The sequence below is a fragment of the Papio anubis genome, chromosome 10 (genome assembly GCF_008728515.1).
Source record: "Papio anubis isolate 15944 chromosome 10, Panubis1.0, whole genome shotgun sequence".
Taxonomy (NCBI): Eukaryota; Metazoa; Chordata; class Mammalia; order Primates; family Cercopithecidae; genus Papio; species Papio anubis.
The window spans coordinates 109,498,156-110,651,588 of record NC_044985.1 but is presented as its reverse complement, the minus strand read 5'-3'; the positions used below and the strand labels follow the sequence as shown (position 1 = coordinate 110,651,588).

The following is a 1,153,433-nucleotide window of genomic DNA, read 5'->3' as shown; positions in this document are numbered from 1 at the left end:
ATGGACAGTTTTCTCTGACAAACACGTCACGAAATTAACTTGACTTCCTTATAAACAAACATGTAACCTCATGAAAAACCTACAAAGATAGTGTGCAAGCATTAAATGATTTCTACTCAGAATCCTAGCCAGGATTCTTTACCCCCTCCATTTTTTTCAAAGAAATATTTGATTTTGATATGTTAGAATGAGTTTGCTCCAAAGTTTTTAAACATCAACAAGCAAGTTTGAAGACACAAGCATACATTATTTTGAATCCCAATTTCCATGCTGCCAGATACCAATGGTCTGACATCTACTTTCACAACTTCAGCTTTTCGTTACCTCCTCTACAAGCCAAATCCTGGGTTGATACACAGTCCTTGGTTTTAAGAGGCTCACTTTCCACCGAGAAATAAACCAACAGCGGCCACATGATGTTCTAACTGCAGTGAGAGAGGGAACCCAGAGCACAGGCACAAACGCAGCCTGAGGTGGTCATCTAACTATGAGAACTATGAGATCTAACATTAACCCCAAATCAAGGGTGATATTGTTGATCCCAACAATATGATTTGGGGTTAATGACAATGAGAAGTTCCATGGCTTACCAGCCCGCTTCTCCACCCCGCTGGACCTGGGCTGGCATTGTGACATGCTTTGGCTAACAGAATGTGGAGGAAGGGATACTACTGAGCTCCCAGCCTACACCTCAAGATGATTTATAGGCTTCTCTCTTGAAACCCTCTCAAGCAACCATGTGAACTTTAGGCCAGTGTGCTAATGAAAGAAAGGTACAGACTGCAGTCACCCTGAAGGTCCTTGCCACTGGTCAGCTACTTCTCCAGAGGTGAAGCTGTCTAGCTGACCACAGGTATACAAGTGAGTCCAGTTGAGCCCAGCCTAATTTGCTGACCCACAAAACAGTAAGCTAAATAAATGGTACTGGTTTACTTCACTGAGCTTTGGAGTGGTTTGTTATGCAACATTACAACTAATACAGAAGGTACTGCCTTTGGGGAGTGCTATGGTTTAAGTGTTTGTCCCTCCAAAACCTCATGTTGAATGAATGAACGAATGAATGTATTTATTTGTTTAGAGCCCGAATCTCACTCTGTAGTCCAGGCTGAAGTGCAATGGCATGATCTTGGCTCACTGCAACCTCCACCTCCTGGGTTCAAATGATTCTTATGCCTTAGCCTCCCGAGTAGCTGGGATTACACGCAGGTGCCACCATGCCCAGCTATTTTTAGTAGAGACTGCGTGTCACCATGTTGGTCAAGCTGGTCTTGAGCTCCTGACCTCAGGTGATATGTCTGCCTCAGCCTCCCAAAGTGCTGGGATTATAGGCAGGAGCCACTATGCCTGGCCTCATGTTGAAATCCGATCCCCAGTATTGGAGTAGAACCTAATGGGAGGTGTTTGGGTCATGGGGGAGTATCCCTCAAGAAAAGATGAATGCCCTCCCTGGGGTCAGGAGGTGAGTGAGTTCTCACTCTTATTAGTTCCTGCCAGCGCTGATTGTTAAAAGAGACTGGCACCTTCCCACTCCCTTGCTTCCTCTCTCACCACATGATCTCTGCACATGCTAGCTCCCCTTCACCTTTCACCACAAACGGAAGTGGCCTGAGGCCCCCACCAGATGCTCAATCTTGAACTTTAAGCCAGAAGAACTGTGAGTGAAATAGACCTCTTTTCTTTATAGATTACTCAGACTCAGGTATTTATAGCAACCCTAAACGGACTAAGACAGGGAGAAATTGGTTTATGCTCATGGGAAGAAGCTAGTAAGGGAAGAGGTACAGGCAGAGACACAGATAAATAAAAAGGATGAAGTGCTTGGAGGCAAGTGCCTTTTCCTCTTAACAGAAAGAAAAGAAAAATAGGTGTAGCTATGGATATTAAATAGATTAGGTGCAAATGTTGAAAAAGTTCTCATCTAATGGTTTCTGTTTTCTCTATGGAGATTAATTGGCCCCCAACCAAACAGGTAACTCACTCTTACACCCTAAGGACTCTAACTGCACACTGGACAATGCATGAGTATTAAAAAAAAAAAAAAAAAAAAAGGCAGGATTCTCCTATCTTCCAGCTCTGTGACTTGGGGCAAATCATTTAAACTTTCTGAACTTCAACTTCTTCACTTTAAGAATCATAAAACCTCCTTCCCAGGATTACTATAACATGCTTGGAACAAAAGAGCTGCAGAATAAACAGTAGCTACTACTTTCATTTCTATAAAGTAAACTTACTTATGTAAGAATTAATTCCTTTGCAAATGGTAACATCCTAAAAAGACTCAAATGTGTGTGTGCATACACACACACACACACACACATACAATTAGCCATATACCTACACAAGCATGCACACACACATTACTGGCACAACCCCATGTATTAGCACAACCCAAGTTTCTATATTGTTATTATTGTAGCTCTGTAGCATTCTTATGAACTAGAGAATTTAATGGAATTTAAACTGAAATGCTTCCAAATAACTCTGGATAAATGATCTATATTTTTCACATTAGAACTCAAGTCAATTTTCAAATATTTTCCTACTGTGACTTTTTTGTAATTCTCCTAAATTTATCAACATGTGTGTACACGTGTGCACACATACACATAAATATGTATATTATATATATCAAACATTATTACCTTTAATAGGAACAATGAAAAAACTGGCCTTGATTATTGATCAGTAAATAATCAGCTTACAAGAAATCACAAAATAAACCCTTCAATATCATTGCCAAGAGTGTCTTATGACGCTGGGCTTTATGTAGCAGAAAATCAAAACTACATCTTTGCTCAAGAAAAACTTGCCCCTCAATTACAATCATTAGTAATGAAGAATATAGATAAAAGGACAGAATTCCCAGTCTTACTTTACACTGTGTCCCAGGCTCTGATTGCACTTTCCTAAGTTACTTCTGGCCAGATGAAAAGGTGTCTTTGTGTCTGCATCCCTTCGCACCTCCCAGCTCTCCACTGTTGACTGCTCCTGCTTCCACGGGACTCCTTGCTTTCCTGAGGCTTCACTCCTCCTTCCAACCCGTTTCTCTGCTGTTCGCTTCTCCTCTATCCCTACTGTCCCCTGCACACACTAAAGGGCTTCCACTTTCATGATTTTTGTAATTCTTTTTATCAGGATGATGCCCAAATTTCTATTTTTCAGCTTTGATTTCTCAGCAGGTTCCAGGGACATAATCTTAGAGGAAAATACAGTTTGCCTGCTGCCTTGGTTTCTGAAAACTGAATTATCCTTTCTCACAGAACAATGATTCAGCCATTCCTTCTTTCACTTATGTATTTAATAAATATTTATCAAGTGCCATATGCGTAACAGTCCCTGTGCCAGGCACTGGAGGTACAGCAAATAACAAAACACTTATATTCCCAGCCTTTAAATGGCCTACTTATACTTGTTGAAAGAATAAAAATATTGTCCACAGGAAATCAAAAGAGAAGTAAAATTGTGTGGCTCTACTTCTCCATAAATGCATACTTAATGCCAAAGGAGATATAACCATAGCCAATGTGAGAAGTGCATATCTGTTGGGCTCCACCTTTGTAAACAAAGGCCATTAGAGTCCCAGTGTAGGTAGAACATACGTTTTGAGTCTTAAGTAGTAGGAAAGACAAATCAGTCCTAGTTCATAACAACTGTAGAGCAGTTTCCTTCCTAATCAGTTACCAAGTCAGCCATCCAAGGTGAGGGATGCAGCCTGTCAAAAGACAACTTAGAAAATCCAACTTAACCATGTAAAGATCAAATCTGTAACCTGACCTTGTGGGCCAGAGAGGCACGGTTCTAGGAACACCAAGGAAGACCGATCACAGTAAGTGAGCACTGACTATAAAATGAATATAGTTAATGTTTTGACTATCAAATACATAGAAATGTTTAGAGTGCTGCGCTATCTGAAAGACCACAGAGGCATCATCAGTTATAGCAACTTACCTGTGAACTGAAAACCTGTAAAATCTGTTGGGTTTTAGAAACGGTTTATGTATTATAACTTGTATCCAGACCACGAGCCAGTTACCAGAGTTCAAGAAAGGACAGTCCCTGTGCTCCCTTACCTTACAAACACACCCTCCCCACCAGACTCTACATACCCCAAGCTGAACACTGGACTGTCCCTTCCAAATCAGCTCCTCCTCTCATGCTCTCCACCTCAAGACACGGGATTTCCACCTATCCAGTTGTTCAAGCCAAAGACGTAGAAAGGTCCTTGACATGTCCTTTGACCTTAACTTTATCACCCTGCTACCCCCAAATCCTATCCATCAAGTTTTATTAATTCTTCTAAACAGTTTTTTATCAATCTACTTCTTTCTAGTTCTAGGGCCACTACTTTAGTCTGGGTCACCATCATAGCTTGCCTGATTACCATAAAATCCAACCAACTGAATCCTCTGCTTCTCCTCTGATACCCACTATTTTCCACCACTGCTTAGCATAATCTTGTATAAAACTGAAGTTGGACTCCCCAGTAGTAAGCCTTTGATGGCTTGTCATCACAGCAAGAATAAGTTCAAACTCTTTCCCATAACTATATGCTTATATCACCAGTTCCCTGCCCACCACACAGGTGGTCTCATCTCAAGCTGGTCTCTGCATCAGTCACTATGCTCCAGTCGCATGGGTGCTACCAAATCAGTAGCTCCAGGATTACAGTATAAACAGCCAAGGGCAGGAATAACCTTATCCGTCTTGATCACCAACAGTACTCAGAGCCACCATAGGATCACCACAAATACACAGTGACAGGCATATGGTCCATGCTTAGTAAATGCACTTTTCCCTGGGTATCCATGGAAGATTGAGTACAGGACCTCCAACAGATACCAAAATCGATGGATGCTCAAGTCCCTTACATAAAACAGTGTAGTATTTGCATATAACCTATGCACACCCTCCCATATACTTTGAATAATCTCTAGGTAACTTATAATACCTAATACAACATAAATGCTATGCAAATAGTTGTTTTATTGTATTGTTAGGGAATAATGACAAGAAAAAAAAAGTCTGTACATGTTCAGCACCGATGCAATCATCCATTTCCCACCCCACACCTGCCAAAAATTTTCAATCTGTAGTTGGTTGAATCCATGGATACAGAATCCAAGGATATGGAGGGCCAATTGTATTTCTCAAATGACTCAAGATTAGTGTATTTTTTTAATGTGTCTACATTATATGATAAATGAAACTGATTAAGAAGGTCTGAATACCTACGATACGTTCATCTTTAAGTATGTTTCCTGCAATTTTACAACTTTTCCCAGAGCACTGAACATATTATTCCACTTAGCATTTTTAGGTCCATGACAGTATTTATAACGCTAATCTCAACATTACAGAAATAAATCTCTGATCCACTTAAAATGTATTGATAAGTTGCTTTGCCAGAACTATTTGACAAAAAAAAAGCATTTTAATTATGTAATAATACAGACTAGACAGTACTATATCAAGGTTATGGCAGAGAGAAATGGAAGGTTTCTTGCAATATTGATAGGAAAATTAGCCATATTTACTTTTAATGAGAAATTAAAAATTAAACAGGTATGTAATAAGAAAGACTAACAGCTAGAACAAACAAAAGAAACTGAATTCATAACTTGGGAAACCAATGTGTCTCAAGGGGGAGAGAAAGGAGTAAAAAGGGAAAAGAAACTAATTACAGTGATTTTCAATTCTACTTACAAAGCAGAAAATATTTCATCATTATCATTTACTAAGGCAGTATATATCTCAATTTCCAGATTTAAATGTTCAATAAGAATTGAGACCATTAAATTGCAAGAATATATACCAGTTATAAATTCTATTCCCAATTTGGTGTCTGCTACCAACAAAATTAATTTCACAAGAAAGACAGGAACTACAGAGTCTTAATGGCAGTAATCAAATGCTGTTCTGAAGATTGAGACTTCCATATTACTAAAAGTATAACAAATTCCAAAATTATTCACCGAAATATTCTTAAATTGTATGTTTTTTTCCCCCTTGAAGATTCAAGAAAAGTCTGTCACTACATAATTGAGATATATTAATGCTACATCATGAGCACTACTTTCATGCCTTTGGTAAGTTTCATTTAACAGTTTTGAATATTTGAAGTATATGCTCTAAGAAATAGGGGAAAATTTGTTTGTTCAAGTCATTTGGCAAGAGTCCTCTTATCACTCAAACTCAGTACTTTGCTAATACCTGACCTTCCAGATGCTTAACCCATTTATGCTGGAGGTTGCAATTTTTTGTGTGTGAAAAACTAGACCTTGGCGATGACCTTGAACAGTAGGATATAAATAACTCCCATAAGCTTAGCATTCCAATAATGGAACACTAGGCATAACTGGGATTTAGCATTCATCTTTAAAAGCTGAAATATAACTCGCATACCATAAAATTCAATCTTAAAGAGCACAATTCAGTGTGTGTTTTTTTTTAGTATATTCACGAGGTTGTGCATATCTAGTTCTAGAATTTTCATGACTTCAAAGAGAGACCCCATACGCATTAGCAGTCACTCACTCACTTCCCACCTAGTGCCTGGCAACAATTAATCTTTAATACTTTCTGTCCCTATGAATTTGCCCATTCTGGACATTTCATATAAATGAAGTCACACAACACATGGCCTTTTGTATTTGGCTTCTTTCCCTTAGCATAATGATTTCATAGTTCATCCATGTTGTAGCAACTATCAATACTTTGTTTCTTTTTATGGTCAAATAGTATTTCATTGTATGATTATACCATATTTTGTTCATCCATTCATCAGCTGATGGACATTTGTTTCCACTTTTTGGCTCTAATGAATAATGCTGCTATAAACATTCATGTACAATTTTTATGAACATATGTTTTCAGTTCTCTGGGGTATATACCTAAGAGTGAAATTGCTGGCTCATATGGTGACTATATGCTTAACTTTCTGAGTAACTGCAAAATTGTTTTCCAAATTTCTATACCATTTACATTCCCTTCAGCACTGTACAACGGTTCCAGTTTCACCACATCCTCAACAATGCTTGTATTTATCCATCTTTTTTTTTTACTGTAGCCATCCTGGTGGATGTGAAGTAATACTGATTTTCATTTCCCTAAAGACTCATGATACTGAGAAAATGCTTAGATTTTCATTGCTTAAAATACAATACAAACACACACATGTTCACAGGCACACACATGTACCCAAACACACACACACATACACACTCACTCACGCTTTCTACAGAAAATTATTTAACAAGCTCAGGTCAAGAGAAATCTTCAGAAAGAAAGGTGAAACCACAAAGAAACTGTCCTGGTTAAACCACAAAGACTGCAGCTCTACCATTGCCCTGTGATATAATATGTTGGAAAGGAATGCGAATGTACTCCAATGGCAAGATATTGCTTAGGCCAACACATTTGACTACAAATTCTGTGCAATTATTTAGAAAAAAAAAAGGTTAGTGTGTTTTATTAATGCAAACAAAGCAAAAATGCTATGAAAATAGCAAATTATTTATACTAAACATAAAAACTTCCTCTGCTTTTTTAATTACAAGAGCTAGACAGCAAATTTGTGCATCACAAATAGTGCATTAATGTGGTCAAAATATACACACACACTAGATGCAGTTTTTCTCACTTATTTTGTTTCATTACAGTCATCTTTCTCTGTGAATAAACTGAACTGGAGCTTTTCTTCCAACCCTTGTAACTCTCTCAGGAATCTTATTCATTCACGGCTTTTCTAGTCCAAATTTATGAAATTGTTTGCTCCACTTGTTACTGTTACTATAGAGCCAATGGATGAGAACATTTTAGTCCAAGATAATAACAATAAAATTCTTTGTTCTTCCAATAAAACTACTTAGCATAATTTTATTTTTCTTAAAAGCTTTAGTTTCCTTAGGTTCCAAGAGAATCCAGTCACAAAATGCAGATTTTCAAGACAGTTTTGAAAATAAGAAAATGGCATAATATATATTTGCATTTAGTGAAAAACAAGAACTGAATACTCACAAAGTAATCTGTTTTCTCTTTTCAAATACATGAATGCATTTTGAAAAGCTTTGCTATATGCAAAACATAGTTGTTTAAATAACATGTAAATTGTGCTTTTAAAATGTAATATTTAAATATTTAACATAATAGCAGATGGTATGGCTTCACATCATTACACCATGTTCAATTTACCAGAATGCATATTCTACCTGAGTTGATTAGTAAATAGGGAGTCCTGGGGGTATAGTATGAAACCTTAGTTAGACAGCATAATTACTTGATGACTAGTTGCACATAAATGACATTTTTTTTCTGGCTATCTAATCTGTTAAATGGCTTCCAGAGCTACATTAATGATAAAATCAGAGGGAATTAGAGTAGGGACCTCTGTTTCCTTCCTTCACATTAATGGCAGAGATACAAAGAAATGAAGACAATCAAATGAATGAAAACTGACTTCATGAATAAAAAATAAAAACTGGAATCAAATTACATTAGGATGGTAATGGGAATCTCGTCTTTATGACGACTGTGACACTCTCTCAATAATTATATTTCAGTATCTATTCATGGAAATATCTACAACTTAGACTCCATTCCAGAAGCAACTGGGAAGCGAGAGCATTTCCTCCTTTTGAAGCCTACTGAGATCTTTAATATGACGGTTCTCCAACTTCACACCCTCCATTGTTTCAGCCATATTAAGAAACCATCTCACCCAGCTGAACACAACGATTCGACTATCTCTCTAATGACAGCTGCCTATATCTTTCTGACTTTAATTTATCCAACTTAGAGGGTTTTTTTGCTTTTTAGGGACAGGGTCTCATTCTGCTGCCAGGCTAGAGTGCAGTGGTGCAATCATAGCTCACAGCAGCCTTGAATTCCTAGGCTCAAGTGGTCCTCCCACAGCAGCCTCCCGAGCTGGGACTACAAGCAAGTGTCACCACATCCAGCTATTTTTTTATATGTATTTTTTGTAGAGATGGGGTCTTGCTGTATTGTCCAGGCTGCTCTTGAGCTCCTTGCTTCAAGCAATCCTCCCACTTTGGCCTCCCAAAGTATTGAGATTACAGGTGTGAGCCACCACACCCAAGCTCAAACCTAGAGTTCTTAAGACATAAAAGCTCCTCCTTCCTTTTTCCCTTCATACACCATCTCCCCAGATGAACACGAATACAAAATTTCTGATCCCTTAGTGGGATAATGTTCAGATGTGCTTTATAATAGCCTGCCTTTAGTACCAACGCCACCCATATGGAAGGCATGTATAGGCAAAATATGTAACCTCTGAGGAGCTGGGATTTAAGACCACTAAATGGACATATGAAGAATGTTCTAGACAGATAAGCTGTTAATAAGAACATCTGTTACATGCTGAAAGATCTCAACAGAAATCAGGCCTTTATCACCTTACACTCTTCCCCTAGTCTACTTACACAGTACCTGACTCAACTTGCTTAAAATCCAATTTCACCATGTTGTACCCCCACCTCAATCCACCCAATGGCTTTCTATATTCATGGTTAAAACACTGCACAGTGTCTCAGGTAGCGATACTCTTTATGGAAAAAATATCTTTAAGCAGATTTTTAAAAAACGATGAATAGTGTCATAATTAATGGAATGGACTCTAGAGTCAAATGAGTTAGGTTCAAATCCTGCTTAATTGCTTGGGAGCTACATGACATTAGGTAAGTGCTTTTTTTTTTTTTTTTTTGAAACAGTCTCACTCTGTCACCCAGATTGGTGTGCAGTGGTACTATCTTGGCTCACTGCAATCTCCGCCTGCCAGGTTTAAGCAATTATCCTGCCTCAGCCTCCTGAGTAGCTGGGATTACAGGTGCATGCCAGCAGACCCAGCTAATTTTTATATTTTTTAGTAGAGACAGGGTTTTGCCATGTTGGCCAGTCTGGTTTTGAACTCCTAACCTTGGGTGATCCACCCGCCTCAGCCTCCTAAAGTGCTGGGATTACAGGTGTGAGCCACCACACCCGGCCCTTAGGTTAAGTTCTTAATCAATCTCTACCTCAGTCTCCTCATTTACAAAACAGATATTAAGTAATAATAAGGAACACCTCATAGAGTTGTTGATGAGTAATATAGGTAAAACACTTAGAATAATGCCTGAAACATAACAGATATTAAATATTTATCAACATTATCTGATCAACTTCAAGCTATTCATCCCAGGAATCAAGGTCTTATAATATTTACATACCTCCCAATACCTTTTATGCAATTATAGTTTAAAAGTAATCATATATAATTTGCTTCATTTCACTTAATTCTCACAATCCTGTGCAGGCGAAATTAGTTCCACCTTATCTACTAGCTGGTCTACCCACCGCCTGCCAAGAAAAATCACTTAACTGTCCAGTTGCCCATTCTAAAACACGCTCCATAGAGTTGCCCACGTGAGATGTACATCCATGGAGCTTCAGCCCTTCAGACTTTTTGGGGATGTTGAAATTTCAGGCCTGCACTTTCTCTGTCCAAGGTGCTTAATAAGCAAGGCCATTCCCACAGATGGGCAGTCACATGGACTCTCTCACCACAAGAGGTGACGAAAGTGAATTTCTCGCGCCTCCCACAGATTACATCTTGTGCTCAATTTAGTGAAAGTCCTTCCAGCAGTTTTGGTGTGAAACCATGAAAGACAGAAAGAAATTCCACTTTTTTATTACACAGATAAAGAAACCAAGGTGATGATGCCCAGAAGCTGGAGTGTAAGGACTCAAAGTCAGCTCTTCCCACCAGACAGTGCTGCTCCACCATGAAGCCCTGCAGTTTCCTGACTCCCAGCTGTGACCCTTCTGGGGGCCCCTATGCCTGTGAGCAGCCCCAGCAGGCTGGCCTGCCTCAAGAAAGCCAAGTTCCACATTCTGCACTTCCACAGCATGTAACAGATGCCTCAAATGGCTATAAGTAGTTAAACAAAAATCTTATAAAATTCTAGGCTGTGATCTAGAGGCATGCCAGGAAATAGTTCAATGTTCTGCTTTATGGCCAATATTTTTTAACTTAAGCCACTAGACCAGGAACCTTTAGAAGAGATGTCAGTGACTCTTCTTTCACATAAATGCTTCCTGGAGGATAAGCTGAAGTTTGAATGTTTTAAAAGTACTAAATGGGCCAGGCGCAGTGGCTCATGCCTGTAATTCCAGCACTTTGGGAGGCAGAGGCGGGTGGATCACGAGGTCAGGGGTTTGAGACCAGTCTGGTCAATGTGGTGAAACTCCGTCTTTATTAAAAATACAAAAATTAGCCGGGTGTGGTGACACGAGCCTGTTGTCCCAGCTACTTGGGAGGCTGAGGCAGCAGAATGGCATGAACCCAGGAGGCGGAGCTTGCAGTGAGGGGAGATCATGCCACTGCACTCCAGCCTGGGTGACAGAGCAAGACTCCATCTCAAAAAAAAAAAAAAAAAAAAAAAAAAAAAAAAAAAAAAAAAGTACTAAATGGGACCAAAACAATGCTTCATTTTAGCTCAACCTCCATCTGTAATATGCAGTGTAAAATTTAATTAGAAGTGAATAATGAGAAAAGAAAATCTGCAGGCTTGGCTCAGTGGCTCTTGCCTATAATCCCAGCATTTTGTAAGGCCAATTTAGGAGGATTGCTTGGGGCCAGGAATTCAAGACCAGCCTGGGAAACATAGCAAGACCTCATCTCTACAAAATAAAATAAAATAAAAAAATAAAAAATTAGCCAGGTACAGTGGCACACACCTATAATCGTAGGTACTTAGGAGGCTGAGGCAGGAGGATCACTTGAGCCTAGGACTTTGAGGCTGTGGTGAGCTATCACAGTGGGCAACAGAGTGAGACCCTGTCTCTAAAAATAAGATTAATTAAATTTAAAAAATAAGATCTTACTGAAAGAGACAAGGTAGAGCAATAAATTTTGACTTAGATATTGTTTCTGGCAATTGTCTTAGTTCAGGCTGCTATAACTAAGTACCATAGACAGGAGGATTATAAACAACAGAAATTTATTTCTCACAGTTCTGCCCGTTGCAAGTGTGACATCAGGGTATAAGAATGGTTAGGTTCTGTTGAGGGCCCTCTTATGAGTTGTGAACTGTTTTTCCATTATATACTCACATGGTAGAAGGAGAGCAAGAGAGCTCTCTGGCGTCCCTTTCATAAGGACTCTAATCCAATTCATGAGGGGTCCACCTTCATGACCTAATAACCTGCCAAAGGCTCCACCACATCCTTGTACCATCACTTTAGGTATTCTAGAGTCACCAGAATTTCTGGAGCCATTGCACACAGACATTTTTATAAAATTTATTTTTGTAAACACAAAAATTACTGTGGCAAAACTAAGGTGGCAGCTATAAAAATGGAAGCTTAAATTAACTATGGGAAAGTGATTTCAAATGATACTATCATCTATTCTAAGCCACAGAAATGCAGGTCCAAGGCAATAAATAGAATCACCAAAAGAAACTGGCAAGTCAGGTCTTGATAATCAGTTCTATCCTAGGGATTCAACAAAATTCAAGGGGCAGTAAGATTGATTCAGACTGTTTATGGAAAGGTGAGATCAGTTTCACTGAAGAGGAAATATGGCAGGGTAGAAAGTATACATGGCTAAACCGAAGACTTCAGCAACTGTGCTGGCCTTGCCACTGAGGAGGAGGATAGAACAGCTGAAGAACTAAAAGATAAAAGAAGCCAGGCCGGGCGTGGTGGCTCAAGCCTGTAATCCCAGCACTTTGGGAGGCCGAGACGAGCGGATCACGAGGTCAGGAGATCGAGACCATCCTGGCTAACATGGTGAAACCCTGTCTCTACTAAAAAATACAAAAAACTAGCCGGGCGAGGTGGCGGGCGCCTGTAGTCCCAGCTACTCGGGAGGCTGAGGCAGGAGAATGGCGTAAACCCGGGAGGCGGAGCTTGCAGTGAGCTGAGATTGCACCACTGCACTCCAGCCAGGGTGACAGAGCGAGACTCCGTCTCAAAAAAATAAAAATAAAAAAAAAAAAGATAAAAGAAGCCAACAAAAAGCCACCAACACCACCACAACAAACACCAAGCTTTACCACACTGAAGACTGGCTGTTGAGGGTAAAAATTCCAAAGGAACTACATGCGTGTTGGTTTCAGGTAAAGGCAAAAGGCTGAGGAAGGGAACTGCAGATTTAGGAAATGCTCTAAACTACTTTCAACAACAATAGCAACAACATCAAAAAGGCTCATCTGTCAGTTTAACTAAATTACACAGAGTGAAGGTATAGGATTCACAATTAATTCATTCCAAGGGATTACAGACTTTTGCCAAAGTGAGAGGAAAAGATGAGCCCTTGGTAGTGCTGAGCAAGGTGCAGGGGATCCCCAGGCAATTTGGAAACTTGAGGTTAAAAAAAGCAAAGACGATAAAAAATAACTGGAGGGACTATTTCCCAGAGAGCGGACGCTTCCACCTCTACTTTTGCCAGCTGTCCTGGTTCTGCCCATCCTGATTTGGCTCCTAGTTGTGTGGTCCTGGATATCCAAGGTCATCAACCTCCTGAACAACTGGTTTCTTTAGGCTCAGTTGGATCATCAAGTTGCTCTGCTGCACACAGAGCTCAGGAAGTTTAATTCTAGTCTTAAGACTGAAAATCTTTCTCCCTCTATTGTCTCTGCATTTGGGGGGAATGTGTTTGGAACCCACACACACCCTCAAATGCAGAGACATATATGGAGAAAAAGACATGGAAATACACAGAGAGAAATGGAGAGGAATTTATCAATTCTCCTTGATGGAAAAAAGTTTAGCTTCTTCCTTCCTGGAAGAGGCTAAATGTTAACCAGGTCATCAACGGGACTCAAAACAAGTAACATACTGACCATCTTCCACAGGTAAGGCAGAGTTATTAGGCTCAGAGGGAAAAAAAAAAAAAAAAAGGCATAGGGCACACTTACTGTTCCTTGTTTCAAAGGAGTTAAGTTGCTTTATTTCCTGAATGTAATCAGACAGGAGACAATGCTTCAACTCCCTAGGGTGACTAAGGATGTAGATTTAGAAAAACACATGTAATAGAGTTGTACGGAACTACCCTAGCTTTCCTTTTCTCGTGATCACCAAAGAAGTCTCACAGAAGATTCTGCAGCAAATAGGAGTCCTTTTATGCATACAAACACTTTTATTCATTCACTGTTGCCCATTTGCTGGGTGGATTTCACGCAATCTCAGTGGAATCTACAAGGGACCTCAGAAAATCATACATGTGCACAGAGCCTCTTAAAAATCACTCTGTCTTAGATCTCCTATGGATTAGAACTTCTGGAAAGGGGGATAGTGTCAGGTCATCTTCCCTATAGACACCACCTAGAATCCGGCATATCCACATCTGAGACCAGGATGGCACCATCTTAGAAGGGCAGCTAGGTTTTGCTCCTCTCTGTACTTTCCTAACTGGGAAAAACAAGTTCAAAACTCCAGATTAACTGGGGTCACTCTGATGCCATAAATCCAACCCACACAGTTTTAAAAGAATGAAAAAAAAAAAAAAAGAATGAAACCCTTTGTGCATTCTTGTAATGGCAGGATAGAGGACCCTTGCTAAAAGACCTCTCTGAAACCGCAGAAATTTAACTTAAAACACTGAGTATTTAACCTTATTTTCTATTACACTCCTCCTACGACTGGTTTCCCAATCAGAGATCATGTTTGTTTTTAGGCGTTTGCTCAGCGCCAAGAGGTGGTTAAGACGGCTGACTAGCATCAAGCCACTCAAGACCACTACGCCAGTCTATTCATTGTATTAGATACCTTGAGCAAATTATCTCATCAACCCCCGTCTGTTTCCCAATCTGTAAGATAGGTCAGTAAAGATTCAGTTAGCACGCTCTGAACAAACGAAGCTCTTTGTTGTTATTATTATTGTGCATTACTGTTTTAGTCTGGGCTTCCCCAAAAAGCAGCTCTAAGACAAGGGTCCCTGTGGAAGTCACTTATTTGGGAGATGACCAATACACTGACTGGGGAGTAGGGAAGCACGACAGGAATGGCAAGATGTAAAAAATAATACCTACACATATATATGTAGAGAGACAGAAAATATATATATATCTTCTCAAAAGAGCTATCACTGTGAATGACTGGAGCTTAATCTCACTGGGGAACTCTGAGAGCTAGAATAGATATAGATATAGAAATAGATATAGATACACACATAGATATAGATATAGATATATAGATATGGCTCAGTGTTATGCCCACAGGGCAAGGGAGTCTGCCTTGACTGTCTGTCATTGCCGCGTTACCAGAGAAGGCAAAAAGGACATCCGGGGCCAGAGAAAGCACTTGATCAAAGAAATGTAGGGTCTGGAGGCTAGAAGCCTGCTGGAATGTCCCCTAAGGGCCAGGGGATGTGGGCGGAGCCTGAGGGCAATGCTACCATGGCACCTTAGCCTGAGACACACACCTGCCTCCACCAACCCATGCAATTCCTTCCCAATCCTCAAAGCCAGCTCCCGACCTGACTCCCTCCTGACAGGCTCCCTGCACATGCCAGTGCTCACTAACCTCCCAAATGCTTCCTGCACATATGCTTACTCCACCGGTGCCAGCAGGATTCACCAGGGAACCTTCATCATCTCTTCCAAATGGTGTGTTTTCCTTATACATTGGAGCTTAAAAGCATACAATCTGGAACCTAAATTGGTCCTACTGACTGGCTTTAGCTTTAAGAGCTATGTCACCTTGCCCACGTCACTTAATCTATGTCTGTTTCCCACCATGTAAGATGGAGTAATAATAGCTAAACCTGATCCTAAAGTTCTTATACAAACTAAACAACCTAAAACATTGAGATTCTTAGATAATGCCAGGCATACAGTAATCACTCAATAAATCACAGCTATTTTTTAATGACTGAAAAAGAAATCCCATTTTGCTACTGATTGATAGTTATTCTAAAATACAAAAAGTCAAACCACCAGCCAAAGTGACATACAACCACATTACTAGTTAATCTGTAGAACTGCTCTCAAACTTTACGTGATTACCCTATTCAATCCTCTAAACTTTATAAAGTAGGTATTATTATTAACCATTTTATAGATGAGCAGGGATTTTAATCAAAATAATCTAGCTCCCAAGGCTCTGTCCTTAAAATGAAATTGTGGTACGGTTTGTCTGCAAAAAAGAGTTCTTAATTCTCAAGCTATTCTACACTCAGACTCAGCAACTCACCAAAATTACTGTTTAAGCGTCCCTACTGGTTACTGCCTTTAGTGGCTTCCAGTAAGTTGATCTTGGCTGATTCTTTACATGAGCCTTTCAGATTTCAGGGTGGTGATTTGACTTGTGACCTCAATTATCTGAGGGACCTACGGAAAGTATTTGATTTTTCAGTTTGTCCAGCTTTTTTTATTGTGACGATGATGACTTCTAGTATCTTTATGCGTCAGAGCTGAGACCAGAAGTTACCCCCAATTGTCTACTAGTAAGATACGACACTTTGACTACCAAAAAATTAGGGAGGACATCATCTCGGCATAAGGAATAGTTTTTCCCAAGAAAGGTATCTGGTGACTTCCATTACACGTTAAAATATTCAGGCATTTTAAAAACATTTCAAATATAGAAAATCTCACTATGTAAAACTTATATTCTACATCAATTGTAACTGTTTTCTTGAGGACAAGAAAACAGTTACAATTGATGTAGAATATAAGTTTGTAGATCTATACAGCATAGAATACTATAGAGAATAGTACCAAGTAATGTTCAAATACCCAACTTATTTTGGTATTTGTTATCACAGTCACAGATAAAAAAAAAAAAAAAAGAAAAGAAAAGAAAAAAAATCAGTTTTAAAAATCAAGTTTAAAAAAAAAGTAACAATAATCCAAATTTCATTTTTCTCATCTTAGAATGTATTCTATGTAAATAGAAAAGCACCCACACCTTCTCCAACTTTATCCTACCAGGGCCAGCCATCTGGCTGGCTAGGACTCTGGTTGGGAGGACTTCAGGGGGTTGGGGAGTTGCAAGGCGTTCCATCTTGACTTTCCTTCACCCCCAGGCCCTACCCTGCAAAGCAAGGATTACTCTGAGAGAGAAGTCAGAGAGGCGAAAACTGCTTTTCTACCTTTTAAGAATTACTAGCATAAAGGATCACTGTCCTTGTGTTTTGCCAGATCACTGAAAGCTGCATGGTCAGTTCATATCATGTTGTCTTTATAGAATGACATTTGCGGAGATATAATCTAATATTAGAGGCCTTGACATAGGTCTCACCCAAAGAATCATCTTTATATCGTTGTGAAGCACCATTCAGACAATGTTTCTCATGCAAAATCTCATCACAGCTAGAAAAAGCTTAAGTCTGCCTAGTAAATGAATATGCTTTCCTCTGCTGAAAGCCACGCAACCATTTGGGTTGGTTGTTTTCTTTCTTTACTACAAGCTTGTGTCTTATGTCATGTAAAACAGATACTTTTTGGAAATGGGCAAATAACGTAAAAATATACGTCAATATTGAAAATGTTAAGGCAGTCTAATTCAGAGAAAACCTTAGGGAAGTTTCCTCAGCCCAGTCAGGCTTTGAAAGATAAAAAGTGGATGAAAGAAAGGTATTTTAAAGAAAGAAAACAGCATGTATGTGTTGTTACTGTAGAGACATAAAATACAATAATGTTTAGGGATGTAGAAGTAATTAGTATGCTCCATTCTGCTCTGCTATAATGCTTGTTTTGAAATGAAAAAATTTGCTCAAATGCAACTTGTATATTAGGGAATAATTTGAGCAAAAGTGCAAATTTCACTTTTGATGCATGCAGAAAACTGCACCCTGCTGAGGCAAACTGCACAGAAATTCACAAAATGAACAAGTTTATACATTTCAAACATCTATCAGTTACCCCAGGTCGGAGTACATTATAAGCTATACCTATTCACAGGTGCAGTTAACAACTTTCCATCCACTACTTGACAAAACCCTCCTCCCACTACTTGACAAAAATTCATAAGATGCAATCCTGACAACTACTTCCACAAGCAAAGGTCAGGACTTTTGAAGGTGAAATGCCATATTTTCTTACATTCACAGTACTTACATATTTTTTAACCATTTAATAATGGCTGGTTGTCAGTCATTATTATCCCACTTCTACTGCATGTTCTCCATGTTTTACTCTCACACTTCCATTTTTTTTTTTTTTTTTGAGATGGCGTTTCACTCTTGTTGCCCAGGCTGGAGTGCAATGGCACAATCTCAGCTCACTGCAACCACCATATCCCAGGTTCAAGCAATTATCCACCTCCAGCCTCCCACCAGGCAATACAGGACTACAAAGGCGCTCGCCCACCCAAGCCTGGTTAATTTTTGCAGTTTTAGTACAGAAAAGGTTTCACCATGTTGGCCAGGCTGGTCTTGAACTCCCTGACCTGGGGTGATCCTGCGCCTTGGCCTCCCCAAAGTGCTGGATTACAGGTGTGGTCACGCGCCGGTCCTATGCTTCCATTCCTTTTAATTAAACTACCACAAAGTTAAGAAGTTCTCATTACTCAAATATTGAAAATACCACATGCTTTTAATTTTCTCAGACAAATCAGAATTAGAGGGGATAAATTCTCTATCAAATATGCCCCTATTTTTCCTTTTCTGATTTCTCTATCAAAAGTTGTTTTACTATCCTTCATACAAACTTTAAAAATGAGATTCATTTAATTTTGGCATTTGTTTACTTGACTGTATGTCCTAAATGTGCCAAGGTTTCATGTCTGATTATAGTTATTCAAGGACACAAGCAACATTTCCATTTGGCCAGATGCTTTCAGTAAGATAAATAAGTATAATATTCACTGTGAGTATATAATCCTGACCACCAATTTCAACAAAGAAGTAATGGAAAAATAAAAACAAGAACCCAAGATCAGATGTTCTGACAACACATGCAGCTCAATGAACAAACTGCATTTACATTCATTGCGCATGTTTCACTTCCAGACAGCACACAAGGTCAAACTACTAACCGTCAGTTACAATAAGCTTCTAAACTGCTGGTCAATTACCTGGTTAATAACAAAAGACAAGGCTATGACATCATTACAGTTATAATTAATTTACACAGATCAGCTTCCTGTTAATCAAATATATCTTTAAAAGCATTTAATTATTTTTCACCTAGAAAGCAACATTCAGCTTCGTTAAATGAAAAGCAATCTTGTTGAATTCAACACGAAAGGCTGTCAGGCTGCTCTAAGACGTAAAGAACAAACGGCTTCACAGGGCACACTGCTGCAATACAGGAGCTGTTGCCACATTCACAGCAAACAGAAGCACAAGATGATGGATAATACAACACATTTTTAACAGTTTCAGAATATAAAGAAGTTGTCAGGAAACTGAAAGTAAAGAGATGGGCTTTGGGAAAAGAAATGTCCCAGTGCTTTTTGCCAAAATTATATACAGGGGTAGCAATATTAACATATGCAGTATAGGACAGCAGTTAAGGGCATGGTCCTTGGCTCTATGATACACCAGCCACGTGCCCTTAGGAAAGTTAACCTTCAGAGTTTCACTTGTAAAAGAAGATAACATAGGTTCATTTGGTTTCACGAGGATTAAATGGGATTATGTATATATATTTATTACACAAAATCACAAATTGTGACATGATAGTGGTTTTGCCTATATAAACAAATAAGACTTAAAATAGTTTTAAAATGTTTTTGATAACACAGTAACTAATTAACATTTTCCATGACTTTCTGTGACCCTACATTTTAAAACTGCATAATGTGATTAAATTACACATACATTTTTAAAAAAGTATAACAAATACAGAGAAGCAACCTGAAAGCAGAAATTATGTTTTCATTTAAATAAGCTTTATGTAAAATCTCAAACCAGGATCTCTGTCAAGATTATCTGATGATTTGAGAATTTAATGAGCCTCCATTTTAGGAGGAAAAAAAAAAAGTCAGCGTCAGCTGGCAAAATTCTTTCTCTACCTTTTAGAAGTGTTACATAGCATAAACGAAAATGATTAGACTATATTTATACATAAAAAATAATGGCTAAAAAATGAAACTACCAGATTTTGTATATAACCTTAAATTTCGCTCTACTGCTAGGTGAATTAGTGCCAACTCCAATTCTGACCCATCGCCATTTATGATTTCCAGTATCAATCATAAGCCAATTTCTTCTCTCAGAGACCACAAGGTTTAGTGTAATGAAGGCTCATTAAAGTTCTCCAACTGACAGCCCTTCAGACCTAGGTTTTTAAACTAGGAGGCACACAGGGAACAGCAATGCCAGCATCCCATGATCGCTGCTTCAACAGGATTTAAGTAGTTCCATTCTCAGGTTTACTCTGCACCAGATTTCTTTGTCTACCTAAAGTCAATGAAAAAATGAGAGCTATCACTGCTCCCTGCCCCCATTTAAATTAATCTGTGTAAGAAGTGTTTGTGAATTATTTATGTAACTGAAGTCTTCCCTGCACAACAACTAGTGAAAAGAGGGAAAAAGCATGCCATGCTTCAAATATATGTTATATTACCACAAACCACATGGGATGTCCACAAATAATAATGTGATAGGGAACAGCTCAGGGCTTTTTGCCTGCATAGCATCAATACTTCATTTTTTCAGTAACAGGAATCTGTCTCTCACTCCCATTGGATGTGGTCTTCGGTGGGAGACGGGGGGGGGGGCAGCTATCAATCAAGGGGGCCATTTCTAATACTGGTCCAAGGTGATAGTGACCAAAGTTGGAATAATAACTATTTCCCTGGAATTTAAAACTTGTGCTGAGAAACTATGTGATCAACAACTTTTGGAGCTGGTTCTCAGAGCGTTAATTTGAAGAGTTTTCCAGATCTACCAAGTCTCCCCAAACCTCAAGAGCTCACATAGCTGCTGACCTTTATGCACATAAACTAGAAAATCCAGAGGAAATGGCTACATTACTGGACTCATACACCCTCTCAAGACTGAACTAGGAAGAAATCGAATCCCTGAATAGACTAACAATGAGTTTTGAAATTGAAACAGTAACAAACAGCCTACCAACCGAAAAAAGCCCAGAACCAGATGGATTCATAGCTGAATTCTACCAGGGTACAAAGAAGAGCAGGTACTATTCCTGCTGAAACTATTCCAAACAATCGAAAAGGAAGGACTCCTCCCTAACTTCTTCTATGAAGCCAGCATTATGCTGATACCAAAACCTGGCAGAGATACAACAACCAAAAAGAAAACTTCAGGCCAATATCCTTGATGAATGAACATCAATGCAAAAATCCTTAACAAAATACTGGCAAACTGCATCCACCAGCACATCCAAAAGCTTATCTACCTCGATCAAGTTGGCTTCATCCCGGGATGCCAGGTTGGTTCAACATACACAAATCAATAAATGTGATTTATCACATAAACAGAACTAAAGACAGAAACCACATGACTATCTCAATTGATGCAGAAAAGGCCTTCGATAAAATTCAACATCCCTTCATATTAAACTCTCAAAAAACTAGGGATTAAAGGCACTTACCTCAAAATAATAACAGCCATATATGACAAAGGCACATACTTCAAAATAATAACAGCCATATATGACAAAGGCACATACCTCAAAATAACAAGAGCCATATATGACAAACCCACAGCCAATATCATACTGAATGGGCAAAAGCTAGAAGCATTCCCCCTGAAAACCAGCACAAGACAAGGATGCCCTCTCTCACCACTCCTATTCAGCATAGTATTGGAAGTTCTGGCCAGCACAATCAGGCAAGAGAAAGAAATAAAGGGTATTCAAAAAGAGAGGAAGTGAAATTACCTTTGTTTGCAGATGACATGATCCTATACCTAGACAACCCCATCGTGCCAGCCCAAAAGCTTCTTAAGCTGATAAGCAACTTCAGCAAAGTCTCAGGATACAAAAATCAATGTGCAAAAATTGCTAATATTCCTATACACCAACACCAGGCAATCAGAGAGCCAAATCATAAATGAACTCCCATTCACAATTGCTACAAAAAGAATAAAATACCTAGGAATACAGCCAACAAGGGAAGTGCAAGACTTCTTCAAGGAGAACTACAAACCACTGCTCAAAGAAATCAGAGAGGACACAAACAAATGGAAAAACATTCCATGCTCATGAACAGAAAGAATCAATATCATGAAAATGGCCATACTGCCCAAAGTAATTTATAGAATTAATGCTATTCCCACTAAACTTCCATTGACATTCTTCACAGATTTAGATAAAACTATTTTATGGAATCAAAAAGAGCCCAAGTAGCCAAGACAATTCTAAGCAAAAAGAACAAAGCTGGAGGCATCATACTACCACACTTCAAACTATACTAAAATGCTACAGTAACCAAAACAGCCATGGTACTGGTACAAGAACAGATACATAGACAGATGGAACAAATTAGAGAACTCAGAAATGAGACCACACACCTACAACCATCTGATCTTTGACAAATCTGGCAAAACAACAAATAAAGGATTCCCTATTTAATAAATGGTGCTGGGAGAAATGGGTAGCCATATGCAGAAAACTGAAACTAGACCCCTTATATCACACACAAAAATTAACTCATGTTGAAGTAAAGACTTAAATGTCAAACTCAAAACTATAAAAACCCTAGAAGAAAATCTAGGCAATACGATTCAGGACATAGGTATGGGCAAAGATTTCATGATGAAAACACCAAAAGCAATTATAACAGAAGCAAAAATAGATGGGACCTGATTAAACTAAAGAGTTTAATCAGCAAAAGAAACTATCATCAGAATGAACAGACAACCTACAGAATGGGAAAAAAATTTTAAAATCTATCCATCTGACAAAGGTTTAATATCCAGAGTCTACAAAGAACTTAAATTTAGGAGAAAAAAACAACGCCATTAAAAAGTGGGCAAAGGACATGAACAGACACTTCTCAAAAGAAAACACACATGCAGCCATGAAACATATGGAAAAAAGTTCAACGTCACTGATCATTAGAGAAATGCAAATCAAAACCACAGTGAGATACTATCTCATGCCAGCCAGAATGGGTATTATTAAAAAGTCAAAAAACAACAGATGCTGGCGAGGTTGCAGAGAAAACAGAATGCTACTACAGTGTTGGTGGAAATGTAAGTTACTTCAACCATTGCGTAAGACAGACTGGCGATTCCTAAAGACCTAGAGGTAGAAATACCATTTGACCCAGCATTCCCATTACTGGGTATATACCCAAAGGAATAGAAATCATTCCATTTTAAAGATACGTGCATGCATATGTTCAGTGCAGCACTATTCACAATAGCAAAAACGTGGAATTGACCTAAACGCCCATCAATGACAGATGGATAAAGAAGATGTACATATGGAATATTATGCAGCCATACAAAGGAATGAAAGCATGTCCTTTGCAGGGACATGGATAAAGCTAGAAGTCATTTTCCTCAGCAAACTAACATGGGAACAGAAAAGCAAACACTGCATGTTCTCACTTATATTTGGGAGCTAGATGATGAGAACACAAGGATATATGGCGGGGGACCACCACACACTGGGGCCTGTCAGGGAGGTGTGGTAGGCAGGGAGAAACGATAGCTAATGGATGTGGGGCTTAATACCTAGGTGACTGGATGATTTATGCAGCAAACCACCATGGCACATATTTACCTATGTAACAAACCTGCACATCCTACACATGTACCCTTGAACTTAAAAGCTGAAGAAAAAAAAATTAGCTGGATGTGGTGGCACATGTCTGTAGTCCCAGCTACTTGGGAGGCTCAGGTGGGAGAATCAACTGAGCCCACGAGGTCCCGGCTGCAGTGAGTCAAGATCACACCACTGCACTCCAACCTGGGTAACAGAGTGAGACGCTGTCTCAAAAAAATAAATAAATGAATGAAAAATGAATATGCCTTGAAAAAAAAAATTCCTTCAATATGTTAGGATAAGGGGACTACATGGGCAGTGTGCACAAAATTCATTCCTAGACTTGTTCAAATTTAGAATCATAACTGATTCATTGCAACACACATAATTGCAATATTGCTGGTATCAGCAATATATTTTTTAAAAAAAGGTAGTGAATTTTTTTTCACAGTATTGCCCAAGAGACTTCTTACTCAAAGAAAAAAAACCCAAATTATATGTAGTTGCCAAAACACACATATACACACACAAGTCCACACACACACACCCCTATACATTATTTATAAAACTGAAGTCATTGTAAGTAACATTTATATTTATTTCATTCATTACTACTCTGATATTGTGACTTTGCATTAAAAATGCATAAGCAAGTTAACACCTGGAGAAACAGCTGTTGGTGTAATGACAACACTCCTGGAGCTAATGCCAGAAGATCTGGGGTCAAATATCGATGCCATCGTATACTAGTATGTGGCCTTGGGCAAATCATATAATCGGTACTGTAGAGCTTCTGTTTCTTTATCCATAGACGGAAAAAAATTCCACTTACATCCTAGAATCACCATCAAGAATAGATGAAATAGGGTATTATATTAAAGCGTGTAGCACATCACCAAAGTTTTTCACTCTCCTTTCCTCTCCTTAATCAGCCTTTCCTGCCCTTAGAACTAGATTCTATTGCTGTGTAATTATGAGGTGCATGTAACAATGTCCAAGAAACTAGATGGTAAATAACTCCAACATGCAAACCTAAATGCACACATTGTTAGTTGGCCATCATCTAGATCCCAAAGGGCTCTTGCCCACTATCTGTTGCTTCCCAGAAATTTGATAGATTTTCTTCCCTGAATACAGCCAAAATTATCTATGGGCTTTCAAATATCACCATCATGATACTGCCACAAAGCAGCTGGTTGATTGAAAGTAACTCCCCCTCCCCCAGGCTCCAGCTGTCACCAGGAAACCCTCTTCGATGTGTGAAAAAGACAATGTAATATCACTATCACTGTTAATAACAATCTAACAAATACTTAAAATTTGAAATTATTTTTCTTATGAAGGCTCATTAACTGAAAATTAACTCTCTGAAAAAAAAAGCACTTTACCATATAAATATAGAGAAGTTGCTTCCATACAACAAAAAAATGACAGGGCTATAAACACAAGTAGTACAATTCCTTTGACTCCCTGTTTCTTTTTTCCTGAGTCATTTGTAATCCTAAACAACAGTCAGTTAAAATGCCAAATAACTTTTAATAGTGATATAGCTGTCACAACTTGGAGGGATTTTTTAAAAAGCTAATTCCTCAAAAAAGAGCACAGAATCCCACTTTGTAAAATACGGGTCAGGTGGATTTTTTTTTCTCAATAATCACTCACTCCCCTGCATGAGAAGCCATCCATATGGTGACATGGCTGACAACCTTGGAAACTGTCTTCAGAACAAGTTTGTGAATCCCACTTACCACAATTCTTAATACCATTACTTTTTAGGTATAGCTCATGCCCTGAGGATTTCTGTTCCACCACAGAGCTTCATGTCCAGCTCCCCAGAATCCTAGGTTCCCTAGGCACACCTCCTAGCATCGCTGCCAAGGACCAAGAGCCTGTGCCCTTCAACCTCACTGCTCTTAAAGCTTCTCGGCTCCTGAGTTTTACAGATAAGATTCTGTTTAAGAGGCTCCCTGTTGAAAAGATATGAGGACCACTGCTTACATGGCTATAATTGCAACATAAAAGGAAATCTACCTTTTAAAGAATCGCTTGTTTTTAATAGATTTTTTAAACAACGTTTACATATACATGTATGTATCTAATTTTCCATAAATGTATAATTTCCTTTTACACTTGGTCCCCATCCCCGTATTCCAATATACTGACAAATAAACATTATCACCTAGTGTGAGTCCTTTCAAGTATTTTCTGCACTCATACGTTCATATGCAATATATACACACAAATACATGTAAGAATTTTGTTATCCCTTATTAAAAATGGAATGTAAAACTTTTCACTTTGCTATTAAGAACTTGTGTTTTTAAAAAATATTAGCAATTTCAGGGCTAACAGCATTTTCTCATCCTTTGATGCATACCTTCAGTGAGGTCTCATTTCCTGTAACAGTGTCCCCTTCTCTAGTTGACTGTCCCCATTAACTAACTGAAGATACTTTATTATTCATCCCCTGACCTTTGGATGTTTACCCTCCTGTAATCATCCAAAACAATTTCTAGAAGTTGCTGTTACAGTGATAAAACTGAAGATGGTGTTTTTCCACGTTAAACTTCCAACTTTTTTCAAGTGTTTTTTCTCATTCACAATAATGTGAAAGCTTTGACTCCATTTCAGCATTTTATGGTTAAAAAGAAAAGCAGTGCAGTTAGGTAACAAAATTACCTTTTATAAAAATATTACAAAATGAATGGCATAAAGTTAGGTTTGAGGTGACAAATACCTTTTTTTCTCTTTGTCCGACACATATTTACTGCGCCTCTGTGCCTAAAACATGTTTTATGCGTTACTTCATTTAATTCAATGGCCTGCAGTAGCACATCCTATGACTCCTACTTTACAGAAATTCAAGTGGGGAGGATGTTAATTTGCCTAAGGGACGCAATCACTAAGTAGCAGACGCAAGATTCCGAGCAGAAAGACTTGTCTGACCCAAAACCACGGATAGCAATCTGTCTCTCCGATAGGGAGAACAACAACAACAACAACAAAATTTGATGCCTTTGAAAAATAAACATTTCATGATGGGGCAGTGCCAATTTGGCGGCAGAGCTAACGAAATTATTTCCAGAATAATCCATCCAAAGTGACTCATGTTTCACCTGAAAACTCTCAATATCCGGGAGCCATGGTGTAACCTTGGGAGCAGTGTGCTCTAATCAAAACGACATGTGTAGACCACGGTTTGGCACTGACCTTCTCAACATTGCAGTGAACGTAGCCTTTAGAGCAGCTGCTTTAAATCTTGAATATTTCTTTATCCCCCTACAATGGGCCCCTGAAGGAATTAAAGTTGTAAGAAAACACTGCATCTAAAAAACACAGCAGGTTGAGGGCACTCCTGTGATCCTTCCTGAAAAGGGAGGTATCTAAAGTAGACATGAGAGCTTTGCTACCGTGGAGCTGTATGACATATGGGAAACAAAGATAAGGATAGAAACATCTTCAGCCTTGGATTTTGCTTGCAAGTCACTATGTTACAATACTTCTCAACTCCAAAACTAGTGCTTACCTCTGGTCTTTACCAAATTCTGGGTCAAACAAGGTATAACTAAACTGAAGACGAGGCAGGTGTATCACCTGAGGTCAGGAGTTTGAGACCACTTGGCAAACACCTCTACTAGAAATGCAAAAATTAGCTGGGAGTGGTGGCAGACACCTGTAATCCCAGCTACTTGGGAGGCTGAGGCAGGAGAATCGCTTACACCTGGGAGGCAGAAGTTATAGTGAGCCCAGATCGCGCCATTGCACTCCAGCCTGGGCGGCAGAAAGCGACTCTGTCTCCAAATAAATAAAACTGAAGAGCTCACAAGGTCAAAGAATTAAAAACTACTCTTCAACATAAATACCAACGTTATTCTTAAAAATCCCACAACCACAATAGCATTAGTATGCACCGCTTTAACTTTTAACTGAACATCCTGCATCCAACAACCTTGACTACACAGAATTGAGAATCCCGAGGTAAACAAAATACCCTCTAAGCAGTGGTCCCAATATCCATGCACTACAACTCATATCTACCCCGCTGAAGAATCCTTCCAGCACAAACTATGTACTTACTTTATGCAGTTCTAGTAAGTTATTTAATAACATCTTTGGGGGTTTTCTATGTGTTTGGTGTTAAACATTTTTCTTGCATCTTCATATTCCTGCCCTGTGAGGTAACATGTCCAAGTGTCTCCATCTAGGAATTACTTCAATTCAAATTCCATTATATGTGACTCCACAATGGATGTTATCACTACGTCAGTAATTCTCAAACTTTAGCATCCAGGTGCACTGGTACCGACTGGAAGGCTTGTTAAAACATATTTCTGATTCAGTAAGTTTGGGGTAAGATCCCAAAATGTGCATTTCCAAAAAGTTTCCAAGTGATGCTGATGCTAGCGTCCTATTGGGACTATTTAGAAACCAACGCACTTCTATTCTCCTTTGAAAGAATACTTGTTTTCCACAGCGATGGCAGGCCCGCAGCAAATCAGGAGCCTTTAAAGTTTATTAGAACCACCTTTAAAAGACACACAAATGTGAGAAATTAGATAAAGTCTTCTAACAAGCAATTTCAAAAGGAGGGGGAAAAAAAAAGTCTGGGAGTCACTGAGTGTACTGCAAGGAGACCTAAACACCTCGATAACTGAATCATAAGTAGGCAGGCAATCATTCATTTTGACAGTAACGCTGAGTCTTCAAAAGAGTTTATGCTCAGTCTAGAAAAACAAATAAGGATGTGATCCGTTTCTTGCAAACGTTTATCCAAAGGTTTTTAGGTTTGGGCAGAAAGGGTTTTACTTTGGTGAATTTTTTGTCCCCTAATAAGAGTTATTACTGCGGTGAGAGTTAGGCTTGTGTTGAGAAGCTGAAAGCTGTCCCGACAGCACCTGAAACTGCATGCTCTGCTGCTGACGCAACTTCACTTCAAACTTCCTGCTTTCAAAAGGAACCCTTTAAACGCGCTCAGGGCCAACCCCTTCCTCCGAGTGTGGGCACGTCGTTCCCGTGCGGTCCGGCGGAGAAGGGGCAACGTCCACAGGACCCCGGTAGAGTTGCCCCAGGAAACGCCCTCCCCGCTCTCGAACTTGCCCCGGACGGGGAGGCTATGCCTCCAACCCTGCCATGCCTCCCTCGCCCTGGCCCCCCGGGAGGCGTCGACCTCCGCCCAGCAGCCCCTGCCCGGCGGCCAGCGCCCGCAGCCCGGGAAAACAGCGAGAGACGCCTCTCAGAACCGACGACAGGAGCCGGACCAAACAGACGCGGAAACTCACGCTCTCTACGACCCGCCTGCGTCCCCACGTCTTCGCGTGCACGTGCGTCATCACGCACGTTCCCGATTCCCGGGCGCTCCCGGTTCCTCCGGGCCGGGTACGGGAGGGGAGGGCCCTAAAGCGGACGGCTTGGCCATGGCGCATGCCCAGTTGTGCGCGCCCGCGCTCTGCTATCTGCGGGCAGCGTGCGGCGGCACTGGCCCGGAGGGTGCTGCGAGGGCACGGCGGGGCAGGACCGTTGCAGAGCGCAGTAAGGAGAGTGCGCACCCTCGCCCTGTCTTCCAAGCTCCACGTGAAATGTGGATAATAATATTCCTTACTGCCATAGATAGCCACTGGCTGCTCACAACGCGTAAAGCAAACAAGCGACCTGCGTTCAAGGGACCCGACGACGAGGGGAGAAGCGGCGAGTGGGTCCCGGCCGCCTACCCCAGCGGGAGCCTCTGCCCAGGTTCTCTGCCGGGAAGCTTCGCCCTTCTGGGCCCCAGCGCAGCCGCAGGCTGGGTAGCTGCTGCCTGGAAGGGTCAGATACCGCCTGTTAGGCGGAGGGTGGGAGAGACTCTCCCGCTTCAGGAGCTATCTGCAGACAGCGAGAGGGCGGTTTATCGCAGAGTCCCAGAGCCAGCCAGATGGTTGCGGGTGCACCTTTCACTCCTAGAAGCTTGGGTCCGGGACCGCACCACGCAGCGTTTGCTCATTTTGAGGGCTTTAGGTGTTTCGTATTTCAGTTAATAGAATTTCGATTACTAGATCACTTGATACCATTTTAATTATTTGCTATCGGGAGCAAGTTTTATGTTCAGCTGTAGGAGTCAGGCTAAATTAAATGCTGCAATGCTGTATTTATTTAATATGATATGAAAAAACTATCTTACAGCCGGGCACGGTAACTCACGCCTGTAATCCCCGCACTTTGGGAGGTCGAGGCAGGAGGATCGCTTGAGCTCCGGAGTTTGAGACCAGCCTGGACAACATAGTGAGACCTTGTCTCTATTTAAAAAACAACAGGCTTGGCGCGGTGGCTCGCGCCTGTAGTCCCAGCACTTTGGGAGGCTGAGGCGGGCGGATCACCTGAGGTCAGGAGTTCAAAACCAGCCTGGCCAACATGGCGAAACCCCCTGTCTACTAAAAATACAACAATTAGCCAGGCATGGTTGCGGGCGCCTGTAATGCCAACTATTCGGGAGGCTGAGGCAGGATAATCCTTGAACCTGGGAGGCAGAGGTTTCAGTGAGCTGAGATCGCGCCCCTGCACTCCAGCCTAGGCGACAGAGCAGAGTGAGACTCCGTCTCAAAAAAAAAAAAAAAAAAAAAATCTTACTAACAGAATTTGCTGTTAGCTAGGGTAAAGATGCTCTTTTTCCAAGAAGGAATCCGAATATCCAAATACAGGTGGTTTAGTGTTGCTCTTTGCTTATTGGAAGTTGTAGCAGCTGTGTTTAGATAGTCTGCTGAAACAAAAACTGTCTAAACCAGAAGAGTTTATCTTTTGCCATTGTGTATTAAAACTCTTAATAGGAATGTTTATTTTGGAGTTTGAAATTTAAGTGAAAATGTGGCTCATGTATAGATGTGGGTTTACGTATGACTTTCAAGTGACAAAGAAAATTCTTAGCAAATTGTATGTGTTCCTTAAGACTTGTAAGTTACCCATTTCCTAGAAAAACAATATACTCCTCCAAAAGCTCAGCTGACAATGAGAAACTGCATTTCTGGAAATGAAAAGTCAAATGAATGCGGGGAAAAGTAAATTGCCTATAGAGGTATTTTCTGTATTTCCCTAGAGGGGGAAATGTGTAATTTCTCAAAAGAAAGAAGTCCTCATTTATCCTTCTGATCCACTATCATATGAATCCATTCAATTACTATTAATCCTATCTTCTGTTCTCCATCACTCTATACACCTTTCTATAATTGCATCATTTTCTTGTCCTTATAATACATCAAATGCAGAGGTGATTTTAAGGGAGCCACAAATCAAGAAGTCTCAATTCAATAATTATATTAAAATGTAGCAATATATAGGGACTAAGAATATTCTTAGGTATTTATTTATGTTCTGTTTCAAATATCAGTGAAAATTGTCATAGACATTTAAGAGGTAAAAGACATTTAACAGGTAGAAAAAAATACCTACCTTTTTAAAAACGACCTTCTCTTTTGCCCTACGTGATTTGTTGAGCAGACTGGGTTTTTTAAACGTTTTTATTGAAATGAGCATGTTGTAACATGCTCATATCCCATTTAAATTGACAAACCACTTGAGTAATAATTATATATCTTAAATATTAATATATGAAGCAATCAGCAGCAGCATCCTTTCACTCAGCAAGGCTTAAAAATACCAAAGAATCAATGCCAGAATAAATTCTTTAACTTAAACTATATGTAATCACTACATTACCATGTAAAACAATGATTTCTAAATGCTGAAAAGTATGTATCTTAATGATGAGACAAGGCAACACTGTGCACATTGTGCGTAATATGTGAGACATTGAATGGTATAAAATAAATTTTAACTTTTATCTAAGGCTTACAGGAAAAGCAGCAATACCTATGATTAAGCCACCTGACTTAAATGAGTGTTTCTAAGATGTGGTACTTGCACATAAGCAGAGGAGTGGTGGTAACAACCCTTGTACAGTTCATAAATCCTGGATTGGAACTGGCAGGAAGGTAGACAAGTGGCATTCTCAGATTTCAGAACCCAGCCTGAAAGTGAGACAACGTCAGGCAACAATACCATGCAACAAATACACAACTGGATGATCTTTTTTAAGGGAGAAGCTTGTTTAGGTTTCTAATTGCTTTTAATGAACCGAGTATTGATTACTGTCTTACCCAAAACTCTACCAAAATATGTGTAAAGCTGATCAAAGAATTTATAGCTTTCCTGTTATAGAAAAGCTTGCAAATTAAAATAATTCAGATCTCAATTTAAGAACTGTAAAAGTGAGAAACTGGTTCATGTACCATAATGATAATAATACCAACGATACTTAACAGTAGACTATGCAGACACGAACCATAAGAGATTTGTAGTGGCTATACTAATATCAGATGAAATAGACTTTAAGAAAGAAATATTTTTTCTTTTCTTTTTTTTTGGAAGTGCAATGGCATAATCTCGGCTCACTTCAACCTCCACCTCCCGGGTTCAAGCAATTCTCCTGCCTCAGCTTCCCGAGTAGCTGGGATTACAGGTGCCCGCCACCACGCCTGGCTAATTTTTTGTATTTTTTTTTAGTAGAGATGGGGTTTCGCCATATTGGCCAGCCCAGTCTGAAACTCCTGACCTCATGTGATCCACCCTTCTTGGCCTCCCTAATGGGATTACAGGCCAGCGTGCCTGGCCAACAAGAGATATTTCTAGAGACAGAAATTCCATACTGATAAGAGGGTCAATACATTGGGAAGATATAACAGTTATAAATGTATATGCAGCCAGTAACAGAACCCTAAATTCATGAAGCAAAAATGATTGAATCGAATAGAGAAATAAACAACAGTAATTCTATATTTCAGTACCCTACTCCCAATAACGTATAGAACAACCAGGCAGAAAATCACTAAGTATGTAGAAGCCTTGAACAGGACTCTCAACCTAACTGATATGTACAGAACACTGTACTTAATGACAGCAGAATTGATGTTCTTTTTAAAAAGTATACTGGGCCAGGCGCGGTGGCTCACGCCTGTAATCCCAGCACTTTGGGAGGCCAAGGTGGGCAGATCACAAGGTCAGGAGATGGAGACCATCCTGGCTAACATGGTGAAACCCCTGTCTCTACTAAAAAATACAGAAAAATTTAGTCGGGCATGTCTGTACTAAAAAATACAAAAAAATTCGCTGGGTGTGGTGGCAGGTGCCTGTAATCACAGCTACTCAGGAGGCTGAGGCAGGAGAATGGTGTGAACCCGGGAGGCAGAGCTTGCAGTGAGCCGAGATTGCGCCACTGCACTCGAGCCAGGGCAACAGACAGAGACTCCATCTAAAAAAAAAAAAAAAAAAAAAAAAAAAAAAAAAAGTATACTCTCCAGGATAGCCCTGTGGTCGGCCATAAATAAGTCTCAGTAAATTTAAAAGAATTGGGATCATACAAAGTATATTCTTTAGTTACAATGGAATTAAATTAGGGATTAACAATAGAAAGAAATTTGGAAAATCCCCAAATGTTTGGAAATTAGGTTACTCATGGGCCAAGGAAGAAGTACTAAAGGAAGTTAGGAAGTATTTTGAAATGAATGAAAGTGAAAACATATTGAAGTCATGCACTGCAGCTGAAACAGTGATCAAAAGGGTATTTAGTCCTTTAAACACCAAGAAAGAGAGTCTCAAATCTACACTTCCACCTTGAAAACTAGAAAGGCGGAATGTAAACCTTTAGCAAAGGGAGGAAATAATTATATTGCAAATCAATGAAATAAGTAACAAAAATAGAGAAAATGAAAATCAAAAGTTTGTTTTTTGGAAAAAAACAGTAAAATTAATGAGCCAATATTAAACTGGCCAAAAAATTAAAAAGACCAAAATTAGGAATCAAAGCAGGTACGTCACTACCAACCCAAATTAAAAGGATTGTAAGAGACTGTAAATAACCTTGTGCCAATAAATTAGACAATGCAGATGAATTGGACAAATTCCTAGACAGACACAAATTGCCAAAACTGACTCAATAGAAAATCCAAAAAGACTTCATTTTATATGGTTGTCGTTAAAGAAAGAAAAAAAAGTATTACAAACTAGGTGGCTTAAGACAACAGAAATGTATTATCTCACAGTTCTAGAGACATGAATCTCAAGATCAAAGTGTTGGCAGGGCTGTGCTCCCTCTGAAACCTAGAGGAGAGAATTCTTGTCTCTTTTCCACTGCTGGTGTTTTCAGCAACCCTTGGCCTTTCTTGGTGCTCCTTGGCTTTGTAGCTGCAGCACTTCAGTCTCTGCCTCCATCTCCACATGTGCTGTTCCCTCAACGTGCCTGTCTCCTAGAGGCTGAAGTGCCCAGCCTACTCCAGTGTGACCTCATCTTTACGAATTACATCTGCAATGACCCTCTTTTGAAATAACATATTCTAAGGTACTGGGGGTTAGGACTTCAACACATCTTTTTGGATGACACAGTTCAATCCGTAATAGACATGTAACAAGTACAGAAAGGTAATACTTTCCACAAAGAAAATCTTCCCATAAAGAGAAGCCCAGGTCTAGATAGATTAACTGATGTCAATCCATCAAATATTTAAGGAAGAAATGATACCATCATACACAAACTGTTTCTGAAAATAGAACAGTTCTCCACTTATTCTGCAAGGATGTTATTACCCCGATACCAAATTCAGACAAAGATACTACAAGATCAGCATCCTTTGTGAACATACAAAAATTCCCAATAAAGTATTAGCAAACCAAATATGGCAATACGTATGAAGGATAGATCATATACCATGAATGCAAGTTTGACTTTACATCAAAAAAGGCCAGGTGCAGTGGCTTACATCCATAATCCCAGCACTTTGGGAGGCCAAGGTGGGAGAGTCCTTGAGCCCAGGAATTTGAGACCATCTTGGGTAAGATGGTGAGATTCTGTCTATACAAAAAATTAAATTAGCCAGGCACAGTGGCACACACCTATAGTCCCAGCTACTCAGGAGGCTGAGGTGGGGGGATCACTTGAGCTCAGTAGTTCAAGGAGCAGCGAGCTGTGATTGTGCCACTGCAGTCCAGCCTGAGTAAGGGAGATCCCACCTCTTAAAAAATAAAAATTCATATCTGCGACACTGTGGTATGCACCTGTAGGTTCAGCTACTTAGGATGCTGAAGCAGGAGAATCACATGAGCCCAAGAATTTGAGGCTCTAGTGGGCTATGATTGCATCTTTGAGTAGCCACTGCACTCCAGACTGGGCAAAATAGCAAGACCCTTTTAGCAAAAAATTAATATAAAACGCTATAGTAATAGGCTAGAGGACAAAAACCACATGATCATCTTAATCTGTTTGAGCTGCTATAACAAGCATTCCATAAATTGAGTGACTTGTAAACAACAGAAATCTATGTCTCAGTTCTGGAGGCTGGAAAGTTGACAAACGAAGCATCAGGGGCAGTTTGTGTCTGATGAGTGCCCGCTTCCTCATAGACAGCGCCCTCTTGCCCTCTTGCTGTGTCCTTACATGCTGGAAAGGAGAACTAGCTCTCTGGGGTCTCTTATAAGGGCACAGTCTCATTCATGAGAGTTTTGTCCTTATGACCTAATCCCCTCCCAAAGGCTCCACATCCCAATAACATCACCTTGGAGATTGGAATTTGAACATACAAATTTTGGGGCAACACAAACATTCAGACCACAGCATCATCTCCATAGATGTAGAAAAGCACTGTTCTAAATCCAACACGTATTTATGATAAAAGCTCTCCAGGAAGTAGGAATGACAGGGTACTCCCTCAATCTAGTAATAATAAAGGGCATCTATAAAAAAAACCTACAGTCAATATCATACATAACGTAAAATACCAAAAGCTTCCCCCACGAGATTAGAAACAAGACAAAAATGTCTGCTCTCAGCACTTCTATTGAACATTGTACTGGAGGTTTCAGCTAGTGTAATAAAGGGAACGAAAGAAAAAGCATCAAATTGAACAGGAAAAAGTGAAACTCTTCATTCACAGATACCTGATCTTATATGTAGAAAATCTTAAGGAAAATACACACACACACACACACACACACACACACACAGAGAGAGAGAGAGAGATAAAAACTACTAAAATTAATAAGTTTAACAGTCTCAGGATACAAAATTTTTTTAAAAAACATATTTCTATATACTACAAATTAGCAGTCTGCAAATAAAATTGAGAAACCAATTTCATTCCAGGTAGCATCAAAAGAATAAAATACTTAGGAATATTCAAAACAAATGTAATAAAAGAAGTGTAAGGCTTGTACACTGAAAAATACTTAACAGGGCTGAGATAAATTGACATGTCACCTTCATGGAATGAAAGCCTCGATATTGTTAAAATGACACTCTTTCTTAAATTAACATATAAATTCAATACACAATCCCTCTCAAAATTTCAGCAGGCTATTTTGGGGTACAGACTTGATAAGCTGATCCCTATAATCTAGAATAAAAGACCTAGAATAGCCAAAACAATTTTGAAAAAGAATAAAGTTAGAGGAATTATACTACTTAATTTCAAAGTGTATTATAAAGTTATAGTAATCACGACAGTGTGCTATTGGTGAAAGAACAGGCATAGAAGTCAACAGAACAGAACTGAAATGACGCCCTATGTGGTCAGTTGATTTTCAACAAAATTGCTAAGGCAATTTAATGGGGAAAGGATAGTCTTTTCAACAAAGAATGCTGGCAGTGTTGGATGTCTTTTTGAAAAAAACCTATGAACTTGGGCCCACACAATACCCAAAAATTAACTCCAAATGGATCATAGGCCTAAATGTAACAGCTAAAACTCTAAAATTTCTAGAAGAAATCACAAAAGAAAATCTGTGTCATCTTAGGTTAGGCAAATACTTCTACATATGATAGGAAAAGTACAATCCACAAAAGAAAAAAAATTGATAAATTGGACCTTCTCAAAATTAAAAAGTATTTAAAAGACATTATTTAGAAAATGAAAATCACATTAGAGATTGGAAGAAAATATTTGCAAATATCTAATAGAGGATTTTCCTCTGGAATATTTAAAGTACTCTTATCAATCAAGTAGAAAACCATTCAGTTAAAAAGTGGGCAAAAGATTTGAATATATTCTTCACCAAAGAAGATATATGAGTTACAAACATGTGAAAATATTCTCAACATCATTAGTCATTAGGAAAATGCAAATTAAAGCCACAATGAGAAACCACATTCCCTTAAGTTACTGTAATAAAAAAGATGGAATTATGGCAAGAATGTGGAGAAACTGTGATACTCATACACTGCTGATGGGATTATAAAGTGGTGTGGCCACTTTGAAAAATAGTTATGCAGTTTTTTGGAAGGTTAAACATACATTTACTATACAACACAACAATTTCACTCTTAGAAATCTACCCAAGAGAAATGAAACATATGTCCACAAAAGACTTGCATGCTAATTTTATGACAGCATTATTCATAATAGACAAAACTATAAACAATCCAAATGCTCAACAACTGTTAATGATTAAGCAATGAAAAACAAACTACTGATTCATCCTATAACACGAATGAGCCTCAAAAACATTATGTTAGTTGAGAGAAATCAAACCCAAAGTCTACATATAGTGTGATTCCATTTATATGAAATGTTAGGAAAAGACAAATCTACAGAAACAGAAAACAGATCTTTGCTCCCAGGAGTGGGAGCAGGTTAGCTGTAAATGAGCATGAGAAAACTTTCTGGAATGATGGAAGTGTTCTAAAACTGGATGGTGATGATGGTTGCCTATAAATGTATTAACACTATAGATTTATTAAAAATCACAAACTATACACAAATAATGCATGAATTTTTTGCTACGTAAATTCCACCTTAACAAAGCTATTTAAAGAAGATAACCAGTCTGTACACGTGTGGTCACTTATGTCCAAGGCCTGGTAAAGACTGACCATGGAAGTTCTACCCAGGCCCTATCCATCCACATGCTATGCTCAAGAAATTATTCTTGTGATGAAGGATAACCATCACAAGTGGATCTCATACTCTCAGAGCTTCTAGCCTTGTAAAGAAACCAAGGGATCTACATTACTATCAATGAAACCAGATAGAAAGAGCTATCTGCTTTAAGTGAAGTTGAAATTAACTTGGGAGTTTATGGGATGAAGACATTGACTAGAGCTGGAGAGATGGCAGAATACTTTGTAGAACTGGCATTTCAATACTTAATGTTTAAATGGGTGGGATTGGACTTACTGAGTTAAATGGAAGAGCATTCCAGGCCCAATCAAAACAAAATAAAAAGGTGACGGGCAAACAATATTTTGAGGAATCATTATGGTAATGCATGTTTTATGTAGTATTTTAGCAGGGTATCATTTTGATCAACAGTAAGGAATAAAAGGGATAAGCATGCCATCATGTGCAATATTCTTGGTGCGTGAGCATTCCTATGTGGACATTGGACTACATGGAGTAGAAAATTTATTTGGCATAATGGAAAGGTTATCTGTAGATTATGGATATAAAATATGGAGAATATTAAATCTTACTTTTAAAAACACCATTAGGCTGAGCGCAGTGGCTCATGCCTGTCATCTCAGCACTTTGGGAGGCCAAGGCAGGTGGATCATTTTGAGCTCAGGAGTTTGAGACCAGCCTGGAAAATATGGCAAAACCCGGTCTCTACAAAAAAAAAAAAAAATACAAAAATTAACCTGGCATGGTAGTATGCACCTGTGGTCTCAGCTACTCTAGAGGCTGAGGTGAGAGAATTTCTTGAGCCCAGGAGGTTGAGGTCACAGTGAGCCATGATCACTCCACTGCACTCCATCCTGGGTAATAGTGGCACTTTCTTAAGAAATAATAATAAAAAAAATTAAAAATGCAATCTATTAACGTGTCTTAGAAATTCTTACAATGATCTTTTATTTAAATCTTTATACAGAAATTCGTGCTTTAGAACTCAAATGGTTTTTCATTGGTGTAAAAGAAGAATGTACAATTAAGAATCTATCAGGCCAGGCGCAGTGGCTCACACCTGTAATCCCAGCACTTTGGGAGGCTGAGGCAGGCAGATCATGAGGTCAGGAGACTGAGATCATCCTGGCTAACACAGTGAAACCCCCATCTCTACTAAAAGTACAAAAAATTAGCTGGGTGTGGTGGCACCCGCCTGTAGTCCCAACTACTTGGGAGGCTGAGGCAGGAGAATTGCTTGAACCCAGGAGGTGGAGGTTGCAGTGAGCCGAGATTGTGCCAGTGCACCCCAGTCTGGGCAACAGAGGGAGACTCTGTCTAAAAAAAAAAAAAAACAACAACAACAACAACAACAAAAACTATCATAATTGTTCTATAGCCAGGAGAATCCTGTCAGCAATAAGTTGTTACCAAAACTACAAATAGAAACAATGCATTTGCAAGTAGACATGCCAAGGTTAATTATCCTGACGTATTTATGGCCATTATTATAATTGCATATCAATTTTCACTAATCAACTCTCAGTTAATCTAATGGAACTGAGAAGAGCCGAGATAACAGTAAAATAATTTGTGTTACACTGCAAGTGTTTTAATACTTACAATGTTAATGCTTAAACTCCTGCCTCTAGATCAGCCATTCCCTGATTTCCAATCTCACCATAAATAGATCATTTTATTTCCTATTTTGGGGTGTTAAACCAATAAAACCTCATTCTCTACTCATGCATCATCTACATGTTTTCCTAAGAAATAGATAAATAAGCCAGATCTCCTTGATTTTGTTACAACTCATTATTATTTTAGATTTTAAAATTTTATCACTCCTCTGTCTAACATCCTATAAGAGTTCACTGTTAACCAGCAGTGTGACCCCTACTAGCTAAAAAAGATAATCCATTTAGAGCTTTTATCAAAGTGCCTGGCACACAATAAACTCTCCATGCCCGATAACTGTTATTTTAGCTAATAATGTTAGTTGCCATTTTTTGAGTGTCTGCTGAATGTGAGGCGCTTCGTCTCCATTTTACAAATGAGGAGACAGAGCATCAGAAAGTCTAAGTAATTTGCCAAAGCTCATGTAGCTAGTGGGCAAAGGGATTAATGATTCCATCTTTCTTTCAAATACATCATTTCTACTTCTGAATATTAAATGTCTAGTACTGGTGTCATTGAATACATCATTGGTCCATATAAAAGCCAATTTTGTTTTTACTCATGCATGTTTGCATTAAGTTTCCATTGTTTTATTAATTATCTAAACTATCAAAATGAAAATAACCATTTACTGTCTGTTTCAGAATTATTTTGAATGATGTATTTCTTTCCAATTTTCTACATTTTTCTATTTTAAGGAGTATTTATCTATTGAGTGTTTTAGATAAATCTTAATCTTATTTTGACTCATTATGAGTATTTTCTAAAAATTAAATTTGGTTACAGCTGTCCAATTGTCACAGGATATGGTCCTGTGGTCACAGGATAATAGTAGAATATTGTTTGAGAGTTCTTGTTTCCTTCAAATAATAAATCTTAAATAAGCAGTTTATTTTAATAAACATTCCTTTAAATTTTTTTACATCGGCAACTGCCACTTCTGTTTTTTTAATCAACTAAAATTCTGATGCTTCCACGATTATAATGAAAACTTTCACCGCAGCTTCCAAATCACATTCTCTGTGTGCCATTGGAGACCTCATAGGAGACTTTCTAAACCACCCCTCCTAAATTCTGGCAAAATATTTCATGAATACTGTGTATATGTGCTTGATGAAAAACTAATGTAGATAATGAACTTTTAGAAAAGGAGAAGCTATGAATGTTCTGCTAGGAAATAAATGTCCAAAAAGGAACTTGCATCAAAACGTGGGAAATCAGTCTGTGATAATAACAGTAGCAGATGACTCTTAGGCATTTTGGCTTAGCTTTCCAGTGTGCTTGTAGTCTGAAAGTGATTTTAGGACCTCCTTTGTGCATATGTTTGCACATCCATAACCTCATAAACACAGCTGTATCTCTGCCACTGCTTACTAATGATTAAAAAATCCCTTCAAAAAGGCCTTTACATCCACAATTAGACATATCATGTATACAAGGAAGGATGAATTTCAGTTAAAGGTCAATCTGTTCAGCCCTGGATGGTGACCGGAGGGAGCGGGAGGCAGAAGATCTTGAGTGAAGGGAGCCTGGGACAAAAGACACAGTTGAAAAATTTGCAGAAGTATTGCTAAGATTCTAGCCAAATTACTACCATAGGGCTTAGAAAATAGAAGCCATGGAGTGAAGCAAGAAGTGGGGGCAATTTTTGACATCCCGTACAATCACAGAAAGCTCCACTTTACAGAATTTAGATTGCTTCCTTTTCTGTTTTAATTTAACATGCCTGACTTAACTCAATCCTTTCTTTTCCAGGGAATTTGTTCTTTGAGAGCTAATTAAGTAAAGGCTGTCTCTTATCTGAGAATGTTAAATATATATAAGTGGAAAAGATTTTTTACAATTTCATTTATTTTTCTTAAGTTTTGAGGATGCGAATCTTTAAGTGGATGTCCAATCATACGAGTTTTAATGCTGCCGATTGTTTCTTCAAATTTACTTAGAAATAAATGCAGATGTATAGAAAAGTTGCAAAAATCGTACAGAGAATTCCTGTGTATTCTTCAAATGTCCTAAATATTAACATTTGCTATATCATATTCTCTCTCATATACATGTATATATAGTGTATATAAAATGTTTATGTAGTTTATATGTATATTGTGTGTGTGTGTGTGTGTGTATATATATATATAGAGAGAGAGAGAGAGAGGGAAAAGTGTGTGTGTAGGTATATCAATTATAATTCTGTTAAGTATTACTGTGGTTTGTATGTGTTCCCCAAAGGTCATGTGTTGGAGCCTTAATCCCCAGTGCAACAGTGTTGGGAGGTGGGGCCTACTGGGCTGTGATTTAATCATGAGGGGCTGTCTGCTTTCATGAATAGATTAATGTTGTTATTGTGGGAATGGGTTTGTTATAGAACCAAGCTCAGCCCCATCTTGCTGTCTCTTGCCCATGTGATGCCTTCTACGATTTATGATCCAGCACGAAGGCTATCAGAAGATTTAGCCCCTTGATCTTGGACTTCCCAGCCTCCAGAACCTTGAGTCAAATAAATGTCAGTTCATTATAAATTACCCAAATATCTGTTGATCATAAATTACCTAGTATGTGGTATTCTGTTATAGCAGCATAAATTGGACTCAGATAGATATATCTATCCACATTTTTTTTCTGAATCATTTTCATGCACATTGCAGATAAGATGCCCCTTTGCTGCAGTAGGCATTTCGTTATGAAAACAAGGACTTCTTTTAAGAAACATATATTATTCATAAATTTCCAGGGTAAGTCTAGTGCACCATTTTACCCATTTTAAGTTGGCAGTATTCAAGTGCCATGGGACTCAGTTATGAGGAAATGCTGACAGCTACTCGACTATACATCCAAATATAAAGCAGAATACAAACTAGATTTTTAAGAAACAGAATGCAGATTGACTGTGTCTTAATCCATTTGGACTTCTATAACAAAATGCATTAGACTAGGTGGTTTATAAACAACAGAAATTGATTGCTCATGGTACTGACAGATTTGGTACCTGGCAAGGGCTCTCTGCAGTATAGATGGTGACTTCTTCCTGCATCCTCATGTAGCAGAAGGGCAAAAAGGGGAAAACATGCTCCTTCAGGGCTCTTTTATTTTGAGACGGAATCTCGCTGTCACCCAGGCTGGAGTGCAGTGGTGCAGTCTTCTTGGCTCACTGCAACCTCTGCCTCCTAGGTTCTAGCGATTCTCCTGCCTCAGCCTTCTGAGTAGCTGGGACGACAGGCGCACACCACCACACCCAGCTAATTTTTATATTTTTAGTAGATACGGCATTTTGCCATGTTGACCAGGCTGATCTCCAACTCTTGACCTCAAGTGATCTACCCGCCCCAACCTCCCAAAATGCTGGAATTATAGATGTGAGCCACCGCGCCTGGCCCCTTAGGCCTCTTTAAAAGGGCACTAAACTCATTCACAAGTCTCCATCCTCATGTCTTAGTAACCTCCCTAAGGTCTCATCTCTTAAAAACAACACACTGGGGATTAAATTTCAACATATGAATTTTGGAGGGACACCACAAACATTGTCACTCTTTGAATTGAACTGCCAACATGACTCAAACATTTCTTTCTTTCTTTTTTTTTTTTTTTGAGACAAAGTCTTACTCTGCCACCCAAGTTGGAGTGCAGTGGCACGATCTCAGCTCACTGCAACCTCAGTCCCCCAGGTTCAAGCGATTCTTGTGCCTCAGCCTCCTGATTAGCTAGGATTATAGGCGCCCAACACCACACCCGGCTAATTTTTGTATTTTTAGTAGAGACAGGGTTTTACCATGTTGGCCAGGCTGGTCTCAAACTCCTGACCTTAGGTGATCCACCCGCCTTGGCCTCCCAAAGTGCTGGGATTACAGGCGTAACCCACTGTGCCCGGCCATATTTCTTTCTTAATGTATGCAAAAGAGCAAGCATCCCAACAAAATTAAATTCATTTGACTAAATAATAGCCCAGAGCTTTAAAATTAATTGCTTGAATGAATATAATATCCATCCAAAAGAAACAAGCTATTACAGAGTGGGACCAGAAGAGTCAGGGGAGGTATATGTCTAACAGGCTATGGTAAAAATTGTTACATAAAGCTATAAAGCTATTTGCGGGCCTAACAGAAGTTTTTTTTTTTTTTCTTTTTTTTCCTAATGCCTTTGACTTACAATGAGAAAGTAAGCATAGAAAATTGGAAAGTTCACAGAATATGATTTTCAGCTCTACCACTAGCTATGTGGCCTTGAGTAGGTCATTCAAACCCCCTGAAACTTAGTTTTCTCAACTAGAAGATGACATAATAACATGAAATTTTTTCTAAGAAGGATCTCTTCCAGATTATTTTAAGATTCTAAGATCTAGAGTAAAAAGTAAATGGCATATTAGAAAAAAATCAAAGATGACAAAAATATTAAAATATTACTAGAAGTAAGAGTTGCTGAGCCAAAGAAAAGGTAAAATTTTGAGATACAATAAGAATCACCATAATTTTTCATATTTAAAACATTCATATACATTTTGTTAAAAGTTTTATAGTATAGAAAATGAGAGGAATGAAATATAGACCTTTGCTATATTTTGGAATGAAGAAACAGAACCAAGAAATAGTCAGTAGCTAAATACAACTCACAATTACTTAATAAATATATCTCATGTTATGATGTTTATAAGAGGTAATGACAGCTCTGAACAAATAAAACTCCTAAATTAAAGAATAATAAATAATTATTAAAATAAAAAAACTAGAGCAAAACTTAAACACATTTCCAGCTGTTGAGAGCCAGTAAGTCATGGGGCGTGGGGGCAGGGGAGAAAAAAATACAACAAAGTCAATGACTGTGGACACTAACTCAAGCAAAAAACAAATTAGTTACTTTTAACTTAATATGACAAATATTAAAAGTTCATCCACTGCTAAACACACACACACACACACACACACACACACACACACACACACACACAGTACCCGTCACTATTGCATTTAGAAGTAGCTTGAAATCAGATAAACCCAAGCTTCAGTCCCAGCTCTAGCCTAAGGACTGGATGGTATGACCAACTTCTGAAATGGGGCAATAGCTCTTCTCTTTGTGGCTTTTTGTTAGGATTAATTAAGGTGAATAACGCATATAGCTCAGTGACTGGAACACAGTAGGGGGCTCAAAAAATGTTAACTATAATATCAACCTTGCTATCATTCACACTCAATTTTCTGCTTTGGGTGGAAAAAAGGAAGAGCCTGAGTGGCAGACATAGGAGAGGATGGGGGTACCAGAAGCCTGGAGGAACAGAGGGAAGGTCTGACTGATGCCAGGGATGCTGTTTGCTCACCTTCCTGGTCCAGTTACAGGCCCCTTTTCTTCATCATTATTCTTTGACACACCAGCTAACTTTCTGGCAACCCCTTTTTGATCGGTGTTAATGGCTTTTCTGATACTACTTTCAAAAATAAAAATCAATTTTTAAATTTTTTTAGTGACAGGGTCTTGTTCTGTCTCTCAGGTTGGAGTGCAGTGATGCCAACTCCTGGGCTCAAGTAATCCTACCCCCTGAGTAGCTGGGACTACAGGTGCATGCCACCATGGCCGGCTAATTATTTTTTCTTTTTTTTGTCTTTTTTTTTTTTTTTTTTTTGTGGAGATGGAGTCTCGCTGTGTTGCCCAAGCTGGTCTTGAACTCCTGGCCTCAAGAGATCCTCCCGCCTTGGCCTCCCAAAGTGTTGGGATTACAGGCATGAGCCACTGCACCTGGCCAGTAAAAGTTAATTTTTAAAAGAAAGTTACTTCTCTGTGGAATTCTTTGGAGTTTTTACCTGAGAAATATAAGACTGAGCAAGATGGAGTCTTAGGTAGGAGTTATAACTGGCTATTAGCCTAAACAATGTTGTCATGGAAAATAAACTCACTTACCTTTCCTTTTGTGGGTGAATAAAGTGGCTTAAAAGAAAAGTCAAAAAAAGGGTTTATGACTTCCTTTTTAAAGCACTTTTCTTAGGTCCTGTGGAAATACTGTTTGGTCAGTACAGAAAGAAATTCATTGTCACTAATTAAAATAAGGGCTATCATTTATTGAGTGTGTGCCATGTACTTTAGTCATCAAACTACTTGTGTCTTTTTAATGAGTATATGAGGTAGGATTATTATCTCATTTTACAGAAACAAAGTAACTAGTTCAAATTCACAGTGCCAAAACGAGAGAGACTTGAAACCCAAACTTAAATTACCATGAATTCACCCACAGATTTTTAGCTGCCCTAGCTAAAAGAGAGACTTGAATTTCAGCAAAAAAAAAAAAAAAAAAAAAAAAGCAAACAAACAAACAAAAACAATATGTAGTTTTCACATTTAAACCTGAACTTAATATTTTACCAACAGGTTTTTATCTTGGATTATCTTGAGACGTGTTTTTAGTGCACATAATCAAGGGAGTGAAAGTAATGAGGGGAAAGGCTTATTTTGCAATGCCATGTCATATTTGATCTAGGAAAAAAGATAGCATGTTCACTTTTCAAGGTTCTACTGAGAAATAATGTGAAATATTTTAAAGTATATTTTTTATGAAGTAGAAAAAACATAGAGAATGTTGACCATTGAATATTCTTGGGCTGTTAAGCACCTGGGATTGATTTCAGATGAAATTTTTTTGAGACTTTTTTAAAAAGAGCAGTTTTAGGTTCACAGCAAAATTAAACAGAAAGTACAGAGATTTCCCATACACCCCCTGCATAGCCTCCTACATTATGAGCCTTCCCATCAGAGGGTATATTTGTTACCATTGATGAACCTACATTGACACATCAATTACACAAGGATGAGTATTTTAGAGTGGTTTTTAAAGTGGTTAAATTTTTGTAAACGACTGTAAACAGCTATGTTTTCTATAAAACAACAGCCTCTTAAGCAGTATCTTTCCTTTTGCTGTAGAAAATAGAAAATAAAATATGTACATCAATTAGACATGGCAAATTGTGTAGTCTCGTAGAAAGACTTGAGTTAGATTGGACTTTCTTTTGATTAATGAGCATTCTTTAAATGAATTAGCCCAGATTCTGCCCAGGAGCATAGTATGTGGATCCCAGGGGAATGCACCAGAATAAGTCTGAATGTGGAATATCTGTCTTCATCATCAAATACTGTTCAAAAGCAATTGGTTTTGAAGTACCCTTAAGACAGGGGTCATAAACTCAAGTGCCTAGAGAATATAGGCAGGTGATATAAATGAGTCAAGTGGGCCAGATGGAAGAGAGCATCTGAAGCACCGTGGTGACAAATGGCGCCTGACATTTGGCCATGGTGTCAGGGAAATGATCTGGAGTCATGGGACTATGGAAGACTACCCATTGAAAGGGGCAGCTGTTTTTCAATTCTAGCTGACTGAGGTCTTGTAGAAATCAGGGCTCAGTACTCCCAGGTCGTCTGTTTTTATTTGTTTGTTTGTTTGTTTGCTTGTTTTTTGAGATGGATTCTCACTCTTGTTGCCCAGGCTGGAGTGCGATGGTGCGATCTGGTCTCACTGCAAGCTCCACCTCCCGGGTTCAAGCAATTCTCCTGCCTCAGCCTCCTGAGTAGCTGGGATTACAGGTGCCCACCACCACGCCTGGCTAACTTTTGTATTTTCAGTAGAGATGGGGTTTCATCATGTTGGCCAGGCTGGTTTCAAACTCCTGACCTTCTGATCTGCCTGCCTCAGCCTCCCAAAGTGCTGGGATTACAGGCGTGAGCCATTGCACCTGGCTAGGTCATCTGATTTTTAAAGAGAAACTATAATTTCAGATTTTGGTGTATCATCTTCTAATGTTTAATGTTGGCAAATAATTTAAAAAATACTGGACCGGGCGCGGTGGCTCATGCCTGTAATCCCAGCACTTTGGGAGGCCAAGGCGGGAGGATCATGAGGTCAGGAGATAGAGACCACCCTGGCTAACACGGTGAAACCCCGTCTCTACTAAAAATACAAAAAATTATCAGGGCCTGGTGGCGGGCACCTGTAGTCCCAGTTGCTCAGGAGGCTGAGGCAGGAGAATGGCGTGAACCCGGGAGGCGGAGCTTGCAGTGAGCAGAGACTGTGCTACTGCACTCCAGCCTGGGCAACAAAGCAAGACTCCATCTCAAAAAATAAATAAATAAATAAATACTGTTTGGACCACTTAAAAGACTATTCATGGACCAACCACATCTGGCCAGAAGTTTGCAACTCCTGATTCAAACAAGTAATAGGAGAAAGAATGCCCTCCAAATTATCATATCATTCTGAATTCTTATACCTCTAAACTAGCTTCTGTATAACCTTAACAATGCAGTTAAGTTAGACTTTACCAATACAAACAGGAAAGACCTAGGGATCTATGTGAAACCATAAAGGGTATCTCTCAACATGTGAACTGTAAACCACCGACTGCGGAATTCACTGAAGAGCTTGTTAAAAAGGTGCATGCTGGATTTTTTATTTATTTGGTCTCATGTGGATCCTAGGAATTTAACTTTGTGTGAGCACCCCAGTCCCCAAATGATTCACATATAAACATGAGTGGAGTTTCTCCCTTTGAGAATATACTGGTTACAATGTCATTTAACTGCCAGCCTTAACTGCTGTTGTCTTCCCTATTCTTCCATGCAGAGACAGCTCCATTTAAACAGGGCAAATTTTGGGATCCTTTGGATCCCTGCTTGGTTGGGTGATTCGGAACTCATCTGTGCATTTGGGTTGTTCAATTACATAGTTTCAGGTTGATACTTAATAATGACAAATGTCTACCTCATTAGCTACCAGTTTATGGTTGCTCTTCATTTAGCTAATGCCTTAGTGGGTTATTTCCTCTTGGTTCCCTGCTGAGTATCAGTGTAATGTACCTGATCGGTGCCCAGTAATTTTTGATTGACTACTATAAGGCATTAATTAGAACACCATCAACTAGGCCTACCAGATCAACTGTCTGTGACTGAGCTGAACAATCATTTACTGTAACACTCTAGGCATTTTAGTTAAGCCAATAACTGGACCAATTTTTAGCTCTCAGAAAAGTTATTTGCTGACATTGACCAATGAACTCATCCCCAAAGAATTAGTATAACTTCTGACCTTGCCTGCTCTTAAACACAAGGAATAAACGTATTACTAGTAGTATATAGCTCATTATGCACTCCTACATGGGACAAAAATAGTATAATGAAGGTGGTATAGATGATGTCACACCACTTCAGACACTGGAAGCATTAGCCGTAGAAAATGCCAATAGACTGGTGCGTTCAAGAACTATACATTTTCGTATGTTTAAGGAAAACCACCATTTAAATGTAAATTGTTATTTTGCTTCAGTGAGAAATGAACTAAACTGCAAGTTGTCCCTCAGAAAAAGGTATTAGACGTGTGTGTGTGTGTGTGTGTGTGTGTGTGTGTGTGTGTGTGGTTTTTTTGAGATGGAGTCTTGTGTTGTCACCCAGGCTGGTGCAGTGGTGCGATTTTGGCCCACTGCAACCTTCACCTCCTGGACTCAAACGATTCTCCTGCCTCAGCCTCCCGAGTAGCTGGAATTACAGGTGCCTGCCACCACGCCCAGCTAATTTTTGTATTTTTAGTAGAGATAGGGTTTTACCATGTTGGTCAGACTGGTCTCAAACACCTAACCTCAGATGATCCACCCACCTCAGCCTTCCAAAGTGCTGGGATAATAGGCGTGAGCCACTGTGCCTGGCCTAGATCTGTGTTTTATATTTTCTTTGTATAACCTGTAAACAACAGAGTATTGGATATGGGGCAGTTTAAGAGATTATTCATTTCTTAACTTTGACCATAAGTAGGCTGTTTCTTAAACCATTCCAGGGATCCTTATACAGAAGAAATTTATGACCTTCAAAGTAACCTTCTCCAGAAAATAAACTGATAATTTATTGCATAGCTTATTGTTTTTTTCACCATTCCCATACCATTCTTGTTAATGCAACCAGGTTTGCAGTTCAGAATATTCAAATATGCTATTGGGTTTCTGGACACGGTGATGAGTCTTGAATTCCCCCTAGCAGAGGTGAAGTAACATTAAATTTGTCACTGCCTAGCCTAAGTCAGCACGATGCCACTGTATAATATCCTTAGATATACTAAGTTAAGAAGTTCATGGGGAAAGAAGGTGAAAAGAACATCAGCTCCTGACATCAAATCTGGTGCTACATGTGATGACCTTAGTCACAGGCTTTGTAGCCTGCAAGTCAACCTAATGTTGTTGAACCCAGCTTCTAGCTGAAGGCAGCGTCACCTACACACTAATAGACATGCTATCAGCATCATGTCACAAACTAGAGACAGAGCAGGGGGCAATTCATAAGAAAACCTAAAGTTATAAATAGATTCTGTTATTTTCTACTCTTCCACCCCACCTTTACTTTAATGTCTAAAGAATCCATGAATATGTTGTAACAGAGAGAGAAAATTTAACCTTTAGTAGCAAGTCCTAAAAATCGTACTTTGAAGAATTGGAAAATTTCATCTTCCATTTGTTGAGGAACTGGAATTTTAAAACTTTAGTTTAGCTAGAAACAAATATAGTGGCCACTCTTCAAATAACATTTTTTTTTTCTCCAAAGTACACACTTACCAGAAATAGCTTAAGATAGAATTAATGGACTGGAATAGAGATGGCAAGTTCTAATCTTTACTTTTGCCTCCTCTTATGTGGGTTAAGTTCACAGTCTTTAGAAATCAATCAACTTTGATATGCTTCAATTAATACAATATAAAACTGTCTAAAATACTTTTATATTACCTAGAGGAATTAAGAAGTAAAATATTCAATGTATTTTTACAGTTTGGATGAAATATATAATAACTTTATTATCTTACATGCTAATCTTTATTTTAGAAAAGAGAATCTGCAAACTACATAAAAAGTGGGATTCCAGAAGGAAGATTCTAGGAAAGTGTTCATGACAAAATATTATAAGATAGAAAAATAATTTCAGCTGTACTTATTACAGAAATTAACTTGTCATGTCATTAGTGGTAAGAAATTAAGATGACCAATGCTCTCAAAGTTACCAACAATTAGAGTTCATGAATAAGGAGCATGGAAAGAAAAAAATTACTTAGATTAGCTTTTGGTAAAGAAAGGAAAATAACTTCAGGCCATTTATAGTTGGAAAGTGATCAGAAGTGTGCACTTTAAAAGAATGGTGTTGGAAGGAGCATCCACCATGGGATAGAAACAGTCTGAAAATTCTTGCTGAGTGGCCAGATTGCAGGCAGCTCCATCTCCAAACACTGAGCAGCTTCTGTAGCTGGTCATACAGGCAACCCAGTAGGTCAAGGTGCCTATATTTTGCCACTTGCTGGGTGCCTCCATGGCCCTGGGCTCCTCTTCCGTGCTGTAATCTAGTGTGTGCAGCACCTGTCTTGGCCACCTGCATCACCAATGTCGACTTGCAGGGTTAAGGAACTGACGTAAACATGCTGACTTCTGGCTAACGATTTTTCTGTGAGTAATTAACTTATTGGGGAAGGAGATGGGGAGAGTGGTTAGATGTCTCACTAGCCTACCAGTTGCTCAGGATTAAAATCCCAGTCATCTTTGACTTTTCTCTTGCCATTGTCCCAAATATCCAATTTGTTTCAACAGCCCATTGTTTCCTCCTCTGATTTTTTTCTGCACCTGCTTTGTCCTCTTTATTTCCACCACCACAAGACTAACTGAGCCCCTCATGCTCTCCATCTCCTTTGGTCTATTGAAACAGACTCCTAACTAACCTACCTTTGCTCAAGATTTCCATTTTACTCTATACGTCAGTTCTGCTTATGTTACTTCTGTTGATCATACCAAAGGCTCCTCATTACTGACAAGATAAGTCCAAACTTTTGATCTGTATTCAAAGTCATCCATGTGGGCCCTCATAGTTATTTAATCCCATTCTATTCTTTAATTGAATACCAAGTGCCTGCTATATCCCAAGTGTGGTAGTAGATGCTCTGAATGCTTCTCAAGGGAAGAGGACACTTTCCTTTCCCTCTAAAAGCTCAAACTCTCTTCTTGGAATGACTTTTGTGATGGTTACAGGATGCTGAATGCTTTAAAGGCGTGAGCCCTCTTATAGACAAGACATGTTCACTTTACTCCAGTTCGCATGGAACGCCATCTTTCCTTCATGACTTTTCTCCATTGTTCATACAGTCCCACTCATGGACTGCTTTCTTTTTTTTTTTTTTTTTTTGAGACGGAGTCTCGCTCTGTCGCCCGGGCTGGAGTGCAGTGGCCGGATCTCAGCTCACTGCAAGCTCCGCCTCCCGGGTTTACGCCATTCTCCTGCCTCAGCCTCCCAAGTAACTGGGACTACAGGCGCTCGCCATCTCGCCCGGCTAGTTTTTTGTATTTTTTTAGTAGAGACGGGGTTTCACCGTGTTCGCCAGGATGGTCTCGATCTTCTGACCTCGTGATCCACCCGTCTCGGTCTCCCAAAGTGCTGGGATTACAGGCTTGAGCCACCGCGCCCGGCCTATGGACTGCTTTCTTCATCCGCTTTATTGAACTCATATTTATCACTGTCCCGAAGACAGCAGGCAACAAATCAGACACATTACATACTCTCAGAGAACAAATAAACAGAAAGTATATCTGGTGATATTGTAATATTTAAGAAAAGTAAAATAGGTTAAGGAAGAGTCAAACTGGCCAACTCTCGCCCCTTCTTTACACATGGAATTTCTGTAACGATTTTGTAATCCCCACCACTATATGCTAAGCCTTGTTGTGCAAAGGAGTCAGGTATTAATGTCTGGGGGACATGAGGAGTGGTGTGACTAATCCCATTTAAAATACATGGTTGAGAACAACAACAACAAGGAGGAGGACACCTGATATTTATTGAGCACTGATAACACAAGTATCATCTGTTTAAAACTCCACAATAATTCAATGTGAAACTATTACTATTCCTATAGTATTGATACTTGAAGCATGAAAGGCACTAAGTCGTCTGCTTTTACAATGATGGCAAGTGGCAGAGCTGAGTGAAGGAAGGCAGTCCAGACTTAAGCCTAATCTAAGTGGCATTCTATTAAATGACTGGTGATATTGTGTAGAGTACCCCTGGCAAAAGATGGAAAAAGTGAATGCTGGATGGACACCCTACAAATCTGCATGACAATAGCCTATCTGCCTCCAATCTCCTTTCTTGTAATTCAATCCCTCAAAACTATAAGAATGATCTAACATGAAAGCCCAACTGTGTGGCATTGTCCTGATTCCGTGGCTCCCACTGCTGGAGAGAGAAACCACTGTTATATACTTGCTCTCTGATGAAATATATGAGGTGGTGTTTACCTTGACAGTCAATTTAAGAAAATCACTACACCTAATCTAAGTACCTGGTACAAAAGGAGAAGTTTTTCTTGTGTGTGTGGTTTGTATTGCTAGCCACTATTCAGTCTTTATTGGATATCACCAATAGACTGCCTGCAAGGAAATCTAGTTTTTACATGGAAATTCTTCCTTATGGATATTATAGCAAACTCACTTTAGCACAGATATACAAAAGGGAGAACAGTTAAACACAAGGGCTTTGGAGCCAGAGGATGGACTCATGGCATCATTACCCTTTAAGCTTCATCAACCTCATCTGCAATTTGAGGAGAACTCCTCCCTCCTAGAGTTGCTCCAAGGATTGAATGAGATAATATAGGTAGAGGGCTTAAAATAGTCCCTACCGAGAAATTCCTAAGCAAGTGATATTTATGCATACATCTCTAAGGTTTTTATTGTTCTATATTTTAATCATATTTAGTTACAGCTTAACCCAAGTAGAATACACGGATGCGTTTAACAAAACAAAACAAGCAATATGGGAGAATTTTTTAAATGAGTCCCCTCCCAGAAAAAAGCTATTGCAAAGATATCTTGTTTGCCATTCTAGAATTTTTCTGTGTATATAAAAGCATACGTGTGCTTTCCAAAAAAGAAAAAAGAGAACATCTATGATACAATTCTGTACCTTATTCTTTTTTCCCCCCATGGGGATTGTTCCATAATGGGACATATAGATCTACTAAATTCTCTTCCACAGCTATGCAGTATTTCTTTCTTTTTTCTTTTTTTTTTTTTTGAGACGGAGTCTTGCTCTGTCACCCAGGCTGGAGTGCAGTGGTGCAATCTCGGCTCACTGCAAGCTCTGCCTCCCAGGTTCACACCGTTCTCCTGCCTCAGCCTCCCGAGTAGCTGGGACTACAGGCGCCCGCCACCTCGCCCGGCTAGTTTTTTGTATTTTTTAGTAGAGACGGGGTTTCACCGTGTTAGCCAGGATGGTCTCGATCTCCTGACCTCGTGATCCGCCCGTCTCGGCCTCCCAAAGTGCTGGGATTACAGGCTTGAGCCACCACGCCCGGCCGGCTATGCAGTATTTCAATATGTAAAGGTAGCATTAATTATTTAGCAAGTTCTCTATTGATGGACACATGTTGTTTTGACATTTTCTATGAGAAAATAACATTTCAATGAATACGTTTTTATGATTACTACTGTAGAATTTACTTCTAGAGGTGGAATTGTTAGGTCAAATGCTATCAGCATTCAAAATTTTTATAGTTCTTGTTCAACTGCCCTCAGAAGAAGCTGAAATAATTTATACTCCTACCCCATTGCCATATAAAGAAGCTGTATAAACTTTTAGAAACCATTTCATTTTTCAAAGTCAGTTTTCTCACTGCCCCAGGAAATCCCAAGCTATGTTCCCATCTCCTTGCCTGTAATCTTGTACTCCTAGCCTAGAATTCCCCTTCTCAATGGAATCTTCCTGCATTATTAGGACTCATTCAGTTGCAAGTGACAAAACTCAAATGAAACTAGCTCGAGGAAATTTAAAAGGTGGATGTTGGGGGATAATTCTTGAGAGGATCCTGGGTAGTTGACAGAATTGACAGATGAGCTGCAGGTTCTGGGACAGTCCTGGAGACTTTGGGGACTGGAGCCTGCACACTCCTCTTCTCATCCATTCTAAACCCTGCTGTCTCTGTATGACTTAATTCTCTTCTGTGGTGAACTGATGCACCCCATAACTGTCAAAACTGTAAAACTTTACATAAATGGTAGCAATCAATAAATACAAACTTCAAAAGACATTTGGCACTGGTGACTTATGGCTACTCCCACTTTCAGGGTCCTCTTATCTTTCATTAGATAGAATTCAGTGGAGAAGTTTAGAAAGCACTGGCCAAATGTCCAGAAAAGTCATTGTCCTCAAATTTCAAGGAGCCAGAATTCACTGTTACTCCTTACAATAATGTCTTTTAAATAAAAATTGTCCAGCAACAATTCCAGGATCGGCCGGGCGTGGTGGCTCACGCCTGTAATCCCAGCACATTGGGAGACTGAGGCGGGTGGATCACTGGAGGTCAGGGATTCGAGACCAGCCTGGCCAACATGGCAAAACCCTGTCTCTACTAAAAATACAAAAAATTAGCTGGGCATGGTGGTGCACACCTATAATCGCAGCTACTCAGGAGGCTGAGGCGTGAGAATCGCTTGGACCCGGGAGGCGGAGGTTGCAGTGAGCCGAGATGGTGCTACTGCACTCCAGCCTGGGTGACAGAATGAGACACCCTCTCAAAAAAGTAAAAACAATTTCAGGATCATCTCTTTCCCCACCTGCATGACTAAAACGCTTTGGTAGTTCCCCTTCCTTGCGCTCTCCGTGGTCCTGAACCATCTTGAGCTCTGTTTTAGAGTCCCTCGAAATGTAATAGGAGGGGAAACAGGGAATAGAAAAAATGAGGCTATTCGGGGAGAAAAGAAATGGCTTTTATTTTGGCAATTTTTAAATACTCTCAGTTATCAACAAATAAACCACAACCAACCACGGACAGAATGAAAGAGAGCAAGCAATTTTGTGGGAAACGTTAATCTGAGCAAATATCCACATGCACAAGCAAGGTCACCTGGGGGAGTGGGGCGAGTCACCATGTGGCAAAGGTGAGATGAGTCCTCTGCCATTCTCAGTTGACCTATAATAAATTGTACACAGATTAGTTTTACTTTTGCTTTTATATCATGATGGAAAAACTGCAAAATGAAAACAACAGTAACATTAGTTTTACAACTCCCAGGGATGTGTTTAAGTATACAGCTGGCCCTTGAACAGCAGGGGTTTGAATGGCATGGGTCCATTTATCCACGATTTTCTTCTGCCTCTGCCACCACTGAGACAGCAAGACCAAACCCTCTTCTTCTTCCCCCTCCTCAGCCTACTCAATCTGAGGATGATGAGGATGAAGATCTTTAGGACGCTCCACTTTCACTTAAGGAGTAGTAAATATATTTTTTTCCTTATGATTCTCTTAACGTTCACTTTTTGTGTGTGTGTGTGAGACGGAGTCTTGCTCTTTTGCCCAGGCTGGAGTGAAGTGGTGTGATCTTGGCTCACTGCAACTTCCGTCCCCCCGGGTTCAAGCGATTCTCCTGCCTCAGCCTCACAAGTACCTGAGATTATAGGTGCCCGCCACCACACCCAGCTAATTTTTGTATTTTTAGTAGAGACGGGGTTTCGTCATGTTGGCCAGGCTGATCTCGAACTCCTGACCTCAGGTGATCCATTCACCTTGGCCTTCCAAAGTGCTAGGATTACAGGCATGAGCCACCGTGCCCAGTCAACATTCACTTTTCTCTAGTTTATTTTATTTTAAAAATACAGTATAAAATGCAGGTACAAAATATGTGCTAATCAACTGCATTATCAGTAAAGTTTCTGGTCAATGGTAGGCTATTAGAAGTTAAGTTTTTGGAGAGTCTAAAGTTATATGCAGATTTTCAACTTTGTGGAGTTGCCACTCCTAATGCCTGCATTGTTCAAGAATCAACTATATTTTGTAGTTCTATAGAGATTTTAAGAGTTATGTTATGGTTTTTACACCTTGGTAAATTGTGTGTCCTGCCAATGACATGGTGATTTTATGTTACATTATTATTATATTGTTGGGTATTTATGTATTTTACATAAGATTTTATTTCACATTTTCCAACTTAAAACTAGGTGTTGGTATTGGTATTTGTCTTTTGCACTAAATTACCTTACATTAATCTTTTAAAATAATTTTTAAAAAGATGAAAGCTATTATTTGTTATTTTGTAAGTTTTAAATCAGTAAAGACTAATAAATCCAGAAGTATATTCCTAGATATAAACTTTAGTCTAAAAGATTTTAAAATATTTGGTTTAAAAATTAGGACATATCTTGGTAATTTTTCCTATTAATATGAATATCTCTCTCTCCCTCTCTCAAAATCTTAAGAATGTTTAGAAGTCCAATCTTAGAGACAAGAAGACTAAATTGCATAGTGAGACTAAATATAGCATCCACTGTACTTTAGTATCTCTATCCTCACAGGAATTTTTCAAGTTAAAGTTATTTAGGAAATATGAAGTACGTTGCCATAATTATTCCTACAAACTCTACTAACCTACTGTACACATCTGAGTATGTTGCACTTTTGTGATTCTACTAAAGAATTCAGTCAGATCATAAACATTCTGTGCATCTGCGATCAATGTTAATATATTACACATAACACAAACATGATGCTAGATCTTATGTCAATTCCAAGTCTTCTTCTGACTTGATCATCAGCAGCAATTGACTCAGTTGTTCACTCTCTTTTTCCTGATACAGTGTCTTCCTTTTGCCTAAAAGAGAGCAACTTTACGGTTGTTCTTCTGTCTCCCTTGCTGGCATCTTTGTCCTATTCTTTTCTCTATCTACTTTCTCTCTTGATGATTTTATCCAGTATTATGGGCTTTAAATCTCACTCATAGGCTGACAACCTTTACATTTATACTTTGAGCCCAGACTCATCTTTTCAACTCTAGTCTCATGTATACAAATGCCTACTTGATATCTCCACTTGGAGGATCAATAAGCACCTGACACTCAACATGTCTAGAATCAAACTCCTGATCTTCCCCCATCTTCCCCATTCCTGTTCAGTCACAGTCTTTCAATCTGTGGTAGTTTAAAACAATGACTACAAGTGTTTTGTTGTTGTTGTTGTTTGTTTGTTTGTTTTTTTGACACCACTTCCATCAAGAACTGTGGTCTAGGTTTCTTGCCCTTTTATCTGGATGAGCTCATGTCTACTTTGATCAATAGGATACATACAGTAGAAATGAAGCTCTGACTTCTGAGATAAGATCACAAAAGGCTACACAACTTCTCTCTGATTCTCTTGGAACACCTCCTCTCTAGAAGCTCCCTCTTGGCATGTTAACTCTTGAGATGGTCTCTCTTCAGACGCTCACCTTTGAAATCCAGCCTCCACTCTGTGAAAAGTCCAAGTCACATGGAGAGACCAGATGTAAATACTCTAGTTGATGTAGCCTTCAGTCATTCTAACCCAGGTGCCAAATACATTAGTGAACAATGTTTCAAATGATTCCAGGCTCCTGCCTTTCAGGTCAAATAGTTCCACAACCATCTGAGCCATCCCAACCGGGACACAGACAAGCCATCCACACAGTGCCCTGTCTGAATTCCTGGCCCATAGAATCCTAGAGTATAATAAAAGAGTTGATGTTTCATAATTATTTCTTTTTTTTTGAGACGGAGTCTCACTCCGTCACCCAGGCTGGAGTGCAGTGGCGCAGTCTCGCCTCACTGCAAGCTCCGCCTCCCAGGTTCACGCCATTCTCCTGCCTCAGCCTCCCGAGTAGCTGGGACTACAGGCGCCCGCCGCCACACCCGGCTAATTTTTTCGGTATTTTTAGTAGAGACGGGGTTTCACCGTGTTAGCTGGGATGGTCTCGATCTCCTGACCTTGTGATCCGCCCGCCTCGGCCTCCCAAAGTGCTGGGATTACAGGCATGAGCCACCACGCCCGACCTCATAATTATTTCTTTAGAGCAGTTTCTTAACCCAGCCATAGAAAACTGATACACTGTCTCAGTTGATGGGGATTTTATCTTTTCAGTTGTACAAGTAAAAAACATCTTGGAGTCATTCTACATTCTTTTTCTTCCATGTCACATCCAAACCACCTGCAAATCCTGCTGATGCTGCCCTCAAAATATATTCAGAACTTTATTACTTCTCACCATCTTTACTAATGACCATAATCTCTTGACCATATTTCTGCAGTAGCCTTTTATGAGGTCTGCTTCTGCCATTATCCCTGTCCTCCTCCCAACAGTCTATTCCAACAGAGCTTCCAGAGTGTCTTTTTTTTTTTTTTTTTTTTTTGACGGAGTCTCGCTGTTACCCAGGCTAGAGTGCAGTGGCGCGATCTCAGCTCACTGCAATTTCTGCCTGTCTGGTTCATGCGATTCTACTGACTCAGACCCCCGGAGTAGCTGGGACTACAGGTGCCTGCCACCATGCCTGCCTCGGCTTCCCAAAGTGCTGGGATTACAGGCCTGAGCCATGGAGCCGGGCCCAGAGTGTCTTTAAAATATGTCAAATTACATCACTGCTCTATTATACACCCTCCGGTGGTTTCCACTCACAGAGTAAAAACCAAAGTCCTTACAAAGGCCTACATGATCCCTTATGATTGTGTCCACTGTTATCTCACTAAGCGTGCTTCCTCCTATTCTCCCCTTCCTCACTCTGCTCCCACTGCACTTACCTCCTCACTCTCCTAGAATGTGCCACAAGCCCTCCAGTCAGGAGCTCTTTGCATTGGCCATTTCCTCTGCATGGAACATTTCTTCATCATAGTAAATATTTGTTGAATGAATTAAGGGGAATTAGCCCTTAAAATTTTAATTTCCTAGGAATCAAAGATATTTGTTTGGTAAATTAAGAAATACAAAATAGGAACATTTTATCCAGTTTTTATGAAACTAATGTTATTAATAAAACTAATAATTTAAATTCCTAGTAAGCAGTTTTTGAAAATTTGTCTTCTTTATAAAAGAAAACAGCTATTTTCTCCTTTAACCCCAATCCAAAACTGATGCAAATATAAAATACAAATTTACAAGAATATATTTTAAATATATTTATAATCTCTAACTTCTTTTCCTCCAATACTTTATATAGCAAACAACATTAGCTCAATTATTACAATGAAATAATATTGGGAAGTGAGGACACATGTCTATTTTTAAAAACAGTAACTCAATCACATTCAATGTTCTTAATTTGCCTTTTGCCTGTCTTTAGATTTCCACTGTATGAAAACTGTAAGTGCCCAACCACTTAAGAAAAAAAGCAGTAAAAAACCATTCTTGGTTACTACCAAAAATAATGTTAAGTAAACTTGAATCCATTGGAAGCATTGTGAATTTCCTCCTTAGGTGTTCTATGGGTGGTGCAGCCAAGGATCTAGAGATGATCATTGTTCTGTTGTTTTTGAATTCAGAAATATTCAGATAGAAAGTTGGTGTTTTCAAACTGTAGGTCATGACACCTTAGTGTGCTGGGAAATGAATTTAGTGGGTCTTAGAAAGCATTAAAAGAAAAAGAGAAAGTGTGAGATTGAAAGAGAGAGAAAAAGAAAGGGTAAAAAGATCTGAGTGCATTGCAGGTAGTAAGGCTAAGTTGTATTTAGTCATGAGTGAGTCTGACTGTGTGTGTATGCACTGATGTACAATGTGTTTCTAAATGTATCTTTACTGCAGGTCATGGTCAAAAGTTTTAAAGTCACTGCAGTAAAATATTTCAGAAAAACTATTGACCAAAGTTGTGACAGTTGCTGGAGGTCAATATTGCATACATTTCCTAATATCTTCATTTGTAATCTAGGATTTTAGAGATAGGCCAATCAGTGGGTTTCAAATCTTAGCATACATAAAACTCACGGAGGTGGGAATGGGAAATGGTCACACACATGTAGGTCACACATTGACCTACAGAGGATCTGATTTAGAAGCGTCAGAGGTGGGATGCAGGAAGCTTTGATCTGAACAATTCCACAGGCGATTCTGATATAGGTAACCCTCTGCCCACTTGTAGAGTCAGACCAGACAACACCACAGGTAGTGATGTAATTACAAATCTCTTAAGTTCAAATTAACTTGTATCTTCCCAATCCACACAAAGCTAATGTCCTTAAGCTTCTAGTTAGTTTTTTTTTTTTTTTCCTTTCTTAAAATGAAGAACCTTGGACTGATGAGACCCAGTAAAAAGAATAAGGAGGAGGAGGAGGGGGAGGAGGAGGAGGAGGAGGAGGAGGAGGGGGTAGGGGAGAAAGAGAGAGATGGTCCTTAACCTTGCAGTTAAGGAGAGGATGTGGGAAGAATGAGGGGAACATGGTGACCCAGCAATTCTTTGTTAGTGAAACCAACTAGTTTTACCACCAGACCCTGCCAAGTGAATAGAGAGCATGGGACATCCATCATTACTGAGAAAAAGAGATGATTATTCGCCTTGCAATTGAGGAGGGGATGTGAGAAGAATGAGGGGGCCATGGTGACCCAGCAATTCTTTGTTAGTACGACCACAGTAAAACCAACTAGCTCTACCTCTAGATCCTGCCCACTGAATAGAGGGCATGAGACATTCTTCATTACTGAAATTCACATTAAAAAATAAACAAATGAAGTTGAGGGATTACTGTGAAGACATTTTTGGGCTATCAAATTTTAGACTTTAAATATAAATTTAAATTTAGAAAGTTTAGAGGGCACTGCACCAAAAAGACAAATTTAAGATAAAGAAGGGGGCAAAACCAGCAAAAGGTGTTGTAAAGTCTGCAAATCTTTCTAAGTATGTGCTTCTCTAGATATAACACTTGGCTCTTCAAATATAAGAAACAGTGGCTGGGCATCGTGGCTCGCACCTGTAATCCCAGCACTTTGGGAGGCCGAGACGGGTGGGTTACCTGAGGTCAGGAGTTCAAGACTAGCCAGGCCAACATGGTGAAACCGCGTATCTACTAAACATACAAAATTTAGCTGGGTGTGGTGGCGCATGCCTGTAATCCCAGCTACTCAGGAGACTGAGGCAGGAGAATTACCTCAACCTGGGAGGCGGAGGTTGCAGTGAGCTGAGATCGCGCCACTGAACCCCAGCCTGGGTAACAGAGTGAGACGTGAGACTCTGCCGAAAGAGAGAGAGAGAGAGAGAGAGAGAGAAAGCAAGCAAGCGAGCTGGAGGTTCTTTCTCTGGATTAAATGACCAAAAACACTACTGGCATTGTCTAAGATAACAAATTGACTGGCAGACCCCCTGATTCTTATCAAACAAGACTGTAAAAGAAAATGAGAATATAATAGTTAAGGAAATCAAGAAAATTAAAAAAGGAAAAGCTAGTCGTCTTTTTATTCATATTTAGAGACAAAGTCTCACTCTGTCAACCAGGCTAGAGTGCAGTGGCATGATCATAGCTCACAGCAACCTTGAACTCCTGGACTCAAGGTTCTTTCTGCCTCTGCCTCCCAAATTGCTGGGATGACAAGCATGAGCTACTATGCCTGGACCAGGACCAAGTTTTTTAGACAAATATCACTTATGGATTCTCCCCACCGCCCCCAAAATCACCAATTAATCACTAGAATTTCTGAAGTGAAAGAATTAAACAGTGGCATGGAGTTTTCACCTCCCTCCTTTCCTCCAACCCCATCCATCTGTTTATTTCATGCTTTATTTGCTCCCCAAACAGCAAATGTTTTGAAATCATCTGTTGAGGGCATTACTGTCTTTCCGAAATCCCATGTTAGTTCTTGGTGCATTTATTTTCCCTCAGTTCTCTAGAATAGATGAGGGATGAAATCAAGATGAGAGCAGAACTGGATTCTCACTAGCTGATTGCCAGTAACTGATTTTCTTCAAAGGAAAATCAATTCATATTGGGAGATTCATGCAGGTTTGGGTCATTGCCTGCTCTACCCAGTTGTAGTAAACAGTTCACAGGTGAAGATCTTTGTTGACTGGTTAAGGCTGTGCATTTGCCAATTCTGGAAGTATATAATTACAATTTTTTTTTGTATTTAAGCCAATGATTCTTAAATTTTAATGTAAATAATAATCTCTTGTAATGCTGCTTAAACTGTGAATGCAGGGGGGCCCATATATCGCTAAGAGATTTTGGTTCAGTAGGACTGGGATGAGGTAAGAAATCTCCATTTTTAATTACACCTTGGAAAACACTAACACAACTGTTTGATAATAACTCTTCATGCTTACCAGAAAGATTTGATGCCTGTTACTGAAAAGAGAGAAGCCCAAACACAATGATGCCTCAGTTAAGTAGAATTTTTCTTGCTATTGTTCTCTTTATACATGTATATAATACTAAAGTATGAGTGCCTTGCTTGCATATCACAGCACCAAATTATTGTGTCTTTCAATTAAGCATCAGTCGTTAGAACTATGCTACTTACCCAGCAGAATCAGCACCACCTAGAGTATGTTAAAAATGCAATGCTTCAGCCTGCCCTTGACCTTCTGCATTTAACCAGACCCTGCATTTTAACAAGATCCTAGGGTTTGAGAAACCCTGATCTAGCCAATTTACAAGCCAAGTGTGACTTTTCAGCTCACTTTTAATTGGCCTATTTTATATTTTTTAAATAAAACAGATGAAAGATTTTAATTACATGAGAAAACAAAGTTTTTAAGGGAAGAGGCACCTTTCAGACTCCCAAATTGTACTGTCTGTGACTAATAATGTTTATGTCAGAAGGCAATTGGTTGTTATGTGATCTCATTTGCCCTGTGCCTATTTTTTCTACAAACGACAGCATAGTGCTCTGTGCTTGTGTTCATCTGCCATTTTCAATGTAAGTTTCCTGTGGGCAGCATGTCTTTGATATCTAAATCCTCAGTGTCCAGCCTAGTGCCTAACGCAAGTAGGTGTTCCAAAATACTTGAGTGGGATAAAAAGTGCCAAGTATCTGAGTTATAGCCCATTTCAAGTTCAAGCTTAAGGCTCCTCTCTTCTGTAAAAATTTAGTTATTTCTTCCATCATGAAAGTAAATACCAATTGTTTGTTATTCGACATCTCTCTCTCTGTCTCTCTCTCTCACACACACACATTTTAGTCATCAATTATTATTGTACTCTTTTATTACTCCATCAAAGCTGTAAGAAGCTGTCTTTTTATGTATTTCATATTGCCTTGCAGAGTAGGCATTCAAATGCTTGTTACTATTGAGCCATCTTAAAATAAAAATACATCTTAAAGTGAGAAAATCCACATTCAGTTGTCCTTCAAGCCCTGTTCTAAATTGCCAAAATTAATTCTAAGAGATGCCGGTATTTAAACAGCTCCTCCAGTTATGACCCATGCATCTTAAAGAAAGCATATGTTTTGATACAAGCAGTGTTTTATAATTTTGAAATGTTTAGTTTTACATCTACCCAACTCAAGCCCTTTACAGATATATGTAATAATCTATAAATTTTGCATTATTTTCCTGGTAGTATCATACATAAACCAATAATTCAATTTTAAAGCTAGTTGTAGAGGTATTGCCCCAAAGTGCATCCATAGCATGTAAACTCTTAACTCCTTTAATTAGTATTGTATTAGTGACATCAACATAGCTGTTGCAATGTTGTGATGAATCACTATTTTAGCCCTCTTTTAAAATGCACCTTAGCGTATTACGCAAATCGGCTCTAACTCTCCTATAGATGGCAGCATCGAGCAACAGATTTTGGTAACAGCTTGTTCTTCTGTTCCGTGAATTTTCAGTGAGGAGTAAATTTTCCATACAGTGTATTTCATTACAATACACCAAAAGACTAATTTAGCTTAGGTGACAGAATAATATTCATACCTGCTCAGCATTACTTCAGTGAGTTCCCATAAACGCGTCTTTTTCTATTCTATATATTACATGAACCAAATGTAAATGCATTTCCAGTTAGCCCATTAATTTAAAAAAATGTAGAGAACAATTGAATTTACTGTAGTATAATTATAACAAATGTTAACCACCTTTAAATTGGTAGTAAAACATCAGCAAGTAGAAAAATGGCACTAATATCCTATGATCAGTGACTATCTTCCATAGGAAACCCATGGGTCTGAACATAATTTGTCACAGCAGTGCGGTTTATTTCATAATTTTATCGAATATTTAGCAACTGAAATTGTGTTTTTTAAAGCAGAAATGCTTTAACACTGAGAGATATATTTTTAAAACGGTTTATTATCATAATTAGCTTTTTATGATCAAAATCCTTCCTATGAAGATAATTGTAAAATACATGCAAATAAATTTTCCAACCCTCCCCTCCTTCTAGAAAAGAGTATTTTTTCCCCCATAGAGGTACAGTACCTTTATTTAGCTTTTTTTTGGTGGGGAAGGGGGGAGGTTGGAGGGATGAAGGTAGGGACCGGGCCATTTGAAAAGTAAATGTGTATGGATTTGATTTGTTGTCTTACAAAACGTTAAACATCAAACCTGTAAAAAGCCCTTTGGCCTTATCTGGATTACATTTTTACTAGTAAACAACCCTTTTATCATCTCTCTTTTTTCTTGTCTAGGGTAAAACCAGGCACACAGTTACACTTTTCCACCAACTTTAGGCGTCTCTATTCTTCACCTCCCTGCCCCACCCTCCATAAGGCACTCTATACCCCCAGAATTTCGGTCACTGTGAGTGCCGCCTCGCTTCCATTTCCAAATATCTGCTATTAATAGCCTTGCTATAGTGGGCACGTGTGCCCACATCACCAAGTTGTCAGAGGAAAAGGAGGGAGGGCTTTCAATTCAACATGTGTACTCAAATTATAGATTAACCAGGTTTAGATGAGGCTGCAGAACGACCGGGAACAGGAAGGAGAGAGGAGAAACGGGAGGCTCCCAGGCTTGGGTAGGGAGGAGCCCCTCTGCAGATGCCCAATCCCCCTAATTTACGTATCGCACGCCTCTGAATGGCGCTTATGGTTCTTTTTCTCCTTCATCATCATCATCTTCTTCTTTTTCTTTTTTTACTACGCTTTGCAACCTACCTTGGTACCCTCAACCCTTCTCCCCCACCTTCCCTCTGCAGTGCAAGGCTTGAAAAACAGGCCATCCCACCAATCAGCAGGCCGCCCAGGGAAACTCGCCCCGCCCCTCAGCCCGCATTGGGCCGAGGCGCGCTCCCCCGCGGCCCGGAGGGTCCAGGCCACTGAGCATGCCCAGCGCCTGGACTGCAGAGTGCCCCGCCAGCATCCTGCAGTGCCTGCGAGCCCCAGGCCGAGGAGGGTCTCGTAGTAGTAAATGGGCGGCAACCCCAAACGGGCCGGGCATCAAAATGAGACAGCATTAAACCGAGTGACATCTGTGTGGGTCCCTAGTGCCAGGCGAGCAAGCAGGGACAAACTGCTTGTTTATAGGTCAGCTTAAAAAATAAAAAAACTTTGGGGAACATTTGCTTGTGGGGAGACTCATACCGCAAGGTGACCCTGAAAGGGGCGCTTCAAGGAGACCCAGGCTGCTGATCTGGTCCATTCATGAAGTACCCATTTTCCTGTACAGTTGAGCTGGCACCATCCTTGTTTTCTCCCTATTATCCTTGTGGTCAAGGTTAAAAATTTATAGGGTGGTTCAATGGGTGTGGGAGCTGTGTGTGAAAAAAACATTTCAGCCAATATTTGCACAGTAGGGTTTTGGCCTTATGAACCCTCTGAAGGTCCCTAACAGCTTTTTAAAGTCACGGATAGACTTCGGAATATGATAAGGGACCTCTCATTTCCCCTTCCCCATGCCCTCAGCCTTATGTGTGAATCCCCCCCTCACTCGGATGGGCAAGGGGAGCAGGAGAAACGGTGATATTTACATTTTCTCCCTAATTGATCAGCAGCTAATCCCACAGCGCCGGATGTGAGACACTTCCTGGGGATCCCTGTTCTCCTTTTGCAGTGACCATAACTGCTCCGAGTCACTGCCCTTCGGCGTCCCTCTGTGCCTTCCAGGTACCTCACGGCAGCAAATCTGGGGATCCCAAGGTGGAGGGCTGGCCCAGAAGTCCTTTAGAAAACCTTACAAAAATACAGATCCCCTCACCATGGCCTATCGCCCTGAAGCCGAAATGTAGCTTTTAAATTTCCTGGGAGAAAAAGCCTTGACTAGAAACCTCCCTCCCGTGGGTAAGTCTTACCTGCTAGGTAAGAGGCAGCCCAGCTCCCGCGCCCCCGCCTTCCCCCGGTCTCCCACTCGGGGCTCTGTAGCCGCAGTGCCCCCCACCGTCGCCCCCCACCCTCACTCCTGCGTCTTCTCGAGCTCGCCCCCTCCCGTTTTCCCAGACTCCCCTCGTGCGTTCGGGTAGCCACCCAAACACCCCCGCCCGCGCCCACCGCGGGGATTCCTGCGGGCCGGGGGCGCCCTGGGTGGCGCGCGGTGAGGGAGGCGCTGCGCCTGGGCTGGCGGCCGCGCAGGGGCGCTGTCCTAGCGCTGCGCCGGGGCTCGGCGCGGGCGCCGCTGCAGTACGGCCGGGGGGCGGAGAGGGGCGGGCGCGGGGCGGGCTCGGCCCGGAATGTAGAGACCCGGGCGGGAGCCTCCCGGCGGCGGCGGCGGCGGCTGCCCGGCTGCCGAGCGCGGAGGCTCCGTCACGTGTTTTTCTCCTCCGAGTGAGACGGCGGCGCGGTCGGAGGGGGCCGGCGCGCAGAGCCAGACGCCGCCGCTTGTTTTGGTTGGGGCTCTCGGCAACTCTCCGAGGAGGAGGAGGAGGAGGAGGGAGGAGGGGGGAAGTAACTGCAGCGGCAGCGCCTCCCTAGGAACAGGCGTCTTCCCCGAACCCTTCACAAACCTCCCCCATCGCCTCTCGCCCTTGTCCCCTCCCCTCCTCCCCTGCCGACTGGAGCGAGGGGCAGGGATGAGCCTGTCCCTCCGGTCGGTCCCCAGCTGCACTGGCTGCCCGGTAGCGTTTCGCATGGAAAAGCCACTTTCTCCGCCCGCCGAGATGGGCCCGAATGGGGGCTGCAGAGGACGCGCCCGCGGGCGGCGGCAGCAGCAGCAGCAGCAGCAGCAACAGCCGCAGCGCCGCGGTCTCTGCGATTGAGCTGGTATTTGGGCGGCTGGTGGCGGCTGGGACGGTTGGGGGGTGGGAGGAGGCGAAGGAGGAGGGAGAACCCCGTGCAACGTTGGGACTTGGCAACCCGCCTCCCCCTGCCCAAGGATATTTAATTTGCCTCGGGAATCGCTACTTCCAGAGGGGAACTCAGGAGGGAAGGCGCGCGCGCGCGCGCTCCTGAAGGGGCACCGCAGGGACCCCCGACTGTCGCCTCCCCGCGCCGGACTCCAGCTGGGGCGACGAGAGATGCATCTTCGCTCCTTCCTGGTGGCGGCGGCGACTGAGAGGAGACTTGGCTCTCGGAGGATCGGGGCTGTCCTCACCCCGGACGCACTGCCTCCCCGCCGGGCGTGAAGCGCCCGAAAACTCCGGTCGGGCTCTCTTCTTGGCTCAGCAGCTGCGTCCTCCTTCAGCAGCCCCTCCCCGGCGCGGGGGGCGGCGTGGATTTCGGAGTCGGGGTTTCTGCTGCCTCCAGCCCTGTTTGCATGTGCGGGGCCGCAGCGAGGAGCCTCTGCCCCCCACCCGGTTGTTTTTCGGCGCCTCCCTCTGCTCAGTGGCGGTGGCGGCGGCAGCAGCATGGCGAGCCCTCCAGAGAGCGATGGCTTCTCGGACGTGCGCAAGGTGGGCTACCTGCGCAAACCCAAGAGCATGCACAAACGCTTCTTCGTACTGCGCGCGGCCAGCGAGGCTGGGGGCCCGGCGCGCCTCGAGTACTACGAGAACGAGAAGAAGTGGCGGCACAAGTCGAGCGCCCCCAAACGCTCGATCCCCCTTGAGAGCTGCTTCAACATCAACAAGCGGGCTGACTCCAAGAACAAGCACCTGGTGGCTCTCTACACCCGGGACGAGCACTTTGCCATCGCGGCGGACAGCGAGGCGGAGCAAGACAGCTGGTACCAGGCTCTCCTACAGCTGCACAACCGTGCCAAGGGCCACCACGACGGAGCTGCGGCCCTCGGGGCTGGAGGTGGCGGGGGCAGCTGCAGTGGCAGCTCCGGCCTTGGTGAGGCTGGGGAGGACTTGAGCTACGGTGACGTGCCCCCAGGACCCGCGTTCAAAGAGGTCTGGCAGGTGATCCTGAAGCCCAAGGGCCTGGGTCAGACAAAGAACCTGATTGGTATCTACCGCCTCTGCCTGACCAGCAAGACCATCAGCTTCGTGAAGCTGAACTCGGAGGCAGCCGCCGTGGTGCTGCAGCTGATGAACATCAGGCGCTGCGGCCACTCGGAGAACTTCTTCTTCATCGAGGTGGGCCGTTCTGCCGTGACGGGGCCCGGGGAGTTCTGGATGCAGGTGGATGACTCCGTGGTGGCCCAGAACATGCACGAGACCATCCTGGAGGCCATGCGGGCTATGAGCGATGAGTTCCGCCCTCGCAGCAAAAGCCAGTCCTCGTCCAACTGCTCCAACCCCATCAGCGTCCCCCTGCGCCGGCACCATCTCAACAACCCCCCGCCCAGCCAGGTGGGGCTGACCCGACGATCTCGCACTGAGAGCATCACTGCCACCTCCCCGGCCAGCATGGTGGGCGGGAAACCAGGCTCCTTCCGCGTCCGCGCCTCCAGTGACGGCGAAGGCACCATGTCCCGCCCAGCCTCGGTGGATGGCAGCCCTGTGAGTCCGAGCACCAACAGAACCCACGCCCACCGGCATCGGGGCAGTGCCCGGCTACACCCCCCGCTCAACCACAGCCGCTCCATCCCCATGCCAGCTTCCCGCTGCTCGCCTTCGGCCACCAGCCCCGTCAGTCTGTCGTCCAGCAGCACCAGCGGCCATGGCTCCACCTCGGATTGTCTCTTCCCACGGCGATCTAGTGCTTCGGTGTCTGGTTCTCCCAGCGATGGCGGTTTCATCTCCTCAGATGAGTATGGCTCCAGTCCCTGCGATTTCCGGAGTTCCTTCCGCAGTGTCACTCCGGATTCCCTGGGCCACACCCCACCAGCCCGCGGTGAGGAGGAGCTAAGCAACTATATCTGCATGGGCGGCAAGGGGCCCTCCACCCTGACCGCCCCCAACGGTCACTACATTTTGTCTCGGGGTGGCAATGGTCACCGCTACACCCCAGGAACAGGCTTGGGCACGAGTCCAGCCTTGGCTGGGGATGAAGCATCCAGTGCTGCGGATCTGGATAATCGCTTCCGAAAGAGAACTCACTCTGCAGGCACATCCCCTACCATTACCCACCAGAAGACCCCATCCCAGTCCTCAGTGGCTTCCATTGAGGAGTATACAGAGATGATGCCTGCCTACCCACCAGGAGGTGGCAGTGGAGGCCGACTGCCGGGACACAGGCACTCTGCCTTCGTGCCCACCCACTCCTACCCAGAGGAGGGTCTGGAAATGCACCCCTTGGAGCGTCGGGGGGGCCACCACCGCCCAGACAGCTCTACCCTCCACACTGATGATGGCTACATGCCCATGTCCCCAGGGGTGGCCCCAGTGCCCAGCACCCGAAAGGGCAGTGGAGACTATATGCCCATGAGCCCCAAGAGCGTGTCTGCCCCACAGCAGATCATCAATCCCATCAGACGCCATCCCCAGAGAGTGGACCCCAATGGCTACATGATGATGTCCCCCAGCGGTGGCTGCTCTCCTGACATTGGAAGTGGCCCCAGCAGCAGCAGCAGCAGTGCCGTCCCTTCCGGGAGCAGCTATGGAAAGCTGTGGACAAACGGGGTAGGGGGCCACCACTCTCATGTCTTGCCTCACCCCAAACCCCCAGTGGAGAGCAGCGGTGGCAAGCTCTTACCTTGCACAGGTGACTACATGAACATGTCACCAGTGGGGGACTCCAACACCAGCAGCCCCTCCGACTGCTACTATGGCCCTGAGGACCCGCAGCACAAGCCAGTCCTCTCGTACTACTCATTGCCAAGATCCTTTAAGCACACCCAGCGCCCTGGGGAGCCGGAGGAGGGTGCCCGGCATCAGCACCTCCGCCTTTCCGCTAGCTCTGGTCGCCTTCTCTATGCTGCAACAGCGGATGATTCTTCCTCCTCTACCAGCAGCGACAGCCTGGGTGGGGGATACTGTGGGGCTAGGCTGGAGCCCAGCCTTCCACATCCCCACCATCAGGTTCTGCAGCCCCATCTGCCTCGAAAGGTGGACACAGCTGCTCAGACCAATAGCCGCCTGGCCCGGCCTACGAGGCTGTCCCTGGGGGATCCCAAGGCCAGCACCTTACCTCGGGCCCGAGAGCAGCAGCAGCAGCAGCAGCAGCAGCAGCAGCAGCAGCCCCTGCTGCACCCTCCGGAGCCCAAGAGCCCAGGGGAATATGTGAATATTGAATTTGGGAGTGATCAGCCTGGCTACTTGTCTGGCCCGGTGGCTTCCCGTAGCTCACCTTCTGTCAGGTGTCCATCCCAGCTCCAGCCAGCTCCCAGAGAGGAAGAGACTGGCACTGAGGAGTACATGAAGATGGACCTGGGGCCGGGCCGGAGGGCAGCCTGGCAGGAGAGCACTGGGGTCGAGATGGGCAGACTGGGCCCCGCACCTCCCGGGGCTGCTAGCATTTGCAGGCCTACCCGGGCAGTGCCCAGCAGCCGGGGTGACTATATGACCATGCAGATGAGTTGTCCCCGCCAGAGCTATGTGGACACCTCGCCAATTGCCCCTGTAAGCTATGCTGACATGCGGACAGGCATTGCTGCAGAGGAGGTGAGCCTGCCCAGGGCCACCATGGCTGCTGCCTCCTCATCCTCAGCAGCCTCTGCTTCCCCCACTGGGCCTCAAGGGGCAGCAGAGCTGGCTGCCCACTCATCCCTGCTGGGGGGCCCACAAGGACCTGGGGGCATGAGCGCCTTCACCCGGGTGAACCTCAGTCCTAACCGCAACCAGAGTGCCAAAGTGATCCGTGCAGACCCACAAGGGTGCCGGAGGAGGCATAGCTCCGAGACCTTCTCCTCAACACCCAGTGCCACCCGGGTGGGCAACACAGTGCCCTTTGGAGCCGGGGCAGCAATAGGGGGTGGTGGCGGTAGCAGCAGCAGCAGCGAGGATGTGAAACGTCACAGCTCTGCTTCCTTTGAGAATGTGTGGCTGAGGCCTGGGGAACTTGGGGGAGCCCCCAAGGAGCCAGCCCAACTGTGTGGGGCTGCTGGGGGTTTGGAGAATGGTCTTAACTACATAGATCTGGATTTGGTCAAAGACTTCAAACAGCGCCCTCAGGAGTGCACCCCTCAACCGCAGCCTCCCCCACCCCCACCCCCTCATCAACCCCTGGGTAGCAGTGAGAGCAGCTCCACCCGCCGCCGCTCAAGTGAGGATTTAAGCGCCTATGCCAGCATCAGTTTCCAGAAGCAGCCAGAGGACCTTCAGTAGCTCAACTGGACATCACAGCAGGTGCGTTTCATGGTGACAAAGTCAGAAGACAAAACTGTTTTTAACTTTGTGCTTCAATTCTGTTCTTCGCCTCTGCCCCTTCCTGTTCTTTCCCACTGCTTCCTCAGGGAGAACGCGCTTACATTCTCAGGGTACACAAGATGCTCACCCCACACTGACATCTGGCAGAGAGTCAAACAAACATGTAGGAGCAGCCACAGGAGGGCTTTTTCGTTAGAGAATTTCCAAGTGAAGGAGTTACTGCCATATTTTTAAAACGTATATCCTATGCCAGTTCTGAGGTTTGTAAAGTTCCTACATAAGAAGCTTGATTGGTTTGTTGAAGTTTTCTTTTCACTATATATTTAAGTCAGCCCCTACAGGGACCGTTCTACAGAAAATATTTATTAACAGAGGGGCTAAACCCTTCCTTTAAGATAGTTTCTGGGAGCCCTTAAGGGTGATCTTATCGAGTTGTTCTCTGTCCTTTCGTTCTGTGATTTCATAATACCAAGGCAACATAAACAGTAGCGGGAAACATTGATTTCTATTCATCCTGCCCTAAAAAGATAAGGAGTAAGAGCTTTTTAGAAATACATATTTAGAGAGAAGTACCTATCTATTTTTATGATCTCTCAAAGTAATTATGGGTTACATTGTCCTTTTGTTCCTGTACCAGGATTTGTGAAATATTATTCACACACCAACCCACCATCCCACGGGCCTGGCCTCTCTCATACAGGATATGCAGGAAACTCTGTATGTGTCTGGGACCCATGATTAAGAGTTATGGGAGTTCATCCTAGGATGTCTGCCTTACAGTTACCTCTTCTTGCACTGAGACATTACAGATATCATTTGGGGGCTACTATACATCTTCTGTAAAATAACTTTTATTTGTTGAGAAGAATGCATACTAAGGAACATGCCTTAATATGTTTTGTTTTGTTTTGCATTGAATAGAAGGGCTAAACTGTATACCCTCCACTTTTAGGGTATTTGTTGTGTGCCTTTAAGTTCAAGAGTAGACACCGCAGTAAATGCTGAAAGTTGGCTTTAGGTCTTCTGTGGCTAATGCCGTATTGAAAATGAAAAACATTTGTAATAGGAAATTAGCCTGCCCTTCATTCTGTTGATCCTGTTTTCTGGTGGTCATGATTGTGGGTAGAAGAGAGGAGTACAGTTTGCAAATAATGTGATGAGTTGGCAATACAGAAGTTTCCAGCATTTGGAAACATTTTACTCTGACAAACTGATTATCTTGTGAATTTTATCTGTGCTCCACAGAATAAGCTTTTCAAAGCATTGATTTTTCTTAATTTGTGTCAATTCATAAGAAATTAATCTGTGCCCTGGTTTCCTATTGATAGGTATTTGTTTATCATGTGTTCGTAGTCTTCTTAATTCTGTTTCCAATATTCGATCCATATCATTCTCTATTTTGTAGAAGAAGAAAAAGGTATATGAACACTGAAATGAAGATTTTAGGTGATATGTTATAAAAAGCATTTGTTTGATAAGCATTTATTTCAACATTTATTTTCATCATTCACTAGAAGATTTAATTGTGTATGTCAACGTCAACAGTACAAATCTTGTTGTATCAAATGATGTTTTTGGGAGTCAGAATCCCTCAACACTTTAAGCATTTGTATTATAAAGTGCCTCATTGGTAAAATAATGAGAATTTGAAGGAAACAAGCCCAGCAGAACTAAAATTTTGGTTTTAAAGGAGATGAAGAAAGTTTTTCTTACTTGTCATCTTAATTTTTTTAGGTTTCTTTTTATAGAATAGAATAAATAATGTTTGCTCTGAAGAAAATTGATGTCCAACTAGAATTTTCATTTTTAAAAAGGGCTTTAAAATAAAATTCTCCTATGTGTTGGATGCATTTAAAAAAAAAACAAAACTCTACAACCTTCTATCCTTAACCTTCTTTGGGAAAATAAAATATTCTGGAATAATCATATAATTCTATTTCTAATAATTCTGGACTAACAATAGACCATGCTTTGCACCGTACCAGGAAAATTCTACAATGCATATTTGAGATGTTTGTGTTGGTGTTTAAAGTGAGGCACCAAATGCTACCTGGCACATTTACATCCTGATTTCTGCTTGCTTGCCTGTGCCCTGTTGAGTCCAAAGATGTTATTCCATAGTTATCTGAAACAGACAGAAGTCAGACCTGTGAGTGGCAAACAGCTTCTGCTCCGAATGAGTATGTGTGTGCAAACATTATTTTCCTCACTTCCTCAGCAATTGCTGTCTTTGCTCTTTTTCCTCATTTCTCAGGTAAAACCTGAGACTCGGTGAAAGGAATAGAGGTGTGATGAGGGGTGTGCGCTGTTGAAACATCTCGGCTTGTTTAAAATTTTTCATTGTGTTAGAGGACAACACTTGTGAAGCACTGAGCTCAGGAGTTCGACTTGTTGGAAGCCTTTCTGCTTTACCTGTAGTCCAGTAACCTTTTCTGCCTGCCCTTTCTCTTGCATCGCCTCTTAGTTCTGGCCTGCTCGTTTTCTAGTACTATCCCCTGCCATCCCTTTGTTTCCACCTCTTATTTCATGTTCCTGACAATGTCCTTTTTTTCTTTTGCTCCTTTTCAGAATTTCGCAGTACTTGTGGCCCCCTCTCTGCAGAGAGTAAATTGAGAGCCCAAGAAGCAGGGCAAAAAGAGCCTCTCAGACTCGGTCATAGCAGCCCCGCCACCTTTACCCGGCATCAAATTTGTCTTTTAGTTTTGAAACTGCAGCTGACAAAGACACAGACCCCAGCCATGCCTTTTGGGTTCAGTTTTTTGTTTTTGTCATTCTTTGTTATGCCCTCCCCCTTTAAAAGAAAAAAAAACAAACAAACAGAAAAAGACTCTTTCCATTTCTTTTTCATTCTGTTTCCTTTTATGTGATGTCAAGGATTCCGTACCTCCAAGGTTGCCTCCCCTCCCTCCCTTTTCCCCAGCCGTGTGGCCTTTTTGGCTGGCGCAAACCCTCTCAGCCCTGGCACTTTCCCTTTTCCGGGTCACCTCCGCTTCCTGCATTCCTTCTCCTCCCTCCTCCAAGCCCCCTTTCGCCCGGGGTGGGGGAACCTGCAGCCAGGCCGCCCTCGGGTCTCCCGCCCCCGCCCGTCTCGGGTCATCCCGGGCGGCCGGGCCCCTTCCCGGGCCGCGTGGTCGGCGCTGGCTGGCGAGGCCCCGCCCTCGGGCACAGCCGCGCTGCTCCGGGTCCCGGGCGGGCGGGGCGGCTAGGCGCTGATTGGCCCCCACCACAGCCAATCAGCGTGTGAAACGGCTGAGCCGCGGCGGGCGCGGGGCGGGGCTTTCCGCAGGTCCCCTGGAGGTGGTAGCGGGCGGGCGGCCCTGGGCTGCTTTCTACCACCCCGCCTGACACCTCTTTCCCACTGGTGCCCGCAGGCTGAACCACAGGCCCCCTCCGTACCGCGCCCGCCGACTGAGGACGTTGTGCCCTCAGCCGTATTCTTGCATTTGGACCAGAATCCTAAGAACGAAAAAGTCCAACCAGCCCACGGACGGGGGCCGGAAACACACACTTCCTCTTATTTTTAATTGAGAAAAATCCAGGCCGTAACCATGTGACGAGCCCCATTTTGTTTCCCTCCTCTCTTTACTACGGTTTACTACGAGGCCAGGTTCCTTCGTCTTCCTGTCTCGAGATCCGCGAGCAGGAAGGGAGCCCCGCACGTGGCTGCGGGCCTGCGGGCCGGGTGGGGTTGGTCCGCGATTCCTGCCCGCCCCCCGCCACCAAGGGAGGGAGAGAGACCTGCGAGTGCTGCGGCTGCCGTCGTTTTTGGTCATTGGGGGAGGGGAAGTTCCTTTGGCTTGAAAGTGCCCTAGGCTCCATAGGCTTTACTGCAAAGCACCTGAGCTAGGTAAGAGCTGGGAAAACGCATCCTCCTGGGCTGTGAGGGAGCTCACAGAGAAATGAAAGACGGGACTGCGGCTTGCAGATCCTGAGAACTCGGTGTGACAAGGGTTTGGGTAGTGTGTTCCTTCAAGGCTTAGAGGAAATGCTATCGCGTTCTCAGACACAGATTCATTTTTCCATCATTGACAGTCCCAGTGACAGCCCGTCAATTTAGGCTAGGCACATCGATTTTGAAAGCTTGCTAGATTTGTGTTGTGCACCCTCCAGTAACCAAAATTATGTGAGATATATTACTACATGGGATGGAAAATGTGTTGAGATTTGGCCTTTCTAAAATAAGGAAAATAAGAAAGAGAAGTGCTATGGGCGTATTTTCTCCTCCTTCCCTCTCAAATAAGCATTTCTCACCAGCCAGCATCCCTCTTGCATCACTGAATCATAAGATCCCAGGGCAGCGCTTTTTCTGAGGGGCCAAGTGAAACATCACAGGTGGAAACGTACCAAGCAGGTGCAAATGCTATGCCCCAAAACTGCTACTGAGCAGTGGGAGAGAGTTTCTCTGTTATTCCAGAAAAGTTTGAGCATCTAATAATTTGCTTAACTTTTGCAATTGTTTAGGTAGCTTTTTATATTTAAAAAAATCCATAAAATGTTGCATATATTGTAGTCATTTCTCTTAGTTTACCCTCAATAAAATCTCCAGCATTGCCTTACAAGAAGAGACTTGGGATCCAAAGGGCATGCCACTTTTTTTTTTTTTTAAATCAGAATTCCAGGAATATAGCTTTGTGCTATCTTAAATGATGCAATGGAAAAAGCAGTTCTTGGGAGCCAGAGATCTTGGGCTCCAACACAGCCTGTGCCCTTCACCAGCTGAGTGACCTTGGGCAAGTCACTTAATTTCTCTGGACCTATTTCTTCATCAGTAACTTGAAGATTTTGTTCTCAATTATTCTAACCTCCTTTGCAGCTCTAAACATAGGAATGTTGTGGAGAAAATGACTGATACTCTTTAATGGGTCAGTTGCAATGAGGATTCTGAAGAAGAAGCTGTTGACAGGGTCATCATAAAGCATTAGAATAGCCTGTTCTGTCCATTTCTAACCTTTGGATCAGACATTCTTTACGGCCAGACCAGGGCCTGGAAGGAAAACATCGTTTGATTCGGGCCTGACATTAACCTTTCTTGCTTCAAAGGGGCGTTTTCAAGTTTTAACAGACCCCAAGACAAACCCTCCTGACTAACCAGCCTAAGTTTTTGGAACCATCTCTAGAGTGGATTATGCTCCTCTTCCTTCCACCTTTTTAAAAATAAAATGTGTGTGGGAAGGCAAGGCACCTGCTAGTTCCTACATCCTAAGGTCAGCTCTCAGAAACATCCCAGCCCTCCCCACAGTATAGATTAAGCTTTAACCAGTGCACACTGCGGAAATTAACACATGCATCCTGTTGGAAATCACCTCTTTTCCAGGGGTGGTGTGTTTGTGGATAATGTTTCGCATTTGTACCCTCAGTGTTCTTCAGTGAGATAGCCATTTAAGTGAATGGAAAGGAAATTTGAGAAGCCAATTGGGGACTATAGGAGGTCTTCCAAAATTTTTTGTTTAGCTTTATTTTTCTCGCTTAGGTGTATGAAACAACTCAATATTTCTCTTGCTGGCAAAATTAGTGTTGTCCAGATTTTTTTTGTGCTTTAGGATTTTTGATTAGTTGAGCCAACACTGCTCTTCCAACCCTGTGTTATGTTGGCTGTTGAGTTGCCAGTATATTCAGAAGCTCCTGCCTTTTTTGTCCCTCCATGTGGATTTCACAAGTCATTAAAATAGTCTGTTGCCTCTTAAGAAACTCCATGGACTTATTCTCTTCCAATCCTCTCACTATAATCAGATATGTCTTAGTTGAATAGTATATAAATCGTTCCTTTTATTTTGATGGGTTGCTAATTTAGTATATTGGAACATTTCAGGGTTTTAAGGTTTTGTTTTGTTTTAAAGAAAGCCATTTCCTCAATTATTTCCTCATGTTACGAAGTTACTGGAAATTGTATTCAAGGAAAATAGCTTCTTGTGAATCATGCTTGAAGCCAGTTTCACACTAAAGATCCTGTAACTTTTTTTCATACTAGTATTTTTTTGTATGTAAAATAATAGATCCTGCCTCTACCACATTTATAATTATGTAACTGATTTATTCTTTTGTTACCTTATTAGTCCATAACTATGCAGCAGACTTTGAAAGTTCCTTTTAAAATGTTGTTGAAACATGTTCAGAAAGTATAATCATATTGAATTTTAACTTAAAATTACATTTAAATATTAGTATGATATAATTGTATACTAATTTCATAGTATGACATAGTTACTAAAATTTATTGTAAAGCTTTTTAAGATGATAGATTAGTAAGTATCATCTATTTGCTTCTATTTTCGTCTTACACCTTGGAAATGGTAGTATCTCTCCCATTCTTAATTCACTGAAAAAGGGAGAAGATGGATTAGATAAGTATAAGGTACTGTCATGTGTGATAAAAGGAACACTTTTCATTTTAATAGTAGTCTTGCAGCAGGCTCTGCTATAATCTATTTGTTGAAATAAATTTGGTTGGATAAATGTTATTTGTGCTTATTCAGTGATCTTCAAATAATAGAGCTTTGAAAAAGATGTGTTTATGTTGAAAAGGCTTTTTGACCCTTTTTCTGTATTTTCCATTGATAATGGCAGTAGAGTTGAACACATAGGTCAGACTGTGATTCTAGTTGCAGTTATCTTAAAGCAGAATGGAGATTTTGTGGTTGTATTACTCTACCAGGAATGTTTTATTGAGTAAGCTGAGTTGGATTGCATTCATTGTATTCCTTTTACCATCCCAAGTTTTTTAAATATTGAATATTACATATGTATCCTTGCACTCCGCTTTTATTGTTGACCAAAGAATACTTTGATAGGTGTTCTCTGATCCTCCCTGACATATTTAGGTCATGTTGCTGAACAGTATCACTTAATCTTGAGAAGTTTTCTCACGTTTGTTGAAATGATCAAAGAGACTGTTTTTTTTTTTTTTCCAAATATATGTAATGTGGCAAACAAATTATGTTTTGCACAGAAAGTCATGATTTTTACTTTTAGGAAGGATATGATCTAAGTGAGCTAGCAAAATATTAAAAGCCATTTATAAACATTTAGCAGTTAGTTAAAGGCCACTGGAATATTCAGTAATTGCTCTGTAGTCAACTATAATTTATCTAATCTTCTTCAATCGTCATGTCCCTATTCACTTCAAAATTATTTGGAGGGCTCTATGGATATGAAAAATAGTTATATTTACCCTTGAGTTTTAGGGGTTGTGGGAACAATCAGAAGATCGGAAGATCTTTAATTGTCTTTAATACTATTCAAGCCCATCACCCATTTCTCAAGCCTAACATAAATTATCTGCTTTTGGTCAAATAGGCCCTAAGCCATTTTTTGTTGTTCTTCCCCTCTCCTGCCTTTTACTCAGTAAGCACTATTGAGCACCTATCGTGTTCCATGTAGTACACCTTTCAGTGAAAGGGGATGAAGGTAGATTCATGGAAATGGAGGGAAAAAATGGTACTGAGAGGAGATCACCAAAGTAGTTACCAAATTTCTTTGACAGAAGTTATCCGGGAGAAACAAATCAAGATTCAGATTGTGTAGTTCACAAAAGTTGGCATTTTTCATAAACCTAATGGGCAAAAGTGCCCATCTACCTTAAAGGTTTGTGTTTTTCTAAATCTTTCTAACCATGGCTTCCTGTCTGACAATACCATCAGCATACTAAATAATCAGGAAGGCTGTTGAAACTCTCATTTGGAAGAATGGCCCGTTTTTGGATATTAAGCTTGCAAATGTAATACTGACAAAAAGCAGGAAAAAGATATCTTGGCTTTGGATCTTTAGTCCCAGTGAAAGTAGCCAGAAGAAGAGGCATCCAGCTGTTAAATGAAGAGGGGTTGAATGTGGACTTGTTATGGGTGGCCAGTGTTAGGAAACGTGGGGTGAAAGTGGGGGCTACAAAAGAAATTTTAAAGTCTTTTCTTGCTATCTTAGCTTTGTTATTCCAGGACTTCTTTCTTTTTTTTCCTTTGGGTGGGTGGTTTTTATTTTTAATAAAGAAAGGCTCCAACAGTTTTAACTGTGGTTCCTTGCTTGCTTCTGGCTGGAAGTATAATCACTTTTGAGATTTCTCTCCCTCTGTTTTGATGATATGCAGTCATATTTATTTTTAAGTTTGTGGTAGTCTCTTACAGAAACATTTTTAAAAAGCTTCTTTTAAGACTACCAAGTTTTATAATAGCTTGCTGGGTCTCTTCACACTATTTTTTTCTCTATATTTTTGTATAGGTGATGCATGTACATGCTCTAGGTTTCAAGTGGTTTTTTTTCTTTTTTAACGTAGAGAGTGAAACATAGAACTTCCTCCCACCTTTGTCCCCAGTTTCTCATAGGCCACCATCACTGCTGGGTTTTGTTTATCTTTCCAGAGATAGACTGCTTATAAATTTTGAAGCTTTGTAATAGAAAGTTGGTTAAATGTCCAACTGCTCCAAGTCTTCTATGGAAGAATATGCTCAGATCCCAAATTTCAGCACTTAAAGGGGCACAGCAGATCATACACCTCGTACAACAGACTTACTTGTTTTTTGTTTGTTTGTTTGTTATTCTTAAAGGGAAAAAAAGGACACACTACTTTCCATGTCTCTTTTCAATCCTCAGGTTCAAAAATTTCTAGAGATTAATCAGTCTAGCATAACAGTGAAAGGGGAAAATATAGGTTAAAAAATGATCTGGTGGCTGGGCGCGGTGGCTCACGCCTGTAATCCCAGCACTTCGGGAGGCCGAGACGGGCGGATCACGAGGTCAGGAGATCGAGACCATCCTGACTAACACGGTGAAACCCCGTCTCTACTAAAAATACAAAAATTAGCCGGGCGCAGTTGCGGGCGCCTGTAGTCCCAGCTACACGGGAGGCTGAAGCAGGAGAATGGCGTGAACCCGGGAGGTGGAGTTTGCAGTGAGTGGAGATCGGGCCACTGCACTCCAGCCTGGGCGACAGAGCAAGACTCTGTCTCAAAAAAAAAAAAAAAAGGAAAAAGAAAAAAAGATCTGGTTTTTCAAGTTGGAAATGTGCAAATTAAGAAACATGTCTTATTTATTTGTTTATTTATTTTTGTTTGCTTTTTGAGATGGAGTCTCACTCTGTCACTCAGGCTGGAGTGCAGTGACACAATCTTGGCTCACTGTAACCTTCGCCTCCCAGGTTCAAGCCATTCTCTAGCATCAACCTCCTGAGTCGCTGGGATTACAGGCGTGTGCCACCACACCTGGCTAATTTTTGTATTTTTAGTAGAGACGGGGTTTCACCATGTTGGCCAAGCTGGTCTTGAACTCCTCACCTCAAGTGATCTACCCGCCTCGGCCTCCCAAAGTGCCGGGATTATAGGTGTGGGCCACCACACCTGGCCAGAAAAGTTTTAAGTTTTTAAACACCACCAGTTTAAATCTTTATTACTTTATTTTCTTTTCCTGTTCATTTTCATGATACTTAGGCATTCATTCCCCCAAGACTGAGTGAATAACTAGTTCTTAATAATAGTGTAATGGGATTAAGTATTAAGGTTAAGGATCTTTTTTGAAGACTTCCTGGATACCAATGTCTCATATTTTTCAGTGCTCAAAAGAATTAATGCTCTTTATTGGAATCATCTTTCAACATTTCAAATTCTGGGAGCAATTTATTTTATACATAGGACTACATACAACTAATTAATGAAATTTATTTATACTAGCGATGTCCTCTCACTTATTTTCTCCAAAGTTATTAATACTGGACAGGAGTGGAATTTAGAGAATCTACCCTGTCTCCTAAGGAAGGTATGTATTGCTGAGATAATTTCTATTTTGAAGCAAAGAGGAGCTTCTCTAATGGTCAAAAACATTTATGACTGATACCCTGCTATTCTTGCTAATTGTGGTCCAGGAAGAGAATGAATAGAATGGGGTAGCTCTTGTTACAAAATAGAAACTTTTGAGAATGTGGTAACAGATAACATTTGAATTAGAGGCTGGGCATGGTGGCTCACGCCTGTAATTCCAGCACTTTGGGAGGCCGAGGTGGGTGAATCGCCTGAGGTTAGGAGTTGGAGACCAGCCTGTCCATCATGGTGAAACCCCGTCTCTACCAAAAATACAAAAATTAGCTGCACGTGCTGGCAGATGCCTGTAATCCCAGCTACTCGGGAGACTGAGGCAGGAGAATCACTTGAACCTGAGAGACAGAGATTGCAGTGAGCCGAGATCACACCACTGCACTCTAGACTAAAAGACAAGAGCGATACTCCATCTAAAAAAAAAAAAAAAAAAAAAAATTGAATTAGAATCGTCAGTGTTTGATCATGTTTTTGGTGACTTACCAATAAGAGTATACTAACAGCAGTAGTATTAGTTTTCTTCCAGATTAAAGTAAGGAGGAATGAAATTCATCAATATGAAGGAAAGTTTTAAAAAGCTGTTAAAAGAATTTTGTGTCTAGTTTCTCAGGAGTATATATCATTTAGCTTTCAATATGTAACAAACCACAACCAAATAAAGTGCTTTAAAACATTAGTCATTCACTAGGTCACAATTCTGTGTGTTGGTAATTTAGGCTGAGTTGAGCTGGGCAGTTCTTCTGCTTGTCTCATCAGGCTAAACGCATGTGGTTCAGTCAGTTAGAGGACTGACTGGGGGCTGGTTGTCTAGGATTCTCTTCCTAACATATCTAGTGGATGATGATGGCTGTCAGTTGGTGCTTGCTATTGACTGGTCCACATGTCCCCAGCAGCCTGACCCAGTCCTCATGTGGTATTGAACCGGTTCCCAGCAGCAAGAGCAGGGAAGCAATGAATGCATAAGTACTTTTCAAGCTTCTGCTTACATCACATTTGTTACTATCCCATTGCCTAAAGCAAGTCACATAGCCACATCCAGTATCAAGGGGATAAAATAGAGATACTATTAGAAAATCCGTATTTTCTGACTTACTATGATACTATAGTATACTAAATGCAGTTATTTTGTTGTCATTAGTAAATGTTTATCAACTGCATTTGAACATTTAGAATCAAATTATTCTTAGATGTTTATAGTGAACAGTTCTACTTTTGGGTGAAATATCAGCGATTTCCTTCATACTAATTTTTTTGGAAAACATGAACACTTATGTTCCCTTAAATAAATATTCATTTAGTTTATTCTGTGAGCCGGGCAGTGGAGACTGAAATAGATGTGCCCCTGCCTTTGTGGCACTTTATGGGGGCAAAGAATAGACAAGTAAATAAAGAAATATGCTACTGCAAAATGTGGCATGAGGAAGAGGAAGGGCAGAGTGTTATGAAGTAGAATAATGGGCACTACTGTAAATGTAGGGGCAGGAAATGATTTCAGAAAATACTTAATGTACTTCTGTTATTCAGGTTTGTAAAGGAGAAACACATATTTTTATATTACATGCTCTGTGGGCCAAGTGCAGATTCAGGTCTTGATGGCATCTTTTTAAGAGTTAGATCTCCTTAAGAATACCTCTTATTAGATGAGTGAAGGCTGAAAGCTCACCTCTAAGTAAAACATTGAAAAATGACTATTGAGGTTTCTAGTAGTAGACGCGGTTGTCTCTATTTTTAGTGCCATTGGTGGCTGGTGAAAATATACTATTTGTTCCAGATGTCTAACATGAGCTAGGTTAGAGGATTATACTTTTGTTTCGTTTTGTTTTGTTTTAGGACAGAGTCTCACTGTGTTGCCCAGGCTGGAGTGCAGTGGTGCGATCTTGGCTCGCTGTAGCCTCCGCCTCCTGGGTTCCAGCGATTCTCCTACCTCAGCACCTGAGTAGATGGGATTACAGGGGTGCGCCACCACACCAGGCTAATTTTTGTATTTTTAGTAGAGACAGGGTTTCACCATGTTGGCCAGGCTGGCCATGTACTCCTGACCTCAAGTGATCTGCCCACCTTGGCCTCCCAAAATGCTGGAGTTACAGGCATGAGCCACAGCACCCAACCAAGGATTACACTTTGTAACAGTCCTCAGGTGGCTCACATAGGACTTGAAAACGAATATGGTACTGGAAGGGAACCCAGAGCCAGGGGATATCTTCCCACTGTCCCTTCACCAATGGCTGACTGCTTGTTCCCACTTATACAACAAGCTGAGCCACATGAGAACTGGTGCAGGGCGCTGGACATTTTGTGGGGAGAGGTGGATAGCAAGGGCCTAAATGGAGTCAGAGACTTTGAAATGGTTTGAAAGGGCTTTTGCTGCCTGAGCAAAAATCTAGATTTGGGTAACACAGAGTTGCTGATTATTGGAAGGCAAATGCAAATGGTTTGCCGTATCCCACTCAAAGCAAAGGCAGTACTTTAGTTAACTCTTCACCCAGCTCTCCCATCAGCTACTATTTACATTTCTCTTTTACCAGAATCTCAAATACCTTAAATGTTCCTGAGGTTACAGAACAAAACAAAACAAGACACTGTATAGAATATGTCATGGAGGGGAGCCAAGAGGGAGAAACTGAAAGTTTAATGTGGTGGTATTTATATTGTTATCTTGGCAGCTCCAGTCCACCCCACTAACCCACCCCTTACTAGCTCCCTCTGCCCCTCTTCCCAATTCCAGCATACTCTTTGAACCACAGCTAAACAATAACTTCCTTTCAAAGCGAATCCCATTCCTTCTGGTTAGGTGAAGGAATATTAATATTACATTTTTAAAAGAATGAGTAATAAATTAATTTCTAAAAATATTTTATTTCCACTTGTAGAGTACCCTGGAAGTTACCAAGAGTATAATTAAAACTCCCTTTTTCCCAAACGTGTGTGTGTGCGCGTGCGTGCGTGTGTGTGTGTGTATGTGTATTGAGGGGTGAGGAGGAGGACTAGGGAGTGGAAACTGCAGTCCAATAAAAAAGGTTACATTCCTAAAACTTGGTCTTTAAAAATATTTTGCAGCCTGAGCCTTTAGTCCCCCACAAGTCCCTACAAAGGCCGACCTTCAGAAAGTGTGCAGGCTTGTTGTTTTCTTGGGCCTTTGAACTGGGTGAAAAATGTGTCTCAAGATGGGGAAATGAATGGCTGGTGCTTTAGCCTCCAGCTTGAAGCTCGCTGGAGGAATGTTATTGTGTCTTCAAAGCCTGCTTCCCACCACGCCGTATTAGTTAGATGGGCTCATGGAAAACGTCTTTGCATTATCAAGTACACAACAAAAACCCATACCACCCAATTCGATCTAATTCACTGGCTCCTTTTAGGTGGATTTTTAATTAATGTGTCTCTTCTCTATGAATAGAGCCTCATTCCACTGCTCCCTCCCTAGCCTGACTCGTAGGATTTACTGTTACTCACCAGTTTAGGAAACTTCAGCATTTTTCTTTTCTTTTCCTTTTTTGTGGATGGGAAATACTATTTTAAAAAATAGTGGCGGAAGGTATTTAGGAACAACTCTCTTAGCTAAGAAGAGTTCTGAATGGATTTCCAGCAAAAGTAAGTAAAATTGCATTTGCAATGTAAAATCAGTGCGTTTAAATGCATTGACCAAAGAAAATGCCAAAATCTTTTATTAGCTGGGATCAAGTGTACCTACCACCTTACCTCTCTTTTTAGTTCAGAAAATTGACCCCTTCCTGAAGGATGATGGAAGCAGTAACACCACCTGTCTTTGCTCCAGTTACTGGTTTTATGGCACTCCTTCCTACTAAAAATTGTGAGCTATTTGAGAGTAGGCTCACTCTTCATTTCATGACTCCATTATCCAAGTTGGTGCTCACAAAACACTTGCCACATTGAAAACATATTTATCAACAGTTCAGGGAAGAGTCTTGGATCAAGGGAGAGGGTGGCTTTAGAAAAGTTTCAAACAAGAACAATAATGTGGATATTTTTTGAGTACCTCAAACCGTTCCATTTGTCAAATATTTTAAAAATTCAGATTTAACAATATTAGATATATTAAAAACAGTCAATCAAAATTATAAGAGTTTTTGTAATGTGGTATGACTGGATATAAAAACTTGGATAAAATTAATTGCAACTTTCTATGTATCTTAAGTCTTGGACACTTCCTTCGTTCCCCCAAACCATTCTTTTGAAGATTGACAGGAACTTTGCTTTGTTTTGACAAGATTTATTTTTGTGCTTCCAACAGTAGCTCATCAGCTTTTATTCTACTAATATAGTTCTTCTGATGTTAATTGTAGCTTACTGATCTAGGTCATAGCGTAGCATTTTCACTGAGGTTTCAGATATCAAAAGCAATGAGAAAATTATTTGAAAAATAGCATTATATCGCAGCTACCTCTAATTTTATTTTATTTTATTTATTTATTTGAGATGGAATCTCGCACTATTGCCTGGGCTAGAGTACAGTGGCGCGATCTCAGCTCACTGCAACCTCCGCTTCCCGGGTTCAAGTGATTCTCCTGCCTCAGCCTCCCGAGTAGCTGGTATTATAGGCGCCTGCCACCACGCCCAGCTAATTTTTTGTATTTTTAGTAGAGACAGAGTTTCACCATGTTGGCCAGGTTGTTCTCAAACTCCTGACTTCATGATTCACCTGCCTTAGCCTCGCAAAGTGCTGGGATTACAGGCATGAGCCACCGCGCCCAGTCGCTACCTCTATTTTTAAACAGAGGCCAGTTAGAAAGTTTATGATTCATAGATTTCCCTCTTGGTGTGTCCCATTGCTCCTCCTTTTTCTTCCTCTTGGGAATATTGTTGCTAATTAGTCCCTCTACTAAAATATGGATAAGGTTTAGGAAAAGGAATTATATTTAAATGAGTCCATTTTGCCAGTGTAGCCCTTGGTAGCTCCTCTGCTAAAATGTTACCTTGGTCTGGAAAATTGAACCTAATTGCCTTGAGACTTTTCCCCTGCATTCCCTGACTTTTGTTTCCATACTTCATTGAGGCTGAACTGGTGTGATGACCAAAATAATGGAATGTGTATTCTAAACTGGTGTGCCAGCTATTGTAGCAATTGTTTTTAACTATTGTTGGACATTTGAAGTATTGAGCTAAAACTTAGGATCCAAGCACTTTTATAATACTTATAGCAGAACATTTGCCACATTTGGGTATGAAACCCACACCTCCACAAGATCTGTAATATAAATTAGTTCTATTTTATTTTAAATAAGACTTCAGTTTTATTGGCTCTTCACAGTAATTTAACATTTTTGCTGCTTTCTAAAACTTGAAGATGTGTGTTCTTATAGGTATGTGTCTGGTATTGAGCTAGGCTCTTTCTCTTTTCACCAGCGTGGCTGAATAGATTTGAATGCTCAGTGGAATGAGTCTGGCATTTGGTAGATACTGTTTGTTGTATGTAAGTAATGAATGAATGTTGGACCATAGGGTTTTAAAGCACAATATGGGAAATATACCAGCACCTCATTTGTCTGTAGATCAGAATCATACTCTATTCAGGAAAACAGAGTTTTTATTAACTACATTACTACTGCTAACACTTGGTGGGTATTGAATATTTTCTTAGATTTTTCCATTCATTGCAGAAGTAAGCTGTTGTAATTGATGAACCTGAAATTTAACAGAAATCATAACCGGTCATGAAGATCTTGGTGGGGAGTCGCTGAAGACTCAAATGTTTGTAGACCTGTCATGAGAGAGCATTCTGGTTAAGTAGTACAATAAGGAGTTAGTGAATTTCTACTGAGTTCCAGGCGTACTCCTAAGTTCTTGAATTACAACTGTGAAGAAAACAGACAAAAATTCAAGCTTTCTTAGAACTTCCTTTCTTGAGGGCCATGTGAGCGAGAAAGCTGTAGAGGACCAACTTCCCCAGGGCACATTTTTGTGATGTAATAGGGCAAATTATAAAAGAGAAGGAAGCAAGGGTTGAAGTTGATGTATATGTGCTTCAGAGAGAGAGTCTTACATGAAAGTCAAGATCCGGAACAGGTGACATATTGCGAGAAGGATGTTAGGAGTATGTGGTACATCTGGGAAGCCCTAGAGAAGACTGAAGGTGGCCACTAGTGTGGCCACCTATGTGTACTAGGCATTGGGTGTTGGAGGGAGCAGGGGTGTCATGAATCATAGCTTATGTTGCAGCATTGAATGGTAGTAATTTTCACTGGGTATTATTAAGAGTTTTTAAGACTAGTGTGCAAAAGTGGTCATGTGTATACTCTAATCTTTCTTTTTCCAAAAGTGTTTTTTGAAAATTCTGTTAGAAAAGTATTTAATGTTTGGGAGGAAAGACTTACCTTGAAACTACTTTTATATAAAAGTTTACTTTGGTATTGCTGTGTATTTTACAAGTAAGGATCTTTAGGCATATTCCTGTTAAATCCATACATCACAAGAAGAAATCCCACAATTTTGAGGTTGCTTTTTCTAGTGGATAACAGCTTTTATGGTGAGGAAATTCCTTTATCTCTAACTTAAATCCTTCATTTACATGTGAGAGAATTTCCCTCATTCTGATTTTAGTAGTGGTGACAAGTGGCCCTTTTTTAAAAAAATGAGGCTATAAATTATATTTTTATCAGAAGATTTAAATTATAGAAATATACTATAAAGTACTATTAAGTTCTAAAAACAAATTTAAAATAAAACACGATGACCATATGTAGATATGCAGAAGAATAAATGGAAAAATCATAACCTTGGTACTGCATAATCAGTTTGCTAAAAGAGGAAATAAGATAGGAAATGAATTTTCTAAGAAATTCTTAGAAAATATTTATAAATAGAAAGTATTTTATAATTGATCAGGCAATTCTAATTAAACAGACTATGACTTTTCTGGGTTTCAAATATAACATATATTTATTTGCTGAAATAGGGTCAGTGTATTAGTCCATTTTCATGCTGCTGATAAAGACATACCCGAGACTGGGCAATTTACATACTAAAGAGGTTTAATTGGACTTACAGTTCCACCTGGCTGGGAAGACCTCACAATCATGGCGGAAGGTAGAGAGGAGCAAGTCACATCTTATGTGGATGGAAGCAGGTAAAAAGAGAGCTTGTGCAGAGAAACCCCTGGTTTTAAAACTATCAGATCTCATGCGACTCATTCACTATCATGAGAACAGCACAGGAAAGACCCGCCCAATGATTCAGTCATCTCCCACCAGGTCCCTCCCACAATACATGGGAATTATGGGAACTACAAGATGATATTTGGGTGGGGACACAGAGCCAAACCATATCAGCCAGTTTCCTCTGAAAGAAATTTTGCGTCATCCAACTATTCTCTGAAGAACAATAATTCATCAAATACAGTTTACAATTTGGGGTTCTCTAAGTGGTCAGGAACTTTAAATACATTTGAAAACAAAATACTTGAATATTTATATAGTCACCTAAGCTTGTTTTATCTAATATTGTTTTCATTTTTAACTCAATAACATTTTTAAAATACACTTTTTAATTTCAGGACAGTTATAGATTTACAGAATGATCGCAAAGGCAGAACAGAGATTTACTACATACTTCACACCTAGTTTCTGCCTTTATTAACATCTTGCATTGGTATTATACATTTGTCACAATGAACTAATGTGACACATCATTATTAACTGAAGTCCATACTTTATTTAGAGTTCCTCAGTTTTCCCCTAATGTCCTTATTTTTCTGTTCTGTGGTCTCATCCAGGATACCACATGGCATTTAGTCATGACATTATGTGTCTCCTTAGGCACCTCTTGACTGTGTCAGTTTCCCAGATTTTTCTTGTTTTTTATGACCTTGACAGTTTTGAGGAGTAGAATGTCCCTCAATTGGGATTTGTCTGACGTTTTTCTCATGATTAGACTGGGTAATGTGTTGACCTTGATAACTTGGCTGAAGGAGCGTTTTTCAGGTTTTTCTACTATAAAGTTAGCCTTTCCCCCCCTGTCCATATTGTGCTCTTTGGCAGAAAGTCACTATACACAACCCACAATTAAGGAGAGGGCAGTTATCTACCCCCCCTGCCACACACACACACACACGATTTTTCTGCACAGGAGATTTTTTTATTTATTTAGTCAATTATATTAGTATGGACTCATGGCTGTTTATTTTATACTTCAAGTTATAATCCAGTAACACTTTATTTTGTTGCTCAAATTGTCCCAGCTTTAGCCCTTTCAGTTGGCGCCTGTGTCCCTTTGACATACTCCCATCATTGTGGGTTCTTGCTTTTGTATTATTTTTTAGCATTCCCTTACTTTTTGACACTCCAGTATGCTACAGGATCACCTTGTTTATTTCCTGCCCCAGTTCTAAAATCATCCATTTCTCTAAGGAGCTGCTTCCTTTTATTGGAGAACGTACAGTCTGCCCTCTGTAACCTTGGGTTCTGCATTCGTGGATTTCAAGCACAAATCAAGACTATTCAAGAAAAAAAAAGGATAGTTGCATCTTGACTAAACATATACAGACTTTCTCCTTGTCATTATTCCCTAAACAATACAGCATAACACTTATACGTAGCAGCTACATTGTATTATGTATCATAGGTAATCTAGAGATGATTTAAAGTATACTGGAGGATGTGCATAGGTTATATGCAAACACTACACCATTTTATACAAGGGACTTTAGTATCCATGGATTTTGGGAGGCACAGGAATCCTGAAAGCAATCCCCCACAGAAAATTGAGGGACAATTATATTGGAAACTAAGATCTGGGACCTAGCAGTGTTTGTCACTATTGAGATGTCATTTCTTTTTTGCCTTCTCAGCTGACAGAGCAAGGAAATATATGTGTGTACTAACCCATACATATACACATATCTATACATATTTCTATATGTAACCATCTGTATCTGTACTAAGCTAAACATGAGTTCACATTGCTGTCTCTAACTCCAGTCCATTTCCACATGGACCATTCTCGCCTCCTTATCTGTCACCTCCCATCCCAACAGTGTGAAGTCTGGCTGCTACTCTCCTTGATCCATTTAATTGTTCAATTTCGCTACATATGTATACATAGCAGTTCAGGATTGTTAACTCTAGCCCCATGGGAAACAACTTTATCAACTAGAGTACAATGCTTCTGTCAAGTTTCTTTTGCCTTTAGTCTTATAGGTTCCCCTCATTTCCAGAGTTACTTAGGTCAGCACCTTATTCTACCACTTTTACTGAAGTCTTTTCATGAATTTGTAACACATTTAGATTATTTTGTCACATTCTACATTCCATCCTGTGATCAGTGACTTCCTAGGTGTATTTTTTTAATTTACATACATTAAAGTTTACTGTTTGTGCTATAAATTCTGTGGGTTTTGACAAATGCTTACTTGTATTCACCATTACAGGATCATGCAGAATAGTGTCAAGGCCCTAAAAATGCTCTGTACTTCACTTACTCAACCCTTCCTCTCTCCCCCCAACCCCTGGCAATCTCTGATCTGTTTATTGTCTCTATAGTTTTGCCTTTTCCAGAATGTCATAAAATTGGAATCATTATAGTATGTATTTTTATCAGGCTGGCTTCATTTACTTAGCAATATGCAGTTAAGATTCATCCACATCTTTTGTGGCTTGATAGCTCATTTCTTTTTATTGCTGGTTAATATTCTTGTATGGATGAAACATAGTTTATTTACCTAGACCACCGACCTTTTATGGAATGTTTCTCTACATGTGTTTGAAGACATTTGTGAAGTCAGGTCTCAGTTTTCCTTTAATGCTTATCATTTTTAGGTTTTACTCATCATTCTTATTTTTCAAATCTTCAATTAATTTTGTGGCTCTTTCCCAAACCTTGAATTTTTTTTTTGTTTGCTTGTTTTTTTTTTACATCATGTTCCTCCCCCAAATTGTCCAACATTCTGTAGTACAGTGTTTCAAACCAACCCCAGACTGGACATAGTTAGACATTTGCTTCCTGATTTCCCCATGTTCTCTCCATTTTAATTTGCCCCATGTTAGTGTTTTACTTTTTCAATGACAGAACTTTGTAGATTATGTACCACCTTGGAGCCACTATGATCATCAGAGCCTTTTTAAGCTCTCTTCCTTGAAAGATAGTTATTTGCATTTTAAAAAGCAGATTTATTTGAACCCGTCTACCAGTAGTCTTTTTTAAAACGTATTTTGTGATTTTAATTCAGTATAGACATTTATAACGTGTTTATTCTTTCTTACTATAATGGACTCTCAAGTCTCAGGAAATCAAGTTAATGAAGTTCATTGAAGCTTGGCTGTTGTGCTTTCTGTACATCCAGTGGGAATCTGGAACTGCCTGGACTGCCTGGTCTGAGCATCCCTGTCTGGATTTGTAGTGTAGGAACAGGGCTTTCTCTGTTGGACCACAGGGAATTACCTCTGGGATCATAAGGAGGGCCGCTCTGCCATGCCTCACTGTCTATCACCTTTATGTGAAAAAAGGCAGCTACTATCCAATTAGCTAAAAGGGCTTGAGGATCATATTTATACAGTCTTTCAACACTCAACAAATATTTTTGAACCTTTACTATGTACAGCATGGAATCAACTTTAAGACTACTCTCCTGGAGTGGCTACAGTTAACCAAGGCAAAACCCCTTCTCTGCCTTCCTGGGATAGATGTGTTGGGGAGGGGCTGCTGGGTAAAGGCAGGGGGTGTGTGGGAAGGAGGTCACAAAAGCACACATGTTTTGTTTAAGGACCGAGATGCAAAAGAAAATAAAATCCCAGGTATGCTCCATAGTCCTATTCTTTTTTTTTTTTTTTTTTAACTTGCAAGCTAACAGATTATACAGTCCCGTTCTATACAATCTTTTCTTTATTTCTTTTAAAAACAGAGACATTGATTTTTCTTTCTCTCTTACCGAAATTGTCTCAGCTTATTGTATAATTCTGGCAGTAGAATTCCTGACATGCTAGATCATACAGATTACAGCAAGGCTTCTTTTATACTAGTGTGTATGTATGTGTTTTCTCCATATATTTAGAGTTACATGTATAATATTTCAAACACATTCCCTTATAATCAGTTTTGCTGCTCTGTACTCTTTGACCTTGAAGGGTCCCAGAAAAGTTGTTTCAAATAGAGAACCCAGCTGTTTCTATATATACATCCTAGTCACCAAAATGAATCTTTGCAAAAAAGTTGGGTTTTTAATTGTTGAAATATTAACTAACTGAAAACAAACCTTATGTTCCTTTATAAACTGATAGAGAAAAACAGGAATATATATCTGCTAATGGCCTTTGTTTCAAAGTTTCCAGAAATAGTCCAGCTAGAGTTACATAGGTCATTAGCTACAGACGGTATTCGCCTCAGAAGGTTCTGTGGCTGTTTGATTTTGCATGTTTCATGTTGTCACCAAAGCCTAAAAGGAATTGGTATTACTGGATTGTATTTGCATTTTAGAGTGTGACCAGTTCTCTGGAGTACATATGCTGGGCTATTTATGAAACAACTTCAGCTGACAGCTGAAGATCAGAAGATGCTATTTTGGGAAGTGTCCTAAATGTGAGGTTCTGTGGTGAAAAAAAATTTAGTGTCTTACAGATAAGATACTTAAAACAGGAAGCAGTGGTAACTTATTGCTTCCTGTGTAAATATCCTTATCAGCGTGATAAGCTTTAGGTTTCAGTTCTGCTTTCCTGATCCCAAGATTTATTTTCCTGTAATCATCCTCTATAAGAGGACTTAGAATTAAAAAAAAAAAAAAAATGTCCATGTAGGGGGAAGAGAAATAATTTACCAGCATCATTTTTCCTGTCTTGATAAGGTCCTTTCATTTCCTACCACTCATAGTATTTGCTTGGCTAAGAGACAAATTATACGCTACTGTTCACTCATTCATTAGCTATATCTATTGTGTGTGGATAGTATTGATTTTGTATTTGTTTTAGTGCAAGACTAGGTTGACTATTGTAAGTGAAAGATCAAATGAAAGTATAGAACCATCATGGACAAGAAAAGAGATGTGAATTTTATTCCCGATTCTGCCACCTCCTGGGAACTGTCATTCTTTGACCTGATTTTCTGGTTCACAAAATTGGAGATAGTGATATTGCCCCAGTCTGTCTTATACTATTGTTTTGTGGATCAAATGAAATAATACATGAAAGTAAATTTGTAAACTATGAATTCCTCTCGTACATAGAGTTTGTCATGGTTTGAGTTATATCCCGCCTACGCCCCTTTCACCCTTAGAACATAGGGGTGGTTTTGGTTTTTGTTCCTTCCTTATTAAAAATATTTTTCGAACTCAGTCAACTTCTTAGATTTCTTGGCTGTAAAAGTATATCATGATTGAGTGCCTGAAAAGATACACCAATGTTGACTCTCTTGTTCAGATATTTATTTTACGAAGTATGAGTATGGTGTACTGTTAAATTCTAGGAAACTGGGTTGCATTTATTAGCTTGGCATAGAAAAAGCAAAGTTCTACTCGTGGGCTAAATTCTGTTATAAGCTGTAAGTATAAATCGGGATTAAAGGCTGAAATATATTCATTAAACTTTAAAGGGAGCTAGGTACATGCATTTTATAGTTCCTGTGGATTTAATTATATATAAAAAATTGAAAATAAAAGTATGACTGGGGAGTGCTGAATGCTTTCTTCTGTAGAATTCTTGTCCCTGCTCTTGAGTCTCAGGACTCTTTGACAGAGAGATCCAGTGCTATGTGCTGTGCTGGGCAGAAGGCATGAGCATCTTAAAGAGATGGGTTTATATATGTATATAAACATATATATAGATGTTTAAATATACATATATAATATATATATTCAAGAGACATATATACAGCAATTTACATAATCCATGCTGTAAGGAAAGCAAAATAACGAAACTACTAAAATTCTAACTCCTGGCCTCTGGGTAATTATAAATCAGTAACTAACTGTGGCTCTCTATAAAACTGTCCTATGAATTTCACCCCTCCTCCAACCTACTCCTTTGTTCCTCTCCTCATTTTTCATTTTCCTTTTCCTTGAGTGGTAGGGTCGAATGCTCTAAAGTAATTTTGGAACACAAATGAGCCTACTGAGCCACCGGACGGCCAACTAATACCATGTGCTTTGGGCACAGGAAAGGGGCCCCGGCTATAAACTCCTCAGCAGCCATGCCATGCCCCATCACCATCATCCTTCCTCAACACCTTCCGACCTTGATAAACACAGGCAGGACCAAGAATGAGCTCATATTTACATACACCACTCCCTCCCATAAAAATAGGGTAACCTTTAAAATCATAAACAACACAGCCCACACTACCAACGTTCTTCCGTCACTGACAGTGACAGGATCTAGCTAGTTCTCACTCTCACTCTAGTTATATATATATATAACTTCAAAGAGGGAGGGTCTCACTCTGATGCCCAGGCTGGAGTGCTGTGGCGTGATAATAGCTTACCCCAAACTCTTGCTCAAGAGATCCTCCCACCTCAGACTTCTAAAGAGTCTTGAGTTTGTTGAGAAAAATATTCAAGTTAAAAGTATCCCTAAAGATAATAAAGCTCAGAATGTTCTTTCTACAGACAAATAGACTCAGTACCAGAGAGTGTAAGTAACTTGGTCAAGATGATACAGCTGTTACATGGTAGAGTTAGCAAAAACAAAAACAAAAACAATATTTTTTTGATATTCTATTTTGATATTCTATTTCCAGGTTAATGTTTTCTCCCATGCTATACTATATCAGGTTGTGCATGTGTAAAATGCTTTGTCTGTTTTATATCTATATATACAACATGTTGTACATATATGTTGCATATTCACATATATATGTGTCCAAAGACTGTATGTTATACATGTCATTGTTCATTCATTTGATCCTCAAATATTTGTAAAGCCATTCACTATTTTGGGTGCTGGGAATAGGGCTAGGAATAAGACTTAGTTTCCATGCTTCTAGAGCTTATATTCTAGTGGGAGAAATAGGCACTACACAGATCAAGTTAATTCAGATAGTGGTAAGTACTCTTTGGAAAAATCAGGCAGGGTAGAGGAGTTTATGAACAATGTATCATCCTAAATTTATCAAAGAAGCTAAGTGGACCACACCCATATTCAGTTTTATTGTTTTTGAAGTTTCTTTTGAAAAATTCTACTAGGCAAGATGCCATTCAGAGATTCATACATATGTCTGAGGGGAAAAATTATAATTTATTAGAATAATTAAAGGCTTTAAAAGGTAGCTTGTTAAATGAAGTTTTCTCTTTCATATGTAGAGTGTTTGATTATTAGTCCTGCTTGAAAATACTTTCTGAACACTGGTAATCAATTGCCTCTATCTATGACATAGTCAACCCTAGTCATAAAGTTTTCAAAATGCATTCATGACTGCTAGGACTTTATTAGTGCTCTTTTTTTTCAACCTCTTGTTTCCTTTCTGGGAGAGGAGTAGGTTTCCTAGTGCCTCCACTGCTTAGCAGACAGGAGAGCAGTGAAACTGGGAGGCTACATTTTATAAGACTTGAAGGGTCATACCTTATATGGCAGTAAGGCGATCAATGGCTGATATGTCTCAACTAAGACGAATGTATATTTGTGATCAGTGAGTGGCCCGATATATTCAGAAAAGTTGGAAGACTCCATTCCATGGGCTTATGACTAATTTTTATATGTACCTGTTTTTCTGGAGTCATAAATAGAAAGTTTTCTAGAGATAATGACAAGAGTAGTCCTTTCCCATTATCTGCCTCATTCCTACTAAAACAATAGCTTTGTTAAACAACTTTGAGGTATAATGATGAGTTGGTAAGTTGTTGCTTTTCAAGTGAAAGTTAAGTTTCTAAGCCTCCCGTGAAATGCGTAGGAAGCATAAAACGACATCTGCATGTCTACATCTTCCATCCATGTCTGGTTGGCTGGAAGGACAGCCTCGAAATGGCTCTGTGGTTCTGTGGGGTGCTGCAGGGGCCTGCATTGCCTTGGTCTAGTCTTCTATAGACCTAATTGCTTCTTGAAGACACTCCGGGCAGTCTTGCAGCAGCTTCCATTTCCTTGTGGGTCACTGATTATTTGAACCTGGACTGTCCTGAGTTCAATGTCCATGTGTGCTGCACTGCCAGTGACCATCTTTGGCAGGGCAAGGCTGGTGGCCTTAGTTGTCTTCAGTTTCATCATCTGTTCTTAACTCTTTTTTGACTCTGCTTAGCGGATTTTCATCTTTGCCATGTATTCCATGCTTTTAAGAATATATTTGTGGTCACAGAGTGATTTGGTTATAGTGGGAGTATGGAATTAGGAGAATCCTATTACTAGTTTCTAGGTTCTGATTGTCTCTTCAGTTGTACAAACAATATTGCAATATATTGAATATAGTTAAATAAAACATATTGAACATGAGTTGCTATTTTGCAAGCAAGTATTATGACATTGTTGTTAGAGAATGGGTCACCGAAGGCACCATCTCTCTTGTCTCAGTGAGTTCTGGTTACTTTAAAGAAGGATCCACCGGGTACAGTGGCTCACACCTGTAATCCCAGCACTTTGGGATGGGGAGGTGGGAGGATCACAAGGTCAAGGAGTTCGAGACCAGCCTGACCAACATGGTGAAACCCCGTTTCTACTAAAAATACAAAAATTAGCCAGGCGTGGTGGCATGTGCCCGTAGTCCCTGCTACTCCAGAGGCTGAGGCAGGAGAATTGCTTGAGCCCAGGAGGTGGAGGTTGCAGTGAGCTGAGATTGTGCCACTGCTTTCCAGCTTTGGGTGACAGAGAGAGACTCCATCTCAAAAAAAAAAAAAAAAAAAAAGATGAAGATGTTGGAGAACTTCTGATGGCATTCAGATTGATTTAGTAACAGCCGGAACCTAGTTTCAAATGGATTTTAAGGTCAGCAGGTACAGAGGAGAGCTCAGGGTGGTTTTACCAAGCCGCTGGTGGTACAATATTTAGCTCACAAACATTCAAATTTTTGATTAGCCCTTTGGCTTTGGTTTGGTTTATTTTAGTCTTATTGATTATTATTTACTCATTATTTTTGTTTAATATTTCATTACTTTATAACATATATGTGTATCAATGCAATGAGTATATGTCCATTCATTTATTCCAAACATCATTCCTTGTTGAGATTTGCTGTGTGCCCAGACACATTTTTGGAAAACAGAGACTATATGGTGAATCAGACAGACAGTAGGTTTCTGTGTTCGTGGAGTTTATATTATTCCAAGGGAAGAAACAAATGATAACCAATGAAACAGTGTAAAGGGATAGAGAAGAATGGGTAGGGTGGGCCATTTTTGATAGGGGTAGCCAGGAAGGAGGCAGTGACTGAGCAAACACCTTAGTGAGGTGAGGGAGAGACTTACGGGGTGAGGCTGTGTGCTGGTGAAGAGTGTCCCAGTAGAAGCAGCAGATGCAGAATCCTATGCTGGGAACGATCCTATGTTCCGGTGCATCTGGAGCAGCAGGGAAGGGGTAGAAGGTGAGATTAGGGTAGTAGGCTAGGGTCTCTCAGGGCTTCATAGGCCATGGGAAGTTGCTTGAATTTCATTCAAAATATGATGAAAGCCCAGGAATGTCAGTGTGTGTGCCTGGACCACTCACCATGCTATTAAGTTCTATTCCAGAGGGACATGGACTTCTTCTGTGTGACCTGTTACTCCTCATGCCTTTGAGTTTGATAGTGCCAACAGCTGAGACCTCTTAGATACGAACTAAAGCCACCTCTACCCTAGATTTTCATACATTCATTACCAGCATCACCCAGACATATTTTAGGGGTGGCTCCAAAGGGTTTCCTTTTTAGTCTTGCCACAGCGCCAGGCTGCACTAGCTTCTGAGATACCCTTTAGTCAAACCAGGCCCTTTGCATATTGCCACCAGAGTTGATTCCTAGTTCCAGGCCTGTCTGGATGCTTGGCCACCCAGGTTATGATCATTGATGCATTCCTTGCAAGACATGTGTGCTCTGGTTTCTTTAAAGCAGGATCTCAATTCTATAAAGAATGGCTAAGGGCCCTTTTTTGGGGGGTGGGGTGTAAGGTGCTCATTTTAAGCCTCCACCAAACATTCCAGCTATCAAGAATTTATCCCAGTTCTTATGTATCTTGAGTTGGCCTTTTTTTATTTTGGAAACCATGTCACCTGACGTGACCCATTCTCTCATTGGCCCTTATTATGACTTGCGTTTATTTCAGCACTCTTTTTATCTTAAGTGGTTTTTAGGTTATGTGATCCAAATTTAGCCTTGCTGATAACACTTGGCTGCCATTTGACTGGCACTGTGTAGAAGTCTGTATGTTTTAGGAAGCAGAGTATTAGTTCATTTTAATCCTTTAATCTTCCTGTAGGCTAGATACTATTCTGCTCTAACACTTACATATCAGGCCTTTTTTTGGTGACATTCAAAACCTGTAGTAGAAACATTTGGCACTAATCAGGTAAATGTGAGTTAGCTTTGACCTTCATTGCCTTTTTTTTTTTTTTTTTTAAGTTGATTTTACTGACTTCCTGGAAAATTATGTTGGCTGAGTAAACTTTTAGTGATGTTTTTTATTATGCCATTTGCTTTTAGGTGTTAATTCTGTGACCATTCTTGTTTTGAGCTGCTCTAGACAGCTGGCTCTATGGTTTCATGAAGGCATGCTAGTGGGTTGATGAAACCAAATCCTACCATATGGATGGTGGCAAGAGAGTGATCTTCATTATTTGAGTTCCTGCAATTATAAGGGTTTAGTAGGGAAGTAGAAGATATAAAAATATTCACAAATGAACTAAGCACTTCTAAACTCTCCCCTTGCTTATTATCTCTTTATATTTAATACCAGTGATCCTTCATCCAATTTTATTCAGTGTGGAAATATACTGTTTGTGAAAGATGCAACATTTCATAAAGTCAATGAAAGTAATGCTGGAGGATTGCTGGGTTTCACAAGTAGTCAATGACCAGTAAAGATCTAGCAGAATTAGATGTGTCAACTGTTGAAGAAACAAATCAAAGATAATGACTACTTTAGTACTTCTAAAATGCATGATAAAAATCGTATAGGATTGGCTGGGCGCGGTGGCTCACGCCTGTAATCCCAGCACTTTGGGAGGCCAAGACAAGTGGATCACTTGAGGCCAGGAGTTCAAGACCCACCTGAACAACATGGCAAAACCCCATCTCTACTAAAAATACAAAAATTAGCTGGGGTTGGTGGCACATGCCTATAATCACAGCTACTCAGGAGGCTGAGGCACAAGAATTCCTTGAACCTTGGAGGCAGAGGTTGCAGTGAGCCGAGATCGTGCCATCACACTCCAGCTTGGGCAACAGAGTGAGACCCTATCTCAAAAGAAATAATAATAAAAAAATTATGAGATTAAGAGAGGGCCTTGGGAAAATTGATAAAACCTTTGAATAGTTCTACAGAAATGATTCTTTTTATGATTGTTCCATGAAGACCAAGCAAGAAGTCCAAGTTGAAACATGAAGGAAAAGTAATCCAAAAACATGAACACTTGATCAAACTTTGTTCATTATAAGAATTTTCTAGTAGATTCAATTAAAACATTCTTTGTTAAACATGAGGTAAGATAGTTTTTTCATATATTTCAGTTTTATTCCCTAATGTAAAATTTCAGTTAAATCCATTTACAATAAAAATTAGGTCCATGTTTTCAACAGATTTACTTTTTAAAGTGGCTTCTCTTTGGTTCCGATTATGTTCAGCCGATAAAGACATCCTGCGTAGTTCTTTTATGGAAGTGGCAGAGGAGAAATGTGGGAAGGCCTTTGCTGTTCCTCCCGAATTTTTGCGAAGTAGGAACTGGAGTTTTCTCATTGCTCCAAAGCTGTGAGGCCAGCTGTTGAGTAGGCAGGTGAAGAGCTCCATGGATACTTTACTCTTGTGAGTCTAGGAAAGGCCGTTAGTGCTCATGGGGTTGTTTTAGAGAACTCAGAGAGCAGTATTAGTCAACTTTGTAGGAAACCCAAATAAGTTGGCAGTTGCCCACAGGGCGCAATGAAAAGTCTTCCTGACCCTTATGTGGACCAGTCCTGGGGTAGGATGCACAGAGTACCCTTCAAATAAGCTTATATGACAACAATAGTGATTCAGTAAGAGTTTTTGCTACCTTTTAGTCAATAAAAATTTAAAGGCATTATCTTTTGTCTCATTTCCATTTCAGCTCAACTGTGTATTTCCCGAGGGAGGTAAGTCTTAGCAGATTTTTTTCTAAGGAAAGAATATGAATTGGTGAGCTGGGCATAGTGGCACATGCCTATAGCCCCAACTACTCGTAAGGCTAAGACCAGAGGATTGGTTGAGCCCAGGAGTTTGAGTCAACCTGGGCAACATAGCAAGACCCTATCTCAAATGAATGAATGAATGAATGAGTAATACTTATAAAAAGAATATGAATTGGTGAAGCTATAGGGTAAGCTTGGGAAAGCTAAATATATAATTCAAAAGGAGTGACATAGAAGTATAAGTAGATTTTCTTGACTTTGAGGAAAATTAAGAAGAAATAAAGTTTGTGCGATAGACTTCTAAGTACATAATTGACGGCATTTCTGTAACCACCGCTTAGATATACATGTGCACTGTTGTCTTTAAGGAGTAGTTGATTAGTGTCTTATGGTACATCTTGTAGAACAACAAGCTAGGCAGCTGGTCCATTTCTGATCTGCTCGCATATAGATAAGCAATTAAACCTTGATGACGGCAACCCAAGAGGTGAATTGCACGAGGATTCACAGAGGTTATGGTGTGGTGCACCATCACTGTGCTCTGCTTTCAATCCCTTTTCTAGAACTGGTAATGTCACTCTCTTGAATTCTCTCTCCTTATTCCGGTCTTCATTGAGACTGATGACGTTATGTTTCAGGCTTTGAGATACTTTTTGTGATAATTTTAAAAGTCTCTCTGTAGGTAAATAGATTTTCTTTCTTTGAAACAGGGTCTTGTTCTATTGCCCAGGCTGGAATGTGGTAAAGTGATCATGGCTCCCTGCAGCCTCGCACTCCTCGACTTGAGCGATCCTCCTGCCTCATCCTCCCATGTAGCTGGGACTACGATGAGCACCATCATGTTCAGCTAACTTTTTATATTTTTTTGGAGAAGGGGTCTTGTCATGTTGCCCAGGCTGGTCTCAAACTTCTGGCCTCCAGTGATTCTCCCACCTTGGCCTCCCAAAGTACTGGGATTACAGATACGAGCCACTGTTCCTGGCCAAAAAGCTATATTTTTAGCTCTGATTCTTGCCACATACCATCAGTGATCCTTCGATGTTTCTAAAGCAACGTATCCCTTAGCAGTACAGTAAAAGCAAAAGGAAAATATTACTTAGGAAATCTGGTATGGGGAGTAATCACAAAACTTACTTTCGGACTGAATGGAAATGATTCTTGGAGTGTGTTCTACTGAAGTTTATCCGTGCTCCATTTTTCATCATTTGGCATGAACTACAGAGTTGTGTATAGGGATTTTCATTTTATTTGGATTTGAAGTTCATTTACTATACAACAGTCATACAAATGAGTTTGGAAGCTCTGATTACTAAGTGATTGGCCCAAAGATTATCATAGGATAGATTAATACCCTGAGATTCATTGTAGTTTTCCACAGTGAAGAAAAGAGTAGCTTGGGTATTGCTAAAGAGAAATTTGATTCGAAAGTCAGTTTTTGTTTGTTTGAATGGAAGACTTATGTAGGGTCTTTTTTTTAATGGCAATTAAAGTTGATTTGGAATTACTGGGAGGATAGTGAATAATTCCAGATGAAATAAAACTTGACTAGTATCACAGAAACCAAGAGAGAAAGGCCAGAAAATGTAGATACCTGGGCCATTGGCAATGGGATGCACTCACCATGATCTAATATTTTGGAGTGTAGGTGCTAGTCAAGGAGAGAACTAATTCTGTGTCTGTGTTGCTTTTGGAAAGCAGATGGCATCTTTTTAAAAATATCCTTGAAATTCAAGCTCCCTGGATTGCTCGTTTCATTTTCATGTTGGCATTCAAAGGGGGTAACCACCAGGATCTGAGATGTGGCATGAATGGCAGTTTTTGTGGATTTCGTTGTAGTATTTTTGTCATAAATGTGGACAGTAGTCTTCCAAGAGAGCCTTAATGCAGGACTCTGAGAATCTTGTGTAATTCAAGACTGTAGAAACCATAACATGGTATAAAAAGAAAAACCCCAAAAATGTAGTAATTTGAATAAAAAGAAACCTAAAATAGGATGGTATGAGAAGTGTTTAGGGAATGGTGAATTAAAACTAAGACGACCCTCCAGCAGTACAAGGCCTTCAGCAATGCATTCTCTTCAGTTTCTTTTTTCCTGAAACCAACCATCTTCCCTTTCTTGCCTTTGGAGGTACTGTCTCATCATTTTTCCCCCTTTATCTTTCTATTCAGAAAGTTACTGTACATTCTTTGTTGTAAAAGCGTTTAAAGGAAGATGATGATATAAATGTTCCCAAGTGAGTTTTCCCTTCTGGATGATCACAAGAGTATGATACCATTTTGTAAGAATAACAAATACACGCCCGTTAACGCTCTGGCAGACCACTTGTTAGCTAATATTTGTACCTGATTCCTTCCACTGGAAGGTGTTTTATATTTGTAGGCATGTCACTTTGAGCTGATTTTTGTGCTTATGATCAGCCCTTTTTGGATTTTTATTCCTGATTTACAATGAAATCTGTATTCGGCTGGTACAAAAGTAATTACAGGTTTTGTCATTTTAAAAGTAACGGCAAAAACTGCAATTACATTTGCACCAACCTATAGTTCTACTGACTTTACAGTAGACCAGGAGCCAGCAAACTAGGGCCAAATCCAGCTGCCACCTGTTTCTGTAAAACTCATTGGAACAACCATTTATGTATTGTCTGGCTGCTTTTGAGTTACAATGGCAGAGTTGAGTTGTTACCATAGAGACTATACATGGTCCACAAAGCCCAAGATATTTGCAATCTGACCCTATCAGAAAGTTTGCCGATGCTTCACTGGTTAAAACTTTTAGTGCAATGAGTAAATTATACAGATGCTTCACTAGTGTTACCTGTGGTAGGTAAAGCTTATGTTTAGATAAAAATTTGCTCTTTTTTTTTTTTTTTGCGTTTTTATGTTCTGATGGCATTTTAGATAGTAATATCTCAGGAGGAATGAGCTATCTGTCTATTAATTATCAGTGCAATAAGATATCAATGATAACTTCCCAAAGAATTCTGGCCAGAGATTCCAAGTGAGGATGCCACCCTTGAATGGCGATAGAGCATATTTATAGTCACTAAGGGCAAGGTTTTGAATAACTAAATTAATAAACCAAACTCACATCTCCGTTTTTCTGGAAAATAATGATTGTCAGTTGTTGGAACAAAATGAACCTTAGGGTGCCTAGTGCTTCTGAAATGAGCAAGGGCTATGTTGTTGCAGGACAACAGCTCAGCCTCTGTGCTGCCATTTTAGTTCTCTCTGACTTGGTTTTTGGACAAGCAGAATGCAGTGCCCCTGTAATCCAGTCACCAGGGGTCTTGGCTAAAGTAATGAAATACTTTAATTTTTCTGTAGTTTATGATGGAACGTAATGCCACCTGGCAACCTTTGTTATTCATGTCTGTACTTATGGCTCTGTCATGATTTCCAAACTGCATTCATGAAACAGTCATTTAAGTTTCAAGATTGACAATGTGTAGCTTAATTATGTTATGGAACTCTTCTAAAGTTTTGGATTTGGGGAATTTCGGGTTTATTGAGGTACCTATAAAATTGTAGTTCTGTTCAAATTTTAGTATCTGAATCATCTACAACTTAGGATTCTTTGTGGGAAGAGAAAAGGTCTTTGGAACCTCAACTAGCTTTTATTTGATTTAAAGTTTGACAAGAAACAAAGCTGTCACTATAAGTAACAGTTGACCAGAATGGAGAAGGGGACCAGAAAGAAATAGAGTAATATAGCAAAGTAGGAAAGTATCAGAGATACAATGGATTATTTTTTTTCCCCTGGGATAGAGATCTTGGAAGTTGGTATAGAATGACAATAAAACCGGCAGTCACCTGGGCTGTGTACGGCACAATTCCATGGAACTGTTTTCACACCCAGAATGGTGTAAATAGTGCCCCCGTAGTTGTCCTCTCAAAATCTCTGTTACAGCAGCCAAATTTATTACCAAAATGCATTCCAAAGCAATTATGTTGTTGTTTTAGAGAGCTGAATTTTATTGGTCTGCTCTGCTCGTTAAAAACCAAGAGTTAAGAATTGGAGTTGTCTATATAGTCATATTCCTGCCCACAGCTATTTAGGTGGTGTAGCTCGATATAGAACCCAACTTGATTTCTAAGTTTAGCTTCACATCATGAGCTGGCAGTGAACCCTACAAGTGTTGGTTTTCATGGAAGCAGCATAGAAAACCTCAGCAATTCCTGCATCTCTGCTGAAATGCACATATGTGAATCTGCTGCTCTGAGGAGGACAAAGGTCTAGGGTTAGGTTTCACAATGATTCTTTCACAAGATTGACCTTAGCATTCTGCCTGTTTGGTTCCAAGTCTTCTGGTGACAGGCAAAGACAGCACTTTGGACTTCAGACAGCTTGTGGTGGCACGTTTTCAAGCTTTTTTCTTGCAATATCTTTTCTACAAGGAATTGTTTGGGGTCTAATAAAAGTACGTAATTCAATTTTTTAAAAAAGCAAATCATATCCTTCCTAGCATCATCTGAAAATGGATAGAAGAGGGTGCTCGAGGGATTAAACATTTAGCCTTGCATATGCATGCATGCAAGTGGTTGCCCTCATATGTGCCCAGATTTCTACCAGCTGTGCACTTGTTCATCTTTTGCAGAGGGGGGTGGGGTTGAGGGTTTTCCTCTGATGCAGAGACATTCCAGATGGACAAGAGTGTAAATGCCAGGTTGCATTTTTAGGGGCTTACTAATGGAGCCACAGCAGATTAAGAGGGTAAAAAAAAAGTATGATTGCATGTATTTGTAGGGAAGTGTGGACCGGACACTGTTGGATTTGCTATCTGTGAGATCCTCTTGTATTGGCATTTTATAAAGTAATTGGGTATTTTCAACTCTCTCCGAGGAGTAAGAAGGATATTCTTAATGCCGGCTTTTGTCAAAATAATGTTTCAAGGGACATTTTAGTAAAGCCACTTATTGAATTGTAGTTTTAAAATTAAGTTTTAATCTTGCAATAAGACAAAAAAACAAACATAATGAAAAAAATTTAATTTGTGCACATAAATTAAATGACTCATTTGGATGGTGGACTTATTCTGTAAGCATTATTCTTTTTTTTTTTTTTTTTTCTGAGACAGGGTCTCAGCCTGGCGTGCAGTAACACAATCATGGTTTACTGTAGCCTCAACCTCCTGGGCTTAAGTGATCCTCCAGTCCCAGCCCCCCAAGTAGCTGGGACTACAGGCATGCACCACCACACCTGGCTGTTTTGTACTTTAAAAAATAGAGATGGGGTTTCGCCATGTTGGCCAGGCTGGTCTCAAACGCCTGAGCTCAAGCGATCTGCCTGCCTCGGACTCCCAAAATGTTGGGATTACAGGTGTGAGCCACAGCACCCAGCACATAACTCTTCTTTCTCAGCTAAGCCTATGTACAAGTTCCAACAGAGTGCTAGGAGACAAAATGTTTCAGTGCATTTTCATGGCTTTGCTTTTCATGGCATATTTGCATTTTATTGTGACTTCTGATTCTCTTGTGTTTTCTTGGCTATAAAGAAACTACATAGTTTTAAATTATATCAGAAAAGGGTGTTTATTTGTCCTTGCATGAATTTTGAAAAAGTTTCTGTGGTTTACCATTCATTTAAAAAATACATCTGAAAATGTATATCTGCTTTAATCGTAAAAGCTTTTCTCTGCTCACATGATCTTCATTCAGCTTTAGTGAGAAAATAAATTTGGGCACATACCAACTTTTAATATACGATAGGAAGTGCTACAGAATTGTGGAATGTGACTTGCTTCAGCAGCTGTTTGGTGGCTAATGGTTCAGAGCATTTGTCAGCTGCCATGGTTCTGCCATGGTTCATTGGGGCTGTGTCAAAATCCTTGAAAACTTCAGGCTCAAGAACCCAGAACTTATTTGTCCCTTTATTAAGTGCTGGTACTATATTTAGAAGTTTATTTGCTGCAGACCTCTGTGAACGTTTTCTCTAGACTAAATGTTTTCCTTTGTAGAAAGAATTTTTCAATTTTCTAGCATGGCATTATAAAAATCTAGCAACCATATCTCACATTTATATAAGTAAGCGTTTGAAATTGTCTTTCAAAACCACATGGGTGCCTAGTGAATGTGACTTGCTAGTTGTGACTTTTATTTGTGTTTTGAGCCTTGTGTAATCCCTTGCACCAGCCCTGGACACAGGCAGTTTTGGATATTAGAGCTGACTTTTTCATTATCACCCATTGGGCCTCTTTGAGTCATACTCTGGACACAAATAGAAGTGAATGTATGATTACACAACCACTTATTCCACAGTTACTGGGCAAAATAATTTGTAATGTGCAATGAGCATCTTTGCTAAAGGAATTTACAAGAAGATCTTGAAAGATAATCCCCGTATCTGTCTGTAGAGCATCATCGCAAATTTCACTTCTTTGGACATTTTAGGAAGGGTAGATGGGGTGTGTGTCCTGTCTGGCTAATTTGGAGGTTATTTCCATTTGCATCCAATCATTTAACCTCATCCCTTCACTGACACCTCTTTTTAAAACTCCCTGCAAACATGATGGCTTTTATGTTTCATTTCCACATTTCTAGCAGTATATACTTTAGGCACATAGAGATATCTTAGAAAATATTGTGTGTCATCACAGCCTCTTGGAAACCAAGAAGGGGATCAAAGTCATTGATTCATTATAATTATTTCTGTATTATATTGAAGTTTAACCCTCTAATAAGAGGAGAATTTCCACCCAAGTCTAAATATTTATATGTAGGCATTCAAATTTTGCATATTCCTGATATTCAACTGTATATTGGGAAAGTATTTAGGCTAAAAGGTAATATAACATTCTGCCTAATGTTTTAGAAAATAAAGGTATTTGGTTTTCATTTATGGTGTTTTTATGATTTTAGACATACTCATCACATGTTGGGTCATGGTGGTGATCATGGTGGTCGACTAATGATATAGCTGGTATTCTAGAAATGTAAAATATTATTTTTGTCTCATTCTTCAAGTATTATTTAAAATTGTTTGTGTGATAATAATTTATATAACAGTAATCTACCAACATCATGAAGTAAAAATACAACGACCTTCGTACATGAGTCCTGAAATGTGAAGAATCGTTTTCTGAATTCAAATGGAGTCTGTGAATAATTAGGGGAGGAAGTTCTCTCTCCACTTTTCAATCCATTTTTTTCTCTCTCTGCCTTTCTTATTTTCTTTTCCTTCAAAATCAGAGAAGCAAAGAATTCTTTTGACATATAAATGTTTTGGCAAATTGTAAATTATTGATATGTTAGTATCTTTCTTATTGACGACAAACCATATTAGAAATTTAGGGCTAAAAACACAAATATGATATTCTTAAATAAAACATTTTGTTGTTAATTTTTAAATCTTTTCTATTCTAAAACGTATTCTTTTGCTTATGCCTATATATCTTTTGTCTAATATTTTATCAGAATGCTTTGTGAATAGCAAAGTTCAAGGGAAAAGGCTTTTTGAGGGAAAATTTTAATGCAATATTTCTCAAAATGTATTTTAAAGATGTTAGAGTAGTTAGTGCAGACATCAAATGAAAACTGCGTATTTTCTGATTATAAGTGTAGGAAACACATGGTTAAACAAAATGTCAAAGCTCTAATATGAGATGAGAGATGTCAGGACAGAGATATGTCCTAAATGTCTTTGGACACAAGACACTTATTTCTTTCCTTGGCTCACTGCAACCTCCACCTTTCGGGTTCAAGCGATTCTCCTGCCTCAGCCTCCTGAGTAGCTGGGACTACAGGCACACCCCACCATGCCTCGCTAATTTTTGTATTTTTTAGTAGAGACTGGTTTTTGCCATGTTGGCCAGGCTGGTCTCGAACTCCTCACCTCAGGTGATCTGCCCACCTCAGCCTCCCAAAGTGCCGGGATCACAGCCGTGAGCCACTGTGCCACGGCCTCACAAGACTGTTTCTCATGGAGCTCATGTTCTGTAGAACATGTTTAGGAGCTGCTGGCCTACTGAATGTTCAGGACCAGGGCTCCAGGAGCGTTCAAACCATACCATCCTCTAGTAGTGAAAGCTTCTTGCTCTGTATATTATAGGTACCTTCAGATGTTGTATGACTTGCAGTCGTTGTCATAAATTATTAATTGCAGTAGTTTATAAATAGTAAAGTATATCTGTGCTTCTTACGCACGCACTTTGTCATTGGAAGCAAGCACACAAGCAGTTAGGCCTGTCTTTGGCTACATATGGCCTGTTAGGGAAAGCAGCCATTGTATTTACTTATTTATTTATTTATGAGACGGAGTCTCACTCTGTCACCCAGGCTGGAGTGCAGTGGCGTGATCTTGGCTCACTGCACCCTTCACCTCCCAGGTTCACGTGATTCTCCTGCCTCAGCCTCCTGAGTAGCTGGGACCACAGGCACGCGCCATCACACCCAGTTAATTTTTGTATTTTTAGTAGAGACAGGGTTTCATCATGTTGGCCAGGATGGTCTCTATATCTTGACCTCGTGATCCACCCACCTCGTCCTCCCAGAGTTCTGGGATTACAGGCGTGAACCACCGCTGCCCGCCCGAGCCATTGTATTTTAAAGGAGACAATTCTGTTCTTGCTTATAACCTCTCCCAGTTGTGGATTGAATCCCTGAGCCTTAGATCATGTTGCTATTGTTCTGCATCAATAAGCATATTATAGTTGATCAATAAGTCATCTGATTTAAAAAACCATGTGTCCTACTTGCCTTCTATTGGGAAAATATGTTTGTTTGTTTTCTTTTTTTCATTCTCATTAAACCTTGGGCATGTATTAACACCAGAGCCAATTCTTTGGGTATCAAGACTTTGACTTGTAGTGGCAGGGCTCGTGATTACCTATAATCCTCGGAGATTTTTGAGAGATGGTGATTCACTGACTCGGGATGTTTCACCACCTTCAAAGGAGCATATATGTTTTGATGCAGTGAGGTCAGCGATACCACATTTTAGCAACAGAACTTCCTCAGTCAGATGAGTTGGTGATTCACCTTGGGTTGTACCTTAGACATGTGGGTATAAGATAAATGTTTTCTTAATGATAATTCAGGGCACCCAAATCTTGTATCTGCCTGAACTTATTAGCCTTCTTACCATTGATACTAATTTGCTGCTTCTGATGGAAGTTGGCCTCTATTATGTTAAAACTTACATCCTTCTCAGGATGAAGTATTTCCCTTTATAAGGATGATTGAAAGTGAGTGCAGAAAGTCTGTGAATGGGCATTGTGTTTTGAACACTTTCTGCCAACTGCTTATCTCTTGAATATGTTACAAACTAGAATTTTAAAGACGTGGCTCATCCTTGCTTCTCTCCCACATACATGTATGTTTTTGGGAGGAGGAGCTCCATGCTCTTAAGCTTAGCTTTCTGTTGGGTTAGCATTTTAATGCTTGAAGGCAGTAATTTTTAAAATGGTTATCAGTATGGGGCCACCCAGTTTTTGAAGACTGAGCGTCAGTCATGAGCTGAGCAGTATTTGTGGGTGGCACTAGTTGAAAGGGGAAAGCTACTGAGGGAAAGGAATAAAAAGTTGTGGGGAGGGGAAGGAGAGGATGAAGAAACAGAGTTCCCCCAATAATTGAACCTAGTTTCATCCAGCTTCAGAGCACCCAAGTTTAACTTGAAAAAGCTTTTTGGATTATTTTGATTTGTTAAACCAGTTGTATTCTATGCTCTATAATAAGGAACATATATATTTTAGATTTTTGTGTAGACAGATAATTAACACACTTAATTATAGCTCTCAGTTTGAGCCATTCAGATGAGTTGCTGCCAACTAGAATGATGTGCATAAACTTAGCTCTGTTTATATGTAAACTGTACAATATTTTAACGTTAACGTCATTGTTTTCCCCTTCTCAAAGTACAGCATGTTTTGATCTACAGAGGGAATATTTTTAAAAAGTGGATGTCTAAGAATGTAAACACTGGGAGGCGAGATGCAGCTGTTTATGATTTAGTTTTTAATCTTCTGTTCTTTCGTGGCTTCTAATGTCAAAGGACTTTTATTTACCTATTATAGCATATGGCTTATGACTTTGTAAGTATGCCTTTTCTGGTTTTTATTTTGGCTTTCTAAAAAAGGACGGAAGGACTGAAGGAAAGTTGTTGAATAAAAATATCCCCATGCCTACCAGGTCATGCAGTGTGGCAGGAGAGCTAAAAGGGTTTCTATTTTATGGGATCAATAAATGTCAGGCCTCACACTTTACCTTTTGGCTGTTTGTGTTTGTCAAAATCTATTAGTCACACCCAGTTTGTTGTGTCTACCACTGTCTAGATTCTTCTGGAAATGAGATTTCATATTTAGTGTTTTTATAGGAGGACATATAATAAGAGATAAAAACATGCTTTTATAATGACAATCTCTTTTGCAAGCTGTTTTCTAGAAGTGAAGGTATTTCTGATATCCAAGTACCTATTAAGTGAAATGTTGTTTTAACTGATTTAGTTTAGATTTAACAGAATGGCATTTCAGTATGTAATTTCTCATTACCTTTGTAAACACAAAGCTTACCCTGTTTCCTTTTATAAAAAAAACTTTGTATATTCCAGTGGACTCTATTTAGATGAAAGGTTTGACAGTACTTCCACCCATGCTTTTTATAGCATTGTCTATAAATTTTTGGTTAATAGCATGAATTTTGAATCCTAATTGCCCTTTTACTAGTTTGAGATCTTGAGGAATTTATTTATTCATCTTTTCTAAACCTCAGTTTTCTTGTGTTTAAAACAGGAATGATAATGCAGTCACAGGATCATGGCTGGAATGAAATGAAATAATGCATATTAACACTGTTCACATACTGCCTGACATGTAATAAATGATGGCTATATTGTTTTTGGCGATTCTAAATTACTGTGTATGTGTTTGTGGGTTGGGTTAGTTTACATACCCCACCCCACTCCAGGAACGGTTTACTAAAATATGCTGGGAGGGAGGAGGATACTAGTGTAATTTGAGAACAGTTATCATCAATATTAAAATTGCTTTATTTTCTTGGTAGAGAGATTTAATTTGTAGCATTAAAAGACAGGCTGAGGGCCAAGGATGGTGGCTCGTGCCTGTAATCTTGGCACTTTGGGAAGAGGATCACTTGAGCCCAGGAGTTTGAGACCAGCCTAGGCAACGTGCTGAGACTCCATCTCTACAAAAAAATATAAATAGGCAGGCATGGTGGCATGTGCTTGTAGTCCCAGCTACTCAGGAGGCTGAGGTGGGAGGACTGCTTGAGCCCAAGAAGTTTAGGCTGCAGTGAGCCATGATCACACCACTGCATTCCAGCCTGGGTGACAGAGCAAGACCCTGTCTTAATCAATCAGTCAATCAATCAATCAATCAGTGCTGAGTTTTAAAAAACATATTATCAAAAGAAAATAACACTTTCAAAAGGTTAACAAACCCCTTTAAACACTGCCAACCATGAGGATCTCGTCACAAAGACTTCGGAGTCCATTATTTTTGATTTGGCTGAAATTACTTATCCTTAATCAAGTCATATGAATCTTAGACTATATATATCAGTACCTATGATTTTCTTATAGATCCTTTCTTGGTATACACATTTATTAATTGAGTACCAGTTATATATAAAACACTGTAATGGATCAGGTAGAAAGTTAGAGATAAGAAACTTCTTAAACAGTTTAGTAAAGGATTGTAATCAAATGTAAGTGTATTCACAGTCTCAGAAAATTACATTTCATGGCATATTTGGAATATGGTATGATTCTACTCTGCCTAGACACAATTTTACCTTTCAGCTAATGAAGTGTAATAATGCAGGTTACAAAAGTTTAGGGTGCTTCTGAATTGCCCTTTTAGTTAAGGACAATCCATTTTAAATAATGAGTCAATGATTAAAATTATAAGTTTAAAGCAAAATAGGAAGTACCTTTATACCCAGTGATAAACAGTGGTAATTTGGTAATATTCCTTATTGAAGGCCTGTGATATCACATGATTCATGTAATTGTCTGGGTTTTCATGGCATGATTTTTTGAGGTTCTTTTCTCTGCAAACAGATAGAACTGCAAAGAAGCAGAGCTTCAGTGTCAAGTCCCTTCGATCCCTTTTCAGTTCCTCTTTCTGTCACCCCCTCGGGGCCATTTTGGTTTCTGCTGACTTCTTGCTACTAGATAGAATGAATTGATGGTCCCGTCATTTCTTAGTTGCTAGGATCTGTGCCACGTGCTTTACCCTCGCCATCTCATTTAATCCTCACAACAACACAGTGAGTTAGGTAATTTTATCACTGTTTTACCATGAAACCACAGCTCAGTGAGGCTGATCAAGTGCCCGAGGTCCCACGTCAGTAAGTGGAGCTGGGGTCTTCCTGCTGTCCAGTGGTCACATGGGTCCAGCAGTGAGTACCTTACAGGTAGGATTATATACTGGATACCGTTTTAAAGGTTATATATTACATTCTCATTGTATCCCATATCCCTTGGTAAAATGTATTCTCACTCTGTTCAACTGGTTAGGAAGACAACTCGTGTGAATTACATGATATGTGAATTGCACTGCCCAGCAGTGGTTTGGAAATTAGCTCTTGGGAAGTATCTCTGGCCACCTCATCATTTCCTAAAGACTTTGGTAGCCTATGCTTGCAGACCAGTGGTAAAGCTTCACCTTGGGGTTAGAGACCAGAGTGAGGCCTGGTGAATGAAATTGCCATGTAATAATTAAGGCCTGTTGACTGCCATAAAACTTCATTGACTGGAAAAGAGAATCTTGTAGCTGACTTCCTAATAAGTAGGGCTGACATGTGTGCTGTTGATTCAGGGCCTGTTTGCCTTCCTATAGAAATCGGGGACCAGTTTGCTACTCTCTGCTGGCCTCAGTGGAAGTTATTAGCACACACAAACCATCCTTTCTTTTTTATTTTTTAGTCTTTTCTAAATTTTGGTACCTTTGAGTCATTATGCCTCTGTGCTCCCCCTGATAATACAAAATGTGCTGCTTCGGGATCTTTCTCTGCAAGCATCTACAGTTCTGGGAATGAGCTACCTGCACAAGGAGTCCTCCTTGTTCTTAAGAAAGATTCTGAGGCTGAATTAATACTCAGCAGAAAATGGGAGCTAGCATGTCTTAATATCAGTACTTTTGATATTTCAAAGTTGAAGGTGTCATAGACCATGAGAGTCATTTACCTGTTATGTCAGTTCTACTCATTTATTTGGGATGAGATCGGAGTTGGCAGGTTGGTGGCTTTTTATACCTGCAACCTTCTCAAGTAGTAAAGATGTGGAGTTGGGAACTAGCCTCCAATTTGTGCCTTGTGGTTTATTTGGTAAAACATGGCTGTAGCGCAGGGCGATGTATTTCACCGAGTTTGGGGAATGCCTGGTTCTTTTTGGTTCTGTCACTTTTGAGCTAACGTACGTGGCCCTACCTCAGTTCCTCCTAACTGAGCCTCTCCGGTGTCAGAGTCACCCGCATTCATTTTATAAAGAGATAGAAATGTATTGGGTCACAGTTTCGATCCCTCTTCCTTCCCCCGTGCATCTGCCTCTGTCACTCGGCCTTCCTTTCTCCTTAGCCTGAACACTAAGAAGGGTTTTTAAACAAAATACCTGTGTGGAGTCTTTTAAGGGATTCTAACTACTGTAGTTTCCCCCAATGTCCTCTTTGCAGTCATCCAAATCTGTATTGTTCAAGAGCCCTGGGGGCAGAAGTTTCTCATTCTTCTCTAGTTAACGCTTACAAAACCTTATCCACCTGGAAAATGTCCTTCATGTTTTAATTCAAAACTTTTTCTGCAGTCGAAGCCCATTCACCCCATAGACATGGCTTGTAGTGTAGCCTCCTTATTGGCCCTCAACTAAGCCCTCTTCGTATTCGTTTGCAGTAATTAAATAGTAGGTTTCCTGCTTCCTTTTTGGTTCTTTACTCCTTTGCCACTGAGAGTGTGGTCCTCAGACCCCCAGCATTGGGGTTACTTGTAAGCTGGTTAGAAAGGCAGAGTCTTAGATCCCACCCCAAATGTAATGAAGCAGAATCTGCACTTTCACAAAACCCCCAGGAGATCCTACGCACATTTAAGTTAGAGAAGTGCTACTTTATTCCATATCCTTATAATCTGGATATTTTCTCTGTGCTTTTCTTTGGTATGGCTTAACAGTGGACACTAAAGCTAGACATGCTCCTATATTGATGACTTGGACATTACCAAGTACAGTGGAAATGTTTTACCTAGTATTTATGTGCCTCAACTTCCTGTTACTTTAATACCCATGATATTAAAACATTTTGAACTAAATTTGATGTGTATTCTTCCTTTACAATACATTTGTAGTCACTGACGACAGTTTTGGGTCTTTTTTACTGCTATATGTTTACCCCCCTCACCTGTGGAAGTCCCTATTTTTTAATTTAGTGATTTGGCATTTAAGAATCTTCTTTGGCCCTTATATTGAATATCACCTTGTTTTCTGTCTTTTGTTAGGATCTTTCTGTTTCTCTAAATAGTTATGCTGTTAAGATTTCACTGATTTGGGAGTGAGGAGACCCCTTAGTCTCACCCCAGTGCTACTACTAACAAGTTGCACGAACTCAGACAACTTATTTAATGATTCTTTTTTTTTTTTTTGAGACGGAGTTTCACTCTTGTTGCCCAGGCTGGAGTGCAATGGCGGAATCTTGGCTCACTGCAACCTCCGCCTCCTGGGTTCAAGTGATTCTCCTGCCTTAGCCTCCAAGTAGCTTGGATTATAGGCATGCACCACCACACCCGGCTAATTTTATATTTTTCGTAGAAACAGGATTTCACCATGTTGATCAGGCTGGTCTTGAACTCCTGACCTCAAGTGATCCACCCGCCTCAGTCTTCCAAAGTTCTGAGATTACAGGCGTGAGCCATGATGCCTGGCCACTCATTTAATGATTCTAAGTCAACAATACCATACAACCAAGGAAACCCTCATAATACCAGGCCTGGGACTTTTTGATTGCTCTGTCCATATTAATTAATGAGCTTTTTATGGGGTAACTTGGTTATGTGGTGGATACTGCCTGTAGAAATGAGAATAGGGCATTTAAAGCAAACACTGGAATAACTCATCCAGGTGCATCTTTTGGTTAGTCATCAGTCCATCTTCCTTCCCACTTTTATAGAACTCTCAGGTGGGAAAAATGGACTAAGCTGAATTTTTGTTCAGTTTTCACTTTATTTCTTGGATCTATCTCTGGAAAAAATGCAAGTAAACCACTGAATTGTCGAAGGCAGAGGAAAGAGGCCACCATGGGGAAGGCTCCCAGCTTATTGACTTATGGCGAATGGTTCTCAAGTCAACTTCCTATTGACTTTTTCTAACTATGCATTAGAGAGGTGGGAAATTGGCAAGGACTTAGCAATCCTCCCATCTCTACTCAAGAGTCCCTGGGAAGGTCCTTGTTTCTACTAGAAATTCCCACAAAGAGAATGCCAGAAGAAATGATGTGGGGCAAGTCAGTGGCTGTGTTTAGGGGCCCTGGTGAGTATTGCTGATGGTTGGGAGTGAAGAGAATTCAGGAAGGAAGAAAACTGTCTCTAAAGGGGTAAGGCTTTCCAAGGACATTTGCCTGGCCACAACTCTTCCTTATAGTGTTACAGAAGGAAAGCGTGGAGAAACCAAATGAACAGGTAGGCCGTGGCCGGCTTGTGACATATAATAATTTTATGGGGAAAAAAAGCTTCAGGCAGTTTTTGAGGAGAATAAGCAGATTTCACCATAATGCTGTTAATTAAGTGATAATTATAGCCTGTTGATATTTGATAGTAAGGTGAAATTGTGTGGCTCCCTTTTATTTTGAAAGCATTTTGTCAGTGTCTCAGGCTATGGTCTAGAAAGAATAGAAGCTGTTGTTTTCTTGGTGTACTCTGGGACCTGCAGCATCTCCTGTTGCTGTATTTAAGGAGGATCTGTTCTTCTTACCACTGCCTTAGGGTTCAATCTGGAAACCCTGGTATTTAACCACCTGGAAATCAACTTGTTCTGTTCATTGTCTAATTTTTAGAATCTGGAACCCTGTGTGCTCACAGATAATGGTATATATGCCCTGCATATCCCCCCTTTGCTGTTTTTTGTCAATATTAAATTTGGGGAAAGCAGACCTAAAAGCGTCTTCCTGAGAAGACATTTTAAACCACAGAAACAGCAACTACAATTTATATCTCAGTCTTGCATTTGACTATTGGGTTTTGTGTGTGTGTGTGTGTGTGTTTTGGTTTTTGATCATAAATTATCTTCCGAGGTATGGATATTTATCTTATAAAGTAGAGAAAACCTCTATGAAACAGTGTTCTGATTTACGAACAGCCTCTTAGAGAATAAAGTTAGTGGGTTTATTTTTTAAAGTCTATAAATTCTGGAACAGAGGGAATCTAATATTTAAGGTTTTGCTGGGTTTTTTGTTTGTTTGTTTTTGTTGTTGTTGTTGTTGTTGTTTTTGAGACAGAGTCTTGCTCTGTTTCCCAGGCTAGAGTTCAGTGGCTAGATCTCAGCTTGCTGCAACCTCCACCTCCTGGGTTCCAGTGATTCTTGCGCCTCCTGAGTAGCTGGGATTACAAATGTGCACCACCACGCCTGGCAAAGTTTTGTATTTTTAATAGATATGGGGTTTCATCATTTGGCCAAGCTGGTCTTGAACTCCTGAGGCCTCATGTGATCTGCCCTCCTTGGTCTCTCAAAGTGCTGGTATTACAGGTGTAAGCCACCACGCCCGGCCCTTGAGGATTTTTTGTTTTGTTTTGTTTTGTTTTTGACTCTCAGAGGTTTCAGGGCAATGAGCGTGATGAATGGGTCGTGTAAGTAATGTGTGTCTCCTTGTTCACTGCAGCCTTATCTCATTATCTCCCTGAACTTTGCAAATGATTGTGAAACCAGGTATTGTCTCCATTTTGTTAAACTGTTAATTTGTTGCAGTAGGCTGTCCACTGTGTTGTAATGTGTCTAGTAGTATTCCAGGCCCTTACCCATTAGAAGCCAGCAGCATCTCTCCCCTGCCACCCCATCCTGGTTGTGACAACTAGAAATAGCTGCAGACATTGCCACATGTTCCCTGTGGGGCAAAGTGTTTTCACCCACACAAATTGAGAACCACTGCCACCCTAGAGATTTAATGAAATGCTTGGAGAGTAGAGGGTGTCTGTAAAGAGAAGTCGGTTGAGCCTCACGAGCGTGTTTCTGCCAAAGGCCAGATGGATGACTTCTGTCTGGCCCTTCCATGGGCCTGAAGGTTACCCCATTTATCTCCCTTGGGACTGCAGTCCCCTCAGAGTCTCTGTCTTAGTTTGGGCTGTTATTACAAAATTGAGTTGATGGTGGCTTAAACAACACATATTTATTTCTCACAGTTCTGGAGGTGGGGGAGTCCAAGAATGAGGCACCACAGACCCTGGTTTGGTGTGCCCTCTTCCTGGTTTGTGATGGCCGTCTCCTCATTGTAGCCTCTTGTGATAGAGAGCAGAAAGCAAGCTCTCATGTTTCATCATAAGGGCACTTATCCCACCCATGAGGGCTCCATCCTCATGACTTAATTACCTGCCAAAGGCCCCACCTCCTAATGACCAGCATGTTGAGGGTTAGGATCTCAACATATAAATTGCAAGGAAAGGCATGTTTCAGTCCATAACAGTCACTATAAATATTTCTTAATGACGGTTCCTTAGCTAAAAGTTGTCACTACCTGTTTATTAAGAATGGGGCACAACAGTCCATGGGGAGCTGCTTTTAGCTCAGCCAGAGAGGCAGCTCAACACTGCAATAATGTGATATGCAATTTCATTTAAGAATGCTGTTACGGGCTGGGCACGGTAGCTCACACCGGCAATCCCAGCACTTTGGGAGGCGGAGGCGGGTGGATCACCGGAGGTCAGGAGTTTGAGACCAACCTACCCAACATGGTGAAACCTCATCTCTACTAAAAGTACAAAAATTAGCCAGACATGGGGGTGTGCACCTGTACTCCCAGCTACTCAGGAGGCTGAGGCAGGAGAATCGCTGCAACCTGGGAGGCAGAGGTTGCAGTAAGCTGAGATCACACCACTGCACTCCAGCCTGGGTGACAGAGCAAGACTCTGTCTCAAAAGAGAAAAAAAAAAAAGAATGCTGTTAGGGAACTTTTAAGCAAGAGGCTTTTTCCACATTAAAAAGAAAGAGGCTGAGATGTCAGATAATGGAGAAAATAGAGAGGGGCAGGAACGAAGTGGAAGTACGACTTGAAAGATGAAAGCAAAGGCCCAGGAGCTTTGGGGTCAGGAGGTGAAAGGTCGGCCCCTCTTTGTCAACTGGAAAAATTTTGCCTCTTTACACAAGGCAGTAAAGAAGTGTTCGCAGTCAGTTAGAAATTTGCACCATTGTCTGCCTCAGTGACCTTAGAGCTGCAAGCAGCGGATGCATTATCAATTATTTTAGATTATCTTTCTGAGATTTTCCCCCCTCCTCTTCCAGCTGCCAACGATTAGATGTGCATCTGGCAGCAATTTCAGTTTTTCGTCAAGTTACTCAGGCAGCAATGACTGGCTAGATCACACTCCTGTTCAGTTCCTTCAGATGAGAGATTGGGGAAAAGAATTCGGAAACAAAAGCCTCCCAATTCCCTGCCCCCACCCCCAACAATTATAAACATGCTTTAGAACCTAGAAATAATGCCTAAGAATCTCACTGAACACCGATTTAAGCATATTCATGTGATTTCTTTGTAAATTTTTAGAAGTCTTTCATTAGCAGACTTAGAAAGAGTAAGGGGTCTTCAAGCTTCTGATTTTTTTCAAGCAATAAAAGTGGCCTTTCTGATATTTCTGTAGACAGCATTCATTTGAGATCTTCCCCGTTGTAGGTGACTGCTATTGTCTCGACACTGAATTTGTACTCTTGCCTGTGTAGGTAGACAGGTCCTTGTATAACACTGTATTACAAATCATATCTTTAGCCTTACTACTACTGTGACTTTGACTTTTTCTTTTTGTTCTGGCATTTTCCCATTCCTCCTTTCTGAAATAACTTTGTCCTCTCTTCGCAAGTTGCATCCTAATTTTGGCTTCAGATTCAGTCCTTGCCTAGCATTTGGTTGGTGGAGTCATCCATGCTTGCTAGTTCCACCACAGTGTTTTTGGCTGGTGTGTTTTCAGGTATCAGGAAAAGATGTGGGATCCAAGGGTTTCTAGTTCTTCATAACAGTGGTTACACTAAGAGCTAATGATTGAAGGCTTATTATGTGTCAGGCACAATGATAAGAAAATGTCATGTATTATCTCATTTAATCTCAATGATAACCCTGTGAAATGGGCAATGCTCTCCAGTGTTAGAGATGAAAACGTCTGGGATTTTGGAGGGTGAGCAACTTGCCTGAAATCACAGAGAAAAGAACAATGAGAGATGGGATAATGGAACTTGTCTTAGTTTCCTTTCAAATTTTAATTCAGAAATAAGTTTTGACTTAAACAAAATTATCAGTCTTTAAAAAGCATGACAGCCATGTAATAGCTCCGTCTTCATTCTGAAAATAACCTTTTTTGGGGTTGAATTCCCTGAAGTACATTTTTTAATTCAAAATCGCATGCAGGTTACTCACTTGTCACTCAGAAAGAGGCAACTCCAGGGAAACACACATTTATTGCATTATTGCTTTACTGTAAGCAACAGTTCATAGCTTTCTGTTGAATTCATCAGGCTAATTAATATGGTTCCTGCCTATGTATGGCCTTCTGAAATCTAAGATGAATGGTATGCTTTTCCTTGCTCCTTTTACATTGACTTTTGTTTAAGAATTACTATCATAGCCCAGAAATCTTTAGGACTTGCATTTCCATAACAAATATTCTTCAGGTAAAGCAAATGAGAATTGTGGGTCAAATACATTTGAAATATGCTGCCATATACTTGTATTATAATCAGTTTCAATTGGTTTCAGAGAGGGAGTGCTTCTTCAAGAGTTAGACCACTTTGTTTCTTTTTTTTTAAAGAACAGTTCACTTCAAAGAATCCCAGATCAAATTCTTCTCAACATTTTCCCCCTGATATTTTCCTCAAAGCAAAAAGGAAAACAACGGCTAAACCTTTTTTGCTTCTGTAAGATGATGGCTTCCTGGAGAGGTTCCTTAGATCAGGGGACTCCAACCTTTTTGGCACCAGGGACAGGTTTCATGGAAGACAGTTTTTCCATGGCTGGGGGTGGGGGATGAATGGTTTCATCAAGCATTCTTTTCTCATAAGGAGCATATGCAACCTAGATCCCTTGCATACACAGTTCATGATAGGGGTCACACTCCTGTGAGAATCTAATGCCGCTGCTGATCTGACAGGAAGCAGCGTTCAGGTGGTTATGCTCATCCACCATTCACCTCTTGCTGTGGAGCCTGGTTCCTACCAGGCCATGGATCTCTACTGGTCCACAGCCTGGGAACTGAGGACCCCTGCCTTAGATGTATGTTGTAGGGAAAACCTACTGAGCTTGAGCTTGCCCCTATTAGGAACTAGTGGGAGTGGCATTGTCCTATGTTAGGCCTGTTTAGGAATCAGAAAAACCTATGGGAAGATCATGGCGCCACAGCTGAGATACCTCATGCTTGTTTTGGAAGATGCTTGGTCAATTCAGTAGATTTTTCTTACATGACCAAGTTCTTCCATAAAGTCAACCACAACCCATACTATCGGGGACTCCAGCTAAAACTTGCGGTGAGTAGGAAATAGATTAAACACAGGTTTTCCCACTTCTCTAGCTGCCAAAAGTGATGTCAGTGGTGTTAATGATTCTTACCTCAGTTCGCTGCAGACCAGGGATGTCTATGCAAATGCTTGTTCAGTGCCTGATTCCTGGGCTGTTATGGAAAAACTGATGATGGTTGAGAAACAATTGGGTAGTCAGACGGTTACTCAAATGTAAAATCAGACGCTTGCTTTCTTGAAGCAAATGGACTCCAGGGAGAGGGCAAAGAATGAGATACCTATTAGTTTTTAACAAAAAGTAAAGGCAGTGAAAATAGGGTCTGCCTGATTCCCTTTTGTCTAATTGTAGAAACAGTATTGCACACAATTTTCACCATCCATACACTAAATGAAGTTGTGATTGTAATGTAAGTCTACTGGTTTGTATCAAAGCCAGACCTATAAAACCTGTATCCTGTAATCTGACGATTACAAACAAAACCCAAAAGTGATGTGAAATTACGATAGAAACCTCAGAACTGAAATGCAATTTCTGTGAGTGAAAAGACGCTGCAGAAATAATGCTCATGAAAGCAGAAGGAAGACATTAGTACGACATTCTTACTTGGTAGGGACTATTCTGCCATATTACCTTTATGTCTTTTCGTAACAGGTTTATTTTGGTTGAACTCTGTTAAAATTAAAGCTTACTGACTGAGCGCGGTGGCCCACACCTGTAATCCCAGCACTTTGAGAGGCTGAGGCGGGTGGATCACTTGAGGTTGGGAGTTCGAGACCAGCCTGGCCAACATGGTGAAACCCGTCTTTACTAAAGATACCAAAATTAGCCACGTGTGGTGGTGTGCACCTGTAATCCCAGCTACTCGGGAGGCTGAGGCAGGAGAATTGCTTGAACCCAGGAGGGGGAGGTTGCAGTGAGCCGAGATAGCACCATTGCACTCCTGCCTGGGTGACAGAGTGAGACTCTGTCTCAAAAAAAAAAAAAAAAAAAATTAAATCTTCTTGCCTGAGAGTACATGTGATCTGACTTGAAATGAAGAGGGATTTTTTTGTTTTTTGGTTTTTTTCCTGAGTCCTTTTACCTTGAATCTGTCATGTACATAGGACAAACTATAGTATTGGTAAAAGGGAGATTGGAAACATTTTGATTTACATTTGAGGGGAGGAGCTGTTATGGTCTTAACCTCATTTTCTTTATCAGCATGCTTCCTGTTAATAAAAAGAATGGGAAATAACGGAAGTGGATATTCTTTGGCTTAAAAGATGTATTAGTATTTATTCAGATGTCCTTAATATATCATTGACAGACTACTTTTAATTACTGAGAATTAAATGTTGTTTTAGTCTGTCTTCTCCACAAATTCCTAACCATCCTGAACAGTTTCCAGAATCTCCTTCTGCCTTTGGTAGCTGGGGAAGGAGAAATTCACGGGACTGACAGAATTCAGCCCGGTAGCCTCAGCCAGAGCTGACAGACTTGATGGTCGCCTTTTGGTCTTTTTTTTTTTTTTTTTGTAATGCGTGTGCCTTTCTTCATTGGTGGTCTCCTGAAGTCACCAGCCCTGCCAGAAGCTCTTTCACTGGGACAAAAGGGGAACTGGAGCGAGATGGCCTCTCACATGTTGGCAACTCTCCCTGAATTTTCTTCCTTGGCAACCCTGCACACTGGAAGGTCTGGCCAGCAACCTTGTTATTTTCACCAGCCCTCTCCCATGTGACTTGCACCAGGCAAAAGTGCTATTTAAGCAGCTCCATTAAAGCACTGACTTGGCTGGTTGGCTTAGCCTTTGCCATTTAAGACCACAAAACCAAGTCTTTCCAGCTCAATCCTGGCCTATTTTAAAAGAAGTTCGTTTCCTTTCTTTAACTAAAATGGCTTTCTCCTTTCAACATCCAAGTAGCAAACATGTTGGTCTTACCTCTAACTTTAGCTCAATCTTCACTTGATGTGTGTGAGTATGATCTGAAGGCTTTAGAGTTGAGAATTGAGAATTCACTGGTTAGTTTTCTCCTTTTCCAAGCTTCAGCTTGCCCCCATACCTTCCAGCTGTCCCTTGTAAAGAACAGAGAGATTATCCCATGTCCCAGACTTCAGAGGCTCTCTGGATTTAGCTCTTCTTCTTTGTGTCAGCAATATGACCATAGCTAATAGCGCTGGACCAGGAGAATGCAGCTTACTCCTATGCTACTAACTCAAATGCTAGAACCAAGGCTTTCAGCTGGGAAATTCCTTTAGTAAGTGTTTCACAGTCTGTCCATAGGTCAGTGGTCGTTTCTATTCATCTGAGATTTTATAGTGGGATTTTATCGAGGTATGAATTTGAATGAGGAACACCCATCTATTACCAGAACTATAAAGGTATTTGAGACTGCTGATAATGTGTGTGTGTGTGTGTGTGTGTGTGTGTGTGTGTGTGTGTGTTTACTGGGCTCATTTGCCAGATTCAGGTATGCTGAATGTGTGTGTTGTAAGGTGCTTTATTAATAAGCATTCTAGAAGACATGATTTGCTTCCTGTTAGTGATACTGTGAATTAAGTGTATTAGCAGTGAGGTAACTGAAGAAGTGAATTGTGGTAGGAGGGAAGGGTATGCAGTTTAATGTAATTGTGTGAAATAAGAAATCAACAGACGGGGGAAGACGGAATAGAGAGAGGTCACAGGCATCACTGTCAGAATCTTGCAAGGTACAGAGCTACCCACTGACCCCTCTGCTCTCATGAAGGGAATCTTTTCTAACCTGAGAGGAATCCTTCTGCTCTCCTGGCTCTTCCAAATATTTTGCCTGTGCCATTCCCTTAAATACTGAGGCTTTTGGAAACTAAAGCCATGGAGCCAGAAGATTTTCCTGCTTTCAAATTCCTACTCTCCCCATATTGTACAATGCATTGGGATAATGGGGAAGGGATAGAATACCAGGAGGCTTTAAAAAGTTGGATAACATTTCAAAAAAATTTCTCATCGTGGATTTTTAAGAATGGGAAAGATCGAAGTATGATTAAAACAGTATTTTCCTCTCCTACTTAGACTTTTTTGGGGGACATTAAATGTAGCATTTTAAAAGTTCAAATCCTTTAAGTGGATTGTGGAATTACAACCACTGCTGAGTAGTGGTTTTCCTGGTGGCGGGGAATATAAGTCATGTTTATTCCTTCTTTACATCTTCCTGTATTTTATACATTTTCTGTATTATATTCAAGATATATTTTTTAAAAAACACAGCTGTTTGTGTTAACTGAAAGCGAAATATACTGTTTTGATTCATTTCTTTAAGTGCAGGAATTTATATGAATTTTCTACTTCCGTCTACAATATAAGATTTCAAACAATGACCTCTATTGAAAAAAAAGTCATCACTACAGTCATTTTTTTAAAGCACAGTTGGATAAGGAAGAGTTACTTTCTAACAATTTAGTATATGACAGTAGCCAAGAAACTTAAAATATTTTACTCTTATTTCCCTAGTAAAAGTAGAAATGACTAGCAATGCTCCAACTAGGTTTTTATTACTATATTGCACTTGATTTAACATATTGGCAAGAAGTTTCAAAACATATGAATACAGGATAAAAACATTTGTCAATTGTTTTGACCAAGAATGCATTGCCGAAAGTGTACAAACCTTTTCATCATACTTATACCCTCGTGCTGTTTCCAGCTGCTTTCCCAGTAAAACGATCAGTAAGCTGAGACAATGTAAAAGGAAGCAAAGCCTTTATTTGTTTTTCAGCTATTGTAGGCATAGTTTAAGTCGGTGGAACCCAGAAGATGGAAATTCCTACTAGACGCAATAATGCAATAATCCATAGGTCTCAAGTAGCATTGCTCAAGTGTTGACTTATTTGATAATGCTTTAAAAATTACATTTTTCATTACTGGCAACAGGATTAGGTGGGTTTTATCTTACGAGAATATACATGCAGAGGGGCATAGTAGATACTGATGTGGTGATGAAATTTTGTCAAAATGTAATTTCCTGCTACTAAATCTCATGACAGGTGCATTGTATTTCTGCCTTCAGAATTTATTCCCCAATGATGTAACCAGAGAGAATGTATTGTAGGAACATCATCACTTGATATTTGCAGTGTCTTCTGTTAAGGAAATGTTTTGCCTTTTTTTTTTTTTTCCAGTTTCTGCGTGTTACAAATGAATTTTTGCATTTGTAAAACTTTGTAGCAATATTTGCTACCTCTGGTCAGTCAATTGTCTCCCTTCAGTCAATGGAAGTGGTGTATATATAAAGTGTATTAAACATGTATGGCTATGCGGGCCTTTTCCCTGCTTATTCCAGTCTTTATCATTGTATTTATGCTTACCGCATTGAATGACGGACTGCAATACCCTAGTATGGGCATCGCTGTTTTTCTTTTTTAAAAATATATTAAGTTACACAAATGTTTGCCTTTTTTGAGTGAGTTGCTTTATTCAAGTTCAGCCTTGCTTGATTGTGAGTCTGTGGAGCTAGGGAGATACAGACAGATGAACTTTAGTCTCATTAAGCTTGTGTTGAGGTCTGTCTCTAAAGTGAGGAGACTTCCTTACCAACAAACTCATCAGAGCAAGTGTTGTATACAACTCTGCTTTTGGAACTTCAGTCTCGGAGCTCTTTGGCTTTAGATAATACCTCACTGGGAACTATTGCCCAGCTTAGTCAGTCCCATTATTCACCATATTTGGCTCTTGAAGCTTTTTGGCCGTCTCCAAAGATCAAACATGTTCTCAGAGGGCTAAGACTGGCTACTATAGAGACTATTCAAAAGAATATGCCCAAGGCTGAGCAGGCATTCCAAAAATGCTGCAAACAATGGCTGCATGACTGAAATAAGTACGCAGCCCCCAAGGTGGCTGTTGTGAGGACAGTTCTCACTGAAGGATGTCCATGTAGCTAAACTTTATGTGCGTACACAGATACACACGTCCTGTACAAAGACAAACAGGTGTGAACTTCAGACTTTCCCTTTATGTTTGTCCAGGTCTCTACTGCCTGTTCCCATTGCCACCCCCTCGTCAGCATTGCCTCACACTGTTTACCACTTACTTTCACTTTTTCATAGTCTCTGATGTTGAATGCCACCAACGGGCAGCACTTGTGGCTGAGACAAGTGTTGATCAGGACTTCAGATAAGGGACTTTGAAAAGTAGTGTGCTAAGTAAGACTTTCGAAGGAAGGTATCAGTGGACCTGATATGTCCTTTTATTCCCTGCCCTTTGAACATACTTGTGGATAATGACAGGGATCATTTCCAAGTGGCCCAAAGCAATAGATTTCAGCACCCAGTGAAGCCACATTTTTTTCCCTTTCCTCAAAGGGCCCCGGGTTTCTGTCCTTATGCATCCATGCAGGTTGGTACGTGTGATGATAAAAGAGGGTACAGTGTGTTCCTGTACAAAGCTGTTCACCCACCCCTCCTGGAGAAGAGCCAGATAGGAAATGAAAAACATACCATATGCCCTTTGCTTTTCCCCCATTTTATATTTGGCAGTTTGATTGTTTGTCACAAGTCCTTTAATAAAGTATGGCCTTCCTGCCTAATTAGAGGCCCAGAGCTGTGAAGCTCTGTTAAGCGCTAATCTAGAAATTCTAGTGGGAACATTCTTATATGCATTCAGGAGAAGCTTGACAGTAAGTAAGAGATCTGGAGCTTGTTGTGGGGAGTTTCCTAGCATACCAATGGCTTGTGAAGGGATGGGCTTTCCTTTCATTTGTAGACACCACACAGAGTAAATCCTGTTTCTCTGGCAATTAAAGGGGCAAACTTGGAATGCTTTCATTTTTTGTTTGTTTTTACATTGGGATCGTCATGCCAAGTCTTCATTAGTCAGTTAAAAAAATAGTTTGTTTACCTGTCTTTTAGAGGCAGAGTTAATATTTAAAAATAAACAGAAATCTCCTAAAACTAGAGTCCTCATTTGGTAAACTTTGACTTATCAGAAAACCATTGTGTAATGAATGATGACTGATCCCAGCCATGATCATTCCCTTCAAGAGGAGACAGAGGAAAAAAGATATTAGGTTGGTCCAAAAGTAATTGTGGGTTTTGTAATTTCATTTATGGCAAAAACCACAAATACTTTTGCACCAACCTAATATATTGGTCCACACTTATGTTTTGTGTATTTTGGAAGTTGTCACTATCCTTGTAGGTGATGTGGATTATTACTGCTACATCTTGACCATATGTCAGTGTAGCATGTCCTTGTTGTCTCTATAATTAGATAAAGACCTCTTAGCGTGTCATTCAAGGTTCTTCACCATCTACCTCAACCTACATTCGTAGACTTAATTCCTTCTATCCCTCCTTAGATATCTTGGGGTCCAGAGAAGCCACTTCCTCTACTTGAGCCTGCTCACGGCTGCGATCTCACCCCGTAGGACCTTGTCATATGTTCTCAATGGGAAGTGTCCTTTTCCTTTTCATGTATTTTACTCCTATTTATTAAGTGCTGCTATGTGGCAAGCCTTGTGTTACATTCTGGGACTGCAACACTGAAGCAACATAGACACAATCCCTGTTTCCACCTCCCCAAATTATTCTTTTTCTTCCAAAACCAAGCCAGGTGTGTCAGTGAGGTGCTTCCCTTACACCCCCAGCTGGGAGGATTCTTTCCGTTCTCCACATGTCTAGAGCTATTGCCCCCATGCGTGTATCATAGCATGTACTGATGTCTACTTCACATGCCATGTATTTATGAACAGAACTTGCCTTCCTTTCTAGAATTACTAAAAGGCAGAGTTTCTGACAGAATTCAACTCTCTACAATTCCTAGTATTTAGTGCAACCATGTACTCATTCAACAAGTATTTCTTATTTACTCTCTGCTAAATACCCTTTGGTGCACTCTATAGATACTGATATTTATATTATAGATAAGTTTTGAATGCATGAAAAATAAGGGCCTCTAAAAGACTATGTAATGTAATCCTTGAGTAAAAGATGCTCTATGAGGTTGAAAAAGAGTCTTCACTCTGAAGGGGAATCATGGATAGTGCCCCTTTAAAATTTACCTTCTTGACTTGCGAAGAAGAAATGCTGTGCTTCTGCCTAAATAACTTATTTCTATTAGACGTAAATCTGAATCCTTTTGTTTTCTTATTTAATGATTAAGTAGGTCTGTTTTGCTTAGGTCTCCCTTTGCATCTAAAATTCTCATGTCAAACAATGTTTGTGCACATTAAAAATTGATTTCCAATTCTGTCATGTGAAGCTCTGCAACTCTGCAGCTGACTTTTAACCAGAGAGAGATGGAACACAGACTGACTACAACCCGCTCATACTGGATGGTCATTTTACATAACAACTATAATGTATGTTTTTGCTTCCATCACAACACCAAAGAATTTTCTGTTTTTCCTTTGTTAAACCTCTGAAACATCCAGCTCATGTTGATTGGTTTACAGATTCCACACTGATGACTTTTAGTTAGTGATTTCTTTAGACTCTTGCATTTTGAAATAAATAAAAAGTTAATACAGTTTGTTGATTGTATTTAGGTGGACAGTACTATTTGTTCCTGTAATTTCAGTTTATATGACACTGCTCCTTGTAAAAGAAAGGTTCTGAAATAGTGATTGTGCAGTTTGAGATGCCTGTGGTGATGAATTCTTTCATTTTTCTTTTCAGAATGAAGACCTAAATGACCTCAGCAAATCCTCCTCTAACTCATGGGTACCCAGACTCTAAATATTTCATGATTCACAACTAGGACCTCATATCTTCCTCATCAGTAGATGGTACGATGCATCCATTTCAGTTTGTTTACTTTATCCAATCCTCAGGATTTTATTGACTGAACTGCACGTTCTATATTGTGCCAAGCAAAAAAAAGAAAAAAAAGAAAAAAGAAAAGAAAAGAAAAAAAAAAAAGCACTGTGACACCAGAACAAGGAGTCTGCATAAACTTCATCTTCAACCTTAAGGACTTAGCTGGCTACAGTGAGCTGATGTGCCCACCACCGTGTCATGAGAGAATGGGTTTACTCTCAATGCATTTACAAGATCCATTTCATCTGCTGCTGAAACTGTGTACGACAAAGCATCATTGTAAATTATTTCATACAAAACTGTTCACGTTGGGTGGAGAGAGTATTAAATATTTAACATAGGTTTTGATTTATATGTGTAATTTTTTTAATGAAAATGTAACTTCTCTTACAGCACATCTTTTTTTTGGATGTGGGACGGAGATATACAATGTTCCGTTGTAAAGAGTGGAGCAAATGCTTAAAACAAGGCTTAAAAGAGTAGAATAGGGTATGATCCTTGTTTTTAAGATTGTAATTCAGAAAAAATAATATAAGAATCATAGTGCCATAGATGGTCCTCAATTGTATAGTTATATTTGCTGATACTATCTCTTGTAATATAAATCTGATGTTGAGCTGAGTTCCTTATAAGAAGTACTCTTAATTTTGTATTTTTTCCTATAAGACAATAGGCCATGTTAATTAAACTGAAGAAGGATATATTTGACTGGGTGTTTTTAAGTGTCAGCTTAAAATTGGCAATTGAATGGAAGCAAAATTATAAGAAGAGGAAATCAAAGTCTTCCATTGTATATATTGTAAAGAGAAGGAGATGGGTGATTCCTTCAAATCAAAAACTGTCTTTGGAATGAACAATGTGGGTGTTTGTAAATTCTGGAAATGTCTTTCTATTCATAATAAACTAGATACTGTTGATCTTTTCTTCTCTCCCTCCCCCCACCACTTCTGTAAGTTTCTGCTCTATTCCCACCATTTTTTTTTTCTGTGCACACATGATATATTTCATTTCCTGCATTGTCTTGAGAAAGATGATAAGACAAGTGAGGTCTTGCTAACCAGAAATTAAAATTCCAGAAAGTGTTTTGCATTATGACCAGGGCTACGTGTCACTTTCCCTAAGACCCTTACCTTATCTCGTATTTTTTGAGAACTTCCAGTGTTACATTATTTAACTGAATGTAATTGGCCCATTTGCCTTGGTGGGTGCTGGCCTATTAGTGATTAGTTAATAAAACACAGTATACAGAGAGCACATAAAAGCTTAATGATCTGCTACTGAAACATCTAGCCAGCAGTGAAAATGTTAATTCTTTTCTTGTTTGGAAAGTATGCACGTCTTGGAATTTTTTCCATGTGAAAAAGAAATGGCAATGAATGCATTTAAAGATATTGCCGACAGATTTTTAAATCTTTTTTACCAGGAAACTTCCGAAAGGTTAAATGAATTAATGCACATATCAGGCTCCTTCTGAGTCTGTGGGAGCCTCTATCTCTCTCTCAGGAATTCCCAGCCCTACTGTTGGAAGGAGCAACATTTTATTTCTCTGAACGCCTAAGCTCCCTGGGTGGGAGTGGGGACTACAAAGTAGGGGCCAGGGTTGGAGGGCATTGTGGTGGCTGCTGCCTCCTGATGAACTGTTTGGGGACCCCAGCTCTACTCAAAAGGGAGCAGAGATATATGGAACCCCTCACACTGCTGAGGCCCGTGTTACTGTTCATTCAACCAGATGGCATGTACCTCACAGACTGTTGTGCAATGTTCATTGTTGCAGATTTTAATCATTTGCATGCTCATCAATTTCTAAGATAAATAGGGTCTAGAGTCATAAGAATCCATTGTTTTCAAGGAACTTGCAGAATTACATCATTTCCTATTAGTAGAGAGGACTACCCATTTTGAAAATCTGATACGAAAGTTGTTTTTCACTTTTGTAAAAAAGACTTTCTTAGTCAAACTAACTTTTCATATTTTCAAGCATTCTGATTCATACTCTTGCTAGTGGAAGAAGAGAGCAAGCTGCCCTGCTCTTTTCTTTTGAGGACTGAAATAGTTAAAGAGAAATCAATGAACAAAGTCACTCCCAACCATTTTTTCTGTAAAGCTGGTTATTATTTCTCAAGGAACCTACACTTTGAATATATGTTACCGAGATACCTCTGCATGTGGAATTATCAACATGTTTTGGATGAGAGCAGAAATGAACAGACTGGAAAAATCTATCTCTTGGTTTCTATTTCTCTGACTTTTTGAGTCAAATAGCATAAAGGTAGAAATTCTTACTTAAGCTGCTTCTAGTGGTGCCTGAGCTGGTTTTGATGGTGGCATCAAACTACCAATTTAAAACTGGAAGTTGCTGGTACTCAAACCAAAAACTCATGCTCTGGCAACACGAAGGGTTTCCTTTGAGCAACGTCAGCTGCTAAGTCCTTGTGTTCAGTTCCCATTGAGGAGAATTGGCTTTTATCCATTTCAAAGGATTTGTAGGCCAGCCAAGGGCTTTCATTATTGAGGCTTCTAGTGGCCTCTGGTTAACCTAGAAGTTAGTGGGTTTTTCTTCCTGACACCAACCTCTCACAGCGTTCTTCCTTAGAGACTTAGGCAGAGTTTTAAAATCCTCTTTTGTGAAAAGAACAAATATGTTTCATGACTTTGATGATATCTTCATTCTGGGCAAAAGAATGGCCCTAGAACCAGCTAGAAGTGAAGAGAATCCATTAATGATCAACCACCTGAGTCAATAATGACAAATCAGTACTGATGTTACATTTGTGGCTATTTCTTGCTGACTTTCAAAGGTCAAGGACTCTCTTGACTAATCTAGTGACTGCAAAAATGGATCTACTAAAAATCATCTAGCCAGAAGTAGAGATTTTTAACCTTTCCTTCTCTGGCTTTTGTCTTCTAGCGATCATTTAAATTTGAGACATTGGAAGTATTAAGAAACAATTTTTCTGCATGGTAAGAAACAGTATTTTACAATACTGAAGCCCTGTTTTATTCAGTCTTGCATCCTGAATGCAATATACCATAAAGTCGGAAACTTTAATTTTATTTACTGCAGGTGGTTAAAAAAAGGGCGGCGGCGGGGGGAAGGGTTTCACCATCCACTGACAATGAGAGCCATGAAAAATAGTATCCATGCGCAGTCTTCCAACTGCTGGTGACAGTGATCCTATATTTGGTCTCATGCTGCTTTTGCAGAGCGCTCTGTAGGTCAGTCCATCACACAAGGAGGCCCTGAATCCAGACACTGTGAATCAAGACCTTGACTGGCGAGAGACAGGACCCTTTTGGTAGGAATAGGAAGGAGAATGGGTGGAAGCCAATATGAAATTTCTTCTTTGCAATGACTTGACATGGGAGTTAATGTTCCTAGGATACCATGAATGATGAATGTTAGTTGGAGGTAATGTGTGTGTGTGTGTGTGTGTGTGTGTATATATGACGTGTGTGTGTATGTGATGTGTGTGTGTGGGGTGTGTGTGGATATAGATATATATACACACACACTAGATATATAGATGTATATGTATATATACATCTATATATGTATATATATGTATAGGCTTGTGAGAAACTTGAGAGGAAGAAGCATGCTCTTCTAGGAATGTGAGGAAATATGACCTTGCCAAGACTAAAACACCTCCAGAATGTGAGCTCAGTTATGGAGAACAAAAACAGCCTCATAGTCAGTAGAACACCGAGGATAAACACTGGTGCCGTGGGTCATTTCCGAGGCAGCGCCACAGAAGATCTTCGTAGTCCTTCCATAGTTCTGTAAGTCTGTCTTCTAAGTACGGGTAGAGAAAGTGTAGCCTGTTGTGTGTCTCCCACTGCTTGTAAACAGAGCATCACATTAAGTGCAGGGAGGAGGTGGAATGATATTGGAGGTGCTTAACCCTCCTTGAGAAATTTATTATGAATAAAGAGCTTATAATTAGCTAATATGATTAGAAAACACATGACTTACGTGGAGAGTTATCTTTCTTTTCTAGTTTGTGAATGACTTGCGATTTGTGATGGATACACCAAAAAGATCTGGTGTTTTAGACTTCTGCCATTCACCCGGCATTTAAATCTCTCTTTGCTTATGCTGTTAACCAGTATGCCATAGGATAGGACAAATTCAGTAAACAGGAAAACTTGTCCATATTTGCATAGACATTTGTAGGTTTGTTTTTTTTTTTCTTTTTAGAACTTCGCCATTGGCTTAAGAATGTAGTTCCCAAAACAATTTTTTCTTGCAAAGTACTTTCCTTACACCTCTGGGCTACAGGGTGGGCCAAATTAAACACATATGTATTTTCATCTAATGTATGTGTAGTTTGGTTTATCATCTTAAGATGGTGGTGCTGTCCCCGGTGCTACTTCATCTGTGTATACAAAGACCAATGCATGGTCTGTATTGCTACCAAAACATTTACTGTATATATGTGTATAACATGTATTATGTATATATGTAATGGGTACCAGGCCAGGTATATATTTTTTATTTAGAAGTGTTTCACTTTTCCAAGTTTTCTTTATAGTGTTATGCTTATTTTCAATTTTTTTTCCTGATTCTGTCTGGTACTTAGAATTGTAGTGTCTTCATCATCAATTAAAGAAAACTGTCTAAATGAATTCATGGATGTAAATGTTAGTGGTCCTTAATGTCTTTGATTGCTGGACGTGAAACAAACTGCCAATTAAATGTTGCTGGGCTGGGACATTTGATTGGGTAAGAGCAGTGTATGCTATTTAACATACTTTTCTAAATGATTTTGGAGCAGATACATGGGCCTCACCCTACCACTCTTCAGTTGGCTTTCGATTGGCCAAGTGTATAAAGAAAAAACCTCAGTCAAGATTTTAAGCTGCTTTTGATGGTGTGCTGGCAAAGGGAGGGGGGAGAGGGGAGTAAAAATCCATCCTCGCGGTGGAAAGGTTTCTGTTCCCTTGATACGCATACTTGAACCTTTAGTGTGCACATAGATCTCTTAAAGAGTTTGTTCGGCCGGGTGCAGTGGCTCACGCCCTGTAATCCCAGAACTTTGGGAGACCAAGGCGGGTGGATCATGAGGTCAGGAGTTCAAGACCAGCCTAGCCAAGATGGTGAAACCCTGTCTCTACTAAAAATACAAAAAAATTACCTGGGCATGGTGGCAGGCGCCTATAATCCCAGGTACTTGGGATGGTGAGGCAGAGAATTGCTTGAACCTGGGAGGCAGAGGTTACAGTGAGCCGAGATCACACCACTGCACTCCAGCCTGGGTGAAAGAGCGAGACTCCATCTCGGAAACAACAACAACAACAACAACAACAAAAGAAACACAAAAATAACCAATGCAGATCGCCATCTCAGGTCCTGGGGCCAGGCCTGAGATCCTGCACTTCTACCCAGCTCCCAGAAGAGGCCAGTCCTGCTAGTTCTGATGACACTGAGTACTGAGGCAAAGCAGCTGGTGTTTCTCAGGCCTGGCTGCATATTAGCATGATCTGAGTGGCTTTAGAAAACACATCCATGACCAGTCCAACTCAGGAGATGCATACTGACTGAATTGGTCGGAGGTGGGGCCTGGACATCCATTATCACTGTTGTTGCTGCTGCTGTTTTTCATGCTTCCCAGCAGATTCTAGCAAGTGGTCAGTGCTAAGAACCAGTGCTGGAAAGAGTTACCCAAACTTGTCAGATTACAATAGAGCAGCTATTAGAGATCCTGATTCCCTGGAGTGGTCTAGGCATGTATACTTTTAAGCAGGTGACTTCTGCTTGGAAAGTTTGGGAAATCCTGATTTCTGTACAACTGGAGCTTTGTGGGTCCTTTCACTACTAGAAAGGATAATAACACCTAACATTTTTGAAAATAATAAATCATGTTGCCAATATCGAAGCAGTCAAGCCCTCCCCTGCTTCTCTGAGCTATCTTGCTTAAACAACTTAAAATAGAAGATGATTGATGTGTCCTATGTTGTAGGGCAAACTCGCATTAATGGACACTTTAGTATTTAAGGCTGGGCATGGTGGTTCACACCTATAATCTCAGGAGGTTCACAGCTATAATCTGGGAGGCTGAGACAGGAGGATCACTTGAGGCTAGGAGTTCAGGACCAGCCTGCAGGAAAATGTGAGACCCTATCAGTAAAAACAATTAAAAAATTTAGCCAGATGTGGTGTGCACCTGCAGTCCCAGATACTTGGGAGGCTGAGGTGGAAAGGTTGCTTGAGCCTCTGAGGTTGAGGCTGCAGCAAACTATGATTACACCACCACACTCCAACCTGGGCCACAGAGCAAGACCCCATCTCAAAAAAATTTTAATTAAAAAAATGTAATAATATTACAAAAATTTTTATGAGCATGATGCTCCACTGAGAGTATAAAGATTGACTTTTCCACCCTTATTTGGTGCACCAGGCTAGAGGGATTTTCCTTCTGTCTGCCAGTGTAAGTGATATTTTTATTGTGAGGAAGCAGCACACAACACGATCTAGTAAATACTTAGAAGTCATTATTTGATCTTCACTTTATATTATCTTCCTCCATTTATACTTAAACACTGATTTTTCCCTCCCAGTGATATTGCAAAGCAAACATCACTCTAATCCCTATTGAAATTATATGTAAACATCACTAATTAGTATTAATTTGAGGGAAGTCTAGTTGGAATGAATTAATAGTGCAATTTATAGCATAATTGTCTTATTACCTTTATATACATACAGAAACAAAATAGCAAGTAAAACGTCAGTGAAAGGCCTTTGAGAATTAATGGTCAAGGAAAATTTGTAATTACTTCACTGATTCTATTATAAACAATGGCAACGTTCATTCTGCATTCATTGTAGGCTAGCCACTAGAATTTATATCAATTACTTTATTTTCCCAGCAACCCAGAGGTAGATAAGGAGTAAGTCTGTGGTCACAGGATGCTAAGGGGAGGAACTGCTTTCCACACTGAGGACTTCTTTTTTTGTTTTTTTTTCTAGACGTAGTCTCACTCTGTCGCCCAGGCTGGAGTGCAGTGATGGGATCTCAGCTTACTGCAACCTCTGCCTCCTAGGTTCAAGAGATTCTCCTGCCTCGGTCTCCCAAGTAGCTGGGATTATAGGTGCATGCCAACATGCCAGCTAATTTTCATATTTTTAATAGAGACAGGGTTTCACCGTGTTGGCCAGGCTGGTTTTCAACTCCTGACCTTAAGTAGTCCACTCAAGGACAGGACCCCAGCCTCCCAAAGTGCTGGGATTACAGGCGTGAGCCACTGTGCTTGGCCTGACGACTTCTTGATGGTTTATATTCTCACTGCAAATCTCTGGTTTCCAAGTACTTAAAAAATAATTTTCCATTAATTAAAAACATTGTTACTCCAGCTGCCTGTGTAGCAAATTCGCTGAGCAAACATCATCTCACATGAGCCTGAAAGTAAAGCTCTGTCCAACTGATAACTTTCACCCTACAAGGTAACAGGGGCTTATTCTATTTATTTCCATTCTTTGTCTTGGTGTCTAGCTTAGATCATTTGTGTCAAAAGTCATTTTCTGGTTCCCTATTGATTTTCCCAATAAGTGCACCTCTTTTCAGCAACAGGATTGAAATATCTGGCTTTATTTTAGGAACACACGGGACTGTAGGTTAAATGTGAAAGCCACATGAAATCCTAACAGCTGTGGTTTTAGACATTAGGTTTTATGTATTACCTCCCGTAAACCCTTTTAAATGAGAACTTCTACTATTATCTGTTAGGGATATCAGTGATTAGAAAAATGGCCAAGATTGGCAATGGGAAAAATGGGAGGCAGATGCTTGAGTATCATCTGAATTGGAGAATGAGTCCTCACCTGAAGCGAATGAGTGATTGAAGCTCTTCTCTGATATACACGCAGTGTTTTTCAGAGCTTCAGCTGCACACCACCTGCATCAGAGTTTCAACAGGGCATAAAACAATACCTTTAACAAGGGCTACAGGAAACTATATCAATAAATGGTTCCCCAAACACACACACACACACACACACACACACACACACACACCACACACACACACACACACACACACACACACACACACCCTTCTCCCTTCTCTCTGGGGTCGTTCTACACCTGACCTTGGAGAAACACATTATTGGAGTTCATTAGGCAATAGCCTATCTGCTTCCATTTCTACGTTAGTTGCCCCAAATCTCAAGGACTAAAGTCCCATAATTGTAAATGTGAGAGAAGAAATGATACAGCTGGAGTTCCTCATTGCTCCTGAAAAGCAAACAACCCATAAAGAAAAAATTAGCAAAATTTGTCTAAACTTATGTAGGAAGTAGCATGAAAATAAGGGTATTAGGCAAATTTATATATATACAGGATCATACAGAATTTTCCTAATACTATAAAATAAGCATATATATATATATATATGCATATATATATGTAAATAGAAGGCTCTGTTCCAAAATATTAAGAAGTGGTATGTCTGATGGCATTGTGGATAATTTTTCTTTTCTATTTTTCTGTAAATGTTTATAATAATCATATCTCTTTATCAGGAGAAAGAAAACAATTAAATATTATTTAAAAATACAAAGGCGGTTGGAAGAGAATCTTAGTGAATCCCCACATTGAACCTTGCTACTCCATAGTCTATAAATCAAAGATCAATTCCCTGTTAGGACCCTGAGGCCAAATCCAGCCTGCTGCCTGTTTTTGTAAATAAAGTTTTATTGAAACATAACTGCACTCATTCATTTACATATTACCCGTGGCACTACGACAGCAGAACTGAGTGGTTGCAATAAAGACTGAATGGCCTGAAAAGTAAAATACTCTTTGGCCCTTCACAGAAAATATTTGCTGGCCCCTGCCATAGATGTTTGCAAGACAGAAGTGGGATCTGAGGCAAACTCCCTTGCCCTGGGCTTCTGAAATTCTCCTGGACCTGCTGAAAAAGCGATCCTGGAAGATGCTGGAGCTTTGTTGCTGCAATTACAAGTGCTGTTGGACAGAGTTCATGATCCCCTCTGACTCCTTATGCAATTCATTGTTGAAGTGCTAAAAGGACTTCTTAAAAGTGTTTATCTACAGACACCAGAGCATTTACAGCTGGGCAAGTGAATACAGTTGAGCTGAATTAGAGGAGAGCTAGGATGATACTTTTTTGTTGATGCCTCAATTTTTCTAGATAAAAAACAAAAGAGGTAGCAATCAGTTAGAGTGGTCCTTTTCAAATAGACATTGGGTTTCCTCAACGGTCCACAGGAAGTTCAGAGCCAATTGCAGCACCCAGAGTGACAGGACCTCATCCCATAGGAGGGACAATAAACAGGCAGGTCTTTTCCATTCTCTTTTTCTAACTTAGGGGATCAGCTGCAGTGCTGAGAATAGAGATGAGTTCTAGGAACATGAATTCTGTCCAGGAAGACAGTGCACGGTAACCTATCAGAGGAGGATAAAATATTTGGGGATTACCGGGTTAAAAAAAAAAGAACCATTGTTCTAAACTGAGTCATAGATAAACTAGGAAGGCATTTCCTTGGCATTTTGATCATAAAATCCCAATATTCATTCATCACACCCTAAGGTCTAGAAGGGGACTTGTCCAAGGCCACCCAGTTGGAAAGTGGGATTCCAACTTAGTTTCATTAATAATCCGAACACATGGAAACTGAAAAAGAAATCCATGTCCTTTAAAATCCTGACATACCTTTACGTCACTTGGTTGACAAAAAACGCCATGGAGAATCTCTTGATTTTCAGTTTTGATGCTCCAGACACAAGTCGTGCCCCTCCCCAGGTCCCGCTCTTCAGTCCAACTTCCTTCTCCAGCGTTTCTGAAGGCTTCTGGTTGAGTCAGGATGGAAGCGCTCCTTGGCTGTCTCTTATTAACCTCTTAACACACACCTCTTAATTAAAAGCTTTTTCCTACCCTAATGGGTACACGCTGCTTCTCATTTGCTTTTCACAAAAAACGGAAGCCAAATACACACACACACACACACACACACACACACACTCACTCCCTCACCCCACCCACCCACACATACAGCCAGCCACACACACAAACACATTCCACCCATACACACACACCAACAAACACAGCCCATTCATATACACGCACAATTCAAGGAGGAAATGTTAATGATTTGTCTAAAAGGGGCACTTTTGTGTGTGTGTGTTTTTTTTTTTTTTTTTACATCAGCAGGGTGTTTCTGGTTTAAATTCAAATGTTTCATTTAATTATACATCCTCCTCTCCTCCCTACCACACACGAACTATTCCAGTTAGGAGAGTCCCATCCCCCATATGTGAAAAAAAAAGATGTAGAGTCGTGAGTCTGGTTTACTTCATCTGTTGAAAAATAAAGTAAGTTTGGCTGAGCTAAACAAACTTCTTCCTGAATAGAGTAACCCTCCCATTTCTGTTTGCCGAAATGTTTGACAGATGGAAATCTGACGGGGAGCATTTCTTTTAATGACCGTGTGAAAACTTCAGATCTTAGTTCTGTCTTGCCACTAACTAACTGTGACTTCAAGCAAAGCACTTCTCTGGCTCTCCAGCTCTTTGTTTATAAAATAGGAGGGATATCTGATCTCAACCTGGGGTTCAGAATTTTCTCAACGCTCTCAAATCGAATGCAGTGTTTTTTGTGGGTGTGGCTGTGTCCAGTTTTGCTTCCTGGGGAAAAGGGATTGTGACTTCCAGCGAATTCACCAAGGATGCCGTGATTGCAGAGAAATGGTGTGTAAAAGCATAACATTTCATGATTTTAAACTTTCGGCTACGCTGAGGGGTCAGCTGAGACAGCAAGTGAAGAAAGAAGTCATCCTCCTTAGGACAGCAGGCTGTGAGCCAGCATCCCTTCCAACTCCACAGTCAACAGCACCTTACAGGGACAGGCAGAGAGAGGCCACAGGCTCAAGCAGGAGACGTGTTAGTTTAGCCGTTTCTTTAGGTTGTCGATATTAGCTCCTCAGACATGTTTATTAGAGAAAAAAGGCTATGATTGGGTTTTGTACTTTGTAGTTGCAATAAAATTCTGTGTTTGAGTTTAAAAGAATCATGATTTTTGTGATTCCCTAGCAAATTTTATAGAATTAGGAACTGCTCTAGCACACCCTATTCTTTCTCCCCTCATTGCTATACCTTGGCTGAGAGTGGGTACTCCCCCTTACCAAATGCTTTCATGGGACCCAGAGTCTTTCTGGAATGGAAAATACTTGTCTGATAAGCTTATTATTTTCCCCAGAGGTGTATGAAATTCATGTATTAGCTCCTAGGTATTTGCCTCAAAAAGAAAACCTACCCTGAGGTAAGAAAGAGGACACTTTAGCAAAAAGAGACTGATTGCTAATGGTGGCATTTTAGGTATCAGTGTGGGGACATATTTTAGGGGGAGAGTCGAGACACATCTAGCATGTTATAGACAGTGAGCCTTGCAAACTATGACGAGGAAGTGGTTCTTTTCCCTTCCATGTCATTAAAAACAAATAAACAACGACAACAACAGAACTGTACTTTGAGCCCAGTTCAGTGGCCACATCTGTAATCCCAACATTTTGGGACGCCAAAGTGGGAGGATTGCTTCAGCCCAGGAGTTCGAGACCAGCTTGGGTCACATAGTGAGACTCCACCTCTACAAAAAGTAAAAAAAGGTAGCCATGTGTGGTAGTGTGTGCCTGTGGTCCCAGCTACCTGGGAGGCTGAGGTGGGAGGATCACTTGAACCTGGGAGGTCAAAACTGCAGTGAGCTATGATTGCTCCAACCTGGGTGACAGAGTGAGACCCTTGTCTCAAAAATAAATAAATAAATAAATAAATAACTTTATTTACAAATGATACAGAACTTGCATGTTTGCTAAATGAAAATACCTCCTTTCTAAATTTTTGGAGTAATTTTAATTCTGGATAAATTCACCACAAATATACTTTTCCTCTCTTTTGTTTTTGGAGACCAGAGATCCCTGCTTGACTGGTGCTCTCAAGTCCTGTCTGAGTTCAACACCCTTTTTCTCACATCTCTGAAGTCATCTTCTATAGACGACCCCCGATGCCACCAGTATATCAAGCTGGCTCTGACCTAGCCCAACATGAACCTTGCTTAATTATGTTGGCAGAAAAAGAACTGAAACAGGAAAAGAACTAAAGAATTTCCTTCTGGCTGACAAACAACTCCTTGTTGCTACTAATGGGAAATCTATTTTTACTCTTCCGTACCCCAGCGATGGAGTTGATCTTCATGACACAAAGAAACCCTCAGCCAAAAATTTTTAAAGTACAGGCTGGGTGTGGTGGCTCATGCCTGTAATCCCAGCACTTTGGGAGGCCGAGGTGGGTGTATCACTTGAAATCAGGACTTCGAGACCAGCCTGATCAACATGGTGAAACTCCATCTCTACTAAAAAAATACAAAATTAGCCAGGCATGGTGGGGGTTGCCTGTAATCCCAGCTACTTAGGAGGCTGAGGCAGGAGAATCGCTTGAACCCAGGCGATGGAGGTTGCAGTGAGCTGAGATCGCGCCATTGCACTCCAGCCTGGGTGACAGAGTTAGACTCTGTCTCTGGAAAAAAAAAGTACATGACTCGTCGGAGATTATGAGCTCAAAATATCTTCTCTAAGAACCCACACTATAGCATGTCAGGTAAGAAGCCTGCGCACCGTGTGCTTGTTCCATAAAAATGTTGAACCCCCAATGAAGCCATAATCAACCATTAAAGATTTTCACCAGTGATGACCATGCCATTGAAATCTGCCATTTAATTTTTTTTATCAGTTATGGAGAGATGAGTTTATATTTTCAAAATGGGCTTTGGCATTGAAATGAGGCAGCCCTAGGCCAACCTGGAAATTCCACTAACTCACGAAGAAGCCATGGGAAAATTGCTTAACTTCTCCATGCCATAGTTTTACCATCTGCAACGTGGGGGTGATGATACTTTGCAGAGGTCTGGGAAGTTATTAAAGGCACCCCGCCGTAGGCAAAGCATTTTGAAAATGCTTCATCCATAGCTGGCCCTGAGTACTTTGTAGACATTACATAATAATTTTAATTCTCAACAGCTTTACAACTTTTGGACAAAATCTCTTCCTTCATTCCAGTTTGCTCTACCTTTTTGTAACTGTGAAGTTTAAAAGGCCTTAGACAGGAGGAGAAATTCCTTGTTTGTAGTCCTTATCCTATCTTTGTGGTTAAAAAAAAAAATGTTCAGGGAAAGTTCAGGATGAAGCCAAGATGGGATTTTTGTGATCATGGCACTACTTCTCAGAACTGCACTCATACAGTTTCTGAGCACCAGACTGGCCCTGATGAGGAAACGGAAGTCAGGAATAAGGAGCAAGCCAGCTAGTTCTGGCTTTAATTCTAACTACTGTACTGCTTCCTCCAGACAGGAGTTGCGACCGGAAACTCCCATCAATCCAGGCTCGCTAACCTTTCAGGTGCATTCGTGTATGGTTGGTTCCAGACTCTCTCACTCTCACACTTCTTGCTCATTTCAGTGCTACTGTTCTGTTCTGAACCAGAAGCGTTCTTTTGGAGATGCTGGTCCATTAGAAAATACCTCATACACCATTTTGCCACTGGGGTTGGCCAGGTTTGAGTTCAGTTCTTTTTATATTTCGGATCAAAATGTAAGAAGAAAAATATTTAAGAAGAGCCTGTTGTTTCTCTTTCATTTGTGCGTTGGATTCCCCTCACGACAGTGCCTTTAAAAAAGGGAGATCGGCAGGGAGGGTGTCCTGAGAAACCCTGCCAATCCTGGCTCTGTTACCCAGATGAAGGGAGTGCCCTGAGCGTGAGAAAGGAGCCGAGAGCCTTGAGCAGGGCTGCACTGAGCAGGCCTTGCCCTCTGCCTCTTCCTCCTATCTTGTTTCTTACCTTCCCCTAACGTCTTTCATTTCTGTCTCCCTCCATTTTTAGGCGGGGCCAACCTTTCACAGCAGTATTTTTAGTTCTCGTATGGGAACATCAACTTGTTTCTCTCCTTGCTTCTTTTTCCCTTTACCGAGGATGCGTGAGATTTTCCTGCTTGTGTGTTCAAGGGCGTTGGGAACATTGTGTGCTTATATTTAACCCCTTACATTTCCCCGAGGTGCTTTGTTCATTGCACATGAACTTTTAATTCTTTCCAGGCTGTGTGTTTTGTCCAGACTGCAGCTTTCTGGGGCTTGGCCTGCCTCCGTGTTTTGTGGAAGCTTATTGCTTCACAGTGAGACCATCTGACAGTTGTTATCTGCGACCTGAGAGACAGAACTGCCAGCGATGAGTGCCAGAGGCCGTGACGAGTTGTTTCTCTGCAAGACCTCCCAGTTCCCCAGCCCCCCACCGCCATCTGGGACCACCCGAGGAACGAGACCAGTGTGACAGCAAATGTTCACGGGAGGATGGAAAATGTCCCCACCCACCAAGGCCAGCCTCAGTCTGGACTTGAGTCCCTGACAGTGGAGAGAACCATCAGATTCATCTGCGTGGATGTCTGTGTGCTGTGATATTCCCTACCTCCCTCCTTCCTTGCTCCCTCCAGCTCTCCTCCCTTCTCTGTCTTCTTTTCAGACTTCCTTCCCTCTCTCCACCTCTACCTCTTGCAAAAATCTGTAGGCTGGCTGCTGGGTAGCATCTCTCCAGGAGGTAGGTATGATTCTGAGGATGACCCAGTGAACCATGCTTCAGGGAGATTTCCAGTCACACTGAGGATAAAATCCATGCTCTTTATCAGGGCCAACTGGGTCCTGCAGGGTCTGGCCCTGCCTATATCTCTGAATCCCACACAGCACGTTTTCCTTTGCTTACTCTGCTGTCTGCTCATTACCCACTCAGAGGCTTCCCATTTGCTGTGCTGCCCCCACCTCTGGGATGCTCTGGCTTTAGAATTTCTCATAGGTAGGTGCTTCCCTTTTATCCTTGTCTCAGCCCAAATGCTCCCTTCCTAGGGGCCTTCCCTTATATCCCCCAGTCTCTCTCACTTTCTGTTGCATATCGTGTTTTCTTTTCTTCACAGGACATCTTTATCTGAAATTATCTCTGCATTTATTTGTCTGTCTATTTGCTGCCTTTACCCCTAAAACTCTGTCTTTTTTTTTCCATGTAGTCAACCAGTGCCTGACACATAGTTTGTCCTCAATAAATACCTGTTGAATGAATGGATAAACAAATACATTAGGAGGGGGCATAAGAAATAACAAGAATAACATCACTAGTAATGATAGCAATAAAAATGATTGAGTTTTTTCTTTTTCTGGTTTGCCAGGCACTGTCCTCAAAACAATTATGAGAGAGAGGATAATTTTACATTTTGCCAAAACAAAAAATGGAGGCTCCCAAGAGTTGGTATTTTCCTAAGGCCACCCACTTAGTGAGGGATGGAGTTGGGATCTGTCCTCAGACAGGTCTGACTCTAAAGCCAGCAGACTTTCTTCCCTCTTGACCATGACCCGTACCACACGTAAACAACTATAATATAAGACAGAAAGAGATAAGTCTCATGGGAGGTACAGATAAAACATCATGGGAATTCAAAGGAGGAAGAAATGGTCTCTGGACAAGGGTTCATGACAAGGTGATTTTCTTTTTCTGAACTATGGTGAGGGGATCTGGACTGTTGGAGGGAGAATGTGAAATCCCAATGCATGTTGATAGAAAAGGCCAGAAGGCTCTCATGTTGTATGTGTCTGTGCATTATAGTAGAGGATGGTACAGTAGAAAGAAAGACAAAGTGAATTTAAATTCTATTCAGAAGTAGTAGTTGTAGTAGGAAGTATTTTCTTATTGTGTACAGTCCTAACTTGGATTCTTATTTAAAGACAAAAGTGCACATCTGTATCTGTTAGAGTAAGAGCTTCATATACACATCTACAATCTCACATTTCTGTTCAAGCAACCTTATTATTAATATACAAAAATGCATTTTCCCATTGAGTCACATTTTAATTTCAGATATAGTCTAAATGTTCCTAAGCCTGTCTAGCCTGGGGGCTCCCATTGACCACTTAAATCCAAGTTTTAGTGATTCAATGTCCCTACCTACGCAAATCAATCAGACTTATACCCCCCTTTCTTTTCTTTTCTTTTCCTTTTTTTTTGGACACAGAGTTTCTCTTTGTCACCCAGGCTGGAGTGCAGTGGGGCAATCTCCTAAGATTTCTTGAGGTCAGGTGTTCAAGACCAGCCTGGCCAACATGGTGAAACCCCGTCTCTACCAATAACACAAAAATTAACTGGGCGTGGAAATTATCTCCTTTCCTAAGATTTTTATCTTAGGAAAACAAGGAAGGTTTGCCACTGTAAACTTTTTCAATGTAATTTGTTACATTAATAGACTAAAGAAGAAAAATCAAGTGTTTGTCTCAAGAGATGCAAATGAAACTTCCCGTATGTGTTAATACCCATTTACTATGTGATATGGTTTGGCTCTGTGTCCCCACCAAAATCTCATGGAGAATTGTAATCCCCACATGTTGGGGGAGAGACCTGGTGGGAGGGGATTAGATCATGGGGACAGTTTCCTCCATGCTATTCTTATAATAGTGAGGAAGCTCTCACAAAGTCTTGGTGGTTTAAAAGTGGCAGATTCCCCCGTGTACTCTGTCTCCTGCCGCCTTGTGAAGAAGGAGCCTCCTTCCCTTTTACCTTCTGCCATGATTGTAAGTTTCTTGTGTCTTCCTAGCCATGTGGAACTGTGAGTCAATTAAACCTCTTTTGTTTATAAATTACCCAGTCTCAGGTATTCTTTATAGCAGTGTGAAAATAGACTGAAACGCTCTGAAAAGAGTAGTAGTCCTACAGGTTTAGAGTTTCTTTAAATTGAAATTCTCACCAATGCCTTAAGGACCAAAACACAAAACAAAATCAAGGTGTATACAGTGGAAAAAAAGAGATAAAATTGTTATTGTTTGTTGATGGTATGATCACAAATCTGAAAAAATTAAAAATTGGAAAAATTTTTAGAACAAATAAGAGAATTAAATAAGACTGCTGGATGCAAAATCATTCTCTAAAAAATCAATAGCATTTCACAACAATATCCAACTAGAAAATGTAATTAAAAAAACACCCCATTCACAATGAGAACAAAAGTATAAAGTTTCTAGGAGCTAGCTTAACCAAGAATTCACAAGATCTTTATGGAGAAAATATTAATACAAGACATGAAAATATTAAGAAAAGTGGAGAAATACCTATGCTCTTGGTTGTGACAAATTTCCCTACAATTTCATGGCAAATCTAATCAAGAGTACATTTTTATTTTTATTTTATTTTATTCTATTCTATTATATATATATTTTTTGAGATAGGGTCTCACTCTGTCACCCAGGCTGGAGTGTAGTGGCGTGATCTTGGCTCACTGCACTCTCCACCTCCTGGATTCAAGTGATTCTTCTGCCTCAGCCTCCCAAGTAGCTGGGACTACAAGCACGCACAACCATGCCCAGCTAAGTTTTGTATTTTTAGTAGAGACAGGGATTCACCATGTTGGCCAGGCTGGTCTTGAACTCCTGATGTCAAGTAATCTGCCTGCTTTGACCTCCCAAAGTGCTGGGATTACAGGCATACACCACTACGCCTCGCCATACATTTATATTTTTAAAGGGAAGCTTAATAAACTTATCCTTAAATGTACAAAGAGGAATAAAAGTCTATATATTATTAAGTCAGTTTAAGAAAGGGGACTAGAAGTAAGACTTGTCCTATAAAGTACTGTGACATACTACACAGACAGTAATAAAAAAGAAATATTTATACCAATTATACCAATAGAACAATGACACAAATAAAGAACTCAAGGCTGAAGCCTTGAATGTACGGTCCTTAATAAATTATACTTAAAGTTAAAGCTCCTGTATTAGTCAGAGTCCTCTAGAGAAACAGAACAGACAGAATGTGTGTTTATATAGAAAGAGATTTATTTTAAGGAACTGGCTCATGAGATTATGAAGGTTGGTAAATCTAAAATCTGCAGGATGGGACTGCAGGCTGAGGACTCACAGAAGAGTCACCAATATTGCAGCTCACGTCCAAAGTTCATCTGTTGCAGAATTCTCTCTTGCTTATGGGAGGTGGTCCTTTTGCTCTGTGCAGACCTTCAGCTGATTGGATAAGGCCTACCTACATTATGAAGGGCAACCTGCTTTAATCAAGGCCACCAATTTAAATGTTAATCTAATTCAAAACACCGCCACAGAAGTATCCAGAATAATGTTTGATCACATATTTGGAATCAATGGCCCAGCCAAGTTGACATGTAAATTTAACCTAATATTATAACTACATATGCAGTTAAGGTGGTAGTAAGAAAACTTGGAGAAAAATACAACTGGATCCTTCCCTGATATCTCAAATAAAGGGGGATTCTAAATAGGTTTAATTAGAAAATTAAATTTAAGAAAAAACTCTTAAGTTAATAGAAAAATTACAGAAAAATACCTTTGTTACCTAGAACAGGGAAAGATTTTTAAAATAAAACTTCAAAAACAAGATCATAAACTAAAAAAAAAAAAACCTGAGAAATTTGATTAAATCAAAATTAAGGATTCCTGTTCAGCAAATATCATTATGACTAAAGTGGATAGAATAATGACAGAATGAGAGAATATCTTTGCAATGTCTACAGCTAAAGATTAATACCTGGATTAATCAAGAAACCCTTGAAAATAAAAAAAAATACAACAAGTTCATTAGAAAAGCGGGCAAAGGATATGAAAAGATATAATACCTATGAGGATGCCCCCAAAACTAACCAGTAGCTGAAGAAAATTCACAATTAAATAACGGTGGTACATCAGTGTGCCCCTACTGGACTGACAATAATTAGAAAACTAAATAATCGGTGGACTTGGGGGAATAAAAATCCTTACGTACTGCTGGTGGGAGTGTAGATCGGTCAGATCTTCTGGAGAACAAGTTGGCACTACTTGTTCAGATTAAATAGACACATAGGCTATAATCTAGCAATTCTACCAAATGAATTCTCACATATGTTCCTTAGGAGCCATGGACAGGGGTCAGATTAAATACACACAGGCTATGATCCAGCAGTTCCACCGGATGAAGCCTCACATGGGTTCCTAAGGAGGCATGCGCAGTGGTATTAACTGCATAGCCACTTGTGGCAAGAAGGTCACCCATCACAGGAAGAATAGTGATGTCACATCAAGTGGATCCACTCCTTGGAGTTGACTGCACCAATCAGAAGCTATGGATTAGATATTCACAAAGTGACATGGATGCATCTTAAACCATAGTGCTTGAGGGAAAAGGTAACAAATAGAATGAGATTTATAACAGCGTCATTTGTGTAAATAAAAGAATGCATGCACTTTGCAGGTTACAGAGATTTTTTAAAAAATATACATTACACATATTAGAATGGTTGCCTATATAAGAGAGAAAGAGAATGAAAGGGAAAAGAGGGTGAGAAAAATACGTGTTTTTAAAAGTAAAAACATGGGCCTTGTGAAATGAATAGTAATACTGTGTCATGAGTTAAGGGGCATGTATGACAAACCCAACCTTCTGTACCCGAGGCTTAAAAAACAAAACTAAACTAAAATGAAAACAGGCCCAATTCTATAAACAAAATACAAGTTTGTGAAAATGAAACCTTGGAAAGCCCCTGGCCCTGGATTCATAAAGTTCTCCCAAACCCTCACAGAGCAGATAACTCCAGTGTCACTCAGGTTGTGTTACGGCAGAATAAGGGAACGCTCCTAAATGCTTTTTTATGAGGCCAGGATGATACTGGCCTCAAAACCTGACAGAGCAGAAAGAGAGTGCCATAAACAATATTACGTGGCTATCAGTGCAAAAATCCTATATAAAATACTGGCAAATAGGCTCCAGTAACACATAAAAGAATAATTCGCCATGATCAAGTGGGGTTTATTTTAGAAACATCAGCATAATTTAAAATCCAGAAGTTTAACATAATTTAGCAACCCAGCGGCTGAAACCATGAAGGTCATTTGTCTCAACATATGCAGAAAATATTTTTGATAATATTCAACATACATTTTTTAAATGAAAAAGATCCTTTAGTAAAAGAGAAATAGGAACTTACCTCAACACACACACACACACACCACACACACACACACACACACCATACACATCCCATACACACACCACCAAACCCACACCCCCACATACACACCATGCACACAACACACAACACACACACACACACACCATACACACACCACACACGTGCACACACACCATATACACACATCACACACATACCACACACACCACCACATACACACTCCCATAACCCACCCTCCCACACCCATACACACCACACCCACACACACATAGCACCACACACAAGCCACCCCCACATACCCACACACCACCACACACACATCCCACATACACACAATGCACCAACACAGACATCACACATACCACCACACACATACACACGAGCATATTAATAATTCACACATTGACCTACACAACCCACTTGCCCTACAACCACACACACCACACTCACACCACCACATACCACACACACATCACATACACACACCACACACCACACATCCCACATATATGTACCACACACCACCACACACACACCATGCACACATAACCCACTCCTTCCTACCCACACACGCCACACATACCACCACACACCACACATACACAGCTTCATACACACACCACACATCACCACACACCACCGCACACACGCCATACACACACATAACCCACTCCTTCCATACCCACACACACCAGACACACCACCACACACAACACACACACACTCCACATACACACACCACACACCACCACACACCACCACACACACCACCACACACACAGCTCACATACACACACCACACATCACCACACACCACCACACACCACCACACACACAGCTCACATACACACACCACACATCACCACACACCACCGCACACACGCCATACACACACATACATAACCCACTCCTTTCATACCCACACACACCACACACACACCACCACACACCACACACACAGAGCTCACATACACACACCACACATCACCACACACCACCGCACACACGTCATACACACACATAACCCACTCCTCCCATACCCACACACACACCACACACACCACCACACACCACACACACACACCTCATACACACACACCACACACCACACACACACACTCCACCACATAAACACACACACCACATACACCCCACTACCACAATAATACTACATCACACATCCATACCACACATGCCATCATTATGCCTAGTGGAAAAACACTGGAAGAATTCCAGTAAAGATGAAAAGATATCATTGAATATTATGTATAAGATTATAACATACATAACAACTATATTACGAGAATCAATAGCCTTTTTATAGATATTCGAAACCAGTATGAAAGTATAATGATAGAAAAGATACCATTTAAAATAGCTTCTAAAAAGATTAACTATCTATGTGTAAATTTAACAAGTAATATGCAAGCCAAATGTGAGAAAAACTTATAAATTCTGAGGAAGAAAACATAAGACTGAAATATATAAAAAGACATGCCACAATTTGGGTCTGGAAGGTACAACCTCATAACCGTGTCAATCCTCCTTAAATTAACCTGTGCATTTAACATTGTCCCAGTGAAAATACCAATTGTTTTGTTTTCCTATGTAGGAATATTTTTTTTCTAACATTTACATGGAAAATTATGCAAGTAAAAATAGCCAGAGAATTTCTGTCAGGAATGAATAATGGGGGAAGGGCTAACTATAAAAAACTAAAATACACTTATGTAAATTTTGTTTACGAATGAAGGGGCATTTCAAATCCATGAGGAATATATGGTTTACTCTATAAATGATTTTTCACCTATCAGATTAGCAAAAATTTCAAAAGTTAAAAACACAGTGGGTTGGCAACCCTTCCCTGCTGAAGAAAGTGTAAATTGGTACTGTATGAAAAGCAGTTTGGCATTAGGTATCAAAATTACAAACCCACATACCTTTGATTCCACAATCCTGTCTCATGAATTTTATGCAGTAAATGCATTAGCCAATGGGAGTACACACACGATTCTTCACTGCAGCATTGCATGTAATAAAGAAAGACTGGAAACCAGTCTAGTCATCAGTGGGACTAGTTATATAAATGATGATACGTACACACAATGAAATGTTACATACACACAATGAAATGTTATATCCCTATAAGGATAAGAATGAGGAAAATCTTTATTGATGTGGAAAGATCTCCAAGGTGCATCATTTGAAAAAAGCAGGGTGCAGAAGACAGTGCGTTGTATATCATCAGTGTGTAGAAAAGGAGACAAAAGAGATCCGTTGTGTTGCCTTGCACATATAAATTTACAAACAGTGTCCAGAAGGATAGTAAGAAAGTGAAATCACAGCTACTGGTGCGTACATGTTTTAGGAGTCACCGAGAGATTTGGAACTGGGGTGAATGAAGGTTTTTTACGGTATACCCTTTTGTACACTTTCTTGTTTGAGTCACATTGATGTATCAACTATTCAAAAAATCAAATAGATAACTTAAAAAGGAAGTTAAAAATTCTGTGCTAATATGATTATATGTATTCTCACTCTAAGTGACAATCTTTAAAATGTTCTTTTCTGGTACAGTGTTGCATTCAATTGAAAATAAATGAATGGTCACCATCATTTTGAAATTGTAACCATAGGACCTTTTGTCTGGAGTTGATTTTAATGATCATCTGATGAAATCCCAAGTAGTGGTTTGTCTTGCCTGTTGTCAGAGTCGGGCTAGAATTCAGGTGTCTTGCTTTTTCCTACTGATTCACTGAATTTATAGCGTTCGTTTTCTGCATTTTGGCTCCCTCATTTTTACTAAGGTGGTTCTTCCTCAGTGTTCATGGTGTAATAACTACTCCATCTGTCTCCCAAGCTTTTTCCCTGTGTGTAAAATTAGATCTCCAAATTTCATGACAAAAGGCTGGAATGACAATCCAATTTACCTGCATACAGAAACGTTTTGCTTGGGGTCTTATCCTGAAATTATGTATCATATAATAACTCCAAGGAATTGGAATTTAACTGCTGAAGCCAAGAATTTTTGGCAATTTGGAAGCCCTGTGCAAGCATTCTGTTGTTTAAAATAATAATAATTAATAAAGCTAAAATTTATTGGGCTCTCTCTATAAGCAGGGGATTGAGCTAAGTGCTCTACATGCATTAACTCATTTAATCTTCACAGCAGTCTTACAAGACAGACTACCATAAATCTATTCTACAGAGGAAGAGCCTGAGGCTTACAGAAGGTAACTTGTGCAAGTTCAGAACTGGACAGTGGTGGAACAGACTTGCAGACACAGAAAGCCTGACCCCAGAAGCACATTTTTCATTATTTTTCAGTTGTCTCTATCATAAGATTTTTTTCTTACATCTCTGAACACTGCTTTTCCTTTCCCGCTTCTCCTCTCACACCTACTGAGTTAGAAAGTTCTTCTTTGTGCTTTCATGAATTTCTGAATGCAGTGAGCTCTGCTGGCAGCTTACCAACAGTTCTCTTCCTTGACACTTTATCTAAGACTTCACTTAAGAAGGACTCAGAATGCTCCAAGGATATTTCTCTTTGCCAAATACCCAAATTTTAGCAAAAACAATTCTGTGTAAAAATGTTTTTGTTAACACATGCTTAATGTAGGTTATAGTCATAAGACTAATATGTTCATTTGTATGGATATTTTTCCTTAGAGAAATTAGTTATTAAGTATTGGAGTAAACTCAAATGCATTAAAAGTCACACATTATGACTTTTAAAAGAAATATCACTTGTGTTACTTTCAAGTAAAAATAGTAAGTCAAATACAGGCAATACTTTGTTGCCTTATAAGGACCTTAGGTTATCTCTTTCAATACATAGGATGATTTGTAACATACATACAAATAATATTTTAATTTTAGTAACTAATAGCTATTTAAGGTGTTTAAATACTTTTCTTTAGTGGCATATTTTTGCCACCTTTTATTTATAAAAATATAATTTATGTCCTTATGGAACAGGATGCTGACCTGGAATTTTTAATGCAGTGTTAAGATACAATAAATGCTCACACTGTGTACAAATGTCACTCAAAATTGACCAAAATATCTTATTTTAACAGCAAGAATGATAAAGCTCTTAAAATAAGACATAGGTATAAATCTTTATGACCTTATATTAGGCAATGATTTCTTACATATGACACCTAAAGCACAAAGAAAAAATAGATAAATTAGACAACATCAAAATTTAACACCTTTGTGCTTCAAAGAATACTATCAATAAAGTGAAAAAACAACCTACAGAAAAAGATAAAATATTTGTAAATCATATATTTGATTAATCTAGTGTTCAGAATGCATAAAGAACATTCGAGTCAACCATAAAAAGACAAATTACCCAATTAAAAAATGAGCCGAGAATTTGATTAAACATTTCTCCAAAGAAGATATCCGAATGGCCAATAAGGATATGAAAAGATGCTCAACATATTAGTCATCAGAGAAATGCCAATTAAAATCACAAGATTCCACGTCACACCCATGACAATGCCTATAATAAAAAAGACATTGATTTTGTATCCTGGGACTTTGCTGAAGTTGCTTACCAGCTTAAGGAGATTTTGGGCTGAGACAGTGGGGTTTTCTAAATATACAATCATGTCATCTGCAAACAGGGACAATTTGACTTCTTCTTTTACTAACTGAATACCCTTTATTTCTTTCTCCTGCCTCATTGCCCTAGCCAGAACTTCCAACACTATGTTGAATAGGAGTGGTGAGAGAGGGCATCCCTGTCTTGTGCCAGTTTTCAAAGGGAACGCTTCCAGTTTTTGCCCGTTCAGAATGATATTGGTGGCTGTGAGTTTGTCATAAATAGTTCTTATTATTTTGAGATACATTCCATCAATACCGAATTTATTGACAGTTTTTAGCATGAAGGGCTGTTGAGTTTTGTCAAAGGCCTTTTCTGCGTCTATTGAGATAATCATGTGGTTTTTGTCTTTGGTTCTGTTTATATGCTGGATTACATTTATTGATTTGCATATGCTGAACCAGCCTTGCATCCCAGGGATGAAGCCCACTTGATCAATCAATGTGCAAAAATCACAAGCATTCTTATACACCAGTAACAGACAGAGAGCCAAATCATGAATGAACTCCCATTCACAATAGCTTCAAAGAGAATAAAATACCTAGGAATCCAACTTACAAGGGATGTAAAGGACCTCTTCAAGGAGAACTACAAACCACTACTCAGTGAAATAAAAGAGGACACAAACAAATGGAAGAACATACCATGCTCATGGATAGGAAGAATCAATATTGTGAAAATGGCTATACTGCCCAAGGTAATTTATAGATTCAATGCCATGCCCATTAAGCTACCAATGACTTTCTTCACAGAATTGTAAAAAAACTGCTTTAAAGTTCATATGGAACCAAAAAAGACCCCACATTGCCAAGACAATTCTAAGCAAAAAGAACAAAGCTGGAGGCATCACACTACCTGACTTCAAACTATACTACCAGGCTACAGTAACCAAAACAGCATGGTACTGGTACCAAAACAGAGATATAGACCAATGGAACAGAACAGAGCCTGCAGAAATAATACCACACATCTACAGCCATCTGATCTTTGACAAATCTGACAAAAACAAGAAATGGGGAAAGGATTCCCTATTTAATAAATGGTGCTGGGAAAATCGGCTAGTCATAAGTAGAAAGCTGAAACTGGATCCTTTCCTTACTCCTTATACGAAAATTAATTCAAGATGGATTAGAGACTTAAATGTTAGACCTAAAACCATAAAAACCCTAGAAGAAAACCTAGGTAATACCACTCAGGACATAGGCATGGGCAAGGACTTCATGTCTAAAATACCAAAAGCAACAGCAACAAAAGTCAAAATTGACAAATGGGATCTAATTAAACTAAAGAGCTTCTGCACGATAAAAGAAAATGCCATCAGAGTGAACAGGCAACCTACAGAATGGGAGAAAGTTTTTGCAATCTACTCATCAGACAAAGGGCTAATATCCAGAACCTATAAAGAACTCAATCAAATTTACAAGAAAAAAAAAAAAACAACCCCATCAAAAAGTGGGCAAAGGATGTGAACAGACACTTCTCAAAAGAAGACATTCATAAAGCCGACAGACACATGAAAAAATGCTCATCATCACTTGCCATCAGAGAAATGCAAATCAAAACCACAATGAGATACCATCTCACACCAGTTAGTATGGCAATCATTAAAAAATCAGGAAACAACAGGTGCTGGAGAGGATGTGGAGAAATAGGAACACTTTTACTCTGTTGGTGGGACTGTAAACTAATTCAATCATTGTGGAAAACAGTGTGGCGATTCCTCAAGGATCTAGAACTAGAAATACCATTTGACCCAGCCATCCCACTACTGGGGATATACCCAAAGGATTATAAGTCATGCTGCTATAAAGGCACATGCACACGTATGTTTATTGCAGCACTATTCACAATAGCAAAGACTTGGAATCAACCCAAATGTCCATCAGTGACAGACTGGATTAAGAAAATGTGGCACATATACACCATGGAATACTATGCAGCCATAAAAAAGAATGAGTTTGTGTCCTTTGTAGGGACATGGATGCAGCTGGAAACCATCATTCTCAGCAATCTATCGCAAGAACAGAAAACCAAATTCCACATGTTCTCACTCATAGGTGGGAATTGAACAATGAGATCACTTGGACACAGGAAGGGGATCATCACACACAGGTTCCTATTGTTGCGGGATGGGGAGGGATAGCATTAGGAGATATACCTAATGTAAATGGTGAGTTAATGGGTGCAGCACACAACATGGCACATGTATACATATGTAACAAACCTGCGCGTTGTCCACATGTACCCTAGAACTTAAAGCACAAAATAAATAAATAAATAAATACATACATACATAAAAATAAAAAAGACAGACAAGAAGTGTTAGCAAGGATATAGAGAAGTCAGAATCGTCATACCTTGGGACTGTAAAATGGTTGCAGCCATTTAAAAAACAGCCTGGCATTTTCTCAGAATCTCAACATAAAATTATCATGTCATCCAGCAATTCCATCCTAGGTATATACTTAAGAATTGAAAACATACATACACACAAAACTCTTATGTATTATTTACAATAAGCCGGGTTCTGGAGGTTACATACTCAACATATTTAGGGGACCATTATTCAGCCAACCACTGCAAGATCAAAAGCTTCTTCATGGGTACATCTGAGCCCTTCTTTTAAGGCATGGGTATAATCACCGTGCCAGCAAGCTGTGCTATTCTAGAAGCCCCAAGGAGGAGTTCTTCTACTTTTCTGAAGGCCTAATTTATACCCACAGAGGGGCTTGGGAACCAGGTTAGATTTTTATCCGTAACAACTACTACCACTACTTTATATTCAATCTGCGTGACTAACCGGAGTAAGCAGTGTTTGCCTGAGTTTGTGTGGAAATGGAGGGAAAGAAAAAAAGATGATTGGTGATCCCTTTCTCTTCTCTTGTGCCCTTTATTTTTCCAAATGCAAGTCTAATCACCTTGCAGGAGCGCTGACAAGAAGCCCTGCTGCCTGGGATCCTCCAGGGATCCTGTATGAGGCTGTGGACTTGGCTACTTTCCACTCCACAACATAGAGCCCCATCTATGACACTGACTAGTACATTCCCTCTCAGACTTCTTGCCATGAGCCCTTAGTGCATGTGACCTACGGTGCTAGGGATGCTATATGGAGGAGGGGTGAGTGAGGCCTATAGTTGGATATTGTGAATTCCAGATGATGTCAGACAAAGAACCAGCTTAATGCTTAACATGGTTTGGCTGTGTCCCCACCCAAATCTCATCTTGAATTCCTAGGTGTTGTGGGAGGGACCCAGTGGGAGGTAACTGAATCATGGGGGCAAGTCTTTCCTGTGCTATTCTCATGATACTGAATAAGTCTCATGAGATCTGATGGTTTTTCAAAGAAGAGTTCCCCTGCACAGGTTTTCTTTTTGCCTGCTGCCATTCATGTAAGACATGACTTGCTCCCACGTAAGACATGACTTGCTCCTCCTTGCCTCCTATCATGATTGTGAGGCCTCCCCAGCCATGTGGAACTGCGAGTTCATTAAACCTCTATCTTTTGTAAATTGCTCAGTCTCTAGTATGTCTTTATCAGCAACGTGAAAACAAACAGATACAAGGCTTAAGCACCCAGGCTCTGGAGTTAGATTGCCTGGGTCTAAATCTGGACTGTATGATCTTGGGCAAGTCGGAAAACCTTGAAATGTCTCAGTTGCCTTATCTATAAAATGGAGACAATTGCAGTTCCTAGTTCTAGGGTTGCTGCAAGGATTGAATGAGATAATCTGAGTCAAGCTTTCAGCATGGTGCCTGGCATCTAGGAGCACTCAACTCATGATAGCTCTTCTGGATAATGTGTCCCCCCTTGGGGACTCTTAGGACATGGATTTGCTGGTTGATTCACCAAGGTTATGCTGACAATATGTGTGTGAGGAGAAATGTACTGAGTCTCATCTTTAGTCTTGTGGACAGAGACTATTTACAGGAGGCAATGCTATGAGGAAGGCAGAAATGTATAAAATTTAGACCCAAACTTCCTGGTACATAGCATCTGAAAGAGATGATAAAATAAATATAAAAGCTTTTTTGTTTTTTTGTTTGTTTGTTTGTTTGTTTTTATAATTGTCACAAGGCTAAGGCAGCTGGGTCATACTGTAAGAATCGAGAGGAAACCAGAGGGATCTGGGGCTGTGGGAAGGAGGGACAGCTTCCTACAGAATGCAATGCTCCAACAACTTGTATATCTCTGTGCATGCCATTCTTTTGATTCTCTGAATTTGTTTCCTTTTCTGATTAGTTGATGTCCATGTATAGTGAAGCGTGCTACATGGAAAGATGATTGGGAGCCGATTCCATAAGGACAGAGCTTGCTGACTTGCAGGCCTCACAGGAGAGTGTTCAGTAGGACCATCAGCCAGAGCAGTTGGCTTCTCCAGAGAAATGTCTTCCCATCTCCTGCCTGAGCCAGGAAGAGGTGGATATAACAACCCGGAAACTGAGTTTCGAAGCTAAGTAGGAAAAGGAGGCTGATGAAGGTGTCTGCCCATTCACTTCACCTTCCTGTGTCCAGGAAGTTGCCTTCCTCTCTCAAGCTCCTCGGATGGCCTCCTCAAATCAGGGTGACTGTATTAGCTTCCCAGGGCAAAATGCCACAAACTGGGTGGCTTAAAACATAAACGTATTCTCTCACAGTTCTGGAGAACAGAAGTTCCAAATTAAGATTCCAGCAGGGTGGTTTCCTGCTGGAAGGTCTGAAGTAGAGTTCCACGCCTCTCTCCTGGCTTCAAGTGGCTGCTGGCCATCCTTGGTGTTCCTTGGCTGGTGGCAGCACAGTCGCCGGTCTCTGCCTTCATCTTCGCATGGCCTTCTCCCCTGTGTCTCTGTCTGCATCTTTCTTTTTTTTCTTTTCCTTTTTTTTTTTTTTTTGAGACAGAGTCTTGCTCTGTCACCCAGGCTGGAGTGCAGTGGTGCGATCTTGGCTCACTGCAACCTCAGCCTCTGGGTTCAAGCAATTATCCTGCCTCAGCCTCCCTACTAGCTGGGATTACAGGCATATGCTACCACACCCAGCTAATTTTTGTATTTTTAGTAGAGACGGAGTTTCTCCATGTTGGCCAGGCTGGTCTTGAATTCCTGACTTCAAGTGATCCACCCGCCTTGGCCTCCCAAGCTGGGATTACAGGCGTGAGTCACCGCACTCAGCCCATCTTTCTGTCTAAGAGCTCTTCTCTTTCGATTCAGGGCCCATTCTATTTCAGAGTGATAGCATCTCGAGATCCTTGCCTTTATAATACCTACCAAGACCCTTATACTAAGGAAGGTCACATTCTGAGGTTCTAGGTGGATGGATAGCTTGCAGGGAACACAATTCAACCCAATACAGTAAACGCGTAGTTTTCTTTCAAACTAAGACATGTTTGGAATCTACAAATACTAAACCGGATGGAATGCCACATAGTAAGTATCCTTGCCTGGGCACAGTGGGCTGTATGGCCGCCCTCCAGCTAACCACTCTCCCCGCATTTTCCCCTGGGAGGGATGAGGAACAGCTGCAGGCCCTGTGGGTTGAAAAAGTGAATGTAGAGGTTGAACCATTCTTAATACAGACTGTCAGAGGCACTAGTGTCTCTCATTTTTGAGTTTTCCCAATGATCTCTTGCAAAAATTCACTCGCTTCTTGTTGAGTCCTCTCTTTCAAGACCACAGAAGTTGAAACCCAAGTCACTTTCCACTTGTCCATCTGCTTTTCCTCTTCTAAACTTGTAATTTTTTTAATTAAAAAAATTTTTTTTCAGACAGTGTCTCACTCTGTCGCCCAGGCTGGAGTGCAGTTTTGTGATCTCGGCTCACTGCAACCTTGGCCTCTTGGGTTCAAACAATTCTGCTTCAGCCTCCTGAGTAGCTGGGATTACAGGCAGGCAACACTATGCCTGGCTAATTTTTGTACTTTTAATAGAGATGTTCGTTTCACCATGTTGGTCAACTGGTCTCAAACTCCTGACCTCAAGTTATTGGCCTGCCTTGGCCTCCCAAAATGCTGGGATTATAGGCATGAGCCACCGTGTCCAGGCTTCTAAACTTTTTTTGATATCCTTTCCTGTTATTCTCCTTTCTTTCCTCTTTATTAACCATTTTACTGTCATGTCAGTAGAAAAATGACAGTGAGGAACATGGTACTTCAGGAGTGGGAAAGGAGTGGAGATAAGTCTGTGTGCCCCATCTATTTTCATGTAGAAAGATGTGTGCAATAGAAAATTGCATTTTGATTTTATCTTGCATATTAAAACATAAGACACGAATAAATGTAAGGGAAACTTCAGCAATAAGTTTCAAAATTTCCAAGAAAACTACAATATACTACAATAATTAAATATCACTCCAATAGATTCTTTTTAGAGCGATATTTGATGTTATTGAGGATATGGGAGAATAAGAAGTCTCACACACTGCTGGTGAAATACTAATCAGTAGACTTTTCTAAAGAATAATTTGACATCAGCTTCCAAATACCTGAAAAATGTGCATAGCCATTTACCCGGTTTCAACTCTAGGAAGTTATCTAGAAGAAAAATAAAAAAAAGATTTACTAAAGTCTTATACATGAGAATATGTATCACAAAAATTGCATAAGTCAAAATCATTCCAAATATGAGAATGGGAATAGTTACATAAATTAGAGGGTGTCCATATGATATAGCATTCCATGCATCCATTAAGTATCATGTTTTAAAATAATGTTTAATGATATTGCCAGATACCATGATATTATTTAAAATTTAAAAGGCAGGTTACAAAGGAGTGTGTTCCTATTGACTCCCAATTTTTTAAAAATGTTATGCATTGTTGGCCGGGCGCGGTGGCTCACGCCTGTAATCCCAGTACTTTGGAAGGCCAAGGCGGGTGGATCACGAGGTCAGGAGATCGAGACCATCCTGGCTAACACAGTGAAATCCCATCTCTACTAAAAATACAAAAAACTAGCCAGGCGTGGTGGCGGCACCTGTGGTCCCAGCTACTCGGGAGGCCGAGGCAGGAAAATGGCACACACCCATGGGGCGGAGCTTGCAGTGAGCTGAGATCACACCACTGCACTCCAGCCTGGGCCACAGAGCGAGACTCCATTTCAAAAAAATAAATAAATAAAAATAAATAAAAATAAAAATGTTATGCATTGTAAATACAAGGCAGCTTGGGTATATGTCAGAATGTTAAAGTTTAGCATCTCTGAGTGATGAGATTATAAGTAGTATTAATTGCTATTTTTGTGTTGTTCTGCTTCTATATTTCCCATACTAAACATGTATTAATGTGCACTGCTGCTATATTAAGAAACAAACACAACAAGGCAATTTGTATTTGTCAATACAAAAAATGAACACAGTGACAGGAAAAAAATAATCTGAGTTCTTATCCCTTCCCCTTGTGCAGTGTTCTTTGCACGGTAGAAGGTTAAGCTATTTAGGGAATGGAATCTATACGTACTCCCCAGGGAAGACAGCCCTGTTCCTACCAGCTGTCCCCTCTGAATCAAGGCATCTGCTTTGCAGACTTTCTGACCCCAGAATGTTTCTCTAAGCTTGGCTCGTTCACATGTCAGTAAACTCTTTGGTCCTTGGGGCTGAAAGAGATTGCTTTTCTTTTCACTACTAATTTAGAGAAAAATTTTGAACAGTCTTTTGTATTCCCTTTCTTTCCTTCTGTAGTGAGCTCCTTCTACAAGTCACCTAGTTGAGAGGACAGCAGTAAGTTGCGACCACTTATTGTACAGTGATTTCAGTAGTTGTACCTACTGCCATAGGTTGTGACATGACATTCTTTCTTAATGTGCAGTCATTAACCTTGTCCCAAAAGCTAATCTTTTGGTTAGATAAATAATCTTGAACTTATTCCGCTTCGGGTATTAATCAAGTATTTGAGGCTTCTTTTTTCCCTCAAAGGTATTGATTGAATGGCTCCCTACAATAATAATAATAATAATAATAATAATAATAATAATAATAAAAACCCAGCCACCCAACTCTCCCTTTATCCCATATCTTATCTCCCCTAATCCTATTAACCAGAGCTGAGATGCTATATAATTTCTGATACTTGTATCATTGTGCCTATTCCTGTTTTCACCTAACTTATTATGCTTTCAAGGCACCCTCCTCCTGCTCAACTTAGTTTCTTGCTCAGTTTTTATGTGTGTGTGTGTGTGTGTGTGTGCAGGTATGTGTTTTAAAACACACAGCCAAACAGGCAAATAGTAGAACAATTAGATATGTTTGTGCATACTTGATAATCTCTTTGGGTTTAAAAAGGTAAGACTCCTTGTTCAAGTTATTTCATGAGCATTTCTATATTGCTCTTCTTTTTGTGTCCTTGGATTCTGAGACGAAAATTAGGACATGTGGTTTGATAAAGCATTTTTCCCCTAATGTTTAAATATCTATTTGTTCAAAATACAAATAAGAGATATAAATTAAAGAATAATTTAGTTTAAAGGTTACTTGTGTTGATAATAATAAAGTGAGATAACATCTAGACCGTTTTAGCAAACCTGTGGCACCTGGCTATTGGATTGTTACCCTTCATTTGATGAGTGTGTGTGTGTGTGTGTGTGTGTGTGTGTGTGTCCCGGTGTATTATGTTGAGATGCTCAATCTACTTTGTATACAAGTAGCATTATATAAATAATTCCATGGATATTATAATATGTAATATCTCAAACCACAGTTTACATTTGCCTAATCAACTCATTAACTTATCAGCTCCAAACACATTTAACACTGAGCAGCAATTGTCCATGGCAGGCTATTGCTTGCTATTCTCAGCTGCCAGACGAAGAAATGCTAAAAAGAGCCTTTGTAGATTGGGAAACCTATGCTTTAAAAGAAATGACGCTGCCTACAAGGAACACAGAGCAGGCGTTTTTAGAACAAGAGTTCCAGATTCCTGTGACTCAGGTGAGTGTGTTACTCTCCTGCCTGCTCCAATGTTTATCTGATTATGGGAGTTGCTCATTAGAAATAATTTATTTTAAAAAGTGAACTATAGGAAAGTATAAAGAAAAATAACTGAATTTCAGCACTCAGAGACAACTTCTGTTGACATTTTGACTTATTATCTTTTAATAATTTTCTGTAGCTATATAATTTTGTATCCTGCTTTTTTTTTTTTTACTTAACATAAAATGTCAAGCGTTTTTCTATTTAACTAAATGCTCTCAAGGACATATTTTTTTTTTTTTAACTGTGCAAACTCCAAAATGTTAGAGCTGTTTATTTTGCTAACCAGTGTTTATGAGGTGACTATGGTAGTGCCTGGACACGGTAGGCAATTAATAGAGAGTAACCAAGTGTTCGTATATATTAATGAATGAGCTTTAATTAGCTTATTTACTCTTTAGTTGTGGACAATGTTTTAAAATAAATAATATTGCCATGAATACTTTTGGACATATTTATAAATCACCTGCTTTGGGGGTTCTTTCCTGAAAATTGATTTCCTAAAATTATAACTACCAAGTCATACAGCACAAACTTTGTTATGGCCCTTGATGCAAACGGTTTTTCACTTATAGTGCCTAGCTTCAAGAAGACCAGTAGATTATGGATGAAAATAATTTCTATGGATAGAACACAAGCAACCAGTTAATAAGATAATCAAACTATGACTTTGCTGAAATAATTTAAACAAGAGAGCTTACTAGTCAGAGATAGTAAGAAACAGTTGTCCATGTGTCCACATGTTCATCCTACATTTAACATTAGGAGGATTTATTCATTTATTCAATAAATACATATTGTGTGCTAATAATGAATTATGTACTAAGCCCCGGGAAAAACCACAGTGAGGACTGTCTCCGGCTTTATGAGGCTTATAGCTGAGTTGGGGAGATAGAGGCCTCTGAAGAGGTAGGCGCCATCTGGGAGGATTGAGTCAGAGGGAGACCTCAGGGTTCATTTCTTTGAGTAATTTGGGAAAACCACATGTAATTTGCCTATTTCATAACATTTAGTGGTTCTTCTCAGGGAAGGGATATTCAACATCATCAGAATTTGGAGAGGAATGAGAGTTAGTGTGAAGCACATATGAATTCAAATCAATAGTTAGAAACAGACATCTGAATAGACTCAGTAGGAAAACTCCAGCAACTGGCTGGGAGCAGTAGTTCACACCTGTGATCCCAGCACTGTGGGAGGCTGGGGAGGGTGGATCACTTGAGGTCAGGAGTTCAAGACCAGCCTGACCAACATGGTTAAACCCTCTCTCTATTAAAAATACGAAAATCACCTGGGCATGGTGGCAGGCGCCTGTAATCCCAGCTACTTGGAAGCTGAGGCTGGAGAATCACTTGAACCGGGGAGGTGGAGGTTGGAGTGAGCTGAGATTGCACCACTGCACTCCAGCCTGGGTGACAGAGCAAGACTCCATCTCAAAAAAAAAAAAAAGGAGAAAAACTCCAGCAGCTCTAGCCTGGGCAACAGAGACTCTGTGTCTGAAAAAAGAGAGAAAGAAAGATGGAAAAGCTCCAGCAGAAGTCTTGGTGGTGATCGTTTAACTTCCCAAGGCCTTGGTTTTTCACCTATAAAATAAAGAATTAAAATTTCAAGCCCAGCTCCAACCCTCCTCGAAATCTAAGCTTCAGGGGTCTCTGCCTACTGGTTTAGAGATAACCTCCAGGCTGCCTCATAGTATTCACTGCTCCCTAAAGGCAGAACTTCAAGGTCATAGACAAATGAGACTTAAGAATCTTCCTGGCCTGGTGCGGTGTCTCACACCTGTAATCCCAGCAGGGAGGCCGGGCAGTGAGGATCCAGAGGTCAGGAGGTCAAGGTGTCCTGGCTTAACCACGGTGAGCCCGTCTCACTAAAATACAAAATGCTTGAGGTAGTGGCAGGCACTTGGCGGGAGGTCCCAGCTACTCGGGAGGCTGAGACAGGAAGAATGGCGTGAACCTGGGAGGCGGGGGCACACACTGAGCCGAGATTGCACCACTCTGCTCCAGCCTGGGCGGAACTAGCAGAGTTCATCTAAAAGGAATGCCTGGGCCGGTAGCGGTGGCTCAACCTGCATCCCAGCACTTGGGAGGCCAGGGAGCGGAAGGATCCTGAAAGAATCCAAGTCAGAGACCATCTATGAGTGAAGCAATCTCTACTAAAAATACAAAAACTAGCAGCAGGCCGAGGAGTGGTGGGCATGCAGCAGGAGGCTGAGGCAGGAGAATGGCGTGAACCAGGGAGGCTTGCAGTGAGCTGAGATCGAGCCACTGCACTCCCAGCCTGAGCCCACAGAAGCCGGGACTCAATCTCAAAAAAAAAAAAAAAAAAAGATGTACTGACACCCCATGATTACCTTCTTGAAATATTTGTCTTTGTGTCATTGTCATGCCCCGTCCCTTGTGCACACTCATCTGAACAACACATCCATTTCTCTCTGGTGTGTTGGCCACACTCAGCCCAGAGCATCCGGGAGCACATAGCTGATTCTCTGTACACTATTCCTCAGCTTAGAGTGTGCCTTAGAATGAAAAAATGACAGATTTCTACTGTCGTATAAATATTGATACATAACTTGTTTGTTTATTTGTTTATTTTTGAGACAGAGTCTCACTCTGTTGCTGAGGCTGGAGTCCAATGGCGTGATCTTGGCTCACCGCAACCTCCGTCTCCTGGGTTCAAGAGATTCTCAAGCCTCCACCTCTGGAGTAGTTGGGATTTTAGGTGCGTGTCACCATGCCCAGATAATTTTTGTAATTTTTAGTAGAGATAGGATTTCGCCATGTTGGCCAGGCTGGTCACAAACTCCTGACCTCAAGTGATACACCTGCCTCGGCCTCTCCCAAAGTGCTAAGATTACAGGTGTGAGCCACTGTGCAGGCTGATACATTGTATCTCTCTTTTTTTTTTGATGTGGAGTCATAGAGGATGCTTCATGCATGTCCCCTCCTAGATGAGCAGTAGCCTGGGACACTTGTTGGATGGTACTGAGAGGGTCAAGGATGGCCATCCCATGCCCTTGGTGCTAATGCTTAGTAACTGAAGGAAGTAGCGTCTAGGGTAGAACAGAAATAAAATCAGATAAAACCATCTAGCTTCATTTGTCAATCTGAAGGATGCATGCACAGAAAATAGTCCAGCCAATAGGAGGGAAACCAGATGAGTCAAGAGGGTTGAGAGTGGCTGTGGGGCCCTCTGTAGCAGCCTTTTCTAGGCACCTTATCACCACTGGGGATGGCAGAGAGCTACCACTAAGGCAACAACTGGACCTGGCCAACTATTAACTGACTAGAACAGTCCTAGCAAGCAGAATCCTGACTGGCTGGAAGCCAGCAGCAGATTTCCCTGGAACTGTCACACCAGCTCAGAGCCAAGGAGCATACGGGGGAGCCCCTGAGTCATCTGTGTTCTGTTGAAGCGCTTCAAGAGACACTGTGCAATGCTCACAGTTGGGTATTGAGTGACACCAAATGACTTTGTTTGGCCTGCTGTATAAACTATCATTACAATAGATTTTACTTGATTGTAATACACTTCCTTAGGATACTGTGTCACTAGGAAGCTCATTAACGGGGAGTTGATGTCAGCCTTCAGGGCTGCTCAATGGATAGCCTTTGTCCAACCATTCTGGACAGATGACCAGGATGACAGACCGCTAGACTGCTCTGGTTTGGAGGTCCTAACAGTCATTAAGAGAACGAATGAAGTTGAGTTAAAAGAGAGAAAACGTCTCCTTCATGAGATGTTAGAAGAAACCGGCATTCCTCATATTCCCCTCCCCTCCTCCGGCCCACCCTCCCCACCCACTTAAAAGCCAGCAAGAAAGTGATGCCTCTACACAACCGTGATCATGCCAGGGAGGCTGTACAGTCATCTCACTTGTCCTTGTGTGTTTGGACGACTTGAACTTTTACTCTTTCTTCATGTTAATAACTCTAGGGCTAAATTAGTACTGTGTACTAGTTTAAAATTTTCCTGTGGGAACCTGCACCATCTCTTCTTGTACTAGCTGTCCTTCCTTTAGTGAATAGTAGCAAATATGCTACCCAGTTTCAAAGCCATATTTGGTGACTTCTCTACGATCCAGTCAGAAGTGACAAAAGGGGTAATGTGGCCAGCTTTATCTGACTTTTGATAAGAAATTTAATTCTTTTTCAAGAAAAGTTTGCCAAATGTTTACATTAAAAAATAAATATATCGGCCTGGTGTGGTGGTTCACCCCTGTAATCCCAGCACTTTGAGAGGCCAAGGAGGGTGGATCATGAGGTCAAGAGATCGAGACCATCCTGGCCAACATGGTGAAAACCTGTCTCTACTAAAAATACAAAAATTAGCTGGGTATGGTGGCACGCACCTACAGTCCCAACTACTCAGGAGGATGAGGCAGGAGAATCACTTGAACCTGGGAGGTGGAAATTGCAGTGAGCCGAGATCACACCACTGCCCTCCAGCCTGCCAACAGAGTGAGATTCCGTCTCAAAATAAATAAATAAATAGCAAATGCCATTTTACCCAAATTAGTACAAGCTATGTTTTGAATTTAGTGATGAATTGTTTACCTGAATGAAGATTTATTCAATAATCAACAAACATTAATTGATTTCTCACTGCTGGCTTAGAGTTGTGTTAAATCCTATGAGGTTTGTATTGATAAATGAGATAACTCTTGCTTTCCAATAACTCACAGTCTCTTGAGGGAGACATATTGTAAAACATTAGTGTGACAGAGTGATTCATATTTGGGTGTAAGTAAGCACAGGGGCATATGGAGTCACCTTGGGGACTCTGGAAAGGGAACATCAGCCTCAGAAGAGAACCCACTGAAATGCCAAGGACTTCTACAACCACTTGTATGAATCCTTGTTTCTTTGAGCATATTCCATGGTCTCTACATGTTACATGGGTTGATAATCCATTCTCTTCAGGTTTTTCCTCAAATGTCACCCTCCTATTGAGGCCTTCCCTGACCACCCTATTTAAAATTGTACCCTCTGCCTGGGCCCCCACTCCATCTTCCCCAATCCTCTTCCATGTCTTTTTCTTTCTACGTAGCACCTATCACTATCTGACATCATATCTATTTTACTTTTTATTTGTTATTATTATTAATAATCAACTATGTCCCTCTTCCCCTCACTAAAAAGGTAATCTCTAGTCTTTCACAGTGGTATTCTCAGCATCTGGAATCATGGCTGTCATAGAGGAGGTGCCCAATAAATATTTGTGGGCTGAAAGCAAGGATGAAAGTTGTATCATTTGTGCAAAGTTAAGAATATATCCAATGGCCTATGTGTTTTTCTTTTATTTTTTACATATCCAAAAAATTTTAAGAAGAAAATATTAGATACAGGTGAGGTGAAAAAGAGTCATCTTGCAACTGATAAATTAATACACGTTTACTGAGTGTCCACTGCATCAGAGGCATAGTGTTGGATTGTATGGTGACTATAATAAAGCCCGACAGAGATCTTTGCCTTCAAATATTTTACAATTTAATTGGGGAAGAAGACATGAAACAACGTACGAAAAGATAAATAACAGGGTTTGAGGACCAATATAGAAAAAGAATATGAAACATTTCTGGTAGAAAAAGAGAACTAGCTAAAGGAATATTGTCTTAGTCTGGTTTGCTATAATGAAAGTGTTATGGACTGGGTAGCTTATAAACAATAGGAATATATTGTCATAGATCTGGAGGCTGGAAATTTGAGGCCACGGTGCTAGTAAGTTTGGGTTCTGGTGAGGGTCCTCTTCTAGGCTGCAGATTTCCTACTTCTTATTTTATGCTCATGTGGTGGAAAAAGGGTTACAGAGTTCTCTAGGGACTCTTATGAGGGCACTAATTCCATTCCTGAGGGCTCTACTCTTATGACCTTAATTATCTCCTACAGGCCCCACCTCCTACTACCATCACATTGGTGGTTAGGATTTAAACATATAAATTTGGGGGGGACTCAAACATTCAGTCCATAACAAATATCGAATCAGCTTTGGCTATGAGTTGACAAAGAGTAGGATTCTTCATCAGGAAAAGTTTCCTGGAAAATGCAAAACTTAACCTTTGGTGCCAGATTTAAGGAGAAAGAGATGAGACCTATGGGGCAGGGATGATGGTGGTAGAGGGGTAGTGTGTGTCTGAGGGCACATCAGTTGTGGGGAAGACTGTGCAAAGTTGTGGCACTGGGAAGCGCACCATGGCATGAAACAGTCATTAGGTGTTTACCTGTGGGTTCTTTAGAAATGTTTTCTTGGGAAACTGTAAACTAAAAACTCATCCCAATGATATTATCTTTGCCCCAACCATTTTGAAATGGCTCTCTGAAAATGATCTTCAGAGACTGACTTATTCTTCTGAACTTTCCTGCTGCCTAAGAACATATATGATATTTTGAGAAAAACCAACGGTAGTTGAGGGTCAAGCTGGGTAAATAAAGTGACTGATCAAGCCAGGCAATACTGTTCAGGGCCTCACACTCCAGTTCTTATCTATCATTTCTCCAAACTACTTTTGCTAGCCCTTTACATATGGAAATGTTTTCTCTGCTTCCATATCTATTGGGATTTACCCCCTTTGAATTTAGATTACTTGTGATGGCAAGAAATTATTCCTGTGACTCAAGAACAATGTAGGACAAAGAACACAAATTCATCTTTTAACTCCAATTTTTCATAAAATGCCATTGGAGTTTTGCAGGTCATTATTTAATTATTAGATGAGCTTCACTGGCTTGGTCAAAGGAGGTATTTAACTTTGACTCTGACCTTAATCAAAGGGAGCATTTGGGAGGTGGCTCCACCTTGTGAACAGGAGATTTGAAGACACTCAGTGACCCATTTCACTTCTCCCATCCCCTTATGCCCTGCTATACCCAAGTATACTCATCAAATAGACATTGGCCTCAGGCCTGAGTTCTCAAATACTCATATGACTGTCTATATTGATAGATAACCCCTAAAGTTTGCTTGCCTCTGCTTTCCTGGGAAGATATTATTTCCAAATTCTCCAGCATTTGATGTGTGTGTGTATGTGTGTGTGTGTGGTAGAGGGATTATAATTGCTAAACCATGCCTATTTTACATATAAATGGAAAGACCGGGCCAGGCATGATGGCTAACACCTGTAATCCCAGCACTTTGGGAGGCCAAGGTAGACAGATCGCCTGAGATCAGGAGTTTGAGACCAGCCTGACCAAAAGGGTAAAACCCTGTCTCTACTAAAAATACGAAAATTAGCTGGGCGTGGTGGCAGGCTCCTGTAATCCCAGCTCCTTGGGAGGCTGAGGCAGGAAAATCACTTGAACTTGGGAGGCAGAGGTTGCTGTGAGCTGAGATCATGCCACTGCACTCCAGCCTGGGCACCAAGAGCAAAACTCTGTATCAAAACTAATAATAATAATAAAATAAATAAATAAAGATCAATAATAGATTAAACATTTAGAATTCATGGAATTTCTTTCCTTTATAGAAACTTGAAGAAAATTTTGACAGGACCAATACTAATGGATAACATTGAAAAGGCAGACTCGGTTACTGTGACTTTGAAAGTCATTCATCTCCATGTATCTAACCCAGCGTGGACTATCAGGGAGGGGAGAAGTCAGTGTAGATATCAGTTAGGGTAGAGTTTCACTAGCTGCTGACAAATAGGTTCTAAGTGCAAGGGATCACTTGGTAAGAACAGGCCTTGTGAAAAGTGACAAGGTCAAGTTTCAGGAATGGCAGTTCAATTGTCACTTCGGCTCTTAACATCTGCAACTTACAGCCTGTAAGGCATAAAGGAGCCCACTAGTTACACAGTCCTGGAATTTATAAGGCATTAAAATAGAAAGGGAGCCAAGGAGGATAATTCATTTTCCCAAATTCACACTTAATTATTCTAGCATTTTTCATTGCTGCCTAATGTGGGTTAGACTTGTTTCCAAGATTGGGTTGTATATTCCTTGAATATAGGACAGCATATTTGTACTCATATCATCTTTACTTGGGTTTTAGCAAATGTTGTACCAAATGGAAACACTCAGTTAAAGATCTGCCGAGTTACTATAGGGATTGACCATTTGTAATGGGCTATTATTGAGTCTCATAGTATCTGTAGAAATAGACAGAGGGCAGAAAAGAAGGAGGGGGAGAGCAAAGTACATACTGCTACACAAAACAACAAAAGACAAATTATTTTACAGCAGACTTTTCTACCCCACCACAGCTCTCATAGCTGTGCAAGTCATTTAGTTACGTGGTTTTAGTTCTTATTTGTGATTGCTGTCAGATCTATAATTTTAAAGGCAATGTAATAACTGGTGTTTAAACAGGAAAATAGAGACCACGGTATTTGCAATGAAATGCAGGAAGGACAGGAAAACATGAGCTGGTTGGCATTTTGTAGATCATTATTGCCCTTGCTTAATAATGTAATAGATGCTTCGAAATTGCTTTGAAGTAGTTGCCAACTTCTTCACAGTGCTGTGAAATCTGATACTTCTGCCTTTAAACAGTGTGTGAAAGTGCAAATGGTAGTACTTGTGAATTCATTCAGCAACTTCCAAACTGTAGTCTGGGCAGGGAATGGGAATATGAAGACTGAGAAAGGAGGAGGAAATGGTCTCCGCAAGATTCCATGGTTGGATGTCAGATTTGGCTGACTTAGAGTTATGCAGACTTGAACTTTACAGAGATAAACAGTGGTCTCCCCAAAGGATCTAAAGGAATTAAAAGAAGGAACTTTGATCTTCTTAACAATTTCTATTTAATTTAATAAGCTCATGGTAGAGTTAAGTGAAAGGCAGCTCAACCCACATTTAACAAAAACACTTACTGGGATACCAAATTTAATAGATGGCTTTCAGAAGGTGGAAATTTGTATCCAACTCATAAAGGGAAGTAGGTCAGAAGAGTATTTCTTGTGCTTGAACTGAGATGACTACAGCAGAAGACTGGCCCAGCCTTTTGTGGGAATAGTTTTCTGTTATCTGACTTCCCTTCCTGAGCAGGTGGTCCATGTGCTGAAGTTTTCAACAATGTCAAGAGGCATTTTTATAAGTGTCATAAATGTCATACAGGAAACTAGGGAAGCTTTCTTTGCAGAGCTGTGTTATGACCTTGGCTATACACGTAATCCCTGTTGCATTTAGGGAGAACATGATAACTAGATTTTTGTCCTTGCCCAATTTGCCTGCTAACCAAGTGGGTTAGAACCAAGGTTGACTGCCTGCCCGCTCACTGCCTTCTGCATTGTGTAAGAGAGAAGTCTGAATCTGTGGCTTTATATCTTTCCGAAGCAACAAGCTACTAAGTTAGAAGAGCAAGTGATGGCTCTCTTGTGTGACAAACTGGGACATTCAAAGTAGTCATGTACTAAAATCAAGAAGGCTTTATTTGAACACTGGTGAAGAACAGTGAAGTTTCTTTGCAAGAGTGTATCATATAGGGACAGTGTAGATCTCCATAAAACTCTCCTCAAAAAAGGAAATATTCTATATTTGCATTGTCCAAGCATGGTAGCCACAAGCCACATGTGACTACTGAACCCGAAGAACTGAATGTTTAGTTTTACCTATTTATAATTCACTTAAATCTAAATAGCCCCGTACGTTTGGTGGAGTCTATATTGGACAGCACAGTCCTAGAAAAACAGCAGCAGGAATGTGATCACCTGCTTCATGTACAATTTAAAATTGAGGAGACAATGTTCAGTTTATGTTTTTAACGTATTGGGAGTTTCCATTCATTTTTCTCGTGAAGTTGCAAGCCTGATCATAAAATAAGACATGTTTCTGCAATAGAAGACTCTCACTAAAAAAAGAAAAGAAAATTTAAAAACCCTGAGGTTACAGGTGTTCCTGGAGAAAGACTGATGATTATTTCTCGGCCAACCATTTGCTGTGATGAAAAGTGGTAGGTTTCAACCATTTTACCACTGACAGTCATTTTTGGATGCTGGGTTTCTGCACTTTCGTCGGTGCTGGAGAGCTGTCTAACTCCTTTCCAAGCCACACATTAGGAAAACAATAACAGATAGAAGAAGATGTGCTCAGTGTGAGAAAACGTTGAACAGGGCAGGTCCCAACTTGCTACCAGGTCAGTTCATATGTGACTGTACATCACTTATTTGGAATTTGGAACATGCCGTCTTAAGGAAGCACTTTTATAATTTGCTAGTTTCCAAGGCTCATCCATGGTAGTCGATTTTGCCCATGATGGGGCTGAAGAGTAGTATATTTATAATACAAATATCAGGAAATGCTTCTGTGGAACAGAAGTTAATGGAAGCCCACATCAAAACCCAGCAATATTAATTCACTAATACTACTCTCCATAAAGAAACAAACATTACATAGAAACTAGTTTTTGTTTTGTTTTGTTTTTAAGTGTTGACTGCTCAGTGAAAAGCAGATTAAGCTTAGAATTAGAGGGAAACTTCTGGAGACAGTCTAAAGAAGACATTTTGAATATTCTGGGCTCATTTTTAACGGTGTTTGCATTTATTTATCTTAACCCTATATTTTGCTCCAAATATTTCATTTCACAGTTGATGGTTTAGCTTTTCGTATTCGTAGGCATGTTAGTAATGCTCTTCTTAGACTCCCTAAGTAGCCTTATTTTGATTTGTGAGTGGAACAAAGAGAAGGAGAGAAAGAAAAATTGAGAGGAAGAAAGGAACTGATATATAATGGACAGAAGTTGAAAGAAAGAAAAAAGGACAATGTCAAAATTTAGGATGGCTGCTGGAGGTGAAATTCACAGTCTTGTGAATAATAATAACCACCCCCTACTGAGAGAGCACGTCCACCCATCACCCGGAGCCGGACTAGATCATTTACATTAATTATTTCATGTAATTCTCATGACAGCCATCTGAAGTAGGTAGGTGTTTTCTCTTTATTCCTCAGATGGAGAAACCGAAGTTTAGAGATTAAACAGCTCACTCAATGTATATCCCACCCCCTCCAGGTAAAAGCAGCCTGGATTTGCACCAAGCGTCCTGACTGCCAAAGCCTTTGCCCCTTCCATTACGATAGACTTAGTGCTACCCTGTGTGGGGTGAGAGATGGAAAGGTGGGTGACCATGGGGTGTAGGAGTCTTTTGAGAAGGACGAAAAGAGGTGCTGAAGGGAAGTGTTAAATTGATTTCTGGTGCCAATCACCAAGTCTCCAAGAGAGCTTAGGAAATGAGTTAAAAGCAGGTGAGGAGTGAGGTGGGATTGATTGCAAGACCATTGGCTGGCAGCAGGTTTCGAAGTTTTAAGGAGCCAGGGTTCCAAATGCAGGGAATGCCTCTTCTGTTGGTGTTAATGAAAGCTCCTTACCACAGAGGAAGCAGCTGAGACAATTTGCAAACGCTGACTGCTAGATCCATTGCTGGGGATGTGTGGAATAGTTTGTGGTTTTGCAATGCTCACCTTTTTCAGGGAATTTGCTTCAGAGAGTGTTCTCTGTGATCTCAAAGAGTAAACAATACAAAATGATATGTTCATTCAAGCAATCCACCCTTTTGGGGTATGTGCTACACAGCATGAGTTCTTCTACATTCTACAAAGATTTAATGGGCATCTACTATATCCTGGGCTCTCAGTATTACCCAGTGTGAACGTCAGCTCCACATACAGGAAAATGCCTTCAGAAAGTCAAATTTTAATTTACTTACCCTCTTACTTTAATACAGGCTCCCTCTACTTTTTATACCACAATGCTGTGGTATTAAAATGCTTCTTAAAAGGAAATGAGAGCATTTTCCTTGTAGTGTATTTATAACTTCCTCTAGATTTAGGGCTTGACATAGCTGAGTAGAAAACTAAATATAACCCCTGTTTGTATTTTCCCTCCTAAGCCTATTGGGCATTGAAAAGGAAGGACGAGAATATGAGCTTTGTGAAAAAGGCTTCCAGTGTTAATGAGCAGCTGTATCTCAGGGAAACAGTTTGTTACTAAAAATAGAGTCTATCTAACTATAGCAACTCGAGCATTTAATATCCAGATTCTGCATGGGCAGAAATAAATTCCAAAGGAGTGTATGATTAAGAAGTGGTAGTGCTGAAGTGATGAGAACTGTGGCCCCATATCTAGGGTTGCATCAGTCTGCTCATCGGCTTCCATCAATTGTGCTTACTGCATTCACAGGAGATTTTCCTAGTCTCAGAGACAATTAAAAATTAGTGTGCAACAATAAAGCTAAAAGGAAAAACAGTGCACATAGGCTATTTTTAGCACACTGAGCCAAATTGTTAAACTAACAACCCCCACCCTCCACCGCCCCACCCACCCACACACACACACAAACAGATACAGGGAGTGAGTAGAAAGGAAATGTAACTGCTCAAAGAGAAAGATAATGTAAGCTTCTTGGTGTGTAGCCATAGTTTGCTAAAGATGCAAGGTATGTACAGAAGGACATTCAGGGTCTTAGTTTTAAAATGACCATCTCTGTGTTTTATTAATACTCGTTAAATTAATATCTATAGAAAGCTGCATTCTAAGATGAATTAGATCTTTTAACTGTTTGTTTGTTTGTTTTGCTGTTAATCAGTGCTTTGGTCTGATTTGTGTCTACCCTTCAAATTCATATATTGAAGCCCTAACCCCCAATGTGGTGATGTTTAGAGGTGGGGACTTTGGGAGACAGCTAGCTTTAGATAAGCTCATAAGGTTTAGATCCTCAGGATGACACTAGCGCCCTTATTTATTTATTTATTTATTGTTAGTTTTATTTATTTGGTGTTTTTTTCTTTTCTTTTTTTTTTTTTTTTTTTTGAGATGGAGTTTTGCTCTTGTTGCCCTGGCTGGAGTGCAATGGCGCCATCTCGGCTCACTGCAACCACTGCCTCCCACGTTCAGGTGATTCTCCTGCCTCAGCCTTCCTGGGTAGCTGGGATTATAGGCATGCGCCACCATGCCCGGCTAATTTTGTATTTTTAGTAGGGATGGGGTTCCTCCATGTTGGTCAGGCTGGTCTCGAACTCCTGACCTCAGGTGATCTGCCCACCTCGGCCTCCCAAAGTGCTGGGATTACAGGGGTGAGCCACCGCACCTGGACATTTATTTTGCTTTTTAAAATTTTTTATTTCCATAGGTTTTTGGGGAACAGGTGGTATTTGGTTACATGAATAAGTTATTTAGTGGTGATTTCTGAGATTTGGTATACCCAAGCATTATACACTGAACCCAATTTGTAGTCTTTTATCCCTCACTCCCGTCCCACCCTTTCCCTCTGAGTCCCCAATATCCATTGTATTATACTTATGCCTTGGCATCTTCATAGCTGAGCTCCCACTTATAAGTGAGAACATATGATGTTTGGTTTTCCATTCCTGAGTTATTTCACTTAGAATAATAGTCTCCAGTTCCATCCAGGTTGCTGCAAATGCCATTAATTTGTTCCTTTATATGGTTGAGTAGTATTCTATATATATATTTATCTCTCACAATTTTTATATCCATTCGTTGATTAATGGGCATTTGGGGTGATTCCATATTTTTGTAGTTGCAAATTGTGCTGCTATAAACATGCATGTGCAAGTATCATTTTCGTATAATGACTTCTTTTCCTCTGGGTAGACACCAAGTAGTGGGATTTCTGGATCAAATGGTAGTTCTACTTTTCGTACTTTAAGGAATCTCCACACTGTTTTCCATAGTGGTTGTATTAGTTTACATTCTCACCAGCAGGGTAGAAGTGTTCCCATTACACTGCATCCATGCCGACATCCATTATTTTTTAATTATGGCCATGCTTGCAGGAGTAATGTGGTAACACATCGTGGTTTTGATTTGCATTTTCCTGATCATTAGTGATGTTGAGCATTTTTTTTCCACATGTGTTTTGGACATTTGTATATCTCCTTTTGAGAATTGTCTATGCATGCCCTTAGCTCACTTTTTGATGGTATTTTTTTCTTGCTAATTTGTTTGAGTTCATTGTAGATTCTGAATATTAGTCCTTTGTTGGATGTATAGATTGTGAAGATTTTCTCCCACTGTGTGGGTTGTCTGTTTACTCTGCTGACTGCTCCTTTTGCTGTGCAGGAGCTCTTTAGTTTAAGTCCCACCCATTTATCTTTGTTTTTGTTACACTTGCTTTTGGATTCTTGGTCATGAAGTCTTTGCCTAAGCCAATGTCTAGAAGGGTTTTTCTGATGTTATGTTCCAGAATTTTTCCATCATTCTTCGCAGAACTAGAAAAGACAATCCTACAATTCATATGGAACCAAAAAAGAGCCTGCATAGCCCAAGCAAGACTAAGCAAAAAGAACAAATCGGGAGGCATCACATTACCTGACTTCAAACTATACTATAAGGCTATAATCACCAGAACAGCATGGTACTGGTATAAAAATAGGCACATAGACCAATGGAACAGAATAGAGAACCCAGAAAGAAACCCAAATACTTACAGCCAACTGATCTTTGACAAAGCAAACAAAAACATAAAGTGGGAAAAGGACACCCTATTCAACAAATAGTGCTGGGGATGATTGGCAAGCTACATGTAGGAGAATGAAACTGGATCCTCATCTCTTACCTTATACAAAAATCAACTCAAGATGGATCAAGGACTTAAATCTAAAACACTAGTGCTCTTATAAGACAAAGAGAAACCAGAGTCCCCTCTCTTTCTCTCCACATCATGCGAGGACACAGCAAGAAGGCAGATGTCTACAAGCCAGAAAGATGATGTCACCAAGAACCAAATCCACCAGCATCTTGATATTACATTTCCAGCCTCTAGAACTGTGTGAAATAATTGTCTGTTGTTTAAGTTACTCCAACTGTGGCATTTTGTTATATCAACCTGAGCAGACTAATAAAACTTGCATTGCCACTGTTTTGTTTAAAAAGTATATGATTATGGCTCAGTAATCAAGGAATGGTCAAGTGAACATTTTTTCCCCTCTCCATATTCTTTTTCCTCTCTTATCAGAGGTTGAAATCTTTTGGAAATGTCAACTGGTAAAGACATCTCTGAATACATTCTCTGATCCTAACTGGCCTGGACTTGATACAATGTTTAAGGCATTTTCACGATGCATATATTTTAAATGTTTAATTAAAAGGCAAGACCTGAAGTGCTGAGTATTTCTCATTTTATGGCAATTAAGTACTAAAAAGAGGAAGATCTAGACTGCCGATGTTTAAACTACCTATGGCCACATCTTTGTTTTGAAATAACAATTGTTATGATCTTGGCAATGGAGCATGACCTAGTTCCATACATATAGTTAAACACATTAAGGAAGAATTCCAGCATGGTAAAGCTTACTTATAATGTATTTGCCTAATGCCCTTCTTGTAACAACCACCACCAAATTATCTTGAGAAATTAAAATGTAGTGAAAACTTTAAAAGAATATAATCATTCCTCCACTTCACACATTAAGTCATTTTAATTTGTATTTTGGGCTAAACTTATAGTGCCAGGCATAATAGCGCCCTTTACTGATGGAGACACTCAATCAGAGAAGTTCAAGTTGAGACAATTTATTCCTCTGTGTTAAATGCTTCCTTAGAAATTTTAAAACAATAGCCATCCATTTCTGGAGAATTTAACGCAATGATTCTTAAATTCTACTGATGGACTTTTTTGTAGTGTTGAAGTACTCTCCCTGCAATTCTTCTGAGGAAGAAATTCCATCACTATTCTCAGATGTACCTATCCAAACATGAGTGTAAACAAGGAAGCATTTACAACAATGTATATTGTTGCAATCTTCTTGGTTAAAATGGAATGAAATGAAACAATATAAAACCATTTTAAGCTGTCTGCTTCCTCCACCTGCAAACCCTTAGGGTAGATCGGGGTAATTTTTGTCAATCTGTTTTCCAGATTTAAATGTTTAAATGCAATGTGAATAATATTAAATTAAACCATAAGAAATTTCTCTTTTTATGGGTCAGAAATGGTCAAATATTGGCTATTTCTGATGGTCTTACTTAGAATCGTTATTTCTTGGTTTGTATTGCCCAGGGTGATTGCAAAAGGGATCAGTAGTGGCTCAAGTATTATGTTAGGCTGTTCTTGCATTGCTATAAAGAAATACCTGAGACTGGGTAATTTGTAAAGAAAAGAGATTTAATTGGCTCACAGTTCTGCAGGCTGTACAGGAAGCAGGGTGCTGGCCTTCGTTCGGCTCCTAGGGAGGCCTCAGGAAGCTTTTACCTATGGCGGAAGACCAAGTGGGAACAGGTATATCACATTGTCAGAGCAGGAGCAAGAAACTGAGAGCAGGGGGATGGGAAATGCCACACTTCACAACAAACAGGTGTCGTGACAACCCACTCACTATGGCAAGGACAGCCCCCAACCATAAGGGAGGTGCCCCCATGATCCAAACACCTCTCACCTGGCCCCACCTCCAACATTGGCGATGACAACTCAACATGAGATTTGGGCGAGGACAAATATCCAAACCGTATTAGACATTTTAACTTTTCTCTATGCCCCACCCCCACCACCTCCACACACCTCTTTACTACTTTAGTTATTGATGTTGACACAACTACTGACAAAGATTCTTTCCCTGGCCAAACTCTAGCCAGCGTCCTCTCGGCCTCTTTTCTTCCTTCCGGGCCACCTGCCTGGCTTCCATTCCTCCCTCCCACTTCCTTCCCTTCCTTCCTTCCTTCCTTCCTTCCTTCCTTCCTTCCTTCCCTTCCTTCCTTCCTTCCTTTCTTTCTTCCCTTCCTTCCTTCCTTCCTTCCTTCCTTCCTTCCTTCCTTCCTTCCTTCCTTCCTTCCTTCCTTCCTTCTCTCTCTCTCTCTCCTCTCTCCCCCCTTCTTCTTTCTTGCCTGCCTCCCTGCCTGCTCTCTCTTTCTTTCTTTCTTTCTTTCTTTCTTTCTTTCTTTCTTTCTTTCTTTCTTTCTTTCTTTCTTTCTTTCTTTCATTTTCTTTCTTTCTTCTTTCTTTCTTTTTTTAAGATGGAGTCTCGCTCTTGATGCCCAGGTTGGAGTACAATGTCACAATCTCCGCACACTGCAACCTCCACCTTCCAGGTTCAAGTGATTTTCCTGCCTCAGCCTCCCAAGTAGCTGGGACTACAGGTGCCTGCCACCATGCCCAGCTAACTTTTGTATTTTTAGTAGAGACGGGGTTTTGCCATGTTAGCCAGGCTGGTTTCAAACCCCCGACCTCAGCTGATCCACCCGCCTCAGTCTCCCAATGTGCTGAGATTACAGGCGTGAGCCAACGTGCCTGTCCAAGAATTTACTATTTTTTTCCAGTCAACACCTGAAGATAGGGCCGCTGTCTCCCAGCCTCTGTGGGAGGGTAGGAGCCTAACTTTAGTAAATGTCAGTAACCAGATGGTTTCACATGGAATGATGCTTCCCTCCCTGCTTTTTGTAATTTTCACTTCCCTGACTCTTCTGAGTCCTTGGTCACCCTTCTCCTTTTTCCCTCTTTCTCACTTTAAAACACCCAGCTACCGCTGTACAAATCAAGGTGGAGTTCAGTGCAGTAGTGTAGTACTGATTAAAATCTATCCTTACCACTCTGACTAGTGTCCGGCTTTGTTCATCTTTGATACCACATACTTCCTGTATATACTCAGATTTCACTGAAACCCCAAAATGGGAGGGGGGAAATGGAGGAAATAACAGCAATAACAGTTCTTATCATCGTAAGAATTAAGGGTCCATGGCATAGATAACTTGGGTCTTAGACTACATTTTATTCCTGGTGCAAATGTCCATAGGTTTTTCTTGCATAAAAAGAAGGGTAAGTACAGTTGCCACTATTATGGGAATAAACTGGAATTGGCTCTGACTTATTAAAGGAGCCAATCATTTTCTAATTTCAGTAATGATTTATTTCCAAAATATCTTGTGCTTGACTGATATTCATAGTGTCACAGCCTCAGGATTGAGAACGCCTGGTATTGCCTACCAGACCATGGGAAAAAGGGTATAATTCTAAGGCTTTTTGCATGTGCCCTTAGGAGCATGTTGAAAGGGGCTACCCAGGAACTATCAGGATGTCCATGAGTTCCACATGTAGAGGAGACCGCTTTCAGTTTGGATACAATCTGGAAATTAATGTCAGTTGCTTTAAAAGTCCTCTGAAATGCTGTGGCCTCTCAGAGGCTGGACAGGACTCCAATGATGTAGTGACTCTAGGTGCAGAATAAAGGCAGACTTTGAGTGCCTTGCAAGCTCAATGACCATGTCCATGTTGACAGGTGGCTAGCATTTCAGGAGGCATTGAATGAAAGCAACCATGGCAGAAATAAGGTTGCTAAAGACTGTGTACTTAAAATTGCCACTTAAAGCAACTGCAGACTGAGAATCATTTGCAGCCAATATTAAATGGCTTGCTACAAAGAAAGAACACACTGGTGAAAATAGGTTTAGAGGCACTAGAAATAGGTCTTTAGGCAGCAGAATTGAGACCGTGATAGCAAGAGAGGATATGGACAGGCTAAACCAGGGAAGTACCCTTTTCTGGACGTGGCTAAGAATTTTTATCAATTCCTTTGTAAGAAAGGTTGAGAAGAGAATACCAGAACTTTATAGTATGGTATTTGTAATTTGTTTTTGGGGTGTGGTGGTAGCAGCTGTGGCACTGCTGTGACTGGTGTGTGTGTGTGTGTGTGTGTGTGTGTGTGTGTACATGCTTATATTAATTAGTAGTCTCCCTCTGAATTTTTATTTTGTCACTTTCAATAGATTCTTTATAAAATCTTGAGTTAAAGAACCCGTTCAGATATTTTTATAGACATATCAGTACCAGGTGGAATGCACTGATACATTCATATGAGTTTCAGATCCTCTGAGGAGGCTGACCACATACATAGCTCTCCTCCCAGAGTGTGCCTCAGATAAGCTTGTTCCACCCTGGGCACAGTCTATGTTACATAAGTCAGCAGCACTCTTGCTAGTGGTCCTGCATGAATTGTTTATATTTGGCAGACAGGGAAGGAAATCCATTTGCATATTTTCTTTTTCCTCAAAGAAGTTTCAGGAGAGAATCAAATTCTTAAGGCTTTCAAAATAGCAATATAAATGAAGTCATGATATGATTGAATATAGAGTAAGACTTGAGTTTTCGGAGCAAATATGTGGCCTACTACTTAAAAAAAAAAGGCAATTCCTCAAGGATCTAGAACTAGAAATACCATTTGACCCAGCCATCCCATTACTGGGTATATACCCAAAGGATTATAAATCATGCTGCTATAAAGACACATGCACATGTATGTTTATTGCAGCACTATTCACAATAGCAAAGACTCGGAACCAACCCAAATGTCCATCAATGACAGACTGGATTAAGAAAATGTGGCACATATACACCACGGAATACCATGCAGCCATAAAAAAGGATGAGTTCATGTCCTTTGTAGGGACATGGATGCAGCTGGAAACCATCATTCTCAGCATACTATTGCAGGAACAGAAAACCAAACACCACATGTTCTCACTCATAGGTGGGAATTGAACAATGAGATCACTTGGACAGAGGAAGGGGAACATCACATACTGGGGCCTGTTGTGGGGAGGGGGTAGGGGGGAGGGATTGCATTAGGAGATATACCTAATGTAAATGACAAGTTAATGGGTGCAGCACACCAACATGGCACATGTATACAAGTGTAACAAACCTGCACTTTGTGCACTTGTACCCTAGAACATAAAGTATAATAAAAAAATTACCCAAAAATTTATTAAACATTTATTACAGGCCGACCTAATTACATAATTACAACGCGTAATTATAAATAAAATAAAATGAATAGAATTTAAAAAAAAAGCAACTCCAAAAAGAAGCTAGTAGAAGACCAATAAAATCTAATTGAAGACTTAAGATTAAGTCAGCATTAAATCATCAGGCTGTGTCTCCTCTTTCTTTTTCTCTCTTCATTTCAATTTCCCAGTTGGACAATGAGAAATTATGTTAACAAAAGGAAAGCATGAACTCCACTTGGTCTTTTCTACTCCAGGCAAAGCTGAGTCTGATCCTTACCAAGACTCCCACAATGAGGTGGTCTATCCTCAGGGTGAGACACAAACTCATTTGGTGAAAACTTTCCTGATGTACACATGTAATTAAACTATTAAAGTGGTATCTGGAACAAGAATTTTGTTTCTATTTTTTGTAAACTAGAAGTGAATCATCCCTCAATGTTGGTGGCAGCAGTTTCTTTGGCATTTTTCTGGGAGGAGCCTCTGCCTTGCCCTGTGCCTGGACTGTAAGCGGAGCTTAAAAGGAAACTCAGGGCAAGGTGCTTGGGCAGCTGTAAGCGGAACAATCACTAGAATTAGTCACACTGCAGCATGATGATCCTAAAAGGCATCATTTTAATAATCCCTAAAACTATTTTTGGAACAAGACAGGACATGAGGCCAGGCGCGGTGGCTCACACCTGTAATCCCAGCACTTTGGGAGGCCGAGCCGGCTGGATCACGAGGTCAGGAGATCGAGACCATCCTGGCTAACATGGTGAAACCCCGTCTCTACTAAAAAATACAAAAAAATTAGCCGGGCGAGGTGGCGGCGCCTGTAGTCCCAGCTACACAGGAGGCTGAGGCAGGAGAATGGCTTGAACCCGGGGGACGGAGCTTGCAGTGAGCGGAGATCGGGCCACTGCACTCCAGCCTGGGCGACAGAGCGAGACTCCGTCTCAAAAAAAAAAATAAAAATAAAAATAAAATAAGACAGGACATGAATACATAAAACAAAAATAAAAATATACATTTAACACTTATGCACAGTTTAAGCAATTTGTGATTAACAGAAGACAGGATAGAAAGAAAAAAACTCCAACCTGCTACTCTAGCATGAGAGACTTCCATTTAGAGCCCTGTGTTTTAAAGACTGTAACGGAGAGATGCGACCAGATGCATGAAGTGGAGGGAAGAGACATCAAACCTAGAGAAACAAGATTATTTAGCGTAAAAGAAACATCTTTTAGGGCAGAGCAGTGTCGGAGGGGCGCTTGTTTCCAGAGCAAAGGTTCTTACATTTTTTCAGGTCTCTTTGGAAGTCTGGCAGAGCCTATGAATTCCTTCTCAGAATAATATTTTAAAATTATGTAAGACAACACATGGAATGATAGAGATTAATTATCCCAGAATGCGATGATCAAAATACTGAAATTTATCATATAGTAATATATGTATTTCTTTTCTTTTTCTTTTTGGTTTTAGACAGGGCCTTACTCTGTCACCTCAGCTGGAATGCAGTGGCATGATCTCGACTCACTGCATCCTCCAACTCCTGGGCTCGAGGCATCTTCCCACCACAGCCTCCCAAGTAGCTGAGACTACAGAAACGTGCCATGATGCCTGGCTCATTTTTGTGTTGTTTGTAGAGACAGGGTTTTGCCATGTTGCCCAGGCTGGTCTCAAACTCCTGACCTCAAGGGATGTGCCCACCTTGGCCTCCTAAAATGCTGGAATTACAGGCATGAGCCACTGCCCCTGACCAATACGTGTATTTCTTAATGTACTAATAACGAGATTTAGCAGCAGGTCTGAACTTCTAAAATTTTGTAGTCGTGATATACACAAGGGAGATTCTAGATCTCTGTGCAGTCGTAGCGTAGTATGAAAATGTCTGAGACGGCTGTTGCTGACAGAGTCACAAGCCCTGCTCCTGTAAGTCTGGCTTATAGCTTCCTTTCACAACTGAAGGAAATGCTAAATTTCAGCTACACGTTAGCAGGTCCGATAGAGGTTAAAGCAGCAATTTAACAGATAGACAATAAAGAAGCAATTTTTCCCCTCTCCAATTTCATAGGTCATCCTGAGTTCTCTCCAGGGACCTCTATTGGCCACCCTTTCCTTATTCCTTTAGACAGTATCTGACTGGTAACTTTAGGAAAAGGAACTCAGCTCAGCTCAGCTCAGCCTCTTGCAGGGCTCTCTTTTTCTCTCTAGCCTGTCTGCACAATGCTGACCTTCCCATCCACTCTCTGTCCTGCTGGAGCAGCACACCCCCATAAGGGGGACCTGCAGTTGACCCAGTGGCAAATCTGTCTCTTTCAGAGGTGGATGTCTAACGTCTTCCACAGTGGTACTAAGCCCTGTGTTCCAACCCGGCTTTTGTTGGTAATAAATTTGCCATTTTGATCTTCGAATGTCTGCTATGCCCTGCTGCCTCTGTTGACCTCACATTGGATCCCCAGCCAGCTCTAGAGTGCTGCTGAACTGCTGTGATGGTTAATTTTATGTGTCACCTTAACTGAGCAAAGGGATGCCCAGATAGCTGGTAACACATTTCTGGGAGTGTCTGGGAGGATGTTTGCAGAAGAGATTGGCATTTGGATCAGTAGGCTGAGTGAAGATTGCTGTCCCCAGGGTGGGTGGGCACACTCAAACCGTTAACAGCCTGAATAGAACAAAAAGGTGGAAGAAAGGCAGATTGCTCTCTGCTTGCGCTGAGACATCCATCATCTCCTGCCTTCAGACATGGACATAGACACTGGTACCTGTTGGTTCTCGGGCCTTCAGACTTGGACCAGAACTACACTATTGGCTTTTCTGGGCCTCCAGTTTGTAGAAAACAGACTGTGGGACTTCTCAGCCTCCGTAATCACGTGAGCCAATCCCTGATTTGAAACTTTTTCTATATATGTATGTATTCCTGTTGGTTGTGTTTCTCTGCAGAACCCTGAACAATGCAAATGCACGGAGTTTGGAGACAGCTTGGGTGCAAAACCAATCTCTACTATCACTCACATTGGACTTTGGAAACTTTATCTTTCTGTCTTAGTTTCTTCATAAAATGGGGGTGATGATAGAACCCACCAGGTAGGGTTGTGTAAGAAGTTAGTAAGTGAACTCGCAGAATGGTCTTAGAAAAATATGGAGAACCTAAGACGTGCTCCCAAGAGGTTAACTGCTTCTGCATGGGGTGTGGAGAAATGTATGCCTCCAGTCTCAGTACCTTCTACTTGTGATCTAAAATATCTGCTTGCCTGCATGGATAAGGTGAACTAAATACCTACCAGATTATATTTATTTGTGCTACTTAAATACAACTCAAGAGTTGAACTTTGCCCATTATTATGGAGATATAATCTCTGCTTCCTTTTTGTACATACTGATGTACATACTGATATACATACTGATAGGACTGTGTTGTTATTAACATAGTGAGGTATTAGCCAGAACCCTATGAAATGGACAATATTATAAGTCCCAAATGGTTAAATCAGTAATAGCATGTGATTTAACCTAGTACTTCCATACTAATTGTTAAATAGCCACTCACTGCCTCTCAGTCCTCAAGGGACTCTACCTCCTCCCCAGGACTTTCTGAATTTCTCCAACTAAAAGGGTCCGCAGGGTCTTGCTGTAGTGCTGAGGTCATTTGGTGTCCTTATTGTTATTAAAGGGAAGGCTCCTAAGAGAGTCTATTATGTATTATTTGATGACTTGTGCTAGATTTTGAGACTGTGTAAGGCGCTCGACTTACAGTTTGGACTTCAGTGTTCCTAAGCAATCATTAAAAAAAAAAAAAAAAAAAAAAAGGCCGGACGCAGTGGCTCATGCCTGTAATCCCAGCACTTTGGGAGGACAAGGCAGGTGGATCATGAGGTCAGGAGATCGAGACCATCTTGGCTAATACGGTGAAACCCCATCTCTACTAAAAATACCAAAAAATTAGCCATGTGGTGGTGGCGGGCGCCTGTAGTCCCAGCTACTCGGGAGGCTGAGGCGGGAGAATGGCGTGAACCCGGGAGGTGGAGCTTGCAGTGAGCCGAGATCGCACCACCGCACTCCAGCCTGGGCGACACAGCGAGACTCCATTTCAAAAAAAAAAAAAAAAGGATTCAAAGCCTACTTTAAAGCATCCATGAGATTTCTTGAACTCCTGTGTTGTGTCCCTATACGTCTAATTATCTCAGCTCTCAAACGTGTAAGACTTAATGTCTAGTTCTCTTAGGAGAAGAACAGAGTGAGGACTGATTTAGCAGAGGCTCTAAAAGGATTATCAGCAGGCACATGGCTCCAAGAGCCCACCCGCTGAGCACAGCCTCCTTAGGTTGTGAAGTCGCTGTGCCTGGCAAAGGGAAACAGAGTGAAGCGGCGGATCGTGTTATAGTGTTACCTCCTGGCACTGTGGTAGGTCATCTCATGCGCACAACCCATCTGACAGCTGAGCTAACTCAGGAGAGCAGAACACAAAAGAATTATTTTGACATTTAAGAACCTCTGGAATTTGGCTCTATCTCCCAGTCTCTTCTCCAACAGGTTGTCCCATGCAGGTTTTCACCTTTGCGTTCTTAGTACCTTTTCTTCCTCCCGAAGTGCCTTTCCTTTCCACCGTTCACCGCGGAAATGTACAACCCAGCCAAAATACCATGTCCTTCTTAAAGCCTTACAGGACAGTATGCAGCCTGATGGTGGCTAGTGCACACAGGCTCCTTTCATTATGGGACACACAGATGAGAACTTCCTTCTTCTAAAGATTGGGACAGTAGAAGGAAGAGGTTTGAGGGAGATGAGACTCTACGATGAATCAAATACTTCTGACAATTATTGCTTGATCATTCATAGAGAAAATGTGTATGTGCTCGGCATGTCCTAGGCAGCGGAGACAGAATGGTAGACAGGACACAGTCCCTACCCTCAAAGAGAGACCGTCCCTAAGCTAGACTTAAATCTAGATCTTTCTGTTTGTGAAGGATGATGTTATTTATTTATTTATTTGGATGGAGTCTTGCTCTGTCCCCCAGGCTAGAGTGCAGAGGTACTATTTCGGTTCATTGCAACTTCTGCCGCCTGGGTCAAGCATTTCTCCTGCCTCAGCCTCTTGAGGAGCTAAGACTACAGGCATATGCCACCACGCCTGGCTAATTTCTCTTATATGTTAGTAGAGATGGGGTTTCACCGTGTTGCCCAGGCTGGTCTCAAACTCCTGAGCTCAGGCAATCCGCCGGCTTTGGCCTCCCAAAATGCTACGATTACAGGTGTGAGCCACTGTGCCCGGCGAAGCATGATCTTTAAATTAGGTTGTTTGGTAATTTTTTCTTTTGGAAGATAATGTACACAAATACAAATGCATATGGAATAATAACCAAACATAGTCGTTCCACTGTAAAATCCCCTCCTCAAAATAGATAACTGTGATGATTATTCTACCCCTACCTCGATATACAGTAATATAAAAGAGAAGTGTCATAGAAACACGCTGAAATAAAAGAGCCCAGGTGGCATATGCCTACTTTCCTTTATGACTTCAGACCCATTGACTTCTCCAATGTCTCCATGGACTTTTGTGTGTAACACCCATGATAACACCAAGCATTTGTCAGTGGGCCACGAAGGCAGTGCATATGCCAGCCAGGCCACCTGCGTGGAGAGGCCTGCTTAGTTTACCTGCCAGCGTGTGTAGATATGGAGAGGTCCAGACTGAACTCAGCAGCGAGCTCATGCTCAGATAAGCAAGGTCAGGCGTCTCTAGGGGGCACAGACAATTACAAAAAAAACAAGGCAGCTCTTTGCAGCTCCACAAATAGGTTGCAATTTGCGCCTTGCCTTCTTTTGGGCATGGGGCCAGTGTTATTCAGGGGAATTATATTGTAATATTTATTTCGCAAAAAACGAAAGGCCTGGGCTTTTTACTAATGCGAACCATTTTGAATTTTACAGCCCTTGAAGGGAAGGGAGATTTTTGTTGTTGTATGGCTGACTTTTGCAACCATTTTGTGAAGTTGATTTTTATTTTATTTATTCATTTATTTATTAATTTTTTGAGACGGAGCCTTGCTCTGCCACCCAGGCTGGATAGCAGTGGCACCCTCTCGGCTCACTACAACCTCTGTCTCCTGGGATCAAGCGATTCTCCTGCCTTAGCCTCCCAAATAGCTGAGATTATAGGCATGCACCACCACATCCAGCTAATTTTGTATTTTTAGTAAAGACGGGGTTTTTTCATCATATTGGCCAGGCTGGTCTCAAACCCCTGACCTCAAGTGGTTCGCCCAGCATGAGCCACTATGCCTGGCCGTGAAGTTGATATTTCTATGTGTGTTCCTCTGTTACAGATAAGTAAGCAGTTCTTTTATTAGTGACAGTAACGTAACTGCTATTTATTACTAGGTGAATACATTATATGTGAAGTATTCCGTAGACCTTCATGTCCAAAGATACTTTTGATGGGGGAAGTTTTTCAGAGATGCTCATATGAAGTCAGTGTTTGGATGGGTAGGATAGTTACAAAGAGTAACTTTGGATAGTTACATATTGATGTTGTAATTTCTAATTAGCAAAATGACTTTTAAATAAACAATCTAGCTATGTATCTAAGGAACAATGTCTTTAATTGTCCTGTGATATACTACAAAGGAAATCCACAGCAGGGTAACAGAGAGCAGTAGAATCTCTCAGTCAAACAAATACTGCTATGCCTCCCAGCTCTGCTCACTTTGTGAGAGCGCTGAAGGCACAATCTTAATGGAGAATTATTTGAAAGACATTTAGGCACGCTGCAACACATCTATGCTCATACGATTTGGGAAAATTCTTTTTTTTTTTAATCCTTCAAAGCTAATTACAAAGGAGCAAAGCACATACAAAAATATTTAGGTAAAAAGTTTCCTCCTTTGAAGACTTATGTGTGTAAAAGCAGAACATTGCCAGGATTACTGGTGCTCAGATCAAACATTCACCGTGCCTGTTTCTTATGTATGAACACTGTGTACCAGATAAACGTGATTACCATCTAATTAGGCCAGACTCCACTGGAGGTGAGTAAACACTTTCATCACGGTAGTATTCTTGGTCTCTTCTATCATGTTTATTATTAAACATTTTATTGTTTTAAATTTGCTGAACTCTTCATCTATTAGGTGATTTTACAATGTTACTCTGATGTGGGTGAGTGGGAACTACCATGATTTTATATTCAAGGTGGGGTACTGAACATATTTAAATGACCTTTCAGGAAGTCATGGAGTAAAGATTAAGACCCAGAGAACAGGAGGGGCAGTGGTAACTGTGGCCTCTCTCTACCCTACGTGATTTTTCAGGGTCTTTCTGATAGCAGCCCTTTGTTCTCCCTTTAGTGCTAACCCCGTGTGTTCAGTGTGAACTTGGTGGGGCTGGAGGTCACAGTGCCCGTCCTCCCCTGACCACAGCAGTGGGGCAGATGACCCAGAATAGCCCCTATGCATGGCTAGAGTAATCGGTTCATAGAAGGGCACATTGGCTAATTTGAGTCAATCACTGTATTTCCTAAAATTGTTAACTTTCAGTTAACTGTTTTTCTGCTGGAATTGCTACACCGAGAGTATGTGGCTGGCAGCCACTGGAGGTCATCTTGGAGAGACTCAGTTTGAAGAATGGAGCCACGCTAGGTCAAGAGAGATGAGGACCAGAGAAGCCAAGTCCTGAGGATAGTATGTATGTCCCAATACCAGTTGTGCTTGAAGCTAGTGTTCATTCTAGACCTTCCGGAAATAAGCAATGCCTCTTTTGGAAGTAATAGTTTGAGTTGAATTTCCATCATTTGAAACACAAAGAGTCATGGTTAATTCAGAGAGTAACTTGTATGTTAAGCAACCTCCAAAACAGACTTCTCTTGAATAGAAGGACCAAATGTAATCACTACTTACAAATCCTACCAAAACCGGGTCTATTCTACTAAGGTGGAAGATGCAGTTTGGAAGGTAGTCCTGCTAATTCAACAAAATATATTGATAAAGGTTGTTAGAGACCTCTGAAAACAATCTTTTTTTTTTTTCCCGAGATGGAGTCTCCCTCTGTCACCCAGGCTGGCGTGCAGTGTCACAATCTCGGCTCACTGCAAGCTCCGCTTCCCAGGTTCACGCCATTCTCCTGCCTCAGCCTCCTGAGTAGCTGGGACTATAGGCACCCGCCACCATGCCCGGCGAATTCTTTGTATTTTTAGTAGAGACGGGATTTCACCCTGTTAGCCAGGATGGTCTCGATCTCCTGAGCTTGTGATCCGCCCGCCTTGGCCTTCCAAAGTGCTGGGATTACAGGCGTGAGCCACTGTGCCCGGCCTCAAAAAACAATTTTATGTTACATTTCTTTATGATTTCTGCTTCAATTGAACACTGTATATTTACATAGGATATCCTCTTGGTAGAGATAATTCATTTAGTTTGTTGAGTTATGCATACTTACAAGGTAACCTGGAAAGCAATAAAAGCACACTGGAGTCAAAGAAAAGGAGAACATCTTCCTTTTTCCCTTGGTGGTCATAAATATTACCTTGGAGTTGGCCAAGTCTCAGTGACTCCTCTAAGAACATGCTACTACTACCAGGCTTTCCCCAAAAGACCCCACACCCAGCTCTTTCTGATTTAATTCCAAACTTTCTGACCTCACTGGCTGACCCCCAACCTCTGTATTTGGTCAACACGAATACCTTCATCTTGTCTTCATTTTGCAATTTCTTAGATTTGATCTCATTTCTATGTCCTCCTACCCCAACCCAAGCTATCCTCTCTCCTTTGGGTTGTGCACACCTGAAAACAGTTCTTAAGGTAAAATGCCTCCTGGACTGGCCTATGCTCTATGATTTTTTAAAATTAGGTTATTGGATTTATTAAGTAATTTTATTTTAACTTTTAAGTTCAGGGGTACCTGTGCAGGTTTGTCATACAGGTAAACTTGTTTCATAGGGATTTCTTGCATAGATTATTTCATTACCCGGACACGAAGCCTACACCTATTAGTTATTTTTACTTATCCTCTCCCTCCCCATACCTTCCATCCTCCATTAAGTCCCATTGTATGTTGTTCCCTTCTATGTGTTCATGTGTTCTCATCATTTAGCTCCCAATTATAAGTGAGATTGTTTTCTCTCAGACTGACTTTGAGAAGTTTTCTTGCCTCCCAAATCCCAACAATCATCTCTAGGATATGATATTATAGTCGTTAAGGGAAACTTTTTAAAATCAAATTACTGAAATATAACATTTCAGTATTAATTCCTTCATCTTCTTTCTATCTTTGATAGAATGCAGGTAAATCTGGGAGAAGTGACACAGGAAATCTCATCAACAATGTTTTCCTTTGGTATGTGCTGGGTATTGGGGTTGACTCCACAATCTTCACTCTACTGCCCCCACTGTGGGTAGCAGCTATGGGGATTGGAGATTGACCCAACTCCAGGGAGAGAGGGACCCTGATTATTCTTGGCCAAGCATGGTAACCTTCTTCCCTTTATGAGTAACTGGTTCAAAAACTCAGACAGAGTGTGGTGTTCTATGTATAATGGCTCAGGGGTAAGTGACATATGTGGATCCAATCAGACAGAAGAGACAGCTTTGATTCAATGTCTGGGGAAAAGCACCTTCCTGTTCCTCTCGCCTTTCTCCCCAGTCCCTTGTTGCTCCTTGGACATGAACAATGAAGCATAGACCCCTAATTGATATACATAACAACCCTATAACCACATGGAAAACAACCTTGGAATGAAGCTGACATTGTGTTTAGCAGAGCAGAGATAGTGCGGACCTGAGTGTTTAATGACATTGTCCAGCCTCTGGATTGTCCAGCCCTTGTCAAGACTTCCAGATAAGTGAGTCATACATTCTGCATTGTTTAAAACAATTGGATTAAAAAATCAAATGTAATGAATACAATGGGTTTATTAGTGTTTTTTTTCTGTGATAGGGTTTTGAATACTGGAGAATAAATAGAGCAATGAAGGAGGGAAAAGAAAAGTATTTCCCAGAGGAGGACTGGATGGAATAGGATACAAGGAAAGGGAGCTAGGAATGTCAGAAAATGAACTTTTCATACTTTGAGACATGCCTGAGAGTCAGCACTCTATCCAAGTAGTCTGTAGATGGGATTATTTTTTCCCATTAATCAAGGTTAAAGACTCATTTTCTGAAAATTTCCTTGAAACCCTCCAAATTGCACCAGACTGATGCAGAAACTTGTCCTGTATTTCCAGACAAAGATCATGAGGTTGGGTCACGAGTCCAGCAAATAATAACAAGGGCTAACACTGACATTTATAAATCACTTTCCACTTTGCAAGGGACTGCTACTACCCTAATACCTGATTTCATTTGAGTCTTAGGACAATTCTCTAGAGTAAACTTATGATCTACGTTGTACAGAGGAGGTTAACTAAGACTCAGGGAGATGAAATGATTGGCATGGAGCCATGTAGCTTGTAATATCACATGCAAGACTCGATGCTGCACTCAGGGGCTTTGCTGCTGCCACCATCTCTCTGCCATTCCACTTGGCCTCCACCCTTCCCTGGCAGGCAGCTGCTTCCTCTGAATTCATAATCAGCGTTCCTTATTGGCATCTCCTTGGGAAGGCCGCCTCAGGGCCTTTCTTATCAGTTTGTGGTTGCTAGATTTCTCTTACCACAAAAAGGGCTTTATTTCTTGACATCTAATCCCCTTCCTTATCTACTCTCTCTTCATCATTACGTTACTAGGCTTCCTGTTGGTTTTGAGGTATGAACACCCTGGGTTGACAATTGGAGTCATTTTCTGCATTTGACTCAAAGGAAACTCAAGTGAATGAATTCCACACAATGGTGAACCTAGTGAATTTTAAGTAATTCCCAGGAAATGCTATGAGATTATAGAACAGGTATTAGTAATCCTGAATAATATGAGCTAAGAGTGAATTAACTCTTTGGTTTTTAATAACACCTGTGAAACTACTGATGTCTCACCATAAATATGAAAAAAAGAAAAAAGGGAGAAAAAATGAAAAGGGAAGAAGAAATAGGAGAAAAGGGAGAGATGGAAGAAATAAATATATATGCAAATATTGGGAGTCAAAAAGTATACACATGCAATAGTTTTCTGACCTCTAAAGTTTTTCTTCCATCTTTGAGTTAATTTAGGCATTGTTTAGTGAACAAAATCAGTTTTTCCACCAAGGCTCTTGAGTACAACTGAATGTATTACATCAGTCATTTGTGTGATGATGACATTGGATTAACACCTGACAAAATGGCAGATGAAATAAATAACCTACTGACTCACAAACCCAGTTGATTTGGCCCCAAAACACCTTTGTTTATTTATTGAATCTCATGTAAGGATATTGATAAGTTATAAAATAGCCTTGATTATTTTCTATAAATTATTTACTTTTCCTCCTCCCCCTAAGCCCTTGCAAATTAACATGGGAAGTAGAAGTTTTGAATTCACAGGTTAAATATCATTTTAATCCTTCGTCCTATTGTAGAATTGCATCTTTTTCGAGACAGGGTCTCCTTCTATCACCAAGACTCAGTGCAATGGTACAACGAAATCTCACTGTAGCCTTGACCTTCTGGCTTCAAGGGATCCTCCTACCTCAGCTTCCTGAGTAGCTGAGACCACAGGTGGGTGTCACCATGTCTAGCTAATTTTTAAACTTTAAAAAAATAGAGACAGGGTCTCACTATGTTGCCCAGGCTGATCTCAAACTCCTGGTCTCAAGCGGTCCTCCCACCTCAGCCTCTTAAAGTGCTGGGATTACAGGCATGAGTCACCACACCCACGTCAATTGCATTTTTGATTGTCAAAATCCCTCTCTCTTTGCTTTAGTGAAGATGCAGTTGTTTTATATTCTGTACTATAAATATATAGTTTAGCTAAGGTGACACTTGGAGGAGGATTAGAACATGTCAACCAGGGACTTTTAGGTCAAGAGAACTTTCAATCATATTTGCTCAAGACCTCTGGTTTTTCTCTGTTATTTTGTGATGTCTTCAAATTCCCTGACATGGGAGATATTTGGGTGTTCAGGGGTCTATACCCAGGAAAAATGATAGGGTGAGCATCATACACATGTAAACCCCGTCTTTTAGAATCAGGTGGCAGCTGATTTGTTTAAAGTGTTGATGAATAAGTGGAACTCTGAGAGAGAATATTTGACTCATCCTTATCTTTTAGGATGCAGAGAATCCTTGCAATCAAGGAACATTAAAATAAACCATGTAATGGTGGGTGCATCTCATTAGTTTCACTAGTAGAACTGTGAGATTTATTGAGAAAAATTAATAGCTGGGTTTGGCACAAATTGCAATTGTTCATAGGCAGAAGGCAATATAAGGATTTCAAATACACCAGAAGAGAGAGTCATGGTGTAGGTAAGCGTGGAAAAACATCTTCAAAATCTGATAATATAACATTCAGTTGTTATACCGTGTATGTAGTAAAAAATGTTCAAATGAACAGACACGACGGCATGCACATTTAAAGTGTTGTTTCTCCGGATTGATCCAGGAGAACTTGTTAACTGGAATAAAGTCATAAATTGTGCAATCATTCAGAATTTGCATTCATGTAAGGAAAGATTTTTAATGTTCTAACTTGCTTTTACTTTTTTTGGACTTTGTCATTCCTCTCTCGTTGCCTTGGTGTTCATTCACGTGGCATAGCTCAATGGTACAGGTTCCCTTTCCTGCCCCACCCCACCTGCTTGTTAATATTCTGTCCAATCCAAAGTGAAGCTTAGATGAGGGACGGATAATATTAGCAAGTCACAATTAGGGCAAAGGATATGAACTAGCCATGCTGCTGCCTCATGCTATTTACAGCTTTTCTCTCTTAAGGTTTCTGATCTGCGTGTGTTTGGCAACGCTAAGAGACAAAGGGAGGTCATCTTTCTAGTTCCTGTTTCAAAGAGAAAAACAGGCACAATAGCCACAGCAGTAGTCACCGAAATAGTTACTTAGCACATGATATAAATGCATTTACATCCATTATCTTGTTTAATCCTTTCAACAACCCAGGGAGGAAGGTAATATTATTGCATTTGACAGATGAGAAAAAAGAGATGCAGAAAAAGTTAGGTAATGAGCTCAAAGTTGCACAGCTGGTGAATGGAAGCATTAGGCTTTAAACCCAGATTTGTCTGTCACTAAAGCCTGTGCTTTTGTTACTGTTGTCTACTGCCTTTTTAAAAGCAAAGTTTTGAGAAGGTAGGGATGAGATGGAGGCCACTGGTTGGTTACATGGTCTTTCTATATTTGTCACACTCTCTCTCTGTTGCATTTTCCCCCTGGCTTTTCTATGCGCCACATCCAGGCAAAAAACAGCAAGATGAACCAAGATGCTAGTTGTCACCGATTTTGAAGTAAAAGAAATTAGTCAGCTAAAGTAAACATGAAAACACTATTCTGCCATGTTCCTACATTCACTGCTCAGAGGCTCCTCTCTTTTCCATTAAGCAACTACTGAGAGAATCATTTAGATGGGATTTCCTCTGAAACATAACTAAAATAAATCTCATTTCTGAATTTGGGAATACAAAAGACTCATTATCATTTATTTGCATCAATTTTGCTCTGATGGTCTGAGCCAGTGGTTCCGAAACCTTGGAGTGAGTAAGACTCATCCAAGGATGAATCCATTGGTGTTTGTTGGTTGTAAGTAACAGAAATCTGTTCTGGATGTTGTAAGCAGCCAGGATTTGGGCAACTTGGGGATTCTGGGTAGAAGGAACTAATTATATTTTCTCTCTATATTCAACTTGGCGATTGCATCTAATCTCAAGGTTTTATATAACTAGCTACAGTAGTCAGAATTCTAAGATGGGCCTTAACATTCCTATCCCCTGTGTAATCCCCTCCCCGTGACGGTGGGTGGGAGTATGAATGTGATGGGACTTCACCTCTGTGATTTGATTACTAATCAGTTGACTGACTTCATCAAAACAGTGATTATCCTGGGTTTGCCTGGTCTGATCAGCTGAATTCTGAAAAGAGAGACTGGACCCTTGCTGGAGTGAATGTCTTTATGAGAAAGAGATTCTCTTGGTGGCCTTAAAGAAGAAAATTGTCATGTTGTAGAGAGGCCACAAGGCTTGGAACCGTGGGTAGCTCCTGGGAGCTGAGAGGGACCCCTGACCAACAGCCAGCAAGAAAATGGGGACCTCAGCCCCACAGTCACAAGGAACCGAACTTGGCCATCAACCAGTAAGCTCGGAAGAGGACCAAAGTCTCACTGTAGCCCCAGCTGGCACCTTGATTTCAGCCTGTGAGAGCCTGAGCAGAGAACCCAGCCATGCTGTGTCCAGGCTTCTGACCCACAGAACTGTGAGACAATGGATATTATTTTAAGAAGCTCAGTTTCTGTTCTTTTGTTATGCAGCAATACAAATTAACATACCATCTGCATGTTAATGACTCCAGAATTTATATTTCCAGTCCAGACCTCTCTCCTGAACTTCAATCTGATAGCCAACTGCCTATTTGATATCTCTGCTTGGATGTCAACTGCATGTTGCAAACTTAACATGTCCCAGACTAGACTCTCTACATCCCCTTTCCTCTAACTCACTCTTCCTACAGTCCTTTTATCTGAAAAACGACAAATCTATCCTTACAGTTGCCTAACTCAAAAATGTTGAGTCGCGTTTCATGTTCAATCCATCAGCAAATCCCTTGACTATAGTTTTAAAATATTTCCAGAATTTCCCACCTGTCACTAACTCTTCTGCTATTTCTCTGCTCCATGCCACCACAGTGTTTCTCATGGAGTAACATGATCGCTTCTAACTGGCCTCTTGGATTCCACGTTGGCTCTCCTACCATCTATTTTCAACATACTAGCCACACTGATGTTAAACGAAAGTCAGACTAGGTCATTCATCTGCTTAGAACCGTCAATGGCTCCCTGGTTCTGAGAAGAGTTATCATTCTCCATTCTCCATCCATCCCTTTGCCATATGACTTTGCAGTGCTTCCCACTAGAGATGAAATCCCGTTAGAGAGTCTCAACAGTGGGGAGGGGGTAATTCCCACAAAGGAGTTGGGAACATTTTAACTAAACAAGGGCCGAGGAGCAAGGCATGGTCCATTACCTGGGGCTGGAATTTAACTGCCTATCCTCATAGCATATTCTAGAGCCCCACATAAGAGTGTCTGCAGCTCACATTTTGAGAAACATCAGATGCAATAAAACACCTTAGAAAAGTCCTTTGAGAATCTCAAAGAAGGGCAAGGAAACTTGAGGCTGTCTCTTCCGTGTATAAGGGGAAGAGGAAATACCATTAGAAGCCCTTGAAGAAGTTAGCCTGCGGACTTGGGATAGGTAAACACACAGAATGGAAAGTAGTTCCAGTACTTTCCAAGAGTTTGCAGCCTTTCCTAGCTGCTCTCACTTTGAGTCCCTGATTGAGCCCTTCACCATTTCTCTGGCCTTTTCTCCACCAAAGCCACTAACCCAGGCCTCAGAGATCCAGTAGGGTCTTTTCTTCTACTTCCTGGCTAGCAGGTAAGAGGTGAAGGGTAACTTTCACCTGCTTCTAGGGTTGCAGCTTGGCAGACACATTCTTGCTATCCTGGGTTGGAATCCCAGGAGCACTTTCCTGTTGTCCACAGTATGTGGGTCACGGTGATTACAGGGCTCTTTTGCTGTATTTCGCCTATAAAAAATATCTGTGGGTTGGCCCTGGACCTGACTACACCATATGAAGGTGGAAAAGAGCATTCTGAGCACCAGACGCCAAGTAGCTGAGTTGTTTTTAGAACACAGGTTGTTTGTGACTTAGAAATTGCGCTATATTTTTATTTTTATTTTTTTTAGACACAGGATCTCACTCTGTTGCCTTGGCTGAAGTGCAGTGGTGCGATCACAGCCTTGAACTCCTGGGCTCCAGGGATGCTCCTCCCTCAGCTTCCTGAGTAGCTGAGACTACAGGTGCGCACCACCATGCCCAGGTAATTTTTAGGACTTTTTGTATGGACAGAGGTTTCTCCATCTTACCCAGGCCGGTCTCGATCTCCTGGGCTCAACCAACCTTTTTGCCTCGGCCTCCCAAAGTGCTGGGATTACAGACCTGAGCCACTATACCCAACCAGAAACTGCACTTTTGGAAAAGGAAATTTACCATCTTTCTAGGTAAAGTGACTCAGTGTTTAATAGCTTGCAGAAGTTGACTTCCTTTATCAGCAATTTCTCTGCCATTTGGTATAAACATCAACGTGAGATATGTCCATCATGAGGCTGGAATATGATCTTTCATTTGTATGATAAGAAACACTAGTCTCTTATGTTCCAGAAACTTGTTACCTGCTTGCCCTTACTACAGCTTGCTCACACAATTCTCCATCTTCAACATTTTCTCTTCAGTGGAAATAAATATACTTCTCATCTGGATAGCTCATTAAAAAATCAATTAAAGAGGTGAAGTTCTGTGAATAATTGTGAGCCCTTTAGAGATAGTTGTTATTTAAATTCATTCATTTATTCTGCATTTTGGTAATGTGTTTATGAACTTGTTGGATTCTTGTTATTTCACCTTTTGCGATTGGTTTAGGGAATTTAAAGTTGTACCTATCATTTTAACAACTTAGATATTTCTAGGTCCTGGAAATTAGATCTGAAGGTTTAGAGCCTTGGATAATGAAAATAATAGTAGCAGTAACAATGACAGTAATAATGATAATCATAATATTCCTAGCAGTAAACATTTTTTAGACTTTATTATGTGCTATATGGACAGTGCTAGGCACATATATTATGTCATATATTTTGGATCTCTGATTTGTCTCACGTCAGTCAAATGGATGTTTACTCATGTGGTACTGGTTTTGAATTCAGATGAATATGGGTCTGAATCCCACCTGTGCCACCTGATTGGCTATGTAATGGTAGGCCAGTTACTTAACCTCTCTATAAAGTGTGGATAGCAATCCCTTGCCTTAGGGAATCTTTGTGAAAATCAAGTTAAACACAATAATGTATATAAAAGACTAGGTATGGAATAAAATACTCATCTCTTAATAGACAATGGCTCTTTTTTTTTTTTTTTTTTTGAGACGGAGTCTGGCTCTGTCACCCAGGCTGGAGTGCAGTGGCCGGATCTCAGCTCACTGCAAGCTCCGCCTCCCGGGTTCACACCATTCTCCTGCCTCAGCCTCCCGAGTAGCTGGGACTACAGGCGCCCGCCACCTCGCCCGGCTAGTTTTTTTGTATTTTTTTTTAGTAGAGACGGGGTTTCACCGTGATAGCCAGGATGGTCTCGATCTCCTGACCTCGTGATCCGCCCATCTCGGCCTCCCAAAGTGCTGGGATTACAGGCTTGAGCCACCGCGCCCGGCCGACAATGGCTCTTAATAATAATAAATTTATTGCATGTTACACATATCAAAGCTCCTAATAGGTGCACATAAACACACAGGGGTTGAATGAGTAAAAAGAAATTCTACCACCCAAAGCTCAAGGAGACAGCACACACATTTTGATTTTGATTGATAATCACAATTTGCTAACCATTAATACATGGGATTAGAAGAGCTTACAAGGACTCTGCCTTTACATCCCCAAATGTAAGATGGGCTGACCATCAATTAGTACTTCTAAGCACTTTATTACTTTCTCACTGAGGTTTCAGTCTTTGGGTTGTGCAAGCACCACCAATAAAATGCAGAGTTTGTGGGAAGTGGGAGTTGGGAGATAGGAAAGACACTCTTTAAAAAGTACTTTGCCCAAGATAATTATAAACACTGAAGAATGATACGGGCAAATTAACATCATAATCTATGGGAGTGGAAGACATGGTGGTGATTTTCCCACAAGAAATACGTCTATTTTGGAATTCTCAGTGGTTTACAACTTTCTCTACCAAGGGAGTCGATGCAGTTTTCATTTACTGACTCACTGTCCCTGGAGTCTTTTCCTCTGAATTTTAAACAACAACAAAAAAGAGAAAATAAAGAATGGTAGAAGAGATGCAAAGCAAGGAAGAAAGTACATGAGGGGAATAAAGGAAATGAGAGAGAAAGAAGAAAAGGGGAGAAAAAAGGAGAACAAAGGAAGAAGAGAAAAAATCAGTGTGCTGTTACAGAGACTGAAAGGGTAATACTTTATTTTGTTCTAATTAAGAAAAATAAAAATTGAAAACATTTTGATTTAAACCATCATTGAAAATAGTTCAAAATTTGAGTGTTATTCAACCAGTGAGCCTCCTGTTGGCCCAATTACAAGTGTTTATTGAGTATTTACTGTGTGTCTAACTTTGTGTCCATTGCTGTGTGGTAGATTGGGGTTATCAGTGGGTCAATGTCTGCTCCCTCAATGCTGTAAACTGGTTGGAGATGCTAAAAAATTAAAGAATCAGACACCCTATAATCAAGAAGCAAAATCAACAGAGAGGCAGTTTATTTTAGTTCTGTAGGTTCTGGGAAGAACACAAAGGAGTAGCCCAGTCAGATACCTTTGGGAAGTCTTGCCTACTACTTCTTCTAGGAGGATCACAGCACATATCAGCATGTTAAAATTCCTCTCTTTCAGTAGAGCTGCCTGAGTCTCTTCAAAAGCAGAGACTTCCAGACATTGTGTGTGTGAAATTTATTTGCAAGCGTAAATGCAGAGCGCAGGGCAAGAAACAAAGGAGAGTGAGAAAGGGAAGGAGAAGAGGCCAACATGAGAAACACTGTGGTGGCATGGAGCAGAGAAATGCGTCACGAGTCGGCCATCATGAAGGGCACCTGGTGCTCAACACTGTGGGGCTTTCTGCCAAATAAAAAGAAAACCTGGGAAAGCACGGCAAAAAGTTCAGAAAGAGGGACTGGAATCTTGGGAACTATCATTCGAGCCTCTGACTAGGGCCTTATCAACTGTGTCTTGGAATTGTCCCAGGAGGAGGCAAAAGGGGAGCATTTACCCATTGGCTCCTGAACCATCTTGGCCAAGGGTGATTCCCATGTGCATTGGCTCCCTGTACCTCTGGGTTGCCCCTCCGTGATGGCTGGGCAGTTCCCATGGAAGAACTGGGCTGCAGGGTCAGAGAAGCCCAAGGCAGGAAGAGAGAAGCTCTAGGCATTGGGCCAAAGTGAGGCATTGCCAGCTGGCACCTGGGAGAGCCTGGTCAAAGCCCTGCAGAACTGGACTCTGAAAGAAGTGGCTGGAGGAAGAGGTGGGCCCAAGAGGATGCATAAATTGTACACAAGCATAGGCCAATCCAGACACCTATTTAAGCTTTAAAATTTCTAATCTGCCATCCCAATTGAATTATTATCCTGCTGAATACGTTTTGATAAACATAAGAATGCTTTCTTTGAAATGATAGGTGCAGGAATTGGTCCAACATCAGATATGGCCTATCCAGGGGATCACATAACATTTCTCACATCTTTTATTTATTTATTTTTAATCTCTGCTTCGCTATGTTTTGTTTTCATCTACCAGTGGCTCTTTTTCCACATGGCAGGAAATATGGATCCTGGTAACTCCCTCTGGGTCATTTGTCCTACTCTTTCCTTTTGCTCCTAGGCACACAATTAGACTATTTTTCCCAGCCTTCCTTGCAATTAGGTGGGAGCATAAAATGGTTTCTGATTAATGTGAGGTGGGCAGAAGAGATGCATGTCACTCTCTCCCAGGAGTCTTCACCTCAGGTCTGTTTCCCCCAGCTTCCGGGAGACTGCAGGGGATTCAATGAGGACTCCATGGCCCAGCAGATACAGGGGGACTCAGTGGAAGGCCACCAGCAAATATCCACATTGGGCCATTAAGTGAGTAAACAAGCCAACAAAAACCAACCTCTACGGTGTTAAGCCACTACAATTTTGGTGTTGTTTGTTACAGCAGTTAGCTTGCCCTGGCTAATACACTTCTCGTGATCTGTATATCAGTATCAATTCTCAAAAAAAAATCTCATTACTTCAATTTGGGTCACTTGGCTACTCTCTGGACTAACCAGTTTCCAGGAAGTTGGGGGGAGGTAGGTACTTTTAACCCCCAGCAGAAACATGTGGAATGGGAATAGATAATTTATAAGATGAAGAAAGAAGGGACAGGAGGAAAAAAAAAAGATGATGTGGCAGTTGCTACAGGATCAACCCTAGAAGTCAAGGCATCTGCTATGGTTTGAATGTGTCCTGCAAAAGTTTATGTGAACCGCAATGCAGCAATGTTCAGAGGTGGAACATCTGAGGGGTGATGGGGTCATTATTGGATTAATGGATTAATGGGCAATTGAGGAAGTGGGTTAGTTATCACACAGTGGGTCTGTTAAAAAAGCCAGTTTGGTTGTGTGTCGTGAAGTCCTTGCTATGTAATGCCCTGTACCACCTGGGTACCCTGTAAAGTCCCCTCCAGCAAGAAAGCCCTCACCAGATGCAATCCCTCAACCTTGGGTTCTCCAGCCTCCAGAACTATAAGAAATAAATCCTTTCTCTTTATAAATTACCCAGTCTCGGTTATTTGGTTATAGCAACAGAAAATCAACTAAGACAGCATTGGAGTCCAGACTTGGCTGTACCATAACTTATGTGTGCGGCCCTGGGCTTGTTACTCACCCAATGTGGGCCTTGCCTCCTTGGTACCATGAGAGAATTGGTTTAGATGGTCTTTAATGCCTCTTTAAACTTTGAGATTATTTGGTCATAAAATGATCAAAAATTAAACTGGACAGATTCTACTCTTTTCTAGGTAGACTGAGTGATACTTCAGAGGTTTCTACTCCTCATTTTTACAAGTGTCACGGGAAACACGGGCCTTTGCCACCCGTTCTCGGCACTGTCTTCTACTAGGCCAGTGAATCCAAGCTACGGCTGTGGAAGGTGCACATCCAGAGTATTGCAATCACCCACGTGCAAGTGAGAGGGAAAGCACAGGTGGCTCTTCTGCTGCCCCTGCACCTGCAAGGCAGATGGTCTCTCACCCCAACTTAATTCTCAGACAGGGTGCTTCCAATGGAGGCAGCAAGGGAGTCCAGGGTCAGAGCTGTTTCCCTTGTGAATGGTTTTCCTGATGGCCCCATCTCAGAGATCTCCATCTCTCTTCCTGAACAGTGGGTGTGCTGGAGGGAATAGTTATCCTGCCCACTTGATGGATGGATATTTACTCAAGAAGGGGATTTATTCCAGATTTAGAGATGACAGAGGGAGGTCAGTTCCATCGTGGGCAACTATGTGCAGTGGCCTTGTGGGCAGAACTGAGAACAAAGGGACACAGGGAGAGGACATTTCGAGGAGCATGCCATGTTGTCCTGAAAGGGGCCAGGCAGTGAGAAATGACATTTAGATGGATTTATAGGGAAAACAACAAGGTGCTAAAAATAAACAGTAATACTCATGCATGCAATGAGTCACTTTAAAGGCATGTATAAATTCTTCGCTGACACCATAAGAACATGGGAGAACTTAACACATGAGGAGAGAGCGGGGAATGGAATCGGGGTGGACGGGGGAGACGCAGATGACCTGCTAGATGGTTCCGGCTAGACGACCTTTGCCCCACTTCTGTGAGGAGGCATCTGTAGTCACAGATAGAATGAGTGGTTGTTTTAAAGTGAATTGTTTTGATGATATCTGCTTAGCTTTCTCATGCTCATATCTTTTTGTGGTAAGTCCTTCTAAAGTTATTGATTCATAGCAAGGGTTGCACTTTAAATCTAAGGGATCTCTGCATGTTAGGAAGATTAAGGGGTGGGGAGTAGAGTTCACACATGTTGGCATGAGGGGCCGCATTGTGTCTTGGGAGAAGGATGTCGTTGAGAAAAAGTCTGGGTTCATGTTCTAAGTTCAACAGAAAACAACTCAGCATTCTGGGGGCAGGGTCAGTGTACAGGAATTCCTCTTATGGTAACTTTTGGAAATGGATCCTATAAACACATATTTGAGCTGCTGCTGCTGGTGGTGGTGGTGGTGGTGTGTGTGTGTTTGTGTGTGTGTGTGTGTTTGGAAATCAAACACATGGGGAGAGTGACATTCATTAAAAATGTCTGGCCATGTGCAGTGGCTCATGCCTGCACTTTGGGAGGCCGAGATGGGTGGATCACGAGGTCAAGAGATCGAGACCATCTTGTCCACCATGGTGAAATCCTGTCTCTACTAAAAATACAAAAGTTATCCAGGCATGGTGCCATGCACCTGTAGTCCCAGTTACTTGGGAGGCTGAGGCAGGAGAATCGCTTGAACCCAGGAGGTGGAGGTTGCAGTGAGCCGAGATCGTGCCACTGCCCTCCAGCCTGGTGACTGAGTGAGACTCTGTCTCAAAAAAAAAAAATGTCTAAGACATTCTTTCCTTCCTTAATTCCTTTCCTTCCCTAGTTACTTGTTGAGCACCTACTATGTGCCAGGCCTGGCACTTGTCCCTGGAGCACAGTGATAGGTACTCATCCTGCTTATATTTGAGGAGAACAAGATCCAGATGTATGAGGTAAAGCAAGCAAATGTCAACTGGTAATGAAGACATAATCAGGTTAATGAAACTGACAGGGATTAGGGGCATGTGGGGGTGGGATTTCGTGGTGAAACTTGAGAGATGACAAAGAGCCAACCCTGCAAGGAGCAGAGTGTTTCAAGCAGTGAGAATGATGACTGCAAAGGCCCCAAGGAGGGAAGGAATTGGCATGTTCTGTGACCTGAAAGGAGGCCAGAGAGGATGAAGCAATAATGAACAGGGTTAGAGACAGGAAGTGAACTGGTCATTTGGAGCAGAGTTTCTCAGCTGCAATGCTACTATTGGCATTTGGGACTGGAAAATTCTGTTGTTGGGAACCATGCTGTGTTTTAGAAGACATTTTGCAGCATCCCTGGCTTCTACCCACTAGATGCAAGTAGTTTTCCCCCAGCTGTGACTGCCACAAATGTCCTTTGGAGTTGAGAATGACTGGTTTGGGCTGGAAGCCCACCAAAAGGGAGGTGGGACCCTAAGGAGAGTTACTAAAATGTCAAACAAAAAAGGCGATGGGTAATTTTATGTGTCTGTTTGTCTGGGACATAGGACCCAGAAATTTGGTTAAACATTTGGATGTTTCGCGAAAATATTTTTTAGATGAGATTAACGTTTAAATGAGTAGGCGCTGAGTAAAGCAAATTGCCCTCCATAATATGGATGGCTCTCATCTACCCAGCAGAAGGCCTTAAAAGAAAAAACAAAGACTGACCTCGCCACATATATATAAAATACTACACACTAGACAGCATTCGGACTCTTTCAGTGTCATCTCTTCCCTGGGTCTCCTATCTGGCTGTTTACTCTGCAGATATCGGGACTATGCCCATATACACTACAATTGCACACACGCACACACATATATTTAATACACACACAGACACACAGACACACACAGACACAGACACACACACACACTCTCTCTCTATTGGTTCTCTTTGTCTGAATATATGTATACACACCCACACTATACATGCACACACACACACATTTCTCATCTCTCTCTCTTTGCTATTTTCTCTGTTTCTCTGGAGAATCCTGACTACTAGACTACTATAGTCATTATTCTTCTCACTTTGGCATTAAATCCAGGGATTCCTGTGATAATTGCATTGGGTGGTGCCTGGTTGGTGGAGCTGGCAGTGGAAGTGGCTGAAGCCACCACAGAGCTTCAGGACCTCCACAGAGAACACACACTTTGGATGGGAGGGAAATTTTCTTGTTGTGGGGCCCAGAGCAGGGCTGGCAATGAGGCCCCCTCCAAGGCCTCACAGTTCAGAGAAGCCTCATGGAAAGACAGTAGGAGATAGCTGCAGTAAGGATGGGACAGAGGGAATTGGATGGTTTTCGGTGCACCTGAGGTCACCCTGGGAACACTCTTACTAATGAATACATAGGACTTTCAGTGGGGCTAGAGATATGTGAGGGGAGGTGACAGTCAAGGAGATAGGGTCACTGCTATTTTGTGGTGTTATTTTAACTCCCAGGCTGGTGTAAGGGAACTGAGGATGGAGACAGAGGAGAAATATCTCGATGTGAGTGTGACTGAATTATCTGGTGGTCCTCAAATGGTGCACAAGTACAGACTATCTACTTGCAACCTGGCTGCTGGCTAACAAAAAAAGAGGGCCTGGAAATAGGTAATATACACACAGGTGCCTATTCTCTACACATTTCCTGCTCCTTGGGGACTTAGAGAGTTGCTTACATTGTCACACCAAAAAGCACTTTCTTTTCCTGAATATTCAGAAGTTGAATTCTTTCTCAAGAGAGGCCAGAGTGAAGAGGAAAAGTGGTTTCTTCTCCATTTCCTGTTAGGAAAACACATAGGTTTCATGATTTGGACCGGAGATTCAAGAGAAGTTTCTTTTTATAGATGTTGGTTTTGGAGTGAGTTCCAGCAGTCATTACAGGTATCCCTCCAGTTGTCTCAGTAAACTTGCTGTGACTTGGCCTTAAGAGGAGGTTTGGCGGCCTCAGCTCCTGGGATATGCTGCTGGTCCAACCTGAAATCCTTCTGTAGGTTGAGTCAGCAACATATCCCATGACTTTTGGGTGATAACTTCTTTTATGTAAGACCTGGAAGCAAATGGCCCTTTCTCCATAGTGTTGAATTTCCCAGAGGCTAGGACCAGGGATTAGATGGAGGTACAAAAGTCTAAGAGATACTGCTAAAAAGCATTGAGTAATACATAACTTGGCTTAGTCAAGCCCTTCAAGTGTTTGTGGAGAGCCAATAAGACCACGGGTAATTGAGAAGAAAATGTGTTTATTTTCACACATGGGGATAGCTCCAGTGGAAATTATTCCCTTTAAACATTTTAATTTCAATGTACTCCATATTATAAGAGATGCACATACACACACTCATACATTTAGTTTTTGGCTTGTATTGGTTTTACTATGACTGTAGTTATGCAAACCTGATGTTACATAAGCACATAAAAGTTTTTCTTAAAAATGATCCACTTTTATCAAAATGATCTAAATATAAAAATCTCAAAAAAGGCCACGTCAACACATAGTCAACCAAGTAAATACAGTTCTCATTGTTTGGGCCTTTATAAAAAATAATCCATAACAGTTGTACGTATTTTGGGGTATATGTGATTTTGGTACATGTGATGTTCATCACTCCATTATTTATCTTTTCTTTGTTTTGTTTTTGTTGTTTGATACATGTGTATAATATGTAATGATCAAATCAGGATAATTGGGATATTCATCACCTCCATTATTTATCTTTTCTTTGTTTTGGCCTTTTGATAATCATTCTAGTTCACTAGTTCCCCACCTTTCTTCCCATGGATGCTGTTCATGGCTAACCTTCCTATTGGTAACGGCCGCTCATACAGAGTTGCTGCATGGATAATTCTGCAATTTCCAGCTCCAAATCCTCTCCTTTCTCATGTATTGATCTCAGATGCATCAATACTCTGCTGACCCAATATCATGGTTGACAACAGCTGATCTACCTTAGAAGATGGTCAGTATGATAAAAGTCCATTCAAGCACTTCAAATAAACTGGTGACCTCAAACTCTAACATGCAGTTTGGTATTATCCGGGTCTGTTCATTTCAGCGTTTTATTTAAATAAGAAGCACAGTTTTGCCAAACATTGACAAAAATTGATATTCCTTAATGGAGGAGTGTTTGTAGTAGGACAAAAACTTTGTTCTTTGTACTCAAGAGACCTTGATTTGTGGTCAAATCCAACAGGCTTTGAGCAGATTACTCAACTTATTCTACATTTCAATTTTCTTATCTCTAAAGTGATGCTAACAATGATTGTTACTAACTCACACACAGCCTTATTGTGGTAGTCACAATCAATAATGAGTGAAAATGATTTGTAAGTTTCAAAGCACCAGGCATATGTAAGATTGCATTCATTAATCAACAATTATTGAGCACTTACTGTGTGTTGGCAACCTCAGTTTAATCCAAGTTTAATATACAGATTAGGGTAAAAACAAGGTCCCTACCATCAGGGATTGCACTAGGAGAAGCCCATGAACTAAGAAGGAACTAAAATTCTTTGGCCCCCACATAAAAAGTAATAAAAATTTAAATTCTGTGAGAGATGAAAGATGAATTCGCATCACAAAGCTTTAAATAGCATTAATGAATTTTTTTTTTTTTTTTTTTTGCACATTGGGTTCCATTTTGTTTTTGAGCCAAGTTGTAAGGTTAACACATTATTTATTAAAATAGAACTCTTTCTTATTTTATAATCACAATAGATGAACATTTAAATAAAAGGCTATGGGTATGCAAAAAGTAGAAACTGCAAGTACTTTGACTGGAACTGGCTATGAATCCCAGCATTGCTCTTACTATTAATAGCTATGTGAGTCCATGAACTGACAGTTTCTTCCTCATCAAAATGGGGTGAATAAACATGAAAATTTTGTGAGAATTAGGAGAAAAGTGATTTAAAATGCCAAGCATAATAATTGGTGGGTATTTAATAAATATTGTATGTTTTCTCCCTGTATTTTTAAAGTTAATTTGAGTAGAATTAATTTTATATGTAATACAGTGATCTGAAAAAATCCTAGTCTCTATGATATATGTTTGCTTACTTCAGGATCTGTTTTTGCATAACAAATGTCTCAAAATCCTCAGTGCCCAGTGGAGGGAACTTCCTGGACATTTACAAACTAACTGTCTCAAGGACTTTTCAGATAGTTGATCATCAACTCTCAGAAAACGCCTAACCCATAAATTATCCTAGCTGCTTTAAATTTTTGAGGAAAAGGCACATTAATGTTTTTGTTTGTTTTTGCATAACTTTAACTTGTAATCACAATAATTTCCCTGTGGGCACAAACAGTAAAGTGTCTTTTCTGAGTACTTAAAGACCGGGGCAATCAAAATCAGTAAATAATAAAGTTTTGCTTTCATTATTCTTGGAATAGTTTTACTGTAAATTGGGAAAAGAAAATTTGCTGGATATGGTACTGATACCAAAACAGAGATATAGACCAATGGAACAGAACAGAGTCCTCAGAAATAATACCACACATCTACAGCCATCTGATCTTTGACAAACCTGACAAAACAAGAAATGGGGAAAGGATTCCCTATTTAATAAATGGTGCTGGGAAAATTGGCTAGCCATAAGTAGAAAGCTGAAACTGGATCCTTTCCTAACTCCTTATATGAAAATTAATTCAAGATGGATTAGAGACTTAAATGTTAGACCTAATACCATAAAAACCCTAGAAGAAAACCTAGGTAATACCATTCAGGACATAGGCATGGGCAAGGACTTCATGTCTAAAACACCAAAAGCAACAGCAACAAAAGCCAAAATTGACAAATGGGATCTAATTAAACTAAAGAGCTTCTGCACAGCAAAAGAAACTACCATCAGAGTGAACAGGCAACCTACAGAATGGGAGAAAATTTTTGCAATCTACTCATCTGACAAAGGGCTAATATCCAGAACCTACAAAGAACACAAACAAATTTACGAGAAAAAACAAACAACCCCATCAAAAAGTGGGCAAAGGACATGAATAGACATTTCTCAAAAGAAGACATGCATACAGCCAACAGACACATGAAAAAATGCTCATCATCACTCGCCATCAGAGAAATGCAAATCAAAACCACAATGAGATACCATCTCACACCAGTTAGAATGGCAATCATTAAAAAGTCAGGAAACAACAGGTGCTGGAGAGGATGTGGAGAAATAGGAACACTTTTACACTGTTGGTGGGATTGTAAACTAGTTCAACCATTATGGAAAACAGTATGGCGATTCCTCAAGGATCTAGAACTAGAAGTACCATATGACCCAGCCATCCCATTACTGGGTATATATCCAAAGGATTATAAATCATACTGCTATAAAGACACATGCACACGTATGTTCATTGCGGCACTATTCACAATAACAAAGACTTGGAATCAACCCAATGTCCATCAATGACAGACTGGATTAAGAAAATGTGGCACATATACACCATGGAATACTATGCAGCCATCAAAAAGGATGAGTTCATATCCTTTGTAGGGACATGGATGCAGCTGGAAACCATCATTCTCAGCACACTATCACAAGAACAGAAAACCAAATACCGCATATTCTCACTCATAGGTGGGAACTGAACAATGAGATCACTTGGACTTGAGAAGGGGAACATCACACACCGGGGCCTATTATGGGGAGGGGGAGGGGGGAGGGATTGCATTGGGAGTTATACCTGATGTAAATGACGAGTTGATGGGTGCTGACGAGTTGATGGGTGCAGCACACCAACATGGCACAAGTATACATATGTAACAAACCTGCACGTATGCACATGTACCCTAGAACTTAAAGTATAATAAAAAAAAATTTGCTGGATATAAAAAGGAAAAAATGTTTTGTCTTTTATTGGTTTCTTAAGTGTTGTGACTCAGAGCTTATTAGATGAAATAACTTCTTCACTGATCAAAATAGATGATTTGCTCCTCACTTAAACTAGTAAATTCCAAAGAGATACTGAAAGTATGTCTTGAAAGTTTTCTAGGAGTTAGCATGACTGTCACGGTACACATGCAAAGAAATGTCCTTCTTTTACGAAGGAGGTTGGCATGGCCACACAGAACCTGGACTTTGGTGTTGTAAGAACCATTTTCACACTGCACTGCAAATCATATTCTGTGATCTAGGGAAGTTAGCCAACTACTTAGAACTTCAGTTTTCTCATCTCTCATGTGGGGTAAACACTGTCTGCCTCATGAGAAAGTCTAGAAGACTGCATAGGGGAATATATTCATATTTCCTATACACTGTGGGCATAAGTAAATGTTTATTATTTCTCTGCCCCCCCCCCCCCCAACTAAAAATGCTAGGCTAGGTGATCTTAAAACTAAACACCTCTCATTTGTATGGCAGGTTACAAAGTACTTCCACATACGATATCTCCTTTGATTTTTCAAAACACTCCTGGGAAGTTGGTAGGCTTGGATTTAGTATGAGTATTATTTTACAAGTAAAAAGACAGTGCTGAGAGAGGTTATGAGACTTAGTAGCCCAAAGTCACTTGGCTGGTGAAGAAAGATGCTGGGAGAAGGTGCAGGCCACGTGGCCCCTGAGTCTCTGGTTTCCCCACTATATTTTGTAGGGGTCCATGTTTTTGTGGAAGATCCAAATGGCAAACTTGAACATATTCTTGTTATTTTCAGATGACAATTATATCAGTCAGCGTTCAACCAGAGAAGCAGAACTGGTGTGAGATTTATCTGAACAAATTGGTTTATGCAATTGTGGGGACTGGTTAAGCAGGCCTGAGGCCCATAGGGAAGATGGTCAGAAGGGAAGTAATGAGCATGCCAGAACCCCAGAAGCATGAGCTGGAATGTGGAATCTTTCAACTCAGGGAAGGTCTAGGCCTTCCTACTGATTAAAGGACTTCCATCTTGATCAACAGGACTTCCCTATTAATTAACTTGAAGTCAACTGAGTAGGGACCTTAATTACACCTGCAAGATCCCTTCACACTGGCACCTGGATAAGAGTTTGCTGAATCATTAGGAGAAGGTAGGTACATGCTATAATATGGCTGCTGCCCCCTTTCCATCCTCCTTCCAGGAAAGTAGTCCATGCTAGCCAGAAACAAACTAGAAAGAGAATTCTGGGGATTGTAGTTCAATTGATCCAGGTTGAAAAATCACAAAGCCAACACAGTAACAAACCAAAGCCCACCACTGAAGTGTCTTTCTCTAGTAATGTCTTTCTCTGGTACCTGTGTAAACTTTCTCGTCGTTGCAAGAGATACTTGAGCAAACTGGAAAAACTGATTGGTCACCATGAGTTTACTCCTAGCATTTCTGCTATCAGGTTCCAAGGACAGAGTTTCTTTGCACACTGGATCTTGTGGACTGGATTTCTGGAAGATTCCTAGAGAAGTTCCACATTGGGAGTATTTGTTCATAGGTGGCACAGGTGCACATCTCACAGTTGAACTTGAGGTACTTAACCATTTTAGGCAAAAGCAAAACAAAGCACAAACAGCCAAAACAAACAAAAAAGAGCAACTGTAGTGACGACAGTATAACAAGATCAACAGCAACACTAGAGAGTTATTAGTTCAAGGTTTATATTCTTCCCATGATGCCTGGGATTATTTGCTAACAGTGAAGGAAACAAGGGATGGCAAACCTGGGTACAAACCAGTCATTTACCTTTACCAGGCATCAAATATTCATTTGCCCTTTTGCCTGGCACAATATCCCAATAAGTAGTTATATTAGAGTTCTTCAGGGAAACAGAATCAATAGGATGTTTTTTTTTTTTTTTTTTTTGGTGTGTGTGTGTGTGTGTGTGTGTGTATGTATGTTTATTATAAGGAATTGGCTCATGATTATGGAGAATGCCAAATCTCAAGATCTGTAAGTTGGCAAGCAGCCGGAGATCCAGGAGAGCCAATGGTGTGATTCCAGTCTGAAGGCTGGCAGGCTTGAGACCCAGAAAGAGCTGATGCTTGAGTCCAAAGGCAGGAAGTAACCAATGTCCCAGTTCAAAGGCAACCTGGCAAGAGGAGTTCCCTGGTATTTGGGGGAGAGTAAACCTTTTGTTCTATTCAAGTCTTCGACGGATTGGATGAGCCCCACACATGTTAGGGAGGGCACACTGCTTTAGATGTTAAAGTCATCCCAAGACACCCTCACAGATATGCTGAGGATAATGTCTGACCAGATATCTAGGTATGTCATGGCCCAGTCAGGTTGGCATGTAAAATGAACTATCACAGTAGTTTTAGTTTATATGAAGCATAAAATAAAACCTCAGTTTCCCAGAGGAGCACGAGTCCTCTTTTATCAGGATCCCTGTGTTTTTCCTCTGGCTCTCTCAGCTCAGGTATTCCAACTGTGCTTTCCTTCATGCCACCATTTCCAGTTATTTGTCCAGAGACACAAAGCTGAACTTTACAAAGTTACTTGAGACATCTGTCTACTACTCTGGGAAGCAGTAGCTATCTACTACTCATGCAAAAAGGATTATCTCCCATCTTGAGAGTACCAAATAGTGGGGAGGCTGCCATGAAGGAACATCAGGCATTCTTGCTGTTGCTCTGATTTGTCTTAAACAGAAATGCCGCACTCAGTCAATGCTGACTATGATCTGTCTTGTTGGTTTAGCTAGTGGGGCATTAAGGAGCACGTGGGAGAGAGGGTTTTGTTGGATTGCAAAAGTGGCCACAATTTTTTATGCCTGGATTTGACTCTGAAACTCCTCTTGTCAATAGGTGGAATTGATTTCCCCACTTCTTGAATCTAGGTTGATTCTGTAACTTGCTTTGGCAATGGAATGTGGTGGAAATGGCAGTGTGCTAGTTTTGAACATAGATTCCAAGAGGCCTTGCACCTTTCTTGTTCCCTTTTGGAACACTGCTCAGATAATTTATGAACAAACCCTGGCTAACCTTTGGAGGATGAAAGATTTCATGGAATAAAGACTAGCTATCATAGCTGATACTCTTCTAGAGCAGCCTACAGGCCTAGCAGCCAACCACAGACCTATTTATAAACCGAGCTGAAACCAGAAGAACTGTCCAGATGATCACAGCCCTATTAGCAACCTGAAGAACTGTGAGCTAAATAAATAGCTACTGTTTTAAGCCACTGTGTTTTGTAGTGGTTTCTTATATAATAAAAACTAACTGATAAGGAATGTCTGGAGTGGCATTCCTTATATAGGTTCCCTGAGCATTTTTATGGTTCCCTGCTTTGGAGTAAAGAATTAATAGAGTATTTCTTCTGGCGGAATCAATAGGTTTCTTCTCCCTAGCATTTTTTCTGATGTAGCTCAGCTCCTAAATTCTCCTGACTGGCATATGTATAGACTTAGGTTGTCTGATAGGATTTTCAAATTTTGGCACATAATCCTGGATGACATAAGTCCGTGGGCTTTGAATGTCTGTTTCAGTAGCTCTTCCATGAACCCTGACTTCTCTTTTTTCCTTGTTCAAGGAAACGCAGGTTCTAACTGGCCAACTGGTCGAGCAGTTAATAACTACTCTCATTTCCTACTGCATTCATAATTTACTGTTGAACTTCCTTGACCTCAATGGCGTCACAGATTTGAAGAATTACAGAGCTATTTAGAGGAAGTGAAAGAACAATTTCAGAGGAGATTCATGGATTTTGATGACTATGAATCATATCTTAAGAATTTGTGGCTACCTTTGAAGCACAAAACCACGGGATGTGTCTGAGTTACTCAGCATCAATGTTCTTTCTGTGGTTCAGTTTCCCAAAGATCTGACTGAGCTGAAAATGGACCTTGCTCACCAAGACCACTGGTAAAAACTTTGGGTATATTAACCAGAATTATTCTTAAATTCCTGGCCACACTGCGAAAATCTTGCTGAAGTTTGGGTTTTCTTGACTTTGTGGAAATGTTTCTTTCACGGAACTGTTGGGATCAAAGTTGCATCTCTCTTAGGGATGCAGATTGTGGCTGGGAAATGAGATGTGCCTTAACTTAAAGAATGTCTGAGCTTCTTCAGAGTAGCTCAGTTTAAAATGTTTTCTTATTGACTGATGGAGATGTGCAAGAGGCTGCCACCTGACTTGTAAGAATGGATTTTCAAGTGTATTTGTTCTTTAGATTGCTTCATGTTGAGTGAAGAGAATACATAGCCTAGAATTTCCTCTAATTATAAGCCTAATCCAGTTAGTGCACAAATCTGGCACATATTTTAATGTAATACAAATTAATGTTTTCATTTGCTTTAACTGATTTCTTTAGTTGAAACTTAAGTGTGTTTTAAATGTGAATTTCTAGTAACTATGTATCAATTTCCATGATCAACACATATTTTGGAGAAATCTGATAGCTTTACTCTCCTATATTTTTGCATGTTTTTGGAATATTTTCTACTATAATTGCAAAATGATACTACTCTTCAACTGAAATCACCTTCATCCTTCATCAAAAACATCTTTCCCTAAGAAGCCTATTTTAGTCTGGCACAAGAGAGAGGCTATACCTTTTTAAGGGGTGATAATATGCTTTTAGCTCAGCCAAAGCTGGTTTATTAGACCTTTAATTAAAATAATTAGTTGAATGGCTATTTGATTAGTTTATTAGTGTTTGTAGTAGTAGTGATGGTAGTAGTGGTAGTAGTATTATTAATTACATTTATTGGGCACTGAGTAAGACTCTAAGTAAAATTAGCTATGTAGGTCATCTCATTTAATCCTCATAGCAATTCTGTGAGGTAGACACTATTATTATCCCCATTCTAAGATGAGGAAACTGAGGCACAGTGAAGTCAGATGACTTCTGCAGGTGGTAAATCCAGAAAATAGAACAGTTCAGGCCCAAACAGTGTCATTTGACTCAAAACTCACAGTTGTTCCAAAATACTATACAGCATACTGTCTCTTACCTAAATAGATTGTCTCGCTGTATTAAAACATGAATGGCTAGTGGCAACTCTTTTTGAGCAGGCAAAATGGATGCTTAAAACTTAATGTCAATCATTCTAACTCTGGTGTAAGCACCACTGTAGGTGGGGTCCTGGAACAGGGTATGAGGAATGATGTCAAGTCTACCATCTCTACTGGGTTATGCTCTGAAAGATCTTTTAGACTTTAGATTCCATTCATGGCAAAATGGAATACCCTAGAAGTAGGGGAGAGAGGCAAAAAGAAAGGGAGAGAGATTGATAGAAAGGGAAAGGAAAAGCGAGAGAGCGCATGCTCCATCTTTACCACTATCAAGGAATCACTGACCATCCTACATCTCTCTAGGTCCTTCTCAGTGACCCAGGACATCTCAGTATAACTTAGTATTTCAGTCTCATTGCCTGAAAAATTAAAGGTCAAAACACATTTTAAGGTGTTATCTCTTTCCTGTCTCATTCTAATCAATTTTGTCCATAGCTGGTTTCATTTGAACTCAATCATTGTCATTTGCCCCTTATGGTCAGCTACAATTAGCCAAGGGCATGTTAGTCACCACAGTTTGTGTACACCACGTAATGAAAAGCCCATGAAATTTAGGCATTTCGAATGTTCTAAGAGCAAGCCTCAGTGAGCTTTCCCTTGCAGAACTGACTTCCCGGCTGGAGGGAAATGTATGGCCAATGCCTTTCCCAACCAAAATGTGTTTGTGACATTTCCCTGCGTAAACACTGACTTTGTTGGGGGGGAATCCTGCGGTGCCTGGAGAAATGGGAGAAATGGATTTCGGAAATGCGAACCTACGGGAGCAATCCGCAGTACTGCAGCCTGCTGGGGCTGTGTTTGCATGCTCCCCACAGCTGCTTCTGAGCAAGCTTATTGACAAAGGCGAAGGAAGCTCTCAGTGCACCAGGATGACTCACTCCACGTCTGCTGGGTGGTTCACACGGCTGCCTGCTTGCCGGAACAGGAAGGCCCTTATTGTGCTCAATTGTTTTCCTGAATGCCTTTCTCAACAACAGCAAAAGGAAACATTACTTTTTGGCTTCCAGCCATCCTGGCCACTTGCTACTTCCAGTGCTTAGAATGCAAAAGTTGGGCTCAGCCAAGACATGCAGAGGCACAAGGCTGCAGTTATTTCTGTCTGTGTTTCAGATTAACCGCTGCCTTTTGCAGTAAACAATCCAGGGTGATTTAAGACAACGGGAACTCCCTTTACTAGCAACAGCCCCGACCCGAGTTTGACCGTTTGTTTTATGGACTTGTTTCATGTACAGTAACCCCATGGGGGGCCTTGACACCACCACCCACTGAGTTGCCTGAATAAAATAGAAAAGGCCCTGCCTGTCAGTTACTTCCTCCTTGAATCTGATTGTTCCAGAGAGACTGTGAGGGAGGGGAAAGTGTGGCCTGGGAAAAAGGGAAGGAGGAAACCAGAAGGTTAACAGCGAAAGGAATAGAGTCAGAGTGCCCGGGCTCCCCAGCCTCTGGGTGTAATTACAGGCACAGTAAGGCCTACTGGTGGTGGTTTTATCCTTCCATGCTCCTGCATTTGATGTCTTTCATGTGCTCAGTGACAAGTCTGGATCTGTCTTCCCCTCTGGACACCTTGGCCTGGTCCTCTACTGGTTCTTCAGCGACTGCTTCCCTCCAGGCCGTTCTTTTTGAGCTCAGGGGCCAAAGTTAAGCTACAGTTTGTGGCCAGAAAATGGGGATGGGGGATGAAGTGGCAAAGCAGAGTGTCAACAGAGTAAACAGACAGCCTACCAAATGCGGGAAGATATTCACAAAGGCGAAATATGCAAAATCTATAGGGAACTTGAGCAAATCAACAAGATAAAAAACAACTTCATTAAAAATGGGCGAAGGACATGAACAAACACTTCTCAAAAAGGACATACAAGTGGTCAAAAAACATGAAAAATTGCTCAGCATCAGTAATCATCAGAGAAATACAAAGCAAAACCACAGTGAAATACCACCTCACACCAGTCACTATGACTATCACTTCAAAGTCCAAAAACAACAGATGCTGATAAGACTGCAAAAAGAAGGGAACACTTATACCCTGCTGGTGGGAATGTAAGTTAGTGCAGCCACTGTGGAAAACAGTCTGAAGATTTCTCAACTTAAAACAGAGCTACCATTTGACCCAGCAATCTCATTATTGGGCATATACTCAAAGGAAAATAAATCATTCCACCTAAAATACACATGTACTTGTATGGTCATTGCTGCACTATTCACAATAGTAAAGACATGGAATCAACCCAGATGCCCATCAGTGGTAGATTGTATAAAGGAAATGTGGTACATATACGTGACAGAATACTAAACCACCATAAAAAAGGAATGAAATCATGTCTTTTACAGCAACATGGATGCAGTTGGAGGCCATAATCCTAAGTGAATTAACACAGGAACAGAAAACCAAATACCCTATGCTCTCACTTGTAAGTGGGAGCTAAATATTTAGCACACATGGGCATAAATATAGGAACAATACACATGTGGACTACTGGAGGGAGGAGGAAAAAATGGGGTATGGGTGGGTAACTACCTATTGGGTACTATGCTCACTACTTGTGTGGTGGGATCCATACCCATACCTCAGCATCACATAATATTCCCATGTAACAAACCTACACATGTGCCCCCTGTATCTAAAATAAAAGTTGAAATTTAAAAAAAGAATGTTTATCTTTTCAACTCAGTATTGCTCTAGGCCCCAAGTGGCCCCCACTGTGTTCGCAGTCTTACTGTGCCTACCATGCCATGGTTTTCAGAGCTACTCTGAGCTTTCTCTGTCCAGGTGCTCAAGCTAGAGGCCATGGAAGGTGTGTAGGAAGGGTAGGGGTGGCAGGAGGAGGCAGATCCCACAATGTTCCTTCTGGCCTCTCTGCTCCCTGTTCTCTTCCTCCTTTCAGGTTCTCCTGCACCAACTCCACCCACTTCACCAGCACAGGATCTGGAGCCCACATGCCGTTTATTTCAACCCTTCCTAGGCCACCTGTTCTGACCCAAATGAAACCTTAAATCAGTCTGGGCTCACCCAGAGCATCTTGCAGCATGAGCTCCTTGCAAAGCCCCCAGGACTTTTGCCAGTCTTTATCAACATGGATCCCTATAAAGCAGGTTGTCCAGAAGCGTTCCATGTTCAAAATAGCTTGGGAAACTAGACTAAAGGAAAGCAAGCAGGTTCCTGGCGGCAGGACTCCTCAGATACACTGCTGTGCTGCTGCGTACTGTGGCTCTGCAATGAGGCTCAAGTATGTAGGGTTCCCTTGTGCTTTAGACTGGTTAAGTGCTAATGCCAAAGAGGGAACAAAGGATTGGGCCTCTCTCAGAATACAGACTCATAAAATAAGAGTAAAAGTAAAGCAAACTTTGTGACTGCCTTTAGCACCCCTATACCTACTGGGGGTAAAGGGCGAGTCCAGCTCTGGAGAGGGGAAGGGTCACTGCTTTCAGACCCTGGGCAGGGTAACATGCATGGTGCTGGCAGGTGGAGCCAGCCACAACTGCATTTAATGTATAATACTTCACCAGGACTAGAGTGGGGAGAGCCAGTATGGTGGCAGGTCCCAGTGGGGCAATAGCAATAGTCGGTTGTGGGTCCTGTTACATCAGGCTGTTTTTGGGAAGGGACCTGAGGCCTCGTCCTATGCAGGACACACTGGTAGAGTCAGGGCTGCCAGTGAAAACAACCAAGCTCATGCAAGCTAGGGTGCAGAGACTCATCTAGCTCATGATTCGCTCAGGTACATCAAAATGCAGGCAAGCCCAACAACAGCAAAAAAACGAGTCACCGTCTTAAATTCAAACATCACATCTGTACACAAATTATACTGTCAGTGTGTTCTAAGCAGGTAGAATCATCTTGTTCATTTCTTGGTGCTAGAGTGATAATCCCATTCGTGGCCGGGCATGGTGGCTCACACCTGTAATCCCAGCACTTTGGGAGGCCAAGGCAGGCGGATTGCTTGAGCCCAGGAGTTTAAGACCAGTCTGGGCAGCATGGCAAAACCTCATCTCTGCAAAAACTACAAAAATTAACCAGGCATGGTGGCACGCTCCTGTGGTTCCAGATACTCAGGAGGCTGAGGATTGCTGGAGCCCGGGCGATCAAGGCTGCAGTGAGCTGTGATCGTGCCACTGCACTCTAATCTGGGTGACAGAGTGAGACCCTGTCTCAAAAAAAAAAGCATTTTCCTAGAAGCCCATGCATAAGAAATATTATCTTCCTACCTCCCTCCCTCTATGTTATATCCTAAACAAGCTAAGTGAAAGAAGAAAATTCTGTATAGAAGGAGAAGAGGCAGGAGGTGCCGAGTTGATGGCCATGTTCTGACTTGGGTAACTAGTAAATGGCAAGCGGCACTCACTAAGAATGGGAACATGGGAAGTGGACATATTCTTTGGAGGAGAAGGCAGATAGCGAGTTCCTTTTGGACAGGCTTTAGAGACTTCTAAGTGGAAATCTCCACTAGGCAGGAAATGTATGAGTCTGGAGTTCAGAGACGTCTGGGCTGGAGGCATAACTTCGGGTCAACAGAGAATTGAAGCATGAGTGTGCATGAGATCATCGGAGAAGGCAGTTCAATGTGAAAGAGGACCTTGGCTGGGCTGCAAGAGGAGAATGGACAGAGGCCAGGCAGGGAGGCTGCAGAGATGGGAGGAACCCGAGACTCCAAGTGCACTTGCAGTTCTCAGCAGATGCATATTAGCCTGTTTGATTCATCATTTAGCAGGACAGTGTGGATTTGCATTAAACAGTGGGTCCCAGTTTTCTTTAAAAATAATACCTTTCATTTGTATACTAGAGTTTTCAAAGTGCACATTCAGTGATTTTATTTCATTAAAAAATTACATTCTTATAACAAACCAGTGAAGAAGTCATAGACGGTATTAGGTGCCCTGTTTCAATAAGAACATTCATGCTCATCTGTGGGAGAGAAAGGGAGAGGGGGAGTTCGTCGTGACTGGGCACTAGTGTCTTCAGGGCACATGATTTACCTCACTCTTGGTTCACTGCATTGTGACTTCTCTTGTGCACACACTGGTTCTGCTTTCCTGCTGGATAGTACAAGTGGGCAGGAATCGTGTCTCAACTCTCCTTCCAACCCCCTTTCTCCATCCAAAACCTTGCTTTGCAACTGCAAACTGTCTGATAAATTGAGGGGTGAGGAGTTGAATCAACAACAGGACAAAGGCTTTGAAGCCTTCAGCAGAGCTCAGCAATTCCTGACCCTACTATACAATGATGGCAGCACAGAATAGGGGATTTTGTTCTGATTAGCATTAGGAGAAGAGCAAACAGATGGTAATACATTCCATAGGGGAGTCTTCCTACGGAATTCAACATGAGGAGCTCAACAAACACTTCTTGGATCACTATGTCTTTTTACACAATCCCCCCTTTTTTTTCTTTCTTTCTCTAATCGTACACAACTGCGTGGGAATTTGCTGTTGAAACTGAATGAGGGAAATGTGGTGTAGCAGTCTTCTTTCATTTTTTTTTTTTTTTACAGTTCAAAAAAAAAATCTGATTTTAATTTTTTTTGGTATTACATTTTGTACAATTTTGAATTGATTTCTCCTGAGTATAGACAATTGATGGATTCCTGTTATTGGCCAATTCTGCCCTGGGATATGAAAAATGAAGGCAATTCATATAGTACAGGGGAGGGAACATAGGCTTTGGCCTCTGTTGTCTGGAGTGGACCCTGGGTGACCTCAGGCCAGTTCCTTCCTTTAAGAGTCTGTTTCTAGGGCTTATAATGAGAATTAAGTGAGATAAGACATAAAGCTGGTGCGTAGATGTAAAGCTTATAGTATGTGCTTGATAAATGTTTATTTTCTTTCTACTCCTTCTATTCTCAACCCTGACACATATTTCTCATGTAACCTGGAGAGGGATCTTTCAACATCTGCACATAATAGTCTGTACCTGTCATTTAGTACTTCTTACTTTTTCTTCATTGGCCTGGGCTTTCCCACAATAGGTTCCAAGCACCTTGAGGATAGAACAATATGTTTTATTTTTAGGTGCTTTCATGTCCAATCACCTATAATTATGCTCATCACCAAGTAGTAGGTGGTCAGATGCTTTTTTTTAAAAAAATACTTTAAGTTCCAGGGTACATGTGTACAATGTGCAGGTTTGTTACATGTGTATACATGTGCCATGTTGGTGTGCTGCACCCATTAACTCTTCATTTACATTAGGTATATCTCCTAATGCTATCCCTCCCCCCTCCCCCCACTCCACGACAGGACCCAGTGTGTGATGTTCCCCACCCTGTGTCCAAGTGTTCTCATTGTTCAATTCCCACCTATGAGTCAGAACATGCGGTGTTTGGTTTTCTGTCCTTGCAATAGTTTGCTCAGAATGACAGCTTCATCCATGTCCCTACAAAGGATATAGCTCATCCTTTTTTATGGCTGCGTAGTATTCCATGGTGTGTATATGTGCCACATTTTCTTAATCCAGTCTATCATTTGTGGACATTTGGCTTGGTTCCAAGTCTTTGCTATTGTGAATAGTGCCGCAATAAACATATGTGTGCATGTGTCTTTACAAAAAAAAAAGCACGATTTATAATCTTTTGGGTATACACCCAGTAATGGGATGGCTGGGTCAAATGGTATTTCTAGTTCTAGATCCTTGAGAAATCGGGTGGTCAGATGCTTTTAAACTAACTTTGCTTGATTTCACCTGTCATGTGGTGATAATGACTGCATTTGCCTCTCTGTAAGAACTTAATGAGAAAAGTTTTTTAAAAATTCATGTCTCCTCAGGTATTCGTGATGGAGATCTAAGGTGGTGTTATTGTTACTATTGATTTACTCCATGCTTTCTTTAATCTGGAGACACTTGCATCTATACTCATCACTCTTCTCTTTGCATGGCAGGATTCCCAGCATAACTGGCAAATTAAGAAACAGTGATGTTTGTGCAGAAATGAAAGTCACTCAGAAATAAAGTGACTATATAATTTGTTGTAATGGGGACACATTTGAAAGTGAAGAGAAGACCTATTAATGGTTGTGCTGGCTCGACAGTGGGAACCAGGGCTGTCCAGGGCAAACCAAGTTTTCCTGGTTCTGGCAGATGGGTATCAGGGTTGTTTCTGCCTTGTAACAGTCACCCCAAACTAGCTGCATTGCTACTATGTTGAAGCAATTACAAGAATAATTGAATTTTGTGGTGTCTGTCTTTTTTTTTTTTTAATCTCTCTGTTGCCCAGGCTGGAGTGCAGTGGTGCGATCTTGGCTCACTGCAGCCTCTGCCTCCCAGGTTCAAACAATGCTCCTGCCTCAGCCTCCCAAGTAGGTGGGATTATGCTACCATGCCCAGTTAATGTTTGCATTTTTAGTAGAGATGGGGTTTCAACATGTTGCCCAGGCTGGTCTCGAACTTCTGACCTCAGGTGATCCACTTGCCTTGGCCTCCCAAAGTGCTGGGATTACAGGCGTGAGCCGCTGCACCCGGCCAAGACTAATTCAATTTTGTATGCACGCTGCAGCATTCATTTAATGTGTACATTTCTTTACCTCTGTCTAAATGTGGCACTGTGTTGGCTAAATTAAGTATATTATGTTGAAGAGAAATTCCAGGTATAGCAGGAGAGACATTACGTGTTCATCATGCAACTCACAATTTAATGAGGGCCTCAGGTGCAGTACTCTGGACTTATTTCACCTGTGTTTCTCCCCTAAGCTCCCTGACATTTCCCCAACCCTAGGGCAGCATGTCAGTCCTAAGAATTTTGTCTGAAAGATGACATAATCAGTTCTACTCTAGAATTCATTTACAATTTAATTGTAGAGTTCGAGAGAAATTTCTTTGCAAACAGAAGATGCATGAATGAACTACCAGAAGTATTAATTCTATACATGTTTTATAAATTGTTTTTCCTCATTTTGTTAGAAGTTGCCTCTCTGAGCACTTACAATGTCTTCAGTGGTATAGTAATAACCATTGGGACAGTAAGTCTGTCTTTCATGAAAGGCAAATCAATCCAGAAAGAATTTAAAATAAAGAAGGATATTTAAACTGAATCACATGAGATTGTTGCTTGTTTTCCAGATGGAAATCAGATGCCTTCTGATGAGCAATCACCCTGTGAAAGTCTTTTTCATAAATAAAAATGATGTTTTTGACCAATAAGGTAAGAATCTCTTTTGCCAGTTCCTATTGAGCAATAAAATACTGTGGCCTGAATGAAAGGCCTAACAATCGCTTATAACAATGCCTTTATGGCAAGTTTGGTTCATTAGGATACTGGGAAGAGAATAGAACATAACAGAAAATCAGGTTCAAATCCATTCCTTGTCTTTTGCTGTCTGGCTTTAGATTAATCACTATCACCATGGCCCTCAGTATTCTCACTTATAAAAGTAGTTCTTTTATGGACCCAATGAGATAACATGTGCCCAACATATGTGTCCATGTGTGTCTGTGCATCTAGATGTGTCGATCTGGATATGTATCCACGTGTGTCTATCTGGGTATAACTCTGGATATGTGCACAAAGAGTTAATTAACTTGGCTGGACACAGTGGCTCATGCCTGTAATCCCAGCACTTTGGGAGGTCGAGGTGGATGGATCACTTGAGAATGTAGAATACTATGCTAAATGAATTGACATTAAAACGATCAATTATCTTCTAGTTAATGCCATTTCTTTAGTGAATCAATATTTATTAAATATATAAGTAAGAACGCTAGGGATGTCAAGAAAATGTTTACTCTTGTGTGTGTGTGTGTTTTTTTTTTTTTTCCATTGTGGTATCTTCTAGGACTTGTATGAGCTGCCTGGTCCTTGGGTGCCCATGGATTGTGATCATCTTATTCTTTTCCTTTTGGGCCTCTTTAAGTCTAATAACTGAGGGACTGTAAGCTGGAATATGGTGATTTCAGCGAGGCTTCCCATGGCCCAGTCACCTGGACACAGCCCACAAAGCCTGTCCAAGAATTAGAACAGGAGAGGAGGGTGTTTTCATGTGTATGTCCTTGTGTGTGTGTCCTGGGTGTCCACGGGTATCCGTGTCTGTGCCTATCTGCATATGTGTGTCTGTGTATCTGTTTGTGTGTCCATGTGTGTTTGTGTGCCTATATATGTGTCCATGTGTGTATGTGTGTCCATGTCTACCTGTATGTGTGCTCATGTATGTATGTCCATGTGTGTCTCTATGTGTGGCTTTCTGTATATGTGTGTCCCATCTGTATAAATATGTTTGTGTGAATGTGCATCTATGTGTCTGTGTGTCTCTAGCTGTATATTTGTGTTTATATACATCTGTGTGTGCCTGTGTATATATGTCCATGTGTGTTGCTATGACCATACATGTCTCTGTGTGTCTATCTGTATGTGTGTGTCTGTGTGACCATGTGTGTCTGGGTCTCTGTGACCATGTATGTCTGTGTGGGGAGGCGTTCTTCCTGAGACCCACTCAGGACTTTGCCGGCATCACTTTCTCCCTTATTCTTTTTTTTAAATAATAATATTATTATTATTATACTTTAAGTTCTAGGGTACATGTGCATAACGTGCAGATTTGTTACATATGTATACTTGTGCCATGTTGGTGTGCTGCACCCATCAACTCGTCAGCACCCATCAACTCGTCATTTACATCAGGTATAACTCCCAATGCAATCCCTACCCCCTCTCCCCTCCCCATGATAGGCCCCGGTGTGTGATGTTCCCCTTCCCAAGTCCAAGTGATCTCATTGTTCAGTTCCCACCTATGAGTGAGAACATGTGGTGTTTGGTTTTCTGTTCTTGCGATAGTTTGCTGAGAATGATGGTTTCCAGCTGCATCCATGTCCCTACAAAGGATATGAACTCATCCTTTTTGATGGCTGCATAGTATTCCATGGTGTGTATGTGCCACATTTTCTTAATCCAGTCTGTCACTGATGGACATTTGGGTTGATTCCAAGTCTTTGCTATTGTGAATAGTGCCGCAATAAACATACGTGTGCGTGTGTCTTTATAGCAGCATGATTTATAATCTTTTGACTTTCTCCCTTATTCTTACCTCAGCTCAGGAAACCTTTTTCTACCCGCAGGGAACTTCTTCCCCCATTGATTTGTTCCCTCTTCCCAGAAGCAGCCCCCTGCGGTGATGTGCATGTTAGAGGCACCAACATGATCTCTGAGGGGCGGAAGTTCCTGGATCCACACATCCCCTGGAGATTCTGCCACAGCAGTTTCTCCGGGGCAAGGGACGCTTGAGCCTACTCTTCGCTTGTGTGAGGGAAAATTACCATGAGATAAAACCAAATAAGATAATGCTGCAAAAGTATTATTCTGCTGCATGAATGGAAGAACAACTAGAGATTAGTCACAAGGTGAGACATAACCTGGGGAATGACTGTAGAAAGTAGCAGTCATGAATGAGCAAGCCACTGGGGAAGGGAGAGCCCGAGGAGGCTCCATCTTTAAGCGGTGAGGACTGAGCGTCCCTCTGTGCGCATGTGGGCGTGGCTAGACCTTCCACGAGGAATTCAAGATACCAGGGCTTCTGTGTGGGGCCGTTGGGGTGCTGATGCCCGCTCCTTGTGTACAGTCTTCAGCAAGTTATCAACTTCAAGCTGCTGTCGAAGGTAAGGCAGGGTTGCCCCAGCTGGAGCGAATCTTTCAAGGACTGCCTCGCTGAGCCACTTTTGTGTATTTTATGTTCCCTCAGCAGACTACATGAAGGTTGTTTGGATATTCTGCTATTTCCTGTTCCTTTTCTTTTGCAAGTTTGTTCCCATGGAAAACATACAAAAGGGTGAAAGGCATTAAGTATGGAATCAAGTAAGGTGTTGTTTAGCATATACACAGTCTCTGCTATTCACTCGGCAACTCTGAACTTCACTTTTCTGTTCTTTTTTTTTTTTTTTTTTTTGATACAGGGTCTTGCTCTGTTGCCCAGGCTGGAGTGCAGTGGTGTGATCCTATGAGTTCGAATTTTCAGTGCAGAAAAGGATTTCTTTATCCCTTTGTCTGACTCTCTCTGTCTGCCTCTGCCACTTCACCTTGTATGACTATTGAATACTTTCCCAACCTAGTACTTGTGCTAATGGAATACTGAACTGGAAGTATCCTAAGTACTTCTTATGATAGTGGAATACAGTAATAGACCCCAGCATTGGATCTCACTAAGACTGTATTCCAACAGTGGCATGCAAATAACCGTTCCCTCTTCCCTTCTTCATTCTTTGGGGACGCTACATTCAGAGTGTCTTTTTCTTATAATTATAACTAATTAACTTAAATAGGAAAAGTTTTTCTGACCTGCCTGCATTTCTAGATGAAACAATAAATAGGCACAGGTTGTGGAGGTTGTGGTGATGACTCTTGTAAGAAACTGTAAACTGATATCAGTTTACAATTTCGCTTGTGTGGGGGAAAATTACCGTGAGATAAAACCAAATAAGATAATGCTGCAAAAATATTATTCTGCTACATGAATGGAAGAACAACTAGAGATCAGTGACAAGGTGAGACATAACCTGGGGAATGACTGTAGAAAGTAGCAGTCATGAATGAGCAAGCCACTGGTGAAGGGAGAGCCCCTCTTAGGAGACTCTTATGAGACACATAAGAGTTGCTGTCACGTGGGAGTAACGTTACAGGTTTTGAAGCACTTTTGTATATGTATCTGTGAATACATTCGAGCTTCACAACAATGCACTGAAATCGATAAAGCAGGTTTTTCTTGTTTTATAATAAAGCAGGTTTTTCTTGTTTTATGATGAGAAGACTGTGGGTCAGTGACTTGCTCATGGTCATATAAGTGGTAAAAGGTAGACTTGGAACTTTAAGTCTTCTGATTCCAAGACCTCTGATGAACAATGTGTATTGGACTAACATAGGCTTGTTTCCTTTTTTATTTTTTAATTAAATTTAACTTTTTAATTAAATTTTATTAAAATTAAATATGGTGGCCAGGTTGATCTTGAATTCCTGGCCTCAAGCAATCCTCCTGCCTTGGCCTCCCAAAGTGCTGGGATTATAGGCATGAGTCACTGTGACTGGCATGGTGACATAGGTTTATTTCTTCACACAAATTTTAATTGGATAAACGTATGTAAGTGGGTTTGCATAATATACTACTTTTGACAAGTTTAATGTCCTTAAATCCTGAGAGATCAGCTCATAAGGTAGCTGGTGGGCACACCTGCTGTTTTTGTCTTCTTAGCATGCAGTCCTCTCAACTCCTGATAACAAAACATTGATTTTCCTTTGGAGTCAGATTTTCCCTGTTATTTGCAGATTTGATAGGACAGTGTCTTGACCCCTCACTGGCCCAAGGCTGGGCAGAATTCTCAGTTAGACTCTCTCCCTTGAGAATTTGAATCCTTAGCTGAGTGACTTGATGGAAAATTGTCCCCATTCTGTGACAGAACCCCCCCGAGACTGCCTACTAGTTTCTGCTACTCAGACCTTTTGAGTTTTCTGGTTCTAATCCTTTCTGAGGTCTGTATGGTCAGATTTTTTTTTTTTTAATTCTATGAATTTCCCCATACTCTTTTGATGAATTTCTTTGTGATTAGCTTAGCCAGATTTATTTTAGTTGCTTATACTAAAAGGTGCCGAACTTATATAGGAATTATGAAAGTAAAGTAGAAACAAGAAGGGTGTGTGCATGTGTATGTGAGATTTACCTCTTGTCAGATATATTCCCTCCCTTCTCACTTTCATGGAAGGAGTAAACTTCCCTAAAGTTGAACTTCACCATATGGCTTTCTTTGGCTTCATAGTGGATAGAAAGTATTTCACCACTCCTTGAGTTTGGTCTTAGAATGTGATTTGCTTTGGCTAATGGGATGTTAGCAGTTGTGACTCAACAAAGGCTGAAAATGCTCTTGTATGGTAAGTCCTGGGTTCTTGTACATCCGCTGTTTCCATGAAAGGAACATGACCAGGTTAGTTCACAGGTTCCAGGAGGGGAATGAGATACATAGTGCTCAGCCACCCAGCCGAGCTGCCCCAGCCTGGATAAGCAGACCCTGCCCCAGCCAATCTACAGATACCATGAGCTAAGTAAACGTTCGTCGTTGCTGTGTTAGGCCATATTTGCATGGCTAAGCAGACCCTTCCCCAGCCACTCTACGGATAACGTGAGCTAAAAAAATGTTTATTGTTGCTGTGTTAGGCCATATTTACATTACTATAGAGAAATATTTGAGACTGGGTAATTTTTAAGAAAAGATGTTTAATTTGCTCATGGTTCTGCAGGCTGTACAGGAAGCATAGCACTGGCATCTGCTTCTGGGGAGACCTCAGGAAGCTTACAGTCATGTGGAAAGCAAAGCAGGAGCTTGCATATCACATGACCAGAGCAGGAGCAAGAGAAAGAGAGAGCTGGGGGGTAGCTGCCACATTTTACAACAACCAGATCTTGAGAGAACTCACTCAGTGAGAACTCAGCTTGGTGCTGTCTTCGCAATAGGGATTTGCCCCCATGACTGAAACACCTCCCTCTAGGTCCCACTTCCAACACTGGGGATTATAATTCAACAGGAGATTTGAAGAGGACATCCAAACTATCCGTTGCATACCGTTGAGGTTTTTTAAAGCTGTTCGTTATGCCAGATTTCTGTACCAATTGCAAATGAAAATAGAAATTCGTATTAACAAGTGGTGTGCTGGCTATAAGTAAAACCTAAATTATGTGGGACTGGGTGGTGGTATAGGTTGGTAAAATACTGAATAAACCATCATTAGCAGCCTGCAAAAGGGATGACCATGTTCTGTAACTGTGGTAAACTGGAAGGTGGCTATGTAACCAGTGAACTTGTGGACTTGGGCAAGATGGTTTCTATGAGAATGTTGAAGTATTGGCTGGCTTCTTTTAGCCAGTTAATATATAATATTAGCTATATGATCTCATGAGCTCAGAAAATAACCAGCTGGCTTGCAAACAGAATTTCAAGGGACTGTAGAAAACCCAGAACTTGCTGGTTCGGAAAAACATGAGTTTCTCAGACCATCTCTCCATTCAGTGGGAGATTCTTAAATGAAGATACAGCCTGATCACAGAGGTCAAGTTTAGATACCCCAGCAAGACATGGCCTTTCACTCTAACCTTTGCTCCAAGGCTTAAAGACCAAAGCAAAAGTTGGGCTGTTAACAACTTTTAAAAACCTGTGGAAGGAATAAAATGGCGACTAGATTACCCTTTCGGCCAGACAAAATGTATCTTAGAAAGCTTATGAATGTCTCTGGTCCCACAGTAGCCTCATGCTCCACTGTCAAGAGTGAAGGCCAGAGATAGAGGCATGTCTTAAAAATAATGGTGGGTGTGGCTTTTGGAATATGAAATAGACAGGTGTAGTTAGCAGTATGCAAGTATAGCAGACATTTATTCATCTAAACATAGTTTTACAAATTTTAAACAATGAATTAAAAAAAAAAAACTCAAAATGACTAAGCAACTAAAACCTAGATATTCACCACATGAAAATCTGCCCTGAGAAAATGTGCAATAAAAAAACAGGAATTCTAATATGATGATATGTAAATCAGAATGATGAAATGTCAGATATTTCCCTTCCAAGCCAGGAATGAGTTGAGATTATTGCAGCTGTTAGTGGACTATAAACACAGAAGGCTTGCATGATAAAAGGCAAGTATCAATGATGCAGGGAGATATTCACAATGCATGTGATAAATATCAGGAAATAAAATCAGAGTAAGAAGCCCAGAATTAGATACTGATTAAATAACAACAGTTCTAGTGAGAGCTTTGAAACTGAAGAGAAAATGTTGAAACCCAAGGAAGATGGAAAATTTAAGTTGGCTAAAATGAGTCTATTGTGCCTTGATTTTAGTTTAGTTCTTAACTTTGTATTCCCTAACCACCAGCATTTACAGAGTTAAAAATGGGATTGATATTCTAATATCATAAGCAAAATAATGGTAAGAATGACAAAAGTTGATTCAGCTATCTTTATCTTTCGCCAGTAAAAATTAGAACTAGTTTTCCAAAATCTTTACATGATGTAGTTGAGTGAACTTGGCCCATTTATAGTAGCGATAAAGAATTGTTTTAACCTCTATTTTCTCAAACTGTCTTTTCTTTAGTGGGATCTTTTCCTTGTTCATAGCCAAGTCTCTAGAAATGTACTGTACAGTATGGTAGCCACTAGCCACATGGGGCCGTTAAAATTTTTTAAAATTAAAAATTCAGTTTCTCATATACATACTAGCCACATGTTAGGCCCTCAGTAATCACATGTGGCTAGTGGCTATCATACTGGGCAGTGCAGATATGGAATGCTTCTACATAACAGAACTTTCTAGTGAATAACACTCTTTGAGAACCTCATACCATGCTTTTGATATCATAAGTGCCTCATAAATATTTTTCAACTAAAATTATTACAACTGGTTGCATTTTTCAACATCTCAGAGAAATATGCAGATGATCCTATGCCAAGAGACTGTCACTACCAAGGGAATGAATGCAGAAAGAGAAGAAAAGAGGGCCAAGAACTGGTCCAGGGACACCATGACATTAACCAGTTAGAGAGGAGGAAGCAGCCAGGAGGACTGTGAAAGAGCAAGTGCAACAGGAGGAAAGATGGAGAGAAGAGTGTATGCTGAAAGCCTAGAGAGGCCAGATGTCAGGGAAAAAGTTCGCTGATAGGCCAAATAAGGAGAGGACTGGGGATTTACCATTCTGGTTTCATTTTTTAATAGTTTTACTGTCACAAAAAGCAATATATTTATACTTCTCTTCATTTCATCAAATATATCAGCATTGATTTCTGCTCTTAAAGATAAGGATTTGTCCTATCTATATTCACCTTTTTTGATTTAACCTCTTCTTTATAGGTTCTGTTATTTTTAGTTCATGATAACTCGTGTTACTTTATGCACTTTGCTTATGCTTATATCTCTATTTCTTGATTTTCTTTCTCTCGCTCTTTCTCTCTCTTTCTTTCTTTCTTTCTTTCTTTCTTTCTTTCTTTCTTTCTTTCTTTCTTTCTTTCTTTCTTTCTTTCTTTCTTTCTTTTTTTCTTCCTTTCTCTCTTTCTCTCTTTCTTTCTTTTTCTTTTTTTTTTCTTTCTTTCTTTCTTTTTTTTTCTTTTTTGTCAGAGTCTCACTCTGTCACCCAGGCTGGAGTACAGTGGTGCAATCTCGCTCACTACAACCTCCGCTCACTATAACCTCCGCTTCCCAGGTTCATGCGATTCTCCTGCCTCAGCCTCCTGAGTAGCTGGGATTACAGGCACGTGCCACAACGCCCAGCTAATTTTTGTGTTTTTAGTAGAGATGGGATTTCACCATGTTGGTCAGGCTGGTCTAGAACTCCTGACCTCATGATCTGCCCACCTAGGCCTCCCAAAGTGCTGGGATTACAGGCATGAGCCACTGTACCCGGCTGATTTTATTTCTTAATTCCTCAATTTGAGGTGGTATTTCTTTGATGCCTAACTACACAGGTGGAGGAAATTAGCCTCCTATACATCAGGTAGCTTGCTTTCTTCTTACTGCTGACTTCTGTCAGTTTTGTCTTTCCATTTATGTTAGTTACCATTTTAGCATTTACATCATGTTCTGTAAATGTCATTAAGTCTCTTGTATTATTCTGTGTCTATAGGTTGACTGTAAAAATGGAAAGCCAATAAATATAAATTATGATGTTATAATAAGTTTTTGCTCAAGTAAGACTTGTGATTGTCAATTTCTCTATTTGATGAAAGTAGCACTTCACTTTGGGGAATCTTAAAAAATAGTACTTACCTTACATCTTTAAATGCATGTTTATTTGCTCATATTTGAATGTAAGGCCAGGGACCTTTTCTTTGAGCAGATCTAATAATCACTGTGAGAGATTTGGAACATTGGAGTCTCAGTATCTCTCTGAAGCAGGCTGTGCTTAGAACAATATATTTTGAGCGACTATAATGCCAGATTCCATGAATAAATAACACTGTCCTATAATTGACATATAAAATGACATGAAAGGAACGTTTGTCTGAAAAATTCCTTTGGTGTATAATTATAATATTACATTCCTAGAGTAAGCACTGTGTTAATAACATTGATTAAATAAATATGCATAAGTGAACACAGCTATTGCTTTTATGCTACAAAAAAGACCCCATTTCTTGCCATTAAGCACTGCCAAGTAATAATGAAAATGACAAATAAAACTAAAGCAATAAAAATGCATATCATCTGCACAATAACTGTACCATTTACACATATATGGCAAATTCCTCTGCACATAAAATTTCTTTATTGGCCTTCTGCAGCATTCTTCTTGTAGTTTTAGTCCCCCCACAACCTAAATTCTCATCTTAAAGGTGAAGAAATTGCTTTTAATAAATGGTGGGTGAGCTTTTGCTCCTTGCCACTCAGACAGATTTGGAGGTAGATTCCAGGTTTAGCAACTGATGTTTTGAGCAGCTTTCAAGTATTCTCATCTCAGTGTGGTTTATTTTTCATCTCCGGGCTTAACGTAATATTATTCGATGAGAACTTTTTTTAAGTGCTACTATTAGGACAGAAAATGAATTCATGAATCCTTCTGGAGTCTTGTTATTTATAAGTAATAATTTGGTGCAACCATTAGAGCCCTAAGTCCATTTTTCTGTACAAAAAACACCTGGTTTCCCGATACCCAGAAGACTTTGTTAACATTTTCTCCTGTTTGCCTCTGGTCTTTGTTTTTTTTTTTTTTTATATAAAAGAAATAAAATGGCCTCAGTTCTTTTTAATAAAATTTTACACATATAAACTAAGAACAAAGAACTGTTTTGACAGTGTGGAGTTCTAAGAAAGAGAGGCCCAGATTAAAGAAGCAGTAAGTGCCACCACATCTACTGCCAAAGGAACAACAGTGCTTGAGTGATATTTTCCAGGCAACCCCACGGCATAAATCTTTAATCCCACTGCCTTTCATGTGACATTTATATATAAAAACTGTTTATAGAGCAATGTAACCTTTTCCTGTGTTCATTCGGGTTTATCAGGGCCGCCAGTGCTTCAGTTCTTATACTCTGACTGCTCATAATACGTCAGCAAATATGATCAGCGCATTTTGCCTTTGCTCTCACCAGAACCAAATAAGGGGCTGATGTACCAGTTACAAAACGAGGTCAGTGGCAAGAAGACGAACCTCACACAGCTGGCCTCGCAGAATCCAGTGGCTGTGCACCAGTCACTGAACTGTTTTGCAGCAGGCCAGAGTGGGAATTTCTCTTCACAGCATCCATACATTTGGACTTAATTCATCTTTGCAGAAAATTAAGGGGGGATAAATTCAATATCGTTTTAAGCAACATAAAACCGGTCTAGAAATAAATTAGCTGCTCTATTAGAAAATAACCTGCACAAGTTAGGGAATAGAATATTTTTTAGAGTCATAGGTCTGGAAGAAGACCATTGAGAATGATTTGCCCATTTATTGAGTCAATTAGAAAATTAATTTTACAGGACTATTCAGCCGACTGTGTGAGGCTCTTGATTACAAATGACCAAAACCCAACTCAAACTAGATTTTGTGAAAAAGGGGAGTAGACTGACAGGGGTAACTAGGGAACATACACTTGACCTCAGGCATTCGTGGCTTCAGGCCTCTTGGAGATGCTTTCCTCGGCCTGGCTTGCCCCTCATCCTCTCCCTAAGAAGTAGCACAATGGCCCCCAAGAGTTCCAGATGCATGTGGCTTTCAATGCTCATAATCAAAGAGAAAGAGAAACCATCTCTCATGGCAAGAGTGCTGGGAACATTATGATATGGCTCAGTCTGAGGAAGGAACCCTTTCCTGACCTAACCACCATGCCCAGGATGTGGGCTCAGTTCCCTGAGTGACCTAACCTGGGTCATGGCTGCTTCTTCAGCAGGAAGGTGATATCAATTTCACCTGCACAACGTAGTCTAAGGAGAGATCCCTCCCAAAATGGTGGAGGGGTGACTCCCCAAAGGGTGGGATGCTGGACAGATCAGAAAAATACCTGCACACTACAGCTAGTCACTGACAGGGCTACAGATGGAACCCAGGATGTATTAGTCTGTTTTTACACTGCTCTAAAGAAATACCCAATACTCAAGACTGGGTGATTTATAAAGGAAAGAGACCTAATTGACTCACAGTTCCACAAGGCTGGGGAGGCCTCAGGAAACGTACAATCTGGCACAGAAGGTGAAGGGGAAGCAAGGACCTTTTTAACATGGTGGCAGGAGAGAGAAGAAAGTGAAAAGCCCAGGGGAAACTGCCATTTATAAAACCATCAGATCTCGTGAGAACTCCCTCACTGTCCTGAGAACAGCATGGGGGAAACCACCCCCATGATCCAATCACCTCCCTCCCTCCACACGTGGGGATTACAATTCGAGATGACATTTGGGTGTGGACACAGAGCCAAACCATATCGCAGGAATACCGACTCCATGTTTATCTGTAATGGTTGCTTGGTAGCTTCTACTCTCTGCCTAATCAGCGTGTCCAGTCTATGAAGCAAAAACACCAGAGTTGGCGGGTATGTGTGTATGTGTGTAACTGTCAGCGTACACAGACACATCTGTGCTTGGGCTTGGAGTAAAGAAGTAGGCTAATGCCTGGAAGCAGCTGTCTCCTTATAAGAAAGTTCATGAATGCATCACAGACCAAAAAATATTAATAGTTTGTTCTCCAGGAAGGTATGCTGCTGTCTCAAGTGTTTACCTTTGAATTACAGTACTATAAGATGCAGCAGTAATCTGGGCTTTAAGGCAATGGCTGATGGGCAAACTAAAAAATGCACACATGTAATAAGGAACCCAATGTCTTGAACCATCTTTACTATCACCTGAGTTTCCCCTCCAAAACTCATGCTGGAATTTAATTGGCATCGTGATGGTTTAAAGAGGTAGGACCAGGTGAGACCTACAAAAGGTGATTGGGTGAAAGAATTCGTGGATTAATGGGTGATCAAAAGAGTGGGTTGGTTATCTCTGAGAATGGCTCTGTTATAAAAGCCAGCACGGTGGCTTCCTCTTCTCACCCTGTGATGCCTTCTGTCATGACAGCAAGAAGGACCTCCCTAGATGTGCCCCTCAACCTTATACTTCTCACCCTCCAGAACTGTGAGACATAAATTTTTTTTTTATTATAAGTTACTCAGTCTATAGTAGTCTATTATAACAACAGAAAATGGACGAATACATTACAAAACAAAACAAAACAAAAAAGCAAACACTGGTTTGTGTTTTCCTGAGGAAAAAAAAAAAGATGCCTCATGATAGTCACATGTCTTTTACTAATGGTCCCAGCTGGAAGAAAGAAATGTAGCCAGTGAAACTTAACAAGTGAATTTTTTTTAGCATTATGGAAACCTGCAAACCTCAAAACAGTTCTGCTACTATGTGCTCCATTTTTATTTAGTCAGGTCGCTACTTAATTGTCTTCACATTTCAATCGAGTAAAACTGTAAGAACAGACAGCAGTGAGAAGTTTCCTATTCTAACATAATAAAGTTAATAAATGAACACATTTCATTTGAGCATGACACCATCACATAGCAATTCATGTGAGGGAATAAAAAAAAGGATGTTCTATCCTGGTCATCATATATCGATAGATGTTCTAGTACACGTGTCTTTACCTAGAACAATAGTCCAAAGACTTTAGTGTGAAAACTTTAAGGGAGTTGTTAAAACTCAGATGGCTGGGCCATACCTCCAGAGTGTCTAATTTAGTAGGTCTGTGGTGGGCCCAATAATTTGTATTTCTGGTAAGTTCCCAAGAGATGTTGATGTTGCTCATCTGCGACTACACTTGGAGAATCACTCCTCTAGACAAATCCCAATGCTAAGATCAGATGAGTAATTATAATCCATAGTTCAGTTGAGAGCTGGGTTGAGGCTGCCCTGGGGACATAGTAGCCAGAGTTTCTAGCAGTGGGCGTGGGACTCCAGCTCATCTGCAGAGTAAAATGGCAGGGTTTATATGCTTGGGAAGACACATCAAGCAGTATTTAGGAAGGTTGTTAGGAATTTTGTCAAGTACTCTGGATTTTAAGAGCAAAGTTTCAGGATTGGCTGGGAATTTCAGTGCCAATTAGTATAGAACGCTCATTAAAGGGCCTTGTGTATGTATTGGGCTCACAGGAAAGGCTGGAGTTGGAGGCTATGTGGATTCCTAAGAAGATGACCTTGACTAGGCTTAAGGCAACCAAAGATGGCCCCAAGGATGGAGTTGGTGGGATGGGATGGTGGTAGTGGTGCTGACCAAATACTGAGCCAAGTGAACACAGGATACAGACCCAGTTATATCTGAAACTTGCCTGTTCAAAGCCTGCCATGATCAGGATGAGAGCAGGCAGGGTCTATCTGGAACACTAGTTGTGCTTCTTGAGCCTTTTTTGACCTTGATATATATTAAGAAATACAAATTACATTGCATTGATAGCACAATAGTGTGACTATAGTCAATAATAACTTAACTGTACATTTTTAAATAACTTAAAGAGTGTAATAGGATTGTTTGTAATTCAAGGGACAAATGATGGATGGGACGGGCACCCCCTTCTCCATGATGTGCTTATTTCACATTGTATGATGGTATCAAAACATCTCACATACCCCATACATATATACATCTACTGTGCACCCACAAAAAACATTAAAAAAAAAACAAATTGTATCATGGCGCGCGCACACACACACACACACACGCACAGAGTTTCCCCAAATGATACGTTCTTTACCATGTGCAATGCTCTTTATTCTATTTTAATCTATGTATTCTATCACATTCTATTACTTCATGAAGATAACAGACACCTTTTGCTATTCAGGAATTTATTTTATGACCCACTAATGGGTAGAGACCTGTAGCTGGAAAGCATTCACCTAGAACTTGCAGTTGATACCATCTGCCTTGACCTACGGTGGGCACTCTCATTCTGCACGCAGCAGCTAGCACATAAACACTGGCTGTAGAACATAAAGTCATTTCCAGTTAAAAGGCCCAAGATCTTCTGGCTTCACTCAGCCTGCACTTCCTGGTCAGCGTCCTCCATCACAGAACTCCCTGGTTTCTTGAACTTCATGCCTTGCATAATTTTTGGCTTTGAACTCTTTTGATGATCCTAACAGCTTCAGGGAAGAGTCTTTCTCCTCCAGGTTTGACTTTGCAAATCCCTTCACCTAGGCTAATCCTCCTTCCTCCACCACTGAAAGCAGATTAGTGCTAGGCAAAATTATGTATTTGTGTTAGTCTGTTCTCAGGCTGTTAATAAAGACATGCCCGAGACTGAGTTACTTATAAATAAAAAGAGGTTTAATGGACTCACAGTTCCATATGGGTGGGGAGGCCTCAAAATCATGGCAGAAGGTGAAGGAGGAGAAAAGGTATGTCTTACACAGCAGCAGGCAAGAGAACATGTGCAGGGGAATTGCCCTTCGTAAAACCATCAGATCTCCTGAGACTTATTCACTATCAGGAGAACAGCATGGCAAAAACTTACCCCCATGGTTCTATTACCTCCCACCAGGTCCCTCTCACGATACATGGGAATTATGGGAGCTACAATAAAAGATGAGTTTTGGGTGAAGACACAGCCAAACTATATCAGTATTTTAATTCTGTTTCCCTTCATGTGATACCAACCCAGTCCTTTTTGCTAAGAATCTGTATTTCATTTCTCCTTGTTTAATTTGTCTTTTTCTCAGTAAAATATCTGGAGCAATGATTTAAAAATTGCTTATTTGTGTTAGAAATAATAGATAATTAAGTAACTACCAATAAATTCCAGTTGATAAGCAAGCAAAATTATGTTAGTGTAAGCAATAAAAGCATGATACTATCCAATAAGGAATTATTTCTATTATCTGTGGCACCTGTAATGCAGAAAAGATGTATCTTAAACAATCAACCAACCAACCAGACAAGCAAAATTCCCATCAATCCAAGTTTTTGAAGCAAGCTTTCGTGAAAGTGACCCATACCAGATGAGATGACATGTTGATAAGCCACATTTTCAAAAGGCAAGGTTGTGTGTTTCTACAGCACTCATAAAACAAAGAGATATGCTGGGACAAGGGTAAGATGTCTGTTTCTAAGCCACCAAATTGATCTCTGACCAGAGATATTTTCTAACATTTTAGTGCTGTAAAGAATATTATCACGGTAGGTAAGAAATGTCTTAGAATATGCCCATCTCCTGCCATGCTTTGATTTTCAACCAAATGGAACTTTCTTGAGTAGGATCATTTACTTTTCCCTCCCTCCCTCCCTCCCTCCCTCCTTCCCTCCCTCCCTCCCTTCCTTCATTTCTTTTTTTTTTTTTTGACAAGGTCTTGCTCTCTTGCTCTCTCTCCCAGGCTGGAGTACGGTGGTGCTATTTTGGCTCAGTGCAACCTCTGCCTCCCTGCTTCAAGTGATCCTTCTGCCTCAGCCTCTCATGTATCTGTGACTACAGACACGCACAACCGTACCTGGATAATTTTGTTTATTTTTTGTAGAGACAAGGTCTCACTTGAAGCAAGGTCTTCAAATTCCAAAGGTCAGTAATTCATGCTGTGAGAATACAAGAATAAACCGAAAGGATGGTGACAAGGAAAGACCAAGGGACATCCCTGCCTCCTGAGTCCTCCCAAAGTAGCACCTGCCTCTGATGCATACTGTAGCACCCACCTGCCTCCTCACTGACACAGCATGTTTTATTCACAGAAGTTTCAGAAAACTTCAGAAATCAAAAAAGGAGATCACGAGAGGAAACTGAATTTTATCCTGTGGAATTGAAGACAAATATAAAATTAAACACTTGGTCATTGATATGGTTTGGATATTTGTCCCCTCCTGATATGGTCTGGCTGTGTCCCCACCCAAATCTCATCTTGAATTGTAACTCCCATAATTCCCACATATTGTGGGAGAGACCTGGTGGGAGATAATTGAATCATGGAGGGTGATTTCTCCCATACTGTTCTCATGGTAATGACTAAGTCTCACAAGATCTGATGGTTCTATAAGGGGTTTCGCCTTTAACTTGGCTCTCATTCTCTCCTCCCTGCTGCCATGTAAGAAATGCCTTTCGCCTTCCACCATAACTGAGAGGCCTCCCCAGCCATGTGGAACTGTGAGTCCATTAAACCTCTTTTTCTTTATAGATTACCCAGTCTCAAGTATGGCTTTATCAGCAGCATGAAAATGGACTAATATACCTCCAAATCTGGTGTCTAATTGTAATCCCTGGTGTTGGAGGTGGGGCATGGTGGGAGGTGTTTGAGTCATGGAGGTGGATCCCTCATGAATGGCTCAGCACCATCCCCTTGGTGATGGAGTGAGTTCTCACTCCTAGTTCGTGTGAAAGCTGGTTGTGTAAAAAAGTCTGGCATTTCTTCCTCTCTCTCTCGCTCCCTCTCTCACCACGTGACACGCAGGTTCCCCTTTGTCTTCCCCCTTGATTGTAAGCCTCCTGAGGCCTCATCAGTAGCAGATGCTGGCACGATGCTTGCTGTACAGCCTGCAGAACCATGAGCTAAAATAAACCTCACTTCTTTTTTTTTTTTTTTTTTTGACAGAGTCTTGCTCTGTCACCCAGTCTAGGGTGCAGTGGCAAGATCTCAGCTAACTACAACCTCCACCTCCTGGGTTCAAGCGATTCTCCTGCCTCAGCCTCCTGAGTGGCTGGAATTATAAGCTTGCATCCTGATGCTCCACTAATTTTTGTATTTTTAATAGAGATGAGGTTTTGCTAGGTTGACCAAGCTAGTCTTGAACTCCTCACTTCAAGTGATCTGCCCGCCTTGGCATCCCAAAGTGCTGGGATTACTTTCTGTATAAACCTCATTTCTTTATAAATCACTCAGCTTCAGGTATTCCTGTATAGCAATGCAAAAATGGACTAACACAGTCATTTCTAGTAGGATATGCTAAAAATGGGAAAAACATAGAGCAGTCTTTTGAAAAGTTGTAAAACATACCTAAGGAAGAAAACGTAGTTTGTAAGAACTTGCTGGCTGGTGGTCTGGCTTAGTCTCTATGGCCTGGAATTTACCATCCAGTAAAGTCATGTCATACCTCTCTGGCTCTCTTTGTATTCGTGAAGTGGGCACAAAAGGCTGTGTGTCCCTTAAATGATTACATGAAATTATTAGTCTACCTCCTGAAAAATCATTTTTGTGCCTAAGGAATCAATGCTCTTTAAAAACAAAATATTCTTGTGATTCTATTACGGAAAAGAGAGCCTTTACCACCAGCTAATCAGTATCTTCATTCAGACAGACACACATGCGTGCGTGCACACACACACATGCACACACACATGGTGGGGGGATCTTTTTTGGCATACCATTAAAAGCCACAATAAATATTAGCACCTGACTGAAAAAAAAAAAAAAAAGGAAAAGAATTTCACCGAAGCCTCAGAGTGCTTAAATAAAGACTAAAGTGCTCTGGAGATCAAAATGATTTATTCTCAGACAATTCACCTAGAGACATTTTTCTCCAATTACTAAAGGTCTAGTGAGGGAGAATCTTTAATGACATCTTCAACAGACGATATCTTGGAAAATCCTTTTAGTTCCTCTTTGGGATCTAACCAGGGTACATACTTAGAAACTAGGAAACATTTGGCCGGCTCCTCATCAGAAAAAGAGAGGTTTAATCCCATCTAGTATTACATGCAGCTTTGCTCAAAATAAAGCAGCTGCTTGCGAACTGATTGGAGCCTTTTCCCATTTAAGCAAATCCATTTTTTGGTGTGTGTCTTCTTCAGCTGAATCTGACTTGTCAGGCTGAGAACATATGTGTCTGTCATTCCAGAAAGAATGCACATTTATTTTCCTCTCATTTAATGTTTGAACATGATCACAGTCACCAGATGGGTCAGAAAAACAATGACAGCATGGTATAAATCTTCAGAGGGTTTATCAATCTGATTGAATTGAGAAGATAAAGTGGATTTTGCTAGAAATCCAATAAACTCTCTCCACTTCGAAGAATAATAAGGGTTTGTGCCAATTTTCTCCTTTATTACCATCTCTGCCCTTTCTCTTTTTATGCTGTTTTCTGTTTCACTTGCTTCGTATTACAAGACTCATTTTATTCTCTAGCGGTGTTAGGTTAGCCTCAGTTCTAGCTTAGTTAGTCGAGGAGATTGGGGGCCGATGGTGGCAGCAGGACTAGTCAGGGACTTAAAGCTGGATGAACCAGAATTTGAATACAGGCTTATCCCCCAACTCACTGGGTGGTCCTTCAGCCTCAGTTTCCTCGTATAAAAAATGAGGCAGACCTTTTCATAATGTGACAGTTAGACATGATGAATGTGAAGCACTTAAAGTGATTTCTGGCCCAGTAAAGAGTGCTTATTCTTATCTTGGACACTCAAGTTTTAGGTGTGTTAGCCAGAGGTTCATTTTCTCTAAGGAGGCAGGAATTATCACCAAGAGGAGTGAAATACTCTTTACTAAAGACCTTTAACAGTACCATTGAATTGAACCTCTATCTCTGTTCTGTGGCTCTGATGGTAGGAATAGTATGTCCACGTCTGTGATTTTCTCTAAGCATTGAAATAGAAATGTTAAATTTGCTATCACATACTAATCAGAAAATTGTGATCCATAGTTCAACATGCAGTAACTGGCAAAGTCAAATTCCAGGACTCGATTTTGCCCGGACACGGTGCTTCAGATGTCTGTCGTTTAAAAAATAAATGGCTGCGTCTACCAGATAGGTTCTACTGGAACCCAGCAGAGCTCCCAGTGACCTCACCCACCACAGGAACTCCAGCAGAGGGAGATTTGCAAAATTAACCTGCTAAAGACAGCTGTGGTCAAAATGCCTTCATTTTGGCCACTGAACTGAGCAGTTTCTAAGGTGAAAGATTTCAGCAAGCCCACTGTTCTTTATGTTTATTTTTAACTGGAGAAAATGGAGACCATCTTCAGAATGATATATACAACAATAGAGGAAGATTTTAAAATTCAGTAACAAAAGGGTTGTTTTTATGATCACACTTTAAGATTTAACATTAAAAGAACAAAACCTCCTTTTTTGTTTGTTTTGTTTTGTTTTTGAGACGCAGTTTTGCTTTTGTTGCCCAGGCTGGAGTGCAATGGCACGATCTCAGCTCACCACAACCTCCACCTTCGTGATCAGCTGATTCTCCTGCCTCAGCCTCCTGAGTAGCTGGGAGTACAGACATGCACTACCACGCCCGGCTAATTTTTGTATGTTTAGTAGAGACCGGGTTTCTCCATGTTGGTCAGACTGGTCTTGAACTCCCTACCTCAGGAGAGCTGCCTGCCTCGGCCTCCCAAAGTGCTGGGATTACACACATGAGCCACCTTGCCTGGCCTAGAACAAAACCTCTTTAAGGAGAGGAAATCCAAGTTGACCCATGTGAAGAAGCCAGCCATGCAAAGACTGGACATGAACATTCTAGGCAGAGTAATCGAAGGTACATATACCCTGAGATGGGAATGGGTTGGTGAGTAAGGAAAAAGAAGCAGGCAGTGTGAGGCTGGGATATAGTGGATAAGCAGGGAGAGGCATGGTGTGACAGGCGTTAGGCACCAGAACACAGGAATAGGTAGGTCCAAGCCAGGTCTTGCAATAGGGCAGGACACCACCGACTGCCTTTAGGCAGGTAATGAAGTGACTACTCTGGCAGACAGTGGATTTAGGGAGCGGCAGCCATGAGAGCAGGGAGATAAGCTAGGAAGCTGTTGAGATGGTACAGGTAAGAGATGGGTGTCCTGGGCTAGGAGGTGGCACACAGATGGAGAGAAGTGAATGATTTCAGGATATATTTTGGAATTAGCCTTTGAATGGAAGAGTGTGCCGATGGTTTGGTTGTTGGGAGCAGAAGTGATGAGACCAAGAGAGAAAACAAGGATGACTCCTAGGTTTTCGTTTTTTCCAAATAGTGAATAATTGGTACCATTACAGAAACGGGGAGGTGAAGAGAAACAGGTTTGGGGATCAAAACCACATGCATTGTTTTGGCTGTGTTAGTTTCACCCTTCATGATGGTCTCTAGAGTTTAATATAAACACAGCATAGTGAAAGGACAATTTACTGCAAGTTGTAAGTTCACTCTAATTAAAGATCAAGTCACTGAATATCATGTGTAAAGAAAAACCTAAGTTATGAAGAAAACATAGTGTAACTTGGAATGTTTTAGTTTTCCTGTCTTCCTTTTCTCCACTTTTCTTAGATCCATCTTTTGAAGGCCTCCCTTCCTTGCTGGGCTTCCTTGCAGCACACCTAGGGCTTGAAATGTGCTCCCTCTTCCCTTTCTCTGCTGGGCTATGCCATCGTCATCTCCACTAGTTCTTGGTGCCTGGAACAGAGGTGGCAGCCACAGGATGTTTTCTAAATGAAGAAGCAAATCAATGAAGATGTGCCGAGGCACCCACATCTCCACCTCTGGTCAGTCTCATTGCAGGCTGTAATCGGGAGGTGAGGGAACTTGAACGGAAGGCATCTACCAGCATCAGTTTTGTTCTGACTTGGGTTTCTGCCCTGTTCATGGCACGGAGTCCCCACCACAGACTCTAGTTTTAGTGGATGGCTATCAATTCTCTTGTGCCTAAATTCCTGCCTTGTCAACCTAGCTGCGCTGTTAGGCCCCCTAAGACAGGAGCCCAGCAGGTTCTTGACAGCAGAATTTGTCTTGCGTGTATTTTGTCCACTTTATGCATATTTGAGCCCAGATCTGTCATGAGCTGTACTCTTTAATCTCAGACACCTTGGCCATTTTTCAGAGCGACTAAATAGTGCCTGCTCCCAAGTCCCTGTTTTCAAGCTCCATGGCCCATCAGGAAAGACCACGATCCCTCCCTGACCTCCCCTGTGATAGCTGTTTGCAATATTTACAGCTGCTGCTTGTCACTGTTTGGCCAGGATGTTCCCTCTACTTAACCATTGCTGCCCCTGGATTCTTTCCTAACCCTTACCCCAATTCATGGGCCACATCAGGGAACATAGCTAGTTCAACTTCCTGGCATCTTTTAAAAAGTTTCTTGAGATGGAGTCTTGCTGTGTTGCCCAGGCAGATCTCAAAATTCTGTGCTCAAAGGATCCTCCTGTCCCAGCCTCCAGAATAGCTGGGGTTACAGGTGCATGCCACTGTGCCTGGCTTGCAGGCATCTTCAGCCATGCAAGCCCACAGTTATCATTCTCCAATCTGGTCAAGTCATTGGATACACCAAATGTAATCAAACAAAACACATGGAGGAGAAAATAAAATAACTTACTGGTATAAAGAAAAACATCAGGCTGCGGCTACGTGGCTTCAGAAGAATCTGGTTATAAGGCATGTTGTGGAGTGTATGTGCGTGTGTGTGTGTGTATATGTAACCTGATATATTTGTCTGCAAATACTTTTATTTTTTAGTTGTTCACCTGGCTTTCTAGGAGAAAAGCTTTGCCACCACCCTGTCATAGGTCAATGAACATTGATTATTGAATATTGATGCTTACTGAGGAGTAAAGCACGTGCTGAGTACTAGGGATAGCAATTTCTATCCTTTCATAGTTGAACTCCTCCTATGTGCCAGGCAGTACTCTGGCTCAGGGCCCATTCTTGAACGTTTTTACCCAAGATTAACACTGGAGGCTCCCTCTTTTCTAGGAACTGAGTGGGAGGGACAGATCAATTCCTTGAAAAGCTCCAGGCAATGAAAAGGTTACCTTGGCCCTTTCCCATCCTAATACAATTCAAACCCAAACAACACTAAACTAAGTGGAAGGAAGTCCGACAAAGTACTGAGTTTTTCCTCTAGTGAGTGATTATTTCAATAATTTTGTTAAAATAAATGTCTATCAAAATATTTCTATTTCTTCCTTTTTTTTTTTTTTTTGTTGTTGTTGTGTTGTTGTTGTGTTGTTGCTGCCTCTCTTTTGCCAAGGGCTCACACACATTTTCCTGGCTGGTAATTTAGCATATGGTTCATGGAAGCAATAAACAAGTAAGCAGATTTAAATAAATAGTTGCAACATAAACAGCCACACCCTATATTAGAAGTATATTCAGAGTGCCAGGGATGTAAACACTGTTCTGTGTGAACACGGCACTTCCTACCCTCCCTCCTCTATTGCCTTCACATTCATATTCAGGGGTAATTGCTTCCAGATTCAGGGGAAAATGGAATGTACATAAATCATAGCTCTCAGGAAAAATAAGGTAACATATGGTCGCTTAGGTTTTTGTGTGAGATGAAGGAATGAACTCAGAAATATCCGCCTGTACTTTTGAAGTTTTGTGGGTCTTGTTATTGCAACCCTAAGGTGTGAAATGTTTGTACTGTGTCTGCAATTAAGAATTAGCATAGCTGCTAACTCAAAAGCTTCCTTTATATGCTGCTTTTTTCTTTCTTACTGAGTTTTAGCTTACACAACTTGTTCAAAGGACAGCATCAAAGGATTGCTTTATCAGTTAGTTTAGGATAATAGACTGGGGTTGAACTCTAGTCAGTAAAAGGAAACTTTTCAGACTTGGAGTTAAAGTTCAATCTGTTATTCTTGGCATATGGCCCGAGAGGGAAATAGAATTTATGGAAGAGACTTGTTTGCTGGATGGCTATATGATCCAACAGTTGCTATGAAGAGATCACAGAATGGAATGATCAAATGAATGTTCACACACTACTGACAGCATGAAAAGATTTCACTTTCCTCGCATGACTTCTTCCTTTAAGCGCCGTTCTTAGTGCTCCTTCAATATAGTGAAACCTCACTCATTGTGAGTGAAAGAATAAATGTCTTCATCTGGGTTCAGTTCTGGTGTTCATTAGGTTATAGTGATCAGTAATGTATTTCTACTGGGAACACATGTTTCTGCTTCATGTTGATGGTGATTACTTGGCACTCGTATTGGATTAGTAATGATTTCTTCCTCTCTGACGTAAAGACAAGAAAGAAGTTGTGTCTGGTGTCACTTGTGAAATGACTGGGAGCAGTGGTCAGCTCAGGTGGTGCTGGATGCTCATCCTGGGCCTCGGGACCTTGACAGTGGTCTTCCTTGCTATGAAGAGTGATGCTCTCATAACCTTAGTGCCAAAGAGGAGGGAGTAGGAAGAGGGGTAGAAAGAGAGGGGGAGAGAAGAGAAAGAGGGTAATGGGGTATAAAACTTTGTAATGGATGAGCACGCTCCTGCTTCATGATCCATGGGCAGTGTCTGCAGCTGTTGAAAGGAAGTCATCCGTAGACACCACCCTGCTGCTCCTGAGTGGGGCCGTGCTCTCTCTTTCTCAAATGGAGCCCAGCCAGCCTGTGCTTGTGTGAGTGTGCTGGGGTTGGAGGCTGGTTAGTGTCTGCAGAGTGACACCACTCTGACCTCTGTAATTTTCTTACATCCAGCCACCTTGTCTGGGATCCCCTGACCTCTCTCAGGTTTGTGTCTTCTTATGCCATGCTGGAGAAACCTTCTGGTGTCTGGCAGACTCCTGCAACACTTATCCTTCCTCATCTATTATTTAGGTATGGTCATCATTTCAAAAGTGTTGTCTTACCACTATCACTTCCTTTCCTCTATCATTTAGTAGGGCTGATGGAGAAAGACTAACAATAAACGTGGCAGTGCAAACACAAATATATCCAGAGATGATAAAATCTATTCATGGGAAGATAGTAAAAAACTATCAATTGAAAGATAACAAATGTGGTTGAAATCCAATTGCTCAAACATGTAAGATAGTAATAACTAACATTCCTAGAGCAATGTTCTGAGAGCTTTGCTTATATTAATGCATTTAATCCTCACAATAACTCTATAAACCTGGTACAATTATTATCTTCATTTTTGTTTTTACAAATGAGAAAACAGAAGCACAGAGATATTAAGCATTTAGCCCAAGGTTATACAGTTGGTAAGTCCTAGACCTGAATTTGAGCCCGAGCATTCTTGCTCCAGAGTCTGTGTACCTAATACATATGGGTATAACATGCACAAATCTAAGCATGAAGAGACTGTGTGTGATAGAAAACTACATAAACTTCAATTTAGAAGGCTCTGCTACAGGTCACGTAATTAATTTGAATCTCAATGTTCTCATTAAACATTAGGGATGACATGCTTGCTCACAAAGTCTGTGTTCAAAGAAAGCTTTCATAAGAAAACACTTAAATCTAGGCCTGGTACAGAATGTGTGTGCAATAATGTTTTCTTCTTTCCTTTTCTGTCTACACAAGTACCCGATGCATCAAATTCAGTCTTCAGGTATATTGCTGCTCGGCCTAGACAATATTATTAGCATCTGCTGTTAGGTGTTAATTCTTCATTTATTGTGGCACATATATACCATGGAATACTATGCAGCCATAAAAGAATGAGGTCATGTCCTTTGCAGGGACATGGATGAAGCTGGAAACCATCATTCTCAGGAAACTAACACAGGAACAGAAAACCAAACATCACATGTTCTCACTCATAAGTGGGAGTTGAACAATGAGAACACATGGACACAGGGAGGGGAACATCACACTGGGGACTGTTAGGGCGTGGGGACCAAGGGGAAGGAGAGCATTAGGATAAATACCTAATGCATGCACAGCTTAAAACCTAGACGACAGGTTGACAGGTGCTGCAAACCACCATGGCACATGTATACCTATGTAACAAACGTGCACATTCTGCGCATGCATCCCAGAACTTAAAATAAAATAAAAATGTAAAAAGAAAAAAAAATTAAGTGCAGCATACGGAATAATGCCCCCTCCAAAGATATTCACACCATAACCCCTGGAACCTGTGAATATTTTAGCATCATGTGACAAAGGGACATTGCAGATTACTTTAAAATAGGGAGATTATTCTGGATTATTCAATATAATCACATGGACGCTTAAAGGGAAGGGAGAAGCGTCAGAGAGAAATACAGCAGAAGAGGCAAGGGAGAGCCAAGGCATGAGAGGGGCCTCAGTGCATCGATGCTGGCTTTCAAGATGAAGGAGGTCATGAGCCAGATGGCCTCTTTTGCATTAGTCCTCAGTTTACATCCAGAAAACAAACAGGGACCTTGGTCTTGCAGTCACAAGGAACTGAATTTGATTAACAGCCTGAATTAACTTGAAAATGGGTCCTTCTTTTGCATTAGTCCTCAGTTTACATCCAGAAAACAAACAGGGACCTTGGTCTTGCAGTCACAAGGAACTGAATTTGATCAACAGCCTGAGTTAACTTGAAAATGGGTCCTTCCCCACAGTTTCCCAAAAGCAGTACGGTCCTGCTGACACCTTGACTTCAGCCTATAAGACTCTAAGCTGAGGGCTCTCCCTGAGCCACAATGTATTACACCTGGACCTTGGATTTACAGAATTTGTGAGACAGTAAATGTTTTAAGCTGCCAAATTTGTGGTTATTTGTTACTGTGACAATAGAACACCTTCTATTACAGGTACCTACCTTGTCCCAGAAACTCTGCCAGTTACTGGGAACATAGCTGGGACCTAGACAGACTGATACCCTGATATCTAGGACACAGGCTCACCCAAATGGGGTGTTCGGCGGAGGCCAGTTCTTTCCTGATCCTGCTTGATGGTAGTTCCTAAAGTAATTTTCTTGCCAGTGTGTGCCTCAGTCTCCACAACTGTAAGACAAGAGTAATTGCACAGAGCTTGTCTCTGGAATTGAGGTGTAAAGACTTGTGAGCTATTGTCCATTTAGTCCTTGGACGACCTGTGAAAACTTAACTGCCTGCTGATGCTGAAATGCATCTCCCACAAAATGTGGTTGTGTCCCTCTGCTCATAGATGTGGTCTGCAAAGATGCTACCTCCGGCTCAGGCGGGAGCACTTACTTAATCGAATAAATTAGCTGTCCAAATTAGTTTTTGAAAAAAAATTCCCATGCGGGTCTTTTCTTAGTGTGGTCCCTTTTGTAATTCTTTAGACATTGGTAATCATCAGATGAAAAAAAGAATTAAAGTGGAAAAGACAACAGAAGGGTTCTCACTGTACTAACTACAGACAAATTTGAGGTAATCAGACAATTAGTTGCAACAAACCCAGGTCACATACAAACAAATGCGATTATGTAAAAATACAAAATACTTCCCTCAGCAAACAACCTTAAGAGCTGGACAAATATTTAGATTTGCCAGCATCTGTTGAAAATCTGTATAAATCGTCTCCAATAAACTGAACAATGCTTAAGAAACACTTGTGTTAAATAACCTGAAAAGAAATAATTTGTATTTACTGAAGAATTACATAAACCAAAGCCTCACTTGCCTCAATATAATCTTATATGGAGAATTTACCTCCTGGGATAGGCTTTTTCTAATCATCTTGTCTCATTTATTATACTTGTTAGTCTGTCATCGTATGATTTATTTTCTTTAGAGTACTGAACACTGTCTGACATTTATCTTATTTAAGTATTTTGCTCATTGTCTCTTTATCATCTAGAACATGGACTCTTTGAGGGCAAGGCCTTGCCTATTGGTGAGATGCTGCTTATGTTCCATCTGGTGCCTACCTGAATTTTCCTCTAGAAAATCCTCAACCTTCTTCTGACCATTTATTCCCAGGGAAGCAGATGTCATCCTGAACTTCAGTCTTTTTTATCCATATATCTGCTTTTAAATTTTAAAATATTTAACTGACAAGTAAAGATTGGATATATCCAAGTAGTGCAATGTGATGATTTGATAAATGTACACATTGTGTATAATGATTGCCACAGTCAAAATAAGTAGCACATCCATCATCACCCATGCTGTGTATTATATTAGCTCTCCAGAACTTATTCATCTTGTAGCTGAAAATGTGTAACCTTGGATCAACATCTCCCCATTTCTCTCACCTCTCGTCCTCTGTTCTACTCTCTGTTTCTATGAGTTTGACTTTTTTAGATTCTGCATACAAATGAGATCATAGAGTATTTGTCTATTTCTAGCTTATTTCACTTAGCATAATGTCCTCTAAGTTCATCTATGTTGCTGCAAATGGCCAAGTTTCCTTCTTTTTTATGGCTGAATGATATTTCATTGTATATATGAACCACAATTTCTTCATTCATTCATTCATCAATAGGCACTTAGTTTCCATGCTGTGGCTATTATGAATAAGGTCTTAATGAGAGTGCAAATGGAAATAAAAATATCTCCTCAAGCTACTGATTTCCTTTCCTTCAAATATCTATCCATTGTATGGCAGTTCTATTTTTAGTTTTTTGAGGAAACTCCACAATGGCTGCACCAATTACCTTCCCACCAAAAGTGTACAAGAGTCCCTTCTTCTCCACATCCTTGCCAACAATTATTAACTCTTGTTTTTTTAAAAATAGCCACCAGACTTCAGCCTTGAAAGCATTTGCATCCATGGCCCAAAGTAGTCAGCACATTCCATCCCACTGGCTAGGAGGATGGATTTGTTACAGGCACATAACCAAAGTCATACCTACCAGGATGAAAACAATTCAATTTTGGGACTTCTGTTTGAGCTTTTCCACTGGGTCTTAAGCCTGAGAGGAGGTGGGGCTAGAACTTCTGTTGCCATTTTACCTTTACATTGGCTCTATCAAAATGGTTGAAAGGCTACACCCAGAGATAGAGGAAAAGGGAATCTGATGGTATAATGAAGGCCCTAAATTCTGCCATGTTCATTTCAGCACTGACCATGGGATTTTTACTTATGGGGCAAATATATATTTTTCTCCAAACAAATATCTCCGATTGAATTATAATTGATAATCCAGAAAAAACAGAGAAGCATAAAGTACTATGGAATAATTGCTTTGCTAATCTGGGAACAAATTTCTATAACTTAATTAAAAAAGTGTGTGTGTGTGTGGGGGGGGGGGTGTGATGTCTACCAGCTGCCCACCATCCTTTGTCTTAGGGTCTAATTCATTTAGAAAACTCAAGACAGGTGAAATGAAATAGTATATTAGCTATTCCCTAAAACAGCAAGTAAAATCTTTGACTTGTGGCTTTGAAAACTGTACATCATTTCTATTGTACCCAAGTTGGCAGCTCTAAACCCATTGGGTAAGAACTTTCTACTCTTCTTATTGAATACCATCAGCCTTATGCAGATTATTAGTAAGGCAGATTATTTTGAGTTCTTGTGATATTTCAAATTATGAAATTTGAAACTGTGATATTTCTGATTATGTTCCTATGTGTTTGGGCTACTATTGGATATCCAATGAATGCAATTTATTTAAAAATCCCAACAAAACTGGACCAAAAAGCTCTAAACGTAGTTACTTTATCAATATTCTCTTAAGGATGACTGATTGACTGATGTATTGACATGAGAGGGTCAAGACAGCTGCACTGCTGGGCATCCTCATGGCCATGAGGGGGTGCAGTCTTTAACTGGTGCTACAGCTCAACCTGTGGACCGGTGAGTTGTTTTTGTTCAAAATTTTAATGTGAAGAAAAAGGAGAAGGAGGAAGAATAGTATATCTAGAGAACTGTCTAGAAGCAAAAAGGCAGACTTGAAAGAAGAAGAGTTTTAAAGCACGAGGATGAAAGTCAAGAATTTATCATCAGTCTTGCTCCTGAACATCCACTGGGAACATACTGCTGTTTTATTAGTGAAAACTTTTTTTTTGGTCTGGTCATAGATAGGAGCAAGAGAAATTATTTGAAAGTCCAGGCCTTGGTAACTGAAAAATTTATAGAGAGAAAAAAGGCAAAAAGATATTACATGGACAGACATTTAGAATATACATCCAATGGATTCAACCAAAACTGAGTGCTTTCATCCTGAAGGCAGTCACAGCAAACACAACTGGAAAGCATCACAAGTACTTTCAGCAAATGTCTAAAAATAAGTCCAAGATTTTAGACTTGAGATCCATGTAGGATCAAGAAGATCCAGTCTGAGCACGGTGGCGCACGCCTGTAATCCCAGCACTTTGGGAGGCCGAGGTGGGTGTATTGCTTGAGGCTAGGAGTTTGAGACCAGCCTGGCCAACATGGCAAAACCCCGTCTCTACTAAAAATACAAAAATTAGCTGGACGTGGGGGTGCGTGCCTGTAATCCCAGCTGCTCGGAAGGCCGAGGCATGAGAACAGCTTGAACCTGGGAGGCGGAGGTTGCAGTGAGCTGAGTTCACCCTACTGCACTCCAGTTGGGCAACAGAGTGAGAGTCTGTCTGTCTCAAAAAAAAAAAACAAAAAAAAAACAAAAAAGAAAAAAGATCCCAGAGACAAGGACAGACCGAGGTTTCAGAGGAGGACTGGCCAAACACCCAGCAAGCATTGGAGACCTGGGCCCAGGAAGACCTGTGTTTCTTTTCCCTTCTAAGGAAAAGAACTTGGGTGAAGGAAAAAAAAAAAAAAAAAAGAGAAGTCATGAATCCAGTTCATCCAAAATTAAAGTATCAAGAATGACTCAACACTGAGCCAGTAAATAACCAATGTAGAAATTTTTCCAGTTCCATACATATAACAGGAGTTAAATGACTCATGTTTCAGAAGAGGAAAGCATAAATGAGGGTCGCTGTGGAAATGTTTCCTTTACCTGTCAGACCCTAGGCTTGGTCAACAGAAGGTAGACAGCTCAAGAAAATCCACTGTGAAGAAACTGCCAACACAAACAATCTCACAAAGTCTGGCAATGAGCAATAAGAGGAAATTTGAATAGGTGGATGGAGTAATTGGGAGTTGGCAATAGGCAAATAGCAGAGGTACAGAGAAGCAGAGGGTCTCAGATAGACAGGATTCAGGACTCCAGAACTGAGAGTTCTGGCTCAAACAAAGCAAGAAAACTTTGTCTAAAAAAACCTGGAGTAAGGAATAAGACACTAAGAATAAAAGTCAAATATGAGACAATCAGATAAATATGTGATGTCTAGATCTCAGGCACAAGGCAGGATCTTTGTCTGGCCAGGCAGGGATCTCTTGAGCCTTGATTTTGTGCTCTTTTGAACCTAGGGTGAAGTTCAGTCGGCTGTAAGAAGCTGTGAAATCCCACATCTGAAGATCAGATGGACATGTGGGCAGAGAATACAGTGAAGCTCATCCCTATCTTTATTCCTCAAAATTCTGTCCTTCGTCTTTCTCTCCTAACTCTCCTTGGTTTCAACTTCCTCATGGCCTCAGTATATACTGAGACCTTTTCCAGCTCTCTTTTTGTATGTATATAAAAATACCTATTAAAACCTGTCCTCAGAAGTTCCTGGGGTGTGGGCTGTTTGCGGCAGCCACAGCAGAGGACATAATTATGAGACCTCAGGTCATCTAGGAAGCCATCTTCAGGACTATCTTGTAGATTAATGGTTCGTGTGATCTCATCATTCATCCATTCAAAGCATATTTATTTAATGGAACCAATGAAATCTGTACTTTCATGGAATTTACAGCCTATAACTCCAGTTCCATTCCTTAGTCTAAATCTCAGAGACATTTCAGATTCAGTGTCTTCTGAAGTCACATCATATCAATGAGAAAACACGATTTCTTGTGTAGTATGGTGTGTCTGACTTATTGCATGTTTCAATGACTTTTCATTAAACAAAGAACTTTTTGATTTCAGGAAATAGCTTAGTAAATAACAGTTTCCATGATCTAGTCACCTGACTTGACTGAATTAAACTGCTCTATTCTAAAACCTTCCAAACAGTCCACAAGTTGGTAATGTACAAGTAAAAAAAAAAAAAAAAACCTGTAAGTGCACAATTTTACATTTCTTACAGCTCTATGTTACTTATGTAGAATGTAAATAATTAAAAATAATAAAATTTTACTACCCAGAGATAATCACTGTTAATCACTTATAATTATCTGGCATATAGCTTTCCAGATTCTCATATATATATGTTGATGCTCAGTAACTATTTCATGTTTTGCTTTTTATATATTATATCATAAATTACCTTTTCATATTAGATGTATTTCTGTAGTATAAATTTGATGGCCAGCTACAATCCCCTCTTACAGATGTGCTGTAGTTTATAATCTCATATTGCTTGAATATAGCTTGTCACAAGTATTTTCACTGTTACAAATAATGCTACAGCAAACATCTTATATCTTTGTGAGTATTTATGACTACTTCCTCTGGGACAAATTCTTAGGAGAACTTATAGGTTAAAGGATATGTAAAAATTTTAACATTTTTGCTATTTATGTTGTCAAATTTAACTCCAGCAAAATTTTCCCCCAAAATTACAATCAGGAATCAATTCCTTATTATGTTATGAATGTTGCTACATGAGTTCTTCTGATAAATAATGCAACTAGTTATTAAATCTTCTGTTTTCCTTCCATTGCATGAATCCTGCCTTTAACAAATGAAGTACACAATTTCATATTCAGAACTAACACCTGAAATTCTAGTGGTTAGGTCCTATTAATTCATTTGTAATCATGTATTAGATAAAACTATTGCTAAAAATGTATTTAAATGTATCAAGTGGCCTGAGTCTTGATGTCAGGTTAATCTCATGTTGGTTGGACCGTTGGATTGAGGTGGAACGTGGAGGATTTTTGAGCTCGAAGGAGCTTTGAGAAGTGCATGTTTTCATAATAGTTCTGGTACAAGAAGCTTTGTTTTCTTAGGCATCTGGAGAGACAGCAGATGACATGGGTGGCTACTCCCTCTCCTATTGTTCTTCCTGAACCCTGTTGAAGCCAGAATTTTGTGAAACTTCAGAATGTGGTTTATGGGACCTCTTTTCTTGCTTTTAATTTTAAATTCCATTTGACACATCTTTAAATGGTCTTCCTAATTTCTCAAAGATGACTATGTCCAAAGAGGTTTGATTTCTTCCAATATTGTCTCAGAAATGTCAGTAGTATTCTGTCCTGGAAAGGCTCACTGTCTGGTGGGGAATGGTGGTAGATTAAAGAGGTTTATCAATACTTGGCTGCTCCTCCTTCAAGAGGTACATTCTTACTACCTTGTCCCAGTCTTGGACGGCTTTGTGACCTGCTTTGTTCAATAAAAAGTGAAGGTCGTGGTACTATCCAACTTCTAGGCTTAGCCCTTAAGAAGACTGGCAACTCCCACTTTTTTTCTCTTGTGCAGCTGCAGTGCTGTAAGAAGCCCAAGCTCAATCACTGAGTGATTAACCAGCATGTGGAGAGAGGCCTTAGACGATGAGATGTCATTCGTTGATGTTTTGCTCTCAGCATCTGAATGCAGCTACATGAATGACCTCAACTACTACAACGCTTAGCAGAAGAATGTCCCTGCTGAACCTGGTTGGCCCATAAATTTATGAAAACTTTTAAAAAATGCTATTGTTTTAAGCTAGTAAGTTTTGAGATGGTATGTTACACAGTAATACATAACTAAAACAAAGATAGACAAATAAGTGTGCAAGTTCAATTCACTGGCTATAAAATAGATAAGTAAGAGATCATAGGTGGTTGTCTACCCTTATATGGAGGAATCAGAAAAGGCTTCCATGGAGAAATGGCATTCTACTTGAACTTCGAGAGATGAAAATGTTTCTGGACAGATGAAGGGGAGTCTCTCCTATGGAATGAATATTCCAGAAGATGACTTGGAGACCAGGAATAATATGACATTCTCAAGTGAACTGATAACCTAATATTGACAATGGTTGTAATGTGATTGCTTAGAGAGAAACTGTGTAAAATCAGGAGGAATAATCACAGGAATACCATACTTGTCTTTCTTTTGTGTCATGTCATCAGGAGAGAAGACCTTGTAATTGACACATTTCACCTACTTACATTCTACAGTGCCAACATTTTCTGAAGGACTAATGAGACAAAAGGAACTGCATTTGTTGAAAGGCAGCGTCTGATCCTCATTTACTATTCTAACTAAATGATTAATTCATTCCAGAAACAAAAACAAAGACATAGTCATATTATAAACATGAATTCCTCAAGAAACCCGTCTATGGACCACCTAGGAGGCACTTGGGAACCACCAGTCAGGATTGGTTTGGGCAAGATTATGAAGTGGTTGGAGTTTATCTTGGTGTTCCCAGGCTCTCATTTTTGTGTCTTTCAATCTGCTTCATGTCTCAGTAGCACTAGGCTCTCCACTCTTCTGTGAAAATCTGCTTCTCAGAAAAGATCAGATACACGTGTTCTTACTTAGAAGTATGATCCCCAGAAGAGGGCTATCGTTTCCAAGAAGGATATCCATTTTACTTCTGAGAAGACAAGGTTTTAAGCTACAGGAATGATTCTGTGATGGCATATTTTTTTAAAAGTAGTTTAGTGTGAAAGAATTTGCAGACAGGGAAGGGGAGAAAACATGTTGGCTTCTCACTTCCCCTCTAATCACGTCCTGAATTAACAGACTGCTTATTCTTTTAGAGTGAATCCACTGGACGAGTCATTAAAGGGAGTTTGCAGTGTTTAAGCCAAAAAGCCAAATGTTGTGGGAGATATAATAGTTATAATAAAACCAGTCCACACCCTCAAACATCTCACTGTTTAGTAGAAGAGAGAAGAAACAACAACTGATAACAATAAAGTAAGGCAGAATAAATCACAGGTAAAACATATACAAAATACTATATGAGAGCACCTCAAAAGAAGACAATTATTTCTAAACGATGAAAGTTATGAAAGTGGACTAGTGGTCAGAGGTGGGTGGGGATAGGGAAGGGCAGGAGGAAATGTGTGGCCGGTACTGTCAACCCTACGTAGGAGGCACTGGAAAATGGAGGCCCATAAAGGTAAATAACTTCCCAAGGTAAACTAGTTAGTGACTGGCATGGCGGGAACTTAAGGAGAGTGAAGGAGTGTGGAGGGATGTAGTGGAAAGTGGTGTAGGGATCACATTTTAATTCTGTGCTAAGGAATTTAATTTAATATTCTGGGAATAAGGGGAGCTTTTGAAGGTCTTTTGTTTGTTTGTAGGGTGGAGTGTGTTGCTGGGTGAAATAGACATGATAGATACATAAAGATAATTTACTTGATATTGCGAAGGATGAATTAGAAAGAAAAGAGATTGCACTCAGGGAGACATATTACAGTGACTCATCCACCCATTTATCTACCTTTCAACAAAAATTTAGTCAGAATCGACTGTTTCCCAGGCATTACAAAATGTTATGGCAAGAATCCGGTGAAAGAGTGTGAGATAAGAAAGTGAGTGAGCTAGAAAGTTCACAGTACTGATTTAATGTAGAGCTGGGACCGTCCTTCTTATGTCTGCCATTTGGTGTTTTTCTCAAATGTAGGCATGGTCTTTTCACCACTCTCCAAGTTACCTCTCTGTATGCCACTGGCTACCTGGCTTTGTATCATCTTATTGGGGAAAAGACCTCATGGCCACTGGCTTGCTGTAAGAAGGAAGGGTGTGGGTGATGGGGAGGCTCTGGGAGGAGCATCTGGGCTCTGGCAGCCAGTATTGGATGGAAGTGGAGATTCTGAATCCAGAGCATCTTCTCTGAAGCCCAGAGGGAGCAGAGCCTTCGACATACCCTCTCCATCTCACTCACTTTTCCCTCCCCGATAATACCTTGTGATTTTTCTCTGAGTGTCTTGTTCCCAGGACTTGCTCTCTCTGCAGATTTATAGGGACCTAGCATTTGGACTGAGGATCAAAGAAATAGTATACAATGAATGTCTAAATACAAAAATGTACCCCCAAACATCTAAATCACACATGCAAATGATGCCAGCTTTTATCAGCTTTGAGGAATGCTCTCTCGTCATTAGTGCTACCTGAAAATGCAGTCAAAGAACCAGGATGGCATTGATCAAAGGGGTATCTCAGCTGCAGGGGCTACAGGTCACTAAGGAGAGTGATGAAGGTGGCTAGTGTGTTCCGGGGTGTGAATTGAAGGGGAAAATGGTGGGGTGAAGCAGTCATCCAAAGATCTTCAGGGCTTTTGCCATATTACCAGTTTGCATTTATTTCTTTCAAATTTGTTGATGCTCTTGGTTCTCTTTTACCATCTGACCTTACTTTTCTACCCTTTCTTTAAAATGAATAGTATATCCAAAGTTGTCTCCTTTTTGCATAATTATTGATTCTTCTTTAATCAGATTAATGTCTTCGTTAAAAAATAGACTATTTTTAGAGCAGTTTTTGTTTTGTTTTGTTTTACATTTACACTAAAACTCTGTGGGAAGTAGAGAGATTTCGCATATACCCCTTGCACACTCGCAGCCTCACCTGCTATTAACACCCTGAATCACATTGGTACATTTGTTACAATGGATGAACCTGCATTAACACCTTATTGTCACCCAAAGTCCGTAGTTTACATTAGTGTTAGTGTTTTACATTCTAAGGTTTTAAACAAATATATAATGATATGTATCCACCGTTATAGTGTCATGCAGCATCTTTCACTGTCCTAAAATTCCTCTGTGCTCTGCCTATTCATTCTTCTCTATCTTCAATTTCTGGCAGCCAGTGATCTTTTTACTATCTCCACAGTTTTGCCTTTTCCAGAATGTCATAGAATTGGAATCATACAATATGCAGTCGTTTTAGATTTGCTTTGATTACTGTTTCTTTTAAAGTACAAAGTGATCTTCTGTGTTCTTTTGTCTGTAGTGGAACTATCTTAACTTTGACAATGTAAGCTTAGGAGAAGTTTTTTTTCTAGGATCAGTTTAACAAACTACAGGAATATAGGAAGCGATGTCCTTCATACAAGCATTTTGTTCCATGGTGCCATCGAAAGGGATGCAATTATATTATCATGCTCTAAAATTAGACTTACCTTGTCAGTTAGGAAACAACATCCTGAGTGGAAGAGTCTCTATGTGTTTGGGATCAGAAGTTCATTGGAACTGTCTCTCCCATGGCCAGAAGACATGGATCTTGGGTATGTATTTAGTAGTTTATCTCACTAATAACTGAATCATCTTTTTTTTTTTTTTGCTTTCCATTTGGTTTTGGGTAAATGTTTCCTTGACGGCCCACAACAGGTGTTCCATTGAATTGGAAGATGAGAGACTGCCATCTGGCCAGTCTGGGCTACTCACACCATTGAACCAGCAAATCTAGAAGGGGTTACTCTAGTAGCCAGTGTGAGTGACGCTGAGGAAGTTGGATTGTTACTCACAGTGGGGACAAATACTATGTCTGAAACCTAGGAAGTTCTCTGGGAGTGCCTCTTAGTACTTTCATAGCCAGTGTGAAAAGTTAATGAAGAACTAGAGTAACTATAAAGAGGCTGGACCACTGAGTATTTAGACCCTTCAAGAAGGTTCAGATCACCCACCATGCAAATACTCCCAGCTGGCTGAGGCCCCAGTTAGGGGCAAAGGAAACTTGGAAAGAATAATGAAAGAAGGAAGTGACAAATTCCATTATGGCCTCATGTCCACTCAGGGTCACAGGAAATACACATGTTGTTTCTTTGCTTATTTTGTTTGTATTATCTGTTATCTTCTTCCCTCTTCTTTCTTTCACTGTTTTATACAAGTTTTGTTGGAGGCTAACTTTACAAATTAGTATTTGGTTACAAGTCAATTCAGAAAGGACTTTGGCTGAATTCGAGGAGTAATTGACATAGTACCCAGATGGATACAAAGACTCTCTGGACTTGTGTCTCCTCATTTAAGGAAGAGGATGAGAATGCCTTTATTTGTAGTAAGAATAGTTGCATCTTGTTAGGCTGAAACACAAAGTTGGTTTTATCGCTGTACAGAAGTTAAAATAATAGAAGGATATGCACGGATGCTCAGTACCCAAGGGTGTGGACGGTGCCTGCTTCTTCATGTTACCTCTTAGCTCCAGATCTACCCCTTTACACTCAACTGAGTGTTGCTTGGCTAGGACTGTGCAAACCATATTTCTGTTTAGCTAGATGGCTCTGCTAATAGGGGACACTAGATGGGGGTCTTAGAGGCTAGAGGAGATAAAGAGAGACTGCTCCTTCCAGGATGCTTTTAGTACCTGTGAAAATGACCCTGGTTATGCTTCTTCAGTTCATAAGTGAGAGAGCCTTCCTGGAGCAGCATGAGAGTCCTGCTTGCAGCGTTTGCGACAATTGCAGAGCACTCCTCATCTGCCCCTCAGGGATAAAAGCACCTGATGAGCCATGCCTTTTTCTCAGGGGTCTGTGTTTCTTCTGCAGTGCTCCCCTCCAAGATTCTAGAAATTTAAATTCTAATCTTCATTTCTCCCAGCCCTTAGGGTGGTAGCTGTTTCCTGCAGCTGCTACCTCTCTGACACTTCAGCTCTCTTTCTGGCTTTTCAGTTTTCTAAGTAGATGAGGAGTATCAAGGAGATGATTTGGAAATATAAGTAGAGATTTTCTGTCTGAAAAATGAACTAAAACTAATCTATGGACCTGTTGGTCCTGTCAATCTCCATTTGCTGCAAATATACTAGCTACCTGAGATTACTAATAAGCATCTCTCACTGAGACAGATGAAGCCAATGTTTTCATTGTTTACCTAGTAAAAAAATTTATACTATACCCTTTCTGCTCTCTGCTGACTGGACTCTGACTCTGAAATAGTCATTAATAAGATGGAGCTTGGTATAGAGAGATCAATTTCAAACAGGACATTGTCAATCCCAAATTCGAATCCCACCACCCAGGATGTACTAACCTTTGCATGCACAGATGAGCAATGAGGTGTTTTTGTAAGTTAGAGTCCTCTGAAGGAAATGGGATATCTGCTCTGGTCCGTTTATAGGGTTGTGGAGAAAACAGAATACAATCATGCAGTAAGCAATGTTTGGTCAGTCTTAAAGAGCTGCACACACGTCAGGGACTGGGATCACAAAAGCTAAAGACATTCTTCAATGAAGACATTGGCCTCATCTGTCTTGCTGAGAGGTGCTTATTGGAACCTCAGGTATCTGGCGCCCTTGCAGCTAATGGAAATTGAGAGGACCAACAGGTCCATAGATGAGTCTCAGTTCTTTTTTTAGATAGAAAATTCTCTACTCATATTTCCAAATGAACCGTACCTCCTCCCAATTGCTACTTCCAAATGTTACCCATGTTCTATTTTAGTCTCTCCCGGTTATGATAAAAATGTCAACATGATTATTGTTGCTATTTTACTTATATATTTTTAATTAAACCTGGTCTTCTTATGTCCTAAAGCATGCTGAATTGGCTTTTTAGGGGCCTGGATTCTAATTCCATTTCTACCTGTAAACTAGTTATTTTACCCTTCCTGGGCTCCATTCCCTCATCTGCAGATTGGAAATAATCAGTCTTGTCCTGTCTGTCTCACGGGGCTTTTATACCCATAGAGAAGTGTTTTGCAGATTCAAAGGTGCTCTCAGGGATGCTGCTACTATTGTTGGTAGTGTTTATGGTCATGGGAATTTAAGAAAATTTTAAAAGATCTCGTAAGCAGTGTCTGGAAATAGCACCTTATGGATTAGCATTAAAATTTGCTATTTCAAATCCTTTCCACTGCTGCACATTAAATATATACTGGTAAAATATGTGGTATTAAATTTCAACAAAGCGTTAATTTCTGGAACAAGATCAGACTCTTCAGCATATTTCCAGGCAGTTTTGATCCCATGAATGTGTCCTAATACTGCAACCACTTGCTTGTGTCTGAGAGAGTGATTACATGTAAGAAACATTCATGCCTCAAGGAAGAAAAGACTGACAAATGAACACTCAAAGATTCCAGAACCAGGAACAACTGATTCCAAGGTTTTAAATATCAGAGACTTATATACTAGAGGAGACATGCATGCCAGAGCTGTGGAACAGTAGTGTGGAAAATACCACAGCCCAAATTATTTCTTTAATGGTCTCCAAAATAAATGGTTGCCAACCAAACCATACTTGCCATACCTTTTTCTTTTGGCTACTGTTTTGAGCTGCTTCTAGACACAAAAGGGAAAAGGAGAATGAAGTCAATTATCTGCAGAACTCATGCTAACAAGCAGTAAAGGCTCATTACATACTGACTACTTCATAAAAAATCAGTTATGTCTGACTTATTTGTGTTGGCTGTCTATATTGATTAGATTCATTGTAGAATTGCTAAACAGTTGAAAGATGAAAGGATATGGTTCACTTAAGAAACAATGTAGACATTGTTTGTTTGTGTGTATGTGTGCTTGTGCATGTGTTGTCTTTATTTCCACTGTAGAGCTATTTAGATTTAATAAGACAATAGAAACAACTCCTACCAAAATAACATAAATGACATGGTTAACAGATAGTGAGCCTCGAAGTCACATGCCAAGCTGTCTCTTCATTGAAAAGGCATATATGTTCATGCATAGAAGCAAAAGCAAATTACCACTCCCTCCTGGTGAATTATTGGATGGCTCTCCAGTTGTGAGCCTGTGAAAATCATAAGGAACTAATTTTAGCTTTTTATTAGATTCTTCCCAGATAGATTACAAATAGTTTATAGATCTCCCTAAATCTTTGCCAAATTATTTTCCACTTTAAAAAGAATATTGTCATTTAAGGCTACTGTCTCAGATGGTGTTTCCTGTCACTCAGAATTGCAGAGTTAGACTTCTCAAAATCATTAAAGTGCCAGTGATTCACCACAAGACTCCTGTTTGTGTCTGCTGATGTAAGACTGTTAAAAAACATATGGCTTTTTAGGTATTTTACTTCTTAGCTATACATGGTTTTCTAGTGAGTTTGTTCTTTTTCCATCAGCCTTGATGTGGTCTGGAAATGTGATTTGTAGCATAGCATATAACTTATAACTGAGGACATCTTTTGTACATACTCTTGTGTCTCAGAGGGTTAAATGAACTCTCCGATGAAGGCATGGTCTCCAGGGATGGAGGCTGGGGTGGGGAAGAGATCCATTCTGACTTCTAGCGTTTGACGTCTCCGATGAAGGCATGGTCTCCAGGCATGGAGGCTGGGGTGGGGAAGAGATCCATTCTGACTTCCAGAGTTCTCGCTGCGTCATTGTTAGAATCAGGTTGGCCTGAGGTAGGACCCTAGCAAGGTGGTAACTCAATGCTATGGCTCATTAGATCTCTGTTTTGGGTTGTAATCCATTTTAAGGGGGAAAGGCCAATCTTTCATACTGAGTAGGTAGCGACAGTTCCTAGCTGAGGTGTTTTTTGTGAAACAGCGAATGGAGTTGTTTATTAGTGAATAGTAACACTTTTAATGGACCCTAGTGCTGTTGAGGAAACTCTCTGTGTATATCATGCTGGAAAAAATTTCAGATGTAATTTCCAGCAGGCACCTTCACTGCATTTTATCAAATAGCAATGCAAGTCCCAGAGACATTAACTGACATTGAGCTCATGGCAGAAACAGGTATTTTGACTCTAAGTTCAGGGTTCTGTTCACTATAACCACCACTTATAGACTTCTCCAGCAATAATGAGGTGAGCAAAACAAGATGGCTTTCTCTGTTCTTTGAGATTTCTGACATCAGTGTTCTTCATTCTCTGTAGATGCAAATACATCTGGCTAAACTTAAAGTGACAGCAGATACTTTTCTGGAAGAGCTTTTTATGGAAGAAGGAGGTTATGTATCCTCTATTACTTCATAAGTAAGTTCTATTACTTCATAACTAATTTTCTTACAACTTAACAACTGAAACTAAAACATATTTATTATCTCATGGTTTCTGTGGGTTGAAGTCTGGGAATATCCTATCTGGGTTCTCTGTCTCCAGGCATCTCACAATCAAGGCATTGGCCAGGACTGTGTTCTCATCTAATGGCTCGATTGGGAAACTCTGCTTTTAAGCTCACTCACATGGTTACTGGCAGAATTCAGGATGCTGTGGGCTGCTGGCCTGAGAGCCTTCATTCCTCGCTGGCTGTTGGCTGGAGGCCCTCTCAGTTCCTTGTCACATGGGACTCTTCAACATGACATCTTGCTTTATCAAGGCCAGTGAACAGATGGCAAGGGAGAGAGAATGCTACCAAGGCACAAGGAACAGTCTTTTCTTATCTAATCCCAGAGGTGACATCCTATCACTTTTGCCATATTTCATATTTACATTCATTAGAAGCAAGTTCCTAGGCTCAGCCCATAGTCAAGGGGAGGGAACCACATGAGGCTGTGAATGCCGGGAAGCAGGGACTCTGGGGAGCCATGTGAGAAGGTCTATCACAGAAACATTGTTCTAGTTGTCACATATTTAACATATATGAAACTTCATTTATTTTGGTTTGCTAGAGTTCATCACAATGCACTGTTTACTTTAGGTCATGTCATCACATGTTTAGCTATAGTTCACGCAATCGCCACTAAAACGGCAAGGGAGAGATGAGGATAAAGTGTGGAAAACCCTCTTCCACCTCCTCCATCCTCTTCCATTCCTATCCCTCCATCCTGAGGCACACAGAGGGAACCTATGCTCACAGGAAGTGCTGCAGGATCCTCAGCATTCTTTTAGATCAAAAGCCTGGAGAGAAAGCCATGAAGTAGTCACATTAGGGCTTTGGTATTGGAAGAAGTTGGGTTTGAATGCTGTTTCCACCCCGTGGTAGCCATGGGATCTTGAACAACATTACTCAAACTATTTCGTCATATGTGCAATGGGGTATTAATTCTTGCATAACAGGTCGTTGGGAGCATTAAGCAAGATAATGGAGGTGAAGGAGAATAGCCAATCCCTGCCATGGAGGAAGGGTCACAGCAGATGGGCATTTCTGTCTTTCTTCCTTTTCAAATGATGGAATATTCCATAGAAAGAGTCAGGACAAAATATTGTCTCCGTGGTAGGCCTCTTTGAGTTTGAGAGTTGTGACACAGCTTAGTATCTGGGCATCATTGACTCTACTTGCTCTTTATATTTCTATAAATTAGGGTTAAAAGCAGTACCTATCTCATGGGACTTTTTTTTTGAAGTTTAAGAAAGATAATGCGTGTTAACTGCTTAGCGCAATGGTTTCCCCATAGTACACACTCTAAATGCTTGCTGTTATAGTTGTGAAGTTTATAGTTTTCTTCGTATAGTACCTTGAAAAATTTATGTAAACTCTCTGTGCCCTTATTTCCTCATCTAGATAATGGAGAAAATTACATAGCTACTGGGGTGGTCATTAAGGTTAATGAGTTAAACATATAAAGTACTTAAAACAGTCTTAGCACGTGCGTGGTAAGTGCGCAAAGAATGTAAACAAATATTAACATTATTTGTATTAGTGCTTGATCAATGTTTGTTTCTGTTTTAGATGACTCTTACCTAGTACAAAAGTTTAACAGAAGTTTATATTGTGTTATTCATATAACATATATTATGCTATTATTGTATATATCTATGTCTCATATGATTATATTATTGAGAGGTTCGACATAAGGATGTTTCAGAGACCCCTAGAGTTCTAGTGCAGAATTTGCTAACATTTAGTTATCAGGTAAAAATGCTCTCCTATGCATTGTAGAACACATATAGGACCAACTTTTCTAAAGTGGATGTTTGCTTGGGTTTTAAATCACCTGCATTTATGTTGCTCTCTTCTGCAGGTGATCACAGCGATTACCCTATGATGCAGGATGAGGTGAGGGATGCCACCATCCAGCTGAGTTTCAACATATTAGAGGAGAGGGGGTGGACTGAAGTGCTTCACTTCTCAAAGCTTTTTCTTTCTTTTTCTTTTTCTTTTTTTTTTAAAGCATTGGCTGACATTTTGAATTGTATCTCAGTGAAAACTGAGGACAATACCTGTTAGTAGTGATGCAAATAAATATCTTTTCTTATTTTTATATTTTTAAAAAACCCTGAAAAGTAAAATTGGCAAAGAAAGAAAATCCTAAGGCCACCTACTCACATTCTCCTATCTCTGCTAAAAGGACCAAGAGCTTGATTTAGCCTCTGCACACACACGCATGTGCCCACACACATGAAGAATCAAGTGGTAGAATCAAATATTAAACAGAACAACTTTTTTTTTTTTGGTCACTGTCCACTCATACATTGCGTGTGTGAAGAGCCTGAGGTCCCCAAAGACTGTGTGTGAGATGGACATTACAGTATCACATTCAAATGGCCTTTTTTCACAGGTGAATCTTTTTGGTTCCAGATACTCATTCTCTCTGCTTGGTTCACATTCCAGTCACCATCATGAGTGGTCACCATCACGTCATTCCAGTCACCATCACGTGTTCTTTGTTGTCAGCTTCACTTGCCTTCCCCTTGAATAGTTCCTGCAGAAATTTAGCCCCACTTTAAACGTATCAAATGCACCCATTATCTTCAGAGCCTTTCCTGGGAAGAAGTTCTCTTGTAACAAGGGACTCTTGGCAACAATGATGAACGTTAGCGGTTTCAGACATCTAACAAAGGGTATGCAAAGCAATATTTGGTGAGAGAGAGAGGTTGAGGACAAGAGAGTGTTCAAGAGAGAGAGAAAGAAAGAGACAGAGGAGAGAGAAAAATCCCTTTATAAAGTCGTTGAAATACAACTTCAAATACTCTTGTGTTTCTGGGAAGAAAGCCTGTATGTATATAAAGTAGCATCCTTCCATTAAGTTCTAAATTAAGTTAATGAAAACAAGTCTGCTTTCTGGAGGTCACAGTGAGAGTCGGGCAGTGGTGATTGTTTCCATGAGAAAATTAGTTGATTGTGGGAACCTAATGATTTATCTGGATTTATTTCTGCCTCAGTCATATGGTAAATCAAAGCATCATGTTACTCTTCCTCTGTTGCTTTCTCTCACTTTAATTTTTCTTAAAATAAATTTCCTTTACCATCTCGAAGTAAAACAAATAAAATCTCCCAGTCTTCCTGCTGTTGAGGGCCAAAAAGCCAGTGACGAGATTTGTCACGGGCTGCTCAGTGCTCTTGAATTGGAGTAAAGATGGACCCGCTCAGGTGACTGTAATAGAGATAAGAGGGGGTTGCCTAGCTCAGAAAAGAATCTGTTTTTCTTTGACTGCACCTCAGGAAAGGTCAAATAGGATTAAATTTTTAAAGTTGACCAGAACAAAGATAGATGACTTGATTTTCAGTGCAAATTTGGTTATGTCAAACCAAGTAGCACCAGAAATATGATCGATTAACCTCTGGAGAGTCGATAGCATATTTCATTTCACTCCTTCTGGAGTCGCCATGAACACTGCACTGTCTTTCAGGATGATGGATTTACAGGGATTTCCAAATGTCTATTAATGCCCTTCACCCACTTTGCTGAGATCAGTCATATGAACAAATGGTTTGAAGATTTTGTGTGAAGATGCTATAAAAAGAGTCATTGGTTTCCCTTGTTCACAGTAGTTATTATGTGTATGGGTAGAGAGGAGGCTACAATTTGAGAATTAATGTCATTGAAAATGAGAGCAATATTTGAGAGCCTTGAATTCTCTGAAGAGTTCAAATAAAGATGTCTATTTTGAAGAGGATCTTTATTTTCTTGTTTAATAAAGAAGATCTTAAATTTTTTGTTTTTTCAAAGTACATATTTCTGTGGCTTTTCGTATTTCCACATACTATGCAAGTTATTAAAACCCCAAATTTTCTGTCTCTGATTGCAATGGGGCTGGTAAAAAGGAATGGGTAAGAACAAAAGCAAAATGGAGAGTGTTTAGAGAGCGTAACAGAGTCATCATGGATAACAGTGGTAATTTTTAAACTTGCTTTTCTGAGCGACAGATTTTGAGAGGACAGCAAGTGCATAGGCTGCTATCATCTTCTCTAAAACAGAAATGCGAGTAGACATTTGGCTGAAAACCACATTCGTCATTGTTAATGGAAATAACGTTTAAAATGTAACATTTAAGATGTATATGTAAATAATAATATCTATTGAGAGATTTCTATATATTAGGGACTGAAATAGTTGATGTGATAATTTTGGACAGTCAACCCTGAACACAATATATGGATGTGTGTTTATGCAAATGATCACACAAACTGTAATACAATGTGATAAAACATAAATGCTAGACAATAATTGTAAACCATGCACTACAGGGAAAATGAAAAGGAATTAATTAATTATATTAGGGAGGAAGAAGAGGAAGAAGGGAGGGAAATGAAGAAGGCCTCACAAAGGAGGTGAACGCATGAACTTTGAATCATGAATGAGATTTAAGATTATTATTATTTTTTGACAGAGTCTCACTCTGTTACCCAGGTTGGAGTGCAGTGGCATGACCTCAGCTCACTGCAACCTCACCTTCCGGGTTCAAGCAATTCTCCTGCCTCAGCCTCCCAAGTAGCTGGGATTATAGGCATGTGCCACCACACCTGGCTAATTTTTAATTTTATTTTTAGTAGAGATGGGGTTTCACCATGTTGGCCAGGCTGGTCTTGAACTCTTGACCTCAAATTACTGGCCTGTCTTGGCCTCCCAAAGTGTTGAGATTATAGACGTGAGCCACCACACCCGACCAAGATTTCAGATTCTTAAGGAAAATGGCAATAAATGAAGGAGATGGTTAAGAGAAGGAAGGGAGGATGTGGATGATAATAAACCCATTCATTCAACAAATACATATTTAGTGCATAACATATGTCAGGCACTGTTTCAGAATATTCTAGCAGTGTTTTGGCATCAGTATGTGTATGTCTCTCAAGAAACCTAGGGGAAGATAATGAATGAGATAAATAATGGTGAATTCTAAGAAGGAAAAATAAAGTAGAGGAGAGTGTGAAGTCTTGAGGGAAAGTGAGGTGAGACCCTTGGATGCGTAGACGAGAATGTTCTCACCGAGAACCAACATTCTGAATGAAAAGCTGAAGGGAGTGAGGAATGAGCCATGTGGTTCCTAGGAAGAGAACATTCTAGACAGAAAGATCAGAAAATACAAAGGCCTCAAGGTGGAAACATGCCTGTGTGAGCCAAGGGGTTGCTTGAAGGGTAAGAATGAGGGGAGGAGATTTGCGGGGAGATGATTTGGAGTTGAGGTGAGACTTTGGCCTTTACTCTGAGGGAGATGGGAAAACATCAGGGTTTAAACACAGATATGACATGATCCAACAGTGTTTGCAAAGGGGTCTTGACAGCAGTGTTGAGAACTTATATTTTTACATTACTTTGTAGCTTGTAAAGTGCTTTCACATATAATGCTACACAACTCCTCCTTCTCTTGATGAAGGAACTTAAACTCAGAGAAATTAAAACAACTGTCCTGACATCTTGTCACTAATGAGTAGTTGCACCAGAATAAACGACCTGCAGGATCCAAGTTGGAGCTGTTCCCATTGTCCCACTGTCCCCAAGAATATCTGGAACACATAGGGATAGTCAAGAAAAAAGGGGACACTTCAAAATTCCTATTTTTTTCCTCTCCTTTCCTCCTCTCTTTCAACCAAAACTACTGTATCTTTAACCAAAAATGGCATGTCTTCAAGATTGAAAGTGTGAGAATTACAGATGATGGTGGTCATCAGCACATCAACATGTTAGCATTTGTCAACACATAACTTGCCAACACATAAGCATTTAGATGAAGATTTTAGGTTTATGTTTGTGGTCCTTCTTCAGGCTGGAAATAGGTTAGGGACTGGAACTGGTCATGACTTTCAGTCATAGAAAGTTCTTTCTTTGAAGGGAGTGGTCAACAAAATCAAGGGCTGAGCACACTCAAGTTTCTAGTGGTACAAATCTAATCACTAACGTAAGGATAAACTGGGGTGGAGAGGAGTGGATTTTAGGGCTGTGTGTGTGCGTGTGTGTGTGTGTGTGTGTGTCTAAACTTTCTTCCCATCGACTTTCTTGCTGGCTGTGATTGCATTCAAAGGGTAGTGCTTGTAGGCAATGGATCATGTTTCCCAATTATCTCTATTCCTAGATTCTAGAAAAAGATTTATTTTAAATTTTCAATTTTTAAAAAAATTTTTACATTTTTTTTGGAAGGCTTTGTGTTGAAATTTCTATCTAGAGATAGCTAGAATGGCCTCATTTTAAACTGTTTAGGTGAAATGTTGGAAGTACAATGAATGCACCTAAATCTTGATGAATAGTTACATAAATAAAGCTGTGTAGGCACTACTTAGACCAGAATATGCAACTTTTCCAGTACCATAGAAGGTTCCCGTTTTCCCTTCCCCAGGAACTGCCCCTATTTTAAAACAAACTTAGCTATGATCTTGACCATATCTTTGACCTCACATTTTGGCTTATGTTTTGTAAAAATTCACTCCCAGTTCAAAATAGAATATGCTGTGATTATTTAGTAATTATTAATGTCTCTTATAAACATCTTTTTTTTTTATTAAAACATGCAAGAAAACACTAATTACATTTTATTTGGCATCTTTATGTTTAAATGACCAAAGAAAGAGGAGCTGGGGTAAAATACCATGAAAATTTTATTAAACACAAAATAGAATAAGAACTTGGAAACAAACTGCCAAACCCCAATTGCCCACTGTCCCTCCATTTATCATAGGTTCTAAGCCCACAGAATTGAGGTACTTAATGAAGCCTTCTGTTGGGGAAAAAATAATCCTCTTCATCACTTTTTTTGTTGACTTGGTATGCAGTACCTAGCCACAAGTAATGTGGGGAAAGCTACTTTCAGTAATTTTCATCTCATTCAAACTGAAGAGAAAATGACTGTGATTCCCAATTGGGAAGAATAATCAATACCCGGTTCCAACACATTGGTGATAAGTGTAGATGTAGGTCACCAACCCATGAGCATATTTACTGTCTCCTTTTATTGAAATTTTAACATTTATGATAATTTTGTAATGCTATTTAGTTCACACATTACCCTGTTTCTCAGTAAATTCATTGTTGAAATATGGAACATGTGTCTAACATAAAATGTGAGTCACACAGGTTGCTTTAGAGAGACCTCTGGCAGGTGCTTTCTAATTAAGAAGCATGTCGTGTTTGCTTCTGTCTTGCATCTCCATTCTCAGGGAAAGCACGGCAGACATGAGTGGAAAGCAGGTTTTATTCTTAATCCCCAGGATGGACTCTTGGTGGACCAACGTGAGTCTCATGCCTGTTTCTTAACCAGTTACATGACCAAGGAAATGACATAGAGGTACAGGTTACATTGGGAAATGTGCCCATCCCTAGATATGGAGGGTTACAGGAGGGCACTTACTCTACAGAACCACTTCGGACAGTGATGTGGAGAATGGAGGTTCCCATGGGAAAGTCTGCTGCTTCCAGAAACAGGGGTAGTGGAGGCTCAGCATCGGAGTAAGGAGTGGAGAGTGGGGTGGATGGGGTGGGGGAGTCCCAAGGTCAAGGTTCAGAACAGGAAGGGCCAATTATACAGCTGATATCTTAAGACGCATCTGGTTCTTTGAGTGAATTGTGGGAGGTTGGAGAAGTGATTCCATGTACCCAAACCTCAAAAAATATGAGCAGACCTGGAAAGCTGTATGGATTTCCTGTGATGTCAATAAGCTGCCTATTCCAGTGCCTTTTGCAAAGAAGTACTTCCGTTTTAAAAATGTACTTCTGTTTTCCATTCCCTTTCTCTTATATCTGCTCATTAGCACTCCTCCAAAAGTCCAGCCTTTGAATTTGGTTAGAGATATTATCAAAAGGGAATAGATGGCTATTCTTGGCCAATATTTATTAATTTATTTTTTTCACACTCTTCCAAACCATAATGGAAATTTATCTTATTGAGAATTGACTGAGCTCTCCTAACTTATTTATAAAAACATATGTTAAAAGTTAATTTCTGAAAGAGTGCAATAGTAAGAATGATTGTTTTGTGCAATTTTTAAAATACTTGGTTTCTGGGAAAGCTAAGATGACCTATTGGAAGCAGCTGTAGTCTGCAATGCTCATGGAAATGAATGAAAGGAGCAAGAGAATTTAGCACCTTCAACTTAGATATTTGGGTTCTTACATTGAGTCTAACTAGGCAAATAGCTTGATCCATGGAGGCAAAGAGAAGCAGGGTGGGGTGACACCCACCAAGGATCAGCATGGAGCAAAGGGAACCCCCTCCCCCAACCAAGGGAAGCGGTGAGTGATTGTGTGACTCTGCCTGGGAAACCATGCTTCTTTCATGGATCTTTGGAATCCATGAATTAGGAGATCCCTTCATGAGCCCATACCACCAGGCCTTAGGTCTGATATAAGGAGCTGTGTGGAGTCTCAGCAGAGTGGCTGCTCAGGAATGCACAGAGACCCAGGAGTTTTGCATACTCTGGCCCTGGGATCCATGACAAAGTGGGAGATCCATCTATACATATCCCTAGGAAGGGAGCTGAGTCCAGGGAGCCAAGAGACATCATTCTGTGGACCCAATTCCAGGCTTCATGGGTTGAGACCCACTGGCTTGAAATTCCAGCTGGCCAGCAGCAGCAGGCTGGAATTTGCTTGAGTCAGAACTGAATTCCCAGAGGAAGGAGTGGCCACCATCCTTGTGGTTCAGTAGACTCAGTCGTTTCAGCCTGCTAGCTTTGAAGACTACAGGTGGACAAGTGAAGGTCCCCCATAGCACAGCACAGCTGCTTTGCCAGATCGTGGCCGTATTGCTTCTTTAAGTAGAACCCCAATCCATTCCTCCAGGACACTGGGCAAGACCTCCCTGTGGGGGCTTATTCTACAGACAAAGCTCTCATTTCTCCCTGGAATGAAGCTCCCAGGGGAAGGGGCAGCCGCCATCTCTGTGGTTTGATAAAATCTAACATCCCTTCATGTTAAAAACTCTCAATAAACGAGGTATTAAAGGCACATACCTCAAAATAATAAAGAGCCATATCGGCAGTTTGGTAGACTCAGCCATTCCAGCCTGCCAGATTTGAAGAATCCAAAGCGTCCAGATGAGGAAGGGTTCCCCTCAATGCAGTGCACCTGTTCTACCAAAGGACAGCCAGTCTGCTTCCTTGGGCAGATTCCTGATCTTGTTCCTCCTGACTCAGTGAGACCTCCCAGCAGAGGTCTCCAGCTACCTCCTACAGGCATATTTGGGCTGGCAACAGGTCAGTGACCCTCCTTGGGACTGAGCTTCCAGAATAAGGAATAGGCTGCCATCTTTGCTGCTTCACAGCCTTCACTGGTGTTACTTCCAGGTATAGGGAAAACCAAGGCAACTAGGGTCTGGTGTGGACCCCCAACAAACTGCAGCAGCCCTACAGTAGAGGGATCTGACTATTAAAAGAAAAACAAACAAACAAAAATGACCCCACAAAACCCCATTCAAAGGTCAGCAACCTCAAAGATGGAAGGTGGATAAGCCCATAAAGATGAGAAAGAATCAATGCAAAAATGCTGGAAACTCAAAAAGCCAGAGGGTCTTTTCTCCTGATGACCACAACACCTCTCCAGCAAGGGCACAGAGCTTGACTGAGGCTGAGATGACTGAATTGACATAAGTAGGCTTTAGAAGGTGGGTAATAACAAACTTTGCTGAGCTAAAGGAGCATGTTGTAACCCAGTGCAAAGAAGCTAAGGATCATGTTAAAACAATACAGGAGTTGATAGCCAGAATAGCCAGTTTACAAAGGAACATAGCTGACCTGATGGAGCTGAAAAACACAAGAGAACTTCACAATGCAATCACAGGTATCAATAGCAGAAAAGACCAAGCAGAGGAAAGAATCTCAGAGCTTGAAGACTATCTTGCTGTAATAAGACATGCAGACAAGAATAGAGAAAAAATGAAAAGGAATGAACAAAACCCCTGAGAAATATGGGATTATGTAAAGAGATTGAACTAATGACTGATTGGGGTACCTGAAAGAGATGGGGAGAATGGAGTCAAGTTGGAAAATATACTTCATAATATCATCCAGGAGAACTTCCCCAACCTAGCAAGACAGGCCAACAATCAAATTCAGGAAATGCAGAGAACCTCAGTAAGATTCTCCATGAGAAGATCAACTCCAAGACACATAATCATCAGATTCTCCAAGGTTGAAAGAACAAATGTTAAGGGCAGCCAGAAAGGCCAGGTTTCCTACAAAGGGAAGCCCATCAAATTAACAGTGAACCTCTCAGTGGAAATCCTAAAAGTCAGAAGAGATTAGGGGTTAATATTCAACATTCCTAAAGAAAAGAATTTCCGGCCCAGAATTTCGTATCTGGCCAAACTAAGCTTCATAAGTGAAGGAGAAATAAGATCTTATTCAGACAAGCAAATGCTGAGAAAATTCTTCATCACCAGTCTTGCCTTGGAAGAGCTCCTAAAGGAAGCACTGAATATGGAAAGGAAAAACCATTACCAGCCACTACAAAAACACATGGAACTGTAGACCAGTGACAATATGAAGCAACCACATAAACAAGTCGGCAAAATAACCAGCTAGCATCATGATGACAGGATCAAATTCACACATAACAATACTAACCTTAAATGTAAATGGGCTAAATGCCCCAATTAAAAGACATAGAATGGCAAGCTTGATAAAGAGACAAGACCCATCAGTATGCTGTCTTCAGGAGACCTATCTCATGTGCAAAGACAGACATAGGCTCAATATAAAGGGATGGAGGAGAATTTACCAAACAAATAGAAGCAGAAAAAAGTAGAGATTGCAATCCTAGTTTCTGACAAAACAGACTTTAAAACAACAAAGATAAAAAAGAAAGACAAAGAAGAACATTACATAACTGTAAAGAGTTCAATTCAACAAGAAGAGCTAACTATCCTAAATGTAGATGCACCCAATACAGGAGCATCCCAATTCATAAGGCAAGTTTTTAGAGACCTACAAAGAGATGTAGACTCCCAAAAAATAATAGTGGGAGACTTCAACACCCCACTGTCAATATTAGATCATCAAGACAGAAAATTGACAAAGATATTGAGGACCTGAACTCAGCTCTAGATCAAGTGGACCTCAGAGATATCTACAGAACTCTTCACCCAATAACAACAGAATATACATTATTCTCATTGCCACATGGCACTTACGGCAAAATTGATCACATAATTGGAAGTAAAAACACTCCTCAGGAAATGGAAAGGAACAGAAATCATAACAAACAGTCTCTCAGACCACAGTGCAATCAAATAAGAACTCAATAATAAAAAAATTCGTTCAAAACCACACAACTACATGGAAATTGAACAACCTTCTCCTGAATGACTCTTGGGTAAATAATGAAATTAATTTAGAAATCAAGTTCTTTGAAACTAACAAGAACAAAGAGACAACATACCAGAATCTCTGGGATGCAGCTAAAGCAGTGTTAAGAGGGAAATTTATAGCACTAAAATGCTCACATCAAAGAGCTAGAAAGATTTCAAGTTAACAACCTAACAACTTAATTAAAAGAACTAGAGAACCAAGAGCAAACAAACTCCAAAGCTAGCAGAAGACAAAATAAACAAATAAATAAATAAATAAATAAATAAAACAAGATCACAGCTGAACTGAAGGAGATACACTAAAAACCCTTCAAAAAACCAATGAATCCATGAGCTGATTTTTTGAAAAAATTAATAAAATAGACTGCTAGATAGACTAATAAAGAAGAAAAGAGAGAAGAATTAAATAAATACAATAAAAAATGATAAGGGGGATATCACCACTGACCCCACAGAAATACAGGCAACCATGAGAGAACACCAAAAACACCTCTATGGACATAAACTAGAACATCTAGAAGAAATGGATAAATTCCTGGGCACATACACCCTCACAAGACTGAACCAGGAAGAAACTGAATCTATGATTAGACCAATAATTAGTTCTGAAATTGAGGCAGTAATAAATAGCTTAGCAACCAAAAAAAAAAAAAAAAAAAAAAAAAAAAAATCCCAGGACTAGATGGATTCATAGCTGATTTTCACTAGAGATACAGAAAAGAGTGAGTACCATTTCTGCTAAAACTACTCCAAACAATTTAAAAGGAGGGACTCCTCCCTAACTCATTCTGTGAGGCCAGCATCATCCTGATACTAAAATCTGGCAGAGATACAACAAAAAAAAGACAACTTCAGGCCAATATCTTTGATGAACATTGTTGCAAAAATCCTCAATAAAATAATAGCAAACCAATCCAGCAGCACATCAAAAAGCTTATCTACCATGATCAAGTTGGCTTCATTCCCAAGGTGCAAGGTTGGTTCAATGTACACAAGTCAATAAATGTGATTCATCACATAAACAGAACTAAAGACAAAAGCCACATGATTTTCTCCATTTATGCAGAAAAGGCCTTTGATAAAATCTAACATCCCTTCATGTTAAAAACTCTCAATAAACTAGGTATTAAAGGCACATAGCTCAAAATAATAAAGAGCCATATATGATAAACCCACAGCCAATATAATACTGAATAGGCAAAAACTGAAAACATTCCTCTTGAAAACTGCCACAAGACAAGAATGTCACTTGTCACAACTCCTATTCAGCATAGCATTGGAAGTTCTGGCCAGGGCAATCAGGCAAGAGAAGGAAATAAAGTGTGTTCAAATAGAAAGAGAGGAAGTCAAATTATCTTTGTTTGCAGGTGACATGATCCTATAACTAGAATTCCATTGTCTTAGCCCAAAAGCTTCTTAAGCTGGTAAGCAACTTTAGCAAAGTCTCAGGATACAAAATCAATGTGCAAAAATTGCTAGCATTCCACTATACCAATAACAGGCAAGCAGAGAACCAAATCATGAATGAATTCCCATTCACAATGCTACAGAAAGAATAAAATACCTAGCAATATAGCTAACAAGGGAAGTGAAGGACCTTTTCAAGGAGAACTACAAACCACTGCTCAAAGAAATCAGAGAGGACCCAAACAAATGGAAAGACATTCCACACTCATGGATAGGAAGAATCGATACTGTGAAAATGGCCGTACTACCTAAAGTAATTTATAGATTCAATGCTATTTCCATTAAAGTACCATTGACATTCTTCACAGAATTAGAAAAAGCTATTTTAAAATTCATATGGAACCAAAAAAGAGCCCAAATAGCCAAGGCAATTCTAAGCAAAAAGAACAAAGCTGGAGGCATCATGTTAACTGACTTCAAATTATACTACAAGACCATAGTAATCAAAACAGCATAGTACTAGTATAAGAACAGACACATAGACCAATGGAACAGAATAGAGAAGTCAGAAATAAGACCACACACCTACAGTCAACTGATTTTTTATAACACTGACAAAAACAAGCAATGGGGAAAGGATTCTCTATTTAATAAATGTTGCTGTGTGAACTGGCTAGTCATATACAGAAAATTGAAACTGAACCCATTCCTTACACCATATACAAAAATTAACTCTAGATGGATTAAATACTTAAATCTAAAACCCATAACTAGAAGAAAATCTAGGCAATGCCATTCAGGACATAGGCATGGGCAAAGATTTCATGATGAAAATGCCAAAAGTAATTGCAACAAAAGCAAAAATTGACAAATTGGATCTAATTAAACTAAAGAGCTTCTGCACAGCAAAATAAACTATCATCAGACTGAACAGACAACCTACATAATGGGAGAAAATTTTTGCAATCTATCCATCTGACAAAGGTCTAATATCCAGAGTCTAAAAGGAAATTAAATAAATTTATATTAAAAAAAAGCAAAACCAAACCACACATAACCCCATTAAAAAGTGGGCAAAGGACATGAACAGACACTGCTCAAAAGAAGACATACACACGGCCAACAAACATATGAAAAAAGCTCAGCATCACTGATCATTAGAGAAACGCAAATCAAAACTACAATGAGATACCGTCTCATACCTGTCAGAATGACTGTTACTAAAAAGTGAAAACAGATGTGAACAGGGTTGTGGAGAAAAAAGAATGCTTTTACATGGTTAGTAGGGGTGTAAGTTAGTTTAATCATTGTGGTAGATAGTGTGGTGATTCCTCAAAGACCTAGAGGCAGAAAAACCATTTGACCCAGCAATCCCATTACTGGGTATATACCCAAAGGAATATGAATCATTCTATTATAAAGATACATGCATATGTAAGTTCATTGAAGCACTATTCACAATAGCAAAGTCATGGAATCAACGTAAATGCTCATCAATGATAGACTGGATAAAGAAAATGTGGTACATATGGAAATTGCTATGTAGTCATAAAAAGAAATGAGATCATGTCCTTTGCAGGGACATGTATAAAGTAGAAGCCACTATCCTCAGCAAACTAATGCAGGAACAGAGAACCAAACACCTCATGTTCTCAGTTACAAGTTGGAGCTGAATGACAAGAACACATGGACACATGGGGGGAAGAACACACACTGGGGCCTTTTGGAGGTGGGTGTTGGGGGAGGGAGAGCATCAGGAAGAATAGCTAATGGATGCTGGGCTTAACATCTAGGTGATGGGATGATCTGTGCAGCAAACCAACGTGGCACACATCTACTTATGTAACAAACCTGCACATCTGGCACATGTACCCCTGAACTTAAACTAAAAGTTGAAAAAAAGAAATACTCGGTATCTAACTTTGACATTTTAGAATATTTTTAAAAAGTTTTTTAAAAAGATTTGAATGTTCTGTTAAGTTCCACTGAACAAAAGAATTATGTTTTCTAGATCAGTTTCTAAATCTACTGGAAATAATCAGATCTATTTTCACACATTTGTAAGCAAATAAACAAACAAAATCAGAATGATGAAATAACCAGATTTATTAACAAATGTATGTTTGGCCCACAGGGTCTGGATTCTGTTCTGCAGAACTGTTTTCTCCTTGATCATCTAGTGATTTGTGGTGTAGTGGATTTTTTTTTTCTCTCTAACAGATGTGGTATTAATGAACTCAGGAACAATGAGGATTATTTGGATTAAAGCTTATTTATCTTCTTCTCTAATTATATTTTTAGAAGGTGGCATGGGGTCACTAAATGTGTCTTTCCTAATTCTACAATATCTCTCTCCTCCAGAATATCTCCTCAATGTGACTCTTTTTGGGTTGGAGGTGGTGGTGAGGAGGTGGGGCTTGGGGGAAGAGCTCTTACTAAGTGCTTACTTACTCCCGTATTTTCAATGTGTGGGCTACATGCCTCCCTGTGCTCATCCTGCCAAATTCTGTGCAGAGCTCTTTGATCTCTTCTTGCTGCCTTATATGGGTGTGGGAAGGATGAATTAATTAACACTTAGAAAGAGCTTTGAACATGAAAGTGTTTTGTTAGTGCCACCACATTTCTAGGCTTCTCCCCTGTCTGTAGATTTTACTATGTCATGGTCCTCCCTACCTTTCACCCCCAGGCAGACACTGTTTGAACTTGTAGGGATAGTTCACTGGACTTCTAAAGAAAGAGGCCTAGGTTTTGCAATGGAGAATGAAATAGTTCCAATGGAAGCATTCTCATTTTCCTGGACTTGCCAAAATATAGCCAGCCCATTTTAGGTCAAACTTCTTACTTAACTTTAGATATTTTTTTGAGGAGGGGAGCATTGCAGATGTGTAATGGATTTACACTCCAAACCTTCGTATAACCCAGAATGCCTTTTCTACCATGAGAAAATGTTCAAGTCAGTCATTTTCAGTAACACCTACTCACTGTCTCCATCCTGGCTGACCAGAACCCTAGCCTCAGTCACTGTCTCCTGAGATCAGCACCTCTTCTCATTGAGGTTCTAGCCACACTTTTCTATCTCACTGGAATCTCACATCTTTATAATATCTCTGCTCACTTTTTCTTTAAACCACATAGAGAAAATTACTGTGTCAACATTTTTCCAGTTTGAATGTCTATTCTTATACCAACACACAACCCAGACAGTGGATTGATCACTGATGGTCTCTGGAATGTGGATTTGGTTGACACAAAGATGTGGCCATAGACTCCACCAAAGATTGTCATGTGAGCATGGCTCTTCTATGACAGCACTATGAAGTCTCACTCCTTCCCACTCATGCCTGTAAGTGCTGAGACCAGCCTCAAGGCCTTAGTGATCTATCACTGTCCTGATCTGTCACTGCTTTTTTGGATTGACCTGAAATGGCTTTTGGTAAGTGTAAGGATAGAGAATCTTTTGTGAAAATTGCAAAGACAGGTAGAATCCAAACCAAATGGGGGCTATATTTCTTCATTTTCAGAGACAGTGGTGAAGATTTGTAAATAGATGGTGTAGCCAAATAACGTATTGCTTTAGTACATTCCACCTTTATGAAAATGACTCCTTAGTTTGGCATTGCTAAGTGAGTGTTCAGATTTGAGATTTTGCCTGTTTTATTTGTTCTAAAATTTTGTTCAAAAAGAAACTGTTTTTTTACATCTTTACATCATCCCTTATATTTCCTTCTGTTTTCTTCCTTGGTTTAGAAAAATTTTATAGAATTATTACTATGATCATTACTATTTACAGAGCACCTGTAACATGCCAGGCATATACTAGATGCTTTTCTTCCAGTATTTCATTTACTACAGGTATCTGAACTAGATTTGACTAGTTCCATTTTATAAATGGGAAAAATGAAGGCTTAGAAAAGTTACTAATTTGCCCACGGAGCTTGTAAATGGCAAGACTGAGATCTAAACCCAGGCCAGAGTGAATCCAGAGTCCATGCCCAGAGTCCATGCTCCAGCTAATATTCTACCCTCTCAAAGACTATGTTTACTGTAGCAGTAGAAAGTGTATTCTCCTCTGATGCATAAAATGCAGGAAGGACTTTACAATCCACTCCAACGAGTCATCTAGCATGGTGGAAATTCTTCAAGATTTTTCCAGCTGAGTTTCTAGTCTGTTAGGATTACACTGAGTACTGGCTGGGGTGACATTGAAGAAGCTTCTTAACCTCTTTGAGGTTCAATATCTCCACTTCTAAAATGGGGCCAATGATAATACCCAGCACATGGAAATTTGGCTATGTGATTATATACAATGCAATGGATGGTGGATGGTGAGTTGCTAAGTCAATGTGGTTAGTAAGCAACTGCGTTATTCTTGATGAGAGATCAGGAAACTCTGAACTAAAGGCACCTGAAAGGAGGCAACATACATGAGAGAAACTCCTTGGAAAAAGGATGTGAATGAAAGAGAGGACTTCAACATGAAGCATCACTGGGAGGTAGAGGCAATTTAACTGAGGCAAGAATCGCAGGACAAGGGACAGGCTTGTTGGGGGGAGGGGGATGAAGACTTCAGTTTGGAACATTTGGGTTTGGGGTGATGGGAGAATTTTTGTGTAGATATGTTTACCAGGACTTTGCCAAATAACACACTTCTCCTCAAATTCTTGCTCCAGTTGGCTGTTGGTGAAACTCAATCCAAAACACCAAGTAACCCAATCAATAGATCTGTCTTGCTCTTGAGTGGATAAGATACACTCAATGTTTCATGTGATATTGGTCTGAGCAGTGTTCATTCACTGGCACTAGTATCTCAACCAGCCTTAAATCATTCCACAGCTGAGAAGAAGTTTGGTCAAAAGGAGAGAAGATAGAGCTAAAGACGTGGGTTTAGGTGCCAAAAGCAGGAAGAAGATATTTTGAGATATCAAAGTGGATGAGATTGTCAAGGAGGAGAATACAAAGTCAGAAGCAAATTCTAGATAGTGAGTCTTGTGAAAGCCTACATTTAAAGAACGGGCATTTAAAGGAAATCCAGAGAAGACAAAAGGCAGAGAAAAACTAGGGGATGAATTTCAGAACAAACAAGGGAGAAGAGAGTTTCAAGTAAAAGTTGACATCGGTATTGAGTTCTGCAGGGATGACAAGGATCAAGGGACTGAATTTGCAATTATGAGAATGTTGGAAACTTCTGAGAAAAGAGTTTCTGAAGAGTAGTTAGAGCTGAAGCCGCATTTCAAAGGGCTATGAAATGCTTAAGTATTGAAATGCTAGAGCCAGGGAATGATCTCTACTCAGTCCAATCTCAAGTGAAATCTTGGGCATATCTTATCCATTCAGGAGCAGGAGGGGCCACTTGGTTGGGTTACTTGGTGTCTTGGGTTGAGTCCCACCAAAAGCTGACTCCGGTCAGGATTTGGTGAGGAGTAGTTTATTTGGGGGATGATGCCAGGAAGAACCAAGAAAGAAATGGGGACTTGAGACAGAGAAGGGAAAAAACAATACAGGATGTTAATGATTAAGTTGATATGGGCAATTGGGGTAATTTCTGCTGGGGACTTCTTGGAGACAATATAAAATATGCCTTGGACATGAGCCCTTTGAGTAGTCAGGTAACTGAAAGTGTTTATCCTCCAATTCTTACTTGTATTGACTGAGGGTTGTTCTCAGAGTGTCAGCCCTGACCCCTCTGACCTAGCCTGTGTCTGCAGAGTGCAAAAAAGGAAAAAATCAAAAAACAAAACAAAATGAAAAAAACACTTCAGATGGGGTTACAAATGCATGCAAAACAAAGCTGTTAGTATTTATGGTGAGTGCAGAGGGAAGGGGCCAGGGTCTGCTATAATTAGGGATGGAAACAAGGAAGGAGGAGACTAAGGAAAGCAAAGGAGTGAGAGATGAACATTTACTGAGTGCTGAATATGCACAGGAACTGCATATGTTAGCATGTATGTGTGTTTCAGCCTCATGTCATCCTGAACATTTTCATTTGAAGAAACTGAAATTCAGAGAGATTAAGTAACTTTGTATTGAGCAACAGAGACCCAGTTCTTTCTTAGATCATCTAAAGATCAAGCTACTCCACCAATCAGCAAGTAAATGCGGGGTGTTAACGTGGGCATAGTCGAAATAGTGGCCTGTGGTGTGTTTGGACAGATCATCTCATCGGAATGGTGCTCTTTGTTTCTGAATTTGTGCTTTCATTCCTTCCCTCATTTGGAAGGAGTAATTAATAGCTTGGTTTTAAAAAGATCCCCTGCGGGTTTATGGGCTGCATACGGAAATCAAAATAACTAAAAGAATAATGAAATTGTTTTAACAAAGGATATTATTATCTCTTCTAATTATTTATGTTGTTAGAAACTTGAACATAAGATTTGCTATGATTATCCTGGAATGCTGAAAATAGAAATTACTTGTCGATGTGTTCATCCTGTCCCACTTTGGTGTCCCTCTCTCGCCTTTCCTTGTGTTCTTTCTGGAGCTGCATTCTTCCTGTCTACTACCTGGGCTCCAGATTTCTTTCCCACCCTCCGTCTGCCTTAAGGTTCTGACTGATAACACTCTGATTAACTTTGTCCTTCCTGGATGAAACCTCCTGTTTCTCTTCCTATTCATCTTTTCACTCCTTTTGCTTAAAAATCTCCTTCTTTATCTTCTCAATTAATCATGCAGTGGAGGCAGTTGTTGTGTTGTTTCTGGCTTTCTTCTGCCTCCCTTGATATCTCTCTCTTGGGTCCTAACCTTCGGACTTTTGGCACCAACCCCAGCTAATCTGATAAAGATCATTCTGGTGAATGCTGTCCATGGGGAAGGCTAGAGCAGCAGGAGGCCCTCCAAGCCCCTCCTTCCCAGGTAGAGTCTCTCTGTAAATTGTTGTTTTTTGTTAATGATCTTCCAGTTTGGGTTTTATATTTTAAAAATGTAAGATATAAACGTAACACCAAAGAAGCTTCTGAAAAAAAGAATAGAAATAAATACGCTAACCAATTGCACCACCCTGACAATTGCTGCTTTCTTTCTGCTTATTCTTTGCAAGTCTTTATTCTAGTGTGTAGTTCTGATTTCTGCATTTTAAAGTTAATATTATTTCAGGATCACTTGAAATCTATTTCTAAACAAACATCAAAATTATCCATTTTAATGACCAGTTAATATTCCATTGTGTTGGTGGCACCAGGTTTAACAATTCTCTTCATAAAAATAAGTTTTTAATTATCTAGGATAAATGCCTAAGAGTGCAATTGTTGGGCTGTATGATAAATCTATTTTTAGTTCTAAAGGAAACTGGCAAACTATTTTCCAGAGTGGCTGTAGTGTTTTACATTCCCAGTAGCAATGCATGAGTGATCCATTTGTGTCAGAGGTGTCTGAACCAGCGTGACTCCATCTTGAATAGGGGCTGGGTAAAATAGAGCTAAGCCCTACTGGGCTGCATTCCCAGGAGGTTAGGCATTCTAAGTCATAAGATGAGATAGGAGGTTGGCACAAGATACAGGTCACAAAGACCTTGCTGAGAAAAAAGCATGCATGAAGAAGCCGGCCAGAATCCACCAAAACCAAGGTGGTGACGGAAGCGACCTCTGGTGGTCCTCGCTGCTCGTTATATGCTAATCACAATGCATTAGCATGCTGAAAGACACTCCCACCATGACCATTTACAGATGCTATGGCAACGTCAGGAAGTTACCCTAGATGGTCTAAAAAGGGGAGGAACCCTCAGGTTCAGGAATGGCCCACCTCTTTCCCTGAAAACTCATGAATAATTCACCCCTTGCTTAGCATATAATTAAGAAATAACGACGAGTATCCTTAGTTGAGCAGCCCACGCTGCTGCTTTGCCTGTGGAGCAGCCATTCTTTATTCCTTTGCTTTCTTAATAAACTTGCTTTTACTTTATGGATTTGCCTCAAATTCTTTCTTGTGTGAAATCCAAGAGCCCTCTCTTGGGGTCTGGATTGGGACCCCTTTCTGGTAACAATTTCCTCACCTTTTCATCAGCATTTGGTATTTGTTCTAATTGCTATTTTTTATTTTATTTATTCTAATGGGCTTGTCTGCAGTAGTCTCAGATGAAATTTGTTGTTTCATCAAAATTATTAATAGTGCTTCTTCTACTCTTAAAGTTGCCAGTTTCCTCAAGATAGTACCTGGTTGTCACACTAGAGCACATTATGTACATGGCCACCTACTTTGTCGATACCCACTACAGTTATATGTCTTTGTGGTTTTAATGTGCATTTCCCTGATGGCTAATGATGTTGAACATATTTTCATGTGCTTATTTGTCATCTGTATATTCTCTTCAGTGAACTATTTTTTTTTGCCCACTTTAAACATTGGATTGTTGTTTTTTTGATGTTGAGTTTTGAGAGTTGTTACAATATAATTTGTCTATTAGATATGTAATTTGCGAATATTTCTTCCATTCCATCATGTGTCTTAAACATGCTCTTTTGCAGGGCTAAAATTTACCCTTTTTTCTCTTTTATTGGTCGTGTTTTTGTTGTCAAACTAAGAACTCCTTTTCTAGTTCTAAATCTGGAAGATTTTTCTCCTATTTTTTTCTAAAAGCTTCATAATTTATATTATACATCTTAGCCTACAATCTATTTGGACTTAATTTTTGTACATGGTATAAGATTTAGGTAAAGATTCATGTAGCTTTTAAAAAACTTCGTGGAATCTCATTTAGAATAGGAGTAGGATTAATAAAGTAGAGGTATACGAGAGTTTTTTAAAATATGGGTTTATTTCTTATTTAAGGGACGACTATGATATTGGGAATCTCAAGTGCTGGGAAATTCAAACTCAGTATGAGGAAAGAGGACAACCTCAGCTCAATAGTAAGTGAGATATTTACAGGGCAGGTGGGAGTCCGTCATACCCCATAGAGAGTGCAGACAGCATCACCTGGAGTGGTCTTGCACGATCCCAGATCACAGTAGTTCCACTGAAATTATTCATAGTGCCACTTACCCCTTCCCCTGTCAAAGGGTCCTGATTTCTTCAATAAAGAATATGGTCATCCAACTGGATCACATTATGTAAGTGGCCACCTGCTTTACCTATGCCTATCTGCTTTTTCCATGTCCCTAACTCAAAGGAAATGCCACAGACCCCCACATTTTGTATAATTGTCTAAGATATTAATTTGGTGCTTGGTGCTTTAATTTCGGAAAAGTATAGAAATTTCTTGCTGGAAGGGATCTCAGGGATGCTTCAGACAAGCTAACATGTATCTAGCCCTTACTGTGCGTCAGACACTGTTCTAAGAATTTTATGTGCAATGATCAATTCTCATTGAAACCCTGAAAGGAAGTTTTATCATTTTCATTTCACAGACGAGGCTACTGGGGGAATACAGAGGCTAAGCAACATGCCAAGGTTTGTGGCTGGGGATTAGAAAGTCATGATTCAACCTGGGCAAAGTGGCTCCAAGGACTATGCTTAACCACTGCCCCTGTCACTCCCTCTTCATGGTGTCCTGCAAGTGTACCAAGAGAACCCAGCAAGGTTAACAAATTTAAAGTGGTGAAGGAGGACCCATTCCAAGTTCCTATATTGTAACAGAGGTATTCGGCAAGTAAAATGGACTATGGGATAATAAAACACGAACATTTCTGTGTGTGGAAAACCTGGGGTCTGATAAAGGCTTGGGTTATATAGTCCCAGGTACACAGAAAACGACCTTGGGCAAGTCACTTAATGGACTTCAATTGCCTCATTAAAGAGGGATAATGAAAATACCTAACTCATGTGAAGTGTGAGTATCTAGGGAGGTGATGAATTTGGTGTTGTCTGAGTTACATATCAGAAAAATTATTGACACAGTATTAAAATAGTGAACAGTACTTTAAAGTATGAATGTAGTGTGGTGTCCTGGGCTATGGCTGGCTGGTTGACTGTGTTTACAGCTTGTTTTGAAAAGTCATGGTTCATTCTTTTGTATGTTTTTGTCTGCTCAGAAATGAAGGCAAGAGGAGCTTCCCTCTCATATTTCTCCTTCCATAGGTAAAGATACAATTGGCCCAGCCACAGAACCTGAAATGCCAGTTGATATCCACGTCTCAACTTTATTCTGAAACAACTTTGTTCATAGTTTTGATCATATCCCTGAATGCAGTAAACACTTGTGGCTCATTGGTAAGTCTCCTGTTTATAGCACAGAACTAGAGGCTGCATAAGGAGACACCTGGTTCCGACACTATAGAAGAAATTTCCGCAGAGTATATGGGAGGCTGAATGAATGGGCTGGGTTATATGCCATTAATTTTGGAGTGATTTTTATCAGAACAACATATATTTCCTCCTATATAGACAGTGGCAGAGTGTTTCAAGTTATATAACTAGCTGTTCTGGAAGGGTTTGAAGAAAAACAACAGGGGATTCAGTTAATGGTAAAAGAGATTTAACCGTTCTTTCTAATCCAGCTCAAAATTAGGAGCAGAGAAAGGTGGACAATGGAAAGAAACATATAAAGGTCATATTTTGATTATATTGATAGTATGGAAATTGCAAATTTGGGGTATGGGGAGGCATTATGCATAAGCAAGGGTCACGTGATCTGGAGCCCACGTACCCGTGGTGGTGGAGTAAGAGAAGTTAATGGGTGTGATGCCATCAAGGCCTCAGTGAAATCATCTGGTGTTCCGGGCTGGCATCTGCTCCATTAGGGGCCTGTAGTGACTGCTATAAAGCTCAGTTACATTGATCAGTTGTTCTCAATGTTGGCTGCACACTGTCATCACCTGGGAGCTTCACAATTACGGTTGCCTGAGCTTTCCTCCTCGCAGAGCGTTTCGGCTGCTCTGAAGGATCTCCCTAACTTCTCTTGGAAGTAACCCCCTGGTTGGGTCCCTCACAGTGGATTTTTGTGAGTGCCATATAGCTTCTGTTTCAAGACAGAGCAGCCCAAATATGCCTTTCAAATTAGAAGATGAGTTATACCTTTTTTTCCAGCAGCTGTGGGAGGCAACTGACTCTATTTCTTTGCAATGGCTTACTAATTTTCAGTTGGTTGTAAACATACTTTCCACATTTGGTAAAGCTCAAATCATCAGTTTCACTTGGTGGGGTCACAAACAGAAACTTAATTTTATTATCTAGATTGACCTTTTTTACTCAATAACTGATTCTATGGAAAAATGTCTTAATTTTACCAATAACGAATTTGAGAGTTTGAGTCAGTTTATACATTTGTACATACATATTTTTCTCTTCATTTAGAACTGACTATTTCTTATCAAACATGAAGTTACTTTCAGTCCTTTAGTCATGAAAGATTCTCAGTATTCGAGTTCTAAAGTGTTTTTCAAGTGAAGAGTGCTTTAGAAGAGAGCTATGTTTCTTTCGTGTTATGGGGTGCCTAGCACTTTGCAATACTTAATACAAATAAAACTATAATAGCTTTTTTGTAGTCATCATGCAATAAAGGCACGGCTTATCACTGAACACACTATGCAGTTAATGCTTCATAATTCCAGTTTCAGTATCTAACAGCTACCAGCCGGAATGTAACCTGACCTGACCTTCTTTGCTGATGTAAAGTGATACAAATTGATGAGTCCACACAGAAGGCCCTTTTGGTAGATGGATATTGGCTATTGTCTATTACCCTGGGACAAAGAAAATAGGCTTTTCCTGAAGCGAGAGAACTGGGGGAGCACAGGAACTTGGGATGAGATGGTATATATGGAGATTATGGGATCCTTTCCCTGGAAGCCCCTTGATTCTAGACGACCTTGGGATATCCCAGCCTCTGGACATTCCTCACTCCTTTTCTAGGGAAACAGGCACACAGATGCGTGGCCTGAGGTGGCAGAGTGAGTCAGCATCGACTTGGAGATTCTAATTCCTTCCCCGGAGCTCCAGCCTCAAGGGGTCTGGGTAACCATTAAAACTGTGCTTTACTGATTATTGTTTCAAAAACATTCAAAAAAAAAAAAAAGAAAAAGAAAAAAGCTCTGGAAAACACTTTCCCATCACCAACAGTATTGATTTTCCACTATCGATAGATTTTTTTTTTTTTTTTTAAAAAGGACATTTGTATGTAAATCGAGCAGGCAGGCAGATCATCGTTTACATTTATATTAGCAGGGTGCTTATTGCCATTAATTATTTATCATTTTTAGTTCTCCTGAAAGGTGGGTTCTCTGGTCTCCATTTTGCAACTGATGCAGGTTTCTAAGGACAGCATGTTACCAAATCCAAGTCAGGTTGGTTTCTGTAACTCACCTGAGCATGGCAGCAGGGCCTTCTCACACAGGCCAGGTAATCAGCTGCTCACTGAATGAATTTCTACATAGATATTCTTTCGGGAAAATACTTGCTAGCGTTTTGAGATTTCATTCAGTGTTATTATGGAAACCTTCTGGTTCATTGGTTGCTAGCATGTTTGATTAACTTTTACTATGGAAGTTTTCAAACATTCACAGAAGCAGAGAGAACGGTATGGTGAGAACAGGCACTCATGTCCGCCTTCAGCAATGAACAGTGTTTTGCCAGTTTCATCCCTTTTACCACAACCACTGGTTTTCTTTTGGATTTTTGTTTGCTGAAATATTTTAAAGCAAATCATAGATAGCAGGGACATATTACCCATAAATGCTTCAGAGAGCAGATAAGAACCTTAAAAAATCAGAATCATAACACCATTATCACTCCTAATGAAATGAACACAATTATTTAATCTAATTTAATGCCCTCTAATCCCACTCATGATTTTTAAATGTCTAATTATATTTAGTTTTGTTGAGTCTGTATCCAGTATTTGTGCCTGTTTTATTTCAAGCCCTGCAGTCTGGTAAGAATGACTGAGCACCAGTTATGGGCCAGGAGCAGGGGCAACAAAGATGGATAGAATCTGGTCCCTAACCTGGATGTGTTCAGAGTCTCACAGAGAAGACAGAACTATAAAGTACTCTAATGTTTATGATGCAAGGAAGGCTATAACCAAGCTGTGCATCTCAGGCAGCTGGCACACAGGTGGAGGGAAGTGGAGGAGGCTGCAGGGGTGACCACGGGACATTTCAACTTCTGGTAGCTAACATTTATAAGTAGTTGCTATATGCCAGTATATTAGTCCATTTTCATGTTGTTAATAAAGACATACCAGAGACCGGGTAATTTATAAAGAAAAAGAGGTTTAATGGACTCACAGAGTTCCACGTGGCTGGGAAGACCTCACAAGTATGGCGGAAGGCAAAAGGCACATCTTACATGATGGCAGGCAAAAAAGAATGAGAACCAAGCAAAAGGGGTTTCCCCTTATAAAACCAGCAGCTCTTGTGAGACTTATGCACCACCATGAGAACAGTATGGGGGAAGCTGCCCCCATGATTCAACTGTCTCCTACTGGGTCCCTCCCACAACACATGGGAATCATGGGAACTACAATTGAAGATGAGATTTGGGTGGGGACACTGCCAAACCATATCAAGCAGGGACTGTTTCAAGTACGTCTTAACACATTAAGCCCCCTCAACAATTGCACGAGGTAGATATGACTATTATACCTAGCCTAGAGATGGAAGTACAGATTGGTTACATAATGTAATTATTGAAAGGCAGGTAGGAGTTTGACAGGTAGCAAACTGGAACAGGATATTTGGCAGAGGAGATCCCATAAGGAAAGAACACAATGTATAGGTTAACAGAGGCTGATATGTGTCCCAGCCAGAGATGGGGGTGGGGGCAGGGACGTGGGGGGAGGGGACACTAGGAAGATGGGCTGATAGGAGGGTGGGAATGTATAAAGGAGGCGAAGGAGTTTGGGCTCTTTTCTTTTAGGAAATGGAATATCACTGAAAGTTTTTAAAAAGACAGTGATAAAACCACATTTGTATTTTGGAAAGAAAAATCTTCTGGCAAAATGAAAAAGAAAGTGGGGTAGGGATTGCCTGAGAAATCTCTGGGAAATAGCAGTGGATAAGCCAGGTGAGAAATAAGATCTATTCTACACTGATTATTTTCCTAAGGGTTCTTAGGACATTCTTTTATTACTATAAAAAGCAGTACACACTCATTGTAGAAAATTTGGAGAAGATATACAAAAGAAAAAAAAGGTCCTCCCAGAAGATGTATTTGCTAAGATTTTGGTATCTCTCCTTCCAGTTTTACACACACACACACAAACACACACACACATTTTCTTTTTCTAAAGTTTGGATCCTAACTATATACTGTTTTGAATCCTGCTTCTTTCACTTGATATAATATCTTAATATTTTCAGTCTCATTAGATATTAAAAACATGACTTTGAATGAACATATTATTCCATTAACTGGTTAAAGTGGTTACATCACCATCTATTTATTTTTCTCCTATTTTTGGACACTCAGTTTCCTTTTTCTTTGCATTTCAGAGGGTAACCTTTGCTTACATTTATACAAAACTTCTACACCCATGTCAGAATTGAAATTCTTGATCACTAAGAGCTTTGACTCATGTAATCACTGAAGTTTTCCACTGAAACCATCCTCTCACGACCAATTGCAACAAGCTGGTAGCCATAAAGAGAGGAGACACTGAACTTCAAGGAGCTGACGTGCGGTCTGCCCTTGCAGCTCCAACCTCCATCCACCATAGTGCATTTTGGGTAACAGCTCACTAAGCACATGGGTTGACTTGTCTCTGACCTGGGTTTGTAAGTCAGGTTAACACTCATGCTCTTACTGCTGCCATCAGGAAAACTTTTTTTTCTTTCTGGTTACTGTTCATTTGGTACAATAGCCAGCATTTAAACCTATTAATAGCTATTTCCATAATAAAAAATATCTGATTTTTGAGAGCCTACAAAGAAGGGGCATGTTTCTCAGCTGATGAAAGTAGATGCTATTTGGTGGGAAAGGTTCTAAATACTCAAATGTTCACTTGCACGCCACTGAGGAACTCATTATCGTAAGTCCACCTATTGTCCCCATTTTTTACTGTACCTCTATATCAATCATTGGAATTCTTTCAAAGAGTGCCATGGTTAGGCTACTTGGGAATCCAGGTATAAAATGGAGTTTGTCTGTGTTTATGTGTAATCGTATCAGACCATATATAATGGAAAGATAGGAATTAGAGGTAATGGATCAAATCAATTATTCACTCTCCTCTAAAGTAATATGATAATCCAGGAACACAGTGTGAAAATACAGGAAATTTAGTTGGTGGTGCTTCTGATTAAAGAGGCAGAAGAAAAAAGGAAAACAATACAACAGAGAAGTGGCCATGTTACCAACAGAATGTTTTTTCAGTAGTTCATTTTGATGTGCACAAATATTGCTGTTTATATTCAGTGGATTTTGACTTCTGTTACAGTCAGTGGTAGGTTGGGTGTGGTGTTTCACACCTGTAATCCTGGCACTTTGAGGGGCTGAGTCTGGAGGATTGCTTGAGGCCAGGGGTTCAAGACCAGCCTGGGCAACATGATGAAACCTCGTCTCTATAAAAATTTTTTCAAAAAATTAGCTGGCATGGTAGCACATGCCTGGAGACCCAGTTGCTCAGGAGGCTGAGGGAGGAGGATCTCTTGAGCCCAGGAGTTTGAGGCTGCAGTGAGCTATGATCACACCACTGCACTCCAGCCTGGATGACAGAGCAAGCTCCTGTCTCAAAATAAAATAAAATTAAAAGTTAGTGGTTTATTAATTTGTCTACTACAAGAAGCAACCACCATGTATCACTTGGAGGCTGGCTATACCTGAGCAAGGTGTGTGCACCACAAGAATCCATGGCCACCAGCATCCAGGCAGGCCCCTGTGAGATAGAAGTTAGACAACTTTGCTCAAAGGAGAGCACCACGATCTTTGGAAACTTATCTCAACAGAGGCAGACATGTGTGTTTCTGTCAAGGATAGTTGGACACAGCCATGTTTCCTCACTTCCCACAAAGGAATTAAAAGGACTTTATTGCAGGGTTGGACAGGATTTGGTTGAGGACAGTGAGCTGACTCCGAAGACTTCATGTTCCTATTTAGATTTTAAGAAGCATCATTCTCAGGTGCCTACCTTGGAATTCTTTCTCAGCTATCTCTGCAGTGATAGGACATGGGTACATGGTAGGCATTTATGAATTGTCTGTTTTTACTAAAAAAGCAGAAATACAATGTTAAGAAATTATATACATGGATGGTATGAAAAATAGAATATTGAAAAACCAAAACAGATCCCTGAAAGAATTCCCATAATTCCATTATTCAAAGAAAGCCTTTGTTAATATCTGTTTGTCTTTTTCGGGCTTTGTTACTTTTGATATATATGTACAATATAGTAGTTAAGACTATAATCTCTTTAAAATCAGGTGAATCTCAACTCAAGGACCTGTTCTCCCACTGAGCAACTGTGTGAACATTAGTCTAGCTGAGACTCTTTCTCTCTTACATGAAAGGAAGATTAAAATACCTATATGATATGGTAATTGAAAGAATTAAATGAGCTACATGTGAAAATTATGTTATTATGTTTAGCAGGGTGGCTAATTAACAGGGTGACTATTGTTAGCATTATTAGAGTTGTGATTTCTGTATTCAACATTATAACCTATTTTCTAGATTAACATACACTTACAATCATTTTTGGCAAGTGCATAATATTCCGTCACATATTTTACTAAATTGTTATAATTTAGCATATTTTGTTTCTTTAGAAACATATACTATTTTAAAAATTCTTCACTTTAGAAAATATTATTAAAAGTACCAAATAGCAATAGAGATAAAAGAAAAATGTTATAAAAGAGAGAAAAGAAAAACTTAATCCACTCATATGCATAATCTAAAATATGCCACAGTTTTTTCAGTTTATTAAATTCCTTTCACTCCTTGAATGTTTATCCATGGAAAATTATTGCAAATTGAGAGAATGGCAAGCTGGTTGTGAAGACCTTGTCACAGGGCTGGGGAGAACTCTTGCCAGCAACCAATGCAAAAACAAATATACACTTTCAGAGTGATTTAGTTGGAAGCAGTCAAAACTAACACACCAAATCACTAGGAAGTAATTAAGTGGATAACAGCATTATAGAAGGGTCAGAAAACAGATGATTCGAGGTTGGAGTGATTAGACATTCTGTGGATATAGTATCCAAGTTGAACTTTTAAAAGACAGAATCAGGAATTTTGAGGAGCAGGGGAGCTTTTCTGCTATGGACAAGTGTGGACGAGGGTGAAAATAATATGAGAAAAGGAAGGGGGTTGCACAATGAGTGTACGTTTGTGTGTATGTATGTGTATGTGTATATATATGTGTGACAATCAAGATACTGGCCTCATTAAAGTGGAAAGTACTTGTGGAGATGTTTTAGGCCATTCTCGTATTGCTGTAAAGAAATACCTGCAACTGGGTAATTTATAAAGAAAAGAGACTTAATTGGCTCACGGTTCTGCAGGCTGTACAGGAAGCATGGTGCTGGCACCTGTTGGGCTCCTGCCGAGGCCTCAAGAAACTTACAATCATGGCGGAAGGTAAAGAGGAAGCAAGCACGTCATATGGCCACAGCAGGAGCAAGAGAGAGAGAGAGAGGGATTCCACACATTTTTAAACAGCCAGGTCTTGTGAAGACTCACTCACTATCATGAGAACAGTACCAGAAGGATGGTGCTTAACCATTCATGAGAAATCCACCCCCATAACCTAATCACCTTCCACCAGGCTCCACCCCCAATATTGGGGAGTACATTGCAACATGAGATTTATGAGACTTGATGGGGACACAGACCCATAAAAGGAGAAGAGGGAAATATATAGAGAGCTTGAAAAAGGAGACCTGAGTGCTAGGAAGGGAAGTTGGTTAAAATAGGATTTTAACGTTTTAAGTGACCATGTGGAAGCTAAGAGATGCCATTGGTGACAATCATCACCTAAACTTATGGTCTCCCTGCAGTGAGGAAAACTGTAATATGAGGGATTATATCAGAGAAGCAGAGTCCTGAACAGCACACTGCTAAGACTTCCTTAGTGGAAACATTATGGCCACTGACTTCCATAAACCTTGGACTTGAAGCTTCTCTTCTATTGTTGCCCTCAAAGAACAATATGCTCATTATCCCACCCCATGTCACGCACTTCTGAATAATCCCATGCTGTGCAAATGCATTTCATTTGGGGAACCTGCATCACAAGGAAGAACTTAGGTTTTTAGCCATAAAGAAGTCAGGGATTGCAAATTTTCTGAACGAATTGTATAGGAAATTACCAGAACATAGAAAGATAGTTCAAAAATGTTTTGTACCTGCTAAAGTAACAAATGTATACTACCAGGTTTTATGTGGGAGGATGGTTTTAGTTAATCATAAGCATCTTTTTTTACTTTCTTTTTTTTTGAGACGGAGTGTTGCTCTGTCGCCCAGGCTGGGGTGCAGAGGCGCGATTTCCGCTCACTGCAAGCTCCGCCTCCCGGGTTCACGCCATTCTCCTGCCTCAGCCTCTCGAGTAGCTGGGACTACAGGTGCCCGCCACCGCGCCCGGCTAACTTTTTCCATTTTTCACGGTGTTAGCCAGGATGGTCTCGATCTCCTGACCTCGTGATCTGCCCGCCTTGGCCTCCCAAAGTGCTGGGATTACAGGCGTGAGCCACCGCGCCCAGCCTTTTTTTACTTTCTTACATGAGAGAATCCAATAATGTCACCTCATGAGTTCACAGTGGAGAAAAAAATGTTCTTACTTCCTTTCTTGTTTCTGTGAAATATCTGGACCCTCGACTATGTGACAACCAGGGTAATGGAGCTTTGTATGTATCGAAGGACCCCAAATAGAGGAGCTCATGCCATTCTGATGTAATAGATATGTAGTGAGTACCCACGTAGGTACCAAAACGTAGGGGAGGGATTGAGATTGCTTTAACCTTCCCAATTTCATACTCTTTTCATGCTCCTGTTGCCAGCCAACTTTCGACCTCCACATTAACAAACAACTCTTGCATCTCAGTGACTTTCATTCATACAGGTTGATTTCTTACTCACCATTATGGGATGCAGGCTGAAGGAATGGTATGAGGCCAAAAGCAAGGAGTTATGGTCTAAGATTGGAAGTTTTTTGTTTGTTTGTTTGTTTTTTAGCAGCCATACCACACTATTGCTGCATGTCATGTGAACCCTTGATTCTTTCCCATTCTCCACATATTCCTGATTCATCCTATGCTGCCTCTCTTCTGTCCTTTGTTATTAGTCTCAGTTTGGATCACATGTCAGGTGGTTTCACACCAAGAATCTTTATAGAGAGAAGCTGTCGCACTGCTTGTGTGATTTCCTCAAAAAGTTCTTTTCTGTTAAAATTTTAGTTTTAGTTGACAAATAATAATTATATATATTTATGGGGTAAAATGTGATGATTTGATATATGTTTGCATTGTGGGACGATTAAAATCAAGTTAATTAACACATCTGTCAACTTATATACTTATTTTTTGTGGTGAGACTGTTTAAAATGTCTTTTAGCAATTTTGAAATATACAATACATTGTTATTAACCCATCAGTGTAGTTCAAAATAATTTTTCAAGTTCCTTCTACCCCATCTGTTATGGCCTAAATTGTGCCCTCTACAAATTTACATGTTGAAGCCCTAACCCCCAATGGAACTGTTTTTGGGGAAAGCATAATTACCTTCAAAGAGGTAAGGTTAAATTAGGTCATAAAGGTGGGGCCTTAGTTCAATAGGACTGGTGTCCTTATAAGAAGAAGAATAGACACCAGACTTCTTCCTTTCTAACACAGAACTTTGTTATCCTCCTTCTTTGTTATTTATTTACTTATTTTAAAAATAAATATCAGGAACTAATAGAGGGGAGCTCGTCCCATCCGGGAGCACGTTATTCTGTTCCTGATTTTTCCCATTTTCTCACTTTCTCTTTATGTTCTAACCCTCATAATTCCTTAAAATCTCCATATTTCTTCAGATTCTTTTCTCATGGCAGCAGCGGCAACACCGTTTTATGTGTGCTCTGAGTTCAGCAGAGGGAGATGGGATCTACTGTTTATAAGTCCAGGGTTTATAAGTTGTCTTTTCCTGTATATGTATGGTAACTTGAAACATTTAAACTAAAATTCTACCTAGAGCATACAATGCTTGAATTATATCAGTTTTTGGTGGGCTCATGAGAGAATTCTTCTCTTGTGCTTGGGCACAAGAAATAATTGTAGACTAATGTCTACATGTCCATCATTTTCTCTCCACATTAAAAATATTACACAGGCTGATACCCATATTCATGCCAAGTCTCTTTTTTTGTGGTATTTTTCTCTTTCTATAACTTAAGACAATTTCCTCTACATTTCATCATCTTGTATAGCCAAAAAGTAATTCCTTTCAATTGATTCAACCAGAAGGCTGAAAACCGTAATTATATTACCACAGAGATCATTAAAAATACATACAACTGAATAACAACAACGAAAACACCCTTTGGCTGTATTTTTCTTTGTTCTTTATCCACAGAGGAAATAAATTCCAAGTACCTAATTGTGAAGGGTGAAGTTGACTAGCCTTAGGGTTAAAACTCATGGTAGATATTAAATTTGCTAGAAAGCCAAGCAATTGACTGTGTGCTTAAGTTGTAAATTAACATGCTCTTTATATAAAGATAGATTCACAAATCTGTGCCTTCAGTATATTCCCCATACTCTGTGTGTGTGTGTGTGTTTGTGTGCACGCGCATGTGTATAGTGTCTTTGGTTCCAATAAAATCATGAGAAAAAACAAAAGTTTACAGATTTCACAAAAGGTAAATCTACAGGGAATTGTGGGTGTTGTATTAATGACTTTCCTAGATAAATATTGCCTCTTAGGTAGTTGCATTAGCATTAAAATAAGAGTCAGTTTCTTCACTGATGCATTTATTTTACTTTAATTTTCTGTGGTTTCGGTGTAACAGGGTGCTTTAGAAAAAAAAAAAGTAGTTAAGTTATGGAAGCTAATAACTTTCTCAGTTTAGTTTTTATTTAAATTCCTTCAAGATCTAATGATTTTCTAGATCCACTCTGGGTTCAAATCTTCCAGAAAAGGAATCTTATTTTGGATTCAACGATGTTATTTTCTAAGAGGATTTTTTTTCAGTAGAAATCTTTCACCTCTATTTATCATAATTGTTTATGTTGTTTGATCTTTGTAATGGGCAAAATCCAAGAAAGGACACTCCTAATCGTCAAAAGGTCAAACATCCTTGAGGAAAGTGGTAAAATAAGATTCACGTCTCATAAGCTTTGGGGCAAATGTGAGCTTTTAATGTCTGAATCCAGGGGCTGCTCCTTGTCAGAGGGCAGAACTGTCATTGGTGGGTGGGAGGAGGTGCATGGCAGAGATCTGGACACATGGGAACACTCACCTTTTGGATTATCGTCAGGTGCGCCCACATCCCTAGCTGATAGCTCTCTCTCTCTCATTCCTTCAAGGCTGCATTGTGGATCAGTGTGAGCATTGCACATGCCTGGGCGCTGAGTCAGCATCCATGTTGGTGAAAGGGGAGCAACCCAGCGTTAGCATTTGGCTAGAAAAACAAAGTTTAAACATTGTGTCCTGATGCAATGTAGTACGAGCAGGACTGTCATGTTATTTACATTTTAGGTTCTTCTTATCATGCAGAGTCACAGGTTTATATATTAGGACTGTGCATGGACTGACTTGTATCCTTAACACAAATACCTCTGTTGAAGCCCTAACTGCCAATGCGACTGTTTTTGGAGATGGGATGTTTAAAGAGGCAATTAAGGTTCGATGGGATCAAAGGGTGGGACCTCAATTTAATGGGACTAGTGTCCAAAGAAGAAGAAAGGGAAGAAGAGGAACATGGAGAAGAGAAGAAAGCCTCTACTCACACAGAGAAAAGGCCATGTGAGAACACAGCAAGAAGGTGCCATCTGCAAGCTAAGGAGAGAGGCCTTAGGAGAAGCCAACCCTTGAGCTTCTAGCCTTCAGCGTTATGAGAAATGAATTATTGTGTAAGCCACCCAGTCTGTGATATTTTATGGCAGCCCCAGCAGACCAATATGCTATTCATTAATAATTCCAAAGAAATTGTGTATTGAAAAAGGAGTCCATTATATTTATTTCTACCATTTGCACACTTGGTTGAGTATTGTCAACAAGCTGTCCTCTTATTTATTGAAAATAATGTATCTCAAGGCTTAATGTTTTATTGCCCTGTAATTAAGGAGACTGGAGAAACCTCTAATCTTTTCTGATAGCATAGTAACCCCGTCACTACTGAAAGATCCAGAGAATTAAGAGTCGACTTAGTTATCAGGCAGTCTTATGAATAAAAGGCCATCAGATTGTGGGCTCATGAAGAGGCTAAAAAACACGACATGCATTGCATTCATCTGTATTTCAGGAAGACCCATCAGCCTTAAATAGGAAAGTCTGAAATGTAAGTGCAAAGCAGGACTGCATGACACACACACTTTGCTGGAACTACCCATTTTTTAGCACAGGAACAGAAAATCTAGTACCACATGGTCTCACTTACAAGTGAGAGCTAAACATTAGGTACTCATGGACATAAAGATGGTAACGATAGACACCAGGGACTACTAGAGGGAAGGTCGGAGTGGAGCAAGAGTTGAAAAAACTATGAATAACTATTGGGTACCATGTTCAGTACTTGGGTGACAGGATCATTCGTACCCCAAACCTCAGCATCATACAATATTCCCAGGTAGCAAACCTGCACATGTATCCCCTGAATCTAAAATAAAAAAAGAACTTACCCATTGTCAAAGGCAGCCACTCTCGTCATTTTATTATGCAGTTGGATGATAGCTTGGGGTAATAGCCAATAAATATCAAGAAATGCCTCATGAGAATTGTTACAGGAGAATGAAAGAAACAAATTATTGGCGAATTTTTTTTTCTTTTTCTTTTCTTTTCTTTTTTTTGAGATGGAGTCTCACTCACTCTGTCGCCCAGGCTGGAGTACAGTGGCTCGATCTCAGCTCACTGCAACCTCCACTTCCCAGGTTCAAGTGATTCTCCTGCTTCAGCCTCCCAAGTAGCTGGGATTACAGGCGTGCACCGCCATGCCCAGTTAATTTTTTGTGTGTTTTAGTAGAGACAGGGTTTTATCAGGCTGGTCCCGAACTCCTGAGCTCAGGCTTTTTTTTTAATTTTTAATTTTTATTTTAATTATAAAGATGAGGTCCTGCTCTGTTGCCCAGGCTGGAGTGCAGTGGTGTGATCATAGCTCACTCCAGCCCCACATTCCCGGGCTCAAGCAATCCTTCCCACTTCAGCCTCCCCAGTAGCTGGGACTATAGATGCACACTGCTATGGCCGGCTCTCAGTTAGTGTTTTTAAGCTTTAAACGTGAAGATATGCACATACAACAGTAATGAAGGGAGAGAGAACAACTTGTCTTCCTCTATTTACCTTGTCTTTTTTAGATAAAGATTCCATCAGCGTGGTAGGAGGAGAGAGTCAAATTTAAGGAAGAAAGTTTAGATTCAGGGAGGCTTTTGAGAAGGGGCCCATAGCTAGTTCAGACAAGGGGTGGGGAAGACACAATTAAAACCTCAGATGAGTTAGATCATCTGAGAGTTGGGGAGACCTATTTCTTCCTTCCTGGGTATCGCTCATAGACATGACAATTTTCCTAGTACATAAGGCCTTGCCCATGACAGGGGATGCTCTGAGTAGAAGTGTTTAGACATGGGTCAGAAATAGTCTTGAGTAGTTTTTTCACTCCTACTCATAGATTTCTTGTGTGTTCTTGAGAGGCTCAGATATGGACCCAGGGAAGTCTTACATCTGAGGGGAAGCGACCTCACAGCAAGTGTCTCTGTAACTCAACCACTAAAGAGTTGAGATGCTGCAGATACTTCAACTGGTGCATGGACAGGTGATGTTCTTGCACTTCTAGGTCTTGGTCTGTGCCTGCCCTGAGGAGCCTAAGGGCCATCTCTGAGGAGGACCCTCAATTGCATAAGATTTCATTTCCGGCTTCCTTGTCCTCACCCAATGCAATAGGCTGTCCAAATGAAAAAAAAAAAAATAGGTTTGCTGTAACAATGAAAAACCTTTATTTCTTATACATCTGAGTTGGACCCTGAGAGTCAGGGCTGCTACAGCTGCAGATAAGCAGTTGCTCTTAACTGGCACACACCTGGGTGCCTAGTCAGAATCTATGTTTTATTAATGACTTTCCTAGATAAGCATTTCCAGGCAACCAGTTCCCACCTGCTAGAATGGAAATGTTTGGTATTAGAGAAGCGGGTGTAGAAAGGCAAGGGGTTGCCCAGCAACTTCTTCCCTCAAACCTACCTCCATAATTGCTTAACTTTAAGATGTTGAGAGCTTCTGCTCTAAAGATTGATTGATCTATGAGGGCTTTGTGGGGAACATTTGCTTCTAGTCCTTTGTGTCTGCTGTTGTTCTAAATCCCTGAAAGAGACTCCTTACAGCCAAACCCTCAACTTGGTACTGAGCACAGATTATAGGAGGTTTGGGGGTGGTGTCAGGTGACCCAAGGCAAGCTAGATTCTTATCACCAACCCAACTAAATGCAATTGCAGTTTGACCTTGGAGCCATGACGACCTTCCTAGAACACTCTAAATTGGGAGGAAGTAGATCAGGGACAGAGGCCTAGGACATAATAGCCTCAGGCTCCAGAACAGCCTAGGACCTGTCTTTCCCCAACCTAGGTTTCCTCTTATCAGGCTATCTTAGAAGAGAAATGGTCCTCAGGTGACCAGGTCCTCCCCATACTTAGCCCAGTGGGCATTCTTCTGAGTGCTCTTAACAAATATCACTTAACTAAATGATTTCCTGCCAGATTAGGCCACTTTCCATTTTTAGTGGCTTGAAAGTGAGTGAGTCTGTTTCCGTTCTTTGTGTGTCCTCTTATAAAAACCACTGTCACCCCGTTCGTGCTTTGCAAATAGCTCTTTTTGCTAGGTAAATCCCTGAGAGTCTGCACATCCTTCCTGCTAGGGATGGAAGCTCCAACCTCCCCTCTAGGTATTTTTAAAGTGCAACCCACCCTATGTAAATAATCGAGTTTTCTTACTCCGTGGTCACTTATTGATACTCTTTAAATGACTTGCTTTTATTGTGCCTTCTGTGACAGAGCTGTTTTCAGGAGGCACGTTGGAACAGGGCATACAGTTTGTCATGTGTGACCTGCAGGAACCCATTTGTCTTAAGAAGGGAGACTGCTGTGCAGCGTGAGAGGGCACTACAGTGAAATTCATGGCCTGAACTGGAAAGGGATAAGAGTACTGGGAAGAGGCGTGAAGATGGGAGTAATAGACCTGAAGCTTTCTTCTAGAAATTGCCAACAGAAAAAATATGTATTTCCCATTAAGAATTGTTGACAGGGAAAGAAAGAAAACAAAGAGAGAAGCCAAGGGAAGAATGTCTGGAGGAATAATGTTGGTTCCCTTGATGTCAAACCTATTTTTGTTTTCCCTGAGAGACTTGTGTCTGCAGTTGAACAGAGGTTATTGGCTACAGTAAGTGCCCTCCACTGCGACACCAGCAAAGGCCATACTTCCAATCACGAAGAGTCACACGCTGGCTGAGATTGATAAAGTACCAGTACACAAATGCAGTCGGCACCAAAAACACATCTGAGCAAGGGACACCCAAATACGTTAATTCTCTTCAACCAAGAAGAAAGAACTCTGCTTATTTCCAGAGCAAGCACAATTTGGCAAGGGCCCTGGGATGGTGGTTCTCAACCAGGGGTAATTCCCTGTCTCCCTGCTTCCCACAAGGGATATTTAGAAATGTCTAGACACACTTTCGGTCATCACAATTGGTGGTGGGACAGCAGGATTCTACTGGTATCTACTGGATAGGGGTGAGGGATGTACAGGGCAGTCCCCCATTACAGAGAATTATCCAGCTCATGCTGTTGAGAAACTCATGTCTAACGTTAATTTCTAACGTGTTTCAAGATAAACTGGACACTCACAACACAGTATGTCTTCATCACATTGCTTTTTAGATACCTGCTGCCGATTAGACATGAAAAAAAGTGATTCGTTGTTCAAATCACTGCAAAAAGCAACTTACAGTTGAAATATACACGAACAGACCTGCTTCTCTCTTTCAAGAAAAGGATTTACAAAGAAATGGTGCTGCTTTTTGGTTTAAAAAATTTTTTTTTCCCTAGAAAATATCCTGGCTTTTATGTGTGTCAATGAATGTGGTCTTTATAGAATTTTCACACACTAAAAAAAATAAATTGTGAGCACTTAAAAGCCAATTTATTAGACTGTGGGATGGTTACATTACACAGTAGCACACATGAATTTTTTTGTAAAATCTCAGCTCTTGTGAAGAACAAAAATGCTTATTTTAGATGAAAGTGTAAACTCTAGTTGAATATCTGACAGAATAGGCATCTATTTCAGCCTTGAGAAGAAAATTGATCATTCATTATGAGAAAGATTACAACCTGTTCCTGTCATATCTAAAACCTGAGTCATTAAAGTTGAAAAGTTTCACAAAGACCTTATACTTTAACCACTTAGAAATTTTCGTGGGCTGATATGTCCTTGGGGGATGGGGAGATGAGGCAATATTTACTGTGACATTTTTGTGCGTAGTTCACCTTTCCCTGGGACCATTCCATTTATACACATTGGGAGATGATCATGGTGTTAAAAGACTCTTAAGTCAATAGAACATGACTTTCCTCTAGGATGTTTCATCAAGCAGTTGGGTTGATAATGAGAAGCGTTTTCAGAGACAGAATCTTAATATAGACCTTTTAAGCTCTTATGAATTCACATCAGTAGAACTAATAAGCTTACTATCACAGGCTAGTGTGTGTCTATTAAATGAAACTAATTTTACTTAATCTTAATTAATTTTCAATTTCTATTTTGTCTCCTCTGTTCCTGCATTATTCTCTTAATTACAGCTTATGCTTAGCTTTGCTGATACGAGAAATCAAAGTTAAATGAGGAAAGGAAGCCAAGTTCAAATCTGCTTAGGTGGTAGGGTCCAGGGGGTCAAACTCTTACTTGAATGTGGAGATGGAAGTTTCTCCGAGAAGGCTGTGTGCATATAAGTGCATGTGTGCGCATCTGTGTGTTTGCCTGATTTCAATTTTCACAGACAATAGCTCCCTTCCCCAAATATTTGAGGCTGGTAGGCCATTTTTCTACCTAAAAATATCGTATTAAAATAGCCAGAGTCATATTATTGTTAGTACAGTATTTAGATGTTATATGAAATTACTAAAAGATCAGCTGTAAACTATAGCAACTATGCTTCTCAAACTGACCTGATTACTTTCGTATATACACAGAATGGAAGAATCCTGGAATCTTTGCTGAAGGAAATTGTAGATTGCCATAACAAATTACAAAATTGAACAGTTCGTGTCAGTTGATACTTATCACTTAATCACATTTCTAAGTATTTGATCTTGCTTCCTAAATTAATTTTTTATTCTATTATACTGAGTTGAACTTTTATTCTTAACTCCTGTCAAAGATTAAAAAAAAAAAAAAAAAACCAGTTCTCTCTTAAATATTCTCCTAAAAAGCAGTTGAATTATCCTGCACTAGTGATGAGAAACCGTTCCCAGGACACTTCTAAGACAGACGATGCTGGTCTAGATTTGTGGGCGATGTTACCTCTCATTCCTTGTCAGCTCCACGACGTGTTGCTAGAGCATTTCAGTTGTCTGGGTTTTTATCATTCTCCATGACACTCACAGAGAAGGAATGTGAGTATCTGGTGGCTCTGGCCAATGTATTGCCATGTCCACCTGTCACCAATAATAATGTAATGAGGACAAAGGAAATCTCTTTCTTCAGTATCCACTTCAGAACTTCTGGTTTAAAAATAGCATTTGGTTAGCAGCCCCTAAAATAAACTTACACAGAAAGGTGAAAATTCTATACTCTGATGGAAACCTGAAACTGACCGTTTACCTATTGCCAGAAGCTAGAACATTGCACTAAATACCAAAGGCTGGTTGAATGAGTCTGAACACTATGGTCAGTAGCCCTGCATGTGGGCATTACAGCCTTTTCAGCATTTCCCACTGTCTGCCACCAATATAGAACTTAAGGTTTCCATCAGTTAAAACACTCAACAGCCCTTGTGTCATAGGAACTCCTCAATCACCTTTACTTCTCTTTCCACTTCAACCTAAAACTCCTAGACAGCAACTTGATGAAAAGGAAATGAGGCGGGGGATAGAACAGGATGATAGTCCATGAGAGCAGAGGTAGGAAGAATCCTGGCTGTATTGTGTTTTCTTACATAATCCACTTATTCAGAGTCAGAGAGCTAAAGAGTGGGGCTGGGAAGACGCCATCTCATTGAGGACAGTTTTGTTGGTTAGAGTAGAGGAATAAGCCTAGGATCTCTGTGCACATCCACACATAGTTCCAAAAAAGAAATTTGATGAAGACCCAACTGGACAAATGAGAGAGCCAAAGTAAACACGTACATCCTGTCTTTGGATGCTGGGTTTGGCAGATCTCTTATTAAAAGAAAAAATATATATATGTAAACATCTAGACACATATAGTAGAACAAAGGGAGTAGTATATCATCCATGTTACAGGTGAGTGCGACTCTCTGGGCCCAGTTTCACATGGGTGGTTACAGAATTTACCAAGACAGCTGTAGGTAAAGAAAGGCAGATTTACTACAGAAAGTATGAAAATACGGTGGAAAGGTGCAAGAGGCAGGATGGCAGAGAAGGGGCTGTCTGCAAGGAAACAAAGAATTGCTGGGGATTTTCTAGAATCGTGTTTATGTGTACGCTGAAGAGAGCTTTGTGCTGTACTGATAACGCCAGAGTTACAGTGAGCTAGTTTGCAGGTGTCTGGTGATCAGTGGGCACAGGAAGATTGTGAGTTATTTGCGCAGGAGGGCTATGTGTCCTGGACCATGAAGAAAGGCAGACTTAGACCTTATCTGCTTTTTCTTTTTGCTTTCCCTTGGTCCTTCCAGCATGACTCTTTTTTACCTAATTAGGACTCCACAATCCAGAAGACATCAATGAAGAGCAGACCTCTGAAGAAGAATTATTGTAGGAATGAGAAAAAAAAAAAAAGTAGAAAATTGGTAGCATCTATGGGATATTAAAACAGAAAAAGAAAAAAGAAAAGGACAGGCAGTGTTACCGTAAAACAAAAACAAGAATTCATATTAGATGAAATTGTAGTTTGGTAACTAGAAATATATTGTTGAAAAAATAAAGGTGCATAAATACAATTAAAGGAGTACACAGCAGAGTGGAGTTACAAGCAATCAAATAGGTATTATAAGCAATCAAAAATACAAACTTGAGAAATTCTACTAGGATGCAGAGGAAGAAAAAAATCAAGGGTTGAAAATAATAATGCAAGAAAATGATATGTATGGAGGATAGAGAATGGAGCGCCAACCTGAGAATTATAGGTGTTCTAGAGAAAATAAATAACAAGTAGAACAAGAACAGAAGCAATTATTCCAATATATCATTACATAAAAGTTTCCTGAGTTGAAAAAGAATGAACAAGCAGATCAAAAGAGTTCACCATGTTCAAAGTAAATTAAATGAAAAGAGAACTTTGTTACATTTGAATTACAGGGATGGAGGAAAAGAGACTATAAGCATTCGTGTAGAAAAAATGGTGAAAACCAAAAAGAACAAAGAGCTAAGCTGGCCTTAGCCTGACTTTTTCTCTGGACACAATGGAGTAACATCTACAGAATTTTGAAAGAAAATATTTTTACATGACCGTTTTATATTTAGCCCTGTTAAAAAATATCTACTAATATAAAAGTAAGACCTTTACAGATATACTAAAAATATGCCAACCATCTAATTTTTCTGAAAACAAAGTTACCTGATAGTGACATATTTTAATATATGAAATTTAAGAAGAGTTTAGCCCAGGTAAAACATGACTGCCAGAGTGCCCAGTGCTTTAAGAGATGGGCAAGAACATAGTTTACTTACTAAGTCTCGAGGCAAACTGTCACCCCAGCAATTATGATTATACTGGCCACAGTAAGAAAGCTACAAGAATTTAAAGAAATTGCTCCCTTTTTCCACAATGTCATCTGGATGGAGCCTAAAAGTAAATATTTTTATTGTAAATGATTGCTCATTGTTGTGGAGGCATCTTTTGAACTAGCCACAAGTTTATCTGAAAAAGTGTGTTTTAGATGAAATTTGACACTGGATGTGGGTTCTGGAGTCACACTATCTGGATATTACTCCTTGTTCCATCAATTACTCCACATACCACTCCTCGCATCTTCTTGGGCAAATCATTTAATCTCTAGGGGCCTCAGTTTTATTACTTGTAACATGGAAATATTGTAGACTTTCTGGCATACAATTTTTGTGAGGATGAAATAAGTCAACACGTATAAGGTACTTAGAACAGTACCCAGAACCTTGTTGCTAATAAAGAGACATCAATATACACCATGTGTAATGTGGTGAAACATGTTATATATACACACACCATATGAGACAGGGGATATACATCAGTAGATTTGTGTTTTCTTTGGATTGTGGTGATATTTTTTTCTGTTTCTCTAGTTTATAAGATTTTACTTAGTGAGCTTGCATTACCAGTTGAACAAAGTATAAGCTTAAAGAAAAAATGCTGATTTAAAAATAAAAATAAATTAGAGCTATTATGTAACTGTAATTTATGTTATTATAATTCCACATTTATTATAGCAATAATGGGTGTACAATCGACACCAGTAATTCAAATTCTATTACTTGATATTACTTGGATTTGATTTTTTCTTAGTATCTAGGAGGGTGATGACATCATTTCCATTTAAGAGTTATTGCTTTTACCCTCATCCTAGCTACATTGGTGTTTCTCAGGGCTGTGTTTGGTTTTCATTTTTCACGCCTGTAATCCCAGCACTTTGGGAGGCCAAGGTGGGTGGATCACCTGAGCTTAGGAGTTTGAGACCAGCCTGGCCAACATGGTGAAACCCCATCTCTACTAAAAATACAAAAATTAGCTGGGCGTGGTGGCAGGCACCTATAGTCCCAGCTACTTGGGAGGCTGAGGCAGGAGAATCACTTGAACCCAGGAGGCAGAGGTTGCAGTGAGGCAAGATTGAGCCACTGCAGTCCAGCCTGGGTGACAAGAGCTAAACTCTGTCTCAAAAAACAATTGTCCTGAACAACTAAGAAGGAAGAGAGAGGAGTCAAGTGGTCTGGGGCATCATAATTACTCAGATTTGTCTCATTTTTATCATTCCTATTTCCTCTGTTAACCTGTCCTAACTATGGTAGTGAAGAAATAAACATGTTCAAACTACTTTTGTGGGGTTCTTGGTATGGAAGCAATTCTCTATAACCTCATATGACCACATTGCACATGACTACCAAATCAAATAGCCATCCTGCTTGACTCAAGTGCAAGAATTAGACAGAATTAATATTTACCAGATGGCTGCATGTTTTTAAGTGATAGAGTCATGTTTGTTGTACTGGTTTTGAGTTTTAGTTCTTAAAGTTTTACCCTGAAGCCTTCCCTTTGCTCTTTTGTGCTTTATCTCATGATATGGAATGTGGCCCACGCTTTGAAAACATTCTTTTATGTCTGTGCCATAATGCAAAAACCCCTTCTCACAAAACCTCCATGGTTTTCATGGTCAACCCCTGGACCATGGATTCCATGTCAATCATTGAACATTTCACTTTTGGAGAAAACCAGACATGTAACCATGGTTTGTAAGTATCTCATAAAGCACATTTTGAAATTTTTTTAAGCCAAGTTGTTTGCACATTATCTCATTTCTTCTGAATATCATTTTTTTTTTGTTCAGCGATAAGCAGTGTACTACTTACTTTGAATCAATCTCTCCAGTTGCTTTAAATTTTTCTAAATTAGGATTTTTTTTGTTAATGTGCGTTCCCTAAGTCTTTTTTACTTAAGGATTTTAATTCAGTATTAGACTGAATGTGGTATTGGCATTAGCATCACTTTTATATCAGTTTCACTGAGATCAACTTTCTAGATATAAGATAATTATAGAAGCAACCCCCCATGGTAACTCTCTGGGGCTCTGGTTTCTAATAATGATGAGCTAGAATTATAAGGAAAGCTTATTGTGTGCCAGGCGCTGAGCTAAGTGCTTTATTTACATGGATTGTCCTAGCAAATTCTTCCAATAACAATTGAAAGAATTGTTATTGCTAAGAATCAAGCACTATTTTTAATCACCGTTTTACAAATAGGACAATTGTGGTTTAGAAAGGTTAAATAGTTGCACACGGTTATAGAGAAAGGACGAATGTCTAGGTCTGATTATTTCCAAAGCCCATTCTCTTAATATCTGGCTCCTGTGTATTTCTGCTTGGTTTTGGTAGACTAATGCCATACCAAACAGAACCATGGGAGTATGTCTTGATCTCCACACGAGGTTTTCTCTTTGCAGTTTCTAAGAACAGTTATACAAATCAGAAAAATAAATTAGAATCTTCAAATATCAGAAGGTTCTAGGAAGCTGGTTTCTGACCAGTGGTAGTAATCTGTTAAGAAGTATACGGAAGCTAAATTAAATGGGTTTTTAACTGTATGAAAGTATTTACAAAATTAGTAGCTCCATGTAAGTGGGGATACTTCTGAGATGTCACAAGGAAGATCTGCAGGAGTCTTACCTTTCACTTGGGTTTGGGCTTCAAATGTGTGGTAATGGAAAAAGAAAAACCTTTTAGCTCCACCTGGCTTATATTCAGAAACCACGCCTCTTCTGCATATCACTTGGCCACATAAAAAATCTGTTTTGCTTTTTATGGTACATGTCATAAAGAATCAAAACACAGTGAGAAGGCTTAGCATGTCTTTAGTATTCAAAGGAAAAAAAAAAAAACAAAACAGGGCAGCCCTGCCTCGTCTGAAAAATGTTTAGAATCCACTTGGCTTTGCTTTTCAGGTTCCAGGCAGGAAACTGTACCTGTAGCAATGCACCAAACTCATTCATACCCTTACTCACAACAAAAGGTGAGGGGATGCTTGGTGGGAGAGAAATGCTGATGAAGCTGGATCCAGAGCTCCATTGGAGAGCAAGAATCCTTCACACACCCTGTACTTTGACAAACCTGTTCTTGCTTTGCTGCCCATGTTCAAGGAAGCAGTTTTTCTAAATAACTATGTTTAGATCAGAACTCGGTCTAACAGAAGTTCTAACATGTTGTCCTGATTAAGCAAATTACCATCAAAACAGACAGACAGACAGGAACACACAACAAACAAATATGCATTCTTCTCTGGAATGTTCCATTTCTTAGAAAGCATGCAAAGACCTCCACACATTTTGGAAAATGTTGCTCTAACTTGAGAAAAAAGAGACTTTAGGAAATAGGGAATTGTTATTTATTTGATGGGGTAAGTAAAATGAAGGAATAAAAAATTGAATGCATTTACTTTGGAGATGAGACCATGTGCCTGAAGCTTAGCGTCTTCGCTGTTGGGAGTGGAGCCGTGACCCTGACTTGTCTGCAGGTCACAGCATTTGAGAATCAAGAAACTTTGTCTGAGGATGCGTCCTTGCACCAGATCCCTCCAGCCAGTTTGCCAGATGCTGACTCAGTTAGGGGAGAGTGGATTATGCCCAAGGAATGGATAAATCTTCTCACTGATACTCAGACATGGATGTTACTTTCTGGTTCTTTTACAAAGGCAGATGATCCGACTTAAGGAAGGAAAGTAGAGAGCAGGGACAAGTGTAAGCTGTCATAATAATCTTTTTATAATCTTTTGGATACATTACCTTATTTTCCATGGTAGGTGTAGCTTCTCAAAAGCCGTATGCAATTAGGTTTTTTTGCAATTTTCATATTTTTGATGAATGCATCATTTTAAAAAGTCTTTAAAAAAGATTTCTTTCAAAAGGAAAGTGGCATCTTCTAATTGAATGACTTAACAATAAAAAAAGTCTGTGATTGGGTTTATCAATACTTAGTGCCCTTGTACAATATAGGGCCAAAGTAAAATATAACAAAGATGATGACATTTACCAAATAATTATGTAACAATGTTTTTTTCTATACAATTGTAATTACTCAGTAATACAGCCGGTTATTGGCTTTTGTGGTCAGCAGTTTCAGGTATGTTGTATTAAAATAAAGGCTTTGAAATTTCTCCTAGAAGTGTGCTCAGGAGTCTCTAGGCTGCTTGGCAGTCCTGTTTGCTTGTTCTGATTCGGAGTAGAATGTTTTCTCTTTTAAGTGCATCAAAGCAATGCAGTTTGGAATTTGGAATGCAGGCAGTTAGGGAAGTATGTTTAGAATAACCTCTAAGTTTAAAAGATACGTGTCTGTAACCTTGTAATAAAGATGCTCTTTTGCAATATACCTTGGCTGTGTGTTTAATTGCAGGTGCTAGATAAATGCACTTGTGATTCTTTCCTGACATAATGGATGCCTTCGTATTTAATGCTGGGATAAAATGTGACACATTGGTTGTAGGGAAAGGGGACTGGGGCAAGGTAGGAGTCATTTCTGGCCTTTCATCACAGAAGCGAATGCACAGCTTTTGGCTGCCAGTTATCACAGCCTTTTGGACAACCTGACCTTTGACCCTGTTTAGGAACTATCTTCTCCTGCCTCCCTCTGGCTATGCTTAATTCCTAGCCCTATCTACAGTTGGATACATCCCTTCAGCACTCTCTCCAGCTCTCCTTGCCGCCCGTCCCACAACCACTTCCTTCCTCGAGTCTTTGCTGTCAGCTTACTCACAATCGGTCCCCTTAGAAAAGTCTAAGGTCTCAGTAAAGCTGAAAAGATTGAGATCTGACCAGGCAGAGCGGAGTCTCCCATTTTGCTTTTTCTGTACACTCCCCTTTATCTTTTTTTCCACTGAGAAGCTCATTAAGATCAACACTTTTACCTGTGCCCTTGATTTCATGCAGCCCCACTCCCTTTTGGAGTTCTTGAATTCAACTGTGTTCAAAAGACAAGTCCTCAAACACACCTGGGGTTCCCTTGTGACACCACACACATGCTCAGACACACTTCCTTACAGTGCTCCTCCTTTAGCTTCCTGAACTCTCCAGCCTTGTTTGGGAGGGGGAACCTGGACTGGTTTAAACAAGAGCCAGCCTCAGGGATGAACCATAGGCTGGCAGAGAAGCCTTCACTGAAGATAAGCAGAGGTGGCATTGCTGGGGATTCAGGAGAGTCTCAGGACTGCTGAGGCCCAAATGCCAGAAGAGTTAGGAGCACCGGGCTCCAGAGATCCCAGGGACAGAAGGAAGAGAACCAGTGAGCCGAAACCCATTGCCAACAAAACAGTATTTATCAAGGTGGGAAGGTACGCTATTTCCCTGAGAGACTGCTTAAGCAGACAGGTAACATTTCAGGTTTGTTTTTAAGAGCCTCAGAAATGAGTGAGTCAGTTAGCATAGATACTAGTTAGCATGCTATTTTGATTTTTCCTTTGATGATCAAATTTGTTGAATGAATTGACTCTGCCTTTCACTTCTTCTCTGTAATGCCAGCTCTCTTAGCCCCCTGTGGAGGGGCAGTTCTCCTCGGTTTGTTAAAATTAGAGTTGGTTGATACATCCCTGTATGAGTTTGCTATGGCTGCTACCAGAAACTACCACAGACTAGGTAGCTAACACAGTGGAAATGTATTTCTCACAGTTCTGGAAGCTGGAAGTCCAAGATCAAGATGTGGGCCAGTTTGGTTTCCTCTGGGGCCCCTGTTTTTGGCTTGCAGATAGATCCGTGCCTTCTCACTGTATCCTCACAGGGTCTGCTCTCAGGCCAGGTCTGTCCTATGCCTAGGTCTGCTTTGACTTACATTGTGTTGGAACATTTTCATTAGTGGCCAAGATTAAAAATCAGATCTTGACATTTTGCATGAATGTCTCAATTTTTGGCTTTTCTTCAAATGCTGCAAGACCTGGTGTCAACCCTGTGTGTCTGTTTGCAGCTGGAAGCTTTCCATTTGATGCCATTCAGATACTCCCATCAAATCCATTATCACAAATCACTGCAGGTCAGTTCAATTGTCTCACTTTTTATGTTAGTAGAATATTCTCTATACTTTCGTAGGCTCAAGTGTTGGACATGTTGCTGTGACCTCCATCTGTAATGTCTCCCTCCCCCTGTCTTCTCCACCTGCCCAAAGTGTCTTGCCTCTCTGTTATTTTACTCTGGTTTAGGTATTCACACTATGTCATTCCTGGCTTCTTGCAAAAGCTCCTTAGCTCATCTCTCCTCTTCCAGATTCTATACACTATCTTCAAATGGTTTTCAACATGTTACTTTCCTGTTTACTCTGTTGCCTAGATGTTTAGCCTTTTATGTCCCTGCTTGTCATTTTAGTTTTCTCTCCTTCTTTTCTGGTCAGTGACTGGCACACTTGTAGGTGTTCATTCACTTCTTGTTGATAACGGATTGCTTTGTTCAGATCCCCTGAGCATGTCCCTGGGCTTGCTTTGCCTTATGTCATCTACACCCTCCCACCTGTAGCCACCCAAATTCTCCCCATAGTTCCAGATCAAGACCAAATCATCCATGAGCAAAACGTTTGTTTCAAATAGATTCTTTTTCCTCTGAAATCCTCAAGCCCTTAGCATTTGGAGTAAACACTTGTTATTTACTCTTTCATATTATTGATTTTCTTATAATGTTACATAATTTAGTAATCCAGAACACAAGTTCTTTGAAGGTAGAAGCTATATTTCTACCTAATAATAAACAAGTCAGTAACTCAGAACTCAGTTGTAAGTCATGGATAGGACACTCCTGCTCAATATAGAATGTAGATTGTTGGCAATAGCTATGCTGGATGGCCAGTTCCTTAAATGACTCTGGTGCTGGAGAAGAAACATGTTAGAGAGAAAACTATGGATCTTGGAGTCAAATGGACTCAGCTTTCAATAAAAGTTCTACTACTTGATAGTGCTGTGGCACACGGCAAGCAACTTACTTTCTATGCACTACAGTTTCATGTGCAAAAGTGGAAATAAGAATACTTCTTTCCTAGGTTGTTCTGGATATGAAATGAATTTAAAAACACCTGGCATAGTGCCTGATACAACTGGGATGCAATAAATCTAAGTTTTCCTTGTTTTTCTTTTGCTAGGTAGCATCATGACCCCTCAAAGATGCCTATGTCCTCATCTCTGAAAGCTTTGAATATGTTGGCTCTGAATTACATGGCAAGAGAGAATTAAGATTGCAGATGAAATCAAGGTTGTGAATGGCCTGTCTTTGAAATGGAGATGTTATTCTAGATTGTTCGGGTGGGCCCAATGTCTTTAAAAAGTAGGAGAGAGAGGCAGAAGAAGAGTCAAAGTCAGAGAAGGAAACGTGATGATCGAAGCAGAAGTCAGAATGATTTGATATGAGAAGGATTCAATCTGCCATTGCTGGCTTTGAAGATGGAAGGGGGCCAGGAGATAAGGAATGCAGGCAATAAAATTCTTTGGAATGAATCCAATGAAATGGATTCTCCCCTAGAGCCTCCAGAAGGAACTCAGCCCTGCCAACACCTTCATTTTAGTCCAGTGAGACTCATTACAGAAATCTGATCTCCAGATCTGTAAGATGATAAATTTGTATTGTTTTAAGCCACTAAATTTGTGGTAATTTGTTACAGTAGCAATAGGAAACTAATATGTTTTCCTTTCCTCCCCTAAGATTTTGCGCTTGAACTACCCTCCTCATGAAGAAAGTAGAAGAGTGGAGAGCTTTTAATTTACTGTGTCACTCACTTAGTAGGTGCTTGTTGAATAAAGCAATGAATGCATAGGAAAATTACTGCTTACATAGTGTGTTTCACTGTTCTGATTGGTAGAAACTTTCACCTTTTACGGAATCAGAATCAGCTGGTGATTCTTGGCTGATTGAAAGAGTAAATCCCATAATAGCTTCACTGTAATTAAAAGCTGTGTATTTGTATCATTAATATTTACTAGAAGTACAAGTAAAAAGAAATCACCAGGTTTGCTGAGATCTAGTCATCTCATAAGAATTAAACTAAGTGCAGAATCAGAGAGCATGGAGACTTCTCTTACGTATGTCAGAAAATTCTAATGAAATCAACAAGTATCAGTGGAATATCAACATGCGCACAGCTTTGGACCACATACACAAGGGAATGTAAAAGTGTGTTTAAGGGCTAGGTGCAGTGGCTCATGCCTGTAATCCCAGCACTTTGGGAGGCCAGGTGGGTAGATCACTTAAGGTCAGGTGTTCAAGACCAGCCTGGCCAAAATGATAAAACCCCATCTTTATTAAAAATACAAAAACTAGCTGGGTGTGATGGTGCACGCCTGTAATCCCAGCTACTCTGGAGGCTGAGGTATGAGAATCGCTTGAACTGGGAGATGGAGGTTGTAGTGAGCTAGGATCACGCCACTGCACTCCAGCCTGGGTGATAAAGTGAAAGTTTGTATCAAAAAACAAAAAAAGTGTATTTAAGTATATTTAAGGAATTGTCCCTGATTATATTGATAAGACCAAGATACAAAGTATTAGTAAAAGAGCCAGAGGGTAAATGGAAAATGCAGTATATATGCTGTTTAACAAGATGATTAATAAGAGGAGACCATCATTTTAGGGGGCCCCATTCTGGCCTCAAGAGTGTTTTAATCACTGTGAATAAGATTTCTGCTCATGGAGGCAAACCTGAGAAAAACAAGAAATGGGGAAAGGATTCCCTATTTAATAAATGGTGCTGGGAAAATTGGCTAGCCATAAGTAGAAAGCTGAAACTGGATCCTTTCCTTACTCCTTATACGAAAATTAATTCAAGATGGATTAGAGACTTAAATGTTAGACCTAATACCATAAAAATCCTAGAGGAAAACCTAGGTAGTACCATTCAGGACATAGGCATGGGCAAAGACTTCATGTCTAAAACACCAAAAGCAACGGCAGCAAAAGCTAAAATTGACAAATGGGATCTAATTAAACTAAAGAGCTTCTGCACAGCAAAAGAAACTACCATCAGAGTGAACAGGCGACCTACAGAATGGGAGAAAATTTTTGCAATCTACTCATCTGACAAAGGGCTAATATCCAGAACCTACAAAGAACTCAAACAAATTTACAAGAAAAAAACAAACAACCCCATCAAAAAGTGGGCAAAGGATATGAATAGACATTTCTCAAAAGAAGACATTCATACAGCCAACAAACACATGAAAAAATGCTCATCATCACTGGCCATCAGAGAAATGCAAATCAAAACCACAATGAGATACCATCTCACACCAGTTAGAATGGCGATCATTAAAAAGTCAGGAAACAACAGGTGCTGGAGAGGATGTGGAGAAATAGGAACACTTTTACACTGTTGGTGGGATTGTAAACTAGTTCAACCATTATGGAAAACAGTATGGCGATTCCTCAAGGATCTAGAACTAGATGTACCATATGACCCAGCCATCCCATTACTGGGGATATACCCAAAGGATTATAAATTATGCTGCTCTAAAGACACATGCACACGTATGTTTATTGCAGCACTATTCACAATAGCAAAGACTTGGAATCAACCCAAATGTCCATCAGTGACAGATTGGATTAAGAAAATGTGGCACATATACACCATGGAATACTATGCAGCCATAAAAAAGGATGAGTTTGCGTCCTTTGTAGGGACATGGATGCAGCTGGAAACCATCATTCTTAGCAAATTATCACAAGAACAGAAAACCAAACACCGCATGTTCTCACTCATAGGTGGGAACTGAACAATGAGATCACTTGGACTCAGGAAGGGGAACATCACACACCGGGGCCTATCATGGGGAGGGGGGAGGGGGGAGGGATTGCATTGGGAGTTATACCTGATGTAAATGACGAGTTGATGGGTGCAGCAGACCAACATGGCACAAGTATACATATGTAACAAACCTGCACGTTATGCACATGTACCCTACAACTTAAAGTATAATAATAATAAATAAATTAAAAATTAAAAAAAAAAAAAAAAGATTTCTGCTCATGGAGAGCTTGAAGTCTCTTTTGCCAACCCAACCCTACAAAGACTTTGAAGACCTTCAGACTAAACTCAGCTGTACATAGGGTTGGCCTAATTTTAGAAGGATAAGAGTTCTATATAAAAGAGGTGGAATAGTTACCTCAGGAAGCTTGAGATTTAAAATGTAAGCACTTTACATTTGACCAATAAATTTTCATTCAGGACAATAATACTGGATGCGAAAGTACCCAGGTCCCCAAAATGAGTCTCCAATCAACAGGAAAAAAAATCATGACTGACTTGGAGCTTTCCCTGGTACTATGACCATCCTTGCTTGAGTCTTTCCTGCTTTCAAAGAACCATTAACCTAGCTAGCATTACCTCCTGTGCTACTAAGCTGCTTTACACTCTTCCTAGGCTATGATACTTCTTCTTATAGAACCTTGAATTTTGCTAGCATTCTACCCATTGCTTGACTCACTCTCCTGCCTCTTCCTCTATCCATTCTAACTGGCCCAGAACAACTCTCCCATACTGAACCCTGCATATCTTTCTTCAGTCAAGTCTCAAAAATTGAACTCACCAGAAAAAAAAAATAAAAATAAAACACCACCTAGAATATGACATAGCAAAGTTCACTTTACAAAATGCAAAAGAGCTATTTAACATAAATATGCAAAGTCTATTTTTATTAATGTAACTCATTAGATATTTTCCTTTGAGAAATGGTTCAATAGAGTGCTTACTGTTTCTTCCAATTAGTAATCATTAGTGTTCTGTGGCATTTCCTTGAGAAAGAATATTAAAGGGCTAGAACAATGTCACCAGGGGCAGAACTTTTAAATTCAGAAGCTACGTCAAAACCAATCATTTTGGGATCAAACATTTAGTTAGTCTCATCACTGGGTACCATGATTCTTAATCTTTATGACAAGGGTTATTAATTTAGATGAGTTCCAAGAGAATCAGTTATTCTTTTGTTCTTTTGATATAGTGCAATGCAGATTTTCTGTGGTACTAAAAGCAAAATAGGCATGAAAAAAGACACCATTCGACTGAAATGTTATTTGAAAGTCAGCGATGATCTATCTCCTCAAATTCAATTCCAGAAGCCTTTTCTCAGCTTTTATTCTTACTAATATTTTATGTGCATGCCATTTTAGAGTTCACAGACTTGTAAATAAATTATTTGCTAATCCTTCTCTGTGTTCCTGTATAATGATACTCATCTTCCTATATTTGTCTGTTCTCTGAGTTCATTGAGGGCAGGAACCATTTTTTCCCCCCAGTACTTTATCAAAATTCCCAAGTCATAGCTGTGATTGACTGCTGCTGAATGAGTAAAGGATGAATTTTGTGCCTCTTACTGTTGGCCATTCCTCTCCCTCAGAAATGTTTTCCTCCCTTGGGGATATGGTTTTGCTGTGCCCCCACTCAAATCTCATCTTGAATTGTAGCTCCTATAATTCTCACATGTTGTGGGAGGGACCTGGTGGGAGGTAATTGGATCTGGGGGTGGGTCTTTCCCATGTTGTTCTTGTAATAGTGAACAGGTCTCATGAGATCTGACGGTTTTATAAAGAGGGGTCCCCTTGCACAAATTATCTCTTGACCACCACCATGTAAGATGCCCCTTACTCTTTGTTTTCTGCCGTGATTGTGAGGCCTCCCCAGCCATGTAGAACTGGGAGTCCATTAAACCTCTTCTTCTTTATAAATCACCCAGTCTTGGGTATGTCTTTATTAGCAGCATGAGAACGGACTAAAACATTTGGGTTCTGCATAACATACTCCCCTGTTCTCTGGCCTTTTTGTTGACTAAGCTTCCTTTGTTGTCCTCACTAGCTTTCCTCTCCTATGACTCTAAAGTTCTATGCTCATTCCTGCTTTCTTGCTATGCTCTGTTCTTTGTTTCATTCACTAGCAATTATCTGTGTGTTAATTCTGGACCTGTAATCCACATTTTATTTCCAACCTTGACTGCTCACCTGATTTCCAGTTCTATACCTCTGAGGTGTTCTTCTGAGAACATGACATGTCAGGAACAATGACCAAGATTTTATCATTGAATCTATGCCAGATTTCATGATGAGTAATTCTTGATTTCATTAATGCTGTTAATAGTACATGTCACCCAGTTTCAAAGCCATAAATTCATCTTTTATTTATTTTTTTCTCCCCAACTACATCTAGCCAGCTGGAAATCCTCTCAGCCCTGCTAGTTTAGTGGTTTTCACATTGGAGTGGAGGGTTTTGATCCTTCCACTCACTGCAACCTCTGCCTCCCTGGCTCAAACGATTCTCCTGCCTCAGCCTCCCAAATAGCTGGGATTACAGGCACCAACCACCATGCCTGGCTAATTTTTGTATTTTTAGTAAAGATGGGGTTTTACCATATTAGGCAGGCTGGTCTTGAACTCCTGACCTCAATGACCTACTAGCCTTGGCCTCCCAAAGAGCTATGATTACAGGCGTAAGCCACCGCGACTGGCCTGATCCTTTCATTTTAAACCCACAGTTTATGAAACTGAATGTAATTACCTGATGAAGTCTTCTTGTCCACTTCCCAGAAAAGCTAATGCACAGAGAACAGCAGATGTTGCAGCAAAGAAAGAGTTTAATAATCACAAGGCCAGTCAAGCAGAAAGATGGGACATGTTATGCAAATCTGCCTCCCAGAGAATTTGGAAACTAGGGTTTTTCAAGGATGGGTTTGGTGGGCAGGGGTCTAGGGAATGGAGGATGCTTACTGGTTGGGTCAGGGATGAATTGTGTCCTCTTGTGCTGAGTCAGTTTGAGGGTTACAGGACTGGTTGAGTCAGTTTCTAGGTATGGGTTACTGGTCTTGGTGGTGCCAGCTAGTCCATCAGAATGCAAGGTCTGAAAAATACCTCAAACACTAGTCCTAGGTTTTACAACAGTGATGTTACCTATAGGAGCAATCTGGGAGGTGACTAATCTTGTGACCTCCAGCTACATGACTCCTGAGTCATCATTCCAAACTTATGGCCAATTCATTAGGTTTTACAAGGGTGGTTTTTGTCCCCAAGCAGGGAAGGGGTTAGTTTTGGAAAGGAGCTAGTATCATTTTTGTTTTACAGTTAAACTATAAACAAAAATCCTCCCATAGTTAGTTTGGTCTACACACAGGAATGAGCAAAGGCAGTTCACTTGTGAGGCTAGAAGCAAGATGGAGTTGGCCAGGCTAGACTTCTCTCACTGTCATAGTTTAATTTGTGAAGGTGACTTCATTTAGATCCCATTGTTCTTGTCTAATCTGTAAGGGATCAAGAACACTGGGACCAAGAACATTATGTTTGAGGGAAAAGGTACCTAGGGACACTTTTGAAATAAGATTTCTGAGCCCTTAAATAATTTTGTCGATTTATCAATGTTGAGATATCTGAAGAGTTTTTTCTCACAAATCTCTAATGAATTTCTTGAGAAACATACAAACCATCAGTCTATTATTAGAAATCATAATGAACATTGCCAGTAGTGTAATTAATGGAAAATAAAACTAGCTATAGCTAAAGGGCAAGTGGTAAACTTTGGTATTTCTAACAAATTGATGGAAAAAACAAATCTTGACACAATTTTTAGATTCTTCAAAATTTAACCTCGGTAAATTGGACTTGGTAGAATTACTGCCCACAAAAGAAAAATCACTGTAATGGTTAATTATTTGTTTTAAAGGATTTATAAATCAAATTGCCATGCTAATCTCCTCTGTATTGTTCCAATTTTAGTATACGTGCTGCTCAAGGGAGCACTATAATGGCTAATTTAATGTGGCAAGTTGACTGGGTCATGAGATGGCCAGATATCTGGTTAAACATTATTTCTGCATCTGTCTATGTATGAGTTCATTTTCACACTGCTGATAAAGGCATACCTGAAACTGGGAACAAAAAGAGGTTTAATTGAACTAACAGTTCCACATGACTGGGGAGACCTCAGAATCATGGTGGGAGGTGAAAGGCACTTCTTACATGGTGGCAGCAAGAGAAAATGAACAAGAAGCTAAGGCGGGAACTCCCAATAAATCCATGAGATCTCATGAGGTTTATTCACTATCATGAGAATAGCATGGGAAAGACTGGCCTCCATGATTCAATTACCTCCCCCTGGGTCCCTCCCACAACACGTGGAAATTCTGGGAGATACAATTCAAGTTGAGATTTGGGTGGGGACACAGCCAAACCGTATCAGTCTATGAAGGTATTTCCAGGAGAGATTAGCATTTGAACTATGTAAAGCAGATGGCCTATGTGGGTGCACATCAGCCAACCCATTGAGGGCTTGTATAGAACAAAAAGGTGGAGGACAGCTGAATTCTCTTTCTGTCTCTGTGTCTGACTGCTTGAGGTGAGACCTGGGTCTTCTCTTGCCTTTGGACTAGAACTTATACCAACCATGGGCACTCCTGGTTCTCAGGACTTTGGACTTGGACTGGAAGTTATATCACCAGCTTTCCTGGGGTTTCCACCTTGCAGATGGCAGATTGTGGCATTTCTCAACCTCCATGATAAAGTGAGCCAATTCTTTATAATGCATCTCAGTATCTCTCTCTATATGTCTATCATCATTTAATCTCCTGTTGGTTCTATTTCTCTGAAGAACTTATTAATACATTCACATTAATAGAACCTAAAAGAGTAAAAATGTGTTATTTAACATAAAACAGGCTGGGGGGTGGCTCACACCTGTAATCCTAGCACTCTGGGAGGTGGAGATGGGTGGATCGCTTGAGGCCAGGAACTTGAGATCAGCCTGGGCAACACAGGGCAAACTCATCTCTACAAAACAAACAAATACAATGATTAGCTGGGCATTGTGTTGTGCACCTGTAGTTCGACTTATTTGGGAAGCAGAATTTGAAGGATCACCTGAGCCCAGGGATGTCAAGGCTGCAGCAAACCGTGATTGTGCCACTGCACTCCAGCCTGGGCAACAGAGCAAGACCCTGTCTCATAAACCAAAATACAACAAACAAAAAGCTCTCAAATACACTAAAGAAATTTGATTGATAAATCAGTTATTGGTTTGTAACTATGTCTATTGAAAAAGAATTTATCTTAAGATAATTTCAGTGAGATAAGAATAAAAATGAAAAAATTAGGGACAGTTTCTTCTGTATAGAAAATTGATCAAGGAATTAAGGTGGCTTAAGGAGTTATGCCCTGGAGAACACTTTCCCCTTTCAAAATCCTCCAGTTGTTGTATATTCTAATAATACACTCAGAATGTCCTCATGGTGAAAATGCTGATGTGAAAAAAAATACTGTATCAAAATGGCAGAAGAAAGCATTCCTCCATTTTCCCCTCCTCACCAATGCTTGAATTAAAACTTCCTTTATTTCTGAAATGATCTTTGGTTGTTAGTTGTTTCCCTTAAATTTTGGCTTTTCAGTTCTGAAACTTCCCTGACAAGCTGCATTATGCTAACGTTTTCGAGGACAGTTCTCACTCCGTGTTGATGTTTAGGGATGTAGGTTTCACAAGCCTCTCTCTCATTACTTGGCACACTGTGGATGCTCAGAAATTGTTATATCCCACCCTATTTCCAAATCCTTCCATGGCCAAACAATTTAACCTGGTTTTGAAGATAATCAATCTGTTTAATTGCTGTCTAAATTACCAGTTTCATTTCTCTTTCTCTCTCTTTGTGTCCTCTACCCTCCCAAGTATCTGCTCTATTTATTCCATTTTCCTATTACTCTGCTTTTCTTCAAGCAGTTCCTCAATCCAGATTGCCTCCTTCTCATTTTTGTCAGTCTGAATCTTTTTAGTTCTGTTCTTCTGTGCCTAACTTTAGTGTCACCTCATCAGATAAACCTTGTCTTATCTTCTAAACAAATATGAGGTGTATCTCCATATAACCAACCTAGCACGTTCTTTTCACCATGGTGAGGTGATATGATTTGGCTGTGTCCCCACCCAAATCTCACCTTGAATTGTAGTAATCACCATTTGTCAAGGGTGGGGTCAGGTGGAGACAAGCGAATCATGGCGGCAGTTTCCCCCGTACTGTTCTTGTGGTAGTGAACAAGTCTCATGAGATCTGATGGTTTTGTAAATGGGAGTTCCCCTGTAGAAGTGCTCTTGCTTGCCACCATGTAAGATGTGACTTTGCTCCTCATTCACCTCCCTCCATGATTGTGAGGCCTCCCCAGCCGTGTGGAACTGTGAGTCAATTAAACTTCTTTCCTTTATAAATTACCCAGTCTTGGGTATGTCTTTATTAGGAGCATGGGAACAGACTAATACAGGGGGCTTTGCACATTTTGTCTTTCCTTCATACTAGAACATCTAAATTCCATAAGGATAAAGGCTATTCTTGAATACATTTGCAATCTGAATAGTGCTGACACAGTTTCTTACAAATGATAGGTGTTCATTAACTATGTACTGCCCAATGATGTGAAGATCAAAAAATGACAAGATGTTTTTGTAGAGACTAAGCTGATAAAAGGTATTGTCCTTCTGTGGATAAACCTACATATTCAACTCAAGTCACAGTGGTGGAAGAGAGGGGAGAGGTTACTGGCAATGAACTAGAGATTACTAAAATATAAAATATTCTTATAAATACTTCAAAACTACCTATTTTTCTTCTCTTATCTCTCCCCCTAAAATACTTAATAACTGTGCATTTGAAAAACAAATAATGCATTGTATTCTCACCGCTCTGTATGTTTTTTTTTTTTCCCTTTCTTTTGGAGTCTTAAATTTAGATGTTTAGAGAGGGGGAATAGTGATAAGAGAAAGGTCCTTCCTGGGGGAAGGGGTTGACTTTGACCCTGCAGTATAATTGGTTGGCACCTGATTAAAGATAGCAGTGTTTCCAACCACTACACAAGTGTCTGAAGTTCATCTGCTAAAAATATTCCTGACTTTTCTATTAGTCAGATGATTATTTTAAACTTTTAACTTTCATTGAAATGAAATTTCTCTGCTTGGTAGATTAATGTTCAATTGATAAATTAATGCATTTACTTTATTGCATATTTGTCCTGCTGTAATCATTGGTCTAAGTTAGTCTCTGCTTCATTCCTGTATCATGAGATTTTTCTATTTCTCAGCTTCTTATTGATGGTTTAGCATTGTGTCCTCACTGAAATCTCATCTTGAATTGTAATCCCCAGGTGTTGAGGGAGGAACCTGGTGGAAGGTGATTGGATGTTCTTGTGATAATGAGTCCTCACCAGATCTGATGGTTTTATAAGGTGCTCCCCCGCTTTTGCTTTCTCTTTCTTTCCTACCACCATGTGAAGAAGGTCTTTGCTTCCCATTTGCCTTACGACATGATTGTGAGTTTTCTGAGGCCCCCCAGGCATGTGGAACCATGAGTCAATTAAACCTCTTTCCTTTATAAATTACCCAGTCTTGGGTGTGTCTTTATAGCAGTGTGAAAATGGACTAATAAAAAGATTCGACTAGCATTATTATATTCAAGAAGAAAAGCAAACATAATCACACTTTCAGAAAGCCCTGGGACCATTAGCTTGTTCCTGGTCCTTTACTAAGAACCTTGATTATGATATGCTTTCAGCTCAAAGTCACAATGTGCTTTAACAAATCCCGTTGTGAGCTAATCAATTACCAGTTACTTTCCTTTAATTGAGAACACACTTTTGTTAATGTCTATCAGTTTAAGAGTAGAGAGCAAGCATATCAAGATTATCTTACTGGCATAACTAATTAGTAAAACAGGGTGAGATACTAAGAATGAAGTCACTTATATGTGTCTGAGCTTGTGCTGAGAAAGGGAGTGGGGTCAGCAGTGGAGGTAACAAAAATAGCTTTGTTATTTGGATTTCAGTTCATTGGTCTCAGCCATACGAACCTTTCTGGTCCCTGTGTAGACTTAAATGCAATTGCTGATTCTCTGACAAAGTAAGCATATTTCTAATCCTGTGAGAAAAATAATATATCAGAGCTTTCCAGATTTGAACACATTCTCAAAATTTCCAACCTGCTTCTAGAAGATGCAATTTTCTTGAGTTTCAGACTCTTGAACATTTTCTCACCCAGAGTGTAGCCACACTAGTGAAAAAAACATTTTTTTTAAGTACAAACCATCCCACATATTGAGGTATTAGAGACATTTTGATTATTTTCCCCCTGTTAATGTATGGAAATCAATTAGGTTTGCTCCTGCAATTTTCATTTAGAATAGAGCATTAAATTTAACAGATGATCCGTCTCATTACTTTCACTGAGAAGTTTCTTGCTGCTAGTAGCCACTAGCTTCCAAGTATTTTGATATGAAGTATGGCATTTCAGAAATCAGATCCTCACATGATCTGCATCAGAATCACCTGGGATACTTGTTAAAGATGCATTTTGCTGGTTCCCACTGGATGTCTACTGAGCTGTCGCCAGGGAATATTAACCTTAGGGGCTGATGTTCACCAATAGTGGAGAAATAATAGATTAGTGTGTATGCTTTCAGGTAGCTGAGGTGGATTCACATGACAATGAAATATGGTTATACAAATAATCAGTTTCAATATGTAGGATTAGCCAAGCATTCTTGTTTATTTTAGGTCAAAATACTCTTAATTTTGATAGAGAGTGGAATGATTATTTGACTTGTTACTCTTGAAATGAATTCAGAGAATTCTATCAAGGATGGCAAAATAGCTGCTACAGATAAACACTTAGTTTGCCAATTCAACCTTAAGGCTATCTTTCATTCTGAAGGGCATGACTAGGGAAAGATGGTCAAGATAGAAGTAAGTAAGTGCAACAGAAGGTACAGTTTTAAGGAAACAAGAAGTTCAATTGTCAGTGAACACATGTTGCTTCTAATTCAAAGGAAGTCACAAGTGTATATTTGCAAATCTCAGGATTACATTTGGAAAATACTATCCCTCATCTGTTAAAATTGTGCATAAAAACCTAAAAGAGACTATTAAGTAGGTTTAAAGTCCTTTTTTGCTTGGTACTCTTTTTTTCTTTTAAAATAAGAGATAGAAGTCAGACAATTATAGAACAATATATTTTCAAGGAAGGGAAAATGCAAATAACTATACAATCACAACAAATTATAGATTTAATCCAACTAAAATTATCTGATACCTGTTCTGTGACCAGAACTATCTTAGATAAGAGGAAAGCAAAGATAAAATGCCAGCGACTCTATGAAGGAAACTTAAATACATATTACTAAGGGAAAGAAGACAATCTGGAAAGGCTACATGCTATATGATTTCAATTATATGATATTATGGAAAAGGCAAAATTATGAAGATAGGAAAAAGATCAATGTTGTCAGGGGTTGCGGGGGAGGAAGCAAAGCAAAGAGAATGTTTAGGGTAGTGAAACTACTCTGTGTGAACTGTAATGGTGGATACAAGTCATTATAGATTTGTCAAAACCTATAGAATACACCATACCAAGAGTAAACCCCAGTGTAATCTATGGACTTTGGGTGATGATGTATGATATGATTTGGCTGTGTCCCCACTCAAATCTCATCTTGAATTGTAGCTCCTGTGATCACCAGTCGTCATGGGAGGGACCCACTGGGAGGTAATTGAATCGTGGAGATGGGTCTTTTTGGTGCTGTTCTCATGATAGTGAATAAGTGTCATGAGATCTGATGCTTTTATAAAGGGCAGTTTATAAAGGGCAGTTCCCCTACACATACTCTCTTTTGTAAAGGGCAGTTCCCCTGCACATGCTTTCTTGCCTGCCACCATGTAAGACATGCCTTTGCTCCTCCTTCAACTTCTGCCATGATTGTGAGGCCTCCCCAGCCATGTGGAACTGTGAGTCCATTAAACCTCTTTTTCTTTATGAAATTACCTAGTCTCAGGTATGTCTTTATTAGCAGCGTGAGAACAGACTAGTACCATGTGTAAATGTTAGTTCATCAGTTTAAACAAATGTACCACTCTGGAGTAGGATGCTGGTAGTGGGTTGGCTGTGCATGTGCTGGGGTAGGGGGGGATATGAGAAATCTCTGTACTTTCTGCTCAGTTTTGCTGTGAAATGAAAACAGCTCTAGAAAATAAAGATTATTTTAAAAAAAAGACTTGGGATTGATGGATGATACACTCAGCAGAGTCAGGGCCATCAAGGCAAGAGTGGAAGTAAATACGGAGAAGTGGAACAGAATGGAGGAGGGAGCAATTAGCTATGGAGAGTGGGAGGAACCAGGGGAGGCCTTTGAGAAGTGGGGCCTCTGAACTGAATTCTGAGAATCAAGACAAACCTGTCAGAGACATTCCAGCAATATGCGTAGTTTGGGGAACTGTAAATTATCTGGTATTGCTGGAGCAAAATGAGAAGCAGTAAGGGAAGAGCAATAGGAAGAAAGACTAAACTAATAGACAGGGTGAGGTCAGGAAAGGTTGACACATGCACATATACGTATACACACATTCACATTCACGTGAACATGCATACACACACACACACACAAGCATATTTTAAAGGACTAAGGCATTTAAACCTGTTGGGGAACCACCGAATAGCTTTTAGCTGTGAAGTGATGTGACCTGATTTGCATTTTATAAAGAGCCCTGAGGTCATCATGGGGAAGTGCAAGGGAAAAAAGACCAGATGGAAACATCTAGTTACCCAGATGCAGTTAGAATCCTATGGCAATAAAGGAAAGAGCAGATTCTCATTCAAGAGAGATACTTAAGGAGTTGAATTAGCTGAACTTGATGAGTGCTTCACCATGGGAGGTAAAGGAAAGAGGAGTCAGAAAACTGTCCTCAAGTTTTGGGCTTAAGAAAGTGGAGGGATATTGGTTAAATTCAATCAAGACAGGAAATGTAGAAGGAAGACCAGTTTTAGGGGGTGGCTATTTTCTCAAGATTAGGAGTCTATGTTTGACACATTGAGTATAATGTGTCTATAGAACGTCAACTCATTCAACTCAGCAAGTTTGTATTGAGTCCCTTTCAGACACTCATCCCAAGCTTGATACCGGGGACTCAGCAACGAACATGACAGGGATAGTCTCTGTCCTTGTGAAGGTACTAATAGTGATAAAGGAAGGCTTCAGACAATAATTGCAGGTGTTGTGTCTGTTATGAAAGGGGAAGTATAACTTAGATATACAGGAGAGGTCTAGGGTGGAGATTCACTTTACAATCCATCAGCACGTATAGGTTAGAGTTGCCATCACAAAGATGAATGAGATGGCTGACAGAGAAGATGACAAGGGAGAAGAGGAGAGAAATGTAGGGCATCTCACTGTTAGACTGAAGAAATGATGAGAGAATCATAGGGAGAGAATCAGGAGAGAGAGGTGCTTGGAATCAAGGAGAAATTTCAGGAAGACTGAAGTGGACAAGAGATGTCATGAGAAGTCAACATAATATACAGCATCAGAGATGTCTTTTGGGTCTTGCAGTATGGGAGGCTTTTGTGATGTCTCTGTGAGCTGCTTGAGTGTATTGGCAGGGCCAGAAACCTCCTCAGAATGTGTTGAAGATGAAGAAGTTATAAGAGATGAAATCTGAAGGTGACATGTCCTAGATCCTTGATTCTGATGGGAATGAGAGAGGGAAGTCAGTAGGGAGGGACATGAGATAAAAGGCAGGTGCTTGAAAATGAGAGAGATTTGAAGATATTTAGTGACTAAAGAAAGGAGGAGTCAAAAATTAAGTAAAGTAGGGCTAAATTATGGGTCAAGATACCAGACAATGGCAGGAGGGCACAGGGTTTATTCATTCATCTCAAATTAGCTTTAAACAAGTGGAAGGAGAGTTTTCCTTCAAAACTAAATGCAAAAAGGTAAGAGCGTGCCTGGATGTAAGTAGGGGAGGAAGGATAGGGTGGAAGGAACCTAGGGGAAAACAGAGTAATAAAATAGAAATTTAAAGATGAACAACTGTTTTGATGTCATTAAAAGTGTCAGCCCTGATCACTTTAATATTCATCTTCTGTAATACATTATCTCATATGCGAACTTTGAGCTTATCAGATAAAAAGTAAAAGAAAAAAAAAAAGGGTGGCTTCAATGTGAAATGAATGTCAAACATCAAAACTTAATTTGATTTTGAGAGGTCCTCCCTAGGGTTTTATATTTAAATGAGGCAAAGGCCTCTGAACTCTATAGATCACAACAGAAACACGAGTCCAGGAAATTCCTAGGTCATGTCATTCTTGGACAAAATTGTAACAAACAGAAGCTTTGGTGAGGAGTTCTATAAATATTTATCGGCTGTGACTTTTATCCACTGGAGGTTAAAGATCTCTGAGTTTTGGATGAGAATGCATAGCAGTCTGATTTTACTTGAATTAGCAGCAAAAATAACTCTCCGGATTTAAAACTGCTTATTACAACCAAATAATGATATATTTTGCAAAACATTACAAGATAATAGGAGGTATTCTAGTCATTGATAAAACACTCAGTGTAAGTACTGTATTAACTTTTATCATTCTTATCACATTTAATGGATTATATTTTGCTTTCAGATTGGCTTTCCGTCAGAATAAAACCAAATGAGAGATATTCTTAAAATATATAAGATGTTAACTGGGTCAGTTTTAATGTCAGAAATTTGTTAACTTTCTTTTTACTTTTCAACTGTCTTGAACATTAAGTTTTGAGCTGGTTTAAACTTGTCATACAGCATTCCATTTTATTCAGTTTCATCATGTGTTCTTATTAAAATATATTATAATTTTTATCCTACAAGGTTAAAAAATTTTCAACTTCAAAAGTCATTAACTTCTTGATTTTATTACAAAAGTAGATCATTTATTAACTTAAAAATAGACGAGTCAATATATTCAATAGGTCATTTAAGAGAAATATGAAGGATAGAAAGGAACATGAATTTCACTATAAATTTCTTTAGAAATATCATATTGATTTCTGATTAGTTTGATCACTTGTAAAGTATTCCATAGTACTTAAAAGGATATTAGTGCAAACTAAATGTGATTTTTCTCTTGATAATTTTGTAGAGTTTATCAAGATGTTTTGGTGTGAAGATTGAGAGACAGAGGTTTTCCCAAATGTGACAGTTCAGAAACCTATCTAATATTACAAAAAGCACACCATGAATCTGGAAGGAGTCTTTACAACCTGTCAGTAATAACAAATAAGCTGGACACGGTGGCTCATGCCTATAATTCCAACACTTTGGGAGGCCGAGGCGGGTCGATCACTTGAGGTCAGGAGTTCGAGACCAGCCTGGCCAACATGGCAAAACCCCATCTCTACTGAAACAAAAACAAAAAACAAAAACAAAAATTAGCCTGGTGTGGTGGCCCACGCCTGTAATCCCAGCTACTTGGGAGGCTGAGGCAGGAGAATCATTTGAACCCTCGAGGTGGAGGTTGCAGTGAGTCGAGACGGTGCCACTGCAATCCATCCTGGGCAACAGAGTGAGACTACATCTCAACAATAACAACAACAACAAACTCCCCCCAAAACTCCAAAAACAAATTGAGCCATGCTAGAAGAAAGACTGCCTTTTTTTCTCTTCTCTCCATGAAAAATAGTATCATTTGCATGTGAAGAGCCATGGAAGAGTATGCAACCAAGATGTGGGAAAAAAGTCTAATATAGGCATATCAGGTGTTCGATTAATAAAAACGTAATGCTTTTCCTCAGATTTTGTGATTTTTTTTTTACATCTAAAGAACTCTGTGTTCCCTTGTGATTTATTTTCTCATTACAAATAAACATTCACTTTTAGACTTAATTGTATTTTTGCAATTTTGCATTTTTTTTTTTAAAGGCTCCACAAAATGTAGATTTACCCTGTGGTAAATGTTGTAATATTCATTGGAACTAGGTTTTTCCAAACATTTTCAAAAATGCTTCAGTATTTGATGTTTTCTGGGGAAGCATCATTTACCTCTGTCCTGGGGTTCCAAGTATTTTCCTTGCAAGTATATTTTTATTGGAATAAAATCTTATATTTTACAATGTTTACATCTTTCTCAATGATGAAGTTGTCCTTTTCTGATAGTCTATTATATTTTTTTCTTTTTTAGAACTAGTAGTTCATATCCCACAAAAGAACAAAACTAGTATGTTCATGTTCATAGTGGAATCATAAAATGATATCTAAACAATGATCTTCATGATTTGAAGGTTCCATATAAAAGTATAAATAGCTGCTAATGTATTGCTGGGAATGTTTGTCCTTTTACACATGCTTTTTACAACTTAAAGCATTTCTAAACATCAGTGCCTATGAAATCCTAAATATAATAGAGTATTTGAGAACTTCTCATTGAAGGGGTACTGATTATTGATGCATGTTTCATTAGCAATAGATTTATTGCTCTGCAATAATATTAATTTTTAGAATCCCTTTGTACTAGTTTGTTTATATTTCAACAGGACTTCAAAAGTAGTTATCTTTAGAGAAAATGTGGTACATATACACCATGGAATACTATGCAGCCATAAAAATTAATGAAATCATGTCCTTTGCAGGGACATGGATGAATCTGGAAACCATCATTCTCAGCACACTAACACAGGAACAGAAATCCAAACACCGCATGTTCTCACTTATAAGTGGGAGTTGAGCAATGAGAACACATGGACACAGGAGGGGAACAACACACCTCAGGGCCTGTAGAGGTGGGTCGGGGGAAGGGAAAGCATCAGGACGAATACCTAATGCATGCAGGGGTTATAACCTAGGTGACAGGTTGATAGGTGCAGCAAACCGCCATGGCACATGTATACCTATGTAACACACCTGCATGTTCTGCATATGTATCCTGGAACTTAAAGTAAAAAAATTTAAAAAATAAGTAGTTATCTCTATATTTATTTCCTAGAGACCAATATCTGATGAAGTGGATATGTATTTGTATATATCTTGATAGTATATGTTTAGCAATCACCTATGAATTGATTATTGCAGAATGATTTGTTTTGCTTTTCCTACTATATTGTTATAGCTGCCTCAATATTCTTGAACATAGTATAAGGTGTCTGAGCAGGTTCATCAAAGTTCTTCTAAGTCTGAGAAGGTGTCAAGCAGCTTTGTCTCTGTGTATATAACAGAGTTTTCAAAAGTAAACTTAGTAGAAGACACAAAATATATTGTAATGTCATGTTTTGAATTGTTGATGGGATAGGGCAGTGACCCAGAAAATAGCTGTTTGCTCTAGTTCTGTAATATCCAGTGACTTATGGATATTGTCTTCAGTGGCTTTCACAAGGTCAAGGTTGTAGGAGGATCCACAAGTCTAGAGCCATGGCCACTGCTTGCACCCCTGTTCCTAGCCCACCATCTTACTGATATGTGCTGATGGTCACAAGACTGGGGACAAGGGGCAAATAGCCTCTTGTTTCTACAAGTACAAATGTATCCCTGCTAATGACAGGTTCATTCATGATCTACCTACTTGAGCCTGGAAAATGGCAAATCTGCAGCATCAGCTCCATACATGGAGGAGAGTGTGTTATTGTAGACACCAATTAGTGGGAAAAGGAAGAATTGCTAGTTTTGGAAGCAGTTTGTCATTTTGAAAATTAAGCTTGGTAAACAGGGTTACACAAAAAGCAGTCCTGAAATACTACATCACTGTCATGCCCTGGCATGTTTGGAAATATTTCTGCTTTTGTGAAATTGTACATCGTGCTAGGTTTACTATACTTATATCTCTGTATTCCACATGACAATTGGCTAAAAGTTAAAAGACTCTGTGTAGTAAAGCCAAAATTCCATATATATATATATTTATGTATGTATGTATGCCAAATAAAGCATATTTACTTTGAGTTGTATTTTATCATGTGTGACAGCAATGGATTCCAGCTACACACAGAGTATATTTTTCCCTAGTCCTGATGTTCTTTAATCTTAACACAGCAACAGATTGCAGGATTTATCTTCCCCAGTAGAATCTACTGCAAGTTAGAACCACTTTGTTTTCTTGAATTCCACTTACAAGCAGTACTTTGTCTTGGGAAACGAAGCTGGAATTGAGTAGGCTTGTGCGGGGTGGGGGAGAGCACATCTTGGTGAACTATATAGTCCTTGGCAAAAGCGGTTTCCACCCAGGGCTGATACAAATCAAGATGGGAGTATGATCCTTCATATCTAATTGATAAAAGATTTCTCCGTGCACCCTATGAATCATTGGCTCCCATAAATGAAAACAGGGACTCATGTGGCATTGCAAGGCAGTGAAGCCTCCGGGCTAGCATGAGTAATTACGGAGCAGTTTCATCCGTAGGGCAAAGGAGCTCACAAACAATTTAGGAGAAAAAAAATGGTTTGTTACATATTGCCTTTGTCCTTGTAAAAATCTATTATTTTATACAGTGCATTTTACTACATTGCTAATACGATTACATCACGTAGCTGCATTTTGGGGGTGTGTTTAAAGACCAGTGCTTTTAGCAGCATAAAGTCAACCAGAGCCCATGTAACTCAAATTTTGATTTTAATTCTCCTAGATGCTTGTGTACGTATGCCAAATTTGATGTCATTTTGAAAACTTGCATTTTAACGAGTATTTATTTATTTAAATTGATTATTGGAACCTCAGGTTTTTGACGGCGTTGATAGTTTTTAGTTTTCAAGCAGATGACAAAGTATTCCGTGAGAAGCCTTCCACCGCTACCCTACAACATACAAAAGAACCTCTGTGAATTTGAATTTTATTCACCAATTCATAATAGAGATCTTATCTATGACAATAAATGTGTTGATTTTTATTATATGTTTAGTGAGCACACTTAGCCATAGAAAACTGAAATACTAGCCATGATGGGATGTTCTTTATCATTTCAAATAACAACATTTTGGTCATAAGTAGAATGATCAAGTTGGCCATTTGTGACTATGGGTTTAGCTCACTAGATATTGGCAACAGAGAGAGGTAAAAGTGTTTCACACCGAAGCATGTAAATGACAAGTAAGACACTTGTCATTTCATTTCCCCCTGTAAAGGATAAGGTATTTATTTTGGCTACCTATGCTTAGGTAGTTTTGAAGCTATGAAAATGAATGCTTGGATAGGAAAACACCATCTTTTTAAAAAAGAAATTCAGTCCTCAACATCTACATTGAATTATAGGTGGATCTTGCTTAACTTACACTAAAATGTGGAAGCACCTGTATTATTTGAGATAATTTAATATAGTATAATTAATATAGCATATTAATATAGTAGTTCATTTGCATATGTATAATTTTCATTACAAGGTTTCATCTGTTCTGTTAAGGATATAAATGTGGAATGAAAAACATTTCTATACAGTGAGGTGAAGGCCGTGTGTTTTGCATAAGTGGATAGTCACCAAATAAAGCCGTCTTTGGAAGCGTGCTGTTAACATGACGTTTACCACCTCTTCACTTGTAGCTTAAACCTGCTCCTGCCACCATGCTGAGTGGAAAAAAGAAGGCAATGAGAAAGGAGAAAAAGCAGAAGCTGTTCTCACCCCTTGCAGAATGCCTGCAGTAGCTCTCTTTTTCCTTCTTGCATTTTGGCATTGAAACCCTTGAGATAACAACAAATGGCCTTAGTCATTATGTTTTGCTCTATTTTGCCTTTGGAAAAACATTGCTATTTTCTGGTGGAAAACACAGTTTGTAACCATCTGTAATAGAAATCAATATGAGTGTTTAGGAATAAAAGCCAAAAAACCTAGGGCTAGGGCAGGATAGATGACACCTCCAAAGTGGATAAAATTGATACTGATCTGTGTGGTCCCCTCTCCCTGCATTTCATGATAAGAGCTAAAATTAAGTATAAAGGGTCATGTACCTATAGACCAACTTGAAGTCTACTGATTCGTTGTAATGTTTTGTTGCTTCAATGCCTTTATATCCACTATGGAACAGAAGTATTTGAATATTCAATCAATTTTGTCTGAATAATTCATCCTAAGGACATTTTATTGCTAAATAGACCATATTAGGATAAACTCTCACATAAAATGTGATCTCGTGACAGAGGGAAAATGAAAGTGGCACCGTTAGGCTCCCACAAAAGTCATGGTCAGTAGCTTCTTTTTTACACGTGTAATGAAGTGATATTTGGGAGCTGAACATGATAGCCTCAATCTAGGGTGATATGTTGGCTTTGCCTGCTGCTGCATAGGGAAGAAAACCAAAGCAAGATGGGTGTGGAGCAAGGTTGGAGAAGGTGGCCGTGACAGCAGATATGATTCATCTCTTGAGTTAATCCTAAGAGTCCAACTCAATTCAAAATGTCAAGTAGCCTCGTCAATGGGTACTGGTGCCTGTTTGAGCCAATAACTAGGAAGGCGAAGGTGAAGATCAAAGTGAATGAAAGGACACCAGAAACTAAAAGTCTACTTCTGGAGAAAGAAAATTTGGAAGGAGTTTATTGAAAAAAGATGACCCTTTTCTACCATTCAACTGACTGGGAGTCAAGAGTGGACTTCTGAACTTGGGGAAAGCTGTAGCGAGCAGTAGGTGCTATCTGTAGTTCAGACAGATAGAGAGGCATCATGTTCCAATTGTGCTTTCTTAAATTATGTGTTTGTCTGTTTAGCATCCATTCATCACAGGGTCAATTCAATTAACTCTATCTTATTATCTTCCTGTATTCTTGATGCTCTGGTATTTGTGGCGCTGCCAACTGGCCAGGACTAGCCACATTTTGAGAGATAGCAGAAGTCTCCCCTGAGCGCCTGCCTTTCAGATGCAAACCAACAAATCCAGAGTTCACACCCCCAACCGTCTTTTTACACCAAACTCTCACATACTGTGGTGGTTAATACTGGGTGTCAACTTGATAGGACTGAAGGATGCAAAGTATTGATCCTGGATGTGTCTGTGAGGGTGTTGCCAAAGGAGATTAACATTAGGATTAACATTAGAGTCAGTGGGCTGGGAAAAGCCGATCCACCCTTAATCTGGGTGGGCACCATTTAATCAGCTGCCAGCACAGCTAGGATATAAGCAGGCAGAAAATCATGAAAAGATCAGACTGGCTTAGCCTCTCAGCCTACATCTTTCTCTTGTGCTGAATGCTTCCTGCCCTTGAACACTGGACTCCAAGTTCTTTAGCTTTGAGACTTGGGCTGGCGTCTTTGCTCCTCAGCTTGCAGATGGCCTATTGTGGAACCTTGTGATTGTGTGAATTAATACCCTTTAATAAACTCCCATATATATCCTATTAGTTCTGTCCCTCTAGAGAACCCTAATACATACACCAAGCCAATATTACCCTGGTCTATCAACTCAGGTCCAGGGATCACACAAGCAGGGACAGTTCTTATACCCCAGAGGCCACCAGGATGATTCGAACGACCCATTCCTAAACTGCTTGCCCTGTCCTGTCCTGTCCTGTTCCTGTCGAAACTCCCAAAAGGGCTCTGGTCTGGGCTTTCCCCTTGCTCCTTCTGCATCCTGACCCAAACTAGTGCTTCCCCATGTGGTCCTGCAGGGTGCAGCTGCCCTTTCCTCTTGGGAAATACAATAAAATTCTTCTTTTAATCAATGGCATTAGCTTCTCCATGGTGTCACTCAGTCAACTACATCAATTAAAATCCTGTGGGTACATTTTGAGACATATAGCTTTACTTATGTAGTGAGTGGGCAGGGAACAAGAGTACTTCTCTCAGGCTCTATTTTCCAGTGGTTGGAGGGCTCCTAAGGATCTCTCTTGGCTCAGCACAGAATGGGCCAAGCTTAGATGTCATCACCATGGGAAGTTGCGGCTGTTTAGAGCAGGCAGAGACAAAGAAATGGCTAAATGGTATCAATATCCAGCAGCAGTCCCTGTTCAGCAAATATAGACAAGGAAACCGAATTTATACAAGGAGACCTGTTTTAAGAATGCCTTGCGCTTTTTCAAAGTCCAAGTCTACTGTTCATTAGTTCGTCTTTAGTCTCAATTCCATGGCTCAGTCTATAAACACGTACTTGCCAAGCAAAGCACTCTGGAGGCTGAAAGCAAAGGCAAAGCATACTTTTTACATTCGAAGGCCACACAGTCTAACTAGTAGCAAAACCCTTTGTGTTAGTCTGGGTCTCCTAGAAGTAGAGGCCAAGATGGGATGAGATGTGCAAGAAATGTATTGTACATTTCCACACATCTTGCGAGTGGAGGCACTGGCTGCTTTTGCGTTGGGCTGTCTGTTCATGCATGCTTACATAGTGAATACCCTTGGGGAATGAAGATCATATCTCCTTCCAAAGCAGCATAGGAAAGGTTTTTTACTGTCCAGGATAATAAAAATAATACCTTTCTTCAAGGTAAAGATCAAGCAGGTTTGATGCTTATTAGAAAAGATTCAGGTTCCCAAGTTTGGGGAGCCTCTCCCATAAAAAGAAAAATAACCCTCCCTCCACTACTGCATGTAGGGGCGTCACCTGGCCCTTTTGGGGCTTAGACAAGTATGGCAAATGCTGATACTCTGGCTGCTGGTATTGTGAGCAAAAATATTTTTCTTTGATGCAAGAGATCCTTGTTTTACCAATATCCATGATATGGATAACTTGCAGGCCGACTTGTAAGCAGAGTAAAAGTGTTGAACTCACCGGAATTTATTTTAAGTTTTTAAAATTAATTATTATTATTTTTTTTAGAGATGGGGTCTTGCTCTGTTGCCCAGGCTGGAGTGCAGAGACATAATCATAGCTCACTGCAACCTTAGACTCCTGGGCTCAAGCAATCCTCCCACCTCAGCTTCCCAACTATCTGGGACTACAAGCACGTGCCACCATATCAAAATTATTGATAAAATACTTGTGAAAATAGGGAGGACACTGGCATAGCCTGGGACAGCTGTGAGACCACCATATAGGTCTGTCGCTTGTAAAAGAGAGAGAAAAGAAAGGAAGGAATGTTGAGTAGAAGAATTTTGGACAATGTGTAGTTATAAGAAAGTATTTGGCAAGGCTGACACTGAGCCCTCCAACCAATGTCAGTTCAGAGCTGTTCCACCTCTAGTAAGAGTGGCTTGCCAAGTAGCCCTGTGTCATTCAGTCATTGGCTGGGAGCAGCTTGTGAGAAGCATGGCTTTGGATCAAAAGTGGTGGTAGATTCTGGACATTGCAGCTGGAGACATCAATCAAGTACTTTCCTTATTGTGATAGATTGAGTCACATTTTCATGGCTGCCATGTCAATTAAAAGTCCTGTGATTCCAAAGCTCCATTGTTTAAAATGACGTTGACCTCACCATAATTTCAAGATTTCAGGAATTTGAGTACTGGGAATGCTTAAAGGATAGGTTGAAGAGTATGTTGGACAGAAGTCTTGATTATAAAAATTTGAAACCCAACTCACAGCACCCCAAGGAAAAGAAAATGTGTTTATGGTCTCATGTATGTAACTGAAGAATCAAAGGTGGTTGTGATATCTTTTAGGGATAGATGGGCTGGGAGGTCAGATGATGTTTTTCGTTCCGTCTTCATCTCTGTTTTCCACTTTATTGGCTTTTCCTCAGATATATTTCACATGCTGTTTCCTAGACATGTTTCCCTTACAGTTATTAACACCAGAGAAGAGAGAAACCCTCCTCTCTGATAGTGCCAGCAAAAGCCCTTGGACGGACACTCTTTGGCTCAGTCTGGATCAAATTCCTTGCCAAAACCAACTGCTTGACTTGAGAACACTATTCTCTGATTGGTTGAATTTAGCCATGTGTTTAGCCTTATGCCAGGAGAGGTGAGTAGAATCAATTCATAAATACCCAGCCAAGTGGAGGAGCAACACTTGTTAAAAAACAAACAAAATGATGCTGGGTAAACAAAGGTGTTTACCAAAGAGGAGATTTTTCTTCTCAAAGCTTCAGTGATGGTGGTGATTTTTGAGATGGGTTGATTATGGGTGAAAAAGCTAAGAAGTTTGATGGCTGGCTGAGAATACAGTGCTTTAAAAAGATGTTGACTGAGAAAGCAGATGAAATCAGTGGTAGAGTGTTGAATTTGGGGCCCTTTCAGGCAGGTTAAAGCCTGTAGATTGCATATCCCCTACATTGCTGTTACTCTTTGTAATACAACTTAGAACATCAAAATCAGGAATAGACATTATATGGAACATGAAAACCTAAGTAGATAACAGAATTCTAGAAATTCAGAGAGAGAAGAAATACCGTGGGCTTCTCCCTCAGTATATTGCTCTTTGGGGCAGAAATGTTGTAAAATTTGTTTTCCAGAATATTTGAGTTCATAATTAGTAAGTTTGGCTCTGCAGAGTTTATCTTCAAATACATGAGATTTTATAGTAGTTTTTGGATCCCAAGTAGGCTTGTTCTGTGTTTACCCCCTTTAAAGTTCAAGGTGTTGACTGACTAATCTGACGAATAAAACTCTTGGGTGTTATGTTCATAATGTTCTGGAAAAGAAACTTCTTGGGTGTGTATTTTACCTAGTGTCTTCCCGGAACAAGTCTCAATGTTTCTTTTATAACTAATTTGCAGGGTCAGTCGTGGTACTGAGTAAGACTAGCAGTTGGAATATCTGTGTCCTGGATCATGACTCACTGTTGTGTGTCCTTAGGCAAACCTTTATCTTTTTAAGTAAATGGGGTTAATAATACATTTCTTAAAGAATTAGTAAGCCAATCAATTGAGAAAATGCATGGGACGCTGTACCCAGCTAGACAACGTGAGCATTGTCATCACATTGTTCTCAGGGATGGGAAATTCAGGCCAAAGGTGGGGATATAATGGAATCATCAATTTTCTTTCTTTCAAATTATTACACACAGAATGGAATCTTTTCTGCCTACACCCTGGATGACTTCTGCCCTTTAGCATGCTCCAAATAAGAGCTGGGCTTTTATAATTCAGAATTCAGGCAAACCTCCTCATCCCATGGTGGTTCTATGAAGAGACCCTCTTATACTCACTTCTCTTTGTTCCTGTAATTGTCAGTTTATTTCTTTTGAGAAAGAGTTTATCTCCCCATCAATTCATTAGTGATTTAATATGAAGTAAGCTGATTATAGGCAATCTGACCAGCTAATGTTCACACTGCAGAGAAATCAAGCTAATAATGCCTTTCAAGAATACAGTTGACCTTTGAACAACATGGTAGTTAGGGGTGCCAACCACCCTGTGCAGTTGAAAATCCACATGTAACATACTTTTGACATCCCCAAAACTTAACTAGGAATAGTCTGCTGTTGACCAGAAGCCTTCCCAATAACATAAACAGTTGATGAATAGATATTTTGTATGTTATATGTATTATATACTGTATTCTTACAATAAAGTAAGCTGGAGAAAAGAAATGTTATTAAAATCATAAGAGATAATACATTTACTCTTCATTAAGTGGATGTTATCATCATAAAGGTCTTCATCCTTGTAGTCTTCACATTGAGTAGACCATGGAGGAGAAGCAGGCGGGGGTTGGTCTTGCTGTCTCCGCGTGTATAAATGGAATTGAGATGCTTTAATCCATGGTGTTCAAGGGCCAGCTATTTTTCTCCTGGACCTATCATTTCAGCTGATCTTGTTAGATTTTACATGTACAGTACTCCTGGGAGCCTGCATGCACTGTGGTCTTTCCAGAAAAAAAAAAAAAAAAGAAATCATGAAGCCATATATTTAGAAAGAAAGGAAATCAAATCGTTGATATCTTGCCACTTGGTTCTGAATCTGTTACTTGATTGGAATATCCCAAGATTCAGTCTGAATAAGAATGTAAGATACCATTACCAAGGGGTTCAGGGATTAGTTGGAGAAGGTAACTAAATCGTAAACAAAGAAGATTCACACTGGGTACCCAGTGAAATGAAGGAATTTGAAACCCATCCGAATCCTTTCCTTTTAGTCTGTCTCCAGGAGGCTAAAACATCTGGTGAATCACGTCAAAGATTCAATCAATCATTCCTGTGTTTGGATTTTATGATGCCAGACATCTGGATCAACTGAGTTTCTCCTTTCTTTAATTAAATCAACTGGATGTTTTGGCTTCCTGCAAAGTCAGCTTCAGTCTAAATAATACACATCATAGTCCTATGTCCTATTTGTACTCTGACTCAATTTTGATACATTTTGTTTTGGTTTTAATTTCTTTTAACATAACCCCTAGATTTAAATAGTTTTGCATATTGTATAATACTTTGGGCATTAATATGAAAGTCTTAATAAATAATCAGAAAAACAAAATCGACTGTTTTACTTTTTTTCTGGAAGGCACCCTGGATGTTGGCACTGATAAATGGAAGTTGAGAGGGCTAAAGAACAATGTTAAATAATTACACAGATAGGGCTCAGCAGAGATCAAAATATCCTCTCTGATGTAAAGACAGCTGGCACCGACAGTAATTTTAACTGTGTGTAACAAGAACACACAATTTATATAATTTATGCATTCCTAGGTTTTTGAGTGCATAGGAATTTGGTCTGGTTTTATGTTATTTTCAAATATCCTTTGCTTTCTTATCTGGAAAGGCTTCTGGGCAACTTAATGACTGGAGGAGATTTAAAAAGAGATGAAAAGAAACCATGAACACATACTGGTTTAATGAAATATCATATTTTCTAGGAGCGAAATCAAACCTCAAAATAGACAAAACAATGTTTATCGCTCTAAATATATGACATGAAACAACTGAAGAATTTTGGAATAACATCTTATACCTTACTCCTTTATGATGTTTTTGTGAGGCCTGCCTAATATACAAGTCAAAAATGGATGCTGCTTTCTCATTTAGGGTGATTCTGTTCTTCGGTTTTAAAGAAATGAAAGACTAATAGAGAATAAAGTAATGTCTTTGTACAATTGTAGTTAATTCATTGGTCTCTTGAAAGACCGATTAATTAGGATTTCATAATTGTTATTATAACCATTTGGTCCAAATTGGCTAAATATTTTTATATTTATGTTGTGAGATCTATGCCCAAACACAGATATCTAAAAGTTTTTACTGAAACTAGGCTCCATTCCTGCGAAAAGCCCCCTAATGTCAGATCTTCTTTTGCTAAGGTCAAACTTGGAAGTCCACTTTGATGCTGCTTTGCCAGATGTGAATACTTCTTTATACTTTTTTCTGCAGTTGATTTTGTAGAAGTTCCTACTGCATTCAACATCTGGATTAGGACTCTTCAAGGATGCTGTATTCATAAATAGAAGATGCCAGGCACTCTCATGCACATTTTACATATATCATGTTTTAGTTAATCACAGCAAGCCTGTTAGGTAGGTACTATTATTAATTGTATTAAACAGAGGCTGACACTAAAGCTCAGTGAAGTTACTTGCTCAAACTTAAGTAATTCACTTTTTGGCTTAAGAGGAGTTTTTGAAAGATTGCGTGTATATACATAAACACAGATATTTATTGAAGGAATTTTGGAAAAACTATAATATTAAAAAAAAGAAATTACTCAGAATGCTATTTTCCTGAGATAATGTCTGTTAATTTTTGGTGTATGAGCCTATATCCATATATGTACACACATATTTAAATAAATACATCTACCTTTAAAACCATGGACTCATACTGAGTACACTATTTTATAACTTTCTTTTTTATAATCTTAATTGGGAACTTGTTCCATATCATTTTTATTTTTCTATATCAGGGAGCAGCTGTAAGGATCAATTGGTAAAAATCTTTATGATTTTGTGGGGAGTGTAATCTTCATCCCAACTACTTAACTCTGAGAAAGCAGTCAAACACAATACATAAGTGAATGGGTATGACCGGGTTTCAACAAAACTTTATTTACAATATAAGCAGTGGGTCAGATTTAGCTCATGGGCTATAGTATGCTGATGTTTATTTTACAGCATCATTTTCTCAAATGTCACCAATAGTAGTTTATCCCATGGCTATCTTATTATTTAGTTATAGGCCTTATTTAGTTATTTAGTTTGTGTCTGCTTAGTAACAACATTGTGATGAAAATCTTATAATTAAAACTTAGTACACATGCACTTAGTTTTTCTCAATTTCCCAATTTACAATATAAGCAGTGATTGACATGCATTTAGCTCATGAAGCTGTCCTATGCAGAAGTTGTAGCTTACATCCTCATTTTCTCAGATGTTGTCAAGGGGGGTGTCTTTATCCATACCCTTGCTATTAGGATGGTGCAAAATTTAGTAACTGCAGTTTTGTATCACTTTCAATGTCAAAAACTGGAATTACTTTTGCACTAACCTTAATAACAATGCATACTGTGGAGTTCTTAAAGGTTTTTTTTTTTTTTTTTTTTTTTTACCAGTTTGATAGGCATAAAAATATCTAATTTGATCGGGTACGGTGGCTCATGCCTGTAATCTCAGCACTTTGGGAGGCCGAGGCGGGTGGATCATGAGGTCAGGAAAACAAGACCATCCTGGCCAACATGGTGAAACCCTGTCTCTACTAAAAATACAAAAATTCGCCGGGCGTGGTGGCAGGTGCCTATAGTCCCAGCTACTCGGGAGGCTGAGGCAGGAGAACAGCTTGAACCCAGGAGGCAGAGGGTGCAGTGAGCCTAGATGGTGCCACTGCACTCCCGCCTGGCGACAGAGGGAGACTGACTCAAACAACAGCAACAACAACAACAACAACAACAACATTTGATGGGCAAAAGCACTTTTTTCAACCTGCATTTTAAAATTATGATTATTAAACATATTTTCTCTTTTCTTGCATGTTTAATATTTAACCATATATCAGCTGTTTCCTTCAGGTGAACATAATTTTATGTATGAGGGAAACATGCAAATTTATTTTGGCATATTAAATGACATATTCATAGCTAGACTGACACATAAAGTGTTAACACAGAGGTGACATCAAAACTGTCCCAGTAAATCCTTGCTCATTCACTTTAAGGGTGAAATTAACTGTGCTTCTTTTTAAATCTTGCTTCCTTTGAGTATTGCTCATAGGATAAGAACCTATCTTTACTGAAGGTTTCTGCTCTTCTTTTCTCCCTCACTGTATCGTCTCCTTGGAAGGCACACTCTATCTGATTTACTGGAAGGCAACATTCTGATATCCCTTTATCCAGATTCTCTAAGTGATGAGATAAATGTACTAAAGGTCCTAGTCATTGTTATGAGTGAAACTGTGTCCTCCAAAAAGATATGTTGAAATCCTAACCTCTGGTACTTGTGAATGTGACCTTATTTGGAAATAAGGTCTTTGCAGATGTAATCAAGTTAAGATGAGGTCATTTTAAGATGTGGGCTGTAATCCAGTGTGACTGTTCTTGAAAGAAGTGAAGACAGAGACAGAGGGAGACAGCCATGTGATGATGGAGGCAGATATTAGAGTTATATAGCCACCAGTCAAGGAATGCCTAGGGCTACCGGAAGCTGAAAGAGACAAGGAATGATCTTCCCACAAAGGTTTTGGAGAGAGCTCAGCCCTACTAGCATCTTGATTTCGAACTTCTAGCGTCCTGAACTGTGATATAATACTTTTTTGTTGTTTTAGGCCACGCAGTCTGTGGTACTTTGTCACAGAAACCCCAGGAAGCTAATGCAGGCATCGATGACCATCGACTCTTCGGGAGCTGGACAGTTCATGGGTTCCACCCACTCAGCTCCTCTTCAAGTGGAGCTCTAATCAGAGCAAACACTTTCTCCCTGATGGCTGATCTGCCCGTGACCAGCAGGTTGCTTATTTCAGGAAGGAAGGAGGAGGAAGCCCTTTGGGCCTTGTGTTTGAACCTCTTTCTCCAACCTAGTCATGCCCCCATTAAAGCTGATATTTTGATCTCGTGTGCCCTGTCCTCCAGAAATCTTCAAAGGTCATGCCTAGGACAGAAAACCTCCAGAAGACATGGGCATACTGGCATTTGGTATGGAGATGCCTAGCTCTTTGCTTTGGCTGGGGTAGCTAGTGTCCAAGTAGGCAGGCAGATGATGTAGCTTAGGTTTCAGCAAGCGTGGCTTCCAGGGCCTCTGTAGCTGATGTTGACCAAAGAAGGCATACTTTGGTTACATCTGGTAAGGGAGATTTTTTTCAGTTTCATTGAAGTATAATTGACAAATAAACATATTTAAAGTGTGCATTGTAAAATGATCCACACAAGCTAATTAACATATCTACCACCTTACAGTTACCATTTTTTGTGTGTGTGTGTGTGTGTGTGTGTGTGTGTGGTGAGAACACTTAACATCTATTCTCTTAACAAATTTCAAGTAGGCAATACAGTATTAATAACTTCAATTGAGGTCGTTTAGCTACAGTCTCTTTGTTCTTGATTCCCAGAACTTATCTTATAATTGAAAGTTTGTGCCTTTTGATCAACATCTCCCCATTTCTTTCTCCATTCCTACCCCCAATTCCTGGCAAACCTACTCTGATCTCTTCTTCTGTGAGTTCGATTTTTTAGATTTCACATATAAGTGAGATCATGGAGCATTTCTCTTTCTGGTGTCTGGCTTATTTCATTTAGCATAATGTCCTCCAGGTTTATCCATGTTGTTGCAAATAACAGGATTTCCTTCCTTTTTATGGCTAAGTAGTATTCCATTATAAGTGTATGTCGGTATATATATATATATCTCTCTGTATATCATAGATATAATTTTCTTTATCTATTCATTTGTTGATAGACACCGGTTGTTTCTGTATCTTGGCCATTGTGACTAGTGCTGCAATAAAGGTGGGAGTGCAGATATCTCTTTGCGATTCTGAATTCACTTCTTTTGGACATATACTCAGAAATGGGATCACTGGATCACATGATAATTCTATTTTTAATTTTTTGAGGAAACTTTATACTCTTTTTCATAATAGCTGCACCAATTTACACTCCCATCAATAGTGTACAAGGGCTTGGAAAAGGAGATTTTTATTTGTAGCTGTCTTTCCTCAAAACGGACAGTATGTTGTAAAGGTTAGTCACTCATGGGAAATTTTTTTCTATCTATCTATCTATCTATCTATCTATCTATCTATCTATCTATCTATCTATCTATCTATCTATCTATCTATTTTTAGCCAGGACTTTAAACTGTAAAGGCAGCTAAGTTTCCAATGAACCTCAGAGAACTTGTGCGCAAGCTTTCAACCTTTTAGTTAGTATTTATCATGAGTAGGTAGCACAAGGTGAGCTGCTCCAAATCTAGCTATTTTTGTCTTGTTTTGAACTACTCTGAGGGATGAGAAAGGAGCTATGGAAGGGTTAACCTTGTGAATTCATGAATGCATCAAGAAGAGTGGAGATTCTTATTACATATCAGAGAAGTAATCTTCTTGAATTGAGGAAGATACTCAGTGATATTATTAGAAACTCAAAAGATTGGAAGGAAATTAAAAAGGCTTATTCCTGGAACACTGTTTTTAGAAAAGCATATCTAGAAATTCCAGGAGGGATGTGATTGCTGTGTGTAACGTGCTTTGGTTTTAATGTCAAAACACGAGTGGGAGGAGAGAGAAACAAAGTAAGTTACACTGATTTAAGAGAGGCAGGTGAGAGACGTTCTTATTAGAAACGTTAACATCTTGGTAGATGGTACAAGGTACAGACTTGACTGTTTAGAAAGGTAGCATCAAATGCTCTCAGTGATGAGGTCGAAGGGCCACAGTCTGGCCAGGGGACATGGGAGATGCTTCAGCATCACTGAGAGGTGAACAAAGTCACCCCAACCAGCAAGCATCATAGGCCATGACCAGTCAGCAAGATCCCCAGGGATAGGGCCAGAGGCAGAGCAACAGGCACCAGGGTAGGGGCTGTTTGGTTCAGCCATTCAGTTGCAAAGCCCAGGGATGTACAGGATGCACTATGTGGATTCTGAGACTCTGTCTCTTCCTCTCTGTCATAGGGTGCTGTGTGTTATGCTCCTGCCTCATGTAGTTGGAGGCCAACTTAGAGAAGAGCAGGGGAGAATAAGAGGAACTGAGAAAGTAGGCATCTGTCTCAAGGAATTAAGTTACTGCTTCAAACCAAGTCAATTGAGTAGACTAAAGCATAGTTTTTTCGTCCCCTCCTACCCATTAGATGGATGTCACAAATGATCAGATTATAGATTAGATTGTATTTTTCAGTTATAGAGAAAAAAACTATCATTAAAATTTTTTTCCATTTGTGTATAGTGTAAGTAAATTGGGTCTTCTAGTACACAGGGAGATTTTATTATGTAAAATATATATATAACTTGGATATTTGTCCTCACCCAAATCTCCTGTTGAAATGTCATCTCCTCCAATGTTGGAGGTGGGGCCTGGTGAGAGGCATATGAATTACCAGAATGGATCCCTCACCAATGGCTTAGGCCGTCCCCTTGGTGATAAGTGAGTTCTCCCACAGAATTCACAAGAGATCTGTGAACACGCAATAAAACACAAAATGTCTGTAGCACCTCTCGCCCCCGCTCTCTCTCCCTTTTGCTCCTACTCCCCTTATGGTCTTCTGCCAAGATTAGAAGCTTCCTGGGGCCTTAACAAAAGCTGAGCAGATGCTGGTGCCAGGCTTGTATAGCCTGCAGAACCGTGAGCCAGTTAAACCTCTTTTCTTTATAAATTAGTCAGACTCAGGTATTTCTGTATAACAATGCAAAAATGGCCTAACACAGGGATTCACATACAAAATGGCGCTCAGTAGGCTTCAAGAAGAGGCCACTCTTTTCCTGGCCTGACAGTTCCTAGACTGTATCCTCACACCATATCCTCTCTGTGCTCACCCTTCACTCCTGGACACTTCCAGAGTACTCTTTGCTTGTTAGGCTAATCCAGAAATAGGACAGGAACACATTTTTAGGCTACCACTTTCCCTTCTAACCCTCCCTTTGTCCAGTTTTCAAAAGTCTGGCTGTTAGTGAGGCCACAGGGATGTGCCTGAATCTCAAGAGAATGATCTGCTCTGTGCTTAGGATCCTAATTTGTGATGTAGGCCTGGCCTCTGGCTGGGGCTGATGAGTCTTTGTTCATTTATTCTTTCATTCAATAAATAGACTGTCTGAGCAGTGGTATTGCACTTGGGAAAGGAAACTAGACCACAATTTCCCCTCATGAAGCACCCAGTCTGAAAAATAAACAAGCAGCAACAGCAACAGAAGAAAGATGGGAAATTAAACAGGTATTCTGCACACCCAAACTGTTTTAGAGGTTCAATATAGGAGAAGAGCACTTGGCAAAATATGAAAAAATGAAATTATTTATTTGGGTTGAACTCTCTATCATTACTGGGTGAGTGGGGTTTTCTAAATGTCTTTAGCAACAAGATACCATGAAAGAGAGAAAGAACACTTAACAAAAATGAACTTGTTCAATTTTCTATACCCTTGACTGAACACAAGACTTTCTTATATAAAGAACTACTTTATACAATAACAGTGAACCAAGTAGAGGATGGCATGGAATAACATAAATCTCTCCCTCAATTTGGAAAAAAGAAAAGGATTTTTCCTGTTGGTTTGGGATGTGGTTTGACTCTGTGTCCCTACCCAAATATCTTATTGAATTGTAATCCCCAATGCTGGAGGTGAAGGCTGGTAGGAGGTGATTGGATCATGCGGGGTGGTTTCTCATGGTTTAACACCATCCCCATAGTGCTGTTTTATGAAGAGTGCTCACAAGATCTGGCTGTTTAAAAGTGTGTGACACCTCCCCCAACTCTCTTTCACCTGCTCCAGCCATATAAGACATGCCTGCTTCCCCTTTGCCTTCCATCATGATTGTAAGTTTCCTGGGACTTCCCCAGCCATGCATCCTGTACAGCCTATGGAACATTGAGCCAATTAAATCTCATTTCTTTATAAATTACCCCGTCTCAGGTAGTTCTTTATAGCAATGCAAGAATGAACTAAAACAATTTGTGTTGTCATCTTTGACTACAATGGAAAAAACATGTTTATACACAGTAGGGAAATGAACTCCAAGTACATCAGAATTCATCCAGGAAGTGAGCACGACATGTGGAACTCAAACTTGCCTTCATCTTATTTCCTAGTCCTTTGCTGTTTTGCCATCATTGGCTACCCGGTTTCATCAACATTGGAGGCCCACTCAGGGGATCTTGGTGTCAGCAAGAAAAGATGCAATTTCAGTTAGGCGTAAACATGAAAATTTGTTTTAAATGTGTGAAATTACAGCTAATGAGATTCCGGGCATTTCTCTGTGATATGTGATGGAATTTATAATAAGATGCTTCGACAAAACCATGCTACTGGAACCACTGGGCTTCCAATTTATAAATAAAAATCTAAATTAAATATGAAGATACTTAATAAGAATGCATGTATACTGTTTCAGAGCTTAAATTTCTATTTAATAATGTACTGTGAATCTCTGTCACTCTCAGTAAATACATATCTGCTTTTTAAAAAAATGTTTTTGAGACAGAGTCTCTCTCTGTCACCCAGGCTGTAGTGCAGTGGTGCAATCTCGGCCATTGCAACCTCCACCTCCTGGGTTCAAGCAATTCTCTGCCTCAGCTTCTCGAGTAGGTAGGACTATAGGCACACACCACCATGCCCGGCTAATTTTTGTATTTTTTGTAGAGTTGGAGTTTCACTATGTTGGCTAGACTGGTCTATAACTCCTGACCTCAAGTGATCTGCCCTCCTTGGCCTCCTAAAGTGCTGGCATTATGTGTGTGAGCCACCATGCCCGGTCATATCTACCTTTTTAATGTAACACTTTAGTATTACATTTTATGATGTAACTGTAGTTTATTCAACAAATCCCTTAATTTTGGATGTTTAAGTTATTCTGATTTTTTGTCGGTATAAGCAACTGCGCAATATCTTTGTGTAGATATGTATGCATACATGTATGTGTATCTTTGAGAAATTATGTGATTATTTCCTTAGACTAAATTCATAAAATTGCAATTGCTGAATTAACACATTTAAATATTTTCAATGCTTTTAATCTATGTTAAAAATTTAGTCTCTAAAAATTTTGTGTTAATTTATACATCTACCAGCTGTCCATGCATATGTCTCTATCCCTTACCCTCTCCAACACTGACATTTATTATTTAAATTTTTTTCAACATCTGAGAGTGAAAAAGGATGTCTCAATGTCACTTATATTTGCATTTATTTGATTTCTCTTAAGACTGATGACTTTTTAAAAGGTTTATTTCTTTATTTGGGAATTGCCTGTTCATATCCGTTGCCCATTTTTAAAACTGCTGTATGTAGTAGGTCTAGTGGTGGCCCCAAAAAAGGTAAGTCTATGTCCTGGCCCCCAGAACCTGTAAATATGAACTTATTTGGAAAAAGGGCCTCTGTAATTCTACTAAGGATCGGAAGATAAGATCATCCTATGTTATTTGGGTGGGTCCAGAATCCAATGAGAAGTGTTCTTGTAAGAGACGTAAAAGTATAAGACATAGACACAGGGAAGAAGGCCATTAAACAGAGCCAAAGATTGCAGCATTGCAGCCATAAGCCAAAGGACCACTGGAGCCACACCAGAAGGGGAAAGAGGCAAGTAATCTCTCCTCTAGAGCCTTCTGAGGGAGCAGGGCCCTGCTGATACCTTGATTTGGACTTCTGGTCTCCAGGACCATGAGAGAATAAATTTCTGTTGTTGTAAGTTGCCTAGTTTATGGTAATTTGTTATGGTGACCTTAGCAAACTAACATAGCGTATTTACAGACTTTTAAAAAAACTGACCACAATTTATATTTTAAGATTATTAATCATTTTTCTGTTATGTATGTGACAAATATTTTGCTCCTAATTTTTTATTTTAAAAATTTTGTTTCTGTTTGTATTTCTCCATGGAAATTAAAAAGTTTTTTTTTTTTTATGGTCTTTTAAAAAATGTGAATAAACTTTGTGTTTCAGAGCAGTTTTAGAGGCACAGCAACATTGAGAGGAATACAGAAAGTTTCCATATATCCTGTGTCCTCACCCATGCCTAACCTCCCCTACTATCCTCATCCTATACCACAGAGTTCCATTTATCACAATAGATGAACCTGCACTGGCATGTCATTACCCAAAGCCCATGGTTTATATGAGGGTTTACTGTTGGTGTCATAGATCCCATAAGTTTTGACAAATGCATAATGACAGATGTTCACCATTATGGTATCATACAGAATAGTTTTACTGCCCTAAAAATCCTCTGTGCTCTGCCTAGTCATCCTTCTCTTTTCCACCAAGAAACTGATTTTAGTTTACCCGTATCTCTCAATCATTTTTGTTAGTGTTTTTGCTTTTGAAGATACTTTTAGAATATTTACAAATGTACCTTTAATTAAACAATTAATGGTTTTACCTATGACATTTAAATTGTGATTAGTTAGAATTTATTTTGGCATAAGATTTCCTAGAGAGGAGAATACAACTTTCCACATTTTGTTGTATTTTTGGTATTTGTTATGTGAAGAAAGTTTATGCTTTCTTCACATAAACTTGATAGATATATCAACTTCACATAAACTTGATAGATATATCAAGTGAAGCTAAGTCTATTAATGTAGTTATTGCTTTTTGGACTTTGAATTAAATTCCCATCAGTGATAACTATATGGTGAGTATGAAGGAGGCCAAAAGACCATTCAAATGGTTGAGCATGAAGTATGTCCACAAGGGACAGTTCACCTAGAATGGGGAGAGACTGGCCCTATCAGTCATTCCTTTTGGAAAATAGTGATGTTGGGTGCTACAGGAGAAGGAGAGTCTCTTAAACCAGCCTTTGTTCTGTTCCACTATAACCTGTGCACTTCCTACTGTCATCATTCTGGGACCTGGAGTGAATGTAGGCCTAGGTTTTATGCTACTTCAGTTTTGAGCATACTTATATTTACAGTCCACAACAAAGGTCATTTATGTTTACTTGAAAAGTATAAGGATCATGTACTTTTATAACATATTTTATCATTTGAAAAATATCTATTACTCTTAGTTTTCTAAAAAATTTTTTGTATGTACTCTTGATTATTTTTTCAATGAATTTTGGATCATTTGTTAAGATCCCACTCTCTGCCCTCATCTCCACAACAAAAATGTCCTAAATTTTAATTGGAATATCTGATATTTACAGTTGGAAGGGAATTGACATCTTTAGAATATTGAAACTTCCTATACAGGAAGACTCATTCGTTATATAAGTCTTCATATATAAAAGCATTTTGAGTCCATGAGCAAAGTTCTAAGGTTTTAATTTTTTTAATGTGGTCCTTTACCATTTATGTTTAAGTTTAGTTGAAAATATTTAAGATGTTTGCATTTAAAAGAGCATATTTTGTATATTACATTAAAAATAGTAATTACCAACATATTAGATAGTATTAATTTTTCTTTGTTTGATGTTGATTCTAGTTGAAAATGATGAATCTATATCTTCCTTTCAAATATTTATATGCCTTGCTTGATTTACATGGCTGATTGTATTAGTTAGTCCTTTCAGAAATTAGCTTATAATGGTGAGAGGGGCCTTCTAGCTTTATTTCTGATTTGAAAGAAAACACATCTCATGTTTCAGTAATGGGGACATCCTTACATCCAACTCATAATCAAAGCATCTTCTTCCTTCAAGCTTCACAGATGCTGTTCTAAGAGTTTCATTCTGCTGTAATAGTTTTTGTCCCCCCTTTGTCTTTTATCTCATACTTTCACAATGCAGGAACAGTCAAGACTTAGAGTTTTCAGTAGAAGAGTGAGTTATTTGTCTTTGCTCCTGTCCTTGACCTTGTTGTCTCATATCTTTCTTGGATTTTCAGATGAGATACAGGTTGTTCTACACATTACCCCATTTCTAGAAGGCCTTCATTTAGTGTTTTAGTGTACTGCTACTCTACTGTGGTGTTATCTTCCTTACTGTACTGTTTTTGATAATAATATTAAACATAAAACAGTACTGCTCAAAAGTCTGGTTCATGCCGCCTCATCCATAGCATTTTGCTTTGTTTATTCCCAGCATTGATTGTGCCTGGAAGTAGATTCTATCTTTTCAGAGAAATTCCCAGGGGTCCACGTGCAACCTGACTGTTCTGTGAGAGGTGGAAAGCCTTTCTGTCAAGGAGCCTTTATTCATTCACTATGCCATGTGTTTAACCCTTGATATGTGTTTCACAATCCAGATCTAACCCCCTTATAATTAATGCCAATTCCTCCTAGATTCTGGTTTTAGGTTGACTATCAATCTTAGTTTTTCTGTGTGTTGTCAATGTATCTTCTTTTGCCCAGTGTTCGTTTGTATTTAATGAGAAGATGGGGGAGGCTATGCTAGGAACTGCTCACCCTACATTTTTTTGTACTTGTCTCATGTATGTTTACTCCTAGAGAAACCTGTTTATATTTAACTTATCCTCTTCTAATTTCATAGGTTAAGTTTTGTCAAAACATGTTGGTTATATTTCAAAATCTTGTACTTTGATCTCTTTGAAAAGTTTGCAGGGTCATGCTGAGTCATTCACTAGAGACTGGAGTTTGTTAATTACAAGTAGTTTAAATAAAATCTCTCCTCCGAATAAATGGTAGGAACAAAGGATAGGACAACAATGGTTAAAAAGGGGGCTAATTCTGAAGGGTTTCCAGGTTGCTAAGCAATTTTTCTCCTTTTCAGTACTTACCACTGTTGTGATTAAATTATTGTGTAACTAGTTGTTTAATGTCCAAGTGTCTCTTTTAATACAAACTCAATGAGAGTAAAGGCTGTATCTGTCTCTTTCATTGCTGGATCTTCAACATCTAACATAGAGTCTTGCCCATAGTAAGTGCTCAAATCATATGTATCATATGAATGAATAAAGGTTACCACTGTCTCTATCCACTCCCATGCCACACCCCAAAAGACTTTCCTCAGAGGAAACACTACCGTTTAAAATAAACTATTTTTTTTTTTTAATTCTAACCAGATAAATGAGTCATGACTGACAATAACTTATGTGGCAAAGAGATGCATTTTTTGGACTCACATCCTGGGATGAGAAGTGCTAAGATAGAGATGATCAAGAAAAAAGATCACAATTATTTTAATTAAAAATTGAGGCTACCCTCAAAAATGTTTGTAAAGTTAGTTTAAAAAACTAAAATGTATCTTAAAAAAATAGTATTAGCCACCCATATGTGTTTATAAAATCTTTTGGATATATAGACTTTTATGCAGTGATGGTCAGAAACATAAAGCCATTGCGTGCTTTTTCCAAACATTCTCAAATTATGGTCTAATGTCTTAAATCATAAGAAGTACCTCAAGTCTCTAAAGTAAGCGTCTCCATTTGGCTTGATGTATGTTTAGTCTATTCCTTCCTGGCAAAAATATTTTAGCCTAAGTGTCCGAGCATAAGGATGACAAAATGTTTTCTTTCCTACTCATTTGTGTGGTCTTGTTTAATAAAAATTATACATAGAAAAACTAAGTAGAATTTGTTCAGGGGGAATCTATATCTATATCTATATCTATCTATCTATATATATATATTCACCATACATTTTTTGGTACTTGTCTCATGAGATCTGATATATATATTTAGAAAAAAAAATATGTATTCCCTCTAAATATATATATACGCACATACGCGCACACACACACACACACACAGAGTTTACTTAGCATTAAGAACAATTTATGAAAGGAAAGATTTCTAAGTGAGAAAAAACAAGAGACCATTTCTTTTTTTCATTTACTGTTCTAGCTATTTAATACAACTTTGCCTCCTTTCATTTAGAAAAAATGAAAACCTTCCAACAAAAAGAAAATAATTTTAATTTTTGTGAGTGATTTTATATATAATACTTTAGCACTTTGTCTCTCACTATTTAATAATACATAGGTGTGGATTCGTTTCCACTCTTTTGAAACTTTTCCACTGTATGCCTATAAGGTTATTCTTATAATGCTAGTACATAGGTAGATAGGAGGAAAACTGTTTTAATTCAGAAAGTATGTACTGAATTATTCTCATGTGCATAATTTGTTACGGAGTATTCTAAGAACCTTGTAACATAAATACCAAGACAAGATGTGTTCATGTGGAATAATTGTATGTCCACATAAAGCTATGTGTGACAAGCTATTCTAGTGAACAGTTGGGATTTGCTACAGAAGTTTAGAAAAAGGAATATCCCAGGAGACTAGAAGAGATGGAGTGTGCCCTATAGTTTAAACCTAATATGGATCTTGAGAAGAGTAAGTTTAGATAAAAGAAATGAAGGGGAAAGGCCATTTCCACTCAGGAAAACAGGATGAGCAAAGATTTTCAGTTGAGAGTGAGTATAGGACAGAAAACTTGAACTATGGTGAGACTGGCCATGAAGGGTAGGTCAAATTCTGAAGGGTCTTGAGATCCAAGCTCCTGAGTTGGGATTCTAGTTTTTAGACTGTGAAAAGGGAATTTTGTAAAAAGGAAGAAAATGTTAAAATTTACTTAAATTTGGAAGCAACATATAGGATAAATGGGAATATAGAAGGAGTAAAGACAGAAAGAGTACATATGGTATATTCTAGAAGTGACAATTCTAGGATTACAGTTGTGGAAGTGGATGGAGACATATGATATGGTTTGACTGTGTCCCCACCCAAATCTCATCTTGAATTGTAATCCCCATAATCCCCACGTGTTGAAGGAAGGACTTGGTGGGAGGTGATTGGATCATGGGGGCAGGTTCCCCCATGCTGATCTCGTGATAGTGAGTGAGTTCTCATGAGATCTGATGGTTTTTTTTTTTTTTTAATACTTTAAGTTCTAGGGTACATATGCACAACATGCAGGTTTGTTACATATGTTTACATGTGCCATGTTGGTGTGCTGCACCCATTAACTCACCATTTACATTAGGTATATCTCCTAATGCTATCCCTCCCCTCCCCTTACAATAGGACCCAGTGTGTGATGTTCCCCTTCCTTTGTCCAAGTGATCTCATTGTTCAATTCCCACCTGTGAGTGAGAACATGCGGTATTTGGTTTTCTGTTCTTGCGATAGTTTGCTGAGAATGATGGTTTCCAGCTGCATCCATGTCCCCACAAAGGACACGAACTCCTCCTTTTTCATGGCTGCATAGTATTCCATGGTGTATATGTGCCACATTTTCTTAATCCAGTCTGTCACTGATGGACATTTGGGTTGATTCCAAGTCTTTGCTATTGTGAATAGTGCCACAATAAACATACGTGTGCATGTGTCTTTATAGCAGCATGATTTATAATCCTTTGGGTATATCCCCAGTAATGGTATGACTGGGTCAAATGGTATTTCTAGTTCTAGATCCTTGAGGAATCGCCACACTGTTTTCCACAATGGTTGAACTAGTTTAGTTTACAGTCCCACCAACAGGGTAAAAGTGTTCCTATTTCTCCACATCCTCTCCAGCACCTGTTATTTCCTGACTTTTTAATGATTGCCATTCTAACTGGTGTGAGATGGTATCTCATTGTGGCTTTGATTTGCATTTCTCTGATGGCGAGTGATGATGAGCATTTTTTCATGTGTCTGTTGGCTGTATGAATGTCTTCTTTTGAGAAGTGTCTGTTCATATCCTTTGCCCACTTTTTGATGGGGTTGTTTGTTTTTTTTTTTCTTGTAAATTTGATTGAGTTCTTTATAGGTTTTGGATATTAGCCCTTTGTCAAATGAGTAGATTGCAAAAATGTTCTCCCATTCGGTAGGTCGCCTGTTCACTCTGATGGTAGCTTCTTTTGCTGTGCAGAAGCTCTTTAGTTTAATTAGATCCCATTTGTCAATTTTGGCTTTTGTTGCCGTTGCTTTTGGTGTTTTAGACATGAAGTCCTTGCCCATGCCTATGTCTTGAATGGTATTCCCTAGGTTGTCTTCTAGGGTTTTTATGGTTTTAGGTCTAACATTTAAGTCTCTAATCGATCTTAAATTAATTTTTGTATAAGGAGTAAGGAAAGGATCCAGTTTCAGCTTTCTACTACTTATGGCTAGCCAATTTTCCCAGCACCATTTTTTAAATAGGGAGTCATTTCCCCATTTCTTGTTTTTGTCAGGTTTGTCAAAGATCAGATGGCTGTAGATGTGTGGTATGATTTCTGAGGGCTCTGTTCTGTTCCATCGGTCTATATCTCTGTTTTGATACCAGTACCATGCTGTTTTGGTTACTGTAGCCTTGTAGTATAGTTTGAAGTCAGGTAGTGTGATGCCTCCAGCTTTGTTCTTTTGGCTTAGGATTGTCTTGGCAATGTGGGGTCTTTTTTGGTTCCACATGAACTTTAAAGCAGTTTTTTCCAATTCTGTGAAGAAAGTCATTGGTAGCTTAATGGGGATGGCATTGAATCTATAAATTACCCTGGGCAGTATGGCCATTTTCACAATATTGATTCTTCCTATCCATGAGCGTGGTATGTTCTTCCATTTGTTTGTGTCCTCTTTTATTTCACTGAGCAGTGGTTTGTAGTTCTCGTTGAACAGGTCCGAGATATGATGGTTTTATAAGCATCTGGCATTTCCCCTGCTTACACTCACCACTCACTCTCTCCTGCTGCCTAGTGAAGAAGGTCCCTGTTTCCCCTTCCACCATGATTGTAAGTTTCCTGAGGCCTCACCAGCCATGTGGAACAATGAGCCAGTTAAACCTCTTTCCTTTATAAATTATCCAGCCTCGGGCAATATCTTTATAGCAGTGTGAGAATAGACTAGTACAGTGGCCATTCTCTATTTGGTTGTCCAAATAGAAATGCCTCTGAGATGGCTGGAGATCGAGGCTGAAATTGCTCAAGAAGAAAGAACAGAGACATAGATCTGAATGGTCAGCAGAGAAGCAATGATGAAAACGAAGAGGAATTGTAATGATAAAGATCTGATGCTCTAGATAGAGGACTAAAGACAGCTTTGGAGAATTTGCCCAGTCAGTTGCTTGGGGGAGGAGGAAAAAGTGGAAATGAGTGGTGGGAGATAGGAATAAAACCTAACGTCAGTTAAGTACAGTGTCAGCAACAACAGGTGTTCCCTGCCCATGATTTTTAAGTCAAGTCTGAGGACTACGAAAACACTTTGAATCTGCCAAAAGGAAAGCGGCTGGGCGTGGTGGCTCACACCTGTAATCCCAGCACTTTGGGAGGCCAAGGTGGGTGAATCACGAAGTCAAGAGATGGAGACCATCCTGGCCAACATGGTGAAACCCATCTCTACTAAAAATACAAAAATTAGCTGGGCATGGTGACTTGCACCTGTAGTCCTAGCTACTCAGGAGGCTGAGGCAGGAGAATTGCTTGAACCTGGGAGGTGAAGACTGCAGTGAGCCAAGATTGTGCCACTGCACTCCAGCCTGCTGACAGAGTGAGACTCCATGGAAACAAAGAAAGAGAAAGAGAGAGAGAGAGAGAGAGAGAAAGGGAGGACGGGAGGGAGGGAGGGAGAGAGGGAGGCAGGAAGGAAGGAAGGAAGGAAGGAAGGAAGGAAGGAAGGAAGGAAGGAAGGAAGGAAGGAAGGAAGGAAGGAAGGAAGGAAGGAAGGAAGGAAGGAAGGAAGGAAGGAAAGCTATTTAGCCTTTGTGGGGAGGCACATTTGGGTAGAATAGTGTGGACAGAAGTAAGATTGCAAGGCACTGGGGAGAGAACTGGAGTAGTAGATGAATTAATGATTGTATGATGCTAGTTTAAGAAACATGGGAGGGAAAAGGATAGAGGCAAGGGTGTAATGAGGGAAAATGGAAGGGTCAAGCCAAAGACATTTTCAAAATGGGTAAATAAGTGAAATGTGCACAATATAGGAATTTAGAGGAAAAGGAGCTTTTGAAGATGGCTGGGGATGATGGAATGAGTGTAACAACTGTGCACTGACGGGAATTGAGGATGCAGGTGTGGGGTTCGTTACCTTAGAGAAGGATGAAATGTATTTCACAGCATTCAAGAACAGGACCTAAAGGAGGTTAGGTGAGGAAAATAAGGGCTTATGGCCTTATAATAATAATTATTATTATTTCAGAACAATAAGGGCAGGAATTTGCTGGCAAGAATAGAGTGGAGGAGTGAGGAATAGAAATATTTACATAGTAAAGTCTCATATATCAATCCCACATTGAATTTATGTGAATATTACCAAATATGCTTTGGGAAAAAAAAAGGCAAGGTAACACATGCTTTTGGTTTCACATGGATAAATGATTGAACGTGTTTCCACGTAAAGCATGATTTAAGTTCTTCTTTGGCCATAAAATGAAATCATAGTGTATCTTGTATGGTGGACACTGCAATGTGCACCAAGATTCTCCTTCTGCATTGAAGAACCTATTTCCCCTGCTGCTAGGAATGCCGCCAGAAAACACTCTCACTGTCATTCCATTTTGGAGATTGTCTTGGCTGAAGAAGTTTGCCTCACCCAAGGTCATAGCCCTTTCTGGATGGCCCACATCCAGTGAGTGATCCCTATAGGGTGTAAAAACCTGACCCTGTGTCTCCAGCAGGGAATGAGTCTGAATGTCCAAGCTCCGGAGCTTCCCACAGGGTTTGCTGAATTCTTTATTAACATTGTATTCTGCTTTAATTCCTTCCTTTTAGCAGGTGCTGAAGAACACTTCCTGAACATCCGTTATGTTAATCTGTGTTTGAATGTCTGTTTCTGGGGAAACCCTCCTGCAACAGTTGAAAGGCTTATTCCTCCACGTGCAGTAAATGCTACTAGCAGACAGCTGTCAAATGTCAGTCTCCTTTAATTTGTCTCAGCTGAAGAAAACTTTCTCTACCAAGTCAGAGCTCCTTCTAGGGACAGCCCATGTTCGATGACTGATTGATGCAGTCTCATCCTCGCTTTACCTTGGAACATTTCTGATAGGCCAATCACATTCAAATCTCCCCAGGGCATTCGCTGAAGTCCTAGTCGAGACTGCATTGCAACCCAGGTTTTCCTTCTGTCCAGTTCTCCTTCAATCCCTTCCCTTTAACAGGTGCGATTCCAAAGGCACTCAATCAACCTTCTGCATGCTAAGGTCCATCTATGAATCGGCTTCCTGTGAAACCTATCCTACAATATCTTGCTATCCCATATTATTTTTTAATATCGATTTTTACCTTAGGAAAGTATTCTAGTGAAGATTCATTGTTTTATTTGACCCTGGAAATAAATAGTTAAATATATCTTAATGCTTGGCCGGGTGCGGTGGCTCACGCCTATAATCCCAGCACTTTGGGAGGCTGAGAAGGGCGGATCACGAGGTCAGGAGATCGAGACTATCCTGGCTAACACGGTGAAACCCTGTCTCTACTAAAAATTTAAAAAAAAAAAAAAAAAAAAAATTAGCCGGGCATGGTGGCAGGCACCTGTAGTCCCAGCTACTCGGGAAACTGAGGCAGGAGAATCGCGTGAGCCCCGAAGGTGGAGCTTGCAGTGAGCCGAGATCACTCCACTGCATTCCAGCCTGGGCGACAGAGCGAGACTCTGTCTCAAAAAAAAAAAAAAAAAAAAAATCTTAATGCTTAATGCTTTCCATAAAGACGTTTTCCTCCAGTGCTTACTTTTTTTTTGTTTTTTTTTTTTGTTTTTTCCAGAGTCTTGCTCTCTCCCCACGCTGGAGGCTGGAGTGCAGTGGGGTGATCTTGGCTCACTTCAACCTCTGCCTCCCAGGTTCAAGTGATTCTCTTGCCTCAGCCTCCCGAGTAGCTGGGACTACAGGCACCCGCCACCATGCCCGGCTAAATTTTGTATTTTTAGTAGAGAGGAGGTTTTGCCATGTTGGCCAGGATGGTCTCTGTCTTTTGACCTCGTGATCCGCCCACCTCGGCCTCCCAAAGTGCCGGGATTACAGGCGTGAGCCACCGCGCCCGGCCTCATGGTTTAGTTTTTAAAGGTCTGCTGATAATGCCACCTGGTTTAGGATATTTGTGTATAATATTTTCCTTCGTTAATTTCAAAGATAAAAAACTCTTAACTTAAAGTTTATTTGAGCTTCTTTATATTAAATTAAATTTCTAATTGCCTGATACCTCTACAGGATATTAGTCAATACCTGTGCCTGGTTAGTCACAATATCTAGAAGATAATTTCTATTATTCTTTTACTAAATACTGAACACAAATTTCTATCACACTGATAACTTTAGCTGAGTGTGGCAGAAATTGCTGTTTTCTCCAGTATCTATTTTCCCTTTATTATTTAGTTATAGATTTTTTTTTTTTAAAAGGAGAGCATAACGCTACTTTGTTAAATATTACATTTCCCATTTTCTCTTGCAGCTAGGTATGGCCATGTGACTAAATTTTGGGCATTTGGAATTTGAGTGGGAATGATGCTTGAAATTTCTAGGGAAGAACAACTATCTGTTCTTGGATGTAGTCACAATTGAAGAAGATAGAGGAGTGGGCCATGTTGAGGATGGCAGAACAAAACAGATGGAGCCTGGCTTCCAACACAGGCCACCATATTAGCCAAGACTTTTACATAGGAAAAAAATGAAACGTCTATCTTATTTAAGCCCTTATTACTGTGAGTCTCTCTAATAGGAGCCAAATCAATTCTTTAATCCTTTAAGAATATGCATATCTGCAAGATGCTTCCTAATGTTATATTCATGTAATTAGTTGGTAGTTTCTTGCCAATAGGTTGGGAAATATAAAAATTCTTCTAAAATTATGTTTATTAATATGGACTCTATGTGCTCCTATGGGTAACTGATAGCTTGACAGAGAGTCCAATTACTTACAGGATCAATATGACATATAGTCCCCAAGTATTGACTTCACTCAGAGTTTAATAAAAAAAAAATTCACAAATTCCCTAAGGTAAATAATTTTAATATTCATACAGATATATACATTACATATATTTTATATATGACTATAAATATAATTATATAGAGCTAGATGTTAAGGTGTAACTCAAAATTATCATAATATTTTAGGACAGATACAAAACTTAAAAGACATTTAATGCTTGAGTTGTGCTACTTTCTACTGTGTTTACCATCCAACCAGTGGGGCTCATGTTCCCAATCCCTTTACTTTTATGGTACTTAATGGAGAAATTTTTGAAAAACACTTGCCTCTGCAGATATTCTGTATCAAAGTCAGGAGCTCTCAGGCTGAATCAAAATGATCTTTTCCTTATTTACATCAACGTTTAATTTTGTTCCACATGGGTTATAATACCATTAATTAAATTGATGCTTTGGTATTTTAGAAACATCCTATTTTGGGAATTTTAGAATGAACTTTTGTGATTTTTTTGACTTTATTATTTGAATGTTTCATCTACTCTTATTACCATTTAAAACAGAGGTCTTATTTATTCCAGCTCGGTAGTTATACATGACTGAGTCTGGCTTAGACCAGGGAGGCCAATTTATTGATTTTGGCCGTCCTTTTCCAACTTTGTTATTCAAACCCCTGGGTTTCTACATGCTAGTTTTTGGGTGTCTGATAGTGTTTGAGGCATTCCAAGAAGCAGAATGTGAGGTGAGAAGGCTGCTTGGGCTCTAGTGAGTAATATAAATTTTGGTATAAAGTTAAAAATGCAAATATAAGTAGGTTTTCTTCCTGATTAGAATTAGACTTTAGTGAAATTAGAATATTATTTGGAATATTAAATCTAAGAGCTAACAATAGGGATGAAGAGCAGAACAGATAGTTGAAGATGTTCAATATAGTTTTGAACACAGACATGTTAGGGTAGATTTGGAATGCTGAACAGAACCAATGAAGTAGCTAGCACTTACAAAAGCCAGGTAGAACTCCTTTGCTCTGTGCCTTTATGAAATGGGTTTATTTGTGAAGGGGGTGGCAGAGAGGATGGGAGAATGCTTTAGCTCTGATGACCATACTGACCATCAGCAAGGGGTCCCTTTTCCTTAGTCCAACGACTACTGGAATTAAAAAATTGGAAAACAGGAAGCCATTATTCTATATTTGTGCTTTCAGATCAACCTCAGAGCACAGGCCTTATGCTGACCAACATGAGTTTAGAGGAGCAAACAAATGGGCGAAGTGGCTTATGAAACAGAACAATGCAAAGCTGCCAGTGCTCAATTGCCAAAGGCCACGGAGGTTGCATTTGGAGCCTGCTGGTCCATTGATCACACTGCTTGGGCCAAATCAGCTGCAGCTGAGGAAAAGCCTAGAAAACTGAGGTGCTGTGAAGGCAACCTTGAAGACTCTCCAGTTATGTTTTAGCAACCCAGGAACAAAAGCTATCCCTTAGCTAGAAAAATAGAGTGGAGAAATGATCAGTCATGGGGGCCTCATCTGCCACGGAGGAGCTTGAGCAAGTGGCTGGTCTGCTCTGGGTCTGTTTTTTGTTTTGTTTTGTTTTGTTTTCCCACTGTACGATGTTTCTTGATGATTCAGCTAAGGTACTTGTCTTACAACCATAGACACCAATTGTGCCTACTTAAGCAGAAAAGCAGTTTACTGGAAATATGTGTTGTCGTTTACAGAATCTAGGAGAATGCTGAAGGAGCTGGGTGAACTAACATGTCCAAAAGGAAGACAGTTCCCAACATTCCCTCTTCTGGATGAATCCAGTGTTTGTACCTTTTGCTCAAGGATCAACTTTCAGTCAGACGGTCTGATTTGCCTAGTTTGGGTCACTTGGAGAAGGATGGGATGGGCTGTAGGCTTTGCTTGACAGACCCTTCAAACTGTATTCAATGAAGAAGACCCAGAAGGAGAGATGTATATTATCTTTGGTCATTTTCCAGTTAATTTACAGCACCATTCTGGCTTTGAGTGTTGGTAGTTATGTCATCCTGGGCGAATTAATTAAAATCATTTGTACCTCACTTTCCTCACCTGTAGTAATAGTACTTAATTCAAAGAATTGTTGAGAGTATATACTGATATAATTCTAAATTTTAGGCTGGTGAATGGAACATAGTAAAAATTTAATAAATACTTTTTGCTTTCTCTTACTCTTTGGAAGGAAGGATTGCTATATGGTTTAGGAAATATCACGAATACCTGTAATTATGTTCTTCTGTGCGTGGATGGGTTAATGACTCTCTCATATCTATCTATGCTTGTCGATTTCTGAATGTTTCATTATCAATAGATGTTTATGAGTCTTTCTTTAAGTACATGGTGCTAGAGATACAAAAATGCATAATATGTTATTTCTCCTTAAGGGAAATTGTAAACTGCTAAATAAAAATAAGGTAATAAGCACATTAAATATAAAATACATGTAATATTTTCAAGTGCTCTCAAAGGTTAGAGTGGTTATATAATTTTTTAAGAATTTGTTTTTGTTGTTTTTGAGGCAGGGTCTTGCACTGTTTCCTAGGCTGGAGTGCAGTGGTGCGATTGCTGCAGCCTTGACCTCCCTGGTTCAAGTTATCCTCCCACCTAAGCCTTCTAAGTAGCTGGAACTAGAGGCATGCACCACTGTACCTGGGTAGTGTTTGTAGTTTGTGTAGAGAGAGTTTTGCCATGATGCCACTTGCCTTGCAAGCCATTTGCTATATTTTTACATTCCAAAACCTTCCCACTCAGTGTGGATTGCCTGTGTATTCTCTTAATTAATGGAATTTAATTCGGTATTAAGAAGTTAATTATTCTTAACTTTAATGTAATACAATTTATCAGTCTTATATGATTATTTTCTGTGTCATATGTAAGATATCTTTGCCTACCTCACCTTCATAAAGGTATTCATCTATCTTATTTTAAAAAGTTTTATTTGCTTGCTTTTTTATACTTTGATGTATAATCTATCAGATATTGATTTTTGTGTACAGTATTAAATAGGCGTCAAATACATTTGTTCCCCCATGACTATCCATCGATCTAGTACTATTTATTGAGAAGAGCACTTCCCATCTATACTGCAGTGTTACCTTTGTGTGAGGTGCACTCTATTTATGTAGGTTCTGTTTCTGGACTCTATATATTTCATTTATTTGTTTATCCTTAGATAGACAAATTGATTGCGTTATCTTGATTGCTGTAGCCTCATAGTAAGTCTTAAAATTAGATAATGTAAGTCCTTTAATTTTGTTCTCTTTCTATCGAGACTATTTTGTCTCCTCTAATTCATTTGCATTTCTGCAGGATTTTGGACTCAGTTTCCATTAAAAACAAGCTACTGTTGGGAATTTGTTTGGGATTTTATTTAAATCAATGCATCAGTCTGAGGAGAATTGATACCTTAATATTAAGTTCTTCAACCTACGGCGTCTTTCTATTCTATGATGTGGTATAGCTCTGCATTATGTTTAGGTTCCCTTTAATTTTTCTCAGCAATATTTTGTAATTCCTTTTCTTTTAATGGAAAGGGGTCTTGGTATGTTGCCCAGGATGACTTGAACTCTTGGCCTCCAGCTATCCTCTCACCTCAGCCTTCCAGTATTTTGTAATTCTTAGTGTAAAAGTCTGTAACATTTTTCATTAGACTTATTTCTAGGTAAGTGACATTTTTAATACCTCTGTGAATGGTATCCTTTTAAAATTTTTAATTCTGATTTTTTGTTGCTAGTATATAGAAGTTCAAATAACTTTTGAATAGTTACTTTGCATATGACATCTTTGTAGATAAACTTATTAATTCAAGTACTTCGTAGATTCTTTTGGATTTTTCACACGTAATATTATGTTATCTAAAAATAAGGACAGTGTTTTTTCCTCTACCATTCAGAATTTTGTTTCGTTGCCTTGGCTAAAGCACAATGTGGATTATCAAATTATTTTTATCCTTTAACCTGTTCATATGAAAAATTACACTGATGTTTTTATATTGAATTTTTGATTTTTAAATCAATCTTGAATTTCTGGAATGAACTTGATTTAGTGGTAATGTATGCATCTGTTTAATTTTTTATTGTGATAGATCCATAGATCATTGAAAATTATATTATTTAATATCTAACATTAGTAATTTTTCTACCTAAATGCTTGCTTCCCATTTCTTGCTTAATTCTACAGTGTTTAGAGAACATATTCTTAATCATTTCAATTTTTTGATCTTAGTGAATCTTGCATTAGGGCCTAGCATATGGTCAATTTTGGTAAGTTTTCTGTATGCACTTGAAAAATAATGTATTCTAGAATTTCCAGGTACAATTTTCTATATATTTTCAATTTATTTAAATATTCACTAGTTTTACCAATCTTTGGTCTGTATCTTTTGACTTATCAAGAGAAGTATGTTAAAGATTTTTACTTTGCTTGTGCATTTGTTGATTTTTTAAAATCATTTTTTGCTTTATATATTTTGAGCTATGCTGCTAGAGGCATACATACTTAAAATTGTTATATATTCTTTTTTATTGACCTCATTTTCTCTAGGAAAGGCCATTCTTTTATTTTGTATGATATTAGTATAGCTACACCTGTTTGTTATAGCTAATATTTTTATGTGTTGTTAGTATTGGTATAGTATGTCTTTATCCCCTTAATTTTAACATCTCTGAGTCTTTATCTTTCAGTTGTACCTTGCAAATAGAATATGTTAATATATATATTTTTAATCTCTGAAAATCTTTCTATTTTCAATATTTAACCCATTTAAAATTAATATAATGAATATATTTGGATTTATATCTACTATCTTATTATTTATACTACTTGCTCTTTATTCCCTTTTCTCTTTGTTCTTGCTTTTTTGTTTTATTTTTGTATTTTATTTTTTGAGACAGTCTTACTCTGTTGCCCAGGCTGCTGCAGTGTAGTGGGGCAATCTTGACTCACTGCAATCTCTGCCTCCAGGGTAGCTGGGATTCTCGTGACTCAGCTTCCCAGGTAGCTGGGACCACAGGTGTATGCTGCCACACCCAGCTAATATTTATTTATTTATTTATTTATTTTTCAGTGCAGATGGGGTTTCATCATGTTGGTCAGGCTGGTCTTGAACTCCTGGTTTCAAGTAATCCACCCACCCAGGCCTCCCAAATTGCTGGGATTACAGGCATGAGACAATGTGCCTGGCCTTTTTTCAATTTTTGTTTTCAAATTCACACATAATAATTGTATATATTTATGGGATAGAGAGTGATATTTCAATAAATGTATACAATGCATAACAATCAAACCAGGATAATGGGCATATCCATCACTTTAAGTATTTATCATTTCTTTGTTTTGGGAATATTGAACATTTTTCTCTTTTAGCTATTTGAAAGTACATGATAAATTATTGTTAACTATAGTCACCCTATAGTGCTATAGAATGGTAAAACTTATTCTTCCTATCTAGCTGTAATTTTGTGTCATTTAACCAACCCCTCCCTATCTTTCCCTCCCTCCACCCCTTCCCAGACTCTTATAACCACAATTCTACTCTCTTCTATGAGCTCAACATTTTAAGCTCCCACATATTGGTGAGAACATGCAGAATTTATCTTTCTGGGCCAGACTTACTTCACCTAACATAATGTCCTCCAGGCTCATCCAAATTGCTGTGAATAACAGAATTTTATTCTTTTTTATGGCTGAATAGTGTTCTATTGTGTATATATACTACATTTTCTTTTTCCATTCACCTGTTGAAGAACATTTAGGATAATTCTATATTGTGGCTATTGTGAATAGTGCTGCGGTTAACATGTGTGGTACAGATATTTTTGATATACTGATTTCCTTTCCTTGAGATAAATACCAAGTGCTGGGGTTGCTAGATTATTTGGTAGTTTTATTTTTAGTTTTGTAGTTCTATTTTTAGTTTTTTGAGGAACCTCCATACTGTTTTGCATAAGGTTGTACTGTACTCCCATCAAAAGTGAATAAGAGTTCCCTTTTCTTCTCATCTTCACCAGCATCTGCTATTTGTTGCCTTTTTGGTAATAACCATTCCAGCTGGGTTGAGATGGTATCTCACTGTGGTTTTAATTTTGATTTCCCTGATGATTAGTGGTGTTGAGCATTTTTTTTTTTCATGTACTTGTTGGCCATTTGTATGTCGTTTTTTGAAACATGTCTATTCAGATTATTTACTCATTTTAAAATCAAATTATTATTATTTGTTGTTGTTGTTGAATTGAGTTCCTTGTACATTCTAGATATCAATCTCTTATCAGGTAAATAACTTGCAAATGTTTTCTCCCATTCTACAGTCTTCACTCTGTTGATTGTTTCCTTTCCTGTGCATAAGTTTTTAGATTGATATAATTCCATCTCTCTACTTTTACTTCTGTTGCCTGTGAAGTCTTTGAAGTCTTACCCATAAAATCCTGTGCCAGACCAATGGCCTAAAGCATTTCCCTTCTAATTTTTTCTAGTACTTTTACAGTTTTGGCTCTTATATTTAAGTCTTTAATCCATTTTGAGTTGATTTTATATGTGGTGAGATATAAGGGTCTCCTCTTCAGCATGTAGCTATCCAGTTTCTCCAGCACCATTTATTAAAGAGGCTGTCCTTTACTTAGTGTATGTTCTTGGTGCCTTTGTTAAAAACCAGTTGACTATAAATACATTGATTTATTTCTGGACTCTGTATTCTGTTCCATTGTCCTATGTATCTGTATTTATATCAGTACCAGGCTGTTTTGGTTATCGTAGCTTTGTAGTACATTTTGAAGTCAAATAGTGTGATGCCACCAGCTTTGTTCTTATTGCTCAGGATTATTTTGGCTATTCATGGTCCTTTGTGGTTTCATATGAATTTTAGGATTTTTTTGCTGATTTCTGTGAAGAATGTCATTGATATTTTGATAGGGATTACATTGAACTGCAGATTTCTTTGGTTAGTAAGATTATTTAAATAATATTCATTATTCTAATCCATGAACATAGGATGTCTTTTCATTTGTTTGTGTCCTCTTCAATTTATTTCATCAGTGTCTTATAGTTTTTCTTGTAGAGATCTTTCACCTTGGTTAAATTTATTTCTAAGAATTTTATTTTTATAGCTGTTATGAATGAGATTTCTTTTTCAACTAGTTTGTTATTGGTGTATAGAAATGCCCCTGATGTTTTCATTTGATTTTTTATCCTGAAATTTTACTAAATCTAGTGGAGTCTTATATACTGTTCGTGGAAGTGTAAATTAATTCAACCATTGTGGAAAGCAGTATGGTGATTCCTCAAAGAGCTAAAAGCAGAACTACCATTCAACACAGCAATCCCATTAATGGGTGTATACCCAGAGGAAAATAAGTCATTCTACCATAAAGACACATGCACACAAATGTTCATTGCAGCATTGTTCACACTAGCAAAGACATGGAATCAACCTAAATGTCCATTAATGACAAACTGGATTAAGAAACTGTGGTATATATACATCATGGAATATTATGCAGTCATAAAAAAGAAGGAGATTATGTCATTTGCAGGGACATGGATGGAGTTGGAGGCTCTTATTCTCAGTAAACTCATGCAGGAACAAAAACAAATACTACATGTACTCACTTATAAGTGGGAGCTAAACAGTGAGAACACATGGACACATAAAGGGGAACAACACATACTCGGGTCTACTTGAGTGTAGAGGGTGGGAGGAGGAAGAGGAGCGGAAAAGATAACTACTGGGTACTGAGCTTAATACCTGGGTAATGTAATAATGTATACAACAAACCCTGTGACATGTGTTTGTCTATGTAACAAAACTTTACATGTACACCCAAACCTAAAGTTAAAAAATTTTTAAATTTTTTTACCTCATTTGTACCTCATTGGCAAAGAGGTACAATTGAACTTCTTTTCCAATTTGGATGCCCTTTATTTCTATTTCTTGCCTAGTTGCTCTGGCTAGAACTTCCAGTATCATGTTGAATAAGAGTAGTTGAAACTGAGTATCCTTGTTTTGTTCCAGTTCTTATGTCAGTAACATCAGTATATCAGCTGTGGTGTTTTCCTAAAAGGCCTTTATGGTGTTAAGGTATGTTTCTAACTTGCTGAGTTTTTACCGTGAACAAGTGTTGCATTTTACCAAATGATTGTTGTGTCTATTGAAGTGATCACATGGTTTTTGTCCTCCATTCTGTTGATGTGATATATCACATTTCTTGATTTGCATATGTTGAACCATCCTTGCATCACTGGGATAAATTCCACATGATCATGGTGTATAATTTTTTTGATGTGCTGTTGGATTTGGTTTGTCAGTATTTTGTTGAGAACTTTTTCATCTATATTCATCGGGGATATTGGCCTGTACTTGTCTTTTTTTTTTTTTTTCTGTGTCCTTGTCTGGTTTTGGCATCCAGAAAAGGCTGGCCTTGTAGAATGCATTATGAAGAATTCCTTCCTCTTAATATTTTTTTGGGGATATTTTGAGAAGAATTGGTGTTCTTTTAAAAGTTTGATATAATTTAGCAGTGTTGCCATCTAATTCTAGAATTTTCTTCGTTGGGAGACTTTTTATCCAATCTTGTTACCTCTTATTTATCTGTTCAGGTTTTATGTTTCTTCTTGGTTCAGTCTTTGTTGGTTGTATGTGTCTAGGAATTTATTCATTTCCTCTAGGCTTTCCAATTTGTTGGTATATTGTTGTTCATCATAGTCTCTAATGATCTTTTGTATTTCTATGGTATCAGTTGTAGTATCTTCTTTTTCATCATTTGATTTTATTTATTTGGATTTTCTATTTTTCTTTAGCTAATGATTTGTTGATTTTTAAAAATCTTTACAACAAAACAACTTTTCATTTTTTGTTGATCGAGGCGGCTCGACCACCTGAGGTCAGGATTTGAGACCAGCCTGGCCAACATGGTGAAACCCCGTCTCTACTAAAAATACAAAACATTAGCTGGCCATGGTGATGGGAGCCTGTAATCCCAGCTACTCAGGAGGCTGAGGAAGGAGAATTGCTTGAACCCAGGAGGTAGAGGTTGCAGTGAGCTGAGATCGCGCCACTGCACTCCAGCCTGGTGACAGAGCGAGACTCTCTCTAAAAAAAAAAAAAAAAAAAAAAAAAAAAAGAACCATAAAGGAGGTATTGATATTACTCATAAGGTGGTTCCACATGTACATTCAGAATTTCGGTCTTACAATTGATAAAGAGAAAATATTAAGACAACCTCTCTCTTATAACAAGGTCTTGGTTTTTTTTTGTTTTTTGTGTTTTGTTTTGGTAAAAATCACATTATACATTTGAAGTAAGTTTACCACTTTTCATGAAGAAGAGTTTAAATATAGCAATGAGAGAGTGGATTTCTATGAAAGGCATTGGACTGATTAGAAAGTGGGTGCCAATAGCTGGTTCTGAAGCTCATTAAAACAAATGAAAGACTTGGAATGTTTTCTTTTTTTGGCAGAAATTATACAACCACATTGCAAGTTTAATGATTTTATGCTTGTGATTAAAACTTGAGTAATTTTTTCCTTTGAAGAACATAATAAATGCATGTGGCACCCATAATATTCAGTACTTCTCTGTCATATAGTAGGATTTCTGGGTGCTTAAACATATTAACTTCTTTGCATAATACTGCTGGGGAATAATTTCTGCTTTATAACTCCCATTATATCAAGGAGAAAATGAAAATAGAAGGATTTTTTGTCAGGTCAGCGGCAGAATCCCAATAAAAATTAAATCACCTGTGAAACCCAAACCCAGGGTTAGGTTCCCCTCTGGGGAGTTGAAAACCTTTATTGGATCATCTGGACGACGGGCTCATGGAGTCAGAATCATAGCACCTTGCCTCCCTTTCCTTCTTCCTGTCATTTGGGACTTCTATGGGTGATATTAATTTATAAGAATCTTCATGCGATTCCACTTACATTTAATCTACACAAAATTAAAATCACAAATATTGTTCTCCATGAGCATCATAGAATACACTGTTGCTGAATAACTTGTCTCCTTCCTGCTTTCCTGAACATACCAGTTTATTAACTCAGTTGTGTGTTTTCCCCATACCAGTCACCCTCCTTTTCTCCCAAATCGGAAGCAAACCTAAACACAAGAGAAGCAAACAGCCGGTCCCTACATTACACAGAGGCAAAATCAAAGTGAAACCCCTCACAGGAAACCCTCACCTTTTCTCATCAGTGGACCTGCCTCCCCATCCTGGCAGGGATCCTCAGAGCGGGGAGTCTGGTCCTCTGCTGGCCCAGGAGCTGGCCAGGCTCTGGGCAGCTGACATCGAGGATGACCCTGGTTGTCTGTCTCCTGAAGCCACAGAACATTTGCTTTTGGTTTTGCTCAGTTGCCTGGCCAATCAAATAGATTTCTGTTTTAAATAGCTTTTTTTTCTTTTTTTTTCAACCTTGGCCTCTAAAGTCTTCCAGAATATTGGAAACCTGTTAAAGCATAAACATATGTCATGCAGAGCGAGAGGTAGTCAAAGAAATCAGGATGGCAAAGTCAAAGATGCAAATTAAAACCCAGGAAGAATCAATTAAATAGGCACCAAAGGTCTGTTTAAATGATTAAATGAGACAGAAGTGCGTCTTGAGATGAATAAATTACAGCAATGTGTGAGAAAAGAAGGGCTGGGAGGCTTGGAGGGGGAGGATGAATGAATAGATATGAATGAAGAGATTTAATAGAGGTGATATGCACACAGTGTCAGGTTTTGGTTATTAGATTGATTAAATATGCAAAAATGTCACCATAGCCTCTGGGTAATTGTACAAAACACCAATACAACAGTAAACTCCCACAGCTAGAAGAATAACAAGAGGAAAGCTGTGGCATTCCTCATGGTTCTGCCTAGCAGTGCCTCTCACCGTGTGGCTGTTTGTCTTTGTACCAAATGCGGTGTGTCCTAAAGCTCAGTCACGCTGCACTGAGCCTCCCAGTCCCCTTCCTCCCTCCCGGCTGGGTGCAGAGACTTGGGTTAGGCTGCTCTGTAATAATTTCTGTCACCCTGTATGTTTCCCAAAATGCTTTTACATATGTATATCATGTCATCTTTAAAACCAGGTGAGAATGGCAAGTATGCTTGCAATTGTAGCTTTCTGAGGGGAGAAACCAGAAGGTGGAGAAACGTAGGTGCTCAAGATCACCCCAAAGCCAGAGCTGCGTTAGGACTGCACGCCCAGTTGGGTAAGTGGGGCAGGTCTTGCAGCTCTCAGGGTTACTGGCTAAAAGGACAAACAGGCCAAAATGCAAACCTTGTCAGGTTCACCAAACTGTGCAGCTTGTCATGGGGCTTGTTTACCTGGAAGCAGTGGTGTCATTTCCTAGTTTGCAAAGAGAAATTTACAGGTGGCCCCGAAATGAACTTGGGTCTCTTGACACTCTTCCTGTTTTGGTATGCTGCCCTAAGAGAGTTCTCTTCTTTCTCTTCTCCTATCCAAGTCATAGTCTTCTTTTCATTTCAAACCCACCAGCCTAAAAACACTGAAGTGTTCATTTATCTGTCTCTCTTTTTTTAAATTTAAACTTTTTAAAAATTTTATTTGTCCGTAAGTTATTGGGGTACAGCTAGTATTTGGTTACATGAGTAAGTTCTTGTGAGTGATTTGTGAGAGTTTGGTGCACCCATCACCTGAGAGTATACACTGCACCCTGTTGGTAGTCTTTTATCCGTCTCCCCAGTCCCGCTCTTCCCCCCAGGTTCCCAAAGACCATTGTATCTTTATTCTGCTTTTGCGTCCTCATAGCTTAGCTCTCACATATCGGTGAGAACGTACAATGTTTGGTTTTTCATTCCTGAGTTACTTTTATCCTATGTAACCTGCAGTTCTGGTGACTGATAGTCTATCCCCACTACCTTAGGGTGGGTATGCAGTAGAAATAAATAGTAGGGAGGGAAAGCAAGCTGGATGGCACAGATAGTATGAACTATTGGTACTGTCCTACCAGGGAGCCCTGCTAGAGGTAAAGATGAAGGGGGAAAGAAGGGCAAGTCAGATATAGGTGGTCGGGGGACAGTTAACAGACAGTCAACACAAGGGCATTGGGGTAGGAGCTCTGCTGAGAATGCTTTCTATGTGACTACTTGGGCTACTCAATACCTCAGGTGATCTGCCTGCCTTGGCCTCCCAAAGTGCTAGGATTATAGGCGTGAGACACTGTGCCTGGCCAATCCTTTTTATTTCTACAAGGTCAATAGTAATGTATTTCTCTCATTTCTGGTTTTAGTAATCTGAGTCTTCTGTCTTTTATCCTTGGTTAGTTAAGATAAAGATTCATTACTTTTACTGATATTTTCAAGAATCAAAAGTGGTTTTGACTTTTCTGCTTTGTGTATTCTCTAGTTCAGTTATTGCCACTCTAATTTATATTATTTTCTTTCTAACTGCTTTAGTTTTAGTTTCCTTTTCATTTTCTAGTTTCTTACGGTAGAGGATTAGTTTATTAAGTTGAGATTTTTCCTTTTTTAAAAAATATGGGCCTTTACAGTTATAAGTAAGAAGTAAAAAAGAAAATGAACTGGTTTTCTAGGAGGTGGAAGTCCTATGCTAATGAGGCTTGCTTCCTGAGCTCATTCAGCTTTGCATTCCCACTTGCTAGATTCCTGTTGGGGCAAAGGGAGACCAGGGGTGTCTTTTTCGAAAGGCAAGCTCTTCTGCACTAGAAGGGAAACCAAAGTTATTTACTTATGGCCAAGGAGAAGCATCATTTTCACATGTAGGACTGCACCTTATGATTTTCAGATTAACTACTAATTGAATAACAGTAACCATTTTACCAGCAGAAATCAGGCAGTTTTATTCTTTCTTGACAGTCTGCCTCACTCACTAATGATGCTCACTCTTCATTCCTGTCCTTGGTGCTGTATGTACATCAGAAGAGAAATAACAGAGAGTCTCCTACAGACTAATCTGATGCGGCTATTTGCAGAGGAAGCCACATAGAATTACTTAAACGGTTGGCTTGGCTGGGCAAGGAGGCCAGGCCCCAAGATCTGAGTTTCATAGCACCTTCCCTTCACAGTACTATACTTCCTGGCTGTCTCTATCCCACCTTCCAAGAAGTTAGTACCTCAACTTCTTTTTCATCTTTTCATATCTTATCAGTGGAATAATAGGGTAGTCAGAGGGCCAAGATATGCAGACACCTGGAGTATTGTGAAGTGAGTACGTGAGAGATTGGGGTTAATGGGTCTTGAACATAACTGACAAAATTATCTATCTCTTTTAATCATTTTCTAGTTTTTTTTTCCCCCTACAAGATAATCCTTTTCATGATTCTTCACAGTTTTCTAAGGGCTTCCCCATGCACTGTCATGAAAACAACTGCATGCAGAAACTATTATTACAGAAAAACAGCTGGGAGAGCATTTCTAAGGTCACAGTGCAAATAGGAGGCAGAGCCTGGATTAGAAGCCAGGTGTAGCTCCCTGGATCTGGGCTCTGTCCACCATGCTAAATTGCCTGAAGCCCAGCTTCCCTCCCCATCTCCAGTAACAATCCCTTGTGGCTTCTCTCCAAATACCTGCAGCAATTTTTACCTCCTCCGTGAGTCTAACAGCTTAATCCAAGTAGGCCCAATAATACTCTGTTTCTTCCCTGCTGAAATTTGATGAAATGTCCACTTAGTCTTGGCCCAAGGCAAATAAGACCAATACTTTGGTCTTGGCTTCAATTTCTTTTGTTAACATTCCAATTCAATGCTGATTTTCCCTGGGATCTGTCACTCTACTCTCTTCACACAAGCCTCTGAGGAGGCTAATTGATCCCATCTCCACGTTTTCCCCCACCAGACTCTGACCCAATTTAGAAATAGTCTCTGAGGGTCAGGAGAGAGTTATAAATTTTATTAATGGGTATAAGAATGATGCAACTAGGACCCAATGCTACAGTGTCATTCTGACCACCTACCTGCCCAGTTGTAGGCTGTATAGCTGGGTAGCTGGGGGAAGGGAGCCCTTCTCAAGGCAGATGGAGAGACAGAAGGAAGAATGCACCTATAGGACAGGTTGTTTCCAAGAGAGATCCATGAGCAAACATGCATGGTCCCATCAACTCTCCCAAGAGAGGTTCTTGTCATCTTCCTCTTTACTGTGGATGGGAGAATGGGTAAGGGGGGGAGAAGAAAGATTTCTTCCTGGATCCTTTCTTGGGAAGGCAAAGGAGTAGCAGAAGAGCCAGTTTTATGGGCCAGGGCGGGATTTGATTCATTAGAATAAAAGGTCGCAAGATGGCCTTCATGCGAGTCCCTTTTCTCAGAACACCTCTAAGCTTTCCTTGCTGTTCCCATAGGAAAGCTATTCAGAGTGTCCTGCCTCTTCCCCAAGACCGTGCCACTAAGAAAGACTTCTGGAATATAATGCAGTTGACAGAGCAACCTTCTGCCCACTCTGTGTAATGGGCACCCCATTCTGTGGGTTCACAGGGTAGGAGAAAAAGTGCTTCATTTTTCTGTGTAAGCTATTGATGGTTTTGCCAGACTATTCTCTGAAGTGGACTTTTATCCTATGTTGTAGCAAAATGATGAATATACCCATTCTGAAATTATTTAGATGTTACATGTTACCGGATTCCTTCGAAACCAGCAACAGTAGCCAAAGACTTAGTGCTGTTATTTTGATATTGGCACTAGTCATCTGTGGTATGTTGGATATGTCTTTTAAGCACTTTGGATATCAGTTTGTTTTATATATATAACAAAAAGGTAATATCAGGTGGATTGTTCCAGACTCAATGTCTCCCACTTAATGATCTCTGGGATCTTAAGAGCAGTAAGAAAACTCTTGGTTAACTTGGTATCAACTACTGACTCACTCATCTGCAAAACAATGGTTTTTAGAGAAGTAGGAAGGAGTTGAATTTGACAGAAATGAATGATATATCTCTGTTTCACTGTCTTAGCAAGTGCAAGACAGCTTTCCTACCTGGTTTACTAGTGGAAATATTTTGTTTGCAAACACTGTTTAATCAGGAAAGACAAAATGCACCACCGAGCAAAGTGATGGTAACAGGTTCGAAAGACTGCTGGGTAGTATTTCACAGGCAAACTATCTCCATGAATATAATCTTGTTGCTACTAAGAATGGGTTATTTCAAATCTCTGAAGCATTAAGAAAGACATTGATTTCCCACAGATATAAATCAGCAGAGTGTAAATATACATTTTATAGGAAATTCTATATAGGAGGAAATAAGGGAAAAATAAATGTGGTAAGGATTAAGTATGTGAAATGCTATATTGTTGTAGACGCTTGCTCTTCCTTTCTCTGGGATAGTAAATGATGGTGGCCCTGTCCACAAGAAAAATCATGTTAATTGGACAATGTCTCTTTTTAGAGAAATGTTAAATGTTAAGGTAAGGGGAAAAAGTGAGACAGCACTAAGCAGAGTTCCAGGAATATATAGGGCAAGGATATTTTTCTTTAAAGTTCAAAATTGGTATTCTGCCCTTTTCTTTTTTTCTTTTAAAGGAAATATTTTGAAAACGGAAACTTGCTCTGGGAACTAGTAACCAGTCATACATCTCTTCTACTCTGGAAACTTGGTTGAGATCCAGTTTGAATAGATTAAGTGTTATTCCTCTTACAGTCCAGCTTGATTTTCATTTTTGGAATTGGGAAGCTTTATACAATTAATTCACATTAACTTCACCTAAAATAAAATATTATACCTTCTGTCAGATTTCTGAATTTTGTTTTCAGCTTATGAATTTTTGTTAAGTCTTGACAGAAGTGTATAGCTTATTTTCACTATTGAATCCACTTAGGATAGTCTGTATATTTTGAGCCTACTAAGTAGACCTTCACCAACTAATAAATTATAACTTATTTAAAATTAAATATGCAATTTTAAAATTAAAGTAAGATTCAGAAGTGGAAGTGCCTTGCTTAGGTTCATGTATTTGGTTCCTGACATGTGAAGTACAACCTGTTCTCCTGATTTATGGAAAAGAACTTTGTTTACGGTTGCCATGGTTTTGAAATAAATGGATATTTTGGTTACTCTTTCTCTCACAGACACGTGCACGCACACACACATGCAAGCACACACACACAGACACTCAAAAGTCTTAATATTAAGTATATGATAATATAGGAAGAAAGGAACAAAATGAATGTCCTAAATACATTTATGGACAAGGCGTACATGGCTAAATAATTCATGTATAATTTACAGTTCCTTGAAAGTAGAGTGGCAATGGGGGATATGAATGGCTTGAAGGTAGCTTCCACATTACAAACTCATTGGGAAATCCCAAGTCAGTTGGTTATCTGTTGAGTAGAGGAAGAGGTTTTTTCTGAAAGACCAAATCTAGTTTGAGCTATGGATACAGACAGGTACAGATGTAGGTATCGGAAGTGTGTGCATCCACAAGCACACATACATAAACACACTACATTTTAAGAGAATGATTCATGCGCTGGATCACTTCATTGTCCATCTCCAGGAAGTACCACTTACACTAAGTTCAGCATGAATGACACTCCCTCTGGACTTGTGCAATGTGTAGAGCTGGGCGTTTATATTTGAATATGTCGGAGCTGTCATCACATAAATGTATAATTTCATCAGCCATGTTTTTAAGATTCTTTGAAAACTTCTTAATCATATATGAGTTCTCATGTTTAATTTTTTTATGAGTGAAATAATCTTGCCAAAAAACTAACTGTATTTAGAAAATCAGTCTAATTTGAATGAGGCTGGTGGATACGACCAAGACTTTTTTCAGAGGTTGTTACGTTAGTAGAAGTAGATTTAATGCAGGTGAAACTCATTCTACTTATTGGCAAGATAAATAGTGGAATCAGGAAGTCCCCAAATAGAGTACAAGCTGACAGTTTCCCCTCTTGCATCTACCATGGTGTGTGAAATTCCTGATGTTAGTCATTCCTTTGAGTCATAGTGCAGTCTCCAGATTGGCTTCTGCAGGCCCTTGTTAAAATTATGACATTCTACCCAAGTGTGGCGCATTTACCCTTTTACCATCATTATTAATTCAACTTATAAGATGTTTATGGCCAGGCACGGTGGCTCACGTCTGTAATCCCAGCACTTTGGGAGGCCAAGGCGCGCGGATCACGAGGTCAGGAGATCGAGATCATCCTGGCTAACACGGTGAAACCCCATCTCTACTAAAAATACAAAAAAACTAGCTGGGCATGGTGGTGGGCGCCTGTAGTCCCAGCTACTCGGGAGGCTGAGGCAGGAGAATGGCAAGAACCCAGGAGGTGGAGCTTGTAGTGAGTCGAGATCGTGCCACAGCACTCCAGCCTGGGCGACAGAGTGAGACTCGTTTCAAAAAAAAAAAAAAAAAAAAAAAAAAGACATTTATTAAGGACCTGCTATTTTCTGTTTTCCTGACAACAATAATTGGGGTTCATGTATAACACCACTTACTTCCAAAGAGAATGTGAAACAAATTAAGATGCTTTTGCAAAAAATTTTGTACTGGAAATATAATGATAATCACCTGAAAAGACAGATGATGGGAAAAATATGTTTTGGTGGCGTGTTTGAGTGTGTTTAATAGTTGTGATTGCAGAATGTTGGTCTTGGTTTACTATTATGTGAGCAAAAGGCATGATCTGCCCTGGAACAAATTCATTAATATGCATTTACGATCCTTCCTCCTTTCCTACATTTCTGGCACAGAACAGTACTCTCAGAGCCATTGTACATTTTCTGCAGTTGAACAGACAGTCTCTGCAGTAAGAAATTGCCTTGAGAATAGAGCAGGACTGGTAGACAAGCATCCAATGTGTAGTCTGGTTGTTTCCTACTTCTGCATATATTCTCCTGTTTAGCTTCAATGTGTTGACAAGGTTGAGGGATGCCGTTTCTCCCAATTTCTCAACACGTGTTTTATTGAAGAGAATCAGCATGTATTTTCTTTTCAGAGACCCTTTCTATCAATGCAAGGTAAGCCCCATGAAGGGCAGCAGATTGCATCATTGAGCTCAGCGGGAGCAATTCTAGAGTTCACATCAGAGAAGACCAAGGTTTCAAGGGACTGCAGAACTCTTCGTTGAAAGTCAACCTCAGATTTAAGAATCAATTATTTAGATCAAGGCTTTGGTTCAAAAACCACACAATAATATAAATATAATATAATATGTATAATATAATATAAATATAAAGCCACAAAAATAATGTATTTTTGCTTTTGTTAATTTCTCATTGACTCTGCTTCATACATAAATAGAATATAAGATCCATGTATATATGATCTCCCTTAGGAGAATGAAATATGTGCAGAGGCTATTTGTTTGAAACACTCAGCATCAGATGTACTTCCTTCTCTTTGAGGGATCATCTTCTTCTACTCTTTGTCCATCTGATTCTGGTAGAGTGTCATATTTGACACTAGGAATGAAATCTGTGATTCAAGCTTGATCATTTAATGCATCAAAGCCCCTTAACCACAATGATCGTTGCAGAGATGGGAAAGAGTGAATCCAAGAAAGATGGAAGGGCTCCTGGGAAAAAACACTTTCTCTTCTCCACTAGACTGAGCATGGGAGAACGAGCCTAGAGTTGACAGGAGTCACAACATGGAGACTGAAAATGAAGTTAACACAATAGGAGGCAGAGTACAGAGATGGAGATATTTTTGTTCAAGTCTTTATTTGAGCCTCTGAATCAAACCATACCTGAAACTAGCTCTCTTTTTGACAAGTGTTACAAGTGTGGGCATTACTAAATGTGGACAAACTCACACCCTCTAAAAAGGCTCTGGCTAAGTCCATTAGCTACTTAAACATCTGATACACAAGAAAATGCTTAGGTTTTCAGACATAAAGGATATTTAATATTATATTTTTTAAAATTTGAGAACTGTTATGAATTTGACTTTTCATTTTTTAAAAAAACTTTTCTTATCTGAAGATTTTAGCTTAAATTAAAAGAAAAACTGTGTCTGAATTCCTTCAACCAAATATGATCTTTTGTACCTATCTTTCTCTCATGATAACTTGCATACCTTTTGTGGCAGAGTTATTTATATACCTGTCTCATTACCATAACCAATTATAAAGTCCTTTTGAGAAAGGAGAGGCCTAAGTGTGTATTATAATATAGCACCTAGTCCTCTCTTATACCACACTTCTATACATTAATTAAAGTTACTTGAAGATATGTCTGAAGTCAGGTTGTGGGTGCCTAAAATTCAGGGATTGAGCCAAAAATTAGGTAAAAAAACTAACTGTGTAGTCAAGATTTATTGATACTTAAAAGTAACCACATTTAAGAGTTGACCACTAACGCTTCTGTGGGAATAGACATATGTAGAACCCCCAAACAGTAGTTAATCCCTACATAAGATAGGTTATTTGGTTCAAATCTGTTTAAAAAAATTATGCATATCTAAATAAAACACAGTCATTCACAGAAAAGGCTTACTGATGGTGAATATTCTATACTCTGTCATTTGTCTATCTCTTGCATTAGACTGGCAGTTCCTTAACTTATATCCATAAGTATTGATACACTATATTTGTTGAATAAATGATTACCGTATGGAATGAATTAAGGATTTTTCCCTCTTTCATTTTCATTATTCCTTTGAAGCACTTACTAATAATTTTGTCTACTGCTGTATGGCTGCTTTTGTCTGCCGTTTTGATGGCACTTGTCAGGTGTGTTTGTGTGTGTGTGTGTGTGTGTGAATGGCAGCAGTTGTGAGGGGTTGGGTTGGGGGTATTGTGAACTTTGGATCTTTCTAGAGCTCTTTAATGTCAAAAAGTTTCTGCCTCTTGCCTCAGGTCCCTGTTATGACAGGGTTTATATATTGTATTTGCATTTTATTTCAGGTCTCAGGTGGAGTATCGGAACACAAATGACATGTCTTGGATCGTCAGTGTTTGGGGTCATCGGCTGGAAAACCTGTGAAGCATCCACTCAGGAGATGTCTTCTGCATTGCTGTAGGGCTGGCCTTGCTGAGTTTGTCTGTGTGAAAGGAATAGCCAGACTGTGAAACAGTTTGCTTGTGTTGGCCCTTTACATTTTTGGAGCCTTCCATAACCCAATCAATTGTGTAGCAATTGGCACTCAACTTGCCCAGAGATACTCAGCTGAATACATTTTCACACTTAGACACATGCACGCCTCATCCCCACTGTGCCTGGCCTGAACATCTGATGGATGAGCCCAAGCTCTCAGCATTCAGAACATGCATGGGCATCGTGCAGGAGATAGTAGACATTAACAGCACAAGTTCTGAAGGTGGATTTTCTGCGTTCAAGTTTGGGTTCTGTCATCTACCAGTGTGTGGCCTCGAGTGTGATATTTAATATTTACCTAACACCTCAGTGCTTCAGTTTCTCCACCTGCTAAATGGGGATATAGCTCTTGGCTCATGGAGCTGTTTGGAAGACTGACTGAGATAATCCACAAAACATGCTTAGCTTCATGCCTGCCAAATGGTAACTCTCAGTAGTTTTTGGTTTTCATCATTGCTATTGCCATTACTATCACCACGACCATCACATCATTATCATCATCATCACCATCTCCATTATTTTCAGCATCAGCATCTCCATCATCTTATGAAGAATAGCTGTTCTGATATTTAAGCCAGAATTTGAGGGTGAGATAAGAGGAGATTTCACATCCGTGCACATGAGCTCTAAAAATTGAGGATCACATGCAAATAAGTTAGTGTTGACGTCTAAACTCCTGCAGATGTATTTGCTGCTTCTTGATGAATGGCTACCTAGATACAGTCTTCAGGAACAAGACCAAAAGTTAGGTCATGATTTGGTCATTGAAAATCCATGGTAGTCTTTAGGTAACTTTTTGTGTAATGTTTTGATGGTGAGTCATAAATATCGCCTTTGTGTGAAAAGACATATGCACACAAAAATAGCCACAGGGCGTTAAAAAGGTGAGATGTGGAAGCATTATATATACATATATTTATAAAATATATGTGAACTATTTCAAAGGAGTGAAAAAACACCCGGCAGATGGGGTGACATGGGGAAACATTTGCTTGTGTTGGCCCCTTACATTTTTGGAGCCTTCCATAGCCCAATCAATTGTGTAGCAATTGGCACTGAACTTGCCAGTTGTTTGGGAAGTTTAGATGGGGAAACAAGCAAAATGTTTCCCCATGTCACTCTATCTGCTGGGTGTTTTTTCACTCCTTTGAAATAGTTTATATATATTTTATATATATATACACACACACACATATATATGTATTTTTGTATGTGTGTGTGTATATATATGTTTATACATATATATGTTACAGAGAATGATGTTAAAGGAAATGATCGTTCATAAATTCACTCATGAACTGCAGTTCTGCTGGGTGTTTTTTCACGCCTTTGAAATATTTTATATATATTATATATATGTTACAGGAAAGGGGTCCCGATCCAGACCCCAAGAGAAAGGTCTTGGATCTCACATAAGAAAGAATTCAGGGCGAGTCCACAGTGCAAAGCAAAAACAAGTTTACTAAAAGAGGAAAGGAATGAAAGAATGGCTGCTCCATAGACAGAGCAGCCCTGGGGGCCGCTGGCTGCCCACTTTTATGGTTATTTTTTGATGATATGCTAAACAAGGGGTGGATTATACATGCCTCCCCTTTTTACACCATATAGGGTAATGTCCTGACGTTGCCATGGCATTTGTAAATTGTGATGGCTCTAATGAGAGAGTAGCAGTGAGGACGACCAGAGGTCACTCTTGTGGCCATCTTGGTTTTGGTGGGTTTTAGCCGGCTTCTTTACTGCAGCCTGTTTTATCAGCAAGGTCTTTGTGACCTGTATCCTGTGCTGACCTCCTGTCTCAACCTGTGACTTAGAATGCCTTAACCATCTGGGAATGAAGCCCAATAGGTCTCAGCCTCATTTCACCCAGCCCCTATTCAAGATGGAGTAGCTCTGGTTCACACACCTCTGACATACACATTGTTGATCTTCTTCTAGATCTATCTATCTAATCTACCTATCTATACCTATTTATGTTTTTATTTATCTCCATCTCTCTGTCTCTCTCTCTCTCTCACACACATACATACACACACACACACACACACACACATAAAAGCAGCTAAGTCTGGTTTCTGGTTTCTCTTTTCTAATATAAGATTTGGGGATCTCTGCCGTATCTATACTTAATTCCTTTCTACTCTAGAAACTCCAGCAAAACAGCTCTTGGGGAAGAATGCATTCCTCTGTGAGTTACCTCATGAATGCATAATACGGGAGGGGTGCAGCTGGGATATTTGCTGCACAAGGCAGGATTTGAGAAATTCTGGGAGGTGGCTGCTTCTCTTGCCCCAGAGTCTGAAATGGATGGAAGGAACACATAGTAATAAGTTCCGTATCTAAGTGAAATGCTAGAAGTTCATAGTGCCTCTTTGTGACTCTATCAGTTTTTTTTTTTTTTTTAACCTAAATGGGAACCCTAAGCTGCAATGATCTCTGAGGACATCAGCTCCATTATTCGTGTGTCCAGGCTCTCTCGCTTTCCCTTCTGCAAACAACAGCTCTGCCTCAGCCTCATGCTGCTGGGCTGCTTGGAATTCCTGACGTGGTTCTTCTACATTCCTCACCCCGAAGGGATAATAGTCATTTATGGAGGGGCCACTTTCTATTCACCTCCTGAGAAGGAGGGAGGTTTGAAAAACAAAACAAAACAAAACTACCAAATGAAGAAAAATGTGAGATATGGTGAGAAAAACATGGAAACAGCCAAGACACTAGAGAGAGATAGGAGAAGCTGATCCATGTGTTCCACCTTTGGGCTTGAAAGGAAATGATCGTTCATAAATTCACTCATGAACTGCAGTTCTGCTGGGTGTTTTTTCACTCCTTTGAAATATTTTCCTTTTTACAGTGCTCAAATATTTTGTTTTCCCTTTTCTGGGATTCTTATCCTGGGTTGTGTTCTGTTTTAACATTTGTTTCTCCTTTTTAAAGCTTTGTCTTCCTTTCCCTTGCTTTTGCTTCTCTACAGGGTCTTTTTGGTTTTGCCTGGCTTTCTTCAAATTGTGTGTGTGTGTGTATGTGTGTGTGTGCATGCACATGCATCTGTTTCAATACGAGGATAAGGGAGAGGAAATTTATAATATATAAACTGGTAAACCAATTGAGTTTGCAAAAAGCTGTGTTCTCTGAGGCACATTCTTTTCACCATGTGCTTAGAGAGACATGTCCTCTGTTGTGTGGTATACCCCAAATCCCGCAGTGAGTGCAAACAGTGGAAAAAAGGTCTCCCTTTCCTGCTTTCATATAAGCTACATGAACAGAGGCCATGGTCTCTAGGACAGAGTGAAGTCTTTTCTGCTTTCCAGTGAAAAGTCAGTCAAGAGGTAGCATGCTGTGCCTAGTGTCAGAGGCTACAACAGGACGAAGAAGTTATTTTACATGTTGCACGATGAAAGAATGTTGTTTGTGCAAGATCTGATGAGCAAAAGTGCCTATTAGGTGTACCTTGTTAAACCAGCGCCTCATTTAATCATAATGATTGTCTTCTGTGGTGGAGATTAAATTACAGAGCTTCTCCTATATAAACAGGTAGACAATTGAAGTCTCGCTGAAAAGAAAAGCATCCATCCTGGTGCTCCTGGAAATGTCTGATTCCTCCAAGGTAGAGAAGAATTCGAAAAATCTGACGTTAGAGCACTCAGACAGTTGGGGAAAGAAGCTGCAGCTTTTCCTCCAAGATACATGTATTTTTGGTTTAATGTTCACTCCCGCAGGATGAAAATCAAATCCAAACACAAACTCACTCATGATCACTTTTTTAATTCTGGAAAACCCTTGAGAACCGCTTTAAAAAGTTACGATACTTTTGGGTTTGTTTGACTTTTAAGTCCTTCGTAGAGTCTGCAATTGTGATTACTGTGCTTCTTTCTCCTAAGACCTGAAAAATTTAATAGGTACCTGAGCAGGACGGTTTAATTTTTGTTTTGAAACTGTGTTATGGCAAAGCTTAGAAATATTATTATTTATTTTCTCATTTCAAATCAAAGTCATTATTCTCAAAAGACAAAAAATAAAAGTCACTTGTGGGGAATAAGATTACATTTCAAGTCCATGTCAAAATCTTTACAGAGTCAATTCTCATGGAATTTTCAAAATCTAAAATACAAGGGTCATTTTCACTCTTTGAGATTGCTTGAAAAGTAATTAAAATAGTTTTCCCATCACAAAGAAAGAATGCTCATTCACGTGTTACCTTTAGAATAATTACTAAGATTATTTACCTAGTCTGCAATAATATATTGCTGATTTCTTTTTAGTTATTACCTTGCTTAGTATATAAAGTTCTGTTAGATCTTGCTATATCATTTAGCGCTTGAGAGTTGAAACGCTATTGTAAAAGCTCTTCTGTGAAGAATCATGGAAAAGGAAAGAAAGCAGAATGATTTGAAATAAATAACAAATATAGTCACACTCAATGTAAATAATACCAAGAAAAAAATTAATGAAAAGTTTTATTTTGAATTAGTACTTTCAATTCTGTAATTTTATGCTTATCAATATTGCCTAAATTAGTTCTAAAGCCTTTTATGATTATTTATGACACACATACCTGACGTTCTGGGCCTCAATTTCTACCCCCCACCCCTACCATGTATTGTAAATGTTATAAGTGCGAAATTAAGTTAAATGATCTATGTCCAATAACAGTTATAACAAAGCATGACCTAATTTTCTTGATTCTCTTATAACATACAATGATTTTGTTTTCTAATAAATATTTGTTTTGTTCAAACCAGCAAAAGAAAGGAGTTTGAGCCTTACATGACTTCTTGCTAAACCCTGTTATAGTGCAAATGACTTGTTTTCTTCCCTAGGAAGTCTAACATTTGACCCATTTGAGATGAACTCTTCCATTTCAAAAACTTTGCTCTTAAAAGCAATGGATGGCTTTGGCCCGGTGCAGCGGCTCAAGCCTGTAATCCCAGCACTTTGGGAGGCTGAGACGGGAGGATCACGAGGTCAGGAGATCAAGACCATCCTGGCTAACACGGTGAAACCCCGTCTCTACCAAAAAATAAAAATAAAAAAAAATACATAAAACTAGCCGGGCGAGGTAGCGGGCGCCTGTAGTCCCAGCTACTCGGGAGGCTGAGGCAGGAGAATGGCGTGAACCCGGGAGGCGGAGCTTGTAGTGAGCTGAGATCCGGCCACTGCACTCCAGCCTGGGCGACAGAGGAAGACTCCGTCTCAAAAAAAAAAAAAAAAAAAAAAAAAAAGCGATGGTTTTAAGATCTGAATCAAACACCAGCATATTACTAACAATTCAAACATAATGAAAATAAACTATCTCTATTTTCACTACACCTCTAAGTTTGAAGGCTATATTAAGTGATTAAAATGTGCAGTAAGATTTAGAGTACCACTCCCGACGCCAGGCATAGTACAAGTCACATCTCAACCTTTATAAAAGATGTTGTGTTTTCTTGGAATGCCTTTCTCTTGTCTCTCCAGGTCACTTTTCAAGGATGACATCAAATGCCACTCTCTGTGAAGTATTTCTCGTGTCTTCTCTCTGCATTCTGTCACCTGCAGAAGTAGAGGCTGCCTCTGCCATGTTTCTAACATACCTCTTCATGTCTATTATAGTGCTCATTGTGTTATAATTATTTGTGTCTATATGTTGTTAGGTGGTAAATTATTTGAAGGAAGTAACGATGTATTCACCTTATAACTGAATTCAATAGCAGGCATAGAACAGATGTTTGATAAATATTTGTTACCTAGAACAATGAAAAAACAATTTGTTACCTAGAACAACAGCAAGAAACTTCAGGTCCTGTCATTTGGTAATCAGTGGCTTTTAAGCTCTTGGTAAAGTAATGCTCTGTAAAAAATACTTATTTTACATCACAACTTAGAACACACTGACACAAACACAACTGATAGTTTTATAATACAGCATTTTCTACCTTTAATATGTGTGAGGTACACTGATATTTTCTATTCTGTTCCAGTTTTAAAATTTGATCTGACTCACTAAATTGATTTCATAACCTAACTGGTTGTGGCCCACGGTTTGAAAAGCACTATTTCATCTTTGTGGCTTTAGGAAGATCTATTTCTTTCATCTGGTTTCGGAGCAATCTGTTCTGTTTTTAAATGTTTTCAAAGATTCATATTATTGTAGCCATCTTCAAAACACTTGTTCTACTAGATATAATCAATGTGTAAATTAAATGTCATTTCTATAGTCTTTCATTGCTATAATTTCTTTCAATGCTTCACTTTGATATTTTGTTGGAGAGATAAGTAAGTAAAAAGTGATCTAATCCTGGTTTTACTTAGTCCATAAGAGATTTTTTACCATATTCTGTAGTGGAACATAGGGAGTGAAGTACCAAAAAGGTTAGGTATCCTGAGAGCTGGCCAGTAGCCACCACATATAATGTATTTGAATTCATACAGCAATGAATCAGTGTCCAAGAAAACTGCAAAAGGATGTTATTGAAATAACTACCTGGAGAATTCAAAGTCTTAGCAGCTGATTATAATTCTTGACTCCAAACCTACAGAAGAAAAAATATTGAGCAAAACCATTTCTATGATCTGGAAAGTTAACACCACAAATCAACTTACAAAAACACTTAATGACACACCATAGCCATTCTGGTGTGCTTAGGTTATAATGGGGCAATGACTCACTGGGAAACTTTCATTGGAAAATAGATAGTCGAAGGCAGTTCCTTCTCTCTGTGAAGTCAGAGAGAACTAATCAATCTCTTCCTGACCTCCGTGATCTTATTGCTCCCTGATAGGCTATCCTGAGTAGACCGGAGATAAGATGGCCCTTCTGGACAACTCAGAGGAATCCCTTTTGAAAGTGAAAATGATTTGAAGTTTTTTCATGCCTGAGCTAAATACAGGCACTGCATCTTATTATATGATAACATGGGGCTTTTGATAGGTAGACACCATCTTCTAAATCCAGCAACACCACTGAAGTCTGATGGCTGGTAGAAGCATAATGTAAATTTTTCCAAAATGCTTTGAATCTCTTGGTTCAGTCAATATAATTTTATTCTTTAGAGCTACATGGTCCAATATGATAGCATTAGCCACATAGGGCTATGTCAACTGAAAGTAATTAAAATTAAACAAAATGAAAAATTCGGTTGTTCAGTCGGAGTGATTCCACATCAAGTGCTTAGTATCCACTACTGTAGAAGGTTCTATTGGTTCTGTACAGTGCTGTCTATAGCCATTTCATTTTATTAACATCTGATGTCTTTTGTCACTTGCTTGATTGCTAAAAAAGGAAAAGTGGCAGGACAGTGGAGCTTTGCTTATCCATGTTAGAAAAACATTTATTTCAGCCTCTGCAGGGCTTCTTATCTAAAAATCTTCTATGCTGACTCTTACTGGGTCCTCGACATGGGTCCATTCCAGCTCCTGCCTTGATCCTGTCTAATCAATCCTTCTCATTGCTTCCAGGATTAGCATTCTTAACCACAGGGTAGTAGAAGTTACTTTTTTCCTAGGAAAACTTCAACTCTTCCCCATTACCCACAGAGTAACTTTTACTTTTCTTGATTTGGATTTGATCTGGCCCGAACCAACCCTTCCAACTCTTTTTCTGTTTCTCTAACTATCCTCTGCCCTGGCCACACTCACATTCGAACACCCTTGGCTGCATATCCAAATATCTTTAGTGTCCATGCATCCTGGTTCAGTTTACGTGCCAGAACCTTTGTGAAAACTTCACAATCTTGCTGAACCAGAACATGTCACTACTTTGTCTAAGCGCTCACAGCACTTGCAGCTCTGTTACAACATTGTTTTGCCACTGAAATTTGTACGTGTCTAACTCTCCTACTGGGTGATAAGCTTTTAGATGCACAAGATCTTGCACCTCTGTATCCTGCATAGCTTTCTACACATAGCTGTTTAACAAGAAATATACAGAGAGAGTTGAATTTAATTTGGGGTGAGGATAGAAAAAATGGTTAACTGGAGTCAGGGAGGGTGTGCTTAGAGAACTATTGCTGGGGGTTGTGTAGGATTGTAAAGGATGCAGACTGGAGGAGGACTGAGGTTAAGATGAGAAACCTACCCTTGGCAGTGCTGAAAAACATAACAGAATTGTGCGGCAGCACTGCAGGCTGCCAATGTTTCATAGGTCACAAAACACCACGAGGCATTCCTCCTGATGGAGGTCAACCTCCAGCAGAGTGAGTCACTCTCTCCCTGTGCTCATGAGGCCCTTAATCCACGGCTCTGCGATATTCCAAGGCCTCAGGCTGAGCACTTCTTGGTGTCGGGGCCACCCTCTTACTCTATCCTGCCTCCTTACCATGCACACTGGCCCATCCGTCCTAGGGCCCAGTTTCATGCATCCCATAAGGAGGTTTGCAGTAAATTCTGACTGAATCAATTCAGCCGTGAGCTAAGACCTGCGTGAAAGGTAACCACAGGCAGAATGCCAAGCATGTAAATTGCCGAGTACAAACAGGAATGCGGAACATGTTGCTGGAGTAATTTTATTTATTTTCAAACAGCACAGGGTCTTTGGGTCATCTCCACCATTTAACCCAGCGATATCATGGCATCCCTGGAATTCTGAATGCTGTTTGATCAATCATCACGTCTCCTTTCCACAAAAGGGCCTGTTTTTACTAAAGATAAAACTCTCTTTCCTCATCTTCAAAAGGAAGCTCAGTACATTTAAAAAAAAAAAAAAATTCCCCCTTTGACTTTTCTCACTCTAAGTTTCCCAGGGGTCCATGTGAAGTGAAGGAGAATGTGGAGAATTGGAGCTGGAAGTGTTAGGAACCTAGAGCTCTTTTCCACGAATGGGAGGGAAGTTCATCAAAGCACACGTGTGGTCAAAGAAGCTTAAAAATAAAGCTGATTTCTAACAGAGAAAAAAAAAATTCATTAAGCTTTCAATAAGCTGCTTTTTTCAAGGAATAAAAAAATAAAAAAGGAAAAAAAAAAGAAAGAAATGTCTGCCAACAGAGGAAACGGCAATACACTCTTCCAAAAGGATCTTTTGAGTAAAAGGAACATGTAAATTCCAAGAAAAGTTAGTTAGAAAGAACAGTTTATTCTCACTGGTTCCTTCTCATCACATCAGTATTTATTTCCCCAAATGCCCTTTATTTATTCATTTTAAAGTATCATAGGTGTCTACATGTTGGTCAGGGTATAAAGAACTTTTCTTACCGCAAAGACCCTTTGGGACACCAAGCAGAGACCTCAGCTATCCTTTTAAATTCTCAGGACTCTGAAACCTAATGTCTGCATAGACAAACAGGAGGGCTGCTGGAAGAAGGCAGGAGCCCAAGTAGTTAGCACGTAGGCCGCTTACCAAGAAAATCACCAGGGTGTTCCAGCATGAGCTGGTTTGACATCAATCCATACGATGGGGTTAGCGTGTGCCAGCTTCAGACTGTGTAACTTCTATTTACCGAAACTGTAACACATATTCATTGTGAGCTACAATTATCCACAGTTTAGTATGTTTATGAAACTATTTTGTGGTTATTTATTAAAAATAAAATTTATGTGTGCTTATTGAAGCTATATTTTGGCAGCAAAGGAGGTTGGCAGAAATGTCTGAGTCAACAGCGGGTACTAGCTACTCTTTATGTCGTCATATAAAAACTTGTCAAATAATATTTAGTTTTTAATCTTCAGTTGCAAACATAAGGTTAGTCATGAAAAATATTCTGTGAGTTGGTCTCCTTGAAACAAGAGACTGGGTGTTTGGATTCAACTAAAGGCGATAATTAAGTTTCTGGCTGGTTTAAGGGTGATCTGTTATCCCTTTTCTCCCACCAACTTCTACTACCTGTTTTTTAATCCATGTTCCTCTTCCTCATGTCTTCAAGAACTGTTTAAGAATGATTTTTTTATAATATGAGCTGTTTATCTATCAAGACAAAAATGCAAAGACAAATGTATTACTCATGATCAAGGATAAATCATCCTGCCTGTATGGTCATGGTACTATTCTCTTGGAGATCTTTTGGGAGCAAATGGATTATTTATTTTCTCTGAAATTTTTAGTTAATTATTTTATTTATTTATTGAGACAGGGTCTTGTTCTGTTTCCAGGCTGGAGTGCAGTGGTACAGTCACAGCTCACTGCAGCCTCAAATTCCTAGGCTTGAGTGATCCTCCCACCTTAGCCTTCCAAATAGCTGGGAGCACAGGTGCCTGCCACCACACCTGGTTAATTTTTTATTTTTTGTAGATATGGTATCTCCCTATGTTTCCCAGGTTGGTCTCAAACTCCTGGGCTCTAGTGATCTTCCCACTTCAGTTGCCTAAGTAGCTGGGAACACAGGCACTTGCCACCACACCTGGCTAATTTTTCATTTATTGTAGAGATAGGGTCTCCCTATGTTGCCCAGGCTGACCTTGAACTCCTAGGTTCTAGCAATTCTCCCACTTCAGCCTCCCAAAATGCTGGGATTACAGGTATGAGCCACCACACCCAGCTAGTTATTTAAATCACTATACTTACTTTCCAAGGGGGCCTTTTAAGAAGGAGCTTCTTCTTCTTCCTCTTCTTCTTCTTCTTCTTTTTCTTCCTCTTCCTCTTCCCCTTCCTCTTCCTCTCCTTCTCCTTCTTTTTTTTTTTTTTTTTTTTTTTGTAGGAGGTTCTTCTTAAAGTGGCCACAGTTAGCTTCAGGAATGTATAGTCCATCATAATTAACTATGTGTATTTACACACAAACTGGAATCATGAGAGTTTGTTCATAAGGATCCTGAATGGATAGAAAAATAGCATTAAGTAAGGGGCCTTGGGATTAGAAAGGATATACTATGAATAGGTGGAAAAAGGAATTCTTTGTCTTTGAATCTACTTGCACAAAGATTCAACAGGAGAAGAGGAAAGATTTAGTATGGAATTGTTCAAGAAGAAATCTTTCCTAAAGGGGAGATTCTGAGATATGATAAACTGGAGTTGAAAAAAGACAGCCCAATGTACTTCTTGCTACTTCCTTAAATACCTTGAGTATGACTCACTGCTGAGGTTGTGCTTTAGTCTGCCTTGAAAGAATTTCTGATCTCAACCGTAGAAGACAGTTGTCAATTTTATATGTCAATTGTCTCCCATCTCTCTGTAGTTTTGTTTTGGTTCTAGTAGAACAGCTGTTTTGAGCATGCCGTTGTTGACAGTGACTTGGTCCTGCAATAGAGTATTTGCTGCCAAGTAACCTAATCCACACACATTTTATTTATTTATTGAGTATCTTTTGTGAGCAAAGCTCTGTACCAGGTGCTACAGAGAATGTCAAACTTTCTAAGAGTCATTCCTCTAAGAAGCATGTAAAGTGAAAAAATGTGTTATCTATGAGTGGTCTCTATAGCATAGTCTACAGTAGTTTAGATGCCATCATCAGGATGAAACCTTATTTTGGATCCACCAAACACATTAATTCTGAGACCTGCAGGAATTTGGTGTATTTGAAAACAAACATGCAGCAGAATAGGGCAAGAGAGTGGAAGGGAGGAATCTGTCTGGGTAAATAGGACCCAAATAAACCCATCACATGGTTTCAAAAGTCTTGTAGATAGTGTTCCCGAGGATGCAGTCTGAGTCAGAGTCTGGTAAGAAGAATGTTCACTAAGGACTAGTCTTGGATTAACACATGTGGAAACAAGAAGGAAGAAGGATTGGGCAGAGAGATAAGGGGTTCTGGGGTTTGGGCCCAGTGACAGCCTTGGTTGACCCCATGAGGAGCAGTGGAACTATAATGGTTCTCCAAGGGTTCCCCAGTTGGGTTAAGATATTTGGGCTTTTATACCTTCACATTGACCAGTCATTGGATGAGGGCCTCCCCAGGATCGAGTGTGACCTCCTGGGGCAAGGCAGTTCTTTGCAGCTAGAACAACCCTGAAGGGGCTGGCAACACTCTCAGCCAATGGACAATAAGTCTTTATTGAACAGGGATCTGAGTGGTGCACCTTGGTGTCTGCCTCAAAAATCTTATTTGCATTAAAAAAATCATGTTTTCAGTTTCAGGAGAATAGTTTAGTGAGGAACAGAGTAGGAGTGGAAACCAATTAGAATGCTCTTGGAATTCTTCAATGGAAAATGATCGTATGGTTTGAACTACAGAGTGACTGTAAAATGGCAAAGAAGTAAATGGAACCCAAAAGCATTTTTGACATAGCTTTTATAGGAATAGGAAATGGATTAGATGGGGTACACAAGGGATAGAAATATACCTAAGATAAATCTGAGTCTTGCCAGGAGCAAGTGGGAAAATAGAGATACCATTTATAGAGGAGGGACTTCTTGAGAAGAATTGTGAGCAGGGGCAAGAATGGGACTGAAGACTATTGGTGATTCAGCCAAGTGGGGTACAGCCATGCAGAAAGTCGGATACATAATTCTGGAGCTTAGGAAGAAGGTCTGGAATGTTGTTTTATAATATACTGCTGTGTTGCTGAAGAACCTCAGCAGGTGATAACTCCTAGGGAGGGAATGTGATAAAATGGGAATGAGGTTCACAGGAAGCCTAAGGCATGGCCATCTCTAGAAATAAAGGAATGAACAAAGGACACAGAGGAGCTATCAGAGAGGCCTGAAGAAAACCAGCACCATGTGATGTCCTTGAAGCTTAGGGAGGAGACCATTGAAGAAGCATTGTTAGCATTCTTTGAATACTAATGAGGAAGACCATCTATTTTAATTTTTATTGGTCATTTATTAACAACTTGATGGAGGCATATTTAACATATCATATAATTCACCCATTTCTAGTGTACAATTCAATGATCGTCTTTTTTTTTTCCATAAATTTACCAAGTTATATAATCATCATCCTAAACCAGTTTTAGAATATTTTTATCACCCAACTAAGATTCTTCATGCAGATTCATTTGTTTTAGTCTTTATTTTGAGAAGCGCCTTTTAAATTAGCTATTGCCTTTTTACTTTAAAAATTTTTTATTTTCAGGAACTTTTTTAAAAAAATGGTATTTTGTTTTTTTGGATCTATATTTGAAAAATTGCTCTTCCATGTTGTCATTTATCCTTCAACCTAGTTTGTGAGAATGTTTTTCTCTGCAGAAACTTTACAGTTTTATGGAGTTAAATGTAATGATCATTTCTTATATAAATAACTGCTTTGTTTTTTATTTTTGATATTATTAGAAAGCATTTTTTTCCCAAGATTATAAAAGTATTTTTCTATATATTCTCCTATTATTCTTCTGGTTTTAATTTTTGGATTTTGATTTCTGATTCCTTTGGAATTTGTTTTGTTTTAAGGAAATAAGTGGTGATCCAGTTTTACCTTGTTTTCCAAACTGCTGGCCAATTGTTCCAAAACCAATTGTTCATGAATAAATATTGTCTCCCTTGATTTGGTTAAATTACCATATTCTGCCTGTGTTTGATCTATCCCTGCCTTAGTGCCACACTGTTTTATTTACTATTCCTTAACAATACATTTTAGTGTCTAATAGCATGAAACTGTAATAGAACTTGGTTAAGTGTCCATGTGACTGAGTGTATTAAAAAATTTCATTACTACCCCTCTTTCTCTAGCAACTCCCTTGGCCTTTTCTCTCTCTTTGGCTGCAATTAAACCCTCATTCCAAGTATATCCTGCTAACCCTATGGCTTTGAGTTCGTTTGTTTTAGTTGCCAAACTCAAAAAAATTCTGATTTTTCAGCCAGACTGTAATTTGGAAGTTTGATTGTTTTGTTTGTTGGCTGCTTGTTAATCTGAGGGAAGTTCATCATCATCTGCAGTCCATTTTCTGGGCAATGTAAGGTAAACACCCTCTTGTGATGCCTGAAAGGAAGAGTTAACTATTATAATTCTATTGGTCAATTGTCATATTTAATTGAAATCTCTATAACTAACAGACTTCTGTGACAGTTTTGTGTTATATTTCACTCTGTCTTTCTGGTAGGCTTCAAATGAATCTGAAGTTGAGGGTTATTTTTCCACTGGCTGTTGACTGACACTGGCTATCTTTATTCATTGCATCAGCTCAAAATATTGCCTCAATTGTGCAAAGCCGTTTTTCTGCATGATCTTTGTTTTTGTTTGTTTGTTTTTATAAATTGTTTTCTTGCACACAAGAAGGCTTCTACATATCAGCACATAGAGTCTGGAATTTTGATGTTGTCTGTGACTTATAAAGTCAAAAGGATAGAAAGTGGATGGAAAGTGATTTTACAGCTTCTATGCCTCTTATTATTGTTTGGGATTAAAAGGTGATTTAGAGTAAGATTCTTATATATGCTGTTTCTCTACATTGTTGAGTAAAAGGTTGTCAGTTCCCACCAAAGTTGTACAGGTAGTTTTCAGACCTTAGTTGAAATGTGGGGTAGTGAGACTTTTATTCAGAGCAAAAGCCTAAGAGTAATCATAGTGGGTAGTCAGATGAGCAGCAGCTGGTACCAGAAGGTCTCATTAGGCCGCTGCCTCTGTCAGCCAGTGGTCTTGTGCGGGAGAGCTCACTTCTCTGAACCCTGGATGTCTCATCTGTGAAAGGAAGGGATAATAAACATCTATCACTTAGGATTGACACGAATGGAAAGAACATATAGAAATGTGTTAGATAGGATAAGAAGCTATGGAAATATTGAGTAGGGTTGAGGTTAAATGTCTTGCCTTTCCTTGGCTTGGAAGTGTTCGCATTAATTGGAGGCAAATTAATGATGTGGTTCATCCAATCTAAATCACTATAGATTTTCAGATATATCTTTCTTTCATTTACCACTGGAGAAAAATGCTCCCAATTTCATCATTGAGTATAAGACATCTAGATTTCTGAGATGTCAAACTCTGAAAGAAAAGGATGTGAAAGACACATCCATTTTGTGTCTTATGGATGAAATATAGTAAGTAGAGAAAATATAAAAGATGTGGACTGATTGGGGAGAAGGTCAGTCTGAATTAGGGATAATCAGACATACAGGATCTTTTAAAAAGGCATACAGTTTCTAGCTTTTGAATTGATAATAGATGAAATAGGGTAAATTAACAGATCACTAGAGAAATTGCCTTAATGAATAGATAACTGAGTCTGTGGCATCTGGCCCCCACTGGGCCCTGAGCAGGTCATCTGATTTAGCTCTTTGGAGGCCCTGCTGAGTTTTCCACAGGAGACACTTCAAGCTGTTTCCACACTTTCCAGGCTCCTGCCCCGTGTTCACTGGCCAGTCGTTAATTTCTCCACTTCTATTTGGGTGGGAGCAACTGTAGTTTTCCTGATCTTCATCCCAGCCTATCTTTCCTTCTATTTCAGTTCAAAATGTCTCCTTTCTCTTCCAAGATTAAAATTAAAATTGCATCTGAATATGTCTTCCTGGAAATTTTGCTTTATCTACTTACTTAACTTTCTCTACTAGGTTTTAACATTTTGTTTTCTCGTGGGCTAACATTTTCCTAATTAAAAATGTCCTTTTAACCTGTTAACTGTTGACAGGCAGTATAGGTAAGTCAATAAAAGCATAAGCTATAGAACCATATACTGTAAGTTTAAATATCAGCTTGTCTCTAACTAGCAGGACACATTGGGAAATTATTTAACATAGCTGTTCTCCAATTGTTTCATTTGGAAACCTGGAACATTGGACAATTGGGACTTTATGTTTGTCTCATAGAGATGTTTAGGAATTAAATGGATATATATATATATGTGAATATATATATATTTAAGTGAATGAATATATATATTCATTTAAGTGAATGACTATATTCATTTAAGTGAATGACTATATATATATTCATTTAAGTGAATGACTATATATATTCATTTAAGTGAATGAAAAAAATATATATATATATTCATTTAAGTGAATGAATATATATATGGCACTTGGGGCACTGCCTGGAACATGGTAAGTTTACCAATCTGTTTCTTCACTTTTATTCTCTTACCACTAACAAAAAAAGTTACTTCCTGAAACCACTGCATTGGACTCACAAAATGTTTCTCATGTCAGGCTCTGCTATATTTTCTTTCATGCCACTTTCTGTCATACCACATATCCTGGTGAAAATTAAAGGGGCAAAGGTCAGTGGGTGTAAAAGCGTTACATAGTCCCCAAATCTATTTTAACTCATCTTTACTTCTGATGATGAAGGCTACTTTTACTGCTCCTATCTACCTGGGACAGTGACTTCCTACAACTTTTCTAATGGCTACAAATTTGATTTTTGTGTTTTAACTGCCAGGTCTCTATGATTATATTCACAGAAAATTAGAGGAAGATGTAAAACACATTTCTGAACACTCTACAAATTCAAAGTACCCACTTTACATAAATATGGATATCTGTTTGTAGAAGTGGGCTCATTGCATTTTCCTTTTAAGAACATTCCATAGAATTCTTTCAGCTTTCCTGTTTGCTATCTCCAACATTCTTCAGCACTTTCTCTGGGAAGGCAAGTTAAATGATTTGAGCACAACTCAGAACTCATAAACTCTGAAACAATGTCATTATAATTGCCCACAAATTGCTCTGAATACAAAATGTGTAGATAGCTTTATTCACTCAAGAAGCAGTGTTGACCCTTGAAATAATGATTGGATGGATGGGGGAGATGCAGGGTGGGAGCAGGCAAACAACAACGCAGCAGCTTGATTTGGCATGCACTTGTTTTTATAAACAAAGCTGTACTGGAATGTAAGTATACTCATTCATTTACATATTGTGTATGGTTGTTTTTGCTTTATGGTAGGTAGCAGAGTTAAGTAGTTGAGGCAGAGACCATATGGTCCACAAAACCTAAACTATTTACTATCTGGTCCATTACAAAATGTTTGAAGATACCTTACGCACAGTATCAAATAAATCTTCTTTTTGTCCTAGTTCTGCTTTCTTATATATATGGTTTTGGATTCATGACCTTAATACCTGTGTCATTTTTGTGAAATAGTTTCATTTTATTGTGTGTCATGTGATGATAAAATGGAAAAGAAAAGTTAAATTTGGGGGGATAAATTTTAGGAACCTGAAGTTATAAAGAGTAAGGAGATTGATATTAATATTGAGGGTAGGGGAGAGCCATCTCAGATGCCAAGACTTAGGGATAAATGGTGAAACTTTGAGAAATCATTAAACTAGCTTGCCCTGTTGAGACCCTCATAGTACTATGTAGGGAAAAACATTTTGTATTTTATCTATTAAAAATGATCTATTCTGTATATTTTCTATAACTGCAAAACTGGCTCAGGTGAGAGGACACTTACAAAAACATTTTCCCCATGCAAAAGCAACACTTTGTATAATTTTGTATAATTTTTGCAGGCATGAGTCTAGATGCATGACAGCCCAGCTTTTGTAACCCATTCTGGTCTACAGCAAATGCAGTATCTGTCTTATTGTTTATCTTTAGAGACCTGACTCATTTATTCATCCATTCATTCAAAAACCACTTACTGATGACTAGTCTATTCCAGCACTCTATTCTACATAATTGGTATTCAACAATAAAACAAATGAACAAAACATAATTGGTATTCAACAATAAAACAAATGAACAAATAAAGTAGACTATTCTGCCTTTAGGGAACTCATAACCTTGTAAATTACATAGCCTGTTAGAAGGAAATAGGGATTATGAAGAGGAATAAAGAAAAGGAGGGGTAAGCACTGCTAGAAAAGGGATGGGAAGGTAAGCCTCACAGAGAAGAGGACATTTTGAGAGAAACTTAGATGAGGTGAGGAAACAAGCCATTCCTTCCAATAAGTGCAAAGGCCCTGAGGTAAGGAAATGCCTGGCATGCTCTGTGAACGGCAAGGAGACAAACATGGCTGGGGCGGGATAATCGAAGGGGATAATTGTAGGTAATCAGTTAGTGACATAATGGGAAGCAGGTCAGATCATGCAGGGCATTGCAGGTCACTTCAAGTACTTTGGAATTTTGACTAGATAAGACAGGAAGACACCGAGACTTCTGAGCAGAGGGGTGCCATAATCTGATGTATATTCTTATAGGATTACTCTGGCTTGTTAATATTAGACTAAAAGGGAAATGATAATGTTGGGAAGCTGTCTCAATAATCCAGGAGAGAGGTAATATGGTTTGGACTTTGTGGTATCAGATTTGAGTCAACAGGATTGCTGATGAATTTAGATGGGAGACGTGAGAGATCAAAAACAGGTCAAGAATGACTTGAAAGTTTTCAGCCTTAGCAGCTAGAAGTGTGAGGCTACCCCAAACAGAGGTGAGAAGCTCTAGAGCACATTTGTTGAGGAAGAAGAGTAATTCAATTTTGATCGTACTGAGTTTCCAATGTCTGTTAGTGAAGATGTTGAGTATACGGTTGACTATACCTGTGGGGAGTTTGTGAAGCAGCTGGGGCCACAGCTATAAATATTGAGGTCATCAGGATAAAGGGTATTTAAAACCTCTAATGAAATCACCCAAAAAGTGAGCAAAGAATGAAATAAAATGGAAGCAAAGACTGAGAACTGGGGAATTCCAGTATACAAGTGCTATAGAGATGAGAATGGAGACAGAGAAGGAAGGGTCGCAGTGAGGTGGGAGGAATACTGGGAGAGCCAAGGGCAGGAAGTGCTGGCAGGGAAGAAAGAGCTGTGTCAAGTATGTTAGACAGGTCAAGCAAGTGGAAGACTGAAGATCGCCCCTTGGATAATCAGCAGGAGTGTCAGTGATGACCTTTTCAGGAACATTCTGATGGAGCAGTGGGAGTGAAACTCTAATGAGTGGGTTTAAGAGAAAATGAGAGAGGACAAATTATAAAAGACAAACATAGATAATAACTCTTTGGAGGAAGTGTGCTATAAATAGGAGAAACAGGGCAGTGACTGGAAGGGGAAGATTTTTTTTTAGGATGGGAGGAATAACAGCATGCTTTATGTAGTCAGAAGGATCTGGCAGAGTGTGGGCAGAATGAGGAAGCAAAAGAGAGTGGATAGGTACTAGGACAACATTCCTGAGTAGGCAAGAGGGCATGATATCTGGTATACAAGTAGAAGAGGTTGACCTAGATAGAAGTACACACAATCCGGAGGAACAGGTGGGAAGGCAGAATGTAAGAGAACATGTGCAGGTAGGCGGGTGGAAGTGACGGTAGAAGTTCTGATAGTTATTATTTCTCAATAATATAGGATGATTGCCTGGCAGCAGGAAGGGCCCATGAGAGTTTGTCCATACATTTAAAGTGATACTAGACCTTCTTTAGTCATACATATTTAGCTCTTTTCATATCAGTTGGTGACAATGGAAAGCAGGTCAGACCATGTAGGGCACTGCAGGTCACTGTAAGGACTGCGTATAGGCCAGAAATGAGATGAAGTTTTGTCTTAACAAGGAAGGGTTGAATTTTTGCCAAATGAGTAAAATGAAAATAATATAAATATGAATAATATTAAAGAGAAAGTGAGTTCAAGGCATATTTATGGGTAGGGTAAGCGTTGTTAGCATTAGGGTACTATAATCAAATTGAGGTCAAAATGTGGGAGTCCTGGAATTGAGATTATAGAGGTGTTGCATTTTTTGGTAATAACAAGGTCAAACTTGGGTACCATAATCACATAGAAAGGTTATTTAATAGAGATTGCTGGGCCATATCCCAGATTTCCTGGTTCAGCAGGACTGAGGTGAGGATGAGAGTTTTAATTTTTAGTAATTTCTCCAGTGATAGCAAAATGGAACTTTGAGAACCATTGGTTTGGTGTATGAGCATGGTGAAGAAATGGCTGAGATAGGTTGAAGAACATGGTCATTAGGATAAATGGGTTCAAGGATCTAAGAAACCAGATTATTGAAAGAATCATCTATTTTGACATAGGAAACACCAAAGAAGGAATAACTGTTGGCCCAGGAGCTAGAGCCATTGAGAAATGAGAGATGGTTGCAACAGGGAGGGGAGCCAGGTGGGATAGTCTGACAAACTGAGATTCAAATTTGGATGCTTTAATGAAGGAAGAAGGAGCTCCTGGTCTCCACGGAAGATTATGTAGGTTGTACCCTGCATACCCTAGAAAGTGCTGTCTGCATCATGGTTTCTGGGAAAGAGAATGGGCTGTAAGCTTCATTGAGACATAAGGGACAAACTTCTTCAATCCCAAGCCCACAGATATGTAGGCTGTACCTATGTTTTAATTATTTCTGCCCTAAAAGGAGAATGCTTTGGCCTGCTTAAAATTGTGTGGCTTTACTTTCCCTTGAAGGAACCAATTCAGGAAAGAAAATGCAGATAATCACCACACATGCACACACCTGTGTCCAAATGGCAATTAGTTCTTCTAACTTTTAAATTCATTAAAGTAGGGTCCTCAGGTGTCAAAGAATATCACAAAATCCTGCCAGTGAAGAAACACAAGCAAGTGCCACAGTTTTTGCTGTGTGCTATTTAATCTAAAAAGTCCAGTGAACAATCCTGTGTGGTAGGTATGTTCTCCACCTTTTAGAAACTTGAGTAACAGCAGATTATTCACCTACACCATAGGTGTTGGGTCTGCTCACCTGTCCCCAATGCTTTCTTTATTTTTTTCTTTAAATCCTTCCTTTCCTTTTTTTTTTTTGTCCCTCCTAATTGTATATCTTTTAGCCAACACCATCATCCATTGAAATGAATTCATAAATGTCCAGGTTTTATTCATTTTCATTGTAGCGCTGATGGTGGGAAAGAGAAGTGAAGTCAGGTGTACCTTGTGTGGGTTCAGCAGCCTGAAGTGAAATGGCTTCTGGCTAGGGGTGTGCTCTCCTCTGCTGGATGGCATGGTTCTCTGAAGATTCTAAGTTGTGTTAGATGATAACCCAGAGTTGGTAAGTAAAACCAGACTTTCATTTTCATAATTTAAAACTCTTGCCTTTACTTTCAGACTTGTTTTATAACAACAACAACAAACACACAGAAACGATCTTAAGAAGGTGATTTAAATTGGCTGGGATGGGACTATTGTTAAAACCCTGAGAATACAGGTTTTGAATATTTATTTTCAAATGACCATGAAAATAAATATTAATGCATAATATTCTTAGATAAACTGAAATTAGGAAAATTATCTGAGAGTGAAGAAAACATGGGGTTTAAACTAAGCTTGGAGAAGGTTTTTGGTCTAGAAAATCGCTTTGGGTTTTTTCTCTGCTTTTCCTGGAATTGCATTTGAGGGTTTTTTGGAAAAAAGAAGTTTGTTTTTTTCTCTGTAGTATTTGATATATCTTAATTATGTATGGAGCTTGTTTTTGTGAATATGGAAAATATGCTCAATCTTCAATAACAATGTGTAAAAAACTAAGAAAATGACATGAAGGGTGGTAAAAAGAGTGATTTACTTTTTCAGGATTCATCTTTAAAAATACTGAGGCATTACTTACATATAATACAATGCATGGATCTTCGGTGTTCAGGCTGCGGAAGTTTGACACTTGTATTCATGTAAATAACCACTACCAAAACCAAGATTCCATTACTCCAGAAAGATCAATTGTGCTCCTTTCTTGTCCATTCTCACCTTTCTTGTCCAAATGGCAACTACTTCCTGACTAAATAGTAATTTTACCTGTTCTTGGAAGTCAAATAAAGGGGACCATAGGTATGTATTAGGTTGGCACAAAAGTTATCTATGCATAATTGTTTTGAAATTTTTCCATGTTGTTACTTGTATTAATAGTTCATTTCTTTTTTATTATTGAGTAATATTCCATTGTATAAAAACACTGCAACTTGTTTATCCATTCACCTGTTGATGGCATTTTGATTATTTTCAAATTTGGGCTATTATAAATTAAACAGCTATGAATATTCATGTACAAATCTTTGCATACATATAGGCCTTAATTTCTTCTGGGTAAATGTCTAGGAATCTAATGGCTGAATCATGTTTTAATTTAATATTTAACCTTTCAAGGAACTGCCAAATTGTTGTCCAAAGTCAGTATACCATTTTACATCCCCACTAGCAGTGTAGGAGTGTCCCAGTTCCTCCACATCCTTGCCAACACTTGGTATGGTCAGTTTTTAAATTTTAGTCATTCCAGTAAGTGAGTGGTGGTAGCTTATTGTGGTTTTAACTTTGGATTTCCTTAAAGAATAATGATGTTGAACATGTTTTCACATACTTATTTGTGAAATATTTGTTCAAATCTACTACCTATTTTTATAATTGGGTTGCTCGTTTTCTTACTGAATTTTGAGAGTTCTCTTGATACCAGTCCTTTTTCAAACATATGATTTGCAAATTTATTTTCCTAGTATGTAAACTGCCTTTTTATTTTTTTCAAGAATATTTTCTGAAGTGCAGAAGTTTGGTGTTGAATACCAATTTGTCAATTTGTACTTTTACACATTTTGCTTTTGCTTTTGTGTCTAAAACATCTTTGCTCAATCCAAGGTCATATGTATAAGGCATATACATAAAACTTTAACTTTGTTTTCTCACAACTCTATAATGTTCTGTTCATTTTTTTAAGCTTCTTTTTAAATGTGCTTTATTTTGGATACTTTCTGTTGCTCTGACTTCAAGTTCACTGATCTTTTTGTCTACAATTGCTTATTTGCTGCTAATTTCATTTAGTGTATTTTAAATCTCATACATTGTAGTCTCTTTTCTAATAGTTTAATTTGGAGTCTTCTTTTATACCTTTTATGCATCTACTTTTCAATACATGAAACACTTTTATAATAAATGTCTTAATGTCTTTTTCTACTAATTCTAATATCTGTGTCAGCTCTTGGTTGGTTGTGGATGCTTATTTATTTCCTCCTTATGGGTCATACTTCTCTCCTTCTTTGAATGTCTGGTAATAATTAATCAGATATCAGACATTGTGATTTCACTTTGTGGGTGCTGGTTACTTTTGTATTCCTATGAATATTCTAGAGCTTTCTTCTGGGATGCAGTTAAGTTACTTAGAAACAATGTGGTACTTTTTGATCTTGCTTTTAAGATTAATTTAGGGGAAACTGGAGCAGTGCTCAGTCAAGACCTAATGATTCCCCATGACTGAGGCAAGAGCTTTCAAACTCTCTCTCCAATGCCTCATAAATCACGAGGTTTTCCAACATGGGGGGAAAGGGCTCTATTGCCAGCCCTCTGTGAATGTGAATAATTGTTCTTTCTAATCCTTTTGGGTGATTCTGTTTCCAGCTTGGGTAGTTCCCCTACAAACATGTGCTTATCAGTAATGAGCTGAATATTTGTGGGAGACCGTTGAGGACTCCCCCTTCCCCTGGGATCTTTCTCTGGGCAAGTCTCTTCTTTTCCAGTCCTCTGTCCAGAGGACTTACAGTTCGTGCTGGTCTCCCTGAATTCTCAGCTCTTTCTCTGCAACTCAGAAAGCCTACTGGCCTCCACCAGGCCCTGCTTGAGTTTCTCCTCCCTATGCTGCAACCCGACGGCAGTAAGCGTGGCGCAATTTTGGAACTCAACTCGTTTGTTTCCTGTCTTTCAGAGATCGTGAAACTTGAATGCATTTTTACGGTTTTTTAAATAAATCATTGCTTTATATATTTTGTTAAAAATGTTATCTTACATGGGAGGGTAAACCTAGTCCCTATTAATTCTTGGCCTGAAGCAAGAGTTGTCTTTTACTCTCATCAGTTTTCGCTTTGTGTATTTTGAAGCTCTGTGTTGGGTGCTTGTGCATTTAGGATTGCTATGTCTACTTGATTTATTGATCACTTTATTGTTATGGAATGTTTCTCTTTATCCTCTACAATACTGCTTGCTTTAAATCCACTTTCTCAGGCCGGGCGCGGTGGCTCAAGCCTGTAATCCCAGCACTTTGGGAGGCCGAGACGGGCGGATCACGAGGTCAGGAGATCGAGACCATCCTGGCTAACACGGTGAAACCCCGTCTCTACTAAAATACAAAAAAAAATTAGCCGGGCGAGGTGGCGGGCGCCTGTACTCCCAGCTACTCGGGAGGCTGAGGCAGGAGAATGGCGTAAACCCGGGAGGCGGAGCTTGCAGTGAGCTGAAATCCGGCCACTGCACTCCAGCCTGGGCAACAGAGCCAGACTCCGTCTCAAAAAATAAATAAATAAATAAATAAATAAATCCACTGTCTCTTATGTTTATATAGCATACCAGATTTCTCATGCTTAGTGTTGTTCACGATACCATTTTTATCTTTTATTTTATCTTGCCTTTTATAGTTAAAATCTCTTTTGTGAAGAGCATGCAGTGGGTCTTGCTTCTATTACCTTTGACTGATAGTCTTTTGCTTTTAACTAGAGTGTTTAATCCTGTTCCATTTAATATATTTATTGATATGGTTGTGTTTAATCTACCATTTTGGTCTTTAAATTTTATTTTGACTTATTAATCTCTTTTGTTTCTATCCCTCCGTTCTCCTTTTTTATATTATTTTAAAATAGATCACATATTTTATGTGTAACTTTTTGAGTTGCTTTCTTATTAGTTATTCCAGTTGTTACAATATGTATCTGACAGGGTTTGGCTGTGTCCCTACCCAAATCTCATCTTGAATTCCCATTTGTTGAGGGAGGGATGCAGTGGGAGGTAATTGAATCATTAGGGCAGGTCTTTCCCATGATGTTCTAATGATAGTGAATAAGTCTCATGAGATCTGATGGTTTTAAAAACAGGAGTTTCCCTACACAAGCTCTCTTCTCTTGTTTTACCATGTGAGATGTGCCTTTCACCTTCTACCATGATTGAAAGGCCTCCTCAGCCATGTGGAAGTGTAAGTCCGTTAAACCTTTTTTTCTGTCTAAATTACCCAGTCTTTGGGATGTCTTTATCAGCGGAGTGAAAACAGATTAATACAGGATCTTTACGTTTTCACAGTTAACTTGCAAATAAAATGGACACTATAACAACTTTAACAAAGAATCATTTACTTTTAAATTTCTTTCTCTTGTCATTTTTATTTTATATTTTACTTCACTACATATGTAATATACCTCTAATACATAGATGTTATTTTTATCTTAAAGAGTCAATAGTATTTTATTTATTTATTTATTTTTATGCCCGGCTAATTTTTTTCTTTTTTAATTTTTGTAGAGATGAGGTCTCACCAAGTTTCTCAGGCTTTTTCCAACTCCTGGGCTCAGGCAATCCTCCTGGCTTGTCCTCTCAAAGTGTACAGAAGGTCCGTTTATTTTTTATTTTTTATTTTTATTGTACTTCAAGTTCTGAGATACATGTGCAGAACGTGCAGGTTTGTTACATAGGTATACATGTGCCATGGTGGTTTGCCGCACCCATAAACCCATAATCTGCATTAGGTATTTCTCCCAGTGCTACCCCTCCCCTTACCCCCACCTCCTGACAGGCCCCAGTGTGTGATGTTCCACTCCCTGTGTCCATGTGTTCTCGTTATTCAACTCCCACTTATGAGTGAGAACATGTGGTATTTGGTTTTCTGTTCCTGTGTTAGTGTGCTGAGAATGATGGTTTCTAGTTTCATTCATGTCCCTGCAAAGGACACGAATTCATTCTTTTTTATGGCTGCATAGTATTCCTTGGTGTGTATGTGCCACATTTTCTTTATCCAGTCTATCATTGATGGGCATTTGGCTTGGTTCCAAGTCTTTGCTGTTATGAATGGTGCTGCGATAAACATACATGTGCATGTGTCTTTATAGTAGAATGATTTACAATCCTTTGGGTGTATACCCAGTAATGGAATTGCTGGGTCAAATGGTATTTCTTATTCCAGATCCTTGAGGAATTGCCAAACTGTCTTCCACAATGGTTGAACTAATTTACATTCCCACCAACAGTATAAAAGTGTTCCTATTTCTCCACATCCTTGCCAGCAACTGTTGTTTCCTGACTTTTTAATGATTGCCATTCTAACTGACATGAGATGATATCTTGTGTTTTCGATTTGCATTTCTCTAAAGAGCAGTAATGATGAGCTTTTCTTCATATGTTTGTTGGCCGCATAAATGTCTTCTTATGAGAGGTGTTTGTTCATATTCTTTGCTGGCTTTTTGATTTTTTTTTTTCTTGCAAATTTGTTTAAGTTCCATGTAGATTTTGGTTATTAATCCTTTGTCAGATGGATAGATTGCAAAATTTTTCTCCCATTCTATAGGTTGCCTGTTCATTCTAATGGTAGTTTCTTTTGCCATGCAGAAGTTCTTTAGTTTAATTAGATCCCATTTGTCAATTTTTGCTTTTGTTGCAATTGCTTTTGCTATTTTAGTCATGAAGTCTTTGCCAATACCTATGTCCTCAATGGTTTTGACTAGGTTTTCTTCTAGGGTTTTTATGGTTTTAGGTATTACATTTAAGTATTTTATGTTTGTTTGTTTTCTTTTTGAGACAGAGTCTCACTCTGTCACCCAACCTGGAGTGCAGTGGTGCAATTTGGCTCCCTGCAACCTCCACCTCTTGGGTTCAAGCTGTTCTCCTGCTCCAGTCTTCCAAGTAGCTGGGACTACAGGTGTGCACCTCCTTGCCTGGCTAATTTTTGTATTTTTAGAAAAGATGGGATTTCACCATGTTGGGCAGGCTGGTCTTGAACTCCTGACCTCAGGTGATCCACCCACCTCGGCCTCCCAGAGTGCTGGGATTACAGGCATGAACCACCATGCCTGGCCATGTTTAAGTCTTTGATCCGTTTTGAGTTAATTTTTGTATAAGGTATAAGGAAGGGGTCCAGTTTCAGTTTTCCGCATATAACTATCCACTTTTCCCAACACCATTTATTAACTAGAGAATCCTTTCTCCATTGCTTGTTTTTGTCAGGTTTGTCAAAGATCAGATGGTTGTAGATGTGTGGTGTTATTTCTAAGGCCTCTGTTCTATTTCATTGGTCTATATATCTGTTTTGGTACCAGTACCATGCTGTTTGGTTACTGAAGCTTTGTAGTATGCTTTGAAGTCAGATAGTGTGATGCCTCCAGCTTTGTTCTTTTTGCTTAGAATTGTCTTGGCTATATGGGCTCTTCTTTGGTTCCATGTGAAATTTAAAGTAGTTTTTCTAATTTGGTGAAGAAAGTCAATGGTAGATTGATGGCAATAGCATGGAATCTATAAATTACTTTGGGCAGTATGGCCATTTTTACGATGTTGATTCTTCCTATCCATCAGCAAGGAATGTTTTTCCATCTGTTTGTGTCCTCTCTCATTTCCTTGAGCAATGGTTTACGGTTCTCCTTGAAGAGGTCTTTCACATCCATTGTAAGTTGTATTCCTAGGCATTTTATTCTTTGTAGCAATTGTGAATGGGAGTTCACTCATGATTTGGCGCTTGTCTATTACTGGTTTGTATGAATGCTTGCAATTTTTCCACATTGATTTTGTATTCTGAGTCTTTGCTGAAGTTGCTTATCAGCTTAACGAGGTTTCGAGCTGAGACAATGGGGTTTTCCAAATATACAGTCACGTCAATTGCAGACAGAGACAACTTGACTTCCTCTCTTCCTATTTGAATATGCCTTGTTTCTTTCTCTTGCCTGATTGCCCTGGCCAGAACTTCCAATACTATGTTGAATAAGAGTGGTGAGAGAGGGCATCCTTGTCTTGTGCCGGTTTTCAAAGGGAATGCTTCCAGCTTTTGCCCATTCTGTGTGATAGTGGCTGTGGGTTTGTCATAAATAGCTCTTATTATACCTAGTTTATTGAGAGTTTTTAGCATGAGGGGTGTTGAATTTTGTCAAAGGCCTTTTCGACATCTATTGAGATAATCATGTGGTTTTTATCATTGGTTACTTTTAGTCGATGGATTACATTCATTGATTTGAATATGTTGAACCAGCCTTGCATCCCAGGGATGAAGCCAGCTTGATCGTGGTGGATAAGCTTTTTGGTGTGCTGCTGGATTCGGTTTGCCAGTATTTTATTGAGGATTTTCGCACCGATGTTCATCAGGGATATTGGTCTGAAATATTCTTTTTTTGTTGTGTCTCTGTCAGGTTTTGGTATCAGGATGACGCTGCCATCATAAAATGAGTTAGGGAGGATTCCCTCTTTTTCTATTGATTGGAATAGTTTCAGAAGGAATGATAACAACTCCTCTTTGTACCTCTAGTAGAATTCGGCTGTGAATCCGTCTGATCCTGGGCTTTTTTTGGTTGGTAGGCTATTAATTACTGCCTCAATTTCAGAACTTGTTATTGGTCTGGTGAGGGATTTAACTTCTTCCTAGTTTAGTCTTGGGAGGGTGTGTCCAGGAATTTGTCAATTTCTTCTAGATTTTCTGGTTTATTTGCATAGAGGTATTTATAGTATTCTCTGATGGTAAGTTGGTATTTCTGTGGGATCAGTGGTGATATCCCCTTTATCACTTTTATTTTGTCTATTTGATTCTTCTCTCCTTTCTTCTTATTAATCTGGCTAGTGGTCTATGTATTTTGTTAATCTTTTCAAAAAACCAGCTCCTGGATTCATTGATTGTTTGAAGGATTTTTTGTGTCTCTGTCTCCTTCAGTTCTGCTCTGATCTTAATCTTAGTTATTTCTTGTCTTTTGCTAGCTTTTGAATTTGTTTGCTCTTGCTTCTCTAGTTCTTTTAATTGTGACGTTAAGGTGTCAATTTTAGATCTTTCCTGCTTTCTCTTGTGGGCATTTAGTGTTATAAGTTTCTCTCTAAACACTGCTTTAGCTGTGTCCCAGAGATTCTGGTATGTTGTGTCTGTTCTCATTGGTTTCAAATAACTTATTTATTTCTGCCTTATTTCGTTATTTACCCAGTACTCATTCAGGAGCAGGTCGTTCAATTTCCATGTAGTTAAGCAGTTTCGAGTGAGTTTCTTAATCCTGAGTTCTAATTGGACTGCACTGTGGTCTGAGAGACTGTTTGTTATGATCTCCGTTATTTTGTACTTTCTGAGGAGTGTTTTACTTCCCATTATGTGGTCAAATTTAGAATAAGTGCTACGGAGTGTTGAGAAGAATGTATATTCTGTTGATTTGGGGTGAAGAGTTCTGTAGATGTCTATTAGGTCTGCTTGGTTCAGAGCTGAGCTCAAGTCCTGAATATCCCTGTTAATTTTCTGTCTCATTGATCTGTCTAATATTGACAGTGGGGTGTTAAAGTATCCCAGTATTATTGTGTGGGCGTCTAAGTCTCTTTGTAGGTCTCTAAGAACTTGCTTTATGAATCTGGATGCTCCTGTATTGGGTGCATATATATTTAAGACAGTTAGCTCTTCTTGTTGCATTGATCCCTTTACCATTACATAATGCCCTTCTTTGTCTCTTTCGATCTTTGTTGATTTAAAAACTGTTTTATCAGAGACTAGTATTGCAACCCCTGCTTTTTTTGCTTTCCATTTTCTTGGTGAATATTCCCCATTCCTTTATTTTGAGCCTATATGCGTCTTTGCACGTGAGTTGGGTCTCCTGAATACAGCACACTGATGGGTCTTGACTCCAGTTTGTCTGTCTGTGTCTTTTTATTGAGACATTTAGCCCATTTATATTTAAGGTTAATATGGTTATGTGTGAATTTGATCCTGTCATTATGATGCTAGCAGATCATTTCGCACATTAGTTGATGCAGTTTCTTCATGGTGTCCATGGTCTTTATATTTAGGTATGTTTTTCCAGTGGCTGGTACTGGTTTTCTTTTCCATAATTTGTGCTTCCTTCAGGAGCTTTTGTAAGGCAGGCCTGATGGTGACAAAATCCCTTAGCATTTGCTTGTCTGTAAAGGATTTTATTTCTCCTTTCTTTATGAAGCTTAGTTTGGCTGGATATGAAATTCTGAGTCGAAAATTCTTTTTTTTAAGAATGTTGAATGTTGGTCCCCACTCTCATATGGCTTGTAGGATTTCTGCAGAGAGATCTGCTGTTAGCCTGATGGGCTTCTGTTTGTAGGTAACCTGATCTTTCTCTCTGGCTGCCCTGAACATATCTTTCTTCATTTCAGCCTTGGTGAATCTGAGATTATGTATCTTGGGGTTGCTCTTATTGAGGTGTATCTTAGTGGTGTTCTCTGTATTTCCCGAGTTTGAATGTTGACCTGCCTTGATAGGTTGGGAAAGTTCTCCTGGATAATATCCTGAAGTGTGTTTTCCAACTTGATTCCATTCTCCTTGTCACTTTCAGGTACACCAATCAAATGTAGATTTGGTCTTTTCATATAGTGCCATATGTCTTGGAAGCTTTGTTCATTCCTTTTCAGTCTTTTTTCTTTAATCTTGTCTTCACACATTATTTCATTAAATTGATCTTCAGTCTCTGATATCCTTTCTTCTACTTGATCAATTCAGTGATACTTGTATATGCTTCACAAAGTTCTCGTGCTATGTTTTTTAGTTCCATCAGGTCATTTATGTTCTTCTCTAAACTGACTATTTTAGTTAGCAGTTCCTGTTACCTTTTATCAAGGTTCTTAGCTTCTTTGAATTGGGTTAGAACATGCTCCTTTAGCTTGGAGGAGTTTGTTATTATCCACCTTCTGAAGCCTATTTCTGTAAATTCATCAAACTCATTCTCCATCCAGTTTTGTTCCCTTGCTGGTGAAGAGTTGTGATCCTTTGGAGGAAAAGAGGCATTCTGGTTTTGGGAATTTTCAGCCTTTTGGCGCTGGTTTTTCCTCATCTTTGTTGATTTATCTACCTTTGATCTTTGATGCTGATGACCTTTGGATGTGGTTTTTGCATGGCTTCCCTTTTGCTGATGTTGGTGTTATTGCTTTCTGTATGTCAGTTTTCCTTCTAATAGTCATGCCCCTCTTCTGCAGGTCTGGGGAGTTTGCTGGAGGTCCACTCCAGACACTGTTTGCCTGGGTATCACCAGTGGAGGCTGCAGAACAGCAAAGATTGCTGCCTGCTCCTTCCTCTGGAAGCTTTGTCCCAGTGGGGCACCCACCAGATGCCAGCCAGAGCTCTCCTGTATGAGGTGTCTCCCTGTCAGGAGGCATGGGGGTCAGTGACCCACTTGAGGAGGCAGTCTGTCCCTTAGCAGAGCTGGAGTGCTGTGAATGGAGATCTGCTGGTCTCTTCAGAGCTGGCAGGCAGGAACATTTAAGTCTGCTGAAGCTGCACCCACAACTGCCCCTTCCCCCAGGTACTCTGTCCCAGGGAGATGGAACTTTTATGTGTGAGCCCCTGACTGGGGCTGCTGCCTTTCTTTTAGAGATGCCCTGCACAGAGAGGAGGAATCTAGAGAGGCAGTCTGGCTACAGTGGCTTTGCTGCACTGTGGTGGGTTCCATCCAGTTTGAACATCCCAATGGCTTTGTTTACACTGTGAGGGGAAAAACTGCCTACTCAAGCCTCAATGGCAGACGCCCCTCCTCGCACCAAACTCTAGTGTCCCAGGTTGACTTCAGACTGCTGTGCTGGCAGCGAGAATTTCAAGCCAGTGGATCTTAGCTTGCTGGGCGCCATGGGGGCAGGATCTGCTGAGCAAGACTACCTGACTCCCCGACTTCAGCCCCCTTTCCAAAGGAGTGAACGGTTCTGTCTTGCTGTCTTGCTGGTGTTCCAGGTGCCACTGGGGTACAAAAAAGCAAAAAAACAAAACAAAAAAAACCAACAACAAAAAAACACCTCCTGCAGCTAGCTCGGTGTCTGCCCCAAATGGCCTCCTAGTTTTGTGCTTGAAACCCAGGTCCCTGGTGGTGTAGGCACCAGAGGGAATCTCCTGGTCTGTGGGTTGCAAATACCATGGGAAAAGCATAGAATCTGGGCTGGATAGCACTGTCCCTCATGGCACAGTCTCTCACAGCTTCCCTTGGCTAGGGGAAGGAGTTCCCAGACCCCTTGCACTTCTCGGGTGAGGCAATGCCCCACCCTGCTTCTGCTCACCCTCCATGGGCTGAACCCACTGTCTAGCCAGTCCCATGAGACGAGCTGTGTAATTCAGTTGGAAATGCAGAAATCACCCACTTCCTGCACTGGTCTCACTGGGAGCTGCAGACTGGATATGTTCCTATTCAATCATCTTGCCAGATCTCCCCCCGTCAACAGTATTTTAAATTAAGAATGAGATATATAAAAAATATATATATATATATAAATATATATCTTTTAAATTAAAAATGAGAGAGATATATTATATATATATATATAAAATAATGGCAAAACTTACTAGTTTATATTTACCCAGCTTTATTCTTCTTTATGCTCTTCTTTTCTTGTACAACTCTGAGTTCTGGTATCATTTTCTTTCAGATTAAAGAATTTCTTTTATCATTTGTAATGAATATCTGCTGGAAATGAATGATCTGTTTCAATCTGAAAACATCTTCATTTTAATGTAATATTTTTACTGGATATAGAATTTGAGGTTTACTATCATTTTTCTTTGGCATCTTATCAATGTTATTCCATTGTCATTTTCTTTCCATTGTTTCTGGTGATAAGTCAGTCTTTCATTATATTATTGTTTCTCTAGGTAGCATATATAATTTTTTCCTGGTTTCTTTTAAGATTCATTTTTGCAATCTTCAGTTTTCAGGAGTTTAACTACAATGTGTCCGGGTTTGGTTTGCTTTGTGTTTATTCTACTTAGGGTTCATGGAACCTCTTGGATGTTGAATTATTTTTTATTAGCTTTGGAAAGATCTCAGACATTATGTTTCCAAATATTTTTCTGTTTAATCTCTCTCTTCCCTCCTCTGGGACTCTAATTACTATAGTAATCTTAGATCATTTAATATTGTACCATAAATCTTGAACACTCTTCCTCTTCCTCTCCTCCTTCTGTTTCTTTCTTCCCATCTTTGTTCTCCTTCTCCTTCTCATTTTTATACTTCTCTCTCTTTCTCACTTTCTCCTCCCTTCCCCCTTATTCTCTCCTCCCCTCTACCTTCTTTTCTCCTTCTTCTCCTTCTCTTTTCTCCTCCTCTTTCTTCTTATCTTTTTCTTTGTGTTTCAATTGGCATACTTTCTAATGACTTGGTTTTAGTTTCACTGATTTTTTCCTCTGGTGAATCCAGTTTGCTGTTAGCCAATTGAATCCTTCATTTTTTATATATTGTTTTCACATCTAACATTTCAATTTAAATCTTTTTCATAGTTTCCATGCATATGCTCAAATTCCCCAGCTGTTCATACTTGTGGTACACCTTTCCTATTAGATCTTTTATAGTTTATATTATAATTATTTTAAAGTCTGATTTGTAACATCTAGGCCATATTTCAGCCTGTCTTTGTTTTGCTGTTTCTCTTCTTCACCATGGGTCATGTGTTAATTGGTTATTTTTGTGCTTTATAATGTTTTTATTTTATAGCAAACATTTTGCATATCATAACAGTGAAGTGCAAAGTAAATTATATCTTTCCCTAGAAATTGTCATCATACCCCTTCATGTATAAATGGATAGATTTGGGATCTGTGTAAATCTCATCTGTAGCCAAGTTGATCTGGGCTTGACTGCAGCTTTAGTTGAATAGAACTTACTACTCCCTTCAAATATTTTGAACACAGTATCAGAAATTTCCTTTCTGCAGGGCTGAATACTGGTAAGATTCCTCTTCGTGCTTTACGTACCAATCTGCTGCCAGACTTCCTAACTGCACCTAGAGAGATATCTTTTTGCTCAGAGTCCATCAGGGAGGTTTCTCTTAGCTCTTCTGCCTTGCCCCTAGCCTTTGAGTTCCTGAGTACTTAATGACAGAGAATTGTAAAAACAAAGCAAAAAAAAGCTTGACATGTGTCTGTAAACTTGCCCTGTGGCCGAGGTTCCTTGGGATTCTAACATGCCTTGCTAGCTCACATACACTTGTTGTAAGTTTCTTAAAATTTTAACTGATTTCTCCTTATCTGCATAAATGATGGTCTTATTTATTGCCTGCCTATCAGGGTTGAGAACAGCTATAGTTCTCTTATAATATACTAATCACTTTCTGGAATTTAGTTCTCTTTGTATCCTCAGATCAGCAGTAGGTTCAGAATACTGTGATTTTATAATTGATATGGCTTTGTTTTGGTTGTTAGGGTAAAAGCAATCATCTCTTGCAGCTTTCTATGTCCTAACCGAAAATAAAACTCCTCTATTTAGGTGCTTCTTAAAACAATAAATTTGAGTAATATTTTAAGATTCAAGCCTCACATTTACTAACATAGGGCTTCTTTTTATCCTTCTACATTTTAAGTGGAGTTATTTTGGAGTTGTTCATGCATAATCAATTCAAACAGATATGTAATTTTATAAAACTTAACCTTGATACTGTTCAACTTGATACTGTTTTGCTGTTGTAGTTAATGCTGAAAAAGGAAAGAGGGTAATATATAGTTTATATAGTCATGTACCAAATCTTTACTAAAAATAGAATAAAGGCAGTTTTATTTTGCCTTTCTAGGATAAACAATTTCTGACTAAAAGGTATGTTAATTTCACTTTAGTAAAAATTAAGAAGATAAAGAACAAAGTTTGTTATGATGGTGTGGGGATATTTTGTAAGTCCTTGTACTTATTTGTCATTTTATGATAGAATTGAAATTATTGTTTTGAATTCTAATATATGGAATTTATGAATTGATCAAGGTTGCCTTTACCATAGCTAAAGATAAATTTGATCTAAAATGGTAGAGATCCTTTGTGTAGCAAGTTAAGATTTTACTGCAGAGGTAAAGGGGTGAGAATTTCAGAAACTAAGGCATGAACGCTTTAATATCTGACCATAGGTTCTATTTATAGAAGGTAACAAGGCCAGAACATCATCGTTAAAATGTTATTAAAAGTATATCTAAATATAATATATTATCTTCTAGTTATGAGATCCCATTGACACGAAGGAGATGAACACATATGAATGAAATTGAAGCCCATTTGAATTATTTGCCTTATACCTGAAACTTATTTAGAGTTTGTTTCATTTGGTTGTGGTAGAGACTGTGTTATTGCGCCCACTTATTTGTTGTTTACTTTGTAAGAGGATTGTCTATTCCTACCCATTGTTATAAGAGCTACAGTGTCTTTCTGGTGAGGCTGGGCATTATATATTCCAACCCCACTGAGTCAGGCTTCCTCAATGACTTAAACTAATGGAATGTGAGTAGAAGTAACTGTATGTGGTATCTGAGTAGGTCCTTCAGGAGCCATTATATGATTTAACCATTGTTCCTTCGCATTGGCCAAGATTAGAGTAATTGCTATTATGTGAATTTGCTTACTGAATTTTTATTTAGCAATGTAGCACCTGAAATTTTATTTAAATACAATTTGAATATTTGGAAACTATGGTTGACACTATTTAAAACATAATTTTAATATATGTGTGGAAACTGATAGAGAAACTTACAATTGTTTGGCAGAATAAGGCTATTGTATTATTTAGAGCAACTTTTAGGATATTTTCACAAAGAGACTCCAAGATATGGTGGTCTGAATATGAAAGTAGTCTTTGATTCCTCATGAAACCATCTGCTTGGTCTAGCGGGGTGAGGAAGCTCTGCTCCCTGGGACCATTAAGAGACCTGGCTTCCACTGACATTTTCTTCTACCCATTAGGCCACTGACCAACTCTGCATGATCAAAGTGGGACATTGATTTTTCTTTATTTATAGCTCATGGTGAAGGAAAAGGGAGAATGTATTTTATTTTAAATAAACAACTTGGAAGTTATGCAGAAATTATTTCTACTCATATTTCTTTGCAAAGGAAGCTGAAAATGCAGTTTCTAGCAGGTTGCCCGTGACTCCAGCCAAAACTAAAGGAAGAAACTCTCTAACCATGAGGAAGAAGAAATTTGAGAAAGGACATGATTAGTAATCTTCACCTCACTATTGAAACTGGCAATTCAGATTATTTAGTCTCCATGTAGACTATACTTCCCAGAATTCTTGAGCATTCTAGAAGCCATTTCACTCAGGCCTCTGAGAGAGACAAATGTTTCTACTTCATCTTTGCCTTTTTGAGAACAGAAAATTTAGATCTCCTCTTAGCTATCTCCTTTGGTATCCTGAGACACTAAGTCATGAAGTTCTTTACAATGCCTGGTACATAGAAGACATATGATTTTAAAAAATAGTAAGTTAATACATAACATATTTATTAGACTTTTAGGACACTGGCTATTAGAATATATTCAATAAGTGGTTTTTGAATACAGAATGAATGGGTAAGTGAATTCTCAATTATTAAATAGAAACAGGCTTTCTATTGAAAATGGTGAACTGCACACACAAGTTTATTTCTTTTGCATCCAGAGATGGAATGAAAATGAGAGTAACAGAGTAAAGACCCGGTATGAGCCTAGAAAAAAACATAGCTGGGGGCAAACTTAACCAAACAACATATTTCAAAAATTTTTTTTGGATGTGAAATATAGAATATAGAATATCAGAATAACCATAGACTTGAGTACTCTGAGAGAAAGATGTAGCCTACAAAGAATTCAGGTCTTAAAGACTACAGAAATGATGAAAGATTGGAATAAGAAAGGAGTGAAAAATGGAGGATCTAATTTAAAATTTGTCAAATAGATAGATATAGGTCAAATATCTACCCAAACTCCTTTCTTTCCTACCCCAAAGAGAAAAATGAATCAGTTTTTTTCCAATTGTACCATCCACTCCCTCAAATCTCAGAACTAACAGTTTCTAAGATTGCTTTTCTCTTACTTTTTTATGAGGGACTTTGGCAGAAAAAAATCTTTGGAAAGCTAGAGATGATTGGAGAAGAGGATTGTTTTTTTCTCCATTAGGTAAGGATTTAAGTTGGATAAAGTACCTCCTACTATTGGTTTTGGTTATTTGAAAACTGTCCTTAACTTTCTCCCTGTTCTGACAAGTAGTTAGTTTCACATGTCCATATATTCCTCCTTGGATCTATTAAAGAGGCCTTAAGAAAATAGATTGAGATTTCTAGAAGATTTTAATATTCTAACTCTTGGTATTCCCCTAATTGATCTCACACCCTATTTGCTAGCTCTTGAACTCAGTATAGGCTATTGGTCAAATAAATAAAATGGATTTAACCTTATATAAAATTTTTCTTTTCTAGTGCTAATTTAGATACTTTTTCCTATTTTACATTACAAAAATCCTTTAAAGTGAAAGCAGTTGTAACATTTATATAAAAAGATCAAGTAAGTAACATTTTGTGTGAGAATGAACACCAGTCACTCTTAACTATTTGCTGATTCAGGGTAACAGCTGTCCAGACAAGCATCTTCAATTGTCATAGAAAATGCTTGTAATTTTTTGGGCCTGTGTCATTGTTTCATCTCTTGAAACATGTAGAAGTGGCTGACATAATAGGGAATGGCCGATGTCCCATGCTCAGCTAACTTTGTGAATCCACCAATCCGCCAGTTGCATGATTCATACCCCCTTCTGCACACCTGTTTTCTCTGAGCATGCCCCAGACTGTGTTTTTCTGTGGTGCTGGCTTGTGCCAACCTTCATGAGCCAAACAATTTTCTGATTTAAGATCTCATATAGTCATCCCCACATATGCCCTTGGGTTTAAATTAATTTATGTGGTTGATCTCATTTCTGAAACTAAGAAACAAAAAGCAAGAAAAATTAAAGTTTATAGTAAAGGTAATTACTTCCTTATTGCTCCCATAGACTTGGCATTTTTCTACTGGTTCTCATAGTTATCAACATGCAAAACATATTGGCTTTGGAACATAGGGCGATATTTAAGAACAAGAAATCCAGGTGTCAGATTGTATGACCTTGGGTACATAAAGTTCTTTAAACATCAAGTATTAGCTACCTTATTTGTGACATTTAGATAGCACAGTCATACTGTGTAAGGTAGTTGCAAAGAGAGAAGGAATAATGGAATCAGAGTGCCTAGTGTTTGGCTTGACTCAGAGTGAGCAGTCAGGGCACGCTAGATATTATCAGTATAGGTCTTGTGCTTAAGAGAATGTCTAAAAATGTATGTTTGTGAGATAAGAACGAATGCTGCCCAGAAGAATCCTGTTTAACCTTATTTGTGGGACTTCTTTAATAAGATATTAATTGAAATGCTTAATATACTTCTTTGTAGAAACCAATACTAAATTTATTTCACAAACAGTTGAGATTCCACTATGTGTAGAGAGCTGACAAAGTAGATACAAATGAAGCTTTTGCTTTCCAGGAGTTCACAATCTATTAGGAAAGACTGATGGATAAAGAAATTATAAAGGATTAAATAAACTCAAATAAATTAAATTACAAAGCAAAATTTATGTTGGTGCTGAATTTGCATATTGCACAATTACTGTATCACTAGTACATGACAGAAATTGAGAAAGTCGAAGTCATCAAGCACATCATGTGAATGTGAGCTTCATTTTAGTTTCAAGTGGAATAACCCAATAAATTGGAACTGACTCCTCAACTCATCTTAAATTCTTTGTCTGAAGAAGCTCTTGTATTTTTCTTTTTTGGATACAAGACAGAAAACCACTGCATGTATTAAATTGCGTTGCCTTACATGGTTTGGGGAAATGAGGCCAAAAAACATCTACCAGATATTCTACTAAATGTTGTTTATGTGAGCCAACAGAAAGAATTAGTTTGCACATCCATATCAAATGCCCACTCTCTCAACTCCCCAATTCTTTATATAGCTGTCATGAAACAAAGATAGGCCTAATTGGCTTTGCCAGCAGTAAGGGATAAGCTATCTTTTTTTTTTTTTTTTCATCTTCATTGGCTGCCACTCTCATTCCTGATTTGATACAGAGCACTTAGCTTCCTCTAAAAAAGGATTCATGTTAAAATGAGTCCATATACAGATGCCTTTTTACACATAGTCTCCAAAGAGCAATGACATGCTGGAAGTCTCTAGTGTTGTGGAAACGTCTGATTTGGGACACGTGACTGGCATTTCCTTTAGGGGTGCAAGTGGTTAAAGTGGCTCAAGATAAAATGCTACCCTATACCTGGTATTACATTATGCACTGTCAGAAACCCTGACACTGACTTATTGCTGTTACTTATGTGTTTTACATGACTTAATGTCTTACATGAAATAGACTCCAACTTAATTGCTAACATGGTTTTACTAATAAGAAATGACCCAGACATCTTAACACATGTCATAGAATAATTATAGTCACCATTATAAAATTCTGCTTCCAACATGTTGGAAAATACCACTGACTTGTCTTCCTTTTTTTCTTCTGTTCTCACAGCTTTCCCTATAGAGGTTAGATTTCACTAATCGGACAAGATAGCCATGAGTGTGTACTCCAACCTCTATTGCTTTTTGTATAATAAGATTAAATTGTGCTTAATCTGTAAAATATACATAATAAGTAGTTTAATTGTACATTTGGAAATCCTGTGATTTTTTTACTCGTGATAGATAATGTTATCACTACCTTAAATAAATGGGAACAACAGAGAGCTTATGATTACAAGTTAATTTTTATATTTTGTTTACTAAAGAGCTTATTTTAGTTTATTTCTGCCATATACATTTATTTACAGAAATCTGTATGTAGTAGAAAAGGAAGAAAGTAAGAAAGTTTAGTCTTCACAAGACAACTCTTACACCACATTAGACTAAGAGCTAAGATCACTGTATTTACCATTTCTTTACGTTAATTCATTCAGCCAGCTTTTTCTTTTCCTCCTAGGATATTTGTTTGAGAGTAGATGTATCTGTCAGGATTCATTTGGTTCCATGAGATGCATAACTGAACCCAAGCATTTTTAGGTAAAGGAGCCATCTATTGACTCACGCAATGAACAATGCATAGGGCTGGCTTCCGGTGAGGTCTGAGTCAGATACTCAAAGGGGGCATTAGGTCCCTTTTCTTCTTTTCAATCACTATAGTCAGGTTCCACTTGGATTCATTCTAATAGAATATTCTCTCCTTGTAGCATCAAAATGGCTGGCACAATTCCTTGCTTTATGGCTTCAAGTCCAACTAAATAGAACAAGGGTATCTTTCTTAGAAGTTCCAGCCGAAGTCCGTGTTTCTGTTTTGTTTGACTAATGTGCAATTCTCTGAACCAATCACAGTCACCAGGCTAATGGCTAGCATTTACCATCTTTTCCACTTTTGAGTGGAAGAAGCACCCTACCTGATGTGAGACAGTCTGGAAGGTAAATCCCCAGATACAATTCTAGAGGTAATATTGGAAAAAAAGAGGAGGTGCATGCTGGCCCTGAAAACAAGCGAACACACACAAATATCCACTGCAGAAGGAACACTGGTATTTCTGCCAGTGACAAACCAGGCTGGGGTACAAATGACTGTGCCAAAGAATGGTTCAACATGGGGATCAGTTGGAGCACTCTGACCTTTCCAACACATGTCTCTAATATTCCAAGAATTTGGTTTTCTAGAGTGGCTACTATCATTCTTTGTAGGATGTGATTCGGAACCACAATGGCTTTCTAAGTCCAGAATAGGAGCTTGTGTATCCTGCTGTGTGGAACCTTGGGTTTCCTTTCTTCTCTCTTCCTTCACTTCTGCTGTTTCTCTTTCTTTCCACTTTAAGTTCCCAGAGAGGTCCCCTTTCTTACACCTTCCTTATCACATTCAGTGCTCAGGTAAATGATATTGTTTCCACTAGCCTAGTGCAAACATTATATACTTTTTTATTCACGGGGATATGCTTTTGAAATTTTATCTCTAATTATGAAAAGAGTTGGCAAACTAATTTCAACATCAGTAAGAAGGTTAGGGGAACTATCAGGTGCAGTAAAGAGGCCTCTCCCTAGCATCAGCAAAAATCTTTTAAGGAATACACTTGCAAAGTTTAGATGTGAAGCCAGTTCTAATGGAAAGGAAAGGGGGTCTCAGATGAGTGAGGCTGAATGCAGATCACATTTAAGAGGACTCCGGAGGACTGAATTCTGGAGGCATTCCTTTATCTTGGTGTCTTTCTGGGAAGATTGCTGGAGTAATATTGTAATCTCTAGTTTCTCTATTGAACACATGACCTCTGGGATTTTATTCTCCTGAAGACTCGAAAGCTAATCAGCCTCCTCATCAAGAAATATTTCAGAGCAGTATCTCACAAATTGTGATGTGTAAGTAAATCACCTGGGAATCTTGGTAAAATGTAGATTCTGTTTGTACATTCATGATTTCTCATTTCTAACAGAAATGCAGCAGGTGATGTGAAAGCTGCTGGTCCCCAGACCACACTTTGTGTAGCAAACTTTTAGTATTGTGTTGTCTGATATAGTAGCCACCAGCCACATGTGGCTATTTAAATTAATAAAGATGTAAAATTCAGTTCCTCAGTCTCACTAGCTACATCTCAAGTGCTCAATAGCCCCTCATGACTAGTGGCTACTGTTTGGGGCTGTTAGAATAGAACATTTCTATCATCTCAGAAACATCTTTTGGAAAACCCTGTTGTAGAAGATGGAGAGTCCAACTCTAGATTGAGTACAAAGCTGTAAACAGAACATGTTTTATTTATTTTTCCTGGAAATATCAAGGTAGCACTATTTGCCAGAGAAGTGGTCTGTATTTCCAGAAGGTGCATAAACAGAAGGTCTAGCATTTCCTAAGCCATGGTATAATCCAAGCTACATGAGATTTCTCTTGAGACCTTCTCTTTCTTTTTACACACATCGTGGCCCCTGTCCATCAGCACACCAGAGAAAGACACACATATACAATTTAGTCCTTCATGGAGTTGATGGCTACAGTTCTCATTTGGGTACTCCTGATGACATATTGTTGATTTAGGAATTAAAAAAAGACTATAGAATAGTTCTTCATCTATCTTGAACTCTTATGTGGCAATTATATATATGATAACAAAAGTACAAACGAAGAATTTGCAAAAGTTGTTAATAGCCAAACTACAAAAAGAATGACAACAAACCACAGAGACTTTGCAATCAATGAAACAACTAAACATGTGTCTATAAAACATCCAATGCATATGGCAATATGCAGGTCTTGGTGACACGTGAATACTGTCTGCCTTCATGGTGGGCATATGTAGTTTTAACTTTACACACAATTAGCTCTTGTTTAATTGGAACCTATTGATTTCAATGTCTTGGAGGGCAGAGTATACCAATGTCCCAAGTGATGCTCAGCTGCTTTCATTTGAGCTCTGGAGCCCCTTTTCAGTGTGTTAATGTCACTGTCTTTTGCATGGCACTGCAGAATGCTTCCAGAGCACAGGAGGACTTGTGCAATTCAGGCAATTCTATCCTTTGGATTTGCTTCAATATGGACAGGACCTTTGTGGTGAGAAGTATGTGTCACACTTCTCAATGCCTTTCTGTGACCAAGACACGGTTTAGATTTTGGTGTCACATGATCTCCAGTGTCATTCCTCCAGAGTCACATGAGTCTTTAATATTTTTGTCTCCTGAAAGCTGGCATGACAAGTATACACTTGGCCTTAGCATGTGGTTATGTGAGATCACTGGCCTGGATAAGGACATGAGGTAAATTCTCTCAAGTTTCTGTAAGGATATGGGCAGAGCATATTGGCTACAGGTTGAGGTTAATATCCTCAGCAAGAGTCTGCCCCACATTGGGTAAATGCATAGTCAGAGAAGTGACTTAGAGATCAACCAGTGATTCAGTTCCACGGAGAGGTTGCCCAGCTGGGAGTTGAATAATTTCAGTGATGGGTGTTGGTTACTTGAAGAGCCTGATAACTAGCATCCTTCTTCCCCTCCTGATATTGTAACCAGTAGAGAAAGGAGCACTGGAGTCAGACTTTGGGGATAAAAGTATAACATGTATGTTTTTTGATAAAGCTGATAAACAATGGGTCATAAGGGCTGTAGAAGGCAGCTTCTGACCTGGTCCCCATGATACCTACCTCCTGGTATTCACACTCACATGAAATCCTCTCCCCTTGAGTGTGGGCAAGACCTGGTAATTTGCTTCTAACCAGGAGATTATGACAGTGATTATGGGATGTCCATTCTGTTACTATGTTCTGTATGAGTGTAACTTCCATTTTGCTGACAGACTCTGCCTATTGACTCCCTTACTGGCTTTGCTGAAGCAAGCTGCCACGTGGAGACATTCAAATGGCAAGAAATTGAGAGCAGCTTCTGGCCAACAGCCAGTAAAGGACCAAGGTTCTCCATCCAATATCCTGCAAGGATCTGATTCTGTCAATATGTCAATAAAAATGTGAGCTTAGAGGCAGATCTTTCTCCAATTTGAGCCTTCAAATGAAATCTCAGCACTATCTGACACTTTGATTGTGGCTTTATGTGAGACCCTGAAAAGCAGAACACCAGCTAGGCCACGCCAAGATTCCTGATCCACAGAAACTGAGAAATATTAAATGTGTGTTATGTTAAGTTGCTAAGTTTTGGGCAATTTGTTCTTAAGCAATAGATAACTGATACAAATGTGTTTGCCAAGAAAATGATAATAGATAATGGATACAGATGTGTTTGCCATTCTGCCCTGCAAATAGACAGATGTATCTTTCTAGTTTCTGGTGATGCTGAGCAAACACATGCGCGCTGCTTGGGAACCTGCTGCTGGAAAGCTCACAGCATGTGGGGGCAGAGAAGAGAATATGCTTTTGTTAGGCAGGTAGATTCCAAATCAATTAAGGAAAAGATAGGATCAAACTATAATGACTATTCTTTTTTTTTCTGAACTTACCTGCTGATAAGTCAGTTTCTTGTCCACTGAGGAAGAGGATCTTCACTACAGGTCTCTCCACATCTGCAAATGCAATGGATGAGCACCCTTGAGTCATGGGGTTCCCTAGTGAGCAGGTAGGTAACTCATCTCTACGGGGAGGATTGAGGTTGGAGCAATAAGCCAGGAGTGTTTAGGAAAAATCTTTTCTTATAGAAGCCAGAAGAGTAGAAAATACTTATTTTTCTTTTACAAAGAGCAACTCTCCATATGAAAGAGTCTTACATAAAAGAATCTTCCTTGTGTTGCTTCAAAACCTAGTTTTGAATTTTCTTAGTTTTGATTTCTTAATTTGTATAAGAAATATACAAATGTGTCAGTTCTTAGCAATGCAAAGATGCTTTAAGATCCATCTCTACCCTCAGGAAATGTATGGCTTGAAAGACAGATGTATTTATAAGCAAACAACTAGAACAGCCATTGCAGGCTTGATTCCCCTGGAAGCTAACTCTCCTGTGAAGTTTAATATGTATAATGTTTACTAGGGAGAGTTCTTGCGACCAATACCTGTTGAAGGAAAGAGAATGATGCAGAAATGGGCAGAGGAAGGAGTTGAACTGTGTGGTAGGCTTGAGAGAGCCTAGCTGACTGCACTAGAAACTCTAACACTAAAATGGCCCATCAGGATTGACCTGATGAGCTGAAATGGCTTGGCCTTACACACCACTGGCTTCTTCACTGGACGTGACCACTTCATGTGCAGTGATGTTCACACTGGCCTTTTTCCTCATCTGAGGGAATCTCTACAAGGCTAGCAGCTGAAGGTGAAGTGCTATCAGCACTCGCTGGGACAACAAATCCTTCCTTGATAGGGCAATTTAGAAAGTGGGACCCCCCCGACCCCACCCCCAAAAGGCAGGCATTAAGACTTGGCTAAGTAGTAGCCCTCTCCAAAATACAAATATTCCCCAAATCCCCTCCCTTCTTATTCAGGCCCATTTCTATTGTTCAAAGTGGAATAGTGGTTCAAGAAGCTTAGGCTGATTATTTACCTTGAATCCACATCAGCTATCCACATCAGCCATGTACTCACTTTTGAATCTGATGTCTATTGAGGTGGGAGCAGATCTCACTGGAACATCTCCTTGCACCCAAGTCAGTGTTATTTAAAGACAGAGATGTGGTCCTTAGAGAAATGTATCCTTAGGGGATTTCATTGTTTTTTGAACATCATAGTGTACCCCCACAAAGCTGGATGGCACAGCCTACTACACACCTAGGCTGCGTGTTACAGCCTATTGCTCATGGCTACAGACCTGTTTAGCATGTTACTGTCCTGAATATTGTACAACACAACACAATTACAACACAATAGTAAGTATTTGTGTATCTAAACAAGTCTAAACACAGAATGATAGAATAGAATACGGTGTTAAAATCTCATGGGGCCACCATGGTATATGCTGTCCCTGGTTGATGGAAACATCGTTAAGCAGGGTGTGACTGTACTCAGGTGCAAAATGGCAGTGAGGAGGGAATGTCTGGCTGTGAGACTGTGAGGTTGCCTGGGGCCTGGTTGTGAAACAAGCTGCACTTTGCAATAAGAAATTTGAACTTTTTGGTTAATGAGACACCATTGGACACCACTGGAAATTTGTTCTCCTTGGCATCCATGGGGTGGCTCACTGTTTTAACCTAGTAACAGGTGGCAGTGTAGACAGTGGATTGAAGAGGAAGAGACTGGAGGCGTGGACACAAATGAAGAGATCAAGAAGCTGTAGAAGAGAGAGGTGATGAGGTGCAGGGCAGAGCAGAGTCAGCACAGACAGCAGGGTTGGGAGCTCTGAAGGAGGGTTCTAAGGTTGGACAGACAGGGTTGAAGACTGATCAGATAAGTGAGGTGAGAATAAAGTTAGTTACAATGAATTTGTTTTCCAACTTGAGCCAATGTAAACTGGCTGGTTAGCTCATTGGTTAGAGTGTGGTGCTAGTGAGGGAGTGGAGTGAAATTCTTTCCTATTGCAAAAATACATTTATTCTAAAACAAACATACCAATATACTATTAGGAACGTAATGTTTTATTTTTCACACGTTCACTTCTTTCATACTAATAGTTTTTCAGGTGTTGAAAATTTGGGTGGACATTAAAATATTCCAGAACATCAGCTCACAGTTGATTATAAGAATAATAGCAACCACTGATTGTTTTCCTTTTAAAAAAATTTCATGGGAATAATTTTTTATTTTTAATTTTAATAGTTTTGGTGATACATGTGGTTTTTCGTTAGATGGATAAGTTATTTAGTGGCTATTTCTGAGATTTTAGTGCACTTGTCACCTGATCAGTGTACACTTTAGCCAATATGTAGTCTTTAATCTCTCACCCCTCCCCCAACCTTCCCTCCATAGTCCCCAAAGTCCATTGCATCTCATTCTTATGCGTTTGTGTCCTCATATCTTAGCTCACATTTATAAGTGAGAACATACAATGTTTGGTTTGCCATTCCTGTGTTACTTTACTTAGAATAATGGCCTCCAGCTCCAGTCAAGTTGCTGCAAAAGACATTATTTCATTCCTTTTTATGGCTGAGTAGTATCCCATGGTGTATATATACCACATTTTCTTTATCCACTCATTGATTGATGGGCATTTAAGTTGGTTCCATATCTTTGCAATTGTGAATTGTGCTGCTATAAACATGCATGTGCAAGTGTCTTTTTCATATAACGACTTCCTTTCCTCTGTGTAGATACCCAGTAGTAGGATTGCTGGATTGAATGGTAGTTCTACTTTTAGTTCTTTAAGGAACCACCATACTGTTTTCTAGAGTAGTTTTAGCAATTTACATTCCTACCAGCAGTGTTAAAGTGTTCCCTTTTTCCTACATCTACACCAATATCTATTGTTTTTTGACTTTTTGATTATGGTCATTCTTGGAGGAGTAAGATGGTGTCTCATTGTGGTTTTAATTTGCACTTCCTTGATTAGTGATGTTGAGGATTTTTACATATGTTTGTTGGCTAGTCAATAAATGGTGCTGGGAAAACTAGCAAGCTACATGTAGAAAAACAAAACTGGATCCTCGACTCTCACCTTATACGAAAATCAAGATGAATCAAAGACTTAAATTTAAACCTGAAACCATAAAAATTCTAGGAGATAACATTAGAAAAACTGTTCCGCACATTGGCTCAGGCAAAGAGTTCATGACCAAAAACCTGAAAGCATATGCAACAAGAACAAAAATAAATAGATGAGACCTAATTAAACTAAAAAGCTCTTGCACAGCAACAGAAACAATTATCAGAATAAACAGACAACCCATAGAGTGGGAGAAAATATTTGCAAACTACGCATCTGACAAAGGACTATATCCTGATTGGGCTTTTCTTTCTCTTTATCTCTTTCTCTCTTTCTTTCTGATGGAGTCTGGCTCTGTCGCCCAGGCTAGAGTGCAGTGGCATGATCCCGGCTCACTGCAACCTCTTCCTCCTGGGTTCAAGCAATTCTCTGGCCTCAGCCTCCTGAGTAGCTGGGATTATAGGCACCCACCACCATGCCCGACTAATTTTTGTGTTTTTAGTAGAGATAGGGTTTCACCATCTTGGCCAGGCTGGTCTCAAACTCCTGACCTCATGATCCACCCACCTCTGCCTCCCAAAGTGCTGGGATGAGCCAGCATGAGCCACCACGCCCGGTCTGATTGGGTATTTTCTATGTGCTAAGGACTGGGACACTTTCCTTAAATAATCCTGTTAAACCTCATAGCTACATGATTATTTTGTGGTGTGATTATGCCAGTCAACAGTGAGAAAAGGAAAAATGGTAGATCCAAGATTGGAGTCACAACAGTCTGACTTCAAAGATCATGCTTTGTTTTTACAACCAAGACAAAGCCTCACTGAAGTGCTATTAGTTTTCCCCTGTGCCTGTCCCCAGGTCATTCCATCACTGCTGATGACCTGTGCTTCCTGTCATTGACCACCAAAGGGCTGAGGGTAAGGTACCTGGCCCTATAGGCAGCAGTTGATGGCAGTAATTTGTAGTTTGTAATGTTGAAGTGTTGAGAAAAAAGATGTTCATGTTGCCAGAGTTCTTGCGTAGAAACATAACTTCCATTAGCATTCTGTTGAGTTTTCAGAAGCTAATTAAATGTAGGACCAAAAAACGCAGATGAACACTGAGGAAGTTTAGGCATAAGATTTTCAGTCTTTTTTATTTCCTCCTTTAAGAATTATATATGTATTCAATGTTAAACTTTGATTGAAATACTACCTACAGGCTATTGTGTCCTCTTTTCATTTTCTAGTATAATATGTTACATTTGAATAACACTTTGTCTGTTATCAGCTTTTTTGCATGGAACCCTATTTGATCTTGCAACAATGTGAGATTGAGTGACTCAGAGGGTTGAGTGAGTCGTCAGATCTCTCCCAGCTACTGAGTCAGGACCAGCTTTCAAACTTGGCACTTCTAACTTCACGTTCAGTACTTTAAAACTTTTTTTCACCATATTTAGGAATTTTGTAAGCCAAATGCAATCTAAAGCACATGGTGCCAATAGTTATTTTTTTGCTTATTTGCTTGTTACCGATCAATATATAAAAATTACTTTAACTCTTTTACTGTTAAAAATAGAGTTTGAGTCAAGTGAGTGAAGTTTTTTTTTTTTTCCTTTTTTCTTGACCTAGAAACATAGCACAAAACAAAATAAAACAGGAGACAGATTCATTTTTTATAGTGACGTGAGACTGATGACATCAGTTTACCAAGGATTTGCATAGAGTTTTCATTGTTTTTGTGAAATCTTGTGGACTGCTATGCTGTTGAACCGAATAATGACATTAGAATTTGGACTTTGAAATAAAGACGAACAGATAAGTGTTGGTGATGTACAAAGGCTGGCCTCTTTTGCCTTTGATTTTCAGACAGGGATTTCTGTGTCATTCAGTGATTAAGGTTGCCAAATGTAGCCAGGAACTGTTTCAGCAATCATAGATGTTGATTTTCCAATTGGGCCAATCTGCCAGACTGGCAGACAGAAAACTAACAGAAATATTAAATATAGACAGCTTCTATAGTTGAATCTTGTTTTTCCCTCTCTCTGCTGGAAGCCACTATAAAATAGTAGCCTGTATGTAGGTCATTAAAAACATACACAGATACACACAGCAAGTTGTGTATTTGCACTGTTAAATTAAACCTTTGTGGACTCAATAACTGGGTGCCAAAACAGTTGTTGCAGATGTATTAGGTGATTGAAACAGTCTTTCATTGACGATGTCATACCCAGATACTGTCTGCTGGCTCCCTGTCCCACTGTGAAGGATTCCATTCTCTGTTGACCCACACACCTTTGGGAATCATTTTAGGGGAAGCACAATTTTTTAGTTTCCAAATTCACACTCTTGAGGTCTCATAAATTTGATAGATGTGTGCTGGGAGAACTTGATAGAATAGTTGGTTTTGTTTTTAGGATTCGCTTCCATGCATGGCCAGCAAAGATGTATAATTGTGTGCAGTTCTTCTCCTGGCCACAAATACAGCAGAAGTGAACTTAGTTTCTGTGACCACAATTTATGTAGAGTGAAACCCTCCCCTCAGATTCAAAGAAATGATGCAATTACATTGCAACACACATATGTGGCTTCCCCAGATGCCCCTGGGATATAAAAGGGCCTTATGTAGGCTGTGTGGCACCGTGATCCTCCTTTTCTATGAATATTCTTCGACAATTTTCCTAGCTTTTTCTGAAATATATTTCTATCCACTTTGTTCTGTATTTCTTTAGAGGAAAAAATTTGAGTAATATATATTAAAAGTGAATTTTTCTTCATTTGAGATGGAAATATGTCCACTTAGGAAAAATGTCTTTCAAATATAGTTTGTTTGTTTGTTTTTTCCTTCCTTCCTTCCTTCCTTCCTTCCTTCCTTCCTTCCTTCCTTCCTTCCTTCCTTCCTTCCTTCCTTCCTTCCTTAGTCTTGCTCTGTCACCTGTCACCCAGACTGCAGTGCAGTGGCGTGATCTAGGCTCACTGCAAGCTCCGCCTCCCGGGTTCAGGCTATTCTCCTGCCTCAGCCTCCTGAGTGGCTGGGACTACAGGTGCCCACCACCACGCCGGGCTAATTTTTTTTTTTTTTTTTTTGTATTTTTAGTAGAGACGGGGTTTCACCATGTCAGCCAGGATGGTCTCAATCTCCCGACCTCGTGATCCACCCACCTCGGCCTCCCAAAATGCTGGGATTACAGGCATGAGCCACTGCACCCAGCCCAAATATATTGTTTTCTAATAGGTGGGAAATGTACAGAGAGAATTGGTTTTCATCATAGCTCATTTGGATTGATCATTCCCACTTCCTTTTTCCCTTTCAGCAGCAAAACTGGCAAAGGAAACTGTGATGTATTTGGACACCTGTGTTCTTTATACATGGCTTGAGAAGACTCTTTAATATTAAAAATAGCGTTTAATAAACATATTTCTGTATGAGTTGGGAATTAAGAATTTTCTCTCTGTTTTGGAAGGTTTGGGTTACTTGACCCTTTGACCAAACAACGAGTGAATTTAAGGACTAGATGACATCTTCCATCTAGAACTCTGTGTCTTGACAGATTTAGAGATGTGATCCTAAGTTTAGGTGAGGAAGGTCGATTTTCCCTCTTCTTATTTGTGAGAGGTAGAAAACAAGAATGAAGAGGGAGAAAAGTTGCATTCCTCAAACAACCCACACCCCAGAATAGAGAGCATAGATAATCTTTTCTTGGTAATTATACATGGCCAGTGCTTGCTAACTAGTTTTTGTCTGACTTCTCAACCTAGACTCTCCTTTTTTGTGTCCCATAGCCACTTGCCACTCACTTTTTTTTTTTGAGACAAATTTCACTCTTGCTGCCCAGGCTGGAGTGCAATGGTGCTATCTTGGCTCACTGCAACCTCTACCTCCCAGGTTCAAGCGATTCTTCTGCCTCAGCCTCCCGAGTAGCTGGGATTACAGGTGCACACCACCACGCCCAGCTAATTTTGTATTTTTAGTAGAGATGGGGTTTCTCCATGTTGGTCAGGCTGGTCTTGAGCTCCTGACCTCAGGTGATCCTCCCACCTTGGGCTCCTGAAGTGCTAGGATTACAGGCGTGAGCCATCGTGCCCAGCCTGCCACTTTTCATACACAAAGGGACAGCCCTAGCCTAGTCACCTTACAAATGTGCGAAGACAGCAATTGCAATCCTTCTTTTCAATGTAGTAAACTCCCTCTACACAGCTGACCTCCCTTGTCCTGCATATTCATGTGTGGTTGATGGCTCAGAATTTGTTGGAAACTCCTTGTATTAGTTTTCTATAGAAGCTTAATAAATTACCACATATTGAGTGGCTTAAAACAGCATAACTTTATTATCCTATAATTCTTCAGGCTAGAAGTCCATAATGGGTCTCACTGGACTAAAACCAAGGTGTTGGCAGATACGCGTTTCTTTCTGGAGGCTGTAGGGGAGAATTTGTTTCCTCGCTTACCCTTGCTTCTAGAGCCTGCAGCATTCTTTGCTCCGTGCCTCTCTTCCATTTTCAAAGTCAGCAATGGGTTGAATTCTTCTCATATTGTATCATTCCAGTCTTTGCATCCATTATGACATTGCTTTCTCTGACTTTGGCTCCTTTTCTGCCTCTTTCTTCTACTTTTAAAAGACCCTTGTGATTGCATTGGGCCTACCCAGATCATCCAGAAAAATCTCTCTATCTCAGCATCAGCTGATTAGCAAACTTATTTCCATCTGTAACCTTAATTCTACCTTGCCATATAACATAACATATTCACAAGTCCTGGAAATTAGGCCGTAGACATCTTGGGAGGCCATTATTTTGCTTACTACACCCTCCCCTGTCTCAGATTCAGCTAACGAAGGATGGAAGTTATGTTCTTGAACTGGTGATATGGTTTGGATCTGTATCCTCACTCAAATCTGACATTGAATTGTAATCCTAAATGTTGGAGGTGGGGCCTGGTGAGAGGTGATAGGATCATGGGAATGGATTTTTCCTGAATGATTTAGCACCATCTTCCCTGGTACTGTCCTCGTGATAAATAGTGAGTGGGTTCTCATGAGATGTAGTTGGTTTGTAAGTGTGTAGCACCTTCCTTCATCTCTCTCTCTTGCTCCTGCTCTGGCCATGTGACAGGTATGTTCTCCTTTTACTTTCCATCATAATTGTAAGTTTTCTGAGGCCTCCCCGGAAGCTGAGAAGATGCCAGCATCATGCTTCCTGTACAGCATGCAGAACTGTGAGTCAATTAAACCTCTTTTCCTTATAAATTACCCAGTCTCAGAAATTTCTTTACAGTAGTGTGAGAATGAGATAATATAACTGAATTAGCAAAGGTTAGCTGATCTCAGCAGAGGTGAAATGGTATTTCTTGGATAAGTACTCACTCCAAGCCTGAGCATCTTTTTTCAGAGTAGGTATGCATGAGGGCTCTCTGCAGAATCAGATTAGAGCCAAAGTATTTGATCTACAGGATTTGCAGAAGACTGTCGCAAGTGAACACTGCTCTTTTAAAATACAAGCTTAGTAGTCCTAAAAGGAAATTTTAACATGTACTGTCTACAAACTCTTTGGTCCTAGTCAATGAATACATTATTATTATTTTGACAAACGACGCTGCATGGACACTGGAAATTTGTCAGCATATTTGCTTTTGAGAAGATTACATCGTTCATGAGAGGAGGCTACAGGGCCCTGGTCCTTGAGAGAAGCCTCTGGGCCTCTGGTTCATGAGAGGATGCTCTAGGCCTCTAGTCCATGAGAGGAAGCTCTGGGCCCCTGGTCCATAGGAGGATGCTCCAGGCCTCTGATCCATGACAGGGTCCTCCAGGCCTCTGCGTCGCTACTTTTGCTCAAGTGCTTTCCAAGCCCTGCCTATCTGCAGGAGAAGCATCTCCTGTTAACCCTGATTGCACTGTTTCAGATCTGGCTGTTCATTGTCTGAGCACAACATGCTCATTCCTGCTTTTGGGATGTGCTTTCAGGTTTTCTGAAATGTTCAATTTCCCACTTTTTCACATGAATCCTAGAATTCTAGCTGTATACTCAGGCTTTGAATGTGACCTCTTCCCCTCTGGCCAGCCTGGAGGTCTGGACTTGGGCCCTGAACTCGGCTCCTTGAGGTCTGCCTATCATTGTTGCTTGATCAGTTACCCTGAATTGGATTTTCAATACTCTTCTTTTCTTTCTTTATTGTAACCCTTCCTTCTACTTTTACTCCTACATGTGATACCTCTTAAAGCATGTGGAACTCTCCTAGGTCTCACTGACCTGGTCAGGTTCTCATCCAGTCCTTTCAGGTCTTTCTTTGCTCATTTCCCTTAACTTTGGGCACTTAGACAATGGCAAGGCTCATTAATGTAAAGGTAGGTGCTTTAAAAGAAGAAGCAAGGAAACTTCTGATAGAGACACTGCTAGTAATTTCTCGGCATCACTTTATAAGGAACAGGGAGTACAGGGAGCCACTGTCTCGTATTTTGGTGTTTATAGCAGCTAGAGCAGAGCCGCAAAAGAAAGGGAATCCTAAATACCTTTCACCGAAGGGACATTGTCATGATTAGAAAAGAAGAATTGGCCATATAAATTTGGTCTCTGTGTAAAAAGAAAATTGTTCCCACTCAATTGACAGGTTATTTTTTACAAAATAAATTTATTTTTGGCTTTGGATAGAAACCTTTCCCAGCTTTCTAATTACCCAGAAATAGCTTTTTCTAGGACCTTTTGAGAATAAAATGTGCCATTCAGAGAGGAGGAAGAAAGTATCTGAAAGCCAAAAAAAAAAGAAAAAAAGAAAAGAAAAAAAAAAAAGCTAAAGTAGAGTACTGGGTTTCCTTGGGGTCTTTTTCTCAACTATCAACAGTGTTTGGGATAGTTGGGCGCCACTGTGGGAATCGTGGGGACTGTGTCTTCCACAGCAGAAGGAGGAAGACTGTACCTGCTCAGCTAGGCCTGCTAGACATTCACTGGACAGAGTTACACTGAAACCAGTCATCCTCCTCAGGGGGAAAAGGTATTCTCCTTCTTTACCTATATGACAAGAACAAGGATGAGAGAGGACAGTGGGCATATAGTCTGGGGGACTCCAGTGTAATATAACTCCATAGAAACACCCTTAACCACATATCATATGGTTTGACTGTGTCCCCACCCAAATCTCATCTAGAATTGTAGCTCTCATAATTCCCACATGTTGTGGGAGGGACCCAGTGGGAGATAACTGAATCATGGGGCAGTTTCCCCCATACTGTTCTCATAGCAGTGAAAAAGTCTCACGAGTTCTGATGGTTTTATAAGGGGAAATCCCTTTCAATTGTCTCTCATTGTGTCTTGCCTGCTGCCATACAAGAAGTGCCTTTCACCTTCTACCATGTTTGTGTGACCTCTCTGGCCATGTGCAACTGGGAGTCCATGAAACCTCTTTTTCTTTATAAATCATCCAGTCTCAGGTATGTCTTTATCAGCAGCATGAAAACCGACTAATACCACATGAACGGGACCTGGCTGAGGGTATGATGGATTTCAATGAGAATTTTACAGAGAAGACACAAGGAGAGAATCATTCGCAACCTGCACATTCCAATAAAAACCTTAGCTCCAGCTCCAGAGTCATGGAATGTTGAAAGGTGAATGGTCTCAGAGTCAGATGAGTGAGGAAAGTACTGTATCTGCAGCATGTCACTGGCTGTCTTCTAGTCGCCAACCAGATCTCTTTGCCCTTTGTAGTGGTTTGTGCTCCATGGGGTCTGATGGGATGAGTCTAGACCCTGGCTTCCCTGATTACTCTCTGAGTGACCCCCAAACAATGTAGTTAGCCTCTATTTACCTTCCATGTGATACAGAAATTGCAACAGACTCTCCCTCATTGTGTAGTTTTGAGGCATATGTGAGATAACACATGTTAAACACAGCACACAGACAGCTACGTGGTAGAGATTATTAAAAGTTAGCTGCCATAATTGTCGTCATTCATATGATTTTGATTAGTTGGACTCAGTAACTTGGGAGACGTGCATAGAGTAATAGCTGGAGTTCTGTTGCCTGACTGTGCCCTATCAAAGGGTTAATTTGTAGATTGTAAACAAGCTCCGTTCTCCACATTCCACTTTCCACTTTCCAGGGGCTTGACTTCAAAGTTTAGGCTCTCTGTACCCTACAATTTGAATTTGTACTGCTTTTGGTTCAACTGTGAAATTGTGGTATGCTAGAGCTTAACTCAGCCAGGCTTACTATTTAAAATTTTCTCTTGCAGCCCATTTGGCGTTACATAGATCTTAAAGCTGGTTTCACACTCCATTGTATCAAAGGTTAGAGGTCAATTTACAACATAGCAGGAGTGGACAGTAATAGCATTTGGCACCTAGACCTCCTTTTCATACAGTGGGAAGCATTTTAGAAATACTAACCTCAGTGGGTTTCTCAGATTAGCTCTGTTTTGAATTAGTCCCTCCAATCTGGGTGGTAAAATGCAAGCGGCGAGGTTAAATGACCTTTTTCAAGTTCAGAAACAGAGAGCCTTTCGAAACATTCATATTTAAAACTTCAACCTTTGTTGCCTGTTCTGCTTTGTTTTGTTTCTCCTTCCTTCTTGGCCTTCCCTGGAAGCAAATGCATTCTCTGACATTTGTAAGTCTTCTACATTGAGAAGGAAATGACATTAGTTTATAATATTTGTCTAATTTCATCTTTTTAGTGGGTGGAGGTTTTGTTACTGAACACAGGGCATCAGGAAGGGAGGAGGGGGAGAATCATGCTGTGGGTCTATTGCTGCCAGTTACCATGATCGCTTATAAAGTCATTGGAATGATGAGAGCTGCAAAGACTTCCTTGGGAATCAGCCACCAGCGCTAGTTGTTCAGTAGAGAGATTCTGAAAGCTCGGGGTGTGTGTGTGTGTGTGTGTGTGTACATGTGTGTGTGGAGGGATGTAAGTTCATAACTGTCATGAATACTCATATTTATTTTCCAAAAGTAGAAAGTTTCAGCAGATCCTCCCTCTCCAACCCTTTAGAAAGGTTGTAGGGCTGCTATTGCTGGCTCTGACAATTTGTCGAAGTGAAAATGAAGTAGCAACAGAAGACGAAGTGGAGAAGGAAGAGAGGGAGGAGGAGAAGGTGGAGAAAGAGGAGAAAAGAATATTTTATTTTCTAAATTGCTGAACAAGGCACCTCAGCAAAATGGAAATATCACATTCTTTATTTCTATTATTATTTTCCTTCTAGGATGAGAAGATACATTAAATACTTCAGGTTCAACCATAATTGCATTTGAACAACAGGTTAACTCATTAATGGGAGGTGGCTTGCTTTGGTTTGGGGTTATCTCCAGTATTAGTGGAGAGATGGTTGGATAATCTAATCAGACATGTCTTCTTTTCAATCAGTGTCACTGAACAACAAAGTATCACTGACCTGTTGAATTTGGCATAATGGGTTTTCGCCTTACTGATGTTTAAATTATCGACGCATATGTAAAGTTAAATACCTTTTGCTTTTCCTCTCACTAGTTTCCTGACTGGTAAAAGTTGTTGTAAATTGTTTAGCAGGGACTCTGACTTTTTCTATCACTTGGTAGGGAATAGCAATCTTGTTTGCTATTTTAGGCTTTATGAATGTGTCCAGTTTATGAAGCTAACAAATGCCTTTTTAGTATTCTGGACACTGTGCCCTCATTTCATTATGTGGCTCTTTCCATTCAGCATTGGACACATTTATAGACAAAGACGAGCAAGAGAAATAGAGTTTTATATTCTTAGCTTCACGGCACATTGAGGAGGAACCCCACTATCCTACCCTTCATAGCTCATGCTAGAACACACATCAGTGTTCAGTCTAGGCTCTCAGTCAAACATCAAAAATTGACAGTAAATTCTGAAATGCTATTTTGGGTGCCGTTAAAGGTATGTCTGTGGCAAATTCAGTAGAGTGCTATTCAAATCCCTGCTGAGGACCTAACAGGAATGCTGAAACTCAGAGTGTTTCACCAAGTTCTACCTTGGTGGGAAGTAGCAGAATACAAAATATTTCTCTTATAGTCCCCAGCAGCATATTTATGGAAACCTTAAGTATACATCAAAATACAATAATTAAAATACAGCTCACTCATTGACTTCCTACTCTCTAAAATAGAAAGTCAAAATTCAAGGTATTTAGTTCCATTAGTTTTGATGTCTCCAGACAACAAGGACCAATAAGGCTGAGCAGGTTTGAAGAGACAGAGCATCCTCTTCCTTTTCAGGAGTTTAAGACTGTCTTGGGTGTCAGCTTAACATTCCATAGATGGAGGGTTAGTCCTATAATACAAAGCGTATTAAATGGCATTATGGAGTCAGTCCTGTATTTAATGTCTTGAACATTTTAAATTACTTCTATTCTCATGTTGTTTTTTAGTCGAATTGTTTCCTAAAGAAAACCACTCTTTGATCATGGCTCTCCCTGTCAGAATTGTGTGCACTCTGTAACATCTTTGGTTCCAGTAGTCCTATTTTCCTAATAACTTTGTTATTGTGCTGTGAAAGATTACAAATTTGAATATGTAGTGTACATGCTATTCAGTTTGTGAACTAGTGGGCCATATGTAACAGCTGACCAACATGTGAAGATACTGGTACTTGATAGCCTCTTCAGGAAAATTTGCTTCCAAATTTTAAGCTGGAACGTCACTGGAATAACTTTAAAAAATGATTACAATACATGGTTTTTAGAATTTTGTTACATATGTTAAGAGTTGTGTACAAATTGAAATGTCTGTACTGATCCTCAACCAATAAAATCTCAATTATGGAGAAAAAAAAAAGAATATGATGGAGGACCTTAAGCATCAAGATGTTCACCTTTGGGAAGCTCTCATTATTTCTGAAATTAAAATTAAGTGCATGTAAGACATACATTTGTGAATGGAAGATGTGCTTTAAGGTATACTTAAAGTTGCTTGGTAGTGTCATTTTGAATGGAAAATTGTCCTACAAGGCCAAATAGAAGTCTTTCTTAGTTTTCTCTGACAATATCTTATAGCATTCACTGGTAAGTTAATATTGAAAACTGCTTGGCTTTCAACAAACAGTCTAGACTTTTCCAGTTACAGACTATGCTGACATGGCTTGCCTTTATTAGTAGGTTTGGATATTTCTAGTTCCTGCATATTCTGTTTTGTGGGTTTTCTCTTATATTCTCAAGAAAGGAATAAGAACTTTGAAGAAATATCCCCGAGCAATAATTCTTTTATGATAGTCCCTGATCCTCTGTCTTAGGATGATTATCTGAAAATTGTTTACATGGTCTAAGTTCATTTAAGTTTTTGGTGAAATAACGGATATTCTAACCCACCATGTTCACAATCCTATTTATAATTCTTCTGGGTGATGGACATACAAAATGAAGCAACTTTTACCATGTTCCTCCCTTCAGCTGAAACTGTGAGAGCCAGATACCAGTTTAGAGTTTTGGTATTTCAAATTATTAAATATCTAGAGTTCCTGTGTAATTTGGGGTCGGGGTGGAGTCCGGTACCATTTCCTAGTGAAAAATTACTATTATTTATTTTTTTCATGGAAGTATAATATAAAAAAAATCTCCAACATTCTTCCTGATATTTGCTGGCAGTAGTAGTAGTGTCTCTTCTCCCTGTTGAGTAACTCGCTCTGGGAACAAGACTTCAAGCAACTGGGGCGCCCAGGGCAGCCACTGCTTTTGTGTCTGAAGAGCTCTTTTTCACTACTGTGCCCATCATCGGGGACACCTTTGACAGCAGCAATCTAGAAGAGCCTCAGGAACACCTCTATCAGGGTTTCTCTAACTGCATGTGGTAAAAGACCACGTTTTATTCTTCATTTCCAATCTGTCAAAGACATACTTTTGTAAGAGACAGTAACAATGAATTGCAAGAAACCTATAAAGAAAGGAAAGACGTGCAAACACCAGTCTGCTGATCCCACACTTGGATGTTGAGACAAGTCAAATTGCTAAAAAGGTTTTAATTATTTCATTTCAATTCCCATACTTATGTCGTTATGGACAAGTAACAAATAGTTTGAAGACCGGCACCAGTCTCCACATTTTGAATAGCACTGACCTGGGTTCCTTGACAGAAGGTCATCTTAGTTCTACTCCATGGACAAACTAACATCCCTGCTGAACCATGTGATGGAAACTGATATTCAATGTCCTCTCAAGTTGCTTTGTGAAGGAAATTTATGTAACAATCCAGCACGCCACCTTTCTCACAGCCCAGTCAAGTGTCCTGAAATAAAACAGTTTTATCACCTTCCTTTAACTAGGGGAGTGTTTGCTCACTCAGAGAATACCCCTCTTTGGATTTCCTGTTTCATCTTGCTTGAAATGTTTGAATTCAAGAATTTAGAGAATTTGGCAAAAATCCCAAATTCCTTTTGAATTTCTCCCATATGACACAAGGACAAATGTGCAATTGAGTATCAGAAAGAATGTGGGTAAATAGCTCCCCAGGGTACATATGTAAATCAAGCATTACTAACAATTCTGGGCTATATTAATTAGCATTCACATACAGATAATGAAAATTCTGGAGTGAAGGGACAGTTGCACAGGAAGCTACTTGTCTGTCTCCTTATATGTGGAAAGATCATTTACAAAACAAATCACTATAAATCTATGTCTTTTCAGTATTTAAAACTGAATACAGTATTTGATATATCTTAAATGTACAATTGGAAGAGCTGTGGTTTTTTAAAAAGTAACATTTTTCTTCTCGATTTTTCTTTCTTCTGTCTCTTTTTGTTGTAAAACCAATAACTTAGTGGTGCTCAACAGGTATTTAGTGAGTCCTTGAGGAATCTTTCCCAAGTCAGATTTGATATTTAAGACAAATTCTCTTCTATGATTACTGATAATTTGGAAAAAAAATCAAACTGTCTCTCATAAATATTTATAGAATAATAAAAGAAATAGACTGATAGGATTTCCATCACCTAACTAAATTAGCATTCATGTTCACAAAAAACAATGGGCTTCTACTTGGTAGTTAAGCTCAACCTAAGGCAAAATATTTTAGAGTTGGTGAATTCAGAAGACTCCAAAGCGGGGAAAAAAGTATCCTTGCAGAAAAAGATAAAACATACTAACCTCACATCTTTTATTGGAAGGTAGCGTTCTGGTGGCATGTCCTAAGAAAAGTCAATTAAAATTGAATTGAGCGCCTCTTAAAAATATCCTGTTAACATTTAGCTACCTCTAAGCACTTTTAGAAAAGAGAAATAAAGAGAATTCAACCTATCGAATTTCAGAAACAATCTCTGCCAAGGAAGAAAATACAAAAATTAACTTGAGTAACTTGTCCATCATGTTACTGGATGCATCTCATCTATTTGCACATGAATCCACAATAGTAAAGTCTGACATCTGCAGAAGGTTTAGATGTAAAATGAGAGAATTCTCTTCAGATGCCGCAAGAATCATCCCCAGTGCCCTGTTGTTATTGGCAGAGCTCTAACCAAACAGAGATTATTTTTTTGTGTTTTTCTTTCCTTTTACTTCTAAAGGGTGCAGGAGCAGAGGAGAGCTTTACGCCTGGGAAAAGGATCATGGGGTACGTACATCAAGGCAGGGTTTAGGGGCAGCATTAGAGTTAGTTTGACTCCACCCATTGTGAAGTCGCTTCTATTCACACATGCCTCACATGGGTCTGCATACCCCATCTTAAAAAGCCCAGGAATAGAAAGGAAAGGAGGGAAACATGTAAGATCTCACCCTGTATTTTTGGATGAATTATAACAAGATGAAGAGTTTTCAACTTGCATAGAAGAATAACTTATCTAGAAAAATGCATTCAGAGAAGAAGCTTATCCAGAGCAGATTCCAGCAATTTCAGTCCCAATAGAACAGAGCAACGAAAAAAAAACAGCTATTGCTGCAAATTCTTGCAACATACTGTAAGGGAGCTCTATGGTTGTCACTTGAACTTACTGATTCCTGGAATAATTGAAGCTGTTGACTCTCACTAAGCCTCCTCCTAACACCTCATCCCATATTACCTGCCAGGACCTGTGCTTGCCTAGGGGACAATGAGGATAAGTCCCTTCCCTCCAGCTGTACCTAGTCTGGTGAAGAGAGACAATGACATACAGCATGTGATAAAGTGTAGCGATATGGGAATATGCAGGAGAGGCAAATCATGTCAATAGAGTTTCCATGAAGGTTCAGGACTAGAGCCCAGGTTTTCTGATTCACAGACTGTTGCTGGGTTGCATTCCTTTCTCATTTATTCTAATGACTAGGTCATTTTGCTCTTGATTAAAATGCTTGGAGAAAGAAGTAATAAGAGGAGGAACATCTGAAGAAAATAGATAAGCTGTTAGCCAAAAGGTAGCCAACAGCAAAAACAGAACAAAACCAGTCTCTGGATTTTTATTATAAAAATTAATAGTCACAATGCTAACACAGTCTAGAAAAGGGTAAATTACATTTAAAATTCCATGTTTAATAAAACAAAGATGTAGGTAATATGGCTTAGACATATTTAATCTAAAATGACTAAAATTGAAATGCCATACATGTTTTTTAAAAAAGCATTGAGCATCTATTTAATGAAACACATATAAGAGGGGAAGCCTCAGTTACCTGCAAAGTAATGTGACATAGAGTACGTGATTCTGTAATAATAACAGGTAAACAGGGTAAAGAAATGCAATCTATTGGGTGGACTTTATTAGCAAAGGAGAAAATATGCTTAGAGTGTCTGACATACCACACTGCATTTGTAATTGTTCTTCAGCTATTACTGAACAATGTCTTTAATAATCATATCACTTCCAGGCTATCTTTGTACTTGACTCAGGTATAGCCAAATGCTTGAGGTTTGCTTTAGAAACACTAAAAATATCATATCCAGGGGCCAGACATTTGTAGGGCAGCTGTTAAAGGAGACATATAACAGTTTTGTTCAGAGGCGAATCATTCACTGAAAAGGGCATTGTTGTTTAGTTGGAAAATTTTTTGAAGGACAAATACAAGCTAGGATGGAAGAGATAAAATAGAAATATAATTGACCAACACTGAAAATCCCAGAGTGTTAGGTATATTTAAAGTACCAGGGCATGAGGCAAGCTCCATGGAGATGGTTAATAATTAATGTGGGAACTTGAAATTCTGTTTTACCAAGGAACAGAGCCATCCCTGGGGAAACACACGCGCGTGCACACACACACACACACACACACACACAGATATGCATGCAAATGCGCGTGCGCGCGCGCGCACACACACACACACACACACATACACTCCAGATCCCTTTTGGTTCAATGAACTCTCTAAGGAAAGGGTGGGGTTCAGGCATCAATATTTTTAATTCGTGTTTTTAAAAAGCCATGCATGATGATGTTGCTACTATGTAGCCAGGATTGGAAACCATTGCTCTTATCGAACCAGGCGTGTATGTGTGTGTGTGTGTGTGTGCGTGTGTTTGTTCATATGTAGGGAAAGTATTATGGCCTGAATGTTTGTGTCCCCCACCAAATTTATATGTTAAATCCAAACCCCCAATGTGATAATATTTAGAGATAAGGCCTTTGGGAGGTAATTTAATGGAGGGTGGAGCCCTCATAAATGGGATTAGCACCCTTATAAAAGAGACTCCCTTGCCTATTCTCCTCCAAGTGAGAGTGCGATGAGAAGCTGACCATTTGCAGCCTCAGAGAGGGCTCTCACTGGAACCACCAAGCTAGCATCCTGATCTTGGACTTGCAGCCTCCAGAACTATGAGAGATACATTTCGTTGTTTATAAGCCACTCAGACTATGCTACTTTGTCATAGCAGCCCAGACTGACTCACATAGGAAAGGAGTAGTTAGGAAAGTTTTTTCTGGCTCTGTCACTTAGGAGAGAATGCAGTGGTGCAATCGTGGCTCACTACAGCCTCGACCTCCCAGGCGAGGCTCAAGCCATCTTCCCGCCTCAGCCTCCCAAGTAGCTGGGACTACAAATCTGTGCCACCATGCCCAGCTAATTGTTTTTATTTATTTATTTATTTTTGTAGAGACTAGGTTTCACCATGTTGCCTAGTCTGGTCCTGAACTCCTGGACTCAAGCAGTCAGCCTGCCTTGGCCCTCCAAAGTGCTGAGATTACCATAGAGAAGGGAAGGTAAGCAGGTTCAGTCTTCTGCTGGAAAGAACTGCCTTAGTCAGACGCTGTAGCTGAAGATGCCTCTTGCGACTGTGGTATCCTGAGCAGGATATTCTGGGTCTAGAGTTTCATTCGCCATTCTTCCAGAGGGCTAGTCATCCTCTGCTTGTGACTATGGCTCTTCTTCTTGGCCCTCACTACTCAAAGTATGATCCTTTGGAATAGCAGCATCAGAATCACCTAGGAGTTTTGTTGAAATGAAGAATATAAGACCCTATCCCATAGATAGATAAATAGATAGATAGATAGATAGATAGATAGATAGATAGATAGATAGATAGACAGACAGACAGACAGACAATAGACAGACAGATAGATAGATGGAAGTCTAAAACTGCAGATAGATAGATAGATAGACAGATAGATAGATAGATAGATAGATGATAGATAGATAGATAGGTGAAAGTCTAAAACTGCATTTTAATAAGGTTCCCCTGTAATTTTTTACATATTAATGATTGAGGAACTTTACAGCAATGTTTTTCAAACTTAACTAACACCCTCCCACATGGCAAGAAACACATTTTACATTGTGTTCTAGAAGACACACACACACACACACACACAAACAACTGAAACAAACTTTTCAGGAGGCAAAACATATTGGATCTATTCTCTGTTCTATTTTTAAGAAAAGAATACCAGCCAAGACTCACTACATCAATTTCATAATTGTCTAATAGTTCATAATATGTGGTTTAAGCACCTAAAGAACCAAAGTGACATAGAAGTAAAATGGAATACTGGAAATATTTTCCCACTTTGCAGGAAAATTAAATTAAATGGAAAACCACTTGTCTGTCTAAAGATATTTTTTCCTACAGATATTTTTTTAAAGGTCTGGCTTTTGCCACTGCTTGATTGCTAGCAACTGAGTGCCAGTAAGCATAATCAAAAGTAAAAGAAAAGGAGACAAATATTCATGGAAAAAGAATTGGAAAGAGTCAATCATGCTTAGCTTAAAAGTTAAAAAAATAAGTGACATGCTTTTGGTTAAAATTACATGTGTCAAAAAATATTTTTTGAGATGAAATATTTCTTGATATGAGAAAAGTTTCGTCATATGATATCAATAAATGAATTAAAGGTGTTAACATTTAATATCACCTGATCAAGGTTGAATATCATTGCTCTGAAAAAGTATTTCTCGAATTATTTTTTGTGACCATAATGCAGACCGAGAAGGTAGAAGACTTCACAGACCCCTTACCCTGTCCATTCCCACTCTACAGAAGGGAAAGAATAGAGTAATAAGAGGGAACATGTCACTGCATAAGCAGATTCTTGTGGTTTGCCTTAGCAAAGTGGTAGAGATGACTTGTATTCGAATCACAACGTATACATGCCTTAAAGGCTAGTGATTGCAAAATTACGGTCTTCAAATGCCGTTGATGGAAACATATATCACTACACACTTGGGTTAACCGAACAATCCACAACAAAGTCCAATGTAAATGAAGAAGTTAAGCCAAAAGTAATTCCTAAGTAGAAGGCATTTGGAAACCACGACCAAGTTAAGACCACACTGATAATCAAGTGTGCTTCCTGAAAGCAACAGGAATTCCACAAGTTGTGCTCAATTAGAATTGTGCAACCTCACCAGCATTACATGGTAATGCAGGGCCCTGAATCAGAGTTCTCAGCAATCTCTACTAAAGTAAGAGTTTAGTTTTGTGCATACAACATTAAGCAACATTAAGTAACAGTCATTCATTTAGAAGATGGCCAATATGTAATCTTTGAATGCATTTAAAAATGATAGTAGGAAGAACCAAAGAACGCACATTATCAGGAGGCCCCACCTGGACTATAATCCATACTCTAAGAATCACTACTATAGAATCATTAATTGTCAAGGCCCCACCTGAGCTATCTAGTGATGACTCTGAAATTCCACAGCTTTTTAAGGCAATAGTTTTTTAGTTGTTTTTTTCTTTTTCTTAAATTTATTTTCTGATTTCTGGAGAATGCAAAAAACAAAAAAACAAAAACAAAAACGAAAACAAAACAAAACAAAAAAAACCATTGAGATTTCCCTGGGAACCAAGCCTGGGTAATTTTATGTATTTCCACACCGTTAGTCCTGTCTAGGCCAGGGATAGTTAAAATGTTTCATCTCACAAGCCAAGTCTGATTGATTAGTAATGGATGCCTGAGTGGCTGTGTGGAAGCAAGAAAGGGTGTCTTGATTGATAAAGGATGTTGGCCATGGGCATTGGATAGTGGAAGGGCAGTGATGCTTGGTTTTGCTGTCTCTACTGTGGGCTCTTTTTTTCTAAACATTCAGGCAAATCATGGATCTTTTATCACCCCATACATCTACATTGGGGTACCCTTCTGGGATATAATTGATAATTAAGCTTTGGCATCTTCCTTCCCATGTTCACATACAGCTAAGGTTGCCAGACAAAATACAGGGCATCCAATTAAATTTGAATGTCAGATAAGCAACAAATACCTTTTCGTATAACCACGGCCCAAACCTCGCATGGGATCCACTTGTGCAAAGGATATTGTTTATCTGAAGTTCAAATTTAATTGGATGTCCTAAATTTTTATTTGCTAAATTTGGCAGCCTAAATTCAGCATTTAGGACACTTGACAGTGTCCCAGTATCTGGGTTTCTATGTCACCTACCTCCAGCTTCAGGGACCACAAAGACCCCGAGTCCTAGGATAGCTTTGTGTATCCCAGGGTGACCCACGGCAAATATGCAAACTAATCCTGAATTACAAAAGTTTGTTAAGTCCCAGGAATGTAGAAAAGGGGAGTAGGGGGAGAGATTTAAAAGATTAGAGGGTGAGTGGCATGCAGGAGTCAGGAATGTTCAATATTGTAGGTTGGGATTAAGCATGTCTAGAGGTGACTGAGGTAGGTAAGAACAGTTGGCTTGGATGTGACTCACAGGGAGGGATTTAAAGGGAGAAAAGGGGTGCAGCATTTTGTTTAGTCCTTTCAAATCTGCAACTACTTCCATGTTAGGTGTTTATTAATGGGGTTTCTATTACTAATGTCAAGAACAAAGCATTTCCTAGGGCTTAGGCTCACACTCCGCTTGGAATAGAGATTGTAATTCTAGGTGTGATTTTGAAATATGGCAGCAATAATCTTTGGAGTCCTGCAGAAGCATTCCAAAATAATATTCTTAGCACTTGAGAAAAGAAGGGTGAGGAGAAACTATTTAAACCCAGAGTGCCAGGAGTGAGTCTTTGTACTTTCAGTCTCTCTCTCTCAATCTCTCTCTCTCTCTCACTCAGTCTATCAGGTTTCTGGGAGTAAGATCCATTGATGTTTGTTTCAATTCAAGTGTGTGTGTGTGTGTGTGTAATTTGTGTGTATAATTTAAACCCATGATCATTTTGGCAATGATTCAGATGTACCTTAAGCTCTGTAAAGCAAAACAACAGAAAAACTGGAAAACAGATTAAACTCATGACCAGCCATCGAATGATTTGTAGTTATGTGCTACTGTTAAAACTAATTTCCCTAGTGGTTTCACTAGTTTTTCTGTATGCTGAAGAGTTACACTGCAGTGTGACAGATCTTTCTCTTGTTGGTAAATCACACAACATTAACAAGTAATTTGATGACTGTGGATTGGAGCTGTGATTCAGTTCTGTCTGAATTCGCAGAAAATGTTTGACTTAGAGCTCTTAGAAAATCCAGAACAGACCTTTCTTTTGCCTTACCAGCATGCTTTATTAATCACTGAAATACCTGCAGAGTACTCAAGGACTGCAGATGAAATGGGGCTACAGGATATTCATCTGATAAGCTTCACATAAAGTCTAGATATTCAGCAATTTAGGAGGAAATGCACGTACCAGCCCCCAAATGAAGTTGCTGGTAAATTGGCTGTATTATTTTGCCTGCTAAGAATCTCTCTCTCTCTCTCTCTCTATAATGTTTTCTCCCTACAATGGTCACTTCTCTGTTACTTGCTATAGGAGCCCCATGAGGATGAAGGCAGGAGAAACAGACTATGTGCCAGGCAGCTGGAATTCCTCTAAAGCCTTTTCCTTTGAAATCAACTTCCTCCTTTCACAGGTTTATAAACAGCCCTTCCTGTGATTTTGCAGTACAGAATATGAAGATTGCCCCTGCCAGCTCAAAGCGCAGCTAGGCGCTAAGTCTCTGTTGCAGCTAGCTAGTTCCTCTGCAAGCTGCATGCTCACCATCGGTGTATGATCAGCATTCTGCCATCATCCAGGGGTCGGGAGGCTGACCGTAATGCTCACACACAACCCTCCCCACTCTGTCTTGGCAGTTAGCAAGACTGTTACAGTAATGTGAAATGCTGAGTTCTGTTTCTACGTTGTTTTCCCCTGCCAAGACCGTTGCAGTGATATAAAAAGGAGGAAGCCCAGATTGGGCAGGGCTGCTTTGTGGTTAAGAGGTTGTGGAGGTGATGATGGAGGTAGTTTCTCGTTTCTGTGACGAACAAGAAGAAGTTTCATTTTCTTCATATGATTTCTTTTCCCATATAACTGTCGAATTTCTAGCATAGTGGGGAAAATATATTGATAGATGTGATTCTAGCTGGAGAACTTGCTAAGCCTATGCAGGTACATACACAGTGGCATGGGTTAGTAGTTAGTCCTTGTGCTAGAGTTAAAGACAAATATTGGGGAAGCTGTCCCATATGCATGATTATTAAATTCTTGATAGCATAATTATTTCAAGTGGCATAAAATTTAGACCAGTGAGTAACTGAGCAAGTGTTCTACTTTGATAATTGTGTATGTGATTTGTAAATTACATTAATAATTTGTGATCAGTGGCAGTGTTGGTATGATCAAAATTAACCCTATCTTATATTTCTGCATGATTGTACTCTGAGTTAAATGTATTTCAGATTTACTTCATTTCAAGTGCTTTATGTAACAGAAAATTCTATGTTTGATGAATTTTAATAAATCAAACTACCTTTTAACCCTATGGTAGTGAAACAAATGTATGTAGGTTGATTACTTAGTGATCACTGTGTACCAGGTGCAGCACTAACACTTTGTGTAAATTTTGTAATTTTAATAATCACAAAGACTATATAATTAAGATACTATAATAATCTCCATTTGATGCATGTAGAAATTGTCCCAGAAAGGTGAAATAACTTACCTTAAGTATTTAGTGAGAAAGTTTGGGTTTCAACTGAGGCAGCCTGATACCAAGAAACAAACCCAATTACAATTGCTAGATCAGAGCAGTCAGTCTACTAGAGTAGATTAACACAGCCTTCATACATAATATGAAACTATTAATCTGGTGAATAGGTATTCCCCCCATCCTTATTGAAAAGTAGGATCAGAAGCAATTTGCATTCATTTGAGACAAAAAATTATATGCATTGGTGGGATGCAGTGGCTCATGCCTGTAATCCCAGCACTTTGGGAGGCCAAGGTGGGCAGATCTCTTGAGGTCAGGAGTTCAAAACCAGCCTGGCCAACACAGCGAAACCCATCTCTACTAAAAATACAAAAATCAGCCAGGCATGCTGGCACATGGCTGTAATCCCAGTTACTCAGAAGGCTGAGACACAAGAATTGCTTGAACTTGGGAGACAGAGGTTGCAGTGAGCCGAGATTGTACCACTGCACTCTAGCTTGGGTGACGGAGCAAGACTCTCAAAAGAAAAAAAAAAAAGTATACATTTACTGTCTTTTCTTAGGGCTAGTTAGCTTGCATCTCTTATCATTAAGACAGAGCACAATTCTTAATAGGTATCTTCTGATACTAGCATATGCCACATTCGGATATGCTGTTTCCATCCACTTACTGGGTGACGTGGAAGACTGACAACTTTGAGTGGGGCCTGGAGTGGGAAAAGGTCCCGCAGTGAGTCCAGGTTGCCATGAAAGCAATCTGTCACTTGGGTCAGCAGATCATGTGGCACCACAGGGAAAAAGACATGCCGTAGAGTGTATTGCAAAACCCAATAGGAGAATTTTGATAAAGACCCAGGGAGCCTGGAACTAGGTCACAGCATCTGCAGCAGAAGAGTGTGCCCTTTTGGCTGCCTCTAGGGTTGTCATGCTACTAAACTCAAGTGGAGACACTATGTGACTTTGTGCCTTATTTCAGAACAACCAAGTCATAAGATAGGATGGATCCAGCAGCAGGGCATCATCATATGGTAGTGCTATTAAAGCTCCATGGGGTCTTCTCGTCTTATTTGTTTATATCTGCCTCTTCATGGATAGGTCAATTTCATTGATTGAAAATAAGAGACAGCTGAATCTATTAGATTATATATGAGAAGAAGACGACAAGGTGGGTGGATCATTTGAGGTCAGGAGTTCGAGACCAGCCTGGCCAACATGATGAAACCCTGTCTCTACTAAAAATACAAAAATTAGCTGGGCATGATGGCATGTGCCTATAATCCCAGCTACTTGGGACACTGTGGCAAGAGAATCGCTGGAATCTGGGAGATGGAGATTGCTGTGAGCCAAGATCATGCCACTGTACTCCAGCCTGGGTGACAGAGTGAGACTCCATCTGAAAAAAAAAATGTGTCTCTCTCTCTCTCTCTCTCTCTCTATCTATATATATATATATATATATATATATATATATATATATATATATATGTGTGTGTGTGTGTGTGTGTGTGTATATATATATGAGAAGAGACAAATGGTGTAAGTAAGCTGAAAGTAAGGTTACCATGATTCGTTCCCCTTTTGCCTATGGGGTTTAACTACTGCCTCTCCTTCACCTCACACTACTGGTTTCCTGGGGGGTCCCTTATGACAGCTGATGCTATCTCTAAACCATGCTTGGTTTACAGACAGTCAGCTTGGTTTGTGGGTACGAGTTGAAAGTGAACTGTGCTTTATGATGGCCCCACTTGGGAAGGTTCTGAAAACCAGTGGTGAGGGTAGATTCTCCCAGTGATAAGGAGACATAGGTCAAATTATAAGTAATGGCTTTATGAGCAGAATGACATGTCTCATTTGCCAGGGACCTGGAAGGAAACAGACTAGAACATCAAGGTCAAGTAGGTTCATGGATGGGCCTTGGGGATTGATCAGTGTGTGGATCTCTGTGTTCATCTTAACAGCATCAATAATGAAAGAGGGCCTAAGTAGATAGAGTAACCCAACCAACTTCAGCCAACTCTGTCGTCAGCCACCTAGTGCTGGCACAATGGACTCATGAATGTTATAGCAGTGAAGTAAGGATGGAGGCTATACCTGGGCCCTGGGCCCTGAGCTCCCACTCATTAAGGCTGATCTCATTGCAGAGACCAGTGATGAGCTTCTGAATCAGCAAATCTTTCAAGGAGATCAACCTGCCGCTTGGTGGCAAGTTGATTACATTGAACTTCTACCCTGTAAGGAGTAGCAATTCATCTTGCCAGGGTTCACAAAATATCCTGGGAGTAAGTTGCCTTTCCTAGTACTGCTCTCTGAGGGCTTAAAGAATGTTTCATCCACTGACAAAGGATTCTGCATAACTTTGTTTCAGACTAAGTAATGCACTTAACAGCAAAAGAGGTACAGCAGTGGGCCCATGACTGTGGAAGCTCCTGGTCATATCACCTACAGCTATGTGACGAATATAGAATGGGTCCCCATTCTCCAGAATGTGGTGTATACACTAAATCAATAACCAATACATGCGCTTTACCCCATTACGTAGAATACATGGGCCTGGGAACCAGGAGATAGTTTTAGAGATGGCCTCACTAACCATCATAGGTAGTACCCACCATGGGAATTTGTGTCCGTCTCTTTCTGATGACGTTAGAATGTGTATGTCTCAAAGTCCTGATTCCCAGAGAGAAAATGTTTTCACCAGGAGCCACATTGAGAGTATCATTGAACTTTAAGCTATGGTTGCCGTAGAACTTGTTCAAGAAACTAGAAGATACGGAAAAGACGGCAGAGGTTATTGATCCCGATCACCAAGAGGAAGTAGGGTCATTATTATAATATAGGGCTAGAGAGAAATATGTTTGCCGCGCAAGTGTTTGAGTAACTCTTGGTACTCTCTTGTGCAATTTGGTGTGAAATGGACAAATGCATAAAGTGTGGCCTGGGAATGGCAAGGTGACTAGACTCTCAGATCTCTCAGGTAAGAGCATTAGTATCACTCTTCCAGGCAAGCCTTCTAGACTATCGAAGTTACCAACCAAGGGTGAGGGGAATCTAGAATGAGTAGTAGAGGAGGGGAAGCAGGAGTGTTCATTGCAGCCTTGAGACCAGCTGCAGGGATGGGATTTATTGTTTCTCTCACTTTCACTAAGCTGCTTTGTCCATGCTTTGCCAAGGAACAAAACCATCCAGAATCCTGGAGAAGTTTTCCCCAAATGGCATAAATTTACTCTAAGAAATAAGTGGATCTAAGTTGCAGAAGGGGTGGGCTAGAGTGAATACCATTCTACTTTTTCACAATCATAAAGGAGATAGATTCACTCATTCTCTAAGCTACTGAGGGGTTTGGCTGCTGGCTACCACCTTGGCCAAGGTTATGCCCCTTCTTATCCCCAGAGGCAGCTCAGACCCAAAGAGTGGATGATGGAATTTCTCCTAGGCCTGGCCTCCTTGCCTCAATTGGCTGAGGCCTCCATTGTAATTGTATCACAGTTCAATTCAGCTTCTCTCTGTCCAGTTCAGCTTCCCTCACTTCTCTATTGGGGGGATGTTCTTTCCAATAGGGCCCCTGTCCCAGTCTCCTTCTCAGAGTCTGTTTGCTGCAGAATCTGACCTAAGATATGCCAAAGTGCTTTCAGCAAAGGACGAATAAAGCCTTCAAGTCCACAACGTCACCTATAAACAGATGTCCATCCTACTCTCTGGTTCTTAGTAACCATCCCCCCTGTGAAACTGTGAAAATGCCCTTGTTCCCACCTGCATGGCCCCTTAGGTTTTGAGGAGGTCCCTCTTGGGCACATGAGAATTGTTCTGTTACTTCTGTGCAGTGCCAGAGCACCAGAACGTGTACAGCAATCTTTCACCTGGGATGCCTGGGTTTACCATGTGGCCATCCCCCTTCTCTCTCTCTGTCTCTGATTTTGCTGCCTGCTTCAGCTCTTGTTTTTCTACTGTCTTAGGCTCTTCTTGGGAGACTGATGGGCCCCTGTGATGAGCATCACCTACTTCTCTCTTCTGATCATTTATTTTTTGTTCCCTTCTTTCCCCATGTCCAGAGTGAGGTTTTGGTAGAATTCACTTCTCAAACCCTCAGATTCAATAAAATCAGAAACCTCTCTACTCCTGTCAGAGTATAGGCTTTTAAAATAGAAAAGAGGTCCTTTCGGCCGGAACCGCCATCTTCCAGTAATTCGCCAAAATGACGAACACAAAGGGAAAGAGGAGAGGCACCCGATATATGTTCTCTAGGCCTTTTAGAAAACATGGAGTTGTTCCTTTGGCCACGTATATGCGAATCTATAAGAAAGGTGATATCGTAGACATCAAGGGAATGGGTACTGTTCAAAAAGGAATGCCACACAAGTGTTACCATGGCAAAACTGGGAGAGTCTACAACGTTACCCAGCATGCTGTTGGCATTGTTGTAAACAAACAAGTTAAGGGCAAGATTCTTGCCAAGAGAATTAATGTGCGTATTGAGCACATTAAGCACTCTAAGAGCCGAGAGAGCTTCCTGAAACGCGTGAAGGAAAATGATCAGAAAAAGAAAGAAGCCAAAGAGAAAGGTACCTGGGTTCAACTGAAGCGCCAGCCTGCTCCACCCAGAGAAGCACACTTTGTGAGAACCAATGGGAAGGAGCCTGAGCTGCTGGAACCTATTCCCTATGAATTCATGGCATAATAGGTGTTTAAAAAAAAAAAAAAAAAAAAAAACCTCTGGGCTGAAAAAAAAAATAAAATAAAATAACATAGAAAAGAGGCTGGTGGCCTTCAGTCTTTGTGCTTGAGGTCTGGCTGCAGCCCTGCCCTGAGGCAATGACTCAGGCTGGTGGGATTGGGCAAAGGGTGAAAAGTGGAGGAAGAACCCGGTATCTGCGGTTTGGTTTTCCATGGTTTTAGTTACTCATGGTCAGACGTGGCCTGAAAATATTAAATGAAAAATTCCAAAAAAATTAAAAAAAAAATTGATAAGTTTCAAATTGCCCACTGTTCTGATCTGGTGTCATCCTCCTGTGTCCTGCCCAGGGCGTGAATCCTGCCTTTGTCTGGAACCTGCATGCCATAGATGCTCCAAGCCTGCCAATGAGTTAGTAGCCATCTGGGTTATTGGATCTACTGTCCTGGCATCCACAGTGCTTGTGTTCAATGAACCCCTATTTTACATAATAATGGTCCCATAGTGCAAGAGTACTATGCCTGGTGTATAAATTAAACTTTATTATGGGTATGCATATATAGGAAAAAACAGTATATATAAAGTTTGGTACTATACATGGTGTCAGGCACCCTCTGGGGGTTTTAGACCATATCCGTGTGGATAAGGGTGGGAAGTTCCATACTCAGAAATACCCACAAAATATCAGTTAGTATAATATTTCAAAAATACAGTCTCATTCCATTTAGCACTCTATTGTAGTGAATATGTCCTTGCCCTTCAAAATGATATTAAAGCAACATCAATGTCTTTTGTCCTTTTTTTTTTTTTTGACCCTAGAATCTAATGCACTATTCTCTGTGTGGAAGATTCTAATTGTTTTTATTGTTGTTCTTATTAATGAAATTATTCACTATAACTGACACACAAAATAATAAATGTATAATTTACAATGTAAACATTGATGTTAGACTCTTGAAAGTCAACATTGACCACACCGGCCATGGTGAGGGGAATTTATAGTATTGTCTGCATGGCTTACTGACTTATGTTTCCTTTTATATTTTGAAATTTATAAATGTCTTCCTTAGTATCCACAAGAATCTATTTATAATGCTCACATGCTTCAATGATTCACTGTAGTCAACACCTGTAAGTAAATATCTAAATTCCTGGTTAATTAGATTTCATGAATGAAGCTGGTATTATGAATGAAAGAGTTACCCAAAAAAAAAAAAAAAAAAAAAAAAAGCAAACCAAATCCAGGATTCATGTATGCCAACCTTTTCTTTTTCCATATGTCCCTGAGATGAGTAAGGAAGGTGCCAAGTAGATTTCAGGTGAGAACAGTTTGATTTTATCACTAGAAGTGAATATTTGAGCAATAGAAATCGTAGTGTTCAATCATGGAAATGTGAAGGAAATGAACGTAGAACTCACAATGATGTACCGTGTTATGACTCTTACATTGCCAAGGATAACTAAAACAGTGGTTTCCATGGGCACCGAAAATGCTTGCTCTTCTCTCAGCTGGTGGGACTAAATTGACCCAGTCTTTCAAAAGGCTAATTGATAATTTGAGACAAGAGCCTGAAAAGATGTGTTTTCCTCTTGACTTAGGATAAATCTCTGACTATGAAATTACTAAGGACAACATCAGAGATGAGGCCAAGATTTACGTACTAGGATGCCCATAGAATATTTATGTATAATACTGGAAAATTAGAAACAACCCAAATGTGTAGCTATAGAGAGAGGGTTGAACAAACAATTCATGACTATACTATGGAATAATATGCCTCAATTCAAATTTTTGAAATTCATCACACTACCTGGAAGGTACTTACTATATTAAATGAAAAATACTACATTTACAGAATCATCTGAATTTTGTAAGAAAGGAATAAGCTTTATAAGTGTCACAAGAAATTCTAGGAGGAACCAACCATGACAATACCTTGATTTCAGACTTCTAACTTCCTGAACTGTGAGACAATAAATTTCTGTTGTTAAAGGCAAAAAATATATATAATGAAATAAAATTTAGGAGGACAATGCACTAACATGTGATCAATGTTTAGCAGAGTTAAGAGGAGTTTTAATTTTTTCTTTACAATTTCTGTACTTCTATTTTATTTTTTATTTTTTTTTTTGAGACGCAGTCTCGCTCTGTCACCCAGGCTGGAGTGCATTGGCCAGATCTCAGCTCACTGCAAGCTCCGCCTCCTGGGTTCACGCCATTCTCCTGCCTCAGCCTCCCGAGTAGCTGGGATTACAGGCGCCTGCCACCTCGCCCGGCTAGTTTTTTGTATTTTTTAGTAGAGACGGGGTTTCACCGTGTTAGCCAGGATGGTCTCGATCTCCTGACCTCGTGATCCACCCATCTCGGCCTCCCAAAGTGCTGGGATTACAGGCTTGAGCCACCGCGCCCGGCCTCTGTACTTCTAAAATTGTTCACAGTGGCAATGTCTTACTTAAAATTATTAAATAACAATAGAAGTACTCTTATATAAAGGAGAATTGTCTTTGGTGATAGCATTTGTGACTCTATGTGGTGAGGAGGAAAACACTCTGTATGCATATGGTACCATGCAATGAGGAACATATGTGAGGTTCATTTCCATTAGGTACCCACTATCTTTTGTCCTACTTACAAAGTTCCAGTCTTGGGTTGTTTTTTTTTGTTTTTTTGGTTTTTTTTTTGGCATGTATGTTTTGTGAATATATTATTAAAGTTCAATCTCTTCTTTTGTAGGGTACAAATGTAAATTGATATCTTTTCTTATTTCTTGATGATTATTTACTAAAATGCTTATGACAATGCATAATTTAGAAACTTACTTCTCTTCTCAGAAACAGCAAACATGTTAAACTCGCAGCCCAAGGAGAGGGCTTAGAGCATAGAATTTAAAGCACAGAATTATAGGGCCCATAGTCTTTCTTAACTGCTATGGTAGGAATTTTTGACTTACACCCAGGGGGATGTTTATGAGTAAAGAATTTGAACAGTACTGGGTGGAAGGAGAAAATATCCACTTCCGGAAAATCAATAGCAAGCTCGTGGTGTCTGTGTCAACCAAATTAGAAAAGAAATTACTCGTTATTAGGAACAGAATCCATGCAATGATGAATGCAGTGCAAGGATGCAGGGATTAGTATTTCTTTAAGGAAATGTTTTTCTTCATCTGGTTCTATATAACCCTTTCATTTTGATTCATTATTCTTAAGTTTTCTCCTAGCATAGGTTATTACCGAACATGATTCAGGAAATGAAGAAAACAAATAAAATGCTGAAAAGTCGCCATATGTTTTCTATGAATAAAGTGTCTTAGTGCTGCTACAACAAAATACCACTGACTGGATAATTTATAAAGAACAGAAATTTACTTTCTTCTTTTTGAGATGGAGTCTTGCTCTGTCGCCCAGGTGGAGTGCAATGGCACGATCTCGGCTCACTGCAACCTCCACCTCCTGAGTTCAAGCAATTCTCCTGCCTCAGCCTTCCAAGCAGCTGGAATCATAGGGGTGAGATGCCATGCCTGGCTAATTTTTGTATTTTTAGTAGAGACGGGGTTTCACCATGTTGGCCAGGCTGGTCTCAAACTCCTGACCTCAACTGGTCTGCCCACCTTGGCACTCCAAACTGTTGGAATTACAGGTGTGAGCCACTGCACCTGGCCAGAAATTTATTTTCTTACAGTTCTGGAGGCTGAGAAGTCCAAGATCTGGATGCTGGCAAGTTCAGTTGTCTGGTGAACTTGCAAGATAGCACCTTATTGCTGCATCCTCATACGGTAGAAGGCAGAAAGGCAAGCTAACCAAATGCTGCATAAAGCCTCTTTTATAAGGGCTTTAATCCCATTCATAAGTGAGGATCCCTCAAAGCCTAATCACCTCTTAAATGTCCCACTTCTTAAAACTGTCACATTGACAACTCCTAAATTTTGGAGGAGACACATTTAAACCACAGCAATAAGAAAAACTAGTTTTTCCTTTCCTTCCTCTCTCTGTTTCTTTACCTCTCTCTTCTTCCTTTTGTTCTTTCTTCTCTTCGTCTCTTTCTGTTTATTCTTTCTTTGCTTCCTGATTTGGGTTGTTGCATAAAAATCTGATCATGCTTGTTACTTTAGAGGCAAAAACGTACAAAATCTTTGGTTTTTATAAACAGTATTTTAACATGCGTAAGACATAACTGCCACAATATGAATATGTTCTCCTGTGTAAAAAATGGCATATTTGTTTGGAATTTAATTATGGCGTGTCATTTTCCTGGACAAGGATACTCACAAAAGAGTGTCTTTTCTAATTTTTAGAGACTTTGAGATGCCTTATGGCTGTTTTTGAATGATAGACTCAGTGTGGATTCAAAACAGGGGGAAGCCTTTTTTCTTGTTTCTTTCAATAATTTTTACCAAACATCTGCTAAGAACTCCCAGAGGTATATTTTGCACAGGACTGAAAAATGACTGCTGGTAATGCTAAGAGCCTGCTACTTTCAGAATACGTAACACAGATAATATGCATGACGATTTAATACATCTATGAATGGATATTATATGGAGATTGCAGACCAGCTGTTCCCTCCTAAAACAAGCCACAGGAACAAGGGCTGCAGCTAGAGCGATTCAGTGTCAATATAAAGAACTGGAAGAAGTTGCTAGGGAGGTTTCTGTGTCCCTTAGGAAGATTCTTACTTAGAACATCGCATGTTGTCAGTTCTGGCCTGTGATTCCCAAGTCTTGCAAGTTAAAAAAAGAACAAAATATCAACTTGGATTTTAAACTTAGGTGAAAATCACTTTATTTACTGGAATAAATTCTTGATCGGTACTTAAAATGGAGAGAAAAAGACTTTCGACTCAAAACTACTGGAGTTAAATTGTTCACCCTCTCCTTTGTAGCAAAAGCGGAATCCCCACAGACTGTAGAAGCAACTCGAGGCCTCCTTGCACTAAACTTCTGTCATTATAGCTTCCTCACTAGGACCTCTCAACAAACTCGCTGTCTATTAACCCTACCAGCCAGGGTGAGTCCTGCCATAAGACGGTGAAGCAACAGTGGTTTCTTTAATTCCTGCAATGATCTGTTAATGTCAAATCCTTTCCTGTTTAGCTTCTTATTTGATCTTCTTCATGATCATACAAAGCCATCATTATTATCCCATTTCCAGATGAGAAAAATGAGGATCATGGGGTGACTTATCCAAAATTACCCACTTCGTAAGTGGCAAAGCCAGGCCAGAACCTAAAGTCTTTGGAATCTCAATTTAAGGGCCCTTTGTACTGTACAGTAATTTTGATTCTCTCATCATCTTTTTCAGGGGTGCTCTTCTTTCTAACATTGTGACTGGTTGGTCTGGTATGTCCCTGGATCTCTACTCTTCTAAAAATGGCAAGATAAATAGTCAGACTTCCACAAATCATCCTGTGAAATAGAAAGCTCCTGCCCATCTCTCCACTATAAACATGGATGGTCTGGCTTTCCACGTGCCCATTGTGTCACCTTGGGCAAGTTGTTTAACCTCTATTGGTTTCAGTTTCCTCATCTGTATAGATGGAAATAATAATATTCCCTATCATATAGGGATGTCGAGAGGGAAATGCATGCAAGGTGTTTGGAACAGACTGTGTTTGGAACAAAATAAGTAGAGTAAAAATGTTACTTAATATTATAAATTTGCCATCAATTCTAGACTCCAAGCCTGACTTTCCCATGTGACAATATGGTATTTAACTAATTATATAAAAATCATCTGTATATATGCCTCTTTTCAAGGCAATGGAGAATACAGGGATGAATAAAACTAGTATCTTTCCCCAAGAGACCTATCATTCAGTAAGAAAATTGGGAAATACACACATTTTGTGTGATTTTGAATATCTTTTTTTTTGAGACAGAGTCTTGCTCTATCACCCAGGCTGGAGTGCAGTGGTGCGGTCTTGGCTCACTGCAACCTCTGCCTCCTGGGTTCACACCATTCTTCTGCCTCAGCTTCCCCAGTAGCTGGGACTACAGGCACCTGCCACCATACCTGGCTAATTTTTTGTATTTTTAGTAGAGACGGTGTTTCACCGTGTTAGCCAGGATGGTCTCGATCTCATAACATCTTGATTCACCCACCTTGGCCTCCCAAAGTGCTGGGATTACAGGCGGGAGCCACTGCACCTGGCCTGAATATCTTATATGCCTTAAACTTCCATGAAACCTGGCTCAGTGGCTGCTACACACAAGATACTCAGAGAATAAATATGGAAGAGTTGAATATGGTGAGTGAAAGTCAAGATTTAGGGAAAGCTCCCTGGAAGCAGAAACAACATAAGATACACATGGAGGCATAAGAAGGATCCATTTAAGAAGTTCATGGTGGTAGATTCATGGGTTCAGGGTCAGTGTATAAAAAAATTGTAAAGATAGATTTCAACCTGGATATTGGATGGTCTTGAATGACATCCTATAAGTTTAAGTGCCATGTGGTACCCAATGGAGGCAAGCAGGACATCAGATGGTTCACAAAAGAATCTGGTGTGATTGAATATGAACAATAGGATCATGTCTTTTATGATTTTGAGGACTGTTAGGACTGGTAGTCTGGTATACTAATCTTCATAAGATCATAACCACTCATCTCAAAACGTTGCTAAGGGAAATGTTCATGCTTGGGGTCAAATGCAAAGAAAAGCAAAATAATGGTTTTTTTTTTTTTTTTATTGGTTGGACTTTTTATCCACAACTCCACGATGCCAGTAACTGTGTTAAGATGGGCTTGCAACATGGCATGTAGACAAGAAGCCCAAGATACCTTCTTGCTATTCCTAAGCCTAGACTGTAACTTGGATGCTGTGCTCCAACTTGCCTCAAGGACAATAACTTTTGAGTCTAATGGCTTAAATATACATGAAAGAGCAAGACAACTGGATGACTCCTCCATGTGGAGAAAGGCTTGGGCCACTTTGCTACTCCTTGGCCATAAAAGGAGAAAGAAAGAAAGAAAGAAGAAAAGAGCCACACCTGTGGATGTGATGATTAATCCACAATAACCATGCATGTGTAGGCCAGGCACATGCTTGGAGTCTGACTCATTAAATGTGTGTCCCTCCTTATAGAAGAATAAGAAGATATGGGGGAAAGTAGCTGTTTGTTTTTCCAGAGGCCTACCTGGAAGATGGGTTAAGGAGGTTAAATATTAGAGGTAGAGGGAATTTGAGCTAGGTCAGTGTCCGTGGGACTGAACACTGTCTTTGATCTCAAAGGCATTGAGAATTCTGATTTAATGTTGAAGTGAGAGATGTAGAGACACTGAAGATGAATATTAGTTTCTAGTTTTCTGTGTCTGGGAGCATGGTGCTGCCATTAACTAAGAGAGGCAATGAAGAGGCTAAGATGACTTCTTTTTTTTCATAGTTTTAGTGTACCCTTTAAACAAAATACGTCTGCTAGTACCCTGAAGCTACCTCAAGGGTAAGCAGAGCATTAAGTTAATTGACAAGTAATATTACAGTGTGAGGAAAAAGGGAAGGATGAATACCACCTTTTATCTTTTCCTAGAAAATAAGTAACAGGAGTGTAGAATTATTCATGAGGCAGGTGGACCTAGGGCCCTGTAGTAAATGGCTGCTTTTTAAGCATCCTTGCTGTGTTTCAGATGATGTTGTAAACTGTCTAAGAGATGCTGAAAGCTTTTTCAAGAAGTATATAGCAAAACTTTTGAAAGGGGCTGGTCACAGAAATTGATTCCTGTGATGGTTAATTTTGTGTGTCAACCTGACTAGGCCACAGGGCATCCAGGTTAAGTGTTATTTCTGGGTATGTCTGTGGGGTGTTCCAGATGTGGTTAACATTGAAAATTTGAATTGGTAGATTTAGTAAGGTAGACTGCACTCCTTAGGGTGAGAGGATAAAGGGCCTAAATAGAACAAAAAGAGGAGGAAGGGAAGACGCACTCCCTTCCTGTCTGTCTGTATGAACTCAGGTGTTGGTCTCCTACCCTTGAACTCGGATCTTCACCTTTGGTGCCCTGGATCTCAAGCCTTTGGAGTCAAACTGGAGTTACACCACTGGCTTTTCTAGGCCTTTTGCTTGCACACAGCAAATTCAGGGACTTCTCAGTCTCTATGCTTGTGTGAGCCAATTCCTTATAATCTATCTCTCCATATGTATATGTATGTGTGTGTGTATATATAATATATAATATATATTATATAAAAGTTATATATAATATATATGTTATATATAAATTAAATATATATTATATATAATATATATACACATAGGTGTTTTCAATGGGTTCTTGTTAAGACAACAAGAACCATATATATATATACACACACACACACACATGCACATGCACACACACCAGAGAAACAATATGTGTGTGTGTGTGTGTATATATATATTCCATTTCTTTGGAGACCTTAACTAATAAACCCTCCTAGCAGTATTTTCATAGTTTAGCAGAGGGACTTGGCTCTGGGAATTGTTTAAAGCCAAACTTAAGTATGTGAGAGAAAAGACTCCACTTAAAGTCAACAATAGTACTTAAAAAAAAAAAAGGAAAGAAGTAACCTGATAATCTGGGCCCACAAGAAAAAAGATACACATGTGTACCCTGGCATTTTACCTGGAATCAACAACTGAGATAAGAAGTGCTGAAGGGTAGTTGGTATTCCAAATGAATAGTTTAGAAAGATAGGAAAAAGTCTGGATCAGTGATTACTAGTGGGTCATGTAATTCAAAACCAAACACCACATGTTCTCACTCATAAGTGGGAGTTGAACAACGAGAACACATGGACACAGGGAGGGGAACATCACGCACCAGAGCCTGTTGGGGGGTGGAGGACTAAGGGAGGGAGAGCATTAGGAGAAATACCTAATGTAGATGATGGCTTGATGAGTGCAGCAAACCACCATGGCATGTGTATACCCTTGCAACAAACCTGCACGTTCTGCACACGTACCCCAGAACTTAAAGTGTAATTAAAAAAAAACGGATCTTCTTAAAAGCACTATAACATATTAATGAACTGTGATTAAATTAAATAAATTAGAGAACAAATTGGTTATTACAATTCAATAAAAAAAAGAGCATTCATAGTTAATAGGGGTCAAATTCAGGCAGAAATCAGAAGGCCTGAGAGCTGAGTACTTAGGCAGTGATATGGCTTGGGTCCTGTCCCTGCCCAACTCTCATGTGAAATTGTAATCTTCAGCATTGGAGGTGGGGCCTGGTGGGAGGTGATTGGATCATGGGGTTGGAGTTCCCCCTTGGTGCTGCTCTAGTGATAGTGAATGCTCATGAGATTTGGTTGTTTGAAAGTGGGTGGCACCTCCCTGCCCTCCCTCTTCCTCCTGCTCTGGCCATATGAAGACCTGCCTCCTTCTCTTCACCCTCCATCATGATTGTAAGTTTCCTGAGGCCTCCCCAGCCATGCTTCCTGTACAACCTGTGGAACTGTGAGCCAATTAAACCTCTTTTCTTTGTAAATTACCCAGTCTCAGGTATTTCTTTATAGCAGTGTGAGAACAGACTAAAACCGGCAGTATGAAAAAGCATGCACAGACAATAGCCAAGACCCAAAATGGCAGCTGGAATATGAGGGAGAAGGCAAAGGTGGGGCTGGGACTTCACCACGTGGCTGGGGAAAATTGTAAGAACCCAGTGTAGAAGCAGGAAGCAGGACTTTATAAATGAAATAACTCAGGTGTTTTCATTTGGTTCTTGTTAAAACAAGAGGCAGCCCTCAGGATGAGTTGCCTTAAGCCCTTATTAAAAAAATGAGTAAGCTCTTCATGTGTATGCAGAGAATGATCCTACAGAATAGAACAAAAGAAATACAGAGCCCTGGGGTACTTGTACTCATATGCTAGCAATTATGTAAATTAAAAGGGCACAGTTTGCAGTATGTATATGTATACCTCAGAACTTCTAGAAAGATCCATACAAATCTATAATGGTGGCTCATGGTTGCTTGGTTAGTGGTAATCATGGTGGCAATGGAAAACTAGGCAAGAAGAAAAAAGGGTTGGAAGGAAGACATTCACTTACACCTTTGAGTTGGTATATTACCTATGGAAAAAAATCAAAGACATATATTTTAAAAAGAGTATCTTACTTGGGGATTTTATGTGCCGGTAAATTAGATTATGTGTCTTGGAAAGGATAGGTGATCAGGTGAGCAGTCATCTTATATATAATAGAAGGAAACATTTTGTTTTTACTGGTTTCAAGTATGCATTATCAATAATTTGTGTTTAATTTTTAAGTTAAAACTTCAATTCATAAAATCAAATGTGTGAGGTGAGTTTAGAATGGATAATTCTTGGAGAATTGAAATAAATTGTAATCCACCCACTTTTGGGTCTGCATGGAACTCTGTCTGTTTCTTGCTACATTTAGCAGTGTAGTTCAAATTCAGGAACGAACCTGGCGGGATGAACAAATGTTTTGTACGTAAAACGTGAAGTAAATTTCACATGATAATAACTTTGTGAGAGGGCTCTTCCTACTTGTGTTTTCTTTAATGTTTGAGTTTAAAGCCGTCAACAAATCAACTCACCAACTTAACCAAACTCAACAAAACAAACCAGAAAGAATAGACAAAGATGGTGGTGATAAGAAGAAACATTTATATATACTTTGCTGCTCTGCTCAGGACGAGTTTTGTCTGACACATTTTTTACATAAAATCACAGCAGCTTACAATACCAATTCATGGTTCATTAAAAACCTTTCTCCTGCCTGTAATTCTTATTGAAATCATTGGGGACAAAAGGGAAATGGATTTTGGAGTGATGGTGAGCAGGCTCTTGCTATGAATGGAATCCCATTCATGATGACTGAAGGATTGATTTGCATGAGTTATGGAAACAGCATTGACTCTAAGTGTTGGGTTCAACTTTAGGAAGAACTGGAAATCCTATTGGTGTATAGATTTATATTCAAGTGTTACTATGTCAAGCCAATGCTAAAGTTATGGTCAACCAATATATTTTAGCAGTGGAAAAGAAATAGCGTTAGTTAAGTAGATATAAAGAAAATGTTAAAAACAAAGATATTTAATTCTGATTCCGGCATTTTCTCATTTTATTTTTGTCCTCAATAACCTTAATGTCTCAGTTGTTACCATCTCAGAAATGGGGATACCAATGCTGCTTCATAATGATACTAGAAGAAACCATGTAAATGTTATTGCAGTCATTCTATGAGAAGAAAATATTAAAATTTTAGAAAAATTTATGTCTATGTGAGAACATTTTCTGTTGGATTTATTGATAACTCTAATGTTTTGCCTGTTCTTTTGAGGTTTTTTTTTTTTTTTTTTTTTTTTTTTTTTTTAACACACCAATAACTTACTTAATTGCTCTTTTGGAGACATTCTCATTGAAAAATGAAAACCAGCAATGTTCCTTTCTTTCTTTCTTTTAAGTTCTTTTTTGAGTTTTTAAACATCTCTTTTTTTAATCTAAAGCTATCTTAGAGTCTTTTTCCTCTCCTAAAATGTAGGATAGATTCATGCAAGAGAATTTTCCCCAGTGCTCCAGTCTTGTTTATAATAGCGAATTCCTTTTAAATTTTATAACTGGTGTCTCCAAGGGTTCACAATTAAGCATTAATGTGTTGGGGTTGACCTACCCAACACCAGTTTTTGAGGAAAAGAACCAAATGATCAACAAGCCAATGAATGGCAAAAGCTATTAAATACTCTGAGATTCTAGCTATTTATCATTGATGTTTTGGTAATTGTGATTTATTGGGGAAGTTACAAAGCTCCGAGTTCTCCCAGCTTCCACTTCTATATTGAGGTCCAAGCTTACTGCTTTTGTTTGTGACATAAATCATGTCCGGATACCAAAGACTCCAGATCTGCTAACCTCTAAGCTTTTTATTTTATTTTTTTCCCCCTATTCTTTATGTTTCCTTTTTAGGAAATGTTGATGCAGTGATTATAGGCATATTAATTCTTTCATGCCTATTTCTAAAAATAGGATCTAGAAATATTATTTTGGGTATAAAGGTTACTAGGAGACAGGTGAGCTTAAAATTTTTGGCATTTGACTTTTTTCTCTCTTTTTAAAAAAACTTTTTGGATCATTTTGAATCAGAATCACTTAAATCACAGACTTGTTTTCTTCTGAAATCCTGGCAATAAAGTAGATAATTAGAAAATTAGTCTTCTAAATATTGCTTTGAGAAGTTACAGGTTACAATCTCTCTTCTTTGAAGAACCCTACTAGAATTACTTGCCCGTAAGTGTTTACTTCCTAGGGTCTTTTCTGTCATTCACAGTTCACTTCAAATGCCATTTCCTCAAAGAGGCATTTCTAGTACTTTCTAAGGTTGTCCCCTGACATTGTTCTCTATTATGTTCTTGTTTTCTGTCAATATCTGAAATTATCTTACTTATGTATTTTCTCTGTCACTTTCTGTATCATCTTAGTAGAAGCAAACTTCTGTGTGGGCAGAGACCCGACATCCTTGCTTTCAGTTGTATCTTCACTTCACAGCACAGTCCAGGACTCAGTATGCAGTAGATATTCAATAAATACTTGAATAAATTCAATACATAAATGAATTGAAGTTCAAAATAGATTTTTCCCTGCAGTTTACTGCATGTGTAATCTTAAGCATATTACTTCATCCCACTCATCTTGTATCTTCTTTTGAAAAATAGACTTGAGTGTTGTGATTTAAAAGGTTGCTTTAAGGTAGAGAAGTGCTATACCTTTAACTTTGAAAATTCCATCTAGTTAGTATTGCTTATAGCAAGAAAGCCCATTAGTTGTGTCACTCTACTAATGAAAGTTTGCAAGTATATTTTATATTTTATTTTTATTGAGACAGAGTCTCACTCTGTTGCCCAGGCTGGAGTGCAGTGGTGTGATCTTGGCTCACTGGCAGCCTCTGCCTCCCAGGTTTGAGTGATTCTCGTGCCTCAGCCTCCTGAGTAGCTGGGATTACAGGCACGAGCCACCACGCCTGGCTAATTTTTGTATTTTTAGTAGAGATAGGGTTTTACTATGTTTGCCAGACTGATCTTGAACTCCTGAACCTAGGTGATCCACCTGCCTCAGCCTCCCAAGGTGCTGGGATTACAGGCATGAGCCACCGCGCCTGGCTGCAAATATATTTTAGTTGACTTACTGTTTTACTTTGCTTTTGAGAGATAATTATCCTGATTTCTTTTTTTTTCTTCCTCAGTGGATACATTCTGTTGTATTGTTGACCTGACATCATGCTCTGAAGAAAAAAGATCCCTGTTTAAAAGGATAGCTATCTCTGGTTGCACACTTTCAGGACCTAATCAAATTTGGCTTAGTGCTACTGAAGTTAGGCTTGAGAGATGTCACTGAATCTCTTGTCTACTCTAAGTGACACTTGAGGATCATTCTTGGGAATCATCACTAATATCTACTCTTCATTTTTTCCATGATTCAAATTTCAAGCCTAGATTTCAAATGACTAAAGCAAATGAATGACAACTGACTTTTTCTCCTCATATTTTTTTAATCCAACTATATCTGTTCATGCCCATTCTTAAGATATAAATAATTTGAATAACACTGTTTAAAATAGGATAAGGAATCCAGCCCTTTTTATTCTGTTTTCGTGTTACTTTTCTCCTGGGTACATGTCAAGTTATTGCCATCTAACATCACATACATGAACATACAATTTATTTTTTGATCTTGAATTTTCTGTTTCTTACCAGTGGATTATAATTTCTACAACAAATACTGTTTCCAGTTTTGTCTGATGGTTCCCTGTTGGGTCCTTAGCACCCATGTTCTGTGTGTTTACTGTGTATCTGTCACATAGTAGAAATACAGCAAATGATTGTTTAATGAATAAATGAGTGTTCTCAGGCATCATTTCTAGATAATTCTTTTAACTTAATCTATTGCCAGAAAAGTAGGTCCAATACCAACGACTTCTTATTGTCTCTACTCTTACACTGGGAATCTATGAACAAATTGCAATTCAATAAAAATAATCAGTAACTGTGCTCAAACTTCATTTTGTCATTGTGTAGTGCACACTATCTGTACATTACAATTTTATTTTGGAATGGGACTTAAGAAAAAAAAAGAAGATATTTAAGTTAGCTTGAATGCAAAAAGGCAACCTTATGATTCTAATGAATAAGAGAGAGTGCACTTAAAAAATCATTATGCTTCCATGGGTATATAATTAAATGATCCCATATAAAAGGCCTCTTATTTTAAAAATTCCTCATTAAGAAAGAGGAAAGACATTGTGTCTATTCTTTTGACCACCATACTTCTTTCTGTGTTGCCTATGAAGTAGGAGAAAAAGGTTTAATTTGTTTTTTTCGTGAGTTAAAATATTCATAAATTTGATTTTTTTTTCAGTATAATTTGAGCTTTTTGTGTGGCAAACACTTGTTCCTTTCCTCATATTTAACTAGATTTAGCACAGGAGGAAGTGCATTTGAGCAGCATTTCTTTCTTTCCAGTAAATCAAATTAAGAGTTGTTCAACATTTCAAGCAGGATGGGGCGGCTCTGTGAAGCTTTTATTCCAGAACATGACATTTGCTATTCACAAGACTCTAGTAAGCAGAACAACAAAGAGAGCTAAAGAGGCAATTGCCAGGACTTAATAAAAATCAGAATGACCTTTCTTTCTTACAGGAAAGGGTCACTGATCCAAAGCACACTATTGGTACCACCAAGAAAAAAAGATGAATATGTGGACTCAGAAAAGTGAATTTTAGGTTAGTTAAACTGAAACCACCTGTTGTCTCCAATTCTTTAATTAAAAAAAGAGAAAAACCCAAAGCTTTAGAAATCCAAGATTATGAGGAGCTATTTTGGGAGTTACATGAGGCAAAAGCAGTAATTTCCCCTTCTGAAACACATCCCATTTATTCATTTACTCATTCATTCATCTATTCAACCAGTGCCCATCACCTACTAGACAGACTAACCTGGAAATAATTACAGTGATATAACAAATGTCTTAACAAAAATGTGAACGAGGCACAAGGAAGGATTTGCTTAACTCTGCCTGCAAAATTCAGAGAAGGCTTTTGTCAGAGAGTGATATTTGAGCCATGCTGTAAAGAATAAGGAGGATTTTTCAGCAAGACAATGTGGAAAGAACGTATTAAGTAAAAGGAAATGGCTTTTCTTACAGCAACTGAGATGAAAAAGAGCAAGTCAAAAATGTGTAGTGTTTTCTTGGTTCATGAGAAAGGTCGTTATGCCATTATCCTGCATGCTAATCTTAAATTTTCTTCTCACAATTATATGACTGCTTTTCATGTCTAGCTCAGCTGAGTCTCCAATAACCAAAGTCAGATTATTAGAACCAGAGAGTCAGGGAGAAATGTTTTCAATGGGAATCATTTATTTGGATCACTATGGTGAAGCAATGTGTTTACTGACTGGCCAGTTAAATAGCCTAAATGTTGTGTAAGCATTTCCAGGATGTCTCTTCTTGATGGTTGGTCCTCCCATGGTTGAAATGCTGCTGTTCCCCCATTACTGGTGGCGGAATGTCTTGATTAATATCTCTCACTTTTCTTTGTTCTGCCTCCTGGGTGTTTTGGCCATGACTTCATGGGAATTAAACGGTTGCTTGGTAGAAATATTTGTACAGTTAGGACAACTCATATATTCTTTTGAAACAGATATTTGTTTGCTCCCTTCACTCCTTCTGACCTCTTGACTCCTTTCTCAGCTGCCTTCACCTTTTTCCCATCACCTTCTTCCCATTCCCCCAGAAGGAACTCAGACTTGTCCATGCCAAGATCCAGGATCTTGGTTCATTTTTCTTAATCCTTATTATTTACTCAATGTTGTAGACATGATAAAATTAAATGAAACTTCAAAATCTGCTTATTCGTGCTTAATACTTTAGGAAAATGTAATCATTTGAGTTTTAAGTTTACAATAGAAGTGTTTTATTGTATGGAAGCACTAATAATAGTAATTCCTACTTTTTATGATAACAATGTTTTACATTATTTTATAATAATGTTACATTTGTCTTAAGACATCTTTCTAAATTAGTATAACACCATAAAATTATATTTAATGCAATGGAATATTAATCTTCACACAGAGCTTATTAGCATACACTTACACATAGGGGATAAAAAGGGAAGAACAATTATGCAGAACATTTTTATGTTTATAATGTTCATCAAATCTAAACTTAAATTATGACAATTATTACTTATGTCCATCAACATTTATTTCCATAAATGGAATATTTGCATTTTTGCTTTCCTTACAAATTCTTAAATATTTGAAATGAGTACGGCCTACTGATTTAGCTAGGAAAAGAGAAAAGATACTTTCTCAAAATATAAACAAAGATTTAAAAAAGTCCTTATGTTTATAAAACTAGTAGATGTCAATCATATTTAAAATGGTATATTTCAGTTATCCCATTTTGTATCCATATTTAAACATAATTAAATAAGGTCTGATTAGTTTGGAATGTACAGTTAAATTCAGTGGCATTGTTTAGCTGAAAACAAATTGTACTCTGAAGTATAATTTTTTTGTGTAATGCAACTTAATCTCACAGGTCCTTATTTCTATAGAATCATCAATTTTTTAATGTTACATAGTAGTTGACATTTACTATAATATAGGTTTCATTCTAAGTCTCTTTCATGTTTATCAACTTGTTCAATAATCAAAATAACTTTCTGAAGAAGGTACTATGGACCTCTGCTTTGCAGATAAGGAAACTGAGGCACTGAGGGGTTTAGGTCCAGGTCATATAGGTAGTGAGTGGCCAAACTGGGCTTTCAGCCTCAGCTCTCTGCAGAGTTTCTGCTGTTAACCACTGAAATCTATTGTTTTTAGTAATTAGGAATCTAATTGGATTGCTCCTTCTACTAAATTAGCTGTGTGTTTTAGGAAAATTTAATGAGTGACAGAGAATTATATATAGGATTGTGACCAATAGAAAAATGGAGGAGACAGGCATGAACTTTACACTTAATGGGGATTTTACTTTGTGCATGTCTTATTTCTCTGGTCTTGGTTTTTTCATCTATGAGACAGCAATAATGATGTACACTTCACTAGGTGATTTAAAAAAGCCAATAAGATAACTTAAGATTAGATATTGTAATCTGCAAAGTAGCTTTTGTGAAGGAGAAGTTGTAATGAATACAAAACTCAAGGCATGTACATTCTGCTTCTGCTGCACTGAAAATGTTCACTTCTTTGTAGCTTCTGTTTCTGTTGATAGTGGAAGTCAATTAAAACTGTACGTTCAAGTTAAGATGGAGCCATTTCAAATGTCAAGAGACTGTTAGGAGTTGCTGAAGTATTACTGAATTTGTATATTTTTTCTTTTACAAACAACTGGGCTATAATAAATATTTTGGCTTCTTTCCCTGGTTAAAATAATCAATTTGATCCATTTCTATTTCTCCGAGCATCTTCATGTTATGTGCTTGATAACTTGAGAAATTTTGGAAGGTCTACCACTGACAATTTCATTAGAAGGTGACAACTCAAAGAAAAAATCTCATTTAAATATCTATTTAACCCAGTATTTCCCTGACTCTTTTTTGTAAATAATGTGACAGGAATGAATAAAGCAAGAAAACTTCACAAGAGTTAAGCATGCTTGCAGACAGATCTTTAAGCTTTTTTGTACCATTGGCTGGGTAAGTATGGTGATAGTTAGGTATTATTGGAGGAAAGAAGTATCCAGACTTCTTGGAGGAGATGAGACTTGATCTGAGATTGAGAGAAGAGTGAGACAGCACAGCAGTAGTGGGGTGGAAAGGTGTCCTGTCCAAGGACTCAGCCTATACAGCGGAATGGAGATAAGAACCATCTTGTCATTTGAGGGACTGAAGCATTTAGTATGCCTGGAATGAGGGACTTAAGAGAGAGCAGGAAGAGACCAGATTAGGGATTTCAGCAGATCTAGACCTTTAGTGCTGATATGGTTCAGCTCTGTGTCCCCATCCAAATCTCACCTTGAATTGTAATAATCCCCACATGTCAAGGGTGGGACCTGGTGAAGATAATTGGATCATGGGGACAGTTTCCCCCATGCTGCTCTCATGATAATGCATGATTTCTCAGAAGATCTGATGGTTCTACAAGGGGTTTCCTCCTTAGCTTGGTACTCATGCTCTCTCCTGCCACCCTGTGAAGAGGTACCTTCCACCATGATTGTAAGTTTCCTGAGGCCTCCCCAGCCATTCAGATCTGTGAATCAATTAAACCTCTTTTTAAAATAAATTACCCAGTCTTGGGTATTTTTTTTTACCAGCAGCATGAGAATGGACCAATAAAAGTGCTTTGGGTACTCACCTACTGTTAGAACTTGATCCTAAAACCTGCAGGGAGTCATCGAAGGATTTATCACAATTATATTACCAGATTGTCAATTAGAAAATATAACTGTGGCAGTACAGTAATGGAAAAGTGCCCATCCTGGAGGCAAGAATGGAGAGAAGACTTCTGTACTAATCCAAGTGAATTGTGATGAGAGCTTGAGAGGAGGGTAGATAGAAGAGATGTGAAAGATGGAATACTTTTGATTTGGTGATTGCTTGAGGGTAGGGGAGGATTGAAAGGGTATAGTCTTGAGTGATTCCTAGGTTTCTAGCCTGAGCAATTGGAAATGGGTGGTAGGATAGGACAAGAAGGAAGAAGCAGCCATGCTTGGGATTTGAATGTTTTTAAAATTCAAGGTAGTAGTTTGGGATCTACATATGGTTTTGAAGGTATTCTCTTGCATCTTAGACTGAACTTCAACTAGGCAAGAAGAACGGGATCCTTAAAAGTTTAGATGCTCCCATTTGACCCATTTGGCCCCTTTAGTTACACTTCTGATTTCTGTAGAGCATTGAGTATCAGCTGTATTCTTGCCTCACTATAGAATGAAGGCAATTAGCAATCAAGGCATTTATTCTCTTCCAAAAGACTGATCTGGTCCTTGTGGAGATGTGCTTCATTGGCCTACCATAGACAGAATTCCAGGTAAGAAAACTTTGGTAATTTGGTCTTAGCTAATATTATGAATAGTATCAGCAGAAGTTTAGATGTAACATAATAAATATGAGGTAGGTGTAAGGAAGAATCAGAGATTTATATTGACTCTTACTATAGACAAAACAGAAGAGATACTAGAATTTGAGAGGACCCATGTGGTAGCCATGGGATTGTGTCTCTCATCTCTCTTTTCAAGAGAATTGCTATGGGAAACAGAGTCATCTAGCAGCCTCTGGCTACCAGAACTTTGGGATCTATCGAGACATTCACAGCAAGATCACTCTTGCCTCTAGCTGCTCACAACCAATAACTAAGCAGGATGAGAGAACTAGATCCAGACCAGTTCTACCAGACATGGGAGTCCTCTCATGGTCATTCTTTGCTTAAGGGCTTTTATTAACCCTACAAGACTTTTTCAGAACCTCACTATGGTCTGAGGCTTCTCCTACCCAATTAACTTCCCACTCTTCTGGCATAGATGTCAGACCTGCATTGTGCTAGACCAACGGGAAGATGAGTTTGATGAAGCAGGGTTTGAATCCAAGTTTGGGAGAGAGTGGATTACAATAGTACTTGTATGTTGGATAGAAGCCAAAAATGGCAAAGAGGAGGGAGATGGGGGCACCGACACGTCTAAAGGTTTGGAGTGGAGCTTTGGTGTAAAGTTCTTTTTGTGCTAATAGGACACTGGGCCTAGGGAAGGATGTTGTTCTATGTGTGGTCTGATCAGCAATATGCAGCCATTGCTTATCATGAATATAGAATATTGATACAATGTTTTTTGACTTGATAAAGCTCAGAGTTGTTTAAAAAGAATAATGTAATTAGAATCTAATAAGATGTTGTCACCAATTCCTTTATGATCCACTGGATCTAATGAGCTCAAATATTTGCCAAATGACTGCTAGTGCTCATCCACATTCCCTTCTTCCTGGTCACACATCTAGACTACATATTCCAGTCTTCCCTCCAATTTAGGTGCAGTCAAATGACTGAGTTCCAGCCAGTGGAGTTAACAGAAATGATGTATATTGCTTTTGGGTCTAGCCCACTAAAATTCCCAAAACCCCTTTCCCTAACTGCTGTTGGAATGGGGAGGTCTCTGAGGATGTGGTGGAGTGAGAGGCAAAAGGAGTTTAGAGCAGAGTCTTCTTTTCTCACTGCCCTCAAATAACCCACATTGCAATGGGACATTAAACAATGAATTTTTATTGTGTTAAACTAGTGAGAATTGGGAGTTATTTACTATAGCAATGGTCTTACCTAACTGATACAGTATCTGTGGAAACTATGTTTGTTGTTTTGAGCATGTGGCAAGCTCTATAGAGGTTTGGAGCAAAGCCATATTTTCTCAGCAAGTAATTGTATTTTAAAGGAGACAGACCCTGGCTTGTTACTGGGACTTCATAGAGACTAAACGCAAGGTGACCATGCTATCCAAGCTGTGTCCATCATGCATTCAGATTCATCTGATTGACTGAGCCAGGAAGCCAAGTGTTCCCATGGGTGCTCCTTCAACTCCTTCAGAAGTTGAATTCATGGAACATGACTCAAGCGTGTCGTGTTGGCACAAGGTGGCTAATAATCCCACAGTGCCTATTTTTGCCACACTGCTCCTTCTCTCTCAAAATACTATTGTGGCCTCAAAAGCAGTTTCCAAATGACAGTGGAGAGAAAAACAGATTCATTTGAGATGATTCAACATGGTATGCTGGCACCAGTATCACAACCTGGGGCATGGTTGTTCCTGAGAGCAGTCAGGGAAGAGAAATCTTCCAGGTCGGTAGAATTTTTTATACTTACTAAATTTTGTGTTCATAGATAAAGAAGATACCCTCAAAGCATATGCTCTACGTTATGAATAGTCTTTAAATATTAATTGGATAATATCACTTGCTTGTACAAAATTATTCTGTGGCTTACTATTATACTTCACATAATTTTATACTCCTAACTTCTGTCTACAAGACTGTAGGGGGTATAGCCCCGGCTGGACTCTAGAACTTCAATTTGAACTCTTATTTATTTTGCTGCTCTAGCCACTGACTTTATTTCAGTTCCCCAAAGCACCGAACTCTCGGCTCATTGAAGGTTCCTGTGCAGACCTTCACTTTGGCTAACTCACAGCACGGCTGGGCCTTTCTAATTATTCAGGTTTTAGCTTGTGACCCCCTCTGATAGATCCTCACTAATCTTTCAACATATATTAAGCTTCCTCTGTTACTCTACCTTTTCCAACTTTTCTTTGGCTCTCTGTTCTTTCCCTTCATAGAAGGTACTACTATCTATATAATTGTTTATGTGTTATTTTACTTAAAAGTCTTCTTTACTGTATCATACATTCTGTAATAGTGAAGTCCATGTTTGTTTTGTCCACCGTGGGATGTAGAACACCTACACAATGCTTGGCTCATAGTGGGTAGATGAGAAATTTTCAGTGAAGGAAAAAAATGAACAACAAAAAAATGAATAAACAGCTATCCCATTTGGAAAGAAATTAAGCAGAATGTGAGTCTCTAGGCCAAGTGCAAGTGTGCAGGTACTGGGAGAGTCATTTGATTCAACAGAGCCATGGGGAAGAAAAAAAGTAGAAAGCTGGTAGAACAAAATCAGTGATTCTACGTGGGATGTGAAGAGGTAGATAAGACACAGATATGGAGGGTGGTGGAACAAAGAAGGTCTTATAGATATCAGGATCTAGCCGAAGATGAACAGAAACTTTCCCAGGCCCTCCAGTGGCACTTTGAAGGGATAGTTTACCTAACCCTGACTGGCTTCCTACATTCCTTCATTTTCTCATTCTTTTGTTATTCTTTTTCTTTTTCTAAACCAAACAAGAAGACATAAAGCAACTAAAAAATTGAATTTTCCAAGATTTTTGGCCAAATTATTGAGGAAGATAAAGGTAATTCATAGCCAATGAAATTTCCATGGGCCTCCTAATTTATTCATTCAAGAAAAATAGTATATAGGTCACTGTTCACCAACAAAATAAAGATTAATTTTCCTAATAACATGTTTAGTTTTTTCCTGAAAAGCTATTGTAAAAATGTTTTTATAGGCCTAGACATTCTGCAAAATACAGTTTGTAATTAAAATTCTAATAGCATCAAGAGAGAAAATTCCAGATTTCCAACTGAAAGTCATCCCTTAAGCCGATTAAATGCTAATATCAAACAAACAAACACCCACATATAAAGAGCAGATCACTAAAGGTCATAATTTTGAAGGTGGAAGGTTAAAAAACAGAAATTCCTGAGGGTGACTAGATATTACTCTTAATTTCAAAATACTTTCAGTTTCAGTTACTGTTTTCAAGATGCCAGAAAATCCTGTAGTCATTTCAATCATTTATGCCTAAAAATTTTCCCATAGTAATAACATATTTGCTAAGACACCATTACAAAAGGAATGACAAGAAGTTTTATTAAACATCTATAGAAGATCTGTGAGATTAAAGAACTTGGCTGCTTTGTGATATGTTTATTCCTTTCTCCTTGTGACAAAGGCATTTTCCCCACCAATATTAAAAAAAGAGTGCTCTGATGTATATTTAAACTCGGGAGTTATACCTGTTTAAACAGCCAAATACGACTCCCATAAGAAATTTGTTGCAATCATGGGTGTATCAGACAGCATTATTAATGACAAGCAACAGAAATGAACTAATTTAAGTAGTAAAGAAATTTGTTAGGAAATAGGCAACAGCTCATAAAGTCTTCAAGAGGACCAGAGACCTGACTTGTGGGATATGCAACCAGGAACAATGCCCTGAACTACACATATAGCTATTACAGCATTACTACTGCACACAATCAAGGCGCCCAGTGCCATCAACACCTTTTGGGCATTTCTGTCCCTACAAACTGGATGCAGGTGCTCATTCTGCTGCTCCTGCCCTGTCCCCAGTCCACCACAATGGATTCTATGTGGACACTGTTTTCTTGCATCTTTATCATGAGATTCAAAGTTCAGGGAAGATTTATCTGATTGCAGGAGCCTGGGTTATAAGTCTGTGCCACAGCTTCTCAGATTCTGTATTGAGAGGTAGCCTTTTCCATAAGGCAGACATGTATCTTGGACATAGGGAGGATGATAGGTTCATGGATTATCTAAAGGAATAAAAAATGTCTGCATAGTGGAATTTGATTTTGATTTTACTTTGTGTAGTTTTCTTCTTTTAAAAATAAAAGAATCTCCAATTTCTGAAGTATTTAATAAAATCAAAATGTTTTGGGAGTATAAAACCTGGGTTCAAAGCAAATCTTAGGTACTTAAGCTCATCAAGCTTCAGTTTTCTCTTGTGTGTGTGTGTGTGTGTGTGTGTGTGTGTGTGTATTTCAAATTCCCACATTGATAGGAATTTTATTTCATTTTTCTGCTTCATATTGATACTGGGATATTCCAATGAAATTATGTGTATGAGAGCAATTTGAAAATTTAGATGAAAGGGATTTAGAGTCAAACAAAACCAGATTCAAATTTGAGCTTCATCCGTTATCACATGTATGACATTAGAGTTGTTATTTAAATTATCCAAGCTTGAGTTCCCAATGTTAAGTGGGGATAAAACAGCTTTCAGAATTCTTAGGAATGAAATGGGATAATATGATTAAAAACTTGGAATAATGCATTACACATACAAGGAACTCAACAGAGGTTCATGTTTGTATAGAAACACACACATGCACGCACGTGCACACACACACAAATTTAAAGAAGCATGGCAATGATATTAATGCTTTTCCTAAACAGGAGCTGTTGGAGCTGAAATTAACATGAGGATAATTTCCTCTCCTAATATGTAATCATCAATTCTTATATGATATAGTTAGAAATAAGAAATATGTTATTTAAAAAAAAAATTTCAAGTAAATTTTTAGTTGATGAAAATATACAATTATAAATATGTTACCACTGAGAAAATCTGCTCAAATTCTGAATACAAATAAAATCTGAAAGTGCCAAATAACTTTATAAAAAGATAAGTAAGGGAAAGGGCCTTCTCATCAAACATCATTGTTACTTTCTCTTCATCCATGTTTTCTGTTGCTATTTTGCAAACAATAACAATAGGAATTATAATAAAAACAATTTTTTAAAAAAGGCCATCTTTTTTTCTTTTCTCTTGAGACAGAGTTTTACTCTGTTGCTCAGGCTGGAGTTCACTCGTGCCATCTTGGCTCCCTGCAACCTCCGCTTCCCGGGTTCAAGCACTTCTCATACCTCAGCCTCTCAAGCAGCTGGGATTACAGGTGCACAGTGCCACACCTGGCCAATTTTCTGTAGTTTCAGTAAAGATGGGTTTCACTATGTTGGCCAGGCATAGTAAAGATGGGTTTCACTATGTTGAACTCCTGGCCTCAAGTGATCTGCCCACCTTAGCCTCCCAAAGTGCTGAGATTACAGGCATGAGCCACTGTGCCCAGCCGAAAAATACCATTTCGCAACTGTATTATCTCTTAGGTACTTTACATAGAAAGAATAAACATTATACAATTTACATTTCTTTAAGTACATTCTAAGAAGTGTCTCTTACTCAAAAATCAAATCAATATAGAACCTCACAAATTCCATCCACGTTAAGTGCTACATTTTAAGGTCTCAAACAACAAACCCTGTGAATTTTCCATTTACTCTATTAGATTATTATTTCTTCTTTTTTTATGTGGCTCCTCTGATTTTGACACAGAGTCTCAATCTCTCATAAGTCAAATAGTGTTGCCAACAGAAAATTTTTATGTTTCATAGTAAGCAGTTCATTGTTGACATCATTCCTTGCCAGACATGTGAGTTTTATTTCTGCAACATAGTGAATTTTTTTCTTTTTAAAATTGTATATATTTAAGAATATTTAAGGTGTACAACATGATGTTTTGATAAGCACATACACGGTGAAATGGTTACTATAGTCAAAAGTTTTCTCTGTTGAGGTAAAATTTGCATATAGTGAAAAGCACAGATTTAATGTGTACAATTTATTATTTTGACAAGTGTAAAACATTGGCATACTTAACACCCCAATCAATACCTAGACTATTTCCACCCCTGTAGAAAGTTTCCACAGGTCCCATTCCAGTTAGCCACTACCCCCACAGCCTGTGGGCAAGCAGTGTTCTGATTTGTATCACTATAGATTCGTTCTGGTGTTGTTGAACTTCATATAAATGGATTAATTCAGTGTGCACTCTTTCATCCAGCTTCTTTTCTTCTTTTGCTGGATATACACACACACACACAAATATATATGTATATATATTTTTTAGATTTACCAATATTATTGTATTTATCAACAGTTCATTTTTTTACTGGTGACAGGTACATCATTGACAATTTATTGACATTTTTCTGTTGATGAATTAGAAGGTTTCTGTTGTTTCACTACTATTAATAAAGCTGCTGTAAGCATTATGGCTCAATTCCATTTGTAGACACATGTTGTCCTTGTCCAAATACCTAGGAATAGATTAACTTGTGTTATATGATGGATGTATGTTTAACTTTTTAAGAAATTGTCGTATGGTTTTCCAAAGTAGTTACGCCATTTTACACATCTACTATCGATGTATGAAATTACAAATTGCTTAGCCAGTATTACGTGATTTCAGTGTTTTGCTAATTTGAAGTATTGCAGTGATTGTGTAGTGGCATCTAAATGTGGTTTTATTTTGCATTTCATTGATGACTAAGGACGTTAGTACCTTTGTCTATCTACTTGGGTTGTTAGAATATCTTCCTTTATTAACCCTCCTACTTTTTATTAGGTTCCCCTACTTTTTATTAGGTTGTTAATCTTTTATTAATGACTTATATGGCTTTTAAGTACATTCTGGACTTAAGTCTTTTGGCAGATACATATTTTGCAGATACTCTGTTCATTTCAATTTTTCAGTCTAATTTTTTTTCTGTTGTTCATATTGTGTAATTTCTATTCTCTCTTCAAGTTCACCAATTCTTTTCTCTGTCTTCTGGTGTTGAGCCCACTCAATGAGTTTTTATTTCTCTTACTATATTTTTCAGTTCTAATATCTTCATTTGGTTCTTTATGTCTGCTACTGTTTTATGAAACATTTTAAAATTTGTTTCAAGCACATTTGTAACTGCTCACTGAAGCAGTTTTATAATGATTTCTTTAAAATCTTTGTCAGCTGATTAAAATATACGTCATCCCAGTGTAGGCATTTATAGCTTGTCTTTTATCATTCAACTTGAGATGTTTTCTTTCTGGTTCTTGATCGGATGAGTAATTTTCAATGGAATCTTGTATATTTTGTGTATTTTGGTATAAGACTTTGAATCTTATTAAAATCACCTCCTTTAATAGGCCTCCTCTATACTGCACTGGTGGGAGGAGTGGCCACTCACTGCCTACTTAACTGCCTGACAGAGATGGAACTCCCAGTTCCCCTCTTAGCCACCATTGACCCTCAAAGGGGAAGAAGTGCCTCATTACTGCTGGGTAGGGGTGGAATTTCAGGCTTCTCATTAGTAATCACTGACACTACCCTGGCTGGGATGAGTAGCAGTGACTTTTTACTGCTCTCTCCACGTCTTCTAATGACACGGCAGATGGTTGACCTCATTACTGGAGGTGCCATGAGGTCTCCTTTGATACCACCTGAATGAAGAGGGGTATGGACATTTCATTACAGTCAGGTCACTATGTCAGTCTAGGCTCTCCATTCAACTTTTGATGATGGGGTTTGGAGTGGGATTGCAGTTTGTATTCTTTGGTATTTGCTTGGAGTAGACAGATTATGGTCTAAAAGTTTTCTGTCTTGCTAGGCTGTACCATTTCTGGTCTTTTCATAACTGATGGCAGACTTTTTGGGATTTTTTTTTTTTTTTTGTCTGTGTCCATTAGCAATTCCACATTGTTGGTTTCTCTAATACCCAGCCTGGATATGTGAAACAAAAAGAAAACCTAAGGAGCTCACCGCCATTCTGTCCCTTGGATCTTTAGCCAGCTTGTTTTTCACTCTTCACCTCTTAATGTCTTTTTATGTTTACTTGATATATAATGTCTAGGGCTTTAGGCTATATTTAGAGAGAGGAAGAGGGAAAAGTGCATCGACTCCGTCTTTCCAGACATAGAAGTAGACAGGGCAGGTCAATTTTAATTTCGTTTCTAGTCTTAGGCCTTTACCCTCAGGCCTAGTTCTTACCCCTACCTGTGGCCTTTCCTGGGTTTTCACGGAATGCCTGAGAGCCCATATCACAGAATGCCACCCAGCCCATAAACGTTCCCCTATATGGGCTGGGTGGAGACTCTTATAACCTCCTGGCTCTTGATGACCTCTGTTACGTTGGTTCAGATTCCAGTCCCATACCAGTCATTCTGTGCCTCACCATGCATAGTTTTGCTCTGAGTATGTGTATCCTGATTTTTGGTCAATAATCTTAGAAATTCCACATACAGGCTCCTTAGATCCACCTCTGTATGTTTCTTGGCTCTCTAGTACTTTGCCTACAAATTCTAGATGCTTCTGCAACCTCAAGCTCTAGTCTTTGCCTCTTCAGGTCAGGGAGGTCACTACCCCCTTGTTAGGCCTTTTTTCTCCATTGTGGTTTGACCATTGCCCTAGACAGAAAGGCTGGAAAAATATGGGGCTTACCACATTTCTTTTCTTTAACGATCATGGTATTTCCTTTATTTAAGGATCATGGTTCTGAGATGCCTGTAGACCAGCACCTGAAAACAATTGCCTCTTTTTTTTTTTTTTTTTTTGTCTAATTTCAAACTTATTTACATGTGGGTAATGTAGTACCACTTATAATGACTGGAAGTAGAGATCTCTACACTGGCTTTTAATTTTTCAGTTATTGAGTAAATCGTTAACAAATATATGTGACAGAGATACTTAGATTTGGATTCATTCAACAAAAAATTAAAACTTTTCCAAGTTTACCCAGTGAGATCTATTATGTGACTGACAGGAAAAATATATATTATGTATTAATCAGAACTCTCTAGAGAAACAGAACCAATAGGATGTGTATGTGTGTGTAGACAGAGAGAGAGAGAGAGAGAGAGAGAGAGAGAGAGAGAGAGAGACTGGGGTTTATTATAGGGTATTTTCTCACACAATTATGGAAACTAGAAAACCTAATATCTGCAGGGTTGGCTAGCGGGTTGGCAACCTGGATCTCCAGTTCAGATTGTGTAATTTCTATTCTGTTTTCAAGTTCAGTGATTCTTTTCTTTGTCTTCTTGTGTTGAGCCCACTCAATGAGTTTTTATCTTAGTTACTGTTTACCTCCAGTCTAAGCCTGGTAGACTGGAGACCCAGGAAATCTCATATTCCCATTCAAGTCTGAATGGTGTCTGCTGTAAAAACAGGAAGAAAGGATGTTGAAGACGAGGTCTGAAAGCATTTTTCTAGGGTGGTCTCTCTTCCTCAGGGGAAGCCGATCTTTTTGTTCTGTTTCTGCCTTCAACTGATTGGATGAGGCACACATACATTATGAAGGACAATCTGCTTTATTCAAAGCCCACTGATTTAAATGTTAATGTCTTTCAGAAACACCCTCAAGAAACACCCAGAATAATGTTTGACTAAATATCTGAGCACCCTGTAGCCCAGCCAAATTGACACATACAATTAATCATTACATATTATTTATGTACTTTTGAATATTTTCTGGTTGTTGCAAGTTAATAATTTTTAAAAAAATATTTAATGTGCTTTAACTTAACCTAAAAACATATATCTCATTTTACATACAGTGTGCATTACAGTAGAATCCCTACTTTCCATTTATCTCTCTTCTCATCTTCTCTCAAATATACTCTGTTTTTTATAGACATGCTAAATGTCATAGGGTAATGTCATGCTTTTTTTTTCACTTAACAAATATTTACGTACTTTGTACTGTAGTAGTCAGTGACTGCTCCGTAATGAGCTAAAGGGACATCACTTAATGATGGAAACGGAAAACATAAATAAGTAAATAGACATTGTAAACAAATCAGATCATGTCATTCCTGTGCTCCAAAACTTCTATTGGCTTCCCATGTAATTCAGCATAAAAGCCAAAGTCTTTATGATGGCCTCCAAGGTCCTGAAAAATCTTCCTCTGGCCTCTTAACTCCACAAGCTCACTTTCCGCTGGTGTCCCCATCTCTCATTTCATCTCAGCCATTCTGTCATCCTTGGTTCCTTGATTGCAGAAGGCATGCTCCTACCTGAGAACTTTTGAACTGACTGTTCCTTCTGCCCAAGTATGCTCCATAGGTATTCTTGCTCACTCCATCTGTATCCTAAAGCCTTTCTTAGATATCATCTTTCTATGATTATTTTAATTGAATGATTAACCATTCTGCTTAGCTGTAGCTCTTCCCACCTCCCTGTTACTCCTGATACCTCCTTAACCTGCTCTGTTTTGTTCCATTGTACTTATAACCCTCTATCATTTTATGTAATTTCTTTATATATTATTATTGTTGATGTTTATTATCAATATCATCTCAGAATTTGTTAAATGTGAGCAGGAAGTTTCGCTGACCTGTTCATTACTATGTTCCCAAGTGCTTATCACATCTGTTGGCCCACAGTAGGCATTTCATACATATGTATTGAATAAGAGAATAAAAGAAAGGAGCAATTTTGGTATGCAGAATTGAGAAATAAATAAACAAGACACCAAGAGAAAAGCTAACAGGTTAAGGGAGGCCTACCCTATATAGGATGGCCAGAAGAGGCCCCACTAAAGATTAACTAACTGTTTTGTCAACATAGACTAAAGGATATGATGGGAAAATGTCCCAAGAGGAAGGAGCGATATGAACATCAAATCTACTGCAGAGAAGATAGTTCTCATTTGAAGAACTTGGAAAAAGCTCCTGTGGCTTGGGCACAGGGGAAAAAGGGAATGACCCCTGAATGGTGGTAAAGGGCTAAGCAGAGCCCTTGATCCTGTGTAGGCCTTGTCAGCCAAAGTCAGGTCTTTGGATTTTCTGGGAGTGCAGGAAGAAACACTTTCCAAGGAGGACAATAGTGTTTTAATTTATATTTGCAGAAGATTATTCTGACTGCTGGGTGGAGAATCCCAGCAGTACAGAAGGCAAGAAGACTTTTTAAAATCTATTAAAATTTCTGTAAAAGATGATGATGTCTTGGAGTGAGGTGGTGACTGTATAGTGAGAAATGGAAAGATTTACAATATATTTTGTGTATAGGAAACACAGTTCTTGCTGATGGGTTAGATAGGGGTACAGTGAGAGAGACAGGAATAATTAATGATTCCTTCCACCTTCCTCTAAAATTCCCAAGCACTAAATGGGTAGTTTCACCTTCAACTTATAAGAGCAGGGTGGGATGACATTTTTAGATGGAAAATCAAGAGTCCCTTTGTGCACATGTTAATTTTGAAATGTTTTGGGAACATTCAAGTGGACATATGTAGTAAGCATTTGAAAATACAGAAGTCTGGACTTCTGAGGAAAAATTTAGGATAGAGATGTGAATTTAGGAATGATCATCATAAGTACATTGTTTAAAACCATGAGAATGTTTGTGCACACCCAAGAAGCAAGTGTAGAGATGAAAGAAGGGACCTAATTATAATTCTTAGAGTTTGGGTTGAACTGTAAGCACTGGCCAAAGTGAATGATACCAACTGGCAACTCGTAAGTAGGAGAAAAGCCAAAGAGAAGAAAGTATCCTAAGAAGGAGGAAGCATTTTCCAGAAGTTCTTGGAATTATAAGACAAGGACAAACATATGTGCATTGAAAAAGAAACTCACTGTGGACATTCACAATGGTATTTTCAGAGGAGAGAAGTATTAGGGTAAAATCATATTGCAAGGAGGTGAAGGGTGAATGAAAGGGGAGAGTTAAGGATCTGAAAGGGAGCTAAGAAAGGAGGTGGTAGTTATAGGCATATTGTTTTTGTTTTTTTAATTATTTATTTTATTTGTTTATTTATTTATTTATTTTTGAGACAGTGTCTCAATCTGTTGTCCAGGCTGGAGTGCAGTGGCATGATATTGGCTCACTGCATCCTCGACCTACTAGGCTCAAGCAATCCTGCTTCAGCCCCCCAAGTAGCTGGGACTACAGGTACGTGCCACCATGTGCGGCTAATTGTTGTATTTTTTGTAGAGACAGCGTCTCACCATGTTGCCCAGGCTGGTCTCAAACTCCTAGGCTCAAGCGATCTGCCTGCGTTGGCCTCCCAAAATGCTAGGATGACAGGCATGAGCCACTACATGTGGCATTTTTTTTTTTTTTTTTTTTTTTGTACTGAAGAAAGTAGAATATGTTGGTACATATTCTGATGATGGTAGAAAGGTAGTTACAGCTGGTGCAGCAGAGTGAGGCTAGCCAAAGGAGCAAAGTCCTTGGCTGGGCAGGAATGGAGAAATGACATCCTGAGAGAACACTTTGTCTGTTGAGGGAAGAAGCAAAAGATGGGAGCAGATGCAGACTGCTTCCACTGCGTATTCTTTCTGCTCTCAGCTGGGCTAATTCAGATGTCTGGTGGTTGACTGGTTCTTCAATGGAGTGCTGGAGACAGCTGGGTCACATGTGTCATCCTCTAGCGGATAGTTCAGGCATCTTCTCACAATGCTGGCAAATACAGCAGGAGTCCAACCACGTGAAAATTTCTGTTGTATCATATTTGATAATATCCCATTGGCCAAGAAAGCCACATGATCAAGGTTAGAGTCAGAGTTAGGGCAAACAAAGTTACATGGCAAAGAGTGTGAATACGGGGACCAGTGAAGAACCTGGGCCGTTAATGCAATCTATTCTAGAACTGGTTAGGGCAGATGAGGGAACCTGGTCCTATGGAATGAGGCAAATTCATCAAATGAATATTGTGAGAAGGAAAGGTGAGAGCTTAGAGCAGTGAGGGAAAGAAAAGAAATAAACTTTATAAGGAGGGAGAGAGATAACCTTTCATAGAAACTAAGTATAATTTTTGAGTGTCCTTTTGTGATTGACTGTCATGAATTTGATACCAATTTGACTACATGCATGATTTTCTTCAGCAGAGATTTGCTTCAAGAATGCAAATATTGGAGAAGGTGAATTCTTGGGTTAATTCAAGGTTGTGGATGTATTATTCCAGCCTATGGAGGTAAAGGGAGTTAAGGAAGTTTCAGTAGTTACTAGGGCATCATAATGATGGACCACATAATTTAATCTGAACAAGAAGAGAAAGAAAGACAAAGGAGGCTGGGCACAGTGGCTCACATCTGTAATCTCGGCACTTTGGAATGCCAAGGTGAGCAGATCACTTGAGGTCAGGAGTTCAAGACCAACCTGACCAACATGGTGAAATCCTGTCTCTACTAAAAATATAAAAAATTAGCTGGATGTGGTGGTGCACACCTGTAGTCCCAGCTACTTGGGAAACTGAGACAGCAGAATCACTTGAACCTGGGAGGCAGAAGTTGTAGTGAGCTGGGATTGCATCATTGCAGAGCAAGACTCTGTCAGAAGGGAAGGGAAGGGGAGGGGAGGGGGGAGGGGAGAGGAGGGAAACGTAAGATTGGTGAACTGGGGACTTTAATGAGGTCAGACAATGGTTTCCATGAGGATAACTAAGGAAGTACATTGGAAGACCGAAAGTTGTGGTTGGAGGGGGATCTATGAATGCATGATGTTGAGTCTGTTGTGTCCTTTTATGCCTGTGCTTCAGATTGTGCTGCCCTGTGTCTGTGGCATTTTACCTTCCTTGTCTACCTGAATAACTAGCTCCTTCCCCAATTTTGTCAGGCTGATGTACATGTTCCTTCTCTGTTCTTACCCATGTATATCCTATCAGTAGGGATATTACATGTCTCATAATTGCTGTCTCATAATAACAATCCAACTGCACTGCTACACTGGGAACTCTTTGTTGATGTCTGCCTTCTTAATTGGCTGGCACAGTGCCTGATGCTCAACATAGATTTAGCTGAAAAAAGGAAGAGTTGACAATGACTTTCGGTGATGGAGACTATGAGGGTAGATGACATTGTCTAGGGCAGTGCTGACCAACATGGTAGACCCCATCACAAGTTGCTATGCAAACCTAAATATAATATAATGAAAGTTAATTAAATATAATTCAAAATTTCATTCCTCAGTCATGCTAGCCACATTTCAAGTACCCAATAGACAAGTGTGGCTACTGTGTTAGAAAAGCACAGAGATCTAAAATTTCTATTAGAGCAGAAAGTTCAGCTGGATTGCTCTAACATTATAGAGCAAGAAGTTTGGGGGTGGGTGGGCAAGTGCTTATAGAAGATATAAGGAAGCACTGATAGAAGGCGAGAAGGGACAGAAAGGAAACCAGAGTGCTAGGACGTGGGCCCTAGCAATGATTTTCCACAAGAGGTCTTGTAGGTTATAGGAAAAACTCACAAATTGCCACAAGAAATTAGATGTGTAAAGTGGTAGTGTTAAGAGACTTACAGTAAAGTGGTAGTGTTAAGAGAATGATTTTTTTTTCTTTTGGGATGGGAGAGTGAAGTATATTTACAAAGAGAAGTTTTACCACTAAGAAAAAGAGTGAAGAAGGGAAAGGATGGAGGTCATCAAGAATGCAATTTCCAGAGGCCAAAGGAAAAACTGGGATCTAGGGCGTGAGCACTGGGTTAGGCCTTGAGAAAAATGCACATATAAGTTTTTGTTTCGAAAAGCCAGACATCCATTTATTCAACTGTATTTATTGAGCACCTATTTGTGCCCAGCACTTTTTTAGATGTTAAGAATTCAGCAATAAGTAAAACAGAATAACTGGTTTTATGAAGCTTACATTCTGACATTGGAGACAGGAAAGAAAGAAGTAAAGTAGATGGCATGTTACAGAATGATAAGTACAATAGAGAAAAAGAAAGCACAGTTGGAGGATGGAAAGTTTCAGAGGCACAGGATGGTGGTGTTATGGTTGTTAATTTCAGATAAGGTGACCAGAGACATCTCAATGAGAAGGTGAAGGAAGGAGGGGACAGTCCTAGAGATGAGTGGCTATCAGATAACTGTGGAGGTAGGGAGAGAAATTGAAGGAGTTCGTTTTTTTTTCTTTTTTCTTTTTTTTTTTTTTTTGAGACGGTGTCTCGCTCTGTCTCCCAGGCTACAGTGCAGTGGCGTGATCTCAGCTCACTTCAAGCTCCGCCTCCCAGGGTACACACCGTTCTCCTGCCTCAGCCACCTGAGTAACTGGAACTACAGGTGCCTGCCAGCTGACGGGCTAATTTTTTTTTTGTATTTTTAGTAGAGACAGGATGGTCTCGATCTCCTGACCTCATGATTCTCCCACCCCGGCCTCCCAAAGTGCTGGAATTACAGGTGTGAGCCACCATGCCTGGCCTGAAGGAGTTCATTCTTAATGATACTTGTTGCCTTGGAAAAATCTTGTGCTGAGGATGATGAGTATGGCAGAAGGTTTGGGTGAGTTTGAAGGAGGGGTGGTCCACTGTAGAAAGTCAAAATATCATCGTCAATAAAATTAATTAAAATATATATATTTTTTCACCCTGCACTAAAGATGCAGCAATGTGCTTTTAATTTACATAGTATTTTTGGTCATACTTTACCCAGCCACTGTCTGCTGCAGTCATTGAGTGGAAAATATTACTTGACTCCTATCAAAGGTTGCCTGTTAAGTTTGTAAATTTTGTGAACTGATACCCAACTTAAAATTTTTTATTATTCATGGGAAAAAAATCGCATAACTCAAAAACCAGCTGCTAAATTACTAACGAGTCCAGAAGACTATGAACTTGCATAATTGAAGAACTCGAGCAGAAAGGGTATTACAGTTACAGAATGGAGTCCCAAGTTATGTTCTTGAATAAATTTAAGGGAGTTAGCAGAGCATTTGAAGATTTTTGTTCCATTTTCCTTTACTTAGGATAAATGAATATATTCATAAGTCACTAAGGTGATTCAGAAAAACAAATTAAAAATGTATCTTGTAGGTTAAAGATTATATTAGAAGTTAGATTGTCAAAAGAGTGAGGCAATGTTGAAACAGTGATACTTGCTTAATGTAATATGAAGGATTCTTGATACTCTTGATGAAATGAAAAATGGACAACTTTCTCTGGACAGTTAGGATTGTAGAGTGCTGTAAAACTAATCAGATGCTATTTTGTCTTAGAAGCAGAGGCAGATTTTTATAATTTAATAAACATGCTAGAAAACTGCATAAAAATTGACTTGAGGGAAAAAGAAACATCTGGAACCTTTGCAGCATATATCTGGGAAGCAGGGCTGAGGAATCTATTGATGGAATAAATGACTGCCTAACTGGGAGATCCTGTCCCCAAGTATTTCCTCACAGGTCTCTTTCTATTGTGAAATTTCACTATTAGTAATTTATTTCTTTGTTTAAGCTTTGTGTGTGTGTAGGGTCCAGAATTCGTTTTGTCTCCCTTTCCTTCTCTTTCTTTCTTTCCCCATCAAGTGTCAGTGCTCTTCAGCACTGACGCCTCCACCTCAGGCCTCTGTTCTGGTTACTGTGTATTTTCTTCTGCTGCCACCATCGTGAGCCAACTGTGTAGTTGTGATTCTCCAAACCTCATCGACTGCTCTGGACTCACTCAACCAACAGCCTACTGGATATAGTAATAGTAATAAATAATAATGAATGCCCTTTCTGAATGGCTTACACACACCATATATCAGGCTCTTGACTAATAACTTTAAAATGTGATCCCATTTGATCCTCATTAGCCTGTGAGGTTTGCAGAGGAGGAAACCAAAACACATTAAATATAGGTAACTCACTCAAGATCTCATGGCTTACAGCAGCTGTGACCTAAACCCAGATCTGTCTGATTCTAATGCCCTTGCTTTAATCACTACCTTATACTAGCTTTCCATTTAGCTATGCCACAAGAACTTTAAAATCAACATATCCAACCAAGTATCATTTTATTCTTCCCTCATCTACCCCTTCTCCTGTGTTCTGGATCCTACTTAATGATCTCACCATCTACTCAGGCACTTTAGTGAGAAGCTGGGAGCAGGGCCAGCTTCGTGGACATGTGACCTGTGTAATTGCCCAGGTGCCATGCTCAGAAGGACCCTGTGCTTGGCTTCCTTTCAGCCATCTCCATCTTGATATTCTTAATAATTTTAAAATAATATCAGTTTGCGCTGGGCCCAACACATCATATAGCTTGTCCTGCCTAGAAGTTATCTTTGACACTTTCCTTGCCTTCCTGTGTTCCTCTAACCCTTTCCTCCACCTCTGATTTGTGATGCTGATTCTTTCTCTTAAACCCCACTTGAGCCTCTGCCTTCTTCCCTATAGTACTAAATTTCATTGTCTTCATTTAGGTCCTCAATATGTGTTTACTTGATTACTACAGAGTCTCCTCTCCCCCTGTTTCTAGTCTCAATTTCCCGTAATTGGTGCTATGCATGATTTCAGAAGGAGCTCTTAAAGTATACTTGTTTATACTACTCCTCTTCTTGTAGCCCCTCAATGACTTCCCATTTCCTGTTGGAATAAAGTTGACTCTTTTTCATGGCATGCAGTGCTCTCAGAACACTGTCCTTTACCTGTCTCCTTAGCGGTGTCTCTCACTGTCTCTCTGTTAGTGCAGTTTTCCAGTCATGCTGAAATGAACACTGGGTTGACCATTTCACGCGTATGCACTTGATAGTCCTCATTCCTGGACTTCCCTTTCCTCCCTTATCTCTCATGATATAGCTTAAATAAGTCCTCCTAGGAAAAGGCTTTCCAGAACTTTCTCTGCTTTTTCCCAAAGGCAGTTGATCATCCCATTCTTTACAGCACTCAGGACTTGTTATATATCTTTATTAAAGACATAAAGCAAATACTGTATTAGGCTAAGCCATTGATATGGCTGTTTCTGTAGCCCTTGTAGCCATGGTTGGACATCTGCAATTTCTAGTAGCTTCACCTGTACTCTGTTGTGATTTCTGGAAATTTTATTTAATTGTGAGTTAAGGACAGAGACTTTTGTATTAAACATTGTGCTTCCATCATTGAGGATAGTACTTGGCACAGAGTAGGTGAATGAACTTCATGGAAAGAACAACAAAACGGAGAACATTGTGAGGACATGATTAACCTAAATTGAAAATGATCACTTGTTAAAATAAAATTATTTGTTCTAGATAATTGTAGAATGTGGACAGTTTTACATAAAGTGTAATCTCTGAGCCAAAGGAAGCCCAAGTATTTCAGTATAAGGGTTCAACCAATCTGAAATGTTTCTTATAGAGTCCTTGTCAAAACTTTGTTTATAAGGCCAGTTTGTAAAGCTCAAACTTTTACTGTTAAAGGAAAACTGTGAGAAAGAAGCTTTCAGGGATTTGAAGTGACTAGTTTTCTTTAGAGCCTAAGCAGATATACCTGTGGGCTTGGAAGAAAGCATTGCCATCTGACACAGGCACCCAGGATTGATAGATGATGAGAACCCTGGGGATGGCGAAGGAGGACAAAGACCAGCCTTAATGGGCTTTGAGAACCCATTTTGGTGCCACCTTCTAAGAAAAGTCTATAACATTTACTGATGTTTTGTGGATTGCCATGAACCCCCCACAGTAATTTCCAATGTTTTCAGATTCTGGTTCTAGATTTAGCCTTAATACCTGCTTCAGGTTCTGTTCATTTTATCATCTTTGAGGAAATTGAAGCCCTGAAGTGTTCTCAGTCTGAATGTTTCTGTAGAAATACCTCCCAGGAGAGCGCCTAAATAAGGGAAATGAAGCCTACTTGTCTAGGAATAAGGAAGGCATCCTAAGTGAGTGTTTCATGTTCCCACTCCATTGATTTTACATTATTTTGTTTTTCATCGATCATTGTATTCATCACACACAAATATTGTGCCCAACACTAGTCCATACATTGTGAAATATAGAAAATAAAAGCTCAGATGCATCAAGAAATTTATAATCTACCTAGGATGCCCAATGCAGCCCTCCAACCTCCCAGTTAGAGAATGATTAGAGGTAAGCTTTTGTGGTACTGAACACCTACATAGGAATTTAGGTAAAAGTAGTTTCTTTGGGTTGTAGTATCAGAAAAGACATGGAGATGCTGAGCCTCCAGGTGAGCCTGACCCTAAAGAATGGACAGGAATGGTTGCTGTGGGCTTGTTCCCTCAACCATTAGGCTTTGATGAGAGGATGAGGGCTTGTAATAGCTGGGGTTCTCCAGAGAGAAAGAACCAATAGAAGATCTATCTATCTATCTATCTATCTATCTATCTATCTATCTATCTATCTATCTATCTATCTAGAGAAGACAGATAGATAGATAAATATAGACATATATATAGAATAGAAGATATAGACATATATATATATAGAGAGAGAGAGAGAAAGAGAGAGATACAAGAATGGATTTATTAGGGAAATTGGCTCATGTGATTATGGGGCTGAGAAGTCCAGTGACTGGCTATGTGCAGACTAGGGACCCTGGACTGCCAATAGTGTGGCTTAACAAAGGCCAAGATTCCTTCAGAATCAAGGAAGTTGATGGTATAACTCTCAGTCTGAGGCTGAAGGCCTGAGAACCCGAGGGACCACTGGTGTAAGTCCTGGAGTCCAAAGCCAGAGAGCCTGGAGTTCTGATGTCCAAGGATGGGAGAATAATATATTCCAGCTGCAGGAGAGAGAGGAAATCACCTTTTTCTTCTTTCTAGGCTCCGGCTGATTGGATGGTGTGCATTCACATTGAGGGTAGATCTTCCCCATTTAGTTCACTGACTTACAGGCCGATATTCTTCAGAAACGCCCTCACAGACACAGCCAGAAATAACCCTTTACCAGTTCTCTAGGTAATCCTTATTTCAGTTAAGTTGACAGCTAAAATTAACTATCACAGTGCTGAAAATCACTGTGGGGTCATGAGATGGGGAGGGGAACGGTGAGTCCAGGGAATCTTTTCATATAAGGGGAAACATAAGACTTCCTGAGAGACTGATTATAGGCAATCAAGAAAGCAAAATTCAAGGTGTCTAACCTAAAACCTGTCAGAATAGCAGTCCTGCTGGAGTTATTTGGAAACGGTAGTTGACTGGACTTTGTTTTGGGAAGGGGATGTGGGAGAAGGAGAGGATAATGCTTGACATGTAACTTGAGGAGCTAGACTCCAATGGGGAGCAGTGCTTTCCAGCATGTGATTTGAGAAATGCAGATTATGACAGGATGTTAATAGGTGCTACCTAAAGATGGATAAATAAATAAGTGAATAAATAAAAGAAAGAGAGAGCTCTATGGCCAAAGATGCTACACAGATTTCATATAAAACCAAGGCAATTTAGTTTTTTTCTGTTTTTTGTTTGTTTGTTTGTTTGTTTTGTTTTGGTATGGTAGGACTTCTCAGATTTTCTCCCATGAGAATATTCCCTGTAAGAATAGTCAATGTTCAGCAATTTCTTAAGTTACTCGATAGTAGTCCAGTGGAGCATTCCCTGGGACTGTCATTTTATAGTAGATGATTTATAAAATAACAGAGAATCTCAGCGAATACACTGAGCTAGGCAGTGGAAGTTGCAAGGAGAGAACGCAATAGAGACCATGCATTTTAAGAAGTGGACAGTCATCACTCCCAAATGATTTGAGAAAAAAAATTTCTCTTCCGTCCTTCACTATAAATAAATAAGAGATGTAAAGATAATTTGAGGATGAAAAGTGAGATTTGCAGCTGCCCCAGTAATATCCAGAGATATGGCCAGTGAAGAATCTGTGAGTCCTGGATGATGTAGCTCAAGGCAAGAGGGCTAATGATAGCAAGATAAACAACTAATGTTTACAGCTAGGTGCATATCCAGTTTTATTAGCTGTCAGTTGTTGCTTTTTAAAGCAAATGACAAAGATTTATGACCAGTCAAAGTTATCTGCTGTGCAGTTTAAGTTAATTGCTGCCATGTTAGATTTCAGAGCCAGATTCTATTTTGGGAAGACCAATTTGGCAGTTGCCTTAGCTTGTATGTCAAAATGAGCTGCATGTATGTAAGAAAAATGAGCTCCATTAAAGTTGGTTAAAACGCATGTTTTTTACTTTGAAGTGTAAACACACACACATTAGAGAAAGTTTTGCTCTTTTAGGATCTATGTAATATTTGGATTTAGGACTGAATATAGGGAACCACACATTTTGTAAATTCATAACCCTAGGCATCATGAATCTGGAATAGATGAGATGCTTATAATTACCAGAGGAATAATTTTTGCTACCCTACAATACTGTTTTCTATTTTATGTCTTTGGGACCAGTATTGAACTTAAGTCTTCTGTTTATTTATCATAATAGATTTATTTTTTTCCTTCCATTGACCCCACTTCCAGATTCACTTTGAAGGGTAGATGGCTGTTGATAAACAAACTCTCAGTGTATTTCTTCTAGAGCAGGGTTGGCAATGCCTTTTAAAATATTTATTTGTGTACTTGATCCAGCCAAGTTGTTCAGAGGTGCACTTTTTTCCATATGAGTCATAACAAATTCTGTCCCTATCACTGTGCAAACACACACATACACACACACACACACACACACACACACACGCAGACACACAAACTTCTAGCTCATATAGATAAGCTATGATTCCACTGAAATGAAATAGATACCACAAGTCACACATGAATTCTTTTCATTAGGCCTTTCTTATCCCTTTATTGTTGTTAAAAACTGTGAGATTATTAATGGTTTGCAATATCTATTTTGGGATCTAAAATATTTCAATATATGTTTAAATGTTAGTAGGATAAAGCATTATAAAATCTAGAATTATCTTGATTCTTCTGCTACCCCAATTTATTCCTTCTTTTTTTTTTTTTGTATTCTATAGTTAGTGGCAACTGGAATTCCACTTGGGCATGTAATAAATGCACTAAGATTTTCAGGAAATAGAGATGATTGACATCTTGTCCCATCATTAACATGCTCACAGACTGGTGGTGAGAAAAATGGGGAGGGGAGGGTTGTACACATGTATCTCAGCTACACAGACTGTTGTGGCTGTTCTGATGGGATGCTATGGACAATGGGAGAGAGAAGAAAGATGTTGGGGTTTGGGGACACAGGGAGTAGGTTGTAAGGGGCTCATGTTGGGTGTGAGTTATTGAAGAGTGGGCAAGATTCTGATAGATGGTATAAAGAAAAGGTCACTAGGCCGGGCACGGTGGCTCACGCCTGTAATCCCAACACTTTGGGAGGCCGAGGCGGGTGGATTACAAGGTCAGGAGATTGAGACCATCCTGGCTAACACGGTGAAACCTTGTCTCTACCAAAAATACCAAAAAATTAGCCGGGCGTGGTGGCGGGTGCCTGTAGTCCCAGCTACTGGGGAGGCTGAGGCAGGAGAATGGCGTGAACCCGGGAGGTGGAGCTTGCGGTGAGCCGAGATCGCGCCACTGCACTCCAGCCTGGGCTACAGAACGAGACTCCATCCCCTCTCCTCGCCCCCCCAAAAAAAGACACCATAGGTAAAGATAGAATGATAAATAAAGTCATATGAAGGTCAGGGTAAGGAAGAACCTGTTTAAGAATCTGCATTGTAGGGTGAATAAGACTGTAAGGGGATTTGAGTAGTATGCTTAAAAGTTTAGATTTTATTCTCTGTAAAAAAAAAAAAAAAAAAGGGTAACCATTGAAAGAGTTTAAGAAGGAGAGAGTCACGATTTTACCTTATCTTTCTTAGCCTCCATGGTTGGTAATAAATATCTAAAGTAGGGCAGTGACTTCTAGAGTGTCAAGGGAGGGGCTGATGAGAGGTAGACTCAATAAAACCACCTCATTATAAGAAGTAGGGTAGTTCTTTCCTTTCTTTCCTTGTTCTGTGATCCAGAATGTGCCAATTTCTAGAAAAAAAATGTAGTCAGAGCATGAGGATAATAATGGATCTTCTTGATCATCCAGTGAGCCAGTTCAACCTGCTATTTGGAAAATGAGACTCAGTGATTCTCCCAAAGCCTTGTCAATAGAAAGTGACATAATACAGTGAAGAGCCCAGATCATGGCTTGCTTTGAACATGAGCCTCTTCCAATTAATAGCTATTTCTCTTGGGCAAAGTTTTTTAAATTACTGAATATCATTTTTCTCTCCAATAAAATGAGAAAATTAATATCTTCCACATTTGAGAATGAAAGAGAAAAGAATATATAGTTACAATTAGTGGGACTGTTTATACGGGCCAAGCACTGTTCTTTGCACTTTAAATGGGTGAATGCATTTAATGCTCACAAATATATTTATGTTAGGCACTATTTCACAGGTTACAAATTAAGACTGAGAGAGGTTAAAAAATTTGATCCAATGTCACATAGCTAGTAGGAGGTAGAGCTGGGATTCAAGCTCTCGAGGATGGTATGTATTAAGTTTTAATAGTTTCTGAAAATATTGGTAGAATTCAGTAAATGACGGCTTTTGTTATTGTTGTTACTGGCTTCCTCTCTCTGCATTCCAAGACACCCTGTCCTTGCCTCCAGATGGAATTCCTTAAAACACAACCTTGATCGTGTTACTCCTAAGATCTTTTTTGTTTCTGATTTCTCTTAATTAAATCCAAACTCTTCAGCATGGTGTTAGATGCTCTCTGTAACTCGGATTCTTTCCTACGTACAAATGTTATCTATCATTATTTCCCTTGTCATCTCTTCTGGTGAGTTGGTTTTTGTATGAGGCCATCCACAATACCTAAGGGGCCTCTGGGTCATGGAAATGAGTACCCTGGGAACTATGAGGCGACAGAGAGAGGGGGAAACTGGCAAGCAGGGGTGTGTGTAAATACTTCTACTAAGTTCCTGCCAAGGGTGTTCATGGGAAAATGTTTGCTGACCATTGCTGGATCTTTAACTTTTTAACGTAAAGCTTGGCACTTGAATTTGTATATGAAATTTATCAATTTTTGAATGCTGTCAATGGAATTAAAAAATTAATCTGTAGCGTAATTAAAAAATATATCCATGGGCTGGATTTGGTCTGTGAGCTTCCATTTTGAGACTTCTTGTCTCAGTCCTGAGTATAATTCATGTTCCTCCAGCTATCTACCTTTGTTTATACTCTTCCTTTTGTGTAGAATGTTCTGTTGTCGCCATTTCATTCTATCAGAAATCTTCCCTGCCCTTCAGTACCCAGTGCAGGGGCCACCAGAGCCGCCTGTGTTGACCTCATCTAAGCACCACTGGTATTGCTTGCTGTTCATGCCTCTTATTTGATGCTCACAAAATCTTTTGCCTTATCATTATTTTTGTATATGTCTTTGTTTTTTTTGTTTTGTTTTGTTTGATATGGAGTTTCCGCTCTGTCACCCAGGCTGGGGTGCAGTGGCATGATCTCGGTTCACTGTAACCTCTGCCTCTCTGGTTCAAGTGATTCTCCTGCCTCAGCCTCCCAAGTAGCTGGGATTACAGGCACATGCCACCATGCCCACTTAAATTTTGTATTTTTAGTAGAGCTGGGGTTTCATCATGTTGGCCAGGCTGGTGTTGAACTCCCAACCTCAGGTGATCTGCCTGCCTTGGCCACCCAAAGTGCTGGGATTATTGGCACCCTGCCCGGATATGTCTTATATTTACTGTTTTGAAAGCCAGACTGTATTTTTTTAGATTATAGTTTAACCATAACTGCAATATCTGTTATGGGGTCTTAGAATAGCTCTTGTACAGAATAAAGTAGTTGAATGAATAAAATGATGTATCTCAAAAGACTTTAAAATTACTTTTGTATATATGTGAAAAACTAGCTAAAGTTTTATGTCTTTAATCATAGAATTAACACTATACTACTTAGAAACAGAGATTTATTTGTGGAAAAAACAAACCCAATTTTATTTTCATAAGTCTTGGAGAATGGATGGTTATTTAGTATCACATAGTATAAATATTTCATATAGTTGATATGGTATATTACATTTTTAAAGCTTTTTTCCTTCAGGGGTTTTAACCTAATGCGTATTCTGTGAGGTTAGGGATCTTTTGAGGTGTAATTGCTTTGGAATTGTTGAAGAGGAAAATTGTTCTAAAATATCTGGAAATGCAGTGTGCTGTTTATTCCTCTCTGCTTCACACTGATTAGGCAAGTGTTGTAAGATCTTAGGCTTACCTTATAAAGATGCTAAGTTCTCAAATTGCCTAGGGTAAATGAAATTTAAATGTATTCTCAGAGCAATTACTTGAAAATTCTCACATTTAATCCTAGGTTATTCGTGTGGACAGAGAAAAAACAAGGCAAAGAGCTATAGAGTGTCAAGTAGGAGTTTAGCAAAAATTATATATAAGACAAATATAGATATATATGAAATTTTAAAACATCTTTTTATTCTAAGGAAGAGCATAACATATTTATCTAAATCACACTATAGAAAGAGGGAAGATTCCCAACATCTGTTGGACATATTAGTACAGGGATGTTTGAGCTGGTCAGCCCTATAATATTTTGCTTTCTACTGCATGAAATAACACACATATGGCAGTTTGTCTGTGTGCTACAACAAGTTCCCTTTCTGACTGAGATTTGTGAATATTTCCAGGGGCTGATCACACTTGTTAAAACAAGGGGGAAATTCCTCTTAGATGAAAGAGTATATAACCTTAAGGACTGGTGGAGTAATGTACTAAGTTCTTAGGTGTGAACTCTAGAAAAAGCTACAACTTGCAGAAGGTAACTGATAATAATGTCCACTGTTCAACAACACCTTTGTGCCCAAATATATTTGTACCTGATAATCTTGTAGTATTTTTTTTTAATTTGAAAAAAATGCAGTCACTGCTTTATGCTTCATTGAAGCAAAGTTTGAAATGAAAGAAAATGAATCCCTCCCCTTTTTCAATAGCATTTATTAATCCCCTACTATATTCTGGTCATTGTGAGCTCTAGGAATCAAGTGAAAAGCACACAGCACAGTGTCTTCTTTCTCATTCTAATAGAATAAAAAAAGTTCTCGGCGATTGTAATGCGAGATGATGATTGTTATAATTAATGCAGAAAATGCAGGAGAACGCAATCTGCACTTTCTTTGGGAAACCAGAAGAACAGGGCTAGGACTTCCAAGATGTATAAGGATATGCTTGGGAGCTCAGGCATGAGAGGACAATACAGGCAGAGGAGCCTTAAGTGCAAAAGCCCAGAGGCTTGAAGTCAACCCAGGTCTGATTCAGAGAAGGGCTAGTAATTTGGTGTGGTCATATGAGTGAGTGTGAGGGATGAGGCGGGTCAGAACAAAATGGACATCATATATCCACCAAGGCTTGCTAAAATTTATCCTGGAGGGGAATATTCCTATTGCATTTGGATAGCTTTTAAGAGCAAAGTTATAACACTTAAAAGGAGGGTTAATTAATGTGATATTTCGATGTATGTCTGGTTCAAGTATCAGGTACTGGTCTGCTTTCAGTTTTCTGCTTTCGGTTAAAATTTAGAATTTATGCCTAAGTCAATGAAGCCTGTTCACGATTGTGTGCATGTGTGTGTGCAGGTGTGTGTGGTGTGTGTTCTCAAGGTAATAGAGAAGATATGGATAGACAGAGGAGTCAAGTAACCTTTCAGAGAGGTCTTACAGATTAATTCACTGTGGTTGCAGCACAGCAGGGTTTTGAGAAAATAATCTTAATGTGGAGGGACACTGTTTTGGGTTAGGGAGAAAGTCATCTAATAGGGGCTGGATAATGTGAGGAGGAGAAAAACATAGAAATGAGTTGAAAGAGATAGCCTGTGCAAGCAAAGGATAGAGGATCTGCATTTGGATTTACAATCCCTTTTTTTGGCAGGTAGCCCCACTGCCTACCATCTGAAGACACTGGGGCTTGGAGAGGTTCAGAACTTGTCCCAGAGTCTGACACCCAGCGAACAGCAAAGCTTCTTTCACACCCAGGAAACCTGTCTCCCGAACACACTCACATTAACCACTTTGGCATTTCCCACTCTAGACCTCTCTTCTATTCCATTGCATCCTTTGTCAATACAGTAGCTGTATTGTTTAGTTACAGGTTACTGACATTTGTCAATAGACCCAGACTGGTGAAAGCTCAAAGGCTTAATGAATAAAATGATTAAATACCACATGTTAAGACAAGAAGCTGTCTTCTTAGCGTGCTTCAAGTGTAGCAGTTGGAACGAAAGTCTGTTCAAACCAATCCTCATCCTTCCCCTGGATATTAAAGACTGAACCCGGGAAAGAAAGAGCCATTTTTGCTCTTTGACAAAAGGCTATAAAGATGTGATCTTAGAACTGTTGGGAGCCATAACCTTCACCAAGCAGAGGCATGAGAGTAGAGATCTACCTGCAAAGAGAGTGGAGATGAGACGTGAAAAGAGAAGGGTCCGACTGTGCCCCAGGCATTCAGTCCTTGTCATACCTTAGTTTAGAAGACCGTTTCCTTTTCCAATATCTAACTATGTGAATCCATCAAATCCCTTTCTCAACTGAGTTACCTACTGAAGTGGATACTTTGTAGCCCTAACTCTGAATATTTGACTGAATATATTCCTCATTCTTAGAATAGTTCAGTACTTAAAATTTATATTTTCACTGCATAATTTAGGTATAACAATAATTAGGCAAAATGAACTGATACCTAATGACGCTACTCCAAACAATGTTCTTTCTTTGAGCTAGTACAAGTAAACTTTTATTTGTTACTTGGCATTTAATAACCCAACATTCAATAGGGTTTTCTTGATTGACAACAAGTGAAAATGTGAAAGAAAGATATACTGAATAAATGACTCAAAGAGAATAGGAGAAATAGTCCTTATAAAATGGGGTTAAAACCCCTCTTTAATGAATTGCTTTTGACACCTTCTCTAGCAAATTTAAATGGTAAGACTAATTAGGCTTTAAGGTGCTGAAAAACTTTAGGATGCCCTTTGAGTGTGATATTAAAACTAGGTAATACATGTAATGCAAGAGTACTGACCAACCAGAATGGATGTTGCCCTTCAGCAACTGATATGTGGCCTCACCGGTGTGGCAGGTATGGCCTGAACACAGTAACACTTACTGAACACAGGCTGGTCCTCATTCCAGCTTCTAACCTTTTCGTGAAAGGTTACTTTACTCCTCTGTCCATCCATATCTTCTCTGTTACCCTGAGAACACCCTGCCATCTCACACACCTGCACACACACATGCACACAATCCTGAACAGGCTTTATTGACTTAGGCATAAATTCTGTTTTCACTAAAAGCAGAATTGGTCCCATGGGTTTAACAAACACATGTTTTTCCTATTAAGGTGAGGGCGGCTTGTTTTAAAATTTAAACAAGCGTTCTGTGTTGTATGACTATCATTTGACTATTTTTGGCACCTTAATAACCATTATTTATGCAATCCTCCGTATAGTAAAATGTCTTCTGTCTCTCAAGACAGCATAAGATTCCCTGGGTCCACAAGAAAACCCATTTGACTTCAGTAATACTTTTTCCCATAGGAAGTTCAAAGTGGTTTGGACTTCATGCTTTATGTTTGAAGGTGCTACTGTTGCTGATTTTAGCTTTTGTACTTGGCCTGCTCACCAGCAGAGAGATATGTATGAATTGTCAAAGGCAAGGGTGATTTGAATGCTTCGCCTTTGACCCCGGAGCTAAGCGGCCCCCAAAGTGAGAGCCAGTTTAGGGAGTAATTTAGTGAAAAGTAGCTCTTTAGTGTGTTCAACATGTAACTCAGGAACTCATGCTCTTTCCTCACAAATTCTGTCCCAGGCTTGACTGTTAGCCATTATAGAGAATTTTGACATGTGCATGATTACGATAAAAAGTTTAATGCACTGTGGTTGAAGTACAGCAGAGTTTTGAGAAAAGATTCACAAGGTGGAGGGACACTGTTTTGGGGTAGGGAGAAAGCCATCTAATAGGAGTTGGATAATGTGAGGCAGAAAAAATTCTAGAAAAGTTGTTGAAAGAGATAGCCTATGCAAGAAAAGGATAAAAGGGCAAAAAAATACAGATTAATAAGGATGACAGCAACAAGGCTGAAATCGTATGAAGAGGACAAAACCATTAGGTTTACAGAGAAACAATCCTAGAACTGTTTTGCTTCCTTGTAAATGAGTCTACCCAAGAATGAGACTCGAGGAATTCAGGGTGATGGAGAAAAAGGCCAAATAATTGTGGGCTTTGGAGGACACTCAGAAATTCACTTACATTGATTCCCTGACTTCCCCTAAGGGAGGAGGAACATGAAAGTTCTTCAACTCCAAGGAGTTCCAGCAGAGATCCAACATTTTTCTATTAATCCTGTAACAAGAACTTACTGAAATCTAGAAACTCTGCTAGCCACTTCAATAAAAAAAGAAATTCAGATTGTTCCATTCATCCAGCGACACAGGAAAAATACTATTAAAAAGACAGCAAAACAAATGCTTGCATTCACACTCATTCCTATGTGGTAAGGCAACAAACATATGGGAAACCAAATCAACAGTAATGGGGTTACGGCCCCCAACTAATGTGCTGCAATGAATGCTCAAAACTAGCAATCTTCTCTGCATGTTTGTAGTTTCAAACAGCTCCAGAGATAAAAATTATTTGTATTAGTTCTTTCTTTATAAGTGGCATTAAGGTTTGTAGAAATGGGAAAGTATGAATTGCAGGTGGAAAAGTATACAGTTTTCCTATGAGGCTGGACTTACAGGACATCCTGTAAAATGCATATTTACTGTTATGGAGAGACAAAGGACCTAATGTAGGGAGGAAAGAAGAGAGGTTGAAAAAAATAAAATGAAAGCATTTTATGAATCAGGCAGTTCGTACTTCATTGTGCTTACATACTGGTAGGATATTATGTTAAGCACAGCTTATACCAGGAATCAATAAACTATGGTTCAAGGACCAAATCCAACCCACCATTTGTTTTTATCAACAAAATTTTATTGGATAAAGCCATGCTCACTGGTTACACATCTTCTGCCACTGTAATGGCAGAGTAGAGTAATTGCTACAGAGAACATATGGCCTGCAAGCCTAAGATAGTTACTACCCATCCATTTACAGAAAAAGTTTATAAACCCCTGCTTTAGATAGCTTGAGGCTGCAATACTTAGAGGTATTCCTAAGGATTTACAGTCATAGGTAGACTACAATGAGTGGGTCTCCCCATAGTCTTTGGGAACGGTTGACATGAAGATGAACTTTGAGTGTAGGTTGAAAGATGACCAGAGAAATGTCTATGTGTTCTAATGGTGCGTGTTGAAGGGGCAGGGCCCAGCGTGCTGATTCTCAGCTGCTGTCTGCAAGATCCTTATGATTTGCTGACCAAGTGTTCGCCAACCTCAGATCTGCTTTCCAGCCAGCTTTCCCTTCATTCTTGCCACATGAAACTTTAGCCACCTGCCCCAGCATCAGTGAGGGCCCCCCAGAGCTAGGGGCTCAAACTGATTAGCCCAATTTGTTATACTTGAGAATTTGGTGGTGGGAAGTCATACAAAAATGGTACACTGTTAAACACAGCACTTACTGAACAGGGTGTTATGGGATAAAATACCCATCATGTGATGCATACAAAAGGCATAAAATATGTAACTTGAGGGAGAGCCACCAGCTGGTGTCGTGAGCCAGGAATTCCCAAGAATGATGGGATTTGAGACAGGCTCTCAGGAATGGGAAAATACGGGTATATGGAGAAGGGTGGAATACTCACCCTTGTGAAATCAGTGGCAATTTCCTCTTCTCTAGAACAGAGCTAAGCAACAGCTGGCTGACTTCCTACAGAGAACAGCCTTTGTGCACAGGGACTAAAGACATGGTCGAGGCTTTATACTCTAGGATTAAACAACCTCAGACCTTAAAGATATGGAATTTCTCAGCACAATTCTCACTATTGTTCATTCAGGAATTTTTATTTGTCTGATCACATTTCTCCCCAGTGCTATTACAATGTAAAGCCACAGGAGATATTTTGCAATTTACACATTGACAAAGAAAGAAACGCTTATTCATAAATCCATTTAAATGAAATTCACATGGAATGAATTAAGGTAGAAACAGCAATAAGCTTATTTTCAAGGTAGGGAAATTGAGGTGTGAGAACAATTTCCCAGAGTGACAATTAGTGCCAGATTAGTTACTGAACTCAAGTCTATTAACTTGGAGTGCATAGAGCTGATATAGAGTCAATATGCATGAGTGAGACTTAGTTGAGATATTTTTTAAAATTTTCCTTTCTGGTTGGTGAATATTCACTGCTTTGAGTTCCAAAAGACTGAGGTGACTCTAATTCTTGCTTTTACCAGGAAAGTCCTGGTTTACACCTGTCATTCTCAAAACTGTCCCAGTTTGGGTAATAAATTATACCCCATACCGCCTTGGACCTCTTTAAAAACTAGCAAGTAGTTGGTGCGGGGTTAATGCCCACATAGTCAGGGCCTATGGAGGGGAGCATGGCCCACACGGTGTCCTAGCCTAAGCAGTTATTAAATATTTTCAATATTACTCCTGTTGGCTTAGTGTTATTCAGAGTCACAAATTCTCTAGGTGGCTTACAGTCATTCTCCTGCATCCTGTGACTTTGACAGCACCCTGCAGGGGGGAGGACTCTTATGAACTGTGTCCAGTGTCCTCTTGTGACCTGCATGGCTCTGAGGATCTGGTCCAGGTGATCCATTCACACCTCTCACCAGCCCACATCCCTCACCAGTCCTCATTCTCTGTGCTCTTGCCTGTGGGCCTCCTTTCAGTTTCATGAGAGCAACTCTTCTCCCACACTCTTACTCTGCCTCTAATGTTCCTTCTCCCTCCTCATCTAGCTAAGGCATCCTCTAGACCCCAGCTCTGTTATCCCTTCCTCAGGCAAGGTTTCCCTGACCTTCTGTGGTAGCAAAATTCTAAGATGACTGTGCAATGGTTAATACTGAGTGTCAACTTGATTGGATTGAAGGATGCGAAGTAATGATCCTGGTTATGTGTGTGAGGATGTTGCCAAAGGAGATTAACATTTGAGTCAGTGGGCTGGAAAAGGCAGATCCACCCTTAATGTGGGTGGGCACCATCTAATCAGCTGCCAGTACGGCCAGAACATAAAAGCAGGCAGAAAAACATGAAAAGGCTAGACTGACTTGGCTTCCCAGCCTAGATCTTTTTCCCGTGCTGGATGCTTCCTGCCCTTGAACATCAGACTCCAAGTTCTTCAGCTTTGGGAGTCGGACTGGTTTCCTTTCTGCTCAGTTTGCAGATGGCCTATTGTGGGACTTTGTGATTGTGTGAGTTAATACTACTTAATAAACTCCCCTTTATATATAATATACTCCCCTTTATATATAATATACTCATATATATGTGTGTGTATACACACATCCTATTAGTTCTGTCACTCTAGAGAACCCTAATACAGACCCCTAAGACCTTGGCCCCCTGGTATGCTCACATCCTCTAGTTATTCACAGAAACCGACCTAGGTACTGCTGTGAAGAGATTTTGCAGACATAATTAAGTTCCCAAATCAGTGGATCTTAAGATGAGGAGATTACCCTTGGTGAGCCTAACCCAATCAAGTAATCGCTAAAGAGGGTCTGGGTTCTTCCAGAAGAAAAAGATTTAAATCAGGTAAAAAATACACGTGAGAGAGGTTCCCCGTTACTGGCTTTGAAGGTGGTGGAGACCATGTGACACAGTGTGGGTAGCTTCTAGGACTTCATCACTGATATCATTTGGCTGTGTTCCCACCCAAAATCTCATCTTGAATTGTAATCCCCATAATTCCCACAGTGTCAAGGACGGGACCAGGTGGAGGTAATTGGATCATGGGGGCAGTTTCCCTCATGCTGTTCTTGTGTTAGTGAGCGAGTTCTCACGAGATCTGATGGTTTTATAAGCATCTGATATTTCCCCTGCTTGTTCCTACACCGTCCTGCTGCCCCGTGAAGAAGGTGCCTGCTTCTCCTTTGCCTTCCACCATGATTGTTAGTTTCCTGAGGCCTCCCCAGCCATGTGGAACCGTGAGTCAATTAAACCTCTTTCCTTTATAAATTACCCAGTCTTGAGCATTTCTTCATAGCAGTGTGAGAATGGACAAATACAATCGCAGTCCCCAGCAGTAAGCCTGTATGGTAGTCTGCATGGCTGCCGTAACAAAGCACCACAGACTAGGGGCTTAAACAGCAGACATTTTTTTTCTCACAGTTCTGAAGGCTGGAAGTCCCAGATTACGGTCCGTCAGGGTAAGGTCCGGCAGGGTCAGTTTCCGGTCAGACCTCTCTTCCTGGCTTGCAGGTAACAGCATTCTCACTGTATCTCCATGTGCCGCTTCCTCTGTGCTCCAATGGGGAGACAGAGAATCTGTCTTCATCTGTTTATAAGGCCATCAATAGGCAAATAGGATCGTATTTAACCTTAATTACCTCCAAAGGCCCTCTGCCCAAATGCAGTCATATTGGAGGTTTCAACAAATGAATTTAGTGCAGAGCAACCAGCTAGCAAACAGGACCTGGTTCCTATGACTGCAAGAAACAGATCTTTTCCAATATCCGAATGGAGGTTCTAAGTGAATCCTCTTCGGAGCCTCCAGACTAGAACTGAGTGTGACCAAAGCCTTGATTTTAGCCTCTGAGACCCTGAGTGCAGAACCCAGTCCTACCATTCCTGGAATTCTGAGCTATGCAAGTTTGAGATAATAGGTAGATATTGTTTTAAGCTGCTAACTTTGTGGTGGTTTGGTGCAATGTGAGAGAAAACTACTACGCCCACAGGCCAGTTCACACACCTTTCTTCCCTACTCATACAACCATACTCTCTCCTTTTGTTACTTTCATTCAATTTGCAGTTATATATTGAGTTGTGTGGTATGTTGAATAATGTTGCCCCAAAATTCCTGCCCACTGGGAACCTTAGAATGCTATCTTATTTGGCACAAGGCCTTTGCAGATGTAATTAGTTAAGGATCTTGACATAAAATCATCCTGGAGTTAGAGTGGACCCTGAATCCAGTAACTGATTTCCTTATAAGAAGTGAAAACAGAGGTACACAGAGAAAAAGATGATGTAAAAATTGAGGCAGAGATTGGAGTGAAAATGTCTAGAAGTCAAGGAATTCCGAAGCTGGAAGAGGCAAGGAAGGATTTTCTCTCAGAAACTTCAGAGGAAGGCCAGGCACGGTGCCTCATGCCTGTAATTCCAGCAATTTGGGAGGCCAAGGTGGGTGGATCACTTGAGGTCAGGAGTTCAAGACCAACCTGGCTGACATGGTGAAACCCCGTCTCTACTAAAAATACAAAAATTAACTGAGCATGGTGGTGGACACCTGTAATCCCAGCTACCTGGGAGGCAGAAGTGTGAGAATTGCTTGAACTTGAGAGGTGGAGGTTTCAGTGAGCCGAGATTGCACCATTACACTCCAGCCTGGGTGACAGAGTGAGAATCCATCTGAAAAAGAAAAAAAAAAAAGAAACTTCAGAGGAAGCACGGCCATGCCAGCATCTTAATTCCGGGCTTCTGCCCTCCATAACTGTGAGAGAATAAATTTCTGTTAAGTCACCCAGAATGTGACTACAATGTGTATACTCACTTTCAATTTTTGAACTCTCCCTACCAAGGCTCTTCAGTTAAGGGGATGTGTATTTTTGTCCAGCATAGTATCTCTAGTACCTTTCCCAAAATAGGTGCTTAATAAATAAATCATCATCTAATTAATGAAGATATGAATGGAAAATCAGTGAGCACTTTGCCTTACCTCTCATTAGGTAATTTTCCATTTCCACAAGCTAAGGAATACATATCTGAGAAGGAGTACACAGCACAAGTCCAGGTTTGAAGTCAGTCAGGATACTATATATGTGGAGACCACAGCCTCTCATATTCTCTTTCTACAACAGAAACAGCAATGGTCTTCATTTATTTCCATACAGGGCCAGGCATGATATTTGACAAAAGTCCAGTCCTGGACGTCTAAGGTAATGTGGACTATTATGAGAGCCTCTGAAGCTAGCCCCATTGTAGTCAGGTTCTGAGGCTGCACTCTACAGAAACTGGCCCTAACACAAGCAATAATAGGACAACCTATGGGTACACACTGAGTAAGCCACAGAATTGAAGGAAGAGTTGAGCTAAGCTAGCCTTCTGGAAGCACAGGAACTGAGGCACCATTGGGTAACTGGCAGTTTAGAAACAGGCTGTCTTGCCCTCCCTTTGAGGCTCTATCTTTGGATCACACAGCTGCAGCCACCCTTTGTGTCTCAGAGCTAAAGATTACATTTCCCAGGAGAGGAAATCTGATTGACTAACTTGAGTCACATATTCACTGCTGTGATCAGAGCCTTGTGGTTGGCAGTTCCACTAGACCTTGTGAGGTAGGGAAGTTCCACACATAAAGATGGTGTTCCCCGAAGACAGAGATAGGATGCTCGGCAGACAACCAGGCCAACTTCCTCTAAACTCTTCATGTCAGCTCATCCTCAAACCACAGTGACCCGAAAAAATATTTGCTCTGTTATTCCATCTGCTCTTCTAAAATGCACCTCCTCTTCTGGTATCAGGGCCTCTTTACTCCTTGGGCAACCTTCTGTACAGTCATGTGGTATCAGTGGAGCTCCAGGAATGCACAGGCGACCCTGGCCAGACAAATCCAGACCAAGGAGCTTTAGGTTCCTTGAACATATTAGAGAAAAAACACTATTTTTCCTTTGGAGGTTCCTAAGAATATAGGGTGTAACTCTTGAAAGTCTATTACCACACAAAATGAAATGCTTGACTGAGAGTGAAGGCCACACAAGATAAAATTTGAGTCCAGGGCTGAGGAGAGCAAGATTGAGCTACAATGATGCCATTCATGTCCTAGATCTGACCCAAATACTGAGCTTTTTGGTGAGTGAGCCTCCCTCCTTCCGTCCTTCCCTCCCTCCCTCCCTCCCTCCCTCCCTCCGTCCCTCCTTCCTTCCTTCCTTCCTTCCTTCCTTCCTTCCTTCCTTCCTTCCTTCTTTTCTCCTTCTTTCCTTTTGACATCCCTCTATTCTTTCACCTACTCCCTCCCTTCTTTCTTTCCTTCTCCTTTCCACCCAGAGGCCACATACTGTATCTGGTATTATTGTTTTAATCCCCACCTTTCCCCTACTTCAAACTCTGATTGATTGTATCCAATCTTTGTTGTTCTCTGACATGGCCCCTTGTATCATCTTCTTACTCTTTGTGTGTGTGTGTGTGTGCCTGCTTTGACAGACGCTCTTACTCTTTCAAAAGTCACAAATGTTTTTCACTGTTGCACTGAAAAGTGGGAATCCTGCAGAGAGAGGTGATATCTGTCAGCACAGCATCCTAGTAAGATCCGCTCACCAAGCTGGCGAGACCCTTCAAATTGTTTCCCTCAGGGTGTGAAGCTTTGTGAAGATCTATTTCACTTATGCTGTAAAGAACTCAATGCATAAAGGTACAAGTACCTGTCCTGTGTGCAGATGACACCTGCCTGAAACAGCCTGGGTCACAGATTGGGCTTTTGTGAGGACCCAGTGTCATCTGTCATTTTTGCTAAAGCTCGCAGCCTCTGCTTTAAGTGTGATTTGCTAAGCTAAGGCCATGATATGAGCCATAACTGAACTAAGAAAGAAAAAGTTAAGAAAGGGCTTCTCAGGGCTTCCTTGTTTATCCTGGAGCTGAGCTGTTGGCATAGATGTAATATCTTGGGGCCCATCTCTGACACAGCAGCTGGTGACTGTTAGAGCAATTGCTAGGAGGAGTGGAGCTATTTAAGGATAACATAGAACACCACCTTTATGGACCTCAATATATTGGCTCAACAGACAGGTGGCTTCCAAATCTAAATCAATTCCTGTGCATGTGAGATGTTGTTCTTTATACTTCCATGGAAGTGGCTATCACTGTGATGCTGTATTCATGGTTTTTATTATGATCATGTCCATTGTCTGAATTGATAGAACCATTTAGCTTATAAGCCTAAGTAACAGCAGCTGTTTTTCAGTTTAAAGGAAAGCCCTACATTTTTATTAGTAAATTGCTAAATCTCTCATGAAGAAATAGTGTAATTATAAACAGAGGTCTCCCTGACATTCATTTATTTGTAATTGATAAACTTCTTCTGGCAAGAGGAATTCTGAGAGAGCACCCAGGGAGAGGCATGCAGGGTGTTAGGAGAACACATTAGAAGGCTCAGAGGATATTTCAGAGAAAGCTTCTGGAGGAGATGACAGAATAATTCTGGGAAAAGCAATGAAATTTAGCCAGGTGAAAAACTACAGCAAGAGCATTACAACAGAAGAGGAACAACACAAATAAAGCTACAGCATGAAGCAGCATTGTGTAGGCAAGAATGCAAAGCAATTCAGGTGTACTGGAAGTCATGGCGGGAGGAACAGATGCCTGGAGGTTGTAGAAACAGTTAAGACCAGATCCCAGAAAGACTTATGGAGACTGCAATGGTTTGAATGTGTCCTGCAGAAATTCATGTGTTACAAAGTTAATTCCCAATGCAACAGTGTTGGGAGACAAGGCCTAATAGGTGTTTAGATTATAAAGGCTCCACCCTTTATGAGATTAAACGGATTAATCTCATTATTAATTATGGAAGAGGGTGCACTCTCTCTTGCATTCTTGCCATGTTGCCGTTTGCCATGTGATCATACAGCAGAAGGGTCCTTACAAGACCCCTCGTGCCTTGACTTTGGACTGCTCAGGCTCTGGAACTGTGAGAAAATTAATTTCTGTTCTTTATAAATGACCCAGTCTCAAGTATTCTATTATAACATCACAAACAGGCTAAGACAGATACCAAGCTAAAGAGCTGGAGCTTTCTTCTGTATATAATATAAATAAAATCTGGAATATATCATTTTGGAAATGTGAGAGGGAAAGGAAAAGGAAAAAGGAAAAAGAAGAAAGAACAAAAGTAAAAAGCAAGCACATTAGTTATCAGAATAAATGTGAGTGGATTAATCTTGAGTATTAAAAAGAAAAAGATCTCAGATCCAAAGACTAGTATATGTGGAATTCTCACATAAAATGAAATGACAAGAAAATCTTGGAAATAAAAGGAAAGGCAAAGATAAATTAGGCAAGTAGAGAGTGGAGAAGGCATTGCTAATATCATACACAGAAGAATTAAAGGTAAGAAGGCATTGAAAGATAGACATTACACTATTCTCAGGCTGGGGCAAAACATGTCTATGAAGATAATTGAAATTGAGCAAATAAAAAAGTTAAGTAAAAATTGAGTAAAATACATAAATGTGAATAAAATTTAATAAATTCAACTTATCTGATATACAATGGATATTCTATTGTGTAAGAAGAGAATGCCTCTTTCCAAATATTTCTGTAACATTTGTAAGAATCTTTAAAAATAGCAATCTTATGAAAATGCTTTGATAAGTTTTCAGTAGGAAACTCCTTGATAAATTTTGTCACACGATAATATTAGAAATTGCAATTAAAATTTCATTAATATATGCTATTTCTAGCAAAATAAAACAGAAAACATTATCCTAGGTAGAACATGTAAATTATCCTTCATGTTAAAAAAAAATCAAAAAAGTACAGGACCCATCCATCTCATGGGTTGTTCCCACAGCTTTGTGCTCACAGGTAAGGAAGTTCACTGTCTTTGAATCTTTGCACTGTGTGAGGAGATAAAGCCTGGATTTCACCATCTGTTTACTATGTGAACTTTGGAAGTTGTTTAACTTATTTAAGTCCACTTCCTCAGCTATAAACCGGAGCTAAGAATAGTATCTACTGAGTTCCTGCTAGGGTTAAATTAGATATTTCACTTAAAGTACTTAGCAATGTTTCTATAGAAAGAATAAAAATGAATTACCTAATTCTTCAAAAAGGTAATTATAGAAAATAACCTAGAGGAAAATAGAGAAAATAGCATAATGCAGAATGAAGAAAACATTATAAATTAAACAGAAAAACAGTTGAATTAATAAACTGGGATTTCTATATTGAGAAAAGAGGTTAATATTCAAATCTCACTACAATCAGAGAAAACACCAAACACAATATTATATATTAGATGCTTTAAAATACTCATAGACTTTGATTCAGAATTTCTACTTCTAAAAAATATTCCTAATGAAATAACTATAGAATTACATCAAGATTCACAAATATACGTATTATTTATTTAAAAAAAAATAGAAACAAACATCCATTAGTATGTAACTGATTTAATAAATTGCATTAACTCATTGCATACATTATGCTAGAGACAAACAAAATCTATGGAGCATATTGCAGGGCATAAGAAAGGACTCATGATATAATGAATAGTAAAACTGAGCTAAAAAGCTATATTCTTAGATACTAATGTGATTGAAAAAATCTGTATGAATTCATAGGCACAGGGAACAGATATGTGTGTGTGTGTGTGTGTGTGTGTGTGTATGTGTGTATTGGAGAGAGGCACCGATAATGGAGCCCAACATATTCACATACTCACAGTGAAGTGAAATACTTTTAGTAAGTTTGATTTTCTTTTGTCTTTTAAAAAAATTCCTAGTTTTGTGCAATGAGCATATATTGTTTTGGTGTTTGGGGAAATTATTAGCATTAGAAGTTACCAGTTTTTTTTTTTTTTTTCTCAAACCATGAATTAACGTGGAAATAATTGAAAATCTCCTCTCTCTCTGCCCACTCCCCCTCGCTGTCTGGCTCTCTCTTTTCTTTATCTCTTTATCTTCCCTCCCTCCCTCTTTCCTGCCTGTAAGACACTTTGCTGGGCTGGGTAAAGTTGAAGGATTCTTGCACAAACAGGATTTGGCATGAGGAAACTTTTATGGATAAAGATTGTTTTTCAAAACTTGACAAGGAGCTATTTGGAGGGGAAAGTTGAACATGTCTGTCATCCCCACCAGACACTCTTCTCACATTCATTTCTGTCTTTCTTATACCTTGACCAGGTTTTTACATCCCACAATAATGAGGGGCCTTGAAGCTCTCCATGTTCCCAGATCATCCTAATAATAATTTTTTTTTTCTTGACCTGGCAGAGTCAAACCACATTTCTATGAATTTAAATGTAACTTACATGCATAACTTATTATTTTTTTAAAAAAACCCAGCTACATGTTTCAGTTCCTTTCTCACTTAGGAAATATGAGTGGAAACTGAAGTCCATTCAGCAGTACTTACTTTGTTAGTTTCCCGCAACAGTCAGAAGAAAACATCCAGCGTCTGAAAAATTGCATAAGTATCACACAGAGGATTCATTTCTCTTATATGTACCCTGACTTTTTAAAATTGATTTGAATCTTACACTTTTTAAGTTTTTTGTTTTAAATCTCATATCAGTTTAGGATTACTTTATGCCTAACAGCAAGTGATCTAGTAAAGGAATAAACATGGAGAAAGGGTTGAGTTCCGTGGGTCATCTCAAGGAAAACACTTGATCTTCCTGTACAGCAGCATTCTCTTCTGTAAAAGGAGAAGTTTATTTGCGTAAATTCTCTCGGTTGTTCTGGAAGGATTAAATAGCCAATGTCTGGAAGCAACATGAGTGATTCTGAAAATAAGGCTCTGGGAATCCGTGATTTTCTTTCTCAGAAGGATTGATTGCTTCAGCATTGGAACTTACGTGCATTATGCGTACAAGGCTAGGAGTGAGGTTCTTGTCGCGAGAAAGGAATTTGTTTATTTAACAAACACATATGTAGTGCTTACTATATGCCAAGGACCATTCAAAGCTCTTCACAGATTTTAACTAATTTAATCCTTGCAATAACTCTATGAAATAGGCACTATTGTTATATTCATTTTAAAGGGTTTCATTTTATGTTCATTTTGTAGGGAAACTGAGCCCCAGAATGGTTAAGCAATTCACTCTAAATCTTACATTTACTAAGTGATAGAGCAAGGATGTAAACCCAAGCCACCTGTGTCTAGATCCCATGTTTCTAACCATGATGCTATGCCACTTCAAAGGAATTTTCAAGAATTCACTGAAAGTCATCCCCATTCTGTACTGTAGAGGTTGGTTTATTTTAAAAATAATCTTACTACTGTTGCCTACTTCCTGATTACTAGTCAATATTTATCTCACATGTGAAAGTGAATCCTGAACTTAACCTTTCAAGGGTGATTCTTCCTCTTAAATGCCATGATCCATGAACTAACCTAACCCTTCACATCACATTTTCTTGAATGTATTTTATGTACAGGTTGAGAACTGTCAACAAGAGAGAGGAAAAGTCTTTTTAGTGGATCCAGCGGGGAGGAATCTCAGCCCAAATCCACATGCACTTAGGAAAACCTCTAAGGAGAGGGAAATTGTTTTGAGGATTTTAAATCTATAAGCTCAGCAGATTCCCCACTGTGCTGATGGACAAGATTCACTTGACTAGCCCCGCCTCAATGTAACACCATCTTCTTGGCCCTTAGTGAAATTAGCTTGACTGCAGATGACATTCAGCATTTGATCAAATTTAATGTAATGCAGCTGGAGTTCCAGATAAGATTAATTAATTTCCAAAATGTCGCTGTTTTTCCTAACATGAAACTTGGGCCGATCATGGCTTTCTTTGCTTCAAACGTTAATGCAAGTCTAAGTACCTGCTTTTCAATCCAATAAAAGAGAAATCCTGAAATGTATGTCACCATCAAGCCATTTCATTTCTCTCTGAATACATACATAAAATTAAATGCCATCAACCTCAGAATCGGCTGCAGGGTTCAGAATAAAGCAATCTCCTTGAAATAACTGCTATCTGTAAGAGCTATAATAAAACATGTGAACATCATCTCTGACTGCATTCAGTGACTTAGTATGATATTCTTAGAGTCTTGGTGGCACTTTACAATTGGAATTGTTCTTTAATAAACTCTTTCCTAATGGCTTAATACCCCTCACTCAATAATTAATTTCATAATCCATTTAAAGGGCAGGTAAGTATAATTCTCTTTATAAGCTGAAGGAAAATGTGGAAAGTCATCAAATTTGAAAAGTGGTTGTTAAGGTTAAGGCAAAAAAAAAAATTAATGATGACAATGTTAAAAATCAAACATAGAATAGACAAGAAAACAGATATTTTTAAAAACTCCTGTATGTGGTGAAAAATGCTCCCTAGTTTTATTTTTAAGTACCTAGACAATTATAAAATGCCCTTCACCAAATTCCTGCATGCCTTCTGTTTTTTATTTTTTGGAGAACAGTTGGTTTGTACAGGCTACTTAGAAGGTCAAACCAAAAGGTTTTAGGTGGATGGAAGGGTGGTGTGTATATACTTCTGCTGTAGTAATGCACTCATCTAGACACCCTCTGTACAGGTGAGATCTAAATGGCTTCTCAGCTCCACAGTTGCCCTGCTCTACTTGCTTTCTTGAAACTGTCAGCATCTTCAACAGCTCAGCAGTGCATGTAGCCTGTGAACTGCAGCTCACCGGCAGTGGTAGGCGTCTGTTCTCACTCTCTGGGTATGAGCCCTATTTCCTTTTTGCTCCTGCATCTCATGTTTATGCAAGATCTCTTTAAATAATTAATTGCTTCCATTAATGCTCCTCTGTTTAAAGTACCTAAAATAACTCAATTTTCCTGGATGGATGCTAGCCTTAATTTCAGCAGACTCATGGAAAGTAAATGATACTTCTTTTATCTTAATCATTAGGAACCATTCTTCTACTGGCAAGTACTTTCAAAAGGGTTTTCCAGAATGGGTTTTAGCAGGTTTTCTTTAAACTGCTAGAGGTAGTTTAAAAGCTGTTGCCAAGCAATGATTAATCAATTTCATTTATTCACTAAACATTTACTGGTTGCATTTATTATATACATGTAACATTTATTCCTAGCTTTTAAAAGCTTTTCTTTCATATTTCCTACTTAGTTTTAACTAGACCACAAAACAAGAATTTGTTATGAAGTAGAAATAAATGCTGGTTTTATTTAAGACCTCTAGTTCGCAAGGAATAAAGCAACTCTGATCACTCTAAGCAAAACAATAAGGCAATTAAAAATCTTGGAACTGTTAAAGGAGCTTGAAACAGCTAGAAAATTGCCAAGCATCTGTAAACTTCTAAAGTATGTTTTGAAACATCACTGAATAAAATAAACTTAAATTCTACAATGGACTTTGCAATCTGCTAACACCACTAGATAGAGTGTTGCTTTCAACTTCTATAAGGCTCATGGAAATCTCAGTGGATAGTGCAATGCATGGTCAGTCTGGAGAATAAGAAGAAGCTGCAGGGAACTAGAGACAAGGGGCCAAGAGATGCAAAGCCAGCCTACCTGAACTTGAACCCTGGCTCTGCCAGTCATTACCTAGAGTTCTAGTGTATAGCTTTCTTATGCCTGAGACTGATGGCTAAAATTATAATTATTGAGTCAAAATTCATAGGGTTGTGAAGAGGATTACATCTAAAGTACTTAGGATAGTATCTGGGAGATAGTAAACATTCAATAAATGTTATTATTAACAGTTATTATTATAGCAAGTAACCTGGAGTCTAATGAGTAATTTACCTCTGACCTATCACCCACTTCAAACTTGCTCCTTCCCCTTCCCTCTGTCTCTGTTTTCCTTCCTTCTTTCTTTCCTTCCTCCTTCCTTCCCTTCCTTTCTTCCTCTCTCCTCCCTCCTCTCTTTCCTTTCTTTGCTCCTTATTTCCTCCCTCCCTCGCTTCCTCCCTCCCTCGCTTCCTCCCTCCCTCGCTTCCTCCCTCCCTTCCTTCCTTCCTTCCTTCCTTCCTTCCTTCCTTCCTTCCTTCCTTCCTCCCTCCCTCCCTCCCTCCCTCCCTCCCTCCCTCTCCATCTTCTTTGCTTCCTTTCTTCACTCCCGCTCTGTCCTCTTTGTTTGCAAGTAATTCTGTCTTTCTGTTGGCTTTTACCTCTCTTCCTCCCTCTCTTATTTCCTTTCTTCTTTCTTTCCTCCTTCCGTCTCCTCCCTCTTTTCTTCTTTCCTTCCTTCTTTCTTCACTCTCACTCTGTCCTCCTCCTCTGTTTGCATGTTATTCTTTCTGCTAGCCTTTACTGCTCTCTCCATCACCCCACTGTCTCCATTTGTCTGCCTTCAATCTCCCCACCTCTATTTTTCCTCACCATCTTCCACTCATCGCCATCAGTCTCATTAGTGTCCTTCTTCAGTTTGTTATGATCTGTTTAAAATGCATATTTCATTACTTGTTTTAAATAATCTAAGATTTTTATACCTCTGGATTTAAAAAACAAGTAAAAGGAGGCAGGAGAAATGTTTTACTTCGTTAAAAACAAATCCCTCAGATCTAACTTAAACCATTTTAGACTTGCCATTGCCCAGGTTGGCAGCAACAAATGGAGATTTCTTCCCTTTCACTATGATAAAACATCAAGGGCTTCCTAGCAGGAAAGAGAGACAGAGGAGTTAGGACTTCTACAGGCTCTAATAGATTAGCACCTTCAGTCTGAACTTTGCTCAAATACACAGGAAGCTGGGCTGGGTGCAGTGACTCATGCCTGTAATCCCAGGACGCTGGGAGGCCATGGCAGCCAGATCACTTGAGATCAGGAGTTCAATACAGGCCTGGCCAACATGGTGAAACCCCAACTCTACTAAAAATACTACAAAAACAAAAAATTATCCAGGCGTGGTGGCATGCACTTGTAGTCCCAGGTACTTGGAAGGCTGAGGCATGAGAATCCCTTGAACCTGGGAGGCAGAGGTCGCAGTGAGCGGAGGTTGTGCCACTGCACTCTATCCTGGGGGGCAGAGCAAGACTCTGTCTCAAAACCAACAAAGCAAACGAAACCAACCAACGAAACGAACAGACAAACAAACCTCACAAAACATAGGAAATTGGTCAGTGCACAAGACTCTGGGGCCAGATAACCCAGGCAGCTCACAGCACTAAGCAGGGGACTGGCTGAGTAGAGATCTGACTTGGAGGGCAGCCATGGCCAGGCAGTTGCAGGGAGATTTCCTGTTGTGGGGGAAGAGGAGAACTAGAGGCCCCCCCAGGGCTTTTCCTCCTCTGGGATTTTATGAGGCTGGGAATCTTGTGTCTGTTAGGTAAGCATATCTGTAGTGACGCATCTGTCTCTACTTAATTGCTCTGAAATACAGAGCTCTGTATTTCAGAGCAATTAAGGAGACTTTAAACATGAGTGAGGATAGAATGACCAAGAAAAACTCAAGTGCATTCCAAGTGCCCTTGCTGTCATGCATGCTTGGGAGGGCCAATATCCTTGTGCATTTGTTCACTTATTTAGTGGAAAGTACACTAGAATATGGGCACAAGGAGTCACTTGGTAGACAGGAAACTTTTTATTAAGAGATGCCTATGATGAAGCTACTTTATAAAAAGTCAGAATTATTTCTTGTATAAAATATTTATATCACTTTTAATAACACATAATGATCCCTATGATAATATAAAGAGAAGTGAAATCTGAATGGAAACAACATTTTATTTTCCTTCCCTCATTGAAAAGCCTCCCACTTGGTAGCTACTTATTTTAGGGATGTCACAAAATGATCCACGGCCTATCCCTGTCACCCAGTATGTGGAATTCTTAGAATTAGAATGAAAACCTGTGTAAGTACCAGAGCTCAAATACTTAACAGAATAATTACAGTGTAGCCAGTGTTTCCACTTCCTTATATGTTATATTTTCGTCAGAATTCTTAATAAAATGACAGTTGAAGAAGCTGACTGAAAAGCCACTATCTTCGAGAACTCCTGGTCTTGAATTCCCTCGTGTTTCTGATATTTATAATGTTGCTTGCAGGACACTTTCATCCACTGTACTAGTTTGCATCTGTAGAGTGTATTTAGCTTCATAAAGGTCTTTTACATGCATCATATGATTTTGCATTTGTGGAGTATTTTAGGGTTTATGAAGCACAGTCACCTAAATGGTATCATCTGAGTTTCACAACAATCTTGGTGTATTCATGAGGGGCCAACTGAAAATCGGCAATTTTAAAATATCCCCAGGTTGCAAAGCTAAGAGGGAAGAGGTAACCAGCTCTTGTAATGAAGCCACATTAGAAACCTGGGCTTCTCATTCCTTTTCCCGCAGCAAACCACCAACCAGTACAAAAAACCTTTGCAGATTTATGCAAAGAGGGAATGATGCAGAGAATCTGAGCAGAGGTTATGACAAAATTTCTACAAGCTGGGCACAGCCCTAAGCATAAGTCAGGGTAGGAGTGTCGCCCTTTTCCACATTAAATCATTCCAGCTATATGAAGCACATTAAGATGACAACAGCAGGACACTGCCTTGATTTAGAACTGAGCCACACACCTGTTCATCTAAATATAAACAAATTTGTAACCTGAGCTCGTGGCAGTCACTTGATGGTGAGCAAGTGAAAGCTGGGGCTGGTGCCTGCCTGCAGCCTGGCTCTGGGCTCACAAATGCACAAGGGCCAAGGAAGCAACCTGCCAACAGGATATTTGGCATTGTGTCTGGTGGTCACAGTGATCTTCTATCTCACCAGAGAGATTATAATTATGATCCTTCTTCTCCGTATTGTTATTTTTAAGTGTGCTTAGTTTGCTCTTGTGGGTCAACTTGTACCCAGCTTGTTGAATGTTCCAGGCCTTCTTGGTTCATGTATGTGCAAGTTGCCTGAGTTGCTGTGTTTAAAGAAAGCTTTTTCTCAGGGAACTTGTTTGCTGGGCTCCAAACCACTAAATTAAATCTTATTGTCTATGTGAAGGCAATATTCTTTCAGGTTATAGAGTCCTTGATTATTCAAAGTAGGTAACTATTTCTTGATACTATCTATCATGCCTCTTTCTGTTGTTGCTCTGAGGGAAAGAGACCATGCTGGGGCCCTTGGAAAAGTTGCACATTATCCTTTGCAGGTGGGATACTACAGAGGCGATGCAGATGACAGTAACCCAGTGGCAGGCATGTCATTGTGCATGTGGTAGAACTGGACAGAACTGGGAGACTTGATTGGTCTGATTGGCCAAAGCCTATGATTACCAGCATGTTCTGAAAGCATTATTTCTAGATGCAAAGAACCAGCAGATAAGTTTCTTAATTCTCTTTGAAAATAACTATGAATCTTTAATGCAGTCCCAAAAGATTTGCATGTCGAAAATTTTAAACACACAGAAAAGCACCAAAGAAATTTAAAAAGTGTTTCCATTTTTTGATTTACTTATATGCCCCCCACCCCTACCTTGTAATTTTGTGAATTTCACCAAAATATCTTCTAATGTGAATAAATGTCTTTGAATTCTTGTGATAAATCTTGAGTATGGTAAAATAGACATATTTCGATATAGATGGAGATGTAGAGATCGATGTATAAATGTAGATAGGTCTAGCAGTAGTGACCATAGAGGTGTGTAGATCAGTTCTTCCATTGAGAGTTCAGGCTACAATGAGTAGCTGGCAGACACCCTTACCTGCCGCCATTTTGGATCCTTCTTATTCATTCAGTGGCCACGCTCTCACTGGTCTGCTGTCAGCCAATGTCCGAGTATGGCAGGAGTGTGGCCTGTTTTTGCTCCTTCCCATCCTCCACCAAAAGAGTAAATCAAAACAAAATTGCAGCCCAGGGGAATGGTAAAACTTAATGCTACCATTGAAAACCTGGAAGATGCAAGGGTGGTGGTCCCCCTTATATCCCCACTTCATTCACCAGTCCGGCCCTTGCAGAAACTAAATGGACCCTAAAGAATGACTACAGATAAAGTCAGCCAAGTAGCCCTAATCACAGTTGCTGTACAGATGTGGTATCAGTGCTAGAGTAGATTTATCCAGGCCTCGAGTGCATGACATGTGGCCATTGATTTGTGGAATATATTGTTTTCTATTCCACTCAGAACAGATGGCCAGAAACAGTTCACATTTGTGAGGAACTGATAACAATAATTACAGTTTTGCCTCAAAGGTATGTTAACTCTCCCTCTATCATAATACAACCTGAAGAGATCTTGAACAGCTCCATATCCTGAGGAACATCACATTGATACCATACATTGATAGCATCATGTTGATGTGGCAGCATGAGCAAGAAGTTGTTAGTATGTTGGACACCCTCATAAGATACATGCATTCTAGGGGTATGGGAGGTAAAGTCAATGATAAGTCAAGGACCTGTCACTTCAGTAAACATCTCAGGGATCTAGGTGTCAAGGAATTTCCAGGACATAACTTCCAAAGTACAAGCCAAATGGTTATATCCTGCATTCCTAAGATGACAGGTAGGGCAGCTCCTTATAAACCACCTGAGGTCCTGGAGGCATCACATTCTGTACCTGGGTCTTTGGACTACTGCCTCAGCTCATACACTAGGTGACAAGGAAGGCTGGTGACTTTGGGTGAGGCTTGAAAGAAGAAAGGACACTGTAATAGGTCAAGCTGTGATATAAGCAGTTCTGCCTTTTGGGGCATACAGTCCAGCAGACTATAAGCTATGGCTTCTTCCAAGGTACCAGGAAGTTCATGTGCCCAGAGATGCGCAGGGGAGAAGAGAAATCTTCATTCCATGGGTAACTGATTCAATTCTGACCAGGAGGAGAAGGTAAGGCTTTACCCAGTAGGAAATGTGTATGGAACCCAGGTGACTCACTTGGGCACCAACTAGTACATTTTTTGCTTCGTTGTAACCATAAACTGATTTGTTTGGCAACCTCAGGCTGAGAATGGTCTGATGACCAGTGTTCAGACCCCTAGAGAATAAGGGTTTGTGTCACACCACCAGGTAAGCCATTAAGACCTGCTGAGGTGGTAACACAGGAGAGGGAAAATTTAGATAGATAGTGAAAGGGGAAGAGAATGAGTACAAGTTATGCCCTCAAGTCCAAATGCAGAGATGGGGGCTGCAGTTTATCCTGCTAGTCTCTTCCTCCTGTGTTTCTCTTCATGAAGAGAAGCTCTAGACACTGTAGTGGAGCTGTTTCCCAAATGTGTGCGGAAGTGGCTACGTCTGACATGTGGTTCCTGGTGGTCATTTACCTGTATCATTCAGATCTCACCTAAAGAGCAGCTGGTAGATCCAGGGTCATTGACAGAAAGCCTCCAAGGGTCACCCATTTGAATTCCCCACAGTGTCCAGGTGGTGGTCATGCTTTCTTCTGGCCGCTCCCAGCCAATGACTGAGCAGGGCAGGTGTAGTGAGCTGGGCAATTCCTACCTCATGCAGGGTTCCTTTGAGTACTTTGCTCTAGAGCTCCTCATCAGCCTGGTCAGGACTTTCTCTGAGTTGCTCTGCAACCTGAGTGTCCTACTCAATTCTCTTCCTTTCCCTCACTGCTTTCAGGGTGTCAGGCCAGCAATGCAGATGGAAGCCTCTCCATGCCTTCTTCTGTTTTGCCTCCTCCACCCTTATTTACCCTTCAGAGACATTTCCCTGAAGACTTACTTCACTCGCATGTCTAATCAAACCTTGGCATTTCCTTTGCAGAGACTTGAAGTCACACACTGGATTTAAAGCTTAAACCTTGGCTTCAAGACTTCCTTTCACTCTCCTGCAGCTCTTCCCCTCAGGTGTGCCTTCCTTGAACCCAGTGATATAGACAGCTGCAGGCAGGGCTGGCCTCATGGGCATGCAACCTGTGCACTGGCACCAAGCCCCATGCTGAGAAGGGCACAGTGCTTGGTTTAATGCTCTGCTGTCACTATGATTTTCTAGGGCTGTTGCAACAAAGTTCCACAAACTGGGGGCCATAAGCAACAGAAATGGATTGTCTCACAGGTGCGAGCAGTGTTGGTTCCTTCTGAAGCTGGCAGGGAGAATGTGTTCCATACCTCACCCCCAGCTTCTTATGGTTTGCTGTCATGCTTTGACATGCCTTGACTTGTAGATGCATCACCCTAATCTCTGCCTTTATGTTTGATATGATTTGGTTATGTTCCCAACCAAATCTCATCCTGAACTATAGTTCCCATAATCCATATGTGTTGTGGCTGGGATCAGGTGGAGATAATTGAATCATGGGGCAGTTTCTCCCATCCTGTTCTCCTGATAGTGAGTGAGCTCTCATGAGATCTGAAGCTTTTATAAGGGGCTTTTTCCTCTTTTGCTCAGCACTTCTCTTTGCTGCCTTCATGTGAAGAAGGACATGTTTGCTTCCCCTTCTGCCATGATTGTAAGTTTCCTGAGGCCCCTAGCCATGCTGAACTGCTGAACTGGGAGTCTATTAAACTTAGCAGCGTGAGAACAAACTAATACAAAATACAAGTCGGGCATGGTGGCTCACGCCTGTAATCCCAGCACTTTGGGAGGCCAAGGCAGGCAGATCACCTACCTGAGGTTGGGAGTTCAAGACCAGCCTGACCAACGTGGAGAAACCCTGCTTCTACTAAAAAAAAAAAAAGTAGTAATACAAAAGTAGCTGGGCGTGGTGGCGCATACCTGTAATCCCAGCTACTTGGGAGGCTGAGGCAGGAGAATTGCTTGAATCCGGGAGGTGGAGCTTGCAGTGAGCCCAGATCGCCATTGCACTCCTGCCTGGGCAACAAGAGTGAAACTCCATCTGAAAACAACAACAACAACAAAAATAAAAATATAAAGAAAGAAAAGCACGTGGTGTTTTGTGTCTCTGTGTTCAAATTTCCCCCTTTTAGAAGGATGAAGTCATATTGGATTAGGGCCTAGTCTAATGATCTCGTTGTAACTTAACTAATGACATATTCAATGACCCTGTTTCCAAATAAAGTCACATTCTGGAATATTGAGGGTTAGGTCTTCAATATATAAATTTTAGGGGAGATGCAGTCATCCTATATTAATCAACACCTTGAAATTCCTAGTAGTTTTCATTTTGCACTAAACCCCACAGATAGTACAGCCAGTTTGGCTCTGGTCCTCTGCTTCCAGGCTTTAATTTACCTTAAAATCTTGGATCTCAGGAGAGAATGAATTTTTTTTTTCCACATAATTACAGCAAAAGTCTTCCTGGGAGCTTGACTGGCTTAGACTGGATCATCTAACCATTTCTAACCAATCCTTATGGCAATAAAGATGCTGCCTCTGAGTGGTCAGGCCTGGGGCTTGGCTCCCCAGATCACATTGCCTGTGACTAGGGAGGGCAGCCCAGTCTTTGCTCTGCTCTAGCCCTCTTGACACGTTTAGGACCAGGCTTATGCTAGCTTTACAGAATGACATTTATAGCTTTCCTATTAATTTTGTAATCTTAAATGGTTTTTGTTGTTTAATATTTTTCTGTGACTTGAAAGCCTAAGCAGTCTGCTGCGTTTCACTTGACAACTTGATACATTTTGTATCATTATTAATCTCAGTTTTCTATTTTTTTGAGTCAAATTTTAACATTTATGTTTTCTTTAAAATTTTGTTCATCACTGAATTGGCAAATTTAAAACTTTTCTTCTGTGTATAATTCTTTAGGTCTGTTATGAGCTGTTGTGCTGTCCACCCCCTCCCAATTCGTATGTTGAAGCCCTAACCCCAGTAACCTCAAAATGTGAATATATGTAGAGATAGGGGTTTTTTTTTTTTTTTTGAGTTGGAGTTTTGCTCTTGTTACCGAGGCTGGAGTGCAATGGCATGATCCTGGCTCACTGCAACCTCTGCCTCCTGGATACAAGCGATTCTCCTGCCTCAGTCTCCTGAGTAGCTGGGATACAGGCATGTGCCACCATGCCTGGCTAATTTTTTGTATTTAGCAGAGAAAGGGGATCACCATGTTGGTCAGGCCGGTGTCGAACTCCTGACCTTAGGTGATCCACCCGCCATGGCCTCCCAAAGTCCTGGAATTATAGGCACGAGCCACTGCACCTGTCGTGATAGGGTCTTTAAAGGATAATTAAGGTAAAATGAAATTATTAGAGCGTGCCCTAACCCAATAGGACTGGTGTGCCTCCGAGGAGGGTAGATCTCCTGTTAAATATTGTTACCACAAAACAAAAGTAAAACACAAAAACACAAGGACATTTTTGGAGGTGACGGATCTATATCACCTGATTATGGTGATAGTTTCATGGGCTGATGCATATATTCAAACTCAGGAAATTGTATACATGAAATATGTGCAGTTTTGTATATTAATTATACCTCAAGAAGGCTGTTTCAGAAAATAAGAGGAGATTGGGACACAGATCACACAGGGAAGAGCAGGAGAACACAGGGAGAAGAGGGCCACCTCCAAACCAAGGAGAGAGACATTGAAAGAAACCTATCCGGCTCACACCTGACCTCAGAATTTTAGCCTCCAAAACATGCGAAAATGCATTTCTGTTGTTTAAGCCATTTGGTCTCTGGTATTTTGTTACAGAAGCCGTAGCAAATTAACACAATATGTAAGGCTTAGTACTTGTGTTTTCTTTTATTTTCTTAGGTTAATTAGACTTCTATGTTTAGAAAGTATATTTAATTAAAATAACTTCTGAGGCTTTCCATGTTTGATAATATCTTTCTGTTTCTCTTCTCCCATCTTGTTACCGATTTCCTATTTCACAGCCGTTTTGCGTCAACACTTACTGGACCTTGCTTCATTGCTTTCTGTCATTTTGCATTGTGAAAAGAATTTTCATATAAAACTCATACTTTATCCTGTGTAGACAACCTTTTTATTTTATGCCTGTATTCTCTCAGTTTATTGCTTCCTTTATTTTTGAAATACAGTCATATTGAATTAGTCAGGATTCCCCAGAGAAATAGAACTAATAGGATGTATCTATATAAAAGAGGATATTTATGATGGAAATTGACTCCTGCAGTGAAGGAGGCTGAGAAGTCCCACAGACTGCCATCTGCAAGCTGGAGAAGCTGGAAAGCTGGTGGTATAATTCAGCTCAAATCCAAAAGCCTGAGAACTGAAGGAATTGTTGGTATAAATCCCTGAGTACAAAGACCTGAGAACCAAGAGTACTGTCTGGGGGCAGGAGAAGATAGATGGCCAAGCTCAAGAAGATAGAGAGAATTCAACTTGTTTCCACCTTTTTGTAGTCAGGCCCTCAGTGAATCTGCTAATACCCACCCACCGTGGTGGTGAGGACCATCTGCATTACTCCAGACTACCGATTAAAATGCAAATCTCTTCCAGAAACTCCCTGACAGATACACCCAGAGATGATGTTTTACCGGTGAATAGGGCATCCCTTAGCCTCGTCAAGTTGACAGATAAAATTAACAGTCACAGATATTATAAGAATATAGGAGACCGGGTGCGGCAATGCCTGTAATTATGCCTGTAATCCCAGCACTTTGGGAGGCCGAGGTGGGCGGATCACTTGAGGTCAGGAGTTTGAGAGCGGCCTGGATAACATGGTGAAACCCCATCTCTACTGAAAATACAAAAATTAGCTGGGCGTGGGGGCACATGTTTTTAATCTCAGCTACTCGGGAGGCTGAGGCAGGAGAATTGCTTGAACTTGAGAAGTGAAGGTTGTAGTGACCTGAGGTCATGCCACTGCACTCTAGCCTGGGCAACAGAGCGAGACTCCATTTCAAAAAAAAAAAAAGTTTTTATTTATTTTGTTTGGCAATTAGAATCCCTCTTACCTGAAACCTCAAACATGTCTTGAATTCAGGAAATCTTTCTCATGCTATTTTGAATATTATGTCTCATCTTTTTCCTTTGTCTTATTTTTCTTAAACTGCTGTTACGTGTGTGCCATAGTTTCAAGGTATCTCTTCCATGTCTCTTATCTTTTCTCTCATCATTTTTATATATTCATCCTTAATTCTCAGTTGCTGACTAAGCTGTGAAGCACATCTTCTGCTTTAATAGGTTAGGGTTTTATGTGATTCTAATAAAGGTTTCACCACCTCCATCACAATTTTAAATCTGAAAATGGGCATTTCTTCCAGATCTCAGGTGACTGCTTCTTAGTGTTTGGCTAATATAGGTTCATAGATACAATGTTCTCTTTTACTTTTCCCCAAATATTTTTTCTTTTATTGCAGAAAATTTGATTGACGATAAAATGGAGGAGTATTTATTTGATTTTTTGTATTGGCTAATTCCTCTTCAATTGAATCTCCTTTTATATGTCTGGTTCTTTTTCTCTGTTCGTTCTTACTTGCTCAAGTTTTCCTAATATTGAAAATTCTGGTGCATTCTAACCAATATTTTGTAGTCCCTTCTTGGATGTTTTAGGCTCAGAGAAGGGGAAAGGAACACTTCTATATATAATAATTATATTTACCAGGTAGTAATATGTATTGTGAGAGGTAGTGAGAGCCGAGGTAGTGAAAGTAGCAACTTCACCACTGCCAAGGAGTCTGTTTTGTTTTGCTTCTCTTTCTTGTTGAGGTTAGACAATTTTTCCATTCTCTACCCTAGCTCTCATCCTTAGGATATATTGTGGCATTGCCTCCACTCTTTGGCCAGTAAATCGGTTTGGGATGAATTTACATCTGGTTGAATGAACACTTTTGAGGAAATGCCTTATCTTGTTGTAGGTACTTGCTATACTCCTGGGCTCTGGTATGCCACCTTCCCCGCCCCATCAATAGTCCCCAGCCCTACTTCACTGACAGCCCTTTCTTTGGAAGTTGTGATATGCCAATGTGATCAAGTCAATTTGCTCCCTCTCTCATGTATAGGGGGCTTTTCTTTTCTTTAACATATGGTGAATTGCATATTGGCTAATCATCCCCTTAATTTTAGATCTGTCTATACAGTGTGTTGAAGAAATCCTGGTTTCTGACTCATGGACAGTAACTTTTTCTGGTGTCTATTACTTGTACAGAATTTTTCCAATGTTATTTTTCTTTTGACTATTTAAGCAAACATGCTTAAGTTGTCAATAATGCTGTAACAAATCCTTACTGAGCTTTATTTTGGTGAAAGTAATTTATGGTAAGAGTCCTTTTTATTTTCCAATAATAACCTAAGAAATGCATCCCTATACTATAATCACATTAATTACTATTGATAGTAAATGTGGTACTTCAGAGGAAGGCCATATGCTTTAGTTTCAAACGTAACCTGAGCCTTTACTAGCTGTTAGACCTTAGGAAAATCATAAAGATTCTCAGAGCTTGGCTCCTTCCTCTGTAAAACAGAGACAGCAATACTTGCAGGATGTTTTTGAAAATTTGATAATAACTGCAAACATCCATTGAGTGCTTACCATTTGCCAGGCACTGTACTAATATATACATGTGTCTATATATAAGTATATGTAATCATATATGTTACATACAATACAAAATGTTATATATGAAATATATGTTAAACACAATGTCATCTATTCTATATAATATGTAATTATAAGCCTTCACAACAACTACCTACAAGGTAGGTACTATTAATGTCCCCGTTTTATAGGTTATGCATATGAAGCACAGAAAGGCTAAATAAGAACCTTGATAATACAGGGTTTAAGTAGTACAACTACTGAATGACGAAACCAAGGTATGAACCAAGACAGACAGGCTCTTAAGTACCTGCCTTACTGCCTCCCTAATGACATCAATCACCTCGTACAGTATATGTATATACTTCACCAATAATACGTCCTCCAAATAAGAGAGGAGCTACAGATGGAATTGTTGCATAGCCAGTGTTTTAGTGTGCATAAATACACACACACAGACCCATTTACAAGTTATGCAATATTGTGTGTTTATAATATGCACACATCTAAAATATGGTTATCCTGGGAATAAGTGAACATGCATATTAATTAAATCACAACATAAAAATATTATGTGGAATGCTAGAAAGACACCTTGGACAGATAAATAGTCAATCGATATTTGACTTTTGGTTACTCATTTATCTCCATGAAGACAATAAGAATGAAATGCTAACATATTGCCATAACTATTTTTTAGATGTTAAATAGAATGTGATCAGTAATTTTCTTAAACTCTTTAGATACTCCTTTTGTTCAGTGTAATCTCAGTGTTTTATATGATCATAGGCCAAAATCTCTTGCAAATGACTTTTTCATGTTGGTTGCTCCATTTCTCCCTAGTCTCCTTCCTTCCCACTTCCCTTACTTCCTTCTTTCAATGCTTTCTTCTTTCTTTCTTTTTTTTAAATTTAATATTGTGAGCATCACTGGAGTGCTTCCTTTAAGCCACTTAAATATACAGTGTAGGGGTGACAATTAGCATTTGCATGTCTGATAACTTTCACCTAAGTATTGCATTTTTATTTCATAAAAAATACTTCTTTATACATTTTACTTATTTTAAAGATATTTTATTTTATCAATAGTATTATAGCAAAATTCCTAATAAATATAAGAGAACATGAATTTTTGAATAATGTAATTATAAAAAAATCAAAACTTTTACCCCTAAATTTTGCTTCTGGAAGTGCTCCTAGAGAGTTAATTGTGAAAGAGTAACTATTTTATAGAATAAATTACAGAGTTGTTTAGCAAATAATTGGGAACAACAGAAATTTCAAAGAGTAGTGAGATATATAATATAATGGGATAATTGTGTAATAATATTATTGTATAGTAGTACAAGGAAATGATAATAGCTATGAATATTGAAATTAAGGATATTTATAATATATTGAAATGTGAAAAATAGATGAGTATGAAGCAGTACATATAAAAAGACATTTTGTGAAAAAATATATTTTCATATAGAGAAATCATATACATATGTCAAAATGTTAACTGATTTTTTTCTTGATTATTAGAGGATATATTACTGATATTTTCATAAATGTTTTCTTTTAGAACAGCTTTAAATTTACAGAAAAATTATGAAGATGGAAGTTTCCATATATACCACATCAGTTTTCTCTATAATCAACACACAGTAGTATAGTTCATTTGTTATGAACCAATACTGATATATTGTTATTAACTACAATCCATTCTTTATTCAGATTTCCTTAGTTGAACCTAAATTCCACTTTTATTTCTAGGGTCTCATCCAGGAAATCACATTACATTTAGTCACCACCATGTTTCCTGAATCTTCTCTTGGTTGTCAATTTCTCAGACTGTTTCTTATGACCTTGAGAGTTAGGAGGAAAACTGGTTAGATATTTTGTAGACTGTCACTCGGTTGGGATCTGTCTGAAATTTTCCAGAGAAGACAATCATTTCCCCATTAATTTACCTTTATTATTTTGTCAAAGATCAGCTGACTGTATTTGTGTGGTTCTAATACCGCATGTTCTACTCTGTCTCACCAATCTTTATGTCTGTTCTTTTGCCAGTGCCACATTGTCTTGATTGTTGAAGCTTTATAAGTCTTACAATCAGGTACTGTGAGTCTTTCAATGTTATTCTTCTTCAGTCTTGCTTTTGCTGTTGGAAGGTTTTTGTGTTTCAATATAAACTTTAGAATCAGTTTGTCAACATATACAAAACAGGTTGTTGGGAGTTTGAGATTGTATTAAATCTGTAGATTAGGTTGGGTTGAAATAGTATGTTACTAAAAAGTCAATCCATAAAAACTGATCAACTCTCCCATTGTTTAGTTCGTTGTTGATGCCTTTAATCAGAGTTTTGTAGTTTTTCTCATATGGGTCTTGCACATATACTGTTAGATTTGTACCTAAGTATTTAATTTCATTTTGGTATTAATGTCAATTGTGTTTTTCTTTGAGGCAGGGTCTCACTCTGTCACCCGGGCTGGAGTGCATTGGTGCAAACAGGCTCACTGCAGCCTCCATCTCCTGGGCTCAGGTGATCCTTCCACCTCAGTCTCCAGAGTAGCTGGGACTACAGGTGTGTGCCACCATGCCTGGATAATTATAGTGTTTTTAGTAGAGACTGGGTTTCACCATGTTGCCAAGGCTGGTCTAGAACTCCTAGGATCAAGTCATCTGCTTCCCTTTGGCCTCCTAAAGTGCTGGGATTACAGGTGTGAGCCACTGTCAATAGATTGTATTTTTAAAAATTTAAATTTCAATTGTTTCTTGATGGTATTAGAAAAAACATTCGACGTTTATATCTCAACCTGTTACCCTGTGACTTTGCTATAATGACTTGGTGGTTTCAAGAGATTTTTGTTGATTCTTTGAGATTTTCTGTAGAGAGAATTATGTCATCTGCAAATTAAGACAAATTCATTTCTTTCTTTCCACTCTCTCTCTCTGTATTTTTTGAAATAAGGCCTCACTCTGTCACCCAAGCTGGAGGGCAGTGGCAGGATCTCGGCTCACTGCAACCTCTGCCTCCCAGGCTCAAATGATCCTCCCACCTCAGCCTCCCGAGTAGCTGGGACCACAGATGCACACCACTACACCTGGCTAATATTTTGTTTGTTTGTTTTTAGTAGAGATGGGAATTCACCATGTTGCTCAGGCTGCTCTCGAACTCCTGAGCTCAAGTGATCTGCTTTCCTCAGCCTTCCAAAGTGCTGAGATTACAGGTCTGAGCCACCGAGCCTGGCCTGAACCTGTATATTTTCTACTTCATTATATATTCTTATTATAATAGCTAAGACTTCCAGTATGACATTTATTAAGGGCAGTGGAGAGAACATCCTTGTGGGAGCTGTCCATAATCTTGAAAGGCACAAACCCAAATGCCATAATCCTCAGTGCTAAAATCCTGAAAGATGAAAATCCCGTATATGTAATTTTGGAAAAAAATGATTAAAAATTCTTTATAATGTATTTCCATTTTTAAAGGAAATTTACTTGAGAAACAAAAACACAACAGAACACTTCATAGGCCACTTTACACAATAAAATAGGCAATAATAAGACATATTTTTGCAAGTGTAAACACTTAGGCATATTAGCAACGGTAACGCAGGTATAACAGTTAAGAGCAGCTGAGCTGTATTGATGAAGAAAAAGGTGAAACCAGCGTAAAGCAAAACAATGAAGCCCCATCTCTACAAAAAAATTAGAAAATAATCATTAACCAGGAATGGTGGTTGACCCCAGTGGTCCTAGCTACTCAGGTGGCTGAGATGGGAGGATTCCTTGAGCCCAGGAGTTTGAGGCTGCAGTCAGCCATGATCACACCACTAAACTCCAGTCTGGGTGACAGAACAAGACCCTGTCTCTTAAAAAAAAGAAAGAAGTATATAAGAACATACCACTATGTGGTCATCTGAAATACTGTAGTGAACAACCTTTTAATGGGATGATCAAAGACCACTGTGTGTCACCACCATTTGTCCAAAGAGATGAGATCTCGAGAAATTTTATCTTTCACAAATACAATTGTACAGAAAGAATGTCTCTTCATTTATTGAGAAGGTTTCAATGTTTTCATGTATACACATAATGCTTGCATACAAAGTCATCATTGTTATCATGCACTTTAATGGAATCAAATTTCTGATGTCCTAGGCAGCAGCAGAAATCTGTCCCACTCTCAGAGAGAACAGTTTGCCTTCAGTATTTGCTCTCTCTGGGACTCTGGCCGTTTAGATGGTGCCTGCCAGCACTGAGGGCAGATCTTTCCCTGCTTAGTTTACCCGATCTCACATACTAATCTTTCCTGGGAACACCCTCACAGTCACACCCAAAATAATGCTTTATTCGGTTTCTAGGTGTTTCTTTATCCATTCTAGTTGATACCTAAAATTAAGTTCACAAATCTACCTACTGTCAACTTGTCACCCACATACATCTCCTTAAATTATACTTAATTGGCAAATAAAGACAACAACAAAGTAATAGTTGTGCCTAACATTCAGCAACTAATTGTGTATACAGCTGAAAACATACTAATCTTCCCCCAGAATCCAGATTTTAGGATTTCAACATTTGGGATTGTAATCTTTCGGGATTGTGGTTTTGAGGATTTTACATGGTAGGGATTTTAGACTATAGGGATTTGGGCTTTAGAGATTTTGATCTTTAGGGAAGATTTCAACATTAGAATATGGAGTTTGGGAGTGTGTCTTTTGGGATCATGATCCAAACCCCATTCTTGCCTAATTTCTTTCCCTCCTTAGGAAGAACATGTCTAGTTTCTCATTATATATATGATGTCATCTGTAGGGATTTGTTTTTTTTCAAACAGATCCTTTTTTCAAGTTGAGGAAATTCTCCTCTATTCTTAGTTTGCTGAGAAGTTTTACAATATGAATGAAGGTTGGATTTTGTTAGATGCTGTTTTGGTATTAACTGATGTAATGATCTTTTCTTTTTTAGCTTGTTGATGAGGTAAACTACAATGGTTGATTTTCCAGTGTTGAACAAGCTTAAATTATCTGAAATAAACCCTACTTTGTTATCGTGTATAATTATTTTTATATATTGATGAATTCTGTTTGATAGTATTTTGTTAAGGATTTTTATATCTACATTTATGAGACATGTTGGTGTGTAGTTTTCATTTTTTTGTACTATGTTTTTCTGTTTTGGGTATCAAAGTAATGCTAACTTCCTAAAATTAATTGGAAAGTGTTCACTTCTTTTTTATTTTCTAGAAGAGATTATGTAGAATTGGTGTTAATTCTCCTTTTAACCTTTGATAAAACTCCACTGAAACTCTGAGTCTGGAGATTCCATTTTTAGGAGTTTTAAAATTATGAGTTACATTTTCTTAATAGCTATAGGGCTGTTCAAATTGTATATTTGATGGTGGGTGAGTTATGGGACATTTGTAGTTCTTATCCTGCTCCTTGTTGGGTGATTTTTTTCCCTGTTCCTTCAAACTTTTCTCTGTTTTCAGCCTCTTTCTGCACTGAGTCTCACTGTGGCTGGAGTGGCAGTGGGTCGGATCTCAGCCTGGCTTGCAAGCTCTGGCCTCCTGGTTCACTTATTCCCCCTGCGCCCTCAGCTCCCAGGCTTGATCCATGTCACGCACCTACCTCGCTCTTTAGGGACATTTTTAGTAGAGACGTGGCTCTCACCTGCCTGCAGGATGGTCTCGGATCTCCTGATTCCCAGGATCCGCCTCGCCTCGCCTCCCAAAGTGCTGGGATTACAGGCTTGAGCCACCGCGCCCGGCCTCTGTTTTTGGTTTTCTTCAGTTTGCATAGCATATGCCAGGTGTCAGTTTTTTGATATTTTTTTCTGCTTGGTGTTTGCTCAGCTTCCTGAATCTGTGGTTTGGTGTTGGTCATTAATGTTATAATGTTCTAGGTCATTGTCACCTCCAATATTTATGCTCCATTCTTTTTTCTTCTTCTAGTATTTTAATTGTTTGCAGATTGCACCTTTTGAAATTGTCCTAGGGTTCTTGGATGTTCTGTTCTGTTTTATTTAGTCTTTTCTCTCTTCGCATTTCAGTTTGGGAAGTTTCTAGTGATATATCTTCATGCTCATTGATTCTTTTCTTAGTCTATTAATGAGCTCATTAAAGGTATTTTTTATTACTCTCATACTGTTTTTAAATTCTAGAATTTGCTTTTGATTATTTCTTAGCAATTCTGTCTCCTGATGTCTAGAGTATTAATGTGCTTATCAAAGAAATTAATATCTAACATTTCCCTTTGTTTCTTTCTTAGGATTTTATTTCTTTGCTTACATTACTCATCTGTTCTTGATTGCTGTCTACTTTTTTCCCATTGAGCCCTTGATGCATTAATTATAATTATTTTAAATCCCTGCCTGATAAGTCCAACATCTGTGTCACGTCTGAGTCTGTTTCTGTTGTTTACTATGCCTCTTAAGACTGTTTTTCCTTTTTTTTTTGGTTTGGAATGCCTTATCCTTTTTTCTTGGAAGCTGGACATGTTGCATTGGGTAATAGGAACTGAGATAACTGGGCCTTCAGTGTGAGGATTTATGTGAATATGGCTGGTAACTGTGCTGTGTTTATTGTTTGCTGTAGCTGTAGGACAGGAGGTTTTGACTTTCTCTGGTGTCCTTGATTTGGTATTTTTCTTGACTTGTGTCTCTGGGCTGTGATCTTCCCAAGTATTTTTCCATGGCTCTCTTCCCTAGTGAGACAGGAAAGCTAGAGAGGACTAGTTGGGGACAGATGTCTTCCTGGCTTGAATGAGCTTCCGGTAAATTCTTTTTCTCTAGGCCTTTGCCGTGGAGACTTCTCTGGGTGATTATTATTTCCTTTTTCTTGGGTCTAAAAAAATGTTAACTTTAAGTTTGTTCAGCTTTTTCATATGATTACAGAAAGTGTTTCCTATCCTCATACCTAACCACTAAACTAATAGGGCTCTGGTATATTACCAATGCAAGATGCAAATTCTATCTAATCAGGGTCTTTGCCCATTTAAAAAATTGGTTTATTTGTTTTCTTGATGTTGAGTTCCTTATATATTTTGGATAATAATCCTTTATCAGATGCATGGTTTGAAAATATTTTCTCCCATTCTGCAAGTTTCTTTTTTGTGTTGGTTATTTAATTTTCTGTGTAGATTACGTTCATTTTGGCCTACTTGTTTGCAGCTTCCACACACTGCACCTCCCTGTTACCTCTCTTCTGTGCTCAACTGGGTTTAGGGAGAACTACTTGGGATATTCAGGTATTGTATTTGAACTATAAGTCTATAGATACCGTCTGAAGCTGTGAGGGAGAATATGTTACTCTACTACTGCAAACAAGTAAATGACCTATTTGTACTTGATGAAGTGACTATGACATGACTGATTTAATACAAAACTATGGAACATGCAAGATTATTTTTTGAGATGTTAAATATTACTTCACAAACTTACATAACCTTTTGCTAATGCATGTAGTATCAAAAAGCAAATATGGTTTTAGCTTCCTTTACTCAAAATATGAACATTAAGTACTGTGAATTTCTCTGCCAAGTGGTTCAGAAATACATAATAAATAACCCAGTTTAAAAAAGGAAATTGTAAACCATCTTGATCAGTCTACTCTATTCTATGTTTATATGTTATTTTCTCAAGCAATCACTTCATAATTATGGAGTTTACAAAATGACTGAGAAAGAAGAGGGAAGGCAAAATAGCCTCTACTACATTACAAGGAGCATCAGCATAAAACTGTACAAAGAATCACATCGTTTCCATACCATGAACGTAGAAAGCAGGCCAGGTTTACAAATGATAGGACAATGCGCTCTCTGCAACAGCCAACTACAACAAAACACTTTGAAAGTAAAGGTGAAAATTGTATAAAGAGAAAATACAAGCCTTTTAAATAGTATTATGCCAAGAGGTGAAGACAAAAAATTCACCTCTTGATATATTGCAATTTCTTTATCCATTGATCGGCACTAAGTTGTTTACATATCTTGGTTAGTGTGAATAATACTGCAATGAACATGGTGGTATAGATGCTGATTTTACATGATAAAATATCTTTTTATCATATAAAATGATTATATAAAAGACAATATTTTAATATATTATGAAATTATAAATTATAAATATAAACTTATATAATATGGTAACATTTATATAAAAGATAACATCTTATAATTTAATATAACTTCAAAAATGCTGATTTTATTTCCTTTAGATATATACCCAGAAGTGGGATTTCTGGAGTAGTTCTCTTTTTAATTTTTTGAGAAATCTCCATACTGTTTTCCATAATGGCTTTACCAAGTTACATTTTCACCAACTGTGTACAAAGTTCCCTTTTCTCTGTACTCTCACCAACACTCATTATCTCTTTTTCTTTTATTAATAACCATCCTAACAGGTGTGAGGTGATATCTCATTGTGGTTTTGGTTTTCATTTCTCTGATGATTCATGATGATGAGCACCTCTTTGTATGCCTGTTGGCCATTTGTGTGTCTTCTTTGGAAAAATGTCTATTCGGGTTCTTTGCTCATTTAAAAAATTGGGTTGTTTTCTTGCTATTGAGTTCCTTGTATATTTTGGATCATAATCTTTTATCCAAAATCTTTTATATTTTGGATAATAACCATAAATGGTTTGCAAATATTTTTCTACCATTGTGTAGGTTGCTTTTTAGTTTGGGGGATTATTTCACTTTCTGTGCAGGTTACTTTCATTTTTTAACTACTCACAATGATGCTTAATACTTATATAATAGGTAAGAATGTTAAGAAGATGTTTTAAATGTACCAGATACAACACAAAGAATTTAGATTGGATACACCAATAACGTAAATGCTTTTATATTATTTACCAGCCTCTAGGCACTATGCTAAATCTTTTCACCTAATTCATTTACTCTTCCAATAACGTTATGAAGTAGTTACTACTTTTATTCTTATTTTATGTGATGAGGAAACCAAGAGAGGTTAAGTAATTTTCCTTTGGTCTCACAGCTGTTAAATGACAGAGCTGGAAGTTGAACTCCATTAGACTGGCTCTAAAACCTGCTTGGTTAAACATTGCAATATGCAGTCTCCCTTTTTTGTTAGCTAAACAATTTTATAAGTGCACAAATCTGTGAACATGATACAAATACCGGTGGAGGCTCACAATCTCTCTGAAAGTCCTAAAATTTGGGAAATTTTGATGAGCATTAGGTTTTCTGTAGCCTTAAACAATCTAGTTATACTCTTCAGATTGAAGATAGATATATTAAAACTGTCTACAAAATAATAATACACGTAAGTGAGGAAATCATGAACTAAGAAAAAATAAGGTGAACTGAGAGCCAGTTAGCCACCATGCTGCACACCTGCTGGGCTGTGAGGCCAGAATCTGAGGCTAGCAAGGCATCCTGAGAATGGCCCCTTGATTCTTGTGCTCTAGGCATCTGGGAGACTGTTTTCAGAAGCGATGGACCATGGACTTGTCTGGGGTTGGGTTTCATAGCAGTAAATACAAAAAAGGAAACATGATGAATTTCACAACTCACATCACCTATAGGATGAAAAGCAAAGCTAGGAACTTATGAGAAATACATCTATTGTTGGAACTGGAAATGGAAAAAAAAAAAAAAAAAAAAAAAAAAAGGAATGTCATAGGACAAGGCTCATGACATGACAGCTAAAAGTAATCCAGTGAAAGTACTGACCTCATATGAGGTCTCCAGGCACAATATTCCCATGATCCAGGCTTATCCGTTCTTGCACCCATTACTCCTAGGTCCCATCTAGAAGCATGAGGGAGCTTAAATTTTTTGACTCATTTGTTTATTTTATGTAGCATGCCCAAATGTAGTGAGTAATTAGGATGTGTGCGTGTGTGTGTGTGTGTGTGTGTGTGTGTGTGTGTGGTGGGGGAGGGAAAAGAAACCAGGACTTAATAAGTTCTAATGTATCTGCAGTTTATATAATGTGAGACACTTCTGCAGGATCTGCACTTCTGTTTTGCATAAACACAAAATTAGGTCTAGCGATATTAGGAAATACATAATTATTAGGAGTGTAGTGGCAGTGAGAACTGTAGAAAGCTAGAAATAGTGGCAAACTAACATTGGCCTGGATTGACCCTTGCTGTCTGGTAAGCTCAAAAGGAAGTAATTGAACACATTTTTTCAGTCATTTATTTATTTCATGATCAGTCATATTTGGTATCATGACAGATGGTGGCAGAGTTCTGCTGAAATAGAGTCAGCTTTGAATAAGACAATGTGTGAAAACTCAGTAGCTCCTCCTACAATAAATTCATTAATATTCAGCAATTGCATTTAGCTTGTGGTTGAATGTGTTAGTGTTTGGGGTTCAAGCCTCATTACAGATGTGAACACTTCTATAAAGCAGCACCAGGTTAAGCTGTGATAAAGGAATCTAAAGGCTACTGACACTATTGAGTAAGGGCCTAGAATAATATTCTTTAAGAAAAACTGCTTTCTCCCCCATTACAGTTGTATTTTAAATCGGAGTTTACCTTTTTCTGTGTAGTCTAATTATTTTTATCATTTTATAATTAAAATGATAGACTAACAAATTTTAGTAGAATTATTATCCTAAAGTTACCAGTTTTCAGCTTCTATAAGTCTCCGTTCCCTAGTTTGATTTCCACTTTGGAAGGGCAATGTCATAGTTTTGGAAGGAGGAGACATATTTTACGTGATTATAGAGGATGAGTATTTTTATTCTTTCTTTTTTTGAGATGGAGTCTTATTCTGTTGCCCAGGCTGGAGTGCAGTAACGTGATCTTGGCTCACTGCAACCTCCGCTTCCCAGGTTCAAGTGATTCTCCTGCCTCAGCCTCTGGCGTAGCTGGGATTACAGGCACTTGCCACCATGCCTGGCTTATTTATTTATTTATTTATTTTGTATTCTTAGTAGAGACAGGGTTTCACCATGTTGGCCAGGCTAATCTCGAACTCCTGACCTCAGGTGATCCACCCACCTTGGCCTCCTAAAATGCTGGGATTGCAGGCATGAACCACCGCGCCCGGCCCCCTGCATTCTTTAGAAATAATAAAATGTCAAAGAATTGCAGAGTACATTGGATATGGTTTGGCTCTCATCTGGAATGAGATTTGGCTCCCTCCAAATCTCACCTGGAATTGTAATCCCCATGTGTCAGGGGTGGGGCCTGGTGGTAGGTGATTGGGTCAAGTGGCAAACTTCTCTCTTGCTGTTTTCGTGATAATGAGTGAGTTCTCATGAGCTGTGTTTTTTTTTTTAAAGTGTGTGGCACATCCCAGTTTGCTCTCTCTTTCTCTAGTAAGAAGAGATCCACCATGGTAAGAAGTGCTGGCTTCCCTTTTGCCTTCTGCCGTGACTGTAAGTTTCCTGAAGGCTCCCAGTCGTGCTTCCTGTTATGCCTGCAGAACTGTGAGTCAATTAAACATTTTTACTTTATAAATTACCCAGTCTTGGGTAGTTGTTTATAGCAGTGTAGAAACGGACTAATAAAACATGTACGTTTAATGTCTCTCAAGTACAGGTTTTTTTTTTTTTTCTTTTTGTTATTCTTCATGTCACATTTGGTTGCTATAGGTAGAGTATGAATCACATAATGGATTTGTTCTCCTATCCAAATCATATACCTTTGGACTATGAGCCTTTGCAAGGGGGTGAAACATTTTATTGCAGTAACTATCAGCACAACAAAATTCTGAATTGCAGATCACTGTTTTGTTGGAAACATCTGACTCATTGATTGTGATTGATTTTAAATCTACTCTCAGAATCAACTGAAGTCCTAAATCCTCTACACATTCTTTCTTAACTCCTTTCCCTTCGATTAAATGCTTTAATCTTCCATTCTTACAGCATCTCTCAATTTCTACACTGTATTATAGTTACCAGTGCCTAGGTCTCACTGTTCCTGTTGGATTGTTTTCCTTTCAAAGGCAAGATAAATGTCGATTCAACTCTGACTTTCTCAAAGATCTAGCTAACTATCCCCTAAAAAGTTAGTGTTCAATGGATATTTGTTGAGTGAATATGTAAGAGTTGACCAATGTAGATAATGTAAGATAATGAATGAGAAAAAGGGATTCAGCTATTAATGGTGTATCTATTGGAGAATTGGCTTAATATCATACGTGGTGTATGGCGGAAGCTACTGAAACACACGATAGGTGACCCAGATGTCAGTTGTCCCTTTATCATCCTCTTGAAACTATCTATGTTCTCCCCCATTCTAGTAAGAGAGAAGCAAGCATTGGTTAGCGTAGAATCTACTGAAGATCTGCTAGGAAAAGCAGAGGAGTGAGTTGTCTCATAAAAAAATTTAGAACTTAGAAAAGTTCATATAGTGGCCTTTTCTTTTCTTTTTCTTTTTTTTTGGTCCTGGGTTCTTTTTGTCTCTTTTCATCTTTCCTTCTGTAAAGCACTCAGATTTCCCTAAATGTAATCTCCTGCTCTCAAATATTTCTCAAATTTTACAAATCCCTCATCTTTATTATACGTAGAATTTGCCTCTCCTAACTTATTACAACGCTTGCAAAATGCCCTGTGGTTAGCACCCTCCAACCTCCTTAAAATGTATTGGGGAATTATATTCATTCAATAATTCAATGCCACCCTCATTTGTTTTTAATTTTTTCCATAAGTTATTGGGGCTACAGGTGGTATTTGGTTACATGAGTAAATTCTTTAATGGTGACTTGTGAGATCCTGGTGCAACCTGACCAATATACACTGCACCATATATGTTGTCTTTTATCCCTCACCCCCCCTTCCAATCTTCACCCCCAAGTCCCCAAAGTCCACTGTATCATTCTTATGCCTTTGCGTTCTCATAGCATAGCTCCCACATGTCAGTGAGAACATATGTTTGGTTTTCCATTCTTGAGTTACAAAGTCACCTTTATTTAAATGATTAAATGTTGTTAATAATTAATGCATTAACAAACATTAATATTATCAGATAATATGGCTGTCCTAGATATGGCAGATGGAGAAGTTCTGTAGTATACACAGAATTATAGCCATTTCTTTGTTTGGGAAAGTTAAAAAAACTAAGCCCTAGAACAATATGAGCTATGGCACATCTCAGGCATCTTTCACCTTTGTGGGCCTAACTGGAAATAATTAGGGAGTTCCTGAATCTGTATGGATCATCATTTTAGACTACTCAAACACGGCTCCATTGCTTGCTGATGGCCAATGGGAAAAGTTGCTCAAATGTTGCTCAAGGAGAATAGAGAATGTAGTGAACCCCTAAAGCTATTTTAAGTAGGATTTCGTGGGGCAAAATTGAGAAAATTTTATTGTTGTTTTCAGTACTCCTGGGATTCTCCTCTTTTCATACTTTTGTCATAAAATACCCCTACCCTTCTACTTACTGTGAAATCAATTTAATGACTCTCAAGACAATTGAATTAGTGTTAACTTGTATAATACTTTGTTAATTTGATGACTATTCAGAACTAGTGATTTGAACACTATTCAGAATTAATGATTAAACAGACATTATAATTATTATTATCTTAATAAGCAGAGCTGATCTCTCCATTTTTCAGAAAGTTTGTCTTGGTGCAGATGTGCAGAGATTCTACTTTGGTTTCCAACAGGCTTTTGTCTTCCCACAAGAAACTGTGGATGAGCCTCTTTTATGGCCAAGTCTGCCTTTCTCCTTCAGCTTTTCCTGCCTTAATTCTCTTCTTATACCTGGACAATTTTAGACCATCAAGATTTGAATTTCCTTAGCCTTAGCCTGGAAGAAGGAAAAAGATTCCAGTTGGCTTTGGTCAGGGAACTGACCATGTGGTTGTAATAGACATTGGTAGATGAAGTTCTTTGCACACTATCTGAATCAAAAGCAGCCAAAGGGATGAACCAAGAGTTTCCACTGTTGGAAAACTCTTTCTACGAGTCTAGTTACTGCAGGGATCCCCTTGGCTTTATTTTAGGAAATGATCCAATAAGTTGGTAGCCATAGAATGGTTAAAAGAGAGCAGGCTGACTAAGGGTAGATAATCAGAGGGCAGCCAAGCTTTTAGAAGTTTCCTCGCAGCTGTAAGAGGTGCCTCTGCATAAGAGCCACACAGTTCTGAAAAATTACAACTGAGTGATTTGCCTAATGCATGAAGTAAAACGGAAGAGCTGCCCCCCAGTCCCCCAAAAAGAAACACACAGAAGCTATAGACCAGGGGTTACTTTTTGGAATTTTCTGTCCTTTCTATGGAGTTTCTCCATGAGTTTTTTCATTTAGTACTATTACTGTTCCGCTTTATAAACTTAGCTTGGAGGCAAACAAATTTCCATTATAGGGCCTAGAGTTAAATCCATTTTATCTTTTACAAGAACTTAACTGTTAAAGACATTCCAAGAAAACTAAAATAAGTGTTACAAACCCATTTCACCACACTGCTTTATGGATAACCAGAATGAATGTCATCTTCAAATATGAAGGACAGACCCTTCTCTATTTTAAGAAAGAAGTATTTGAAAGTAATTTATACTCAAATTATTTCAACATGAATGTCAGCTGCATTTAGTCTGCATTGCTGAAAAGGTGAATAAAGACAGCTGCTAAACCACTCTGGTTGTTTTTAGAAATATTTCTGTTATTAGGTCAATGGAAGCGAATTGAGACACCTTTGTTTCCTTTAATTTATTTTGTTTTATTTATTTTGAGACAGAGTTTGGCTCTTGTTCCCCAGGCTATAGTGCAATGACGCGATCTCAGCTCACTGCAACCTCTGCCTCCCGGGTTCAAGCAATTCTCCTGCCTCAGTCTCCCAAGTAGCTGGGATTACAGGTGTCCACCACCATGCTCAGCTAATTTTTGTATTTTTAGTAGAGACGGGGTTTCACCATGTTGGCCAGGCTGGTCTCAAACTCCTGATCTCAGGTAATCCACCTGCCTCGGCCTCCTAAAGTGCTGGGATTAAAGGCATGAACCACCATGCCTGGGCTATTTATTTATTTATTTATTTATTGAGACAGAGTCTCACTCTGTTGCCCAGGTTGGAGTGCAGTGGTGCAATCTTGGCTCACTGCAACCTGTGTCTCCCGGGTTCAAGAGATTCTCACGTCTCAGCCTCCCAAGTAGCTGGGATTACAGGTCCATGTCACTACACCTGGCTTATCTTTGTATTTTTTGTAGAGATGGGGTTTCGCCGTGTTAGCCAGGCTGGTCTCAGAGCCAGAGAGAAGAGCATTACAGAGGACATGATGGCATGATGGATTAGTAAATGCCTGGGTCCAGTCTAATAGTCTCTGAAACATCTTCAGTGTTGGCAGGGAGTGGATGGTTTGGATGTGCTTGCAGCACAGGGTGACAGTGTCACCAAAATGTTCTCGAAACTGGAGTCCTTGTCGTCAGTGTCCATACAGAGGCCAATGCCTAAACCGTGTATGACGTCTGAGCCTCCAGCTCCCTTTTCTGAGGACAGACTGCAGCAGGCACAGGAGGGGAGGTTGGTTGGAAGAGCTGAGGCAGAGCTCAAGTTTCTTGTACTGCATTTGTCCTTAAAGCCACACTCCTCACAAGACATTCCTTAACTTCTTGTCTCCATGCGGGACCTTAGGTACACAGAATCAAACTGACTCAATCAATAATCTTGCCTGATACCAACACAATGTCATTTCTGTTCAAATAATAACTCCATGGCTGCTGTTGTCTCCTTTTGTCTCTTTTTCCGGTTTCCACCTCTTTCTGTGCATTAGCACTTAATCTGAACATTTAACTATCTATCTCCCATCAAGGACTTAATATACATATATTCCAAAACATATAAAGTATTGCTTAGTGTATAATTTTAGAATTCACAAAAATGCATTATTTGGTATGAGCTATACATACTGCACCTTTTTCAGATCGTTTACCCTTATGTTTTTGACATTTATAATGACAAATGTACCTTGATTCTTCTCACTGCAGTATAATATTCCATGGCACAGTTATATCACAATTTTATTATTCCTCCACTAACCGACATTTAGATTGTTTCCAAATTTTTGTTACTATAAGTTTTACAGCATGAACAATACTCTGACAAGCAATTGTGTACATGTTTCCTGTTAATTTGTGCTGTGTTTTCTCTAGAGCAAATGGCAAGAATTAGGATTTCTGAGTTTTGAGGCGTATGTATTTTCAAATTTGTTTTTCAGAATGGCTGTGTCAACCTTTTTTTTCCTACCTGGAGTACAGGACAGTACTCAAATAAAAATGCGTGCCAACAACAGTCATCTCTGATGACTGGTTATGATATTATGTTATGATGTGGTTATGATATTATCTAAGGGTGGATAGTTTGAGGTTCTTGACAAAGCCTTTCCATAGGATTAAGCTTGATCACTGGGGAAGCATTTCTAGGTGACCATGTGAAAGATAAGACAGAAATGACCATGGAATCAGCCACCACGTAGTGCTGTATTTGTCAGTGTGTTGGTGTTATTAGGAAGCTGATGGAATTTGACGCATCACATTATGCACTGACTTCACACCAACTCTTAGGCCCCAACTTATGGCCTAGCCACTCCTTTCAATCTGCTGGCAGCCAAGCAGGATACTCTGGGGTCGGCAACTTGCTAAAGTGAGCATCCACCTCTGCCAGCACGCTTGAATTAAGCAGCTACATAGAAAACAGCTGTGAAAGATTCATCAATCACAGGATGTCTATTATTGGAATTAAAACACCTTCTAACGGTGGCATAGATTTGCATTGATTGCTCTAGGCTGCGAGTAGCACCCTGCATTTCCTGCTTGCTCTGCACTGCTTCTCTGCCTTTGGACTGAAAGCTCAGATGTACGGGCTGATTTCTTTTCTTTCTTGGAGCCTACTTCTGTAGTGCAGAGACAATGGGGTGTTAAATGGAATACAGATATTTCAGGTGATGTGATTGGTGTGCAGCCATTAAACTTGATATTATTGCAAACAATTCTTTGACAATTAAAAATGGGAACATATGATTTGACAATGACATTTTATGCTAATTCAGAGTGTCAGAGGCAAGCTGGGACCTGCTGTTTGGCACTGAAATATGGTATATGGAAACAAGCGAAGGCTATGTCTGAAATCAGGACTTTGGAAAATAGGGATGGTGGCTGTATTTACATAATTGTCTCTCATATCATTGCTCTGTCTCCTTGCATAGCTGAATGAGGGGTTGTAGTTTATATTGAGGACAGTTTTATTAGAAGGATTTTTCTCTTGTTTATGAGGTATGTTATGACAGTCTTTTGGGGTCTTCTCAAAGTGCCCTAAATTTCATGACGAATACTAATGATTGATAATTTGTTATTGATAATTATATCAACTGTTATTATAATTTATAATTTTTCTCTTGCTATTGTAATCGATAATTTTTCAGTTGCTATTGTAATTAATAATTTGTTGAACATGCCTCTGACATAGCGTTAAATACTTTATATAAAATGTCAATGAATCCTTACAATGATTTAAATTCTGAATATGATTATGCCCGTTTTCAAAACACGATGTCTACATAAACAATTTAAATTGATTTATTTGCACAAAGGTGGCCAGTATTAAAATGTTCCTGGAAGCGTGAATTTGTCAGGCCCATCCGAGGGGAGGTAAAAATGGCAGGAGCTAAAATTCGCCTGGCATTACCAAAGACGAACTTCTCTCCTGCTTTACATAGTCTTTCCTCAGCTTCTGTGCAGCTTCCCTTTGTGTGGTCTACTTTTATGCTGTTACCTTAGGTCACTTGCATGTCACATTCAGACTTTCATTTTTCACGTGGTCAGTGCATATTTTAAACTATAATATGGCAGTGCCAAATACATGCTTACTGTTCAATTTCAGGAGAATTGGAAGTTTTGTCCATATCGCAGCGTCTATTTGTGTAACTTAAAATATTTTCTTCATTTTTAAAATGAAAATCATAAGTTTAAAAAATACAAGTTCAATTTCTTAATAATAATGAAAGAAAATTTCCTAGTATGGTCATTAAGACAAGAAGGGGAGTCATTAGTCTGAATTGAGGGTTCAATGGATAAATGCATGGTTTGCTGAAATTACATTTACATGTATTTCTGCATTTAAAAATATAATGTGTAGGTTCTTGTTTTGTTCAGAAAAAGCAGAAAACACATGTTTTTTGCATCATAGTACTTTCCTCTCCTAGCAGCAGTTTCCCACTAAGAAGATCTCTCTTGCGCCCCAAAGCTTTGTCCTTTCTGGGAAAGTTGCTTTCAGCCCACTTGTTGCTTTACTGGAGCCTCAAGGCTAAACAATGGGACAAAACATACCATGCAGGAAGAAGCCCTAAGACTGGATGCAGGAAATACCAAACCAAGGAGTAGAGCAATGGACAGAGCATAACTGCCATCACATTAATAAAGGGACTTAAATGTTGATTTGATTTGTGAAATATGGCAAATCCCCATACATTCTTTGATATAAGTTATCAAAGATATAAGGGTGTAAATGCATAACACAAAACATAGTTTCTTGATTTTTTTTTTTTTTTGAGACAGGGTCTTACTCTGTCACCCAGGCTGGAGTACAATGGCATGATCTCAGCTTACTGCAGTCTCAACATCCCAGGCTCAGGTGATCCCCCTAGTAGCTAGGACCACAGAGGCATTCACCAAGCCCAGCTAATTTGTGTGTGTGTGTGTGTGTGTGTGTGTGTGTGTGTGTATTTTGTAAAGACAGGGTTTTGCCATGTTGCCAAGGCTGATCTCAAACTCCTGAGCTCATGTGATCCTCCTGCCTTGGCCTCCCAACAAGCTGGGATTACAGGTGTGAGCCACCATGCCTGGTCGTTTTTTTGAATTATTTTTGATACTTCTCTTTCTCTTACCTTATATCTAATTTTATATTAAAAAAGTTTGAAATATAACTGCTTTTATCAAATATAATTGCTTCTTATCACCTCTACTGTTAAAGTGGTCCCAGTCACCATCACCTCTCATCTGAATGACCGAAGCAGCCTATTTCATCCTTGCCTCTCACGGTCACATCAGCCAGAGTGAATCTTTCCAAAAGGAGTCGGGTTCTGTTCCTCTGCTTGAAAGCTTCAGGTGGCCACTCTTCTTACTCAGTCAAAGGTGTTGAAATGGCTTGTGGGTCTATATATGCTGTAGGTCCTATATATGCTACCCCCCACTGCCCTCTGTCCTCTCTGACCTCTTTTTTCACTACCCTCCCCAGCTCCCCAACCCTGACCACTGCTAGGACACTGGTCTCTCTGTTCCCCCTTAAAAGAGTCAGTCACATACTGCCTTTACACAGGCTGTCCCTAGATGTCCACACGACTGGCTTCCTTACTGTTTTTACATCTCTGCTCAATATGAATGCCTAAATGAAGTCTACCCTGACCACTCTTTAAAAAATAACAATTTAAAAACAATTGTTTAAAATAACAATCACTAAAAAAATAACTACCCTGATTACTCTTTAAAATATAATAATTAAAAAAAATTTTTAAAAGAGTGGTCAGTGTAGTCATTTTTTAAAGTGGTCAGGATAAACTTAATTTAGGCAGTCATTTGCAGTGTCCTTAAAAATACAAACTAAATATCATTACAAACAAGATGTAAATAAAAATCTCCTTTAAAAATATGTCCCTGTCAAAAAGATAAGTAAATATCTTTTAAATAAGGTATTTCAGAAATGAATAGAAATTGAATATGCAAATAACTATGCATATTTGTTTGAGTTTGGGGCATAATAGAAATTAAAATCAGTTGGACTGTGTGTGGTATTTCCCCTAAATGTTTTTAAATAATTTTTGAATTTTTTGGTAAGTTGCCTGCTTTTTAATTTCTGGAACCAAAAGCTATACATGCTGTTTCTTAATAAAAAAAATAATTTTTTAAGAATAATATTAGATTTACAGAAAAGTTGCAAAGATAGTACACAGAGTTCTCATAAGCTCTACACCAATTTCCCCTAATTTAACATCTTAAATTAATATGGTACGTTTATCACAACCAATGAGCAAATATTGTTATGTCATTATTAACCAAAAAGTCTATACTTTATACAGATTTGTCAATTTTTACCAAGGCTCTTTTTTTCTGTTCTGGAATCTGCTACAAGACACCAAATTACATTTCATCTTCGTCTCCCTGGGCTCTTCTTGACTATGAATACGTCTCAGACTCTCCCGATTTTTGATGTCCTTGAGAATTTTGAGGCATCTACTGGTTGTTGTTTTGTAGAGTGTCTCCCCATTGGGATTTGTCTGATGATTTTTCTCAAAATCAGGCTGTGGTAATATGCTTAGAGAGTGAAAACCACAGAGGCAAAGTTCCATCTCATCACATCCTACCAAGGACACACCCTATCAACATGACTTATCATGGCTTATGTTGTCCTTGATCACCTGGCTGAGGTCGTGTGTGTCAGATTTCTCCACTGTAAAATTACTCTTTATTTTATTGTTTTTACTTTCTAAGCTGTATTTTTTTCAAAAACATGGCATTGTAATCAGCTCACACTGGCGGAGTGGGGAGTTATGCTTCCTCTCCTTGGGTACAGAGTATCTACCTAAGTTGTTTGAAATTCCTCTGCATAGGAGATTGTCTCTTTTCTCCTATTTATTTATTTAGTCATATATTTACATCAGTATGGACTCACCCATATATATATTATACTTTGGGTTATAATCCAATACTATGGTATTTATTTGTTGTTCAAATTGTTCCAGCTTCGGCCATTGGGAGTTCTTTCACTTGTCTTCTGTATCCCTTTGAGATATGCAGCCATTGTGCATGCATGAGTGCATGTTGGCGTGTTTAACACTTTCTTACTTTCTGGCACAACAAAATGTTCCAGGTTTATCATATATATTCCTTGCCCCAGTCCTAGAGTCAGCCATTTCTCTGAGGACCTTTGGTTCTTTAATGGACGATGAGATAGATCACCATCTAGGTTGCGAATATGCTTGTTGATACTGGGGTATCATTGATTTTAGGCCCACTCATCTTCAAAGCAAAAGCATGTACCAGCCACTCTTTTTGAACATTGTCCTTACAAACCAAGTCCTCACTCTATTTTAGTCACTATAGGGGAAATGTATCCCCTGATTAAATCCTATTGACTCTGTTTAATTATTTATACATGTATGCATGCATTTAAGAAAATACAAGTGAATCAACATTAGTTCACAAGTGAAAAAAATAGCATCCATGGTGATTTCACTTCCCTGAGGGTGAAACTTGCTGGAGAGGTCAGCAGCGTCAATCTCAAGTGGAAAGCACAGGCCTGTCATTTGCAGTGCCCTTAGAAATAAAAACTTAATATCATTACAAACAAGATATAAACCAAAATCTCCTTTAAAAATCTGTCCCTGCCAAAAAGATAAGTAAATATCTTTTAAATAAGGTACTTAAGAAATAAATACAAATTGAATATGCCAATAACTATGTATATTTGTTTGAGGTTGGGGCATAATAGAAACTCAAATCTGTTGGGTTATAGTATTTCCCTTAAATTTTTTTTTAATAATTTTTGGATTTTTTTGATAAGTCACAGTTTTTAATTTCTGAAACCATAAGTAACACATGCTATTTCTTAATAGCTTTTTTTTTTGCATTGCAACCTTAAAGAAATATCTGTTTCAATACCTATAGATTAATGACATTTTAAATGACTACATGTATCCCTGTGTATCATATAGTATCATAACTAATTGATCAAATCACTATTAATGGACATTTATGCTGTTTTTCACAATGTACTCAACAATACCTCACTGGAGAACCTTGACTATTATTTGCCTAAGTATTTTTTAAAGGGCGGATTCCTACAAATGAAATTTCTGTGACAATGTAGATAGGTATAAGTTTTTATTCAGTTTCCTAAAGTGCTCTCCAGAAACAAACCAAATTGAGATGTGTATCAACCATTCATGAACGTGACCAATCCTTCACATGTGTGCTAATTCTGTTTTCTAATGCATACTAATTCTTTACATTTTTGCAAATCTGAATTTTAGCTTTTTTTTTTTTATTATCAGTGAGTATATTTTCAGAATATGTTGGCTATTTGCACTTCCTTGGTGAATTGCCTCTACAACTTCCTATGCTATTTTTATATTGTGATTGCTAGCTAGATTTCTTTTCTTACTGACATGTAAGAATTAATTGTATATTAAAGATAGCGGTACTCTGTCTTAAGCTACCCGCGCTTTTCTAGGGTTTCATTTGATTTTTGACTTTCTGTATCTTTTTCTTTCCTTTCCTACAAAGCTTTTCATTTTACTCTACTCAATCTTTCCTTTATGACTTGTAATATTGGAATCATGGTAAAAAAAAGAAAAAAAGAAAAATTCTTAGTTCATTACTAAGATTAAGAATGTTGATTAAAAACATGTGTTTATGCTTTGGAGCATATTTTTAATTGTTACAAATTTTAAAATGTAAACTGTTTTCAGGAAACCTCTTAATCTACTTATGTATTGCTTAAAGAGGATTAAAAAGTGCTTTGTATTTTTTATCCTCTTAAAATTATTTATTTCATATCAATGTAGATGTTTAAAAACAATTACACACTGACCATATGAACATAAGTATTTTGTTCTTAATATTTTTTTCCACCAGAAGAAACTGAATTATCCATTTTTGTCATTGGAAAAAAATGGGCAGTTTTTAAAAGAGGCAAAATTAATATTTCATTAAATGGGAAAATTTCTGTATTCAATTCACTTTGTTGAGATGAATAGAATTATACCTTATTGCTAGCAAAGAAAAGATCAAGATGATGTTATGTAAATTTACATTAGTACTTAACAGTTGCTGTAGAATGAATCCAATAGACTTATTTGTATTTATTAGTGACTTTACATTAGATTCTTCAGTTTTTGTTGAAAGGCATAGTCCAAGTGTTACAGATTAATGGGTACCCTGAACCTAGAATTCTATGTTTCCTCTTCCTTATCTCTTATATGGAAGGACAGAGGAGACCACGTATCTACAAAAATTGTCTATTTTTTAAATCCCTATCCCAAAAACATGTTTTCTAGTGAAAGGACAGGAATGGTGCATAGAACTTTTAGGGAGGTGGGCCAAAGAAGGCTGAGAATTAGTGAACAGTCATGATGTAGGGCTGAGCACTCTACCTGTGTGAGCTCTCCTTGCTCCCTGAGCTCTGCTGGGTCCCTGAGTCTGGTCACTTTCATTGGGTGGCACTCAGCTACTGCCACGGGGCATGCTAGCAGAGCACCAGCTAGCGGCGACTGGTGACCTGGCTTCTTGGAGCCTTCACTGGAAAATAAACTGAGCACACAATGGGCAATCTTTTAAATTCCATTCCAAATAATTATATTTACAGAGTGGAGATAGAGTGCTCAACGGGATGGGGCTGAAGAGCCCTGAATTACCCACATTGATCCACGCAAGTGATGGATATGTTCCCCACTGAAGAGGAAAGCCTCACAGAGTGAAGAGCTTTATCTTCTGTTTAAAAACTCTATGGGCAAATCCATCAGGCTATTTGACAGGTAAATTAAGCAGGGTGCAGCTTCCAGGGAGCCCAACTCATATTCTGACCAGGCAGCAACAAATCACAACCCGTTCCATCCACTGGGCTTCCCCTTCAGGAGCTTAACAGGCTCAAAAACCAGCCTCAGAATTGATGCCTCTCAGTCTGCCTTGCCATCCCAGCCAACTCGTTGAGAGTCACCAACAGGTGCTGTCACTTCTCCTGGATGTGGAGGCTATTCCCGGAACAGGCAGGCTTTTCTTCTTGCACAACTCACCCCAAGGGTAATTCATTCATTCCCAGGGCTTGGGGGAAGCTGTGGCACTTATGAGGCACAGCTTGGTCACTGGTGGACCATTACAGTGAAGTAAGTGAATTCCTTTCAGGAACAGAGAGAACCAATACTTTCCATTTAGTTTCACTATAATTGGAGAGAAAAACATAACACCAGCCAAGGGATGGCGGGAAGAAAAGAGCTACAGAGGTCACCTTCCTGAAGAGAGATACTCTGTTGGCTGCACAAGAGGAATTAAATAAACAAATTCTATGTCACTTGTTTGTTAAACATATAGTGGATTACATTGCCTGAGGTGCAATTGTGAATATACTTGTGGCCTTGTCCACAAGGAATAAAATACTCATGCCCCATGTGTATGTTTTTAATGTACCAATACATAATTAGATTGCTAATTAAAGACTACGTCCTGGTCACTGCAGATAAATAAACATAAATGATGTATATATTTTTCCCAGGCCTTCATCCCTTCATGGCTATAGCTTCTTTAGTGTTTTTCTCGAGCTCAGCCCTGCAGACAACACTGCCAATTAATTTCAGCCTTTTTCAGCACTATCAGTGATGTATTATTGGACTGATTTCACAGTTGATGGGATCAATGCTCAGTATCTTTCATCCATTCCTTCTTTCCCTCAACTGATATTGAGTCTACCATGTGCCAGGCACTGTTCTGAGGTCTTGCCCTAGAGGTCTGGGGGCCTTTAAAGTCCCTCACCCCCAGGCAATGCCTCTCTTCACAGAAGCTCTTTCCTCCTTGTAGGTCTGCCCCACTCCATGCTGGACATGTAGGCTGAGGCTGGATGGAGGTTCACAGAGCAGGACTCATCACCACACTGAACCATGTTTCTATAGTGGCAAATGCTATCGTGGCTTTGGGTTCCCATTTGAGGAGCAGGACTTGGATGTGATTCCTTTGGGCCCTCCCTTTGCTGTGAGGAGCCTGACATGTTGTCTTGATAACCTGCTGGATGTTCCACTGGTGCTTAAACTGAGATGCTGTCTGGCTCTTGCCAGTCCTTGCAGGGGTTTAATAGCTGTCCTCTAACCCTTCAGCTCCATATCAGGATCCATCTACCCTTCTCCACCTTCCTGGATGGCCTGCTCACAGAAGGGTCCTGTGTGTGGTCCCCCCAGACTCCCACTCACAAACAAATGTACAGAAACGTAGGGCTCATTCCTGACTCCTGCCTCTCCTGTACCCCATATGCAGTCCACAAAAACTACTGCTTATTTCATCCTCAAAATGGGCCTGTATCTAGCCATTCTCTTCATCTCCTGGTCCAAGGTACTGTCATCGCTCCTTGAGCTACTAACATGGCCCCAGACCAATCTCTCTGTAGTCACTCAGGCACCCTCCAGTTTGCTCCTCATCTGCAGCTAGAGTGGCTTTGTTTAAACACAGATCTGAGGACTCTCCTCCTCCTCCTCACCACTCCACCATGCTTCAACTCTTTAGTACCTTTCTCTTCTCCTTAAGATGAAAACGAAACTCCTTAACTTTGTTTCCTCGGTCAGTCTACCTTTTTGTTGTTGCTGGTGTTGTTTTATTTTTTAAATAAACAATAATGGAATACTTGTAGATTTATAGAAAAATTTCAATTATAGTACAGATGACTCCTGGATACCCCTTGCCCAGTTAACATCTTAAATTACTCAGGATTGCATTTGCCAAAACAAACAAATTAGCATTGATGCATTACTAATAGCTGAACTCCAGACATTATTAGGATTTCATCACATTGCCGTTAGCCTAATTTGGTTTTTGATCCAGGGGACTATAGTATTTAATGTTTGATCTGGTTTTTTTTTTTTTTTTTTTTTTTTTTTTGCAATAAAAAGGACCTCTTAATAATTACCAGGGACAGCAGGTGTGGATGGGAACTGCCCCAGGTCACTTTATCTAGAGTGCAGGAGGACGACACTCCTCTACCTTCAACTCCCCCCACATTCTCAGTGCTCCAGACATGCCAACCTTCTTTCGCTCTTGCTACTCATTTTCCCTTCACATGAGCTCTTCCCATTCATCTTCTCCTGGCCAATGGCTATGGACACATTTTCACACAAATCTTCCCTGACCTCCAGAACTAGGTCAAATGACTGTTCTCACTTTTTTTTTTTTTAAATGTAGTATTGCACTCTTCCTTTCCTCTCCTTCCTTCCCTTCTCCCTCCCCTACCTCCCCTTCCCCTTCTACTTCCGCTTCCACTTCCGCTTCCCCTTCCTGTTCTCTTCCCTTTTCTTCCCTTCCCTTCCCTTCCCTTCCCTTTTTCCTTTCCTTTCCTTTCCGTTTTCCATTCTGTTCCATTCCATTGCAGTTGTACTTAGTTCTGTGAGGTTATTTGATTGAATTCTACCTTATGAGCCCGTAAGCTCCATGAGGGAAGGGGCAATGTTTCATTTTTCCCTCCCTTGTCTCCTCTGTGCCAAGAACACAGAGTGAGTATTGATATGAATAATTCTTTGTTGAATACCTGAGAAAATGTGCCTCTTTGATACTACAGTGCCATTCCGTACATGCCACGGTGTTCTCTGAATAGCAGGCTCCACCTGCCTAGCTCCATCCTCTCCCACCAGCCTTCCCTATGCGTTTATATTACTCTAGTGGAAATGTCTAGTTTTCAGGCTTTGTCCATGATAGGCACTGGATATATAAATGTTCAATGAATAAATGTCTCTATTTATACAGTCGTCTTTACACCATGAATTAGTCAGGACTCTTCCAATTATAAGTGACAAGTCCCTATTCAAACTACTTTACCAAAAACGATGTGGAAGGTGGAAGTAAGCAGTGAGTCACATAAAAGGGAAATAGAGGGGATGGCTAATTTCCACTGTGGCCTTGATCTGGGTGCTTAAATAGAGGCCACCAGGAGGCCATCTTACTCCAACCCTCCCTACTCTGCTTGCTTTTGTGTTGACTCCGTGCTCAGGTGGATTGCTCTTGTGTGGTGAAAATGACCAGTGGCCATGTCAAGCTCATAAGGTCTTTAGAAGTCAAAGCTCAGAAGATAGTAATGTGTTATGCTATCAATATCAATATCCATCCCCAACAAAAGATTCTGAATTGGCCTTGCTTGGCCAACAGGCCCATCTGTGACTCAATCTCTGTGACTGGGGAAGTGATTTATGCTAATTGGCCAATGGGAATAACATACTCAGCCCCTGGAGCGGGAGGCCAGGACCCACGATTCATGGTCCTGCTGGATGGAAATGGGACTGGCAAAAAAGTAGAGCTGCTCACTATAATCCCTGGCTTCCAGAAGTCTCACAGTAAGAAATAGATTTCTAGCCTCTCTCTGTTACTTGTTTTCACTATTTAAAATAGTTAAGTTGCACGTAGCAATAAACCTTTTTCTTTCTGATAAACACCTGTATTGAAGCAGATATTTGATGCAGTATGAATTAATGATTTGTATGCAGAATACCGTCAAGGTTGATTTTCTCTTTTCTTTAAGTGAAAACCAACTTTTAACTTAAAAATTTCTGGTCTTTGGGCTCAGTGTTCCATATTTTACTTGGTATATTTTCTGGAAGTAGAAAAGAAAGTTAAACTACCTCTCTAGCATCCCTTTGGAGTAAATTTATTTTCAAAACATTATTTAAGAAGAAGTTTAAAAAAAAATAATATAACAAGCTGAGAAATTCTTCTGTTTTCCAGATTAATCATAGAATGACATGCTGTGATTATTTTAATATTCTGGTTAACTTAGAGTTACCCAAAATACCCTTCACTGATATTTTACAAAAATAAGGCCTGAAATTATTTAATCTTTACTATGTAATTTCGGAGAGGCTTCAGACACATTTAGGTTATTTAATTTGAGCACCACAGTCAGGCAACTGTGAAAAAAGTGTGTATTTGTTTGTTCGTTTGTTTAGGTCAGGGGCCAGCAAATGTTTTCTACGAAGGACCAGGTAATAAATATTTTAGACTTTGTAGGTCACGTGTTCTCTACCTTTACTCAAAAGGGTGGCAGGCCAGGCACAGTTGCTCATACCTGTAATCCCAGCACCTCGGGAAGCCAAGGTGGGAGGATCATTTGAGGGCAGGAGTCCGAGACCAGCCTGACCAACATGGTGAAACCTCATCTCTACTAAAAATACAAAAAAATTAGCCAGGCGTGGTGGCACATGCCTGTCATCCCAGCTACTTGGGAGGCTGAGGCAGGAGAATTGCTTCAACCTGGGAGACAGAGGTTGCAGTGAGCCGAGATTGCGCCACTGCACTCCAGCCTGGGAGACAGAGTGAGCCTCCATCTCAGGAAAAAAAAAAAAAAAAAAAAAAAAAAAAAGGTGGCAAAGCAACCACAGACAATAAACAAATGAACTGTGTGCAGCTGTGTCCTAATAAAATTTTGTTTATAGATACAGGCAACAGGTACTTTTGGCCTGGGCCATAATTTGCAGACCTCTTATTTAGATTCTGCATACACAGAATTTATGGTTGTTATCTTGTGGTCATAATCAAATGTTGTTTAGGTGTTTGCAGTATACTCTCATAGCATGGTTTAAGGAAGAGAGTCTTGAAGAAGAAATCATACACTTAAGGGGCCCTGGATCTATATGTTGACTATAGTCCAATTGCTTCATCCCTCTAAGCCTTTATTTTCCAAACCATAAATAGGGCCATTGAAAACTGTTCTACCAATCTTAGAGTTATTTGGTGAATCAAATAAAGAAATGTGTGAGAAAAGGAATTGAATACATAGTTATTTTCCACCATAAGGTACAATTGATTTAATTTTATGGCACAGCAATTGTCAAAATATTTGAGGAAAAGAGAAAAACCATCTGAAAAAAATAATATGAATTAAGAACCCTATAAGAAACAGATGAACAACACACATATTAAGATCTTTTTTTTTTTTTTTTTTGAGACGGAGTCTTGCTCTGTCACCAGGCTGGAGTACGGTGGTGCAATCTTGGCTCACTGCAACCTCCGCCTCCCGGGTTCAAGTGATTCTCCTGCCTCAGCCTCCCAAGTAGCTGGGACTACAGGCGCCCACCACCATGCCAGGCTAATTTTTGTATTTTTAGTGGAGACGAGGTTTCACCATGTTGGCCAAGATGTTCTCGATCTCCTGACTTTGCAATCTGCCCACCTCTTCCTCCCAAAGTACTGGGATTACAGGCGAGAGCCACTGCGCCCAGCCTTAAGGTCATTTTTGTAGGGTTTTACACAAGGACTATTTAGAAAGATGTGGACAAAATATGAGGAAGTTACAAGGGTAGTGCAGTAATGTGGGAGAAGCAACCTCAGAACTTACTGACCTGAGAACCAGAAGGAGGAAGGAATGTAGGAAGCTGCCAAAAGAACAGCTGTGCCCTTCAGTCCAGGGACACAACTAAAGTGACCCTGGGACACAAATATCCTGCCCACATCCTCCTTCTTCCCTCTTCTCTCCTGGTTGATGCCTCCAACTGGTTGAACCCAACCAGAACCCGTTCCAACCAGGTGAATGTCCCTGGGCAGAGAACAAGGTGAACAGTAGTTGAGAGGGGACGTGAAGGTGCAGACAGAAGCAATTCAAAGTGACATGACACCTATATCTTCTCAGCTAGCCTACACATAGCTTATCGGTGATATTTTGCATGTTGCATTTTTCTCCTTTTTCTTTGTTGGCATGTTTATTTGTTGTATAGCATCATTGTAACTAAAGCCCATTGGTAAACTTACACAGATTAAAGCAAAGTCCAGAATACTTTGGAACTAAATAAAAATAGCCTATAGAGAAATTAAAACTTGGCTGAAAATAAAAATGGGATAAAATGCTGCCTGCTACTCGTTCTTTACCTTCTCATTGAATTGGTATTTTCTGTTACTGTATACTAATATATTTATGCCAAAGTGAAAGGGGAACTCTGATAAAAGTCATGCTAGGCTATTATAAATGCTTAGCCCAGTGTGTAAAAAAAATTCCAACAAAACAAAACAAAAACTCTCACCAAAACAGAGCAAAAGCTCTCTTAGTTACTAGCAAAAAAATCTATCTGTTGAAAATTTGACCAGTGTGCATGTTTAGACTTATTTTATCATGTCTGTTAAACTAACCCAAACTCAAATAACTAGCATTTTCAAGTTGCTTTAAAGAACATACTCAAATTTTCAGAGAAAGAAGCTAATTTTTGAAAAGCCTACATTAAAAATGAGTTTTGGAAAGCCTGACAATTTCCGTGATATGGTTTAGGATGAGCTCTTGCTCGTCTCTGCCTGTTACACCTTTAAGTCTATGCCAGAGTCCAGCATTGGGTGGGAGGAAGGATCTGTCACTTTGGAGGACCCTGCAAACCCAGAGATATTATCAAGCCTTGATTGAAGATGAGAATCATGACCCTGGGCATTGTGAAGACCTAATTAACTAGAACACAGTTCATCTTGATTGAGTGTATGTAACCAAAGCAGGAAAGTGGGCTATTATATTCCAACAATAAAGGAGAAAACAAGAGTACTTCCTGGTCAACTGTCAATTTGCAGAATATTTGAATAACTCAGATCCTACTGTTCCTGAGCATTTCGGTTAAAGACAGCTCCTTGCACATGTTTTCTCATTGTTTTCAGCATTTCAGAGGCAGCTCTGATATTTCCAATTCCTGATCATTCTAATGAAAGTAAGGTTGTTATAGGCATATAGGTATAGGTACATTGTATAGGTATACCCTATGCATCTTATTTTAATTTGCAATTATTCTTAGTTATTTGTTTACTTGATTTTGTGATTTGTTTGCCCCATTTGATCATAAATTTGTGACTTGTTCTCCATTGTATTTCTTATGCTTAGCACAGTGCGTGACACAGAGTGGGTGCTCAATAGATATCCTTTGAATGAATGAAAGAATGAATATATAACCCATAGGTAAAGGGACAATAAACCTGGCAGGCTGGTGATATACACGAAGGTAGAGTAATTGTTAGGCTTGCCTGAATGTCTGTCTTAACATAGTCTTGAAAGAAACTAGGCTTTCTTTATTACTGACGTGCTTTCTTCATTATCATAGACAATGGAGGCTGCTGTGAAACGTGGCTTGTGAAAAGAATACATATGTCAAGTTCTAAAATATGCAGTGCTACAAATCATGAGGATTGACGTGTAGACAGAATCTATGTAAATGAATCACTGATCAAAGATAGACTTGTTAGGAAAGCAGACTTTCCATGACACTAGTCTATACATTTCTGAGGTTTTCACTGAATTATTCATTTATAGAAAGTGTTCATGGGTCTTGGCATTTACTTTTAAGAAAAGTATATAAGAAAGAGATAGTCTTTGGTGATATCTTTTCAAACACACTCTTTTCTTAAGGGTGGGATTTACGACATTTTGGGATAAGACAATTTGACATACATTATTTAAGCAAATGGGTTATTGAATCAAATGGCTGGGTTTCAACTTCAGGTGCTTACTTATTATATAACCTCACAAAGCCTCAGATTTCTCCATAGTAAAATTGGGAGGATGATATAACAATATCATTTATCTGATGTGCGTGTGTGTCTGTGTGTGTGTGTGTGTGTGTGTGCATCACAGAGAGAGAGAGAGAGCACTGAGATAATCTATGTAAAAGTACTTAGCACATTATTTGGCACATTATTTGTTCTCAATTAATGCACTTTTATTTAGATTTAATTACGTGAAGTTGTTTCCTGAGTTTGCTAAAACAAATCTCTTTGTACGAACATATTTCCCTTAGGTTTATATCTTATTTATTTTTGCTCCTTCCCTAATTTACCCCAAAGTGCAACCACTATTTTCACTCTTTTGGAGACAGAAAGCCACGGTCTCAGAAAATTGAAGACAAAGCACCTCATGTGTGTGCTGGTGGTGGAGTGTAGGTAAGTGATTGATTTAAGGAATGACCCTCATCTGAAAAAATCATTGTAGTCTTTTAGATTTGTTGTCATCTTAGGAAACACAGAATCTAGCACCAGCAGCGATTGTATGTGTAATAGATTGATAGCAGTATTGGCTACAGTACTTCAGCCAGCCCTGAAACCCTTCTTTTTGCCATGCAACTTTGCAGAGCCTCTTATGCAATCGGCAGACTCTGTTATGTTAGACAAGCATCTTGTTTTGAACAAAAGAATGTTACCAGATGTGACTCTTTAGAAACCTGAGAAAGCTCTTACACATTTCTGCTTCCCTTCTTGCTCCTCTGCCCTCCCATGAGAACATGCACAGAGTTGAGATTTGGGAAGCAGAGATGAGTCTTCCTGGTTGCCCCAGCCTAAGCCAGCCTAGATCAGCCAATTTATGGTCAGTGGCTCCCCAGACTTGGTGAACCCAGCTGAGTCCAGGAGGATGTGCAGTTTCATCCAGTCCAAATTGCCCACCTGAAGACGCCTGTGCCAAATAAACACTTGCTGTTTTAAGCCACTGAGTGTTGGGATAGTTGGTTACTTGGCATTATTGTGACAATGTATAACTGATATTGGACATGAGCTGAATAGTTTCATGCATGGAATTCTCTGTGGAATCTCTCTAATGTGTAACTAATCATGCCATGTTCATACTTAAATGGTCCTACTTTAGTTAGGCTCTATTTCATCAACCTCATCTTTTCTCCCCCTAGAGCCCCAAAACTATACTTTTCTTAAAATTGTACTTGTATTTCTGAGGACTGCATATCATCTCAGTCTTGGGCCTTGGTTGAGCCAGTTGGTCAGACTTCTTCCACTCCCAGCAAAGTAGGTTTCTATTAGTCCTTTGTTTCTTATTTTAGGAATCATCTCCTTTGGAAAATCTACTTAATGTTGCTAAGAAAAGGTTGGGTGACTCTCCTTTGGGTGCCCCTCCTTTGGGTGCCCATAACATTCTGGTACTTAAGAAGTTGGCATTATGTCACTTTCCAAGTACTTATTATATGTTGGCATTATCACCTCTTTTGGGGCTTTTCTCACTGGACTCCATGTTCTTGGAGGGTCAAGAACATGTGTTTTGGGTTTTGCGAAGCAACACATCTCTAGCATAAAACTTCGTGTCTGGCACACAGTGTGTGCTCAACTAATAGATGTAAAAGAAATGAATGTAGATGTTGAATTCATGGGCAAATGGGGAAAGGATGAATCGTGAGGGTCCCCTGTCCCAGGATGAAGATAAGTGAAATAAATGGAAAGGAGAATATGAGGTCCATCCGTAACTTGGGAATGTTGAAACTACTTAGAATGGTTTCTACACTGTAGACCTTTTGTATAAACTTCAAGGAAAAATCAACACGAACCCAACTGCTGAAATAAAATTAGAATTGTTGGTTTATAAGTAAGTCACTCTTTCTAAAAAGGGTGATCCAAATAGCATCTGCCAAATAGGCATGTGGACTGGACTTCAATTTCTTCCCTAAGTAAGTTAAATAAAAATTGTAAAAAGACCCTGTTTAGAATTTCTTTTACAAAGAGCCACTTACAATTTTGGGGTATTATTTTAGGCATTGAATATGCACATTTAAAAACAAACAAAATGAAGGGCACAATCTTTTGGCAGTAAAGATAGGTTCCTATGTTACCAGGAGAATTCATGAGCCAGGGATGTAGAAATTTATAATCTCATGGATACAGGATTCTAGACAAGGAGTAAACCTTTTGGATTAGCTAACCCAGTGTGTGCTGCGAATGAGTGGAACACAGGTTTGACATCTTAGGTCCACTCTTACTTCCACTCCGGCCCCGTCAGGGTTTTCCTTTGGCTTCCCACTCTTCTGTTTTCTAGAGTATTTAGACCATCAAAATTTAAATTTTAACCCACGGCTTTAGTTTACCTCTCCTCACTTTATAAGTAAAGACAAAAATTCCCCAAAGTCATGATTGCCTGAGTTAACCCAAATGGTAATGCAGAAGGTAAAATCTACTTCTGGAAACTTGTACACTTGGTGATTTTTTCACTGTGATGCCCTCTATTTGACCCTTTTCCTCACACATTCCTTTGGGTTATACAGAATCTGCATGGCTGGAATGGATACAAATTGAAGGGGAAGTTAAATCCATCTAAACTTGAAAGTGTAGAGATTTAACATCCTTATGTCCTTTGGAACATTATGGTGCATTCATGGTTCATATAGTCAGCAAACTAAAGGTCGGGCTTCAGTTGGTATTCAGCATAGTATGTCGTAACATTGACAGGCTATATTTATACAATGGTGCTGAAAGATTAAAATAAATATATATCAATGTTGATCCTAACAAATGTATGCATTGCAGCTGATAGAGTTAATATCAGTTTTTGAGTTTGTAATTGTTTACCCATATGTTGCCAATGGCAGTTTTTCCAAAATATAATAATTTGGCACTTCATTCTGTAGTTTTTTTAGAGAACTAAAAAATAACATATTTAATATTGGTAGGCCTTGATTTCTAGACTACATTTGTGAGTGGAAAATAGAGACCTGGCTTTCCATCAATTCTCCAACCAGTTTTATGAGAATTCCATCTCTACCAGTCTGTCTGGCTGCAATTTTTGTTCCTCCAAGTGCTAAGAAAAAATACTTTATACTCTTTGCTTTCTCACAAGAGAAAATGGCATGGACCTAGGGTCTTTGGGTGTTTAGAACAATTTTTTATTCCTACCTCAGCTCTGTGCCCACATTTCTCTTGTCCCTTGAGCACTGGGGACTCCAATCTCCTTCCAACAAGATTCAATTCATAATTTTCTTTTCCTTTCCTTTTTTTTTTTTTTTTTTTTTTTTTTTTTGGAGACAGAGTCTTGCTGTCTGTCACCCAGACTGGAGTACAGTGACGTGATCTCATCTCACTGAAACCTCTGCCTCCTGGGTTCAAGCAATTCTCCTACCTCAGCCTCCCGAGTAGCTGGGATTATGGGCGCCCAACACCACGCCTGGCTAATTTTTGTATTTTTAGTAGAGATGGGGTTTCACCATGTTGGCCAGGCTGGTCTTGAACTCCTGACCTCAGGTGATCCACCTGCCTCAGCCTCCCAAAGTGTTGGGATTACAGGTGTGAGCCACCACGCCTGGCCTCATAATTTTCTTTCTATTCACATCTCCAAGGGTAATGGAATGGTTCCTATACTTCTGTTAAAAAGAACTTCTGCCATGAGACAGAATTCTCTCTCTCAGAGTGGTGGTTCTTCTGGTTCAGCTCCTATGATCCTGTCAGTCCTAAAATGATTGCCTTGCTATATCCAGTTTGGAACTCTTTCACATGAGGTCGTTGACAAAAGAGCACATCTGGTAGCTATTCAGGGCAGCTCTACTGGATCCTGCTACCCATGACACATGTCTGGTGTCTCACAGCTGTGCACGCGTCCTTCCTATCCTCTCTGCATCCTTGCCTCTCCAGGGAACCCTCCTGAGGAACTGAGACAACCTTTGGCTTATCTTGTTTGCATTGAATCTTTGATGGTCAGGGAACATTCCTCCTTCCAAGCAGTTGAGTATATTTCATGCAAATTGCACTTCTGGTACCTTTCACTGACCGTCAAGAGCTTCTGAGCTCTGTCTCTGTTCTTCTGCACAGGTGTCTTTTTTTTTTTTTTTAAACCCCAAGTGCATTGCCTACATTGATATTTTAATAATGTTACAGATAATGATAAAGACAATACTTAAATTAGATATGCATATATGATTGTATGGGAGGGCTCAGTAGGCCAACATAAGGACAGTAACCATTCAGTAGATTCCCCATCTTTAGGTTTATCAAGAGATTTGAAGTCGCTATCTGGGGGACTTACTCATGTTGTCCTTGACAATCTCTTTCTAGACTGTTTCTACAGTCTAACGTCCTACAATTTTCTTCCCTTTTAATTTAATGACTATACTTTATTACTCCCTATATTCAATTGTAGTAGACTTTTTTTTTTCTTTTTTTTTTTGCCTTTACTCATGCTGCTCCCACCCTGGGATTCCTGTCCTGGGTTTTCCACTTATTAGAATTGTTTCGAATGATAGATCCCAGGGCAGTGTCTTCAGAAGATATGAGCAAGCACTCTGCATGTCTCAATCAGAAGTCATTACTTCCTTCTTTGTACTCCCACTGCACATTGCTGAGATTGCTGAGAGGTCATTGATCCCATTATTTACTGCTATTTCTGTTGGGTGTATATGAATATTTATAATATACATGTGTATGCATGTTCGATATTATATATTTGTATCATACATTTATGTAATATTATCATAGATTCACACAGGGTGTTTAAAAATAGGAGATTCTCAATAACTGCTAAACCAATGGATATTTTGTGTGGGTAACTGAACAAGTGATTTTCTTGTAAACCAATTTTATTTTATTCTTTTAATGATTAACTTTAAAATAAAGAGGTAACTATTTTGAACCCCTAATTGCTATTGACCATGATTCTGATGAAAGTAACCTATGTCTTCTAGAAGTTTAGATTCATTCTGCATCGTCTGAACACATTTTTAATAAGAGTGTCCAATCTGGACCTATATAGTATATGGGTAAAAGCAGAATAGCACAGGCTCTTGGCGATAAAGCTTCAAGGTGAATTTATGAGTATTCAGGGGAAGTTTTCTCCTTCACTTCCAAATGAACTGTCCCAATTTGACCGACTATTTGCATAATATGCTGTGCAAATATATAAAGTACCCTTTCATTTTGTACTTTCAATGCTTGTGTCACATAGCACCATAATAGGGAAAAGAGGACAAGTGAATCACTGAAGAGAAACGAAAATGTTTTTATGTCACCAAGAACTTTGTCCTTCCTCTTTTATAACAACAACAACAAAAAAAACAGCAACCACACAGACAGACAGACAGACACACACACACACACACACACACACACACACACCCCAAAAAGAGATCGGGAAGACTCCGTCTATGATGGGTGTAATTTTTGTGCTAACATGTTGGGCAAAAAGAAAATCACTGTCAGTCTCCTGATTTTCACCTGCTAAACACACAACCACAGGCACGAAGAAACCTACGGAAGCACTTTCATCAGCAAAAGTGTGTCTCCCCCAGCTACTTGGCAACTTCTTGAGTCCTCTGTGCCCTCTGTCAGTTGCTCCAGGAGACCCAGGGCAAGATAAATAAAAGTCATTAATTAGGAAAAGTAATGGAGAAATCATTCACAATGAGCATCTAGTGAATTGTTTCCACCACAATCTAAACTGCAGAGATCAGAGTACAGGACAGTGATACGCCATTGTGGAATCCAAGTGGGCTTAGATGTGTTAGATGTTAGTTTGTGAAAAAATATTTGCTTATCATCAATGTTAGAATAAAGAGGTATAAATATTTATTTGAAGTTTAAAATCCAAATTTCAGTTATTTATCCTACTTGAGTCTCAGTTATTCTAATCTAGAAAATGGGATAATAATAACTACACTTTAGAGTCATTGTAATAATTAAAGAATATATGAAATGCTTGGCATCACACTTGAAGTATCATGCATTCTCAGCACATGTCAGTTCCCCTAACAACAATATAATATTTATTCAGAACTTATTAGTGCCGTTGCTATTTTAAGGAATTCATATGGATTAGCTCATTTTGTCCTCTTAACAAACTCTACCAGACCCTCCAAATGTTAAATATAACACAAAAAGTTTAGTTAAAGCTTTACCAGATTATTGCTAATATAGTATATATAGAGCCATCCTTTTATAATTTAGTATTCAGAGATTAGTTCATAGGGTCAAAAATTCTACTAATGAGGCTAGTATATATTATATCCATTATTAGAAATATGATAGCATAATGATTTGTTCACAATTGCTTTACAGTGCTAAAATCTCTTACATATGTGTCTTATTTGATCTTTAGAATAGTCCTATCAAATAAAGTAGTTATTATTATGTTACTATTATGTTTCTTTCTTTCTTTCTTTTTTTTTTTGAGATGGACTCTGTCACCCAGGCTGGAGTTTAATGGCACAACCTCTGCTCACTGCAACCTTCACCTCCCAAGTTCAAGCACTTCTCCTGCCTCAGCCTCAAGAGTAGCTGGGATTACAGGCACCTGCCACCACATCCAGCTAATTTTTGTATTTTTAGCAGAGACAGGGTTTCACCATGTTCATTAGGCTGGTCTCGGACTCCTGACCTCAGGTGATCTGCCTGCCTCAGCCTCCCAAAATGTTGGGATTACAGGTGTGAGCCACTGCATCTGACCTTTCTTTACATTTAAAGCAACTGAAACTGAGACATCTTAAGCAACATACAAAACATGCCAAACATGAAGAGCCGGGTCTCTGAATTCTCATTTAATGTCCTAAGTCTCGTATGAGTCTAAATCATATAGCACCTCACACCACCCATTCAATAACTAGTTTATTGTGCATTATTTAAGTATATATCATTCCCCAAGCTGTATAGTGAGCACATTTAGGGTGCTCTAGGCTATCTTATGAACATTGAGATTTAGAATTGGATGGGACATCAAATCCAATTAACAACTTCAGAAACTGCTCCTCTCTGCTCCCAAGATCCACATTCCCCTCCAGGACACACAATTAGACCACTTTTCCCAAGTTAGGTGTGCCCTGGGCATAAGTTCTAGCCAATGGGATGTGAGCAGAATTGTCTTGTGCCATGTAAAATTCTTTCTACTCCTCCACTAACTGGGAGAAGAGAAAAGGGGACATGTTGAAATTAGAAATATTTCATATATGTACATAAACACACATTCTTATGGATCTTGACTAGTAATCTTATTTGTGTACATATGTGTGTGTGTATGTGTGTGGAGTGTGTGTGTGTGTATCCTTCCTTAGAATATGTACAATAGATGAGGCTACAAGGCACTTACAAGGATGAAAGAGACTTTGGAACTTGTTTCCCCCCCACAGTCTTTCTTGTTACACGTAAAGAAAGTTAAGTGAATTAAGAGACTTGCCCCTGGGCACCTAGACAGGGACAATCTGATGTGAGATTAAAGCTCAGCTTTCTTTGCTCTCAACCAAAAAATATCACAAAATGTCCAGTGAAACACTATTTCTGCTGGATGATCACAGTTTTTATGAGACAAAGGGTTTTCTGGTCATGTGCATTTGGAAAATTCTGGGTTATCCAAAGCATAGTAAGTTCATTTGCTGCAGGATTTCTCAGGACCTTAATTTAATTTGCCAGTGAGTTCTGTGAGTCTCCAAGAGGGCAGTGCCAAGTTTTCAGAATGTTCCCAAGTGATTTGTTACTGGGAAGCAGGGTTCCACATTGCACCAGGTTCAGCTTTTCTCCTCATTTATATACAACCTGTCTGTGTGTTGAGAATAGAACATGAAATTTCTGTTCACGTCTCTGCCAACAATAACAAATTGACCCTAAGCTAGTTCCTAGTTACTTATTTTGACCTCAACTTTTCCATCTATAAAAGGAAGTGTAAGATGGTTTTCTTTTGAGGGTTTGATTATCTGGGTTAAATGCTGCCAATCAGCCATATGTGGAAGGGGACAAGGCCAGGATACCTCAGGGTCAAGTAGTTCTGTCACTAACAAGCTGGAGGGCTGTTGGCTCACTGAACCTTTGCAGGCCTCTCAGTTTTTATCTGAAAAACAGTAAAGTTGGACTAAATGGTCTCAAGCTCTGTGCTCTAGATCACTGTGTTTGATAGGCCAAATATCATTCGATTTTACAGAGACTAGACCCATACTGAGAAGTGCTATAAAAAATAGCGAACTATTCAAATTTTATGAGCTGAACCTCAGAGAAAAGTGATACTACAAAGAGAAATAATGTTACCCGTTGAATAGGAGAGAAAATGAAGGTGGCCCTCTTATTCTAAGATGGAGGGAAGAAGAAAAGAGTGAGGGGAATCAAAGATAGCTGTGATAATATAAGGGGGAAAAGTGGAGAGGAAAGTGTTACAAACGTGTTGGAAATTTCTGAGAGTAAGTTCCTCTTATCTCCTATCAAGTCACAAATCTCATAACACGAATAAAGAAACTAATTAAATAAGGATAGTACTTTTACCAAATTGAAAAGAAACTCTAGCATGATTAAAAACTATATCCTCAATTCAAATGACTTGTCTGGGGAAAACCAGGTTCCAAATATATCAACATCTCATATAAAAGTTAACAAAATGGAAATACTGATGTCATCATTGGTAGTTTACAAAAATGAATATTATTCTCTGATTATGAAAGTGGCACGTTTGAACATATATTGCAAATACTTCCCCCAGCTTGTCACTTCCTTCTTATCCTTTAGGCTTACAATATAAAACATTTTTTAAAAATATAATCTTTACTGAATCTTTGTTTGTTATTATAAATAGAAATTATTTCCCATTTCAAGACTATAAAAATATAAATTGATATTTCCTTCCATTGATTTTTACCTTCATTTTTAGTTATATTTCTGGTGCATTTGAAAGGCTTTTTGTGATAAGGAGTGAGGCAGATATTAGATTCATTTTCTCCCCCATATGGTTAGTCAATTGTGTCATTACATTTTATAAGCCATTATTTTTCTCGTTAATTCAAAAAGGCCTTTTAAAATAAACTTACATAGTTAAATTTATCAGTATTTTCCTTTATAGTTTCAATGTTGAAAGAAAACAATTTTGTTCTACTAATGTGAATGTGTGGTTTATTTTGTTTTTCATCAAGAATTATTTGTGATGAAAGGCATGAAAATGGAATTATATTTCCCAGCCAATATTTACCCAGGTATTTTCAGCACCGTTTATCTACTCTTCCGTCACTGATTTCAAATGTCAACATTCTTGCACGATAGAGATGGAGTGTGCTTCTGTTCTTTCTGCTTTGTCTGTTTCTGTGCCATTACTATACCTTTAAGATTGCTGTGCATTTATAATATACTTTAATATCTGATCGTATATTCATAAATAGCTGGTAAAGTCCCTGTCATTATATTCCTTTTCTCTTAATGCTCTTGGCTATTTTTGTATTTAGTCTTCAGATAAAATTTAGAATCATTTGTCAATCTAAGTATGTATAATTATACAGCCAGGAGTAACATGTGTTATTTGGATATAGAGGCTTTAATGTTCTGTAGGGCTTTTTAAGATATCATAGGGAAAGTTCTTATGGAAAAATACGAACCTTTTAAAAAGTTAAGTTCCATTGCTTTAGATCAATATTCAGCCTGAATAAGAGTGAAAGACATTTATAACTTTTTATTTCTGGTATGATATGGACTTTTTTTAAAAAAAGAAAGCTATATTTAATTTTAAGTCCTTCTTAAAACGTTTCACTGTCACCACAAAATTATTAATAAATATTTGTAGGCTAATAAATAGAAAACCGTCTGTGGAGTTCCTAATGAATGTATGAGTCTTTGAAGACTCATACATAGTCCCTCTTTAAGTCTATCCAAGTCAGCATCCTAGGAGGATAGCACATTAAATTTAGCATAATAGTAATACTTGTTTTCAAAGACTTTGTTTCTACAAATCACAGAATCACACAGAATATTCTTAACACTCAGTTTGTAAGATAACAACTATCTTTCAACTTCCTCCTCCCTTGCAAACAAAGCACCAGTTAAGAGCTAGTCCTATAGTTCTCTTCCAGATCAGTAGCTCTCTTTGATGACAGTTTATGCAGAAAAGAAAGGAATGAGTGGGAGGTTTTGTGTAACCCAAATAAAATTCAAGATGCCTCATGGTTCAGTATTAGCAGTATGTTTTTCTGAAAGAAACACTGTCTAATAACCAGCATTATTAAACATCAATTTCAACCTTTACATATTTTTTTAATAATTTTAAAATGGAGTCAAGAAATAATCTTAGACACAACTCTTTTAATTTCCTTTTCCTCTGTTCATCTATTCTGTAAAGCACAGAGACTTGTCCAGGGTCTCTCATTATTCATAGTCTTCATTCTCCATCAAGGTTTTTTTTTTTCTCTGATACTGTTGCATCCATAATGTCTCTCTCTTCTTTTCGTGCTTTTTTCATTTTTATTCTTCATTTCTAGTCCTTTCTATACTCCCAAGTGTGCATCACATGATTTTATAGGCCAATCACGTATAACTTCTTTAGAGAATAAAGATCAGGGATTGGAGGAAGAAGTTTAGTGGGAAACTCCAAGATTCTCTTTGACAGGTGGGATGAACAGGGTAGAGATAGTTTAAGGCTGAGAGTACTTCCATATTAAATGCTTTTTTTCCTGTTACCTGTGTACAGATTAATAAAATTCTGTCTAGCTCATATCAAGTTGTGGGATTCGGATTGGCATCTGACAAAGGAGGAAGGCATTAGTAATTATTCTCATCTTTTACTTAAGGAAAGAATTGCAGTTTTCTGCAGTATACTTTACAAATGAAGTAGGCAAAAAATAGGAAGCATTGTTAATAGTTATAATTTATTAACTACTGACTATAATTCCATGCAGTGGGGTCAATTACTTTACATCCTAAAACAACAATGAAACTTTATGAGAGTATTTAGTTTTATCCCAATTTTTCTAGGAGGAAACAAATAATCAGAAATGTAATCAACTTTCTTCAAGGCAGATAACTAGCAAATGGTGAATTAGTCTTCCACTGTAGAGTCCTGACTCCATATTTATTATTTTCCAACATACAGAAAATTTGGTAGAATATTATAAATTAGGAAAATAGAAGAGTAAAAGCATCTACAGTGAATTATCCACAAAAAGTTCAGTGGGGAGAAACAGTATATACTCTCTCTAGTTACAGAGCAAATGTTCACTATTTTTCCAGTGAAATGAATAAATAAATGAAATGGCAACTTCTCTTAATCATTAGTACTGTTAGTATGTTTTATTTTATTTCATATTCTCGCTGATTTTGAGTTTATTCTATCTTGCTCTGTTTTATAAAGTATTGGAAACACTTTTAAATTATCCTTGCAATGATGAAGGGGTCATAATTATGTGTAGTCTTGACAAATCACATGAGTCAATAAAAATCAGAATATGTTTAGTGTTGTATTACTTCCAGTTTTCATATTCCTTGGGATCCTTATTGAGGATGTATTGTGAATCAAGTGAATCAAGAAGAATCCATGTAAGACGCTTCCTTAGAATTTTTGAGAAAAGTCTACAGGATGTTAAATTTCCTGTTGGGGTAGAAGCTCATGTTATTCATAATCACATATTTTGATATGATCAGGTCAATATGTAAGTGACTTTGAATTTGATACATCGTGTCCATATTTTCTTTCAAAGGTTCAGCAAATTCTGGTTCCTCCAGAGACAGCTTAGTCAATATCTGTGACTTGCACAAGCCAGAAATGTGACATTTAGGGAACCAAGTGCCATGGAGGAATGGATTCCCATCTCATTTGCACACTGCGCAAAGATCAGCAATTATAGTAAGGATGACACTAGCATAAAAATTCCTGCTCCCCATTGTAGCCTGGACTTGCTGTTCCATCAGTTCAATATAAATTATTTCTGATCAATTCTCCCCTGCAATTACCTGATTAGCAATCCCAATTGCTTCTCCATGTTTCGAAGACCTTGATTAAATGATATCCCCTCCTGATTACTTTATCAAGTCTAGCTACCATGGATTATTGACAGCTTTGTGTTAACTAACTGCCTGTTTCTTTGGCAAGCTGCCAGGCAAATGGGAAAGCAGCTGTTTCTTGAGCTGGGGAGAAGAGAAATGCCAATGGATACAGTCTTTATGGCTTTTGCAAACTGAGAGGCCATTAGCTGAACTGAAATTGTTTCGGTGGTAGTCAGTGTGTTTGACATCACTTTGGATTACCAGAGAGTGATAACTAGAAGGTGGAGGTGGTTGATAACCTGATGCAAAACCCCATCCCCTTACAGTTTGTAGAAAGCAGGTGTACTGCGGGTTGTTGTGAAGGTTTGCTAAGTGAAGGAAATGAATGCTTCAGCCAATTTTTCAGAATGCTAACTACACAGATTGTCCAAAGCCACAATGGTCATACTCGACTTTTGCTGAACTTCCTTGTTGAAACTGAAATCATGTGTAAAGGCTGCTGAACACGCTGATTTTCACTGAACAGCTCTATATGGCAGGAATGGTAATCTCTTTTCTATCCCTTACTCATAAACTCAGAGAGGCTTTGACACGTGTCCAAAGATGATTTAAACATATTCATAACCATTCTTCTACCATTGTCATTAAATGTAGATTATTTAATTTTTAGCTTTGTTCTTCCCTTTCAAAATATGAAGTCCCATTTAATTTACTGCCCTTTTTTCCCTCTCCATCAAAGGTCCTTCAATCTGAATCTCGTGGCAGATGGGTAGGCAAAATGTTGTGCGAGACGGCTGGAGTTGATGAGTATCACTTAAGCACAACAATGTTTGCCTTAGCCTCACACTTAAATCACAACATTTTTTTCTTTATCTTTTAAAATAAACTTCATTTTAGAATAGCTTTAGACTTACAGAATTGTTGTGTAGGTTGTACAGAGAGTTCTAGTACACACCACATCCAGTTTCCCCCACTATAAATACCTCTACAATATTATGGAATATTTGTCAAAATTAATTAAATAATATTGGCACATTGCTACTAATTAAAGTCTATAGTATATGTAGATTTTCTTAGTTTTTAATATCTTTTATCTGTCCCAAGTTTCCCTCCAACATACCACAATGGATTTAGCCAGCATGTCCCCTTAGGTTCCTTTTGGCTGTGCGAGTTTCTCGGGATTAACTTGTTTTTGATGACCTTGACAGTTTTGAGGAGTACTGGTGAGGTACTTTGTAGAATGTCTTTACATGTAAAGAGTAATTTTTATAGTGAAGAAACCTGAAAACACTACCTAAACCAGAAGGTCAAGATTAACACCAACAGTGATAAGTCATGTAAATGGTATGTACCCGTCATATGATATCATGAGAATCACACATTACCTTTGTGATTTTTCTCTCCTAAACCTGATACCCCAACCTAATGATGAGAAAAATATTAGCAATATCAATTGAAGGGCCCTCTACAAAATATCTGACCAATATGCCTCGAAATGGTCAAGGTCTTTAACAACAACAACAGCAACAATTAATCAACAATGAATGAATGAATAAATAAAGACTAGGTAAATCTCTGTGCAGAAGTACTTCATATAATTTATGTAGATATTCTATCTCCACAATGGATTCATGAATATTTATTCTGTACTTTGGATTAGAGGTCAATACTACTTTGCTTATTTGTTGCTCTAATTGTTTCAATTTGAACTCTTTTCGTTGGCACTTGTATCCCTTTGATGTATCTCCGTCATTGTGGGGCATTTTTATTTAGTTTTTTCAGCTGGGGAGTACTTTATCAACTCCAATAATTCGAATTGTGAAAAAAAAAGCACATAACACAAAATTTACCATCTCAACTCTCTCTCTCTCTCTCTCTTTTTATTTTTTTTTTGAGATGGAGTCTCGCTCTGTGACCCAGGCTGGAGTGCAGTGGCATGATCTCGGCTCACTGCAACCTCCGCCACCCAGGTTCAAGCAATTCTTCTGCCACAGCCTTCTGAGTAGCTGGGACTACAGGCATGCACCACCACACACAGCTAATTTTTGTATTTTTAGTAGAGACACGGTTTCACCATATTGGCCAGGCTGGTCTCAAACTGACCTCATAATCCACCTGCCTTGGCCTCCCAAAGCGCTGGGATTACAGGCATGAGACACCACGCCTGGCCTCAACTCTCTCTTTAAGTCTACAGTTCAGCAGTATTAAATGTATTCAAACTGTTGTGCAACCAAACTCCAAAAGCTTTTCATTTTGCAAAATTGAAGTTCTGTACCCATTAAGCAGCAACACTGTTTTTTCTATGTCTCTAGCCCCTGGCAACCACCATTCCACTTTGTGTTTCTATGAGTTTGACTACTCTAAATATAGTATATAAGTGGAATCATACAGTATTTGTCTTTTTGAGGCTGTCTTCTTTCACTTGGCAAATTGCTCTCAGAGTTCATTTATATTGTAGCATTTGTCAAAATGTTATTCCTTTTTATGTCTTAAAAATGTTTAATTGTACAGTATGTAGAAACCATATTATCTTTATTCATTCACCCATTGATGGAACTTGGGTTGCCTCTACCCTTTGGATATTGTGAATAATTCAGCTATGAATATGAGTGTACAAATTTCTCTTTAAGACCTTGCTTTCAATTTTTTGACATATACCTAGAAGGGAATTGCTGAATCCTATGGTCATTCTATTTTTAATTTTTTTTTTTGGAACCACCATACTGCTTTCCATAGCAACTGTACTTTTTAAATTCCCACCAATAGTGCACAAAAGTTTTAACTTCTCCACATCCTTACCAATACTTATTATTTTCTTTTATTTTGCTGTGATGGTGGTTTGTTTGTTTTTGGCAGTAGTCATAATAATGGGTGTGAAGTCATATCTCATTGTGATTTTGATTTGTATTTCCATAATGGCTTGTGATGATGAGCATCTTTTCATATACTTATTGGACGTTTGTTTATCTTCTTTGGAGAAATGTCTATTCAAGACGCTTACCCATTTTTAAATCAGATTTTTGTTGTTGTTGAGTTGTAGGAGTTCTTTGTTAATTTTGGATATTAATCACATATCAGGTATATGATTTACAAATATTTACCACTCAATAGGTTGCTTTTTCAGTCTGTTGATTGTATATTTTGATATACAGTAGTTTTCACATTTTAATGTTGTCTAATTTATTGATTTTTCCTTTTGTTGCCCATGCTTTGGTGTCATATACAAGAAATTATCATCAAATCTAGTGTTTTGAAGATTTCCTTCTGTGCTCTTTTCTAAGAGTTTTATAGTTTTAGCTCTTACATTTAACTCTTTGCTCCCTTTAGGATTAATTTTTGTATATATTGTAAGTTAAGGACCCAATTTCATTCGTTTGCATGTGGATATACAGTTTTCCCAACACTATTATTTTTGAAAAGTATATTCTCTTCCTACTTAGTGGTCTTGGCACCCTTGTCAAAAATTATTTGACTGTATACATGACAGTTTATTTTTAGGCTCTCTATTCTATTGCATTGATCTATATTTCCACCTTTATGCCAGCAGCACACTGTTTTGATAATTACAACTTTGTAGTAAGTTGTAAAATCAGCAAGTGTGAGACCATCAAGATTGTTTTGGATATTTGAGGTTCCTTGAGATTCCATATGAATTTTGTGATGAAGTTTTCAATTTTTGCAAAAAAATTCTTTAGGATTTTAATAGGTATTAATTAAATCTGTAGATGGCTTTGGGTAGTATTCACATCTTAGCAATATTAAATCTTCCAGTCCATGAACATTGTACATATATTCCATTATTTGTACATTCCTTAATTTTCTTCAGAAATGTTTTGTAGTTTTCAGTGTACAATTTTTATCTCTTTAATTAAATTTATTCCTGAGTACCTTATTCATTTTGATGCTATTTTAAATGGAATGGTTTTCTTAATTTTCTTTTCAGATTATTCATTGTTAGAGTACAGAAACACACCAATGTCCAATAACTTTTTTTTGGAGACACAGTCTCGCTGTATGCCCCAGGCTGAAGTGCATACTTCCCCAGGCTGAAGTGCATACTGCATACAGTGGTGCCATCTCAGCTCACTGCGACCTCTGCCTCATGGGTTCAAGTGATTCTCATGCCTCAGCCTCCTGAGTAGCTGGGATTACAGGCACTTGCAACCACACCTGGCTAATTTTTGTATTTTTAGTAGAGATGGGTTTTCACCATGTTGGCCAGGCTGGTCTCGAACTCTTGACCTCAGTTGATCCACCTACCTTGGCCTCCCAAAGTGCTGGGATTACAGGCATTTAATAACTTTAATTCTGATTTAACTGATAGCTTTAGAAAAAAAAAATATATATATATACAATTTTAAAATATATATAAAATTTTAGATTCCATTGCAGGACCAAGTAGTTTTTCTGAAGAGGAACCCACAACCTCAGCATTTTGAGTTTAGTTGTTTTCACTTACATATGTGACTCAGTATCTAATTTATTAAGGTCGGTTTTTGACTGAAAGACTTTCTTTTTTACTATTTTGCTTTTTTTTTTACTTCCAGGGAGTTGTCATGCTTGTTCTTCTTGGTTATGGGAAAGAGAGAGACCAAGTTAGTCTCGTCTTGTGGGGCAAATTCCCTGAGATAGTGATAGCATTATTGCTACTGATAGAAAACTTTGCATCACGTGAGATAGTTAGAATTTACTTACTTGATAGGAGTATGGTTTTGAGGTTAGAAAAATCTGGTTTTGCCTCTAGCGCCAAGATTTACTAGCTGTGAAAGCTTGGTGATTTACTATCACGAAATCTCAATATTCTTCTTTGAAATAAATGATGAAAATACTATTAGCTACCTCCTAAAGTTCTTGTATGAACGAATCAGAAAACACATGTGAACTGTTTAGCATAATACCGACCATGTAGAAGACCCAACATATTGTATAAATCACTATCATGTTTATTATTTGATTAATGGCCGGGTAGCACATCTGGGTAATGCTTAATACTGGAGTTCTTCAACTTTGCTATTATTGAATGCAAGAGAAAAAAATACTAATCTTCTCTGAAAAATACAGCAGCACCAATGACTTTATTTTGGGAGTGGGAGAAGGGATTTGCACCAGAAGGCATGACCACGAAGGAATACATCCTAACTTATCTTTGTATTTTAAATTTGGTCGAGAAAGATCAGTCTGTGGCACAGGGGCTTGGCAACGATATCATATGTGTATCAGGGGACAGAAAGTAATGTGTGGAGTAGAATTCATAATCTACGATGATTAGAAATTCAGATACAAAATTTCACAAACTGGCTCCATTCCAACTCTCCTGAATGTGTGCCTGAATCCAAATAGCATCCTTAAAGAGAAAAGAACAGCAAAACTGTGAAATGTGCAGTTAATGAACTTCCCAAATACAGGGACTCAAAAAAAAAAAATCAGCTCTAAATGAAATAGATAAATGTGTGCTAAATGAAATTCTGTCTTCCAATACTCTGCAAGCCACTTGTCCAGAAGTCCTCCTACACCAATATGCTTGGGATTTTCTTAGCAAATGTGTATCACTTCAGATGAAAATAGTTAAAACTGAAATAAGTGGGTAAAAAAGAGAAGAGAACAGATGGTATGTAAGTATAATGATGATCCAATTGCACCATATTATAAATGAGCTATCACAAAATCTCAGGGGAGCTTCTGGCCAAACATTTGAACATAGTGGAGAAAAACCTTACTCTTATCTCCCCCACCCTTTTCTTTCACATTTTAAGAAAATTGCAAACAAATCAAGCAAATTACCAGAAAGTGTAACACAGAACACCTACTCACACAACAAGTATCCTTCTTATCACCCTCTGCTGGAAATTGAAAAACGCCAGGCACTTGGTCAGAATGAGAAGTCTAAATACTATTTCCATGGAATTTATAGAATAAGGGGCGATCACTGAAAGGGCCTTCAGAACAGCAAGAGAACACAGCACTTTCCCTTCCCTGATCTTTTAGGGAAGCCATGCATTTCATTTCTCTCTGCTGCTGTTTGGCTTTCTGGCATCTTTTCTAATTTCCTCAAATTGTTGGTGGGAATTGCTTGAAACTACTTTCTTATCTCTCTCAGATGTTCTTATGGAAACTGAAATGAACGTGTCATCTGTAATCATTTAACAGTTTTAAAAAGTACTTCTGTTAGACTCTCACAACATAATTTTGCATTCAGTTCAATCCCTTTCAACTAAGTTGAGCCAGTAGCAGAGATATTTGCAAGGGGCCAAAGGTAATTTTATTAGCCTTAATCAAACTAATTTCAATTCTTCTCAGCAAATATTTCCAGTACATCTACTGTCAGCTTAGAACTGAGTGAGGTAGAAGGTCTCTACATTCTTGGGGAGTACTGAAATTTCCATGCATAAAGAAATCTGTTCAGCCTGAATAGTTCACATTAATGAAATGTTAAAAAAGACATTAGTGGCTATTCACAGCTAAGTTCTTAATTTTAACAACTGACAAAATCCAAATGCCTATCATGTTAAATGACGAATTTTAAAGATTACTGTGAAATAGAGTTTCTCAATCTCAGCCCTATTGACCTTATGGTTCAGAGGCTGAAGGAAGTTACCGCGTACTTTGAAGGATGTTTATTAGTATCCTTGGCCTATACCCACTAGATACCAGTAGTGCTCCTTATCCCTCCCTGAATTGTGATGGCCAAAACTGTCTCCAGACTTGGCAAAATCACCCCAACTGAGATGCTGCGAGACTTTTGTTTCCAGTGAGAAAAGGAATAGCACACATATTAGGCAATTAAATTATTAACAGTGCAAAGCCAAAGATGACCGTTAACTAGAAATGGCCTTTGGAATGGCAGTAATTGGAAAAAGCATGGTACTCATGCCTGTTGACATTTTTAAAATTTGTTGTATGATGTCTCACCTCATTCCTGATTTTCTGCCTATGCTATTTTTTCCAGCAATTCTAAATAGAGAACCCAACTAAAGTGCATTAGAGGTAGTACCTGTGCTATCTCTTCTATGATTGGAAATTATAATGTCAAATATCTGATATTAAACAAAGAGATATTTCATGAAGTCTAGAGTTAGCTCTAAGAAAATGGTAATCACTGATATCACTGACTTTCTATCACCATGATTACGTATCGTCTACCCATTGAGCATTTATGGATAATTTACTGTGCAAAAAACTGTCCTTTCCATCTCTTGTGAGTTGAGAGCAGAATCTCTCACCCTTGTTAAAGATGGAAATGACAAGATACTCAATTCCTCGTTTTCCTTGAAAGTAGGGCATATGAGAGAATTCTGACTCCCCGAAAAGAAGACTGCAAGAGTCGGAGGATGTGAAGCTTCTCGAAAAGGTCTGGTGCCATGGTGAGAAGGACCTCTTAGGAATAACTCTCTTATTAATCCGTTCTCATGTTGCTAATAAAGACATACCCGAGCCTGGGTAATTTATAAAGGAAAGAGGTTTAATGGATTCACAGTTCCACATGACTGTGGAGGCCTCACAATCATGGTGGAATACGAAGGAAGAGCAAAGGGACATCTTACATGGTGGCAGGCAAAAGAGCTTGTGTAGGGGAATTCCCATTCAGAAAACCATTAGATCTCATGAGACTTATTCAGTACCACGAGAACAGTATGGGTGAACCATCCCCATGATTCAATTATCTTTACCCGGCCCCACCCTCGACATGTGGGGATTATTACAACTCAATTTGAGATTTGGGTGGAGATACAGCCAAACCGTATCCCTCTCTTTCTTCTCTGTGGCTATGGTCATATGAGCATATAGCAGCAGGAGCTGTAGCAGGCATCTAAGAGTGATAAGGAGACAGCCAGAGGATGGCAGCCACACTGAACAGTAGAAGAGAAAAATGAACATCCCCGTGTCTATGGTAACATGCCTGTGTGGCTGCATTCTTCAATCTTATGCTGCCTGACTTCATACATCTTGTTAGGGAAGATTAACTGCCCTTATTAAAAAAGCTTCTGTTAGCAAGGTTTTCTGTGAATTGTAGCTTTACAAATTCCTGGATAGTATTTTCTACTATTTGCAAGACACAATGCTATTTGGTGTGTGGAATTTAAAGACCAATGAAACAAGCAAAAAGAATGATGAATTCTGTCTTTAAGAAATGCATTTTAACATCATTGTGGACACTCTGTTTCCAGAATTGATATTATGGCTTCAAAATCATCTTCAGCATGCAGTGGACACAGATAGTGTATAGCATTTTGTCAAATTCTTTTCCTTGTCAGTAACAGGTTGAATTGTGTCCCTTCAAATTCATATGCTGAAGTTCTAACCCACAGAACCTCAGAATGTGGCCCTATTTGGAGAATGTGTCTTTGAAGAAGTAATCAAACTGAAATGAGGTCATTAGGGATGGCCCTAGTCCCATATGACTGGTGTCCTTATAAAAGAAATGTGGACATAGAGATATGCGAGGAGGGAAGACCATATCAAGAAATGTAAGAAAATATGGCAGTCTACAAACCAAAGCAAGAGATCTGGAACAGGTCTTTCCCTCACAGTCCTTGGAAGAAATTAACCCTACTGACACCTTGACTTTGGTCTTACAGCCTCCAGAACTATAAGGCAAAATTTCTGTTGTTTAAGCCACTCTATTTGTGGTACTTTGTATTGGCAGCCCTAGCAAAGTCATACAGTGTCCAAAACTGAATTCTTCATATCCACTCTAAATCTGCTCCTTCGACAGTCATTCCTATCCTAGTTAATGGCAGCTCCATCCTTACAAAGCTCAGGCAGAAAGTCTTACCTCCTGGATGTTCAGGCATTATCCCTCACTACTTCTTTCCCACTCTACAGCTAGTCAGCACTACTGTCAAATGTATTAGAATCTCATAGTTTTGGGGCCGGGCATGGTGGCTCATGTCTGTAATCCCAGGTCTTTGGGAGGCTGAGGAGGGTGGATAACCTGAGGTTGGGAGTTCGAGACCAGCCTGACCAACATGGAGAAAACCTGTCTCTACTAAAAATACATAATTAGCTGGGTGTGGTGGCACATGCCTGTAATCCCAGCTGCTCGGGAGGCTGAGGCGGGAGAATTGCTTGAACTCAGGAGGCAGAGGTTGCAGTGAGCCGAGATCACGCCATTGCACTCCAGCCTGGGCAACAAGAGCAAAACCCTGTCTCAAAAAAAAAAAAAAAAAAAAGAATCTAATAGTTTTGACTTTACATTCAAATTTGATAGCATATCATTATCTCTTTTTACCTCCATAGCCACTACCCTAGTCAAAGTTGCTGTCATCTTTTTATTCAATTATAGCAAAAAACATAGACCTCTCATTTTTTTAACCTCACTGGCTTTTCTATTAAAGTAAGCAGATTTATCCTGTTAAAATAACAGATGGGTTATGAACCTGTTCAAAAGTCTCCAATGGCTTCTGATGACATAAGCCCACACTACCAAATTAAGAGGATGACCTATTAGGGGCTTAGTAAAATTTTGTTTAGGGATTGAAATTGCAAGTACTTGCCTTTTTACTTTTTTTTTTTTTTTTTTTTTTTGAGACAGAGTCTTACCCTTGTCTCCCAGGCTGGAGTGCAATGGCGTGATCTCTGCTCACTGCAACCTCCACCTCCTTGATTCAAGTGACTCTCCTGCCTTAGTCTCCTTAGTAGCTGGGATTACAGGCACCCACCACCACACCCAGCTAACTTTTGTATTTTTAGTAGAGACTGATTTCACCATGTTGGCCACGCTGGTCTCAAACTCCTGACCTCAACTGATCCGCCCACCTCGGCCTTCCAAAGTGCTGGGATTATAGGCATGAGGCACCTCTCCCAGCACCTTTTTACTTTAAATATCACACTCCAAGACTACCTGGGTGAATACAGTAAGGAAATGTTTTGTTGTTGTTGTTGTTCCTTTCATTCAGGGCTTGTTCTTAGGTCCTTAGGTTTGAAAGTTGCCCAGGTAGATAGCTACCTTTGTAAATAGTTTATAATATTTCTTGATGCGCATATTAGACTCAACTTTTGTTGCTAAGTAGGTATAGTTTTCACTGGAGTGGGAGCAAAAGGGATAAAGCAAAATAGATTTGTTTTTATTTTTAGATTTTTATGATAGTAAAATTTGTTTGAAACCCCTCTGAACATAAATACATTTTTTTCTTCCCTCAATTTCTAGTAAATACATTATAGAGAAATATTTAACATCCACTGCAAACATTTTATATGATAGAAGTATATGTTCCTTTTTCGTATGTTTTATGCTTGATATAGACTTAGGCCTCATAATTTTAAGCTCTGTCCATTAGTCTGGAATCAGCTATCAAAGGATATTTCCAAGGGAACTCTGAGTATGGCCATGGACTCATGTTAATGAACACCTCAACCATCAAACACAGGTGTTTTTATAGTCTGGTTTTAAGGATTTTCAGGGTCAGACAATCTACAAGGGCTTCCCTTCACTCCTGATCATGCCTTAAAACAAACAAAGCTATACCTCACTTAAGTCATTCTTGCTAAAGGTAAATTTTTATTATTTTGTTTAACCGTTAGCAGATATGGGTGGTAAAGGTCACGAGAAGAGGGGGAAAAAAGTACTTTAAGGCTATGTGCATGACACAAAAGCAAACTTTTAACCCATAGGCTTCTGGCAAATAATAGCTATAGATATTCTTGCCAGAGATTTTGTAATGAGAAACATTACAGCTCTATTGGGTAAATTTATATAGAACCACAGTGGAGGAATCTTTACCACTTTGGCTTACTCTCTGCCTTCTTTTTTCTCTCTTCTTGCCCCTTATATAAAATTTTAAGACCATGTCTTTCATGTGGCAATTCATAATGGTGGGGCATGTATTACCCTTAATTCTTTCTACAGCCTCTCTGTTGCCAGACTAATCAGCTTAAAATACATTCGCTCTAAAACCTCCATAGTTCTTCCATTGTGTATATAATACAATTTAAAGTTCTTAGCTAGGTACTCCTGACTGTCTTAGTTCAGGTCCCCTAGAAGCCGGATCTGAGATAAGGATTCTTGTGCAAATAAATGATGAAGGTGTTCCCAGCAGAAGCCCGTAAGAAAGAGAGGGAAGCAGGAGAGCGCAGGGGAAGAGGCTAAGCAAACCAGTAGATGGGGTTTCAGCTGACATCTAGCCTGAGTCTGACCCACAGGGGGTCTGGGTTATGAATGGCACCATGAAATTTTTCCACTTTGAGGCAGAGGCCAGCTTTGTACCCTTGTATCAGTGGTTGCAGCCCACCACTCATACTGCAGATCCAAAGCATCAGCTGAGGTGGGTGCCTTCAGCCAAGGGCAATTTTCCAGGAATGGTGTGGCTGGGAGCCCCTATCACCAACACTCACTGCCACTGGGAGGGGGATGCTCCAGCCCAGTGAAGGGAATCTGGGTGGAGCACTGATAGGCTCCAGTAGGAAGCCTCTAGGATCTGCCTTCACTCTAGGATGCCATTTTCTTTTGTGTATCTTCCCCTCTGCTGCTTCCTGTAAACACTTACTTCCCCTTTCTCTTCCTTTGTAATGTAAGGGTTTAAGAATCTACCACTTCTTTAACCTTCCCTTCAGAGACCTGGATGATGATTCACCCTAAGATTTTCTAGACAACTGGTAAACTAGTACAACATTTATTAGACTATGTATACATCCAGGTAGATTTTCCTGGCTGCTTACCAACCACCATTCCCATCTCCCTTCTTCCTGGCGGACAAGACCCACGTCATTCCAGCAGCTGGAAATGCTGCATACAACATTTCCCAAGCTCTCCTGTTGCTACGGCATGAGTGTATGACCTAGCCCTGGTCAGAGGATTGGAGAAGTCTTCTGAGGACTCATTAAAGGAAGACCTCACCCTTGCCTTGCTGCTCTTGGACAACGTCATGTGAAGATGTAGATGTGACGCTTCAGGCTGTTTCAGAAACCTTGCAATTCAATGATGAAGCCCACAGAAGCTCAGGAAAGTCCAGCTGGTCCCCAGCTGGCAGTGAATTCTCAAATTCACCCTTGGGCTGCCATGGCCTTTTGTTGTTGTAGGTGAGTTGAACAAATCTCCACTGTTTAAGTTGTTTTTATTGGATATTTTGTTCTATGCAGTGGAAAGCACCTTACACTATGAAACTTTCTGATAAAAGCTGGAATTGAGAAAATGGCTAAGACCTTAGAATTATATAGATTCTCTTACTCCCTTCTCTCTGTATTGACAGCAGCTGGACCCAGCCAGCTACTTGGATGTGGGCTGTGGCCTATTTCACAAGAGAGAAAATAAAAGAGATCAATGGTTCGGTTTCTATACTAAACAGAAATATGAAGCTCAAGAGTGCAACTAACGAGGGGTCCAAGCAGCTGCTCCTCCATGCCTGAACGCAGGCAGGCGGAGGGAACTGGCAGGGGAAGGTTCTCCCATGAGGCACAGTGATTCTACCCACTAGGGCAACATGCCCTGATGAAGGCTATGCATGGCCGCATCAGGCGAGTTACTCCTACTTCCGGGGAGACAGGAGTAGGAGTGCAAGAGAGAGGCTGCAGTTGGCGTCAGACTTTGTCTCCCAGACAGATTCATGCTTTTGGTTTCTTTACTCTGGCCAAAAAAATGGAGTGGAGAATGAGAACAAAAGGGACTCTTCTCTGAAAATAATAGCAGTAATAATAATTTTAGCCTATAGCATGCAGGATGCAGTTTACTGGCCAACCAAATGGAGTGGAGAATGAGAACAAAAGGGACTCTACTCTGAAAATAATAGCAGTAATAATATTTTTGGCCTATAGCATGCAGGATGCAGTTTACTAAGAGCTTAACATGCATTATCATGTCTAAACTTCAAAATAATCATGGAAATCTGGTGCTTCCTTTCCTCTCTGACTTTTCTTTGTGTTTTCTTTCCTTACAAGTTCCTCTTTTGTTTGGGCTTGTACAAAACCCACCAATATTTAGCTTACAAGCCTCTTTCATACATTCACAGGAGCAAAGTTCTCTTCTGCTGGTGAACAGTGCACCTCCCTCCCCTTGCTTTTGTGTGCATAGAAGGGAACCATGGGGAATTGGAATGAGAGTGATGGATGAAATGCCTCCTGATGAAAACCCATCCCTTTCTCTTCCAAGACCTTTAAGTTTGGGAACAATCTTATTTATTTCATGCATCTGTGCAAATTACCTAAGACATTTTATACAGACCACCCTGGAACATGTGTAATAGGAAATGCTCACTATTTTGTAGACTTTGAAATTGGAATATAACTGAGTATAGAAAGAAGTTTACACAAGATCACTCTTGTAGAACATTCCTGTTTAAGACTATGTCTCTGAGCTATTGGTAGATATTCTTTGGGAAGAAGATTTTCGTTAAATAAATTTGAAAAACTCTGGATTTCACTAAATGAAAGAGTTTTTCTTCCTTACAGACTATTCTGGAAATTTAATGCATTGATACCAACTGCAACTTTCCAAGAATAGAATATAGCCTGAAGAATTTATCAAATTTATCCAACTGTGAGTTTATTTGATGAGGAGCACCTATTAACATGTCTCATGTGAGTGTTCTGTGGCAGATACTTTAGGAAATGATTTTCAAATAGGCATGAATAGTTTTTCTTATAAATCCTATCAATAACCTGATTACTAAAATCATGACATGAACACTTATCACCAACTAAAGTTCTACTTCAATCACATTGTTATAATTCTCAGATATGTAAATAATACTGGATTTTATATATGTAATTATTAAGACCACTTACATTGAACTTTCTTTTTTTCTGCTAAGTTACTTCCTTATTTTCTTGCTTGGAAATGAACCAATCAAGAATGTCTAAATGCATTAAAAGTTACTTCACCCAGAACTTTGGGAGGCCGAGACGGGCGGATCACGAGGTCAGGAGGTCGAGGCCATCCTGGCTAACCGGGTGAAACCCCGTCTCTACTAAAAAATACAAAAAATCTAGCCAGGCGAGGTGGCGGGCACCTATAGTCCCAGCTACTCGGGAGGCTGAGGCAGGAGAATGGCGTGAACCCGGGAGGCGGAGCTTGCAGTGAGCTGAGATCCGGCCACTGCACTCCAGCCTGGGCGACAGAGCGAGACTCCGTCTCAAAAAAAAAAAAGTTAATTCAGAGATGGGAAATGGGAACATTATATTTTATTAAAAATAAGAATTAACTCATAATACAATATAGAGAAAAAATAAAACCAACAATCAGAAATATTTTAAATCACTCTATCTGGAACAGCAAGGAATTAACTTATCTTTAATCTTTTAAGAAGTCCTTCCACTCATCAGTGACAGGACTAAATAGTCCCAATATTGATACCAGATTAAATATATTATAAGGTTGTATAATTGCATAATAAGTCATAATTCATTAATTCATGATAAGTCATATGATACAAAGATAAGAACAGCTTGATTATGTATCAGATAGGCAGAGCTTTAGAACATAGAGGTGCCCTCTATGGTATTGGTTTGAAGTTTACTGCCAAGAAGATGAGGAACAAGGACTAAAAGATTGTAGGGAAAAATATGAAATTGCAACATACATCACGTAAAAGGTACAATAGTCAGTTTTCTTTTTGGGGAAGGACCTTATAAATATCTCTGTACTTTTACTACTAATAGCTGCATTTTATAGGAAAAACTCAGCAATTCCTTTGAAAGTTACATGAGAATATCCACAAAGATGTGAGGATCACGAAATACCCAAAGATTGAGTTGGGTAATAGGAAAATCCCTGAGCACAGAGCAAGCGAAGGTGGTTCTAAGTCTAACATTGTCCTGGAGGGAGGTATGTGCCCTTGGAAGAGGGTTATGGGTTACCAGATTATCAGTAAAGTAATTTATATTTCTAAATGTATGTCATTATCTTAATGGCATGTGAAAATAATTTACTAGATGCCAAGTGTTTTTGGTATGTATAATTTTGCCATATGTATCTTTGTTTGGCCTCCATTGGAAATGACATAATTATGTGTTAAACATGATTTACTGGATTTCTCAAGAGATATATGAAAGAAAACTGAGGACTCCAGAGGAAGTAAGATGAAAGATAAGAAGGGGACTTGGTGACATGGTTTGTGTTTTTTTGTTTGGTGTGGGTGTCACCTTAGAAACAGGTTCTTCAGTCCAACTTGTCTTGAGGTTTTCTTTACAAAGCCCTAATTACCATCAGATTTGATAGGGTTTGGAGACGGGAGGAGGTGTGTTCTGGTGCCTTTGTGTTCCCTCTGCCTTGGTCTGCACTGCAACTATCCTCTTTCCCATAGGCCCTGAAGCTATGTTTTTGTACCAGGCATGATGGTCTCACATGGGCTCAATAGTTGCCTTTCCCCAAAATGTCTTCAGAAGAAATAGCTGGAGGGTATGTCAGAGGTGAAGTTTCCTCTCAAACATATTTATGTTTTATTTATAATCATTCTGTAAAAACCTAATTTTTGGAGTCTTTAATGTCTGCATTTTGTCTAGGACACATTACCACAAACACAGCCGCTTAACATTCATTTGGTATCTTAGTGTCCATGGCTCAGAAGTTCAGGTATAATGAGGCTTTACTGTTTCCCTGATGAGAGTCTCACAACATAGCCACACCCTTTTTCAGAGGATGTAAGTGTGGGATTCATTTTCAGGCTTATTCTGGTGAATTCAGTGCCAGGCAGTTATAGGACTGTGGTCCCAATTTCCTCACTGGTTGTTGGCTGAGGTTGTTCTCAGCTTCTGGCAGCCACATGCATTGGAAAGGCTTGTGAACCCCTTCAAAACAATGGTGGGTTGGGGTCAAGAAGTCCTTTTCATGCTTCTAATTTCTCTGACCTCCCCCTTCTGCCTCATGTCTCCTGCCTTCCTCTTCTGCAACATCCCTCTTCTAGCTCCAGCCAAAGAAATGTCTCTGCTTTTACAGATTTAAGTGATTAGATTGGGCTCCCATGGCTATTTCAGGATAATCTCCTGTATTAATCTATTCTTACACTACTATGAAGAAATATCCAAGGCTCCATAATTTATAAAGGAAAGAGGTTTAGTTGATTCAGAGTTCCACATTGCTGGGGAAGCCTCAGGAAACTTACAATCATGGTGGAAAGCAAAGGAGAAGCAGGCACCTTCTTCACAAGATGACAGAATGGAGTGAGTGCCAGCAGAGGAAATGCCAGACGCTTATAAAACCATCAGATCTCCTGAGACTCACTCACTATCACCAGAACAGCATAGGGGAAACTGCCCCCATGATCCAATTACCTCCACTTGGTCCTTGACACATGGGGATTACGGGGATTACAATTCAAGACAAGATTTTAGGTGGGGACACAGCCAAACCGTATCATCTCCCTATCTTAACATCCATGCCTTAATTACATCTGCAAAGTCCCTTCATAGCAGGACCCAGATCAATGCTGAACAACTAGGCGATAAGAATCAGGGTATATATTTGCAAGACTACATATTATAGTGGCATAATTTGGAATTTAATTAAATGTAAATACTTGTAATTCTTTTATATGAATAAAAAAAGTGTCATTCTCCTTCTTGGCCAATTCATTCGTATACCTATTTAACAATTCTTTCGGGAATACCTGTTGATTATTTTCCATGCACTGATCCAGGCACTCAGAATACAAGGGTAAAGTGAGGCTAGACCTTTGTTGCCCAATATGGTAGCCTGTGACCATCTATGCAGTTATTGCAAACTTGAAATGTGCCTAATGAGGCTAAGGAACTGAATCTGTAATTTTATTTAATCCTAATTAATTAAATTTAAATTTAAATAGCCACATATGTGGCTATCCGACAGCACAGATTTAGAATATTTTGATCATTGCAAACAATTACACTGACAGAACTGCACTAAACAAAGTCTGCATTCTTGCTGTTGATATTTTAGTGTGGAATTGACATTCTAGTGTAGAACTGACAAACTTTTTCTGTCAAAGGCTATATAGTAAATATTTTAGACCTTTTGGACCAAATGGTTTCTGTTTCAACTACTCAACATTGACATTATTGCTGAAAGCTACCATAGCCACCCATAAGTGAAATAGTGTGGCTATATTTTCTAATAAAACTTTATTGACAAGAATAGATGAGGGCTCAGATTTGGCCAGGAGGCGGTAGTTTGCACATTCCAGTTCTAGTGGATGATTTCCAATTCCTTCATCTTATGGCTATTGCAAGGTTTTCTCCACTTTTGCTAGGATCTTCACTTTTGCCACTAGGCCAAGCACTTTGACATCATTTTATTCAACAATGTATGGGGCTTCAACCTTGTATTTGTTTGCTAGGGCTGCCATAACAAAATATCTGGTGGTACTTAGGACTGGGAGCTTAAACAAACAAATTTATTTTCTTGCAGTTTTTAAGTCCAATAGGCATAATTCTTCTGAGAGCACTCTCTTGGCTTGCAGTCATATGCCTTCTCAGTGTGTGTTCATGTGGTCATTGCTCTATGTGCTAGCCTCCCTGGTGTCTCTCTATGTGCACAAATTTCCTTTACTTTATTATAAAGACACCAGTCCGATTGGATTAGGGGTCACCCTAGCAGCTTCATTTTAACTTAATTACCTCTTTCAAGGTTTTATCTCCAGATATCGTTACCTATGAGGTACAGGGAGTTAGGGCTTTAACTATGACTTTTGAGGGGTCAAACTTTGGCCCATAACAAGCCTAAAGTTTAATACAGTGCTTTCTAAACTTGGTCAACTTTAAGACTACTTGAGAACTTAAAACTGCATCATTAGGTCTTCCTTAAGAGATTTATTGAGTAAATTTGGAGTCCTGCCTGGGAATTGAAATTTTTAAACTTCTCTGGACATATTAGTCAATTTTCATACTGCTGTGAAGAAATACCTGAGGCTGTGTAATTTATAAAGGAAAACAGGTTTAATGGACTCACAGTTCCACATGGCTAGGGAAGCCTCACAATCATGGCAGAAGGCAGAGGAGGAGCAAAGACATGTCATACATGGCAGCAGGCAAGAGAGCATATGGAAGGGAACTGCCCTTTATAAAACCATCAGATCTCATGAGACTTTTTGACTATCATGAGGACATCATGGGAAAAATCCACTCCCATGATTCAATTACCTCCCACTGGGTCCCTCCCATGATACATGAGGTTTATAGGAGCTACAATTCCAGGCGAGTGAGATTTGGGTGGGGACACAGACAAACCATATCATTATGCCCCTGGCCCCTCCCAAATCTCGTGTCTTCACATTTCAAAACCAATCGTGCCTTCCCAACAGTTCCGCAAAGTCTTAACTCATTTCAGTGTTAACTCAAAAGTCCACAGCCCAAAGTCTCATCTGAGACAAGGCAAGTCCCTTCCACCTGGAAGCCTGTAAAATCAAAAGCCAGTTAGTTCCTTCCTAGATAGCATGGGGGTACAGGCAATGGGTAAATATACCACTTCCAAATGGGAGAAATTGGCTAAAATGAAGGGGCTACAGGCCCCATGCAAATCCAAAATCCAATAGGGCAGTCATTAAACATTGAAGTTCCAAAATGCTCTCCTTTGACTCCATGTCTCACATCTATGTCATGCTGATACAAGAGGTGGGCTCCCAGGGCCTTGGGCAGCTCCATCCCTGTAGCTTTGCAGGATACAGCGCCTCTCCTGGCTGCTTTCATAGACTGGTGTTGAGTGTCTGCACCTTTTCCAGGTGCACTTTGAAGGCTGTTGATGGATCTCCCATTCTGGGATCTGGAGGATGGTGGCCCTCTTCTCATAGCTCTACTAGGCAGTGCCCCAGTGGTGACTCTATGTGGGGGCGCCAACCTCACATTTCCTTTCTGCATTAGCGTAGCAGAGTTTCTCCATGAGGGCTCCACCCCTGCAACACACCTCTGCTTGGACATCTGGGTGTTTTCATGCATCCTCTGAAATCTAGGTTCCCAAACCTCAATTCTTGTCTTCCTCAGACCTGCAGGCTCAACACTATGTGGAAGCTGCCAAGGCTTGAGGCTTGCACCCTCTGAAGTAATGAACTGCGCTGTACATTGGCCCCTTTTAGCCATGGATGGAGTGGCTGGGACATAGAGTACCAAGTCTCAAGGGTGCTCATAGCAGGGGGTCCTGGACCTGACCCAAGAAACCATTTTTCCCTCCTAGGCCTTTGGGACTGGGCCTGTGATAAAAGTGCTGCTGCAAAGGTCTCTGACATGTCCTGGAGACATTTTCCCCCATTGTCCTGGTGATTAACATTTGGCTTTTCATTACTTATGCAAATTCCTACAGCCAACTTGAATTCTTCCCCAGAAAATGGGGTTTTCTTTTCTTTCACATCATCAGGCTGCAAATTTTCCAAACTTATGCTCTGCTTACTTTTGAATGCTTTACCACTTAGAAATTTCTTCTGCCAGATACCCTAAATTATCTCGCTCAAGTTCAAATTTCCACAGATCTTTAGGGCAGGGGCAATATGCCTCCAGTCTCTTTGCTAAAGCATAGCAAGAATCACCTTATTCCAGTTCCTAATGAGTTCCTCACCTCCATTTGAGACCACTTCAACCTGGACTTTATTGTCCATATCTATCACTATCAGCATTTTGGTCAAAGGCATTCAACAAGTCTCTAGGAAGTTCCAAACTTTCTCATATTTTCCTATCTTCTGAGCCCTCCAAACTTTTCTAACCTCTGCCTGATACCCAGTTCCAAAGTTGCTTCCACATTTTCAGGTATCCTTATAGCAGCTCCCCACTCTACCAGTACCAATTTTCTCTATTAGTCTGTTCTCACACTGCCAATAAAGACATAACCAAGACTGGGTAATGTGTAAAGAGAAAGAGATTCAATGGGCTCATAGCTTCATATGGTTGGGGAGACCTCACAATCAGGGTGGAAGACAAAGGAAGAGCAAAGGCACATCTTATATGGTGGCAGGCAAGAGAGTGTATGCAGGGGAACTGCCCTTTATAAAACCATCAGATCTCATGAGACTTATTCACTATCGTGAAAACAGCATGGGAAAAACCCACCTCCATGATTCAATTACCTACCACTGGGTCCTTGCCATGACACATGAAGACTTGAGAGCCAGAATTCAAGATGAGATTTGGGTGAGGACACAGCCAAACCCTATCACTGGATAATAAAAATAATCAAACAGGTTGGAAACTATTGTCCTATCATGTATCCAAATGCTATATACTATGAAATCCAGTGGTGACCTGTATGACACATTATGAGCAACTCTTCAAAGGCATGACGTTTGCATCTCTATGACCAATTCTAAAAATTAATTCAGTTTAAACTAACTTTTCTCAAGTTTTCCTCTTCTATGACGATTTTGAACAAGCTAGGTACACTCAGGAAAACACTTAGTCTTCCAGGGATGGTGCTGTTACTCCAGGATGCCGCAGATTTGTCTGTTTTACTGAATATGATGTCACTCATGTGTATGAAAATGGTGATGGTGAGGGCTCAGATAAAGACATGCCAATAAAGACCTTGGCTATGTACTTCTAAAAAGAAAAACAATCATTAAAATTATAATGTGCCTTTGATTCTAAGCATCATTAACAGTTATGAATAATTGAAATCTTTCATGTACTATGGAGTCCTCGACCAGGTGGCTTCAAGCTGTTTTGCTTCCTTTCCTGCTAACCTTGTGTAAGACATCCATGTTACAACTACCTAGCATATCTCACCATGTTTATGTGTGTGCTTCTCTCTCTATGGAAAGTTCTTTCTCTTTCTTTATGACTTTTTAAAAGACACCTTTTGATATCTTCCTTACATTTTTAGACACAAGTGTTTATGACCTCTATTTATTATTATTTATCCTCTTGGGCTGTAGTTTTCTCTTTCTGTATTTATGCTGCTCAACAGATCAAACATTTCATCTTCCACCCATTATCTTCTGACTGTGGAGGTGATCTATGATAGCTCTCTCTCCTGCATGGATGATATGTAGACTCACAACACAGTTCAACAAAGTACTCTGGGAAGACACCACTCAGTGACTATTTGGCTTGAGATTCAAACTGCTTTCCATTTGGGCATTGAACAGCCTCTTAAGAGTGGAAATTGACAAACAGTCAAAGCTTGGTAAATAGGTAAACATGGGGCCAGGCACGGTGGCTTACACCTGTAATTCCAGCGCTTTTGGAGGCCGAGGTAGGTAGATCACCTGAGGTCAGGAGTTTAAGACCAGGCTAGCCAATATGGCAAAACCCCATCTCTATTAGAAAATACAAAAATTAACCAGGTGTGGTGGTGGACGCCTGTAATCCCAGCTACTCGGGAGGCTGAGGCTGGAGAATGGCTTAAATCCGTGAGATGGAGGTTGCAGTGAGCCGAGATTGTCCCACTGCACTCCAGCCTGGGTGACAGAGAGAATCCATGTCAAAAAAAAAATAGGTATATATGCATTGAATTAATATAATTTTGACATAATGAATGCAAGTGTAGCTTTTTGTGAAACTTTCTATTTTGAGATATTTGCAGATTCATATACAGTTGCAAGAAACAATACAGAGAAATGCTATATACCCTTCACCCAGTATTTACTAATGGTAACATCTTGTAAAACCATGGTACAACATTACAACCAATATATTGACATCGATACGATTAAGATAGAGAACATTTCTGCCACACAAAGATACTTCATGTTGCACTTTGGTAACCACCCTGTCTTCCTTCCCATCTACACCTCTTCCCCATAGCAACCACTGGCTTGCTCTCTATTTCTATAATTTTTGTCAAATTAAGAATCTTCTATAAAAGGAACGATACAGTATATAGAATTGACTTTTTACATTCAGCATAAGTCTCAGGAGGTTCACTTAGGTTGTTTGTGTATCAATTTTCTTTATTTTTTGTTTATGAGTAGTATTCCATGACAGAGATGTACTCGCAGCTGACTTAATCATTCACCCATTGAAAAACAATTGGGTTGTTTCCAGTTTGAGGCTATTACAAATAAAATCTCTATAAACATTTGCATACAGGATTTGTGTGTGCATAAGTCTGTATTTCTCTGGGATAAATGCCTAAAAGCGCTATTGCTGGATCATAAGGTAGTTGCACGACAGAATTTTTAAAAAATTGCTAAACCATTTCCCAGAGTGGCTGTCCCATTTCACATTCTTACCAGCAATGTATGAATAATGTAGTTTGCCCATATCCTTCAAAGCATTTGGTGGTGTCAATATATTTTACTTTCGCCTTCCTGATAGGTTTGTAGTGATATCTCGTTGCAGTTTTAATTTGCATTTCTCTAATGGATAATGATATTGACTATCTTTTCAAATGTTTATTTGCAATCTATATATTCAGCGAAATATTTCTTCATGTCTTTGACCATTTTCTAATTGAATTGTTTGGTTTCTTTTGCTCTTGAGTTTTGAGAGTTCTTTATATTTCCTAGATATTATGGTCATCTCCATATGCAATTCGGAAATATTTTCTCCCACTCTGTAGCATGTCTTTTGATTCTCTTAAAGAGCAAATCTAAGAACAGAAGGGAACTTCTTTAGCTTTAGAAAGAACATCTACAAAAACTTTATCGCTAGCATTCTGCAGTGAAACCACCTGTGCCTGTAGATTTCTGTTTTAGGAGTGTTCTTAAATTACAAATTCAATTTCTTTAAACTATAGGGCTATTTAAATTATCTGTTTTATAATGGGCGAGTTTTGGTTATTTTTGGTTTTTGAGAAAGTGATCCATTTCCTCTAAAATTTCAAATTTATGTGGCTAGAGTTGTTTGTGGTATTCCTCCAGTATCCTTTTGATATCTGCAGGGTTGTGGTTATATCTTCTGTTTCTCTTCTGATATTGATAGCACATGTGTTCTCTGTCTCTTTTTTCCTTTGTCAGTCTTGCTAGAGATTTGGTAATTTTATCAATCTTTTCAGCTCTTTGTTTCATTGATTTTCTCTATGGTTTTTCTCTTTTCAGTTTCATTGACTTATGCTCTTTACTATTTTCTCCTTTCTGTTTATTTTTATTTTTTTCCTGCTCTTCTTTGTTTTTGGTTTTTGAAGAGGGAGCTTACTGATTAATTTCAAACTTTTCCTCTTTTCTAATGTGTGCATTTAGTGCTACAGATTCCCTCTCAACACCATGTTACCCGTGTCCCACCAATTTTCATATGTTGTATTTTCATTTGTATTTAGTTCAATGTATTATTTAAATTTCCTTTGAGACTTCCTCTTTGACAATGGATTATTTAAAAGCGTAAGGGCTGGGGGACCAGGGGTAGAGTGCTATAGACTGAGTGTTTGTGCTTCCTTAAAATTCATGTGTTGAAATGTAATTCCCCATGTGATAGTATTAGAGGTGGTCCTCTGAGGACAGAGCCTTCATGAATGGGATTAGTGTCCTTATAAAAGAGATCCCAGAGACTGCCCATGCTCCTTCTGCCATGTGAGGACGTAGTGAAAAGATGCTGTCTGTGACCCAGAAAGCTAGGCCTCACCAGATACTGAATATTCCAGTGACTGTTGTACTTCAAGCCTCCACGACTATGAGAAAATAAGTTTCTGTTGTCGATAAGCCACCAAGTCTATGGTGCTTTGTTACAAATAGCCAAAACAGACCAAAACATACAGCTTTTATATATTAGTTGCTCTAAGAATTACTTTATATATATGTGTGTATAAAGATTATGTATATATAAAGTTATATATATATGTGTGTGTGTTATTAGTGTCTTCATATTACCAATTCAAGTAAGACATAGAACTCGTATCCTTTTATCTTCCTCTATTTATAATATAATTTTCATAAATATTTCTTTCATATACATTTAGAACCACATCAGGCAGTGTTATAATTTTTGCATCAACCATCAAACTTAATTTGGGAAACTCAAAAAACAAATATTTTAAGAATAGCATGCATGTATTTGTGTGAATATGCACACACACACAAATCCATACCAAAAATAAGAGGGGTTCATTGCTATTCACACTGTTGATAGACATTAATCAAATGTATTTTATTTGCAATCAGATTATTTATACACTTACTTCTTTCAATCTTTTAAAAGACGGAAGTGGCAATAAATCAATAGAAGAGTTGTGAAATCCTCCCAGAGCATTTAAACCTTCTCCTCTAAGCAGTGATTTATCACCATGAGAACTTGATGGCATTGCTTGTACTTCATATTATTAGTTGTTTTATGCGTGTTTGCTCTTAGGCTTGGTTGTGCAGTCTGTAATAATGACTCCCTTGGAGAAGAAGCCTTCTCATACAAAAACGTCTCATAGAAACATGAAAACAAAACAATGGGAAAGTCTTTATACTACATCTCATGAAGCAATGTTGCCTATGCCTTTGCCATTACACAAAAATACCTCAGCTGACAACTTTTACTTTGTCCAAATGAACAAAACAATGAGCTCAGTATAGACAAGGGGTTCTCAACAGCACCACTCTTGGCATCTGAGACATTCTTTTCTTATGGCGGCTGTCCTCTGCCTTGTAGGATAAGTGACATTCTTGACCTCTACAAATAGATGCCAATAGTACCCCTACCTCATCTCAGTGGCAACAAGCAAACATTTCTTCAGATGTTCCTAAGCATCTCCTGGGGTGCCAGGGGATGTGGTCCCTGATTGAGAGCTGTTGATATAAAGATGGGAGCTCTGACACTTGCCCTCTCTTGTCCCTGCTCTGTGCTTGTAGGCTTACTTCTTCCATTTCAGTGAGAAACCCTTACTCATGACCAGCAGGCTGTCCATCTTTCTCCCCTCTGTTCACTTATAAACAATGAATGAATTAATTAATTTTATTCCTGCATTAATGTGTACAATTCCCACTATTGAGGAATGTGCTTGGTTCCAGTGGACAGATTTGATCATTCCTTGAAGAGGCCATCTTCATCAACAAGGCACCCTGCTTAGCCAGCCACAGCTACCAAATCAGAGCACAGGCAGGGTGCCTTGATGTCTGGGAAAACTTGGCGTCATCCTGAAACGTCGTTTTGAGACAGCTGGGTTTTAAATTTTAATGTATTTATATGACATCTCAGAAAGTAAGCAATAGACACAAGGAGATTGGAGGTGTAGTTTCCCAGTTCATCATTTTTAGCTACATATTTCTCAAAAACTGTTTCTTTGGAAAATAGTTTCAAATTATTCTCATAGGAGTAAAGCAAAAAAGGCTTCCATAGTCAGATGAATCTGGGAACATATGAAGTTAAGCAAGACTCTTACTCAGAGCTTTTTATGTCCTATTAAAAAGGATAAGGCTGAGGCAGGAGAATCGCTTGAGCCCGGGAGGCAGAGGCTGCAGTGAGCCGAGATCACGCCACTGCACTCCAGCCCAGAGACAGAGCAAGACTCCATCTCAAAAAAAAAAAAAAAAAAGATAAACAATAAGATAAAAATGATATACAATATAAAAAGAATACATAATAGGACCTAACATTTTAAACTTTTTTATTTCCTAGATATAGTTAATCATAAGACCTTTTGTCTTCACAGAACATGTCATCTGATCCATGATCCCTATATTACACTCTGGGAAATCTTGCAAACCTTAATTCGAAAACTGGTACTTTAGAAACCTTTGACCTAATTTTTTATTTTGGGAGAGAGAAAAAGACAGACACAGAGAGAAGTTATTATTTGTCTCACATCATTTATAGACGAGATCGGGCGCATTCAGGGTGGTATGGCTGTAGACCTCACATCATTTATAGAATACATTATTTTGATCTTATAGTTTCAGTAGGTCAGCCCTCATGAAAGGTAAGCACATTTCCCAAAGTTCATTGGACTGAGAATAGGACTGAATTCTATCTGCTCCAGATGACCTATGGAATGGTGGGTAAAAGCTCATCAACTCCATCATTAACGTGTTAACTAATTATGTAGCATTAAGGAAAATGTTTCTTGTCTCTGAATCTATTAATGTCTCTGTCTATTAATCATTGATATCCCTTGGTCTTTAGTTGGCCCTCCATCTCTGAGTCACGATGACATCTTTAGTTTCGTCAGTTCATAAGTAAAACAGATAACGCTTGACCCGGCTTCTGAAGAACTTGTAGTGGGAAGATTTTTGTCTAAATGCAATGTAAATGTTTAATGTCAATTTGTGCTATATTCTGTAACAAATATCCTTCTGGGATTTCAGGTTCCCCTTTTGGATGTTAGATTATGAACACTGGATGTTAGAAATATTCCATGTTTCTATAGTTCTGACACCAGCCTCAGAGTTTACAGTGGAGACAAGATATTTAGCGATTTCCTACAATGCACTAATGAGGCTGTTATAAATTACCATGTTCTTCCATTTGAAAAAAAAGGGCAGTTACCTAAGGCTTAGTCACCTTATAAGCCTTTATGACTTACTCAACAAGTAGAAAAATAGCTACAAAAATTGCACATTTAAAGTCAACAGGAAGCACATACATAAAAGAAGCTGAAGAGTTGCTTTTATAATTCAAAGTCATACTGTACACCTTAACCTTAGTATATGAGACATTTTTTCACCTAGAAATGTGGGCAGATCTACTAAAAGTTATTTGAGTTGTATGAATTTTAAAACTCATTTTATTAAAGTAAATTCAAGGTAGACATATATGTGTATCTTATCTTGTTCATTTATCTAAGCATTCTCACAAATATTTTTAGAATCTATTTTGTTCTAGAAAATATGGAGAAGATACTCTTGTTTTTATCTCTCTATTCCACTTTCATAGAATTTACAATTCTCCTTAAAACATTGGGATGACCATTAAACAAAGGCAGCTCTGTCATTGTATTTTCCAACATTTCACATTTGAATTCCTGTGGATTCTACTTGTAAAGGTTACATTTCAACTCTGTCATGTTCAAGCTCAATTTATTAACTAGCAAATTCTTTTTTGTTAGCCAAGTTCCTGGTTGCCAATTCCTTTATCCTTTATTTCATTATTTCCATCCATTTTTTTTTAATTGTTGTTGTTCATCTGCCTACTGTGAAAAAATATTCTCCAGTCAGCAGATTTTCTCAGAATCTGTGAAAAGAGCGTTGATTTGTTTGTTGGCCATCACAAGGGTAGGGCTGTGTAAGGGGAGGAGTCTGTCAAAATAGGAAGTCGTCTTGTGGCTAGATTTGAAAGATCTAAAATCAGGATGCTGAAATGTGTGCAATACCAATATCTGGCTTTCAGTGGAGGTAGAAAAATGAAATGAAATCCTTTCCATTCGATCCTCAGAAAAGATGATTGACTGCAGATGTGTCTATAATTGCAGTGCTGTGTAGCACAACACAATAGAAAACTTTATTGCTTTGTGTCCCTCTAACTCCCATTTGCATCCGTTTGCTGGATGAATGTATTGGCCATGATCAACATGTACAGATCTTGGCTGGCTCTTGCTTTGCTAACGGTCTTTCATGGCAGAGTGCTTTATTGTTTATCTAGATATGTTTATGTTTTCCTAAAAGAATACACTTTGATAGAAAAGAAGCAAAAAAGAAATGTGCCATTCAGAGATACACTCATACTAGGCAAGTTCTGTGCCAAATGCTGGGAGAGTCACAGGATGTATTGCACCTGAGATAATGGAATCATGTGCTTGGAGGTGTGAACAGGTAACTGAGAATAGGATGCATTCATCATGAAGACCAATGTGCATTGCCTCTCTTTTTCAATTTTTCAAGTATTTCAAATGTACATGACCTGTTATGTATACTTATGTAACAGGCTAATAAACACTTCCCTAAGTTAAAAACAAATCAGAAGACTAAGCAAGTTGATATGATAGAAATTGGGGAAGTCTCTATAATCCTCATGAACTTCAGTAATATAAAAATGTCATCCACAAAAGAGACACTCATTTTCTGGCTGTTTGCTGTTCACATTTCATTCTCTCTTGCAGCTGATCCTGAAGGTTGGTTGGTCTCAGCTTGTTTCCCTCTCCCTTTCAGCAAATAGAGAGGCAAGGCCATTTATTAAATTCAGACCAGTTGCATACAGATTGGGCACTCATATTGAATTTGGGGTACTCTGATCTAGTCCTAAGTCACTCAGAGAGACTATTGTTTCTCCAAAAAGCAACTACTGTTTTCTCAAACTCAATACCTTACATATTTTTATTGCTTTAGAATATAAAGTCTAGTTTCATGTTTCTTCTTTCACCTACACAGCACTCTACAAAACCCTAGTTATTAAGTGCACTTTATAATGTTGTTAATTATCATTATTGTTTTATTGCACAGATTCTTGTGAAACAGCTCAAAACTGTAAAGGAATGAAACGGGAATCAGTCAGTCAATCAATCCATATTGCCTACATAGTGGTAATAAAATAATCATAGTGAGGACTCAGGTTTTTTGGTGCTGAAATCAGCTGCTCCAGCCTGTTAGGAAGATGTTCAGAATTAAACTCTGTCAAGAGTTTTCATTCCATGACTCATTATGCCACACAATAATTACCAGAATAAATGTTTATAGTGCATTCAGAATTAAATATTTTAATGATTCACAGGCAGAATTAAATATTTTAATGATTCGCAGGACAGCTAGGATGGGGAAGCTGACTGGCTCTCTTCTTGGACACTAAAAGCAAATGGGCATCTTTTTAAGGTACATGCATTTCTTCAGTCACAGATTCCTCCACTCCTTCACGATAAATGAAATGTGACCTGTTTCCAATGTAGTGTCATTTGTGCTGAAGACCCAGTCATAAAAAGAACCATAATTTATGCTCTTTTTTGTTCAATAATGCTAACATTAATTGTAGTAAACTGTTGTATTTATATGTGGTATATAGTATGTAGATGCTAGTAAAAGCTTTGTGGTAGATGAGGTCATCTAAGTCAATTATGGAAAATGAGAAGAAAGAAAAGTCTGAAAGCCAAATTCCAGTACATAGCAACATATAAATATTCAGTGAAGGAACAAGATTTTAAAAACCTGAAAAGAAGTAGAAGGAATTTGAGAATAGTTTAATGAGCATTAAAGGTGAGTGTATTCATTTCCTGGTGCTTCCATAATGACGTATCATATACTGAATGGCTTAAAGCATGAGAGATTTTTTCTCTCATACTTTTCAGGCTTAAAGTACAGAATCAAGGTGTCAGTAGGATCATGCTCCCTTTGAAACCACTAAAGGAGGATTCTCCCATGCCTGATCCAGCCTTTAGTGGCTCCAGGAATTTCCTGGCTTGCAGCTGTATAACTCTAGTCTCTGCCTGCACCTGCACATGGCTCTCTGCCCTCTGGTGTCTGTGTTTCCACATGATATTCTTCTCTGTGTTTTTTCCTGTGTCTGATTTTTTTGTTCTTCTTGTGAGGACTTCAGTCATATTGTATTAAGACCCACCCTAAATAACTCCTCTTAACTTGATTACATCTGCAGAGATGTTTTCCAAATAGGGTTGTATGTATAGGTACTAGAAATGACCACTTCAGTGTATCTTTTGGGTGGACACAATTCAGGAAGAAAGGAAGGTAAAACACAAGAAACAGAGCAGAGTAAGGTCAAGGCAAAATGTGTCTGCTGGATTTTATGATGAAAATTTGGTTCATAACCTTATTTTCAACAGACTCATGGGAATGATAGGAACAGCAGCAGAACACATGGGGTGGAGAAATGGATTACATAAGAAAACGGCGTCAAGAGAAAAAAGAGAGGGCAATGACTGAATGAGATCTAGAGATGAGTGTTGGGGGGGTGTGTGTTAGTGAGGTGTGTGCATGGTGTGCATGTATGTGTGTGTGTAAAGCACTTGTATATAAGTGTGCATTAGGACAGATTTTCTGCTTTCTTTAGCCTCTTTTTTCCTTATCATTCATCACTCATAAGAAGAAATAGATCTTTTGATATAGTGATGTCAAAGTGATGCTCTGAGAGATAATATTTGTGAGAGGAAGGTCTGTAGAGACTGTCAGAGTATTACCAGATTGAAACTATGACCATTCCTCTGGAGTGACTTGACACAGGCATTGAGAAAAGTGGAGACCCTCTTTGCCCTACTTGATTTTGTGAATGTTGAGTTGCATTGGTGCTAAGTAAGGTTGCCAGGATAAACACAAGGTGTCCAGTGAAATTTGAATTTTAGATTTAAACAATCAAATACTTTTTGTAGAAATATATCATGCAATATTTGGGACACACTTGTATTAAGAAATTTTTCATTGTCTAAATGAAATTTAATACATTGTTTTGTGTTTTCATTTGCTAAATTTAGCAACTCAGTAGCTGAGTGAATATGTGTTAATAGATGAAGGACGGGGTGCAGGGTGAGAAAGGGAGAGGAAAAGCAAAGGAAAGAGACACAGACAGACAGAGACAGAAAGAGAAAGACTGAAAATGAGAGAAAGTGTGTGTGTGTGTGTGTGTGTGTGTGTGTGAGAGAGAGAGAGAGAGAGAGAGAGAGAGAGAGAGAGAATGAAAAAGTATGAGTACAGGAATGACAGGAAGGGATAAAATCCTATGTTGGAGGAATTAACATGAAGTAGAAGAGACAATTCTTTCTACTGAGACAAAGAAAAAAGATATGGATCACATATCAATATATTCAATTTTGGGAATGTCAACTTGAAAGAATTTATTCTGAATCATCTCTACTTTTATCTGAATTAGGAGGGTAAACCATCTTCTGGGATTGAAGAAGTAGAAGTAGAGGTAGGAAGGAGGAGCTTGGAGGAAATAGGGAACACTTGCAATAGCCAGTGGAGAGAAAGTATCATAGGAAGGGGAGGGGACTGATTTGGGACTAGGAGCAAGCCCATGCACTTCCCTGCTGTTCTGCAAAAGCAGCAGGAAGAGTAACCCTACTTCTCAAAAGAACTGCAGAAAAAATTGCTTAATAGTTTACATTGTAGGGCAAGGAGAGTTGGCAAACCTTCAGATCTCCAAATTTGGAAAATGAATTGGTGGACTGTAAAGGGGAGAGAAGACTGAAAAGATTCTCTCTCTCTGTCTCTCTCTCTCTCACACACACACACAATGCATTTCCACGCATTAGTTGACTTATTAGTCAAGCTAAAGTGTCACTGTGGCAAGATGCTAGCTGAAGCCTTAGACTTCAGCCCCCCAGCAGCAAGATAATTTCTTTTTCCTAATTTTTATAGCATACATTCAAGGACTGATTGACTGTGCTTGAATTAACTATTTCTGAATCAGTCATGTAGGTCAGATTAGTAGAAACTTTTGATTGGTCAATATTGGGGCTGAACTGCATGGCTTTGAATACAGGATCAGGGGCAAGGAAACCTAGAGTGCCCTGTGGCTGACAGACAGATAAAATCCACTACATAAATATCTAGAGTTTGAGGAAGACTAGGAAGGTCGAAAGTGACATCGAGGGTCAGGAAAGAGTTAAACATAAATTGAAAACTTTGTTCTAAGATTTATCTGCCTTATATAATTTTCTATGTTAACTTTGAATTCAGCCCAATCATCTACAGAGTTCAAAGTTTACAAAGGGGAATTCTGATGACATCAGTGGCACCTTTCTGTTTACAGGTGCAACTGTGTCTAACCATTTCAGGTTGTTAGATGTCTGTCTCCTTTTTCTAGAGCTCAAGATCTGGCTAAGAGTTATCCTAAATGAAATAGAATAACATGTGGTCTTTGAAGTAATCATGGCATGACCTACTTCAATTCAACAATTCAGTGTAACAAGCATCTATTGGATGGCCGCCATGTGTAAGTCACTGTCTTACAGATTAGGGAATATGGAGTGCTGTATACACAGGTGCTCTCAGAAAATATTATTGAATGAATTCATTGATTTATTTAAGGGGCAGATTTAATGTTACATGGAATTGTAGCAAAAGTTCAATAGTAATGATTTACGTGGGTGGTATTGGGTAAATAGTTGTGAAGACTTAACTTTGAAATTTCTTTTTGTGTTAAGCACAATAGTCCAGGTTAAAGTGCAATAAGAGAAAATAAATTTCAGAGGCAGAAAACAAGACAGGCTTATTTTTGCTCATGATACAGGGCCATTTTGCATTGGCAGGGTGCTCTGCTCCACATGGTTCTTGCTGAGGGGCCGAGGCTGATGTAAGCTGTGAACACACAGCATGGCTGTCAACACTTCAGAAGAAAGGGAGGGTAAAGAATCATGCAGTGGTTCTTCTGTGCTTCCATCCAGGAATGACATGAATTGCTTCTGCCCCTATGTCAGTGGCTAGAGGAAAGTTCCATGGCCAAGCTTAACTTCCAGAGGGTCAGGAAAATAGAATCTTTGCCTGTGCTAAGAGCTCATGGGAAACCAGACAGTAGTCAATCTCAGACTACCTCAGCTTCTCAAAGATGGATTATAACATTGAGTCATTAGCTGCTATCATGATGAGGATACTAGAGATTTTAATGATGAAAACCACCATTTATGGGGATCCATTAATTTCTAAGTATTGTGCAACACTGGTTAATATTGGGTTTCCCTTTCCATAGATGAAGAAAATGAGTCAGAAATTGTATAGATTATCTACTGTCACAGGTGCTAATGTGGCTATATAAATAATTCATGTTGTCCAATTCTAAGATAGTTCACAAATACCTCAGATCTTGTTAGTGAGGGAATCTTAGTGCTGAATAAATGTATGTAAATTATTACTCACAAAGTAACTAGTGAATGCCAGCCAGTGGTGTAAACACTGCCTGTGTAATTTCCCATTTCGGAAATACACATCTGCCTCAATTGCTCTAATTCTGTAGCTTACTCTTTCATTATATGATGGATATGTAATGAATTGGTTTGTTGCTGTAATCTAACAGTTAAAAATATTCAAATAGTTTAAGAAGAACACTTCAGATGGAGAAGAATATTATATGGAAAGATCTTTAAGCTTGGCATAGAGACTTCACACTTCATTTCATCTTTATTTGTCACTTCCTGAGCCAATCCTTGGACTTCTGTTTCCCTTTATGTAGAGTAAGCAAATTAGATCAGTTGACCTTTATGTATCCTATGTTACCTATGGCTGCTTTTCTTTCAGCCATTCTACATCCAGTCAGATTAATACAATCAGATGAAATTTGAAGCCTCTATCAGCTTTTTGGGAAGGGTCCCCAAAGCAAGAAGAGGGACTAAAATAATAGCAAGAATCAGGCAAGAACACATGCAGTCATTGGCAGCGGTATCAGCTCCAGCAAGACACTCTTGGTTTGTGTTTGGTTTTGAGGGAGTGACTTAAAGAGTAATCACTGTGATTAAGGAAAGCCAATGGCTCTGAAATTTTTCTTAGGTATAAGAGTGTACACACATATGCCTATCAGCTCGTTGCAGCTTTTCCTACAGTCTAAACATTTTTTCTTAGCCTCAGAATTAATACTATACAATGAATCTGAATCAAGAAAGAAGTGAAATCAGAAGGACTTTAAGAAGGAAAAATATCCAACCATTCCCCTCTCATTTTCACCTCTTTTGTTCCTTAAACACTTCTTAGATGTCCTTTGAGCTCATGATTCTTAAGTGGTTACTAAAATTACCTCCTTTTCATGCTCCTATAATGTTAAAAAACCACATTTCTAAAATGAAGTGCTATACCAATGGTATGAAAAGCAGGCTATTTTATGGAGTCAACAATTTTCTCTCCAAACAATAAACTTACCACACCAATTTTCCCAAGTGACAATAAACATACCAAAGAGAAAATGGTTTCCTTCTTCAAATTTTAAAGTTAAGTGCATTTGCTAAAGAATGGGTTGCATGAGATGAAAAATGCATACTGCATATAAAGTTTTGATTATTTTAGTTCACCATAACATGTAGAAAAGATAGTCGCTATTATAATTCAGTTACAATGACCAACTAAGTTTCTAAACTTAGAGACTCAAGAAAGAACTACCTGGAAATATAAGTAAATCATTTAAATTCTTTCACATGTTTAGCCAATTAGTAGTATAGATTATATCCAAGTAGCACAAATGTCTTAATATCATTTTCAGGACCCATTCTGCTCCTCATTAATTCAGATAAACTGGCCAGATTTTCTTGTTAAATAGTAATAATCAGTATCTCTTTAATGTTTTACTGTGAATAGTTGACCCTTAAACAATGCAGGGGTTGGGGGTGCCAACCCCTTGCATGGTAGAAGATTCATGTATAATTTTGGACTCCCTGAAAACTTAACTACTAATAGCCTACTGTTGATTAGAAGCCTTACAGATAACATAGAAAAGCTTATTAACATATATTTTGTAGGTTGTGTGTATTTCATACTATATTCTCACAATAAGCTGGAGAAAATAAAATATTAAGAAAATTCTAAAGAAAACATTTGCTATTTATTAAGTGAAAGCAGATCATCATAAAGGTCTTTATCTTCATCATCTTCACACTGAGTAGTCTGAGGAGGAGGAGGAGACAAAGGAGAGGGGTTGGTCTTGCTGTCTTAGGAATGGCAGAGGTAGAAGAAAGTCCATGTGTAAGTGGTCCTGCATATTTCAAACTCATGTTGTTCAAGAGTCAACTGTATACATTTTTTTCACATTAATTATTGACTATTTACAATAACACTGAAAGATGGTATTATTTTAATTCTCACTTTACAGGAAAGGAAACTGAGGATCAGTGTCCAAAGCTCAAGTTCTAGTGTGACCATGATACAAACCCCCATCTTCAGCCTCCAAATTCACAGGAAGCCCTTCTGTCACAGGAACCCTAAATTAACCATTATATTATACGTTATCCTCAGAGGAATAGAGGAAAAGTGGGACATTTTGATGTGACCAGGTATAGTGATGAAGACAAAGTAGTGCCTACTATGTACCAGGAATGCAGACACAACAAGGAACAAAACCAGAGAAAATTCCTGCTTCACAGATTTTAATGGAAATGGAGTAGAGTAGGGAGAGTCAGATAATAGGTAAGACAAAATATGTAAACTACATGCTATGTGAACTGATGATGAGAGTGAGAAGAAAACAAGGTAGGAGAGCACAGAGTGCAGGCTGGTGCTGCTGTTTTAAATGGGTCGGTCAGAGAAGACTTTCCTGAAAATGTGGTGATTTTGCAATAATCTGAAGCAAGGAAAGGAGATGAAGATGCAGGTAAACTGTAATTTGAAGAATTTTCAGGAACAAAACTGAGAATGCAATTCTATCTTAGCTTTCCAAGTGGTCTGCATCCAACATGGAGGGAGGCAGATGAGCCTTGCTGGTGAACTTCCTGCTAACTTAGGATATTCCTGGGCGGGGGGAAACCAAGCGATGGACTGACTCCAGATGGTGACAGTGGTGACTGAAGTGCTAGCCGTAAAATAACCAGGGAGGAACAAGCTGAGGAAATGCCCAGTTTCCTTGGACAAAATATTGCTCTTTCACTTTTCATGTTGGGAGAGAGCTCCTGGACAAGGTTCCAACTTTATTTCTCCTTCTTTCTGTAAAGCACCTTGTCTCTTTGCGCCTATCATCCTAATTGTCTTTTCCTTCGAATTTCCACATAGTGGGAAAAGGAAAAGGGTGTGAAAAATAGTAAGTGACCAAAAAGCAGAGTCAAATCAGAGTTGTTGGAAGTTAAAATCAATTTCTCTGTTCCTCCTGTCCCACCTCCTACTCCTAATAATTTGGCTCATTGCTCATCTTAAAAGTTGCAGTTGCATTTTTCTTGATGATGTTTAATCAAAGTTGCCATCTTTTTTCTTCATGTAAACTCAATTCTCTTTGGGAATTTTATAAATAAAAGCTACATTTGCATGCATAAAGCAATTGATTCCACTGGGTGATAGATGAGTTTAATCTTTGAATGGTTAAGTAAAAAATTTTTAGCTCCCTGTTTGCTTTTATTTAGTGAATCATACCATTTGACTGAAATATTGCAGCTAGAATAGTGAATTTGGTGATGTCAGGGGTGGACACATCATACAAACTGAAATAAAATGAAGTCAAACTCTCCATCTTTAGTCAAATTGGACTATATGGAAAAGTCTCCAGATATTTTTATAGCCATATTGCTGGATAATACTGAAATACAAGATTTTTAAAAAGTCTTACCTTCCACTTTTACTTCCAGCAGGTGTATTCAGTATTGGACCTCATTGCCTTCAGTGATGCTGTCCCAATGAATCATCCATCTGGGTTGCCTTTATACTTTTGAAGCACAATGATGAATACCTGATTTTAACATTTCACAGATGGTGTCTCCTTTTTGTTGGTCTTACTTTAAAAGAAAATCCATATTTTATCTGGAGGTAAAAAACAGCTCCTCTCATTTTACAGACTTCCCAAGCCTTTCCAACACTTCAAATACTTGCTTCTGTATAAATAAATATAATGTAGAAATAAATGCAATGCTCTAGTTCAATTCATAAATGCCAGTTAAGTCTTAATTTTGGGTTTCATTATGTATCGAATTGAAAATGATGTTTTTAAAATTTAGAGTCTGTGTATGTTGAGAAATTCATAGGCTTATAGAAAATCTAATTGGAAAGGTTATTAATAGTAATCAATCTGTACTCTTACCTGATATGTAAATCCACATATAACCACCACAAAAATGGTTGTTCAGTTCATACTTGAACACTAATAGAAAGTCTTTCAAAATATACATGAGATCCATGCTGTGTTAGTTGAAAAAAACTTAAAAGGACAAGAATTAATTAGAAATATGATATCCTCTACTGTCTCTTTGTCTTCATCATTTGAACTAACCAGTCTTCGGTACAAACCCAAACATCCTCGTGTGTTCTGGAAGATTTTTAAAACAAGGATAAATTTAAAGACAGTATTACATGTGAAAATGTTCATCTCTCTGCTTATCACAAAGTAAAGTTACAACAAATTTTAGTCATTATTACTTAAAATGATTCCTTGGCATACATTTGATTATGCAGACAGAACCTGTTTTTTTTGGTGTATTAGTCCACTCTGACACTGCTAATAAAGACATATGCAAGGCTGGGTAATTTATGAAGGAAAGAGGTTTAATTGACTTACAGTACAGCATGACTAGGGAGGCCTTGTAAAGATTACAGTCATGGCAGAAGGGGAAGAAAGCAAGTCCTTCTTCATATGGTGGCTGGAGAGAAAAGTGCAAAGTGAAGGGGTGGGGAAAGTCCCTTGTAAAACCATCAGATCTCATGAGAACTCACTATAACAAGAAAAGCATGGAGGTAACCATCCCCATGATTTGATTACCTCTTACCATGTCCCTTCCATGACATGTGGGGATTATGGGAACTACAATTCAAGATGAGATTTGGGTGGAGACACAGCCAAACCATATCACTTGGGCTGTGTTGGTTGAGAATGAACAAAATCATCTGCATCTGTGGATGGCCAGTGTTTCTTAATCTTCCAGGGACTTGCCATTTTAATGCGAAAGCCCTACATTCTCAGAACCTTCCTTATACCTGGGCAAACCAGGATAATTGACAATCTGACCCAGAATCCAGGTTTCCAGCCTGGATCTGTGATTCTCTCGTCTCCTCTTCATGTCTATAGATTTTTTTTCCACAGAGTAACTTCTGAATTTAAAAATACATATAATCTTCCAATATATATAATTGAAGAATGTAAATGTGTACTCTGAATGTTCTAGTTCTAGATTAATAACAGCATGCTACTTTTTTAGGATCTGTGCTACTAAAATGTGTAATGGTGGTTATTTTTCTCACTCATATCTCTTGTGACAAATGTAATTGGTTCTCAAGTTTGCTGGTGCCTTGATCTTGGATTTCCCAGCCTCCGGAACTGTGAGCAATAAACTTCTATTGCTTACAAATTATCCAGTTTAATGTATTTTGTTTTAGCAGTCCGAACTGACTAAGACACAGGGCTAGACACAAAGTTTCTTGGAGATATAGCAAGAGATGAGATGTTCTCTGTCATCCAGCAAAACATGCTCCATTGTCAGACACACTGTACTTGGCTGAAGAGGTATTATGTAAAATTTAGCAGATTGATACCTCTAAATTTATAATTACCAATGTTACATGCACCTTCAAAATTGTCAATCTTGCTACTTTGTTTGAACTGGCTTGTGGTTCCATTTAACATAAATGTCTATTTCAATATTCCACAGTATTGTCAAACCTCTAGACTTCCTCTGCTTTTCACAGTCAGTAGATAACTGCTTCTTGCTTTACAAAGAAAGTATAAGTCATCAGGGAGAAAGGCTTTCAGTTTCTGAAACCAAATTTGCCTGCCTGCTAAATGGAAGTGATAGACATTTATTTATTCAAGCCCAGTTCCTTCAACTCTGTTCATGTCCTTCTCTTCCTCCTGTTTCAAGAATCTTGCACTAGATTTTATCTTCTGTCTTCCGTGTCTTCAACTTGTGACTCTCTACCTGAGCTTTCTTATCTCAGCTAAATTTGCTTCTCTCATCTTAAAATAAAAAAGCCTTTCCTTAATTTGAATCTCTTCCTACTCCTGCCTTTTATGCTTCCTTTCCCAATCAAACTTCTTATGAGTTGTCCAGGCACATTGTCTCCACTTTCCCACTCCAACACTGTCCATGCTAATGCCACCTACAACCTCAGTATCACAAAATCTAAAACATGATCTTTCATTATTTTCTAAGTAACATCCCAATCACATTCAATGCATTTGATTTTCCTTGAAACAGTATCTTGCTTTGACTTCACTGACACTGGAGTTCTGATTTTCATTTACCACACTGGTCACTCCCTGACAGTCTCCTTTGCCATCTCTTTCTTTTAAACCCAATTTGCAAATGCTGACATTTCCATCCCAAGCTTGACCTCTCTCTCTAGTGCTCATTCCAGGCAAGGTTTTATCCTTTCATCCCTCAAACTCAACTGCTGACGTGATCCGTGTGTTAATAGCTTCAAAGTGAACATTTTCAAAACCAAATTAATTATTTTTCTTCACAAACCTGATCTTTTCCTAGGATTTTCCATCTCAATAAATGAACACCATCAACCGGCATTTTGCTCAATATAGAATTCTGATTATCAACCTTATTACCTCCTTATCCCCGCATCTGCATTGTATTAATCACCATTCTTTCAATTTTGCTTACCTCTCTCCATATGTAACATCGTATTCTAAATCAACAATGTTTTTCACTTGTTTTCCTTTTATCTGGTGTTGCTCCCTCAACCTCTACCTCTATTTTTTTCTTCTCTAAGCAGTTAGAGTTGTCATTACAAAAACAAACTTTTATCATGTCATTCCTCTTCTGTTATTCAATGGTTCCTCATTGCTCCTAGAAATGCCTTTAAAATCCTCAACAGAGACTACAGGTATTGAAATTATTTCGTTTGTATTGATCTTGCCAACCTAATTTCTCACCATTCCCCACCCTATTCTCTGTGATATAGTCACCTTGGACTCCTTTTAATTTTTCAATTGTTCTGTGCCCCTTCACACCATGGAGACTTCATGCACGTCTGACCTGTCCTGTCTAGGCAGCTTTTCACCTGCTTCTTCACCTAGATAACACATGTTTCAGTTCCTCACTTACAAGTTGTTTCCTTTGAATCAAAATAATCTCATATTTCCATTTTGTGATACAACAATTGCCATGTATGTAATTCTTTGTGTAATTATTTGTTTATAGACTATTTTGCTAGCAAGATGAGGACAGGTATTATCTGCTTTATTTACAGCTGAGACCAGGCATTACCTGCCTTATTTATAGCTGTATCACTCATTATTTGTTGAATGCATGAAGATACTCCAATCAAATTTCCCCTTTGTAATAACTTCTTGATTTATCTTGTTGCAAAAAAAAATCAGTCTGATAACTAATACAATAAAAACACTGCCTTTAAATTCTTCCTGGTTGGTTGATTAAGGAATTTCCAGAGCTCTTCATAACTATTTGTAAAGTCTATTTTTTAGTGTATATATCTTTTGTTCATTTGCATACTTATTTACTGTATTGTAAATATTGCAAACAGTATCAGAAACTTTTAACAAACAAAAGTGTTGTGCTTTTGTGATTATCAAGATCTTTGAAATAAATAGCATCACCAGAGTTTAACTTTCAGTTAAACTCTAAATTAATTATCTGGTCATTTATTTTTAAATTCATAGGTTAATGTGCATTTATATATTTAATTTAATTAGAATCTAAATTACAGAGACATGAGCAGGGGGAAGAAAACCAACAAGGGATGGTGATGCACCCAGGGGCTAGTAGTATTGTGAAGCCATTATCATCACTAGGGCTGAACGATGGGGAGGGAAAAGTGTTATTGGAATCTGACAAGAGTTAAAACAATGGAAGACAGGTCCCTCACCTGAAGCTGGAACATAGAGGAGAAAGGACACTGCCTATGTGCATCAAGACTGGCTAGGACCAGCAGCAGGGTGTGTGTGGAGGGGAGATTTCCTCACCTTCACCACCATTACCATCTTTAAGCCTCTTGCCTCTGCCTGCCATTGGTTTAACCCCACAGGAAACCAGGGAACACTGTGGGAGAGAGGGTAGAGTCTGGGTGGGTGAGGGAGCTTCAGAGAACACCCAATACATCTCTTTTCCTTCATAATATTGTGGAAATATGGTTTCTTATCTTACAACTACTTTTTTATTTCTTCCATGTATGTTGTTTTATCTGTCCCAGTAGCCCAATGGTAAGAGTTTAGTTCTCTCATTTCTAGTATAAATTTCTGTAGATTCCTTTTGTACAACACCAAAGTAGGCAGGTAAAATCACTAAATAAAGACATTTCATGCAAAGTACAACTCATAAATTACAACTTTCCCCATGGAAACTTTTATTAGATCATCATATGAATAAGACACAGAAAGAAGTTTTATGAAGACATGACAAATATGAAACTGGCATCATCATGATGAAAAGAAAGCTAATATTAGGTTCATGATATCATACGGATACCTATAAATGTTTTAAGCCACAAATGAAATTGATTGAATAAGGCGCAAAAAAAAAAAAAAAGCCACAGGTAGATAATGGCTAATAAAAGAATTTGTAACTAGAGTATAAGATTTAATTCTATGTTGGAACCCATTTAATATTGTAACTCAAGCCTCATTATTTTGCAGTTTAGATTTCTAAGGTTGTCCTATGTCATCTATGTTAATTGGACAATTAATCAACTTTAATGTTACTTGATAATAGACCTTTTATTAAGTTGAAACATCTGAATTGCTGATTATTGTCAATTTTGGCCCATAAAAACAGTAAGACAGTGGTACCACCTACTATATAAATGCACATTAACCTCTGAATTTAAAAATAAATGGCCAAATAAATAAATGCACCCTTTGTTTCCATTATTTATTAGCATCATTTTTTATTGAAATATAATAGACATACATATTTTTGAGGTGCATGCAATAATTTAACATATTCATATAATTTGTAAACATCAAATCAATGCAATTTGGATATCTGTCACCTTAAATGATTGTCATTTCTTTATGCTAGAAACATTCAAAGTCTTATTCAAAATATGTAGCCTTTTAAAAATGACATTTATTTATTTGATAGAATGATGACAATTTTGAAAGAATTATACAATACTTGTGTTATAGCTAGTGCCAACATGTACATCTGTGCCAGAATTAATCTCTTTGACATAGCACTTTCTGAAAGTAATTTGTTTATCTCTTCCACAGTACATGCTTGTACACAATTCTTTTGTTAATATAACACAGACTCATCTTTTCATTAAGCATTTTGAATGTAGTCAGGTGCCTTGGTGATGGGGAATAACAAATCTGCCTAATATATTTTAAAAAATCAAAAATAGCACAGCTGATTTCTTCTTTGGCACTTTTACTCTTTGTAAGAATGCTCTATGGATATATTCTGTCTTTCAATTTTCACATTTTAACTTCCATGAAATTTAACAGGAGCTGAGAGTGTTAATTAGAACAAGCTTTGGCACAGTATTTTTCAAACCTCCAATCCTGAAGACATCTAACTACTTATTTATCGTTGGAAAAAAAATAATAATTTTGATGTGTTGAAGATTTAACAAGAACATGTATAATGCCTATTTTTAATACAAACTTTCTCTCTCTGGTATTATATATTATAGTTTTAGCCAAGAGAGATACACTTATCTAGAGACATGTTTATATTTAAGTTTGTTAAAATCTATAAGGTAAATAATTTGTTTTTAAATCAATTTTTAATTCTCTATGATAACATGCAATCTAAAATGCCTCTAAAATAAACCAATTTTACACTCTAACAAAATATAGTGTTTTATTTTGTATGTTTCTGAGACTTAAATAGGAGCTCAAAAGTGAATAGACTATGAATTTTATAAACCGTTAGTTAATACATCTTAAAATCTTGTTCCACTAAAAGTGAGCTCCACTGTAAGAAAGAAATGAAAATGAATAAAAATAAAGAAAGGAGAGAAGGTAGGGAGAAAGAGGAGATACGAAGAAAGCAAAAAAGGATTAAAAAAGAGAATCAACCGAAAGCAAACTCAAAACAGATATAATGGCAGGAATTGCATCCCAGTGTGTTGGAGAGTTACTCTGCATGTTTCCTAAATTGGCTGTACCCTTTAGTTGAGTAGGGATGGCAGGTGACACTGACCTGGGTCATGTATTTGCTGAGGGATGATAAAGGATAGGAGCAAAGCCCTCCCTCACTGTCTTGGCAGCCACCACTCTCTCCATCACCATGGCTTCAACTTTTGTTTTTAGAGGAGAATTTTAGGTGAAAGCAACGTGCCTGGGGTTACAGCCAAACATGAATCAGAGGGAGTTGCCATAGTAATGGCTACCTCTGCTCAGGTTCGATTCTCATATGTCAGCTCGACATTTGCTCAGGGCAGGTGGTCTCGAAGATTTGGCTTACAGGATATTTTTCCAACCCTCGATGGAACTGGAGAAGCTGCCAAAAATAAGACAAGAGTGAGGAGTAGGCTCTCTGGACAGCTGATCAGCTACTCTCTATGTGCTAAGAACCAAGTCATTTCAAGTTCCAGAGTCTTATCCTCCCTGCATGTAAACTGGTATCTGTTTTTCTGGTTGCAGGAAATGTAATGTGCTTAGATTAGAGAATACATATGGATGTGCTTTAGAAGCTACAGAGTATTGTACAGATGGAAGGTATAAGATTACAATTGTATTAATAGCTAATTTTAAGGCATTGATCTGGAAAACTAAAAAATCTAGGAAATGTAAATCCACAAGAAAGTAAACTAAACCATGTGAACTTTTGGATAGTGTCTACTTATAGTGCATGCTCCCCAAGTGCTGTATGATTTTCTCTATTGTGAAGATTCAGTCTACAGCTATGGATTTTAAACGTAAGAGGTATCTGGTACACTTAATAAAAATGCTGATGTCATTCTACTGGAAGTGGTCAGCATAGAGTAGCTGCCACACTTGTATGGCTATCATAACATTCAACAGTGTTAGCCTTTGAGTCAGCTGTGAGCCTTACTACCTCCATAGCTTTCAGCAAATTTCTTTGTTTGTTCATTAATTCATTAGTCATTGATTCAGTCTATACTCACTGAGCATTTGTTGTGCTAGATACTGGCCAAGGTGTTGAGATAAACTGACAAGCCTCTTCCTCTAAAGATTCTGATGCTTGTGGTAGCCAAGCAGGCAGGCAACAAGGAAGTACAATCAAGTGATGATTCATGCTGGGACAATATAAACACTAGTTTTTTTAAGAAAAATTATTATTATACTTTAAGTTCTAGGGTACATGTGTACAACATGCAGGTTTGTTACATAGATATAATGTGCCTGTTGGTTTGCTGTACACATCAACTCGTCCTTTACATTAGGTATTTTTCCTAATACTATCCCTCCCACAGCTCCCGACCCACCGACAGGTCCCAGTGTGTGATATGTCCCACCCTGTGTCCATATGTTCTCACTGTTCAGCTCCCACCTATGAGTGAGAACATGTGGTGTTTGGTTTTCTATCCTTACGATAGTTTGCTGAGAATGTTGGCTTCCAGCTTCATTCATGTCCCTGCAAAGGACATGAACTCATCCTTTTTATGGCTGCATAGTATTCCATGGTATTTATGTGCCACGATTTCTTAATCCAGTCTACCATTGATGGACATTTGGGTTGGTTCCAAGACTTTGTTATTATGAATAGTGCCACAATAAACATAAGTGTGCATGTGTCTTTATGGTAGCATGATTTATAATCCTTTGGGTATATACCCAGAAATGGGATCGCTGGGTCAAATGGTATTTTAGGTTCTAGATCCTTGAGAAATTGCCAAACTGTCTTCCACAATGGCTGAACTAATTTATACTCCCACCAATGGTGTAAAAGCGTTCCTATTTCTCTACATCCTCTCCAGCATTTGTTGTTTCCTGACTTTTTAATGGCTGCTATTCTAACTGGCGTGAGATGGTATCTCATTGTTGTTTTGATTTGCATTTCTCTGATGACCAGTGATGATGAGCATTTTTTCATATGTCTGTTGGCTGCATAGATGTCTTTTGAGAAGTGTCTGTTCACATCCTTTGCCCATGTTTTGCTGGGATTGTTTTTTATAAATTTGTTTAAGTTCTTTGTAGATTCTGGATATTAGCCCTTTGTCAGATGGGTAGATTGCAAAAATTTTCTACCATTCTATAGGTTGCCTGTTGACTCTGATGATAGTTTCTTTTACTGTGCAGAAGCTCTTTAGTTTAATTAGATCCCATTTGTCTATTTTGGCTTTTGCTGCCATTGCTTTTGGTGTTTTAGTCATGAAGTCTTTGCCCATGCCTATATCCTGAATGGTATTGCCTATGTTTTCTTCTAGGGTTTTTATGGTTTTAGGTCTTACATTTAAGTCTCTAATCCATCTTGAGTTAATGTTTGTATAAGGTGTAAGGAAGGGATTCAGTTGCAGCTTTCTACATATGGCTAGCCAGTTTTCCCAGCACCATTTATTAAATGGGGAATCCTTTCCCTATTGCTTGTTTTTTTTCAGGTTTGTCAAAGATCAGATGGTTGTAGATGTGTGGTGTTATTTCTGAGGCCTCTGTTCTGTTCCACTGGTCTATATATCTTTTTTGGTACCAGTACTATGCTGTTTTGGTTACTATAGCCTTGTAGTATAGTTTGACGTCAGGTAGCGTGTTGCTTCCAGCTTTGTTATTTTTGCTTAGGATTGTCTTAGATACGTAGGCTCTTTTTTTGGTTCCATATGAACCTTAAAGCAGTTTTGTTTTTTTTTTTTTCCAATTCTGTGAAGAAAGTCAGTGGTAGCTTGATGGGGATAGCATCAAATCTATAAATTACCTTGGGCAGTATGGGCATTTTCATGATATTGATTCTTCCTATCCATGAGCATGGAATGTTCTTCCATTTGTTTGTGTCCTCTTTTATTTAGTTGACCAGTGGTTTGTAGTTCTCCTTGAAGAGGTCCTTCACATCCCTTGTAAGTTGATTCCTAGGTATTTTATTCACTTTGTAGTAATTGTGAATGGGAGTTCACTCATGATTTGACATTCTGTTTTCTATTATTGGTGTATAGGAATGTTTGTGATTTTTGCACATTGACTTTGTATCCTGAGACTTTGCTGAGGTTGCTTATCAGCTTAAGGAGATTTTGGGCTGAGACGATGGGGTTTTCTAAATATACAGTCATGTCCTCTGCAAACAATTTGACTTCCTCTTTTCCTAATTGAATACCCTTTATTTCTTTCTCTTGCCTGATTGCCCTGGCCAGAACTTCCAACCTTATGTTGAATAGGAGTGGTGAGAGGGCATCCTTGTCTTGTGCTGGTTTTCAAAGGGAATGCTTCCAGTTTTTGCCCATTAAGTATAATATTGGCTGTGTGTTTGTCATAAATAGCTCTTACTATTTTGAGATACATTCCATCAATACCTAGTTTATTGAGAGTTTTTAGCATGAAGGGCTGTTGAATTTTGTCGAAGGCATTTTCTGCATCTATTGAGATAATCATGTGTTTTTTGTCATTGGTTCTGTGTATGTGATGGATTATGTTTATTGATTTGCATATATTGAACCAGCCTTGCATCTCAGGGATGAAGCCCACTTGATCATGGTGGATAAGCTTTTTGATGTGCTGCTGAATTCGGTTTGTCAGTATTTTACTGAGGATTTCGCATTGATGTTCATCAGGAATATTGGCCTAAAATTCTCTTTTTTGTTGTTGCGTCTGCCAGGCTTTGATATTAGGATTATACTGGCTTCATAAAATGAATTAGGGAGGATTCCCTCTTTTTCTGTTGATTGGAATCGTTTCAGAAGGAATGATACCAGCTCCTCTTTGTACCTCTGGTAGAATTTGACTGTGAATCCATCTGGTCCTGGACTTTTTTTTGGTTGGTAGGCTATTAATTATTGCCTCAACTTCAGAAGCTGTTATTGGTCTATTCAGAGACTTGACTTCTTCCTGATTTAGTCTTGGGAGGGTGTATGTGTCCAGGAATTTATTCATTTCTTCTAGATTTTCTAGTTTATTTGCATACAATTGTTTATAGTATTCTCTGTTGGTAGTTTGTGTTTCTGTGGGATTGATATCCCCTTTATCATTTTTATTGCATCTATTTGATTCTTCTCTCTTTTCATCTTTATTAGTCTTGCTAGCAGTCTATGTATTTTGTTGATTTTTTCAAAAAACCAGCTCCTGAATTCATTGATTTTTTGGAGGGTTTTTGTGTCTCTATCTCCTTCATTTCTGCTCCAATCTTAGTTATTTCTTGCCTTCTGCTAACTTTTGAATTTGTTTGCTCTTGCTTCTCTAGTTCTTTTAATTGTGATGTTAGGGTGTCAATTTTAGATCTTTCCTGCTTTCTCTTGTGGGCATTTAGTGCTATAAATTTCCCTCTACACACTGCTTTAAATGTGTCCCAGAGATTCTAGTAGGTTGTGTCTTTGTTCTCACTGGTTTCAAAGAACATCTTTATTTCTGCCTTCATTTCGTTATGTACCCAGTAGTCATTCAGGATCAGGTTGTTCAGTTTCCATGTAGTTGTGCGGTTTTGAGTGAGTTTCATAACCTTGAGTTCTAATTTGAATGCATTGTGTTCTGAGAGACAGTTTGTTGTGATTTCTGTTCTTTTACATTTGCTGAGGAGTTCACACAAGTTTTAATAGAAAATATCATAGGATTTCTCTTAGTAAAGTAGTCAGAATTGTTCAACATAAAGATGTCCTGGCCACATCAATGATGTTCAGTCTTAGACCATGAAGCATTTAAATATTCCAATCCTCCATTTTCTCATCTGTGAAATGGGAATAAATTTGGGACCTTGATGTAGTTTGGATGTTTGTCCTCTTTAAATATCACGTTTTAATTTGATCCCCTATATTGGAGATGGGGCTTAGTGGGACATGTTTTGTTCATGAGGGTGGATTCCTGACGAATGTCATGGTGGTGTCCTCATGGGAATAAGTGCTTTTGCTTCATTCATTCCTACCAGACCTGATTGTCAAAAAGAGTCTGGAACCTTCCTCCTCTCTCTCTCTCCCTTCCTTTCTCACGACATGATGGCTACTCCTTTTCCACCATGAGTGGAAGCTTCCTGTGGCCTTCACAGAAGCAGTTGCTGGCACCACGCTTCCTATACAGCCTGCAGAAATATGAACCAAATAAACTTCCCAGTGAATTCTAAGCCTCAGGTATTCCTTTATAGCAACACACATGGACTAAGACATACCTGCCTCGAAAGGTTGTTGGGAGGATTAAATGTGGTGATCATTAGCAGATTGTCAGGTACAAAGCAAATGTTCAATAATGGTTGGTTATTAATAATAATAATTACTATTTAGTTTCTTGTTATAGTAAGGAAATGTAAAAAGCAATAAATAAACAAAACAAGATTATCTAAGTAAATGATGTAATAACTTTCTACTGTCCTGGAATTTTATCAGTAACTCAACAGAGAATGTGAGTTGTATAATAACAGATTTATAATTTGTATAAATACATTGCCCCAAGTTAAAGAAAATGAAAGCTTTTTAAAAATATCGGAACAAGTCAAAACAATTGTCTTACTGAAGATAAGGACATCTTCTGGAGGTTTACATGAGGTCAAAACAGGAGTTGAGATCAAGCCAGCAAGCCTGTTCTGCATCAGACTCTGATTCTGCTCAGTTCTATGTGCTGCTCCAACCTCAGGCTGGCAACCCAATGGTTACAGTAGTGTCCACACTCATAGCAGGACATACCTGGAGCAAGTGGGAAATAAGTGATTATTCCCAGAAAATTTCTCAGAAGTGAGAATTATCTTCTTTCTCGGAAATCTCAAGCAAACACCTTCCATCATCTTATTTCTGAACCAACCTTTGTAGGAAGAGGAATGCCCTTTGCTCATTGACATAGATCTTCCCATCCCTATCCAATCACTATGGAAAGGGTGATAGGATTAGCCTAATTGTGGGCTAATCAGGCCAATCCTGCTGCATAAAAAGATTTTTCAAATCACATCACTATACAATGAAAAGGGGACCGTTGGGAAAGCCAGCACATACCCTATATGTAGTTCTGCAACCCTTTATCACACAATGGACTTGGAATTTGAAGTTCTTACTCAAAAGTAAGGTAAAGGTGACTTGAGGGAGCAATACTTTGATCTAAAGGGCAGAGTTCATACCGATCCTGTGAGCAGGGAGGGGTCTCAAGTCCAGAAATGTGTGGGGAAAAAGCAGTTATTCATTCATTCTTCCATGTATTAAGTGCTAAATATTTGGTAGATGCTATCTGCCTGCTGGAGCTTACATTCCAGTAGAGGTGAGGATGTATGAGGGACAAGAACAGAGTATAAAATGGGAGGCATGCTGGAGAAGATAAGGAATAATAGCATGATGAATTAAGACAAAGGAAGATCTTCAATATCCCCTCTCTCCAGAGAAAAAAGAGCAAAGTAAAGAGGGGCAATTGCTTTATAAATGCTTGTACTCTCTGTTCCAGCATTACCACAACCTTAGTTCTCTGGGTGCCAACTTTAACATTGTTTTTCAAATCCATATCTTATTTAAACCATTATTTTCACTACTTTCCACAAAGTAACTCTTTGAAATTTAATTTTATGTTATTTTCATCTTTGCAGTCCTCACACAGAAGTTTAATATGCTTGTTATATTTTAATAGGTATTCATTAAATGTATAATCAAATTTTTAACAAGTAAAATAAAATCAACAAGTAAGCACTTCTGTATGCCACTTAAAATAATATCCTAGCTGGGTGTGGTGGCTCATGCCTGTAATCCCAACACTTTGGGAGGCCAAGGCTGGTGGATCACCTGAGGTCAGGAGTTCAAGACCAGCCTGGCCAACATGGCGAAACCCCATCTCTACTAAAAATACAAAAATTTTTCAGGAACGGTGACTTGGGCGCCTATAATCCCAGCTACTTGGGAGGCTGAGGCCAGAGAATTGCTTGAACCCAGGAGTGGGGAGGTTGCAGTGAGCCGAGATCACACCATTGCGCTCCAGCCTAGGCGGCAAGAAACTCTGTCTCGAAAATAGCGATAATGATAATAATAGTAAGTAATAATATCTTAGCAGTGGAACCTGTCTCATGCTTTGAGAAGCATTGTTTTATTCTGATAATCCTTTTGGTACACTCTAGGTTTTAATTTCAGCGTACCCAATCCAGCTTCAGGGCTCCCTAAGTCTCTAGATTTGGATGTCTTTAGCAACTATTAGAGAAGCATTTTTTCTGGGGATTTCAACTTTTATTTTTAAATCCCCCAAAGCCTTTTTTACTTACCCTGTTGGTGTGTCCTGAGAAAGTTCCCTTTCTTTCTTTCTCAAGATGGAGTTAAAAGTTGGGTATACCCACCCTTCGTTCTCTGCTGACAGCCCTGGTACCCCTGGCTTAGCAAATGCAGTGAACACATTCACCACGGCAGTTTGGCAGATACTTCAACCATGACATTTGCCTTTCACAGATTAAGAAAAGAAAGTGTCCCCTTATGGGCTGCCTGTGCTAAATCCCCTGAGACATTTATTTTCGATTTATGGCATATTAGATTTCAGGTTTTTAATTTGCGTGTTTCTGGCAAAGTGTCAGAAGGTTGTGTCTTCGCACACGTCTAGAGTTGTATGTACATAAAACAAAGGCAAATTCAAAAGGTAAAGCTCAAAGGAGGAAACAAAGGGCATATCTAATTGTTTAACCCAAATTGTTTTGCTCTTTCTGCTGGATGTGTCAGAATATAAAGTGGCATCATTTAAAAAATACTCTAGATTATTTCTGAGGTTGTCCATTGATATTTTTGGTTTTTTACACCTAAATTAAAAGCAATATCTGACTTTTAAAAACATGTTTTTAACAAAAAAAATACATAACACATACAAAATAGAAGCTTGTTTTATAATTCAGATCAGTTTTCAAATCGTGTTATGATGAATGCAACCAGAAAATTGTGAATAAATTCCTTCTAACAGGGCCTTCATTAAAACTGCTCATAAAGCAGGCTCTTTCCTCTTTACTATTCAGTTCACAAACACTGTTTTTAGACAATAACAACCATACAATATAATTATGTACTTTGTCTGAAATATTTTATTAACTAAATGATAGGTTTAGATGACTGAATTCTAGTCAACGTCTGCCACTTGTAACTCAACAATCTGTAGCAGACATGTATAGCCTCTCAGAGCTTCAGGTTTCCTCAGCTGGAAAAGGCATAATAATAGTTGAGTTAAAAGCTGGCTTGTGGACTTGTTAAGGGAATTGAATAAGAAAATCTATGTGGAACTGGTTGGTAAATTCTACAGCACTACAAAGAGTACATCCATATTGTAACATAAAAATTAACTAGCACATATTGTAATATAATAATAGACCATAATACCACATAATCTCATAAACTTAGAGAGTAGCTAGGACTTATAAACATGCTTGTGATTTCAAATACTATCTCCATATATGTCTAAAAATACATTGGCATGTAGTTGTCCAACTGGTTTGTTCTTCAATAATATTTCTGGATCATTTGTAATTAACATGGATTTTAATTACTGTAGTTGCTTGAATATACTTAGAGTTTCGATTTTTAATTTTGTATTTTGAAGTGGCTTTTGCCAGAGTAGCCTTGTTCGATTGGGCTATATAAACATGTAATTATTTATACCAACTCACGTTAGGTTCATAGTTTAGACTGCCAATTTTCCACTGTTGTAATTATAGCCATAACAGATCTTAAGTTGTTTGAACTAAATAGTTCACTGTCTTTTGAAATTTGCCTTGTAAGTTATACATTCATTAAATTTTTAAAGGTTAACTTACTATACACACACACCCGTACACACACATACAAATTGTGTATGAGACATGCAATTCTTAAAAAGTTGGTAATTCTGACATTTAATATATGTTTCAGAAACAGTAAATACAACTTTCATTTCAAAATGTTCTTCAGATTTTAAAATAACTTTAATGTCCTTGGATATGAGTACTCTGTAATTAAGTAATCCCTGTTATACAGAAAAAAAGTGTTAGATGTAAATACATAATTCTGCCACCACAGCTAACAGAAATGTTATCATTAAGTGTTTTCTACATTCTTGAAGGAGTGAGTAAATATTTCCAAGTCTGTCTTTTTTTTTTTTTTTTTTTTTAAATGAAAGAAGCATTAGTCATATTGAATATCCAGTTCTAGCCAGGAAACAGGAAAACACAGAAGACATATTATCAAATACTTCTTGAGGGCAAACGTTCTGTTTGTCAACCTTGGCTGCTATGAATGACATTATTAACTAAGGTTCACTATCATAATGCATTTCTTGTAGTTCTCACAGTTCTTAATTCTCTAAGTTGAAATAAATGCTCTTTGCAATATTATGATTCCCAAGTTGGCCTCTGGTTTTGTAGGTAATTCTTAATAGGTATTTTTCACTTATTCATTCTGTTTACTTATAGGGCACAGCTAATTTATGATTGTTCTGATTTAGTTCCGAACGTGGTATGTTGCCTACCACTGAATCATCAAACATAATTCACATATCTATGTCTAGGTAAACACAGCACCCAATGTATTTAGAGTAATGTTTTCACCAGTAGTTCCTGCAAAACTTTATATATAGCAGTATGGGATGTTGGCATAAACACACTTTTCAGGATAGATCAAAGAAGTTTTTGTGTGAGTAAGGAAAGGTTGACATGAAGCATCTCATAGCCAAATATATATGCTAGATTCCCTTTCAACCCAAGCCACCTTCAGAATGTGCCAGATTTTGATAAAATTGCCTTTTTTTCCTCTCCAGAGCTTGGCTTCACTTATCCATCTCAAATTTTTCTCAGAACAAATCAACTAAAAACTCCCTAAACAAAAGTTATGAGACTCCAAGCCTAATACAGCAGTTTTTCTGAAAACTACTAACCAAAAGGTGAGGATATGTACCAGAAAAACACTTGTGCATCTATATATTTTCCAACATCTCCTAAATGACTTATCTTGATTGCGTATGCTGAATCTTTTGCGCGTACACATAAAAAAATTGACATATATGTAAATGATTTATAGGCAGAGATGATATTTGTATTTAAATTTGAGCTAATTGTATTCTATCATTTTATTGCCTTACACTTATAATAGATCACATTTAATTTCTTAAATGCAGATGATTTCAGACTTTGTTCCTGTAAGTAATATTATTTTATTTGAATTGCAAATGATCACATAATCTCATTTTTAAATTTCAAGCCTGGGGACCCAAAGATTCTCCTAAAATCCAAACAGACGTTTAACATGAAGAATGTTTACAGACTTACTGAATCAAATGTTTTTTGGTTACTAAATGTTTTGACAGTGCGAAAAGTTTTTAAGGAAAGAAACTAATTTTTGTGTGTGGTTTCCTTTACATAGTAATGGTGTGTACAATCAATTGTTAAAGCTCCTTAGTTTCTACATTATAGATTCTGCAGAATGCAGCAAAGTATTTTTAAAGTTAATGTCTGTACTTCTTATAGCAAAAGTAAAAGAGACCAGATTTATCCATCAGTATTAAGCACATTTTTAGTTTAGGAAAAAAAACTAAAAAAAAAAAAAAAAATTAGATTCAGATATTGGAATACAGGCAATGAAGTTCTGTAACATTAGAGAAGATAAATTATGAGACATGAGACATAGAGTAAGCAAGCTAGGTCCTACAACTGTCCCAGATTACTGCCTTGACATTTTCCAGGGAGGAGAATGCAACAAAAATTTGTGGTTACCTGTGTTTTGAAGACAGCATTGAAAGGTAGGAGAGGACAAGGAGTTAGAGTTCCCAAGACAGAGTAATGGTGAACAGAAAGTTGCGCGAAGAGAAAATGAGCTACAAAGACCTGCCAAGGATTCCCTCCTCTGTCTTCAGCTGAGTGAAATTGGTGCATGCATTTGTGGCAGCTAGCACGGCCAGGAAAATAACTACCTGTAAAGAGCAGGTGGAACAATCCTGGGCTCACACCAAGCCTTTGAAAGTTGATATTCTCAATAATCAGAATAGAATGGAGCCTTGAGTAGAATGTTAGAAAATGGTATTGCCTTAGCAGTGAGGAAAAATGAGGACTGAGCTAAAGACTTTTCTGGTCCCACTTGTAAAGCTTAGAGGCAGGTTTCAAAAACAGGAAACTATTTACAAATGACTTGAGAAGCCTAGAAAAAAAATCTCAAGAATATTAAAAAAATACAAGACTATTTGAAGAAATAATTAAAAATTTCCCCAAATTTGATTAGGAGTAGAAATACATTTATCCAAGAAATTCAATAAACAAAGCACAGGAAAATTAAGACAACTGCAAGGCATGCCATAATCAAATAGCCTACTAAGAATAATAAAGAGAAAATTATTAAAAGTAGCTAGAGAAAAAAGACACACTATATATAGTAAAACAAAGATCAGGATGACAAACAATTTCTCTTAGGTAGCAATACAAACCAGAATACAGTGGAAAAATATTTTTAAAGTTTTAAAAGGAGGTATTATTGTCCACCTAGAATTTTATATATAATATAAAGTCTTTCAAAAAACTAAGACAAAATACAATATATTTCTAGAATACAAAAAACAGGAAAAACATTAATTACTAGTAGGCCTGCATTATAGGAATGTAAAAGGAAGTCTTTCACAGAAGGAAAATTATATTGGGTAGATATCTGGATCTAACAAAAAAGAAAGCGCAGAATTAGTAAGCATGCAGGTAAATATAAAATTATTTTTTATTTTGAAATTCAAAAATAATGATTTAAGTAAAAATGATATTATATTGTAAAGTTCATAACAAATACAGAACTAGAATGTATGGTAATATCAAAAACTCTGGGATAGGTGAAATGGAAATATTCAGTTGTATATAAAGTGATGTAATATAATTTAAAGGTAGACCATAATAAATTAAATGTGTATATACTAGAAACCCTAAAAGTGAGCACTACACACACACACACACAAACACAAGGTTAGGACTAATAATCCAACATGGAGATAAAATTGTAAAAGATAATCCTAAAGAATGTAGAAAAAGAGGAAAAAAGGAGACAGAAAATAGATGGAACAAAAAAGAAACACAAAACAAACAACAGGATTGTAGATTTAAACAAAACCATGTCAATAATCACATTATATGTAAATGGCCTAAACATCCCATTTAAAATACATAGATTGTCAATTTGTCATATTGGATTAAAAAACAAGACTCAACTACTTGCTGACTATGAGAAACTGACTTTACATTAATGCCATATGTAAGTTAAAAGTAACACTACTGAAAAGGAAGTAGGAATGCTAACACAATAGTATATAATGTAGATTTCAGGGCAGAGTTCAATAGAGATAAGTAAAGTCATTTCTACAAAATAAAGTGGTCAGTTAATCATGAGGACATACCAATCATGAATGTTTATGCACCTAATAGCAAGCTTCTAAACACGTAAAGCAAAAACTGTCAGAACTGAAATAATAAATAAAGCAATTCATAAATATAGCCAAAGATAACACCAGTCTCTCAATAATCCCTAGAAACTGAATACCAAAAAATGTATTGGCAAACATATAGAAGACTTCAACAATGTCATCATCTATTTCATCTAATTGACACTTAGAGACTATTACTCCTACCCAGTACAGCATTGTACACATTTTTTTTCAACTACATATAGAACATTTTTCGAGACATACCATATTTTAGGCTACAAAGCAAGTTTTAGTAAATTTATTTATTTATTTATTTATTTAGAGATGGAATCTCACTCTGTCGCCCAGGCTGGAGTGCAGTGGTACAATCTTGGCTCACTGCAATCTCTGCCTCCTGGGTTCAAGCAATTCTCCTGCCTCAGCCTCTTGAGTAGCTGGGACTACAGGCATGCATCACCACGCCCAGCTAATTTTTTGTATTTTTAGTAGAGACGGGGTTTCACCGTGTTAGCCAGTATGGTCTCGATTTTCCGACCTCGTGATCTGCGCGCCTCAGCCTCCCAAAGTGCTGGGATTACAGGCATGAGCCACCACGCCCAGCCAAGTTTTAGTAAATTTAAAAGCATAGTAGTTCCTCCTTCTTCAGGGAGGATATGTTCCAAGACTCCCAGTGGGTGCCTAACACGGAAGTTAGTACTAAACCATGTAGGCACTGTGTTTTTCCTATGTATTTATACCTATAATAAAGTTTAATTTATAAATAGAGCACAGTAAGAGACTAACAAAAATGATAATAAAAAAACAATTATATCAATAGGCTGTACTAAAAGTAATGTGAATGTAGTCTCTCTCTTTACTGTCAAAATTCTGTAATGTCTTCAGACCATGGTTGACTATGGGTAAATAAAACTGCAGAAAGTGAAACTGCAGACAAAAGGGGACAACTGTATCCAAGTAATACAAAATAAATTTTATGATGATTATGAAATTAGCAATCAATAGCAGAAAGTTCTCTTTAAAAATTTGCCAAAGTCTGAGAATTAAGAAACTTACAGCAAAGTTAAAGAAGAACTAAAACAGGAGATTAGAAAATATTTTGAGCTGAATGAAAAATGAAAACAATATGAAAGCAATTCTGTTATGCAGCCAAAGCATTGTTTAGAGGGAAATTAACATAAAAATCCTGAAAACCTGTGACATCTTTAACAACTAGAAAATTAAGAGAAGATTGAACCTAAAGTAAGTGTAACAAAGGAAATAGTAAATATAAGAGCAGAAACTACTAAAATATGAAATAGAATAACAATAGAGAAAATCAATAACACCAAATGCTGATACTCTTATAAATCTTTAGTCAGACTAATCAGGAAAAAAAAGATAAGACACAAATTGTCAATATCAAGAATAACAGATGAAAGACCTCTGTAGAACTTACACATATTATAAAAGGAAAATAAAGAAATATTACAAATAAATTTATGTCAATTTCTACAATTTAGGTGAAGTAGACAAATTCTTTGAAAAACTGAAACTACTAAAGCACTGCAAGAAGATATAGATATACATATATATATATAAAAACAGATGAAAGATATGTATAGACATAGATATGTAGAGATTCATGAACAGTCTGTATCTACTAAAGAAACTGAATCTGTGGTTCAAAACCTTCCCACAAAGAGAACTTCAGGTGCATATAGCTTTACTGGTGACTTTTTCCAAACATTTAAGAAGAAAAAAATGCCGATTTTACACAAACTTCACCAAAAAGTTAACTAACAAGGAACACTAGGCAACTTAATACCTGAGGTGATGAAATAACCTGATAGCAACAAACCCACATAGACACTAAATTTAGCCTGTATAACAAGCCTGCACGATGTACCCACTAAAGAAATAGTGCTGAAACAATAGAAGTATAAAAAAAGCAAAGCAAAATGAAAAAGACATACCAAAGACTGTGAGAAAATGTTTGCAAATCAAATGTTGGATAGAGGACTTGTTTTCAGAAAATATAAAGAACTTTCAAAACTCAACAATAAGAAAGGAAATAACCAAATAAAGGAATGGGCAAGAGATCACACGATCATTATCTCTCTCACCTTAAAGAAAAAAAAGAATGGCAAGATATAGAACCATAAGCATAGGATGCACAGCACCATTAATAATTATAGAAAAGCAAATGAAAACCACAAGGGGCTACCCTTCTGCATACACAATGATAGTAAAAAACAAAACACAATGGTAGTGCCAAATTCTGGCATAGACGCAAAGTAAAATCATCACTGTTGGTAGGCCAATGCAGGCAGATCACCTGGGGACAGCTTATTTAGCAAATCAGTTTGGTCAGTATGGTGAAACTCTGTACTTTGCTAAATATCCACTTGTCATATTCCCCAGAAATCTTACTCCTAATTATTTAAAGGAAGTGAAAAATTATGTTCATATAAAAAATCTGAACTCAAATGTTTATTATAGCTTTTTTTGTGATCACCCCAAACTGGAAGCAACCAAAATGCCCTCAGTTGGTGAATGGATGAATATTGTATAGATATACAATGGAATAAAACTCAGTAATAAAAATAAACAAGCTGTATTAGCAAAGTTCTCTAGAGGGACAGAATTAATAGGATATATGTATATATGAACAGGAGTTTATTAAAGAGAATTGATTCACATGATCACAAGGTAAAGTTCTACGATAGGCCATCTGCACGTTGAAGAGCAAGGAAGCCAGCGGTGGATCAGTCCACATTGCAAAACCTCTAAAGTAGGGAAGCCAACAGTGCAGCCTTCAGTCTGTGGCCAAGACCCGAGAGCCCCTGACAAACCCCTAGCGTAAGTCCAAGGGTCCAAAAACTGAAGAACTTGGAGTCTGATGTTCAAGATCAGAAAGCATCCAGCACGGGAGAAAGTTGAAGACTGGAAGACTCAACAAGTCTGCTCTTTCCAACTTCTTCTGCCTGCTTTATTCTAGATTCACTGGCAGCTGATTAGATAGTGCCAACCCAGACTGAGGGTGGGTCGGCCTCTCCCAGTACACTGACTCAAATGTTCAACTCCTTTGGCAACACCTTCGCAGACACACCCAGGAATGAGGTGGGAGAATCACTTGAACCCAGGAGGCGGAGGTTGCAATGGGCCGTGTTCGCACCACTGCGATTTGGTTATTTGCTTTCTTATTGTTGAGTTTTGAGAATTCTTTATATTTTCTGAAAACAAATCCTCTATCCAATATTTGATTTGCAAATATTTGCATCTTTCAATTCATTCAAGTTGATACTCAATATTAATTGTCACATAAGATATGGATGTGTGTACCAAAATGGCAGACTCTTGCATTAGTTTGCTAGAGCTGCAGTAATAAAGTCACAAAAACTGGGTGGCTTAAACGGTAGAAATTTATTGTGTCATAATTCTGGAGACTGAAAGTCTGAGATCATGGTGTCAGCAGAGTTGGTCCTTCTCAGGGCTGAGAGGCAGAAACTTAAATACATTTCCCCTAGCTTCTGGTAAATTTCTGGTAATCTCAGTGTTACTTGGCTTGTAGAAGTATCATCCCAGTCTCTGCCTTCATTTCCCCATGGCATTTTTCCTATGTACATGTTTGTATCCAAATTCCTCTCTTTTATAAGGACACCAGTCATATGGGATTAGGGCTCACTCTGCTCCAGTGTGATTTCATGTTAGCTTAACAATTATATCTATAATGTTCCTTTTTCCTATGGATATATAGTAATGTATAAATAATGGAATATTATTTAGCCATGCAAAAGAATGAAATCCTACCACTTTTGACAATATGGATAAAACTTGAGGGTTTCATGCTAAGTTAAGTAAGTCAGAGAAAGAAAAAAATGATCTCACTTGTATGTGGAATTGAAAGAAGTTGAACTCATAGAAACAATAGAATGCCAGGTGCTGGGGAGCTGGGGGAGAATGGTAGATGTTGGTCAAAGGCACAACCTTTCAGTCATTGTGATGAATACGTTCTGGGGATCTAGTATTCAGCATTGTGACTATAGTTAACCATACTGTGTCATACACTTCAAATTTGTTCAGAGTAGATCTTAAATGTTCTTACCACCTGCCCCTCCCCACAGTGGTAACAATGAGGTATTAGATGTGTTAACTAACTTGCTGTGGTAATCATTTCACAATACATATAAATATCAAAGTGTCACATTATACACGTTCAGTTTGTCCAATCTTATGTCAATTATAACTCAATAAAGCTGAAGAAAAATGAATAGGAGCAGAAGTCTCCATATACATTAATTTTTAATACAACATTGTTTTACTAAAAAAATTAGGAATAGTTTAAGTGTTCATTGATAAAAAGAATGTTCAAAATGTATTACCAATGTTTTGAAATACAAAGCACAACTGTTCAAATGTTGTACACCTTAAATGCATGTGAATTATTTTGGTCAATTATTCTGCGATGATGCTAACATTAAAAAAAAACAAAAACAAAAACAAAAAAAGGCTGGGCATGGCGGCGATGTCTGTAAACTCAGCACTTTGGGAGGCCTAGGCAGGCAGATCGCTTGAGCTCAGGAAGTTCAAGACCAGCCTGAGCAACATGAAACAACCCTGTCTCTACAAAACATACAAAACTTAGCCAGATGTGGTAGCGCCATGCCTGTAGTTCCAGCTACTTGAGAGGCTGAGGTGACAGGAGCGCTTGAGCCCAGGAAGTTGAGGCTGCAGTGATCCGTGATCACAACACTGCACTTCAGCGTGGACCACAGAGCCAGACCCTGTCTCTCTCTCTCACACACACAAAATAATAAAATCTAATCAGTCAATCAATCAATGATGTAGATTGGTAGAGTTTCATTTATTCATACAGAAGGTGTTCATGGTACAACGGACTAATGCCACAGTGCCTACCAAGACCAGATGCTTCTTTGCTTGAGAACTGCAGAATGTTATTCTCAATGCCTAATACAGATGGAGTCAAAGAGATTCTTCCCTTCTGAGAATTTGGAATTGGGGTAAGAGGTGCTAGTTTATCTGAAATAGTTACAAGGGTGAAATGTGAGAAAACCAAAACTGTGAGAGTAGTGACAAGCAAATGTGCAGAAAGAAGCAGACATGAGGCTCAGTGGCCCCAGAGAAAGAGAGAAGAGCATAACGAAAGACAATGGTTTTCCCAGCATCTCTTCTTCTTGAAGCTGGTATTTCTTGATGCCTGTATTTCTTGATGTCCAGCTATTCTCTCATCCTTGGATTTTCTGAAAGATCCCCTATTCTTTATTTCATTCTTTATATAAAATGTTTCATATTTGGAACATTTCATATTTCCAATGTCCTTTACTCCCTAAGATAATCTTTCCTTTGGAGTTGAAAGATTACATGAAAAATAATGCTTAAGAATTTACAGACCCCCAAAAATGTTAGAGAAAGAGAGAGAATGAGTAAGCTTGGGCAGGATGTATTCAAACCTGTTACTAGTGATTATCTGTATATGGTGGGGCCATAGATGATTTTACTTTTTTAATACATACCTTAAATTTAGACACGAGCAGTTTTTCAATACATAGACACAGGAATGTGCCTTTCCATCCCAGTTTAATTATTACAAGTGAAAATTATTAATGGTTTGATATTTACAGTAGTTTAGAATTCTTAATTATATCACTGAAGTATCATCTTTTTTCACTTTCAAGTAGTTTTGTTTGCAATGATAATGCATTTCTTTTTACAATAAAAGACCCATAAACATGTTTAAAATAAGTTAAAATCAATTTGACTGTTGTGAATGTTGCCTGTTTTCAGATATGAAATTCTATCACATTTTCTCATTTCCTTGTAACACTATGCCATTTCCCCTTGAAAATACATTTCTTTTAAGTTAATGCTTCTCTTAGCTTCAGTGATCTTTACACAAGCAAAAGGAAAAATGTTTGTTATTATCTTCCTTTAAGTAAACCTTCTTATAGTGAAGAATTTCCTAAAGGCACTCTAATTTGTTTGCTTTTATTGGAATTTATCATATTTAATATTGTTTCATTAAATCATAGGTATTTTGGATAGCCATTTTTTAAAATTATTACTTAAATTTCTCACTCTTCAAATGACAAGAATAAGACCTAGAAATGTTAAGTTACAGGGATCACCTTCAAGTTGTTATTCTGTTTTCTAGAAGAAAATAATTTTGTATGCTGTGATGTCTCAGGATATTCGATATTTCTTCTATCAATGGCATAATTTCAACAACTATAATTTATTCCTTTTTAATATATGAGTTTGTAATCTGTATATCTAAGTGCAAATGTGTATTCTAGAATACATTTGCTCTTCCTCCCCTTTCCATCCTTCCTCCTGCTCCTCCTCCCCTTCCCATCCTTCCTCCTGCTCCTCCTTTTTCTCCTCTTATCTTTCTTTCTCCTCCACTTTTAAATAAGATTTGACATACAAAGCTGTTTTAAGATCTTGTCTACACTTGATTTTGAATTGGGTAACAAGTGAGACAAATAAGACATTGTCTTGATAGGGAGTTGGCATTTGTTTTTCTTACTCTATTTACGTTTACAAATTTGAGAACTCGATACCTCACATTTGCCAAATATGATCTGTGAGCCAGATACTGAACTAAGTGATTTATACTGATTATTTTGTTTAAACCTCCCATCAACTGCTTAGCGTCTCCTGTGGAACCTGAGGTCCATGCACTTGTTCAAAAATTCAAACAGATTGCAAGAGGTAGAGTTCTGATTCAAATGCAGGTGGTCTGATTTCAGAGACCAGACTCTAAAAAACCAGGGCACTAAATTTGGCCAAGGTCATAAGGCTCAGTATTTTAACTTTTCAGGTAGGAAATCAGCATTTCTAGATCACCACAATGGTCTGCAGATGTCTGTCATTGTGACCACTGACTGAGTTTCTCTACTGGGAGAGGCTAGTATGGACTCCAGCCGAGAACGAAGACATCCAGTTAGATCAAATTCAGTCAAATTCAGAATGCTAAATTACTCTTCTAGCTGTGGTTTCAGGGTAATCTTTTTTTTTTTTTTTTTTTTTTTTTTTTTGAGACAAAGTCTCACTCTGTCGCCCAGGCTAGAGTGCAATGGTGTGATCTCGGCTCACTGCAACCTCAGCCTCCCAGGTTCATGCAATTCTCATGCCTCAGCCTCCAGAATAGCTAGGCTTACAGGCGCCCACCACCATGCCTGGCTAATTTTTGTATTTTTGGTAGAGATGGGGTTTCACCATTTTGGCTAGCCTGTCTCAAACTCCTGACCTCAGGTGATCCACCCACCTTGGCCTCCCAAAGTGCTGGGATTACAGGCGTGAGTCACTGTGCCCGGCCTCAGGGTAATCTTTTAAGGAAAATTTCTTATCTGCCTTAAGGCTCAAGATGTTCTATGCTGCAAACTAAGTGACTACATATATATTTTAAAAGTTCTTTCTTAAGGCTATTTCCTTAGCTCCATAAGCAATGTTAAAGGTTATGTTGCTTGCATTGATTGTTTATGGCAACCACATAAATTCATGCAGACTGACAGTTTTGTCCTGTTCTCCAAAGACCTTGGAGTGTAGATAAATATGATTTCTTAAAATAATTAAATATATGCTTGATTAATCCCGTTATTTAGGCAGATGATGGCCAAAAGATACTTCTTTGCTTTTGTCATATTAATGTGGAAAAGGTAGAAAAGATTTGGGGCTGATAAATGTATTATTTGGTGGCGAATCACTTGAGCTCGGGAGGTGGAGGTTGCAGACTGTGCCACTGCACTCTAGCCTGGGCAACAGAGTAAGACACCATCTCAAAAAAGAAGAAAAAAATATATATATGTCTAGATATGTGTGTATGTTACATATGTGTGTATACATATGTGTGTGTGTGTGTGTGTGTGTGTGTGTATATATATATATGGTGGCTAGCATATTTTTACTTTTATTATACCATGGCTAGCATATTTTTACTTTTATTATGCTACTAGATGTTAGTTAACCGTACATCATACATTACAGTGTTGTTTATAATTAAAAAAATAAAAGAAACCTAAATGTCTAGCAATACGGAATTGGTTAAGAAGTTTCATTCATAAGATGAGAAACTACACTCATTAAAATATATTCAGATGAATAATCACATTAAAGAGCTTCATGAGATGTAATTAAATGGAAAAATATTTTAAAACACCATAAATCAGGATATGGGATATGAGTTTATTTTTGTAAAGCAATCAACAAGTTATTTGCCTAGTGTGAGATGTTTCTTTCTAACTTTTTCTTTTCTTTTTGCACATTTCTATTTTTAACACCAAATAGGTTTTTTTTTTTTTTTTTTGGAGATGGAGTCTCACTCTTTTGCCCAGGCTGGAGTACAGTTGTGCGATCTCTGCTCACTGCAACCTCTGCTTCCCGGGTTCCAGCAATTCTCCTGCCTCAGTCTCCCTAGTAGCTGCTATATTACAGGTGCCCGCCACCATGCCTGGCTAATTTTTGTATTTTTAGTAGAGACAGGATTTCGCCATGTTGGCCAGACTGGCCTTGAACTCCTGACCTCAGGTGATCCGCTCGCCTCAGCCTCCCAAAGTGTTGGTATTACAGGCATGGGCCATCACACCAGGCTGTATTTTCTACATAAGAAAAAATAACATATACAAAATATTACTTGAGGACAATGTATAAGGAGATAATCTGTGTTTGAAAGAAACACTGTTTAGGTATTGTGAAGGAAAGACAAAAATAAAAGTACCTCATTGAATATGCTATCTTAAGATTTTATTTATGCAAATATTTGGGACCATATGCTGAACCTTACAGTTTGGCATGCAAATATCTCAGCTTCTAATTGCCCAGGGGATCTTGCCTAGATTTGGGAGATTATTTAAAGTTATTTCCAATAACCAAGACCATTTAGTCTGTAAAACCAAGTAGAGTACAAAAAAATACCCCAAGTAGAAATAGGTCAATTACATTATCGAAACCTATGGGCTTGTTATATTATTAATTCTCCTTAGGAACAATTATGTCAGTATGCATTTGTATTATCTCGAGAATAAAATTTATATCAGTTTGGATCAGAAATCTTATTCTTTCTAAGGATAGATTATGGCCCATCTGGCCATTTGCAATCTTACTCGTTGGCAGCTTTCCAAGGAAGATCCAACATGCTCCAAAAGAGGTCTTCCCTTACAAATGCAAACAAACGTTAAAACAACATTGTCAACACACATGAAATGCTCAAACCTCTTAAAAAGCTCCTATTACTCTTAAAGTCTAAAACTTTAAAAATGATGTATAAGGTCCTCTGGGATTCATTGCCTGCTTGTTCTCCTGGTCATATCTGTCATGATTCCCTAGTCTCTCAGTATACTGAGACCAAACTGGATTTATTTCGGTTACTTGATTGTGTCACACTTTCTTGTCTCTGTACCTTTGTATGTGCAATTTCCTGTGCCTAGAACATCCTGCCCCTTCTTCAGGCCAAATCCTACTCAAATTTGAGATCTGGGCTGAGATATCCCACTTCTTCCAGGAACTGCATGGTATCACTTTTTAGAGGGATGGTCATACAAATCACCTTTCCAGTCAGAGAGGGGATAGAGACTGAGTCTCTCCTTCTCCATGGCATCACCTGGTCCTAACATAAAGAAGTATAGAAGGTGTGCATTGAAAATGCAATGATCAATATCAATGCAGTTTCTTTTAAAGTGTTATGCTATTTTCAGAAGATCAATGTGATTCTTCCCTCACTATGATGTGAGGGAAATAGAGAAATTTGAAATTGAAAGGGTTCTTGTCCTTGGATGTTGAGTTAACTGTGAATGTGATCTGTAATTGATTTCACAACTTCCCCAACTCTCAGTTTCTTCAGTTGTAAATGGGGCCAATAAAGATATTCTTAATCTCTTCCTTAGATTAACTTCAAGAACACATTAACTCATGCATAGGAAGACATTCTTTAAATGAGCAAGTGCCATGTATATGTCAGTTATTTTATTGACCACATTTTCAGTGGAAACCTCATTTGTCAGTGGTGGTGCTTAGATTGTCGCTTCCTCTAAGGTTCTATCACCATCTCTCAACAAGGAACACCAAACGGATATATAAACTAGTATTCTTGCTCTGCAAGTACATTGTCATACATCCTGAACACCTAATTCCAAATATGTTTCTGCTCCTCTTATAACAAAATTGGAGAGACATCGCCATCTTTATGCTCAAAATTCTTATAGCCACAAGCATGTAGTCAACAAAATCCATCCCAAACAGATTAACTTAAAATTAAATTGGCCAAATCTCTTAGGGAATTTTTTTAGCCGCCTTATTCTGTTATTGGATATCATTAAAGTGAAGTTCTGAATGGTGAAGAAAACATAATTTGGCATAGCAGTAACACCAAGATCAGTAGAAGAATGGGTGTTTTTAAATAGTTTTTTAAAAAGGGTTATCTGTAGAAAAATCTCCATTTAGGAAATGGTGACATTTGATGATTAAAACCTTGGATATCTCCTAAAGCAAAGGTTCAAAATGGTTTTCTCTCTTGCCTGTCAAATGCTGTCTTTTAAATAAGGTGTGTTGGGCTCATTGATTTGCATGAATTCTTCTGGTTTCTGTCATCTGAAAGTCGTGTCTTGCAACTTTGAATGTTTATGTGCTTTGACAGTTCCCATCTGCTGTGGGGATGTCTAAGTGCCCCAAGCCTCATTGGCAGAACGCAGTTAAATCTTTGTTTTTAGTTAATAGATTTTAAATTATTTATAGTGATTATGTCTCATTGATTATTAGATAAAATATTTTGATGACACAAGAATGTCCTGTCAACATTTTCCAGATTATGAATAAATGCAAAGCAAAATGACACACACTTCTTATTAACATGAATTTTCTGATATTGTGATCATAATTAGTTGATCTGTGGCCGCTTCATTAGTCATTTATTTATTCACCTTCATTTTCCACTTCATTTTGGAAAGGATTTGTGGTGTTGTCATTTCATTAAGAAAAGTACAAGGGCAACCATATCGGAAATGTCAAGTATTCAGAAATTGTCCACCTTGAAAAAAATCACCCTTAGAACTCTACGGAGCTAAAACTCTTAACTATGACAGGCAGGCTTTCTACAAGAAAGGAGCTAGGGGAGAGGTAAATTGGGAATGCCAGCCCTATCAAGATGGCTGGCCCACATGCCATAGGTGCCGGCTCTTTAGGTTCAGGTCATGGGTATTCAAGCTCTGTGTATCATTGTACTTACTACACTTTACTTACCTGGGAACCGACTGTGTGATAGTCATTAGCCATAGCACTGGGAAAAAATAGAAAACATAGAGAAGGTACCTGTCCTCATGGAGTTTACATACTAATGGGACAAATCCGTCAATAGATATGCCCCAAAACTTTTTTTAAGAGTTCTTTCCAGAAAATGGAGTGAGCTGTGGCTGAGAACAGTGGAGATAAGGCAGAGAGAAGTCCTCTGCATAAATCTCTAGTTGCTCTGTTCTTGTCTTTGTTGTAAAATATCCTTTCAAATTAGAATGTGAGGTTGTGATGTTATGTAAACAATGGACACTACACCTCTGATGTTATTGTTTTAGGTCCAACTCTTTCTCTAGTGCAAAGTTGTCATTTTTCTTAATTGTAAGGTTGCCTAGTGAAAATTTTTCTTTACACCTTCATTTACTAGTTTTTATAAGAACAAAGTAATGCTATGTAGTATTTATTAAAATTTTATTATGGTAAGCATGAGCTATGTCATTTAATCTTCACATATTATGAGATAGGTAGATATTATTTCTAATCATTTTATACAAATATAATATACAAATAGTAGAATGTATAAATCTTAAGTCTACAACTTATAACATTTTACAAAGTGAATATACCTATGTAATTCCACCAGATGAAATTATCCATTCCTAGATAATGCTGGCGAGCACCCCTCCAGATCTCACCCCGTACTGAATCTAGTCAGTGCCTCCTCCTAAAGGCAACCACTTTTCTGACTTTTATTACAATTGATTAATGAACTTCCTGGCCGGGCGCGGTGGCTCAAGCCTGTAATCCCAGCACTTTGGGAGGCCGAGACGGGCGGATCACGAGGTCAGAAGATCGAGACCATCCTGGCAAACATGGTGAAACCCCGTCTCTACTAAAAAAATACAAAAAACTAGCCGAGCGAGGTGGTGGGCGCCTGTAGTCCCAGCTACTCGGGAGGCTGAGGCAGGAGAATGGCGTGAACCCGGGAGGCGGAGCTTGCAGTGAGCTGAGATCCATCCAGCCACTGCACTCCAGCCTGGGCGACAGAGCGAGACTCCGTCTCAAAAAAAAAAAAAAAAAAAAAAAAGAACTTCCTATAAATATGCATTCTTTTGTGTTAGGCTTCTTTTTCTCAATAGCATGTCTTGAGATTCTTTTGTGTTGTTGCATGAAACAGAAGCTCGCTCCTTCTCACTGATACCTATTCTAATGTGTGGCTATCTCCTGCTGGATTTATTCCTTCTTCTGTGGATAGACATTTGGATTGTTTCCAGTTTGGGGCTATGATGGATAAAGACCTATGAACATTCTTGTTTACATATTTTTGTGCACACAGGTACTTGTTTCTAAGGGTGGATATTTAGGAATGTAGCTGCTGATTTATAGGGCATGCATAGGTTCCACTTTAGCAGATATTGACAAAAATTTTCTATCAGTTGAGATTTCTTTTTTTTTTTTTTAAATTTATTTATTATTATTATACTTTAAGTTGTAGGGTACATGTGCATAACGTGCAGGTTTGTTACATAAGTATACTTGTGCCATGTTGGTCTGCTGCACCCATCAACTCGTCATTTACATCAGGTATAACTCCCAATGCAATCCCTCCCCCCTCCCCCCTCCCCATGATAGGCCCCGGTGTGTGATGTTCCCCTTCCCGAGTCCAAGTGATCTCATTGTTCAGTTCCCACCTATGAGTGAGAATATGCGGTGTTTGGTTTTCTGTTCTTGTGATAGTTTGCTAAGAATGATGGTTTCCAGCTGCATCCATGTCCCTACAAAGGACACAAACTCATCCTTTTTTATGTCTGCATAGTATTCCATGGTGTATATGTGCCACATTTTCTTAATCCAATCTGTCACTGATGGACATTTGGGTTGATTCCAAGTCTTTGCTATTGTGAATAGTGCTGCAATAAACATACGTGTGCATGTGTCTTTATAGCAGCATAATTTATAATCCTTTCGGTATATACCCAGTAATGGGATGGCTGGGTCATATGGTACATCTAGTTCTAGATCCTTGAGGAATCGCCATACTGTTTTCCATAATGGTTGAACTAGTTTACAATCCCAGCAACAGTGTAAAAGTGTTCCTATTTCTCCACATCCTCTCCAGCACCTGTTGTTTCCTGACTTTTTAATGATTGCCATTCTAACTGGTGTGAGATGGTATCTCATTGTGGTTTTGATTTGCATTTCTCTGATGGCCAGTGATGATGAGCATTTTTTCATGTGTCTGTTGGCTGTATGAATGTCTTCTTTTGAGAAATGTCTGTTCATATCCTTTGCCCACTTTTTGATGGGGTTGTTTGTTTTTTTCTTGTAAATTTGTTGGAGTTCTTTGTAGGTTCTGGATATTAGCCCTTTGTCAGATGAGTAGATTGCAAAAATTTTCTCCCATTCTGTAGGTTGCCTGTTCACTCTGATGGTAGTTTCTTTTGCTGTGCAGAAGCTCTTTAGTTTAATGAGATCCCATTTGTCAATTTTAGCTTTTGCTGCCGTTGCTTTTGGTGTTTTAGACATGAAGTCTTTGCCCATGCCTATGTCCTGAATGGTACTACCTAGGTTTTCCTCTAGGATTTTTATGGTATTAGGTCTAACATTTAAGTCTCTAACCTCTGCAGAGGTTTCTGCTGTGTTTGTTATTGTTTACTGTGCCCTGTCCCCAGAGGTGGAGTCTACAGAGACAGGCAGGTTTCCTTGAGCTGCTGTGAGCTCCACCCAGTTCCAGCTTCCCAGCAGCTTTGTTTACCTACTTAAGCCTCAGCAATGGCGGGCGCCCCTCCCCCAGCCTCGCTGCTGCCTTGCCGGTAGATCACAGACTGCTGTGCTAGCAATGAGGGAGGCTCCGTGGGTGTGGGACCCTCCCGGCCAGGTGTGGGATATGATCTCCTGGTATGCCTGTTTGCTTAAAGCGCAGTATTGGGGTGGGAGTTACCCGATTTTCCAGGTGTTGTGTGTCTCAGTTCCCCTGGCTAGGAAAAGGGATTCCCTTCCCCCTTGCGCTTCCCAGGTGAGGCGATGCCTCGCCCTGCTTCAGCTCTCACTGGTCGGGCTGCAGCAGCTGACCAGCACCGATTGTCCGGCACTCCCCAGTGAGATGAACCCAGTACCTCAGTTGAAAATGCCGAAATCACCGGTCTTCTGTGTCGCTCGCGCTGGGAGTTGGAGACTGGAGCTGTTCCTATTCGGCCATCTTGCTCCGCCCCCCCTCAGTTGAGATTTCATCACAAACCTCAAGCCACTATAAATAATACATAATAAGAGATTTATTACCATGATTAAACTTTACTCAATTGTGGAAACTAGAGGAGCTGTCTATTGAGGATGCTGTCCCTGTGTCTAGTATCAAAACTCAAATTAGCTACATCAGCTAGACCAGACGTCAGGAAGAAATGTTGATTTTAAAAGAGGATGATAAGAAACTGGAACTCATAAGGCAGAACTAGAACGCTTGGGGAAAAATGGAAACCTTTGAGAAAAACTCGGTGATAGCTGATGAGCCGCTGGTGAGCCCCCTTGTAAATCTCACTTAGAATGTCTTTTCCAACCAGGGCTAACAAAGAATCACATGCAGAAAGAACTTCTATGAAATGCAGTTCTAGATTATTTGTGTAGACAAAGGAAAAATCCACTACATTACAGCTCTCTTTCAACTATCCTTGCTTCTTAAAAAAAGAAGCAAAATTATATTTCTACCTGACATAATGCAACTATCTCTCATATAACCCCCAATATGCTATCCTTTTCTTCAAAAGGGAACAAAAATACTTGAATCTATTTTTGGATTATACTATTTATCCCTTTAGCTAAGTCAAAGTCTCATTTTTTAACTCCTGTATTTAAATTTAATTTATATGAGTATGCATTATAGTAGGTGGTAGAGAATTGGGAGAGAAAAAGGAAAAAATGGTTAATATAAATACAAATACAGTTATATCAAAATAAAGAAGAATATCCATAGCTACTCTAGTCCTCATTTCTACAACTAGCCACACAGTTGGAACCAGTATCATTCTTTTTAAAATGGTAATTGTTAATTATAATTTGTATACACTTATGGGGTACAAAGTGATGTTATGATTCATGAATGCAGTGTGAATAATTAAATCAAGCTAGTTCACATTCATTACCTCAAATACTAAAATTTTTTTGAAAATTTTTTGAAATTTACTTCCTTAGCAATTTTGAAATCTACAATATTATTAACTGTGTTTACCACACTGTGCAATAGAACTATAAAAGAAAACCCTATATTTCTCCTGTCTGAGATTTTGTACCCTTTGGCCACCATTACCCCATTGCCCCCAGTCCCCAGCCTCTGTAACCGCATCATGCTACTCTTTGCTCCTGAGTTTGATTGTTTTAGATCCTACAAAAAGTGAGAACCTGCAGTGTTTGTCTTTCTGTGCCTGGCTTATTTCAGTTATCATAATGTTCTCAAAATTCATCCATGTTGTTGAAAGTGACAAAATTTCTTTCCTTTTTACGACTGGTTAGTATTCCATTGCTTATATACATTACCTATTCTTTATTCGCTCATTTGTTGATGGACACTTTTGTTGATTCCATAACTTGGCTATTGTGGATAGTGCTGCCTTGAACATGAGAGCGCAGACATCTGTTCGACAAACAGATTTCAAATCTTTTGGATCAATATCCAGAAGTGAGATTGCTGGATCCTCTGGTAGTTCTATTTTTAGTTTTTTTGTGGAAACTCCACACAGTTTTCCATAGTGGCTGTACTAATTTACATTCCCACCAATAGTGTACTAGAGTTCCCTTTCCTCCACATTCTCATCAATATTTGTTATCTTTCATCTTTTTGATCATAGCCATTCTGACAGCTGTGAGATGATATTTAACTGTGGTTTTAATTTGCATTTCCCTAATGATTTGCAATGTTAACCATTTTTTCATATATCTGTTCATCATTTGTATGTTTTCTTTTGAGAATTATCTATTCAGGTCGCTTGCCCATTTTTTAATTGAGTTTTTTGTTTTCTTGTTGAGTTGTTTGAGCTCCTTATATATTTCAGATATAAATTGTTTATTAAATGCATGGCTTACCAATATTTTCTCTCGTTCCACAAGTTGTCTCTGCATGCTGTTGTTTCCTTTGCTGTGCAGAAGCTTTATGGTTTAATGTAATCCCATTTGGGTCTATTTTTTCTTTTGTTGCCTGCACTTCTGAAGTCAAATCAAAACAAATAATTATCCAGAGCAATGTTGTGTAGTTTTACCCCTATGTTTTCTTCTAGCAGTTTTTGGTCTTGCATCTAAGTCTTTAATTGATTTTGAGTTGATTATTTGTATACGATGTGAGATAAGGATCCATTTTCATTCTTCTGCCTGTGAATATCCAGTTCTCTCAATGTCATTCTCATAATTATTTTTTCCCTAAGCAAGAACTCACCTGGTTGTAATTCCTTTCCTGGTATGGTGATTCAAATATTTATTCCTGAAAGATCTGGGTGATTTACAGTCCTGCCTGTGTTGGGTATAATTTTCCATTTATTTTAATGACAAGACACAGGAGTACTAAGAGACACCCAAAGGATATTCCACATTCCAGGTATATTCCCTTATCCTCATTATGTAGTAGTACAATTTCCCCTTGATAATGAGGAATAGTTATTCCAGGCAGCCAAGTAACTGTTGAATCATTGTCATAGAAGCCTAGAATGGACAGTTATCAATTTCAACTTTTAGTGTAATGGGAACATTACAATCCCCTGGTTAAAGTATTAATCTTTTAAAACTGTAGACTTTGAGATAAACATTAGTCTAATATCATAGTCACTAGGCACATGTGGCTATTTATATTAAATTAAATTATTTTGAATTAAATCAATTTTCAATTATATTATCTCAGTTGAAGTAGCCATCTTTCAAGAGTTCAATAGCCACGTGTAGCTAGTGGCTACCATGTTGAATTGCACAGATATGGAACAGTGTTATCTGGTCTGGAGACCACCAGAGTTCAAAGTTTTGTTAACAAACAACATTCTTACTAGAGGAATATCAGGGCTAATAGTTAGAAGAGTTCCTCTCATTTCCAACTGTGTTGATATTTGGACCCATGAATTTGGGATATGGGGAAACAGCACTATATATAGTTGCTGAGTTAGAGCATACACTGTATCCTGGAGGACATTATCTCAGCCTCATAAGGTGTTCTTACCCAACTGATGCCATAACTGGGTTTTCTAAAAGCTATTGTACTATGCTATCATACCACTGCTTCAGAGTGATGGGAAACATCAGAAGACCAGCAAATTGCATAAATACAAACTGTCTCTTGGTCAGAAGCAAAGGTGTATGAAATACCATAATGGTGAATAATATGGAAGTTGCTGTTTGATGAGGGTTCACATGAAGAACAAATATTGTCATAGTCTGCACCCAGTTACAGAACCAATTTTCTGATTATGTTTCTTCTAAGTCCCTGTCCACTTATCTAATCTAGTAGCCACTGTCCGCTAAGTGGTATAGAATCACAACTGTGGCCAGAAGCCATGGTTTTGGCAGAAGCATCACAGGCAAAGAAGGTAGATCCATATTCAGAGTAAGTATCTATTCCAGTGAGAACAAAGTGCTACATCTTCCATTATGAATGGTCTCTCAGGAGTGTCCAAGGGAGAGAACACAGTCATGGGTTCTTAGTTTCTGTTTCTGGTTGGGCCAGTAAAACCCCTTCCTCATCCTTCTTTTCTGCACATTACTAGAGACAGAAACTTAAATCCATGGCTTTGAGCTGCTAAAAGCCTAAAATGAAACAAAACAGAACAACAACAACAAAATAGGGCAAGTTGGACAAGCTTGGATGCAATTGACGTGCAGCGTGTTGCTCAACAATCGCCTTGGTGAATGGTACAATCCTGGGGGCTCAACAGTTGTCTCTGTTGAGGGTAGGTCAGCAATGGCTTTAGCCAAACTGACCTTGGTGAGTGATAGTTTATGTTTCTGAGCCCAAGTTTAAACTCTAGTCCTAAAACATCACCACTTTGTTCATGAAGCTCACTCATGACAAGGACAGAAGTGACTGAGTTACCTTCACAGAATGGGTCATTTTGTCTAAATGATCATTAAAATTCTCTTGCTTGAGGTTGTTTTATAAGTGTTCAGATGAAAAGCAAATATCATCATAGTCTGTGCCCGGTTACAGAACCAATTTTCGAAGTATGTTTCTTCCAAGACCCTGACCATTTATCTAACCTTTTAGCCACTGTTCATTAAGTGGTGTAGATTCACAACTCTGGCCCTTTCTTCTTCCAAGCAAAGCAAACAGCTAGATTCACTGCTCAAAGTTTTGTCCACTGGAGGCTTTCCCTTCACCCATGTCCTCCAAGGCCACCCTAAACAGGTCTGTAAGGGGCTCCCATCTTTAAATGAAGCCATATTATTTTATATAAAATAATATAAAACCAGCTAGAGGGAAATCTCCATGCGGCCTTGAGGGCAGGTTGAGAAAGAGGAGGCATTGGATCAGGAATATGGCCTGTGGGCCACTTGCTCATGCAACTTACATTTGCCTTTAGGATATGACTGAACTGAATCTCCTACATGCCATTTGAATATGAAGTGCTGCTGTGCTGTTCAACTTTTTGGTTTGATGGTTAGACAGCAACCAGTTCATGATAGGCAGCTAAGGCCATGTGGTAATTTGGTAGCCTATAATAAAACATTCATTCTTTGCTTGGCCCCAGCAGCAAGACAGAAGTTGTTCCTCAAAACTATAATAACTGTTTGCAGAGGATGACATAGCTTTGATCCAAAATTTTAAATGGTTGTACTGTGAGCCTCCTAGAGTGTTTTGTCAAAGTCCTCATGAAGCACCCTATCTGTCACAGACATGTGAAGCATCATGAGGATATTCAGGGTCATCTGGTCCAACTAATAGGGCGTCTGAAGAATTATTTTTTTTTTTTCCCTTGGCCACACTCAAAATTGGTAGATTGTCAAGTTACTCAATGAGTTGGTCTGAGTAACAGGCCCAAGTGAGGTTTATGGCTCTGCCAACTCTAAAGTGGTGCACTAGTTATTTTGGTTCTTTTTTCATGATAAAAGGGTGCAGATGAAGCAACTGATCTTTCACTTTGAGAATATCATGCCATTCCTCTGTGCCCCTAGAAATGTCACTGAGGTGACAGGTCCCTAAATTTGTGTAGGATTTATTTCCTTTCTTCTCTCATGCATATATCTTTGGAAGATGCCTAAAGCAGTTGTTACTTTCTGCTCATCTGATCTAATCAGCAAATGATGATCACTACAGAGTAATGATTCCCTGTAGAATGAAGATGCCATAGAAGTCCCTGAGGAGTAGATTATGGCATAGGACTAGAGGTTTAATATGATACTGGCTCTGTTAGGGAAAAGCAAGTTGTTTCTGAAGTTCTTTACACACACACACACACACACACACACACACACACACACACAGAGACAGAGAGAGAGAGAGAGAGAGAGAGAGAGCAGAGAGAGAGAGAGATAGATGCATTTTCAGATTGCAGATGCCAGGGGTGTGTTGATTTGTTCCAGTAATGATACTACAACTGGGCTAGCTACTGCAATGGATTTCACCACTTGATTAAGTTTACAATAATGCACTGTCATTTGCAAAGTCCCATCTGTCTTTTGCACAGGCCAAAATAATGGGTGTATTGAATGCAGGTGTGGTAGTATCACCATACTGCATCCTTTATACCTTCTTGGTGGCTCTTATCCTTGAAGTCCCTAAAACATATGCTATTTGCTTTGGTTTTAGTAATTTGGTAGGTAGAGGCAGTTTCCTCTGGACTTTTCTGCTGTATTTGCCATGTCTCTAAGAAGCTGACAGAGGAGACTTAGTGGGAGTAGAAGGAGTTGAAGGTCTGATTTATGCTCCAGGCCAACTAGGAGAGCCGGCAGATTAGTGACAACTTATATTAGCTGCCCTAGTACCTCGTGCCCCAAGCTGGCTTCAGGGTATGAGCTATATGAATATTGCTTTACTTTGCCATCCAAGTACTACCTCATAATCGTGAAGATTTGTTTCATTTTATCTTACAGAAGATTTATTGTTTATCATTCAAATTTAGTTCTACAATCTATCTGAAGTCGATTTTTTTTCTTTTTTTTTGAGACGGAGTCTCACTGTGTCTCCCAGGCTGGAGTGCAGTGGCGCAATATCAACTCACTGCATCCTCCACCTCCTGGGTTCAAGTGATTTTCCAGTCTCAGCCACCTGAGTAGCTGGGACTACAGGCATGTGCCACCATGCCCGGCTACTTTTTTTGTATTTTTAGTAGAGACGGAGTTTCACCGTGTTAGCCAGGATGGTGTTGATCTCCTGACCTCGTGATCTGCCTGCCTTGGCCTCCCAAAGTGCTGGGATTACAGGCATGAACCACTGCGCCCAGTCTGGAATGGAGTTTTATATGTGGCTTAAGATAACTACTGAAATGTATATTTTTCCTATATTGATACTGTTAGTCCACTTTTGTTGCTATAAAGGAATACCTAAGAGTGGGTAATTTATAAAGAAAAAAGAACTTTATTTGTTTATGGTTATGCAGGCTACATATGAAGCATAATGCTGACATCTGCTTTTGGTGAGGGCCTCAGGAAGCTTACATTCATGACAGAAGGCAAATGGGAGCCAGCAGGTCACATGGTGAGAGAATAAGCAAGAGAGAGAGAGTGGGAGGTGGCAGGCTCCTTTTTAAACAATCAGATCTTGTATGAACTCATTCTATGGGGAGTTCATTCATGACGGATCCACCCCCATAACCCAAACACCTCTCACTGAGCCCCACCTCCAACACTGGGAATCATATTTTAACATGAGACTTGGAGGGGATTCAGCATCATTTTCTAAACAGGACATCCTTTCTTCCATTTTGCATTAGAATCTTTGCATAAAACAGGTGACTGTATAGGGATTGGAATGGAATGTAATTATTGTACTTTAATAAGTTTTTTTCTTTTCCTTTATTATTTATTTATTTATTTATTTATTTATTTATTTATTTAATGATGCTCACTCTGTCACCCAGGCTGGAGTGCAGTGGCACCACCTTGGCTCATGGCAACCTCCACTTCCTGGGTTCAAATGATTCTCCTGCCTTAGTCTCCTGAGTAGCTGGGACTACAGGCATGCGCCACCATGCCTGGCTAATTTTTTTTTTTTTTTTTTGGTAGAAATGGGTTTTCACCATGTTGACAAGGCTGGTCTGGAACTCCTGACCTCAAATGATCCGCCCGCTTTGGGGTCCCAAAGTGCTGAGGTTACAGGCGTGAGCCACAGTGCCGAGCCAATAGTGTCTTGATGTCCAGTAGTGTAAATTCCCCCAAATTTTTGACTTCACAATTTTCATCTTTTGTTCTTTCATACATGTTTCAGAACTCACTTTTCAATTGTCACCACAATTTCTGTTGAGATTTTGATTGGGGTACATTGAATCTGTAAAACAACTTGTAGAGAATCAACATTTTAACAATAGTATATCTTCTCATCTATGAACATGTTGTGTTTCTCTATTTAAGTCTTCTCTAATTTCTCTCAATAGAATGTTGTAGTTTTCTGTCATGTACATGTCGTTAGTTAGATCTTGTCATAGGTATTTGATGATTCTGTATTGTTTCTGTGGTACTATTGTAAATAGTGTCTTTTTTTAAAAAAAAAATGTATCTGAATTGTTTTAGTACTATGTAGAAACTTTTTATATAGATCTTTCATCTTGTAATTTTCTACATTTAAATATCAATATAATCTATTGAATTTTTTATGTACTCAGTTATTTCATATGAAAATAGTGACCCTATAATTCCTATCTTTCCAATTCTCATAACTTTTATTTAAAAAAGAAAAAAAAAACTTCCTTTTCCTGTTTTCTAGACTTTCCAGCACAATGTTGACTAAATATAAGGACAATGAACAGTCTTGTCTTATCTATAATGTTAGCTAAAATTTGTTGCGTAGAATCTCTTTATTAGGTTAAGAAAACTCTGTCTTTCTATTTCTTGTTGCTAAGCTTTTAAATTAATGGAGGTTGGTTGATTTTCCTTAAAATATGAAGATAATGATATGACTTTTCTTTATTTTTCTGATAATATGGGTAAATCACATGAATCAATTTTTGAATATTAGCTGACTTTGCATTTCTTTAATGTAATTTAAAAAATATGTTATTTTGAATTTGACTGCTATCATTTAGTTTGGTATGTATGTACACATACTTACATTTATGCTCATAAAAGAGATTGCTGTTAGTTTCTTCTATGATCCATAGACTATAGATTTGGAAATTAAGGTATAGAGGGATTAAATAATTTAACGAAGCCAGACAGTTACTTAAAGTAAGGAAGTCTGATTGAAGAATATATATTCATGAAATTAAATTAATAAATGGCAGTTGCAGATTACAGTGTTTTCAGAAAATGGTATAAAAAAATGATCCTGCTGTACTGTGAAGTGCCCTATAATAAAGATTATAAATTTGTGTTTGTCTACAAATAATATCATTTTGGCAAGTTTTGTTTTTTTCATCCAGTGGTAATGTGTTTTTATCTCAACTTATAAGGCCCTAAATAATCTCTCTTTTTCCTCTTCCACATTCACACACGCTAGTCTTCAGCCACACTGCCCACTTACTGGTTTTTGAACATGCCAAGGCTAACCACACTTCTTTGTCAAAGTCATTGTACGTGCTATTCCCTCTGCTTAGAAGTATCTCCCTGTAAACATCCGTGAGCCTCAGTCCCTTACTTCTTTCACTGCTCTGAAGAAATGGCTTCTTATCAGACAGGACTCCCAGAGCCATGCTGCCATCCTATGCAATTGACTAGCATAGAAACTTAGAGCCACACTCCCTCCTTCCTGTTCTCCCTTAAACTTTTCACTTGTTCTCTTGTATCTTACCTCTTACAACCAGATATTTTAAATTCGTCTATCTAAGGTCTCCAAAAGTAGATAAATTCCTTTAAAAGAAAGGGCTTTGTTCTGTATCCTGCTCTATGTCTAAAACCCAGATGAGTACCTGACGTACTATAGATTTTTTTTTTGCTTTACAAATATTTGTTCTATGAATGAACAAAGAAATGAATGAATAAATTTACAAGTGTCAAAAGTTACCTAATTTATCAGAAATTCTTGCTAATTATTTTTCTTCCTGTGAATCTAACCTGTTTTCCCCTTCTGTGAATCTAGCCCTGAAGCAAGACAAGCTTTGTGCCTTCATCATTATCTTCTCTTTATAGCAATCACTGCAGAAGGTGTTGATAGATATTTCACACATCTTTGAGATGCATCCTGGCTGTGCCCAAGGTAACTTGGAGGTGGCAGCATTAATCATTTGCCATATGATAAGCTTCTGTTGTTCGTTTGTGGTGCACGGAGTTCATAATGCCCACTTTATATGCAATATACTTGAAAAATGAAAGATTATTGTTGATATTAGAGTAAGATATGTAATATCATATGTAATTCATTTCCCTCAATGTATGCCCTTTAGCTATATTCAACCCCGTCCTTCACACCTGGTCCTGAGATAAATGTAAATGTGAGATTCTGTGTATAAATGGTGCATCTATTTACCAAATTGATTTCTGGGGCCAAAGAAATAATTGTAATTTATGAGATACACCTGTGATAGTCATGAATGTTAAGCAGAGTAGAGAGGCTGAGTGGCATGACTTTGATTTTTAATTACAGGTCAGCTCAGCTTCTTAGCTTAATTCCATTGTGTGAAGCATCACCTTTCTTTCAAGTGAAAGCTAAAAGTGCAACGAACTAACCTTTGAATGTTAATCTGAGTGCCAGAAACTAGATGTGCACCTCTGAGCAATTATTCAGCCTCCTGGGACCTGAGTTTTTTTGGCTCAAGATTTCTCAATGTCCATCCTTACACCTGCAAAATATGATTCTATATATCATCGTTAATGAAGGGAACCAATTTGGGGGTTAGAACTTAGATGAGAAGAAATGTTTTAGTTATGTCCTATACACAGCTTTCTGATAAAGAGAGAGGCAAAAAGAAAGGGAGGAGAGTGACAGTCCTAAGTCATATCTTTAAAAAAAATACACCACCCCAGTTTTTAAAAAGTACAACCCCGGTTTTCCAGACCTTGTTTTCCTGTGGGGCTAGACTGGGGTCAGAGTTACGGAGTAAACCAAGTTTTACAGGTTCTTTTCTTTGCCTGCTGACCCAGAATCTCACTGTCTTCTTAAACACCATTCCTCCTCTCCAAGCACAAATACCCCAATGAAATGTGCTTGAGAGTGGGAAAGAGAATTGGGCAAGATTCAAGCAAAGAGGTTTTGGAGATGTCAACAGCAAGGATAAAGGTTTAATTATCTGATGCAGCATAGTGCAATGATGTAAGTAGAGCCTAAAGAATGGGGCTTGAGGAGGAAGATGGGATAACATAAGACCAGAAAGGAAGACAGGGGCTAGATCGAGCAAGGGTTTGTAGGACAGCTCTTTTAGCTTATATGTATAATCCTTCTGTTCAGTCTAGGTAGGGTTGATATGGGAGGAACAATCAAGTGCCAAATATCATATTTTATTTAGGATTGATCCTTCTCCCACTGTCAAGGGTTTCCTTACTAGTTCAAATTCCTTCTAGGTGGTTCCTTCTTACCTAAGTGTAAGAAGCCTCCCAGGAGGTCTCCACCTTTTCATAAATTTGTTGGAGATCAGCCTTGCTAACTTATTAGATCAGCCTTGCCAACTTATTCATTGTATCAGAATCACATTTTAGGTATAAAGTAATTTGTCTTAGGCTATATCATAACATAATATTATAATCAAAACTTGTGATGCCTTCAGGTGTCTAAAATCATATATACTAAGTAGACGTTGACATCTAATTAGAGATTAAAGATGTTTTGGTAGGATTACTACTTGCCTTTCTCATCAAAAATGGGTTTTTCCATGGCTTCTTCACTATCTCCTTATCGACCCATGAATCCTGGCCAATCTCACTGCTTTATCATAGAGATGAAATCATACCCCTCTTGAAATAGATCTCCTTACTATGACAGGCCAGTGCCAGTGTGACAATTTTCAAACTCTTCAACAAAACATAGCCATATGTTTTCAGAAGGGCTGACAGAGACATAGTTGAAAGTTGATGTTTAAAACAATGATTTAGAATCTTTTGTATAACCTTAAAAGTACACTGATTTCATACAAACATATTGAGGGCACACATTGCTTTCGTATTAGGAAAGATGAGTAAATACATTTTCATATTACATATATGTAGCAAGGCTAGTTAGCAAGGTCTAACAGAATATTTGTTTCAGCCATAATGATGAAAACAAATGCTTGCATTTGGGAAACTTCCTCAAGCGGAACCAATCATTTTAATGGAAGGAACTCATTGTACTGCTAAAATTATGTTCCAGTAAAAAATGTTTACTTGTGGAAATGATGTTCTATTTAGAAATGCTTACAAAGCTTGATGAGGAAGTAAAAGAGCCAATAAACTGAAGTGTAGTATTAATTTCTTTGTAAGGCATTTTATGTGGCTTAACTGTTTTGTGAATTGGTGTAAGCCTGTTTGTTTTTGTTCATTTGTTTTAAAGGGGGAGAATTCATTTGCTGATTCTTTTCCCCTTGTTGGGTTTATTAAATGATTTTCAGGCACACCATTTCAGGCCCTTTATTGGTAAGCTTTTATTGGGCTAATATTTCATTTATTTGTTTCAAAGAGTCGATTCTATGGTTATTTGAGATGAATTTGTTGACACCTAGGTTTTTTTGTGAAAACAAGAAGCTTTAATTGCAAAGTTGGGAATAACACATGTGAGAGTTTGTGATGTCCACTTTGCTAACCACATTATGTTGCAGAGAAACCCAATAAAATTTCATTGACGCTTACTTAATTTTATTAACTAAGAGATGTATCTAAGTAATTTTATAAGATATCTCAGCACAGATTAATTAGAGACCTAAATACAAAATTCTCTCTTACCCCAATGATGGCATGAAGAATTACACATTGTTTGAACAAGTGTGAAAATTTCCAGACATTTCTGTGCATCTATGGAATAGGTTTTAAAAATTCTTTTATCAGTTAATTGCATTTATTTGCCCAGACTAGCATATAGTTATGTAAGACTAATCAAACTGTCGAAATTAAATTTTCTTAGAGTTTGAGATATAATTTAAAACTTGAAACTCATAGAAAAAAAAGCATCACTTTTTATGCTATTGACTCTTGGAAAGTTTGTGTGCATGGCCAAAGGCCAATGACATAAATAGCAGAAACAGAATTGCTTCAGTAGGGAAGATTTGGAGGTGAAACAATCATAGAAAGTGTTAGGAATGTAGGGTGCAAGTGGGACTCCAGAAACAAGGATCCTTCCAGTAGAATCTGAAACCTCTAATGAAAATTCAGAGACAATGGCTAGAGAAAGTTTGTTCTTCAGAAAGTAATGAGACAAAAGCCAGTTTCCTCCTGTAACTTAAAGTTATGTGGCACTATTGCAGAGTTGAATCATGATAATAGCAACTACTGTCTTGAATCTAGGGCTTACTGTGTGCCAGGCACTTTGCATATTTTAGCTCATTTAATCTTCACAATAATTCTCTGGGGTAGGCTTACTGTTGTTACCCTCTTTTAATAATGATAAAACTGAGGTACAGAGAGATTAAGTGTAATCATGTGGTCAAAGCTAGACAGCAAAAGGACAGAAGGGGTAGGATCTGAACCCGGGACATTTCCAGCATCTGTGCTCTGTACCACAGGTCTATGCACAAAGTTGGTTCCCACCATTCTTGCTCTGGGTGGATTGTAACACTGCCTGGACTCGTATTGGCTTAGGAAGCTGGAAGAACAATTCCAGCTTAAGGTTCTAGTGGTTATTCTGGACCCTTCCACAAGGGTCAGACTCTCTTGCCCTCTGTTTCCTCTGTTGGTTGCAGGTGGTAGCAATCAGGTTAGTTTTACGAACTTTGTGAAGAGAGACAGGAAGGGGAATCAGAACTAACATTTGTTCGAAAGCTAAGCAGAAAGAAGGAGAGCTTATCAAGACACAGTCAGGACTTTTCAAATAAGAAACTTGAAGAAAAATATAAAGAATCTTAGCATACATTTTACCATAGCCTTGAATAATGGCCCTCCATTAGAAATGCATAATCCACTTGCACCAGGGTTTCTTAACCTTAGCACTACTGACATGTTGAAACATGATTTTGTTGTTGTTGCTGTGAGAGGCTGTTACGGGCATTGTAGAATGCTGACCAGCACTTCTGTCCTCTACTGACTGGATGCCAATAGCAGTTTGATATGGTAACCAAAAATGCCTCCAGATGTTGTTCAATGTCCCCTGGAAGTAAATTTTTTCCTAGTTGAGAACCACCCAAACATGTAGCTATGATATTCTATTTAGGCAGGGTAAAAGGTTTCCATGACTTTGATTAATATTAGCAAAATGATATGAATTCCTGCATTTTTGGAAAAATGAGAATTTTTCTTTCTTTCCTGATTAGAATTCATATTTATCTTCTAATTCATTAATTGATTTTTAGTAGCATAGTTAGTGGTATAAGATAAGAAGGTTTGTTTTCAGGGTATTAAATACTGAAGCCTAAAACAAACAGGAATGCTAAGATACTGACTTACTGAGAAATTTCAGAAGTGATTCAATAGAGATTTCTACTATAAGAAGAATGGAAGTTTTTCATATAAAAAGATAGGGCTCAGGTGGACATAGCAAAAAAAATACCAAAGGTGAAATGTTGATTTTATCAGCTTTCTTAAAAGATTGGTATCATGGCATGTCAGAGTTAGAAGTATCATTTAAGATCCTCTTATTCAATTCTTTAATTTTAAAAAGAAACAAGGATATAGGAAACCCAGATAGGAATGGGAGGCCGATCTGATCCTCATTTTCACTAAACACAGTTTCTCTGGTGAATGCATGAAACCAAGAAGTTAGTTGTCCTAAAGAGCCTTCAATTCCTACCTGTAGAATCAAGGATTCCTTTTTTCTATCCCCATTAACCATTTGGTTGGTTTCTCTTTCCCCAATTAAGTTTTGTTTTCTGTAGGGGAGAGGCTATCTTTATATCCTTTCACTACCTAGCACAGTAATTTCAGTGTTAGAGAAAACAATATTCTATGCATCTTCAGAATGATAAATTCCAAGCACTGTAGACTGATATAGAGATGGTTGCTAAGTGCCCAGTGGTACTTGTGCTTTCCCAATGTAGGGGAAAGTATAATTAGACACTATCATTTTATTTGATTGATTTTTCCATCTTCCCAGACGGACATGCTTCAACGTGGACAGGGCCCTTTTCTCTCTTGCTCAATCTTGGTTCCCCAGGGCCTCACATGGTAATTGGCAAAGAGGAGGTCTTTAATAAATTTATTTGTTGAATGATGAAATAAAGCAGTAGATTTGCCAGGGTGGACACAGTGGAAATTTTCAAAATGAGTTCACATGGAACATAGATACTTGACAACCATTTGCCAAACAGGGTATGTAGCATAATGTCTAGAAGTGGCGACTCCACAATTCAGACTTGGATGAGAAAGCCAGTTCTGCTTGCTGGCAGCTTTACGACCCTAGACAAGTGATTTAACTCAGCTAAAATCTCAACTTCTGCATCTGTAAAATGGACACAATAGTAGTATTTATCTATCAGGATCGTTATGAAAATCCTTATGAAAATCCTTATTGTTATGAAAATCACTTCAAACATCTGAGCTGTAAGTGCCCTCTGCTTCCCTCCCTCCCTGCCCTAGGCGCTCCAGGGGCAGGTCATGGGCCCTAGGCCAGGCCCGCCATCTTTATCCATGTGATTCACTCTGTAACTAGACCCAGAGCCTCACCCATAGGACAGCCATCCTGAATTCAGACACGGTGAAAAACAGCTCTCTGAAATTCAGCCAGAGTCCTGCAATTCAGCAGTGGTTTCCAGAGAAGCCCTGCATGAGGAACAGTATAGAGTGTTCAGTAACTCTCGATAAACTGCACTTCATTTCCACTTGGTCATTTTTGTCCTTTGTGTCAGAAACCTCTAGAGAGAGCACCAGGAGTGAGGTAACAAGCCCCAGCCCCTTTATTATTATTGAAGGAAATGTCGGCCTGAGGATCCTATCCTTTATTGAAATGAATAAATAAAATATACATAACAACTAGCTAAGGGGTGAAATATTTAAGTGAAGAAAATGGAACAAACTATATATTTAAATGCTGCAGAGAGACACTGAGAAATGCTGGCTGTATCATAATCTACCTCCCACACCCACACCCAATGCCATTCACCTCATGCCAAATTGTATCATCTATGTACTTCTGAATGTTTCCTCCTATGGTGTGACTTGGGGGTTGCATATAGAGTTTTTTTTTTTAGTCATTCCAGACAGGGTAATTAGAAGATGAGGACTCGGGGTGTTGTATGGAGGTGAAGCCGAAGTTGAGCCGTCTAGAGTCTGGAGCGCCCCCTTGAGGAAGAGGAAGGAAAGGAAGGTAGCACAACAGCTGAGGCTTGCAGGAGGTGGCGAGTGAAGGAAGAAGATGGGAAAAGGGGGCCTCGGAGAATGCCTATGTTCTGATGACCACTGCAATGCGAATGTGTGTAGATTATTTTTTAAAAGTTATCCTTTCTTTTTCCCTCGAGCATAAAAACCTTTTATGTCTCTGGGACCACTTGTGGCCAAGAATCAGGAAGGTGACAATTTTGAAACTTAAACAGGCCTTAACATTAGGAGAAAGCATTCATTCATTCATTCATACACTCAGTCATTCACTTCTTTGAATAAACAGTGTTTTTCTCTTATGTTCCAGACAAGAAAAAAATAATTCAGATATATATCTCAGTTGTGTCAAAGCTCTTATTGAAAATTCTGGGGATAAAAATTTCGGAAACATTCTAGCAAGCCAGAGATGGTATATTAAAAATAACTGAGCTTTTACTGCAAATGAAGCATGTAAGAAATATCAAAATGCTTCTTTGTTATTTTATTTTAGTGAATATTGGGAAAATACTTATAAATGTCTGCGTAAGTTTACTGGTGTTCTGTATAAGCTTTAGATCTTCAAGAATGATCTTTTTTTTTTTTTTTTTTTAAAGGATAATAGTGGTTTTATAGAGCTGTACACTCTACATTTTGTTGTAACTGCTTTATCTTATAACAGAATGATAAAAATAAATGCAAGACTTTTTTAGAGAAAATTATCTATCACCCACTCATAACTGGGTGATAGATGATTTATTTTATTTCCTACTGTTGATTGGCTGTTTATGATAATTGCTTTTTGATTGGTTTGTGCAAATTGGAACTTGAAATTCCAAGGTGAGATTTACAACACTAGGAAGATTTTTATTAAGCCCTGAAAAAAATATGTTTGTAATGTGAATTTTAATTGCATTCCACTGGAAAAAAACAAGTTCATATTTCAGAATTAAATGAAAACCACTTAGGATTAAGAAATTCCTATTGCTGAAATATTCTGAGTTCCTTAAAAAAGATAAGCATTACTGGCGTGTTCTAGCGCTACTGACTCTAATAATCAAAATCACATATAAATACCAAAATAATAATAATGATAGCTTAAATTTATTGATCACTTAGGATGTGCCAATTTCTGTGCCAAGCACAGGTCTGCTAGTTATTTTACTTAATTAATGCTCACCACAGCCACATGAGACAAGTATTATTATTCTCACTTTACAAATGAGCTGCTGTGGCACAGAGATGTTGAGTAATTGGTCCAAAGTCACACAGCTGGTAAAGAGTAGAGGTTGGATTTTCCGGGTCTGTCTTGTTCCTTAGCTCACTAGATTAACTAAGCTGGATGTCATGATATAGAAATTACTTTCTTTCACATTGTCAACTGACATTTGCATTAAAGAAAAAGAAACGATCTTACTATAATTCTTGTTTGAATTCAGAACATGAAGGAGAAAATGGAGAGGAGAGTGGAGCCTGTCTCTTGGTGAAAATTTTAAATGCCATCTCGATGGGACGTGCCTTTTGATAGTTATTGTATTCTGCATCATGGCCTCCCACTCGGCTCTAAGAACTTTTAAGCTTGAAGAACAGCACATTCTAACCATAGTGAGCATTTAGGAAAACTCCACAAAGTATACATTATAAGGGGAAAATCCCAACTGAATCTAAATAAAATAAAATGCAAAAGAAGAAAAATGAAACACACACACACACACACACACACACACACACACACACAAGTTCAACTCTATTCTTCCATCCTGCCCAATCCACTTTTTTCCCACCATCCCCATTTGGGACACTTTTTCAACTTTCTCATGGTTTGAGCACAGATTTAGCTTTTTTGAGAAAACCATATTTGTCTTAGGCTACAATATCTTTCATAAACATCCCCTGCCTATTTATTGAGGAGAGCTTCTGTTCCTTCTCACATTTTCTCCTTCCAAATTCACTATTGTGATAGCAACCATAGCCTCCAAACTTTAATAATTAACATTTAGTAATAGAAAGGTCGGAAAATTTATTCTCTGTTTCTCTTACCCCAAAGGGACATTGCTTTTTCTTTAAGATCTCGAGGGAACACTAGGTAGTGTGGCTGTCTTTTCTGCATCTCATTCCTGAAAAATTCCAGTGATGGAGATTAATCAGTTAGTATTGCGTTGAGAATAGGGTCTTTTCCTTAAAAGCTCTTGACTGACTAATGCCACAAAAATGACATTTTAGCCAGAGATCCCAAACTGAATTGAATCCTTCTTTCTCACTATTCTTAAGCCACTCACAGTTGTTTGTAGTATTTATGCATTTAAAATGACAGGCCAGACAAATGCCAGATTGATCAAATAAAGATGAAAATAGAAAATGGGGCTGTAAGAGAGACTGGGAATTAAGATGAATGCTACAGAAATATGCTGTGGTTTCAGATGAAACATCAAATTTGTTTGTGGTATAACCCCAAGTATCAATTTATGAATAATATGTTATTTGGATAATACTTACATTTGAAAATATTTGGAATTCTTAATTTGATTTTTTATAGCTTGTGATATTTTTTATTTTCAGTTTTATTACAAATTTCTTTCTCACAATCTTTCAGCTGGACTGGTACTCAACTTTCCCCAAAACTAGTGCTAACTAGCCTTTGAAAACTATTCTCACAGTTCCCATCTAAGTCTGTTGAAATTAAGCCTCTTACAATGTCCTCCCTCTTCCTACCCCTGATGCTAGCTTGAATCTACTGCTTCTTTACAAGAAATCCTTTCCACATTCCACATTCTATGCTTGTTAATAATTTCTGCTACTCTACTAGTGGGAAGAAAATTTGTCCCCACTTTACTGGGGAGAAAAGACAGCTGAAGTATTGTACCTTTTGGGACTGAAACATTTTGATTATATAATTTCAAGACATTGTGTTTTATTGTGTTTTTCAATTTTCTCGAGAGTGACAAAATTGTCAAAATGTTAGAAAAAACTTGTCTCTTCGAGAAAATACAAAGAACAGACATGAAATATTTGGCCATTTTTCTGTATTAAATAAAGCAACAAATATATATTAGCTTTCTCAACCTAATCATGAGTAGAAGATTTGTTTCTGGGATATTCAGAAATGTTACCCACTTCTACCCAGGAGATAGAAAAAAAAAAATTCCTATCAATTTTTTGAGATTTAGCTGGAGCTATAGTTGTCATTTTGTTCTTGAGAGACCTATATCTTTATCACATTTGAGAAAACTAAAGAAAACAGACAATATAGATCTAAACTCTTGAAAGAAAACAGACAATATAGATCTAAATTCTAGGCAAGTAAAGTCATTAACATGTGATGGGTTTTGAAGGATTCTAGAAGGTTCTGATTCCTGCCCTTCTCCCAAACTCTCTCTACTCCTCCCTATTCAAAAACATGTCTACATGTTGGGTTAACCCTCTATTTTCTTCACTTAAGTTACCCTTTTTAAATGTATGGTTTCAAGTCCTGTTAAAATGCAAGAGCATCTTTTTTCTTGTTTTGCAAAAACAAAAAACACAACAATGAATGTATTTACTTTGCAGAGAGAGCACCATGGTTACTGCAGAGTGTGACCATGATTAATAGCAACTTCAGGTGTTGCTTGCCTAGGAGGTAGCCTCATTAAAATGGACTGCATCCTCACCTTCTGAATGAAGAATCTGGGTGGTTTTGATAAGACAGTAAAAGGTTCAGGGAGAGAACTTAACCACTTCAAGTGCAGCTGCAGGTGATGGTGCCACAGAAGAGGCTCAAGGACACAGAAGGAGACAGACACTGAGTAGAGACAAACTTACTTGCTTTACAATTTTGCTGAAAGCAGCTTTGGCAGAAGCCTGCACATATTGTCACCCAATTTGTTTATAGTTGCCAGCCCACATTTTCACCTCACCTCAACCTTCAAAATGCAGCTAATAGACGTGATTATAAATGAGAACACCTGCCACTCAACAAAAAACTATTAGGTCCCAAGAATCCACAGTGACAAAATGCAATTTCAGATAGATGCAATTGTAAATTTCCTTATTTAAAACCTTGTCTCCCATTTAAACTCTCTTCATTTCATCTTTGGTAGGCAGAGTTTTCTGCAATAGAATCTGAATACGAACAGTCAATGTGCCTAGTAAAAATAGATTTCTAAGGTAAGGAGGAGTTGTTATTTATCTTTTGCCCACACCATTAGCATATTATTAGCAGGATATGTTAAGATTACATAAATAAAGTGTCTTTATGTCACTGAATCATACAACACATTATTATATATATAATATACACATATATAAACACACATATGTACACATAATATACACAAATACACAGAAATGTGAAACAACCTTTTACTTTTGTATTAGCCTTAATAACTAGTAATACATGACCTCCTATGGGCCTAAGATTATTAATATTGTTCTCATTTGACAGAGGCATTACCTTGGATAACCTGTTTCCACATAAAGTTTTATGGTCTGCTTTCCAAATTGTACAAATTACTCTGAAGTGAAAGTCACAATGGAAAAGTTCCAGAATCACATTCTTGGCTCTGGAACACAATGCCTTGGTTGTTTGCCAACTTTCTTTTCTTCATTGTTCAGAATAGTTTGTAAAAAATGTTTATATATGTCTATATTGAGCACTAGCTCCACTGTGTTCTCCTTTAAATGTATTGCTGGCAGCTTCCAAGATAATTTGGGAAGGAAAAGATCAGTATCAATTGAATAATTCATTTGTATCTAGGAGATCTCGTATTATCCTAAATGCATGATTAATTTGTATCACAGAGACTCTATCTGAAATGTGTGGTCAGAAAGCAAAGACATGAACCAAGACTTGTAGGAACTTGCTGATAGAAAAAGATGCTACTGCCAATTTATGATCTTACCAGGGTAAATCTTTCAATGCCTCGAAGTTTCATCATAAGCATCATTAAAAAAAAAATCATTTAGCATTCCATACACATTCTGGGCATTTAAACACAGTGCTGCATAAACAATGCAAGGAACATATATTCTAATATTAATATACCTATAGAAATTATAATACAGTATTACATTGAAATAGCATAAAATATGATTATGTAAAGTTCACTCAAGAATGCAAAAATATTTTACTGTTAGGAAATCTGCTTATCTACTTACATAACTCATCATATTAATAGGATGAAGAAAAATATGTAACTCAATAAAGAAATTTGATAAAATTCCATAACCATTTCAGTTAAAACTTATTAAAGTGGTCATCTATTTTTTTAATAGGATAAAACTAATAAAATTCAAGTAATATCTTACATCACACTAGAAGGATTATTATAAAAGAATGAACAAAACATGAATTTACTTTCGTCATCGTGTTTTAACATCATTCTTCAAAAGCTCACCAGTCCATTAGAAAAGAATAAAAAAAGTAAGTGGTATAAGGACAGAAAAAAATAAGGCACAATTGTCAGTATTTTATTTTTTGATTCTATGTCTATAGATCCCAAGATAATCAACCAGGTTGAGGAAGGACTGTTAGAACTACTCAGAGTTCAGCAAAAATAAGCCATTTAAAAATTAATTTGCAAAACTATTTTTTATTTTATTTTGACAATAATCCATTGAAATATATTGGAAACAAAGATAAAATGTTCAAAGAAGAGCAAGAAATGCATGAGATCTTCATGAATAAAACTATAAATATTTTCTTTAAGTACATAAAATAAGATAATATATGGACAGTTGGTTTTCCAAAGATGTCAGATTTTTTTAATGAATCTATGTTAAGTCAATCCTAGTGAAAATCTAAAGCTATTTTGTTTATTTTCTAGAATGTGATCAAATGATTCTAAAGTTGATGTGGAAAGGAAAATATCTGATTATACACAAACATCTGAAAAATATGAATGTTGAAGGAAATTTTAAAATTCATTGAAAAGCCATGGTAGTCAGAAAAGTCTGGTACTGAAATAAATATAAAGATATAGGGGAATTTAAATCTACTATTATGCTCCCTTAGTGCATACTAAACAGAAGTATTATTTCCTGGGCATGGTTTTTAATCACTGTACTCCCATTAACCTTGGTTCCATAAGCAAACAAAATTCACTGGAAAAATGTACAGTTCTTACTCTTGTATTCAACAATATTTTTTTTTTCATAGGGATGGACAGGTTATATGAATGCAAAAAAAATCACTTTTTAATGTCAAAAGTGTTAACTCATTAGTTCTAATTTCCTATAAACATTTATAGATTTTGCTGCTATTTACATGTTTTATAATTTTCACATATTAAAAAAGTTATATATATATATATAGAACACATAGTTAGAGACAAATGAGAAAATACAGATCTTTACCCACACTAGATATAATTCTTCTTTGTCATCATTGGCAATCTGATGGACTAAAATTAATATCTCATCTTAAAAATGTTATATTTAATTACTAGTGAGTTTGAAATTTTGCCTTGTGTTTATGGACTACTTACATTTTCCTGTGTGGATTGAATATTTATATTTGTAGGCTGTTTTTCTTTCTAATCTGGGTTTATATTTTTACAAATTGATTTATAAAAGTATATGTTCATACTAAACGTATTAGACCTTTATCTTTCAAACGTGTTACAAATGATTCCCCATATTGTCATTTGACTTTATTTAAAATGCATTTCATCATAGAGAAATTGTATTTTTTATGTAGTCAAACCTGTCGATCTTCCCCTGAAAGTTGGAACAATAGAAAATACAGTGGAGGAAATGAATGCAGAATATGTGTTGACAATTATGGAACAGTATTATTCTCCTTGAAATATTAGATATTTTAGTAGTTTGTTTGTTTGTTTGTTTTTACCACGATTAACTCCCTACATGTCTTACATTTACCACAGTATCACTAGCTTTCATTTAATTTCTTTTCTTGGTTTGCCTATTTTTGTTTGCTACACAACAGAACTCCATGAAATGGGACCTTAACTTTACTTGAATAAAAATGTTTATGTATAAGAACTTAAACACAAATCAGTCAGTTTCACTTAATTCCTGAGAGGGCCTCAGTAATAGTGATTGTTTCCCTCCTATGCTAATCATAGGCAGCATTTCCCAAAGACTGTGACTTGGAGCTTCTCCAGAGGTGACTGATAGGCCTATCCCCAACAAAGTGTTCTAGGGCCAATGAATCTCTGGGAAATTCTATATTAAACAAAGTTAAATATGTTTTTTTTTTTTTTTTTTTCTCCTCAGCATGACTTAGAGTCTTTAATATACTAGTATACGCTATGACTTCCTCCCCAGTCAAGGGTATTCAAGGGTATTTTATTCAGGGTTTCTCAAACATAGTGAGCTACAACCCCTGTTTTCCTCAGAGTCATCAGGAATACAGGCCTGGGGATCTTTGCCACATCTTAAGGAGTCTCTGCTTCAAACACCACCCTATCAGAGAGATTTTCCCCTGTTCCCACCTAACTAACTTACTGTCAAACCCACATCAGTTTCCACCCTCTCATTTCACTTTTTGTTTCTTCAGAGAACTCAGTACCTGGCATTCTTACTGACTGTTCCTCACTTCCCCTTGGAATTTAAGGTCTCTCAGAATTGAGTGTTGCTGTCTCCTTAGTGCCTGCCACATAGTAAATACTGAAAAACTATTTGTTGCCTGTTTGTTTTCTGGCTTTTGGCCCCAAGTCCACAAGATGGCTCCCCTGCTTCCGGGCATCATAACTGTATTCTAGATAAAAATGGGCAAAAGGCAAAAGCCACGTGCCTGCTGGGTCTGTCCTTTGTGTTTGGAAAACCACTGTTTTCCAAGTAGGTCTACCCTGTAGACTCCTAAATTGATCAGGAGCATGTCACATGACTGCCACAGTTGCAAGAGGGGACTATTTTAACTAAGTTGCTATGTTAAAGGAAGTAAGAGTTCTGTTAATAAAGAAGGCTATGCTGGACATTTTGTGTACAACGACTCCCAGAAAGCTGTGATTGTCACACACTTGGCTTCACTCATGTCACTTGTTTGGCTCTCATAGGCATTTGAGTTTGCAAATTTGAACTAGAAATTTCTTCAAGTCATTTGTAATCTTTAAATTTAATGATTTTATGATCTATACATCTCCAGAAAATGCCCCAGATTTATCTGTATACAGATGATTTTCATGTGTTGAGTTTAAGGGGAAAAAAGCTTTCTTTTTTTCCCTCCCATTTAAAAATAAGTCAACACTTCTAGGTAATGGTCAGCTCTGCTCTGAAGTCATTCTTGGTCTTGTTCACTGAAGTAGAACAAATGCTCTGGAACAAGTAAGTGTCCCTCCCCTGGGATGGTTTGTCATGCAACCATCACGAGTCCTAATCACAGTCTCAGGACAATGATGACGCTGTCACTGGAAGGTCAGGAGAGGAAGCTGAGAAGCTCTGAAGTCTAAGCCAGAGCAAGAGTGACAAAGGACACATTTAAAAAAAATTAGACCCACACGCACAAAGAAATGAAGACACGTGAGGAAAACACTTTGTGAAATGTGTTGAAAATTGGAACATTTGGTTCCATAAAATATCCTGTCACCTTCTAACAACTTTCCATTTTGCTGCTTGATAAGTGACAAGTTTCACATTGCACAGGTGGCCAATTTCACTAAAAATAGTTTCTTGAGCCTTATCAGTATCATTTATCAGAAGCAGCAGGGAATGTTGCCTTGCACTGGAGACATTCTTTCTGGGGCTATCTAAACTCCTGACTGGTCACCGGACTTCAGGATGGGCTAAGATGAAATGAGGACATTTGTCAAGTGGCTGCTAAGTGGGAGGCATTATAGGAGACATCTTCACATTTGTCATATTATTTTTTATTGTAACCTTTTTAAACATACTACAAAAGAAGAAATGGAAGCACAGGGTTTAGATGTAGGCAAATTATTTGAATCTGCTTGTTTCTCTTTTTCTCTAAGCTTATTGCGATTGGACTGGGTGACACTCTTTTTCATTCATTTAAGACTAATTTTCAACAAGTGTCTTAACTTCCTTAAAATTTGGTTTCCTCATTTGCGGAATGGAGATAAGAATAGCTACCATACATCCCTCGCTGGGTTTGCATAAAAATAAAATGAAATAATATGTAAAAGTGTTTTTTGTTACTGTCAACAATATGTAAAATTGTTTGTTTTAGAATTTTCAATTTATATTCTTATGAGGTTTTCACAAAACAATCTAGAATTGCATTTTTGTTTATGATATGAGACTAGAGGGTGAAAACATTTTTTTTCCCAGTAAGTATATCCAGTTGATGCACCATTATTTTTAAATTAATGCCAACCCTTTTCCACTGTTCTGCTGTATCACCTTTGCAATAAGTAAGGTGACATATAGCTGCAAGTCTGTCTTAGGACTCTGTTCTGTTCCATTAGTCTGTCTAGCCTTGTTTCACTGCCACATTGTCTTAATTATTATAAATTAAGTAAATAGACAGCTTTAAAATAATTATCGATGCTTAGTAGTGTTAGTCTACTAAATTTATTCTTTTCTGGATGGCCCTAGTTATATTTGGACCTTAACAAAATAAATTTTTCAATCCAAGAACATAGAATATCACTCCTCTTATTATGGGACTTCATTAATTTATCACAGTAATGTTTTATAATTTCCAGGGTGGGAATCCCACATACCTTTTCTTAAATTTATTTCCATTCATTTTTTAAAGTTTTTATGAATTTTTTAAATTTTAAATATCATTTTTTAGTTTTTCCAAGTGGTATATAGAGATACATTGTACTTTTTTATATTGACCTTGTATGTGGTACCTTAGTAAATTTACTTATTTATTTCAGATGTTTGTCTGAAGATTCACTTAATCTTTTTAATTTATACATTCATGTGATACATGAATAATCATAACTTTATTTTATTTCTTCATTTCTAGTCCCTGTGACTTTGGTTTTGTATTCTGGTCTTTTTGCACTGCCCAGAACCTGTAGCGTATTTTGGAATAGAAGTGGTGACAATAGGTGTCCTTGTCTCATTCTCAATATCAAGGGGAATATTTGCAATATTTTATCAATAAGTATAAAGTTTGCTTAGGTTTTAAAAATAGATATTATTAGATTTAGGATAGTCCATTAGGCTCCTAGGATGCTGAGATAGTTTTAAACCATTTAATCAAAATTTTAAAAATCTCTGCCTCTCAAATGTGACTGGCTAGCTACATATCATCAAACATATGTTGGGAGTTTGTGATGTAAAAGATTCAAACAGGCAAGTAGAAATTATAAACAAGGAACATGCATTTCTGGAATGAAAAGATGCACCAATTGATTTGCACAGTGAATTTTAAAAAGCCCATTCCAGTGCACATCATTATGAGATTTTAGAATAGAGATTTTAAACATTTACAAAGAAAGAAGAAAAAGAAATAAATAACAAGGAAATATATAAGCTCAGAATCAGACTGTCTTTAGATTTTCTAAGAGCACCATGGGGGAAAAATAGTAAATAAATAAATAAAACAATCACTTCAAAATCTTCAAGAAAAATTATTTTCTCCTAGAATTCTGTACCTTGACAAATATCAAGACAGTAAGAGGATAGAATAGAAATATTTTCAGAACTGCAGTCTCCAGAAATTCACTTAATTTCATGAGATCTCACCTTCCATTCCTCCATCATGCTTTGTCCCTCTTTTCCACCAAAATTATGACAGCAGTGCCTCAAATATGATTCTTTTGTGAAATTCAGTAAAAAATGAATTACTGGAAAAATTAAAGTTTTATCAAGACATAAGCACACACATTAAATTACATTCCAATAAATATGATCTGAACAAACCTAACATCGGGAAAAAAGGGTCTCAACATCTGTATGTGTTGTTCATTGAAAGTGAGTGTAAATTAATAACAGGAGGAAAATTGAAAAATTCATATATATGTGGAAATTAAACACACTCCAGAACAATCAAAAAGTAAAAGAAAAAATCAAAATGGAAATTTAAAAATATTTTGAAAGAAATGAAAATGGAAACTCAACATACTAAAAGTTGTTCAATGCAGCAATAGCAGTTACAAGAGGAAGGGTTATAACTGCAAATGCCTATATTAAGAAATGAAAAATAATCTCCAATAAACAGTCTAGCTTTATACCTCAAGGAACTAGTAAAAAAACAAACTAAGCTCGAAGGTAGCAGAAGGAAGAACAAATAAGGATTGAGTAGAAATTAATGAAATAGAAAATTAAAAGACAATAGAAAATATCAACAAAACAAAGAGTTGGTTATTTGAAAAGATAAGCAAACCTGTAGTTGGACTAACCAAGGAAAAAAAGGGATAGGGCTCAAGTAAAAGTAATTAAAATTGAAGAGGAGATATTACAACTGATATCCCCCAAATCCCAAGGATTGTAGGACTATGAACAATTTTGCACCAACAAATTCGATGACCTAGAAGAAATGAAAAATTTCTAGAATCCTACTAAGTCTGAATATTGAAGAAATAGAAAATCTGAATAGTTCAGTAACAAGTAAGGGGATTAAATCGGTAATCAAAAACCTCCCAACAACAACAAAAAACCAGGACCAGATGGCTTCGCTGACGAATTGTACCAAAAATTTAAAAAAGAATTAACACCAAATCCTTGTCAAACTCTTCCAAAAAACTGAAGAGGAGGGAACACTTCCAAACTCATTTTATGAGGCCAGCATTACACTGATACCAAGGCCAGACAAGGACACTACAAGAAAAGAAAATTACAAGCCAACATCTCTGATAAATGTAGATCCAAAATTCTCAACAAAATACTAGCAAACTGCATTCAAGAGCACACTGAAAGGGTCATACATCATGATCAAATTGAATTTATCTCTGGTTTGCAAAGATAATTCAACATATGCAGATCAAGAAATGTGATCTTCCATATTAACAGAATGAATTTTTAAAATCATGTGATTATTTTAATAAATGCAGAAGCAGCATTTGACTGAATGCAACATCCTTTCATAAAAAAAGTCTCAGCAAATTGGGGATGGAAAGAGTGATCACAACCTAATAAAGGCCTTATATAACAAGCTCACAACTCACATGATGCCCAATGTTGAAAAGACGAAGGCTTTTTTTCTAAGATCAGGAACAAGACAAGGATATCTACTCTCATCACTTCTATTCAACATAGCACTGGAAGTCCTAACCAGAGTAGGCAAGAAATAAAAGGCATTGAAATCAGAAAGGATGAGGTAACATTGTCTCTGTACATGACATGGTCTTGTATATAGAAAAACCTAAAGAGACTTCATTTTAAAAACGAACTAACAAATCAAGTGAAGTTGCAGGATAGAAAAACAACATATCAAAATCAGTTGCATTTCTATATACTAAGGGAAAATGATATAAAAAAGAAAAAACCTTTAACGGTAGCATTAAAAAGAGTAAAATAGTTCAGAATAAATTGAACCAAGAAGTAGAAAGATCTGTATGTACACTACAAACTAAAGCATTGATGAAAGAAATTGAAGACACAAGTAAATGGAAAGAGATCCCATGTTTATAGATTGGAAGAATTTATATTTTTAAGATGTCTATATTACATAAAACAGTCTATAAATTCAATGCAATCTCTATGAAAATCCCAATGGTGTTTTTCACAGAAATTGGAAAAAAAAAAAAAATTCTAAAATTCATATGGTGGAACCACAAAAGGCCCAGAGTAGTCAAAGCTATCTTAAGAAAGAACAAAGCTGGAAATATAACACTTCCTGGTTATTACACTTGAAAATTGTAGCTGCTGCACATTTGTAACTTAAAGTTTTTACTGAAATAGTAATCCCTTATTTTAAACATCTGTATTTATAATGAAATAAACACTACATATATAAATATTTAATGTTTGTAGTGCCACAGATGTGCTTGCTTTTTGCTTGTTCATTTATCCATTCTAGGTTGAATTGGTTACAACAGTATTCTAGGGAAAAATGTATACCTAAAATGTTTCTATCTTTTTAAAAATTACATTCTTAATAGAAAAATCAGTTTTCCAGAATATGTGACAAAAACTAAGGAAGAAATTTCAAAATAGTTTCAGCATGCTCAGGATAGTCAGTTTTACTTTTTATTTAAAATGAAGCAAATGATGCTGTATTTCAACAATCATTTTCAATCTTTTACTAATAGACAGTTACAACAATCTATGCCTTAAAATGTAAATTTTTTGTTTCCAATGAAATAACAAGGTTCTAGACTCATAAATGTCCTGTTGCCTTTTTGTGATATAAAATAAAGATTAAAATGTTCTATCAAATTTGTGAGGTGTTCAGTGTTAACTTTTTCAGATGTAAAATCAAGATTACCTTCTACTTTATTGAAAATTGTGTTAAATTATGAAGTATATATCATAACAACCTGCAAAAATTCTCTAACTTGTAAAGTTTTCCATTGCCTTTCAATCTGATTTACCACTGAAAAGTATGTTGCATTCCTTCTTCATGTAGTAGTCAGATAATTAGAAATATCAGTGATATTAAACACGTAAGCAAATTTGTAAAATTTGTGTTCAATTTATATCTTTAAATTTGGGGACCCAACTAATTTCTTCTTTTTCAGGAGCACCAGAGTTGATTTCCTATTTCAATTTAGTCTAGAGTGAGTTTTTTCTCTTGACAACGATTTTACTTCAGCATACAAAAAAGCTGTTTGCAATTACTTTCCTTATTATTCCATAATTAGTAGAATAGGCGGAATATAATACATTAACCTTACAGTTGATAGCTTTTTTTGGCAATAAGATGCTTTGAGTGAAAGATGCTATGTCATTGACAGACATATTGATACAAAATGTAATATTTTATAGTCTATATTCTAGACTGCAAACCCAGGTAAATTATTTTCTGCATTGGAAAAGCTTTCTTCAATTTTCACATATTTTTAAATAATTACTATATTAGCCATATATGACCAATTCTCAACTTGTACAAAAAAGGTTTAAAAAAGAAAATACTCGCTGGGTTGATTTGTTCCAAGTTAGAATTTGCTATGTGCTAATTGCGAACATGGCCCTTGATCAAATGTGTGCATGGAGTAGCACTATCAAAGTATTATAAAAGCCTTCGAATGCTTACTATTGATTTCTAGATCCCTCTCATCACACAACGATGATAGTCTGTGGACCAGAAATGGCTTGCAGACTCTCTAGTCTGCACACTGTATTAGACGATGTATTCCACCAAGACAAGGAAGCAAACAAGGAAGAACAAGAAAGACCAGACCTAAGAGAATCCAGAGTAAGTGAAGTTAGAGAACAGCAACTGTTGAGTAGACATAGAGAGCAATTTCCAGATTGGGCAAGGACAGAGGACCAGGAAGAGACTACAAGGAAAAAAGAAAAACAATGGAACTGTTAGCTTCCCGGATACGCTTGGCAATGTGACAAGGTGAATTCATGGGTGTTTTTAATTCACTTGGAGAGCTTGGGAAGCATTAATTACAATGACAAAAAGTCATGAAAGCAAACAAATAGATATGATTATTAGCTGCAGAAAAAGTGAAATAAATCATGCTTCAAATGATCATCACAAAAGTATGACATAACTCCTGGAGGATGTAGAGAAAGGGATTTGAGGACGAGGGATGTAAGGATGCTTCTTGTTCTGTTTAGAAATTCAATAGATAACACCTAAAAATTATAAGTCAAGAGGTAACAGGAAAAGCATGTTATTTAGAATTGTAGAAGCATATGCCTGACTAAAGAATTGTCAGTAGTTACTTCTGATGAGAAGCAGGCCAGACTAAAGTGAAGTCAGAGACTTCTGATTTCTAGATAAGGTTCCTAAAATAATTTGACATGGAAAAATCTGTATATGTATACAATAACATAATGAAAATTGCTAGTCTAATTTAGTATTTTTATTTTTAACTTTATTGAAATTTTGATCTACAAAAATATGTTTCACACAGGATTCTTTTTGCTAAGTATATGCACCTACCAATCTCTATAAACTGTTTAAAATTAAACTCAGTTATCATAACTACATCTAATATTCTAATGTAATTTTGAGCCATTCTTAAAACTTCTAAAATTTTATGTGAAGAATAAAATAATTCCCACACCATTCATTTTTGTGTTTAAAGTTCAAGGATTTTTATATTTTAAAGTTTCAGTACGGGTGATTGTTTTTTGTGCTTATGACTAAAAAGTGGCTCAGAAGACTTCAAATTATCTTTTTAGACATTCATCTCACCTCTGAGCAGAGAAACCCCTGCCCCTTAGAGAGAGAAAGCATTTGTACAAATTTCAACCAAGAAGAAATGAGGTTAGAGTGGAAAGTATTTGGCAATGATAAATTTTAAATCTTGCCAGAATGATAGTTATTGTGTTTTAAGTTTGTAAAATTTCATATTGCCATGCTTAGTATAAAATACGGTGATGTTCTTTGGGTATATACGTTAAATGTTGTATTAAAACAGGTGAAAGCATAGATGAGCTTGGTTTCATCAACTGCTGACATATCCTGACAATATCTTTTTCATGATTTCTTTTTGTATTATTATTTTAATTATAAAGGTAATGCCAAGATAAGGCCAAGAGCTTAAACCTAAAACGAATTTCATTCTGCTCAGTGACCTAAAACATCTCCCTGGGACATTCTTACTTCAGTCATATGACCCTTGTTTGTTCTTTGGTCTTTGATGGCCCAAAATCTTTCAGTGCTTCTCATCCTTCTAAATGAAAAAATTATTCTCTGACTGTAACTTAGAGTCTCTGAAATTCCCACTGGAAATGTTACCAGGGTATGTGGATAGAAGGATGCCTGGAGAAAAACACATGAGAAATTGCCTTGAGTTATTCTGGAGCAAAATGACACTTGTGTTTAAAATGGAGAAGAAGTTGCTTTCTTGCTCAATCCCTAGGCTCCAAGTAAATTATACCCTCTATCTGAAGATTCACCATAGGGTTCACAGTGACCTGGAAAAGCCCGGGGGAAAGAGAAATAATGGTGTAAAAGCCAACTCATGACATGAGTCTTTTATTCCCAAAATGAGTGTGCAGTTGAAATCAGGTTAATATGAATATCAGGGTCACAGCATGGCATAAGGAGGCTATGTAGAAATGCAAGGGCAGAATGACCTGCTTTGCTTTGGTGATGGCAGGTAGATTAATCTTAGGCTGCTTTGGCAATATATTGCGATTATGAGACCTTCTTCTCTACTGGCTACTTCCTCAAGGTGCTCCTTAGTCCTCAGTTTCTATGGAGTTCCCAAAGGCTCTGGGTTCAGATTCATAATCCAATTCCTACACCCTTGTTGTAAGTAGCCACAGGGAGTAGAGCAAGAGAGATTTTAAGGACTGATTAGGTCCTATTTGATTCCAAGTCTTTCAATTACTCCAACCCATAGTTGATCTCATTCCATCTCCCCCAATCCAATATTGAAGGTTCAGTTTCCAGAACCACTTCTTCAGCCCTATGGAGGGAGTTTGAACTCGCTTCAACCGTGTCCAGGGTAGTTAACCATTGCCATCCTTTTTCTCTGGGAAGCTCCTCAAGGCAGTGAATTAAATCCCAGACATCCACAATGATTTCTAGTTATCTTTTATCTCAGGCTCTAAATTTCCATGACCTGTCCAATACACTAGGTATACTAGGTCCAAAGGCTTCCCTGGATTTTTCCTTTTAAATATTAAGAGGAATCTCAGATGTAAAATGTTCCAAACTGAAATCATGATTTATGATGCTCCAAACTCAATTTCCCTGTCTGTTCACTTTCATTATTGGTGATAATTCCCCTCTCCTCAATCAACTAAACCAGAAATAGTGGTATTTTCTTTGATTCCTGCTTCCAGACTTTGTTCTTTATGTGACTTAATCACCAACTCTTGGTAATTCTTACTCTATCCTGTTTCTCCCATTGATTTATGTGGTCATATCCCTCCCCTATTACTGAAATCTGCCTTCCTACTCTGCTCATCCTGTCCCCAGCCTTCTTTCCTTCCTTATTCTGCTGGTGCAAGTCACAAATAGAATGATTAAAGTCTTTCAATGTCCCCTGATGGCCTCAGGATAAAATTCCTTTTCCTTAGCATAGCATGAAAGGCTTTTCTGATCTGATTCCTGTCTCTGTTCCACAGGATATCTCTTGTTCTACCCAACCATTCCCTTTGCATTAATGCCTTGACAATGCTAAACTTCTTGTGTTGTTGAAGCAAACCAAGCTGTGTAATGCCTCTGTGCTTTGTTTGTGTTCTCCCCTGTAAAGCCTTCTCTTCAGTCCATCTAGCAGATATCTAATCCTCCCTCAAAGGCTATTCAGGCTTCATCTTCTTGTGGGTTGGTCCCACACACAGAATCCCTAAGACAGTCTAATCTTATTGTCCCACTATGTCACTTTCCTATGTCTTGTTTACTTCTCAGTCCACTGTAATCTGGCTTGTGCTTTCACTATTCCTCTGAAACTACTCTTGCCCAAACCCAAAATGACGTTCAATTTGCCAAATCCAATGGGCCCTTTTTGGAGCTTAGCTTACTTGGCACAACTGCTATGTTTGATACTGTGAATTCTGGCCTTATCTGGGAGATCTTTCTACATGAATTGGGTTGTTAGATCTCCCATGCTCCTGATTTCCATCTCTCTCTCTGACCAATCCTCTAATTTCCCTCTGTTTACTCTCTTTAATTTGTAGTGTTTCTTGGGTTACATTCTTAGCCTACCAACTTACTTACCTTTCTGATCTTACCCACTTTTATAGATCTTAGACTTATAAACCAACAGCCTATTAAACTTTTTCATACAAAAGCCCAAAAAGAACTTCCAATCCAACATGCTCAAAACTGAACTCATCTTTGCCCTTTAAGACTTGACTTACTATTCTGTTCCTTTAGTTTGTGAAACAAAATTCTGTCTAATAATCTGAAATAGAAACTCAAGATTTTTTCTTGATTTCTCACATTTCCAGAATCCCTAATCAATCACAAAGTCTTATGGATTTTTTCCCCAAATGTTTGTTGACTCTGTTTTGCCATTCTATTCTGTATTGCTTCTTTTTAGACTACTGTTGCAGACTTATAATTGGATATGTGCTCTTCCTATACTTGTTCAATCCCTCCTCCCCATAGCTGCCAGAGTAATATCTTCCCAGTATATAATTGTCCATGTAACTCCCTTGCTGGTATGGTTTGTCTCTGTGTCTCCACCCAAATCTCATCTCGAATTATAATCCCCACATGTCAGATGAGGGGCCTGGTGGGAGGTGATTGGATCATAGGGGTGAATTTCTCCCTTGCTGTTCTCATGATAGTGAGTGAGTTCTCATGAGATCTGAAGGTTTAAAAGCATGGCACTTCCCTCGTTTCTCTCTCTCCTGCCGCCATGTAAAATGTGCCTTGTTTCCCCTTTCCCTTCTGCCATGATTGTAAGTTTCCTGAGATCTCCCCAGCCATGTGGAACTGTGAGTCAATTAAACCTCTTTTCTTTATAAGTTATTCAGTCTCAGGTAATATCTTTATAGCAGTGTGAAAATGGACTAATCCACTTGCCAAAGCCTTTTCAGTAATTTCCTCTTACCTACAGGACTAAACTCCATGCTTCCTAACAGCTCCAATATAACTTGATCCCTATTATGCTTTACGTTTTCTCTTTTTCCATCTACTTTGCACTTAATCAGCATCCACATTGACCCACTTATCATTAGCATGCCCAACATGATGTTCCTTGCTTTTATGTTTTTGCTAAGTATCAGTACTTCTCCCTGGAATGCTACATTCTCACATGTGTAAAATTTCTGTTTATCCTTGAAGAGTCAAAGTTTCTCTTCCTCTCACTTTTACTTCAAATCCTATAACATATAACTACAGATTAAGTTATTTTATTCTCTTCTTTGCTCCATGTTCTTTTTCTGCATAGAAGACTCATTTCAGGCCCATCTCTTCTCCCCTAAGTTCTGGCTTCTGAAATTATCCCTTGCTATTGTCCACAAGCATGATCTCTAGTTCCATTGGATATTTCCCTTCAGCTTCCAAATGTGTTCTTCCTTTTCAAGTGCTTTTAAAGTATTTCCTTGATTCTACTGTCATCTATTTTCTTTCTTTTATCATCCACAAAAGAAAGAAAAGTAGGCTACATCTGCTGCTTCAATTATGTCACCTTCTACTTATTCTTCAGTGTGTTGTAATGTCACTTCTAATAGCAGCACATAATTGAAATTGCTGTCTCTAAGTCACCAATACTCTGCTGACTTTAAAGTCAAGGATTGTATTGTCCTTATCCTATACAATCCCTCTGAAGTAATTGTGCTTAATGCACATTTCTCTTCTCTGAAAATCTTTTTAATGTAGTCAATCTATAGTGCACCATTTTACTTTTCCTCCTGTATCTACTAACACTTCTTCTCCTACTTTTCCACTTAGTCCTCTTCTGTTTTCCCCATATGCAGGAATGTCCTAAAGGAACAATCCACTTTCCTTTTCTCATTTTTTTTAATGTTGTCACTTCAATCATCTCTTCTTTATTGATAGAACTCAAATGCATATTTGAAAACTTATCTCTTTCCCTCTTCTGCATTTCAGATCTATCTATCATCCATCCATCTAGCTATCTATCTATCCTTTTTTTTTTTTTTTTTGAAACAGAGTCTCGCTCTGTCACCCAGGCTGGAGTGCAGTGGCGTGAACTCAACTCACTGCAACCTCTGCCACCTTGGTTCAAGTGGTTCTCCTCCTCAGCCTCCCGAGTAGCTGGGATTACAGACACCTGCCACTATACCTGGCTATTTTTTGTAGTTTTTAGTACAGATGGAGTTTCACCATCTTGGCCAAGCTGATCTTGAACTCCTGACTTTGTGATCCACCTGCCTCGGCTTCCCAAAGTGCTGGGATTACAGGAGTTAGCCACCATGCCCAGACCAGATCTGTATTTCTAATGACCTGCTGGGCATCTCTCGAATTGAAAAAGTATGAAAAGGACCTAATAAATCCTTATATTGTTTCTTTCTTGAATGACCCATTCTCTTGTGTCCCCTGTATTGATCATGTTTTGGAGCCTTAAATTCATCTTTAGAATAGTCTTTTCTCCTCATCTTCCATACCCAGGTGATCTCTCAGTGCTTCCAATCCTATCTCCATACAGTCGTTTCCTCTTTTTTATTCCTGTTGCCATGACACCAGTTCATAATCTCTCTTTTAAGCTTTTTAACTAGATGCTTCATTGGTGTCTCTTCTCTCCAATACATTTTCTATGTTGCCATCATTACTCTTTCTAAAAGTTTAGGTCTGTTTACATCATTTTCCTACACACAAATCTGCTTTCTTTTCTGATTGCTAATAAAATAAGGTTAAAATATTTTTTAAAAATTGTAAACCCCCTCATAGTTCATACCTTAGCATTATCATAATTTGGATCAGTCTCTTTTTCCAGACTTCATTTTTTCCAGTCATACCTCAAAATTATGAAAACACTAGTTGTAGAGAAATCTGCACTCCCATGTTTATTGCAGCATTATTCACAATAGCCAACATACGGAATCAACCTAAGTGCCCATTAATGGATTAATGGCTAAAGAAAATATGACATATACACACAATGGAATATTATTCAGCCATTAAGAAAAATGAAATCCTGTCATTTGCAGCAACACAGATGGAACTGGAGGCCATTATGTTCCATGAAATAAGCCAAGCCAGAAAGACGAAGATTGTTCTCATTCATATGTGGGAGCCAAAAAGTGGATCTTATGGAGATGAAAATAGAGAATAGATTGGTGGTTACCAGAGAGTAGGGGGAAATGGGAAAAGCCTAACTGTTCTAGAAGTTGACCTGCACAGCTCCGTGTTACCTATTAGAAATAGTAATTAAGCACTTGCTGTATGCTGGATTCTATGTTATGTACCAAAGATGTAAAGATGAATAAGACAAAAACTTCTCTTAATTTTCACAGTCCTAATGCAGAAAAATAATAAAATATAGCATGTTAGATGCTATGCTAGAGGAAATATAGGATTCTGAAGTATATACAATAAGGCAGCTTGCCTCATGCTTATAATAATTAAGCACTTGCTCTATGCTGGATTCTATGCTATGTACCAAATATATAAAGAATAGTAAGACAACAACTGTGGAGGTTGCAGTGAGCTGAGACCGTGACCCTGCACTCTATCTCAAAAACAAAATAAAATCAAATCCTATTTCTATTGGGAAGAATTATTCTGGCTGCCATGTGAAGGATAAAATGGAAAGACAGGACCAGAGGAAGTGAAAATATTTAGAAACAGTTGCTAAATTTCTTCAAAGCAGATTCTTTGTTACATGAACAGAGAAATGTGAACTGACTTAGAAAACAGGCATACAAAACAAGATTTCGTGATTGCTTTATTGTTGATGCAAAATTAAGTAGAATGGATGATGGCCAATAGGTAGGGGTTATACTGTCTGGAGCTCAGAAAAGAGATCAGGAGTGGAGATGTAGATTTGAGCTTCATTAGCATACAGGTTTATATAGCTGTGGAAGCAGATGAGATCACTCAGAGAGGGTCTGTAGAGTGAGTACAGTACCTAAGACAGGACCTGCAGCAATGCCAATATTTTAAGCATTGTCAAAAGAAGAGGACTAGGTGGTCCTAGGAAACTCAGAGAAGCCATTGAAATTAGAAAAAGTTGGAAATGTCAAATGCAGCCAATGGTGGAAATAGGAGTTATATTTTAAAAATTTTTAAAAATTGGAGTTAGCCTTGAGGATATCATTTGTGAGTTTGGTGAGAGCACTTTCAGTGGAAGGTTAAGATGGAAGCTACATTGCTTTCTTCATTTACCTATTGTTAGGTCCCTCCCTTGGACAGGCCACCTTGGTAGCAGCCCTAGCCTTGCCTTTGGCGCTGGAGGTAAGGAGGTACAGAGACCACGGGCCACTACACTTTACTCCTCTCTTGGAGCGTTATTACAAGGCAACTTTGACATTTCTGCCTCTATTGATGTGCCAAGTATCTTATAAAAGAAGGCAGCAGCAAGGCTTCCTTTCAAGTGCGATTGTCTTGGGCTCCCTGCCATTGAGGGTTGGCACAGACCCACTTCTATCTCCACTTTATTGAAATTCTATTCATTTTCAAGAGGCAGGTCAAATGTTACTTCCTCCTAAAAATGCCCTCACTTCAACAGAGAATTCTCGTTCTTCTGTGTTCTCAGAAGAACCATAAATGCTTTTATAAATTCAAATTTATTTGTATAAATTCAAAAAGCATTTAAAACTTTGCTTCACAGTTACATACGTAGCTCTGTCTTCCCCTGTTTGTATCCCAGATTTTATCTAGTAAGTTGAGATATTTTCCTTGTTTATGGAATTGAAGTGTTTACATGCCATGGTTTGCCTGATCACAATAAATTATTTTGAAAGTTCAGACTTAGTTTTTCATGAAGGAGGACTACATTTTCACAGGGAAAAAAAATCTATGAGACAATTGAAATCACTTTTGCTCTGTTTCATACTATGAATACCTCTTCAGGTATAGCTCTGAAGTTGGAGCTCTAGTCTTTGTATGTGAGAAAGACCTAGTGAATACTTCCTTGAATGGGGGGAGCAAATTGGACTCAATATTTTGTGACTATCGTCTGTGGGCAGCATTCTGAAAAATGCACAGTAATCTTGGGTCTGCCTGTAAATTAGGTTTGCTTTGGACAGTCAGCTATATCGATATAACAAATAAGTGACTTGCTACTGGGGTGATGGTCTACTTTGCAATCTTTACCTTCAAGGACATATTGGAGCTGAATAAGTCATACAATTTTGCTCCTAAGGAAAGAAATTCTAAGCTTGTGACTAAATGAGGTTTACATTTCCTGCTGATCTTATACCTTTTAAAAATATAATTTTATTTGTATGGTCTCAAATCTGGAAGAGTCATGTTTGGTACTTTAAGCTGATTATTGCCAATGTGATATTGAATTTGTAACATGTTTTCTCTGTAGTAGAGAAATATTTGAAATATGTATCCATTCTCAAGTCTCAAATGAATTATCAGGGTCCCTGAATGTAATAAAAGCTGAATACCAATGAGAAATATGTCAGTTTACAAAGTAGGCTTAACCTTAAAGAAATCATGAATTTCTGAACTTTTTTCTTTCTTTCCAAAATACTGCCTTTCTATGAGCAAACTGATATTTGGCAGAAGACTTGATGAAAATAAGTAATACCGGAAAGTGCTAAGAACTCTTGAATTGTGCCCATGCTTTAATTGTTATTTGACTCCATTCCTCTTCCCACCAGAGCATATAGCAAATGATGTATATCAAATGCATAGTTGTAATTCATCAATTAGGTAGACTTATAATGCTGCATTTTCTTTTTTTTTTTTTTTTTTTTTTTTTTGAGACGGAGTCAGGCTGGAGTGCAGTGGCCGGATCTCAGCTCACTGCAAGCTCCGCCTCCCGGGTTCACACCATTCTCCTGCCTCAGCCTCCCGAGTAGCTGGGACTACAGGCGCCTGCCACCTCGCCTGGCTAGTTTTTTTGTATTTTGTAGTAGAGACGGGGTTTCACCGTGTTAGCCAGGATGGTCTCGATCTTCTGACCTCATGATCCGCCCGTCTCGGCCTCCCAAAGTGCTGAGATTACAGGCTTGAGCCACCGCGCCCGGCCAATGCTGCATTTTCAAACTCAATGAAAATGCCCAAGCTCATCAATAGCTCAGTCAGTAGAGTTGATGCTAATATATTAGAGTGTTTTTTTTTTTCTTTGAGTATATTTATAGAAGCAGAGTAAAGAGCAAACTTTATTTCTTATGATAGCAGGGGTAGGATATCCTCACAGATGCAAAAGGAGACATGAACAGAATTTATATTCTGTATTTTAGAGTGTGTGTGTATGTGTGTGAGTGAGAAAGAGAGTTATTAAAATGGCTTAAATATCCTCAAGTGTTACACAAGGAGGAGAGTGTCATTGGAAAACAAATACTTGTTTTCTTGTTGGAATTATAATCATGTATTTTAATGAATGAGTTCCCTGTCATTAATGCCTTTAGGCTAATATTAAACAACATTGCAATGAAGTGAAATCATTTCTTCACGATAACAATGAAACTTCGCTTATATCTTTTTACAGTAGAAAATAGCAATAGATATTTTGGCATTTTAAAACAGTTCATTGAGAGTTTTCCATGGATACATAATTTTTTTTCCTTTGTCTAAATTCACTGCCAAAATATTTGGGACTGGACACTTGGGGTACTTGCTTCCTCTTTGGGTGCAGGCCTTATTCTCAATTCATGTAGTGTTGACCCAATAAATTCCGTCTGTTACAGTCAGAACCCACATCCATCCAAAGTCAAAGAAAAAACCTTGATGTTGGCGTCTACAGCTTCACTTCCTGCTTTATGGACTCCACTCTGGAGTGCCCTGTAAAGCTCCTTCCTTTCATGAGGCTGAGGCATTCCTGATATCCTGTACCACTCTCCTCTGTACTTCAGATCAATTTCAGTCAGTTAGGGCTCATTGTGATTTTTATTTACTGGTACCTTTCTAACGTTTCTGCATTTTATCCAGGCTCCGATACGTACGTGTATAGCTCTGTCCCTAGTAGAGGATTTCCAGGCATCCGTGTCCAGGGGAGAAAGCAACAGTCTCTTCCTGGCCCGTAGAAGTCATGGGCCCACACTTTAACCACACAAGCCTGTCTTCACTCCTAGGCCTGTGATGGACATTCAAGTCCCTGTGACCTAAAACCACCAGCAGCTCTTTTCTCCTTTAACTTTTGGTCCTTTCATAGTCCATATTTCTTCAAATAACTAATAGTTTCTGTGATCTGTGGTCTATGCATTGCATAATCATCTTTCTTTCTCTACATGTATAGATATAAACCCTTTTAAATATTTCTTGGAAAGAGCAATTCATTTTGAGTTTATTTGTTCCCATTATTCAAACTCAGACGTGTTCTATGGGACAAACCAACTACTAGAGCCAATGTGGACCAAATAATAGGGTCTTTTCTCCTGTTTTAAAAAATATGTGCACACAATTTTTATGGGCTTCACCTCTGTTACCATTGGGCACACAATTCTGCTGAAGCCACAGTTATTTTGCAAGTCAGCGAGGACTTCTCCAGCACTGGGTTGGAGTTACATTGGTAACTTTGCTCTAAATTCCCCCTTTAATGGAAAAAAATATGGATAGAAGGCGAGGAGCATAAATCTTACAAGTTGCTTTTGCGTGACCAGCCAGAACCAGCCCTAAATGAAGACACTGTATGCTGCTGGCGGCTGTACTCTCTTCATTCCGATTTCAATAAGTATCTGGCAGCCACAGAAGCATTAGAAGGTAAAAGGGGATCAACCAGTTGTTAATCCAGTTGTGACTTTGGTTTGGGGTTCATTTCTTCAAACAGCCAGGTTGTGTGTTGTTCTGTGATTGAGTGCTTTTGTCCTGACAGAACTTTTCACTTTGTACCTTTCACCATTGTTTTTGGCCACGGACCAAGCCTCACATCTTCTGGTCACAGAATTCCTTTCTGCAAACTCCAGTGTAGGCCAAGGCCTCCGGGTAACATGAGACGCCTCCATTTCCCAGTAGACAGCACATTAAAGTGAGGTCTGTTGGCCAGCTGCAGAGACAGGTGTTATTCTCTTTTAATTCACACCACCCCCATTTATTTGTCCTAAGAATTCCTCTTACAGTGTTGTTCACAAATGCTGAAGGAATTGGGCAGATTTTATAGGTGGTGGATTCTGGGATTAAAGTGCTTCACCTGCTGGGTAGTTTAGCTTCATGAACAATACTTTCAGATTTAGCACACATTCTTTTTGTTGTTGTGTTTGTTTGCCCTCTATTAATGGGCGAGAAGAGGCACAGTGCCGCTCAAAAGTCCACCACACAATGTGTTTACCGACTCAGATTCCATCTTCACTCTTTGAAGAAGGCTGACTCATGCTGCTTTCTGAGAAACTGGAGAAGAAAAGTAAATGCTATGATCATTGTCCCTTTTTCATCCATACAGCAGAGCCATGAAAACCTGCACTGATTGAGTCCTATCAAATTTAATGTTGGAAGGCCTAATCCAGATCATTTTTTATAGCTCTATTATGCAGATGGAAAAGGATCAAATATCACAGTGTTTACTACAGATTTTGCTGTTGTTTCAAATATGACTTTGAAGAGTTCTATGATTTTCACTGGAGAAGGAGCTTATAGGATGCGTGAGGGTCCAAGATGTGGTCTATCTGGTAGAAATCACCACGTTCAACTCTTACCTCTCCTAATTGGGCAACTCTATTTCTAAGTTGCATGAGTTTGTTTGTCTTCCTGATCTGAAATTTAGCCATGAAAAGCCCTCTTTGAGTGGCCTCAACAGTGTTTCAGAAGCAACCTGTCCAACCCTCTGGGTTGATTTGCACAGGCTTGGCTCACTGCTTTTTCTGTGCCTGAATGTGCTTCCATCTTTCCTTCTTCAAGGCCCAGCTTCTTAAATGCCTGCTCAGATGGGAGCTTCAGTGGCATGCAAAGGCATCAGTGACATCTGTTCAAGGGCCTTTCTTTTCTTTCCATTATTTTTTATTTAAATCCATTATCCTATAAATTCCAAGAGGACAGGAAAAGGGTCTTCGGATCCACCCTTGTGATGCCTCTGTCAGCAGTAACTCTTTATTAAATAAATGAGAATACAATTTTCCAGCTCTGGAGACAAGTCTTGCATTTAGTTTGACAGAGTCACAAGTGCAAAAGGCTGATTTCATTATTTTTTTATGGTGTCTCTCTTTCAGGATACTTGACTGGCAGGATTTGAGGTGGATAGCAATATTTATTAGACTAAAGGCTATTTAATGCAAATTTCTATGTCATTAGCACAATATATTTTTTATTTTTAATTGATTTAGGTAATGTGTAAGTAAATGGTATATATATCCAGTGAAACTACGAGATGAACAAAGTGACTATGAGTTCATATAATTTCTTTGTAACATTAAGAATTGTCTCTTTTAAGATGTTTGGGATATAACATAGGACAAACAGGAGACAATATCTGGCTCCCTATCTTCCAGCATTCCCAGAAGCTGGGTTTTAAAGAAAATCAGCATGTTCTTCATTTAAATGCCCAAAGGCTGTTGCATCTGTGGACTCTTCCTCCATTCCTTCAGGCAGGAAATCAGATAAGCCTGGATGGTAGCGAGACTTCATAAGTGGCCTCCTACCTTACTGTTACTTGTGACTCTCTGAAGAAACCTGGGCCATTGCTATGTTTGCCAATCCAGTGCTGCCCAACACACACTGCATTCCAACCATAAACATAATAAGACATGCACTATGCATTTGATGTTCTTCCAGGCCTTGGTGTCTTTGCATGTGACATTTCCTCTGCCTGAGCTGCTTCCTGGCTTCTTCTTTTCCCTGTCGTCACCTGGTGAATCGCGACTTTTCTTGTAGCCCTGAAAATCAAGCACCTTCTTATCTGAGATAACTTCCTACCTTTTCTAAGCAGAGCTGGCTACTTCCTTCCTCCTTGGTTTCTTGCCCACACCCCATTTTATAATGCATCATGTGATCTTTCTTCTAATCTTTGTTTGCTTTGGAGTGTTTGTTTTATACATAAGCCATGAGTTCCTTGAAGGTGAGAACTGTATCTTACTCACCCTTGTGCATATAAGGCTTTCTTCACACCTCTCCCTTCCAAACTTCCGAACCCTGCTCTGTCTTGCAGAGTCCAAGACTCTGTAGGTGCTCAACTAATTTTGGTTAAATGAATGATTGGATAAATATGTGAGGAGTAAAGAAAATCATACTGATAATTGGTCTTGAAAGGTTAGGGAGGATAAAGACAGCCTCTAAACTCTGGGAGGGAGTCAACGAATGAAGGATAAGGAAGGGTCCAAACTTTATGGACTCGTTCTCTTGGACATAGTACAAATTGGTTACAATGGACTCATCAGACCTTTATGTAACTTTTTCCTTCCCATCTATTTATTACTACTGTTTTCAGAAGCGGCACATGATAAGTAGACAGTGTGGACAATTACTAGTATGATATCCTCCCCACTTCCCAGCAACTGGCGATCATGAACCATTTTATGCAGTGTTTTTTATCTGCAAATAAAATAAGTTTTACCTCTGCTTCAAAATAAAATCAGGCTTAATACACTGCTGCACCAAGATAAATATTAAAGAGCATTGTATTTGTTTTACTGTATGGAAAGTGGTGATTTTTGATTATGTGGTCTTTCTGGGATGATCTGTTTCATTCCTTCTGTTCTCAACCTCTGTGCATATCCAGCTGCGGACAAATAGTCTGGTAAGATTCTGAGTACTTTTTTAAATCCTCAAAACAACCAATTAAGAAAGATGCTATTAAATCCCAGTTTTACAGGGGAAGAAACTGAGGCTGAGAGCAGTTAAGTATGTTACCCAAAGGGCACACAGCTGTAAAGAGGCAAAACTGAAACTAGAACCCATTCAGTCTGGGTTGAGTCTGTGCTTTTAACTACCGTGATAAACGGTCTCTTCTTCAGAAGTTGACCTTGTACTGTGTGAAGGAAAATTTATTTACAGGGATGAAAACTGGGCAGCTGGTTCAAAGGATCCCTTGGAACTACTCCATAGAAGGATAAAGAGTAGAGACAATAATAAGCTCACTTGTAGTTTTAGACCCTGGTAAACTTTTGGATGCTCCTGCAATTTCATACTTCAAATGAAATAACTGAATATTTCCTGAAGTAAGTAACCAGCTCTCTAACTTGGCAGAAATCTCTAACTCCACTTAACTCATGCAGGGGGCCATGACATACAGCCTAAGTGCCCAGGAATTTTAAGTTAAGATGTATTTATGTAGTGAAATTGTGTGTGTGTGTGTGTGTGTGTGGTTGTTTTACCCTTTTCTTCCTGCTTGGAAAAAATTTAAATATTTAAAGTTATCTACAAATTGTAATATTTCCCTAGAAAGCAAGCATCACAAAGATAAACATTAGCTGTCAGAAAAGCTTCATATCATCCGAGATGAAGGTGGTGCTTTTTTATTACAGTATCTGAGAAAAGCTTTCAGTGAAATTCAGTAATCCCTCACTTCTGATTCCATGTCTGCTGAGATGTTCAAATTTGAGTGCGGCCCTTGGTAAAGCACTGACTGCTGAAAGGTAGCTCTGTCCCATGGGAGGATTTAGAATGAGATCTAGTAGAAATTTTCATTCAAGTTGAATGGAAAACAGAAAAGCGAGTGTTCTACGGAGAGCAGAAGTCTGGCAACGATGGATTTGCCCTGTGAGTGAAAGTCTAGGAATGTGTGTCCTTCCCACAGTTGGTTTATTAAGAAAGTCCTGCAAGTTAATATCACAGTACCTGTTTGAATACAGGTATAAATTCCTTGAGAGTCCACAAATTAACTATCAGCGGAAATCCTGATACCCACCAAATGATGTTTTTATGTCTATGTATTCATCCATCTAATAATTTTTTAAGAGATAGCGGTGTGTTTATTCTATTGAGTAGAATACTATTGTTTTTCTTTTCTTCTTTGTCTTCTTTTTTCTTTTCTTTTCTTTTTTTTTTTTTAAGATGAAGTCTTGCTCTATCACCCAGGCTGGAGTGCAGTGGTGCAATCTGACTCACTGCAACTTCTGCCTCCTGGGTTCAAGTGATTGTTCTACCTCAGCCTCCCAAGTAGCTGGGATTACAGGTATGCACCACTACACCCAGCTAATTTTTGTATTTTTAGCAGCGACAGGGTTTCACCATGTTGGCCAGGCTGGTCTTGAGCTCCTGACCTCAGGTGATCCACCCTCCTCTGCCTCCCAAACTGTTGGGATTACAGGCATGAGCCACTGCGCCCAGCCTGTTTTTCTTTTATTTGTAAATTTAGGTATTTCTGAAGACAATATTAATTGACAGGGGAGTCATTATCCTTCTTCTTCAAATATGCCTGCATAAATCTATGGCATGAAATGCACACACTTCCGACAGGACTCCTTTAGTAATACTCTCTCAGTTTACAAGATTCCCTGACACCATAGCATGACTGGATGAATTATTCTCCAGACATAGCCTAATTTCCAATAGTCATATTTCTTAAATATTTTTGAAATTATTTTTACTAGAAATTTGTAAGATTATCAAATTCAGTATTTTTCTAATGGACAAAATTGTACCTGAACTGTCTTAAAAGTGCCACTTTTTATTTTTTAAAAGCAACAGAAAATGAAAGGCATTCATTTTATAACTCCCTAGTGTGGATCCTTCTCCTGTTAACAAACTCAAATTTTTAGGAAGCTTGAATTCTTCCAATTCCATTTTAATGCCATTTTTCTCTCATTCTGTTTTCAGAGGCAATGAAGAACAGCTGGTCACCATTCTCTGTAATAATAACCTTCATATAGTTGAAACCCAAACGGTTTTGGACATGGTACTTACAAAAACATCTCCTTGCAGATGATGTAGCCTATTTGGTATTTCCCCTGTAAATAGCTAGATTCCTTATAGCCGACCCTTCCAGCAACTATCAAATTTTAGCTCTGTTTAGTATAATGGCAAGCATTTTCTGCTTTGTCTATTCAGGAATGTCTTCCTAGGAGGTTTCACAATAAAATTTATTGTGTTTAATTTATGACGTACAATGTAAGAAGAATGGAATGCTTTTCTGTTAGGATTTGCATTGATAATGAAAGGTTACTATAGTGCTGGTCTGCTTTGACCAAATTTGCCAAATTCTGAAGAGAATGCCAATTAGAAGTCTCTAATGCTTTTCACTGGAACAGACTGAGGCCAGTACCTGGTGATGGGGACCTGTCGCTGTTGGCCAGACTCTATTTTTAATTGGGAGAGAAGGCAAATGCTAGATCAAATACAGTGTTTACTAAGTGACACCAATAATTCCAAGTCATAGCCACACCCCAAAAGAGCTGAGGAAGTGACTAAGTCCTTCTGAGGTCGTCTTTTCTATTAGTAGCAATGTAGCCAAAAGTCTGAAAACGCTCACATTTTGCTCTCTTTAGGAAAAGACAACATTGATTTTAGAGGTTTTTGTTATGGAGGCCAGGGGGATTTTTCCAGTGCAGCACAGAGAAAGCTGGGTTTGGATTGGGAAGCCAGACATTTTTTGGCGCCTATTCCCTACTTGAATGGGATTCGTTTGCCCCCTCCTCACCTCTCCCCAACCCCCAGGCAGCTAGAAGCCCCACCTCCTCGCTTGGACCATATGGGGAAGCTGGCTCAGTGGCTGTTATTCTACTGACTCCAAGTTCACGCAGCTGTTCATCCCCTGCTTAATGTACCGGTAATTACAGCAATGTGCTCTTCTCTTTCCAATCATGTAACTTTTACTAATGGAAAATGATTTGTTTTTAACAACTTCCATGCATTTCTTTCTCGTTTTAATAAGAAAGGGTGTCTTGCGGCATCGAGCAATTGAATTCTCTATAAAAAACAAAAGTCTCCGTATGAGTTTCCAGCTCCATAGGAGGGCTCTGTGGGATTGGCCAAAGGTAGTGGGGAGACTTAAGTGGGTGTAACTAACTTGATATGAATAGGTCAGTTGGGAAACAAAGCAAGCTCATTGCCTTCTGCACATGGAGGTGGTGAAAGAACATTTTTTAAAAATGTGAAACTGGGAAGAATCAAAACTACGAATTGAGCTCTGCTTTCATGATCCAAACTCTATGTACTCCCAAAGAATTTTTAAAACAAATATCTGAAGAGGTTTTCACTTATTTTCATTCGATCTTTCAGAGCATGTAAATGCCCTCCTTTGATAAGAAATGTTCATGGTTGGGGTTGGGTGAGGGCTGAAATGATTACAAGTGCATCACTTGCTGTAGCCATGCTAAGCTACCAGGCACAGATCAAACAGGCATGTGTTCACTTGATCGTTTTATTTGTAGATAAAATATAGACACCTTGGACTTTCCTTCCCTATATCCCCTGAATGGCACTGGAAATCACTCTAAAAGGATCATTTTTAAAGCAAAACTTTTCCAACTCATTAGATGATTTCAGTTTTAGACTTTCATTTTAAATAAATGGTTGAGTAGCAGTTGTAACAAAGAATGTGAAGTCACACCCTTGTGTGTGGATGGAAATACTACTACACAACACACACAGCTAATTTTATCAGAAGGACGACAGCAAAAGGAATGCCTTCTTTACATGAGAACTCAAAAGTCAAGAGCATTGACAAGATGACAAACCATGATTGTGAAGTGGCTTTGCCACATCTTGACATTTTAAAGATTTATATAATTCAAGATTTATCTAAAATTATAAAATACATATCCTGAGCTGAAAATTCTTTGATGTTAAGGTGTATCCATATCTTTTAAGGACCTTAATGTTATTCCTTGTGCATTTCCTTTCTTCTATTTGTGGTTAATAATGACATGGCAGCCAGAAATCATCTATCTTCTCCTCAGTCCTTCTTATCTAGCTCCCTCCAAAAGTCATTTTTTCTTAGAGATTTCTTTGGAAATGTTATTAAGCTAGAGTGAAGTAATTTTTAAAAACACACATTGAAACTTAGAACTGAATAATTTTGAAATATTTGTAATAACTTTGGCAAAACCGTTGCTTTCCTTAAGAACCACAAGACCACACCAGCGGCAAAGAGGCGTGATTGTTCCTCTGGAGTCTTGAGAAGTTCCTCGTGTGACAGACTCCAGCAAAGGGGGTCTGTGCTTCGCTCCTCCATAAATGCACCACACAAGTCTAGATCTGATTTTGCCCTCTAGGAATTCTTGTGCCTTGATTTATACAAAGCAAAAATTATGTTTAATATTTTAAAACTGGCTTCAGGAATTAGGATCTTCAGAATTAGTGTTCTGACTCTAGTCATGTGCATCTCTTACATCATCTTCTATTTTTTTCAGATGGTTGCATCAGTAGCTTTGGGAATATTTTATTTTTAAAGTTTTAAGTCATTCTGACATCCACTAGACCATCAAAAATATAACTATGATCTAATGAATGCCCAAATAAGTTGTCGCATAATAACAACTACTTATCATGTTCACTTTCCCCATTATTCATTTATTCATTCAGTATTAATTGAACAACTCATATGTGCCAGGCATATTCTAGGGACCAAGGACGCAGCAGTGAACTCAAAATCTTAGTTTTATAAAGGTTGCAGTTCAGTAGGAGGACATAAACGAATAAAATATATAAGTAAAAAAAGTTAAATAGCAATGAGCTCTAAGGACAAAAAGCACTGTAAAGGGACAGAATGTGATGAGAGAGTTTCAATTTTACATGGAGTAAAAGAGAAGACCTCAATGTGTGACTTTTGAGCACACAAGGGAAGGAACTAAGATATAAGCTTTGTAGATATTTGAGGGAAAAACTCTCCAAGCAAATAGTACAGCAATAGCAAATGTCCTAGGGGTTATGAATGTAGAGTGTTCAAGAGTACCAAGGAGGCCAGTGTGCCCAGCGTACAGATATTAGGAGATAAGTTTAGAGAAGTGAAGGAAGCCAGATCTTAGAAAACCGTAGTTTCTTATAAGGACTTTGGCTTTTACGTTGAGACAGGGGAAGCTGCTGGAGATTTTTGAACAGAAAAATGACAGAATCTCGCATAACTTGTAACAAAATAATCCTGGCTGTTATGTTGAGAGTTGATTTAAGGGCAGCAAGGGAAGCAGCAGGGAGACAGGTTGGAAGGCTATTATAGTAAGCCAGGCAACAGGACAAAGGGTAAAGGTGGAGAAAGTAGATATAAATGGAGTTCCTACTATATAGCAGGCACTATGTTAGGCTTTGTGGATACATCAGGGGGAAAACAGAGGCTGTGTTCCCAGGGGCTTTGCATTCTACTGGGAAGAGCCAGGCAATCAACAAATAAGCCAGTGCATACATAAAATATCAGGTGATGATAAGTTATATCTAGAGAAACCCTAACATGTTCCAAAGTTCATTATGGCAAACACCTAGAAACAAACACAGTCCTATATAGTGGGGACTGGAGAAGAAAAGTGTGGCATATTCAAACAGAGACTATTATGTAGCAATGAAAACTGAGTGATTATAACTACATGCAACATTGAAGATGGATCATAGCAATATAATAGGAATACAAAATAAGTTAGTTTATATTTAAAACATTACATTTTCCATAAAGCCAACACATGCAACCCAAACTAATATTTTTAAAGAAGTACAAATAGATGTGTTAACATATATCAAATGAAATCAAGAACATTGTTAATACAAGAATCGGGGTAGTAGTTGTCTTGAATGAGGAGTGGCAAAGAAATTATTGGGGTAGTCACATGGGTTTCTGTGAGTGTTCTAGCTTCATGTTGGATGTTGGATTATTGGATTTAATTATATTATTTGCAGGAAAGGAAGCATGGAAGGAAGGGAGGAGGGCAGGAAGGCAGGAAGGAAGGAAGGAAGGAGGGAGGGAGGGAGGAAGGAAGGAAGGAAGGAGGGAAGGAGGGAGGGAGGAAGGAAGGATGGGAGGCAGGGAGGAAGGAGGGAAGGGAGGAAGGAAGGAAGGAAGGAAGGAAGGAAGGAAGGAAGGAAGGAAGGAAGGAAGGAAGGAAGGAAGGAAGGATGGGAGGCAGGGAGGAAGGAGGGAAGGGAGGAAGGAAGGAAGGGAGGGAGGGAGGGCAGGCATTTTACAGGGTTAACATTGAATATATGCCGTGAACTATGGATTATAATTCATCTAACTGTGTTTCCCTGTGGTGTAGGGTTGGGAAAAGTTATGGAGTATTTGCTTTTATATATGTAAATTTGCCAGGGAAATCCTCTCTAAGGAAATGACATTTGAGCAGAAGCATGAATGGATTGGAGAAGTGGTTGGAGGAACAAGGAGAAATTCCTGGCCGGAGTGGAGTGAGCAAAAAGAAAGCAGCAGGAGGTGAGGTCAGGGAGGAGCAGGAACAGGTCATCTTGGCCTTTGTAAGCTGTGAGGAACTCTGACTGATACTCCAGCAGACACTGAAAACAACTGAGAGGTTCTGAGCAGAGGAGTAACATTACCGGCTGTAAATTTTAAAAGGATCATTCGTGCTGCAGTGTGGGAATACACCAGGGTTTCTCTGCACAACAGACATTTTGGACTGGATGATTCCTTGTTGTAACAGATATTCTTCTGCATTGTATGATGTTTGCCAGCACCCCTGGCTTCTCCCTAATAAAGCTATAATGTCATCCCCTGCCCCCTAGTTATGACAACCAAAATTGTCTCCAGACATTGCCAAATCGGGGGCAAAGTCATTCTGCTTGAGCACCACTGGAATGTGCTGAAGGTGGCAAAAGACAGAATCAGGGAGAGGGGGTAGGAAGATGTTGTTGCGTCCACCAGAAACAATGGCTGGGACTAGGGCAGAAAGGCTCTCTTTTCTAAACACACGTATTCATAGTTTGGGTCTGTACCCACATGGCTGGAATCTCTACAATTTGAGGATATTCAGAAATTCCCAAAGATGAGATGCCAAATATTCATTTACACTCAAATATTTCCCAAGTGCTATAGAAATGGGCACTTTGAGCATGAAATCATCCACATGGTTATTCCTTAAGGACTAGGTCCAAACTGTCCACTTCTTTTCCTCTTGGCTTTATCCAGTCTGACAACTCATTCTTTGATTTGCATCCAGGTGAGTTCCTTGAAGCCCTGAACCGAGGACTTCTTGTGTACTTTAACATTTGTTATATCTGAGGATATTTTGATTGGCAACATTTTTACCATAGAGAACTGTTTAAAGAAAATACTGCCAGCACACAACTCATCCACGAAGTGCTGTTTTTGAAGAAGATAGAGGAGGCTGTGACTGAGATCATCAGGGAATCAACCCGACACCCCAAACATAATAGGGCAAAGGAGTCAGATGAGAATTTTGTTCGGTAGGAGACACTGGACAACAAGACAGGACCCTTGACCTCAGAAAAGCAGGAATTCAGGAATATTACAGAACATGAAGTAGCAGAGCCATGGAGCAGAATGTACAGCACTAATCTTGAGCGCTTTCCCCCGAGGACTCTGCGCTGTTTTCACAAAGGCCTCTGGGAATGCCAGGCTGTGAAAGGTAGAAATGTACACACGGGGACAGGAGTGGCCTTCGGTCTAAAGAGTGAGCCACGCAGGTTTCTAGTTACCAGCCTTCCAGTAGTGGTACTGGGAAATGGTTTTATAGGAGAAACAAATCACCCGAATGCAGAAAATGCAATTCCACTGAAGCAAATCCAACTTCCTTTCCTGACGGAGAATGTAATTAAATCCTGCTTCAGGAGGACGGTTTGTATCCTCTGCTGCTGGGGGTCTCGGCTCATGCTCATCGCTGGTGTTTACAAGATGATATTCCCTGCCTCCTGTGACATGCTGAGGCAGCCCTGACTTTGAAGATGGGGTGGTGGTGCATGCGAGGGAAGGGGGATGAGTAAGGCTGTGTTTTATTTGCAAAGCTTGGCTGTTCATCTCTCACGTTCACATCTGACACCAGAAGCCCACACCATGCTTGACTTTTCCAAAACAGTGATTCTAATGTAACACCCTAATGAGCTGTATTCACTTACCTTTCAGAAGGAGACTGGGGGGACATACATCCACAAGGTGAGAGGAAGGGGTGATTGTAACAATATTAAATGTGATTACTACCAGCAGAAGTTCTACGAGATGAAGTGACTGAATCACGGCTCACGATGTCATCAAAATACAATTAAAAGTGCAATTTTACCTTACTTATTTAGTTATTCACTTGTATTTTGAAAGCTGAGTCATTGGCAGTAATCTCATCATGGCCTAAATGAAAAAAAATCTAAGAGGTTCATGAATTTGCTAGTCACTTTTGGTCCTACAGTCACTTTGTAACACACAATCTCTATTTGGAACATAGAATGTCCTGTCCAAGATATTAATCAAAACTCAAGTTTGTTGTGTTATCAAATATCACATCTTCTCCCTTCTCAGTTTGGATCTGCTTCTCACTGGAAATTGACACAGGGAAAGGGCTGTGGGGGTAGGGCTTCAGAGGCACCTGATTTCCTTTCTATCTTTTACACTGTGATCCTAATCCTCCCTCTAACAGCTCACCAGTGTCTGTCATTCAGATCCTAGCAGCAGGGAGACTTATTTGAGGGAGCAGGGAGCAGCAGAGGAAAAGCCTTATTTGAACTGGACCTTCCTTATCAGGCTTCACATTTTCAGGGTTCAACAGATGGCTAAGGTTGATGTTTCTGTTCGAGAGTCATTTTCATGGATTTGCAGAAGACCCCACTACTGAAGTCCCTTTCACCTGGACAGATAGATGTATCTAATTATGATGGTAGATTGCAAAGCTTTGCAGCTCCCGGAGACACAGTATTCACTCCTATCTTCTCCTGGGGGGATGCTTGGCCCATCTACTTGGATTTCTTAGAAGGACTTAAGGACTCTATCTTGGTTCTCTCTTCCACATAAAACAAGGAAGGGAGCAAATTTGCTCCTTTATTCCAGCACTCTGAAGTGCAGACAGGCCCTCCCCAGGACAGTGACCCCTACTCCTCTACCTGAAGCCACTGTGCTTTTTGGCAGTCATGAGTCAAGCTGAGCCCTAATTTTCCACACATTCCATGGCCCTCGGAATCATTACGTAGTCACTCCTCACCAGACTTGGGATAGAAGGGTTACCACTACCTGTGGAAGAAGAATGGCACCATGGCCAGTAACAGCTCTCTCCCAAGGCATCTCTCCACTGTCTTCTCTTTCCCTCTCCTCTGTAAAGACTCTTATAGCCTTGGAAAAAAGGAGGAGATATAAGAATTATGGAACAGTTTTTTTTAACCTTTGTAAAATCTTTTTATAGTAAACTCTCTCATACACATCTTGTTATCTGATGTTAATTATTGGAACCTCATTCAAAGCTATGTTAGAAAGATCCCCATTTAAGCTTCTCTTAAATTTGTAAGAGAAAATTGTTCATAAATTAAATTATAAGGAAAAGAGAGTTGATTTTCTATATCCTTCCATGTTTGGCCTTTCCACATGGTCATGGAAACCACCTTACCCCTCTTAATTTTTTAGTTCTTTTGGCAGAAAATACAGAAACTATGATTCCCAACACCATAGGGCAGTACTACTACTGTCTTCACCACGTCAAGCAATAGACTTTCCAACCTTTTCTCTCCATTAAACTTCTCTATTACCAGACTCTTACTAAATCATCTTACTAAAGATAATATTTGAGTGTCTCTCTTGTGCCAAGAATTATAGAGCTCTGGTGGCAGAAGATGACAGAGAGGTTTTTTGTTTTTTGTTTTTTTTTTCCTGTCTTAGAAAAATTTATAGTTTATTCTAGTTCTTTCCACTGGAATCTGAAACAATATATAAAAACAATGCCATAGCTTTTTTCAATACATTTTGATCAATGTGGAAATACATTTTCGTAACAGCTGAGAATTCATACTATATATTATAATGTTGGTCACAATAACTGAGTCTGATGATTGAATTGGGAGATGTAGGGTGGGGCATGGCAGCATGTGCCCCTTTAGGTCAGAGATAAGCTGGTGCCACCAAAAGGATCCCTGTTTATTACAATCCACTAGAACTTTTAATTTCTTTGTGTTTGTATTTTCTTTCATAGGACAAGGTCAGGGAAATAAGCATTTCTACTCAAGCTCCCAAATAGTACTGAAAGAATATCAAATGAAAAGGACTATAATGGTATATCTTAAACATTTTTTCAAAAGAACTGGCATTTACTTTTTAATTCCTTCAGTGTCACCCTAAGCTCTAGTGCTAGTAACTCAGAAAAATTTAACAACAACTGATCCATTCACTATTAAAGAAAATGTTATAAACTCATTTGGACTGAGGTGTTAATTGTTATTTTTAAGGTTAATGGTTATTACTTGTTCCTGATCTTCTAGGATAACATTTGCATTTTAGGCTTTTTAAAAAAATCCCAAATGTCCTTAAAACTGAAGGACTTGGTTAGATAAACATTTTGGGGAACGATGGCAAAGCCTGCTGTGACAATTTTTTGATAGGATGACAACCAGTACTGGCTGATCCTCCCACTCAAGAAACACACTTAAATCCAGTGTTGGCTTTGGGAATGCTGAGAAAAGATTGGCTTTGGGAATAGAGAAAACATCAGTGAAACAACGAAAAACAGAAGTGATTTGAAGGACAGCTTTAGGCTTCACCATACTCTGTAACCATTAAATAACTCCCCATTTTCCCCTACTCCCAGCCCCTGACAACCACCATTTTAATTTCTATTTTTATGAATTTGACAAATCTAGATAACCTCATGTAATTAAAATCATACAACATTTGCCTTTTTGTGATTGCCTTATTTTACTTAGCATAATGTTGTTAAGATATATTCATGTTTAACCCATGCCGGAATTGTCTTCCTTTTTAAGGCTGAATAGTATTTCATTGTGTGTATATACCACATTTTGTTTATTCATTCAGCTATGGATAGAAACTTGGGTTGCTTTTATTTTTCGCTATTGTAGACAGTGCTGCCATGAACATGGATATGCAAATATCTCTTCAAGATCCTGCTTTCGATTCTTTTGAGTAAATATAAAGAAGTGAGATTGCTGGATCATATGACTATTCTTTTTATTTCTTCAGGAACTTCCATACTGTTTTTCACAGTGGCTGCACAATTTTACATTCCCACCAACAGTATACAAAGGTGCCAATTTCTCTGCATCCTCATCAGCACTGTTATTTTCTGTTTTTTTTTTTTTTTTTTTTTTTCTTTTTGATAGTTGCCATTTTCATGGGTGGGGATGATATCTCATTGTGGTTTTGATTTGCATTTCTCTAATGATTAATGATGTTGAGTATCTTTTCATATGTTTGTTGATCATTTGCATATCCTCTTTGGAGAAATGTTTATTCAAGTCTTTTGCCCATTTTAAAATCAAGTTTCAATGCTTCCTGCTATTTATTTTAAATGTACTTTACAAGTTAGAATTTCTGAATTTTGACCAGCATGACATAATGCCACTCAGCATGGCTTTTCAGGCTGGTGTAGGGCTGGTAGAAGGATGAGTTAGAATGAGCAAGGCCAAAACTCAGAGTTCAGACAGGGGCAGGGGAAGATAGATAGTCCAGAGAGAACCATTCCTTTCTTCCTTCATGCAAACACACATGCAAATAGCAAGGTTTTGTTCCATGCTGCCATGTGCTAGGCACTGAGCTAGAGATATGAAAAAGGACACAAAGTGGGACAGGATAACTTTGGGGTTTGGAGGGTAGAATATGCACTTGGCCTGCTTGGGTGTGAATTTTAGCTGCAGTATCTGCAGCGTGTGGACATATTTTGACTGGGTTACACCATAAAGAGCTTTTGTCTCATGCTAAGGGCTTACTTGTAAAGCTGTAAGATGGGACCCATTGAAGGGTTTTAGGTATTACAAGTTTCAAAGGAAAACAAATGAAATAATCTAAACTTTTAAGGAAATTATCATAGAAAGACAGATTTAGAAAACAGAAAGGGGAAGAAAATCCCCCTAAAAGCAAAAGCTGTAATGGACACAATTAAATGCTAGGGTCTTTGTTCTATAATTCTATAGTTGACTAGTTATATGACCTGACAAAGTCATTTTAACTCTCTGGCCCAAGGTTTCCTTACATATAAAACAGGGATAATGCCTTATAAAACTTTAAAAAATAATTAAGAAGATGTACTCAAAAGTGTATTGCAAGGGTTTTTTTTTTTCCCCACACAGGAGCAGTATGCTGTGTTTTAAAGGACATTTTAAAAATTGGCTTGGTTTCCTCTACTCACACCATTTTAGCCCCCACATTTGGGGCTATTTCACCCTTGTTTGCAAGCTTAGATCTGAACCAGGGTCTGAGATTCATCAGGCTTCAACCCGTGCCAGTTCAGGTTTTTTCTGGTGTTTTTTATTTTTATTTTTTTTTCCTTTTTTCCCCCCAGAAATTTGGCTATTATACAATTTTTAAGAAAACAACTTGCTTAGACTGTTTGCTCCCCTATTTTCTTCTTCCCTTTCCCCTCAGCATCACGTATTTGGAAAAAAAGGTAAAAGTCTGGATTAATGAATTGAAAAATTATTGTTACCTTGTATTTTTACCTGTATTGTTGCCTGTATTTTTCTAAGGCACCATGATCACACCACAAAGAGGTGAAGACACACAACACTCCAGTGAAGGATAGAATGCTAGTTCCAGTTTGATTTTCAATATTTTTCAAGATTTTTTTGGTGCTGAGTATTCTGTTGAAATATTTTTTACACTAAAAGATCAGGAGGTAGAGTTTTAGGAGAATACACAACCAGGTGTATGCCCTGGACAGTCTATCTCGGAAGCAAAAATGTTTTGTTCTTTCCAGAAGGGAAGGAAGAGAGCAGCCACTGGCCACCTGGCACTCCTGCAGCTCCTCTCTGATCAGGAAGGAAACTGCCTGGGCTCCTGTGGAAAATTAGTGTATTCTCATGGCTTTGGAATATGTTTCTCCATTCATTAAGAATATCTTTCTATCAGAATGGGCTGGGGGAGAAGCAAGAGAGAAATTTAATTTTTGATCTAGAGATCAAAACCTGAAAAGCCTTTGTTTGTTTGTTTGTTTTTATAAAAAAGAGTAGCCGAACAGAATTAGAATGTAAATATGAGGAAACATAAGGAAAAATAAACCCATGATTATGTGAATTGATTAATGTATCATTTGTTTCTTTGACTATTTTAATTATTAATATATAAATATAAATCACACTGCAGAAGTCTAGGAGGAAGATTACGTCTTTCCTGATGAAATTATAGCCCAGCACATGGCACAGTGGCTTTAGTAGATATTCAATAAACATTTGTTAAATAAAAGAAAGTAAGGAAAGGAAGAAAGGAATGAAATATGTAGGGAAGGTGAAAAGGAGGGAGTGATCAAAGAAGGCAAGAAGGAACGTATACAACTGATGCGTGATTTCTCTGTTGAAACTGACAAGGGTACAATTGCATTATTTACCTTGTTCAATAAAATAAATCTGAAGATTTTCACAAACAATGTTGTGGAGTGACCATCCCATATTCTTATCTATCATAAATAACAGGGATGAAGTGAACATTTGAGGGAGAAGCTTGGTGATGAATTATTAGATAAATTATTTCAAGCAGTTTCTGTTCACTTTTCAAAAACAAAGAGATTGGATTAGAATCATCCATTCACATTGACATTCATCTATAAGTTATAGGTGACTCAGTAATTCTCTAACCCAAAGCCTTAATTGAAGATGCAGCTGTCTGGAAAGATTCTCCCCCTGCTACTTCCAAAATACCTCTTTTAAATTTGAATTGTGGAACATTTCTTTATTGGAAAAATAAGAGCTAACATTTATTCAGTGCTGACAATGTGGTGTGAACACCTGTTCTAATCACAAACCACACACACACACACACACACACACACAAATACAAATATCCTTTAATTTTCACTAGAACCCAAGATATGATAGATATTGTCGTATAGCCCAGTTTTACAGTTGAAGAAACTGAAGAATGGAGAGGTTAAGTAACCTGCTCAGTAGAAGCAGAATTCAAGTTCAGGCCAACTGACTCCAGAGGCTGTGCTTATATCTAATATGTCTCATTGCACTTTCTGCTTACATTTTAAGTCTTTATGTGCATGGTTTGTTTTTGCTTCTAGTACAGTGGTTCTCAACTGGGGGATTGTTAGCAAATCTGGAGATATTTTTGAGGTGCAGGAAATGTGGCAGAACATTCTACAATGCACAGGACAGTGTCCCACAACAAAGAATTATCTGGCCAGAGGTTGAGAAACCTTGTTGTGGAGTATTAGACACTAAAGGACAAGAATTATGCCTTACTTACATTTGTATAGCATTTGGAACAGAGTTGGCTGAAAATAAATATTTATCGATGAAAAACTTAAATTACCTAATCTGTTAAAAGGAAGGAGTTTTACTAAATAATCAATAAGGTACCACTGAACTCGAACCCAGCAAATTAATGTCTGTGTCCTGGAAATATTCAGTTTACCTATTGAGGCCAAGGTACTGGTTTTTCCTGCCTCTAAACTGTATGATGCTATGTTATGAAATTTTGGCCTTTCATAGAAAAAGAATTCAGATATACATGGGGTAGATTAAAAGCAAAAGAGTATAGGTGAGTATCATTAGAAAAAATGATAAGTAATTATACAAAATATGATTTTTATTTAATGAATATGAGAAACAGATGGAAAGGTGATATTACTCACCTTAAAAATTTACCAGCTGCAAGGGAAGTATAATTTATACAAAATTTTGGAATGAATGAGTTTTATGCCTAACATCATTAGGCTAATGGCACTGCAAATCTTAACAAAAAGATAAAATTTTAGTTTAACAAAGCTTATTATGAATTGTTCTTGTAAAATTCTTTGTGCTTATATGGCAACAGACACAGATGATGCTTTCTTAGTCTACCTCAATCCGGGGCTCAAATTTTTTGGAGTCTAACTTCTCAACAGAGAACCCTTCCCCAGCTCAAAGACAATAGTATCTCCCCTCCCCTTTGTTGACTTTCTGCAGGTAAGGTGCCCTGCTTTGTCACTCCATGAGAATACTAAAATAAAAGTGCTACATAAAGGATAATTTTGGCAAACTGATAGTGTCTCTCTTTCATGGGCTTTCAGAAAACAGGAGCTAAAATACACCTTTGAGCTAGCTCCATAAGGGAGAGAAAGTAGAAAAATGCTCTGACATAACAATAAGGTACCACCCGATTTAATAGGAGTCAGGGTTCTTGGTAGCCTTCAGTGTCCTGCCAGGACACTTCATGAAACTGAGACTCTCGGGTTCAGAATGTCTTTCTTTTAAAAAATTTAACAGTAGTGTTATCTCAAAAGCCTTGTAGCCTGCTCCATTTTTATGGTATTTTGAATGGAATTCTTTCTGTTTTCCTGGAATCTGAGTATCAGGCTCAAACCTGTGGGCAAAGTGAGCTGGAAAGTCAGACATTCCACAAACAGAAAACAAACATCTCCAACCTATTATAACCCAGCCCCAGTGGAGATAAGCAAAATACCAAAACACCAGCAGAGAGAAGTTTCCTATGAAGTAATAATCACCACACACACAAAAAAATGCAAAAACAAAAACCCCATATTACTAGGAATTGAAGAGCTTGGGATTTTGATATACTAAGCTAAGATAATAAAATAATGTATTATGCCCTGTCGCTGAAATTCTGAAAATGCTGAGGGCAAAGTAGTCTCTGATCCCGTGGACTGATTGATCCTTCAAAGGACCCCGTGAGGCTGTCATGGGACTTACCTGGACAGCTTTTGCAGTAACCACGAAATGAAACTCACTGAAGCACTTCTCTAAGGATCTGTAACTCTCTAGTTACAAGGGAGAGTTTCACCTTCAAGTGTCACTGAAAACACAAATTAAATCCCAAGCCCAGGTGGTTGGCTTTTCTTTCAAACTCCCAACCACAGCATTTTTGTGGGAGTGTACCATTCAGAGAGATTCATTCGTTGTATTTCATTGTGTTCAGGTCTGTGATTTTTTTTTATTTTTTTTTTGGAATAGTGCTTTTTTCAGATTTTTTGATGGTAGCACTTTTATGAGAATTGTTAGCTGGGCATGGTGGCTCACACCTGTAATCCCAGCAGTTTGGGAGGCTGAGGTGTGAGAATCACTTGAGGTCAGGAGTTCGAGACCAGCCTGACCAACATGGTGAAACCCCGTTTCTACTAAACAGACCAAAATTATCTGGGCCTGGTGGTGGGCACTTGTAATCCCAGCTACTTGGGAGGCTGAGGTAGGAGAATCGCTTGAACCCAGGAGGCAGAGGTTGCAATGAGGTGATATCATGCCACTGCACTCCAGTCTGGGTGACAGAGGGAGACCCCATTTGAAAAAAAATAATTGTTGACTATTCCTAGGTCGGGACAAAAATTCAATGAAAAATGGCAATGCCAATAGACAATAATGCAGCTATGTAGGGTCACAATGTCTTTGATGTGTTTCTAATATCATTATTTTTATGACAATTTTTTTTTTTTGAGACAGTCTCCCTCTGTTGCCCATTCAGTGGCATGATCTCAGCTCACCTTAACCTCTGCCGTCAAGGTTCAAGTGATTGTCCTGCCTCAGCCTCCCAAGTATCCCAGCTAATTTTTGTATTTTTAGTAGAGATGGGGTTTCACCATGTTGTCCAGGTTGGTCTTGAACTCCTGACCTCAAGTGATCTGCCCGCCTCGGTCTCCCAAAGTGCTGGGATTACAGGTGTGAGCCACCATGCCTGGCCAACTTTTATGATAATTATTAAATTTATTCCTAATGGTGCTTTTTTTCTCAAGGATTCACATGACCTATTGTCTTTAATTATGATTCATTTTATAACCAGAAATATCTCAAATAAGTTAATGGCTCACCATCTTCACTGTCCCAGCCTTAGTACAAAATATACCATCTCCTACCCAGGCTACTGCAACAGGCTCCGAAACCCTATGTCCACACTTTCTCTTGCAAACCTATTATGCTTGAGGCAGCTATCATGTTCGATTATCTGAGGCACCTGTTTTAAACTCTTTTTTTAAAGATGTTTATTTTCCTTAAGAATAAATCTAAATTTTTAAGATATGACTGACAACGTTTATCAAGACCTGCCCTTCTCTAGTGTCATGTTCCATCAACCCCTTATACAGCCTCCACCATACCTACAGACTCAACTCAGCCACTGTGGCTATCTTTAAATTCTTACAATTCTCCAACTAGCCTTTGACACGCATTTGCCTCTATCTAGGATACCCTCCTCCCTGCTCTCTGGCAAACTCACACTTATCTTTCATGTTACAACTTACATGCAACTTCTTTAAAAAAAAAAAAAAGGCTCCCTTAGCTAGGTCATCTAAACTGTCTGCACTTCATTATTATCTTCCAAAATACCTTGTATCCCAAGTGCCCCTCAGTGCTTGGTGCATTATAAATACACAGTAAATATTTGTTAAATAAGTTTAAAAAATGGTCTAATTTATAAATATGGGACATTATTTTTAATAATGCCGATGGTAGAATTAATGCATTTTTGCACCAGCAGTATAGTGAAAGGTAAAATCTTTTAAATGATTTTTCCACTACCAGGTATTTTAGTCTTTCAGCTTAAAAAATATAATCACAAATTACAAGCTATCAAAGCAATTTCAAACAATCCGTTGGGGGACTTGTCTGCACAAAGCCTAACTCTCTTATGTTTGAGGCCTAGTGCCTCTCTGGACGGAAAAGGATGGAGTGTGTTGGGAAAAGTGTCTGATACTGTAGTGTGGCCATATGGGGCTGGTATGGGACTAGTTGGAGACTGAATGTGAGGAGGAAGAGTATGTTGGGCAGACCTGGCGGTACACAGACAGACACGGGACCAGAAACTATGTGGAAGCCCAAGATTAAACATAAATATTGTAGCAGAGAATGCCTGTGTTGAGTAAACAAAGACAAAAGGCTGGACAGTATTCAGCAGATCTGGTTTCCAAGAGTTAAATAAAAGAAGCAGGAACATTAGTAGGAATGCAGGTCCTCTGCTATAGTCTTGCAACTAGCAGGACCAGCTTCAGACTCCAAGGAAGAAACCTTAAACTTTGGGCTATGGAGTTTTTGAGCACACATCCCTTTCCTGATGTGATCAGAAGTTGGGATCAATATTAGATCGTTTGGCAGAACTTTGGTTCCAGCCTAATTCCATTGGCTCAGCATGAATGGTTGCAGCAGACTCAGCTCCTACTGTGCTATGATCAGTGGGCTGGAAATAAGCCTAGTGGATATAATTCACATGATACAGTGAATGGATAACTGAATTCATCAGTTCAGAATTCTTCCAGGATTGAGTGTTTTAAACTTGACTATAGATGGTACCCATGGCACTTTATGAGTGGTTAATCTGCAAGGAATCACTCTTAAACAAAGTACTCCTTCCCTATCAAGTCTTGCCCATCAGTAGCCATGTTTTTTTCCCTTGTTCCCTGACACACAATCAGACTTTGTTTCCCAGGCTCCTTGAGGTTAGTTGTGGCCACATTATTAAGTTTTGGCCAAAAGAATGTGGGTAATGGAATGTAGATACCATTTCTAGATCTGATTTCCACAAATTCCTGGGCATCCTTTCATCTTTTCCGATATCTGTTGACTGTAGGAGATCTGTGGAATATGCTAAGGCCTTAAAAGGTACAGGAGCCGTACAGTCGAAGAATCCTGGCCTTGAAATGACTATACAAAGCTAAGCTCCTTGCTAATACACATTAGATTTGGTATGAGCAAGAAATAAACCTGTGATTTGTTAAATCACTGAGATTTGAGGGATTGTCTATATAGCAGCTAATGTTACATACTCTGAATAATAAGTGTGTAAAGTAAGAGGCTGGTAGTTGACGATAAGTAGACAGCTAAATAGCACATAAAATGCATGAAAGATCAAGACCTACTTGGCAGATGGACAGATTCTACTGGACAAAATAGTGCTATGTCAATGGGTTATTTTTGAGCTTTTTTTTCACTAAATTATAAAATTAGGGATATATATTTTGCCATTGAAACTCTACTTACTGTATCCTGGTCTATTTAATGGAATTGCATGTTAAAACACCCCTTTCCTTTTCTTTTTCCTTTCCCCTCTACCTTGCCAAATATTTTACACATCCCAAAGTCAGTCAACATTAACATTTGCAAATGCTCCTGAGTGAGTATGTTCGACTAACATTGATGACGCTCTTACTCTGTGCTGTCACTGCTAAGTGCTGAGGTTGAAAACGCAGTAAGACTTGTCTTTCTTTAAGGCATTGAGAATCTAGTGTAGGATACAGCTGTTTAAATAACACAAATACTGTGTGCTGTAATTGAGATGCATATAAAACAACAAAAAAGAATAGCCATCTAGTTAATATCAATTACATCATTAATTTTTTTAACATAGAACTTACCACTTTGTATTTATATTTGTTTTGTTTATTTTATTTTCTCTGACCTTTTCCATTCCGTATCCTTGGTGTCTAGAGCATTGCCTGGTGATACTCAATAAATATTTGTTGAATAAATAAATGAAACTAGGTCAGTGAACTCTGTTCTTATTCATCTGACAGAGGAGATCTAACATCAGGGTAGGAATTTGGACTTTATCCTGTAAATGGTGGGCTTTCAAAAGAGTTGTAATTCAGGCAGTGACATGGTAAAAGTTGTATTTTGAAAATTTACTCTGAGATCTGAATGGAAGATAGATTGCAGGCAGTCAAGCTGTAGGCATGATAATTAGTTAGAGAATGATAATGATAGATTCAAAAGAAGACTAAACAATGAAAATATCAGTGAGAAGAGAGAGAAGTGTAAACTAATGCGAGTGACTGAGACATTTTTAAAAAATGACAGGGCTAGAGGATCTATTGGATATTGTGAATAATGTTGGGGAAAGGAGGTAAATGAACCCCAGATTTTTTGCTTGGATAATTATAGAGACAGAAATTCTGTTTAACAAATATTTTGGAGAAAACAAAATAATCAGTCCAACTTGAAGAGTTTGGGCTACACGTAATGGTAGAACATGTAGTTTGAGTCGGCAAGAGGCAGGAAAATATATGGACTTGGAACTGAGAAACTAGATAAGAACTAGAGGTAAAAATGTGTGAATCATCTAACCATAGGTGGTAGTGAAGGATGAGGCAAGGATAAGATCAGCCAGAAAGGGTAAGAATCTAGACCAGAGAAAGGCAACAAGTCAAAATCACTGAGGTGCCTTTTAAAATTAGACAAAATCTCCCACCTCCAACTTAGTTTTGGAAATGTATGAGCTTCTGTTGCTGTTGCATACTAGGGCCTTCAGTGTGCCCGGCTTGAAATACACTTGAGAACCACTGGGCTGAAAATGATACGTGGAGACCAAGAAGAGAACCCTGGCAAAAAAGAAAACAGTGTTAAGAGTTAGCACAGAAAGAAGGGCTCAGGAAGAAGATTGGTACCACTGCGAAATGTAGGAAAATGCGCACAAGCAAAACAAAAACCAGAGAAATGTCCTGAAAACTGTGGATATTGAAAGTTTCAAGAAACAATAGTGATCGACAATGTTAACTACTGGTACATCAAGCAACGCAAACACTTCAAGATCCCTATTACATTTGACAATTGGCAGGCTATTTATGATCTTGGTGACAGCATCCAGACTTTATGGTGAACTTATGAGTGAACAGAAAGTGAGGAGCTAGGAAAAACAAATGTTTTTAACTCTTTTTGAAAGGTTGAACTGTGGAAAATGTTAGTGATAAGGCAGTGAAGATCCAAGCATGTTGAAAGTATTGTTTTGTCCTATTTATTTCAGGTGAGGCTGAAAGAGATGAAGTTCAGAGGAAATAAATTATTTTTAAGATCCATGGGAAAGGGTGATCAGGGATAAGACTGGAGAGTCAAGCAACAGGATCATGGCCCCATGCACATGAAGACTCACCAAAACATCTGGGAACACAAGGATTTTAAAATAGATGTTGAAGAGATCACATTTTTATTTAAGACAAACTACTCTGAAGTATTATGACGATTGAATTAACTAAAGACAAATTAATGAGAGAAAACTAGCTATAATGCTGTTGTAGTAATATCAGTGAAAAGCAATGAACTACGTCAGTTGTGCTAGAGAAGAAGGGTGGCAACTAAAATGAGCAAATACTTGGGAATGAAAATTAAGATGAACTATCGATGGACTGGAGTTAGAAAATGATGGACAGAGATATGGTTAGAGAGTTCCCAGGTTTCTAACTTGAGTGATAGGGTTGATATGTTACTGTTAATGAAAATAAGAAATTATGGAGGAGAAGTCCAACTGGAGGAAAGATCATTGATTCAGGGTGAGCTATGTTGACATTGTGGTTCAAAACATCTTTGCAAGTGGATATTCGAGTAGATATGTGGTAGGAGCTCAATAGAGAGTGCTGGAATAGTTACGTATATTGGAGATTGCTTGATAAATTGTCCTGCAATAAATCAGGGCCGCAGATAAGATACATCTAGAATGAAAAGAAAAGCAGACATTGGATCACACATATGGGAAATTTATTTGAAGGCCAGTCAAAGGAAGAGGTATCTATAAAGAAGACTGGAATACTATGATCAGAGAGGAAGGAAAAAAAAAACTAGGAGATATAAGAACCACAGAGTTTAAGCCTCAGTGTGCCTGACAGTCAGTTGGCAGCCAATGAGTGTTAAGTTCACTTCATTTGGTGACATAAAGTGGGACTGAAAAGGACCAATACGACCAAGAAGATCAAGTTAGAGATGAGTTCAGAAATGTCCATTTGGCACAATTGATTACTGGGTATCTTACTGATTAAGTTTTTAAAGTCGTGATCCAGATGGAAGTAAAATTTAGTGGGGTTCAGGTAGAAAGGATTGTGTGGAAAATTCAAGACAAAATGTGTCAGTCTTTTTGGACATTGTCTAAGGTACTATTACTCCTGCAATATTTCAAAAGACTGATAGTAAATATTTAGGACTTAGCATATTCTTAATAATACTCATATCATGTCTTCCACATTTCTCTAAAGACTGTTTCATAAGGAGGTTAGTGGAAAGTGGAACAGATTCTAACACAAGTCTAGCATGATGGTTTCATGTCACTGTGCTTCATCACAAACTGATCATCGCCAGATCACTTTGGAGATGTGTCTGAATATATTTTATCAAAGAATGATAGCTACCATTTATAGAAGACTTACGCTTTGCCACACATCATAGCCAGTATTTTAAATAGAGTATCTATTTCATTTAATTATCACATCACTTAACCAGTGAATACTAATATTATTCTTATATTATAATTGATGAAAGTGGATGCAGAAAAATAATTGCCCACTGGGGCCCATCTAAATAGTAAAGAGGTTTTGCCAAGAAGTCTGATAATTGCACCTGTGATCTTACTCATGGTACCTCACTTTCTTTTGCAATTTCCATATTCATTTTTTTCTTTTTCTTTTCTACAAGCAGCATGTTATAAGAGGCAGTTTTAAAATTTAGCACAAAGGAAGCGCTTTGCAATCAATATTTTTTTCATGAAACAAAAAATAGTCAAGTTAGGAAGAGAAATAAAATGTGCTGCTCCTGCACCTTTAATTTTACTACTCAATACAAGACAATCAAGAAGAATCAAGCAACTTATTTTGCCAAGACAAGGTAAGATTCCAAAAATCTTTTGTATTGTGGCTGGCAAAATTTGTTTGTGCATCCATTGTGAACATTTGTGGTCAGAATTTTTGAAAGCAGGTAATTTTATGTACCAGGGCTGATCTCTAGTTGTTTAGATTAGTAATTTTTCCAAAATAAAATTATATCAATCTATGCAAGCAACTACAGCTTATTTGAAATGATATAGCAGTCTTTATGGCAGTTTTAGCTTAAGTTCCAAAATTCCATTCTTCCTTTTCCTAAGATGACATTGTTTAATATTTTGACATGATTATTGAATAGGAAGGGGTTTATCAGGAGACTGTGCCTCTCAGTATTCACTGAAAAATATTTAAATAGCATCTTCTAAATATTTATCACTCAGTTGTAGTGATAGCAGTCAAATAATTAGACAAGACTACAGTAATCCCACTGATACACATTTCACAATTCCACATAGTTACCTTCAGGCATTTTATAAAATTCCACTGCTCAGTTGATTGCTAATCCTGATAAATCCTTTGTGGGAAACAAAAATAAATAAATAAGAAAAGAGGAAGAAGAAAAAGGGGGAATTAAAATGTCCTTGAAAAGTGTAGGTTTTTATTCTTTGTCTCGCCAGTTGCTACTTCACTCCATTTGCTTTATCTATCTATCTATCTATCTATCTATCTATCTATCTATCTATCCATCCATCCATCCATCCATCAATATCATCTATGTATCAAATGCTTCCAAATACAAATATACATGGCACAGTCAGAGAAAGCAGAAAGTTTAAAGGTTGAGTGTGATTATAGACATATCTATCTATTCAGAAGCAAAATGGAATCAGAATCATTACAACTTTCACTGTGTAGTGGAATTGATTAGTTGCAGACGGTTTATGACAGATTCAAGTGAAGGTGGCAAGTTTCCATCAGTCACTACCTCTGTCAGCTACAGCGGACAGGCTCCACTGTGTTTCCAGGAATGGAGCTGCTACTGATTGCTCACACTCCTGAATATGGAGTCACAACCATCATCTCACATCCTAGAGTCAATATTAAGAGAGTACTAGACATTCTTGTTCCTGAAAGGGCTACTAGAATTTCCAGGCCAGAGACGAAATGTACTTACTTAATCTTTCTAGGCTTGATTGATTTATTCCTCTTCCAGAAAGCCTCTCCTTATTTCCTGTAGCAGGGACAATCCTGAGTGGTTCTTGAAGTCCTTTACATTTTCTTTCTCGGCACACGAGAGGACTATGTTCTGCAGTCTGACTGCCTTAGAGAAACTGAATTCTGGCCAATAAGATGTGTTGGGAAGGTAGATTAATTTTTTTTTAAAACAGAGTCTTACTCTGTTGCCCAGACTGGAGTGCAGTGGTACGATCTTGGCTCACTGCAACCTCTGCCTCCCAGGTTCAAGTGATTCTCCTGCCTCAGCGTCCTGAGTAGCTGGGATTACAGATGTCTGCCACCATGCCCAGCTAATTTTGTATTTTTAGTAGAGATGAGGTTTCACCACGTTGGCCAGGCTGGTCTCAAACTCCTGACCTCAGATGACCTACCCACCTCTGCCTCTCAAAGTGCTGGGATTACAGGTGTGAGCCACCATGTCTGGCCAATCAATTCTTTTACATCACAAACTGTTAAGTAAAATATTCCTTTTTATCTTAAATAAAATCCTAAGATCTTTGATAAAAATAAGAATATGCTGTTTCTTGGCCTATTATTATTTTTAAAAAGAGATAGTTGGCCCAATTGGTGAGTCAAGGTGTTTTTAGCCTTTTAAAAATAAGGATATATTTATAGTAACTTACTTCATATTTTTTCTACTAAAATGATATTTCAAACCCAAAGATACAAATTGTATTCTCAAAGCTTTTTTTTTTTTTTTTTTTTTTTTTTTTTTTTTTTTTAATGATGTCCTAAGGATGGCAACAAAAGAAATTGGGCACTACTAGAGAGGAGAGAGTAGGATGGGGACAAAGGTTGAAAAACTAACCATTGGGTGCTATGCTCAGGGTGATGGGATTAATCGTGCCTAAAACCTCAGCATTATGTAATATATTCAGATAACAAACCTGCGCATGTACCACTTGAATCTAAAATAAAAGTAAAATTATTTAAAAAAAAAAAAAAAAGATGCTGGAATAATATGAAAGATACAGAACACTGAATTGGGACAGAAGACCAGAGCATGAATGTTACTTAAGTCCAAAATAAAGAAAAGGTTCTCTTGTGTTGTTTTGCTTAGACAAATGGAGCACTAGAGAAAAAAGGATCATGGCAATTAAAGAGACCCCAAAGAGCAGATGGAAGCTGAATTTTACCATAAGTCAATCAGCTGGGCCTAGGTTGACCTAAGAGCTCATTAAACTCCTTTTCTGGGGTCAGCTTATGGAAGGCCAATCGTGTGGCCACCATTCCCTTCGAGAGCCCATCACGCAGCATTTCGTTGGCCTGATGTTGTGTTGCAGAGGCATGTTGGAGGGTGACTGGTGGCAAAATGCAGTATGTAGATGATTAACAATTGTTTGCCATGGACTGGCCTCCTGTTGAAGGTGGTTAAGGGATAGGCATACGTGAAACATGGTCAAAAGCTTCCACCAAACTTCTTTTAGTTTCTCTTTTCTCAACCTCACCTAATGTATAACATTTTGAAGTTTCCTTTGTGAAAAATAAAAATGAATTAGCAGTAGAAATATCATGAACAGTATTTGGTGAAATTTCTAAATGTGGTTAGGAATAATTTAATTCAAATAGTAAATATCCTGGTCTTACATTTCTTCTTCCTTATTCTGAACAACAACAACAACAAAAACCCTCAACTTTCTTTTGGGAACCCATTCTTCTCATATTTTTAGTCAGTTATTGGCTGGGATAGCAGTGATGACCAGGGTGGGGCATAGCACCCAGGCTTGGCCAATGAGAACTCCCAATCCCTCTTATAGTAAGTGCCTCGTGTCTCCCACATGGTTCTAATCATAGTGAATCTGTGTTTCTGTGCTGTATGTACTGGGAATAGATGCTCTCTTATTCTGTTGGACTTAAATTTGAGAGAATGAATACAGAAAGCTACTGCTAGCTTCTTCCCATTATGTGTAGCCTAAAGAGGAACACAACACCCAGAGATGGGTAGAGACAAGCTGGAATAAGGGAGGAGACCACCCCTCATATTGTCTGATGCCCAATTTTTGCCTCCAAAGAAAGAAGATGTAAAAAAGCAGAAATGAAATCCACAGGCAGACAGCCCGGCACTTGGTAGTTAAAGATCGACCCCTGACCTAACCAGTTATGTTATCTATAGATTCCAGACATTGTATGGAAAAGCACTGTGAAAATCCCTGTCCTGTTCTGTTCCAATCTGATTACTGGTGCATGCAGCCCCCAGTCACATACCCCCTGCTTGCTCAGTTGATCACAACCCTCTCATGTGGACCCCCTTAGAGTTGTGAGCCCTTAAAAGGGACAAGAATTGCTCATGCAGGGAGCTCAGCTCTTGAGACAGGAGTCTTGCCGATGCTCCCGGCCGAATAAACCTCTTCCTTCTTTAACTGCGTGTCTGAGGCATTTTGTCCTGCTACAAAACCAAAAGAAAGAGAGAAAACTAGTCTTAATTGGCATCATTTTAACACAGGGATTTCTCAACCATATGTGCCAATACATTATCTTTTTCTCTCAGTTTGAGATTTTCTTGCAAGTGATTGAATAAATAGCTGAATAAATAGTGTATATCTCTCATTTTGACAAAATAACTATAGTACTGTACTGAAGTTTTTCTTGACATTCTAACAGTATGTATTTGGGAAATTTATCAGGAATGTTTTTATTAGGTGCGTTTGAAGGGAGAAATTAAGTAAAATAAGTAAATACTTCTTTGGAGTGCCAGTTTAGGTATATATTAAATTTTGGTATGTATTCTCACCAAAATACATATCAACAGGTATGTCAGTACATACCCGAGGGAAAATTTCATAGTTTTTCCTGTTTTAAAAATAAATATTTGGCTGGTCAAAGGGAAACTGAATAAAAGAATTAGAAGGCCCAGCACAGTGGCTCATGCCTGTAATCCCAGCACTTTGGGAGGCTGAGGTGGGTGGATCACTTGAGGTCAGGAGTTCAAGACCAGACTGGCCAACATGGTGAAAACCTGTCTCTACTAAAAATACAAAAATTAGCCAGGTGTGGTGGCACACACTCATAATCCTAGCTATGGGGGAGGCTGAGGCATGAGAATTGCTTGAACCCGGGAACCCAGGAGGTGGAGGTTGCAGTAAGTCAAGATCATGCCACTGCACTCCATGCTGGGCAACAGAGGGAGACCCCATCTCAAAAAAACAAAAAAAGAATTAGAATAAATCACCATGTGTTGTTCCAGAGAGCTGTTGAAGTCATCATTCCTAGGAGAATAGACAGACGATATTCCAAGATTTGATTCATGGCAATCATATTTAATCACAACTTAATGGTCCATAAATATATGTGCTGTTATCAGTGGAACTGTTCCAGAAAACAGACATAATCTTAAACTTTCTTTGTAAAGGATCAGCTAGTAAACATGTTAGGCTTTGCAGGTCCGACAGTCTTTGTTGTAACTCTTCAACTCTGCCACTGTTTTGTGGATGCAGCAATAGGCAATATGCAAATGATTGACCATGACTGTGTTCTAAAAACACTTTATTTATGGACACTGAGAGCTTAATCTCATGTTTCCTGTCTTTCATGAAGTGCTATTTTCTTTTAAATTTCTGTTGATTTTTTCAATCACATGAAAATATAGAAAACATTCTTAGCTCTCACTAAAACAGGTGGTCAGCCCTTTTGGCTGATTTGGCCCAAGTGCTGTAATTTGCCCACTCCCCATATCTTAGAGGCAAGTCCAGCCTTCCGTGGTCCTCAGTCTCTCAGTAAACCAAAAAGTTATTTTCCCATATCTAACTTTTACTTTTTGGTAATCAGTGAATCATTTGAAAATGGTCTATTTATAATATTAAAATTCAGCTTTAGTTTTCAATTCTACGTATTTGATCACTCAAAAAGAGGTGTTCTTGTTTTCTTTTTAAATATTACCACAAGAAATGAGAAGTATAAATTGATACTTTTGTGTGTGTGTGTGAGACAGAGTCTCTCCCTATCGCCCAGGCTGGAGGGCAATGGTGCAATCTCAGCTCACTGCAACCTCTGCCTCCCAGGTTCAAATGATTCTCCTGCCTCTGCCTCCCAAGTAGCTTGGATTACAGGTACCTGCCACCACGCCCAGCTAATTTTTGTATTTTTAGTAGACATGGGGTTTCACCATGTTGGTCAGACTGGTCTCGAACTCCTGACCTCAGGTGATCCACCTGCCTCAGCCTCCCAAAGTGCTGGAATTACAGGAATGAGCCACCACACCCAGCCTGATAAATTTTTAAATTAGAAAAAAAATTATTTAATAATAGAATCATACTAGAGGATGGGTACCAAGAATTCTCTATTGTTTTTCAATGTTTTAGGAATATGCATAAGGAAAAGAATTTACCCAAATATTGAAAGATGTACAAAAATATGAGAGATGTCAAGAGGATATTAATTACTAATGTTAGTTGATATGTATTTGAGAAAGGCACAAAACAATGGATTTTTTTTTTTTTTTTTAACGTGAGTTCAAAAGTGGAGTATAATTTTAGCAAGTGTTTGTCTGATTGACAAGGGGCTATTTTGTTGATGGCAGCTTATTTTATTATGACATCAAGAAAATATAGATTAGTGGCATGTTTTGAACAGCATAATCCGCCTTAAATAGGATCGTTGGGAATAGGTTTACCAACAGAATTTCTCAAATAGACTTTTCTGTCTCCCGTCTTTCAGCGGGTAGAGAAGGGACTATGTTACAAACTTTAACCTCTAAAGCAATAACTGCAGTGATAAACAAGGGTCGAGTTTAAATTTCAAAAGATTTACTGCTTGGAAAAAAAAAAGAAACAAAATGAAAACACTCGCTTTTGAAGCTGACAAACAGAAATATCTCCTCCCTAAGTTAAATTTACCTTTGGGTTTAAAAACAGAAAATGTCAGGCAAAGCACAACTGAACTTCCAATCAAAGAAGCTATTGTTTTACAAGCTGGGAAGCCTGCATTCTTGACATTCCTCGCTAAAATACACAAGACCCTTGAGACACCTTTTTGCTGCTTCCAACCTTGCATGAATTTTAAATAAAACTGAAATCTCTTTAAAGCACAGGCTTAGGATATTTACATGTAAACAGATAATATTCCGAGATTTATGTCCTGTAGATGCAGGTAAGATTGGAAATAAGATTTTTATTTACATTTATGCTAGAAATGATAAGAAATAGACCGTCATATTTTCCCAGACTAGAAGTTACCTACAATTCCAAAAAGTTAAAGAGAAATATGATGTATTGTTAACTTCAGAAAAAGATAGATTTGTTTAAGTTCCTTATAGATTCTGGATATTAGACATTTGTCAGATGCATAGTTTGCAAATATTTTCTCCCATTCTATAGATTGTCTGTTTACTCTGTTGATAGTTTCTTTTGTTGTACAGAAGACCTTTCATTTAATTGGGTCCCATTTGTCTTTTTTTTTGTTTGTTTCTGTTGCAATTGCTTTTGGAGACTTTCTCATGAAATCTTTGCCAAGGTCTATGTCCAGAATGGTATTTCCTAGGTTTTCCTCTAGGGTTGGTATTGTTTTCATTTTTATATTTAAGTATTTAATACATCTTGGATTGATTTTTGCATATAGTGAAAGGAAGGGGTACAGTTTTAATCTTCTGCATGTGACTAGCCAGTTATCCAGCATTATTTATGTTTTGTTTAATTTAATTTAACTTAATTTAGGAGAGCTAAGTAATTAAACATGAGGCCAAAGTACGTAAGACAGTGGCAGTCTTTTTATTGCAAATATGCACACAGTCTCGGGCGAGGTTCTCTGGTCCTCAGGTGTGGGGGGCCAGGGAAGTTATGCCGGCGCTCTCGGGTGATGTTCTCCGGTCCACAAATGCGGGGGCCGAAGAAGTCACACCGGCTCCTGCCGGCAGCGGACTTTTATGCATTGGTACTGGAAGGGGGAGGGCAGTGGGCATGATAAGGGCGTGATAGGGGCGTCTCCGTAGGTGTGGCCGGGTAAGTTTCGATCTCTTCGGATTGACATCACCTGGCGCATGCTCGGTTGATCTGCATCTTCCTGGGGTGGGCTGCATTTTCCCGCACGCGGGAATGTTGGTGGGGAAGAACCCGGAAGCAACATGGATTGTGCCTTCTTGTTCACCTTCCTCCATCTTGTCCTTTCTCCCTCACCTAGACAATTTATTGAATAGGGAGTCTTTTCCCTATCGCTTGCTATTGCTGACTTTGTCAAAGATCAGATGGTTGTAGGTGTGCAGTTTTATTTCTGGGTTCTCTAACCCATTTCATTGGTCTATGTGTCTGTTTCTGTATTAGTACCATGCTGTTTTGGTTACTGCAGCCTTGTATTATAGTTTAAAGTCAGGTAGTGTGATGCCTTCCGCTTCGATCTTTTTGCTTATAATTGCTTTGGCTATTCGGGCTCTTTTTAGGTTCCATATGAATTTTAGATTAGATTTTTCTAACTCTGTAAAAAATGATGTTAGTAGTTTGATAGGAATAACATTGAATCTGTACATCATTTTGGGCAATATGACTATTTTAACACTATTGATTCTTCCTATCCATAAGCGTGGACTGTTCTTCCATCTGTTTGTGTCATCTATGATTTCTTTCAGCAGCATTTTGTAATTCTCATTGTAGGGATCTCTTACCTTGCTGATTAGCTGAATTCCTAGGTATTATATTCTTTTTGTAGCTATTGTGAATGGGATTACATTCTTGATTTGACTCTCAGCTTGGACATTTTTGCTGCATAGAAATATTACGATCTTTTACGTTGATTTTGTGTCCTGAAACTTTACTGAAGTTTATCAGTCTGCAGGAGACTTTGAGCAGAGACTATGGGGTTTTCTAGGTATGGAATCATATCATATGTGAAGAGAGATAGTTTGGCTTCCTCTCTTCCTATCTGGATGCATTTTATTTCTTTCTCTTTCCTGATTACCCTGACTAGGACTTTCAGTACTATGTTAAGTAGGAGTGGTGACAGTGGACATTCTTATTCTTGTTCCAGTGCTCAAGGAGAATGCTTCCAGCTTTTGCCTGTTCAGTATGATGTTGGCTGTGCATTTGTCATAGACAGCTCTTATTATTCTGAAGTATGTTCCTTCAATGCCCAGTCGGTTGAAGGTTTTTAACATAAAGGGATGTTGAATTTTATTAAAAGCCTTTTCTCAGAGAACTTAAAGCAGAATAACCATTCAATCCAGCAATCCCATTACCCAAAGGAATGTAAATTGTTCTACCAAAAAGATACATGCACTCATATGTCCATCACAGCACTATTCACAGTAACAAAGACATGGAATCAACCAAGATGCCCAACAACAGTGAACTGGGTAAAGAAAATGTTGTTCACAGCCATTAAAAAAGAGGAAAATCAGTCTTTTGCAGCAACATGGATGCAGCCAGAAGCCATTATCCTAAGCGAATTATCGCTGGAACGGAAAACCAATGAATGTTCTCACTTATAAGTAAAAGCTAAACATTGAGTGCACATAGACACAAAGAGAGGAATGAGAGACACCAGGGTCTATTTCAGGGTAGAGGCTAAGGAGAGTGTGAGGATCAAAAAACTACCTATCAGTTACTATGTTCACAACCAGAGTGATGAAATAATTTGTACACCAAACCTCAGCTACATGCAATTTACCCATTTAACAAACCTATACATGTACCCCATGAGCCAAAAAGTTGAAAAGAAAAAAATGAATTATATAAAAATGGAATATGGCCATTGTTAATAAGTGGTACTGCAAAAAGCAATAGAAATTAGAAAGGAATCAATGTGGACTGTGCATTTAGATATAACATAGCTGAAGCAATGGGTTTGAGCCAGACTAGATGGGTAGGTAGGGCTTATATTGCAAGGGAATGAAATGAGGAGACTTTCTGGACAAGAACAAACCTGGGAATGAATACTAGGAACTGACTGGGGATCTGGGATAAAGTAAATTAAACACAGAAGAAGTTTTGTACAGCTGAGAAAAAAGACAAAAATCAGTATAAGATTTATTCTGAATGTATAGGATTCGTGCAGTGTAACCATAATGCCACTTAATTTTGTATTCTGTCTCTTTAAAATTCACTGGAGGGATTTCTTTCTCTGCCTGAGCTGTATCTTGGGGTATGAGATGACTATGCAAATAAGTACCATGGATTCTTAAGTCACCAAACAGAATCTTCCTTCAGAAATTAGAATATCCAAATGCATTTAATATGCAAAACTCCAAACTTGATTAAAGTAAAATTTTCTCACCTCCTCCAGTTGGAGCCTGCCTCAAACAGGAAGCCAGGAATGGAGATGTGGTCCTCATTACCTCCATCTCTCTCTCCCCATCATAATGAAACTGGGTTCTGATCCACCCTAGCAGCAGGAGTGTGGTGGGAACTAAGGGCAAAAATATAGGTGAAAGGAAGGTATCCCTTGACCAGTATTGCTGTATGATGGTATTGCACTCTCTGGGTCTGGCAAGTGTTTCAAGCTGTCTCTTGCTTTGTAAATGTCTACCTGGTTTATGCAGAGGTTTCTATGGAAAAAAAAGTGACTGTGCTGCAATGATGCAGGCCACACCTTCCATTCACCCCTCGTGACTGCCCACCCCTCACAGACTGTCTCTGTTGAATCTCATTACACATCTAGTTGTTCGTGACCTAGGATATTTATTCTGGGGTGAGCGTGTGGTGGGATTGCTGCTCACCAGTAACTCAGAGATTACTATAAGAGAAGTAAAATCTAGTTCTTAACCTTTCTCTCCTGAGCCAAGGTTTCTACAGACTGATAGGAGGCCTAGGAAGGGTCTTAGGTCTATTTTGAGCCTCCATCCTTGACTAAATTATATATTGGGACATATTTAAAAACATAGTATGTCACAATATTTGACATATTTAAAAACACATCTTAAGGCGATTTTAAATGTCATTATTTTTAGATGCCAGTGTTGCATCTAGACTTTGGTAATAGGTAAAACCATCTTTGAAACTGACTGGGTTCATCAGAGTGATCTGAATGTGTCTGTACCTGTGTACTGAGATCACACACACCCAAACACTGAAGGAATGACGGGAGTGACTTTGCCTAATGAATACAAATTTAGAGTAGGACAAACATTCTTAAGCTTTTTGTGCTATGGACTTTGCAGTATGGTAAAGCCTATAGACCTTTCTGAGAAAAAAAAAAAAAATGTTTTTTAAATGCATAAAAGAAAATGCAAATGATCCCAAAGGAAATAAATTATATTGAAGTATAGTTATAAAATAATTAAAAAGTGATATAGTAATGTCTGTTTCTCTTTTTTTCTTCTTTTTGTTTTGCCTTCACTTGGCATGAACAAAATGTGTTTCTATATTATATAATAAGAGTTAGTGTCAGGGCTAAGAACATTATATTTTTGAAGTATTGGTCCATGAAAATGGTATTCCATATTATCTGCTACAATTGAAATGTGATATGTGATATGACATACATGATTTCCATTGGTGACACAGTTAGAGGTGTTGCAAATACGGTTGCAGTTTGTTTCATAAATTCCTAGTTAAGTAAAGTGCCAAATGTTAGAGAACAGGGAAAACAAAGGTTTCTGAATTCCATCCTGGATAGAAAGCAGTCTGCTTGCATATTGTCACTACCTGTTGCAGTGAAATATTGCTAGTCATTCCACTGAGAAGGTTTAGTCCATAGAATTTAACGAAAGATTTACCCTTTGCTTGAATCTTCTGTCTATTGATTCCTCCCATCCCTTCTTTTCTCCTGGTAGATTGTCACAGTCTGTTTACAATGCTCAGTTCGGCCTGACTTCCCTCATCAGCAAGGCGTGATCCCTAGCTATTAAAAAATATTACCATTTCCCAGGACAGCAGTTTTCTCTTTTATTTCTCTTAGATCTTTCCTGTGCATTGGGCCACTTATCCACACTGGATATGACTTTTGAAAGAACAGGAAGGGACCTATCAGGACCAACAGTTTTCCTTTTGCCTAATAAGATAATGATGGCACCAAAAATAAAATCCCTCCCTTCCCTCTGGAAATGCAGGCCTCCTGATGGGATTTCTACTTTGCCTCTTCAGCAGTGTGAAATGACCCAGGGAAAGACTTAATAAGTAGATGTCAGCCCCAGTGTAAGCAGAAAAAAAAAATGATGAATGGACCACTAGGCAACCCTATCCCAGCACAGTTTGGCCGTGGACTTTGCATTAGATTCTATAGTTTTTCTGTCTTAAATATCGTCAGGGATTCTCAAGTAGTTTCAGCCTGAGGCTATTACTCCTAATAATTGAGACTGATGAAAGGTCATGGTATTTTTACAGCTTAGCTGCGGCACGCTATATATCACTTTGCTTCTGTCAAAGAAAATATTATACACTTCGTTGGCAAAAGGTTTGATCCTGAGTTTTTCCTCTGCACGTTGTCTACAAGGTATTTGCTTGGGTTTACCTATAAATTTTATATTTAAAATGTTCCAGAAAATTGCCTGGTGCCAGAATGAGATCATTCAGGTAGAAAGCAAATGTTTCAGGATCATTAGGAAATTAATTACATGAAGTGATTGACATGTTGCAACTAGAGAGGAAGTGTTTCATACAGCCGTGCTTGCTTGAACACAACACTACAGATCCCTTGTGAAAAGCTGCTTATTGTGCTAAAATAGGAAAAGTGACTTAGGAGGAAAATCAGCGGTGTTAGAAAATTATCTAGTCAGGCAGTTTCAGCTCTGTGGTGATTAATTTTCTTTTCCTGGTTATGCCTAGTTATTGGTGGTTTCTGAGCGTCTATATAAAGGCTGGCACCCCAGCCATAAGTGCCTTGGAAGTTTTTTTTTTTTAATCAGCAAAATGTTTTATTATTTGGCAGTGGGGGCATGAGGGGTGTACAAATTGAGGTGTCTAGTAATAAAAAGAACAAGTTATTTATGATAAAAGAAATAGCACATACTAAAACCCAGAAAATCTGTCTGAAGTATTCAGAGGAAAATTCATAGTGTCAAATTCTGTATAAGTTGAATAACCCATACAGAAAAATAGAGAACATGTAAAGTAAGCCTGTAACCAAAGAATCCTCTCAAAGTCTTAAGGAGGACAAAACAAAGCACCAATAAAAAGTGAAAATAAGTATAGTTTTTTAAAAAAGATATACTTGGTTTAATATATCTTAAATTATTTACTTATGAAAAATTTTGCAAATATGATACATTTCAGTTTGTAAGAAAGGTTATAAGTAGAAAAAAAATCTAAATAACCGGACATAGAATGCTATAGGAGTTTCTAGTACCTGCTATAATGGTGAATTTGAATGGACCGCACACTTTATTCTTCTGAATAAATCCTAGAGAGACCACAGAAGCTCAAGGAAAGCATAGTTAAAGGAAAATAACAATAATTAAGACAATAAAACAAGTTGAGATTGAAGACTACCAGGAAGCAGTCTCTGTGTGGAGAGGGCTGTGGTGTGTCTGCAGCACGGGCACAGGATAATAGGAGGTAGATAAAGGTGAGTAGTTTGGGGGAAAGTTGTTTAGTTTTGTTTTTCCCTTTCTATGTCACCTTGGCATACTCAGTTTCTTTGCCATGAAACGTATAGGACAGCCCAGGCCACGGAAGCTATCAAATGGTAGATTTGCAGATGACAGTGCGTCTGGACTGCTGCTGCTCTCCGGCCTTCGTTTTTCATGTCCTCTTCCTCCAACCCCCCAGACTGGGTTTATAAACCAAACAGGAAATTGCTCATTCAAAGTAGTTTAAAAATGAATCTTTGACTAGGAGACTTATGTAGTGGTTAACATGATTCTGTGGGGCCTGGGTTTCTCTGCCCTGGGGCACGTCCCTTCCCCTCTTTATAAAGACAATGGAGAGACACAGGAAAGGGCCTAGCCTTTGGGTCTACCCCAAAACATGTTATCAGGAATACTAAAATTAATAGACACCTGTGGAGTACAATCATTAAACAGACAAATATTCAGATGTATGTACATATATGTGTGTGTGTGTGTGTATATATACACACACATATAAAATAGAGCGGAATTTTGGAACAGGTAAACCAAGAAATATAACAAATATGCACAAAGAGATACGAGAAAATGGACAGATATATGTGTGTATGTGTGTGTAATCTCCCTGTGACTTTATTAGGAATAAAATATAATACTTAACACAAAGAACGCATAGAAAGGATAAACACCAGGATGGATACAGCTAAAGAAAAAGCTGGGAATTATCCAGCTGAAAAGTCATATGGAAAAACTCCATAGGAACAGAAATTGATGAAGAAAAATAAAATAATAAGCCAGGCTAGAAGATGGAGAAAGAATCAACATATGTTAATGGGAGTCTCAGAAAAGAAGGAAAAAAACAGAAAAAAGAATATGTCTTTAGAAATAATGAATATACATTTTAAAAATTTCAAAGATTACATACCTTGCATTAAAAAGGCTCCTAGAGTATCAATTTGGAGAGAATTAAAAACCTACATCTTGATATATTGCAGCAATATTTTAAAACATTGGAGGGAAATAAATTACTCTAGAAGTCTCTATAGAGGAAGAATAAATCATGGCAAAACAATATAGTCAGATTGATGCCAAATTTTTCAATACCAATGCTGGATATAAAATAGAAACATAGAAATATTTTTAAATTATGAAGAAAAAGACATTCTATCTCACTTTTATTTCAAGCCAAATTATTATGTAAATATGCATGTAATCTGTTATAATAGCATAAAATACCTCAGAATGTTTACTACACAGTCTAAGAGGAAATATTGAGATTAAAAAAAAAGAAATCAATGAGTAGCGGATGCCATAACATATGGGAAATATATTTGAATAACTTGGTAAAGATTACTGTGGTTTAATAATCCTATAATAGATAGCCAAAAACATTGAGATAATTTCAAAAGAACAAATCCTCCAAATAGTCCTGAGCCAGATTGAATGATAGACTTATTCACCAAATTTCTGAATAATTGGTATTTATAAATATAACATACTTTTTTCAATAACCTAGAGAAATATTTCAATTGGACCTATCAATTTATCTTATAAATAAAAGTTTAAAATAAAACTTAATAAATAGAGTAAAATAAAAGATGACAACTAATCTCTATTTTAAATATTGGTATAAATATTACATTGAAAATTTGGAATATAATATTTTGAAATAGGAATAGCAAGGAGAATTTGCAACAGGAATGTAACTATAAAGCAATATCTGGTTATATAAAACTATAGTTCATTTAAATAGACTAATTAAGGAAAAAATCTTAAGTGTCACTGGAAAGATAACTGATATAATTCTACTCATATTTGTTATTAAAAATAAAACCTTTAAAGTAACTATACAAATAGTTAAGTATTAGTTTATTATTTGAACTAGGAGCAAGGAGACTTCTAGTTGGGATAATGTAATTTCAGATATTTAAGGACCCCATCTGCACCAGACGTATAGCATAATGGTAAAATATAAAAAGAAGAAATGACTATTCATATGAGCCACAAGTAAAAGTTAAATATTTCTGTGGATGAAAAAAGATAAAATGAACTTAAAGCTTCAAGTATGCAGGGATTCTGAAATGATACATGTGGCATTACCAGAATAAATATTGTTCAGTGAGGCAGTCTCTTTACTGAAAACTGAAGGCTGAGGAAGCTCATCTCTTTGAAAAGAGGTTGAAAAAAACAAGCTAAGTCTAACTAGAGCCTGAAGCTACACTGTAGTTATAATTATAAACCAGGGACGTCAAAGGAGCAGGCATCACCTAGCAACCAAGACTTGGGTCAAGCTGCCCTCTGGTTTCGTGAGTTGATCAACATTGTTCTCAGTATCACTGTGGGAAAAGTCTCAATAACCAGCATAAGATCTAGCCCCAGACCACTATCCAACTTCAGGCAACTGTGAAAAATTGTTAAAGGGAAAAAATAAAAGGGTGGGGTGAAAGTATGGAGGAAGAAAAGGAAAACTAAAATTTCCATTTAATATCAGCCTGCAACCTAAACTATTAAAAAACAAAAAGTAAACTAATGCTAAGACAGACAACCAACAATTTGAAGGTTAATTCACCCCAAGGAAAATGAAACAATAGAATGTGCAAAAATAATTGTGAAATGTGTGTGCTTTAAATCCTGTAATGAATAAAGAACTTGGAATGCTGTAAATGAACAAGAATTTATGAAGCAAACATGGGTAGATATGAGATACCCAGGGGTTATTAAAATGAGAAAGACTGGAAATTTAAAAATATCTTAATTTCAAATAAAATGTCAATATATGGAATACTCTCAAGATAGCAGCAAGGAGATTTGGTGAACTGAAAAATAGTAACACAAGAATTCACTAGAAGGTGGGGCGCAGAAATAAAGCAGGATTTCTCATCAGAACTTTTGTCACTTGGGGCTAAATAATTATTTGTTGTGGGGAGTGTCCTGTACATTGCAGAATTTTAGCAGCATCTATAACCTCTACCCACTAGATGCCTGTAGCACCCCCTCCCCAGTTTTGACAACCAAAACTGGATTGTCCAGTGTCCAGGTGAGTAACCCTCGCCCAGTTAGAACCACTGAAATAAAGAGATAAAAGTATTCAAAAAGCAGTTAAAAGACATGAAATTGAGATGGGAAACCACAACAAAGTTTCAGAAGGTGCTCCACCAGAAGATTCTAGAAGAAATGGCAGAAGAGGAATATTGGCAGACATTTTCTGTAATTAAAGAAAACGTAAGCCCTTAGATTAAAATAGATTCCATCTAGAGAAGAATAAATACAAATAAATCTAAACTTCATACCAGACTAAACTATAGATCACTGAGTATACACAAATAATAGTAAATGTTATTAAAAAGCATAACGGATTTCCTAAAAAACTTTCAGGCATATAAAGAGTATAAAGTCACTACCTACTGGTCTTTTCTTTTTTTCCTTTTTTTCTTTTTTTTGGGGGGGAGGGGGATGGAGTCTCGCTCTGTTGCCCAGGCTGGAGTGCAGTGGTGCGATCTTGGCTCACTGCAAGCTCTGTCTCCCGAGTTCACACCATTCTTCTGCCTCAGCCTCCCGAGTAGCTGGGACTACAGGCTGCCACCACCACGCCTGGCTAATTTTCCTTATTTTTAGTAGAGATGGGGTTTCACTGTGTTAGCCAGGATGGTCTTAATCTCCTGACCTTGTGAATTGCTCACCTCGGCCTCCCAAAGTGCTGGGATTACAGGCGTGAGCCACCGCACCCGGCCCCTACTGGTCTTTTCTAACACAAATACCAAAAAGAAAAATCAGAGAAAAAGAGGTAAGCAAAGATATTGGTAAACTGTATTTATAAATATCACCAATGATATTAAAATAATTCATCTTGATCAATTTTGCATTTAGCATTCTGACAATAATAACAGAAATAAGGTTTTCAAGAGAATATGTAAAAGGAACAGTCTGAGAAACATTTTAAGGTAAAGAATCAAAATACTGAATACATTTTGTTGGTATAATTTAAGTGTGTATTTAAAATTGATAGAGAAACGAAATACTAAAAAATATAATTTTTGTCTTGAAACAGAAATAAAATAAATATTATTAATAAAATAGATACTAGGGAGGTAGAAAGTGAAAGAGGTAGTAAAAAGAAAACACACCATAAAATGGTAAGAATAATTTCAAAGTACTAGTTATCACACTAAATATTGTCCTAATCTATTGAAGGGCAAAGATTATCTGGATTAAATACATTAAACAATAGTCAGCTTTGTACTTAATGGTCAACCACTAGCCATGTTCTTCTCAAAGAGAAAAGGTTATCAATAGCAGAGCTACTATTTAATATTGTTTATATACTAGCGATACTTTTGAGGAAAAAAGGATAGCAATACTAGCATTACTATTTAATATTGTTTTGCAAGTTCTAGATAATGCACTAAAATCTATGAAATATATATGTGTGCTTAATAAATGGTAAGAACAATATTATCATATTAGTTGATAATATGATTTTTTATAGGAACTATATTTAAATCAAAAAACCCTAAAATCTTAGAACTAACAAAATCTATTGAATGCCCTAAAGTATTATTTATTTATTTATTTATTTATTTATTTATTTATTTATTTAATATTTTAAGTTCTAGGGTACATGTGCACAACGTGCAGGTTTGTTACATATGTATACATGTGCCATGTCGGTGTGCTGCACCCATTAACTCATCATTTACATTAGGTATATCTCCTAATGCTATCCCTTCCCCCTCCCCCCACTCCACAACAGGCCCCTTTGTGTGATGTTCCCCTTCCTGTGTCCAAGTGTTCTCATTGTTCAATTCCCACCTATGAGTGAGAACATGCAGTGTTCAGTTTTTTGTCCTTGCGATAGTTTGCTGAGAATGATGGTTTCCAGCTTCATCCATGTCCCTACGAAGGACATGAACTCATCCTTTTTTATGGCTGCGTAATTTTCCATGGTATGTATGTGCCACATTTTCTTAATTCAGTCTATCATTGATGGACATTTGGGTTGGTTCCAAGTCTTTGCCATTGTGAATAGTGCTGCAGTAATTTTTGTTGTTGTTTTTGTTTGTTTGTTTGTTTTATGTTTGAGACAGAATCTTGCTCTGTAGCCCAGGCTGGAAAGTACAGTGGCGCATTCTTGGCTCAGTGCAACCTTCGCCCCCTGGTTCAAGCGATTCTCCTACCTCAGCCTCCCAAGTAGCTGGGACTACAGGCACATGCCACCACGCCTGGCTAATTTTTGTATTTTTAGTAGAGACGGACTTTCACTATGTTGGCCAAGTTGGTCTCAAACTCCTGACCTCATGATCTGCCCGCCTCAGCCTCCCAAAGTGCTGGGATTACAGGTGTGAGTCACCACAGCCGGCTACAAAGTTTTTAATGTATAAACCTATTCCTTATATTTGGTTTTTATACTGAATTCCAACCTGTTACACTGTCCACACACAAAAAGGTGGAAATAGATCCTCTCTCCCATTCTGCTAGGTTCCTTTTACCCGTCCTGTTTCATGATGAAAATTTGCAAACATGTAGAAAAGTTGAGAGAATTTCAGAAGGGACACCCATATGCCCACTAACTAGTCTCTACAATTAACATTTTGCTATACTTGTTTTTATCACACATGTATCTCTCCTTCCTTTTCTGAAAATGTATTTGAAAATAAGTTGTAGACTTTACTACATGTTATAAATACTTCAGCATACATATCATTAGAATGCAACATTTATTTATGAGTTTTTTCTTTTCAAGTAATATTTACATACACTAAAGTACTCAAATCATGTGACCACTTGATTACCTGAGAAAACCAACCTACTATTAATAAACAAAATATGATGGTCACTCCAGAAAGTTCCTTCCCAATAAATCGTTACCCCCATTTCCACAGAAGCATTCATTGTTCTGATTGTTTTACACCATGAATTAATTTTGCTCATCTAGAAGTTTACACAGGTAGAATCATAGTGTGTGTTAATGTGTAAGACTTCTTTCACTCTAAATAAGGCTTTTGCAATTCATCCATGTGATTGTATATATCAGTAATTTATTCTTTTTATTGCTGCCTAATATCCCAGTGTAAAAATAAAGCATATTTTATTTATCCAGTCTCTTATTGCTGGGTATCTAGGCTGTTTCTTTTTGGGGGTTATTATAAATATGGCTCCAATAAATGATTTTGTACAAGCCTGTTTGTAGAAATATGTTTCTTTGGAATCACCAGGTCTTACACGAGAGGTTGATCCACTTTTTTGAGATGCTAAGGGAGCTTTCTCTAAAATTGCAGCATTTTCACTGCCATTAACAATATGTGAAAGTTCTGGTTGCCACAAGTCTTCATCAACATTTAACAGTATTTCTCTTTTGATTTTAGCTACTTTAGTGGATATTTGGTATCTCATTGGGGTTTCAATTTTAACTTTCCTAATATCTAATAATATTCAGTGCTTTTTCATGTGCTTATTGGTTAATTATAAATTAGCCTTTGTTGTGCATGTTCAAATCTTTTTTCCATTTTTTTCTTTTTATGATTGCCTTATAAACTTTATTATTTTTTGTCTCTGAAAATGTATGCTAGTTACCAGTCCTAAGTCAGGTGTGTAAAGTTCAAGTATGTCTCAGTCTACAGCTTACCTGTTCATTTACTTGATGTCTTTAGATGAACCAAAGTTGTTAATTTTTAAAAAATATATTTTATATGTATTTTTATTTTTATTTTATTTTTTTATTTTATTTTTATTTTTTTTTTGAGATGGAGTCTCACTCTGTTGCCCGGGCTGGAGTGCAGTGGCCGGATCTCAGCTCACTGCAAGCTCCGCCTCCCGGGTTTACACCATTCTCCTGCCTCAGCCTCCCGAGTAGCTGGGACTACAGGCGCCCGCCACCTTATGTATTTTTATTTTATTGATATTGTTTTCTATGGTTTTTAAAGAAACTTTTGTCTATTTGGAATCCACAAAAATATACTATTTATTAAAGCTTATAGTTTTAGCTAATATGTTGAGATCTCGAATCCATCTCAAATTAATGTTTGTACATAGTGTGAGATAGGGGTCAAAGTTTATTTTTTAATTTGCATAGCTAGTTGTTCCAGGATCATTTATTTAAAAGCTTTTCCTTTTCTTGTAAGATTGTTTTGTCCCTTTGGTGAATATCAAATGATCATGTAATGTGAATATATTTCTAGGCTCTCTATTTTATTTCATTGATTTATTTGTTGATTCCTTGCCAGTGCTGCACTGTTTTTATTATGGTGGCCTTATAGTAAGTCTTGAAATAAGGCTGAATAAAAGACTTTCGAGTTGTTAGTTAAAATACATACAGTATATAAAAAACATAATGAAGGAATCATGTTCGTTTAATGTATTTTTTATAAATTAAAACTCATAGGGAAATAATATGAACTAAAGGCATTAACAGATAAATCAGAGAAATAGTACATCAACTAATGTCAAATATCATTCTGGCATTAAAATATCAGACTTTAGAGAAAACTTACAGAGCTGGGAAAATGAAATAAGCAGGATTAAAAATGTATGGTTGATATAATCCTAACTTTCTCAAATAAGAAAATTTATACACAGAAAAGAAAAGTTACTGTAAAAGAAATTATTTCAGGAATTTAACCATTACTTATTTGATATTGGCTACTTCTGGACAATAAGATGCAATATGAATTTTATCATCTACTTTATGTTTTTCTGTTTCTCTTGCATTTCATAATGAATATTTATTTTTATGATTAAAGATAAACATTCTTTAAAAGCTTAATTGGTAGCCAAGTGCAGTGGCTCATGCCTGTAATCTCAGTACTTTGAGAGGCTGAGGTGGGTGGATCACGAGGTCAGGAGATCGAGACCATCCTGACTAACATGGTGAAACCCCCATCTCTACTAAATATACAAAAATTATCTGGGCGTGGTGGCACATGCCTATAATTCCAGCTACTTGGGAGGCTGAGGCAGGAGAATTGCTTGAACCAGGGAGTTGGAGGTTTCAGTGAGCTGAGATGGTGCCAGTGTACTCCAGCTTGGGTGACAGGATGAGACTCCGTCTAAAAAAATAAGTCTAATTGTTTAAGTACGGTGAGAACGCCATCTTAGTTCAGGTTGCTATAACAAATTATAGACCAGATGGGTATAAATTATAGAAATTTATTTCTCACAGTTTTGCAGTGTGAAAGTCCAAGGTCATGGTACTGGCATGGTCAGGTTCTGGTGAGGGCTCTTTTTCCAAATTGGAGACTGATGAGTTGTCCTAGCCTCACGTGGTGGAAGGAACCAGCTAGCTCTCTGGCCTCTTCGTATAAAGGGACTAATGCGATTCACGAGGGCTCCAGCCTCACGTCCTAGTTATCTCCCAACAGCTCCCCATCCAAATACCATCATAATGAGATGAGGGTTTCAACATACAAATTTTGGGGCACACTAACATTCACTATATTGTAAACATATGTCCTCAGAAAATCTCTGAAAACAGAGCAAGTCATCACTTATGGATGAAGGAATAGATGTGTATGTTCCTCCCTCTGCCTAGAAAGATGAAGGAATAAAGGTGCACCAGAAAGAGAAAGGCCCTGCACTAGAAAGCTAAGCAAGGGAGAGCACAATTTGACACGTAGGATCTTGCCTCTTTATCTTGGCTATTTCTGCTGTTCAAGACTGCATCTTTGGATAACTTCCAAATAACCAGACCATTCCACTAACCTGGATGATCCCATAAGACAACAGAGTTAGCAGTTCTTCACACTCCCTGCTATTCTATGCATCTGCACAGAAAAGCAGAAGCCAATGACATCCTGAACCTATACATTTGTTTCACCTTAATGCAATAATTTTAATGCCCTTTGAACCAGTGGCATACAGTCAGAGTATGTATGTTTACTTAGTGCTAACTGTGTATCAGTTACATTGCAAGATCTTTGGGGGTTCACAGATGAAGGTGGCATGAGTAGAATCAGCATCCACTCTAGCTGCTTCCAGGATAACCAGGGCAAGGTACTCCAGCAGGCCCTGGAGCTGTTTCCAGTGTGCCAGGCCTGCTCTAGGAGTATCAGTCCATTGGCTGAATCTGAAACTTTAGCGGCTTCCTGATGCCAAGAATAATGTAGCATTGTGTATGTCACTGGAGAGTGTAAGAGACAACACTTAATTCAGTTATAAATTATTCTAGCAATAAGCATTCGCTTATAATGACCTGTAACCAAAGCAAACATTTTTTTTTCTCAACCTTGTTTTTTATTTATTTGTTTTTCAGCCATTAACATGGTACCTTGGTTAGATAACCCAGATTCAGTCAGGTTGGTGACCTGGGCATATAATTGGGAGAACTGAAGATGCATGATTGTGATGGTTAATATTGAATGTCAACTTGATTGGATTGAAGGATACAAAGTACTGATCCTGGGTGTGTCTGTGAGGGTGTTGCCAAAGGAGATGAACATTTGAGTCAGTGGGCTGGGAAAGGCAGACCCACTCTTAATCTGAGTGGACATAATCTAATTGGCTGCCAGTACAGCTAGAATATAAATAGGCAGAAGAATGTGAAAAGAGAGACTGGCCTAGCCTCTGAGCCTGCATCTTTCTCCGATGCTGGATGCTTCTTGCCCTCAAACATCTGACACCAAGTTCTTCAGTTTTGGAACTCAGACTGACTCTCCTTGCTCCTCAGCCTGCAGATGGCTTATTGTGGGACCCTGTGATCATGTGAGTTAATTTTATATATATATATAAAATACATACACACACACACACACACACATACACATTACATTAATTTTGTCCCTGTAGAGAACCCTGACTAATACAATGATTAAATACATAATTGACTTCTTTAGAACTGGGCTAATTTTGGTCAGGTGGTTTTTTGTGTTTTTAAAAAAATCCAATTAACACACACTAATAGCTACTTGGGAGGCTGAAGCAGGAGGATTGTTTGAGCCAGGAGTTCAAGGCTTCAATGAGCTATAATTGCTCCACTGTACTCCAGCTTTGGTGACAGAGCAAGACCCTTTCTCTAAATAAAATAAAATAAAATAAAATAAAATAAATAAAAATATATGTGATTATTATGTATTACCTTCCTATATCAAAACATCTCAATAAATATGTACACGTACTATGTCCCCACAAAAATAAAAAATTTAAAAATTTAAGAAATTCAATTAACACATCTGTTTTATAAACATAAGCATAGACAAAAGCTATAAAAATAGGTAAATATTCTGGAGAGTCGTGCACAGAGGTAGTCGTTCACATGGGAACAGGAAACAAATTCCAATTTATCTAACTTCCTCTCACCACGTGGAAGGTGCTAAACCATAGTCAGAACTCTGGGCTGTGAAGAGAAAACTGATTTCAGTTTTCAAATTCAATAGAATAAAAATAATTTTATCTTAATTTTAGTGACCAGATGAAAATAAGATAACACAAAATATAAAATACGAGTGAGGTCTCATTTATAATTTGACAGACAACCTGTAGGGAAACACATTGTTCCTTTTCATTCTCAAATGCAAAAAAGGATATATTGGGCGCCTTGAGTTGGTCAAATTATCTCATGCAAAGTGTCATGTATTAAGCTGCAGTGGTTTGAACACTAAGGCTCCACTTACCATGTGAAGAACCTGGAAGTATCTTCTTTGGAATGTTCATGTGCCCACACGGTTCTGGGATACTGTCAAAATCAAAAGCAGTAACCTTCAACGCTGACATTCTTTTATATTTTCATCTTATTTTCACACTGGGGTGGACTTGTTCATTCCTCTTCCACCCCCAGCCAGAGTGAAGCTCTCCCAGTTTTGCAGACAGAGTCTCTCTCCCACTTGGTCATACCATCTGTTTCCACATTGCAGTTTACTCTACATGAATACCAGGTAGCAGACGGGATTTTGCCCAATAGCAAGTACAGCAAAAAGTCTTTCACAGGCTCCTCACAATCTGTGAACATATGATCAGTCTAGGATAACACATTGTACTAAAAATATACCAGAGAAGTGTTCATGTGGTAATAAACAAGGAACCTGAATCAAGGAGGAAACATGCCATGAGCTTCTGAAGTGTATACTTCTCTGTGTACCAGAATGATGACGGTCTGTCAATGGGAGATGACTGGATCAACTAATGTTTGTTTCTTTATTGCAAGTGTTAATGTACATTTAACAGTGTGGGCATAGTGTGTTTGGTCTAAAACCCAAACTGTGAGTTAAATGAGAGGGAGTCTACAAGTATTTATCATGAGGTGGTTGATTTGATAAACAGAAATATATGTTATTTCCATGATAATTTCTGAAACTGCACAGTGACATGATAAGGAATATCTCATCAAGTCTGAGAGTGCAAATTTAAAATTAAAAAGACTGTGTCCTATATTTTATGCTGCATCATTCATTCCTTATTAACTATATTATCATTTTAATAGAACTTGACAATACTCCCTAAATGTTAAATATATATATTATAGAGACCTTATGAAGACTGATTGTCAGTTTATGCAGAAAAGACTTGTGCAGATTTTTAATATCTCATTTTATTGCTGGATTCTGGAACCTGATTTTCTGAGCTTCAAATTTTTAACTTGCTTTAATTTATCTGTTAGTCATAATATATTTTTATTATTTAGCTAAGTTGAACTTTATCTCACATTGTACCTGTTCCTCACCTCTCTTATTTTCATTTATATTTGCTAGGGGAGGATAGGAATGGGAAGTCAAATGTCTTCTTAGATTGGGCAAATGATTATGTCTAGAATTGAATTACACAATATAGATGTGGATCTAAATTCTGCATCTGCATTTGGTACAACCATTTTGATTCTCATACTAGTCATAAAGGTTTAGAACTCCAGATGGTATCTGCTCCCCTTGGTGCTTGAAAGCAATGGGATGTAGTAGCAATGACAACACACTAAACATCAGAAGGCTGGTGTTCATACATGGGCCTTCCCTTCTGTGACTATGTGGCTTTGAATCACTGATTTAAAGTCTATATGCCTCATCGATAAAGTTTGGAAAATAGTATACATGCCACTGTGCTGTGCTCCAATAAAATGCCTGGTCCATAACAGCTCTTTTTTGTATTTGTATAATCAGTCGACACAAATAGCATATTCCTCACTGACTTCCAGTTCACTGTTTTACGTATGGATCTAAGACAGTATGATGGGTTCATGGTTCCAGAGGCCTGATTAAATTTGGCCTCATTTAGTAGCTGGGTGATGAGAACCTATCACTTGAATTGTTGTGAGGATTAAACATATTTTAAAATAGTATCAAACACATAATAAGTGGCTCATTAAGATTGTTGTTTTTACTATGTATGAACAACAATTTGGAAGTATTGCTTCTGCAGGACTGGTCACTTAGTTTCTTCAGATCTTCCTCAAGCATTGATTGTGCAAAACGAAACCTTTCTCTAGCTGCCATGGGTACAGATTTCAACCAGTCCTCTGTTGTCTCTGCATGCTGCTCACATATCCATTCCATCACATTTCATTGTGAATATCAATTGTCAGGTCTATTTTCTCCATTGGACTTTCAACTACTCAAAGACAAGGACATACGTATTCTTTTATTTCTCTCAGCGTCATTGGGTCCAGGTTTTGCTGGCAAACAAATACCTGATAAATGCTAGTTTGATATAATTGTGATTGAATGGAAGAAATTGATTTATTTATTCTTTTATGTTTCCCCTATAAAAGTATGTTCTTAATCTGTGATCCATGGATGTACCTGGGCTGGTGGGTGTTTGTGAGCCATCTCACATTGTTTGCAAAATTCGTTACCTTATACATTTGTCTAGGAAAAGGGTCCAAACTTTCATCAGCTTCGTGGGGCAGCCTGTGGTCTTGAACAGAGTAGGAACCATTAATAGAGAATTTCCTTATATTCTTTCTAAGAACATCATTGTCTAAAAATCATGAAGCCTTTAGAATAATAATTGGCTTAGATTACTTTGACATTTGCCTTAGACATTTGCCACTTTCTGTACTTTCTTCTGCAGTTTAATTCAATGTCTGCTGCCTAAAAAAATGCAAGCAGTTGCTGTGAAAATTATGTATGCACTATCTGTCCGTGAGAATGCAATATGGTCAATCAGATTCCTTTAACAAGTGATTTGCTTCTCATGTCAGCATATTGCCACATCTTGAAAATTGAGTGATAATCAATCATTATTATATCTGGAAGATAAAATTGACTGCAGCCCATGAAGCACAGGCGTCACCTAAGGTTTCCCCTGTCCCCTACCCTACCTACTGAGAAAGAAGTAGCAAAGAGAGGCAAATAACAAAGCAGAAGTTTGACTGATTTCTAGCATATGCAGTATTTTAATTATGTCTCATTTAAATACAATTGGCCTTCAAAAAGCTACCCAAACCATAGAAAAAATGAGAAATATTTGGATCTGTTAACCAATGAGTAATTATAAGATTTCAATCAATTATGTTGTAGCCACTAGAATGAAATCTGAGTTGATGAAACAAGGAGACCCAAAGATGATGGTTCAGCCAAACGAAAGTTTATTTTGTGTCTCTTCATGGCACAGAGCAGGAAGGTGGCTTCTATTTCAGGAAGCCATGCCTTGGACAGAAAGGCAGTTCTGTCATCTCCAGTGTAGCTTCCAAGGGAATTCTCTTGTTCTCATTCTCAGTGAACAGAAAGACAAGTAAGGAGTGGTTTCAGAGCAAGTGTTTTCTAAGCAAGTAAGGCAGAAGCTGAACATTTTACTTCTGTTCATATCCCATTGATGAGAATTTAGTGGCGTGGCCACACCTCGCTACCAAGAGGCAGGAAGAAATAGTGTACCTGAGCAACTGAGCACCCAGATATACACTATTACTCTGGAAAAAGCAGAACAGATTTTAGTTGGACAAATAAAAGTCTATGTTGAACATACAGACTTAGAATTTAGACACATGCATCAAAAACGAGTTCTTCTTACCTCTTCCTTCTGGAAGGAACAGTACGCATTCCATTTTGAATGCTGTGACCAAAAGTATTCGTCTTTTGGTCCAAACTCAAAATGGTTTTGCTGTCCCAGAAGAATGTGAAAGACAAAAAGTAACAGAGCCTAGGTTTGGGCTTCAGCAGGATAGACAAAAAAGAATGGTCAGGACACAGAGATAAGAAAGCTCCATTTGACAAGATAGAGGATCCAGAAAGATCCAGGTATGAGGTAATAGAGAGGATAAGAGAGGGCTCTGATGACAGGTAGTAGGGATAAAGGCATGGAGCTTCATGTACATATCTCTGTAGCTCCTGCAAAATCTGTGAAGAGCAGGCAGGGAGCTGGTCATGGGAACCAGAGCAACAGTTAGAAAGTTCTGGAAGGAAATGCCTGTCTGCTAGAACCCTGACATGCAAGAATAAAGTAAAGGTCTATTCACTGGAATCAAGATGAAAAGAATGACTTAGCTACAAAAGAGATGAATAAAGAGTGGCTCAGCTAAACACATAGATTGTTGTTATTTATTATTCTTAGAAGTTTAATAAGGTCCCATGGACTAGAGTAAGTTAAACCTGCAGGTGTCATTGAAATAAACCCAGGTGTGGTTTTGAGGTGCTAGGAGTAGCCAAGGAGTTAAACCGTCTTAGTTTCTTGAATATAATGGAATGAAACTCCTAGTCATCTTATCTCCTTAAATAAAACTGAATAAAACTCTAATATCAGGATTATTTTGAAGAACGAAGAGCTGCTTTTTAGATAGGAAGTCAAAGAGTATATGAATTAGAAAAAGAATCAAAGTCAAAAAAATTTCTAAGGAGAAAGAAGAAAATGACAGTTAAGTGATTAGAACCCTGTTCTAAAAATCAATGAGGGGTACAGAGTGTCACTCGGGGAAGATGAAAAAGTTCTGGCAATGGTTTGTAGTAATGGTTGCACAAAATATATACGTATTTAATGCCACTGAATTGTATGCCTAAAAATGGTGAAAATACTGGGGTGTGGTGGCTCATACCTGTAATCCCAGAACTTTGGGAGGCCAGCACGGGTGGATCATCTGAGGTCAGGAGCTCGAGACCAGTCTGGCCAACAGGGGTTCATGGTTCCAGAGGCCTGATTAAATCTCTACTAAAAAATACAAAATTATCTGGGTGTGGTGGCACATGCCTGTAATAACATCTACACAGGAGGCTAAGGCAGGAGAATTACTGGAACCCAGGAGGCAGCGATTGCAGTGAGCCAAGATTATGCCATTGCACTCCAGCCTGGGTGACAAGAGCAGAACTCCACTTCAACAACAACAACAACAACAAAAATATAGTAAAGTTAAAATGGTAAATGTAGTTGTCTCTTTTACTAGAATAAAAACATTTTAAAATTAAGAATTGAAAAAATAATGAAATGAATAGAGTGTAAAGCAATTATGGTATTTTAAAAATTTGTGGGGGCGTGCCCAAGATGGCCGAATAGGAACAGCTCCAGCCTCCGGCTCCCAGCGTGAGTGACACAGAAGACGGGTGATTTCTGCATTTTCAACTGAGGTACCAGGTTCATCTCACTGGGGAGTGCTGGACAATCGGTGCTGGTCAGCTGATGCAGCCCGACCAGCGAGAGCCGAAGCTGGGAAGTGCTAGGGGGAAGGGAATTCCTTTTCCTAGCCAAGGGAAACTGAGACACACAACAGCCGGAAAATCGGGTAACTCCCACCCTAATACTGTGCTTTACCAAGGGTCTTAGCAAATGGCACACCAGGATATTATATCCCACACCTGGCCTGGAGGGTCCCTTGCCCACGGAGCCTCCCTCATTGCTAGCACAGCAGTTGGAGATCTAACTGCAAGGCAGCAGCAAGGCTGGGGGAGGGGCACCCACCACTGCTGAGGCTTAAGTGGGTAAACAAAGCCATCAGGAAGCTTGAATTGGGTGGAGCCCACCACAGTTCAAGGAGGCCGGCCTGCCTCTGTAGACTCCTCCTCTCTGGACAGGGCATAGCTAAACAAAAAGGAGCAGAAACCTCGGCAGAAGTAAATGCTCCTGTCTGATAGCTTTGAAGAGAGCAGTGGATCTCCCAGCATGGAAACTGAGATCTGAGAACTGATCTCTGAAGAACTGATAGAGATGAAAACCATAACACGAGAAATAAGTGACAAATGTACAAGCTTCAGTAATTGGCTCAATCAATTGGAAGAAAGAGTATCAGTGATTGAAGATCAAATGAATGAAATGAAGTGAGAAGTGTGGAGAAAAAAGAGTAAAAAGAAATGAACAAAGCCTCCAAGAAGTATGGGATTATGTGAAAAGACCAAATCTACATATGATTGGTGTGCCTGAAAGTGACGGGGAAAATGGAACCAAGTTGGAAAACACTCTTCAGGATATCATCCACGAGAACTTCCCCAACCTAGTAAGGCAGGCCAACATCCAAATTCAGGAAATACAGAGAATGCCACAAAGATACTCCTTGAGAAGAGCAACTCTAAGACACATACATGTCAGATTCACCAAAGTTGAAATGAAGGAAAAAATGTTAAGGGCAGCCAGAGAGAAAGGTCGGGTTACACACAAAGGGAAGCCCATCAGACTAACAGCAGATTTCTCAGCAGAAACTCTCCAAGCCAGAAGAGAGTGGGGGCCAATTTTCAACACTCTTAAAGAAAAGAATTTTCAACACAGAATTTCATATCCAGCCAAACTGTTTCATAAGTGAAGGAGAAATAAAATCCTTTACAGACAAACAAATGCTTAGAGATTTTTGTCATCACCAGGCCTGCCCTACAAGAGATCCTGAAGGAAGCACTAAACATGGAAAGCAACAACAGGTACCAGCCATTGCAAAAACATGTCAAAATGTAAAGTCCATCGATGCTAGGAAGAAACTGCATCAACTAGCAAGCAAAATAATCAGCTAATATCATAATGACAGGATCAAGTTCACACATAACAATATTAACCTTAAATGTAAATGGACTAAATGGTCTAATTAAAAGACACAGACTGGCAACGTGGATAAAGAGTCAAGACTCATCAGTTTGCTGTATTCAGGAGACCCATCTCACATGCTGCAGAGACACACATAGGCTCAAAATAAAGGGATGGAGGAAGATCTACCAAGCAAATGGAAAACAAAAAAAGCAGGGGTTGCAATCCTAGTCTCTGGTAAAACAGACTTTAAACCATCAAAGATCAAAAGAGACAAAGAAGGCCATTACATAATGGTAAAGGTATCAATTCATCAGGAAGAGCTAACTATCCTAAATATATATGCACCCAATAGAGGAGCACCCAGATTCATAGAGCAAGTCCTTAGAGACTTACAAAGAGACTTAGACTCCCATACAATAATAATGGGAGACTTTAACACCCCACTGTCAACGTTAGACTGATCAATGAGACAGAAAGTTAACAAGGATATCCAGGAATTGAACTCAGCTCTGCACCAAGCAGACCTAATAGACATCTACAGAATTCTCCACCCCAAATCAACAGAATATACGTTCTTCTCAGCACCACATCGCACTTATTCCAAAATTGACCACATAGTTGGAAGTAAAGCACTGCTCAGCAAATGTAAAAGAACAGAAATTATAACAAACTGTCCCTCAGAACACAGTGCAATCAAACTAGAACTCAGGACTAAGAAACTCAATCGAAACCTCTCAACTACATGGAAACTGAACAACCTGCTCCTGAATGACTACTGAGTACATAACGAAATGAAGGCAGAAATAAAGATGTTCCTTGAAACCAATGAGAACAAAGATACAACATACCAGAAACGCTGGGACACATTTAAAGCAGTGTGTAGAGGGAAATTTATAGCACTAAATGCCCAAAAGAGAAAGCAGGAAAGATCTAAAACTGACACCCTAACATCACAAAAGAACGAGAGAAGCAAGAGCAAACACATTCAAAAGCTAGCAGAAGGCAAGAAATGACTAAGACCAGAGCAGAACTGAAGGAGATAGAGACACAAAAAACCCTCCAAAAAATCAGTGAATCCAGGAGCTGGTTTTTTGAAAAGATCAACAAAATTGATAGACCGCTAGCAAGACTAATAAAGAAGAAAAGAGAGAAGAATCAAATAGATGCAATAAAAAATGATGAAGGGATATCACCACCGACCCCACAGAAATACAAACTACCATCAGAGAATACTATAAACACCTCTACGCAAATAAACTAGAAAACCTGGAAGAAATGGATAATTTCCTGGACACTTACACTCTCCCAAGATTAAACCAGGAAGAAGTTGAATCCCTGAATAGACCAACAGCAGGCTCTGAAATTGAGGCAATAATTAATAGCCTACCAATCAAAAAAAGTCCAGGACCAGATGGATTCACAGCTGAACTCTACCAGAGGTACAAGGAGGAGTTAGTACCATTCCTTCAGAAACTATTCCAATCAATAGAAAAAGAGAGAATCCTCCCTAACTCATTTTACGAGGCCAACATCATCCTGATACCAAAGCCTGACAGAGATACAACAAAAAAAGAGAATTTTAGACCAATATCCCTGATGAACATCAATGCAAAAATCCTCAATAAAATACTGGCAGACTGAATCCAGCAGCACATCAAAAAGCTTATCCACCATGATCAAGTGGGCTTCATTCCTGGGATGCAAGGCTGGTTCAACATACACAAAGTAATAAATGTAATCCAGCATATAAACAGAACCAAAGACAAAAACCACATGATTATCTCAATAGATGCAGAAAAGGCCTTTGACAAAATTCAACAGCCCTTCATGATAGAAACTCTCAATAAATTCGGTATTGATGGAATGTATCTCAAAATAATAAGAGCTATTTATGACAAACCCACAGCCAATATCATGCTGAATGGGCAAAAACTGGAAGCATTCCCTTTGAAAACTGGCACAAGACAGGGATGCCCTCTCTCACCACTCCTATTCAACATAGTGTTGGAAGTTCTGGCTAGGGCACTCAGGCAAGAGAAAGAAATAAAGGGTATTCAGTTAAGAAAAGAAGAAGTCAAATTGTCCCTGTTTGCAGATGACATGATTGTGTATTTAGAAAACCCCATTGTCTCAGCCCAAAATCTCCTTAAACTGATAAACAACTTCAGCAAACTCTCAGGATGCAAAATCAATGTGCAAAAATCACAAGCATTCTTATACACCGGTAACAGACAAACAGAGAGCCAAATCAGGAATGAACTCCCATTCACAATAGCTTCAAAGAGAATAAAATACCTAGGAATCCAACTTACAAGGAATGTAAAGGACGTCTTCAAGGAGAACTACAAAACACTGCCCAGTGAAATAAAAGAGGACACAAACAAATGGAAGAACATACCATGCTCATGGATAGGAAGAATCCAATGTGTGAAAATGGCCATACTGCCCAAGGCATTTATAGGTCAATGCCATCTCCATTAAGCTACAATGGGTTTCTTCACAGAATTGGAAAAACTGCTTTAAAGTTCAACGCTTCTTTAACCACAAAGGCCCCGTACCAGGACTGATACAAGCCAGAGAACAAAGCTGGAGGCATGCACCACATGACTTCAGAAGAAACTATACTACAAGGCTACGTGCCAAAACAGCATGGTACTGGTACCAAAGCGGAGATATATAGACAGCAATGGAACCCAGAACAGAGCCCTCAGAAATCATACCACACATCTACAACCATGCTATCTTTGACCAAACCCAATAAAACGAAAGAATTGGGAAAGGATTCCCTATTTAATAAATGGTGCTGCCAAGGAAAACTGGCTAGCCATAAGCAAAGCTGAAATTGAATCCTTTCAACGCCTCCTTATCACGAAAAGAATTAATTCAAGCTGGATTAGAGACTTAAATGTTAGACCTAAAACCATAAAAACCCTAGAAGAAAACCTAGATAATACAAGTGGAGGACAGGCATGGGCAAAGGACTTCATGTCCTAAAACACCAAAAGCAACAGCTTAACCATAAAAGGAATTGACAAATGGAATCTAATTAAACTAAAGAGCTTCTGCACACAACAAAAGAAACTACCATCAAGAGTGAACAGGCAAAACCTACAGAATGGGAGAAAATTTTTGCAATCTACTCTCATCGACAAAGGAGATATGCTCAAGAACTTGTAAAAAAAGAGCCTCAATCATTACAGAAAAACAAACAACCCCATCAAAAGTGGGCAGGATATGGGCAGGAAGCATTTCTCAAAGAGAGGCATTCCTTACAGTAGCAGACACATGAAAAATGCTCATCACCACTGGCCATCAGAGAAATGCAAATCAAGAGCCACAATGAGATACCATCTCACACCAGTTAGAATGGCAATCATTAAAAAGTCAAGAACAACAGGTGCTGGAGGATGTGGAAATAGGAACACTGTTGGTGGGACTGTAAACTAGTTCAACCATTACCTTTGGAAGACAGTGTGCTTGATTCCTCAGGATCCTAGAACTAAAATGCCTATTTGACTCAGCCATCAATTGCTAGGGATATACCCAAAAGTTATAAGTCATACAGCTATAAAGACACATGCAAGTATGTTCATTGCAGCACTATTCAATAGAGCTTAGAATCAACCCGGAGTAATGCATCAGTGACAGACTGGATTGATTAAGAAAATGTAGCACATATGCATGGAATACCCTTGCAGCCATATAAAGGATGAGTTCATGTCCTTTGTAGGGACATGGATTAAAGCTGGAAACCATCATTCTCAATAAACTATCACAGAATGGAAAACCAAATACCGCATATTTCTCGCTCATAGGTGGGAATTGAACAATGAGATCACTTGGACGCAGGAAGTGGAGCATCACACACCGGGTCCTATTGTGGAGAGGGGGTAGTAGAGAAGGATAGCATTAGGAGATATACCTAATGTAAATTACGAGTTAATGGGTGTGGCACACCAACATGGCACATGTATACATATGTAATAAACCTGCACGTTGTACACAGGTATCCTAGAACTTAAAGTATAAAAAAAAAGGCACTAGGAAAAAAAATTTGCATATGTCAATTATTAAGTTAAAAGAACACAGTTTTCAATGGGCCTATATGTTGAATATGAATATTTTACCATTTTCCCCTGTCTTAGACCCTTTACTGGATCTTGAAATTTTCATTGTTAAAGTTAAGGTAAAGAAAAAGAAAAAGTAATATGAAGAAAAAATACATAGATTTAATTAAAGAAAATAAATATGTGACACTGTGACATACAGCAGAGCAATAAGAAAACCCAGCCTCACCTGCATGTTCCAGAAGAGCCTCTGATCTGTGCAGGCGCCTGAACTAGCTGCCCTGACCACCCACTACTTTCTACCAGGCAGGCTCTTTTCTCAGCTCTATTTTGGAATAGAATTAGATGTCTAGACACCTTCTTCTATTCCTGTTACCAAAACAAGTTGAGAGATGTTTATGTATTTTTAAATGCTAGAGACTACAGATGGAGAGCCTTCTCTGCCCATACCTGTGGTCAGTGGGCAACCTGGAACATGGCCCCTCGTCACTGCTCCCAGCTACTCATATCCTTGTGTACTTCCTTTGAGCATGAATTGGACCTGTGACTCGCTCCAAATGAAAACAATGCAGCAATATTGATGACATCGTCAACCTTAAATGATGAGATTTGGGAAATATGACTGAGAATAAAGTTTATTTGAGTGCAGAGCTTAAGAGTAGCCACCTGGGAAACACAGACTCCAAAAGAATGGGTCAGCATTCCAAGGTGGGGAGAGTAAGATTTCATTTGTATAGGCGAAGACAGGGAAGGTTAACAAGGTTGCAGCATTTTTCAAAAAAGGTGAGTACATGTGTTATAGTGATTTGATTGGTTACAACTTGCTATAGTACATTTGGAGGAAAATTGTCTTACCTTTCTGTAGGGAAGGGTAATGGTTTTGATGGGTCTTATCTCTGGTGCCGTTCAGCCTTTCCTAATCGTTTACAGGGCAAGAATGAGGAAGAGATACGATCTATAATCAGAAAAGCAGAACTTGCAGCTGCATGCTTTGTGACTTAGGCCACATAGCCACATTCCTCTCCAGGCTTAAAATAATTTAAAGTTACAACAGCTTTAAGTTTGAATTGTTTAATTTCACAAGATGAAGCTAACAAGATTAGGCTACAAAATATGGTGAATTCTACCTTGAGTTTCCTTTCTCAGTCTCTCGATGGCTCATTAGAGAGGAAGCCAGCTGCCAAGTTGTGAGTTTCCCAATGCAAAGGCCTAAGTGGCCAGGCGCCTGTATCTACCACCAACCAACTGCCAGTGAGGAAGTGAGGCCTGCAAATGGCCAGGAAAGTGAGCTTGTAAGTGGATCCTCCCTGCAGCGTCTGTTGATATCTGTGAAAGACCGTGAGCCGCAGGTATCCAGTTGAGCCACATCAATACTCTTGACTCATAGAAAACATGAGATACAAAGCGTTTATTGTTTTAAGTCATGACATTTTGGGAAATTATTTTTCACAGCAACAGACAAAAAATAGACACCTGGGTAGTGCATAACAGTGATTCCTAAGCAGAGGAGGATGAGAAACACCTTGCTTATCAAAAAAGTGCTAAGCAAAGATGGCTGGCAGTTCACCACAAATCCATGGTGACCTTCTACAGTGTAGAATTGTTGCTGGAAGCAGCTGCCAGGACAGAGACTAGGATTTCCAGCTCCACCTCCACCTCTTCATCATTATTATTTTTAAAGATGGGATCTCACTCTGTTGCTCAGGCTGGATTGCAGTGGCATGGTTATAGCTCACTGCAGCCTCAAACTCCTATGCTCAAGTGATCCTTTAGCCTAGCCTCCTGAAGAGCTGGGACTCCAGGCATGCGCCACCATGCCCAGCTAATTTTCAAAAATTGTTTTGTAGAGATGGGATCTTGCTAAATTGCCCAGGCTGGTCTCAAATTCCTGGCGTCAAGCCATCCTCCTGCCTCAGCCTCCCAAAGTGCTGGGATTACAGGAGTGAACCACTATGTCCGGCCCATCTATTCACTTTGAGGTGCCATGTGACTGGTTTTCACTAACAATAACATGTGTGGGAGTGATTGTGGTATTTACAGGCCTAGGGGTTAAGCCACAGATGGGCCAGCCCTGCCTTCTCTCTTTGTTTCTACACCATGCTGGGTCCTGAATGACTAGAAAGAACAGTCCTGACTCACTCATAGAGGACAGGAGCATTTACTCTGAACTATTGTGAACAGAACATCTATTCTGGGCAAGAAATTAACTTTTCATGAGTTAAGCCAGTGAAATATTGGGGGTTGGGTGTTTAGTTACAGCAGCTAGTGTCACTCTAAATAATACAGAAATACAGGAGCATAGCTTGAAACACTGAGATGAGACACTCCTCATGGAGGGTTAGTGCACACATACTTAGCAATGTCTAGATGCCAAAGTCATAAGTTTTTATATTTCAGAGCAAAGTCTTCCAGGTAGCTGTGGTCTCTAGGGCAAGGCATAGGGGGAAGATAATATGATATGGATTAGGACTGATCATATCCAGTATGATCACACGAAGGAGGGAGAGGAGAAATGAAAAGCTTTGTGTGATTCTTTTTTTTCCATCTCTGTTTCCTTACTACAAAACTCTTGTTAAGTATAGTAAATTGTAGGTGGTTTAGTATTTGAAACTAATTCGCAGAAGACCAAAAGGAGAGAGAGGAGAGAGAGGTGGCAGGGAGAGAGAGAGAGAAGAGAGAGAGAGAGAGAGAGAGAGAGAGAGAGAAGAGAGAGAGAGAGATTTTGTAGGACGAAAGAAAAGTGAAGAAATGGAAAAGGAAAATGGAGGAAAGGTCATACAGTTTGAGTAAATATTCTTCTCTTTTAGCAAAATTGAACGTCTTATAAACTGTTTCTGGAAAACTGTAATTGGAGTTCTTAAATTGGGGTTCAAAAAAGGAGATCTGAGAATCTCAAGATTTTCTACCAAATGTTGATATTTACACACACAGATTTTTTTTTTTTTTTCTGGAATTGGTGATCCCCCTCCCCCAAGCTTAAGAACCATCTCTGTAAAGTGACTTTGGCCATTTTATTTAGGACATTTTGATTTAATCTTATTCTTGCCAATTTTTTTTTTTTTTTCCTCCTTAGAAGTTATTACCAAAGGGAAATTTTATAAAAGCCATATGAAGAATGTGTATTTAAAAGCAGGTTGTATGTGTTTGAACAATGCTTGTTCTGTCTGCCTCTACATTGCTTTCTTAGACTATAAACAGAAACCATGCTTTTTCCCCAGAAAAATTCCTTTATCAGAATACCTAAAACCAGGTTCCTTGCAGGATAGAGCATAATAAATGCTATTGGTTCCTGCTGATGAAGTGTCTAACCCAGTTCACTCAGAAGTCAATGAAAATACTGAAAAGAAAACTTGTATTTTCTATTCCACTGCCTAGTTAATAAAGGTTGGCATGCATAATTATTTTAGATGTAGGAAGACAAAACAATAAATAAGAGGAAAATACTGATAAGTTGTTATTGATTTAAATAAAGGAGCTGGTCTCGTGTGATGGATGTATTGCACATAGAAGCAAGAGGCAAATGTGATGGTCCTTTTATTCTTGCATACTGTGGCTTATTTAAATGGAAGTTAATGGTAGAGTATTAAGTCTTGTCTCCTGTGCATGTCATGTTTTAATGGTGCTATTTATTTCTTTTCTTTCTTTCTCTCTCTCTTTTTTTTTTTGAGACAGGGTCTTACTGAGTTACCCAGGCTGGAGTGCAGTGGGGCGATCTTGGCTCACTGCAACCTCTGACTTTCAGATTCAAGCTATCCTCCCACCTCAGCTTCCACGCTCAGCTAATTTTTGTATTTTTTTGATAGAGAAAGGTTTTCACCATGTTGACCAGGCTAGTCTCAAACCCCTGACCTCAGATGATCAGTCCTCCTCAGGCTCCCGAAGTGCTGGTGTTACAAGGTGAACCACTGCACCCTGCCTAATGGTGCTATTTCTTTTTCTTTTTTCTTTTTTTTTTTTTTTTTTGAGACAGAGTCTCTCTCTGTCACCCAGGCTGGAGTGCAGTGGCACAATCTCGGCTCATTGCAAGCTCCGCCTCCCGGGATCACGCCATTCTCCTGCCTCAGCCTCCCCAGTAGCTGGGACTACAGGTGCCTGTCACCACGCCCGGCTAATTTTTTGTATTTTTTTAGTAGAGACGGGGTTTCACCGTGTTAGCCAGGATGGTCTTGATTTCCTGACCTTGTGATCCGCCCACCTTGGCCTCCCAAAGTGCTGGGATTACAGGCGTGAGCCACCGCACCCGGCCAAATGGTGCTGTTTCTAATGTAGGTTTTGTACCACTAACCTGGATGTCTTCTACCTTTCCCAAGTTTGCCTGAGGAGCCCCAGAACAAATAGGACTATTGGCATTATTTCACTACTAGATAAATTAAAATATCCTCCTGGAGATGCTCAATGAACATTTGTTGGTGATTATCAAGTAACAAATATAAAATTAATGAATATTATTACTTCATGGATTTTTAAAGAATGTAACAAAAAAGGAAATATACATCCAGATGAGGATTTTAGGTAAAAACTATGAAAATAAATTAGTTACTCATCACTTTAAATTAGCAGATTAAAAAAATGTAGCCGTCCTATACATGAAGTGGTTTTTCTACTCACCTGTTTTGGTTGGACCATTTTTATGAAATCGATTGGTTTGGTGATAAGACAGCATTAGAGAGAGATCATGAAGTGCTAGATTATGAGTTCTGATCTATCTATATCTAGAAGATTATTACAAATGTTAGTAACAAGAAATTAGATTGAACGTGATGCCAGTAGCTCTTCAGGAATCTACCTGCAAAACTTAGCATGTGGGGGACAGAGATGGGAAGATGGAGAAATAAGCATGATGTTTCTTGTTTCCTGCCTCCTCTCAGTGACTAGGCTTGACCACTAATAGGAGCCCAATAAAGAGAGAGATCTGAATGGCACAGGAAGAGAAATGCAGAGAACCAGCGGCTCAGCTCTGAGTGTAGATAGCAAAATAGAACACAATTGGAGAAAACACATCTCATTTCTCACAAGAGCTCACTGTGATTCAAGTGGTACAAAGAGGGCTGGAGAGGAGGCAGTGCCCCTTGATATCTGGCATATTTGCAGTCTGGGGATGCCCTGGAAGGCCACATCCTTAGTAGAGGAGCAGTGGGCCCAGTGAGGTCACCTCCAGCCATGACTCCACAAGGCACAGCCCTCAAGTGGCTGGCAGACAGAAAACATCCAGAAGAATGCCAGCTGAGAAGAGAAGGAGGGGGATTTTTCCAAAGCATACATGAAACATCCCAGAGAATAGGAAACACAGGGCAGAAAAGGATCTCAGGCGAGGTTCTGTGAGGGTCTTCAGGATGAGGATGAGGACCCGCACAGAAGGCTCCTGACACCACAGAGTTTGTGCTTATTTGCAACAAGGGAGTTGGGCTCTTAAACTGCCTCACTAATTAAAGTCAGCCATTGTCTCAAGGCCTCTGGGCATTTGGTGAGCAGGCGGAACAGCTCAGCTAGCCCAAGGATAGCCCTCTGAAAAAATTGCAGGTGTTACACCTTAGAAACAAAGCTCTCAGAAGTTGGGAGTGGACACAGAAACAGTAAAAGAAACTTCAGGGGATCAAGATAGAACCCAACCAACACTTGCTATAACACCTTACCCAGAAATAGCTGGGGCTAACTTTGCAGAAAATAGCATGGGTGCTGAGGGCCTGCAGTTCTGCAAATGGAGGCTAGTAAGTTTATGTAACTGCAACGTCAGCCTATACATGAGCTCATTGATATTTGCAGGATGGTGAAGCCTTGGTGAGTTACATATGAATAAAAAAATTCAGAATTGGAAGGGATCTCATGGATCATCTAGTGAGAACTCTTTCTTCCCATTCTGTAGCAAAGATACTGAAGTACCAAGACAGATAAGTGATTTGCCAAAGGCAAGAGAGCTAATGTGAAAGTGAATCCAAATGAAATTACTTGTGTTAAAAACACTGACAAATAGGGCCAAGGAAGGCCGTGAAAAAGGTTTCTCATGCACGAATCCCTGATAACAAGGCTACCACAAAAGACTCGCCAAACACCACAACCTTGCACAAAGGCCATTGCAATCTTACAAACAAACAAAACAAACTCACCAGATCATTCGCCCAACAATTGCCTGTCCAACATCAGACTGACATCACGCTTGTTGCTGATCCTTGTAGCCAAGGATAATTTTCTCAAAAGAGCTATGTAACTTTTTTTTTTTCTTTTATAAACTTTGTCTTTACCTCCTCGAATACACATACAGTTTACTATGGAATGGATTTTTCATTGCAATAACCATTACTAAATAAATATCATTCTGTTTTATAGAGTCTCTCTCTGTCTGTTATTTAGGTCAACACTAACTAGTGGCAAAGCCAGGATTAAAATCAAGTTTTCTGATCTCAAATTATATTTTCTCTAATTGTCCAAGACACATCATAATGCAGGAAAATTTTGTAACTTGAGGATTTGCAATGCCTACCCTGAAAACATGGCAAGTATGTTGTGCTCCTTTCCATGTTGTATGATAGAGTGTTGGCACCATGATTTTATTACATTTACATTTAATCTACTCTTGTTCATATTATTACATTACTTTATGTTATCCTGAACACAAACTATTTTAATATCCATCTGTATTTACTAGTGACTCTCCGGGTAAGATAATAGGAAAATGCAAAGCTCAAATTGCTGGTGCTGCTGAATGGGGGTGATAAAGAATACCACGTTTTCTTGTCTTCATAGGGCTAGATTTGTTGGAATCAATCTATTTCCTTTTTGAGAAATTGGGCAGCCAATCTCTGACTCCCTGGCCCATTGCTTTCTTTGGGCTCCGATAGAGATTATTACATAGTTTATTAAGCTTACTTCCCCCAAAAGCTGAATGTGATGTAATAGTGCCATCTGTCACCTTTTGAAGAAGGCAGAGAGGAAAAGCAATGCCTTAGGAAGCCTGAGGTTGATTATAACAGGTCCTGAAGTGCAGCTGTGGCTTCAGGTATTAAGGTCAATGGGCTGCTCTGTGCAGTGCAAAACGATGACAGAGCCTGGAGTGTTCTGGGCCATGGCCAGGGAGGAAAGGCCAGCAGAATAGCAAAAATAACCCTGCTGAGTGACCCTGAAATACCTGGTGCAGAGCCACATTCCTCTCAAGGTGAGCCTGGCTTTTCCTTGCCCTGGTTATCACATGGCCAGGGAGGGTGCTCTCTGTGGTATCAAGACTATTCTTAGGCCTGATTCAAAGGGAACATATGAGGTCACAGAAAGTAGGTTTGGATACAGGACCAAATCTGCCACTGACTCTAAGATATCGTTTAACTATGCCATGCCTCAGCTTACCCATTTTATAATGTAGAGTCCAAGAATATGATGAAAATTTATGCTAGAACATTACACACAAACACGTCTCTATATTTAGACTGCATACATATATGACTTGCTTAAGAATGGAATCAATGAGGATATCAGAAATTTAGAAAACCTAGTCTCCTTGGGATAGGACTAATCCTTCAAATTTTTCTCCATAGATTATTTTATCATTCTTCTATTTCCTCCTTCCCTGGCCATGCTCTATTTTGGTGTGTGCTGAGTGTTGCATTCATTTTCTTATTTTATTTATCAAAATGTTTTCAGTAAATACATGTAGGATTTCTGTATTAAAGTATTGAGAAATAAATTTCATCTCTCATAATCATCTTGAATCAACAAAAGGTTAGATTCTTGGCATATTTTATCATGACAAGTAATTCCATAATACAGTTTATGTTTCACGGAAATGATTAAAATTAAATAAATATTGGGGATGGAAGTGATTATGTTTGGTTATCTAAATAATCCAATTTTGTAGCACTCTGATTCTGTCCCATAACAGAGAAATGACACAACATTGTAATTGAATCAAAATGTCTACTGTCCATATTGAAATAATGGGATATTTTTTAAATAAAAAAGATATAGCTAGAAGAAAATGGAGATAGATACATTTTTAAGAAGTAAAACTGAAGAGAAGATTGAGAAAGTGGCTCGAAGGATGCAACTTCTTAGATTACAGGACTAGCCAAGAAGACTTGAGTTTGTCTATTTCAGAGACATCAGGGAGGAGACCATTCTCTGTAGTATTTTGGTGAGAATACCTTGGACAGCGAACATCAATGTAGCGCAACTCATTATCAGCAAGAGAGCCAATTGGAGGGTTTTCAGAGGCCTCCTGGGAATGTCAGCATGCTTTATGACAACTTTTAAAGAAACTGAGAGGGTCTCACTTACCTGGTATTTTTCATGGGCCCAGCACTTAAGCTCTAATTTCTGCCATTTAAAGTAACATTTTCTAAACAAATAAACAACAAAAAATAAACAATCCTTATACACTTTTCCTTATGATTTGGCTCTAGAAATTTATTTGATTCCTAACCTATTGTCTTTGATAGTTTTACATATTGAGAATCTTTGTTACAATTAATATTAGATATATCATATGATATAACAATGTAATGTGAAAATTCAAATTAACAATATAAATAAAAATTACTAAGTAAAAATTGAGCAGATGCTATTTGCCTCCACCAAGGCCACTTTCTTCTTTAACCTAATTAATTTAGTTTGCACATCTACTCTCACTTCAACTGATTCACAGCCTAGCTTTTGAAGTAGATTGTTATTGGTCTAGGACAACATTATTTCAACTATGAGTCACAATCATTAGTAAATCCTAAAATCAAATTAGTGAGTCATATTATTGTGTCTCAAATTACATAGAATAGGAAATATCAAGTTACATATAGATTAGAAACAGGGTAAGAAAAATCTCACACAAACTTTAAAAAAATTATGTATACATATGTACTTGGTGTCAATGTAAAAAAAAAAATTCTATCATGGGTCACAATCAAAGAGTTTGGAAATCTTTGGTGTGAATCAGTCATCATGGCCTTGTTTCCCTTGTGATTGGATTATTTGTAAATGTGCAACAAAATTGCAAACACTGAGCTTTGATGAGAAGTTTGCTAAGTGTCATCCAGAAAAGTTTATTTATGGATTGTAGAAATCACTGAGTAAGTGATAGTCCCATTTCTTCCTCTGTACATTCTCTTAAATGGATATGATAACCCAGAACTGCTGCAGAATCTTGCAAACACAAGATGAGCTGACCTGTGGAAGGGTCAACTTCCTGATATGATAAAACTGAGAGACAGAATTAATCTGGATTCTTAATGATATCACTGAGAAGCCAAGTGCACTCTGGTGCATCCTTACCTCTGAACTTCTTGTTGTAAGATAATACATGTTTGGTACTATGTAAGCCACTTGGCTTTGGGTTTCAGTTTTCTGCAGCTTAAAGCATCCTAAGTGATGTAACTACTATCTTATGTGTTGGTGCAGACATGAAGACTAGGGCTAACTTATTTGATAAATTATATATTAAGTGATTATTAAGTGTGGGGGTTTAAGTGCTAGGCATATAGCTGTGAAGAAAATAAATAATGCCTCTGCTCTCAACAGTTTAGATTCTAGTGATGCAGACAAGTAATAGATAGTAAACAAATACATGCAGTTAGATTATAATTAATCCTCTGAAGGAAATAAATAGAATGACATGATAGAGTGATTTATTTGGTTAACAGGTGCTTCTTCAAACAGGATGATTACTAGTGACCTCTCTGAGGAGGAAGAGGCATTGGAGCTGAGACTTAAAAGAGAAGTTAGTCATGGAAAGAAACAGTGAGAAGTTCATCCCAGAAAGACGGACAACAAAAGTTATAGACTGTCTTACAAGTATAGTGTAGTCACACACACTTTATATTTTTAAATATTCAATTCTGGGAAGTTTGCAACCATGGTAAATGTTTTCCATTTATTTATTGGTATGAACTATAATATCGCCTGAAACGTGCACTCCAGATGCTAGAACTTAATGGATTTTCTGTCAGTAGACTGATTATCCTATAGTTTATTGGATGATCCCTTAGTAGAAAGGGGTCCTGTTTTCCTGGCAGTCAGCTCAGCACCTGGACATTGGAAGGGCTCACTGTGGGTTGTATAAATAGATGAGTGAATGAAAACTTGCAGGGATTTTTTTGCATTTGATAACGGCTAAGAGTAATGGAAAACTTACTGTTCCTGAGAAGGTTATTCAGGTATGAGAAGGTTTACTCATACCCAAAGGTAGGCTTATGCTATTTACCTCTAATGAGTCTTCTTTGAGGTGCATTATTGCATAGGAAAATAGTTTGGCAAAACCCGTATCAAATGTTCAAATACTAACGAGAGTTTTTGGATTAGCAGATGTCTCCGACTATTTATAGGAATTTAATATTATCTTATTTTCTGATTTTATAAAATTATAATGCATTACTATTAAAAGGTAAAGACTATTAATTCTGTGTTAGGACAGGATCTTGTGTATGGAGTAACTTGTTAATCCCTGGTAACTATTTCTGGAAAAGCTTCTGATTCTCACTTCTTCTCTTCTATGCCTGAATAGCTTTCCACTGTTTACTTAATGTCCAACTCTGAGATGACAATGGCCAAGTTTATTGTGGTCTTATATTGGCTTGTATCCCTCACTAAATTATCATCTACCTTTCAATACATGATGTAGGTCTTATTGTATTTTTACCCCAGTGTATAACATAGGGTCAAGATTTGCTGAGGTTTCAATAAATCAAAAATGAAAAAGGGTGAAAATCAAATTCACTCTAGAATCAAGTTGCTTTATTTTTATACTATTGACCAAACCTCTCTATATGTTCTGTTCTTTCTCACCTCCAATACACCATTCATCACTCCTTAGCAATATTGTATAATGTAATAGAGTTTTGGAGCTGTCAGTTGGAATTTTAGCTGTAACATTTGTTAACCATGTGATCTTTAGCAATTTCCTTTACTTCTTTGAGTCATAAGATAATTTGAAGAGGTCATTTAAAAACCTAGGGTGGGAGAAGGGAGAGAATTAGAAAAAATAACATTGGGTACTAGGCTTAGTACCTGGGTGACAAAATCATCTGCACAACAAACTCCTGTGACATGAGTTTACTTGTATAGCGAAGCTGCACATATACCCTGAGCCTAAATAACGTTTTTGTTTTTTAAACCCCAAAACCGTCCAGGCGTGGTGGCTCACGCCTATAATCCCAGCCCTTTGGGAGGCCGAGGTAGGCAGGTCACCTGAGGTCAGGAGTTTGAGACCAGCCTGGCCAACATGCTCTCTACTAAAAATATAAAAATCAGCCAGATGTGGTGGTGGGAGCCTATAAGCCCAGCTGCTTGGGAGGCTGAGGCAGGAGAATCGCTTGAACCTGGGAGGTGAAGGTTGCAGAGTGGAGACCTCGCCATTGCACTCCAGCCTGAGCAATAAGAGCGAAACTCCATGTCATAAGAAAAAAAAATACTTATCAAGGTGAAAGACAAAATGGGCTATGTCATCAGATTATTGCATTTCTTACTTTAAACACTTCATAATTCTCATGTATACTTATTTTTTCCTGTTCATTTTCTAAGTCAAAACTCATGATATGCTTCCAAAGTCTTCTATGCTGTTTCAATCCCACCTAAATGAAAATATTCTATATTGGAAGCTCTGCCCTAGTTCAGTTCTGCCTGAGACCAAATGGTGAATCTACCTAATTTTAGGATGTAATTAGTAGGTCCACCTTGACAATTGACCAAATCTATGTTCTCTCATCTGACCTTCATCAGTAATAAAAATGGGGTTTTGATCGTTTTTTTTTTTAACCTCTTCAGATGTGAGAGGAGTAAAAGTGTTAATATGTATTAAATACTTTTTGAAGACTGTAATAATAACTGACATGTATTGAGTGTTTACTGTTTACCTGGAGTGGTGATACATGTTTTAGATACATAATATGCCCAGAGATGATAATTATTTGGAATTCCATTAGAAACAGAGGCTGGGTATGGTGGCTCATGCCTGTAATCCCAGCACTTTGGGAGGCTAAGGTAGGAGGATTGCTTGAGTCTGGGAGTCAAGACCAGCCTGAGTAACATAACAAAAGCCCTGTCTCTATAAGAAATAAAAAATTAGTCAGGTGTGGTTGTGCACACTTGTGGTCCCAGCAACTCAGGAGGCTGAGGTAGGAGGATTGCTTGAGCCTGAGAGTTCGATGCTGCAGTGAGCTGTGATCATACCACTGTACACTCATCCTGGGTGACAAAGCAAGACCCTGTCCTAAAATAAAATAAAAAACAGATTTCCACGTTCATATTTAGAAATATAAATGAGATTTCCTAGGAGATTTATCTAATAGTCTGTTTATTTAGCCATATACTAGAGGAGCTTTATTTTCAGGGAAGGTTTCGGAAGCACTGAATTATTATATTTAATATTTACACCAGGAAGGATTCCATAAAACTTCTTATAAAAAAAATAATTGAAGCTGTATCAAGAACTATAAAGGGTCTGAGATTTTATTCCATCTCCAAGCTAATAATTTAGCCTTCCAGAGATTCGTAGATGCTGGCAGAAAACACAGACTCCTGTGTCAGAGACAAAGGAAAGTGTATTGGTCACAGAAATAGCAGCAGCAAGAGTGTCAGAATTTTCTTCTGTGAGTTCCTTAAGCACTCATTCACATAGAGTGAAAAGATACAATAGAGCCACGTAATGCCTACACGAGTAGTGGGTTATGTGACAAAAGGACCTGAGCTTTGCTCCAGAGGAAAACAGTAGTTCCATCTTTCTAGGCTGTTTTCCCTATAAACATCTTTGGAAAGGTAGCCTGGAACAGAAGCAGTCCGTGTCTCTGCTCGTAAAGTGTGTAGGAACACAAAAGACCTTAAGGAATTGTTTCTCAATAAGCTGGACTATGATACTTCAAGCAAGAGGAATTGCTTAAATAAAGGTCCAGGGAGAGGAAAATAGAAAAACAACACAGCAAATTCTTCAGTTTTGCAGGAGGCTGGGAACAGATATGAATCATGTTTACATTCAATGAATTGAATAACTCATGTAAAGCGATTCTGATCACTGAATTTGATTTCTACTGCTATGGCTTCCCATCAAGGATAAGTTACCACAGAAGTAAGACCAAGGCTAACTACCTTAAAAGTCTGTGACCCAAAACGGATTATCTCTATGTTCAAATTTAAGAGATATGCAGTTCTTTAGCAATTGCCTGGCAATTCCCATATACAACGTGCTCGAGCAAGTTTTATCAGGCAAGTTTCAGAAATAAAATGACGAGTGAAGGGAATCAGAAAATTGTTACGACCAATAACAAGAGAAATATGTAATTGTTAAGTTTACCACATTAAACTTATTAACTTTGGAAAATATTTGTTTTCAAACAACTCCACTAAAAGGGAAGAGTGGATCTTATGAAATTTCTCTCTTTTTTTCCCTCCAACTGGAAGATAAAATGACAGATAAATCAATTGGCCTTTTTTATATCTAGTTCTCTGAAGTCTCTTACTTAGAAACTTAAATGCTTCCAGTTTTGTTTCATTGGTAACTTGCTTTTTCATCTCTGTTTACTTCACTTTTTCTTATCTTAGTACTATCCCGTGCCAAAAGTATTACAAATACACATTAATATATACCATCTGGAATATTTTTCTCAAGAAGAGAAAAGAAAAATATGAGAGCTGATGAATTTGACCCAGGGCCCCAGTCCAACATCTGTAACACCCTCTCTCTCCAACAAGGCCTGTGGGACACAGCAAGTCTCTTTTAGATCTAATCTGAACGTCAGTCACCCCCTGCCTTTCCCATAATGAAAGGGCTACTCAGATACAGAGGGGTTTCCTAGGTATTTCAGGAAGTGGGGAGATTTCCACCAGACCTTTGAAGTAAAGTAGCTTTGGAATGGAGGAAAAGCTTTGTTACAATCCGTGAAATGGGAAGGAGATGTAGGAAGAGTAAAGAGACACTGCTCTGCCACAAAAGAATAACATGAGCTGCTTTCTTCTAGCACTAGCAAAGGCTTGAATATAGTCGGAGATCTTCCATGAAGGGAATTTGGGGTGCACACACATAGTTTTACCTATTTAATTATCTTTGAATCATACAGTTTTCTCAAGGTATGTTATATATATAATTTTATTGCAAGGTACAGAGTTAAGATTCAAGTTTGTGTATTCCTGAGAATGACAAAAGCAGTAGTATTGAGAGGAACTCTATAGATTAGAGTAGCCAAGAAAACATTATGTCAATAAACGAATTGGCATGATAGAGACGAAAATCTCTCTCCAAGTCTGATGATAGACTACTAGACTAACACATGTTTTATTCCTCAAGGAAAACTATGTTACAACCAATATTTGTGTGATTTTCCTTTTTTTAAATCATTTAGTGAATTGCTAAATATATTATCTTTGGTGAGTAAGCTTCAAAAATAAGATTAAATGTGATAATTTTCCTGTAAAATTAAGTCTCTATTTTTTCCCCACATGTTTACTGGAATATAGTCTCATAGAATATTTGAATACATACACAATTATAATAGAGTTAGGCTGGAAAATTTGCACTTCTAAAGTCTGTATTCCCCTGAACAACAGCTGACAGATAAGGAGGGATTGATTTAAAGTATGAAAAGATGGATTTATTCTGTTGAACCAGGTCCCTACCCATTTTACCTGTCTTGAATTAGGATTTTACTTTTGGCAGAAAGACCTCTTGCCCCCTTTTATATGCTAGGATGCTTTCAAAAACAATCAAGAATTCCATTACTGAGGAAGCAAGCACTAAAGTAATTGCTGCTTCTCATTTGGGAAAAACTTAGGTTCAAGTCATACACAGTCCGTTCTTGAAAAGTTTGAGAAGTGGTTGAGTTGACAAAACAAGTCAAGGTGAAAGAGAGGACTCATATCAAGACAAAATAGTATTTCTTGAAAAGAAAGAGGAGGATAATGTCCTCAATTAGTTTATTTCCTGCTCTTACAATTGTGTAATTAGTCTGGTCTAGCAGTTGGCATGATTGAAAGTACTGCAGAGAAACATCAGGAAGCTTTTTTTCCATTTAAATTTTATTATGTGGCTGGCTCCTCCCTGGGAAAAACAGCCTGTTCACATGAGTTAGCCATTCCACTGACATTTGAATTCGAGAGGGGAGAGCCAAGTGTCTCTAGCATGCAGTAAAAGAAATGCACTGAGGTCATAAATATCCTCCTGCTGATGCATGATTTAGATAGAGTTGTTTATTTAGATAGAATGGTCATTTCTCTCCTTCTACTCTTCCTTCCTCTCTTCTCTGTTCTCCTTGCTCTTCCTCTTCTTTTTCTTTCTTTTTTTGTACAGAAACTTGTTGAGACAATATGGATGCAGCTGGAGGCCATTATCCTAAGCAAATTAACACAGGATCAGAAAACCAAATACCGCATGTTCTCACTTATAAGTGAAAGTCAAACATTGGGTATTCATGGTCATAAAGATGCCAACAGTAGGCACTAGTGGGGAGGGAGGACGGGGGTAAGAATTGAGAAACTAAGTATTGACTACTGTGCACACTACCCAGATGACCGGATCAGTGGTATCCCAAACCTCAGTATCACACAACATACCCATGTTACACACCTACATATGAACTCCCTGAATCTAAAATAAAAGTTGAAATTATATAGAAAAGGAACCTGCTGAGAACTAGGTAACCAAAATAATAATGACTGAGATGGTTAATACTGAGTGTCAACGTGATTGGATTGAAGGATGCAAAGTATTGATCCGGGGTGTGTTTGTGAGGGTGTTGCCAAAGGAGACTAACATTTGAATCAATAGACTGGGAAAGGCAGACCCACCCTCAATCTGGGTGGGCACAATCTAATCAGTTGCCAGTATGGCCAGAAAAGTTTTAAAAGCAGGCAGAAGAACATGGGAAAGACTAGACTGGCTTAGCCTCCAAGCCTACATCTCTCTCCTGATCTGGATGCTTCCTGACCTCAAACATCTGACTCCAAGTTCTTCAGCTTTGAGACTTGGACTGGATTCCTTGCTCCTCAGCCTGCAGATGGCCTATTGTGGGACTTGTGATCACACGAGTTAATACTCCTTAATAAACTCCTCTATCTATCTATCTGTCAATATATATCCTATCAGTTCTGTCCCTCTAGAGAACCCTGACTAAAACAATGACTGAATCAGAAAATGCCAGTCTGACTTGATACTGATAGTAAGAAGCTGCACAGAGATGGTGTGAATGCTAAATCACACCAACTTCCTCCTCTTCTTTCCCTTCTACTTTTTGTCTTCACTTTCTTATTTTGCAACAGCACTGAGTGTAACATGTGCAGAGATTATTCAAAGAAGAAATAAAAAAATGTGTCTAGGGGAATCCAATTGTTTAAATTTAATTCTGATTCTATTACCTAGTACCAGTGTGACATGGGACAAGGCTCTTAACATCTCAACCCTGTAGAGACTGAATACTAATCTCGTCATATTGTAGAAGATTTAAATAAGGTTGTATAAATAAAGCTCTTAATATGGTTCTTAGCTATAAGAATGATACTAAGCTAGAAACAGGAATTACATGTTAATTTTGTATCATTATAGCCATATTTTTTTCTGCTCTATTTTTGTGTTTTTATCCTGCATTTTTATTGTTTTTATGCCATGAACTTGGACTACTTGGTAGGTTTCTGCAATTTAATGGCTAAACATATTATAAAGGTCAGGAAAATAGCTTTACAAATATTGTCCTATCTTTTAGAGTAAGAGGGAGGATTTATTTTGAAGTTGGCATGATATGGTCACATTTCCTCCCTAATTTAAATTTCCGTATTATATATAAATCTGAAATCTCTTTTGTTGTCTAGCAACTATAACAATATGATAGATCAGAATGTATATCAGGAAGCAGACAAGCCATAAATATGTTCAATGTTTTCAAAGATGACAATTTTAAATGGGAACACTGTGGATGAGATGAAATGGAAGGAAATATGAGGCTATTAAGATGGAAGAAACCAGGAAACATTTGGATTTAATTCCATCTTGGATCCATTCCACCAAAGTTCAACATAATGCAAGACTGAAGCAAATGATTGCTCTCCTTTGCCCTTATTCTTTTGGTCTTCTTTGTACTTTTGCACTGTAGAATTCTGTTAATGCCACATAGTTTTTAAAGGGTCATATTTCAGACCAGTTAGTAATATTACTTGTTTTTTTAAGGGTTGAAAAAAAAGAGAGAAAAATAAACCTAATTTCAGGCTCTAGACGAATCTGGAGGGGGTTGTTTAAAGTGTTAAAACACAAGACAGCGTTAGAGTTGTGCGGCCAAGATGCATTTTGAGGAACTAACCCTAAACAGGAAAAATGCTTTTGTAAAACACTTAATAGTGATTCTTTCATGAAAAGTCCTTTGATCCAGAATCACAAATGTGCCTACCAGGAAACCAGTGAAACCAGTGAGGGGCCACTACTGGGGACGCAAATCTAGTTGATAATTCTTGCAGACAATGTATCATCAACTTGTATTTTATTTAAAACTATTATTTTGCTTATTTGAAAAAGTTGAGAAGTGAATTTGATGATGGATAGAACAACACTGCATGTACATCCTTATCCATCAGCTGAGTCCCATAGTTTACATATGCAAAACAAATATTACTTCCAATCTGTAGCTATTTATTTTTATTTATTTAGTTTTGTGGTGAGATTAAAACCACAGCAAGAAAGAATAACCTGCAACATGAGTGGATACTATGCTTGCAGAAGTTATTTAATATCCACATTTCATAAATATTCAGCAAAAGATTTCTTAACAAAATTGAATGACGTTCAAATGGACTTTTTTGAAAGTTTTAAAAACTCAATTTTACCTGAAAACAACCAATTATTAGCTGATTTTAATAACTGGTCTAGAGATTATATTTACAAAAAAAATTATTATGGAGCCATTGCATAGCATTTAAAGTCATATCACTTCACCATTAACTGAGATATAACAATTTGGGGCAAAATAACATTTAATATTCTTGAAATTACCTAAATAAGATCATTTGTAATCAACAATATATTTAACTTTTCACCCTGTTGGAGTGGTGGCCAAATATATGATGATTGGATGCAAAGTGCTGTGAGTTCCATAAGACAAGCATTTATCCATTATGATAAACATCAGTATAATAAAGATATCTAGAAATTTCTAGAAGTAATTGATGATCTGTTATATATTGATGAACATTGACTTGTGTTTAGGTATTAGGAATGTGTGTGTGTGTGTGTGCATGTACCTATATATGTTTATGTGCATTAACTCTACACAAGATAAAGATTGTTGAATGCAAGTATAAGGTTTAAAATGTTTAATTTGCATTTCTTTGTCTGCTATACATATATATTTTTTAGATGAGCAAAGCTTAGACAAATTGTTTTTTTTTAAATAATATAGCATAAGTATACTTAATTTTTCTAGTTTCATCAAAAGTTTTTCAATGTAGAAACATAATTTAATGACAAAACTAAAATATTGAAACTGGACTTCAGAACAAAACCTAATCTTTTAACCAAAAGCAAACAACTAGTTTTGGCTTTAAATATAAGACATAATGTGTATTTAACCATGCCTATTCAGGTAGAATGTCTTATCTGATCCCAAATCTACCCTAGATTTTTCTGTGAGTTCCCAAGTTCCTATTTCCATTGCAAACTCTCATTTTCTGTAAAAATGCGAACTAACCTAAATTATTGTTCCATAGACAACATAAAATCACAAAACACTATGCCATATAGTAATTTATAAAATTTTATTGGTGTAAACAATAGCAACCTTTATTATGATTTCTTTTTCTCTTGAACAAAGAATTTTTGAGTCCCAATCAACTGAATCTTTGTTACTTTTCCGGTCAAATACTTTTAAAAATATCAATTAGCCAATCTCAAAAATTGACATGTAGCTGCTATTAACACAGACCTTTTTGTTGTGGGAGTATACAGATATAATATGACACTGAATCCCTGAATGTTTGACTATTAGGAAAGCATAATATTTTCATGACGTTTTTATCCACCTATTTGTCAGATTATTAATTGATTATTCTCCTGTAGCATTTTATCCTGTTTATGAAACTCTTTCCTTAGCCACCTTTATTTTGCAAGTGCATATCATAAATTATAAAATCAATGGCATAGTTTGTCTGGCACACATAAAATTGATAGCTTCCCTTTCTTTTATTAGCATAATCTGCCAATTTATTATGAAAGAGTGAATGACATGCTTGTGATTAGAACTGGTCATGACGGGTCACTTGAAAACTTACTGATGGTGTGTGAGACATGCTTTTTAATTAAAATGTAGGTCTGAGCTGGCTAGGCAAACACCAATTTCTCCTTACTCATCACATTTATTGAGTCATGTATTTGCTTATTTATATTTTAAATTAACAATAATGAGTCAGATTAGCATACAGAAGACATGCCCCAGAGGAAAACACAGAAAAAAAGCATGCTGTTTTACTTAGGGCAAGCAAAAGCATACTGCCTGTAAAAATACTGTAAGAAGGTGTGAACATTAAAGATGATAACTTGAGAAGTATAACGTTTTACCAGATTTACTAGTCACTTTTAAACTTACTGCTGTGTATTTGCTTAACATCCATCAATTGTCTTAAGCAACATCAGCTCCCCCACTTTCACCCGCTTTCTTTCACAAAGTTATAACTTAGGCAAGACAGTCCCAACTCCAATTGCACAATGTCCTCAGGGTTACGGTGAGCTCAAAGGATGTTGTGAAATCCTCGAGGCAAAATTAATCGTGATGTGACTTAATTTTTAAAGTGAAATGTGTACAATAAAGTGCCCCTAAGAGGAGGCTTAGTGGATGATGAGGGAGGTAATGAATACAGCAAACGATTACAGGGTGTCAGAACAGCAGGACTGGGGTGGCTGGCAGTGACTACTACTTTCATCCCACAGACATCTGCGGGTGAGGGCAGGAGATGAAAAGCCATGCATCTTCTCTGTAATTTGTATTGCCACAGCATTCCATCTTGGCCACACAACTCAGTCACACGTACTTTTGTTGATTCAGAAGAATTTCCAAAGGACAAGCTTGCACTCTTCTTGCTATGAAAGAGAGTTCTGCTACATTTTGATGAAATTGTGAGTTAGGGTCTGGCTTTATGTTTGTTTGTTTTTGCTTGTTTGTTCTGGAATACAATCTATGATTTCTAAGCACCCCCTTTTACTTTTATCAACAGGACAGAAAATGGATCCAGTCATAAATAAGACAAATGAGAAGCAAGGGGCATGTGTGTTTTGCCCTGGTCATATCTCTGACTTCTTTTAGATTTTGTGAAGTGATTGTAACATAAAAAGAATTCAAAACAATGTTTTTAGATAGAGTAGAATGCACTCAAAGTCCAGGTGTGATAGGGTAAGCATGCTATTATTTTTTGGAGATATTTTTTGAAATGACAAATAATCAATCATAACTATTTAATGGAGGTAATAAGTGGATCAGGTTGCCACCTTAAGCTGACATATTCATCTCTTTCAAAATCCTTCTGTGTCTCATAAGTGTTATTGCCCTCAGCTCAATGTACTCTACATAGTCTAATTATAAGACATTCTGGTACAATGGAATCTGATAGTACACAAAGCTCAATTCAGGAAGAACAGATAAGATGTGCTCGTGCCAGTCTATTTCATCCCTCCTGCAGCGTTGCTACTTAACTTTTCCAGGACCAGTGAATTCCTAGCTTGATTGTAGAATTCCATGGGTAGCTTTACATTGTTTCCAACAGTTGTCCAGGCTGCTTATTTTCCCTCACTTTCCAAATTCATCTGATCTGAGCATATACGGCTTACGCATTATGGTTTACATGCCATGGTTTATGACTAAGGATGTAATGATTTTTGACTTTGTTTTATTGCACTTGAGCTATATTAAATTAAACCGGCCTTCTCGTTAATTTATCATTGGTAAAATATTTCAAATGCATTTTTTGTTAATCCTGTACTTCAAACCTATGAATACCTTGCTTAATTGTGTTTTATGAACCAAACTACAATGACCTCATACTTAGGCTTTACTTTTGTAATAAATTGACATAAGTAAAAAAAATGTTAGTAAGTAATGTGAAATATTGCTAATATCATTGGGCTTGACATTTGCCTGGAAGGAAAACTAGGAGACACATCTTTTGAAAGCCAAATCCTTATACAATACATCCTGTAATATTTTTCTCATACCTCTGTAAATTCCCCCTTGTGGATTTTAGTCTTCCCTACCTGATATCAGCCAACACACTCTCTTGATGTAAGACCGGGTAGCGTGGAAGAAAATGAACTTTGGCATCAAAAGGACCTGTTTTTGATTGTAGGTTCTGTCCAAACTTTTGATAAGTTATTTAAGTTCTTCAAACTTCAGCTGCCTCACCTGTGAGGTGGAGATTTGATATTTACATTTTAAGGCTGTTTTAATGTCAAATGAAATAATATTTGTGCAGCAACATGGAAGGCACACAGAATCAGTAGTAGCACTAGCCCTACTATTCTATTGAAGAATCTATAGAATCATGACAAATGATCTTGATGGATCTTTTTACCATTTATGGGCCTTAAAACTTTAATACATTCATTCATTCAACAATAATTTATTTAACAACTCAACTTGGAAACACAACTACAGAAGATGAGAAGATGAGAATCAATCACTAAGATTGATATGTTCTACTTTCTATGAGTATGACTAGTAGGAAAAATTTTAATTTTTTATTCATTTTATAAATAGTTGCATAATATTATATACACTGAGCATTGTTCCAAGTACTTCACAAATATTACCTAATTTAAATCTTATAATAACTCTATAGATAATACATTATACTTATTTTACATTCAAGGAATTGACACAGAAGTTTAGTCACATATCCAAAGCTATACATTGCTAGTAGGTGATGGGAGCAGAAATGCAAGAATGAGCCCTGCTAGACTGGCTTCTAAGTTCATCCTCTTAGCCACTTAACCATGGTGCTTCTCCAGAAGTAATTGAATAGGATTAATTCTAATTGTAATAAGTGATATAAAGGAGATACACAGAATGCTATAAAATGAGAATAACAATATCTGCCAACAAATGACTTTTTGAGAGTTCATTGTGTTCCATCCTCTGTGGAGTCCACAATGCCTTTAATTTCCTTTACTGAGCTCCTCTCACCACTAAAATACATTATGATTTGGAAATTTAACAAATGTTTTTCTAAGAGTGACCTGCTAGTTCTTCTGCAAAAAATAAAAAAAGAAAGTGGCCCAAGCAATTACTTTAAAATATTATTATGCAAATGTTACATTAATTTAGAAAAAACACGGCTGAATTCCATTGCCATCCTTCCAAAGCAAAATCTCATTTGATAAAAACAATTTCTTCCTGAGTAAATGGTACACCACCTTTAAATACAGTTAACAACAACAACAAAAAAGTATTCAGGCATGCTGTGACCGTTGCTGACAATGAATGCAGTAGCAAGTCCTTACACCAGCCTGATGAAGTAAGTACCAAGAGAGAAATGTTCTAGATTAAATCACAAAAAGAGTAGCCAAGACTGTCCTTTTTATTACCTGTTTGTTTAAGGCTTATCTTGCTGTTGATATGCTACAAATGGCCTCTAGCAGGAAAAAATATATATATCTTTGCCAGAAAGTAAAGTTCTCGATTTAAAAAAAAAAAAAAAAAAAAAAGTGCCTGATTCACTGTTGTATATCCTACTCTTAAAACAGGACCAGACACATAGTAAGTTCTCAATAACTACCATTAGAATATTGAATTTTGAGTAGATGTCTTTTTGGTTACATCAATACTAGTCAACCAAGGAAGTCTAAATGGGATGGACATAATGTGGGTGAAAGTTACTCATTACGTCTGGATTCTAGTCCAACCTTTGCCACCAATTTAGCTTGTGATCTGAGGTGAACTACTTTATCTCCCTATTTCTGTCCTTCCTCAGCTATGGAAGACCTAATACACTTCTAAAAGTGAACAGGCACATATTCCTTTGATAACTTGTTCTCAGTTTTAGCTTGCCAGACATTTATAACTTTATTTTTGACTACAATTAATATCTTTCTCTTGTGGTAGTGGGAGGAGAAACATGATGATGCACAAGAAAACCAAATATGCCAAAAGAATGCATATATATTCCCTCTGGAAGGAGTGCATGAAAGTTAGGCATGGTGAGTGAGTAACCCCAACTGATTAACTCTACCCTTGATTAGAACACTGACTCACCATATGACTAACCACACATCAGATATTTATCTTGGGCCAACTCTGGTTGACTCATAATCTATGGTTTAAGATGCAGATCAGAGCTACCTTTGATCTTCTTCTCGCAAGAATTACAAAGAAGATAATACCCTGTGTACTAGCAAAGCCAACTTTACTGCCACAGAGGATGTACCCAACTCCCATTATTCTGATTCACTGGAGAACAGGTTACAGCAATAGCAACAGGGTCTGAAATAATCACTTTCAAATTTGTACTTGGGGCTGCAGAAGCTGATAGAAGTTATACCCCATTGTGTAGCTTTGAAAATATAAGTATCTGAAAGCATGTGTAGACTTTTAAAAATAATCAACATCCCTGTAACATTAGACACAGAAAACCAATATCAAAAATAAGCCATGTATTTTCCCCCTTTATAAACATTTTTCACTTCTGATTTCTGTGTGGTTACAGATTGTAATCTTTAAAGGTGGAGACTGAGCACAGTTTGATATGAAGGATATTGATCAGGGATCAACACCTGGGGAAGGGAGAGGCCAGCAGTAAGAACAGGCAGAGAGAAGTCAAACATTGAGGCAAGCCCAACAAAGCCTTGGCTGAGTGTGCAGGGAGCTTTGGCATGCATATGACTTATCAGGCTTTTCCCCTGGGAGTCAGAATGACTGTGCTTTGGCACCCGCCAGAGGTCAGTCACTGGATGTGGGCTACTATGGAAAGGACGTGACCTCAGCCAGATCTCCCACTGAGGAGGCACCTAAAGGAGCTGATAGCTAGACCAGGCGTGTGATCAGCAGCAGCAGCAGCAGTAGAGGCAACAGTCCCTTTCTGAAGAGGATCTGGGTAACAAAACTCTTTGTCTACCAGGCATATCACATAGTAATTTTTAAGGAGAAAAATACAGAATATGGCCAAATTTCTATGAAACAAACATAATTGCTTGAGAATAAAAGTGCTATTCTATGATTTAGTATGATTGTCCATCTGGGATGCTAGTATAAAGCTTAGTTTCTGCAACATACAAATATCTTGAGGCCATTGACTATATCGCTGAACTGTCTGTTTTTTTTTCAAAACTATATTAAGAAATCATTTAACACATCTAGTAATTGGCTGGCTCTTGTGATTCAGTTTTTTCAGAATAAAGATATGGTCATATGCCTCGAATGGTCAGAATTTACTGTAGAGGGAAAGCTTCTTAATGTGTCTATGTAATATAAATATAAATATAACCATATATACATATATATGTATTCACATACATGCCTATATATCTCTCTTGCAAATTATAAGCTGTAAGTCACAAAGGATGCATGATGGTTAATTTTATGTGTCAATTTGACTGAACCATGGGCTGCTCAGATATTTGGTCAAACGTTACTCTGTATGTGACTGTGAGGATTTTTGGATGGAATCAACATTTGAATCAGTCAGTACACTGACTAAAACAGATTGCTGTCCTCAATGTGGGTGGCCCTCCTCCAATCAGTTGAAGGCTTGAATACAACAAAAAGCCTGCCCCCTCCCACAAATAAGAAGAAACTTTTCCTGCCTGACTGCAGGAGCTGGGATATCAGTCTTTTCTCATCTCTAGACTCAAACAAAAATGTTGGCTGTCCTAGTCTCCAGCCTCTGCCAACTTTTTGATTTTAGACTGGAATTATACAATCATCTCTTCTGTGTCTCCAATAGATTTTGGGAGCTCTCAGCCTCCATAAACTTGTAAGCTCATTCCTTATGATAAATATTTTTGAGAGGATATGTCAATAAATATCACAATCAAAATATGTAAATTCACCACCTGCACTTCTCTATTTAATTCTTACATGTAATAAACTTTGATTTTCTTAGTAACATGCCAATATATAGAAAGTTTCAGATCTAAGACATATAAATAGTATCAGAGTAGAAATTAGAAAAGAAAAATCAATGTAATTAGGAGTTCTGATATGTGTTACATTTTTTTTCTCAAGTATTTTACTTTGGGGTTGAAACAAAGAAAAAAATTACCCTGATAATTTGTAAGTACAAGCTAAGCTTCATGCAGAAACTCAGCCACATTCTTATTACTTGCGTAATTTAAGAATAAGCTTAAAGGAGTCTCAGTCTGTAAGTACAACCCAGGTTACTGGAAGAGGCAAATATATATCACTCTGGAAGAATTCCCTTTATTCTACTCTTCTAAGAATTCTCATAGACAACGTGTCAAGAAAAATGAGCAGGATACAGTTAAGAACCCAAAAAACAATTAAGGAAAATGGCATCATGGAGAGAGTAGAAGAAATAACACATAGAGCTAACATTGATTTGTGAAGTTTTAGATATTTAACTATTAAACACAGTTTGCAAATTATCTAGTATCTGATGTTTTAAAGAAATTATGTTAGATATTTAAAATGGGAAAATGGGAAAAATTCATTACCAAGTGACAAATAGAACTTTTATAGATGCCAACTATAATATTTGCAATTAAAAAACTCAATAAATAGATTTGATAGTAGATTAGACACTGTTGAAGAAAAAATTAATGAACTGGAATGAATATATAAATTATCTAAAATATAGCAATTTTACATTTAGATTTAGATGTGGATACACAGATATAGATATCTGTGGCTCTTAAAATAAGTAATAGAATATTTGACAAATAAATTAAGAGACAAGGTAGATTTTATAAGATATTTGAACTAAATCTAATCAAAATTCTAAGGAACAGGGAAACAGATACACAAAATACTTGAACTTACGGAAACTATCCTAAACACTTATGAACTATCTCTGCAGAAAATCTACAGCATCCTGTGTTCCTCATTTTTTAAGTACAATTAGTCTTTATTTTTGATTTTTGCATTTATGTCATCACTATCATTCCTTGCAGCCCCTTCACCACACATTAGATTGTGGCCTTTTTGTTGTTAGAGTTCGTATTGTTTTCATGTTGGCATTCCCATTCATCCCCAATACAATACTATATACTTAGGGCAGTAAATAATGTCTTTTCTTAATTCAAGTTTTGTAGGATGGATCACCACAGACTGATCTATGTCTATACAACTCAGTGCAATCACTTGTTCTCAGTATTTCTGTAAGGAAGGAGACACTTCAGGTGTAGGAAGACCAATGATGTTACAGCATAAGCTTTGAGATATCTGACTCTTTATGGTTGCTTAAATATATCTCATTAGTCCATGTTTATTCCCTTTTAGTTACCTACAATGTAAAATGTATTGCATTCTTTCAGAAATGTGTATTTTTAATATTCTAGTGGTTTGGGGATTATTAAAGTAATTAATTGAGCTGAATTAATAGCATAAAACATTTAAGGACATTTCTCAGAAAAAAAGAAAAAGGTACATATATTTACATGTAGTAGATGGTGTTTAAGATGTAATTCAGAACAAATTTCATGGGTATATTATATATCTCTCTAAATATGATTGCTGAATGAAATATTTTAAGCATCAGGAGAATAATCAACCAATTTATCAAATTCTAGTATTTTTAAATATTAACTTTATATTTTTTAAGCCAACAGATGTCATAGGTATATTGAAAGACTGTCATTTGCCTACCTCCATCAAATGAGATCGCTTTAATAGAAACTCTGACCCTGATTTAACTAGAGGAACATAAACAGTACTACTATAATATAACCCAGAAGTATAAAACATTATAAAAATGACAGTAGGTAAAAAAAAAATCCCCTTCAGGTTAAGGAGAGTTAGGTATCTATTTAATACACTGAAAAGGCCCATTGCTTGACTGTTGACTGCTCACATATTTTTATTTCACTATTTAAACTCCAGACATTTTTTTTTTGGGAAACTCATCTATAATCTGAATTGAAATTATAAGAATGTGGGAATTAATAAAATGCTTGTAGAGTTGGCTGCAAATATTTTATGTAATTAGAGATGACAGACACTGAGGCTCAATGAATAATACAGTTTCTATGTATATCAAATAGGGTATGAAAATTAGGTGGGATATTACCAGTGGAAAAAAACACAGGTAATTTATTAAATGAAGAATAGGATTGTGTTAGTCTTATTTTTCAACAGCTAAGTCATTGCTTTTATCCTGGTTTATCATATATCATAAAAAGCACTGCACTTTCTGAAAATCTAACTGAAGATCACTGTATGTATTAGCCAGGGTTCTCTAGAGGGACAGAACTAATGGTGTGTATATATATAGTTTATTAAGGAGAATTAAACTCACATGATCACAAAGTCCCACAATAGGCCATCTGCAAGCTGAGGAGCAAAGAAACCAGTCCAAGTCCCAAAGCTGAGGAATCTGGAGTCCAGTGTTCAAGGGCAGGAAGCATCCAGCACGGGAGAAAGATGTAGGCTGGGAGGCTAGGCCAGTCTAGTCTTTTCACATTCTTCTGCCTGCTTTTACCCTAGCTGAGTTGGCAGCTGATTAGATTGTGCCCACCCAGATTAAGGGTGGGTCTGCCTTTTCCAACCCACTGACTCAAATGTTAATCTCCTTTGGCAACACCCTCACAGACAGACCCAGGATCAATACTTTCCATCCTTCAATCAAATCAAGTTGACCCTCAGTATTAACCATCACAATCACAGTATGTGGGAATGAACATAATTAAAAATTCAATGTATTCCCTGAATGCTAAAGCTAGTCAACTAGTAAGTGATTGAAAATTGTAAAAATGGCCAGGCGTGGTGGCTCAAGCCTGTAATGTCAGCACTTTGGAAGGCCAAGGCAGGCAGATTGCTGGAGGTCAGGAGTTCGAGACCAGCCTGGCCAACATAGTGAAACTTCATCTCTACTAAAAATACAAAAACTAGCTGGGCATGGTGGCCCATGCCTGTAATCCCAGCTACTTGGGAGGCTGAGGCAGGAGAATCACTTGAATCCAGGAGGTGGAGGTTGCAGTGAGTCAAAATCGCACAACTGCACTCCAGCCTGGGTGGCAGAGCAAGACACCCTCTCAAAGAAAAAAAAAAAAAAAAAAGAAAAAGAAAAGAAAAAGAAAATTGTAAAAACAGCAAATGTGCTTCTTTTGTTGTTAAACTACTTTATTGAGGTTTGATGGGCATGCAAAAAGCTATACATATTTACAATTGGAGATAAGGATACACTCATGAAACCACTACCACAATCTATGCCATAAACATATCTATATGTTTCCATATGGTTTCCTCCTACTCTATTTATTTCAGCTTGTTTATTGTGATAATACAACATAAGATCTCCCACTTAGCAAAATTGTAAATATATAATATAGTATTGTATATAGGCACTACACTGTACCATAAATCTCTAGAACTTACTCATACTACATAAATAAAACTTTGCATCCTTTAACTAATATCCTCCCATCTCCCCTTCTTCCCAGTCACTGGCAACCACCATTCTCCTCTCAGCAGCTATGAATTTGACTATTTTAGATTTCTCATATAAATGTATCATGTGGTATTCATCCTTCTGTGTCTGGCTTATTTCATTTAGTATAATCTCCATCAAGTTCATCCATATTGCAAATGGCAGGATTTCCTTCTTTTTGTGGCTTCATATTTTATTGTGGGTATATGTCACATTTTCTGAAATGTATCACGTACTATTCGTCCTTCTGTGTCTTGCTTAGTTTGCTTAGCATAATCTCCACCAGGTTTATTCATATTTCAAATGACAGGATTTCCTTCCTTTTGTGGCTTAATATTTTATTCTAGGTATATGTTAAATTTTCTCTATTCATTCACCCATCAATGGACGTTTAAGTTGCTTCCATATTTTGGCTATAGCAAATACTGCTGCAGTGGATGTAGAAGTGCACATATCTGACTTCATTTTCTTTGGATATATACACAGAGGTGGGATTGCTACAAATATGGTAGTTCTATTTTTAGTTTTTTGAGGAACCTCCATACTGTTTTCTATAGTAGCCACACCAGTTAATATTCTCACCAACAGTGTACATGGGTTCCCTTTTCTCCAGATTCCTGACAATACTTGCTATCTCTTTGCAGATGACATGGTCTTATTCGTAGAAAACCCTTAAAACTGCACAAAAAAATCCCTGATAGAGCTAATGAAGAAATTTAACAAAATTGCAGAATAAAAAAATCAATATACAAAATCAGTTGTGTTTCTATACAATACCAATTAACTATCTGAAAAAGAAATTAAGAACACTATCTATTTATAATAATACTAACAATAAATAAGTAAATAAATAAATAAATAACTCAGGAATAAACTTAACCAAGGAGGTGAGAGACTAGTACATTGAAAGCTATAAAAAAACTGACAAAATAAATTAAATTTGTGAAGACACAAATAAGTGGAAAGACATTGGTGTTCATTGATTGGAAGAATTAATATTGCTTAAATGTCCATACTACCCAAAGAGAGTTAAATATTTAATACAATTCCTACCATAATCCCAATGGTATTTTTACAGAAAAAAAAATCCTAAAATTTATATGAAGCCAGAAAAGACCACAAACAGCCCAATATATGAGCAAGAAAAAGAAAGCTGGTGGCATCACCTTTCTTAATTTCAAAATATATTACAAAACTGCAGTAATCAAAACAGTATAGCACTGGCATAAAATCAAACATCTAGATCAATGGAATAACATAGAGAGCCCTATAATAACCCAAGCATAGACTGTTCACTGAGTTTTAAAAAGGATACCAAGACTACTCAATGGGAAAAGGATAGTCTCCTTAATGAATGGTGCTGAAAAACCTGGATAGTCACATGCCAAAAAAATAAGAAAAGAAATTGGGCCCTTATCTTACAACATACACAAAAACCAACTCAAAACAGATGAAAGACCTAATCATAAAATCTGAAGAGTTAAAACTCCTAGGAAAAAACAAAGGAAAAGAGCTTATTGACATTGACTTTTGCAATAATTTTTACCAAAAGGAAAAGCAAGAAAAGCAGAAACAAACAAATGGGATTCTATAAAAATCAAAAGCTCAGAACAACAAAAGAAATAACAAAATGAAAAGGAAATCTATAAAATATGAGATAATATTTGCAAACCATGTATTCGGTAAAGGGTTAATATCCAAAGAGTATAAGGAACTCCTATAACTCAGTAGTAATAAAACTAATTAACCCAATTTTTAAAAAAACGGGCAAAGGGAATGAAAAGACATTTTACCAAGTACAACATACAAATGGCCAACAGATATATAAAAATGATGCTCAACAATACTAGTTATCCATGAAATGCAAATCAAAACCACAATGAGATATTTTCATCTCACACCTGTTAGGATGGCTATTATATAAAAAATATATATATACACATATATATCAAAAGTTCTAAATAAAATTAATGCAGAATAAATAAGAATTTTTGTATATAGCAGAAATACATTTTGAGTAAATATGTGCAAAACTCAGAAATACACAATTATGGCTCATTTCTATAAATACTAAAAGTATTTACATTGCATAGATTATCCTTCTTTTTCAGGTGTTTTGACAAACAAGTAAAAATTTATGATACATAAAGTCGAAATTAGAGAAAGCTAAATGAATCTCATACTGATACCCAGAATTCAGTGTATGTGTCTACTCTGCCATTGCAGCACTGGACTAAGATAGGCAAATCTGTGAGTTTGCTCAGATAAGACATATATCCTGGAAGAAGAGGGGAGAATGCATGCCACTTTCAGGTAGGTATTTTGTGCCCAAATGAATAAGGGTCTTGCCCAGTTCCTCTCTCAAATTCATCTATCAGGTAATTCATTGGCTTTCTTTAAGATCTTGTAAAAATATAATTTAAAAGTTGATTATCTGAATGAATAAAACGAAGTAGATGTAAGTATTTTCTAGATCAGTGCTTTCCAATAAAAATGTTATACATGATGCATATTTAAATTTCAAATTTTTAGTAGATAAATTAAAAAGAAAACTAAAAAGAGACATGAAATTGATATAATAATACATTTTACTTAACCCAATATATCAAAAAATCCCTTCTATTCATAAATATTCAAGTATATCTAAAATATTCATTTGAACATGCAATCAATAGGAAAAATTTATTAACAGGCTACTTTGTATTCTTTCTTTTTATACTAAGTTTTCAAATTTGGGTGTGTATTTTACACTTACAGAATTTCTCAGTTTGGACAAGCCACATTTCAAGTGCTCAGTGGCCATATGTAGACAGTAGCTGCCATATTGGGTAGCACAGATGTAGGTTATCAAGTCAAGCAGGCCCTACTATTATTCAGTATTAGTATTAATATTTTCCTTCTTTCCTTCGTTTTCTTTCCAGCCTCAGCTGGAAGAAGAATATAGGTGCAAGAAAACATCAATGTAGTTCCTTAGAAACCAAAAGCAGTCAAATTCAAAATCTTCTTAAAGTTTAGTAAAATTTCTATAAACCAATCCACCCAATAAAGAAGGGATGCTGTAAATGAGAGGTATTATGTGAATACATTAACGTTCACATTTTGGATGATGTGAATTAATATACAAAAATTAAGAGATATGTTAAATATGTCTCTACCACCACAAAGTAATTGGGTGAAAAAGTATATGTAATCATTTCTGTGTTTAATCTATAACACATATAAAACTGATTTTTCTTTTTGCTAAAATAACTTGCCAATTGATTATTATTCAACCCATGTATTTGTATCAGAAGGTAATTTAAATGGTATATACAAAGTATTATAGCTATTATTCAAATATTCCTCTGAATATTTTAAGCAGCAAATTTTAGTGCTAAAATTACACAAATGAAATATAGTAATACAACACAAAAAGTGTGTATTCATGTCATCTAATTCATTATTCTATCATAACATGAATTCAATTTGTCTTTACTATCACTTTTGAGATTCAGCTAATTTATCATTTTTAAATGATGGAAACTTCTATAATGTCATAATAAGTATGCTATCTGAAAATTTATTCTTACTTTACAATTGTTTTCTATGAATATTACTGGTTATCCTAAGTAATTTTAAGAGTACTGTCTTGAAAACTGCTTCTTCTCCCAGATTTAGCATTGTCTTATAGTATATGTTTTAGAAAAAAATGCTAATTCATAAAGTCAGGAATCATAAGACAAAACATGAAAATATGAAATAAACATTTTCTTTCATTAGTACTAATTTTATGGCTGATAAATTAAATATTTAGAAGAATCGATAAAAACCTATGTCAAATTTCATAGTGATAATACTAAATATAGTATCCTAGACCATGCTATGAATTCAAAATGTCATGAACCTTGACTTGTTTATCTTTGTTTTTTTAATGGTTTCTGATGAGGCAATGCTAGTACATTTTGATTGTTAGGGTTTCTCTTCATTACAAAATCTAAAAATTAACTTTTATCTTGTTTATAAATATTTGGTTTTGTAGTGACTCCTCACATGACCTCTTTAGTTATGGAATTCATATGTTAGTTGGAACTTAATTACCAGATTAGCATTTAGAATGTTTTTACAATGCACCAGCTATGCAAGCACTAGAAAATACAGACTTACTTTTCTCAAATGTATTCTTAAAGATTCACTGGCAATGTTATGGATGAATTGTGTGTTCTCTCAGTCCACATGTCGAAGCTCTAATTCCCCATGTGACCCTATTTGGAGATAGGGCCCTGAAAGAGGTAATTAAAGTTAAATGAGGTCATAAGGGTGGGGCCTTAATCCAATACATCTGGTGTCCTTATAAGAGAGGAAGAGACACCAGGATGTGCATGCACAGATAAAAGGTCATGTGAGGTTGCAGCCTGAAGACCAACATGTGCAAACCAAGGAGACAGGCCTCAGGACAAACCCAATCTGTGGAGACTTTGATCTTAGACGTCTGTCCTCCAGAACTGTGAGAAAATACGTGTCTGTTAAGTCACCCAGTCTGTGGTATTTTGTTATGTCAGCCCTAGCTAACTAATACAGACAGATAAACTCCCAAATCCAAACAATCTTGTTTCCATACACTAGTACAGCTCTTTCTACATTGGTAGTCATTCTGCACTATGGCATTTTGTTATATTTATGGTATCATTTATAAACAGTGAAATTCACCCATTTTAGGTGTACAGATTGATAAATTTTGATAACTATATATAATTGTTTAATCATCATCATAAAAATATACAGGATGGCTTACTCTGCATGCATCTTTATAACTAGAACCTTTGTACCACCAATCTCAGCATCAGACAAAACCTGATGTCCTGTCACACTATATTTGCCTTTCCTAGCATATCATACACATGTAACCATACAATATGTTGTCTTACTGATTGATTGTGTTTGTCTTCTACTTATGATAATTTTTTAGATTCATCCATGTTGTTGTACATATTAATATTTTTTCCTTTCATTGTGAAATAGCATCCTATAGTATGAATTTACCTCAGTTTGTTTATTCATTCATCAGTTGATGGCCATTTGAGTTGTTTTTACTTCCGAATCTTATGAATAATATTGCTAAGAAAATGCACATAGACTTTTTTTGGTGGAATTGTTAGGTAAATACCTATGAATGGAATTGATGACTTATATGGTAACATGTAACATTTTGCATTTCTATCAGCAATAATGAGATTTACATTTGTTTCACATTCTCACCAGCACTTGGTATGGTCAGAATTTCTAAAATCAACCATTCTAGTGAGTATGCAGTGATATTGCATTATGATTTCACTTTGCATTTTTCTGATAACTTGCCATGTTTAACACCTTTCCTTGTGCTTATTGACACAGACACTTCATTTGATAAATGTGTATTCAAATCATTTGCCCTTTTTCTGTGGTTTGTTTTCTTATTATTTAAAGAATTCTATGTATTTTCTGTGAGGAAAAGCCCTTTCCTGTATGTGTTGCAAAAATATTTTTGCCAGACTGTGGCTTGTCTTACATTTTTTAAACTACATTTTTTGAAGAGCAAAATGTGTAATGAAGAGAGAAATTTGGGTCCAATTTTATTATTTTTTTCCACTAAGAGTTTATACTTGTGTCCCGATTAAAAATTGTTTGCCTAATTAAGTGTCACAAATATTTTTCTCCTTTTTTCTTCTAGAAGTTGAATAACTTTAGCTCATTTTGAGTTGATTTTTTATATGATGTAAGGCAAGGGCTGGAAATAATTTTTTTATGAAGATATGCAGTTGTTCTAGCACCAAAAGACTCACTTTGTCCCCATTTAATTGCCTTGGCAATTTTTTAAAACATCATTTGACCATGAGCATTGTTTTCTTTTTGGACTGTTTATCATGTTTTACTAATTTCTATGTGTATCTACACACCAATTCCAAACTGCCTTTAATACTGTAGAGTTACAATAAGCTTTCAATCAGGCAGGTTTTTAGTTTGTTTGTTTCAAATTCTCTTATATATTCCTGCTTCTTAAAATTTAAATATAAATTTTAAAAACAGCTTATCAATTTATTTAATGAATTGTGTTAGAATTTAGTTATGAACACTTTTAAAAAATAAAGATGCAAACATAAAAAAATAAAAAATAAAAAACAATAATTGATTGCACTGAAGCTATAAATCTATTTCAGTAGAATTGTTCTTAAGATCAAGTCACCAGTCCATGAACAAAGTATATATCTTACTTTAAGTCTTCTCCAATTTCCCTTTGCTTTGTAGAGTATACAACTTTTGCACAAATATTGTTATATGTATTCCTAATATTTAATTTTTGATACTCTTTTAAATATAACTGGTTTTCAAATTTTATCTTATATTTATTAATTGTTAGTATATGGAATTATAATTACCCTTAATGGCAAAAACCGCAATTATTTTTGTACCAATCTAATACTTTTTATAGCAACCTACTGTCCTATAAACTTGCTAAATTCACTTATTAGTTTAAGATTTTTTTTGTAGAGTCCTCAAGATTTTTACAAATACAGTAATGTCTGCACAGGAGTTTTAATCATTTTACTTCCCTTTTTCTAATCTTTATTAATTTTAGTTTTCCTTGCTTTGTTGCACAGGTTAATACACTGAGTAAAATGTGAAATAGAAGTAACTAAAGTAGACATCTTTGCATGTTTCTGATCTTAGCTAGAAAAAATGGGCCTTTAACCATTGAGCGTGATATCTGTAGGCATTTCACATATGCCCTTAATCAAATTGAGGATGTTTTCTTCTTTTTCTACTGCTTAAAAATATTTTATCATGTAAGAATGTTGAATTTTTACAAACAACTTTAATGCATCCATTGAAACGTGGTTTGTTTTCATTATCTATTGCTAGGGTGACTTTTTAAAAAACTTCAACTTTTATGTTCAATGCAACGGATAATTGTGCAGTTTTGTTATATGGGTATATTGTACCCAGGTAATAGACATAGTATACAATAAACCATCTCAGGCTTGTTTTTATGTACGGTGAAAGGAAAGTATATAGTTTTATTCCTTTGCATGTGGTTAGCCAGTTATCCCAGCATCATTTGTTGCATGGGGTTTTCTTTCTCCATTGCTTGGTTTAATTGAACTTGTCAAAGATCAGATGGTAGTAGATGTGTGGCTTTATTTCTGAGTTTTCTATTTTTCCACTGGTCTATATGTCTTCTTTTTTTCCCCCATCACCATGCTATTTCGGTTACTGTAGCCTTATAGTATAGTTTAAAGTCGGGTAGTGTGATGCCTCCAGCTTCATTCTTTTTGCTTAGGATTGCTTTGGCTATTTGAGGTCTCTTTGGTTAGATGTGAATTTTAAAATAGCCTTTTTTTTTTTTTTTAATTCTGTAAAAAATGACATTGGTAGTTTGATAGGAATAGCGTTGAATCTGTAAATTGCTTTGAGCAGTACGACCATTTTAACAATAGGGATTCTTCCAATCCATGACTATGGCATGTTTTCCCATTTTTTGTGTTTCATTTCTGATTTCTTTCAGAAGTGTTTTGTAGTAGTTCTCCTCGTAGAGATCTTTCACCTCCTTGGTTAGCCATATGCCTAGGTATTTAACTTCCTTTGTATCTATTGCAAATGGTATTTTGTTCTTGATTTGAAGATCAGCCTGGATCTTACTGGTGTATAGAAATGATACTGATCTTTGCACATTGATTTTGTTTCCTGAAAACTTGCTGAGATCATTTATCAGTTCTAGCATTCTTTTGGTGGAGTCTTTAGTGTTTTCTAAGTATAGAATCATATTGTCAATGAAGAAAGATAATTTGACGTCTTTTCTTCTTTGGATGACTTTTATTTCTTCCTCTTTTCTGATTGCTTTGGCTAAGACTTCCAGCACTATGTTGAAAGCAGCAGTGAGAGTAGCCATTCTTGTTTTATTCCAGTCTTCAAGGAGAGTGGTTCCAGCTTTTCCCTCTTCAGTATGCTGTTGGCTGTAGGTTTGTCATAGATGTCTCATTATTTTGGGGTATATTCCTTCAATGTCTAGTCTGTTGAGGGTTTTTATCATGAGATGTTGAATTTTATCAAAAGTTTTCTGTGTATCTATTCAGATGGTTATATCGTGTGTGCTTTTAAATTTATGTAATGAGTCACATTTCTTGATTTGCATAATTTGAACCAGACATACATCCTAGTAATAAAGCTTACTTGATCATAGTGAGTTGTCTTTTTGATGTGCTCCTGAATTCAGTTTGCTAGTGGTATTTTGTTGTGGACTTTTTCATCTATGTTCGTTGGGGATATCAGCCTGAAGTTTTCTGTTTTTCACTTTGTTTCTGCCAGATTTTGGTAGAAGGCTGATGTTGGCTTCAGAGAATGAATTAGGGAGGAATGCCTCCTCCTTAATTTTTTGGAACAGTTTTAGTAGCATTGGTTGAAGTTCTTCTTTATATGTCTGGTAGAATTTAGTTGGAATCCATCTGGTCCAGTGCTTTTATTTAGTTGGCAAGTTTTGTATTACTTAATCAATATCAGAGCTCAATATTGTTCTATTCAAGGGTATCAATCTCTTTCTGATTCAATCTTGGGAGATTGTGTCTTTCCAGAAATTTACCCATTTCCTCTAGATTTTCTAGTTTGTGTGCATAGTTGCTTACAGTATTCTTGGTTGATCTTTTGATTTCTGTGGGACCCGTTATAAGGTCATCTTTGTCATTTCCAATTGTACTTATTTTAATCTTCATTTTTTTTTCTTTTTTAATCTAGCTGGCAGTCGGGTAATAATCCTGTTTACTTTTTTATTTATTTTTGAAGAATCCACTCCTGGTTTCACTGATCTTTTATATGGATTTTTGCATCCCAGTTGTATTCAATTCTTCTCTAATTTTAGTTATTGCTTTTCTTTTATTAGCTCCGGGTTTTTTTTTTTTTCTTCTAGTTTCTTTAGGTGCAAAGTTAGAGTGATAATTTAAGATCTTTCTCACTTCCTGATGAAGGTGTTTAGGGCTATAAACATTTCTCTCAACACTGCTTCAACCGTATCCCAGAGATTTTGTTAAGTTGCATCGCTATTTTCATTAATTTCTAAGAATTTCTTGATACCTGCCTTAATTTTGATGTTCACTCATGAATTATTTAGGGGCAAATTGTTTAATTTCCATGTATTTATGTAGTTTTTGAGAGATCTTCTTGATATTAATTTCTATTTTTATTGCATTTTGGTCCAAGAGTGTGCTTGGCATTGTTTCATTTTTTAAAAATTTGTTGAGATTTGCTTTATGACCATGCACCTGTTTGATTTTAGAATTTGTTCCATGTTCCATGTGCAGAAGAGAAGAATGTATATTCTGTGGCTGCTGGGTGAAGTACTCTGTAGAGGTCCATAGGCCCACTTGGTCAAGTGTTGAGTTTACCGACAGAGTATTTTTTGTTAGTTTTCTGCCTTGATGATCTGTCTCATAATGTGAGTGGGACTTAGAAATCTCCCTGTATTATTGTGTGGTGGTCTAAGTCTTTTTATAGACCAAGAAGAACTTGTTTTGTGAACTTGGGTCCTCCAATGTTGGGTGCATATATATTTAGGATAGTTAAGACTTCTTGCTGAACTATACCCTTTATTATTATGTAATGCATTTCATTGTCCTTCTTAATTTTTTATTGGTTTAAGGTCTGTTTTATCTGATATAAGAATAGTGACTCCTGCTCTTTTCGTTTTCTGTTTGCATGGTAGATCTTTTCTCCATCCCTTTACTTTGGGTGTCATTACATGTGAGATGGGTCTTTTCACAGCAATAGATGGTTGAGTCTTGTCTTTTTATCCAGCTTGCCGTTCTATGTCTTTTAAGTGAAGTGGGACATTTAGCTCGTTTACCATCAGGGTTAGAATTGATATGTGAGATTTTAATCTTGTCATCATGTTGTTACTGGTTGTTGTGTATACTTTATTGTGTAGTTGCATTACGGTGCATATGGGCTACGTGCTTAAGTGTATTTTTATGTTAGCAGGTGTCATTCTTTCAATTCTGTGCTTAGCACTCTCTTATAGACCTCTTATAAGGCTGGTCTAGTTGAAATAAATTGACTCAGCATTTGTTTGTCTGAGAAGGATTTTATTTCTCCTTCACTTATGAAGCTTAATTTGGTGGGATATGAAATTCTTGGTTGAAATTTATTTTCTTTAAGAATGCTGAAAATAGGTCCTAATCTTTTCTGACTTGAAAGGTTTCTGCTGAGAGGTCTGCTGCTAGCCTGATGGTGTTTCCTCTGCACATGACTTGACCCTTCTCTCAAGCTGCCTTTAAGATTTTCCCTTTTGCATTGACCTTGGTAAATCTGATGACTATGTGCCTTGCTGATGGTCACCTTTTATAGTATCTAGCTGGGCTAGATACTATTACTTTTACTTTTACTTTTTTTTACTAGATACTTTTACTTGCATGTTAACCTCTCTAGTGAGATTAAGGATATTTTCATGGACTATATTTTCCAAGTTGCTTATTTTCTCTCCTTCTCTCTCAGGAATGTCAAAGAGTTGTAGATGTCCTCTCTTTGCCTATACCATATTTCTCAGAGGTTTTGTTCATTTTAAGGAAGTATTTTCTTTATTTTTGTCTGACCGAGTTGATTGAAAGAACTAGTCTTCAAGCTGTGAGATTCTTTCTTCAACTTGGTCTATTCCACTACAATGCTTCCAGTTGAATTATGAAATTCTTATAGTGAATTTTTCAGCTCTAGAAGTTTAGTTTAATTCTTTCTTAAAATGATTATTTTGTCTTTCAACCTTTGGATTGTTTTACTGTATTCCTTGGATTCTGTGTATTGTGTTTCAGCTTTCTTCTGAATGAGAGAAAGCTTCCTTGCCATCTACATTCTGAATTCTTTATCATTTCTTTCATTTTATACTGGTGAAGAATCAGTGCTAGGTAGCCAGTAAACTGGAGGTAAGAGGGTACTTTGGCTTTTAAAACTGTGAGAGTTCTTGTGCTGATTCTTTCTCATCTGGGAGACTGGTGCTCCTTTAACTGTGATATAAGTTGAGTATAGTCAGTTGACTTTGTTTCTGGGTGCCTTCAGACGGCCAGTTCTCCGTACAGAATCTTTATGTGTGCATGAATTATTGCACTTGGTTTCACAGGTATAGATAATAACAGAATAATTTCTGGTAATAACGTTTGGGTTGCAATCCAGTAAGTGATGCTTAAGAGTAATGGCTGGTAGCTAGGTTAATACTCAGCCATGGCTCTTTTGTACTTCACATTCATAGGCATGCAATTGGTGAGGCAGGGAGAGAGATGGTCCCCTCACCAAGTCTGCTTCTGGGCCTTGGGAGAGCCACCTCCAATTACTTGTACTACACCCATATATTTTTGTTAAGTGTTTCCGGCCATGGGGTTCCCCTTGGGCAGAGTCTGTGGCAGGGATATAGACCATACTCTTTCAGGACTGAAAGAGTCCTGAAATACTCTGTGGAGGGAGGCATGCCCCACTTCTGCACTGGCTCAGAAACCCAAATGTCTAACCCCTGTCAGTGCTCTGAGAGTGGAGGATTCTCCCCTGCTCAAGTACTGGCCATGGGTCTTGGCTGTTACTACTGAGATGTGTGCCACAGCCATGGGGAGGAGGTGCCAGGATGTCTTACAGCTTGACTTTGGGCTCCAACAGTAGTAGGGGATCCAATCTGCCCCAGAGTCACCAGGGAATTACTCCAGTGGAGCAACACACTCAGGCTGGGATGCAAAGGCTGTACTGTGCACCTACTTTTGCAGGGCAGCTAGGCATAGCTCCTGGTAGGGGGCAGAAATCAGGAGGGTTTGTAGAACAGCTGTGCACTTGTCCCATAGGGAAGCCTCTCTCCTGGCTTTGAGGTCAGCTGGAGCCAGAGCCTCCTGCAGTAGATGAAGAGCACTGGGAAATGGGGTTGAATGGCTGCTCTCAGCCAGAGATGCACAGTACACAAAAGCGCCCAGTTCTCTGCCGTCCGAAGGCCTGTCTCTTTCTGCTCCCTGGGGAGATCTCGCTGCCAGCTGGCATGTCCCTAGGGGGCACAGGGTCCCCTGCAGCTATTGTAGGATCCCAGAGGTCTGTGGTGAGAGTGAGCTGACTCTCAGTTCCTGCACTCACCCCTCTCCCAGGAGCCATTTGGGGCAGGGAACTAGCTATAACATCTGGATATGCCGTGCATAGTTCCCAGCTACCTTTCTCTTCAGCCTCAGCTTCAGCATTGTCTCTCCATCTACTCTCAGCATTTTCTCTCTGAAGACCTGCCCAAATGATGGTGGTTTATTTGATAATTTGGTCTCTCTTGGAGGGAGTGACATTTCTTGCTTGTGTCTAGTTGTCCGTCTTGTTATCTACCAATATGACGACATTTACTGACTGATAGTTAAGTGTTAAATTGACCTTGCATTCCCGAGATAAAAGGAGCTTGGTCATGAAGTGTTATCTTTTCTATGTATTGTTGGATTTGATTGGCTAGTATTTTGTTAGTGATTTTTGCATCTCTATACATGACAGGTATCCTTGGTCTATTTCCTTTTCTAGTAATGTTGTTGTGTTCCTTTTCTACTAAAGTAAGTTGTCTGGTTTTAATATCAGATAATACTAACCTCATTAAATTTGTTATGAAGTGTTTTCTCCTCCACATTCTAAAATAGTTAGTATAGGATTGATATTATTAGTTCCTTAAATGATTGATAGAATTCATGAGTGAATTTGGAGTTTTTTGTGAGAAGAGTTTTTTGTTGTCGTTATTAATTCAGTACATAATTGATAAAGTTAATCATGCTTGTTATTTCTTCTGTTATCAGTTTTGGTAATTTTCACCTTTTAAGAAATTTCTGCATGTTTTCTAAGTTACAAATTCATAGAAATAAAGTTATTTATAACATTCCTCTGTTATCTTTTTAACATTTTGGTATCTCCAATGATTTTTCTCCTTCAATTTTGATAGTGATAATGTGTTTTCTCTCCATTTAATTTTTTTTTTATTAGTCTGCTAAGGATTTTATCAATTTTATTGATACTTTTCAAAGTGTCTGTTTTGGTTTTATTGATTTTTCTGTACTGGGTTTAAAAAAAATCGTTTCAACTGGGTGCAGTAGCTTATGCCTGTAATCCCAGTACTTTGGGAGAGAAAGGCAGGTGGATCACCTGAGGTCAAGAGTTCCAGACCAGCCTGGCCAACATAGTGAAACTCTGTCTCTATTAAAAATACAAAAATTAGCTGGGTGTGGTGGTGGTGGGCACCTGTAATCCCAGCTACTCAGGAGGCTGAGACAGGAGAATCACTGGAACCCAGGACATGAAGGTTGCAGTGAGCCAAGATCTCACCATTGCACTCTGGCCTGGGCAACAAGAGTGAAACACTGTTTCAAAAAAAAAAGTATCATGACACCTGCTATTTTATTTTCTTCCTTTTACTTTGTGTGTTTAATTACTCCTATTTTTTCTGGCTTCTTATGGTGAAAGACAAAAGTAACAGAAGGAGGAACAGAGGAACAAGAACAGATTGGACAATGAGAAAACAAACACCAACATGTTAGTCTTAAACCAAAGATATCAATATTACATAAAATGTAATTTAATAAAATATTCAAATAAAAGGCAGAGATCTTCAGCTGAATTTTAAAAAAATTAGAGCTCAACTATATGCTCCTTAAAATAATATCCCTCACATATAAAGACACAAACTGATTGAAAGAAAATGGTGAAAAATGTGTGTTAGGTAAACAGTAATTAGAGAATGTTGATTTTACTAAGTTAATATCAAACTGGATTTTAAGACAAAGAACATTTCTAGATATAAAAGGGACATTTTATAATGATATAAGGGTAAATTCGTCAATAACACATAAACTCCCAAGTTTCTTGCCATCTGAAGGCCTGTCTCTGCCTTTATTCCAAAGATAGACTTTGGAATAAAATCAAGAGTCTTAAATCTGTACAGAAACAATGATAGAACTTTACCATATATGAGTAAACATTGGGCAAAACAAAAGAGGAAATAGTCAAATCTACAATCATATTTGGGAGTTTTCGTATGTTTTCCTCAGAAATTGATGGAACAAATAGACAAGAAATCAATACAAATATAAAATATGCAAACAATTCTAGCAACTAAGGTATAGTTAAAGACTACTACACACACAGAACATATCATCCTTTCAAATGCATGTGAGACATTCACTAAGAGAAATGACACACTATTTTTAAAAAAACACACAAAATAAATCTTTAAATATCTAAAAAGAATTAAATCACACAGGGACTAAAAAGCATTACATTTGAAATCAAGAACATTGTTATATCTTAAAAATTTCCCACAGGCCAAAGAAGTCACAAGAAAATAACTTAAAATTCATGTTTTAATGTGAATGGTAATAATAAAGTAACATGAAAATTTATCAGATGCATGTAAAGCTGAGCTTAAGAAAAATTTATAGTTTTAAATGCCACTATTTAAAAAGTATAATGGCTTAAAATAAATAATCTAAGTTATGGCTGAAGAAGTAATTAAAAAGAGAAATCAAAGTCTAAGTAAATAGAAGAGATAAAACTATAAAAATAAAAACAATGATTTTAAAAATCTTACACACAATAAAGAAAATCAACAAAGTCACATGCCAATTCTTTGAAAAAAATAAGCTAGTAAGTAGCAAGACTGAGTTGAGAGAGAGAGAGAGAAAGAAAGAGACTGAAATAAAATCAATAATTTTTGTTTGGTTCATAATTGTGAAACAACTCTGCAAAATATTGATGCTACTTTGCCTGATCATTAAATGACTCTTCTATACACTGCACAGTGTTCATGGAGCTTCACTTCAAAATACAATGAAAATTCATTTTTCTATCCTGTTTTTATGATGTGAAAATCTATGATCAGTCTTGGATATTTTCTAAAATTTTTAGAATAATGGTATTATTTTTCTGTTGTCTCAACTCCCAACAATCATTTTTAAAGTTAGCTATGCAAAATTATAGAAATAAAAGAAATTATCTCTAAAGAATTATCCTTATGATGGCAACAATAACCTATCTGAAGTGGCAGCTGCAAGGTTGCTGGCTGCCGTGGGGGAGGCGTGGCCAGGGTTGTGCCCTTCATGGAGCTGGCGGTAGCTGAAAACAGGCGAGAGCCCTGCCCCCTACTGAGTTTGTGAGGCAGGAGCCCACTCTCCTGGGTGCAGGCGCAGCCACCGACCTTACCTCCAGACCCTAGCATCCTTGCACTCTCAGGGACCCAGGAAGCTCCTTGCCCCTGCAGGCTTAAAGTGCCCGGTCCTGCTCCCTGGCCTTTCCCCACTCCAGGTGCCCACTCCAGGGCAGAGCAAAGTTGTGACCAAGCCCAGGCACTGTCACAACCCAGCCAGCTGTGCATGCACTCAGGGCAGCACTGACACACCAGCCTCCTGTTGCCTTAGCCCCCTCAGACTTTGGTGCCAAGGAGCACAGGAAGGTGGGTGGGGGTTAGGGCAGCTCAGCACTGGCCTATGGGAACTTCTTGGTATGGACAGCCTGGGTGCCATGAGTGGCATGTTAAAGGCAGCCAGGTTCCTAGGCAGGATGGGGCAGGTCCCTGGTGAAACTTCACTTTCAAGCCAAGGACAGCCTGAAGCCTGGAAGCTGTGCTGCCAGTTCTGGGCAAAGTCCACCACTGGGAGTGAGAAATTCACAGATAAACTTTTGACCAATTGGATGGTACTTTTCCCAGGCCTGCCCTGTGGCTGCCCATTGACCAATCAGCATGCACTTCTCCATTCAGAGCAGACAAAAAGCCCAGACTCAACCAGTCTCACACACTCATCAGGACTACTTAGCTGTGGAAAGGAGATAGCCACTATGGGTCTCCTCTCCACTAAGAGTCGGACACTTGTCTGGATGACCTGCCTACAGAAAGGAGCTACCCACTATGGGTCTCCTCTGAAAGCCGGACACTCACTGGGACAACCTGCCCGCATAAAGAAGCTACCCACTTCAGGGTTCCTGAGAGTTGTTCTGTCGCTCACTAAATCTCCTCTCCACCTTGCTCACCCTCCAGTTGTCTGTGTACCTCATTCTTCCTGGACATGGGACAAGAACTTAGGACACACCAAATGGCAAGACTGAAAGAGGTATAACACAAACAGGGCTGAAACATGCCCTTTCACTCACCACGTGGTGGGCAACAAGCAGGAGAGAAGAGCTGTGTCCCTTTGGGGAGCCCAAACCTAAGGGCTCCCCAAGTCAGGGCTGTGACACCCTCTTTTGTGGTCTATGGTTCCCAGTGTCTCCAAGCTTCTGGGCACCACTGTATTCCCTAGTGCCTGCAGCAGTGCAGCTTGTGGTACACCTGGTCCAGCCACAACCTCACATGGAACTAGTGCCTGTGCTGGAACCTGGAGATACCTGCCCTGTTGCAGCCAGCATACCAGGCTGTGCACACTTGCTGGACCCTGCGCTCGCTTGCTCACACATTCCTCACCACTCTGCTCCTGGCTCATCCTTGGCAGGTATGGGATCTGGGTCAGTAGTATGAGCCAAGTGCAGCCTGCTGGACCAAATGGGTGGAATGAGCCTGGCAGGTGCAAGCAAAACACAAGTAGAGGTGCCACCAGGCACAGAGGTTTCTGGCTGGCAAAGTGACACCCCAAGGAACCCATTACAGTCAAGCAATTAAACTAAAAATATATCACTTTTTTTTGCAATACCTGAGGATACAATAATGTATACTGTAAATTCTTATTTTGGGTATGTATAAGCTGCATGTTTCATATACTATCTTTTAGGAGATATATTAGAATATCTTACATTAAGTATAAATTATTATTAATGTAGTTTTAGAATGGTATATTTGTGATTAAATCATAAGATTTTATGCATCAGGTTTGAATATTTCTTAATTGACTTTTGTGTTTCATTATAGATGTGTTAATTTATTGCTGAGAATTTCCCTTTTGAATGATACAATGATAGGATGTTTCAGTGTTATGAATTCTGTATTCTAGTGCAGATGCCTCCATCCCTAAAACCTGCCATTTCACTTTAAATACTGAAAAACAGGTTACCTCTTCTCATATGCAACTCTGAAGCACCTAATAGTATGGCTGATATTCTGTTGAAATAAACAACGTAACAACTTGTATTGTTTGTTTGGAAATTCAGATATTGATATTCTTTGCCCATTAGCACTTCTGTCTCACCCACTCAACTTCTCTTCAACATCCTCCCTCAACTTTTCAAATTATAAATCATAACAAACCAATGAAAACAGCATTGCTTATATAGCAGCACACCTTTAGGCATAATCATCATTCAGTTACTAATTCATATAAAATGACAGGCCCAGGGAAGAACTGAGACCTACCACAATACCATGATAAAGGCAGAAGTCATCTGAGAGGTATGAAAAGGGACAGAGAGTGTGAAATTAATGGAGAGGAAACAAAACACACATAGAATTCAGATGAGGGCTTGCTTTAAAGACTATTTTGTCAACCATGTTCTAACAGCCACCATGGGGTCCTTTGTAACTCTTCACACTTAACTCCAACTGCCACTGCTCTCTGTGGGCTAAACTCCTATCCACACTGACTGCTTTCAGTTTCTCAAAAGAGGCAAGCTCTTCCTGCCCTGGGACCTTTGCGTACACTGTTCTTCATACTTGTGATTCACTCCTTAATATCTTTACATGATGTCTTTTTCTTATCTTAGCCCCAACTTAAATGCCATGTCTTCAAGATATTTTATCCAAGTACCTAATCTAAAATAGTAGCCACCAGTATTATTTTCATAATTCCTTTTGTTCCTCATGTGTAGAACTTATCACATTTGAGATCAAGAATTTGTTTGTTTCTCTAAATTGAGTTTAAGTAAATTAAACCACCAGTATCTCTATATACTTGGCTGTACCCAATTGATACGGTTTGGCTCTGTCCCCACCCAAATCTCATCTTGAATTTTAGCTCCCATAGTTCCCACATGTTATGGGAGGGGCACCGTGGGAGATAATGAAATCATGGGGGCAGTTTCATCTATATTGTTCTCATGGTAATTAATAAGTCTCACAAGATCTGATGGTTTTATAAGGGGAAGCACTTTTTGCTGGTTCTCACCCTCTCTTTTTGCCTGCTGCAATCCATGTAAGACATGACTTGCTCCTCCTTGCCTTCCACCATGATCTTGAGCCCTCCCCAGCCACATGGAACTGTAAGTTCGTCAAACACTTTTATTCTGTATAAATTACCTAGTCTTGGGTATGTCTTTATCAGTGGCATGAAAACAGACTACTACAGTAAATTAGTACCAGTGGAGTGGAGTGCTGCTGAAAAGATAACTGAAAATGTGGAAGCAACTTTGAGACTAGGTAACAGGCAGACATTGGAACTGTTTGGAGGGCTCAGAAGAAGATGAGAAAATGTGGGAAAGTTTGGAACTCCTTAGAGACTTGTTGAATGGCTGTGACCAAAATGCTGATAATAACATGGACAATGAAATCCAGGTTAAGGTAGACTCAGATGGAGATAAGGAATTTGTTGGGAACTGGAGCAAAGGTGACTCTTGTTATGTTTTAGCAAAGAGACTCGTGGCATTTTACCCCTGCCCTAGAAATTTGTGGAATTTTGAACTTGAGAAAGATGATTTAGGGTATCTAGTGGAAGAAATTTCTAAGCAGCAAAGCATTCAAGATGTGACTTGGCTGCTGTTAAAGGTATTTAGTTTTAAAAGGGAAACAGAGCAAACAAGTTTGGAAAATTTGCAGCCCGACAATGGGATAGAAAAGAAAATCCCATTTTCTGAGAAAAAATTCAAGCTGGCTGCAAAAATTTGCATAAGTAATTAGGACCCAAGTGTCAATCACCAAGACAATGGGGAAAATACCTCCAGGGCATGTCATAGACCTTTGCAGAAGCCCTTCTCATTACAGGCCCAGAGACCTAGGAGTAAAATGTGGTTTCATGGGCTGGACCCAGGGTCCTTGTATGTGCCCCCTAGGGACTTGGTGCCCCTTGTCACAACACTCCAACTATACTTGAAAGGGACCAATATATAGCTCAGGCCTTGGCTTCAGAGGGTGAAAGCCCCAAACCTTGGCAGCTTCCATGTGGCATTGTGCTTTCAAGGTCACAGAAGTCAAGAATTTGGGTTTGGGAACTTCTGCCTAGATTTCTGAGGATGTATGGAAATGCCTGGATGTCCAGGCAGAAGTTTGCTGTAGGGGTGGGGCACTCATGGAGAACCTCTGCTAGGGCAGTACAGAAGGGAAATGTGGGGTTAGAGCTCCCAAACAGAGTCCTTACTAGGGCACTGCCTACTGGGGCTCTTCCCTGTGAGAAGAGAGCCACCATTCTCCAGACCCCAGAGTGGTAGATCTACAGGCAGCTTGCATTGTGCACCAGGAAAAGCCACAGACCTTCAACGCCAGACTGTGAAAGCAGCCAGGAGGGGGATATTCCCTGCAAAGCCACAGGTGTGGAGCTGCGCAAGACCATGAGAACCCACATTTTGCATCAGCATGACCTGAATCTGAGACACAAAGTCAAAGGAGATTATTTTGAATGTTCTGGATTTCAAACTTGCATGGGTCCTGTAGCCCCTTCGTTTTGCCCAATTATTGTCATTTAGAACAGGTGTATTTACCCAATGCCTGTACCACCATTGTATCTAGGAAGTAAGTAACTTGCTTTTGATTTTACAGGCTCACAGGCAGAAGAGACTTGCATTGTCTCAGATGAAACTTTGGACTCTGGACTTTTGAGTTAATGCTGAAATGAGTTAAGACTTTGTGGGGGGCCAGGTGTGGTGGCTCACGCCTGTAATCCGAGCACTTTGGGAGGCTGAGCCGGGTGGATCATGAGGTCTGGAGATCGAAACCAACCCGGCTAACATGGTGAAACCCCATCTCTACTAAAAATACAAAAAATTAGCCAGGCATGGTGGCATGTGCCTGTAGTCCCAGCTACTCGGGAGGCTGAGGCAGGAGAATGGCGTGAACCTGGGAGGCAGAGGTTGCAGTGAGCTGAGATTGTGCCACTGCACTCCAGCCTGGGCAACAAAGAGAGACTCCGTCTCAAAAAAAAAGAAAAAAAAAATCTTTGGGTCACTGTTGAGAAGGCATGGTTGATTTTGAAATGTGAGTCAGGACATATGATTTGGGAGGGGCTGGGGTGGAATGATATGGTTTACCTGTGTCCCCACCCAAATCTCATCTTTAATTGTAACTCCCATAATTCCCATGGGTTGTGGAAGGGACCCAGTGGGAGATAATTGAATCATTGGGTGGTTTCTCCCATTCTCTTCTGGTGGTAGTGAATACGTCTCACAAAATCTGATGGTTTTATAAAGGAAAACCTCTTTCGCTTGGTTCTCATTCTCGCTCTTTGCCTGCTGCCATCCATGTAAGATGTGTCTTGCTCCTCCTTGCTTTCCATCATAATTGTGAGGCCTACACAGCCATGTGGAACTATAAGTTCATTAAACCCTTTTTGCTGTATAAGTTACCCAGTCTTGGGTATGTCTTTGTCAGCAGCATGAAAATGGACTAAAACACCAACCCATATATGGCTCAACTTTCCTTGATCACTTAGTGATATGCTCTATTTTATTTTATTGATTATTTTACAATTCATAAGTCAGAAGAAGTTTTCTTTTAAGGAAAACCTTCAATCACAATCTTACCATCTAGGCATAACAACATTTTATGACATTGTTAAGGAGAAAAAGAATAGGCAGAATCCAAATGCCATCAGTAGATAAATAATCGTGACGTATCCATATATAAGACAATTAAAATGAAATATAAGTGTACTGTCACCACGTACATCCATGTGAATACTCTAAAAAAGTTTTGTTTCCTGACATCTTTACTACTACAAGCTTTAATTTCAAAATTGTGCCAATCTAGTACATCTGAAATGGTATCTAATTTTTAAATTTAGTGATATCATGATTACTAGTGAAGTTGAGCACCTTTTTGGAAGGCCTTTTCTATGAATTGTATCTTTACACACATTTTTTTCATTTTATTGATTCATAGACATCCACTGTGTTTTCTGATTATTAATATTTTAATCAATTTTATGTAGCAATAATTTTTCCCTTTTGATTTGCCTACATTAAGCTATCTTAATCTCCAAAATCTTTTTCAGTGAGATATGGAAAAATAACCTCTGTCTCGTGTATTCCCAGTTCTTTGGTATCAACATTTGTCTGAGTGTTTGGTTTTCTTTCTGTTTCATTAATGTTAATCTCTAAGTTTTTGCTTCTAAATGTTGGAAGCTCTATTGAAATTTGTCTTCCATATTTTAGTTTTCTGTAACATCAAATTTGCTGTTTTCTGTCTTTACTTCCCATATTTAATTTTGATCCTATGATTTTAGTTTTCTTTTTCTCTCTTTTATAATTTTATTATTCTTTCTTTTCACCTTTTCATCTCATATTGTTATCTTTTCATACAGTTCTTTCATTCAGCTAAACTTTCTTATGACATTTTTTTCTCTTTATTATCCACTACACATTTTGCTGAAGTATATAGGAACTCTTCTGAAAAATTATTCTAGATATTTTAGTTAGTTTTTACAAGTATTTTTAGTGCAGTATCCCTTGTCTTGTTCTATAGTATGCTTTCTAGTTGATATATCACCTAGCATATATATATGTATGTATGTATGAATGTATATATGTATATGAATGTGTGTATATATGTATATGTGTGTATCTCTGTATATGTATATATTTGTATATATATCCTCTTTAATAATCTGGACTAAGAATTGTATGAACAGACAGAATAAATTGGTCACCTGTGGCTCTGCTCTTTTTCACTAAGATGATTAACCAGTCTCCTTCTGAAGTCTTTGAATACTTGTGGGCCTCAGGCAGAACACAGATCAATTGCTTGTATCCAGTAGATATTCATGGAGGCTACCTTTGTTCTTTTGGAGTAGCTTTTTTCTCCCATTTCTGTTTTCTTTACTCATCTCTGAAACTTTAGACAGAGAAAATACCCTGCAAAACCTCATTTTGTTACCTGTTATTATCCCGCTATTCAGAATTCTTAACTTCTCGTCCCACTGTTTCCAAAGTCTGCAGTTTCAGCCTAGACATAGAAAAACTGAGATGGTGGAAAGTGAGAAAATAGTATCATGACTGCGGAGGCAAGAGTAATCAAAGGGGAGAAAAGAGAAAGTGAGAAAATAGGATCATGACTGCAGAGGAAAGAGTAATCAAAGAGGAGAAAAGAGTATATGCTTAGTTTCTGCTTGCCATAAACACTTGCGTTCAGAGTCAAGGAACAGGGAAGAGAGTAAGAAATACCTTTCCACTTTGAAACTTTCGGAGTCAAGTATCATGAGGTTTGTCCACATTCCCTGCCCAAATTTCTTGCCATATGGAGTAGTGTCTTCATGGGAGGTGGTAATTTTAAAAAGCATAATTGGATTATATCTTATCTGATACTCAACTGTTCATGAAAACTATTTCTAGCCTAAAACTTAATTATATACTCAATCTTGTTATGTTTTTAGAAGTAACCTTATGGTATTTGTTAAAAATTGCCCTCTCACACGTTTTGGTAATAGATATAATGGCAGTCCACTTGGAAAGAGCTTTTACCAGGTGCTTATTATTTTCTACTTAATTTTTTCCTTGCTGGTTACATAGTAAATAGAGCTGGAACTGTATTTTACTTCTTAGTATCCTCATTTCAAAAGTACTACATTTGGCACATAATAAGAGCTGTGTTAATGTTTGTTGAATGAACACACAAAAGAAACACATGAATTGAGAAGGGTAAGTAAAAAGTCACACATTTTCTCTGATAATCTAAGCTTTAATGTACAGAACTAGCTTTAATTCCAGTGGCCAACATTATTAATAGAATGAACAATGCTGGTTCATGTTTTTCTTTGAAAACATTTCTCTTAACAACATGGGTATTCAATCAATCATTTATTTCTTACTTGAGCAGTTGTGATTTAACATCTCTTTTGTAGCAGACTGTGTTCTATGTGTTGAAAACACAATAATGAATATGATGAACAAAGTTTCTGCTATCACATAGCCAACATTCTGGTGAGAAAAGTGAGATAATAAATACCAAAATGCACAAACAACTTGCAGATAATGGTATGCATTATGCAAAATTTAAAATCAGTAATGGAGAAAAGCATCAGAGTTTACAGATCCAGGCTACTATAGCTGAGGACAGCCTTTCTGCCTGGTAACTTTGAGCTGAAACTTGATAGTCAGTACAAGATCCTGCAACCTTCATGTGAAAAATGTTGAAGTCAATGTAGTCATTTCCTTTGAATAAAAATGCCCTTGATTACATTCCTACGTTTCCCTAAGGGGGACATTTCCTGCCACAGTCTTCTTCCCCTTTAGTGTTGCATATATGAACACCCACACAGAAAGACCTATACATGCCTTCTTGGGAGTAATTATTGTGTTAGTCTTATTTAGTAATATAATATTGATAGCCTGATACTTCACATATTTTAATTATGTGTGTTTATGGCAGCATTTTTCTTAGGGAAATGTGTGGAAATTGCTATGAACTGTGCTACTCATAACTTTAGAGAACAATTAAAATCAGTTAGATGAGAAGGTGCAAATAGAGGAGGAAGATCTTTAAAATAAGCTTCCTATTTTCCTGCACTTGGCCCTTGAGAAGACAGTCTCTTAGTCTCATGGCCTCATATGACATAGTGCCATCTGTCTTTGATGGAGTTTCCAAGTGATTTTGTGTATTAGCACTTTGCGAAACAAATGATAGATAACAGTGCAAGAAATTGCATAAAGGCACAGCTCCAACCATGATAACTCCCCTGAAGCATCAACTCCTGCTTACGCTATTTGTGGCTTCTTGCCTCCACCCCCACTCCAAACAGAGATAATACTATGGTCAGCAAAATACAGTAAGAGGGGAGCAAGAAGAATGAACCCAACTCCACTGGTTTGCTTCAAGGCTTGAATGATGTAATTTATTGTCATGCTTCTCAATGTCAAGGCTCCCACAGATGACATGAAAGTGCACTAATGCACCTCTGCAGAATGCTGTGGTCATGAGATCACCCTATTCACTAAGACTCAAAGTCATCAACACACCCTCAGTTTCCTGGCCAATTCATTCATTGTATAATATGGATATAAATAATGTTTTATTTCAGATCCATTAGTCAGAACATTGGATTTGGGCCTTTGGAGCATATAATGAGTTTGCTTCTAACTATAGGAACTTGCTCCAACTATCTTCTTAAGAAAGTTCTGTAAAACAGAAACTCACAGCACACACACACACACACACAAAATTAAATATTTTTTAAAAGGAAAGGCCTAAAAGCTTCTCCATATTCACAGTTATAACATATTAATCCCTTTTCCAAAGTGAGTTATTCTCCCCAGTGGCCCCCAATGAAGCCATGATGTACTTAGGCTACAGTGAATCATTATATCTGGCTCATTTCCCTTGACTTTCTCTTCCAAGGTGGAACCATGATGGAAAATGCATAAAAACAATTGTTTTTGCACTCAGTCAGGTTTTGCTCAGTCTTTTTTTAATCTCAAAAACATAGAGCTAATTCCCCCTTCATAGGATTGCTGTCAATGAACAATGCATATTCACATTTTAGAGAAGTCATTATCATTCCTAACAAGTTATCTAACGTTTACTGAGCTTTTGAGAAATCCTAAGCGCTGTTCATACACCATCCTATTCAAATCCCCAACAACCCTGTGAAATAGATTCTATGATTATCCCTATTTTCAGATGGAGGAATTTCCCACCTAGTTCGCATGAAAGGGGGTCAGAACAAGAACACAGCCACTCTGATGCCAGAGCCTGCAGCAGTTAGCCTGTAAGGAAATTCAGATTAGTTTAGAGAAGATAGTAGGCCTGAGTGGGCAGATAAGGCCAAGCTGATGAAGGAAGAGGAGGAAGATGTGCCTCCAAAGTGTAGCAGTTAAGCCATCATGGGGCAAGAATGTCACCAGTGTTCCTTATTAATGAGAAAAATATGACTTATCATGAGTCCATTGCTTGACTGTGAGAATAGAATACAGGTATCAGGCCATAGTTGAGGAAATAGAGCTACCTTTGGGAGAAAATAATAAAACTGAAAATATAAACTGAGCATATGGGAAATGGGCAAAAAACAGAATCTGATCAGGGAAAGGAATAGGATTCAGCATCTGTCAGAGGAATGCTAAGAACAGATTACAGTATGACCAGGAGAACTGAACCTTGTCTTGGCTTAGGTATGCATTTTCGTGTAGGCTGCTGTTTATAGAGTCCCTGGCTTTTAAGCCTGAAGAAGGCTTTTAAGCCAAGAAGGAAGCTTCATGGTCAAAAGTTTAGGTTCTAGGAAGATGGCTTCCAGGTGTAATAGGGAACAACACTAGACAGTGGCCTATAGTTAAGAGTCATAATTATTTGTAAATGGTGAAGAGCAAATATGTTTATCTATTAATGTGCTAGGGTTGCTATAACAAAATATTACAGACCAGATGGCTTACACAATGACAATATATTTTCTCACAATTCTGGAATCTGGAAGTCCAAAACAAAGTTATTGGCAGAGTTGGTTTATTCTGAGGCCTGTGCATGGCCACATTCTTCTTGGTTCTTCACATGGTCTTAACCTCTGAGCTTGTCTGTGTCTTAATCTCTTTTTCTAAGGACACCAGTCATCTTGGATTAGAGCCCACTCTATTGACCTTGTTTTAAGAAAATTACCGCTTTAAAGGCCCTCTCTCTAAAATACAGTCACATTCCCAGGTATTAGGACTCAATATCTGAATCCTAGGAGACACAAACAACATTCATAACAACATCTGGTGCAAGTTTGTTGTTGAGTAGCTAAGAGAGGTATCTCTTGTATTGTTTCACAAACCCCAGAGACTCTTAAAGGATTAGGCTATATAAATAGCGTTAACCATGTAGTCATCTTTTCTATGTGTAAGAATTTCTAATCCCAAATTATTTAGTGTTATAACATCTGGTATCAAGATGGTCCCTAGTGCAATTTTAAATATCACCCAGGACGGAGGATGGCACATTTTTGAGACTATTCATTTTAAATATTTTTGTAACTATTGTATAGCCACCTTTATAAATGCAATGAAAGCTATAGCTGGGCTTGCATGCTTTGGCAATTACAAGATTTCATTCTCTATCCTCCCATGCTTAGATACTTCCGTTTGAGGACAGGGAAGTAGAATGGAAAGTAGAAAGGGCAAGAAAAAATATCAAAATGATAATTTATTTGTGTTGGTGGCCCTGAGGGTTTCTTCACTCCTTCTGATAGGTAGATGCATGTAATAACATCTCTTGGAAGCCTGCTCCTTAAAACTTGACTCTTTTTCAGTAATGAACAGGTAACATCCACCTTTCATAAAAGATTTCTTAAGAAAAGAAAATAAACTCTCAGTGTTTGGGCTGGGAGGTGGGACATAAGGTGTCTCAAAACAAGTTCTGAAAAATGCACTACACTTTTGTTTTTATCAATTCTAAGTATAACTTACTAGGCATTCTCTTCAGCTTATGTTTAAACCCATGTATATCTCAATGGAAATCCAATCCATATGTTCCTGATTCATTTACACTTAGATCATCAAAATACTGTTTTGCAAGAGCTATTTGAAGTCCAAAAAGGCTTTGAAAAGCTTTTTTTCTTAGAAACAGGAAATCAGTTTTTGCCAACTGTAAACAAACACATTCCCCTACTCCCTGTGCTCATATTTTAATTGGAAATTTAGAAGACAGGAGGTTAGAGAGCTGTAAACCTGTCCAGAAACAAATTCATCCTCTACATGGCATGAACAGAGAAGTGTATTTCTGTTTACTTTGTGTTCATTTTTAAGTGACCTTTTTCATGTAAATTTCCCTATAATTGTATAAACAAATTAAAATTTTCTATTTTACCTTAATTTTCATTAAATTCCTCTCTCAGTATTCTCAAAATACATTATTTCTCCTAGGAAAATATTGTGCTTAAGCATTCGTCTGATAGAGTTTCAGATAAAATGATACCCACTTAAATTTTCTCATAAATCTGTGAGTCAGGTTCAAAAACTAACCCTGCTTTATGTGCTTGACTTAGATAAATGGCCACATTCATGCCAGAGCTGGTCGTATCATTGTTCTTGGTCAAATTCTTTTGACATTCAGTCAAAGCATGATGAAGGTCTCCAAAATATTATAGAGTAAGATATTAATCTGGTAGATAAGGAGACCCAGGAAAGTCACAGTCAAATAAAGCACCCAGAACCATCAGCTTAATGTAAGGATTCCAAGTTGAAGACATGATCTGTTATTATTTGGCATTTAGAAACACCTGAATCTCTGGGCTTCACTTATAATAATTTGGAAGGTGACCGCTATATGTCCATCCTGATGAGTATTTAATGTAAACCAAGAAGTAGATCCAGGGACTGGTCAAATATGTAGATGAGTGACTCAGAGCAGCCAGGAGCAAGAGTACCCAAGGCTGAGGGCAGATTCTGACCCTGAAAATATCCATAGTTAAAATCAAAAGGATGAAGAACCTGAATCAGTAAAGGAAGTCAAAAGTAAACAATCACATAAGGGCAGAAGTGGAATATGAAAAGGTAGAAACAGAGGCTGAAATGAATCAACAGAATTTAAGACTTTTGCCATGAACAGCCTAGAATGGCAAAAGAATACTATTCCCTTACAAGTGGACTCCAGATGGCATGTGGATTACCCTGGTTTAAAGCACAGGAAGGCAATCTATGTAGACTGGATGCTACTAGTAGCCTCCTAAGTAAGCCAGATCTCTTCTTCCCTACCAGCCTCATAAGAACCTCCTATTCTGGAATAGGCAGGAGATACAGGGAAGGAATATTGTGTGATACTGGAATGCAACTCAACATCCAAGTCATGGCTCAATTCAAAACCCAGTAAGCAGCTATTTTAAGGATTATTTAGGAATTTAAATGGAAACATTCTAATGAAATAGAAACCCTATGCCATCCATAAGATTCAAATTCTACATTTTATTAACTTGACACCTGTATCATGTGATAAAACAAAAAAGCTGATGAATTAGGTTATACCTATCTCCTGCTGAGATTTCTATAAAGACATATGCCTGTAGAAAAAAGATATTCAAATTATGAATTATTATAGTGATGCAGGATTTTTCTTGGCCCCCTCACTGGACTCACAGTAGGAATGCCCCTCTCTGCTTGGCCTGCTGTGCTCCATTATGGGAGGGAGTATGTGAGAGAGCAAATGCGGGACTCAGCTGGCTGCTCCAGGCACTGACACAGGAGCAAGCTCCATGCAGGGTCTGTGGTCAGACCAGGCATGTTGCCTTGAGGGGAACATGGTGGTGCCCAGGTGAGGGTACTTGTGACTCCGAAACCCCAGAGGGGGTGTTACAGTGTTCTTTTAGTTCTACTGTCCTTGGACAGCAGTGTGTTAACACCTCAGTTGGCCCCTTGCCTCGTCATGAGAGGCAACTGCTCTCTACCAGTGATAGCAAAGGGCCAGTGTGACAGTCTTTCTGGATACCCACACTCAGTGGGTCTTGAACTCTTGTCCAGCATCTAAGAAGAATGAGGTCATATAGATGGTTGAAGGATGGCGAAGGTGGAGAATTTCCTTGAGCAGTAAAAATGACTCTCAGTGGAGAGGGTTGGTGGAGAGAGGATGGGAAGCTCAGGTCGTCTTCCCCAAAGTCAGATTGTCCCTTCCCTGAAGTCAAGCCATCTCCTTTCCTGAAGTTAGGCCATATTCTCCTCTACTGACTGAGCCTGGGGTCTTTATAGGCACAGGATGGGTAGAGCATGCTGATGGTTTGTGAGTGTGCAAAAAGGTTTACAGCAAAAACACCACTCAAAGGTGGGCATGACAGTATAGAAAACCAATTAGGAAAAGTTAGGTATACGTAAAATAGGTGAAGAGGGGAGATCAATCGGAGGAAAACACACCAAACAGGAAGACAAATTCTTAATATGCTCTGAGTACTTAAGTTTTGACTTGGCTTTCAGGCTTTAAAATATCTTTGGATTGGAGGTGGGGTTTTACTGGGTACCCACCCCTATCTGCCTAGGTATTTGGCTGCCTCCTGTCACTATCAATAGAATTATATATTCTTTTAGGTAAATATATGAATCAAATGAAAGCTGTATTTAATCTACATTGCCAAAGTATCTAGAGAAAATAATGGTTCATAGAATAGTGACACATGAGGTGGACATGGCCTCATGTTTGCGTTTGGACCAAGTCATGTCATTTGCTAACTCAAAGGATTGGAAGGACCTTAGAAGTCATGAAATTCAATGTGCTCTGATGCTTAACTGTCCCTCACCCCTCTCCCCAACCCACATGACCTAGATCTGCTTTATCACTCTCCTTGAGACTGTAAACTATTCATATAGTTTCTCCTGATGTACACCACTTGATTTTAGAGAACCAAATTCTTAGAAAGGTCTTTCTTGTTTTAACTAAATTATATCTCCCTATAAATATCTTGCTTTACTCCTGGGTCTGCCCTTTGGGTCCAACCAGAAAAACTCTCAAAACAGGGAATATTAGTTTTTAGGTTTTTTGCTCTTTGCTTACAATTAAGCCTTTCAGACTTTTGTAAATCCTGTCATAAACCTCTTCATTTAGTCCCAGTTTCTTCAATATTTACTCATGTTTCCTAATTGCTGCTAACTGCCCTCTCATCTGGGCCCTCTCCTCTGGCTAGACATGCTCTATTTTCTGATGTAGGTCCCCCAACTTCCCATGATGCTCCCAAAATTTATACTACTTCCAACAATTTCTCCCACATCAGGAATGGTTTTGAACTAGGCCAGAATTTCTTCTGATCTTAAAATCTTGTTTTTGGGTACCAGGATTTCAGGTCTAATCCAATCTCCACTGACTTCTAAAAGCAGCAATCTGTCAAGTTTTCAACACCACTTTCTGCTTTCCCTTCTGCATCACAGGCCCAGTTTTAAACTTCTGTGACTTGTGATTCACATTGGCAATGTCAGGGAATGACCTCTTCAAGACAACCTGTAAGTCACTTTTGAGACTCACATTACTGCTTAGGATAACACATCACCTTGATAGCAGAGACAAACTTTAATTTTAAATGATTAGGTAGTAGCCTTACATTGAACCCAGGCCAAAGTGAATAGTGATGCAATAGCTATACCTGTAACCCGTATGTCCAAATGTGTTCATCCTCTGATCAATGTGTTTTGGACAAGCTATAAATGTGTCAGAACATGTTCTCATTATCACCTTGCCAACTAATCATACTCAACTTTTATTTTCTTATTTATGCAAAAATCCCAGATTGAAGTTCTATGTAATACATAGACAAGGCAAAACTTTATTAACTCCTCTCATATTCTAGTAAATGTCATCTGTGAATGCTCATAAATAACTTTTCAATTGCTTCCAATGCTTGTTTATTTTTTCTTCTTTTATTCTCAGACTGATCTCAGGGACTATTTTTCATAGAAGTCTGGTAATATGCCAAAGTTAGAAGCTATTATTCAGCATATGTGGTTAGTGTTGAGGGAAGGACATTTATAATGCTTTAATTTTACACTTTAAAAGTAAAATCAGAAGCCCATCAGACTAACGGTGGATCTCTCAGCAGAAACAATACAAGCCAGAAGAGAGTGGGGGCCAATATTCAACATTCTTAAGGGAAAGAATTTTCTACCCAGAATTCCATATCCAGTCACAGTAAGCTTCATAAGTGAAGGAGAAATTAAATCCTTTACAGACAAGCAAATGCTGAGGTATTTTGTCACCACCAGGCCTGCCCCACAAGAGCTCCTGACGGAAGCACTAAACATGGAAAGGAACAGCCGGTACCAGCCGCTGCAAAAACATGCCAAATTGTAAAGACCATCGATGCTAGGAAGAAACTGCATCAACTAATGAGCAAAATAACCACCTAATGTCATAATGACAGGATCAAATTCACACACAACAATATTAAACTTAAATGTAAATGGGCTAAATGCTCCAATTAAAAGACACAGACTGTCAAATTGGATAGAGTTAAGACCCATCAGTGTGCTGTATTCAGGAGACCCATCTCACGTGCAGAGACACAGACAGGCTCAAAATAAAGAGGAAGATCTACCAAACAAAAGGAAAACAAAAAATGGAGGCATTGCAATCCTAGTCTCTGATAAAACAGACTTTAAACCAACAAAGATCAAAAGAGACAAAAAAAAGCCATTACATAATGGTAAAAGGATCAATTCAACAAGAAGAGCTAACTCTCCTAAATATATATGCACCCAATACAGGAGGACCCAGATTCATAAAGCAAGTCCTTAGAGACCTACAAAGAGACTTAGACTCCCACACAATAATAAAGGGAGACTTTAACACCCCACTGTCAACATTAGACAGATCAATGAGACAGAAAGTTAACAAGGATATCCAGGAATTGAACTCAGCTCTGCACCAAGCAGACCTAATAGACATCTACAGAACTCTCCATCCCAAATCAGCAGAATATACATTCTTCTCAGCAGCACATCGCACTTATTTCAAAATTGACCACATAGTTGGAAGTAAAGCACTCCTCAGCAAATGTAAAAGAACAAAAATCTTAACAAACTGTCTCTCAGACCACAGTGCAATCAATCTAGAACTCAGGATTAATAAACTCACTCAAAACCGCTCAACTACATGGAAACTGAACAACCTGATCCTCAATGACTACTGGGTACATAATGAAATGAAGGCAGAAATAAAGATGTTCTTTGAAACCAATGAAAACAAAGACACAACATACCAGAATCTCTGGGACACATTTAAAGCAGTGTGTAGAGGGAAATTTATAACACTAAATGCCCACAGGAGAAAGCAGGAAAGATCTAAAATTGACACCCTGACATCACAATTAAAAGAACTAGAGAAACAAGAGCAAACACATTCAAAAGTTAGCAGAAGGCAAGAAATAACTAAGATCAGAGCAGAACTGGAGGAGATACAGACACAAAAAACCCATCAAAAAGATCAATTAATCCAGGAGCTAGATTTTTTCAAAAGATCAACAAAATTGATAGAAAGCTAGCAAGACTAATAAAGGAGAAAAGAGAGAAGAATCAAATGGATGCAATAAAAAATGATAAAGGGGATATCACCACCGATCACACAGAAATACAAACTACCATCAGAGAATACTATAAACAACTCTGTGCAAATAAACTAGAAAATCTAGAAGAAATGGATGAATTCCTGGACATATACACCCTCTGAAGACTAAACCAGGAGGAAGTTGAATCTCTGAAGAGACCAATAGCAGGCTCTGACATTGAGGCAATAATTAATAGCTTATCAACCAAAGAAAGTCCAGGGCCAGATGGATTCACAGCCAAATTCTACCAGAGGTACAAGGAGGAGATGTTACCTTTCCTTCTGAAACAATTCCAATCAATAGAAAAAGAGAGAATCCTCCCTAACTCATTTTATGAGGCTAGAAGTATCCTGATACCAAAGCCCGGCAGAGACACAACAAAAAAAGACAGTTATAGACCGATATCCCTGATGGACATCGATGCAAAAATCCTCAATAAAATACTGGCAAACCGAAACCAGCAGCACATCAAAAAGCTTATCCACCATGATCAAGTGGGCTTCACCCCTGGGATGCAAGGCTGGTTCAACATACACAAATCAATAAACGTAATCCAGCATATAAACAGAACCAAAGACAAAAACCACATGATTATCTCAACAGAAGCAGAAAAGGCCTTTGACAAAATTCAACAGGCTTTCATGCTAAAAACTCTCAGTAAAATTGGTATTGATGGGACGTATCTCGAAATAATACAAGCTATTTATGACAAACCCACAGCCAATATTATACTGAATGGGCAAAAACTGGAAGTATTCCCTTTGAAAACTGGCAAAAGATAGGGATGCCCTCTGTCATCACTCCTATTCAACATAGTGTTGGAAGTTCTGGCCAGGGCAATCAGGCAGGAGAAAGAAATAAAGGGTATTCAATTAGGAAAAGAGGAAGTCAAATTGTCCCTGTTTGCAGATGACATGACAGTACATCTAGAAAACCCCATTGTCTCAGCCCAAAATCTCCTTAAGCTGATAAGCAACTTCAGCAAAGTCTCAGGATACAAAATTAATGTGCAAAAATCACAAACATTCTTACACACCAATAACAGACAAACAGAGAGCCAAATCATGAGTGAACTCCCATTCACAATTGCTTCAAAGAGAATAAAATACCTAGGAATCTGACTTACAAGGGATGTGAAGGACTTCTTCAAGGAGAACTACAAACCACTGCTCAGCAAAATAAAAGAGGGCACAAACAAATGGAAGAACATTTCATGCTCATGGATAGGAAGAATCAACATCGTGAAAATGGCCATACTGCCCAAGGTAATTTATAGATTCAATGCCATCCCCATCAAGCTACCAATGACTTTCTTCACAGAATTGGAAAAAACTACTTTAAAGTTCATACAGAACCAAAACAGAGCCCGCATCACCAAGACAATCCTAAGCCAAAAGAACAAAGCTGGAGGCATTATGCAACCTGACTTCAAACTATACTACAAGGCTACAGTAACCAAAACAGCATGGTACTGGTACCAAACAGAGATATAGACCAATGGAACAGAACAGAGCCCTCAGAAATCATACCAGACATCTACAACCATCTTATCTTTGACAAACCTGACAAAAACAAGAAATGGGGAAAGGATTCCGTATTTAATAAATAGTGTTGGGAAAACTGGCTAGCCATATGTAGAAAGTTGAAAGTGGATCCCTTCCTTACACCTTATACAAACATTAATTCAAGATGGATTAAACACTTAAATGTTAGACCTAAAACCATAAAAACCCTAGAAGAAAACCTAGGCAATACCATTCAGGACATAGGCATGGGCAAGGACTTCATGTCTAAAACACCAAAAGCAATGGAAACAAAAGCCAAAATAGACAAATGGAATCTAATTAAACTAAAGAGCTTCTGCACAGCAAAAGAAACTACCATCAGAGTGAACAGGCAACCTACAGAATGGGAAAACATTTTTGCCATCTACTCATCTGACAAAGGGCTAATATCCAGAATCTACAAAGAACTCAAACAAATTTACAAGAAAAAAACAACCTTATCAAAAAGTGGGAGAAGGATATAAACAGTCGCTTCTCAAAAGAAGACATTTATGCAGCCAACAGACACATGAAAAAATGCTCCTCATCACTGGCCATCAGAGAAATGCAAATCAAAACCACAATGAGATACCATCTCACACCAGTTAAAATGGTGATCACTAAAAAGTCAGGAAACAACAGGTGCTGGAGGGATGTGGAGAAATGGGAACACTTTTACACTGTTGGTGGGACTGTAAACTAGTTCAACCATTGCGGAAGACAGTGTGGTGATTCCTCAAGGATCTAGAACTAGAAGTACCATTTGACCCAGCCATCCCATTACTGGGTATATACCCAAAGGATTGTAAATCATGCTGCTATAAAGACACATGCACACATATGTTCACTGCAGCACAATTCACAATAGCAAAGACTTGGAACCAACCCAAATGTCCATCAGTGTTAGACTGGATTAAGAAAATGTGGTACACATACGCCATGGAATATTATGAAACCATAAAAAAGGATGAGTTCCTGTCCTTTGTAGGGACATGGATGAAGCTGGAAACCATCATTCTCAGCAAACTATCGCAAGGACAAAAAACCGAACACCTCATGTTCTCACTCATAGGTGGGAGCTGAACAATGGGAACACTTGGACACAGGAAGGGGAACATCACACACCAGGGTCTGTCGTGGGGTGGGGGGAGGGGGGAGGGATAGCATTAGGAGATATACCTAATGTGAATGACGAGTTAATGGGTGTAGCACACCAACATGGCACACGTATACGTATGTAATAAACCTGCATGTTGTGCACATGCACCCTAGAATTTAAAGTATAATAATAAAAAAAAGTTAAAAAAAAAAAGTAAAATCAAATCTTTGCTACTATGCTTTCTGTATCTCTTCTCTTCATTCCATCTACATACTTATTTTGTCAAGTTATTGACTATCACTTGCATGCAAATCATTAGGTTGGTCGTCAGGAATTTTCTTTAGAAAGTGTCATGTTTCCTATCACAAACAATATCATGATTGACTCCAAAGACTATTGGCTCAAGTGGCAGAGTGACCTTCCGAGCAATTTAGTATTGGTCTCATTGCAGATTCTGTTTTCTGTAAAATTTACAATTTATAATTGAAGGCTTCTATGAAACACACTTCTATTTTAAAATCAAATATCTTTTCTTAAAGGAATTCTTGAAACAGATTAATGGTGACTTCATAACATCCATGACTGGGGCCAAAATAAAGACAAATGTCTTACTTGAATAAAATTTGAGCTGATCTTAAAAAATTATAGAGAGAACTGAGACTCAGTTTGGAAAAGATTTAAGAAGACTTGGTTTACATATCAATAAAGTGATCATTATTAGTGACTTTTATATCTACACTTCCTCTCTCTCTCTTTCTCTCCTTCTGCCTTTGTTCTTTAACTTGTTCATCTCCACCCCTATCTAAGAAGCCAGCAAAACCATGAGGATATAAGGAAAAATATTGAAGCATACCATAGATATTTAAAAAAATCCTATTTTGCATTTTAGACAAGGTTCTATTCAAGTCCCTTGAAAACCTGCATTTTAAGTCTGACTCCTCTCCAAAAAATTAGGGAAGATTAAAGTTATATATATTACATATATAGTTACTGAGTATAAAATATGGAGCTAAGAAAAGGGTAAACTTGACAGTTATTAGAAATTGGTCTTTGACATCTGACCGTAGATTTCCTGCTTAAAACTGAAAACTTCTGTGCTCATTACAAAGCAAAAAACGTAGAGGAATTTCCTTTATTTTAATTTAAAAATGTATGTTCTGTTAGTGTCTCTTGGATTTCCAACCTCTCTAGGGAAATATATGTTTGGGATTCTTTTTGTTGGTTTCCAAAAAGGTACTATTTTTGATATTGCATTTTATATAAATCTTCAATATGTATCAAAGTTATTATATCTCCAAATTGCATTGGTTCTATAAAATTTGCCCTGCTTCCACTAAGTCTTAACATTAAGACAGCATCATTCAGATGTGCCAGTGTAGAAAGAAGCAAGTGAGTAGAGACTGATTTCTTTTCTTTTCTTTTCTTTTTTTTTTTTTTGAGACAGAGTCTCCATCTGCCGCCCAGGCTGGAGTGCAGTGGCCGGATCTCAGCTCACTGCAAGCTCCGCCTCCGGGGTTCACGCCATTCTCCTGCCTCAGCCTCCCGAGTAGCTGGGACTACAGGCGCCCGCCACCTCGCCCGGCTAGTTTTTTGTATTTTTTAGTAGAGACGGGGTTTCACCGTGTTAGCCAGGATGGTCTCGATCTCCTGACCTCGTGATCCGCCCGTCTCGGCCTCCCAAACTGCTGAGATTACAGGCTTGAGCCACCGCACCCAGCCGAGACTGATTTTCTTAAATGGCTTAGATGGGAAAGAAAGTTAGAGAGGGTGAGTTTTCGTTTAAAGACTGCAGATTGAAGATACACATTTAGCCAAACTCCCTCTTCAAACCTCCTAAAATTATACTAAAGATACATTAACAATAAAAGGCATACACTTACAAGTATAAAAACAGGTGGTAGGAGATAGAGTATTTGAATGCCTGAAAGCAAAGGCCAGTAAAATAACAGACAGGGAAAGGGAATCCTAAATAAGCAAGAGGGAAAGATTTTAAAGAGTCCCCAGATGATCAGATGGCTTTGGAAATGGGAAGGAAGGTGTGGCTAAAAAATAATTGGGTCAAATCCTCTTAAGAGACAGGATGCCCATTCTCTCCCCAACCTCTTCCCCAACTCTGAGTGTTAATAATCGTGTCTTTTACTTATCGATAGAACAGTTCTGGCAAAGAGGCTCAGCTTTCAAACATTTATGTGATATGATTGGGCTCACCTGGATAATCCAGGCTAATCTCCTCAAATTAAATTATTTAATCTTAATCATATCTACAAACTACCTTTTCCCATATAAAATAACACATTCTCAGGTTCTGAGGATTAGTACTTGGATATTTTGTGCTGGGGTTGAGGGAGCTTGCATAAGTCACAAAGCCACAAGGACTTAAGGAAGGTATTACTTTTAGAAGAATATGGCAGTAATCCCTAAAAGGAATCACATTTACCTAAAATCAGCTATAAGGAGAGGGGACTGACTCCAGAAATTTGAAAGTAGTTCAGACATTGCAGGGGTGATTGCTTGCATTGATTGGATATGGAAAGGAAACATCCAAATATAATGCACAGATTTCTGTGTTGGACACTGAATGGTGAAGCTATTCCTTTATAATCAGAAGCATAAGAAAACAGAATAAGTTTTGGGAAGGATGAACATAGTTTAAGGTATGAATTGAATGAGGAGCCAGGAAACTTTTAGTTGGAAGGCTCAAGGCAAAGACCTCAGCTGGATTTACACATTTGAGGATCATTAGCAATGGCATATGAGCCCATGATATTAAATAAGATCAACAGTGGAAAAGGTCTTAGTCCAGAGAACAAATGTAAGAATTTAGAGCAGAACTCAGAGATATATACTATCTGTATTTAAATGATATACACACAGAGAAAGGAGGTGGAAAAACCAAAAAGTAGATGAAGGTTGGATGAAAACCAGGAAGACATAAGAAGGCAAAGAGGTCAGTAGATACTGAGGATTGCCTGTTCTCATGGGCTGTGTGTGATAGCACTGGGCGTGCCATTAACCTTAGGAGGACAAGAAATTCAACGGAGTATATATGTAGCCATATGTGATTGTCATAGATTTTTCCATAGCTGAGAAATAAGCACTTATTCATTGGTCCTGGAGGTTCTGAATTTTTAAAACTCATTTGTTTAAATCTTACATAGGAAGGGCCTTCTCGCTTCTTCCTGCTAACTTTCCGTATTAGTCCATTTCCACACTTCTATAAAGATACTACCTGAGACTGGGTAATTTACTTTAAAAAAGAGGTTTAATTGACTCAGAGTTCTGCCTGACTGAAGAGGCCTCAGGAAACTTACAATCATGGTGGAAGGTGAAGGGGAAGCAAGGGATGTCTTACATGGCAGCAGGAGAGAGAGAGAGAGAGAGAGAGAGAGAGAGAGAGAGAGAGAGAGAGAGATAGGAAGTGCCACACTTTTAAACCATCACATCTCGTGAGAACTCGCTCACTATCACGAGAACAGCATGGGAGAAACCAACCCCATGATCTAATCATCTCCCACCAGGTACCTCCCTCAACATGTGGGGATTACAATTCAAGATGAGATTTGGGTGGGGACACAGAACCAAACCATATCATTTTTAAATAGTTCTATAAAGTGTTGTTTTCTTTTATACTCTTCTCCTATACTTAAACCAGACACAGGAATTTGTATTAGTGACATGAAAAGATGTTCAAATTGTATGAAGAATTTATCTGTAAGATTTCAAATCTGTAGCCTGGAAGATACAGTGTAAAATTTCAACCTACTGACTTGTTTGATTTTCACTTTGTCTCTTTCAAATGCGCCACATTTAAAATTTTTCTCCTAAAAGTACATGCCAAATCACATCAGGAGGTACCTACTTACTTCTCCCATTTTTAAAACTAACTAGATCATTTTACCAGATATTAAACGCTTATTGGGGGCCAATATTGTGTTGAGAACTATGTTGACTGCTTCATCGAACTGAGTCTGTGGTTTTCCCTAAGGCTCCTGATACTGTTGCAGACATGTTGACATGGTTCAACATTTCTTTTTAAGTGACTTTTATACAGGGTTTAATATGAATATAGAAGTTAGCAAGGTATTATGATCAAAAGCCTCATCATGTATTGCCATGTAGCAATGAAATTTGCATTAAAAATATAGTAAAATCATTAAGGGACTATGTTGAAACATTTCAAAATTAGATTTATTTCCCAAATTGTGAATAATAGTATTTCTGAAAATATCTCAATGCAGAAGGCTCGTTCTAGTAGTAAGTTGATGTGTGATTTCTAATTTAGTAATTAAACTATTTTAAGTGGCAGACATAAAATGTGTTAGATTTTGTCAAAATACTGATCCTATCCAAAACAGTACTTTACTTTTTTAAAAGTAAGAAAGCTCTGCATAGCTGAGACTCTTTTCTGTATAAAATATACATTGATTCCTTCGAAAAATTAACAATCTTCATATTTAGAAGTTAGAATGGATACTGAAATGTCTCAGATAAAGTAGCCATACTGGCATATATGCAATTGACTTGATATAGGCCAAAAGGATCATGCACTTTTTTTTTTTTTTTATACTTTAAGTTCTAGGGTACATGTGGATAATGTGCAGGTTTGTTACATATGTATACCTGTGCCATGTTGGCGTGCTGCACCCATCAACTCGTCAACACCCATCAACTCGTCCTTTACATCAGGTATAACTCCCAATGCAATCCCTCCCCCCTCCCCCCCCCCCATGATAGGCCCTGGTGTGTGATGTTCCCCTTCCCGAGTCCAAGTGTTCTCATTGTTCAGTTCCCACCTATGAGTGAGAACATGAGGTGTTTGGTTTTCTGTTCTTGCGATAGTTTGCTGAGAATGATGGTTTCCAGCTGCATCCATGTCCCTACAAAGGACACAAACTCATGCACTTCTTTATATGTTCCTGTGGGAGGTATTCTTGAATTTATCATTGCGTTGGAAGATCCTGCTAGGATTTCGATAACTATTTTCTCAGTCACTTATCACCAAGCTCTATCACATCAATATGGCACAAAGTCATAAATTCGTGTTACTTTTGACCTTAAGAGTCTTTTTCATAATTTCAAAGCCACCCAAAATAAATGAATATCTAAACATTACAATCTAGAGCCTCTTTTAAAATGGGATTGTCTGCCTCTATGTGAGGAACTATCTCAAGTTCCTTAAAAAAGAAGATTATAGTTTGGAGAGGGAAGTGAATATAAAGTTAGAAGTTGTAGGTGCCCTAAGATGATAACCTTGAACATTTTTAGCGATGGAATTTTTGCTGCTGCCTTTTACAATCTTATTTGTATTTGTCTGCCACTTCCTCTATATTGTTAGTTCTTTAAAGGTCCATAACAGGGTACACCCTGGGTATTGCTTTCTTAGGAGAGGTAGATATAGTAGGAGTTGAATAAATATATGTTTATTGATTGAATACTTGAACAATGGATACCTGAATAAATACGAGCAATATTATCAGTGGTGGCAAGATATGGTTTGGGGAAAGAGAAAGAAAAGATATGAGATAAATTATAGCAAATTAAGATAATAAATTTTAATTTAGTCATGCCAGTTATCATCTTTACTTATAAAACATGTTAATATTTACAGATAATTCTCTCTTTGTGTATAGTATTATTTGATATTCTTAACAACCTGGTAAAGTAATTTGGGAAGATATTATTTCCTCATTTTAATCATAAAAAACCTGAAGCCCACTAAAATAGTGGTATCTCCAAGTTTGAAAGGCCTAGGTAGCTGAGTCTCCACTATTGTTATTAAATATAAATCCATGTTTCATAGTTCCTCACTGACTTTGAGGTAAGAGTGATTAGGTTTTAGGTCAGGTGAAGAAATTAAGTAACTTGCCAGGTGCCATGGCTCATGCCTGTAATCCCAGCATTTGTGGAGGCCGAGACAGGTGGATCACTTGAGGTCAGGAGTTCGAGACCAGCCTGGCCAACATGGTGAAACCCCATCTCTACTAAAAACACAAAATTAGCCATGCATGGTGGTGCACGCCTGTCATTCCAGCTACTTGGGAGGCTGAGGCAGGAGATTCGCTCGAACTTGGGAGATGGAGGTTGCAGTGAGCCGGGATCACACCACTGCACTGCAGCTTGGGCAATAAGCGAGAAACCCCATCTCAAAAAAAAAAAAAAGAAAGAAAGAAAAAAGAAAAGAAAAGAAAGAGAGAAAAGGGTCGTAACAAACTTTAAAATAAAATAAATAACTAAATAAATAAATAAATAAACTGTAAAAACTTGGAAACAAAATGTATGCCAGATTTCAGGTTTCGTGTAGAGGTGAATCATTTGAGGATGGTATAAAAACAGGAGAAAGGAAAGACAAAAGAGGGAAGGAGAAAAGGAATGTGAAGGAAAGAAAAATAGAAGAGAAATGAAAATGTTATACAATGCCAGCAAAGAAAGTACTGTGGTCAGCAGAAAAGAAAGCAAAGAGTAAGAATATCGTATTTTTAAAATAGCTCTATGGAGTGAGAAACCATCAAATTTTGAAGTGTTAACATAGTGATTCTCATGAGTGATGCAAGGTCAGAAATAACCAGGTTCATGAATGTTTGTGTCTTTCCACAACGTCAGGCTTTTATCCATGCTATTTCTTTCTTTTCTTTTCTTTTCTTTTTTTTTTTTTTTTTTTTTTTTTGTGATGGAGTCTCGCTCTGTCCCAGGCTGGAGTGCAGTGGCGCGATCTCGGCTCACTGCAAGCTCCACCTCCTGGGTTTACGCCATTCTCCTGCCTCGGCCTCCCGAGTAGCTGGGAGTACAGGCACCCACCGCCTTGCCCGGCTAATTTTTTGTATTTTTAGTAGAGACGGGATTTCACTCTGTTAGCCAGGGTGGTCTCGATCTCCTGACCTCGTGATCCGCCCACCTTGGCCTCCCAATATCGATGCTATTTCAATCACAAAAGCCGGGAGCTACAAGGAACTTCCAAGCAGACAATTCTCCTTAGTAATTCCTGTTCACTCAGTAGTCAGAGCCTATGGCACACAGGCTCAAGCCATTCCATAGGTCAGTTGATATTGCAAACTACACATAATAGTATACTTAATCAACATACAAACAAACATTATAGATTAAACATTCCATAACAAAGTGACATTGAATATCAAGAGAAAGGGGACAGAAAGGGAAAAGGAACCAGTCCAGGGAGAACGAAGCAGACAAAAAGAATCTTCTGGTCTGGGCCGGGCGGTCCATTGGTCTTGCAAGGAAGAACCTTTGATGTGGGCAGAGCTCTCAGCAGCAGATCTTGGTGCTTATCACAAGTAACAGCAAGACTGTGTCAGTCTGTTCTTTATATAGCCACAGAGTTGTCTGGTGAGGACTGATAGTGGAAGAGGGTGCTTAGTTATGTCCTTATCTGGTTGGATGCTGTCTTTATTTATTAACCAAACTATCTGGTCCCTGTTGTCAAAGTGCCTTAGGAAGTAAGATGGAGTCTCTTCTTAAGATGGAATTACTTATGGCAAGGGTGCTCTATACAGTGGTGGTGAAGGTTAGGAAGAAGAGCAATATGTACAGGTTTCTTCTTTAAGTTGGCGGCTTTACAGATTAGCAGGTTTGGAAGACAATTGGGTTGAGTCTGAAACTTAGCCTTAGACCTTCCTGGCTTTATAACCCCAAAAAAGTTGTCAAGCCTCTTTCTTCTTCAATTTCCTCCTTTGAAAAATGAGAAACATCATAGTAACTGCCTAAAATGGTTGTTATGAGTTATAAAGTGGCATATGCAAAAAGGCCTTGCAAGGATCCTAGGCACGCAGTCGGCACTGTACCACTGGAAGCCTTGATTAGGAATTTTTACTATAAAGGATGTATTATTTGATGAGAATAAGGACTGCTATGGACTGAATTGTGTCCTATCCAAATTTATATGTTGAAGCCCTAACCCCAACGTGATGGGATTTGGAGATGAAGATTTGGGGAGACAGTTAGATTTAGATGAAGCCATGGGGGTGGGCTCGTCCTCATAAGGGGGTTAGTGACTTTATACGTACAGGCCCTAGAGAGCTTACTTTCTCTTTCTCCTTTTTCACCTTGTGAGGACACAGCACCTACAAGTTAGGAAGAACACCCTCACTGAGGAATTGAATCTGCAGGCATCTAGATCTTGGACTTTCCAGCCTCCAGAACTGTGAGAAATAAATACCGGTTGTTTAAGCACCTGGTCCCTGGTATTTTGTCGTGGTAGCCTGAGTCTACGCAGACAGATACAAGAGCTTTGTGCAGATCTTTTTATTTATATTTAAAGCTAGAATGACAGAAACCAATGGAGAGAATGAACAGGAAAATACTTGTGAGAAAGGTGATTTGTCTAAATGGTCTTTTATGTACTCCCAATTTCTAATTTGCAATTCACAAATTGTATTTTAAGTTACACATAAGGCAGGTAACTAGTAGATTAGAAGTGGTCTTGTTCTGTTTTGCTTTGCTTTACTGTGTCTTGTTTTAGACGTGGGCCTCTTGCATGTGTAACAACACAATGCCCTATTTTTTATTATAAAATTGAATTTTCATTACTTCTTTCTTATTACAATTATGATTTAGACTGGAGATGATGAAACAAAGATAGAATTTGGTGCCATATATCTTACATTTCTTAATGCACGATAGAGACTTCTAATAGATGGAGAGAACTCTGATTTTGCAAATATGTTTATATCTGTTTTATGTTACTGAAATTGCAGAGTAAAGAGTGTCTTTGATTTAAAAGAGAGGAGAAAAGAAAATAAGAAATTAGCAAAGGAGATAGAAAGAACAGAATGGAAGGGAGGAGGGAAATATCTATTCCTTTTCCTGATTTCTTTTAAGCTCTCTTTACTATTTTTGCCACTTCTCTTGTCATTCACTTAACTAGCTCTGCCTCCAAGTACATGATGATTTTGAGAATCTATTAGGCTGGAAAATCCCAAGGCACAATAGGCTATTCTGCATTCACAATGTGAACTGACTGTTAGTTATGGCCTAGCTGAAAATGACAGCAATTCTCCTAAAGGCTATGGTTGTTCAACATACAGCCAAGAGTAAGTTCTCCTGCACAGAGCTGCTTGCTTTCTCTGGCTACATCTCTCAAATAATTCTGGAAGCATAAACTTTAAGTTGACTTTTAGAAGTAAAGGTTGATCCTAGGTCACAGGATGCCCTGTGAATGGAACAGTGGTTTTACACACACACACACACACACACACACACACACACACACATACATATATATAGTATATAAGAACTATTATTAGCTTGGAGCAGTGGTGCACACATATAGTCCCAGCTACTCAGGAGGCTGAAGAGGAGGATTATTTGAGCCCAAGAGTTCAAGGCTGGCCTCAGCAACACAGTAAGACCCTATCTCAGTAAAAAGAACTATTACTGTTGCTAATAATAGTGAGGAATAACTATTGTTATTAATATGAAGAGTGATATGAGAACTGATTCACTGTGCGAATATAGAATATGGACATTGTGTTAGTTCATTCTCCCACTGCTGTTAAAAAAATAGCTGAGACTGGGCAATGTATAAAGAAAAGAGGTTTAATTGGCTCAGTGTTCCACAGGCTGCACAGGAAGCGTGGCAGCCTCTGCTTCTGAGGAGGCCTCAGGGAGCTTTTACTCATGGCAGGACGCAAAGTGGGAGCAGGAGCCTTACATGGCAGGAGCATGACGGAGGTGGTGGGAGGTGCTACACACTTTAAAACGACCAGATCTCATGAGCACTCACTCACTACCAATTGCCTACCACCAGAGCCCAACTCCAACATAGAGGATTATAATTTGACATGAGATTTGGGCAAGGACACAGATCCAAACCATATCAAGCATGAAGATCAGTCACTCAGCCCTGAAAAGGGTAGGTAGAAGGTGGAATGGGCAGACACAAGCACACACACGTGTGTGTATATATGTATATTACCATGTTCTATGGAGATGTCACACACACATCCATTATACAGGAGACCGTATATATATGTATGTGTGTTGTGTTCTCCTGTAGATGGGTGTGTGTGTGTGGCATCTCCATAGAACATGGTAATCAGAACCCTTATTTCTTCAGCATATGTTCTAAGTTAAGAACTTTCTATCTTTTCATCCTTTTGAATTCTGTTAAGGAAATGAATTCACTGGCTGGATTTTAAGAATTATTTAGTGTGTTTCAATTGTGTACACTCTTTCACTTTTTTTTTTTTTTTTGATTCAAGTGAATCAGCATTTGAATTATTGCTAAAAGGAGACTAAGTGAGGATCGGGCATCTTGACAAGTGTGGACATGAAAGAGGTTGGGGAAGTCCAAGGGAGTCAGGGTATCACTTAATCATGGATAGAATGGCGGGATTAAGGGCTCACTGATGGCAGGACATTTATTTCAATTGCAAGCTTTAACCTTCTGAGACTCTGGGCTGGGAAGTAGCTCCCAGAGATCAATCAGTCCATCCCTCTGCCTCTGGGCAGAACCACACCTAGGTAATTCCAGACAGATGAGATATACTTCCACCGGATTGCTCCACGACTGAGGTCTTACCAAAAAATACTCCTGCACTTGAATTACAAATGACTCATGAGCTTCAGAGCCATGATGTTGCTGTCATTTATAGCTTAATTTGTACCCTTTAAACCACATCATATTTTACTACATTTCTCATTGTCAGTTATAACTAATGGAAATGGCCCAAGCCATAAATAATTTTATTATTTAAAGTATTAAAAGGAATAAGACAGACACACAATGTTGGTTTCACAAATTATAGTAGTTAGATTTGTTTCAGTGACAAACTATATACAAATGCTCAAATGTTGAACCTAGCCCATACTATTTGTCCAAACTTGTCAGGATGCCCGATCCTCACTTAGTCTCCTTTTAGCAATAACTCAAATGCTGATTCACTTGAATCAAAAAGGAGAAATGAATCAGTTCCATTTTTATTATTATTAGAAGTCTTAATGAATGGATTTATTTTTAAAATTAAAGTACATGAAAAATATTATAAGAAAAAGCAAGAGTTCCAGCATTATTGTTTATGCTAACGATGCTTTACAAAGGAAAAGAAGATAGTCAAGCTTATCTATTTATCTACAGATCTATCTATCATCTATCCATGTATTTAATCTATCTTTCAATATACATTTATGTTTATTTTTAAAATTCTAGGTCAACTATTGCTTTTGCTTTTTTGTCCACATCCTCACTAGCATTTGGCCTTATTTGTTACTTAAATAAACTTTGTTCTTTACGAGCAGTTTTAGGTTTACCAAAAAATTGAGCAGAGAATACAGAACACACATAATTCTCACATACCCACTCATTCCTTCTGACACTAGCACTGTTAGCACCTTGGATTTATGCCATTTTACTATGTTTGTAGTGCTATCTCATGTTGATATCGATCGTCTTTCATAGGCTTATTTTCTGTGTGTATATCTTCCTTGGTGAGGCGTCTGTTCAGATCTTTTGCCCATTTTGTAATTGGATTGTGTGTTTTCTTATTGACAAATGTAATACATAGGGCTTTGGAAGTATGGCCATAGGGTACTGGGTGAGGAGAAGCCTTCTATACTCCTGTCGTTAGGTCTGTCTTTTAGTCTTTAAGTATGCCTCTGCCTCCACATTGAGAACTGGATTGTGAACACACACACCCTCTCCCTCTCATTCCCTCACCTCCACCTTAGGTGGGATAGGTGGAAAGAGAGGGCTGGAGTTGGGTATTTCTCTTCCCCTTCCGCAAATCAGTTAGGCTCCAATAAAACCTCCATAGGTTAGCTCTGGTATAATAGTTTCTCCTGAGGGTAGGCCTTGTCAAGAATAGTAGAATGCCCTGGTATATTTCAAAATGGCTACTTCTCCCTTTCCCTTGCTGGAAGCAGGAGGGGATTTTTCTCAGATCTTCACTGTGAGAACCTAATAGGGTTTCTGGAGGTAAAACTCATAAGAGTGTATAGTCCCCAGAAAACTGGCCCCTCCTAGAGACTTTAACTCTCAGACTTATCAACACGGAGCTCCAGCAATTTGTCAACTATAATTTAGGTTTTCCTTCCCCATATTGGTTCCCTCAAAGGTTTCTGCTCAGTTAAGTTGTGATTCTTTGTATCTGCCTGTCTTTTCAATTTGAGGGGTACTGGTTTGCCCTGTGAATTCAATTATCTGGCAGATCTAAGAAAAGTTGTCTATTTTCAGTAGGTTCAGCTTTTTTCTTGTTGTGAGGATTGCAGTGATGCCTTCTAAGCTTCTTACATGCTGGACTGGAAACCAGAAGTCACTGAAATATTTGTTTTTAATGCTTATGACAGAAATTCAACTTGGTCTTCCATTGGATTTATTAATGGTTTCTCACTCGTATTTGCTGTTTGCATTCATCACAGAGCCTTTAAATCATGGTATTTTCTTGTCAACAATAATTATTTTGTTCTTAAATTTCATAAAGTAAATCCTATTAAAGTAAACCTCATAAAGAAAATCCTATTGTCATTGGCATGCATTTTTGTCCATCAATATTGTCAAAATATTTTACTAATATTAAGGCCTCATGGTATCTCAAGAAGATACAAATTTTCTCTGAGTATGTTTTAATATTTTCAGATTTATGTTAAATATATCTGTGCTATAAATCCATTTAGGGTTGTAGAAACTCTCAAACCACAAATAAAACTAAAACAAACTACTAACAAACCTGAACTACTGAATTTGTAAGCTTTACACAGTAAAATCATAATCATGATGTAGTGAAAAATAAGAGTATAAAAATATATTAATTTCCTGTTTGCTGTCTTTTTATATTTCTGTAATTGATCATTTAGATTGCTGTAGTTGCTAACTGAATTATATTTAAAAATATATATACTTGATTTAGATCAGTGGAAGCTGTGAGCTATGTAGATGATAACATAATTATCCACTTTGTTTTCTTTTTACGAATGATTTGTAAATTTCAGCAATCATATTTTTTGTTTAATTGTAGTCTATATATCACCACTTCCTCTTCAAACAGCATGTTTCTGTCTGTTGGAATTTCACACCTCTACACTTACTTACTCACTTCACCACTGAGGATAATAAATATGATGTAGAGCTTAAGGTTATTTTCCCTTTTCATTGGTAATAAAAAAGAAATAACAGTAACTTTTAAAAAAAATTTAAAAATCTGCTTATTCATTAACTTAATGAATGAGGAAAAAATAGTAATTCTCTGTTTCCTGCCCCCTATTTTTCTGCAATTGATAATTCACTTTTAAATATCTGCTGATATAAAAACTTACAACTTATCGAAATGGCTAACTTACAAATACTTTCTTAAAATGATTGTGAGATACTACATTCATGTTCATATAAAGCAATCACTTCCATTTTTAAGTTATAGGTGTAAGGCTAGAGCTTGAAACATTACAGAGGTACTATAGATGGATTTCTAGGTTGATACAAAATATTTAAATATATATTTTAAAAGTTGATGACACTGCCTTCAAACTTCTAATTTCCATTAATTGTCATGTGGAACAAATTAGCCAAGAGCTGAATATATGGAGCAGCTGATTTGTAGAAATATACACATAATATGGTAAGAGAAAAGATCCTGCCTTCCCATGCGGAAGTCACTGAAAATCAGTGGGAGTATCCTCAGCTGGAAAAAATAAAAAATCCATGTCCTAGAATTAACAAGAGTATACATTTTTTACAGTTTAAGAAAGAGCAGCTAACACGTCTATGTAATTTTATTACTGGTGAAATAAAATCTATGTGATTTTATTTTTGGTGAAAGTGAGGCTATCCTTGTGCGTGTGTATGTATGGGTGATGTCAACACCTATGATACAGATAACTAACTGACAGAGAAACTTAGGGATGTTGAAGATTTACAGTTTGTATCATAGAGTTTTGCTGTGGAGGGAAGTGGCATGAATAAACTATTGATTGCGAAATATAACCGTAGCGCAGAGATCACGTTGGTTCATGAGAGTTCAAAGGGTTTACTTCAAAAGAAAACTTTATTCTTGGCTAGAACAAATAAGGCTTTATATGAAGACGAATTCAACCAAAGGCATTTGGCACTACTAACTTTAAGTTATTTGGTTCCACACTGACTAAATTGTAAGTCAAATCTCCCCAGGAGCTATGCTTTGGACTTTTAGAAAAACAAAGTATTCTGTCTACCTTGTTGATGGCATTTTTGGGGGGCCTGATCCACGCACGCACACACACACACACACACCAGGCACTCTGCAGTCCATAGACATGAGTCACGGTTCTCCCTGTTCCTCAGTTACCTTGTCAGTTGCCTGGTTCTCCTTTGTTTGCGAATATCCGAGCTGCTGCTGTGCCAATCTCATTTTTGATGCTTTGGTGATAATAGCAATAAGAGTAAATGATTACTTAATGCTCACTACATGCCAGTCTCCTAAGTGCTTATATGTATTAACTCTTTTAATCCTTAAGATGAAACCCTATGAGACGAATACTATTATTGTCACTCTTTTACCAATGAGTAACCATCTGAGGCAGGCTCTATTATTACCCCCATTATACAGATGTAGGTACTTTTAGTACCCCCATTTTACAGATAAGTGCACTATAGCACAGGCAGGTTAAGTAAGTTTCACAAAAGTTACACAGACTGATAAGTAACAAAAGTAGGGTTTGAACCCAGGCATTCTGTCTCCTTAACTTCTGCTCTATCTTCTATGTGATGGAGCCTCAGTCTTGCTGTTGGCTTTTGAGTGTTATTGGTTCATGGTCTCCATGGGTCTCAATTTCAGCTTCCCTAACGGACTTGACTTGGTTCTTGGTGTTCTCTTCCTATTTGAAGTCCATTAAAAAATATCCTCTTGAAAAATACCAGTCTGGCCAGGCACGGTGGCTCATGCCAGTAATCCAAGCACTTTGAGAGGCCGGGCAGGCAGATCACAAGCTCAGGAGATTGAGACCATCCTAGCTAACATGATGAAACCCTGTCTCTACTAAAAATGCAAAAAATTAGCCGGACGTGGTGGCGGGCACCTGTAGTCCCAGCTACTCGGGAGGCTGAGGCAGAACCTGGGAGGCGGAGCTTGCAGTGAGCCTAGATCGTGCCACTGCACTCTAGCCTGGGCAACAGAGCAAGACTCCGTCTCAAAAAAAAAAAAAAAAAAAGAAAAATACCAGTCTGTCTTCTCTTCACTGATGCAATCACCAATGTGTATACATATGTGTGTGTGTGTATGTGTATATACACATGCCTGTACATGCTTGCATGTGCATGAGGGTTAGAGAGGTTATGAGAGGGGTATAGGATTTTGGAAAGCTACCTTTTACAAGTACCAAGAACTCTAATAAACAGGAGTTTAAGAGTGTCGAAGTATATCTGATTGCTATGGTTTCAATATATGCCCCCTTTAAGTCAGGCTGAAATTTAATCCCCAATGTGGCAGGATTGAGAAATAGGGCATTTAAGGGGCAATCGTATCCTGAGGGCTCTGCTGTCATGAATGGATTAATGAATTAATGGATTAATAGGTTATCTTGGGAGAGGAACTTATGCTTTACAAGAAGAGGAAGAGAGACCTGAGCTAGCACATGAGCACGCTCAGCCTTCTCATCATGTGCTGCCTTTTACCACCTGGGGACTCTGCAAAGAGCCCCCACCTGAAAGAAGACCCTCATCAGATGCAGCCCCTTGACCTTGGACTTAGCCACAATAACCATAAGAAATAAAATCCTTTTCTTTATCAATAACCTAGTTTCAGAGATTCTGTTATAAGCAATAGAAAACGAACTAAGATGCCACATCTTTCACAGTCCAGATTCAAGTACAACAAGAGTTTAACATTGTCTTAATGATGTTTTCCTCTCAAAGCAAACAAAGCTGTTGATTTCACCTTGCACATGCATGGGCCACTTGATGTGTCTGCAGTTGAGGACTAAGCATAAACTCTGGGAGAAAGTTCTCTACCAGTGCGCTATGGTTTGAATATTTGTGTTCCCTCCAAAATTCATGTTGAAACATAATTGTCAAGGTGATAGTGTTAAGTGGTGGAGCCTTTAGAAGGTGATTAATTCATGAATGAAATTAATGACCTTATAAAAGAGGTGAGGGGCCGGGCGCAGTGGCTGAAGCCTGTAATCCCAGCACTTTGGGAAGCCAAGACGGGCGGATCACGAGGTCAGGAAATCGAGACCATCCTGGCTAAAACGGTGAAACCCCGTCTCTACTAAAAAATACAAAAAAACTAGCCGGGCGAGGTGGCGGGCGCCTGTAGTCCCAGCTACTCGGGAGGCTGAGGCAGGAGAATGGCATAAACCCGGGAGGCGGAGCTTGCAGTGAGCTGAGATCCGGCCACTGCACTCCAGCCTGGGTGACAGAGCGAGACTCCGTCTCATGAGGGAGCGGGAGCGGTACATCCCTTTGGCCCTTATATCTCTTTCCCATGTGAGGACGTGGCAACTAGGTGCTATCTTGGAAGCAGTGACCAGGCTCTTACCAGACACCAAAACTGCTGGTACCTTGATCATGGGCTTTTAGCCTCCAGAACTGTGAGAAATAAATTTCTGTTTGTCATAAATTACCCAGTCTCAGGTATTGTGTCAAGGCAGTAGGAACAAACTAAGACATAGTAGAAAAATGATGAGCAGCTAAATAAAAGTGTGCAAATAGAGAATTTGGATACCATTATCCAACTTCAAAATTTGCATTCCATTATCCAACTTCAAAATTTGCATTGTTTTATATGGTTTTAATTTTCAGTTTTACTTGCAATTAATTACCCAATCAGAAATTTTCAAGTTCAAATCTAGGTAAGCACAGTAGCACAAAGAAAACAAAATACGTGAAAAACCTGTACCAAAAGCTACAGCTACAGCATACTATCTCTATCAAATTTATGTCCTTTATGCTTAGGTGAAAATAGATTAAAGGAAGCCAAGTGATGATGTTTTAGATAATGTAAACAACAAAAACGAGATGGCTCATTAGCATTTATAAAATGTTTCAAAGGTGATTCAAAACTGAAATACACATGCAGAGAAATATGAGTTTGCATTGGCATAAGATATTTGACATTGTAATTAAGCTATTTTGAGCACTTAATATCTTCAAAGCACTATTCTAAGGGCTGAATATTTCTCAATTAATTTAATCTACTAACAGGTCTATGTAAATAGAGTTGATTATCCCCATGTTAAAGAAGACAAAATGTGCTGAAGATCACACTGCTTGGAGGTGGGAGAGTCAGGATTTAAATCCATGCGGCATAGCTCAGAGTTCGCGCTTTTAGTCCCTGCAGTTCCAATTTTCATTTCTAAAAACTTCTAACATTGATGCTGGGGTAACGATCTCTTCTTCATGCTCTGTGTTTCCATAAAGTGGAGAGAATAGAAAAGCTTTGGGGAGGCACATCCGGCTTAGCTGTGCCTTCACTCTCCCTTCCCAGGCTGGAGGAATGACTTTGCTTCCTGGTGAGTCAAGCAGGAAGAACTCAATGTCCTGAGCTCAGCTCCTCCAGGCTCATTCCTTTTCAAAAACTCTCTGCAGAGCATTTTTCTTCTCTGCCTCTCCTTGCAGTAAGTGTTTCTACCATTAGGGAGGCCTTAAGCTGTCCAGTGTTCCTACTGGTGATTGATGTGGGATAGAAATGGCAGTCTCACCTAAAGCCATATTCTTCAATCAGCATGATTATTGACGTTCTTTTCATGTGCTGAAGAACTATTTCTGTTTCTCAAATAGCTCCAAACTTGGGAGCAAAAGAAAAAGTCCCACAACTTAGTGCAGTCTTGCCATAGTGCTCATGTTCTTGGCTATCTTTATTTTTCTGCACCAGGTATTCCAGGTGTTACAGATGTAAGGTCAAATATGTGTGGTGGGTTAGAGGAAACGTGCAAAGAACTCATTTGACCTGTTTTCTCTAGCTCAGGAAGGAGTCCTGAATGATTCAGCTTAGCTCAACAGAAATCTCCACTGGACTAGAATTCATACCTAATGGTAGTTAGGGTAGTCATTTTCCAGGTGAATTCTGTAAATGCGATTTTCTCAGGGAACTCAAGTTTAGGGCAGGATAGGGAGGGTCTGCTCAGCTCTCTCTTTCTCTGGAGATAGAGAACAAACAGAACAGGTTAAGAACTTGGTCTTCTGCAGCGGCTCCCTGTTTCAATCCTGACTCTGCCACAGTTGAGGTTTAGTTTATGGGGCTAACCACCCCTGTTTCTTTGAGGGCTCATATTTATATTGTATAAACTCCATGGCATGAACACAGAGGAATGAAAAGATCACTTTTATTTATGGTAATGATTTAATGAAGGACCTAACCGACTTATGCATCAGGGAAGAAATCTGCGATTTTCCTGCCTTCATCTGACCTGAAGATAAACACCTCCTTCTTCTTTTCTTCCCAGTTAAGCCAAAGCAAACTGACAGCATGACCCGGGGAAGAAGTCAGAGTGCAGAGAGGAGACTAAGGAGCTGGGCAGGGTCAGACTGTATCTGGTGAGCTCAGTATAGGAAGTCAGAAAGCAACTGGCAAGTGTAACCAGCATGGGGAACAAGCAAGGTTCCGTGAGGGCAATTCAGTGCAAGTACATTGTTGTATCTCACTGCTCCCTTTAAATCTCTTCATTGGAAGGAAGCTCTTCCTGTGCCCCTGATGGAAATTCAGGGATTAAAAACTCAGGCAGGTGCATGCCTTTTATGCTCACTCTTCTCTTATGTAATCAAAGATCCTATGGCTTCTTTAAGTGGCAAACAGTCTTAATTTAGTATTGAGACTGCCATTACTTTTAATGGCAAATATGCAATTACTTTTGCACCAACCTAATTACAATTGCTCAATATAACATGTTAATTTATAATCCAATATTTATTGAAGGAAAACATTTTCACTTCACCTATCCTGGGCTGGTAGCCTGTAGCCCTGCCTTTTCCAAAAGCTAAGCATCTTCTCTCTTTGTTGCTCACCTCCTCACCACTCCTTGGCTGCTATTGTGAATAACTTCAAGTTTAATACTGGGGGAGGAGTTAAGGGGAGAGACAAGAGATAAAGAAGGTTCTTATGTAACTGATAATGTGAACATGGCTTCATGCTCTGAGGTTTTGGCAGATTTTTAAACTTGTCTGCATCTATCATGGGAGCTTTCCTGAGTTTCTCAGCATTTCCACTGGAGTAGTCAATGGTGCTTTCTATGATACAGGTGTTGCAACTTTATCTCATCCTCTGGACTCCCATTAGCCTCTGGTTTCTGATAGTCCTTTTATACCATGTCTCACTGTTGGTCCTATCATTCTTTAAGGTGGTCTTTGTAGGAAATGTCAGGTGACTCTGTCCTTGCATGGTCCATCTCTAGACAATAAGACAAACTCCTAAATCATTGTAGAATTGTAGCTAACTCAAACATAGCTGAGCACTCTTTTTATGTCCTACAGTTTACAACTAATAGCTGTAGATTCTTGCCTTTAGAGTCTTTCAGCTTTTGTGGGGCACATGTCCACTATATACCACCAAACTCCTGGCTATATTGGAGCTTATATCTTGTAATGAGGGGCAAAGAGTTGGGTTGGAAGATGGAGTCACAGCACTCTGCCAATTACCCAATAATTTCTTTGAAAAGGAAAGATCTGTTCTGATCATGGCCACCTTAATCATCTTATATATTTGGTGTAGAAGACATACGTTTTATATTCTCACTGCTCTCAGTCACCTACTTTGAATTACTTATAAGCATGCCTGCCTTATCCCTTCTATTGTTAGCTTGGTTCAATTTAACATCCAATTTCATGAGCTTGCTCCATTTGTGAGCAGAAAAATAAAAAAGAGAAGAGAAAGAAGGCATTGTTTTTCTTTAGAAGCACCCACAGAACTAGGAACAAATGTGATTCCCATCTCCTTATCCCAAATGGAAGAGATGATAAAGATTTAAGAAGAAGGAAGCTTCCTTATCACCACTTCTGGGCTGGGAAACCTTCCTAGGTAGAAAAATTCCAAGAGGAAAAGGCATCAAGCAGTTGGACAGACTGATGGTTTTCTACCCAGTAGCTATTTTTCTCCTTTCTAATAAATTTGATTTTGAAGGGGGCAGCAATAAGCCCAGTTTAGAAAATAAACAAACATGCAAACAAACAAACTTGCATTTCTTAGACTTATTTGCATAATGGGTCAATGAAATCCACCTTGCACAACACTTGTTGACTTGGATTTCTGAAAAAACAGTACTTAAAAGCCTATTCAGCCATTGGCACTTTCCTTTTCCCTCCTTCCAGTAGTAGTTAGTAGTCCCTCCTCCTGGACTGCTAACTTGCCACTAGGGTTGGAACAGCCACCTTGCAACAATAATTTCACAACCAAAAGAATCATAGGGCTTTCCAGTTGATGTTCCCAAGTCTTAAATACCTGTTTCCAGACTTCTTGTTACAAGAAAAAATGTCAACCCTCATTTGTTTAAGTGTTTTTTGGTCTCTTTTACAGCCAAATTTTATTCTTAAATTATGTAGTAGCTGTGAGACTTTGGGCAGGTTTCATAATATCTGTGGACCCCAGTTTCCTTATTTATAAAATGGAAATTTTACCCATCTCAGACGTATTTTGAAGATTAAAAAAAATACCATGGATGGAGCGTATTAAGCATAGTTTCTGGTGTACTGTAGTGAATAAATATAAAATTACTACTTCTCTCCACGTAAGTACGAATATTTCTCAAATCCAACTTAGATTCTAAATCAGGAAAATATAGGCTGTGGATGAGGAGAGTGGAGCATATTTAAAAAATCACTGCAACTACATTAGAATTTTTTTCTTATTAACTCTTATTTGTAAAATTTGGGGAAAAAATGAAGATGTACCCAAGTAAGCTAGCCAAATCCATTCCACATAATCCTATATAACAAAAGCAGATTATTTGGATGAAAGAAGCTTATATATTAAATTTGGAAAATTATGGGGGTTATTTGAATCCATTCTAATTCAAGAAGATTTTGTCATTATCATATTTACTTTTGTAAATGCAGATGTGATGTGATAAAAATTATAATATTTCTAACTGGAAATCTCACCTTCCAACAAATGTACACTGCCACAGATGGTAACTGCCTTGGCTGTGGTCACATAAGTTAACATATATGCATGTGGATGTGTGTGTATCCATGAATATATGCCTATAAATTTTTGGGTTGAAATGAGATCCCTTGTCTATTAAAACTTAACACATGGTACTTCTGAAACAAGACCCTAAAATCAAGGGAAGATGATGACTTGTTATTAACTCTCATGGCACCAATTAACAGCTCAACCAAATGCTAGCTTTCTCCCCAAATTTAATCTTCATTTTCTTTTCTTTCCTTTTCTTTTTCTTTCTTCTTTCCTTCCTTCCTTCCTTCCTTTCTCTTTCTTTCCTTTCTTTCTTTCTTTCTTTCTTTTTCTTTCTCTTTCTTTCTTTCTTTTTTTTTCTTTCTTTCTCCTTTCTTTCTCTCTCTTTCTCTCTTTCTCTTTCTTTCTTCTTCTTTCCTTTCTTTCCTTCCTGACTGCCCTTCCCTCCCTCCCTCTCTCTCTCTCTTTCTTTCTTTCTTTCTTTCTTTCTTTCTTTTCTTTGCTTGGTTTCAGAATCCTCCAGGAGTCCTACCATGAAACCCTCATGTCCTCAGCTTCATATTTTATAACATCTTGTTGTCAAACACTTTTTAAGGCTTACTTCTACAGAGTACCCTCTTCCTAAGTACTGCCTTTAGCATTGACCTGCATCTTGCTAGGCAATTTCTGTCCATAGTTGGAAAAGGTTATGGTGAAAAAGATTATGTGCCATGGTCAATAACTTGTAACATTTCCTTAATGCCTTCGTTTTCATCTTTAGGCCTACCAAGGATGTAGATACTTGATTCTTCCGTAACATGTACAAACAAGTGGTTATAAGTTAGCTATTAAATTTTTTCATCAATATCATTCTTAAGGTCTTTATAATGGAAACTTAAATTTTCCGTTGGCACCTAAGGTATCATATAAATCATGATGTCTGATTCTAGAGGGCTCTGACTGGGCTTAGAAAGGCCTTGGCAGGACTCATGTCACGGATGTGCAGTCTCACACGGGGCCCTGCACTGGGCTTTAGTCTAATGCTCTGCTGTCATCATCTTGAAATTTTTAATTTGTAAACAAGCACTCAGTATTTTCATCTTGCACTGGGCCTTGCAAATTATGTAGCTGGTCCTGGGCTCAATTTTTGACGACTTCTATTCAGTTGGAATCATAACTTCTCTTATGATACGTTGATTTTCAGAGACTAAGTCTCTGGCAGTAAAGTTTCCCAATGGACTTTCTTTCTATTTTAGGATTCCAATATTACATTAGCAAACAAGTCCTGAGGGCTGTGGATTCATACCAGTGTTTTATAATTGACTTTGTCTTTTACGGTAAAAATAAAGTTTGTGCATCTGCCTATTATTTAAAACCGCCTTCTGCATGGAAACAATTACTTTATTTTAAACAGATTCTCTTAATTTATACAAACCATTTTTTCTCTTCTTTCTGCTACACGTCTAAGAGTCATGATTAATTGCAATTCAAATTTAAAATATACTAATCAGTGTTTCAAAGAAGATAAAAATACTGAGAATTTTTTCTTGCAATTTAATTAAATCTCTTTGATTCAGATTCTAAGCACATTGTGTAAACTGAGATTGAATTTGGATTCTACAAGTGTATGTGTTCACGTATTACCTCAAGAGGGAAATAATATTTGAGATGCAAAAATAACTGAAATGCTAAAAATAGTATTTTTTATGGACAGAGAGCTAATATAGGATTGTTAGATATTGAGATAAATTGCAAGGTTCTATTTTCACTCAGTTGGTTCCTGAGTGAGATAGATTCGTTCTTTCAAAAATGTACAGTATAAATCAATATTGCTAATATTGTGCAAGTCCATAGTGGCTTTGATACTCTGGTATTCTAAAGACTTTCAAGAAACTGATGCAATTTAATCTCTATAGAAGTATTAAAAAAAAAAAAAAAAGCTCCAGTGAATAATGATTAATATGAAAGGGCAGTTGAAGGTAATGTCTCTTCCACTGAAACCCATTCCAAGCAAACAAGTAAAAGAAGTAAACTGTAAGTAATATGTTACAAGTTGGTACTACATGGTCATTTTAAGAAACAATGCTTTTATTTATCCCAACAAGGTGTTTTATTTATCTTTTGTTTACTTTGTTTTATTTATACGTAAAAGTTTCCAGCATTTCTTTTTAAAATTAATTCCAGTTTCTATCCTTTATCAACTGCATGCTAGTATCTCAAAAACATGACATGTTTTCATTTTTGTTCTTTTTACTTCTCTTTTGCTTCTCTCCTCTGTTTCCAGTGAGCTTCACCCTTTGGTGAGTTATCTCCTGACGACTTTCCACACTTCAAGACTTAACCTTTCCTCTCCCAGTGGGAGGTAAAAGGCGGGTGTTTTTCAGTCTTAACACCATGTCTGTCTTTGATTGCTGTTTAGGAGCTTTATATTATCCATGAAGTTTATGCTGAATATCCAAACAACATCCCTACGTGAAGCACAAGTTATGTTACCTTATTTTCTGTGATCTCTAATTGACCTTACTTACGTGCTCCATCTCTAAAATGTGTTGCTTAATATTTGTGGAGTTATCAGTTCTTTTGAGAGTCTGATAAAAAGCCATGGTTTCTTGCTCATTTCCAGATGCCGCATACAATTTCAGGAGTTCACAGGCCTCTGAGGCCCATTCATGAACCAAATATTACAAACACCTGCTCTGGTCTATTGATTTGTATTTTACAGATACTGCACTATGCATCGTTTTTCAAGTATGATCGACTTTGTGTCACTGGCCTTTGCTATCCACTCTGCCACCTTCTTTACCACATCCTTTCATTTTCAACTTTCATTTCTGATGTTCTTACCCAGAGGTCCTTTAATTCTGGGTATGTTCTTGCCCTATTGGCTTCTCATAGTGAAACATAAAACAGGCATGCCCTCATTTAGCTAATATGGATTGAGTGCCTCTTACATGCTAAGCATCATGAGGTGTGCAAAACTAAAATTGAAAAGGCTAGTTCTAATATATTAATGATAATTGACAATATTTTAAATTACTAATATTAAGTGAATATATTTTATTTTCCAAAAACTATGCCAAATACATAATTATCATCCTTCATCCATTGTTTTTCTTCCTCCTCCTCCTTTTCTTTCTTATCCTCTTCATTTTTCTCCTCCTTTCTCTTCTTCCTCTTCCTTATCTTCCTCCTTCTCTCCCTCCTTCTACATATCATCACTTCTTCTTTTTTTTTTTTAACAGATAAGATAACCTAAGTTTAAAGAGGATAGATAACTAACTTAAGGTGTCAGCTACAAACTAACAGAGCTTGGCTTCAAACCTAGCTTTCTCTAGTTTCAGAGCAGTCACTTTTAACGTCTTTATGCGTCTTAGGTAGTCTCTGGCTCTCGTTTATCATAGTAGTGGAGAATATCTTTGGATGTGTGAATTTACCCATCCATCCACTCATCTACCTTCACCTGTAATTAATACAAAAGAGGAAGAAAGAAAGTTCATAACATCCACACAAAATATATGGGCATTAGGAAAAGTCAGGAATTACTTGGACTTTTCTCCAAGGAAGAGGTAGCATTTGAAACATGCCATAAATGATACTGAGACCAAATAGGAAATTGTGTGGGAAAAACTGTGAAGGCTGGGGAACTTGCAGAAGTGCATGCACAAGAAATGATTGGCAGTTTGACTTGGCTAGTATAGAAAACATGGAAAGTAGAATTAGAAGAAAAAATAAATCTCAGGAAGAGTTATAGGCCAAATATCAGAGAGCTCTGCATTCCAGGAATATGGGTATGACCTAATTTTAACAGCAGTGAATGAAAGAGGGTGTTAAACAGAAAAAGGACATAATCAGAACTGTGTTTTTAGAAGATGACTCTGACTGGCTGTGACCAGGAAGATGAGCAAAGGGTAGAGACTGAAGATGTGTGCTCATTCTTTTGACTGTATTGTTTAGATTAAGACAAAAGTAATAAGCTTTTCTCTGGGAAGAGGTTTAGTACTGGGAGATCTATATAACTAATACTAAGAATAATTGAAGTCTCAACTGCTTAAAAGGCTCAGTGTGTTTTATCCTTTTGTCTGACGGTAGTTATACATTCACTCATGTTCATTTGCCTTCCTCTTTTGTTTTGTATTCCCTCTTGTAATAATTGCTTTCTAAGGCTGTGTAGGGCCATCTTCACCAATGCATTTTTGATGACCTTTCTCTTCTACTCACTTTACCCCATCCACTGCTTTTCTTTTATTCTTACGGCTCTAGGTTCAGAATTGTTGATACCTGTTTTAACTCCCCTTGGAGACAATAATATGCTTATTTGTTGATTATTACCATTGTAAACCTCTGAGCTCTGCCTCACATCAGCCCATCTTCCACCATATTTTTTCACCATCATATTGCATTTATCCTTTATATGTTGCAGATTTCTTTATAAACTGATCAACAGCATGGACACCCTGGCCTTTGCCGTAGCCTTCATGTGTGAGGGCTGGGATTCTGAGACAAAGCCTATGTGGGTAGGCCCAGGAGTTTATGTTTACTGACAACTGTGTTAGGATGAAGGCAACACCTGTTCTAGCCAGTAATTAAAGGAGTTGGTGGGTTGAAAAGCAGGATTCTATCAGGAATCAGACAGATCTTGAACAGAGATTGGACAAGGTCTGCAAATAAGTGAATATGTTTTCATGGGTCATGAGAAATAAGAAATATAGCAATAACAAGAAGATAACAATAACAACCACACAGCAAGCATGGATAGGTACTGAGTCATTTCCTGGGGGGCTGTAATTTGTGGAGGGCTTCTTGTTTGTTGATGGGTGATCCTTGTTTAGAGTTGCAGTGTTACGGTCATCAGCCTAATTCTTTGACTGTATGTTACCATCTCTTTCCTCTTTTGTGGGATTTAGTGACACTGCTAATCATTTGGATAAAACACCATGCTTGCATTATCTAAAGATCTTGCTGCATATTCTGAAGTTTCATAGGGTATGCATCTTCTTTGAAGACCCAGAGGAAAAAATTGTGATGAATCCAGATTTCCCTTATCCAAGTTCAACATGGTTATCAAGTTCAACATGATGTATTGAAGGGTGTGCTGTTACCCTTCTGATAAAACTTGATTTTCATTAAAAGATTGATTGCACTAATGTAATTCATTATTACTTCTTACTTATTTTTCTCTTTCAAATGGTTTTTTTGGCCTCTAATTCTTATGTCAAGTAGAAGCAAAAAAGCAGATATACAGATAGCTTGGGGTCTAAAAGGTAGGAAACAGGTCTTAAATGGAAACTATGATCCTTTCTCAGATTAAAATGATCAGAAATGTTCAGAAACTGAGTGATTTTCCCATTTTCCTAAACAATTCAAGGAACCAATGAATTCCTTACTTGCATCAAATTGATAAATCATTTGGACTCCATTAATAGCTTTCCAATAAAACACAGGCGACGTCTTCCTCCCAACGTGTTGCCCTCCTGCCTTCCTTTCCTCAACATAGCAACCTTATTATTTCTGCAGCCTGAGTATGACATTAATGAAAATGTGTTGGGTCTTACTGGGTGAAGTAGTGAGTGCCACGTGTGTGAAAGGACAAGAGGATGTTCTGACATCTTTTATGTCTTAAACAAAAGCTGCCTTCTTGCTGGTCACAGGCCTGACTTGACTTAAAGGTATAAAAGAGAAAGTTAAAGATTACAGTTCATGTAGAGTATTTACATATTTTAATTTTATGTCTATCATTAAAGAAGTATAACTAATATAATAATAACTGTAAGAATAATAATAGGAAGAAGATGAGAAAGAAAGAAAACAAATTCCTACTAATTCAAAGCACTGAAGTGATGGTGATATAATACCCATGGGAATTTTCTTAATTGGAATTATTCACCTATAAACATTGATTATATTTTTCTTTGAATTTGTTGATTGTCAAGTATCAGCTATTCTATATAGATAAGAAGGCTTTTAAACTTAAATGTATTAATTAAACAGATATTTAAATAAATTATATAACAATTGGTAAAGAATATTATCCTGGGATAAAGAAGTAAACAATTGTACTTTTGAGCAGTATGTTCATTAATTTGCTCCAGCTCCACAATATTCCTGAATGGTAATAATTTCAGAAATGTATCACTGATACTTTTGAATTTTTGTAGTTAGTAGGATATATTATTCTCTTTACTTCTTTCTCATCTTCTTACTATTATTCTTGCAATTATTATATTGCTATTATTATGAGTTATTATAATAAAATTATTTAGTATATGCCAAATAATTAAATTCTTGAATAAAAATAATTTCTTATTACACAACTTAAATGTTTGAATGATTGGCATATTGCTATATATTTATTCACATCCCAACCTTTCCTAAGTGCATAATTTTCTCAACTAATTTAATATTAAATGATTGCTCTGAATTATTACCTTTGAGTTATGTTACATAAAATTGGCTCAATAAAATATTCCTAAACCGTTCGCTTATTCTGAATACACATGATTTAAGGGCTATTTGCTGTTTTCTGTCATTTCGGACAATGTGGTTATAGAAAACTCTTTGGGCTTTGGATTTTCTCCTTTACTAAATATATTTGATGAGGACTTCCAAGGGTAATTTAACTTCACACTGCCTTGGAGTATATTTTTATTTTTCCATACAAGTCACCTCTAAACCGTGCCAATCCAACTCTTTTATGAAGTAAACTCTCAAGGCAGTTAAGGTAGAATTTGTACATTGCTCCCTCTCCCTACTTCCCTCCTAGCCACTTCACCCAGGCTAAGGAAAGGGGTTAGAAGACAGTGCATTACTGAGTTTAATTTATGCCAGTCCACCTAGTGAGTTGAAATATTTCCTCAAGGAAGTTTTCATTCAGTTGACACCCTGAAGGGTTAAGAAAACAGAACCCCATAGTATTACGGAGTTGTTGTTATGGATGTTGCTAAGGAAACCATAGCAGGAATGTTTAAGTGTCTTGTTTCTTTCCAAATCCACAGGAGTGTAGCTTGTTTGAGGTTTTGATGTCCTCTCAGTTCTTGCCATCACTGCTCTGCGGTAGGGTTTCCAGCAGGGTCAGAATCCCTGGCTGCAAGCAGTGCTGGCTCAGGGGCACAACATGCTCTCAGAGCAGCATTCAATTTTGCATCCTCTTTCTGAAACATGTGAAGGGCAATTCAAAATCAAATAGAAATGGATTTTATTTAAAAAAAAAAAAAGAAAAAAGTCTCTTTAATGTTTTTCTCCTAAATGCCCAATATAGAATATTTTTAAACTTGCACATTAGCATACTATCTGAATATTTGATGAAACATTTTTAAAAATGGATTTATGTTGCAGAGATTAGAAGACTGAATGTATATGATAAATCAGAACATGTGTTGTTTTAAAGGTGTTTTAAAGAGTGTGGGAGATGGAAGTTCTGCAATTTCTTTTGCTTTATATAGCTATGAACAATTTTTAATGTCACTTTATTTTGGGGAATTTTTTTTTTTTTTTTTTTGAGAAGGAATCTCACTCTGTCACCAGGCTGCAGTGCAGTGGTGTGATCTCGACTCACTGCAACCTCAGCCTCCTGGGTTCAAGCGATTCCCCTGCCTCAGCATCCCGAGTAGCTGGGACTACAGGTACATGCCACCAGGCACAGTTAATTTTTGTATTTTTAGTAGAGATGGGGTTTCACCATGTTGACCAGGATGGTCTCGATCTCTTGACTTCGTGATCTGCCTGCTTAGGCCTCCCAAAGTGCTGGGATTACATGAAATTTTTATAATCAAATAAAATTGAAATTATGAAGAGTTCCAAAGTAATGTCCAAGAGTAGTAATTTGCTTAAGTTTGACTTAGAATATTTTCATAATTAGATTCTACAGGATGATTAGTAAATCTTTTAAAAATGATTACCCAAATATCGTGAAGTCAAAGGAAACATAAACAATTTTCATTCGAATTGTATAGGGAGAGAAAAATGTCTCTCTCTTTCTCTAACTCAGTTTCTGTCCTTTATTCAGAAACCATGAACATCCATATGTATATTATAGTTCTATTTTATATATCCCAAACATTTCAAATTAGCTACATATACACAGAGTGGTAAAAACTTCTATTTTATTTCCATATCACAATTAACCAAGTGAGATCATACACTTTTGTTATTAAGTATGTGCAAAATAGCGAAGCAAATTTTCCCTCTAATCTGAGAAAGAAATATTATTTTAAATTCTATAATTATTTGTTTATCCTATTGTATTTTAATATGACATGATATATTGTATATTATTTAATGTATATATTATATAATATGTAAGATACACTTAAAATATATAACTGACGTTTACTTTTCTCCCAATGTAATTTCTCTGTAATGGGCTTGGTTTATCATTTGCCATTTTCTCCTTTATTTAAGGCCAGGTAAAAATTTTTGAAGGAACACAAAGTATTTAACCATATATGTGTGTTGTTGATTTATCTAAGTCACTGCAGCTAAAATATTGTTATTAGAATCTTTTGGGTAAATATTGGGTGCTTCCAAAACTAAGGTAATGAACACCACATGAATCCCTCTTAATCTGTTCCTAAAGATAGATTTAAAAAATTGTTGGATAAAAAATTTTCAGGTAATTACAGCTTATCTTCCATTATTTTTAATTGAAAAAATAACAATTTTCTCCTAACCCATCTAGAATCGCCAGCAAATTTCACTAAATACTTTAAACACATATGCAAATCTTCTGCTGAAGATAAATACTGTCATCATCAATTCCCCTATTATTTAACATTTAATGAAGTTGTGTGTAGTACATAAAGATGGGCAGGACATTATACTAATCACATTTCTTCAGCACTGTAATGCTGATCCATCTGTAAATGAGCAATGAAATAAGATGCTAAACCTATAGACAAGTAATTCTGAACAAAAATAAACAGTGTTAAGGAAATAAATGAGTGATTTTGGAGATTTTTGAGATATCTTTTTGCTTTTTTCTAAAACAATTTTCATGCAGGTTGAAAAGAGGCAGATTAACTACCAGCCAAAAGCCAAGGCTAACTCAGTTCCTAAGCCATCACTTTTATGGAATTGCTGAAAACAGGTGTAATAGGACTGTGTTTCTTGGTCTGGGTTCCCTTGAAAGCAGAGTCTGAGACAAAGACTTGGGCGTAGGCAGTTCACTTGGGCGCTAATCCGAAGAAGCAGAAGTGAGAAAGGAGGCAAAATGAGAGAAGAAAGGAAGGCAATATTGGAGTCTGCTGTGGAGGTCACTGCTTTCGGGAATGTGATTGAATTCTCCAGAGAAGCTTGCAAGAATTGTCTGCCTACAAATGAAAGGCAAGAGACTATCCATCAACTGTCAGTCTCTCTTGGTTGAAGACGGGCTACCCAAAGGTTATTCACTACTCTGCATTTCCAGGGTGCAGACCTTCCACGAACCAACGGGCTCTGACAGCTTCCCAAGATGCCCTCCTCGCGGAAACCAAAAAGAAATATGCAGGAGACACTGAGCACTAAGTTAAACTGCTACCGGGGCGGAGCAGATGGCCGAATAGGAACAGCTCCAGTCTCCAACTCCCAGCTGAAATGCACAGGAAGACCGGGTGATTTCGCATTTTCAACTGAGGCCTCGGGTTCATCCCCACTGGGAGTAGCCGGACGATCGGTGCTGGTCAGCTGCTGCAGCCCCACTCAACAGAGCTGAAGCAGGCCAGGCATCACCTGGGAAGCGAAGGTGGGAAGGGAATCCCTTCCTAGCCAGGGGAACTGAGACACACAACACCTGGAAAATCGGGTAACTCCCACCCCACACATTGCGCTTTAAGCAAACAGGCAACACCAGGAGATCATATCCCACACCTGGCTCGGAGGGTCCCACGCCTACCGAGCCTCCCCATTGCTAGCACAGCAGTCTGTGATCTACCGGGCAAGCACCAGCCAGGCTAGGAAGGGGCTCACCATTGCTGAGGCTTAAGTAGGAACAAAGCTGCTGGGAAGCTCCAACTGGGTGAGCCTCACAGCAGCTCAAGGAAACTGCCTGTCTCTGTAGACTCACCTCTGGGGACAGGCACAGCACACAACAACAACAACAACAACAACAAAGCAGCTGAAACCTCTGCAGACTAAACCACTCTGTCTGGACAGCTTTGAAGAGAGCAGTGATCTCCCAACACGAGGCTGAGATCTGAGAACGATGACTGCTTGCTCATGGGTCCCTGACCCCTGAGTAGCCTAACTGGGAGACATCCCCCACTAGGGCAGTCTGGATTCCACACACCTCTGGCCAGGGTGGGAGCTACACCCTGAGAGGAAGCTTCCAGCAAAGAATCAGACAGGTACACCTCGCTGTTCAGGAAATATTCTATCTTCTGCAGCCTCTACAAGGATACTCCAGGCAAACAGGGTCTGGAGGACCTCAAGCAACTCCAACAGACTCCAGCTGAGGGTCCCGACTGTTGGGAAGGAAAACTATCAAACAGGGAAGGACACTCACACCAAAACCCCATCAGTACCATCAATAAAGACCAGAGGCAGATAAAACCACAAAGATGGGGGAAAAGCAGGGCAGAAAAGCTGGAAATTCAAAAATAAGAGCACATCTCCCCGCAAAGGAGCGCGAGCTCATCGCCAGCAAGCAACGGATCAAAGCTGGACGGAGAAATTTTGACGATGAGAGAAGAAGGCTTCAGTCCATCAAATTTCTTAGAGCTAAAGGAGGAATTACACACCCAGCGCAAAGAAACTAAAAATCTTGAAAAAAGTGTGGAAGAATTGACGCATAGAGAATTAATGCAGAGAAGGTCATAAACGGTAAATGAAAGAGGATGAAAACCATGACACGCAGAAATACGCGGACAAATGCACAGCTTCAGTAACCTACCGATCAACTGGAAGAAAGCAGAGTACAGCCATTGAGGATCAGCCGAATGAAATGAAGCAGAAGAGAAACCATAAAAAGAAAGAAGAAAAGAAATGAACAAAGCCCGCAAGAAGGCGTAAGGGATTATGTAAAAGACCAAATCTACTCGATTGGGGTGCCTGAAAGTGAGGGGGGAAATGGAACCAAGTTGGAAAACACTCTTCAGGATATCATCCAGAGAACTTCCCCTAACCTAGTAGGGCGGCGGGCCAACATTCAAATCCAGGAAATACAGAGAACGCTTCTACAAAGATACTCCTCAGAAGAGCAACTCCAAGACACATAATTGCCAGATTCACCAAAAGTTGAAATGAAGGAAAAATCTTTTAAGGGCAGCCAGAGAGAAAGGCTCTGGTTACCCACAAAGGGAAGCCCATCAGACTAACAGCAGATCTCTCGCAGAAACCTCCAAGCCAGGAAGAGAGTGGAAGCACATTCAACATTCTTAAAGAAAAGAATTTTAAACCCAGAATTTCATATCCAGCCAAACCAAGTTTCATAAGTAAAGTTGAGAAATAAAATCCTTACAGATAAGCAAATGCTTAGAGATTTTATCACCACTAGGTCTGCCTTACAAGAGACCCCTTGAAGGAAGCACTCAACATGGAAAGGACAACCGCACAGCCATTGCAAAACATGCCAAAATGTAAAGACCATCGAGGCTAGGAAGAAACTGCATCAACTAACGGCAAAAATAACCAGTTAATATCATAATGGCAGGATCAAGTTCACACATAACAATCTAACCTTTAAATGTAAATGGACTAAATGCTCAAATTAAAAGACACAGACTGGCAACTGATAAAGAGTCAAGACCCATCAGTCTGCTGCATTCAGGAGACCCATCCACACGCAGACATACATATTCTCAAAATAAAGTGGATGGAGGGAAGATTACCAAGCAAATGGAGAACAAAAAGCAGGGTTTGCAATCCTAGTCTCATAAACAGACTTTAAACCATCAAAGATCAAAAAGAGACAAAGAAGCCATTACATAATGGTAAAGTGGGATCAATCTAACAGGAAGAGCTAACTATCCTAAATATATATGCACCCAACAATAGGAGCAATCTAGATTCATAAAGCAAGTCCTAGAGACTTACAAAGAGACTTAGACTCCCATACAATAATAATGGAGACTTCAACACCCACCGTCAACATTAGACAGATCAACAAGACAGAAAGTTAACAAGGATAATATCCAGGGACTGTTCATCTCTGCAGCAAGCAGACCTACTAGACATCTATAGAACTCCTCCACCCCAAATCAACAGAATATACATTCCTTTCCAGCACCACATCGTATTCTACTCCAAAAATTGACCATATAATCAGTAAAGCACCTCAGCAAATGTACAAGAACAGAAATTATAACAAACTGTCTCCTCAGACCACAGTGCAACTGCAAACTAGAACTCAGGACTAAGAAACCAATCAAACCGGCCAACTACATGGAAATCGAACAACCTGCTCCTGAATGACTACTGGGTACATAACGAAATGAAGGCAGAAATAAAGATGTTCTTCTTGAAACCAATGAGAAACAAAGATACAACATACCAGAATCTCGACACATTTAAAGCAGTGTGTAGAGGGAAATTTATAAAGCACTAAAATGCCCACAAGAGAAAGTATGGGAAAGATCGAAAAATTGACACTCTTAACATCGCGAATTAAAAGAACTAGAGAAGCAAGAGCAAACACATCTGAAGCTAGCAGAAGGCAAGAAATAACTAAGATCAGAGCAGAACTGAAGGAGATAGAGACACAAAAACCCTCCAAAATCAATGAATCCAGGAAGGTTTTTGAAAAGATCAACAAAATTGACAGACTAATTAGCAAGACTAATAAAGAAGAAAAGAGAGAAGAATCAAATCTAATTTAATTAAAATGATAAAGTGTGGGATATCACCAATCGCACCCCACAGAAATACAAACTACCATCAGAGAATACTAAGTAAACACCTCTACGAAATAAACTGTCAAAAAAACCTAGAAGAAAATGGATAATTTCCTGGACACTTACACTCTTCCAAGACTAAACCAGGAAGAAGCTGAATCCCCTGAATAGACCAATAGAAGGCTCTGGAAATTGAGGCACAATTAATAGCCTACCAACCAAAAAAAAGTCCAGGGACCAGATGGATTCATTAGCTGAATTTCTACCAGAGGTATAAGGAGGGAGTTGGTACCATTCCTTCTGAAACTATTCCAATCATTAGAAAAGAGGGAATCCTCCCTAACTTCCATTTTATGAGGCCAACATCATCCTGATACCAAAGCTTCCAAGTAGAGATACACCAAAAAAGAGAATTTTAGACCAATATCCCTGATGAACATCGGCGCAAAAAATCCTCAATAAAATACTGGTAAACCGGATTCAACAACACATCAAAAGCTTATCCACCATGATCAAGGGCTTCATCCCTGGATGCAAGGCTGGTCTAACATTCTAAATCAATAAACATAATCCAGCATATAAATGAACCAAAGACAAGAACCACATGATTATCTCAATAGATGCAGAAAAGGCTTTTGACAAAATTCAACAGCCCTTTCATGCTAAAAACGCCAATAAATTCGCCAGCTGTATTGATGGAACGTAATTTCAAAAATAATAAGAGCTATTTATGACAAAACCCACAGCCAATATCATACTGAATGGGCAAAAACTGAAAAAATCCCTTTGAAAACTGGCATTAAGACAGGGATGCCCCCTCTCTCACCAATTCTATTATTCAACATAGTGGGTAAGTTAAAGTTCCAAGAAGTACTAGGGCAAGAGAAAGAACAAGGGTATTCAGTTAGAAAAGAAGAAGTCAAATTGTCCCTGTTTGCAGATGACATGATTGTATATTTAGAAAACCCCATTGTCTCAGCCCAAAATCTCCTGTTGATAAGCAACTTGGAAGTAAAGTCTCTGTGGATACAAAATTAATGTGCAAAATCACAAGCACTCTTATTATACACCACACAATAGACAAACACAGAGCTAACCATGAATGAACTTCCATTCACAATTGCTTCAAAGAGAATAAAATACCCAGAACTAACCCTTACAAGGGATGTAAAGGACCTCTTCAAGGAGAACTACAAACCACTGCCTAAAGGAAATAAAAGAGGACACAAACAAATGGAGTTGAACATACCATGCCCATGGATAGGAAGAATCAATATCGGAAAATGGCCATACTGCCCAAGGTAATTTTATAGATTCAATGCCATCCCATCAAGCTACCAATGAGTTTCTTCACATGAATTGGAAAAAAACTGCTTTAAAGTTCATATAAACCAAAAAGAGCCCAAGATCTCCAAGACAATCCTAAGTCAGAACAAAAGCTGGAGGTATCACGCTACCTGACTTCAAACTATATACTCAAGGCTAACAGTAAATCCAAAACAGCATGGTACTCGGGTACCAAAACAGAGATATAGGACCAATGGAACAGAAACAGAGTCCCTCAGAAATAATACCACACATCTACAGCCATCTGATCTTTGACAAACCTGAGAGAACAAGAAATGGGGAAAGGATTCCCCATTTAATAAATGGTGCTGGGAAAATTACAGTCATAAGTAGAAAGTTGAAACTGATCCCTTCCTTACTCCATACCTAAAATTAATTCAAGATGATTAGGAGGACTTAAATGTTGACCTAATACCATAAAAAACTAGAGGAAAACCTAGGTAGTACCATTCATAGACATAGGTGCCAAGAAAGATCATGCCCAAAACAATTCAAAAGCAACGGCAGCAAAGCTAAAATTGACAAATGGGATCTCATTAAACTAAAGAGCTTCTGCACAGCAAAAAGAAACTACCATCAGAGTGAACAGGCAACCTACAGGAATGGGAGAAAATTTTGCACCCACTCATCTGACAAAGGGCTAATATCCAGAACCTACAAAGAACTCCTCAACAAATTGCCAAGAAAAACAAACAACCCCATCAAAAAGTGGGGCAAAGGCTGGATATGAAACAGACATTTCTCAAAAGAAGTACATTCATACAGCCAACAGACATAAGGAAAAAATGCTCATCATCACTGGCCACCGTAGAGAAAGCAAATCAAAACCACAATGAGATACCATCTCACACCAGTTAGAATGGCTTATCATTCAAAAGCTGTGTCAAACAGGTGCTGGAGAGAATGGAGAAATAGGAACACTCTTTACACTGTTGGTGGGATTAAAACTAGTTCAACCATTATGGAAAAACAGTATGCATACCCCTGGCTGATCTAGGAACTAGATGTACCATATGACCCAGCCATCCCATTACTGGGTATATACCCAAGGATTGAAATTATGCTGCTTATAAAGACACATGCACATGAGATGTTTATTGCAGCACTATTCACAATAGCAAAGACTTGAATCAACCCAAATGTCCATCAGTGGACAGACTGATTAAGAAAATGTGGCAATATATACACCACATGGAATACTATGCAGCCATAAAAAAAGGATGAGGAAGGCCCTTGTAGGGACACATGATGCAGCTGGAAACCATCATCTTAGCAAACTATCACAAGAACAGAAAAACCAAAACACCGCGATACCTCACTCATAGGTGGGAACTGAACAATGAGATCACTTGGACTCAGGAAGGAACATCACAATAATCGGGCCCATCATGGGGAGGGGGAGGGGAGGGATTGCATGGGAGTTATACCTGATGTAAATGACGAGTTGATGGGTGCAGCAGACCAACATGGCACAAGCATACATATGTAACAACCTGTATGTTAAGTAACATGTACCCTACAACTTAAAGTATAATAATAATAAATAAATTAAAAAACAAAAAACAAAACAAAAACTGCTGGCTACAGCTGGGCTAGTTACTGCTGAAATCAAGTGTCAAGGGGTATTGAAGCAACATGTTAGCAGCCTTGCCCACAGCTGCATTCTATTTAGGGTTTGAACACAATCTGCATGATTGTATAGACAGCTTTCTCGTATAATGCGTTATTTCGATTTTCAGTTGGCTTTTAATTCGACAGCATAGGCATTCCTATAGCACTATGATAGTTCTGTTTTTGGAAGGTGGTGGTTTTCAATCACTGGTCAACACAAGGGTCTGCTCTACCTTGGGTCTATGGAAAAGCTCAAAGATCTCAGTTTCAAAATCCTCTAAAATTGTCTTGTTAACAGCATCATATCCATATGAGTCCACGGCAATTCATCCTTACCTCCTCCGGGGAAAGAATTTGACCAAATGGCAGAAGTAGGTTTAAGGCAGAGAGTTAGACCAAGGCAAGTTTTAGAGCAGGAGTGAAAGCTTATTCAAAAGTTTTGGAGCAGGAACAAAAGAAAGTAAAGTACACTTGGAAGAGGGCCAGGAGGGCGATTTGAGAGAGTCAAGTGCGCTGTCCTGCCCTTAACTGCGTTTTTGTTTGTTTGCTTGTTTGTTTTTGAGACAGACTTTTGCTCTTGTCGCCCAGGGTGGAGTGCAATGGCGCGATCTCGGCTCACTTCAACCTCCGCCTCCCAGGTTCAGCGATTCTCCTGCCTCATCCTCCCGAGTAGCTGAGATTACAGGCGCCCGTCACCATGCCCAGATAGCTTTTGTATTTTTAGCAGAGACGGGGGTTTCACCATGTTGGTCAGGCTGGTCTTGAACTCCTGACCTCAAGAGATCATCCGCCTCGGCCTCCCAAAGTGCTGGGATTACAAGCCTGGGCCACCATGCCCGGCAGACTTGGGATTTTATACGTTGGCATGGTTCCGGGGTTTGCATTTATTCTCCCCTGATTCTTCCTGGGGACAGGCTGTCCACATGCGTGGTGACCTGCCAGCACATGGGAGCGGCGGCATTCGTGCTGTGTTTACTGAGGTTGTGCGCATGCTCACTTGAGACAGTTTTCCCTTACAAGTTGCGCATTCTTGGAGGAAGGTCATATACCCGTTAAATTCTGCATTTCGCCCATTAGTGCATGCTTGAGTCGGCTCCGGGAAACTGCCGAACACCAGCTTCAGGTGTTTTCTATCTATTGAGAGACTGTCTTTCGCTGGAGCTGGCTGCGATAGATTATTATTTTAGAGAGACAGTTCAACAACCGCTCAACTATCACACGATGATCTCTTGACATTCCTGGAGATGGGGGGCGGGGGTGGTTCTCCTGCCCTGCTCATGTCTGCCTATCTACCTAACAGTTTCATTTCATCAATATTTCTTTTTACTGCCATCAATTAATTATGTCATATATATGATTTTTGCTTCTTTACTGTCTTGTAAATTTGACTTTACTAAATTCATTAATTAAAATTTTCATTTAACGTTCTCCTTTTTGGGGGTGCTATGAGCTCTTCTTAATTTTATAGTATGATGCATCTCTTTATCACCCACCAAGGTTTATAGTGTAGAAACCAAATATTAAACCAAAAAATTAGTATTTTTTTCCAAACATGTATTTAATTTTCCTGTAGAGGGATCAGGAGGTTTCCTGGTACCTTATATATATCTATATAATTTTCAAAGAACAGTCTATGTCAATATAGACTCTACTTGAGGTTTAGACAAAATCTTCCTTTGACTTTATATGTATCATTAATATCCTCACTTTGATGACAGGTAAATGTAATACAGAACTCCATATTCACATAAGCATTTGGAAAAATACACATGACTGCTGAAATAAAACTATAAGAATTCTAACTTTCCAAAGATAGCTAGAGATATTATAAAAGAGAGCCGTAGTTTCTCAAAACAAATTACAATTACATTTTTAAAGATGACTGGAAAATGTGTAAAATATTACATGTTTAAGCCACACCTAATAATTCAACTGGGGTCTTTTGCAGAATTTATATCATCTTTGGATTGTTCCTGATAGGACCATTTCATAAAGGTAATTTTTTGCACCCAATTGGATGACATTTTGATTGAAATCTCATACTGATATCAAACATTAGCTGTGTAGTTTTAATGAGGAAATCCAAACCCTTCCGTGGAATTAAATATGCCTAGCCCCAAATTCCCCATTTTGCACTCTCCAATAATTTAATCTACCAGTGCAGAGTAAAAGAGAAACATATTTTTAAAAATAAAGTTAGCAATTATTTTATTGTTTAATTTTTCTAACCACCTTTTCAAACTCAAGAAGCCTTTAATACAAAATTCCCAAGTTTTTAATAAATGTTATATTTTACTTATACATATGTATATATACGTGTGTGTGTGTGCTTTGTATCTATATAGATAGATATAGATTAAAAATGAATCTTTTACTGAAAAATAATTTCCCCCCACTGGGGCCGTGCTATTAGGCTACATTTTCAAAGCTTTTTCTTAAGTCCAGATTGCTTACAGAAAGCTTAGCCTATGACTTTTTCTTATTACTCCTAAATTAAACTTCTCTTCTTGAGAGTAGAAAGTGCTTACAAAAAAACAAATTGGTTTAAAAACATTTAAATTTAGGTAAGTTTCAATTTGACATACAAATTCTTGATGTCATCTTCTCTTTCTTGCTATAAATCACCAAACCACATTCAATCAAAATTTCAAACACTAAATCACTAAATATACCATATATACGTGTGTGTGTGTATATACCCTAAGTTCTCTGACCATCCTTTATTTGAATACACTGACAACAGTGTGTATAATTTTTTTTTTTTTTGAGTTAGAGTCTCACTCCTGTCACCCAGGCTGGAGTGCAATGGCGCGATCTCAGCTCACTGCAACCTCTGTTTCCAGGGTTCAAGCACTTCTCCTGCCTCAGCCTGCCGAGTAGCTGGGATTACAGGCACCTGCCACCACACCTGGCTAATTTTTGTATTTTTAGTAGAGATGGGGTTTCACCATGTTGGCAAGGCTGGTCTTGAACTCCCCACCCACCTTGGCCTCCCAAAATGCTGGGATTACAGGCATGAGCCACCATGCCTGGCAGTGTTTAATTTTTAAGATGAAAAATCTTATCTGTTAAACAAAAAATTGCCTTATAATTTGGCTGCTAATAGTTTTATTTCAGCATCTAAGATTCTTAACTTACAATACCCTCTAATTCTTCTACCCTCTGGCCCTTCATAATTAGGCTCCATCTGGGGAGATTCACTAGTATTTATGTTAGTTACATTACACAAAATTGAATGCCGGAAAGTGAAGTAATTTCATTAAAACAGAGTTTAACTGCAAAGGGGACTTTGGTGCATTTCATTCACCACTGGCCAGGATTTCTAGGGAGTCCTGACCTCAGGGCTCAGAGACGAGAGTGATGATACCCTGAGGGTGTGGTATAATATGCAGGCAGTCTGAGAGATGGCATCCTGCACCCGCAGGGACAGGTGAGAACTAAAGCCCTGTGAACTCACACCCTATACCCAGATGGTTTAAACTGAGGGGTAAAATATGAAGAATAATGAGGTTTACTCGTTCTCATTTCCCCAGTTGTCAAGTGATTTTTAATAGTTATACATTTCCCAAAATATTCTAGTGCTTTGGTACAAGGTTTGAGACCAGTAACTTCTGTGAGGAGTGACAGTTTGGTCTTAAGCTTTTGGGAACATTTTACAGGTACCTGAGACGTCTTTCCCTCAAGCTAACTGCCCCCCTCCCCAACAAAGATTCTAAATGAGGCTTTGGCATCTCAGATGGGCAGTTTAGGATTTTGTCTTAGCTGTATAAATCTCATTTTCCCAGGAGCACCAAACTTTCATCTGGCCAAAATGTAATTTTTCATAGATGAGTTAAGGCATGATCACCCAGGAGCTATAAAGAAAAACTATAATTAACGTTCTAGCACATAGTCTATGAATTTATCTACCTTAGCTCAATGAAAACATCTGTAAGCATTGAGAGAGCATTGATTTAAGTCATGGAGGAGAATATATATACTAAAAATAATTTTACAGCTGAATTTATATAGAATGGCAGTTTGTAATGTCATGGGTCTAGGAAAATGCGTTTCCATCCATCAAAGAAGAATTTTAAGATGTTATGTATGCCAGGGTCACAGTCATATTTTGACCTACATTAAATCAGGCCTATTGCTTTGTGTGTCATAGTATCTTTATTTAGAAAGCAGCTCAGCATTTGTTCTTCTGTTGAGGTTTTAGCTGTTTCATCCAAATAACTTCTGAAACCCTGGAGCCTCTTAACAAATTTAATGTGAATTTATACAATTGTTTCCTGCTCTTAAATGCCATATGAAAGCAGTTCAGACTGCTAGTGAATTTCCAGACTTCTAATATCTAATAGAAGAGTGCTAAGCTTTTCTAGATGTAGAACCAGTAGTGTGCTGGTTGTCTAAATTGTGAAGACATAGTGAAGGCGTGTCAGTTGCACTGTGCATATAAACTTAGGGAGTTATGGTGGTTTACATCTTGAGCGAGTTGCATGGAGTGCTTTGAAAAGTAGTTCTTTCTTGCAATAATCAGACTTATTTATAGCAGAAATTATAGCACTGCCAACCAGAAGCTTGATAAACATAACTTAGAAAGAAATCTATTATAATATTAGATATCCAAAGTAAACATTCTTAGAAACATGTTCAAGCAAGCTGGGGTCTTTTCACAGAAACAAATGTTTCCCTCTCTGTGTTTAGTTTTCATAACTAGCTGCTTTCTTCCCAAAAAGTAAGAAAAAAAAGCTCAAATTACCTGGAAATTCTGTTCCTATCTATGTTTACCTCTGTGTCTAAAACTGGCAAAAGTTATTTTAAATGACCTATACTATGGTCGTGATGTCATCCATGCTCATATAAAGGTTTTGCGTCCTTGGGCTATTGTAGGGCTCTTCCAACATGAAAATCAAATGGCAGATGAAGTGTAAGGCACAGGAAAAGATATTGCCATTCTTATAACTTTTGGATGCAAAGCTAAAGAATAGTGTTAGCATTGGTAAGATTGCTGATCTCATTAAAAGGTTATTAAATGTATTATGTTTTATAAGTTGTTAACAGCATTGTATATAGAAAATAATGGAGGTATTAAAGGTTCAAATGATGCAAGTTAACAGAATGTAATTAGTAGCTTATATATGAAGCTCTATATAGTTCATAGCATATACAGATACAGCGTAGCACACCATCTTCTATTTTAATATTTATTGATTGATCATTTTGGCAGATATTTGTTGGATATCTATGTGCCGGGCACTGTTCTAAATGTAGAGAATACACAAATTAATATAATTGGCAAAATTCCAGTTCCAACGAGTTTGCCTTCTGGTGAATTTAGACAGAAAATAAGTAAGTGAGCAAATAAACTGCTATTTATAGTCTGTGATGAGTGAATATAAGAGTTAGCAAATTGGGAGGCGTTAGGGAAAGCCTCTGTGAAAATGTAACACTTAAGGTGGGACTTGAAAGCCAAGAAGATGTCAGTCAGATAAACATTCAAGGGAAGAGCTTTCTGGAAGAGCCAACAATAAATGCAAAGGCCTAGAGGCAAGCATGTTCATGGACAGGAATTAGGCCAGAGGGACTGGGGCACAGTGAGCAGGAGGAAGGGAGTGTGAGATGGGGTGGCTGTGTTGGCAGGAGCCACATCACACCAGTCCTTCTGGGGCATGGTAAGGCATGTGAAGTTATGCTAACAGCAATGGAAAAGCCTTTGATGATTTTTAAGCTGGGAAAGGAGACACAGAGTAACAAGATCTGAATGAAGTATTTAAAATATTACTCTGGCTTTTATATGTAGAGTGACTTGTTAGGGGAGAAAGAACTGAAGCGGGATGCTAGGGGAGAGGATGGCTGTGAGTTGTAAAGATGGAGAGAGACAGACACAGGAGAGCAAGCTCTTAGAGGACAGGAAAAAAGAAGACTTCACATGGCTTCCTTGGCTCATGCTCAGTGGTACTATTCACTGGGGTGAAGAATGTGCTTCCTCAGTGATCAGAGAAAATTTTCAAAGCCCTCTGAAGATAACAAAGCAAAAATCCTAGAGACTACTTGATATAAGATATTTTAAAAACACATATTGAGCACTTCTTGAGTCATGCTTGTTTTCTTATTTAGGGAGAAGAAAAGACTGCTAAAATAAAAAATAAAAAAAAAAAACAAAAACCAAAAAAAAAAAAAACCCCCCCCAAAAAAACGAGAAAGCCCAAAGAATGTCCTGAAGTCATAGTTCCAAGAAGCTTTCCAAGTTTTTTAATTAAAGCAAGATTTACAGGGTGCTTGTATTAGTTTCTGATGGCTGATGTCACAAATTACTGTGAAGTTGGTGGCAGGAGTCTGAAATCAAGGTTATTCCCTTAGATCCAATTTACAGAACAGATCCCAGTTTTGTTTTTGTTTTTGTTTTTGTTTTTTTTCACTTTTGCTCTGCACCAGGTGGAGAATAACAGGAAGATTACCTCCTTGAGCTCACACACCACAATTAAGCATCTCTCTAACTTTGTTGTACAGAATTGCACTTAATAAATTCACAGAACAACTTAACTGCAAAAAGAAAGAGTGCTTTTTTATTTTTTGGGAAATGTATCCAGTCTTCTTATTTGAAGCCCACTGATAGTTAAAAAGTATGGTGAGAGAATAAACATACTTCCCTGTGATGGTCAGCTCTGTGTGCCCATTTGGCAAAGGTACAGTACCCAATGATTCAGCTAAACACTAATCTAGATGTTGCTATGAAGGTGTTTTATAGAGGTGATTAAGGTCCATAATCAGGTGACTTATACAAACCCATCCTAAGTTATCTGGGTGGGCCTGATCTAAGCAGTTGAAAGGGCCTTCGGAGCACGGCTGAGGCTTCCCTGAAGAAGAAGAAACTCTGCCTATAAACAGTAGCTTCTGCCCCTGGCTGAGAATTCCAGATCATCCTTCCTGAAATCCTGCAACACAGATTTCAGGCTTTCCCAGCCAGTCCCACAATTTCATAAACCAATTCCTGGCAATAAATCTCTTAATATACATAAACTATTGGTTCCTTTTCTCTGATTGAATTCTGAATTATACATCCTCCATCTGGGAGTCAGAAAACAATCCAATAATTTAAACTGGCTTTTTAGGATTCTAAAATCCCATTGGCATTGCTCATAATTGATATAGATTCTCCTTCTGTGTCCACTGCCACCAGTAACAGAAAAAGTTATTTTTGTTTTATTTGGTATTGTTTTGTTTTGTTTCAATCTGCAATGTGTTCTTGGTCTTGGGAGCACTAATGGTCTCCATCCATTTTGGCCCAAGTGTCCACCCTACAGCTGCTGTCCTTTTATTCCATACTAGTAGGAGCTGCTAGAAAGCTCTGGCTAGGCTTTGATCTATTTGGGCGCCATGTCCCTGCCAAACAGGAACTGAGGGTAGTTAGGGCAAGCTAAACACTGAGCCCTCCTTCTCCAAAACAATGCTACCTGACTTTGATATAGCAATGTCCCATATGGGTGTGGGAGCAGCCTTCAAGATGGTCTTTCCTAGAGCCAAAACTTTGGAAGGGAGAAAAGCCCTAGTGGCCTTGGTGCTCCTCCCACACTGTTTCTGAACATGTCTAGGTTTTTCTGAAGCTACCTTATATTTTTTGGGATTGGATTTACCAAGAAAGTGGGGATGGAAATGAGGAGAGAACCTTATATTACATCATTTTCCTTCTTCCTCTTCAATCCCCAGGGCCTTGAAAGAATGGAGCTTTCCCTCTTGCTGTTCCTGTCTGGAATGCCCTTGAGTACGCTCCAACAGTCTAGTTAGCTAACCATGGCATCCTTTTCATCCAGACCAGTTAGTGAATCTATTTTCTTGTGAAGTTTCTTAACTGCCCTCTCTGTCCCTGGGATGATAACCCAAAGGATCCCTCTGAGAAGGAGAAGCATTTAAGTGTTCAGTAATTTGAAGGAGAAATACAAATGGATCACTTTAGCATTTTTAGGCATAAATCAGAAATACTGTGGGGTTGGTTCCAGACCACCACAATAAAGCAAGTCACACAGATTTTTTGGCTTTCCAGTGCATATGAAAGTTACATTGCTCTCTACTGTAGTGTATTAAGCATCCAATAGCATTATGTATAACAAAAATATGTACATTTAAAAATACTTGATGTAAACGTATTTTACTGCTAAAAATGATAATGATTATGAGACTTCAATAAGTCATAATCATTTTGCTGGTGGAGGGTCTTGCTCTGATGCTGATGGCTGCTGAATGATCAGGATGGTGGTTGCTGAAGGTTGGGGTGGTTATGCCAACTTCTTGAAATAAAAAAAAAAAAAAGGAAGTTTGCTGTATTGATGCACTGTTTTGCAAAAGACATGTCTGTAATAAGTGATGCTCTTTTACAGTATTTTACCCACAGTAGAGCTTCTTTCCAAATTGGTGTCAATCCTTTCAAACCATGTCACTACTTTATGAACTAAGTTAATGTAATACTCTGAATTCTTTGCTGTCATTTCAACAGTGTTCACTGCATCATCACCAGAAGTTTTGCTTCCAAGAAATCACTTTCTTTCCCATCCATATGATGCAACTCCTCATCTGTTTAAGTTTTATCATTAAATTGAAACGATTCAGCCACATCTTCAGGCTCCACTTCTAATTCTAGTTTTCTTGCTATTTTCACCACATCTGCAGTTACTTCCTCCACTGAAGTCTTGAGCCCCTCAAAGTCATCCATGAGGGTTGGAATCAACTTCTTCCAAACTCCTGTTCATGTTGATGTTTTGACCTCCTCCCATGAATAGCAACTGTTCTTAATGGCACTGAGAATGGTGAATCTTTTTCAGAAGGTTTTCAATTTCCTCTGTGCAGATCCATCATAGAAATCACTATCTATGGCAGCTATAACCTTACAAAACGTATTTCTTATATAATAAGACTCGAAAGTTGAAATGACTTCTTGATCCGTGGGTTGCTGAATGAATGTTGTGTTAACAGACACAAAAACATTACTCTCCTACATCTTCATCAGAGCTCTTTGCTGACTAGGTACATTGACAAGGAACAGTAATATTTTGAAAGAAATTTTTGTTTTCCTGAGCAGTGGGTTTCAACAGTGGGCTTAAAATATTTAGTAAACTATGCTGTCAACAGATGTGCTGTCATCTAGGCTTTGTTGCTCCATTTATTTTTATTTATTTATTTGAGATGGAGTCTCACTCTGTCACCCAGGCTGGAGTGCAGTGGCACAATCTTGGCTCACTGCAACCTCTACCTCTCAGGTTCAAATGATTCTCCTGCCTCAGCCTCCTGAGTAGCTGGGACTATAGGCACATGCCACCACACCAGACTAATTTTTGTATTTTTAGTTGAGATGAGGTTTCACCATCTTGGCCAGGCTGGTCTTGAACTCCTGACCTGAAGTGATCCATCCACCTTGGCCTCCCAAAATGCTGGCATTACAAGTGTAAGCCACTACGCCCATCCTGTTTTTCCATTTATAAAGCACAGACAGAACAGATTTAGCACAATTCTTAAAGGCCCTGGGATTTATAAAATGGCAAATGAGCACCAGTTTCAACTTAAAATCACCAGCTGCATTAGACCCTAATAAGAGAGTCAGTTTACTCTTTGAAGATTTGAAGCCAGGCATTTACTTCACCTCTCTAGCTATAAAAGTTCTGGATGGCATCTTGTTCTAATATAAGATGTTTTTAATCTACATTGAAAATGTATTGTTTAGCCATAGCCACCTTCATCAATTATCTTGGGTAGATCTTCCAAATAATTTGTTATTTACTTCACCTTACACTTTTATGTTATGAAGACAACTTTTCACCTTAAGCCTCATGAACCAACTTCTGCTAGCTTCCAACTCTTCTCCTGCAGCTTCCTTACCTCCTTCAGGCTCCACAGAATTGAAGAGAATTAGAGCCTTGCTCTAGATTAGGTTTTGTCTTCAGGGAATGTTGTGGCTGGTTTGATCATCTATCTAGACCACTCAAACTTTCTCCACATCAGCAAGAAGGCTGTTTCATTTTCATATCATTTGTGTGTTCACTGGAGTAGTACTTTTAATTTCCTTCACAAACCTTTCCTTTGCATTAACAACTCAGCTATTTGATGCCAGAGGCCTAGCTGTCAGCCTATGTCTGCTTTCAACATGCCTGTCTCACTAAGTTTAATTATCTCTAGCTATTGATTTAAAATGAGAGACATGTGACTCTTCCTTTCACTTGAACACTTAGAGGCCATTTTAGAGTTGATTGCCTCTCTTACAAAAGACTTGTCTGAATTTCAATATTGTTTGTCTCGGGAAATAGGGAGACCTGAGAAGAAGAAGAGAAATCAACCAGAATGGCTGGTTGATGCACCAGTGAAGACACACATGTATCAATTAAGTGTACTGTCTTACATGGGTGCAGTTTGTGGCACCTCCAAACAATTACAATAGTAATATCAAAGATCACTGATCACAAATCACCATTAGAGATATAACAACGAAAACATTTGAAATATTGTGAGAATTACCAAAATATAACACAGACAGGAAGTGAGCATGTGCTGTTATGTTAGAAAAATGGCACCAATAGACTTGCCTAATGCAGGGTTGCCACAAAACTTCAATTCATAAAAAATACATTATCCATGAAGTTCAATAAAATGAAGCTCGATAAAACAAAGTATGCCCGTGCAACCATGCTATCCCCACTGCATACAGAAGCTCACACTGATTCCAGTGTATGATATATTCTGTTGTCAATATTTTAGACTTATGATATGGTTTGAATCTGTGTCCCCACCAAATCTCATGCTGAAACGGAATCCCCAGTGTTGGAGGTGGGGCCTGGTGGGAGGTTCTGGGTCATGGAGGTAGCTCTCTCGAGGCTTGGTGCTTTCTTCATGATGGTGAGTGAGTTCTCTTGAGATCTAGTTGTTTAAAATTGTGTTGTACCCTCCTACTCTCTCTCTCTTGCTCCTACTCTGGCCATGTGAGATGTCTGCTCCTGCTTCACTTTCCATTATGAATAAAAGCTCCTGAGGCTTTCCCATAAGCCAAGCAAATGCCATGCCATGCTTCCTGTACAGCCTGCAGAATCTCTTTTCTTTTTTTTTTTTTTAATTAATTTATTATTATTATACTTTAAGTTGGCGGTACATGTGCATAGCGTGCAGGTTTGTTACATATGTATGCTTGTGCCATGTTGGTCTGCTGCACCCATCAACTCGTCATTTACATCAGGTATAACTCGGTGGAAATCCTCCCCCCTCCCCCCTCCACTTGATAGGCCCGATTATTGTGATGTTCCCCTTCGAGTCAAGTGATCCTCGTTGTTCAGTTCCCACCTATAATTGCGAAATATCGCGGTGTTTGGTTTCTGTTCTTTGCAGCGTGGATTTGCTAAGAATGATGGTTTCCAGCTGCATCCATGTCCTACAAAGGACACAAGCTCATCCTTTTTTATGGCTGCATAGTATTCCATGGTGTATATGTGCCACATTTTCTTAATCAATCTGTCACTGATGGACATTTGGGTTGATTCCAAGTCTTTGCTATTGTGAATAGTGCTGCAATAAAACATCGTGTGCATGTGTCTTTATAGCAGCATAATTTATAATCCTTTGGGTATATATCCCAGTAATGGGATGGCTGGGTCATATAGTACGTAGTTCTAGATCCTTGAGGAATCGCCATGCTGTTTTTCCATAATGGTTGAACTAGTTTACAATCCCTTATAACAGTGTAAAGAATGTTCCTATTTCTCCACATCCTCTCCAGCACCTGTTGTTTCCTGACTTTTAATGATGCATGCATTCTAACTTTGGTGTGAGATGGTATCTCATTGGTTTTGATTTGCATTTCTCAGTGGCCGAGTAGTGATGGAGCATTTTTCATGTGTCTGTTGGCTGTATGAATGTCTTCTTTTGAAATGTTTGTTCATATCGTTTGCTTACTTTTTGATAGGGGTTGTTTGTTTTTTCTTGTAAATTTGTTTGAGTTCTTTGTAGATTCTGGATATTAGCCTTTGTCAGATGAGTAGTTGCAAAAATTTTCTCCCCATTCTGTAGGTTGCCTGTTCATGATGGTAGTTTCTTTTGCATGCAGAAGCTCTTTAGTTTAATTAGATCCCATTTTGTCAATTTTGGCTTTGCTGCTGTTCCAACTTTGAGGTGTTTTAGACATGGAAGTCTTTGCCCATGCCTATGTCTGAATGGTACTACCTAGGATTTCCTCTAGGATTTTTATGGTATTAGGTCTAACATTTAAGTCTCTAATCCATCTTGAATTAGTTACCATTATAAGGAGTAAGGAAAGGATCAGTTTCAACTTTCTACTTAGGCTGTAATTTCAGCACCATTTATTAAATAGAGAATCCTTTCCCCATTTCTTGTTTCTCTCAGGTTTGTCAAAGATCAGATGGCTGTAGATGTGTGGTGTATTTCTGAGGACTCTGTTCTGTTCCATTATTATATCTCTGTTTGAAATTTTTTCCAGGCACCATGCTGCTTTGGGACTGTAGCCTTGTAGTATAGTTTGAAGTCAGGTAGGCGTGATGCCTCCAGCTTTATTCTTTGACTTAGGATTGTCTTGGAATCACGGGCTCTTTTTGGTTCCATATGAACTTTACAACAGTTTTCAATTCTGTGAAGAAGCTTCATTGGTAGCTTGATGGGGATGGCATTGAATCTATAAATTACCTTGGGCAGTATGGCCATTTCCGCGATATTGATTCTTCTATCGATGAGCATGGTATATTCTTCCATTTGTTTGTGTCCTCTTTATTTCACTGAGCAGTGGTTTGTAGTTCTCCTTGAAGAGGTCCTTTACATCCCTTGTAAGTTGGATTCTGACATTTGATTCTCTTTGAAGCAATTGTGAATGAAGTTCCTTCCTGATTTGGCTCTCTGTTTGTCTGTTACTGGTGTATAAGAATGCTTGTGATTTTGCACATTAATTTTGTATCCTGAGACTTTGCTGCTGAAGTTGCTTATCAGCTTAAGGAGATTTTGGGCTGAGACAATGGGGTTTTCTAAATATACAATCATGTATCTGCAAGAAGGGACAATTTGATTCTTCTTCTTTTCTAACTATGAATACCCTTGATTTTCCTGCTTGCCTATAATTGCCCTAGAACTTCCAACACTATGTTGAATAGAATTGGTGAGAGAGAGGGGGCATCCTATACTGTGCCAGTTTTCAAGGAATTTTTTCAGTTGCCCATTCAGTACTATTATTGATATTGGCTGTGGGTTTTGTCATAAATGACTCTTATTATTTTGAAGTGCGTTCCGCTTCAATACGAGATTTATTGGCGTTTTTATGAAGGGCTGTTGAATTTTGTCAAAAGCCTTTTCTGCATCTAATGAGATAATCATGTGGTTCTTGTCTTTGGTTCTGTTTATATGCTGGATTATGTTTATTGATTTGCGAATGTTGAACCAGCCTTGCATCCCAGGGATGAAGCCCACTTGATCATGGTGGATAAGCTTTTGATGTGTTGCTGAATCGGTTTGCCAGTATTTTATTGAGGATTTTTGCATCGATGTTCATCCAGGGATGGTCTAAAATTCTCTTTTTTGTTGTATCTCTGCCAGGCTTTGGTATCAGGATGATGTTGGCCTCATAAAGGAAAATGAGTTAGGAGGATTCCCTCTTTTTCTATTGATTGGAATAGTTTCAGAAGGAATGGTACCAACTCCTCCTTGTACCTCTGGTAGAATTCAGCTATTGGCCATCTGGTCCTGGACTTTGGTTGGTAGGCTATTAATTATTGCCTCCAATTTCAGAGCCTGCTATTGGTCATTCAGAGTTCAACTTCTTCCTGGTTTAGTCTTGGAAGGGTGTAGAAAGTGTCAGGAATTATCCATTTCTTCTAGGTTTTCCAGTTTATTTCGCGTAGAGGTGTTTATATTATTCTCTGATGGTAGTTTGTATTTCTGTGGGGTCGGTGGTGATATCCCTTTGTATCATTTTTAATTAGCGTCGATTTGATTCTTCTCTCTTTTCTTCTTTATTAGTCTTGCTAGTGGTCTGTCCAATTTTGTTGATCTTTTCAAAACCCAACTCCTGATTCATTATTTTTGGAGGGTTTTTTGTCTCTATCTCCTTGGATTTATACTCTGATCTTAGTTATTTCTTGCCTTCTGCTGGCTTTTGAATGTGTTTGCTCTTGCTTCTCAAAGTTCTTTTAATTAGATGTTAGAGTGTCAATTTTGATCTTTCCTGCTTTCTCTTGTGGGCATTTAGTGCTATAAGTTTCCCTCCTACACATAGCACAAATGTGTCCCAGGATTCTGGTATGTTGTATCTTTGTTCATTGGTTTCAAAGAACATCTTTATTTCTGCCTTCATTTAGTTATGTGCCCAGTAGTCATTCAGGAACGGAGTTGTTCAGTTTCCATGGTTAGTGGTTTTGATTGAGTTTCTTAGTCCTGAGTTCTGGATTTGATTGCACTGTGGTCTGAGAGACAGTTTGTTATAATTTCTGTTCTTGTACATTTTGCGGAGTGCTTTACTTCTACAATTCATTGGTCAATTTTGGAGTAAGTGATGTAGTGCTAAAGGAAAGAATGTATATTCTGTTGATTTGGGTGGAGGGTTCTACAGCAGATGTCTGTGTGGAGTCCTTGCTGCAGAGATGAGTTAAATTCCTGGATATCCTTGATTTCACTTTTCTGTCTCATTGATCTGTCTAATGTGTTGACAGTGGAGTGTTGGGGAGTCTCAGTGTGTGTTGTAGCAGGAGTCTAAGTCTCTTTGTAAGTCTCTAAAGGTTGCTTTATGAATCTGGGTGCTCTGTGTTGGGTGCATATATGTTAGGATAGTTGTCTTCTGTTGAATTGATCCTTTACCATTATGTAATGGCCTTCTTTGTCTCTTTTAATCTTTGATGGTTTAAAAGTCTGTTTTATCAGAGACAGTATTGCAACCCCACTTTTTTGTTCTCCACATTTGCTTGAGTAGATCTTCTCATCCCTTTATTTTGAGCCTATGTATGTCTCTTAGAGTGTGAGATGGGTCTCTAAATACAGCAGACTGATGGGTGTGACTCTTTATCCGTTTGCAGTCTGTGTCTTTTAATTGGAGCATTTAGTCCATTACATTTTAAAGGTTAAGATTGTTATATGTGAACTGATCCTGCCATTATGATATTAACTGGTTATTTTGCTTGTTAGTTGATGCAGTTCTTCTCGATGGTCTTGCAGAACATATTTTGCAATGTGGTACCGTTGTTCCTTTCCATGTTGAGTGCTTCCTTCAGGGTCTCTTGTAAAGGCAGGCTAGTGGTGACAAAATCTCTAAGCATTTGCGCTTATCTGTAAAAGGATTTTTATTTCTCCTTCACTTATGAAACGGTTTGGCTGGATGTAAATTCTGGGTTTAAAGATTCTTTTTCTTTAAAGAGTGTTGAATATTGTTTCTCTTCTGGCTTACCAGAGTTTCTGCCGAGAGAGATCTGCTGTTAGTCTGATGGGCTTCCCCTTGTGGGTAACCGACCTTTCTCTCTGGCTGCCTTAAGATTTTTCCTTCATTTCAACTTTGGTGAGTCAGCAATTATGTGTGTCTTGGAGTTGCTCTCTTCGAGGAGTATCTTTGTGGGCGTTCTCTGTATTTCCTGGATTTGAATGTTGTGGCCTGCCCTACTAGGTTGGGGAAGTTCTCCTGGATGATATCCTGAAGTGTTTTTCCAACTTAGTTCCATTTCCCCCTCCGCTGCACCCCAATCAGGAAACAGGTTTGGTCTTTTACATAATCCCATGCACTTCTTGCGGGCTTTGTTCATTTCTTTTCTTCTTTTTCTTTTGGTTTCTCTTCTACCGGCTTCATTTCATTCATTTGATCCTCAATCTATTTGATACTCTTTCTTCCAGTTGGTCGGTTACTGAAGCTTGGTGCATTTGTCACGTATTTCGTGTCATGGTTTTCATCTTTCATTTAGTTTATGACCTTCTCTGCATTAATTACTCTAGCGTCAATTCTTCACTTTTCCAAGATTTTAGCTTTCTTTCGCTGGGTATTAATTCCTCCTTTAAGCTCTGAAATTTGATGGACTATTCTTCTCTCATCTCGTCAAAGTCATTCTCGTCCAGCTTTGATCCGTTGCTGGCGATGAGCTCGCGCTCGGCGCGAGGGAGATGTGCTCTTATTTTTGAATTTCAGCTTTTCTGCCCTGCTTTTCACATCTTTGTGGTTTATCTGCCTCTGGTCTTTGATGATGGTGATGTACTGATGGGGTTTTTGGGTATCAGGTGTCCTTCCTGTTTGATAGTTTTTCCTTCTAACAGTCAGGACCCTCAGCTATGAGTCTGTTGGAAGAGTGCTTGAGGTCCCTCCAGGCCCCTGTTGCCTGGGTAGCATCAGCAGAGGCTGCAGAGATGGGAATATTTCTGAACAGCGAGTGTACCTGTCTGATTCTTGCTTTGGAAGCTTCCTCTCAGGGGTGTACGCCCCACCCCTGTGAGGTGTGGGAGTGTCAGGCCTGCCCTAGTGGGATGTCTCCCAGTTGGCTCTACTCCGGGGGTCAGGGGACCGGCGAGCAAGGAGTCTGTCCTTCTCGAATCTCCAGCCTCCCTGTTGGGAGATCCACTGCTCTCTTCAAAGCTGTCAGACCAGAGTGGTTTAGTCTGCAGAGGTTTTCTGCTGTGTTTGTTATTGTTTGCGTGTCCCTGTCCCCAGGGTGGAGTCTACAGAGACAGGTGAGTTTCCTTGAGCTGCTGTAGGCTCCCACCCAGTTCCAGCTACAGCAGCTTTGTTTACCTGCTTAGAAGCCTCTCAGCAATGGCGAGCAGCCCCTCCCCAACCTGCATGCTGCCTTGCCAGATCACAGACTGCTCTGCCTGCTTATTGAGGCTCCGTGGGTGTGGGACCCTCGGCCAGGTGTGGGATATGATCTCCTGGTGTGCCTGTTTGCTTAAAAGCGCCAGTATTGGGGTGGGAGATTACCGATTTTCCAGGTGTTGTGTGTCTCAGTTCCCCTGTGGCTAGGAAAGGATTCCCTTCCCCTGGCTTCCCAGGTCAGTGCCTAGCCTGCTTCAACTCTCACTGTAGTGCGGGCAGCTGACTGGCTTCGTCGTCCGGCCTCACAGTGAGGATGGACCCAGTACCTCGAAGTTGAAATGCCCGAAATCACGGTCTTCTGTGTAAACCATCTGGGAGTTGGAGACTGGGCTTTCTATTAGGCCATCTTGCTCAACCCCCAGAATCTCTTTTCTTTATAAACTACCCAGTCTCAGGGTATTTCTTTATAGCAGCACAAGAACGACCCTAACACAACTTCTGTCTACCACCTTCCATGTGGAGGAAATGTCAGTTTTCCTACAAAGTCATGTCAGAACATGGACACTCATGTAAGTGGCAGTATTTGAGTGAGAAAAATTAAGAAAAATCTTCAGATACAGTATATCTTTCCTGGGGTAAAGAAGTGGTTTATGGCATCAAATTTAGACCTTTGATGTAGTTTTCAAACAAAGTTGTACATTCAGCAACTACATTGAAAGATGTGCATCGTCAATGTCTGTGACTTTTGTCCTGTGACTCAGACACATTAAATGTGCCCTCAAATCTAAGCTATAAATTATCAATATTATTGTAGTTGAGTTATCTTTCCATTCTAACATAGTAACAGGCACATGGTAGATTATTAAAAAATACATATTGAGTAAATAAAATAAAATATTTTAAGACTGTATCAGAAAGTTAGGTATGGCAAGAAAAGCACAAATGATAAAAGAAAAATAATTGATAAATTAAATTTAATCAAAATAAAAACTTTACTGCTTTGAAAGACACTATCAAGAAAATAACAAACTAACCCACAAACTGAGAGAAAATATTCATAAATCATATATCCAATACAGGATTTGTGCCCAGAATATAAAAAGGATTCTAACAAGTCAGTTATAAAAACCAAGTAACACAACTAAAAATATGGTGGAAGGTTTTGAATATTTAGGTATTTCTCCTTAGAAGATACATAAATGGTTAATAAACACAGGTAAAGATGCACATGATTGAACATAACAAAATGCAAATCAAAACCACAATGTGATATTATTTCTCACTCACCAGAATGGCTATAATCAAAAAGATAGACAATAACAAGTGTTACTGTTTGGAGCAATTAGAACTTTCATATGCTTTTGGTAAGAATGTAAAATGGTACAGCCACTTTGGAAAACAATTTGGCAGTTTCTGAAAAATGTAAGCATACCATATGAAATAGAAATTCCACACTTAGTTAGTTATCTACCAAAAATAGAACGTGTCTGCACAGTGACTTATATGTGAATGTTCATTGCATCATTAATCACCACAGCCCAGAAATGGAAACATTTCTGTTCGTCAACTGATGTTCCTCAACTGAAGAATCGATAAGTAAGATGTGGTATATCTATACAGTGGAAAACTATTTGGCAATTAAAAAGAACAACATGGATGGACCTCAAAAACATTAGTTAGGGCTGGGGCAGGAAAGGATAGTGATCGTAAATATTCACTATCTTTCTTTGTAGAGTGATGAAAATACCTTAAAATGGAACTGTACTAATGGTGGTGTAACTGTAAATAATACTATGAACCATTGAATTAAACACTTAAAGTAAGTGAATGTTATGAGATATGACTTATATCTCATTAAAACTCTATATAAGTAAGTTGTTTGTAAGGACAGACATGAACATTTATATCTTAAGTATATAATGAGTAACTCACAGTATATTTCTTCCATCAACTGTGGGCATTGCCTTGGCAATTGGACGTAGCTTAAGAATTGGTCTGAACCAAATATTGTTTTCTATGTAAAATTTACAAGTCCCAAGGTCCATCATAGCGTTGAATTTACATATCCAAGTACAATTAAATTTTTGGAGCAGACGTTGGACTGATACAGGATATGCTGATCTATGCTTTGGATTTGTCAGTAGATGGAATGTTGACCACGTAAATTCGGTCATCTGTAATTTTTAATAAAGTTTACTTGAAATGGACAAATAGTTTTAATAAAGTGTTTTCAATATAATTCAACAGTTATTAAATTATCAGACTACTATGGAGAGGAATGTATTTAAAAGTGCTGCTGAACACACATACACACATATTCTACCCATAAATATAAAGCAAGTTTTCTTTAGCTTGTCAGTGTGCTGTGGATCTGATAGAGAAAAAATCAGCATAGCAAATGAAGATCATTTGAACTTCATTTGTGTACGTGCAGTATACTCACTGCCTGGCATTTTTCTTTCTTTCTTCTTGACAGAAGCTTTACAGAATAACAAAAAACATGACTCCTTATTAGTCTCTGCTTTTCTCCATTGGAACATGAAATGATAATTCTAACATTCCTGGTCGCGGATATACGAATACACCTGCACACAGCTTCTGAGATGTGATTGCTCTCGCCCTGCTCCATCACCTAGCTGCTCATGATGCAATTCAGGCTATCCTTAGAAGAAAACCCACTAACAGAGGCCACCCATAGGGTGGCAAAACCTCGTGACTCCTGTTAGGATTTGTGGTTCTTTCGGACAGAAAAATGCTCCTTAAACTGAAATCCTCTAGTGTCCAACAAATACAGCTGCACCATCGTTTCAGTATTCAGGATGCAAAGTAAGTATCTCCCTAAGCACACAAGTCTATTTGAGGAAGCACACATGTACTCGTAGACACACTTCTACAGTCATGATCCTCTGCTGCTGCCAGCGTCTCAAGCATCATTCCTTTCCTCTCAGGAGACACAGGGGACCAGAGAGAGGGAGAGCTGAGATTTCAGCCTCTTTCAGTGGTGGTATGCAGGCACAGGCACTATAAGAATGTGGTAGTTGGCTAAAGCTATTTGTTTGCTAGATTTCTCAGAGTTCAATGAGATCATTTTTGTCATTTTCCCTGTGCTCCCCTGTATTTTCCAAAGATCTGCCAGCTTCCAACAACACTCTCTTTCTTCCCATTGGAAATGGAAACGAGTTCTCTGCCGGAATTTTCCACTTAACAGTTCCCCCTTCCCTAGCTGGGGCCTCAGCGCACCAGCCTGTAATGCTGTATTTCTTTCCACTGCAGTTTGACATTTTTGAGCCAGCACAATGAGTTGTATTCAGTCATTCTAAGTCCCCCTCCTTCTACATTATCTTTTTTTCTTTAATAATGCATACTTTCGAGCAATTTCAGAAAGAGAGCAAAGGCTTTTAAGCAACATTACATTTAATTAGTTATATCACTGTCATCGAATCACCAGAATCCTTTGAGTCATCCCCGCCACCTTTCCCCCCACCCACACACCTCACCCCGTAATTTTCCCGTCTCCCAGCCCCCTTCCCTGTCCTTCTGGTATGTACATTAAAGATAAACCTTATGGTCCATATACTTTGCTTGCAATTGTTTGCCTTTGCGAATCATTTCCTTTAAATAATATTTACAAACTATATATCACTGCCTGACACGATGACAAGAGGGCACATAGATTGCTTATAATCTCAGCTGTAAACAAGAAACGGGGACGTGAGCTTGGAAATGTGTTCCAGGTCCTGTCTGGACGCAGCCGCATTTGCAAATGCGCGCAGCTGAGCCGGAGCTGGGTCGCACCCGCAGCCTCGCTCCCAAACACTGCAGCCAGAGACCAAAATGCAAGTCCAGGGAGTCTTCAGGGCAATCCCAAGTCCCCGAAGGGGGAAGGGAAGCGGAGGCATTGGGGAAGGTGGGTGTGGGTCAGCAAAAGCTTGCATCCAGAGGAAAACAATGCTCGCCTTCCGGAAAGCAAACGGCAGAACCTGCGAACACAGATGCCTGTGGGATCCGGGCTCCCGGGCGGCGGGGGAGAGGGAGCCGGGTGCAGGGGCGGGGCGGAGCCTCCCCTGTCTGGCCGGGTGGTAGCTTCTCAGACAGCGAGGGCCCAGGGGGTCACGCCGGCACAGTGGAGGGTGTCTCAAAAGGAACTGGGATTCTGCAGAGAGGGGAGGAGGGAGGAAGAGGGGGATTTGTTCAAGCTGGGAGGGTGGGCCCCAGGAAAAAAAGAAGAAAAAGAAGAAATAGATTAATGCTTTGCAGGACACCTAGGGTATTTCTTTCAAGGGGTATTACTTCCACTTTTAGGCAGGAACAAGAGCTGGGAGGAAAACAGCAGCAAGGGCTGACAGCTCCAAGGTGATCAAAGGGGACTGCGTGAACGGCTTGCTCTGCCAGCCGTTTATTAGAAAGAGAGGGGTGCTCCTGGGCCACGCTGGCGGGGGAGAGGGATTAAGATCAAATAGAAACAGATCGGCCTGACTCCTTTATGCAGGAGAAAAATGCGCGCATATATATTTATATATTTATATGTTTACATGTATATTTACATTCAAAGAATGCTGTCCACTACAAGATCCACTCCTTCCCATAGGCCCCCACCCCACCCCACACACACAGGCGCGCGCGCTCCTCACACATGTAAAGAAAGGAAATTCCATCCTTTCTTTCCAAATGTTGTCACTTCTGCTGTCTCAGTGCTTGAAATATCACATGATGAATTATCCACTGGAGGACATTTTTATGCAGAGGCACCCCCGCTTTGGGGAACGCTAACTTTGTGTGAGTCTGATTTACCTCAGAAGTAAAGTTTAAGGCACTCCTGGCATTTGGAAAGAACCTCTCTTTCTATAGATAACAGAGCAAAGTGTTAAAATGCAGGTCACTGGTGCGAGAGATATCCTGTTGTAAAAACGGTGACCTCCAGAAGTTTTGGGAAGGATGGCAGTGGAGCCATCTACATATAGAAAGAACACAGGTGTTGCTCTCACAACCAACGCATGAGAATGGTAGGTAGGCAGCTGCCCAGCGTATATCATGCAGTTTCTGCCCTAGTGAGATATGATCTTTATACCTAGAAATGCAATAAAGTTACTAAGGGGCCTGAATGGAATGAGAAAGACCTTCTCAGATGATAATGACTTTATTTTGCCTAAGCGTCAGTTACTCTCTCCTCTCTCTCACAAGACTTTTTATCAGTTACAGCTTTACAAGAAAAAAAAAAAAAAAAAAACCAGCAGCAACAAGCAAACTAAATTTTAACCAAATTCACACTTTGAAATCTCCACACCCTAAATCTTACATTTAATCATAAAGTGTTAAATTTTAATGTATTCTTTTAACACAGCACTAGCATTTTGTCAAAAATAGGCATAGCCAGGAAATTCTGAAGCTTTTCTTACAATTAGAACACGTGTGCTTTGTTTTTCTCTTAAGAAGTCTTTAACTTTACTGTTTTCTCCAATATTAGGGAGGTTTTTAATATCTGTTGTTCATTTTTCCAATTATATAAGAACATATTTTTATCATAGAATATTTACATAATGTAGGGTTATACACATGAAACAATGAAAATCTCATATGGATTCCCACTTTCCCAAATGATTCCCTTCCCCAGAAGTAAATTCATATTTCCCCACTATAGTATTCATCGAACCCTTATAAAATTCATCCAGCCCTTGTAAATATTTTTATATGCATATATGTATATATGCAATCGTATAAATTTTAAAAGCCTACAAATTCAATCATACTATATGTTTTATTCTGCAAAGTGATTTTGTTCACTTACTACACCAAAGAGATCTTTTTAAAAAAATCAAGACCTATAAATCTATCTCATTTTTGACTGGTGTATAACATTTCATGATTTATTATTACATTATTGATACATAATTAGGGTATTTCCAGTTTTTTGTTATTATAAATAATACTGAAACTGACATTCTTAGGTACACATCTTTGACCATACGTGCTAGTAATTTTATAGACTAGACTGTATTGAAATTGATAAGTGAAAGGATATATGCGTTTTAAATTTATGGATACTACCAAAGTAGTCTCACAAAGAGCAAAAACAATTTATATTCCACCAAATTGTCTATGACTAGACTGCTGTTTTGCACAGTCTCTCAATCACTATTTATTATCAATTAAAAAATGTTTTGTCAATATTTTGTAAAAAAAAAAAAGCAAAAACAAAAACAAAACTTGTTTTCTCACTTTCCTTTTTAAATTATTACTGAGGTTGAACAAGTCTTACTTCGTGTTTTTTGTTTGTTTGTTTTGAGTTGCCTGTTTACGTATTTGCCCCATTTTTTCTTTGGATCTTTCTTTTTCTTCATGATTCTAAGAAATCCTTTACATAAAATGAACACCTTTGTTCCTTTTACTTAGTGTAATTGTTTCTCTTAGCCTGTTGTTTATCTTTTAACTTGGATTATGGAAACTTCATCATAGGGACATTTGAATTTTTATGTAGCCAAGTCTGTCAGCAATTTCTTTTATAGACTCCAGGTTGTGTCCTGATTAAAATTTAATAAAGAACATGTACTTTTATCTTCTATTCCAGATGGCAGATTAGCTGTCTAAACTGTTTCTATTTCTTTAGGACCATTCTACATTAAAATAAGTGTACACTGTATCAATTAGTCAGTAGGGTACTACATTCATTTGTTCTTTTTAGCAAAGCACTGGTTACATCTTCCCCTGTACTAAACTAAGACTTTGCCTGTAGATAGACCCCAAAAATGTCTGTGGATTATAGAGGGAAGAAAAAATAATAATCAAAATAATGGCTCATTAAGTGAATTAACACAGAAATAGAAGACCAAATACTGCATGTGTTCACTTATAAGTGGGAGCTAAACATTGGTTACATATGGACAAAAGGATGGGAACAATAGAAACGAGACAACTGAATGAGGGAGATGGGGGCAGGGAGGTAAGGGCTGAAAAACTACTTATTGTGTACTATGCTCACTACCTGGGTGACAGAATTATTTGTACCCCAAATTCAGCATCACACAACATACCCATGTAACAAACGTGCACATGAACCCCCTATTCTAAAATAAAAGTTGAAATTATTTTTTAAAAAGAAAAACAGTTTATCAAATAAAAGTCATCAGAACTCCTGGTTCCATCGGTTTTTAGAAACATTAATATACTCAAGATTGATTTTCTCAAAGGAATCTATGACATAGCCACTCTCAAAAGTTATAAATGATGGCATCATTCTTCTTTCTCCTAAAGTAGTGACACACATCCTCTCTATAAAACTAGATACAAGGTGTCATTTAATGGAACAGGTCAGTGTTAACAACATGGCTTGCCACCTACCAGGCCTATGGCAGAAATGACCACAGAAAGTATTCCCTGGGGAAATTTTTTAAAAATAAAGATTTCTAGCACTATCCCAGACATTCTGAATAATAGTCTCAGGAATGGAGTGATATGGTTTGGCTGTGTCCCTACTCAAATCTCATCTTGAATTGCAGTTCCACAATCCCCATGTGTCAAGTTGGGGGACAGGTGGAGATAATTGAATCATAGGGGCAGTTTTCCCCATACTGTTTTCCTGGTAGTGAATAAGTCTCACGAGATCTAATGGTTTTATAAAGGGGAGTTTCCCTGCTCTCTTGCCTGCCACCATGTAAGATGAAACTTTGCTCCTCATTTGCCTTCTGCCATGACTGTGAGGCCTCCCCAGCCATGTGGAACTGTGAGTCAATTAAACCTCTTTCTGTTATAAGTTACCCAGTCTCGGGTATGTCTTTATTAGCAGCATGAGAACAGACTAATATATGGGGCTCTGAGATTTATAGTTTTGGGCACTTGCTCATAGAGTAGCACTGGGAACCACCTTCTCTTGTTTATTTAGAACATGTAGGATTCTTTGATTTCTCTTTGACATGGTTTCTCTCTCCCCTCCTCACATAAAATACATGAATACATCTTATTGATTTTGCTTCTGAAGTGTCTTTCAATTCATATTATCCTTCCCATTGTATCTACTACTCCCCTATTTTAGGCCTCCACAGTCTCCTTATGAAAAACGGTTTCCTAACTTATTTTCTCAGTCTTTGTTGCTCCTCATCTTAGTATTTTCCAAAGCTTCTTGGCAGATTTATTCATGCTACCAGTATGTGAAAACCTACATCTGAACATCCACACTCTTTTCACTCATTGAGTAACTTTGTGATTTTTACCTCAACTGACTTTTCCATATCATCAACATCTACGCTGACCTCCTTTTCCTCCTCGAATTTGTCAGTGCCATGTCACAGCTCAAACCCTCTGTATTCGTCTGTTCTCACACTGCTATTATAGCAAAGGCATACCCAAGACTTGGTCATTTATAAAGAAAAGAGGTTTAATTGACTCACAGTTCAGCATGGCTGGGGAGGCCTCAGGAAACCTACAATCATGGTGGAAGGGGAAGCAAACACATCCTTTCTCACATGGTGGCAGAAGAGAGAAGAATCAGTGCCTAGCAAAAGGGGGAGGACCTTATAAAACCACTAGATCTCATGATAACTCACTCACTATCATAAGAACAGGATGGGGAAAACCACCCTCATGATTCAATTATCTCCACCTGGTTCTTCCCATAACATGTGGGGATTATGGAACTATAGTTCAAGATAAAATTTGGGTGGGGACACAGCCAAACCACATCACCCTCCATTTTACTTACCTGCTGTGAAGACACCATCATATTTTTCTCTAGTGACTAACATGCTGTTCCCTTCATTATGACTCTGACTTTTCAAGATTCAAGTCAAATGCTCTTTCTTTTGTAAATTTCTTCCCCTAATTTGCCCTTCCCTCTTCTGACAGTCTCACACTTTGAATTACTTTCTATTCTGTTATCATTATCAAAGACTCTATTACTGTCTTACATTGTTGTCTCCCACAGTAGGTTGTAAATTCCTCAAAAACAAGATAATTTCTAATTGAACATTTGGGTCATAGTACCTAATAGTGTCTATTACAAATGGTGGAAATGAAATAGATAACTTGAATATATCCAAACAGTCTATCTGAATGATAATAAGGACTATGCTTTGTGATTGTTGGTTCCTATCACAGAAAATTTAGAAATAGTTCAAACCAAGATTTTGATTCCATCTGTGTCAAGAATTATAAATAAGTAAGGCTTACCAAAATAACAGCATGTCTACTGCTAAACAGTCAAACAAGATGAAGAAATAAATATATATCCTCTTGAGAATTACAGAGACAAAATGATAGAATAAGTTAATTCTATTAAAGCTGACTTTTGTCATTTTTAATGTTATACTATTTAAATAATTCACTCTAATATTTCATTGAATGGAATTATATTACAATGTAAAAGGATTTGTAGGTAAAAACCCATTCCTTTATTCAGGGAATACAAATTCAGATAAGAGAAGTATAAGTTCATTTGTTTTCATGTCAAGTCACATGACGTTCTAATAGGTATGAAATACTAGAATAAATGGCAATATTTTAAGTGCCATAGAATATGGGCTGAAGTAGGAATCAGAGGATCTGAGGTTGAGTCCCTGATTGCTTATGAGATCTGAATACCTTACATACGTTTTTTCTCTCAGTCTGAACTGTCTGATTGTAAAATGGAATGCTTTTTCTACTGTACAACTTTATTTTTATTACCAAATGAGGTAATGTGTCTAAAATTGCTTCATAAACTATAAACAATGATGTAAATATTAATAATCTATTTCAATTTAAGTCAGAAACTAAAGTGAAAGATGAGAAATGGGGCAAGCTCAAGCACTGTACACACCAACCCGGCTTCACTTGACTTTGCTAACTTTTTATAGCACCGATGGTAACATAGATGCTCTTTGGAAATTTACAGAACATCTCACTTGGCAAATTAGAGTTACAGGTCCTTCCAAGAGTTTCATGAGGAACAATAGCAACCAAAAGGGTATCAATTTGTGAGAAGAAATTAAAGGACCAATGGTCTAGACATCTCAGTGTCGAGCTCGATGCAGTCAAAGAACCGATGTCCTAAAGCAGAGGGCCTGTGAAGATCATAGATGATGATGTCAAGGAATAAAGAGTCTAGGACAGAGCTTTTCTAACTTCAGTGTGTGTACCATGCACCTCAAGATCTTATTAAAATTTGGTTTCTAAGTCTGTAGCCCTGTAAGGGGATGAATTTCTGAATTCTACAAAGTTCTGAGGTGATGCCAATGTCGCTGGTCTGTGGACCACCTTTTTTTTGTTTGTTTGTTTTTGAGACGGAGTCTGGCTCTGTGCCCAGGCTGGAGTGCAGTGGCACGATCTCGACTCACTGCAACCTCAGCTTCCCGGGTTCAAGTGATTCTCCTGCCTCAGTCTCTTGAGGAACTGGAACTACAGGTGCGTGCCACCACACCCAGCTAATTTTTGTGTTTTAGTAGAGACGGGGTTTCGCCATTTTGGCCAGGATGGTTTCGATCTCTTGACCTCGTGATCCATCTGCCTCGGCCTCCCAAAGTGCTGGGATTACAGTTGTGAGCCAACGCGTCCAGCCTGGACCACTCTTTAAGTATGAAGAGGCTAGAACATTTTATAAATTGTGCATGTGGATACGAAGTCACCTGGATGGGGCCAGGATGTGAGCTATAGAATAATACCATGAGGCATGTGCCCCCATGTCTGTGAGAAGGACTTTGTTAGCTGGTAGAAAGAAGGAAGAGTAGAGGAGAAAATTTCTAGTTAGGAGTTTCCAAGGAATGAAGAAAAAAAGCTCCAGCAGTGAGGATAAAGGACAATGTTGATCCATGTGAATTGCCATGTGCCAGTATGGTAGAGGAAAACATGTTATATCCTTAGAGGTGAGTCAGATTTCAGTTTAAGCAAAGAAAAATTCAGCATATTCTGTGAAGGATTTTGAGGACTTTGGAAAGTTTGCAAAGATAAGGTCAGGATGGAGGCTGCTGACCCATGGAAGAAGAAACACACAACAAAATGTTGATGAAAGTGTGGAAGAAGAAAGAGCAAACATAAAGGTTTACCTCTGTGAAAGGAAATTAAATTTTGGGACCCCAAACACACTTAGCCAAAGGGAGAACTCAAGCTGGGGACTGGGTCAGGCAAACCTGCTTCCTCCTTTTAGTTCCTGAATAAGATGGCTGCAAGATGAAAAGCTACATGCCTCCCCCATATTTTGTCCACAAGGAAATTCCTAGTGAGCTGTAAAAATTTTCCCATGGCAATGGAAATTGATAACTTATCTTTACAGGTGCAGTCACTCCAAGCCCAAGAGACACAAATGCATATCTGATTGTTCCCGTATCCCATTTTGTCTGTATTACCTTATGTAAAATGCAGATTCCCTGCATTTTTCCTCTGACTCTTTTGTTTATGTCATCTTATGTAAAAAATGCAGATTCACTTACATGAAAACCATGCACTTTTCGGCTGGCCAGGCGCGGTGGCTCACGCCTGTAATCCCGGCACTTTGGGAGGCCGAGGCGGGCGGATCATGAGGTCAGGAGGGAACGAGACCATCCTGGCTAACATGGTGAAACCCCGTCTCTACTAAAAACACAAAAAATTAGCCGGGCGTGGTGGCGGGTGCCTGTATTCCCGGCTACTCGGGAGGCTGAGGCAGGAGAATGGCGGGAACCCGGGAGGCGGAGCTTGCAGTGAGCCGAGTCGCGCCACCCACTCCAGCCTGGGGGACAGAGTGAGACTCCGTCTCAAAAAAAAAAAAAAAAAAGAAAAGAAAACCATGTACTTCTTAATCTCCCACCCTTTCCCCTTTAAATTTGGAGCCCTCAAAATCGTCTTTGGAGAAAGGCTTAGCTCTGTCTTCTGGCCGTGTCCTTAACTTTGGGAAATAAATCTCCTAAAATGATTGAGACTTGTCTCATCATTTTCCTCAGTCGACACCTCTTTTTTTTTTTTTTTTTTTTTTTTTTTTTTTTTGGGTCTTCCCTCTGTCGCCCAGGCTGGAGTGCAGTGGTGCGATCTCCACTCACTGCAAGCTCCGCCTCCCGGGTTCGCGCCATTCTCCTGCCTCAGCCTCCCGAGTAGCTGGGACTACAGGTGCCCGCCACTGCACCTGGCTAATTTTTGTATTTTTAGTAGAGACGGGGTTTCACCGTGTTAGCCAGGATGGTCTCGATTTGCTGACCTCGTGATCTGCCCGTCTCGGCCTCCCAAAGTGCTGGGATTACAGGTGTGAGCCACCGCGCCCAGCCAATTGACACCTCTTAAGAAATCCCCTAACAAGATCAGTGTAGTGGATGCTGTGGTGTGTCTCCCAGATACACTCATCCCTCGGCTACTGGGATTTTGCAGGCTGGCTTTCTCAGTTGAGTGCCGCTCCAGGATTTTCCCTGGGTTATGGTTGTTGAAAGCCACCGTGTGGTAGGCATGCCACCTTCTTGGGTGTGACCCCTATCAAATGACTGGCTGATATGTATGTATGTGAGCATGCTTGGGGAAGTGCATCACAAAGATACTATTCCTTCCACAAATCTCCCTGAAACTGGGTTTATCTTCTTTACTATGAGAGAGAGCACTACTAATATCAGATAAAACTTTTTTCCTCATATTGTTTCAAGGTGGTCTATCACAGGAGAATAGACTTCTTGTGCAAGGTAAAAGTTTAAATGTCTAAAATTAAGTGTATTCAATAATAAAACCAATCTAAGACCAACATATTTATGTCTTTTTCACATAATTTCTACAGTATTTGTTCTTGAAAAATTATTTTTCATTTAGTTAAGCAGCTATTTTTATAATTTATTTCAGAAATATTTAATAAATTATATCACTTGTATAACATATATATGTTGTAATGTACGTTATGCACACACTTATATCATATATTATGTATACATCCATTTCCAAAGCAAAAAGCTGCCACACATATACACATATAGACAGTTTTAATCTACTTTTACATTAGATACCTCTTCAAGGATTTTTTTCCAAATAGCATTATTTTTCATTATATTAAATTTACATAGCAGAGCATAAGCATATTCAAATAAACTAATCTGGATGCAAGTTTATGTCATTGTTTCTAACATCTTTCACCATTTTACCAATATTACAAAGGTAATTGGTGATATTTCTTTTTTTTTCTTTTCTTTCCTTTTTTTTTTTTTTTTTTGAGACAAAATCTTGCTCTGTTGCCAGGCTAGAGTGTAGTGGCATAATCTCGGCTCACTGCAACCTTCGCCACCCAGGTTCAAGGGATTCCCCTGCCTCCCGAGTAGCTGGGACTACAGGCATGCGCTACCACGCCCAGCTAATTTTTAGCATTTTAGTAGAGACGGGGTTTCACCATGTTGGCCAGGATGGTCTCAATCTCCTGACCTCATGATTTGTCTGTCTCGGCCTCCCAAAATGCTGGCATTACAGGTATGAGTCACTGTGTCTGGCCTTAAATGGGTGATATTTCTTGCACTTAATAAAATGCCTCTTTTATTGCTCAATTTTGTTAAATGTCAATTTTAACATGTCTATCATCAGTAGGCATCTTAGGGCTAAGTTAGGTTATAATCTCTGTTCTTGGAACAAAAGTACTCAAGGAGAGAAGAGTCATCTGTTGGTACCTATAAAGTGCTATACTCCTCAGTAGAATTAATATATTTTTTGGTCAACTTTTCTTTGCCTTTTATGCTGCCAAAATATGAACCTGTATGCCATCTATAATTATTATTTGAGAAAATAAACCCTTGAACTCTACATATGTTATTCAGAGAACAGAAGATACAGACAAAGACATAGTAAAACTGGTTTGTTTCAACAAGTATGATGGTAAAATCTTGACCATACTCTATATCAGCAGTCCCCAACCCACATGCCATGGACTGGTTGGTCCATGGCCTGTTAGAAACCGGACTGCATAGCAAGAGGTGTGAGCAGCAGGGAAGTAAGCATTACTGCCTGAGCTCAATCTCCTGTTAGCTCAGTGGTGGCATTAGATTTTCATAAGGGCACAAATTCTTTCATGAGCTGTGCATGTGAGAAATCTAGGTTACACACTCCTTATAAGAATCCAATGCCTGATAATCTGAGGTGGAACAGTTTCATCCCAAAAGCATCTCTTGACTCCCCCTGCTCTACTATGGAAAAAATTGTCTTCCATGAAACCAGTCCCTGGTGCCAAAATGATTGGGGACCGCTGCCTGATGTTGATGTTCTGTCTTCTCATCTTTGCTCTAATTGTAGGTCTTACCCACAGTTGTCTAGCACGTAAGTGCTATACGTGTGGACAAATGGTGTTAAGTCATACGAGTCAGGGAAGTATAAAGAACACTTATTCACTTTCTGGTCCAATAGCTCCTCAGGAAACAGTGTGGTTAGACAGTTTGGGCAGACTCTAAAATCTGTGCAGTGCTTCATCAGGTACCATGGAGTCTACTAGAGGATAAAATATTATCCTCTGGCCATAAATGATTTATAATCTATTGGGAAAGTAAAGTACTACATATGAGCACTAAGGAACATTGTGGTAATAGTGTAGAGCTTTTTAATAAAGGTTGCCCAAAAAGTAAACCAGAGACAGTTAAATAATGAGAAAGGTCTGGCTAGGCAGAAGAGTGAAGAAAGCTGAACCAAAGCACTATCCATTAGAGGTGTGAATATTTACTGTGTGCTTCATAAGGTTCAGCCTCCTCACTTGATCTTACATGGTTTTATTTTATTTAATCCCCCCAAAATCTATTTTACTGTTAATAGTCTCATTTTACACAGAAAGAAACTCAGGTTTAGTGAGATTAAGTAACCTGCCTACTGCAGATACTGGAAAAGTCACTCTTTCAACAACTCAACCATCCTGATTCCAGATATCTCATTACAATATGCTGTCCTCATGAGCCATGAGGCAACAGGGTGAGGGATAGTGTTGATGATGAGTACACGAATGCTACAAAACATGAAGTGATGAGTTTTGAGTGGAGGCAGATTTGAAAGTTAGGCTGAGAAATTTAGTCTTACTGTGGTGATGTAGAGGGTATCACGGAAGGTTTGAGAGCAGAGGACAAACATGGTAGAGACAATATTTAAGGAATATCGGTTGGGCAACATTGTAGGAGATAGGCAGGGTTCTCCAAGTAGCTGACATCATTTTCAGAAAAAGGATGAAGCCTCTCATCACAATGATAATGGTGAGAATAGACTTCAGGGCACACATAGATCTTTGCAAGTAAAACATAAGCAAGAACTGTATCCCTTTTAAAGAATCGAGTCAGCAGGTGAAGTAGTGGTATAGAATAAGGGTTAGTAACCATACCAGTATTTATTGATCATATATCAAATTCCAGGTACCATGGCAACTACCTGTATAGCATTATTTATAATTCTTCATGATGACTCTGTGAAGTAGGTTCTGTTATAATATTCAATTACATATGAGGTTACATAGTATAAGGAGAGTTAATTAATCACTGGTAGACAGAATAGGCAGGATTAAACCTAGATTGTCTTGTTTTCTTGAACTGGCATTTCTTGACCTAGAAGGTAGAGCTTCTGAAGGCTAGTGATGCTGACAAGGCTCTGATATCCCTCAGCTCCACTTTTCTCCCTTGGGAGAAAAGGTGGCATTTGTTTGCTTGCTTGCTTGTGTGTTTGTTTTGTTTTGGGATGGGTGAGTCCAGAGTTGTATGACTGTTATTGGGAAAGATGCAATAGAAAGTAGGAGGTTGGAGGTTGAGGAATCAGGATTGAGACAGAGTGTTTAATCAGCTTATTTTTAACAGTCATTGTCATTTGTTAGCCTGGTTTTCATTTATGGTTTATCATTGTTCGCTAAACTAGGGAAGTGAACTTTGGCAGTATTGGTAGTATTTATTTTTAACCCTAGTTTACACTAGGCAAAATGTGCTGAATTTTGGGATACTGGATTTTCGTTAAGTAAAGATGCACATTTACTGAGTGTAAACATAGTAACAAATCAAATAATGATGAAAAGTATTCTGAAGAAATAAAGACCAAGAGAGTTTGCACTGATTCCACTCAACCTGGAGAATGCCACAATAAGCATGTGGTCAGAGTTAAAGTTCATGCATATTAATTTTGTAGCCTTAAACCTGAGAAACCTGTTGGTAAATATTAAGAAGTTGATATGATTTGGCTGTTTCCTAACCCAGATTTCATCTTGAATTGTAGTTCCCATAATCCCCACGTGTTACGGGAGGAACCCTGTGGAAGGTAATTGAATCATGGGGGGCAGTTTCCCCCATGCTATTCTTGTGACAGTCAGATATCACAAGATCTGATGGTTTTTACAAGAGGCTTCCCCCTTAGCTTGGTTCTTATTCTCTCTCCCGCTGCCTTATAAAGAGATACCTTCCACCATGATTGTAAGTTTCCTTTCCACCATGATTGTAAGTTTCCTGAAGCCTTCCCAGCCATGTGGAACTGTGAGTCAATTAAACCTCTTTCCTTTCTAAATTGTCCAGTTTTGGGCAGTTCTTAATGGAAGTGTGAAAATAAACTAATACAGTACATTGGTACTGGGTAACGGGGTGCTGCTCTAAAGATACCCGAAAACATTGAAGCTACTTTGGAACTAGGTAACAGGCTGAGGTTGGAACAGTTTGAAGGGCTCAGAAGAAGACCATAAAGTGTGGGAAAGTTTGGAACTCCCTACAGACTTGTTGAACAGCTTTGACCAAAATGCTGATAGTGATATGGATAATGAAATTCAGGCTGAGGTGGTCTCAGATGGAGATGGGGAACTTGTTGGGAACTGGAATAAAGGTGACTCTTGCTATGCTTTAGCAAAGAGACTGGTGACATTTTGTCCTTGACCTAGAGATCTGTGGAACTTTGAACTTGAGGGAGATGATTTAGGGTATCTGGTGGAAGACATTTCAAAGCAGCAGAGGATTCAACAGGTGACGTGGGTGCTGTTAAAAGCGTTCAGTTTTTTGTATTCACAAAGATATGGTTTAGAATTGGAACTTATGTTTAAAAGGGAAGTGGAGCATAAAAGTTTGGAAAATTTGCAGCGTGAAGATACAATAGAAAATAAAAACCCATTTTTTTGAGGAGAAATTCAAGTTGGCTGCAGACATTTGCATGAATAATGAGGAGCCATATGTTAATCACCAAGACAATGGGGAAAATGTCTCCAGGACAAGTCAAAGACCTTTGTGGCAGCCCCTCCCATCACAGGCCTGGAGACCTAAGAGGAAAAAATGGTTTTGTGGGCTGGGCCCAGGATTCCCATGCTGTGTGCAGCCTAGAGACTTGGTGCCCTGAGTTCCGGCTATTCCAGCTGTGGCTAAAAGGACCCAAGGGATAGCTCAGGCCATGCCTTCAGAGGGTGCAAGCCCCAAGCCTTGGCAGCTTTCACGTGGTGTTAAGCCTGTGCGTGCACAGAAGTCAGAACTGAGTTTTGGGAACCTCCACCTAGATTTCAGAGGATATATGGAAATGACTGGATGTCCAGGCAGAAGTCTGCTTCAGGGGCAGGGCCTTCATGAAGAACCTCTGCTAGGGCAGTGTGGAAGGAAAATGTGGGGTTGTAACCCCCACACAGTCTCCCCAGGGCACTGCCTAGTGGAGCTGTGAGAAGAGGGCCACCATTCTCCAGACCCCAGAATGGTAGATCCACCAACAGCTTTCACCATGTGGCTGGAAAAACTGCAGACACTCAACAACAACTTGTGAATGCAGCCAGATGGAGGGTTATACCTGCAAACCCACAGGATCACTAGCCAAGGCCATGGAAGCCCACCTCTTGTATCAGCATGAACTTAATGTGAGACATGAACTTAAAAAAGACTACTTTGGAGCTTTAAGATTTAATTACTGTCTTATTGGATTTCAGACTTGCATGGGAACTGTAGCCCCTTAGTTTTGGCCAATCTCTCCCATTTGGAATGGGTATATTTACCCAATTACTGTACCTCCATTCTATCTAGGAAGTAACTAGCTTGCTTTTGATTTTACAGGCTCATAGGTAGAAGGGACTTGCTTTGTCTAGATGAGAATTTAGACTTGAACTTTTGGGTTAATGCTGGAATGACTTGAGACTTTGGGGGACTGTTGGAAAGGCATGATTGTGTTTTGAAATGTGAGGACATGAGATTTGGGAGGGGCAAGAATGGAATGATATGTTTTGGCTGTTTCCCCATTCAAATCTCATCTTGAATTGTAGTCCCATAATCCTCACATGTCATGGGAGGGACCTGGTGGGAGGTAATTGAATCATGGGGCTGATTTCTCCCATGCTAGTGAGTAAGTTCCCATGAAATCTGATAGTTTTATAAGGGACATCCCCCTTCATTCAGTTCTTTCTCTCTCCTACCACCCCGTGAAGAGGTACCTTCCACCATGATTGTGAATTTCCTGAGGACTTCCCAGTCAAGTAGAACTGTGAGTCAATTTAACCTCTTTCCTTTATAAATTACCCAGTGTCAGGCAGTTCTTTATAGCAATGTGAAAATGAACTGATACAGTGGTGTTCAGTAACTTACACTGTATTTGGTAAATTTAGAAGAATTTTGTGGTTCCTCTTCCTTTCAAAGTAAAGAATTTTCAGGCCAGGCACAGTGGTGGACATCTGTAATTCCATCACTTTGAGAGGCCAAGGTGAGCAGATTGCTTGAGCCCAGAAGTGTGAGACCAGCCTGGTAACATGGTGAAACCCCATCCCTACCAAGTGTGGTGAGTGATCCGTGTCTATAGTCCCAGCTACTAAGGGCACTGAAGTGGGAGCATCACCTGAACTTGGAAGGTGGAGGCCACCCACAGTGAGCGGTGACTATGCCACTATACTGTAGCCTGGGTGACAAAGTAAGACCCTGTGTCAAAATAAAAGCATTTTCATTTCTTAGTTTACATGGATTTGCAGTGTGTATACATGTAAATGTGTGTATGTGTATATATATAATTTTTCTTGACACAGGGTATGTATTATATCTGAGTGTACTTTTTAAAATGAGAGAACAAAAAGATGTCCATATATCACCTTTAATAATTTTGATAAAGCATAACTAGACATTGAACAATGTGAATTATTAAAAATAAATCTCTGGGAGTTGATAGGAAAGACTTTCAAAATTAATTATTCCTTAGTTTAAATCAACTGCACATAAAAAGTAATGAGGTATATGTCACAATTTTAAGACTTTAAAACCTTCTCTTTTTCTAGTTTCTATTATTTCAGTGAATTCTCAGAACAGATTGTGTAAAAGTTGAAATTAGGTTATGAAGACATTTAATCTTACTGAGCAATACAGTCAGTATACAGGATATATAGAAAGCATGAGGATTTAGAAAAAGTGGAAAGGAGAAAATGGGTAGTAATATTTACACTAATCCAATGTACAACCAAATGAATGATTAGCATATAAATCATGACAGGCATTCATACATACCATGAATAACAATGACACAGGAAGGGGATGGTCATGATGTATGAGGCGTTAGTTATTTTAAATGGGATAACAAGAATGTTCTGTCTGATAACGTAACATTTGAGCAGAAACAGGAATGAACAGAAGAAACGAAACGTATTAATTTCTGTAGAAACACTATCTGCAGAGGGTGTAGCAACTTCAATATTCCTGAAGCAAGTGTTTCTTTACTCCTGGTGCTTTCAGGGAGCAAGCCCGAAGCTTGTGGGTTTGGAGTAGAGTGAACAAGAAGAGTTGTGGGCGATAAGGTCAGAGATGAAGCTGAGAGTAGACACTCAGAGGCAAGAGTAGGATTTTTTATTTTACTTTATGGGATGGAAACATACTGGGGACTTTCAGGAGAGAAGGTATATTATCCGAGTTAGGTTTTAATAGAATTATTCCAGTTCTAACATGGTAAATATAATATAAGTGAAAGGGCAGAAACAGGTAGAACAATCAGGAAGTTAATAAAATCATGAAATAATCCAGATGAGAGATAATGGCTGAAGTAGTAATGGCAGAGATAACAAGAAGTGATTAGATCAGAATGTATATTTGAAGGTAGACCAGTCAAATTTGCCCATTAGTTATCTGTATAATAGACCAGATTGTTCAGTACACGAGGACAGAGATTTCTGTTTTGCTCACTGCTGAATCAAAAGCACCTCAACTAGTACTTGACATACTAGGTGTTTAACAAATACCTTTAATGCAATAAACGAATCAACAATAGATACAAATAAGTGGCAAGAAAAGAATTATTTGTATTAATTTACGTAGTCAGAAAGATAATATAGCTCTGTTACTTGTGTAATTTATAAATGGAAGCTATAATCTATTATACTTATAACCTTACCTTAACATTGAAATAACTTCAAAGATTATTTTACTTGAGAATTTATATAGAAGTTTAAAGGACTAGTTGAGAACAAATTTTAATCAATATTAAAAACCATATAGATAACATTCTAAACAGTGTGTGTGTGTATATATATATAAACACCCACACACATATAGACATATGTATATATGTGTGTGTAAACATTTATTCATCATTCACAACAGATACACAAGTGCAAGTTACCAGTAAATCAATATTAATGACAATAATTCTTCTTGCTAATAGCTCTCAGGACAGTTTTCTGTTCTTACTCATTCTGGATTGAGATCTTGCCCTTTGCTTTTTCTGTTTCTGATTCTTCTGCTTTTTTTTTTTCCTCTAATCATTTGAATAGAGACATTTTTCTGTTGCACCTGCAAGGCTTCATTAATTGTATATTTTGTTTAAACCATTGATTAACTTTAAACAATATTTATTATTTCTAAAATATATTAAGGTAGAAATTTATTTAAAGAAGGCACATGACTTGTGAATATTTGTCTCTGAATATCTAGGAATATATCTTAGTTTACCTCTTGGTTCATAGAGAAGAGGGGTTTTCAGGCAATATCATATTTTAGGTGAAGACAAAAAACTGGGATTATCTGGAAGTTCGGTTTCTTGTTTCTTTGAAGCCTCTGTTTTATAGTTTGTCTTGGTTTCTGACATCGACAGCTTCCTCACCAACTGCAAGGCAGTTAATATTATTTGTTTGTGGTCCTATTGGGCTTTTGTTTATCAACACTTTGTTTCATATCTGTTTATATAAAATTTGAATGTATATCCTTGAAATTTTTTTTTCTTTAGTTTTTTCTAGAGGCACAATGATTCAGGAAAAGTTGATGGAAGCATTTTATTTTTCTCTGAATCAAGAATAAGTCTCCCCAGGTATTAGCAAACTTCTTCCATAAAGGGCCAGATGGTAAACAATTTGGGCTTTGTGGGCCATATAGTTGCTATCATAGAAACTCAACTTTGCTATTCTAGCAGGTAAGCAGGCAGACAGTACATACATGAGTAAGTGTGACTGTCTTCCAGTCAATAGAACAGATATGGTCCTTGAGCCATAGTTTACCAGCCTATGAGTTGCACAGTTATAGGTAACAGGTAAATAATTTTGGCATCGGTATTTGAATTTATGTAAATTATGTTGTATATTGTTAAATATGTTTTCATAATTCACATTTCGCTGTATTCTCAAAGATTTCATCTATGTATAACTATATAGAAAAATTGTTATATTCTCTTTGATTCTGTTAGTCTTAGATGACATGTGGAAAACCTTTGGTTCTGAAGGTCATAAGCAAGTTACAACTGCACACCTGGTGGTAGGTAATATTCTCATAAAGATGGAACACTCAAAAGGAAATCATTATCCCTGGGGTACTAACGTTTGCAAGCCCAAATAGTAAAACCCACAGGGCATCTTGAGAAACACCAGCAAGCTGAGCTGCTTTTCCAACTAGCAGTTCTGTTGTGTCAGGGTTTTCCTAGTCAGTGATTTGGAACACCTCAGGCAGAGTGGACCAACACTAAAAACAGAACCTACCATTCTCCTTGGTTTTTTCCTGTTTTGTTTTCTGCCCCTGTCCCAGAAAGGTGGTTGCTCCATAGATCTTTTCTTTCCTTAGCCTTCTTTCATATTTTGAAATTTATTTTTTGGAAGTTTTGTGTCTTTTTTAAAAAAATATTTATTTCAACAATTTTTGGTTACATGGATAAATTCTTTATTGGTGATTTCTGAGATTTTAGTGTACTCATCACCTGAGCAGTGTACACCATACCCAATATGTAGTCTTTTATCCCTCACTCCCCTCCCAACCTTCCCCGCCAAGTTCCCAAAGTCCATCATACCATCATTCTTTTTTTCTTTTTGTTTGTTTGAGATGGAGTCTCGCTCTGTCACCCAGGCTGGAGTTCCGTGGCACGATCTCGGCTCACTGCAACCTCCACCTCCCAGGTTCAAGCAATTCTCCCACCTCAGCCTCCTGAGTAGCTGGGATTGCAGGTGTGCACCACCACGCCCAACTAATTTTTGTATTTTCAGTACAAACAGGGTTTCACCATGTTGATCAGGCTGGTCTTGAACTCCTGGCCTCGTGATCCACCTGCCTTGGCCTCCCAAAGTGCTGGGATTACACATTATATCATTCTTATGCCTTTACATCCTAATAGCATAGTTTCCACTTATAAGTGAGAACATGCAATGTTTGGTTTTCTATTCCTGAGTTACTTCACTTAGAATAATGGCCTCCAATTCCACCCAACTTGCTGCAAAAGATATTATCTCATTCTTTTTTATGGCTGAGTAGTATTCCATGGTGTATATATAGAAAATTTTCTTTATTCACTTGTTGGTTGATGGGCACTTAGGTTGGTGAGAATTGTATTGCTATAAACATGTAAGCACATGTATCTTTTTCATCGAATGACTTCTTTTGCTTTGGCTAGAAACTCAGTAGTGGGATTGCTGGATCAAATGGTAGTTCTACTTTTAGTTCTTTGAGGAATCTCTATACTGTTCTCTATAGTGGTTGCGTTCATTTACATTCCCACCAGCAGTTAAAAGTGTTCTCTTTCTACTACATTCATGCCAACAGCTATTGTTTTTTTACCTTTTTAATTATGGTCTTTCTTGCAAGAGTAAGGTGATATCTCACTGTGGTTTTGATTTGCATTTCACCAATGATTAGTGATGTCGAGCAATATTTCCTGTTTACTAGCTGTTTGCATATCTTCTTCTGATAACTATTCCTGTCTTTTGCCTACTTCTTGACGGGATCGTTTGTGTTTTTTTTCTTGCTGATTTCTTTGAGTTCTTTGCAGATTCTGGATACTAGTCCTTTTTTAGATGTATAGATTATGAAGATTTTCTCCCGTTCTGTGGGCTCTTTACTCTGCTGATTATTTCTTTTGCTGTGCAGAAGCTTCTTAGTTTAATTAGGTCCTATCCAGAAAAATTTTATCAAGATATCAGTAGTGGATTTGAGTTAATGTATGTGTGTTGTAATTTCTTTAATGCTGAAGACATGTAAGCTTATATTATTGAATATGAAAGTAGAAGTTTTCTCTTGACTTTGCCCCAAACGGAGTTAGGCAAGGAAAAAAAGAAAAGAAACAAAGTTAGGGGACATGCTATAGATGTGAAAAGACACCATCCTCAAATTCTGAAAAGCTAAAGGGACTATTATGGACATAGATGGTTAGCTATGGAGAAGTTAAAGCACAGTGCTCTTAGACATCTCCTGCATACATCTAAAGCGCCTTTCAACCCCTTTAGGCTCATATTTTCTGCTACAATGACTGCTACTAGTTTTGTAAGTGCTACTGCTAATTGAAACCACATCATAGTGCAGATCAAAAATAAGCCAGTCAGGCATCCCTGCTGAAAATGTACGCAGCAGGATGGCCCCTTTGTTCTTCTTAAAAATGAACTAATTCAAGAAAGGCACTGCCTCTGGATCATTATTCATTAATGTATGCAACATTCCCTCTGCCACGCTCTTTCCTCTTTCTCTCTCTACTCTTCACTATAATTTTCTTGTGGAAAAATAAAAGAACGCCAGTTCTCTTGTAAACTGCATAATTGGGTTTAATATGCAGACGTGCCATTTCTAGGCATGTACGTTTTCTGCATTAATAGGAGTTATACGCGGAGCATTTAGAGATCACCTGTGGATAGGTTTGTTAATTAACAGAGTTAGAGCCTTATTTCATTCCATTTAAACCAGAGTAATTGAAATCAGCATAATCACCACTGCAGTATTCAGTACTTTCACCCCTTTTCAAGGTTATTTTGGCAATTATGTTCTTGGCTGAGCATGTTAGTAAATGCTGCGGTTACTTCCCGTACTACTTGACTTTTCTCAATGCTGTGCCCTGTGGTATGTATTTTTCATTGTTCAATTAGTTTAAAAAAGCTAATAATAATTTAAGTCACCCTTCAGGATTTTTTCAAAAAAAAAAAACAATTAAACCTAATCCAGTCTACAAGTTGCTTGGGGAAAATGTCAGAAAATTAGATTAAATCTGATCCTCCAATAGGTTATATGCTACCTTGTGAAGAGTTTTTATATATATATATATATATATATATATATATATATATATACACACACACACACACACACACACACACACAATCAAATTTAATATTAGTTGGATGCTAGTACATATTCTGAGGTTCTGGGACATTTGTTATTATGTATTTGTTTATAATACAAAGTTTTTTAAAATTTGAAAATGAATGTGAATATTCTCAATTTTTATCAGATGGAAGAAACTAAACTACTTCAACCTGTAGACAAAAATAAAAAGCCCTTTGAAATTATTTTTAATTTTTAAAAATCATTTTTATAGAAGATGATAAATTATCATCTTTCACACTTTCTACAACTACTAGGAAAGAAAATTTCCTATTGCTGTTCTGCATAATTCTAGGATTAGAACGTAAAACTCAAGCTGATATTGTAATGATTTATTCTATTCCATTGACTTATAATAAGTATTTTCTTTCATCCAAAGTGATACTGCATAGTGGCCCAATGATTTTTTCCCCTACATGCCCATTTTCCTGGGTATAAATATAACATTTACTTATAACTGAATTAACACTAGGAGTTTATACTGTGTTTGACAGTTTAGCTTTACACATTTAGCCTCTTTCCACTTGTACTTGATACAGTTCCAACAGCTAATATTTACTGATTTTTTTTCCTATTTTCTTATCCATATAAACATATTTCTGAAGACTAGTTTCACCAGCAATATATACTTAGTGAATACTTTTATTACCTGCTGTATTAACAATCTTACAGTTTTATCATAAAATTGGTATATGCCTCATGTTGCTGAATGTTTTTAAGGGATATGAGAATATTGCTTATTTAGCTCCTTAAGATGAAAATGAGGATGTATGCATGTTTCCATTCAGTATTGTTGCCTGAATTGTCTTTTTGTGAGGAGCATTTGAAAATAATCAGCTGTTCACATATTCTAGCCAATGGTATTTGCAAAAACAAAGTTGATATTTACATACATTTTAAACCATTTTCCAGTGGCTTAGTAAATCTTATTTTGACATGCATTTTCTGTTTGTATTTGAACAAGTTTTTTTTTTTTTTTTTTGGAAAACTCTTCTGCACTGTGCTTTCCAGTTAAAATTGTCTTTGTCAAAGACAACTTGAAAACATTCTTTTGCATCAGCTCATCTATGAAGGACTTACATTTAATATCTCAATGAGAGAGAAAAAAGAGAGAGGTTCATCAATAATGATGATTTAAATTTACTGTGTTTATCAGTGTAAATGAACAATCAAAAAACAAGACATCCCTGGTATCTTCTGTACTATCCTACCCAGGAGAGCTCAGCAATAAGCTACTTCAGCAAATCTAGCTAATACTGCCTTGCAAATTTACCCAAATGCATTTCTGTTCATAGTCTATCCTGATTTGGTAATATGCAATTAGAGAAAATGACCATTTTAATATAGAACAATTTTCTTGTAAATTACACAGTAAAAAGTATTTGAAACATATTAAAATCAAGTGGATTTAGAATGATGATAGTTATGAATTACTGTAATTTGGTCTTACACAGCTAATTCCAAAAGATAGAACAGCCGTTTAGCAATTTCCATTCTCTAAATTTCTCATAATGGGATTTAACGAAAATAATGAAGTCATCGTGTTTTTCCTAAAACTGTCTCCTCCTCTTATATGTTCCATTTAAATAAATGAGCCTCCACCCTTTCAGACACTCCAATCAGGGAAACCCAGGAATCACCTCAGTTTCTTTCCTCTACTCCTTACTTAAATACTCATGTTCTCATAGATACCCAGGTGAATGGATCCAGTCCCACCCATATCCTCTACCATCTGCTCCCACTTCAGATACTCACTACTCACTAGTCTTTGAGCCTCTTCATAAGGCACGTAGCCCACCAAACATGCAGTCCTTACTACATGTTCAGCATAGTGGCTACAAGGTCTCTAAAGTGCAAATCTAGCCACGCATGGTGGCTTACACCTGTAAGCACTTTGCGAGTCTGAGACAGGGGGATCACCTGGGCCCAGGAGTTTGAGACCAGCCTGGCCAACATGGTGAAACCCCATCTATAATAAAAATACAAAAATTAGCCAGTCACGGTAGCACATGCCTGTAATCCCAGCTACTCGGGAGGCTAATGCAGGAGAATCGCTTGAACCTGGGAGTTGGAGGTTGCAGTGAGCTGAGATTGTGCTTCTGCACTCCTCAAGCCTGGGTGACAGAGCGAGACTGTGTCAAAAATAAATAAATAAATAAAATACAAATTTAACAGTGTCACATTTCTGCTTAAAATCCTGCAGTGGGGGTCGGGCACAGTGGCTCACGCCTGTAATCCCAGCACTTTGGGAGGCTGAGGTGGACAGATCACTTGAGGTCAGAAGTTCGAGACCGGCCTGGCCAACATGGTGAAACCCTGCCTCTACTAAAAATACAAACTTAGGCGGGCGTGGTGGTGTGCACCTGTAGCCCCAGCTACTCAAGAGGCTGAGGCATGAGAATCTCTTGAACCCGGGAGGCAGAGGTTGCAGTGAGCCAAGATCACGCCACTTCACTCCAGCCTGGATGACAGAGTGAGACTTCATCTCAAAAAAAAAAAAAAAAAAAAAAAAAATTCCTGCAGTTGGTAAAATGTTGTTTACTGTAAATGCAAACTCCCTGGCATAGCACACAAGGCCCTTGATGCATGAGTAGCCCCTGGCCAATGTCTCCATCCTCATCCCACACCGTCATGTCAGTTGTGTCTTATTCTCCAGCCACAGACTCTCCCAGCCAACTGCCTTGCAAATGTCTGTCCTTACCCTGTGAATGCTATTCACTGCTCTTCCCCACCACCTGCCCCTCCTCCATCTGCTCTTTCTTACCCTTCATGACTTAGTGTCATGATAGCCACTTCAAGGAAGCCTTCTGTTAAAGAAAAAAAAAATTCTGACTCTCATTAAAGTGGTAAGGAAGACTGTATTCAAGACTCACAATAGGGATATTGCAATAGGGGAGAGAGATTGGGTTCAACTCTAAATACAACAAGGGCAAGTAGGGAATTACAGCCAAGGAGCGAGGAAGGGGGTCAGTAGATGGAAAAGTATTAAGAAGAGAAATCTAGGGGAAAGAGAGTCTTATAAAACTGATCGAATAAGATTCTTCCTAAAAGCAGGTGAAAGACTTATGCATCAAAAGTGGAAGAAGAACTTGATTAAATATCAAGGATGATTAGATATTTAAGGCTGGGGGATGAACTAGCAGGATTCTTTGCTAAGGTTGGGCTAATCACACCAAAGATAGGGCTATGCCAAGATTGAGGCCTAGTTGAGAAGATAGCTCAGAGGAGCCTGACTAAAGCTTGTCTGGGAGACAGTCTTTGTCATTTCCCTAAGTCTCAGACACGGCTTGATCTCCACTCCTTCCTGCAATTTTCTGGGTTTCAATAGCACTCTAAGTATCTCTGTAATCCATGTGTCACATTCTGTTGTATTATGAATATTTGTCTGCTCTTCCTCTAGGGTGAAAGTTCTCTGAGAGAAATAATTTTGATTCTTATCTCTTGCACGTTGACTATCACCTAGATGTTTAACAATGTTTGTTAACTAAGAACTGTGTGTGAACTGAAAGAAAAATGAAAATTATCTGTCTACACATCCTCTCTCTTTTAAAAAATATTTTGTAAAGATGGGGTCTTGCTATGCTGCCCAGGCTGGTCTCAAATTCCTGGCCTTAAGCAAGCCTCCTGCCTCAGCCTCCCAAAGCACTAGAATTACAGGCATAAGCCACCATGCCTGGCATGCCTTCTCTTTTGTTTTCCACCTAATCCTCCAGGGTCTCTTTTGCTTTTAGTAAAAAAAGTATCTTTGTTATTTGTAGGGATTATTTTTTTGACCTAGGAATTCCTAAACCAGATGTGAGTCACTAGTATTCACTCTTCATGTTCTTATTATGCCTCTATGAATTTATCTTGTGCAGGGATCTATACAGGTGAAATCTCATTGTAAAAAGCACCATTAAAATAAAATTACTGAATCTAAAAGCATATAAACCTATTTTAGTTTTATATGCTTTATTTACAATAACTAATATTTCATACAATTCCAACAATAGATTTCCATTCGTTTTGGAATTTGTGTGTGAAAGAATAAGTTATATCCTGAAAAATACATCTGTGACTGTTTCTCTGTTCTTATCACTTTAACTCTAAAATTAAGAAATAGTTTATTCTGTAGAACCTAAACAATTATTCTATAACAATAATTATCTCTTTCTGAGCATGAAAATGAATAAAGCCCTTCTCTCCTTTTTTTTCAAAACAAAAAAATACCCATTCATTCTTAAAGCCTATGTATTAAATCATTGACTCCTTTGCTTGAAAAATGTATCACAAATTTTTGGCGGTGGTGAATTCAGTTTACATAGCTCTGAATTCATAGCAAGTTTATTTCTTTAGGAAAATGCAAATAGTTATTGTGGTTGGCAGAATTATTTTAATCCCACAAGAGTATTATAAAATTTAAAATTAACATAAAACAGTCATTCATCATCTTACTAGCCAGAAATAACCCCTGTGGATAAGTGAGAAATTGTTACTTTAGTAGCTGGCATTAGAGATTTTTCAAGGTAGGGAACTATCTTTATTTAGGAAAGTATTTTAATTGGCCACATTGAGTGAGAAAAGAGAGGCCTAGAAGGCATGAACTCAAGAAAAGACCAAGAAACTAAAGAGCTCTGCCTAAAAGTAGAGCAGGACGATAAATGACATTAATTCCACTGAGAACAGGAGCTCTAGAACAAGAAGCCACAAGATTATTAGATTATAGAAATATGCAGAAACCTCAGGGAGCACATTGGTCTTCCCAAAGTGCAGACTAAGGGACTTAACCAAAATGTATGTAAACATTCCAGGCAGGAGTAAATTCAACTGAGAGAAAGATCTAGGGTGGTGCTCAAGAGAGCAGACTCTGGAGTAAGATTGCCTGGGGGTCACTTTAGGTTCCAACACACTTTCTCTGTTTCTGTCTTTGGGTGTTAAGGTGTGTGTTCCTCAGGACCCAACCAGTAATGCAGGAACTCTTAAGAATTAAAACCAAGGGGGTTTAACGCTGGTTACACTGATGATGGAAGGATGGAGAAGCCAGACTGCAGATAATATGAAACCCAGATATTGACAATAGGAGAAAGTCATTACTACCCTTAATAGAAAGGAATAAAGGGAGAAGCAATTAGTGGGGCCCAGAGGTGAGAGTCATGTTTCAGGATCTAGAATCTTAATAGAGAAAACTAGGAATGTAGCAGGTACGTCTAGTGGGAATTGGAGCCATGGGGAAGGCACAGCAGCTTTCTAAAGCTTTGCCCAGGGAAAACATCAGATACTTTACCTGGAAAAAACAATTTGGTCCAACATATCCATAAACCAGATGAAATAAGAAGAAAATAATTCTGACCAATGAGGTTCTAGGCCAGCCTAATGTATGTGTTTGTATATATGGATTTATGTTATCAAATATAAATATATAGGTACTTATATATATATTATATATATGCACATACAAGTGTATCATGCAACCAAATGGAACCATCATGCACACATTTTTATAATCTGATTTAATACTTAATGTGAACATAGATATTCCCTCATGACACTAAATATAAATGTAAGTCTGTAGTAGCAAAAAATGTGGCTGAAGGATGTCCACATCCTAGTGATTTGTGGAAGGCAGAACTTAAGAAAATAACTAGACTATTTGGAGGAGGAACTCTCTAAACAAAGTGTTCAGGGTACTGCAGGGCTTTTCTTGACTGCTTATAGTGAAATGTGAGAAGAGAGAAAAAACTTAAAGATGGAATTTATAATTAAAAGGGACTTAGGACTTAAAGATCTGGAAAACTCTCAGCCTGGCCATGTCAAGAATGAAAAAGTACATTGGGAAAAGAATACCAAGGGTGTGGCCAAGTGAACATTTGATAAGGAGATGAGTATGGATACTAGGAAGCCAGATGCTATTCATCAAGATAGTAGAAGGATGACCTCAAAAGCATTTCAGAGATCTTCATGACTGAAATTCCCATCACAGGCCCAGAGTACCAGGGCATTGAGGGCATACTGATTTCAAAGGAGGGGCCTGAGACACCCATGGAAACTTTGGGCTTGCTGCCCAGGCTCACTTCAAGTTTCTGTTCCCTGCATTCTGGTGCTGTGTTTCTTGGCTACCCTAGCTATGGCTCTGGTGGCCCAGGTCCAGTTCAGGCAGCCCTTCCAGAAGGGCCTAAGTGGTAAATTTTGGTGACACCTACATGATTCCACCTCTGCATGTACACAGATTGCAAAAGCTGTGGAGGAATAGCTACCTCCATCTAGATTTCAAAGGATTCCTTGCAGAGTCTTGTGGACCAGGTAGAGAACTGCTACAGAGGCAGGGGCACTCCAGAGAGTCCCCAGTAGGACAATTGTTCAGGGAGCCATGAAGATAGGGCCACCCTGAGACCTAGAACTGTAAATCCAGTATGCAACACCAGCCTAGAGGAGCCACAGACACCTGAGAGCTGTCACGAGGGCTACATTCAGCTGAACCATGGGGGCGGGGCCACACAAGACCTTTGGGATCCGGTTCCTATCCCAGTGTGTCCAGAAGGCAAGACCTGAAGTCAAAGAAGATGATTCTCAAGCCTGAAGATTTAATGTTGTTTGCTTTTTTGGGTTTTAGACCTTGGGACCTGTTACCCATTCCTTCTTCCATATTTCTCCCTTTTGGAATGGGAATGTCTATCTGATGCCTGTCCCACCATTGTACTTTGGAAGTACATAACTTGTTTGATTTCACAGGTTCAGACCTAGACATTAATTTGCCTCTGGATGAATCATACCTCGAGTCTCACCTATATCTGATTTAGATGGTATTTAGGTGAGACTCTAAACTAGACTTTTGGGTTGGTGCTGGAACAAGTTAGTACTTTTGGGGCTACTGGAATAAAATTAATATTTTTATATATGAGAATAAATTTTGGGGGATCACTGGTGAGATGCTATGGTCTGAGTGTGTTCTCTCAAAATTCATGTGTTGAAACTTAATCACCAATATGAAACTACCAAGAGGTGGGGCTTTTTGGAAGAGATTGAGTCATGAAGACAGATTCCCTCAAAAAAGAGATGTGAAGGAGCTGTTTGTCTAATTTGCCCTTCCACCTTCTACCATATGAGGACACAGCAATAAATCTCCATCTTGGAAGCAGAGACCCCTCACCAGACCCTCACCACAGTTTCTTCATATTAGGCTTTCTAGTCCTTAGAACAGTGAGCAATAAATTTCCGTTGTTTGTAAATTCCCCAACTTAACATATTTTTAATAGCAGCACAAATGAACTAAGACAATCTCTAAAGGGATTCATTTTTTTTTTCAAACACCCATGAATATTACAAAAACTGGCCAAGGTCTCACACTATGAGGAAAATATCAAGTAATTCTCTAAACTACAAATCAAAGAGGGCACAGTATATAGAGTTAAAAATACATTCTTATATAGTGTTTGGCTTAAAGCAAAAACTAAAACCAAAAAGAGATTATATATAAATAAATGACAATTAAAAAGTAATATGAAATCAATGAAAAGTGGATACCAATGAAAAGATGATACCAAGATGGTAATTTATACTGTTAAATGCATTTAATTTAAAGTGAAAGATTGAAATGTAGACAAAGAATGAACAATGAAGTAAACCTTAAGTTGGTAAAAGAATAACAGTTGTAAGAGAAACTAATAATTAGACCTACAAATATAAGAATTTTTAAAATGAATTCAAAACTAGTTATTTGAAACTTTTATTGAATTGCACAAATTTTCGAGAAGTTTGATGAAAGAATAAGTAAAAAGGAAAAAACGACATTGTGAATGTGAAAGGAGTCTTGACTAAAACTATCAAAATTATGTAAAAATTGTGACAGATCCATGCTACAGTTTTACATAGGTTCATTTGGGCATCTGAGGTTAAATTGATAGTCCTAGGAAAATATAAATGATCGAAATTGACTCAAAAACATATTCAAAAGGAACATAATAAGTTAATAAGCTAGTTTAAATCAATTCTTTTTAAAAAAGCCACCAAATATTATGAAAGAGAATTAAAGAAAGGACACAGTAAATACGAGAGCTTTTGAGAGAAGTTAGGAAGGGAAGAAGAGACAGAACAATAGCTGTTGAGGAAGAAGAGGTCTCTGGAGTAGGTACAGTGCAAGTGTGCATGTGTGTGTATGTGTATGTTTTATTGAAGAGACATGAGCATATTTTATGCTGAGAAAGGCTATGGTTAAAAGTAAAAATGAGGCCGGGCGCGGTGGCTCAAGCCTGTAATCCCAGCACTTTGGGAGGCCGAGACGGGCGGATCACGAGGTCAGGAGATCGAGACCATCCTGGCTAACACGGTGAAACCCCGTCTCTACTAAAAAATACAAAAAATTAGCCGGGCGAGGTGGTGGGCGCCTGTAGTCCCAGCTACTCGGGAGGCTGAGGCAGGAGAATGGCGGGAACCCGGGGGGCGGAGCTTGCAGTGAGCTGAGATCCGGCCACTGCACTCCAGCCTGGGCGGCAGAGCCAGACTCTGTCTCAAAAAAAAAAAAAAAAAAAAAAAGTAAAAATGAATATGAGGAAGAGCAGTGATATTTAGTAGTATAAGGTCTCTGGAAAGGTAAGAATAGTGAACCAATGCATGTCTATTGGATTGGCCTTAAACATGAAGTGATACTATTCCCCCTTTGTAATAAAAAGGAAGAAAGATAAGACTCATAGAAGTGTAGTAGGCTAATATGCTTTCTGGTGGGAAGATGACCATACCTCCTCTGGATACCTTTCATCTTCTCTATAGAGGAAAGCAGAGGGATGGGGGAGCTGGAGATCTGACAGCAATAAAGAAGATTTAAACAAGTAACTGTGGAGTTTTTGAGACTGAGTTCAATAAGAAACATAATGTTCTCTAGGCAGTCTTGAGGACTTAATTGAGGTCAATAACCATAAATTCAGCAATTATTTTCAGATTTTCTTCATCAGAATTCAGCAGATCAGGTGCAAATGTCAAAAGAACAGATAATTAAAGTTCATCAAGAGCTGTGACTTCAACATAGGAATAAGAATAAAAGATTGAGAAACAAGACAGTGGAGTTTAGAATATTGGCAAAAGGCAAATCGTACTTCTGAAATAACTCATGAAATTCAAGTTGGATGAGGAGCAAAGCAAAGATAGGAAAAGACTGAGAGACTGAAAGTACAGGAAGTCCTAGTGAGGTCAAAGTATGGGCTGCAGTGACCATGCTGGCCAACCAGCACGTTCTCTCACACAAGTAGATTTCCGTGGGAACCAAACTGTAACCAAATGATTGCTCAGTAAGCAGGAAGTCACAATCTTATGAGATAGTTGGATGACTCAACAAGAACAATCCTCCCAAAAGACCAGAGTGTCACAGAGTTTGGGCACCAAGATACCCTTCCTTAGACAGTGTTTGAATGGGCTTTGCTAATTTCTGCTTTTGAGGATCTCTTTTTTCCTGTGTGCTGGCTTATCCTCTCCCAACGTGTGTTCCACTAGTTTATCGAGATGTTCTGAAGAAAAGGGTTTCCATGAAATAACTGTGAGAAAAGCCATACATAATCTTTTGAGACAGTCCATTTGTGAGTTTTTATTTTTTTCATGCATGATGCAGCTATGATTGTGTGGTAGGTTAGAGTCAAGAGTTTTTCCTTTAGAGGGCATGCTATTGATTGGCTATAAAAAGATCATGGTAAAACAACAACAGAATGTCAATGTAGTTTTGGTGAATTACTCTTTCGAGAAAATGAATTGATTTTCATTATATTGGTCTGTTTCTGATAGAAGTGAGAGGCAAGTCTGTGATTCTCACCGTGAATTTAGTGTAGCCTAAATAATTGCCCAACAGTAAATGGAATCTGCTTTTTAGAACCAACTCCCTTCACAGTTTTAGCCCACGTTTTAGAAATATAGTCGGCTGCTACATAATGTTTTGGTCAACAATGGACCACATGATGGTAGTCCCATATGATTATAAATGGAGCTTACAACTTCTATCACCTTATTACATTGTAGTCATGGTAACTTTATAACATAATGCATTACTCAGGCATTTGTGGCAATGTAAATAAACCTACTTCTCAAGAAAAATAAGTCCTTCAGGATGGATTCTGGAAGAGGACATTATTATAGGAGATGACAGCTCCATACATGTTACTGCCTCTGAAGACCTTCCAGTGGGACAAAATGTGGAGGTGACAGACAGTGACATTGATGATCCTGACTCTGTGTAGGCCTAGGCTAATATGTGTGTGTTTTCGTTTTTAACAATAACTACAAAAAGTGTAAAAATAAAAGAATCTTAAAAGGATATAAAGAAAATAATATTTTATACAACTGTACTCTGTGTGTGTGTGTGTGTGTGTGTGTGTGTGTGTGTTTCTTTGAGACATAGTCTCACTCTCTGGCCCCGGATGGAGTGCAGTGACGTGATCTCGGCTCACTGCAGCCTCTGCCTCCCGGTTCAAGAAATTCTCCTGCCTCAGCCTCCCGAGTAGCAGGGACTACAGGTGTGCACCACCATGCCAGACTAATTTTTTTGTATTTTTCGTAGAGACGGAGTTACGCCATGTTGAGCAGGCTGGTCTCAAACTCCTGACCTCAAATGATCCACCTGCCTCTGTCTTCCAAAGTGCTGGGATTAGAGGCATAAGCCACCTCACCTGGTCTACAATGTGTTTTTGTTTGAAGCTAAGTATTATTACAAAAAGTCAGAAAGTTTAAAAAACTTTAAAAGTTTATAATACATAAAAGTTACAGAAGGCTAAGGTTAATTTATTATTATTACTATTGCTTATTTACTTTTCATTAGACAGGGTCTTACTCTGTCACCCAAGCTGGAGTGCAGTGGCGTGATCATAGCTCACTGCAGCCTGGAACTCCTGGACTCAAGAGAACCTCTTGCCTCAGCCTCCTGAGTAGCTGGGACCATAGGTGTCTGCCACCATGACTAGATAATTGTTAATTTTTAAATTTTTTACAGAGACTGATTTTTGCTTTGTTGCCCAGACTGGTCTCAGACTTCTGACTTCAAGCAATGCCTCCTGCTCAGCCTCCCAAAATGCTGAGAATACAGGCATGAGCCACTGTGCCCAGTCTAATTTATTGTTGAAGAAAGAATTGTTTTAAATAAATGTAGTGTAGCCTAAGTATATCGCACTTATGAGGTCTACAGTGGCACAGTGCAACTTTGTAACCTAGGAGCAATAGGCTACACCATACAGTGTAGGTCAGTAGTAGGCTCTGCCACCTAGGTTTGTGTAAGTACACTCTGTGTTGTTCACACAAGAACAAAATTGCCTAACAATGCATTTCTTGGAACGTATCACCACCGTTAAACAACACACGATAGTGGAGGTTTACTTTAAGGCATGTTCTGAGATTCAGCGTTAAAAATGAGATGTGTCCTTCAGGCTTGCATGGGCAATTGTCTGTACAGCCCGCAAACCAGCCCCCAGCTGTTTGGGACTCCTTTCTGTAACTTAGTGCTCTGATATGCAGACTAGACATATGATTGGCACCACAAGTCTCAGCTGACACATTTTATTGTATAACCTTACCCATAAGTTATTTTTCACTCACACTTTGCAGGCAATTTCTTGAATTACTTCAACAGAGGGCTAATGACTTATTATATCAAATGACCAAAGATATATGTATTAATTGGAAGGTTTCTGAGAAGGGGTTATCTCATCTATGAATTGAGAACAAAAAGAAAATGTAGAATTTTAATAGTAGACTCATATCTCCATTTTATTTTGCATTCCAAAAAAATTCTTTTTTAAGACGGGATCTTGCTCTGTTGCTCAGGATGGAATGCAGTGTCGTAATCACGGCTCACTGCAACCTCAACCTCCCAGGCTCAAGTGATCCTCCTATCTCAGCCTCCAGAGTAGCTGGGACCACAAGCATGTGGTCCACACCTGATTTTTTCTTTTTTAATGTTTTGTAGGAACAGGGTCTCCTTACAATGCCCAGGCTGGTCTCAAACTCCTCGGTTCAAGTGATCCTCCTGTCTTGGCCTCCCAAAGTGCTCTGACTGCAGGCATAAGCCACCCTGCCAGGCACTCCCCACCCTCGAACTTTTTTAATGGGTGCTACTACTATTTTTCTCCAAATATTCTACTCAGCAGTCCCTCTAGTAACTTACATATTGTACCACATTTTTTAAAGTACCTATCCTGAAATTGTATGCTACCTAAATTTTGCAAGCATTTTAACGTTCTCTTGTTTAGCCGTTAGATAGGGGTAAAGAAACTCAAACTGTATCTCTAATTTTGACTTTGTATCTCTAATATCTATTTGCCAACATTCAATTAAAAGAAATATTAAAATAGTAACTACATGTTTAGTAATATTTATCTTAAGTAAAATGAAGGGACAAAGAAAATATAATGTACTAAATAATGTAAAAACCAATATCATGTGTATGTGTATGTATGTCTATTATACATACACATATGTATGTGCATATTTTTTAAAAATGTTAAGTCTGCACTTCTAACCAGAAGATTGCATTCAAAATACGGAAACATATTTTTTCCAAGTAGTTATGTCTAAAGGCAATATTTTAGTTCCTACTCTTTCTAAAATTCACACATTTAGTAATACATCTGGGAATTGTACTGACCTCACAAAACCGGTCTGTGGGCAAAGTGTTGATGCAAAGGACAACAGGTTCCCAAGCTTGTTTATTTAGCCAAGGAGTCTTTGTTCTCAGAGACTTCATCCATCTGGTTTCTGGAAGTCAAACTGCTTACAGTAACTTTGAACATGGCAGAAGGAACCAGCAAATGGAAAACTAAATAGAACAGATTTCTAAAACAGTTCGTTAGGCATTCGGGGAGTCTCTACAATTTCTGGGCATTAAGTCTAGAAATTGTGGTGACAGTGCAGCCAAGATCAGCAATGCCCTTTGGAATATTTTATAAAAGATCCGAGATACCCAAAATGAATTTTAAGGAAAAAGAAGGGAGAAAAAGAATTTTTTTTGCTCTTGTGTGCAGTGGAAGTTTTTATTTTCCCTTAGGGATCAGTAGAGAGAAATAAAGTAACTTGTTTTTTCCAATTAGCAAATCTAAATGTAATACAGACCTCTCAGTCACTTCATTCTCAAATATCTTTTCTCTAATTACGACAAGAAGACTACCATGCCGAATTTTAAAGCCCATAATCATTTTTAGCCCACTTTCATCCTCCCCCATCACTGTGCCTCCTATTATACCTAGGTACCCATGCTCTCATGCGGGACTTTGTCTAGGAAGGCCTTTGCCTCGCCTGTGATTGCAGGGTCTTCCGTGGAAGCACCAGGTCTGGTAATATGCTAATCAAGGAAAATAATCAACCAAAAAGAGTTGATTAGTTCCAAATGATAATTTAATGTAATATCATTCCTGTATAAAATATGTATTTTATATAATGCTCTGACTGAAGTAAGTGAAGAGTTTGAGGTTTTCAAACACTCTATCAGCTATAATAATAAAGACATTTGTGCTTGTATCCCTTCTGTCTAGCTCTTAATCATTCTTGTCTTTTCAGCCCAGACCCATACCCACTATTCTGGGGCAAGAACTTGCCTTTCTATCCCTATATTGTCACCAAAACTTGACTGCAATCGCTTTGATGGCAAGGATCCACTATTATGCTTCTTTGGAATTCTTTAAGATTCCTTGAACGTTTGTCCATGGGAAGAATGGGGGGAGTTTAGAGCTGGAATGTTATACTACTAACAGCAGAGGCATATCCAGCAATATGGCTTTAAAACTGCCTGCCAGAGTTGTTAGCTGTGCTGTGGTTGTTGTTTTCTGTCTTCTCAACAGTTATGCTGGACGCAAACAGTTATGCTGGACGCAAAGGCATAAGAATGACGCAATAGACTTCGGGTCCTCAGGAAAAAGTGGGAAGGGGGTGAGGGATAAAAGACTGCAAATTGCATGTAGTGTATACTGCTCGAGTGATGGGTGCACCCAAATCTCACAAATCACCACTAAAGAACTTACTCATGTAACCAAACACTACCTGTTCCCCAATAACCTATGGAAATAAAAAAATAATAAAAATGAGTCTGGATTGTAGAGCCAGACTTCTAATTTGAATACCATTTTTTCCCTCTTATTAGTTATATGATCAAGAGGGAGTTATTTAACCTCACTGTTACTTCATTTTATCTGTACAATATGGATAATTACAATACATTTCTCAAAGATTTGTCATGAGGATTAAATGAATTAAATTAGTTAATATATGGAAAGCACCTAGGACAGGGCCTAACACGTAGTAAGTTGTGCAATATTAGCTGTAATTATTATTGGCTGTATAATTACCAGCAGCTTTTGTCTTTGAGATCCATGGTGCTTCGAATTATTTCCTTGGCCCTGATGTTTCATCTTCTTGATGAAACTTAAGTATTAAATTTCAAAGTTAGATTTGAATCCTGGATACCTTCGATCTTATTAGGCTAACTGGTTTTTGTTTATTCTAGAGAAGTTGAAGATACACAAATTGAAAGTTAATTTTCTCTAGTATAGAGAAGGCATTCTTGTCCATACCCTTTTTTCCCGGCTCTTTGGCTAGGTTTAGGAATGATGACAGTGATGTGTGAAGTTAGGTTAGTTAGTCACTAGTGGATTTGTGATGTTTCCCATTCTTCTGTATGTCTGAACCTAGGATCCATTAAAAGTGAATGCTGGACCTACCTTGGAGATAGGGTGACAGCTCCAAGATATCTAGAAGTCAGAATATGATGTTATATTTGCAGGAGGAATTATTGTACAAGCTGCAGTGGCTTGCATATGTGATGGGTATGTGAGGCCAGAAAGATACATGACACATTGCTACCATTTTGAAACATATAAAAATTATAGCTTTCAGAGATGGAACGAATGAAAAGACAATCTTGTCCACTGACCCATTTTCTAGACTAGAAAATCACAGAAGCGAAGTAATTTGTGAAAGTTTATGCACCCAGTTTAGTTGAAGAATCTGGTCGAGAATGGAGTTGGCTGGCCGCCTAGTCAATGTCGATTCTATTATTCCGTAATTCACACCAACGCCAAAGAGAGTCTCAATATCGTAAACATTTGTAAATAATTTGCATTAATTAAAATGTATTAGCAATGTAAGAAATCTATGATATCAGGATTAATCATTAGATCATCCAAATATAAATGGTTGAAAATTACATTAATACCTGTGAATTGGTTATATGTATGGCACTTACCTAAAATTACTGGCATATATGAATTTTGTAACATCGTTTAGCACAGTGTCTTCTGCATACAAAATTCTCAATGAACACTTAGAAAAAATTAAAACTTGAACATTATCTTAGTGTCTTAGCATGAAATCATATAATATTAGTACCATACAAGTCAATAAAATATCGATTCCTTATATTGTAAATACTCTTTCTGTATTACAATTGTTCCAAATGTTCAACAGTCATTCAAAGTCTATTTCCAGGAGCATAAAAATACAAATTACATTCGTTTTAAAATGCACTAATTAAAATATTTTGTTTTTCCTTAAAATGTTTTCTTAATCTCCAAATACAGTGACAGAATTCTGACTTATGATTTTTGTTAAGGTTTAGATCCTCTGAGCCTTGCTGACTTTTAAAAATTTGGTTATTGACAAGCCTAGCATCTACCACATTTGTGCTTTTGTTTTCAACTGACATTTTGTTTATGTTTCCAAACTTAAGATCTCTATCCAAATATGAATTCCTTTAAGATACTTATTTTTTGTACGAATTTTTTCCTGGAGGTGGCCTTGATTATTAATTATTTGCTAATGTAGCCGTGTCTTTCAGCTTCACCTAGATTGCTGTACTTTTTATGACAGCGAGTGTATTTTGCACTTCATTGCATTGCTCAATGCGATGACCAAAAAAAAGACACAACCTAGTTATTGTGAAATTTGCAAAGAAATTTGCAAAGATTTTTATGTCACCAGGGTTATTTAATAACTAACATGCTAAGATTTGGAAACTTTAATTCAACTCTCGTCATTTTAACATTTTCACATAGCGACTTAATATATATCTGACTGTCTTTACTTCCTGGATAGTAGAGTGCCAGGTTCTGTCAACAGGGTCTCTCTAAGGGGTTCAGTGATCAATATTGAGTCTCTATCATAATACCAAGACATTGTTTACTAAGGTTATCGTCATCTCTGGAGGTGATATTGCCTATTAAGAAAAACAATCCTGACTGAAGGCCAGGCTTTGTCTACTTTATAAAAAGAAATCACAGCCCAAAGCTCTTGTAATTCACAAGCCTGAGGAAATCCTAATGTAAGTTGTTTGCTGTTACATTGCATCCTGCCCACTCTTGCTTTGAGGCTACTCTGAAAATTCTTCAGTTATAACCCAATGCTAAAATAGGAGGGGGCATATTTCACTGGAAGAGGGCTTTAAAAGTCCACAAATTAATTTGCTTTCTCCCTCCAGCTGTGCAATTCACCCCCACCTCCAGCTTTGAGCTGTAATTAAGTACATGTTTTTATAATAAAAGTAATCTTTTCCTGGTGCTTCCCCAGCTGCAAATTCTGACCCAGATTCCCACTATGAATCATGACTGTCACATGTGCTTGAAGTAAGTTTCATTTACCTCTGCCCACCCCCAGCTGTTGGAGCTTCTCACCCCTGGATTTAGCTCCAACCTTACTGAAGAACTGGAGAGAGGATTTAACTTATAAGAGCCCTTTGAAATGCTTGTTCTTTTTGTTTAAAGAAGGAGACATCAACCAAGCATCCAGTAATGACAGCTGAGGGCAAAAACCACACTTGTTTAACCTTGTCAAGTAACACTAAAGCTGGCCACTGAGGTTAATTGGGTGCAGAATTAATACAACATTTTTAAAGTGAAGGCACACATCTCCAATAAGAGTTAAGGCCTAAGGAGGCTGTGTGTGGAGAAGACATGTGTTTATGTATTCATTAATTGTGTCTAGATCCTTTTCCAAATTGTATCTTTCATTTGAAGATCTTCAAGCTTATCCTCATGTGTTCCTTTTTCTCTATATCTTCACAAGAATTGCACTGTAGTCCAAGACACCTTTGAGCCACCATTGCCTTTATCTTACAAGAATCTTCTAACTGGCTTCCACATTGCCATTTTTGTATTTCTCTGATCCGCCATTCGTCGTCACAGGGCTCTTTGAAGCATGTAAATAATAAAAAATTATCACTCTATCCCTAACACTCTCCATTGGTTTCTCATCATAGTCTGTGTGATCTGACACCTCATAGGAGGACTGCTAACCTCTTCATTAAAAAGTTGTCTTTTCTGTTCTCCCTGACACTAAGATAGGCTGTTTCCTAGTGGTGGGGAGCTGGGGGTCTCTCTATGACTGTGAGCCGATGGAATGTCAGCAGCAGAGGTGCATGTGACTTCCAGACCAGGAAAGCAAACACCTCCAATGTTCCATCCTCCATGTTCCTTTCCTTGGATGTCATTTGGAGGAAACCTGGAAGCCAAAGGTTGCACATGGCAGAGTTAGCATTCACCTGGGTCTCTGAATAACTGCATGGGGGCACAATGCTTCTGCCCTCTCTATAATGGAACCATACTGGATTATTACGTAAACGTGGTTTGTCTATCACATCACTATCCTAATACAATTCCCCATCTACTACTGCAGCCACTGAGTCACTCACTCTCTATCACACCACCATATCCTATTTCTATGCAGAGTACTCATCACTCTGATATGATTCCTGTTTATTTACTACATCTGCTTGTTTATTTTTTGTTCAGTCTCCCAACTAGAATGTGAGCTCCTTGACAAAAATGACTTGTCTTATTGTTCACAACTAGGTGTCCAAAAAAAGACAATGCTTGACGTATAGTAGTCATTTTTTTTTTTTTTTTTTAAGACAGTCTTGCTCTTTCGCCCAGGCTGGAGTGCAGTGGTGTGATCTAGGCTCAAGGCAACCTCCGCCTCCCGAGTTCAAGCGATTCTCGTGCCTCAGCCTCCAGAGTAGCTGGGACTATAGGCATGTGCCACCATGCCTGGCTATTTTTTATTTTTTTGTATTTTTAGTGGAGATGGGGCTTCACCGTGTTAACCAGGATAGTCTCAATCTCCTGACCTTGTGATCTGCCCACCTCGGCCTCCCAAAGTGCTGGTATTACAGGCATGAGCCACTGCACCTGGCCGATGCTTAGTAGCCTTTTACTAAGTTTCTAATGAATTAATGAATCCCATGTGGCTTTTATAGAAAAAAAAATTATTGATTTAGTTGATATCCCTGAATATTCAGAAAAATCAATTTTCTCTGCTTACATTTTTTTAAAATTTAAAAAACCATGGTTTTATTAATAATTAAAAATTCTCATCAGGATATCTTTTTGAATGAAACCCTCTTTTAAACCTTATCTTTTGACATGAAGTAAACACAAACATGCATTGTTACTTCCCCAGGTTTACTAAAATACTTTTTCATTTACTTAAAGGATTCTATAAAGACTGTATCCATCCTTTAAATGAACTACAGATTTAATTCAAATTAAAATGAAATATCAAGTCTGGCATGCTCTAGTCATTTGTTCCTCCTAGAAAGACATTAGTTCATGCCAGTCCAAGGCTAACCTCTCTTCTTGTCTCAGGATCCTCTCTCCTCTCCTCTCAGCATTTGTTCTGCTCACATCCTTTCTTCTCTCTTATCAGACATCAAATTCTTGCCAGAGAGTCATCACTGCTGCCAAAAAGCCACTCCTCTTTCTTAGTTCTCTCTGCCTTCTCATTCCCTGAAGATGTTCTCCCCTTTCTGCTCTCTCCACCACTAACTCAGAGCATGATCTTCCCTTCCTGACTCCAACTAACAATTATCTTCTTCCTGACTAATTCTTCATATTCTTTATCTATCACATCCCTATCCTAATACAATTTCCCATCTACTGGAGCCACTGAGTCACTCACTGTCTATCACACCACCATATCCTATTTCTACATCACTCTGATATGTTTCCTGTTTATTTCTTTCTGTCTTCTAACAATTGAAATGTCTCTTCCAGAGATCCCCAAACACCAAAAAGAAAAGGTCTCTTAAAGTCCTCATCACATCCTCTCTTCAGTTCTACACCCTGGTAAGGTGTCTTCACCTCTTGAAAGTCTTTTCCCAGAGTTTCTAAAACATTTCCACCTTCCATTTTTTTCTCCTACCACCCTGATTGCTCATTTTAGTCATTTTTACTGGTTCGTTTCTCTGTAGCAGTCGATCTCAAAATTTACCTTCATAACCATCACCTGAATGGCAATTAACCCAAAGGGTTAAAACTCATATTGCTGGGCCCCCACTCCAGAGTTTTTGACTCAGTAGGACTACAGCTATGTAGAACTGTTTTTGAATTTACAGCAGGGGCAAGTGGTGGTGCTTATGGTAGCCAAATGAGGGGAGGGATGGGCTTATCCAACCAGTCTAGTTATAGCGGTCCTGCTAGCCAGGAGCTGAGTGGTGGTCATGGAGGTGGTTATGGTGGTCAGAGCAGTGTGAGTGGATATGACCAAGTTCTGCAGGAAAACTCCAGTGACTATCCGTCAAACCTTGCTTAGCTAGAGACGGTACACTAAACAGCTACTCCAGATATAAAAGCTGTGCTTTTATGGGAGTTGAATGGAATGGGAGGGATGTCGAGTATATCCAGTATGATTGGTAGATGGGAAATATAATTGATTCTGATTACTCTTCAACAGCTTCTCTTTCTTTATCTTCTCTCTTTCTTTCTCCTTTTTAAGAAAACAAAAATTAAGTGTAACAGTTTTTGCATTACAGGCTTGTGATTCATGCTTACTGTAAAGTGGAAGTTGAGATTATTTTAAAACTTCAAGCTCAGTAATTTTGAACAGGGAAACATTCATCTAGGACATAATAACAAAGTTCAGTATTGACCATAACTTTTAAAATAATTTTCAGCTTTCCTCAAGTTGGTTAGGTTGTAGGAGTGTATCTAAGCAGTAAGCATATTTTGGTTAATGCAGTTTCACTTACGTTAAATGTTGCTCTTACACCACAAATACATTGAAAACTTCAGATGCATGTTGAAAAATATGCTTTTCTGTGAAACTCAAATATAGGAACTGTGTCTACAATTCAAAATAAAGATGTTTGGCATGTTTGTTAATTCCGGCTTTTTGGTTTAATATCCTGTAAGGCATGTGAGTGTACCTTTTTTTTTTTTTTTAAAGCATATGGAACAATTTTAAGATGTAATACCAATACTTTAGGAGTTTGGTCATGTTGTTTGTATGAAATTCTGAGGCTTTGGTTTAAATCTTTCCTTGTATTGTGATTTCCTTTTAGATGTATTGTACTAAGTGAAACTTGTTAAATAAATCTTTCTTTTAGAAACTTTTTTTTTTTTTTTTTTTTTTTTTGGAGAGTGAATGAGTTTATCAGATCCTTCCTGAGAATAGGTTTTTCTGAGAAAGGGTAAGTGTTTGCACACACAAAGGCACTTAGCTCCTGGCCAAGGCAGCAGGCCAGCAAAGGGAGGGGAGAACAGAGCAGGGAGATGCTTGCTCCATGCTTTCACTAAGTCCCTAGGTGATGATGAAGCTCCTTGTCTGGAGACTGCATTTGAAGGATGGTGTTTAAATTTCCCCCAGAATTCTTCTGTACCTCCACTCTTTCTTGGGATCCTAGTTTATCATTATGCATCATACCAGCTCTGTGGAGGATGGCATCCAGAACTGCATATTCGGATATCACTTGTCTCTTAAGTCTGACCAGTGATTTCAACTGCCCACTTAAACTGAACTGTCACATGGTCATTGACACCCTGCCCAACTCCTTGGTATTTTCATGTGCTGCTTCTTCTGCCTGGAATACCCTCATTCTTGTTGATTCAGCACAGATATCACCTCCCCAGGCACCCCACCCACCTAACAAATTCCATGTGTAATATACTCTACATAAGTAGATTAGTACTCTCCCATATTGCTTTTAAACTCTTCCTTCCCAACCTGAGATCTGCTATCTGATAGGTATTGTTGATACTGTTGTTTTTGCAAATTTAGTGCATAGCATGATGCCTGGCATATGCTTAATATGCAACTGAAAGTATATGAAGAGGTATCCTACTTAAAAACATATTCATCTTGCAGGTTTTTGCAAGACTAACTCTTCTTTTTTCTTTCTTTTTTTTTTTTTTTTTATGATCTTTCCCTCTCTTAAGAAGATCACCATGCTTTCAGCTCTAGCTTTCTCCTGAATCTCCATAATCTTTGTATCCAATTAGGCAGCATATCATGTTATTTCATTTCTAAATTGTTTCTTAGAGTCATTTCCTTCTTTTTATAACCAATGTCATTGTGACTCTTGGCATTTCCACCTGGATTATGGAAAGCAGCTTCTTTCATGACCACATCTTTCTTTAAGATTACTTTAAAACATAAATCAATGGTTCCCATTGCCTACAGATTAAAATATCATGTATTTGCTTGATTGGCGTATAAATCCCTTTGATCTTTATTAATGGTTTCAGTTCCCATGAGTCCTCCTAGCAAATACCTTTCTCTGTGGTGTTCCTAATGCCTTTCTGTATAGGAGGAAAACAAGTGTCCTCCCACTGTCCCCTGCCACCCCCATCCATGATGGTCACTTTATTTACGCGTGAGGAATTATCTTCCATATTTCAGGCTCTTACTTTGTTTCTTTGACTTACAGTATTCTTCCTCACACCAAAATTACTACTTGCATATGTTACCTTGCCAACCTTACTAATATACTCAGTGAGGTCAGGGATCCTGTTTTTGTTAAAATCTTTTGTGAAGTATAAACTGTATGTATGTATGTGTAGAGGCATGTAAGTTTTAAGTGGTCAACAAGTATGTGTTAATTTGCACTGACATAGAAGTATCTGTGAATGTGTGTATAATAAAGGAACAGAGACACAAAATTAGTTCTGAACACATTTATCTTTATATAATTATATATATATATATATATAAATATACATACATATGTATATTTATGTTAGTCCATTCTCACACTGCTATAAAGAACTACCTGATACTGGGTAATTTATGAAGAAAGGAGGTTTAATTGACTGATAGCTTCGTAGGTTTAATAGGAAGTATGAATGGGAAGCCTAAAATCATGGCAGAAGGTGAAGCAGAAGCAAACATATCTTAGCATGGTGGAGCAGGAGAGTGAGGGAGGAAGTGCCACTCTTTTAAATCTTCAGATTTCCTGAGAACTCACTCACTATCAGGAGAACAGCATGGAGGAAATCTGCCCCCATGATCCAGCACCTCCCACCAGGTACCTTCCCACACATTGGGGATTATAATCTGACATGAGATTTGGGTGGTGATACAGAGTCAAACCACATCAATATTTGTGAACATATATCATTATAAATTTGTCAAGCATTCACTAACAAACAATTCTTGAGTATTTGCCATGTGTCAGTCTGTGTTGATTATTTTTCATTTGCACTCCAGGCCTCCCTCCTGTCTATTCATTCTCCACTCTCCCACACGCCAGAGGGCAGACACAGGTGGGCGGCATCACCACCGGCTTTCTCTCTGTCTTTGAGTTTAGTTGAGCAAGGAAGTTACTATCAGGAGATCAGAGGGTAGCAGGAGAGAGAGATCTTCCCCACTTCTTTCTTGCCTCACCCCAAGGTTCAGGCAGTAGCTACAGTCTCACAAGTACATCTGTTGGGCAGAGCAGTCCAGCTCTTACTTTTATTATTCCAGTTAAACTGTTTCAGCACTCCACCACTTCTTGCCTAGGTATGTAACAACTTCCTACTGTTACGGGTCCCTGGAGTCTCACTCTGTCACCCTGGCTGGAGTCCAATGGCAGGATCTTGGCTCACTGCAACCTCTGCCTCCCAGGTTCAAGCGATTCTCCTGCCTCAGCCTCCTGAGTAGCTGGGACTACAGGTGCCTACCAACACGCCCAGCTAATTTTTTTGTATTTTCAGTAGAGACAGGGTTTTACCATGTTGGCCAGGATGGTCTCAATCTCTTGACCTCATGATCCACCTGCCTTGGCCTTCCAAAGTCCTGGGATTACAGGTGTGAGCCACCCACCACACCTGGCCTCCTCAACATTTTCTATACCTCTGTAAATAATCGCTTTTAAAAATTCACTTATTCTGATTGTGGCTTCTGTTTCTTGTCGGATCTATATACATTGCTTTAAAAATTATTTTCTGTTTCATGCTCAGTTCAAAATAAGTTCAATAGAAACAGAGATTTCTCTTTCTGTTTTGTTTTGTATCTGTATCTTTAGGACTTACATGAGGGCCTGTCTCATAAAAAAATGTATGGAAACATGAATGAATGAATAACATTCCTTGTTAAGTGTTTGAAATGTATTAATTTTGTGGCTTGTAATTAGTAAAAATTAAGTTCAAGCATTTTTTGTTAAATGGTAGGAAGATATTAATATATTTATGATTTGCTACTTTTAAAGATAAACTTTGCCTTTAAAAATTGTATTTGTATATTTACTGCTGAGTTCCTTGGCACTTACAATAAAAAGTTGCGCTAATGCTCATTAAGTCTAAAAATTTACCTGGCTCTAAATATCGAATAGTTAGCAAAAATCAGGAGTTAGAGTCCTACATGGTTGTATTATGGCATGATTCTACACTACAACCTTATTTTCAGCCAAGGATTGTAAGGCATTGGAAATACTATGACAATACTGCTTCTTAAATACTTTCCATAAACACTAAATCAAACACTTAATAGTGAAATGTTTTTCAAATATTGAGATATAATCCACATACCTATAATATTTGCCATTTTAGAGTGTATAATTCAATGTTTTTCAGTATATTTATGGAGATGTGCAATCACCATCTTCTAATTCCAGAACATTTTAATCATCCCCAAAAGAAACATAATTGTCAATTTCCATTCTCCACCTACCCCATCCCCTGAAATCACTAATCTACTGTTTGTCTCTACAGATTTTCTTATTCTTAAGATTTCACAGAAATGAAATCATATAATATGTTGCAGCATGTACTGTGACTTCATTTGTCTTTATTACTAATACTCTTATATATGTATCATATATGTACTTAAATATAAAATATATAATATAGTAAATATTATATATGTTTTATATATTATATATTATATATGTTTTATATATTATATATAAAATAACAATTATATAATGATATTGATATAATATATGATATATACTATATAAAATACATATTATTTATAATATATAATACATAACACTATTATATGTTTATATTCTATATATCATAATATACACTACATATCATTTATTATGTATATTATTTATTACATTTATATATACACACACACACACCCCACATTTTGTTTATTCATTCATAAGTTTATGGTCTTTTCAGTTGCTTTCACTTGTTGGCTATTAGGAAAAGGTTGCTATAAACATAATGTACAAGCCTTTGTAAAATATGAACATAAGGTTTCAGTTCTTTGGGTGGGGTATATACCTAGCAATAGAACTGCTGGATCATATGGTAACTAGATTTTACCTTGCTAAGGAACTGCCAAATTGTTTTCCACAATGGCTGCATTATTTTACATTTACACCAGCAATGTATGAGGGTTCTATTTCTCCACACCCTCACCAATACTTGCTATTTTTATTTTTCATTTGAAAAAATTACAGTCTTTCTACCATAAAGTGGTATCTTATTGTGGTTCAATTCTGCATTTTCCTAGTGCGGATGATAATGATGAACATCTTTTCAGATGTTTATTTGCCATGTATCTACCTTCTTCGTAGAGATGTCTATTAAATTTGTTTTGCTCGTTTTTATTTCGATTATGTGTCTTTTTATTGTTGAGTTTTGAGAATTCTACAAATATATCCTGGATACTGCACATTATCAGATATATAGTTTACACATATTTTCTTCCATTCTTTGATTTGTCTCTTTAATTACATGATACTCTCCTCTGATGCACAAAGGCTCTAATTTTGCTGAAGTCCAATTTATCTATTTTTTCCTTGGTTGCTTGTGCTTTTGGTGTCATACATAAAAAAAAAAAATGTTGCCTAATTAAGGTCATGAAGATTTACATCTGGTTTTCTTCTAAGAGATTTAGAGCTTTAAATCTTAGGTATTTGATCCATCTTGAATTGATGTTGTATGTGCTGTAAAGTAGTTTATTCTTTAGCATGTAGATATCTAGTTGTCCCAGCACCATGGGTTGAAACTATGATTATTTCTCCATTAAATTGTTTCTGTACCTTTCATGGGTTGAATTATGCTCCCTCCACCAAAAAAAAAAAAAAAATGTATATTAAAATCCCAACTCCAAGTACCTCAGAAGGCGATCTTATTTAGAAATATGGTTGAAATATGTTAGGTTGGTGCAAACGTAATTGCGGTTGTTGCCATTGCTTGCACCAACCTAGTAGTCAGTAAAGATGCAGCTAAACTGGAGTAAGGTGGACCCCTAATCCACATGTCTGGTGTCCTTAAAGATCATGGCCATGTGAGGAGAGACACATGGTGAAATCCACATGTGATGATTTGGGGAGAAATTGGAGTTATGAAGCTCCAACCAAACAATACTAAAGATTGTAAAAAAAAAAAAAAAATCCATCAGAAGCTATGAAGTGGCAAGAAAGGATATTCCTGAAAATTTTAGAGGGATTGTGACCTTGATGATACGTTGATTTCAGACTTCTAGTTCTCAAAACTGTGAGACCAAAAAAAAAAAAAAAAAAAAAAAAAAATCTGTTTGTTTATACCACACAATTTATGGTACTTCATTATGGCAACCCAAGGCTAATATAGTAGCCTTGCAAAAATCAGTTAACCCTAGGTGTATGGGTTTATTTCTGAAGTTTCAGTTGTATTATACTGATCCATTCATCATCTTCATGTTAGTACTACAGTGTTTTGATTATGGTATCTTTCTAATAGGTTTTGAAATCAGAAAACATGAGTCCTCCAAATTTGTTGATCTTTTTCAAAATTGTTTTGACTATTCTTTGTTTCTTGCATTTTCATTGGGATTTTAGGATAAGCTTGTTTTTGTTGTTGTTGTTTTGTTTTGTTTTATTTTATTTTTAAAGTAACGTTGGAATGTTAACAGGGATTTTGTTGAATTTGTAGATCAATTTAAGGAGCATTGCCCTCCTAATAATATTATGTCTTCTAATCTGTAAACACTGATATCTTTTATTTTCTTTTATTTTGATCTTCTTTAGTTGCTTTCAATAATGTTTGGTAGTTTTCAGTGAACAAGTCTTGCACTTCATGGTTGCATATTTTTCCTAAACATATTATTTTGCATGATACTATTGTAAATGAAACTGTTTGTATTTTGTTTTTAGATTGTTCATTGGTAGTATACAGAAATATGACTGATTTTTGTATGTTGATCTTATATCCTGTAACTTTGATGAACTCATTTACTAATTCTAAGAGTTATTACTTTTGTGGATTTTTAGGGTTTTCTGTCAATAAGATCATATCATTTTCAAAGAGAGATAGTTTTACTTCTTCCTATGTAATCTGGATGCCTTTAATTTTTTTCTTACTTAAGAAAAATCTCTAGTTCTGGCTACAGCCTCTAGTATATTGTTGAATAGAAGTAGTGAGAGTGGACATCTTGTTTTATTCTTAAGAAAAAAAAGCTTTCAATCATTAATCCTTTGGTAGAACAGTAGCTGTGTATTTTTCATAGATGTCTTTTACCATGTTGAGGATGCTCCCTTCTATTATCAGTTGTTGAGTGTTTTTATCGTGAAAGCATGTTGGATTATGTCAAATAACTTTTATGTGTATTGTGATGGTCATGTGGATTTTTCCTTTATTCTATTAAAATGGTATATTACAATAACTGATTTTCATATGTTGAACTGACTATGCAGGACTGGGATAAATACCACAGGGTCATGGTTTCTAATTTTTTAATATCTTATTGAATTTGGCATGCTAGTATTTTATTGAGAATTTTTACATCTACATTAAGATATTGGTATGCAGTTATATTTTCTCAAGATGTCTTTGTCTGGTTTTGATATCAGGGTGATACTGGCCTCATAGATGAGTGAGGAAGTTTTCTATTTTCTTCTATTTTTTTGAAAGAGCTTGGGAAGAATTAATGTTAACTATCCTTTAAACATTTTACATAATTAATCAGTAAAACTAACCTGGTTTTGGGCTTTTGTGAGAAGTTTTATTATTATTATTGCTCAATCTCTTTACTTGTTATGGATTTATTCAGGTTTTCTATTTCTTTACAAATCAGTTTTGATAATTTGTGTCTCCTAAGAGTTTATTCAATTCATCTAGGCTATCTAATTGTTGGAATAATATTATTCATAGTATTTCCTTATAATCCTTTTTGTTTGTATAATGTCAAGAGTAATGTCTCCTATTGCATTTTTAATTTTAGTCATTTGAAATTTTTCTCTTTTTTTTCTTGGTTAATCTAGCTAAATGTCAATTTGTTGATCTTTTGAAAGGAATAATTTTTTTGTTTCATTGATTCTTTCAATTGTTTTCCTATTCCCAATTTCTTTATCTCAATTCTGATATTTGTCTTCTTCTTTCTGCTTGTTTTGGGATAGTTTATTCTTCCTTTTCTAGTTTCTTAAGGTAGAGGTTTTAAGTTATTTATCTGGGGTATTTTCCCCCTTCTAATATATAAGCATTTTGAGATATAAATTTCTCTCTGAGCGCCATTTTGACGGCATCCCGTCAGTTTTGGTATGTTTCGTTTTGTTTTCATTCGCCTCAAATCATTTTCTAATTTCACTTGTGATTTCTTCTTTGACCCATTGAATTTTTAGCAATGTGTTATTTAACTTCTACATTTTAAAGAATTTCCTACATTTCTTTTGTTATTTATTTATAATCTCATTTCATTATGGCTACAGAACATGCCTTGTAAGACTTCAATTTGTTAAAAATTCAGTGTAACTGATTTTACAGACCATTATTAAGTCTATCCTGAGGAATATTTCATGTGCACTTGAAAACAATGTGTGAAAATTGTGGTGGTGTTGGGTGAAGTGTTCAATAGATATCTGTTGCTAAGTTTTTATATAGTGTTGTTCAAGTCTTCTATTTCTTTCTCAGTTTTCTGTCTAGCTTTCCTATACATTGTCGAAAATGGAATATTGAAGTCCAATATTATTGCAAAATTGTCTATTTCTCCTTCTTAGTTTTACCATTATAAAATGTACTTCCTTATCTTTGGTAACAATTTGTGTCTTAAAGCCTATTTTATATGATATTAGTATGTCTGCCTCAGCCTTCTTTTGATCACCGTTTGCATGGTATATCTTTTTATTCTTTTACTTTTGGCTAATTTTTGTATTGAATCTAAAGTATATGTCTTATATAGAGCATGTAGTTAGATCCCGGTTTTGTTTTTTTTCCCATTATACTGAAACCATCATTGCAAAATTATAACTGAGAAAACTATTGAAGTGAAAGAGATCTGATCTAACCAACTCCATCTTGCTTCTAACCTCCAAGCTGTCCTTGTTCATTCCTGAGTGTAGGCTGAATTAACTTTGGGAGAAATTTAGTTTATAGTTTAACTTGGAAACAAAGGTGGTAACAGCCCTGTCCCAAAACAAACCCCTTCCTGCCTGGAGACTAGACTGTCTTTTAGGACTAACAAATTAGCCAAAAGATTAGAAATTACTATTTGGTAGTCATGCAGCTGGAGGTTACAAGGTTCTGATCCTCCCCTAATTACTCCTGTGGCATAACATCACTATTGTAAAACCTAAAATCAGCGCTTGCGATATTATGAAGACCCTGCACTTGATGGATCAGCTGGCACCATGTAGATACATAAACTGGCTCATCTGATCTTGTGGCCCCCAGCCAGGAACTGACTCAGCACAAGAGGACAGCTTTAACTCCCTATAACTTCATCTCTGACCCAACCAGTCAGCATTCCTGACTCACCGGCCCCTACCCACCAAATTAAACTGAGAAACTCTGATCCTCAAATTCTTGGGGAGACTGATTTGAGTAATAATAAAACTCTGGTCTCCCACGCAGCAGGCTCTGCATGAATTACTCTTTCTCTATTGCAGTTTCCCCGTTTTGATAAATTGGCTCTGTCTAGGCAGTGGGCAAGGTGAACCCCTTGGGTTGTTACAATACCAACCCTGGTCTTTTGATTGGAGAGTTTAATCAATTTATATTTAACATAATGACTGATATGGTGTGATTGACATCTGACATTTTGCTATTTGTTTTCTATATCTTAGGTCTGTTTTGTTCCGCAGTCTCTTCTTTGTTGCCTTCTTTTGTGTTAGACATTTTCTGGTGCACAATTTTAATTTTCTGGTACTTTTTTAATGATATATTTTTGAGTTATTAGCAATCAGTATAGAGACTGCTATTAATACCAACTTAAATTCAATAGTATACAAATACTTTGGTTCTTTTAGACTCCATCTCCTTACATTTTGCTATTGTCACAGGTTACGTCTTTACACATTGTGTGCCAATTAAGTTAGATTTTTAATTATTGAATTATGCAGTTATCATTTAATTCAGATAGGAGCAAAATAGGAGATACAAACAAAAATATATTTATAATGTCTTTGAGTTTTACACATATACAAATGTAAATTATTACATTTACTGGTACTCTTGACTTCCTTATGTGAATTGGTGTTGTTGTCTAATGTACTTTCATTGGAACCTCAAGGTCAGTGAGGAATAAGAACGTAGGACCTCTCCTGTCTTTTGTGAGCATGTGCACAGCTGCATATAGCCTGTGCATGCACAATGCCTTCTAGATTTCCAGGGATATGTTGGAGCTTTGCAAAGCCCCTATGGGTATCTCATTCTGCAGCTTTTTCTTTTAAGCTTTTTGGCTAGTTTATTATTTGTCCCAACTTTTATCCATTGCCTCAGGCAGCTGTGATGCTAAAACATTAGACACACACACACTTCCCTGAGGCATTTAGCACTGGAGCAATTCAAGTAAGTTTGCATAAAGATAAGCTTTTGGAGTGGTGTTTTCCAGGGAACCACAAGACAAGTCAAATAACGGCAATCATTTGGGAATGAAGTCTGTTCTCCCTCAAGTGCCAGGAATATAGGCTGTGATTTTTTTTTTTTTAAAGACTACCACTGAAATAAAAAACAGAAGATGAAACTAGGGTAAGTTGAAACATGACAGAGCCCACTGTTCTTACTGATATTCAACAGTTTCTCTTGACTAAACTCTCCTCTGGTTGCTGCGAGCCTTTTATTAATTCTCCAAGTTCTAAAAAAAAAAAAAAATCAATTTTGGCAATTTTTGCTAGTTTCTTTTATTGCTTTTATGGAACGGTGAGCTTTCAGAGGTTCTTACTTCTTTGTTGTCACTAACGTCCTAACAGCATCCTGTGTTTTATGGAACATAATCACATTATATTGTATTGACTATAATCATTACTTTAGTAATTTAAGGAGTCATCAGTGTGAACAACGGTTATTTACATTATATGTATAAATCTACCTGTCCTAAATTCTTGTATTTGCTCAGAATTTAAGTGTAGCTCAGTTTCTGGTAGCTCAAGGTCAGTATTTATATGCAATCCATATTTTGACCTAAATATTGAACATCGTCTAATACTGCTGACTAGTTTATGAACTATGATATGGATTAAGTTCATCTACCTGGAACAATTTTATAAATATCAAAATGAAATTAGTGTAGACAGTTGAGCTACAGGTAATTTGGACCACAAAACTAATTTCATGGCAATGTTTGAAAAGCTTTAGTATTATAATCACAGTTAAAAATGCTTTCCCCCCCGCCCACTCTTTAAATCAAACTCACACTATCAACAAAACACAGTATAATAGAAACTACTACTAATACTTTATTTGGGAGCAAAATAAGTTCAGAAATAACTGTGGAATGATGAGGAAGAGAACATAAGCCTAAAATTACTTGCAATTATTTTACTTATCTCCATCTAATCTTTTAACTTTGTTGCTTTACTAGGAGATTGCATCCTTCAACAGCTCTTAATTTTTCTCTAGAGCAGAGAACAGCTAGCCATAAAACTAATTGCTTACCCTGAGTGACTATTAGTTGAACTGCTAAGGGGAAGTTATGTTTGGAAATGTGGACACAAATGGGGGATTAATAAGTCTGAAAGCAGAGGCTATATCATATCATAATCTGCCTTTTCATTCTGTTGTCCCAGAATTCCATAAGACTTCATATTCTTTTGACAATCTATCATGTACATTTCTTCTGTATCAAAATATCCACTGGAAAGACATTGCATCCTTTATTTTAGGATAAAGGTAAACAGTGGCATTGTTCAAGAAGGAAGCGGAGATCTGCAGTTTTTGAATAGCAATTCTTTCAATGATCAAAACATGTCTCTCGCATGAATTCAGAGTCACTCTGCAGTTCACAACTAAACTAACTAAACTGTCTGTTACACTGTGAAGCTTTCACTTCTTGCATTGCTAAAGGCCAGATTGATACATCCTCTCCCCGTCTTGCCGTCTTGCCGTAGAACTTTGTTAATCCCTCCATCACAGCATTGTTCACATTGTATATGGTGGCATGCTTGCCTGTCTCTTCAGTTACATTTTAAATTTACGTAAAATAAGAATCGACTGTTATTTATTTTTATATCTCACTCCAAGGGAATTTTCACAAATGCCATGAAAGAAAGGAACAGGGATTTGGTAAAAGAGTAATAGAGGTACTTATGTAAGACTATATAGAGGACAAGATCCTTCCGCAGAGAAGACATTTAAGCAGATTCCTAAAAAATAAGACAAAGCTAAAAAGATAAAGTCAAACTGAGTAAGTAGGGCCTGGGAAGTATTTTTAGGTTGAGGAAACAGATCATGGAGTAGATGTAGGTTGAAAAGTAGATAAATGGGTTGTATGAAAACGCAAGGAGGCTGGTGTGAATGTTGCTTTGTTTGTTTGCAAAAGGAACAAGAGAAAGTGTGGCATGAGAAAAGTTCAGCAGCCTAATCATGCAAGTCTTTGGAACAATGATAAAAAATTTGATTCCAAATATTTATTCAAAGTGCAATAAATTGCAATTGAAGATATCAAGCAAGGGAGTGCAAAAATGTAATTTTCACTTTAAAGAAACCATTCAGACTGTTAAGTGAGAAAGTATTAGGAATGGTGATATGGTTTGGCTGTGTTACCCACCCAAATCTCATCTTGAATTGTAGCTCCCATTATCCCCATGTTTTGTGGCAGGGACCCAGTGAGAGGTAATTGAATTATGGGGGCAGGTTTTCCCATGCTGTTCTCGTAATAGTGAATAAGTCTCGCAAGATCTGATGGTTTTATAAAGGGCAATTCCCCTGCATACGCTCTCTTGCCTTCTGCCACATCAGACATGCCTTTGCTCCTCCTTTGTCTTCCACCATGACTGTGAGGCCTCCCCAGCCATGTGTAACTGTGAGCCCATCAAACCTCTTTTTCTTTATAATATAAATTACTCAGTCTTGGGTATTTCTTCTTAGCAGTATGAAAATTTACAAATACAAAGGAACATATTCCTCACAAAGTAGGAGACTAGTTAGCAGGCTCAGGCAGTACCCTCAGTGTTGGATGGATGAGTATTCAGGCTAAGAAGGACTTGGAGTGAGGTGGATGGATATGAGATATGCCCTGTAGATACAGTAAGATTTGTAAATCAGGTGACTGGATGTGAGAATCAAGGGAAGGGATATGTTAAGACTGACTCTTGGATCTTGGGCTTGAGCAACTGGGTGATGCCATATCCTAAGATGAGGAAGGCCAGGCAAGGAGCAAAAATGAAGAAATAGATCAATTTTTCTTACTGAAATGTCTTAAGTCTGGGGTGGAGAGGAAAGGTGAAACATTCACATGTACATGTCTAGGGGTCAGATGGGAGGGTTACATTAGAGAGTCATCAGAATATGAATGTGATTAAAAACTATGGAGATAGTGGGGTTGTTTAAAGCTAGAATAGAAGAAGTCTTATCTGCAAGACCTGGGGCACTCTAACATTTACAAATTAGTTAGAGGAAAAGACCAAAAAGGTGAGAGAAACACGAGAGGAGGACAATATTATAGAAGCCAAAAGAAGAGAGGTTTTCAAGTCACAATTTTATTCATTCATTAATTTATAGTGTAGCATTAAGCTCTGGGTCTGGTGTAAGAGGTCCCAGGTTCACATCCCAGCTCCACTATTCACCTTTTTTTTGCCTCAGTTCATACCCCATAAGATGTCATCAAGATTAAATTAAAACACACCTAAAGTATGTAGGACAATAGTCAATAAATGTTTATTGTCATTTTTACTATTTTTCATTCATTCAGTATAATTTATTGCATAATTTATCCATAAAAGTGGAGTACTGACAACTGGTAAATATCACTAAAGAACATGACATTTAGATGAGGCATTTGCCTGGGAAAGTTGACACTTGTCTTCTTGGTGGAATTAGGGAAATGAGATGTACAAGGTTAATAGAGATAATTTAGGATGAAAAAAGTAGTAGAAAGGAAAAGAAAAGAAACATAGATTTGAAAGAGCCTTAAAGGTAGTGAAGGTTATAAATTCTTCATTATGAGTAAATTACAAAGTGAAAGAAATCTGGTTAGATAGGCATGAACCTGACCATAAAAGAGTTAGTTTGATATGTAAAGACATTAAAATTGGACCTTGAGATCATGGGGAATTGTGGAATAAATTTGAGGAGGAAGAGACCATAGCAAACAAAAGTGGTTAGCTAATACAATAGCCATTGACAGACTGTACTGTTCCCTATTTTCTGCTACCGAGACTGGGAAGACTGATTCTCAGTTTCAAGCATCTGTTGCAACCAGAGATATCCACAGGATAAATTTCTGCACTGTGGAATGTAGGTATTACCTGGTACAATGTCTGGTTCATTGCCCAATTGCTGTAAAGCAAAGCATGTCGGACAATAACCTCTGCCTAGATTCATACTGGTACTAAGTCATCTTTTTATGGCTACGTTCTTACATAGGAGCAGACAATCAATGACTCCCAAACCTTTGAAGAATGCCAGCAATATTAAAAAGTAAGACAAAACAAATGAAAAAGTAAATAGTCATAGATTGAGGAACACAAAATAAATTATAAAAATGTCTTAATAGTGTTGTCAGATTCAAGAAGATACTTGACAAAGCAAGAAGTATGAGTTATGAAAGATGAGCAAATAACATGACCAAGTTTCTTGAAATTGAAATATGATTTTCATTAAAAAACAATCAAAGGAGTAGAAAATAATGTCGAAACGATTTCTCAGATTAAAGATAAAAAAGATAAAGGATCAGAATATTGGCTTATGAAGATATATATGATCTTAGAAATGTTTGCTCTTTTGCTGTCTTCTTTAGGAAACTAAGGATATACTATAGTAGCACTTAGGAAAATATTAAGAAAGAGGAAGATGTGGAATCCGTGAAACAGTGCTTTAGGAGGGCAGTGAGCTGTCCTCTGTGTAATAGGAGAATAGCAAACTTAAATAGCAAACTTAAATAGCAACAAGTTGATATGGGAATATGAAGGTAGACAGTTCTGGGAGGGAGATTTTTTTGGAAACAAGAAGCATTAAAACAGAAATAAAATTATGAATCTTTTAAGAAAAAGTGAGCATATTGTCAAAATGATTGATGAAGAATAAACATTTATGAATCCATTCTAACTTGACTATAATCATATCCCATTTTCAGTGCACAGAAGTTGTAACATTGGTTGTGTTTGACTCTGGAGTAAACACTCTGAGTGATCATCATACTGTAAACATCCTTGAATGCTTCTTAACTTTTAGATTCCACTTGCAGATAAATCATATAAAGCCCAAGTATATTTATTGAACACAATGTAAATATTATCAGCCTTATACAGGGATACCTCATTTTATTGTGCTTCACTTTATTGCACTTGGTAGATACTGTGTTTTTTACAAATTGGAGGTTTGTGGCAAGCCTGTATCAAGCAAGTCTATCAATGCTATCTTTCCAACAATATGTGCTCAATTTTTGTCTTGGCGTCACATTTTGGACTATTTCAAATGTCAATATGATTATTCATATATTTCAAATTTTGCCATATTATTATATCTGTTATTTTGATCTGTAATCAATTATCTTTGATTTTACTGCTGTAATTGTTTTGAGGAACCACAACCAGCACCCATATAAGACAGCAAACTTAATCCATAAATGTTGTGTGTTCTGACTGCTCCCCTGATCAGCCATTTACCCATCTCTCTCATTCTTCTTGGGTCTTTCTATTCTCTAGACACAAAAATATTGAAATGAGACCAATTAATAATCCTACAATTGCCTCTAAGTGTACAAGTGAAAGGGAGAATCACTCATCTCTTACTTTAAATCAGAAGCTAAAAATGATTAAGCTTAGTGAGGAAGGCATGTTGAAAGCCAAGAGAGGCCAAAAGCTAGTCTTTTTGCACTGAATAGTTAGCCAAGTTGTGAATGCAAAGGAAATGTTCTTGAAGAAAATTAAAAGTGCTACTCCTGTGAACATATAATGATAAGGAAATGAAACAATCTTACTGCTTGTATGGAGAAACTTTTGGTGGTCTAGATAGATGAAACCAGACACAACATTTCCTTAAGGTAAAGCTAAAGTAGAGCAAAGTCCTGACTCTTTTCAGTTCTATGAATGCTGAGAGAGGTGAGAAAACTGCAGAAAAAATATTGGAAACTAGCAGAGGTTGGTCCATGAGATTTAAAGAAAGAAGTTGTTTTTATAACGTAAAATGCAAGGTGAAGCAGCAAGTTATCCAGAAGATCTAGCCAAGATAATGGATGAAGGTGACTATGCTAAAAAAAAATTTTCCATGTAAACTAAACAGCCTTATATTGGAGAAAATACCATCTAGGATTTTTACATCTATGGAAGAAAAGTCAGTATCCAGCTTCAAAGCTTCAGAGGTCAGGCTGACTCTCTAGTTAGGGGCTAATGCAACTGGAAACTTTAAGCTGAAGCAAATGCTCATTTAACGTTCTGAAAATCCTAGGGTCCTGAAGAATTACGCTGAATTTGCTCTACCTGTTCTCTGTAAGTTGAACAACAAAACCTGGTTTATCTATTCACATTTATCTATTCACAACATGGTTCACTGAATATTTTAAGCCCACTTTTGAGACCCACTGCTCAGAAAAAAAAATGATTTCAAAATATTACTTCTTATTGACAATGCACCTCGTCAGCCAAGAGCTCTGATGGAGATATACAAGGATGTTGTTTTTGTGCCTCTGAACATACTAGCCATTCTACAGCCCATGGATTAAGGAGTAATTTCTAATTTCAAGTCTTATTGTTTAAGAAATATATTTTGCAAGGATACAGCTATCATAGATAGTGATTCCTCTGATGGATCTGTGCAAAGAAAAGTAAATATCTTCTGGAAAAGATTTATCATTCTCAGTGCCATTAAGAACAGTGGTCATTCACTGGAGCAGGTCAAAATATCAACATGAACAAAAGTTTGAAAAAAGTTGATTTCAACACTCATGAATGACTTTGAGGGGCTCAAGACTTCAGTGGAGGAAGTAACTGCAGATGTGGTGGAAATAGCCAGGAAACTAGAATTTAAAATGTAGCCTGAAGATGTGAATGAATTACTGCAATCTGAAGATAAAACTTTAACAAATGGAAAGTTTCTTCTTATGAATAAACAAAGAAAGTGGTTTCTGGAGATGGAATCTGCCCCTTGAGATGATGTGAACAGTGTTGAAGTGACAACAAGGGACATAGAATATTGTATAAACTTAGTTGACAGAGCAGTGGCAGAGTTTGGGAAGACTGACTCAAATTTGGAAAGAAGTTCTACTGTGGGTGAAATGCCATCAAGCGGCATCACATGCTACAGAGAAATCTTTTGTGGAAAAAAAAAAGAATCAATTAATGCTAAAAACTTTAGTGTTATTTTAAGAAATTGTCCCAGCCACCCCACCTTTCAGCAACCACAACTCTGATCATTCAGCAGTCAACAACACTGAGGCCAGACCTTCCACCACTAAAAAGATTATGGCTTGCTAAAGGCTTAGGTGATTACTAGCATATTTCAGCAATAAAGTATTTTTAAATTAAGGTATGCATGTTGTGTCTTTAGACATAGTGCTATTACACATTTAATAGACTGTAGTATAGTGTAAATATAACTTTAATATGTACCAGGAAACAAAAAAAATGTGTGACTCACTTTATTGCAATACTTACTTTATTGCAATGGTCTGAAACTGAACCTCCAGTATCTCTGAGGTATAACTGTAATGTAAAATCATAGATGTAGCTGCGGCAATGAAGAGGTTGAAGGTAAGAACAAGAGGTAAAAGGAAAGTTGGCAGAATTAAAGGCTTCGTCTTAAAAAAGAAATTCTAAGTAAGTTTAACTGGATAAGAAAGGAAGAATTAACTTACCCTTTAGTAAAAGAAGTGACAAGTAAAAAACTGACAGTAATGTTTATGCTTACATTAGAAGGTCAGAGGGAAAGTAATGTTGTAATTTGCTAAATCCTAACATAGTATATTAGAAGATAATAGAATATGTATTCATTTTATAAATAAAAGAAATAGTGCTATAATTTTTTATTCATTGCAATAGAAAAGAACCAAACATTTGAAAACGTGTTTGCCAGCCTTTCCCCACATGCCAGCAGGATTGGGATTGGTGAAACATTGCTTTTTATTATATGTCATACTAGAATTTGATTTTAATTGTGAGCTTTTACTAGTGGGATAGTTTTTTTTTTTTAATCTTAAAAATGACTTTTTTTTTTTTTTTTTTTTTTCCCCTGTAATGATAAGTAAATGTAAGAGGGAGGATGGATTTTTGATTATTCCCAGATTTTGGCCTTGCTAGGTAGGAAAGAAGCAGGCTTGGAGATGAAAAAGGAAAGAATTAGGGGGGACATTGAGGTAGCAATATTAAGTAGGCCTATAGATAATCAGGTTCTGAGCAGTGGAGAAAAATTTGGGCAGGAGTACATATTTTGGAGTCATCAGCACATAGATGTTAATTGAGGTCGTGCAAATGAATGAGGTCACTCAGAGGATAAGAGCAAAAGAGACTAAGACTGGAGACTCCTAATTTATGAAGAAAAGAGGAAACATAAGTCTGTAAGTAGAAGAAAGCAGGAATATAACAAAAATCAGTAGAAGGGGCACATACTCAAAATTTTCCACTTGTAGCTTTTCTTTTTCTTTTCTTTCACTATAATTTGCATGTACATGATTATGCAGTTTCTTACTTTCTGGTTATACCAAGTAAAAACCTCATGTTCTGGAGTTGCAAATGATAGGAAATCTATTACACGTGGGCATCAAAGAAAAATAAGCATTTGGCAGTCATTTTATTCAGAAAAAGCTAACATTTATTAAACACTTGTTGTGTACCACGTGTTTCTAAATGCAGTAAACCATTCAATTCTCACCACAATATATGAAAACGTTATTATATTATTGATTTAGAGTTGGAGAAACAAAGGCACAAAAAACATGATTACTATAATTCTAAAATCCAGTAAACATCTTTCTTCCCATGCTAACGCATTATCTGCATTGTTTCTCAGATCCAGTAACCTAAACCTCATAGTTCATTGAAGTATTAATTTAGTCCAATGACTTCTACTTCTATACCCCTTGAAAAAACCTTCTTTACTGTAAACACTAGTCCTGGTCATGATGCCAAAATTCAAACTCCAGGTTCCCAGGCAGTGATAACAATCCCCTACCTTTCCATTACTCCCATTTCTAACTTCCACTAATTGCCCTCTGCAAACTGCTTAGGGCATCTCATCTCGTAGTCTCTCCTATTTATTCTGTCTGTCTGAACCCTCATGGTTTTCCTGCAATGTCTGGACATCATGGGCAATTGGCTTTATGGCTCTTTTATTATACTTTCTTTCCACAATTTGACTTTTCATACCCTCCTTGGATGATCAGATCGCACTCTCCACTTGAGAACTTGTTTTTATATTTACTAATAGTTATCTCTAGGATAGTCAAGTTAATAGTTGACCTAACATTGATTTAAACATCACAGTGAATGGTATTCCCTTATGTGATTGTTAATTTTGTGTGTCATCTAGACTGGGCCATGGAATGCCCAGATATCTGCTTAAACAGCGTTGCTGGTTTAGTTGCTAAGGATGTATTCAGAAGAGATTAGCATTTGAATCCACAGACTGGGTAAATCTGAGTGCCCTCCCCAATGTGAGTGGGCATCAACCAATCCACTGAGGATCTGTATAGAACAAAAAGGCACAGGAAGATGAATTTGCTGTCTGTCTGCCCAACGGTTGAGCTGGGACATCCATCTTCTCATCTTCTCCTGCCCTCTGCATTCCTGGTTCTCAGATCTTCAGACTGTAACTGGCATCTACGCTATTAACTTTCTCCTTCTCAGGCCTTTAAACTATACTATGGGTCTCCAGGTTGCAGATGGCAGCTCATGGGATTTCTCAGCCTTCATCATCACTGAGCCAATTCCTTGTAATAAATCTTACCTATTGAATCTTTTTCTCTGGAGAACCCTATTACATTCAATACACATTAACAAAATTGATATTTTTGCTTTTTCTTCCACATTTATAGGCTTGGAATATGTATTGCTGTTAATTATAATATTAATGGTTTTAACAATTTCACATTTCTTCTTTTATTTTTCTTTTTTTTGAGACGGAGTCTCGCTCTGTTGCCCAGGCTAGAGTGCGGTGGTGCGATCTCGGCTCACTGCAAGCTCTGCCTCCTGGGTTCATGCCATTCTCCTGCCTCAGTCTCCTGAGTAGCTGGGGCTAAAGGCTCCCGCCACCACATCCGGCTAATTTTTTTTTTTTTTGTATTTTTAGTAGAGACGGGGTTTCACTGTGTCAACCAGGATGGTCTTGATCTCCTGACCTTGTGATCCGCCTGCCTTGGCTTCCCAAAGTGTCAGGATTACAGGTGTGAGCCACCGCGCCAGGCCAATTTCACATTTCTTAGTATGAACTCAATTTGACATTTATATACAGCATTGTGAACATTTGCTGCAGCCATTTGAAACTCATGGCTGGGTGTTATTTCTGTTACTCCCCTACATTCTTTTTGTATCAGAGCTTACTCATTCTGGAAGTTTATTTATTATCAGTATTAATCTGATATATCCCTTGCCTGCCTGGACATATATTTAGTTCATATTTTTTCAGAAAGTATATGTGTAAGGGTAAGCTTTACACCCTAACTCTTTCCAATATTTTTCTATTGCCCTCACACTTAAATAGCACCTTGAACTCTTAAAGAATTCATAGGAAGCACCCCCCCACACACACACCCCCAACTATCAGCACCACCTAGATGCTTCTAATATTATTTTTTTTTCTGGACGAAGATCTGTCATTCTTCCAATGTCCTAGAAATTTTTTTATATCTCCAGAATTTGTCACATATTGACATATTTTTCATTAATTTTGCTTATTACTCAGAGGGTTCTCCAAATATTCAGAAAATATTTTTGCCCATTCACAAAAAGCATTTTTCTAGTATATATTCTGTTATTGCTCCCATATTCTTACTTCTAGTCTCTTCTTACAAATAGCAATGAACTATATGCTTTTTTCTCTATTCTCTGTTGTATATTTTTATTCACCAAGTTGTTTTTTTTTTTTTTTTTTTGGAATTTTTCCTTTGTATTTAGAGAAAAAATTTAAGGTTTTCCTCCCTTTCTCTGACACACTGATCATATTGTTTTATTTTATTGACCACTTCCAATGCTCATTTTAAGTACCTCTGTTTCTTTGTTCTCTCTGTATAGTTTTCTTTCATGCATTTCTCACTTTTTTCATTTTTAATTTGTCTCTGTTTCCTTTGTGTCCTTCTCTTGCTTTATTTAAATTATTTTCCTTTATATGTTGTTTTGTATGTACAGCAAGTGATATCTTGAATTTTATTGACAGTACAATGTGTCCTTTTGTAAATGTATTTGTTTCTTAAAAAAAATACTTCTCAAAAACTTGTTATTTTTCATTATTTGTTTTTTGTTTGTTTGTTTTTGAGATGGAGTCTTGCTCTGTTACCCAGGCTGGAGTGCAGTGGCGCCATCCTGGCTCACTGCAACCTCCAATTCCCTGGTTCAAGCAATTCCCTTGCCTCAGCCTCCCGAGTAGCTGGGATTACAGACGCCCACCACCATGCCTGGCTAATTTTTTTGGCTTTTTTAGTAGAGATGGGATTTCACCATGTTAGCTGGATTGGTCTAGAACTTCTGACCTCAGACAATCTGCCCACCTCGGCCTCCCAAAGTGTTGGGATTACAAGTGTGAGCCACTAGGTCCGGCCACATTACTTGTTCTTAAAGGAGGCTGGACCTTTCCAGGTCAGATGTTAGCCCAAATCACTGCGGGTGTTTTTCCTTAGTTCTTCATACATTCATCTGGGTATTATTGGCTCTAGTTAGTTATTTTTGGAAAACTGATGTTCATAGCTCCTTGACAAATTCCTGGTAGTTTTTAGTCTTTTATCTAGAGTCAATCTGTGGACCTATGCAAACACACTTCTGATGACCCTGGAAATTAGTTGAAGATAATCTGAAATTAGTTGTATTCATTCTCTTGCCAGAAAGAGGTTGGATTGTGGATTTCTGAAAGTAATCTGGGATCATTTCAAGGTACTTGGTTTTGAGAAGTTGATAATGCAGTTTTAATGTTCCACCAGTTATATTTTTTCCATTAGCTAATTATGTAATTTAATAAACATATTGAATGAGTATTATGTGCCATGTAATTTGCTGGGGATATACAAAGAAATTATCAAATTTGCTTCTTGCCATCATGAAGCCTACATTTTTCAGAGTGGTACAATAATAATCAAGTACTTACATATCATATCATTCCATTTTATTTCATCATTGGTCTTAGCAGTATCTAAGATCAATGATGATATTTTCTAATTTATTTCTTATGTATTGTCTCTCTCTTCCCAAGAAATAATGTTCCATGAGAGTCTCTTTTTATTGTTGTTGTTACTAGATTGCTTTCTACATGTCCAATGTTTGGAACACAGTTGGAACTTCATACATTTTTGTTGAATAAATGAACTTAAAAAATATCTGGAATAATTACAGATTTATGTTAGTGCTTGAAGGAAGCAAATAGGCTGTTATGATGAAAATAAATTTTATGTAAGAATAGCTTAGAAACCTCTTTATGTTGAAATGGCATACAAGTCTTAAAACCTTAAAAAATACAAGGGAGAGAAAGGAAGAAAGGAGGAAGATAGGGAGATAGGAACAAAAGGAGAAAGAAAAAACTGAGGTGTCGAAGGTGACATTAGAGAACTTAAAACTTTTCTCAGTGGTTTAAGAAATCACTGATGAACATTAAGCATGGGTGTTAAAGGACCCTGAGTGTTAGAAACAAACAGACTTCTTGTACATCCAGTATCACACTAACCATTTATCTCATGTAATGTAGGGGGAAGTTTGCTAAGTCCCCTAAAACTGAGATTTCCAATCCATTTAAGCAGGTTATACTAGGGGTGCGTGTGTGTGTGTGTGTGTGTGAGAGAGAGAGAGAGAGAGAGAGAGATTTAACAGAAAACCCTCGCTCATGAAGCACTTGAGGATTCTATATGGTACCAGTAAAAAGCATTTGCCAACACACAAGTGCCCAAAGAGATCACTTCTTTAGATAGCCATGAAGTAATTGACTTAAAATCATGACAATCATGTTACAGTGAATATACTGAGCACATTAGTAGGGAGAATGATCACCCATCCTGTATCTGTAGTCCCAATATTGCATCCAATGTTTATAGTTGTCTTTCCTGCCTTCACTTTATAGTATTTTCCACAAATTTTCTGAAGGTTGGAGCTGTTGTGAAGAAAAGCTGGTAATACATACAATGTGAACATCAGTGACAAAGCAGGATTTAAAGTTTCTTTCATGAATTTCAGGATTAGATTCTTCTGACAAGTAGTCTTGGGAGATGTTCTCGGCTTGACATCATTACATGACACTATGGAAGAAAAGAAAGACATACAAGTGCCACTGAACCACCATTTTCAGTTTATTTTATCATTGGAATTTGTATTTGTAATTTTTTAGCCTACTTTTTGAATGATTTCCCATGGGAAATAAAAGAATTGAGATTCATATATAAGAAGACTGTTTAAGTGAGGTATTTGAAATAAGCTAACTTCTAAACATTTACTCTAATACGGACTTTAGATTTTCTGGAAGCAGAGGCAAAGATTAAAAAATTGGATTTTGTGATTTGCCTTTCCTTATTTTTTTCTAAGTCAAATGTTTATTTTATGGTTTTATATGGGGCAAAGAGAAATAGAATAAGGAAGCTTTTCACACTCTGGTTTCTCAAGAAGAAAATGTTGCTCAAGTGTATGATTCTAATATCAACTATCAGCAAAGGCAGAGGGTACAATGGTGAATCATTTTAAAATATAGTATTTTTACCATCTTTATTTTCTTCAATCAGACATGTATTCATACCTTTGATAGGCCAGGCATATGATAGTTTTCAGAGGTACAAAGTGAATTAATATATGATCTATGTTATTTGATAAATATTTATAAAGAGCCTAAACATTCAGTAAAATGTTAAAACAAAGTCTAGAGTCTGGTGAAGGTCCATATGGGTTCTTTAATAAATTCGAGGGTTAGATTTGTTTTCTTTTAACTATTTCAAGCAGTTAGAAAAGATCTTCATCTTAACCATTCTCAGAGATCTTTAGTTATTTGTGTAGATTCAAGTTTTTGTTACCATGTTCCTTCTATCTTAAAAATTTATTTAGCATTTCTTTTAATGCAAGCCTGCTAATAATAATACTCCTTTTTTTTGTCTTTAAAAGTCTTTATTTCACCTCTGATTTTGAAAGATATTTTTGGATATACTCACACTATTTATCTTGAAATGTATTGTCTGATAGTATTAGCCATTCCAGCCTTACGTTTTCTGTTTGCATGAAATACCACTTTCCTTTCGCTTTACTTTAGCCTGTATTTTACCCATATTTTTACATTTGTATTTTTTATTTATACATGATATTTGTACATATTCATGAGGTACATATGAAATATAGTTATATGCATAGAATGTGTAATGATCAAGTTAGGGTATTTACGATATTCATCACCTCGAGTATTAATTCTTTCTTTGTATTAGGAATATTTCAAATCTTCTCTTCTAGCTATTTTGAAATATAAAATACATTGTTGTTAACTATGGTCACACTACTCTATTTACTACTACATAATAGTAGTAGTAGAAATACACAATACATTCTTGTTAACTATAGCCACACTACTTTATCAAATACTCTGCTACTGAATACTAACACTTATTTGTTCTATCTAACTGCATGTTTGTACCTATTAACCACCCTCTCTTTACCCCTCTCCCTAACACATCCTTCCCAGCCTCTGGTATCTATCATTCAACTCTCTGTTTCCATGATATCAATCTTTTTTACTTCCCACATATGAGTGAGAACATGCAATATTTATCTTTCTGTGCCTGGTTTACTTCACTTAATATAATGACCTCCGGTTCCATCCATGTTGCTGCAAACGACATAATTTTTTTAGTGGACAAATAATGTGTGTGCGTTATATATATATATATAAAATAAATTTATATATAAATTTTATATATAATTTTCTTTAACAATTTATCCGTTGATGAACACTTAGGGTGATTCCATATCTTTACTAATGTGACTAGTGCTGTGTGTTTACATCAATGGGGTTCAGGTATCCTTTTGATATACCAATTTCCTTTCTTTTGGATAAATACCCTGTAGTAGGATTACTAGATCATATGGTAGCTCTATGTTTAGCTTGTTGAAAAATATCCATACTGTTTTTCACAGAAGCTGTACTAATTTACATTCCCACAAACATCATATAAGAGTACCATTTTCTCCATATCCTCACCAGCATCTGTTGTCTTTCATCTTTTTAATTATAGCCATTCTAACTGTGCTAAGATCATATCTCATTGTGGTTTTGATTTGCATTTTCCTGATGATTAGTGATGCTGAACAGTTTTTCATATACCTTTTGGCTCTTTGTATGTTTTCTTTTATGAAATTTCTATTCATGTGCTTTGTCCATATTTTAATGGGATTATTTGTTGGTGTTTTTGTTACTGTTGGGTTGAGTTCCTTGTATATTCTGGATATTTAGTCCTTTGTTGGATGAACAGTTTGGACATATTTTTTCCCATTCAACAGGTTGTCTTTTCACTCTGTTGATGGTTTCTTTTTCAGTGCAGAAGCTTTTGAGTTTAACATAGTCTGATTTGTCAATATCTGATTTTGATTGCTGTGGTTTTGAAGTTTTAGCAGTGAAATCTTCGCCCAGACCAATGTCCTGAAGTGTTTCTCCTATATTTTCTTCTAGTAGTTTTATAGTTTCAGGTCTTATATTGAAGTCTTTAATCCACCTTGAGTTAATTTTTGTATATGTTGACAGATAGAGGTCCAGCTTTATTCTTCAAGTTTTTTCCTCTCTGTGCCTCTAATTGGAAAATGCATAGTTTACTAACTTTTAATGTCTTCTTCATTCTGCTCATTAGTCCATCTTTTATATATGTATATATACATATATTTATGTTTAAAGTGTACATATTACATTTTTCACTTTTAGAGTTTCTTTTTCTTACTTTATTATACTTGTTGGTACCACAAGTACAATATTGAACAGAATTATGGTAGCACCACACTTGCTTTATTGCTGACCTTATAGGGAAAGCTTCCGAAATTTTATCATTACATGATGTTTTTATTAGATAAAAGAAGGTTTTTTTAAATCTAATTTTCTAAGGATCTTTATATGAATAGGGGATATTATTTATCAAATGATTTTTCTGAACCTATTGAGAAATCGTGTTTTTGTTTGAGGTAATTGTAGGTTCTGTGGCAGTTATAAGAAATAACCAAGAGATTCCATTTCTTTTTTACTCAGTTGCCTCTAGTGATAACATCTTGCAAAACTATAGTACAATATTACAATCAGTATGTTGATACTAATACAGTCAAGATACAGGACATTTCCATTGCCACAACAATCATCCCTGTATAGCCACAATGTCTTTCATTCCACCCCCACACTCTGTGTAACCTCTGGCAATTTCTAATCTTTCTGCTGCTTTTACAATGCTGGCAATTCAAGAATGCTGGATAAATGGAATCTTACGGTATATAAACTTTGGGAATTGGCTTTATTTTGATTATTATTATTATTTTTTTGACTTTGGGAATATGACTTTTCCACAATCCTCTGGAGATTCATGTATCTTGTTATATTTACTAATGGTTTGTTATTTTATATTCCTGAGTTGTAGCTCAGGGTATGGATGTACCATAGTTTATTCACTCATTGAAGGAAATTTGGATTGTTTCCTATCTGGATCTATTATAAAGGTGCTATAAACATTTGTGTACATGTTTTTGTATAAAATAAGTTTTTATTTTTCAGGGATAAATTATGGTGTATAATTAACGAGTTTTTGATTTGTCAAATGATTTTTCTGCATCAACTGATATCAACATGTGGTTTATTTCTTTAGCCTGTTAATACAATGTTGTGTATTAATTATTCTTTGAATATTGAGCAGACCTTACATATTTGGAATAAACCATCTATGTATTGAGATGTTATCATTTAAATAATTTGTTCTATTATTGTAGTGGATTATATTCCAGTCTTGAATAAACTCAATGTGGTTATAATAGGATATCCCTTTTCTTTTTTTTTTTTTTTTTTTTTTTTTTTTAGAAGATAGAATTTTTGCATTGGTGAATGGATTTTGGAATTTTATAGTGAGAAACAACCAGAAGAAAGATACATTTGGGTAATGTTGGAAACTATATTAATGACTAAGTATGTTTTTGGGTCCTGTTTTAAGCTATGTATAGACTTTCTCCATCACTTTTATTACTTCTTGTAGAATCCCAGAGCTGAAGGGACTCAGCCATCACCTGCTCTGGCCTCTTCCTTTTACACAAGCCACTTTCTTTAGGATTCCTTCCTTTGTATACTTTCTTTTTTTTTATTATTATTATTATTTTTTTTAAATTTATTTATTGTTATTATACTTTAAGTTGTAGGGTACATGTGCATAACATGCAAGGTTTGTTTATATGTATACTTGTGACATGTTGAGTCTAGCATGGCTGCGTCCATTTTATCGAAATTATAACTCCCAATGCAATCCCTCCCCTCCCCTCCCACTGATGAGGCCCGATTATTGTGATGTTCCCCTTCCTGAGTCAAGTGATCTAGTTGTTCAGTTCCCACCTATGAGTGAGAACATGCGGTGTTTGGTTTTTCTGTTCTTGTGATAGTTTACTAAGAATGATGGTTTCCAGCTGCATCCATGTCCCTACAAAGGGCCCCGCCGACTCATCCTTTTATGGCTGCATAGTAATTTCCACTTGGTGTATATGTGCCACATTTTCTTAAATCGATAAATGCTTTGATGGACATTTTGGGTTGATTCCAGAATCTTTGCTATTGAATAGTGCTGCAATAAACATACGTGTGCATGTCTATAGCAGCATAATTTTATCATCCTTTGGGTATATCCCAGTAATGGGATGGCTGGGTCATATGGTACATCTAGTTCACAGATCCTTGAGGAGTCGCCATGCTGTTTTCCATAATGGTTGAACTAGTTTACAATCCACCAACAGTGTAAAAGTGTTCCTATTTCGCCACATCCTCTCCAGCACCTGTTGTTTCCTGACTTTTGAATGGTCGCCATTCTAACTGGTGTGAGATGAGTATCTCATTATGGTTTTGATTTGCATTTCTCTGATGGCCAGTGATGATGAGCATTTTTTCATATGTCTGGTGGCTGTATGAATGTCACTCTTTTGAGAAATGTCTGTTCATATCCTTTGCCACTTTTGATGGGGTTGTTTGTTTTCTTGTAAAATTTTGTTGGAGTTCTTTGTAGGTTCTGGATATTAGCCCTTTGTCAGATGAGTAGATTGCAAAAAATTTTCTCTCCCATTCTTAGGTTGCCTATTCCTCTGATGGTGAATTCTGTCTAGTTATAAGTGGTCCCATTTTGTCAATTTTAGCTTTTGCTGCGTTGCTTTTGGTGTTTTAGACATGAAGTCTTTGCCCATGCCCTGTGTCCTGAATGGTACTACCTAGGTTTTCCTCTAGGATTTTTGTAATTAGGTCTAACATTTAAGTCTCCTAATCCATCTTGAATTAATTACTAGGTATAAGGGTAAGGAAAGGATCAGTTCAACTTTCTACTTATGGCTAGTAATTTTCCCAGCACCATTTATTAAATAGGAATCCTTTCCCCCATTCTTGTTTTTCTCAGGTTTGTCAAAGATCAGATGGCTGTAGATGTGTGGAATTATTTCTGAGGACTCTGTTCTGTTCCATTGGTCTATATCTCTGTTTTGGTACCAGTACCATGCTGTTTTGGTTACACTGTAGCCTTGTAGGTATAGTTTGAAGTCAGGTAAGTGATGCCTCCAGCTTTGTTCTTTCATTTAGGATTGTCTTGGAATCTTTTGGCGGGCTCTTTTGGTTCCATATGAACTTTAAGCAGTTTTTCAATTCTGTGAAGAGCTCATTGGTAGCTTGATGGGGATGGCATTGAATCCTATAAATTACCTTACTTGGGCAGTATGGCCATTTCACGATATTGATTCTTCTATCCATGAGCATGGTATGTTCTTCCATTTGTTTGTGTCCTCTTTTATTTCACTGAGCAGTGGTTTGTAGTTCTCCTTGAAGAGGTCCTTTACATCCCTTGTAAGTTGGATTCCTAGGTATTTGATTCTCTTTGGAAAACGGTGTGAATGGAGGATTCATTCATGATTTGGCTCTGTGTTTGTCTGTTATTGGTGTATAAGAATGCTTGTGATTTTTGCACATTAATTTTGTATCCTGAGACTTTGCTGAAGTTGCTTATCAGCTTAAGGAGATTTTTGGGCTGAGACAATGGGTTTTCTAAATATACAATCATCATCTGCAAACAGGGACAATTTGACTTCTTCTTTTTCCCTAACTAGATACCCCTGATTTCTTTCTCTTGCCTAATTACCCTAGCCAGAACTTCCAACACTATGTTGAATAGGAGTGGTGAGAGAGGGCATCCCTGTCTTATTGCCAGTTTTCAAGGGAATTTTTCCAGTTTTTGCCCATTCAGTATGATATTGGCTGTGGGTTTGTCATAAATAGCTCTTATTATTTTGAAATTCGTTCCATCAATGCGAATTTATTGGCGTTTTTATGAAAGGGGCTGTTGAATTTTGTCAAAGCCTTTTTCTGCATCTATTGAATAATCATGTGGTTCTTGTCTTTGGTTCTGTTTATATGCTGGATTATGTTTATTGATTTGCGAATGTTGAAGACCAGCCTTGCATCCCAGGGATGAAGCCCACTTGATCATGAGTGGATAAGCTTTTGATGTGTTGTTGAATCCGGTTTGCCTGTATTTTGTGAGGATTTTTTTGCATCGATGTCATCAGGGATATTGGTCTAAATTCTGCTTTTTTTGTTGTGTCTCTGCCAGGCTTTGGTATCAGGATGATGTTGGCCTCATAAAATGAGTTAGGGAGGATTCCCTCTTTTTCTATTGGTGGAATAGTTTCAGAAGGAATGGTACCAACTCCTCCTTATACCTCTGGTAGGAGAATTCAGCTGTGAATCCATCTGGTCCTGGACTTTTTGGTTGGTAGGCTATTAATTATTGCCTCAATTTCAGAGCCTACTATTGGTCTATTCAGGGGATTCAACTTCTTCCTGGTTTAGTCTTGGAAAGTGTAAAGTGTCAGGAAATTATCCATTTCTTCTAGGTTTTCCAGTTTATTTGCGTGAGAGTGTTTATAGTATTCTCTGATGGTAGTTTGTATTTCTGTGGGGTGGGTGGAGTGATATCCCCTTTATCATTTTTAATTGCATCAATTTGATTCTTCTCTCTTTTTTCTTCTTTATTAGTCTTGCTAGTGGTCTGTCAATTTTGTTGATCTATTCAAAACCAGCTCCTGGATTCATTGATTTTTGGAGGGTTTTATGTCTCTATCTCCTTCAGTTCTGCTCTGATCTTAGTTATTTCTTGCCTTCTACTAGCTTTGGAATGTGTTTTGCTCTTGCTTCTCCTAGTTCTTTTAATTGCGATGTTAGAGTGTCAATTTTGATCTTTCCTGCTTTCTCTTGTGGGCATTGGTGCTATAAATTTCCCTCTGCACACTGCTTTTAAATGTGTCCGAGATTCTGGTATGTTTGCATCTTTATTCTCATTGGTTCCAAAGAACATCTTTATTTCTGCCTTCATTTTAAGTTGCTAATGCCAGTAGTCATTCAGGGGCAGGTTGTTCAGTTTCCATGTAGTTGGCGGTTTGATTGAGTTTCTTAGTCCTGAGTTCTAGTTTGATTGCTGTGGTCTGAGACAGTTTGTTATAATTTCTGTTCTTGTACATTTGCTGAGAGTGCTTTACTTCCAATTATATGGTCAATTTTGGAGTAGAGTACGATGTGGTGAGGAAAGAATCTTATATTCTGTTGATTTAGGGTGGAAGTTCTATATAGATGTCTAATAGGTCTGCTTGCTGCAGAGATGAGTTCAATTCCTGGACATCCTTGTTAGCTTTCTGTCGTTGATCTGTCTAATGTTGACGGTGGAGTGTTGAAGTCTCATTATTATTGTATGGGAGTCTAAGTCTCTTTTGTAAGTCTCTAAGGACTTGCTTTATGAATCTAGATTCCTGTATTGGGTACATATATATTTAGGATGATTAGCTCTTCCTGTTGAATTGATCCCTTGACCATTGTCTGTGGCCTGCTTTGTCTCTTTGATCTTTGATGGTTTAAAGTCTGTTTTATCAGAGACTAGGATTGCAACCCCTGCTTTTTTTGTTCTCCATTTGCTTGGTAAATCTTCCTCCCATCCCTTTATTTTCAGGCCTATGTATGTCTCTAAGTGAGATGGGTCTCCCTGAATACAGCAGACTGATGGGTCTTGACTCTTTATCGGATTTGCCAGTCTGTGTCTTTAATTGGAGCATTTAGTCCATTTACATTTAAGGTTAAGATTGTTATGTGTGAACTTGATCCTGCCATTATGATATTAACTGGTTATTTTTGCTTTCGTTAGTTGATGCAGTTCTTCCCTAGCCTCGATGGTCTTTTACATTTTGGCATGTTTTGCAATAGCTGGTACCAGTTGTTCCTTTCCATGTTGAGTGCTTCCTTCAGGGTCTCTTGTAAAGGCAGGCCTAGTGAGCAAAATCTCTAAGCATTTGCTTGCTCACTAAGGATTTTATTTCTCCTTCCTTATGAAACTTAGTTTGGCTGAATATGAAATTCTGGGTTTTAAGTGCTTTTCTTTAAGAATGTTGAATGTGGCTGCTCTCTTCTGGCTTGGAGTTTCTGCGAGATCTGCTGTGAGGAGTCTGATGGGCTTCCCTTTGTGGGTAACCGACCTTTCTCTCTGGCTGTATAAAGATTTTTTGCTCATTTCAACTTTGGTGAATCTGGCGGTGTGTCTTGGAGTTGCTCTTCTCGAGGAGTATCTTTGTGGCGTTCTCTGTATTTCCCTGGATTTGAATGTTGGCCTCGCCCTACTAGGTTGGGGAAGTTCTCCTGGATGATATCCTGAAGGTGTTTTCCAACTTGGTTCCATTTCCCCCTCACTTTCAGAGCACCCCAATCAGGCGGAGATTTGGTCTTTTACGCAATCCCATACTTCTTGCAGGCTTTGTTCATTTCTTTTTCTTCTTTTTTTCTTTGGTTTCTCTTCTCGCTTCATTTTCATTCATTTGATCCTCAATGGCTGATACTCTTTCTTCCAGTTGATCCCGAATCGGTTACTGAAGCTTGTGCATTTGTCGATATTTCGTGTCATGGTTTTCATCTCTTTCATTTCGTTTTATGACCTTCTCTGCATTAATTGGATTTGTGATCAGATTCTTCCACTTTTTTTCCAAGATTTTTAGTTTCTTGCGTACAGATTACGTAATTCCTCCTTTAGCTCACAAGAAATTTGATGGATGCAAACCTTCTTCTCTCATCTCGTCAAAGTCATTTTCCGTCCAGCTTTGATCCGTTGCTGGCGATGAGCTGCGCTCCTTTGCGGGGAGATGTGCTTATTTTTGAATTTCAGCTTTCTGCCCTGCTTTTTCCCCATCTTTGTGGTTTATCTGCCTCTGGGGTCTTTGATGATGAAGTGATGTACTGATGGGGTTTTGGTGTAGAGTGTCCTTCCTGTTTGATAGTTTTCCTTCTAACAGTCAGGACCCTCAGCTGTAGATCTGTTGGAGTGCTTGAGGTCCTCAGACCCTGTTTGCCTGGGTATCAGCAGCAGAGGCTGCAAGATAGAATATTTCTGAACAGGTGTACCTGTCTCATTCTTGCTGGAAGCTTCCTCTCAGGGTATACTCCACCCCTGTGAGGGTGTGGGGTGTCAGACGCTGCCCCTAGTGGGGGATGTCTCCCAGTTAGGCTACTCAGGGGGTCCAGGGACCCGCAGGCAGGCAGTCTGTCACGTTCTCAGATCTCAGCCTCCCGTGTTGGGAGATCCACTGCTCTCTTCAAAGCTGTCAGACAGAGTGGATTTCGTCTGCAGAGTTTTCTGCTGCTTTTTGTTGTTGTTGTTGTTGTTGTGTAGCTGGCACTGTCCCAGAGGTGGAGTCTACAGAGACAGGCAGGTTTCCTTGAGCTGCTGTGAGCTCCGCAGTTGGAGCTTCCCAGCAGCTTTGTTCCCCACCACCCAGCCTCAGCAATGGCGAGCCCCTCCCCAGCCTGGCTTGTGCCTTGCCGGTAGATCACAGACTGCTGTGCTAGCAATGAGGGGAGGCTCCGTGGGCGTGGGACCCTCCCGGCCAGGTGTGGGATATGATCTCCTGGTGTGTGCCTGTTTGCTTAAAAGCGCAATATTGGGGTGGGAGTTACCCGATTTTCAGGTGTTGTGTGTCTCAGTTCCCCTGGCTGAGAAGGGATTCCCTTCCCCTTAAGCTTCCCAGGTGGCTGATGCTTGCCCTGTTTCCTTCTGGCTGAAGTCGGGCTGCAGCAGCTGATCAGCACGATCGTCCGGCACTCCCCAGTGAGATGAACCCAGTACCTCAGTTGAAAATGCAGAAATCACCGGTCTTCTGTGTGGCTGGCTGGGAGTTGGAGACTGGAGCTGTTCCTATTCAGCCATCTTGCTCAGCCCACTCAGGATATCCTTTTTTTCTATACTGTTGGTCTTATTTTGTTAATATTGTTAATATTTAATTTGGGAATATTACATCTATACTTTTGAGTAAAATTGTCCTACAATTTTCCTTGTTAAAAATTCTTTTGATGTCAGATATGTTATAAAGTTCATGCTGACCTTATAAAATGGGCTGGAAAGTATTCCTCCTATTTCTATTCTCTGGAAGAATTTGCATGTGTTTGTCATTATTTCTTTCATATATATTTGGCAGAATTCACTGGTGAATTCTTTTTAGTCTTGGTATTTTGTGTTTTTCTAGGAATTTGTCATTATTTTCTAGATTTTAATTTTTATTGCTTTGAAGTTAATCATGATAGGTTCATATTATATTGTTTGGTATCTATGGTATTAGTAATGTAACTCTTTTCAGTACTGGCTATTTAAGCTATCTCTCTGAAATTTTCTCTATCTCTCCCTATCTCTGTCTCTCCTCATCCCACCACTTCTCCCTCTTTGTTGATCAACATTATAAGGGAATTATCAATTTTATTAATCTTTTTAATATGCTAACTTTTTTTGGGTTTATTATATTGTCTACTTATTTTCTATTTTATTATTTTCTCTTCTTCATTAAATTTTCTTTCTACTTTGTGGAGTTTAATTTGATGTTATTATAACCTCTTGAGAAAGATTCTTAGATCATTGTTTTCTGCCTTTCCTTTTATATATTAAATGAATTTAAGGCTAAAATTTCTCAGTAAGCAGCATCTCGCTTGCTCAGATATATAATAGTTTTATTCATATTCAGCTAAATATATTTTAAATTTTTATTAGAATTTATTTTCTGAAGTATATTTCTCTAGAAATATGTTCCTTAGTTTCCAAACATGAGGATTTCAAAGTTAATTTTGTTTTAATTGAACTCTAAATTAATTTCACTGTGATTTAGAAATGTACTATTCATTATTTAAATTCTATGACATGTTGAGATCTTATTCCTAGCAAATAATAAATTTTGTTAAATATCTTATGGTCACTTAAAAAATCTATTTTCTGTAGTTATTAGGTGAAGTATGTTCATGAGAACGAATCTGTAACTCTGTAGTCTGGATCATCTATATGCTTACTTTTTAATCTGCTTGTTCTATAAATTACTAAAAAGAGGCTTAGTAAAATCTTCGAAACTTAAAAGTTTGATGGTTTTTTCTTAGAGTGTTGTCAACTTTTTCTATGTATATTTTAGCCTAGGTAATATGTCCGCATACATTTAAAATTGTAATTTTTTTTGTTGGCTTGACCTTTTATTATTATAAAATATTCCTCTATTTCTACTAATTCATCTTTCCTGAAAGGGTTTGATATTAATTTAGCAACTTTTTTTTCTTTTTTACTGTTTACCTGGTATCCATACTTGGTATCTATTATTTTAATTTTACCATTTTAATCTTTACATTCAACTTGTGCTCTTTGTAAACAACAAATAGACTAATTTAAAATTTCATTTTTACAATACTTTAGAGAATTTAGTTTGTTTACATTAAATGTAATTATTTCAATATTTAAATTTAAATCCATAATATTGCTATTTGCTTTATATTTGTTCTACCTATACCATGTTACTTTTTCATTTTTCTTATTTACAACTCATTAAATATCTTATTCTTCTAATTTGTTATATGTTAACTAGCCATTAGTGTAGGTAAAATAGAAATATAAATACAGTAAATCTACTTTTACTCTTTCTTTGTCAGTGAATTTACTTTAGAAAACTTTAACTTGACTTAGGCTCCTGAAAGTGAATCCTGCATTGACAGTTGTTTTCTTTTGTTCACTATTTCTACACAAAGAAGTCAAGTATTAGGTTGTTTCAGTTGTTTTATGAAGGTATTAATATTTCTATTTTTTACCTACTTTTAAGATTTCCTCTCTCCACCCTTATTATTCTACTATTTTATTATGATGTATATAGGAGGTTTATGACATATTTTTAAATCTCATTAGAGAGGAAGATTATTTCTAATCATTTTAATATCTCTTCTCAAGTTTGAAGAATTTTCCACCATTATCTTTTCAGTTATTAGTGCTGACCCATCCTCATTCTCTTCTCTTTTTCTTAGGCTCCCACTTCACAGATAGCAATTTTATAGACAGGTTGCAGTAAAGTTGATCGTATCTAAGACCTTTTTAGTTCCGCCCAGTATGACTCTGGCCTTCACCATGTGGCTTGCTAAGCCAGTGGAATGTTAGCAATGTTTATGCAAGCAGAGGCTTGAAGAAGTGTTTGTGAACATTCAATTTCAATATTTATGCCAGGGTAACTGGTAGCAGACTACCCCTTATGTTTTTAACAACCATAAAAAACACAAAATATACAAAGAAAAACTTTCAGTATTGGAAGACAGGCTCCACAAGACTGTGATCCATGAAAGAGGAGAGATTAGGAAAATTCCCTGGCTCTCTGCCTTGGGACAGTATTCCAACTGAAGAACGGATTTCTGGAGATTGAGGTGACTCTGACCATCCTAATGAGTGAGAAGATAGATATCAGAGTTCAAGGCAACCGATGCAGCTGGAATCTGTAGGACAGGACCTGAGACAAAAGGGATACTGAATCAGGGTTATCTCAAAGGTCTACAGGTGGCTTCCCCATGAGTCCTGCACCGAAAGCTAGGTTTTACATGGAAGGAGTAATACAATACCTGACTTACCAGATACCTGTTCTACAAGGTTGAGAATGGAAAATTGATATTAGCAGTCAGTTAGTGATGTGGAACGTGTAGATACTGGCTAGCCAAAGTGTATTTTTTTAAAAAGTTATCCCTTATTAACACCCTGGAGATACTAGAAAGGCTGTTCTTTAGGAGTAAGGACAATGCCCTAGAGTAAGCTCTTCTTTTAGCCTCATCCTAATAAACTTTAAAATTAAGTCTGAATTAGAGAAGACAGAGTTGTAGATTGAGTCTGTCAATGTGAGGATGTCAGAAATTTTGGGGGGATTTTTGTGGATCCATTCTTAAAAAACATAAAAATAAAGGCTACAAGGAGTGTAAGTTTTTTTTACCAGTAACTCAATTGCCTATTAGAACAAAATGAATAACAATTTTAAGGGAATATTTGAAGAAATATCTGGAACATCTACAGTATATCTTTTACTTGTGTCCAGTGCACAGTTGATATTTACTATCCATGCAAAGAAAGAGAAAAATATAATTAATAGTCAAGGGGAAAATCAATAGAAGCAGACCTTGATGTGACCCAGGTGTTGGATGTGGCAAGATGTTTGATTTCGCAAGCGAGACTTCAAAGCAACCAATATCAATATTTTAAATAATCCAATAATGCCCAAATAATCTAAGGAAAATATAAACTTAATAGAGAAAGAACAAGTAATGTGTGCAAAACAATTAAAATTTTATGAAAGCACCAGATAGATATTTTAAAACTTAAAAGCATGATAACTGAAATTATATTTTTTCTTTACAGCCGCAAAGGCATATTAAAGGTAGTAGAAGAAATTGTTAGTAAACATGATAAGCAATCTATGGAAATAACTTAATCTGAATAAAAAGGGGGAAAAAAAGGAAAAATGAAGCGAGCCCTCAGTGACCTGTAGGAAAATATCAAGCAATTTAACATTAGTAAAATTAGAATCTCAGAAGAAAAAAGAGAGAAAAGGAAATAGAAAAACTCTATAAAAAATAATGGCTCAAACATAGTTTATTTATACTAATAGTAATAATAATAATGACAATAGACAATGATACACATATTAAAGATTCTCAGCTAGTCCCAAATACAATACATATGAGAAAAATCACCTCTATGCACTTGGCAGTCAAAATGCTTTAAACAAATCACAAAGGTAAGATCTTACAAGAAAGCAAGGGAATGAAAGGTCAGTCATATATACTGAAACTCTAATGATGATTAACACTGATATTTCCTTGGGGTCGAGGTGGTGGGGGAAAAGCAGCAATAAGGACAACAGAACAATTTAAATAAAGAAGGGGGTAAGTTAACTCAGAATTTAATATCCAAGAAAAATAAACTTCAAGTGTTATTTAAGTTAAAATATTGTCAGACAGATAAAAGACAAATGAATTTTTTTACCCGTATACCTTCACTTCAAGTAACCCTAAAAGATGTTATTCAGGTTAAAGAAAATGATACCAGATGGAATCTTAGAGCATTGGAAATGGTAAGTAAAGAGGTAAATGTAAAACACTATTTTGATTTTTTTTATTATTTATTTATTTATTGAGACGGAGTCTTGCTCTATTACCCAGGCTGGGTAATATCTATTATCTCAGCCCATTGCAACCTTTACCTCCCGAGTGCAAGCAATTCTCATACCTCAGCCTCCCGAGTATCTGGGATTACAGGCGTGCACTACCATGTCCGACTAATTTTTGTATTTTTAGTAGAGACGGGGTTTAACATGTTGCACAGGCTGGTCTTGAACTCTGACTCAGGTGATCTGCCCACCTCAGCTTCCCGAAGTGCTGGGATTAAAGGCATGAGACACCACGCCCAACCTAAAACACTATTTCTGTCGAAAAAAATTAATTTTTGTAACTGTCTCAGACTAATTTAAGTAAAAATAACAATATTGTGAGGTAGAGCTTATAAATACAGCATATGATTAAGAGAACACAAAACTGTAATCCCAGAACTTGGGAGGTCAAGGCAGGAGGATCACTTGAGGCCCAGAGTTTGAGACCAGCCTGGTGATGTGGCATGTGCCTGTAGCCCCAGCTGCTCAGGAGACTGAGGCAGAAGGATTGCTTGAGACTGGGGTGGAAGCTGCAGTGAGCTGTGGTTCCGCCACTGCACTCCATCCTGAATAACAGAGCAAGACATTCTTTTTCTCTCTTAAAAAAAAAAAAAAAAAGATAAGAAAAAGAAAAAGAAAACAGCACAAAAGATAGAAGTGTGGGTAAACAGAATTATGACACTATTAGGTTATCACTTCTAGAAAGCATGATGTGTGAAATTTCAGGTATGAAATCAGAGGAAGTATCAAATAGGAATTGTAAAGAGTCAGGTATAAAATGTAAAATAATACAATATTGACACTAATGAGATGTTACAAATATATTTATTTACAAATGCATATTATTCACTTCAGAGCATATGCTGAAAATATTTTAAAAGGTGTAGCTAAATTTCTGGTAGTGTGGAAATAAAATAAAACACTAAAAAGTTATCAATTAATGCAAAAAAGGCAACAAAGAGCCATAACACAAAATAATAACAAGAGTAGAAGAGACCAATGGAAAACTAGGTACAAGATATTTTCCTTAAATTAAAAGGTGTCAATATCTAATTAAATATAAATGGATTAATTATTCTCGTTAAAAGGAACAGATTCTTAGAATGTTCAAAAATGCACAACCTACTACATGAGTTGGAAGCATACAGTTTGTAATAATAAAGCTCATAAAGCCATATTGGTATCAGAAAAATGACTATAATGCAAAGAGTATTATGAGTCTAAAAAAGAAACATTTTATAAAAATGGAAGAGACAATTTACCAGGAAAACATAACAATCCAAAATATGTAGGCATCAAATAGCAGAGATTCAAAACTCAAGAAGCGAAAGAATGACAAAACTAAGGAAAAAATACACACATATAAAATAAAAGCAGGAAATTTTAACATCTCATTCTGGTAATCAATAAAACAAGTAGTCCAAAAATTAATAAGCATATAATATACCTAAACAGTAAACCAAATTGACATTAAAAGCATTTTCAAAATGCTACATAAATCAAAGCAAAGTACACAATATTTTCAAGTACACATGAAACATTTTTGAAAACGAAAGTTACATTGGACCACAAAGTGAGTATAAATAAATTTTAAAAGATTGAAGTATTTTGTAAAATATTATCATAAGACAATACACTTAACTTGAAATCAATAAAAATTCAGTATTCAGGAGATGCCCAATGATATAAGTTCTCATCAAGACACCATAAAAAGAAATTCAGATGTAAGTAGAAGGAAAACAAGTATCAGAGCAGAAACCACTGCAATAGAACACTGAATGATAATAGAAAAAGTAAAGAAAAAGTTGGATTTTGAAAAGATGGATAAAATTGATAAGCCCTAGTAAGACAACACAACAATAAAGAAAGCACAAATTACCAATATCAAAATAAACACAGAAATACTATTATCAGTCTTCCAGATATTTAAAAGATAATAAAGATATGACAAACTAATCTATGTCAAGAAATTAGATGATGTGGAAGAAGTACACAAGTACCTTGAAAGATACAAGCTACCAAAACACATTCTAGATGAAATAGATAACCTAACAATATCATATATTTAAGAAATTTTGAATTGTGATAAATAAATAGGTCCCAAAGGGCAATCCAAGAGTAGATTGTTTCACTACTTTTTTCGGTCAATTATTTAAGAATGAAATTCTTTCTGTTTATGAAAACTTAGGAGAAGAATAAGCAAAAAAACTTTGCTATTGATTTTTGTGAAAAGTTTAAGGTCTGTGTGTAGAATGTTTTTGACTTTTTAAATTTGCATGTGGATGTCCAATTATTCCATCACTATTGTTGAAAAGAGTATCTTTGCTCCATTGTAATTATAATTTTTTTGATTCTTTGTAAAAAAAAAGAGTCGACCATATTTATAGGAGTCTATGTTATGTGGGTCTGGGCTTTCTAGTCTGTTCCATTCATCTATTTGTCCACTCTTTCAGAGATACCAAACAGTTTCGATTATCGTTACTTTAGAGTAAGTTGTAAAGTCAGGTAGTGTCAGTTCTGTGACTGTGTTCTTCAGTATTGAGTTGACTATTCTGGGTCATAAAAGCTTTAGAATCGGGTTGTCGATATCCACAAAATTACTTGCTGGGATTTTTTAGTTGGATTGCACTGAATCTATAGATCAAGTTGGGAAAAACTGACATTTTGACAATATTGAGTCTTCCTACACATGAATATGGAAAACATCTTCATTTATTTAGTTTTTTGATAGTTTTCATCAGAGTTTTGTACATGCTTAATTGGATTTATATCTAAATATTTCATTTTGGGGGCTGCTAATGTGAATAACAATTTGCTTTTATTTTCAAATTTCACTTGTTCATTGCTGCTGCATAGAATAATTACTGACTTCTGTATATTAACCTTGTAGTTGGCATTCTCCTTTTCCCCGGAGACGGAGTTTCTCTCTGCTGTCCAGGCTGGAGTGCAGTGGTGCCAGCTTGGCTCACTGCAACCTCTGCCTCCTGGGTTCAAACGATTGTCCTGCCTCAGCCTCCTGAGTACCTGGGACTACAAGTATGCACCACCACACCTGGCTAATTTCTGTATTTTTAGTAGAGGCACTGTTTCACCATGTTGGCCAGGCAGATCTCAAACTCCTGACCTCAGGCGATCCACCTGCCTTGGCCTCCCAAAGTGCTGGGATTACAGACGTGAACCACCACACCCAGTCATATTTTGCATTCTTGATATTGTTCTAGGAGGTTTTTAAAATTGATTGATTTGGATTTTATACATAGGCATTCATGTCATCTTTCAACAAATACAATTTTATTTCTCTTTGTCCAGTCCGTATACATTTCTTTTCTTTTCTTACTGCATTAGACTTCCAGTTTGATATGGGAAAGCAGTGGTAAAAGGAAACATCTTTGCTTGTTTCCTGATCTTAATGGAAAGGCTTTGAGTTTCTCACCATGAACTATGATGTTAGATATGCTTTTTTTAAAAATGGTGTTGAGAAAGTTCCATTCTACTCCTAGTTTTTTGAGAGTTTTGTCAAATGCTTTTCTTAATTGCATCTATTAATATGATAATGTGATTTTTTCCTTCAATGTGTTGATGTGATGGATTACATTAATTGATTTTTGAATGTTGAACCAGCATTTCATGCCTGAGATAAGCCCTATTTGGTTGTGGTATAGTTCTCATTATAAGTTATTTGTTTTGACTTGCAAATATTTTATTGGAAATATTTTCATCTGTCTTCACAAGAGATATTGATCTGTGGGTTTCTATCCTTTTAGTGTCTTTGTTGTGTTTTGGTATTAGGGTAATACTGAGCTCACAGAATACAGAAGTCTTGCCTATGTTTCTTTTTTGAGATTGTAGATAATTGGTATCATTTCTTTTTTAATTGTTTGGTAGAAATCACCAATGAACCCATGTAATTAACTAGCCTGGCTAGAATCTTATTAATTTTACTGATATTTTCAAAGAACCTGTTTTGGCTTTGCTTTAGTCCATTCAGGCTACTTTAACAAAGTACCATAAATGAAGTAGCATATAAATAATAGAAATGTGTTACTCACAAGTCTGGAAGCTAAGTCCAAAATCAAAGTGCTGGTAATATGACATTAGCTATGGGTTTGTCATATATGGCCTTTATTTTGTTGAGGTGTGTTCCTTCTATGCCTAGTTTGTTAAGAGTTTTTACTGGGAAGAGATGTTGAACAGATTGAGGAGAATTGGTGTTTTTTTTTTTTTTCATTGCAAGTTTGGTAGAATTCAGCAGTGAAGCCACTCAGTCCTAGGCTTTTCTTTGTTAAGGGCTTTTTATTACTGATTCAATCTTATTACTCATTATTGGTATATTCAGATTGTCTATTTCTTCCTGATTCAGCCTTCATAAGTTCTAAGTGTCCAGGGATTTATCCATTTCCTCTGAGTTTCCCAGTTTGTTAGTGTACAGTTACTCATAATAGTCTCTGATGATCTTTTGTGTTTCATTTATCAATTGTTATGTCTCTTTTATAATTTCTGGTTTTGTTCATGTGGGTCTTCTGGGTCTTCTCTCTTTTTCTTTGGGTTAGTCCAGCTAGTGGTTTATGAATTGTTTTTTTTTTTCCAAAAAATCAACCTTTTATTATATTGATCCATTGTATTGCTTTTTAGATCTCTATTTGATTAGTTCTGCTCTCATCTTTATTATTTCTTTCCTAAAACTAAATTTGAATTTGGTTTATCCTTTTACTTCCATGTGTGGGATTCCTTTAAATATTTCTTGTAGGGTCAGTCTTGTGGTGATTAACTCCCTCAGCTTGTGTTCAGCTGGAAAAGAATTTATTTCTCCTTTATTTATGAGGGATAACTTTTCCGGTTATAGTATCCTTGACTAGCATTGTTTTTTTTTTTTTTCTTTTTCTTTTAGTATCTTGAATATATCATCCTATTCTCCCCTGTCCTGTAAGTTGTCTGCTGAGAAACCTGCTGTTAATCTGATGGAGGTTGTCTTGTAAGTGACTAGATGCTTTATCTCACTGTTTCTAAAATTTTCTCTTTGTCTTTGACTTTTAACAATTTGATTAGAATGTACCATGGAAAAGATGTTTATGAATTGTATATATTTTGGCATCTCTGAGCTTCCTTTATCTGAATGTTTAAATCTCTTGCTGGACTTGCAAAGTTGTCAGCTATTATTTCATTAAATATGTTTTCTATGCATTTTTCTTTCCCTTCAGGGCTACCAAAAATTTGAATATTTTGTTTATGGTGCCCTACATGTCATGTAGGCTTTGTTTAATATTTTTAATTATTTTTTCTTCATTTTTGTCTGACTAGATTATTTCAAAATACTTGCCTTCAAGTTTTGAAATTCTTCAGCTGGATCTAGTCTATTGTTAAAGCTTTTAAATATATTTTTTATTTTATGTAATGAATTCTTCAGTTTCAGGATTTCTGTTTGTTTTTTTTTTTTATGAAACATATCTCTGGTAAATTTATTATTTATATCTTGAATTGTCTTTCTCATTTTAAAAAAAATTTCAGCACTTATTTTCTTCCCAAAGAAATTCATGGCGAGTGATAGCGAGCGAATGAGAGGGAGAGTGTCTGATTTTTTTGTATTATTTATCTGTGTTCTCTTGTATTTCACTGATCTTCTTTAATATCATTATTTAGAATTATTTTTCTGGGATTTCATAATTTTTTATTGAAATATGTTGCAAGAGAATTGTTGTGTCCCTTTGGAGGTGTTGTATTTCCTTACTTTTTCATGTTTTTTGTATCCTTACATTGATATTTGCACATCTGGTGTAACAATTGCTTCTTCTAATTTTTGGATTTGCTTTTACAGGGAAGGACTTTTTCCTGAAGATGTATCTATGGTGTTGATTGGGTACAGCACTTTGCCTTTGCTTTTGCGTGTGTGAAATCGTGTAACCTCTATACGATTTCTTCATTTACAAGCAGTGTCAATGATTTTTTTCTGTGGCTTAGGGTGTAATTCTCACTGGAGATTGTGTTTAAGTTTTACTGTGGATGGGGATGCCAGGTGGGCCAATACTTGGGCCCCATTAGTGGCAGCAGAAGGCCAAGCATGCCTGTACCTGGGCCCCAAGGTATTGTACTCTGGCCCCAATTTTAATGGGCTTACATGGGCTGATTCTTCCAGGCATCTTGTGGATTAGTTGTGGAATGGGCTGGTAGGTGGGTCCTTGGGCCCTTAGGCAATAGACATGGCATGAGTGATGCCATGGAAGATAGCAGTGGCAGGACAACCTTCTGGTGTTTGTGGTGGCTGTGAAAGGCTAAGTGGGCTGGTACTCAGGCCCACAAGTGGCATGTATAGGTGGGTGCCAACTGTGGTGGTTGCAGCAGGTTGGATGGACCCATGCTGAGGCCCCTGGGAGGGGTGCTCAGGTGTCAACAATGGCAGAATGGGCAGGATGATCTCCAAACTCCCAGATGGTGTGCTTAGCCACTGAGAGGGGCAGAACTGGGCCAGACAGGTGTGTCCTCAGGCTCCCCAATGATATGTGCAGGTGCTTGCTGTGGTAAGTAGCCTGGGTGATACCCAGGCTCCTGGTAGAATGGTTGGGTGGGGGAAGCAGTGGTTGTGCTGCAGGCCTGCTGCTGGTAAGAACAGGGTTGCTTTCAGTGGCAGTGGCCTTAGGCAGGCAGCTGGGGAGTTCTCACATTAGTCCTAGGGAGTGGCTTCAGGCAGAGTAATCTGTCCTTAGGGTTGCTGCCAGTGGCTCACACTTTGGCCTCAGAAGTGACAGCCAGCAGCAGCAGCAGCTACAGGTCAGGGTCTGTCCTCAGGGTACATGAAAATGTGAGTGGCGGAAGGACTGCTGCCAACAGCTCATGCCTTGGCCCTGGCAGTAGCAACCAGCAGTAGCAGAGACTGCAGGTTGGGGATGTCAATGGGGCTCCAAGATTTTAGAGATGCAGGGGTTGTGGGACCCCAGGACAGGATGCAATCTTGTAGGAATGGGGCTCTCTTTGTGCTATCGCATCTTGGAGCTTGGGCGATATGGGACCCAGTTTGAATGCCTTCTCTGGAGCAATACCATTGTGTGGTTTCTAGGCAGCTTCCTATGTTAGTCTTAGGGCCCAAGGGTCAAGGGGCTCTCTCATGGCCAGGATTGCAGGAGTCTGCAGAGGAAATGTTGACCACTGCGGGTCTCTCACCCTCCCTTTCCCTGTATTGAGGAGCCTCTCCAGGCTCCCAGCTGATCCCAGCCAAGCAGGCTGCCTTACTTTCCTCTCCTTCCTTGCCTTAGGTGTTTCTTTCCAGCCACTTCCCTATTGAATCCATGTTCTCTCTTAGATGATCTGTTTGAAGTGTGATTATTTACTTGCTATTTTGGTTCTTTGTGGAGGAGGTGGGTTCTGGAGGCCTCCAATCACCCATCTTGAAATCCCTTCTATACATAGTTATAGCAGTTTTAAGATTGCCTCTGATAAACACAACATCAGCATCATCTTAGCAATAGTGTCTTGATTATATTTTCTCTTAAAATTTGCCACATTTTCCAGGCATTTCAAATGTCTAGTGTATTGGATTTTATCATTGATGTTGTGGAGTTATGTTGGGCATGTTCTGAATTCTATTATACACATTTGGCCATGTTTGTTTCTTTTATTTTGCATGTAATTAAATTGGTTGGGTTCAAACTGTAAACTCTGTTTCTTGGGTGGCAAATCAATCTCAGTACTGATTTTACATTTTGGAATATGTGCCATAGTTTAGTGTTTAGAAGTTAGGCTGAGATTAGACTAAATTTATGCAGAAAATTTGGAGTTCTCCCTCTCTGACTCCACTTACCAGTGGCTATAATACAACAAATCTTTTCTTGTATTTCTGCAGGGGGAAAGTATGTGAGCTCCCTAGAATGGTTTTATATGACCCATGTGTAGACTTTGACCTGACCCTGAGTTAAAATGCATAAAACCTGATAACTCACTCATGCCAGTTTCATCTGCCAAATGTTACCTTCCATTATGAATTGGCCTGTGTATTAATCAGTACTCACACTGCTAATAAAGACATACCCGAGATTGGATAATTTATAAAGGAAAGATGTTTAATTGACTCACAGTTCCACATGGCTAGGGAGGCCTCACAATCATGGCAGAAGGCAAAAGCGCAAAATCATGTCTTACATGGCAGCAGGCAAGAGAGAGAGAGAGAGCACATACAGGGAAACTCCCATTTATAAAATCATCAGATCTCATAAAAGTTATTGACTATCATGAGAACAGCATGGGAAAGACCTGCCTTCATGATTCAATGACTTCCCACCAGGTCCCTCCCATGACACATGGAAATTATGGGAGCTACAATTTGAGATTTGGGTAAGGCCACAGCCAAACCATATTAGCCTGTTTTGGCTCATTCTCCAGTTCCTTTATGTCATTATGGGATTTTTGTTTATATGTTTGTTTGTTTATATTTTTAAAAAATGTGTAGCTTTTATATGTGTCAGTATTGGGTCCTTTAAGAACTACTTGGTCATACCAGAGGCAAAAATCTCTTGTTAGACTATTTTAACCCAATTCTCTTAAGGTAAAGAAAACAAAAATAACAGTGATGCCTTATGTTCCACTAATTTAAATATAGCATATAAAATATTTTAAAAATCAATTTTATATTTGCCTCTATCAAGTAAATTATCCCTTAGAAGAAAGGTTGAATAAAAATGACAAGTGTTACTAGTTCAGCGATTTCTTACATTACCTTTAGTCTTGTCTTTAGTTAACAATATTTGTCTAATCATCATTGATATTTTGGCTTGCTAACTTCAGAATATGTCCAGTGACGTCTTACCAACCACTATTTATAAAGAGGACTGAGAATCAGCCTTTTAGGCTCATGCAATTAAATCCACTCTAAATTCAGCGCAATTGGCTTTTATTTGTTTGCTTTGTTTTGTTCTCTTTAATGATCTACACACAGATGAGTGGGCAGTAGATTTTTTTAAAGAGGCACAGTATTTTCAAAAAATCTCTATTAAGAAGTTATAAATTTACATTTATTGGTTTAACATGTAAACAGTACGGGCTCTGCTACAAGAGAGGTCTGAAGTCCAATCCTTTTTCAGGTTATTTAATCAAACAGCACCCTTTTCATCAAACTCTTCTCCAGTCACCTTACCTAAAATTAAAACCAATAAACCCTTCTTATGTCTCATTTTTATTCCTACTTTACCTTCTTCTTTAACACACGTTACCTCACGAACTAACATATGACATATTTTATTGTCTTCTCTCCTAAAACCAACTAAAATGGTTGACAGAGATCATGATCTGTTTTATTTACTGCTATTTTTATTGCTTCTATAGGTCCTGGTATAAGATAGAGACTCTATTTGTTGAATCATGAATTTGGTCTCCCATACTTACTAGCTACATCATCTTGGGAAAGTTACTAACCCTCTCAAACTTCAGTTACTGCAGTTCACGAATGAGGATAATAATAGTCACATGCTTTTTTATTGAAAATGAAATGAAATCATTCATCTAAATAATTTTGCACAGTATTTGGTCTAATTCAACACATGCATATATTTCATTTGATGCCAACTAATTCATAGTAACACTATTTTTAATATGTCCAAACTAGAAGCAATCCAAATGTCCATCTAGAATAGAATGGAGAAATACATTCTGATATACTCATATATTCAAACAATACAATGCCATTATATAAATGGTACAACTTCCCAAAACATAAATGAAAATTAAAAACATTTAAATGAACATTTAATTAAAGATAAAAAATAGGCGTATGTTGTCTATAGTGTGAAGAATTAGTGGAGATTTTATCCTGCAGAAGGGCAGTGTGCTTTGGAGACTCATAGGGGTCTTTATGGGAGGCTGGCAGGACTTTGGTTTTTGACCTGGATGCTGGCTGCATAGTTGTGTTCACTTTGTAAAACTTTACTGAGATTTATGCATGATTTATGTACTTTTCTGTAAACATGTTATATCTGAATGAGACTTTTACTTGAAAAACATAGGTACAAACTTAAACAGCCTAGTTATTCTCTCACTTAAATGATTTCTTACATCAGCATAAATTCCAAATGTTATTGATTCAGCTTTTCTCAGGAATATTATATAGATAGTTTATTTTATTGTGGAACAAGCAATTTCTCTTTCATTGTCACCTTCTTTCTGACCCTGTGCTTAGTAGTGAGGATTCAATATTAAATAATCATTTATTAATTCCTAATTACAATGTGCTCATACTAATAGGATAACGATTGCATAAATTGAAAATTAATCCATAAAGATGTACTATAAGCATAGGCAGTGTTCTATAGGGATTGTTGAAAAGAGTATAAAATCAAACCCTGAAGGGGAAAGGGTTGGAATTTCTAGGAGGAAACTCTTGCTAATTGATGGAGCTTGAAAGCTACAGTTTCTTCTTGTATTCTACAATAACAAATTTAAATTCAAATATAACCACAGAAAAAAGAATATAAAAATAGTGAAAGAAAATATTATAGAGGCCTGCATAAAGAATAAAATTAAACTACCCAGTCTCACTACTTTTCAGCCACCAGCTTTCCAATACTAAAGATGTTAAAATGTACCTCCCTATACTATCAACTATAATAATAGACAACTAGTGAATGCATTTGCTGCATGGTTTGTATCTTAGCTTATGCTATCTACTCCTGAATGATTTGAAATGGCATTCTGGAGCTGGGGTGCAGGCTGGAATGAAGAACAATGAACTTAGCTCAGTGCAAGCTCTACCTCCTGGGTTCAAGAGATTCTCCTGGGTCAGCATCATGTTGGGGAATCTGCTGGACAAGCATGATTGTCAGGTATGTAACACATATTTTTTAAGTACTTACTATGCGCTAGGAAGAAGATCTGGAGGTTGTGAAGACTCAGCTCTTGCTCTTAAAATGTTGATACATTTTTGGACTAAAAATAAAAAAGGCAAAGTAAAATAAATAAAAAAGGCAAAGTAAAAATAAAAAAGGCAAAGTAAAAAAGGCAGGTAAAAAAGGCAACTAACATACTGTAAGATGTGATACATGCAGAAGGGTAAAGAGGAGCGCTATGAGAGTGCACAGGAGAGCACTGAATCCATTATTAGCTTCTATGTCTCCTTCATTTATTCCCCATGGGGAGAGCTATGAACATTCTAAAGGGATATCTTTACAAATAGCAATTTCAGGAGGAGGATCTTAGCATTTATTTTTTTCTCTTCAAAAGTACCCCTAAATATTCATTCTAAACTGAAGTATTTAATGACCTTTAAATTGGTCTTCTTTCTTTCACTTTTGTCCATTTCTCCTACAGTCTGTTTTCTACAAAACAAGCCAAACTTTTAAAAATGTAAATCAAATTGTGTAACTTTCATGCAAATGTTTAAAACTCTCTAAGGCGTGCGCATTGTAGCTGGAATCCTTACCTTGGCCTCTGAGACTCTCCAAACTCTGGGGCCTTTCTGTTTCTCTAACCTCATCCTCTCTATTGTCCCTTCCAGCCTCATCAACTTCTTTTTGTCTTTTGACCATAACAAACTCATGTCCACATAAAATTTTTACTTGCTGTTCAATTTGCCTAAAAATGTTCTTTTGTTGTACTGTTGGATGGCAAGCTGCTTGTCACCATTGAAATATCAACTCCTGTAATCCCAGCGCTTTGGAACACTGAGGCGGGTGGATCACCTGAGGTCAGGAGTTCAAGACCAGCCTGGCCAATATGGTGAAACCCCATCTCTACTAAAAATACAAAAAAAAAAAAAAAAAAAAAATTAGTCAGGCATGGTGGCAGGCACCTGTAGTCCCTGCTACTCAGGCGGCTGAGGCAGAAGAATCTCTTGAACCCGGGAGGTGGAGGTTGCAGTAAGCCGAGATTGTGCCACTGCACTCCAGCCTAGGCGACAGACAGAGCCTCTGTCTCAAAACAACAACAACAACAAAAGAAATATCAACTAAAACGCTGCTTTATTCTTTGAGCTGTAGCTAAAAGGAAAACAAAACAAAACAAAATAAAAATAAAACGCTGGTTCATCAGAAAGGGCTTTCCTGACCATCTTATCCGAAATACCTTTTCTCACTTCCCATCTGTCCTCTGTTTTCATTGCTTTGTTCCACCAAGTTCATTAGAACTTCTTAGAGACCAAAGGATAATCATCTTTATTGCCTCCCTGCCCTTGGCAGTAAGACTATGATAATATGGACCTTATTTATTATTTTTTAATACCTGCATACTGGCTCCAGATTAGTCCTGGACATAGTGAAGCTTAACCTAGGTTTAGTAAATAAATAAACAATGATTTCAATAATATATTTGATTGTATAATGACTGTTCAGTCAATCTATAATAATTCTGGTGAGTTCAGTGAAGAAGTAACCTTGAGCAATTTGCAATTGTTCGAATCCTCTGTTGACCTCAGTTTTTATATCTGTACAACAGAGGTAATGATTATACTTGTCTCATAGAGCTGTTACCAGGATTGAGTAGGTTAATGTATGTCTAGCTCATAAACTGTACACACAAGATATTATGTAACCTCCCTAAAGAAGGTCTTACAATTTATTAAGATACTACAACCATACATAAAATTAATCAGTGCACTAACATTTCTCTCCTAGTGCTTGGTGGTTTTTCTAAAAGAGATTTTGTAAGTAAATTAAAGAAGATGCTCTTTGATGCTCCAAACTTATGTACACTGGGTTAGTAATTTACAACCTCTATTTCTAAGTACTGTTTTGGGCCTGTGATATAATCCTGCAGCTGAAAGGTCTTAGTGAATAGATGCTAAGGAGAAAGGCCAGGTCATATTTTAAACACCAAACCAAATTAATCAAAATTAATAAGTCAAGCCTTATCTCTATTATGATTAAATGCAATTACTGTTATGTAAGTGAAAATGTGTTAACAGTAGTTATGCTGCTGATTTCTTAACAGTAATATTGACCTTTCACTTTAGGTATTTGCATTTACTTGTATTAGTCTTTGGCAGTTGAATATGGTGGGGAAATTGCACTTGTTGCATCATTTGGAATGTGAGACAAGATAAATTTAAGGGCTGCACCTGCTATGAAATCTTTAGTCACCACTGACTGATTTGGTTTCAATATCACAGCTGCATTTCTATTTACGTAAATATTTAAATACTTTAATTAGGGAAAGGACAAGGCTTATGTAAGATGAACCATGTATGCTGTTTTATTTACTATTTACATATTACTACATTTCCTTGTATCTCAGGATCCTAAACTATAAAATAAGTGGATATGACTTGATTCTTAGATTCTTCCAGTTCTGAAATTCTCTAGATCCATTAAAATATGGAGAAAAACATTGGCTACTATCTAAATTGATGGACTGATGCCAGTAATTTTATACAGAGGGTGCATTCAAATTCCCAAAGCAATGCTAATGACTCAATGGATAACACAGATAAATGATATGACTAAATAAGTCATGCAAACATGACTAGAATTCAAACACAGTAATATGGTACCATTTTCTGAATGATCAACATTTAAAAAATATTGCAAATTCTAGTACTAAAAGTTGATATGCTCATCAATTATTGATTACAGTGCAGTTACTAGTTATCTTTTGGAAAGAAATTTAAAGAATTTTTAAAACATTTTAATTTCAGGGAAAAAATACAAGCTCTGTCTAGCATGAGAAAAGAAAGTGGGATGGTGGTGGGTAGTTATTAGGGTCATGAGGCTCCATGTCTTAGCTGTGCCTTCATCTGTGTTGGGTTGATGCTCAGGCTGACCCTCTTTATGGACTTCATTGTTTTAATGTATATCATTATTTGTCTGTAGTGTCACAGATTTACTGTGAGAACATATGTAATAGTCAGTTCTCATGCTGCTATGAAGAAATGCCCAAGACTGGGTAATTTATAAAGAAAAACAGCTTAATTGACACACAGTTACACATGGCTAGGGAGGCCTTGGAAACTGACATTCATGGCAGAAGGCCCCTCTTCACAGGAAAGAGAATGAGTGCCGAGTGAAGGAGGAAGTCCCTTATAAAATCATCAAATCTCGTGAGAACTCATTCACTATCACAAGAACAGCATGGAGGAAATCGCCCTCATGGTTCAATTATCTCCACTTGGTTCTGCCCTTGACATGTGGGATTTTTACAATTGAAGTTGAGATTTGGGTGGGGACACAGAACCAAACCATATCTACATATGTGTTTGATATAGGTCTCATGGCTAAACTTATAGCATCACTGTGGCCATGTAATATGAGACTCTGACAGGCTAGGCCTAGATCATGAGTCAACATTTGGATCTGAGTGACAGAACTATTCCTTCATTTATTCATTCATTCATTTATTCTCCCTTCAAGAATATATTTAACATCTATTCACTGTGCACCAACAATATGTTAGGCACTGTCCTGGGTGCTGAAATATAGAAATGAGCAAATCAGTTTTTCTTGTCTAGTACACCACATGCCAGTGAGGAAGGAAAGAAAATAAACAAAAGTGTTGGGTGGTAATAATTGCTGTAAAAAATATTCTACTACTAGGTATATATCCAAAGGGAAGAAAATTAGTCTCAAAAAGCTATCTTATTGCAGCACTATTCACAATAGACAAGATATAGAATCAAGCTAACTATCTGTCAAAAGGTGAATGGATAAAGAAAATATAGTGTATATATACAATGGAATACTATTTAGCCATAAAAATGAATAAAATCCTGTCATTCATAGCAATGCAGATGAGCCTGGAGGACATTATGTTAAATGAAACAAGCTGGGCACAGAAAATCAAATACCGCATGGCCTCACTTATATATGGAAGCAAAATGTTTGAGCACATAGAAGTATAGAGTAGAATAGTGCTTACTAGAAGCTTAGAAAGGTAGGGAGGAGTGGAGACAGGAAGAAGTTGGCTATATAAATACAATATACAGCTATATTGGCTAATAAATACAAAAATACAGCTAGATAGGAGTAATGTGTTCTAGTGTTTTATAACACTGGAGGGTAACTATCGTTCACAATAATATATTATATATTTTCAAATAGTTAGAAAATTTTCAATGTTTCCAAAATGAAAAAAAAAATCATAAATGTTTGAGGTGATGGATATGCTAACTACCCAGGTTTGATCATTATACATTGTACACACATATTGAAATACCACTTTGTACTCCATAAATAGGTACAGTTATTATGTCAATTAAAAAATAAATGCTTAGCACATTTTTAAAAATTGGGGAGGCTAATAGGATAAAAGGGTTTGTTCATCTATTTGTTTGTTTGTTTTAGACAGAATGGTTAATACAGTCCTCCCTGAAAAGGAGATATTTGAACAAAGACCTCAGTCATGTGAGGGAGTGAGCTATGTGGTTATGAACATGAGAGCATCCCAGAATGAAGAGACAGTAAGTTCAAGGGCCTTGAGATGGGATTGTGCTTGAGATGGGGTATTTGAGCATCTGCAAGGGGCTGTGATGGGGCCATAGCATGGCAGGAGCAGAGCTGGTGGATTAGAGTGAGAGAGCATGAGGTCAGAGAGGTACGTGGACACGGTTCTCTAGGCAAGTCTTGAAAGTTATTTTAAGGGCTCTACAGTTCACTCTTAGTGAACTGGGACACCTTTGGCAGATACTGTTATAGCTTATGGTTTTAGACCGAGAATGAACTAAAACTGTTTCCAGAAGGAAAATTTAAGTGCTAAAAGAGGAAGAGTGAATATTGGGAAAGAATATAAAAGTCATTGAGATTCCCAACTTTTGATTCGCCAATAAATGTGAACTTATTTTAACTACATGTGATATGAAAAATTTTTTTATAACTTCAGCCTGATTTAAAAGAAAATTGATAACTGCAGCCTAATTTAAAAGATCTAGGAAAAATATTGACACTTAAAAATTGATTAAATTATTTGGTCTACACCTATAGATATTTTCTATTTGTTGGAATTTAACTAGTTTTCTAGAAGCTTCTGATATCTACAATATCACAGTTGTTCTAAAGTTTATAAAGCTACCCCTCAAATTGTATCATTTTGGAGGAGTTTATGTAGATTGGACAACTCTAAATACAATTTTTGTCTGCTCAGGATTCTTTCCCATCTTCATTTGGGAATACCTTCTCCATTCCATATAATTTTGGTAGGAATTTCAGTCAAAATTCTATAGCATAATCTCCCATCCTTTCTACCCCTACCATTACAAGGATGTGTGCCTTATGTAGACTAGGCCACACAGAATACCACACCTTCCTACATTTTTAAGAGGCATCAGCCCAAGGGAAACTGCCTATCTTCATATTTCTGCTGGAAATAAAAAAGACTAACCTTTGAATTTTAAGTTTACAGAAAATTGTGTTAGAACTGTTATAATGAAGAAATCCAGTCAATATAACAGAAAAGCACATAATGAGGTCAACACATACAGGATGCAGGGCTGAGAAATTATGAAGGAGAAAAAGAGAGAGCAGGTAACGTGATGACATAATTTGATCAAACTGAATCTGAAGATAGTCTGTCCTTGGACTTTTGGTTATATAGCAAGACTTTTTTCCTTTCCTATGGTTTAACATGGCTGAATTTGGATCTCTCACTTGCAACTGAACTAATCTTGACTAATACAGAGCAATAAAAGACAAACTGTAGAATGTATCGGAAGGTAGTTTCCAAAGCTGGAGAACAAAACGTCAGTTGTTCCTAAGAGAAAGGACCTCTGAAAAATAGAACTTTAGCAAAAGTAACAGTCTTTTTCTCAACCAGTGTCTGTGTTTAGTAAATACCGGTAAATTGTCCAAACTATACCCAGGTCAACTCTAGAGACATTAATAAGAAAACTCCTTGTTTGAAAGTTTGGGAACAGACTCTTTTGGGTTATGAAATGGTACCGATGGATTATTTCATTAGAGTGTGAGCTATCAAGTCTTGATGATGGCTTGGAGGCAGGATAGCCAATAGTGACAATTGGAAGGTGAAATGAAGGTGAATGAAGATTGAACTCTCAAGAATGGGGTAGCACAAATGATGGACATCCCAGAATAATTCTTTAGGACTTTACTAAGGAGGAGCAAATGGCCTATTCCTTGTTGGTAGTAGGGTTTTATGAAGTCTCAGACCAGGAATATGAATAAGTAATATCTAAGGAAAAAATTGGGTCATGTGTGGTTACTCACATCTGTAATCCCAGCACTTTGGGAGTGAGTGGATCACAAGGCCAGGAATTCAAGACCAGCCTGGCCAACACGGTGAAAACCCGTCTCTACTAAAAGTACAAAAATTATCTGGGTGTGGTGGCGCGTGTCTGTAATCCCCCTACCCAGAAGGCTGAGGCACGAGAATCACTTGAACCCCGGAGGCGGAGGTTGCAGTGAGCCAATATCGCACCATTGCAGTCCAGCCTGGTGACAGAGCAAGACTCTGTCTCGAAAAAGAAAAGAAAAGAACAAAATTGGAGGATAGAGTGATAGGAGAGATGAGAGAGTAAGAAAAGGGCATAAGAAAGACAATTTGATTTAAAAGGGAGGATGTATGACAAAATAAACACATAAAATAATAATATATTTTGAAAAAAATAATGGAATGGCTCAAAAAAGGGAAATGGCAAGGTTGGGAGGAGAAGAGAGAGAGAAAGAAAGCGAGAACAAAGCAAAAGTTGCTTTGATATAGGCAAATTTACACATTTTAAAAGGTGTTTAAATAGTTAGAAACTTCATTATATTATTTTCTCCTTGTCTGACATCTAGGTGTAATTATGGTTTGCTCTATACCAGCAGTTAAAATAAAGAAAACAATAGCAACAATTTCAGATCAACATTTATTTTTTAGAATAAGTGTTTCTCTTTGCTTCAAACTTTGTCGTGTAAACTAGAAATTCCATAAAAATATTTAACATCCACTATAAAATGTGGTTTGGTAGTCCTGTCCATAGGACATTAATTTAATAAGCCAATTTTATTTAATTATTTTTTCCATTCTAGATTTTGACCTACAAATAGAGTTTTCTTTTCACATTAAAATTGCATTTTAAAATTCTTCATCTTTATCAGCTGTTTACCAATGTTCCAGGTATCATTTTAAAACAAAGTTCTGATTTTTTTTAATCATAGAAACTTTAATTTGAAACACTAGACAACTTATATTAATAGGTATGGGACATGTAATTCCCAATATTAAACTCCCTATGTATTATGTTGTAATGATTCATAGCACATAAATAAATGCCATTTTTGCTGTAAGAGAAATTGGGTTATAAATTCTGTGCATTAATCTGTTTATTCTTGTATCCCAATTGCCTATATAGAAGTCCAGGAAGTTCTCAGTTTTATTCATGCATGATTGAATGAATGACGTCTAATATTTTATTTTACATTTATGGAAACTGAGACCCAGGAAGTAAAACTATTAGCCCAATATAATAGTCTTTAGTGAAAAAGTAGTGATAACATTTACATTTCTTGATTCTTAGTCCATTTCTCCTTTCACAATTGCCTTTTCTCACCTGGGTTAAGAAGAAGAGGAAAAAAAAAGACACCTAAGTCTATCTAAGTTAATATTTCTTTAATAGCAAAATACATATATTTTAATTACAAAAAATTCTGAGACCACTTTGATGTTTCATCTATGTTATATCAAATGTTCAGATGTTTTAAATGCTAATTGAATATATTTCACACTGAAGAAAACCAGAATTAAGTGTTTAATAAGCTATTATAGTCCACTTCAATTAGCTAATTTAGCTATGAAAATAATCTCAAAGGACTAGTTAATTGAAATGTTGTCGAAAATCCTGTTTATCATTACTAAACACCTGTAATACTTTTAGTACTTCCCTTAAACTTCTCCAACAGTCTTTGTATTTTAATATGTTTTTGAGATTTAAATGTATATTTGCCATGTTTATTTCCCCACCAGGATTTTGAGTGGCTTGAAAAGTCTGTCTTCACTGTCCTGACTAAACATTTGGAATCACTGCAATGATCTCTGGGCTGAACAAAAAGTTTCTATCTGCAGTTAGATGAATGTTATTACCCCACCAAATACATTTAAAAATGTTTGGTTTTAGTGCATGTTTATTTCATGACTGATTTGGAAATGTGGAAATCCCCATAAGCCTTGGTGACTGAGGCTGTTATTCTCAACACAGAGTTAGAATGTTGTAAACATGAAATTTTATACAATAATGGGGTTGAAATTGGAACCAAGAGAGGGTGGGAGCTTACTAGTTGGCTTGAATTAATGCTTTGCCTTAAGTAGGATGCAGAAATACCAATTCCAAGAATTTTATAAAATAGGAAGAAAGGAAAGTATATGTGGAAATAAACATCAACTACCATAAACCAGAGCCTACAAAGCAAAAAGCATAACATCAAAGCAGAGTCTGATTAGATTGGCAAAATTTACAATCTGTCTCAGTATTAAATAACCTTCCCAGCTTCTGACCCAGTCCAACTCAGTGCTGAACCTTATGGCTTGACCTTTCAAGACTCTCACTTGTTATGATTTATTCTTCATCGGTTATAGACTTGTTGCATAGAAACATCTCACAAGAGAGTGTAGTTCATTTATCAGTTTCCCAGCAGAGATGCATCAGAGCAAACTCAAGCATTGGGGAAATCTAGCATGTTCATTCATTTCTTTAAGGAATTAGATTCTGTTTCCCAAAACAGAGTCTGGAGAATGATGCTCATTTCCAGTAACATTCCCATTTGAATTCATTTATTTTTATTTAGTTTTTATATTTTTTGAGACAAGAGTCTCACTCTCTCATCCAGGCTAGAGTGCAATGGTGGGACCTCGGCTTATTGCAACCTCTTCCTCCCAGGTTCAAGCGATTCTCCTGCCTCAGTCTCCTGAATAGCTGGGACTACAGGTGTGCGCCATCACACCTGGCTAATTTTTTGTATTTTTAGTAGAGATGGGGTTTCACCATGTTGGCCAGGCTGGCCTTGAACTCCTGGCCTCAAGTAATCCACCCACCTCAGCCTCCCAAAGTGCTGGGAGTACAGGCATGAGCCACCGTGCCTGGCCTCTATTTTGTTATTATTATTATTTGATTGTTGGTTGAAATTAAGAAAAATTGGTTACTGTATACTTCTTAATTCTCAAAGAATTAAGGAGCAGTGGTTTTCAAATTGTTTTATTCTCATAGGGCATTATACAGGTCTTAGTTTTCTATTGCAGCTGTAATAAATGACCATGCATTTACTAGCTTAAAACACAAATTTATTATCTTACAATTCTGTTAGGTTAGAAATTTGATATGGTTCTCACTCTGAAACCACCGTGTCAGGCAGGCTGCATTTCTTTCTGGAGCCTCTAAGAGTGAATCCATATCTTTTCCTTTTTAAGCTTCTAAAGGATGTTCACCTCCCTTGGCTCATAGCTTTCTTCTCTCTTCAAAGCTATCAATGGCAAGTTAAGTCTTTTTCTCATCATATCATTCTGATGGTGACGCTCATATGCCCGTCTTTTCCACATTTAAGGATCCATTAGCACCATCTGGAAAAGCCAGGATAATCTCCCCATTTTAAGGAAATAAGCATCCTTAAAATTAGCAACCTTATTTTAATTCCCCTTTCCATGTAACATAATATAATCACAGGTTCTGAGGTTTAGGATGTAGATACCTTTTCTTTGGTGGAGAGTGTATTATTCTGCCTTTAACAGATGACTCTAAATAATGTTTGTTTCTATTCTATTCTTATAGTGCTACACACACACACACACACACACACACACACACACACACCCATAACTTTCAGGAAAAAAATTAAAACAAAGTAAAAATATTCCCCATGCTTAGGTTTAGTCAATTTTGGAATATCAGTATTTTCACCTAACAGAAGTTGATGACGTGAAGAAGCAGATGACAAGATGCCTAAGAGCAAGAAGAGAAGGTAGTTAGAATACATAAAAGTGACGGCCGGGCGTGGTGGCTCACGCTTGTAATCCCAGCACTTTGGGAGGCCAAGGAAGTCGGATCATGAGGTCAGCAGATCAAGACCATCCTGGCTAACACGGTGAAACCCGTCTCTAGTAAAAAATAGCCGGGTGTAGTGGCGGGGGCCTGTAGTCCCAGCTACTCGGGAGGCTGAGGCAGGAGAATGGCGTGAACCCAGGAGGCGGAGCTTGCAGTGAGGCGAGATGGCACCACTGCACTCCAGCCTGGGCGATAGAGCGAGATTCCATCTCAAAAAAAAAAAAAAAGTGATTATTACAAGGGTTTCCCATTTATATCATCACTTCCAGAAATTCCCACTGAATAAGTTGTAACAAGATATTAGAAGAATCAACCAAATATGTTTTCTTCTTTAGACAAGATAACTCAAAGTGACAAACAATTTTGGTAGTCAAACATTATCTCTCTTATGACTTTCATAACTTCCCTCTAGTTCTCGTAAGTATAAAGTCTCCTGAATAAGGACAATCTCTACCAAAGCTCTTCTCTTAAAAATATTTCATTCTCAAGAAAAGAAAATTTATTTCTCAAAATGTGCTATTTTTAAACGCACTAAAAAAAGAATAGTAATGTTAATATAAAAAATTTGAACTTTATTAAAGTCTCTAAGGACTGCTGGCATGGGGCGGGTTTCTTTTGGCTGTATTTGTCATTTCCTGCCCTCCAGAAATAAGACACCTAAACATAAACACCCTCAGGATTTCTCTTCATGTCCTACTGCCAACGATAATACCCTGTAAATGAGAGATCCTGGCTGCTATAGAATATTTACATAACAGAGAGTACTGCTTTAAAAAAATATCTGTTTATATGGGTCAAGATATCCTTTTCTAAGAGAAATATAGCTTACAATGCAATATTTGAAGTATTAACTCTCTGCCATCATTCTTTTATATTCCAAATTGTTGTATAAAGATGAAAACTCCAATATTTGACTAAATTTGGGCATGTTGTTCCCTTTTTATTTAGTTTGGCCTCAGCTTCTAATAAGCTTTTTTTGAACTAAATATAATAGGTCAAAACACAAATACTTGTACATTAAGTGCTACATGGAAATATCATGGCACAAAAAGTGCTGTCTAAAGTTATATTCATTAGTATATTCTAGGTTGTGCTGAAATAACAATCAAAACAAGTTAGTGGCTTCACACCCCAGAGGTTTCTTTCTGAGTCATACTAAGTTTTTGTCCATCCAAGTAACTCTCTCAGGCAGGTTTCCTCCAAGTAGAGATTTTGTTGACACATGAACCTTCAAATCCATAGTTCCATCAATAGAATATGAGTCCTCTTCCATGATTATCATAGAGGGAAAGAGTGCATAGAGATTCATATCAGCAATGAAATGCTTTATCTGGGAAATGATCCATGTCACTGCTGGCTGTTTCCAGACCAGAACCGGTTGCATGTTACTACCTGGATGTAAGGGTCACAAAGCCTAACCATTCCAGAAACCTGGAAAGGGAAGATAAGTACATATGTGTGAGTACTACAGGCTGTACCATAGCTGTCAAAGACAAATAAAACTAATTTATGTATGTTTTTGTAGTCTCTTTAAATTATTTCATTTTTCACATAGAATAGAGTCACTATGTTGAAGGCAAATTTTCAGTCAGCCCATTGAATATAATATTTTTCCTTAAAATGTCATAAACCATTCTGATGTGCTTTGCAGGAGTGTATTTCAATGTCATTTATAACCAATAAAGAGTGTTTTTGATTTAGTGAAGTAAAAATTATCTATTCAGTTTCTATTTACTCTGTCAAAATAACAGCTGACAGTGACAGGTATATATATAGTCTATATATAATAATTTTACATGCATATATATGTATAATTTCTTCAGATTCATGATCCTAGTAGCTAGTATGGGCAAAAAAGCATAATGTTTTGTTGAAAACTATCTTTCACAAAGACAGTAAAGAATTTGAACTTTCCAGACAGGATTTATGTTTGTATCAAAACCTGTATATCTGTCATGAAAATAATTTATATAAATTTGTTTTTCTGAAATCTCTCCTATGTTTAGACTTAAAATTATTCATATAAAACAAAATAAATTGTCTTGGTTAAAGACCTCAAACATCATTATTAAATTATTTTATAATACAGGTAATTTTTTTCTAATATTAAACTTATATGCCTTATACAAGAAGGTTAATTAAAATTATGTATTTTGATTTGCTCCCAGGGTTGGTTCTAATCCACTGTATAATGACCATTGCCCTAAACTGTCACTTATGAAGTACATATCACACATAGTTTGCTCAGGGCCAAAAGCCACTTATGTCCTGAATTCTGAGTTTTAAATATCCTGGGTAATTTATTCTTCTTTCTTCTGACATGTATTTGCTCCAGACTTTTTCAAAATAATTTTTATTCACATATCATTTCCTTGGATCTTTCTCCTTGGCCTGTATTCTGTTTGTAGAATATTGGGCTTAGTCCTTCTTCATTTTCATCTGCTGTAAGCGTGTGGATAATATAAACCTGGGTATCTGGGAGCAGTTTCCTAGGAAACAGGAAGGGCAGCCCCTATCTTTGCTATGTTCTGTCCTCATCACTTACCCGAGCCCTTAGCAATATTTCCTTTTATCCCCTCCTGTGTCTTCCCTCTTTCTGCTCAGCTCCAGACTCATGTTTGTAGAGTAACAAGGTGAAACTCACACTCTCTAGCTGGCCCCATTACTCTTCCAATGCTCACCTCCTCGATTATCACTCCTCCAGTAGAGGTTGGGGCTTGGGAAAATGCTATCAAATTTTCGTCTCTAGATTTACACTTTTCTATCTGATTAAAGCAGCCATAGCAACTTGGTATACCTAAGTATTAGGACACAATCACAGAAGCCTTGTTTCTGGTACCATGCATGTTTTATAAACATTTTCAATTATCATCACCATAAAAAAATGAAGACTTATGGTAACAAAATACTTATTTGTCTTCTTAAGTGCTTGTTTGTAATTTAGTTTAATGATGCTACACTTTCTTGTGCTCTCTCTAGGCCTCAAGGGCCATTTGTATTGATTTAGCCATTTGGTTTGTTTCAGTAACAGCCACATAAAACACAGAGTGGAAAAAGGAACTTTTCTGATGTGGAAATTCACACTTATCGGTGTATTAGAACTTTTGATTCTGGGTGACATCTAGGAAAGTATTCTAATTCTGTAAATATAAATTTAGATGAACATTATAAAGGAAAACTTAACTTTCATGGTTACTCATTTTGCATTTTTAGAATTACACACACAAACACACATCAATTGATAAATAAAGCTTGTTGAATTATTTTGCCCTGGAAATCCAGGTTTCTTATATTATTTCTGGTTAATATTTAAGACAGTGGAGTAAAAAATGAATTAGGACAAAACAAAGCAAATAGGCCAAAAAAAGAAAAAAAAGGAGATGAGAAATCGACTAAAGTCACCCTTAGATTGTGCCTCATTCTTTCTGGTATAAAGTCCCCTGAGAAAATATTACTTTTATTTTAACACACAGCAAAGTGATTTTTAAAATTATTTTTGATTATGATGTTCATTGAAATGATCATATTTTTCTTTACATGTAGCATCCTTAACTTAGTTAACTGTATAACTCAAATCCAAGAGAACTGGAATTTGAAATCACAGAGAGCCTGTCATTTAAGGTACTCAAGCACTTCATTGCAACTTATTATCCATGACAGGTTTTTCATTACATTTTTATGGGGTTGAAATATTAAAGCATTCATTTGGATACAGGTATCTAGTTGAAAAATGAATCCAACTATCAATCATGAAAAATCCCCATAAGACTATTGCACTGCAAGGGGAGGATGGGGTCAGAAAATACTATTCTGTGAAAATTTATAATACTATATATATAGTACCTGTAGAAATGGTATGCACACATGAGAAAAAAGAATCATTTCATGCTTATTTGCAAATGACCAGAGAAACATTTGGGGTCACTTCAAAGCATTAGGACCATTAACTGTGATTTGAATTAAGAAAATGGAATTTAATAATCTTTGATGAGATGCCTGATAAGTGCCAAGGACTGTGCTGGGAATACTGAAATGAATAAAATGTGGTACCTTCATTTTGTGAGCCCAAAGTCTATCGGAAGAGACAGACGCACAACGAGGACTCAATACTCTTTTGCCCTTGTGGAAACTGACAGAGCTCACCTTCCGTTACCAAATCAATCTTCTGTGTGTCTCAGCAACACAGCCAGCTGGTTTCCTTTGTCGCATCAATGTTCCTGAAAAGATCATGCTAGAGATTTCAGATACTTTTCCAAAAATGAGTTTCCAAAAAGTTTTTTTTACATTGGCAGCAAACTTGGATAAAAATGTAAGTGAGATTACAATAAATATAGTTAATTTTGATGTGTACATTCTGTTAAGTTGACTTTTTAAAATTATTGGTCCTATTTGCTAGAAGCAGCATGGTCCAAAAAAGAAAATTAAAAATTGAGTAAGTAGATCAGTCACATTTTTATTCTAATAAAGGTTTTCTGGACAATGCTGAAAATATTTTTTATATTTTTCCTTATTGATAGGCAAGAAAAGGTACTTTATCTTTTCCTTTTTTTCAGTGCAAATATATTATAATTAGCCTATTTAAATGTCTCCAAAACAAAGTTGGCAGAATTTCTCAAGGTGGGCACCAGAAGGAAATGCAGTCTCATCTCAGCCAAAGTTAGGTTACAAAGCCAAGAGTATCAGGCAAACATTGCATGGGGTCAGATCCCCCTTGAAAATTGTTTGGAATGTTTCCATGTTTCAGACAGTCATAAGATATCTAAAAGCCAACACCACTGCATGTGTAACTGTGGATATTTTGTAGTTCATTTCTTTCGTTTTTATTCTAAAGTAGAATACATAGATATTTCTTTAGACGATGAGAAATTAAGTAGTTGTCTTACAGTTTTGTGCCTTTGTTTATGAAAAATATCTATCTTTAAACATTCAAACTTCACCAAGAGTGGCACCCAGGGAGAAATCAATTGAGAAAACATGCTCTGATCTCCATGTAAATCTCTTCCTGTCCTCCTTTTATTCCCTCTAGTCTCAGAGAAGGAAGCTGATCCACTTCTGCTTACGAAAATGATTTCCACTTCCGTTCAGACCTTGTTCCATCTCTCTTCACTCTCTGTGGTTGAATTAGATTTTACCTTTGTTATCCACTGAATCCTCCCATGAATTCTATGAATATATGACTCCTCTAACAAAATGTATGATCTTGATTTCAGAATTTTTTATAATAAGAAAAAAACTCTAAAAAAGTTCATATAAACAGGCTAATAACTGTGTCATTTATTTCACGGAGAAAAGAAATGCCAATCCAAGGTTCTATATTCAGCAAAAATATCCTTAGGCATAAAGGGGAAATCAAGAGCTTTTTAGGTGAAGAAAAACTAGGAATTTTTTTTTTTTTTTTTTTTTTTTTGGCTAGCAATTTAACCCTTAATAAATGACTAGCCAAAGTTCTCTAAATAGACTATAAATGATAACAGAAGAATACCTGAATCTCCAGAAAGGAAGGAAAACTATGGATATTTATAAAAATGGGAGAGATTGTGTATTCCTTTAATTAGTTTATTAAATCACATTTCATGGTTGGAGCCAAAAATGTAACACCATCTCACGTGCTACTCAATGGATATACAGGAAATACTTAAGACAAACAGCTATATTTTAAAAAGTAGAGAGGGCAAAAGGAAATCAATGAAAGTTTTCTACACTTCACTTGAGGGATAAGACATCAGTGCCAATAATGATATAGGTTACACATGTATACTGTAAATTCTAGACAAGTCACCAAGAGAATTATACAAAGTGACACACTCAAGAACACTGTAGATTCATAGGAAAAATTTCTAAGACATGTTCAAGAAACCAACAGGTAGGCCAGAAAAGAGAAACAAATAAATTAGAAACAGAAAATAAATAATAAAATGGCAGATCTAAGTCTTGATATATCAACGATTTCCTTAAATGTAAATGGTTTAAATACACCAATTAAAAGATAAAGTACATTTCAGATCAAAGAAAATGGCTAGAGACAAAGAAGGACATTGCATAATGTTAAAAAGACCAATCTACTAGGAATTTGTAGGAATTCTAAACATGTCTGCCTCAAATAACAACATAGACTGCCAGGCAAAATCATTGTTACCAAAAAAGAAAAAAAGTTATAGAAATTATTAATAAAATTTATACTATGCCCTGAACAGTCAAGAATGTTAATATGGCAGGTGGCATTGTATCTAAAAGTAGAAGAAGGCTTGAATCATCTGAATTAGGATCCTCTGGGTGCTTTGCAAAAGTCAAAATAGTTCACCCAAGAGCAGTAGACCTTGAATGGGAGAGCTAGGAGTAGAGCTATGGAATTCACAATTTGAACAAGCTCCCAGATAATCCTTTTTGCAGCCTGAAGTTTGAATTCTGAGAGTTAAGAATCATGCATTTGGCATGACTGCAGCACAGGACTTATCATCCATGAAGGAATAGTTGGTACTAAAGAAAAAGCAATCACTGTATTTGTGACTAAGGTAGGGGGAGGGGAGGGCCTTGGTTATAGTTCTAATTGAAACTGATAATATTTTTGTTCACAATCAATACATTTATTACCAGAATGTAGGACAGAGCAAATCAGTGAGTGAAGAAAGGCAGAAAGAGAAGAGAAGCATTTTACCAGGAGCCTCAGGGGCAGATTGGCATGGAGGGGTTGCTTCATGGAGAGACTGCCCATGACTGAGGGAGGGAAGGAAGTCAGGGATAAGCAGGTGTCCCATTGCTTTGCTTCTGTACTTCTCTGTGATCAAGCAAGCTAATAATACAAATAGTGCAGTTGGCTCTGACTCAGTGAGGCAGCAAGAGAACAGAATGGTTTCATCTGTGAGGTCAGCAGTGTTGGAAGTCCTAGTAAATATTATCCTTGTTGTGAGCATCACCAGTCACAGGTGGCTACAGCAGGCATGACAGAATAGGGGACCACCTTTAGCAGAGAAACAGAGAAAATAACTGCCCATTTTCTATACTATAAGAAGATAGCATTACTTCTTAAAGTCTGTTGGTAGTTAGTTTGTGGGTTCCAAAGTTCAATGTGATGTAAGTGGGATTAGGACCAATGAAATTTGGGTACCTTGTTAATGTGAGCCCTGTTTAGTGCCGGAGATAGCCATCTAGTTATCAAATGACTGAAAAAATAGAATTCTAAACCCAAGAAAAATGATGTGTGTGCTTACAGTGTACTTTGTGGAACTCAGTACTATAGTTTGAATAATTGCACTTTCCAAAATTCAACAAATTAAGCCTGCCGTGTGTCATGGAAGGTTAATTCCTTTTAATAAATAAGCAAAAGAACCTCTGTATTTTTAGAACATGTAAAGGTACTGAAAGAGTGTTGGTGTTTAAATAGTCTGAAGTTAAAAAAAGAAACACTGAAAACAATAATACAAATATGTTCTTCAAGCTATTTTCACATTCTCATTGAGCAAAAACAGTAAGTTTAGTAAAAGTCTCAAGAAAGGTCATAAAAGGGAAGTTGTTCAAACCTCTGTAGCTCTGCTCAGTTGGGGAATTATTGGAAAGGCCTTGAGTTGCAGTGGACTGACTTGTGTCCTGTGGTATAAAGCACACAGTCCAGGAATGACATCTGAAATGATGAGAGTTACCATCTTTAGTATAAACCTCAGGACTCAAAGAGATGCCAAGAGATGGACACATTTTGGGTTGTTTGGCTCCAACAAGTCTTAACTGACAGGCATCTATCAGAATGTGAAGTTTCTTAATGCTTTATGCAGGATTAAGAAACAACTTTAGGACCTGTAGAACTAGCATTTAAGAGTATTTAAAATATAGAGAAAGGGCATTCTCAATATAGTAAACTTTGTGGAATAATCCCAGGCAGGTCTGGGTAAAATGCTTAGTTTGTAAAATTCTTCTGAGTTTACTAATTCACAAAATGTCTTAAGTCTGTTGGGACAAAGTACCATACATTAGGTTGTTTATAAATGAAAAACATTTATTTCTCACAGTCCTGGAGGCCAGGAAGTATAAGATAAAGGTGGTAGCAGAGCTGATAAGTCTGTTGAGACCCATTCCTCAAGGACAGCAACTTCTTGCAACATCTTTACGTGATAGAAAGGGCCAATGAGTTCCCTTGGGCCTCTTTTAAAAAGGCACTAATCCCATTCATTAGGGCTCTGACATATGACATAATCACCTTCCAAAAAAGCCTGCATCTTAATACTGTCACCTGGGAGGTTAGAATTTCAATATGAATTTTGAGGGGACACAAACATAAATACCCCAGCCCATGACATAAGGGTAAAGTTGTACATATAGAAGTAATAAAATTATTCTAGTGAAATGATATATGGGCAGTGCTCTGCATGCTCAAAATAAGAACACAGTAACCAGGTATTTAATAAGTAGATGGTTTGTGAATGAACACCCCAAGAGTAAAGACCTTCCTCCCCGAAATGCAACTGCACAATGACCTACATAAGCTCTGGAAGTTCTGTTGAGTTACCTTTAGAAGACACATTTGGAATCCGAAAATGTTGCCCCCAAAATCACCTGCCTAAAGAGTACAATCATAATTTCAAAACAGAGTTAAAGAAGACATCAAGAGCTGAGGAGCATAACTGAAGACAGCTTATTTCTTGCTCAAGCCCATGCTTAATTTGGACAAATTTCCTGGGCAGCCACTGATTCAGAGACCTGGACTCTCATCAACATATGTCTCCACCATCTTGGAATCCTTTGCTTCCGGCCACATAGTCTGGGGAGAGATAGCATGGAAGATTGTGCAGGATGTTTTATGACCAGGTCTGGCCTGAGAGAAAAAAATACTACCTCTTCTTGTATTCCAGGAGCCAGATGCAGGAGGAGTATGAAATGTAGCATTGTGTGCAAAAAAGTGAAATGGATGCTGGCTACATAATTCTTATAGTCTGTATTTCATAGGTTTGTATTGGTAAAGTTATCTCAAACTGTGAATTTAATGACAGATAGCTTAATAAAAGCAGTTATAAAACATAAGCAAAGGGGAAAAACTTCTTTTACCAAAAGAGACATGACATTAGAGGAATGTAAGAGCCAGTTAGACATGTTGGACTTTTTCTTTAAAAGTTCATATATGTAACTAGATAAGTCAAACAAATACACACACATACACATACACACATGCAAACACAAAACAAAAATGTAAAGATAAAATTAAATACACTTATATTTATGTATCAAAAGCATGGTGTATGCACATGATTTACTGCATCTGGGGTCTGTAATTTAGAGATAAATCCCCAAATTCCCTAGCAGAGCATCCAGTTTCTGCAGGCATGCTGGATATAGTATCTCTTACACCAAATTTCAAATCAAAGGAAACTTACTTTTAACTCTTTTATTTTTGGTGGACACATAATGATTAAACATGTTTATAGGGTTCAGAGTGATATTTCAATACATGTATATGTGTTGAGATGTGTAATGTGTAATGTTCAAATAAGAATAATTAGCATATCCATCGCCTCAAACATTTGTCATTTCTTTGTATTGGGAACATTTGAAATCCTCTCTTCCAGCTTTTTGAACATATACAATAAACTATTGTTAACTATATACACCCTACAGCACTATAGAGCACTAGGACTAATATCATACTTAATAATTTAGCTCATATGGAGGATGTACTTAAAATTCCAAAGAATGTATGTGCATTCAGTCTTCAAAAGTATCCAAAATCATTTATTTGAATACAAAAGTCATCCTATGTGATGGGTCTTAGTAAGAATAGAGATCGACAGTGCATTTTTTCTCTCTCAAAGTTATGTAATCAATACCTCTTTTAGAATTATATGTAAAGGGCTGTGCCTAGCAATGTAGGCGAACTCCACCCAGAGCTCGTGGCCTTACTTGGAATGAGAGGTGGGTTTGGAAGCCTGCTAGAAGAGAAAAGGATCATTTATTTGCCTGCATAAACATATATTCACTTAGTGTGTTTGTGCATAGACTACCTCTATCCCTACCTCCAAAGAGAAGATCAAACACAACAGATTGCATGTTTTACAAAAACCACACACATCTAAATCCATTTTTACTAGCAGTGGGTTAAATTTACTTTGCCTTAATGTGTAACGCATTATCTGATTGCTTTCAGTGACTGATCCATCCAGCCTCCGTATCAGATTTGTAGGAATATAGGGGAAATACTTAGAGTGAATCAATTTAAATGCGACGTTGAAGAAAAAGCGACCTTTGTGTGAAATCCAGATTTTATGAATGTGCTTTGTTTCATGTGAGCAGAAACATCAGTCATACGTATAACATTAGCATAAGGAGTCACACAGAACATTAAAAGCTTTAACAAGAAGAGCGCTTGAAATAATTTAGTGCTGATAAACAGCACTGCAGGCAAGGTTTTGGCAATTTGTGATAAACCACAACATTTTAAAAGACTCACAGAAATCTTTCTAAATGTGCATTACACTGGAGTCACAGTGAGTTCATGGGGGTTCTCAGAAGAGTATTTTCAGAGCTGGACATTTTGCCATGGTTAACAAGAAAGTCGTTTCAGTAAACAGTGGGAAGTCTGCACACTTCAACAATGTTCCAATTCTGGATGCTGGCAAACTAAGACAGGTAGTAACAGCTCAGTCAATCAAGGTTGTGATTCTTGATCATGGCAAACTATAACAGATAGTAATGCTTTTTAAAAACTAAAAGTAGAGAGAAGTTTAGTTTAAAAAAAAAGTAAAAATTCTTAAATGCTGGATAAGTTGACACAATTTTCTTACCAATTTTGTACATTATCTTTTACCACTTACCCTGGGCATTTGCAAGACACATTTCAATTCTATTACAGTTTCTATTAAAAAATCATAAAATAATTAATTTCCTAGAATAATTTTTAAAAATGGTTAATGCCTTTAGAAAAATTCATGTGATGAAGGAAGCTATTACATTTTTGTATAAGGAAGCCTCTATATAAAGCTGACTACAATATCTGAACCCATAGTTACTGGGTGCATAGTCAAGAATAATCCTTTTGAAATTTGATGACATAGCAGTCTGTAATGGGCATAGTAGTTTAATTCTAACTAGAATAGGACAACACAAAAAACAACAATTCATGACTTCTGGAAATAATTAGTAAAGGTATAATCATTTTGGAATTTTTTTGCTTTAAATATTTTTTGCATTAAATCCTTTTTGTGGGACAGATAAGATAAAATTGATTGCATTGGGACTTTAGCACATTTGGGCTTGTATCTTTCTTTATAGAAGTGGATATAATGGCATCCTCTCTAGATATAATTTGAACAGTATGGAAAATATGTAATTTATTGGAATTCTAGGAAGGCTGGGGAAAGATAGTCAGCCAGTTGGCACTTCCTCAAAGAGGAGAAGGGAACAGACCAAATAATCTAAATGATCATGCTTTCTAGGGATGATATAAAACAATGGTTATTCACTGTCAGTACATCCCTGCAAAGACAGTGGAATATGAGTGCAATCCTAGAAATAGAACAAAAGAGTGCAAAATAGAGGAACCCAATTGTCAGAGAAATGCTGAGATGAACAGAATTGTCAAATGGGGTGTTTGATCAGTGTTTTGCTCTGTAATGTGAATCCTCCCGCCTCCCTTGAATCTTTGGTACAATCCACTTTAATCCTAAATGCTTTTGCATGGGCATGTTCTTTACTTTGAATGTAAAGAAGTGCTGAGTCTGTTTGCAATGTTAGTATCAAGTGAGGAAGGAGGCTATGTATAAGATCACCCACATTTTGAAACATTATCCAAGGCTTTTAATTTACGATGCAGTGAAAGTTCCATCTCTGATGAAGTATTCCCTTTCTATTCAATGAAGGTGCCAGGGTGTACCTTCATTGTCACCATCAAGCTGTTGCTCTACTGATGCACAAAGATGGTTGCATTCAGGGAAATGATTCTGAGATCACTATTTCATTTTCTTCTTCTTGTGGCAAGAACATATAGTGTGAGTTGCACTCCTTAACATTTTAAGTGTACGGTACAGTATTGCTAATGATCAGTACCATGTTCTCTTCTGGGTCTGCTCCACCCTTGACTCATTGTTTCAGAGAGAAAGTAGGACAACTGTGGTATTGTGTGAGCAAGTCTTAAAACATACCTTATAAAATCACCAGCTAATAGTCAATGTTTAATTCAGTATTGACTGTTATCCAATATCGTAAGATGAAATCCTTCCTAGAAGCAGAAGAGGTACCTGTTATGGATTTGGAACTCAGAATCCACTTCACTTGATTAGACAGGATTTTCTCTAGTCTGAGCTGAAACGTGGAGTTGTCCATCAAATATGCATGGAAAACCCCATTTGACAATACTTGTCACCAGTGACCAAAGCCATTTGCAAAGCGTGAAATGGTTATTGTAAGAGAGTACCACTAAAATCCTGCAGGAGAGACAGAGAAGCAATGGAGGTTAATACAATGTTCACAGGTTCAGTCTTTAGGAATAATATGTGGACATGTGGCTGCAAATGCCTCTCTCTCTGTGGGAATACCTACAAGCGCACCTATGGTATGTGGTTATGCAGACAGCTGCTGTGATTTCTATCAAGTTTGTGATCACTAAATCATGACAGAGAAAAGAACTGCATGTGAGTGTATTCGTTACATCAGCAGTGGTTTATCGAGTGCCTTTTATGTCATACAATATTGTAATTGTAGGACATATGGTAGTGAGAGAAAACAAAACAAAACAAAACAATGTCCTTGGCCATATAGAGTTTTCATCTTATTCTCTTTTTGTGTGTAAGGCTGTAAAACAAGTTAGGTTGACTGAAATTCTTTACTAAAGAAGCACCTTATGAAGAAGCACCTTATGGAGAAGCCCAATTGTAGAAATTCAGAATTCGCTGAAGAGAGTTGAACTACTCTGTGAAAGCCTGCTCTTAGTGAATTAAATTTGAGACGAGAAAGAAAAGAAGGCAATAATACACTCAGTGTGTAGGACCAAATCTCTGAGGTTGAAAATTGGTTCCAACCTGGGGAGCTAGAATAACTGGACTAGGATCATTTCCCAGACGCCACATTCTGATGAGAAATATTGGAGCAGCAGGACAATTCAGGTCTCTCATCTCTGTTCAGGTGTCTCCTGAGAATGCATCTGAAACTTTAGTTGAAAACGTTGACCATTAACTCATGTGGGGAGTGGGTAGGAAGGTGAGTTACAAACAGAAGAACAGGTACTACAAATAGAACATGTCTATCGGGTGCCAGAGTGATTACAGCAAGATTACAGAAGAAGCAAACTATTGTCTAGCTGTCTATGGAGTGAGAATACTCACTCATTTGTTTTTATTCATTGTTTTGGTGGCAATGGTCTATGACTTGAGTCTCTTTGTATGAGTGAAGTCTGTCTTCCTCCAAAATTAAAGTCTGTAATTGAGGGAAACTAAGAGTGACTAGCCACTCTGCACCAAGAACAGAACATTTCTGTGGACACCTGCACCCTTGAGGAGACAGAGTCCCTGACGCAGGGGAGGAAGTGAGCAGATACTCAGCAAAGATGGATGCACTTGGACAATAGGTGACACTGGGATGACTCTGACAATGAGAATGGAGAGAAGTTAATAGAAGATCCAGGCTCCAGATCTAGCTCCTAAAAGTCCAAGTACATGAACAGATGACTGGATCAACAAAATGTAGTATATACTTAGAATATTATTTAGCCTCATAAAGAAACTGAATAGACTTTTGGTTCCAAAATGGCAGTGTAGACGCAAGCTGGCTTTACTACTCACCCTCAAGGAAAACCTGTATATACGTAAATATACACACATAGTGCTGACATCACCTGCAATATCCTAGAACTCAAGTATGAGAATGAGACAGTTTCTGAGGCCACAGAGAAGTAGAAGTAAAAAGACTACAAACAGACAATAAGAGAATCAGACTTCCGTAGGGGCAATGCCTCTTCTCCCAAACTGCCTGGCTATAAGCAAATGGATAATTTCCCCCAACTCATGGTTTTTACACTGGATAAAGTAAGATATGACAATCAGCTTCCCCACCATCTTGAGTTCCCTGGCAAAAGACTTGTCTCTGTCTGAAACCACAGGAAGATTGGGAATGTCTGAAGGGAGAAATACCCCTGAGGACAGCCAGAGACAAAGGGGGACATGGTACTACCATTGCCATTCCTGGAAATTCTGCTTTGCAACTCGACCAAAGGAAACAACAAGTCAGAGTGGCTGTTTAGCAGCACCATGCTGTAGGAGGTTCGCTCCACTGGTGCCCCGGGCATAGACACACAGCCAGCCTTCCCACAGTACCTATGTATCACCTTTGGAACTTGCCTCATTCTTAATAGGCAGTACTCTGATTGTTTACTAGAACTGAGGCAAACCTGGGCTTAAGGCACCATGTAGTCCTGAACAGGAGGCAACAACCTGGGGGATGGGGGGAAAGAAAAGAAATAACATGAACAAGTAAATTACAACAAATCTATAAGCAAACATATTCAATAAAACCCAAAGCAATCCAGACAGAGAAGACTTGGAAGAAATAACAAATCATTTAATGCAAAGACATAGATGTACATCCCCAAGAAAAATGATCTCCTCAAATGGACAAAACCAGGAACCAGTGACTGACCTTAACAAGGCAACCATATGCAAATTCTGACCAGAATTCAAAGTAGAAGTTCAGCGGAAACTCAGTGACCTTCAAGGTTACAGAAAAGCAATTCAGAACTTTATCAGAGAAATTTAACAAAGCCATTGCAATAATGAAAATAAAACCAAAATAAAACCAAACAAATCTTGGAATGGAGAAATATGCTTGTGGAGCTGAAAAATTCAATAGAGGCTCTCAATAGCAAAATGGGTCAAGCGGGGAAAATAATTAGTGAGCTCAAAGATGGACTATTTAAAAATAAATATTCAGGGGGAAAAAGAATAACAAGGAACAAAGATCACCCACAAGATATAGAAAATTATCTCAAAAGATCAAATCTAAAAAGCATTGGTGTTCAAGATGGAGTTGAGCTAGAATATGAAGTAGAAAGTTTATCCTAAGAAATGATAACAGAAACCTTTCCTAAACTTAAACAAGAGATAAATATCCAGGTACAGGAAGGTTTGAGAAGACTAAACAAATTTGAGCCAAATAAGAATAACCCGAGACACATAGTACTCAAATTCTCAAAGGCCAAGGACAAAGAGGGGATCCTAGAAGCAACAAGAGAAAAGAACCATGTGACATATAAAGGAGGTCCAATTTATCTGGCAAAGATTTCTCAATGGAAACCACACAGGCCAAGAGGGAAGGGGACAACATTTTCAAAGGGCTGAAAGAAAAGGACTGTCATCCAAATTGGTGTACCCATCCAAGCTACCCTTTAAGTATGAAGGAGAGATAAAGTATATCCCAGAAAAACAAAAACTGAACAAATTTAGCACCAGCAGACTCATCATATAAAGAAATGCTAGAAGAATTCTTCCATCAGAAATTTAAAAAAAAAAAAAAAAAAGCTAACGTGAAAAATGAAGATATTTGAAGATTTAAGCCAATGGATAAAATTAAGTACATGTACAAACCTAGATACTCTAATGCTAGATTTGTGGTGTTCAGTCCACTCATATACTCTAGTATAAAGACCCAAACACAAATCAAAAATTATCCACAGCAACTTAAGAAATAGGCAGTATAAGATTATGTACATTAAGAGAGCACAAAGTAAAAATGAATGGAGTGAAAGTGTAGAGTGAAAGTGAAAGATCTACAAAATACTAATGAAAGAAATTGAAGAGGACACAAAAATAAAAAGATATTTCATGCTCATGGATTGGGAAAGTTATATTGTTAAAATGACAATTCTACTCAAAGCAATTTACAGATTCAATGCAAGCTCTATCAAACTACCCGTGTCATTTTTCATAGAAATAAAAAAGTAATCCTAAAATTCATATGAAATCACAAAAGACCTAGAATAGCCAAAGCAATCCTGAGCAAAAAGAACAAAGCTGGAGGTGTCACATTACCTAATTGCAAAATTTACTACAAAGCTCTAATAACCAAATTGGTCAGCATGGTAGTGGCATAAAAACGGACACATAGATCAGTGAAACAGAATAAAGAAACCCATGTATAAATCCATGCATTTATAGGCAACTCATTTTCAACAAAAGTTTCAAGAACATATAACAGGGATAGGACAGTCCCTTCAGTAAATGATTCTGAGAAAACTGGATATCCATATGCAGAAGAACGAAACTAGACCCCTAACTCTAATCGTATACACAAATCAAATAAAAATGGATTAAACTATGAAACTATTAGAAGAAAACACTGTGTGAAATGCTCCAGGACATTGGCCTGGGCAAAGATTTTTTGTGTAGGATCTCAGAAGCACAGGCAACCAAAGCAAAAATAGAGAAGTGGAATTACATCAAGTTAAACAGTAAAGGAAACAATCAACAAAGTGAAGAGATACTGCACAGAAAATATTTGCAAGCTACCATCTGACAAGGAATTAATAAACAATATATAAGGAGATCAAACAGATTTGAAAATGGACAAAAGACTCGAATTGACATTCCTCAAAAGAAGACTTACAAATAGCCAAGTACACGAAAAATGTTCAACATCCTTAATCATCAGATAATTGCAAATCAAACCACAATGAGATATCATTTCACCCCAGTTTAAATGGCCTTTTATGAAAAAACAAACAAAAAACAAAACAAAACAAAAAAACAGACTAACCGACAGTGGCGAGAATTTGAAGGGGAACCCACATACACTATTGCTAAAAATGTAAATCAGCACAACCACTACAGAAAACCATATAGAGATTTCTCAACAAATTAAAAATACAACTACAATCTACTATACTGGTTATATATCTAAAAGAAAGGAATTTCACATATCCAACAGATACCTTCACTCTCATGTTTATTGCAGCACTATTCACAATAGCCAAAATATGGAATTAACCTAAGTGTCCATCAATGGTGAATAGATAAAATGTTGAATATATACATAATGGAATACTATTTAGCCATAAATAGAATGAAATCCAGTCACTTGCAACAACATGGATGGAACTGGAGGCCATTATATTGAGTGAAAGAAGCCAAGGACAGAAAGACAAATACCACATTTTCATTCATATGTGGAAGATTAAAAAGTGGATCTCATGAAGATAGTAGATTGCTGGTTACCAGAGGCAAGGAAGGGTAATGGGGAAGGAAGAGGATGAAGGGATGCTGATCAATGGGTACAAATATACAATTTGGTAGAAGAAGTAGGACCTAGTATTTGATAGATCAGTGAGGTGACTATACAATAATGTATTGTATATTTCAAAATATCTTGAAGAGATTAATTTGAATGCTTCTAGCATAAAGATAATTATTTAAGGTAATTCATATCCCAATTACACTGATATTTTAAAATTATATAAATGTGTTAAATTATCAGTTGTACCCCCAAAATATGTACATCTATTTTCCATCAATTAAAAAATAAAAATAAAGTAGAGCACTGATACACACCACAATGTCGATAAATCTTAAAAATATGATGGTAAATGAAAAAGCCAAACTCAAAAGCCCAGCTATGGTATGGTTTTATTTATATTAAATGTTCAATCTATAGAGAACATATGTTAAATCTATATAGAGATATGTTAAATCATATAGAGATATGTTAAATCATATAGAGATATGTTAAATCATATAGAGATGTGTTAAATCTATATAGAGATATGTTAAATCATATAGAGATATGTTAAATCTATAGAGAAAGTAAGTAAATTAGTGGTTGTCAGAGGCTAAGGGTCAGGGGAAAAGGGAGTGGAGGGTGACTGCCTCATAAAGATTAGATAGAGTTTACTTTTGGAGTGATAAAAATGTTTTAGAATTAGATAGAATTGGCAGTTGCATAACATTGCAAATAGACTCGATGCCATTGAATTGTGCACTTTAAAATGGTTAATTGTATGCTAAGTAAATTTTTCTTAAAAAATGTAGCTCATGTTTCAGATAACTGTCAAATCCTAATGCTACTGGGTCTCATCTGATGGAACCTTACAGTTCTGAGTGTCCTCACCCTGTCCCAAGCCCATAAAGGAAGACATAAGGCTTGGAGGAGATGAGACCCATTTGGGATCTTGTACTGCCCATAAGGAGATAGTGGTGCAATCTCTTTGTGTGTATATAGACATGATTGACACCCATGAGAACACCAGAGACACAACAGAGTGTGAGCTAAGGGGCCTGCAGCTTCTACAGTGTGGGAGGGCTTCTTTAATAAATAAAAACAATATTTTGAATACGAAATTAGGAACCAATGTGAATATTTATTTAGAATAAGAAGATATCAGAGAATTGTACATTTTAGAATGCTGAGAAACTTACAATATAACAAAATCCATAAAAATAACATAATGAAAGTCTTTAATACATAATTTGGCTGAACACATCTTCATAAAAAACTCAAAATATTATTTTCTGTGAAGAAATAAAGAAACTATTCACTACTGTGACTAAAAATCTGTCTCTTTCTCTTAAGGAATTATTACTTTTGACAAAATCTGTGTATATTTTGGCTATAATTTGTTCTCAGTATGAGAATAATTTCAGTTGATTTCATTGCTTAACTTTATTACTTTTGTTTAAAATATCATTATTTTATATGAAATTTCTTTCAACTCTTTAATCAATATATTTAAATTTGATAAAGATAGTACACACCATACAGATATAAGCCAAATTTTTGTATTTTTTAAACTATCTCAATCATCTTTCCAAATTGGAAGTCATATGATGTACTCAAACTTTATTAAATATTTTGTTTCCAGTTAAAAAAAAATATTGTGAATTTTTGATTGAATATACTGCCTTACTCATAATATTGCTGAAAATAGAAATTTTTGCTCTCAACCAGGCTCTAATGAGAAACACATTCCCTGATTGTAATTTTATATTTCTGATTTTGTGAAGACTTTTCAATAGCCTCGCTTCCAACTCTATACATTTTAACTCATTTGCCTCTTCCTACCTGCTTCTGGGACTGGGTTCCATGATTCTCATTCACAGCACAATACAGGGCTGGCTTTGTATTCCCCCAACAGGCGAGTGGCAATGGACAGCAGTGGGACTATTCGCAGAAACTGTCCCCAGCTAGTGTACAGAAGTGACAGGGACCACATAAAAACATCCCACTAAATAGAAGTAAAAATATCCCTAACTCAGCTTCCCCTTAGCTGAATCTCCAAAATGCCATGGCCAAACAAAAAGCAGAGAGAATCTGGAGTGGTAAGTAATAGTTTTCTTAACTAGATATTAACAAAATATATGACTTTTGCAAAAATTGTATAAACATAAGACCATGTGAACACACAGAAAGGGCTCATCCTAGATTCCTGGAAAATGTTCTGCAAGTAAGGAACTTTGAAGCTTATTCTTTCTTTATTTCACAATAAACCTGACTGCAGTGGGTGGAATTCTAAGACAGGCTCTCCAAGACGCTCAGCCACTGGTGTACAACCCTTCTCCCAGTTAATTAGCATACTAATCTACGTACTGCTATGAAGGGATTTTGCAGATATCATTTAGGTCTTAAATCAGTGAACCTTGAGATAAGGGAGATTATCCAGGTAAGCCTGAGCTAATTGCACCAGCCCTTTAAAAGCCGCATCTTTTCTCTGACCAGGCACAGAAATGAAAATCAGAGGCATACACTAGCTGACCTGGAAGAAAACAAACATAGGCTGTAAACTACCTATGGCAAGGAACTGCCAGCAACCTCTATTTGCTGGGAATTGTCTTCAGCCAACAACTGGAAGAAAAATAGGGATCTCCATCTTGCAGCTTCAGTGAAATCAATTCTGTTGACAATCAATGAGCTTGAAATAGAAACTTGAGCTCAAATGAGACCACGGCCCCAAATCATATTTAAATTTTGTCCCGGTGAGATCCTAAGCAGAAAATCTAGCCACACTATGCCCAAATTTCAGACCCACGGAAACTATGAGTAATGAATCTGTGCTATTTTAGGCTGCCAAGTTTGTGGTAATTTTTAAAATACCTTTCTTAGCAAGAATTAGGCATAGGAAGTAGGTTATAAGTTGGAGATACACAAGCTTATACATGCAAAACCAGGGTGTGAGAGAGAATGCATAGCAAAATGAGATGGAGAGGACTTTATTTACCACAAGTAAATTTGGTTTAGGGATGACTGGTGGGTGCATGGAGACTGGACCCACCTCCCCATGGATGTGAAAGCAGCTCAGAATCATGAGTCAGGAGGGCTGGTCTTCAGAAGGCAGAGCATTGTGGGTACCTGGATTCTGTAAAGGCTTCTTTGAGCACAGCCAACACGGAAGTTCAAGGGGTACAAAAATAATGAACAAGTCAAATAATGTTTTTTCTGTGTGATTTGCACACAGACTCTCCAGGTCTCCTCCACAAAGTCTTTGCACAATCTACCTATTTAGGGGGTTTTGTTGCAAGTGAATACTCCATGGTGAGAGTGAAGAGACCTAAAATTGGTTTCAAGTTTCGGCTGGGGCCAGTGCAGAGAAGCATGAGAGCCCCTTGTGCCCAGGAATAATTAACATCCTTGTTCTTGGACAAGGAGGTTCTAGGTGTCAGCTAACTTCAATCATGACCTCAAATTGAGGGTGCAAAAGAATTGTGAGCAAAATATTCATAACAAACACATGTACCTGTAGATGTTTGAAAAAGGACATGCTGTGAGATCAGAAGTGCCATCAGGGAAACAAGGTGGCATTTGCTTTGATGAGTTCTCTAAGGTTCAGGGTTGGAACTCTGCTTTCATCTCAGAAGCCTGATTTATACAGCAGATGAAGAGGGTCTGCATCTCTGGGGAGAAGCAGGGGAGGGAACTACACAGTAATCAAGCACCTGGAAATATATTTACACAACAATGTAAATTGACAATAAAAATATAATGTCAAGGGTACTGGTATATTTCTTTTTTCTTTTTTTTTCTTTTCTTTTCTTTTTTTTTTTTTTTTTTTTTTTTAGGAGAAGTCTCACACTGTCGCCCAGGCTAGAGTGCAGTGGCGTGATCTTGGCTCACTGCAACCTCCCTTTCCTGGGTTCAAGCAATTCTCCTGCCTCAGCCTCCCTAGTAGCTGAGATTACACGCGCCTGCCACCATGCCTGGTTATTTTTTTGTATTTTTAGTAGAGACGGGGTTTCACTATGTTAGTCACGCTGGTCTAGAACTCCTGACCTCGTGATCCACCCACCTAACCCTCCCAAAGTGCTGAGATTACAGGCGTGAGCCACCACGCCTGGCTGGCCACTGGTATATTTCTATTGGAATGCCTATAATGAATGACAGATGAACGAATGAAGTCTACAGGTGATATTTTATATACAGTCACCTTTTTTTCACTCATTTTTCATTCTTCAGAGGGCTTGATATATTTCATTTTTTCCTCTAATCAAACTCTGAGATAGTTGGCATTCATTCTATATTCTGCAGATGTGCTCAGCAACCTGTAATTTTAAAAGTAAGTAAACATCTTTGTTCTATCATCTTTAAAGTGCTCTTTAAGTGTACAGTGTACAGTGTTAGCAGAATTGCTTTCAACATAGATCCACTCTAACCTAGTTTATCTTGGTTGTACATATACTGTTCTTTAAGCATGTTTACAGAGCATGTAACATGTTTATGCATTTTTTAAATGCATAAAAGAAACACCAGTACTAGTAGGGAATGTAAAGCTTAAAGTAGCTCAAATTTTATAAGTTAAAAAGTTGCCTTATCCTCATTGTATCTTTGGAGGGCATTTGATACAACTTAAAGATAAGCAAAACAAAAAACCTTACAAAAAATAGTTCATTGCTTTGTGGTCAGTTACCACTATTTTAATGAAAGAATTAGGTTCTAATATTTTTTATATTGTAATAACTCAAAAAGATTTCAGGAAGGAGTTAAAGAGTGACCATGAGATACACCTTAGTTACTCCCCAAGTCTGTACAAAAATTCCAGGATTTGTCTTTATCTATGGTCAAAAGAAAGAATAAATTATGTATCATTACTTTCCTTTAAAATGAAGTTTATCCAAGACACTGCCATTGGTGAGAAAAGGGGCCCTGGTCATTCTCTTCACAGATATTTGTGGATTACCTATTGGGCAACTAAAAAATGAATCAGAAATTATTATGACTCTTAAGAGACATATTCTAGAAAAAAGAGAGAGATGTTTATGTAAATAAATGAAGAGTATTTCAACCCAGTTGAAATCTATATCCATCTAACTAGATTGTCATTCAAGATAATGCAAAATTTAGACATTTTTCAGATAAAGGTGAGACAGTTAATGACTCAAATACCCTTTCTGAAGGAACTTTAGAAGAATACACGTAGTAAGAAATTGAATTCATAAGGGAACATGATGCAAGAACTTGTAACAGGAAAAGAGGTTGGTAAACTAGTTGATAAATCTAAATATGACCCTTTTGGCAACTACCAGTGTATTCACTACCTCCATATGATCAACTTTTTAGCTCCCACACATGAGTGAGAATATGAGACATTTGTCTTTCTGTGCCTGGATTACTAAACTTAACATAATGCCCTCCAGTTCATCCAGGTTGTTGCAAATGACAGGATTTTATTTTTTATATAGCAGAATAATATTCCATTGTGCATCTTTTAATCCATTCATTCATTGATGGGAACAGCTGGGAAATGAAGTTGAGTGGGCCTGGTGGTGGGGGGCAGGTAGATAAAGAGGGGCTGGTTAATGTATAAAGCTATAGTTAGATATTAATAGAGGGAATAAGATCTAGTGTTCACCAGCACAATAAGGTCACTATAGTTAATTGTAATTTATTGTGTATTTCAAAATAACTAGAAGAGTAGATTTGGACTATTTGTAACACAAATAAATAACAAATGTTTCAGGTGGTAGATATACCAGTTAGCCAGATTTGATCATTATATATCGCATGCTGGTATCAAAATGTCACAGGTACCACATACGTAAGCACAAATATTAGGTATCTATAAAAATTAAAAGTAAAATAAATAGAACATTTTGAGAGAAAATAATGACTAAGAAGTAGCAGAAGTTAAAAATAAGTTGAAACTAAAATATTGGACTGAAATACAAATTTATCAGTAAAGAAAACAACAATTGAAACAGAAAATTATGTCTTACAGAAGAGAAATTCTCAGTTTTGATTCTCAAAAAATCCAGCTATAAGCTGCTTAGAAGAGACATGTCTGAGGTAGGTTGACCTACAAAGATTAAAAGTGAAAGGTGAAAATAAGATATAAAGAAAATCTTGTAAATTAATATTAATGTTGGATAAAAATTAACTTCATTATAAATAAAAGTCATTCCTAACTTAAAGATAAAATGAATACTCCCTAGAAAATTAAAATTTTGAACTTGAATGCAACATAATCTTAAAATATACAAAAAATGTTTGACAAAATTATATTTCAAAATTGGAACATACAAAATTAGTGGAGATATTGACATAATTCAGAAAGTTGGCAGGATAAGCAGAAAAATAGTAATAAAAACACAGATTTGTAAACAACATAATGATTAACATTTATTTGAAGGAAATATGCCAAGTTTACATGCCAGTTTTAAAGAACACAAATTATTTTTTAAACATGCATGGTGGAATCTTTACCCCTTCCAAAAAAAGATTTTAATATTTCTGTCTCAGAAGCTTGACAAGTCAAGCAACAAAAAACTAGTGAAAATATAGAAGTATTGCATGACATAATTAATACTCTTAATTTAAAATAAACATAAAGAAAAATTCACTTTACCTTTATGTAACACTGATTATTTTTCAAGACATGACCTTCACAAAATCTGACCAGTGCGTAAGTCACAAAATTAGTTTCAATAAACTCAATGATCTCCACCACTGACTTCACCCTCAAAGTCCCATCTTATATGAACTTTGTTTACAACAAATGGTCACTTGGAGATTTCACTGCCAATGATAATTTAGTATCTGTAATTTATCATTTGATCTACACAAATCATTTCTTCTACCTGATTTCCTACCTTCTGTTTTCTTATAGTCTACCTAGTTGTCGTGTATTTTTTTTTATTTACTCCTTTCCCTTACCATTAATCTCTACCTACAATCCATGTTCACTCTTAATATTTCATTATATTTCATAACACATGTCACACATAACCTTCTTTTTTATGCCAACTACTTCCACCTTGGTTATGGTATTTCAACAAGTTTAGCCTTTCTCCCTCTGGACTTCTCTCCTCAATACATCTTACATTAAATTACCGGTGCACCTTGCTGTTACAGCTTTTTAATCTTGCCACTTAACTGTTCACATAATGAGTCGTTTCCAGCATTTATGGGACAGACACTGGACCTAGACTCTAGCATTAAAAAAAATCCAGTAATTCCACAGATGCCGCAAATGACCTTTCCAAGTTTATATTTCACGATGTTCCTATGTGGATATTTTCCCTAGACAGTCAGAAGCATGGAACTGTCTCTGCTGTGCATAGTGTACACTTTTCTCTTTTTGATGTTGTTTTCACCCGTTTTTTTCCCCACTATCGTTGTATTTCCCACTCCTCTTTCCATTCATCTTTCAAGGTCCAATTTTCTACTTGACGTATTATCTGAACACCTCCTCCGAGGGATACAGATACCTCTTCAACTCTTCCAGCACTTATTGTTTATATTATCAGTCTATGCCTTCTTTGGAGTCTGTCGTGTGATCTCTTACATTGTATTAACCACAATATCTTTCCATGCATTTTTCTTATTTATTCTCTAAGAAGATGAACCTATAAAAGGTAAAATAGAGAATGTCAGAGCTGAAAGGCGATGTTTTCTTTATTCAACAAGTTCTTACAAGTTCTTACTCTCACAAACCTATAATGGTAAATGTCTCAGATATTGTCTCTGCCTTCATGGGTTTTACAGACTGGTGAGAAGAAATACAGGATACAAATAATGATCAACTTAGGGTAAGAGCTCTGAAAGAGAAGTATATTTTATGTACAGAAAGTGTTAACAAGGAAGGATATTTTAAACTGAAATGGGGAAGGCGTGGTAAGGGAAGGTTTCTCTGAGTGTATGACATTTACTAAAAGTTTAAGTATGTATAAATATCTTCAATCCAAATTTTATAAAAATGAATGTATTGTCAGAGAGACATAAGATTCAGCCAGTTTTAGAACTCTGAATGTGTGTGATTTTGGGCAAGAAAATATCATAGGGAATGATTAAGAGATTAACAGCTATAGGTTAAAGAAAATAGTTTAATCCAAATAAGACATATTTCAAGAAAAAAATATCTTTCTCTTCAGGGATTGGTAAATAGTTTTTATACATTACTGTCATTTAATACTTCCCACATTTTTAGCAAAGGAAGGGGTATTTCCTACTTTTTACAAAACAGCACAGTTATATTGGAGGTGTAAAGCATCAGTAAATGTTGGTTATATCTCTGTGTTGTGGGGCAGGGATGAGGTACTTAGAAAGTACTTAAATGTGGAGGGTGATGTCTACCAATGACCAGCAGAGAGGGATTCTCACAATCTCTTCTGTCACACTCTTCAACCGTTTTGGGAACACTCATATGCCATGTCCTATAAAAACTGGTAATTTTTTCTCTAATATTTCAAGGTAAGCCTGATCTCTGGGATTATTCAAAATTGACTCTAGTATCCAGAATATTCTTACACTCTTCATCAGCCCGTACAAATAGCATAAGGGTTTGCAATTCAATCACTGTCCTAGATCTTTGAAGCCTAAGAAATTTGCTCCAAATATCATTGAAAATAAATATTTAATTTATCTATTTTCCTGAGATTGCTGTGAAAAGATGTCAGGTTCAGTCATCTCCAAGACTTCATTATTCCCATATCTAGATCCTAGCCTGGGATGACTTAAACAGCTATGGAGCTGGAACTTCTGGGGCTCTTTGGACAACACTCCTTATCACTATGTAGTTTCTCAGTATGATTCCTTCAGCATAACAACTTCAGAATGATTAAACTTATGTGATGGCCCAGGACTTCAAAAATGCAAGGAGAGAGAGAAAGAGAGAAATTGAGATTGAAGGCCAGATAGAAATTAGCAGAAGCTAATGTTCAGAACTGCACAGCATCATTTCTATAAAGCCTGCACATGTTCAAGGAGAAAAAAGCTGAACTCAATCTCTTGATGGAGGAATGTTAGTGTTGTATTAAAAGAAGAGACATTTTTTAAAAAAATATATACTACTATACTCACAATTCATTTGCCGTAAGTTGGGTACCTGACCCCATCCACTCACAAGGAGGCAAAAAAGAATAACCAGATATATGTGTTGAGTCACACTAATATTGACATTATGAGCCCCCCTCACAGACTTCCTTATGATGCACTGAAGTGCTAAGATCATGATATGTCTTGTTGGTTGGAATTTATGAATTTATACTTTATTTTTTATTTTTTTGGAGGGCCTGGGTTTTTATTTATTTATTTTCTTTGCTTTTTATTTTTATTTTCATGCTTTTTATGATTTTTATTTTTAACTGTTGTGGGTATATAGTAGGTGTATGTGTTTATGAGGTATTAAGATATACAAGATATTTTAATACAGGCATGCAATGCACAATAATCACATCATAGAAAATTTGGTATCCATCCCTTCAGGCATTTATCCTTTGTATTACAAACAATCTAATTATACTATTTTAGTTATTTTAATATGAACCATTAAATTATTATTGACTATATTCCCCATATTATGCTGTCAAATACTCGGTCTTATTCTTTCTATTTTTTTTTTGTACCAATTAACCTTTCTCACCTCCCACATAATCCGCACCCCACTATCCTCCCAGCTCCAGTAACCATCTTTCTATTTTCTTTTCCTTTTTTTTTTTTTTTTTTTTTTTTTTTAATTTGAGGCAGAGTCTCACTCTGTCACCCATACTGGAATGCAGTGGTATGATCTACACTCACTGCAACCTCTGCCTCCCAGGCTCAAGCAATTCTCCTATGTCAGTCTTTCCAGTAGCTTGGACTACAGGTGTGCACCACCATGCCTGGTTAGTTTTTGTGTTTTTTTGTAGAGATGGGTTTTGCCATGTTACCCAGGCTGGTCTCAGACTCCTAAGCTCAAGTGGTCTGCTTGCCTAGGCCTTCCAAATTGCCAGGATTACAAGTCATGAGCCACCGCACCGGCCCATCCTTCTCTATCTGCGTGAGTCTCTATCTGCATGTTTTTATTTTTAGATCCCACAAATAAGTGAGAACATACAATGTTTGTCTTTCTGTGCCTGGTTTGTTTCACTTAACATAATAACCTCTAGTTTCATCCATGTTGTTGCAAATGACAGAGTCTCGTTCTTTTATTATGGCAGACTACTACTGTATTGTGTATAAGCACCACATTTTCGTATCCATTCATCTGTTGATGGACTCTTAGCTTGGTTCCAAACCTTGGCTATAATGATAGTGCTGCAACAAACATGGGAGTGCAGAGAGTTCTTCATAAACTGATTTCCTTTATTTTCGGTATATACCTAGGAGAGGGATTGCTGGATCAAATAGTAGCTCTATTTTTACTTTTTTATGGAACCTCCAAACTGTTCTCTATAGGGTTGTACTAACTTACATTCCCACCAACGGTGTACAAGGATTCCCTTTTCTCCATATTCCCACCAGAATTTATTATTGCCTGTCTTTTGGATATAAGCCATTTTAACTGAGGTGCAATAATTTCTCCTTGTAGTTTTGTTTTGCATTTCTCTGATGAACAATGATGTTGAACACCTACCTTTTCATATGTCTATTTGCCATTTGTATGTCTTCTTTTCAGAAATGTCGATTCAAACATTTTGCCCATTTTAAAATCAGGTTATTTGATTTTTTTCCTGTGGAGTTGTTTGAGCTTCTTAAATATTCTGGTTATTAATCCCTTGTCAGAGAGGTAGTTTGCAAATTTTTTTATCCCATTCTGTGGATTGTCTCATCACTTATTTTTAAATTAAGAGATTAACAGCTATAGGTTAAAAAAATAGTTTATTTAATCCAAATAAGACATATTTCAAGAAAAAATATATTTCTCTTCAGGGATTGGTAAATAGGTTTTATATATTACTATCATTTAATACTTCCCACGTTTTTATCAAAGGAAGGGGTATTTGCTACTTTTTACAAAATAGCAATTATATTGGAGGTGTAACAAGTGAGTAAATGTTGTATCCTTTGCTGTACAGAAGCCTTTTAAGTTGATATGATCCCATTTATCCATTTTTGCTTTGGTTGCCTGTGCTTGTGGGGTATTGCTCAAAAAATTTTTGCCCAGACCAATGTCCTGGAGACTTTCCCCAATATTTTCTTGTAGTAGTTTTGTAGTATGAGGTCTTAGATTTAAGTCTTTAATCCATTTTTATTTGATTTTTGCATATGGTGAGAAATAGGGGTCTAGTTTCATTGTTTTGCATATGGATATTCAGTTTTCCCAGCATCATTTATTGAAGAGGCTGTCTTTTCCTCACTGTATGTTCTTGACACATTTGTCAAAATGAGTTTACTGTAGGGGGTGGATTTGTTTCTGGGTTCTCTATTCTGTTCCATTGATCTGTATCTTTTTTTTTTTTTTGTCAATACCATGCTGTTTTGGTTACTATGGTTCTGTAATATTATTTGAAGTCAGGTAATGTAATTCTTCCAGTTTTGTTCTTTTTGCTCAGGTTAGCTTTGGCTATTGTGGGTCTTTTGTGATTCCATATAAAATTTAGGATTTTTGTAGCTATTTCTGTGAAGAATGTCATTGGTATTTTGGCAGGGACTGCATTGAATCTGTAGATTGCTCTGGGTAGTAGAAACTTTTTAACAATATTGATTCTTCCAATCCATGAACATGGAGTATCTTTCCATTTCTTTGTGCCCTTTTCAATTTGTTTTATCAGCATTTTGAAGTTTCATTGTAGAGATATTTCCCTTATTTGGCTAAGTTAATTCCTAGGTATTTAATTTTACTTGGTCTATTTTAAATGGGATTACTTTTTCAGATTGTTCATTGTTGACATATAGAAATGTTACTGATTTTTGTATATTGATTTTGTATCCTGCAGCTTTGCTGAATTTATCAGTTTGAATAATTTTTTGTGGATTTTTTAGATTTTTTTCAAATAACAGAGTATATCATCTACAATCAAGGATAATTTGAATTCTTCCTTTCCAATTTGGATGCCCTTTGTTTCTTTCTCTTGTCTGATTGCTCTAGCTGGGACTTCCGGGACTATATTGAGTAACGGTGCTGAAAGTGGGCATTTTTTCGTGTTCCAGACCTAAGAAGAAAGTCTTTCAGTTTTTCTCCATGTGGTTGTGGGTCTGTCATATGTATATGGCTTTTATTATGTTGACACATGTTCCTTCTATACCCAGTTTTTTGAGGGTTTTCATCATAAAGAGATGTTGAACTTTATCAAATGCTTTTTCAGCATCAATTGAAATGATCGTATAGTTTTTGTCCTTCTTTCTGTTGACATGATGTATTACATTGACTGATTTGCATATGTTGAATGATCCTTGCATCCCTGGGATAAATCTCACTTGGTTATGATGAATAATCTTTTTAATGTATTGTTGAATTCAGTTAGCTAGTATTTTGTTGAGGATTTTTGCATTAATGTTCATCAGAGATACTGGCTTGTATTATTTTTTTTATGTGTCTTTGTCTGGTTTTGATATCAGAGTAGCACTGTCCCTGTAGAATGAATTTGGAAGTATTCCCTCATTTTCTATTTCCCAGAACAATTCTAGTAGGATTGGTATCAGTTCTTCTTTAAATGTTTGGTAGAATTCAGCAGTGAAACTATGGGTCTTAGACTTTACTGGGAAACTTTTTATTACAGCTTCAAACTCATTATATGTTACTGGTCTGTTCATGCTTTGGATTTATTTGTGGTTCAATCTTCATAGGTTGTATGTGTCTAGGAATTTATCCATTGCTTCTAGACTTTCCAATTTATTGGCATATAGTTGTTCATAGTAGCCACTAATGATCCTTTGGATTTCTACAAAATCAGTTGAAATGTTTCCTTTTTCATCTCTGATTTTATTTATTTGGGTCTTCTCTCTTTTTTTCTTAATCTGGCTAAAGACTTGTCAATTTTTGTAATCTCTTTTTCTTAAAAAAAGACACAGCTTTTCATTGATCTTTTCATTTATCTTTTGTGTAGTATTCTTAATTTCAAATTTATTTCTTTCTGCTTTGATTCTTGTTATTTTTTCTTCTCCTAATTTTGTGTTCAGTTTGTTATTGATTTTCTAGTTTTTAAAGATGCTGTATTACATTGTTTATTTGAAGTTTTTCTTCTTTCTTCATGTAGGCATTTATATCTATTAATTTCCCTTTAGTACTGCTTTTGTTATATCCTATAGCTTTGGTATATTATGTTTCTATTATCATTTGATCCAGTAATTTTTTCAATTATTTTCTTAATCGCTTCGTTGACACCCTGGCAATTGAGAAGTATATTGTTTAATTTCCATGTATTTGTAGTTTCCAAACTTCCTCTTCTTAGTGTTTTCTAGTTTTATTCCATTGTGGTCAGAGAAAATGCTTGATATTATTTCAGTTTTGGGGGGTATTTTAAGACTTGTTTTGTAACCTAACATGTAGTCTATCCTTGAGAATAATCCATGTGCTGAGGGAAAAAATGTGTATTTGGCAGCCATTGAATGAATATTTTATAAATATCAATTAGATCCATTTGCTCTACAGTACAGATTAAGTTAGATGTTTCTTTGTTGATTTTCTGTCTGAATATCTGCCCAATGCTGAAATTGGGGTGTTGAACTCTCCAGCTATTATTTATTGGGTTCTATTTCTTTCTTTACCTCTAATAGTATTTGCTTTATATAACTGGGTGTCCAGTGTTTGGTACATAATTATTTATAAGCATTATATTCTCTTGCTGAATTGATGCCTTTATCATTATATAATAACATTCTTTGTCTCTTTTTATAGTTTTTGTCATGAAATCTACTTTGTCTGATATAAGTATAGCTACTCCTGCTCTTTTTGGTTTCCATTGGCATGGAATATCTTTTTTCATCCCTTTATTTTCTGTCTATGTGTATCTTTGTACATGAAATGTGTTTCTTGTAGGCAACAGACCAATAGGTCTTGTTTTTTAAATTCATTCAGCTGCTTTGCATCTTTTGACTGGAAAGTTTAGTCCATATGCATTCAATGTTATTATTGATAAGTAGGGGCTTACTCCTGCCATTTTGTTAAATGTTTCCTGGTTCTTTTGCAGCCTTCTCTTGTTTCTTTCCTTTCTTCCTGTCTTCCTTCTAGTGAAGGTGATTTTCTCTGGTGGTATGCTTTAATTTCTTGCTTTTTATCTTTTTATGTCTCCATTGTATGTTTTTGATTTGAGGTTACCATAAGACTTGCATATACCATCTTATAACCTATTAATTTAAGCTGATGATAACATAACACTGATTACATAACATGAAAAAAGAAAACTAAGAACTCTATACTTTAACTTCATTCCCTGCTTTTTGACTTTTTACTGTTTCTCTTTATGTCTTATTTCACCATGTCTTGAAAAGTTGTTGTAATTTTTTTTGATTGGTTGATCATTTAGTCTTTCTACTTAGGACCAGAGTAGTTTACACACCACAATTACAGTGTTACACTATTCTTTTTCTTCTGTGTGTTTCCTATTACAAGTGAGTTTAGTACCTTCAAATGATTTCTTCTTGCACATTAACTTTTTTTTCAGATTGAAGGACTCTCTTTAACATTTCTTGCAGGATATGCCTGATGTTAATGAAATCCCTCAGCTTTTGTTTGACTGGGAAGGACTTTATTTCTCCTTCATGCTTGAGGATATTTTTGTCAGATACACAATTCTAGGATGAAAGTTTTTCCTTTATGTCGTACCACTCTCTCCTGGATTGTAATATTTCCACTGAAGTCTGCTGCCAGACTTATGGAAGCTCCATTGTATGTTATTTATTTATTTTATATTGCTGATTTTAGGATTCTTTCTTTATCCTTGACCTTTTAGCGTTTGATTATTAAATGCTTTGAGGTAGTCTTTTTTGAGTTACATGTCCTTGGTGTTCTATAACTTTCTTGTGTATGAATGTTGATACCTTTCTCTAGGTTTGGGAAGTTCTCTGTTATTATCCCTTTGAAAACCATTTTTACCCCTATCTCTTTCTCTATCTCATCTTTAAGGTCAGTAACTCTTAAATTTGCCCTTTTGAGGCTATTTTCTGGATCTTATATACAGGCTTCATTGTTTCTTATTCTTTTTTCTTTTGTCTCCTCTGACTATGTATTTTCAAATAGCCTGTCTTCGGGCTCATTAATTCTTTCTTTCGCTTGATCAATTCTGCTATTAAGAGGCTCTGATGCATTCTTCAGCATGTCAATTGCATTTTTCAATTTAAATTTATTTGATAGAATTCTAAATTCCTTCTCTGTGTTAACTTGAATTTCTTTGAGTTTCCTAAAAATGGCTATTTTGAATTATCTGTCTGAAGGGTCATATATCTCCATTTCACTGGTATTGGTCCCTGGTGCCTTATTTATTTCATTTGGTGAGGTCACATTTTCCTAGATGGTGTTGATGCTTGTAGATGTTCATCAGTGTCTGGGTATTGAAGAGTTAGGTATTTATTGCAATCCACTGGCTCTAAGCCCAGCCTATCCCTAAGAGTTGCCTGGGAATTGCAGTCCTTGTGTCCTAGACTGCATTTTACCTTTACCTAAGACCCCAAAACACTTCACCACATGGTGGTGAGGCTTTCTGAGAAACTCAAATTCTAACTACTGGGATGGGCAATTCCTCACTGGCTAGGGCTGGCCCATCACTCCTTGCATGCATGGACACTGGCTGGGTCCAGCATGGCATTTTTTGTGTGTAAATCGTTGTTAAAATTTGTTATTCTAGCAGGAGGAATGAATGATGTCAGCTTTTATTCTACCACCTTGCTCCATCCATTGAGTTGTACTTTAATAGTTTGGTTTTTGCCTTGTGACCAACAATGTTCATAATGAAAAGTAGCCAGCTATGTAAAATTCATGTTTGTGTTTGCCATAGAAATATCGTTGAGAATGCTGTTTATCACATCAGTATGGTCTATGTAAAACTTCTCATGAGTTATTTCTTTTACATTTGACACCAGCAGAAAACTTCTCTCTACTTAAGTACTGGCTTGCTTCCTTCTTTCTAATAATGAGGACTATGCCATTTATCTATCATGTTCTCTTTTGACTCTCATGCCAGGAATTTCAGAGCCAGTTCTGAAACATAGCCATAGTGACTATGTTGACCATTACTAAGCTTAGCATACTATGGTTTTCTGTTTTCAATATTCCTAATTTTGTATTTGTGTTTTCTTAGCCTTGTTAGTACATATGTTGATATACGTCATGTTAAAGCCTTTGGAAATAAATGCATATAGATAAATTCAATACATAAATATCATAAGTTGGAATATTACTCAGCAATAAAAAGAACAAGCACACAACAAATTGGATAAATGATTTTTAATGAATCGTAAGGGCATTAGTTGAGTGATAAAAGCCAGTCACAAAAAATCCACATTCTGTATCATTCCTTTTATATAACATTCTTGAAATGATAAAACTGTAGAGACAAACAACAGATTATTGGTTACCAGGTATTACAGTGGTAAAAGATAGGGTGTGGAGGTAACTACAAAGGAGTAGCATGATGCAGCTTCCTGTGAATGTATCCTAATTACAAAATTTTTTAAAAGTTTAAAAAGAAATCTATGTACCTCCTGCACCCACACATGCATAGCCTCCCTTATTGTCAACATCCCCCAGTAGAGGGGTACATTTGTTACAATTGAGAGTATATGAGAAATCTTTAAATTTTCTTCTCAATTTGGCTGTAAACCTAAAATTGCCCTAAAATACAGTTTATTAAAAAAATTCATAAACCTGTACATTTTACATGGGAATTTTAGTGTACATAAATTATACCTTAACTAATATTAGTTAAATAATTCACAAGAATGACATTATCTACTAAATAATGAATTGATTGATTCCATTGATTAGCTATTGGAGGGACCCTAGGTTTGAGTTCCCTAAGAAAATAATTATCCTGGAGATAAGTTGCCTGCAGTTTGGTTGGTCAAATCATCTCATGAAAAGCCCTAAAGACATTTACACTCAGCCCACTTGTATAAGTGAATATAGTGCTGACCGCATAAAGCGTTAAGTGGCTGGCCTGAATCAGATGGGGTTTATCTTCTGGGTACAGAATGATAGAAGTGCAAATAAGCAGAAAGGAAAGCTCTCAGAGTGAAAACAAAATGCTTTGTCTGCTCAGCCAGCAACACCAAGGCCAGTATCCAAGTAGATGAGTGCAGGTCACCAAGACCCACAGACCATGTAGGCATGCATAGACACCTGTTAAGTAAGAGAGGGACTTGTTGAAAACCCTGCACCCCCGCCACCTGTGATTGTTCCAAAGCCATGAATAAGTACCATGAGGAGTTTGTCACTTTCCCAGACCCTTGAAGGGAATGGGTGATGCTCACAACCAGAGAGTTTCATCTGCAGTGCAGCCATTAGGTCCATCAAATGAGGTGACAATATTCATATGTAATTTTTAAGCTATCCGCAATACTCTCTTTGAAACATCTCTTGTTAATGGGCTATTTAGAGAGAGTATCTGAAACTTTTGAAGCCCAGGGCTGTACCTGCTGCCTTGATGGCACTGAACCACCAGGTTCTGAGATGCAACGAAATGTTTCTTCTAGAAACTGTTCAGTCAGCATAGATAAAAAAGTGTGCTGGTTTGACTTGATTTCTAAAGATCAGGCTTTGGACACAGGAAAATGTAGTGCTGTGTTTCTCAAAGTGTGGCCCCCAAACCCCAGGGATTCCCAGTATCAAATATAGATTTCAGTTCCAGACCTGCTGAATCTCAGGAGGCAGGGCCTGGGAAGCGGCATTTTAACAGGAATCCACATTACTGTGTATGCTGAGAATCACTGGTAGAGTGCAATGGAAAGAAGCAGATTGGTCAAAAGCATTTTCACCAATAGCGTTTCATCATCCCTTTATTAATTTGTAGATGTCTGGTAGAACAAACCAGATAAAAACTCGCTCTTTTTCCCGCCACATTGCAGGAGCCAAAAATTGGAAATCACCAGGAGGCAGGTAGATGAGAGCAGACGACCAGCAAGGGGCCCACTATTTCCACCTGGGTAGTAGTTGGCTTCTGTGTGACATAGCATTACTAGATTCTAAAAAATCTTTGAAGTGCACATGGCTCAAAAGAAACTAATAATGTAATTCTAGAAGTCCACATTTGTTTCCTTAGATACATAACACTGCCCAAACAATTTGGTTGCAATTTTGAGGCAGTGGTTTCACAGTTACTTGATTAAACTGTGGTGCATTTTTATAAGAAGGAGATGGACTGATAGCACTCGAAGGTTTCTGCAAATACCACACTTGAAAATTATAACTTTGCTTGCTTGTAATATTTTCAGCTGATTCCTCCTGTTTATAAATATATTTCCATAAGATTTTCCTCATGATCACAGGGGCTTCTTTATCAACTAAGTTAATATGCAGCTTTTCTGAGACAAAAAAAAAGGAAAGAAGTGTGTGTCACATTTAGCTTTTGAGAAAAATGTGTCATCAGCAAAGATGATACCTCTACATTATTGACAAGAAATACTTCCACAAACCGTGAGCTTTCCTTACAGTTGACCGTCCTTCCCAAACCCCTAACATCTTCAATTAAGTAAGCTGACGTTAGGTGCAAAAGGGAAAGGGACTGAGCTATGAGATTCAAAGTAAGCAAGCAAGCAAGAAAGAAAGCTGGAAAATGCTGATGAATCACTATGTATTCTGAAAGGGTGAGGTCATGCATTTTTTCCCATGAATAGTTATCTCCCTTTTTACTATGGACTACATCATCCATTTTATTTGGGATTATTTTGTTTGGGTGTCAGGGATATTTGTTCCTGTGACCACCCTCCCCCCATAGAAACCAAAATTTTATCTATAAACACAAGGCACCGTATCCTTTGAAGCAGGTAGCCCCTGGAGCCCCTGGAGCTGCTCAGCTGTTGCCCTTGACCTTAAGAGAACTTTTATTTTTCTCTCCACTTCTCAGTCCAGATTCTATTTTCATGCCAACGTGACATTGTGGCCTTTCTTATGAAGGGTTTGCCAGTTGCGCTGAATAGGCAAAATTGTACCAAGTATTTGATATATATTTAATACATGTCATGTTGAACTGTAAAGAATTAGTTTTGTGGAATACATTGCCCTTGACAGAGCAGGCAGCTTGATCTAAGGCAGTTTAAATATGTATAAAAGTGTGTGTACATTTATTAAGAAACATTCATAAACTAGAAAGCTTTATCTTGTTCTTTTATTTTCAGCTTTAGATCTAAAATAGAAGCAAAGCAAAACAGAGTGATTCATTCAATACAAATTAATAGTTACATGTTAATTTGTTGTTAATTATTATCAGCGAGTGTGTTACCTTTAAAAAATAACAGTACACTTGAATTTTTTTTGTTCTAATTTGGGGAGAAGACAGCTACTCAGAGAAGCAAAATAAAATAAAATAAATATGATTAAAATGATCTGTTCCTGAAAAGAAATTCAGATTCTACTAATATTCCCTAAATGTTTGCGTTATTGAGGCCACATATTTTGTTTTTTGGGGGAACAAACTTTTCATGTTATAAAAGTCCAAATATCTGTTTATTCTCTCCTAAAATGAGGCAGAGATAACTGCTTGGTGATGAAGGCTGTATATAAATACACTTCTTTCTTCTTTTGTTCCTTTTAAAAATAAATTCTGAAATGCTCATTATATGCCATGTAGAAATGCAAAGTCTTTGAAACACCTCCATTATCATTCAATAATTGCAAAGGTGACCTATTTAAACTAATTTTTGAGAAAGTACTACCTTCCCTGTGATAATATAAATAATGTCTCTAGAAAGATGAATTAATATATTTTATGGTTTATAGAAATGTGAGTAACTAAAATAATAATTTGCATTATGAAAACTGATTTCAAAATACAACAGAAATTAACATACTTTTCTGTTAGGAAAGTCATTTTTCAATGTTAAAGTAAAAAGTTTGTCAAGAGATAATTCTGATAACTTCTGATGATCATACTATTCTGGATGTCATCCATGTTCTTGTCTAGATCTATATACCATCCTTCCTGGTTCTACCCTATGTTATAGAAGGCTGACGTCTATGGACTGTATCATTGGGCTACCTTGCCCTTTGGCTTGCCAGTGGGTTGGATCAGTGAGAAGCCCTGGCAGTAGATCAGCTTGGAGGAGGAGAATGTGGTCACCCTTCTTACCAAGTGGCCACTGGTTAGGTGTGTTACTCTGCCAAAGGTCAGAAGCTTCCCAGGCAGTCCTGTCGATACATCAAATTTCTCCAAGTTCTGGTGACCCCTTTCTCCACTTTAGGCCTATGGGTAATAACAGCTACCCACCACTGCTAGCCCTGCGTGGGCTGAGCCATCTCTTGGTTTCTCTAAACCCTGGCCCACCCATTTGTAAAGAAAAGGGTTATCTTTATTAAAAATCTCTGAACTATGGTATTTGAAACAGGTATTTGTTTCTATCCAAACATGAATATTGACAGACATATCATGACAGACATATTGATTATCAGAATTAAGTTCAAGCAGACCTTACAGAGATTTAAAAAAAATAGAAACTTCGTATCAGTTCTAGTTTTTTTTTCCATATTCTCAACAACCTAGGTACATTTATCAAAACCTAGCTGTCTTTTTAAATGAAATGGTTAATGTCCTAATAAAAATATATTCTATTTACTATGGTTGGCATCATTACAGTGCTTTTAAAAAGCAGATTTTATTACTTTGGTTAAAGAAAAATATTAAATGCTGTGGAGAAAGGCTGTAAAAGCAGTGGGGTCAAAATATCTCCAAAATATAGAATTTATTTTATTGTATTTATCTTATTTTTTAAATTGTATTTTAGATTTAGGGGGTACATGTACAAATTTATTACTTGCGTATTTTGTGTAATGGTGAGGTTTTGGACTTCCAGTGAACCCATCACCCAAATAGTGAACACTGTACCCAATGGACAGTTTTTCAACCCTCTCCCCGCTCCTCCCTTCTTCTGTTTTGGAGTCCTCAATGTCTATTATTTCCGTCTTTGTGTCCACAAAACATAAAATTTAGTTAGAAGTATTAGCCTTTCCGTCAGTTCAAGTGTCTGCTTCATGTGGAGGACAAGAAGTGTTTTCTTCATTGCTGTATTCCAAGCACTTACCAAAGGTTGGCTCATGATAGATTCTCAATAAATATGTATTGAATTTGTAAATAAATCAAAACTTACTCTATTTTCTAATATAACTGAAAAGGAGGTTGTAAAAATATAAAATCAGAGTCTAATAACTACATATTTATTTTAAAAATTAGGTTATATCTATCTGTGATATAAATTTCTCTATATAATTACTATTACATTAGAAATAAACAAATTTAATTGAGTCATCATGCTAAGGGGATTAGATTGAATACCCGACTTTGAGTTCCAGAATTGAATAATAGGACCTCATACTTAAAAGAGTTCTGCAACAAATCCAGCATAGAATTGGAAAATCCCTCTAGAATTTGAAAATTGAGACCAAGAGAATGTAAGTGAATCATCCAAGATCACAAATGATTTAAAATTTAAATACTTTCCAATTTTATAGCCCAAGTGTAAGCCCCTGGATTTTGATCTGTAGTCTCCTAGAGAATTCCAGCTGCCCTGTGGACCAAGCACTCAATCTATGCTCTGAGAAGTAGATACCTTTTGGAAGAAAAGGACCTTTGAAGCTACTAGAATATCGTATTGTGCAAGGAAAGGGACACAGGGTGAGGGAGTTGTCTCACCCTCCTCTCTTCTCCGGACCTGCAGAGCAGGGGCTGATCCCTGGTTAGATCCTGGCTAGATTCCCAAAGACTTTAAAGGCTGATTGGTTCCCAGTGAACTGCTAAGAAGAAGTCAGTTCGCTGTTGGGTAATGGGTTCACTGGAAGCCCAAACCTCACCATTATACAAAATCCGAAAGATGAGAGAGAGCTAAGACAGGGGATCCCAGACACAATACTATTCAGGGGTGAGGGAGAAGCCCAGTTATCCTTTTTGCTGCTCATTCCATTCCTCTTTGTCCCTCTGTTCCTCTCTTCCTTTTGTATCTCTCTAATCTCTCTTTTTTTCACAAACTTCTCTCTGTGCCTCTCTTTCTCTCTTATCACTGACATCCTATTTCTCATTAAGAGCTTATCAGAGCTGTACCATTACTCCTTCCACTGATAACGTCAGCCATATCTATCTCTTTAATTGGTAGATTGGCAAATGGAATTCAATTTACGTTAACCAATTTTTGTTGAAGGCCAAACAGTGTTTCTAGGAATAAGTCATAGTTGCTAACGTCAGTGACTTTAAAGTCTAGGCAGACAGTTAAGACCTTAGGTAAATAATGGCTCTTCAATTTCCTTAAGTAGGAATAGATTTGATCACATCTACCTGAGTGAACCAGAACAAGCATATGAAGTAAGTAGGTAATATTTAGATTGAACAGTTATTTACCACAATAGGTAAGTTGGGGGAGAGACCTTAGATTGTTTTTCAGTTGTTAGGGGAAGAAAAGACTAGATAAGGAAGATGAAACTAGTTTGGGGAGAGATTTCTATGCTAGAGCCCGAAATTCCGAGATGATTAGGTAGTTAGTGATGATTCTTTGAAAATACATTTAAATAAATAAGTGACATACAGTATTTGTTATATGTAACTTAAGTGACCCAAACTGACTAGAATCAACTAAAAAAAAGATAACTCATGAAAATAAAACAAAAGCAGATGGAAAGTGGGGCACACTGCCTGTTTGTTTGGTTGCTTGCTTGTGGTTTTTTTTTTTTTTTTTGTCTACCAAAATGGTTATTTATACGACATATTTTGAGAATCATACGTTTTGCCAAAAATTAAAATAAAATAATTACAAATTGAAATAAAACAAATGAAATTTAAAAGACATAGAAACTTAGGCCTCGTATAATTTTAAAAACTACCAAGAAAGCAAGCATTTATTTAGTAAATATGCAAGAAAATAATCAGATTCTGCTCATCTTTCATTCACTCATTCATTTTTTTTTCAACAAATAAATACTAATTGTTTTGGCTAGAACTATTTCGGGGATGAAAAGGTATCCCTTTCTTCCTTACTTTAGAGAAATATAGATTTTGTGGCAGAAGCTCAGCATATCTAAACACACCCAGATAGAATATATTCTATGCCACTTTGAAGTAGTTTATCACCTGAATTGGGATATTACTTCTAGTCCATTTCAGGTCATCTGTTGTTTTTTTTTAATTTTTCACTTTTCCCTTATAGACTAAATATTATCATAGTATTAGCACATATAGTATATATGTCAATCTATATAACATATGATGTTGGAAAACGTTTTCACTAATAAGGATATTTACAAGAGAATTACGTCTCATTACTTATGTTCACAAATTTTAATAAACTGTTTCTGCCTATTGCCAAAATGTTTCCTATCCTCTCAAGAAATAAAACTGTTACTTTGTGTTTGGTTGAACTCACAGAATATTTTCTTTCTTGGGGTAAAATTATTATTTTTCTTACATAAGTAATATCCTAAAGTCATATGTTAATATATTGAATTCCATACCTCACCAACTGGGATATAAATGATATAACTTATGTTTGAAGTGGAAAAAAAGCTGTTAAGGTGGGCTGATGGCCATTGTCTTAAATATCACTTTCCCAACACCAAGGGTTACACCTGGAAACTGTTCATCATAGCCAAAAAGGCAGGGCTCCTTGGGATGTGGCTCATCAGAATGACTAATATAAAGTCACTTTTCTCATAAATCTGCCTATTCTCCCACCATCTGCTATTTGCATTTTTCCAGAAAGTTAAAAAAAATACTGATGGAATGTTTTGACCCAATTGCAGTTAAGTTCACATGGTTTACTCTTTTAGTTCCCAAGATGACATTTCAGCCAAGCCCTATAGTGGGGTATTGCATCAGAAGAGCTTCTATTATACAATGGGAATTCCAGGTGAGACATCTAGAGGCAAAAGGCGGAACTGCTGAAAAATTCAACTATCATTAGTAATATTTTGTTTCATATCAATTTTGAGCTATAAAAGAAAAATCATCTAACAAACTATGTTCCCATCACTGAATTACTACCCTCTGTTCAACTCATAAAACTTTACATGTTTTAGCATGCCAGAGCTATGAGCTTAATAGTTTTTTTTTTAATTTACAATGATTTGATAGAATGATTTGCATAGATTTTAAACTATCAGCACCAAAGCAGATGCATATTTCCAATTCAAGGAAAATGTATATATATAGAATACATATTATGTGTTATGTCTGGACATGCACACAGACATTTGAGCTTAGACAAAGGCCAGGTCATGCCTGTTTAAAGCTATTAATCTAGATGATGTTTCATTAAAACCAAAGGCATACGTAACATTTGTAATAAAAGCCAAACAAACAAATAAAAACTTATTTGTCTAATTACATCTGAGACATTCTACTGGATACTGAGCTATTAGTAGTAAAAAAGGCAGAGATGGTCTCTGCCCTCATGGAGTTTATAATCTAGTATGAAGAGAGAGATACTTCAAAAAGCAACAATAACAGGATGGGTTATTACAAATTAAAGGAATTGCTATGAAGGAAAGCAGAATATAAACTCATGGAACTATAGATGTTCATTGACAGAGTGGCTTTAGACATCATCTAGTGATCAAATATGATATTTCACAAATAACTAATATATTATTTGTGATATAGTTGTGATATAATTGTGATATAGTCTAAGGTGATTACGGGAATCTGTCCAAGGCCACATAGCTATAGGGGGCATGCATCAAATTAGACACAGAGAAAATTGACAGTTGATTTTTTTTTTTTTATCGCAAGAAGAGTTTGAAAATTTTTAATTAATTTTTTGACATGATAGATGTACATAATTCTGGGGTATCTGGGGTAATATACTTTCATATAATTTATAGAGATCAAATCAGTGTGTATTAGGTTCTCCAGAGGGACAGAACTAACAGGATATATGCACATATGAAAGGGATCTATAGGATATATGCATATATGAAAGGGAGCTTATTATAGAGAATTGACTCAAAAAAATCACAAGGCGAAGTCCCACGATAGACCGTCTGCAAGCTGAGGAGGAAAGAAGCCAGTAATGGCTCAGTCCAAGTCCAAAAGCCTCAGAAGTAGGGAAGCAGACAGTGCAGCTTCAAGGCCCAAGAGCCCCCTGGCAAATCACTGGTGTAAGTCCAAGAGTCCAAAGGCCAAAGAACCTGAGGTCTGATGTCCAAGGGCAGGAATAAGGGACGGAAGCATCCAGCATGGGAGAAAGATGAAAGCCAGAAGACTCAGCAAGCCCCCTTCTTCCACCTTCTTCTGCCAGCTTTGTTCTAGCTGTGCTGGCAGCTGATTGGGTGGTGCCCACCCACATTGAGGGTGAGTCTTCCTCTCCCAGTCCAGTAACTCAAATATTAATCTCCTGTGGCAACACCCTCACAGACATGCCCAGACCCAATACCAGCTATTTAGGCATCCTTCAGTCCAATCAAGTTGATGCCTAATATTAACTGCCACACAGTGTGATTGGGTATCCATCACCTTAAATAGTTGTCTTTTCTTTATGCTAAAAACATTCGAATTATTCTTTTCTTGCTATTTTGAAATAAACAATAGAATCACGCTACCGATCTATCAAATGTTAGGTCTTATTTTTTCTATTTGACTGTATATTAGCACCCATTAATCAACTACTCTTCATTCTTCCTCCCTTCTACCCTTTCCAGCCTCTGGTGACCACCAATCTACTTGCTATCTTCATGAGATACACTTTTTTTTTAAGTTCCTACATATGAGTAAGAACATGAAATATTTGTTTTTCTGTGCTTGTTTTATTTCACTTAATGTAATGACCTCCAGCTCCATCCATGTTGTTGCAAGTGACTGGATTTCCTCCTTTTTTATGGCTGAACAGTATTCCACTGTGTACACATACCACATTTTGTCTATCCAGTCATCCACTGATGGGCACTTAGGTTGATACCGTATGTTGGCTATTGTGACTAGTGCTGCAATAAACCCAAGAGTGCAAGTATGTCCTCTATGTATTTTCTTTCTTTTGGATACATAACCAATAGTGAAATTACTGAATCATATGGAAGTTTCATTTTTAGTTTTTAAAGAACCTCCATACAGTTTTCAATAGTGATTGCACTAATCTACATTCCTACCAACAGTGTACAAGTGTTTCCCTGTCTTCATATCCTCACCAGCACCCCTTATTTCCAGCCTTTTTGATAAAAGCCATTTTAACTGGGGTGAGATGATATCTCACTGTAGTTTTGACTTGCATTTCTCTGATGATTAGTGATATTGAACACTTTTCATAGACTTCTTGGTCATCTGCATATCCTTTTTTGAAAAATATCTATTCAGATATTTTGCCAATTAAAAAGATCAGATTATTTGCTTTTTTTTTTGGTATTGAATTGTTTGAGCTCCTTATATATTTTGCTTATTAATTCTGTCAGACCGATAGTTTGCAAAGATGTTCTCCCGTCCTGTGGGTTGTCTCTTCACTTCGTTCTGTTGATTGGCTCTTCACATGTTGTTTCTTTAAGGTCAGCCACTGGTTTCTTTCTTTGTCCATTTAAGGAGGTCCCTGTTTGCTGCTGTTTCTTGTGGATGTATGTCTATGTCTTTGCATTAAAGGATGAGTTATTTATTCCAGTCTTCTTTGTCTGGCTTGTTTTGGTTTTTATTGGATAGGTTTACTTACAGATTCTTTGTAATTTACCTGTTGCTTTTCTTCCTTTTCCTACAAGGTTGATGCCTCCTTTTAGGCCCTAGATGCTTCTTTAAACTCACATTTGCCTAGGAGCTAGCAACATATCAGACTGTGCCCATCTTGAAGGGGGGAGGTCCCAAAGGCAATATCCCAGAAGGCTGGCTAGGCATTCCTGCCAAGGGGCCTGTAGAACAACCTTCCTGCATCATGCTGCTGTTACACAGCCACTCTGATCTCACTTCTCCTTTGGCCAAGTTACAGAGCAAAGTTTTTAGGACTGGGTATGATAGTACTGCTTCTCCACTTTGTCTCTGAATGTTCCCAGAGATATTTCTCTCTTCAGGCACTAGCAATGATTCCTGTGGGTTGAAGCAGGGAAAAGTTTGTGCTAGGGAGTCCAGGATGGTGGGGAAGCTGGATGTCCACCTTGATCCCACTTTGTCCAGTGTAGAAACTGTGAGTTAGGAGGAAATTGTCACTGTACTTTTTCGTGGGCAGAAAAGGGATAGGGGACTTGTGGAAACAGGAATCTGATTCTGTTCTGCTCAGAGTTTTTCATCTCTCTGTGACCCCAGGAACTCTCTCATTCTCATGTTTGAATTCTGGGATATTGCTCATGATAATTGCCATGTGGTATATTTGTTTTGGCTTGCTTCTGTGATGCCATTTTGGAACTGGAAGTGAAAGACCGTTAATTTTATATATGTAAATAGTATTATATCAAATTTAAATAAACCTTGATTTGCCTAGCTTTTCTGGAGTAAAATGAGATTAGAAAAGCAGTAGAGGAAAAGATTCTCCTTGGTTTACAAATGCCAAAAGAGAAATAAATTTGGTGATCCTTTTCAGGAGGTTTATCAGTCAGGCTAAGTTCTATTTTGATAACAAATAATCCTGAAATTTTAGTGCAACACATCAAGAAAGATCTCTCTCTCTCTCTCTCATGTCCCATGTGTTTCATAGGTTGCCTGTGGCTGTACCCCATTTCATCTTCACCTCTGGGAACCAGGCTGATGGAGAAGTCTTCTAGCAGAAGTACTACTGGTCATGATGGCAGAAAGAGGAGCAAACTTGGTAGACCATGTGCTGGCCCTTGATCAGTCTACTGAGATGTGTCACATATCTCTACTCACAAGGTGAGTCCCTGGTTTCACCTGAGTATAGTTTTATTGCCAGGAGAGGCACCAAGTATGGGAGAATAATATATTACCTACCACATGCATGGAGTATGTATGTTTTTTATATAAAGACTCTAAGGGGTGCAATATTTTAGTGAAAGGAACACACTGGCTGCTTGTCTGGATTAGTTCTTAACAGTTATTTATGCCCTCAGTTTGAATCTACTTTCTTCTGGTAATAGCTCACTCATTTTTTGCTTGTGGAGGTCCCTCCTTCTCTCTTAGCCCAGGAGATCTAAGACCCACCTCCAACTTTAGGAGTGAAACATCCACTTTATATGCCATCTAAGCCAATCACTACTTTATATTCTCCTGGCCATGAGGATTGGGGCAGAAGTGGGGACTTTATCTACAGCAAGTCTAGTTAAACAATTTTCATGTTTTTTGTGAAGCCACGGGTAGATGGTAACATAAAAGATAACTTTTTCCTGTGGGATCTGGACCTTGAAGCATGTGAAGCAGAAGCTTCTTGCAGTCACCATGCTCATACTTAGATCTCAAGGGTGAAGCCCAACATAGGGAAGAGGAGACTATTGACCTGAGATGCGTCGAGAATCAAAATCCTTGCAAAATGTCTCAGCTCCTGAATGCAGCTATTCATGAATACAGCATTGCTCTTAGGCTTTATAGTTATTGGGGGTTTTTGTTGTTGTTGTTGTAACTAATTTATTTGATTTGGGCTTTCAACACTTGCAACTTGAAAAACATAATGCATATTTTGGGAAACTTGTTGTGAGTCTATGCCTTCTTCTCTGTTTAAAGAAATAAGAAGAGGATAATTGAATTAGATGACATCTGGATTTAGCATTCCATAATTTCATAATTTAAGATACCTTATTTCATGATTAAGATGTTAGTAGAAGAAAATTAGTGTTTATATCCAATTGAGATTGGATTTCTAGCACATCTCTAATACTGTTGGTGACAAAAGTTGCTCTTTTCCGTGGTAATGCAGCTTTATTCTATGACATGTGTACTTTACAACCACTTCTCAAGGGTCAAGAAATTATCACAGAATGAACCTGCTAATATAGTTTTAAATGTTGTTGAGTCATTAGCTTGAAAGTTTGCTAAGTCCCAGGCCCCTTGAATGCCACCTCTTCCCCTAGTGGAGCTACAGTAAGGTAAGAAGACAGTGTATAATACATGTAACATACAAAATGTATGTTAATCGACTCTTTATGTTATGGTTAAAGCTTCCAGTCAACAGTAAGCTATGCAGTTAAGAAAATGTTAGTTAAAAATCATAAGAAAGAGAAAGTATATTTACTTTTCATTAAGTGGAAGTGAATCAGCATAAAAGACTTCATCCTTGTCTTCGTGTTGACTAGGCTGAGGAGGAAGAGGAAGAGGAGGGGTTGGTTTGGTTGTGTCCGGTATGGTAGAGGTGGGAGAAAATCCATGTATATATGATTGGACCTGCAGAGTTCAAACCATGTTTCCAGGGTCCGCTGTACAGTCACATGTCACTTAACAACAGGAATATGTTCTGAGAAATGCATGGTTACATGATTCCGTCATTGCATGAACACCATCAAGTGAACTTACATAAACCTCGATGGTACAGCCTACTGCACATCTAGCCTATTGTGTAAAGCCTATTGCTCCTGGCACAGACTTGTACAGCATGTTACTGTTCTGAATACTGAAGACAGTTGTAACATAATGGTGAGCATTTGTGTATCTAAACATATTTAAACATTGAAAAGATACAGTAAGAAAACAGTAGAAGAGATAAAACATGGTACAGCTGTACTTACCATGAATGAAGCTTGAAGGACTAGAAGTTGCTCTGGACATCAGTGAGTGGTGAGTGAATGTGAAGGCCTAGGGCATTACTGTATATGACTGTGGGCTTTATAAACATTGTACATTTAGGCTAGAGAAATATATTTTTCTCTCTTCAATAATAAATTAACCTTAGTTGACTGCAACTTTGATACTTTATAAACTTAATTTTTTGAACTTTTTGACTATTTTAATAACACAGCTTAAGACATAAACACATTGTACAGCTATACAAATATTTTCTTTATATCCATATTCTTTAATCTTCTTTTTTCTGATTTTGACATTTCTCGTTTTTATTACATTTTACTTTTTAAACTTTTAAAAATTAGAAATGAAGACACAAACATACACATTAGCCTCAGATAAAAAAATGTATCACTGTTTTCCACCTTCATATCTTATCCCACTGGAAGATCTTCAGGGGAAATAATGTGCATGCACCTGCCATCTCCTGTGATAACACTACCTTATTTTGGAATACCTCCAGAAAGGCCTGCCTGAGATTGTTTTTACATCTATTTTTTTAATAAGTAGAAGAAGTACACTCTAAAATAACAATAAAAGTATAGTATAGTAAGTACATCAACTAGTAACATCATCATTTATTATCATTATCAAATATCTTGTCCTCTACATAATTGTCTGTGCTAATTTTATATGACTGGTAGTGCAGTAGGTTTGTTTACACTAACATCACCACAAACATATGAGTAATGCATTGTGCTACAACAATATGATGGCTACAGCATTACTAGGCGATAGAAATTCTTCAGCTTCATTATAGTCTTATGGGACCACTATCCTATCTGCAGTCCGACATGGATTGAAATATCTTTATATGGCACATGACTATAACATTTTTTGCAACTACATGAGGAGACATTAAGCCCAGTAACATGCTACACCCATACCTGGTGGCAATTCAATTCCACAGATGATACTAAGCTCTGGTACTGAGCTTTACATACATGAAAGTGTCATGTTAAATATGATAGGGACATGCAGATAAAATCAGTTATTTACACTCAGTGAGTTGGCACTGCCTTGGAAGATAAGGCAAGCATCAATAGATAGAGATGGGTTTCAAGGTGGAAGAGGTCCCACATTGTAAGGGAAGGGGAACTGAAAGTATTTCCTGGAGGAAATAAAAATTGAAGCCGATTTCATGAAGCTAAAAACTCAAAATGGTGTTGATAATGATGACGATGATAAACAAGCAAAAAACTAAACAGCTAAAATAATAAGGAATGTTTATTAAAGTATTACTTACGAAGTCCAGTAATAATCCTATGAAGATCATATGATTAAATCCTCATAATGACATTAAGAGGAGGTACACCTTCTTCATATTATGGTCAAGTACTGCTACAGCCCAGTGTGTTGAAATAACTTGTCTGTAGCTACACACCTAGTAGTGGAGGAGTCAGGATTCATATCCAGGTTTATCTCATCCTAGAGCTTGAGCCCTCATCTCGCATCTTGTCTCCTTGCCTTCGTCTAATACTCCTTCTTCCTTCTCAATGTGTCCCACCCTCACCCTGTTCTAGGCTCTAGGGCCTCTGAAGGAAGGAAACTGGTCTGACTTGCTCTGTCCTAGGACTCCAACAGTCATAACAGAGTTATGCTGATGCTGACAATGCTGACAAAGTGGAAGTAACCCCACAAGGGCCAATGTCTTACCAAGGACTGGTTCAGTCCAATCACAGAGCCCAAGGGCGGTCCCAGGGTACTCTGAAACCCCTTGTAGGTGGGAAATTTCTTCCATGCTTCTTTGTCCCTTTACCTTCAGCTGTTAAATATCATTTATACTCTCAATCAGATGGTGCGGGAGTCAACTAGTGGTGAATGCCCCACCAAAAGATGCTGAGTCCATTTGTTTCAAATATTTAAGTAAGGAGAACCAGAAAATCACTTCTTCATATATTCTGAAGTGATAATACTTGTATTAGAATATGAATGGTGTTGAAAGTGTGATGTCCAAGAATATGTCCTGAAAATCTTCCCAGTTTTTGATGTGCTAGCCTTAAAATTCTTAAGGTGTACAGACTACTTTGTGACTATGATAATTTAGGTGTTTCTCTTGGGAAATTGCTTTTAACAAATATCTTTGAAATAATCTTGTTGTACTATAGCATTCTGGTTATAAAATTTTCAAAGAACGCTAGATTTATTAGCCTAAGAATTTTGTGAATTAAATCTAGAGACTGTCATGAAAAATTGCAGTGTTTGGCTTTGTTTTTTACAGACACTGAAGGCAAATAAGTCTTCACCTCTCTTGTGGTGACCACTTCCCCACAAGGGTTTACTTTCTCTATTGGTTGCTGAAACTCGAAGGTCTTCTGGTTTTCAGTCTTATTTTTATATGATTCTGTTTCTTTGTCATTTAATTGTTTCAGCTTAGAATTTGCCTGTGGGCCCTTTGAGTTGTAACAAAACAGCTGGCACATGACAAGTTGCTAGAGTTAACAGCCGCCCGTCACACTCCATTGCCAACTGTGACACCAATGATGAATGCAATTCCAGTTTTAAATGGACCCATTTTTTAACCTTGGAAAATTGTCTTTGTGATTTTGAGCTGTCAAGAGGAAAAGAAAATATCCACAATAACCTATATTTAATTTGTCATTTCTTTAATGCTTTTCTCATACTGCTTTTTATCGATAATCAAAAGGTCATATCAGTTAAAAATACAGATTTAAGAAGCATATGAAGAAGAAAGCACATTATTAAGGAACCACATGGAAAAAAATGACACATTTTAAGGGAAAAATATGAATACTTCATCTCATACTTCCTAGGACATGAAATATCACAATAAACTAAGTAAAATACCATTACAAAGTAGACTATAGGACTGGGCATCTTGTCCTATAGTCCCAGCTACCTGGGAATCTTGGGCTTAGGCAATTCTGAACTGTAGTGCACTATATTCATGCCTATGAGTAGCCACTACACTCCAGCCTGGGCAATACAGCGAGACCCCATCCCCAAAAAAATCAAATCAAATAAAAGTAGACTATATGTAAGAAGGTATAAAAGAAGGTTGCAAAATTTTAATCAGAATTTATATTATACTATCACATTTAAGTCAAAGATTGCTACACTTGATGTCTTACTAGTCACCAAATACCAATCACTCATCCTTAAAGAATAAAGTTCAAACGTCCTAATACCATATTGTGATGAATTGGAAATTAAACATCTAAGAATCTATTCTGGTTTTTTTTCAGTATAAAACAAGCCTTCTACAAGAGTCCAATAGAAAAGTAACATTTCACACAAAAAGTCATACTATCTTTACTACACGAGGATGAAAAGATAAATTTGAACAACACTGTTACAAAGCAAAAGTTAGAATTTGAGTAATATAGAAATAGAAAAATGAGGGGGGCGTGCCCAAGATGGCCGAATAGGAACAGCTCCAGCCTCCAGCTCCCAACGTGAGTAACACAGAAGACGGGTGATTTCTGCATTTTCAACTGAGGTACCAGGTTCATCTCACTGGGGTGTGTCGGACAGTTGGCACTGGTACACGGGTGCAGCACGACCAGTGAGAGCTGAAGCAGGGCGAGGCATCGCCTCACCTGGGAAGCGCAAGGGGGAAGGGAATTCCTTTTCCTAGCCAAAGGAAATTGAGACACACACACCTGGAAAATAGGGTAACTCCCACCCTAATACTGCGCTTTACCAAGGGTCTTAGCAAATGGCATACCAGGTGATTATATCCCACACCTGGCCCAGAGGGTCCCACACCCATGGAGCCTCCCTCATTGCTAGCACAGCAGTCTGAGATCTAACTGCAAGGCAGCAGCAAGGCTGGGGGAGGGGTGCCCACTATTGCTGAGGCTTAAGTAGGTAAACAAAGCTGCCAGAAGCTCAAATTGGGTGGAGCCCACCACAGCTCAAGGAGGCCAGCCTGCATCTGTAAACTCCTCCTCTGGGGACAGGGCATAGCTAAACAAAAACAAGCAGAAACCTCAGCAGAGGTAAATGCCCCTGTGTGACAGCTTTGAAGAGAGCAGTGGATCTCCCAGCACAGACGTTAAGATCTGAGAACGGACAGACTGCCTGCTCAAGTGGGTCCCTGACCCTTGAGTAGCCTAACTGGGAGACATCCCCCAGTAGGTGCAGACTGACACCTCACACCTCACACCCCTGAGGCGAAGCTTCCAGAGGAAGAATCAGACAGCAACACTCGCTGTTCAGCAACATTCTATCTTCTGCAGCCTCCGCTGCTGATACCTAGGCAAACAGGGTCTGGAGTGGACCTCAAGCAAACTCCAACAGACCTACAGCTGAAGGTCCTGACTGTTAAAAGGAAAACTAACAAACAGAAAGCACACCCACACCAAAACCCCATCAGTACATCACCATCATCAAAGACCAAAGGCAGATAAAACCACAAAGATGGAGAAAAAGCAGTACAGAAAAGCTGGAAATTCAAAAAATCAGAGTGCATCTCCCCCTCCAAAGGAATGCAGCTAATCGCCAGCAATGGAACAAAGCTGAATGGAGAATGACTTTGATGAGTTGAGAGAAGAAGGCTTCAGTCAATCAAACTTCTCAGAGCTAAAGGAAGAACTACATAACCAGCGCAAAGAAACTAAAAACCTTGAAAAAGAATGGATGAATGGATAACTAGAATAATCAACGCAGAGAAGACCTTAAAAGAACTGATAGAGATGAAAACCATAACACGAGAACTACATGACAAATGCACAAGCTTTAGTAACTGACTTGATCAACTGGAAGAAAGAGTATCAGCGATTGAAGATCAAATGAATGAAATGAAGTGAGAAGAGAAGTGTAAAGAAAAAAGAGTAAAAAGAAATGAACAAAGCCTCTAAGAAATATGGGATTATGTGAAAAGACCAAATCTACATATGATTGGTGTGCCTGAAAGTGACAAGGAAAATGAAACCAATTTGGAAAACACTCTTCAGGATATCATCCAGGAGAACTTCCCCAACCTAGTAAGGCAGGCCAACATTCAAATTCAGGAAATACATAGAACGCCACAAAGATACTCCTCGAGAAGAACAACTCCAAGACACACAATTGTCAGATTCACCAAAGTTGAAATGAAGGAACAAATGTTAAGGGCAGTCAGAGAAAAAGGGCAGGTTACACACAAAGGGAAGTCCATCAGACTAACAGCAGATCTCTCAGCAGAAACTCTCCAAGCCAGAAGAGAGTGGGGGCCAATATTCAACATTCTTAAAGAAAAGAATTTTCAACCCAGAATTTGATACCCAGCCAAAATAAGATTCATAAGTGAAGGAGAAATAAAAATCCTTTACAGACAAGCAAACGCTTAGAGATTTTGTCACCACAAGGCCTGCCCTACAAGAGATCCTGAAGGAAGCACTAAACATGGAAAAGAACAACAGGTACCAGTCATTGCAAAAACATGTCAAAATGTAAAGTCCATCGATGCTGGGAAGAAACTGCATCAACTAGCGAGCAAAATAACCAGCTAATATCATAATGACAGGATCAAGTTCACACAAAACAATATTAACCTTAAATGTAAATGGACTAAGTTGTCCAATAAAAAAACATAGACTGGCAAATTGGATAAAGAGTCAAGACCCATCAGTTGGCTGTATTCAGGAGACCCATCTCACATGCAGAGACACACATAGGCTCAAAATAAAGGGATGGAGGAAGATCTACCAAGCAAATGGAAAACAAAAAAAAAGAACAGGTGTTGCAATCCTAGTCTCTGATAAAACAGACTTTAAACCATTAAAGATCAGAAGAGACAAAGAAGGCCATTACATAATGGTAAAGGGATCAATTCATCAGGAAGAGCTAACTATCCTAAATACATATGCACCCAATACAGGAGCACCCAGATTCATAAAGCAAGTCCTTAGAGACTTACAAAGAGACTTAGACTCCCATACAATAATAATGGGAGACTTTAACACCCCACTGTCAACATTAGACAGATCAACGAGACAGAAAGTTAACAAGGATATCCAGAAATTGAACTCAGCTCTGCACCAAGCAGACCTAATAGACATCTACAGAACTCTCCACCCCAAATCAACAGAATATACATTCTTCTCAGCACCACATCGCACTTATTCCAAAATTGACCACATAGTTGGAAGTAAAGCAATCCTCAGCAAATGTAAAAGAACAGAAATTATAACAAACTGTCTCTCAGAACACAGTGCAATCAAACTAGAACTCAGGACTAAGAAACTCAATCAAAACCGCTCAACTACATGGAAACTGAACAACCTGATCCTGAATGACTACTGGGTACATAATGAAATGAAGGCAGAAATAAAGATGTTCTTTAAAACCTATGAGAACAAAGATACAACATACCAGAATCTCTGGGACACATTTAAAGCAGTGTGTAGAGGGAAATTTATAGCACTAAATGCCCACAAGAGAAAGCAGGAAAGATCTAAAATTGACACTCTAACATCGCAATTAAAAGAACTAGAGAAGCAAGAGCAAACACATTCCAAAGCTAGCAGAAGGCAAGAAATAACTAAGATCAGAGCAGAACTGAAGGAGATAGAGACACAAAAAACCCTCCAAAAAATCAATGAATCCAGGAGCTGGTTTTTTGAAAAGATCAACAAAATTGATAGACCGCTAGCAAGACTAATAAAGAAGAAAAGAGAGAAGAATCAAATAGACGCAATAAAAAAATGATAAAGGGGATATCACCACCGACCCCACAGAAATACAAACTACCATCAGAGAATACTATAAACACCTCTACACAAATAAACTAGAAAACCTAAAAGAAATGGATAATTTCCTGGACACTTACACTCTCCCAAGACTAAACCAGGAAGAAGTTGAATCCCTGAATAGACCAATAGAAGGCTCTGAAATTGAGGCAATAATTAATAGCCTACCAACCAAAAAAGTCCAGGACCAGAAGGATTCACAGCCGAATTCTACCAGACGTACAAGGAGGAGTTGGTACCATTCCTTCTGAAACTATTCCAATCAATAGAAAAACAGGAAATCCTCCCTAACTCATTTTATGAGGCCAGCATCATCCTGATACCAAAGTCTGAGAGAGATACAACAAAAAAAGAGAATTTTAGACCAATATCCCTGATGAACATTGATGCAAAAATCCTCAATAAAATACTGGCAAACTGAATCTAGCAGCACATCAAAAAGCTTATCCACCATGGTCAAGGGGGATTCATCCCTGGGATGCAAGTCTGGTTCAACATATGCAAATCAATAAACATAATCCAGCATATAAACAGAACCAAAGACAAAAACTGCGATTATCTCAATAGATGCAGAAAAGGCTTTTGACAAAATTCAACAGCCCTTCATGCTAAAAACTCTCAATAAATTCGTATTGATGGAACGTATCTCAAAATAATAAGAGCTATTCATGACAAACTCACAGCCAATATCATACTGAATGGGCAAAAACTGGAAGCATTCCCTTTGAAAACTGGCACAAGACAGGGATGCCCTCTCTCACCACTCCTACTCAACATACTGTTGGAAGTTCTGGCTAGGGCAATCAGGCAAGAGAAAGAAATCAAGGGTATTCAGTTAGGAAAAGAAGAAATCAAATTGTCCCTGTTTGCAGATGACATGATTGTATATTTAGAAAACCCCATTGTCTCGGCCCAAAATCTCCTTAAGCTGATAAGCAGCTTCAGCAAAGTCTCAGGATACAAAATTAATGTGCAAAAATCACAAGCATTCTTATACACCAGTAACAGACAAACAGAGAGCCAAATCAGGAATGAACTTCCATTCACAATTGCTTCAAAGAGAATCAAATACCTAGGAATCCAACTTACAAGGGATGTAAAGGACCTCTTCAAGGAGAACTACAAACCACTGCTCAGTGAAATAAAAGAGGACACAAACAAATGGAAGAACATACCATGCTCATGGATAGGAAGAATCAATATCGTGAAAATGGCCATACTGCCCAAGGTAATTTACAGATTCAATGCCATCCCCATCAAGCTACCAATGAGTTTCTTCACAGAATTGGAAAAAACTGCTTTAAAGTTCATATGGAACCAAAAAAGAGCCCGCATCTCCAAGACAATCCTAAGTCAAAAGAACAAAGCTGGAGGCATCACACTACCTGACTTCAAACTATACTACAAGGCTACAGTAACCAAAACAGCATGGTACTGGTACCAAAACAGAGATATAGACCAATGGAACAGAACAGAGTCCTCAGAAATAATACCACACATCTACAGCCATCTGATCTTTGACAAACCTGACAAAAACAAGAAATGGGGAAAGGATTCCCTATTTAATAAATGGTGCTGGAAAAATTGGCTAACAATAAGTAGAAAGCTGAAACTGGATCCTTTCCTTACTCCTTTTATGAAAATTAATTCAAGATGGATTAGAGATTTAAATGTTAGACCTAAAACCATAAAAAGCTAGAAGAAAACCTAGGTAATACCATTCAGGACATAAGCATGGGCAAGGACTTCATGTCTAAAACACCAAAAGCAATGGCAACAAAAGCCAAAATTGACGAATGGGATCTAATTAAACTAAAGAGCTTCTGCACAGCAAAAGAAACTACCATCAGAGTAAACAGGCAACCTACAGAATGGGAGAAAAATTTTGCAATCTTCTCATCTGACAAAGGGCTAATATCCAGAACCTATAAAGAACTCAATCAAATTTACAAGAAAAAAACCAAACAACCCCATCAAAAAGTGGGCAAAGGATATGAACAGACACTTCTCAAAAGAAGACATTCATACAGTCAACAGACACATGAAAAAATGCTCATCGTCACTCGCCATCAGAGAAATGCAAATCAAAACCACAATGAGATACCATCTCACACCAGTTAGAATGGCAATCATTAAAAAATCAGGAAACAACAGGTGCTGGAGAGGATGTGGAGAAATAGGAACACTTTTACACTGTTGGTGGACTGTAAAGTAGTTCAACCATTGTGGAAAACAGTGTGGCGATTCCTCAAGGATCTAGAACTAGAAATACCATTTGACCCAGCCATCCCATTACTGGGGATATACCCAAAGGATTATAAGTCATGCAGCTATAAAGACACATGCACACGTATGTTCATTGCGGCACTATTCACAATAGGAAAGACTTGGAATCAACCCAAATGTCCATCAGTGACAGACTGGATTAAGAAAACGTGGCACATATACACCATGGAATACTATGCAGCCATAAAAAAAAGGATGAGTTCGTGTCCTTTGTAGGGACATGGATGTAGCTGGAAACCATCATTCTCAGCAAACTGTCACAAGAACAGAAAACCAAATACCACATGTTCTCACTCATAGGTGGGAATTGAACAATGAGATCATTTGGACACAGGAAGGGGAACATCACACACCAGGTCCTATTGTGGGGAGGGGGGAGGATAGCATTAGGATATATACCTAATGTAAATGACGAGTCAATGGGTGCAGCACACCAACATGGCACATGTATAAATATGTAAGAAACCTGCACATTGTGCACATGTACCCTAGAACTTAAAGTATAATAATACAATGAGAAAAGAACAATAAGTAAATGACAAAAAAAAAAAAATAGAAAAATGGAATGAGCCTTTAAAAATGACCAAAATGTGATTGAAAATATTACTGTATAACCCCTTTGGTTTGTTCAAACTGTATTTTAAAAGTTAAAAACACTCAAATTCAATCATAAGGCAAAATTCCCAGTTAATATTTATAAGAAATATAGCTAATCCAACATGGTCCAGAAATAGAAGAAATGATGAGATGAATAAGACACTACAGGCATACAAATGAAAAAATGAAGTAAAATAAACACATCATGGTAAAATTAGGGAAAGAATAGGTTCAATCACCAAAGGGCTTACCAATACCAATAAAAGGTACACCCCACCATGAAAATATAGTAGCCACGCACATTGAAATACTGAGCAATATATAATTAATGTGAGAGGTTGTCCAAGATCACTGAGTATGTAAATCATAGAACTAGAACGTATACCACATTTCCTGTAGCTGAAAGTCAGTGCTCTTTCCAAGCTGATCAAGTTTTCAAAATATGGTTAGTTGTGGATGCCCCAGTTAGATAAATTTCATTAACATGACTTCATGTGTGCACCACTTTAAGGCTCCACATGTACCATGACAAACAACCTGTGGTCATTTTCAGAGATTAAAAACACTATTACCAATAGCAAGCTGCAGTGCAAAATATGGAAATTTAGCCTCTGAGATCCTTTCCCCTTTCTTTCTCGGCCCCGAGTCCTCCAATGCCCCTTCCAAATGCCCTCCTGTAATATTCCTTCTCACCAGGCACTCTCACTGGCTATTGTAAGATATACTTTTTAAGCATTATCTCTGCATCCTCTCCTGTACCCTTCATGAGAAAATTTTGTAAATGTTTTGCCAGAGTCAAGTACACCTAGGCAAGGGGAGACTCCTAGAATATCAGCTGGTGGCACAAGGCTGCTTTTGTTTCTCTGCAAATTCAAGGCTTCTTACTCTAGAACACAAATGTCCAATCTATTGGCTTTCCTGGCCCACCCTGGAAGAAGAATTGTCTTGGGCCACTCATAAAACTTGCTAACACTAATGATAACTGATGAGCTTTTAAGAATTGCAAGAAAAGCTCTTCATGTTTCAAGAAAGTGTATGAATTTGTCTTGGACTGCATTCAAAGCTGTCCTGGGCAACATGAAGCCCGTGGGCCATGGGTTGGGCAAGCTTGCTCTAGAATGAGCAAAGGAGAGCCTGAAAAGCTGCGAAGGGAGAAGTCATTATTCCTGGCATAGGACAGAGAATGAACTTGGCTTTCCTGTGCTCAGTATGTTAGGAAAACCAAAGTGCGTATGCGTACTTCACTTGATCCCCAGAGTGTTCCAACAGGTATTTCTTTCAGTATCAAAAGTAGCCACCCCCATCAGCCTAACCCCTTAACTGCAAAAGTTTTTCTTCATATTATTTGTTTTCAGTGTTACATAATTCCTGTTTTAACAGTCTTCCCTAATAGAGTATGAACTGCATGAGGGCAAGAATCACGTCTGTTTTGTTCACTATGTCTCCAGGCCACTGGCACATAGTAGGGACTCAACAAACATTTGTGGAAGGAAGGTTGGAAAGAAGGAAGGAAGGAAATGAGGAAGAAAGGAAGGGAGGAAGGGAGGGAAGGAGGAAGGAAGGGAGGGAGGGAAGGAGGAAGTAAGGAAGGAAGTGAGGAAGGAAGGGAGGAAAGATGTGAGGAAGGAAGGAAAGAGGGAGAGAAGGAAGGAAGGAAGGAGACATGAAACAAAATGAAAATAAATGGAGAATCTTTTTTTTTTCAGTGTGCTTTTCTGGAATCAGAGAAAATTCTAGGCTTCCACATAAAACTAATGATCTCTATTTTTCCACAATATTTTACCACGCTTTTTTAAAGTAATTAAATTTGTTTTACATCTGAATGTCTTTCTGAATGCTTGCCTAAAAAGAAATCAAAACTAAATTACTTCTATAGTGGAGATATAGCTACCCTTACTAAGCAATCAGTTTCCTTTCACATGTTTTATATATAATGTCAAAGAATAGTTAAAAAAAAAAAACAAATTAACTTGAAACATCATGATAACTGGTATTTTTCTGCCAGATGCTGAAGCAACCACTAAGAGCTTTTCTTATCTTCTTTCTTATTGGCATACACTTTAGGTTAGCTGTGTTCATGGCATGTACATTGATATAAAAACACGTTGCCCTTGTGTAAAGGGTCAATGAAGCACATGACTTTTGGTGGGTAGCCTTCAATTTAGTTTTCGAACCATCTGTATAATATAGTAAATTTGAATTTTTATGCAAAATAATAAAGGGGTAGAGAGAAGTTAAATGGTTGATATTTATGTATCAGAATGTCTTCCAGATAATATTAAAGATATTATTATAACTTATGCTTTAGCCCAGAGGGATTCAGATACTTTATAAAATGATCCAATTAGTTTTCCCAGAATCTTTTTTAAATAGCCAATGCCATTAGATAGCAAATGATTCATTTCTATCAGATTGCATCTTAAGGCACTTTTCATTACTGGATGCTATTTACCTGGCCTCTTTAGGTTAAATTAACATAATATCATGTATTATAATCAGGCAAAGTCCTTTTAATTCATATCTCTATCTAATGTGGTTTTCTAAATGCTTAATAAAGAAAATAAAATGTTAAAAATTACTAGGATGGTAATCAAAAACAGATTCATGTGAGATGAGAGAGGGCCCTGAGCTCCAGGTGAGGAACTCCCCCAAGCTGATACCTTGATTTCAGCCCGTGAGACCCTGAACAGGGAACCCAGTGGCACTGTGCCTGGACTTCTGACCTGTAGACACAGTGATATAATACATGGATGCTAGGTTAAGCCATGAAGTGTATTATTATTTCTCATGCAGCAATGTAGAATTCTTTGTGTACACGAGTTTAATCCTACAGACTTTTGCATGTTTGACTATTTTTTGACACATAAAATAATGGTAATTTCGTAGAATTCAATAATAAATCCTCATGCTGATTAGCGATTTGTGGTTGTAAGACTGAGACTCCTAGCAGATAGAAGACACCTGCAGTTGCCTGCCACATAACCCTCCCCATAAGCAATTACATGGCAGTTTGTTTCTGCAAGGCCAGCAGCAGAATCTGGCTGCTTGTATGTGCAACCTCTAGACCCTCTTTTAAAGGGCTCACCTGACTGGGGAGGGGGGTTCACTCAATATAATCTCCTTTTCAATTAAACTGAAAGTCAACTGATTTAGGACCCTAACTACATCTGCAAAATTCTTTCACCTTTCCTATAATCTATTGGTTAGAAGCAACTCACAGGTCTCACCCATACTCGAGGGAAGGGGATAACACAAGGAGGTGCGCCATTATCATTTAAAATTACTCTCATTCAGAAACTGGTTAATTTGTTAATACGATATGGCTAAGAAAATGATCTGTAATTACTTATCCAGAAAATCAAAGTCTGTTTCTGTCTCTTTTTGTTTCTCTCTCTCTCCATAGTTCAGTTGCTATTTATTTTAGTCTGTATATGACAAGCGGTTTTTCCCTTACACAACTTTATTAGTTGTAGATAATTCTTATTCTTTACCTCTTCACTACTATAAAGTCTGTAACAATTTTATTGCTGAGCTTTGTGGGGATTTTTGCTGATACACCTTCTGCTAAATGCCTGAGGCTGCTTACTCATGCCCAGAGATATTTTGTCTATTTACATGATTATGGGGCTTTATATTTTGTTCACATTGCTTTGGTGTGCTTGCTTCCTTAATTCATTTATTTATTCAAAAATGTTCCGGGATCCTACTCTGTGTCAAGGGAGATGAATATAGGCGTACAGACCCAAAAGTGGAGCTTAAAAACTAGTAGAGGAGACAGCTATTAGTCGAATAATCATATAAAAATGGGTAAATTGTGACTGCAACAACAGCTCTCAGAAAAAAAAAAGTGCATGGCTTTACATTTGGACAATCTGCCCAAGTCAGATGGGTCGGCTACATTTCCCTGAGTTAGGAATGTTTCAAGTAGGTCTGAAAGGTGAGAAGAAGGAATAAAGGCTAAGTGGAGGGAAATGAACATTATGCACATGGGACAGTGCATGTACCAAAGCCCTGTGGTAGAAGGGAGCATGATGAGGATGAGGGCCTGAGAGTAGCCCTGGAGTGAAAACAATGGTATAGGAGGAGGCTGGAGGAGAAGCTGGGGACCAGATCCTACAAGTCTGTATTAAGTTCCATTATTCTGAGCACAACAGGACATTCATTCAAGAGTTCCTAGCAGGGGAAGTGTAGCATTCTTCAATATAGTTTTGTGCTGGGCAGTGCAAAGAAATTAGAGGATATTCAAGGTGTCTCTGCTTAGATCAAGTAGGAGGCTATTTAAGACCCATTGTGAGAAGGGGTGGTAGGTAGAACTAGGATAGAAACAAGGAGACTGACAAAGGTGGGCAGATTCAAGAGGGATTAGCGAGGTAATATTGATAGACTTGTTCATCGGTTAGATGTAAGGTGGCCAACTGTTCCAGTTTTCCTGGAACTGAGGGAGATTGTAGAATATTAGTTTGGATGGAGGACTTTCGGTGCTGAAAATGGGAAAATCCCTGCCAAACCTGGATGAGTTGGTCACCCTAGAAGGGAAAGTGAAGGGTGATTGCATTGGGCTTGAAAGTGCTTCTACCCATTTGGGCAGAGGAAATAATCTCCAGAGCTATCTCCCACTGGGGAAAAACTATGGGCATGGAGCAATTGTGTAGGTTGTATTGATAAACATTTTCCAATAACTTCTTTCCTGTAACTTCTCAGTATTTTACTGCTCAACCATTTTGTGTTCTTTTATCTGTGAGTTATAATTCATTCATTTATTCAGTTAATATTTTATGGAGCTTCTATTAAGCCTATGGAGCTGAACATTCTAATGGGGATTCGAGGGAGGGTACAGGCATATATATTAGAATGTCAGATTGCAGTAAGAATTATGGAAAATGATTCCCCATGATGAGGATTCTCAGGTGATATGGTTTGGCTCTGTGGCCCCACCCAAATCTCATCTCGGATAGTAGTCCCCATGTGTCAGAGGAGGGGCCTGGTGGGAGGTGACTGAATCATGGGAGTGAACTTCCCCCTTGCTGTACTCTTGATAGGGAATGAATTCTCATGAAATCTAGTTGTTTAAAAGTGTGCAGTTTTTCCCCTTCACTTGTTCTTTCTCTCCTGCTGCTATGTAAGACATACCCTGCTTCCCCTTCACCTTCCGTCATGATTGTAAGTTTCCTAAGGCTTCCCTAGTCATGCGGAACTGTGAGTCAATTAAACTTCTTATCTTTATATATTACCCTGTCTCAAGTAGTTATTTATAGCACTGTGAAAATGGACCAATACACCATGAATAGTAGTGATTCAGAGTTTACTTTTTATTTCTAAATAGTGTGTCCAAGAAAAGCCTAGCTACAAAGGCAGCAATTTGAGCAAAGCGAATTATATTAGCCTACCACATGGAAAGGAGCATTTAATTAGAGAAGAAAACAATGCTAATTCCTGAGGTAGGAATCTGCCTGGAAAATTTGAGGGCTTACAAGGAAATCCCAGGGTTCAAGCATGACAGCAATGGGCTATCCATAGGCTCTAAAGGGCAGGGTGATAATGTGCATGCAGATTGCACAGTTCATCCTGATGAGCTGTCTTGATAGAGGGCACTAAAAGTACAAACTATACTAGATCATTTTCTTTTTAGTAATGCCATCAGTGCTTGTCTAAACCAGCTCTACACTTGATTATTGAGGATATGGTGATTTCTTTCTGCCTTTTTAGCTTTGCTCCAAAATGATATTTAAACTGTAAAATGAGTCTTTTCTTCTTTTCTTCTCTTACTTTGTGTGTGCATGTGTGTACATGTGTATATTTTAAGATGGCAGAAAAGGGACAAATGTTTCCTATGGATTTCTACATGCAAGGCACTATCCTAGGCAATTTCCATGCATTTATTTTCATGAATTAGGATAGTTACCAAATTATCACAATATTAGGGATGAATAAATTAGGAGACCAAAAAGTACTAATACACACTTGCAAAGTGGAGTTTCATACTCAAACCTTCATATGGTGCTGGATGATGCTATGATTATTTTCACCTATGATGTCTACAATGCTAAAAATGTTCAAAGGAAAAACCAGTGAATAGAGACAGCTAATTTCTTAATAGATATAAAGGGTGTATATTGGTGGGTAGATAATTTTATCTGGCATATAGTTCGATGTGCTAATGAAGTTCAGACTCGAATAAGGAAAAATAAATCGCAAGCTATTAAAAAGTTGGGAATCTCTGCAAACCAAGTGTATTAGTCTATTCTCATGCTGCTAATCAAGACATGCCTGAGACTGGGTAATTTATAAAGGAAAGAAGTTTAATGGACTCACAGTTCCGCAAGGCTGGGGAGGCCTCACATCCCCCACACATGTGGATGGCAAAGGAGAAGCAAAGGAACATCTTATATGGTAGCAGGCAAGAGGGTTTGTGCAGAGGAACTCCCATTTGTAAAACTATCAGGTTTCAGGGGATTTACTGCCATGAGAATGGTATGTGGGAAACCACCCATATAATTCAATTATCACCACTCAGCCCTGCTTGACACATGGGGATTGTTACAATTCAACGTGAGACTTGGGTGGGGACACAGCCAAACCATATCACCAAGGAATAGAACCTTTCACATTGTGGGGATTCATTGGAAAGGGGAGTGGTCATGAGAAAGGCTCAACCCACAAGCCTTAGTGGTCCTTTAACTCAGGCAACTCTAATCTAGTCACTGATTCCACTCCCCAGCAAGCTAGTGCTTTTTACATTTCATCTGCTTTTCTCTCTCTTTATCATTAATACATTTTTGTTAACGTTAATACATCTTTATTAAGTTAGTTCATTTCTGTTAAGCTAGTTTTTTTGATGAACTACCTTGTCAGGATGATCACTGATAGCTTAAAAAAAAAATTGAAATCTTACATCTTGACTGTGGTGGCAATTACAAAAATAGCCCTATGTGACAAAGTTACACACACACAGCCCTACAAATAAGTGCACATGAAACTGTGAAATCTGAATAAATCAGTGGATTGTACCAAGGTTAATTCTCCTGCTATGATATTATACTAGAGTTATGCAAAAAGTTTTCACTGGAGAAATTTTGTGAAGGGAAGAGGGATTTCTCCATACAGATGCTCCTCAACTTACAAAGGGGTTACAGCCCAATAAACCCACTGTAAGTTGAAAATATTTTAAGTCGAAAATAAATTTAATACACGTAACCTACTGAACATTATAGCTTAGCCTACAAATTAAACATACGCAGAGTATTTATAGTAGTCTACAATTAGGCAGGATCATGTAACAGAAAGCCTATTTATTTATTTATTTTTTAGAGACAGAGTTTTGCTCTTGTTCCCCAGGCTGGGGTGCAATGGCAAGATCTTGGCTCACTGCAACCTCCACCTCCCGGGTTCAAGCGATTGTCCTGCCTCAGCTTCCCAAGTAGCTGGGATTACAGTCATGTACCACCACGCCCGGCTAATTTTGAATTTTTTGTAGAGATGGGGTTTCTCCATATTGGTCGGGCTGGTCTCGAACTCACGACCTCAGGTGATCCGCCCGCCTCAGCCTCCCAAAATGCTGAGATTACAGGCGTAAGCCACTGCATCCAGCCCACAAAAAGCCTATTTCATAATAAAGTATTGAATATCTAACACAATTTATTGAATACTGTACTAAAAGCATATCACTTTTACACCATTGTAAGTTAAAAAAAATCGTAAGTGGATCCATCATGAGTCAGGGACTGTCTGTATTGCATTCAATTGCATGTAAATATATAATTACCCCAAAATAAAATTTTAATAAATTATTAAATTATTAGAAACCAACATTAAAGAATATTTAATTTATTAAAATTGATAAAATTTTAATAAATTATTAAATTATTAGAAACTAACATTAAAGAATATTATTGGAATCAGACTTGACAACAAAAATGAGTAGAGACATTTTAATGTTCCAAGGATATGACTTTTAATTTGTTGGTCAATATCTCTTTTGTTTAAATTAAATTAAAAATAACATTTACCAGAGCAACCAATAGAGAACTGTTTCTTTATTTTCCTTGGTCGTGTATGACAGTGATGGAATATTTTTGTTTGCAACTAATTGTTCCCAGTAGACATTTTCTTTCTTTTTGACTATATTATATGTATATTAATTCTACATGCACATCTAATATGTTTACTGAAAAACTAAGGAACTCTTTTTTTTACTTCTTTTTAAATTCTTTTTAAAGTATCCATAGAAGAGGAAAAATGAACATAAGCAATATATGTGTGGTTTGTGAGTTCACGTATTTAAAAATAAAGCATGTTATAAATTTAATATGTAAAATACTTTTTAACATGATGTCAGTCAACCCATTTTAAATTCCAAAACCACAGAATATTCTTTATCTGATACTAAAACAAGTACCCTTTAGGTAGATATATAGCTTGAATGTTACAGTGGTTAATTTTATGTGTTAATTTGACTGGGACAAAGGGTGCCCAGATATTTGGTCAAACAATATTCTGGGTGTGTTCGTAAGGGTATTGTGGATAAGACTAACATTTGAATTGGTAGAGTGTGAAACGAAGATTTCTCTCCCTGTGTGGGTGGGCCCCATTTAATTAACTGAAGAACTAAATAGAACAAAAAGATTGGCCCTTCTATGAGTAAGAGGAAATTTCCTTCTGTTTGACTGCCACCAACTGGGGCGTTGTTTTTTTCAAGCCTTCAGACTCAAATGGAAGTGCCACTCTTTTTGGGTCTTAAGCCTGAGGGCATTTGGACTGGAGCTACACCATTGACTCTCCTGGGTCTCCAGCTTCCTAACAGCAGATCTTGGGACTTGTAAGCCTCCATAATCCAGTGACCCAATTCCTTATGATAAACTATGTATCTGTATATCCCATTTGTTCTGTTTCTTTGAAGAACCCTGACTGATACAAACATGCACTATATGTAATATTAAATTCTTAAAGGTTAAAGCATATAAGCTTTTCTGTATATATGTGTACATTTATTTGATACACTATGTCCTTCTTGATATTCTGCTCACTATACCCACAGTACATAAAATAATGAGCATGAAACAAGTATGGCAGAAATTTAACCCCCATCCTAAAGCAACTTTAAAAGAAGCAACTCTTTAAAAGAAGAGGTGTTTTGCATGAAGTAGGAAACAAATGTAGACTATATATATAATTTATATACATATATCACATATATCATGTATATACATATATATCATATATATGAATACATATACACTATATATTTTTATATATAAATATACATGTATACATAAAATGCTTAAAAGTGTGATACAAATAAATGATATTACCAGATTAAAATAATATTTGGTAGGAAAGTCTTCCAGATGAACAAATAATAAAACTAACTAAAGTGATTAACTAGAAAACTACAATAAAACTAGAAAGAAATTGCTTTCACAAATTACTTTCATCAGTTGTCTGAAATTATGGAAGAGCTGGAGTTGTGACTGAGGGAGCTTAAGAAATGGAAGTCAGAGAGCATTCCAGCCCAATTAACTTGTAAGATAGAAATGTGGTTTCAGGAACCAGCAGATAGTGGAGGTAGCCAAGGAAGGTGTGGAGGGAGGGCGGCTAATAGGAAGGGGAAGAAACAAGATGGTATGTAAAATGCCATGGAATACATCACTAAAACTCTATACTCAGCCTCTAGAATGGCTTCACCACAGAGTAAAATTATAGAAGACTGTTTGAGCAGTTTTTATTGGAGTATTCTGAATATTAACAACCTAAGTCAATGTCAGATGCCCATCGTATTTCTTCCAGCTGGGCATCACATCTGGTTTTGATTATTAACATGTCTTTATCTGTTACCATTCTTGGATAGTGAGTACTACCGGGGACTTCATGGCTTGTTAGTCACTGGGTTGGAATTTTAAAATACCTGGGGGGAGTTTTTCTCTCACTCTACATGTAGCACACTGAGATGTCGTGAGTTTATTTATTAGCAAATCTGCTTCCTGGGAGCCTGACGAGAAACTTTTCAGAAAGTTTACACAAAAGGAATGCAAAATTGTAAAGGCACAGAATGCTCTGATATGCATCCACAAAGTATACTTTCCTAATTTATTGAAGGCAAATTAAACTTCCTGCTTCCAGTGCTCCTGAGCCTGTGGTAGAGATTGTGACTTCAAGGTACAGTGATCACAGCTCCATGGTTACTAGGATGCAGGATCCAGCAAGAAAGAGAAGAAAGCAGCCACTTTTCTGCTGGAAGAAAAACCAAAACCTCCTGGCAATGATTGTTAATACTGGAACTGGATTTTAGATAAAATGGTGTAATCTAATGGAGGTCTTTATAAGCAGAAACGGGTTTACTATGTGCAGGAGAGTACATAATAAATAAAGTAGACTATAAATGAAATGACTCTTGTAAGTTTTTACCATGGCCAATGTAGTTTCAATTATTGATAATATAAAAATCCCAAATTAATGTATATGATAGAAATAGATGACTGTTGCTCACTCCTTAATCTTGTTTATGGCTTTCGGTTACCTACAGTTTATAGTCACATTTCGTCAGCATAGACTCATCCTAACCTGTTTTTCCAAACTTCTAAACTCTCCCCCAAACTTGCTTTCTTCTCCAACATCACATATCCACTCTACAATAGCATTCTTAGTTACTTAATAATTAGTTCTTTATATTTATATGTTCATATTGTTTCTTGGTAGCATTAGAAACTGAATTTGTATTTCATATTGTAGTCTTAGCCTTTATTCTCTCTTCTTTTGATACTTCTAGTCCCAAATTCCAGGTTACTTCCTCAGGGAAAGTTCTAATTCCCCACTGTCCATGATTCTATATAATTCTTATGTCACTTATTTTCATGGTGTCTTTGAGATATCTGCATGCCTCTCTTAACAGTGAACTGCACAAAGGCAGGTAAAGGTTATATTTTGCTCACCTTCCAATTACAGTTTAAAAACCATGATGCATACATAAAAGCATTAGAATGATGTGTATTTTCCAAGAGGTGCTTAATTACATATGCATATTCAGTATGCTTATTGGCAAATTCTTTCAGAACACCTCCTGGATAACCCACATAATTTGGCAGGTAAATCATAAATTCTACTGTGGAAATGTGCCATGACTTTTTCTCATTCTTTCTAATCTCAGTGTCTAAGGCTCCCATCATTTTTACCTAGATTTTAAAAAAATTGTCTCCTAACTAGTTTACATGTCTTCAGAGATTCCTGTTTTTAATACCTCTTTTACAAAGTTACCATAGTTATTATTTTCAGGTGATTAAGATGTATCCCTGTCTTGTTCAAACAAACAAACAAAAATAAACTTTGATGTGTTTTCAGTAGATAATCAGCAAAGGAGAGATTGATGACTGGGGACACACTGAACTAAAAAGTTAAATCAGACTTACTGGCAACTGGTGAAAGTAAGGATAAGCCTTGCTGACAGTATTTTCATCAGAACATGAATGATACTCAAACCAGGACACAGACAAAGCCATGGTACTATCACAACATGACTACATTCCTCTCTTCTGGCCAACATGAGTGATTGCTGCTTTTATTTCCATTACAACATGAGCCCCATTTTGATCTTCCCACTGCAGCGACATATTTATTAAGATTCCCAGTTATTGGCCAGGCGCGGTGGCTCACGCCTGTAATCCCAGCTCTCAGGAAGGCAGAGGCGGGAGGATAGCTTGAGCCCAGGAGTTCGAGACCTGCCTGGGTAATATAGCAAGATCCCGTTCTCCACAAAAAGCGGGGGCGGGGGGGGGGAAGACAAAAAAAGATTTCCAGTCACAAACTAGCCCCTGTGACTTCACATTGCCCTATTCATAACTGACTTTGGCTTCCCTAATTCCTCCTAAAAATCACTGACATAAATCCAAGACTCATAAAATGTCCCTCCTTAATCCCACTACATAGTCCTGTCAACTTTCCTTTGGAGTGTGTTCACCATTGTTGCAGTCAGATAAGTAAACCTAATTCTGTTTGGCTACAGCAGTGCTCCTGGTACTTTGTTGTTTGTTGAACCTTGATGGACATATTAAGAACCTTACAACTACAAGTTATAATTTTACCCTCCCATCCCAGGGTACTTTCTATTCCCACAGAGATAGTCATGGTCCATAATGAGACTTAGTCTTGATGAGAGAATATTACTCATGGATGGTGTTTGGAGGCAGAAACGGTCAGTCAATCTACAGAATTAGTAAGCACAGTATTTAAGGCACTTGGTCGGTTATCAAAACTCTACCTTTCTATCTCCTGGCTGCAGATCTTAAGACATCCCCATACCAAAAATATGCTCTTCCCTCACACATCGTATACTTTCTTATGTGATATTGCCATGCATATTCTCTCCTTTACCAATTCCATCACCAATCCTCTATGTGTTGACTGTGTAAAGCCCAGCACAACTCTCATCTTTTCTGGGAAATTGTCTCCAGTTCCAACATTCAGAAGGACCCACCTTTTCTTCTAGATCCCATAGCACTTTAGAGTTTGTGTATATATCCATTTCCTGGTATGGATTGTGAGCCCGTTGGGGGTTATGAGTCCACAATTTTTTATTATTGCTCAACATAGTTGCTTGACCGTAGGGCTGCTCAATATGTATTTAATGGATTTGGCTCAGAGGCATTGACCCATGTAAGCAAATTCCAAGACACTGGTTAATAATCCAGGATTCCAAGTTAGCGTTTCAACATAGCAGTCACATCTAGCTTGAAAACTTGAAGTCTAGCTTCCCAAACCATTTTTGATAGGAAAGTTGCCTGAGGAGGCCAAATTATAGATGCAAATATTACCATGGAGCACCATGTTACAAAGGAGAGGAAACTTTTTGGAATTCCAGTTCTAATAGGTTGTATGATATCCTAATGTACAGTCTTCTTCCACTCAGGAATATTGCTAGGGAAATAACTGCTGTATTCAGCAAAATCCAGAGCATTTGCTTCCCTGAGAAAATTAGAAAAACACTAATGTTCTTGCTTTTGTGACCCCACCACTCTGGAAGATTGAATATATTTGGTTGAACCACATAACATTTCCATTTTTTGGTCAAAAATGATCAAATATCATCAACACCATATGGTCCAAACCAATATATACCTCCTAACTCTAAATCGTGCTATGACAATTGAGTTGATTAAGTTGCAGCTTCCTTTTGTTTCATTTTACTTTGGATGATGTGCTCTCATCATGAAGACTGAACTTAGTTGTTCCCTATCTCCTTAGCAACAGATACACACATCATTGCATAATAGGGATTCTTCCTGCACATGGTGAATCTTAACCAGTTGCTATTTATTTTTACAGGTTCAAACCAAGAGTTATTTTTTTATCTTGGCCTTAAATTCACTAATAAGACCAAAACCACCAGACTGACTATAGTTACCATTTTAGATACTTTAATCATAGTGCTGATCTAGGAATATATTATTAAAGTTTAAAAATTAAATCTAATCATGATGCACAATGCACTTTACTGCAGCGAATCTATCCTAGATCACTGCCTACATAATACAGTCTTTTTCTAAAATATCAAATAGGGCTTGTTCTGATTAAAAATTATTTCACACATATAGAGATCTCACAGCATGCATACTAAGAACGGAGCTGTAGGCAGCAATCAGTGTACGAGTCCAACATGGTTGGTAATCTCAACATTTAAAAAATCCTGTATAATAATATTTGTAACACTAAGTGGTACACTTTACCTATTGTTGAAAATTTGATTTTTCTAAATTGTACCACCTGGGAAATATTGCCACCTACGAAACTGATTACACTTAGGTATCTTAACATTTACAGATTTCCTTTATTTAATTTATTTGCTATTTCTTTCTCCTTAGAAATCCTTGGCTCAAACATTTCAGTTTATTTTTCATCAATTATAACTATAAGTTGAAAGGTGACAGCAAAGTTTGTATAAGCAAGTGAGATGGTGAAAGAACAAGAAGGCCTGACATATTGGTGGAAAATGATGAATAAAACATCAATATACAATGCGAAATAAAAAATGGGAGTCTTAATTACTTTGTAAGCACCTGTGCTGCCAATAATATCCCCGCTTCCCGCAGTCCACATCAGCACATTTTAAAATATATTTCATTTTTAGTTTTTGTGAGTACATAGTACATGTATGTATTTATGGGGTATGTGAGATATTTTGATACAGGCATGTGATACATACTAATCACATATGGAAAATGGGTATCTACCCCCTCAAGCATTTATTCTTGTGTTACAAACAATCCAGTTATACACTTTTAGTTATTTTAAAATGTACAATTACATTATTTTGACTACTGTCACATCAGCAATTTTCAAAGGCTCATATATTTAAGTTTTTGGAAGAGTATTTTTTTAAATAAAACATTAAAAATAGTTTTAGATTTGTAGAAAACTTGAGAGTTCCCACCTATCTGACACCTAGTTTTCCTTTTCATTAACATCTTAAAGTAGTATAATATATTTTCACAAGCAATAAACCAATCATACTAGGTTATTAGTAACTAAAGTCCATGCTGTAATCCATTCTTCCGGTTTTATTTATTTGTTTATTTTTTACCATATGTCATTTTTCTGTTACAGAAACCCATCTGCAATATCAGATTACATTTAGTTTTCAGACTTCCTTAGGCTTTCCTCCATCGTGACAGTTTCTAGGACTCTCCCTGTTTCTGATGATGATAGTATTGAGGAGTATGGGTCAGATACTTTGTATAATGTTTCCAACCAGGATTTATCTGATGTTGCTCTCATGATTAGGCTGCATTGTTTTGAGAAATAAGTGCTATTACATGTTATCAACTTGACTTATTGATGGTGAGTTCATCTTGATCATTGACTGAGTGAGAGTTTGTCAGTTTTCTCCACTGTAAAGTTACTTTGTGTCTTAATTCATTTTGTGCTGCTATAACAAAATACAGAAGGCTGGGTAATTTACAATAAATAGAAAGCTTATAGTTCTGGAGGCTGGGAAGTCCAAGATGGAGGGGCCAGCATCTAGCAAGTACCACTTGTTGCATCATCCCATGGCAAAAGACAGAAGGACAAGAGAGGGTGAGAGAAAGGTGGGGGAGGAAGAAAGCCAAAAGAGGGCTGAACCTGTCCTTTTATGAGAGACCCATTTCTACAATAATGGTATTAATCCATTCAAGAGACAAGAAACTTCACAGCCTAATCACCTCCTAAAGTCTCACCTCTTAGTACTGTCAAATTGGAAATTAAGTTTACAACACATGAACTTTGGGGGACATATTCAAATCACAGCACTTTTTTATTCTCTTTCTGTACTGTACTCTTTAAAAGGACATGACTATGTGCAGCCTGCACTTAAGGAGTGGGGTGTTCAGTGTGGGCCCTTCTTGAGCAGAGTACTTACATCAATTATTTATAATTATTCTGAGTAGGAGGTTTGTTCTTACTTCTCCGCGAATTTGTTTATTCAATTTTTTTTGTAAAAGTCTAGACTTTTGGCTGTTTACTGTTTACTTTGGTTTTAATCCAATACTACGTTATTTATCTTATTGCTAAAATTATTCTAGCTTTGGCCACTGGAAGCGCTTTCAGTTGGCTCCTGTATCCCTTTGACATATCCCATCATATATCATGTGTGCATTTGCGTGCATGCATGTGTGTGTGTACTTTTTGAAAGCACCTCATCACTTTTTCTGGCACTGCAACATGCTCCAGGCTCATTTTGTGTCCTCTGTAAACCAGATCTAGAATAAATAATTTCTCAGGGGGTCTTTGGTTCTTTTTTGTTGAAGAATGGTATTAGAAACCAAGATATGGGCAGAAGTTGTGCTCATTGCTACTGGATCATAGTTGCCTCCAGACACTTTTAGCTGAAAAAGAGCAAGGAAATATATATGTATATACTAGCTCATTTACTTACACATATGTATTTTTTTCTATATATATTCTTTGCATATGTACTTTCTATAACTGTATATTTATAGAATATATATTTCTATATTGATATATCTATATTTATATTAAGTTAAACATGTTTATATTGATGTTTCCAGCTCTAATGCATTACCACATGCATTATACTAAATTCTTTCTTTTGCTCATCTGTAACCTTCCACTCCAGCATGAGAAACCTAACTCCTACCATGTGCCATTTATTAAGTTAATTGTTCAGTTCCTGCATATGTGCACAGTGGTTTCAAAATTGTTTACGGATATATCCCCATGGGAAATAACTTTATCAAACAAAGTGCAATACTTATGTCTCTTTACTCTTTGTTTTATAGTCTCTATTCGTTTTCAATGTTACTTAGAACTCTTACCCTCAACCTCTTCAGAGAGATTATTTATAGCATTTATAATATGGTTCCATACTTTTGTCACAGTCTGCCTTCCATTTGGGATCCCCCAACCTCCTAAATGAAAATTTAAATATGAATATATTAAGGTTAATTCTTTTCACTGTGTAGTTTTATGGGCTTTAACAAATACAGAGTGTTCATGTACCCACCATTATGGTATACAAAACAGTTTCACAATCTAAAAAGTCCACTATGCTATATTTATTCAACACTTTCTTCTACCCAAGTCCTTGGCAATCACAGATATTTTCAGTTTGTATAATTTTATCTTTTCCAGAATGTCATAAAAGTAGAATCATGCAGAATACAGTGCTCAGAATGACTTCTTTGGTTAATAAATATGCTTTTAACATGCATCTATAATTTTGCATAGCTTAGTGGCTCACCTCTTTTTATTGTTGAATAGCATTCCATTGCATAGATATATCACAGTTTACTGAATAACATCTTGAGCAACATATTATAAAACATCTTGAATAAAACTGCTATAAACTTTTGTATGCAAGACTTCATATGGGCATAACATTTTAAATTAATTTGGTAAATACCTGGGAACACAATTGCTGGATTATGTGGTAAGACTGTGTTTTACTGTGTAACAAACTACCAAACTGTCTTCCAAAGTGACTGTACTGTTTGTATTCTACCCAAAATAACTGAGAGTTCCTGTTACTCTGCATCCTTGCCAGTGATCATTATTATCAAGTTTCAGAGATAAACCATCCCAATAGATATATGTCTCAGCATTTCATTGTTGTTTTAATTTGCATTTCTCTAATGACAAATTATATTGAGCATTTTTTGTGTGTGTCCTTGTTTGTCCTCTGTATATCTTCTTTGGTAAAGCGTCTATTCAGATACTTGGTTGGGTTGTGTGGCTTCTTATTGTTGACATTAAAGATTATTTACATATTTGTATACAAGTCTTTCTTCAGAAATATATTTTGTCACTATTTTCTCATAGATTGTGGATTATCTTCTCATTCTCACAACAGTTTCTTTCACAAATGTGAATTTTTAAATTTAATAAAGTCCAAATTATCCATTTTTATTTTATAAATGGTGATTTTGTGTTGTATCTAACAATCCATCACAAAACTGAAAGTCAACTACACTTTGTTATGTTTTCTTCTAAAAAAAGTATAGTTTTAACATTTACATCTGTGATCTGTTTCCAGTTAATGTTTGTGTGATATGCAAGGGCTGCATCTAAGTTCATTTACTTTTTAAATTTTTATTTATGCATGTGGATTCCAATAGTTCCAGCACTATTTGATTAAGAGACCATCTTTTTTCCATTGAATTTTCTTTGCATCTTTGCCAATTATTTGAATCTGTTTGGGTCAATTTGTTGGGTTCCTTTGATTTAAAGGTGTATTGTTTCACTATTACCACTGTGTCTTGATTATCACAGCTTAATAGTATGCCTTGAAGTTGAGGTGTAAGTTGCCAACTTTGTTCTTCTTTTTCAAAATTGTAGTTGTTATTCCAGTTCATTTGCCTTTCCATATTAATTTAAGAATCAGTTTGTTGATATCTACAAAATATCTTTCAGGAAGTTTGATTGGGATTGCATACATTCTGTAGGTCAATTTGGGAAGAATTAACATCTTAATATTGAGTCTTCCAGTTTATATACAAGGAATGGTATGGTTTGGTTGTGTCTCTATCCAAATCTCATATTGAATTGTAACTCCCACAATCCCAATGTGTCCTGGGAGGGACCCGGTGAGAGGTAATTGAATCATATGGGCAAGTTTTTCCCATGCTGTTCTCATAATAGTGAATAAGTCTTATGAGATCTGATGGTTTCATATAGGGCAGTTCCTCTGCACACGCTCTCTTGCCTGCCACCATGTAAGATGTGCCTTTGCTCCTCCTTTGCCTTCTGCCATGATTGTGAGGCCTCCCCAGCCATGTGAAACTGTGAGTCCATTAAGCCCTTTTTCCTTTATAAATTATCCAGTATTGGGTATTTCTTCATAACAGTATGTAAATGGACTAATTCATCTAAAAACAGATTTTTGCACATATGTTGATATATTTGTACCTAGATACCTTACTTTGGTGCTATTGTAAATGATACATAGTTTAAATTTCAAATTTCAGTTGTTCAATGCTTGTATATAGGAAAGCAGTGCAGTTTTGTATAGTGTTCTTTTATGTTATACTCACTTATCAATTCAAGAAGTACTTATGTAGATTCTTTGTAGGTGTCTATATAGACAATGTTGTCATTGTCAAATAAAGATAGTTTTGTTTCTTTCAAATCTCTAATTTTTTAAGTTATCCTGGGGCTTCCAGTATGATATTGAACAACAGTTGTTAGAGAGGATATCTTTCCCTACTTTCCAGTCTTCGAAGGAAAGCATCCAGTCTCTCACCACTAAATATGTTACTTGTAGAGCTTTTTGTTCTTGATGAAGTTGAGAAACTACCCCTCTATTCCTAGGTTGCTAAATGATATTTCATGTATGGGTATGAGATTGTTTCGAATGGTTTTCTCATGTCAGTTAATATAATCATATAACTTTAACTTTTCTTCTTTAGCCTGTCAATAGATGAAGAACATTAATTTCTGAAAACGGAACTAGCCTTACATACCTAAATAAATGTTTCTTGGTTGTGATGTAAATTTTTATGCATTGTTGGACTCAATATACAAAAATTTTAGTAGATAATTTTGCATCTATATTCATGGTAGTTATTGGTCTATAATTTTATTCTTTTTTCTTGTAAAGTCTTTGTCTTGATTTCAGTGTTAGGGTAATGCTGAGCTTAAAGTATGTAGAGGACTACGTGCTCGCAAACGAGGCGTTCCCGATAAGTCCTGCTCTTGCAAACGAAGCAGGGCGTTCCCGATAAGTCTTGCTCTTGCAAACGAAGCAGGGCGTTGGGGGCTTGTTTATATGTAAACATCTTGAAAATCCAGAAAGTCAGGGAAAGGTCAGAAAAACAACAATGTGTCTTGTGACTTGGCAACGTTCCACAAACGACTGTATAAAATAAAGCAGGGCGCGCCATTCGAGGTGGCCGCCATGTTTGTCTTGTCTTGTGTTGTCTTGTGTGTTCATTACCTTGTTTAGGAAACACGCGGACCCCAACAAAAGTATGAGTTAGGAAGAATACCCACTGGTTCTATTGTATGGGACAAATTGTGGAAAACAGTGTCTGTTTTTTCCCTTAAATGGTTGGTACAGTTCAAGAGCGAAACCATCTGGGCCTGATGGATTTTTTTCTTTAGTTTTTAAATCATTTATTTATAGTGTAAATATTCGCCTAATCAGGTTATCAATTTCTCTTTGTGTGAATTTTGATATTTTGTATGTTTCAATAAATTGGTTCATTTCATTTCAGTTTCACTAAGTTATCAAATATGTGAGTATAGAAATGTTCATAGCCTTGTCTTGTCTTTTCTTTGTTTGAGACAGGGTCTTGCTCTGTCACCTAGGCTTGAGTGTGCTGTGGATCACCACAGCCTCAACCTCCCAGGCTCAATCGATCCTCCCACCTCATCCTCCTGAGTAACTGGAACTACAGGCACGGGCCACCATTCCAGCTAATTTTTGTATTTTTTGTAGAGATAAGATCCCCCTATGTTGCCCAGGGTAGTCTTGAACTCCAGGCTCAAACGATCAGCCTCTCAAAGTGCTGAGACTACCGGCCTGAGCCACCATACCTGGCCAGTATTTTCTTATCCATTTTATGTTTTTATTATCCATGAGATCAGTGTGGATGGCTCATCTACTGTTGGTTATTGTGTTTTCTCTCTTTTATTCACTATCAGCTAGAGTTTTGTTAATTGTTTTATCTTTGCAGTGAACTAAATTTTGTTGATGTTCTTTACTGTGTTCTTAATTTCAATTTCATTGATTTCTGCTCTAATTTTTATTTCCTCCGTTTTGATTGCTTTTGGCTTAATTTGTTCTTTTTTTCCTCTCATTTCTTAAAGTCAAAATATAACTTATTGATTTAAGATCTTTCTTATTATCTTCTTAATATATACATCATATATATTTCCCTCTGAATACTGTTTTCATTGAATCCCACAGATTTTGATAGGTTGAATTTTCATTCATTGAGTTCAAGATAATTTTTACTTTTCTTGAAATTTCTTATTTGACTTACGGGTTATTCAGAAGTGTATTCTTAAATTTCCAAATATTCAATGATTTCCCAGCTACCTTTCTGTTCTTCATTTCTTTTTTAATTCCAATGAGGTCTAAGAATATATTTTGTATGATTTGTTGTCTCTTAAATTTTTAAAGATATGCCTATGACTCAGAATATGGTCTATGCAACTGTTCCATGTGAGCTTGTAAAGAGTAGATGTTCTGCTGTTGCTGAAAAAAGTGTTCTGTAAGTGTTAAATTTGAAATATTCTGATACCTACATTATATGGTAAGCTGTATAGAATTATTTTAAGGCACACTGGGATAAGTAAGTAGCATATACTGTAAGTTGTAGCACAAACACTTGTTTTTTTTTTTAAAAAAATATGTAATTGATAATCTGAGAGAGTAGGTAAATTGGAATCATATAAAGTGCTTACTGAAGCCAGGGAAAGTGAGAAAAAAAGTTAGGAGGAAGAAACAAGGAGCACATGGAATGAATAGAAAGCAGTTACAAACATGGTAGATATTAACCCAACTATCTCAAATTCATTCCAAGTGTATGTTATAACACTACACTCATTGATTTCACTTATCCATGTAGGTATAAACATAAAATACAATGCTATTGTTACTGTTTTGAACAAAAAGTTGTCTTTTAAATCCGTTAAGAAAATTGAAAATAAGACTACTTCCTTATTCCTTCTTCAATGTTCTTCCTTTCTTTCCATAGATATGGATTTCTGACCTATACCATTTTTCTTTGGCCTGAAGAAATTTTTTAAAATTTCTTCTAGGAAGGGTCTGCCAGAGATAGAGTTGTTTTTATTTGTCTAAGAATATATAATTTACTTCACTTTTGGAGAAAATTGTTGCTGAATATAGAATTTTAGTTGATTTGTTTTCTAACTCTTGAGATATTTCAGGCTATTCTCTTCTTGCTTGCATGGTTTCAGATAAAAATTCACTATAGTTCTTGTCCTTGTAGTTAAAGTGTTTATTCCTTCCGGATTCTTTAAAGAATTTCTCCTTGACTTTGATTGATTGTAGTTGAAATATGATATACTTAGGTTGTTTTTGTTGGTTTGTCTCTTTTTTGGTATTTATAATTTTGGTATTCTGTGAACTTTCTGAATATATAGTTTGGTGTTTGTCATTAATTTTACAAATTTCTTAACCATGATTGCTTTGTCTCTTCATATTGCATTTTCTTTTCTTTTGTGGCATGACTTTTAGTTTTCTTGTTGAAACCTGAACATACTCTTTGGATTACAGGGACTGAAGTAAACTTGCATTTATTGTGAGGATATTTGTTACTTTGGCTAGACGTTAGGTTGCATTTATGTATTGTTGTAGTTACATATACATAAGGTTCCAAATATTTTTAGTGTCATTGTTTTTGTTTCCTCTTTTAAGTTTGGGTTTTCTCAAATACTTCTCCTCAGAGAGAGTCAGTATATTCCAGCTCTTTCAGCTGCAATTTGTCTTTATTATAGTTGAGCTGTGTTACATGGTGGTAAAGTAAAGGTGAGGAGAAGCTTTTAAAATGCTATAAATAAATCTTCAAACTTGTAGTTGGCATCTTTCTCAGACCTATGACCTTTACAAGTGTTTCTTCACTGTTATAGCTTTCTTCTCTGTGCCCTTAATTCTTCCCTGGCTGCTACATTGTTGATCTACTTTTCTTGAGACAGTTTCACTCCTGTCACCCAGGCTAGAGTACAATGGTCAAACTCGGCTCACTGCAATCTCTGCCTCCTAGGCTGAAGCAATTCTCCTGCCTCAGCCTCCCAAGTAGCTGGGACGACAGATGCATGTCATCACACCCAGCTAAATTTTGTATTTTTTGTAGAGACATTGTTTTGCCATATTGCCCAGGCTGGTCTTGAACTCCTGAGCTCAAGAGATCTGCCTGCCTCAGCCTCCCAAAGTGCTGATACTACAGGCATGAGCCACCACACCTGGCCTATTGATCTATTTTGCTGAAACTCAGACCCCGGTAACTGTATTTTTTCCCTCATTATATATGATAAGACACACTAGGACATATCATAGTCAAACTTATAAAAAATAAAGACAAATAATCTTCAAAGCATCCAGAGAAAAATAATATGTGATTTATAGTGGGAATTAAAATGGAAAGTTAGTTTCCAACTAGAAACCATGAAGTCCAGAAAGAAGCAGGGTATAATTTTTCAAGCGCTGAAAGAAAATAAGAAAATAACTGTTAACTCAGAATTCTATATCTAGCAAAACAACTTTTATGAATGAAGAGAAAGCAAGACATTCTTAGATGATTAAAAAAAGGGAATTTTTTACTAGTAGACCTTCTCTTTTAAAATATGGCAAAATGAAGTTATCTAAACAAAAATGAAATAATAAAAGACAGAATGTTAGAATATTTTGAAGGAAGAATTAGTGAAAAGAGGAAAAATATGGTAACACAATAGATTTTTCTTTCTTCTTGAGCTTCCTAAATTACATTTAGAGTGAAGCAAAAAATTATAATACTGTGTAATGTGATCCTCAGTGTTTATACAGTATTTAAGACAATTATATTGAAAATGGGAGGGAGTAATGATCTCTGCACTTTACTGAAATTATTAAAATATTGGTTGACTAAATAAATCAAGATGGAAGTCTAAATAAATATTCAGCTAACTCAAAGGAAAGCAAGAAAACAAAAAACATTAATAAGAGAATGAAGAGAAATAAAAAATAAATCACCACATTTGAGCCATAACACACAAATAATTACATTAAATATAAAAGGACTAAATATATCAATTAAAAGACAGAGATTGAGGTTGCAGTTGGGTTTTAAAAATGACCCAACTATATGCTATCTACTAGAAATGCACTTTAAATATAGTGATATAAGTAAGTAGAAAATAAAAGGATGGAAAAAGATATATAATACAAACATTAATCAAAAGAAAACAGAAGTGACTACATTAACTTCAAATAAAGCATATTTTAAAATAAATATAATTATCAGAGACAGAAAACATGTTACACAATTTTAAAGGATGATTCCAAAAAAGAAGACACGAAGATACAAAATATGTATACACAAAGCAACGGGTTTGCAAAATATGTGAAGTAAAACTCATTAAACTGAAAGGAAAAATGGACAAGTCCACAATTACAACTAGAAACTTAAACACTATTCTCTTAAATGTTGATAGAACAGTTAGAAAATCAGCAAGGATATAAATAAACTTAAAACACTATCAACTAAAAGATCTTATTGACGTTTATAGGACATTCTATGAAACTATAGCCAAATACACTTTTTAAAGTATCTATAGAATATATTCTTAGGTGGAACATATTATTTGCCCTAAAACAAACCTCAACAAACTGAAAATAACTGAAATTATACAGAGTATGTTATCTGACTACAATTAATTGAAAATAACAGAAATATAAAAGAAAAATATCCAAAGACTTAAAAACTTAATAACATACTTGTAAGTAACCCATGGGTTAAAGAGATAGTCTCAAGGGAAACTTTAAAAACTAGAAGAAAAATAAAAACTAAAAGAAAATAAAAATATGGCTTATCAAAATTTGTGGGACACAGCTAAGGAAGTACTGAGAGGAAAATAAATAGCATTAATTGCATACATTAGCACAGAGAGAAAATCTTAACCATTTAAGTACCAACCTAAGGAACCTAGAAAAAGAAGAGCAAAAATTAGCATAAAATAAGCAGAAAGGGGAAATTACAAAACATAAAAACAGAAATAATGAAATTAAAAACAAAAAATAGAGAAAAACTAATGAAACAAAAAGCAGGTTCTTTGAAAAAGATCAATAAAATTGACCAAATTCTAACAAAGACTGACAAGAAGAAAAGAAAGAATACTCTAATTACCAGTATCCTAAATAAAACAAGATGTCTCTACAGTTCTCTAAGACATCAAAATGATAATAGAAAAATGCTTAGAGCAACTTTATATACATAAATTTGCCAACTTATATGAAATAGAAAAGAGTATCAAAATACAAATTAATACATCTTACCAGATATGAAGTAATTTGAATAGACCTATACCTATAAAAGAAATTAATATTTTATTTTATTTTATTTTGAAACAAAGTCTCGCTCTGTAGCCCAGGCTGGAGTTCAGTGGCACGATCTTGGTCACCGCAACCTCTGCCTCCCGGGTTCAAGCAATTCTCTTGCCTCAGACTGCAGAGTAGCTGGGATTACAGGTGTGCGCCACGGCACCTGGCTGATTTTTTGTATTTTTACTAGAGATGGGCTATCACCATGTTGGCCAGGCTGGTCTTGAACTCCCAACCTCAGGTAAGCTACCCACCTGGGTCTCCCAAAGTGCTAGGATTACAGGCGTGATCCACCACGCCCAGCATAATTTTAAATATCCTGAAAAAAAATTTCCAAGCCCAGATGGTACCTCTGGAGAATTTTACCAAATAATTAAATAAAAATTAAGACAAATTTCATATAGTCTCTTTCAAAAAACAAAAGAGGAGGGAATGCTTCCTGACTTATTATAATAGCTAATGTTACCTTATTACCAAAACCAGACAGTGCACACACAAAAGGAAAACTACTGACCAATATCTTTCATGAATATACATCCAAAAATTTTAACACAACATTATAAAATATGGTTCAGCAATGTCTGACCAAGTGCGAGTTGTAGCAGAAATAAAGGCTAGTATAGTAGTTGGAAATTAGTGTGATCCAAAATATAAGCAGACTAAAAGGAAAAAAAATCATAACATAATATGAATTGATGCAAGGAAATATTGACAAAACTCAACACTCATAATGAAAACTCTTAGGAAACTAGCAATAGAGAACTTCTTCAACTTAGTAAAGAATATCTACCAAAAAAAATTAGAGTCAGGAAGTTAGAATGTTTTCTCTCACCAGTACTATTCAACATAATACTAGAAATTCTAGCCAGCACAATAAGATTTTAAAGAATAGAAAGCACATAGACAGAAAAGGAATTTTTTAAAAAGAAGACCATCTACATATAGGCAGATGCCATAATAGTCTATGCAGAAAATCCCAAGGAATCCACAAAAATCTTCTAGGACTCAGTGAGTTCAGCAAGTTCCCAAGAAAAAAGATAAACATACAAACATCAACTGTATTTTTGTATCCTAGCAATTAACACGTGGAAACCAAAATTTAAAATTCAGTACTATTTACAATAGCTTGAAAATAAAATGCTTTGGTATAAGTGTAATAAATATGTACAGGACTTCTATGCTGAAAATGAGATTATGTTAATGAAAAAATCAAGAATATGAGAGACATTCCATTTCCATGGGTATTAGTAAAGATGTGACTTCTCAAATTGATATACAGGTTTAATGTAATTCCTATCATGTCTCAGAAGATTTTTTTTTGCAAATGAGACTATTCTAAAATTTATATGAGAAGGTAAACTAACTAGAATAGCTAGAATAATTCTGAAAAAAAAAATGAAGGGAGAGGAGTCATCCTAACTGAATTTAAGATTTATTATACAGCTACCATTATCATATGGCTACAGTTATATGACTCTTATGACATGGCTGTGTGGTGTTTGTGGAAGGATATCCATATAGATCAATAGAACAGAATACTGAATCCAGAAATAGATTTATATAAATATGCCTAATTAATATTTGACAAAGGAGCAAAGCAATTCAACAGCAACTGGATTGCTTTCCCAATAAATGATACTAGAGAAATTGAGCATGTATAGACAGAAAAAGTACACTTTATACAAAACCTAAACTTCATGCTTTATACAAAAATTAACTCAAGGGCCAGGCACAGTGGCTCACGCCTATAATCCCAGCACTTTGGGAGGCCAAGGCGGGCGGATCACAAGGTCAGGAGATCTAGACCATCTTGGCTAACACGGTGAAACCCCATCTCTACTAAAAATACAAAAAATTAGCCGGGTGTGGTGGCGGGCGCCTGTAGTGCCAGTTACTCGGGAGGCTGAGGCAGGAGAATGGCGTGAACCCCGGAGGTGGAGCTTGCAGTGATCTGAGATCGCGCCACTGCACTCCAGCCTGGGATAGAGCGAGACTTCGTCTCAAAAAACAAAACAAAACAAAAACTCAAAATGTATTATGGAACTAAATGTAAAGCCTAAAACTATGGTACTACAGTGTGAAGAGTTTTTAGATGTGAGACTGAGGGCACGTTCTATAAAACAATTAACTGAAATGTGTCATAATTAAACATTTTTACTCTGTGAAAGATATTGTTAGAAAAATTAAAGGATAAGCTACAAGAGGTAAAAAATAAACTGCCAATCACATAGCTGGCAAAAGACTCACATCTAAAATATATAAAGAACTCCTGAAATTCAATAGTTAATGAAAAAAGTCAATCCAATTAGAAAATGAGTAAAAGACATGATGACAAAAATAAGCCTAAAACAGGTGTTTAACGTCATTAGCTGTTAGGAAAATGAAATATCACTGCTCTCCTATTAAAACAGTATACAATTGACCCTTGAACAAAAGGTTTGAACTGTGCGGGTACACTTCTGCATAATTTTTTTTCAATAAAAGTTATAGTAAGTATGCTTGCTTCTCCTTCCACCTCCTCCACCTCTGCCACCCCTGAGACAGCAAGGTCAACCCATCCTCTTCCTCAGACTACTCAACATGAAGACAGTGAGCATGAAGACCTTTAGGATGGTCCACTTCCACTTACTGAATGCTGAATATATTTCTTCTTTCTTAAAATTTTATTGATAACATTTTCTTTTCCTAGCTTACTTTACTGTAAGAATACAGTACATAATACATATAGCATATGAAATATGTATTAATTTGTTGTTATTGGAAAGACTTCTGGTCAACATTAGGCCATTATTGGTTAAGTTTTTGAGGAGTCAAAAGTTATACATGGATTTTTGACTATGCGGAAGGTCAGTGCTCCTTGCCCCCATGTTTTTCAAGGGTCAAATGTATAAACACACACACACGCACATGCACACACACACACACACATGCACGACCAAATACCAAATACTGGTGATGGTGTTGAAAAACTGGATCTATATCCATTGCTAGCGGGAATGTAAAATGGTACAACCACTCTAAAAATATTTTGGAAATTTCTTTGGAAAACACTAAAAATACAATTATCATAAACTCAGCAATTGCATATCTAGACATTTATCCCATAAAAACAAAAACTTATGTTCACACAGGAACCTGTACACTATTTTTTGAAACAGCTTCATTTGTAATAGCAAAAAGCTGAAATGGCCAAAATGTTTCTCACTAGGTGAATGTTTAAAAGGTGGGTCACCTATGCCATGAACTTTTATTCAGCAATTTTAAAATAACAGAATACTGACAGATATAACAATTTGGATGGATCTCAAGGATATTCTCCTGAGTGAAAAAGGCCAATCCCAGAGTCGCATACTTTATAATGTAATTTCATTTATGTAAGATTCTCAAAATTACAAAACTATACATGCGAGAAGCACATGAGTGGTTTGCCAAGGGTTAGCAATGAAGAAGGGTGGAAGAATGTATGTAGTCTTAAGGGGTAGCACAAGAAAGGTCTAATGGTGATGGAATAGTTCTGTATCTTCATTGGAGTGATTCCATAAATAGGCACATTTGATAAAATTTTTTAGTTTCTGCACACACATTTTACCAAGGTCAATATTCTGGTTTTCATCTTGTGCTGTTATTATTTAAGATTTAATATTTGAGGGAAGACACTGGACAAGAGTACATAGAATATCTCTGTATGTATTATCTTTGCAACTTTTATATATCTATGACGATAAAATAAAAAATTTAAAAGTTATAAAATATTTTCCTATGACTTAAACTTTAAAAAGGTACTTATTAATTCAACAAATGTTATTAAATGCTTCTTTTGGCAGTTATTACTGTAAATGACAGGAATTTATCCATGAATAAAGCAAAGCTTCCATTTCCTTCAAGTCTCCATTCTACTTGGGGGACACATAAAATTGGTAAATAAGCCTATATGTGATATATTTTGTGATTAAAGTTGCTATAAAAAACTAAAACAAAGTGAGGGGATAGAGAATGCTGGGCCAATGTGATAAGGTATAACTGATCTGAGCCCTGAAGGAGGGACAGGCACACCTCATTTTATTGTGCTTCACTTTATTGCATTTCACAGATACTGCATGTTTTACATGTTGAAGGTTTGTGGCAACCCTGCGTACGGTGAGTTTATTGGTGCCTTTTTCCAATAGCGTGTGCTCACTTCATGTTTCTGTGTCCTGTTTGGGTAATTCTCACACTACTTCAAGCTTTTTCATTAGTATGGTATCTTTTGTGATAATTTGTGATCAGTGATCTTTGATGTTTCTGTTGCAGTGGTAGTGGGGCACCACAAACCGCGTCCATAGCAAATGTAATCAATAAATATTTTGTACATTATGACTGTTCCACTGACTATCTGTTCCCCCCATTTTTCTCCCTCGCCTTGGGCCTCCCTGTTCCGCGAAATACAACAATATTGAAATTAGGCATTAATAACCCTACAATGGTCTCTTAAGTGTTCAAGTGTAAGGAAGAGTCCCATACCTCTTACTTTAAATCAAAAGCTAAAAATGATTAAGCTAAGTGAGCAAGGCATGTCAAAAGCTGAAATAGGCTGAATCTCAGCCTTCTTACAACAGCAAAGTCATGAATGCAAAGGAAAAAATCTTGAAGAAAATTAAAAATGCTACCCCAGTGAACACACAAATCATAAGAAAGCAAAACACCCTCATTGTTGATATGAAGAAAGTTCTAGTGGTCTGGATAGAAGGTCAAACCAGACACAATATCACCATAAGCCAAAGTCTAATCCAAAGCAAGGCCCTATCTCTCTGCAGTCCTATGAAGGCTGAGAGAAATGAGGAAGTTGCAGAAGAAAAATTTTAAAGCTGCAAAGTTTAAACCTACAAATGTTGGTTCATGAGATTGAAGGAAAGAAGCCATCTTCGTTAACATGAAAGTGCAAGATGAAGCAGGAAATGTTGGTATAGAAGCTACAGTAAGTTACCCAGATGATCTAGCCAAGACAGTTTATGAAGGTGGCTGTGCTAAATAATAGATTTTCAGTGTAGACAAAACAGCTTTCTATTGGAAGAAGATGCCACCTAGAAATTTCACAGTTAGAGACAAGAAGTCAATGTCCGGCTTCAAAGCTTCAAAGGACAGGTTTACTTTCTTTTTAAGGGATAATACAGCTGATGATTCTTAAGTTGAAGCCAATGCCCATTTATCATTCCCAAACTCCTGGGGTCCATAAGAATTTTGCCAAATCTACTCTGTCTGTGCTCTATAAATGTAATAACAAAGACTAGATAACTACATATCTGTTGACATCATGGTATACTGAATATTTTAAGCCCTTCGTTGGAGCCTACTGCTCAGAATAAAAGGATTCTTTTCAAAATATTAGTGCTCATTGACAATGCACCTCATCTCCCAGGAGTTCTGATGGAAATGTACAAGGAGATTAGTGTTGTTTTCATGTCTTCTAACACAACGTCCATTCTGAAGCCCATGGATCAAGGAGTAATTTCAACTTTCAAGTCTTATGCAAAAAATACATTTTGTAAGGCTATAGCTGCCATAGACAGTGATTCCTCTGATGGGTCTTTGTAAAGGAAACTGAATGGGAAAGATTCACCATTCTCAGTGCCATTAAGAACAATTACCATTCATGGGAAGACGTCAAAATATCAACATTAACAGGAGTTTGGGAGAAGTTGATTTCAACACTCATGAATGACTTTGAGGGGCTCAAGACTTGAGGGGAGGAAGTAACTGAAGATGTGGTGGAAATAGCAAGAGGAGCAGAATGAGAATGGAGCCTGAAGATGTAACTGAATGGCTGCAGCCTCATGATGAAATGTTAGTGGATGAGGAGTTGTTTTTTATGGATAAACAATAAAAGTCATTTTTTAAGATGGAAGCTATTTCTGGTGATGATGTTGTGAACAATGTTGAAATGACAACAGACGATGTAGACTATTACATAAATTTAGTTCATAAGGCAGTGGCAGGGTTTGAGAGGATTGACTCCGATTTTGAAAGGCATTCTTCTGTGCATAAAATGTTATCAAATGGCATCACATGCTACTGGGAAAACTTCTATGTAAAGAAGAGTCAATAAATGCAGCAAACTTCATTGTTGTCTTATTTTAAGACATTGCTTCTCCGTCACTTAGCAACTACCACCCTGATCAGTCGGCAGCCGTCAACATCTGGCAAAACCGTCCACCAGCAAAATGTTTACGACTTTCAAAAGGCTCAGATTATCATTAGCACTTTTTAGCAATATGGTATTAAGTACACACCTTAATTAAGGTATATGCATGGTTTCTTTAGACATTATGCTAATGCATAGCTAATAGACAATAGTACAGTGTAAATATAATTTTTATATTCACTGGAAAGCCCAAAAATGTTTGCGACTCACTTTATTGCCATATTTTCTTTACTGAGATGGCCTGGAACCAAACCCACAGTATCTGTGAGAGTAGATGTGGAAAACTGGGATACAGCCTGTAGCATTGTTAAATTCTGAGCACCACTGATCTCACATTATTGAGCAGAAGTAAGGCTGGAACACATTCTCCAATTCCAATTACAGCCTCCTTGAACAGATTTTTTTTTAATTTTTTTAATGTATAGATAAATTCATACATTTTATTTGTTTTTAACATGTTGATGACCTTTAGTGGATATATATAATTTGTATAATAAAATAAGTGTAGGTGCCGAGAATATGGCTTACATGTGGCTCAACAAATAACCTGATGATGACAAAACAATTACGGTAATCATCCATCTCGAAAGGCGAACCCTTAAAGATTACCATCGGAGGCAGCTTTGAAGCCTGCTTCACTATCACGCTATCAGTACCCTTAGGAGGACATGGTAATGTGCTAGGGGCATCTCAACAACAGAGTAAACATTACATGTCTCCTAGAGCATAAAAATTGCCCAAAGTCCTGTAAAAATAGCAGTATCTATCACAGAGATAAAAAGCAAACATGAGTCTTTCATAGAGCTGAATACAAGTATCTGTTAATGTTTTAAATAGACTACAAGGTCTAGAGATTTTTTTTGCACTTACAAAAAATCTGCTTAGATGCTACCCCCTCAAAGATCTGATCAAAATATATCTTTCGAGTTCTTCCACAGCTGGGAATATTTATGTTTGAACAAGACTTCCTTATGAAGTTTAAAGCTTGAAAGCTCAGAGGGAACAAGAAATTGGATCTTGCCCAAGATACAGGTAGCATAAATTAATAGCTCCTCTTTTAAGGTCTTCAATTTTGAGAAAAATCAGCTCCACTCTTCCATGCCCCACCTGCCACATCCTTGTGTTGTTTAGATCAAGATTTAAACTGTCAGGGCAGAGAGTTTGCTGAGCCAAACTGTTCACAGGCCCACTGTTTAGTGGGGCTCTTGGACACCTTTACTGGTAGTTTGGGAAAGGCATCATTTGCACTTCTGAATATATGTCGGACTTCTTTTAACTACATCAAGTCACTTCGCATTGCCTTCTGACTTTCTTCTACTAGCTCCATAGTTCAGTCAGTTTAGATTTACTGAATCGAGTCCATTATTCAAACAAGATTGTTTTGTGTCTTTAGTCTTTTGCACACTTAGTTTTTTTCACATATTTAGTTACTGAAAACCTACAAGGATGTAACCTACTGCCACATAAAATTGAAGTTTATTTGAAAAAATTTTTAGTCAAGTCATTTAACATATGTTATATGCAAACTCAGTATGATATCATGAAGCACAGACTTTTACATTCAGAGTACAGCATATTAATGACATAAACATATAATAAGCTAAACTGTTTACACATAGACAGTATTTAATAGATGTGCTTTATAGTGCATCATATGCTAGAGTTGAAATTTCTTCATGCCTTACTTTCTTCAGCAGTAAAGTAGAATATATACTGTACTTTGGTACAGACTGTCTAGCTACTTACCAAATATACCCATTCCTTTTTGGTGCAGAGCTAGGTAACACTTTTCCAGCCTCCTGTGCAATAAGATAAGGCTGTGTCTCTGAGGTCTATAATGTATGCCACTTCCAAGCCTGGCCAATGAAATTATCCCATTTGATTCTCTACTATTTCTTTCTTTATCCATTTGGTGGATTGTATTGCCTACAAAGATCACTAGAATCCACATAATTTGTATATGGCTGTGCCTCCTTCAGCCTGAGTCACCCAAAAGACTGTATAGAAAAGACACTTTGCTCTGCTCCCAAGTACATAACTGTGCTTTACATGAGTGAGAAAACAATATTTTTGTTTAAGGTACTCAAATAATGGGGTTTCCCTGTTACAGCAGTCAACTTCCTTTTAGCTAATGCAAATGCACACTACGTAGGGTTGTTGCAAAATTTAATTGAGATAGGGCTCACAAAGAGCTTCATAGAGTTCCCAACACATACTAAGACCTGCAATAAATGTTACTGCTACGGCTAGATAATCCATATTTCGCTGAACAGGAAGAAGACAAACCATATCCAATTATTTCCCAAAAGATTATTAGGATTTATTTATCTGAATACATTTTTACCTAATTTATTTTAAATTTGCTATTTTACGTCAATGCTTACGTTTACAGTTACCAAGAGTTAAAAAGTCAAAGTATGAAGCTGAACCAGAATCACCTTAAAAAAAAAAAAAAAAAAAAAAGTCTAAGCATCATAGTTCGTTCCAAAAATTTATTCCAAAAGCTCTTTGAGGTCTATAATGCTTTTTTCTTTATTTTTTGTATCCAAATAAAACTTTATATAGAGATTGATAATGTTAACTATTAAGGGAAATTGGTGTGAAAATAAATCAAGAACAAGACATCCTGGACTTTTATTTTTTTTAACTCATGCCATGGGGTTAGGTGCCATGGCTCATGCCTGTAATCTCAGCACTTTGGGAGGTTGAGGTGGGTGGACCACTTGAGCTCAGGAGTTTGAGACCAGCCTGGGAAACATGGTGAAACCTCGTCTATACAAAAAATACAAAAATTATCTGAGTGTGGTCGTGTGCACCTGTAGTCCCACCTACTTGGGAGGCTGAGGTGGGAGGATGGCTTGAAACCAGGAGGTAGAAGTTGCAGTGAGGTGAGTTCGTGCCACTGCACTCCAGCCTGGGAGACAGAGCCAGACCCTGTCTCAAGAAAAAAAAAAAAAATTAAAAACTCATTTCATGAGTATTGAATTAAAAAAGAAAAAACAAAAATGAAACATCTTTCAAATCAGCAACTTCAATACTTTCATGAGTTTACTGCTTCCTAAGAAAATCTACAAGTCAAAATTCCTTATTAAGTAGTCATCAACAATTCCAGGCTATTTGCCTAGATTTTGAGAAAATATTTTACTGCCTTTATTTGTCATCATCTAATGACAGAGAGTTGGAGAGAAAAGTACCTGGTCAGATGGCAGCTTAAGTTGCATAATTCATTTTCCATACATGAATAAGGAATTAAATTCCAAAGTGGCATGCACTATTCCATAGTGAACAGATCCAAATTCCTAATGATACTTCCATGTCTGAGAAATACAAGTATAATTTTTCTAAAAGGAAGATGGTACTTGACGTAACTCTGTTTGGTAAGATACAGAATTTGGCATAAAAACATGATCTCGATTGTGCCTCACGCACGTGGATTTGGCTGCTTGATAACCCTAAGACCATGTAGGTGGTCCCATAGCATGGGCTTTAAGTATTTAATTAGAGCAATGTGTGGCCACAACCCTGATCTTGGAACTACTTATATTACAAAAATATATATATAATGTAATCAAAATTATGTTTTTCATAGTTTTCTATGCTTACAGAATTCCTTGTACAAACATAATTAGGATGACCATCACATTGTATTCTGTCTGAGCCTGTAAACATTTTGAGAACAGGCTTGTGTTTTACTGGTCCATCTGTGACCAGCAAGTGTTCAAAACTTGGAACAAAATCTTTGTCTAACTCAATGTTTATTTATTGAATGAGAGAAAGGCATTTATCTGAATAATCCGTTTTGTAGAAACTCCTTTGATTGCAGAGATTGACTGTGAAGCTCTTTATGAAAAATGATATTTATTTTTGTTTGTTGGAAATAGTTAAACACTACCTGGGACCAAAGTAGAACTGGAAATGAAAGGCTTTGCCTGGCAATGTTCTGTTTGATTCTTTATACTGTCTTTTTGCCTAAAATTAAAATAACTGTTCAAAAGATAAAAAGATACTAACCTGATCCTATTAATTTATAATAAGTTGCTGATACTATAAATCTAGTGACCTTGATACAAGCAATAGATCCTCCAAATCCTAACATGTACTTTAATCCAGATTATATATTTTAAAAAGACTTTTTTATATCTTTTAGTAAATTTGCAGTCCTTTAAACAAGATAGAGTTATAACTTTAATGTACTTTATGAAGTTCACCTAGAACATTATTTTAATGTTTCTAAGGACACTGTGTTCTTTGCAAGGTCACAATGACATGAACAAAGCAGCATGAATGACTAATAGAGAAATCTGTAGTGCCTCTGCACAGATTTGTCAATGTGAACTGCTGGATTTAACATCGGAATTCAAAACAAAATCTGTTTCTGATTGGATACAATTAAAAAGTTTGTTTTGTGTCAGGTACAAACCATGACCCAATACCCACCCCTGCTCTGCTTTCTTGGAATTAGTGAAATTCAAGCTTTTGTGTTTATAAAGATGACAGTAAAAATCAAGTCACTTGTGTCACAATTTTCTGGATAATTAAACAAGCAAGCAAGCAAAGCTAGGAAATGAAGTAAAAATCATCGAAATGCCTCTTTTAACCATTTGATTATATTTGCTCTAAAGAAAATGGTATTTTAAAAGTTAGCCTTCATTCTGAATACTAATTTGCAGTGGAGTGGTGGGTAACTATTATGTGTATGCTTTTGTATTGGACTAAAAGAGTCAGTTCTCAACTTGCAATTAAAGCAAATGGTAAGGGCTTCCTGATGGAGTAAATTCAGCATTTTAGTGATGGTTGTGGGTTTATCAGCTAGCTCCCAAGCCTGAGCTTAAAAGCTAAAGCGTGTTCTTTCCCATAGAATTTCAGATCTTCATATCATCAGACAGCATGGAATTCTGAAACCTGGATCCCAAATTTTCAGCTTGCGAGTATTAAACTTTGTTATTTTTCTGTTTCTTTTTGAAATTATTAAAAGCGATGTTACATTTCTGCCCTGATATGTATGTAACTGTACAGATGTGGTCAAATCATACATATGCTTTTAATGCAGTACTTTAAAATATGTTTTTGCTTATGTCCTGTCTTTTCTTCTCCTTCCTGTCCATGCCCCTCTTGTCTGGTCCCCCATAGCCCATGTTAACAACATGGAAAGCAGCCTTTTTTCTTTCTCATGCTCAATAATCATTTCAATTGATTATTTGATTTCAATTGATTCAATTGATATGAAATAATGAATATATATGTATATGTGTTATAAATATTGGTGATTTCTATTTTCCTATAAACATGCATATAAACACACGGTTTTGATCATCCTTTTAAAGAAAAATCAGATAATATGACAGACCTATTTTACATTTTTCCTTTTTTCACTCACCAGTACTTTGTGGACATATCTCCAAGTTAATTGGCACATAGAGGGATGCCAAGGGCAGGGAAGTGGCAGGGAAGATTTCCTCTGGTTAGGAGCAGTGTATTGTCTTGACCTCCTGGCCTCAAGTGATCCTCCCACCTTTGCCTCCTAAAGTGCTGGAATTACAGGCATGAGCCACGGGGCCTGGCTGAGAAGTATATTATCAGTAAGATTGTTTAGAATTACCAGCAGCACATCTTGATATAAATAAGCAGAGTTTCTTCTATTTGGGTAAATGTGTTACAGACAGAAAGACTCCTTATAACCATTATCTGGGAGGACTGGTCTCCCCCCTGTCCCCGAATCTACTTAGTACACTGAGTGTACACTTAGCTCTCATTCATTATTTCCAATAGCCACATAATATTCCAGGACGTATATGTTTCATAACTTGTGTTTCTCTCTAATTTGACGTTGAGGTCTTTTTCTTGAAAGTAGCTATAAACTCTAGCCCTGCCCTGACTCCAGAGGATTTGGTCATGAATGTTTACAGTGTGCTTTTCATCGGATATTTCTTTAACCTCGCGGATGGCCTAATGCCTAAGTGTTCAACCTGGGACCAGATGTCCCTTTCATAGAAAACTTGTTTATACTGGCAGACACCCATGTGGTTCTTCTCTGATCTGTGTCCAGTTTACTCCTGCCAAGATAGTCAGTGTCTAAGAGAACACTCATCTTGAAAAATGTTAGGTTTGCAGATTGGACACAAACTGCAAGCAACTCAACAAAACAAATACAAGCAACTCAACAAAACAAATACAAGCAACTCAACAAAACAAATACAACAACAGGAGTAGTCTGTTACTTACAGATCCTAGAAAGAAGACGGCAGCATGCCTCAGAGGGCCAAAGTAAAGGGCAGAGCCATTCAGGACATGCACACTCAACCAATGGGTGGGGGAGCCAGAGAGAGATGGACCTATGAACCATGACCTTTACTGGGGTCTGAGGTATTATCCAAGCAGGTTTCCTGCAGGAAGTTCTAAATGGTGAGTTTAGAGCAAGCAGGCACATGTTCAATGGAGTCCCAATGACTGTGGCATATTTATATAGTCCATACGGGGTGTAGAAACTATGTAGGTTATATATGGCTGTCCCACAGAGAGATGGTCACCAGGAGGCAATTTTATAAAAGTTGGTTGATTATACTGAGGAACTGGGAGGAGGTGGAGAAATGAAAACTGTCAAGGGTAAATAAGCCCTGCTTCTGGTACAAGAAAGTTAAAACCATATTCAAAATGGATGCCAAGGCAACATAAAATTATAGAAATTCACTTATTGAACTTATTAACTTACTTTCCTATTGAAGGTCATTCACTTTTCTTTTCTTTTTTGTCACTATAATATTACTCTAGATACCTGTGTTCCCATGTTCTGTTACTTCTAGCTGTCAAATAAAGTCTCAAGATAAAATTACTTGTCCAAAGCAATATGTATTTTTAATTCATGTTATTAGAATATTTTAAAGATGCTCTATGGAAAACTGAAACAATTCAATTCTTACCAGTAATAGGTGTTTTTACTCTTTTTTATTTAAATTACTGCAATGGATATAAAAACCTTATTATATTATAGTTTACATTTCCTTGAATTTTACTGAGCTTCAGCATTTCATTTTTTCATACATCTGTAGTCACTTGAAGTTTGCTCTTCTATATTTACACTTTTTGTTTTAGTTTGTCTCTTTTCAGTCAAAAAGTAATAGCCTTTTGAATATTATACATGGAGCTCTCTGCATCAAAAATATTTTTCATCAAAACAAGTGTTTGTATATAGAATTAATTTTGCTTTCAGTCTGTAACGTGACAAAGGCCTGTTTGAAATAGATTTAAAGAGGAATTAAAGGAGGAAAAGAAATAAGCTGAAGTAATTTTTATACAGAATAATTTAAATTATATTAATATATGTCCATTTTTTCAAAAGTATATCTCCTGGGTTCCCAGTCTTGGTTAAGAAGGTTTCTCCCATTACTAGATAGGAAAATATAACCTCTCAGATTGTCTTACTATACTTTTACTTGTATTGTTTATTTCTTTATTTTTAACTATCCATTGATAAATAGAGTTTAAGATTGGGGTCTGTCACAGGTTAGAATCCCTAGGAAGCTGACTCTAAGCTGAAGACCACTAGCACAAGCTTTGTCAGGGAGTGCTATTAGGATCATTACCTGCAGGGATGGAGGAACAAATAGGGTTGGACAGAGAGAAAAGTTGGATCACCATAATGTCTCATGAAGACCTCAGTCAGATCCATGGAAGCTCTGAAACCAGGATGGCTCTTCAAAGGTCTTACTAAGTATGTCTCACTTGATTTTAATCAACCTAGAGTCATCTCAAAGTCTTCCTCACTCACATGCTTGCTGGTGATGCAGACTGTCAGCTGGGACTTCAGTGGGGAATGGCAGCTGGGACATCTACACATGTTTACTCTATTTTGCCTGAGTTTCCTCACAACATAGTGGCTGGATTCCAAGCATGAGTATCCCTTAGGAGAGAGCAGAGGAGCTATGTTCTTTTTTAAACCTTGTCCCAGAAGTCACAAAAGTGTCACTTTAACCACATTCTGTCTGTCAAAGAAACTACAAAATATCCTCTTGATGAGAGAGTGTCAAAGAATTTGTAGACATGCTTTAAAATTGCCTCATTTTTTCACTCTTCTTTCTTCTTGGGCTTCAGTTAAGTATTTTTTATTGACCCATCTTCAAGTTCACTGATCCTTTCCTGTATTGTATCCAATCTGCTGTCAAGTTGATTTAATATTCTTTATTTTTGATTTTGTATTTTTCATTTCTACCATTTCTACATTTCTATTTGGCTTTCTCATATTTCTGTGAATATTGTGAATCTTCTCAAGTGTATCATTTAACATATTTTACAATAGTTATTTTACAGTTCCTGTCATGTAATTCCAACCTCTGGGTTGCCTCTGAATCTTCTTTAGTTGACTGTTTCCTTTCTTGGCCATGTTTCACATTTTCTCATTAAAAAAAAAATATATATAGCATGTTGAAAATTTGTCTCCAGAAAAAAATCACACTTTTTTCCATTCAGGCCAAATGGGCGATTATTGGAGCTGGCTGAAGAACTTGTTATAGCTTTAGTTTGATTCAGTTCATCACCAGATTCAAATGTTTGTGGTCAGTGTCAGGACCTTCTCTCTAGCAAGGCCTGGGGGCTGAGCACTGACAAGCCCCCAGAGATCTCTGTGTGCTTTAAAATGAAGAAGCCTGCTTTTTTGGTTGCTGGAGACTTCCCTTTGCTCTCCAATTTCCAACTGTGACATTTTGCTCTAAGCCTTATGAAGGAACTGCGTTGCAATCCCTGAGTGCTCAGAACTCCTTAGAGATGTTTTCCCCAGTTCTCCTGTGCTTGCTCCTGTTCTTGGTAGGTGAAAGCTGGGATGTCTCAAATTGCTTTCTCTCAACTCTCTTTTCCTGCCGTAGTGTCCTAACTGAACACGAGTTCTGTTGCTCACCACTTGCAGAATCCAATTAACAAGAGTGAGGGATGGTAGAAAGAAGGTGACCTTATTTCCAAAGCTAGCAAACGGGAGGTGACTGAATTCCCATCTAAAGCACAAGAGTGAGGTATAGTAGAAAGAAAATGACGTTATTTTCAAAGCTAGCAAAGGAGAAGTGGCTGAATTCCCATCCAAAGCAACCACTTCAAATTTTTTGGGGGAAGGCAAGAGTTTAGAAAGAAAACTTGATATGCAAGGGATGCAAGAATTATGCCAAATGCAATGCCTGTGTGTTTTGTTCTGGTGGCTATCTTGGGTCTCAGGTCACCTGGAGCATGGGCTGGCATCATCTCAACAGTGGCTGGGTTGTTGACTAGCTGCCTTGAGGTAATCGCTGGAATTTTGCAGCTGGGTCTCTAGGCTTGGTCTGACTGTCTCAAGATTAGCCCCTGGAACTTCTAAGAAGGCACATAATTAGATACTAACCTACAGTTAGATAAATGTAAAGGGAGTATATGCAGTGAGAAAGGGAGCAATATGGGGTTTAAGGCTAAGTGAAAAGACTTCTATGGTTTGCTTCAAGAAACCCATCTTTGCTTCAAGATAAACCCTTCTATGGTTTATCTTGAAACCCAAGAGAAAGGTGTGGGGGGAAATGCTTTAAAATGCATTTTCAAGTTAAGCTGCCTGGTTACAATCTTAAAGGTAGGCGAGGGACTTGAGTACCCCAGATGGGTTCCTCTCACCTCACGTCAACCCTCTTACTCTCCCTTGTACCTCCATCTAGGAAACAATGGCTCTGCACTTGGGAGAGACCCCATGCATCTGAGCGGGATTTGTTTCATCCACTCCCTTCTTTCCAGTGTCTGGCATACCAGCCCCTGATAGTTGTTGAAGACCCAGGGGTAAAAAAACTAAAGTGTCATTGTGTGCTGGGCTCCTCAAAATTCTACTCTGGTCCTCCATCCATAAGCAGCCGTATGAATTTGTTATAAACTAAAAGTTTTTCTATTTTATCCTTCCTCTTGTCTGTCATAAAATCTTCCCTCTTCTCGTGAGTGAGGATGGCTTCTTTCCTATGTGAGAAGAGACTTATTTTTTAAAAATGTAATTAGCTTAGGTTTTATTGCATTCTTTGCTCTGTCACAGGTTAATACAAATCTGTGGGTGTGATACTCATCCACGCTGCTATGGCTGTTAGGATGAGAGTGGCCGTTCTTACTATTTTCCATGTTCTAACTAGATACCTGACCTCGTAAATGAAAGTGATTATTTCAATTATTGTAAGTTTCCATGTGTGCTTAAAGATTACATTATTCCAGTTTTCTTGTTTTTTTTTTTTTTTTTTTGACTTTTCAAAAGAAATTTTGGGTTGCTTTTGTTTTAATATTTTTGTCACAGAAAACCTACTTTCTTGTGCCACATACTACCTCCCCACACCAAGCAGACAGGTTTCCAACTTCATTTGAATGATGTACTGCTGCTTTGCTAGCCTGATGAGATTCTGCAGGGGGACCTCTCTTGAACACTTGTGGGTCAGATATTCTCCTTTGAAAACATTGGAATGTATAGAAACTAGCAGATAGTTAGACACTACAAATAACTAAGTCCCAGTGCAATGAATTATCTTTTGCGACTCGCCTCTGAGTTAGCAGTCCTAGAGACCAGGACCACACAGCTAAAATGTGCTGATCCTTCCTGGCCTCCAACGAAGGCCAAGAAAGAATGTTGCACTCTTAAATGTGAATTAGAAGACCGAATTCACTAAAGTTTCTATATTAACAGCAGGGTGTGATCTTTGGTATTGGCAGAGAAGAAAAAATCAATAAGACATAATGACCTTTTTGCTTTACATTTATTTTTGTGAAATGACTTTTTGTTTTACAGTTTTTTAAATCAAGTTTTTACACAAAAGTGTCATCTTAGAAGAGATAACAATTAACAACTCCAGCTCCTACTGGACATTGCTGAATATACATTCCTATTAAAAAGAACCAGATACAGTGATTTTGATCTGCTGTATGTGTTTATAAATTACAGAACACTGATTGAACAGACCATGTAAGTTCTTGGAGGTGTAATTTCTTCTTATTGGAAATGAAATATATAGGAGTGGGAACTTGTACGTGAGGTCACTGGACTCAGCTTTAGAGTCCTGGAAGACCAGGATACAGTTTTCTCGGGAGAGATAATTGATAGTGTGATGGTTAATATTGAGTGCCAACTTGATTGAATTGAAGGATATAAAGTATTGATCCTGGGTGTGTCTGTGAGGGTGTTGCCAAAGGAGATTAATATTTGAGTCAGTGGACTAGGAGAAGCAGACCCCCCTCAGTCTGGATGGACACCATCTAATCAGCTGCCAGCTCAGCTAGGATAAAAGCAGACAAAGGAGCATGGAAGGACTAGACTGGTTAAGTCTTCTGGCCTCCATCTTTCTCCTGTGCTGGATGCTTCCTGCCCTCTAACACGGGCAACTTCTTCAGCTTTTTGACTCTTGGACCTACACCAGTAGCTTGCCAGGGGCTCTTGGGCCTTCGGCCACAAACCAAAGGCTGCACTGTCAGCTTCCCTACTTTTGAGATTTTGGGACTCAGGCTGGTGTCTTTGGTTCTCAGCTTGCAGATGGCCTATTGTGGGACTTCACCTTGTGATCGTGTGAGTCAATGCTTCTTAATAAACTGCCTTTCATATATACATCTATCCTATTAATCCTGTCCCTCTAGAGAACCCTGACTAATACAGATAGCTTTCAAGAAATGTTCAAATAAGTCCATGGCTCAAAAAATGGTTTGGAAATACTATCAGTATATTTGGATGCTAGATTGTCCCAACATGACTTCTTGGTATATATTAACAGGCTTTAATAGTAAAACATAGTTAATCTGTGCTAATGTCTTCTAAAAATTAATAGTTATTGGAAGCATACCGTGTTCTAGGAATTGAACATGTGTTATCTCATGCAGTCTTCATAGTATGAGAAAGTGGGAGTTAATACCACTCTCATTTAATAAATGAGAAATTTGTGGCTCAAAGAAGTCAGGTTACTTCCCATGGCCATGTGATTTGTAAGCTGTGGAATTGGAATCTGAGGCCAACTCTTGCTCCATTCAAAAACTCTTATGAGCTTTGTGCTTGAAGTGTTTGGGGAGGAAATGTTACAGTATTAATGTCTTACTGAAATAAAGGAGATGGGCAAAATCATAACTAATCACAAATCTATACATATTTAATGAAAAGACAAATTACTAAATTGGATTCCAGCATCCTTGGGAGATCAGGTAAACCTAGTTATCTAAACAAATACTTGGTGTCACTGATTCTGCCTTAATCTATTATTCTTAACTTTGCAAAGTATTTTTTAAGTATCCCTCAATGAGGCAAAAAACCCAATTATCCACTGCTTGCTGTAAGGAAAATTCTAGATGTTAATGATTCTGCAGGGTGGCATAGGCAGGAACAGGAGTTCCCTCCTAGTATTTAATTTTTGGATACTATACTTTAAATACTTTAAAGAAGACACAACTACTTTGGGAAAATAGACATGAAATTAGGATGATCCACAGGATCTACAGCTTGAAAACTCATAGAGGATACAGGAACGAATAGTAAGGGATAGTGAGTAGATACATATGTATTATTATCAGGAGAGACATCCAGGGTATTATAAATTGAGATGGTAAAATCCTTTCAAAAGGCAATTTGGCAACTAGTTTGAAAAGCTATAAAAACCATTACACCTTTTGACCCAGTAATATCTCTTCTGAGATTTTATCCTAAGGAAATAATTTTAAAAATAGAATACAACTGTATGCATAAACTTATTAATTACAGAATTTACTCTACCTGTGAAAAAAAGAAAACAACCTAAAAATCAAACAATTGACGAATAGCCAATTATGAGACATTAAATTTTAAAAAATAGCCAAAGTCGCAACTGCAATTATGAAACTGAAGCAACATAAAAGATACATGCAATGGATTTAATGAAAATAATGACTACCAAATTGCAGATATGTAGTGATTAAACCCTTTTTAAAAGGCAATTAGTTACACTTGGATAAAGAGTTTAAAAGAAATAGAAGAAAAGGAAAACAGTTGTGTATCAGGACAGTGGAATTCATGGCAAAATTGGTCTCCTATTGGCATATCGTTTCCTACTGCTATTAGCAAATTGTGTGCAATAACTGAAAATCAGCAAAGGTCTTATATGTTCATCCTGCCTCTCTGGTATTTATCAGAGATCTGCAACAAAGGCCCAGTGGTTACCAGTATTCATGGCAGAGATATTTTAAAACTTGTTCTCTGTATTTTGGTGATTTTGAATTGTTTGGTTCATTAGGATAAATAATATTAAGGATTCTGGATTTGTTTCCTCTTTCTTTTGGGTCTTCTCAGCCTCATTTATTGCAAACTCTTAAATGTGTGATTGTTACATTTATTTCAAAGGGCATCATAAATCACTTTCAGCTTAATGCCATTAAAGTAAAGTAAAATTCTGCTATTACAAAGTTTATATGCGAAGAAACACTAGGATACATAATATCAAAAAAGATTGCTTCTCTAGATCTGTTTCAAGGTGTAATTGTTCTGGGGAAAAAATAAACATAAATACAACAACTTTCAAGATAGTAATTTCCCAAATTGTTTAATGATATTTTAGTTTTATTCATGAGCAAATTTAAGCAAAATACTATTTAATTTTATTATTATCTGTACAGCTCAGTTGCACAATACATTATTGAAAACATACAATATTTTTCTATAAATATTTTCTTATAGTAAGAGGGTTTAAGAAAGTACCTGGGTGCGGTGGCTCATGCCTATAATCCCACCACTTTAGGAAATGGAGGGGGGTGCTAGAGACTTGTCTGGGCAACAAAGCAAGACTCTATAGTTACAAAGAAAACAAATCCTTAAAAAAATAAAATAGGAAAGAAAAGTGGACATTTTTAATGAAAATTTAGATATTTTGACTATTTGTATAATATTAGACATATCTAAATAGCTAAAAATGAGTATGGTTTTCCTAACTGCATATGCATTAAGTACTTTTAGTTATTCTTCATTTCCTATTGGGTTAGTAACTAAATCCCTGAGTCCCTACTTTAGTATGTTCCATTTTCAGATGCATTTTGTGAAAGTGTGAATATAAGCCTATATACATTCTTTTAAAATTATTTATTGAATATCTAATATTTTCGGGGTACTATATCTCCTATGCTTACAGGAGAAAAAAATCCTTTATGTTGTATTCAAGGAACCTCAAAATCTATCCTTGTGTCCTTTGAATCTCCCATGAAACTTTGCTTTGTGTGACCAAGAAGCGGTACTTGCCATCATAGCACACCACTTGCAATTTCTCATATCTGTTCCTTTACAAGCTTAAAAACTCTACACACACCTAGTAAATCTCCCTTCTCTGATCTCTAGGTATTTAAATCCTCTCTATTTGTCAAGGCCCAACTAAGCCCTTTCTTCTACCAGAAGCCTTTTCAGAAAATTCTGCTGTAACTGACTTTCTCTTCTTTGAAATCTTATGTCACTGCAATTTGACATTACTTATATTGTTGATGTATTATTATACACTCAATGCTGCATACTTTTACGCTTTGCATGTCTTTATTTCGACAAGCAGATTATTAGGACTACAAAGACAGGAAACTAAAACCCCATACCTTGTAAAAGTAGGTATATATAAGCAACCAATGCAGATGTGAATTAAATATTTGCCATCTGGTTAGGACACATTTGGCATTGGCTTAAAAACTTAACCATCTCTGAGTCCTATCAAACTTTATCTAATACTCCGTTACAATACATTACCCACAAATGCCAAAATAGTAAAACTGTTTTATATCCTGTCCCTCTCTCAGAGGCAACATTGTACCAAATGTGTTATCTTTTTTTGTTTACCCCAAACATAAACATGGCTTTCGTCATGGAGAAGTTAGCTGATATTTGCTGAACTTCACTTCCTTGGAGTATCTTATTATTATGTATTAATTTTTTTAAAATGCATAGTATCCTCTTGGAGTTTAGAAACAATAAATTACTGTACAAAAAGAAATAAATAATGTAGGAAATAAAGAAACAAAAATTTCTCGAGAGTTCTCTTTATGTAAATGCCTTAATATACATTATTTTGTTACTAACAAAAATGCCTACATTTTTGAGTGTTTAATATGTGCCAACAACTATTACAAAATCTTTACATGTAGAATTCTATTTGATTCTCACAATACCACTGTGTAGATACAATTATGCACAGATAATGAAGCTAAGGTAGCAAATATTTGTAAGGGGAACACTTGGTATTAACAAGCAGCTGGACAGTGTAAATGCTAGAGAAATTAAACTTTCCAGAAGATGACAAATAACAGAGAAAGGGTTAAATTTAAAATAAACTTAATTCATTTGTAAAAGGAAAGGTAATGATATGAGTTAATCCCTGAAAAACATATTTTACGTATATTATAAGTTGCTTTTCATTAAACCTGCTATGGTTTCATTGAGGGCAACATAAAAATAGATTTTAAAAGAAATATGAGAGGGCTTCAGAAAAGTTTGTGGAAAAATTACTTTAAAAGATAATGAAAAATATATAATTTGTTTCTCAATATAAGCTTCAAGCTCAATACACTTTTGTAAGCAATAGTACAAACCATTTCGTCAATCCCTTAAAGAACTATGGGACCAGGAAAGTAAAGATGTCAATGCAATGTTTGTTACATTACTAACTGAAAAAAAATGGGTGCCCTTTACAGATTTTCTTAAGATTAGGAAAAAAAAAAAGTCAGAAGGAGACAAATCAGGATTGCAGGGTGGATGCCTAATGATTCCTCATCAAAACTTCTGCGGAGTTTCCCTTGTTTTATCAGAAACATGAGCAGGAACCTTGTTGTGATGAAGAAGGAATCTCTGGTGAAACTTTTTTTTTTTTTGCTGTTTTCCTGATAAAGATTTGGCCAACCATCTCAAAACACTGTCATAATATGCAGACGTTTATTGTTCTTTGGTCCCCCAGAAAGTCAACAAGCAAAATGCCTTGAGCATCCTCAAAATCTGTTGCCATATAACAAACCTGTATTTTCTGCACATGTATCCCAGAACTTAAAGTAAAAACAAACAAACAAAACAACAACAACTGTTGCCATGTCCTTTCCTCTTGACCCGTCTGCTTTTGCTTTGACTGGACCACATTCAGCTCTTGGTAGCCATTGCTTTCATTGTGCTTTATCTTCAGGATCATACTGGTAAAGCCATGCTTCTCCCCTGTTACAATACCATGAAGAAATCCTTCAGGATCTTGATCCCACTTGTTTAAAATTTCCATTGAAACTCTGATTTTGTCTGCAGCCAATCTGAGCATAATATTTTTGGTACCCACAAAGTGGAAATTTGCTCAAGTTTAATTTTTCAGTCAGGATTATGTTTACGGAAACAATTGAGATTTCTATGGTGTTGGCTATTGTTTTTGCTGTTAATTGTTGGAACTCTTCAATTAGGGCATGGAAAAGATGATTTTTTTCCTTGCAAATTGATGTTGGTCATCTGCCACTGCAGGCTTCATCTTTAACATTGCCTTGTCCCTTCTTAAAATGAATAACCCATTTTTTGTTGTTGTTTTTGGTTGATTGTCTTTTGTTTGTTTGCTTGTTTGTTTTTATTTTACTTTAAGTTCCAGGATACATGTGCAGAATGCACAGATTTGTTGCATAGGTATACGTGTGCCATGGTGGTTTGCTGTGCCTATCAACCCATCATCTAAGTTTTAAGCCCTGCATGCATTAGGTGTTTGTACTAATGCTCTTCCTCGCCTTGACCCCCACCCCCTGACAGGCCCTGATGTGTGTTGTTCCCCTCCCTGTGTACATGCATTCTCATTGTTCAACTTCCGGTTATGAGTGAGAACATGTGTTATTTGGCTTTCTGTTCCTGTGTTAGTTTGCTGAGGATGATGGCTTCCAGCTTCATCCATGTCCCTGCAAAGGACATGATCTCATTGTTTTTTATGGCTGCATAGTATTCCATGATGTATATGTATCACATTTTCTTTATCCAGTCTATAGTTGATGGGCATTTTGGTTGGTTCTGTGTCTTTGCTATTGTAAATAGTGCTGCAATAAACATACATGTGCATGAGTCTTTATAGTAGAATGGTTTATATGCCTTTGGGTATATATCCAGCAATGGGAATGCTGGGTTAAAAGGTATTTCTGGTTCTAGATACTGAGGAATCACCACACTGTCCTCCACAATTGTTGAACCAATCTGCATTCCCACCAACAGTGCAAAAGCATTTCCCTTTCTCCACAGCCTCACCAGAATCTATTGTTTCTTGGCTTTTTAATAATCACCATTCTGAGTGGTGTGAGATGGTAACTTATTGTGGTTTCAATTTGTATTTCTCTAAAGATCAGTGATGATGAGCTTTTTCTCATGTTTGTTGGCCACACAAATGTCTTATTTTTAGAAGTGTCTATTCACATCCTTTGCCCACTTTTTGATGGGGTTGTTTGTTTTAGTCTTGTAAATTTGTTTAAGTTCCTTGTAGATTCTGGATATTAGACTTTTGTCCAATGGGTAGATTGCAGAAATTTTTCTCCCATTCTGTAGGCTGTGTGCTCACTCTGATGCTAGTTTCTTTTGCTGTGAAGAAACTCTTTAGTTTATTTAGATCCCATTTGTCAATTTTGGCTTTTGTTGCATTTGCTTTTGGAGTTTTCATCATGAAGTCTTTGCCCATGCTTATGTCCTGAGTGGTATTGCCTAGGTTTTCTTCTAGGGTTTTTATAGTTTTGGATTTTACATGTAAGTCTTTAATCTATCTTGAGTTAATTTTTGTATAAGGTGTAAGGAAGGGGTCCAGTTTCAGTTTTCTGCATAGCTAGCCAGTTTTCCCACCGCCATTTATTAAGTAGGGAATCCTTTCCCCATTGCTAATTTTTGTCAGGTTTGTCGAAGATCAGATGGTTGTAGATGTGTTGTGTTATTTCTGAGATCTCTGTTCTGTTCCATTGGTCTATATGTCTGTTTTGATACCAGTACCATGCTGTTTTGGTTACTGTAGCCTTGTAGTATAGTTTGAAGTCAGATAGTGTGATGCATCCGGCTTTGTTCTTTCTGTTTAGGATTGTCTTGGTTATATTGGCTCTCTTTGGTTTCATATGAAATTTAAAGTAGTTTTTTTCTAACTCTGTGAAGAATGTGAATGGAATAGCATTGAATCTATAAATTACTTTGGGCAGTATGGCCATTTTCACGATATTGAGTCTTCCTATCAATGAGCATGGAATGTTTTTCCATTTGTTTGTGTCCTCTCTTATTTCCTTGAGCGCTGGTTTGTAGTTCTCCTTGAAGAAGTCCTTCACATTCCTTGTAAGCTGTATTCCTAGCTGTTTTATTCTCTGTGTAGCAATTGTGAATGGGAGCTCATTCATGATTTGGCTCTCTGCTTGTCTATTGTTGATGTATAGGAATGCTAGCATTTTTTGTACTTTGATTTTGTATCCTGGGACTTTGCTGAAATTGCTTATCAGTTTAACGATTTTTTGGGCTGAGACAATGGGGTTTTCTAAATATAGAATCATGTCATCTGCAAACAGACACAATTTGGCTTCCTCTCTTTCTATTTGAACACCCTTTATTTCATTCTCTTGCCTGATTTCCCTGGCCAGAACTTCCAATACTATGTTGAATAGGAGTGGTGAGAGAAGGCATCTTTTTCTTGTGGTAGTTTTCAAAGGGAATACTTCCAGCTTTTGTCCTTTCAGTATGATATTAGCTATGGGTATGTAATAAGTAGCTCTTATTATTATGAGATTTGTTTCAACAACACCTAGTTTATTAAGAGTTTTTAACATTAAGTGACATTGAATTTCATCGGAGGCCTTTTCTGCATCTATTTAGATAATCATATGTTTTTTGTCATTGGTTCTGTTTATATGATGGATTACATTTATTGATTTGCATATGTTGAACCAGCCTTGCATCTCAGGGATGAAGCTGACTCGATCATGGTGGATAAGCTTTTTGATGTGCTGCTGGATTTAGTTTGCCTGTATTGAGGATTTTCACATCAATGTTCATCAGGAATATTGGCCTGAAGTTTTCTTTATTTGTTGTGTCTCTGCCAGGTTTTGATATCAGGATGATGCTGGCCTCGTAAAATGAGTTAGGAAGGGGTCCCTCCTTTTCAATTGTTTGGAATAGTTTCTGAAGGAATGATACCAGCTCCTTTTTGTACCTCTGGTAGATTTCAGCTGTGAGTCCATCTGGTTCTAAGCTTTTTTTTTTTTTTTTTTTTTTTTTTTGTTAGTAGGCTACTAATTACTGCCTCAATTTCAGAACTTGATATTGGTCTATTCAGGAATTCGACTTCCTGGTTTAGTCTTCGGGGGATGTATGTATCCTGAAAGTTATCAATTTCTTCTAGATTTTCTAGTTTATTTGCATAAAGTTGTTCATAGTTTTCTCTGATGATAGTCTGTATTTCTGTGGGGTCAGTAGTGATATCATCTTTATCACTTTTTATTGCATCCATTTGATTCTTCTCTCTTTTCTTCTTTGTTAGTCTAGCTAGTGGTCTATCTATTTTGTTAATTTTTTTCAAAAAACAGCTCCTGGATTCATTGATTTTTTGGAGGGTTTTTTGCATCTCTATCTCATTCAGATCTGCTGTGATCTCAGTTATTTCTTCTCTTCTGCTAGCTTTTGGATTTATTTGCTCTTGCTTCTCTAGTTCTTTTAATTGTGATGTTACGGTGTCAATTTGAGATCCTTCCAGCTTTCTGATGTGGACATTTAGTGATATGAATTTCCCTCTAAACACTGCTCTATCTGTCTCCCAGAGATTCTGGTACATTGTATCTTTATTCTCATTGGTTTCAAAGAACTTATTTATTTCTGCCTTAATTTCGTTATTTACCCAGGAGTCATTCAGAAGCAAGTTGTTCAATTTCCATGTAGTTGTGTGGTTTTGAGTGAGTTTCTTGATCCTGAGTTCTAATTTGATTGCACTGTGGTCTGAGAAACTGTTTGCTATGATTTCAGTTTTTTGGCATTTGCTGAGGAGTGTTTTACTTCCAATTATGTGGTTGATTTTAGAATATGTGCTATGTGGTACTGAGAAGAATGTATATTCTATTGATTTGGGGCAGAGAGTTCTGTAGATGTCTATTAGGTCCACTTGGTTCAGAACTGAGTTCAACTCCTGAATATCCTTGTTAATTTTCTGCCTTGTTAATCTGTCTAATATTGACAGTGGGGTGTTAAAGTCTCCCACTATTATTGTGTGGGAGTATAAGTCTCCTTGTAGGTCTCTAAGAACTTACTTTATGAATCTGTGTGCTCCTTTATTGGGTGCATATATATTTAGGATAGTAAGCTCTTTTTGTTGCATTGATCCCTTTACCATTATGTAATGCCCTTCTTTGTCTTCTTTGATCTTTGTTGGTTTAAAGTCTGTCTTATCAAAGACAAGGATTGAAACCCCTGCTTTTTTTTTTTTTTTTTTTTTTTTTTTTTTTTTTTTTTTTTTTTTTTTGCTTTTCATTTGCATGGTAAATTTTCCTCCATCTCTTTATTTTGAGCTTATGTGTATCTGCATATGAGATGGGTCTCCTGAATACAGCACACCAATGGGTCTTGACTCTTAATCCAATTTGCCAACCTGTATCTTTTATTTGGGGCATTTAGCCCATTTACATTTAAGGTTATAATTGTTACGTGTGAATCTGATCCTGTCGTCATGATGCTAGCTGGCTCTTTTGCACATTAGCTAATGCAGTTTCTCCAGAGTGTCATTGGTAGTGCTTTTAAGGCAAGCCTGGTGGTGACAAAAATCCCTTAGAATTTGTTTGTCTGGAAAGGATTTTATTTCTCCTTCTTTTATGAAGCTTAGTTTGACTGGATATGAAATTCTGCATTGAAAATTCTTTTCTTTAAGAGTGTTGAATATTGGGCCCCACTCTCTTCTGGCTGGTAGGGTTTCTGCTGAGAGATCCACTGTTAGTCTGATGGGCTTCCCTTTATAGGTGACCTGACCTTTCTCCCTGCTGCCCTTAGTATTTTTTTCTTCATTTCAACCTTGGAGAATCTGATGATTGTGTGTCTTGGAGTTGATCTTCTTGTGGAGTATCTTAGTGGTGTTCTCTGTTTCCTGAATATGAACGTTGGCTTGTCTTGCTAGGTTGGGGAAGTTCTCCTGGATAACATACTGAGGTGTGTTTTCCAACTTGGTTCTCCCTGTCTCTTTCAGGTACTCCAATTAATTCTGTGTTTGGTCTTTTGACATAGTCTCATATTTCTTGGAATCTTTGTTCATTAATTTTCATTCTTTTTTCTCTAATATTGTCTGCATGCCTTATTTCAGCAAGGTGGTCTTCAAACTCTGATATCCCTTCTTCCACTTGATTGATTCAGCTCTTAATACTTGTGTATGCTTCACGAAGTTCTTGTGCTGTGTTTTTCAGCTCTATCAGGTCATTTATGTTCCTCTCTAAAATGGTTATTCTAGTTAGCACTTCCTATGTTTTATCAAGGTTCTTAACTTCTTTACATTGGGTTGGAACATGCTCCTTTAGATCAACGGAGTTTGTTATTACCCACCTTTTGAAGCCTACTTCTGTCAATTCATCCATCTCATCCTCCATCCAATTTTGCACCCTTGCTGGAGAGGTGTTGCAATCATTTGCAGGAGAAGAGGTATTCTGACTTTTGGAATTTTCAGTGTTTTTGTGCTGTTTTTCCTCCTCTTCATGGATTTATCTACGTTTGGTCTTTGAGGCCATGACCTCTGGATGAGGTTGTTTATTTTTTTTGGGGGGGGAGGGGTTCTTTTTTATTGATGTTGTTGTTGCTTTCTGTTTGTTAGTTTTTCTTCTAACAGTCGGGCACCTATTCTGCAGGTCTGCTGCAGTTTTCTGGAGATCCACTTCAGTCTCTGTTTGCCAGGGTATCACCAGTGGAGACTGCACAACAGCAAAAATTGCTGCCTGCTCCTTCCTCTGGAATCTTTATCCCAGAGGGGCACTGGCCTGATGCCAGCTAGAGCTCTCCTGTATGAGATGTCTGTTGACCCTTATCAGGAGGTCTCTCTCAGTCAGGAGGCACAGGAGTCAAGGACCCACTTGAGGAGGCAGCGTGTCCCTTAGCGCTGTGCTGGGAGAATCCCCCTTGTCGGGATCAGCCGTTCTCTTCAGAGCTGGCAGGCAGGAAAGATTAAGTCTGCTGAAGTTGCCACTGCAGTCGCCCCTTCCCCGAGGTGCTCTATCCCACAGACATGAGAGTTTTGTCTGTAAGCCCCTAACTGGAGCTGCTGGATTTCCTGCAGAGATGCCCTGCCCAGTGAGGAGGAATCCAGAGAAGCAGTCTGGTCACAGCCGCTTTGCTGTGCTGTGGTGAATTCCATCCAGTCCAAACCTTCCAGTCTTCTTAGCACTGTCAGGGGGAAAACAGCCTACTAAAGCCACAGTAAGGGTAGTCACTCCTCCCCCCACCAAACTCAATAGTCCCATTTGACTCCGAACTACTGTGCTGGCAGTGAAAATTTCAAGCCAGTGGTTCTTAACTTGCTGGGTTCCATGTGAGTGGGACTCGCTGAGCAAGACCGCTTGACTCCCTGGCTTTAGCCCCCTTTCCAGGACAGTGGAGAGTTGTCCTGTCTTACTGGAGTTCCAGGCACTGCTAGAGTATGAAAAAACTCCTGCAGCTCAGCATCTGCCCAAACAGCTGCCCAGTTTTGTGCTTGAAACCCAAGGCCCTGGTGGTGTAAGTTCACGAAGGAATCTCCTGATCCTCAGATGGCAAAAATCCGTAGGAAAAGCGTAGTACCTTGGGCAGGTAGCACAGTCCCTCACTGCTTTTCTCAGTAGGGGAGGGAGGTCCCCAGCTCTGTGTACTTCCTTGGTGAGCTGATGCTCCACCCTGCTTCTGCTCACTCTCCATGGGTCACACCCACTGCCTAATCAGTCCCAATGAGATGAACTGGGTACCTCGGTTGGAAATGCAGAAATCACCTGCCTTCTGTGTTGGTCTTGCTGGGAGCTGCAGACCACAGCTGTTTCCATTCAGCCATCTTGTCCCCTCCTCTGACTTAATGACTGCATTTGTAAACTGCTGATTCTTGGGGGAATTATCCCTATACACTTTTCATAAAGCATCAATGATTTTACCATTCTTCAATCCAAGCCTCACCATCGATTTAAGGTCTGTTTTTGTTCAATTTTAGCAGAATACATGTTGCTTTCATAGGGACTATTTTCAAACTAATGTGCCATCCTTCTCACTGCCTCAAACTACATCCTATTCTGGCATATTATAACCAGTTAATATGAGTTTATTTCAGTGCAAAAATGTTTTGAAATCCATGCATAGTTTCTTCACAATACACATTTTCCATGAACATTTTGAAGACTCCTCATATACTTTTCCAATTCTTAAATATTTAATATTATTTGATTAAAAATCAACCTGGTTTTTGTGAATTAGACTTTTTTCTTTTTTTTACAGATTGATTTAAACCACACTCAAGGAATGGTATGAATCAGGATATTAGTGAAAATTTAATTATAAGATGTATTTGCTCTCCAGGGTGTTGATAAGCAAGCACATTTTTGCGTTTTTTTAAATCTAAAAATAGCATTTTTAGACTTCAAGGAAATACTGTTAAGTAGGTTTATTCATTTTATTAGCAGTTATAAATGACTAAGCAGATCAAGCTGATATTTATTTGACACTTCTTATGTTTAGTTGATAAATTGAGTCTATTTCCCATTAGAATTTTTATAGCCAAGTATATAATTGTGCTCTATAGTGTAAAATAATTTTAGACATATCCAAAAGCATCACAGCAACATCTACTGTGTTACTAATGGTTAGAAATTTTGTATTCATTTAAATGTACTTAAAATAAAATGAATAACCATGCGTTTATTCAATTCTTGACTAAAAGATGCTAAATTATTCAACTTCAACTTCCACCCCGCAGTGATACCTTGATTAATATATCCTCTGGGAAGAAGGCTCAGGATCATTTATATCAGCTGAACTGTTTTATCCTAAAACATCAATTGGAAGATGAAAGAAAGCGTCTTTCTAATGGAATGTCATGCATCAACAAACCAGAGGAGACGGTTTTTGTTATTGCTTGTTTACTTACATGCTTTTTCTTTTTCATGAAGGCCCTGGAGTAACAATACCTTTTTTCTGACTTGTTCTGAAAACAAACCCAATTTGGTCCTTTTTGGAAAAAGGGATCACAGTGGCTATAATGACAGAATGAAAAATTTGTGATTTCTCATCTCATTTACTTCTACCTCTGATGCCCGCCCCCCCCCCCCCCTCTAGCATCAGAAAGCTACACAGCTGATAGAAGAGAAGAAAAAGGGAATAAACTTATCACTTGTAGCTGCACTCCCAAATCAGCACGAGGCTATATAAAGACAGAAAGTTCTGGAGTCAGACAGACCTGGTACTCATACTTTAATGTTTGTTTTATTTAGCAAACACTTATACAGTGCTGGTTGTATCCTCAGTACAGTTCTACACACTTGGGTAATGTGAACTAATTTAATCCTTATAGTAATTCAAATAAGGAAAATACTCTTCATATACCCATTTTATAGAAAAAGAAACTAAGACACAGAAGGGTTAAGAAACATGCCGAAGATCACAAGCCAGCAAGTGGCAGAGACTGGATCAAAGAAATATAGTTGGAGTATGTGATCTTTACCATGATGTTCCTGAGGCTGACTCTCCAGATCTTAGCCAAACCACTTAGTGGCCAGGCCCTCTTGGGCACTTAACTTTTCTGAGCTTCGATTTCTTCACTTGAAGAACAGGAACAGTATCTGCAGCCAGTGGCAGTTGTCAAAGTGTATATGACACTTTCTGATGGTCCTGTTCCTTACAATTATCTTCCCAGAACAGATCTGCCCAGCAATGTTTCCTTCTCCAAATATTGCCACACTCAAATTTCAGCTGGATCTTGCCACCATACTTTTAATTCACAATCACATATGTATTTGGGAATGGTGGCACATTCAACATTATTAGAGTTAGTATTTAATGGCATTAATACTAGTCATTTAATGGCATTCATACAGTAACACATATTATATTCTAAAACATGTCCCAATATTTCTTATTTATTTTGCACATCTCTCAGTAGACTGGTAGTTGCATCAGCATAGGAAAATGTGTCTAATCTATTCTAAACTCTATCCAAAGCCCACAGAGGACCTGGAAAGCGGGAGGAATTCAAGAGTTATAATGTCATAAAGAAGTGAGTGAATGGTTTTCCTACCACCCATAAAATTTCCATCAACAACATGTGCTAGTAAATGCATCCTCATTAATAGGCATGCTATCATAATGACAGCATTTCCAAGGAATGATAGCAATACAAATGAGCCAGAAGAAATGTTTAAAATAAAATTCAAAATTGTGCAAATGGAAAAACAAAGGCATTTGGCAAATTCTTAAGTTATTATATTATTGTGTCAAATTAATGTTTATTTTTTCCTTTAAGATAAAATATGAATTACAGTTGTGAAAATCAGACCTACTAACAGAAAAAGAAACCCCAAACAACAACCACAATCAACAATCAAGATCACAAAGCAAGATATTTAAATGACATTTTTCCAGCGCCGTGTTCCTATCTGAGCGCCGTGAGATATAACTGTCAGAACCACATGCTCTGGAGGCCGACCCTGTTCCAGAGAGCTGAAGGTGAAGGAAATCCCCATATGTGATTACCAAGCATCTTAAAGAGCCACATCTCACATTAAATTGCATTCAGGAGACAAAGGTTTGTCTAGTACAGCCGCTGCTCACAAATGGCTTCCATATGGTGATGTCTTCAAGGCAGTAGGATCCTTAGTTCTCGCCTGTGACTCCCCTTTCTACAACTTGAATTCAGAACTGAATTAAAATTAAAGCTTAAAGGTAAAATTGTCATGTCTCTTCTATTTTTATGCTAAAATATTTTATGAAAAGCAGCCTTTTTTCCTTAGTTTGGAGAATTGTATTTTTATTCATTCATATGCTAACAAGCTGGATATAGAAAATATATCACTATGCTAAGTGTGAGACCATATACTGACTTTCCATGTAAAAAAAGAAAAAATTAAGAAAAATACATGAAACCTTTCTAAAATGAACAGTGAACCTACAGAAGGAAACTCAAATGCTTTTACAAAATGGGCTTGAAGGCAAAACCAAAAGATAAATGTACGGGTTTAAAATTACTAGTGGGCAAGGTTCCCATCTTAAATATTTGAAGTATTCAGGCCTCCAGGCACCTGTTCAAGTTTGTGCTGATTCTCACCCCAGGCAGCTGCCTCACTTGCCTCTGCCTCGGGCTGGTCCTGAACGTGGTCCAGGATGCATCTCTGATGAGCAAGTTCAGCTGGTGCTCAGTGACAGGTGTGGGTCCTGATTGCCTTCAACAGCATGGCATGTTTCTTAAAGAGGGAAAGAAAGCCATCAAACACTTGCTTCTCAAACCCAGCTTTTTAATGTGTGAGATCAAAATAAAAGCATACACTAGTAAAATAATAGGCCAATATCAGGTCTATAGAATACCTTTTTAAAAAGAAAACTAAATTATGGACAACTGTGGCAAAGCAAAGAGCTGACATCACTGGTGGGATTTGAGGCATTCTATAAGGTCCAGTAACTCACAGGACATGCCTTTGTGAACACTAAAGCCTTGAATCCAGGTAGATGATGGACTCAAATGTCCAGACTCATAAAGAACTATAAGATCCCACTGTGTTGGCCTCCAGGCTTCAGAATGTGAGTCACTGATGACATGGGCATGTAGAGCACTGTCAATAAGGGTATGGGGCTAAGAGTGATGGTTCTACAACTAGATGGCCATATAACCCTCCCAGTTCCATCCCAGAACACAGTGGGATTTTTCTGTGTGGCAGGATACAGCAAACTATGACCCATGGGCCCAATCCAGCCTACCACATGCTTTTATATGCCCATTATACTAGTCCATTTTCACACTGCTATGAAGAACTGCCTGAGACTGGGTAATTCATAAAGGAAAGAGGTTTAATTGACTCACGGTTCAGTATGGCTGGGGAGGCCTCAGGAAACTTACAGTCATGGCGGAAGGTGAAGGGGAAGCAAGGCACCTTCTTCACAAAGCGGACAGGAAGGAGAAGTGCCGAGCAGAGGGGGAAGAGCCCCTTATGAAACCATCAGATCTCATGAGAACTCACTCACTATCATGAGAACAGCATGGAGGAAACCAACCCATGATCCAATTCCCTCCACCTGGTCTCTCCCTTGACATGTGGGGATTATAAGAATGACAATTCAAGATTCGTCTTTGTTTCTTTGTTCTTAAACTGGATTGCCTGGTCACAGTGGGGACACAAAGCCTAACGCATATCACCTGTGACTAAGAAATTCTTTTTTGCATGTTTGAAAAGAATCAAAAGAAGAAGAATATTTAATGACATTGAAAATTATATGAAATTTAAATCATAATTGCTATATATAAAGTTTTATTGGAACACAGCACATCTATTGTTTACATATTGTATATGGCTGTAGTGCACTACAATGACACAGTAGTTGTTACACAAACTGTATCATCCACAGAGTCTAAAATATTTACTACGTGACTCTTTAAAGAAAATGTTTGCCAGCTCCTGGTGTAGCCCCTTATCAGCTGTGGTAATGGGTAATTTACTAAGACACTACACTTTGAGTCTCAGCTTTCCCACTTGTAAGGGTATATGAATACATGTAGTGTTGTTGTGAATGTTACAGGGGATAAAGTGTCACAAAGAACCTAAAATAATGGCAACAAATGATTGTCATTTCTATTCTTAAGGAAATGGGAGGGAAAGAAGTATTTCCTGGTCTCTTTTGTGATTATAAACAACGGAAGTGGCCACCAATCTCCCCTTGGTTTTAGGCTGCTCAGTATGTTGGATGTTGTTGAGTTCTCAGCAGCTGTTGCACTATTTCTCCAATATGTAGCAACATTTGGTTCCATAAGCTTTAGGAAAGAATCCTGATTAGTCTTAACTAGTAGGGACACTCTTCCCTCAGAGTCAATTAGAGAGGGGCACTTTTAGTTGTCTCAGTGACTAGAGGGTGCCATTGACACTGAGTGGCAGCAAGCAGAAATGCAAATGATTACACACAACAGGGAAATGTCCCATCAAGAAAGCCCACAACTCCCCTCATGAGCATCACCCAGGGTAGCGTAGCTCAGCTTGCCACATGTTTGGGCAAGTTAGGCCTTAGCCAAACACTGTTTCCAATCAGCACAGATTTCAGGGCATTTTCTGGGAATTGTGGACACCAATGTTCTCTCTCATATACAGTGTGGTGAGCAGTTGTGAAGCCTAAAAGCTCTTTATAGCATGTTATGAACATCATTTCATGACCAGGCAATCCAGTTTAAGAACAAAGAAACAACAGAGAGCAGAGCCAAACTAGAAGAATCAGACAGGAACAAAACAGCTCTCTAATCAAGCCACACATCTAATCAAGCCACACCTGTTCCATTTCCTACCTGTGAGCTTCTCAGAACTTTAGCATTTAAGTCACACTGCATTGGATTTCTTGAAACTTGTTGACAAGATCAACGACTATAAATGGGACCTGCATGTAGATTCAGACTGAAGGGGTTGCACAGGTGATCCTCGTTTAGAGCAATAGCCAGAGAATCAGGACACAGTGATTCAGAGGTGTGCTACATTTTTACACGTCAGGATCCACTCACAATTTATAAGATATCTCAAATATGTATTGCTTAACAAATTCAGTTTTTTACTTAGTGCCACTATGTGCAAATCTGTTTGCTCAAGCTGTAGGAGATGCAAAAATGAATCAGGCACACTACCACTCCTCAAGGAATAAATGACTTCATAGAGGAAAAAACCACACAAACTACACAAGATGTTAAAATAGGTGGTAGAGGAAATATATATGTGAGCTCTGCACGACATTAGAGCCAGAGAAGAGAGGTTATTGCCCTCACCTGATTCTCACAACAGCTCTGTGGGGGAGGTCAATAAATGTTTTTATCCTCGATGTTCCGTATTTGTAGATTCAGAAATGTCCAGTGTGCCTGGGCTAACTGGTGATTCTTTAACTGTGCTCAGTAATTCTCGTTGGAAGCCCAGTCTCTTTTCTATTCCTCCATGCAAATTTTTCACAATAATCACACAGAAAAGGGCTATTGTTTATTAAGTACTTCATAAAGGCTCCTGTTTCCTCTGTTTTGTGTTACCATAACAGAATACCACAGACTGCATATTTTACAACAAGAAGAAATGTATTTCCCACAGTTCTCTGGAGTTTGGGAAGTCCAGTATCAAAGTGCCAGTGTCTCTTAAGGGCCTCCTTGCTACCTCAAACAGTGGTGGAAGTTAAAAGGGTAAGAGAGGGTGAGCATAAAAAGGATAGAACTCGTAGCTTCAGATCTCTTTATAATCTCCATGAATTTGTTCATAAGCATGGACTCTCATGACCTAACCATCGCCCACTAGGCCCCCAACTCCCAACACTGCTGACTGGAGATTAAGTTTTCAGCAAATGAAATTTGGGGCCACATTCAAACCAAAGCAGATCACAAAGAGAAACCAGGCATATACTGTCAAGTCATAAAATGAGAAATATGTAAAATAATAGGGAGAAATGAGGACTTTGAAAAACCAGAGGCCACCTGATCCAATTAGAGGAAACTACCACTCAGATCATGATTGGCCAATATTGTCAGAACTTTCCATTTGAAAAGAGATCCAGAAATATAACTGCATGACAAATCTCATAAAGTATTTTAACATTTCATCAACCCCTGTTACTTCTTTCTCCAAAATTCTTGCTCAGCCACTTCCTTCCATGTCCTAGTGATAGCCCCTAAGTGATCCTCTAGATTCCAGTTGTATCTCTTTTAATACATCCTCTAGAGAGCAGCCACTGATCAATTTTAAAAATAAAGGTTATCGTCATTCTATTCACCTCACATACTTATCAATAAGGATTCAATCATGAAAGCCTGGCCATTATGGGCATTATGGGAATAATGGACTCATTATAAGGATTAGACCTTGGACAAATGTGTGAGGAAATGGGGATGAGAAGGAGTCCAGAAGCTGAAGTAAAAAGCCATAGAAAGAGTCACTGACCCATCACAAAAACCCCTGGTGTAGGTGGAAACCTAAATCTGTGTGTGTGTGTGCGTGTGTGTGTATGTATGTACATGTGCATGCGTATGCCCATGCTTGCAAATATGTTTGTATGTGTGTATACATGTCGCTGCCCAGTGGGTTCATTTTGTTTGCTGCCCCGATAAAGTCAATATAGACAGGTGAATTGCAATAGAGAAAGAGTTTAATGCACATAGAGCAGGCCAAAGGGAAGATGGGAGTTTTAATTATTACTCACATCAGCCTCCTCAAAAATTCAGAGGCTAGGGTTTTTCAAGGAAAGTGGGCAGAGAGCTAGGGGACTGGGTGCTGCTGATCAGTTGGGGATGCAATTGTAAGGGTGTGGAAAATAGTCCTCATGTGTTGAGTCTGCTTTTGATTGGGTCATCCAGTCAACAGAAATGCAGAGGCCTGAAAGGACATCTCAAAAGATCAATCTTACATTCTACAATAGTGATGTTATCTGCAGGAGTAATTGGGGAAGTTGCAAATCTTTTGATCTCTGCAATAATGCCTGGTGTTCATTTACACCTACATCTTAGCAGAATTCAGGCCCCTCTCATCCTCCTAACCCGGTCATCTTTCATTAGTTTTACAAAAGGTGTTAGTTTGGGGAAAGGGCTATTATCATTTAAACTACTTTTCTCCCAAAGTTAGCTTGTACCTACCTGAGAAGTAACCAATGGAAGTTTGGAGGTTAAAGGCAAGATGAGGATTGGTTAGGTCAGTCTCTTTCACTGTCATAATTTTCTCATTGTTATGATTTTTGCAAAGATGGTTTATACACATATATAATTTTCAGTGAATACCTTTATTTTTATGAAATCCTAAGTTATATAATTTATTCCATTATGAAGACATGTACATTTACTAAGATTGATAAATATGTAGACATAGATGTAAGTAGATTGATATTTTCACAAGAAAGTTCGGACCTGAATATCAGATGAAATTCTGACTCCTGGCACATGATATAAGCAATATCGCCTACAGAGTTCAGCCTCCACACAGCTCACTTCCAGAAGCAGGTACTAGATATTTGACATTTAAAAGTAAATGGCCAGCTCACCCATTAGTTTCTGAAGGCATCATCATAGAGATCAATCCTTATAAAAAGACTAACATGTCAAACTAGAAAATTCATATGAAATGGTTAACAAATTATTTACCCTAAGAACGGAAGCACTCTGCCAAGAACATGTTTAAGCTCTTCTACCTATTTGTTGTTTCTAACCACAAAGTTCTCTTATCCATAAACCAGAGAGAGTCACACCATCTAACTTCAGGCATTCAGACTTTGGTCCCATGAGTTTTTGTACACTTTATCCTGATTTGATGAGAAGTAAAAAGTTGCACCTAACCTTCTGATGGGAGACTTAGGATTGCAATGCTGTTAAAGACTTGAGATCACTGAGGGGCAAGCTCAGAAACAGCCTGATCTTATGGACCCTCACACTGCTCAGAGGGAATCGTAGAGGATTGCATTTGTCTACATGAAGTCTCATAGTGTCTAATACAACCTGTGTGCATAATAAATATTTGTTGAATAAACTATTAAATGGAATACATAAAGAAGAAACAGATGTTGATACAAATACGAGATTTTATAGAATTTGGAGCTTTGCTCTCTGGTGTGGCTGAGCAATAATAGAATATAACACCGACGTGCTTTCCGTCCTTGACACTGAAGTGCTCCTCCAGGAAGTGGAGCCTGGGTTGCTGGTAATAACCTTTAAAGAGCACCAAATATGTTCACAGCACTGAGATAATGCTGGCCATTCTCTTGTACACGCAGCATACACGGGCTCAGGCAATCTTTTCTGTATACATTGTGATTCTTCACATACTAGGTACTTGATCTGGATGTGGTACTCTTCTTTAACCAGCACAGCCATTGTTAAGCCCAGCCTCCCTTGTCAAGACTGGCTTTCATACATAGCACTCTTCAGCATGCTGTTGCAGGCACTGCCTTAATCTAGCATTCTCTCCACCAAGTCAAACATGAGACACACAATGAAATAACAGGTCGGAATTCCGGCAAAGTTATTTTTCTTAGTATTTATCCACAGAGAAGTGTAAGAGAGAAGAAAAAAATGGTAATGCAAGAACAAATCTTGACACCTTTCAGATGAGTGAGAACTGAATTAAATTCTCTTCTTGTCCCTCTCACCACTACAAATAGAAAACATATCCAAGAGCTCTAATGCCTTTGGACATTAAATTACATGCATGTCAAATTTTGTAACTGATTATAACTCATTTCAAAATAACACAGGAATTTCTCCACAACTAAATAATTGGTACTGTACCTTGTGAATGCCAAGTGGAGAGACAAAAAGAATGACAATGTTACAGATCATGTGAGTAGCCGAGCAAAACCTGTTTATGCCTGTCAAGCTGTGTAACTGATTCATTTTTTTTTCTTTTAGACATATTTGAAATTAAATCAACACAAGAATATGAGAGGAAAATCTGTCTCCTAGGGTTACTCAGCATAAATAAAGCATAATACAGGAGATTGGGATCTTCTTTATAGATTCTGTAAGACTGTCTGCTCAGACTTGTCTCCATAAATATTACTGGATGAAGTTGGCTTTAAAATGTCAGTAAAGTCAAACAAACATTTGTAATCTTCATCAGTTGCTCTACCCAGATTATAGTTTTTTATACACCTGAAACTATACCAGTGATACCTCCAAGATTTTTCAGGTATTCCCTTCTATGAGGAACTGATAAGTTCTTCCATTTTTGTTTTCTGCCTCTTGGGAAATTCTTCTAAATCATTGTGGTCTTTAATTTTATCATTTAAATAGCATTACTACTCTTTCTTCTCTATATTGTTATCACCTGTTTAATTTTCTTCTCCTTTTCTATATCTCTTTCTCCTCTCCTCCTCCTTCTCTTTCTCCTTCTTATCATTTTTCCCTCTTCTCACTTTCATTTATCCCTTAGTGATGGTCTGCAAGGTTCTGTGTGACTAGCTCTTCTTTGTCTTCTTCAACCCATTTTTTTTCCCTCATTATATTCATCTCTAGCCTTAAACTTATCTTATCCAACTCATGTGCTTCATATTGGCTCTTCCTTGTGCCTAGAGTGCTCTTCCTTAAGTTGTCTTCTTTCCCATCAAGGCTACAATATGTGGCTATGCATTGCGTGCAGAAAAACCCCAGGGGCGATACTCAGATTATGATGTAACTAGCTTCTCCAGAACTTGCAATATGGTGGTGTGGTTTTCTGTTCTAAGGAACTCACCCTATGTATTATATGTTTTTCCAACTCTGACAGATGAAATTTTATTTTTAAAATGAAATTTTAAAAATAAAAATAAGGCAAAAAGGACAAATTCATATCCAGTTTCTCATACTACTTTTAGAAATGGGAAAATTTTTCATCAACTTTCTTGCCCTATTTTTAAAAAATTGGTGATTTATAAATTATTATTATCTTATGAGTTAATGTTAATAAAGAATACCTCTCTATGCTAGTCTTCCATGACTCAGCTAAAAGAAGAAAGCAGAGCTAAATACACTGATGTGGGAACATTCCCAAAATATATATATGGAGAAAACAAATTATAGAATCATATGATTGCACAAGCTGAATTATATTTGAAACAAACCCACAAATTCTTAAAACTATACATATGTATATGCATATACATACACAAACATATATTTTATATCATACATATGGGAAAGCAAGGGTGTGTATAAATATAGCAAACATTTTGAAGAATGCACATAAATTTTGGGTGGAACACTGGTTAAGGCTATAATTGATGGGGGTCTCACTTTCTGCTATATATCCTGCCCCAGTTTTTGTATTTTATGGTGGTATATGCATCTATTCATGAATTTATTAATAATAAACAGAAGGTAGACCATGTGTTCATATTTCCCATCCCTATTATTTTATATGTGGCATTTCTCTGTGCAAATTTTTCAGTCTACACCTGCAGCAGAAATAATTTTAATGTAGAGACAAAACAAACTGTTGTTTTATTTTATTTTCACTGTCACAAGATATAGGACCTGGGCCATGAGAATCACTCAGTAAATGTTAATTGATTATGTTAAGGAGTAACTAAAGAAGTGATTGATTGAATACAGATATTAAAGCTCCAATCTCTATAACATAAGCCTATCATCCTTATAGTTGACTAGCAACATGGTATCCAATACAATCTAGTAGCTGTGGATGACCAGTCTTAATGAGGTTCCTGGAAACTCACTTTTAGTTTCTATTTAGTTCTGTATTAGTCTGTTCTCACACTGCTGATAAAGACATAGCTGAGACTGAGCAATTTACAAAAGAAATTTTGGAGTTTAATGGACTCACAGTTCCACATGGCTGAAGAGGCCTCACAATCATGGCAGAAGGTGAAAGGCACATCTCGCATAGTGGCAGACAAGAGAAGAGAATGAGAATCAAGCTAAAGGGGTTTCCTCTTTTAAAACCATCAGATCTTGTGAGACTTATTCACTATCACGAGAACAGTATGGAAGAAACTGCCCCCCATGATTCAATTATCTCCCACCGCGTCCCTCTAAAAACACTTGGGAATTATGGGAACTACAATTCAAGATGAGATTTGGGTAGGGACACAGCCAAACCATATCAGTTTCCATATCAGTTTTGTAGGGTTGAACTATGACTAGAAAAGGAGGTGAGATGTTGTGTACTGACTTGAAGATGGTGAGATCAGTTGGTTTTCCAGGAGCACATTGAGAAAATTTAAATGTCTATATCAATTTTAGTCATACTCTCATGAGAACTATTTGGAATGACAAATTCATTTTATTTTAGTGGAGTGCCTCGTAATCCAGTATTGCTCTGGAGGTGATGGCTGTGATGAGAAAACTGCTAAGGCAAGTAACCACCCATGTTCAGCTGGACAAGACTCACTTTATATATCCAAGTATTCAAATTTCTGGCTCACTGTTAGACAAATTATGCTGTTTACCGATCAGCAATGTTCCTCTCTTCTTAACATACCAAATATCCACTCTCCAGGAAAGAGAAATGGCAAAGTATAATGTACCATGGACATCAGTGCTGTCAGTAATGTTCAGAAATTCTTGAGAAAACCCATCATCAGATACCTCTCTGGAATCATCTGTATTCTGCATAAAACTGTGAGAGTTATGTGCTAGTAAATGATAGAGCCAAATGTGAACCCAGGCCACCTAACTCCAAAGTCATTAAATATTAAGTAATGTTAAGTAAGTAAATAGTCATCGAATCAGATCAAACTTAAAATGTTTGGCAAAAAGCTATTATAGTCAAATCACTGTTTTAGAAGAAACTGGTCTCTATGCATTTTAGTAGAATAATTCAGAATAATTCATGGTATGGATAATGGTGGTGCTATGCTCACTGATGTCATAAACATGTTCAAAAAGTTGAAAAAATGGATGCTAGATCAACAAGTACAACCCTATTGATATGGTTTGGTTATGTCTCCACCCAGAATCTCATCTTGAATTGTAATCTCCATAATCCCTATAATCCCCACGTGTCAAGGGAGAGACCAGGTGGAAGTAATTGAATCATGGGGGTGGTTAACCCCATGCTGTTTTTGTGATAGTGAATGAGTTATCTCAAGATCTGATGGATTTATAAGTGTTTGGTAGTTCCTCCCGCATTCATTCTCCTTCCTGCTGCCTCGTGAAAAAGGTACCTTGATTTCGCCTTATCTTCTGCCATGATTGTAAGTTTCCTGAGACCTTCCCAGACATGCAGAACTAACTGTGAGTCAATTGAACCTCTTTCCTTTACAAATCACCCTGCCCCGGGCAGTTCTTTATAACAGTGTGAGAAATGGACTAATACACCAAGAGTAGTAGTGATTGGGAGTTTTAACACGCTTATGATTATTATCCATTTTCAAAATGTCCAGAAATGACATCAATATATGATGGGGCCAAGTTCATTCTTATGAATCTTCAAGATAACATCACCCAAAGTATGACACAGGGAGTTTTTTATGATTTCTTTTTTATTAATGTTGTTTGGTTTCTCAGGTTATAACATTCAGAAAAAAATCTGCTCATGTGTATGAAAATCTTCATAACAGGACAAGTGTAACAATAAGCACTGAAATTTCCTTCTGTGAAACTTACATCTCTATATGTACAAGGTGGCCTTCTCGTGCTGTACACACATGAATAGGCTATCTGATTAAAACAAGAGAAGCAGCCATGCCCAAATCTTACCATCTCTGAGTGCTTTGATGGCTTACTTGAATGAATGTATTCTCCCCAAAATAATTAAGAAAAAATTTTACTTGACAAATACTTAAAACATCTAATGTGAACCATTCTGTTAAACAGAAAAAATAAAATCAATGGCAAAAAGTAGAATAAATCATATATGACATATATGTAAAGTGTGTGTGTGTGTGTCTGTGTGGTATGATGTGTGCTATAAGGATAGCAGGTTAGATATAAAACACATAAGCAGAGGGGACATGAAATGCATTCAGAGTAACATGGTTATCGTTAAATGTTTTCATATTTTAAGAGGGGTTGAAAAACATACATATTTTTTACTAAATGATATCTGGATCTTTATAGGAGGGCTTTTCAAAAAGTCCTTGGAAAATGTATATTATGAAAAAACTATGCCTGGATTTCAAAAACTGTACACCAAGATAAACTCATACTATGTTGCTATAACATGTTTGAACAGAATCTAGTTTGAAGCACCAAGGAGAATGAGATATAAGTTTGAAAAGGGCCCCTATCAGGGCAACATGTATTCTGCTAAAATAGAGACAAGAACAAACATCAAACTGACGACGCTTCAGTGGAAGAATGGTTAAATCATCGATGCTTTCTGAAAAGTTTACAGGGACAATGCCCCCAAGAAATCATCAGTTTGCAGATGGATTATTTGTTTCAAGAAGGAATGAGACAATGTTGATGATGAAACCTGCAATGGCAGACCACCCACATCAATTTGTGAGGAAAAAGCTCAGTTTATTCCTTGCCCAGTTGAAGAGGACTAAAGATTAGCAGCAGAAACAACAGCCCATACCATAGACATCTCAATTGGCTCAGCCTACACAATTCAGATTGAAAAATTCAAATTTAGCTTATTTTCCACTCAATGGGTTCCAAAACCATTGCTCTCAGATTAGCTGCAGACAAGAGCAGAGCTTCCAATGGAAATTTTAAATAAGTGTGATTAAGATCCTGAATCATTTCTTTGAAGAATTGTAACAGGCGATGGAACATGGCTTTACCAGTACAATCCTGAGAGCAAAGGACACTCAGAGCAAGAGGTAGAAGTCCAGTCAAAGCAAAAGCATACTGGTCAAAGTAAGGGTCAGCTTTTAGGGATGCTCAAGGCACTTTGTTTGTTGACTTTCTGGGGGACCAAAGAACAACAAACTTCTGCTTATTATGAGAGGATTTTGAGACTGTTAGCCAAGGCTTTATCAGAAAAACACCCAGGAAAGCTTCACCAGAGAGTTCTGCTCCACCAGGGCAATGCTCCTGCTCATCCTTCTCATCAAACAAAGGAAATTCTGCAAGACTTTTGCTGGGAAATAATTAAGTATTCACCATACCATCTGATTTGGCTCCCTCTGACTTCTTTTTCTTTCTGTTTCCTAATCTTAAAAAAATCTGTAAAGTGCACTCATTTTCCTTCTGTTAATGATGTAAAAAAGACAGCATTGATATGGTTAAATTCCCAACAACTTCAGTTATTTAGGGACAGGCTAAATATCTGGTATCATCATTTACAAAAGTGTCCTGCACTTGATAGAGCTTATATTGAAAAGATTATATTTTTATTTTTATCTTTTAATTTTGTTTCCCATGAACTCTTGAAGCTCCTTATGCCTCTATTATATTATTATATTCTAGTTGTAAAATTAATTTACTTAATAGGTAATACATGTTTTTATTTAAAGAAAAATTTAAGGGTATTTAAGGTTAAAAGAGGAAAGAATTATTACCAATATGACTTCCAGCCCTCCCACCCCCTCAACCCCTGCATTAGTCTCTATCCTTGGGGAACACCATTGTTCCCAATTCTGGACTTTGACTTGCAGATTTTCTGTGCCTATACAATTGTCTGTCAGGACAAAGGAAACCTACTTATTTTATAATATTTGAGTTTCATAATATTCCATGATATAATATGTTACATTTTACTTTAATTATTAGTTTACTTAATTAATTCTTTACTGGAATAAAATTTAGTGCCTTTGTATTACTGTTGAATATCTCCATCTGCAGTGCTGCTCAAAGTGCTACTCAGAGACTTCACCTTTAGATAAACTATCACTGATCTGCAACAAAAGTATATAAACTAAGCATTAGTATTTAGAAACTGTAATAGCAATTGATGTTGTTGCAGTAACAAAAGATATATTCACTGTATTTTACAAAATCATCAGCCTACAACAGATTGTTGAGGGAAAATCCAATGGTTACAGTTTGAGAAATACAGCACTTGACTCAGACTCATGAACAATGGCTAATACAGTGTAGGCACTAAATAAATATCTGTGGAAAGAATAAATATAAATATAGATTCTTACATTTAGAAAATTAAAGCCTCTCCAAGCAGTTATTATTCTCCCAAAATGTGAAATGTGACCAAAGGAACAGGATAGAAGTTCATCTTTAATTGAAATGAAATTAGTTTTATTTTGTACTAGTCGGAACTGATATGTAGGAGATTATGTTCCACAACCATTTAAATAATGTGACTAATGCATTATTTAAGCTAATAGACAGCACTGCTACACAGGACTGGATTGCCAAGTCATACAGAAATCAGAGCTCTCACAGGATATCAAGCTTTATTAATACAGGCAACCAAGGATATCTTGCAATTAAGGATATAAACAATTGAGAGGGTCAGAGGAGCAGGAGGAAGTTTGGGACATTGAGGGCATCTCTCCCTGTCCTTCCTTCCTGCATCAGACACAGACTCTCTGGCCCAGTCTCTAAGTTGAGGTCATTACCTCCCACCATAGAGCATATGTAGTTTATGAAATTCATCCATTTTATACCCCAGTTTACATGACATTTTCCAGAGAGTCAAGCCTCATAAATACATACATTTCCTCTTTGTTTCAATGCTTAACCAGGAATATTCCATAGATATGAACTCCTTACTAAAAATGTTAGTTTATTTATCTGGAAGTCTGGCTATCACATTGATAAGGCAATTGGATAAAGTCAGTTGACTTTTTTTCCTTCCTCAGGGTGTGTCCTCCATTAAAGAGAATGTATAGATCGTAGACAAGCCACCTTAGCTCCTTCCTCCCCACAGACTAAAGTCAATATTTAATAAGTATTAAAAGTCTGTACAAGTGGTCTAAATATCAACTATGTCTTGACAGTTGGGAAAAAATGTAACGAAACATCATAACTGGTAATTCACTCTTTGTAAAATGATTGCACTAATGGCTCAATTTTTACACCTCGGTGAATCCATGCCCATGGGTAGTGCCCTCCCACGCTGACTCAGGTTTTCGCCATCTGACTTGCTTTGGAATCAGAACATGTGATGTAAACTGAACTTTGAAAACACACTCAAATTTTCCACTCTCCTTTCAACCCCTGCCATGTGAACAAGATTTGGCAGTCTTACTGGAGGATGACAGACAACATAAAGAAAATCCACTTCATCTTAGCTGAGGCCATCCTAAGTCAGCTGCATTGAGCAGGTCAAGGTTAGAACAGCAAAGTGGCTCAGATCAGCAAAACATCGTAATCAGCCCAGAAGCTCTCCTGAAGGAGAGAGAGAGCAAAAGAGCTAGAGCGAGAGCATGACAGAGAGAAAGAGATAGAGTGTGCACAAGAGAGAGTTGTTTCAAGCTCTGAAGTTTTGAGGTGGTTTGTTACAGAGTGTTTTAGCTTCCTAGAAGTGCGCTAACAAAGGGTAACAAACTGGGTGTCTTAAAATAGCAGAAATGTATTCTCCAACAATTCAAGGGAGCCAGAAGCCCAAAGTCTTTTTGATATTTGGTTCCTTCTGGAGGCTCTGAGGGGGAATCTGTTCCATGCCTCTTCCCAGCTTCTGGTGATTCCAACAGTCCTTGACTTGACTTACAGATGCATCATTTCAATTTCTGCCTCCATTATCACATGACCCTCTTCCCTGGGTGTCTGCCTCCTCTGTTTGTGTCTCTCTGTGTTATGCCTTTTTTTATAAGGCCACCAGTCATTGGATTTAGGAACCATCCTAAATTCAGGAGAATTCCATCTCAATATCCTTTAATAACATTTGAAAAGACCATATTTCCAAATGAGGTTGCATTCAGAGGTCCCAGGCATGAATTTTTGGGGACACTATTCAAAGAACTACACAGAGCAATGACTAACTGTATTGGAATATGTTGTGATTAAATATGCACAATAATTAAGCCCATAATTAACTGAGAATGAATGAAGTATGAAAGAGTTTGCATACCAGGCTCATTAGCAAAATCTCTATATACTCAACCTTTCCTCAAAAATGTTCCATTTACATTGTTGTCACTGAAAGCTAGACATTTCTTGCTTTTCACCCTGCAAGTTGCAAGTATTTTTATCTCTAACACTTCTCCTTTGCCTGGAGATAGGGGAGCTATTCTTCATGCTCTTTATTGCCAGGGGCAGACCACTTTGCTCTCTCTGTCATCTCTTACTATTCCAAGTTTAAATCTTTTATTATATCTTGCTTACTGCAATTATCTGCCACCTCCATTAACTTTCTTTCATTCTTCTCATATTTGAGCTTCTTGTTCATTATCAGTCTTAAACCATCACTCCTAGTCTACAACTTGGTAATTTTAATATCTGCATAGACAGTTCTTCCTACATCTTGCCCATTCAGATTCTCCTCAATAAATTTTGTGCACTCCTATCTCAACTCATCATAGAAATACCATTAGACTGTGTCATTACATTAACCACATCCCCTATACAATCTCAATTTTAAGCAACCAACTAACATTTTCTATTTTCCATCTCACTCTTTCTAGTCCCTAAATCCTGAAAATTCGTTCACTACCCAGAATCTTTGATCCATTGATTCTACACATTTTCATTCTCCCTCAGTTTCCTTCATGTTCTCACTGCTTTTTTATGCAGTCTAAATTCCAGAGGCTGTCATCATACTTACGCACTACATAAATCCCTAATTATCTTGCTACTATGTCATTTCATTGTAATTGATGGCAAAACAACATGATTTTGCTCATTTGTGCCTGTAGCTACACAGCTGAACAGGGGTGGAGAATACATACAGTCATGCCGACTTTTCTTAGGTAAATTTTGTGGCCAGTAACTTCAAGTGCGACCTTGGTACTACCTAGCAATTTTATCAAATTTAACTAGTTCATTCTCTTCCATTCTCCACAGCTTGTATTGCTGATTTACCTCTCTCCTCAATCTCTTAACACACACACCTTCATAATCACTCCCAGTTGATGATGTGGCCTCGTATTTTACTGAGAAACAATCAGTGCAAACTTTCACAATACCCTACCACCACCACTAACCACCTACCTGCACACAGGTAATGGCCATTATATATGCTTCTCTTCTCTTACTATGGATAAACTTTTCATGCTTGTATCCTTAGTCACCTCTTTATTTGTGCACTAAATCCTATTCTAGCTCATTTTATGAAAATAATATCAATTCAGCAAAGCTTCTTCTGTTTTTCCTGCATCACCAGCTTTCCCTGGATATTGGGTATTTCACATCAGTATAAAAATATGCTGTTTTGGCCCGGCATGGTGGCTGATGCCTGTAATCCCAGCACTTTTGGAGGCCGAGGCAGGTGGATCACCTGAGTTAGGGAGTTCGAGACCAGCCTGACCAACATGGAGAAACCCCATCTCTACTAAAAATACAAAATTAGCTGGGCGTGGTGGCACATGCCTGTAAACCCAGTAACTCGGGAGGCTGAGGCAGGAGAATCACTTGAACCTGGGAGGCGGAGGTTGTGGTAAGCCGAGATGGCACCATTGCAGTCCAGCCTGGGCAACAAGAGCAAAACTCTGTCTCAAAAAATAAATAAATAAAAACAAAAATAAATTTTTTTTAAAAAAAGATGCTGTTTTGTTGCCTTCCATCCTAAAACAAAATCTGCATTACCCCAGTTTGTATCCTATATTCCTGATTCCCTTTATAACAACACTCTTCTAAAAGTTTTTTTTATATACTTTTTGTTTCTAATTCCTTCTCTCCAGAGATTGAACTGTCTAACATCTCTACTTGTGTGTTAAATGTGCATCTCAAACTTATCTCTAAAACAAATCTCCTGATTTATTGCCCAAAGTTAATCTATCCAGTCTTCTCCATTTTAACGAATGGCTATTCCGTTTTTCCAGTTGCTTAGGACACAATAAAACAAACAAATAAAACTTGGATTCATCCTTTATTCTCTTTAGCCACATAGTCAACCCATTAGCAAATATTCTCAGCTTTTCCTTCACAATATATCTAGAAATGAGTGTCTTCTCAACACTTCCACAAGTGGCCCAAGATTTTAGTACCTGTCACATGATTATTGAGGTTTCCTTATTCCTGCCATGGACCTCTGTGGTCTGCTGAATTCGGTAGCCAGAAGGATCCTCTTTCAAATCTAAGTCGGATGATTTGTCTCCTCCGCTGAAAACTCTCCAATGACTGTCTCCATATTTCATTCACAGTGAAAGCCAAAAGTCCTCACAAAGCCCCAGCGTAACCTGGCTTTCCATTTTCCCTTTTATTTAATCTTCTACCATTTTCTCTCTCTTACTATGTTTAAGCTACTTGGCCTTTGCCCTTTCCATTCCTTCTGCCAAGAATGGTATTTTCCTAGTTATTCGCATAGTTGGGTCTCTCATTTCCTTCAGGTATTAGATCAAATGTTACCTTTGCAGATATGACCTTTATTCCCATCTTATTTAAAATTATACTTTGGCTGGGTGCAGTGGCTCATACCTGTAATCCTAGAACTTCAGGAGGCCAAGACAGGAGGATCTCTTGAGCTCAGGAGTTCGAGAACAACCTGGACAACACAGTGAGACCCCATCTCTACAAAAAAAAAATTTAAAAATTAGCTGGCCATGGTGGTAAATGCCTGTAGTTCCAGCTACTTGGGAGGCTGAGTTGGGAGGATCTCTTGAGCCTGGCAGGTAAAGGCTGTAGTGAGTTGTGATCAGGCCACTCACCACTGCACTACAGCCTGGGCAACAAAGTGAGACCCAGTCTTAAATAAATAAATAAATAAATAAATTGTACTTCTTCAGCATACCACCTCCCCAGTGCTTTACTTTTGACAGAGATTTTTGTTTCTTTTGTCCACTGTTGTGTCTTTCAGAACAGTGATATTAAAAGTTTGGTGTTTGTTACTGGTCCAAGACATGAGAAGTATAAAGAAACATTTAAAAAGGTTTTATAGTCTTTTGACAGAGTAGTTTTATGCCTGTTGAATCCAATAATTTTTTTAAAAAGGCTTATAATTTGTATGTCTTTTTAGATTTACTTTAAAAAATAATTCTCTTTTATTTTATTTAAAAATGTACCATTTGGCAATAAATTTAGAATTTTAAAAACAAAACTAAACTGATCTTTCTCCTGAGATAGTTTTAGAATTATTGCCCTATAATATTAGCTGATTGAATCAAAGTCTTGAGTGGCATAAAACCACATGAAGTTTCTAAGGCAAAGTACAGTTAGCAAACTGAAAACAGTAAAATATTTTAAATGCATTTTTAAATGGTTTATTATTTTTATGAAATTTTTATATCATGATTAATAGACAGATGTAATACAATACCCAGTAAACATTAAGAAATGTCAGCTTATAGAAATTAACCAATGGGTATAATCATACTGTTCTACCATCATTTCAAATTTGGTACTTATGGACTCATTGTTTTCTTTAGGATTTTTATATACTGTTTAAAGATACATAACAAAATAATTTTTTTCTAAAAATGTATACATTTTTTCATCGACTTATTTCCTCTTTAAAAGTTAACCGATTTGTTTCTTTCTCTTACATATTTATTAAAATAAACATGTTTCCTTTATATTTAGCATATGTATAGGATGACATGTTGTAGCATGTTATATATCCCATTTTTAAATGTCTTTGTGATTTCTTATTTGTTTGAGAATTGTCTATTACTTTTTAAGTGGACAGTCTTACATACAGTAATTTATTGGTAAATGCTTCCTGAAGATTAATTCACTGAATGAATGGATTACCCAACAGATGAATTGTTATCTCACAGACTGTTTACATTCAGGTAATGGAAAAACCATCTTTTACCTGTAGAAATTAAACGCTCATCTAAGACATACTTTCTTAAAGAATTTTGTTATTCTAATCTAATATATTATTAAGGTGTTTTACACAAATAGTGATAGTATTTTGATGCAATTTGAAAATTGTATTAAAAACCCAAATTATGTTTTTACCAGTGCTTTAGAAAAATTGTGTGTTAATCTGGAAATGTGAGTAATCATTGATGTGTTTATGAGAATAGGTCTGAAAGAACAAGTTAACTACAGTATTTTTTTTTTTTTTTTTTTTTTTTGAGGCGAGGTCTAAGCTCTGTCCTTGAGCTGGAGTGCAGTGGCCGGATCTCAGCTTTACAGTATTTTAAAACATTATTGAAACTGTTGCAAAAAGGGATTCAGCCTATGCTTGATATTTAACTAATCTGTTAATTAGCATCCTATTTGGCTATAATACTTTTGATTAGTTTAGAATACATTAATACAAGCATCCTTTGTTAATTAAAGGTTTAATTTATTAACAACAAAGGAGACTGTATTCATCCATTCTTATGCTGCTATGAAGAAATACCTGAGACTGGGTAATTTATAAGGAAAAGAGGCTTAATTGTTTCACAGTTCTGCATGGCTGGGGAGGCCTCAGGAAACTTACAATCACAGCGGACGGCACCTCTTCACAGGGCAGCAGGAAAAAGAATGAGTGCCAGCAGGGGAAATGCCAGATGCTTATAAAACCATCAAATCTCGTGAGAACTTACTCACTATTACAAGAGCAGCATGGGGGAAACTGTCCCCAGTGATTCAATTACCTCTCACTGAGTCCCTCCCATGAAACATGGGGATTATGGAATTACTATTCAAGATGATATTTGGGTGGGGACACAAAGCCAAACTATATCAGAGATCTGTGGCAAATATGAAAAGACATTAGGACCAAAATATTAAGTCCTGTGTAAATTTGTTACCAAACTTTATAAATATGAATGACATTTCTCATTAATGAATAAATAGCTAGACCATTAATATCTTTGGCATATATTTCATTCTCTTCATGTTCATAACCTAATCTTAAAAAGTATAAATCTCTAAAATATTAGCGGTCATTTAATCATTTTTTTTAATGGTGTGGGACTAGCTCTGTGCAATGGGAGATACAAAATCTTATAAGACATTGTTTCTGGATTCTGATAACATAGAGGAAAAAAAGGGTGATAAAATTTTCAGACATTTATTTTCAACATGAGTAATATTGGATTCACATATATTGAGTTTATGAAGCAAGAATCTATTAGCCAGCAGGTGTGCCATGGGAGAGTGTTTTGGACCAAATTGTGTCCCCCAAAATTCATACATTGAACCCCTAAACCTCAATATGTTGAATTTGGAGATAGGGCTTCTAAAGAGGTAATTAATGGTAAGTGAGCACATAACAGTTGAGCCCTAATCAAATACAACTGGTGGCTTGTAAGAAGAGGAAGAGACACCAGGATGATGCACTTGCACAGAGGAGAGGCCATGTGAGGACTCAGTGAAAAGGCAGCCATGTGCAAGCCAAGGAGAGAGACCTTAGGAGAACCAAACCTGCCAACACCTTGATCTTAGACTTTCAGCCTCCAGAACTGTGAGAAAATGCAGTTATGCTGTTGAAGCCTACTGTCTATGGTACTTTGTTATTGCAGCCCTAGCAAATTAATAAAGAGGGAGGAATTTCATTAAAGCTCAGATATTGGAAGGCTAGACTGCTATGCAGGGAGAGCTCCTTCATCCTAGAAATGATGGTCCTCCATTGTTTCTGCTTCGGAAATGGTATCCACCTCCACCTACATGCTGATCAGAAGCCTGGAATATAGTCTCATCTCTTCTACTTTCCTCACTCAGGTATGAAATCTTGCAGTAAATATTTTCATCCTTCCTCCTAGATATCTTTTAAATTCTGTGCTCCTCTTCATTCTCATCACCATGGGTGAGTCTAAGCCTTTATGGTCTCAACTCAGAACCACTTCCTTCTTTCCGGCTCCCAAACAGCTCTGGCTTCTAAGTGACTTATTTTTCAAATGCAAATGGGGCAACACTTTCCTTTGTTTGCAGCCTCTTTGGGATAAGACGTAAAATCCTTAATTTACCCTATATTAATCTGATCGTCACCTCTCTCTTAAGCCACCTTTTACCCTCGTACCTGTGTTCACTCCACCTATGACGGAATCCTTCCATTCTGTGAAGATACCAGTCTCTCTACCCTGCAGATCCTCAAGTCAGTTGTTGTCTCTGTCCTATGAAGTCCTCTCATGCTTGTTTAATTTTAAGTCTCAGTCACATATGTCTTCCACCAGGAGGCCCCATGACTTCCTCCTGGTCTCTTACCTACCCAGAACAAATTGGTGTTCCAGTTATTAATCATTTGATACTGTCTAATTTTTTCCCTTAGCACCTGCTTTATGTTTATATAATTATTTTTTAAGTTGACATTTCCCCTCTCACTGAAAATTCCATAAGGATAAGTAACTAATCTGTATGTTCACTATTTTATTACTATTATCTAGTAAATAGCATAACACAATAAATATTAATTAAGTAAAGAAGCAGTGACTTTAAAAAGGGGGAAAATGTGTGGCTTTGATCTGAGATTAAATTGGGGTTTTCTATTAGCTCTCCAACAATTCTAGACATTGGGACATGACTCTGTCTCAAACACTCCACTGGTCCCACAAAGGGTCACCATCTGGTGAACAAACCCAACTGCAAACAGATAGGGAGCATCAACACGTGGCCCCACTGCCTACTTTGGGAAGTCAGGCTCTCAGCCTTGACTCAATGGGTCATAGAGAATGAGACAGTCAATGGTCCTTCCAACCTGAACACAAAAGTAGCAGCTCCAGAGAAAACAATAGATGTTGATCCAGTCTTGCCTCGGATAGTGATCATGAATTAGCCAGTCCACTTTCCCTGAGTAAGTAAGAGTGAAAGGTTGTTCTTCAGCACTTCTGAGAAAGGTGAGGTAGTGATAGAATGCTTCTCTTTGCAGGCTGATACTGGAATGTAATAAGAATGGGGAAAGTGTTTCCTCTTGTGTAGGGTAGAAGCAAGTCCAGATCTGCATCATAGAATGAGTGGAAAAGGACAATTATTGTAAATGAAAATGTAGAGGGAGGTAAGAAAGTGACTGAAGGTATAACCTGGGAAACGCCAACACTTAGGGAATAGAATGAGAAAGACGTGTTCGTGAAAAAAAATATGTATATATTGACCATGACAAATAACTTTTATTTAATATTTCAATGCCAAATAGGATTGACATTGATAAGATCACTCTTTAAGAGAATAAAAATACTTTTTAGATCAAACGATGCTTTTAGCATGCATGAAGCTATATTTGCTGAGAGTCTGCGGGGAGAGCTGCTGTTCCTGCTGAGTACAGTACACGTTGTTATTAAATAAAGCAAACAGGTGTTAAGCACCCAGTCATTCCTGCTGCCTCAAGAATTCTCACACCCACCATTGAAAATGTCAGACTCAGTTTTGAGCCTATAATTCATATTTACAAAGTTATTATTTGAACTTCTCTGGCTTTCTGTTAGCACTGCTTCAGAAAAATAATTACTAGGTGCCTGAATAAATACGGAGATATTAATGAATCATTCAATAGTATGCTGGGAAAATAATGGAAAAAATATTTTATTTTTTTAAACAGACAAAATTATATAGGCAAATCAATCTTTTAGTGTGAATAGAATCCCGAATCATGCTATTCTGGTCAAAGATCTTTTGCTAGATGGTTAACACTATTTCCAAATTTAGAACACATGAGATTCTTTGGTTTCTATATTATTTAGGGTTTAATTGTGGCTGCTTTAACTGGGTCTGCAAATGGCAATGGTTTAAGAAAGTTTATTTCCCTCCTAGGGAATGATCATGGGAAAGGAGCCTCGGGCTTACATGGTGGCTCCATGATGTAGAGAATTGGAACTGAGCCTCTTTCCATCAAATTACTCTGCAGTCCTTGGGTACTATCCTAATTCTCATGGTTCAAAGTAGCTCACACACATTTCAGCCAGTGTGGAAGGGGAAATGTAAGAGGAGGCCATGTGCCCTTTTAAAAAGGTATGGCTTCATTCTGCTCACCTCCCAGATTGCAGAGTTAAGTAACATGGATAAACCAGACTCCAAGGGAGGTTGTCAAGTGCTCTCTTGCTTGAATAGCCATTGGCGTAGCAAAGACCCAAAGGCCCTATCACTACCAGAAGGGAGCAGAGCAGGGATCTTGGGAGACAGGTCACAGTTGCCACGGCAATTGCTTGCTCTAAATGAATGTTTGGCTGCCCCTGGGGAATGTTTCTCCACCAACATCATCAACTCTGGACCAGTAAAAGAAAAAATAGTTTGTACTTGACTATATAAAATTATAGAACTGTGTAACAAATCAGTTCACAAATGATATATTTGCAGAAAAAAATAGATATGAATAAAATTTAAATTTAAATAAGTTGGCAGAAAATATATATATAACATACATGCTAATGAAGGTTAAACATACTTACTATCCAACAGATTCATGTGAATTGATAGGAAAAAGGCATCTATCACAATTTAAAACAAGTCCAAGTGGCCAAAGAAGGATAAAAATGTGGTCAAACCCATTAGTGAGGAACGTAAGAGTAAGATATCACTCCATACTCATTGTGCTGAAAGATTAAATACAAGCTTCAATACCTGTTCTGGCAGAAATGCAAGAAAAGGACTATGCCTGTTTACTGTTGGGGAAAAGACAAATTGTTGTAACTGTTTGGAAATTAATCTGGAAACACCTAGGAAATTTAAAACACATATACCTTTTGATCCCACACCTTGGAATCTGTTACATAGATACAAAGAACTAGCTGGAAAAGGCACTAAGGCACTTAGGGCACCTTAGTTTGTAGTGATGAAATCTAAAAAACAGTGAATGCCCTTCATTGGCAAGCAGTGAATAGATTTTCAAGCACCTATACCATGGAATATTATACAGGCATTAATAAATGTGTTAGAGCCATAGCAACTGGCTTCAAGGAATTTCCATGAGGTATTATTCTGTGAAGAAAGAAAGATGCAGAAACTACATGTGTATGTATGTACATATACGTTCTGTAAACAGCTCTTAGGGGTTTAATTGTGTCCCTCATGAAAATATATAGAAGCCATAACCCCGAAAACCTATGCATGAGACATTATTTGTAAATCAGGTCTTCACAGATGAAGTAAAGGTCATATTAGATGAAGACGGTCCCTAAATCTAATATGACCAATATCCTTATAAGAAGAAAAGAAACACAGACACACACAGAGGAAAATGGCATCTGAAGACAGAGACAGAGACAGATGTGGTGAATCTGCAATTCAAGAAACACCAAGGACTCCTGAAAACCACCAGAAGGCAGCAGGATGACGTGAGACAAATGCTCCTTCAGAACCTCTATAAGAGAACAATCCTGGATTTGGAACTTCTTACCTCCAGAACAGGGAGAGAATAAATTTCCGTAGTTTTAAGAACCCAACCCTAGGAAATCAACAGAACACCTAAATACCATATATTTTTCCATATGATCTTGGGAGAGAACGTGCAGGGGAAGAAGAAAAAAAAATGGCAAAAATGAAGTTAATGAGGATTTTAGAAAATAAGAACCAAGTAATTTAATGTAAATGTGTATGGATATAGATGTTTTAAATTAACAACCCAAAAATACAACACATAGAAACACACACTCCTTCGCCTCAACTATAAAATTTTTACTATGATGGTACTGTGTTTGGGTGAATGGGCTTGTCTTCTTTTTGCTTGCAGCCTTTGAATAATATATAAATAAATAACTTCATCTTTTCATCATAGAAGATACCTAGAGACTATAATCATTCTTTTTTAAGATTCTGATCTGAAATCATGTTGAGTTAGGAGGGATAGAAGGTTTCCATAAACATTTAGTCTCATAGGCTTTTAATGGAATATTGGTTAAATAGCACATTCACAAATGTCTAAAATAAATGATTATTTCACATGTCAACCTCACAAAAGAACAAATTTCTGTGAAAACAACTATTATCATTAATCCACATCATGATGTTTGTACATCATGGTGAAAAATTCTTGAAGCATTATTCAGTCCTCTTAATAACTTGTAATGGTAGTTTATTTGGGTTGAAAACCTATCTTTCGTTTCTCTTGCTTTTACTCTTAGAATATCTATGAATGTCTCTTCTTTTACTATTACCATTCTCCTCCACTATAAAACATCGTTGTGCTTTTAGCTTTATACTGAGTATATTTTATGCCGTTACGATAATGAAATACAAGTATATATAAAGTTTCACTTCTGGGACTGACCTAAATCTATGCCACCTAATTGCCCATTGGTTAGTTTAAGAATGTTCCTGTAGAGACAGTGATGTTTGCATGTTTGTAACCTGCAGAAAGAGATGTTAGCCTGAACTTTTTTATTCTACTAATGAGGGTTCTGAACAAAAAAATATGAATCTATAAGATTCTAAAATTGTTTCAAAACTTAAACGTTAATATGCTTAATGTTCAAAGTAGCCAATAAAACGAATCAACAAGAATCCAAAGTTGTTAAATAATTGAATATCTATACACTTCTTGTATAGAAGTGCTATCGCAAATACAAAACAAATAAATAACTACAAATTAGAAATAAAAGCGAATACACCAAGTATCAATGACTAAGAATTTATTTTAACAATTACCGAATGCACTACTATGAAAGTATTACTACGCAGATGTATTGTAGATTTCAGAAGATCAAAGTATTTTCCAGATTTTTAATTAATTTTGGTAACTTCCCTTGAATGTAGAGAAGGAGCAAGCATTCACTTCATTATATGATGTGATTTTTAAAAATCTGGTCCAGTGAATATTCAATAGATTTGCTGCCCAGAGTTAACATTTTGTGTGTGTGTGTGTGTGTGTGAGAGTGTGTATGTTGGTGACCAGTCATTTTCCAAGCAGAGTTTTCACATCAACATAAAAATCCAAAGAAATATTACAAAATCACAGTGTAGGATTGCAGCATATATCAATCACTCCTATTACCACAGAAGACTATTAACATAGCTGAGCCATCAAGGCTACTACTTATGTTATTCTATCACCCAAATTGTTAAGGGGCTAGCACGTGAATTTCACTAGGATATTTTATGACAAACATCTTTTACTGCAAGGAAAAGTCAATTCTTGGTCCAGCAAGAAAGATTTGTATCAGTTGCATGTTGAACTCCTTAAATATTGGATGCATTAGCAGAGAGGAGTGATAACCTTTAAAAGTAAAAGACCTAGATGATCTGATAGCTGTAGCAAGAATCACGGTGATCAAGATGCCCCCTGAGTATTTTGAAGTAAAAATATTTTAATGGAAGCACAATAATTGATCAAAGAGACACTCAGGCCTCCTGGGTCTGGAGTGAGGCTCTTCCAAGTCCTTAAATCTGCCATAAAGCTCTATTGGACACCCAGGGGGACACTTCTGACAATTTATTTTAGTTTAAGTGAATTCCAGAACCTTAAATTACCAGAGAGAACCTAGCCACTTGCTATAGTTGATTGCATTTTCTGTTTCTTATTCGTTTATGGATCAAATTCAAATTTTTCATTATTAATACATTTGTGATCAGCATCAAATAGCTAACAGCTATGTCATTGAATAACTCCTAGAAGGGAAAAATGTTTATCTACTCAAAGGGTCTGAATTTTATCATCTATGCATGTTTATAATCCTTGGTTCAGGCTCTTAAAATACTCTCTCATTGCCTGCTCAAACACTAGCTCAAGCCATCCTTTATGCTTGTATGTTTCATGTCTTTTTAAAAAATTATATATTGCTTATGTAGTAGTGCTATTAACTCACAATATTAAAAAACCACAAATTAATGTTAGCCTACTAGCATCTGAATAGAATCTTAAAATGAGAGACCTCTCTAAAATTACTTCATTTTTTCAGGCATCAGCAAAACAATTGAGGAAAGAAGTAAGTTTATTGCCTTACATAGTATGGAGAATCTTCTTCCAACTAGCCTGCTCAAGTATGCAATAGTTTCCAGTCACACCATAACAAATTTCTGGAATAGAGCTGCCATTGATTTTATTCTTCCAGCTAAGCGGAGGAGAGTATATTTTCAAAAAAAAAAAAGAAAGAAAGAAATTAGGAGCCCAAAAGGCAAATGTTTAAGGCACTTTAGGTTTTAAAGATACACTGTGCTAGTGGTAACTAACCCCAGCCCCCATCTCAGATTTGCTTCCTTTGAGTCATCCAACTGATTAAAAATAATTTATTGAACACCCACATAAGCTGAACACGTTGAAAACTCACTCCTTCTGTCTCTGCAAAAATCATGGCTAAATGTACAAATCTGAAAACTGAAAGAATCTAACAGAAAGGAAGGCCCCTTGGAAATCATTTATGGTTTTCAAACATGGATGTTCATAAACTGTTTTAAATTACTTTTTACAAGTTACAAATTTCATACAGTAAAACTAGCCTATTTTAAGGTCTCGGTTTGATGAGTCTTAGCAAATGTACATAGTTTTATAATCACTCTCACAATTCGGATATAGAAGATTCTATCACCCCAAGAAGTTCTTCCATGCCCAATTAAAATCAATCTGCTCACCTCACCCTTAGCCCCTGGAAAACACCAGTATGTTTTCTGTCACTAAAAGTTGGCTATTTATGTAACTTCATATAAGTGAAATCATAGCTTGTATAATAATTTGTTTCTGGCTTCCTTCACATAGCGTAAAATTGGATCTTGCTACTTTATCCAGTGTGAACAACCTCTATTTTCTCATGGAAGCACTTAGACTATCTACATTTATTGGAAATTATCCATATGATTACTATGTTCCCTATTTGTTCCATACATTCTTTGTTATTTTTTTCCTCTGTCCCTGCTTCCTTTTATATGAATTAATTATCTGTAAGTTTATGCTTGCTGCTACTTTTATCAGCAATACTTCTTTTTAAAAATTTTTTGTAGTTGCTCTGGGTTATAATGTACCTGCTTAATTTTTTATAGTCTATATTTAAACAACATAATGCCTTGTAATATATAACCTAGTGCCTTACAAAGTATCCTTCCATTTCCTCCTCCCTCTTCCACTATATTATAAAATCTATAATACATTGTTATTATATTTGCTTTAAACAGTCAAGTATCACTTCCAGAAATGAGAAAATGCAAAGCAAAATCTGTTTTATTGATTTACTTATTAATTATTACTGCCACTTTTCTTTTTGTAGATCTAAATAAGCAAGAGATTCTAACATTGTTAATATTTAATATTTTAAAATATTAAAACAAACTGTGAAAGAGAAAAATTCAAAAATTATATTAATCAATGATTTCTTATTTCTGAATGAAGAAATATTTTATCACAATTAGAAAGTATATTGTGTGAAGCACTTTTGGGCACCTTTAAACTTATATTCTATTAATAAGTGTAATATAATATTTGCTTAATTTTCAGAAAACCCACTGTAACTAATTTACAATATTCTATTTAACAGGTAAGAAAACAGACTTATAGAAACTACTTAACTTAAATAACTAATTTATATAGCTAATCAATAGTAGAGCACGGTCAAGAAGCTACATCCATCTGACACAATAGTTTATATTTTTCATTTGATTTGATTCCCATATTAGTTGATATTTGCAACTCAGAGAGTTTAAGTAATGTGCCCATGGTTAAATACTGGTATGTGGCATGAGGAGAATTAAAAATTTTGCCTGCTTGATTACAAACCTTTTGCTAGAATCCATTACATTATACTAATATCCAATCAACTTTAAAGACATGTGATCATCTATCTACAGTAAAAGACAATTAATAAAATTATGCATTATAGTTCTATGTACATTTCTAATATAACCTCAAAGGAAATTATTTTAATAAATTCTTTTAATTTGATGTCATCTAGAAGCAATTATAATTCTGATTTCTCCCCAAATATCCTTGGAAGCATATTAAAAACTAATTATTAAAAAATCAAATACCACAAGAGGAATTAAAATTAATATCAAAGTATATGTGAATTTTAAAAGATCAAATGAGTCTTTCAGCACTTCCAAATGTATCCTATTAATCAAAGTAATTCTTACCTGACTTTTGGCTATAACTACATTTCATTTAGATGGTATTTTAGAAGGTTAAAATTCCACTAGTTTAAAAATTGCTAAATTATTTTTTAAAAGTAAAATTGTTCTGAAAATTAATTAATAAGATACAACTGTATGTGGCATATAAGAAACCTAATTTAAAAAGCTGATTCTCTTAAAGCTTAACATATCAATCAACTTCTAGCCAGGCTAACCAAGAAGAGTGGTAAGAGGGTTCAAATTAACAGTATCAGAAATGAAAATAGCATCATCCCTATTGATCTCACAGATGTTAGAAGGATAGTAAGGGAACACTTCAAACAAAACTATGACTACATCTTTTAATAACTCAGATAAAATGGACAATAGCTTGAAAAATACAAACTTCCAAAATGCATACAAGGAGAAAGAGTGACCTCACTCATGCTATGTATGTTAAAGAAATTCAATCAATATTTAATAATTTTCCAAAAAAGAAAGCACCAGGCCCAGATGGTTTCAATGGTGCATTCTACCAGACAGTCAGAAAAGAAGTAACACTAACTCTCCACAGACTCTACCAGAAGATAAAAGCAGAGGGAACACTTCCTAACTCATTCTATGAGGCCAGCATTTTCCCAACAAAACCAGACGAACACATGAGTAGAAAGGAAAACTTTAAAGAATAATATCACTCATGGGTAAAGATGCAAAACTTCTCAACAAAATATTAGCAAACAGCATCCATCAATGTATACAAAGAATTACATACCACAAATGAGTGGAATTTATTTCCAATACGCACACTGATTCAGCATTTAGAATTTAGTCAATGTGGCCACGTGCAGTGGCTCACGCCTGTAATCCCAACATTTTGGGAAAGCTAAGACAGGCAGATTACATGAGGCCAGGAATTTGAGACTAGCATGGCCAACATGGCAAAACCGCCTCTCTACTGAAAATACAAATATTAGCCAGACATGGTGACACGTGCCTGTTATCCCAGCTACTCAGGAGGCTGAGGCAGGAGAATTGCTTGAACCTGGGAGGCAGAGGTCACAGTGAAAGGAGATTGTGCCATTGCATTCCAGTCTGGGTGACAGAGCAAGACCTTGTCTCAACAAACAAACAAACAAACAAACATAAAAGTCTAGTCAATGTAACAAACCACATCAACAAGCTAAAGAAAAAGCATATGATCATATAAATTGATGCTGAAAGCACTAAAAAAACTTCGATATCCATTCATGATTAAGGGAAACCTCTCAGCAAACTAAGAATGGTGGAAAACTTGCTCAACTTGCCAAAAAAATTCTCATCTACAAAAATCCTGTAGCTAATATCGTACTTAATGGTGGGAAACTTTCCCATTAAGATTTTTTCCCCTGAGACTTGGAACAAGGTAATGATGTCTCTTCTCAAGACTCCTATTCAGGATGGCACTGGAAGTCTCTGAAAATAAAATAAGAAAAGAAAAAGAAAAATATACACGTATACACATTGGCAAGGAAGCTATAATACCAAATTTATTTGCTAGTGATATTATATACCAAAAAAAGGAAAAAAAGAAAAAACAACAACCCCGAAACTAATAAGAAGGTACAGCAAGATCATGGAATAAAATGTTCACTTGTGCAAGTCAATTGCTTTCCTGTATATGTGCATTGCACTATTAGAATTTGCAATTAAATAAAACTACCATTTACAAGAGTATCAAAACAAAGAAAAACAAAAACAATAAATTAAGTTATTAGGCATAAATCTAACAAAATATTCACAAGATCTATTTGCAGAAAACTATCATACGTAGGAAAAAAAGATTATCTGAAAAAGTAAAAATATATTAGATGTTCATGGATTAAAAGACTCAATATTGTTAGGATGTCAGTCTTTCCTAACTTGATCTATAGATTTAATGCAATCTTAATAAAAATCCAAGTGGGATATTTAATAGACTATGATAAATTTATTCATAAATATTTAATCAAAGACAAAATAATTAAGATTTTGATTGAAATTTTATTAAATATGTGGATCAAGTTGTGAAGAACTGATGTCTTGACAACATTGGAGTCTTACTGTCCATGTTCATGGACATGGTAAGAGGGTTCAAATTAACTTCACGTAATTAAATCTTCTTTGATTTCATTCATCAGAGTTTTATAGTTTTCTTCATAAATATTTTACATTATTTTAGACTAATACCTAAGTATTACTTATTTGGTGCTAATGTAATGACAATTATTTTCTTATATACCAGGAATAAAAAATTGAAATCCCAATTGTCAATTATTTTCTTAGATACCAGAAATAAATACTTGGAAATTCAATTGTTCATTCCTGGTATCTAAGAAAATAATTGCCTTTTAAATATTAACCTTGTATCCTGCAAGCTGGCTATAATCATTTAGATGAAGATTTTTGGTTTTGCTTTTTATTCTTTAGGATTTCCTACATAGACATTCATACAATCTGTGAATGAGGACAGTTTTATTTTTCTTTCCTAATCTTCTGTTTACATTTTTGTATGAGTCCAGGTTCTCCAGAGAAATAGAATCAATAAGGTATACATACATATACACATGCACACATATACACTGTTGATTCAGTAAGTGTTTTCCCGTCCTTAGACTTGAATTGAAATATCTGCTCTTCTTCAGGTGGAAACTACACCATTGACTCTCCAGGGTCTCCTAGGTCAGCAGCTTGTCAACTCAAACTGTGGATCATTTATATACATATATATGCTCATGTATGTGTGTATGTATATGTATGTGTGTGTGTGTATATATATATTTATATAAAATAAGGAATTGGCTGTCATGTTTTCTTAGTCTATTTGTGCTGCTATAAAAATACATACAAAATACTGTAGCTTAGGTAGCTTATAAATGACAGAAATTTATTTCTGAAAGTTCTACAGGCTGAGAAATCCAAGATTAAGGTGCCAGCAGATTCAGTGCCTGCTAAGGGCCCTTGTGATAATTAATATTGAGTGTCAACTTGATTGGGTTGAAGGATGCAATGTATAGTTCCTGGGTATGTCTGTGAGGGTGTTGCCAAAGGAGATTAACATTTGAGTCAGTGGACTGGAACAGGCAGACCCACACTCAATCTGGGTGGGCACCCTCTAATCAGCTGCCAGCATGGCTAAAATAAAGCCGGCAGAAGAAGGTGGAAAGAGCAGACTCAGCTAAACAGTGCCATCTATGAATGAGAAAGAAGGCTGTATTGTCAGCGTTCTCTAGAGGGACAGCACTAATAGGATGTATGTATATATGAAAGGGAGCTTATTAAGGAGAATTGACTCACATGATCACAAGGTAAAGCTCCATGATAGGCCATCTGCAAGCTAAGGAGCAAGGGAGCCAGTAGTAAATGAGTCCAAGTCGTCAAACCTCAAAAGTAGGAAAGCTAACAGTGCAGCTTTCAGTCTGTGGCCGAAGGCCTGAGAGCCCCTGGCAATAAACTAGTGTAAGTCCAAGACTCCAAAAGCCAAAGAACGTGGAGTCTGATGTTTGAGGGCAGGAAGCATCCAGCGTGGGAGAAAGATGAAGCCTGGAAGGCTATCTTCTTTCAAGGAAGAAAAATCCCTGGTGATCTCCTCAAGTCCACAAATCTTGTGGAGTATGTTTTCTGTTTAAACCAATGTTGGTGTTTGTGCTTTTCTTCACACCTCTTTCTTTTAAGAATCCTTCAAAGGAAAGACATAATTACATGTTATTTTAACTTGCCTGGAGATTTTAATATCTACTAATCTCCGTTTTAGGAAAGGTGCTAAATTGAAGGAGAAGAACAGAAGGGAAAATGATGTGGTTCTGGAGTTACTGTGATGAACGAAGGATCAATCAAACTCTTCATAGTTTGTCTAAATAAAAAATTCAGTAATCAAATCATAAAATTCTATGTTCATCCATAGAGAATCTGTAATCCAAATGGAGCCTGTGCCAATTTTATTTAAAACTTCATTTAGGCCAGGTGCAGTGGCTCACACCTGCATTCCCAGCCCTTTCAGAGGCCAAGGCGGGAGGATTGCTTGAGTCCAGGAATTTGAGACCAGCCTAGGCAACACAGGGAAACCCTCTCTCTACAAATAATTTTAAAAATTAGCTGGGTGTGGTGGTTTGTATCTGTAATCCCAGCACTTTGGGAGGCTGAGGTGGGAAGATGGCCTGAGTCCGAGGAGGTTGAGGCTGCAATGAGTTGTGATGGCACCACTGCACTCTAGCCTGGGTGACAAAGCGGGACTCTGTCTCAAATAAATCCATACATACATAAATACAAATAGATGTATTTAAAGCTTTGTAATTTTTGAGGAGGTCAGGGGGTGTTTGCCAGAGGCTGGAGATGAAAGTGAGACATGGGGAAAGGGAAGATGGTGGCCAAAGGGTGCAAAGTTTCAGTTAGACTGAAGGAATACATTTTATTGAACTGACTGCACAGTGTAGTAACTGTGCCACCGTCAATAATAATGCATTGTGTATTTCCAAAATGCTAGAGGAATACATTTATAATATTCCTAATCACAAAACATGTTGATAAGGTGATGGACATATTAATTAGCTTAACTGAATCTTTCTACAATGTATACATAGATCAAAACATCACACTATAGCCCCTTAAGTATACACAATTATTATTTGTCAATTAAAATACAATTTTAAAAGTTTAATTTTAAAACAGACTTTGAAAAGGAATCACATGATTATAATCTATAATATACAAATAAATAAAACAGCAATTTTAAGGAAAAATCTTGTAACTGATTTATAAAGCAACAAATTTAGGTGTATTTTCTTTCATAAAAGTATAAAAGAGTTCTTTTAATTAAATAATATTAAATATGTATAAAAAGATATTTGACTTTAAAATGTCAATGTATTCATGTTTTCTGAAATACATCCAATTGTAAAAAAAAAAAAAAAAAAAAAGTGTACATGTAATTGCTAACATGATAGATATAAGCATTAGACTCCTTTTCAACCTATGAGAAACAAATTTATTTCTACTGAAATTGCATAAATTATATTATTATGAGCCATGGTTGTTTTATGGTCAAGTTGAAGGTTTCAGACCATACATATGTTTATCTGTCAACTTTGGCTTCACCTACTCCTCTTCAAAGAGAGAGAGAGAGAGAGATCCTACACAAAGCTGAATATTTGCATACTGTAAAATGTATGTAATGTCTTTTATCTCAAAGTGCTAACCTGTTATATACTAATAAATGAGTATATGCCTCAGAATAGCTACTTCAAAGGTATCATTGTAAACGGTTCACAATGGGAGCGTTTAGAGTACCTTTTTTTCCAATTGACAGTCAAAGCAAAAAATCATTTTAGATTTTTGACCAGCAGATAAGGAGGTTTTAAAATAGCTTCAGAAACTAAAACAATCTACAGGGAGAGATTTAAATAACACTTTTCATACTAATTTTTTAAAGAAAACAAAATCTTTTCTGGGAATTATTAATAGTGGCAAGAGGTATTCCAACAACTTTGATGAATATACTTAAGAAATGGTTAAAGCAACTGCTTATCTTATTTAAGTAGGTCCTGGGATTCAGCTCAACTACAAGGACATTTAGTTTCTGTTGTAAGATAGTGGAGCAAAACAGGCTCCAGAAATGAGAAACTGCAGACACTGCTTTTTTTAGGTCATAATGGATAAATTATGAACATCAAATTTAAAAATGAAGCTGGGTTCTCCAGTGCTTTTTTCCCAGCAGGTTTTTCTTTTCATTTTAGTTGGTATTTATTTCCTCTTTGAACCCAAGAAATTGTGAACATCTTCCTGGCCTTTTATATTAAAAGTATTTCCTTGTTCATTATCCATGGTCCACCTAAACAGCGTGTGTGTTTTTGAGAAGACATAATAAGCTCGTTGTAATAGAGTTAGGAAAGTTTCAACCTTTAGATATAGCAAGCCATTTCTTAGCGAAACATACCTCTTGAGTGTATTATCTTTGTCTCATAATCAATATGAATATATCGTTTTAACGCTGCTTTAGGCAATTTTACTTTGTAATTTGTCTTTGAAAGCTTTTCCATATATATATATATATAAAATCATTCTGTATTTTTATACATACATGTATGTGTGTATATATGTAAGTGTGTGTAGGCATATATAATATGTGTGTGTATTCACATACATGTGGACTATTTTGAACTTTCAGTAATTGAGAGCTCTCAAGGCAATATGTTAGAAATTTTTAGGTATCGTCTTATTGTATTTTAATATTTATGTTATACTTTCCTGACCAATAGGTATTACAATACCACACATGCTCTCAGCTGATAAGTACTTTACTACAATCTCATCTTGACTGTGATTACAGTATCATGAGTGTATGTAAATATACATATAAACTTATCAAATTGCACATGTGTATTGTATGTGGGTTAAGGTAGGTCAATTAAACCTCAGTGAGCTTGAGTAAAAGTGGTTGTGGATAGGTTTGGGTGGGTAAGCAGGGAAAGAAAATTTCTGTCCTGAAGGAAATACTTGCTATTTTGCTTTGAATGGTAGTTACAAATTTATTACACAGTATATTCAAAATATGAGTAAAAAATAAAATAAAAAACGATGAAATAACAAAAGAATGTAGAGATCACTGGAAAATGGGCATACTAAAAGGGCCATAAGTATCACTGCAGTCTGAAATTAATGAGGGCAAATTGCAGGGAAGATCATTGGAAGAAACTATGGACAAGGCACGTCATGACCACTCAGGATTTGAAGAAAACAAAAGCAAAATTTTTAATTTAAAAGTACCAGAGATGTATTTACCTAGAACAGGGGTGTCCAATCTTTTGGCTTCCCTGGGCCACATTGGAAGAAGATTTGTCTTGGGGCACACATAAAACACACTACCACTAACAGTAACTGATGAGCTAAAAACAAAAACAAAAAAAATTGCAAGAAAATCTCGTCATGTTTTAAGAAAGTTTATGAATTTGTGTTGGGCTGCATTCAAAGCCATCCTGGGCTGCATGCAGCCTGTGGGCTGCGGGCTGGACAAACTTGACATAGAGGATATGTAATATATCTTTCATGACCAGGAATTCATCCTCTGCACCAACCATCTAAAGACGTTAGGTTCCTAAGCACTGGATTCAGTGGCCAATGTGTGTACAGCCTAGTCATAAAGTACTTGGAGATGTCAGTTTAAAGCTCTAGATACTCTTCAAGGGTTTCAAACTGAGGATTTACTAAAACTTTTAGTGTCAGCAAGCTTACAAAGTACCACTTCTACTAGATATGAGGGATAAACCACCAGAAAAATAAAATCTAGGGTTTAATTTATACATTATACTCTGAGCACCACCAAGGAAGCCTAATAAGACCTCTGATTATGTGATTAGTTTTGGTCTTACACAATTCAACAACCCTGCTTAATTAATAATGACATTTAGTTGGTCAACTGCACCAAGTACTAGGAAAGGAATTTTTTTTTTGCCTATGTTCTCTCTATGCTTCATTTTCCCCTTCAGGAAAAAGAGAATTATAATAAAGGTAGCAACACCACAAGGATTATAAGTATTACATATGTAAAGAGCTTAGACATGTACCTGGCACACAAAATATGATATATCAGAATCCATTGCTGTTGTCATGATGGACATTTCATTTCACATAAGCTAAATTAGTGAAGTGACCATGAGTAAGGTGTTATGCCTATGTGGCATGAATGTCAGACATAGACTGTAGTCAAGTCTGGGGAGGAGAGGGATTTGTAGCCATGCCAAAATGTGGCCCTAGCACTGCCATTACTAATATTTACATGAGAAGCTAAAATATATGATTTGCACATTGAGTCTCTAAATTTCCAAGTTTTGGTTCAAATTCAGAAATTCCATAAAGCTCAAATAAAAAATATCTTCAGCTCAGATCTGCTCTTGAGTTTGTCATCTTTCAAACTCTGTTGCAAATATTTACATTGACTGTTTTCACTTAAGTGTTTACCAAGTTGACTTTTTGTGCACAATCACCCAGGAAAAAGTCTTCTGTTGTTATATTACATAATATTTCTTCCTTGTACACAAACGTATTTTCTGTCATTCCAGAAAATTAAAAGTGTAAGAGCTGGTTATCATGAATAGAGTAGGAATGCTACATGGGTGAGCTTGGTATAACACTTATTCTGGAGGGAGGGAGGGAGGGAGGGAAGGAAGGAAGGAAGGAAGGAAGGAAGGGAAGGAAGGAAGGAAGGGAGGAGGGAGGGAGGGAGGGAGGGAGGGAGGGAAAGGAAAGGAAAGGAGGAAGGAGGGAAGGAAGGAAGGAAGGGAGGGAGAGAGGGAGGGAACGATTGCCACGATGATGATGATGATGGATGATGATGATGATGAAATGAATGAAATGAATGAAATGGCACGAATTTAAATGAACGAATGATGAATGAAAATGATGAAATGATGGGAATGGAACAGCCGATGGTGATGATGATGCGGCACGACACGATGATGCATATATTATGATGATGATGATGATGAATGAAAATGGCACGAACACGAATGAACAAATGAATGAATGATGGCACGAATGTGAATGATGGTTGATGGTAATGAAATGAATGAATGAATGGTGAATGGAATGAATGAATGAATGAAAATGAATGAACAGTACGATGAAAAAGATGTGGAATGAATGAATGATGGAGGATGAATGATGATGGATGATAGATGATGATGAATGAATGAAATTAAATGAAATAAATGAAAATGAATGAATGAATGAAAATGAATGAATGAAAGAATGAATGAATGATATTAGAACAGGAAAGGAATGGGAGCCGATGGAATGGAGAAAGGCCAGAACTGATGAGCTGGAATAGCCGAAAATGAATAGGTGGAAAAATGAAAGGAAAGGAAGAAATGAAGGAGGGGAGGAAGGAAGATAGTGGAGGAATGGATGGAAGAAGGAATGGAAGGATGGACATGGAGGAAGGAAGGAAGGAAGGGAAGGAGGAAGGAATGGAAGGAAGGAAGGAATGGAATGGGAAGGAAAGGAAGGAAGGATGGAATGGAAGGAAAGGAATGGAAGGAATGGAAGAGGAAGGAGGAAGGAAGAGAAGAAGGGAGGGAGGAAGGGAGAGAGGTAGGGAGAAGGGAGTGAGGAAGGGAGGAAACGTGGAGGGAGGAGGGGTAAGATAATAAGGAAGGGTGGAAGAGAGGAATAAGAGGAAGGAGGGAGAGGGAGGGAGGGAGGGAGGAAGGAAGGAAGGAAGGGAAGGAAGGAAGAAGGAAGGAAGGAAGGAAGGAAGGAAGGAAGAGGGGAAGGAAGGAGAGAAGGGTGGAATAGGTGGAAGGAAGGACAATGGAAAGGATTCTTATAATGGACTGGAGGAAACAATAATGGAAGAGTGGAATTAATGGATAGCCAGTGCAGTTTTAATTCAGGTGATGGCATGACAAACTGGATGATCAGTAAATAGAATTTATTAACCCAAAAAGATTTTATGGATATAGAGAGCAATGGCTGACACTGCCTTATAACTTTACAATCTTTCCAATGTTTATCACTTACACTATCTCGAAAGCTGCATTTGTAGATATTGTCTTTTGAATGGTCAGCCAGAATGTACTTTTCAGAGTCTATCTGCTGAACTGTAACAAGAGTTTATTGAATAATTAGGCACATAGGTAAGTAAACAAGACTCTTTAATAAAAATATGGTTCTTTTCTATCAAATTCCCAGAGAATATTATGCAAAGTATAAATCCTCATTCTAATACTTCTCTGTCAAGCTTATATCTGCAGTTTTTTATTGCTCTCTATGTGTCCACTTTAATGTTTCTTATTTACTCAGGAAATTGCTAAATAGGGATTATTAGAATCACATGCAAACAAGAATAACTAGGAATTAGTGATAATTGGGAAGCTTGCCTAGCAGTGGGCATTTAGGCAAATTATAATAGCCAGATATCATATTTAACTTAGATGTTGGGAGATTTTTAAAATTAAATTATTTATTCTCAGTTGTGTTTCAAAAGGTGGACTGGCCACTTACTCATTTCCAGCTAGAAGGACTGTCTCTAGTGCAAACATTCACTAATTCACACAACACTCTTGCCTTTAAGACTCACGATGAACTTCCAGAATTTCCAGGCCCATGATAGATGGATGATACAGAATTGGACAAGAAACAGACTGATAGGCAAGCAACACTAACAGACAAGAATATAAAATCATATAAGGCGCAAAATCTTTAGTGCATTCCCTGAATTAATCTAATGCCAGATTCTCAGTGTGTTGATCAATTCAAGGACAGCAGCCCTATTTTATTTATCTTTATACACTAACACCTAGCAAGTTATTATTGTAAGACTGGGCAGGAAAAGTTGATAGACCTGAAACTCACATAGTATTGCAGTTTAAGGACTTATTAACTCCAGCAAACCAGGTACCCTCACTCCAATGCTACATGCACTCATTCAGATACAATAAATGGCTTCACAGTTTGTGCTTCTCCTGGGCTTGTGATTAAGGTGGAGGAGAGGTTTGTGACATCAGCTGTTTTGCAAAGAGAACTGCCCAGTAAGGTTCCCTTGGAGTGATCTTGCCATTACTTGGCATAGTGGATAGAAGAGTGACCCTCAAAAAGATAAGTTCACTCTTCATTCCTGAAACCTGCTAATGTTACCTTGATTTGGAAAAAGAGCCCTTGTAAGTGTAATTAAATTAAAGATCTTGAGATGAGGAGATTATTCTTGATCATGTGAGTGGTCATTATTTAAATTAAAAGTGTCCTTATAAGAAAAAGTCAGAAGGAGATTTGAGTCAGACAGAAAAGGAGACGACACAAACAGAAGAGGAGGAGGCATTGTGATCACAGAGGCAGAGATTAAAGTGATGCAACCACAAGTCAGAGAATACCAGCAACCACTAGAAGCTGGAAGAGGCCAGGAATGGATCCTCTAGGGACTCCAAAAGGAGCTTGGCTCTGCTAACACTCTGAATTTGGACCTCTGGACTTTAGAACTGTGAGATTAAAAAAAATTCTGTTGATTTAAGCCACCCAGTTTGTGGAAATTTGTTAGAGTGACCACAGGAAACCAGTATGCCTGGGATTGTTCTCTGGTTTCAACTCATAATGATGCCAATGCATTTCTGTCCTTACAGAGCAACCACTCTCTTAGAGTGTGTGAATTCCACATTCCAACTCACATGTATGGAAATTATGTTCATTTAGGTCTTTCATTTTTAAAGAGTTCCAAGTTGGCATTGTTTTTCTTTAGGAAAGGCATGTTTAGCTCATGAAAACCTTGCAAAATGCTTCAGAGATGGCCACCTTGGAAAACAAAGTCCTTGCTTTCTGCTGACTTAGAGGCTACTTTGGAAATTGACATTTTGACACCCATACCTCCTCATCTATATCCATGCAGAGAATTGTGGGCGATCATTGCATTCTTTCACTTGAATAGATCTTTGCCATCATTTTTATTTGTTTGTTTTAGGCAAGAGACACATTGTGGAAGGCTCTACAGCAATATAATGTACTCAGTTCAATAATGACTGAACGCATGATGTGATATAATAAATAAATAAATAAATATTCATTCAAGACCTGCCTTCTTTATGAAAAGTTTGCTTCTTCAACACTCCTCTATGAAATGCAATTTGGCTTGAAGTTAAAAGAATGGTCACCAAGGTTGAAGAAACAGGATTAAATCTACTGCCCACCTGCTGGGCAATCTTGCATGCATTACTTAAACTCTATATGTAAAGCACTTAGACAAGTACCTGGCACACAAAATGCGGTATATCAGAATCCGTTGCTATTATCATGTTGGACATTTTATTTCACACAAGCTAATTTAAAAGCCTACCTCTACTGGCTCAGTAGATTAGACATGGAATTGGATGGTGTCACATTCTCTGGGAATGGGAACCCTTCGTTTTACTGTAAATACCAAGAGCTTTCATCCTCAGTGTCTGATCTCCTAGGCTTTCATACTACTTGGAGAAATTGCAGATTTTTTGAGGAGAAATATCACTTGTTCATTTTGCATCTCTCTTTACAGTATAGAGTCCTGTCCCCAGTTGCTTTGTAAAGGTAGATCTCGAAATAAATTGATTAGATTAATTTTCTTCTTAAAATTTGTTCTTAATAATTGTTCAGGGAACTTGCTGTAGCTTCTTGGAGTTTTAAAAAAGACTAACCATCATGATGAGTGGTAATGATGGCTGCTTTTGCCAGACCCATTTTTTGTCTGTGCACCAAAAATGTGACTTGGGGCTGGTTTGGAAGGACTTTGAAGTGACAGAATAGCTTGAAAGCCCTGATTAAAGAGGACTTGTTTACAAAACAAACTTTAAGATTATAGGAAAACTTCCTCAGTGACTTTTTTAGGTCTTTGATTCAATGAACCAGATCCTTCTTTTCTCCCATGGGGTGAAGCTGACCTAGACCACAATAGAGAAAGTCTCGCAGATAAGCTTGCCAAATCCATGCCCGATACAATTAGTGGGAAACAAACTATAATCTTTAAAGAGCAGGTGGAGGAATGATGAACAAAAACAAAACCCGTGTTTGGCCATATCTCCTGTTTTACTGACCATTCATATTTTTTGCAAACGTTTAATTAAAGAGAAGACTTTTTTATTTTATTTTTCATCTTGGAGCTATAAATACGGTACTTGCAATCATAGATATTCTTGGAGCAGGTGATGAAACTAAAATGTCAAACCAAAAAGAAAGACCTTTGAGTGTCTTATAATTTTAAGACTTCCTTTCTCTGTTTCTCTCTCTCTCTCTCTCACTCACTTTTGTTATTTGTGTGTGTGTGTTTGTTTTTAAAATCTGACTGCTTTATTTTCAATGATATTTCTCATGGAACCACATTCTTCATTCCTGAGGGTCAGTAATTCTCAAAGGCTGCCTTCAGAGACATGTGAATAGGCTGTTTTTCTCAGCATTGTGTTCCCCACCTCTAGTCCACAGCATGAAACATTATACACACTCAGTAAATAGTTGTTGAATAAATGGAATAAAAGCCAATAGGATCTTGTCTTCAGGTGTGACCTTTTTTTTGACTTCCTTTTCATGTGCTAGCCATAAAAGCATTTTGATAAAGCTGTGAATAGACATTACTATTAGCACACGCAAAATTCTTTCTGAAGGTTTCTTACATTTATTTACTCCATCTCAATATCTTGCCATTAACAGATTTTCTGTTATTTTTCAGAATTTTTTAGAATTTCTCTGACTGCTTAAATCACTGTGGTCCCTACCACTCCACTTATTCTCCATTGTATTAATTCTTTCCTTCTCTTCATCACACTTAGTGTGATAGGAAATGGGACTTTTACATGTTTACTGCCTGTTTCCACCACTGAAATGCAGTTCACTAAGTCTAAGTGAGCAGGGACCTGGCCTCTCTCATTCACTATTCTACTGTCAATATTTAACATAGTTCTGAGCTCATCATAAGAGCTTAATAAATATTTGTTATAAATAAATTTTTGCATTACAAAACATAAACGTTTCATTCAGTAAAGTTAGCATTCATTTGTTAATTTTAGAAAAAGTTTTTCAAAATAGCTTTAAGTTATATTTCATCCACATGATATTTAAGGTATATAAATTATTACAGAATATGAAACAAACATTGTGATTTCATCTCAACTTACCTATTTTATTTTGTATTATGGTTTGTTTTAATACATAAGACTTTTCTGTGTTATATGTACTATGTTCAGGCTGTTAACTAAAATAAGCTGCAAGAATTTGCGTCAGAATAGAAATACCTGAGATAAATACTTCATTACATTTGCCTTTACACTTATAAAATTCATCTAAGTAGGTATAATTAAAAGTTTTGATTTGTATAAAATGATCTGAAGAAAGACCAACTGCAAGAAGCAACACATAAAATCAGAAAAGGGGCCAAAAATTAGATTTATTCACTGTTGGCTTTTTTTAGTTTTGTGCATGTCTTAGTCCATTTGGGCTGTTATAACAGAGGACTATAGATCAGATGGATTATAAACAACAGAAAATCATTTCTCACAGTTCTAGAGCCTGGGAAGTCCGAGATGAAGGTGTCAGCAGATTCAGTGTCTTTGGAGAGTTCATTTCCTGGTTTGTATCTAAATGGCGGTCTTCCCTTTGAGGCTTCACATAGCCAAAAGGCTAAGGGCACTCTCTAGAGTCTCCTCAATATGAACACTAAGGACACTAATCCCATTCATGACAGTGAGGTCCTAATAACCTAATCAACTACCAAAGGTCCCACCTCCAAATATCATCATATTGGGGGATTAAGATTTTAACATTTAGATTTTGGGAGTACACAAAATTCAATCTATAGCATTCCATCCCTGTCCTCTCCAAATGTATATCTTTCTCACATGGAAAATATGTTAATTACATCCCAACAGTTGCAGCACTTGTTCCAGCATCAACTATAAAGTAAAAACCCAAAGTGTAATCTAAATATCATCTAAATATCATCTACATCAGATATGGGTGAGACTCAAAGTATGATTTATCTTGAGGCAAATTCCTCTTCAGCTGCGAACCTGTGAAACTAAACAAGTTATATGCGTCCAAAATATAATATCGGGACAGGTGTAGTTTAAAGATATCCATTTCAAAATGGAAAAACAGGAAAGAAGAAAGAAGTAATGGATCCCAATTGAATCCAAATGACAAGGCAAACTCCATGAGATCAAAGGCTTAAAAATAATCCTTTGTGACTTGATATGTTCTTCTCCAAGTCCAAATGACAAGGCAAACTCCTTGAGATCTAAGGCTTAAAAATAATCCTCTGTGCCTTGATATGTTCTTCTTCAGGTCCACTGGGCTGAAGGTCGCACCATCAAGATACACTGGGGCGGCAGTCTTGTTCCTGCAGCTTTCCTGGTCAGAGTTGGGCATTCAGAGCTTTGATCAGCCCTGCCTTCAGTGGTTTTGGACAGAAGCCATCTAGTATGTTGAAAAGAAGGCAATGGTCCCTTCCATTTGAAACTGAGGAGGTAGCCTTGATTATCTCTAAGTCACCTTTAGGCTCACACTTGTCTTAAGGAATAGCATCTGGTTTCTGTTGAGATTAATAATTAGGCCCATGATTCACATTCATACTTGTCTCCACATCAATGGGTCAATTGGCCACATCCTTAATGTCCTTTTCTGAACACACTTTCTCATGTTTTGCCATATGAATTGGTTAAAAACTTCCAAAATTTTAAAGTTCCAATTCCTCTCTGCTTAGCAATTCTGCCTTTAAGTCAATCCTCTCTCATCTTACCATAAGCAGTTAGGAAGAGCTAAGCTTCACCTTGAACACTTTGCTTAGAAATCACTTCAGCTAAATATCTAATTTTACCACTCACAAATTGTAACTTCCACAAAACACTAGAACATGGACACAATTCAACCAACTTCTCTGCCACTTTATAAAAAGAATCTCCTTCCTTCCACTTTCTAATAATGCTTTTGTTCAATTAAGAACTCATCAAATGACCATCCCTATTTGTACCAACACTCTGCTCATCACTGTTACTATGGTTTGAGTCTGGTTTGTCCCCTCTGAAACTCATGTTGAAATTTTATCCCCAGTTCAGCAATGTTGACAGATAAGACCTTTAATAGATGATTGGGTCATGAGGGCAGGATTAATGGATTAATGGGTTACCATAGGAGTGGATTAGTTTTCAAGAGAGTAAGTCTGTTACAAAAGCCAGTCTGGCTCTCAGTGCACCCCTCTTGCCCCGTGATGCCTTCTGCCATGTTATGATGCAGCACATGACCCTCACAGGAAGTCAGTCAGATGTGGCTGCCCAATCTGGACTTCCCAGCCTCCAGAACTGTGAGAAATGAACCTCTTTTCTTTATAAATTACCGAGTCTCAGGTATTGTGTTATAGGAACAGGACTAAGGCAATTACTTAAGTATTCAGAAGATTCAGGCTTTCTCCACAACTCTCCTTTTATCTCTTAGCCCTCGCCAGAATTTCTTCTAAAGTTCTATTCACAGCAATGTAGGGTTTCTCTAGTATGCACTTCCAAACTCTTCCAACCTCTACCCATCACCCAATTTCAAAGCTGTTTTCACATTTTTAGGTATTTGTTACAGAAGCACAACCACTTCTCTGTATCAATTTCTATCTTAGACTGTTTGGGCAGCTGTAATAAAATGCTACAGGTTAGGGGGGTACTTTGCATGTGAGGATGTAAATTCTGGGAGTCCAGCAGTGGAATGTTATAAATGGAATGTTAACATCCCCCTAAAATTTGTATATTGAAATTCTAACCCCTTTGTACTTGATAGTATTAAGAAGTGGGGCTTTGGGTAGGTAATGAGGACATGAGGGCTCCACCCTTGTGAATGAGATTAGTGGCCTTACAAAAAGACTTCTGAAAGCTCCCTTGGTTCTTCTACCATATAAGGACTCAGCCAAAGATGGCTGTGAACCAAGATGTGGGCCTTCACTAGACACTGAATCTGTTGGTGCTTGATCTTGGGCTTCCCAGCCTCAAAAACTGTGAGAACTAAATTTCTGTTGTTTATGAGTCCCCCAGTCTATATATAGTATTTTCTTACAGCAACCCAAATGGACTAAGACAGTGTATTTTGATATATTAAAATAGACTATTAGACAATAAAACTATAAATAATGTGGTTTTATTGAAATGTAATGACTATAGAAATGAAAACTTCCCTAAGGTATTCAGTTTTAATACTTCGTCATGTTAAAATTTTTCTTAAATTAAAAAAATAAATAAATGTTCAAGAATCTTGGGACTGGATATTTAAATAATTTTACAGAAAAAAAGAATTAAAGCTTTCTTAGTATAAGCTGTGATGGTAGTGAAAAACTTGTTTCTCTTACCATACAGTTTTGCATTTTTTTCCCACCAGTTTTCTTATCCCAAATTATCATCGCTCTGGCTACACTGTTCATGTTATATTATTTTCTAAGTAAGCATGTAATAGTCACATTGAATATAATACAAACTTTATTGAACATTTTTCAATGTTTAATAAATGCTTATGATCTTCTTTATGATTGAAGATCACTGATATGATTGAAGATCATCCAATAATCATTATTGCTTTCTGCAGTAATAAAAGTGTTTTATTTTTATTTGCCCAATATGGTAGCCACTAGCCACATGTGGCTATTGAACACTTGAAATGTGGCTAGTGTACCTAAAGAAATTAATTTTTAATGTCATTTAATATTATTAATTTAAATTTAAATAGATACCCATGGCTAGTAGCTACCATATTGGGCAGCACAGATATAAGTTATGGATTTGAAATATTTTTCCTGCTTTCACTTCCCAACTCACAAAAGACCAATTTTAGAAGGGCCAATACAGTGTTAGTTCTCAATATTTCTGGAGTTCATCTGGCATAAGGACTTAAAGATTACCACTAAATTACAAAAAAAAAAATTATGCTTCTCACTTAAAGTTACCCAGGCTCTGTCTTTTCCTTTTTCACACTAAGGTTTTGTCTGGGTTTAAAAATCAGAGGGTCAAAGTAAGGCTGATTTTGCAGGATTCCATCTGGGAGTGGAAATAATAATGGGTGAGTGCCAGATATCTCAAGAAGGAGCCAGCACTCATGAGATCCACAGCCAAATTTACCAGATAAGGAAGAAGACAGAATGACAGAGAAAGAGAATCAGACAGAACGATATGAATAAAACTGTTTTGTTTAGCTAGGTCTGAACAAAATGGTTTTATTTATATCAGTCTGAGGTTCAAACTGGGTAGGAATCTCACCATATAAAAAAACAGATGTTTTTGGGGTTTGGGAGCAGGGGTTTTCATATAAGAAGAAAATAAGATAAGAATTTTAGTTTTTTGCCAGGTGCGGTGGCTCATGCCTATGATCCTAGTACTTTGGGAGGCCGAGGCAGGTAGATTGCCTGAGTTCAGGAGTTCAAACCAGTCAGGCAATACAGTATAACTCCGTCTCTACTAAAATACAAAAAATTAGCTGGGTGTGATGGTGTGTGCCTGTAGTTCCAGCTACTCGGGAGGCTGAGGCAAGAGATTTGCTTGAACTCTGAACCTGGGAAACCGAGGTTGCAGTGAGCTGAGATCATGCCACTGCACTCCAGCCCAGGTGACAGAGTGAGACTCTGTCTATAAATAAATAAATAAATAAATAAATAAATAAATAAATAATTTTAGTATTTTTAAAAATATGGAAAAAGTTGTTCTTTTACTTCCAGGAAACACACCTATTATTTTTGTTTCCTGTAAGTCATAAGATTTGGAACAGAACACATTATATTCCAAATTGAACTACATGAATTCGTAATTGCCTATTTTCTTAGATATCATTACCCACTTGCCACACACTTGAATATGAAACAGAAATTAAATTTGTGGATTTCCTATAACTGTAAAAGTTGTACATTTCTAAAAGGGTTTAACTCACCACAGAAATTATCAAACCTTTTCGGCTATTAGGCCCCATTAATCTCTGTCATATTTTGCAGATATATATCTGTCAGCTATGCTCAAAAGTTTGCTGTGAAACAAATACGTGTATTTTACAAGAGAAAAACACCTTTGGAAACCACTTTTATAATGAACACCTTTTTCTTCAGGCTCATTTTTTGGAGTTTAGAACTCCAAGTAATGGAAATGGACCTGTCTGCTATTGTGTAATGTAACAAATCCATAGGGGAAAATAGAATGAAATCAGAACCACAGAAAACCAGCTTCCTGCACTTCATCACCCTCCGAAGGAAACAAGGTGATATATAATACATGTAATAGAGTCTTGTGGGCCAAAGACAAATAGAACAGGCTGTACATTCCATTTTCACTCGAAAAGTTCTATTAGAAATATCACCAAATGAGCAAACTTTTTAAATGCCTGAAACAGAAACCAAGAAACAGTAGGTATGTTTGAAGACAGAGATCTCTAGTAGATGCACTAATGAAATCTTCATTGAAGAAGATTATAAAAAAGTTCCTCAAGTCAGTGACCAGCTAATTTATCATCCAAACTGAGGCATATTGGAAAGTGAAAGCTGGTGCTATTAATAATTAAGTGACTCTTCTAGACAAACCAAGATGTGTGGCCATCCTAATATGTGTCTCTCTTACTTAGCCCATTATTCATCCTTCCTGGTGCCCCTCCCTTACCCAAATACCACCATTTTTTAAGGCACTGTTTAATTCCTACAATAACAGTAGTACTTTCACAAACTCTTCACCCCTCTTGGATATCTTCCTTGTTTATGCTTCTGCAACTCACAATCAGTTCTACAGGTTTATATTACATTTATCATTCACTTGTATGCAAGTTCTATTACTATAATTACACTGGAAGCTTCTGAAACCAAGCACCTTGCTCTATTTTTCAAATCTCCCTAAAGCCCAAAACAGTCCCCTGGAAAGAGTTGCTCAACAAAGAGTCCTCTTCTTATTAGTTTCCTATATTTTCAAAGCCCCACTCAGGTCGTTCTTCTCCTATGAGGCCTTCTCAAACCAAAGCAGAGATAGTAAGCACTCCTCCTCTTATGGATTGTGGGTATTGCTGGCTAAAACATAGCAATGCTTCATATATCAATACTGATTGCCTTACACAATATGGTATCTTTCCAGCTGGATGACAAGGGCATTGAGGGTAAGAATTATGTCTTACCCTTTTTCCCATCTCCAGTGTCTCTCACCACACTTACATCTAGTGATGCTAAGAAACATGTAATATTGAACATTCACAGCAACATCACAGTGACATATAGGTCATATGCAGCAGCATTTAGCATACATACAGGTCATATGCAGCAGCATCCGGCAAAGCAAATTTAAGTAAAAATGGCCCAGATAATGTAGAACCAACCACGTCTAGAGTCATACATCTAGCTCCTACAGTAAAGGGGAGATGCTCTGGTCTCCCAGACACACTGGGACAAGCATAAAAATAGGGCTGAAAGGGATAAGAAAAGACTGAAAGTTGACCTGGCTAGAAATAGAGTTCATTGTTATTATCTCCTGATCTCGCTTCAGTACAGGACTAAAAGAATCTCGACTCAGTACAGGGCTAAAAGAATCTAGCCAGCCACCCAGTCTGACGATAAAGAAAGACTCTGCGTGACCCAGAGAAAGCTCAAGCATGGATCAGGCGAGTGCAGTAAAAGGTGGTCCTAAACGGCGATCAAGGTGAAACTCCAGAGCGGCTAGGAGAAGGGCAGCTGCGTGGCAGGAAGCACATGAGAAAAAGCTGGTTCTGGTGCCCCAAGGAAGAAGACTGTATTAGTTCATTTTCATGCTGTTGATAAAGACATACTCGGGACTGGGCAGTTTTCAAAAGACAGAGGTTTATTGGACTTACAGTTCCACATCGCTGGGGAGGCTTTACAATATTGGTGGAAGGTGAAAGGTAAGGAGGAGCAAGTCACATCTTATGTGCATGGCGGCAGGCAAAAGGAGAGCCTGTGCAGGGAAGCTCCCTTTTTTAAAACCATCGGATCTCGTGAGACTTATTCACTATCACGAGAACAGCATGGGAAAGACTTGCCTCTATGATTCAATTATCTCCCACCAGGTCCCTCCCACAACCCATGGTAATTATGGGAGCTACAAGATGAGATTTGGGTGGGGACACAGAGCCAAACCATATCAGAGACTGTTGGAGTTAGGCTAGTTTAAGGACCAAAATCAAGGCAGGACTCCGGACCACTGAGAGAACACTGTAGGAGAGGGGAGAGAGTGAGCAAAGCTACCATCGATGCAAGAACAGACTCTTTCATCGCCCACCAGATAATGAGGGGAATCAGGATGTGATTTGAGCCCTGGCTGCAGTGCAGCAGCAGCAGCTGGGACTCTTTTGAACCTATGATGATGGATGTAGACACTGCCATGGCCTGGACATGGAAATGAAACCTGTTAATATCCCCAGCTGAGAAATACTAAGAGATAACATGAAACAGGAATGGAGAAGTCCATGGATAGAAGATGAGAAGAGAGTATACTTTCCCTATGGGCATTCTTTAGGATATTAACGATAGAAGAAAGGAGAAAGTGGCAGGGTAAGTGTTGGAAAAGCTGGGTTAAACATAATTAACCGTTTTCTTTTACTAAATAGTCCCATGTGCACTATCTCAAGACATGGCTCTCTTATGCAGTAAAACACTAAAACATCATTTCTAAACAAGAGAATAGAACAGAGCCTGTATAGAAATGTTGCCTCAGGCACACTGGACCCGTGGAAGTGATAGAAAGTGGAGGGATGGTATACATGGAGCAAGTCCCTGGTTCCCTGGAGCAGTATTGCTCATCGTCTGCATTGCCTCCCACCACTTACTTGCCAGGAAAGTATTTGGGGGAATACTTTTAAAAATTAAAAAACATACAGACATAGATTTCATATAAATGTGTGTGTGTCTATATATACACATGTATGTGTGTGTAAATATACACACATACACACATATATATATGCATGTGTGTAAGCACTGATTGTTTATTTGCCTTACCAGCCTCCCAATCAATTACTCACTTTATAGCACAGATAATAGTTGGCTTGTAAAAAAAGAAAATGTGAAAAATCTGCCAGTAATTGTATAATGCATGAGTTTCCTATTCATCTCAGTAGTTTTTTCATATAGTCCTTTTCTTTTCTTTTTTGCTTCTTTGCTGCTAGAAAAAAAAAAAAAATAGTCTAAGGTAGGCGTTCCTGCAAGAAAACAGAAGGAATAAAATGAGTAATGCTAAATGATGAAGCAAGTTATATCAAGTTCTCCCAGCAAACAGTCACCTGATGGGGAATGGTCTCATGTAGGCTCCCTTTGAAGTGACTCTGTGGTTACCACCCAACAGATTTCTTACATAAGTTGTGTGAGAGCCTCTGCAGCACCGTACAAGGAGGCAGTGGCTTACGGAGTATGGATCTGACTGAAACCAGCTCTGTCACTTAAGACTTTGTGCTCATGGATTTGGCATCATGGAGAGACATCTGGATATCTTCCTATGACCAAGGCATTTATTCTTCCAACAGCTGCTAAGTGTGGGCTTCTGTAGGCTCTCACCTGAGAACACCCTGGAAATCGTCCTCCTCCAGAGGGAGCTACTTCACCCTGAGTTGTGTCCCCTTCCTGGACCCTTTCATATCCAGTGACTGGTCAAAGCACAGGTGCAAAGGCCTAGACCTCTGTCCCCAAAGGGAAACAACTCTGAAGGCCATCCCAGCTCAAGGCTCCTGTGGCATCAGCTGAGTTCTACTGCCTCTGCATCACAGCTGACATCTCTGCTCAAACCAGCTCCCCAACTACCCCACAGGAGTTGTTGCTAAGAGTGTTTTCTAATAATTTTTCTGCACATGAACCTCAGTCTCAGAGTTAGTTTTCAAGAGAACTTGGTCCACAACAGCCGGTTCACTGACTTATCCAAGCCTCAGGACCCTCATCTGTAACATATGAGAGATATTAATAGCTCATTGAGCTATTAATTGCATGGAGTGGTTACCATGTGTTGGGCTCTGTTCTAAGCAGTTTTTAGGGATTAACTATTTTAATTACTCAACCACCTTATAATATACTCACAGAAATCACTTAGTTGACCCAAGGTCCCAAACCTAGTAAGTGGGGTTCCTGGGATTAATTTTATGACTCTGATTCCCTCACAGGACAATGGTTAAGATTGGAGAAGAATGTATATCCTATGTCTATCACAGTGCCTGAATATAGCATGCAATCAATAAATCATTTTCTTCAATCTGCATATACATCTAAGTGATGCAGGGTCACGAAGATGGCAGAAGATGATAGCATGCCATGATATGCATGGAAAGTCTGATCTCCAACTACAAGTGACCAGTGCTAATTTTCCAGTGGTGGCACATGACCCTGTGGTAGGAATGTAAGTTTTAGAGTGAGATTCTTCACATTTGGAGCCTGGATCCTCTGTCTGCAGTTTCGGTCTTCTGAACTTTGGTTTTCTCATCTATTAAAAAGGAAGTAATAATATTATTTACCTTGTAAGGTTGCTGTGAGAATCAAATTAATTAGTATAGCATTTAACACATTATCTGATGCATAGTAAAATTGAATGAATAAATGTTCGTTGTTATTATAATTGTTATATTAATTATTTATTATTGTAGTATTATGGTACTTTTTTACTTAGGATTAGGCTTGTTTTCACACGGCAGTAAAAAATTGAAATAATTAGTTTAAATAAGAGGGAACTTAATTTCTCTTTCTTGTAAAACAAGTCCAGTGGTAGGTAATCCTATACTATACAGCAGGTCCATGAAAGCACTAGATACCTTTCAACACAGAGAACTACTAGCCTTGCTATTGCCTCATGGTCCAAGGTAGCTGTTAGTGCTCCAGCTATCACATTTGTATTCCCAGCTATATGCTAGAGAAAGAAGGAAAAAAAGAGGATTATCCTTCCTTTGAAAAGTGTCCCACCAAAAATATTACTCCTAATTTTTATGGCCATCTACTAGCCACATGCCACATCTAGTATGTATAGGAAGCTGTGATATGTGGACTCTTATTCTCAGCAGTGATGTGTTGGCTGAAATCAGGATTCTGTGACAGAGAAAAATGAAATAGATCTTAGAATTGCATCCAGCAGTCTCCACTGCAGGGGATGAGCTCTTGAGGCATCCAGTTATTAAGTTATAACATTTTTCTGATTGCCTTTAGGGAAAAAGAAAAATTGTTATTTTAGGTAATGCAAATATCCAATGTCAGTTAACTTAAAACCTCAGAGTTTTAATTCTAAACCTAAAAATTTTCATTTGTTTCTGTAATAGTTTACTGACAATTCTAATTTATACAGCAAAGTTACTATAGAAAATGTTACAAAATCATAAAGTGAAAATTAGTGACCCACACTAGTTCTTGCAGGTGTCTCAGAAATAACACATTAAAAATATTAATTTAAGAAGTACAAAGCTTAAGATATTTATGTTCGTTATACAAATGCATTGTCATGAAGTTCAGTGGAAACTAATTATATGGAAAATAAATAAATAGGACCTTTGAATATTCGGGACTAGCCCTTTGACACCTAATATTAAGAGACAAGGAGTGAGAAATTGCCAGCAATATTTTCATTATGTACAATTATTAAGAATTAATAGCCTTGAAATTATTTAAGAAATTTACAATTAAAAAAAAATCTCTGTTAATTCAACTTACTTTCTTCACAAATACACATAAAATTTCAAAACAACAAGATGTTAACTAATAAAAAATGCGCAGAGGCAATCAAATACAGCTTATTTATAACAAGGAAGAAATCATCACATGAAAAGAAGCATGTCACTGTAATGTGACGAACTGAATACTTTCTCCATTCTAAGAATGTGTTAGAAAGAAACCACCCACAGTTTTCCACAGTTTTTTAAATCTGACTTCACCAGGAAGCCAGCCAGTCAAAATACAAAGTTACCGGAACGTGATTTTCAGCTATACCACAAACCTGGAGAAACAAATGTTATTCTGAATCTATGATCTCATCACAGACAAGGATTATATCACAGGAAACAGCCAAATGGCTGATCGATCATTGACGAGGCTTTATTATTTACAAGGATGTAGTTTACTAAATGCATATCCCGCCCAGTGTCCAAATGTGTTCTGCGTTGCTTCATTGGAATCCAAAGAAAATAGCTTGCGTAAAGAAATCATTCGGAACCACAGTTGCACTTTTCAAATTGAAGAAAATAAAAATTGCAAAGAACAAATATGAGTGTTTGAATTTCTGAGAAACGGTAGGCCTTGACTGACTCTACAGAAAAATGAAAACTACACACAGCTGATTATCTGAACGTTGGGTTAAGAGGCTCCCAAAATTAGACACAATGTAGATCACCTGATTGCTTTATATTTTCTTGTCATTGAGTTGGAAAGATTGGCTGGTGGTTAGTCAGCAGCGTCTACCTTGGCCTAATGGGTAATCGGCTAAAGAAAAGGTGATTTGTTTATATAATATTGTAAAATATGCACAGCTTTTATTTCTTTTAACTTCAGTTAAAATGTAAGGCATGGGAAAAACGTACTGTTCTAGGAACTCTTCCAACTGAAAAAAAAATTCCAAACCAAAGTTGCAAATATTATTTTTTATTCTCTCTTTTCTCTCTCTCTCTCTCTCTCCCCCCTCTCTCTCTCTCCCTCTCTCTCTCTCTCTGTCACACACACACACACACACACACACACAAGCACATACGTGCACAGATACACACAGAGTCCAGTGTAAAAGTGAATATAAAGATCACAGTCTTTAGAATATTTGGGATGAAAAAGAAAGTCTGAGGTTAAAGTTTCTGTGATTTTCAGATGTTACCTAATGTGTTAACCCCTTTGGGCTTGTATAACAAAAATACAATAGACTGGGTAGCTTTATCAACAAACATCTATTTCTCTCAGTTCTAGAGGCTGAGAAGTGCAAGATTAAGGTACCAGCAGATTCAGTGTCTGGCGAGAGCCCATTTCCTGATTCATAAATGTTCCTTCTTGCTGTGTCTTCACATGGAGAGTGAGGGAGTTCTTAGGGTTCTCTTTCCCCTCCAGACTTAACCACCTCCCAAAGATTCCACTTCCAAATACTATAACACTGGGAACTAGATTTCAACATAAATTTGGGGACATACGAACATTCAATCAATAGCTCCTAAACTCCCTGACTCTTAGCTGCTTCAAATGAGAAATTAGGATAACACCTGTATTAATCAAGGTTCTTCAGAGATACAGAATCAATAATATGGGTATAGATATGTAGCTACAGATTTATCATAAGAATTGGCTCACATGATTATGGAAGCTGAGAAATTCCACATTATGCAAGCTGAAAGACGAGAATGCCCTTGGTGAAATTCAGTCTGAATTCAGAGGCCTAAGAACAAGGGGAACCAATAGTGTAACTCCCAGACCAAGGAGGAGGTCCTGAGAACCCAGTAAGAAGGGGAGTGCTAGTGTAAGTCCCAGAGCTTGAAGGCCTGAGAACCAGGACCTCTGATGTCTAGGACCAAGAGGAGATAGACACTCCATCTCAAGAAGAGAGGTATTTACCCTCCTTCTGCCTTTTTATTCTTTTCAGGTCCTCAATAAATTAGATGATGCCTCACATCAGTGAGGGCAGGCTCATTTCTTCCATAAATACCCTCACAGTCACACATAGAAACTGTTTTACCAGCTATCTGGGCATCCCTTAGTCCAGTCAAGCTGACATGGAAAATTAAACATCACAACACTTATTTTAAAGTCATGTCGCAAAATAAAGAACATGAGCTTTGCAGTCAAAAAGGCCCAGTTAAATCTTGCTCCTAATCTCTCTGAGCCTAGTGTGTCACTGGCACACAGGGGGTTATCTGTCACCTTTCTTATTGGGTCTATTGCTGCAACTTTAAAAGTTTCTGAGGCCAAATCAGTACACACAGATCCCACAAAAGAACATTTTTGTTGAAACCTAGCATTATCAAATGATCGACACCCCACAATCGTGACGTTTTCTCAGCCCCCTTAGTTGCAGAGCTTTCCACCTGTTTGTGTCTACCAAGTATTTTGATCGTCATCTCTGGTTTGTTTTCTCCATGTCTCAGATTTCAGGTTGAATGCGAGTCACGGTTCTTATTGGCGGCTATCCCACATTCTGTGTAAAAAAAGATGCTCATGGACAGCAGTCTCATCAAAGAAATGATCTGTATTGAAGCAGTACTTGTTATATAGCTGTTTTTAATTAAAAAGATCCCTGGCTGGGTGCTGTGGCTCATGCCTATAATCCCAGCACTTTGGGAGGCTGAGGCAGGCCGATCACTAGGTCAGGAGATCAAGACCATCCTGGCTAACACAGTGAAACCCCGTCTCTACTAAAAATACAAAAAAATAGCCAGGCGTGGTGGCATGCGACCATAGTCCTAGCAACTTGAGAAACTGAGGCAGGAGAATTGCTTGAACCCAGGAGGCGGAGGTTGCAGTGAGCCGAGATCCAGCCTGGGCAACAGAGAGAGACTCCATCTCAAAATAAATAAATAAATAAATAAATAAATAAATAAATAAATAAATACCTGATTCTCTCCAAGCGCACTGTGCAAGACATTTCCTCCTTGTTCTCAACTGTCCCGTGCCTGCCACCTATAAGGTCAGGGACAACTAGAGATGCTTAACCCACCCCCCATTCCCAAGGGCCCTGTAGAATCTAAAGTTACCTCCACACCAAAGTAAAAGAGGCTGATGGTGGCTTAAATCCATAGCCCTTGGGCATGGTGTTATTCTGGAATCTACTTTAGGAGGAGCAAGCCTAGAGCCCATAATCAGCAGAAATCAAAGCTTGACAATGTTTTTAAGCATCCTCTTTTCCAATTACCCCCTAATGCTGCCTATGCCCCCATCCCACCTGGGATATGTAAAGTATTATTTCAGTACTATCAGAACATATATAAATAAGTGGATATGATTTTCTGTATTATTTATGATTTCTTTGTCTTATTTAAGAAAGATTTCCTTTTCTGTATTCTTAAAAATATGCTATTCTATAATTTTAAAAATTTGCTTTTCTACTTAGACCATGAAACTATCAGTTGGTGCAGATCTACAAGATTTAAACTTCGAAAGTAACGGCAAAAACTGCAATTACTTTTGAGATAGAGTTTCGCTCTTGTTGCCCAGGTTGGAGTGCAATGGCACAATCTCTGCCCACTGCAACCTCTGCCTCCCGAGTTCAAGTGATTCTCCTGTCTCAGCCTCCTGAATAGCTGGGGTTACAGGCATGTGCCACCATGCCTGGCTAATTTTGTACTTTTAGGAGAGGCGAGGTTTCTCCCTGTTGGTCAGGCTGATCTCAAACTCCCGACCTCAGGTGATCCGCCCACCTCTGCGTCCCAAACTACTGGGGTTACAGGCTTGAGTCACTGCACCTAGCCACTTTTTGTACCTTAAATTTATGTGTGGTAGTGAGGTGAGAATCACATATTATTTTCAATGGAAACATAGGGTCAATAAGTTAAGGTGTTTTTTGTTTTTTGGATTTTTGTTTTGTTTTGGTCACTTGTAGCAAACTTTTTCTGTGTGAACTTTCTCCATGTAATCTAAGGTTTCAAAGGTATTGTGTATGTCTATAGTGTCCCATATCTACACATGTTTTTTCCCACAGCTGGTTTTGTGCTCTTCTTTTTTCTTTTTCTTTTTTTTTTCTTTTTTTTTTTTTGGTAATAAATCAATTTGGGCAGGAGATTATTATTTTATTAGTCTCTAACTTTTATTGGGTCCTGTATTAGTCAGGGTTCTCCAGAGAAACAGAATCACTAGGAAATATACATAATGGGAACTGGCTTGTGTGATGATGGAAGGCTTATGATTTGGTGTCTGCAAGCTGGAGCACCAGGGAAGCTGGTAGTGTCATGCAGTCTATGTCCAAAAGCCTGAGAGCCAAGGGAGCCAATGATGTAACTTCCAGTGGAGTCCAAAGGCTCAAGAACCAAGAGCTGTCATGTTTGAGGGCAAGAGAAGATGAAATTCTAATCTGAGAGGAGAGAGGAAATTAGCCCTCCCTCACCTTTTTGATCTCTTGAGACCCCCAATGGATTGGATGGTGCCCACCCACAGCGGTGAGGGTGATCTTTGCCCAGCCTACCAATTCAAATGCCAGTCTCCTACAGAAATCCTTTCACAGACATACCAGAAGGTCATGTTTCACCAGGCGTCTGGACCTCTCATGGTCTAGGCAAGTTAACATAAATTAGCAATCTTAGCTCCTCTAGGATTTGTTTTCTATTTCATTGCTTAGGGAACTAATTTTTATTCTTTTCTTTGGGTTTACTTTATGTATTAGGCTTCTCTAGAGGGACAGGACTGATAGGATAAATGTATATATGAAACGGAGTTTATTAATAAGTATTGATTCACACGATCACAAGGTGAAGTCCCACAATAGGCTGTTTGCAAGCTGAAGAGCAAGGAAGCCAGTTTGAGTCCCAAAACCTCAAAAGCAGGGAAGCTGACAGTGCAGTAGTCTGTGGCCAAAGGCTCGAGAGCCCCTGGCGAACCACTGGTGTGGGTCCAAGAGTCCAAAAGCTGAAGAACTTGGAGTCTGATGTTTGAGGGCAGAAACATCCAGCACGGGAGAAAGATGGAGGCCAGAAGACTCAGCAAGTCTGCTCTTTCTATTTCAGCTTTTATGCTGCCAGCTGATTAGATGGTGCCCACCTAGACTGAGGGCGGGTCGGCCTCTGCCAGTCCACTGGCTCAAATGTTAATCTCCTTTGGCAACACTCTCACAGACACACCTAGGAACAATTGGATGCTTCAATTAAGTTGACCCTCAGTATTAACCATCACACTTTGTGTTCCTTTTCTAACCTCTTTTTGTTTGTTTTGTAGTGATAATATCTTGCTATGTTGCCAGGCTGGCTATTCCCAGGCATGATCATAGTGCACTACAGGCTTGAACTCCTGGGTGCAAGTGATTCTCCTGAGCAGCTGGGACTATAGGCATGTGCCATTGCACTCAGCAATCTTTTCTAACTTCTTAATTTTCAATTTTTCTTTTTTTTCTTCAAGCATATGGATGTAATGGGATATATTTTCCTGCAAGTACTGCTTTTGGCTGTGTCATACATTCTGGAAAGATGGTTTAATGTCACCCTGTTCCAACTACTTATAGTTATGATTTTTTTATCACTCAAATTATTTTAAATAGCTTAAAAGTGGATTTTAAAAATTTAAATATATTTTGGAGTTATAGTCCTACCTATGTCTAATGTTACCATTTTTTTTCAGATATCATGGTCATTATATTTAAGACTTCCAAGATTTGAAGTATAGAAGGTGATTTTTATAAATGTGCCATGTTCTTTGAAAATATGTATTTTCTAATTTTCTAGTGCAGCTCACTATATACACACATACATATCATATTTATGTTGTATATATATGTGTATCATATATGTACCTACACATATGTAAATATATTCTATAGGTACATGCACACCTATGTGTGTGTGTATGTCTCTATTAGGCAAAGCTTATTATGTTTTTTGTTCAAATTTTCTTTATATTTATTAATTATTTTCTAACCTATCAGTTACTAACAGAAATTCTGAAAACAATTTTAAGAACTGTTTACCACACCCCTATGATTTCATCCCCAATCAACATTTCCCATTTCCTAGTCCCCTGCCTACCAAACTATCCTTGAAAACCCCTAACCTACGAGCCTTAGGGAAGACTGATTTGAGTAAAATCTCCATCTCTTTCATGGCCTAGCTCACCTAGCTTCAATTACATTCTTTCTTTATTTTAATACCATGGTCTGTGCAGTGGTCAGGAAGAACCCATTGGTTAATTACATGTGCAGTTAATGTAAAGTTGGTCTCTGTGACAACTCATGGTGCAGACTTGCCTGCTCAGTAAAGGCAATATTTCCAAGATCCCCACTTTGGGAAGAGGTCTCAGTTCTGTTTCCTTGCCTTTTCTCCAGCTCAATATTATTTCTCTTCTCCCTTCATAGGGGTTAAAATTTTAAGTGCTAGAATAAGGGCTTCTCATGGCTCACTCCCTTGATACGCCATTTCAGCCCAACTCATAAAATTAAGCTTTGTTCTTCATTTGTGCTTATTTAGAATCTCCAAAGCTATTTTTCATGAGTTTCTCCAGCATTTTTATGTGTTTTGGGTAGAATTAGAGTTTTGCCTTTGCCTGTCCCACCATTTCATCCGAATTGGAACTCCGCAGCCAATTCTTTAAGAATGATCATTCATTGCTCCCTACTATGCAGGGGAAGATAGATAACAGATGATTGCTGTCCTCATTAATCTAGGGGAAGAGAGAGAGATTTGCCCTGAATTGTGTGTGAAGGAGCTTCATGGAAAGGCCTGAGGAGGCACAAAGAAATAACTCATTAGCTGGAATCTGAGGATTGAAGAAGGCTTCCCCAAAGAGAGATTTGAGATGACCTCTACAGGGCGTTAGGGAGCCCCAGGGTGGAAAAACCAAGAGGAAGACATTCTCTTAAAAGGACTGAATGTGCAGCCTCAGGATGTCATATCAACATAGAGGCGAGAGTTGAGGCTGTAAGACCAATGAACATAGTTATGCAGAAAGCATGGGGTAGAAGGAGAAAAATTAATGGCATGGAACTTGGGAGAAACGAAGTTGAACAAGAACCATCAAAGACCCTCATGTTCTATGGTTGAACAAAAACCTCCATTGAAAGGAAGTTCCAATATTGACAGAAATTACAAGCAAAAGAGAAGGCCTTTGTGGGCCCAAATGAAGCAATGAACTTTCCTGTTTGAGCAAAAAAATGTTTTAATCTTCTGTTCTCAATAAGGTGGTTTTAACCTTCTCATAACATTAATTGCAATGCTTAACTAGAGTTAAGGCTTATAGAAATCTCATATATAACAAATCATAACTAAAGCAAACAGAATATCACAAGTTTGGTTACTGCATGACAATTTCTATAATTTTTTTAATTTTTATTTTATTTTCTACAAGGCTAAAAATGTACTTGCCTTTATTTTACCACATATACATCCCATGATCATCCAAAATGTCACTGTGAGCGGTTAGCAAAGAAAGGAAAAAACTAATCATCCATCTACTGAATGAAGAAAATGCCTAAAGGGTCTCTTAAACTTCCTAAATCAGCATAATCTTCTCCTTTATCTTCAGAATTCCATGAGCTTCTATTATAACGTAGACTCCTCTTGATCCCCTAAAGGTTTACAATCAGTCTAAAGTTTCCTCATTCTAAGCCCCAAAAGGGAATTTTACTTTTTAACTATCTGCACTACACAAAAAGTTAATTCAAGGAATTGACTTCTGTGGCCTCAAGAATTGAGTAATAAACCCTCTTGTATCCATTAAGATTCTTTGAGAGTGAGAGTTCCCCCAAAGCACCAAAGGGCAATTATTGTAAATCTACCTGGACAGAGGTTTCAGCATCGGGAAAATTTAATTCTCAGCTTACTCAGAGGTGAAAAATGGCCTTACTGAGAAGGATGGCCTTTCTGAGACTCTGCTGGTTCCATATACAGCCCCTACATTATACTACACTCCCTCTGACAACTAAGCCCAATTTGAAACCACGATTTTCCCTGAACATATGTTATTCGTGGTTCTCATGCAGCAGCGTTTACTACACAATAGGTACTAAAAAATGTTTATCCGGGTTAAAGCATGAATAACTGAGTGAAATACAAATCTTTTAGTTGAACAATAATAGAAGATGAAGAAGCAGTTTCAGGGAAATTGGTGGTGGAACTGAGTCTATGATGGATGCCTATATCTGCTTACCTTCATCACAGTCTGCTTCAAATGAAGGACAAACTTCAGTAGTGAAGGCACACTGAATTTAGCATGTTCAGAACTTAGCTCATTCAATCTCAGACTTTAGCAGTCAAGGAAACACCTGAGAAGCTGACTAAAATTAAAATTAACTGCTTTCATACCCAGATGTTATGATTCCGTAAATCTTGTAAGTACCACAGGAACCTCCTTTTTTTTTTTTTTTTTTTTTTTGGAGACATAGTCTGGCTCTGTCGCCCAGGCTGGAGTGCAGTGGCGCGATCTCGGCTCACTGCAAGCTCCGCCTCCCAGGTTCACGCCATTCTCCTGCCTCAGCCTCCCGAGTAGCTGGGACCACAGGTGCCCGCCGCCACACCCGGCTAATTTTTTGTGTTTTTAGTGTAGACGGGGTTTCACTGTGTTTAGCCAGGATGTTCTCTATCTCCTGACCTCGTGATCCGCCTGCCTCGGCCTCCCAAAGTGCTGGGATTACAGGCCTGAGCCACTGCACCCGGCACTTTTTTTTTTTTTTTTTTTAATATGCCTGGTGATTCTGATGAGATACTGTGTCAGAGATATAGGTGCAAAGCCAAATAAGCCACTGTCCTTATATCCACCATGAAAAATTTCACCACACACTACTAGAGAAACCTTCGTATAGCTGTCTTCGTTTTTGGAACAAGTATACTTGCTTAACATCAGTTATTGCATATAGAATCTTCTTCCATAGCTAGCTGACTCTACACAATTTAAGCACTTCATTTGAGAATCAATAATAGTTTTTACTAACCAGTGGTACTAAACCATTTTCTGTCACCCATGTGTCTGAGGACACAATACTTTCTTATCATTTGCAAGGACTTTTTCATTCAGTAAACAGCGGAGACACTTGAGATGAGTCAGAAGAGGAGCACATATCATTTGAAAGGACCTCACAGTTAATCCTAGTTCCCATTAACGTTTAATTTGGATTTTTTTGTTCTGAATTAAGAGCCACCATGTGCTTTTAATATTTAGTCATTCTCTTATTTTTCAGCTTTTCTGCTCTCTTTTCAATGCCTGGCTTAAATTATGCCTCTTCTCTGAAGTCATTTTATTTATACCTCTAAAATTATTCTATTCATTTATGCTTTTCAGCATTTTGTCCAAAACTCTGCATAATATAGCATATAATATATAACAAAAAATATTGAAACTTTTTGTTTACATGTACGCTTCCTCGTATGCTATAGCAGAAGCCTGTCTTACTCATCTTTACATTGTCAGCTTTTAGCAAGTTGTGTAGCCCAAAATATTGTTTCAATAAATATTCGTGGATTAAATAAAACTGGCAGACAGGCACATGCAGATGTCCTGATGCTGATGTTAGAAACTCTCTGCACACAGACAAGGAAAGGCCTAGTCATTAGACTATGGCAGTAGACATAGACAAGGATAACTGGATGAAAGATTCTTCTGAGTCTAATCGTCAATAACTTTGTAGTCTGCTAAACCTAAATACTTGAATGTCTTTTGGATGGTTTCAGTTTAAACATTACATATTGTAAAACTATGATAGCTTTACAATAATGACATGCGTGTTGGATAAATTATGCATTTTTTGACGACCTAAAGCAACTAGCATATAATGTTACTCTGTAAAGAAATGTTTTAGAGATTTACTTTAAAAACTGAAGATCCAATAACTTTTAAAAAATAATATTTCAGAAGAACAAAAGCCTTCTCAAACTCACACAATCGTTGACACTTTTCTCCTCACCATGTACGAGGTTTGCAAATTTGTTTTTATTGATTAAAGTCTGCAAAGAAAACACATTTATTTAGATTGATTTGTGAAACTGGCTGCAGTAGTGGAACACCGTACTACCTGTTTCAGTATTGGGCCCTGAAAATCAATTACAGGGCACTGAGCCATTATGTTCCTCTTGTAAACAAAGGTTCTTTAAACTACAGAATATGCCCATTATGTTAGAGAATATGAACCGAAGTATTGCATTTAAAGAGGGTATGCCAACATTTTCCAATTTAGATTAGGTAAATGCCATAAAATTAATATTGGCTGATTCTGAATTTTCCAGGTATTCTCAAATGTACATATTACTAGAATAACAAAACAACAAAAGTCCTATGTGCACAATGACATAAACTTAAATGCCACTCCTTAAAATAAGAGGACTTTAAAGTCATTTCAAAAAATAATCTAAATTCTATGAAATGTCTTAGTCTGTGTAGAGCTAGAAAGGAATCTTCCCTCAGTGTGGGCCACTTGGCTGCAATGAAGGAATGTCATGGTCTTGTGGAATTTCCGGTTCTAGCCACTTAGAGTTTGACCAACCCTCAATCATGCAGGTTTCACTAGTATTTACCAGGTTCTTTAAAAACAGATTTCTTCTTTTTCTGGAAAGATCATTTACAATTATATCCAAGGAACAATGCTTAGAGTTTATTTTTAAAAAGAAGAGGAAGTGTAGGTCAAGATTAAAGCATACAACCACGGTAAAGTCTCCACCCAAAGAGGCCCCTTGCATCCGAGTTCTAGGCCTTCTTATTATACTTCCTCACGGGCTGCTTTGGAGTCCTTTGTTTCTTCCTCTACAAAGAATGGAGGAAAATTCATGGCAAAAGGAAGCTGAAAACCCAAACATGAACTTTTCAAAACCTTTGGAAAAATATACCATGTAAATAGCTGATTTTCAATAAGGCTTTAAGATTCTCAAAAAGCAATCCCATGTTTGGAAAAAGGGTTGTCAGTAAGGATCAGTGCATCTGCATATTAAAGTTAGTGTCAAAAGGATTGAAAACTGGTAATGAGCATTATAGTTTTAAACAGCACCTGAGCTACTTCTTTTTAAGAAGTACTTGCGAGAGCACCACACGACATCCACACGTGTAGAGCCTGCAATTGTACAAAGCAAACTTACCTATGGTGTTTCATTTCACTTTGTCATCAGCTGTGTGACATAGGAAGGTAGGATTTACACTCCTTGGAGAAGTCTCTGAATCTCTGTTTCATCATTTGTGAGACTGTGATGATAAATAACAGCTGTTCTAATTTTTTCTACTATAGAAAAGAATAAAATGGTCTATATGACAGATAGCAAAATAAATAAAATGGGAAACTAATGTACATTCATGTCCTTAAGGAGAGAATTTGGGTTTTAAGACTATATACATATATATATAAAAAATTGAAGAACTGAAATAAACTAGATTGTTAAAATTTGTTACCTAAATATACACACATGTATATATACACACGTAAGACTATATATGTATATATACATGTGACATGTATATATGACATATATATGACTTACATATATACATTTATATATACATATATAAGACATATATAATATGTCTTTTATATATGTCTTATGTCATATATATAGTCTTATGTCTATATAGTCTATATGGTCTATATAGCCTATATATCTATTGTCTATATATTGTCTATATCTATAGTCCATATATAGTCTATACATCTATAGCTTATATATAGTCTTTATAGTCTATGCATATAGTCTTAAACATATATAAGTATCTATATCATCTTACATGTATGTATACATGTATCTATATAGTCTTACATGTATATACATATATATAACAAATATACATCTTTTAAATAAAATATATAAACAAATATGTATATAAACATGTATAACAAATATATATGTTTTATATATGTAACATATATAGATAACAAATACATATATGACTATATTTATATGGTCTTTTCCTGCTAATGTTTCACAGCCTGTGGAACTATAAAATATTTGCTTTACGCCTATTATTGCATCTTTAATCCCCTGAGAAAGAGTTTAATAAATGAATGGAGAAATGAACATAGCAATCTATCCAGAACAAGGAATAATTAGATATAGAGAAAGACCATATTCTGTGCCATAAAGCAAGCCTCAATACAATTGAAAGGATTGAAATCATGCAAAATATTTTCTCTGATCCCAATATAAGTTACGTTAGAAATAAAACAAACAAAAATAGCAAAACCAATCAAATATTGGAAATTAAGCAACTTAATCTACTTTTAATTAACCCACGAGTAAAAGGATATTCAATAAAAACTACAAATATTTTGAACTTAATTTTAATGCAAACGCAATATATCAAAACTTGTGTTATATAGCTAATGCTGTAAATAAAAAGAAATTTTGTCATCTTAAATGCATATATTTGTAAAGAAGAAGTGTTACAATGAATAATTTGAGACTGCATGTTGAGAAACATTTTATATAAAAGTTATATATATATATAAAAGTTATAACTTTTCTCTTGAGAAAACTTTTCTCTTGTGGAAAGTTTTTTCCATCTCCCTTAATTTGATCTTAGTAATATTTTTAAATTTATTTTGAAACTGTACAGTTATCATTTTGTCAAAAGGATAAAGAAGAAAACCATATAGGTAGCAAGGTATACATTCACTAGTTTCTCTATTTCTCCTCCATCCTTTCCAAGTTCCAGCTGCAATGGTCTGGCATAAGGTAAGAGGGCCAATTACTTGCTATGATTACTTGTTGTGTGGGTTGGGGAGCAAGAATAAAATCAAGGGCCACTTGGGTGTGCTGTTGGTAAATCCCATGTCCTGATAAGAGACTGTGTGGTCCTAGGTGGCTGCTAATTCTGTCTGATATTCAAATTTCACTTGGCCCTGTCTACACACTTGAGGATAGCATTGTTTGTTGGCCCTCAATAGATGAATGGGTTTTTGTTTGATTATCCTTCAAAGATAGTAACAGAAGCTATTCTGTATGAATCTAGAGCTCTAGCATTCATCAGAATGACTTAAGAACTAGTAAAATGCAGATTCCTTGTTTCTAACCAGAGATATTCTAACCAACACACTGGGTCTGGGCAGAGCATCTGCTGTTTGCACATCCCAAGGGATCCTCATATTGCTAGCTCACAATATATGAGACTGTGAAGAAGTCATGATGAATATGCAGGTAAAAATGAAGTGCTGTTCCCTTTGTTTGATTCTAAAAGTTTTCTCAAGTCCTCCTAGAACATCGGTCTATAGAATGGTCAGTTCTTAATGCTCACTTTGCCAAAAATCCAGAGGTGGGCTGAATTAATTTCCTAGGGCTGTCATATCGAAGTGTCAGAAACTGGTGGCTTAAAAAAACAGAAATGTCCTCTCTTACTGTTCTGGAAGTTAGAAGTCCAAAATCAAGGCATGGGCAGGGCCGTGCCACCTCCTGAGCCTTTGGGGGAAGATCCTTTTTTGCTTCTTTCAGTTTCTAGTAGCCCCAAGTGTTCCTTGGCTTGTGGATGCATCACTCTGATCTCTGTCCCAGTGTTCACATGGCTGTCTTTTCTCTGTGTCAGTGGCTCTATGCCCTTGTATCTCTTCTTATAAGGACACCAGTCATATTGGATTAAAGGCCCACCCTATTCCAATGTGACTGCATCTTATCATTATAACTGCAATGACCCTATTTCCAAATAAGGTCAGATTCTGAGATTTCAGGAAAGACATGAACTTTGGGGTGACACCATTCAACCCAGTCTACAAGTCTTAAGCTATTTAATTACGTATTTTCTTAAAATAATGTTAAGTTCTTCACAAGAAAATGAGAACATGCCCTTAATTTCTCAATTCTATTTCTTTTAGTTTTATTTTTTTATTTCCAACTTTTTATTTTAGGCTCAGGGGAGTACACAGGCAGGTTTGTTACATGGGTAAATTATATGTCATGGGAGTTTGGTGTACAGATTGCGTCATCACACAGGTAATAAGCATAGTGCCCTACAGGTATAGTTTTTTGATCCTCACCCTCCTCCCATCCTCCACCCTCAGAGTAGGCCTCAGTGTCTACCATTCCCTTCTTTGTGTTCATGTATACCCAGGGTGTAGCTCCCACTTATAAGTGAGAACATGTGATATTTGATTTTCTGTTCCTTTATTAATTCACTTAGAATAATAGCCTGCTGCTCCATTCATGTTATTGCAAAGGACATGATTTTATTCTTTTTTATGGATGCATAGTATTCCATGGTGTATATGTATCAATTTTTTAAATCCAGTTTATCATTGATGAGCATTTAGGTTGATTCCATGTCTTTTCTATGGTGAATCGCGCTGTCATGAACATACACATGCATCTTTATGGTAGAACGATTTATATCCCTTTGGGTATACATCCAGTAACGGGATTGCTAGGTTGAATGACAGTTCTGTTTTAAGTTATCTGAGAATTTCCAAACTGCTTTCCACAATAGCTGAACTAATTTACACTCCTACCAGCAGTATATAAGCATTCCTTTTTTTCTGTAACCTCGCCAGCATCTATTATTTTTTGACCTTTTAATGATAGCCATTCTGACTAGTGTGAGATGGTATCTCATTGTGGTTTTGATTTGCATTTCTCGAATTATTAGTGGTTGAGCATTTTTTTCATATGCTTGTTGGCCGCATGTATGTCTTTTTTTGAGAAATCATTTTATTAAGGTTATCTTTTATTCCTGTGTTAATTCTTTTTTAAGTTATTTCCTTTTGTCTGTTTTTCAGAGGACAAAGCTATCATTCACTTTAGAATTACCTCATTGCTGTCTCTGCCAGATTTGGCACATCCTTAGAAACTAGGGATCGCTTCAGTAATATGTCTGTGTGTGCATACATGTTGGGGGAATAGAATAAACATCCCCAGGGAAATCAATGCTCCATTATCCTTTGGTTGCCAAAAGAAAGATCTTTTGCAATGTAATGAATGGAATGACCTTCAGAAGAGTGAGAAATAAATCTCCCTAACCTTGTTGAACAATGCAAGCCTGATAAGCATTGCCCATTAACTTTCTAAGAGAAAAAGCAAAGCCGAGTCATAACAATTCTGAAAAATAATGCTTTTTTTTTCTAGGACAGACAAGGGAAACTCTTGAAATTCCAGGGAACTTTATTTACTGAAGCCAAAAGACTGCAATAGTCATGAATATTGTCATCTCCAAAAAGCTCAGTTCTCAATGGCAGCATTTTCAGGGTGGAGAGATGTGGTAACATGCAACAGCAATAAAAGTTACTCACAATTTAAATTGTTCTTGATTTTGTCTCAGCATCACATAACCTCATGCGCTTCATTCTTTTCAAAGAATAGAGTTGAAGCTTCATTTAACTCAGAGAAACTCCCTTAATATGTGTTTTAATTTCTACAAGCCTTTGTTCTCAAGCTGCATGTCTCTTGTGTAAGCCTCCGTGGAGTCTTCAAGGTCTGCAGCCATCTCCTTGTGACTCACAGTTGCTCTATGTATCCAACATCACCATAATCTATTACATCACAGAAATTCACGAACTGTCCCAGAAACTCACATTTAACCAAAAGGCACTGACACCTATAGTTATCACTCACTATCCAGGAGCCACTGGTTCCAGGACCACCCTCATGTATATATCTTCCTGTATACCTTAAATCATCCCTAGATAACTTATAATACTGAGTATAATGTAAATGATATGTAGATAGTTGTATCTTTTTTTAGTTTGGATTATTTATTTTTCTGAATATTTTCTTTTTTTTTTTTTTTTTTTTGAGACAGAGTCTTGCTTAGTCGCCCAGGCTGGAGTGCAGTGGCACGATCTCGGCTCACTGCAAGCTCCACCTCCCGGGTTCACGCCATTCTCCTGCCTCAGCCTCCCGAGTAGCTGGGACTACAGGCACCCGCCGCCTCGCCCGGCTAATTTTTTGCATTTTTTTTTTTAGTAGAGACGGGGTTTCACCATGTTAGCCAGGATGGTCTCGATCTCCTGACCTCGTGATCCGCCCACCTCGGCCTCCCAAAGTGCTGGGATTACAGGCGTGAGCCACCGCGCCCGGCCATTTTTCTGAATATTTTCAATGTAAGCTTTGTTGAATTTTTGGATGTGAAATTCATGGATATGGAGAGCCAATTGCACACTTGTTCATTGTTATATTGAAGTTTCCAGGATATTTCTGACGCTATCACTTCTGCGTTTTGCCTTTAAAGGATGGCTAAGGCACAGATAAACCCTGACAACCAAGCTTTCATGAAACAAGTGGCTGTGCCCTTATACATTGTTCTTAACCGTAATTTATAAACTTGGATACTGAAGTATCTTCATAATGCTATCCAATGCTTTTGGTCAGAAATATGTATATGTTAGATAGTTTAGTAATTGTGGGCCGCGCGCAGTGGCTTTCACACCTGTAATCCCAGCACTTTGGGAGGCTGAAGCAGGCAGATCACAAGGTCAGGAGGTCGAGACCAGCCTGACCAACATGGTGAAACCCCGTCTCTACTAAAAATACAAAAATTAGCTAGGCTTGGTGGCGCATACCTGTAATCCCAGCTACTCAGGAGGCTAATGCAGGAGAATCGCTTGAACCCAGGAGGCGGAGGTTGCAGTGAGCCGAGATCGCGCCACTGCACTCTAGCCTGGGCTACAGAGCAAGGCTTCCATCTCAAAAATAATAATAATAATAATTGTGGGTCCTGAAACTAGTCTTTCATAGGTAAGAATTTTCCATTTATGGGTAGGAGAAGATGATCGGGAATATGTTTTTTTAAAAATAAATCTTCCGCCAGCATTTTCAGGCCCCATTGATCACAGAGACAGTTGGATATGTGGTATGAATTCACTCTGCCATGGAAAGGTACATGCATTTTTTAGAAAATGTCAAAAAATAATTGTTAAGGAGATATGATCAAAGTTATTATGTGTTTTAGATAGCGTGGTCTATAAACTAGTGTGTGATAATTCTAACTTCTTCCACATAGACCATTAAATGAATCAGTGCAAGTACCATGACTGAGGCCTCTATAGGTATTTGGTAAAATATAAAGTAATATTCATATGTAAGTTCCTTCATGGTACTGGTTCTCAACCCTTGCTATGCTATTGGAGGCTTTTAAAGAGTTCAGATTGTTGCATCGACCAGTGAAGGAAGAGACAAATGGTAGTATGATCATACTATACAATACGGCTCAATATTCTCAATACAGTTTAAAGGAATGGTCTTCTGACACACGCAATATGATAAATATCAAAAGAAATATGCTAAGTGGAAACCAGGCAAAAAACACTACATGGTCTCTGATTCCACTTACATGATATTCTGGAAAAGGCACAACTATAGGGATAGAAATCACCTTCAAATGATATTTTACTGTAGTTAAAATATGTATAAGTCAACAAAGCTTGTGGAAAATTCAGATACTCAAGTCCTACCCACAGAGATTCTATCTCAGTTGTGGAGGAACTCAGGCAAGAGTAAAATTTAAACACTCCCCAGGTGTGTGTAATGCTGGGTTTGAAAACTATCACTTCACTGTATTAATTTTAGACACCCCAATCCATCGTGACTGTGGTATCACAAATCTTATGCAGAAAAGACAGCTACCTGAAGTGTTCAAAATATAAACATCACTTCTTCTCTACAAATAGAATCATAATAAAATTTCCCTTATCAATGAACATACACTGATTTATTTATAATGCACTTATGACTAAATACAGTGGTTTTAAAAATACTGTTCCTCACTTTTACACTGTTGGTGGGACTGTAACCTAGTTTAACCATTGTGGAAAACAGTGTGGTGATTCCTCAAGGATCTAGAACTAGAAATACCATTTGACCCAGCCATCCCATTACTGGGGATATACCCAAAGGATTATAAGTCATGCTGCTATAAAGACACATGCACACGTATGTTTATTGCGGCACTACTCACAATAACAAAGACTTGGAACCAACCCAAATGTCCATCAGTGATAGACTGGATTAAGAAAATGTGACACATATACACCATGGAATACTATGCAGTCATAAAAAAGGATGAGTTCATGTCCTTTATAGGGATATGGATGCAGCTGGAAACCATCATTCTCAGGAAACTATCACAAGAACAGAAAACCAAACACCGCATGTTCTCACTCATAGGTGAGAACTGAACAATGAGATCACTTGGAGAGAGGAAGGGGATCATCACACACCAGGTCCTATTGTGGGGAGGCGGGGGGGAGGGATAACATTAGGAGATATACCTAATGTAAATGACGAGTTAATGGGTGCAGCACACCAACATGGCACATGTATACATATGTAACAAACCTGCACGTTGTGCACATGTACCCTAGAACTTAAAGTATAATAAAAAAAAATTAAAAAAAATATTGTTCCTCTGTGAGGATCACATTCAGGTATAAGATTTAACTTCATTCAAGAACATTGGTGAAGGCTGGTAGTCCCTGTGTAATACACAACACCACCAGACTAAATCCATTTACCTTATGATAACGCATAATTTTGGTTTCATTCATACTAAGACCTTTTTGTGACTTAAGATTTTGATGTAATCACTCAAATAGCTAAGGCAACCTCAGTTTAACAGGAAATACCATACAAATCATCTTGTATTTAAAAGGCATCATCACCACCACGACTACCACACCCAGAACTTTAACTCTTGTATGAGAAATAGGTTACGTCCATTCAAAACTAGAAAAGATGGCAGGTACCAACTTGTAGCAATCATCTCCACAGCCACAGGGGAGGTAAAAGATTCCCCCACCTCTAGTGCTCAAACCTGGTTAATCTCCTATTTTTCAGACATCAAATCCATCCACCACATGAACACAGGATTCAATTTCCTAATCTACAAATTTCATCTGTGACATCCCTGCCTTAAATAATTCCATGATGCCTCTTGACTTACAGGGTAAATACCAAATTCAACATGCAGTATAAAACTTGGATTGATCTGGGCTCTGTCTCTTATACCAGCTTCATCCCACTCCTTTCCACTTTCCCCTCCCCAACTTCCAAATGTGTTTCCACATCCCAAGCTTAATTAACACTACATTTAGGGACGGTAGAGGGGAAATCTGAAAGTTTGTTGATCATCTGCTAATTTATGCTGAGCTAAGTGCAGGGCTGATTTCATAGGCTCGAAACCTGTGCAGTAGCCCTACTCTGAGAAAAACCCTTCACTTGGTTTAATATTTTACTCTCAACATTTTGGAATTCTTAAAAATTTTATATTTGACTCTGTGTTTTGGAAGTAAAATCCAATAGGACAATGAAGCATATGTGTAAGTAGAGGAGATAACCCAGGCAGCACCATGTGCTTGTGTAGTTGGATCCAGCCACTGCCGATACGGGTATTGACACAGATAGTAGTTGGCCCCGCATGCAAGCTCAGACTCCAGGGAAATACTGAGAACCCCTCTTTGTTTTTGCAATGATGTTTTCTATGCCTGAAATGTGATTTTGCAACCCCCTTCATATTTGCCAACTTATCACTCCTCTGCTAAATATTGGAGAAACTCGTAGGCATTCTCCAAGACTCAAATGGGCCCTCATTTCTTCTAAGAAGGCTTTTCCAAGCCTGCAACAGTCCATTATTTCCTACTTTAAGCCACCGCTAGTCCTAGTACTAACTGCTATTCCAGTATGTATTATGAATAGTATACAATCCTTCACAGTTATTTCAGCCCTCACTAAATGGTAGATTCCTGTGGGAAGTAACTCCTTTTACTAATCTCTGTATTCCTGATACTTAGCACAGCGCTCACTGCTCTCTCAGTAAGTGTTTATCTGAATTAAGCTGTTGACTTTACTTAGTAAGTGGGCTTCCTGCTAATGGAAAGTGAATGTGTAGTCAAATGGTCCTCTTTATAAGCTGGGAAAGGCATAGTCAGAGGAGAAGTTCTGTGTATTTGGAGAATTCCAACCTTTCCAACAATCCACCAGCACCCACTCTGATGAAAGATGGCTATTTGCACAACAGGGAGCCTACCCTTTCCATCTGCTCTGTTCCCTTTGCCTGCCACTTATTCAGAGACCCTTTTATGTGAAATTAAACAATTTCTCAGATCCACTGGGGAGTAGGTTCCTCCCAGTTGATTGTATTTAATATTGCAGTGTTTACTTTCTGGCTTTTTGTTGAGTGTTTAAATCCAGGTGTTTATAATATGGGTTTCTTCTGTAATTTGTGTTTATCTCAAGTGCAGATATTCTTAAGCAGCCGGTGGCACATATGTAAACAAAATCAAAATATTTGTTTAAACTTTTCTAGAGTTTTGCATCTACTGGGCCTAGTGATAGAAGGTGTTTATTTTACAGATGACTGTGAATGAGGTAATAGAGATTGTAGTGCCTGGGAAATGTAAAACAATTGAAGTGGGATTTTTTTAAAGAACATTAATGATTAGGGTGTATTGGTATAATTATTGGAATAGTTATTGGGATAGTGGCTGAATGAAGCTGAAAAAGGCATATATTGATATTGATATAGGTAGCACATTTTACTCAGCACCTATTATGCATGAATAGTAAGTGCAAATCAAGAGAATATGCCATGTGCTTTGGTAGTTGGAGAAACTAGGTACTCATTTTTGGGCCAGGTTGTAAATTTGTACATTATTTAGGCATAGCATATTATTTAACTGATCTTAAATAATACCTAATCATCATGACTAATTTTCTTAAAATATAATAATCAAATTTTCTTTCAAGAAAGACTATTTGGGCCAGGCACGGTGGCTGACACCTGTAGTCCCAGCACTTTGGGAGGCCAAGGCGGGCAGATCGCTTGAGTCCAGGAGTTCGAGGCCAGCCTGGGCAACATGGCAAAACCTCATCTCTACCACAAAAATTAGCCGGGCATGATGGTGCATGCCTGTTGTCCTAGCTATTCGGGAGGCTGAGATGGGAGAATTGCTTGAGCCCGGGAGGCAGAGGTTGTAGTAAGTTGAGATCACACTACTGCACTCCAGCGTGGGCGACAGAGCAAGACTCTGTCTCAAAATAAAAGAAAGACTATTTGGCTTAGTAGAAAGGATGGATAGCAGTTAAAGGCACAGCCAAAGCACATATGTAGACACAGGGTGGGCATGAGGAAGCTTTTCTTGGCCATTTTCTGAACTCAACACACCCATTAGCAATGTGTCAGGCACAGGGCTGGACACTGGAGTGCAGTGCGGAATGAACCAGGCGTGGGTCTTGTCTGTGGCAGTATCTTGATATGTATTAAACAATCAGAGTTCTAACAAAAATTACACCTGCGTAAAATGCTCTAAGGGAGAATTATATGATGAGATTAAAGCCTGTGCTAGGAGGAGATGATGTCATCTGGAAATCTTGACGAGGGAAGCAGATAAAGGGAACAGCATGTACGAAGAATAGCAGGTTTGAGGGCTAGGGCTAGACTCTGTGGGGCTGATGTGAGGTGGGGTCATGGAGGGAGGCTGGGGCCTGTGGAGCATGCCAGGAATTTCAATTTTCATGTGAAAAGTCATGGGAAGCCCTTGCCCTTTAGCAGCAGAGTAAACTGATCAGCTGAGCAGACCTTGGAAAGTCTGTCTGGCTGCGGAGGGGGGAAATATTGAAGATAAAAGGACAAGAGAAGCCTCTCCACCACCGCATTGTTCTCAAAGGCTCTTATCTTAACTCAGCATCCAAATGCAATGGGCAACATGGGGTCAACTGTGGATGCTATTTTCTATTTTTATATATATATATACACACCTACACACACATATACACACACACATATATATAAACACACATATGTATGCATCTATCATATATATATACATATATATATACATATATATGTATATATATATATCTTTCCGTTCTGAAGACCTAGAATTGGCCATAAACATTAGTTAGTGGTGGAAAATATTCCTACCTACAATCTAAAAGCAACTCCAGGGACATCAAGGCCGAGGCTTAGTGAGGTCACACAGCTGTTCAGCAGAATGTCTCTATCTTATGGGCCATGACCCCAGTATAAAAATGAAAACAACCTTGGGCGTTCCTTAGTTAACCTTGTGGAGCCTGGCAGCCATGCACAAGGATAGGCCAGCCAGGTTCAAGAAGCATCTGTGAGTGTCAAGGTATGTATAGAAATGTAAGCCAGATAAGCACTTGATTCGCTTTTGTAGGTTCTGACTGTGGGAGCACATATCTGTATGACTGTGTATTTGTGCTTCTTGCTAATCAAAAGCACCTGAATGGGGGAAACACAGAAGTCATTTCCTAATTGAGAACAGTTTGGGAATCTAAATACTGGCGTTGATCCACCCCCACGCTTCCTAATGAACTGCATGGAGATTTCCCAGCATATGGAAGAAGGAGTGGAGCTGCAATAACCTTCTGCTGAGCTAAACACCAAACATCGTGCCAGGCAGGAAGGTTACAACTCATTCCTCACCCTGCATTGCAGGGATGTGAAGTTTTTCTGTAATGAATTCCTGCAAATGTTGATAACTTAAATCTAAGCAATTTTACTCTAGTATGATTACATTTTAAGACATTTTAGTTCAACATCTATAAAATAATTGTGAAATTTATCTATCGAGTTCCTTCCTTCAGCCTATATTTCTTGTACAACACATCAAAAGCTACGATCTAGACCAGTTTCCGGAGACATGAAGACAAATGACACACAGATCTTGCCCTAAGGAGTGTCTACACTAATGGTAGAGACAGACTGGTAAACAAGTAGGAAAGTTGATAGAAGACTGTGGTTAGTGTTACATACGCACAAGGTGGTAGGGGTGACAGGAACCATACTCTTTATCTGAACCTGGTGAGTTTCCCTTGTCTTCTGTTCTCATCATCTATTTGTCTTATTGTAGATGGCTACCCTTGCATTTCATCAGGGCTCTGCTTACAAGAATTGCAAGGCAGATCAAGCCCAGAGGCTTAAGATAAGAAGACTATTCCCCACCAATCTTGCAGGAAAGCCAAAGATAGGAGTCCAGTTATTCTCTAACCCTTCTCATTCTCTATCCTCCAACCCCAAGGATGACTTGCCTTATTAGAAAAGAGAGTGAAAGCATGTCAACAGAAAGTAAATTTAAAGCATATTTTTCACGTTTTATGGGCTGCAAATCTCTGTCTTGCCAATCAATAAAGAAGACTCAATCTGTACCTTCTATTTTAATTGCTTATATAGTTGTATACCTATATTGTGTATGTTTTAATTTATCACAGTTTACACAGAGCAAGGCAAATGAAATGATAGCTTCATAACTGTATTATAACATAATTGTATTAATAATCATGTAAATGTTATTGCAAATGAATACCTTCTTAAAACAGTCAAGAAAATGTGGCAAAGTACCTTGTAACTATTACTTGGTGATAAAATATGAATAATGTGAATATCACTGATGTAGAAGAATCAACGGTAATCTATATATACACACAAATATGTGATATATATTTTCTATTTTTATTACTGCTTTAAATCTCTTGGCCTCTGATATTTATGTGACTACTCCACCTCCCTTCACATAAATCTACACATATGTATCATTCCTTCAGCTATCCTCTTCACTCCTACATCTTGAAAACTGAGTGATGCAGGAGTAAATTATATTATCGCACAGTTTGGTGCTGATACATCAGGTTTTTCGGTCTCATCTGGATCCTCAACACCATTTGTCAGTCTTTTGTCTTATTCCAATGATTAGCCCCCTTGATTCCATTAAACTTTGGCTATGCTCCTCAAAAACCCTACACCAAATGCTCACCTCTAACTCTAAACCAATATACTTACCTAAATAAATCAATAAAGCATATCAGATAGAAGCCACCCTGTCTTATAATACTGCTCTCTCTGAACCAGTCTTCTCCTTCTCAATTCTCTGTTTTCATAAGCAGATATCTTTCCTCTTTCTGCATCTTAAAGGTTGGTGACCTACTGAATTCTATTCTGTCTTCCTTCTCAGTTGTCACTCGGTGACTTTTCCCAGGGAAAGATAGATGTGACTGGACCAGAGCTTTGTTAGGGTGTTATCTGGGATTCTACACCCGTGGACAGGAAGGGATCAGAGGAACCTTTCAGAGCTTCCCTATGTTGGAGAGGGAAGGGCAGGCTTTTCTATGTTCCTGTCAGTCAATCACCAGATGCCTAGTTTGCTAGGAAGCAAGTTTGACCTTGGAAGCGGTGAATCTCTCCAGTAGGAGAAATCTCTAAAAAGAGCTACATTACAGGGTGACAGCAATGCTCTCAGGAGTTGAATAGGAGTCTTTCATTCCTGAAGAGGGATCTGGGCAGTGGGTCACATCATTGTGTCCACCACAGATCGCTGCCCTGGACACACACACACACACACGCACACACACGTGCTCACCATCACACACACCAAGACCTTGCGACTTTCAGGTCTTGTCTGTATCTCAAATATGACCTACTCTACCACGCTAGAATCCTCTTGGGCACTGAAGATGAAAGATTCAAGGTTTAGGAGGTGGTTTTCCTGCTCCCTTCCTCTTGGAGAAGGGTCATCCGTAAGAATGAATCCTATATTCAGGGAGAAAAGTTCCAGTGCAATCCTCTCTTTTCCTCAGCTAATTCAAGTAGTGCTTCTGATGCTTGGGACTGCAAGAAATCTTGACTAATACAGAAAATAACCACAGGCTGAGCTGAGCCAGTTCCTGGTGGGTCATGATGCCCTTCAGGTTAGGCAGTACCTGCCCTGGAATCTGCCTTGTTTTGTGCAATGTATGACTGACTTGTGCCAATATGATTCATTCCCACCATATTTTCTCTACAGCCATACTTTCTTCCTCTTCTTTAATTTTATTTTAGTATGTTAGGTTTAAATAAGGAAGCACTTGCATTTCTCATGCAGTGACAGGATGATTCATTTCCCAGAAATGTTTATACCTCTTTTATCAGAAAGAAAAGACAAAGAAAGCTTTGGATTTACGTTCCCTCACTTCCTTCCCCACTCCCAAGATTTAATTGCTCAGAAACACTCTTAAAGAACTATCTTTCAGCATGGATAGCATGTATATAGTTAGAGAGGAGGTCAGAGTAGCACATCTGACTCATCTTTTATAAGGTAAGAATTTAAAGGAATGTTGCTAAAGAGGAGAGAGAGAGAGAGAGAGTGTGTGTGTGTGTGTGTGTACCTGTGTGTGTGAGTGTGCATGCATGCATTGTAATAGGGGCTTTTTGGGGTAGGGAGTCTCAGAAGTGGTCTGACTGTCTTAACAAGCTTTTCCATCCAACAAACTGTCCATTCTCTTGTTAGAGGTTAACTGACTTCAATAGAGGCTGCACAACCTCTATCTTTAGGGTCGAGCTAACATGAAAGTAACCAATGCCTCAATAATGCTGATTGTTGAAACAACAAAGCAAAAAGATGTGGGAAAGAAACAACTTCAACTCATTGACTGATATTTAACTTGCATTCACTTTAAACCCACCTGTCTCCCAGTCATTAAGGAAAACATTTTCCTAGAATAAAGGATTAGAAGGACTTCATCCCCACTGCTTCTATTATTTAATTCTGAGTTCCAGTTTACACTTTATTTCTAAGAAACACAAAACAAATCACATTGGTATAGAACTTCATACTGCATTTTTTCACATACTTTTTTTTCTTTTCAGTGCTATATGATATTTTGAAAAGTAATTATTAACTTTCCCAGATTAGAAATTTTAAAACTTTAAAGGTCAAAGGAGGTTAAAATTTTAAAGCCAAAGAAGATCAAAAGAAGTGCCCCAAATCACCAAATTACTAGAAAGGGGAGAGTTAATATAACTTGAGTTTTCTGCCAGCAGCAACGAAAATTCATATAACACAAGGAGACAATAAATAAATGGGGAAGATTTGAGTTTCTCTGAAACAATATAAACCCAAATAAGCCTCACATGAAAGAAAAAGAAAAATAATATGTATCTAAGAGCTAGAGAGAATTCATTCAACAAATATTTATTGAGCCTTTATCATACACCCACTTATTTTCCCAATGCCCAACAGCCTTGGCCTATTTGACAGCCTTTGTATAAAGTGGAATCCACATACCATTAACCCTTTTAGAGGCTGCGAAAAAAATGCCTGTTGCGTCAGGATCCATAGTAGGAATATGCACCTTTAATATGTGGTCTAGGTGATTCTTATGGATGATAAGGCTTAACAATCCTGATTTAAGAATCTTGATTCAGATTCCCAAGTAGATTCAATGCATCCTTTTCTTATTTCCAGTACACAAGGTAAATACTTTCAGAGAAATGAGTGCCACTTTCTTTATCCTTCTATTATTTGCATTGAAATAATACTTTCACTCAAATAGTTCTCTTCTGAAACAGTGAAATGATAGGTGCTGTAATTCAGAGCCTTAGAATCTAGTCACTAAACACAGCACTATCTGTCTGGGTTTGTTGGAGAAATCTACGAGGGTGGCCCAACTGCAAGATTTTTTTCTTTGGCAGCAATCCCATCAGTTTGTCTGACTAAAGTTTATGCCTATATTTTAATGACTCATATTCTCCTTCTGCTCTGTCCCATGAATTACTTGGCAGAATTTCTGCTGATTTGGAACATCACATGTCAAGGGGAAGGTATCAGATTGTGTGTGTGTGTATTTCAAACTGAGCAGATGCAAACGTCTGAACTATTTACTCTTTTGCAGACCTCTCAGGATGACCTAATTTTCCCAAAGTCTTAAATTTACAATCATAACATGCACTTCATATTCCTTAACATAAACTTTAACCTTTAAAACTTTCAAAGGATAAAATGACAAAATAACAATATTGACAGGGAGTTAGGGTGACAAAAAATGCTGTGTACATCAAAGGAGGGAGATGAAGGGAAATTTACTGTTTAGCTCATGACGATCACTATTCCCTGACCTGTGAATTCTGCCCTCCAGAGATCTACTTCCCCTGGGAATTAATCCTTCATAAAGACCCATGTAAGGAAAGCAAGGCAAGAACTTGGATCAAGAACTCATGAAGTATATAAAAAGATCAAAGCCACACAATGTGTCTGAGATAAAAGTGCCAAACCATTTAACTATTGTTCATTAATAATATAAATCTCAAGTCCTTTTTTGCAATCTGAAATATTACCTTCTTTCCACTTCAAAGCTTTCGTTATACATAAACTAGCCCCTTCACTGTTTGAGGTGTGGAGTGGGGCAGTGAGGTTTAGAAAGGGAGGGCTGAGCGGGAAAAAAAACAAAAGGGGGAGTTCCTGAAACCACAGGATGTAGAATCTTTTAGAACATGGAGAAGGGACATTTTCTAAAGTTCTGTGTTCAATGCCAGGAATTTAAATTGCATCCTGCTGTAATTGAAAACACGTATGTCTAACCTAGGGTTTCTTAACCTCAGAACTATTGACATTGGAGTTGGATAACTCTGTTGTGGAGGCTGACTTGTGCACTGTAGGGTGTTTAGTAACATCTCTGGTCTCTTCCCCCAGATGCCGGTTGTCCTCTTGCCGTTAAGACAACCAAAATGTCTCAAGACATTGCCACAGGTCCCCTGGGAGACAAAATCATACCCTGTGGAGAACCACTGGGCTAACTGGCCTGGATCTGCCACATGGGTGACCCTCCACATATGAAGCAGTACCCAGCCTCTACCCAGTCCACCTTCCACCCTCAGGGAGTACCTGCTGCCCACTCCACCACTGCTGGTTCAGTCTTCCCTGCTATTGTGCTCCAGCCAGCATCCTCTCCATACAGCTAGTGCAGGTGAAACTTCTCACTAAAAGTTGGAGGTGGTGAAAATTGTTGCTGTGCCTCAGCACAAAACAAGAAGCAAATTGTCAATATTTGATATCAAAATGAATTAACTATATTGACCAACTCCATTGCAGAGAAGTTCTCATGAGCTATCTTTTTCCTCAATCTCTGATCTCCTACCTTGGTCTAGGTTTCTTCCTCTCCCCAAAGAGTCCTTCTCTGGCTCACTCTTCTCCTCATACCAGTTTATGAGTTACTCCTGACTTTCCTTGCTACCATTACATAACTACACAGACCAATTTTACTCTGTGAGTATATGTATGTATGTATATATGTATGTATGTACATGTGTACCTATCTATTCATCTATCTAGTCCCAAACTTCAGGACCTATCTTTGCGTGGTAGATAGATAAATAGGTAGGTACACATGTACATACATACATACACATATTCACTTATATATAAAGCATGCATATATATGCATGTATATATATTAGCATACATTTGCATAGAGGAATATCTGTATCAACACACTCATGCAGAAACAAAACCATATTTGCTAAACGAAAGGGTTTAAATTGTTTGACGATCAATATACTCTTGATCTTCATACCTAATAAGCATAGTATTTTCTCTTTTTTATTTATTTATTTTATTTTATTTATTTATTTATTTATTTTGAGATGGAGTCTTGCTCTGTCGCCCAGGCTGGAGTGCAGTGGCGTGATCTCCGCTCATTGCAAGCTCTGCCTCCCGGGTTCACGCCATTCTCCTGCCTCAACCTCCCGAGTAACTGGGACTACAGGCGCCTGCCACCACGCCTGGCTAATCCTTTTTGTATTTTTTTTAGTAGAGACGAGGTTTCACCGTGTTTGACAGAATGGTCTTGATCTCCTGACCTCGTGATCTGCCCACCTCTGCCTCCCAAAGTGCTGGGATTACAGGCGTGAGCCACTGTGCCCAGCAGTATTTTCTCAAAATATCTCAGGTAAATGTTTGTGTAGACTCCCATCCCCTACCAAGCCAAGGAAACCTCAGGGATCAAAGAACAAGTGGTAATTGTTCTGATTGCATAGTAGAGCAAGTAGGTTTTATCCCTTTCTATACTGAACACAGATCCTCACCCCATCCAGGCTAAGGCAATAGCAAACATTTCTTCTATGATGCAGTGCAAAGCAAGACAGGGAAACACCTAACAGGAGACAGGCGCTATTCAAACAGGAGGTTAATCTTTACTATGTAAAGATCTGATTGCCATTAAGTCCCCTTGCATCAAAGTCATGCTATAAGTTTACAGTGAGGTCTTGCCCCATTTTCCTTTTTCATATCAAGGTCTAAAGCATCCCTTCCTCCCGTGGAGCGGCAGCTCTGGTGCAGACTAGGGAGGTGCCTAAAACAAGATGCCCGTTAAAAAGAGGCAGGACCTCACAGAAGAGAGAGGCTGGGGGAAAGGTTGAGGCCCTGCAAATAGATGCTCCCTGACAACCATAGGGTAGCTGCAACTGGGTTCTCTACAGTCCTATGCTCAGATCACAGGCCTAGAAACAGAATTCAGGGAGAAGTAGAATAGAATAGGCAGACTTTTTCAAGTTGAAATTTGTTGCCTGAACTTGAAATAAAATCCTGATTAATCACTCTGCAAATTTTACTGGCAGCACCGTCTTATTGAGCAATATGAAACTCCTCCCTTCCATAATTAGGGAATCACATCAACAAGTTTATATTACACTTAGAATATCCCCGGCATTCTCTTGCACCATATTGGAATATCTAATAACTGGGGTATTTTGGGAGGTCCCAGCACCATAGGTGACTAATTAAAATGAAAATTAAGGGATTTGAATCGTTGCAGGCATTTTAAACTACACCTATGACAAACCCAGGATGTAACACTCCTTCTAGGTGGGTTTAGTGGTGTTGGCTTGGGTTTTATTGCATCTCATATATTTCATTTGAAATCATGTATGATCTGATGGAAAGAACTTTCCC

General features: G+C 38.2%; 2 protein-coding genes, 4 long non-coding RNA genes and 1 pseudogene across 14 annotated transcripts in view; 4 read left to right on the top strand and 3 right to left on the bottom strand.

Annotated features, from left to right (window-relative positions):
* The window catches only part of RHBDD1 (rhomboid domain containing 1), a 165,278-nt gene extending 136,223 nt beyond the window's left edge, over nucleotides 1-29,055 (bottom strand). For 3 of the 7 annotated variants that reach the window (XM_017947032.2, XM_017947031.3, XM_017947034.2), the window contains exon 1: nucleotides 27,705-28,764. The gene's annotated coding sequence lies outside the window, so the exon portion shown is untranslated. Of the gene's footprint in view, nucleotides 1-324; nucleotides 558-27,704; nucleotides 28,765-28,906 lie in introns of those variants that run through there. The other 4 variants (XM_017947033.2, XM_003908022.5, XM_017947029.3 and 1 more) reach the window with 3 other exon arrangements.
* Nucleotides 29,056-54,914: 25,859 nt separating this feature from the next.
* LOC103876570 lies at nucleotides 54,915-60,169 on the bottom strand. The gene is made up of 2 exons (XR_002516454.2): nucleotides 58,749-60,169; nucleotides 54,915-55,139 (listed from the first exon to the last, which is right to left on the bottom strand). It is a non-coding gene; the product is annotated as an uncharacterized LOC103876570 (long non-coding RNA).
* A 7,132-nt stretch (nucleotides 60,170-67,301) lies between these two features.
* IRS1 (insulin receptor substrate 1) lies at nucleotides 67,302-131,043 on the top strand. Of its 2 annotated transcripts, none has more exons than XM_009183191.4 (2): nucleotides 67,302-71,417; nucleotides 128,683-131,043. In XM_009183191.4, exon 1 carries the CDS (start codon nucleotides 67,653-67,655, stop codon nucleotides 71,394-71,396), a length of 3,744 nt encoding a protein of 1,247 aa, XP_009181455.3. In that variant the 5' UTR covers nucleotides 67,302-67,652; the 3' UTR covers nucleotides 71,397-71,417; nucleotides 128,683-131,043. The 2 variants fall into 2 exon arrangements, with proteins under 2 accessions (XP_009181455.3, XP_009181458.3); XM_009183194.4 differs by lacking the exon at nucleotides 128,683-131,043 and adding an exon at nucleotides 74,007-74,068.
* Nucleotides 131,044-263,659: 132,616 nt separating this feature from the next.
* Nucleotides 263,660-288,405, top strand: LOC103876569. Its single transcript, XR_635851.2, has 3 exons — nucleotides 263,660-263,669; nucleotides 265,598-265,632; nucleotides 285,258-288,405. It is a non-coding gene; the product is annotated as an uncharacterized LOC103876569 (long non-coding RNA).
* Nucleotides 288,406-452,542: 164,137 nt separating this feature from the next.
* On the top strand, nucleotides 452,543-453,076 carry LOC100999011 (annotated as a pseudogene). Its single transcript, XR_635850.3, has one exon. The product of XR_635850.3 is annotated as a 60S ribosomal protein L21 pseudogene (transcript).
* Nucleotides 453,077-487,254: 34,178 nt separating this feature from the next.
* LOC108581436 lies at nucleotides 487,255-1,072,257 on the top strand. Its single transcript, XR_002516298.2, has 4 exons — nucleotides 487,255-487,421; nucleotides 538,161-538,270; nucleotides 1,003,016-1,003,188; nucleotides 1,070,731-1,072,257. It is a non-coding gene; the product is annotated as an uncharacterized LOC108581436 (long non-coding RNA).
* On the bottom strand, nucleotides 610,560-728,742 carry LOC108581435. The gene is made up of 3 exons (XR_001893648.3): nucleotides 728,400-728,742; nucleotides 617,691-617,863; nucleotides 610,560-612,591 (listed from the first exon to the last, which is right to left on the bottom strand). It is a non-coding gene; the product is annotated as an uncharacterized LOC108581435 (long non-coding RNA).
* Nucleotides 1,072,258-1,153,433: the final 81,176 nt, after the last annotated feature.

Excerpts from the sequence above, each read along its gene's own strand:
- IRS1 (XM_009183191.4), top strand. The coding sequence starts at position 67,653 with ATGGCGAGCCCTCCAGAGAGCGATGGCTTCTCGGACGTGCGCAAGGTG.